General features: G+C 45.4%; 3 protein-coding genes and 3 pseudogenes across 16 annotated transcripts; 2 read left to right on the top strand and 4 right to left on the bottom strand.

Moving 5' to 3' along the window:
• Nucleotides 1-74,143: 74,143 nt before the first annotated feature.
• NPS (neuropeptide S) lies at nt 74,144-77,677 on the bottom strand (the record flags this gene model as incomplete). The annotated part of the gene is given in 4 exon segments (XM_079712254.1): nt 74,144-74,293; nt 74,296-74,325; nt 77,342-77,423; nt 77,541-77,677. Coding segments are annotated over 4 exon segments (399 nt in total).
• Nucleotides 77,678-159,613: 81,936 nt separating this feature from the next.
• DOCK1 (dedicator of cytokinesis 1) lies at nt 159,614-695,722 on the bottom strand (the record flags this gene model as incomplete). 11 transcript variants are annotated; one of them, XM_079700789.1, is made up of 52 exons in its annotated part: nt 159,614-159,709; nt 163,370-163,521; nt 166,676-166,829; nt 170,669-170,867; nt 174,810-174,955; nt 183,187-183,324; nt 189,004-189,087; nt 190,082-190,258; nt 193,387-193,473; nt 196,536-196,620; nt 198,405-198,483; nt 198,618-198,759; nt 208,292-208,396; nt 209,223-209,312; nt 225,705-225,824; nt 229,599-229,689; nt 231,402-231,442; nt 237,707-237,863; nt 238,050-238,135; nt 248,109-248,257; nt 259,565-259,623; nt 269,998-270,098; nt 278,266-278,344; nt 358,412-358,506; nt 365,987-366,088; nt 482,009-482,104; nt 483,882-484,009; nt 503,290-503,396; nt 506,008-506,078; nt 559,859-559,967; nt 567,141-567,275; nt 571,571-571,671; nt 572,002-572,091; nt 577,285-577,382; nt 581,634-581,817; nt 582,383-582,486; nt 587,904-587,976; nt 588,923-589,021; nt 590,561-590,685; nt 595,397-595,522; nt 601,830-601,972; nt 605,028-605,100; nt 609,112-609,247; nt 609,671-609,752; nt 611,364-611,521; nt 612,738-612,873; nt 617,057-617,205; nt 619,999-620,095; nt 623,857-623,912; nt 635,207-635,247; nt 643,145-643,228; nt 695,677-695,722. In XM_079700789.1, 52 exons carry the CDS (start codon nt 695,720-695,722, stop codon nt 159,614-159,616), a joined length of 5,661 nt encoding a protein of 1,886 aa, XP_079556915.1. The 11 variants fall into 11 exon arrangements, with proteins under 11 accessions (XP_079556915.1, XP_079556918.1, XP_079556919.1 ...); XM_079700792.1 differs by having other exon boundaries at nt 159,614-159,703; XM_079700793.1 differs by having other exon boundaries at nt 601,830-601,909.
• Nucleotides 382,011-394,523, top strand: LOC307070177 (putative acidic leucine-rich nuclear phosphoprotein 32 family member C; annotated as a pseudogene). The gene is made up of 2 exons: nt 382,011-382,703; nt 394,485-394,523. The product of its transcript is annotated as a putative acidic leucine-rich nuclear phosphoprotein 32 family member C (transcript).
• On the top strand, nt 435,849-472,727 carry INSYN2A (inhibitory synaptic factor 2A; the record flags this gene model as incomplete). Its single annotated transcript, XM_079700876.1, has 3 exons — nt 435,849-437,026; nt 457,231-457,302; nt 472,547-472,727. The coding sequence occupies exons 1-3, from the start codon at nt 435,852-435,854 to the stop codon at nt 472,725-472,727; spliced, it is 1,428 nt and encodes a 475-aa protein (XP_079557002.1). The 5' UTR covers nt 435,849-435,851.
• Nucleotides 616,371-616,526, bottom strand: LOC307050691 (large ribosomal subunit protein eL39-like; annotated as a pseudogene). The gene has a single exon. The product of its transcript is annotated as a large ribosomal subunit protein eL39-like (transcript).
• Nucleotides 695,723-872,161: 176,439 nt separating the features above from the next.
• Nucleotides 872,162-872,759, bottom strand: LOC307059613 (zinc finger matrin-type protein 2-like; annotated as a pseudogene). The gene has a single exon. The product of its transcript is annotated as a zinc finger matrin-type protein 2-like (transcript).
• Nucleotides 872,760-889,030: the final 16,271 nt, after the last annotated feature.

The following is an 889,030-nucleotide window of genomic DNA, read 5'->3' as shown; positions in this document are numbered from 1 at the left end:
AGGGATTATTTAAACCTCTATAAATGGTACTAAAATATAAAGCATTTAGCACAGCAAGCAATGAATGGAGAATCCTGAACAAGAAGTGGGACATTTTTTGACAGGGTGAGCATTCTGATGCCCCAAAGAGAGGCTAGAAAACAATAGCTTCTCTGATTTGACATTGCCCTATAAATTTCTAAAAAATTAGAAACAATGATGGGTTTGGGTTTGCTATAGGTCAGCTTTCTTTCCTCTCTGTCTTTCCTTCACTCCCTTTCTTTCCTCAGTATATTATATATATTTTTAGTAAAAGTATTCTAATCACTTTGAATGAAAAATTGAAAATACAGAAGACCATCCAAAGTGTATAAACCTAATAAAATAACTTAATACCACTTTGGAATATTTCTCTCACTTGGTCCCTTTGTTGCCTAGATTAACACACACACACACACACACACACACACAATTAACTATAAATTTTCAAGACTGCGTAAAATTTAATTCAACTCTTCCTACATTGTTCAACATTTCAATTATTTTTAGTTTTTCTAAATTATAAATATGCTTTATTATGCATCTTTATGAGGACATCCCCCCAACCTATGTTTAGAATTGCTACCTTGGAATTATTGGATCAAGGAGTATGAACTTTTTAAAAATGTAATCCCTATTGCCAAATTGCTTCCAAAGGAGTTGTACCGTTTTACACTGTCATCAACAATGGAGGTGTCTGTTCACGTCACCTCACCCTTAGCCAGCAAATTAAAATTAATATTTCTCCCTACTTTAGTGGAGTGGAATGGAGCCCATTCATTTAGCAAACTCTTATTACTCACCTGCTGGAGATAGTGACGAAAGACCCACGGTCTCTGTCCTTGAGGGTACCACGATCTAGTGGTGAGAAGGTTGCTGGGTAGTTCATGCTCCCATCTCCCTTCCAAGGGCATCCTTCCTGAGCCCAGGGGACCAGGCAGAAGGCTCTGGCTTGTTGTCTCCCTCAGGGCTGCCGTCTGCTGAAAGGTCGGCTAGTTTGTGGGATTTTTACACTGTTCCCGAATCTTTGGGGAAGGTAGGGGGAAGCATGGCCAAGCCCTGTTGTCAAAGGCGGACGTGGATTCCCCTGGTTGGGTTCCTTTACAGTGTTCTTACCAGCACAGCTGCTCAGGGACGCTGTGGCCTTATGTGAAGCCCACCTGTGACCACCTGCAGCCCTCTCCATACAAGTCACTCATTTTTGAGAATAACCCAGTGTGGATCCAAACTGAGGAGCAGCTGGCTTCTTTTCTGTGGTTGCATTGTTCTACAGAGGTGTGTGTGCTTCTTCCCTGCTTCTCCTGGATCCTACCTAATCAAAAGAAGTGAAAGGCAGGTGAAGGATGAAGATCCCAGGCTTCTCTGTGCCTTGGGTGTCTCATCTGTAAGATGGGCATAGGGATCATGGATCATGTCTACCTGACCCGTGTAGTGTGAGGAATAAATGAGGTAAGATATGGATAACTTGTAACCCAGCATTGTTTCAACTATACTTTCAAGCACTTCCTCGACAGATTATTTTGAAACAAATCCTAACCGTATCATTTTATCTACAACAACATCAGTATGTATCACTAAAAGCTAAAATATCTTTGTGAAAAGCATCACTGCAGTACCATCATCAGACTTTAAAAATTAACAATAATTCCTTTATATCAAATATCCAGAGTTCGAATTCTGCATTGTCCCCATGCTTGTTTTAAGGTGTTTTGTTTGAATGAAGATTCATATAAGGTCAATACACAGCAACTAATTGATAAGTCTCTTAAATCTTTTAAAATTCATGTCAGTCTCTGTCTCCGTCTCTCTTTCTCTCTTCATTGCAATTTATTTGTTGAAAAAATATATTTTGAATATAAGGTCTGTTGACATAAATATATATGTGTGTGTTATATAATACATAATATTTTCTTCCATTGTGTGACTTGCCTCATTGTTTTATCAGTGCTTTTTTTTTTAATTCGGGTTTTTCATTTTTTTTCTTTCTTTTTTTTCATGCTTATTTGTTTATTTATCTTTGGCCGCACTGAGCAGCAGGTGGGATCTTAGTTCCCCGACCAAGGATCAAACCCGTGCCTCCTGCAGTGGAAGTGCAGAGTCTTAACCACTGGACCACCAGGGAAGTCCCAGCAGTGCTCTTCAAATATTAAAAATTTTATATTTTGATAAAGACCAATTTACAATATTTTTCATTAGGGTTCAAATTTTTGTTTCCTATCTAGGAAATATTTTCCTAAACCAAGGCCATAATATTTCCCCTATGTTTTCTTCTAGAAGTTTCATAGTTTTAGATATTACATTTAAGTCCATCATTTATGTTGGGTTAAGTTTCATGTGTGGAATAAGTAAAGGGTCAATGCTTGTTATTTTATATATGAATATCCAGTTAGTGCAGCACCATTTGTTGAAAGGAATGTTTCTTCCTAGAAGTGCCTTGGTAGCTCTGTCAACAATCTACTGGCTATATATGTGAGGATTTGCTTCTGGACCCAGTTTTGCTTATGTCTATTTTTCTTTCAATATCGTATTGTTCTTATTACTGTAGCTTTATAGTAAGTCTTCCATCATGTAACATAAGTTTATTAGTTTAAAAATTACTTTTATTATTCTGGCTTATTTGCAGTTCCATATAAATTTTATAAACAGCTTTTCAATTTCTACCCAAAAATAACCTACTGGAATTTTGATTGAAATTAGACTGAATCTATATACCAGGTCCTAGAGAGGAGACATCTTAATAATATAAAATCTACCAATTCAGACTAGGTGTATCTTTCCTTTAAAATTTATTTCAGCAATGTTTTGTAGTTTCCAGTGAAGAGGTCGTGTGTGTCTTGTGTTAAATTTATTCCTAAGTATATTATGTTTTTGACTCTATCGCAATTGGGATGATGTTTTAGTTTTCTTTCTCTAGTTCTCTTTTGCATCCTTTTGATGTGCTGTCTCCCCAGGAGTGTTTGAGTCCTATCTTGCTTTCTAACACAGTGAGATGTACTTTTCTTGCCTGAGGCTTGGAATGAAAAAGTTTTTCAGGTAATTCTGGTTTCCCCTTTAGGGGAGAATGACATTTTGTCTTTAGATTTTATCCCACTAATGATGTACAATCAATGTGTCGAGACTAAACTCACTTGAAGTAATATCTTATGATCTTATGTTACTTATTTAATATACTCTTGGGTTTATTTGATCCCCTTTAATTTCAGTCTTAGGTTTGCTTTTTCATACTGATTTAATTTCAGTTTTTGAATATGTATAATATTAACTTGGCTCAAAAGCCCAAACTGTATGATTTCAAAGAAGTCTTACATCTTCACCTCCTCCATATTTCCCATACAATAATCATTTTTATTATCCTGTGCATTATCCTTCTGAAGGCTTTGCTTTTTGCTGCTATGGGTTCTTATTTCCCCTTCTTTCTTTTACAAATTTACCATGATACATATACTTACATTTTTTTTCATTATGGCTTATTACAGGATATTGAGTATAGTTCCCTGTGCTCTACAGTAGGACCTTGTTGTTTATTCATTCTATATATAATAGTTTGCATCTGCTAATCCCAAAATCCCAGTCCATCCCTCCCCCACCACTTGGCAACCACAAGTCTGTTCTCTATGTCTGTGAGTCTGTTTCTGTTTACCATGATACATATACTGCTCTGCATCTTGTTTTTATCATTTAATATAACCTGAAGATTACTTCATATAGAGCAAAGATGACTTTCTCATTCATTTATATGGCTCTATAATATCCCCTTGGGTGGATGTACTATGGTGTTGTCAACCAGCCTCCTGCTGAGGGAAATCTGGGTTGTTTCACATCTGTTGCTATTATAAATAATGCCATTTAAAAAAATAAATTTATTTAATTATTTGTTTTTATTTTTGGCTGTGTTGGGTCTTCGTTGCAGTGTGTGGGCTTCTCATTGTTGTGGCTTCTCTTGTTGCAGAGCATGGGCTCTACGTGCGCGAGCTTCAGGAGTTGTGACACGCAGGTTCAGTAGTTGTGGTGCACGGGCTTAGTTGCTCCGTGAGATGTGGGATCTTCCCGGGCCAGGGCTTGAACCCGTGTCCCTTGCATTGACAGGCGGATGCTTAACCACTGCGCCACCAGGGAAGCCCTAATGCCATCATTAATAAACTTACATATGTGTTGTTTCATATTTGTGGAGGTATATCTTAAGGTAGATTTCTAAAAGGATTGCTGCGTCAAAGGAAAATGCATAAGTAATTTTGTTACTTACTGCCTAAGTTAGAATTCCTACTATTTTGTACCCCATTAACAATAGATAAGAATGCCAGTTTCCCTACAGCCTCACCAAAAAAAACACTGATCCTTTTAGTTATAACTAGAATATTTTCTGAGACTACCACATTTTTTCAAAGATCATGTGATAAAACCCACAGATAAAACTTGTGATGTTAAGAATTTGTGATTATCCAATAAATTAGTTAAGACCGACTCTATTCAAATCATATAACCAGGTCTTTGTTATTTTTACATAATTTCTCACTGCAATTCAAAATATTTCATATTTTCAATCTCTTGGTAACAAAAAATATAATAAGTTAGCTCCTGGAGAGATAGGATTTTGGCAATATATCATTTTCTTTTAAATTAAATATGTAGGAAAATTTAGTTTTGAAGTATACTGAAATTAATGACATTATTGCTGACTTTATATCCATTTTATTTAATTTTTTTCAATAGCCAGATACCAGCGTTTGACACGTGAACATATAAACAGTTTTACTGAAGAATGCCACATCACTTTCATTCTTCACTTTAATTTGGTTACACATTAGTTAACTATTATGTATAATCACTCATAATTTAGCTCCACGTTAGTGTATTAATGCTAATTAAGTAATGAGATATAACACTTTGATTTATCTTGTTTTAAAAATTAGTACAAGTCCTTTGCCCATTTTTAAATTAAATTATTTGTTTTTTGCTACTGAATTGTATGAGTTCCTTTGTTTTGGATATTAACTCCTAATTGGATATATGGTTTGCAAATATTTTCTCCTATTCATGGGTTGCCTTTTCCTTTTGTTGATTGTTTTTCAGATTCATCATTCATAATGCTGACTTTCCTCCTTATTGTGGGCGCTCCATTTTGCCCATTGATATTGAGAATGACAGGCCGGGAGCTGATATGGGAATTGCAGGTTTCTTCTGCAGTCCTGGCTGAGGGCTGGGGCTGGGGAGCTTGAATGCCTAACAGGCAGTTCTGGAAGCTGGTTGTTTCTACTAAAAAACTCTGCATCATGCGAGCAGAAGCAGAGCAACCCTAAAAATTAGTGTTTTACATAATGACGAAATCAGAATGCTTGGAAGAGAATTATGATTAGATATAAGCATAATTAGAGAAACATTTCCTCAGTTAAAAAAAAAAACTGATCATATGCAGATTGAAAATGGCCACCACGTTCCAGACAAAATTAATTAGAAAATAATTACATTTCTGAACAAGGTAATTAAAGGACAGATCCTAGAAACACCTGAGGTAGAAGAGGCATGATGCTCATAAGGACGGAAAACTCAGGTGTCTTTGAAAAACCACAGTCCAGAAAACAGAGGACCGTTGTTTACATGTTCTTGGGGAAGAAGTCTTGTAAGGTCAAATTTTATACCTAGCCAAATTTTGATCATGTGCAGAAATAATGCAATGATATCTCCATCTGTGCAGGGTCTGAGATGTGGTCTTTAAAAACTTACCTTGATATATATGTCCCAGCTAACAGAGAAATATGGTCTCATTAAATACCAGGTTGGGTTACTTGTTAAAGGACAGCTTGTAAGAGGTAAGCTAATTAAATAGACAGCTAAATGTGAATACTTGTCACTAGAGTTCTAGAAAGACCATAAATATAAGTAAACATTTTTGAAACTTCAGAGCCATACCATAAGAAATGCATACCATGAGGGCTCACTTAAATCATTCCTTTGATGTGAACCTCAGCTACATGGGGCCAGTGTCCTGTGCTTCTCATCCTGAGTCTCCTCAGGGGGCACCTTTGGGGGTGGCTGCAGGTGCTGACCGCTAGATGGCTGGCACGCTGTTTCTATCCCAAGCTCTCCCAGGGCTCACTGTCAGGGCAGCTATAATGTGATGGCTTGATGGCTGCCACATCCTTTGCTTACTGATATGGCAGGGGGCATTTTTTCATTGACATGGGCAAGAGTGGCGTGGGAGGGTTCTGCCTTTGCAGCAACCTCAACTCACCCCTTCCATCCTCACGTAAACCTGACACATTCACCTCCCTCCCCACCCTCCTTTATGGTTAGCAGTTCCTCCCAAATGTGGTAAGCACCTGCACTGGGTGTAAGAAGTATTCTGGGGGTTTCCCTGGTGGCACAATGGTTGAGAGTCCACCTGCCGATGCAGGGGACATGGGTTCGTGCCCTGGTCCGGGGGGATCCCACATGCCACGGAGCGGCTGGGCCCGTGAGCCATGGCCACCGAGCTTGCGTGTCCGGAGCCTGTGCTCCGCAGCGGGAGAGGCCACAGCGGTGAGAGGCCTGCGTACCGCAAAAAAAAAAAAAAAAAAAAGTATTCTGGGACCTCAGAGAAGCAGTAAGTACAGCAGACAAAGCTCCTGATTTCATGGAGCTCCTATTTTAGGAGGGGTAACAAAAAGAGAAGCAAATAATTAAACAAGATGATTTCAGAGACAAGTGACAGAGGTCCAATTCAATTGGAAGAAAGCTAACAGAGAATTTTTTGGGTCATGTAATTGGAAAATCCAAGAGCTAAACCAGCTTTAGGCCTTAGGTCAACAATGTCATGGAGCCTTCGCCTTTTTCTATTTGCTGTGTCCTGTCCTGCTGGGCTCGTTTCCAATTGTCTCTCTGCCCATGGAGCAGATGGCTTCTGGCCGAGCCTACCTACCCGCTTCAGCCTTTCCCCCCCAGAGGGCTCTGAATGGCCTGGTTGAGTCACGTGGTCATCTCCCAACCAATCACTGTGGCTCAAAGGGCTTTAGTTTGCCAGCTGGGGTCATGTGCTCACTCCTGGGACCAAGCAGATGAGTTCAGACTCTTCCAAATCAAAGGGATTAAATGGGATTACAGTGAGACGGGGAGCTTGACTCCCCAGGGAGGGTATGCTGGTCAGATAAAACTGTGCACCACAAGGTTCTGACATCTTCTCTCATATGTGCCCCCCAGGACCTCCTAAAAGAGGAAGGCAGTCAAGAGAGGAGAGAGGACAATCAGCTTGGCTGCATCTTTCTCAATGAGTTTTTATCTTTGCTTTGGGGCAAGGGTGACATCACAGGCCACTAGGTCTTGTAAGTGTCCCTTACAAACGCTCCCAAGGCCTCTTCCCCAGGGCGGTTTTCACCCCATCAGAGGATGAACACTAAGGACACATTGCCCCTCAAAGGCGATCATTCTTTCAGGTTGCAGATGTTATCAGCTCCCTTCCTTACTAAGCGCTCTTCAAGAAGGAACAGATTGTTTTTATTTTTACAAAACAAAAACCACAGCTGCCCAGCTGTACTGAATGGGGTCATCTCGGAGGGTTTTGACAGGGGAAAGCAGCAGGCTGGCATTCACTTCTCCCGCGTTACCCACCAAAGAGGTTGTGTTTGCAGGCATGCTGACCCTAAATCCACACGAGGCAGCTGTTCCTCAAACAGCTGCCACATCACCGGCGGGCGTGGTGGTGAAGAACATCCTTGGTGCATTTACTAACAGCCTCGCCAGACCTTAGGAGAGCAGATTAGACCCTGCAAAAGGGGGCATAATCCAAAGCTGTGATTTGAGCCAGGATCTTGTCACAGTTACATGCAGCTGTTGCATTCAGAAATACATTATTTTTTTTCCCTTCTAAATAGGCTCTGTTCATTTCAACTGCTTCATTTACCGCCTTTTTCTACCACTTTGGCAGTTGGGTATAATAACGTAACTGTTGAACTATCTGCTGTTAACAACCTTTTTTTTGTGACATTTTTTGGATGTTACAGGCACTTTTGAAGAAAGAAATGTTTCCCCTTTCTGTAGTTTTGTCAATCATGATTTTCTTTTTAATAGCATTTCATGTTTCCTCGCATGGTTTAAAATCCCCAGTATAAACAGAATGGAACTACCTGCTGATACGAAAACCCCTAGATGACTTTATAACATGGCCAGCTCTTTTCGTTATGATGGTATTTAAAAGAAAAAGTACTTCTGTCTTGAAGTGCTACCATCTGAGATACTGAGACCACCCTAACACTGGTGGGGGCTTTTTGTGTTTGTAGCTATGAATTAATTCAATTTTTTTCTTGTAATAAAAATAGAGAAGATTTCCAGCGTCTGAACTCTGGAGTGATTGTGATGTTCCATTTATCTTCAGCAAGTTGATCCATACCATGCAGTGAGTGTCTATTAAGCACCTACTATGTCTAAGTCTTTGTGTCCCATTCAAGGGGGGATTCAAAGATGAATTGTTCACCTTCTGCCCTCTGGGAGCTTGCTACCGAATGAGAGAGTCAGACAGGGTAACAGCTATCTCTAAAGAAGAGCACAACATGGATATGTTATACAACACGGAGAGTATAGCCATTATTAATGGTAACTTTAAATAGAGTATAATCTATAAAAATATTGAATCACTGTGTTGTACACCTGAAACTAATATAATATTATAAATCAACTATATTTTAATTTAAAAAAATAAAGGAAAACAGAACACTTGGAGGGTGAATGAGTAGAGAGATGCCCGCTGCCCCACAGACCAGGACACTGTGGGAGGCCCCATGGAGGGGTAACATCGACTGGGCCCTAGAGAGTGAGCGGATTAGATGTCAGCACATGAAACGGGTGGTCAGAAGCTCAGCCACAGCATCAAGCTGTTGGTGTTTTCAGGTAATGATGAGTGGTCGGGAATATGCAGGCAATAGTGGTGGCGAGAAGGCTTGATTGCTGGGGCCAGACTTTGGGAGAACCTGATGCACCAGCCCAGGAGGATGGAAAGTTTTCCAAAGGCGGGGGATTGCCTGAGCTCATCTGAGCTTCGATTTTCTTTTTGGAAAAATCTGATCTAGAATATCCTTCACTTGATGTCCTCATTCTTAGGAGGCGCACGCCAAGGAATTTGGGAGTGAGTCTCATGATGTCTGCAATTTATTCTCAAATAGTCCAGCAGAAAAGGTCACACACATACACACGTACACAGAGAAAGAAGAAAAACATGAACAAATGTCAAGTCTAGAGGAAGAATATATGGGTGTTCACTGTACTGTTCTTTTAACTTTTCTGAAAATTTGTAAGTTCTCACAATACAGATTATGAATAAAAAAGAATGGCTCTGTTCTACCAGAGAGTGTAGACTGTTAGTAATATATGGGTTTTGGAATTTAGTTCTGGTAGCAAACATTCTGTTCTAATTAACAGTCCCAGCTTCACCATCTGCGAGCTACGGGGCCACAGACAAGACACTAAAGCCCCTTGAGCATCAGCTTTGGAATCTATGCAAAGGTTGCAAGGACAGGACCTGCTGGCCCCCAGGGCTGAGGGAAGATTAAGGGAGAGACTCCACATCTAAAGTATGTAGCGTGAGGCCTGACGCATGCTGCATGCAGCTCGGGAAATGGAACTGATTGCTGTTATTATTACAACTACTGTTATTAAACGTTACGCTGACATCTTCTAAGTCCTATTTCTGCCCAGCATACATGATTGGTGTTATAGTCTTGGAGCAGCACCCCAACGACTCTGCTGATACCACATCCTCCAGTAAGTGCTGAGTTATAACACTCACGACATCCTGCACTGGAAAATATGGTCTGTCTGTCCAACCTGATGTATGGAAAGGACCTCCCAAATTGCACTGGTGAGCAGATTGTGAACATTCAGATCAAATGTCAATGTCGTCAGTGGGGTAGTCATTTGGTTTAAATTTTAAAAATATTCAAATAAGTTGAGAAAATGGTACTATTCTTTCAACTGCATTGGCAGCCCCACTGTTCTTTTTACTATTTATTGTTTCTAAACAAATCAAACATTTCGGTGTGACAATAAATCGTCTTAAACGTGACATGATTGATTTGAAGATGGCCAGAAAAATCTCAAGGATCATCTTTGCCCTGGTGCATTCTGGTCTTTTCCTCGTCCCTCTTGTCCCTATAAAATGGCTTTACTCTGATCCAGGAGGCATTCTGCATTTAAAATAGAACATTTAAGGGCTTCCCTGGTGGCGCAGTGGTTGAAAGTCCGCCTGCTGATTCAGGGGACGCGGGTTCGTGCCCCGGTCCAGGAAGATCCCACATGCTGCGGAGCGGCTGGGCCCGTGAGCCATGGCCGCTGAGCCTGCGCGTCCGGAGCCTGTGCTCCACAACGGGAGAGGCCACAACAGTGAGAGGCCCGCGTACCACACACACACAAAAAAGAACATTTAAGAGCGCTCGCTCAGCTAATCAAAAGTAAGCTCAAGGGACTTTCCTGGTGGCACAGTGGTTAAGAATCTGCCTGCCAATGCAGGGGACATGGGTTTGATCCCTGGTCTGGGAAGATCCCACATGCTGTGGAGCAACTAAGCCTGTGCACCACAGCTACTGAGCCTGTGAGCCTCAACTACTGAAGCTGGCGTGCCTAGAGCCTGTGCTCCACAACAAGAGTAGCCCTCGCTTGCCGCAACTAGAGAAAGCCCGCATGCAGCAACAAAGATCCAACGCAGCCAAAAAAATAAAATAAAATAAAGTAAATAAAATAAAATTTTTAAAAAAGGTAAGCTCAAAAATTCTGCATTGGGCTTCCCTGGTGGCACAGTGGTTGAGAGTCCGCCTGCCGATGCAGGGGACGCGGGTTCGTGCCCCAGTCCGGGAAGATCCCACATGCCGCGGAGCGGCTAGGCCCGTGAGCCATGGCCGCTGAGCCTGCGCGTCTGGAGCCTGTGCTCCGCAAAGGGAGAGGCCACAGCAGTGAGAGGCCCGCGTAACAACCCCCCCCAAAAAAATCTGCATTGAAGCTGTGTGTGTCTTTGTTTTATGTTTGCAAGTGTTCATAAACATACATGTGTACAGATACCCAAAGTACTAAGCAAAATAAAATAAGAGTGACTTAGAGCATATGTTAATACCTGTATGACTGCAATGCTCCAATAAAATGCAATTTAAGCTATGAAGGTAACAAAATAATATAACTAGCGAAGTAAAACCACTTCAGCGCAGCTACACGTGAATTCTAGGCCACCACAAGTCCTTCTGCATTATCTCTACTTTTAAGTAGATTTTATTTTTTAGAGCAATTTCACATTTATAGAAAAATTGGGGGGATGGGATAGACAGTTACCTGGTACCTCGCACCAACTTCCTCTATTGTTACATCTTTACATTATTATGGTACATTTGCTACAGTTCACAAACCAATATTGATATGTTATTAACTAAAGCCCGTACTTTATTCAGATCTCCTTTGTTTTTACCTAATGTCCTTTTTCGGCTCCAGAATCCCAACCAGAGTCCTACTTACGTTTAGTTGTCATGTCCTCTTAGGTTCCTCCTGGCCGTGGCAGTTTTTCAGATGTCCCTTGTTTTTGGTGACCTCGAGCTTTGAGGTCTCCTCATCTTGTTATTGGCTTCATTTCTCAGCCTTCCTATTTCTAACCACTTTGCCTTGTAAAACTAGAAGCCTTCGGGCTTCCCTGGTGGTGCAGTGGTTGGGAGTCCGCCTGCCAATGCAGGGGACACGGGTTCGTGCCTCGGTCCTGGAGGATCCCACATGCCGCGGAGCGGCTGGGCCCGTGGGCCATGGCCGCTGGGCCTGCATGTCTGGAGCCTGTGCTCCGCAATGGAAGAGGCCACAACAGTGAGAGGGTCAGGTACCGCAAAAAAAACCCAAAAAAACTAGAAGCCTTCAACATTGCTCACATGCTTTGGATGGCCTTGTATTATCATGTCAGAGCAATTGTGATTGGCTAGTAGTTATACTTTAAAAATGTGCTCATGTTTAATAATAGGGCATTTGCATTCAAAATTGTTTTCTGGTAATTAGATAATTTTGAGATGCGTCAGAGACCCCCAATTTTCATTTTACTTGAAATTATAGTTTACTGCAATTATAAACATAATCCGTTCACATTGGCTCAGTCTGGTAGTGATTATGCATTATGGGCATAATTACAACTATCCTGTACTCATGCCCCACCTCACTCTGTAAAAACATAACAATTGCCGGAAAACTAGAGTTGGAGGGAAATTGTTAGCGGGAAGAGCGGATGGATGGCATCCCATCCTTCTGTCTCCTTGCTTCCAGATCATAAAATCCTAAATCACGAAGGCCTCTGTCAAGAGCCTTTTGCCCTAAACACAGCTGTCAGGTCTTTGAGAGTCCATGGACCTGCTTCTTCCCTGACTTAAAAAGATACCCAAGCTCTCTGTACCAAGCACTTGGCATGAACAGCGCAAACACTCATCCTTGCCTCATGGACCAGTCTGTCTAGGGACACAGAGTGGATAAACCACTCAAGGCTTGGTCTACCCTGTGTGTGTGTATAACTACATCACTGTGCTCTACACCTGAAACCAACCGAACATTGTAAATCAGCTATATTCCAATATAAAATAAACGTTAAAAAAAAGACATGGTGTCCCCCTAAGTTGGGAGAGTCCCAAGTCTTGCCGTGTTCCCACTCTTTTTTCACCTTCTCCAGTCTCTCTGATGCTAACCTGCCACCCATGTGGAGTCTGTCTGTGCTGCTGCATTACTCGGAACCCTGCTTGTGACTCACCCCAGCCTGCCTGGTCATGGGCCAGCCCCCTTCTGTCCATCTCGATGCCCAGTTTGGACTTGCCTGAGATTTCTTAGCTCTGACAGCTGCCCACTTTGTTAGCCAGGCCCAGCTGCCTGGCCTATGAGACACTGGACAGTATTCATGGCAGGTTAGACAATGTAGAAGAGAAGAGTGGTTGAACACATAGTAAACACAACTGCCCAAAATGAAACATAGAGAGAAAAAGACCTAAAATAATTAATAGAAAATTAGTGATCTGTAGGAAAAATTCAAGTGACCTACAGTATGTGTAATTGGAGTCTGCAAAAGAATAGAAAGAAGGGGAAGACAGAAAAAAATATCTGAAAAAAATAATAGAATTTTCTAAATTTTCATACGAAGTTGATTCCAGGGCCAAGAATATTACCAGAGATGAAGAAAGTCATTTCATAATGATGTAAGGGTCAGTTCATCAAGAATGCATAACAATCCTAAACAGGTATGCACCTAATAAGAGAGATTCAAAATATATGAAGCAAAAATCTGGTAGAACTGAAAAGAGAAATAGACAAGTTCAAAGTTGTCAGAGATTTCAACGCTCCTTTTCATTAACTGCCGGAATGAGTCCACAAAAAACTGGTAAGGAAATCTGAAATTTACTTTGATACTAATGTAGCCAATACAGATACAATTTTCTTTTGATCAGTGTAAATGTATCTTTTACCGTCTTATTAGTTTTAACCTATTTCTGTCTTTATGTTTAAAATGCATATGTTATATGCAGCATAGAGTTAAGTAGAGTCTTATATAGTCTAATCAACCACATTGACATAATCAACAATTTTGGGATACTCCACCAAACATAAGAGAATACACATTTTTTTAAGTACACACAGAATGTTTACCCAAATTAACCAAATTCTGAGCTTTAAAATATGTTTTAATACTTTTAAAGGGACTCGATTTGTTCAAAGTATGTTATTTGGCTACAGTGGAATTAAATCAGAAATCTAAAACAGAGAGAGTGCAGGTAATTCTCAATTATTTGGAAACTAAATAATATACTTTATAATAATCAGTGGATTAAAGAAGAAATCAAAAGGGAAACAGAAAGTATCTTTAAACAGTAGTTTAAAACAGAAACACAGTATTTTGAAAATGCATTAATATGTCTGAAAACATAATGTGCCAGAATTTGTGTGATGCAACTAATGTAATACTTGAGGGAAATTTATGGCACTAAATATCTATACAAGAAAAGAAGAAAGATTACAGTTTATGACCTCAGATTCCCCCTTAAGGGGGAATTTAAATTTAAAAAGTAGAGCTACTCACACCCAAAGTAAGCAGAAGGAAGCAGATAATAAAAATCAGAGTGGAAGACAATGAAATGTAAAACATGAAATCAGAAGGGAAAATCAATGAAACCTAAAACTGTTTATTTGAGAAAATCAAAAAAGTTGATAAGCTTCTAGCCAGGCTGAAAGAAAAAAAGAGAGCAGATACAAATTATCTATATCAGGATTGAAATAGATGACAACACGACAGATTTTACAGATTTTTAAAAATAAGGGAATATTGGGAATTCCCCGGCGGTCCAGTGGTTAAGACTCCACGTCTCCATGGCAGGGAACAGAGGTTCAGTCCTTGGTTAGGAAATTAAGATCCCACATGCTGCACGGTGAAGCCAAAAAGAAAACAAAAGAAAAATTTAGGGAATATTATGAACAACTTTATGCCAGTAAATTCAATAACTTGGCTAAAATGGACAAATATCTTGAAAGGCACAAAACTACCAAAGCTCACTCAAAAAAGAAGTCAAATTTGTAGTTAAAAATCCTCCCCGAGAGAAAACTCCAAATGACATCACTGATGATTACAGGAAGAAATAATACTAATTATACTAAAACTCTCCCAGAAAATTATATAGGAAAGAATATTCCTCAATTCATTCCATGAAGCTAGCTTTACCCTGATACCAAAACTATACTAAGATATTACAAGAATGAAAACTACATACAAATATCCCTCATAAAAATATATGCCAAAAATAATGTATTATGAGGAAATGGGGTTTTTATCCCAGGAATGCAATGTTGATTTAACATTGGAAAATCTGTCAATGTAATTCAATGCAGTATCAGACAATGAAAGAAAAAATAATACCATATGACCATCTCAACAGATGCAGAGAAAGCATATGAGAAAAATGTAACATCTGTTCCTTATTTTTTTTTTAATTCTCAGTAATCTAGGAAAAGAAGGAAGTTTATAATCTAGGAAGTTTATCTTCCTCAATCTGCTAAACACTACGTAATATTGAAAGACTGAATTCCTTCTGCCTACGAAGAAAGAACTCAGCACTTTTATTCAACATTTCTCTGGAATGTTGAATAAAACATGTGCCGTAAAGCAAAAATAAATAAAAGTTTTCCGGATTGAAAATGAAAGTGTGAAAACTACCTTGATTCATGGACAATATGAGCATCTATGCTATATTATCTACAAAAATCTACTGGAGCTAACAAGTGAGTATCAAGTTTCAGGATACAAGATTAATATACAAAAATCAATTGTAATTCTAATCAGTAGCTATGAAAACTTGAATACCATTTACAATAGCATCAAAAACATGTAACATACTTAGGGGTAAATCTGTCAAAGGGAGTTCAAGGCCGGTACACTGAAAACTGTAAAAGTGAGAGACATTAAAAAGACCCAAAGAGTGGAGAGATAGGCCATGTTCGTGGACTGGAGGACTCAGTGTTGTTATGTTGTAACTCACCCCTAATAGATCCATAGATTCAACACAATTCCAGTCAAAATTCAAGCAGGAATTTTTTTTGGTAGAAATTAACAAGTTTATTCTACAATTCATATGGAAATGCGAAGGTTCTAGAATAGCTATAACAACATTGATGTGAATGTACAAAATTTTCATAGCTGCTTTCTTTATAATACTCCAAAACTTGAAATAACCCAAATGCTCCTCAACAGGTGAATGGATAAGCAAATCAATGGAACTCAGCAATCAAAAGGAATGGAATGCTTACAGCAAAATGGATGAGTCCCAACTTAATTATGCTGAGTGAGCCACACAAAAAAGAAAAGTGCATGTTGTCTGATGTCATTCATACAAAATTCTAGAAAAATGCAAACATTCTATCATGACAGGAAGGAGATCAGAAGTGGCCTGAGGACAGGAGTAGGAGTCAAAGGAAGGGTGGACGGGCAGAATTACAAGAAGACACTAGAAAACTTCAGGGGTGATGGGAGTGTTCTATTTTGATTGTGTTAATGGCTTCATGGTTGTATACAAATGGCAAGACACATCAAGTTTTATACTTTAAATAGGTACAGTTTATGGTATATAAATTATACTTCAATAAAGCCATTAAAAATATACTACCTACACCTCTACCCAGGAATTCCACTCCTGGGAATCTATGCTTTCAAAACCATGTCACCTCTGGGTAAGGCTCATGCAAAGGGATGTTACTGCAATGCTTATCATTAATAAGTAAGAAATTGAATATGTCTGGCACGTATTTGCCTTGGAATACTATGAAGCTCTTTGAAAAGATTGAGCTGGATCTCTAGCAGCTGGTAGCTCATCTACCAGATGTGTTAAGTGAGAAAACTGATACAGAATAGTGCATGTAAGTTAATTCCCCTTTTGTAAAATGGTGAACACATTTCTGTCACATGATTGTGTGCGTGTATGGAGTATTGTTAATACTGGTTTAAAGTCAGAGAAAGAGGGAAAGGAAGGGAAGAGAAGAGGTAAGGAAAAATAAAATTTCAGTTTTAAAAAGGATGCTCAACTTAGCTTGGATTCTAATTCAAATACATTTTAAAATATGAGGTAATCAGAGAAAACTGAATGACAATGTTTGATGATATTACGGAATGACTAGTGGGTTTTTTTAAAACTGTGAAAATGGTACTGGAGATTTTTTCAATGTTCCTTATATTTTATTTTATTTTTTTAACATCCTTATATTTTAGAAACACTAACAGAAATGTATATTCACGAAATGATATAATTCTGGAATATAACTCTAGGATTTGGAAACAGTGGGAGGACATATAGACAAAACAAGCTTGGGTAAGATTTGATGATTACTGAAGCTGGGGTATGGGTTTGGGGGCTTCTCTAAGACTGTATATGTTAAATTTTTTTCACAATAACGTGATTGAAAACTGTAGTCTCTGGTCTGACATATAAAGATATTGGAAATTGCCACTGGGGTCCGCACAACAAGAAAAAAGCTGAACAAACACTTCTTAGATCTGTCAGAGGACTGAGCTCACGGGGGTAACAGCTGCCCCCAAACTGGAGAGAAAGACAGGTGAATAAAGAGCATCCCAGCTTCTAGAGCAGACGCCCAGGAGCCGAAGAGGCCACCGGAGCCAGGGCTGGGGTAAGAGACCCTGAGCTGTGGCTGCCGAATTGTTGCAGGCTGCATGTGGACCTGCTAGAAAGTGAAGAACTCCAGGGGGACCCAGTCTCAGTGCCCCCCCCATTTGCAAGAGTTTTACCTCCAGGAATCCCCCTAGATTCTCAGGGTGTGAAGCAGAGAGAAATGGCACTTCTGGTAAGGGCAAAGCACTCTTTTTTTTTTTTTAAACATCTTTATTGCAGTATAATTGCTTTACAGTGTTGTGTTAGTTGCTGCTGTATAACAAAGTGAATCAGCTATACATATACATACATCCCCATATCTCCTCCCTCTTATGTCTCCCTCCCACCCTCCCTATCCCACCCCTCTAGGTGGTCACAGAGCACCGAGCTGATCTCCCTGTGCTATGTGGCTAAAGCACTCATTTTGAAATACACCCAGAGTTTTCTATTCTCCTTCACAGAAGCCTGCCCTTCTGTGAAACTGTTTACTAACCACCTTGGGTTTTACCGCAGGATAACCTACCTACGGGGAGGGAAATGTCCAGATCCAGCCCCTTATAGCCTTCTTGTCCCACCTAAGGGGGAAAACAAAACAAAACTGAGCAGCACTTGTGAAGGTCACACGCTGCAGACACAGCATCCCTGAAAGATGGAGACCCAATCCTAGGACCATGGAGCCTTCCTCTCCCCACACCTCACCACCGCCTCTAGAGCTCCTGTGTGATGACAGGGGATGATTACAATGGAAAGGACCACACATCCCAGACCTTACTGAGGAAGAAATGTCTAGAGAATCCCAATGACAAAGAGGGGGGCGACAAACACAGACACCAAAGTAGCCTCTGACACCAGAGCTACAGCCCACTGCGAGTACAGCCTAGCAGCTAGCGAGATAAACACAAATCCCGCCCTGAAGACCTTTTCCCTCACCTCCTTTCACTCACTACATCATGCATGTCTTTCAGTAAAAAGATTGAACGCTAACTAAACAACAAACAAAAGCAAAAAAAGTACGTGGGAAAAAAAAGTACGCACACATCATCGGAACCTCACGTGTTACCATCTCCACGGCTCCTACTCTGGTCCCTGGTCCCTGGTCCCTGGTCCCAGCCGCCATCATCTCTCTCTTGTTTTGGTCATCTTCAAATTCTGGTCTCAGCTCTCCTTTACAATTTAGTGTCTCCTCTTTCCTCCCTTGGCCCTGAGGTTAGGACAGCCAAACTCGACTTTATCTCCTGAATACTCTCCCCTAAGCCTGGCTGGTGGGGTGAGCAACAAATGTTTGACTCACACGACTCTATCTTCTTGTGGCGGAGGGTGGGGAGGAATCTCTGCATCCACCCTTGAAGATTCAGCTTCCTCTCCGACCTGTACATCTTTTCCTATCTCCTCTGTTCTGAGCCGTCCCAAGGGGTGAGGCCAGCACAAGGGTGGCTTGAGTGAGGGTATCCCGGCTCCCGGCTGTGCCACACCCACACCTGATGTGACCTTGAGCAAAAGCCGTGTGTGCGTTTTAAGTCCCACTTAATTCAGAATGAAAGGAATATCTCCCCTGTATCATTACCTCAGGATTGCTGGGCGAGATCTTCTGTGAAGGATTTATGAACTCATATAGTATGGTTATTAAGAAATTGTGAGCTGTTACTTTATTTTCCATGCATTTGTCTTTTCTCCCAAGGAATTTGAAAGCTCTCGCGGGCCAGGGTTTCTGCACTCGCCTTCTTTGCATGCGCTGAGCAATTTGCCTTGTGCACGTAGCAAGTTCACAGTGAATGCTTTTCTGAACCAATCATGGCTTTGTTGGCTCAAAGGTGATCTTTCTGGCATGCTATCCCATCCCCATCTTCAGCAGCAATATTTGTCATTGCCAGTTACGGAAATCTCTGCAAACAAAATCCAACTCGGTAACTGAGTTAACATTTCTTTATTTTCTACAGTATTTTGTTTTACTTTACAAGCAAAGTAACATGAAGTGGCTTCTTATTTTTTTTAAGCAAAATATGAGTTGAGTAGTCTTTTCTGGTCAGTAATTGCATCACGTTTTCCTTATTTATCACTTTATAGCAGGCGTATTTCTGCCAAAATGGTAGGGATTGTGTGTGGTCGATTCTGAAGCATGATTTCACACAGACCCCTAGCTACCACCCAATCAGAAATTCAAACGTTACAGATATCCATGGGCACCTAATAGGATTTTCCTAAAATTACTATATTTGAGGAAAGTAAACTGTACATTTCATATTAACCTGTTACAAAATATATGAAACAGCTATGATTTTTCTTTTCCATCTTAACCTTTATAACCTATGTCTCAGTGGCCTTAACAGCTCAAATTTCATCTCCAACTCCTCAGCTTGCTGGCATCAAATCGCCCTTTAACACAAACTTTAAAAAGGATAAATTAACTGTAGTATATCTATATAATGAACTGCTATTCAGCAGTAAAAAGTGAGAGTTTTTGATACACGGAACAGTATGGGTGAATCTCAAAAATATTATGTTGCAGAATAAAAAAAATCAAGGAACAAAATAATACATAAGACTTTTATATATGAATTTCAAAAATAGGCAAAACTAATCTATGGTAGTAAAAGTCAGACTAGTGGTTACCTAAAAGGTTATGAATTGGAAATGTTCAGTATCTTGAAAGGGTGGAGGTCAACATGAGTGTATACAAGTATAAAACATTAACTAGCCGCTCACTGAAAATGTGGGGATTTTTCTGTATGTAAACTATATATCAGTAAGTCCTATTAAAAAAGAATTAAGGGGCTTCCCTGGTGGTTCAGTGGTTGAGAGTCCGCCTGCCCATGCAGGGGACACAGGTTCGTGCCCCGGTCCGGGAGGATCCCACATGCCGCGGAGCGGCTGGGCCCGTGAGCCATGGCTGCTGAGCCTGCGCGCCCAGAGCCTGTGCTCCACAACAGGAGAGGCCACGACAGTGAGAGGCCTGTGTACCACACACAAAAAAAAAGAATTAAGTGTAGACTTCCTTCCACTTCTGGAAAGATGAAGTAGACATACTTCCTCCTATTCCTCCAACTAAGTACAACTAAATACCCTCGATATTGTATATACAAAACAAACATAAGGAAACCCTAAAATGCGAGAAGAAGAGGGCAAACTAATTAGGGACCTCAGGACCCAAGGAACAACAGAGTGGAGGTTCTTTGGGTTTTCTTTTTGCGTCATATATCCCAAGCCTTGAATGAAAGCAGACACAACCTGGCTCATACATTCATCACTGGTAAGAATACGAAATGGTACTGTCACCATGGAAAACAGCTTGGCAGTTTCTTTTTCTTTTTTTAATAAATTCATTTATTTATTTATTTATTTATAGCTGCATTGGGTCCTCATTGCTGCATACGGGCTTTCTCTATTTGTGGCGAGCAGGGGCTTCTCATTGTGATGGCTTCTGTTGTTGCAGAGCACGGGCTCTAGGCGTGGCTTCAGTAGTTGTGGCACGTGGGCTCAGTAGCTGTGGCTCATGGGCTCTAGAGCTCAGGCTCAGTAGTTGTGGCGCACGGGCTTAGTTGCTCCACGGCACGTGGGATCTTCCCGGACCAGGGCTCAAACCTATGTCCCCTACACTGGCAGGCAGATTCTTAACCACTGCGCTACCAGGAAAGTCTGGCAGTTTCTTAAAAAAAATAATAAACCTCTAAATACCACTTGACCCAGCAATGCACAGAGAAATGAAACCTACTGTTCACCTGTACACAACCATTTATAGCAGCTCCATTTACAATAACCAGAACGGGAAGCCACCCAGATGTCCTTCAAGAACTGAGTGATTAAAGAGACTGATGCAACAAACAAACAAACAAACAAACAGACTGGTGTATCCATACTATGGAAGACTACTCAGCAATAAAAAGGAAACTACTGGTTTATGTGCAACCTGGATTAATCTCCAGAGAATTACACTGGGCCAGGCAAGGAGGAAAGCCAATCCAAAATGCCTACATATTGTATGATGTTATTTATAGAATATTCTTGAAATGACAAAATTATAGAAATGGAGAACCGATAAGTTGTTACCAAGGGTTATGGACGGTGTGGGGGGGAGAAGAATGGCTCTACAAGGGCAACGTGAGGGGTCCCTGTGGAGGTGGAGATTTCTGTGCCTTGACTCCATCAGTGTCAGTATCCTGGTTGTGAAACTGTGCTGTAGTTTTAAAAGATGCTTCCTTTGAGGAAAATGGTGGAAAAGTTACACAGAATCTCTCTGTGTTGTTTCTTGCAACTGCATGTGAATCTACAATTATCTCAAAATAAAAAGTTTAATGAAAAATTTTAAAACATCATAACAGAGCAGGGTTTGACTGGGGAAGGGCATGAGGGAACTTTCTGGAGGGATGGTAATGCTTTATACATTGACAGAGATTTGGGTTATACACATGTATGCACTTGTCAAAACTCAGCAAATGGTAAGATTTGTGCATTTATGTGTACATACGTTTTACATTTAAAAAAAAGAATTAAGTAAAAGCGTCTGGTCCCCACGTCCCTGCTCTAGGGATGCTGGGAAAGCCACTGTCCTTTCAACGCTCTGGGGAAGCTAGTGGAGGGGCTGGGGCTGTGCTTCTCCTGGTTCCCCTGGTTCTAAAATTGTACTTGCATTGATCCTCCGTCCTGACTCCGCTGCTCTCGTCTGCCCTCTGTGTGTTTCTTTTCCCACTGCATTGCTTAGCTGGGGCCCCTACCCTTCCACTCAGCTCTGTGACTGACTCAAAACCAGTCAACTTAAAATCAGGTATTAGGCATCCCTGTGCTTAGAAGTCCTTCAGCCATTTCCGACCCTGGGAGCCTCCACTGGTGGCTTCCACTCAGGCTCTGGCCACTTGTCAATTTCTGGCTCACACCTATTCCCCTCTTTTTATCCTCCCCCCTGACTCCCTGACCCTCCACCCCAACTCATTCTATGAAAAGCTTCCCCACAGCCCAGCCTGACCCCTAGAGAGTTGTACAGGAGATGGGAGCTCACCCAGAGGTTGTCTTCCTGGAGTGCCCAGATTTTCAGTCACCTGTCTTGCTCCGAGGAGTGTCGAGGCAGCACTGGAAGGGTCTCGGCTCTGCCCCTTTCCCCGGTGCATCAAGCCAGCCTTGAATTGGGATGCACAGATGCTCTAAGGGCCATCTAGGTGTTCTCTTTCCAGAATCTCAGACCTACGTGACCAGGGGGAATTAAGGTTGCAGATAGGATAGAGGTTCGTATTCAGCTGACCTCAAGATGGAGAGATTTCCCTGAATTATCCAGGTTGGTCCAACATCATCAGAAAGTTCCTTAAAAGTGGAAGAAGGAGGCATAAAAGGAGGATAGGAGGTGGGTATGTGATAGGGAAGCGGGAGCAGGGAGTGACAAAGCTGCTGGCTTTGAAGACAGAGGAACAGGTCAGAAGACAAGGAATATGGCAACCTCTAGAAGCCAGAAAGAGCCTAGGAATTGAACCTCTGGAAGGAACACAGCCTTGCCAACCCCTTGATTTTAGTCCAGTGAGACCTATGTCAAATGTCCATCCAATAGAACCATAAAATAAGAAATTTGTGTTGTTTAAGCAGCTAAGATGTGGTGATTAGTTACAGCCACCATGGAGAAGGATCCACGTAGGAATATAGGTCCTGTGATGGGTGAGTGGGAGCACGGAGGAAAAGAAACAGTGGCCAAAGTCTCTGCAATGGAGCGGTTTACTTTAACACCCTTGTAATAATGTTCAATAGTCATTGCCGGGCTATCTCTGTAAAGCAGATCAACCTCACCTGGGTTTTAATAATTTTTTTTAAAAAGAGTTACATCATTCTAGGGGAGTCACTTCTACCCTGACCAGGCATTTCTATTTGAAGGGCCCTATGAATGAACATACTCACACGGTCATAAAATTTACCAGAGTAAAGTATTTTAACTCCAATCAGCTTAGACTACTGCCCATTTCTGCTGCAATATCTCCCCTTTTTGGGTGGAGTGGAATGGCCACAAGCATTTTGGGGGTTGCCTCAGGAAAGCTGACCGAGGATGCATTTCTTTACATTTGGTGGGAGATGTGAGTTCAGTTACTTTCATGTGTATAGTTAGTACAGCCAGTTTCAAGCCAGCAAAACACAGAGTTGGATCCATACTCAGGTTTAGAGGTCTCAAATTCTAATGGTCTTAACTCTGCACTGTACGGCCTTTCATCTGCTCCCAGTGTGTCAGGAATTGCTAAGGGTCCAAGATTCTATCCCCCTTGCACATTGACAAGTGAGTCTGCCACAGTTTCACAGATGCTGGCAGAAGACACGAGAGCCCTGGGTCAGAGACAAAGGATGCTAGTACTCACATACATCAGACCTTTACCTCCACAGGGAGACTATCTTTATTATCCTGGTCAGGAAACAAATCGGCCCTTTGCTGGGAGGTACTCTCTCTGTCTTCCAAGGTCACATGCAAACATCCTTGGAAAGCTAGCCCTGGGAAAAAGCCATCGGTCACTCTACTGAGAAAATGTGCAGAAATACTAGAGACTTTGGGGGACTGTCTCCAAAACAGAGATTCACGTACAGTCCTTGGACCTTGACCCCAAGGCAGGGGGGCCACTGCCAACCTCTCGGCAGCAGTAGACAGCTTTTCGCCTCCCTCCTTGAGTCTCACCCACTTTCCCCATCTTATCCTCCTCTCCTCCCCTTTGCTACACACCATCCACCTATAGGAACCTGCCCAAGCACATTTATATAGGTTCTTTTTCAATTTCTTGCTGATTTGTCATGAAATTCTGACATAAAAGGTAAGAAAAAACAATAAGCCACTACAATGTGAGAACTGACAGCAAACTGGTTAGTGAGGGTCCTCATTTAAAAGAGTAGTAGTTAAGATTAATTCCTTCAGAAGAAAACTTGAAATGTCCTGAAGCTTTACAGCTCACATTTGAGAAACTTGATAGTTTTTCTAAACATGACAATAATTCTAAATAACTCATAATATTATCGATAATGACTTAGGGAAGCTTAAAATAAAACTTTCTAAGCCATCAGTAACAAAAAATAAATCTTGGTCCACCATGACAGAAGAAAGACTGGATTATCTTCTAGTTTGATAGAGCTGCCCAGTCCCATATGATAGCCACTAGCCATGTGGCTACAGAACTCTTCCTGTGTGGCTAGTATGATTGACAAAGTGATGTATGTGTAAAACACACACCAGATTTTGAAGACTAATTAAGGAAAAAATGTAAAGTATGTCATTAATATTTTTATTAATAATATGTTGATATCATAATATTTTGGCTATATTGGGATAATGAAACATAATTAAAATTACTCTCACCTCTTCCTTTTGAAATGTGACCACTACTAAATTGAAAACCACACGTGTGACACATTGAAGGGTTTGCATGATATTTCTATTGGATAGCATTGCTTTCTAGAAAATGATGACCAAATTGTTTTTGTATGAAGAGATCATCAGAGTATACAGCCAAATACATAGGAAAATATATTACTTTTTTCTGGATTTTTTTAGTGTTTGTGGATTTTTCAGGCCTTCTAAAATTTGTAATTTGTTGTAATTTATCATGTTAAATAAATATTTACTTTCACACCTATTTATGTCTTTATAATTCTGCATTCTTCTTCTTAAAGAAGTACCCCCAAATTGTATAAGCTTCATGCCCCCCACCAAACCTGGATCTGCCCTGGGTGTCAGGCTCCATGCTCTACAGAGGGGCTGGAGTACATTAGTCAGTCCAAGGCTGGGGTCCTGGAAGTTGATTAAGAGATCTTTTAATGTGTTGTTTCCAATTTGCTTCTCACATGGTTCAAAGTAGCTGTGGGATGAGAGGACAGGTGAGAGAAGATTGCGGCAGGGTGGACGGGTGGATGGATGGAGAGGAGGTGGGGGGAAGAAGAATGGAAAGGTAGACAAACTTCCCACTGAGGGAAATTCCTACTCTTTATTCTGAGGTCATCCCATGTGGTATAAAGTCCTTCCTTTTCATTAGCACTGATATTAAAGAACAGGAAAGGACTTCCCTGGTGGCGCAGTGGTTGAGAGTCTGCCTGCCGATGCAGGGGACACGGGTTCATGCCCCGGTCCGGGAAGATCTCACATGTCGCGGAGCGGCTGGGCCCGTGAGCCATGGCCGCTGAGCCTGCGCATCCGGAGCCTGTGCCCCACAACGGGAGAGGCCACAACAGTGAGGGGCCCGCGTACCAAAAAAAAAAGAACAGGAAAGAATGAGTTAATGGAATTCAGTTTATATAAACAGAGCAAGAACAGAAGACCTCTGGAAGGAAAGGAAAATGTTATCATAAAATAGACCAAGCGAATTTGCAGGCAGGTGTAGTGATGAGGGAAGTCAGGCAGCTCATTGATGAGTCTGCTTTTACACTGCAGAGGGACAGCATTGGAAGTTTGCTAGTCATTGAATTTAAGGACAATGCGGAAAGCAGGAATGAAAAGACAGTCAGGTAACCCTGGATCAGAGACTTCCTCAGAATTCACGTTTGAGCCCCCTGGAGTCGGAGCTGTGCTTTAGCCCACTGCAGTAGCAGAAAGTGAGAAAATAGCAAAAAGATATGCAAAAAGGGAGGTCAGGCATTCCTGGGATATTAGTTAATCCAGTGAGGTAGTATATAGTATACTATATATAGGACTTGGCGTCCAAGTCTTCCCCTTTCTCTCCATCAGTCCATCATGCATGTGCTCACCTCTTCAGGCAACAGTTGGGTTCATCCTCCTCCGATCAGTCATCACTAGTCCCTGCACCTGCACAGACCTCTGCCTTTGGACGTTCCTGTGGCTCCTGCTTTTGGAGTCATTCCTATTCTAGCCACCCGGTAGTCCTTGCTACTTCTGGTTCATATCTTACTTTCCCAGCTCTGTAGTGGTGACTCTGGCTTCCCCTTCCTTTTCCTCTCTGGCTGGGAGAGATGCACACTTGGCATACTTTAAAAACATTGATGGAGGGCTTCCCTGGTGGCGCAGTGGTTGAGAGTCCGCCTGCCGATGCAGGGGACACGGGTTCGTGCCCCGGTCTGGGAAGATCCCACATGCCGCGGAGCGGCTGGGCCCGTGAGCCTTGGCCACTGAGCCTGTGCGTCCAGAGCCTGTGCTCAGCAACGGGAGAGGCCAAAATAGTGAGAGGCCCGCGTACTGCAAAACAAAACAAAACAAAAACATTGATGGAGTAGGTCTTGATGTATGTTCTAAATCATCAAAGAGGAATTCAATTCAATATATTAAACTACTTAATATTTTTTATGTTTGTGTTTTCCAAAGTGGAAACCCATGTGAGCTATTTCACGCCATAACACAATCAGTTTCAGTGTCTGGAGTCAGTCCTGGAGGCGTGCTCTCTCCATCCATCATTCTGAAGTCTGCTCTCATAAGTCAATAGGGGTCTTGGTTAATAAATGTATTGAACCAATGGGTAGACCCGCACTCAGAAAGAGGCAGAAATAGGCTGAACCATGGCAAATATAACTACTAAAATTACAGTTCCTGATAATCCGAAGTTCCAATTCAGATCAAGTTAAGCAATAAATGGGGCAAATTTGCCAACATAATTGGGAAGGACAGGGCAGGGAGGAAGGGTTCAGACATCACTGAGTCGGTTCAGATAAGGCCTTTAGGATTCTCGACTTCTGTCCACCTGTCCTTGTGGCCTCTGTCTCTTTGTTGTCCTCATCTCTCAGGATCCTCCAGGTGATGGGGATGTAGATTCTGCAGCTATGGTCCCATTCACGCAGCTGGCCAGTTTCTCCCCCCAGTGCCCTTATGTAATTGGCCTGACTTGGCCATGTGCCCATCCCTGGACCAATCTCTTTGCCAGCACTTGGAAACCCGGATGGGTCAGGCTAGATCCCACGTCCACCAGTATGGCCAGACAGAGAGGAGGAAAGCAGGCTGTGTGGATGGGGGGCAGTTAGCACAGTTACCAGAGGGAGGGGCATGCACAGCACACATCACGCAAATACAAGCAAACGTGCCCCCTGCATTTAAACATTTAACCAGCTCAGTGTATTTGCTGGTCATAAACAAAGACATGCCAGGGGGAGCAACAGGAAGAACCCCTGGATGATAACGTGTCGGTTAAATTCTCTCGGATCTTCCTATTATCATTTCATTTGACTTTGGTTTCCTGAATTTTGTCCTACAGAAATGTCTTTGTTTTCTTCCTTGTTCATGTGGGATAACAAAAGTCTTGCTCTCATACCACCCGCCTACCTGCCACAGCTCTCGGAAGTGCTGCTGCTTCTCCTTTACGGTAAAAGTGCTTTGCCGCACATCATAATTGCTCAAATCCCTCAGATTCCCTTTTTTTTCAGCTCAAACTCAGAAGCTAATGAAGGAACAGAGTAGGTGAACCTGGCTGAAGGCCCTTGGAGGACCTCTGATCATTCCTTCCAAGTAGGATGAGATTCACACCAGAACCTTCTCCTTGTTCAGCATCACGATGCTGTCTTTGCTAAGCCTCTCTCCAGTTTTACCAGCTAAATTTCTTAAAGGAACGATGTTGGTATTTTAAAAATCTCCTTTCTTTGAGTGACTTGAACCTGACTTTGAACCTAAGAGTGGTTTCAAAGCAGTGTTTACGCAATGAATATCTTCAACCACACAACTTATCAACTGACAAGAGCCTATTTCCCGACTCCCATTGAAACAGGACATGGTGCTGTAGCCAGATTCTCTCTCCCTTATCTTTTGCATTTTTCTTTGTATAAAAAAAGTAGCTGAATCACAGAATTTTATCCCTTTGTAAAGAGGGAGCTTTCTCACCAGCAGGTTAGGGAAATACATGGATTGGTGTGGATCATTTAAATTCACACCTTAATTCATCTCAAGATTACCTGTGGAAAACACATAACAAGTTGGCATCCTCAGAGCCAATGTCTGGTCTTGGCTTACAAGTGAGGCCCAGGAAACCTCTTTATAACTTTCCTTTCTGTAACTTGCACACTCTCTGATTGCTTGAATATTTTTATCAGTAGAATTAACCACCATTTATTTAATGCTTGCTCTGGGACTGGCTCTGTGCTAAGCAATTTCATTTAAACATGACTGCAGCCCCTAAGTTAGGTGTGAGCTGCTCCCTCTGATAAATGAGGAAAGTGTGGCTTACAGAGGTGAAGTACCTGCCCCAGGTCAGCCAGCTGGCAGTGGGGCCCTAGGACCAGAACCCACGTGCCCCTAACAGCTACTCTGTCCAGTGAAAGATGGTCTGGGTACAGGCAGAGCCTTATTTAGGAAAGTTTTGTTTCTAATCCTCTTCCATTCATTTCAGAATGATCCTTCAGTCTCCAAACTTTCACTCAATCTTCACTTTACTGATAACATAGGCTCTTCAACTAGAGGCAAAAAGGTTCCTTAAAAAAATCCCTACATAAGCATTCTAATTCTGGAATCATTATTGGAACAAAAGCTTCTTTTCTGATACTGTGGTTCAGCGTGGTCTACAGGAATGTAAGTCAGCTTGCGTACCCTTCTAGGAGATGCAGATTCTTCTTGGAGTTTGGTGGAGAAAGTCCTGTGGTGCCTTGGACCAAAGGCCTCAGTGCTTTCCAGTCTTGTGGCTAAACATCACACACACACACACACACACACACACACACACACACAATAGTAATAACTCCTTTTAACTGTTTATATATATTTATAACCCGCTGTGTGATAAATTTACACTTCGAAAATTCACCTTCTACACAGCAGTGAAAGGAAAACCTTTGATATTTTAAAAATTGTTAATGATGAGTTATAAACAGAAGCACAAATGAAGTTATTTTGCAAGTCCTGTATAAACAGGACTTTATTGCCTATGAAACGACAAAAGAGTAATGAGTGGATATTGGACTCATTTGTCACCACTAAGGAGATCATACATTTGAAGCAGTTTATAAATTTTGGACTATTTCTCCTCACACAGCTGGAAGTGTCACAAAGCAGGGGTAGGTGGTTTTCATGAACAGCAGTCCCAAGGCAGCAGCTACCATGATTTATCTGGCATAATAAAAACAACATTTAGTACACAGGAGGGCTCATAAAATGCTACAGAAAGTGAAGTGAGTTCACTGTCCTTGAAGTAAGTAAAGAGGTTGACTAGCAATATGCATTTTTTTAACCTAGTTTAAATGATAAACATTTTATTTTTCCCAAAGTTATGTTTGTCAAGAGCATCTACATTGGAAATGTCCTTGGTTATAGAGTGTATGATATCTTTCATCAATAAATGGCACATCTGTGTCTTGAAGAGCAGACTGGGGTGGGGATGGTAGAGGGTGATGCAGAGAGAAGAGTGGAATGGAGGCTTGGATGGGGCTGGACTGGAGAAAACCCTCGACCGACATGCTGCCGCCCTGGAGAGTTGCATTCTCACCAGTTTTCACTCACTGATTTCATTCTCAAGAATACATAATCTCGGGCTTCCCTGGTGGCGCAGTGGTTGAGAGTCCGCCTGCCGATGCAGGGGAAACGGGTTCATGCCCCAGTCCGGGAAGATCCCACATGCCGTGGAGCGGCTGGGCCCGTGAGCCATGGCCACTGAGCCTGCGCGTACGGAGCCTGTGCTCCGCAACGGGAGGAGCCACAACAGTGAGAGGCCTGCGTACCGCAAAAAAAAAAAAAAAAAGAATACATAATCTCTACACCTGAAACTAACATAACGTTGTTCATCAACTATACTCCAATATAAAATACAAAGTTAAAAAAAGAAGTGTTTTGCTGAAACCCTTCGAGGAGTTTGGGGAGTTTTGGGCACAAGCCACCTGTCTCTGCGCATAGCCCTGCAATAAACCTTTCTCTGCTCCAAAAAAAAGAAAAAGAATATATAATCTCTTGAAACCGCTGTAATCCTGTAATGGGTTCTTGTAAGTATATTACTTTAAAAATATATTTCACGTGTAGAACTTCCATTTCTGATCAGTGGACTAATAATGATTTTATTCAAATTAATTTTTGTATAATCTTGAATGTTATTTATAAATATGTCTGGCTTTCTTTCCATTAAAAAAAGATGCATACTTTCAATTAATTTTAAAAGCAAAAGCATAATTTGACAAAGATAAAAATTTAAATGGCAGGGCTTCCCTGGTGGCGCAGTGGTTGAGCGTCCGCCTGCCGATGCAGGGGACATGGGTTCGTGCCCTGGTCCGGGAGGATCCCACATGCCGCAGAACGGCTGGGCCCGTGAGCCATGGCCGCTGAGCCTGCGCATCCGGAGCCTGTGCTCCGCAATGGGAGAGGCCACAGCAGTGAGAGGCCCACATACTGCAAAAAAAAAAAAAAATTTAAATGGCATATGGTGTCACCACTGGGTTGGGGACCAAAAATGTATCAGTACATTGAAACATGGGCTGATTGCTAAATACATGTGACAGCTGTACTCCTTGGAGATACCAGCTGTTCTGACCTTCCCACTTGTAGGGGAAGACTGGGAGCCCCTCCCTCCATCTTCTGCCACAGAAGCTCTCCTCCCAGACCCAGATTTCAACCCCACCTAAAACCCTGACACTAGACATTCCCAACCTCACCCTACTGACAATTTGGCCTGGGTGATCCTTCATTGTGCAGTGCTGTCCTGCGCTCTAGAGGATGTTTCAGGGCACCTCTGGTCTTTACCCACAAGATTCCAGGAGCACTTATGACAGCCAGGTTTTCACAACCATAAATGTCTGCAGGCTTTGCCAGTGTCCCATGGGGGGCAAGCTCTCCCCATGTTGACACTGTTTAATAATGTCACTTCATCGGCTCTCCAGTTGGCCTCCAAACTGTGGCCCACGTTCATCCCTAGTGTGGGAGAGGAAATTTCATTTTATATAAGCACAAACACGCTAAAATTTTGTTTTAAAAATCCTTTGCTTAAAAGGTTCCCTCCCAAAATATTTTCAAATCTAACAAGTGTTTACTAAACACTCACGTTTTGGAAAACATTGTGTTGGTCCATTTTTTCTCCTTTATTGGTTTTCCAAGCTCTTTTCATGCCTCTTTAGCAAACAATTTCCAAATCCAGAGACAGCCTATGAGAAAAGTACCTTCTTTTGCCTTTAACACGTCAAGTTTTCCTTTGCAAAAACCATTCTTTTTGTACGAGGAGGGAAGGAACTGAAGCTGCCGATTTATGTTAACTCATGTCTTTGTATTCGCACTGACATCATTACAAAGATTTGATTTTGCAAAGTTTGGAGAGATTTTGCTCCACAAATTTCCACTGAAGAGTCATAAATCTCAGAGAAGTGAGACGTATACAGGAACCTCTCACACATCCTTCATTTGTTCCCTGTGGTGTCACCGTAGACTGTGAATAAAGGACACGTGCCTTGTGATGTAGAAAACCTCTCCAACTCGCCCTTAGACCAAATTTGCCACATGCAGATAGAACACTGGATGTATCGTCTAACTAATAAGACCAAGGGGGAAATGTCATTTGCTTCAAAAGCACATACACATTCACCTTGCCTTCCTTTATAAAATCATAAGAATTAAAATAAAAGCCTTTGCTAACATTTTTCTGAAAATAAGTTAGGAATCTGGGAAGTCAAAACAAAATCTTTTTGTTTTATCCAGTTATTTAAAAATAAGGAAGCATACCTTCATAATTAAATCTGCAGAGTCAGGAAAGAACCAGTTCATAGAAATGCTGCCAATACCAGTGGGGGGAAAAAACAAAAGCTTGAGCTTGTCCAATAAACAAATGGCTCTGTGAATGTCTTCTTTTAACAGGTTATTTATCCAGGCTTTTCTCCTGAGCACACATCCTCTAAGACGTCTTTGGAGTCAGGTTTTTCCTTGGGCTATTTAGAACCAACTTTGCTGTGTAGTGAAAATTCAGTTTTGTTTTTTGTTGGTATGGTTTTTTGTCCATCCACCCACATACCTTGTCCATCCATCTATCCCTCTACTCACTTATTTATCAGACATTAGTTGAATGATTCTCCTGGCCTTTGTGTGGTTTCTCTATGCCAGGGACCGTAGTAGGCGTAGAGATTCAGAGATGAAATAGATCGTCTGGTTATCACAGACCTTACAGTCCTAGAGGGGAGCTGTGTCTGCATACTCTGGGCTTTTTAAGGCTACCAGAGCCACATCTCCATTAGAAGAATTAGGTATGTACCTAGTAAACGTGATTTATGTAGAACTGGGTAATTCAGAATCTTTTTTGATGTTGTATTTGGTGGGGGGCTGTCTATATTTAACAATCATTAGCCACCCATCATCCTCTTGACCTAAATTAGCAGCAGAGACAGCAACAGGAAGCAATTTCTTCCAGACTTAACCTCTAACCCTCATTTGCTTCTGCAGCCACTTGCCAAGCCCTTTTGACAAAATGTGTGAAGTTCAAGAATCTCTCGCTTCAGGATTGCAATAAACGATATCAACCCCAGCACTTTTCTTGCCATAGAATTTCTCTGACATCCCAATGGCTTATTCGGTGCAATCAAATTTGGCAAAGGGAAGAAAGTATTAGTATTTAGTTTCAAAATTGAATTTAACTTTCTAGTCTAGAAGTAGCCTACATCTAACAGAGCAACTAATTGAAAAAAATCTTTCTTCTCAAAAAGTTAGCTCACCAGAATTCAGTAAAACCTAACAACCCAAATCAATGTGTAGACAATTCATCCCATGAAATGTTGCAATATTAACCAGCTTCCAAAGCATTTCCTGGATCTCTACCAATTAAAATTTCCTTAAATAGTCCATGAAATTACCCAGTTAACCACATCTTCACTTGATATTTTCATTTAGGCCAATCTGCTTGGAAAAGAAATGCATGCCCATTCATGTTTTATAAATATTTTCCTGATTATGAGGGTATTTTTTTTTGGTGTATTGCCTATTTACATTTCATTTTCAATTAATTGCCTGTTGGAATTCTTTTCCTACTTTTATTTTGAGTTGTTTGGCTTTTCTTTGAATGTGGAGGGCTGTGGGGGTCGTTTTAGGTTTTCTAAATTTAAATCAACTGAATTTAAACTTAGAATTTAAATTCTAATCCCCCAACTGAATTCCTGGTCTTCCCCCTCCCTCCAAATGTGTTTACCCATAGTCCACCCCACCTGGGGGATGACAACTCCATCCTTCCCATTACTTATCGAAAAGCACCCATGTTCCGTCACCTGAAATGTTCCTAGTAGCTTTTGTAAATCTACCCTAATGACAACGTTTACTCATTATAAATAAAAAACAAAAGCAAAGTTGTATTCAAGTTACAGTGCCTCTCTGCCTTCCTCTACACTTTCAAATCAAATATGGGAGGGTCTTTGCACCTCGTTAGAACCCACAAGGTAGAAGTTAGAATGACAACCAAACATTGGTGGTTTGAAATCAGGAAGAAATGTGGTGTTCACCAAGATGCACCAGAACCAACTGCTGTGCTGTTGTTTAAATTCCACACCTGAACGCACTGTGGAGGACCATTCACTGGGTCTTTCTTCTTGTTACCACAGAGGAACCATCTGTATCCTCATCTGAAGCGGACCTTCCCGCCCCCGCTCAAGAGGGTGCTCCAGCGAGATCATCCTCTCTCTGCTCATCAGTGGCTCTCCCCAGTCCTGGGATCATCCCATAAATACACAGACACCAGACACACTGGACTTTCTCCATTAAGAAAATTAACAAACAAAACAACCCAAAGAACAAGAAAACCCTTTCTTTTTCTAGCACCATCAGACCCATTCCTTGGGCTCTAGAACGCTATTAGCCCTCAGGATGCTAAGAACCCTGGACTATCAAAAGAAGGACAAGCCACAGACCATCTTGAAACCAACCCCAGTGAGGGAGGTTAAGACACGGGGGAATCTCCTTGGGAATTGGGCCACGGGGGATACAGGCAACCAAGTTTTTGTATTTGTCATAGTTTTAGCAATGGGAATTTTATTGTCTCCTTCACATAAAAAAAACATCGCTAAGAAGGCATAGCTCTTTTTTCAGTCTGGATTTGTCCTGAGACACCCAAACTCATTTCAGAGGCCCTCTGAGACCAAGTGGACTGGGGGCTGAGACTCAGCGGCTGGGAAACACATGACTGCCCCAGTGAGCTCCGGGTGAGGACCATGGAACAGAACAGCAGGCTGCAGCATGAGGAATTCCAAATGTGAAAAATTAATTAACGTGGATTCTAATGGTGTGATTACCTGTAAGGTCCTGATCCATCATTATTCGTGTCATGGGATGGTTTAGGTTCCCCTAAAACAGATGGGGGAGCCCAGACTTCTTTTTCAAGAGTCCTTCAGTTTTCTAAAGTGAGCTCTTCACTGGCTGGCGTGACCCAGTAGTCCTTTTTGCCGCATGTAAATTTGGACAGAGAGCGTCTTGGCGCGTTGACAGTAGTTAAAAGTGTACCCAGCAGATGGCCCGATTGGTTCACGTTAGAAATAGACAGTGTTTGGAGAAGTTCTCACTGTGCATCAGAGGCTTACCCGTCTGAAGTCCTGGAGTGGGGGAGGGGGAGAGGTGGCACCAAGTTGCTAAATCTGCCCCACCTGCTCTGCAGGGAGCCCTGGAAAGAGCCACCTTCTCCTGTCTGCTGGGGCTTAGTATGTGGTTGACACAGAGTAGGTGCTCAGTAAATGTTTAAAACCAGGCTTCTCCTCTGCTGATGACCCAGTTTCATTAAGGTGGAGAGTCTTAGTCTTGCGCCTTGGCGGGTAAGCGCGGCTCATGGGGGAAGCGGGGTCAGCTCCATGCACGGAGTGTCCTCAACTAAGCCCCGCACATTTGTACCCCTACTCCTTCTCACTCCAGTAATTTCCACCAGTGACCTAGGTGCTGTCCAGTGGGAAATAGTGTAGCTGCTTGATTCCAGCTCTCTGGGTGCGTGTTCTAAGGTAGGAACCCTCTAGCTTGGGTCATCCAGACGGTCATCAGTCTTTGATCCACCGAATATTTCTGATGGACGTACCCCTGCCAGTAGTCCTTTCCCATGAGTTGAGTGCTTTCCACACCGGAGTGGAGGTAAATGTGTTTGGCTCAGGGCTCACCTTCAACCAAGCGCTGAGGTTGGGGAGCAATGGGATTGTCACCAGATGAACTGGTGTTGAATTCAAAGACTGCCCTTGGTTCCTGCCAATCAGGTGAAGAAGTTGTGCTCCATAAACACTTTGTTTACAACAACTATGACTAAGCTAAGGGTCAGGCACAGAGAGCTTCCTGATGGCATAGACACACTAAAAAGTGGAGGGTTTTATGAGTTCCTGTCTTCATTTGCCATTTTAAGGTGTAATGATTTTCTTTACAAATTGATTCCCTTTTGTGTTTTTTTTAAAAACTGTCATTGGAAGTTTATTTGAAGAAGTAAAAACTTGTCCTCAGAGCAAAATCTTGAACTGGCAGCCATTTTTCAAGGGAATGTGTCACTTCCTGAGCCAGTGTTTGATTACAGAAAATAAAATTGGCCCACACAAGCCAGTTTAACTTCCTGCCATTGTTGAGTTGGCTCAAACGTTTTGTTTATCAAAATGCAACTATTCCTGGTTCCAGCTGCAATGAATTTTCATGACAAAAAAGGACTACAAATTTAGCTCTTGCTAAGTTAGTGCCATTCTTCATTTCCCCTGTTAAAGCATTATAATTTAAGAATTATATTTTAGATTGGGAGCTTGAAACAGATTGTTTTTAAAAAGGGAAGTTTGAAGTCTTAGCTTGAAACAAATGAAAATATACCGGGTAATGAAGACATTCAGAGCCTTCTGGAGTCACTGAGGGTTGAAGCAGACTTGCCTTTGACTCTGAAGCTTCAGACATTGAACTTGATGTACCAGAAGGTGCTTCAAGCACAGCCAACACACCAGAAGCCAGCAGTGTCAGCCAATCGAGAAGGCATGGATGTTCTTAGAAAGTTATTTGAAAGATGAATTTTGTAATTGTGGCAAAGCAAATATGCTTAAATCTTATTGTCTCCTGTTTAACAAAAGTGAATAATAAATTATACCAAGCAAGATCATGATGGGATATTTGAAAACAAACCTGCAAGCTTTAAAGAAAATCTGAGAATATTTTTATAGCTAGAAAGGGTAGTCTTTTGACTAGAAACAATGAATGAAAAGTAAAAGCAATAAGACTTAAAATAAGAAGTTGCTTGTCTCTATCATCAAGCTTGGTTTCAGAAATCACTTGAACAGTGAAATTCACCTTACAGGAGAAAAGCTGGTGTAGCCCTACCCAGTCAGTATGATTGATTCTAGTTTGGAACCAAATACAGGCAGTCTTGCTAGAAACATACCCTTCTCAAATGGCATGATAAGAATGCATTTTATTCTGATTAAAAGTCACACTTTAGGGGCTTCCCTGGTGGCGCAGTGGTTGAGAGTCCGTCTGCCGATGCAGGGGACACGGGTTCATGCCCCGGTCCGGGAAGATCCCGCATGCTGCGGAGCAGCTGGGCCCGTGAGCCATGGCTGCTGAGCCTGCGCGTCCAGAACGTGTGCTCCGCAATGGGGGAGGCCACAACAGTGAGAGGCCCGCGTATCGCAAAAAAAAAAAAAAAAAAAAAAGTCACACTTTGCTCAAATACATGGATAAGAGACTGAGTTTAACTCAATTCTTTCCCTTGCAGTTGGTTGACCCCATTACATAGATCAGTGTTCACAATGCTTATGATGATGATACCTATAAACATTAATTATGCTGCAAAACACCTGATGGTTAGATGTGGCACAGAAATTTTCAACAATGGGTGAGCATTTTTTTTTAGTAATTGTAGAATTGAGTAGGGGGAAAATGATGTATATTTAGATGCACTGATTAAGCTACAGTGATGACAGTTGATGTTTTAGTTTGGGTTCCTGAGAAGCTGTCCTGTAGGTGAAGATGTCTGTGAAAGTAGTTTATTAAGAAGTGATCCCAGGAAAACTGATATAGGAATGAGGAGGCAGGACAAGGAAGGCAAGGATGGCAAGTGAGGAGAGCATCAGACGAGGCCCCAGAAGTGCAACTTGGCTCAATCCCTAGGGGAAACTGTGAAGATAAGTACAGTTGACACTTGAAGGTGCAGGGGTTAGGGGTGCCCACCCACGATGTAGTTGAAAATCTGAGTATAACTTATAGTCAGTCCTCCATACAAGCGGTTCCTCTGTATCCCCGGTTTTGCATCCTCACATTCAATCAACCCACAGGTCCTGTAGTCCTGTAGTACTTACTATTGAAAATATGTGCATATAAGTGGCCCCATGAAGCTCAAATCCCTGATGTTCAAGGGTCAACTGTAGTTCACATCTCAGAATCATTCCTATTCGTGTAAAGAGAGATGAAGCACTTATACTATTGTTTAAGGGCTGATCCTGGTGTGGGGGAGGTGTAAATTCTCAAGCACTTCCCTTCTTTTTCTGTATATAAGTAAAGTATGCTTCAGCAGCCTGAGGCAGCCCTCCAACGAAGAGACATAGATGCTGCCTATTAGGAGTGAAAGGAGGTGTGCATGAAAATGATAAAGAATCAGAGGATGTGAGCATTATTGATACATCTGCTAAGGTCCATTGCACAATCTAAGTATATCAAGCACATCTCCCTTCAAATAGCCTGTCTCTTGATTTCTGTGTTTTATGGCAGAGTTTCTCCTAGTTGCCTGGTCAATATCTAGTCCCCCCTTTTTCCTCATTAACAGGACCTTGATTGTGTTTCAGGCACCAGGTCCCCAGCTAAACTATGCACATTTCCAGACTCCCTTGCAGCTAGAAGTGGCTGAGGGGATGCTTCTTTGTCTCTCTTCCGTCCTTTTTATCTTCCTTGTTGAGGCCAGCCTGCAGGGATGTCTTGTGACAGCAGATGGGAAGCATGCTGATCAGGAGGACTGCCACAAAGGCAGTGCAGTGCAAAGATGGAAATGTGGAATGGCCTAGATCCTGGAGGTACCTGTATCAGCCTTATTTGGTCACCTCCTAAATTTTTATGTTGTGGGTGAAATAAATTCCAAGCTAAGCTATTGCTGGCGATTATTTTCAGAGTGTTATTTGCAACTGGAATTATTCTTAACCAAGGCAGCACTAAATGGAGTGGTAAAAACAATATATTGAATAAAATAGACAGTGCTTTTTTGTTTATTTTTGGTCAAATTTTAATAAAATGGGAGGTGGCCTTGAATTTTTGTCCTGATCCATGAATATTAGCTGACTTGGTTGGAAAAAGGCACTGGTCAATGTTTTCCTATTCATGGTGAAATTGTTTTTCTTCAAGGAGGAAAAATAACAGGCATCACTTGGACAAGGGGAATGAATTCATTATTCATCCAAATGCTAAAGAGTAGCTCACAGAGATGGTTTATTTTAGCAGATGTTTAACACACTTAATCAACAATTTCAAGGGAAAATGGAATACATTTATTGCCGATGACAAGATTGTTGAAATGAAGTTGAGCTTGGGAATTGGATGAAGACAATCGATCATGAAGATGATTAATCATTGGAGACTGTCGGGTCATTTACATGTGATGAGATTTATTGCATTTGCAGCAAAATAAAGTACATCATCAATTGTCTTTCCTTACTGAGAGGTTGTTGTGATGACCACGTGAAAGACTGAACAGGGTGCACTCCCTGGGCTCAGTCCCCAAGCCCCCCATTGTGTGACTTGCAGCGGGTGAAATTGCCAACCTTCCCTACCAGGCTCTGAGCTCCAGGAAGGTAGGATGTGTCCCTTGTTCCTTGTTTTATCTCTTTCCTTGGCCACATGATGCTCTTACAAATATGGAATGAATAATCACAGAGAGGGTCAGAGACCCTTTTAGTCTGCCATATGCACAAACAATTGGCCTCCAATCAGAATATGTGTTTTCTGAGATCCCCACCAGTGGGAGCCTAGACTCTGCACAGTACAATAACCTGGGCTGTGTTGGGGGCATCTCTCATCAGAATTACTCTGGCTCTAGTGGTAGAAAAGTGTTAGAAACACTGACGCCATTGATATTCATGCATTTATGCTAGCCTGGATTCTCGAGATACTGAGCTAACAAGTCAGAAGGAAAAAGGACCTGGATATAGAACCTGATATGCAGAGACAGCTTTTTTTGCAATTCAGTCCAGTTTGGGGAAGTTGGCAGAATCACTGCACCAGCATTTCTTCTGTTAAGCAACAAAGCAGAAAGAAAATCTTTTGTTCCTTTATGATATACTTAAACTATTATTTTTCATGGTAAAGCAGGCATAAATACTGAACCGGAGTACAGGATTTACTTGTGATTGAGTGGCAGCAAGAAATTCCCTATTGGAAAAAAACCAAAAGGAGTTAAAATTTTTTTCCATCTAATTATCCTTTAGAGGGAATGAACTGGTATGCCCAGGGGTGTATGGTGAAGGGCAAAGAGGCTCTACTGATATAAAATTTTCCTGAAATTCTAATAGTTCTGAAAAATTAACATTTTATATATTAAATTTCTTTTAATCTATATAAACCAGAAAGTAGCACAAATGCTTTGAAGGAATAAAAGTTATATAAAGGCTTTAAAATTTTTGTTATATAACATTACATTCTAGTACTGAAGGATTGGCCGTTACATGCCTTTTTTATCCTTTCATTTATAAAGGAGAGTAATCCAATGGAGAAAGAATACTTTTCAAAAACCATGCTGGAATAACTGGACATGTATATTCAAAACAATAAACATTGACTTACATTACGCTATATTCAAAAATTAACTCTGGGGCTTCCCTGGTGGCGCAGTGGTTGAGAGCCAGCCTGCCGATACAGGGGACATGGGTTCGTGCCCCCGTCCGGAAATATCCCACATGCCGCGGAGCGGCTGGGCCCATGAGCCATGGCCGCTGAGCCTACGCGTCCGGAGCCTGTGCTCCGCAACGGAAGAGGCCACAACAGTGAGAGGCCTGCATACCGCAAAAAAAAAAACAACTCTGGGTCAATGGTTGTAAATGTAAAACCTAAAATTATAAAACCACTAAAAGAAAACACTTGAGGAAAGCTTTATGGCCTTGAGTCTGGCAAAGATTTTGGATACAAGAAAAAAAAATTCATTATAGAAAACAAAAAGATATTTGGACTGCTCTTTGAAAGATATCATTAAAAAAAAATGAGAAGACAAGCCATGGACCAGAAAGACATATTTGCAAAACACATATCTGATAAAGTACTTGTACCCAGACTATGTGAAAAACTCTCAAAACTCAAAAGTACTGAGAAAAGAAACAACCCCCAAGGGCAAAGGTTTTGACCAGATACTCAGGCACTTTACCAAAAAAGATAGATGGATAGAAAATAAGAACATGAAAAGATGGCCAGCATCATCAGTCATTAGGAAAATGCCAATTAAAACTGCAATAAGATCCAGGGCATACATTTCATAGCAGCTTTAAAAAAAGAAAACAGAAAATATCAATGCTGGCTAAGATACAGAGCAAGTGAAACTCTCATATACTACTGAGGGGAATTCAAAGTGATACAACACTTTGAAAAGCAGCTTAGTAGTCTTTTATAAAATTAAACATATACTTAGTTTTCGTCCCAGCAATCCCAAGCCTATATATTTACCCAAAAGAAATTAAGTGCACAAAATCCTGCACACAAATGTTTGTAGCAGCTTTATTACTCATCCCTTAAAGCTGGAAAAAACTTAAATATCCATCAACTGGTAAGTGGATGAACAAATTGTGTTCCATCCATATGATGGAATGCTACTCAGTGATAAAAAGGAACAAACTATTGATATATATAAGGACATGGATGACTCCCAGAGGCATATGCTAATTTTAAGAAGTCAAACTCAACAGGCTACCTACTGTATTATTTGACTTATATGACATTCTGGAAAAGGCAAAATCTTACAAATTAGATCAGTAGTTTCCAGGGGTGAGAAGAGGCAAGGGACTGGTTATCCAAGGGCTACAGGGAATTTGTGGCATGATGGAAATACCCTGTATCTTGAAACTACCACCAAGGTAGTTTCTTTACTATATAAGTTGTCAAAATTTATAGTCATACACCTAAACAGAGTGACTTTTACTTCAGGTAAATTCTCCCACAGTAAATCTGTGGGGTGGGGGAGGAAAGAGACATGATAACCAAGTGCAATGTATGATTTCAGTTGCATCCTGAGCCAAAAAGAGAAGCACGTAAACAAAACAACATTTTAAAAAACGCAACAGCTATAATGACATTATTGGGACAGTTGGGGGGAAAAAATCAGTGAACTGTATATTGGTTAATATTATTGTACAAATGGTGAGTTTCTTGGACATGATAAAGGTAGCAGGATTGTATAGGAGAATGTCTTTTCTTTGGAGCTGCAGGCTGCAGTGTTGAGGGGTGGGAAAATATTATGATGTCTGCAAGTTACTTTCCAAAGTCTTAAATTGTTCAGGGAAAAGGCTGTGTGTGTGCTGAGGGGAGGGGGCGGTGGAGAAAAAAATGAGCAAAATGTTTACAGTTGGTCAAACTAAGTGAAATCTTCATTATACTATTCTTTCTATTTTTTTCTGTAGGTTTGAAATTTTTTCAAATAAAAACTTGGCAAAAAAAAAAAATCTGTTAATCCTTTTTCATCCAACAGGGACCTTTGAAAAAGTTTATCCTAATAAAAGAATTAAAGTTGTACACAAAGATGCATGAAAAAATATACTCAACACTACATGGTTCATAAAGCTAAAAATTAAAATGTCTGAGATGTCTAACACATGGCCCCTGACACAAAGTGGCACTCGATACCTTTTCACTGAAAAACAATGAGATTGCATTAAAAAATAATGGGTAAATAAATTACAGCATAATAACACAATGGAATATGATGCAAACATTAACCATGTCTTGCTAAATATTTAAGGAAGTGGGAAATGCTTATGCTATGTTAAATGAGAAAGAAACCAGGATGCAAAGCCTGTATATATGAAGCTATTTTTTCAAAACACACCTAAAAAAACCATGGAGTGAAAAACCCGGGAAGGTTGGCTCTGGTGATAGGGGTTTATTTTTTGTTTGTAGTTTGCTCTATTTCCAATTTCCTACACTGAGTCTATTACTTTATTTTATTTTATTTTATATTTTATTTTTGCAACCTCTGAAAAAGTGTTTGAATTTAGCAATGCAGTGCATTGGAAAGGAAACAAAATGTATCCAGAAGAATCTCTTAAAACAAGCATTGCAGATAATGTGATAACGGGGATGAGATGTTAGAAACTTTGTATATGTTCAACACATGCATGGTGGATTAATTGCTTCACAGTAATCTACCTCATTATAGCAAAGCTTCTGGACTTAAATTGTTACCTTCACTGAGAAAACATTTTCAAATATGCTTTAATAAAATGACAGCACTTTCTAATTGTGTATTACTCTTACCATGTAAAAACAGCATGAAATAAAACCTTCCATCGGATGAAGGAGGAAAAATCCAGTTCTATTTTCCAGAGTTTTCTTGGCAAAGATGCATGACCTTTCAGAAAAGGTCCATTTGTGCAGCTGAGGTTATTGCATCTCCTGGATGGGGAGGGCTGTGCGGGGGCCCCAGGCAGCATGCGGGGAGAAACCTGGCAGACCTGAAGCACAGTAAGATGTGCTCAAGCTTTGAGCCTGGAAGCCAAGGTCCTCGGGTGATGAAGCGGAGGTCAAGAGCATATAATGTGGGGAAACTGGCCTTCAGGGAATTGTTGGGGATGCGTTTGCTTTGGGGATTTGATCACTAGAGTGGAGGAGAAGCTCCAGCAGCCCAGCCTCAGGCCGAGCAGAACCAGGAAAGCCAAGCACATCCTTCTGCATCTGGGAGAATTCTCTGTGAGGACTAGAGGCCCATGGCAGTGAGGACCTGGGATGCGTGTAGAAGAACTGGAACCATTCAATAATCGATCACCATCTCTTGCTAAAACGAATACCATGAATTCCTTTAGGTCTTGATATTATTACAGTGTCAGGTTGATTGGGTGTTAAGAGAAAAGTTTGGCAGTACCCCAGCAAAGATTTTTCAAGCAAATTATCCTTTAAAAAAATTACAAGAGTCAATTTTTTGAGAGAAAATTTTTTGAATCAAAAATATTTTTAATGTTTTTTCTGGTGATCTCTATGAAGGCCTGAGGGAAACTCAAAATAGTTGCTTTGCACCTCATTTTAACATTAACTCTACCATGAAATTCAAGTGCTGTCCGTCATTTATAATATCCTGAAATGGACACTTGCCCTTAAGTAATGTAACAGTGTTGCAAAAATACTTTCATGCCTGTGAACTCAATTAAGTATTAAGTGTAAAGAGTTCTATAAATTCATGCAGTTAATAAATGATGTTACAGCTTAATGTGGGTGCTTTGGAATCTTTGAGAGTTTTTATCTTAGTATTTTAAATTCTTAATGATTCCTCTCCGTTTCTTATTAAAGCCTTTTGGAGAAATGAATTTTTTTATTCAGGAAATCCTTAATATTTTCCTCATTAGTTGGAAGGAAAGGGATCCCAGAGAATGCCGTCTCCCTCTCTCTCTCTCTCTCTCTCTCTCTCTCTGGCTTCTATCTGAGTTCAACTGAAACAACTGGAATTAAGTTTTAGTGTGAAAATTCAGTTGCTATGATTGTGGTGTACGGGTGGGGCATCTACATGCTTTCCCATACTAAACTCTCGCTGTAGTGAGACCCCTATGTGTGTGGATGAACACACACGCACACACGCACAATCATGGTTGTGGGAAACATTAGAATATGAGTACAGCTGAAGTACTCCAGCAATCATCTGAGTCCAACTCTTTCATTTTACACATCAGAAAACTGAGGTTCGGAGAGGGAAAGTAAAGTGCTCAAGTTCACCAATGTGTTTTAGGCTGCCCGAGGTCACTGCCCAGTCTACCTGTCCTTCTGTCTGGCTGTGTGGCGTGGAGGGGGCAGGAACTCACAAGTCTGAATATCAGCCCTCTGCCTTGCCCGCTCTGTGAGCTTCTGCACACCACTCATCTTCTCTGAGCTTGTTTCCCACCCCCAAAGTGGGGCGGGTGTCCCCTACCTCACAGGCTGGGAGGTGAGAAGGGGTCATGCATCTCAGAGCTTTTTAGGGTGCCTCACTGGAAGCAGATTCCTAGAAACGTTCACTGGTCACGTGGCCCTGCCTTCAGTCCCATTGTGCTGACGCTGTACTGCGTGGATGTGAAGGAGACGCAGCTGGCACAGCCAGCCTCCCCGTGGACATCCCTGGGGCACAAGTCTTGCCCCAGCTTGGTCAAAAGGGGCTTTGTAATGCGATAAATGGGGGGCCACCACGCGTTTTTCAGCTTTGGTTAATTCAGCAGTTCCTGAAATGACCTAAACTTCAAGTTGGATTTATTGACTTTGTACTTTTGTATATAAGGAGTTCTCACGGTTTCACAAAGAAATCATACCTATGCTGAATGGTCTTCAAAATAACAGAGTGGAATGGAAATCCCTAGCTGGTGAGTATGATGCAAAGATGAAGGTAACTGAAGAGAAGAAAAAGCAGGAAGAAGGAAATACGACTGAAAAAGCTGCAGAAGATTCAGGAGGTGGTGGTGATGACAAAAAGTCCAAAACATGTCTAATGCTGTAATACAGTCCAACTGGTCTAAATTTCAAATATTGTTTCTACATTTGAAGACAACAAGAAAACATTCAAAAGAACATCAGCAAATTTCATTCATCAAACCATCAAGTAACAGAGTAAGAGAATCTTCAGAAAAGCTACCCTGTGACTAGCATGAGAAAATATACTGCTAGCCTAAAAGTCCTGAGGGTAAAATAATGTTCAACAGAAGTGCAAAATAGACAAAAATAAGTGCATTTTTGGTGCCAATTTGTTTTAAATTAAAAATAATATAATCCTAAAAAAAAAAAAAAAAAAAACCATTCACCAACATCCTACTGAATTATGGTGGTCAGGAACACACCATGCTTTGTGACTCCAGCTCGAGGTAGGTAAAATCAAACCAAACCTCAAGAAAACAAAGCAAAAACCAGTTCCAGGGCTGAGATTCTCCAAAATGGCCAGCCCTCGGTCACCCCTCTCCCAGTCTATGGTTGCTGTGGCTGAAGGGCTGCTGCCTCCTGGTCACACACGTCATCTGGTCCCACGAGTGACCCCCTACCCACCTTCAGTGCTCACTTGAACTTGGCTTCGGTGGGGCCTCCAGTGTGCTGTTTCTTACTCCCTTCCCCGGAGCCCAGCATTTCCTGCCCTCTCTGAGGAAGAGCCTAGAACGTGCTTGGTGCATGGAACGTTTTCAGCACGAGCTCCACGAGACATGAGCTCCCTCGAAGGCTCCCTGCCCTACTTGGCAAAGGACGTTTCTGAACAAAGTGATAGACTTCTGCTCCTGGTGTCACGTTTGACCTGGATGAATGCATGTAAGTATTGAGATGGTGACTCCAATTTTATAAAATTTCATCAGGTCTTGAGTTCTGTTTCATGCTTGTCAGATGTAGCTTTTTGGGTTTTTTTTTTTTTTCTTCTTCTTTTTCTGTTGTTCTGTGTCTTCATACATAAAGAAATCTCAGGTCACTTAAACATGTTCGAAAGCCAAAATAACTTCTTTGGAGTATGTCATGTACCGATGCAGAGATAAAGCTGTATCCCATTTCAGTGGGTAAGGAAGGACCACCCTCCAAGTCCTAAGGTATTTAGATGCTGCCACAGGACATTTACTGTGACAGTCAGGCTGCTAGCCTGGGCTCTCCTTCCTTTGATGGAAGTGAGGAAAACTGTCCCATGAACTGGAGGATGGGCCCTGTGAGATTCACGAGACTGAAATCATGAAATTCAAAGATTCCCACTGTGAACCATCACTGCCCTTGAACATAGTTCACACTTTGGCCCAGGGATGGCCAACACAGGCCTTCTTCAGATCGTTTTACTCTTCAAAGGACTGAAGAGCAACTGGCATTACGAGACGCTGGTAATTTTTATGAAAAGAAGAAAAATTACTTTAAACTAGAAATTGTGCTCCTTTTTAAATGAAGGGGAAATGACTAGCTTATTTCACTCAAAAAAAGTAGTCAAAACCATTTATTAACCAGCTGGTGGCAGTGTTTTCACGAAGAAAAGATAAAGTGATATTATGCACAATTTACTTCGGATCCATTTTTCAAATGTTCGAGAAGAATGATTTTAGGTCTTTCTCGTTAAAATGCTTAAAACGTCAACTAAACGATGGGAATCAGAGTTTTTGATAGTTCTTGAGCAGTTTCTACCACCAGGCAACAATATAAATTGTATGAGGCAAAATTAAAATATTTGGCATCTTTTCTATTGCTAGCCCCTTTGTTAAGGTTTATACGGATGGACAGCAGTACTGATTGGCTAGGGTTATACTTCCACTGACTGGCTTACCAGTTGACTAGAGCTGTATGACTAAGATGCTTTTTTAAAAATTGAAGTATAGTTAATTTACAATGTTGTGTTAGTTTCAAGTGTACAGCAAAGAGATTCATTTATATATGTGTATATAAGTATAAATATACTTTTTTCTTTTTCAGATTCTTTTCCATTACAGGTTATTACAAGATACTGAGTACAGTTCCCTGTGCTACATAGTAGGTTAAGATGCATTTTTGATGGCTTGAATGTTCCTCTTCCTACCTTCTGTCAAAAAAGAGAATAGAGTTGTATTCAGCTTTCTTCTCTAAAATTATCCAACCAATCCTTTTCTCACACATTTCTTGCAGACATCACCACTGAGTCATACGTCACAGACAAGCAAATCACCCTAAGTTTTATTTCTGTAACACAGTCAGGTGACAAACAAGCTAGCATCCTTGCCAGAGTTTAAGTTCCATTATGCCAGAAAGGACTGCCAATCAGGTCTGGGAATAACGTTGTCCTCCTACTGAAAGGCACCAAAAATATCCACAGCCTTGACCTCTCCATCTGGAAATAGGATTTTACTCCTTCTCCAAGGGACTGAATCCTCCCACCTGTATGTGCTACTGGTACCATCTGCACTATCTCCATCTGGGAATTGGATCCTAAACCCACGCAGGTACTCAAAGCCAGTGCCTCTACCCAGCAGACAGCCTGACCCCTGGGCCCAGCAGGAAACCCTGAGCAGCACAGAGCAACGTGTCTGACTGTATCTCATCCCTCCTCAACTAGAATCTATGTCTTCCTATTCTCCCTGGGATCAGAATTGGGTTATTTTGTGTTCAGAGTTTTATTTCCAAGGGTATGTTGATCCAGTTGGCACTGCATTTAGGACCATCTTTATAAATTGTCACTGCAAATCTCCCTTGTTCTCCCCTGCTCTCTGTAAGATGCAAAGCCCTCCATATGGACGGAGGATTGGGGTCACCTGCCCAGGGTTGCACAGCAAATTACAGGAAGGTGAAACGGACAGAGTTGGATTTGCAGTTTTCAGTCCATGAAAACTATTGTGCCTGAGTGAAGGACACTCTGTTGATTTAAGTTTGCAGACGTATAAAACCTGCTCCAGGAACAGGAGTGGCATGACCAAGAGCAGATGGGCCTCAAACACTTTTCTACGGTTACTCCGATCTTCACACTATTCAATCTCACATAAGCTTGCAAAGATTACTAAGCATAATGCTTGCAACGAAAGCTGTCGTGAAGAGCTTACAGCAAGGCCATCTGAGGACCTGAGAATCCAGTATCCTGTGGGATTCACAAAATGGCCATCAGAGAGGGGAAAGCTTCCAAATGCCCTTGAAAGAGACCTTGGCCAATAGTCCAGGACACTTATGACCTCACGGGTGCTGGAGCCTGGAAGACACTCAGCATTTGACGCAGAAGTGGTCGTAATTTGGTCTTAGCTTCAAACCATTGAGTGGGAGCCCAAGAAGGCATGGGGGCAGAGTAGCTGTCTTCAAATGCTCCTAAGGATCATCAGATCAAAGAAAGGAGTTGACTTAAATAAGTGGCTGATTCCAGCTCAGTGTTTGGAAGGGGTTTCTAACAATTCAAACCACCCTCTAGATATTACACAAGTGAGAACATTCCTACATGAGGCATTAGAATGATGTGAGTGCCTGGGTTCAACTCTTTACCAGCTGGATGATCAGTTGAAGGTTATTTAACTCCTCTGATCCTCTGTGTTACCCGCTCATCCTACTTTTTAGGACTGCTATGCTAGCCCAATAAGAATGCGTGTCATGGGTCCAGATTTGAATTGTAAACGGTATGGCTTGAAGTGGTCATCTTTTCTAAAGGGTGGAGCCAGTGGCTACCAAGGTTATAGATGAGGCAATTCATTGGGTAATAATAGTTTCATTCACTGAACCACTAATATACCAGACATTGTGCTCTGCTTGTTTACATGCTCTCAGATAATCCTCTCAGGAATCTTTGACAGAATGTTGGAATCCTCATCTCATAGGTAAGGAAATTGGGGCTTAGAGATATGGCATCCATTGCCCAAATGAATAGTCATGCTGAAATCTGAACCCAAATCCAGGGAAGCATTTAGGTTACCTCCCACTCAGCTTCTCTCAGTCTCTTGACTTAACCCCTTTTTAATCAAGAAAGAGGGTTGATATTCAGTGATTCTGACAGGGTCGCTTGCAACACAAAATAGAAGGAGGATGGTACAAAGATGTGTGCACCTTATTACAAGGCTCCTCCTACTGAAGTCTAATAGCATGCAGGAGGAGACCAGCGTCCGTTTAAAGGTTGCTTGCCTGTTACTATTCCACAGACCTGCCCTGTTCCGCTCTCCCACATGGCAGCCAAACCTGCAAGTGTATAAGGCTTGAGAAGATCAAAAGGCTGTCTTCAAAACTCTGTTCTAAATCGCTGTAAAGTACTCCTTTAATCTGAATTGTAAATTCTGCAAACGTAGCCGTGATCTCCCAAGTGTACCACAAATGTGCGAACAGCTGGGCAAAAGCAACACTGGTGTTAATTGACTCACCTCAGACATGTCCGTCTTAGCCCAGCCTAAATTGGGAGAATTTTCCTGTGATGTTCATTTGGTTTGTTAATGAATGATTATAGTCAGTTCAAGAGTGAGCTAAAGCTTACAATTACTGTCATGAGGAAAGGAGAGAAAACATGTCAATGCACACATGGTGGACCAAATCGTGCATTCTGAAAACTCTGCAGCCTGAGTTCCAGAGCCTTGGATCCATCGACCAAAGGGTGGTCTGCCCAGAAAAAAAGCAATCTACATGGTCTTTCCCTTCATGCCTCGTCCTTTCCTTTCACTCCTCATCCTTCTCTTTCATTCTTTTCCTCCTCCCTCCTCCCTTCCTCCCTCCCTCCTTCTCTCTCTCTCTCCTCTCTGTCAATCTCTCTCTCTCTGTTAGTTTTTAGTTTTATCAAACTTACACATGTGCATAGATTAAAGAGTCAACCAAACAAACTTCCTTATAAAAACAGCTGAAAATCCTTTATAAAAATTCCCCACTTCACACCCACTTTTCCCCTTTCCAGAGGCAACAACTCCCATCACCGACAGCTGATTATTTTGGAGTTCACCTCCATATCTCCAAGGATAGGCTTGTATTTCTTCTCAATTTTTCAATTTTAGGTGTTATACAGTTAAATCATCATTTTGGTGAGATTGGTATGTATTGTTTATGTATTGTGACTTTGTAACACTTGGCACAGGTAAGCCATGTAGAAAGTTAAGGTTACTTTTCTTTTCCTGCACAACTTTTGTTTTCCCTTGAGGTCATATTTTATCTCTCGAATTTGCCTCATTTTCTATGCACTTAACATTAATCCAACCACGAAAACATCATTAGTCGCATAATCTCCTTTCAAGACATCAGATACATGAGCATTTTTATTAATCGAAACTTCCTGGTTCAGCATCTCCCACAGTCTTCTGACCAGTTCCAATCTGGAACAACTGCCCTTTATGCTTGGGCACTGCTGTTCTCTGGATCTCCCTTCACCGTCTCTCCCAGGGTTCCCTTCATTTATCTTCTGCCTGCATCACCTGCTCTTTTATCCCTGTGTTCCTATATTTCTTGGTCTATTCTCTATTTGGTGTGAAGCACATTCTTCTATAGTGTCCTGAGACTAAGTGCATCGGAAGAACATTTCCTAGACTGTACTTCTCTGAAAATATCTTTATTTCACTCTCACAATCTATTAATAACTTGGTTGGGTATACAGTTCTCTATTGGAAACCATTTTCTTTGGAATTACAAAGATCTTATTTCACTGGCTCTCAGCTGTTCATTAGTGTTATTGAGAAATCTTTCTGATTCTAGATCCTTTGCATGTGACCTTTTTTCCTTTCTTTCTAGAAGCTTGTAGTAGCTTCCTTTTTTGTCCTAGATATTCTGAAATTTCATGATGTGTGCCTTAGTGACGTCTAGTTTCAACTATTTTGCTATATGTTTAGTGTATCCTTAACTGGAAACTTACGTCCTTTAGGTATGAGAAATTTTCTTGAATTATTTCATTGATGGTTTCTTTCTCGGTGTGTTCTCTTTTGGGGACTACCACTGTTTAAATACTGAACTTATTGAAGTGGTCCTCTAATTATGTTCTTCTATGTTACATTTCCTCATCTTTTTGTTCTACTTTCAGGGATACTTTCTTGACTTGTATTCAAAATTTTCTGTTGACTGTGTTTTTTATTCCCAATAATGTTCTTTTTGTTCCTTGAATGTTCTTTTTCTATAACATCCAGTTCTTGTTTTGTGGTTTCATGATATTATCTTATCTCTGTAAGGATATTACTGATGTTTTGTTGTCATTGTTCCTTGGTTTTGCTTTGGTTTTTTGATGTTTTCCTTTTCTTGCTTAGCTCTATTTTCTCCAAGTTGCTTTTTTCTATTTGTAAGTGTAGGTATCTATCTTCCCTGCTAGAAGCTTTCTTCAGACTTCTCTCAATCCTTGTTTGTCTGCTTCTACTAAGTCAAGGGCATTTCAGAGTTGACTGAATCCTCTAAATGTATATGGAGGTTGTCATCTGTGAGGGCTGCTGCTATGTGAACTGGCTGATTGCTTAGTCGGGGAACTTTCAATGTTAGCATCATTAGGTCTTTCCTTTTAGCCAAGTAACCAAGGGAAGAGTCTCCCAGTGTCCCAACTGGAAGATGAAGTTCATCCTTGCAGAAGCTGATGAGAGCAGAGGGTTGAGGTGGATTCCCAGCATCCAGGACACCCACCTCCACCTGACCCCTAAGTTCTCAGTAGAGTACCCCTGTATTTAATCATGCCTAGTTCCTTTGATCCAGAGACCCCCTTTCTTATCCTTGTTAAAGAATAAAATTCCAGTTTTGGACCATGCAAAGGGGACAAGGTGAGAGGTGGTCACAGAGAATGGGAGATGGAATCTGAAGGTCTAATTGCTTCTTAAACAGACTTCTAAAATTCCTCCTTGTTTTAGTCACCCCACTTTAACCTGCTTCCAGAGGCATCCAGTGCCACTAATTACTGGGCCTTCTAAGGATTAGGTAGTATAAATCGACTCAATTCTAAAATTTTCCTGCTGCCAGTTTAGGATTAACTTTTCTGGGGTCCACTAGGTCATTTATCCTTTTCTATCTTCTTTCTAACTTCCCAAATTTGCTTGCTGTTATTTCCTCTCTCATTCTCCTTAGTCTTGTGGGTTTATGCCTGTTTTTAAAATTCCTTTGTTATGATTTTATTGTAGTTGCTGGTGGATATAAACAGACACGTGTTCCTTCTTCCATTTTGAACTGAAAGGCTAACCAGCGTTTTTCTGAAAAAGATATTAAAAATCAATGTCATCAGCACAAATCAACATATCTATGAAGCAAAAACAGACTCACAGATATAGAGAACAGACTTGTGGTTGCCAAGGTGGAGAGAAAGGGTAAGGAGAGAAGGATTGGGAGTTTGGGATTAGCAGAGGCAAGCTATTATATATAGGATGGATAAGCGACAAGGTCCTACTGTGTAGCACAGGGAACTATATTCAATATCCTGTGATAAACCATAGTGGAAAAGAATGTGCATCATTTTGCTGTACAGCAGAAATTAACACAACATTGTAAACCAATAGTACTTCAACAAAATTAAAAATTTTTAAATAAACTAAAATACAAAGGTTAATTAAATAATAAAAAATCAATGTCATCAGAAATCATTTTATGTCTACCTCAAATATCACATATTAATGTTTAACTCATTTTCTCTTGTCCCATTTTCCATGAAGATGAAAGACAGCTAATTAATGTCTTCCGTGTTCACATTGTCAAGTATACTATTAAACCACTATCAGACGTGAATGGAAGTGACTTCTCTCTTCCATTAATAATCATCTTAATTTGTGCTGAAGTGCAGTTTATTATCCATTGTGTTTCCTTAAGTCTTCTTTAGTTCTACTTATTCCTAGCTAGTTATTTCTTAAAAATAAAGCAAAGTATAAGTAAGTAAATAATTTAGTCATTTAGTCAGTAAGCATTTATTATTTTCCAGTCACCGTGTTAAGTACAGGGATTGCAAGAGTAAATAAGAAAAATATACTCTGTCCACAAGGACTTTACACCCTGTTCTAGTGGAGCACAGATTCTATGTTCATTTTCTAAACTGATCACTGAAATTTGGCATGACCTGTGTTCTCCTGACTGGCTATTTCTCAAGAGTTTGTAGTCATTTTGAATTCTCTTCAGAGGTTCTCTCCTGCAGTGTGATGATACCACTAATGTCTCAAACAAATTCACAAAAAAACTGAATAATCATTTTAGATGCCATTTTGGTGGGGGGAAGAACTCAGTTTCCATCAGTTTGCAACAGGAACATCCCTGTTCTTCTTGGAACATTAGTTATCTTTTATATGTAACATGGAAGTGCCGCTTCACAGATCTTCTTTCCCAAGTTCTAATGATGTATAATAAAAGAAAGTAACATCTTATATTTTTCTGTGATACTTAATGACAATTTTAAACATCTTACATAATACATTTAGATTTGCCTTCCATTAAAAACTATAAAAATCTTTAAGTGTTTATAAGAACCATGTTTGGAAAGCAATTATACCACAATAAAAAAATATATGTTTAAAAAAAACATGTTTGGGACATGGTTATTCTTTTTTTTTTTTTTTTTTTTTGCGTTACACGGGCCTCTCACTGTTGTGGCCTCTCCCATTGTGGAGCACAGGCTCCGGATGCACAGACTCAGTGGCCATGGCTCACGGGCCCAGCCTCTCCGCGGCATGTGGGATCTTCCAGGACCAGGGCACGAACCCATGTCCCCTGCATCGGCAGGCGGACTCTCAACCACTGCACCACCAGGGAAGCCCCGGGACATGGTTATTCTTAAGGACATAAAATAAAAATTGAGAGTATAGTGTATGAAGCAAATCAATTGCAACTGCTGTGTTTTTGCGTCAGGCTGGAAAACTGGCAAGAAATAAGAGAACCATATTGAAACTAGGAAATAAGGGTGTACCTATGCGGACTCTGTGGATATACCTAGTTGTGAAATCGCCTGAGGATTTTCTAATCACCCAATGGAAGTGCCTACTCAGGCCAAATGTGCCCACAGCTATGTTATACATGGCCAGGAATCCAGGACAAGTCATAGTCTCTGAGGCAAGCACCCCTGGGGGCTTCCTCTTCCGTGAGGCTTTGGCTCCCATGGTTGTGCAGGCTGGGAAGACTTATAACGTGCTGTCTACAAGCTGGGGACCCAGGAAAGCCAGTGGTATGAGTCAGCCTGAGTCAGAAAGCCTGAGAGCCAGGAGCTCTGATGTCTGAAGGCAGGAAAGATGGGTGTCCCAGCTCAAGAAGAGAGAGAAAGAATTTGCCCTTCCTTTACCCTGGGCCCTCAGTGGACTGTATTATGGCCGCCCACATTAGTGAGGACAGAGCTCTACTCAGTTTCCTGACTCAGATGCTAATCTCCTCCAGAACCCCCCTCATAGACACGCCCAGAAATATGGTTTTACCAGTTACCTGGGCAACCCTCAGCCCGGTTATGTTGACACATAAAATTAACCATCACACATCCTTTTTCCAATGAAGTGCCCAAGGAAGGGCTATGAAAGGAAGCTGGCCTGGAGGATTATGGAGGTGACACTATCATCTCTTATTTCTCAGGTCACCTGTCCTGTTCCAAAAAGCTGAGGGGAGGTGCTTAGATATCAAGAATGACCAACCCTGCTGAGCAAGTCCAGTCCACAGCACATCAAAGCAACTGGCTGCTTAATTGTTTTTCCTAACTGATTCGTCCTGGCATTCTGATGTTTTGTAGACTCTCTGGGAGATTCGGCGAAGGGCTGTTTTGGAATGAAAGACCAATGGACAACCCACCTCCTAGGGCATGTCCGTGAGATTGTCCTGAGTGGCTCCCTTCTGAGAATGACCCTCCACATCATGGTTCCATGGTTGTCACCCATAAATGAGATTTGTTCATACGTATGTGTGGTTAATACATGAGATTCAATGTGTTACACACCATGTTCATACAGAAGGGTCTTCACTCCTGGCCCCAGCCAATTGATCCAGAGGAGGGCACCTCCTTCTCAGTGGCTGAAACTGTTAGATGAGCTCAAGGTGGCTCCGTATCTAACTACATGAGGGAAGCTCTTGTATAGAATTAAAAAAGAGTGAAGCCAACACAGAGAGAGAATGGAGGAGAGCTATCCAGACAGAGAGAGCCTGGCAGAGACTGAGCCCTGGTCCAGAGGTTCAGCCAGTCTTTATTCCATATCTCTGTAACACACTTATTTATCCTAAAACCTGTTTGAGTTGGGTTCTTGTTACCTGCCAGCAACGGAGTCTTAACCAATGCTCTCCCTACCCCAGCGAGCACACTTTGGTTTTCCTCAGGAGCAGCTGTTCTGATTTCCTGTGGTTCTTCTGCCTCCAGCACATGAAGCCAAAGCCTCTCGAGAGGCTGGTGTGCCTCTTCCATTGGTGTTGCTCTTTTCCCAGAGCTCACCTGGAGCAGTGTTTCAAATTAAAGTGGAGAAGGGGAGAAAACAGGCAAGGAGAGTCTGCTGGGATCAAAGTTGCATTAAAATACACAGGACCTATCTCTCTAAGCCAGCAGTGATGGGGGAAACCAACCACCATGAGAGATCCCTCAGAGGGGAAGCTTATTCCTCTGCTTATGAGAAAGTTCCTCTATGGAGCATGGAGCCAACCAAGGGTGATTCATCGCATCTCTTTCTGCACTGATTTACCTGCTCATGCAATATTTCAACAAGCCTCCTACTCAATGGCAGCTGCTTGAGGACCAGGATGCAGCTTCTCTTTCCCCTTCTCCCTCTCCTTCTTCCTTGAATCCTATGATAGACAGTAGAAGAAGGTCACAACAGATCCTAGCATATTAATAGCTTATCAAGTGTCTACCTTTGACAAGGATCTGATTATCATGCAATAAGACAAATGTTTTTCCTGGTGCCCAATAATACAAAAACTTGCCATATGATTATGCTTATATCCCAAGAAACCAGAATTATTATGTTTCAATGTTTGTATTAGTGGCTTCTCCTGCTTCAAATCCCAAAACCAATTATATTATGACCAAAAACAAAAGACCACCACATCGCTCAGAGGGCTGTGTTTGCAGTTTCACAAGGGTTAGAATTTTGGATTTTATTCTCACAAATAATTGCTATAAGTTAACAGGACTTTGGATTAATAAACATGTAATACACACTCAGTTTTCTATGTGTACATATTTTCTGCAAACTTGAGTGCCATCCTAAAAGTAAATGTGGAAAAAGAAACTTGTGCCCATAACTTAAGCAAAGAAAATTTAGCCCAAATAAATAGACATCTCATACAACCACACTACTATAAGAATTCTAAAACCTATGATTTTTTTTTTTTTTTTTTTTTTTTTTTTTTTTTTGCGGCACGCTGGCCTCTCACCGCTGTGGCCTCTCCTGCTGTGGAGCACAGGCTCCAGACGCGCAGGCCCAGCGGCCATGGCTCATGGGCCCAGCCGCTCCGTGGCATGTGGGATCCTCCCGGACCGGGGCACGAACCCGTGTCCCCTGCATTGGCAGGCGGACCCTCAACCACTGCACCACCAGGGAAGCTCAAACCTTATGATTTTTAAAAGTACGTCATCTAAATTTTATAATTACTTTTCTTCTTTCTAACAATTTACTATGGAGAAGAGGAGGGAGAGAAGAAGAAAATAGACTTTTAAAATCTTTTTTTCTTAATCTTTAGCCTATTTTGCTCCAACATCTGTCTCAGATCATTTCACCAACAGGGGAAGGCTTTGTTTTCTTTCACTAAGTCAGATATTTTAGAGGTTGGAAAGCTTTCAGCAGCACTTTGCACCAGTATTTTCTTAGTGAAAATACCCAATTGGAGGAGGTCTCCTAATAGCAAGTGATTTTCCAAGCCATAGATGTTTTTTGTTTTTGTTTTTTTAATATATTTGATCATAACGAGGAGGCATGAATCAGTAGGACCGGGGCAAAATGAAGACTTCAGATTTAGCTCCAAGCAAAATGCAGAGTTCGGAATTTCCTCTTGGGCTGTGCAGCATTAGAGCCCTGTGAGGAACAGAGTGAAAGAAAAGCAGAGTCATCACTACAGACAGCCACAGAGGCTGATTTCAAGCCACTGAGGATTAAGGCTATAAAATGGAAATCACCCACATGACCCACTAATTTGCAAGTCCAGGGCTTGTAGAACAACTGAGTCATTTGGCTTGAACGATGAGACAAAAACATTAGTGTAAAAAAATTACATCCCTTGTCATATTTTATGCTGACTCCTGTGTGCTAGGCTTGAGGTATGGTATGCAAAGCACACTTCTCCATCGTGGGCAGACAAGCAAGAACATGGACCGCTTGAGTCAGGACACTAAGTTATGGTAGATCACGGGCAGACAGCCATAGCTAGATTTCCCAAAAGAGAGACCCAGCTTAGTCTGATGACCAGGACCGCGATGATGATGTTGATGATGTTGGTTGTGCTGTGCTAGGATGATGCCAAAAGTAACAGCGACACTTGCTGAGCCCTTTGGATATCAGGCCTCGCACTGAGCTTTTATATGTCTCGCCTCAGCGGGAGGTTGGGGTCAGCAGATGTAAACTTTTTGTATGGAGTGGATAAACAGCAAGGTCCTACTGTAGAGCATAGGGAACTATATTCACTATCCTGTGATAAACCCTAATGGAAAAGAATATGAAAAAAGAACTTATATACATATAACTGAGTCACTGTGTTGTACGGCAGAAATTAACACAACCTTGTAAATGAGCTAGACTCCAATAAATGGCCAAGAGGCACATGAAAGGATGCTCAACATCACTAACTATTAGAGAAATAAAAATCAAAACTACAATGAAGGGCTTCCCTGGTGGCGCAGTGGTTGAGAGTCCGCCTGCCGATGCAGGGGACACGGGTTTGTGCCCTGGTCCGGGAAGATCCCACATGCCGCGGAGCGGCTGGGCCTGTGAGCCATGGCCGCTGGGCCTGTGCATCCTGAGCCTGTGCTCCACAACGGGAGAGGCCACAACAGTGAGAGGCCCGCGTACCGCAAAAAAAAAAAAAAACAAACAAAAAACTACAATGAAGTATCACCTCATACTGGTCAGCATGGCCATCATCAAAAAAATTATACAGGGCTTCCCTGGTGGCGCAGTGGTTGAGAGTCCGCCTGCCGATGCAGGGGACATGGGTTCGTGCCCCGGTCCGGGAGGGTCCCGCATGCCGCGGAGCGGCTGGGCCCGTGAGCCATGGCCGCTGAGCCTGCGCCTCCGGAGCCTGTGCTCCGCAACGGGAGGGGCCACAACAGTGAGAGGCCCGCGTACCGCAAAAAAAAAAAAAAAAAAAAAAAAAATCTACAAAAAATAAATGCTGGAGAGGGTGTGGAGAAAAGGGAACCCTCCCACACTGTTGGTGGGAATGTACATGGATACAGCCACTATGGAGAACAGTATGGAGGTTCCTTAAAAACTAAAAATAGAGCTACCATGTGATCCAGCAATCTCATTCCTGGGCAAATATCTGGAGAAAACCATAATTCGAAAAGATACATGTACCCCAATGTTCATTGCAGCACTATTTACAATAGCCAGGTCATGGAAGCAACCTCAGTGTCCATCAACAGAGGAATGGATAAAGAAGATGTGACACATATGTACAATGGAATATTACTCAGCCATAAAAAAGAATGAAATAATGCCAACTGCAGTGACAGGGATGGACCTAGAGATACTAGTCATACTGAGTGAAGTAAGTCAGACAAAGACAAATATCATATGACATCACTTATATGTGGAATCTAAAAAAATAGTGCAAATAAAGCTATTTACAAAACAGAAAGAGAGTCACAGATGTAGAAAACAAACTTATGGTTACCAAGGCAGAAAGAGGGAGAGGAATAAATTGGAAGATTGGGATTGACATATGCACACTACTATATATAAAATAGATAACTGAGAAGAACATACTGTGTAGCACAGGGAACTCTACTCAATACTCTGTAATGACCTATATGGGAATAGAGTCTAAAAAAAGAGTGGATATACATATATGTATCCACTATACTCCAATAACAATTATTTAAAAAAACTATACTTCAATAAAATAAATATTGGGGAAAAAAAGCCCTGCAAAATAGTTATGACATGAGATTGCCCCTGGATCTATGACACAGAGCCCATGATCCTGAGAGAGATTGGATGAATCCAGGGCACCTCAATCCCAATCCCACATAATTTTGCTCATTGATCTGAGGCCAGGAGCCCAGGAAGATCTGCCTACTCACATTCTATTCGCAATGACATAGCTGTTTCTATCCCACAATTAAAGTAGAGTTGTACTTCAACTGTCATCTTGCAAATGTCTGTCCCTCCTACCTGATACAGTTTGCTGCCTCTGAAAGGATAGCCTTAAAGAGATATGAAATTGGATAATGATTTAAACCTTCCAAAAGTTCTTCTAAAATATTGAATGTAGCCTTTAAAATGAGTTAATTTTAGGAGTTACTAATGAAAGCATAATGACAACTATAATGCTGGCCCTTTGCAAAGTCCTTATATAAATTAGAAACTTCTGGAATCTTGAACAAGAGATTTCGCGTTCTCAGTGGCAAGTTCCTGCACCCTCCTCTTGTATTATAACATGTCAATATCATCTGAAAGTCTGAAAACAGAGACAGCGCTTATCATGAGAACCCACAGAGTTGGCTACTCAAAAATTATAGATTCGTAATTAGTTATATGTCCTCAGCTTGTTCCTATGGATCTCAGTTTCATCAACTGTAAAATGGAAATGATAATATCTTTTCTACCTATGTCAGTTTAGATACAGGATGTGAGCTCTCTTCAAGAAATAAAAAGATAAAAGCTTTATCCAAATGGTTATATCCACAAAATAAAACAAAAAAATGTAAAAGTCTCATCCACCTCTTCCTTCTGTTCCTCCATTCTGTCACCGCTTTTCATGCTCTCTGGCAGGAGTTTATAACGGAAGATGCCACCACCTTTATTATTCCTCTCTGCTCCCAATTTATACGAGGCAGACGTTGAGTGCACATTTGAGATGGAGGGTAATTCATAGCCTTCTCAGACCCACTCACGTCCTGGGAGTATATTAACGTTCACTTTGAAGCCAAGGGAAGGAAGTCTCCCACTTAAGAAGAGGATAACTTTATATTAATTTTGCTTGTTGAAATCTTTATGTAATACTTCTAGTGAAACAACACCCTAAGGCAGGTTCCTTCGGCAAGTGAAATGCTATGGCCAAGTTATTAGAGAACATCAAAGTTATTTAGTAGAAACCGAGACCTTGGAGGAAGGGCTGACATCTGACTTCAGCAGAAATAGAGAACAATGAAGCTCTTGCTCAGGTCCAAGCCACAGAGGTGCCCAGGGTGCGGTAGAAAGTTTGCAAGCTGCAAGAAACTCAGCTCAAAGCTGTTGAAGTAAAAGGAGATTTTACTGGCTCACATCAAGGGAAGGGTTAGGTGGATATAGCTTTAGACATCACAGACTCTGGGCCCCCTTTTCTTTGGGGTCTGGTAGGTCCCCATGTCCCTGTATCATTCACCACCATTTAAAGACTCCTCCCATCATGGAAAAATGGTTGCCAACAGCACCTCTCCTCATAGCTCCAAGGCCATGGAAGAAAAGGAATTTTCCTTCCAGGCAAGTTTAGCAAAAGTCTGGGCTTCAGGTGCTAATCCCTGCACCCCGTCCTGTGAAGAGGGGACTATGTATGCAGATCAGAGCAGAAGCAGGGCTCCAGGGGGACCATTGGTAGTGAGGGAGTGTGAGTGTCCAAAGCGAAATCTCTCTGTGCAATTACCAGAAGAAGCGGGTGGGGACAAACAGCCAAAGAGTTCTCTGGGTCACTATGCGAACCGGAGAAAATGTAAGGACATCGTGACCAAGTCACTTCATAAGACCCCTTTGATTTCTGGAAACGAAGTCCAAATCCTGGGCATTGTGGTTAAAAGTCAGGCATCTTTCTGTCGCTAGTGGAGAGCCCATTTCACCAGCCCTGTCCCCACCCATGTCCCCAGCATCCTCAAATGTCATCTCTGGAAAACTGGAGGAAACCGCCAATAAAAAGGATTTTAAAGTTTTTATTTTACTCTGCAGGGATGTACACCCCCGCCCCCCCTCCCAGCCCCTGAGACAGGAGAGCATCTTACGTTATCCAGAGAGCACTCCACACCCTGGTCCGAAGAGTTTGGATTGGGATCGGCGTTTAGCTGGGGTCTGGTGCTACACTGAGGACACAGAGTAAGTACTTGACCTACACGTGGTGGTCAAGAGGGGTCCCTGATGGGGCCCTTCCTAGAACAAAGAAACCGTCTGCACCAAAGATTTGTTCCATCCTTCGAGTTCTAAGAGGCAAAATTCTGTTTTTTTCCTGCTTCGAGTAATTGGTGGTTCATTGCACTCTGCTACCCAATCAAGAAAACGTTGTGGGGAAAATGCGGGGCATTTTTGTCTGGTTTTCAAAATTTCTTTTTAGCAGATGCAGAGCTAAGACTGCAGCCTCACTGTCTCAATCCTGGACGAGTAGCCACCCAAATTGAAAGTCCAGGTTAAGTCTCCGAAACCAGTGCAGTGCAGAGTATGGAGAAAAGTAGAGCCAAGATGCTCAGAGCTGGAGAGAACACAACTTAAACTGTGTCACAGGTGAGGAAACTGAGCATGCGTAGTGCAATTGCCTGGTCAAGTTTCTGCAGCTAATGTGATGAATAAAACAAGGTTAAAAAGGCAAAGAGAATGGACTTGAGGACACTGGGAGGTGGAAGTGTAAGCTGGGACGAAGTGAGAGAGTAGCATTGACATATATACACTACCAAATGTAAAATAGGGACTTCCCTGGTGGAGCAGTGGTTAAGAATCCGCCTGCCAATTCAGGGGACATGGGTTCGAGCCCTAGTCCAGGAAGATCCCACATGCCGCGGAGCAACTAAGCCTGTGCGCCACAACTGCTGAGCCTGTGTTCTAGAGCCTGTGAACCACAACTACTGAGCCTGTGAGCCACAACTACTGAAGCCTGCGCACCTAGAGCCTGTGCTCCACAACAAGAGAAAGCCCGTGTGCAGCAACGAAGACCCAACACAGCCAAAAATAAAAATAAATAAATTCAGTTTTTAAAAATGTAAAATAGATAGCTAGTGGGAAGCAGCTGCATAGCACAAGGAGATCAGCTCGGTGCTTTGTGACCACCTAGAGGGGTGGGATAGGGAGGGTAGGAGGGAGACGTAAGAGGGTGGAGATATGGGGATATAAGTATATGTATAACTGATTCACTTTGTTATACAGAAGAAACTAACACAACATTGTAAAGCAATTATACTCCAATAAAGATGTTAAAAAAAAAAAAAGGCAACACATGGTCTCTTTGAGAAGGCATAGCAAGCACTCACACGTAGAAAGCACTCAGTAAATGAAAACAGGGTTTGGAGTCAGGTACAGCTGATTTAAGCCTTGACTCCTCTATGTTTTAGCTCTGTAACCTTGGACAATTGAACTAATCTCCCTATGCCTCATTGAGATAATACTACGGATGTCACCCTTTGGTTGTAAGGGTTAAGCGGTAAATTACGCTAAGTGCTTGACAAAAGAGGTGCCATGGTAAGCACTCAAAATGCATGATTATTTTATTTTAAATGATTATTTAAAATATTGTTTAAATATTTTATATTTAAAATATTATTTACATTTTATTTTTAAAAAGAAAAAAGAAAGAGAGAGAGAGTTAATATCCCAAGGTCGTTTTTGGAAATCAAATAAATCAGGGAATTTTCTTCACCTTCTTAAGAGAGTAAAAAGGACAAAAGGGGCTTCCCTGGTGGCGCAGTGGTTGAGAGTCCGCCTGCCAATGCAGGACACACGAGTTCGAGCCCTGGTCTGGGAAGATCCCACATGCCACGGAGCAGCTGGCCCCGTGAGCCACAATTACTGAGCCTGCGCATCTGGAGCCTGTGCTCCTCAACAAGAGAGGCTGTGATAGTGAGAGGCCCGCGCACCGCGATGAGGAGTGGCCCTCACTTGCCACAACTAGAGAAAGCCCTCGCACAGAAACGAAGACCCAGCACAGTCATAAATAAATAAATAAAAATTAAAAAATAAAAAGACAAAAAATGAAAAGTAAAAGAAGGAGATTAACATAGATCTGTTGGCCTAAAGATAAAGACAGTATCATTGCAGAAATCAAAAATATTTTAGAAGCTGCAATTATCAGAATCGACACTACAGAAACCAAGTCAATAACATTCAGGACAGAAATGAAAAGTCCCAGGTAACACAGAGGCAAAGACAAAGAAACAAAAGAAGGACAGAGAAAATGGTTGTCCTGGACCCAACAGATGAGTCTCCCAGTTTCTGGGCTGCACACATCGGGGCCACTTGGGGAGCCCCAGCCAGGGATGCTGCCCTTGCCCTGAGCAGACTGCCCGGATCAGGGGCTGCAGTGGCACCACCGGCTCGGCTCTCAGCTATGCAGCCAACACACGCACCTGGTCCCAGACCCACGCTCAGCCATTTCTCCAAATGTCACCGGCTGTCTGCATCTTCATCTAACTCCACAGGCCCGGGGGCTCCTGCTCTCCCCACTTCCAAGCTTAAGTGAACCTTCACATGCTGGGACCGGGACCTGGTTTCCCTGGCAGCTGCCTGGGGCCGGGATGGGGGGTGGGACCTGGGCAACACAGCCCAGGAGTATGGAGAAGGGAGTACCCCAGGGGAAAAACTTTGATGGAAAGGAGCAAGCAGATCAATTTGACCAAAAACTCGGCAGATAAATGATTTACTCCTCCACACCCTTCTCCAGTGAACTGTCTTAAGACCAGTGGTTCATGTAGTCCCAGGATACCAACTATGTTTTTTGATGATGGTAAGACCAGCTCGTGATGCACAACCTTGTATTTGCTATTCCTCCCTTTTCGTTTCACTTCCATTCTTCTTTCATCCTTGCTGTCCTGGAATTGCACTCCAAACAGAGGGTGGCCATGAGGTGTTACCCACATTCTGTGTTCTGGGGAATTCAGACTAAGGTAGTGATCAAAATGTGATAGACATTGGCTATTGGATATGGATACTGGGTTCCATGAATTAGAAAATAAAAGAGTAGAATTACATGATAATAAAATGTAAGAGAAGAGAGCTTTCAAGGAAGTACCATGACCTGGACAATTAATTAATAATGATAAATATCCTGATAAGATTACTGAACTTTAAACTGAACTTTTAAAAAAACTAAAATAATCTTACAAATGTGCAATAAGAAGAAAGAGGTTACTCACAAGCAAGAAAAAAAATATTAAAGACAAGCTAGAACTTCTCAGCAACACAAGATTCCAAAAGACAATGAAGCAATCAGATATCTACAAAATTTTGACAGAAAAAAAAATCCCAACCTCAAAATGCTGTAAGCTGTTATTTACATTAGAAGTGTATAGCGATTATACTCCAATAAAGATGTTTTAAAAAAAAGAAAATCATTGTCTAAGATGGGGTAAAGGATGAGCAGATAAAATCAGGATGGACCTGGAGATTATCATACTAAGTAAAATAAGTCAGACAGAGAAAGACAAATATCATATGATATCACATATGCAGAATCTAAAAAAAAATGATACAAATGAACGTATCAGAAACAGACTCACAGACTTAGAGAATGAACTTATGGTCGCCAGTGGGGAAGGGTAGGAGGGAGGGACAGATTGGAAGTTTGGGATCGACATGTACACACTGCTATGTTTAAAATAGATAACCAACAAGGACGTACTGTAAAAAAATAAAAATTAAAAAAAAGTCAGCAAGCACATGCACGCGCACATACACACACAAAGCGGAGGTTGGGAGAGAGAAAGCTGAGCAATGTAGGACATGGAGATTGTTCAGTGTTCTCAGGGTTTGAGTTGAAGGCCATGAGCACAATGAACTCTCCCCCGCACCACCACCAAGTCCCTAGTCAGGTCTGAGGCCCTGAGATGTGGCTCAGCTGGGCTTTTAATGAGCACATTCTCTATCCAACACTTGTTTGAAAGCCTCCATGTAGTTAGAATGTGCTTTGTAAATTTTCTTTTGTTGCTGCTCTGTCTTATTGTATATACACTGAGTATTGACCTACATGTTTTGTTACCTAAATATTAAAGATACTGTTATCTCACACACAAAAAAAAGAAGTCAACCGAAGGGCATTCTAGATATGCAAAGAGGGCTGATGTATGCTTATGTAAATACACTTGAGGATATAATCTAACTCAGCAAGAGATGATGTCCTGGATCAAAGACTTAAATAAAATCTTAAAACCTTTTATTTTCTTGGAATGGGAGAATTTTCTTTGCCATGACCCAATAGCCAGAAAATGTGAGGGAGGAAAATAAAAGATATTTGCAAGTTAAATACAAATAAAACAAAAATATAATTACAAAATATGACAAAAATGCTCAATAGCCTATTACATAAGGAAGTTTTAAAATTGATAAGAAAAGATATCTAATTGAAAAATGGGCCAAGTACCTGAAAAGGCAATTCATAAAAGAATTCCAAATGTGTGTATGTGTGTTGGTGTGTGTGTAGGTATGTAGATAGATAGATAAACAGACAGCTAGATAGATAATAGATAAATGTTTAACCCTACCAGTAATGAAAAAATGAAAAAGTACACATTTAAATATGTGATACTGCTTTTTACCAACCAAATTGGCAAATTTGAAAAAGATAGGCAATGTCCAGTGTGACCGTTCCAGAGGACACTTTAGCAGCATATGTTGAAATTTTAAATGTGTGTAACCTATAGACCAGCCTTCCCAGTTCTAGCATTTTCTTATTACAAAGCAATTGACCAAATGTACAAAAGTATGAGTTGTAGCATTTTTCCTATTAACACAATATTGAACAATTGAAATGTCCATTAACAGAGGATGATTTAACTAGTTGTGATACATGCATACAGTTGAATCCTCTGCAGACCTTAAACACCATGGTATATTTCAACATCGACAGACATAGAAAGCTATCTATGCATATTGTGAATTCATAAAACAGATTTCAGAATTTGAATTGTGTAACCACATTTATATAAAAATGTGCGTGCGTGTGTGCATGCCTCTGCTCCCACATCACATAGATGGCTGAAGACACTGAGAGAGGTTACCGATGGGTAGTGAGATTAGGGTTACATTTTTTAATTTTGGGGTTTTTTTTGCCTTTTGGGGTTTTTTTGCCTAAGTTTTCTAAATGTCTGGTTTTTAAATTTACAGTAAGATAGGTGAATAAAATGTCTTTATTTAAAGAAAGAAAACACTGAAAAAAGTTGAAGTCAACAGATATTTACTTTCAACCAACATTGTAGATTTCCTGGGAAGTTTTTCTTAATGTCTGTCACCTTGGTTGTATCTATTCATGGAAACAAATGGACCACCCAAATTGGAACAAACAGGCTATTCGTCCACAGCTTGACATAGCAAGGGAGTCAGCCACCATCACTCGAGTTTGACAGAGACTCAAAGACAAAGGAGCACAGAAACTTCATAGTGGAAAGACAGGGAGGTTTCAGGTTTGCCCTGACTGGAGGCTGTTGGCCTGGAGAAGGTGGAGGTGGGCTGACTAGAAGTGGGGCATCTTATGTGATTGGTTTCAGAGCATATTTGACTTTCTCTGTTGGTTATGAGTTGGATTTGGGTAAAAAAAAATAGAGAAGTTGGCAGTCATTGACCAAGTCCTGACTGTTCTGTGCCCGTTGCTGCAGAAATTGGCTTCCTGGCTTGGTGGCTGCAGAGGCGTGGGTCTGCATCGTCCTATTGGTTCTGGTCCTTGCTGGTCTGTATATTCAATCTCTCAACGTACTTCATTAATCTACGTTATTGGCCACACTATTTCTAGAAGGCATAGAACATTTCCCTCACAATCAGCCATACCAGCATCTATAATAGCTTAGCAATATACTCAGGATAACATCCAATCCATACTTCCATCATCAACAAACCATATCTGCCTCCAAATCTTCACCAACTTAATCTGTAAGTATGAGTTATGTACCCCATTTTCCATGCAATGTTAAACTGGCATGTTGGGTGCATTCTGCTGCAGCTGGTCACCATCTACGGAGCACTCAGAGATGGAGCACAGTGTTAGGTGCATAACATGTATTACTTCACTTACTTCTCACTACGACTTTATTGTCATATCACCCTGGGTTCCATTTGACAGATGAGAAAACTGAGGCTTCAGTTTCCTGAGAAGCCCAGGATCATGTCCAGCCACCAAGCTTATCAAGTGGAATGCTGTTAAAGCTCCTATAGGTCTAAATCAAAGCCTATGCTTCTAAATCTCAAGCAACACGAGACCCCTTGGAACTGATTGGCCACGCACAGCCCAGGTCACCAAAGCCCAGAGGATCCCGGGCAGAGAATACAGTGCACCGATTCTGAGCTGCAGATTTTGTTTCTTAAAGGCTATAAAAGCACCTTAACCCGTAATTCTTCGATATACCTGGAGGGTTTCCACCATGGTGGCAGGAAGCAGGATTCTAGCTAATGTCATCCTTTGGCAATGACCATAATTCACTTTGATAATTACTAACCTGCTTGCCCAAGGATATGAGAAGGCCCATCATGGACAGGGGAACAAGAGTTACACATCTCCTGGAGGCTGTCTTCTCCAGCACAACTTTTAGCAATTTTACTGCTATAGAAGGAAATACTCTCTCTCTCTGTTATTTATAGAACAGTTACTTCACGATAGCACATTGCTATTTATCAAGTGCAGAGGCAGCTCCTTCATAATTTCCAAATTTTCTAATTGAACTGGATCCAGTCATTTTCTAATTGCTTCTTTGCTCTCTCCCACAAGAACACATTTCACCATGGGAAACATGTCTTGGAAATTTCAAATACACCATTTCCTTTCACTGTGTCCTTTCTGCCTTTTTGTCTTACACCCTAGCCTGTCTTTCCTATACTCCAGCTGCAGCCAGCTTTTCTTCACCAGCCTGTGCCATTCAAAAATGCCTGAACACTCCCAGGAGATGGCAGCTTTCTTCGTCTAAGGGTTTTAGACGCTGAGTAGGGGGAAACTCCTCCATCTCTGGAGTTAGACCACCTGGGTCCCCATCTTGCCTCTACTGCTCACAAGCTATGTGACCCTAGGCAGGTTACTTAACCTCTCTGCCCCTGATGCCTTATCTTTGAGATAGTAAGAGCACCTACCTTAGAGGTATTTGACTGTATTCTTGAAGAAGTTATGGGAATTGAATGAGCTCATACATGAAACTCTTTAACCAGTGCCTGACATGTAGTAGGACTCCAATAACTTAATTTTCACCCTGCATTTAAGCCTTAAAATCAATCTAAGTCTTACTAACAGACCGCCAGTCTTCCAGACCACCTGTGGTGTGTATCCTACTGCTTCTCAGAGCTCCCGTCTAGCGACAAATGGTTCTCTCCCACAGCCAAGGCCAGTCACCCATAACTCCTCTGTCGACTCTGAAGTGGAGCCCATGACCGTCACTTCCTGGTCTTCACACCCTTGTGTAAACCCTCCCCTTGAGTGTGGGCAGGACCTCTGACTTGCTTTCAGTCCGTAGACTATGGCAAAGGTGATAGATGTCACTTTCATGACCATGTTACAGAAAATTGCAATGTCCATTTACAGCAAGATTCTCTGTCTTGCTGGCTTTGATGAAGCTGGCAGCCATGGTGGGAGCCCACATGGCAACCACTGATGGCAGACTCTAGAGACTCAGGACAGTCTCCGGCCAACAGCCAGAATGAAACTGAGACTCTCAGGCCTTCAGCCCCAAAGGACTGAATTCTGCCAACAATTACGTGAGCTTGGAAGTGGATCCTTCCCCTGTTGAGCCTTAGGTGTGACTGCCGCGTTGATGACACCTGTACTGCAGTCTTGTGAGGCCCTGAGTTAGAGGACCCAGCTGTGTCTGGACTCCTGACCATCAGAAGATAACAAATGTGTGTTGTTTAAACCACTAAGTTTGTGGTAATTTTTTAATGTAGCAACAGAAAACTAATACACTGTGTTAGTGAGGGTTCTCCAGAGAAGCAGAGTGTATAGGACATATGAAGAGAGAGAGGAAGAGGAGGGCAGGGGGAAAAGAGAGGGAGATAATACGCAATCGACTCATGCAGTTATGAAGGTTGAGAAGTCCAGACCCCGGAAAGCCAATAGTATAGTTTCAGTCTGAGTCTGAGTCGAGAGCAGAGAAGACCAATGTCCCAGCTCAGACATGGCGAGGCAGAGACAGCGAGGTCTTTCCTACTCAGCCTTTCATTCCACTCAGGCCTTCAGGGGACTGGCTAAGTCCCACCCACACCTGGGAGGGCAACCTGCTTTACTGAGTCTGCAGCTTCAAATGCTAATCTCATCCAGAAACGCGGACACACTTAGAATAATGTTTAACCAAATATCAAGTCACCCCATGGGCCAGTCAAGTTGACACATAAAATTGACCGTCTTGTACATTTTCTTTGATTTCTTATTTCCTTCTCTTCTCTTCACTGCCTGACACCATACCTGTGGGCCACTGGACATCACAGGTCACAGGGCACCTTCTCTGCAGTCAGGCAGACCTGCCCTTTACCGGGTATTTGACCTTGATCCTCTAAGAGAAAACCACTGGATCGCCGAGCTTCAGTTTCCTTGTCTGTCCATGGAGAAAAGAGCATCCCAGGGCCCTCTCCCGGGGCTGGGGCTGTGGAGAGTATAAATGGGATGGAGTATGGAAAGCACTTCAAGCAAAGCCCCCAACCTGGTAAGTGGGAGTTTGGATATCACTGCAGAGGAGACAGTTTGCGACCACACCGAGTACTGCTTAGCAAAGATCTGTTTAGGTTTGATTTTTTTTTTTTTTGCAAGTTTTCTCCATCTAGGGCGTTAGCCTTGATGGGCAGGGGTCAGCCTAGAAGGTGTCAGCCAAAGGCCCAGGTTTAGCCTCAACACCACACCATGGAGGGTAGAGGTCAGGGCAGAAGGCCCAGCAGCTGGGCAATGACTGCAGGGCCTGGTCTGGGTCCCACAGAGAGGTGTGCTTGCACCTGCATGGCTGGACTCACCACGGTTTGTGCTCCAGGAGAGAGGGCCTGCCAGCCATCTCACTTTTTGTAGGTCAAGCAGGGGAATGGATTTGTTAGCTGGGAAGAAACAGTCTGAGCTGGATTGTCAGCTGCTCGGAAAGTTGCATATCCCAGCCTGGGGGGAGTTGAGGGGGGCTCAGCACTCATGAAGAGGAGGAGGACGGACGACTGTCATCCCAGGCAGCTCAGGGGCAGCTGTCCAGCACCCAGAAGACAATCTTTCCTCCATAGAAGAGAATTAAAGCAACAGTCTTCCATCAACAGAGAAACCTGCCTCTACACTTAGCATGTGAGTCTACATGAATATTAGCAGAAAGAAACACATATGGGGGGAAGGGGCGGAGAAGAGCCTCCTGATGTTTCCTTTTTGCTGTTATTGTCTGAGGGCCAAAAGGAGATGAGAATATTGAGTGTAGAAATGGGACTTTGATGTCAAACTGCTATATTCTGGGTCTTACTGTACGAGAGAAATGAAATTCAATTGTTTTTAGATTTTCCTTCCCTAAATTGTTGCTCCTTCTGTGACGGCTCAAAAATGAATGATGCTGAGTGTTTGGAGTGGAAATGTTGTAGCAGGCATCCTTGTTTGTTTTTTCATGTTTTTGCATTAGAAATAAATCACCACCAGAAGGAAAATGGGAAGAGCATCTCAAAATTTCAAGTGTGTGAGTTGAAAGCTTAATTCTTGTATTTGTTTGCTTGAGCTTTCTACCCACAGATTTACACACTCATGCATCCCCCTCTCAAAATCTGGGATGTTTCTATGGGAATCTCAGTAAATGTTTGAGAACAAAAGGTTCCACATTTGGACATGAAAGAGAATCCAGTGAAACAGAATTTCACCTTTAAGGTGATTTTTAGTTGATGGGACAGGAATCTGACTCAGTCATGTTCTCTCAGCACCTTGGAGAGGGACAGCTCTCCCTTCCCATGTACTTGTCCTATCAAGGGTTCCCGCTCAGTTTAATTATTTCCCAGGGCAGAACTATGAAACAGCCTAGGAAGAAAAGCAATACGAGTTCCTGGGTGTCAACCGTAGAATTAATTACTGCTACTATTATTGAGACCTACTATGTATGTACTTTATTTCTCATTCTTACAAACCAATGAAAGCTGGAAGATCTATTTGATAATGTCATTTCTCTGCTCAAAACTCTCCAGTGCCACCCCATGTCATTCAGAGGAAAAGCAAAAGTTCTGACAAGACCATACAGAAGCCCCCTACCTGTCTGGGACTGAAACGGAGCAGGACCCTATGGGCTTGGCCCCCATGTCCTCAGCCTGCCTTTTGTGTGTGGAAAAACTTTAGCTGAAGAATAAGTTTAATCAGAGAACTGAGAAAATGCAGAAGCAAAGGAAAACAGTCCAACAAGACTAAATAATAATACTTTAGTCATTAAGCAAAGTCAAGGACCTTTAGTTCCTCCTCAAGGGCTGTAGATCATATTCTGAGCCGTATCCTGCAAGCTGTCTTGTAGATACTGAAACCCTCACCAGGTGGAAGAAGTTAACTCCATGATGACCAGAGTGTAGCCATGACATAAGCTGCCACAGTTCCGAGAACTGGCCTCAAAGGAAACGGGAGCAAACTACCCCAGGAACTGAAGATTACCTGTATTTAAAACAATCTAGATGATGCTGATCAGATCACCACAAGACCAATTTCAAGATGACTGTCCGAGCTGAATGTGCTGTTTCTGCATGCAGCCCCCTTCCTCTGTCTGTAAAAGCTCTTGCCCCCTGATTGTTGGGGGCTGGCGGGGAGATGGCCTAATAAAGCAAACTTTCCTTTCCACCAATTGGCTTTTGAGCAGCGAGCAGCCGGACCCCACTTTCGGTTACAGCACCATGTCCTCCCACCCTCTCCCTGTTCACTCCATTCCTGGAATTTGGGGGGTTTTACTAATCATTCTCAACAACACCTTCCCTTATGACAGTATCTGAAATTATGCCTCCACTCCTAGACCCTCCGCCCTCCCTCTCCGGCTTCATTGCTGGTTCTCCTTATCACTTACCCCTTATCACCATCTAACTTGTATAATCTTCTTTTCTCCAACCCCCTCCCACTCCACTAAAAGGTCAATGAGAGCAGGAATTTGCTCTGTTTTCTTAACTACTGTACTGCATTCCCACTGCCTAGAACACTGTCCCTGGAATATAGTAGGTGTTCAATAAATATTTGTCAAGTGAATGAATTGGCAAATGAATGCACTATCCTGTAAGGTAAGTAAGTATTAGTCCCATTTCATAGGTGATGAAACTTGGGCTCAAAAAATTCTAGAAGCTTGAGCAAGGTCATGCAGCTGCATAGACACTGGCCCTGGGATCCAAGCACGGTGTGTGTGGCCAGGGGGTCTTTGGCATCCTGCCTCCCCATGTCCTGCTTTGTGGTCTCTTTCTCCACACAGCACTCTCTCCCCCAGGCGCTCATGGCCCTCAGGGCTTTTTTCCTTCCTCTCCAATTATACCTCTCCAGGTAAGAAATGAAACGTAAGTGAGTCAAGGTAGAGTTGATCAGAATGAACACACAAAGCTACTCCTCCCTTGGGATGCTTGCATTCTGAGGGCTTCTAACCCCAAGCCTGAGGCGACTGGCTCTAAAGGTGAAATTCAGGCCTCCACTAATATCCCCTGGTGACAAAGGGGAGTCACCAGAGTCACTAACCTCTGGTGACCCTCTCATCACCATGCCCTCTGACCCCAGGCCATTCTTCAGGCAGCCTTGGGAGTAGACAGCCTTGCTCAGGACCCTGCAGAAACTGGTGCCAATGACTGAATATGACCCACTGGCCACTCAGGTGCTACACTGTCTTAGGGTTCACTTTCTCCAAAGGTTTCCATGGTCACCCTTCGGTCACCTCTCTAACGACACTATCTAAACACGACTTGGAAGTCTTCTTTATCTTAAACACTTTATTCCTAAAACCTTATCAAAAGGTACAATTTTTCCTCAGAAAGCAAATTTCCCTGCCTGCTAGTTTTTCTCTGCTACAATTTTTAGAGTGCAAATATTTTCTCATAGGCCATTTTCCCCCCGGAGGTTAGAATGATATTTCAGATCCAGAAATGGGAAGAGAATTTTTCCAATTATGTTTTGGATGTTTTATTATTCCAACCAATCCATATAAATGCAAATAGAAAATTAAGACGATTCCTCTGCAATAAAAACCTTCTCTCTTCCCTGCACAAGATGCCTGATGGACACCATGCTTGCCATGAGCTTATTAATGCAGTAACTGTTTTTCAGCTTTGCAGGAGTAAATAATATCTATTGGGCTATCTAATTAGCTTTCCCACCAACAATGCTAGGCAGATAAAAAAATACCAATTTCCCTGACAATCATCTGAAAGATTCTCCACAGTTTCTTGGGGGCAATTTACATCTCACCCGGTAAACCTCCTGGTGTCCCAGAGCCTGTCCCGCAGGCTGGGCATAGATGGATTCCTTCCCGCCATTTCCAGATGCTCCGAGGGAAGTCCAGGCTTGCAGTGGAGGGTAAGGAGAATGGAGCTGCCAGTGGCCAGTTGGTTAGATTTCTCAAGCTACCCTAATAGGAACAAAGGCCAGGACTGCAGAGACAGAAAGCAGAAGGACACAAAAGGTCCCGAGTCCTAAAATGCATTAGGACTTTTTCACCTCATCTGTGTCTACACCAATAGAGTGAAATGGAAAACATAATGATTTTCTTGGCTAGAATGCCCTTAGTGTGTTGCAGAATTAAACACGCACATACACTTTTATGAAGATTATGCTTTTGAAATAATAACACATCAACCAATGTTGCATTATCCTTTAAAAAAAAAAAGTAACATCAGGGGATTTCCCTGGTGGCCTAGTGGTACGGATTCCGGGCTTTCACTGCTGTGGCCCGGGTTCAATCCCTGGTCGACCTGCAGCTAAAAAATAAATAAATAAATAAAATGTAATATCAGGAGCTTCAGGAAGGGGTTTGAGGTCTTTCCTGGAGGGGGAGGGAGTGGGGCTTTAATCAGCACAGTTTTGGGGAGCTGACTCACAAAGGACTCCCTCCACCCCCACACCACCCCTGGGCTACCAGCCATCTCTCTGCTGTCTTTATTGTTACTGGCGATATATCTGTGTTTTAAGATTTAAAAAGAAGACAAATTCCCGAGACAAAACAATAATCCATGTCTAAGTATGTCTGGTGGAAAAGGGTAGCAAGAGTTACATCCAGAGGGCCCTGGTCATGTTTGTTTCTGGTATCAATCGATTGAGGAAATTACACTTGTGTCATGAATCTTAGCTTTGGTTAATTTCACAAGACTCTCTTAGAAGCTGAAATAACACATCCCCAAAGCATTGGCCTTGCTAAAGTCATTCCAGAAAACCATATTTAAAAGAAAAAAATTCAGTATTATGATATGATAGGCAGGGGAAAAAATCATACCACTGTCGTCACAGTAAAAATGCTCATACTTTCTGGCCAGTTTAAGATCAAAGCAAATGTGTCCATGCCTATCCTGGAAAGTTACTAACTGATCACATAAGTATTTTATTCTCTCACAGCGGAAGTTTGACACGGGTTTACATTTTTTTAAACTTAATTTATTTCGTACCAGCTAGGAGAGGGAAGATACTTGAGAACTGAGAGCATAGCAATACTAAATGATAAAGATATAAGTGACCTTTAACACATTAGCCACACTATACAAAGTCTGAGATTAATTCCCAGAGTCCTTTGCACACTTAGTCATGATTTTGCTCTTTGAAAGGAAGTGTTTTTCATTCCTGTGCCAACTTCATTGCGAAAGGACCTTTTCATAAGTGTCTTCTCCAAAATTGGCTTTAGAAAATCCAGTCCCTCTCTCCTGCCCAGCCTCATGGGGCAGCTGTTCAGCACGAAATGACAAAGTAGTCAGATTTTCCAGACACCTGGTAGTTGAGATGGGCAAGAGGGAGAGAATACAGCTTTAGGGTTCAAAGCTTATCTCAATAGTAACAATCTTCAAAATCTTATGGCAATAAATCCAATATTTAAAGAGGGTTTTGCTGAGACACTTTTTTGTTTTTGTTTTTTTTTGCAGTACGTGGGCCTCTCACTGCTGTGGCCTCTCCCATTGTGGAGCACAGGCTCCGGACGCGCAGGCTCAGTGGCCATGGCTCACGGGCCCAGCCGCTCCGCGGCATGTGGGATCTTCCGGGACCGGGGCACGAACCCATGTCCCCTGCATCGGCAGGCGGACTCTCAACCACTGCACCACCAGGGAAGCCCTAAAACACCTTTTAAAATATATACTTTATCAAAATACAAAATACTATGTGGAGCTGTGTACCCTCTTTTCTAAATTTTACACTACTTATGGGATTGCAGCTCTTCAGTGTTTGCATCCTACACTGTACAGTTATCTTGTTGCTATTACTTTATAAAGAATCTTTCAAGTGGCTCTAATTAGTCTTGGGACTAGTTTTTAAAATTCACTAAGAAAAACAACCCATGATAACCAAACTCCAAGTTTCAGCTGGAACCTCTTTCCTTCTGGGGTCTATCCTGGGCCATTTGCCAGGGTTCTCCACGAGGATGTCTTTGAACTTGAGAGTTGACATCTTTGGCTTTTGACTTTGGTTTAGTTCCTCATCAGGGCCTCAAAGGCCTGGATGATGTAGGATAGTGTAGGGAGCGCTTCGTTGTGGAAGAAATAAGTCTGGAATCTTAGACCTCAGATTGGCCGTTGAGAACTTGCAGTTCATACTAACCCCATACTTTGTAGATGAAGAAACTAAGTACAGAAGCAAAGGGGCATGATCAGGGATCTCTGTGCTACATGTTTTATGCGTATCATCTCATTTTATCCCCTCAAAAAGCTTTATGAAATCAGTACTATTATTTCCTTGGTTATAATTTCCTTTAAATGAGGAAATTAATTAAATGGCTTGTAGGTGAAGCGGGATTTGAGCTGAGACATCTGACTCTAAGCCCATGTTTTTCAACTGTATGAGAACTATAAGAGGACAAGGGGACTGAATGTCCCCTTTACAAATAAAGAAACATACTTCAGTGTCAAAAGCACACATTTTCCTATCCTGATGCAGGAAAACAAGTTTGGTTTGGGGTTACTTTAGAAGTTGAAATGGGGCCAGTGCATAACATGCTTCCTGGGATTCTCCACCCATCACTGGGTGGCTCCCTGGAGAGTCCAGCAGTCAGAGCTCTGAGGAAAACCATTCCCACTGTTCTCTGGAAAAAAAGACGGGCATTTCTGGATTTTGGATCTGGGAATTGTCAGAGAATTTCAGAAGTATTGGTCATGGGAAAACCAATCAAAAATTCTTACACTATGTGTTTTACCCTGTGTTGGCAGAGGAGATCTAAGTGTGATACAATGCCATCTATTTTAAATTCCCAGCAAGGAGGGCCCTATGAGTCATTTCAGGAAGGGAAGCATTCCAGTTCTTTTCAGAAATTCTCATGATGCCACCTTTATATTGCAAAAACCAAACAAAACAAAATGCAACATTTCTAGTTACGAGATCCCCAAAACATCACTAAACATCCCTAAAAAGATACTGATAAACTTGGCTGATCCATGAAGGGAACCCTTATCAGGCAGACTCGTTAACTGAATAATATGGTAGATTTGCCTGGTTGATAAACTTTATGAAGTTCACAAGAAATATTATAAAAGCCTATATGTCCTTTGTATAAACACTCACCCTAAACAGTCGAATTGGCACCCTTATTATGTGATTCAGTTATAATGAGAACAAAATTATCACATGAAAACGTAGAAATACAGAAAATGCAGTGAAGGAAGAAACATTTCATTTATGGACAAGGATATCTCATAAGAACAGCAGAAGAAAGAACATTCTTAATTTAAAAAGAACCCTGCACACAAGTGCCTATTGCTCAACAGAAATGTCATGAACAAACCTTCATGGAAAAAATAGAACGTAATTAGCAATACACTTGAGAAAATATACCAATTTATGGAGTATGAGTCGTCTACTTGATCAATGTGGTGTCTTATAGAATCAATGACTAAATTAGTATAGAATGCTCATAGGAGTAAATCAGGAAAAAAGAAGCTAGATTAAGTAAACAAGAAATAGAAAAATGACAGATGCAAAGATTAGTGAGAAGACTCATAATATAAATAGCTAGATCATTATGTTTGGACATATATTTCTTATTGAGGATTCACATGGCATCTCATTATCCTAAAAGTGGTTTCATAATTACATCAATTTCAGTAATTACAGTATGCTTTTAGTGAAGCAAAGTTAAAGTACAAAACACTATCAATGATAAAAGACATTTAAAATTTTTAGACAAAGTATTGACATAAAAACCCTGAAATGTCACGTAGCAACAGCATTAAAAATTCCAAAGAAAGACATTCATTTTCTGAATGTGTGGAACAGTTCAATGAATATAGTTAGGAGTTCAATCAATAGTCTTGAATAAATATATGAAGTAATATATGATATTCATTAAGAACTGGCATATTATCCATATTCTATATCAGAAAAAGTTACCATTTTTGTAAAACTAAGAAAGTTGCTGTTTTTGAAAAATAATCCATTGTATTTTTAATACAGTTTCAATGGTTAAATGTTCACTTTGATTTTGAGTGGGTGCATGTGGAACAAATAGATTGTCATGGGCAAAGTAATTTACATTTTACAGTGAAATGAATGCAGGGGCCAAGTTCTAAATAATTCAAAGCAAATTTTAATATAGTCTGTATCATCTATTGTAAAAATGTTTCTTTTTACCTAATTTTATGACTCTACTTATATTTCTTTCACTTATATTTCTTTCACTGTAAACTCTAGTAATAAGGGAAATACCTTTTCTTTCAGATATTCCTAGAGATTATTTTGAGTTTACATACTCTGCAATTCTAGTCATTTACTCAAGCATCAAAAATAGAGGCAAATCTCTTACCTTAGAAGATGGAACTGGATGACACCAAAACACATGCATTGTAGAAATCAACAGAAATAGAATAAGATTGGATTTTAATGAGCTGCAGAGTAGAAAAAAAAAAAAAACAAACCTCAGGAAAGTCTTACTCAGGCAAGTATAAATTAAAAAGCATATACAAATTCAACATTTTTCTTTGTGGAAAAATACAATCTTTTACCTGATTATTTTGGACTTCCTGAAATCTCTGTAGATCAGTGATTTATTGCCAAATTCCTCACCCTTACTGTCAGATCCTCCGTTGGTGATCCTTTTATACCAGGAAAGTTCAGGAGTAAAAATAGCAACATGTCCCATCATATGTGACTAACTGACCTGGCCATGGCCTTTTGTGCCTGTTAAATTGGAAAAGGACAATAACATATAGGCATTGTCATTGACCTGCCAACCATTGAGTTCATTTAAAGTTTGCTATTAAAAATGTCCTTCAAAAGTGCTGTCTTCTAAACTGTGTCTCTGTGACATAGATGGCCAGAGGTCTCAAAAGGAACCAAAAGTTCGTTTAGTTCAGAGTTTAAACACTCAAGAAGTATGATATTATTTCCTTGAATATCCAGACGTCTCTTTTCAGAGAATAATACAAAAGGAATCCTTGCAGGAATGAAGAGCATCAACCCAAAAAACGTGCACACACTGAGTTTTCTATAACAGATTTCCTTCTTTTAGGACTTCTGAGGTTAAAGCAGGGAAACAAATGTCATCCCCCCCTTTGCCACTAATCATCCAAATAAAGGAAGGACACTATCTCTACCCCCCCTTTCCATGAGCATCCCCAAAGTTCTGGGGCCAGAGTTGTAGGCGAGCCTACCTGCAGTGGCCCCTTTTCCCTCCAGGACATGGAATTTCTCCAGGAAGCCTGTTCTGTCCTTGCTCGCCAATGGGCACCCACATTAATAATGGATTCAGAGGCGCTAAGTGTGAATAAACAGATGTTGCCAAGGCTTACGATGGAGGGAAGCACCAAGCGAGGTACTTTCTGCTTGTATAGATAGTATTTCTGAGATGGAGCCAATATTTTTGGGACACAAAGCAGTGGAGGAAAATCCTTGCCTTCTCAAGATCAACACATTTTGGAGGACAAAGCTGTCCTATGTCTGGGACCTCTGCTGCTCATTTGTCAGTGCTGCATCCCTTTCTTTTGTAAATTGCCCCTCGGTAGGATTCTCATGTAGTTGTCAATCAGTCAATCATAGAGTCACACTTAGCCTTCCACAAGGAAAAGCAAGTGACCTGACTTTCAAGAGAATCCAGATCACAGAAATTAGTGCCAAGCTGGGAGCTGGGACATGTGATCCAATACCTCTGATCATGGTCCTTTTGGAGACACCAGATGGAGTTTGGGAGAAGAGCCTTAAGGGCACCAAGGAACTGAACACACACATTTACTTTTTTTCTTTTTCACACTGCAAAAGGCTTTTATTTTATAGGCACCACTGCAAAATGAGGAATCACTTCAAAACATATCAAATAGAAAATAGTAATAATTTATTTACTTTTAGTCTCTCCTTAAACCCAGCAAAAAATACACACATAAGGACAAAAGGAAGGGAGAGAAGATGACAAGAACAGCATTTGCAGACTGAGGAGCAATTGATGAAGCAGACCTGAGGAAGGCGCCTTTCAAAATGGTGGTTTCTTAACAAACCCTCAACGGACTCAATTATTCATGGAACCAGTTACTTTCAGATGTGGTGAAGGTGGCACTAAAACACGGAGGATCAGCTGGAAGTTTAAGGATCTGTTCAATCCCATATCCCCGCCCCACTTCCCATGCCCAGACAGCTTCTGCTTTGTCAGAAGCCATAGATTTATTAAAAGAGGGTAAAGCAGGAGGCCTCCTGAGTGAGGCAAATCGGGCACTGTGGCATTAGGGAGTCCTCTCCTGAAAACAGAGGTTGAACAAGCATTTTGCTCAAAGTTGAGACCCATGGATCTCTTCCCTGACACAGGTCCCAGCACACTGGCAGCTCTTTACCCTCCAGACAAGTGAAAGGGAGACCCGTCTTTGGGGTTCACCCTAACCTGTAAATGTCCGACGCAAGGTTTTTCTTTCAACCAGGATTTGATTGTGGGGAGAAGATAGAAAGCCGATTACTGGATGCCTAAAAATGTGGGGTGGATTCCGGGCATATTGTGGAGGGGGGATGGGACTGGGGTCAGGAGCTCCAGAGAACTCTGCCTGACATTGGTTCACAGTCCTGGGATTGACCATTGCCTTTGGTGACTGTGCTTGTCATGTGATGTCTATGACAGGTGTTTATGGTGCAGTTGGAACCTGCAGAGACTCACCGTCAACACCTAAAGGGCAGGTTAGCACTCAACTTGGAATTTAATGGACTTTTCATCGAAAGTTTACCCTCTTATTTGTCACAGTGTAAGAAACCGTCTTAGAGTCACCCAAGCCCTTTTCACATATTTCCTCATGACATCAGTGTGAAAGCCAGAGGGAGAAGGAACAAATTCTTTTTGACTTCTGCTTCTCATTAGTCGACACTGAAGTTGACAGACATGTCCTGAATCATGCCTCAGAAGTTCAAGCACATCGGGCTTCCCTGGTGGCGCAGAGGTTGAGAGTCCGCCTGCCGATGCAGGGGACGCGGGTTCGTGCCCCGGTCTGGGAGGATCCCACGTGCCGCGGAGCGGCTGGGCCCGTGAGCTATGGCCGCTGAGCCTGCGTGTCCGGAGCCTGTGCTCCGCAATGGGAAAGGCCACAACAGTGAGAGGCCCACATACCACAAAAAAAAAAAAAAAAAAAAAAAAGAAGTTCAAGCACATCAAGTCAGATGTATTTTGTACTGAAAAGATCAATGAAAGCCTTTTCTTTTCTAATTTCCAGAGCTTCCTGTTACAACACCAAGAAACTTCCCCCAAACACCAACTCTATCGCTACTGTGTTTGGCTCCTTGCTAAAAACAGGACTTGGAAATGTGTTAAAATGATTTTAACACATGATTTTGCAGGGGCAAGCTGGAAAAGGTCATCAGCTCAGAATAATTTAGAATTTTGGTGTCTTAAAAATAATTCTACAATTGATTCCATTGTCCCTAATGATAACACACATTAAACCCTGCATCTTTCAGCATATATGGAAAAATCAAGTTAATTTTACTGCTTCTTAATTCATATAACTGTTATATCCTCTGAAAGTGTAAATAAAATGTAAAATGTGGCTAAGTGCGTTTTCTGGTTTTATACTAGAGTAGGGGAAATAGAGGCTTGAGCAGAGCTTAGGTTAATTTATTGAAATAAATCATCTCTCCAGTTCCTGGTTGCTCCTGAAATGCTCTCTGACAGTTTTCACATGGGCATTCAGAACAGGCTCAGTGTTGAATATCAAGGTTCTGTGGAATAAAAGGCAAAGAAAATCCAGAAGGCGAGGGTGGAATGTAAAAAGTGCAAGGAAGTCTCCCTGTTTTAGAGCATCGTGTCTCAGTGTTGGCACTGTTGACATTTGAGGCTGATGGCTCTTTGTGATTGGGAGTTCCCTGTGTGGTGCTGCTTCCCTGGCCTCTACTCAGTAGATTTCAGTAGCTCCACCATCCCAGCTGGGACAACTGAAAATGTCTCTTGACACTATCAAATGTCCCCCGGGTAGGGGAACGAAATCACCTCCACTGAGAACCACTGTTTGTAGATAAACAAGCTCTCTGCTCTCTCTCCCGTTGGACGTGCAGAGTTAGCACGGACATACATTTCACAAGCATGGCATCACTGTTCATAGGCAGCATGTTTTTGTTTCTTGACGATGCATAAAGTAGTGGTGTATCTGCTAATGGATAAAGTCTTAGGTTCAATGAAGTAATACATACTTTTATAAACCATCAAAGGCAGTATTTGAGATACATTACTTATATATTACATGTTAATTTAAATAATTAGTAATAAAACATGCTCTTAATTTTTTTTTCACTGACAGACATTCTCAGTTACAAACTTCTGCATATTGTTCTATTTTTCATACACTTTGGTTTTATTTTAACAATACTCTGAATTGTTTTTAAGAAAGCAGATGTTATATTGGACATAGTGTCATCATATCATGAATGGCATTTTGTTTAATAAATTCCATTAATCATTGATGTGATAGCTACAGTATACTACTTATATACCTGGTGAATAGCAGCCTGAAATGGCCTTCCTAAGGAATCAACATGAGAAGAGAAAAACCTGCTATAAAGCACCTTGTTCTGCCAGAGACTGGCCAGAAAGCATTTTTGGGAATGATCTTTGTAGCAGCCAACACTTCATTTATGAATTCATCAAAGAATCAGTGAAGGCCCACTCTATGCCAGGAGCTGTGTGACTTTCTGGGGATGCAGCCATAAAGAAACCCCACAAAGGGTAAACACAGGGGGAAATGACCACTCCAAGGTCAGGGTCAGGGTGGGAACAGCACCTAAAAGAACTTGGCCTTGACTATGAGAAAAGGCAGAGCGGCGTGTGCCCCACAGGGACGGGGAAGAAACCCACCGGTCCTCTGAGGACCCGAAGGGGGCTCAGGCTGGTGACTGCAAAGACTCACTTGGGAGGGCACGGGGGTCCCCATCGTGCAGGGAGTGCACATCCTGGACTTGATTCTGAGGCCCACAAACCTCATCACACGTCTTTAAGCTGGGGTGGGACCTAATCGGATCTGTGTTTTAGAAGAACGGTCTGGCCGCCAGGAGCAGGCGGAAAGGGAGGGCCGGGGACCAGGACAGAGAGAACCCCCTGTGGGCTGTGGCGTGAGTGTCCAGATGGGACGATGGGGCTGTGTGCCAGGGTGGTGGCCCTGGAGCTGGAGAAAAGGAGATGAAACTGAGATATTTGGGAGACAAATTAATTGACACAGTTGCTAATGGGAGTTGAGGTGATTCAGTGGTCTTTTTCACCAGCTCATCATAGCCACTCAAAAAAGCAGCTCCTGGGCTTCCCTGGTGGCGCAGTGGTTGAGAGTCCACCTGCCGATGCAGGGGACGCGGGTTCGTGCACCGGTCCGGGAGGATCCCACATGCCGCGGAGCAGCTGGGCCCGTGAGCCACGGCCGCTGAGCCTGCGCGTCCGGAGCCTGTGCTCCGCAACGGGAGAGGCCACAACAGTGAGAGGCCCGCGTACCGCAAAAAAAAAAAAAAAAGCAGCTCCTCCAAAGGTCAATGGTGACCAAGCCGACCACATTGTCCCATCCTCCCACCTGTTCCCCCATCCCACTCCTTCTTCTCCAGAGCCTCTGATGCACAAGTGTCCTGCCTCTGTTCCTGCCTCATCCTCACCATTCATCACACTCAGAGGGGTCCCTCCTCCCCCACCACCCAGCTCAGAGCCCGCAGTCCATCGTTATAATGATGCTCCCCGAAAGCACCCCCTCTCTCACAACTGGCCAAACTCCAACCTTGAGTGACCCTGTGTGACCCCATCTCTGAGCCTCACTCAAGCTATGACCATAAAAAGCCTTACAACAGTGTTTCCTAGTCTCGTGTAAAAATTCATGACCATGCATCTCCAATGAGCTCCAACCCTGCCCAACGAGTAGGATGTACCTGGTAAGGAGGTCCATCCTCTTAGTATGTAAAAGGGGGATTTCATCCCTTCTCTCCTCTAATGTTCGTATGGCCCACAGTCCTCCTCCACGCCACCACCACCCCCCCATCCACAAATCTGAGTTTATGGCTTTGCCTCTTTCTTTGTTGGGAAAGTAGAAGCAAGGAGTTAGGGACTCTTTCGTCTTCTCACCATAAAAACCATCAACCTACTCATGTCTGTACCCATGTCCTGATTCCTGCCTTGCAGCTATGGATAAAAATCCTTGCTCCTATTGGGGGCCAAATCCCCTGGTTTCCCAAGGACTGTGTGCCCACAGCTATCTCCCTTCACTCCCCTGCATTCTCTCTCTCTCATATTTTACTACCATCAGCTTCCAAACATGTTGGTATAGTTTGTATCAGACAAAACATCTAGATGTTTTTAAATAGAGCCTACATGGGCTTCCCCACCAATTCTGAGCTGGTGCCTCCACCAAGACCCTTCCTGTTAAGGTGACCAAAAGATCTTAGCAGACATGAGGTCACCTCTCTGTTCCTGTGTCACTTGATCCTTCAGCTGCTTTGGATCCAGATTGCCAACGTCTTTCCTTCTTGAAACACGTTCTCCTCCAGCCATCCATGATACTCCACCCTCATGATTTTCCTCCCTCTCTGACTTCTACTTGGCCACCTCTTGCTGGCTTCTCTTCCTCTCGTTCACCTCTCAATTTTCCAAGTGCTCAGACTCAATCCTGGACCTCCTTCTCATCTCTCTGCACAATCTCCCTATAGAGTCTTGAGGCCTGTCCCTGACTCCCTACATTTTATCTCCTTCTCTGATACTCCCTGGAGTGCCATATGCATTTAGCCAACATACCTGACACAAACTTGTTGTCCTAAAGTCACTTCCAGTTGTCTCCATCTCTATAAATAATGACATGACCCCTCCATTGCTCGAGCTAAAGATTCTTTGATTCTTTTCTTCCTTAGCCTTCCGCCAGCAAGTCCTACCAACTCTTCCCCTAGGATAAAGTCTACATCCATCCACCTCTTCCATCCTCCCACCATCATTGTTCCTGGAACGTCTGCAAGAGCTTATAAGCTGGTCTTTTTTTTTTTTTTTGTGGTACGCGGGCTTCTCACTGCTGTGGCCTCTCCCGTTGTGAAGCACAGGCTCCGGATGCGCAGGCTCAGCGGCCGTGGCACACGGACCCAGCCGCTCCGCGGCATGTGGGATCCCCCCAAACCGGGGCACGAACCCGCGTCCCCTGCACCGGCAGGCGGACTCTCAACCACTGCACCACCAGGGAAGCCCATAAGCTGGTCTTTGATACACAATAGCCAGAGTGATCCGTAACCATCTTTCACGATGTAAATTGAACACGGTCATTCCAATGTCTCCTCACTGCCCTGAGAATAAAGTCCAGGCTCTCGTTCCTGGACTACAAAGCCCTACTCAGACAGTGCTGACCCCTTAAAGGGGGTTGGAGATGCAGAGGTGTGCACTCTTTCCTGTCACAACTACTTGCAAGTACTATTTGCACTTAGTGCTCAAAGCCCAGAGGCAGTCCCGCCCACTGAGGAGCTGATTTGTTCACAGTGCCAACTACGCCCCCCATGGAGAAACAATGCATATAACCAGGACTCAGCCCACCTCCCAGCCTCATTTACCCTCTCCTCCCAAGCACACTGGCCTTCTCACTCTCTTAGAACCTGGAGTGCAGTTCTCTACCTGGGATGTAATTCCCTCGGACTTTGTATGCCTGGCTCCTCTTGCATTTGATCTTGGCCTAAACATCACTTCCTCAACAAGGCCTTCCCTGAACCCTCATTAACCCACCAGGGAACCCTGTACCACATCACCATGATCGTCTGATACTTTTGTTTCTTTTGTTTATTTTTGGTACCCTGTCTTAATTAACACACAAAGAACAGTAAGGCTTCAATCATTACTTGATTTTTTTTTTTGTTTTATGTATGTAGGTATGTATGTATGTTTGGCTGCATTGGGTCTTTGTTGTTGCATGCAGGCTTTCTCTAGTTGTATTGAGTGGGGGTTACTCTTCATTGCAGTGTGCAGGCTTCTCATTGTGGTGGCTTCTCTTGTTGTGGAGCATGAGCTCTAGGCACGCCGGCTTCAGTAGTTGCAGCACACGGGCTCAGTAGTTGTGGCTTGTGGGCTCTAGAGCACAGGCTCAGTAGTTGTGGTGTACAGGCTTAGTTGCTCCACAGTTCTTCTCGGACCAGGGATAAAACCCATGTCCCCTGCATTGGCAGGCAGATTCTTAACCACTGCACCACCAGGGAAGTCCAATCATTACTTGTTGAATGAACAAACAAACATAGGAAGTAAGAAATCAAGAGAATGAGTGCCTTCTAAGTAACAGATGGATTATAGCAAAGTTTTGTTGTATGAGAAGAATAAACTGTTCAGTTTCACTCTAGAGGAATAAAGTGTTTATATAACAAGTATTTTTTGAGCTCCTGTGGTCACATCCTGTTCTGTCAATCACAGGGTGGGCTGCAGAGGGAATACAAACTATGAAGTGCCCAGGGGTTGTCTTCTACCTGCCTTTCCTGCCTGAGGTGCCGCTAGCCACCCACCCCCACGCCCCCTTCCAGCCATGATGGGGGAGGGGCGAGGCATGTCCAGTGCTGATGGGGCTGCCGATCAGCTTGGGTGAGACGGGTATGAGATGGGTGTGCAACAATGCAGGACAGTCACGGCGCCCAGGTTACATACTTTCTCCAGCAAAGGGGGGGTGCTGGGAGAGCACCATAGATACCACAGGTGCCTGGGCTCCTGCCTCTGGGAATTGGCAATGGGTGTCTGAGGGTCTTGAGACATCATCTAGACATCTTGAGACATCATCTAGGCTACCCGTGAGGATGCCCCTGGGATGGTTGACCAGATGTTGCAGTGCAGGGCATCGTGCCAAGTGAAGCCAGGAGGGGTTGATTGATTAAGTGTGACAGTGGTTCTGAAGGAGAGGAGTCCACCATGATCTGAAAGAGCAGAGGTGAGGAGGAAGCAGGGAAGGAGGGAACGGAGACGAGGTCAGAGGAGGAAACTGGAGGCCCCTTGGCCCCCGTGGGTATGGAGACACTGAAGAAACCAAGCAGAGAGCAAGTCTGGAAGCTGAGAAGGAGGAGTCACGTTAACAGATGAATCTATCTTCTTTTTGAGCATCTCTCTCTTCCCCACCTTCTCCCATAGGAGACTAGACTGAGGCGGGCTGGGGAATCGAGGACAGTGTGTCCCAGGCATTGAGCTCAGCATTTCACGGGCACCGTCTCCTTTCATCCTCACCACGGCCTCGAAAGGCAGGGGCTGTTCCAGCTCCCATTAATGGGTGTGGACCCAGAGACACCACGTGGGCTCTGGTTTAGACATCCTGAGTCACTCTCCTGAGGCTCCAGCCAGGGCGTGACCCCACACAGCCATGACCAGGGAGAGTCTGCAAAGAGATGACCATCAGCTCCTGGGGCTCAGCCCTGACTCTCCTTCCTACTCCTCTCCTTCACCCTTCAGAGGCTCTTTCCCAGATGCTCTGAGTATCGTAAGAGGAAAGAAGATGCGAGGAAAAGGAACAGCCCTTGCCCGGCCACTGATACTCCAGCAGCCCCCATCGTGGGACTGCGGCAGAGGAACACATTCCTGACAGAACTCTGCCTGGGATCCCCAGCTTAAAGGCTCAGAGTGCAAAAATACCCCTCAGAGCCTTAGGGTTGCTGAGGGGAGAACCCAGCTGGTAGATTTGCTGAGTGAAGGCTCTTCCCTGCAGGCAGCCCTCCGGGACTCGGCAATTCTCGTAAACCCTGCCTCTCAGGATGACCCTGCTGAATACAATCTTGCTTTTAACCTCTCTCCTCATCCTTTTCCCCCAAGGTTTAGACATCACATCCATAGATTGTGCCATCTAGTTTTTACGAGCACCGTAGTTATTTTCCAATGATGTACCCATTTAAACTTTACAGTCTTTTGTTAGGGTTGTATTCATGGACAAATAAATACAAGGCACTTGAAACTTTATCTACTGGAAGCTTCCATCTCTGCCTACAAGACCATCCTGATATCCCAACTGATTTCATGTGATTATCTCCGAAAGAGAGAGCTTTCTGAACTTTAGGTGTCTAAACAGGGTGAAGATAAATTTCTATCTAACTGACATTCTTGTTATTTTGTGGATTTTTTTTAGTGTTTTGAAAATTATTGTATTAATATTTAGAATTCTGAAGCTATCAATGAATATTAAGTACATATAATTTCCTGCAAAACGGAACATTAAGTTGATTACAAGTATGAAATATACACTACATGCATTTGAGTCTGGGGTGGATGGTTTATGGCCGTGTGCCGCAGCTGTTGCACTGCCACATCGCATATTTAGGCTGGTTATTTATATACAGTTACCCGTGAACATTTCAAAGGCATCCAACTAATATTTTAGCCATACAATTAGCAACAGACACTATAATTCACTCTTGAACAAATGAAAGTTTTCGGAGCCCAGTGGAAGCCTCACATTTGCTTTAAATATGTGTGTCATTTCTCCTCATCTTGACTGATGTTTAGTTGAGAAAGGTTTGTAGTACAGGTCAGATGCTGGCCAGAAGGACAAATTAAAAACCTGAGAAGTGTGGGCGTTGGGGAGGAAGGAAGAGAGAACAGAAAGTTTCAGGCAAGGAGCTGCTTCATCGGGAAAATTAATCCAGCTGGGCAGCAAAGCCAGAGTGCATGCTCACTCCACCCAGGACAGAAGTGCCCCAGCCCCGTGCGCATGACAAGAAGATTAGGATGGTTGGAACTGGGGGCTACTTGTCTTCATTCCCTGCGCTTTCCTTCTGCTGGCTGAGGGCTTGTCACTATGATCGACAGATTCTACACAGCCTCTTTCTTCCCTGAAAGAAGGTGGGAATGATCTGAAGGTGGCATTTCAGGCTGCAAGACGAGCAAGGCGATACATGGCCACGTTGCCTTTGGGGCTCCAGCCTGAAAAGCACTAACAATAGCATGTGTTCCATCTCGCTTTTGGACACTACATTCATTTTTTTCAAATGTACTTTGAAGCATTTGACCCTTAAAACAACTTTGTAAATTTAGGAATGTTTATTTTTATTTTACAAACAGGGTGGCCGAGACACAGAGGTAAATGAAAAATAATCATTGCCTCTATTTTTGCTAGTTGGTGATTTCTTTCTCTGCAAGATCTATACCAGGATTCTTGGGGGAGGGGAGGGCAAGAAGGGTGTCTGGAAATACACTACACTTGCCACTTAAAGGTCTTGCGGTTGCCAATATATAAGGGTCTCCTTCTCTTGAACCAGCTGCCTTCACGTCCACCGGGAGTGTTGGGGTAAGGACTCCATCCCTGGCATTTCTCCTCCTGCTTCTGTCCCAGGGCATCCTGGGAAGCCCCTTGTGGCAGCTGGTAGGGATTCCTGTTTATGGACCGGTACTTCCTGGAGTGGGTGTATACTCTAAACATCCAAGACTGGTCTGACTCTCACCTAGCCTGCCCTGACCACCCCATCTGCCCTGGCCTGCTCACCCCACAGCCTTGCTAAGGGGCCCGTCCTTCCCATGCCCTGACCACTCCATGCTGGAATGATGGTTCTTCACCCTCAGTCATTCTGTACATCGTCCATTAGGAGAAGCAGGAACTTCTGGATCCCTCCCTCTCCATCTGATGGCTGATGGAGACCTAGGGAGCTATCTTTGCCTTCTTTCCGGCTCAGAAAACAGTCAGCAGCTTGGTACCTCTAGTCTTCATTTTCTGAGGAGCCTCCATATGATTTTCCATAGTAGCTGCACCAATTGACATTCCCACCGATAGTGCACAAGGGTCCCGTCTTCTCCACATCCTCACCGACACTTGTTATTTGTGGTCCTTTTGATGATAGCCATGATGACAGGTGTGAGGTGATGTCTCACTGTGGTTTTGATTTGCACTTGTCTGATGATTAGTGATGTTGAGCATCTTTTCACAGGACTGTTGGCCATCTCTATGTCTTCTTTGGAAAAATGTCTATTGAGGACTTCTGTCCATTTTTTAACCTTACCTCTTGCCTCCTTTTTTTTTCCTTAAGGAACACAAAAGGCTTCCTTTCACCTCCATTTTCTGAATTGCAAGGAATTCCCAGAACTATACCGTGGTTCTTCTTAAGACAGCCGTCTCGCTCCCATTCCCCAGTGGAAGGGCAAAAGAAAAACATGAGTGATCAGTTATACAGGTTACAGTTTTGTTTTCCCTTATTTAACATTCTCCAAATATATACCAGTCGTACGAGGTTGGAAGACCAAGGAATGCCCTATGAGTCGGGACCTCGCACTATTTCATGTGCACATGAAGAAACGATGACCACGGGAAAATGTACCAAAATGGGTTAAACTGATAAAGCTCTTTACAACTGGCTTCCATTGCTGGGACATCTAGTTTAGGTGGGGAAAAAATATTAGGAAGTATTAGGGTTCTTTGCTGTTGGCAGTAATGAATTCTGGAACTTCCTCTTGATCGAGTCGGCCTCAGAGATTTAATGATTGTAAGAAAACTCCTAGCGGTCAGAGACGATTTGGTTTAGGATTCCTGACCTTGGCCTGGGAAGTTTTCGGCCCGTGTTCTGTCCCAGAGCCCCACCCACCTCTTTCTGGAGACCTGTTTCTCCTTATTGCCCAGCAGGACCCAGAGGGGGCTTGTTGCAGATCAATCTCTGAGCTTCCATTAACTCTTAAACTTCCCTGGGAAAGAAACATGCACGCCACCCCCTTCCTCTGAAAGGACTCTTCAGGCCTCGTGCTGGACTCTGCTTCGCCAGGTCACTTTACCTCCCAGTAGCTGTCGCAGCAGCTCCTGGAGCACGCCGTGGGTGGGAGGGGGCAACTTCCCCTACTGGAGGTCACTGCCCTCCACAATAGCCTTGCTGATCACTCCTTTCTTTCAGTGGAGAGAGCTCTGCTGGCCCACCTCAGAGTCTGCTGGCTCAAGAAATCGCCAATAAAAACCACTGTGGAGACATTGCCAGTGAGAGGGGCGGGGTTCAAGCCTGGAGAAGGGAACACATTAGGGGCCCACTGCTCTGCAGATCCCTCTGGGCGCTGCAGCCACGAGGCAATGGAGGAGCCTCCTTGGTCCCACCACGTCCCCTCTGCGCCGTGCCCATCCTCGCAGGACTCCCCTCACGTTTTAGGAAGCTTTCCTGGCTTCTTGGCACTGCTTCCACCGTTTCTGATTGTATGTGCTGCCCAGGAGATTTATCAGCTCTGAAGTCCTATTAGTAGCTGCATACCTTTTCCTTCTTTTAAATACAGATTTCTGAGTGAATCCCCAAGAATGAGCAGGGTGGAGCAAGGGAGGACTATATTCTTGGGATTTCCAACTACGAGACTGAGGCAACTCCTCCAGGAAGGGGCCCAGAGAGGCAGACTCTCCTGAGTAGGTCCTGCTGCATTCCCAGGCTTCCCTGCTCCAGCAGTGGGACCAGCCCTCACTGGTCAGCGAGAGCTGGCAGAACCTTCGAGCAGACAACGTCAACCCCAGATGTGAATAGCACGAATAATCTGGTTTTGAAAGATTTGTGAGGACTTTGGAATGCTACTCCTTTTGGAATTATTTTACTTATTTTCCATGAATGCCCGTTAAGGCTTGCCCCATTCAGCCTAAAGCATCAACACACATCTACATGGCAGATCATTCATTTCCTTTACATCCATATATGTGCTCCCGGAGAAGGGCGGAGGGGATGCAGGCAGAAAATAGGACAACCTTACAAGGTTCGGAATGTGATGTCGGACGCCCAGGCTGCACCACCTCTTCTTGGCAGCAGTTAGAGAACCTGAGGGGCTGTGTCTGTCTGCCAACATGGATTATGATTGCACAGGCTGTTCAGAGAGATTCTAAAGGAAGTTGCTGCTCGAGAAAGATGTCAGCATTACGAAAAAAACCCACCTGTCAAAGATGAAACCTCATTTCACTTTGAATAAAGAGCTCCTTTGGATTCTCAGCTGAGCGTATGATAAACATGTAATTTCTCAGTGCAACCGCAAGAACGGATTTCCAGTCACGCTGTGAAAAAGCAAAGTTGCAGGAATGTGAAGATCATATTATTTAACTTTTAACTTGAATGGCGAACGTCCCCTTTTTCTGAATACCCTCTGCGTGTCAGGTCCGTGCCAGGCAGGATGCAAGCATCATTCTGTCACCGCACCCCAGTGTGACAGTCAATGTCACCATGGTACAGAGAAGCACCTGAGGCCCAGTACAGTTAGAGGTCTGCAATCATAAGAGACAGATGTGGGCCCTGGCTAATTCGAACCTGGAGAGATTGTGGGAGGCTCACAGAACTAGAGGAGGATTTGAACATTTGTGCCTGGGGCAGGGCCTGGGCTGACCCAGTATCTCAGTAGCAGGAACTCACAGACCAGCTAAAGTGGGATAACACTTATCAGTGCTGCCCAGGAAGACAATTCCCAGGAAGGAAAGTCAGATTAACCTGGATGGGTCATGAGACCTCATGGAGTGGGTTCAGAGAAAGCAAGAACCATCGCAACAGAATCATCCAGAAAAGGGGCGGGGCCTTCCCAGGAGGCCAAGCAGAGTGCTGCTACCACAGGAAGTCCAGGGGACACTGGGCTGCCAAAGGCACAGACGGACTCAGGGAGAGCAAGCTCCTGCCTGAGAAGCAGCGGAGTGTTGGGCTGTGAGAACAGACTCTGGACCACTGTCCTCCCATGTCCTAGCTCTGTGACCTTCGACATGTGGCTTAACCTCTCTGTGCCTCAGTGTCTTCATCTGTAAATGCAGCCAATATAAACCCCAACAACTACCTCGTAAGCTTGTGGGGAGATGCTTTCATACGAGCCCGATGCTTAGAACAGGGCCTGGCGCTGCATGACGGGGTTGCTGCTGTTCTCATGTTCTTGCCCAAGATCCAGGAACGGCTACACCATTTGTGGAGCCCAGTGTAAAATGAAAATGTGGGCATCCTTTGTTCAAAAATAGGGGGACTTTCTAGACAGCAACAGCAGATGGTTACACCAGCCCAGGCCCTAGGGAGAGCAGGGTCCTGAGGGACTACATGGACCACCCTCCCCACACACACACACGTGAAACCAGCCCTGCCTGGATCACACGGTGGGCAGAGCTGGAATTTCAATGTTAGACTGTCTCCTACAAAACCCAAGCATCTTCTGCTTCCCCGCATCACCTCCCTCTACAGTTTACCTTTTTCTCAAGAACCTCCTTGAGGAAATAGCTGGGCTCTCTTGGGGGCTCAGGAATTCGGGAACATGAGAGGCACAGTATGGTGCTGATGACAGGCCTCTGACCCTCTGGAAGGAGGAGGTCCTCTCTGGAAGGACCCTGAAAGCTGCGGACAGACCACGAGGCGGGCTTAGTGACCACCTTGAAATCTCTTAGGCTTGTGGTTCTGTGGGGAAAACTGTGCAGGCAGAGTTAGTTAGGTATGAAGTGAAGGAAGGAATGTCAGGTGGAAAGGAGAAAGGCCAGAAGGGGTTCAGCCCCGCACCATCTCAAGGCGACACGCTTTATTAAGAAGTGACTGGAAACAAAAAAGAGCCGCCGAGACTGTAAATGTCAGCTGGCGCCCAGAGTTGATGTGTATCATCGTCTGCAGAAAGGTCCCTCTTAGAGAAAGCAGCGGTGTCACAGCCGTGCACTCCCAGCCCGCGTGATGAGCCTTGTCTGGGTCTGAGCCCCTGGCCCGGCTTCCACTCATCCAAGGCTATCAGATGCCCTTGGGGAGAGAGCGTTCCAGTCTCGTCCCATTTGCACCAAGTCTGAGACTTCTGCCTTGCAGGCATCATTTTCTGGATGCTCGATGGCCAGGCCACAGTTTGTATGCGCTAGTGATCTGGGACTACCTGTTGCAAGGCTGGGAAGAACAAATGCATTTCTTTCTTCTCCTAAGTCCCTAAGTTCACCATGTTTTAAGACAGAAAAATGCAAGCGGCCCCTTCTGAGCCTCAGGGCTGGCGGTCACTGGCTAAGGTCCCTAGTGACCACATCGTCCCTTTTTCTTGCTGTCTTCTGTGCTCCCCACCTAACTTTTCAGGGCTTGTCTTTCTTTCAACCACAAACAAAGATTCAGTCCCCTGCTCAGCAGCTCTCCTGTCCCCGTTGGTGGATTCTGTGCCCTGGCCCTGGGATGGGCTTTTCCACAGCCAGCACCCAGGGCTCTAGGAGCAGAGGGCAGAGCGCGGGGAGCTGACATCCCCTGACAGTCCTTAGCCAGGAGCTGTTCCTGCCCTGGGGGAAAGCCTGGTTGTCGTGTCCCCATTCAGGGCTATGCTGAGACATCACTTAAGAGGCTCAGCCTGGAACAGGGCCACATGATGCTTTTCACGGGCCTCTTCCTCCAAAAAGAAATATAAAAATTCCTTTGAAAGAAATCATTAAAATTATATTTTATGATGGCATTAGTAGAAAGACAAATAAAATCCAGGCTGGCTTGTAGTCTTCTGATTTTAAAAGAAATTGAAACATTTGGGGAGGCCCTGAAAATAGCGTGGGTCCCTGCTGTGCCTTGTGGAGACGCCAGGTGGGCTGGAGGGACTCTGTGGGCGGGTTGCCAGAGCTCACATCCTTCCTTCTTCCCTGCTGCTGCTCCCCCAAGCCCGTCCTGGACTCCCCCTGGAGCTGCTCCAGCCCATCCCCTCTGCCACTGGCCTCCATGACCCACTGCACATTTCCCACCTTGCGTGTCCACGTGGGGGGGTTTCTGTCTCCCCAAGTCTCAGAACCACAGCTTCCCCAATAATACCCGGCCCGTTTTGGACCCATGATAAAGGGCACACAACAAACGCCAGCCAAATATTGTTGAATTCATCCATTCATTCCTGAACATCCTTCATGATAAATTGAAGTCGGCAGACACTTTTTTAACCCAAAAACCATTATGTGGGAAAAAAACGAAACTTAATTCCAAGTTTGAGAGAATAAGGAAGACTATTCCTTTGCATTTTCTCACTGTTGCCAACAATTTTAGCCTTGGATGGAGTTGACTTTCAAAAAGAGGAAAAAGTCGTTCAGAACCAGGGCTGAGAATTCATTGGGGATGAAACCAAGCATTATTAGGATAAAAAACAAGTCATGGCTGGGAAGCCACGAGAATGATTTTCTGGAGTTTCAAATAATGTGGCTCTGAAGAGCAGACCAAACAATTGTTTGAGCAATCACAGAAACACTGGAAAACGTAAGTTGACTCAAAAAGTGATGATTTTGAAAGGGAGTGGTACTCTCCCGTATGCGTTGGTTCAGGTTTATATTAAAAAGCACATTCTCATCCCATGGTAATCATAGCTCATTACATCTCTGAAATGTGGCATGTGTTGATGATCTGATAGTTCTTTTAAAATGTGATGTACTTTTCAGAGTTAAATAACCAACAGAATTGCAACTTATCCAAGCACATTGGTAATCACCAATAATGACCTGGGGCCTCTCTAACTCCTTATTTCTGTGATAAAGTGGAAATTGGATCACACACACACTTCATAATGCTTCATTATCACAACATTGATAATGCTGGAAAGCAGGGAGTTCTTCTGGTGATGTGGTATTAGGCCATTTTTGATCCAACAAAGACTAAATCTTTATTCCAATTTGTCAACAACCAAGAGTTTTCAGTCTTTCCTCTGCTGTAGGTCTCTGATAGTCTCAAGTCTGATTTTCACGTCGGAGCACTAGTTTGTCGTTTCAGATAACTGCCGTATTATTTTCTTCTTTTAGTAACACTTCACCGCTCAGAGTCAGGACCTCATTTTCAGAGCATCTTCATAGTTTAGGTGTGTTCGGCTTCCTTAAGTGGTGCTACCCTGGTGGCTCTGCCCACAAGGGGGTCCCCTCTCCAGACAGCCTGGCCACCTGGGGACACCTTGGCTCCTGCCTCATGGCCACACTAACTTCCTCTCATGAACACGAGGACAGCTTAAGACAGGAAGCGGCTTTCCAAAATACTCCAAAAAGACAAAAAGAAAGAAGATACCTTCTCATACGTTTTATTTGGCTTTCTCCTACTGACGTGGATTCTCTTACAGCCATTTCATCTGACACAGTTAAGCCAGGAGAAAATATTAAGGACGGTTTGTCCTGCCAGTGGGACCCATCGCCTGATACAGAAACTATCTGCCTAGCTGCTTCTGGGAGCTTCTTTCTCTTCTGCCCAAGGAAGAGGTGCTTTATTCCACCCCGAGGAAACTTGAGCATCAGAATTCTTTTGCTCATTTGATGGGACAGTGTTTCTCACTCCTGGATTCTGGCTTTGCGAATTCAGTTTCTTTCCTTTCCCTGAGGAATGTTCTGCATTGCCAGCCAGTGCTTTTAGGTTTTGGCGTCATGTTGCAGAGTTGGAAAGAGGTGGGGCGGGTCCACGGAGTGGGTGTGGAGAGGCATCTAAGGAGAGAGATGCCAGGTTCCCTGGAGCATGTGAGACAGGCAGATAGAAGAGGAGGGAAAGTCCCCAGGCACTGTGTAAGCCAGTCACATGAGTGAAAATACAAGTAAGGACTGTGGGTTGGTTTGAAATTACTTTCTGTTGGCTGAGTTGATACTTGATCTTCTGAGATAGGGCTCTGAGGGTTATGGCTTCAACAGTGATCCATTTCCAACGCAGTCATCCTTCCCTCCTTCAGTCTTAATTAACTCCAAGCCCTGTCTGAAGCCAAGTTCTGCTGAATCTCTGTACCCATCTTGGCCTCATCATCTTCTTTGACACCGTCCCATTGCTAATGGCCGTCATCTTCCATCTGGATGATGAGAGTGGCCTTCTAATTGCCTCTGCTGCCACCAGTGGGTACCACGGATCAAATAAAACAGATCTTGCTCAGGCATCATCCATAGGCCGTTCCTGGTCAGTGGGTGGCTCTCCTCCATGTGGTGATCAAGGACCAAAGCTCCTTCCATGTCAGGACTCCAACATCACCTAGGGCCTGTCACTGCTCTGAAGTCTTGGTCTTGAGATGGCACCCATTATGCATTCACTAGAACTCAATCAGATGGCGGCAAGGGAGGCTGGAAAGGAGACCAGGAGAGGAGGTGGGTGTGGATGAAGAATAGCCTTCTCTGCCACGGAGTAAACAGTGAAGTTCCCAAGTCTAGGAGAAGGGCCCACAAGGCAACCTCAGCTTGGCCACTACCCACCTGAAAGGCCCAGCTCACTTCACTTTGAGGATTTAGTTTATCAGTCATAGGGGAGGGTTTGGTGAGGCAATACCTAGGCTCTAAGAAACCACGGTCAATGTTCAGTCTGCTTCAGAACCATCCAGAAGTGTTCAGGCAGTTCCTCTTTAAAGTAGGCCTTTTGGATGTCACAAAGAAAGAAAACTACAGGCCAATATCACTGATGAACATAGATGCAAATATCCTCAACAAAATGCTAGCAAACAGAATCCAACAGCACATTAAAAGGATCATACACCATGATCAAGTGGGGTTTATTCCAGGAATGCAAGGATTCTTCAATATACGCAAATCAATCAACGTGATACACCATATTAACAAATTGAAGGAGAAAAACCATATGATCATCTCAATAGATGCAGAGAAACCTTCCGACAAAATTCAACACCCATTTATGATAAAAACCCTGCAGAAAGTAGGCATAGAGGGAACTTTCCTCAACATAATAAAAGCCATATATGACAAACCCACAGCCAACATCATCCTCAATGGTGAAAAACTGAAAACATTTCGTCTAAGGTCAGGAACAAGACAAGGCTGCCCACTCTCACCACTCTTATTCAACATAGTTTTGGAAGTTTTAGCCACAGCAATCAGAGAAGAAAAGGAAATAAAAGGAATCCAAATTGGAAAAGAAGAAGTAAAGCTGTCACTGTTTGCAGATGACATGATACTATACATAGAGAATCCTAAAGATGCTACCAGAAAACTACTAGAGCTAATCAATGAATTTGGTAAAGTAGCAGAATACAAAATTAATGCACAGAAATCTCTGGCATTCCTGTACACTAATGATGAAAAATCTGAAAGTGAAATCAAGAAAACACTCCCATTTACCATTGCAACAAAAAGAATAAAATATCTAGGAATAAACCTACCTAAGGAGACAAAAGACCTGTATGCAGAAAATTATAAGACACTGATGAAAGAAATTAAAGATGATACAAATTGATGGAGAGATATACCATGTTCCTGGATTGGAAGAATCAATATTGTGAAAATGACTCTACTACCCAAAGCAATCTACAGATTCAATGCAATCCCTATCAAACTACCACTGGCATTTTTCACAGAAGTAGAACAAAAAATTTCAAAATTTGTTTGGAAAAACAAAAGACCCCGAATAGCCAAAGCAATCTTGAGAACAAAAAACGGAGCTGGAGGAATCAGGCTCCCTGACTTCAGACTATACTACAAAGCTACAGTAATCAAGACAGTATGGTACTGGCACAAAAACAGAAAGATAGATCAATGGAACAGGATAGAAAGCCCAGAGATAAACCCACACACATATGGTCAACTTATCTTTGATAAAGGAGGCAGGAATGTACAGTGGAGAAAGGACAGCCTCTTCAATAAGTGGTGCTGGGAAAACGGGACAGGAACATGTAAAAGTATGAGATTAGATCACTCCCTAACACCATACACAAAAATAACCTCAAAATGGATTAAAGACCTAAATGTAAGGCCAGAAACTATCAAACTCTTAGAGGAAAACATAGGCAGAACACTCTATGACATAAGTCACAGCAAGATCCTTTTTGACCCACCTCCTAGAGAAATGGAAATAAAAACAAAAATAAACAAATGGGACCTAATGAAACTTCAAAGCTTTTGCACAGCAAAGGAAACCATAAACAAGACCAAAAGACAACCCTCAGAATGGGAGAAAATATTTGCAAATGAAGCAACTGACAAAGGATTAACCTCCAAAATTTATAAGCAGCTCATGCAGCTCAATAACAAAAAAACAAACAACCCAATCCAAAAATGGGCAGAAAACCTAAACAGACCTTTCTCCAAAGAAGATATACAGACTGCCAACAAACACATGAAAGAATGCTCAACATCATTAATCATTAGAGAAATGCAAATCAAAACTGCAATGAGATATCATCTCACACCAGTCAGAATGGCCATCATCAAAAAATCTAGAAACAATAAATGCTGGAGAGGGTGTGGAGAAAAGGGAACCCTCTTGCACTGCTGGTGGGAATGTGAATTGGTACAGCCACTATGGAGAACAGTATGGAGGTTCCTTAAAAAACTACAAATAGAACTACCATATGACCCAGCAATCCCACTACTAGGCATACACCCTGAGAAAACCATAATTCAAAAAGAGACATGTACCAAAATGTTCATTGCAGCTCTATTCACAATAGCCCGGAGATGGAAACAACCTAAGTGTCCATCATCGGATGAATGGATAAAGAAGATGTGGCACATATATACAATGGAATATTACTCAGCCATAAAAAGAAATGAAACTGAGCTATTTGTAACGAGGTGGATAGACCTAGAGTCTGTCATACAGAGTGAAGTAACTCAGAAAGAGAAAGACAAATACCATATGCTAACACATATATATGGAATTTAAGAAAAAAAATGACATGAAGAACCTAGGGGTAAAACAGGAATAAAGACACAGACCTACTTGAGAATGGACTTGAGGATATGGGGAGGGGGAAGGGTAAGCTGTGACAAAGCGAGAGAGAGGCATAGACATATATACACTACCAAACATAAGGTAGATAGATAGTGGGAAGCAGCCACATAGCACAGGGAAATCAGCTCGGTGCTTTGTGACCGCCTGGAGGGGTGGGATAGGGAGGGTGGGAGGGAGGGAGATGCAAGAGGGAAGGGATATGGGAACAGATGTATAAGTATAACTGATTCACTTTGTTATAAAGCAGAAACTAATAAAAAAAAAAAATATATATATATATATATATATATATATATATATATACACATATTAAATTTCAGGGGAAGAAACAGAAAAAAAAAAAGTAGGCTTTTTGACTCTTCTGTCATGAACTTCCTCTCTCAGTTGTCTCTTTTTTAAAAATCTGTGATTGAATTTGTTAACGAGTAGCATTAATTATAAAGTTCTTCTTTGCTGCTAAATACTTCTAGTGCTCACTTGATATTGCTTCCCTTTATTTTTATACCCATATAACCATTTCCGGTTAGAATTTTAAATATAGGTAATTGAAAGTGTTTCTTGTAGCTGGGTAATAAGTGGAGAGCCTGTCCATCTGTTGGCAAAGAAAGTAGGCACGGTTTACCTCTCCCTTGAATCTGCCTTCTGTAATTTGGGCTGCAGACAGCACCATCTGTTTCCAAAATCCACTTATCTGCAGTCGAGCAAGAGGGTAATAAGTTTCTTGGGCTGGATTCAATCCACCCCTCACTTCTGACCAGCCACCATCCTCCTGTCCCGTCTGTGAGAAAGACTGACAATGGACAGCTGGGATCCCAGGCCAGCTCAGCCAGGAGAGCCTGCTTTCCTCCAACAAAGGGGATGCATCCTGCTCCCCACAAAATGCTTAAGTCCAGGAGGAAAGAAGCTGGGAAAGCACCCTGAACTGGTGAATATGAACACATTTCTGTTTCCCGGGAAACGATTCCCTTTGTGTCCTGGGATCAGCACAGAAACATTCTATATATTTTCCTCTCAATGATATTCTCATCTTGCTGATGTGCAGCATATTGAGAAAACCCTGACATTTAATAAAACTTGGATGGCAATCCACTAAATCTGATTAACCCTTTTTAGCATTAGCTGTCACTTCCTGACACCCACAGCAATGCTAAAAGCTTTAAGCATGAGTACAACTCATTTCAAGTGATAATACAACATCTCGGTTACAGGAGAGACTCCCTCACTTTCCAACTTGTAAAGGGGGGAGGTGGCGGGACTAGGGTTTAAACCATCTGGTATATTCTTAGCAAATCAGAAAGAACTTTGTAAGACAAGACAGCTGGTTTGGTTACTAGTCATGCCAAAGGAAGGTTTGGGGAGAATTCAACTCAGATTCATTTAGCTGAGTCATCTGTGAACAACGGTTAAAAAAGGGAAGCTCATTAAGAAGAGAATTTCTTCATTGAAATTTGTATGATAGTCAATTCATTCTTAACCACAACATGATTAAAATCTGGAGTCACAATTGCCACTTTATCAGCATTCTATTCTACATGCTCATTTCACAAAAAAAATCTGTAATAAAGAAGTGCTATTAGTGTGTACATAAATTTTCAGTGGTTGTTTCCCCAAATTGCTGACTATGTCTCTACCCAATTTAGAGATATTATCCTAGAAAAGTAACCTGTGCAAAAACGACTTTAATGCCAGAATTAGATCACTGTTATTTGTACCTGTCTTCAACCCTAATAGGAGAGGCTTCAGACTTTTGGAGGGCAGAATAAAAGGAGCTCACATGGAACTGGGAAAAACTGGCAAAAGGACCTAAACGATGGTGATCAAGGCAGGTTCACTGATGGCCTTGGGGCTCCCTGCTGTGAAAAGAGGACAAAAACCAGGCAAGGCAGCTCCCCAAGGGGGTTGACAACATGGGTAAGAAATTCTGGTTCTACTTAAGCCAGTATTTCTATTGTAATACTCTGAGAGCAATAAAACAATACTCATCTATAAAAGCCCTACTAGGTGCCAAGCACTGTGCCAGGTTCCAGAGACTCAAAGAAGTCTACGTCCTGCTTCCTGTCCGTTGCAAAAGATGTATAATAGAGCTGGAGAGAGGTAGACACAAAGAAAGTGGGTGGTTCAAAGCTGCATGAAAATGCCAGCAGGAAGGCACAGGAATGGGAAACTCTTGATGTCCTTTCTACCTCTCATGCCCGTGCAGGCAGCACTAGTTGATCATGACACTCGTTTTGTCTGAACTGAGTTGTAGTTGCTGTATTTTTTTTTCATAGCATCTATCATTTATTTAAAAATACATGTCTCCGGGCTTCCCTGTTGGCACAGTGGTTGAGAGTCCGCCTGCCGATGCAGGGGACACGGGTTCGTGCCCCGGTCCAGGAGGATCCCACGTGCCGCGAAGTGGCTGGGCCCGTGAGCCATGGCCGCTGAGCCTGTGCGTCTGGAGCCTGTGCTCCGCAACGGGAGAGGCCACAACAGTCAGAGGCCCACGTACCGCAAAAAAAAAAAAAAAAGAAATAAAAATACGTGTCTCCTTGGAAGGAACACTGGTAAACCAATCAGTGTCATGCTTACATTGCATCTTTGCTATTCTTCCCTGGGAGGCTGGAAGGTTGAGCATCATTCCAACTACGTCACTTACTTAACATCAGAGAAGTCAACACTCCCTGCTCACTGCCTCCTCACCAGAGTCGTAAGTGGCCACCGCTTTACCCCTCTTTGCCTTCAAACCAGGGTCTTGCTCAGATAAAGCTTCTGCCCTTTCTTTACCCAAATTCTGGGCCCCAAACTTTACAGTTAGCCTCATCATGCTGATAGAAGAAAGTTTAACAGATTTCCTAAATTTTGCTGGTAGTGCTCAAAGCATGTTCAACACGTGTTGCTTGCACTGGTCATAACACAGTGGGCTAGGATTTTTCCCTACGTGGTCCTCCATCCAGGCAGCCATTGATCAGTTGCAGTTGTCACGTACAAGGACACCCACATGCCATCCCTGGCCTGTAAAGTCTGTGCTGGGAGGAGAACGAGATGCCTCCATGGGATCATATCCACTGATATTTCAAAGGCCAGTCTGCCTGCCTCTTCAGAGCTGAACCAGAGGTGACAGAGAAAGGTTAAAGCTCTTGGGGCAAAGTATCTGAGTGTGGAAGAGTCACCACGACTCCTCTGGGCAAGCTCAGATTCCTGATGTTTGGCTGTGGAGGTCTGGGGTGTGATTCCATCCTGGTGAGAGACGAGGCTACCTGTTCTAAGCCATTTGAGCGAGGGTAGGATGAGGGGGTGTGAAGTGAGTCCCCATACACAATTTCAAAGATGAGCAGAGGGTGTAGTCTTGCCTGGAAGGGGCATTGTCAATGTCTTGTCAAGCATCCCAGTCCTACCATTTGGCTGGGATAAAGCACGTTCCTTGGGACAGAAATGAGAGCTGCAGGGGAGGGCTGAGATGGGTATGTTTTGATCTTAAAAAACAAATAACATAGGAGGAAGTAAGATACTCACATTTTCCAGAGACCAGAGACCAGGAAGTGCCAGACTAACAAGATAATATGTCCTTGAGATTGGCATATGGTTGACTTAGGAACAGAAGCTGTCTTCAAGAAATGTCCTCAAAAAATTCATTCATTCAACAAATATCTCCTGATTGCCTACCACAGGCAGACCACAATGGCAAGCAAAATACACCTGGATTCCATACTCGTGGGGTTTAGAGTCCACTAGGAGAGATAGCATTCTTCACCCGAGCCCACAAGTGGTGATGTACCACTGGGTGATATTTTGATATATTCCTGTACTACTGATCTCAGAGAGGCAGCAGTGAGTGGTGGCGTGAAGCGAGATCTTAATTCCCTGCCCAGGAACTGAACCTGGGGAGCCTGCATGAAAACCAGGAATCCTAGCCACCACACCCCCTGGCTCTTGCCCCCAGTGAAAAATGCATTTCTCACGGAGGCAAAACTGTAAAAACAGGTACCAAGTTTATTATTAGAGACATAGCACAGCAACAAGTGGGAGAGCACACAGAGAAACACTTTGTTTAGTTAAGATGGAAGCAAGGCAGAGATGCACACTCGGAGAGCAAGGGTGTGGGCGTCCCCCCCTAATGAGGAGGAACACCGTGAAGAGGCGGGTAAGTCATTTATACAGGGCAGTTCTTCCGGGTCTCTGTTTACCTCTGGCCAATTATCTGGTTTCTTTTTCCACCTGACCTGCCCTGGGACCCTCCCCAGCATGCGTGTGCAACGTTTTTCCAAGATGGATTACAGTCCAGAGGCCTATGGGACGGCCTTAGCATCACCTATTATGGGGTGGCGCCCCCTCCTTTTTGATCCCCAAAGAGCCTTTCTGTGCATGTGCAATGTTTCCCTTGCCCCAAGGATGGGCAATGTATGACCTCTTGATCTTTTAACAGGGTTTAGCCCCTCTTTGTCCCTGCCATAAAAGTGTCCAGTGTTCAGTTATCTACCCCATTCCTGTTGTTGTTTATATTGAAGTGCAGATCTCGAAATATAGATAGGAGTCTGGTCATAAATATGTAGTCCAGAGCCCGTTTGTCTCTTGCCTCAGGAAATGTAAACAGGGAGCTGGTAATGAATGTCCGGCCTGGAGCCCATCTTCCTCTCACCCCAGGAAGTGTGAACAGGAGGCCAGTTGTAAATGTCTAGCCTGGAGCCCATCTATCTCCTGCTTCATTGCTTTCTTATTGCTGCTGTAACAAATTACCACAACTGTAGCATCTTAAAAGCAATTCAAATTAATTTTCTTAGTGATCAGAAGTCCAAAATGAGTCTTATGGGACTAAAATCAAGATGTCAGCAGAATGAGAAAGAAGGCACTCCTGCCTTTCACCACAACATGGATGGACCTTGAGGGCATTATGCTAGGTGAGCTAAGTCAGAGAACACAAATATTGTATATTACTTATATGTAAAATCTAAAAAGCTGAACTCATAAAAACAGAGTAGACTGGAAGCTACCAGGGTCTGGGGGAATGAGGGTATTGGGGAGATGTTATTTAAGGGTAAAAAACTTGCAACTGATAGATACATAAGTTTTGGAAATCTAATGCACACACGGTGATTACAGATAATACTGTAATATAAACTACAAAGTTGCTAAGAGACTGGGTCTTGATTGTTCTCGCCACAAAAGAAAAATGATAATTATGGGATGTGATACAGGTGTTAGGTAACTCTAGGGTGGCAATTATAGTGCAATATACAAAGTATCAAATCAATACCTTGTACATCTGAAACTAACACAATGTTGTATGTCAATTCTATCTCAATAAAAAAAATAGTTTTAAAACACATTTGATTAAAAAAAGATGTCAGCAGGGCTGTATTCCTTCTGGAGGGTCCTGGAGAGGATCTGTTTCCTTGCTTTTTCCAGCTTCTAGAGGCTGCCCCCAATTTCTTGGCTTGTGGCCCTTTATTCCATCTTCAAACCTCATCTCTCCAAGCACAGGTTCTGTTGTCGCATCTCCCTTTTCTTTTCTTCTTTTTTTTTTTTTTTTTTGCGGTACGCGTGTCTCTCACTATTGTGGCCTCTCCCATTGCAGAGCACAGGCTCCGGACGCGCAGGCTCAGCGGCCATGGCTTACAGGCCCAGCCGCTCCGCGGCATGTGGGATCTTCCCGGACCGGGGCATGAACCCGTGTCCCCTGCATTGGCAGGCGGACTCTCAACCACTGCGCCACCAGGGAAGCCCAACATCTCCCTTTTCTGATTCTGACTCTCCTGTCTTACTTTTATAAGGACCCTTGTGATTACGTTGGGCCCACCTGGATAATCCAGGAAACTCAACCATCTCAAGATACCACATCACCTACAAAGTCCCTTTTGCCATTTAGGTAACATCAGTGGTTGCAGAGATTAGGTTACAGAGATGGTCATCTTTGGGCAGCCATTTTTCAGCCTATAATAGTAACGATTTGTTTTTCCTTTCAATTCCTTTTACTTCTTCTCTCCTCTCCACCATTCAAGCAGGGAGAAGGGCTTTCTCTATGACACCCTGCCCCCACCACCCCGCCTCAAAAAGTAGCAATAAGAAGATAGGAGGAGACCAGAGCATATGATGATCTTGAAAGCTACCGTGTTCAATTCCAAGAGTCAGGCCCTTGAGAGAGAAAAGTTGATGTGAATTTCTAAAACCTTTGTTTGGAAAATCAAAAGCTCAGGTCTGAAGGATGAGAGCATAGCGTTACTCCATATATAACAGATGAGAAAGAGAACTCGCTTGTTTCTGTTTAAAAGGGAATAAAGCTTTGCCCAGCTGGCCACAGGAGAGAGACTAGAGGTGACTGGCATGAATTTAGGAACAGTGGGTCCCTAAGAAGTTCACAGCCCTGACCCCTGCTAAGGTCAAACCACAGAAGATGGGTGGGCAGTCGCCAGGTCCCTGGAGTTGCCCTTGGGCCTCTCCGATGCTCAGAGCAGCCAGGCGTGGACACCTCTCCAGGCTCTTATCCTGTGCACCCCACACTTCTGTGCACCCACAGTGGAGCACAAGGGCACCTGAGACATTGTTTCCCTCCAGACGGGAGTGGAAGGACCTAGAAAGGAAATAATGGGTCCCACAGTTTAGGAAGAAGTGGGGTTCAGTCTTCAGGAGCAGCTGTTGACACATAAGGATGGGACAGGATGGATGAGCCTCATCCCAGGAGAGGCCAGCAAGGACTGAGGCAGCCCAGATCCCAGGGCCACCCCCAGCTCCAGGTGACACAGGAGCTCTTCCTGCATCTGGACCGCCACCCGAGATTGAGCGCAGGGATGAAGAGAGGGGAACCTGAGTACTTAAGCCCAGGCCCCATTTTGACCACATTTAAAGCAGAAAGTGACTGGATTACCTTTAATGGGACTAAGGGGCTATAGAGAACCCCTAAAACTTAGACCTTAAAAACAGGAGACCCTGGTCTAGACAGGTCCAGAGAGGGCTGCTCGTGAGGAATGCATGAGGGGGGTTCGCTCACCGGGAATGATGTTTGAGAAGCTGAGATCAGCAGCTTTTGTGTCATTTTGTCATCACCAGCTCTCTGACCCCCCTTAATAATTTTTGAAGGCGTCAACCCAGTGTCTCATCGGTACCCAGGGAGGGAGCAATAGGAACCGTAACTCACTGATGGAGAATTGGCTGTGGGACAGTTACTCAGCCCGGCACTCTGTGTGCATCATCTCACGGGCTCATCACCTTAGGTTTAAGAAGTAGTCCTATTGTTGTGTCTATTCTGCCGATGAGGAAACTGAGGTTCAGAGAAGTTGTCACTTACCCAAGGTCCCACAAAGAAAAATTCTCTATCTGGCTAGAGTTTGTGCCTGGAGCCAGTAACAAAAGAGGTCTGTCTTCACAGGCTTCTGAAGGGGGCAGCTGGTCAGGACCATGTGGAGAGCCCACGAGGAGGAGGGTTTAATTCCTTCAGTCCTATCTGATCGCAGCATCTTGCCAACCATCCCCTGCTTCTGACATTGGTGGGCCAGCCTTGGTGTAGGAAGGCAGTTCTTAAAGTTTCTGAATAAACTTTGAACAATGCCCTACAGTGCTAATATTCCTTCAAGATTTAGGAGAGAGCAATGAGGTATTTAATCAGAAAACAATTTCAATGTTTTCTTAAGAATATAATCAAGCATATAAAAAGTTTGAGCATTGGGCTTTCCTGGTGGCACAGTGGTTGAGAGTCCCCCTGCCGATGCAGGGGACACGGGTTCGTGCCCCGGTCTGGGAAGATCCCACATGCCGTGGAGCGGCTGGGCCTGTGAGCCATGGCCGCTGAGTCTGCGTGTCCGGAGCCTGTGCTCCACAGCGGAAGAGGCCACAACAGTGAGAGGCCTGCGTACCGCAAAAAAACCCAAATAAACAAATAAACAACAAAAAAAAGTTTGAACATAATTAACATATAGACAAGTTGAAAGAAGAGTAGCCTGTAGTAGTCACCATATAAATCCACACTTGTCAGTAATCAATTGACAAAATGGTAAATGGTAAAAATAATCAATTTTCCTGTCCAGGTTGGTTGGTGTTGAACCATTAAAAAGTGAGTTGCACACATCCTGACACTTTACTACTAAATATTTCTCCTTGTATCTCTTAAAAATACGAACGTTGAAAATAGGGATTGTTATCACAGCTTAGAGTATGAATGATAATTTCCCAATATTGTCTAATGTCTAGTTCATGTTCATATTTAATCTGTGGCCCCAAATGTCTTTTATAGCTAGCCTGTTTTCTCACCAGGAGCCCATCAAATTTCATGTACTGCATTTACTTTAGTTGTGTCTCCAAATTCAGATAGTCTGCCACTTATTTTTAGCAGCATTGGCTCTTTGAAAAGACAAGCCCCGTTGTCTTGAAAAATGCCCCATATTCTAGGTTTGTTTGATTCTTTCCTTGAAGTGTGGCTTAATTTGTCCTTAATTCATAGACTGCCAAGCTTTTATAATTCATATTTTTAGTATTTAGGTATTTATAATTTCAATAATTTATAGCTAATTACAAGAGGATAAAACTTTGCTTTGAGCCAAGTAACTGTGTGTTACATGCATTGTCTCATGGAATCCTCACGGCAACTTACAAGGAAGACATCCTGACACTTTCATTATGTCCAAATTACAATGACCAGTCTTTGAAGTGTTCACTCACTTTCTCAAGGCTACAGAGTGAGTGGTTGCACTCGAATTTTTTTTTTTTTCGGTACGCGGGCCTCTCACTGCTGTGCTCTCTCCCGTTGCGGAGCACAGGCTCCAGATGCGCAGGCTCAGTGGCCATGGCTCATGGGCCCAGCCGCTCCGTGGCATGTGGGATCCTCCTGGACCGGGGCACGAACCCACGTCCCCTGCATCAGCAGGTGGCCTCTCAACCACTGCGCCACCAGGGAAGCCCTGCACTCGAATTTTAACACTTTTCTGTCTCCAAAGCCCAAGCACCCTCAGCCTCATGCCTGTGCCCCCCACTGGAACAGAGGCCCTTTGAGGACGAGGCCACGTTTGAACCTCCCTAGACTCCTGCCATGTGGCACAATGCCTCTGCCTTAATACAGACTCAGAACCAGGAACACTGAGTGACGTTAGCCCTCCGCCAAAGTCCATAGTGATGAGTGGAACATAAGACACGCAGTTCTTGAATGAATGAATGAATGAATGACCACCTTTTGGGTTTTTAACTCAGCCTTAGATATTTAAGGTTCATTAAAATCCTAGCCTGGGGAGAGAGTAATGAACGGGACTGGTTTGTACACCTGGCCAGTCCAGGTTGTCCTTAAAGGGGGCTTGTGGACTTCATGAAGGACAGCACTGACCTTCCTGTGACCGTGTAATCCTTTCGCAAATATCACAAGGTTTCAAACAGTGTATTACAAGGAACTAGTAGCTTTGATGCTTAACACCTTGTCCCAGGTTCCCATTTACTAAAACATTTTCTCTAAAGGCAGAGTTTCCTCCCATGGTCCTTTGCAATCTTGGCACCTAAAAAATCAACTTGGGAGAATGAGAAGTCAGCCTTTTACACCGCTGGAGCATCTGCAGAATGAGCGTTGATGAGACAAAATTCATCTGTAATTCTCAGGAGGCCAGACGTAGATGGCACCCACACAGGAATCATGAACTTCTTGCCTTCCTGATGGGATGACCGGGAGCAGGTGCTTTGGAATCCAGCAGGGTGGAGGCCCTGCTCATCCTGGCTTAGAGCACTAACTCCACACTGCTCAGAATTAGAGACGTGTATATGCATCAAACAGTGTGCATTTTCAGGATGTATTAAAATATTTTACGTGCTTATTTTCTCCTGAGAATACCAAGAAGGAAAGGATTGCAGAAATGCCCTCACTGTTCTTTGATCACCGTTTCCCCAACAGGATGCTAGGAGGAAAAGGCCATGTCTGATTCATTGACGTTTCCAGAAAGAACCTGCAAGGTGTCTGCCCAGCATAGGTCTCATGTGCTTGATAAAGCCATGTTGAATAAGTGAAGTTTCTTGGGAGAAATTGAGACATAAAAGGATGATTTCTCATGGACTCAAATGGCACACTCCATTTCCTCTGCCTTGCTTGGTTTTTCAAAGGAGAAAGCTAGACCCGTGTTCATTTTTTTTTCCTGATAGGCAATCCCTCCATGAGCAACTAAAGAAGACTGCTGGCATTCAGATAACCATTTAGGGCTGGGTAGCTTATAAAAGAGACTCTTATTTCTCATCTTTTCTCCTAAAGCTTCTGATTCAGTAGACCAGGGATTTTGCTCAGAAATCTCCACTTTTAAATACCTATTGGGATGAGTCTGAGCAGGCCCTTGTGGGAACCACAAATTTATTATTATTCAAAGCCAGCTGCAAGGTCAGCATACTTTGAAGGATTCATTCATTGAAAGATGAAAGTTAGATCATCTCAGATGGCAGCTGAGCAGCTAAAGCATCTCAGTCCTGGGTGCACATCTCAGTTACTGGGAAGAGTCTTTTTATTTTTTTTATTATTTATTTTTTATTTTTTTGCTGTACGTGTGCCTCTCACTGTTGTGGCCTCTTCCGTTGCGGAACACAGGCTCTGGACGCGCAGGCTCAGCGGCCATGGCTCACGGGCCCAGCCGCTCCGAGGCATGTGGGATCTTCCCAGACCAGGGCACGAACCCACATCCCCTGCATCGGCAGGCGGACTCTCAACCACTGTGCCACCAGGGAAGTCTGGCATCCTTTTTTTAAAAAGACTCTTCTGGCCTTCCCTGGTGGCGCAGTGGTTGAGAGTCCGCCTGCCGATCCAAGGGACGCAGTGTTCGTGCCCCGGTCTGGGAAGATCCCACATGCTGCGGAGGGGCTGGGCCCATGAGCCATGGCCGCTGAGCCTGCACGTCCGGAGCCTGTGCTCCGCAACGGGAGAGGCCACAACAGTGAGAGGCACACGTACAGCAAAAACACAAAACAGGATGCTTTGCTCTCTTTCCAAACCCTTGAGTCAGAATCCCTGTGGCAGGGTCTGGGCGTTGTTTATTTTTTTAGAGCTTCCCAAGAAGATTCTAGAACAGCCAAGATTGAGGACACGATTGAGTTAAACAAACCTGTTCAAATACACATCAATTCGGTTGCCTTGTGCTGACTTTCCAGGTCATTCAAAAAAAAAAAAAAAAAAAAGTCCTTCTTGCTTGCCGTTTACCTTAATAATGGTCAATACTTTACAAAGTACAGTCTGTAACACTCTGAATTAGGTAGGGCTGATTTTACCACCTCCATTTTTTACAGACAAAGAAAGTGATGCTAAGAAAGGTAAAAGTAGTGCACGAGTCAGCACAGCCCCAAGTGATGGAATGAGCATGAATGGTTACAGCTCCAACCTGCAAGTTACTAAAGGTTTACTGCTGAGTTTGATCTCCCTCAAGTTAGAGGTTATTTGATAATTGCTTTTTAAAGGCCCATGTGATTCTTTAAGGTTGCCTTTGAGTGGTGGGTACATGTCCAAGGCAGAGGGGAGAATCCACACGATCACATACCCTCACAGAAGACAGCCGGCCAAGGATGGACTGAATTTTCTGTGATGTCCATAACATACATCTTATTAAATATGATCCAAAAAGAAAATATCCTCAAAGACAAGCAGCTAAGTGGATCCAAAGTTTGCAAGGAAAGGAATAAATCACTCAGGGAAAGAGAGAGAAAAAACAAGATAACAGAATGTATATATTTAGGATCAAATTTCTAATTTACTGCAATCTGTAGTACTCTGAATCTGACTACATTGGATATAATTATTTCTGTCTAAATAATTTTGCAAACTTGCAGCATGATAACTCAGTCTCACAAATAAGAATCAACTCTGCTATGTTCACGACAGCAATAATTACGTTCTTGAGTTGGTACACCTCCTCACAGCTTGGTGCAAAGTAATTATGTTTTCTTCTTTTTGAAAAGCATATTAACCTGTGGAAATTACAAACCATAAAGTCTAAAAAAAAAAAAATTCTATTTCTAATGGGAAAATACCAAATTTGGCCTACAAAAATTCCCATCTAAGTGAATTAGGTGGCGCTGTGAGACCTCCCTGAAGAAAATTAGTGGTCAGTTTGTCAGCTTCCCACTTGGATAGAGTGCACTTTTCAGTGGAAGGCATATGAAAACAGCTACCTCCATGCCCAATAAAGATAAAAATGTGCATTTTATTGTGGAAAGGGCACTGGAGTGTTTCAGATCTATCCAGGCTGATACCTGTGGTTTTAGTCATTCATTTGCATGGCTGTATATTCTGTTCTATGAATATATTATAACTTGTTTATCAACTAGTGGTTGCCTCTGGGGAGTGATGAGGGTTGGTGTGGAGTTGAGTGAAATGTGATTAAAGAGAAGTACTCAGTGGGTTTCTGCTAGAGTTAGGATGCTTTACTTCTTAAGCTGGGTGGTGATTATGCAATCTTTGTTGTATTATTTTCCATATTTTTGGTTCATCTGAAATAATTTATAATTTCTGTGATGGTTAATTTTATGTGTCAATTCGACTGGGCTAAAGGATACCCAGATAGCTGGTGAAACATTATTTACAGATGTTTCTGGAAAAGATTAGCATTTAATTAATGAACTGAGTAAAGCAACCAGGCCTCCCCAATGGGGTGGGCATCATCCAATCTGCTGACTACTAAAATAGAACAAAAAGGAGGGGCAGGGGTTCTCTACTTGGGCTGAGACATCTATCTTCTCCTGTCCTCTGTGCTCCTGGTTCTTGGGCTTTCGGGCTCAGAGCACAACTTACATCATCCGCTCCCCAGTTCTCAGGCCTTTGGACTCAGATGGAATTATACTACCAGCTTTCCTGGTTCTTCAGCCTGCAGATGGCAGAGAGTGGGACTTATTGGCCTCCATAAACACATGAGCCAATTCCTATAATAAACTCCATTTCTCTGAAGAACCCTGACCAATACTATTTCTGCTTACAAAAGAAAAAATGCAATTCAGGGAAGATGGCAGGGGGTATATTTTGGGAATTTCCCAGAATATCTACATAAGAACAGATAGAGCAACTACATTGCAGGTCAAAACTCATGGACAAAATTTACAACAAAACTAGGCAGTGAGATATTCCTGCAGACTCATCTCCGAAAGCCACTAGACTTTTGGTGTCAGTATGGGAGAAAGTAGAAGAAAGACCTTAGAAAAGAAAGACCTCAAAATAGTTAACAAATATTTACTGGTGAGCATAGCCTGCCAATCTGAGAGCAGCAGCTGAAACAGGGAAAGGGTTTTGCCTATTCCAGTAATGAGAGAGGGCCAGGGATCTAAGTTAAGAAGGTTTGAAAGGTCTGAAGCTGTCTAGCCTGTGAACTCTTGAAACTGACCCTCAGGAATCTCATCTAGCACAGAGCTCCAAACTGAGAAGACACGGTTATAAGTGCCATCAAAATTGAGCAAGAAAGGGATAATAGAAATGAAAAGTAATATAACAGCATAGGGATAGAGGAAACAGAGCCAAGACAGAGAAAACAACAGCCCTATTTTGAACATCACATTTAAATAGCAGGTGAAGGAGCTCTATGAAGTTAGGAAAGCTATATTTGAAACAAGCCTCCTTCTAAAAGTTAAGAAAAACTAATTTCACTTAAAAAAAAAAACCTAGAAGACAATCAAGATCAAATCCCATACAAAGTTACATAAGAAAAAATGGATTATGGAACAGAATAACATCCCTACAAACAATGAAAGCACTCCAAAAATTCATACTAAGAAGGAAAGAAACCTATTTCAAAATGAGCTGAAAGACATGAAGAAAACAACATGAGACACAAAAGAACAACATATATCAGAATTAGAAAAACTCAGAATGGGGTAACAGAACTCAAGAAACACTTGGAAATAAAAATGTTTGAATATAATTGGAAATGAGGGTTAAACTAGAAGGAACGCAAGCACAAATAAGCAAACAAGTTCTAGTACAAATAGTAGTGAAAATGAAAAAGAAAGGGAAAAAAATGAAAGATTCAAGATAATCTTTAAAATTTGAAGATAGGCAAAGAAAATCCAACATACAGATAATAGTACCTAAAGAAAAAATGAAAGGAAGGATACAGAATAGATTATACAAACTCTAATGAAAGGAAACATTCTTGAAATAAAGAAAAAGGTATGAAACTACATATTGAAACAGCACACTATTTATCTGAGAACATTGACACAGAACCAATAAGAAGATATTTTCTAGTAAAATTATGAGACTTACTAAAAGAAAAACTGTAAGGAAAAAATCCTTTTGATATATAGACAAACATAAAATGTGAGTTATAAGGAAAATAAAATTATATTATTATCAGATGATTTTTCCAGTGTTGTTTTCATGCCAGAAGAAAATGAAGTAGCATATTTAAGGTATTTAAGGAAATAAAATGTTAGTCAGGATTTTATGTCTGGCAAAGCTGATCTTCAAGTAGAAAGAGCTCATACAAATGGTTACCAGGATAAAATAACTCAGGGATTATCGTTCACGGGAGATTTTCCCAAGGTCTCAACTAAAGAACAAGTTTCAGGCAATTCAAATGATCAGAGTCGGGCTTCCCTGGTGGCACAGTGGTTGAGAGTCCGCCTGCCAATGCAGGGGACACGGGTTCGTGCCCCAGTCCGGGAAGATCCCACATGCCGCAGAGTGGCTAGGCCCGTGAGCCATGGCTGCTGAGCCTGCACGTCCAGAACCTGTGCTCCACAACAGGAGAGGCCACAACTGTGAGAGGCCCGCGTACCGCAAAAAAACAAAAAAAAGATCAGAGTCATGAGATTAAGGACTGGCAGTGAGCACTAAACATAGAGTTACCCATAGAAGTAGAACTAAGAATAAATAAGAGCTAAAGGGGAAATATGTATGTAATGGCTATATGACCTGAAATATAGCTAGAGTACCAGCATAACAAAAAAATTAAAATGTTTTCAATAATCACAGTTGGTAGTAGTGTAAGAATTGTCATCAGGAAACTCTACTGTGTATGAGTGGAATGAAGCTAATGAGTCATTTTGGAGTATTCTACTTTTATCATCCCCTGTGTTCTTTAGAATCAAGACTCAGTGTAAAAGAAAAGAAACTCAGATGTAATATAGTCAAGGTCAAATTAAAACCTTGTAACCTTGAATATAATTTGGAAATATCAATATGAACTCACATGTTATAATATCTGTATTTGGAGGAGAAATACATATATCTCCTAATTCTGTACACTGTAGCTATGCACACCCAGTAGCAACGCTCATTCCAAGAACCCAAATTGTGGTCTAGAAATATCATTTCCCAGTAAAGGAAACTAGGGCTTAGAGAAATTATTGATTCCAGGTTTGGAGCAGGAGATGTATAAGATGAATTTGGAACATCTTGTAACACCCAGATAACAAGGAAACTAATACAACTACTTCCACTGATCAAATATGGGGTAATTAAAGTGAGCTTCAATAAGAAAAAAAAATTGCAGTGGATTGAACTCTAACAAATATATTTAATTCCAGGAACGCATGACAGGAATCAAGTCACCATCTTGGAAGCTGGAGAAATAGAGAAAAGAATCAAGCATTTACTTTGCCTTTCCTATGTGAACTATGCCAACGGATGACCAAATAGCAGGTGAAGGAAATATCTCCTTAGAAAATTATTCCAGTGAATCCATGCAAATGAAATGGTAGAATCAGAACATCACTATTCTACAACCACCAGTAAATTAATGGATCAAGGCATCGAGCACCATGGCTCTAACATTTAAAAGAGCATAAACCGGATCCTGTTTCCACCCAATGAAAGAACACAACTTGTGGCCTTGCCAAAGGGGTCCAGCTGAGTCTCATTCAGCCTCCAGATCCAACTGCCAAATTCCAGGAAATACCGAGGGCCAGGGCATATTGAACCACACCATGATCACGCACTCAGCAAAGTCCAATCTATGGGAAACCATAGGTCAAAAGGTTACACAGATTGTACGGAAAAGAAAAGGATGTTGATGACACAAAACTTAAGAAAATGTATTGTTTCAAAATATGGGCAAGATTAAACTATAATGTCTAAAGATGACTTGAGTGACAAAAACAGAAAGACTCCCAAGGATGTGGTTACTCTAAAAGTCAAGTAGTAGTGACTTTTGGGAAGAGGGAGGTCTATGATTGGAATGGGGCACATGGAGAAATTTATAAGGTGGCTGGCAAAATTCTATTTCTTGATTAATTGTTGCAAGATATCTTGCCTTATAATAATTTGCTAAGCTATTTAAGAAATAAACAAATGAATAGATGGTAAAAAGAAGGAAAGATTACTAAATTTGGGATTAGATGCCCTGGGATTAAAAGTATATCCCCTCTTTTATTAGCTATTTCACTTGGGCAAGTCACTTAGCTTTGCTGAGACTTAGTTTTTCTCCTCATCAAAACTGAGTTGAACTTGCAGAGTAATGGTAAAAAAAAATGCTCCTACCTCCAAATTTTTGTGAAGATGGAATAAAATATGATAATGTAAGTAAATTTCTCTGAGCCTCGCTAGCACTAAAAAGATCTTGGGAAATGATCTTGGGATATGAATATGGATCCTAGAGGCAGCTTTGATTTGGAAATAGGAGTTCTGGATTGGCCAGCCCTAGTGACCAGGGAAAATCACTCAGAAAATGGGAATGCAAATTATACCTGCAAGAGTGAAGTAAGTCAGAAAGAGAAAGACAAATACCGTATGCTAACACATATATATGGAATTTAAGAAAAAAAATGTCATGAAGAACCTAGGGGTAAGACAGAAATAAAGACACAGACCTACTTGAGCATGGACTAGAGGATATGGGGAGGGGAAAGGGTAAGCTGTGACAAAGCGAGAGAGTGGCATGGACGTATATACACTACCAAACGTAAAATAGATAGCTAGTGGGAAGCAGCCGCATAGCACAGGGAGATCAGCTCTGTGCTTTGTGACCACCTAGAGGGGTGGGATAGGGAGGGTGGGAGGGAGGGAGACGCAAGAGGGAAGAGATATGGGAACATATGTATATGTATAACTGATTTACTTTGTTATAAAGCAGAAACTAGCACAACATTGTAAAGCAATTATACTCCAATAAAGATGTAAAAAAAAAAATTATACCTGCATCCCTGGGTGACTGTGAGAATGGAGGGAAAGGATGGGCACGTATACCTGGTGAACTGTCCTTTCCTTACAGAGAGCGAGCTACCGTCATTACCCTGCAGCACCCGGAAGGGGTGCCCTGCCTAATAACTAGTGGGATGATCAGCTGTGTCCCAATGATCGCTCCAGTCCATGCAACATTTTCAAATTCATCTTTTTTTTTTTTTTTAACATAACAGGAAACCTTTTCTGAGTGATTGCTATGATTCAGGTATCAGGCGATTTGCATGGATTAAAACATAAGCAACAGTATTATCATTCCCACCTATCAATAGAGAGATGGACACAGAGTGGCCTGAAGTTCGAGACGCAGCTAGAGGAGCAGGGTTCTGCAGGTGGCAACACAGCCCACCTGACCATCACTCCACATACCCTGTGAAGGAGTGCAGATGAAAAAGAAAAAGCCTCAAAACCCTCCACAGTGCTTTCCCACCCCGTCCCTCAAGACACCCTTGCTCCTGGGTCTGAGCACACCTCTCAGAGGTGGAACTTGCTCAGGGAACCCCCAGACTCAGCTGGACCCCCTGGTCTCATGGCTCCCCATCATCCCAACCACAGGGTCACTTTGGAACCACAGACTTGTCTCAACTCTCAAGGGGCTTTGCTAACCTTTGAGCCATGTTTCTGGCTCCTCTGGGGTAAGGCCCCTTTGCATTCTATTTCATTATCACTCTCTGCCTTGATGCTTCAACAAGGCTGCTGCTGTGTTAGAACAGATCGACTGCAAATGTTCTTGTTGGAACATGGACATTCTAATGCACTATTTCCCTTTAAAAGTGGGAGGCAGATAGCCCAGACGGTAAGGGTTTAGACTTGGGGATTCAATTAACTTATACTGGTAAGTTATATGGTTCAAATTCTGTCTCCATCTCACACTAGCTAGATGGCCTCGGGCCTGTCCCCTAACTTCTCCATGTGCCTCAGTTTCCTCCTTGGCAAAAAGGGAATCCTATGGACTACTCCATAGAGTAGGTGCTTAGCACAGCCCTAGGCTCAGAGGAAGTGCTCAGTGACAAAAGGTAGCCTTCATCGTTATTATTTTGTTATTGCAGTGAGGCCCAAGTTGGGAGAGCATGACCTGCCCTGCCTTTCAAACACCCTCTGAAGTATTGCAAAGGAAGGTGTGTCCCTTAGCATTGACCCTAAGAGAGAAAGCTTTTATTTCGTTTTTAAATTAATTAATTTATTTATTTTTGGCTATGGTGGGTCTTCGTTGTGGTGCACGGGCTGCTCATTGTGGTGGCTTCTCCTGTTGCGGCACACGGGGCTTAGCTGCTCCGCGACACGTGGGATCTTCCCGAACCAGGGCTCGAACCCGTGTCCCCTGCATCGGCAGGCGGGTTCTTAACCACAGCACCACCAGGGAAGTCCTGAGAAATATTTTTAAGTTTCATATTTTGTGTTCAAAGGTCATATGATTTATGAAATTTTTGTTTTTTAGAAGACTTTATTTTTTAGTGCAGTTTTAGGTTGACAGCAAAACTGAGGGGGCATTGAGATTTCTCATGCACCCCTGGTCCCCCCCACAGGCACAGCCTCCCCGGCGATCAACACTCTCCACTGAAGCAGTAGCTTTGTTACAACTGATGAACCTGTGCCGAGTCCATGGTCTACATTAGAGTTCACTCTTGGTGTTGTTTATTCTGTGGGTTTGGACAAATTCATAATGACAGGTAGACGTCATTATGGTATTACACAGAGTAGTTTCACTGTTACTACTGGGCTCCACCCCTCCCTGCCAATTCATATGATTTTTACATTTTACTTCTTTGTTTTCTGGGAGACAATATTTACATATTAAAGCTAAGACAAATCTCTTAATATATAAAAAGTTAGTTAAAAGCAATAATAAAAGGACCATAAACGTGACTTCAAAAATAGGCACAAAACACAAAAAATTTAGAATAAAATAAAGATAAATGACCATTCACTATATGAAAACATGCTCGGTCTCAGTCATAAAAACAGAAAGGAAAATTAAAGCTAACTGAAATATTATTTATTACCTACTTTTTTGAAAAAATGCAGACATTGAAGAAACCTCTGGAGAAATGGGCTCTCTACATATTGCTGGTAGAAACACACAATTATATGAATTCTAGGGGAATGTGGCATTAGTTAGCAAAATTGCTATATTTGCCCATGACCAAACTATAACTTGGTAAATGAAGGGGAGAAATAACCATTAATTCTGTATTATCTGAGAAACTATAGTTTCATCTCCAATTTATACTGGCAAGCTCTTCTTTCATAAGATTAATGCTACCAAATGTATAAATAATGAGGAAATGAGAAAAATCACCATGCTTCAGTCCTCCAGGAAATAACTGATACAGGCAAGGAGAATCAAATGATGCTAAAACCATTCTGAAGCATTCAGAGCAAAATATATTTCCTGGTGCTGGAGTATCCCCTCCCAGATTTCTGACTTCTCACAAGGGGAAAACCTACCTTCACACGGAGAGATCTCATGGTCGACCCTTAACAAAGTGGTCAGTCTTAGCATCACTAATAGAGACACAGGCCAGCATCACAGTCCTCCTGATGTGATGCGTTAAGACCTGCACAGCATCATCTAGAAAACATCCTTTCCAAAAATGTTTAACCTGAATCTAAACAAGCCATAGAACGAACTGCCAGTTTACAGTAAATTTGGGGGATAAGGGAACATATCAAAGAGTTGTCACAGGAGAGACCCAAACAAAGCCAAACACTGTAGGACTTAGAAGGCATTATTCCCTCAGTATGCATGTTTCTGAGTCTGTTCTGAGGTTAAAACATGGGCTCATCCCCCAAGGGCCTGTGTTCTGGTGGAAGACACAAGCCCGCACCTTAGAGCTTTCATGGGCTTTGGAGACAAAGGGGCTAAAATCCTGGTGTGACCACTTCCTCTGCAGGCTTGAGAAAGTAACTGAACACTTCAAAGACCATGTCCTTATTGTAAAATGGATCTGAAGAAAGCATCAGGATGTCTTCCCCATAAAGCTTCTGTGAGGACCATGCACGAGGTGCACTTAGCACAATTATCTGGCTCAAGGCACATGTTCAGTACATTTAGCTTCCTGCTTCTGAGATCCATTCTTCTTTTTATAACAACTTGAAAGCCACGACGTGCTGGAGAATGGCCCGTATCCCCCGGTGATCACAGCTGGGGGACAAGTCTCACCACGCTTGCCAACTCCACTAATTGAAGGGCGAGTCCAGGAGTACTGTGTAGGGAAAATTTTTTTTTTTGAGAAAAACACTGGATCTCTCAGAAAAGAAATTACTTAAGCTGAGTCTGGTGGACCAGGAGGGTTGTTTCCCGAAGTTTCTTCAGAAACTTTCAGATTTTCAGAGTAAATTGTGACAGAAACATATGCCAACCTCTAGAAACTTCTTGCATCAAGGGAAAAATGCTACTTCTCTTTCCTCCCAATTGTAATTCTCCCCTCCTAGGGGCTTGATTTGATGGAGATCATGTTAGAGAAATAGAAACAATAACAAGTTATATGTATTGAGATCTCCTGTGTCTGAGGTGAAGGATGACCTCACATGCTGAGCTGGTGCAGGAACCCCACGGCACAAAAAATCCCGTCCCCACCCCATCCTGCAATGGAGCCTTCCTTGATACGGTGGTGGGTACAGGTGATGGGAGTGGCTAGGGAGGTGAGTTTAGCCTTCCAAGACCTGCCTGTGGTTCTCTCTCTGAATCACCCTGAACTGGAATCCATGAAGGGAAGACTCAGAGAAAGCACCTTGGAGTACCAAGTACCTCCTCCCAGTACCCCCACTGCCAAATTAAGCAAACACAGGCTGCTCTGTGACCAACGTTCATATATTTTTTTAGCTGGTTCGCTATGTCAGTGATGGCAAAGCATTCAAAGTCAGAGTCACATTTTAAGGGCATGTTCAAAAGATTCGACTGTGTTTGAGAGTTTTTAAATATCCAGGTGATAAGAAATGTTTAGCTATTAATGGATAGTTTTATTTCATTTTGATCAGAGTATATACTCAGTATAATTTCCACTTTGGGGGAATTTTAATTAGTTATATTGCTTTTTAAATTCTTTTAGGAGTTATATTTACCCTTAACATATTTAAACCTTTAGTTCAGTTATTGTCTTTACTTCACTTATCATCTTTGAAAACATCTATTAAAAAATGAAGAATCCATGCATTTACACTTTTCCCACTTCTTTGACACTCTCTACCTCCTGATATTTACACTTAGATTGTTCTACATTTCAAGGTTCGCAATATTTATTCTGTTCTGTACACACAATTATAATATTAAAGTAAATTCAATGCTCACCAGCAATCCTTTCACCCTGATTTTTTTTTCATTTTGCTGGATTTTGTTGTCATGTAATATGTTAAAGAAGGGCTCAAATACTCTCTATAGACTTATTTTACTAAATAAGTGATTTGGATTTTATTCTTTTTTGTCTGATACCCATACAACTTATTCTTTGTCTTTAAATTCCAGACCATCTCTCCAGTTTTTATTCTGTACCAGTTCTTCTTGTTGCTCTTTCCAAGTTCATATTCAGTCATTCCATTATCACAGGAGTTGTCTTCTGTTATATCTTTGAATATGCTTTCAGTTCCATTTCATCTTTTCTTTTTTCCAAGAACACCAGTTTTCTACACTGTATACGTCCTTTGGTTGCCTTCCATACATAACATTTTCCCTATAATCTTTTAAACTCCACTTTTTTTCCATTTTATTTCCCCAAATTTCTTCTTCATATCTCTGACTGCAATTTTAGCAGCACCAGTCTCCTTTTTTACTGACTCTAGTTTGGACTTTATTTCTGAAATTTTTCTGATTTTTCTCTTCCATTTATTTCTTAAACTCTTTCAGTTCACTTGTCACTACCTTCTGTTGTCTTATCATCTGCTTTGGGGTTTTTATAGCTCATTTATGTGTGCTTATTTCAGGGTGTCCATACTGTCTTTTATTTGTTTGCTAACATAGAGAAGTGCTTGTCCACAAATAGCTGCTATCTCATGGCATAATTCTTCTTCAGTTGTGTAATTTGGATCTACATTTGATTTAGTATATTCTTTTTATTTTGCAGTATCATTTTATTCTGCAGTTTTACTTCTGAGACCCATGTAGATTCTTTTTTGGTTGCTACTCATCTTTAAATGAGTTCTTTCAAAGCCAGCCATTTGCTCAAGAACAGCATGGAGGATGGACCAGGATAGTGAATTGGGAAAGGACTGAAGAACATTGTCCTATCCACCAGGCAATCTGCCCTCAAGACAGATCTCTGCCTTGGGCAAGCGGGAGCTTTGACTGGCTCACAGAGAAGTATTTACCGGGTTCTTCTGGTGGTAACTTAATGTTTACATCTTTTCTGTTGACTGAGATCAACAGCTGCAGAGCTGTTCACCACCAACTGTCTTTCTTACAACACAACACTCAGACAATCATCTTGCAAACACGCTGTGTCTGCATGAGTCCTGCTTCAGCACTGCCTTAACCAGAAATCTGCAATGTCACAACATGCTCAGGGATGCTCCACCAGAACCCACGATTCCACATGGTTTGGCCCCTTGGTCCTACAGAACTTGGTTTACTGCCCAGCATCTGCAGAGCCTGTTCCCTTTCTTGGCACACACACTACATCTTCCTGCTGCTAAATTAGCAGGCACACAGGTGTGCGTCCTCCATAAGCAACATTTGCACCCTGGCAAAAAGAGAGCCTTCTCACTGGAAGCCCACTCATTTTACAATAAGCCAAGACAACATTTCCAAAAATGTTTCTTTGACGCCCAGAATTAACAGGTGAGGCTCTATGTACTGAAACATAAAATGGCATCTGCATGTTTGCTGACATTTATCACTGATGATAAATTGAGTAGGAATATCAGCATTTTATGTTCTTCCTGAGATTTTCCATTTCTTTTATTTTCTGCTAGCCAGAAAAATTGGGCCATACTATGTAATAAAAAATCTGCCGTCTGCCTGTTTTCCCAGGTTGTCACATTGAAACAGGAGCACCCTGATGGGACAACTCAGCTGTGATGACAATATGTCTGATTTCAACCTTCCTAGTGTTAATTGGGGAACTTTCCTGACACACAGAATAATAAAGGTGGAAGTGATGGATGTAGTAAATGATTACATGTCAGAGGCATTATCAGGAATGCTTAATGTCTGGATCCATTTCCAACTAATGACTAAGATGGTATTAGGAAGTCAGTGAGAGCTAGACACTGGGGTCAGGCCACTGCACAGTGATGAAATTGGTGTAGTGTGGAAATAAAAAAAAAAAAGCTATTGGCAAAAATTAAAGTGTCACTCCAGTAGGCAGGAAGGGTGCTGGTGGAGCACATACAAGTCAGAAGAGCTCAGATCCTGTGAAGCACTTTCATTTACAGAAATAGAACAAACCCAGAAGCCATGGCTTCTCTGAGAGGCCGTGGTTTGTTTACTGAAATGGCAATGGAAACACAGTTGTATGAAAATGAAAGGCTGATTACAGAAAAGATTTTGCAAGAAATCAAGTAAATGTGGTGCCACGTTAAGAAATGGTCATCTTCACTCTGAAATAGAACTGGGCTTCTGGAGTAAACGGAAAACCACTTCCATTTGGGGATAAGATTGGAGTGGCCTGGGTTCCTGACCTCATGCCGTCACTCCTGTTGTGGGATTCTTTACAAACACAGCCGTCGCCACGTTACGTTGCACCCCCCTCCCACTGTCGGAAGAATAGTCTTCCCCTGTGCATTGTTTTGGTCTTGACCATATGGCTTGCTTTGGTTAGTGGAATGTAGTGGATGTGACATGAGCCAGGCCTTAACTGCTAGCACAGTTGGCTTTGGTCCCTGTGCTCCTACTGTTGGCTATGAGAAACTGATGCCCCAGAGAGTTGCTGGCTCAAGGGAAAACCCATGAAGAAGACCCAAACCGCCCCCCCGCCACCGCCCGCAGCTTGGAGTCCCAGGCAGCCCACCCGCCACCGACAGAGCTGTTCAACCTCGCCCACTGCTTATTTCAAAAATTTTTTAATGAAACTCAATAAAACTCAAGTCTCTGACCTCTAGTCTAATGTGGTTTGTCTTTTTCAATGACTTTATGTTGTTTGAAAACTCGAAATCCCAGTTACATGAAAAAGTTTAGAACTTTTAGTAAGTTCTATCCATATTCATAGCACTTTTTCAAAATTGTGGTTAAATATACACAACATAAAATTTACCATTTTAAGCATTTTTAACTTTGCAACTCAGTGGCATTAAGTATATTCACATTGTTGTGCAACTATCACCACCATCCATCTCCAGAGCTCTTTTCATTGTGCAGAACTGCTCTCTGCTCATTAGTCATCAGCATCGCATTCCCTGCTCCCCCAGTTCCTGACAACCACCCACCTGTTTTCTGTCTCTGTAAATTTGACTACTTTAGGTGCCTCGCATAAGTGGAATCACACAGTGATCTTGTAACTGGTTTATTTCACTTAGCATAATACCCTCAAGGTTCATTCATGTTTTGTAGCATGTGTCAGAATGTTCTTCCTTTTCAAGGGTGAATAATATTCCCAAGTATGGCTATAACCACATTTTGCTATCCATTCATCTACAGATGGACACTTGCATTGTTGCCATCTTTTGGCTGTTGTGAGTAATGCAGGTACGAGCATGAGTGCACAGATATCTCTTGGAGACCCTGCTGTTAATTCTTTGGGGTATAGAACCAGAAGTGCAATTGCTGAATATATGTTAATTCTACTTTTAATTTTTTGAAGAACCACCATGCTGTTTTCCACATTTTAAAGGTTTTTAAAACTATTGTCTTTTGGAGGCAGAAACACCCACATAGACCACAGACCAGGTCCTGCATATTTTAAATGAAGAAACTCAGTCTTCAGAGAGTGGGAATTCATACCTGCTCATGCAGCAAATATCTATGTTACTGATAGGTAGCTGTGTCAATTCCAGTTTTGCTAGAAAGTTTTAAAAGTTCAGCTCAAGAAACACTTCCCCTGGGATACCTCTCTTGATTCCCCCAGAGGGTACCATCTGCCGTGCACTCTGGTGCCTCTGCACCCTGTGTCCTCTGTCTTCCTTTCTAAGTGTGTCCCCCCTCCTAACTGTAAGTTCTTGGGAGGCAGGGCCAGCACCTTTTTATCTTCTTTCTTGAATCTGCAGTGATTTGCATAATTCCCAAGTGCTTCATTGGCACTCATTGGAGGCCTCATGCAATACTCACCTCTGAATCCCTGTCTCCCCCTGGGTCCGCAGGCCACCAGGATTTGGACCCCATCATGGCTACTGTGCTCTCACAGCCCCTTGTGAGCTGGTTTCCTGACCCACCGAAGCGCGGGGCATGGCTGGCCCCTCCCTCCAGGGCAGGCTCCCTGGTCTGGCCTCTCCCCCCCAGCTCTGTCCCGCTCTCTGGTCATTGTTCCCCTCCTCAGGGTCCTTCATGATGGTGCTCTTACCCATGGCCTTTGCTTGCTAGTCAACCGTCCCTGAGAGGGTCCCACGCCCACCCACAGTTTCCATGTGAACTCCACCCTCTCCCCCTTGCACCTGCGTATCGGCCCCTGACATCTGTTCTGAGCTCAGGACCACTTTCCCAAGTGGCCTGGGAGACGTTCCTACGTGGAGAGCCTTCAATCCTTCACACCCCTCCTCTCATCCTGAGCAGCTTATTTTTGCTAATGGCCTTGCCATCTTCCCCATTAAACCCAGAGGCCACTCCCACCCCTTGCCCTGACATCTGCTAGTTGACTAGAGCGCTCGGCCTGCCCCGCCCACCCCACCCCGTGGCTCTCAGGGCACTTGTTCCCTCTGCTGGTACCACCACTGTATCACTGAGGCATTTGCCCCTCTGTCTTACTGCCTCCAATTTACCCTGCTCACTGCTACCACGGTGGAATTTCTTGTACACCAAACCCCTCCTCCAATGTACCTGATGGCCTTTGACCCTTAGAGCGCCGGCAGACACCCGGGCAGCTGCTGGCCTGGCCCCATCACTCTCTTCTTTGCCTCTTCAGCCCTCGGCCAGGCACTGCAGGGAACATGAAATGTGTAAGCCCTGGTTCCAGCCCTCACTTAAAATGTCACTGGGGAGAGAGCATAGACACACCCAAGTCACTGCTCCATCTTTGAAATGTGTCACTATTTTCTGGCTTAAAGAGAGAGAGATCTCAGAACACTCCATCTCTGCCCAGACTTGTGTCCTCACCCCTCCTCCTGCAGAGTCCTGTGGAGGCTGCCTCTTGCCTCCTGCATCTCCCTGACAAGCTACTTCTGGCCTGGGTTTGGCACAAAATTTCATCCTAGGAGTGCTGAGATGGCAAACCTCCCGCTCTTGGACTCCCCTTTTCCCTGCCGCAAATGTGTCCACCTGCGCTTGGGGTGCAGACACGGGCCAGGTCAGGGTCTTCATCATGGACGCCTGTCCCCTGACTGTTGGACCTGCTGCTAAACACCATTCAGAGGCTGCTCCAGCCCCACGGACATGACGGAGGGATCACAGGAAGAAGATGCTGCTCGGGGCCACGTGGATTAGTGAAAGGACAGATGGTCTCCTCTCTGGAAACCTTGATATGCTCGGGCTCAGCTGGGGCTGATGCCCAGGACTCAGCTAAGTCCGCTCCCCACCTGGCAGCCTGGGTGCTACCAGCCAAGGCCTGCAAAGAGGTCAGGAGCATGCGTTAAGCAATTGTGATCCCTGCGTCTGCGCAGGGAAACCGAGCCGTGCTCTGAACCCACCAATCCGCAGGTGCTACAAGGTGGGTGGGGCTAACAATCTTCTTTAATCAGACGAGATTAATTTTCAAGAGGCAAAGACCACTAGGGAAAAGAGGACACATTCCAGGGATGGTGGATCTCAGAAGAGCTGATCCATTACAGACACAAATCCTTACAAGTGCCAGGACCACTTCCAGGGTTCCCAGTCTGGACCCAAAGGCCCAGAGCTGTAGCAGGATGGATTTAAGCTCCAACAACTGGGAATCAGCTGGCTAAGGGGAACTACAACCAGACATGGCCCGAGTTTATTCAAGAATAAATTCAGGCCCAGCCACTTCCTTGCCCGCATCATGAAAAAAAACAATTAACCCCCCTCTGCTCTAGAGGGTAGGAGATTGTGTACATCCTTCAACTGCCCGGAAGGGCATGCTTGGTTGGCTTGGGAAGCTGAACTAATGTCCTTGAATCTCTGAAGTGGCCTTAAAACACTGTCAGTGACAGTGCATACGAAATCAGCTATTTGGATTCTTCAGAGGAGACACTGATGGACTTCCTTGTGGCAGGCTCCTGAGAAGGAAGTGAGCCCGGGGGACACAGCCAGGGATGTGAAAGTAGAGAAAGTGCCGGTTCATTACATAAAGCAGATGTTACTTACCCAAGCAGGAGCCAAAGGGAGGCTTTGCCACGGCCGTGGACGGAAATCCTGGCAAGGCACAAGCGAGGAATCCAGTGACAGCTTGCAGGCTGTCAGGATGAGCCATCTAGAGCAAGCTACCCAGAGGAGACTGGTGGGGGGTACAGAGGTGCAAGCAGAGGACAAAAGTAATCAGGGTCCTACCAGAGAAGGAAGGTGTGTCTCTGGAGAATTTAGGGGCAGTATATACCATAGCGGGACACACAAGAGCCCAAAGAGGGACTGGAATGAAGGCAGAGCCATTAGGATCTTGAGAAAACAAAGAATCTGAGATGGGCAGTCCTTAGAAGACTAGATACCACACATATGGACTCCAGGATCCTAAAAAGGGTGGCCCACATGGGATTTTTAGGGCAGTGAAACTATCCTATGGTCAATTAATTTGCTAGAGTAGCTCACAGAACTCAAGTAAGCAGTTTACCTAATAGATTGTCTGTTTATTAGTAAAGGAGGTAACTCAACAACGGCCAGAGGGAAGAGATGCATAGGGCAAGGGAAGGGGTGTGGAGCTGCCATGCTCTCCCTAGGCTGCGGCTCTCTCAGGACCTCCACGTGTTCACCAGCCTGGAAACCTGTACTTTGGGATTTTCATAAAGGCTTCATCACGTAGCCATGATTGGTCGTTGACTCAATCTCCAGCCCCCTCCCCTTTGTGGAGATGGGAGGGAGAATGAAAGTTCCAAGCGTCTAACCACAGCTTGGTCTTTCTGGTGACCAGCCCTCATCCTGAAGCCATCCACCCAGAGTCACCACATTAGAACAAAGTCACTCCCATTGCCCAGGAAATGCCAAGGGACCTAAGAGCTCTGCATTAGGAACTGGGGTCAAAGCCCAAACATTAGAACAAAAGATGCTCCTAATGCCATGATTACGTAGGAAATTACGAAGGTTGTAGGAGCTCTGTGCCAGGAGCAGCGGCCAGAGACCGATATATGTATTTCCTACTATTTCACAGACACAGAGGAGGTGATCAGAGAAATTCTCTGTGACAAGAACTTGACCTGCTGTTGCTGGTTTTGAAGAAAGAGGAAGGGGCCACACATCAAGGAAAGCAGACACCTCTAGAAGCTGGAAAAGACCAAGAAATGGATCGTCCTCTAGAGCTTCCAGGAGGAACCAGACCGGCCCACACCTTAACTTTACTCCAGTGAAACCTGTATCATCCGTCTAACCTACCGGGCTATTAGCTAATACATTTGTGTTGATTTAAGCCAGTAAGTTTGCAGAAACTTGTTACTTCCACACGAGAAAACTAACTTATAAAAAATGACATTGACTCAACCAACGTTTATGGAGCACTGTCCGTGTGCCAAGTACTTAGCTGTTTTCTTGTTCTATCCTGATGACAATTCTAGAAGGAGAACGCCTTTATTTACCCCCATTTTAGAACTGAAGCAACTGAGTCATAAGAAGATTATTGTTTAAAGCATAAAAGGTGTCAGGACCAGAATTTGAATGTGGGAAATCCACCTGCTTCCCACGGAGGGTTTGCAGTTAGAAAGGGAAGGAGGCAGGAAGGCCCACAGGCCATCCCAGAGGCTCTGATGCCTCTTGGCAGAGTTCCTAATGGGTGGGAAAAGAAGCAGGATGAGAAGGAGCAGCCCTTGTAGATATAAATCACGCACTTTTAAAAATAGACACCACCTATTGTTGGATAATGAGGAAGACGAGACATAGTTCTGTGTTTGCAGGACAGTAAGTTAGCATTGCAGGGAAGGGAACACAGGAGGGGTCAGGGAGAAGACAGGAACGTTGTAGCAGCAGAGATGGATGCTCATGAGCTGGCTGGGAATACGCTTTGCTGAAGACTGGGAAAGGTCATGTCACCTCCAGTGCACCATCTGATTTACCTGAGAGAACATGGCCTTGAATTTAGATGAAAATCTATACAACCTATTGCAACAGATCTTAATTGTGAGTCTGCTGTGTGCCAGTACACACATACAGAGGGGTCCACACCCTCAGGGAGCTCAGACCTTGCTGGCGACATAAGATGAACTTTCTACAAACAGAAGCAGAACGTCAGCAATCCCATCACTGTAATTTCTTATATTAAGAGGTTAAGTGGGAAAACCATATGGCCATTTATATGGATGCCAAAAAGACATTTACCAAGACTGCACATCCGCTTCTGAGAAAACTTCTAAGTCTCTAGGGAGTAAAAATACATTTTCAAAAATTCAGAGCATCTATTAGAAACATCAGGCAGGCACCATACTTAACAATCAATCATCACATGTCCCCATTAGAGTTAGAGTGGCTAACTGCCAAAAATGGCCACGCATCCATCTGCCTGTGGGTGTGCCCTCCTTTGCAGTGCTGCGCTGCCACTCGTCCCGTAAGTGGTGGAGTCTCCAAGGTGGTGGAGTCCCCACCTCATGAATATCTGCTGGCCTCATGACATGCTTTAACAATGGGACATAGCGGGAGTGACATCGTGTGAGTCCAAGCCGAGGACCCCGGAGGCCTTGAGTTCCTGCTCGTGTGCCTGGGGAGTACTGCTCTGCGAGCACCCTGGGAGCAAGCCCAGTCTCACCCACAGGGGATGCAAGGCCACATGGAGCTGAGAAGGGCTGTCTCAGCTGATGGCCAGCACCAGCTGCTAGACTTGTGAGTGAGGCTGCTCTTGGCCACTCTGCCCTGGTCAAGCTGCAGATGACCGCAGCTGTATGAGGGATCCCAGGGGAGACCAGTGAAGGACAGTCCAGCTATGCCCAGACCAAACTGCTGACCTACCATGTGATGAACAAATGAAACAGTGACTGTTGTAAGCCACTAAGTGTGGGGTGATTTAAAATGCCAAAAGAAAATTTAGAAGGATATTTTTATAACCATATGGTAAAAAATAATTTAACAATCATGACAGTAAAGCAAAAGCCATAAATTAAAAGATTAAAAATTGATGTTATATAAAACATTTTACACAATTTGTATGTCAAAAGGCATCATCAAAAATGTTTAAAAATAAGCCACAAACTTGGAAAAATTGCAACGTAATAGGCAAACAATGGAGCCTCATGAAAAACCCTGGTCTAGGGTGTGAAGTGAGAAAAGAAAAAAACTATTGGAATTTAGGAGATCCAGGAACTGAGAAGATGGGGATTTTAGATCCAGGTGGACCTTCCAGGAAGGAAAACAGGAGAAGGGGCTGGCAGAGAGGTCCTGCATGAGGTGTCCACCACAGGGGGGGTGGGAGCAGCAGGGACACCCTCTCCTTATGTGTTCAGCTCGATGTATAGTGACCTGGCTTAGCAGTTAATGTGATACAATCAATAACCTATGAGATTACCACCTCCCCTCTTTGGATAAGAGTGAGGAATGATGAGACGCATGTTCTATGCCAGGAGTTCTCAAAACTTTTGGTCTCGGAAACTCTTTACATTCTAAAAAACTAATGAGGATCCCCCAAAGCATTGTTTATCTATCAATATTTACTGTATTAGAAATTAAAACTAAGAATGCTTCTAAATGTTTATTAATACATTGTAGAAGAAGAATAAAGTCATTTTGCGTTAACATAAATTATTTTATAAAAATTAGCCAAATTTTTCCAAACAAAAAAAATGATGAGAAGAGTAGCATTTCTGCATATCTCTTTAATGTCTGGCTTAAGAGAAGACAACTGGATTGCCACATCTGCTTCTACATGCAATGTGTTGTGATATGTTGCTTTGATTGAAGTATATGAAGATAATCAGACCTCACACAGATATGTAGCTGGAAAAGAGAGCAATGTTTTAATAGCCTCTCAGATCATTGTGAATATGCTTTTTGCATGCTACAAGTTACAGGTTCTAAATGTTTAGTTGCAACGTGGAACCCAAAACCCCATCAATGAACTTTCTCTACTCCAATGCATTAAACGCCATTGGTCCATCTTGTACTTTGAATGGATTGTTTTCTCACACAAAATTTTGTACCATCATGCATTGGTCATTTGAAAAATGTTGGTTCACTGAGTCTGCAGGTCTTCCAAATGTTGACACATTTCATTATACAATATTAAAAAAAAAATCGTACTTGTTAAAATCACCCCCCATCCCATAAGTAAAGTTCAGAAGTACTGGGAAGCTGTCAAACTCATGGTGGCTGATACAAGGTTTCCAAAATTCCAATTTTCACTTGAAATCTCAAATTTTATCACTGGCAAAAATACTGTCCGTTGCTTTCCTTGAAGTGACAGATTGACTTCATTCCTTTTTGAGAAAATGTCTAGCAAATATCCCGGTCTGAAGAGCCCCAGCATGTCTGTCAGTCATTCTTTGAAGGCAAAGTGGCGTTTCCAGGAAGAAGCAGCTTGTTCAGCTCAAAACAGAAACTACTGCATGAGTGCTTTTCCTTGAGACAATGCACATCCCAGGGTAGATAGCAGAAATGCTTTATGCACAAGTCCCAGGATAGGAAAGAGATGTGTACACAGGGTCAAAATTTTAAAAAAGTAACATTTTTTACTGCTTCATCAAGGGCATTTTGAAGTGAACCTAGCTATTTTTAATTGTAAGTACATGAAATGGCCGTGGGGGCAGTTTGCTGCCACTGCTTTTATTCCTGCATCAGCTGCTTTACCCACCACTACTTTTGCACCATAGTTGCAAATGTCAACACAGTTAAAGAGAGAAATGACATTTTAGTATTATTATGAAAAGAGTTTTGACTTCACAGTCTCCCTATAAGAGTCTCGGGGACCCTCAGGGTCTACATTTTCAGACACACTATGTTATGCTACTCCAAGGAAATAATCAGAAGTTTGTTCAAAGATGTATGGTCAAGCAATTCCACTCCTGGCTATTTATCTGAAAAAAAATGAAAACACTAATTCGAAAAGATACATGCACCCCAATATTCATAGCAATATTATTTATGAGGTATGGATGCAAACTAAGTGTCCATTAACAGGTGGATGGATAAAGAAGATGTGATATACATATATACAAGGGAATGCTACTCAGCCATAAAAAAGAATGAAATAATGCCATTTGCAGCAACATGGACGGAACTGGAGGGTATCATGCTTAGTGAAATAAGTCAGAGAAAGACAATACCACATGGTATCACGTATGTGTGGAATCTAAAAAACAAACTAGTGAATATAACAAAAAGAAACTAGTGAACAAACTAGTTTTAGAGAGAACAGATATAGAGAACAAACTAGTGGTTACCAATGGGGAGAGGGAAGTGGGGAGGGGCAAGTAGGGGTAAGAGATTAAGAGGTACAAACTATTATGTATAACATAAATAAGCTATAAGGATATATTAAACAGCATGGGGAATATAGCTGATATTTTATAGTAACTATAAATGAACTATAACCTTTAAAAATTGTGAATCACTATGTTGTACACATGAAGCTTGTATGATATTGTACGTCAACAATACATTTTTTTTTAAAGATGTATGGTTAGGGATGTCAGTTTCAACATTGCTTGAAACAGTGAAAAATTGAAAAGCATCTGAACGCTCCTAGGTGAACACTGTTTAACTAAACGTTGGTACATCCGTGCAATGAGGAAAGCAGGTTGGATGTCAAGGGAATCAGACAAAGGCAGATTTTTGCACAATGAAGGTTTGCTGGGACGTGCACCTGGGAACATCTCTAAGGACTGGCGGGGGGAAGGGTTGAGCTGATGCTGTTGAGAAAGAGGCCTCAGCTCATCACACTTTCCAGAGGTGCCCAAAGCGTAAGACACTCGGCTTCTGCACCCTCACATGGGCCAGTCGTCGGAGTGGCTGGGACAGGCACAGGCAGCTCTCCTTCTCCGTGTCAGTGCCCCTCGGATTCTGCTGTGAGCCATGAGCGAAGCGCTCTGTCTGTCGGGCTGCCAAGGGAACGAGCGCCCTCTTCCTGAAGGGGGCTCTGGGCAGTGTTGTACAGAATCCACTGCAAGCTATTGAAAGAGACAAGGCCCTCCTACAGCTTTTAATGTGAAAAGATGTTTTCAAGTAAAGTAGAAGTTTCTAGTGTAAGTCCATGCTCTGTGCTGAAAAATAAGATCTCAAGAGTTTGTAATAGTGATATGGGAAAGGAATCTGAAAAAGAATAGGTATATGACTATGTATAACTGAATCACTCTGCTGTACACCTGATACTAACACAACATTGTAAATCAACTAGAGTCCAATATAAGATAAAAATTAAAAAATAAATAGGGACCTCCCTGGCGGTCCAGTGGTTAAGACTCCACGTTTCCACTGCAGGGGGCACGGGTTCGATCCCCGGTGGGGGAACTAAGATCCCACATGCCATGCAGCACAGCCAAAAATAAATAAATAAATAAATAAAACCTAGAAAAACATTTAAAGAATAGTTTGTAATAGAAAGGCCTTGAAAAATAAACAACAAACTGTTCACATAATTATCTCTGGTGGAGGCATTTAAGGGAAATTTCTTCTTTAAAACCTGGATTCTTCTAAATTTTTAATTGCATCTATACTACTTTTATAACCATAAAGATATTTGCAGTTTAAATAAAAGCATGATGAAAGAAGCATTCCCTTAGCCACAGAATCAGGAGTACAGGTGAAACCTTGCACAGGGTCTGTCCAAACTAGTCCCTTCATATGTAAGCGAACCTCACCCAGAGAGGCAAAGGGACTCATCCACATCGTGCAGAAAGCGTCTGAGCCCTCTGTGTCTAGGACCCTGTCCTCCCGAGGCCCTGTTCAGTTCCCCAAAGTGACATAAAGAGCTGAGGAAGAAAGGGCAGAGGTGCCCCGTGGAGGATCTGAATGTCAAAACTGATGGAGACAGTGGAAAGGGGCTTCTAAGCAAGAGGATGAACCCACACAGAGACTCAGAGGCAGTGAACAGGGAGAAGGTCCTGGGGATGAGACATCCGTCAATTTGGCCGTGCTGAAGAGTGAGGAGAAAGGCCGGCTTGGTGGCTTGGACAAGACCGCGGAGAGTCCGGGACCCGTCTCAGGGGACCGACCAAGCAGCGAGGCAGAGGGGCCATCAGAAATGTCTGAGCGGGTGGTCCTTTGATTCTGGGATGGAAGCTGCTCTCCAGGAAAATGAATCTGGCAGCTCAGTGGTCCAGAGAGACATAAGAGAAGCAGAAATACCAGTATAGGAAACAAGTGGGAAAACTGGTTAATGGATTTTGAGAAGAAGAATAGAACCCTTAGAAATGAAGGCTCTTGGAACACTTTAAGTGACCTTGATGTGCCCTTCTGTGCCCCATCACGGCCACAGTGCCAAGGGCCATCGTCAGATAGCATCCATTCCATCATCAGCTGGTTGCCTTATTCACCCCAGCCCTATTTCGTGAGGCTTTCCTCCGTGCCAGCAGGCATTTGACTGTGTATGAAATGGGACGAAGTTTCACATTTCAAGTGCGTCTAACCTGCCCACAGCAGTGATCCGAGAAATTTCGAGCAGCATTTGAGGAGACTGAAAAGCACAGTCATGAACTTTGAGAAGCTGCCGTAATTGTGTTATTTAATCCTGGGAACACAGAGGCGTCACCTGTGCAAAATTATTTCGCCTAAAGATTCATGCCAGGAAGTTTAGGACTTAAGTTTATGATTCAGCGAGAAAAAGAGCAGCGGTGGTGATGGAGCCACGTGGAGGCCGTGGACTTGGGGGACATAAACAGCGCGGCTCATCACCGAGACCAGCCAGCAGGACCCCCGGGGGGGCCGAGCCGAGCCAAGCCAGGGACCCTGGACGCAGAGGCACAAGTGCTGGTAGAGAGACAGACCTGAGCTGCTCCCAGGAGGAGACACAGAGGCAGTTCCCAGGCAGCCTTCTGCTGGCGGTGTCAACTGCAGCACCGCGGAGGCTTCTCATCACTGGCTGCAGAGCTCTTTCAGGTCTATAACTATGCACGGCACCCCACCCTGGGCCGGGCAGGCGTCAGGACTGAGTGAGAACGATCTCCACCCTTGAAGAACGCAGATGGCTTGATCCAGAAGCCTCACACCTAACAAGCTCCAGCCCAGGTCAGGTGCTGACAGGTGTGTGACGGGAGAGGCCGAGAAGGACAGTGAAGTCTGAGGGCGTCAGTCGGTCCCTCGGGAAGCCTTGGCATTTCTGCTGATGAGGGTGATTTTAAGTGAAGGGAGGTGTTGCCACGAGGCTTTCTGAAATATGAGGTGATTTTCCCTATTGTTTGAACGCCACTCCCTAGGAATGTGTGACCTTGTATTTAGATAGTCCCTCTGCCTCCCTTTCTGCTGGAAATGATCTCTCCCAAATTCCAGAGCTGGCTGGAAGAATGTTCCTGTTTTGCCATGTCACTCCACACCCCACATCAAAATCCTGCCATAACCCTCTATTTAGAATTTTTAAAAAATCTATGGAGTTGAGAAACATACTGAGTAAAACTTGGGTGAGCCCTGCTTTAGAAGCAGCTCTCCTGAGAGAGGGCTGGGAATTGCAGAGACTGACTCCGTTAGAACCTGGGAGGTGGCCCATTAGAGGCCAGGCAAGGACGCTTAGAGCCCAGAGCCCGGGGGAGGCGGGACTCCATGAGTTGGGTGTTGCCCAGACCATGGGACCCCATGAGTCTGGAGGGTTTGGTTTCCCTCCAGAGAGAGAGAGAGAGAGCCATTTAAGGGGGACATTGGCAAATGGGGAGCCTGTAGAGGGGGCAGAGATGATGAAGGAGAGTCTGATCACCATGGAGATGGGAGATGATGGGAAGGGGAGAGGTCTAACCTGGAGAAGAGCCTGTGGGGAGCTGGAGCCCTAGAGGTTTCCCACCAGAAGGGAGTTACATCTTCTGTCTGCACCTCCTGAGAGCAGAGGGAGGACCAGTAGTTAAGAGTCTTATGGTGCCATGTGGACTTGGGCTCAGTGAGGGGGGATTTCTGGGTGGATCAGGCATACTGAGCCGAGAACTCGGCTTGCTCAGCGATCACAAATGCCTGGTTCTTTCTCATCATTTGTCCTCCCCCAAATCTCTCCCTGGAGACAGTGGTGAAGCATCACTGTGTGCGGGTCCCCAAGCTGGAGGCATGCTGGTGAACAGCAGAGACACAGCCCCTGTCTTCACGAGCCACATAGTCTAGTCTAGAGCAGGGCTCAGCAAATGACAGCCTTCGGGTCAAATTCAGCCTGCCACCAGCTTTGTGAAGTGTTTTATTGACACACAGCCAGGCTCATTGATTTTAAGCGTGATCTAGGGCTGCTTTCAGGCTACAATAGCAGAGTTGAGTAGTTGCAACAGAGATCGTATGGCCCACAAAGCCTACGATATTTATACTTAGGAAAAGTTTGCCAAGCCCTGCTCTAGATGAGTGAATAGGCTGTTACAGTTTATTGTGTGGGTACCATACCACCTCTCAGGGATTCTGTGTGTATTAAAGAAAATAATTCATGTCGAGTGTTCAACACAACTCTTGTTACATAGTAAGTGTCCGGTAAACCATAGCTATTGATGATGAGGAAGAGGATATCTAGGATGCTGTGGAGCACAGACATAGCAGCAGTAGGGGACATCACGGAAGGCATCCTGGAAGAAGCAATATCTGAGATGATATCTGAAGTATTCGTTGGAAATACCAGGTGAATTACTACAGTTCCCAGACCCTGGAAGCACATGTAAGAGCCAGAGGTGAAAATCATGGTACATTTTAAACAAATTCAGCTTGGCTGGAGCGGTGGATATGAAAGATGTTGCTGGGTGAGTCTGAGCTGGCAAAGCCAAGACACACGTGAGGTTTATCTTGAGGCCCATGGGAATCCAATAAAGGCTTAATGGGGGTTGATGTCACCAGGCTTGTATTTTAGAAAGAATTGTTCTGACTGCAACGTGGAGAATGCATTAAAGGGGCAAATGTGGTGGCTGGGAGACCACGTAGCATGTGTTTAGGGTGTCCAGGTGGGAGCTGGTGGTGGTCAACACAAGAGCTGTGGCAGTGGGGATCAAGAGCTGAAGGACTCGGAGTCTAGAGGAGCTTGAATGGAACGAATGTGGAGTTGAGGGACAAGAAGAAGCCAAGGAGGTGTCCCAGTGTCCCAGTTGGGCAACCTGAGTGGTGATGTGCCATTCACTGAACTAGGGGATGGGAATGCAGGTTGGTGGACAAGGGCAAGGCTGGCAAGGAAAGGTACAGAGCCAGTGGGGACATCGTATTGGTCAGCAGGGAACAGAAGACACACCCATCAGGCTAACCAAGGGGAGGATAGCAAAAGCACCAGTGATAAAGGTGCGGGCAGGATTTAAGGGGCAGAGAGATGTGAAGCTGCCAGAAAATGGGGTGGGGAGGCCAGCACCACCTCAATGCCAGAAGGTGAGGGGGAGCCTCAATCACCTGAGTCAAAAAGAGTAGTTATGTGGAAAGGGACACAGAATCAATCTCCAGCCCCATAGGGAGGGGGGGTCTGGGGAGAAAACCCCTGACCTCAGCCTCTCGAGCCCCGACAGCCTCCTGCAGAAGCAGAGGGTGAGGGAGCCAGCTGGTACCTCCTGGGCACCAAGCAGGGTGGAAGGTGGTGGAGAGGCAGATGGAGAAGAGCCGGCACAAGCACAGTGACTCTGTAGGGCCTACAGGGCGTTCAGGTGAAGCTGTACCCAGATGGCTGAGTACATACACCTGAAGCCCAGGTGATCTGAGCTGAAGACACAGAGTGGTAGGAGCCATCAGCCTGCGTCTGGGGCCAGCAGAGGAAGATCCCATGGAGGTTCTTGAGAGGGGCCATCAGGGAGGTGGGAAGAGAATCAGGAGATGTTCTTCAAAGGGTGCTGTGTGGAAGGCTGCTCACAGGGGAGCCGAGAAGGGTTAAGTGTTGCCCACCAGTGTAACAGAAGTGGTGTTGGTGGTGACCTTAGCCATAAGGATTTTACTGGACTAAGGAGGGAAAATCTTATTTGCACTCAGTTGCTGGGGGAGTTAAGGGAGTGGAGGTGTCAGGGGTGGTTTGGCTGTGAAGGGGGAAAGGGCAGAGCTGAAGGATGATGATGACGGTGATGATGATGGTGATGATGGTGATGGTGGTGATGATGATGGTGATGGTGGTGGTGATGATGGTGATGATGATGGTGATGATGATGATGGTGATGATGGTGATGGTGGTGATGGTGGTGATGGTGATGATGATGGTGATGATGGTGATGGTGGTGATGATGATGATGATGGCGGTGATGGTGATGGTGGTGGTGATGATGATGGTGATGGTGATGGTGGTGATGGTGATGATGATGATGATGATGGTGACGGCGGTGGTGGTGATGATGGTGATGATGGTGGTGGTGATGATGATGATGGTGATGATGGTGATGGTGATGATGATGATGATGGTGGTGATGATGATGATGGTAATGGTGATGATGATGATGGTGGTGGTGATGATGATGGTGATGGTGGTGGTGATGATGGTGATGATGATGGTGGTGATGATGATGATGGTGGTGGTGATGATGGTGATGATGATGGTGATGATGGTGATGATGATGATGGTGGTGGTGATGATGATGGTGATGATGATGGTGATGATGATGGTGATGATGATGATGGTGATGGTGGTGATGGTGATGATGATGATGGTGACGGTGGTGGTGGTGATGGTGATGATGATGGTGATGATGGTGATGATGATGATGGTGGTGGTGATGATGATGGTGATGATGATGGTGATGATGATAGTGATGATGATGATGGTGATGGTGGTGATGGTGATGATGATGATGGTGACGGTGGTGGTGGTGATGATGATGATGATGATGGTGATGGTGGTGGTGATGATGATGATGCGAGGTTCTCTCTGGTGCTGGAGGATCCAGGGGTGAGTGAGTGCAGAGCCAGGAATAAGGCTCCTTACAGACTCTATTTCCCTAGCCCAGGTAATGCCATGTTTTCTGTGGATTTGGATCCAGAAGGACCACTTGAACCTTAAATGAAGGATACTGGAACATCTCTTTGTCTGGCCAGTTCCTTTTTTCCATACTGAGGGGAAGTGGGGGTGACAAGAGAATTCCCTTCCTGGACCACAAAAGGAGTGAAAGTGAGGGGGGGATGTAGTGGGCACAGCCTTGTAGCAAACAGTAGAACACTGACTCTGTAAACACCCAAGATTTTCCAGGAGGTGTTGAAAGCCAACTGATGCTAGCCACCGGTAAGTAATATGATCTTGAGAAAATTCCTTGGCCGCTCTGTCCTACACTGACTTCATCCACTAACTGAAGGTCATAATGTCCCCTCCATAGTGTTATGGTGACAAATGAGAGGATGATTGTCAAGTGCCGGAGAGGGACTGGCACATAGTAGGTGCACAATCGGTTAACTCTCCAAACTCTCTATTTCTGGAAATGTTAATCTTGCCTCTTCCATCAACAAAGAAGACTTAAAACCTATAAAGTCAAAGGAAATAACTTGAGCACCACAATAGGAGGACCAAGGCAGGTGATAACTCAGCCTTCTTCTAAAATAATAACTCACCCTTCTTCTAAGATAATAACTCACCCTTCTTCTAAGACACTTGAGTGTCTCTTTTGGAGGAAGGTTTTAATCTGCAGACATTCTGACAATGGAAATCCTTACTATATTAATGACTTAGAGCAACCAAAGAAAAACGTTTTATCAGATAGCATTTCACCTGGTATTTCCAATACAAACAGAATAAACCTTTTTGTCAGGTTGTTCAATCTTATTTAATGTTGGTTTTAATTAGTTCAAGCTGTAGCTACCTAAATTATCAGAGGAAAAAATTAAACCTAGCCTGCTAAAAAAAAAAAAAAAGAGAGAGAGAAAATGTTCCACTACTAGCAAACAATTGAAGAGGGCAGGAAGAGGGCATTCTATTTTTTTCAGCATCTCTTAACTGTTCTTGTTTGACAAGAATTATTTTATTGTCAACAGATTTGTTACAAATTTATGAACCATTTTAACCTTTTTCTATTGCATGGGGAAGATTTTCTGGTGAAAGAATTTGAAGAAATTTTTCAAAGCAGACTCTTGGGTGGCAGTTTCTCCCACCCTCCCTGGAGGGTTCCTGGGAGGGTGATGTACTCTGCAGAACAATCACTCGAGTCTGTCGATGGGAGCGTAATATTTAGGACGTTTAGAAGTCATCTTTGTAATACAATAAAGAGAATGAAGTGCCAAGAGATTATTCATGCCCATTGACCTACGAAAGTGAAAGAAATGATGTGAGCACATTAAAAAAAAAAAAGAGAGAAGGAAATAAAGTTCCCTTTCTGGAAACATTTTATAAACACTTTACTTTTCATCATTGGTCAAAATACCCCCAAATTATTATTGGTCAATCTACTTTTCTTAACCCAAACTCACCTCTGACATTCAGGTAGAGGGCATAGCTACATCCATGATAAACTGCTAGAAGGAGAAATATGAATGTCCGATGAGCTGATTACATTGTACCCTTTAGACAGTAATCTTTGTCACAGAGCTCTAAAACAAGAGAAAGGGATTAAAAGTCTCACTATCGCTTTTATTGCACAACGAGGTCAATTTTGTGTAGAAATGTCATCATCTCACTAATGAGCTTTGAGGATGAGCATTAGGATATGATCATTTAGCCAAAGTGTAGCCCCTTTCCTTCTGCAGAATGAGAGCTCTCAAGTCAAGTTGTCAAGCAGTGATGAGACTCTTGCTGTGTGCAGTGCCCTCATTACGCCTTTCAATTAGTGACAGAATCCAACAAGCATTCAGGGAGTCAGTCAACAGAATGGCGGCAGCCTTTCAATGTTTTGACCCACGGACCCTTTTGCAAATTAAAACAATCTCCAAAGAAAACTCTGCATTTTAAAAATCCTTGAAAATGAGTATCATAAAGAAGAAAGGGAGGCTTCCCTGGTGGCTCAGTGGTTAAGAATCCACCTGCCAACGCAGGGGATACGGGTTCGAGCCCTGGTCCAGGAAGATCCCACATGCTGCAGAGCAACTAAGCCCCGCGTGCCACAACTACTGAAGCCCGCGCACTTGGAGCCCGTGCTCCGCAACAAGAGAAGCCACCACAATGAGAAGCCTGCGCACCGCAACAAAGAGTAGCCCCCACTCGCCGCAACTAAAGAAAGCCCACACGCAACAATGAAGACCAGCGCAGCCAAAAATAAATTAATAAAAAAAGAAAAAAATATTCCCTAAAAGAGGAAAGGGTTACAACCTAAGCTCCTGATAATAAAATAAAATAATATGAAAGGAATTGTGCTCATATAACATTCAAGGTAGTGGTAAATATTCTTTCTTAAAAATATCTTCATATACCATATGGTATCTTGCATGTGCCACATAGAACAGCAGTTAATGCAACTAAGTAAGCGTTGGATAAATAGTTAGAAACTGAACATTCCAAGAATCTTAAATCTACCGTGTACATTAGACCTTCACAGGCAGTAGCAATTCACCTAGTCGGCTACCTGTAGGAACCAGGTAATTTGAGCAAGGCAGGGGATGTATTTTTAACCTCCAACTGTCAGACTGGATTGAGAATAATGAAGCTTGACAAGACTCAAGTTGAAAAAGGGTTCATCACAACAGATCTGCTACAAGGTCTGAATCTTAACACAAAGGTAATATTGTGCTGTGATTGAAGAGTTAGCTAATCTGTGTGTTTTTCTATAAAACACAACACTTCACAGAGAAAATGTGCACCCAGCCGACATTAGAGTTATCGGCTACTTCACAGAGAAAATGTGCACCCAGCCGACACTAGAGTTATCGGCTTTGGAAATACATTATTCAGTAAACATTTACAGATGTATATATTTGAATAACATTATTTTAAAGAACATTTGCTATTCTGTACCAAGTATAGTGCTAACCCCTGGGCATGCAAAGAGGGAGCCCTAGCCTGTCCTCAGAGAGGAAGGAAGGAAGACATTGACTCAAACTGGCTGGGATCACTCCAGTCATAGTAATAGAACTAAGTGCTGTGAGGACCCAGAGGTGATTTGGGAAAATTATCTCTTGTGCCTGAGGGTCAGGGAAAGCTTTGTAGAGGAGATGATGTTTGCTTTTACCTCTTAAGGAAGACTGAGAGTATGACAGAGTGGGGAGGAAAAATATTTGAGGCAGAAGGGACAAAGTGATCATATATATTTTTAATTGTATTAATATTTTTTATATTTATGCACACATACATATGTCTGAATATATAATATAATATATAAACATATAAAACTTTATCCACCCTATATCTAGGGTATGCATTATTCCAAAATATACATACATGGGCCATGTATAAAAATGTAAAATATTCTTAAAAGAGAAGAATGTTTAGGTTACCTTCTCAGATCACAATGCAATAAAATTACAAATGTATGATTTAAAAAAAAAAAAATTCAACCATTTTGGAAGTAAAACATTTCAGTCCTGTAGTTAATACTTGAGACAAGAGGAAATCAGAATTGCAATTACAGAATGTTTATATAATAATGACAATGGGAACTTTAAAGGTAAAATCCTTAGTTATCCTCTCATATGCTCTTTATTATTAAATTAAAAAAATTAAATATGCTTATCATTCAACTAAAGAAGTGAAAGAGAAAAAAACCTGAGAAAAACATGATGAAGAAATTAATCAAGATAAAAAGATTAAATAATGAAACTGGAGTATATTTTTAAATATGCAAAACATTGGCAGGTCCAAGCAATGTTTCTATAAAAAACAATAAAACAGACAAGCCTCTCGAAAACCTAATCAAGAAAAATGGTTGACAACAAAAGCACACTGTTATGAGTGAAGAAACGATATAAGCACAATACAATCATTTCAAAGATAAAGAATAAGCAACTCTATGACAAGACATTTTAAAGTTTGAATGAAATGGATGATTTTTTTAGGAAAACATAACTAAACCAAAATCACTTTTAAAAGAAGTTGAGGACTTCCCTGGTGGTGCAGTGGTTAAGAATCCACCTGCCAATGCAGGGGACACAGGTTCGAGCCCTGGTCCAGGAAGTTCCCACATGCCACGGAGCAGCTGAGCCCGTGCACCACAACTACTGAGCCTGCGCTCTAGAGCCCGCGAGCCACAACTGCTGAGCCCATGCGCCACAACTACTGAGCCTGCGCTCTAGAGCCCGCGAGCCACAACTACTGAGCCTGCGAGCCACAACTACTGAGCCTGCGCTGTAGAGCCCGCGAGCCACAACTACTGAGCCCACGAGCCACAACTACTGAAGCCCGCGTGCCTAGAGCTCGTGCTCCACAACAAAGAGAAGCCACAGCAATGAGAAGCCACGCACTGCAATGAAGAGTAGCCCCCGCTCGCTGCAACTAGAGAAAGCCCGTGCGCAGCAACGAAGACCCAATGCAGCCAAAAATAAATAAAAAGTTTTTAAAAGTTGAAAACAAATAAGCCAAAAATAAATTTAAAATCTACCAAGAAGCTATCACAAAATCAAAAACCCAAGTTCTGATGCAACTGAGCAGGTCTGTCCATCACATTTAAATCCACTGCTGTCTACCATGAATACTGGTGTTCCCCACTTGCATAGCCGCCCCACCTCTCTCTCTGTCTGTCTCCCTCTCTCTCTGTCACTGCCTCTCTCTCTCCATCTTTTTCTCTCTTTCCTATGCCCATCTCCATCCCAGCATCCCCACTCTCCTTTGTCGTAATTCTTCTCTCCTACAGTCTTCTCACAGCCCTGTTGGTCCAGTCCCACATACTTAGACAAATGAGTGACATTGTACATGTGCATCTTTGTTTCTTATTTTATAGGAATTAGTCTGCGTCGTTCTTTTTTAGATTCTAACTCTTGGTTTATTTTGCAATAAATTAATCACGGTATGGAAAGGAGATAGGAAAATATATGCAGTCATGTACATGTGTGAGTATGAGGGATGCCCTCATAATGCTTCATTTACTATTATTTCTTATGACAAGATTTGCTTTGATTCATCCAGATTCGCTTTATATGCAGATTTCCATGAACACGTTTGCAGCTGAAAGCTGCTCCAATTTAAAGCCAGTTGTTCCATAAGGACTCACTATCCTCCAATCAAACTTGCTGTGCTTTGATGACCTCTTCTCCTTGGCATGTCAGGGGCAGGTGAGACCCGGGAGGGAGCACCTCTGGGGCATCCAGTGGTCCATGGACCCGGGGATGGAGTCCCTGTGGCAAGGAGTTGCCTGGGTTGTTTGCATGTGGAGACTGAGGGCAAGAGTTGTGAGTCCAGTTTGGATTAATTCCCAGGACAGAGACAGGCAGCAGGCAGCTCTGCCAAGTGGTCTTCCATGTGGTCCTGTAAATCAAGCCTGCATTTCTACCCTGCTTGTTATTTCTATTTTCCAGGGAAGAATTCCTCCTCTCCAGCATACTCCACTTTGGAGGATGCTGTTCAGGTCATTCATCCATTCACCTGCCCATCCATCATTCTGACCAAGCACCCATTAAGGGCAGAAGTCCAGGTGCTGAGGGGCTGGAAAGACAGACCAGCCTGTGGCCCGTCCTGATAGGCGGACCACACCCTGCAGGCTAAAAGCAGGCAACCTCGGGCACTCTCTCTCTTCTCCTAACAGGGCAATACACACTCTGGAGTAACCAAACCCCTTTTTCACTCACAAATACTATCCTTAGTATCATGTTCAGCTTTCCTGGAGATTAGGTCTATTAATACCATCTGAGGACACAGCTTGCAGACTTGCTAAGAGTGCTGCTTTCATGATGGGCGGACAGTGCACTTCACGATCAGGCAAGTCTCGGGGCTGTGAGGGACAGGGCCAGGCTGAGATCAGAGACCAGGGGATGCTGGGGAACCCCTCCACCTGTTGTGTGGTCCAGCTGGTGGATCCGTGTCAGCGTCCCCAGGTTATGGAGTGAGTTCTTCCTCTGTGCTGAGCCCACCTGGGGACAGCCTTCCCTGCAGGATTTCAAACCACCTCCAAGGAGCAGGGACCACACCTCACAAAAGCTCGCCATGCAATCAGAGAAAGGTGGGCCTGCCAGGGGCCCTGCAGAGGACCTTCAAAGGGGAAGCAGTGGTCAGTGCACACAAGCTCAACAGTGATGATGTGAATGGACCTGGCTGGCGTTGAACAGGATGGCTGTCATCAGAACAGCCAGGGATGCACTCCACCCATGGCTTTATTCAGCCTGCTCTGGGTATCCAGCTGTCATTTGGAAACAAGACCCCCTCCAGCAAGCAAGTTCTAGGATGAACAGAGAGAAGGAACTAGAGGCTGGACCTTGAGTTAATTCATAAGATGAAAGGCTCTAGACCATGAAGCCCAGAGTGTTTCCCTGGACTCACGGAGCAGACCATGGATCAATGAAAAATCTGAAACAGAAGACTCTCTGTCCAACGAATACTCCTTGGTAAGGCTCACGTTGACTCTCATGGCCAGGCAGGGCTCCATACAGACATATTTTAGATTCTGAAATTCATTACTGAGGAGCTTAACATTTTAATATAAAAAGAAGTTCAGCAAGATAGGCACTTGGGGGCTTCCCTGGTGGCGCAGTGGTTGAGAGTCCGCCTGCCGATGCAGGGGACACGGGTTCGTGCCCCGGTCTGGGAAGATCCCACATGCCGCGGAGCGGCTGGTCCCGTGAGCCATGGCCGCTGAGCCTGCGCGTCCGGAGCCTGTGCTCCGCAACGGGAGAGGCTGCAACAGTGAGAGGCCCGCGTACCGCAAAAAAAAAAAAAAAAAAAAAAAAAAAAAAAAAAAAAAAAGATAGGCACTTGGATGTTTCCAAAGTTGATATGCTCAGGAGAGAGCCATATATTAAAGATTATGTGTTTGAGGTTTTTTTTTTTCTTGTTATTATTGCTTCTGACATTGGTTTCTGCTGACTTCTTTTATCATTCCCATAAGTTTCTCGTCACTTAGTGTGATGGTTTAACTCATTCAGCAACTATCAGTTGTGTATTTAATGTAGAAAGAGCCAGGAATGAGCTAATGGGAGCCCAGGAAAGTTAAAGTAACTGAAAACCAAGCCAACTTTCTACGGGGTGAGCCATGCGGCCAGGGGCAGGTTGGACAGGGAGCCAGGCTCAGTTTGAACTGGGTTTAGAAGGAAGTGATGGGCATGGCCTGATGGACACAAGAGGGGAAGGTGTGCCGGCTGAGGGGGGAGAGTGTGAGTCAAGGTGTGAAGTAGGGCTGTGCAGACATGCAGACCACAGAGGGATGGGTGAGGCCCTCAGCCGGGATCCCGTCTTCCCATCCAGCCGTGACCGCCAGGGCCCTCTGCTGGCGGACTGTGCGCACTGCAGTTTGTCATGTGCAACACCTTGCAGGTTTCAGAGGCAGGCTGGCTCCGCCCCTTGGAAAATCCGACAGCCTTGCCGCGAGCCGGTCCAGCACAGGGCTGGAGGCGCTCCAGCCTCTTCCTTTAGGTCGCCAGTCAGTCGGCATGCTGTTCTGTTCTGGTCACCGAAGCCTCCGGCCCCGACACTGGCTTGGCAGGACTTGGTTTCCAGTACTTTGCTCCCTGCTGGTGGGGCAGGGGTTCATCCCCTGGGGCCTCCCCCCACATTTACTCCCCGATTCACTGGGCCCAGAGCCTCTGGCGTACGTAGCCCACGTTTCCCCAAAGTGTGGAACCTGAGACCGGTAGTTTATGTGGGGACGTGAAACGGGCACACATAGGGGATGATGGAGCCGAACTCACCTGCCCACCCAGTCACAGCACGCACACTGCGGAGCTTGACCACCTCTTCGCGCGGTTCCTGGGCGCTATCACACACCTTGAGGACGCTGGGTCTCTTCTGCACGGGGAGCTGCTGCTGAGAGACGGCCTCCTCCCGGGCCCCTGGGGCCGGGGTGGGTGCGATGGAGGGCAGGCCTTGGGAGATGGGGAGGGAGGTTGGAACCCGCACTGGGCCCCAGGGGGGTTTAGCACGTCTGCCTCACCTCCTGCAAACAGCCGGGGGTGGGTTGGAGTGGGGAGTCCGGCTTGAAGCCAGTTCAATCCGGCCTGAAGTGCTGGGTCTCTGGTCAGCTTCCTCTCTTGTCAAGTGGATACAATCCTGTCTAACAAGGCAGAGGAAATGTCTGGTGCAGCCAGAAATATAAAACAGATGACCTTTCTGTTTTAACAGCTATTTGTTAGCAGCAGTTTCTAGAGCATCTTGCGTGCGATCGTGTGCACACATGCGCATGAGCGCGCACACACGCGTACACACACACACACACACACACACACACACACACTCTCAAACACTTCAGGTCACAGGAGATGAGCCACCGCAGCGTTTCCCAGGAGCTAAGCAGGGGTCTACTGAGTCTTCAGCTATTGCCCAAAGAACCTGCCTCTCCCCATCATCTTCACCTACAAAGGGAGAGGAGTGGAAATGGCCGAACTTTCCAGAACCACTCTCCTTACTCTATGCAGGGGGCACAAGCCCCCACGGGCTGCTCCCCAGGGCAGAGGTGTGCTAGGAGGAGCTGGGCCAGTGGGTCTCTCTGGAGCTCAGAAACATAAGCTCATGCCACAGTCCTTGTGCTCTAATTTTAAAAAATTCATCTTATTGAAGTATAGTTGATTTACAATGTTGTGTTAAATTCTGCTATACAGCAAAGTGATTCGGTTACACGTATGTACACATTCTTTTCCATGATGGTTTATCACAGGATACTGAATAGAGTTCCCTGTGCTCTACAGTAGGACCGTGTTGTCTATCCATCCTGTATACACTAGTTTGCATCTGCTCACCCCAAACTCCCAGTCCGTCCCTCCCCCAGCCTCCGTCTTCCGTGTGCTCTTCTGAGGCAGCACGGGGAACGTGTGTGCTGAGCAAAACACTACCTGGCATGTTGGCGTGGAAATGGGGACCTTCCTTTGATGGGAAAGACCTGGCCACATCCTAAGGGATAATTAGGATCAACTGAGAGTCAGAAAAGCCCCCAGTGGTTCCCCACTATTTCATTAATGTGCAATACCAATGCGGTGGGGCTGGAGTTATCAAGACCATTTGGGAAATTCACTGATAGGAGACTCAGTGCTTTTAGGACACATGGGGCTGGGCTCCATCAGCCCCCAGAGAATGCCGTTACTTACCAGCCTGGGTCAAGCACAGGGTAACGGTGGTCCTGTAAGAGCCTCAGGCCATCCCAGACAACAGGAGACCTGCAGCCCACCCCCAGCATCCTCAAAGACAAGAGTGCTTCCTTGTATCCCAGTGTCTTCTTCCTCAAGAAAGAACACCACACACACACGGCTGCGTGATGACAAGGCACTTTCAGTTACGCTGCCCCATCGCTTAATGCTCTATGTCAGGCAGAAATGAGAGAGTGGGGGCAAGGCAGTTCTAAGAGGAAAATTGTTTCTTTAGTGCAACTGTGACCTGAAGAACAAGCGCCCGCTCCCAGGGAAGCGACATAATGATGGGTTAGCAGCACAGTAAGCTGCTCAGCAGCAGTGGGCACTGCTCTTCCATCAGCCTCCCGTCCACGCCCATCCACAGTGGAGGCTGCCATCAGCTCAGGGACACGCTTCCCCTGACAAAGGCCAGTGAGGCGGGGGAACAGAGTCTCTGCCCGGAGAGCCTAACTTAGGAATTCGATCCAGGTTGGAATCCCAGCTTTTCCCCAGTGAACTCTGAGACGTTGGCAAAGAATCCTCTCAGACACAGCTGCCTCCACCGTAAAATGGAGTTAACCGTGGTGTCTACTCCCCTAGGTGCTGATTTCCAAAGTGAGAGAGTCAAAGGACAGCTGCTATTCGCTGTGCCCAGCACTGACTGTGCCTCATGTCACTTCACCTTCTCAGCTGCACGGGAGGTAGGTGACCAGGGAGCATGCTTGCAGCTGGAAGTAACAAACGCCTAAGAGAGGAGCAGGCTAAATGCAAAGCAAGCAGAATGAGAGAAGTAATGAAGATGAGAGCAGAAATAAATGAAATATCGAGAGAAAACCAATAGAGACAGCCATCAGAACTAAAAGTTGGTTCTTTGAAAAGAGATCAACAAAACTGACAAAGCTTTAGTGAGATGGACCAAGACTAAAAGAGAGACGACTCAAAGGACAAAAATCAGAAAGGAAAGGGGAGACATTGCTGGACCAACCTTGCAGAAGCAAATATGCCGCTCAAAGAAGAAGCAAAAGCATTATTTCACATAATTGCAGGTCCAGAGGCAGGGCCAGGCATGGGGGGATGAGGGCTTAGCAATGCCATCAGGGACCCGGTTCTCTCTGCTTCTCCCCGCTGTTCACCAAACATTTCTATGTCCCCTGCCTTCCCAGGACATGGTAGGATTACACTACCCACGCCTCTCCTGCTCTTGACCTGCTTTGGTGAATGAAACGTAAACAGAACGGCCTGGATCACTTCTGGGAGAGGGTGTTGAGGCATGTTCTTTTCACCGCGCCCTTTCCCCTGCTGTGATGATGTGCAAGCCAGTGCTGAAATGGAGCCTCCGTCTGCCTGGACGACTGAGGGACTACAGTAAGCAGGGACCCCTTCTGCTGTGGGCAGGTCATGTAGCATGAGCGAGAATGACGTGTGTGCTGCTTTAAGCCACTTAGGTTTCAGGATTGTCAGTGCATGTGGCTGATACACCGTCTCCTGCACCAGCGCCACGCCGAGGTTGGTTTCCTTCATGATCACTGGAGGGCTATGCAATGGGGCCAATGCGTCGTCATCATGGACAGCGAAAGCTTTCCCTTTTACATCCATCAGGAGTGAGAGAACCTCCGCCCCAAGCATGAAAAATAAATCTCTTGCTATGGTCTGATTGGGTCAATGTAGGTTTCATGTCCAGCTCTGGATCAATAAAGGTTGCCAGGGGGATGTCCATGCTGATTGGCTGGCGCGATAGTCAGCTGAGGCATCCACCCCAGTCTCCGGTACGTGGATTCATATTATTATTCACATTACTAAGCATGATTGAGGACCATGACACGAGGCTTAGGTTATTAACTTGCTCAAGGTCAATAGCAAGCAAGCAGCAGAGCTAGAATCGTACTCTGCTGTCAGGTTCCAGAGACAGAGTCCTTACCAGGCTGTAAGACCCCGAGGGGAAGGAAGAACTTTTATCCACTCATTCATTGCTTTATCCCCAGCAACTAGAAAACCAGACATGTGCTGAATGAATGAATAAGCTACACTCCATCCACCCCATGGGGTGTTGAGAGGACTGAACAAGACGTTTGTGCTCTAGGGTCCATCGGATGCCTGGCTGGGCTTGGAACACGCCTGTGGGGAGTCACGGCCACATGTCACTCAACCATCTCACGTGTCAATTCCTCCTCCATAAAATGGGAAGAGAAATATGTTATTCCTCTTACCTACTTACAAGGCAATTTTGAGGATCTGATGAAATAATAAAATGAAAGTACATGAAAGTACTTTGGAGAACAAAGACGCTGATAACAAAAATAATAATTATTATTTTATCTTATATCCAATAACGATTCATCAACGTGATCATTGCTTGACCCACTACTAAGTGTCTCCAGGAAGCTGACAGCAGGGATTCAAGTCTGGTGAAGATTTTTCTACTTGTCATTTCTCCAAACTCAAGATGGCATTTCCCATCCCGCCAGAAAAGTCTGGAGCAAGTGATGGGAAAGGGTGGGTTTTAACCTTGCCAGAGAGAGGCAAGCCAGGGCATCTCGTGGGCATTGACTGAGACTCGCTGGGTTCTTTTTTCTTTCTTTGGCTGCTCATTCTATGAGTCTGTGAAATTAATGGCAGGTTCCCCAGTGAGTACAAATTAGGTAGCGGTGCGGGGCAGTTAACCCCGAGGCCACCCTAAACCAGTGGGAACCCAAGTCTAAATGCCCCCACGGACTCACTCTTAGGTCAGGTGTACCTAAGGGCTGGGGCATGAGGATAAGGCAAATCGTTGGCCACCAAGGGGGCAAGATGACTGTGAATGCTGGTCTTACACAGGGCAGAACGAAGACAAGGAGGGTTCACCGATGTGGCGAATTTCTACAGTTGACCTGAGCTCCGGCTCTAGAGCATGTGGAAGGCTCCTCCCTGCAGCCAATCTGCCCCTCCCCCTGCGGAAAAAGCAAATGGTTTTTGAAGAAATGGTACAAGGGACAAAGACACACAATGGAAACTGGGTAGCCAGCCGTTCTCCGTCTGCAGCAGGAGCTGAGGATTTGGAGTGGGTCCCGTGGGTGCCGCCCCGAGTGGAGAGGAGGGATGTCCGGGGGGAGAAGAGCGGTGGCTGGCAGGAAGGAAGCAATGATCCTCGAAGCAGGAAGGAAGCAGTGATCCTCGAAGCAGGAGGGAAGCAAGGATCCTCGAAGCAGGAGGGAAGCAATGATCCTCGAAGCAGGAAGGATGTCCGAGTCCTTCCTCAGAGGCATCGCCCCTTCTTTGCCTTCACATGTGCCTTAATCACACGGCGGGAACTAGTGGGGAGAGCACAGCCTTCCGAGCTCCTCCATCCCCACCGGGAAGAGTCTCCGATAGCCAGATGGCCTCTGTGGCCTTCAGGGAGGCTGACCGAACTCTGGGAACAAAGAGCTGAGACCTGGAAGGAGGAGAGACTTCAAAAAATGGGGAGAAAGACAGCTAGAAATGCACGGACACACAAACATTTGGGGATAGGAAGGAGTGAGCTCTCCCAGAGGGTTCTAGAGGGAACTGGGAATGGGAGAAGAGAGTGCAGGGGCACAAGTGCCTTTGTGTTGAGGACAAAGGGTGACAGAGATGGGGAGAGGGTATTTTGAAGCTGCTGTGCGGGGCTTTTCAAAAACATGCCTGCTGGGCTTCCCTGGTGGCGCAGTGGTTGAGAGTCCGCCTGCCAATGCAGGGGACACGGGTTCGTGCCCCGGTCCGGGAAGTTCCCACATGCCACAGAGCAACTGGGCCCATGAGCCATGGCCGCTGGGCCTGCGTGTCCGGAGCCTGTGCTCCACAACGGGAGAGGCCACAGCAGTGAGAGGCCCGCGCACCACGATAAAGAGTGGCCCCCGCTCACCACAACTAGAGAAAGCCCTTGCACAGAAATGAAGACGCAACACAGCAAAAATAAATAAATAAATAAATAAATAAATAAATAAATAAATAAAAACCCAAAACAACATGCTGGCTGCTCCTCCCCTTCCATGAAACTCAGTGGATTTCTACAAGACCACTGGCTTCAATTCTATTTTTCTATCCAAATGATGTTTCTTTGAATTGACTTTTCTCAACAACTGAGTCACCCAAGGTCCTGGCCACAGTGTGAAGACCAGCCCTGGATGGGGCCCCTTCTGTGAGCAAAGGTAAGCACTGTCCAGTCTGGTGAAGAATGGTCCACACCTGCACTTAGCCGTCTTCTCTTTCTTTCAACGTGGTTATCTGTGAGAGGTGATGTGAAATGATTGCTACCCAAATTATGGGCAGGGTAATAACTCTGAGTAATTAACACACACAATTTGGTAAGGTACTGTAGCATGAATTGTCATCTTTGGGAACTGCAGCTCTGGCTCGTAATAGCATCCTTGTTAGAAAACGAACTGCAGCCCGTGGGCTACTTTGTCATACTTGTAGAGAGAAAAATAAAGTGCCCAATAAAGCAGCCCGATCTGCTGCTGGTTTTTAGTACTGAGTTATGCTTAACACCAGTTTGGGGAGGCTTGGAGCCTTAAAGAAAATAAAAGACTCGCCAATGAAACTGCCCATTTCTAATCCAAAGTGAGTTCTAAAAATGTCACCATATAGAAAACCAGCTATGTGATGTGGGTAAATCGTATGACCATTCTGTGCCTTAGACCAGTGCCTTGTGCTTACTGGATTCACATTACACGTTCTGATGAGTAAGGAATCTTAAAATTGAGGATTTTGAGCCATCTAAGCTCTAAGGGTCTCTCCTAACAACATTCTGGGACTTGTTTTCTCCATTTCTAAAACGTAAGTCTGTGCCAGTCGAGGACGCCCCATTTCCTTTATTCTGATGACAAAGCAGCCAGAAGGATGACCGTGGTGAATTCGTTCTCCCTGGCACCACGGGTTCTGAAAATTCGAGGCTCCCTTGCAGAGAAGGCAGGCTCTGGATGTCCCGTTTCCTCTCTGCTGGCACATCGCTGACCCCGAACTGCCGGGAGCTGGGCCTGGAATGATTCCCATTATCACTGAAACTTCTCCCTAATTAATTTCATTAGGCTTGTTTCAGCAAGGGGGACCAAGGTACCCGGGACTGTACAGTTCCGTTCTTCAATCTCTGCATTTAATTCCCAGCATTCCTGCCTTGGGGAGGCATCATCCAAGGGATGATCAAAGGAAGAAAGGCTGCAGTCACAGGCCCCAACTTCTGCCCACTTTGCTTTCAAGCTGCCAACGGAGCCTCCTTTGGAGGCCATCAGACCAGAGGAAGCAGCCGGCTCCTACTCCAAGGCTAAGATATCAACAATATGGTCTTCCTTTCTATCGAAGAACCCTCATGTCACTAATGTTTCTGAAAAACTGAGAGATGAGTCTGATGTTGCTTTTCTGTTGTGATAGCTTTGCCCTCCAAAGTTCACTTTTCACGTGAAAACACTTTAGCAAGGCAGTGGAAGCCCACGACGCTGTGTTCCCTGCAGAGAAATCAAAAATAGGTAGCTTAAAAATAACGCTGCCTTTTCCAGGTAGCTTCTCACTCGATATTAAGTGCCCTTCTCCCCAACGCAAGTGTTCGTGATGCTAAATTAACTGTTACCAAGGGCTTTAAAATAGTATAATGTATGCTAATTCAGAAATATTCCCGTTCCCAAAGTGATTATTTTTACCTCCCAAATTGCTGCACTTTTGCATCAGCAGCTGAGGAGTCAGGGTGCTGTGATCAAGCATCTTTCCGAGTGGCTTCTGGATTCCTGGTCATTTCAAATGCGTGGTTTCCACGGAGGCACACAGCTTGTGTACAGTGTGCTCTGGATATGATCTGTCATGATTATGGGAGAAGGAAGAGGCCCCCAGCACTGACCGGTGCTGAGTGTCATCCCTCAAGGCAAGGGCAGCACAGGAAAAGCCATCTGCTCCTGCCCAGGCCAGCATCGTGGGAATGGAAGGGCTCAGGCTTGCTTGTTGGCCCCTCCTGGGGATGCCCATTTCTCCCTGCTCACCCCCCAAAAAGACCATCACCCCCCAAAAAGACTCTGATGGTGAGGACACAAGCGCAAAGCCCACTGCTACTTTGCGGGGGCGGGGGGGCTTTTTGCTTTCACTGAGATGTGGCCATGGTGAGGATTCGTCTGATGGAGTAAAGTTTAGGAGACCCCGTGGCCGTACCTTCCATTTCCCTCCAGTCCTTTGAGGGAGAGTCCCACCTGCCCCTACCCGGGGGGACACTGCTCATCTCTCCATCCTATGGCATTTGGCTGTGACAACCATGGTTCCCCCATCCTCTTCCCCAGCGTCGATGCCTACCTTGCTTTGTCCCAATAATGGCCAAAGACTGAATTGTTCAGGAAAGCAGGGAAGGGGAAAGAAAAGAAGCTTTATTTTTTGAAGCGTGAAATCTCTGAGAAAGTCCTAATGGCAGCAATCAGATGCCCCTGGAATCACCTGTGATGAGAAGCAAGTCCACTGGTGAGCTACGGAGGGAATGGGGGAGCCCCCAGGAAGCAAGATGGTGCTGCTGCCTCTTGCGTTTGTGACTCCACCAGAAGGCTTATCAAAGCCAAAGAGGACGGGGGAGGGATAAATTAGGAGGTGGGGATTAACAGATACACACTACTATATATAAAATAGATAACCAGCAAGGACCTACTATATAGCACAGTGAACTCTGTTCAATATCTTATAATCACCTATAATGGAAGAGAATGTAAAAAAAGAATATATATATTTATATGTCTGTATAACTGAATCACTTCGTTGTACACCTGAAACTAACACAACATTATAAATCGACTATCCTCCAATAGAAAACTTTTAAAGAAGTCAAAGGATAAATGGACTCCATGCTCCACATCCTCCATCATGTTCCACCATGGTCTATCATGTTCCATCATGGTACATCCTGTTCCATCATGCTCCACCATGTCCCATCATGTTCCACCATGCTCCATCATGTTCCATCTTGGTCTATCATGGTCCATCATGTTCCATCCTGGTCTATCATGTTCCATCATGATCCATCATGGTCCACCATGCTCCATCATGCTCCCATTACAGTTTCTGTGGCTCCATTTAGCGGAGAACATGACATGGAGCCTGTGTGGATCCTCCCACCCTCAACACGGGACCTGGGGTACACAGGACAAAGCCCAGGGTGCTCACAATAGCTTGGGAGCATAGGAAGCCCCCATCTGGATGCTGTCCAGTTCCTTGGCCTTCCTCAGCCTGCTCCTCCACACTGGACCCGCTCTGCTGGCTTTCTGGAAGTTCTTTCACAGTGTCTGGGAGGTAGCACACACTGCTTCCTCCCGTCCCTGACCCTCCTCCAAGTCTGCCCAATTCTGCTCATTCTCCAGACGTGCCCCAAAGTTTGTGTGAAAGGCCCCTCTGCTCTGCTCTGCCCAGCGCTCACCACGGGTCCTTCAACAAACCAAATCCTACTTGGCTGTTGGCTCATTCATTCCCTCACCAGATTCTGAGATCCATGAGGACAGGACTGGGTCCCTCTCCTTCCCCGTTGTGCAGTGGACCTGGCACGTAGCTGTAGACACACTCCAAAGATTTTATAAAACGGCACAACCAGTTAAGAGAAAGAATAAAGAACAGATGAAATTCAGCACTCCCCAATCATGAAAATAAACGTGAATTATTAGCAACAGCTGAACAGTTGGCAATAGGTGTACAAAACTAAAGGAGACCAGGGAGGCAAGGAAATGATGCTGTGAAGCTAGAAGAAGGAATGGGATTACTTCCCAGTGGTGGGAAAGGCACCACAATTGCTAGAGGATTATAGGACAAATTTTGGAATCTTCAAATCTTACAAAGGTCGACAAGAGAAGAAAAGAGCAAGAGAGCACTGGCTGCTGCGTGAGGCCATTTCCAGGACTGGCCAGCTCCAGAGCCAATATTAGAGCAGGAGGCACTGGTGTGACCGGCCGCCCAGGGAGAGGATGCAACTTGACTCGGAGGGGAGCCCAGGCCGAGGCTGGGTGAACTGAGATGAAGGACAGCCCACACCCCGGCTGGGTCACGTGGGAGGGTCGCGGCCACAGCCTCACCATAGCTTAGCAGAGAAAATAATCCTGTTCCGAGTTTAAGCAGGGAAATTCTTGGCCATGCAAAGTAGCCTCTTACACATGAAACAGTAACGGAGGATGGAAGACAGCCAAAGGGGGAGAGAGGGAGACAGACAGAGACAGGGAGACAGACAGACACAGAGAGAAACAAAGACAGAGAGAGGCAGACAGAGACATACACAGAGAGGTAGAAAGACAAAGACAGACACGAAAAACAGGGACAGAGAGAGAGGGAGACAGAGAGGGAGAGAAAGACAGAGAAGAGAGAGAAAGATACACAGAGATGGAGACAGAGTCAGAGAGGATGCTCAGCCAGCCCCAGCGCCAGCCCCATGGAGGAAACCATTTGGACAGTCCAGCTCCAGGAAAACAAACAACAGCATGGGCAGTTTGTATTGTCGGCATGTGACTGAGGAAGAAACCCGTGCGTGGCGGGGCTGAGTGGCTGTCTGGGGGCTCCAGATGCTGGACTTCTACCCGGTAGCTTTCCTCTGAAGCCTACCGCTTCACTGAAGGAGGCTTGCTGCCCCTTGTCTTTTGCATGAAGTATCTTGTTTTGAACCTCTCATGATGCTCTTGTATCGTGGTTCTCCACAGAAACAGAGCCAGTAGGAGATACATATACATAAAGAGAGAGATGTCTTTTAAGGAATTGGCTCATGTGCTTGTGGGCTCTGGCGCATCCAAAAATTTGTAGGGAAGGATGGCAATACAGGCGGGGTTGATGCTGCCCTCTTGAGGCAGAATTTCTTCTTCTCTGGGAATCCTCAGGTCTTGCTCTGAAGGACTTCGACTGATTAGACGAGGCCCACCCACGTTACAGAGGGTCACCTCCTCTACTTTAAGTCAGCTGATGGTCAATGTTCACCACACCTACCAGCAATACCTAGACTGAAGTTTGATTAACCGGGCGCTAGAGCCGAGCAGAGTGGACCCATAAGACGAACTAACCATTGTAGGTCTTTTGTCCAGGGCTGACACAGTATTATCAACTCAGTTATAACAAATGAGTTGTTATTATAACAACTCAGTATTATCAAAATGAGCTCTGCTGTGCCCCCTCATCGCACACAGTTCTTCTTCGCCTCCCCTCGCAAGCTTGGGCCACTCACTGCATGCAGACCTTCACAGGACCTGTGAAGGGTTATCGGCTCACTAGGTTTCCTGTTACCATCATCACCAACTAAACAGTAGAGTTTAAATAATTCAGAAAAGGCAGGTTGGAAAAAAAAAAAAGTCCCCAAATGGACTTTAAAAAGTAGTAAAATACTAAAAAGTAATTAGAACTAAAAAGCAAAAGCCATTACACCAACAAAGACTTTGGTGAACATAAAACATAAAGCCCAATGCCATAAAAAAAAAAAAAAATCCAGAGCTGAAGATAACAAAATCTGCAAAATCTGTAAGGAATTGCAAGAGATCAAATCTTTACATGAAAGAATAATCTTAACATTGATTAAAAAATAATTTTTTAAAATATAATACTAGGGGGGGCTTCCCTGGTGGCGCAGTGGTTGAGAGTCCACCTGCCGATGCAGGGGATACGGGTTCGTGCCCCAGTCCGGGAAGATCCCACATGCAGCGGAGCGGCTGGGCCCGTGAGCCATGGCCGCTGAGCCTGCGCGTCCGGAGCCTGTGCTCCGCAACGGGAGAGGCCACAACAGCGAGAGGCCCTCGTACTGAAAATAAATAAATAAATAAATAAAATATAATACTAGGAAGCAATCTTCAAGCACCAAGAGTTGTTTTTCAATAAGAAAAAATTTTTACACTTATAAGACATACCTTACTATACTATCTTCTTTTAATAAAGATTTGGGGAAAGCACATGTTAAACTGAATAGTTAAAGACGGATTTGTAATACACGAGGAAGTATTGTGAAAGACGAAAGAATAAAACCAAATTTAACTGAATGTGTGAGAGCTAAATTTGGCTTTGAGCTTCCTGGCCATCAAGGCAAAAATAAACAATAAGACCCTCACCATTCCTGTTTTAAAGCAAGTATTCTCAACGAGGCAATATCACCCGAAGGTGATGAAAGTTGGCTCTTGGGGAACAAAACAATAATTTTACTTTGTCAATGTAAAAAGCAGAGATAGTCATAAAGTCTGTAAATAGATGTATAGTATATCTGTACTGTTAAAACTTCTTGAGGGAATGATTAGAAAAAAAAATGTCTAAAAAGACTCCTGGGAGGCAATTATGAAAAAAGGTTGAGTAACACTGTTTCTGAGTAAAAGGAATGCATTAGTGCATCTAGAGAGGCAAGCTGTCCCCTCGAACCTCCTTCTAGAAGGAATATCTCCAGAAGACACTTGATGACACAGAGGTCAATTTCTCCTTGACTATAGTTTTGTAGCCCATGTTGATTTAAAAAGTAAAAAAAAAAAAAAAATTGTGTGTGCCTAGCTTGAGAAGTTCACTTTTTGTAAATATACTTTCATATTTATATTAGGAAATTTCTGTAACACCTGTAAAAAGTGTCCACTTTTCCTTTCTTAACTGTTGTGTTTGCTACGTACCTGGCAGCTCTGGAGGCCAGCGTGGAATTTCCGGCGGCTGGGGGGATGCGGACATGGTGGCGGGGGGGCAGGGGGCAGGGGGACCCAGACGGAGTGTGCAGTCCGGGGATCATCCAGGGAGACTTCCTGGGGGATGCAGTGGTGCAGGGCAAGAACTAGAACCCAGATGCTGTTCTAGAATAAAAACCACCATTGCCACAGGGCCAGGAACTATTTTTATAACTTTCGGCTAGAGCTTCCGCGCGAAGTGAAATACTGACTATCCAAATATCACCCGCGGCCTCTGTGGTGCCCCTGCAATTATTTTAGGATGGTGGATAATACCTGGTTTCTAACATACTCAGTGGAGCATGAATATTCATGTTGGTCAAAGAGTAAAACTTCAAGAAGAAAAAATTCCATATTCACGTGTGTCTAAAATTCCCTGGGTTGGGGGGGGACTGGATATTTACAAGTTCGAATAAACTGGGGACCAGCCATTGAGCCAGAGAAGGATCCTCCAAGCCTCCTGGGGGTTCCGCAGCAGCCTCCTTCGAGGCCTGGTTAGAAGGGGCAGGGTCACACCCTTGTGTTTAACCAGGGACACATTTGGATGGAAAGCAGGACCCCAGCGCCTTCTTTGTTTCTTGCCACCTAAGATTCAGAGAAAGCTGGGAAGTCTGATGCCTCTCAAGTGCAATGACACACCCCAGTAAACAAAGCCCTCTCTCAAATTAGCAGCTGAAAAGGCTAAAAGGAGATGTAAATAATGTGCAGCCAAAGGGCCCCGGGGTTGGGTGGAGGGGAGAAAGCTCCAGCCTTCGTTAGGCTCAGGTCTGCTGTCTGTAAGGACATGCAAAGACGCATGCAGAGGCATGTGGGTGCTGTCTATCTGGCCTCCAAGTCAGAGACGATTAAACACAGATGATTAAGACCGGTGTTTGAGAAGGATGTACATACAGATAAACATGCATCACGAAGCTCTTTACGAAAGCAAAATAGAAAACAGCGGCTTTTAGATTTTGCATCAAGGGATAAAAACATAGCATGTCAGACACTGCGAGTCTTTTTAAATGACATTTTATTTTTCGTTGTCATGGATTAATTTTCGAGCCTACTAGAAGAATATCATGATTATAGTGAATAAAAAAATATAGAGGATAGAATAAAAATATTAGGTTATACTAAGTTAGTTTTTTTTTTTTTTTTTTAAATCATTGTCCACAATGATTTTTAGGACTTGAGCTTCGGGGAAAAAAACCAAGAAAACTTAATTTGGTTTTTTTTTACACTTCCCTCAGTTAAACGTTAAGAACACATATTGGGAACCATTTGCGGACACGTATTACAATAAACAGAAGGACCACAAAAATTAAAACAAGTTCTAAAGACCCTCATATATACAAACTTCTGTACAGAATGAGCACAAGAAGAATTCACCCAATTAAAACCATCTCCTGTGGTCTACATATTGTTTTTCGAAAAAGAGAGAAAATTGATCTGCCTATACTCATTATTTTTTCCACTTGATCCCAGTATTTTTAATGGTGTCTCCACTCCATAAATTAGTAACTGTTCAGTAGCGGAGAAATAGCCTATTTTAAATTATACCAAAGGAAAGCAGGAACTTCCCTGAAAGGGCTGACCTTAGTTGCCTGATATAAGTTGAAGGGAGACTCAACCAACAAAAAGCCACACCACCAGGTGCAGCCAGGAGGGTCTGATAAAACATCCTGCAAGTCAGCCGGGGTTTGGCCTCAAGAGATGAGGGTTCGTAAGCTGTTACTACACAGTTCTGCAGTGAAGGCCTAAGCTCTCTTACTGCGTTCCACTCAGGTCAACAGGCCTCTTGGATAATGTGTCATTTGGCACAAAAAGAAAGGACTTCTGGGCAAGACTTCGGCTCTCTCAAGACGGACACACTCAGAAGCCTCCGACTTTGATAAACATAAAAGCACGTCCTGGGTCCGTATCCACCTCCCTCCCCAATGCTAAAGCCCTCTCACTCCGTGGCTGGAGACGAACTCCTGTTAAGGAAAAGCAATTGCACTAAACATCAGACATCACAGGCCCAATGAGGTAAACGCCAGACGTGGGAGAAGATGCGCAGGGAGAGGAGGGACGCCAGCTGGCTCTCCGGCGGGCGCCGCGCATTCACTGAACGATCCCGGAGTCCACCGAGGTCTGCTTGCGCGTCGTCTTGGGAGGCGGCGGCGGCGGGGTCTTGCTGGGCAGCGGAGGGGGGAGATGCTGGAAGACAGAAAACCGGGGACACTCCAGGGGGGTCTGAGCTGGCAGCGGGGGCACGGTGAGGGAAAGTCGACCTGCAGCCCTGAGCGGGAACTGCCCTCTCCTCGTGACTCGGGGCCGGCAGGGCGGCCACACTCAGGACCGCGTGGCTGTGGCCCCGGCCACTATTTCACACATAGTTCGTCACACGTCTGACCAGCCCCTGAGACGTGTAACTGCTGCTCTTTGGGTGGTAGTTTTAAATCCACGTGCTGGTGACCTAAGGGCCCCTGGAAATGGACCGGGTTCAGAAGTGGGCAGTTGAAATGGTTAAGGACACGTGAATGTGGGCAAAGCAGGACCCAGGGCCAGCCAGGCAGCCTGGCCATGTCACAGCTGAGCCTCCCGGGGTGAGGACCACCCAGAGGTCCCTCCTCATGCCCCCTGAAGATGCCCCGAAATGGTTCAGAGACAAACAAGTCATTGGAGATGCTCTCCATGGGTGGGTGGGTGAGAGGCCTGCTTTGCTCTCAGAAATGGAAAGGCCACGTGAGAGAGGGTCAGCAAGTGGGCCATGGTGGCGGCCACCATCCAGGTGACCCGCTGACAAGGTAGTTTCTCATCCACAGTCGCTTCCCAAACTCTAAACAGAGGAGGATGAACAAGGTTAGGGGGATGTTTAAATTCTTCATGAGTGGAGCACAGTTTATCAAGAAATGGGTGCAGTGGTGTTCTAATAAAACTTTATTTACAAAGACAGGCGGCTGGCTGGACGTGGCTTATGGGCCACAGTTGGCCTTAGGTTCTCAAGAATGGATTTACAACCGTAACGGCGGTAGGAGAAACGGGATGTACCTGTCAGGGTGTGAATGCTGGAGGGCAGCTGGTGGCCTTGCTCTTGGTGGGCACGTGACACGCACAAGAGGTCGTGTGTTGACCACATGCATAAAGACATGAGTGAACGAATGAATGGATGAGTGAATGAATGAGCAGATGAACAAATAAACAGACCAGGATAAGTGGGCACACGCCACAGGGAGAACCAACCAGAAGGAGATCACAAAGCACCGGCCTGGATCGTTAACAGCCTCTCAGGGGAGGTTCACGTGTAGCTCAACGTGAGAAAAGAAGTTTCATCACAGAACAGTGACGAAGCCGTGTCTTAACTCACTGCCCAAATATCCTCCTGATTCTGAGACACACAAATACTAAAGTGATCTAGGGCTTAAGAGAGAGAAGAGAATCAATGTGGAAACACAGAACCGATGTCATGATATTTAGACACTGTAACCAGGCAAGTAAAAGAACAGACTTGTCAATCTTTTTAAGTTGGTGAGAACGGTCATAAGAAACACCGATTTCCGGCTCTGATGAGGCGTTTGCTTGTTGACACATGGAAGTAAACAGTGCGGGCCGGTGTGAGCGGCGCGGGGCCAGGCCACAGTCGGAACTGCCCTCTGTGCCAAAGCCGTGCGTGGTGGGCTCGTCACCACTGAGCAGCTCGAGAGCTCGGACTACCGGTTGTAACAGGCGTTTTGAAAGAAATGACAGCTTAAAGTGGCAACAACTAGAGACAGAGTTGACTACAAGCCTGAGGCTGATCAGTGAGAGTGACAGGAGGACGTGGACCAGCCCCCACGGAGGGCGAACCGATCATTATCCCACAACAGCTCTTGGGGCCTGAAAGGGAGGCACCCCTGGAAACCCAGCTGCTTCCAGAGATGACACCCTAACCCACAGGCATGCCTCCTGGAGGGGTACTCACACTGCACGTACGTCAAACAAGACACCGACAGCAAGGCGACTTGGGTAATTAATCTCATGGAACTCACACCCCTTTATATATGGAGCCGGAGCTTGTGCACGTTTGTCCTTCCCCCAACAGCAGTGGCAGCAGTAACTCAGATGATGTGTCCCAGAAACTGAGACCATCAAATGTTGCCCCTGAATTGATTTGTAACAAAAATGGACTTGCTCACACTTCCAAGTTCAGAATTTTCAGTGTAAGGAGATGTGGGGGACACTCTTGCTTTTCTCATAAAATAAAGATATGAAAATCAAGATGGAATCGGTTAACTATGCTGTTAGGAAAACAACACCCCAACCAATCAACGATCTCTCTCAACTCCCTGCGTCTCTTTTTATTCTAACCTGTCGTGAAAATCTGCGGGAGGGGTCAGACTTACATTTCCTTAGTTGCTACAAAACTGTTCCAGATTCCTAAAAAGCCATCATGGGGCACCTGGTCCCTTCTCTGGACGGTCCCCCATCGTGGAATCTCGAGGGACAGAGGGCTGATCCGAAAGGCACTGCAGCCTCGGAAGGACGAACCATCCCTTCAGCACCAAAGAGGAAGCCCCACTGCTTGTCTGGTTTTCTTACGCAAAAGGAATAATCGAATAAATATACTCTCAATAAATCCCCTCTTTCTTCCGCTCCTCTCACAAGAAGATAATAAACTTGCAGAAAGCCCAGTGAAAAAGTCTCCATTAAAAAAAAAAAAGAAAGAAAAAAGAATGTAGGATTTATATTGTTTCAGAAGGGGAAAACACACACCTTGCTGTTATGAAAAGAATCGTGGCCACGTGACTACCTCATGTCTTCGATGTTCTACAGGAGTTCTGTTGCCGTATAATTACGTTTTAGAGGCTGACCAGCTGCACGTGTGATCGGGGATATTCTACTCCTCAGCCTGCACGGCTTTAATTTCACTAGGCTGTGAATAGCGTGGCTGGGGGAGGGATGAACCTGGATGCGGATCACCCAGCGCTGCTGGGTCATTTCATGTGGGTACGCGGACCTCTGCACGCAGCAGGGCCAGTGAGCAAAGGAGAGGCTTGTGTGACAGCAGCCTTAAGAAGCAGGAGAGAATGCGGGGGGTCTCAAAAGAATGTTTCTAGAGCCGTGAGCAGGTAACAGAGGCACGGGGTTTAGGTGTTTTTTTCAGGCTTTTAGCTGACATTTGCATAAGTAGGCGGGCCCAGAGGCCAGAGCAGTGAGCACATCAGACGCGATTAATGATGGTTTCCGAGAGGGGACTAGCCTGGGCACCAGTGTTGACGAGGGCTTGAGTTGGCTGACCATGCTTGCGGCAGCCAGCACCCCAAATTTAAACGGGGTGGGGTAGGTTTCAGGGCTAGAGGTGTGGCTAGGGATGCGCGGCCTCGGGGAACAGGGTTTGCCCAACCCTGCTTCTCCTTTGCAGATTCTCTGTGCAGCAAGTGCCTCTCCCCACCCGGGGGTGGCCGGTGCGAGGGCGGGCTGCCTGGAGGAACTGCCGGGACCAGGGCTTCTCAAGGGCAAGGCTGGTGTCCAGGAGCACAGGCCCCCCACCACGTGTGGCATCAGCCAGCTTCTTAAAAAGTCAGACAAACCTCTTCATACAAAAGCTACTTCTCAAAACCACACTTTCCTAAGAAGTGCAGTGACCTCCAGGGTCACGAGAGTGGCCCTTCGATCCGCTGGCTGGAGTTCCTCCCTCTTTGCCTTGTCCTGAGGGCCCCGTGGGAAAGTGCGTCCCTACAGCGAGGACACAGAACGACAGACCACACGTGCCGGCTGTGACCTCTGCTCGGAATCACATCTCGCTGGCCCAGAGTAAACACGCTAACGCCAGGAAGGAGGGGTTTGCGCCTGGTGCAGAGATGGATGTGAGCCACCCACTCCCGAGGCCTGACTTACCCTCTGGTGAGGAGGAGGCGGCAGGGGGCTCGGCAAGCCTGTCAGGTCCAGGTTCTCGGTCAAGGTCCCATAGTCTGCGCTGGTGCCTTTGAGAGGCAGAGGGGGCGGAACCTCAGCCACGTCCAGTCCAGTCATGCCATTCAGCTCCAAACCTGGGCAACAGGGTGGATCGGAGTCAAACCCACGTCCCCAGCAGGCGTGGACGCACACACGGCGGCTCTGTGCTCTCTCGGGAGTGGCAGGGAAGCGGGAGCCCCTTCTCCTCCCAGAAATGCTTGTCAACAGGGCACAGAAGAGAGCAGAGAGGGCAGAGGAGGCCAGGGGTGGCATTGCCTCCGAAGGGCATGCTCTAGAAAGAGAATACCAACTATCACGAGATGCCTAAAACCGGAGCTTCAAGGACAGATCCGACCCCTGGAAAAACAGCCATGTGGACCTGGGACCCTTATTTATTTATTTTATTTACTGTTTACTTATGTACTTACTATTTATCTATTTATTTATGTATGTATGCATGCTGCGCCTTGAGGCCTGCGGGAGCCTAGTTCCCCGATTAGGGACCGAACCCAGACCCTCGGCAGTGGAAGCACAGAGTCCCAACCACTGGACCGCCAGGGAATTCCCAACCTGGAACCATTCTGATCCCTCCTAGGCCCCTCTGCCTTGGTGGCATCTACACAGTTGGGGTCACAAGGACTGTCCACGCCTGTAGTTTTCAGAGCCTGGCCGGGACGCTGCACCAGGCATCCTGCAGTTATGAGCCGGGGAGCTTCACTGAAGCCAAGTCTAATAACACAGCTCACGACCAGCCACCTGCCTTTCAAAACTCTCACACCAGGAAAAGCCAATTGTACGAAACGCAGTTATTAGCGGTAGCAGCCGCTGCGGCTGGTGCTTTAAGTAATAAGCCAAGGGGAAGTACCATTTTTACAGCAAGCCAAAAGGAGCTGTTTTCAGACAGAGGAGTGATCATTAAGGCAATATACTTTCTCGGCCTTTGTTGAGACTCTTAGAAATAATTTGTTTGTCATTTATGTTAGAGAGAGAAAAACTGACATTTTTGCTGTTGGGTCTCTTTTAAAGTTTTCCCCGATGATGCATCTGACGAAAAACCCTTCACTAGGAAAGTGCCTCCTAGGAAGAGTTGTGTCAATTTATAAGGAAGTCTTGCAGTTGAATCCAGGAGCAAGAAGGTGGTCTCTGATTGAATGACTGCTCTCATGACTGGTTGGCTGGTTGTTTTTATTATGGTATTTATTTAAAATTTACCATTTTAACCATTTTTAAGTGTGGCATTGACCACATTCACACTGCTGCACAACCATCACCACTATCAATTGTATCTCCCCAAACACAAAGGCTCTACCCTGCAAGTGATAATTCCCCCTCTGCTCTCCCCCCAACCCCTGATGCCCTCGAATCAACTTTCTGTCTCCATGAATTTGATTATTTCAGCTATTTCATATAACTGGAATCATATAGTATTTGTTCTGGCTTATTTCACTTAGTGTTTTCCAGTTCATCCACGTTGTAGCATGTACCACAACTTTTTTTTGTAATGGCTGAATCATATTCTATTGCATGGGTGTTTCTCTGGATGCACATTTTAGTTTAACTCTTCATCAACTGATGGACCCTTGGGTTGTTTCCACCCGTTGGCTGTTGTGAATGATGCAGCTATGAATATTCACGTGCAAGAATTTGCTTGAGTCCTTGTGTCCAATTCTCCGAGGTAAATGTCTAGGAGTGGGCTTGCTGGGGGTTATGGTGATTCTATGTTTAATTTCAAGGAACCACTAAAGTGTTCTCCTCAGCAGCTGCCAAGGTGCCTGTTTTTAGCTATTTATAAAAAAAATTAAAATATTTTTGAAGAAGATCACTGGTTAGAGTGCAAGGATGTGAAACTAGGACACACCAGGAGACCATCTACCTTCCAGAGCCCAGAAGCTCATGGCTCTTTCAGGCTCATGACTGTGGCAGTCCTGACTCCTGACCAGATGGACCATCTCCAGACTCTGCCGCTCCCCTTTCAGCGAGAAGAAACCAGATGTTGAGGACAGCTGTTTGCTGCCCTGCACAAGCCACTCCTCAGGCTGGTGCTCCCTGTCCCCACTCCTTCTTCTTTTTTTTTTTTAAGATTTTTTTGATGTGGACCATTTTTAAAGTCTTTATTGAATTTGTTTCAATATTGCTTCTTTTTAAAATGTGTTTTGGTGTTTTGGTCACGAGGCATGTGGGATCTTAGCTCCCCGACCAGGGATCGAACCCACAGCCCCCTGAACCGGAAGGTGAGGTCTTAACCACTGGCCACCAGGGAAGTCCTCCCCATCCTCTTTCTCCGGCCGCCCTCGTCCTGCTACTGCCCCCACTCCCTGCCACTTTCTTCCTGCCAGCAGGTCGCCTCTCTGGCCGGCCCGACTTGAGTGGTGGAAAGCCGGGTACCACTTGCAGTGGGTTCCACAGCATCTGTCCACAATTCACACCCACCCAGAACCTCAGAACATGACCTTCTTTGGAAATGGTGTCTGTGCAGATGTATTAGTTAAGGATCTCGAGAGGAGATCAGCCTGGATTTACGATGGGCCCTAAACCCAGTCTCCAGTCTCCTGTAAGAGGACAGAGCACAGAAACACGGAGAACCAGGCCTGGGAAGAGACGGCGGGGATTGGAGTGATGCGTTGACAAGCCAAGGAACGCCAAGCACTGCCGGAATCCACCAGAAGCTGGAAGACGCACGGGCAGATTCTCCCTCTGAGACTCTACACGGTAGCAAGGCTGTTGATACCTCGATTTCAGACTTCTGGCCTCCAGGCTGTGAGAGAGTAACTTTCTGATGTTTTAGGCCACAAGTCTGTGGTGATATATCGAGCGGCCCTAGAAATCGGGCAAAACTGGAAAGTAGGTTCTACCCATAGCCCCTCAGCACAGCCTGGCAGGGCTTCCTTCCTTCCCATTCCTCCTGGACACAAAAAGGCTCACGGCCCCCCACGCCACCCCCATGGGCTGCATTATCTGGTGACACGAAATGGAGGACATTCCACATGCCTCTCGAGTTACCCCCAGCACACAGGAGGTCTGGAGATCTGAACGGACCCCATGCTTTCCTCCCAGGGAGCGCAGGAGCCCAGGACTGGGCTTTGGCCTGATTTGCTTTAGTCCCAGGGCACATTCCCAGGAAGTCAGGTGCTTGTCAAAACTCTCACCATCTGCTGGATGGAGAGGGTGGGTCTAACTTCAGAGACTTCGATCAAGGGGGAGGTCACAGAGGAACGTCAGGAGTTCAAATGTGGACAGAGTCCCACTTACTGGACTGCAGGCTGAAGCTGAGCTTGGCCCTCGGTGTGACCGGAGGAGGCGTGTGCTGGGAGGACGGTGAGGACGGTGACACCGAGAAGCGCCTTTCACTGCCCATGACGTTGATCACCTGGCTCTTCGGTCTCTGGGGCCGCAGGGGACTTATCTACATCAGAGGGATGGAAATAGCGTAGTTAGGATCCGTCATGGGCTGAGCTGTGTCACTGCAAAATTCCCTATGTTGAAGTCCTAATCCCTCAGTACCTGCAGATATGACCTTATCTGGAAAGAGGGTCTCTGCAGATGGTCAAGTTAAGATGAGGTCGTTACAGTGGCTCCTGATCCAATATGACTGGTGTTCTTATAGAAGGGGGAAATTTGGACCCTGACGCATGCACACAGGGACAGCGCCATGTGAAAATGAAGGCAGAGAGCAGGGTGATGCTTGTACAAGCCAAGTGAGGCCAGAGACTGCTGGTCGACCGCCAGATGCTGGGGAAGAGGCCAGGAACAGATGCCCCTCACAGCCTCAGAAGGAACCAGCCCGGCTGACACCTTGATCTTGGACGTCCAGCCTCCAGACCGTGAGACAATCAATCTCTGTCGTTTCAGCTGCCCAGCCTGTGGTACTTTGTTATGGCAGCCCTGGCAAACTGATACAGGCTTCACAATAATCTCCTTACCCACTCTGGGGTTGATGTCACATCACATGTTTCCTGGACATAAATGTAATGTGGGCCATTCAGTGGGGGAGAGAGCCCACAAGGAAAGCTCCAAAGGGTCACGAGTGGACTCAACGACCTGCTCAGTGACCAGAACGCCTCAGGCGCCTAATTTCTTGGTCTTGGCAGGTACGTGAAAATCTAGAAACTTGCCGAAGGATTTCCTTTATTCATCTCCTGTTTCTTCTCTCATGCTACGCTATTACTGAATAGGAATTCTTTCCACTTTTCATTGCATTTTTCCTCCCCATCTCTGACTTGCGGATGCACTTGACTTTTCCCACCTAAGCCTTTTCCTGCATCTGTAACATCGGGGTGTTTTATTTATCTATTTCTTACAACCTGGTCTCAGATCATTAGGCCTGGGGGAACACAAGCGGTTCAAAATACTCCCAAGGTAGGAGTAATTAGGAAAGTTATTAACCCAGCTGAGAAGGAGGAATCAAGATTTCTGCTCCAGGACGGGCAGGGCGGAAGGGCAGGGCTCTGGGCCTGGTTCCGGGGGCTTGATTCCTGGGCCTGCTGGTGAGGGTCAGCTGCAGAGCCGGTGGGCGGCAGCATATGCCTCTAAGTGGTCTGCAAAGGCAGGGCCTCCCTGGAGGCCACTGAGGCTGGAAGGAGGTGAGGAAGGCTTAAGCCCTTTGGTAAACGGGGGACTGAGGGGACACTGGCCAACAGGCCGACCTCCAGAACTATCCTATGCCAACGAAGGAGATACCGGAGACCAGGTGTCATCCCTCATCTGCAGAAACCGATGAGTTCCCTGCAGCTCAGCTGCTGCGGGAGGTCTGGGACAGCCGGCTGAGCTCGGGCTTCTCCTCGGCTGCGTGTGTATGGGGACTGGAGACGGGGATTCAGGGATTGCGTGGGTGCCCCTCCCATCCTTCCCACCCCATCCCATAGGCGCACATTCTGACAATTCGGGGAGCAGAGGACGGTTTACTGGTGAGATGCAAACTGCACGTGCAGGGGGCCCCCTCCTGCCCCAGGCAGACCCTGAGAGGCTCAGCTAGAGCTCATGAAATTGTTGATGATGCAAATTCAGGCAGGAAGCCGAATCCAGCCCCGTGGAGGGAACAGAGAAAACCTCTGCAGAAGCAGGAGGAGGCCAGGTGGACGCACAGAGCAGGGCGAGCCCAGCGCCGCCCCAGGGAATGGGGCTACTGCCCCCACTCGGTAACCCTGCCCCTCACGGAGCCCACCAGCCCACCTGCTCTGTCCTGCAGCACCTGGCCGGTCACAGGCTTACGGAGGCTTGAATAGGAAACTCCAGGTGCCTAACTGGACTCGCAGACCTTGCCAGCAGCTGTAACCCGGAGGACAGGCTGCTACCTGGGCTGGACAAGAACAGCCAGTCTGCCTCCAGCGAGCAGTCAGGAGGCCTAGCCCCTGGGGCTACAGCGGTGGTTATTCTGAGACTCCTCAGAGGCCGACAGCGGGGTCCAGGTTCTGTGCTCTGACCTTGGTGGGTTCTCGTGGATTGGCTGACGGTACCCCGGGCCAGCCATGGGGGGCGGGGTGCACTTTGCGCCGAACTCAGCCCATCTTTGCTAGCATCCTCGTGGGAAAGCAGGGCCACGGCGGGAGGGACAGACTTATACTGTGATGACGGCTGAGCCTGGCACGTCCTTTCCCTTCTCTGCACGCAACTTAATTCTGTTCAACTCTGCCACGTGGCTCAAATCCTCTGAGGCCCTCGGTTTTAACATCTTAAAGTGGAGCTTAAATTAGAATGTACAAAAGACTTGCACAGGCGCTGCACTTAGTAAATATTCAAAAAATGTTGCTGTTCCTTCCCCCACCCAGTGATGGTGTCTGGACTCCAGAGAGAGCGGGGTGCCAGCCCGTCCCAGCAGGGTCGCTGGCCTCCCAACTTTCCAGAGGAGTGAACAGAGCACAGGGGGCGGGGGCGGGCTCATCAGAAACCTCTGGATCCCACTGCGTGAGGCTGCATCTGGGCACTTAGTGCTAGCCTGTGGCCAGTCCCGCCCCGGGCCCTACACCCTGGGCCCCCTGCACTCTGCAGTGAAACTCCGAAGCCCAGCTTCAGTCCGAGCTGTGTCCAAAGGCCTCGCAAGGGCATCTGCCTTCATGAAGACCGCGTTGTGGCTCTGGGGTCTCCCTTCCACCTCTAAACACCCAGGCAGCGTGTGGCTGCTGGTCTCCATGGCATGCGGTCTGGATGAAACATACCCTCTGGTATTCAAGATATAAACAAGCAGTGAAGTATGTCTTATAAAACGGTGGTCCCACCTGAGCCCTTTGATAAGCAACCCTTCAGTAACAGCCGGGACAGGTCATGGACTCCCTGCCCAGGGCAGGCACATTCTTGGCCACCGTACAGGCAAACGTCCATCCATTTTGAGAGGGAGGCAGCTCTAAGCCTGACTTCACCTTTGAAGCTGACGGCCTCGGAGAGCCTCTTTATTTTGTCTCCAGTCTACAAATAGCACGTCCTGAATACAGTTCACCCCAGAAGCTGTCCGTGCCTAATTTTTGCCCCCAGACTCCAAACGCTGCTCTGCGCTGCTGGGAGCAGCGGCAGCTCCCATCCCCCCAGGCCCAGCCCTGGGAGGAGAGCATGCTGCTTGGGTTTCACTGCCATCACACAACCCCAGACTCTGGAATGAACGAGATTCCCTGGGATCCATCTTTAATGTCAACTCACCAGCATGTGTCACGTTAAGTCCCTGAAAATCCTTTTGAAAGATGGCCAAGGGATTTAGGCATGGAGCACATGAGACTGGGAGGATAACACGGACCCGTGTACAGCTGGCACAGCCCAGCGGGAAGGGGCTCTGGGACACTAGCTGAGCAGATTATAACATTCGGGCAGAAACGGTGGCTTAGTGATTTCTGGTCAGGAAGGGGCAAGGGAACAGCGTTAGCTGGGCGGGAGTACGGCTCTCTGACAACAAAAGCATCCTGTGCATCTCCAGAGATGTCCGGATGTCTAATGGAAGCAAGTCCAACTTTGCTGTGGAGCCTAGAACCACGTGGGGCCTGCTGATGGCTGGCCCTGCCCCCAGCCCCTGTGGGATGGAGGATGGAGCACGGGGGCAAAGACAAGCATCCTCCGGAGAGATGCAGCTTCCTCTGTGCCTCTGGATGCCCTACGGCATCCGTTATACAAGGGGAGGGCCGTGAGAGACCCCCGATTTTCAAATGACTATTTCATAGCCAATGCAATGAAATCCAATTGACAGCCCCCTTGGCTAAACGTGGAGCCTAGACAGGTCCCGGCAGCTACCGCGGAGCGAGAGAAAGCTCCCTGTGAAATTACCGTTTCTGAAAGGATCACAGCCTCAGACTGCTGCAGGGGAATGTCGGTGGGTTTAAATTCTTTATCAAATATCTCTTGATGTTTGCTGTTCCTTTTTTCCTTCTTCTTGTCCTTCTTCTCTTTATCTGGGTCGTCCTTGTCTAGCTTGTCCTGGGACCGGGAGTGCATTTTCTTTGGCAGGAGGGGTTCCAGAGCAAACCTAAAGGAAATGGTTCTTTAAATCAATGACGTCTTACCAGGACAGCCACCGCTTTTCGCCCTGCAGCTCCATGTAAAGTCACTCAAAATGAATCAGGTGCTCCCTGGGAAATGCCCAATTTTACAAGGAAAGAAAGGATTTTAAAGGGAAGGCCAAGGGAGACTTAAGACACATATTGCCGACTGCAATGGTTATAGCTTTGAATCTCGATAAAAACAAATTGGGAAAAAAATAGAACCCTTACAGGATGATGAGGGAAATGTAAAGTCTTACTGGATATGGGATGATTATATTCAGGGATTACTGTTGATTTACGATGGGAGGATGGTACTTGGGGTCTATTTCAAAAGGGAAGCCCTCACCTTTGAGACAGTCATACTGAAATATTCACGAATGCAATGAGGAGAAACAGGCAGATGCTAATGCAAAGAAGTGTCTGTATCGGTACACAGGTAGCTTCCATTTGACAGCCCTTTGACGGCTCAGTGAGAAACAAGCCAATTCCAGCTTGCAAGGATGTGGAGATGCTCTCAGTGTTTTAGCAGAGAACTGAGCTTGAGACGGAGATTCTGGGTCTCAGCTCTGCCACCTGCTGGTGAGTCTCCACAACCTCTGAGCACCATGGGCTGGATGTCCCACTTCACACGATGAAATGGAATGAAAATGGTATTTAAGAAGAGATATGATCTCTTAAAAGAAGCTAGAGTCATACCGTCATATAGGAGAAATAGCCTATACTGTGATTTCTGATAAATGTGTTTTTTAAACTGTGGTCTACCCATCATTCCCATATGGTTAAGAGAAGCAAAGTGGTCAGCCGAGAGGGTTCACGGAAGCTCCCTGACCTTGAGCTGCCCAATGTCAGGCAGCCCCTGAGCCCTGTGGGAGGGCAAATCCCACCCCCGTAACGCGGGCTGTCAAGATAAGGGGCCAGGTCTCGGGCCTGCCCCTGGGAGCCCCCAGTCCTGAAACCTTCCAAGCCTGACTTCCTGGGACACCTGGAGACTGAAGTATCTTCTTCAAGGGGACACTGATTGTAAGAGAAGGAAATCTAGAAAGCCTGTCACATTGCCATCCTAGCTGTGGTTTCTTTCAAACTTATTTGTGAACAGGACACTGAGAACAAAACCACTGCTCTGAATAAGACCATTCCAGCACCTTGGCTCCCCGACATGGGAGAGGTCACATGGAAGCCAACACTTAGTAGATGGACCATTCACAAAACCACATTTCAAATCCATAGAAGACGCTGACTGCTGAGAGCAAGAATCACATCTGCTACGTTTTGTAAAAAAAAAAAAAGAAAAAACTGGATGGTCAGCAGGATTTGAACAGTAATGGTACTGAATGTAGGCATTGATTATCAATAGCTGCTAACATCATTGCAAGGGAGAGAGACACGAATGTCCTTCTGAATGAAGAACACTGAAGTCATCCTGTCCCCAACTCATGCCTGAATGTGCACAAGCCTACAGATGTGACCACTAATCTGCAGGAAATATGAAAAACAGAGATACACAGTCAATAACACTGTAGGGGATGCAATAAGCAAAATCCAGATGACACCAGAAGCAACCTGGATTTCTCAACAAATAAATTACAAGGAAAAGAAATGAAAAGAAAAAAGTAGAAGGGGAAATCTATTGATTAAAAGAGAACTAAAGAGATACAGCAGCCAGCTGCAAAGTGGGGCTCTTATTTGGATCAGTTTCAAACTAAAAAGAAAAACAAAAAAAAAAGCCATTTATGCCCCAAGTGGAAATTAAAACCAATATTTGATGATAGTATGGAATTACTGTTCACTTTTTACATGTGCTAAAGGTAGTATGATTGTGTTTTTGGTAAATTCTTACCTTTTAGAAATTCACACTGAATTGTTTATGGATGAAATGATATGATGCCTGAGATTTGCTTCGGAATAATATGGAAGAGGGAGAGTGTGGGCTAGGAGTTGACCATTGTTGAGGCTGGCTCATGGCTGGTACAGGCCCTCATTATGCTATTTTGTCTCCTTTGTATATGTCTGAAATTTTTGCATAATAAAAACTTGAAAATGATTAATGAAATCCACCAGTGTTGACTTTGATTATTAAGTCATTTCTGGGCATCTGGACTTTTCCAGCTGGATACACAATAACTACTAAATCAACATCCATTAGGTGTTAAATATTATATCTCTTCTACTATAAACAAAAATTTAAAATTTTTCATGATTTTATTCTAGGTTTGGTAGAACTTGGGATAATTAATGCAGGGAAACAAAGGATTAGTGGACATCTTAAAGCTCCGGGGAAAACCTGCGCTGTGAAATCCAGACGAATATACAAGGAACCAAGAGAAAGGCTGAGCTTTAAATTTTTCACATTATGAGAACCAACTGCCGACAGGACGAACTTTATTCTGCACATAACTGGTGCCATCTGAGACCAAAGCCTCATTTTCTCCACATCTGTTAGGTAGTGAAGGGTGGTAACCCCGAGAATGAACAAAAATCTGGACTCTAATAAAGATGCCTTCTAGTTCAAGGTTAAACAAATATGGCTCCGGGGTGGAGACAACGATTCCCACTCATGTATTCACACGTGCAGGACAGTACTCTTCCATCTAAAACCTCTACATCACTTTCTGCCCTCACCCCTACGTTCCTGAAAATATAAAAACCTTTTCATAACTAGCCTGGGGATTTCCCTGGGGAGAAGGTGAATTAAGTTTCTTTAGCAATCTTGCTCCCAGTGACAAGCACACTTGATTTAAATACCTCTAAGTTGAGGTTTTCCATATGGACTTGGCCTTAGAAGTAGCAGACACTGATAAAAATTACTGTTAGCGGGCTTCCCTGGTGGCGCAGTGGTTGAGAGTCCACCTGCCGATGCAGGGGACACGGGTTCGTGCCCCGGTCCAGGAAGATCCCACATGCCACGGAGCGGCTGGGCCCGTGAGCCATGGCCGCTGAGCCTGCGCGTCCGGAGCCTGTGCTCCGCAACGGGAGAGGCCACAACAGTGAGAGGCCCACGTACCGCCAAAAAAAAAAAAACCAACAACAACAACAAAAATTACTGTTAGGAAAAAAACGTGGGAACAGTTTGCCATCCTTCATTGGGTACATTGCTCATCGGCAACAAAGGGCACTTGGGTTGGAGCTGTCCCTTGGGGCGCCCTGGAAGTTTGTGTCTGCGTGTCGCAGGGGTCAGGAGCCTGTGGGTTTGATAGGATGGGATGATGGATTGTAAACCAAATGGGCTCGGACAAACACACAACTGTGCAAACTCGACAGCAAAACAATTAGAAGTTCTTCTCTACTGTTTAAATTTCATGTGACATTTTTTCTTTCTGTATAATCAGGACAAACTTTTCATATATGCTATCGCAAAACACACAAAAATGTCAGTAACGAGGTTCTCTTGGCAGGAGACACAGTGGGAGCTCAATGAAATGTTCACCCGTCTGTTCCGTTCTTGATCCCTTCTTAGTTGCTCTGTGCCATCCGGTGCTCAAGAGCAGAACTGGGTCTCCAAAGGGATCTTGTAGAAAGAAGGTGGCCCTGCCAGCTCTCAAGGAAGCCTGCCTGTGTGTGACAGTCCTGCCCTAGTGTGACACCTTGGAAGTGAGCAAGAGATGAAAAGTACAAGCACGCAGCTGGCAAGGAATGCATCACACTGCTTCCGGGACTTGCTGAAAAGGACTGAACACTCACCTGGAGGTTTTACAATTTGATGGAAACCTCATCCAAAGTGGTACCCAAAGCGAGACATTTTTTCTCAAAAATTCACAAGACTCTACACGTCTTAGTGGCACCATGATTGTAAAAGTCTTGGATGGTCTCCATTTCAAAGAGAATTTTGATTTTTAAAAATCCTCTCAGGTGTGATGAAACAAACCCAGGGCCCTGGGTGGCTCCTTGAAGCCCCTCCCAACCCTCCCCAGCTGCTGAGCCAGACTCACCCATCGGAGCCCGGCCTGGAAGGGGTGCTGTCTGATGACAGGGACGAGACAGAGGCCACAGACAGAGGCCGGGATGAGGAAGGCATTGTGAAGGATCGGACCATGGACCGGGGACGGCTGCCTCTCCTGTCGTCCAGACTTGAGGGCTGGGTTAGGCAGAGGGGAGAGAAACAGAGAGAGACTTGTTTGATGCTGTGGCAAAAGGCGCCCAGCCTGGCACGGGCGGACACCTTGGACCAGGTGGTCTTAGCAGCCCGGAATCTAGATCAAAACTGTCCACACTTTCATGAACAGTGCATGTGCTTGTTCAAAGTTGAAGACAAAAACGATGATTATTTGGAGGCTTTTTGAAATCTGATTTGATACTGTGAAAAATACCAGGAAGAACTTTGTTTTCTTTTTAAATTTAAAAAGCAGTTTTCTCTACCAAGACCACAAGGCATCAACTTGTTCCAGAGTCATAGTACAATGTACTGATCAGAAAATTTAACTTGCAGAAAAATATCTAGAATGTGAAAGAATTTTACAAGATCTTTAGATAACTTTGTATCTCTGCATGGTGACAAACCAAGAAGATCACTAAACTATATGGATGCATAATGACTGAACTTCTCTAGACTAAAATAAGATGCACCTGCTGCTTAATTAAAGGTGGATTTCCTCCCCTGCCAGTGACTGGTACAATGGATTAGATGGATCCATGGCTGGCCTTGCTAAAACTCCTCCTTCTCACCAGAAAGTGGACCAGTGATGCATTCTAGAGAAGAACGGTCTCTGGATAGAGTTTTCCATCGTCTCTTTGTCATGTCATACTATGGTATATTAACAAAATAAGTGTCACTGAAATACAGCACATGTCAACACCTAATTAGCTACAAAATGCTAGTGTACCTGCACCCCGAGCCAGATGTTGGCACATCTGGGATGGCAGCTGCAGCAGAAGCTCCTTTCTTTAACCTGAGGATGTGGAAACCAAATTCCTGTAGGGCATTCCCTCTCTGTGTGGCTTCAACCTCCCTAAAGCCCATCCCCACTCCACCAAAGCTGGTGTTTCATTCAGCCCATCACCTATAGAAGACCTACCTGGGACCACGGTGATTACAGATTGTATAACACCATTGAAAAGACGGTCTGTTTCTTAAATATTTGTTTTGCCCATGAAATACTATTTGATCTGTACACTATCTCTTCAATAGTAAAAGGTTCAACAGACTTGTGGTTGCCAAGGGGAAAAGGAGGGATGGATTGTGAGTTTGCGATTAGCAGATGCAATCTATTACATACGGAATGGATAAACAACACGGTCCTACTGTATAGCACAGGGAACTATATTCAATATCCTGTGATGAACTATAATGGAAAAGAATATGAAAAAGAATGTATATATATATATATATATATATATATATATATATATATGTATGACTGAATCATCTCGCTGTACAGCAGAAATTAAGACAACGTTGCAAATCAACTATACTTCAATAAAATAAAAATTTTAAAATAGTAAAAGGTTCAAAATTGCTAAAGAACAGTGTAAAGCAGAAGCTGGAAACTGTTTTCTGCAAAGGGTCAGATAATAAGTATTTCAGGCTTGCGGGCCATAAGGTCTCTGTCCCAAGCATGAAAAGAGTCATAAACAGTACAGAAATAAGTGAGCACAGCTGTGTTCCAATAAAACTTTATTTACAAGAACAGGTGTCAGGCCATAGTTTACTGATCACTGGCTTAATATGCAGCTGAAATCTGCCAGCACAGAGGGTCTGGTCCGTCTTGGGTTTAGCACCAATGATGGTGCCATGGCCCATCTCCAGGGAGACAGCCATTGTCATTAATTGGCTTTTATAAGGAAAACTTAAAAGGAAGTGGTTACTTGCAGATTAATCCAAATTGTAAAAATGTTTCTAGAAACTCAGTCTACAATATCCTCTTCTCAGGCATTTCTGTGACAAACTGAGAGAGTGGCATGGACATATATGCACTACCAAACGTAAAACAGATGGCTAGTGGGAAGCAGCCGCATAGCACAGGGAGATCAGCTCGGTGCTTTGCGACCACCTAGAGGGGTGGGAGGGAGGGAGATGCAAGAGGGAAGAGATATGGGGATATATGTATATGTATAACTGATTCACTTTGTTATAAAGCAGAAACTAATACACCATTGTAAAGCAATTATACTCTGATAAAGATGTTAAAAAAAAGGTTATATTCCATTTACAGTTATTATAAAATACTGGCTCTATTCCCTGTGTTGTACAATATATCTTTGTAGCTTATTTTATACCTAACAGTTTGTACCTCTTAATCCCCTCCCCCTATAGTGTCCCTCCCCTTCCCTCTCCCCACTGGTAACCACTAGTTTGTTCTCTATATCTGTTAAGTCTGCTTCTTTTCTGTTATATTCATTAGTTTGTTGTATTTTTTAGATTTCACATATACGTGATATCATACAGTGTTTATCTTTCTCTGACCTATTTCACTGAGCATAATACCCTCCAAGTCCATCCATTTTGCTGCAAATTGGCAACACTTTATTCTTTTTTTATGTCTGAGTGGTATTCATATATATCTCATACCTTCTGAGGTTGCTTCCACATCTTGGCAATTGTAAATAATGTTGCTATGAACACTGGGGTATATGTATCTTTTTGAATTACTGTTTTTGGTTTTTCCAGATATATATCCATGAGTGGGATTGCTGGGTCATAGGGTAGTTCTACTTTTAGTTTTTTGAGAAACCTCCATACTGTTTTCCACACTGGCTGCACCAATTTACATTCCCATAAACAGTGCACAAGGCTTCCCTTTTCTCCACATCCTCACCAACATTTGTCATTTGTGTTTGTTGTCATGACAGCCGTTCTGACAGATGTGAGGTGGTATCTCATTGTGGTTTTGATTTGCATTTCCCTGATGATTCGTGATGTTGAGCATCTTTTTATGTGCCTATTGGCCATCTGCATGTCCTCTTTGGAAAAATGTCTACTGAGGTCCTCTGGCCATTTTTTAACCGCGTGGTTTGTTTTTATGATGTTGAGTCGCATAGACTGTTTATATATGTTGGATATTAACCCCTTAGCAGTCCTATGATTTGCAGATACTTTCTCCCATTCAGTAGTTTCCCTTTCTTCAACACGTTCAGACGGTAATCCAAGGCCAGAAGTGTTCCTCTCATCCAGCCTCTCGGCTGAGCCCTGGGAGCCTGTTCTGGGCCCCTCTGTTCCTGACCCTCCCAAGGAAGAGTCCTGCCTGCTGCTCTAGGTGCATCCTGACCGCCCCATCTGCTACCCCTGGTACCACCGTGCCCAGCTTGGCTACTGCTCCTCTCTCCGGCATCTCTGTGGGACTCTGACCCTCTTGATGCTTTGAGTGAGACCTGTTCACGGCCGCTGCCTTTCAAAACCCAGGCTCTCCCCTGACAGTTCTCCCACAGCAGCAGCTTCTGAGGACAGCTCAGAGGTGGGGATTAGCGTTCCGGAAGCTGGGGACTGTCTTTCTGAGCAGCCACCTGCTCATATCACCTCCTGACCCGCGAGGGGCTGCCTTCCCACTTCTCCCCGGCAACCGCCTCAGCTTGACTTCAACCCAGTCCTCTCTGGATCCAGGTGACGGGCAGAGGAGAAGACAGCTGTCAACCTCGTGCTCGGGTGATTTTTCTGGCTTGGCAGATGCTGCCTCCGTTGTCCATCATCTTCTGGGTACGTGGAGACGCAGCCTTCCAGGAAATGCAGCTCTGCTTACGGTGGAGAAGAAACACGACCCATCTGACATCTGGGTGCTGTGAGCCCCCATTCCTAAGAGCGCCCAGCATGATGGTTTCCATTTCTCTGATGAAATGATCTTCATGGCAGCCAGGGCCGAGGGAGGGGGTGCACAGGAGGGAGGCGGCCAGGGACCAGGCGGTGCCAATGGCCACAGGATGACCTCATCCAGCTCGTGGGAAGGCCCAGGAAGCAGCCGTGAGCGTCCTACCCGCAACCACAGAGGGCTGGCGATTTGCCCAGAGAGGCGACCTTGAGTCTCGGTCGGGACGCACAAGCACGGATTGGGAAGAACACAGGAAGGGGGGCGGCAGGAGCCGGCTCTGGCAGAGGACGGACAGAAGCCAGTCTTGGTCCCGTATCAGCAGGGCAGCCACTGGGTGTGGCCCTGGGTTCCCCCGGGCCAGTCACCTCCCAATTCCTTCTTGACCAAGCAGAGCCTCTAGAAATTGAGGATCCAGGGCTTTTGTTTTTTCATCTGAAGCAGTTGGTCTCTCCCAGCCCTGATGGGGTAGCTCCAACGCTAGGACACTTTGAGAGAGGGGACGTCTCTGTCCCTGTGGTGGGGCGGGCAGCAGGGGGGAGGTTAGAATTAGGCGGGAATGTTGGCTCTGGCACGGACGAGGTGACCTGGCATAAAACATGGAACTGCTCTGGGTCTCAGCTTCCTCCTGAGCGTGTAGGGAATAATCATGCCACCTTGAGAGGCCGGCGAGGATGAGCTGAAATGACGCAGGTGACGTGCGCAGGGCGGGCCACGCTCTGAACCGCAGCCTCCGTTGCCCTTGCTGTTGTTACCACGGCCTGAAGCACAGACTCACTCCAGCCCTCTCCCCAGGAGCTGGGGACCAGTGCTGAACGTGGCTGGTGCTCGTGGCCTCTTCTCTGGGGACCCCGCGTCTGCATTCCTCACTATCTAAGTATACGGAGGAGGCCAGGCTCCTGTGCTTTCATCTGGGGAGCGGTGGCACCTTAGAGTCCAGGGCTCTCTGAATGAAGGCCAAAGCCGAGCAGGCCGGCGGTGTCCCATGGAGCCGCCGGTGGATTAGGAGTCAGAGGGTGTCCAAGTCTTCCCTTTCTATGGCTTAGGCTGACCCAGAAAAATGGACAAGATGGTTTATGTCCTTTCTATGGGGTTTTTATTTTTATTTTATTTTTTTAAATTTTATTTATTTAATTTTTTGGCTGCGTTGGGTCTTCGTTGCCGTGTGCAGGCTTTCTCTAGTTGTGGCGAGCGGGGGCTGCTCTTTGTTGCGGTGCGCGGGCTTCTCATTGCGGTGGCTTCTTTCGTTGTGGAGCATGGGCTCTAGGCGCCCAGCCTTCAGTAGTTGTGGCACGCGGACTCAGCAGTTGTGGTTCACGGGCTCTGGAGCGCAGGCTCAGTAGCTGTGGTGCACGGGCTTAGCTGCTCCGCGGCATGTGGGATCTTCCCGGACCAGGCCTCGAACCCGTGTCCCCCGCATGGGCAGGCGGATTCCCAACCACTGTGCCACCAGGGAAGCCCTGGGGTTTTTACTTTTAAATCCGTCTTTTTAAAAACAGGATGATACTGTATTGCTTTTCAAAGTATTCTGAGGAGCTTGAAAGTTCTCAAAGTCAGTACGACGGGAAAGCCTCATTCCAGACGGCATTTTATCACCACATTTTCCAGAGAATGACAGGGTATCTGCCTGACCTTTTGTCTGCTCAAGGGAGGCTGGCCGCAGAGCCTGCCTTCGGGGTCCCAGAATGGAGGTGGACTCAGGGAGGCAGCTCCAGGGGACAAAGCATCCACGGGTAGAAACTGCATCCTTAATTCTGTTCCCAACTTCATTCCCAACAAGCCTGGTCAACCCCTGGCTGGTGGGGGTGGAGATGTCTTGGCTGACCCTGCCTCGGGGTGGGACGTTGGTGGAGAAGATGCCGTCTCAGGCTGCGGTGCAAATGGCCCATCACCGGCCGAGGACGTCCCACTGCCTACACGACCGCCCTGCCCTCCTCTCCTCCTCCCGCGTGTGCAAGCACAAGCCGCAGAGAAATCATGAATCACAGCAGAGAAAGGGATATGAAGGATGTCTGGTGAGCCAGACAGATTTCTGTCATCCTGAAATATACATGAAATGATTGATCAAAGAGGAAGCTTTTCACTTAGTAAGAAAACTTGGGAGATTTCACAAGTGTTTATTTCTCAGAAAGAATGAAAAGTGGCATCAGACTTTGAAAGAGGTACACCGTGATGTACTTTGAAACTCTTCTGGCCACTTGACGCTGATTGTAATGAGTCACAAGCTCCAGAGTGATCAGGCACAGCTCCAGGATTCTGACTTGCAATGAAGGCTCCTCCAGTGTGGTCCTGATTTCTAAGCCTGCTCACCTGCAGGAGTTCCTGCTGGGCTGACGGCCGCAGATTCCTGCCTGCTGAGTTTTCAGACCATAGCCCGGCAGTTGTGTTACTCTTGGCTTGGTCAGGCTCATGCTCTGCTGTGGTCAAGGCCAAAGACACCTCATTTGATGAGTGCTAGGTCCCAGGCTTGGAGGCTCTGGGGCCCAGGCACGGCCGGCAGGGCTGGGGAGGGTGGGAGAGGATAGAGCATGACCCCTCTCAGGGGTGGTCTGGCCCTCTTACGTGTCTCCAACCACAAGGGCAAGAGAAGAAGAAGAGCTCTGCCACCTCCTAAGTGTAAGCTCGGGCTGGTGAGCCTTCCCATGCTCCTGCTGCCCTATCTATAAAGTGGGGATGTCCACAGTGTCTCCTTCCTCGTGTTGCCGGAACCTAAGAAGTCCATAATTGTTAAAAACCTCGGAAAGGTCCCCGGCACATGGTAAGCACTAAATTAGTGTTTGCTAAGTGAGATAAAGGGGTGAACAAAAAGAAGGCAGCTCAACAGGGAACAGCAGAGAAGTTTAGAGAACGGCAGAAAGATGGAGCTGGGTCAGAAGAAAAACCAAAATGGCACACCTGGTTGGACACCTGATTCTTTAGGAGGTAGAGTGTCTTGCGTTAGGAGAGGTGGAGTAACTCCTGCAGCCTGCCTTCCCTTTGCGGGATAACAGAAGACCTGCTCGCATACGCCAGCGGGCATGGGATTCCAGGAGACCAGAAGAGGTCTCGCTGCCTCTTTTTGCGACCCTGATGCTCACCCCCGAACAATGGAGAAAGGGGGCCTCAAGCCATCTGCTAGGCCAGACGTTTCCCGAGTCCACAAGCAGTCAAGGCTAGGACTCACCAAGGCTCCCAGAGACCCTGAGTAAGGGTGGAAGTGATGCTTTCAACTGCACCACAGGGGTGCTGTGATGTGAGGTGTCTGGTCCTGCCCCCAGAGATGCTAAGGCATGGCTCATGAAGACTGCCTCAAGCCTACCACCATAAGGCTTAAGCTGTCAGGTATTTTGCATCCATAAAAATGCCTAGCCACTTTTTTATCATACTCCTGATCTCGGCCCTGGCTAGGAGACCTTGCACCAACTCTTAGCAAAAGCCCAGGTCTGGGGCTTCCCTGGTGGCGCAGTGGTTGAGAGTCTGCCTGCTGATGCAGGGGACACGGGTTCGTGCCCCGGTCCGGGAAGATCCCACATGCCACGGAGCGGCTGGGCCCGTGAGCCATGGCCACTGAGCCTGCCCGTCCGGAGCCTGTGCTCTGCAACGGGAGAGGCCACAACAGTGAGAGGCCTGCGTACCGCAAAAAAAAAAAAAAAAAAAAAAAAAAAAAGCCCAGGTCTGATGTCCCTGTGCTATGTGGCTGCTTCCCACTAGCTATCTGTTTTACATTTGGTAGTGTATATATGTCCATCCCACTCCCACTTCGTCCCAGCTTAAAGTAATTATGCCCCAATAAGGATGTTAAAAAAAAAAAAAAAAAAGCTCAGCTCTGTCCTTCATCCTGGAACATCCTGGCATTCCAGGCTCTGGGGGGCTGGTCACCTTCCCAGCTCCTCCTTACAATTTATCTTCTGCCCAAGGCATGGCTGTGTCTGCACCGGCCCCTGGCCTGCCATTCAAATCCCTGCCTTCAGCCTTTGCTAAGTGAGTCCTCCCTCCAGCCAGTGTCCAGCTCGTCTCCTGCAACTTACCCTTGGCCTAGATCAGTGACCCCTTCCTCCAATAGGTAACAGCTTCAGACCTCAGCAGTCCACTCCTCCCCTCAATGACTCTGACCTTGACCTGGGCACAGGCTCTACCTCGGCTTTGGGACATCATGAGTGCTGTTTCCCTGTGTGTTATTTAATGCCTTCGTGCGTGTTGTGTTACTGGGGTGTGGTCTCTGGGAACCAGCCTGAGTCGCACGGATCTATGAGATCTTTCTGCTTATGGGTCTATGAGATCTTTCTGCTCATGGGTCTATGAGATCTTTCTGTTGCTCCACAACACTACGGGTAGCTTGTGTTCACAGCCATAAGCGGGGTATTTGGTGATCAAGCAAATTCACGAACGTTTACACACCCTGACATTTCCAGTTATCGAAAGGTGGTGGCTAGTTTGCTGGCACATGAAAGGATGAAGGGCCGGAGGTTCCTTATCTCACTTCCTAAGCAGGCATCACGTACACAACTCAAGTACTCGGCCCTGTGAGCCTGTCACAGTCGGACAGTGTGACACAGAGACACGCTCCCTCCCCTCTGCCGCGCCAGCCACTTACCATGGTCCGGACTCCGTACTGCTTCTCCACTTTTTCCTTTAACTGTTTGAAACAGGCTTCCATTCTCTCATGAAATGGCCTTAGTGCTTCTGTGACTTTGTCTCCATGAATCCTGATCCCTTCGGCCAAAAATGGAATCTGAAAAACATACAGGTTGACGTTCCTTATTTCCTGCTTAGTGGTCTAGGGAGAGAAACGCACACCAGGCAGAAAGTGGCGACGTGCAAAATGCATCTGCTTTGGTTTCCCAGTCAAACCGGCTGATTAAATTCATCATCAGGCAGGTTACTCCCCCAGACCACAATGTGTAAATGACAAGCATTTGTGTTTTAAGTCGGACACGTCTAGTGCGGTATGCAGCACACGGCTGCTCCGTTACTTCGCCTGACTCACGTTTGACCATCGACCCCAGAATAGACATCTCCGTGCTTTCCACTTGGATTTGGGAAGGGCTGCGTGTTGGATTTGTTTAGCTATGACTTGATCTGTTAGCAAAGGGCCAAGTCACAGTACAAAGATTTTTTTCGCTAAGAATATTGCCTCGACAGGCCACTGAGAACCCTATTCCACAATGTAAAAACCTAATAATACGTGATCTATAGTCCTGAAGGATGTTCTTATTTGGAAAGAAAACCAGATTTATTCTTCCTTAAAACTAAAAAGAATCATGTCTCTGCCAACACTGCTGTCACAAATATCCATGCCAAGACTCCACATCGGAGCGTGGAGATATAGCTGACCTTTAAAAGCGTCGTAGAGACATTTTTATTCCCCAGCCCCAGAGACCCTCCAGAGTCACAGCTGTTGGGGGTGGGTGTGAGAAAGCCTCCTTTCTTCCCCTGGCTTCTGCTTCCCCTGAGGCTCAGACTGGGAGGTAGATGCTCTTCAATGCAATCAGGCTAAGAGGCTTCCTCTTAATAATTTACAATTAAATCAAAATACTGATTAAAAACAGATTTTCTTAATATGACAGAACACCAGTCTAAATGAGCACATTTATTAGTAAGAAGGATAATAAGTACACAATTGAATTTCATGTGAACAAATTCAAGAAATCTTATCAAGATGAATCAATGCATAAAACGTATGTGGTTGCCATTTATAGCACGCAGCTGGTGCCTCTTGTGGTGCTCCAGGAAAGGACGGAGTAAGTGAGCGCTCCCCTGTGTTTACACCACCCAGCCTGCTCTCGAGTTGCCCTGGCACAAAGTGTGTTTGGCTGACAGTTGGGCTTATACCCAAGGTACACGCCAGGCATCCCTTTCCAAAGAGCTATCACCCACAGGACAGCGTGCAGCTAAGGTTTCAAACTAGATGGGACGTTTTACTATTCCATACGAATTACTCTTGCAGATGGCAGCCTCCAGGGGCTAGCTGCAGTTTGTTCAGGTTCAACAGAAGAAAACGCTCCCAGAAATCCTTTTGCTTCCTGGGGGTCGGCAAAGGCAGGTTGCAGACAACTTTTGGTGGTATCGTAAATGTGTCGTGGCTATCTGGGCGTGAAGACAAACGTTGGGGTGCTGTCTCAAGGTTAAAGCACAGCCACTCTAGATCCTGAAAACATCTTGTAAAATGGCCCTCTCTCAAATGTATAAAAGTGTGGTCCAATCATTTCTGCATTTTTTTGTTGTTGGTTTGATAAAACTCTTAATTGGCCAGATTCTTGACATCAAAGAAGCTACTTGCTGGACTAAAGTTAAGACCCTTTGGTTCAGGTCTTGGGACTGAATGAGCAGTGATCTGGCAGGTGAAATTCATGGGGTATGAAATGTATCCCCTCAACAGGTCCCTGACATTGGTCAGATACAACCTTCTAAAAGAAGGGTGGGATCTAGCCCTTGTTCTGTGTCTGCTCGGGACTGAACTTAAGCTATGAATAAAAAGATGCTCTGTGCAAACACTCCAACATATGAGGTGCTTAGTACACAAGCAGAAGCCATGGACTGAGGCCTGGAATCGTCTTCGGATTCCAACCAAGCTGAGTATCAAAATCTCTCAGGCAGATTCCTGAATCCCACCCCCAGAGCCCTGGTTTGGTCTAGAGTGGATCCCAGGAGTCTGCACATCTAAAGAGTTTCCCAGAGCCCAGAGAGGGGGGAGGACTTCCCCAAAGTCACACCTCGAGTTGTTCAAAGACAGCATGCAGCCTACTCTCAAAAGACACCCTTCTAAATGGCGGTGCTGTATTTGAAGTCTGCTCCTGTGTGTCTCCTACATGGGTTCATGGCCTGCCAGCGGCAAAGAACATTTGGAAGCACTGCTAAGTGTTCCAGGAGCACCAGCACTGGCGACACCGGTACGACTGTCATCGGCTGGGGATGATGGATGGGTTGGTTTGGTCTTTCATCTCTGTACATTTCAAAAGAGAAATATGGGGCTTCCCTGGTGGCGCAGTGGTTAAGAATCCGCCTGCCGATGCAGGGGACACGGGTTCGAGCTCTGGTCCGGGAAGATCCCACATGCCGCGAAGCAACTGAGCCCGTGTGCCGCAACTACTGAGCCCGTGTGCCACAACTACTGGAGCCCATGTTCTGCAATTACTGAAGCCCGTATGCCTAGAGCCCGTGCTCCGCAACAAGAGAAGCCACCACAATGAGAAGCCCGTGCACCGCAACTAAGAGTAGCCCCCGCTCACCGCAACTAGAGAAAGCCCGCGTGCAGCAACAAAGACCCAACATAGCTAAAAATAATAAATAAAATAAATTTTAAAAAAGAGAAATATGCACGCACCACAGTGGTTTCATATGAGTCTATATGGATTCATCTTTGGACACACAGCAGGGATGCCCAACAAGACAGCTGCGTGTGGGGAAAGATGGAGCTGTGCCTTTGAGGAAGGGGCTGGCGCTCACTGCTGACCTGGTGTCAGCCGCAAACCTAGAAGAGGCCCCAGGCAGCCTGCACCCGACCCCAGCTCCTGCCTGTGAGGGGATCAGCACCCTCTGTTTCAGCAACGGCAACAGCAGAGCCAGGAGCTGCCTGGGCCTTAGTAACCAGCCTTCACAAATGATTTTAGGCATCAGTAGTGGAAACCCTGCCCAAGGAACCCTTCGGATTCCCAGGAGGAAAACCTCACTTTGCCCTGATGGAGTTTTCAGGAAAAAAACCAAACCAAACCAATTAACACAAAACCAGAAGAAAGCATTCCGATAACTCCAAACTTCTTATTTTTAATGACCGTATGACTCAATTACTGATATTAAAAGATGGGTCTTCAAAACATTTGCAAATGAAAGCAAGATCACAGGTAATGGTTTTTTTTTTTTTTTTTTTTTTTGCGGTACGCGGGCCTCTCACTGTTGTGGCCTCTCCCGCTGTGGAGCACAGGCTCCGGATGCGCAGGCTCAGCGGCCATGGCTCACGGGCCCAGCTGCTCCGCGGCATGTGGGATCTTCCCAGACCGAGGCACGAACCTGTGTCCCCTGCATCGGCAGGCGGACTCTCAACCACTGCGCCACCAGGAAAGCCCACAGGTAATGTTTTGAATATGTATTTTTCATCACTCTTTGATTTAATGAAGTGGCTAGAAAACAGATTTTTTTTTCCCGACTTTCCTGTGAGCTACTTTAAAATTCATCCTTTAATATACTTATTAGGGGTGATGACATAATGCTGACATCAAGTTCTCTCTGGGGAGCAAATTATTTTCTTCTGTAGGGCTTGAAACTCTTAAAATCCAATTTTCTGTAAAAGCTTACAGTAAAAAAAAAAATCAATAGAACTTTTGCAGACCAAACTAGTTTTTGTGTAGCAATGGTTTTATATAGCTTTCAGTGGAGTTTTGAATTTTGTACACTTTGGTTTTTACAACATCTAAAATGGAATCATTCAGACCTTTAAATTCTCTCCCTCTTTTTTAGTAACAGAGGGAGACTGCCTACCTGAGGCTTACATCTTGTGCAAAGAAACCATCATGGCCAAAAAGTTCCCTTAAATTCAGCTCCCAGGGTGTCTTATCCCAGAAGAATTCCAAGGCAAATTGATATCAAATGCCTACAGATTTGTGGCAAAGTCACACCCATTAGGATGGCAGCTATAAAACAAACAAACAAAAAGAAAACCAAAAACTAACAAATGTTGATGAGGATGAGGCGAAATTGGAACCATCCTGCATGATTATTGGTGGGAATGGAAAATACTGCAGCTGCTGTGGAAAACAATACAGTGCTTCCTCAAAAAACTAAAAATAGACTTATATGATCCAACCATCCACTTCTGGGTATATACCCAAAAGAAGTGAAAGCAGGAAGCAGAACAGATATTTGTACACCCAGGTTCATTATAACATCATTTACAATAGCAAAAGTGGACGCAACCCAAGTGTCCGTCAGCGAATGAACAGATAAGTAAAAAGTGGTCTATACAGACAGTGGAATACTCTTCAGCCTTAAAAAGGAATGAAATTCTGACACGTTACAACACAGATGAACCTGAAAAACATTACGTCAAGTGGAATAAGCCCGTCACAAAAGGACAATGTATTATTCCACTTACATGAGGTCCCCGGAATAATCAAATGCATAGAGACAGAAAGTAGGATGGTGGTTTCCAGGGGTGGGAGGGTGGAGAGGTATTGTTTACTGGGTACACGGTGGCTTTGCAGGATGAAAAAGTTCTGGAGATGGATGGTGGTGATGGCTGCACCACGACGGGGACATACTTGATGCCACTGGACTGTGCACGGAAAAATGACTAAGGTGGTAAATTTTATGTTACATAAATTTTATCACAGCAATATCCATATATATTTTATAGATATAAAATAAATACTTGTAATTAGGCTTGAAACCAAAACTCAGCCCCGCTCCACCCTAACAGGTCAGACAGCCCATGTGCTGATGACGAAGCCAGGACGGTGAGGCTCCAAGGGAGGCTGGTGAGGCTCCAGGGAGGCCGGGAGCAAAGCGGCCATGGAGCACTGGTCACAGCCTGGGACCCCTGGGCTAGGGCGGGATGCTGCCCAGGCACAGGGAGACCCTGGCCTCTGCCTTCCTCAGCCCTCTTCCCGCGGCCTGGCGTGTGGGGTGTAGGTAAGCAGCACCCTCTTTGCCTCCCACGTGAGAAAAGGAAGCTTAAAGAAGCAAGTTGTCCAAAGTCCAGAGCAAGTAGGCAGCGCTCCCACAGGAATTGGGTCTGGACGTCCCCTCCACCTCCAGTCTCATGAAAGCTCCAGAAGCCCAGACACAAGAAAAGGGAACTTCCAATGGAGCCCAGGACACCCTCCAGAGCTGCCCAGCCTTTCCAAACCATGTCCCGCTAAGGAAAGACTCAGAAGGCCTCAGGAGCACAAGCAGAAAAGCCAAAGGATATGCAGAATTACAGCTGGGGAAACAGAAATGAGGACCCCTTTCCCCAACCCTGACCACCGGCAGGGGGAACAGGAGGGTGGGTGCTCGGCGGTTCCCCATCCCCACCTCTCGTGCCGATGGCATCGGCTTGAGTGCCCTCCCAGGACAGGCTGGAGCCACGGTCTCTAGGGCATCACCGTTTCCTGACCTTGCCCGTGATGTTCCGTTCTGTTGATACCAGACAAAGATTTTCCAGCAGGCACTGCACTGACCGAGGGGAGGAAACAGACCAGGCTCATTTGCAAGACAGAACTTTCTAGGTGTTCAAATGCATGACTACAACCAGGGGTCGAGTTAATCACGGCAGTGGTGAATGGGTTTATCCGGGACAAACATGGTCACAGGTGCTCTGGCTGATGTCCAGGGTCCTCCGTGGCGGCTGGCAGGTGTGCCAAGGTGGCCCTGGTGGATCTGGTCCCAGACTCCACTTTCCCCGCCTCGGGCCCTGCAGCTGCCACTGGACATTTACCTGCCATGCAATCAGGTCTTTGAGCTTCTCGATCTTTTCGTGGGCCTCGGGGTGCTCCTGCAGGTACCGCTCTGTAAAGAAGGCCTGGTGGAGACAGGGAGAGCCACTTAGTACATCAGCACACGTTTTTGTACACCAGGCCTGGGGAGGGAGCTGTGTGTGAAACAGACGCACAGCCTGGCCATCACCCAGCTCATTCCCCCCAGGGCTGGACCCTACCCCAGCAAAACATCCAGTAAGCTCAGCACAACAAATGGCCTTTGTTCACTCACTGTGGCGGCCCCGTCCATGGAGCCCAGCAAAGCCACACTGACCCGGGTCACTCACTTCGCTGGGAGGTAGCTCCCCAGCTGCTCTCGTGCCCCTGACCCCCATCCTGGGTCTGCCCTACAGCTGAAGGCAGCTGGAACACAGTATCACCTCTCCGTCCAGGGCAGCTTCACCTCACAGCCCACTTTCAGGCAGAGCCCCTTCTGCTTCACTTTTCACTTTGTCTAGACCAGGGGGCAGCAAACCTTTTCTGTGAAGGGCCTCAACTCTGCCACTGTTGTATCAGGAAAACAGCCACAGGCACCAAGTAAGAGAACGGCCGTGGCCACGTCCCAAACTTGATTTACAAAATCAGGCAGCGGCTGTAGCGCAGACCCCTTGTCTAGAGCACATCCCATGATCTTCAGCTTCTGCCTGATCTCACTGAGGTATTTTCCAGGGAGACCAGCTGGCTGTCCCCACTGCACCAGCCTCCCATCCATTTTAAATATTCTAAGTCTTTTGTCTTTCACTGAAACTGTATCTTTTGGCCTTTAATGATCCCAGGCCTCTGGACAGTCACGAGGGTCACTCTCTAGAGCTCCGTTAGCACAGCCCGGTGCGGGGTGAAGATGAGGGGACAATGCCCAGGCCGGCCGGGCCTGGGGTGGTGCTTTGACCATCGGGAGGCTGCAGAGGCTGCCTCTGGGCGGCCCGGCCCGGGCTCGGTCACTGCGGAGCTCGCTCAGTGAGACCATGGTGGTTTCCAGGCTTGGAGACAGTCTGTCCCAGGACAGGGCTGGAAAGAGGAAGCTGGCGTGTCACTTGCCTTTTCGTAATTTGCAAAGCCTCCCATGACGGCGGGGTCCACGATGCCGTTCAGGAGCATGGAGAGGGGGTTGACGGGGAGGCTGGGGTCGTCCAGGTGCTGCTGCACCATGCTGTTTATCTTGTCGTTCGTCAGCTGCATGGTCTCGATGGCGTTCTCCAGGGGGCTGATCTCCACCTGCGGAAGGGGGAGGACGGGATGACATCGGGCCAGCCGCCGTGTCCCCGTCCTGCCAGGGCCTCTGCTGATGCCTCTGGCTCCTCGTCAGAGGACACACATTTCCGAGTGGGGAAGGCTTCCTACCCTCCATGCACTTCTCTTCCCAGTGGCTTCTTGGGGTGAGGCCCCTCATCGCTCAGCCAAGAGAAGCTGGGCATTTTAGGATCTTTATGTGTTTCCATAGACCTGTCCCCACATGCAAATTCCAAAGGCACAACGCGAGGTCACCTAGTCCTGGGGAATGTGTGTGCCCATGCATGTGTGTAGGCGTGTGTGTGTGCGCGCATGTGTGCATACGTACACGTATGGTCATGCCAGGAAAACACAGCCCTGAGTGGCGCTTGAGCACGGTCTACGTGCCTCACAAAGCAGGCCTTTTCACTATGGCCTTGTTCGTTGCTTGTCTTAAGGAATCTCGAGCAATCTCTCCCTGTCCCTGAGGCAGGAGATCTGGGCGCTTTGTCCCTGGACTTGCTTGGTTAGGGAGGCGGAGGAGGGCCAGAGGGGTCCTGCCGTGGCCTCCGCAGGAGGCCACACGCCCTCCTAGGAAGGAAGAGCTCCCCCTGCCCGGTGGTCACCACTTCAGCTGGACCTCACAGGCCTCCCTTGCAAACCCGCCACTGGTCGCAGGACCCTCAGAGCAGGAGGCAGGGCGAGCCAGCACGGGCCCACCTCGCCGCCGCTCCTGCACCTCTGCCCACACCGCTAGGGTCCTCCTTCCTCTGGGGGCCCCTGCAGGGCCCGGCGAGGCCCCGCCCCGCGCTCCTCTCTGGCTCAGCCCGCAGGTGGCAGGAGGATGCGTCCGCGTTTAAAACACCTTCCCACCAGGCCTGGCTCTAACAGACCCTAGGCTGGGCCCTGGAGCCACGTCCAAGGGTGACCACAACACACGATAATCTGATCCTTCCCTTCCCCAACGGAAGTGGGACGGGTCCCCACCTGTGCCGGGGACCCTAGGGTGTCTTGAGCAAATGGCAAAGCAGAGCAGCCTGTTTTCTCCTTCTACAGCCCCTGGGGATTGTCTGAGAGGTAGAGTGGGGGGGTTGGAGGTGCAGAGACGTTCAGAGAACGGTGAGATCCTAGAACGACACCCTCAGTCGTCACCGGCGAGCACCTGCCGGAGAGGTGACCTGATGGAGAGGAGGTAACACGCAAAGAGGTGGCCGACTGTGTGCTGGCCGCTGAGGGTGCCCCCTGGTTGCACGTGCACCCCAAACAACACGTACCCTAGGGCCTTTGTGTTCACCCCACACCTGGCTTTATCAGACCCTGGAATGCACCATCCCAGACATATAACTTCGCCAAATGGACTCTCCAGGGCAGAATTCCATTTTGACTGACGGCTAACTCCCTGTCGCTGATCCCGTTTGCCGCAAGAAAGAGCCGTGTCCTAGCTTTATCAAACCAAGCGGGTCAGCTGCTGCCCTCGCAGTATCCCGTGCTGGTCTGTTCCAGAGATGGCGGGGTCAGGGGTGTGGACCGCAGGATTATTACAGTCCTGCCATCCTGGGATTATTCAGCCTCCAGCTTTCTTCGTTCATTAAAAAGGGCAAGCATAGGGCTTCCCTGGTGGCGCAGCGGTTGGGAGTCCGCCTGCCGATGCAGGGGATGCGGGTTCGTGCCCCGGTCTGGGAGGATCCCACATGCCGTGGAGTGGCTGGGCCCGTGAGCCATGGCCGTTGGGTCTGTGCGTCTGAAGCCTGTGCTCCGCAGCGGGAGAGGCCGCAAAAGTGAGAGGCCCGCATACCGCAAAAAAAAAAAAAAAAAAAAAAAAAGGGCAAGCATAGCCCGTGGCAGAGCCACATCCTTACAGAAAATCAGGTCTCCGCCCTCGCCACCTCGAGCTGTTAAGCACCATCCTCACGCATCCTCGCGCATCCGGGCTGGCTCACGGAATCCCCGATTACAAAGGGCTTATGGGAAGAGGCGCATTAGGAGGATAGGAGTGGTGCCTGTTTACAGAAGGGTCTCCTGTCCTGTGGTCTCCCGCATGTACGTCACCAGCTCCAAATGGTGCCAGCGAAGGCTTGCATTTCTGCCACCTGCCACGCCTCCTGAGCCTTCCAGAGGTCAGGGCCTGCCTGGGTGCTAGGGGGGGACAGAGTGGGGTCTCTGGGGACACAGGAAGTAGAGGCGCCCTCCCGGGGTGGGGAGGGGGGCACAGAGCCCTAGGGCTTCAGAGCAGGAGGAGGGGGCGCTGGAGATGGGGATGGGATGCAGCTGACCACAGGCATGCTCAGGGAGAGGTCAACTGAGCTTAGAGGTCAGGGAGAGGTCAGCCAGAGCTCAACTGGCGTGGACGAAGGTCAGGAGTGGAAACAAGGCTGGGGAGACAGGCGCCAGCCACGTCCTAGGGCAGAAGCAGGAGTTTCCAAGGGGCCTCGTGGTAAACTGAACAGTGGGTACCACCCCTCTGGTTAGGATCCTGCCAGGTGAACACCAAAGGCATCGAGACACATGACAGAGCACACATACTCCAACCAGACCTTGTTATACCGGCAATTGTCACGCTGCTGCTGCTATACATTCAGTAAGAACCTTCTGCCCAGCTCTGGTTCCTGTGACGGGAACTGTCCGATCGCTCATCACCAAGGCAAAGTTTAGCTAATGAGATGCGGGTCATTATTTCTTTAAAAAGTGCGGGTGAGGGGTATATTCTCAAGCTATTTTTACTTGAAAACGAGCAAGTACTATTAATCAAGTTGTTTGTCATGTAAATGGCAATAAAACCATCAGGAAGAAAGATCTTCCAAAGCGTATGTAAATTGGAATTTGTCAAACTTTTCATTTCGGTAACAGAAAGAACTGTCAAAACAGCACAGTGAAGACGAGATTTAAATATTTTGTAAGAAGAAATGAAATCTTAGCTCTGGTTCCTTTCTACGCTAGAGGAGGTTGTGATTACACGGCATTTCCACCGCAGTATTCGTGGACGGGGACAGTGATTCTGGGTTAAGCCTGATGTGGGGAGACTGAAGCATGCCTGTCGGCCACAGTGACCAGATGACACGCCCGGGGAAGAGGCCGTGCCAGACGGTAGAAGAGGGGGTGACAGGCAGTTCGTTACTCCTGTGGGGTGTGCTTACCATGAAAACAGATTTGACCTCAAACCACCTTAAAATGCCAGGCAATTTATACGCAGTTGTGTATATGGTCCTTTCGATCCACATATTCTGCAAAGGGAACACACACAGGACACTTGTTAGGAGAAGGATGCTGCAGGTAGATGACAGCTTCTGTCCTCACGGGGATTGGCAAGGGTCTGGGAGGCAAGGTCACCAGCCGCCCAGGGAACACCTCACAGGCCATGCTCTGCTGAACTGCCAGACTGTTACACAGGACACCACGGCCCCCTGTTCCCCGGCCAACGGTGCCCGTCTCCCTGGCATTTGGCCAAGAAAATACAATAGAAGGCGAGAATTATATACATCCACACGAGGGAGGTTCCCTCTGAGCAAACAGATTCTTGGAAAGGCTCCAATGAGCTTTACGTTAGCCTTACTTAGTGTTCAAAAGAAACTTGGAAGATGCAAATCCATTGAGGAAGACTGGGCTTCATAAAAGTGACCTCTCAACATTCTAATAAAATCAGTCAGGATTTTAATGATGAATTTTTTTCTTTTTTTGGCGTAACATATATATTTACATCAGAAAATGAAGAGATGGAAATAGAAGGCAGAAAAATCACTCAGTACCTAAAGATGGCAACCTAACCTTTTACTATCTGGGGTTCAAGGCTTCTTACTAAGCATTAACAAGTGTGTATATGTGTATTTTCAATGAAAATGTATTCTTCCTAAATTGGTATAGTACATGTTGCGGGAAGTTGTTGAAAGCCAATAAATGTAACTCCACCCCTCTTTAATGGTTGCACAGAACTCCGCTGCAGGGGTGAACCGTAACCTTTCATCCCACCTCCTACTGCGGGATGTCTAGCTGGTAGCAGCCTTTGCCTGGTACACCTCCCAGTAACAGAGGATCACTGAGCAGTCTGAGTCTGTCCATAGTGATCCAGATATAAAAAGATGGCATAATGGATTGTCAACATTTCCAGAAAACCGGCTGGCATTTAGAAAGCATTTTCTCCAAACCTCAGATTCCAGGCTGCGAGAGGGGAAGGACCTGGCCGAGGCCCCAGGGACACAGCCAAGGCTCCTGCCGCCCCCAGGGGCTGCTGGCTCAGGCACCGGCCTGGAAACAGCAGGCTGCACTGCACCCCACTAACCCCAGCATCCCCGGTGGGGGGGGGCTTCGGGTTCCACGTTGACCCTGTCTCTGGATCCCTCCTCCTTGCTGGCTCTGGGTTTCAGGACTTCATGCGTGGCCAGGTTTGGAGGCACCAAGCTGCTCTGAGCTCCCGGGCTGGCCTGGCAGGGCAGCTTTGCCAGCACCCAGGCCCTGGGAGCCAGGCTCCCTGCAGCAGGCCCCAGCCCGGCCTCCCATTACCACCAAAACCCCTGCGCTGATCTGAAAGCCTGGGGCTTTGTCAAGCATGTGAAGGACTAAATCCCGTGGCTTCTGAAAGCCTCATCTGTGTGTGAGAACCTAACGGGACCATTAGGGGATTTCTGGGCCATTTAGAAACAGCCCCGCCTCTAAGGTTTAGCGCAGCTCCGGAGTTCAGGAGCCGAGGTTATTCTTCGCTCTGCCTCGAATGGCTGCGCAACCGTCGGCAATTTGCTCGACCTCCTTGTGTCTCTTCCTTCACAGGATAAGAACGTATGTCGCCGCGAGACGTGAGAGGCCTGAGGGAAATTCAAGAACCGCCCATACATCCTGCAGCCAGGATGCTACAGAAATGACAGAGCTATTGCTGTGATGACCAGAACAGAGACGGCTCAGAAAGCCCAGCCCCGGTGTGGGTGTCTAGGTGGGGTCTTGCCTCTCTCACCACTGCAGACGGTGCCACAGTGACACGAGTCACCCAACAGGTTCAGGATGCCACACTAACCGAGAAATAGCGTTTTGGTTTTGAAAGAGCCAGGGATGAAACTGGGGACAGCCTTAGAATTTCCCGACTCCAAGATCCTAGTTGACACACGGGAAACTGGGCTCGGGAAGGGAAGGGAGGGGCCTTTCAGGGGCTGTGCCTGGAGACCCACACGCGTCACCCTGGGGATCAAAAGATTATAGGAAACAGGGCTTCGAAGGGAGGGTGGGTGGAAGGCAACTTTGCTGAAAGTGCTCTGAGCTTCCCTTTGGGTCAGCAGCATGGGGCTAGTTCAACTTTGACCCCCTGCACCCCCAGATACCGGCAGACAAGGTCCCCGCCAGGGGTCCTTGGGGCTAATGCCACCTTGAAATAGGGGCCTATCTAGGGATTTCCAGAAGAGGTTTTTCAGGGCAGGAGGAGAGAGAAACGGTAACATTAAAAATAAATAAATAAATAAAACTATGCTTTCAACATACAGTTTTGAGGGCATTAGCCCCTTGTGGCCCCCTTTGCCTGGTAAAGCAATAAAGCTATTCTTTTCTACTTCAAAAATAAAAATTAATTCATTAATTAAAAAATTAAAAAGCTATGCCTTCTTTCATGCCTTTCCAAAATGGAATCCATTAAAGCAGCTGTATGTATATTTTTTAAAAGGTTGCAAGAATCCGTGTTAACATTTCTATGACTCTAATGCAGTGTCTTCAACAAGGCACAGATGTTTTTAGCAATGCGTGGAAACACTTGTGATTCACTGTCACAACCGGGGAGGCTCTAGCTAGCACCTAGTGGGTAGTGGTCCGGGATGCTGCTCAACATACAAGGAGGCCTGGTATTCAGCTGTGCCCGCGGGGACCCTATTCCGGCGTATTGTGCCACGGTGAAGTTCAGGTGCGGGCACTGGATAGTGAGCCCAACTCACCTCCTGACTGCTTGTCCCCTGCAGAGAGCCATGTAAGCAGTCGGCACCTCCGGGAGCTTATTTATAACTGAGACACCAGCACCTGCTCCAGGACCCAGGGCACAGAGGAAGACTCAGATACACGCAGGAGGCAAGCAAGTGTGCTCCGAGCACGGAAACACTCCAAAGCACTAGTTACCTTCTTACAGTATCACAAGCACCTTAGTGATACTATGTGTGAAATGGTCGTCATTTCACTAAATTTGAATGGGTAATATGCTAGGATCTCTGCACATAACACACAAAGGCATTCAATCCTGCACTGCGGGAGCCTTCGAGAACGCATTTTTCCATGCGCAGTTTTGTTAGTCGTAGCAAGAGTTTGGGGGTGGTTTTTTTTTTACCGCAAATTCGTTGTCTGGGTTTTTCTCTCCCTTGCGGATCGGACGAGAATATTCAAATCGCTGGACCTCGTTTACTCTGTAAAAACTGTACAGAGATAGAGAAATCATTAGACATTTAACCAGAAAAGCAGCCGATTTGCTTTTAGACATGGGATCCGGTCTCCCTATAGGTCACTGCATCCCTTAAAACATCTCCAGCCTTGACCTGGAGCGACAGCTGGGCTTTCTTTCCCCACCAGCCTCAGAAGAGAGACGTTGGCAGGTGGAAAAATTACCTTGAATTTTTGCCTCTTCTCTGTCCCTGACAATGCTCAAGGGAGAAGAGATGCTGAGTAAGGGTGAAACCGGCAAAAACAGAAAAGGTGAAGCAAAGGAGAGGGGGAAAAGGCCTTCATTCTCCATTTATGCGTTTATTATTTAAAATTTGAATTCATAATTCAACAATTAACTTATTAAATAATTTAATCTAATAAGTTATTAAAAATTTAAAAATATGTCTTATTTTTTTAAAAGGTCTTGTATACTTTAATTTCAGATCTACAAAAGGCAGATTTGGCAACCACCAACGGTGGCATACATAAGATGCAGACTGTACCTTCCTCCCCTGGGGAGGGGGTGGGTTTCACGCACAACCCAGAGGCAGGCTGGGAGGCTCACTCACCCCGCTGCGCTGAAACGCAGGTGGGCACCCCACATCAAAGGGAAATATCTGAGCGTACACTACAGTTCACTAGTGTTTCATGTCTCTCTGAGAAAAAAATGTTTCAAAACTTAAAGTCTAAGCCTTATGAAAGGCATCATCCATCAATAAACCAAGTCCTGGTTTATTTTCCATGTTTGCTGATGAAAGGTTAAAGAAATGGTAGTGAATTTTGTAGAAGAACCCAATCCACCAAACTTCAGGATATAAAATAAGCAGATCCTGAGCATTATTAGGCCATCAAAGAGGTTAATTGTTTTTCACCAGTACATGGATCAAACAGAAAAGAAAATTCTTCATATCAAAGAGACATATAGTGTAGGTGTTTCTACACCACTGCTAAGTCAGGGGCAATTCAATGTAGATGCAGAAAATCTCACTCAAATTTGGACAGTTGGCCTGTGAGTTTTAAAATCCACCTCCAGGGGCTTCCCTGGTGGTGCAGTGGTTGAGAGTCCACCTGCTGATGCAGGGGACACGGGTTCATGCCCCGGTCCAGGAGGATCCCACATGCCGCAGAGCAGCTGGGCCCGTGAGCCATGGCCGCTGAGCCTGTGCGTCCGGAGCCTGTGCTCCGCAACAGGAGAGGCCACAACAGTGAGAGGCCCGCGTACCGCAAAAAACCCCCCCAAAAAACCCCCCAAAAAACCCCCCAATTCCACCTCCAAATCCCATATTATGTAATCACCCTGTTGTAGGGGTGAAGGCTTCTTCTCACTCCCCACCTGGTTCTCCATCACGAGCACATGTCTGAATCCCTATTCCTGCCTTCTGGGATCCAAATGCTCAGGCCACACCACAGGCACACAGACTCAGATCTGTGGGGTGTGGGGCAGGGCCTGAGCCCTGGAGAAAAAGCCTACAGGGGGTCTCTCACCTGGTGGCTCAAAAGGAGCCCAGAGTATTCCTTTCTCCCCCTGACTTTCCCTGTCTCCCAATCTCAGGTATAAGGAACAGCCTTGCGCCCTCCCGGCCACATGTGTTCACATCTTCCTTCCCCCTTCTTTGATGCTGAACATGACTAACTTCCCTTGCTTTTCGAAGTAAAACAGAAAGAGCATCTGAAAAGTTAATCAAAGGCTGACATCCACCCTCTGAGATGTGAAATTATGAAGAAGCGATCCGTGTATGCCTCTCACCACCCTCATGTTGGGTAAGGAAGATGTTACCTTACAATCTGCTCCGACACAGGCCTGTGAAATTTAGGGGGCAAATCGAGTTTGGGCTTTACTGTAAAGCACTGAATATCTGAAGGTCAAGGGGGTTAAGGAGCGTAAGGCAGCGAGGTCATTAGCCAGGAGCAAGGTCCCACGTACACCCAACCATCCAAACAAACGACATCGCCATCATTTTATATCCGACATGGTTGTCTGAAAGGATACATTGGCCAGCAGAGTTTTTAATATCGTCGCCTGGTGGAGATGTTGTCTTCATTTTCTCAGCATTTGGAAACTGAGTTAATAGCCGAGCTTCAAAATCTTCCCGGCGTTCATACTCCTTCCCTCGGTAAATGAAAACTTTCCCCTGGAAACAGTGACATTCATTAAATAACACCCCAGGGGAAGGGCCAGGAAAAGTTCACACATAAAGGCACTGGTCTTCAAAATGGGCTTGACAGTTTTTTTTAAAATGTCACTGAATTGAAGAACAGCTTGTAATTGTGGTGATCTTACTAATCAAGAACACAGGAACAGAAGCCAGGTAAGTTAATACTGTTTAAGAAGCACTAAAGATGATGTTACTGAAGTCTGGTAGTACATTTCAGTCTTAACAGTAGCAATCAATTTACAAAACCATGAGAAACCAAGTGAATGACTGAACCCCACACACTAGTGGGCATGAAATGGTCAGACAGGGTAAAGGCACCAAGGCAAGTGGAGGAGAATGGTGTCCATATCATCTCCCCCCGCACCCCAGGTAGGCCCTAATTAAGTAGTTTCCATCCTGCCAGAAAGAATTCAAGGGAGAGATAGCCTCATCCACCAGAGGGCAGACAGCAGAAGCAAGAAGAACTACCATCCTGCAGTCTGTGGAACAAAAACCACATTCACAGAAAGACAGACAAGATGAAAAGGCAGAGGGCTATGTACCAGACGAAGGAACAAGATAAAACCCCAGAAAAACAACTAAATGACGTGGAGATAGGCAACCTTCCAGAAAAAGAATTCAGATTAATGATAGTGAAGATGATCCAGGACCTCGGAAAAAGAATGGAGGCAAAGATTGAGAAGATGCAAGAAATGTTTAATAAAGACCTAGAAGAATTACAAATGAGATGAACTATACAATAACTGAAATGAAAAATACACTAGAAGGAATCAACAGCAGAATAAATGAGGCAGAAGAACGGATAAGTGACCTGGAAGACAGAGTGGTGGAATTCACTGCTGCAGAAAAGAATAAAGAAAAAAGAATGAAAAGAAATGAAGACACCCTAAGAGACCTCTGGGACATTAAACGCAACAACATTTGCATTATAGGGGTCCCAGAAGGAGAAGAGAGAGAGAAAGGACCCGAGAAAATATCTGAAGAGATAATAGTTGAAAACTTCCCTAACATGGGAAAGGAAATAGCCATCCAAGTCCAGGAAGTGCAGAGAGTCCCATACAGGATAAATCCAAGGAGAAACATGCCGAGACACACAGTAATCAAACTGGCAAAAATTAAAGACAAAGAAAAATTATTGAAAGCAGCAAGGGAAAAACGACAAATAACATACAAGGAAACTCCCATAAGGTTAACAGCTGATTTCTCAGCAGAAACTCTACAAGCCAGAAGGGAGTGGCACGATATACTTAAAGTGATGAAAGGGAAGAACCTGCAACCAATATTACTCTACCTGGCAAGGATCTCCTTCAGATTCGATGGAGAAATCAAAAGCTTTACAGACAAGCAAAAGCTAAGAGAATTCAGCACCACTAAACCAGCTCTACAACAAATGCTTAAGGAAGTTCTCTAAGTGGGAAACACAAGAGAAGAAAAGGACCTACAAAAACAAATGCAAAACAATTAAGAAAATGGTAACAGGAACATACATATTGATAATTACCTTAAACATGAACGGATTAAATGCTCCAACCAAAAGACACAGGCTTGTTGAATGGATAAAAAAACAAGACCCATATATATGCTGTCTACAAGAGACCCACTTCAGACCTAGGGACACATACAGACTGAGAGTGAGGGGATGGAGAAAGATATTCCATGCAAATGGAAATCAAAAGAAAGCTGGAGTAGCAATACTCATATCAGATAAAATAGACTTTAAAATAAAGAATGTTACAAGAGACAAGGAAGGACACTACATAATGATCAAGGGATCAATCCAAGAAGAAGATATAACAATTATAAATATATATGTGCCGAACATAGGAGCACCTCAATATATAAGGCAAGTGCTAACAGCTATAAAAGAGGAAATCAACAGTAACACAACAATAGTGGCGGAATTTAACACCTCACTTACACCAGTGGACAGATCATCCAAACAGAAAATTAATAAAGAAACACAAGCTTTAAATGACACAATAGACCAGATAGATTTAATTGATATTTATAAGACATTCCATCCAAAAACAGCAGATTACACTTTCTTCTCTGGTGTGCATGGAACATTCTCCAGGATAGATCACATCCTGGGTCACAAATCAAGCCTTGGTAAATTTAAGAAAATTGAAATCATATCAAGCATCTTTTCTGACCACAGCGCTATGAGATTAGAAATCAATTAATTACAGGGAAAAAACGTAAAAAACACAAACACCTGGAGGCTAAACAAGATGTTACTAAATAACCAAGAGATCACTGAAGAAATCAAAGAGAAAATCAAAAACTACGTAGAGACAAATGACAATGAAAACACAACGATCCAAAACCTATGGGATGCAGCAAAAGCAGTGCTAAGAGGAAAGTTTATAGCTATACAAGCCTACCTCAAGAAACAAGAAAAATCTCAAATAAACAATCTAACCTTACACCTAAAGGAACCAGAGAAAGAAGAACAAACAAAACCCAAAGTTAGCAGAAGGAAAGAAATCATAAAGATCAGAGCACAAATAAATGAAATAGAAACAAAGAAAACAATAGCAAAGATCAATAAAACTAAAAGTTGGTTCTTTGAGAAGATAAACAAAATTGATAAAAATTAGCCAGACTCACCAAGAAAAAGAGGGAGAGGACTCAAATAAATAAAATTAGAAATGAAAAAGGAGAAGTTACAACAGACACTGCAGAAATACAAAGCATCCTAAGACACTACTACAAGCAACTCTATGCCAATAAAATGGACAACCTGGAAGAAATGGACACATTATTAGAAAGGTATAACCTTCCAAGACTGAACCAGGAAGAAACAGAAAATATGAACAGACCAATCACAAATAATGAAATTGAAACGGTGATTAAACATCTTCCAACAAACAAAAGTCCAGGACCAGATGGCTTCACAGGTGAATTCTATCAAACATTTAGAGAAGAGCTAACACGCATCCTTCTCAAACTCTTCCAAAAAATTGCAGAGGAAGGAACACCCCCAAACTCATTCTATGAGGCCACTATCATCCTGACACCAAAACCAGACAAAGATACTACAAAAAAAGAAAATTACAGACCAGTATTACTGATGAATATAGATGCAAGAATCCTCAACAAAATGCTAGCAAACAGAATCCAACAACACATTAAAAGGATCACACACCATGATCAAATGGGATTTATCCCAGGGATGCAAGGATTCTTCAATATATGCAAATCAATCATTGTGATACGCCATATTAACAAACTGAAGAATAAAAATCATATGATCATGTCAACAGATGCAGAAAAAGTTTTGACAAAATTCAACACCCATTTACAATAAAAACGCTACAGAAAGTGGGCATAGAGGGAACCTACCTCAACATAATAAAGGCCATATACGACAAACCCACAGCAAATATCATTCTCAATGGTGAAAAACTGAAAGCATTTCCTGTAAGATCAGGAACAAGACAAGGATGTCCACTCTCACCACTATTATTCAACATAGTTTTGGAAGTCCTAGCCACAGCAATCAGAGAAGAAAAAGAAATAAAAGGAATCCAAATAGGAAAAGAAGAAGTAAAACTGTCACTGTTTGCAGATGACATGATACTATACATAGAGAATCCTAAAGATGCCATCAGAAAACTACTAGAGCTAATCAATGAATTTGGTAAAGTTGCAGGATACAAAATTAATGCATAGAAATCTCTTGCATTCCTATAAACTAATGATGAAAAATCTGAAAGAGAAATTAAGGAAACACTCCCATTTACCAGTGCAACAAAAAGAATAACATACCTAGGAATAAACCTACCTAGGGAGACTAAAGACCCGTATGCAGAAAACTATAAGACACTGATGAAAGAAATTAAAGATGATACCAACAGATGGAGAAATATACCATGTTCTTGGATTGGAAGTATCAATATTGTGAAAATGACTATACTACCCAAAGCAACCTACAGATCCAATGCAACCCTTATCAAATGACCAATGGCATTTTTTACAGAACTAGAACAAAAAATCTTAAAATTTGTATGGAGACACAAAGGACCCAGAATAGTCAAGGCAGTCTTGAGGGAAAAAAGCGGAGCTGGAGGAATCAAACTCCCTGACTTCAGACTATACTACAAAGCTACAGTAATCAAGACAGTATGGTGCTGGCACAAAAACAGAAATATAGATCAATGGAACAAGATAGAAAGCCCAGAGATAAACCCACGCACCTATGGTCAACTAATCTATGACAAAGGAGGGAAGGATATACAGTGGAGAAAAGACAGTCTCTTCAATAAGTGGTGCTGGGAAAACTGGACAGCTACATGTAAAAGAATGAAATTAGAACACTCCCTAACAGCATACACAAAAATAAACTCAAAATGAATTAGAGACCTAAATGTAAGACCGGACACTATAAAACTCTTAGAGGAAAACATAGGAAGAACACTCTTTGACATAAATCACAGCAAGACCTTTTTTGATCAGGCTTCTCTGGTGGCGCAGTGGTTGAGAGTCCGCCTGCCGATGCAGGGGACACGGGTTCGTGCCCCGGTCCGGGAAGATCCCACATGCCACGGAGCGGCTGGGCCCATGAGCCATGGCTGCTGAGCCTGCGCATCTGGAGCCTGTGCTCCACAATGGGACACGCCACAACAGTGAGAGGCCCGCGTACCGCAAAAAAAAAAAAAAAAGACCTTTTTTGATCCACCTCCTAGAGTAATGGATATAAAAACAAAAATAAACAAATGGGACCTAAGGAAACTTCAATGCTTTTGCACAGCAAAGGAAACCATAAACAAGACGAAAAGACAACCCTCAGAATGGGAGAAAGTATTTGCAAATGAATCAATGGACAAAGGATTAATCTCCAAAATATATAAACAGCTCATGCAGCTCAATATTAAAGAAAACAAACAACCCAATCCAAAAATGGGCAGAAGAACTAAATAGACGTTTTTCCAAAGAAGACATAGAGATGGCCAAGAAGCACATGAAAAGCTGCTCAACATCACTAATTATTAGAGAAATGCAAATCCAAACTACAATGAGGTATCACCTCACACTAGTTAGAATGGGCATTATCAGAAAATCTACAAACAACAAATGCTGGAGAGGGTGTGGAGAAAAGGGAACCCTCTTTCACTGTTGGTGGGAATGTAAATTGATACAGCCACTATGGAGAACAGTATGGAGGTTCCTTAAAAAACTAAAAATAGAACTACCATTTGACCCAGCAATCCCACTACTGGGCATATACCCAGAGAAAACCATAATTCAAAAAGACACATGCACCCCAATGTTCGTGCAGCACTATTTACAATAGGCAGGTCATGGAAGCAACCTAAATGCCCATCGACAGATGAATGGATAAAGAAGATGTGGTACATATATACAATGGAATATTACTCAGCCATAAAAAGGAACGAAATTGGGTCATTTTTAGAGATGTGGATGGATCTAGAGACTGTCATACAGAGTGAAGTAAGTCAGAAAGAGAAAAACAAATATCGTATATTAATGCATGTATGTGGAACCTAGAAAAATGGTACAGATGAACCGGTTTGCAGGGCAGAAAGTGAGATACAGATGTAGAGAACAAACGTATGGACACCAAGGGGGAAAAGTGGCGGAGGTGGTGGTGGTGGGATGAGTAGGGAGATTGGGATTGACATATATACACTAATATGTATAAAATGGATAACTAATAAGAACCTGCTGTATAAAAAAAAAATAAAATAAAATTCAAAAAAAAAGAAAAAGAATTCAAGAGAGCCTGAGATGAAGGTGGGGCCTCAGAGCCTGAGCACGACTTTGCAAGCTGGCTCCTACAGGTCACAGCCAAGAGGTGAGCAGATCCAGAGGGAAGAGGGTCCAGACTGAAGCAGAGGGACCCAAGGCTCTGGGCCTCCCCTGGTGCTGAGAGGGTGGAGGTGGTGGCTGGACTCCCCTCCTGGAACGTTTGCAGTTGCCCTGTGAACAACGAGCCATCCACGGATGACAGGGTAGAGCGTACAGAGTGTTCCTCCTAAAGGCTGGAGTCTGTCCCTCTCAGGTGCCACTTCTGTCACCTCCACAAAGTGTGGAGAGTGCAGCTGGGGGGTGTTTTGGGTGGCTGGGCTGGGCGACCTCGAGGGAGGGTGATACGTAGGTAAGCATTCCTCTCTACTCAGGCTGTCTCGTTGAGACCTGTCTCGTGACACGGTCACTCCGTAAATATGTGTGTCAGGAACGTTCTGATGCCAAGATGGCACTGGTCTCCATACCTTCAGAGATTCAACAAGTGTGTTCTGAGTGGCAACTGGATCACAGAAAGGTGTCAGTGGGTAGTGTGATGCTGCAGCTGGTTCTCGAAGCCCTCCACCTCCCCCCACCCATCTTCTTGCCCCATCTTAGGGCTGTCTCAACATCAATGAAAACTCCCACAAGGTTTTCCTTGTTGCAATGAGCAGAACCCACAGAACCCGAGGAACAGGAGGCTGGGGGCTCGTGCTTCTCCTCCTTGGACTTGGTTGCTGTTTCATCAGGGACCAAGCCAGCCGGTCATGAGTTAGGGGCGGCCCTGTTATCTGCCCTGACCCTGGACGGATGCCAGAGTGCAAGAGGGGGAGGGGGGTGGGAGAAGGGGAAGTGGGAAGGGAGGGGGCAGGGGAAGGATGAGAGAGGGGAGGAGGAGGAGGAGGAGGAAGGGAAGAGAAGGTACACAAACATGCATCCTAGAGCCTCAGCTCAAAGCCAAATTAAAATCTGTCTAATTAATGAACTTTCACAAAAACAGAGCCCCTGTGGCATTCCATTTATCCCCTTCCCTAGACCAAAGTTATTCTGAGTTCTTGTAAATCACTGAAGAAGGAAGAATTTAAAATGTTTTTTTCACTTTGTGCTTAGGTATGTCTTAAAGTACCCATTACAGAGAAAAATGTGCTCTTTCTTTAAAAAATAATCTGAAGCAGAAACCAAAGTAATATGTCGTCTTAATCAGAAATATAAATACACAGTACAGGCACCTTTCAGGGCTATAAAAAGCCAAACATTTCAGAAATTCAGGGTGATTTAATGTATAACAGGCTACTACGAAGCTAGCATGCATTTATTATGCTTTACACTAGAAGGAAGACATAATAATAAAAATGTATATAAAGGCTTTAATAGAAAAACACTAGTGAGTTATAGATGAACACACTAATAACATTTTCTAGAAATGTCAATTACTTTGCATTTTGAAGTGGTCCATTTAAGCCTGAAAACAGGAGGGAAACGTACATATAGTCAAAGATATCTATTCCTTGTAAGAATCATAAATATTCATATAAATGCAAAAAACCCCAGTGCGATCAATTCTTAAAGCAAAACAAAGCAGAGGGGACAGCGAGTCAGTTCTCAGAGGCTGTGCTCTCAGCACTGAATGAAGTAGACAAACATCCCACCCACTTTTTTGTAACTGCTCATGTCATTGTCAGATGGAGCCCTGACAGGTAATCCGTGAAGCGTAATGAATGTATTGCTATAGCCCCACAGAATTATTCGGGGGTGGGGGGCAAGTCAGTTCCATATTAATCCAGCCCGTTAAAGTCGTAATTCGTACTCTGCATTTTGCCCTTGTGATGGGCAGGTGACCCAGCACGGTCCCTGGAGCACGGATCTCATGTGACCTCCCAGGACAACCCTGGCATCAGCTGGCTTGGGGGCTGCAAAAAGCTCAGCCCGCCCTGCTGCCAGCTCAGGACGCCAGGACAGAGCCGTAGTGGCCTTAAATTACGGCGCTGTCCAAGGAGGGCCACACACACACTCTACACCCAGCACAGCACAGGTCAGCTGTGATTTAGGGCCTGTCCCTCCCTCTCAGTCTTTCTTAGAGACACACACACATGGAGGCATATGTACAGATTCACATACATTAATTAAAGCCTTGAGCAACATTAGGTGACTTCAACTCCAGGCTCATTATCCCCTTTGGACTGGTTTTTTACTTAAAGTTAATTTCAAAATCCTCCCTAACCACTATCTTAGACGCCACAGTTGCACGATGAAGGTGACAGTGTTAAGAAGAGACTGACCAGCAGGGACAGGCCACGTGCCCCAGGCACCCAGCCAGGACCCTGCGTGAGCGTATCAACTAACAGGTCACCTTCTGGAGCTGGTCAGCCCTGCGAGGGCCACTTGCTGACGTTCTTATACAGAATGACAGGTCCTCACCAAGTAAGTCCTTCCTGCTGGTGCCAGTGTGAAGGGACATCTTATACTGTCAGGGCCTCCTGTGGGATCAGAAACACCAGGGCCAAAGGAACACACCTCTGGGGCTACAGAAATCTCCCAACTGGATCTAACTGCCCCAGACAGGTGTGCCCTAGGCAGAGAGTTCCTGCTTCTCTAAAACCAGAAGGATCATGCATGGTCTCCCAGGATAAGAGAAAACCAGGTGACATTAAAAAAAAAAAGGTCATAAGAAATGACAGGAAATCATGGTCAATGGTATCCAAGAATGAGTTTTTGAGAAACTTTAACAATTCTACTAGTAGGTTAGGCAGCATTTATTTACACAATTTCTGGCCTCATGATTATTGGGTGACTTGGCTGGTGATCACAGTGTTTCTTCCATCATGTGTCAAAGAGCACATGCCTGTCTCAGAAATGGAGTATGACTCTTGAGTTTCCAGCACTGGGAATCCATTTCCAGTTTCTCATATAATTAAAAATACTCATGTTCATAGCAGTGTTATTCAGAATAGGCAAAACAACCCGAAGTCTATCAAAGGACGGATGGATAAACAAAATGTGGTACATCAGTACAATGGAATATTACTCTTCCATAAAAAGGAATGAAGTTCTGATACACGCTACCACATGGATAAGCCTTGCAGACACGATGCTCAGGGAAGTGAGCCAGACACAAAAGGACAAGTTTTATATGATTCCACTTAAATGAGGTCCCTAGAAGAGGCAAATTCTGAGACAGAAAGTAAAAGCGTGGTTGCCAGGGTCTGGTGGGGAGGGGAGAAGGGGGTATTATTGTTTAATGGGGTAAGAGTTCTAGTTCGGGAAGAAGAAAAAGATCAGGAGATGGATGGTGGGCATAGCTGCACAACAAACTAAATAAACTTAATGCCATTGAACGATACACCTAAAGAGGGTAAATTTTATGTTATGCATATATATCTTACAGAATTTTTTTTTTTTTTGGCTGTGCCACGTGGCTTGAGGGATCTAGTTCCCTGACTAGGGACTGAACCTGGGCCCCTGGCAGTGAAAGTGCGGAGTCCTCACCACTGGACCACCAGGGAAGTCCCCAACCACAATTTTAAAAATACAGATAAATCTCTGAACAGGAGTTCTATTTGGGAAAAATGAGATAGAAAGTTTATATGCAATCAAAAAATATGATCAGCCCCTCTCTGGCACCCTATGTCAAGCACAGAGCTGTTAAAATAATACAAAGAGTCGGACTTCGGATGCAAAGTCCAAATTCTTCCTCGGAAAGGGAAGAGGCTCACTGCCCAGGGAGCAATCCTGACCCAATCAAAACAGAATCCAAAGTTACCCGAAGGAACGTGGGGAATCCTTGTCCGTAGTAACCGACAGCAAAATAGTCAGGCTTGGGTCTTATCACCTTGACGATGTTTTCATAAAATTGAGCCTGTTTTTTCTGAAAGGAAGAAAGGAAATGCATTTCAGGTTTGAATGGAGTAGTTGCACATCCATGCATCTGGGTTCTTCCAGCTTTGGCAGTTCTAGCGAGTGAGACGGGGAGAAAGTGGGGGAGAGGTGCTGATGCAGGCACTGAATTTAATCTCACCACGAAGCTTTGACGGTACTCCTCACTCATCCTCCAACATTCAGCAGGGGAATTTGACCAAAAAGCCAAATTCAGCAACCAGTTGTGATTTACAGGTGTTTTAATAACAAAGAGGTGCCAGAGAGATGGTTTTTCTTCTGATTAAATGTCTGATCTTTAGGATTTTTTTAAAAAAGGTATCAGTCAGATAATGGGATACATTACAAGAGAATTTAAAAGGGCAGAATTCTGTTCCACATTCATGATACACATCACAGCATCATAAGTCGATCTGCTGAATACAAAAATGATACAGCAGAGAAAGCAGTAGTTAGAAACCGATAGCTTCTGTGGCAGGAGAAAGGTCTGGGCTAGCCTCCATCCGTCCCCCTCTTGTGGACAGGCTCACAGTTTTAAACGAGTGGAGACTCCTGGAGACCTCTGGGCCATCAAGACCAACGTACACCTAGACTCAGCAGTTGTTCACATGTAAATCGTTCAGAGGCATCTTAGAGTTTGGTTACAAAAGCTCACTGGGGAATAAAAAGTGAATACTCGTGGGCCAGAATCAACCAGCAAATAAATCAAGGGTCCTCCTGGACAAAATGAAGGAGAATCCCAACGTTCAAAGGAAAAGAAAAATTTCAGAAGAACAAGCTGAGATTGACTGTTCATTTAAAGAGAAAGAAAGACCTACCAGCAATTCGCTAAGTTGTTCATAATCAAATATCTCGTTTTCATACTGTTCAGCCAGTTCCTTGCCCAGGGCGATGGCCTCTTCCCACATCTGTGAGGGAAAAGAAAGCAACAAGGGAAAGAGAAACTCAAACCTGAATCGTGCGGTCAAAGAGTAATATGCTGCAACACAACCGTTCATGATGAAACAAGCTGGAAATACACTCGCTTAATCTGAAAGCATTGGAAAAATACAGATATTTTCTAGAGGCTTATGGCCTTGGGCTCGGGCATCAGTTGACCAAACTGGTCAGCTACTGGCTCATCAATCATGCTGGCCACTGCCCCTGGTCGGAGCAGTCGGCCGGCCAGTTCTGCCTTGCCTGCTGCCGGCCACTGACGCCCATCTGTCGGAGCAGCCATGGAGCTCAGAAAGGAAACCACAGGGCGAGGTTGAGAGGAGCGTTTGCGTAGAAACCACAGGCTTGATTTTGCTACTTTCCCAAATCATCCCATTTAATAAGCTCTATGTGTCAGTGGTCAGAAAGACAAGGATCTATTTCAAATCTAAATTAAGGCTTGCAAGAAGTTTGTGTTATGTTTACAGATACCGTCAGGATGTAAAATCTGCCATCGTTTCGAAAGGGAGAATTTTTTATGGTAATGGTTTAAAACTGGGTTTCCCAATCAGGTAACATTTATTAAAATGCTGATAAACTTTTGACACATGTGGATTAATTTATTGATACCTGTGGTAGGCCTGAATTTCCCTTGTTTTCCTTGGGAAAAATAAAATACAGTGGTTTACTTGAGAAGAACATGGAAAATATGGAGGAACTATCTCCTCCAGAAAGCCTTCCTGGGTGCCACCCACCCTCTTCCTCTGTGCTCCTACAAGACCCAGGATTCCCCTACTAAAAAAACTTGGGGTAATGTACTGAAAGTGGAATGCTCCTTTGGCATTCCTCCTCAGGGACTGTAAGCCCCTTGAGGGCAGGGCCTGAGCATTATCAAAACCTCTGGACCGTATGGAGTCCAGGACCTGCTCAACAATGTTTCTCAAACAGAAATGAAGGTTGTCGACTTAGAATCAGGAAAGTGTCACACCACCCCACATACTGGGTCCCCAGACACGAATCGCTCACTTCTCCACTGGAACCATCCCCACAAGGTGGTAGCACTGTTAGGGCAGTGACTGCAAACTTATTCTACCTCCAGTGAGATGCCACCTGCATTGTCTTGTTAAGGTCCTTCGCCTTGTCAGGTGGGTATCTTTATTACACCTGTTTGGCAGATAAGGAAGTTGGGGATCAGACAGGTAAGTTACCTGCCCAAGGGCACACAGTGGGGTGTACTCGGCCCAGCTTGGCCTTTTTCTGAAGTTCTGCTCTTGATGACTTAGTTGGAGGTGCTATAACAAAATCCCATACAACAGGTATTTCCTTCTCACAGTTCTGGAGGCTGGGAAGTCCAAGAACAAGGTGTAGGCAGATTCAGTTCTTGGTAAGCGTTCTCCTCCTGACTCGTAGACAGGCACCTTCTAACTGTGTGCTCACATGACCTTAGGAGAGATCTTTCTCTTCTTCTTCTTATAAGGGCACTAATCCCACCATGGGGGCCCCCACCCTAATCATGACCCAATATAAACATAATTACCTTCCCAAAGCCTCACTTCCAAATATCATCACATGGTGGTTAGGGTTTTAACATATGAATTTTGGAGGGATGCAAACATTCAGCCCATAACAATGACCATGTGCCAGCACTTCCAGCTGCCCCACACACCCTCCTCCTGAAATGGGTTTTAAAGGATGCTAAGCTAGTTCCTAACTCCAGGCTCTCACTGAGAACACAGGGAGCTGGGTCCCATACCTGGTATACCCTTGGCACTGAACCCTCACCTTCCTGCCAGTCTTTGCCTTTTCTTAGTAGAACCACACTATCAAGGACCTTACTTATTACTGAATCACCCAATAGACTTAAAATACTCTTTACACAGCTGCTACTTAAAAAAACCATCTGCTATTTTTGATGAGAAAAAGCTATTCTGAAATTGCATTTTAATACTTTGAAAGACATCTTAAAAGTAAGCCCAGAGTAGAAAAAGATTTCAGAGTTAGGACCAGCAGCCAGGGAAGAGAGAAAGTGGCTGAGATGCTCTTCCTAGACCACACACTTCTCTTCCCAAGAACCCCTACCTGTCTCCTTCATCCTGCTGAAGCTTTGCATCTTTTGAATATCTTCATCTGTTGCTCCAGCTAGCTCAGGTCCTTTGCCAGAGCCTAAGCTCACATTTCTCGGAAGAGGGAGCTTCTCCACTTGGAATGTTTCTTTTAAGCTCCAGTGACCAATTCATCCCTTAGTACATTTCCATTTCAAAGAAATCATTACCTTTAGTTGTAGTTCTCATTCACTCGATTGATTTTTCTTTAGTTTTCCGCAAGCTAACACACCACTCTCTTAGCTGCCTAGAATCTTAGGGCTTCTAATTACTGCTTAATCTGTCTTTATCCTAAATGACAGATGAGATGCTTTAACCTATCAAAAGTAATTGTTTTTAAAAAGAAATATGTCTTGAATAAATATTTTGTCCAACTCACCCAGAGGTTACACAGTTGTGTTCTTTATCGGATTTTCTATAAACATACATTCCCCTCTCCACCCGCCTCACCCCGGAATGCTTTAAAGGATTCTGCATTAAGGAGATTTTCATCTACTTTTAATTGGCTAGGGCTCTACAGAGTGTGCGTTGCTCATATTTCCCGTGTGAATACCTTGGAAAATATTTCCGTGCCAGAGAGAAAACAGATTCAATATGATCGAGATTTAGATGATCTCGGTGGAAGAATCGCTTTAACCTGTGTGATTGAACGCCCTACTCTGGCTCCATTCTTAGACATGCAGTAGGCAGATGAGGTTTACCACAGTCCCAAATGAAAAAGCACCCTAGCAACGTTCCACTTTACTTTCTGATTTGAAATCCTTAGTCCATTTTACAGCATCCTTGGCTTTGTTCGTTTACTTCCAACACGGAGCACACTCTTCCCACCTCCTCCTTTTATCAGATGATCTCAGCTACATTCTCTTGAGATGATCATCTTTTCTTTCTGAACCTTTCGGTTCCAGGAAGTCCCATTTATGCAAGTGTCATGAACAGAAAACTTTTTTTTTTTTTTCTGATGAAATTCCTTCGTTAGTTCCAAGACTGAAGTGGCTGCAGAGCACATATCAGCGATTGCTTTCCTATGGAGAACTGTGAGGTTGACGAGTGACCAGTTGGGTAGAATGACAACACTGATCTAACAGGATCAGGGAGGCAGCGGAGGAAAACCAAGATGGCAGCCTGGACAAGCACCCTTTACAAAGAATTCAGGCCAGTGATGACTCACCAGGATATTGGTGTGCAACTGCGGTTTAACCCGCTAACTAGCTCTAAGTCCCTCATCAGTGAAGATGTTTTATGGGATGCTCTTATTGCAGTCATTCTAAAATTCATCTGGCTTTCCAGGCAGCTGCTGGGAAAAGAGTTATATTCAATCACCCTCTAAACTTCCAGTGCCCTGCACAGGAAATGGATGAAGAGCTAATGCTGTGGAAGGTTCCAGAGCACTGTTTGAGGGCCCTCAGCACTGGAGGGGACCCATGTGGCCCAGAACTAGCCTTATGCCCTGGCCAGTGAGTGCTTCACTGCAGGAATGACGTGAGTGAGAATCTCTTTCCAGTCCCTCGACGATGAGGGGCTGGATTCCCCAGGAAAGATGTGTGTCGTAAGTCTGGATGGCGACTCCAAGGGGTGTGGTCCAGCCGAGAGGGGACCCAGCCAGTCCCGGCATTGCTGCAACCTCTTCTTACAGAATGGAGACTCCTTATGGGCACCTCCACTCTCTCTAGGCTTCCCCATCTCTCCCTGAGCCAAGCTGCATCCTGGGTCCTCCTGTGGTTCTCAGCTGATCTCCACTAATCTGAGCAAAGGCTGGACACTTTCTGAAGACATTTCTGAGAGTGAGTCAGGCCCCGCTCTCCCAGCCCCTGCAATGGAGCCTTTGCTCTGTGCTCTGCATCAAAGCTGCCCAACCGTGCAGTAACGACGCCACCCTCTCTCTGAGTGCACACATGACAGAGCCAGAGCCTGAGAAAGGGGCTCAGATGGGCTGGCTGCCCTCTGGTAGGGCAGGAAACGCAGTGGGATCTGGGACTTGGGCTGGACTTAGGAAGCCTTGCTGGAAAGGTTCTTACACCGACTCGAAGACAAATCCTGCCTTGTGGTGCAGCCAGGTACTCAAGAATTACTGACCATTGAAATCATGTTCCTTTTTTCCCAACAGCAATTCTTTATTAGTCCAAATGGAAAATGGTTTGCTCAGTTTTAATGCCCCGGGGGAAAAATGGAGAAGGCATAACTTTTTTTTTTCCCCCTAAAAAAAAAAGGATTTTTTTCCTTTTTCTTTAAGCCAGGACATCTGTAGTTCTGCAAGCCCTTAGAAAGCCTAAACCAGACAGCGAAAGATACAGTTGCCTTTTCCTTGGTGGTTTGATTGGAAGGAGAAGGGACACATCCTGTCACTCACCCCTCATTCTGTAGATAATTATTGGGCACCTGTGATGGGGGTCGGGTCAGGGAGAACAGAGGAGGACCAGGAGGTGCACACACAGCTCTTGAAGGAGGATTGGAGAAAGAGGAGAAACAGGCAGTAGCTGGCGAGGGGAGTCAGAACGAGAGAGAGTTTTTTTAAAGATGGGAGAAATGATGGCATGGTTGTAGGCGAGTGTGTATTAGCCAGTGGAGAGGAAAACGGTGCTGCTTGTCAGGGAGAGGGCGGACGGGCCAGAGTGATGTCCTGGATGGGGTGGGGGATCCTGGGCTCAGAGCGGGAGGAGCGGCCTTGGACACGATCACGGAGGGCTGTCCCCGGGACAGGAGGGACAGATGCAGACCCGTGGATGAGGGTGTGACGGGGTCAAAGCTGCACCACACAGCCTGGGTATCACTAGCTGGAAAATCAATTACTTTGAAAAAGAATTCACACGTGAAGGAATGGAGCCTCATCACTCGGAGCTGCTCGAACTGCTTGGAAAGAAGTAAAACCTCCCTGGACTGATCAGAAGTCACTTCCCTGCCAGCTTTGCAGCCACGTGAGGCTTGTTCTGCTCCCGGCGGCTGAGCCAGCCTCGTACCCGGCTCCTCTGGGCGTTCACACATCTGATATTGACCCCATTTGAGAGTCACTGTGTGATCAGCTGATTCAAGTCTCTGGAGCTGTCACCTGCCTCTCTTCATCCCTGCTGCCACCACCTTTCCCTGGGCCACCACATGACAGGCCTGGACCACTGCTCCAGCCCTCCACCCCCAGGGCTCTGCCACCTTGGAGCCAAAATCACTCCCTGAAAAGAGGAAAATAAAGGCATCCTTGCCTATGTTCATAAAATCTCATGGGCTCTTGTGCCTTATGGGGTAAGTCAAATCTTCAGGAGACACACAAGGCCATGGACAGACTGGCTCCCAAGTTCTCTGCATCTGTGTCTCCCAGGACTCCTTCCTCGCCCCCCCGAGAGACAGACTTCTCGGCTTCTCCAGAAAAGTGAGATGTCTTCGGGAGCCCTGGCCTTGACCAGAGTGATTCCCACTCTTTGGAATCCCTGCCCTCCCAGCCATCATCTGGCAAGCTTTGTCTCATTCGTCAAGACCCAGTTTACATGTCACCTTCTCGGGGACAAGGAGGTCTCCCCTTTCTCCTCAGAAGAGGGAATCATTCCCATACCTGTTAGGTAGGTTGACTCAGCACCCACCAGTGCAACAGACCAGAGGAGGGTTTTGGTATTCACCTGCTCACGCCTCGAGGCGGGCCTTTGCCCTCCCGCCCCCCTGCACCCCGTAATTCATGGGTGCAGGTGGCACCTGGCACCCAGGAGGCTGGGTGGTGGAAACACGTGTGAGGGGTCCTGCAGGGCGGGGTGTGGGGCAGCAGGGTTGTTACCGACTCTAAACCTTGATTTTCTCATGCTCTGATCATAAATCGTTCTTTTCTGGGGGCGAATCATAATTAACACATAATCTCTGAGCACTCCAGCCAAATTCTTGCTAATTGAACAGATTCTGGCAAATATCAGGATTTTTGAAAATTCTGGAAATGCTGAGAACAAACCAAGAGGAGGGTGATATGATGCTCGCACCTGTAATTCCTCTCAATGACAACTGTGTTTTTAAAAGGAAACTCAGAGGATGAGAAAATGTCACCCCCACTACTTAGAAAAGAAATCCAACCATTTCATCAGAAGTGGAAACTTGCTTCCAAACCCCTATTTTTAGTTCACAAGATGATGCAAGATGCCTTCTCTTTTGACTTGGGCACAAGGCAAAGTGCAAACTTCTTCAAGGCGAGGTTATTTTAAGGGAAAAGAAGACAGAGCTCCAGCTGAAAAGAATCCCAGAGCTTCATACATCACATGGGCTGTCGGCTATGTGCCCCCTTTGCTGACACTGCCAGGCTGCTTCCTGGCTTTCGAGGAGGTTAATGCTGGTTAATAATGGCTCCCTCACTCTGACGACATTTTCTTGAGAGCAGGGCTTCTACTTTAGACACACCTTCCATAGAGAAGCCTGGTAATTTTCAGTGCACTGCTTGAACTAAGGGCTTTATTGAAAATTACTAGGCCTCAACCAAACACAGTAAGACAGACAATTCAGAGCATCTTCAGGACAGAACGCTTGACTGCCACGATAAAACCCGACAGTGGGCTTTCCGGAGATGCAAAAACAGGTGGTAAAAAGAGAAAGGAAAAGGAGCAAGGAGTAATTATTAGCCCAGGAAGGAAGAAGTGCAGAAGAATGAAAAGGGAAACAGATGGAAATGACGTTTTTTGGAGAGAAAGAAACAGATGAAAAGACCAAAAGCTGGGCTGAAAGACATTCAAAACTCTTTTAAGCGGTGGAAAAGCAAAAATAAAAGAATGATTTTTGTGAAGAAGCAATACAGAAAGATAACAGAACATAATTTAAAAACCGGGGCTTCCCTGGTGGCGCAGTGGTTGAGAGTCCGCCTGCCGATGCAGGGGACACGGGTTCGTGCTCCGGTCCGGGAAGATCCCACATGCCACGGAGCGGCTGGGCCCGTGAGCCGTGGCCGCTGAACCTGCGCGTCCGGAGCCTGTGCTCCGCAACGGGAGAGGCCACAGCAGTGAGAGGCCCGCATACCGCAAAAAACAAACAAACAAAAAAAACAAACCCCGGAGTGTCCAATATGAAGGAGCAGAAAATCCATTCAGCGTTGCTGCTTTCAGAGCACAAAGGTAGACAGACTTTTAATACAGTCTGACCCCAGTCTCTGGCGGGCGCCCTGGGGTGTCCCCGCAGGTGCTGGCGTCCAAGGGATGGGGTGGGAACCCGCTCCTTTAAGGGCCTGCGCTCACAGTTTCCAGGACACAAATCTGCCTTGGGTTCTGTAAGCCCCTACTTCCCCTGGGTAGCTGCATACATTTAAAACAGTGAAAATTAGCTCTAGGATGTGTAAAGTTTCTACCTATTAAGGACATAGTGAAGATGTCCTTAATCACATAAGGTGACAGTCTGTATCAGTGGAGCTATAACTGAGTCATACTTTTGCCAGGCTCAGGTACTGGGCAGAGTCCATTTTACAATTGTGTGGTCCTCAGCCATCACTGGTCTTCAAGTCCAACTGTAGTATTAAGGCCCATTACCCAAATATATGGTTTTAAACCCAAAATGCAATTTTTTCCCCCTAAAACGAAACACGTGTAAAATCAAACCCAAGAAACTCTTGTGATTTAAATACTCGTGTGCTGCAGGAGAACATTTAGAACATGGGCCTGGGATGGACCTTGAGTCAGCAGTGAAGTCAGAGCCTGTGGCCGATGCCAGACGGCCCTCCCCGCATGACCATCCCTGCCCGTTCACTTGATCCACCCCTGCGATCATTCTGACCGAGGACTTATTTCTAGCAGACGTACGGGAGTCCAGGCAGGAAAAGCCGGCCCGGGTCTTGGAAGAATCTGTCTTTATTCCACCCACAACTTCTGCAATGAAGGCAGCACGTAAGCCAAGTCAGCATCAGGCTTGGGAAACGAGCCTGCGGAAAAGGTACAGTCCCAAGACCGGCACCTCTGGAATGAGGACAGGGATCTGCCCCAGGGGGCTGCCGGGCAGGAGTGGGGGGCAGGGGGGCATGCCCTTCAGACGTTTCCGGGGCTCAGAGTCTGTGTCAGGAGGCCAGGCCACACACGTGAGACAAATAAGCCCCATGTTAGGAACTCTGTGGAATGTCTGAGTGATGGTGGCCTTCTCCTTGAGTGTTTGCTCAAGCATTGGCCAGAATGCGCTTAGTTCAATGAAAATGACACTGTTAACAGTGGGAGAGGCTGCACATGTCGGCGCGGGGGCAGGGGTGCATGGGAACTCTCCCCATCTGCTGCACAATTTTGCTCTGAACCTAAAAACTGCTATTAAAAAATAGTCTACTTAAAAAAAGTGACTGAATACCCAGTCTGGGTGCAGCACAGGGCTCCCGAAGAGGGACAAACAGAAGTGTCAGACACAGCCTGCCCTGTCCCCAAGGAGCTCCAGTCAAAGCAGGACCTGGTGACCCAGAAGTGGACCCTGGCTCAGCTGCATTGCCATTACTGGGAGCTGCTTAGAAATGCAGAGCCTCAGGCCTCTCCCAAGACCTAATGAATCAGAATCTGCATTTTTATTTTTTTTCTTTGGACGAACCATGCAGCACGTGGGATCTTAGCTCCCCGACCAGGGATCAAACCTGCGCCCCTGTAGTGGAAGTGCAGAATCTTAACCACTGGACTGCCAAGGAAGTTCCCAGAATCTGCATTTTAACAAGATCCCCAGGGGACTCAGGGGACCATTCAAGTGTGAGATACTCCAAGGAGGGGATACAGGATACATAGAAATAGCTCCTGGCCAGGGCAGGGAGAGCCCAGAGACAGGACCCTCTCTGCATGGGGGGCAGGAAAGGCTCTAAGGTGGAGACAGCATGAAAGCATGCGTAGGAGGTGGGAAGGAGTCACCACAAGAGACGGCAGGTGAGAAGGGGGCGCTCCCCATCCGGGACTGGGAATCAAAAAGCATGTTCAGAAAGAGGCCAGATGCTGTGGGCGACGAGAGGGTAGATACGTGGGCAGGGCCCTGGTGTAAGCGGCCTCACCTGCCAGGTAGAAGCCTGGATCTGCCTGTAGAGGAGGTTGGGGGACCCTGAGGTTTGGGCATCCTTGGAGCGATTCAAGCTATGATGCCATGGCCACTTTGTTAGAGCCCAGAATGGTGGCCCGGGGAGCAGAATGGCAGGGATGGATGTGGGTACTGCATCTTGGACTGGGAGTCCAGGCAGGCTGAGAGCTCATGGGGAAAACACGCTGGATGAGCTGACTTCTGCTCAGAGACCCGCATTGCTCAGCAGTGTCCCAGGTAGAACCGGGCCAAGAAAGTGCAGACCTCAGAGCTAGTCAGTCGGAACACTCATCCCCGAAGGCACTTGGACACACAAATCACAGTGAGAAAACGTGACGCATCCTTAAGAGCTTGGGAAACTAATAATAAGATTATAATAGACTTTGGTCAAAGCACAGAAGAAAACAACGGAGAGGCATAATTCTAAATTTTAAAAATAAAATACCTAAGTACCAGAAAACTCCATCTTGCTCCAACAAAGCTATGTTGCTTCTTCCTGATTTCTTATGGTTTATCTTCATAACTGCCTGTGTTTCTTCTCTTTCCTTCCCTGCCTACCAGTGCCTTGTCTGTATTTCATTCAGAGGATCTTCTGTTCATAAAAGAGCGCTTCACATGCCCATCTCTCCAAATCCCCTAATGCTGAGAACAACCATACTCTGGACACTTATTTCAAATTACAGAAATGACACTGGGTCACAAGCAAAAAAAAAATCCAATTTTGGTGCTTGTGATCATGCTTCCCCTTGTCATTCTGACATACATTCTATTATCTCCTGGCTTTGGTTCCCATTTCCTAATTCTCTTAGATTTATTTCAGTTTTTCAAAATATTCATTTAGTGTAAGGAATATATCCCAACAAGCACGTAAGCAATGCCGCTGCCTGTGATGACTCCAAAGGACATGCAGTAAAGCTTTGATTTACCAGCAGCCTGTGGATGGATGTGCTAGCAGACACCGTTCTCAACAAATGCAAAGTCTTTGGCTCAGAGCAGCACTGTCCAATGGAACCATAGGCCAAGATACATGTACAGTTTTTCTAGTAGCCACATTTTAAAAAGTGGAATTAGGGACCTGGTGGCGCGGTGGTTAAGAATCCACCTGCCAATGCAGGGGACTCGGGTTCGATCCCTGGTCTGGGAGGATCTCACATACCGCAGAGCAACTAATAAGCCCGCATGCCACAACTACTGAAGCCCACACACCTAGAGCCCGTGCTCTGCAACAAGAGAAGCCACCGCAATGAGAAGCCCGCACACCGCAATGAAGAGTAGCCCCCGCTCGCAGCAACTAGAGAAAGCCCGCGCGCAGCAACGAAGACCCAACGCAGCCAAAAATAAATAAATCTATTTTTTTAAAAAAGAAAAAAGCTTTAAAAATGAGCAAACTCTTAAAAAAAGTGGAATTAATTTTAGTAATATTTACTATACCTGAATATTCTTTCAAATGTAATCAATAATACAAAATTAATGAGATGTTTGACAGGCTGCCATAACAAAGTTCCAAAGATTGGACGCCTTAAACAAATGTATTTCCTTACAGTTCTGGAGGCGAGAAGCCAAGGCCGAGTTGTCAGAAGGATGCTTTCCTCTGAGGCCTCTCTCCTTGGCTTGTGAGACAAATCCCCACCCTGTGTCCTCACCTAGTCCTTGCTCAGTGTGTGTCTTTGTCCTAATCTCTTCTCTTTTTTTTTTTTGCGGTACGTGGGCCTCTCACTGTTGTGGCCTCTCCCATTGCGGAGCACAGGCTCTGGATGTGCAGGCTCAGCGGCCATGGCTCACGGGCCCAGCTGCTGCATGGCATGTGGGATCTTCCCAGACCGGGGCACGAACCCGTGTCCCCTGCATCGGCAGGCGGACTCTCAACCACTGCGCCACCAGGGAAGCCCCAAATCTCCTCTTCTTATATGGAGTTCAGTCATATTGGATCAGGCCCCATCTCCAAATAATCACCTTCCAAGGTAGTCGGATTAGGGCATCAACACATGAATTTCTGGTGGACACAATTCAGCTCATAACAACAGTTTCTTGTTCACGCTGAGCCTTAGAAATCCAGTGCTGTTGTACGCTGATGGTGCGTCTCAGTTTGGACTGGCCACGTTTCAGGTGCTCATGGCTGCATGGGTCCTGTGACTCTCGTAGCAGACAGCTCAGGTCGGAGCCCTGCATCATAGGAGGGCTGGCTCCCTGGGCACCTCTACCCAGAGGACCCCACACTGAGCAGCCTTTCTTCAAATTCCCATGGGCTGAATTACTTGTCAACTATCACCCATTTCAAGATATTTTTTCCCCCAAGAATCGACAGATGAGTATGGATAAAGGAGATGTGGTATATAAACACAACGGAATAGCACGCAGCCAAAAAAAAGAATGAAATAATGCCATTTGCAGCAACATGGATGGACCTAGAGATTATCATACTAAGTGAAGTCAGCCAGACAGAGAAAGACAGATATCATATGATATCACTTGTATGTGGAATCTATGAAAATGATACAAATAAACTTATTTACAAAACAGAAATAGACTCACAGACATAGAAAACAAATTTATGGTTACCAAAGGGGAAGGGGGGGGGAATAAATTAGGAGTTTGGGATTAACGTGGACACACTAGTATATATAAAATAGACAACCAACAAGGACCCACTGTATAGTACGGGGAAATCTCCTCAGTATCTTACAATAACCTATAATGGAAGAGAATCTGAAAAAGAATATACATACACACACACACACACACACACACACACACACATATATAACTGAATCACTTTGCTGTACACCTGTAACTAACACAACATTGTAAATCAACTATATTTCAATTAAAAAAAAAAAACCAGGGCTTTCCTGGTGGCGCAGTGGTTGAGAGTCCGCCTGCCGATGCAGGGGACATGGGTTCGTGCCCCGGTCCGGGAAGATCCCACATGCCACGGAGCGGCTGGGCCCGTGAGCCATGGCCGCTCAGCCTGCGCGTCCGGAGCCTGTGCTCCACAACGGGAGAGGCCACAACAGTGAGAGGCCCACGTACCACACACACAAAAAAAAACAAAACAAAAACCCAAAAAACAAAACTTCAGTCTGGGCACGGAGCACAGAAATGTGTGCATCTGGTCCTTCCCAAGGTCAAGTTCTGAATCTGCAGCAACGACCTCAGCCATGGTCTTATTCCAGAGCAGGCAGGAAGGATGTTCCTTCTCAAATCACCGCATACACCCAACACTTGGCAGGTATAATAAGACCATGTCTCGGTCTTGTTTCCTAAACGAATGTGATTTTAAATCTGGCATGAAGAAGCAAACTTACCTTCTGCTGTGACCTCCTGCCGCCCCGACTCCCCACCTGCTGAGACTTCGGGCGACCCGGCCACAGGACTGGTTCCAGCTGGAACCAGTTCTCAGGTGCTGCTGCCCCTGCATTGCCCAGCCTGGTCATGTCGTTCCCAACCCCTCCCTAACCTGAGGAAGAAATTCAACTACGGAGGAGCTGGCCCAGCACCAGGTTCTGGAGATGGTCTATTTTCACATGTCCAGTTGTGGGAAGCTGTGCAATTGGGGGATTAGAGGGAATATTACCTTTTTAGAACATACATATACTTAGGTAATTTCCACCTAGGTTAGAACCCCGCCTCACTTGTCCGATTCAATATCCTGGTAGTTTACCTGGTTTACCTGGTAGATGTAGGCGCTATGTACATTGCCTTCCCTTCTGGGCACTTCCCCACCCACTGAAGCTCGTTGTGGCCACATGATCTGCTTTAGTCAATGACACGAGCACAAACGCATGTGTCATTTCTGGGCCAAGCGTGTAGGGGCCGGGCAGTGACTCGCTGTCCCTCTGAGGCTGCATTCCTTTGTGTTGGGACCTCTGCTCACCTGGGTCCCCAGAAGTGAGGACGGACCGGCAGCATGAGTGAGAAATCCATCTGGGTTGTGTAGCACCACTGAGATGGTGAGAGGCCGAAACCCCAGCAGATTCCAGCCCGTCCCGGCTACTACAGAAGATGGATACTTACTTCCTTCTGTTAGTTTTTCCCCAGGAAATTTAATGCTTGTTGATGTTAAAACGATTTTTTTTGCTTTGCGGCTCATCATCCAGGTACTTGAAATTTCATTTGATGAAATTTTCTCCCTCACCCTCATGTTAGCCTCAGAAAGACGCGTGAACTTCTGTTTCTTTTTAACGTTCTCGTGGAGAAGTTATGGGCATTCAAAAATGGCTTTTCAGTCTCTTTTGCCAGTACGCCTCTAACAGCTGCCATGAAGACGATTCTCTCCAGTTTTTTTTTTTTTTTTTTTTTTTTTTGCGGTACGCGGGCCTCTCACTGTTGTGGCCTCTCCCGTTGCGGAGCACAGGCTCCGGACGCGCGGGCTCAGCGGCCATGGCTCATGGGCCCAGCCGCTCCGCAGCACGTGGGATCCTCCCGGACCGGGCATGAACCCGCATCCCCTGCATCGGCAGGCGGACTCTCAACCACTGCGCCACCAGGGAAGCCCTCTCCTCAGTTTTGATTAACAAGTTCAATCAAGTTGAACATTCTTGACTCCAGGTGAGCTAAGTGCTCACTTGACCAGAGCCATCCTCTGTCTCCTCCAAAACACAGAAACATGTGAGAACATGCCTTCAGCCCCTTTTTCTTTTTGCCTGTAATGCTTTATCACTTGAATTAGTTTTTCAAAACCAGGATTTCTCAACCTGGCCACGACTGACATTCTGGGCTGGACAGTTCTGAGTGGCAAGGGCTGTCTGCCTTGTAGGATGTTGAGCGGCATCCCTGACCTTGACCCACTTGATGCCAGTCCCATCCACAGCCCCAGGCATGATAACGTGAAAGGGTCCCGGTTGAGAAGCACTGTTCTAAACTGAACACATTCATTTTTTTCCCCTCCGTATGAGGCTACTTTGGCTAAAAACAAAACCAAACCCACTTGGTTCCTCAATTTATTATTTATTGAAGGCCAGCTGTCCTGCTGTCCATGAGCACCTCTCATCTGTCCGAAATCACCCTTAAATGCTGAGTATTCATTCATTTGTTCATGCATTCTTTCACTGATTTCTTTGTTCATCTAACAAACGCCCCTGTGTTACATGCCCGGCTCTGTCTGAGAGTTACATGTGTTGTGAGGGATTACACGTGTGTGGCCTCTATCTTCCCAGAGCTCATGGCCTATGGGAGACTCGCTAAAGAAATACCCGCGCAAATCTACTGTTGCAAGTTGTGGTTAAGCGCTATATAGGAAAAGAAGAGGGCACTGTGGGCATCGGAACAGAGGTGACATTAAGTTGGATGAGGACAGATGAGCCAAGGGCAGGAGCAGCAGAGGCCCGCCAGGCAGAGACAGGAAGGGCTGGGGTGGATGAGGACCCAGAAGGGGTGGTGTGGCCAGAATATAAGGAGCGAGGGAGGGAGGAGAGCTGAGATGTGGTTGGAGAGATCTCGGGGCCAGTGCTGTCAGAGGACGTGAGAACCCAGAATGACTCTCAGCAAAGGCACACACTCTTTCAGCCCCAGTGACCTCTGGCCCTCAGGCTTCCTGGGCCTCTCTGGGGTCCCACCTCCTGTTCTGCCCCCTCTGTAACACCTGATTACCCTTCTCAAAAACATAATAAGCCAGAAAGCCATCGAGGGAAGGAATGGATCCACTTTTTTAGCAGTTTGTCGAGAAACAGAATTCCCCTGGCTAAGCTAATAAAGTTTTAGCAGTTGGCCTTCATTGTGAAACCATCTCATTTCTATGAAGAAATATATTCTATTTTGCTATAGGACCAGGTATAATTCACAGACCATTTCCAAGTGGCCTCTGGCCAATCCTCATGCTATTCTGAATATTTTGATTTTTGTCCCATGTCACGGACCCCAGGGAATAAATAAAACACACATGATTTTTTCAAAAGGGCTCGGTTTATGTCGACAACCACAAAAAGGGTCAGTCATCATCCTTTCCCGATATGGGTGCTGCTGGGGGTAGAACTGGTTCCCCGCCAAAAGATATGTTGAAGTCCTAACCCTTGGTATCTGTGAATGTGACCTTATTGGAGACAGGGTCTTTGGGCGTAATCAAGTTAAGATGAGGTCACACTGGATGGCGTGGGCCCTAAATCCAATAATCGGTGCTCTTAGAAGATTTGGACACAGCGAGACACAGGGAAAAAGCCACACGAATACGTAGGCAGAAACTGGAGTGATGTATCTACAAGCCAAGGACTGCCGGCATCACCAGACACTAAGAGAGAGGCAGGAAGCAGATTCTCCCCTTGAATCATTCTCTCTCAGAGAGCACGGCCCTGCCGACATGCTGACTTTGGTTTTATAGCCTCCAGAACTGTGAGAGAACAGATTCCTGCCCAGTGGGTAGGCCTATGTTACTGCAGCCCTAAGAAACGAATACAGGTACCGTCATGGAATTCTCTGTTCACTTTTCTCAAGGTTAAAAAAAAAAAAAAAAAAAAAGGCTGGTAACTGAGATGAGTTAAGAATCCTGATGAAGGCACAGAATGAGCTTAGAAGTCACTTTGGTGGCAGATTTTAAAAACTTCTTAACTGAAGAAGCCCCCCCCCCCTTTTTGTTTGCGGTACGCGGGCCTCTCACTGTTGTGGCCTCTCCCGCCGCAGAGCACAGGCTCCGAATGCACAGGCTCAGTGGCCATGGCTCACGGGCCCAGCCACTCCATGGCATGTGGGATCTTCCCGGACCGGGGCACGAACCCGTGTCCCCCACATCGGCAGGCGGACTCTCAACCACTGCGCCACCAGGGAAGCCCCCCCGCCTTTATTTTAATAGTTATTATTTATCTGAATCACATGAACTACAGTGATGAGACCTATTACTGGCTGATTAAAATGATGGCAGGTTTCCTTTTAGTAGAAGTCAACAGATTAAATAATTTTGTTTGAGCCAGTTAATGGAGAGGACACCAACATGAGAGACACTGGTCTTGCCATGGGAATAATATTTTGGTGACAACAGAAAAACGCAAACTGTCAAGGGAAAGCATTAGCTCTAACGTAGCCAGAAATTCCCCCAAATCAGTGTCCCAGCCTGGGTTCTCTCTGGCAAGGATTATGAAAACACTTGTGCCTTTCAGTCCTAACTTTCAGCAGAGCATCTACAAAAGGGCGATTGATTTTTATTTTTGCTAGGATTTGTACTTAGAAGTGCCAGCAGAAGGGCCATGCATAAAACCTTCAGATATACAATCTGTAACAAATTTCTGGTACCACAAACACCATGTGTTAAAAAACGTGTTTACAACGCTGCAAGAAGGTGCACACAAAGAGGAAAACACCAGAAAAATTGCATTTTTTTTTTACCTTGCCTTTGTCGAAGTAGTGGATGATTTCCTGGTAGAGCCGCTCTTTCAGCTGCCCCTGTGTTGTCGCCTGGTACCCGTCCCGCTGGGTGAGGTGGGCCGCGCACACGTCCTCCGACCACTGAGGCAAAAGCAAAGCGTAAGTGGTGCCTGGTGAGGGCACGGCCAGGGCTACCGTTTCCCTACCGTCAGGTCAGAATGCACAGTAAGCCCTGAATTCAGTGTGGGCACTCGGGCCATGATTCTGGGGGTCATTGGAGCTGCTGCCATCAGGCTGTCGGGTCTGGAATTGAGGGCAGAACCTCTGTGCAGAGGCCTCAAGACGAGTGAAAGAAAGAAGAAGGCAAAGCTGGGTCTAGATTCACACAGAAGAGAAACCCAGCAGGTTCTCGACAGCACTGTCAGCTTGCCCATGATGCCTTGGAACCTTCCAGATGAATGAGGAACCGGGTGATCTGTGGCTGCCTCAAGTGGGGCATCCCTGGGTGGCGGCCTCAGTCCTGCGCTGCTCAACATTTTAATCAACAGCAGAAGGCACATGGACTCCACTTACAGGTCGTAAAGAAAGCTCCTTACAGACAGGGAGGTGTCTTGGGATCTTCAGCTCTAGGCACGTTGCCTGTCGCAAAGGCAGGGCTCGGCCAGCGTTTGTGGACGTGACAGTGGACTTATGGGATGAAGGAAGGATGCATCAAAGTGAAGGCAAGCTCATTTGACACCTAAACTCCTAAACTTATGCTCAAGCAATCAACGGCACTAAATATAGGGTTCAATAAGCCTCAATATTTGGTGGGGACCTACTATGTGCAAGGCACCAGGTCAAAGGTGAGTCAGAAGATGCCTGCCCCAGAGAGAGTGCTGTTACAAATTAGAGCACAGTGGTATATAATAACTCTGCAGAAAAGATTTCATGGGCAATTTAAGGGCGGGAGGCAGGACAAGGGGTTCTGAGGAGGCTCCCTGGAGGAAAGAATCAGGATGAGCTCACTCATCAGTTGGACTCAGGAGGTGGGTCTTGACCCTGTTTTAAGACAGGACAGTGAGGATGCTACCAAGAAAGCAGCGGACTTGCAGGCTGCCTGGACCACAGTGGGGTGGGAGGGTCCCCACTGGACTCAGGGCTAGCCAGGCCATATCTGGAGCAATGGGACCAGCTGTGGTGCCACATTTTAGGGGGCATGACAAATGGACAGGAACCACTGGGGCAGAGGGCAAAGGCCCCAAGGGACAGGCCTGCAAAAGTGCAAGGCTCCCCAAGAGGCGGGCTCTCACAGCACACACCCCCTCCCACCTTCCCGAAGCCAGAGGGGCTCTGGAGCACTCTGTGCTGGACCCCAGGGCTCCAAAGAACAGGGTGAAAGGGCCATGGGGCCAGATGGGCTCTCTAGCACCTGGAATGTCAAGTAAGAATGAGAAACCTTCACGCTGCTGCAAATTCTTGCACCTTCAAATGAGAAGTGCGTAGCCCAACCATAACTGGGAGTTACAAACTCAATTAATTGTGGCATTTTCACCACATGGCCAGATTTCTACTTTCATGAAGGGTAAAAGTAAAATTTTACATGATTCTGAAATGGAACTACAATAAGATAAATAAGAATAAGAAAGTCTGGATGCCAAATAACTTCCTTGGAGTTTAAAATCACCTAAAAAAATACTGAATGGAGAAGCAAAACTCCTTTATACCTTCCACTTAAACAATGAGATGAAATAACTTGATTGCTAGGCGAAAGGTTGATGTTTTTATTGCCCTTGTTTTTATTTTTGACAAAATAGCCTTAACCAAAAAAAGAAGACCCTATTTGAGGATTTTTACTCAATGAACAAGAATATATCAATCATGGTGAAGAATTTTCATAAAGATACAAGGAACGTTCTTTAGTCTGTTGATTAACCAGCATGAATTCACGTTTACTGCAATATCAAAACATATTTAGGACAAACTGCAATATGTAATGATGTAAAAGATACGGAGAGCGATTATTTGGCATCTAACTGGAAAATTCAAAACCCCAGTGGAAATGATAATGCAATTGGGCCCATTGATTTGGGTTGTGAAACATCCTTGTACCGTTTGTGACAAACCTGTCTGGGCTCAATAAGTGCAATGATTAAACAAATGATACTTCATACACATATATCTATTTTACATTCACACGCCCGTAGAAAAGTTTATGTACTATGAGAGAGAGTAAGGGTGACCAAGCAGCTTGCCAAGCCCATTTTAATTTCCCTGGTGTAAAAGATATATCTTCGTAGTTTAAAAATCACCTTGTTACTAAAATTTGGGTTTCTAACAAATGAAAGCCATTAGAATTCAAAGTGGGATGGCTGGTGTGAGATGCCCCAACTGATATCTCTATCTTCGTAAATGACAGTCCTTAGGAGAGCTTTATATGGTGCAAAGCCAAAGGGGTACCATGGATGACTATGGATGAGGCATTCAGATTGAAACGAGTCTCACTGTGTTTTCTTTATAAAGGACTCTTGTTTTCAGGCAAAGGTCAATCTCCACACTCCAGTGTCCCTAAAGCAGCTTATGAGTATGCATCTCACACAAGCTACTGGAGAGTTCAGGACTGGGCCAAGGGCTGGAAGATTCTTGCTGGGGATTCATTGCCTAACACGGCCCCCTCCTCAGTCCTCTCAGCACCCGGCAGACACTGCTTAATGCTCATTTTTAATGTAATCTCATCTGGTTACCTTTCATTCAGTTCTTGGTATGCGGGGGCCTGGCTTGAGTTTAGACACACGATCCCTTGAATGAGCAATCTTTATGTAGGGACACTCAACTCAGTTCTAACTCTCATAGTTGTTCCTCTTTACCTAGTTTATAATTTTTCAATTTTTTATGAGGGTATAATGGGAAAGATGATCCAGTGACTTGTTAAAGTTTTGAAGTATAAAACTAGAAGTTGTAAAGAAATTCCCTCATCTATCCACCTACCTACCCACACATCCATCCACCCACACATCCATCCATCCATCCATCCATCCACTCACACATCCGTCCATCCATCCAGCCACACATCCATCCATCTACCCACACATCCATCCACACATCCATCCATCCATGAATCCATCAATCCACCCAACCACACATCCATCCATCCATCCATCAACACATCCATCCATCCACCCACACATCCATCTTGCCATCCATCAATACAAACAACCACCCAGTTATTTACTGTGGGTCCACTCTGTATGACTAACTGGGCTGAAAATGGACATGGGGAGAGCATGAATATATTATGGCAAAACACACACACACACACACACACACACACACACACACACACACACCCCAATGTCCAAAGCTATCTGAATAACAAAAGGACACTGAGAGCTGAAAGCTGTCGTGCCAGACCTATGCTGAGGGGTAACATCCCCCAGGAGAATCAGGCAGGAAGTCAAACATGAACTGATGGACCAACAGGAGATCTCAATGGAACTGCTTAGAACATACCGAGAGAAAAGTCATGATCTGGTCCCTACACTCTGAAAAAATAATGAGAGGTGGGCTCATCCTCTCTCTTAGCTATTGTACCACAGAAGTTCCTTCTTATTGAGGTCGCCCTCCGGCATGACTGGGTCCTGTTGGCAGGAATAAGGAATCGCAGAATCTCTAACTCACTGCTGGCAGACCAATGATGGGTGTTTAAGATGCTCAGTGATAACTTGCTCTGACATCTTGTCCAATTTGCATTCAGGAGAGCCAAATCTATAATCAAAGTACTTCTTAACTCTCTTTGTTTATGTCATTGCATTGAGTCAACATCCATAAAATCTTAAGTTCTAGGTCTACTGAAATCTGTCATGGAAAAATCAAATGTTAAATGATCTTATAATTTATAACGACAGGATCATGAAAGTATATGGTAATTTTTACTACCTTCAGAAGCTTCGCATGGAGAAGCAAGGTATAGGCTGCTTCAGTGTAGTTATCACATTCCTTGTGCAGGTCACAGAGCTTGTACAAATACCTGAGACGATAAAACATAGGTACATTCTTAAAGCATCACCAAATAATTTGTGTTGAGAATTGCAAGAGCTAAATTCTACCTTCAACAGTAAATCATCTCTATACTGTCTTTTTACAATCTTCACAATGCATAATGCCTTGGAAGCTTCTGGTACACGAAGCACTAAGAAAAACCAACCAGGGTAATACACAGTAGATATATTTTTAAAATTTAAGTCCTGTCTTTTCAGGACAAAACTGAAGGTGGCACAAGGAGGTGGAATTATACTTCAAGGTTTCTCATTCTTTCTCATATTTTCCAGAGTTTTCTTTCTTGCAATTGAAATGAGAGTACACAATGTTTGATTGTGATTTCTTACATTTCTATTGAGTCCAAATATACACACACACAAAATCCATAAAAATACAAATCCATAAGAATAAAGAGCTCCAATGATCACAGCGAATGGATCAAAAGAATTCCTCTGACATAAAGAAATAAAAGTTAAATCTAATATAAAGCAACCTACATTTTTTTTGTATACACTTTTTTTTTAACATCTTTATTGGAGTATAATTGCTTTACAGTGGTGTGTTAGTTTCTGCTTTATGACGAACTGAATCAGCTATACATATACATATATCCCCATATCTCTTCCCTCTTGCATCTCCCTCCCTCCCACCACAGCCTACATTTTGGATAAAAGAAACTGATTGTTTTCCTCATGGTTTATTATATTCACATGGTACTGTTTTTAAAGGTAAAAGTTAAAAAGTCTTAGAAATCAAAAGTTAGAAAATCATGTTTTTGTTTACTCTTTATACAAATAAATACACTAGAGACTTAACAAAAAAAGAAAGAAAATAATGCTTAATGTAACTAATCCATCATTAAACTCTAATGCCACGTGGATTATATAATTATTCTGGTCTCATAAGTGGTAATCTTGCTAAAATTTGACACTGGCCCCTAAGAGTGACCAAGAAGAAGAGGGTACCAATCATAGCCCACCATCCTAGAGAAAAAGGCAAGTGAAGGAGAAAAATCCAGAAGAAAATACGAAACTTGAGAATTTGGTACCCAGGTAAGAATAGACTGAAAACGTATACTATTGCCTTATTTCTTTCTTTTCTTTCCTTTTTTTTTTTTTTTTTTTTTTGCGGTACGCGGGCCTCTCACTGTTGTGGCCTCTCCCGTTGTGGAGCACAGGCTCCAGACGCGCAGGCTCAGCGGCCATGGCTCACGGGGCCCAGCCGCTCCGCGGCAGGTGGGATCTTCCCCGACTGGGGCACGAACCCGCGTCCCCTGCATCGGCAGGCGGACTCCCAACCACTGCGCCACCAGGGAGGCCCTATTGCCTTATTTCTGATAAAGTTAAGACTGGACTTCTCATTTGATCATATGGCTTACTGTGAAACAATATAATTTGTGGCAGTGCCTTTTTTCTAAAGGGCCATATAAGGGTCGGTCAAGAGGAACAAAAACCCTGTGAAATAATAATTTTCTTCTGAGCTGGCTAAGGATGCCCCCCACCCCAAATCTCCATATCGGCACGGACAAACTGCACCAGGCCTGACGATACTTCTGGGAGCTCCACCAAATTCAAACTCTAGCCTTCACGATTTCCTACAAGATCAACCCCTGTGGCTATAAAACACTTTTTAGCATGGACTTGACAAACAGCAGTTATCATAAACAGGTCGAGGGTGCAGACAAGCCCGATGCTCACATACCTTATATACATTTCTTCTCTTTCAATCTCTTTGTAGAAATTCTGAAAAATCAAACCACAACACTGTTTTAAGAAACCAGTTCTATAAAAGGTGTCACATACACATAAAAAATCCACAGTTCTTCAACTTGTGTCAAACACAGCCAAATGGACCCAGATCTTTGGATATGAACCATAAGTTCACATAAAATGCAAAAACACCTTACACTGTTCTTCTTTTTTTTTTTTTTTTTTTGGCTGGTGGGGGTGTGATTCTAACGAATAAATTTCCTATACTTTACACAGTGTAGTGTGTATATGTTAATCCCAATTAATCTCCTATTTTATCCCTACCCCCCCTTCCCCTTTGGTAACCATAAGTTTGTTTTCTAAATCTGTGAGTCTATTTCTGTTTTGTAAAATAGTTCATCTGTATCAGTTTTTTAGATTTCACATATAAACGATATCATATATCTTTCTCCATCTGACTTACTTCACTTAGTATGATAATCTCCAGGTCCATGCATGTTGCTGCAAATGGCATTATTTCATTCTTTTTTATGGCTGAGTAATATTCCATTGTGTATATATATATATATATATATCACATCTAAATAGATAACCAACAAGAACCTACTGTATAGCATAGGGAACTACACTCAATATCTTGTCATAACCTATAATGGAAAAGAATCTTTATATTCAGATATATATAGACCTGAATCACTTTGCTGTATACCTGAAACTAACACAACATTGTAAATCAACTCTATTTCAGTAAAACAAAAAGGAAATAAAAAACATGCTTGGCAATAAATTTTTAAAAATTAAAAAATAAAATAAATGCTGTGATGGCTTAAATCTACTTCTGTCATTTGAAAGTCACCTGTTTTCAGTTAAAACAAAAGATTACCGAAAGATATGATATCTTCACCATTCTTAACCATTGTAATCTCATTAGAAGTGAAAAAAAAATTTTGGAATAAGCATCATCAACATGATTTAAAGCATGCTGGGTCTAGCCTCACTTACCAAGAGCCACAAGAAGGCAACGTGGCATTGTAGACCTGATGTCCAACACAGTAGCCACGAGCCACATGTATTCAAATAGGAAGTCAATTTAATTAAAATTGAATGAAGTTAAAAATTCACTTCCTCAGTTGCACTTGCCACACACTTTTGAGTGCTCAATAGCCGTATGGAGCCAGTGCTACTGTCTTGAATAGTGTAGATACAGAGCATCTCCATTATCAAGAAATTTCTGTCGGAAAGCGCTGCTCTAGACAGACCTTCCAAAACACAGTAAGAAAACTGGTTGCTGCTTAAAAAACACCTCGTGTACCGCATTGATTGATAGAGGAAGGTTAGTTAGCAGATTGTCAACAATAGGCTAATTCTACACATTGTAGACTAGTTTCAGGATGGGCATAAATATTTCTATTACAATTACATTTCTTAATGTGAAATCTCTATAAACACTCTAAAATCTTTTATCGTTCACGAGGCACCAGAAAGGTGAAGAACAGTCACGTAACAAGGCCTAAGGTATGGAAACACCACTGCCACTTTCAATGTGAAATTTAGCACCTGCACACGATGTTAGAACTCTAGAATGGGGGCCTGAGATAACTAGTGAATAGCACCATCATAAAGGCATGCAGTTACCCAAGAAGATGAAACAGCCTGTTTCATTTCATTAGCCAAAGAAAGACACTGCTTCCACAACTGATCTCTCCGAAAAGAAATCATAAACAAATGCAGAGAGTAAGCGGGGGCGCGTTTAGAAAGACGCACCGAGATTTTCACATTTTGCAGCACCTGAGATTTGCGTGTCCTCTGGTTCATGTGCTGTGTCTGGGTAATGAGGATATTTTCAGCTGACGGCTCGGAGCGATGTAACAAAGGGAACCTACATCAAAGGCAGAGGATGAGCCCTTCACTTCCAACTCACCAGTATTTACACGCTACGATTTCACACCACCCTCTTCTGCACTCCTATTTTTAATCCTTTCCTAAGCTTTTGATCATTCTCCTCTACAATTTCACAACGGGGATATCTTGCGACTTTTCCTCCCTCTCTCCGAGATACGGAAGTGTCTTCTATTTCCTGCCTGCTCTGCGTTCTGTTCCCTGCCTAGGACTTCAAAACCTCCCTAGAACTGAAGGACGTTCATCTCAAATCCCAATTTCTTTATAAAACTTCTTCTTTCTTTATGTAAAAGTTCACACTGCTCGGTGCCCCACTTCTGGGCTCTGCGGGCATCCTCCCACCCCACATGGTCCTCTCCGCACCAGGGCTGACATCTGTCTAAGCAACCCTGTTGGGACTAGGTCCCCAATTCCAGTCCAGCGCTATGCGTTGATCTTTCAGAGCACAAGCATTTTCAATTTTGTACTCCTTCATAACTAAGACACATCTTAAGATTTTTAGGGGGCTTCCCTGGTGGCGCAGTGGTTGAGAGTCCGCCTGCCGATGCAGGGGACACGGGTTCGTGCCCCGGTCTGGGAGGATCCCACATGCCGCGGAGCGGCTTGGCCCGTGGGCCATGGCCATTGAGCCTGCGTGTCCGGAGCCTGTGCTCCGCAGCGGGAGAGGCCACAACAGTGAGAGGCCCACATACCGCAAAAAAAAAAAAAAAAAAAAAAGATTTTTAGAATTCTAGTTGGAACCACCTTAATTAGCCTGTAAGGGGGCCATGAAGGACCTAACTTATGTCTGTAAAACAATGATTCTACCATTCTTGGGTATGAATATGTTGATAATTGCATAGAAGAGCCAGGTGACACACAACAAATCATGAACCAGTAATTAAAGACTGCACAATTATGAGGTGACGATGAAATTCCACTTAATTACAAGTATGCATTTTGCGTAGTGGGAACCATGATCCAGTACACATGCAGACTTGCTTGCAGAGGTACATCTAAAGGACTAGGCCGCTGGGCAGAATCACAGCCCCTGTCTCTCATTTTTTAATTTTAATTTGTTTTTTAAGTGATAGGAAGAGTACGACATTAACAAGCCCACACAAGTCAGAACATTCCAGTAACTCTATTTATAAAAAAATAATAATAATAGCGCTGGTTTTAAAGGAAATTTTGCAATGAGCTTACATTTATTTATTGATGAATACATCTTACATTCTTTATTTTTTAACCTTAGGATTTCAAGGGGATTTCTGCTTAGTGATCAGTTGAGTACGTTTTATATGTTTCTAGATGTATGTTTATACATCCATACTCATCTAGAGATGGATAGACATATTCACTTCTATGAAACTCTATTTGTTTCACAAGAAAAGTACCAGGAGAAAAGGTAAAAATGGACCCAGAGGTTAGAAATATATTTATATGATTAAATGTTCTTGGCAGTGACTATTAAGAGACAGAACATCTATCTGTAAAAATCCATTTTTGTTCTCTGTAATCCATAGATTTCTATTTTTTAAATGAAAGAATTGTGATAGTCTGGGATCCATCTTATCCTCCCCAGGAAACAGTTAAGAATAGAACACTCGACTCTTCATAGAATGATTCAGGATGTTTCAAGCTGAAGGAAGTGAATGATGTCTGATAATCTCAGGATGAGAGAGGAACACACCATAACGTCAGGAGCTGTGATCTCAGGTGGCCTCACAGGACCTTATTTTTCTGACCCTGATTCTGATTCTGATTCTGAGTCTGAGTCTGATAAAAGGCCCCGTTCAGAGCTTGTCACCATTTCTCCACTAGGTTTTGCATCCTGGTGAGCATGAAAGACCCTGCTTGAAACAAACAGTAGTCAATCATCAAAGCTGGAAACCTAATCAACATAATAATCATTCTTCCTTCTGGACACAAATGGGCCTTTTGGATCCCCTTAAAGCTCAGAGGGAGCACGAGAAAAGTATGTCCATGGTAGAGAATGTTTTTGAAAAGGTTTTTGTTTCTCTCCTGCAGAAAGACACTGATTTCTATTTCGTGTTAACCACACTGGCATCATCAAAATAAATTCCTACGGACAGAGGCAAGAAGGCAGGAAGACAACAGAGCAAGAGCCAGGCTCGTTCCTGAGCAAACGATCGAGGCCCTTACCTGGGGCAGAGCTCGCTGCCGCCCTAGCACAGTCAGGCCACAGGTGGATGGAGAGGCAAACATAGGCAGTGGGCCAGATCTCAGGGATGGATGCCAGTAACTCCTACAGTGGCCCCGACCCTTATGATACACATGAAAACATATCTAGATGTTTCAAGCTCACTGATTCTTTCCTCAGCCGTGTCCAGTCTATTGGTAAGTCCAAAGGCATTCTTCATTCTGCAAGTGTCTAGCATTTTCTCTTTGATACTTTCTTAGAATTCCCATCTTTCAGCTTATATTACCTGTTCTTCCATAATGTCTACTGTTCTTATTCGTGCCCTTAGCATATTTATCATGGTCATTTTAAGTGCCCAGTCTGGAAATTCTAAAACCTCTAAAGCCATGTCCAAGTCCAGCTCTGATGTCCTGTCTCTTCAAACTGCGTCTTTTTTTCCCTTTAAGACACCTTGTTATTTTATGTTGAAAGTGGCCATGATGTACTGGGTAAAAGGAGTCCAGTACCGGCTCCAGTGCTAGTTTCTGCTCCGGAAGGCTGTGATTCTCCGTATCACAATGTTGGGAGCAGGCGTTTTCTCTGTGGATCAAAGAAAAGCTGTTGATTTTCAGTTTGCCAGCTTTTGTCTTGTGGTGAGGATAGGAGTAACGACCTCCAAGCTCCTTTTACATACTGGACCAGAAACCAGAAGTGCCCCGTGTTTAGATTTTCAAGGAAAGAAAAAAAAAAAACCTTGTTCTGGAAATGTTTATCATTGGCCAAAACGGGTTGCCCGGCCCCTGAATGTAGGGCTGAGGCTGCGCGAGGTTTCAGCAGCCGGCTCGTCGTGGCAAAGCTCAGATTTGGTGTTGACAATAAAATAGATGGAAGGGGAAAAATATTCCTTTTTGTTTATCTTTTTAATCCAAACATCTCTGGTGATTTTCAAGAATGAATGATGTGTCTTGCTCCTCCTGGCACAAAAGTCCGCTCCCATAAGCTCAAAGCGCCTACAAGTCCGTACAAATGGGGGAAGTCAGGGCAGGGCAACCACCTGCTATCCAACAACCAGGTGGTGATGAGGACCACCCAGAGAAGCAGAGAGAAGAAGCCAGGCACTGTGTTTCCCTGCATTCCTACGTTGGGACAGGTGGGGGAAACTGAGGAAAACACTACCAGGGCCAGGAGTCTGCTGGTCTAGCTTCCAGGAAGCAGCAGAGGAGGAAGATGCAGAGAGATGCAGAGAGCTCTGGAGCCAGATGTGGTGGTCATGTGGTTCCTGAGAGCCACGAGGCCAACCAGCCACGCCCTGCAGCTGAGCTTGTCGTAAAGCTTCCTAGAAGTTCATTGCCCTGAAGCATTCCTGACGTACCACAACTACGTCAAAAACCGATGTCCACAGAACCTGACCATGTCACAGTGACAGCAGCTGTGCAAGACACCAGTGGATGGCGGTGGTCAAGTTCACCCAAGCCATCATGTGGCCACGCACGAGGTCCTTATGGCTGCCATAACAAGTTACCACAATCTTGGGGACTTAAAACAACAGCTCTGCATTCTCTTTCAGTTTTGGAGGCCTGAGTCTGAAATCCAGGCGTCAGCAGGGCCACATGCCCTCTGAAGGGACTAGGGGAGCTTCCTTCCTGCCCCTTCCAGCTTCCAGTGGCTCCAGGTGTTCCTTGGCTTGTGGCCACGTCACTCCCATCTCTGCCCCTCTCTTCACGTGGTCTTCTGCTCTGGGTCTCTGTCTTCTCCTTTTCTGTCTCTTATAAAAATACTTGTCATTGGATTTAGGGCCCACCTGGGTAATCCAGGACGGTCTCATCTCAAGATCTCTGACTTAATCGCATCTGCTAGGACCGTTTTTCTCCAAACAAGGTCACGTTCACAGGTTCTGAGGATTAGGATGTGGACCCATCTTGCGGAGGCCACCATTCGACCCACTACAGGACATGTTTACAGTCTCCTAGTAATGAAACGCTTAGGATCTGTAATCAGTGAGGGTGCTCCCCTGCTTACAAAATAAGATGGCTCGTTATTCTGAACCAGGGGAAGAACAGTGTGAAAGCACCCAGAAGGAAGACGATTTTGCTGACGTGCTTAAAGCAGATAGGCAAACAGTCCTTCCTTCCTCCTTCCCTCCCACAGCCAAGGAGACAGGCAAAGCATGCTGTGCCCTGCTCTGCAAAGCTCTGTGGCCAGCTTTCACAAGGCTTTGAACTTCTGGCTCAGTCTCCGGCTTCCTGGGAAGGCCGGATATTTAACTTTTCACTCACCAGCACGTTGACAGTGCAGCTCATGCGATTTTCTTTGTTCTCATCATGCATGATGGTTCTGTAATCCAAAAGCCTTTCCATCAGGTGCACGACGAGCTTTACAAAAGTTTCTCCCGTTTTGGCAAGGTATTTGTGCTTCCTGCAGTGCTCTAAGAGACTGAAAAATAATTACACACACCTTGTTAATCACACTCAGCAAAAGAAACTTGACTGAGGTGCAATTTAAAATATTTTCCATTGTTAACACTTTTTAATTATTTCTGGGCTACAAAGTTCATGGTCGTCTAATTACAGTCTCTCTGTCTCTATTCTGACATAAATCCCACTGTTAATCAACACTTACATTTTATCAAATAGCACTTTGTACTGCTCATCACCTCTACCTCCTTCCACTTCATGGTCCAGCTTGGTGATGATCTCATTTTCAAACTATAATTAAACAGAGAAAGCATAAATCATCAGCGCGGTGGAGATTTCATTTCATGACTTGAGCGTCAATAATACATAAATCGCCGACAGATCATCGTCGGAGAGTTGCCCTACACCTTTGAAGCCTGATTTCATTTAAGAGTTGTCCTTCCCGAACTCCTGGGGGTTTCTGATGAGCTCCTGTCACAGGGGGAATCTTTCATTTCCTTCCCTAGTTAATGAAGCCTTGATGCATATTCTGATCATAGGAGAAAGAGCCAGAGAAAGACAGACAAGGAAACCATAGGGCAGAAAAATCAAGGAGCAACATGAAAAAACATCCCGAACTTCATCTTTATGAACAAGTAACGGTTAAAATAGCTCCTTGGTTCTTGGAAAAGAACAGATGCTGTGTCACTTGCCCGCAGAGTTCTCTGCAATCTGAAAACAGGCAAAGGGCCACTTCCCTGCCATTCCTTGATGGATCCTAGTGAACTATCTCACTCTGGGTGAGAAACAGAATAAAAAACAAGAGGGGCAATGCCTTGAAGACAGACCGGCAGACACCTCAAAAAGGTCCATCCCAGACCTTCCCTTGAATTCCCCAAAGCTTCTGACGAGATTTCCAGAATATCATGGTGGGAAAGGATCCTCACAGCTGATGGTCTCTCTGTCTCATGCTTTCAGGAAAACTCTAAATTCTGGAGAACAGTGACTCTCTAAAATGTTTTCACAGAGGTCATGGACCCCATGGCCGATCAGGCTGGAAATAACTACCGCAATAGTGATGGACATGCATCCCCATCCTTGCTGCCCAGTCCCCCCCATCCCTGGCAGAACTCAGAGCCACCTCAGTACTGGGACTCTGGCCAGGTGAGTGCCCCTGTTGCAAGGGGGTCCTGTACTCATGGATGTGGGCCTGGTAGGAAGAGGGGGCTGCAAGAGCTTTAGTTCCCTAGAGACGGAGGCACCCACACTGAGCGGAAAGAAGATGGGCAAAGGGGGACTGAAGGAGACAACAGCTGAATTCAGGGTTCACAAAGCAAGCAGACCATGGCATGTATGCAAGGGTCTCTGGGATCCCTGTTTTAAAAACATTTTATCAATGCATAGTTGATTTACAATGTTGTGTTAATTTCTGCAGTACAGCGAAGTGACTCAGTCATACATATATATATATTCTTTTTCATATTCTTTTCCATGATGGTTTATCCCAGGATATTGAATATAGTTCCCCTATGCTCTACAGTAGGACCTTTTCGTTTATCCATTCTCTATAAAATAGTTTGCGACTGCTAATCCCACCCTCCCAATCCTTCCCTCCCCCACCCCTCTCAAGTCTGTTCTCTATGTCTGTGAGTCTGTTTCTGTTTCGCAGATAGGTTCATTTGTGTCATATTTTAGATTCCACATATAAGTGATATTAGATGGTCTCTGTCTTTCTCTTTCTGACTTATTTCGCTTTGTATGATCACCTCTAGTGGGATCCCTGTGAAATACACGCTCAGACGTTGCTTCCCCAGGCAACTATTACTCGGATCCCGTAAGAATTTAAGCTGCGTGAGAGAAAGAATTTTCTTGTCTCTTGGTCACTGCTGTATTCCCAACCCCTAGGACAGCACCTGACAGGGATGCTCTAATGGGATGAATGTGCTATGTGCACATAAAATTACTGGATAGAGTTGGTGTTAAACTGAAGCTGGGGAGGACTGAATAGGGCCCCAAAGGAGTGGGCCAGTAGGTTGCTAAGACACAACCTGCTCTTGGCCACACAAGCCAAGTGGTGAACACATTCATCAAAGTGCTTGTAACAGGTCCATCAGGCACCGTCTACTGCACTGGGGACCCACGGCAAGGCTGCTGCAGTGTCAGCTGGCTGTGGACCCTGGGAAGCAGAAGGCAAGGGGGCTGGCGAGACCCAAGGAGGGGCCTCAGACCTTGATTGGGGCACGCTGCCTGAAGCCAAAATTTCATCACGCTACAGATGAAGCAAAGGCTTAAGACAGGACTGGAGAGAAGTATTGATTCTTGCTTGACATCAAGGACTCAGCAACATCACAAAAACCAGGACTTCAGTGAATCCCTGCAATTCTCTGCTCCGTTGCCTCCTCCCCCAAATAAACACCCTCTTTGATTCTGTTGGGCTTAAGAAGTTCAGGGATTTTAGGAACGGAGAAAAAAGCATAGTTCTATTGAAGAAGAAAGCATGAGTTGCTTTCTTTTTGTTCACCTGAGGTCTCATGATAAGGAATTCTACTATATAATAACAACCTTTGGATACTAACCCGCTATTACTCTGTTCCTTACAGAAAAAAATTCTGCAGAAGGCGGTTCTTCTTGGAAACTGGCACAAGAGAGATGGCTTGCCACTAGACCAGAAGTTGGCAGCCCCATCTTCCATGATGGGAATGCCAAATATTAAGTGGTGAGTGCTGATTCTTCAGAAGAAATAATCGAAAGACAAAATAAGAGTAAATTTAATTAAGACACATGATTTAATTCCACACATGTTTAAGGAGCATACAACAAAGAAGGCTTAGAGAATGAAGAAAAACCTTATCCTAACATTGGCAAGCGCACACTGGCGTTTCAAATCGCTCATCTCTAGTTAATCAAAAGGTATTTGCATTTGGAAGCTACTTTCTGGAAATGGCATGTTTTCTCTGCTTCCACACAAACCTCACTGTCACAAACAAGGGCAGTAAAGGAAGCTCCAGCTCCTTAAGTATATGCTGCTTTATCAAATTTTTTTTTTTTTTTTTTTTTTTTTTTTTTGCGGTATGCGGGCCTCTCACTGCTGTGGCCTCTCCCGCTGCAGAGCACAGGCTCCGGACGCGCAGGCTCAGCGGCCATGGCTCACGGGCCCAGCCGCTCCGCGGCATGTGGGATCTTCCTGGACCGGGGCACGAACCCGTGTCCCCTGCATCGGCAGGCGGACTCTCAACCACTGCGCCACCAGGGAAGCCCTGTTTATCAAATTTTGACTGATGAATTTAATGTTTTCTAAAAAGAGTGGATGAATGATAAGTAAATCAGAAGAACACAGCTGATTCTAATTTTACTAACCTCTAGTCTAAACTCTGTAATTTGCACAAACACCTGGCAACTCTCCTCCGTTTATCAGCAAGGATTCAATTCCACAGATCTGCAGCCAGCCTCGAATTCTAGGGCCTTCGTTAATTTTTACAGAATATACTAGAATCAGTTTGCTCCTGCGCTGTGAACTGTTATCATAATCAGGATTAAATGATCCTGTCCAAATAAATTGGAGAAAGTAACTCTGCTGAGAGAGGAGAGCCGGTTTTATAAAAATTATGCTTATTATCTGACTTGTAAATGCATGCTGTCTGGTAATTTGCAAAAGGATTCTCTATGGTTAGGATAAAATTAGTAAGGGTTTACTGTGTTGCTCAAAAGGTAGCTGAGGCTCACTCATGCAATAAGCAAAATCATTATCTTTTCCTCTCTTTTCTGAAACACTAAGATTGCTTCGAAAAGATCCACAGGGTGTCCAACTTAAAATACTGAGCAGAGCATCTCTAAGCATCTGATACCAGCAACCCTCTGAGAATATGAAACATAAGAGGCCACGTAGATAGGGCTTTTCAGAAGGTTGCTATTAAGTTGAACACAGTGGAGGGTGTCTGGGTGTGTGTGGGGGGAGCCATGCTCTCAGGGGTAAGGTATTAACATCATCGTTAATTCAATTAACTTAGAAAGAACCATTGCTTTCACCACTCAGTGCCACTGTGAAGCATGGATTATAGGCTCCAATTTAGGAGATCATGGGGTAAAGGGTCTCAGCAGTGGATAATCCAAAATCCAGTTCTCCTTGGTTTGGAATGCATCATTTCTGTTGGGGCTTAGATTTACCATTGTTGCTATAATGCATTTATAACTGTATAAAAACCAGGCTTGTATTCTCCAGGCACCCAGGGACACATTTACAGAAGAGATCTTGGGTTATGTCAGAGCAAGGGAGGACCAGGATGGAAAGGTTTGCACAAATAACTCACCACATGGGTAAAGTGCTTAGAGGTTACCAAGAGCTGGGAGAAAGCTGAGCTCTAGGAACGCGGTCAGCTTAGTGCATTAGCGAAAGGGTTTCTTTAGAAACCCTTTATTAATAACCCTAAATAATAACCTAAATAACCCTAAATTATTCGCAAATCATCCTGGGTGCAGGCATGCTTCTTTTTATCGCGCTTTGCATTAGTGAGTCTTTTAGAAGTTGAAGGTTTGTGCATTGAACAAGTCTACTGGTGACCTTTTTCAAACAGCATTTGCTCACTTTGTGTCTCTATGTCACATTTTGGTAATTCTTGCAATATTTCAAACCCTCCAGCAGCCTTTACAGCTCGCTGAAGGCTCAGATGATGGTTAGCATTTTTCAGCAATAAAGTATTCTTTTACTTTTTAGCAATAAAGTATTTTTAATTAAGGTATTACTCTTTTAAACATAATACTATTCCACACTTAAGAGACTACAGTATAGCATAAACAACTTATATGCACTGGGAAACCAAAAACTTCATGTGATTCGCTTTATTGAGATTTCCCTTTATCACGGTGGTCTGGAACCAAACCTACAATATCTCCTGGGTCTGCCTGTATGGGTGCACTTTGCCCTACTTTCTGTTTTTTAAAAGCCTCTCACAAGGTTCTGGAGGTAGGACCATGGATTTAGACCACCCCCTAGTATTAGAGAGCTCGGGAGATCAGATTCTCTTTGGTTCTGCAACCCCCAGTGGAATTGTCCAATCCAACAGCACTGCAGAACCATGCCCTTCTCTTTAGCATCACTGGAGGGGCTGCGGGGGAGAAAGTCAATGAACTGTGCCTGTGTGGATCACATGGCCAAGAAGAGGGCACTGGCCTGGCAGGGAGCAGCCTGGTTCTCTGACACTTTGGGACTCCGGGCTCACATGCTGACACCCGAAAAGTAACTGATTCCCCCAAATCTATCACTCAGGCTTTAATCCTTGTGCTCAGACACACTAATATTTTGATGTATATTGCATTCCTCTTGCTTAACCACTCTGTAAACTTAATTACACACTTAATTAATCTCTGGCACTCCATATCCCACGTTCTAAAATCCCCACATCCTTCTACGTCTAACAAGCGGGCAGCTCAGTGACCTTGAAGCTTTTGTGAAATACTCATGAGCCTAGAGGTCCCAAGCCCCAGACCTGCAGCAGCCTGGTGGGGGAACTGGCTGCTACACCTGGCAACACCTCAGACAGGTGTAGCTGTGCAACCCAGACTGAGGATTGACTTTAGGGCTGTATTCATTGACAGTGGACTCCAGGAACAAGTCTGCACAGTAAGTCCTGTCGGTTAAAGGAGATTATGGGAGTGCAGGCATCTCTTTGCTGGAGAGCTTTTCTAATAGGATTCAATGTCATCAGAACTCTGAGTCCAGGGTATTATTTTCCATGATCTCTTGGACCACTTTTGGGTCTGGGGTTCAGTGAAATAAAAGCCTAATTCTTGGGCCATATTTCCCCTCTAATCATCCAGAACAACAGAATCAAGCATTATTTTTTCAATGAAATCAAAAACAAACCAATCAACAAAACCCTAATGAACTGAAGAATAAACGAGATAAGATATGGGGATATATGTATATGTATAGCTGATTCACTTTGTTATAAAGCAGAAACTAACACACCATTGTAAAGCAATTATACTCCAATAAAGATGTTAAAAAAAAAGAATAAACAAGATAAAATCACCACCAAACTTATTCACATTCATATTACCGTTCAAAATATATATTGGCTTTGCCACCAAGTGGCAGAAGCTGCCAGCATCCACTTGGGTTATTCAATTATTTGCTTAAGGTTACCAGCCTGGGTAGTAAGAAGAGATTATTCAAACAGGAACTCGGAAACATTGCAGACACAAAGATTACTCACATTCTAATATTTTTACAACTAAATAGGAATTCCTGGAAGTTGTGGAGCATTTTGCTGACCCTCACGAAGATGACAGAAAATAGCTCCATGACTGAAAATACTACTTTGCTGTGAAGCCTTTTCCATCCCATTTTCATGAACGGTCTAAGAGCCCAAATAGTCATTTGCTGCAATTCTCAGCTGTTAGTTCTATATTTTCCAAAGACATAACAAATGCATTTCTTAAAAAAGGTGCTAGGAGAGAATTTAAAGGTATGCTTTTCTTCTGAAGCAAAATCCAGAGAGGCTAAGACTCAGAATGGTACTCATTTGGGGGCAGGGATCTCAGTGAGATGGGGGGAGCATTAGTTAAGGCTCATCTTGTGGTTCCATGGCTCAGCTGGTCCACTGGATGATGTAAGAGGCCCTAAGACAAGGATGACCCCAAACCTCTCCGTGCTAGCTGGGCAGATCCTGAAATCTTCACACATAAGGTCTCTCCTTTGGAAAAAAACCAAAAAACCAAACAAAAAACCCCCCCAAGATTTCCCAAGGTCCTCAGTTTCAGGCTAATCACGCTCCTCTGGGATCTCTGGGATTGGGGTAGGGTAGGGTGGGGACGGGGGACAGTGGCTGACAGTGCACACACCTGCAGGGATGACTTGAAGATTGGACGCATGCCAAGGAAAGTGAGAAGAGAATGTATCCACTGAGACTAATGCACTGGAGGGAAGCAGGGGGAGAAACATCTGAACAGCTCCACTCTGAAAGATACAGCAAGCTCTAAAAAAGCAAGGCTACGCCACATGTTCAAAACACTAAAGTTCTGTAAAAATGAAAAACCTTAATCTTCCCCTAACTCCATTAGGTGTGCACATCTGCTATGAAGGTAGAGTCAGTTTAAGCCTTGTTCATGTGACTAATAAGGTTAGATAATTGAACTGGTGGCAGACTAAACAGCAGCCAGTCAGCTCCATCCTAGGAGCTCCCTGGATGGAGGTGGGGAAGGCTGTGCCCTGCTGTTCTGTGCATGTGCAGCTACACATATTCACCAACATCACCAACAAGGAATAGAGGGCATGCCTTGTGCTTCAGGAGAGCAGCCACTGGAGGATGAGAGTTGAACCGAGAACAGAAAGGAGTCAGAAAAGATACAGCAAATCGAGAGACAAATGCTGTGGTCCAGGAGAGCCCTGGGATAGGGGGTGAGGGAAGCAGATGGACACTGGGGATGAGACAGAGGAAGAACCCACAAGTCATTGCAACCCACCATGGAGGCCAAGAGAGCAAGCCAAGGCCAAGCCAGGCGGACTGGACCCGTGAACCAAATGACAAGGAGCCAGGCAGAAATGGGGATGACGGGGAAGCAGCAGAGCTGGGAAGGATGACGTCATGTGGCATCCACGTGGCCTCCCACGGGAGGCTGAGATAGGTCAACAGAAAAATTGAGATGTCCCAACGAAAAGGAAATTGATCATTTTGCAATTCACCAGAACACATTAATATGGCAGAGACATTTTTTTCACAAGTTTTCATTTTTCTGCCTTGACTTTTACCTTCGAGGTGGCCTACCACCTGTCTGTGAGGGTACAAGCAGATGACAACACAATGAACAAATGGCCAAGGAGTCTTCACCAAAAAACTCGAGCAGCTGTTTATACTTAGGCCGAATGTGTTTTCTTTTTCTGTGGACCTTTGTCTTCATTTTTGTGTTTTTATTTACACATGTCCAAGTGAGGCATGTTTTAGGCTAAGGAAGTTGTTGTGGTGGAATTAAATGGGTGTAATTACTTCATGGTACGACTTAAACCATTTGGTTTTCTGGAAAGATGTCTCACGATGTTGGGACAGATTCTGAAGCCACTACTGGGCACAGAGTGTTGAGAATGGAGGCAAAAATGCTGTGACTCTTGTCAACTTTGGGCCATTTACTGACAAACCTGAGAACTCTGTGAACTGGAGAAAATGAAGCACATGCGCATAAGACAGTTATAAGACATTTTAAAACTATGGTGAAACAGGAGTGAGACAATGAATGGGAGGATGAGAACAATTCAGAAACCAAACTCTCAATTCCAACGGCCCTTATTTTGACCCAAAGACTCCTTGAAAGAATGACAAATGACATAATGTTTTAAAGGTTTTCGATCTTATATTCCCAGGCTAGTAACATTTATTTATATAAATACATTTTTCTCCTTTACCCGATTCTTTAATTTAATAGCATCTTTCCATAAGGTCCTTCTTTGAGGCTTGATTCATACAAAATTCAAAACATCTGATGCATTTGCAGCCTAGGGAAGAGCATTTTAAATTACAGTTCCTAGTTCTGGTGAGTTGGCAGTGAGACGGGGCCATGATCTCGTGCCGGTGGGAGTAGGGATGGGTCACATCTTATGGCAATAAGATCAATTGGCAGTAATGCCAAAAGTCACAAAAAATATTTTGAATCAGCAATTGTATTTTTGAGACTGTACAACAGGAAAACTTTCAAAAGAAATTCAAGCTACATGCATGATTATGTTCACCGCATATTTATTCATAGTAGTGAATACAACCTCAATGCCCCACTAAAGGGGATGGATCAGAAAGGATGAGGTCACTCATTCTGTGAAATGTTACACCATCCTCGAAATCATGGTAACTACGCTGCAGTCGAGGAAAATGTCCTTGATATATTGACAAACAAAAAGAACAATGTTGACAAAGATGGGACAGTGTTTACAACGTGACACCTCACGTGTACAAAGGCTGACAGTGAACCAGACACACCAAACCAAGCCAGCTGCTCTTTCAAAACAGTTTAATTTTACAAATAAATAAATGTAAGGAAATCTCCCTCACCCAAAAGGAAGAAAGAAAAGAAGGAAGAAAGGAAGGGTGAGCTTTATGGGTTTGATTTTATATCTTAACAACAGGTCTTCTGAATAGATTCTATTTCATACCAATTTTACAGCTCTGAGCTGGAGACATAAAGATGGTCAGTGATTTGCTCAAGACCCAGGTGGTTCCTGACTGGGCAGGGCTTTAGGATCTACCCAGACTTCAGCATCTGAATGCCATGCTTACTCACAGACGGGGCTTCTTTGGGCTTTGTATCTGTCTCTTGTTCTGAGAAATAGTAAAATTGCTCTTCGTGGCTACTAGCTTCATGCAATAATGACAAAGACTGACCAATTAAAGCCTTCTGAAACGGGAAAGTACAAAAGTGAGGAAGGAAAACCTACTCTTTAAATATTGGATCTCACTCAAATCATGTTACCTTGATTGACAGTTTTGATTTCCATTCACTATAGGAATTTCTCTCTAAATTCCTCAAAAATTTATGTAAAATGCTTAGTACATTAACTCCCCTGAATCACTGTAATATTTTAACAGAGGTAGTTTTCAATTTAGAGGACCCCCTACCTCTGGGTTTTTCTCTTGCTTCCTGCAAAGCATCATAACCAAACCATTAGTACACAAAGGAGAAATCCATTGTATGTGCATGTGTGTGAGCTTGTGCGTACCCACCACCCAGGAATCCGTAAACACCATACTTATCCAGGGAAGGAGATTTTGTTCCTTTTCACATATCAATTATTCAGATTTTGTCCTTCATGTTGATACAGGATGTTTCTAGCACTTTACATACACTTTCCTTATGGAATTTTCATCAGTTCCATTGCACAGGTAAAAAGACCAAGGCACACACTTAAAATAAAGGCAAAGACTTTACACTTAAAAATAACGTAACTCAGTAAGAAGCAGCCAGTCTGACAGAACACAGTAACATCTGATCAAAAGCTCTAGTGCACATACAAAGGAGGGCCAAAGAGAGAGTTTTACCCAGGTTTAATGTGTCAGTAAATCCACTTAAAGGTAAGTGAAAGCTAAAAATGGAGAACAACGCTCTCTAAAGATGAGAGTGATCCTCCCTAAGAACAACAGGCTTCTTCCACAAGGAAAGTCTAGGACTTTTCTCTCTTAAGCTGTAGGGAATTATGTTTTCCACATTCAGCATGTGTAACTGGAGAACCATCTAGAAGTCTCAAGGTTCTCAGGCTTGTCCCCCTTTTCTCTCCAAGCCACTTACTGCACACCCACGTCCTTACCATCTGGAAGCTTCGGGTGGAATGGAATTCACACTGCATCATGTCAAAGAAGATGGGGATGGTGGCTTTGCGAAGCTCTGTCTCAGGAATCAGTGTCATTTCTAATATTGGGCCGACCATTTCTGGAATGAACTTTATCTTGTGTTGACCTTGAATAAAGAAGTGCATTATTCAGAAATGTTTTAAATAAAGGATTCTGAAATGAGCTTCAATGGACAGAAACAAAACTACACAGATCATTGTGATTTTGAATGCTAGGATCTTGGGAATATGTATCCATTTCTCACCTACAGGCAACAATTTTGAATGTGTCCAGCCTTTAGTATAAGAAGTGAACTGTATTCCAAATAGTGTAAGTGAAGCTGTTAAAAAAAAAATCTACCCAATATAAGGCCTGCAGTCATGATTTGTCTGTTACCGACGACAAATGCCATTTCACAAACAGACAATTACATCACACACATCGGGGCGTGAGCAGCTAACGGGTACCCAATTTTGGAAAGAGCAGGGCTGGGAGACGGGACCCTTGGCATCTCATTTTATGAACAATGAACAGGAGTTGATAAAGTGAAGAGGTTAGGGCAGGTGGTCTCTTGGGCCCTTTCTGTCTGCAACATCATATGAAAAAGAGTTTACTATTTGGAACCTCTGTAAATAATGTCGAGGGATCTCTATAACTTTCCAAGTGACTGATCAGAGAAATCAAAACCAGACCTCAGAATGTGAAGCTGTGAAAATAGAAAGGATTCTGCCTTTTTTGACTTACTATTTGATTGGATAATGCTTATTAAAATAGCTACTTTATTAATCTTATATCCCACCTATCTTGTCCAGATATGATTTTTAAAGCGTAAGATTATAATATTCATTATGATTCACAAGGACAATAGTATATGCTTAAAAACAACTTTTGAGAAAACTTTTCAAAAGTTGTTTTTAAGCACATACTTCTGCCCCTATGATTAATAATGAATATTATAAAATTAGCTAACACTTACTAAGTACGACTACATGACAAGCCTCATAGAAAGAGTCTCACTGAATTCTCAACATAATTTTGTGAAATGGCTACCATTCCTCTCCTCTTTTTAAAAAACAGACCGTATTTTATTTTTTAATAGACTTTATTTTTTAGAGCAAAAGCGAGCAGAAGGTACAGAGATTTCTCCTATACCCCTGCCCCCATTGTAACATCCTCCCCCAGAGGGGGTGCCATTCTGAACTCTGTTTTACAGATGAGGAAACTGTGAATTTCCCCAAACCAGCGTGCTGTTCAGTGGAAATGGTGGAGCAGGATTGGAACCCGGGTCTGTGATTCTGAAGCATCAGGTGTGTCCCCCGTGCCCTGCCTGCTGGTCACGAGATCTTTCCAGGACACTAGACCTCTCCATCTCTTGGTAATAGAAACGATGCTGGCTGTCCACACCAGTCCCTTATCTGTGTGCTGTCATAATAACCCAGATGCAGAGGACAGTGACCTGTCATTTTATCTAGCATGACTGGAGTATCACACTTCTAAACTGGGTGCCCCAGAAAGTAGAGACAGGATTCTTACAGGCTCCAAACCTTTTTATTTTTTTTTTCTTTTCTATTTCAATTATTTTGTTGGAAATCTTGGTATCCCACCTTGTGAGGCCTCTGCCTTCGACTCAGACACTGCTAACTCAAAATCTCCATTTTTTCGTTTTTTGCTGCCATTTTGCCTCACCCCAGCAGTGGCCTCCACACCCTGCTACATCTAAATTCCTGAGGCTGGGAGTGATGTGGGTGAACTTCCAGAGAACTTGGAAGGGATAAAAGGCCACCAGAGGGAAGGAGCTGCTGGAAAACTCATTTCTGAAAAAAGGGGGCGTTGACCTTATGTAAGGAGGCATGATTAAATTTAGAGGCAGGTCCCATCACGGAAGTGGTCTTTTATAATTCCTGCCTTCTTATCTTTAATTTCAGAAATCCTGATTTACTTTCATTTCACCCCATTACAATTTATATCTTTTTGTTTACAACATATAATAGAAGAATGCACAAGAATTAAATGCTTGAATGAATTATTTGTGACATTTTGTTATCAGCACTCATAATTTATCCAGAGTTAATCAATGTTACTAATATTTTTACAAAATTTGGAAATACAATGGATACACTAAATAATTTCATTTTCTTTATAACTCAGCTAATGTAGATTTCTGTAAAGAGAACCATTAAACAAATTTGGCTATTATAAATAAAGACCCTTAACAAAATACAAAATCCTCATAAGTGGTCTAAATTAAAGTATTCAGAAATTTGTATTGGGTGGACAGATACATAAAATGTAACGTTCAACAAGGAATCTGAATATAATTAAAATCTTATTAACCTTTACTAAATAATACTTTGACTAAGGCCCTAATACAACACGATTCTCATCGCTTCCCCAAAGGCTTAATGTTTCTGAAAAGCATGTAAGTGATGCAAAGCATTCTCTTAAAAATGCTATTATATCCAGTCTCTCAGGTGACACTTTTCTTGTATTATGCCTAAAAAATGTCAAAGCCAATGTTTCAGAAAACAGATGCTGGTGACAAAGAGTTCTTCATCAAGCACAACTGCAGCGTCACAGTCACAGAGGGCTCTGTCTGTCACTGACAGCCTTTATTGTTCCAGGCTGGGAGGATCGTATAAGGGAGAAACAAGTGGTTGCGAATGCAGGGATTGGAAAAATATGTTCCAAAAATGAAGGTGTCCTCAGCTTTGATTATTACCCCTCCCATTAACACAGGACACGTTGGCTGGGGGCCGGCACTGAGCTTCAGCCACAGTGATATCCCCAGGGTTTAACCTCGGAGAACCAATGGTCCTCAAGGTGAGTAAGCGTTGGATACAATTCTCCAGTATTCATCTTTTTTCTTTCTTTCTTTTTTTTTGGCATTTGCATTATGGATTTCCCCTGGAGCATCTCTTGTTCAAATTTAATGATGAACTCAGGTTTGGAATCAATGGGAATCAAGGTGACTCCTGAAATGCAGGCTTCAAGAAAAAGAAGATTTCCTTTTTTTTTTCCCTTTTGAGACAAAGGAAGAACAAACTAATTATTGGATCACAATGGGAATCGACGGATCACTCTGGTCACCTTGGCCAAACTCCTGGTTACCACGCCTCAATTCTTAAAAACCCACAGATAGTCTTTCTTCTAGAGACAAAACACGGAGCTTGTTCCCTGGGAACCGGACCGCACTGTCTCAGGGAAGCCGGCTTCTCCCCCATCGACAGCCTCCCCCTGGGTGCCTGGATGATCTCTTGACAATCTTGAGTGTTCAGAAATCCGGGACCTTAAACATCGTCTAATCCCAGGAAAATCTCCCTATACACAAGAGTAGACAGAGCAAATATTTCCATCACCCAGTCAAACGGATTAGGCCCCACTGTATGTGGGTTTTTTTTTTTTGCGGTACGCGGGCCTCTCACTGCTGTGGCCTCTCCCGTTGCGGAGCACAGGCTCCGGACGCGCAGGCTCAGCGGCCATGGCTCACGGGCCCAGCCGCTCCGCAGCATGTGGGATCTTCCCGGACGGGGGCACGAACCCGTGTCCCCTGCATCGGCAGGCGGACGCTCAACCACTGCGCCACCAGGGAAGCCCTGTATGTGGGTTTTAATGAAAAGCACACAATTTTTTCCAAGTCTCCAAAAATACCCATGAAGGGAATCCCTGAATGGCAAATGTCCCAGACCGAGCCTGGAAGATAAAGATCTTCCTGCGAGTACATTTGTTCTGGAGAGATTGGAGAGACTGCGGGCTCCGGGGTGCCGTATGTAACAAACAAAATGTAAATCGAGGTGAGGAAGGCAAAAGAGAGATCAGGTGCTGTGCAGGCTGCCGCACAGAGTGCGCTTTGATAAATAACTGAAGAGCTGAGTAAATAAGCACATCCACTCCTCCCGCCCCCTGCCTTTTTTGGGAGAGAGTCTGCCTTTGATTTCTCCTTTCACACTCAAAACATGACAGGTTTGGGAGGAAAAAAAACCCCATGCTGCTCTGTCCCATGGGGCAGCACTGTGTCTGCACTTGCATTAAATTAAGCAACACAGACCCCGGATCCTTGCTCCAGTGCTGTGCAAGGAGGTGGGTTCTGGGCTGCTCACACCACACGTATGACTGGAAAGACTCAAGAAGGAGACGGTCTCACGGCACATTAGGCTCAGGGCCTGATCCAGTGACACGTGACTAATTGTAAGAGGATAAACATATCTGACGTCTTTTTTTTTTTTTTTCGGTACGCGGGCCTTCCCCCCGGACCGGGGCACGAACCCGCATCTCCCGCATCGGCAGGCGGACCCCCAACCACTGCGCCACCAGGGAAGCCCTCTGACGTCTATTTTTATTTTCTTGGTGGAGCTGGCTAGATTAGACTGCCAATATGATCTCAAACCTGAGCCCATTTGAAAAAAAAATTTTTTTTTTTTTGTTTAAAAGCTGTGTAGAAAATAGGTTGTATACATCTTAGGAAACTGAGATGTGCTCTCGTTAATTTCTAGAGTGGCATCCTCAGCAATGACACTGGAGGGCAGGATCCAACACCTGAGATTCAGAGCAGCAAAGAAAGGGCCAGGTGGCTGGAGGTGACCCCACGGAGCTAGCCTTAGCCATTTTGAGGGGAAGTTGGGCCAGATCTTGGGAGCAGCTGACATGTTTATCATTTTTTTTTTAACTTTCAAACATAATTTAATTATTTTGTAAGCAAGGAACCCAATCACATGGGTTAATGATTATTTCTTGCTGTTCACTGACCACAGTCACAGTTTACATTTGACCTCCTGGCCGCTTCTCATGCCGGAGTCAAAGGTCCTGGTAGAAAGCTGCCAAACACAGACCTGATGCATTCATCACTGTATTCCAATCAGCAATGAACAGGGATGAGGTGGGACATTTGCTCTCTTAACTGTATCCTTTATGTTGCAAATCAAAAGTCTCTGTCACTTGACTCAGACTATTTAGAACGTAATGACATAATGTCAAGAGAACCAACCATTCGGACCACTGGAGGCTTCACGAGGGCCCAGAGGTGGCTTCACAGAGAAGCTCATGCTTCCCTGGGCCCATCTCACTGTCTTCCATTGAAATCATAGACACGGAGCAAATGAGGAGGAGTCAGTTTCAAACTGTGCTCCATCTCAGGGATTCCAGAGATGACCCTGAAAACACTTTGAAGAAAAAAGAAAAGGAAGAAAAGAAAACCCGAGTGTCTGGAGCGCCCATGTGTCAGGCCAGCCTGGGCTTGAGCTGGCTTTTGGAGGCTCCCTCTGAGCCAGGAAGTGGCCCTTCAGTGGAAGGTCAGAGAGGAGGGGAGGGTCCAGGTGAGCTGAGCTGAGACAGCAGCTACTAATCAAACAAGAAGGATGCCTTTTAGTGTGTTAAAAACCAGTGTGAATATCTACCAGGGTGGCTGTCTCTACTTATCCTAAATGATGAGAAAAATATTACCAAGGCGTTTTGGAATGAAGCATTTGAAAACACACCTAAAACGGTCCTTTTACGGGAAATAGACTAGCTCACAGTTTGTACTTTAGAGGTGACACTGAACAATTCAGAAGGTGTTGTCACTCTCTCTGGAAGGGCCGGGGTGAAAGATGACCTCAGAGGGCCCTCATGCAGAGGTACATCAGGTCCGCACTGAAAAGCCTGGCCACAGCGGGTGTAGCCCATCACGCACTGGACTCTGGCACCTAGAAGAGCCCTGGGCTCCCACTCGTCCAGCCGAGAACGACTCCCTCCATGCCACCTCTCTGAACGTTCCCGCCCGCCCTCAGCTGCCCCTCCCTCGGAATGGGGCTACAGACAGAACCTTCCTGGCAGGAGTCCCACAGTGTCTGACCTGCCAGGAAACAGGACAGATGAACCTGTCAGGGTAGGATCAATTAAAATGAATCATGAAAGGTTCGAGGAGCCTTAGCATTTCACTACCGAGATCACCATACATATATAAAAAGCACTATTGAGCACCATATATATATAAAAAGCATTATTGAGCTTCAGAGTTAGAAGGCTCTTGAAAACTTCCGTCCAGCCTCTGCATCTTACAGCCTAGAAAGCTGAGTACGGGAAGCCCAGACCGACTGAGTCACGCAGCCAGGCAGGGACAAGGCAGGATGGAAACTCAAGTGGAACTCATATCCGGTCTCTTCCCTTGGAGCCCAGGGTGCCTGCTCTCTCCCCAGGGACGGCAGGAAGACCAAGGACGGGACAGTGCCTGGAAGGTTCTGTGTTGGAGATGCAGCCAGGCACTTTGACACCGAGAGCCAGTACTTTGATGCTGGACGTTTAAGCTGCTGCAGCAAAGTCCCAGCAGAGAGTTTCCTTAAGGGGTCCCCAGTTGACTCCAGGACTGATGCCCACACAGCAGGTGGGGAGTAGATTCTCCTCCCCCTGAGAGCACAGGCAGAGAAGTCATCCCCTCCAGCTTCTTCTCTCCACCTGGGAGTTCTCGCACTGGATTTTTATCCTTGAGAACCCAGCAGGCGCCTCATGTTAAACCAAGCTTCTTAATTTCCATGTTCTTAGTATTATCCACAGAGTATCGATTCCCCCCACAAAGAGCTGTACATTTATTTTTCTGGATGAAGACCCATTTGAAAAAGACTCCATCCTTCATATAAACGGAGAGACAAACAATATTTGGAAATTCTCCTAACATTCCCTAGAGATGTGACAGAGCATTCCTTCACACACTTCTGTGACCTCCGGGCACTCAAGAAGGATTAGGAGTCAAAGGCCTCTGAGGAAACCTGGCTTCGGTTGAAAAGAAGCCGCTGTGAACGTGCTGACCGCGAAGCCAAGTAGCAGGGCTGGCCCTCAAAACTCTGGCCCTGTCTGCTCAAAGGGCCCTCAGGAGGGCAGTGGAGTCCAATGTCACGCCTTCATCGAAAACCGTGTTTAGTTTTGTCACCTCGTTTCGTTCTGCCCAAGGAATGTAGATACATCAGGGCATCTTTCCAGCCACGAAGAAAGCTATTCCAGAAGCACGCAGGTTGGGATACAGCTAAGGCGCCCCAGCCCTGGTGGAACAAACGAAACCCTGATGCAGTGGGGTGACTAGAGAGCAAAGTGGGCAGTGGCCTGCCTCCTTCTAGAGAAGAAAAGTCACTGGGGGATGGGGAGAGTGGAAGCCCTCCCCACAACAAGCCAAGGTAGGATTTGTCTGCCAATCTGAGAGAAGGAAGGAGAGCCTGGGCAACTCAGAGGCAGGAGCTTGCACAGGACCAGGAGTGGTGCTGAAGAAAGGTGCCCGGGGCACCTCAGCACAAAACCAGCTGAGGACAGGTGCCAGGAAGAGCTTCACCTCAACTAGGAGAGGCCAGGTTCACAGAGGACACATAAAGGTGGTGACGAGACATCAAAGTATCATCAGTTGTTTATTCCTTTATAAGGAACATAACCAACAGAATGACATGTCATAGTGGCTAACATTTTAATAGAGAATTCCTTGTTATATTAATTAATTCGCTTATTAATAAAATTGACTTAATTGTATTAATTTCTTATCATTTTTACTTTTTTCTTGCTTACTGTAAGAATACACTTAAGATCAGATCTACCTTCTTACATCTTTACATGTACAATACAGGATCATTACCTTGAGGCACCACGTGTATAGCAGATCTCTAAAATGTACGCATCTTGCAAAACTTCAACGTTTCATCCTTTGACCAACACCTCCCCACTGCTCCCTCGGCACACCCCTGCCCCTGGTAACCACCATTCTGCTCTCTGCTCTACTGAGTTTGACTCCTTCAGAGATCTCATATGTGAGGATTCATGCAGTAATTGTCCATCTGTGACTGGCTTATTTCACATCCAACAGTGGTCTTCAGGGTCTTCCATTTTTTTTTCATATGATGGGATTTCTTTTATTTTAAGGCTGAATAATATTTCATTGTACATATATATACACCACATTTTCTCTACCCAGTCATCTGTCGATGGGCATTTAGGTTGTTTCCATATCTCTGTTATTGTGAATAATGCTGCAACGAACATGGGAGTGCAGATATCCAGATTCTGATTTTAATTCGTTAGGATATATAACCTGGAGTGAGAATGCTGGATCATAGGGTAGTTCTATTTTTATTTTATTGAGGAACCTCCATACGCATCATTTTACATTCCCACCAGCTGTGTACATGAGTTCAAATTTCTCTACATCCTTGCAAACACATGATTATCTTTCATTTATTTTCTTCATAACAGCCATCCTAACAGGTGTGAGGCAACAGCTCACTGTGGTTTTTGATTTGCATTTCCCTGATAATTAGTGATGTTAAACAACTTTTCATGTACTTACTGGCCATTTGTCTGTCTTCTTTGAAGAAATGTCTATTCAAGTCCTTTGACCATTTTTTAATTGGTTTATTTGTTTTTTTGCTATAGAATTGTAGGAGTTCCTTATATATTCTGGATATTAATCACTCATCGGACATAGGGTTTGCAAATAAATTCTCCCATTACTTTTCATTTTATTGTTTCCTTCCTTTGTTGTGCAAAAGCTTTAGTCTACTTGTCTTTTTGGTGCCATTTCCAAGAAATCATTGCCCAGGCCAAGGTCAAAAAGCTTTTCTCCTATGGTTTCTTCTAGGAATTTTATGGTTTCAGGTCTTATGTTTAAGTCTTTAGTGTGTTACGAGTTGCTTTTTGTGTATGGCTTAAGAGTCCAATTTCATTCTTTTGCAGGTGGATATCCAGTATTAACAACACTATTGTTCACACACCACTTGTTAAAGTCACTTTCCTTTCTTCATTGTGTATTCTTGGTTTCCTGTCAAAGATCAGTTGACTGCTTATGTGTGGGCTTATTTCTGAGCTCTCTCTTCTGTTTCATTGGTCTATATGTCTGTCTTTATGCCAGTACCACACTGTTTTGATTTCTATAGCTTTGTAATTTATTTTGCAACCAGGAGGTATGATGCCTCCATCTTTGTTCTTCTTTCTCAGGATTGCTTTGGATATTCAGGGTCTTTTGTGGTTCCACATGATTTTTAGAACAGATTTTTCAATGTCTGTAAAAAATTCCATTGGAATTTTGATAGCGATAACAATATCAAGTCTTCCAATTCATGAACATGAGATGTCTTTACATTTATTTGTGTCTCTTTAAATTTCTTTCATCAATGTTTTGTAATTTTCAGTGTACAAGTGCTTCACCTCCTTGGTTAAGTTTATTCCTAAATATTTTATTCATTTTTATGCTATTGAAAATGGGATTGTTTTCTTAATTTCTTCTACAGGTAGTGTGTATAGAAATGCAACTTTTGTTTTCTATGTTCATTTTGTATCCTGCAACTTTTCTGAATTTGTTTGTTAGTTCTAACACTTTTTTGGAGGAGTCTTTAGGGTTTTCTACATATAAGATCATGTCATCTGCAAAGAGAGGTAATTTTACTTCTTCCTTTCTGATCTGGATGCCTTTTATTGCTTTTTCTTACTTAATTGGTCTGTCCAGGACTTCCAGTACTATGTTGAATAGGAGGGGTGAGAGTGAGCATCCTGTCTTGTTTCCAATCTTAGAGAAAAACTGTCAGTTTTTTACCACTGAGTATGATATTAGTTGACAATATATGCCCTTAATTATGTTAAGTTACATTCCTTCTATACCTAGTTTGTTGAGTTTTCATCATGAAAGGGTTTTGAATTTTGTCCAATGACTTTTCTGTATCTATTGAGATAATTATCCTTCATTCAATTAATGTAGTCTATCACTTTTATTAATTTGCATATGTTGAATCATCTTTGCATCCCCGAGATAAATCCCACTTGTTCCTGGCGTATGACCCTTTTAATGCGCTGTTGAATTCAGTTTGCCAGTATTTGGTTGAGGATTTTTGCATCTGTGTTCATCAGAGATGGTGGCCTATAGATTTTCTTTTTCTTTTTTTTTGTAGTGTGTTTGACTTTGGCATCATGGTAATGCTCATGTCATTAAATGAGTTTAGAAGTGTTGCCTGCTCTTCAGTGTTTTAGAAAAGTGTGAAAAGGATTGGCATTAATTCTTCTTTAAATGTTGGGTAGTATTCACCAGTGCAGGCATCTTGTCCTGGACTTTTGTTTGTTGTAAGATGATTCAATCTCTTTACTCATTATTAGTCTGTTCAGACTTTCTATTTATTCATAATTCAGTCTCAGTAGGTTGTATATTTCTAGGAATGCATCCATTTCTTCTAGGTTGCTGGCACGTAAGTGTTCATAGTAGTCTCTTATGATCCTTTTTATTTCTACGGCGTCAGTTGTAATGTTTCCTCTTTCATTTATGTTTTTTTTTTTGAGTCTCTTCTCCTTTTTTCTTAGTAATCGAGCTAAAGGTTTGTCAATTTTGTTTATCTTTTCAAAAACCCAACTCTTAATTTTATTGAAGTTTTCTATCCTCTATTTTGTTTATTTCTGCTCTAATCCTTATTATTTCCTTCCTTTTGCCGACTTTAGGCTTAGGCCTAGTTTTTTTTTGGTTGCTGTTGTTCCTTGAGGTGTAAACCTGGGTTGTTTATTTGAGATCTTTCTTCACCAGTAAGCCAACACTGTAGATCAATGGACCTAACAGACATATACAAAACATTTCCCTTAACGGCAGCAGAATACACATTTCTCTCAAGTGCACAAGGAACATTCTCCAGGATATGTCACACATTAGGTCACAAAACAATTGTTAACAAATTTAAGAATATTGAAATCATACCAAGTATCCTTTCCTACTGTGATAGAATAAAGCTAGAAATGAGTAACAGAAGGAAAATTGGAAAATTCACAAATACTTGAAAGTTTAAAACTGCACTCCTGAACAATCAATGGGTCAAAGCAGAAATCAAAGAGGAAATCAAAAATTATCTTGAGACAAATGAAAAATGAAAACACAACATACCAAACCTTTGCGATGCAGCAAAAGCCATACCAAGAGGGAAGTTTATAGTGATAAATGTCTATGTTAATTTCTTTTCTTAAACACACATATCCCTTATTGTTCTGATTGCACAAGTACTCAGCCTACCACCACCTGGTGGCAGTATACCTAAATACAGGGTCTAGTTTTGAGTTGGAGAATAAACCCTTTGGAAGGTAGATTATGTGAAACTGAATACAATAAGTGATGGACTATATAACAGTAGGATGAGCTACATGCTTTGATTCATGAGAAACAGAGAGAATGGTAGTGCTGGCCAGGAGCAAGAGTTCCAAGGCAGAGCTCTGCTCACCTGACACAAGAGGGAGCTCTACTGACTTTTCTGTTTTCTCCACCAATCAGATTTTCTCCCTTTTACTTTGGTCTCCCAACTCTTATTCACTGAAAGCGCTTATTGCAAAGGTAGCAATTGCTCTCGGAAGAACAGAAGCTGTTCAGATTTTTAAGATGCCCCAAAGCTGACAAACAGGACCAACGGCGTCACCCACCACCGAGTCATGATATTCACCGTGATGCCCTGAACTCCCAGTTACTCACCAAGATTGTACCACATGTCCCTGATTTCGAAGCCAATCTGTCTCCTCATATCTCCGTACCTGAAAACCAGGGACAGGAAAAACGCTGAGTCACTCTATGGAGCATTTGAAAATCAGACTTGGATTATTTTTAAGTGCAGTGAAACTCTCCCATCCCTGAGACGAATAAAGAGAGGGTCAAAGCATCAACTTCTTTTGCCACCAAAAGGAACTGAAGGAGGAGGAATCCAGCTAGGGATCTCATTTTCCCATCATCACAGATTCCATAAGATCCTCCCCTCTGTGGAAACATGGGGCAGGTGGTGGAGAGAAATGAAAGTATTTTCCTTTCTTCAGTCTCTAATGGCAGGAGAAAGAGAACCCGGCTCCTTGGCTTGAGGGGGAGTTTGTTTTCCACGCATGTTATAAGCATCCAGGCACCAGACACCAAATGACATCCTACAGCCCGGCACACAATAAGCAGTTCTCACATGTTAAATTAAGCCCTGGAGTCTTAGACAATCAGAGCAGGGAAGGCCTCTTCCATATAGCTCCCAGCTCCTGGCTCTTTATCATTTTCAATGTAAGGAAGGGCTTAACACCAAAATATGTCAACGAACATTCCCGTTTTTATGTACCAGCAAAAATAAATGCTAATTTTCTTCCCAGTGGGTCAGCAGAGGGGGTGTGTGTTTCATGAGTAAACAGAATTTGAGGTTTCAGAAGATAAACCTTTATTAGTTTGTGAGCAATTTAACATTTTCCTTTATTGCCTAAGGAAAAGGCTGATTATATTACAAATAATAATTTGCAAAATTATCCTACAGTGTTACAGTGTAGCAGCTGTGTCGTGGCGCCTGCTCTGTGCGTCCTTATGTCAGCTGTGGGAAGAAAAGCTCTGATTACAGATGACCGACTTGTGCCTCCACAGGTAGAGATCCGGCTGGTAAATCAACAGCCCCAGCTGGCTGCTACCCTTTATCAAAGTCTCGGGTACCCTTAGCACCCGTCTGTCACTTAAAGCAGGAAAGGACAGCAGACCCTGGGAGAATCTCAACCAGGAAAGATGAACGCGCCCAGCAGCTCCTGTTTGGAGAATTCAACCTTGGGGGCATCACAGCCGGACAGGTGTCAGGGCATTCACTGTACACGTGGAGAAACTGAAGTGAGAGGGCAGCGTTGTACCCCGTCCTCCGAGGACAAGCTGGTCCTCTGAGGTGAATGTATTACCTTCCAGTCCAACCCGGCACCAGGTGAGCGCTGGTGCAGGTAAATTTGTTGAGTGAGAGAGAGGGATCTCTGCCCAGGAATGCTCCCAGCACCAAGCCACAGCGAGCAGGGACCGGGTCACCCTTCTGCGCCTAGCTAGCACCCAGAAGTGCCCCAGGGGCACAAGATCTGAGCACCAGTGGGGCGTGCATCCTTTTGAGGCTTGCAGAGCCGTTTTCCAATCCCCATTTTGCTCCTGTAGGAATGACAGAGGGGTCCCAGCATCCAGGCCTGCAGAGGATGCGGGTGGCTGAATGATGACTGGGAAGACCATTCTCTGGGCATTTACCAGGAGAACAGGATCGGGGAGAGGAAAACCACGTTCCATCCAGTGAAGACGCTTCCTCCTCAGGCTGGAGGGGTCCTCGCTGTCCAGGAGGATGAGCTGCCTTTCAGGGGAGCAGGTGTTTGGGGAGGTGAGGAGTGTGGCATCGCACGGAGGACCCTGAGAACGTAAACACCCTGGCCCCTGCTACCAGGTGTTCAGATCTCAACACAGGGCAGATGCCAGAGGCCCAGAGGAGGTGAGAGCCTGTCCCAGGGGCAGGCCTGTCACTAACTCAAGCTTAAAGACTCTTAACTGCCAAGCAACTCCTTCTCAGCCCAGAACAGTATCTCTTGAAAAATACGAATGGTTAAAGCCAGGCTGATCTCCATCAGTGTCTACGCCTTGCTGGCCCCTGACTCAACTTCCTCTCCCAGGTCTTATAATAATTCAAATCAAACTCCAAAGTTCAGAAAGATAAAGTGCAGGACAGCCTGCGGGCTCACGGGTTGGGTTTGGATCACCAGGAGTGACCCAATGGATGCCTCAAGCCCTACAGTGACTGCTGTCTGTCCAGAGCTGGACTTGACCCGGGGACCCCAGGAGGCGTGTGAGGAGAGGGAAGCCGGCCCAGTCCTGTCTCTCCGCCCAGTACCTCTGCTCCTGGCGCCGGCGGAGCCTGAGCTGCTCAAGGATGCCTGGGTTACATTTTGCAGTGACGCTTCACTGTCTTCTACGTGGGGAATGATGTGTCTTCACAGTATTTCAGAACGGGGGGATTAGCAGAGATCTGAGTGCACATCACTCAGGAGCGTAAGGCCTCTGGTAGAAAGGTGCTAAAAATGCCATTATAATAGTCAAATAAGACACAGGTGCTCGAGGCTGGTACAAGATGAGTAAAGAGCTGGAAAGTGAAGGGTAGGACCGAATCTCTCTGGCAGTAAGATTGATCTTTTCTCCCATTTTAATAAGTAGGCAGCTTTGACAAATCTATACACTTCTCAGCGTAATCCCCAAATGGAGTCACAGCTGTCACCAGAACTGAAGAGGGATTCCTGAACCATTTGTAATTCTTGCCCCAAGGAGGAGAAAAAAGCAGTAATGGAGCGTATCTGGGATCATGCTCCTACCTGGAGAGAGAATTCCAGAGCTGGTGGCAGCCTTAGAGATCGTTACTAAGTCCATGACTAACGATTTATAGTTGAGGGAACTGAACTAGTCCTGGGGGGGAAGCAAAATGACTTGGCCATGGCTATGGTCACAGGGCAAGGGGAGAAGAGACTGCACAAGGCTCCAGACTCCCAAAGAACTCCTGTTCTTCACCGCCAGCATGCACCTCGAGGACCAGAGAGGGCAGGCTTCCACGATGTCACAGCACAGCACTGTGTCTCACCCCTCAAAGTGCATGTGTGGTGTGTTTCATTTGATTTGATTCTCACAGTAAGACCACAAGGTGAGGAAGAAGATGTTCCCGTAGCTATCTTCCCACTGAAGAAGCAGAGATTCCTGGGGGTGAAATGACGTGCCTGTTTCGGCAAAGCCAGAGTCACCTGGTGCTCCCCACCACACCCAGGTCGCCTGTGCGCACCCACAAAGTGAGTGGACAACTTCAAACGGCCAGCCCGAGGGAGCTCCCAGGAGGCATCCCTTAGACAGCCCAGGTAGATCCCAGATCCCACATCCAGGCCTGTAACTCTGACCCCAAATAGCATGACTCTGGTCTCTGAGACTTTTCCTTAGCACCTGCTTTCCTGAATCTTTGCCCCAAAAAGCAGAAATGCCATGTCCACCAGAGATAGCCCAAGCTTGGGGTTAAGACCAACCTGTGACCAAATCTAAGCACACTGGGAAAATTACCTGACCACTCTGACCCTTGGTCTCCCCATGTGTAGTACTGGGATAATGATGGCATGATGCTCATCTCCCAGGCCTTTGGGAGGATGAGGACACGGTGCCCTCGTCTGTCCTAACAAGCAATGAAGCCAGGCTGGTTCTTCCTTTAAAAGCTCAGAGTGGGCCTCATCACACCATCCCCCTCATGGTTGCAATGGTCTTTTAGATTAATTTGTTCTGTAAGCGTTATTCATTGTTTAATGAATTACTAAATGCTTACTGAAGGCCAGGCACAGAGCTAATATGGGAACACTAATATAATGTGGAAAAGAGACACAATCCACAGACCTGAGGGACTATCAGTATGTAGTAGAGATGGGCATTAAACAATCATACAAGACTCACACATACATGTATATATAGTAGTTTTCTTGTTATTATTTTTTTTTTTTGGAGGCCATGGTCACAGTTCTTTAGGAAAAACTGGGAGTGGGTCCAGGTTGGCTGTAGGAGAAGCTCTCTTAGAGAGTAATATTTACCCAAGATTTGAAGAAGGAAAGGTATAATCCAGACAGAGAGGGGAAGAGACCAGCAGGTGCAAAGGCCCTGTGGCGGGGGTGGGGGGTGGGGGTAGGTGAGTATATGGACCAAAGAAGGCAGTGAGACTGGAGGACAGGGAGCTTGCCTTACTCCTTCCCCTTAAGAGGAGTGGTGTGCTGTGAACCAAGGCTGCAGAGGCAGGTTTATAAGTATTTTTTTTAAGTTTCAAAAACTCTTTTGCAATAAGAAATATACTTTACTGAGCAGCATGCATAAAAATGTATGTATACAAAAGTTCTATGAAATAATACTTAACTTTACTACCTGCAATCAACTCTGATGCTTTCTTATATTCTATTTCACTGAAAAAAAAAAAAGGGAAAAAGATGTATGTTGGTCTTGGGTCGTGTGGGTTGACTTGTGTCCTCCATAAAGATCTGTTAAAGCCCTAACCCTTACTACCTGTGAATGTGACCCCCTAAAGAGGGTCTTTACAAGATGTAATCCTGTTAAGATGAGGTCACGCTGGATGGGGTGGGCCTTAAATCCAAGGACTGGCATCATTATAAGGAAAGGGATACATTTAGAGACACAGACAAACAAGGCTGAAGGCCATGTGAAGCGGGAGGCAGAGACGAGAGTTATACAGCCACGGCCACGGAGCACCAAGGATGGGCGCCACCCACCCCCAGAAGATAGGAGAGAGGCACAGACAAGGTCTTCCCTCTGAGCTTCCAGAAGGAACCAACTCTGCTGATCCCTTGACTTCAACTTCTGGCCTCTGTAACTGTGAGGCAATAAATCTCTGTTGTTTCACTTAGTTTGTGTTGTTACATTATGGCAGATGACTCTAACAAATTAATACAATGGCCCATTAAGTTGCTATCCCAGCCCAGTGAAGGGCTGAGATGCACAATTTAAAAACTGCTATCTTAAGGAAAGAGAACAGAATAAGAAGGCCCAACACCAAGACTCGAGGAGCTCTTGCACTTAATGGGTGGAGGGAGAAGTCTTAGCCTGACAAGGGAGCAGTGGGGAGGCCAAAACACTAGGACGGAAACCTACAGAGGGATTCTGGGAGCCCAGGACAGAGCTGGCCCACAGCCAGCATCGGGAGTGGGTGTGGGTGTGCAGTGAGAGAGGCACGGAGGGAGCTGGAGGGAGATGATGGGTGGGGTGAGACATGGTTATTTTTATGGGAAAGACTGACATTGTTATTTTTATGGGAAAGACTGGTAAGTTCTGGGGAGGTGGGAGGAGACGGGACCCCAAACGTGACGGATGGGAATCAGCCTTACTAGACACAGGGGTCTGATGTGTCCTCCACTGCATAAAGTTTTATCACGTTCAATAAAATTCAGCATCACTGGGCGGGGGGATGAGGGGGTGGTGGTGGTGGGATGAACTGGGAGATTGGGATTGACATATATGCACTAATATGTATAAAATAGATAACTAATAAGAACCTGCTGTATAAAAAATAAATTTAAAAAAATGTTTTTTTAAGAAAGAAAATAAATATGTGCACACAAAAAAATTCAGCATCACTAAAAGAAGATGTGGTATATATTTACAATGGAATATTACTCAGCCCTAAAAAAGAATGAAATAATGCCATTTGCAGCGACATGGATGGACCTAGAGATTGTCATACTGAGTGAAGTAAGTCAGACAGAGAAAGACAAATACCATATAGTATCACTTGTATGTGGAATCTAAAGTATAATACAAATGAATTTATTTATAATACAGAAAGAGACTCAGAAAACAAACTTATGGCTACCAAAGGGGAAAGGGATGGGAGGAGGAATAAATTAGGAGTATGGGATTAACAGATACACACTACTTTATATAAAAGAAGTAAGCAATAATGATTTACTGTATAGCACAGGGAACTATATTCAATATCTTATAACAACCTATAATGGAAAATAATCTGAAAAAAATATATAACTGAATCACTTTGCTGTACACCAGAAACTAACACAATGTTGTAAGTCAACTATACTTCAACTAAAAAAAAAAAGAAAAAAAAAAGAATATAGCATCGCTAATGCATGTGGGACACTTAATTAACTCTTCGAAAAGGACCTTAGCACAGGTTACAGCTTGTTGAGTCCATCTCCTTGGGTCCCCTTGTAATTCTTAGTATATAGTGAATTTATCTGGAATAATTTGAGTCTCTTGGGAAAAAAATTAGCACAAACACAAATAATTTCCTTTTATAATTTGGAACGTTCAACTCCAGCTTCAGATTAGGTCACACTGCAAAGCAAGGCTTGTCACTGTGCACTTCTTTCCTTTAGGTTTCCCTAAAAAGTCATGTGTACAGTAGGAATTGACACACTGATGTGTCAGAACCCAGTGTTTGGAAGCATTGTGATATTTTGTTTATGCGGTATTTTGGCCCAGTAGTGAAACCTGTCCTCTTAGAAGAGGCAGTGAGCTGAGGATAGACTTCTGTAGGAAAAACAAAACGAACCAGAAAAGGATGGGAAACATCCCGGGACCAATTGGGGAGAGGGTACCATGAGGGACCCACATTAATCACATAGGTTCAAATCCACTGACCTGGGCTTGGCCATCACGCTTTACCTCTCGGGCTGGAGTTTTTAAATGGGCATTTCATGCTTAGAGCTGCTGGAGGCCCATCCATGAACCCCTTTCCTCTTCCAGAAGGCAGTCCGGTCCTGAACACAGAAGGCCAGTTGCCGTCACATCACCCCATTGCCCCAGTGCTAGGACACATGATGTCTTACAAACTAAAATGGTCAAGCTGGCCACTAATCCAAAGCCAACTCTTTCACATTTGACTCATACTTCCGAAGCCCCCGTAATGTACAAGGCGTGGGGGATGGAGGATGGGACATTCATGAAGGTCGGGGTGAGCATTCTGTCGCCTTCTCTGTCTTTGTTAGGAGTCACTAGCGCCAAGGATGTCTGAAGGTGAGTCAGTTAAATGTTCTCATTATGGACTTGGATTCGTAGAGGTTATTTATTTTGTGGTTCATTGCCAAATCTTGTACTCAGTTTGGGTTTGACATAATCAGTGTTCTGCACGCTATGGCCCATTCTTTGATGTTACTCCCATGTCCTTTGGGGAATGCCTTTGGAATAAATATCCTAATTATCTCCCCAACCTAGGTCACCAGGAGGACGGGAAGCTTAACAAGAGGGAATGAACAGGCAGATCTTCTGATACCGGGATTTTCTATTGTTCTGAGCCACAGTGCTGTGGACCAGACAGGCGCGAGGAGGTGCAGGCCGCGGCAGAGAGGAAGGGCCGTGCTGGGGGCACGAGGGGGCTCATGCCGAAGCCCTGGGTTGGATTCACAAACCCTACGGCAGTAGACAAGCCGACGTGGACAGCCAGAGGCTACTAAACGGGGGCATCACTCCACTTTCAGACACCACGGCCTTTCCCTCTAGAAGAAAATAACCCCCTGAATTTATGGTCCACTGTGCTGGAAATCAGCAGCCAGCCATTTGCTCAGACGCCTGGGGTTAATCCCCGTGTCACCTGGTCGCTCGCACCTTGCCCCAAGTCCCGATCACTCCAGGCCTGGCTACTCACTCATGCTTCAGCAACGAAGAGCATTTCTGCTTATAGAGTGGGCCATGCCCCTTAGGACGCGATGACCCCTTTTGGGACTGGCTGTTTGCTGACAAGGGGGTCAATCAATCTGGTAAACATCTCGGCCACCTTCACCACCCAGGCTGAGTCCTACATGCCCACCTCTGGGCTGCCAAGGCATTTGGGGAGCATTTACGTTCTACTCCAATCATGTAATTTTGTACAGCTACCTGCCCCCTAGACTGTGAACTTTTTATCTCTGGGTCCCAAGCACCAGGACTCTAGTGCCATGAGTACATGGCACAATGTGAAACAAATTAAAACATTTCTAAGGCACTAAAAAACTTAAGCATTTGGGTAGGACCATCTCCTAATATTTCTCATGCAGGTTTTGCTATTTAGAAATTAAAATTGCACATGGATGATAAAGCGTTTAAGGTGTAGCAAGAGGCAGGGTGCATACAACAAAGAGGTGAACCAACGTTTTATCTTAGCCACGCGGCCTCATAGGCCAAGAGCGCTTAACACAGATGCTGGAAATTCCTTCTCCTCCGTGGCCTGTCATGGCCACACACTGAACCTGTGCCCCTGGGAAAGGGCCCCTTGGGCTGCACAGGAGCTGAGACACTCCTGCAAAGACAATTTCTGAAATGTTTGGGGCTTTTTCCCTCGGGGGATCCATGAGACAATTTCTAAGGGAAAATCTGGAGTCTCTCTTTGCCATGGCTGTGAGAGAGAGAAATCTAAAAGCCCGATTCAGAGGCCCTCTGGGAGGGGTGACACCAGCTGGCTGTGTTTAATTTTCCTTGGCTTTGAAGCTTCAGAAGTCACAGCACGATGCGGGAAGCAAACGTTTTCTTTGGTGGACAAGGCCCTGTGTGGTGAATGCATTTATTGGTGTCGCTCTAGCTTAGATGTTAACGCTCTCACACCAACAAGGAAAGGGCTCAGGGAGAGAGACGGGCCCCGCCCTGACCGGAGAATGCTCAGAATCAAATGGTTTTATTCTCCAAACTGTGAAGGAGACCTCAGCTCTTTTCAGGCAGATTTCCGGTTTAAACTCAATTCTCCTCTGCAGGCATCTCTAAGGGTAGGATGCGCTACAAGCTTGGCAAGGAATGGACACCAGTGCCAGCTGGAGCTGGGTCTGGACCCCAGCCTCACCCCACATGAGCACTGCACACAGGTGGGCAGGACAGGATAACCAGGGCTCTGGAGGGCTCTGGTGGGGAGCGGCTAGGGCCGAGTGCTGTGTGTGCTGGTTATTAGTGTTTCCATTACAAACAGCTTTCCCCACGACAGCCTTTCATCAAGGACAACAAGCTGGGAGCCATCCCTAACTTCCTGGGAGCACTGAGGGAATGTAAATTTCACAAAGTGGTAGCAGCCCTGTCGAGCCAGTACCCGGAAGGTGCTGCCTAGAAAAGTCTGTCTCCTGAGCCAAGATGAGGGATAAACTCTGCTGGCTCGGAGGTGGGGGCCATCTTCCCTGCCATCGCCGCTGGGCACCCACTGGGCCCACGCCACCCAGGGTGCGTTTCCCTTTCTGAAGAAGGAACACTTGTCTCTATCAACGGCCAACAGACCAGTCATTCAACTGCGGGAGCTCGAAGGAAAGACGGCCCGATGTTCTGTTTTGTTTTTGTTTTCTTTTTTGGCTGCTCCACATGGCATGAGGGATCTTAGTTCCCCGACCAGGGATCAAACCTGGGAAGCAGGGAGTCTTAACCACTGGGAAGGGAAGCCAGGGAAGTCCCAAGATGACCCGATGAAAGCTGACCTTTAGATGGCTCAGGGAAGGATTTAAGGTTCTAAAAGCAGCCCAGCTAAATGTATTGGGCTCTGAACTGCCCGAGTTAGAATGACTTAGTGTGAGACACGGGACCCTGGTTCACAACCTGCTTCACTTCCTCGTCTGGAAAATAAAGATGATAAGAGAACCTACGGAATAGTTTTGGTTTTTGTTCGAATGGTTCTACGTGAAAAATGCATACAACGTTCTTAGAAAGTCACTGGCAGGTCATACGTGCTCTGTAAATATCTGCCGAACTACTTCTTACTCCCCAGGGAGAGTGTGCTTTCCATTTGGTCTGCAAGGGAGACACACAGTCCTGGGATACTAGGACGGCAGATCAGCTGTCCCCTTCTGAGAGGCCCTGGAATCTCTAACCTCAGTGATGGTACCAGGCTGCCAATGCCTTGGAACCGTCAACATGGCTCAGAGGGATTATGAAGGGATGAACAGAGATGGATGACTCAGCAGCATGAGGTACTGATGGAAGGGGCCCCCAGAGAACTGAGACACTGGTGAAACTGAGGCAGAGAGAGAGGTTGCAAGGCCCTCAGAGTGCCCAAGGGTTGCAAAGAAACCCACGTAAGGGTTCTTTTCCTGACCCTGGACCAGGAGCTGTTCCGGATGCAGTGATGAAGGAGCCAGGCAGGGATCCTGGCTTCCCCGGGGCTTCTCAGACGTTTTCAGGATAATCCAAGGGCTAGTTAAGCCCTTTCAGATCTCCTGCCTGGAAGAGGACCGGGGTCATCTCTTGCAAAGAAGGAACCCCAGATGACTCATCACTCCACGATGCGTTGTTCCACAATCCCAAGATGCCAACAGCTTCTGTCAGAAGCTTCCTTGTTTGAAGCAGCATTGGAGAATTAAGCAATACAGCAAACCATACGTGGCGTGACATCAGCACGGTGCACAGCAAAAGCAATTATCTCCCGAAACTCCCATCCTGTTCGGTGCTAACAGTCTTGAATGACACTGACTTGCAACCCACCAGAATGAATCTGCAATTTTAGATCTGGATTCATGGGTTACAAAAGGCAATACTCAATTCATGGTTTGAAATCACCCCCATATTATACCATGATTACATCTCAGTTGGTACCCAGTTGGCTTAGAAGACGCAAGAAGACTGTGCTAATAGAACTGCAGGCTCCTGCCCGTGCATGTGGGGCTACGTGGACTTACTTGTTAAGGATTTTCCCTCTCTTTGCACTTGAAAAATTCTCCAGCTGCAAGGACTCTTGAGTGAGGAAAGCGACAGCCAGGTGAAAATAGTTGTTCCACAGCTGAAACCAAAAAGGGGAGATGCTAAGGTGCCGAACCGATTAATATAGGATCTCAGAAATGCTCCGAGACGTTTAAATAGCATTTGCCCAGCACACACTTCTGAAAGGTTTGAAAGCTGCACTCTCTACATACACATTGCTAATCAGCCACCCACGGTGTGGTTCAGGGCTGAGCATGGGCTCTGACAGTGCATGCAGTCGGATCCCAGCTCAGCCACTTACTTAGGCAGACACTCTAACCTCTCTGTGCCTCGGTGTCCTCAGGTAAAGTGGGAATTTCAACAGTACCTACCTGATAGGGCTGCTAAAGGACGGAGGGAGTAAAGACATGCAGTGCCCATCCAGTGGTGCCAGGAGCACGGGAAGCACGTAATAAATGTTAGCTGTTATTAATACTGTATTATGGAGCCCCTTACCTCACAGTATACAGCAAGTTCCCTACATATGAAGGAGTTCCGAGAGTGCGTTCGTAAGTCCAACTTGGTCGTAAGTCCAACAAAGTTAGCCTAGGTACCCAACTAACACAATCAGCTATATATACCACTGCTTTTACGCTTGCTTCCGGACGTCCTGGGCTTGAAATAAAGACACTGTACTCCTGTACTCTATACAGTACTGTAAAGTACACAAAAGCACAACCAATTGTAGAGGATGCACGCAAGGGACAATGGACACCAGACACGTGAACTAACGTACGTGACCGGACACGCGAATGCACATTTGCATTTTTGAAAGTTCACAACTAGAAGGTTCGTAGGTAGGGGACTTACTGTGTAGTTTTCTATAATTTATCATTTTTATGATACTAAAAATATATACACACTAGAAAATTGAGGAAAATGTAAAAAGATCCAACATTTCATATTTCAAGGACTTAGAGACTGTACATGGCTTAAATGACAATTTACTGTAAAATGATTTTGTCATCGTAAAGCTCTTCACTGGAAGCTCTGTGTATCTGGACAAAGTATCCCATAAAAGTGCTCTTCAATAAGAAGTGTTATGATGGGTAGATTCCTAAAGTCATGAAACTAAGACCCCCTGATTAGGTCAATGTTTAAGACCAGGTGAAGAAAATTAAAATGAAGGAGGAATTCTTGGATCATGAACAGGGGCTTTTCGCTTGAACTCCATAAATGACACGGGCATACCCCTCACTGCCCAGGGGAGAAACCTGGGATTTATTCTGGGCTTTGTCCTTCGCAGCATCCCACCGTTTCAATCAGCAAGTCCTTCTGCTTCACCTTATAACTCCCTCCCAAGCCCACCCACTTTGTCTCAGTGCTGGGGTATCACCCACCCCAGGTCAGCATCATCCCTCACGGACCAGAACAGCCTGCTTCCTGCTTCCTGTCCTCGCCTCGTCCCACAGGGCAGCCAGAGGGAACTGACACTAATCCGAGGGGGCCACCCCCCAGCTCAAACCTCTTCAGGAACTTCCCACACGTTTCCGGTCAGAACAGAGTTTGAAGGGGAGTCCCGCTGCCTGGTTCTCCCTGCTTCTGCCTTGCAGCAGCCTTTCCATCCATACTCTGCACCCTTGTCTTCCCATCAGATGCTTGAGCTGATGATCTCCCCACCCCTGGGCCTTTGCACATGCCGGGTCCACCCCCGTCTCCTCCCTCACTGGGTCTCAGCATACCAGGGCCGGGTGTGTTCGCCCTCTCCGCGCCCTCGAGCACCTTGGTCTGTCCCCACAGTCCTGCCCTAATGGTCCTCCCTTTACACTCCATGGTACACAGGGTGGGGGCAGGATTCCAGGTCTGGGGCAGAGCCTGGCTCAAAGTAAGTGATCCATCGGGAATAATCAATATTTGAGGGATGAACCCACGGGGACGTCTCAAATGCAAGTGAAAACTCTCTGGACATTTCCTCCAGATTGCTTCCATCTGCATCCTCTCTCAGAGGGCGGCACCCGAGGGTGGGGGAGCGCAGGGGAGAGATAAGCGGGGAGACCCTCCCCCACCCCAGGAACTGCAGCAAGGGGCTCAGAGACTGGCCATCACAGATACTCCTCAGCGGACCATTTTTGTACCACAGGATATTTCAGGGAACTTTCACCTGCTCCCAGTGGGAAAGAGCTGGACAGAGTTTCCATCACATGTCCAAGCTCCAAGGTGCCTTCAATGATCTTAGGAAGAAATTTGTGGGTATTGGTTTTCTTATTTACAAAACAGGGATAATATTCATTGCATCAAATGAGACGGTTACCCAGAGTTACGTAAAAACAAGGTGTTAACAATAATGACTCTATATTCAGTGACCAGAGAAATAAGAGGAAATTTTCAAGCATGGATGTAGCTAAGAGTGTAGTGGGCTTCATTTAGCCAGTGCTCCTCAGGAACTGGCATTTCTTCAGGAACAGAGCAGTTCATTCCCAGGTAAGTACTGGTCTTCCCATTTCACAGATGAGGTTCAGAGACTTGCTCCAAACCACACACACACACAAAAACACGTGACGCAGAACAAGGGTCTCCAGCGGGCTGTCCTGGACCTCACAGGCCACGCTCTTTCCTGCCCACAGAGGCACTTTCTCTTTCAGGCCTTTTTATAATAAAAGGGGTGACTCAAATCAATAAAGTACAAGTTGCTTCCTTTGTTTTTGGAACTAACACCTCCCTGCTATGGCCACCCATCTCCCAGCAGTGCCCTCCTCTCACAGCACTGGCAGGGGTCCCTGGCCATGTTTGGGTCAGGGGCACCACTAGAGCAGGACCCAGAACGTATTTTAATGTATACCTGCTGCCCATAAAAACAACATCAACAAAAATATGAATGTGTCGGGCTTCCCTGGTGGCTCAGTGGTTGAGAGTCCGCCTGCCGATGCAGGGGACGCAGGTTGGTGCCCCGGTCTGGGAGGATCCCATGTGCCACGGAGTGGCTGGGCCCGTGAGCCGTGGCCGCTGGGCCTGTGTGTCCGGAGCCTGTGCTCAGCAATGGGAGAGGCCACAGCAGTGAGAGGCCCGCGTATCGCAAAAAAAAAAAATGTATATATATATATATATATATATATATATATATATATATATATATGAATGTGTCTTTTTTAAATGCCAGTTTCACTAACTCTATATCCCTTCTCTTCACTCAGACAGCGGCCAGGACGACAGCTGAGCCAGAAGTTTCCTGAAAACCCTGCCCTGGGAGATAGTTAGGGGAACAGTGTGGTCCAATGCCCTGAAGAAGGAGGTTCCCTCGTGGCCCACGTGCCTGGCGACTCAGTGTTCCCACCTGTAAAGCAAGACTGGGACCCACAGGAGATTTTTATATCCTTAGGAATGAGGAGGCTGCCTACTGTGCACGTCAAAAATCCCCTGGCCATTGTCAGAGCCTGAACAGGATGAGGGGGCCCCCAGGAGTTGGGAGCATCTGGCATGGGGGGCAGGGGTCATGACTTCTGTGATGTTCCTCCCAAGGGTGCAGCCTGGGTCTAAGCACTGGGGAACATGAGGCGACCCAAGTGCAGGGCCGTCTGCAAACCCAGACCTGTGGTCAGCAAGAGTGCCGAGCACAGAACAGCCAGGAAAGAGCGAACAACTGTTCTAGCCTGAAGGAGACGAAAGACACACAGAAGCTGGATGCAGCGGGCGAGGGAGGGATGAATAGGAGGAGGACAAGGATTCTGAGGGCAGTGGAACTGGAGGCATGTCATTCTCCATTTGTCCAAACCCACAGAGTGGACAAAACGTCTACAGTGTACCGTAACGTAAAGTAAGGACTCCGTGATTATGATGTGTGAGTGTAGGTCCATCAGTTGTAACGATGTACCACCTGGTGGGGGATGTTGATAGTGGGGCAGCTTCGTGTGCAGGAGGCGGGGTCTACGGGAAACCTCTGCACCTCCCTCTTAATTTGCTGTGAACTTGAAACTGCCATTAATAAAGTCTTTAAAAAATCACATAAAAATACAAACATAAAAAAAAAAAACCCCTGTAAGCTACGCGTGATTTCAGATGTGACAACTAACGGCACTTGTGATGCTGACCTCTGAAGGATTGGATTGGGACGAATGAACTTGAATGTGGTCTGAGGACTGGTTAGGGGTGATGAGAATGTAAGTTTCCTACATTTGGTATTCTTACTCTACTTAAGTAGGGGAAAGTCTCTGTTTGTATGAAATATACACTACAGATCTGGGGAGGTGATAGGGTGTCAGGCTGGCAGCTCACTAGGATAAGGTTAAGAAAAAAAAGTCCTTGGTACCGTACTTGCTGGAAATGAGAAGCAGACTGATGAGGGACAGAGGGAAGCAGTAGCAGCCCACAGGGATGCTTAGTTAAAGGAGAAGGAAGTGTCAGGAGAGAGAACTGTGCAGGGAATGTGAGAACATAAAAATGCACCTCGTGGGAGCGGCCGCTGCCTGGACCACACGCTGAAGGCGGCCACGGCCACGGCCACATGGCACCCAAGCCTCCCCCTGGGGGTGGGAGCCCTCCAAAGTGGAACAATCAAATGCACTTCACACTTGCCAAGGGACAAAGGCCAAAAGGGCTCATTGCAGACAAGGTGTTTGGCCTGAAGGGAGCATCCAGAGGACCCTATGCATGAAACAATGCTCAAGCTCAGCAATAACCAGTAAGCCCACACCCATAGCAGTCACACCTGAAATACACAGCCATCTCACGTGATAGGCATGGCCTACATGGATAAAACAAGAGAACCTGATGAAGGACACATAAAAAGGCCTAAATATTCCTGTGTGGGATGGGAAAAAATAAATACTGCCACGTATTTCCCAAAATGCTGTTACATTTCCCTTACAATTATTTATGAATTCAACAGAATCCTAGTTAAAATGTAGACAGCATTTTTAAGAAGTTTAACAAGGTGATTTTGATTTTCACACAGAAGAGGAAATGCGCAAAAAGAGTCAAGATAATTTTGCAATAACACACCAATGGGGAAGTCCTGGTAATACTAGCTGGGTATAAAACCCATGGGTAATAACACAGAAAACAGAACTGTACACACATGCATTTGTAATTATGAGTTTCCTCAGTCGCAGTTCAAATCATTGGGAAAGAAGAAACTATTTATAATGTGAAATAAAATTCGTATGTTATTTAAACATAAAAATTCTTCTCTGCCCTTTGGACTCCTTTCTCCCCTCACTGTGCATTGTGTATCTGCATTAGGCATTGACCAAACCTCCCCCATCGGCAGAAAATAGCTGCTCAACCATAAAGAGAAACATTCTCCTCGCATCAACAAGACAACTCCTTAAAAGATAACATCCCTTCTTGACCTTGTAAGGGGTCACATGACCCAACTTGATGACTTAGATCTGGATTATGTAAACTGTCAATAATATGTCATTTGATGTACCACCCTCTGTCTTAAAAAAACTTATATAAGTGTGCCTTGATTTCTAACTGGCAGAACAGTTCTCAGAGCTTTCTGAGATGTTCTTCCTGGGTTATAATCCTCAAATTCAGCTTGAATTAAATTTTCCAATTCTTTCTTAGACTGACTAAATTTTGTCGACAATAAAATAATGTGGGAAAAAGTGAAGTTAAACTCTAACCCCTAACAGTAACTATAGAAAATGCAGATGCATATAAACAACAAGGACCAACTGTATAGCACAGAGAACAATATTCAATGTCTTGTAATAACCTATAATGGAAAAGAATCTGAAAAAGAATATAGATATATGTTTTTTATGTATATATATATGTATCTGAATCACTTTGCTGTACACTGAAAGCAAACACAACTGTAAATCAACTATACTTCAATTTTTCAAAAATCATTAAAAAAAGAAATCACAGATGGATTAATCATTGGAAAGTTAAAAAAAAAAGCAGACTATAAAGGTATCATCAGAGACTATCTACATAAAGAATAGTTAAATTTATAATCAAAGATGGATTTGCCAAGCAAAACATAAAACCCAAAAGCCATAAAAGAACAGACACATTTAACTACAGAAAAATCAAATATTTCTATACGATAAACCTAAACCCATGACTAGGCTATATCAAGAATTCCAGGGCTTCCCTGGTGGCGCAGTGGTTGAGAGTCCACCTGCCGATGCAGGGGACACGGGTTCGTGCCCTGGTCCGGGAAGATCCCACATGCCGCGGAGCAGCTAGGCCCACGAGCCATGGCCGCTGGGCCTGCGCGTCTGGAGCCTGTGCTCCGCAACGGGAGAGGCCACAACAGTGAGAGGCCCGTGTACCGCAAAAAAAAAAAAAAAAAAAAAAGAATTCCAACTTACAAGAAAGTATGACAAATAGCCTAAGAGAACAGTGAGCAGAGGAAGTGACCAGACAGTTCATACTAGAAATCCTCACAGCCAATTAGTACTCTCAACCCAACTAGCAATCAGAGAAATACCAATAAAAATAAGAGTCAACAATTTTAAAGAAATTGGTATGGGAGAAGGCTCTAGACAATGACTGCTCTCAGAGAAGGCTGGTGAGATTGCAAATTGCTAGAGCATTTTAAGTCGGTAATTTATTAGTGTCCATGAAGCTTAAAATACCTTACCAGTCAGCCTGGCAATTATGCTTCCAGGAACCTGTTCTATAGCAATGCAGCACTGAGATGCGTGTGTCACACTGTTCATGGAAGCACTGCTTGGAAACGGGAAAAACTGAAAATAGCCTGCAGGTTATCAGTGCAGGAATGCCTGCACCCATGTTGGTAACATTTATGTTGTGGAATACGATAGAAGTGAAAACCATGGCTGGCACGACCCAATTCACGTTCAAAACCAAAAGAAAGCAGGTCTAGGTCCAGATACAGCTGACTCTTGAACAACTCGAGTTTGAACTACTTGGGTCCACTTACAGGTGGATATTTTTCAGTAGTAACTACTACAGTACTCCATAGTCAGTGGTTGGTCGAATTATACTCAGATTAATCACCTTCCACCCCGCCCTCCCACATTGCTTAAGGGTCAACTGTAAATACTTAAAGAAGCCTCAAGGAGAACACACAACAATTATTTTAAAAGTTACCCGACAGAGGGAGAAAAGGGTGAAAGGGTGGTAAGGGGCCTTTCTTATTTTATTCGATGTGTGGATTTACACGGCATAAATATTTTACGTGCGTGTATCTGTGTATTAGGACGTGTGAAAACAAACATTAAGCAGAGAAAATAATAAAACATTTAAAATTGTGAAAAATAGTAAGTAACATTTCCAAATACACAGTATCTGATGTACTACTATGTACTTAAATGACAAGAAAACATTTTTAATTAAAAAAAATGATACAAGAAATAGGGTATAGGCACCTAAGAACTTAATCTAATAAACTGAGTAGCACACTAGCTCTAAATTTTCTGAAGACAATGCAAAAGGGAAGGTAGATGGTTGCCTCATTTTTGTTACCTGGTAACTCATTTTTGAGCCAGACCACCCTCTGGGTATACATAAATTCTTCAGGTTCCTTCTCAGTGAAAAATCCCACCCCGGAAACTAACCTGTTTGCATTTGGATGTTTTTATTTGCAAACTTTAGTAAATGGAACTACATAATGGCAAAATCATGATTAGCAGAAACATATCCAAAGTTCAGTGGAAATGAGAGTCACAAATAGTAGCTGCAGTAAGAAATCATGCCAGGGAAAAAGCAATCCTTTACACACACGCACACACACACACACACACACACACACCACACGCACGCACGCATGCACTGGAGAAGTAGGGTCAACATGGAAGGATCAGCTGACCACAGCCCAGGGGTGTTGCAGGGCTGGGACCTTTTGCCTGGTACAGGCCAACTGGGGCAGCACAAAGCCGGAAGAGAATATATCAGGGGAAAACCTATATCTACAAGCAAGCTGGGCTCAGTGATGCAGACCCACTTCGTCTCCTGGGCTGATCCTCATCACATTAGGATGGTCTGAGACAATCTTGGCAGCCTCACCAATTGAGATGTGGTGGCCTTCCTGCTCAGAGAGCCCCTACTTGTCACTCTGATTCAAGACTTTCACTCTGAAACAGCTCCATCTCCTTCCTCACTAAATTGAGCAAATAGCCCAAAGGCATCATTTTCAATCCTCGGGTTCCAGTATCACACACTGTAAATTCCATTTCCACACCTTAAATGAGAAAACTTAAGTTCAAGGATTAGAAATAGAAGATATGGGCTCAGACCAGCAATCTGTTTTAACATGATTTCCCAACAAAGGTCATGTCTACCTTTTCTCTTACCTGCAGCTCAAAGTTGGCTTGATCCAGAAATTTTTTGTTCAGCATATCTGCATACTGATTAATTGCTCGCAGAAAGACTCTGAAAGATTAAGAGAAAATTACATAATTACACACTTCTGCTCTGGCACCTTTGGAGGTTTGGCATTTCAACTAACTACAATCCAAGACTGTCTGGCACGGGAACTCTCTAAGTCCTGTGAAAAGCTGCGAGGTTTTGCCAGTGAAAAGCTGAGAGAATTAGATGCAGATGTTCTCCAAATTAATCAAGGAAACATGCAGAATAAAAGAAACAGACCAAAATAAGAGAGTGTGAAAGTAACATATGAAAAATATCACTAAAAACTCTAATTTTTTTTAAAAAGAAAAGGTGCAAATTAAATATTTTTCTCAAGTCACAATGTATTAGTGTTATCAAATTGGTCTTTGCTTAGCTGGCTTTTTAAAGTGAAGCATTTGAAAGCAGTATTACACACTGTCAGGCTTGGAATGGTTTGGCATGTCGACTGGAAAAAAATGTACAACCTAAAAGGTGAGAAGTATGTTTAATTCGGCGGACAAAACTGAGGACTTAAGCCTAGGACACAGCATCTCAGATCGCTCTGAGGGACGGCTCCAAAGAGGAAAGGGTGGGGCCAGGATCCACAGGAGTTTTGCAACAAAAACCAGGTAGTCAGAACTTCAAAAGATTACTAAGAAATGGACAAATTCTTGGAAAGGTACAACTGTCCAAAACGGAACCAGGAAGAATTAGAAAATATAAACAGTCCAATCACAAGTAATGAAATTGAAACTGTGATTAAAAATCTTCCAACAAATAAAAGTCAAGGATCGGTTGGCTTCACAGGTGAATTCTATCAAACATTTAGAGAAGAGCTAACACTTATCCTTCTCAAACTCTCCCAAAAAATTGCAGAGGGAGGAACACTCCCAAACTCTTTCTATGATATATGTATACATATAGCTGATTCACTTTGTTATACAGCAGAAACTAACACAACATTGTAAAGCAATTATACTCCAATAAAGATGTTAAATAAAAAAAGAAATCTACAAACAATAAATGCTGGAGAGGGTGTGGAGAAAAGAGAACCCTCTTACATTGTAGGTGGGAATGTAAATTGATACAGCCACTATGGAGAACAGTATGAAGTTTCCTTACAAAACTAAAAAGAGAACTACCATATGACCCAGCAATCCCACTACTGGGCATATACCCTGAGAAAACCATAATTCAAAAAGACACATGTACCCCAGTGTTCATTGCAGCACTATTTACAATAGTCAGGACATGGAAACAACCTAAATGTCCATCGACAGATGAATGGATAAAGAAGATGTGGTACATATACACAATGGAATATTACTCAGCCATAAAAAGGAATGAAATTGGGTCATTTGTAGAGATGTGGATGGACCTAGAGTCTGTGATACAGAGTGAAGTAAGTCAGAAAGAGAAAAAAAAATATCGTATACTAACGCATATATGTGGAATCTAGAAAAGTGGTACAGATGAACCTATTTGCAGGGCAGGAATAGAGATGCGGATCTAGAGAACGGACATGTGGACATGGAGGGGGGAAGGGGCGGGTGGGATGAATTGGGAGATTAGGATTGACATATATACACGACCACGTGTAAAACAGATAGCTAGTGGGAACCTGCTGTATAGCGCAGGGAGCTCAGCTCGGTGCTCTGTGATGACCTAGATGGGTGGGATGGAGGAGGCGGTGGGAGGGAGGTCCAAGAGGGAGGGGATATATGTATACATAGAGCTGATTCACTTCGCTGTACGACAGAAACTAACACTGTAAAGCAACTATAGTCCAGTTAAAAGAAAAAAAAGAAAGAAAGAAAGAAAAAGAAAATCAGATATCTCAAGTTAAGGAATTTAGTGTTTTTCATATACGGGAAGATATAAGAGTCTGGGCTCACTGAAATCATTCCTTTGATATGCACCTCAGCTATCTGGGGCCAGTATCCTGTGCTTTCTCATCCTGAGTTCACTCAGGGCTCACCACAGGGGTGGCTATAATGTGATGGTTTGATGGCTGCAATATCCTTTGTTTGGTTTGGCAGGCAACATTTTTTTTTATTTTTATCGATAGGTGAAATATCATCAAGCTTGGACGTACGGCTTACTTCAGTACCGTTTGTCCTATACGCCAAATGCTAATTTTAGTCACTGTTTACTTGTTTAAATAAAATGAAAAAGCTTTAGTAGATATGAGAGTAATTTGACAAGAGTTTTAGAAGGAATTTTAATTCACTGATTCATTGATAAGGTACCATGTTAAGAACACAGGACAAAATATCACACCCTTCCATACCTTGACCTTTCCTTTTCTGTGATGAAATATATTATACAACTCAGGGTTGTCACAAATGACTCCAGAGTACTAACTGTTTCACGAGGTTGTTTGTTCCGTAGATTTGTTTTATTACTCTGGAGAGTGTTTACAACAACAGAGCTTAGTCCTGATACTTCTTTTCAAATGACCCTTCTCCCTTTGCACAAAGGCAGGACGCAAGAGGAATTAGCATTAGGTCGCAGATAATAAACTTCATTACACTTCCTCTATTTAGACAGCAGGAAGCAGCCAGAGTGTAAGAGAAATCTAGGTTACTTACTAGAAACTGCTGCCCTCAGACAACAGGATCTCTTTAGCTATGCATGCCTGGAGAAGCTCCCCAGCCCTGACAGTCCCAGAGCCACTAAAGGCCAGTTAGCCTGGGAGGAGGGAGAGAGGGAAGGTCCACCTGGGGCTTTAAGGAGGTCTCCATCACCACCTCCCACCATCACCTCCTGTCCGACACCCGCTATCATGCAGCTTTCTCTGGCATAGCTCAAAGAAAGAGGATTTGCAGACATCATTTCATTAAGAGACCTATCAGGGATCCAGGACCAAAACGAGTATGACAAATGACCTGTGCCGGAGTTGGCTATCTTAGTGGCTGAAGAAAACCGTAGCCGGAGTTATCTGAATTCTTCCCTGAGGATGTTAAGACATAACCAGAAAGGAGGAATTGGTGCTGTTAAGTGACTATTAATGGAGGGGCATGGGTGTGCTGGCTTGTCCACTAACCAGGAGCATGGAGTGGGTAGCAGCATATCCATCAACCATAGGGTGGCCAGATTCTGCCACTATAAGATGCCTAGTTAAACTGGAAAAATGGCTCTTCTGGCTGAATTTTGTAATTTATTGAAAAAAAAGCTGAATACAGGGCATTGAGGGTATCTTGACAAATTAATCCAGGACCAGGACAAAATCACTAGATTCAGGATACACCTCATATATACAGGTCACCTGGCAACCCTAATCAGCCCTCCAGTCTTGGGCTGAGGTTGCCCATGTCATGTTCGGTCCTCAGAGGTACGGGATGCATGGCTCAAGAGAAGATGCTCTACCCGGCCCATGTGACCCTTGGCAATTGTGTTTCCTAGCATCTGGGGATGTGCCCTGCACTGACCCCAGCAACCGGAGGAAGGCCCCAAGTGTCAGTGGAGTAAAACAACTTCCTGTCACGGGGCGGAGAGGGGCTGTCATACAGCACAAAACCACTAGGCTTATGGCTGAGGACATTTTCTTTTTCCCCTTAACTTTTCCTTCAGCTCCAGAAATTGACCGTTCACTGGCGCAGCCCAGAGTCCTTATGAGCTTTAAGGAAGCCACTCTCTTCAGCCCTCTATGACAATAACGACAAGTTCACTTGGACATGCATTATTATTACGGGCTAATTATTGTGCCTCAAGATAGCACCCAAACAGCTGCAATATGCTACTTCTAATTCAGCTCTGGAACAATTTCAGCTAGTTAAATAAAGATATTGCTCAAAATGACTTAAACAAAAAGATGCCATGCTGAAATAATATGAAGGCTGAGCAAAAACTTTTTAATGAACTGACAACTGAGAAGGCGCAGTGCTGAGAGAGATTCTATAATTTAGAGTCGCTATAAATCTTTTAAAAAGCCAGGACAAAAAAAACAAATAACACAGAATACAAGTTGTAGGGGAAAAACTAAAGAGGTGATCAAATAAAATCCATCATCAATGCTGCAACAGAGGTGCGCCACTCAGGCTACAGGTATCAAGGGCCACCTCACTTCTGAAGAGCCATCCAGGATACACACATACATTCCATCCTACCTTTCACACTTGATGGGATTAAAATCTTAGCAATGTTCCAAGTCCACCTGAACACAAATCAATTAACTAGGCAAAAAGAAACATAAACAGAGGCTAACTTTTAGGTAAGAATATTTAATATCTGCTGTAATTCATGAGTTATTTCTAATAACCATCAAACTGAGGGAAATAAGTAAGAAAATCACATTAGAAGCTTGTGCATAACAATCTGCTTTCAGTCAAAGATTATGGAAAGCATCAGAGCTAAGCCAAGCGATTGGACAGCAGGATGCCTTACTAGTGTGAAATGAAGGGTTTCAGCCCAGCTCAGCAGAGGGGAAGAGCAAGTCTCTTCCGTCGGGGAGCAATGAGAGGGAGGACGGGGTGCAAGTGGGCTCTGCTCTGCGTCCCCGGTGACCCTGTCCACGCTGGGCACCGCTGGAGTTGCACTCAAGGGCAGAGAAGCCCTCCAGACTGTTCCCAAATGGTCCTGTTTATTCACCCACATGTCTGCAATGCCAAATTGGCATCTGGCACATCACATATGTTCACTATGTATTAGCCACAGGAAAGAGAGAATGGATGAATATGGATGGACGGATGGATGGATGGACGGATGGGTGGATGGATGAGCTGGCCCAGAAGATCAAGCCCCGGCCCACAGCAGAGGGCTCAGGGAGGCTAGAATATTTGGTAGCCCCCGGCTCTCCCTGGAGTCCTTGCATTCCAAGTAGATTTTCCACTGTGGGGTTCAGCTCTTTAGAGGTTCTTTTTTTTTTTTTTTTTTTTTTTTTTTTTTTTTTGCGGTATGTGGGCCTCTCACTGTTGTGGCCTCTCCCGTTGCGGAGCACAGGCTCCGGACGCGCAGGCTCAACGGCCATGGCTCACGGGCCCAGCCGCTCCGCGGCATGTGGGATCTTCCCAGACCGGGGAACGAACCCGTGTCCCCTGCATCGGCAGGCGGACTCTCAACCACTGCGCCACCAGGGAAGCCCCTCTTTAGAGGTTCTTGATAACCAAAGTGCTCATTAGGCATCTGGCATTTATGGCTGGGCATCGCTCCTCTCCACTTCTGGAGCTAGTTCCTTGATGGAGGGAACCTCGTCTTGTACACATCAGGATCCCAAAGCACATCTTACCACTGTGCATATTTAGAAACGTTCTGATCTAAGGGAGCATCAGTTTATAACTGCACTAACGGATGTCTCAGAGCCAGTGGTATGTCCAGGAACTCCTACCACGCAAACACACACCCATACACACACACACACACACACACACACACACACACACTCAGAGCCTGCGCTAGAGGGGAGGGGGAATCCACCCTCTGGCGATCTGCATTGGTCTGTATTCTCTCCATCCAACATTACTGTACATAAATGTCAGGACCCAGTGAATAGAGGTCATGCCTACTGTTCATAATGTCCTCAGCTCCCAAGAACACGAGAACGAGATGCTTGCAGGGAGGGGACAGAGAACACGGCGGGTAGAAGGCAGGGAGCGGTTCAGACACATGCTGCTTTGACTCTGCCAGAAAAGAGAGGGAGTGGAAGAGATGTGAACCAAGCAAGTCTTGTCTCATTCTGAGCCACGAGAATGAAGTAATTTCTAAAAAACGAAGCTAATGGTGTGAGAACTAAATGCTTTCGTGGATGCTGTCCCACAGGGTCAAAATGATTAAGAAAAAAGGGCAAGCCAATATTTCACAGAGCTCTTTTCAATCATTTTTAATCTATGAAAGGATTTATTTATAACCTAAACATTTTAAAGGTAGAACCAAACACACAAAATAAATAATGTAGAGAGAGCCACAGGCAAATCTCCCAAAGATTCAGAAACCCTAAGGTCTAGATGTACTGTCTGTAGACATTCAAATTATTTAAGACAAGTGGCTGCACCTTTTCCTGTTAATGGCTCCATGGAAAGAACTGCATCTCACTCTGCCTGGTAACCGCCTCCTTCCTGTGTCCAGAGAGTCAAAGTCACCACCTTTATCCCTCTCGTCACAACGTTACCCATTTTAAAAAATCTGGGGGCCTGGTGACACAGAGGTCATTCATTCCCAAAGCTCATACAATTACAAACAAACAAAGAAAAAAGCCCAGGAAATTTTCCTTGACTTCCTTCTCTTCTACATGGACATTTTTTTTTTTTTTTAGTGGTACGCGGGCCTCTCACTGTTGTGGCCTCTCCCGCTGTGGAGCACAGGCTCCGGACACGCAGACTCAGCGGCCATGGCTCACGGGCCCAGCCGCTCCGCGGCACGTGGGATTCTCTCGGACCGGGGCACGAGCCTGCGTCCCCTGTATCGGCAGGCGGACTCTCAACGACTGCGCCACCAGGGAAGCCCTATATGGACATTTAACTACAGTGAGCTGCCACTGGAAACAAAATGCTGTGCTGTAATTCCTGATGGTGGCAAATACGAGTTTAATTGGCTATACACACAGGCTTATCCAATTACAGTTTTAATCTAATTATTTCTATCCACTATTATCTACCTATCTACCTACTTACCTATCTATCCATCCATCCATGTACCTATTCATCCATGTACCTATCTATCCATCCATCCATTTATCTATCCATCTATCATCTACCTACCTACCTACTTACCTATCTATCCATCCATCCATGTACCTATTCATCCATGTACCTATCTATCCATCCATCCATCTATCTATCCATCTATCATCTATCTATCTACCTACCTGTCTATCCATCTATCCATCTACCTAACCATCTATCTATTATCTCTCTATCTACCCATCCATCTCTCTCTCTTTACATCCATGTAAACATTTGGCTAGAAGACCTTCAAAAGGTGCCCAAGTTTTTGAGATTCTCCTATTTTCAACCAACACATAAAGGTACTAAACTATGGGGCCTCTAAACTATCTTGAACTTTAAATCTCAGGTTTGTTTTTTTTTTTCTTTACCTTTGAGATGAAAGGTAAGGAAGATGTACTGCCACATAATTCAAAGTCATTTGAACACTATGACCTCGGCTGACACTTTACAAAATGCTAAGTAGCATTTGGTAAAAAGGGGACACAAGCCCCATGACTTGACCTTTGCATGTGTTTGAGAGAAGGCTGGGTGAGGTGGGGCGAGGCTCTGAGAAGGAGGCAGCTGCCGGTTTCCAAGTCTCCCAACCACAGACGTTTTCCAGAAGCCATCCCCCGGTCTTGCCTCTCACCCACGTCCCCACTGTATCCCTGCACAAAAGGGCCAAGGCTGCCTCGTGAGCCCCAGCAGGGGACCATCCCCCAAAGCTACCTATTGGAAAGCAATGTGTGCTGAGCAACCAAAGGAGCACAGTCCTAAATAATTATGTGTTAACTGAGAAGGGAACTTAGAAAGCGGAACATAATCAGAAACCAATTTAACTACTAGAAGCTCCTGGCACAATTACAGTCCCTAAAATGACTTTATTGTGACACGGCCACAGGCATTTCTGTATCTCTGTTATCCAGTGTTTGCTGCCAGTGAAATTGGAAGATGAGAGGCCTTATTACTACAGAGAGAAATACATCTATCGAGAGATGCCCTGAGCTTCCAGTGCAAGGCAAAGGCCCATTTCTCAAATGGTGAAGCTGTGGGGCTTCTCTTATTCCTTCTCTAAACTTACTTTAAGCTATATAATTAGATTGTACAGTTCAATATGAGGGCATTTCAATACCTCTGGCATTCACATAAGAGTCGCTCTGGGGGAAAAAAAATCTGCATCTTTTAACAAAATGTTTTGCCCAAAGTGGTTAGAAAGAAGGCAACAAATGTAAAGCGACACATCCTATCCCTGCAGAACAATAAGTCAAGGAATCATAGCTGGAAATTTGCCTGAAAATGATTTCCGCACCATTCAGGAATGCGGGGAAGGAGAGGCAACTTCAGGTGAAGCGATGAAAGAGGTGCAGAGGCTGTCACTTCAATTCCAAGGGACGGATGCTTTCCTCCAGCTGATCGGTCTCCTGGCATCTCCCACAAGCAGCATGGCGTCAAGTCAGAGTCTAAACAGCATCAGCCACTTCCCCTAGTGGGATCTTGGGTGAGGAACGAAGACCACATGAGCACAGAGAGGGGACTTCTAGGAAAGACCCTGGTGTGTCTCGAGGTGAAGTGATGCACAGAAGGTGGGGGGCTTTGGTGGGACCCGCTCCCAGTCTTTGCAACTTGGGAAACAGTGGGAAGACCAGTGTCATGAGAACTTTCTGGGAATGAGGCTAGAAGGGGTGGCTGGGGCCGTGAGAGGTTGGAGACACCAAGGTGCAGAATTTGCACCTCTGACGGGAGGCAATGGGGGCCTTGAGGACTTTAAAGCAGGGAAGAGGCCAGAAAGGCAAAAGGGTCAGCCGCCCTTGTGTCCTGAATGCATGAGATTTCCTCATTTCTTTTTCAAATCAATAGGCCTTCGACATCCATCAGACTCCCAACTAAAATGCAAAGTGCTCTGAACCTCTCTGCTGGCCAGCTCTGGGAGAAGTGGGCTCAGTCCATGAGGCCCAGGAATACAGAGAATTCCCAGGGAGGGTCTGCTCCAGACTAAGAAGGCCTCATCCCTGCTGGGGGTCTCCTGGAGCAGACATCTGTGGGCCCTGGTCTGCAGCTCCGACTCATGCTTGACACACCGGTGCTCTGGATGCATGGTCTGTCTCCTGTCTCAGGTTCTGGCCAAAACAGTGCATGTCGCGCATGAACCGCTGTGGGCTGAAGGCGAGACATCCCGAAAGTGGCGGGACCGACCACTGCTCTCCGCCTCTGTCACTTGACCACCCGCCTAACTTTCTGCTGCTTTGGAAAGAAAAAGCTGAATACAGGGCATTGAGGGCATCCTGACAAATTAGTCCAGGACCAGGAAAAGATCACTAGATTCAGGATACGCCTCATACATACAGGTCACCTGGCAACCCTCATCAGCCCTCCAGTCTTGGGCTGAGGTTGCCCATGTCATGTTCGGTCCTCAGAGGTACGGGATGCATGGCTCAAGGGAAGATGCTCTACCCGGCCCATGTGACCCTTGGCAATTGTGTTCCGTAGCATCTGGTGAGCATCTTCTGAGCACCTTGCATGTTCCAGGCAGTGTTATTACTTCACAGACATCACCGTGTGTGATGCTCACAAGTCTTGTGGGGTATGAATTACCTAATATTTTACAAATAAGGAAACGAAAGCTCAGAGGGGCAAAAGTCCATGTTCTTTACAGTAGGCTCAGATCAAGGTGACAACTGGTCACAATTATGCCACCTTCCTTAGGAGCGTCAGTCACTGAGGTCAGCATGATACAAGTATAACCCTGCAACCGTGTTCCTTTTACACTGTATCGAGGAAAATTTCCAACATACGCAAAAGTAGACAGCAAAAGAGACTCCCGTAGGCTTCCCTGGTGGCGCAGTGGTTGAGAGTCCGCCTGCCGATGCAGGGGATGCGGGTTCGTGCCCCGGTCCGGGAGGATCCCACGTGCCGCGGAGCGGCTGGGCCCGTGAGCCATGGCCGCGGAGCCTGCGCGTCCGGAGCCTGTGCTCCGCAACGGGAGAGGCCGCGGCAGTGGGAGGCCCGCGTACTGAAAACAAAAAAAAAAAGAGAGACCCCCGTACTCCTCACTCAGCTTCAACAATTACCAGCTTCTGCTCCTGGTTGCTCCCACTCTCCCCCATCCTGCCCCCCGCCACATTATTATTGTTGTTGTTATTTTTAAACAGACTGGATTCCTAAGGGCAGCTTTAGGTTCACAGCAAAATCGAATGCCATGTACAGAGTTCCCCATCCCCGCAGGCTCCTCCACGGCTGACATCCTACACCAGGGCGGTACATGCGTTCTAACTGATGGACTTACACTGACTCATCATCATCACCCAAGGTGCAGAGTGGCATTAGGGCTCACTCCTGGGGTTGTACATTCTATGGCTGTGGACAAATATACAAGAACACATTTCCACCGTTACAGTATCGTACAGAAGAGTTTCACGGTGCTAAAAACCCTCTGTGCTCTGCCTGTCCATCCTCCCCCTCCCACTGGGCCCCTGGGAGCCACTGATCTTTACTGTCTCCATAGATCTGGTTTTTCCAAGATGTCATTTTGTTGAATCCTACAGCGTGTAGCCTTTTCATAGTGGCCCCTATTGTTTTTAGAATGTTTTCTAATTTTTCCCAGGTTTAAGACCCTTAACATTTAAGGCACTTTACAGCAAAGACTTGAAACACATTCTCTTGTCAAACTCTTTTCTAACTCAGCTGGGCAGCAAGTAAGTGCCTGCCGTACACGGATTTCATGGGTCATCACGGCCTCCACGCATATCCTGCTCCACAGCCAGGGCTAATGCTCAGGAAGCACCTCTGCCCCTGATGGGCTGGATGGTTTAGGGTGGGTCGCTGTATGGAAAATGGGTTATTAGCACAGACCTCACCAGGCTTTTCTGACGTCTCCATGTCTGTGATGTGGGAGTCGTCTCATGAACGGCATCAATTACTGTTATGACTAATACACACCCACCCCGGGTTTCTTCCCACACTGCCTACAACTATTTCTCTCATCCTTCAAGGCAAGGTTCCCCACAGCCTAATTTTGTAAATAAAGATTTTTGATTTCTTTTGTTAATAAAGGCTTTAAAAAAATTGTGGTAAAGTACATGTAACACAAAATTGACTATCTTAACCATTTTTAAATGTACGCATGTTTCGGTGGCATTAAATACGTTCGCCTTGTTGTGCAACCATCACCACCGTCCATTTCCAGAGCTCTTTTCATAAAACAGAGACTCTGTCCTGATGAAACAGTAACTCTCTACTCTCTCCAGCCCCTGGCCCCTGGCCACTACCCTTCTCCTTTCTGTCTCTAGGATTTTGATGACTCTAGGGACCTCACAGAAGTGGAATCCTACAATGTCATTTCGTGTCTGGCTTACTTCACTCAGCATCATGTCCTCAAGGCTCATCCATGTCGTAGCAGGTGTCAGAATGTCCTCCCTAGTAAAGGCTGAATAATATTCTATTGTGTGGATAACACCACATTTTATTTATCTACTCATCCATGGATGGGCACTTGGGTTGCTTCCACCTTTTGGCTACAGTGAAGAATGCTACCGTAAACATGGGTGAACAAATATCTCTTCAAGTCCCTGCTTTCCTTTCTTTTGGGTCTATACCCAGCAGTGGAATTGCTAGGTCAGGTGGTAATTCTATGTTTAGTTTTCTGAGGAACCTCCATACTGTTTTCCGCAGCGGTCATACCATTTTACATTCTGGCCAACAGTTCAAGGTTCCAATTCCTCCACATCTTTGCTAATACTTGTGTTTTTCTGTTTCGGGTTTTTGTTTTTGTTTTTGGATAGTAGCCATTCGAATGGGTGTGAGGTGGTATAAATAAAGTTTTCTTAGAACACAACCACATCCTTTCATTGAGGGATTTTCTATGGCTGTCTTCGCACGACAAAGGCAGTGTTGAACAGTGATGCCTGCAAAGGTACCTGGCCCTTAACAGAAAGTTTTGCCAACCTCTGCAAAGCTGTGCTTCATTTCTGATCTGTCCTCTACACAGATTTTTGGAGAGTTCTTCATCTATCTCAGAAGGGAGCCAGGGCTCTCATCTGTTTCTTGGCATCAGAAAATAAAGCTTGATGATCAAACAGATGTTAAAAAGCCCCCTCCAAAGCTTAGAGAAGACAGCTTCCCTACTTGAGCCTGGGAATGGTGTTACCAAGAGTTGGAAGAGGGACCTCCCTGGCGGTCCAGTGGTTAAGGCTCTGCACTTCCACTGCAGGGGGTGAGGGTTCGACCCCTGGTTGGGGAAGATCCCACATGCGGCGAGGTGTGGGGAAAAAAAAAAAAAAAAAAAAGAGTTGGGAGAAAAATGATTTGGAAACTAAAGTCGGCACGTTCCCTCCATTTGCACCTCCAGGGCACCAAGCATGTCTTAACTAACAGTTTTATTTCAGGGTCAAGTTTTTTAAATGTATAAAGCCACCCTCTCCCTCTACTCTCTAATACCTCCTCTTCTACTTTCCTCTCCATCCCCAATCCTGCCTGCCTCACCTATTTCAACATCACACAACATCACAAAATAAGTGTTGGCTGATTTAGGGACATCCTGGGTAAAGGGGGAAAATCCCCAAGACAGACACATCAGGAAGGCCCAACAGCAAATGCCAAGAAGTGAGATGTCTCCATTGATGGAGGAGCCATGCAAGGGACAGGCATATCTCCATTCTAGGATCAGCCATGGTGAATAAGCGAGGGTCCTGGCTGACCCCAGAGACCCCCGCCACCAGCACCCCAGCATCCATCTGGCAAGCCTCCTCCCTCCTCTCCCAGGGTCCTCCTGTTGTCCCTGTGGTTATAACTAGAGGCGTCAGGACAGCTATGGTGGATCTGTGCCCAAGGACAGCCACGGGTGGGTAGGCTAGGGGGCAGAGGAAGCGGGAGGGAGGCGTGACCACTGACCCATCCCTTGGCCATACGCCCCGACTGCCCTGGAAGACATGCTTTCCAGGGTGTAAGAGCGTGTGTATCTGTCACCGAAGTATTTTCTGAGTTCCAGATATGTGGGAGTAGGGGGTGGCGGTAGAAATGAGGACTCAAGAGTTGCTTTTTAGTGACGGGACATTTTGGAAATAAATAGTGGTGATGGTTCCACAACAAGGTGGATGGAACGAATGCCACTGGACTGTACTCATATATACGGTTAAAATGGCAAATTTTATGTTATATATATTTTACCCCAATAAAAAAAAAAGAAAAAAGAAAAACATGAGAAGGGAAGAGAACAGGGTATTTCCAGAAACTGCAGCAGGGGTAGTCCTGATTTTTCTGTTCATAACCCCACCATCAGTATGATGCAGTGCCATGATTTAAAAACAAACAAACAAAAATAAACCAACAAATGAAGAAAAACCAACTTGGAATAAGAACGTCTGAATTTTCCTCCCCAAAGAAGCAGCTTGTTCAGATTTATTTTGGGAGGAGGTGGGCATTAAAAAAAAAGTGTGAATATAAATGAATAGAAACCTGGTAACGACAACAACCATCCACCCAGAGGCCTTTAAGATCCTAGTACATCATTTCTCACTTAACCTGACACATGACAGTGGTCACCGAACAGGGCATGTCTCAAATCTACCACAAGTCCATTGACACTTTACTCCCTATAGCACTCAGCCGTGTATCTTGTATAAAATACAGTACAATTGAATCCGCTTAGTAAGCCCAAGAAAACATGAAGTGGTCAGAGGCTCTGAGCCAACTGCAGGGCCCAGGGCAAAAAATCTTAAGAGAAACTAGCATAGTTACACAAAGGGGATGATTCTTTCCAGCTATTTCACACTCAGAATATACTAGCTATGCCCAGAATCTATCCTGGTTCATTTTCACGACTTGCTAATGGGCACTGTCATCATTTAGCAAACGAATGTAATTTGCTTTAGGTTCGCTTGCCAAAGGCTAAAAACTGGGACAAGGTTTTCTGCCCATTCAGGGGGCTGGGTGCTTGCACATGTGCGTGGAGCAGGCACCTGGCAGCTGGCGGTGTTTCCACATTTCCCCTCCTCACTGGTGTTTGGCTTCTTCTACTCACTACTCGTTTAGTTTCCCTCCCACTAGGCTGGTGGGCCTCTCCATGGAGGGGTACCCCTCCGAGAGCTCTGTGCCGAAATCACATCCCATCACTCAGGCTGTGCAACCTTGGGAAAGTGAATGAACACCTCTGAACTCCAGTTTTCCTTATCGAGGACTGTGAGTGGGGGAGACAGAGGGGGTCAGTGTTTGCAAAGGGCTTGGGTCATTCTAGCTGCTCAGTAATTGGCAGGTGCTATCAGGATGTGATAAAGATACAAAAAATGACGACCTCTGTCCTCTTCTTTGTTATTTGTTTCCAAAGAGGCCTCTGAAGGAGCTCTTCAGCTTGTAGTGAGCAAAGGAGGCTTTACAAGATCAGTGTTCAGGAAAGCTCAGCTGTTGTTGCAGCTCTTAGAAAAGAAGAATGTCTTGTAACTTCAGGTCTTTGATTTTATTGGGGCTTAGAATTCTTATCACTCAATGGCTGAGTGTATGGAACTTTCTTCCACTATCTTTGTCCATGCAGAGCAGCTCAGACAGCGCCAAAGACCTTCATGGAAGGGGTAACTTCTCAAGATGGAAAAGGGTGGCCTGGTGAGGTTCACGCTCGGGTTTTGAGACTAACAGTGCTGCAGAGACAGGTCCCAGCCCAGGGCCACAGCTCATCCCCAGCTCCCGGCTGGAAAGGCATCACGTGAAGGCCACCTGCCCTGGGCAGTGCCGCCATCTTGGTAGGTTGTCTGCTGGTGTGTAACAAATTACCACAAATGTAGTGGCTTCAACAGCCATTATGCCACAGTTTCACAGGTCAGAACTCCCTGCAGGCTAAGTCGGGTCTTTGCTTGAGGTCTCAGAAGGCCTTGGTCCAGGCATTGGCCAGGGTGGGTTCTAATATGGAGGCTCTGGACTTCCAGGCTCATCCAGGCAGAAGCCAATTCTTTGCAGTTGTAGGTCTGAGGCCCCCATTTCCTTGCTGCCAGCCGGGGTCCCCTCTCTCCTCTTACGAGCTACCTGCATTCCCTCTCATGTGGCCATCATCACATCAGCACTTGAGTCCTTCTGATGCTTCAAACTCTCACTTCCTTCTGCCATGAGCCAGAGAAAACACTCTCCTTTTATAGGACTTCTGGGATGACATGAGGCCCACCCAGATCATCTCCCTATCTTAAGATCAACTAATTATATCTGCAAAAATCCCTTTTTCCAGGCGATGCAACACAGTCACAGGAACGATAATGTATCCTATTCATACTCCCATCCACGCCCCAGCAGAGGAGATTCTCCAAGGACCCTCACTGACCACTTGGAACCACAAACCTCTAGGCCAAACTGCTTTTTCTGGGTCCCACTTTCATTCTTCTGCAAGCCAGAGAGAGAGAGGCGGGGTGGGGGGGAGGCTGCCATTATGGAATTCTCTCTTTTGTTGGCTCCCGTGCTGTTCTGAGTATCTGAGACAAGATAAAAGACTCAGCTTAGTGAAGGGGGGAGGTCGGTGGACGCTAAAGCTCGAAATCCCAACCTGAACCAGGTCCTGCAAGAATGAAGTGGCTCTTTCAGAAGCCGTTTGTTTGCAATCCACCGAGAGATACTTTCTATTAACAGGCATAACCTTATTCCAAGCCCAGGATGCTGTCTGATTCCAAGCTCAGGATGCTGTCTGATTCCAAGCTCATTTGCTTGCTGGATTCAGTGTAGCAACCCAGAACACAAGAGCTCAAGAACTGAATAATGATTTTCTTCCCCATACAGTCCATAAAAATCACCTAAATAGCCATTCTTATTTACAGAATTCCTTTGATTTATCCTAAAGAAATGAGGCTTTCTTTTTAGCGAGAGTAGCATGGCCTTGCACATGAAGTACAGAACTAGAATTTCCCATGCCCGTGTTATAACCCTAAGCAAGAAGTATAAAATTGGACAGTATCACATCTCAGAGGTCAGCAAACTACAGCCCATGGGCTAAGTCCACTCCTCTGCCTGTGTGTGTAAATAAAGTTTTACTGGCACAGAAGCATGCCCATTCATTTACATGTTGCAACAGTGAAGGTAGAGCCCACAAAGCTGAAAATATGGCCTATTTTTTATTTCTATAAATTTATTTATTTTATTTATTGTATTTTTGGCTGCGTCGGGTCTTCGTTGCTGCGTGCGGGCTTTTCTCTAGTTGTGGCGAGCCGGGGCTACTCTTCCTTGCAGTGAGTGGGCTTCTCATTGCGGTGGCTTCTTCTGTTGCGGAGCACGGGCTCCAGGCTCACGGGCTTCAGTAGTTGTGGCTCGTGGGCTCTAGAGCACAGGCTCAGTAGTTGTGGCGCACGGGCTTAGTTGCTCCGCGGCATGTGGGATCTTCCTGGACCAGGGCTCGAACCCGTGTCTCCTGCATTGGTAGGCGGATTCTTAACCACTGCGCCACCAGGGAAGTCCTGACCTATTATTTAAACAAATGATTTTCAAGCAGAAAAGATGTAATTACCTAGTAATTACCTATTCCAATCTCTAAAAACAGTTTCCACTACTTTCTCTCTGTAAACTAATTAATCTTCCCCTATTTGCTAGTTTAAATCTGTTTATTTTTTACTATTAAGACCGTTTGATCTTGTTTATTCTTTCCTGGATAGAACAGTGAGCATCTCCGCATCCTCAACCACAGCCATCAAGCAACCCTGAGCTTCCTCCTCATCAAAAGCCTCGCCATGAGACTGGAAGACTGGAATCAAGCCTTGGTTAGTGTTGAGAGGCAGGTTAGCACAATGGTTAGAGTAGGGACTCCAACGATAAACAGCCTGAGATGAAATCTGGCTTCTACCACTGACCCACTGTGCAAACTTGAGCTGGCTTCCTCCTCCATGAAATGGGTGTCAAGAGTAATCGACCTGCTAGGTGGTGAAGGTGAAATGAGCTAAAACGTGTACAGTGCCTGGAACAGTTGCTGGAACACAATAAGCTCAAGGTGAGTGTTAGGAGGTCTGAAAATTATGCTCAAGCACTTCATCAGAGAGTGCTGGTTTAAGGGATACATTCTAAGTTCTACTATAGACAGTTGGTCACCAACCTTTAATCAGAAAACCACATTCCAGAAGACTGCTTGGGCAAGTGCTCTGGCTAAGCTGCTTCTTCTTCTTTTTTTTTTTTTTTTTTGCGGTACGCGGCCCTCTCACTGTTGTGGCCTCTCCCGTTGCGGAGCACAGGCTCCAGACGCGCAGGCTCAGCGTCCATGGCTCACGGGCCCAGCCGCTCCGCGGCATGTGGGATCCTCCCGGACCGGGGCACGAACCTGTATCCCCTGCATCGGCAAGCGGACTCTCAACCACTGCGCCACCAGGGAAGCCCTGGCTAAGCTTCTTCTTGATCAAAAGCAGAAGCGTGAGAAGAATAACTGTCAGAAATTATTTTCTTTGGGGAAATGTGTGCCTTCTTAATGAATATAATGGTTAATAGAAGTGGGCTGTCCTAGTGGAAATCAATGCTATGCAAGGGAAGTGGATCAGCTAAAATATTTTAGGGACTCTGTTCGCTCCTGTGTGAATAGGGTGCTTGGTTCCAAGGAGCCTGGTGTTGACGGACGGGGCCCAGAGCTTGACCCTACGCTCTAGTGTCAAGTCACTGGTCTGGAGGACTCTGGTCGCCTGATGGTGACTACAGCCTTGTATGAACCTTGCCTCCAGAAGATTTTCTCAACACCTAAACTGACAGAGAAATGGGGCATCTCGAAGTCTCAGAACAAACTGTGCACATTGATTGTTGGTGAGAAAGCGTTTCTTAATAGACGTCTCTGTGTGGCAGACTTCGATCTGACACTTTCACTATAACTTGGAGCAAAGTGGTGAACAGCTACCTTGCACCCATTTTCACTAATGAACAGCTCACAGTATCTATGAAAAAGAACCTAGAACATGCCTTCGGTCAGCTTCCAATAGTACTGCTCTCCCCCAAACAGAGGCATGATGGGCCCTGGACTGGACTTCAGCTGTCACATCTGCAAAACGGGCTTAGAGACAATGCTGCCTGGGAGATGGCGTACATAGGGGTCCCCGATCGTGCCCTGGAAACTCAGTGGGGGTAGAGCTATCTTCTTCAGCTGCCCCCCCTCCGAAATCAACTTTCCAGTCGTTTCTAAATTCTAATATCGACACGTTACTTTAACGAATGCCCAATTAATGGCAAGTCTGAGATGACAGGGGATGACGGTGATGTCTGCTTCGTGTCTCCCAGGAGATGTGGCTGGTGCTAGGTTGTCAACTGAATTTGAGATGGTTTATTTCTGCTCAGCCCCTCTCTGTCATTTCGGGTCCAGGGGTTGAAGGCATCAGAAGCAGATTTCTCTTCCCATAAAGAGTGTCCTCTGAGTCAGCATCTACAACACACTTCTTGAGGGCCTGGAGAATGTCTCTGTGGACCTGCTGCTTCCTGATCCCGTGACAACACACAGCTAAGCTGGGAGAGCCGAAGGACCCTGCCCACCTCAAGATTCAAGAGCCAGCATCCCCCCTGAAATACTTCTTTCCACCTCTGCTGGGACCCCTCCCCCTGGACAGATGGCACAAGACTCAGATGCACGGTGGATTATTCCACAGTTGACCTTGACACCACCCATCAGTGAGAGAAACACTGGACACCGGCTGAGATGCTGAAATGCACAGTCGAAGAAGAGTCGCCTCTTGGTCATCCCATGCAAGGACAAGAGAGGTGACACTGATCAAGCAACCCTTACAAGCACCTATTGTGCCAGGACTCACCTGTACGCTCATGTGCTCTCTACACTACACAGGTGGCAACCATGAAATCAGCCCTAGCCCAGGTCACCCAGACAGTAGGTACAGAGCCAGGAAGCCAGGTGACTGCCCGTCCTTCTCCCTGCTCCACGGCTCACTGGCCACACAGTGTGCAGAAGCTGGAGGCTGACGCCCAGACGCAGGCACCCACATGCAGGAAGCACCCCACAGATGTAATGGAGCTGCCTGGCCTTACCATGGAGGTACCCTTTATAGATAACTTAGATTTGGCCTTTAGAAGATACCCGAGGGAAACTACAGTTCAAACAGCCTGCCTTCCTTTTCCACAACTGGCTAAAAGGAAATACACGCACTTGGCTCAAGCCCCAGAAGCATCCATGGCCGAGACGGTCCTGATGGAAGGGGACATCCCGAGAGGCTGGGGAAGGAGGGCATGGGGAAGAGGACACGTGGGGGCAGAGCCTTCCGAGTATCAAACTTGCTTGGTGGACCGGGTTGGGGGGAAGGTCACGTGTCCAGCTTTCCCAGGAAACGTTAGTTTACACACTGTGGGAAGCAGCAGTCACACAGCCCGGTCCTGGGGGCAGCTGCTCCCACTGGGGGGCACCACGGTCGGTGGGGGCTGGGGTAACCTCACGGGGGTCACAGAGCTCCAGGTTATGGGGAAAGCAGGGGCGGATGTGGTCATGCTCCACTTTACAAGGGAATGTGGAAAAGGCGTGGGAGGGAAGGACGGGTGGAAGAGGTGGGACTGTCCCCACGGGAAGTGGCTGAAGTCACCCCTATAAGTGCACGTGTTGGGCCAGATTAGTCCTCAGCTTCTTGGGGCTCTAACGTGGAGTGACTCGATAACATCTGAGCACCCAGAATTTGGGACACAGGCCGTGAAGGACACCGGGGAAGCCCTCATCCACGGCCAGACCAGGGGCTCTGCCTCGAGGGTCATCTCTGCCCAGCCTTCTGCTCCCCACGTCCCCACCCCAGGGAGCGGGCAGGACACTGTACAAGGGGAACCGAGGGTGGAGGGGAACTCGGGAAGGTCCCTGGAGAGGAGGGCAGAGCCTTCTGAGGAGCCGAGGGTGCGAGGGGGAATGAACACCTTTCTCTCTGCTCCAGACCGAGTCATCCCACTTGCCCAGAGTGTGAAGCGGCATCACGAATTTACAACTGTAATGCATCTCATTACTTTTTTACGTTGAGATAAAGAACATCTTTATGAAACTGCCATTTAGAAGGAAATCCACAAATGTCAAGTTAAAACAAGAGGAGGGGACAGCCGTGCTCGGTGCTGATTTATTCTCAGGGCCACAAGCAGACATCACTGGGAGTCCCGGACCCGAAAGAGGCAAAGCCAAGAGGACAGGGGAAGTCGAGCGATGTCCCTGAGTGTACTACTTCCCTAAGGCTGCTGTAACAAATTACCACAACTTAGTGGTTTAAAACAACACAAATGGGGCTTCCCTGGTGGCGCAGTGGTTGGGAGTCCGCCTGCCGATGCAGTGGACATGGGTTCGTGCCCCGGTCTGGGAAGATCCCACGTGCCGCGGAGCGGCTGGGCCCGTGAGCCACAGCCGCTGAGCCTGCGTGTCTGGAGCCTGTGCTCCGCAACGGGAGAGGCCGCAACGGGAGAGGCCACAACAGTGAGAGGCCCGTGTACCACACACACACACACACACAACAACAAACACAAATATATTATCTTACACTTCTGGAGGTCAGAGTCCAGAATGGATCTTACTGGGCTAAAATTGAAGTATCAGAAGAGCTGCATTCCTTCTGGAGGCTCTAGGGAAGGTTCCGTCTTCTTGCCTCTTCCAGCTTTCCACTTTCCGTCTGTAACCTTAAGATGCCCCAGCCATGTAGACTAAGGTATTCACAGGATCGGGGGGTTGGGGTATGGACATCTTAGGGGGCTCGTGCTCTGCCCACCACACTGACAGAATCAAATGATCTGGCAACCATAACACCTGTATTGGCCCGAAGTATCGATATGGTGCATCTCTCCCTGCTCCAGCCACCTGAGTTACTGCCCAAGGGTTGATATTCTTCACTATTCCTTTCATGAGAATTATCCTGTCTCCTGCAAGGCAGAGTCCACAGGTAGCCATTTTCTGTATCCTCCAGACCATAATTTACATAATAGGTTTCTAGTTAACATAAGAATGATTGATTATTGATTATTAATTATTGATGACAGCATGCAAATAACATGTCCATCATTAACATGGCATTTACCATGCTGGATAGTTAGCCCAGGGAGCAGCGAACTTCTTCCGTAAAAGGCCAGATAGGCTTTGCCGGCCATTTGGTCTCTGTTGTCACTACTCAACTCTGCTGCTGTAGCAAAAACCAAACGAGTGGGTGTGCCCATAAAACTTTTTTTTACGAACACTGGGATTTGAATTTCATATAATTTTTCTGTGTCATGAAATGTTATTCTTTTGACTTTTTGCTTTCGACCCTTTAGAAACGTAAAAACTGTTTTTAGCTCGTAGGCCATAACAACAAACAAACAAAAATGACCAAACCACATAAAACAAAACAGGTGGCAAGCCAGATGTGGCCCGTAGGTTGCAGTTTGCCAACCTCTGGTTTAAGAAGTTAGGTTTGTGTCCATTTCCCGCTGCCCCTCATCCTTGCCCTCTGGTTCCTGAATGAGACTGAGCACCCACTGTGCGCTGGGAACTGTGCTGATCAGGGGTGAGTGAGGGGCTGATGCTGGGGTGCGGGAGGACCACGAGGTTTCAAAGACGCCAGGCCTGTGCCCAGCGCACCAGGATGGAAGGTGCCATTTACGGCGATAGTCACTGTGATGGGGGCAGCGTGCTGAGAAATCTCCCCTGGGGAGTGAGATCTTGGCTTCAGGCTCGGGGTCCCGCTGCTGTCAGTGAGGTCTGGGATCAGGCGAGAGGTCAAGGGTGGGATGTATACATTTGAAACTAGATCTGAGCCCAGGTACAAAGAGATCCTTAGGAACGGATGAGAGAACACGGAAAAGAGAGTTTCGAGTCAGTGGGACCAAAGGAGGCCAAGAATAGAGCCTAGGGAAACTCCAGCTTTTCTGGGCAGAGGAAGTGGAACCTGGAGGCGAGCGGGGAGGGCGGGGGGAGGGGAAGGGTTCCCATAGTCTGGGCTGGGCTGACTCCTGTGCACACCAGCTGCACTGACTACTGCAGAAGTACTTCTAGAGCAAACCGATGCCCAGAGGAGCAACGTGGCACCGGATTTTAAACTCGGGACCTGCCGCCTGTCACCACTGCTGCTCTAGCCCCTTCCCTGCTCTTCCCACGTCCAGGCTTTGGGCTCATCACCCTCCCCGTACACCTGCTGCTCAGCCCGTCTGCCTTGGGCCCATTTCTCAGCTTGCTCTCCGGTTTACAGCCCCGTTGCCCGGCTCTGACCTTATTTTGGACCTTCATCAGGTCCATGGTGTTGGATTTCATGCTATCCAACCCGACGTGCTCCCAGCCACGCGGCTGCGCGGGAGGGAGCCCTGGGCTTCCCGTTCTACTTACACAGCTGCTTGCTGGCTGCACTGGCCCCTGTGCGTCAGCGGCCCCAGCCTTCCGAGCCAGCCCTCTGGAAAGGCTCGAAATAGATTAAAAAAACCCAAAACAAACAAACAAAAAAAACCGAACTCCACATCTGCCTCTGTTCTCCCTGCCAGATTCCTCCTTCTCCTTCTTATTTTTTTTTTTAAATGACCCCTTTATTTCTTTCATGCCCTCACCCTAATCAGCTATGTCTGTGCTAAAGAGGGGAGGGGGTGAGGCAAAGCTTGCGAGTCTGCAAAGCCAGGCCCCAGAATCTTCTGTCCAGTAGACGGCTACTGGAACGAAGAGAGGGAAAAGAATCGTGAGCACAGACGAGGTGCAGAAGGGCTCTGGGTCCTACCTTCTTACCCCCTGAGAAAAAGCCCAAGGGGCAGAGTCCACTGCCTGTAACATACGGAGGATGAGGGCTCCACCTCATGGGCTGATTTAAGATTAAGTGAGACGCGAGATGAGTGGATAAGGGCTGGCATCCCTTTTGTTTCACATAAAAAAGTTTTCTTTTAAATTGAAGTATAGTTGATTTACAGTTGTTGTGTTAGGGCTAGCAACCGACTTCCCCTTTACCTAGGAGTCCATGAGGTTCTCATGCAGGAAGCAAGCCGTGGAGCAAAGGCCAAAGTCTGTCTGCTTCACAGCCCATGCTCCTTAGCCACAGTTAATAAAACAAAGCCGTTCAGACACACGTGGCCATGCTGTGCTCTGCTTCTGGAAAGCCCGGCAGAGATGACCCAAAGGCCACCTTCTCACATGACTATGATTTTTGGGAACCAGACACGGCTTGGGCTGAAGGAGATGGAATCCAGGATCTCCTTGGCCTGTCTAGTCAATTGCATTCACCAAAAAAATAATTCCGTTTTCCGTGTTACTCCACTTTTCACCACCCGAATGTGGCCATGACCACGGTAGGCAGTGATTTTGCTATTAACGGGAGGCAGCTGGGTGATCACGGGCTAATGATCATCTACTTGCTAAGGCTAAGGGACTTATTACCCATAAATGCACACGTAAAGGGCTCCGGGAAGCCCCCGCCAGCCGAACACATGCAAGTTAAGCTTCTTAATTGAAAATATAATCTGTATTGCAGAGATTAAAATATATTGGATTCATTTGGGCTCTATTCTTCCCCATTGTCCCACATACATTTTCTTTATGCTACACAATCAAATTAGTTCCCCTGCTACGGAAATTATTTCCACACAATAAGTCAATTTTATGGTGAAGCTATGTCTGAATGTCCTATTTAAAGGAAAAGCAAACTGGGGATGGAAACAATTTTCTTACTGATGCGATCAGTGTTCGCACCACATGATTTGGGAATCTTTGTTGGTTTTATCTCTTTTGATTCCTTAGTTTCCTTGTCTTCCCCTTTATCGTCCTTGGGAAGGCTTTGGTTCTGTGCAGTGGGGAAAAGGCAGGTAGGAGCAAGCCTGAGAGGAAAAGCCTCGGTATTTCAGCCTCTCGTCCAGGGACGGCCCATTCCCACCCTCCACGGAAGCCACCCGGACCCCTGCCAGGGGCAGCACAGCCGTCCAGGGGCTCTCCAGCCCCTTGCCATATTTTTTTTTTCATAGCACTTATAGGTGCTGACGTTACATGATCTAGTTATATATTTGGTGATTACTGTCTGAGCCCGCACCAGCTAGAAGGCAAACCCCATGAAGGCAGGGGCTTGATCCGACCTATTCAGTGTTAGATACCTGGCATCTACAGCAGGGCCTGGCACAAATCTAGACCAATAGTCAAATACATTACAAAATGAGATGATGCCACCATATTGGGGCCGACGTGGGGTGAGCTTCGTCCCAGCTGAAAGGAGGTAAGGGAGGGAAAGTGTTCATCAAAGGTGTCCTCAGGGCCCTAACACGTTACGGGGGTGTGTTAACTTGTAGGATGAGGCTAGGCCTCACTGACCTTTCGGTGCTTCCCACGTGCAGGACCTTTGCAAGTGCTGTTCCCACTCCCCAGAGGGCTCCTGCTTCCTGCCTGGACACACCTGGCTAATTCCTTCCAATGTTTCAGCTCCCAGCCTTCCCAGGCCCACTCATCCGTCATAACATGCTCCTATGGAACCATGTATCTCTTCACCAGGGTGCCTGGGTCACATTTGTCATTAGACATTCACTTGTTTGGTGGTTTGAGCCAAGTCCAGCATCCTCCTGTGGACCCTCAGCTGCCCGACAGTAGGCTCCACATCTGTCTTTGATTACATTTATCCCCAGCATCTAGCACTTTATGTGGCCTTAGTAGGCACTCACTAAACACCTGACTAGAGAAAGAATGAACCAATGTTGCCATGAAAATGATCCCCAAGTTCATTTATCATTTCAAATTTGAATGAGGTTGAATTTAGCAAATCAGTGTCCATTTGTCTCACGTATGTCTCTACGTTAAGATGAGACAAGAGAAGGTTAATACCTGCTGAGTGCAGACTCTGGCCCAGATAGGCTGCAAGACACCCTGCCTGCCTTCAGAATAGGGGCTGATTATGACCCAAAGGCCACTGTCTTCCTGGTCCATCAGCATCACTAAGGCAGAGCCTATGGGCGCCAGAACGGCAGCAAGTTCCACTGGTGGGGACTACAGTGTACCTCACAGCACAGCGGCTGTGTGTGTTCAAACACCCTGGGGTGTCCAAGTAAGAACTCGGGTGTCCACCAGTAACACACGGAGCTGGAAAGGCACCAGCATATTGGTGGAACACCATGTTAGTGGCGCTCAGAACTTTGAAAGACTGAACGTTGTAAGTTGTTCAAAGCCTGCCGTGTTTATTATCTCAACTAACCAAACCCTATGTGATGGCTCCAGGACACGTCTGTCTTGAACTGCCATCCAGGACGCTGCAGCCCAGGCTGGGGTTTCAGGGAACTACCTTCTCAATGTTACCAATGAATAAATTGGAACCAGAATCCAGAGCGCCTAACTCTGGACATTGTACGCGTTCTCACCAGCCAACTGTCACTTCTATGATTATAAATTAATTCAGGTGATCAGAGGCGCAGTGGCCTGCGTGAGCAGCAAGACCCCTGGACTCCAGGTTAGACATTTGAGAATTACCTGTACGAACAGGGCACGCCAATGAAGAAAAATGTGTACCGTTTCAACAAAGCAAAGGATTTCAATGTTATGTATCAAGTTTGAGAAAAAAACACCATTTCAGTGCTGCTTTGTAAAAGGCTGTAGTGGACTAAGCCTTTCTCTCTGGGTCCAGCTACACTAAGATGCACAGAGGGCACTAAAAGAGCAGGATCCTGGAATCAGAACAGAGTGCGTGTCATTGCACCCGGACCCACAGGCTTATACAAAAATACACCCTTAATGAGGTCACAGAGCTAGGATTGAAATGGCTGAAATGCATAGTGTGGGCCCAGAAAAACTGTCAGCAAAGTCTCAAAATAGCTTTACTAAGGTCTGTCAAATTTGGGGAAATAATTCAGGAAAATGATACAAGTGCATACACGGACGCAGCAGCTCATATGAGCATAAGGCAGCTCAGGGGACAAGGTTTGGGGTGAGACATTTGATTATTTAAGGGGAATTTCTTTGTCCCATGCTGACATTTTTCATCGGCTCAGGGTGTGTGGGTCTTCATTCTTGGTGGCGGTGTCTATTTCCAAGTTCATGGGCACAGATGCCTGCAAATGCTCTGGGTGATGGGGATTGGGGAGTGGGGTGGCCCAGAGGTGCCAGTTGCCTGGGGAATGTGAGAGGGCCCGAGACAGGGATCCTGTGGTTTCCCTGTCCTTCTGCTTTAGTTTTTCTGCAGGATAATGCTGTTTCATAAACCCACACTCAGTTATCTTGTCAACACTATCCTATTGGGTTAAAGTCATACATCTTTGCTAAAATCACCCACGGTCTGAAAAAAATAAACCCAAGAAATACAAAAAAAACAACCCAAACACAGTACTTTCAAATACGAAGAAGAAAGAAGAAACAAAGCAAAACTTTTGTTTTTAATGCTCTGTTTAAAATGAATCCAAATAAAAGCTAAACAGCATACGGATGGCTTTTTATACTTTCTTCTAAACATGATTTCTGATTTCTAAAAAAAAAAAAAAAAAAAAAAAAAAAAAAAAAAATCAATATTCCCTCCTATCTTTTCACCAATGTTGTGGAGTTTTACTATTGGATAAATATAGTCCAACCGTCTCTCTTCCCCAGAAATTCTAAATAAAAGTACTCAAATGCTTGTTCCCCAGTTGGCTGAAAAGGATGCATGAAACCCTGAAATTCAGCTGATGTGACTCTGGGGGCAGCCCTCATAACAGGTAAAGAAAATAGGGTTCTGTATTCATTCGCTAGGTTTGCCGTAACAAAGTACCACAGACTGGCGGTGTACACAACAGAAATGTACTTCCTCGCAACTCTGGAGGCTGGGAGTCCGAGAACAAGGTGGCGGCAGGGCTGGTTTCTGGTGAGGTCTCTCTCCTTGGCTTGTAGATGGCCGTCTTCTCCCTGTGTCCTCACACGGTCCTCCCTCTGTGTGGGTCTGTGTCCTGATCTCCTCTTCTTACAAGGACACTAGTCAAATTGGATTAGGGTTCACCCAATGATCTCGTTTTAACTTTAATCACCTCTTTAAAGGCCCTGTCTCCAAATACAGTCACATTCTGAGGTCCTTGGGTTAGGACTTCAACACATGAATTCTGGTGAGGACATAGTTCAGCTCAGAATAGGCTCATTCCTGTGGAATCTTCATCATCTCTTTTTAACAGTCCACAGAACGTGGTTCCCATGATGTACCTATGGGTTGGGTGGTACTTTTTCCCTTTGCCAACTTTCCATGCCACCAAATACCAAACCTTTGTCATGGGGGAGGGGGCAGGTCTGCACTGTGCTGACTGGATAACCCCCTTGGCATATGGAAGAATGAGCTGGCCTAGTCCAACCCTAAGACCAGAAAGCACCAGCTGGGCTGGAATGGGGGACTTGCCTCTCCCGGGGCTCTCTGCCCTGGTGGTGCTGCTCATATGCTACCGTCATCACCTTATCACTGTCACTACTGTCTTTATGTGTCCATCTGCCCACCTCCTTGAAAGCAGAGCCCAACTCCATCTCTGAATCTCCAACGCACAGAATAAAGACACAACACACTCTCTGAACAGCAACCTCTACAGTGTGTGGACTCATAAAAGCCTGTGTTGAGCACCTGTGCCAGTCATAGGAGGGGTGAGCCAGGTCAGGGTTCACAGACCTGAACGTCCAGGCGAGACAGACAAGGTTTCTTCCCCTACAGCCATTTTCTAGAGGAATCTGGGGAGACTCAGAAACCAGCTTCCCTCAGATGCACTCCCTCGGATGTGACTGATTTGGTCACATCATGATTCCTAGTTTCAACAGAAACCTAATGTTGCAGCCTACATAAACACATACATTTGAAATCACTCAGAGAAGCAGCAGCTCTGGGGCCAGAAAGCAGGCAAAATAACTTACAACTTAAAGAAACCCACTTATAATGGAAGTTGCTGGAGTTGTTTTGGACTTTCCCCAACACCAGCATGGTGCTCAGCTCAGAAATCAGCAGGTGCAGCTTTCCATGGTTCATCCAGAACACAGCCCGGGAGAACCATCATTCATTTCCAAGTGGCCTTGGCTTTTGTTATTCCTTTTCCCTTCTCCCATCTTACAGTTGAGAAAAAATGACTCCCAAATCATACTTAAGCACACACAAGCACACAATCCCAACCAACTCTAAATATTCCCACTCCCAAGGAAAGCATTTCTATGGCCTGCCCTTTCTTGTTCTCAAGATGCACTAAAAATACACATCATTACGATAACCCAGGTCCCTGGAGGAATTTCATGTCATGAGCAGGCTCATCAGCCAAAGTGTAAAAACAGGTGCGTGTGACATGCTCTGAGTCAAGAGGAATATTTCCAGTCCCAATATTCCTGGGCATGAAAAGTCATTTTCTCTGAAGGGTGAAAAGCTCTAAGAAACAAGGCATAAAATCTGTTCCACACAAAACATCTTAACAGAACAAATCAATTGTGTACCTCAGAGAGCTGCTATACAAAAATAACACACACACACAGACCCAGCTCAATTGCAAACATGCCCAAACTCGGAGCCGAGCCACATAGGAGCCCCTGTGAGCCAGGAGTCCCTGAAATCACAGGCTGGGGGCTGTAGTTCTAGATTGGGTCTCTCTGCCTTTGGGCAAATCCATCCCAAGAAAAGGCACTTGACAATACATCTCCAAAGGGAGGTTCCAAACAAAGCCATGACGATATCAGAAAATGAGAAATGAACTCATTGATTTGAGGAGGAACTCTTTCCTTTGACAAAGTCTCTGGTAATGTGTGTGGATTTTGGAATACCATTGGCTATTTTGTTGACTTCAAAACACTCGAACTTGAGCAGTCAGTAGACTACTGCCTTTCTAGCCCCCTTTGATGTCTCCTTAAGTTCACGTCTTAGTGGACTTCGGGGAGCAGGACTGCCAGCAGGCTACAGTGAAAGGAGAAAAGGCAAGAGACCTGTGGTCACACTCCACTGCCTGCATCCTGACAAGTGCCTTAGCTCCTTGCAGAGAACTTCCATCTACAGAATGAGGATAGATTGAGGAGTTGTGTGAGGATAATAAGGGGAAGCCAGTGTATTGTAATAAAAATGAAGCAAAACACACCTCATATCCATTAGGATGGCTACTATCAGAAAGGAAGGAAGGAAGAAAGGAAGGGAGGGAGGAGGAAAGGAAGGAAGGAAAGAAGGAAGGAAGGAAAGAAGGAAGAAAGGAAGAAAGAAAGAAAGAAAAAGAGAGAGAAAATAAGTGTTACTAAGGATTTGGAGAAACTGGAGTCTTTGTTTACCACAGTGGGAATTTAAAATGGAGTAACTACGGCAGAAAACTATAATGGAGGTTCCTCAAAAAACGAAGAATAGAATTACTATCTGATCCAGCAATCCCACTCCTGGGTATATACTCAAAAGAATTAAAGGCAGCGTCTCAAACAGATGCTTATACACTCATATTCATAGCAGCATTATTCACAATAACCAAAAGTGAAAGCAACTCAAGTGACCATCAACAGATGAATGGGTAAACAAAATGTGGTCTACCCGTCCAACGGAATACTATTCAGCCTCCAAAAGGAAGGAAATTCTGGCACGTGCTATAACGTGGATGAGCCTTGAGGACATTATGCTCAGTGAAATAAGGACAAATACGGTATCATTCTACTTATATGAGGTATCGAGAAGAGTCAAACTCATAGAAATAGAAAGCAGGGTGGGGGGTGTACCAGGGGCTGGGGGAGAAGAAAATGTAATTAGTGTTTAATGGGTGCAGAGATTCCGTTTTGCAAGATGAAAAAAGTTCCAGCACAATCAGATGAATATACTTAATACTAATGAATTCTGTACTTTAAACAGTTTAAGATGGTAAATTTTATATTATAGATATTTTGCTACAATTAAATTTTTTATTAAAATTAAAAAAAAAAACACACACCCACAGTCAGCATGCTTATGACACAGGAAGGGCTCCATACATTGTTTTGTTAATATCAGCCCATGGATTTTGGTGCTGTACCAAAAAGTCCATTACCGCTGGTCATCACTGGCTATTCTTCTCTGTGAGTGACCCGCAGGTTAATTGGTCTCTTTTCATATTGTAAGATGGGGAAAGCCTTATCTGCCACGGGTGTCAGCAGCACTGGGCAAGAGTAAATAAGATTCACGGATCCTCACAGGCTGCAGAATTGGAGCCCATCCCAGGTTATCAGAGAGAACGTCATGGGCCAGTGTGAAGACCAAGGCTTACAACGGTTACAACAAGCCCCGGTATCCTGAGGAAAGCAGCAAGGCTGACTCAGGCCAGAGAAAAGCTGGAAAGGAAACAAGAACTTAAGTAGTTTAAGCAAAGCCTGGAACCACCACATGAAAGGCGGGGGGACCTGCCTTCTCTTCACTGGGGTTGAAGCGAGAAGGGAAGGAGCCTTGGGGAAGAAACAGGGAAGAAAGAACCCCTCCTCCGGGGAGGAGCGGGAGGACGGGGTGGGGTGGGAAGCACCTGGCTGGCCGGGCGCTCATTCCCCATCAGCTGTGGACTGAGAACCTTGCTCCTTACCGTGTGCCCCATGGAAGAGCTGCCTCGGAAGTACCTGGGAACTTGCTAGAAAATGCAGGGTTCCAGGCTCCTTGCCAGATCTTCTGGAGTTGAAGCTGCATTTTAATAAAATCTGCAGGAGATTTGTGTGCACAGTAAAATCTGGGAAGGACTGAGGTAGAGGGCCCCCTGGTCCATTCTTACGTCTCATCATATCCAAATATCTGTGCATGAAAAAGATAAAATAAAATCCACTGAAGGAGCGTTAGGTCCAAACTCGACTGGAACTTAAGAACAACACACGGCTGCCTGCATCACACTCATTTCAGATTAATTTTCTGCCATTGGCTTCAGTTGGCCTTTTTTCTTCTCTCCTTCTAATTATCATCTAATAAGACGTAAGAGGAGATGAATCAGCCTCCTAGTTTAGGGCAGTAAGAGACTGTAGTCATGTATTCCAGCAGCCCACGGGAGTTTACTTCCTTCTATTTCATGACAACCGAGGCATTAAAAAGTCTTAAATCATCAGGCTGTCCCTTGCCTACTCTGTGACCACTCCTGTGGTTTTGAAAATCCAATATGAGAAATCATTCTTTATGGCAACCTCCGGAGCTGCAAGTGAAGCAATTTAGAGAACACTTTTCCAAGACCAATTTCTACACACTCTGCTTCTGTTACAAATTACTTCCTCATTTTGACAACACTTATAAAATACACAGTTTAAGTAATACAAATGGCTTATCAAATTTCCATGATGTAAACAGTCAGAAGAGCTGTTTCCTATCAACAAATCCATAATAAGCAGCCACAAAGCTCAACTATTGACTTGCTGCTACCCAGTCTTTCCAGCTAATTGGGCACCAAGCTATCGGAAGAGACCTTGAGACCTATTTCCTTCATTTGCCAGAGTAAATGCCCAGGGGCGGTTGGGGTCTGGGGTACAACATGCGACAGGCTCCCGTCCATAGGAGGCCCCAAGTCCTAGCTCTCAGATTTGATTATCACCAGAACCTTAATGGAAAATGCAGAACACAGAATTCCCTTGACCTAGAATATAAGATGTGAAGGGATTTTTTTTAATGCTGTGAGTCATCTCATTGATTAAAAAACATTAACGTTGAAAATTAAGAGGGTCCTCCATAGGCTGGCCCCGATAAGTCTTGGACACGGTCAGAGAAACAGAGAAACGTGGTCACAGCTATGTAATTTCCTAATTACAAAATGTAGATAATCCCAAACTGAGATCAGAGAATGGGCCCTGCATCTCAAGTCCCCTCCACCAGGAATGAAGAGCAAGGACACAGGGTCCTGTACCAGAGGGGCAGCTGGCCAGATGTCTAGCACACAGACCATGTCCAAAGCAGGTACTAAAATACTCATCAGGATTAGCCAAAGAAAGGGTAAGCTCAGATGCAGCCATGCCATGAGAGACAGTCCCATGGCAAATCAAGTGGTTTCTGAATTTCCACAAACCATGAAACCAACAGGATGGGATTGAGACACAATCTGAGACTCATTCTATGGTGCTATGAGAAACAGAGTCACCTCGCCCACCACCAAGGAGACAGGACAACACCAGCCACAGATCTCCTCCTGGTTCAAAAGGCAGTCTTAAATGCAACCAGCCCACCAGGGGGGCCATTCCATTACCAAGCCAGCCAGATGGCCACCTGCCTACCAGCCCCACAGAGTCTCACCTTCTAGGCTGTGACAACTCTAGGGAAACATGAGATAAGGAGCTCCCACAAGAAGGCTGTAGGTGGCAAGAGACAGAAGAGGCCTGGACAGGAGGATGTCCCAGAGATGGTGGCCTTGTCTAGAGATGTGTTCATACACTGGGTGGGGGGTGGGGGCAGGCAAGCATTCAAATGTGAGACCCAGGAAGTGGGCCAGGAGCTCTGCAGTGAAAAGGATCCAAACAGCACCCAGACTCAGAGTAGGGCCTCCCCAGCAGAGAGGCCAGGGCCGCAGAGGTGTCTGGATGCCACTTTTGTCCAGGCCACAGCAGTGGAAGGGTCACCGCTACGCACGCCACCCCTCCCAGGATCTGAGAAGGATGCAGACAGCAGACTGGGCACCGTTCCCTAGGACAGACAGGGCATTGAACAGGAGAATTTCTTTTGAGGATTTGGTGTCCAGTTTTAGAGACCAGGTTGAGATCTAAATCATCTCAGAGGAGATGGGGATGGGTGGGAAAGAGTGGATGGTCCCACAGAGAAAGTGCAGATCCTGAAAAGGTAAAATGTCAAAACATGACAATGTTGCCTTATGTTACCACGCCACCCCATGCCAAGGACCTCGCTGCCCAAGCGTGCGCAGAAGGAGGGAGGATTCTCACTTGTCTTTCATAGTGACAAGCTGTCCGTCAAAGTGATGAAATGCCAGAAAAATAAGAGGTGCCCTCAGTCTGATTTGCACAGTTCCAGTGGGTTTTCTCCACCGCTTTCCACCACTTTATATTTAAGTTATCAAACTAACATTAAAAAACTAAAATGAAAACATTTTCTTACAAATGGATCTTACTTTTAATCCTAAAATGGTTCCCAAATTATTGTCAGTGTATTGCATCTTTTCAATTATGGCTAATTTAATGGTTATACTTTGCACATAATACATGTAAATATTTTTCTCAATTCTTATCCAGAGAGACATTATGGTAAAATTCTTTTTAAGAAATCGAGATGTTGATTCTCAAACTTCAATTTTAATGCCCCCATGGCTTTACTTGTGGTTTAATTTCATAAACAGCTAAAAATCTAACACATAGAGATAAATGTAAAAGCTCTCAAACAGTTATCCGAGCTTCCCGTAATGTAGGCAGTATAGACAAAACATATTTCCCTGATAAATTCCTAAGACCATAAAATGCCAAAGTCAGAGAACGTAGGCCTAATGGTGACCTTAGAACAAACTTCTACGTGAAAGAAAAAGAATTCTCATTCTCAACAACACAAATATGTTTTCAGCTAATCAGTCTCCTAAATGCCGCTAAGATCTCCTATGATACCTAAATTTTTGCTTCTACATGCAACTACAAACCAGGTTTTAAGATGAACACACACATTCCCTGCTCCTCAATTTGTGAGCCAGAGGCACTGCAATAGCACAAAATGCCAAGAATTATTTAGATCAAAAAGTAAATATGTCCCTAATAAGAACAATGTTTCTAACAACCCGCTTTTTAGGTTTTCAAATTGATATACCAACTGAAAATCAAATATATATCTAAAATATACTGGAGCTAACCACATAAAACATTCAATTTGTGATTACCTTATTTAGATACATAGATCCCACAGTCCTGGGTTCTAGCCATCTGGTCAACCTAGTACAATGAAGGCCAGGGGCCCGATCTATGAAATGAGCAGGTGAAAAGAACCCGACCCGGAAACAACTACCTCTGAAACCAACCAGAAGAAACACATCAATAAATTTCTACCTCAGTATAGATATGGTACAACCAATGGAGATCTCAATTCTGTAACAAAAAATACAGTCCCTCTGGATTCTTTTCTGATTGCGAATAGATTGCCAATCTATCATAAGACTTTGTTCTTGAGGATAAATTTTTGAGGTTGGAGAGCATGTTCCAGCTACTTTTGGCCTTATCTCCCCGAGGGTGCATCACTTTTTTTGCACTGTGTTACCAGACTGCCATCCTGTGTCCTAAACCATGTGCCCTTAGGGCAGGGCCGGGTCATGTGCATCATGGGTATTCCCCTCGAGACCTAGCACAGAGCTAGGCATGTGTTAGGCACTCAAGTACCTGAAAAAGCCTCTGAAATCATTTCTAGGGAAACACATTCCCGAGTTCACCAATGCTCTGCAGAGCCTCAGTGAATTATACTCACGGGTGTCCTGGGCACGATGACCATTGCAGCCACAGGCTTCTGACTTTCTAGACTTTCTGGGCTCTTCTGGTCACACTTTCTAGACTTCTAGACTTCTGGGCTCTTCCGGCCACACTCTTCAGGGCACATAATCCCAAGGTCAGTTGGGTAATTAAATAAGCTATGAAGCAATGAATTGTGAGTGCCCGAAAGGAAGAACCATATTTTGAAAACTAAATTGAATGCTTTAGAAAGATTATAAAGGTAAATAGTTTAAAAAATTCTGCAAAAGTAGGCATGGGTGAGACAACTGGAAAAACTAGAAAATGTGAAGATCTCCTAACTCCACTTTAAAGAAACCTTAGAATTGATTGACCCTGTATTACGAAAGTGAATCAGTGGAACCACATTCAAAAACAGGCACTGATTCTACATAAAAATATCAGGAAAAAAAAAAAAGTGAAAAAAGGCACACTTCTGTGTTTCATGTAAAAACAAAATAATTAAGGGTGTAATAATCAAAAGGACAGCTTCCACTTTTTCAACTAATCACCTAACTTCTGGTTTAACCACACTGCAAAAGATTCCTTCTGGTCTGGAAGGCCTTAAAATTTCACTGAAAGTCACAAGTGCATAGAAGAAACTTCAGGAAAAGGGCTGACATTTTCCTCTTGGGTATGACTCCTGAAAATGCAAAAATACCCCAGAATTTTGGTCATGATAAAAGAAAAAATTATTTTCTGAAGCACATGGAGGACCCCTAAGATAATCTCACATCACAGCGAGCTGAATAACAAGTTGCTAGGGTAATAGCTCATAGAATAGCATAGTTTTGATCATTTGATAAGTTTCAACTCCTGTCCCTCTGTGCCCATTGGGCCACATGGAACCCTGCATCCCTGAGAGGCAAGAAAGCTCTTGTGTTCCTTACACGGCTTTGCACATGCTGTTCCCTCGCCCCCAGGCCCTTTCCACTCTCAGATGCTCTCATCCTAGCAAATGGCTGAAACTCTTTTAAGAACAATCCCCAAAACAGCTTCTCCACTAAACTCCCCCAGTTTCAGGCTGGCCCGGCTAAACCTTTCCAGTTGAAGGGCCTGCACCGTGTCTTGTACGTGACCCCATCCTAGCACATCTCAACGCACTGTGATTACATAATACCCTCTCATCCTTCCTCCACTAAAAAAATATTTTTCAACCCCAGTACCGAACCCAGAAGAGGTCAGTAACTGTTGAGTAATAAGACCAAGTCAAGTGCTGACAAAGACTCTCTTTGATGAAACTTGAGTCAGGCTCCTCTGAGCCCCCTTCTTGATCAGGCTTTGACTTTAGCCCCCATTGTTGCTGGGCCTTAATAGCCTGGTTGTAGCAAGAATCCTGCTAAGTCAGTTTAGATACAACTCCCTCCTCCTCCATTTCTAATTAAATTCTTCATCCCCCACTTCGGATATACAATCAGCCCTCCATATCCACGAGATCCTCATCCATGGATTCAACCAACTATGGATCAAAACACCACTTTATATAAGGTACTTGAGCCTCCTCGGATTTTGGTACCCGCAGAGGATCCGGGAACCAATCTCCTGTGGCTATCAAGGGACAACTGCCTAAGTCCTTGGCCTGTCTTCAGGCTTTAGCAACAATCCCCCAACCCTTGATCCTCTTCGTAATTCTCCACCCACTGACCCTCCCATCTTGCTCCTTGGCTATAAATCTCCACTTGTCCCTATTGTGTCTGGAGTTGAGCTTGATCTTTCTCTGCTACTGCAAGTCTTGACACCCATCACAGCAGTCCTGAACAAAGTCTTCCTTTACCATTTTAACAAGTGTCATAATGATTTTCTTAACTCTGCGCAGTTTTTGTATTTTATTGCAAACTTAAGCATGAGATTTAATTGTGCAACCTCATGGTAAAAACATTTTAAGATCACACTAGTATTTTAAGAAGCTAGATATTTAAAGAAAAATGCAGCTTTTCTAGTGACCTCACACTTGTGTTTTCATTGCACACTGAGTTGGCAACCATGTTGGATGTTCTCATGACAAGACCCATTTAGAAATGTTTCTTTTCCATCTGTTTGAAGACCCACACACCTACCTCCTTCATGTAAGAGCTGAGAAAAAGCTGTACCTGGGTATAAAACAGTACACTTACAAACTATCAGCATCAACCACAAGACTTCAACGGAAGTAATAAAGTTAAAAAACTAAATTGTCTAGATTGTTGCCTTGAGCACTCCATTTCTTAAACCACAATTTCCATGCAATGGCCTAGACTTTAGGCACAGTGCTAGGTGAGACTGGATTCTGTGGGGAGATATCTTTGCCATCCTCAAAATGCCTCTAACTATGAAAACAGCCATGGCTTTGATTCAGAGACAGGCAGAGCTAGCAGAGAATTAAAAACAGCCTCAGAATTCCCACCGAGAGTAGCTCTGGCCCAGCAGGAATTGTCTCCTGGTGCCCTCCCTCCAAGCTCAGGGCCTGTCTTGTCTGTTCAGTGATGCCTGTGCACACAGGTCCCCTCAGCACCTCCCTCACCCACCTGCCTTCCTGCCTGCCTCACAGGTGCGTGTGGAAAGGGCAGGCATCTGGGGCTTCAGGTGCATGGTGGGCTCAGGTGGGCCAAGCAGAGAGGTAAAGGCTGGCTTGAATTCCTCCAGGGCAGATGAGGGTAGGTAACACAGGCTGTGGAAAAGAGCTGGGCCAGAAAGGGACCTAGATCAGCATCTGAGACTCTTACCTTTATGCAGAAGGGACCCTGGATTCTGAGACCTGCCATACTAACTAACCCATGGGGCCACTAGAAGGAAAAAGGCCCATGAGACCATCGCCAAATGAAAACACAGAGGTCTGGGGGCAACGGGCTCACTGTGTGCGCTCATGGATCCTTAAGTAGCTGACCTGATATAAACCCTTGCCTACAACACATTCAACTTTTTTTTCAAATACTGAAATCTGAATGTACATATTCACAGGTGACCACAAAGCCTTGAGAAATTCTTATTCCACACAACAAAACTGAAGCTATTTTGCAAACACCTATCATCCCTCCTACCCCACCCTCTGCAAAAAGAAGCCACTAGGTACAGTACTCATTAAAGTTAGTTTGACAGATCCCTATGCGTTACATCAACCAGATATTTGGGTCATTTTGCTAGAGTCAATACACATGCTAGATGTTTAAAAAAGGATGCAAAATCTACTTTTCAAAGGTTTTGTTGAATCACGTTGGTGTGTAAAACGGGCTCAAGGAAACGCAACCATTAACCCGTTAACCTAGACGAAACCTGTGCTTCAACCCTGCATCCAAGTGCTTTGGAAGCCATGGCCCAGCGCGCAGTCAGAAATGGACTTCAAGCCTCTCAACTGGAAAAAACTTCCAAAACACTCCTCTTTGTTGATCTTGGCTTCTTTCACAGAGATACAATCACACAGATGCGCGCTGACTCTGCTAAGACAGAAACCTCAGCTGCTCTTCCCAGGGGAGGTGTGATTCTAACATCTCAGCTCCAGTGTTTGAATGAGGCTGGAAGGTTGGGAATAGCTGGCATCTTTTCTGGAGACGGCAGCGGAGGGGTGCACCCAGCCTTCACACAGCCTGGCTGCAGGGGAGGCCGGAAGTGTCTGTCATCGCCTTCCAAATGGCCAGGAAGAAGTTCTGATAGAACAAGTTCCACCACAAATGCAACGAAGAAAGTCGGGTGGTGCCCCAGGGAGCACAGGAGGGCCAGCTGGAGAGGAAGGAGGGAAAAGGCCTGGTACAGCCATCCCGGGGGTGGCCAGGGTGCAGACCAAAGGCCCCCTCAAATGAACAATCAGAAAGAACCCAAAGGCAGATCTACAAGGAATCCCAGGGCCCGCAAAGGAAAAAGAAAACACACTGTAAAAGGGGAGGGGGCAGCCCTTTTCTGTTTCGTGACCTAACACAGTTTTCCTGGAGGGCAGTCCCCGATGGGCCGTGGTCTATGCATTTGCATAAGTCCCTGCTATTGTCTCTGGGGTCCTTCATTCTAGTACATACTGACCTTTGCTACTTCGGCTGTCTTTGTCCACGCTGAGTCTCTCAGTGGCTGTTTTCCTGTTAGGCTTTTTCTAAGCAGCTCAGGAAAGAACCAGAGTTATCAGGAAAGCACAAGGAAGATGGGACGGGTGACGCAGAAGAGGGCAGAGGGAAGCAGACGCAGGAGAGAGGCCTTCCGTTGTTCAATGGCCCCCTTCCCATTGTGGTCTCTATCTGGCGATTCCCAAGAGCCCAGGTGGGGACACGTGCTCCCAGGCTGCAGCCCACCAGCACCTGTCATCAGGGGAGGACGCCAGCTCAAGCCCAAGGCTGCCACCAGCCTGTGGGATGCCCCTGAGGGGAAAGGCCAGAACTTGCTGAGCCCACTGAGGACACTGGTCACCTTCCTGTCTGCGCTCCTCCCGGCCTTTCTCCCTGAATCACCTCCTCCAAGCACAGAATTAATGTTGGGTGGGTGGGTAGAGGGCGGGCTGGCTTTGGAGAAGCAGAGTCGGGTCCCAAAGGCAGGGCTGCTGCAAGAAAGGACACAGAGTCTGGGAGAAGTAACACTGCACAGATACTTTTCTCTCTTAAAACTACATCTGAGTCACTTTGTTATAAAGCAGAAACTAACACACCACTGTGAAGCAATTATACTCCAATAAAGTTGTAAAAACAAAAACCAAAAAAACTGCATCTCCAGAAAGAGGAGCAAAGGATAGGGGTGCGAGGTTTGGTTTCACTGGTTGAGGTGAGTATGCGGTACAAGAACTTAGTTGAACGGAGCAAGGCCTGTCTACCCTTGACCACAGCATGGTGACCTTCCAAAGTAGCCACAATGGGCCTGGGAGGTCCCATCAGGACTCAACCAGACTGGCCGAGGTGATGTCCTAGTGTCCTAGGACTTTGGTAACAAATGACCAAAAAGTGGTGGAGTAAAACAACAGAAATGTATTCTCTCACAGTCCTGAAGACCCGAAGTCCGAGGTCAAGGTGCCAGAGAGCCGTGCTCCCTATGAAGCCTGTCTGGGAGACCCTATTCCATGCCTCTGTCTTAGTTTGTGGTGTCCCTGGCATCCCTCGGAGATACACCACTCCAGTCACTGTCTTCACTGTCCCATGGCATTCTCCCTGCAAGCTGTGTCTGAGCCTCTGTTTTCTCCAGTCATAGGATTAGGGCCCACCCTGCTCCAGTCTGACTTCTGAACTTGATCACATCTGCAAAGACACTATCCCCAAATAATGTTTTATTCACAGGTACCAGGGGATAGGAACTCAATGTATCTTTGCAGGGACGTAATTCATCCCCCAACAGATGCCTTGGCTGGCTGCATCCCACCTCTACATCATCTGTTCCTTTATGAATGAAACGATCACCAGGCTCTCTGCCACCCTTGGGTAGATTTCCTCTTCTCTCTCACGAGCAGGGCCTTCATGTTCCTTCCCCAGGCCAACAAAATCTCAAGAAATTTCTGACAAATGCGCCCAGCTGATTTTCCAAAGTGATGTTCTGCGCACTGAGGTCTCTGGACCTTGTGATATGAACCCAGAGAAGTTTGCGAGGTAATCAACCAATAGCAGTTTTTATGCATCTTCAGAAGGTTTAACAAAGCCCAGCTCTGAGCAGATCATCAGCTCCCCTGTCTCAGGAGCAGGCGGTAATCCTGGTTGTGAGACAATTTATGTCCCAGTTGGGGAAGAGGGAGATACTGAAGGGAAACGCTTTCTGGCTGACAATGGTCAAAGCAATTGCTTGGTTCACTCAAGGAGAACTGAAGGATACGCCAGTAAATTAAAAAAGAAAGGAAAACTCCCGATTAACTCAACCATGAGAGATAATTTAATGAAAAGATTTCATTTCAGTTAACGAATGACTTATTGAAAATGCAAGCAAATTCACCCTCTGCTACAGTTATCACTAGAATTCCAAAAGAGGGAATTCACTCTCTAATCTGTCACAGGCTAAAACTAACCCTAAACAAAGGGATTCATCTGTGAAACATTTGAATGGCTGACCGGTGAGTGTCTTTTGTTTTGTTTTGTTTTTTAATTTATTTTTGGCTATGTTGGGTCTTCGTTACTGCACGCCGACTTTCTTTTTAGTTTCAGCGAGCCGGGGCTACTCTTCGTTGTGGTGCGTGGGCTTCTCATTGCGGTGGCTTCTCTTGTTGCGGAGCACGGGCTCTAGGCACGCGGGCTCAGTAGTTGTGGCGCACAGGCTTAGTGGCTCCGCGGCATGTGGGATCTTCCTGGACCAGGGCTCGAACCCATGTCCCCTGCATTGGCAGGCAGATTGTCCACCACTGTGGCACCAGGGAAGCCCTGACCTGTGATTTGTTGACACTAATTACCATACAGATATTATTTGTATATGGGTATTAGGTTTTAAGGTCACAGAACATGGTATCACAAAGTATGCATAAGCAAATACCAAAATCATGGTGCTCATAACTAGGAACCAATCTGATCTTAATAACAGTTTCTAAATGCACATTGATTCACACTTAATGGATTATTTTCCCTACAGATAGGTTATTATACGGAGTGGGAATAATTACTTTTCCAATATGATGTTTGGTGAGATTAATTAAGTAGTGTTTGTTCCCCTCAAGATAAAATAAACAAAACCTTGAAATGAATAAAATTCAGACCAGGAAGTGGAGAAGGCACCCTGATAGGTCACAGTGGTGGAACTGGACTCTTGTTCCAAAAGGATGCTCAGAGTTGCATCACTTTCTTCTAAAAATGCTTCCTGCGTTTCCCTTCTCATGGAACTGATTTTCACTGCAAGGGCTTCTCAAGCTAATGCTAGGAGTGTCTGGTTTATGTTTTCAATATTCCAAGATGCTAAAACCTAACTACAGAGAGTTACTAAAATTTATTACTGTAAAATTGGAAGAGGGATAGAGCATGATTGAGAGCTGCTTCGCTTTCTGAGGGATATCATTCTGTTGTGTAATTATAAGAACTTGATGAGAACACATCCCACCTGAGGCTTCCTTCCTTGGCATCGGTTACACAAGCTGGTTCTTCTCTTCTCTCTCCTTCACTGCTCAGCGCCCCTCTCTTTTCTCTACCTGCTTCCATGAGGATGGTCCCCAGGACAGTGTTCCCCATGTCTTAGCACTCCCCCCACTCCGGAATCAGGGCTCATGATTCTCATGCCCCATCGCCTCTCTACCTTCCACCAGGATAAGCTTCTCCTCCAGAGGCTACTTGCGTCTCAGCTCCAGGCCTATACTTGCAGGTTCCTACTGGTCAGCCCATCCTTCCTGTAGGCGTCGCAAACTATGCATGTCCCAAATCAAACTTACAACAGCCTTCTTCCCTTCCAAACCGACATCTGTGACGACAGCATCCGGCCTTGCCTTTTCTAGGCCCTTCCTTGCCTTCCGCAGTCAGCTCACGGGCACAACAACAGACTCTGGCTCCTAACCACCTCTTGTTTCCCTCTCTCCTTTGTACTTGCCCAGCTGCTGCTGTCCTATGAGCTGTGAATAGCTGCCCACTCTCTCTGCTGGCATCCCTGTCTCCACAGCTTCCTCACCTGAGTCCTCAGCAAGTGGTCCAGAACCCCTGACCCAGTCTTCTTCTGGTGGACACGTGAACGGCCCCGCCTCCAGCCGCTGACAGGACAGGGTGCACGTCTCAGGTGCGGGAGGACGCCCTCTAGGATGTATTGACAGATGGCACCTCTCCTTCACGTGCCGCCTGAGATCCAGGCGCACGGGGCCACCCGCGTCCACCCGTCAATCTCCTCCCTCTTTGGGAATGCCCCCTCCTTCCTCGTGCACACACCACGCGAAGGCCACCTCTGCCAGCCTCTCCCTCCTCGCCCTCGTCACCTTGTCCTGAAATTGGCTGTGCACAGGCCGGCCTCTCCTGGGGACCAGGGTTTTGCAGAAGGTCAGCACTGAGGGAGATGAGCGGAAAATATGCTGTGCAGCAGCTACGTTCCAGCCACGGTGAGCTCAGCGCCGAGATCAAGTGCACGCAGGGGTAAGGGAAGAGACTCCACCTTCCCTCGGCAGGGCCTGGGTGGCAGGTTTCTGGTTTGCTTGCTTGGCAGGCAGGCAAAGAGAGAGAAGCTAACTGAACTGCTGGATAATCCTCTGTTTTGCCAATTAAACCACAACTAGTCTGGGTCACCCGTTGGGCACTGAGGTGTGACAAACAGGTGGGCGCGCTGGGGCCCCAAGAGGAACACAGGACTTTCTGGGAGAGGCAGGGGCCGAGGGCACGGTGCAGGGAACGGGCTGGCTCCAGGCCCCGCCTCGCCCTCCTCTTCCGCCTCCCCTTGTGAGTACCTTGACATTTTGGTGTTTTATAAGGACCTATGTGAAAACGAATTGGCCCGTCTGCTTCGTAATGAAATCCGGTGCCACCCGGCAGGTAATCAGTCAGGTGGAAAGAGGCAATCCCGCATTGTTAAAAGTACAGAGGCAGACTTTTTGAGTGAGAAGGGACTTCAAAAATCATACATCAACTATAACACCCACTCATTTCATAGATGAGGAAGGGAAATCCCAGAGAGGTTAAGAAACTTGCCCCAAACTGCACAGCATGCTCTAAGAAAGCCAGAGCCTGGCCACCCAGAACTGACCGCTCCTGTACTTAACTCTACTTAAAATCATGATTACCAGTACCCGTTGGGGAAGAGTTAAATACCACAGATCTGATTTTAGGTTTTTCATGTTGTTGACGCTTTCGTTACACCTATTAATTGTTTTTAAAAACAAAGATAACATAATATATTCTAGCTATCCAAATGGGTAATCTAGGGGTGAGTCAGGAATCCTGACCTCCATCCGAAGCTATGGGCCATGTTTGTTAAAGGGGTTCCTTTCCCTGGCCCCAAATCCCTCCCATCATGGTCCTGTCATCTTTATTTAAGAACAGGAAAATTCACATACAATGCAATACTTGGTACAAATACACATCTCTTGGGAAAAGGTTCAACTTCAAATTTGTTCCATTCCAAGTCTATCTGAGTGACAGAGGCCTTAAATTAGGCAGGTGATGACCAGCCAAAGGAACGTGCGGATGGGGGGCAGGAGAAATGACATGAGTTGAGTTGGGGGGGGCAGGTGGACCGCAGGAGGCAGGCACCCACACCTGCCCTGGAGGCTGGGGGTAGGTGAGTGAGCACACGCTGCTGCCCTTGGCTGTGCATCCGCAGCATGGTCCCCGTGGCTCCCCAGAGAAGTGAAGAAGCTCCATGCACGTGAAGGCGGGGGGCAGACCAGATGGTCGGAAGGTTCTAAAACCAGGCCAGAGGCAGAGTCCGGGAGCTGGGAAGACGCCGGCAGAGGAGGGCTCCTGGCTGTTCTCACCAGCTTTTTAAAAAATGAAGAGCCCGGGCTTCCCTGGTGGCACAGTGGTTGAGAGTCCGCCTGCCGATGCAGGGGACGCGGGTTCGTGCCCCGGTCCGGGAGGATCCCACATGCCGCGGAGCGGCTGGGCCCGTGAGCCATGGCCGCTGAGCCTGCGCGTCCGGAGCCTGTGCTCCGCAGCGGGAGAGGCCACAGCAGTGAGAGGCCCGTGTACTGCAAAAACAAAAAAAAGAAGAGCCCTCCCATGTTTGCTGCTTTCTTTTTATCTTGTGTAGTCATTCCACAAATATCTATTGGGTGCCACCTCTATGCTAGGCTCTGGGTGATCTGGCCACAGACCCTGTTGCCCAGGTTCAGAAGGGCTGATCGTCTGGCTCACAGACCAAGTACCCGGTCCTCACAGACCCACGGTCCCACACTCACCCCCCGTAAAGCTGCCCAGCAGACTGAAGAGCGTGACCTGCACGCGAGCGGAGAGGGGAGGGAGGGCGTGTGCCTCGGTCACGGACACATGTCACGTCCAGCTCGGCGGCAAAGCCACCGCTCTGTCCCCGGAGAACGGACCATGAACCTAGTCTGGGCGGGATGCACCAAAGGAGGATGCAAGTGACACACGAAACTCGGTCCTGGCCCTTCAGGGTCCAGACAAGGGAGCAGTGTTCCTCCACAGCCCGAGCCACAGGGAAGGGAGAGTCACAGCCGCCTGCAGGCCGCCAGGGCTCTCTCCGCAGAGGCAGGCATTTGCTTCTTTTCCCACCTAGGCTATTGTCCCCTCAGAGATCACAGATTAGATGCCAGCCAGCAGTGCCCCATGTCCCCATAAAGGCCATGCCTCCAAGTCCGTGCTTCTTTGGAAGATCCGGAGCGGCAGTTCAGAGCACAGGGAGCCCCACGTCTCTGAAGCTTCCTGACCCCAATACTCTCGCCCCGCCCGGCAGTGCCACGTGGAGGGGGCCCTTGTGGGATGCTGCGACACCCCCACCACTAACAGCCCCCCTTCCTCTCTTCATCTTGCGGAGTTCCTGGCCGGCAGGTCTGGCAGGGCACTGCTGGGCTTCTGGATTCCTTCTTTCCCTCAGAGCCTTTCACGTTACAAATTGAACCTGTCAAGTTGGGACTTCCCGGCCCTGTTTCTAATGTCCCTAACAACTCCAAGGCAGCAAGCGGGTGGCCAGGAGACAGGGCAAGAAATTTGTCTGCCAATATCAACTCTCGGGGGGTTGAGTGTCACTTCACATCATCAGCAGGTTTCCTCGGCAAGAGGAGAGCATAAAGCCCATCACTGCGGGTGAGACGTGAGAACAGCTTTTATTTATCCTTAAATAAATGTGGTCAACAGCCTGACGAGTTGGCATGCTGCACCTTTCAGCAGTCAACAGGAAGGCGAAAGTATCCAATGAACTTATTTACAAAACAGAAACAGGGCCTCCCTGGTGGCAGAGTGGTTGAGAGTCCACCTGCTGATGCAGGGGACGCGGGTTCGTGCCCCGGTCCGGGAAGATCCCACATGCCACAGAGCGGCTGGGCCCGTGAGCCGTGGCCGCTGAGCCTGCGCGTCCGGAGCCTGTGCTCCGCAACGGGAGAGGCCACAACAGTGAGAGGCCTGCGTACCGCAAAAAAAAAAAAAAAAAAAAAAACAGAAACAGACTCGCAGACATAGAAAACAAACTTATGGTTACCAAAGGGGGAGGAGGAGGGGAAAAGGAGGAGTTTGGGGTTCACAGATACACGCGACTATATACAAAGTAAATAAATGACCAAGACCTACTGTATAGCACAGGAAGCTATATTCACTATCTTTTAATAACCTACAATGGAAAAGAATCTGAAAAAGAATATATATATGTAAAACTGAATCATTTTGTGGTACACCTTCAACTAACACAACACTGCAAACCAACTGTACTTCAATTAAAAAAAAATCGGGTATCCAAAGACGCATGCAATGACGCACGTGAAAATAAGCGTCTCACAGGTAGTAACACCACACCTGGGACTTGTCAGTTACCAATGTCCTTGACTTCACAGCATTATACCCATTGTTCCATGGCCTCAGTTCAGTGTTATTTGGGGCATGTGACCCTGAGGCCCTGTGACAAACGTTGGTGGCCCACCTCTCCTGTAAAGACACAGAAAGGCCCAGGAGCACTGTTTCACACTCCTGATCCATGAAACAGCAGAAGAGAACTCTGCAGCGAGGTGGCCAGTGGACATCGGCCACAGGGGATGTCCCAACCAGCAGAGAGCAGCTCAAGTCCCTCTGGTCCTGGGGCTCAGGGAGAACCCTCAGCTTCCTTCCCTGGGGCTGGCACACAGGGTCTGGAAAGATCCCATCTTGCACAGACATGGAGGCCCCAGCAAACATTTACAGAGGATTTAAAAGGCGGGAAAAAACAACAACTGGAGAGACCGGGAGTAGTCCTATTGGAAATGCACATAATGAAAACTGTCCAAAATCAGGGTGGTCTGTTGGAAGCGCTGTCAGAGGCCCACTGTGACTCAGCTCAGGCAAGTTGATGAAATAGACGCAGAGGTGCTTTGGACACCCAGAGTTTCCAGGGATCCGCTGCTGCTTTGTCCTTGTCAAGCCACAGATATTCACTCCAGAGCAGTGCAGGGCACACACAGAGCCTGACGCAGCCAAGGGTTGATGAGCCTGGCTACATCCTACACCATCCTACACCATGTAGGATGGAGACAGCCCGGGGGAGCCCAGTGAAACCCCTTTCCTCACACAGGTGGCCCCCTACTGCCAGACCTCTTGTTTAACAGATTATTTATGGCCTGCATTTCACTTGACTTGGCTTGTGCCCTCGAAATGCTGTCTGTTCCTCCGTGTTCTATCTATTGAGGCTTACAATAAACACTACACACCCACTGTAACAGTGGGGCAGGAGGCTGAGCTCTGCCTAACAAGGTGGAGAAAGAAGCAAAGCCACGGGGTAGGAGGCAACTTCCTGGCAGGGGTGGGTCAGCCCCTGAGCCACTGGATGGCTGGATCGAGCCCTGTCCCGTCAGGTTCTCCCAGCGAACTGACCAACAGGGGCGCCTCTGATCAACAGGTGACAATCCCACCTCTGCTGCTTGCTTGCTACACAGGGCTGTGTACTAGGTATCGAGCCACAGGAGCATTAGAATTCCCACTGGAGGGCTTCTAGAACTCCCACGAAGGGGCATGTACACCCCTCTGTCTGAGAATGGGAGCCGCGTGTGGCGAGTAACACTTATTCCCCACCTGCCACAAGGAGGGGTGGGTGGGGGGACGGGGGGGGATGGTAGCAGGAAGAAATGAAGCTGGCCCACACTGAAAGCATCGAGGAGAGACACTCAGCGAGGCACTCAGGCAGATTACCCCCAGATGCCCACCAAAGCTGTGCCTGACACGTGCTGGCACAGTCCCTGCCGTGCCTACGCCCCTCCTAGCCTGTGTCCTGACCCTTGTAACTAGGCGTCTTGACTAATTCAAAAGATGTGGATACGAGGGCATGTCACACCTTCCCAACCTCAACCCGTCCCAGCAGTGCTCAGGCTCCAGGTATGTGTCCATGGTTGAAGCAGGGGGAACTGCACATGCCCCCTGCACTTAACACCACCAAGGGGGTGGGCAGACCACCTAAGCCACACCTCCCATCTGACCCCTGGACCTGTCCCTACCCTCACCCCATGTAAGGAACCAGCTCGCCTTGCCTTGGGGGACTGAGCAAGGGAACCTGTTACGTGTTTTTGCTCCTTCCTGCTGCAGCAGGGGCCCAATAAAGCCTTGCCTGAATTTCTTATCTGGCCTCTTATCAATTTCTATTGATTAAGGGGGCCAAGAACCCTGGTTGGTAACATATTTACTTATACTAAAAGTTAAGTAATAATGTATAGATGAACAACAAAGTAATAAAAATGCTTTCCTATAGAGAAAGGGAGGTGCAAAAATTAAAGCACCGTGAGGACACCTATTTAGTATATTCAAAAGACATAACAATATAAGAAAATAAAAGAGTAAGCAATAAAGTTTTTTTAAAAAAAGAAACTATTCTAAATATCAAATTGATGACTTTAACCATACAGGAGGAATCTCCTCAAATGTATGCAAAACACAATAGTTTGACTGTGTATTTCTTGTAGAATACATCCTGCAGAAAAATAAACTATTTTCAGTAATCATACTGCTAGTAATAATATTAGCATTGCTATTCTGAAACTATTTTACATATGTGTGTGAGAAATATATAATATATGCTATATATTCTATATTATGTATTACAAATTATTGTATATTTTATCATCTATATACATATATACGGGCAAAGCAATACGTAATTACGCTAGTGTCATTAGAAACCAAGATTTTTAGTGTAAGAAAAAAAATTACAAATAAAAAAATCAAAGAAGATAAGTTAAAAACTCCATAACTCTAAACTGGAATTGGGACTATCAGTATGAATTCCTATTATTGCTTTCTCTATTAAAAATGTATTTCCCAGCACTGCCCACTAAGACCTAGACACAATGACTAATTCAGGTGCAATGAGCACCCTTACTGCCCAGCTATGGTCTCTAAATACCACTTCTCACTAAAAGCAACTAGGCTTCTTCAATGGCTAACTCCAGATTTGGGGCAGGAAATGTACCAGATCAGCCTGGGACAGCCTGTCACATCAGAAAGCCAAGCCATTATCCAAGATGACTTGGGCTGTGTGAAAAAGACCCAGGCATCCATGAAGAGAGTCCGGCTGGCCTAAGATGGCACAATTGAGCAGCAAAAACAGTAATGATGTCAATAGCCTGAGACACATGATGATTCATGATAATATTAAAGGAAAAAAAACAACAACTCATTGGTCGTTGTTGGAGGATACTAGTGATCCAATTCACTATTTGGAAGATAAGCAAATAAAAGAGGCAAGAATTTATCCTTTTGTTCCTTTGAAAACTGCTCTTTGGGCTAACCAAATATTTTGTGAAAAAACTTTCTATTTTGTGAAAGAATTCCAGCTAATGAATGCAGATAGAATAACAGAATATAAATAATAATTTTTTGTAAATGCCCCCCCTCCAAATAATGGACCTAGTCAATGATCATCATTGGTTGCTATAATCATTGGGTGAAAACTACTACATTTTTAATAAATCCTAAAAAAAAAAAAAAAAAGGATAAGTGCTGACAATACTGTAAGATCCTAATTAATCTCAGCATTATAAGACAGACAGACATGATGTGCTTCCCAGTATGAGGGAACAGAAAGGAAACCAGACCACCTGAGAGGTATTCTTGCCAAACAACAAGAAACAAACAGAAAATAAATCTCACTGAGTTTGTAGTTATATCAGTTTAGGGTAAACATAGTGGACTGGGAGATCCAATTTGCGAAATCCAGAATGTGGAAATTCCTACAGGATAAACATGGCAATATTTTCCCTAAATAATTTTTTTTAAGTGAGAGGTTAAACTTCAAGATTATAAGAAACTCATTAGTTATATAACAACCAAATGCAATGTTTGTACCTTGTTTAGTTACTGATTTGAGCAAACTATAGAAAATACATTAAGATGATGTTTTTAAGGTATAATAATATGTTGTGGTGGTATTTTTATAATTCTTATTTTAAGAGCTATAACTAAAGTATTTATGTATGACCTGATATAATGCCTGGAATTTGCTTAAAAATAATGGTGAGAGAGAAGAAGTTCAGGTGATATCCAGAATAAGCTTAGTCACAGTTTATAACAGTTAAAGTTGAATGATGGTTATAACAGAGAGACATTATACTATTCTATTTTTCCATATATGTATAAAAACTTCCATAATAAAAAGTTAAAAAAAAAGAAAAATACATTGGCATTAAAATTCCACTGGAGAAAAAGACACATTACCTTCAGACAAATAATAAGACTCTGTAGAATAAATAAAAGCCAAAAGATAGTGGAAAAATTACCTTCAAGAAAATAACTTTTTCAAAATGAAAAAATGTCACTGCCAGCCTAAAATTATTTTCCTGAAATATTCTTCAAAAATGAAATTAAAAAGACATTACACAGTAAAGAGAGAATTCAAAGTCAGCAGACCCAGGTGTTCCTTAATCAGAAAAAAACAAAAAAGATCCCAGATGGAAAGTAAGAGATACATGAAGGTCATCATTTAATTATCATGGAAAGGAAACAAGATGGAGGCCTACACAGGAAGTTACCTGGAGGGAAGGCAGGAAAAGAATTGCAGAAAAGCAGGCTGGCAGCTGAATCTAGGGAAGCATGCCAGATGGCACCTGGGGTCCTCAGCATGGAGTCCCTCTCCAACCTCCACACTGAAGGTGAAGCAGGGCTGGGAGCTGAGCTGTGAGGTTACCCCCCACCACTGCCAAAGCCAGGAAAGGAGAAATATGTGCATACACCCAAGGGTCTACATTAAATCCAGGTCAGCAAGGTCATTTGTGGGCAGTGAGCCACTTTATTTTTTATCTTCTAATACCTTCCATAATAAACATGGATTTCTTTCATGAAATAAACTAATACATTAAGCATAAAATTCAGCACCGTAAAATGTGCCTGTTTCACACTCAGATCTAATGCGAGTCCAATCAGAACTTGAAAAAAATTATTTTTGGTAGGAGATTTAACACAATAATTTGAAAGTTCATTTGGTAGAATAATAAATTTGAATATTGAAGAAGAATCAGAGAAACAGTAATAAAGAAACACTGGTGCTGTTTGATATTAAAACATACCACAAAGCAGTAGTAATTGAAACAATGTGGTTGTGACCCAAGAATAGAAGATTATATCATGGAAGCAACAGATTGCCCAGAAATGACCAATAACATTACCTAAAAAGTTAATTGAAAGAATCACTTTTAAACTATACAGGATTATTTAATAAATGATGTTGTAGTAAGTAGTTGAAATTTAAAAATCAATTCAGAAACGCTTAGTACAAAAAATCAAATTCAGATAAAACTAAAATCTTAAGTATAAAATAATAAAATAAAACCTAGAATTGAATATCACATTTGTGGATGGAGGATGCCATTATGGAGAAATCATAAAGAAAAAGATGGAGAGATTTGATAAGTTAAAAATTCGGATATAAAATAACAAAAGCAAATTCTCAAAAAAAAATAACCAAATGAAGTAGCAAACAACACAGGAAAAATAGTTGTAGAACTATCAAATGGGTTAATACGAGCACTGTATAAAAATGATAATAAAATTCTTAAAAAGAACATTAAAAGACAATAGATAAATAGGCAAAGGCTCTGAACAGTTTACAAAACAAAAAATGCAGTTAGAAAGAAAATGAACACAAACTATTTTCTCTTGCAAATAACTGAAAAAATGGAAATGTAAACAAAACACGACCACTTTTTGCCTGCTAAATTACCAAAAAAAAATTTTTTTTAAGATAATACTGACTTCTGGCAAGTGTGCAATAAAATTGGTAAAAATCCTTTTGGAAAGCAATTCAACAATATGTATCAAACTCCAGTAATCCCATTTCTGGGAATGTATCCTAGGAAATAATCCAAAACACAGAAGCTATATGCATGAAGATACTCATCACAATGTTATCTACAACAGATAAAACTTGAGAGCAATCTAAGTACAAGAAATGAGAGAACATCCTGGCAAGTCACTGGATTGATTCATGCAGCCAATAAGAACACTGGTGATGACAGTTCTGTGCTAACATGGAAAATTGTCTGTGATAGACTGGTAAGTAAAAAACGTAGCACACAGATGATATTTATATCAGGATTACAAGAAAGTAAAACATACATGTAAAAAGATCTGCCTAAAGCCAATTTGAGAAAAGGGTTATATGTATCTTTTTACTCCTTTCAGACTAGGTATAGGATGGTTTCATTCCTCCTATATTTACTGAATATAATGTATTGAAAGGAAACATCATGCAATTCTCCTGTGCCCTGTGAGGTTGGAAGCAGGCAGCATGCCTTCTGGAGGCTTCTGTAACCTCTAGGGTGATAAATCAGGTCAAGACCACAGAACAGGGCTCGGCCCCTGCTCTGCGCTTTGCTCTGACCTCATTGGCTTGTCTGGCTACAAGCACACTCTTTTTGTCCCCACCCTGACCTGTTCCTTCCAACAGCGACTACCCATGGCAGACAAGGAACACAGCTGCTCCGTCCAAGAGCAGGAGCGTGAAAGCACAGATGGGAAAAGAAAACCGATGATTCATTATTTAGTGCAGCCGAGCAAAACCCCAGTGTGATGCTCTGTGAGCAGAACTTCCAACTGGCATTCAGGGCCTTTTCGCAGAGCTAAGCCAAGGGCACCATAGCCCACCACAGGCCCAGCAAGGCTCCATGTCTCAGCCAAACAGGACCCACAGAAGCACGGCGCTTCTAGCACATCTTCAACTCACAGGACACTTGGCCCCTGGGTGGAGAACTTTCCACATTTATCTATTCTTACCTGGCGGGAAGAGAAAGGGTAGGAAAGTATTTGGTAAACCCATGAGTTACCTGGGTCACCTCTGGCAGGTCCCCAACACACTCCGAAGATACTGTCTTTTTTTTTTTTTAGTCTTCCACTAAACAATGACAACTGGCTGTCACCACAACAGAGCTTGCTCTCAGGACTCAGGGTGATGTCAGAAATAGCTGAGCGAGAAAGAATATGTAGCCGAGAGAATCTTATTGCTGCTGAAGAAGCAAAGAAATAAATGGGGGGGGTGGTGGAGAGGAGGGTGGGTAGGGCGTAGGGGAGGAGCGCTGGCTGGAGACATGGAGCACTACAAAAAGGTGGAGGTGCGCTGTCGTTTCCCTCAGGTGACCTCCTTAGGCTTCCACTGGCTTTTTAAAATTAATCTTTGCAACGGAATTCTGAACACTATTCATTCCCGGGCAGATCACCATCTGGTGGCTGAAGCCACAAGGTTTCTGAGCAAGAGTCAGCTGGAAGCCAGCTGAGCACGCTCACCTGCCCAGCCCCGTGAGGGGGAAATCGGCCTGCGTGTCTCAGGATCCAGAGAGACCACCAGCCACATCCAGGGACCATGGAGCTCCGTGCAAGTCACATTCGCCTGTGCCTTTGGTCTCTCTTCCAGAAAGAGGAAAAAATACAGCAGAAGGAAAAAGCCCTGAAGTCATCTGTACTAAACTCAAAGGCCAAGAAGCTCAGAGCCTTCCAGAGGACAGGACATCACTGAAAGAGGAAATGACAGCTGTCTTTTCAGGCATATGTGATTTTGCCAAGCAAAGGAATCAGAATCACAGTTAATAAAGATGCTTCTCAGGATTATAAACTCCAAACATTTCCACTCCTTCTCCCAATATGATATCAGAATCAAGTAGGTTTGGAAAACCATCTACACACTTAAAATGAGTGAATTTGATTGAGTAGACATTATACCCCAATAATGCTGATTAAATTAAAAAGTCAAAGAGGAACTAGCTCTAACTCCTTTGAAACATGATGCTGCTATAAAGCAATAATTGACTATTTCCCGCCTTGGAAGAAGGATAACTGCTTTCCCTTTTGGTTCCTCAAAGTAACTTGTAAACCTCTCCTCTCCCATAAAATAAAATAAAATAAAATAAAATAAAATAAAATAAATAAAATAAAATAAATAAAATAAAAAGAGCATTTAACAGCATCAAAACATGAATTATGCCTATTTATATACATAAAACTTCACGTTCTCTAACCACCTCTCAAGATAACATTGTCTTTGCTGAATAAAAGACTTGTAACAACCAAAGCAATTAAGTCTTTCTTGATATTTTTTTGGGGGTGGGATGAATGTCATGATTTGCTAAGATTTAATAGGTGTAGGGCTTCTCTGGTGGTGCAGTGGTTAAGAATCTGCCTGCCAATGCAGGGGACATGGGTTTGAGCCCTGGTCTGGGAGGATCCCCCATGCTGTGGAGCAACTAAGCCCGTGCACCACAACTACTGAGCCTAAGCTCAAGAGTCCGCAAGCCACAACTCCTGAAGCCCGGGCACCTAGAGCCCATGCTCTGCAACAAGAGAAGCCACCACAGTGAGAAGCCTGTGCACTGCAACAAAGAGTAGCCCCCACTCACTGCAACTAGAGAAAGCCCGCGTGCAGCAACAAAGACCCAACACAGCCATAAATAAATAAATAAATAAATAAATAAATAAGATTTAATACGTGTAGAAAAGCCTAAAGCTGATTAAGAATTTAGCTGATTAGAGACTAACTCAGCTGAGCCAAAGGAGACAGCTCACCTTCCCCTGAGCAGGAGACTCAGAGGAAGGGAGACCACCTCCACAGAAGATGCAACTGGCACGTAATTTGTATGAGAGGGCAATTTTTGGTCAGTGCCCCCATAAACCTGTACCAGAACCTCCTAGAATAAAACAGGTGTATAGATACATAGATATATCTCCCAGTGGCTGGAAGGAGACAAGAAAGAGGAAAGCAAACATTCGTGGTATACCTACTATGCATTCCAGGATAATTTGTGAGCACCTAGTAAGTGCCAGGCCCTATTCTAGACATTCACATATTGGGACCAACAAGACAAGTCATGCCTGCTTCGGTAGGCAGAATAATAGCCTTTCCATGCTGCCTTCAAAGATGTCTATGTCCTGCTCCACAGAAGCTGTGAATGTGTGTTAGGTGACATGGCAAGGGAGGAATAAGTTTGCAGAGGAAACTTAGGTTGCTAGTCAGCTGGCCTTAAGGCCTGAGTTTGCCATTCAGGACTCCTGCTATCTGGCCTGAGAGCACCTCTCCAGGGCCCTATCCTGCTCAATCCTGTGGGTCCCTCTGCTCAGCCATCCTGGGTCACTAACAGATTCCCTAACCCAGGCCCTGCACAGCACTGGGTCTTTGCACACTATGCTCCTTCAAGTCACAGGAACCTTCCCCCTGCTTCTGCTGACTGAGTTCTATTCTGCCTTTACAGCCCAGCTCCCAGATCCCCCTCTGCTTGGCACTTCTCCTGAACCCCTGTGAGAGGAAACCTGCACTGGTGCCCACAGTACATGCGTACCTCCCCTCTGAGACCACTTCCTCCCTCCTCATCCCAACGGTTTAGCCTTGGTGGTGGTTTGCACATCCTCCCTAGACACGACTTCTCTCAGAGAGAAGGAGATAAGAGGAAGGAAGGGTGGGGACCAACCAAGCCGGGAGCTGCAATGTTTTTTGCAGTCTTTTCCTAGAAGTGACATACCACCCCTGACCTGTAGGGCAGTCAGCGTCTTCATCCCGACAACCCCAGCATCAGGGGTGGGGTCAGGGCCCCCGTGGTGCCAAGTCAGCATCTGCTCATCTGAACCAACTTGGGCCATTTGGTTCTCAAAGCATTCTGTTCAAAGAGGCACCCAACTCTCAAGATGAGGCTGCATGAGCACGAGATCGGCCCCAGGTGTCTTCAGTAGGCCTTTGACTCTCCCCTCTGGGTCCTGTCCCCAGCAATGCCAGTGAAGCACGGAGTCAGGAGACAGGAGGAACCTAGTCCTGCCTGTGCACCTGCCGGGGATGTGACATGCCTGTGTAGCACCTGCGACCCACTCCCAGGAACAGCACTGATCCCTGAAATATAGTGAAAGACTTGCCTCCTAAGCCCTTCTGGAATGATCTGTCCTTTTATGTTGCTCCCGCAGGGTCGAGAGCTGTCCTATTGCAAATTCTCCCAGCAAAGGCGATCTTTATGTCACTGCCAGAGAGCTCATGAACTCTAAATTCTGTGTCATTCTCTCAACAAGCCACAAAACTACCTGAGACAATTACAGTTTGCTGTGCCACAGCTCAACAAGCTAATCCCTCTTTCTTGCGAACTTTCTACCAATTATGACTTTGGCAACGTCTTTCAGGAAAGCTCGCAGCTTTATGAATTTGCTTCTTGAAGGACATTAAACAAATCCACTTTTCAATTTAAAAATAAAACTGTATCCGTGTGGCAAAGCCCGGGGGCCTCCGTTTCCCGCCACATTGGAAACACAGAGACCAAGTCTCCAGCACAAACCAAACAAGGAAGCCAGGGAAGTTATTTAAAACAAACACTCACTAAATGGAAATATATTAAATAAGGCTTTACTGTAAATTCCAACGGAGTAACTTGCTAAACTAAATAGTGTCAGATATTCACCAACTCAGGGAATAAAATACGGACCATGGGGCTGACCTGATCTTCATTTCCCTTGGACATTTCATAAACGGAAAAGCTGAAAATATTCCTGATTCTTCCTGGCTTGGGGAGAAAAAAAATAAAAGGGAGGGAAAACAGACAGACACCTTCCGTTTCAAACCAACAAGGATTGTCAACGGCCTCATTAAGGCCTCTCAGTAGATGCTGAAGGACCAGTGCATTTTGCATTTCTCCTATAAGCCCCTAACTTACCTCTACATCAATTTGCCTCCGTAGTCACTGATCTATGCCCTGAATTCTCTGATGTCGAAGTGCCTGGCAAGAGGCTAAGTGCCTGTAAGAACAGTGAACAAACTGCCAACTTTGTCCCCAGGAATTGTCGAGGCTGAGTGAATCCTGCATTTTGGCCTTCAATTTTCCAAATGCCTGAAAGCTGTCGGAATGCAAGGTGATGGGAAAGGGTGAAGATGACGCTGTGTGAAATGTGTGGTATTTTTGTCTGAGTTAAGAAAAAAAAAAATCTTAAAAAGAAAAAAAAAAACAAAAACGGTTCACTACCAGGGCATTTTACTCAAAGAACAAAGGTTTCTCCCTTTTTAAAAAGTAAAACATTAAAATAAAGTTTTTAAACCACAAACATATTTCTTAAAAAAATGAATGTGCTCTCAAAGTATGACATTTGACTTGACTTTCAGGTCATGCTTCTACAATTTTACTGAGGTGGAGATATTATGGAAAAGCCACTGATGGGATGAATGAGAAATAATGGAGTGAAATAAGTATTTTCTTTGCGTGTGATAGTCCCTTTCGGGCAGCCGTGCTCACAAGTGTAAGAACATGAGCTGCAGTAGTCTCCTAATGCAGCTGCAGCCGGGGGAAAGTGCACCAGGCTGACTGGATCTTCCTTCTGTGCTGTTCTTCCAAAGCGCATTGCAAAAAGGCTCTGCAGTGAACGCTAGCACATTTCTTTACCTGCATTCCAGCCATATTCCTGCCCCTGACAAAGATCTTCTCCTTCATCAAACTCAGGCTCCCCTGAACTCTCTTCTCAACTAAGCCCTGACCTGTGGGCTTCCGTGGTTGTCTCTGCGTCATCCAGTTTTAGCAAGAATCCGCCACCCTCCATAGCTGATCACCCTGGATATCTGATCTGGTTCCCTCCCCCACCTTCACCCAGGTGATGTCTGATCACCCTTGTCTGCCTTCAGCAAGAAACCTGTTAGGTTGGTTTAGCCAGCATCTTCCCTTACCTCTGACGCTTCCTTTTCATGACTTAACATCCACTGATCCCACCCTGCTCCTCGGCTAAAAGTGCTCACCTTTTGCTTCTTATGTTCTCAGGGAGTTGAGCCCCATTTCTCTCCACCACTGCAAAACCCCACTGCTGTGGTCCCTACAGCCATCAGGATCGTCCTGAATAAGGTCTGCCTTACCAATCTCTAACAAGTGTCAAGAGTAATTTTTTTTTTAATACCCCAAACATTTATTTAACTGACAAAGGGGCTGGAAGTTCTATATCAAAACAATAGGGGAAAAATGTTTATCCAAGCAATTGCATTATTGGATAATCTCATGCCTTCTCTCCCATTCACAATCTAAAGGGTAAAGAAGGTACAAAGGAGGTGAAAAATATAACTGGAGATTAAAAAATTAGAAAGTGAACTATAGTGTCAGGCAAACTGGGGTTTGAATTTGGTCCTCTCTGACTTATCAGTCACATGACCTGGCATGAACTGCCAAAATCAGTATCAACTTCAGCTCCCTCACCTGCAAAATAAGGATCATATGATCAGCCTTCTGTGGCTACAGAGAGGATTGTGTCGAAGGATGCAAGGAAAGTGCAGCCCAGACTAAAGCTTGATAAATATCAAATGCTTTTATTATGATCTTTATTATCCTTGATGATAATTCCTGTAAAATACACCTACAAGCCTAAGAATATAGTTGGGGCTTTTGAAGCTGTTTCAAAGCATCATGAATGCTATTTTATTGTGAAAAAGCCAAGTGTATTGATTTATACTCCTACGTAGAAGACACTCCATTGGAAAAGCATTAATTAAATATAAAGCAGGATCAACAGGTTCATCTAATATTTCTTGGGAACCCAGCTGTTCAGGGCACTGAGCAGATGTCCTGGGGGCATAGAGCTACATTAAGTGGTGGGTCTCACGCTGGTGTCTGTTCATTCAGACCTTAAGAATCCGATTAGGTACTTATTTTTGCACCCATGTCGTATAAGCAGCAGATCAAACCACCTGATCTGATCTCCTGTTTGTCACACAGAAGGAAACTTGTTATTTGGTAAACAATGCTAGAGCATCTCATTAGTTTGCTAACATCAGCGATTACATTTTGATAAGAAGAAGCACATCTTTTGAAAGGGAAACAAAATAAGGTTTTCTCCTCTCCTCTCTTCACCTCCACCTGCCTCGCCCCCTCCCCTGACAGTCTCACAGCCTGGGGGATGCTTTATCCTGTGATCAGTGAGCACGTGATCAGGTTCCACCTGCTCTCATCTGTTACCACGCGATCAGGTGGTGCTTTACCACATCAGAAGGCTCAATACTCAGGGTTAGGAAAGAACATAAACCTTTTAAGTTTAATCAACCTTCTTTTATAGTTTTTTTAACTGACTTTCCTGGTACTCCCTAAACCTCATGTAATCTTCCCCCAGACTGGATGAGAGATATTTAGGAGAAAAGTGAGAACAAAACCCTCTGGTCCGTTGAATGCCAGTTCTGCTTCATTTACTATTTTTCTCTCAGATCTTAATACTTGGTCTCATTTTCTGAGGATCTGAGAGCTGACCCACCCGCCATCTCTGAGAGGTTGGCAAAGAGCTAATTAGAAACAGTAAAGGCCAGCGGTTGCATAACTGCCAGGAGGGCACTTAATGCTAATTTAAGTATGTTGATGTCTCTTTTCTTGGGATGGTCCAACACTATCGAGTTAGGTCTTTTTCTTCTAATGCACAGGGATTTAAGAGACATCTGTATGCAAAATCCCTTACACCCAACACCAATCGAGGAGGGCCCAATATTCACTTTAACAGAGATTTTTCTTTTTTAAAATCTATACAACAGTGACACTACGGGTAACATTAAACAGCTCTCCTTTGATGTGACCATGTAACCTCTATAGTTAAGAACAAAGCACATACACACGTATGGTTTGTACATACAGTTGTGTGTGTTCCCTACCTGGTTTATATCCAGGAAACCTGTTATCATAACTGCATAAATTACTTAAAAATTATACGAAATGATAAACTACGACTATGAAAAGAAAGTTGACTTGCATGTGAAAATGAAGTCAAAGCTTTGAAAAGACGAGACGGATGACTTGCTTTAAAAACTGCTGTCAGGGCTTCCCTGGTGGCGCAGTGGTTGAGAGCCCGCCTGCTGATGCAGGGGACACGGGTTCGTGCCCCGGTCCGGGAAGATCCCACATGCCACGGAGCGGCTGGGCCCGTGAGCCATGGCCGCTGAGCGTGCGCGTCCGGAGCCTGTGCTCCACAACGGGAGAGGCCACAACAGTGAGAGGCCCGCGTACAAAAAAAAAAAAAAAAAAAAAAAAAAAAAAAAAAAAAAAAAAAAAAACTGCTGTCAAATCAGATGGGCATGAGAACATCCGAGAAATCCAGGAGAGTCCAAACCGCTGTGTTACTGGTCTTGAGTTTTCCAGTGTTTAAAGGCATGAAAACTCACTTACTGCAGATGTTTTATGCCAGAAAGACAATGTGGAGTGCTAATCAGTAGACCCAACTTAAATTAGATAAATAAGGTTGAACAACGTGGCAAACAAACGGGCCGTGTGAAACAAATGTATGGTTACATCTCACAAGTTAAAGTGTGCAAGGTATATATGTGCTATCTTTTTTTTTAGTGATCTACCCTACACCAAATGCTTTGATTAACAACCAATACTGTTCATGACTGTACTGTATGAAATGCTTCTACAGTAAGGAAAATAGAGAATTTTTTTATTGAAGTATAGTTGATTTACAATATTGTGTTAGTTTCAGGTGTACAGCAAAGTGATTCCATTCAGATATATATATATATATATATATACATATATATATATGTTCTTTTTTTGTATTCTTTTCCACTATAGGTTATTACAAGATATTGAATATAGTTCCCTGTGCTATACAGTAGTTTCTTTTTTTTTTTTTTTTTTTAAATATGGAACGCTTCACGAATCTGCGTGTCATCCTTGTGCAGGGGCCATGCTAATCTTCTCTGTATCGTTCCAATTTTAGTATATGTGCTGCCGAAGCAAGCACTACAGTAGTTTCTTGTTTGTTGTTTATTTTATATACAATAGTGTTTATCTGTTAAACCCATACTCCTAATTTATCCCTCTCCCCAGGAAATTTTTTAAAGTCAAAAGGACATTAGAATCTGTGCTGCTCACAAGATATTTCCACATTAACCTTTTCTAAAAGGGAAACTGATTATGTTCCAACTGAGCTTGCTCTCCACTCTCAACATCAAGGCAGCTGAAATGGGAATCCCTTCATCACGGCTGCCCAGCTGGCACGAGCATTTCCAGCTAGACGAGAGAGAGGAGACACTTCTACGTGAATGTGATCAGTGAGATGCACGAAGGCCATTAGCTTTCAGGGCTCTGTGCACCCTGACCTGCTGCTCGCCGGCAGCAGGGACATGCATGTTATGTCACTGAGGAACTAGGAAAGTGAAGTTAGCAACAGAAAATGGCCCATAACGCTCAGCATGTGATTTCTAAAATCCCTTCATGCATTCTGCAACCGAGCAGTTCAAAAAGCAATGGAGACCAAAGAGCAACTAGGATCATGGAAGAAGAATGTGGTTCTCGGGGCTTCCCTGGTGGCGCAGTGGTTGAGAGTCCGCCTACCGATGCAGGGGTCACGGGTTCGTGCCCCAGTCCAGGAAGATCCCACATGCCGCGGAGCAGCTGGGCCCGTGAGCCACGGCCGCTGAGCCTGCGCGTCCGGAGCCTGTGCTCCGCAACGGGAGAGGCCACAACAGTGAGAGGCCCACGTACTGCAAAAAAAAAAAAAAAAAAAAAAAAAGAATGCGGTTCTCAAAATTCTTGCTGCGCCCGAGATTTCCTGGGACTGATCAAGAAGCACTGAGCAGAGCTGTATATTCTGTACCTCTAAACAAAACAGAGAAAGGATGGTAAGCCACCAGCCTGAAGTGTACCATTGCTGGGACTCTGGACCACGGTGCCAGAGTATGTCCTGGGCTCCTGCTTTTCCGTCCTTAAGGACTGGGGGGCGGGGTGGGGGGGACACAAGATCGTAATCACTGACTTTTCCGAAAACCCCTTCTTGCTAATGATCTTGCTTCATACTTTAGCGAGAAAAGAGAAAGAAACACGCTGAAATCTTCTCATCGTACAACAGTCACCTCTACACCTGTGATGACGTCTGTACCCACTCTGTCTTCTTTCCTGTTACAATGGATCCATTGTGTTCGTTCCTATCAAAGGCCAGCCCATGCCCTTCCATCCCATCTACTATGGACCCCACGGCTCACACTGAGCTCCTCCACCCAGCCCACCACCACCCCTCATCTGTTTCTCTCTCCACTGGATGATTCCTATATCAACAACAAATACACATCAAACCCATCTGGCATCACAGTTTCCCCCAGACAACAATGCATCACTACATCCTGACAGAGGTGCCCGGTCAGTGTGTCCACTCTCTCCATGACCCCTGCAGGCTGGTTTCCTCCTTGACAATTACAAGGATACCACTCTGGTCAACAGCAGCAGTGACCCCTGTGTGGCCAGTTCCTCTGTTCACTTCTCTGTGATCTTACACATCCTCTCATCAGAATTCAACCTCGTCTTCCCTCTCCTGGCTTTTCTCCTTTGATGACTTCTCTTCTGCTGTTAATCCCTTCCATGCAAGAGTGTCTTGAGGCTTCAGCCTGGTCTGCTTCACTTTTCCAGCCACACTCACTCACCAGGTGGCTTCAATTTCATCGTCTAAATGCTAGGGACATCCAACTGTATCTCCTAACCTCCCCTTTCGTCTGAACTCCAGTCTGAATTTCCACTGCTAGCTGAGCTTCTCTACCTGGTTGCCTTCTAGGCATCTCATTATTAACCAGGTTGTTCATTCTCCACAGGTTAATATCTCCCCTAAGGGGGTGGAAATTGGTTCTTGGGGAGGATGTGGAACATTTTAGGCATTACACTGGCCTGTGGCACTCCAAGCTCACCCTACCTACAAAATTTTACTTCCTGGCACTTAATGTCTCTTCTTAATTAAACTTAAATCTAATTTAATCCTTCTCCTTAGGAGGGTGATAATGAAAAAAAAAAAAAAAAGGTTGATAAACACTGAACTAGGCCAGAACAGAGCTCCCCAAAAACCTGATTCTCCATCTCATTAAAATTTCCACCCATCCCTTTTTTGTGTTTTTTGGTGTGTGGTGTTTTTTTTTTGGTATTACTGTTATACCTCTTTTATTATAGTTGATTTACAAAATTATATAAGTTTCAGTTGTACAACATAGTGATTCAGTATTTTTATGGCTCATACCCATTTGAAGTTATTTATAAACTGTTGGCTATATTCCCTATGCTGTACAATGTGTCCTTGCATCTTATTTTATCCTTAGGGGTAGGGATTTAAGAGGTAAAGACTATTATTTTGCCCCCCCATCCCTTGCCCCATCGGTAACTACTAGCTTGTTCTCTGTATTTGTGCGTCTGCTTCTGTTTTGGTCTCTTCTTTCATTTTACTTTTCAGATTCCACTTATAAGTGATAACATACAGTATTTGTCTTTCTCTGCCATGTCCATCCATGTTGTTGCAAATGGCAAGACTGTGGTCTTTTTCATGGCTGAGTAATATTCCACTGTATCTATATCCACTACATCTTTATTCTAAGAAATCTAAGGCTTCTCCTTGATTCTTCATTTTCCTTCCCTCCCTACACAGTCTGCAACAGGTCCATTTGCCCCGCCTCCAAAACATGCCCCAAAGCCCCCATTCCTCTTTCTCTCCCCAGAGACTATCTGAGCCCAGGCCACAGCCATCTCTCGCCTATATTCTTCCAGCGGCTCCTCAATGGCCCTCCAATGACACAGTTCTCTCTTCTTCTCTACTCTTGGCAAAGCAGCCCAAACCGTCTCAGAAAAACAAACGTCAGTGATGCCATTTCTCTGATTTAAAGCTTCCAGCAACTTTCCATCTCAAAATAAATCTCTGGTAGAACAGCAAGACCAGCCTTCTTTCTGCTCCTTGTATCTTGCATGCATACCCACCAGACAGCCTGTGTCCACCTGCTCTCTGAACAGGACACTCTTCCATCTATTGGGTTGGCCAAAAAGTTGTTCATTTGGGTTTTTCCATAACAACTTATGGAAAAACCTAAACAAACTTTTCGGCCAACCCAATACTTTAGTGAGGATTTTTTTTTTTTTTTTTGGCTGCTTCGCGCAGCTTGCAGGATCTTAGTTCCCTGATTCGGGATTGAACACAGGCCCCTGGCAGTGAGAGCTTGGAGTCCTAACTACTGGACCACTAGGGAATTCCCTCTTCCATCTACTTTAGGTCTCAACTTCACTGCCACTCCCCTGCAGAGCCCTTCACGGAACCCTTGGTCTAAAGTAAGCCACCTAGCCTTGCCTATCACAGCCTCCCATTCAAATTCTCTGAATGATCCTCATCACCATCTATATTTTCCAACATACCTCCTTCATTTTTTTTTAAATAAATACATTTACTTATTTATTTATTTTTGGCTGCGTTGGGTCTTCGTTGCTGCGCGCGGACTTTCTCAAGTTGCGGCGAGCGGAGGGCTACTCTTCGTTGTGGTGCGAGGAGGGCTTCTCACTGCAGTGGCTTCTCTTGTTGCAGAGCATGGGCTCTAGGCGCGGGCTTCAGTAGTTGTGACACATGGGCTCAGTAGTTGTGGTGCACGGGCTTAGTTGTTCCATGGCATGTGGGATCTTCCCAGACCAGGGATCAAACCCGTGTTCCCTGTATTGGCAGGCGGATTCTCAACCACTGTGCCACCAGGGAAACCCGCCTCCTTCATTTTTAAAAAAAATTAAGTAAATTTAAATCTGGGAATAGGCTTAGATTTACAAAAAAAGTTGCACAGAGAGTTCTGGTACATGATTGTCACTCCGTTTCCCTGGATGTTAACATCTTACATCACCATGGTACCTTTGTCTCCATCATGGAACCAGTGCTGCATCACTGCTCTTCACTAAACCACACATTATTCAGATTTCACTAGTTTCCTCCCCATATCCTTTTACTGCTCCAGGACCTCAGCTAGGTTACCACATCACTTGCAGTCCTCCTGTCCTTCGGGTCCCTCTAGCCTGTGACAGTTTCCCAGACTTTTCTTGATTTTTGATGACCTTGACTGGATCACCTGTCAGATATTTTGTAGAATGTCCCTCAATTGGAGATTGTCTGAAGCTTTCCTCATGGAGAGACTTAAGTGTATTCATGTGCTTGTCCGTTTGTTTCTTGGCCATCTTTTTCCAATGCACTGGACCCCAGATGCCATTGAACTCTGACGACTGAAACGCCTGCAGCTCCTGGAGGCTGAATCAACTCTGTTTTACTTGTTCTGTGTCCCCAGAGCCAGAACAATGCCCGTCCCACAATAAACTATCAGTACACATGCATTGACACAGGGGCAAGAATATAGATACACACCACAATCTAAGCCACATGAAAATTTCTCACATTTTATAGGATCATGCAAAATCATACATCTGTGTCCGAGGATTTCACACTGGGTTAAAGATGCTCACATGTAATTAAGATAAAACCCCATCTTAAGTCTATTTGCAGCATCTTTCCCTCTCCCTATCTTAGTGGGAACACTGTACTTTTTAGAAAAGTCTTCATTCTTTTTTTTTTTTTTTTTTTTTTTCGGTACGTGGGCCTCTCACTGTTGTGGCCTCTCCCGTTGCGGAGCACAGGCTCCGGATGTGCAGGCTCAGCGGCCATGGCTCACGGGCCCAGCCGCTCCGCGGCATATGGGATCCTCCCGGACCGGGGCACGAACCCGTATCCCCTGCATCGGCAGGCGGACTCTCAACCACTGCGCCACCAGGGAGGCCCAGTCTTCATTCTTAGAGGCACCAAATTCTTTTGCTATTTCCTGGCTTTGTTGTGTTTTTGTTTTTTCTTATATTACAAGATCCCGTGCATCTGCTGCAGGCCAGTTATTTGCTTTACAATATCTTCTGGAATGCTCATTGCAAGCCACTGTCGTCTCCACTTCAGGAATGAGGAAGCTGCAACTCCAGGAATTAATGGAGTCACCAAGGCTGTGTGGCTTCTACGGGAAGGAACTCAGGTCTGAACCGAGAGCCTGAGACTCGGGCTGGTCCCTCCACAGCTTTGTGGACCATCCACTGCCTCCTGGTTTTGCCTCCTGGAGCACCCGTGTGGCTGAAAGGAGATACGACGTTTACCGGAACGGGTGTCCATCAGTGCCTCAGATGCAGGAGAACACGCAAAACCGAAGGAAGACACCACGTGGAAAGCCAGGGAAGGGATGAAGGCAGTGAAAGCTGGAATCTCAGCAAGTGTAAGAACTTGAGGAATGTGAAGGAAAACAGGGAAGAAACGGGGTAAGACATGCAAGCAATGGCTAGAAAAAAGGCGACACAGGTAAGAGGCAGGGAGACCAAATGCCCATTATTCATAGAATGAAAAATAAAGACAGCCCACGTTGCTTATAGAAGGTGTCCTTTTTGCAAATACAGATTGCCAAACTATAAAGTCTGGGAAACGGCAAACTTGAAAGCTCTGTGCTATTTTCATCCCTTTGTCGAGGATTTCCAGAAGACCAGAGGCATCTTTAGCTATCCATCCCTTCATCTCCACGTCCATCCAATAACAATTCTTTAAATCCCAAATTTGTGTGCAGCTCTGTGTGAGAGGCTGGGCTGACCCTCTGCAAAGCAGGAGAAGAGCCGTCCTTGAATAGCTCACCTTTGAAGCTGAAGTGGGTATTTCAAGAAGATGAACTTAGAAATTCAAAGGGAATTACTTGAAAGAAATAAACATCTGAATAAAGTGAAATGTAGCAATGAGGCAGAACAGGACCCACTTGTCTAAAAGAGACACAGTCACGTGCATATCACCCAATAATAGGACCTAAAGATGGTCTCCTGCTACCTCCGGCGCTGCAGCAAGCCCCCACGCACTCCCCAAAGCACCTTCGCACAATCAAGAGTGTAAATAACTAAACTGATGAACGTGCCCTTTTGTGATCAGCAGAATCACCGAGGAACGGATAGACGGTGCGGAGCTTCCTCGTGGCCCCTCCATCACAGCGATGCCTCGGGACCGTGAGCGCAGAGTCTGCCCTTGCTTCCTAAACCTCACTCCAGCCTCGGGCATTTCCCAGCCCTGGGAGTCCATGATCTTGAATTGTCCCTCAGAGAACAAATCAGAAATCCCAGCAAATAAAAAGAGTTCCCCTTGAATCTAAACTCAAGAATTTTCACTGATCTCAAGACAACCACTACAAAATCTGCCTCTAACTTGGTCACCTGCGGTCTCGGCCAGGTGGTCTTTCACAGTCAGTCCTGCAGGTAGCTGACCAGAGGTTGATATGAGGCTACCAGATCCTTCTTCTTCTTCGTCAAGCCCAGAGCCTCCCTGCCCCAGCTCTGGAGGCCTCACTGGGCTTGACCCTGGGCACAGGGTCAAAGGGTGGGCAGTTAGTGGACCTCAGCACCTTGATGTGGAAGATTATAGCTCCTCCCATAAAGGAGTACTTCTGCGGCCCCAGGGGACCCAGTCACTTTCTTCCAGGAAAGGTTTTTGGCTCCAACACCCCACAGATCTATAAAGTGTAAACAGAAGCTAGCCCTGAGGGCGTTTTTCTTTTCAAAGCTGTACAGATAGAGCAGGAAGATGAAGGGGGCTGCCCAAGGGCAGCCCCCAGGCCTGCAACACAGAGAGCAAACTCTCTTGGGGCGGGGGGGTGGGGGGTGGCATGGGTTTAGCATCTTTGCAACTTCCGTCATCTGGAGTGGCAGAGGAGACGGGCTTCATCCCACAGGAAGCCCACACACCTCAAGGGAGGCAGAGAACAGCTTCCTGGAATCTAAGGGAGGCCGCAGAGCAGGGATGGACCCTGTCCCCATTGCCCTCACTGCCAGGACCAGAGTCAGGGCCAAAGGAAAGGCTGATCCCCTCTGAGGTCAGGGAAGTGGACGTGAACTGCACTTAAAGCGCAAGGTCATCCCAGCCACACAGGCAGGGTGGGGTCGGGACTCTCTCCAGGCAGGAACACACTGAATCACAAAACGTTGCCTCCTGCGGTCCCCGCTGTGGATTTATCTCCATCCACTAAGCGGTATCACGGGCACTGCAGAGAGCTCGATGCAGACAGCTCCTGTGCTGCCCCACCCCAGGCCAGCTCAACTGGCAAGGGAGAGAAAGGGGGCCGGAGCTGCGTTAGCTGCCGGCTTTCCAGGCTCCCGAAGCCTCACCCCTGCATCTCGCTAATTCAAGAACGATCATCCAATGACACCCATCATGAGGATGGTGAGGACACTCCCTCTGGCACTGGTGGAGGGTGGCTCTTTGCTGGCCACTGGCACAACCATCGTGAATCCTTCCAGACGGCTGTAAATTCACAGGTGGCTGGGGAAGGCAAACCACTGCCCCAAGGCTGTCCCACTAGCTGGGGTGTGTTTGAACCAAAGTCTGTCAAACTCTAAAGCAGGTGTGCTTCTCCATCTACAAAGGGAGCGCCTTACCTGATGCAGCCTTAGCAACCTTGATAATAACATTACAGAATTGGGATTCACTTTCCTGTCCTGACTTGCACCCAGGTGATCATGAGTCACATAGAAAGAAGGCTTGTGCCACCTCTTCGAATCTGACATTGAGGACATATTCTATGATATAAAACAAAACACAAGCAACTGCAGCCTCACCTCTAAGGACCAAGATAGGAAACCTTCATAGAAATTAACGTCAGAGAAACACGGGCTTCCCCTGAAGAAAGCAGTAGTTCCTTCACATCAGACCCCAAGGATGCTGGCACTCCCACTGTCCCTCATTTGTCTGGGCGGAGAGACATATTTATGCCCGGGTCCCACAGGGTTCCCTCTAGCCCCTTCTCATCCCAACAATCCCAGCTCAATACATGTTTTCTTTCAAGTGTTGTGTTATGTATATGGTTTATTTAAACTGAAAAACCACCAAAATCTACCTTTGGGGCAGACTATCAATGATTAGCAGCATGTTTGCCTTCTCGCCATTTTTCTCAGTATGAGAAACTCGCTTCATAATGCACTGGATACTGGGGGGCTGAGCTCCAGGAGAGAACACCTAACTATCTGACAAACACCGCTCAGAAATGCCAGACCCCACAAAATCACATGCAAACCATGTTTACCTCCAAGGATATCTCATAAAAGAGAAGCACTCCATTCCCTCAAAATCCAGCTTAATTCGTAAGTTTAATATCAAAAGTAAAGAAATCTATCCACTATGCAGCTTCTTCTCATATTCCATTTCCAAATCATCTGCAGGTTAATAGCTAATTAAAAACATCTTGGACACAATGCACTGCAGGATCAGATGGGAATGAGATAGCCATTTACTTTAGTGGAGCAATACCATTCAGCTTGAAGAATCAAATCAGATTCCTGACCCCTTAATCCCAGGGATGTTGAGGAAAGCAGAGAGGCAGATGGCTCCCACATGGCAGGGAAGGGGGGGCTTCCAAGGAAGGGCCAAAGCTGCCCCCGTCAATGCCTCCACCGCTGCCTAGCCCTCCCCAGCCAGGACAAAGGAGGAAGCATGACAAAGGTGTGCAGGATGAAGGTGTGGAAAGGTCCCTGAAGCAAAGCCACCCTGGGAGGTATTGATGGTTCAGCCTCCGTCAAAGGAGCTCAGCCCTACGAAACACCTCCCTCCGCTTTCAACACATACATCCCATCCCACCAAATCACAGGTGAGGAATTCAACCTCATAACTTCAGATTTTCTGGCTCTTGCATGAAACCTCACTAAGTTTTTCCTCTGAACATAATGAATCAAGAAAGAGAAAGGAGAGAGGGAGGGGGCTCCCCTAACCTCCTCCCCCAAACCTCTGCATCCCAAACAGCCCCATGTTAGGGATGCAATGGCAACAATTCAGAAAAAAATGGGGAAAAGATCATCTCTGCATATGAAAAATGGATTGAAAGCTGAAAAAAGTGGTAAGTGCTAAAAAGCTACCCACGGGTCAGACATCTGGAGTGCTCCAGGGATGATTAATATTTATATTCACAAATATTAACACTTAGCACTTTCTATCCCTTCCTAAGATCCTGTGTACCCAAGACATGGAGTCAGTGGACACTGGGTCTTGAGCAGAGAGAAAGGCTCATGGCATCTCTGACACAGCAATGCGGGAAAAGGCTTTGGCTATGGGGCTTTGGGCTGGAACCATTAGAAGCCAATGAAATGAAAAGAGCAAGCTGTCAGAGTTCATTTTCTTCCTAAATCAACCAACCTGTAGAATAACAAAATATTTCACTTTTCAATATAATTTGTATTTTCAATTTACTTGCAGCTATGGGAATCTGACAGGTATGGTATTAAGTAAAACCCTCCTCTGAAGTCTCATTGTAAAGGTTAAGAAGAAACAGCAAGCTCCAGCAGACGGCAGACAGCAGCTTACAGACCTGCAGTCAGAGGCTGGCTCGTACGTACAAACACGGGTCTCCCTCATACATTTCTGTGGTACATTTAGAACACCTACAATTAAGGAAATTCATTAGCTGCTAGCTAATCACTAGCTAATCATTTGTTTATTGTATACCTACATCTGGAATTATTTCTTTGTGGACCCAAAAATAACAAGGGTGACTGTGTTTCATTCCTGGAAAAGAACCACGACAAGAGCATGTCATGTGTTTTATCAGTTGACTTTGTAATAAGAGCATTCCCTATCGACATTCATTCTTTTCAGTCAGGCAGTTACTCAGCCACTGTTTGTTCAGCACCTACCATGCGCTGGACAGCGACACCGAACTCCGAGCATCACTGAGGTGATGAGTGATTTCCCACAATGCAGCGTCCAAGGGTCATGCCCAAAAGTACAGAATCCCATGAAAATGTACCACATGACACATAAAAGCATCTTATATGAGCAAAAATGTACAGAAACCGTCACAAACCTAACATTCTGAGTCCATGGAGAAATTATATTAACAGTATTATCATTTCTTTATACACCTGCAAATGTACTACATATGTGAATTTCTTTTTAAGTATTCCACTGTCAAGCTGAAGATGGAGATAAAATATTACTCAACTTTATTTCTCATCTTGTGTCTAGAGAAGAACAAGTGCTTGATAAATAATGGTGTAATTCCACGTTCAATCTTCAAGATGATTTCATGTCAAAAACTGCATTTCACGGAGTTTCCATATAGAAAATATGTTAAGCCCCGCTATTTGGATGGTCACCATGCTTGTTAGGACCAACTGACCAGCAGGAAGTCCACTCAGTTTCCTTCTGCAAGAGTCCTCAAAGATTTTTTTTAAATACATTTTTTCAAATAAAAATTTTTAATGTCAACCCACAAACACCACTCTTAAGAGGGGGTTAAAAAAAAAAAAGGACTCTGAGTAAGAAAAGATATCAGCAACACACATCTCTGAAACAAGGTTCAAGGATGCATGGATAAAAAAGATGTGGTGTATATATACAATAGAATGTTAGCCATGAGAAAGAAGGAAATCCTGTCATTTGTGAAAACACGGATGGACCTTGAAGGCATTATGCTAAGTGAAATAAGTCAGACAGAAAAAGACAAACACTGTATGATCTCACTTGTATGTGGAATCTAAAACAAAACAAAACCCAAAACCGTAACTCCCCCATAAGAGACACTTGCTAATATTTTCCACACATGTCCTACGTGCCAGGCACTAGAAGGGCACCCCTGGGATCTAAATTCTCATCAGTGTGACTTACTCTCATTGTCACGTGAACCTGAGCCACACCCACAGGGATCTTCTGTGAAGCTGTAGCACCTGGCAGGGCATCTTGGGGAAAACTGCCTCCAATCCTCACCCTCTACAGGAGAGCTCAGCCCTGGCATCGTCAGTGGACGGCTGCTATTATTTATGGTAAAGGCTCCTGTCTTTGCTGGGGTCATGCAACAGAGAAGGGTGGCTGAGAAAAGCGGAAATAAAGAAAAGAGGATCACTGAAATGGATGACATATATTTCTATTAATTACTTAACATTACTGAGACTCAGTTTTTTTCATCTGTAAAATGGGGATATAATTGACATGGTGGGGGATGATTCTTTGCAGTAGGTGACTCTCATGTACATGGAAGGATGCTTAGCAGCATCACTGGATTCTCCCCACAGATGCCGGCAGTCCACACTGTGATGACAAATTGTGTCTGGACATTGCCGACTGTCCTCTAGGGGGGAAAAGCGCCTCAGGTTGAGAACCACAGAACAGATACCTAAGACGATGCTGGCAACACAGCAAGCATTCAGTTATCACGGGCTTCCTCCTCCACCCATTCTAGACTTAAAAGCATGACACCAGAGGGTCTCACACTACACATGCTTTCTGCTAAGCCCCAGGAGCACTGGAGGTAAAATTTTAGGATGGAAAGATCTGGAATACGACCTTAATAAAATATATTTCCTCCATTTTGTTTTGCATTGAGAGCAGTCTGATGCAGCAAATAGAGAGGGCACTTGGCTTCATTCCTCCTAAAGTGAAGTACATCCTCTAGCATCAAGTGCCAGCAGGATGGCGTCGTCAACACCAGCCGGAGCTCGTAGCAAGGTGTGCACTGGCTGGGAGAATTCTTAAACAGATTTTGCCCTTTCAAAACTTTCCTCTAAAGCAAGCTTCCCTAAGTAAGAGTCCTGGCTAAGAGTGCTTCATCACTGCCATTCCTTGGAGAGTACTTTGATTTTTCATCTCGGAATTAAATAAAGAGGCCATTTGAATAAGACCCGACTGTATAAAATATCTGTGCCATGTGCAATAAATTAGTGGTTATCAACAACCAGGTAAAATCTGTTTTCGTTTTAGGCCAAGCTTAATTATTCAGCAAAGAGCAAAAGTATCCATGCCAGAGGATAACTGTAAGGAAAATGGTAAAATAATTTATGAAAATGCCATGAAGGATAAACAGAATTCCAACTAATAGCAAAGCGCCGTGCACGTGGGCTCCTCTCCCTGCTGTGGGGTCCAGAGCACCATTCCTAGATCCAAATCAAGAGCTGGCTTAGAATCTCGGTGCTTCCCGATGGCCACCTCTGCCTCGGAAGAAGATCGCCCGTGTTTCTCCCTGAGACTAGCCAGAAATGCGCTCAGCTGCAGCCCAAGTGGGCCCAATCCGGAAGCAGGTCTGGGCCTCAGTGCTTGCAAACTGGGGTCTGAGCTGCGAAACATGTCCGCTTAGCCCAATTTCCCTGCAGAGGATTAAGGTTCCAAGAGTGATGTTATGAAGTGCATGAGTCAAAGAAACTGAAGGCATGCTGAGCACTAGGGAAATTTTCATTCCAGAATGTTTTCCTTATCCCCACTTTGAATTCCTGTTTCTTCCCTCAGAAACAATATATATATTTTTCCTTTTGGTCCTTAGCTAGTGGGGTCGTGACAGTGTTTATGTCAGCTACTGTATACTGTTTCAAAGGAAAAAATGATACTTAGGTGTGCTTAAAACCGTCGAGTTATTGGATATGCAAAACCTCAAAAGGAACCCAGTTATTTTCAAAAATAAATTAAAAACAACATCAACTAAAACCCCACGCTTCAAAGAAAGGAGAAAAGATGTTGAGAAGAAATAATCCAAGAGTCTCTTGAGCCCACAATACTTGACACCCATGCTTTTAACTTGCACAACTATTTCAACTCCATGCCCTTTCACCAGAGCAGCGTTTCCTGGAAAGGAAGTAGAGTTGGAAACAAAACACGCTGTCCTCCCAGACTCGACCATTAGGTATCTGTTCTGGCTGTGGCTAGTGCCACAGTACTTAAGGCCGGTCCCCAGAAAGTGGGGACCCCTACCTTCCTCTCTCCCGAAAGCAAATGGTACATTTTCTCTGATCTAAGCCCAAGGCACAGAGCTGGCAAGGCCGAAAATTCCTCCACAGCAATGAAACCCCATGGCGCTATACCTGCAAATAGCCTACCCTGCAAATCTGCCTTCTGAACAGTTTCGCGGCATCTAAGAAACGTGGCATCTCAAAGATGGAATCCCTTTCTAAGTCTTAAGGACCCTTCCTATCATGACTATATGTCAAATTAATTTTGGCAGAAACAGCCGTGAGCTTGCCTTCCTGGATGCTGATACATCTGATGAATAATACTTATCAGTGGGGAAAATGTCATATTTTACAGGAGAAAAACAGCTAAGTTACAAAAATATGCATGGAAAATTGACCCAATGAAAGGAGCCATATGTGGTTATAAGTGTGTAAATATGTATTGTATGCATTAGGTTGGTGGAAACATAATGCGCTGTGTTGATGGATTGAGGAAAACACTCCCTGGTCCAAAAATGCCTGAATCACAGGTGAGAGAAGAGGAGGAGAAATCAGCCAACACTGCCACGCAAAGACGATTGAGAACGCAGACTGTGCTCCCATCACCCTGGGCTGCTCGGCCTTCAAACAGCCATGATCAAAAAACGAGTAACACCCAGACAAGTGACATCAATAGCAGTATGATCTCATAAATTCCAAGCTGGGAAGAAATGTCAGTGTTTGGAAGTACAAATTTAAGATGAAACCTTGACTTCAGGTAAAGTCAAACCAGACAATAGTTTAGATGGGTTGGTCTCCAATATTTGAATGGTCAACAACTAGACAAGACTCAATTGGGCAGCTCAGCAAAATCCACTGCACTCGAGAAGCTAGTCTTTAGGACAGGTCCAATGATGACCAACTGCTCATGGTCAACATGCTGACCAGTAACATCTTAAGCATCTCAAAATTGAAATAAAAATAATGTCTTCCATTTTCTGTGGGCACAATTTTGAGTTCTCAACTTATTCCTTCAATATGATATTCTTTTGCTGAATATGTCATATATAAGGATCTCTACCATAAATTGCCAGTCTCCCCGGACAAATTGCAAGAATCTTTTTTATCACCCAGTGAGAATTTTGCAATCCATTATATTTTCCTCCGTGCTCTCCCAGGCAGCTTCAAGTATTTTGGCTTCTAAAAAACTTCCAGTTTTCTCTATGGCTTTACATGGTCTATTTTATACTCACAGTCTATGAATCCTTACTGGTAAAATATACCAAGTTCTGTTATGAATGTGTGTAGGATATTATAAAACAAATTATAAATATAACCTCCTTTAGGCCCCAGCTTAACATGGACAAAACCAAGGAGAATGAGACACAAAATCTACACCAAAAGAGGACACTGGAAAATACTGATAATCAGAGTTGTAAACAAGAGAGCTCTGAGGAAGTAAAAATGATGATTTAATTTATTTTTCACCCTAAGAGAAGTGGACACAAGCAACAAGAGCTAGTGAGAAGCTGAATCAGGGTAACTGAATTTTTTAAATTCTTCTGCAAGTCTGAAGGGTGGACAAATGTAAGAAAGGCTTTATTCCATGTTCCGCAGTCCACATGAATAGGAAAGTCTAATTCTAAAAATCTGAAAATTATACTCAATCCTGCCCCTGTTTTTACCCCATGGCACACAGTAGAAATGCCTTTTGCAAGTAAATAAAAGCAGTTAATAACAAATGCTTCCTTCAAGGTGAAAAAGGAACTCAGTCAAACCAACAGACTCGTTTCCTACCAAGTCACTCCTAGGCCTTAAAATTCTAGTCAGGATTATTGGTGCACAAACACTCTACTGGGATGAATTCAAGCCCTACGACTGGAAGAAAGACACAGAAACGCAACTAAGTGGTCACGTTTGTGTTAACAACCAGAGAGAACTCTAAGACAGCCACAGCATAATTCTTCAACATTAGACTAGGCTACACACACCACAAACTGTAAACCTGAACATTTTAGCTGATAGAAGCTCAAGAATGGCGACCAGCACTTACCTGCCAACAGTGAAGGTCTATGCTTCCAATGCCACCTGAGATCTTAAATGGAAACTCAGCATTTGCTTCCCTCTGGGTAGATTAAATAGCACTTCTGGATGCTAACACACAAGCACGCATCTACTATACCTGAACTGTGCTTATCTTAAATGTCATCTTGCCGTCTGACACTAGTATATCCCAGAGCAGAGTTATAACATCAGACTATTGCCAATCACTTACTATCTTGAATATAGCAACCAAGTGACTACTGTCCTTTGGGATATTCATTATATCCTATAAATTTGATTCCTGATTTACAAGTTGTTGCCCCAAAACGAATGTAAAATGTAACTAAAGACAGCATCCAAGCCCCACGAATTGAAGAACAGTCCATCTGCAGAGGCAAAGCTGAACAAGCACACGAATATTTAAGGGGCCGTAGAGGCTGATTTTGTCAATTTCTGAGCTGTAGGTGGTAAAACAGCATGTCCAGCTGTGCCATTAAAACTTAGATACAGACTCCGGAAACTTCTGGGAATTACTGCTTATCCCAAGGAGGCAAGGAAACATCCTCTGATGCATGCCGGGAGGAGTGGAGGAGAAACAGACAACTCTGGCAGCATGTAAGATATCAAGCTCGTAAGTCATAGGAATAAAAAGGGGCAAACAGACAACGACAAAGAAACAGTACTATATGGTATCTATGTAATTTCTATGGGAAATTATTTTATTAAGATATTAGTGAGATTCTGTCCTAAAAGTTCACAGCAGGACTCCATAAAGCTCAGTAATGGATGCGATCCTCTGTAACAGCATATACTTCTAATGGCTCCAAAAAGCTAAGTAGGAACATCTTGACTTCTGTGCTTAAAATTCACTCAGGTAAGTAGTAAATCTTGCAGAAAAGTTGTGTTTTAAAGACATAAGGATTAAAAACAAAACAAAATACTCTCTTTGGGAAACAGGAGGCATACTCAAGGTAGCAGGGTGGTTTTAGGCTACGGGCTCTTTAAATACTGGCCCTATAACCTCCCAGCTGTGTGTTTTTTGGCAACTTAAGAAACCTTTGTGCCTCAACTTTCCCATCTGTAAAGTGGGCATAAAAACAGCAGCTGTCTCAGAGTGCTGCTGAGGGTATTAAGGACATGATGACTTGTAGTCTCCCCCCAGAAGTGCTTGGCACGTGGAAAGCATATGTTTCAGCTCACCCTTAGCCTGAAGATGAAAACGCACAACACATCACAAAGAATGCGTGTGTTAAATGAAAAAGGAGATAAACTCTTCACTCTGAAACTGGCATTTAAACAAGGATGTTAAAGAAAACTAAAGGCTCACCAACCAGATGTCTTAAGATAGCTTTAAGTGTTACCTAGTTGGCTGCATGGAGGCAGTATCTTCCTCAGCCACCCAACCGATTCAGCTTCTAAAACCCAATATTGTTTATTCAACAGAGGGGGCAGTGCTTTAAGGCAGTAAGATGTAAGAAAGAAAATTACAATGATCACAGCCCCAAGTTTTTTTTTTTTTTTTTTTTTTTTAATTTATTGACTTATTTATTTATTTTTGGTTGCGTTGGGTCTTCGTTGCTGTGCATGGGTTCTCTCTAGTTGCGGCAAGCGGGGGCTACTCTTCGTTGCGGTGCACAGGCTTCTCATTGCGGTGGCTTCTCTTGTTGCGGAGCACGGGCTCTAGGCACGGGGGCTCAGTAGCTGTGGCACGCGGGCTCTAGAGCGCAGGCTCAGTAGTCATGGCTCGCGGGCTCTAGAACGCAGGCTCAGTAGTTGTGGCTCGCGGGCTCTAGAGTGCAGGCTCAGTAGTTGTGGCGCACGGGCTTAGCTGCTCTGTGGCATGTGGGATCTTCCCAGACCAGGGATCGAACCCGTGTCCCCTGAATTGGCAGGCAGGTTCTTAACTACTGCGCCACCAGGGAAGTCTCTCACAGCCCCAACTTTGATCAGAGTCTAAATTGCCTCCTTCATGGCCTGCTCTTCTGCTATTCCCTGTGGCTGGGGACCTTGTGCCTGCAAAGTGTGTCAGCTGTGAGAGGAGGGCGGATTGGCTGCAGCTTCTCAGAGTCAAAATCTCTGCAAATAAAAGTGTCTTTGGGGAACTCCCTGGTGGTCCAGTGGTTAGGACTCGTCGTTCTCACTGCAAGGGCCTGGGTTCAATCCCTGGCTGGGGAACTAAAATCCCCCAAGCTGCGGTGTGGCAGAAAAAAAAAAAAGGTCTTTACTTGGTATCAACAAACCCACGCACACGTACACAGACACATACACACGTGTGCGTGCACACACAACCACACACATGCACAAACGTCCATCTACATGCGCATGCACACATACCACACACACACACACACACACACACACACAGAGGCATACACAGACACAGCTCCTCTTTGGGACATTCTGATGGAGGAAACGCTGTCAGCTGGAAGACTTGGCCTCAGAGTACTAGAATTCTTGATGAGACAGCTCCATACATTTTATGTACAACATAAAAGAAACCACAGGGATTTTACATTCTGAGTGTTTCCTCCTTTATGGAGATGTCTTTTAGGGCTGCAGCCTACAAGCATACTGCCCAAGATAATAGGATGCACTTCCGGCTCCAGACCCTAATTCCATCATCATTGACACAAGACTTTATCCTCAGAAGTCTCCAGCATCTGCCTTTAAGAGGACACAACAAACTGGGGCTTCTGCCTTGCAGAGCTGCCTTTCCCTACGAACAAAGAACTCTCCTCCCTGTGGCTGAGATGCAAAGGCTTGGGTTGTTGGAGATGCCACGGCACACCTGCATCTCTGTCATGTGGCTGCACCCCGCAGAGTGGCACGTGAGGAGGAATGCAGGGATAAGGCCGGCTCTGGAGTGCAGGGAACTCACAATTCCAGCAAGCATGGGTCAAGCGACATCCTCACCCCGGGAACTACAGAACATCCTGGGAGAAGCTGGGCAGGGTCTCCGGAGAAGGAAACTCTGAGGGCTGAGCTCCATGCTCTGAGTCACAGAGCATGTGGCTTTCGCCCACGTGCAGGTCTGGGGTGATGATCAGATACCTCAGTGCTGGCAGGAGAAGGCAGAGGACGCAGTCGCAGGAAGAGGCTATGATGCAACCGTAAGGGTATAACTGAAAACAGACTCTCCATCACCATCAAAATAGCATCAGGAGCTTCCCTGGTGGCGCAGTGGTTGAGAGTCCGCCTGCCAATGCAGGGGACATGGGTTCGTGCCCCGGTCCGGGAAGATCCCACATGCCGCGGAGCGGCTGGGCCCGTGAGCCATGACCACTGAGCCTGCGCATCCGGAGCCTGTGCTCCGCAACGGGAGAGGCCACAACAGTGAGAGGCCCGCGTACCGCAAAAAAAAAAAAAAAAAAGGCATCAAAGTAAAGTGTGGATGCATCATTCTCAATGCGGTGACGGTTTACCTCGGTAGGACCCCTGGGACTGGGGTCACCAAGTCACACAACTTCTGAGGACAGATGGCATCTGACATTGCAGGAGCAGCCCTCTCCCGCCCTCGTCCCCAGGGTGTGGAATGCACAGCCTGGGTGCCAGGACACGGCCACTCTGCAGGGGAGATGCAGCACAGGTCAAGTCCACATGCGGGTTCACGCGTCCACACGCACACCTTCCGACCACACCCAGGGCCGCCCGGTGGCCTGACTGAGCGGCCGCCTTTAGCTCTACTCAGTGGAGTAACGGAGTCGTGGTTTCACTACCGACGTGGCAAGTCTATCTGCCGGGTCTAGTTAAATGCAGAGGGCCCGAGTTATTTCATTGCTAGATGTCAAGGACGGGTCTGTCGTTTTCAGCTACAGCATCCAGCAGAGCAAGGAGAGCCCGAGTCTTCCTGCAGATCCAGGACAGCGGGTTTTGTTTGTTGTTTGTTGAAGACGGGCCACTAAAAACATGAACACGGCAGCTTTCCAGACTCATTCTAAATCGTCACTCACAGAAGTTCATCCCGACAGAGAAAAAGGGAGAAACTCCTCGTGCTTTAAGTTCCTCACTTTCCGGGTGAGGATTCAGATCCCAAGAGAGAGCAGGTGGAAACGCAAGAGGCCAAGGCCAGGACCCCTGCTGTGAGCGCTAGCCACGCTTATGTCTCCAGCTGCGAGATGCTCCTCCCTCCCGAGCCTCTCCACTTAATTCTCAGATGTTGTCTGATGTGAGGAAAGAGGCTTCAGCCACAGCGACGTACAACTTAAGATGGACGACACTGACTTCTGCTCAGCCCTAGCGGAGGCCTGCTCAGAACCCGCAGCTTATGGTACACAGGGCCGATTTCATCCCTGCTGTCTTGCAAAGGAGCATCACCCACAAAAGGCAAAGGGAAAGGCCCTTGCTGCTATGAATTTATCCACAGGGTGGACAAATCATTAAAAAGAGGCAAAGACATCAGGGAAAACGTAAATGAAAACCAGAACGAGACATCGTACACATGCATCAGAAGGGCTAAAATGGAAAATGGTGACAACAGCAAATGCTGACGAGGATGCAGAGAAACTGGATCTCTCTTACACGGCTCGTGGGAATGGAGAACGGCAGAGTTTGGCAGTTTCTTACAAAACTAAACATATGATTACCATGCAATCCAGCATTTGCATCCCAGGACAGTTGTGCCAGAGAAATGAAGACTGAAGTTCACACAAAAACCTGTACAGGAATGTTCACAGCAGATATATTTGTAACAGCCCCAAACTGGAAATAGTCTAGACGTCCTTCAACAGTAAAAATGGTTAAACCACCTGTGGTACATCCATACTAGGGAACACGAACTCAGCAATGAAAAGGAACAAACCACTGATACGAGAACCTAAATGAGTCTCCAGGGAATTAGGCAGAGTGAAAGAAAACAAGTCAATCATCCCAAAAGGTTACAGCCTGTATGATTCCATTTATATAACATTTTTGAAATGACAAAATTTTAGAAATGGAGAACAAATGAGTGGTTGCCAGGGCTTAGGGAAGGGGGTGGGTCACAAATGGGGAACCAGAGGGACCCCTGTGGTGAAGGCAATGTTCAGTGTTTTCACCGCGAGGGTGGATTTGAGAACACACGCGTGTGAAAAAAACTGCAAGAAACTAAACACAAACACTAATGAGTACAAGTCAAGCTGGGAGAATCTGAAGATGGGTAAATTGTATCAATGTCAGTTCCCTGGTTGTAGTTTGGTGCTACGGTTTTACAAAATGTTATCGTCAAGGAAAACTGGGTGAATTGTACACAAGATCTCCTGTCTTACTTCTTACCGCGGCACTATGAACCTACAATTATCTCCATAAAAATTGCAAAAAGAAAGAAGCAGAAAAAAGAAGTCAACAGAAATTCCTTCTAGAAACCACATGTGATTGAGAACCCCACGATCTTTGTTGGCGCTTACAGAAATTATAAAACCCAAGTGCTAGAAAATTAACCAACAGCCCTCACAAGAAGATGAACAAGGTACGTGTTTAATATTTAATAAGTATGATGAAAATGTTCATGATTTTTCTAAGCTGAAATATGTGAAATGCAAACACTTTTCAAAAAACTCCCACAGAGCTGAGAATCGCTTTGGGTAACAAACACATACGGTTAAGATTACATGGCAAACTGATGCCCTTGACAAAGGTGAAGGGAAAGGCGGATCACGCTCATGTTTGTTTTCTCCAGGGGGCAGAGCCCAAGTTCTCAGCCCCAGAGCCTGTGCTGGCATCAGCAAAGCACCCAATTTCCAGGCCCATTTCTCCAAAGAACCATTTGCATCACAGAAGGGGGAGCACCCTGTACATTGTGGGAGCCCCCATGGTATCCAGGCAACACCTCCATTCCCACCAGACATGAATCAGGCACCTCGTCAAGGAGAGCCTTCCCCTGTACTCACTTATTCTGCATCATGTTCATGATGACCCAGTCGAAAGGGTAGACATTCTTCCCAATGAGGTTCTTAAACATGATGAATGTTTCCATCAGAAAATCCTGAAATAAAAAAGAGAACACTGAAACCCACCCAGAAAAAGGTGAAAACCAATGCCCCCTGGAATAATTACATTATAAAGGACTCTTTTTTTTTTTTTCTTTTAACTGAATGAGAACATACGAAAAAGTAATGAAGATGTATTTCACAGGAGGTATGTCTTACACTTCTGCCTTTCTGTTTGCCTGAGCACCTCCTGTCCTGGAGAACTTTTTCAAGGACATATTAAAAGATACTCCTTGGGCATATTTAAGAGTCACAAAGAGTAAATCCCTGAAGGTTACAAATACATAGTCACACTCTTTCTGCTTAAAGAAACCTTTTAAAACAAACATAACAGGCAGGTCGTAACTATGTCTTATATTTACTCTACAAAGATTTTTCATTATGAACAGGGCCCATTGGGTTGAATATGTGGTATTATTATCCTTTCCTTTTTCTTATGTAATTTAACAGCTGAAAGGCTCAAACAGGAACTCCTGACCATCTGCACCTATTCAGCTCCCAGTAAACCATGTGAGCATGTGGTCGCACTCCAGACTCTTTTATGTGGCATCCTCAAATCCACGAGCTCCTCAGTTATGCCTCTGTTGTCTCCTGGATAGATGGTCCCTGAATCTCACGCGTGGTGCCCTGCCGCCCCACCTTGCTTCCTGGCCAATCAGACCGCTCCCGGCATCGGGAGAGGGTTCCCCTTTCCTAGTGGGTCCACTCTGTGCCTGTCAGAATGAGGAGAATTTCTTGACTCTGACAGTGTAGTGCTTATTCTGAGCTAACCTGAACATAACAAGCGGTTATCCTGAAGAGCACACATCCCGGTAGCCCGGGATGCACGCTCCCTCAAGATCTGGGTGGGAAGGGGACAGGCAACTGAGAATTCATGTGGGAAATGGGGTCATAGTCAGAGATGGCCAGATAGAGTGGATGTTTCTCATTTATTTAATCTACTGATTCATAATTAGGTACAATGGCTGTGAAGACCAAGGTGGTGAGCAGAATTTATGCAGCCAAGAAAGCAATTCCCAGCACAAAGTTCTACCCAAGAATTTCTTGCAAAGAGACACCAGTTCCATCTGACAGCAGCGATAAGCCGATGTTCAAAGATGCTTCCTCTGCAACCGTTAACAGCAATGCCAGGTTACAGCGAGTCATCTCTGCCTTGGGAGGGGTTTGTCGAGCCTCCTCCCATGAATAAAAACTCAAGGAGCAACCGTGATCACCCTTTATACAACAGAGGCCTCCAGTGCAGGAGAGGTTAGGATCCCGGGCAGAGTCGAGAGGGAAACGTCAGTTCCGTGTCCTCCAAACTCTGCCCACAGGAGCCCTGACCAGCAGGGCTTGGGAGCAGGGGTGTTCTAGGTGCCCCCTGACACAAGGAACAGCTTCTCTCCCCAGTTTAATTACTGAAATTCATACTTCACTCCTTAAGTTTCCCCACTTTGTCAAGAGTTTCACATTTTAATGACCAGGTTGCCTACTCTGCTGGCTGAGTGCCGTAATTTAGTCACATCTCTATTTGCATGAAATTGCTGGCTTTCTTGCTGATCACTCCTCAAAGCCTAATAATTGAGATACAGGGTCTGGTTTTTATTATTCTAGAAGAGAAGCATATTTTCCCAATTCCTTTTTTTTTTTTCCCCTCTAGGAAACACAGTCCCGTACTTCATTAGTATGGCTCAGCTGTTAAATGTTGGTACTTTGCTGATCAAACAAAACGCTGCAGATTGTCGGAGATGAGGTTTTGCAAGGCTTCCCTGTCAGTCTGCATAATTTACTAGCCATGGTGGTGGTCCCCACCACTGCATTTGCCTAGAACGGCTGATGAGGCTGAACAGACTATTACAACTGCTATCTCCAAGTCAAAGAGGGGAGGTGGAAGATTAACATGAGATATTTTGTGAAAATTTCATCTTTTTATAATCAATCCATCCCTGCTGCATTTTTAGTTTGATTATTCACAAGATGCTCCATATAATAAGTGGACAGCTCTAACAAGAGCCATCAGTGTATTCCACAGGCAAAATCTTCTTGTAAAACCATCTGCTTCTGTCCATCTCTATCCCCACCCACTTGGATAACTGATCATCCTTTTTCACCTGGACCACCAGCGGGGAATCCTAGCCCATCTACCTATGGTCATTCTTGTCTCTCTTGGTCCCCACACTTCACCCAGAGTGACCTTTTCAAATTACAAATCTGATCAGGGCACCAACACTTCCCCCAATCTCCCACTGAACCCATGTCCTCAGGGGCTTCCCAGTGTTCCTAGATTAAAGCCAAAGAGTCTTGATTCTCAGAAGTAGGAAGTCACCGTTCTCTTAAGTCAAAGAAATAACTGTTTCAGACAAGGACCATCAACATATGCTAAACTTATCAGATGAAAGATTGCTAGAGGATAGGGCCTTTGCAATTTTCTGCAGATGCCAAAGTATTACCCAAAGATTACATGATAATCTTTAAGGGGCATGTATCTTCACAACAGAGAGATCTGGCAGTTACTCCCTTTTTTTTTTTTTTTTTTTTTTTTTTGCAGTACGCGGGCCTCTCACTGTTGTGGCCTCTCCCGTTGCGGAGCACAGGCTCCGGACGCGCAGGCTCAGCGGCCATGGCTCACGGGCCCAGCTGCTCCACAGCATGTGGGATCTTCCTGGACCGGGGCACGAACCCGTCCCCTGCATCGGCAGGCGGACTCTCAACCACTGCACCACCAGGGAAGCCGCAGTTACTCCCTTTTAACCAAGTGATCAAACCCAGCATCATCAGTAGTGGTCAACCTGGCATCCCCAGACTCCCAACAGACACACCAGGGAATGCTTAACACCAGCTTGTATTCCGCTTGCCAAAAGGATGAACTTGAATTTTAGATCAAGCTTCCAGTTTGAAATAGGAATTTGCAGAAACAAATCTGCACACAAGGCAGCAATCAAAAATTCCAGAATGGGTAAAAGTCTGCAAAGCTAATGACTTTATCCCTTCAAAAAACTAAAATAAATAAGAATGAAACAGAATTTTAAAAAGCAATGCCATGAATGGGAAGGAAAAACAAGGTGATGAACTTATTCTAGAAAAAAGAAGAGATTAATGAGAGATAACCAAATACAATGTGTGAATCCGGACTAGATGCAGATTTGAGAAAGCCTATAATGAAATACAACAAAGACTGGGGAGAACTGAGGAGAAATTTGAATACAGACGGTATGAAGAGATGATTGTTATGTTCTGGAAGGTCATGAAGGCCACTGACTATTGTCTTCAACCTTGAGAGGTATTTGCTGAACCACTTACATGTTTCTCACATACTTATGGGATTTGGCTACATAGAAAGAGGTACGTAGAGATACAGGGGAGGTAAGTATGGCAAAGTGCTGCAACTGATGAATTCACATGACAGGAATAATGCTTTTCATTGTACTATTCTTTCAGCTTTTCTGTATGTTTGAAATTTTTCAAGATAAATAGAGCAAAGAGTACAAGCAAAATGGAGAGAATCAACACGAGATCAGTGCACTGTATCACCGTCAACATTCTGATTTTGACATTGTTCTATAGTTTTGCAAGATGCCACCATTGGGAGAAACTGGGTAAAGAATACAGGGATGCTCTGTATTATTTTTTCCAGCTGCATGTGACTCTACAATTTTCTCAAAATAAAAAGTTTACTCAAGAAATAAATGCTTTAAAAATAATTTTAAAATAATTAAGGGATACACAGTAAATAAATGATACAGAAATGGAAACCAAACAAGCAGAAAAGCACAAAGCCTCTTAGCATGACCAGTGGGGTCCCGTGCACTCTGACGCCCCAGCACCTCTCCGGCTGCACCTCAATCCCGGGACTCTTGCTGCTCTACCACCCACAGTGCCCTTTCTTCTATTCCTCGATATTCCACAGTCCTCTCCTTTGCAAAGAAGGCTTCCTGACCACCCGACTCAGTCCAGCCTGGCTGCTTTACAGGGCTCATTCTTTTGAAGCATGGATAACCTGGGTTATCTGAAGGACTCCCTGATTACCTGTGATATCCTCCACTAGACTGGGGGCCACAAGAGCAAGACCCATCTGCATTGCCTGCTGTCACTTCCTCCAACTGTCAACACAAAGTCAGTCTCCAATCAATAGCTACTGAGTGAATTCACTATAAAAGGATTCTGCACCCCCAAACTCATCATCCAGTGGAGACAGTCTTCAATAAAGCTTCATCTACGAGGAACGGTCACAAGAAATAAAGAAACGGATGCTCAGAGCAAGGCTCGTCCTGCTACTCATGACATTCTCTACACAAGCTTGTGAATCACCCTTCGGTGGCCATTTCACATGGAAATCAAGGCTCTTTAAGACCAGGCCTGCCCAATAGCAGAATGTTTCCTAGGCAAGGACAGTCACCTGGCAGATATTCTTGCTTTCATAATCCCCGTGAGCACCCTCACCACTTTCCATTTGTGAGAAGTCACTCTGGGCCACCCCAGCACAGGCTGATGGTTATCTGGGATGGACAAGGTACAAGGGAAGGGGCAGTGGGCGATAGCCACCAGGTGAGGTCAAGGCAGGTGCCGGGTAGGGGTTCCCAGAACGGGTTGGGATGGAAGCTGAATGGAGGCAGGAGGGGAATCCAGGAAGAGGACGCTGAGAGCTCAGAGCTCTGCCTGACCGGGCTTCCCTACATAACCTACAGTTGGACAGGACTGGGAGAGGCCACAGAAAGAGGCAGGGATGCACGGGAGCCTGTGGCTGCCCCTGGGTCCTCCTTGGAGATGAGAGGGACCCCACAGCCTGGTTCTCTCAACCTTCGCTGTCCTGTCTCCTGCATTCACTCAACCTGTAACCAACAAGCGTTACTTCCACCAGCACTGTTCTTGGATACGTCATTATTCACTCAGTTGCTCCACAAACATTCCTTTATGGCCACGTAGTGGGAATTCGGGACAAGTGTCAAGAGCACAGGCTCCCCTGGAAGGTCCAGAGTACTCCTCATCACCTCTGATCTTACTATGGACCCTGGGTACGTTCTCCACCTGTGGTCCTGCTTCAGTAACTGGACACAAGACAGCTAGCAGCCCCGTCTTCAGGCCAGCATCTCCACTGCAGAAGAACTTAAAGACCCCACATGGCTCACCATCCTAAAGGGATTGTCTCCGTTATGAGAGAGTTTTGAGCCAAACGTGTCCACCCTTTTCCTTTCCCGGATTAGTCTTTCCGTTCCACGCTGTGCTCCATCCTTTCACTGTCTTGGGGTCCAAAGGGTCATTTGAGAGACTGTAAAAGTACCAGTTCTGAGGCCTGTGACTTTGGTGTTGATCATAACTGAGATTTTGTCTGGGAATGACTCATCCAACCAAAAAAGAGCTAAATTTGAAAACCTGAAGCAGCACTTCTTACAAGGAAGTAGTCTTGAGAAAATGGTCTAGGCTATTCGTACACTGCATTACTAATTAACTTCCAATTATTTAACACAAAATGACCTTTCATTTTTGTGAGCATTTGTCCAAGTAGAAAAATAGTCAAATACTCTCTATGTATAGTTAATAGATAGGAACACATTTTACAAAGTTCTGACAGATTAACAACAATAAAAAAGGTTTACAATCCTTGCAGTATGAATTCATGATATCCAAACCACAAGTGCCATTTTATAATGGAAATCAAATTGCCTGCAAATAATTACTGTTCTGAACTACTGTGTCTAAGGAACCAAAATCCCTTGGGATATCAGGACCACAACTTGCAACAAGTATCTGATGATCTACTCTGTGCAAGGAGAGAGGGTACACACTTGGAATTCAGCAAATTACAGTCATTTTTAAACACTATTTTGTATAATTGCTTTTCACAATACATTGAAGCTTCCCTATCCACAGCAACACTGAATAATTCAGATTAATTTTTTTTTTTTTTTTTTTTTTTTGTGGTGCACGGGCCTCTCACTGCTGTGGCCTCTCCCGTTGTGGAGCACAGGCTCCGGACGCGCAGGCTCAGCGGCCATGGCTCACGGACCCAGCCGCTCCGTGGCATGTGGGATCTTCCCGGACCGGGGCACGAACCCGTGTCCCCTGCAACGGCAGGCGGACTCTCAACCACTGCGCCACCAGGGAAGCCCCAGATTAAATATTTTTAACAGTTTGCATGAATCGTATGATTTTGATCATGTGACTATTCTGATAAAGGGCAGATAATTAAATGGAGTCCTAAGTTTTCAGCACAGGTAATGCTTCTCATTCTGAAAAGTTTATTATTCAGCCTGAAGTGTTGTCTAGGAAATTGTTCATAAAGGTTCAGCTACAAGTATCCTTCCCCTGATCAAACATGAGGCATGAAATGTTTCACACGGCAAATCTGATTTCACTATGCCATGACTGCTGAAGAATCACAGGACATAATCACATGTGCTATATGTTACACGCATGAGTACAGTTCTACATTAAACTGCTCGTTAAGATTTTTAAAGAAAACTAAACACAGAGACACACAAACACATACACATTCTTGCTCCTTGACTTTTATTTAAGGAAAATTGCTATGATTTTAAGGTATAAATCCATTTTTGTATCTTTAGAAATTTAAATACATATATTTATTATTATTTATTATATTAAATATTATATATATATAAAATTTAAATAGACATATGCACACACATATAGCAGCAACAGCTAATAAGGTAGTTTTTTTTATTAGAATTAATCCTTTGGAAAAAAGCCTTAAATGCATTGTCTCTATCCCTTAATAAGATTGATGTAAAGTGCAACCAACCTTGTTCTGGAAACGCTAGTAGAACTTGCTGCAGTCTATAGGAATCTAGGGGCCTCAGAAATGGAGTCTGCATTCTCAGACAGGAGAGCCGAGGTGGACATCTACTCAGAAACTCTGCAGACACATTGGCTGCGGCTTTGCAGAGGACATCTGCTGTATGGCCCTGCGATGTCCGCTTGTTACGGACAGAGCTCCTAAGTTCCCCTCTGTATGTCTCCTAATTAAGTTGTACCATAGTCTCACTGAGGATGACTAGAGAATTATTTCGAGAAATGCTAATGAGCTTCCGTGACTAGAGCTAATTAATAACGGAGCACAATTTAAGGCTGACAGTGCTCCCTGGCTTCTGCTATTGAAAGCCAATCAGTAAATGAACAGCAGTTAATGACAGACTCTCCATGGGTAACATCTCCAAATTTTCCGTGACCACAAAGCATGGGAGAGAAAAGAAAAAAGGGATTTTTCTTGGCTGACACCCTGAATCACTCCCCAGGTCAGCACAAGGAGAGAGTCTGGATCTTGACCCTTATCTTCTTACAAACACGCCTTTAGTTAGACCATCCCTGGTGGCTTCTGAAATCAAGTGGAGGCAAGTCCAAAATCATATTGAAAATGGAAATACTTACATCAGCGTTTTGCCTAAAATGCTGGCCTCAAAACACAGTTATAGAAAGTCAAAGTTACTGCTAAAATGCTGGCCTCAAAACACAGTTATAGAAAGTCAAAGTTACACTCACCACCACGTCGGTCCTCATTTTCCCAAAAGTCTTGATCAAATGGGCATAATGATAATCTTCCATTTGTCGTAAAATAGCTGTCATACAGGCCACGAAGTTTCCCTGTAAACAAATCAAAAGATACAATGAGATGAGGAGACCACAACACTCATGGGAGAAATTGATGTAAACTCAGAGTCTGGGATCAAAGCCCATCAGGGAGAAGCCATGTGCCAGGCTGCCCAGCTAAGTGAGCGGTCACTCCAGCCTCACCATCTTTTCTTTTGCTACATTTCCTTCTAACTACATTAAATGTTTCCTGATACATAACTGTCCAGTCTGGAAAAAACAAGCTTGAAATATTCTCGCATTAAATATGTGCAATGAAAGTCAGGCTCGAAACCGCCACCACTGTGCGCTGTGTTCCCTGGAAAGTTGCTGCCCCTGTTATCAGGCAAAGTGTGTGCAGCCCCTGCTCCCGGGCTGTGGCAGAGAGAAGACTTTTATTTCTCAAAATCTGCCTCTATCCCCCCCTTGGCCAATTTGGAGGCCATAACCACCGACTCCACAATGAGTTATGGCTCACTTCTCCTCCACCAGAAGCATGTGAGGAGGAATGCAGCCTCATCAGAATGTAAAGTGGGAGAGACGGGGAATTTCTCATACCAGACAGAGCTGGCAGGAAAGGAAAAGAAGGGAAAAAAAGAAACCACCAAACAAAATCAAGACATGGAGCCACTGAGGGACCCGAGCACTGAGCAACAGAAGTGCCCAGCATGCGAGTGGCTGTGCATGTGGACGTGTTTGCACGTGCAGGGCTGTGCACGTGTGTGTGTGTGTGTGTGTGTGTGTGCACAGACACACTAAGGGGATTTGCTCTAGCGGGGAAGCAGGGGGTTAAGCAGTCCCATTGCCATTAACTGCAATGTATCACTTCTGGGTTCATGGCTAACAATTTCCTAAAAGACTTCTTTGCTTTTAAATGTTTTCCCCTAAAGTAATGATATTTCAAGAAACAGAGGACATATATTTTCTCCCATTAAACCAGCACAAGTCTGGTAAAATTATAGGATGAGATATACTTTGAGACATGTCCTTAATTTTGCCTTATTAAATGAGTTCACAAATTGCATTCTTTTACTAACTGTTTTACAAGCACTGTATTTGAATGCCTAAATATCTCTCGTATTCATTTCAAATGCATGCTCTACAGTGAAATGTTAAAGTCCAAAACTTTTTCGGATCCATTTTATATCTATAATAAACATATATGCTTCCAAATGGGTCCTCAGAGGATGCATTATGTAAGTTGAACAAATAAAATAATGATAATAAGGTATCTTCCATTTGCCAGGAAATGTAAGCTATTTATGAATGATGATAATTGCTGAAATTTAGATTTCAAGTTGGTGTTCAGGGAAAGAGCTAACTAATGTTTGTTTTCCTTTGGAGGAATGATTCGTAAAATGGTAAAATGTCTATTTATGAGTATACACTTTTTTTTGTTTGTTTGTTTTGGTTTTTTTGGGTTTTTTTGCAGTACACGGGCCTCTCACTGTTGTGGCCTCTCCCGTTGTGGAGCACAGGCTCCGGATGTGCAGGCTCAGCGGCCATGGCTCATGGGCCTAGCCACTCTGCGGCATGTGGGATCTTCCCAGACTGGGGCACGAACCCGTGTCCCCTGCATCGGCAGGCGGACTCTCAACCACTGCGCCACCAGGGAAGCCCATATGAGTATACACTTTTGAAATATGTAAATATTTGGCATTCCGTTGAGCTCAAGAGAAGCCGCCTTTGTATCTTCTTTACTCCTGATGAGATGCCACCTTTGGGATAACAGTCTTCATAATTTTACACGTTGACCAATTGCAATATGTCAGGCACTGTGCTGAGGCCATTAGAACCATAGCCTCATTCAATCACACAACAGATTCTCATCTCGTCCCATTTTATAGGCAGTAAAACTGAGGCTGAGTGGTGTTCTCCTCTTGATAAGAATATGGAAAACCGGCTGTGAACCCAGCACACCAGTTACAAAGTGGGTGCTTAGTAGCTGAGCTAATTTTCCTCTTATCCAGATAGGCATTTTAATTCTTTTTCTGAGAAATCTGAGGTCAATGACAATGGCCAACCTGAAGTAGAGACTTCATGCACTTCTGTGGTCATCAGAGAAAGCTGGGAAGAGGATGAGGAAACGAAAAGGCGGCCATAGACAGTGTCTCAATTTCTACCCTGACCGAGGTGGCTGTGACCTGGTCTCCACCCTACTAGACAGGGAGATTTTCTAGGGCAAGAAAAGGCCTGTATCAGTCAAGGTTCACCTAACAGGGGCTCAGATTAATTCTCTGCAGGTCAAAAGAGTTAAAGAATAGGGACTTACAAATTAGAATCATTGAAATCACAAAGCTGGCTATGTATAATTCAGAGCAACAGACATATGTACTGTGCTTAAGATATCAAGTTGAAAGTGGAAAGAAGACCCCAGAGCAGCCTTGAAAACGCAAAGGACATGCACACTGAGTAACATTAATGGAAAAAACACTAGAGCATCAGGAGTCTGGCCAGATACTCGAACAGGTGACGTGGACATACTCAATTTAGGGAGCAGGGTGCCATGTAATGCTGAAAATTCATGCACGGCAAAGGCTAGGGGAGCTGACATGATGCATAACGTGAAAAACTGAAGAGAACGGAGCCATTGCCATAAAGCAAGTCCTGGGAATAATTAAATGGCCGGTCGGGAAGCCTTCTCTCTGGATGAGAACATCACAGAGAGGGCAACCAAATGGCCTCCTATTTAACTGTAATGGGGACTAACTGGAGTAGCCCAGAGAAAGGGACAGAGGCAGGTCATCGCCATGAGTTAGAGGTCAAAAGGCCCAGGGGGCTTCCCTGGTGGCGCAGTGGTTGAGAGTCTGCCTGCCGATGCAGGGGACACGGGTTCGTGCCCCGGTCCGGGAAGATCCCACGTGCCGCGGAGTGGCTGGGCCCGTGAGCCATGGCTGCTGAGCCTGTGCGTCCAGAGCCTGTGCTCCGCAACGGGAGAGGCCACAGCAGTGAGAGGCCCATGCGCTGCAAAAAAAAAAAAAAAAAAAAGGCCAGCAGGTGCAAATGTGCTCTTAACTTAAGGAAATGTTCCAGAAGCAATTTGTACTGTTCAATCTTTCTTAGAGGAAGCAAATCTTGCTATTTCAGCCCTTTTCTAAGCTGAAGCTTTAGACCCCACTAGGAAAGAGGTAATATGCCTGTCAAATTTCACAGAAAGGCTCCCCCTTTCCTTTGGAATGGAGTCCCATCCATGGGGGCCAGTGTCTTTAGAGAAGAAGCATAGCGGATGCTATGGAGCATGACTGCCCACGTGAACTCAGCGGAACCCTCTAGAGCAGAGTGGTGGGTTTTTACCGGTAGATTAAAAGCAGGTATTTATGGAAGCTGTATTTGAAACCAATCGTACACTAGAAACAGAAATGGGGGAGAGCTGTGAAAAGAAACTTATTCTGCAGGCTCAGAATAAAATTACTCTTCTATGCTTTGTCATTGATTCATTGGAAATGCATTTAGAAGTCCTAGGAAGCTTTCATGTCAGACAGTGGGTGGGCTGGCAGGTAGGCTGGTGGTGATTGTGCAGAATTCCTCCTGGAACCTGAGCCTGGGGACGGGGTTCCAGCCTCAGTGGCTGAGTAAAAATAAGTAAATAAATAAAAATAAGACATATTCCTTATGACTTCAAAGCAATGCAAAATAGGGACAGAGAAATCAGGAGGCAGTAGCAGAAATTTTAAAAATCAGGTCATGAAAAGAAAGCCTCATAAACAAAAAATGTGAACTTCATTAGTAATCAAAGATGAAAACGGTATATCATGATTTGCCTGACAAAACAGCAGAGGAGTATTTAAGTGATGATAATGTAGCAAGGGCGCAGGGGACAAGCACTCTTAGACGCCACTGGTGGGAGTGTAAATTGCTATAACCTTTTTAAAAAGTGATTTGGCAATAGGTTTGAAAAGTCTTGGGAAAAAAATACTCATCTCCTCAGGGTAATTCTACTTCTAACAAGCCGCCTAAGGAAGTAATTCAGAATTAGAAATTTTATGCCCAAAGATGTCCATTGCATCACTGAAAACATCTCAGTGTTCAATAGCTAGGAACTGTATAAGTAATGTGAGATTTTATAAGATTGCAAGATAAAATACAGGATGCCCAGTTCAATTTGAATCTCAAATAAGTATGTCCCAAATTCTGCATTGGAAATTTCACATCAGACATTCATATACTAAGAAAATGATCTGTTGTTTACCTGAAGTTGATTTTTATTTGCTAAATCATATAACCACACCATAGTTTTCTGATGAAATATTATGCAACCATCAAATACTAATCATGAAAATATGAACTATTTTAATAACATAAGAAAATGTTCAACGATGAAAATCAGACATAATTATGGTACATATACTTCTCAGCAAAACAAAGACTATAAATATAGCATAGGAAAAAAATAAAAAAGAAGAAACAATTAGAAGAAAAGACAACAGACAGTCGTGGGATGGGAGGAGGAGCCCAGATTACTTTTATAATGGAAAATATACTAGTATTTTCTTTTTTATATAAATTTTTATTGATTGATTGATTTTGGGCTGCATAGGGTCTTTGTTGCTGCATGCGGGCTTCCTCTAGTTGTGGCGAGTGGGGGCTTCTCTTGTTGCAGCGAATGGGCTCTAGGCGCACGCTTCAGTAGTTGTGACATGTGGGCTCAGTAGTTGTGGCTCGTGGGCTCTAGAGCACAGGCTCAGTAGTTGTGGCGCATGGGTTTAGTTGCTCCGTGACATGTGGGATCTTCCCGGACCAGGGTTCGAACCTGTGTCCCCTGCATTGGCAGGTGGATTCTTAACCACTGCGCCACCAGGGAAGTCCCTATATTAGTATTTTAAAAGGTAGTTGTGAGAGAAACAGATGAGATCTCCTCTTTCTCCCACTGCCTGTGAGTCCCTATTTCCTACTCCCTTATCCTCAAAAATCTCTTTCATGGGGCTCCCCCGTCCACGAGGACTAGGTCACTGCTGCTCAAGCCCTGGACTGAACTTGCCTCTGAGCCCTCCCTCCTAGAACTACCCTCAATGCCCCAGTTTTAAATCTGGCACCCCAGTGCTCTAGGCAGGTGGACAGGTAGAATGGAGGACAGACAGGATGGAGGACAGGTAGGCAGGAGGACAGGTAAGACAGAGGACAGGTAGGAAGGAGGATAGGTAGAATGGAGCACTGGTGGTGGAGCAGGGGACAGTGAGTGGCAGGCCAGTGAATGCACCAAGTCCCTACAGGATATAGAGACAAAAGGTTTTTAAGAAAGAACAGATTTTGGAGAATGGGAACTTAGGATGAGTTCTTTTCAATGGTATCTTTGTCATCTTTGGCTAGTCTAAGGTCCAAGACTGAGTACATGAATTAGAAGGGAAACTCCCAAGGATTTGAACTCACAGGGCTGAGTTGTGAAGGGGTGCTTCCTAACATCAGGACTGAGTTATGTGGCTTGAACAATAAAGTATGAAATTGCTCTTGGTAATTCCATCAACCAGTCCAGAATGTTTCATATGACCACGGAGCTCACATTGTGCATGGGGCACTTGGCACAGGCAGAAAATTTAACTCTCTTCCAAGTGTTCTGAACGCCAAGGGATTTGGGGGCAGCTCCAAACCACAGAAGCTACTGGAGATACGGAGAGAGCCCCAGGAGCATGGAGTATGGAGGGTGGGCACCAGGCTTGAATCAGAGGAGAATCTATTATTTGAATCGGGGATTACACTTCTTGGTGGCCAGTGATGAGATGTTAAAAATTTTAAACGTGTTTCACGAAGGCAAGTGCTTTGAAGAGGAATTCTCATTTATATGTTTCACTTCAAATATATCAATGAAAACAAACCTACTTCATCACCATGAAAAATTAAAGAAAAAGTAATCCTCCAATGATACTGCTAAATGACACTGGGCAAGAATTGTAGTAAACACAGGAAGATGGAGGACTTGGTGGATTCTGGATGACTTTCATATCGGGGAGCATTCCAGCCGAAGAATCAATACTGTACAGCAACATTATGAGGACGAGGATTTGGAAAAGGGAATGTAACTGAGAGCCGAGCGCTCTGTTTCAAAGGCAGGCGTGACATGAAATAAATCCCCGTACGGATAAGTTCTTGGATAGATGAGGAGAAAGCCCTCGAGAACACAAAGGCTTTCTGTTTTCAAGAGGGAAAGCCAATGGTGAAACATTTACAGCTTCTGTTTGTTACAAGGAAATTTAAGAGAGAAAAATAGGGGGTCCAAAAAGATAACACAAAGAATATCCCAAAATGTCACTAACTGCCCCAAAGCATCCTCCAAAGTCTCTGTAGAGATGATGTTTGTGAAAATATACGTTGGGGGCTTCCACATAACAAATTTAAAACAATGAAAACACAAACTCATCTGTCTCCTCACATTAAAGTGACAATAAAAAAAGTTTTTATAACTCACAAACCAGATAGCTAGTGGGAAGCAGCCGCATAGCACAGGAAGATCGGCTCGGTGCTTTGTGACCACCTAGAGGGGTAAGATAGGGAGGGTGGGAGGGAGACACAAGATGGAGGGGATATGGGGATATATGTATATATATAGCTGATTCACTTTGTTATACAGCAGAAACTAACACACCGTTGTAAAGCAATTATACTCCAATAAAGATGTTTAAAAAAAAAAACTCACAAAGACCAAGAGAATAAGAAGAGACACAACTACAGACAAGAGAATTCTGGAAGCTGACAAGTTGATGCAGGAATGGTTACCGGCTGCCCTGGAGGCAGGAAGGGAGTGAATATCTATTAGGAATCCTGTTGATTCTGGGCAGAGAACCCTAGGAAGGCTCGGAAACTGGAGGTGCCAGGTACTCAGAAAGCGAGGCTGCATGTCAGGTGGAAACCCAAAGCACTGATGTCTTTAAAACATGGCCAATATGCCCACCCCAGCACATCCACCAAGGGAACCCTGCTCACTCCCGGCAGGCAACCACGTGTTTATCCTCTGGACAAAGCAAAAGAGACAGCGTGGCAGGAGCCACCTGGCTGAGACTATCCAATGATAAGAAGCCAAAAACTGGGGGCTTCCCTGGTGGCGCAGTGGTTGGAAATCTGCCAGCCAATGCAGGGGACATGGGTTTGAGCCCTCGTCTGGGAGGATCCCACATGCGACAGAGCAACTAGGCCCATGCACCACAATGACTGTCTCTGTGCTCTAGAGCCTGTGAACCACACCTACTGAGCCCGTGAGCCACAACTACTGAAGCCCACGTGCCTAGAGCCCATGCTCCACAACAAGAGAAGCTACAGCAATGAGAAGCCCGCGCACCACAACGAAGAGTAGCCCCCGCTCGCCGCAACTAGAGAAAGCCCGCACGCAGCAACAAAGACCCAACGCAGCCAAAAATAAATAAATTAAATAAAAGAAAAAACAGGCGAATCACTGTAAACTCCCCACTCTGCTTGGCTCAGCTCCCAGCAAAGCAGCAAGGCTCAGCCCCTCTACCAGGCTTAGCCCCATAGCAAACTGGAACAGGAGACTGGAAGAACCCTCTTTGGAGAAACTGACCAGCACAAGAGCATACCCACTAACTTCCCATGGAGATCCTGACAGCGTGAGAGCCCAGCCCACAGTGGTTTGCCATGCACTGAAGCCCACCAGCCTCCAAGCTCTGTGAGAAAAGTCAACCAAGCATTAATAAAGGAGACCTGAACAAACAAAAACAGAAGCCAGAGGAATGAAAGAAAATTTAGAAAATATAAGAAAATTCAAAGAACTATCATTATTTTCCTCAGGTAGATAGGTGATTATATCCATAAAACAAGAACATAATGTTATAAAAAGGAACAAAGACAAAGTAATGATTCTGGAATATTTCAGCTGTATTAGCAAAAATAAACATTTTAATAGAAGCATTAGGATAAAAAACCAATGAAATCCTCCAAAAGTAGAACAAGAACACACACAGAGAGAGAGAAAAAATTCCATTTACAAAAGCACCGAAAAAATACTTAAGAATAAATTTAACTTGGTCCTCGAAAACTAGAAGGTAGTGTTAAAAGAAATAAAAGAGCACCTAAATTAATAGAAAGATATCCCATGTTCATGGATTAGAAGACTTAATATTGTTAACATGGCTATACTCTCTAAATTGAGGTACAGATTCAACCCAATCCCTATCAAAATTCCAACTGGCTGCTTTGCAGAAATTGACAAGCCAGTCACAGATGATCATATTTTGCATAATTCTATTTCTAGAAAACGTCCAGGATAGGCAAACCTACAAAAGCAGAAAGTTAGACTTGTGATTGCCAAGGGCTGGAGGTTTGGGGGGAAATGGGGAGTGACTGCTATTGCGTACAGGTTTCCTTTGAGGATGATGACAGTATTCTAAAATTGATCATGGTAATGGTTAAACAACTCTATGTGTATAGTTAAAACCCTTAAATTGTTCACATTAAATAGATGAATTTTATGGCATACAACTTAGATCTCAATGAAGCTGTCAAAAATTTTAAATAAAAATTAATTAATTAAAAGATGTAAGATAATTTTTCTAAAGTGTCACGCATATACAAAATGAAAGGGTCCACTGTGGGTCAAGCACGACCCAGACTCATACTTGTGAGATTTTGGAACACTACGGATAGAACAATGAATCTCAAACATTCAAGAACAAACGAAAAGCAAAAAGAGTTGCAGGTATGGATTGGGAATTGATCAAGGAGGGGACGGTGAAGGGGCAGCTAATTCTCAGGGCAAGTCAAACGATCTTTCCTTGTAAACCAAGTAATGTACTATTCTGATTTAAAACAATAACAACCTCCTTGGAAAACTCCTTCCAAATTCTATGATCCTTGTGAAATCGTTCTTTCTCTTTAGATTTGTGAAATAGACACAAGACAGTTTTTTTCACCCTTGCTTTGATTTCTTCACTTATGTGGTTTCCCATCATATGAAATTACTGAACCCTTTTAGGATGGGGATTACAAGCAAGACATGATAATGAAGATAGAGCAATGGTGTAAAATGAAGGTAAGAAGACAGTGCCCCACGTGAAAAACATCAGAAGGCAAAAGTCACTGCTGTACTTTGCAGAGTATTTCACGTCTTGTTAATTAAATATGTGCTTAAGCATAAGATACAACAAAACGGCTGAATCGGGTACTATTGTTAACACTGAGGTTCTTGGAAAAATAAATATTCACTCACATCATTTGAACTTGGTACATCTTGCCCAGAAATACAATCCATGGCGAAATTGAGGGCTGTCTTTTGTTCCCTTTCTCATTTAAAGATAAATTCAGTCCCATGAATCCTTTATCCAAAGTACGGTTAATTTTCACTTACTTAGTTTCCAAAATATTGCGATCCCTTATTTTATCAATATAAAGGACCACAGAGCGAGGGATGTTTGTAAAAAGAAGCTATACAAAATTAAAAATAGTATAGTTGAGAAACTAATGTCATCTATTAGCTCTTTACAACTACTAGCAACAAAATTAAACCTGAATCTTAAATTTAAATTGAATGCTAGTATTTCATATCATTGCAGACACTATAAGGAAAGAAATCTAATTTTAAAAACAAAATCATTTTCCATTTTACAGTGGCAGTAATTGTAAGAAGATGTTTATAGGATGAATATACCAAAAGGGACTATCTGGATCTTGCATTAATCATAACAACTATTTGCTGCTTACTCAATATAATAAATTAAACACATATTCACATTTGTTATAAGGGATGAAAATAAATTACAATCAAATTTTATGTATACAATTATACTTTATGTAATAATGAGGAATATGTACTTTGTATACAACTTCTTGATAGAATTCATTTGTTGCTAACATAAGTCAGAGTACAGCAGAAAATTTTATATTTATTTTCATAAACTCAGAAAATCAGATAATTTAAAATAATCAGATTTTTCAAATGTTCTCCCATGATATATAGTAACTGTAAATGCACTGTAATAGAAACAAGAGTAACTGAGTCTTAATAAAATTTTGCCTTTGAAGGAGGATCAATGCGCTACACATTTTTTAATTGACTTCTGTCCATAAAGGACACTCTTAACCATCACAGTTATAAAGTTGAAACTCTTTACTGGATGAAATGAAATTCCTCTATATGAATCATAAATGGATGCTGTCCCTCAGTATTATTTATATTGGTTACACGAGTCAGTGAGGAGAAAACTATGTCACATACCAAGGGTTAAAAAAATTAATGAATCTTTAAGGAGAATAAAATATATTTGGGAATATGAGGTTATTGTATAAAAGAAACAGGGATGATCTCATTTATAAGATATTATTTCTTAGGAAATAGTTACCTATACATAAGTAAATACATCTATCGTGTGCAGATACAGGCTCAAAGGCTACACATCACAATACATCACCCATAGCTCGTCTGCTTACGACTGCGTAAGCACCCAAAGTGATTTAGGCTCTAAGTGCCTTGAGGTTTATTTTCAAAATCTCCTACTATGGGGAAGTGGGACTCAATCTGGGGGGTACCCAAGAGAAATTTTGCAGAGCAATGTACCTGTCGAGCAGGTGTGTAAGAAAACACTGCAAGTATGAAGCACACCCCACTGGGGCTCCACGTCCATCTCATCTCCCTTCACCACAGTCCTGAGGAAATCGAAGGTCCCCAAGATTCGGAGGAGATGGAGTCACTTGGAATATACATAAGAAAGTGCAGGGATATGGCCAAAGATTGATGAAAAGATTCAAAATGTTGCAGAGAATTAACAAGTGCAACACTCAACTCACAAAGAGTGGGGGCTGTGTTGAAAGCATGGAGTTCTGGAGCTTGGTCAGGTGAGCAGACACAGCGCCGCCCAGGAGGAGCACACACAGGGAGCCTGGGACCAATGGGACCAAGTCAGGACGAGGAGGATGCTGGAAGAGGCTATCCTGGCCACAGTGGGACACCTGCGACACCCGAGTGTCTCAATGAACAAGGAGAGCGATGGATTACAATATGTGGAAAGTCCTTGAGTCCATGTTGATACATGAACAAGGGGACTGGTGAGGCGGGTGGCATTGGAAGGAGAGGCGAAGGTAAGGCTCTTTTCTTACAGACCAAACAATGCAGACGGGACGAAAAAATTAGGAAATCACCAGTTTCAGCTCCTAAAGCAATGGTTGATTCCAGCAAGGATCCTCAATGGGGGTTGAAACTATTAGGTCAAAGGTCCTTGGGGATGAAGATACTCAATCTGAAAGTATCCCCCCCACGCATTCTTCCTCATTACAGCTGTGCCCCCCGGTTCGATGGAATGTGAAGGACACATTATCGCTGAGGTGGTATTTTATGCCCAAAGTGTTACATCATGAGGAATAATTTTTTGAGGAAAACATCCTTACCCTAGTTTTTTTCAGGGGGTGTATAGAAGATACTAACTCCTTTTTACAGATCAGAGTATAGAGAGAGTTTAAGCCACCTGGCCAATATACAATTAGATGAGAAGAGCAAGAAACAGCCCTCAGACCAAAGTTTAGGACAAAAAAGGAAGAATCAGGAGGAGGCGGAAGAAGAAGAAGGGGGAGGGGACGGAGAGGGAGCAGCAGACAGACCCAGACTATGGGGCACTGGACAAGACCACTGGCCTGGGCCCAGTGTCTGGCTACGTACGCAAATGATGGCTATAACGGTGGGGGTGGTGATGAGGACAGACAACACACACAAAAAACACACAAGAATACTTTAAAGTCACGAACTTTGTATGCTGAAGTCACGAAACGTTCAAAACAGAGTCAAAGAATACCTAAAAAAACTGGAGATACATATTATGTTCATGCTTTGGAAGAATCAGTATAGTTAGGATGCCAAGTGATCTACAGTCAGCAGGAGGTTATTGTAGAAATTAACAATCTGATTCTAAACTTTAAGTGGAAAAGCAAATAATGTGAAACAGCCAAAGAAATCTTGAATAATGTTAAAGGACACATACTATCTGCTTTTACGATTTACTATAAAACTACAGATATGAAGACTGTGTGGTAGTGGTGAAAAAGGTCTATAGATGAAAAAACCTGACCGCACACATATGGTTAACAGATTTTCAACAAAGGTGTCAAGAAAATTCAATGAAAAAGTATAATCTTCAACAAGTGGTATTTTCATATGGTACAATTAGACACATATGAAAAGTCTCAAAGAAAAAGGTGGGGAGATAGAATTGATCCTCACCCTGCACCATATACAAAAATCAACACAAAATGTATCATAGACATAAATGCAAAACCCCCAAAACAGCAAAACTTCTAGAAGAAAACACAAGGAAAACCTTTCTGACCTTGGATTTGGCATATATTTCTTGGGATACAAAAAGCATGAAACATAAAAGAAAAAAATGACCAACAGAACTTCAAAATCAAAAACATTTGCTCTTTGAAAGACATTGAAAAGAAGGTGAAAAGGCAGACTGCAGAACTGGAAAAAATATTTGCAAAACACACCTCAGAAAAAGGGCTTGTATCCAGAATATATAAAGAATTCTGAAAACTCAATTAACAACCAACCAAATCGAAAAATTGGCAAAAAAATTTAAAGAGACATTTCACTTAAAAGGAGATACAAATGGCCGAGACAGACATGAAACCATGTCCAGTGTCACTAATTATTAGGAAAATGCAAATTAAAACCACAATGAGATACCACTACACACCTATTAGAATGGCTAAAGTTAAAAAAAAAAAAGCAGGAAGTTGCAGAGCAGACATTCTCCTATGTTGCTGGTCTGAAGGCAAAAGGATACAGATATTTTGGAAAAGGTTTGGCAGGATCCAACCTTCCTGCTTCTAGGTATTTACCCAAGAGACATGAAAACATATATCCACACAAAGACTTCTATACAAATATTTATAGACAGTCTTAGTCTTAACTGCCAAACATGGAGACACCTTACATGTCTATTACCCAGTAAGTGGATCAACAGACTGTGGTAAATCCATATGACGGAATAGTGCTGAGCAATGCAATGGACCTACTACTGAATACATAAATGTGCATCATTCTCAAACACCAAGGGTTTCTTTTGTTTTAAAGAAAAAAAAAAACTGTGCTAACTGAAAGACGTCAACACAAAAGGCGACACAGTGTATAAATTCATTTATGTGACATTCTAGAAACCCAAAACTACAGTGACAAAGGGGAGAAGGCTGACTCCAGAGGGGAATGATGAGGGACTTTTTTAGGCATAACACAATACTCTAAATTTGTATTTGGTGGTGATTACACAACTGTATATATCCATCAAAATTCAGAACTAAAAAGGGTGAATTTTACTGTATGATCATATATATATATATATGATCATACAGTAAAAAGAAGAAGATATATATAAAGAAGAACATTTGAAAATCATAAAATCCCCATAAGATGATATGCAACTAATATTGATATTTTAGTGGATTCATTCTTGCTCTCACATATATAGAGACTACTTTTAATGAACATCGGATCATACTTCAGTTACTGTAGTTTTAGCTTTCAAATGGTTTGTTATGTGTAGTACAAGTCCTACATCATTACCCTTGGTTTTCACATTTCCCTGAGTGTCCATGCCAATCTATTCTTTCACATGAACTTTAGAACCACATTACTGAGCTTGAAACAAGTCCCACTGGAATTGAAATTGAGGTGGCATTGCATTTTTAAATTCATTGAGAAGGCTTATGATAGCAGCCGTCTCAATTACATGCACCCAGCTGTCTCTCCATTTGTTCAAGTCTCTTTTGATGCCATTCAGGAATACTGTGTGATTTTCATCACATGGATCTTAAACTGCTCTTGTATTATTGTTCCTAGTGGGAGGAGAGCTTTTTTTCCAAAAAGCTTTACACTTTTCTCTATATTTTTATTTGTATACTTGGGAAAACCGTTGACTGTGATGTGTAGACTTCATCATTGAACTTGCAGACTTCTGTCACCACTCCCTGTAGTCTTTGTTATGGGGTGTGTGTGGAGGGGGGCCTGGGGAGAGATGTTGAAACAGACCAAGCCAGCATCTGTCACCAATTTTGTGTTGTCCTTTCCAATCGCTATAAGCTGTATTTCTGTTTCTGGACTTACTACACAGGCCCTCACCACCAAGACAATGGAAAGTTGTAATAAGAGCCAGCATCTTTGGTTTTTCTTTTAGAGATTTTAATGGGCATGCATGCCTTTAGGGTCTAATGTTTTATTTTTTTTAATTGAGATTTAATTGACACAGTTTAAGGCATACAATGTGTTGATTTCATACATTTATATACATTTATATATTGCAATACAATCACAACTTAAGGTTAACACATCTATCATGTCCCATAATTGCCATTTTTATGGGTGGTGAGAATATTTAATATCTAGTCGCCTGGATGTTGGCTTAAGATAGACCTTAAGATGTTAAGGAAAATTCCTAACCTAGAGGTCATCTCTGACAAAATATGTGAGGCTAAACAAAAAGGATTATGGATATTACTAAAATATAAGAGTTTTATATTGAAGGGCAAAAAGATCCAGCAATAAAATTACACATCAAAAGAGCATATAGGGGGGCTTCTCTGGTGGCGCAGTGGTTGGGAGTCCGCCTGCCGATGCGGGGGGCATGGGTTCGTGCCCCGGTCCGGGAGGATCCCGCATGCCGCGGAGCGGCTGGGCCCATGGGCCATGGCCGCTGTGCCTGCGTGTCCGGAGCCTGTGCTCCGCAATGGGAGAGGCCACAACAGTGAGAGGCCCGCGTACCGCAAAAAAAAAAAAAAAAAAAAAAGAGCATATAGGGATGCTGTTAAATTTTACTAAGGGGGCAAGAAAGGTACCACCCCCAAAAATAAATATGTGAGGCCAAGCTATAATAAAACAAAACATAGAAGAGGGACATTTCTTTACAAATCCCATTTCCTAGGAAGGGAATCATCTAACAAACATTTACAGAGGCACACTGTGTTAGGCACTATTCTTTTATTTATTTTTTATTTTTTTGTGGTATGCAGGCCTCTCACTGTTGTGGCCTCTCCCGTTGCGGAGCACAGGCTCCGGACGCACAGGCTCAGCGGCCATGGCTCACGGGCCCAGCCGCTCCGCGGCATGTGGGATATTCCCGGACCGGGGCACGAACCCGCGTCCCCTGCATCGGCAGGCGGACTCTCAAGCACTGCGCCACCAGGGAAGCCCTTAGGCACTATTCTTGAAGCCCTCATGAAACTCACATTCTATTGGCCAGAGTGTGTTGATAGGGTGCTTACTGTCAGCTAAATTTAAACAAGAGCTTCACTCAACCCTGACAAGTGAAGCTCTTGTTTAAAGCTCCTTAGTATCTTAAGGAGACCCTCTGGTACCTGCTCTGAGGTATCATCCTGCACCTGGCAAGTATACACTGTAGATATTGTCACATCACATTTTGCAAAAACAAGACAAAACCAAAACCCCTTCCAAGATGTTGAGAAAAATATTCAAGGGGATATCAATCAAAATATACAGCGAGTACCCAGAGTTATGTACACATTATTCACATCTACCTATTCCTACGCAGACTTTATGAAAATACTAGAAGAAGCCATTCCCCTACTCTTATCAAAATTTAGAGCTGTGTCTTGTAATTACCAATCATAATGGTGACCACCACAGTTTTAATTCGGGAATATAAAACATTGGTTTTTTAAGATTAATCTCTTTGAACCAAATTCATATATTTTGAAGATTAATGTTTTAACATGACAATCATAGACATTTCAGGTACTTGACGCACGCATAAAAATAAAAAGGAAGCATCAGCTCCGGCTCCGGGGGCTCCGACTCCGGGGGCTCCAGCTCCGGGGGCTCCGGCTCCGGGGGCTCCGCTCACCTGCCCGCACGCCGCCCGCCGCCTGCCGCCCAGGACCACCGCTCAGACCCCTTCCGACAGCCCTCTCTGCTCAGGCTGGGACACCTCTCCCCCATCCGCCCCCGCCGTGTAAAGTTAAGTTTGAAGACCCGGGGGGGTGGGGGGAGAGAAACATGGACATGAAGAGGATGATCCACCTGGAGCTGAGGAACTGGACCCCGGCAGCTGTTCGAGAACTTGCCCTGGACAACTGCACATCAAATGATGGGAAAATTGAGGGCTTAACGGCTTAATGTGTGAACTTAGAGCTCCTCAGTTTAATAAATGTAGGCTTGATCTCAGTGTCAAATCTCCCCAAACTACCTAAATTGAAAAAGCTTGAGCTCAGTGACAATTGAATCCTGGGAGATCTGGATATGTTAGCAGAAAAACTTCCAAATCTTACACATCTAAACTTAAGTGGAAATAAACTGAAAGATATCAGCACCCTGGAACCTTTGAGGAAGTTGGAATGTCTGAAGAGCCTGGATCTGTTTAACTGTGAGGTTACTAACCTGGCTGGCTACGGACAGGGTGTCTTCAAGCTCCTGCCCCAGCTCACCTGCCTGGACGGCTACGACCGAGAGGACAGTGAAGCCCCTGACTCAGATGCCGAGGGGGATGGTGTGGATGAAGAAGAGGACGATGAAGGAGGAGAAGGTGAGGACCAGGAGGAGGAGGGGGATGGTGAGGAAGAAGAGTGTGATGATGAAGAGGATGAAGATGAAGGTGAAGATGTACAAGGGGAGGATGAAGACGAAGTCAGTGGGGAGGAAGAATTCGGACATGATGGAGAAGCTGATGAAGATGAAGAGGGGGCTTCCCTGGTGGCGCAGTGGTTGAGAGTCCGCCTGCTGATGCAGGGGACACGGGTTCGAGCCCTGGTCTGGGAGGATCCCACATGCCGCGGAGCAACTAGGCCCATGTGCCACAACTACTGAGCCTGCGCATCTGGAGCCTGTGCTCCGCAACAAGAGAGGCCACAACAGTGAGAGGCCCACATATCGCAAAAAAAAAAAAAAAAAAAAAAAAAAGTATTTCTAATGAAGTTATCAATTTCCTTCTAGTCTTTTTAAAGATCCCTAAACCTACTGCTAAATAACACTTTTCTAAAGAAATTCAGGTACCAAAGTATTTTTTACAATCAACTTGAAATGTATGTTCTGAGACGCTGACAATACTACCAGAATTTTTTGGTATCTAATAGTACTGAATTCACGTTACTTAGCAAAATGTCTCTGTGGTGGGGTTTGCTGTGAGGGCATCTGAATGTAAGAAACTACCTTGGGGATTCACCATCTACCTTTTCTCTAAAGAGAGCTCTCTCTCTGGGTTATCATAGTCAAAGCAAATTTAAACGCTGTCCTGGAAAAAAAGAATTGCCAGATGAGTCTTAAAGCAAAGCTGCCTGGTCATTTAATGGACATTGCATTGATTACGACAACCTGATATGCTAGAAAATTTGTGCACTTTTGTACATGGAGTAAAAGCCCAGGGCCCTGTTGTAAGACATGGTCTGGGAGTCTATTTACTGGGCAGTAATAGGTGTGTACATGTGCAGCCCGTGGCTTCCATCCCATGCAAAGCTTCACCTGAGTCACATCACATCATTGTAAGCCTCCATCAAAACATAGGGCAAAAGCAAAAACCAAACAAGAGTGCGATGGCAGCCACCCAGCGATCACAATGCAGCCACGTAATCCAGCAAAACTGAGGAAGCAGAAAACCTCATTTTGCTTACAGGCTTTGTATAGCGTTTCAGAGAACATTCCGCCAAGCACACCGTGCTGCTCCCCGCCCCACAGGTGAGAGAGAAAGAGTCTTCCCACCACCTGGGGACCCGTGCACATTCCTGAGACTCAGGCACACCTTTCTGGAGGGTCTCCTCATCTACACTGCATCAGGAAGGAGAGAAGCCCTGCAGCCAGATGATTCAACTCCCCTCCCTCTACAACCTGTGAGCAAAATCCATTCATACGAAAAATAGGCGAGGGCAAATGGGGCTCGTTTTGAAATATTAAAATTATCGTCATAGAACACAGAATGCAGAGAAGAGTGTGTTGAAGCCCAAAGGACATTAACCCAGCATGCGTATATCACCATTTAAAAAAAAGTTTGCTTTGAAAGAACAGAGAAATTCAATAGCATACAAAGAAATATGTGTGATCAAGGAGATCTTTATAATCCGACAGAGAACAGAACATATTTATTTATTATTTTGAGATGCTAATGGCTTCAATAAAATTCTGAGAAAATTTTGATATAATTAGAGTCTTGTTAGGATGATGAGGTATTTATATGGGTCACATTTCTTGTGTATTTGATAGGTCCTTACGTTGGCATAATTGCTATGAACTAAATTTCTATAAAGTCAAAAAAATAAAAATAATAAAATCACCTTCAAATTTCTAATAGTTTCATGATTTTACCAGATGGAAAATCTACTCGGTTACTAACAAGTATCAGTTATAGGGTAGGCAGTTAAATTTAAGCTAAGGGTTATAAAGGTAATGGGGAAGAGATCAGTCAAGAGCTCAGGAACATCCAATGGAGCAGGTTTATGCGAGGCTCAAAAAGTCCTACCTCGTCGCATGTTACTCGAGGGAGCTGAGGGGGATTGCTAGGAATCCGTGCTCAGCCCAGCCTGAAAGCCACTCCGAGATTTGGCTTCCAGATCTGACTGTGTCTGAGCCGCAGTGAAACCTCACCATCAGCGCCCCAGTGGGAGAATCACAAATCAAAGAAGGCTCATCCTGCCAGCATGGAAGGAAGTGTGAGATTCTCACTGCCTGGGACCCTGAGAACAGGAGGAAGGCTTGGGCATTGCTATGGCCCCGCCCCTTTCTACACACGACCTGCCCTTTATAACTGGCCATGAAGTAAGCCTTTTTCAACCAGAGGGCAGCATTTCCAGTCCAGGAAGAGCAGGGTAATTTCCGGGGGAACCAGAATCGGGGTAAAGGGTCCAGACCATCCGCTGCAGCCAGGCATTTCAGATAAAGGGCTGCTGGCAGACGGCTCAGAATGAGGCCAGTAGAGGACGAGAGAAGCCCACCTCACATCCATTTTCTGTCTGCTTCCTGCCCATCAGGTGGGTGCTCAGGGCATGTCTGAGGATACAGAACGGAGGCCTTAGGAGCTCCGCTTGTAAAATGCGTTGGTTACAAATGGTCGCCAACCATGCTGCAAGCTGAGGGAGGCCCACGCTGGCAGAGAGTCACAGGTCTCAATCACCTTCCCCCTGCCCTGGGAAGCTCTTATGATGGCCAGGTGTCTTCACCTAGCAAGTATATTCGTGCTACCCTGACCCCAAAGAGAGGGTGTCCAGGACAGCAGCTCGGGAGCCACAAGGACAAAGGCTAAGCCAAGTGCAACAGATAAAGGAGAGGACAGGCAGGGCAATCCATTACAGGTGTGTTCTTCAGCGAGCAATCCAGAGCTACCTGGTGAGTGGGAGGGGTCAAGAATGGCCACACGGGGGAGCTGACTGTACACTAGGACCTCGGGATCATCCGCTCACTCATCAACACACACATGCATCATTACTTGCTACAGGCCAGGTCCTGTGCTGGGGCTCGGAATATGAATGGAAATAAGCCACAGGCGCCTGCCCCGGGGTCTGGTGAGAAAAGACCCATTAAAGAGCAGTTGTATTAGCGTGGCAGGGTCAGGATGGGGTGACACGGGTGCTGGGGGGGAATGGAACAGGGGCACCCAGCCCGGTGGAACTGGGGAGAGAAGTGGGAGAAATTCAGTCCAGGCAGAGATGCTCCCCAATCACAATGGTGAAGGTCCCAGGAGCCTGGGAGCTGGGAGCCCAACAGGCCCCTTTGTGGGAACTGGTCAGAGAGGCAGAAAGTAAGATAGAAGCAAAGACAGGGCAGGGACCTCAATGCTCAACTTTATTTGCCGGCAAGTTTCCTGTGTCTTATACATAGTTTTTCTCTTTGCCAATTAGATCCTACTCCAGTCCACAAGTACGACCAATATGATGGGGACAGAAAGTTGCTTATCAGGAAAATTTCAAAACATCAACAACTTGGGTGCTCACGTAGAAAGGAGCATATTGTATTAACTGCTTCTTACGTGTGACAGGTTTTATCTGGCCTTCTCTTTGCATCCTCTTGTACAGGAATGCAAATCCTTCCCTGGCAATTACAGAGTGAAATAGTGGAAAAGATACTTTTGCAACAACTTGTCATTTTCTAAGCTATGTATCCAACAGCTAGAACTCGGAAGGCTAACTTCTCTGCATTCTCACTCCTTGGAGAGAAATCCTTCAATCTAATTGTAGCTAATTAGACAAAACTGATTAAGCCCTAGCATTTGGTTGCTGGCAGTCTGGATCAACATGAGATGGTGAACAGAATAAACAAAGAAAAGGATGGGCTTGGCTGCATCCTATGTTGTGCCCTTTCTCTGGGATCTAAAAGGCAAGAATGGTGATCAGAGAAAATGTCAAGCTTCACAAAGCAGAGGGCACACCATGGGCTCACCTGTCCTCTTCAGGGAAGTCTCTGACACACCCCTCTCTTGCCTGTAGCACTGATGCAGCAAGTGGGGCAACTGCTTTGCTTGACTGACTAAAACTTGTTCCTTTCCTGTCATTACCAATAAAGCACTCAATCATAAAAATTGTTTAAAGTCAGTTTAGTACTTAGAAAATTCAGTTACGAGGGGCCGGCAAAACCAATTACAATTCTTGTTCCCATCTATTACTTTGTGTACTTTTGACACATAACAACATATGAATTCCAAACCTCTCTAATTCAGATTTACTGGCAGAGAGAGAATAGAGTTAATCAGTGGAAAATGTGAGTTTCAGGATATATTTTGTGAACACTGATTTTATGTACATAAAGGAACTTACTCAAAAATAGATTACAAAAGTATATATGGTAATTTTTCTGATACTTCTAACTTAATGGTTACATGTAACTTTTTCTTATTCCAACAGCACAGTTAACATATTCAAGTTCATTAAAATGTATTTTAACTTTCTACTAGTTTGAGTTTAAGCCAACTTTTTATCATATACACTCCTTTATGCCCTTCCACAAAACTCCTGCTGTAAATTCTCGTTTATTTTTATTTGAAATTCTTTAGTACAAATAAGTTAAGCCATGGTAAAAGAAAAATGTATACACATTTTAAAACAGTATTTCTTAACAGTCTTTCTCCATCCTAAAAAAAATAGTCCAAAGTTATCTTTGGATATAATGAAAACAGGATATTTTTTCTTATTAAATAGTTAATGGGACTTCCCTGGTGGCACAGTGGTTAAGAATCCATCTGCCAATGCAGGGGACACAGGTTTCAGCCCTGGTCCGGGAAGATCCCACATGCCGTGGAGCAACTAAGCCCATGCACCACAACTACTGAGGCCTGCGCTGTAGAGCCTGAGGGCCACAACTACTGAAGCCTGCGCGACACAACTACTGAAGCCCACGCGCCTAGAGCCCGTGCTCTGCAACAAAAGAAGCCACCGCAATGAGAAGCCCGCACACCGCAGCAAAGAGTAGCCCCCTTTCACTGCAACCAGAGAAAGCCCGCGTGCAGCAGCAAAGACCCAACACAGCCAAAAATAAATAAATAAACAAATTGGAAATATATTTTTTAAAAAAGATTGCTTTGAAAAAAGAATAGTTAATGGGTTATCAAGAAAACCTGATTTTCCAGGGACAGAAAGTAAATACATAAATTTTTAAGAAGGTGCATGTGAGCCCAAAGCATAGCTGTAAACATATGCCCAAGAACACATAAGTATCTTATTTTTCTTGTGAGTCTACAAGTCATTCTGATAAGCTAAGTAGCAGAAAGCAAACCTCAGCTGGTCTGTAGTCCCTACTGATAAAAGCTTATGGTGAAAAACGGCAAACTGCTGATCCGGGGAGTGTGTGTATGGAGACACAGAGAGACCAATGACAGAAAGGTGATTTATTAAGCTAATTACACAAGTACTTTCAACAGGCCATTTGTAAGCGCAAATCCTGATGAAAAGTAAATGCTGGAAACATCAGCATGTATAAAATTCGACACCTGTACCCCTCTGTGCTGCTCCTGGAAGCTCAGGTACAGCGACTCCCCTCCCTACACCCATGGCCAAAGACGACAAGGACAAAAATACTGACTGATGCTATTAGAGCAGCACCTCCCTGATACAATGTCATTGAATTAAAGAGGGTCTGTCAAACACGCTCACCATAACAGTCCTTTGTTGTCCAGCAGGCCAGGCTACACATGGTTCAGCTTTCCGCTCTCCTCCGAATGAGGCCTCAAAACAGAAAAGCTGAGCCTCACAAGACGTAGACCGTCCTCCCAAAGGTTTAGTTCAAGAGTCTTTAATTGAAAAAGCACTGAGCTCTACATCAACTTAAGGAAATACCCGAAGGAAACTCAGTAAAGTAAAGATAAGCCACGAGGTGCAAGTTCCACACAAGAAATCATCTTTTTAAGACATTGTGACTCCGAGAGCTGTACATTAAACCACCTGCTGGGTATAGCTTCTTGTCACTCCCTCTGGACGAACCTTAAACTATTGTACCTTTAAATCAACTGAGAAAGGCAACTGCTCGCTCACCCAGGAAGATACAATGAAGATCAATCCAGGACACAGGAGCGGAAGGAACTTTATCCAGATGACATCTTTGAACATTTTTGGTTCTGTAATTTATCCCTAATGCCCCTAGCATTCACTCTGAACTCCCTACTCTGGGCCAGAGACTGTGGGAGAGGCTGAGGATACAGAAATATGAAGACACAGTCTCAAGGCTTGAGAAGCTCCAACAGTAAAGGAGGAGACAGTGTGAACCATGAACAGGGCTGCATCAGTGAAAGTCAAAACGGTAAGAGCTGGTCTACACCTGCCACTGGTGTAGGCTGGGGACACGGTCAGTATCACAGAGCAGGCTGGGCTGGGACAGAGATGGAACAGAAGGTAAGGAAGACAGGGTCTCACTCAGCACTGGAATCAAGTGGGCTGAGAAGATGACCAGGGGATTCCACACCAAGGAATGCTTTCAAAGCCAGCCCTGATTGTCTAGAGTAGTAACATCCACAGAGACAGAGAGTAGAAGCGTGCTAGGGTACCAGGGGCTGGAGGAGGGGAGAAGGGAGGTTAGTGATTAATGGGTATAAGCGTTTCAGTTTGCAAGGATGAAAAGAGTTCTTGAGACGCGTGGTGATGACGGTTGCACAACAGTGTGAATGTACTTAATGCCATTGAACTGTACACTTAGAAAAGGTTAGGTGGTGCCTTCTGAGTTATGTATATTTCATCACAATTAAATTAAAAAATTAATTAGCTCCGACAAGACCTAGTACTCCCTCCCCTTTATAGACGAAATGGCCAAGATGTGAGTGAGTTGAATGACGGGGGATAAGGAAGTTAGCCAAAAGCTAAGTACATAACCCCAAAATAGCAGTAAGCTTCACCAAAACCTTTACTTCTTTACGGCTGCTTTGAACAGATCATGAATCCACATGTTCACACTTGTTAGGACTTGTAGAGTATATTTCAGCAAGTCCAGTCCAACCACAGTGCACTGACAGTTTCTTCTTTACCCCCAATCTTCTTGAACCTAAAAGGAAAACCTCAGGGCAAATCCAGAGACCCAACTCTGAATCTGGAGAATTAAATAAACAATATCTAGAAGTTTGACCTTAATAACTGATTATCCTTTGATTGGGAAATAAAAGCACAAAATAGGAGGAAAAAATAAGGAAAGGACCGTGAATTTCACTGTGACAGAGACAACGGGCATCAACAGTGCAGAGAGTATAGAGACATGTGAACTTTCAAAAAGCCCTGCTTTGTCTCAGTGCAAACGGTAGGGGATCATTGCCAAGAGCATCCTTGGCCGGTGGAGTGAGAAAAGTTTGATAAGCACAGGAGTGGGCAGGAGATTAGACGGGATAGAGGTCAGAAGCTACCTGTCCTAGTCACTGGCAGCAAGCTAAGTAAGTTACCAGTTTTTCTCATTTAAAGAAGATTCCTCCCCCACCCCCAGCCGAAAAGTAAAAACTGAGAAGTTTCCTCCAGTTCAAAATGTTACGACTTGATGATTCCATTTTGAACCAAAGTTATTTATCTGGCTCTACTATTAGTGATACAAAAAAAAAAAAAAGTAGCAGATTCTACTTTGACACAACAATATTTTCAATTGTGCGTCTCACATATACTACTGCCCATTAAGTCAAATTATGTTCCTATTTCTATAAAGGAAATCCCTATTCAAATATTTTGATGTTCTTTTAGATTAATGAAAGTAATTATATTCTAAAATTTTTAATATCTCATAAAAATATTTTCCATGTGGCATTTTCCCCTCGGATACATGGCACCAACATACAAGAAAACTTTGTTCTTCAACATGCAAAAGCATACATGAGCAGACTCACATTGCCAGTATGTAGGCATTCCATGTCTGAAGCATGACTTGGCCATTCTTTCCATGAGGATCTCCAAACAGATAAGACACTGGTAAGTGAACTTAACATTTATTAATTGGAAGTCTTTTCAAGATATACCTTTGCTTTTTTTTTTTTTTATAGTAGAATGAGAAATCCCTAGGAGCGCAGAACCTCCTGGCAAAGCACACTATGCTCAATAGACACACAGTAGGATTCTCATCCTTTTGGCTTCTGGAAAATTATCATACTATCAGTTTATGAGAATTATGATCCAAACACAGTGTCACTAATGAAATAACACCCAGCGTGAAACTGCTTAAACAGCTTACACTATCCAGTTCCAAGGAAGTAATGTAATGTGCAGAATCCAATTAAAAGACCAGTTTTCATCTCCTTAAAGCTGGAAATCAGGGACAAAGGCAAGTTACATTGAAAGGAGAGGGTCTTAGCAGATGTCCCATGAGCGGGTTCTTGGTACAGTGGCACGAGATGCCTGACTTTGGAACGTTTCTTACTTTTCCCCACCCTCACCTTTTCTCTCCTCCTCCCCCCTCCCTCTGTGTTATCATAAAGTCCCTCTGAGGCCAGGGAACAAGGCTGATGGGTGCAGCACTGAACGCCTAGCACTTAGAACATGGGAATGTGGTAATCACCTAATAAAAATGGCGACAAGTGAATGAGTATCTCCTCCAACTGTCCCCTTTACTACCCTCTGGCCAGACGACAGCTGGAGGGAAGAGGAGAAATGATGGTCAATGATCACTGCTCTTTGGCCTTGACTGGATCAGAGCTATAGGATGAACTATGCAAGAACACCAAACCCTGCCCCTGATACAGACTCAACGATGGAAAGGTGATGGCTGCAACCAGCAACTGGGAGGCCACTTCCCCAACCAACGATTCCTCCCCTTAAAATTCTGCTCAAATCTTCACCTGACTCCAGCCATTATTCCTAGCAGAGCTTGCCCATCTGACAACCGAAGGCTTCTATAAATTCCTCTGTCTGGCTACAGTTGTGAACACGTTGTTCTGAAGGCCAAAAATTTTCCAGCAGCAGGCAAGAGCATTTAGAAAATTAATGAACCAGAATTCTATTACCAGTAAAATCTTGCTTTGGTATAAGAACCAGTCTGGGTGCTCACTGTGGGACTGGGTATCTCAATAGTTGGCAAAATGGAATATGGAATACTGCCAAGAGGCAAAGTGATGAAATTCAAACATACTTGTAGAAATGTAAGCTCCTGACCATTTACTGAGATCCATGATTGGCTTAGAATCAAGGCAACATGTTGCTTACAAACATAATGAACAGTAATACATAAATAGGCACTTAAATTTTTTCTGATTCGTAGATAGCATTTCATTTTTAGCTTTTAAGCTTGCGCTTTAAATTTGATTTTCTGTTTTGTTCATCCAATCTCCCAAATTGACACGTTTAAGTCCTCCTTTAAAATACTTTTGACTCAGCAACATTGCTTGTGGGAGTTGATCCCAAGGAAATAAACCTAAATAGAGAGATGTTTTGGCAGAAAGATGGTCCATGAAGCATTACTTATCCCTAAAAATAACTTAAATATTTCATAGTTATAAAATAGTAAAGAAAAATAAAGAACACTCATTTGGCTGATAAAATTTATACCTAAAAGTGGATGTTAGGAAGACAAAGCAACGACACGGGAGAAGTGCCTGTCGTAGGAGATTAACAACCTCTAGCAAATGATGGGACATACAGACGCAGAACATAGAAGTTTGCAGAGAGGTCAAGGTTTGTGCAGGGACTATTCACAATAGCCAAAACATGGAAACTATCTAACTGTCCATCAACAGATGAATTGATAAAGAAGATGTGGTGTGTGTATGTGTGTGTGTGTATGTGTGTGTGTATATATATATATATATATATATATATATATAATGTAATACTACTCAGCCATTAAAAAAATGAAATAATGCCACTTACAGCAACATGGATGCAACTAGAGGTTATCATACTAAGTGAAGTAAGTCAGAAAGAGAAAGACAAATACCGTATGATATCACTTATATGTGGCAACTAAAATATGATGCAAATGAACCTATCTACGAAACAGAAACAGACTTGTGGACATAGAGAACAGACCTGTGGTTGCCAAGGGGGAGGGGGGTGGTGGAGGGATGGAGTGGGACGTTGGAGTTAGCAGATGTAAGCTATTATTATATGGATAAACAGCAAGGTCCTACTGCAGAGCACAGAGAACTACATTCAGTATCCTATGATAAACCATAATGGAAAAGAATATTTAAAAAAAGAATGTATGTATACGTATAACTGAACCACTTTGCTGTACAGAAGAAATTAACACAACACTGTAAATCAACTATACCTCAATAAGAAAGAAAGAAAGAAAGAAAAAGAAAACAAGGTTTGTGCAGGGAGATAATAAGAAGAAACAAAACAAGTTGAAAGAAAAATATTAGGGTGACAACAGTATGAGGACAGCTACGCTAAAAGATGTCATAAAAAAACAATGATTAGGACTTCCCTGGTGACGCAGTGGTTAAGAATCCACGTGCTCATGCAGGAGACAAGGGTTCGAGCCCTGGTCCAGGAAGATGCCACATGCCGCAGAGCAACTAAGCCCGTGTGCCACAACTACTGAGCCTGCAATCTAGAGCCCATCAGCCACAGCTACTGAGCCCGTGTGCCACAACTACTGAGCCTGCGCTCCGCAACAAGAGAAGCTACCGCAATGAGAAGCCCACGCACCACAAGGAAGACCCAACGCAGCCAAATATAACTAAATAAATTTATTAAAGAAAAAAAAACAATAATTAAAAGTGCTGAAGGAGGTAAAATAAATTAAAATTAGGGTCATAAATGAGGGATTACAGTGTATTTAAATTAAAAAAACAACCACCACATTGTGAAAGAATTCCAATTTTTTCATAAATAATGTAAACCAGGGAGATGACTTAATCTTTCTGAGTATCAATTTATTCGTGTATAAATTTAGGGTGTTTAATTCTACCCTCGAGTGTTGTTCTGAAACTAATAATGGTTAGGCAATGTGTCCTTTTGGTCTATCCATCAGCCGAAAGAAAGAGGTACTCAAATGCCCAGGAAAGACTCAGGAGGATGAGGGCTGTGTGATCGGCATGGGGTGTGGCTATCAGAGGATGTCAGGGACTCCAGGACAGAACAGTTCCAGGAGGGAGGGGAGAGAAGGCGGGGGCACGGGTAGTTAGAAGTAGTGGCCACGGCTAGATATTCTCTAGGAGTTGCCAAGTGGTGAAAAGAACAAGACAGAACAGACTCTAGCGACCTGGCAGGAAGCAGGGATGGTCGGCAGCATTTCTGGGGCTAGGAAAGTTCTACGCACAGAACGAGAAGAGAGAGGAGATGCAGAGACGGGAGATGCAAGAGGACACGGGAGCGTGAATGCAGCAAGTGCTAAAAAGCTGAGGGGAAGAAACCGGGCACACGCAGAACCGGCTCTGAAAAGGAGACGGCACGTTTACCTCCGATCCAGGAGAGAACTTTATAGGCGGGACATACAAAAACAGGCATTTTGAAATGAGTGAAGGAAAAGGAAACCGAGACCACTCACATCTGATGGCTCAGATTCAACGTATTTACCAAGCACGAGCTCCGCGCAAGGAGCTCAACTTGGATGGTCATGTCACCTGCAAGGCAGCAGTAGGGGACACGGGCGGATGCTAAGAACGGTAATAGGAAAAAAAAAGTGCTATCCTGCCAACATCCACATCCTGCACGGCCACCTAGCAAAGCAGAGCTAACCGATTCACAGACACGCAAACTTCTAAAAGGCAAGGGTCCTGGCCTGGTCTCAAGGCAGGATCTCAACCAGATGGAAACGGTGACCGTCCCCACAGGACATCTGCACTGCAGAGGACAGGTATCCACCCGGAAGGGAGCGCAGCGGGTAACAGGTGTGGTGCAACTGCTTTCTACTCAGGTCTGAATCTTTTGTTAAATTAGCAAATTGGCAAACTTCATCCGCACTGAAAAGTAAGGAGAAAAGGCAACACTTCTGAAACATAGGATGGGGACGTGCATGTGTTTCCTGGACAGCAAAACCCTCGAGCATTTGAGGGTGAGGCACATTATTATTATTGCATTGGAGAAATTATGGACTTATCAACAGCAGCCTTTCACCCAAGTATGAGAGTCGGCTTGAGCCTCTTTCTTTTTCCAGCAAATGGAACAGCCAGGTTGTCTGGCCCAGAGGCTGTAACGCATGGTTATCAAGAACATATATATGTATAACCGAATCACTGTGCTGTACAGCGGAAATTAACACAACATTGTAAATCAACTATACTCCAATTACAAAAAAAAAAGAAAAACTATTTGAAGGCAATCTGTCAACTTCCAAATAATGGGGATATTTTAGTGAATATAGAAGGAAATAACTTTTTTTGGTCACAAATATATGAAGGCATTTGATACTTTTCAAAATCATACACTTGTTGAAATTTAAGAAAGCATAAAAGTAAAATGTTTTCTCTTATTAAATATTAACTTTAATCCCCATGGAAATAGTCATTTGTCCCAGGAGGGTACTCTTCTTTAAAGAAGAAATGATTAAAGAAGAAATGCCAGCATTATGCACTGAAATAATTTGAAAATAGAAACATTTGGGGATAACCTCTGACTAATTACCAGTACCACCTAAATACATCAGTACAATATATCATATTTTAGGTCAAAGAACCTAAAAAACAAAAAGTTTTGTTTAAAGGAAAATGTAATCCAAATGAGTGGGCAACCTTTTGACTTCATAATAAACACTCAAAGAATCAAAATATACATTTTAAGAATCTAGCCAACTTAAGCTTTGGTTTGGATTTCCATTGTCTTGTCCTCCATACTTTCAACAATTAATAAATATTTTCATAAAAAAAATACTCCCAGGTGGCACCTCCTGGGTACCACACTCTCTCTGAAAGAACACCACTGCTGTGACAAGTTTCCACTAAGTAGCAAAAGGTCTTCCCTTAAAAGCTGGCAATGCTTCTAAAGACAGGCACCCATCTCTCTTCTGCTTGTCCCTGCCATTGTGTCTGTATCATTCACTTTCAAATTGGTTCCAAGGACTTTTTAAATTTTTTGACCAAATATTTACATCTGTGTGGAGTTTGGTAGAAAAACTCACAGAAGCTACTTCCAAACTTGGTACTTAGTCTACGGCCATACCACCCTGAACGCGCCCGATCTCGTCAAACTTGGTACTTAAAGAGTCAATACAACAAATACTACCTTGACCAACAGGTTCCAACAGCCCACAGATGACTCCAAAGCGGGGTTCTTGTGCTTTGTTTTCCCCAATGCAGCCCAAGGATCTGGTAGACTACACACCTTCTAGAGAACAGTTTCATTCATGAATTCCGCAACTGACCTCCAGGTATCAGGGATTCTATTATGCCCAACCCTGTGAATCAATCCTCCTGTCACAGCTCAGATACAACTACTGGGGAGCTCTATCTCCATGAGTTTACATTTCAGATGCAAAGGTGCAGTCAGATAACTCAGCAGCAGAAACACAAATGAATATTCAGAGCCACATTTGAAGAGAAGAGGTGCGGTTCCTATAGGCTGAAGGTACAGGGTAATAAAAGGGAAATCTTGCTCTACTGCTCATGTTATTTCGATGTTTTTGCTATTGTCTTCTGGGTATTTTTGTTTGTTTGTTTGTGTTTGCTAGCAAAAAAAACCCCAAAACACCCTGGATTTTGACTATTTTGAAAATGTCCATAAATCATCCCATGTGTAGGTAGGGTTTTTCTGCCTTTATTTTCTTTAGCTCTGTATAATTTATCTTAAAATCAACCTTGTGGAAGCATATTTTAAGCTTCTGAATGAGATCTGGATACAAAAAGTGCCTATCAGTCAAAGGGGATTATCAAAGTCATCTTGTCTATTTCAGGGTCTAAAAACACAAGGCAGAGCTATTTGTTCACAATCCATCATTATTCGTACCTGCTAGCAGGAACTCAAGATAAACAGGGTAGAGAATTGAGCTGAGGCTTCTGTTTTAAATTATCTTGGTTCAATGCCCTGGGCTCCCAGGGGAGCTGGAAGCTCAAGAGAGATGAAGGGGAGAATACCCAGCTTCAGGCCACCAATATGTTCCCATCACATAGAAGGGGTACGTGTACATTTAAAAATACGACCCCATAAATATAAGTCTGGATTAGGAAAAGAGAATAAAGATTAGCCTGAGAAGGAATCGCAGTGTCTATGTCTATGTTTCACGATTACTGCACAGACTTCTAGAGCTTAAGAAGGATGGGGGATTCTCTTTGCCTAAGGGTGTTATATGCCTCAAAGAGATGCTCTACCCACAGGTACATAACTTAGAGAAGATTTCACACAGGTGTGCCTGGAGATAGTGAGATGAATGATCTTAATGGCACCGTTCTCAGCACAAACCCTGATACCACCCATATATCCAAGCATGAAGAAGGGATAACTCAGTCGTGAACTATTCCTACAACTGGAACAGTACACAGTAAAGAAAATGAACGAAGCACAGCTGCAACCACTGACGTGGACAGATTACCAAGCCATAATGCTGCAAGTAAAAAGCATGTCACAGAAAAATATGTATTGGATGATTCAAGGACTAAAGCAAGCAAAACATAAGAAAATACTTTTAAGGGATACATACATTCCATAGAATGGAAAATACCAAGAGTAAACCCCAAGGTGAATGAGGTACATTGGATGAGTATGAAGAGCCATATGGGCTCATTAAATGTAACAGAGGTACCATTCCGGTGGGGGTGTTGATAGTGGAGGTGCTGTGCATGTGTGGGACCAGCGGGTATATTGGAAACCTCTGTGCCTTCCCCTCAGTGTGAATGTGAAACTAAAACTGCTCTTAAAAAACAGTCTCAATTAAAAATTTTTTTTAAAAAGCAATGAAGGGTAATAGGAACATATTAATTCTACTCTGTAAAAACACACAAAACACCCCTCTCCCCCTCCCAATAATAATCTGAGCTTATATGTATAAATAAAATATGTACGTATATTTTAAAATTGCATAAGTACTTATGAATAAGAGGAAAGCTGTGTAAAGAAACAAGCCAAGCTGTCAACATTGTGAGTGACAGGAGAGGGTGGGAAGGGGGACTGGGGAGAGATGAGATTAGATTTGACTTTGTACATCCTTCACTGTATTTTTGCTCATTACAAAAAAACCTATATGACTGCTAAAAATGAAAAAATAAGGAATTGGGGGTTTTCTTTTTCCCACGTGAAAACACTTGTCCAAATTTAAACTTAAGAAGCAGGAAATCCTCATGGAAGTGAGATGCAGGCAATCAACCTCAAAGTAAGTGCGATGCATATTCTCCATCCTTTTGAGGGGACAGGGTGGGGAGTGGGGAATTAAAAAGTGCTGACAACCATAGGACCCAGCAGTCCCACTCCTGGGCAGATATCCGGAAAAAACCATAATTCAAAAAGATACATGCATCCCAATGTTCACTGCAGCACTATTTACAGTAGCCAGGACATGGAAGCAACCTAAATGCCCATCGACAGAAGAATGGATAAAGAAGATGTGGTACATATATACCATGGAATATTACTCAGCCATAAAAAGGAACAAAACTGTGCCATTTGCAGAGATGTGGATGGACCTAGAGATTATTATATTAAGTCAGACAGAGAAAGACAAAATCGTATAATATCGCTTATGTGTGGAATCTAGAAAAATGGTAGAGATGAACTTATTTGCAAAGCAGAAATAGAGACACGGATGTAGAGAACAAACGTGTGGATACTAAGGGGGGAAGAGGGAGGGTGGAATGAATTGGGAGACTGCATTGACATATATACACGACTATGTATAAAATAGGTAACTAATTGTTTAAAAAGTAAAAAAGTTTAAAAATTAGAAGTATGAAAGGTCAAAAAAAAAAAAGGGCTCACAAAACAAGTCACCTAACTAACAAGGGCTCTCAAGGTCCTTCAGAAAGAGCATTCTTCTCAGAAGGGCACATAACAGATTCGGTAAAGTCATCCTGAGAAAAAAGTCCACACAAATACCCCAAATACTCATAAATGGAACGAGAGCTTCTGAATGACTGGGCATCCAGGAAAGCCCACGGGGAAAGGCTTAACGCACATGGGGGGACCTGAAAGCACAAAAAGAAAAGGAAGTAAGGACTCTGGAAGCATGAAGCCCAGTCCTCAACAGCCAGCAAGTGCCTGGCTTATAATATTAAAGCCTTTTTACCTTTTCCTGGAAACCCATTTTCCAATTCTGTATGGATGATATCACATGCTTACATATTCCCTTCAAGCACACCTATGTACAAAATAACTTAGAAAATGAAGTCTCGCTTTTCTTGAAATGCAGCCAGTGTTGTCACATAGCGGCCACGTGCACATCTGCTTCAAAAAACATTTCTTACGAGTGCAAAGACCAAAAGGATTCTTGAAATAATCTCATACTCGATCTAAAGCAGACACATAATAGGAGGCCAGCAGGTAGACAACTCAGAAATCAGCGAGCCGGGGTTAAATAAGCCTTCTTCTTTCAGGATATTATCCTCTGAGTCCTTGAAAAAAAAAATGCACATAACCAAAATGATACACTCACTGGTGATGGGTATTTTTTTTTTTTTCTTTTTTTGCGGTACGCGGGCCTCTCACTGTTGTGGCCCCTCCCGTTGTGGAGCACAGGCTCCGGACGCGCAGGCTCAGCGGCCATGGCTCACGGGCCCAGCCTCTCCGCGGCATGTGGGATCCTCCCGGACCAGGGCACGAACCCGTGTCCCCTGCATCGGCAGGCGGACTCTCAACCACTGCGCCACCAGGGAAGCCCAATGGGTATTTTTTTTAAATACCAAAGAAATAAAATTGATTTTTACAAATTGCCACGATAAACCCAGTTTTGAATAATTTTGCAATACATGCTTATTCTCCAAAGGAGAATTTTTCCTCTTCAAGGAGGAAAACACTGTATTCTCAAAAGTAAATTGAATTCGGTTTGCAGGTTTAAGTCTCTGTAAACGGTGCTGTTTTCAAACTTTGGAATCATGGCACACTCAGCAGTGGTTTGGAACATGCGGCAGACTTGTTGACAAGGACGGGAAATGATTTGCAAACTTCACCTCCATGTGGACACAGCGAAGGGCCGGAGTCAGGGAAGGGTGAGTGTTCACAGGAACAGCCTGCACCTGGGGGCACGTCCCTGGGAAGACTCAGCCCCACCCAGGGGTGGCTGCAGAGCACAGGTGGACCACCTGCAATGTCATCTTCCTTCTTCACCAACTGCATGTATTACTTCTGAATATGCTTTTATAAAAATGATGGTACCTGAATTTTTCTTATTTGACCAGTCATCTAACCTATCATTTCGACTAGGGAAAACACCAAAATATCAGTGTATAAAAACTCAATAAGAAAAGCTGTTAAACTGTTAGAGGCAAATATCACAATCATAAAAAGCACAGAGGATTTTTAGGGCAGTAAAATTATTCCGCATGACCCTATAATGATGGGTATGTGTCATCCCACCTGTGTCCAAACCCACAGAACGCACAACGCCAAGCCTGAACTAAAGTCATCTACGGCCTCTGGGTGATCATGATGTGTCAGTGTAGGTTCATTGAGTGTAACAAATGGCCCCGTCCAGGGGGAGATGTTGACGGTGGGTGGCGGAGGTGGGCTGTGCATGCCGGGGAGCAGCGGGCGAGGGAGAAACCTCTGTATCTCCCCTCGATTTTAATGTGAACCTAAAACTGCTCTAAAAAAATAATCTGGAAAGAAAAAAAGAATCAGTACGGAAAGCTGTTACACGTCAGAGGCAAACATGCCAATAATGAAAAGCACACAGACAGCTATGCTTCTAAGGGGCACCTGATGCTGGTCAGATCATATCTCAAGACCCCAACTTCACAAATGGGGTCAATCCACACTCCCCTATAAAGGCAGAAAACAGGAAACACAGAGGCTGGCTTGGCAAAGGTCAATACGTGAGTTTTGGGGGGTAACCTGAGGAGGAGCCTTTCTCCCCTTAAGGTGTCTGATAGCTTAACCCACTGAGTAAATTAAGAGAAATGTCCTTCCCAAAAAGGAGACAGGCAGACCCCATCTGTCCAGCTACCTGCACTTGGCCTTCCCCAGCGGCCCTTCCTGCGATGGGTGTGCAGAGCTGGGCAGCCCAGCTGGAGCTCTAAAAAGGATGCCAAGAGCTGCTGGCTGTAATGCCTTAAGTCATTAAGCCTTTGTCACATTTAGAAACCAGCCCCAAGTATATTCTGAGCTTTTATTTCACTCTTCTAAAGAAATGTAGTCATGCCTAAGACAATGCAGCAGACGGAGAGAATCTGCATTACGCGTTCAATTGCATGTGCTGAGGAATCTTTGGGGAAGGAAAACAAAAAGAGAGAGACCAGTAGAGGGCGTCCTGCTCCCAACGTCGACCAGCAGCCCAGCTCCTGCAGGGAGGGGCAGAGTGGAGAGCTAGGCCTGGCACCCACATAGTCATGGCCTATGCCAATCGCATCTAGAGGTGCAATGCCGGATGGACAGGAGAATCAAAGGCCAAGAGAGCAGAGGCGGAGGGACAAAGGAACAGCCTGACGTAGCTCCCGCTCGACTTGCACTTCTGGATTCCTGGGCTCAACTTGAGAGAGTTCCTTCCCAGGAATCCCAGAAAGTCCCCTTCTGACTGCATGAGTGACCAATGGGACCGGGTCCCCCCTCCCTCAGAATAAATTTCCCAGCATGGGCTCCTTTATGGCGGCTCTAATGCCTCACACCACCTCCTTGGCCCTCCAAGGCTTCTGTGGGAGTCCTTTGCAGAGACAAGGAGGGGCCCTTCTTCCCGGGATGAGCACTGGGGCCACGTTACGAGCACTGATGGTGCCCAGGGCACGTGTCGATGGGAGTGGAATGGAGTCTTTACGGTAGTTTCTACAGGTAATGGGACGATAACCACCAAATGTAAGATTCCATAAAAAATTTTCATTCTCACTGTGAGGGAACCAAGGAACTGAGATATAAATCTTCTCTTTTTTTTCCTGATTTGAAAAAAAAGAAAAAAATCCTGGCACAGCATCATAATGTGTCGAAGTGACTAATAAAGCGGGAATGATGACTTACACCAGCTGCACAGAAGCCAAGCTTAGGATTTCCTTAAGCCAAGCGCCTCCATGTCCTTGGAAAATAGCATAGAGGACACCGAAACCCTTGCGGCCCTGCTAGGGTGAATGAACATTAAAATGAAAAGTCTTAGGAAATGGGCCCCAGCTGAATTCATGTGTTCCGGGGTCCTGCATATTTGGGTGCACTGCTAACAGGAGGGGGGCACATCCATGTATAATTGGAGTCGCTATCCCTAGGTCTCTCTGAACAGAGTTCCTTCAATAAATTCTACGTGTAACACTTAACTGCCCCGGTTGTGGGATGTATTTATTTTTACAACTTATTGGATGAAGCACTTACTGGTGTGAATCATCTTCTTGCACTTTTACTACTTTTCTATTTTCCAAATCCACCATTTTAAAATGAAAGGCAGCTCCAACCAAGGGAAAAAAGAAGAATGGCTCGGAGGACTCCCTGTAAGCCTCCCCCCTCCAGCATGACATGAGGTATCAGATTCTCAGTTCTGACAAAAAGGATGAGAACCACCCTCCCCTCAAGTCCAGGCAAGTCATGAAAAACACCAGGTCACCAAAGACTCCACGGGCTTGACCCCATCCCGAGCCCCTGCTCTCCCTGTAGTTCCAACTTGCCCTTGCTCCTTTCTTCAACCTTCAGAAAATCTTGAATGCGATGTTCCCACAAAGGTTGACCTCAGATTTTGCTTTCTTTTACAAAAACCCAAATCAAGCCCTAGAACACACGCAACACACATGTGCTTATGCTTTTCTTCTTCAACTTCAAAGGCAGGGTCAACCTTCTCTTAACTTCTATGTGTTAAACATTCTGATTCATCAAGTGAAACCTTAGTATAAGAATGAAAACTGGTTCTCAGAACTGCCACTTGTTGTCAGCTGAAGGAGAGCATAAAACCAAAGAACTGCCTCTGGGTATTCCAAGGAATCTCAGTACTTCCAAGAGTTATACAGTGAGAAGATAAATTCAAAGACACTTCCTTCAGTTAAACACACTTGAGAGAAATGCAATGTATGTAGGTTAAGATCCTCACTGCTGGGTAAACACACGGCCATTGCCAAAGAGACATTATGTTAACTGCAACTTGCTAAATTACAGCACAACGCACAACAAACTAATTTTAGTTAATAAAGGTGCACCATAGTCCTAATGACAGGCTACAGAAAAAATGTTGTTATATAAAATTAAATTAAAATGCAGGAGAGAGGAAATATGGGGATATATGTATACGTAAAAAGCTAATTTACTTTGTTATACAGCAAAACTAACATACCATTGTAAAGCAACTATCCTCCAATAAAGATGTAAAAAATAAATAAATACATAAATAAAATCATGGTAAAACGCAAAAAGAAAAAAGTTTATCTAATGTCTTTAGAGATTATCACAAAGTACTAACAGATGATACGATACTGACAAATCTTTTTTTTTTTTTAACATCTTTATTGGAGTATAATTGCTTTACAATGGTGTGTTCCGTCAAATCTTAAAGTTGGGTGACAATACACAATGAAGTTTATTGAATTCAATGATCACTAGGTCACATCTTCGGCATGTTTAAAAAAATGATACCGGGACATGAAATCTCTGCTCCCTGATAATATTCAAACCTGAAGGATGAAGTATAACATTAGTAAGGATATTTGAGTATTTATCCTTATTTTAGTGAGAAATTCATATGAAGCTAATACTTAATCATTTTTCATATGGTTACAAAGACCAGTTATAGAAACTTAACTATTTATCTCAACTGTTCGGAAACTACCAAAACAAAATGTATTTCATATCAGTCACCATAATAGCTCCAGTATTAAAAGCCTACAGCAAAGATATTCCATTTGGTTTCTTGAAGCACCTAAATAAATCAGGCATAGATGAAAATCCAATAACAGCTGTCTAGCATTGTCTCGTCTTGACTTACACAGTGTTCTCTCCAGGGCTGTGGAAGTTCAAAGGCCCCAAATACACTCACTTTCCCTTTTACTGCCTTTTAGTTCCAATAACTAGAATATTCCCATAACCAGCAAAGCAAAATCCTTCTGGTACACAATGACAAAGATGTTGCCATTCCCAGTTTTGTCTTTTTGGTTTTTGTTTTTTCCAAGAATGTGAATCCTGATGCATGGAATTATTATCTGTTACTCAAATACTAACAGATGAACTGCTCCGTCACCGTATCCCTCACCAGAAGGAATCCTTGACAGGATACACTGGTCTAATTCTGCACAAACCTCAGATGAAGCAGTATTACCTAGAATCCAGTGTATGTGAGAAGCAAAAGGAAAAAACACTGTTTCTTGTGATGAGTCAAATGCTTTATTAACTCATCCTTAAAATGTGGGCTTATATAAGGCAAAATTCTTCAGAACAACTTATGCTATGTATCAGGGGTCAGCAAATCTGGCCCACTTCCTGTTTTTATAAATAAAGTTTTACTGGAACTCAGCCATACATATTTGTTTACCTATTGTCTGTGGCTGCTTTCCTGCTTCACCAGCACAGATGAGTTTTTACAACACAGACTGTATGACCCCCGAAGTCGAAAATATATTTATTATGTAACTCTAAGAAAAAGTCTGCCTCCCACTGCTGTAAATTCTTCTTTCCATTAACAGTTAGGTAATAAAGCCAGTTGCCTATTAAGGCAATCCCAAAATTGCCTTATGATAATCATCCATGTTCTCAACATGTACAAGAACAAATGATGTTCTGTTTTCCTGGGGAAAAAAGGGACAGCACTTCCAGGTCTCCCAAAAGTTTATTGGTTCATTCATGTACAAGCTGCAAATTAATACTAACATCTATATTTTGCCTCAGTGAAAGTTGATTTGTTCTCCAATATTTCTGGAGAAGATTCCTGATCACCCACAACTTCTTGGTAGTGGTTTTTATGTAAGATTCCAGATCTACTCAGTCACATGTGTAGACCTCTCTGTGCTTCTTTTCTTCACCTGACATGGTGCTGATAACCATGACTTCGGTTCATGGAGCTTTTAGGAAGGTTAAGGTCCTAATTCATGAAAGGTCTAGAACCATGACCAGCACAGAAGAACCAATGGGCGTAAAGTGAGTCAGCTCAATGAAGACTAGAGAATGAGGGTGGTGGTGTTTTCTATTTCCCCATGAAGGTCAAGAATGTAATAACAGTTAATGGAGGAAAGGTGGTACCCGAAACTGACTGCACTTTATGGAGAACAGAATCTGGGATGCCAAGGCTTGTCATTTACCCAGAAGAAATTAGCATATATTTAAATGAAATATTTAACAAGCCAATACATCTATTTATATTAGCGAGAAGAGAGGGTTGGCTACCGTAAAAACAGGAATAAACTCAACTAGACAAGGCCTGTAAAGTACTTAGAAGAACACCTTAGTAAATTCCAATTTACTGTAACTCTGAAAAGTGGTGTAGGCAAAAAAAAAAATCTTCCAAGATGCTACACAACCAGCCCTTCGATGTGCATTTCACACGTTACTACTTCATAACGTTGTGGAGGCGATGAAGTAAGAGAAAACATGTAAAGCATCTAGCACAGTGCCTGATCCTGTGGGAGGTAAGTCTACCTCTTTATTTGTTTAGCTCTGGTTTGTACGCAGTAAATGTCATAGAGAGGGTAAAGGGGAACTTTAGCAAACCGAGAACACTGATAGTCTGCTTTGACGACCCAAATCATGTCTAGACTATCTTACTCGGGCAATGTATACAGAAACCCACCACAGGCAATTTCAGGAGTTTCCAGTGTATACGTGTATTCATATGTGTGTATAAACAAGATTGTATAGTAGACGATACTTGATGCAAAAGATGTAGTCCTGCAAAGTCACGTATTAAGTAACTTTTGACAACCTGAATCCCTCTAAGTGCATGAGAGACAGTGGTTATTTGAAGGTAGCCTTCGTGGAAATGAGCATTTGGTAAAGTTATCAGTTTGCCTGTTGCCAGGCCATCCTTTCATATAAGGAGTTTGCTTAAAGTGGGTTGCACCCACGGATGAATAACTCTTTTAAAATACTGATTCTGTTCTGTATTCAAATGAAGAGATTATGCATGCTTGTCAAGAAGTAGAGAAGAAAGAAGTCTATGGGAGATCTTTGCATTTTACATGGTATACAGACATTATTTCTGCTTTACTGGAGCTTATTTAAATTTCGTGGCAAACTCAGCCACGTTTCAACACTTGACACATGCATGCATCACACCTTAAGCTGATTTCACTACAGCGATGTTTTAAAAATGTCCTTTAAGGACTAACAAAGTATGCTTGTCTATAGGAAAAGCAAGAATTCAACAAAGAACTCTACATACACCCAATGTACAACAGGAACGCATTTCTCTAGAAAGCCACACGCTTCGTGCTGTGGGCATCTGCCTCGGTTCACTTACGCGACCAGGAGGGGAGTGTTTACCAAACTACGACGTGGCTTTAATCCGCTTATTTGCTTATGAGATTGTCTAAAATATCAGATCGAATTCATGCAATTCACCCACAACCACAGAGCCCGAATATGGAATTCCCGGGGCTGAGACCCAGAGCTTGACATCCAGAACCCTCATTCCTAATTTCGGATGGAGTAGGGAGCAGAGAAAGCTCCAGAGTGAAAATGTTCATTAACACCCAGGGACCAAAAAGGAAAGAGCCAACAGCTGACGAACCTGCAGGTGAAGATGTTGGCTCTTTACTATTTCCATGGTGTGAATGAATCACAACTCTTATTTTAAGGGACTCGGAAGTATCATCAGCAATTTCCTGTGACAGTATTTACTCTGCTGGAGACAGGGGGGAGAAAGTACCATTAAAATAAATTTCTTCATGCTCATATGTGGATTCAGCGAAATAAAGAAATCATCAATAAATTTCATCTTCTACTAGAATTGTAGGGCACAATGCTCATAGCCCAAGACATCCTCATAAAAGGATAATGTTACATGTGCTCATGCTGATCAAATGTAGCAAGGTGATCCACATTCAAATGGGTAAAGAGATTTGAAGCATGAGATGGGCCAGGAGGGGACAAATCACAATTAATGAGGACACGGTGAACTGAGGCCAAGAGAGGCCATTTAGGGACTCAGTGGTCAGTCTCGAGAACCCTCACTGATCGCTGAAATGCCAAGCCTCGGTGCACGTTTTCAATATTCAACAAATTCTGAAACATGACATGTTGGGGGTCCATACTGAGGACAGAATAAAAATGAATTAAGATTTCCTTGAAACCTGACACTGAGTAACAGATTTCTCTACTAATGCTATTTCATCTTTTTGGTGACTCAATTTCCAAATTCACACCTCAATTTTATGTTTTTTAAAAACAAACTGATTTTCAAGTTGCTTCCTTTAATCTCCTGAAATAGCCAACCAATGAACACCAATGAGAAAAAGCTTTGTATGATTTGCCTCTGTCCCTGGAATGAAATGCATGTTCTGGGATATAAAGACCCCTCCCTTCCTCTGAGCTCAGAAGCCCGGGGGCAGGGAGAGAACCCACCGGGGAACCGTGGTCAACTGTACAGGGACTGTGGTCAACCTTGGTCATCTGCACCACATTCTAACCATACGCATTTTAACCTACCACACTGGGTTCTGTATTTTTTAAAAAAGGAAAAAGAAAAAAAGAACACTAAGCAACATTTAAAAACAAAATGTCTTGCTTTTCTTTGAATGCTGTAAGAAGTTAAATTTGTATAAGAAATGTGTTAAAATATGTTTTCGTTTATTGCTTTAACTTTAGTTAAAGGTGCACTAGTATTAACACATGGGAACCCAGAAGTGAGCTTCTAAGGCCAGGTGCACGTCTAGAGTGTAACACTGCTCCAGGATGTGCCAAAACACAAATTAGGCAAATTGGAAACAGGGAGCGCTGCAGCGCGACAGCGCAGTGGAATTAAAGTAATGGCCTACTTAATTCTCCAAGGATTCGGTAATACGAGGAAAAAAAAAGAAATATTTATGAAAAACACAGAACTGAAAATCTGTGTGTAACCTTAGAGATCACCAAACAGAACTGAGACTTATTAAAATTCTGTACTCTTCCCAATTGGAACTTGGCATTTAAGAACAAAATGCTTGCTTTCCGATGGATGGCAGCTGGCCACCTCATCACACAGGGTCCACCTTACTAAGCAAAGACATCTAGAAGACCATTGTAACGCAGCGTCATGATACCTGGTCCCAGAAGAAACTGAGATGGTCTTCTGTGGTATATACGGAACATGTATATTATGATGGATCCTTTTAATAGCAGGTATTCAATAGAGAAAATGTGTGCTAAGATCACTGAAATTACATTGGAGAAGCAAAAGGTGCTATCCAAGTTCGAGATGATTATGGCATACTGCTGTTTCAAAGTATAATTGATACAGTGATCAGATGACGTTTAGGGGATAAAGGAGAAACAATGCCTGGCCAAAACCGTGCCTCAGTCAGACTAGACATGTGATCTGCTTTATGAGGGCTTGGCATTAGCAGTTAACATCACTGGTCAGAATCTGTTCCATGACAGAGCCAAGAGGACACCACGAGAGCCTGGAGGGGTGAAGTCCACTCTGGACACGGGTAGCTGGTGTGGCCAGGAATGGATCTCGCTGGTTAAGGCCACTCCTCAAGTAGGACCATGATGTCTGACCAGTGCGTGGTACAAACAGGGCAACACTCAATCTGTCCCTGAGCGAAGCTCAGATTGATACAAAAAGCATACACCTGACTGGGGCAGTGTAACATTGTGGCAGCTAGCAGTACTGGATTTGAATCTAGACACCATCACTTCCTAGCTGTGTGACCTTGGAGAAATTCCTTTTTTATTCTTCCTCTGTGAAAAGAGTATATAGGAGCATCTATTTCATGGTTGTCTTGTGAGGACAACAGGAGATACTGCACAGTTTACCAGGTACATGGCATTCTGCAGAAATAGGACCAGGGAGGACCATCATTATCGTCAAATGGGGTTTGTGGAAGGAAAAGAGTGAAAGAATGAGGGTTCCTTGTTTTTCTCCTTGTCCCTGTCCCCATCCCTCCTCCATGTCTGTGGATCCCCAGGTGGGAATAGAAGGCAAACAAATGAATACCTCTATCGGATACCCCACAGCAAGTGCTGCGGGGAGACCGCAGGCCTCCCTGAGGCCCTGCCCACACTGACCACAGGCCTTGTGTGCCCCAGGGCAGATGGCTCAAGGAAGGGTCATCAATAGTCTGGACACCAGCAAAGTGGGTTAGCAGAGCAGACACTGAAATTTGAAAGCGATTTTTATCCCTTCTTGACCTAATTTTGGTCAAAGGTATCATTCTTCAGCCGGGGTCAATTGCCTGCTTGACGAGAGGTTGACTTCGCCACCTCAGAGAGGCAGCCAGCATCACCAGCAGGGATTAAGCAAAGCCCCTTACCTTCCACCTCATCCGGAAGAGATCTGCTCCGCAGCAGATTAGACTTGGATGATGAGAAATCCCCCATGAGCCCCATCACCCAGACTCACAAAATGAAGGTCAGGTGAATAAGGTCCAGGTGTTTCTTTCTCAGCACACCTACCTAAAGGAAAGGGGGCAGTAACGGGCTTGGGGGAGGGGAAAGCCTCTGGGTTTGCAGAACCCTGCACATAAGGGGTCCTGAGCAGGGAGGCGAGAGTCAAAAGCAAATGCCCACTCTTCACCGTTTCTCACATACCATCGCCTCGGCTGCGTGGTGTGTTTAAGAAAACCTACCACCACTTTTGTTCTCTTTACAAATAAAAGCATTCCATTTCCTACAGATAAGTGAGATTCATGATGATGCATTATAGAAAACCAGGAATTTCAACTCAACTGCGTGATGTTCAGTTTTTCGGAACCAAATTGTGTTCCAAGTCAGTAACATCATCCCTGGTTGCTCATTGTGGAAGGGAAAGAAACTAGGGATGGGGAGAATCCCCAGTACTGCAGAAACACAGTTCTGATTCTCACCAGAAGGAAACACGGCTTTGTTGCCAGGACAATGGAAGAGCCACGGGCAAGGGACTTTACACAGAAGGAGACTCTTATGCACAGAAAGTCAGTCCTGAAAGCGGGCAGTAAAGGCTTGAGCAGAATACGACAAAAGGAGTGATTCAGAAGGCTTCTCACTGGTCTCTGAGGCAAAAGATGAGGTCTGGCTGGAGCCCCTTTGACTGCTATATCTTGTTCTTGAAAGAGAAAAGAAAAATGCCCTGATGTATCTGATCTCTCCCCTACAGGCTTAGGTCAACCCGAGTTCCCTCCCCTCCGTAGGGGCTGAGCATGGCTGATCTGTACCCACAGCTTCTGAACTGAAGAGTGGAACCTGCCTTCACAGACACAGGCTCACCTCAGTAGCTGCAGAACATGAAAGGACGAGGTAGGAAAATCATCTCCAACATGAACTCTACTGTGGTTGTATCCTGAGAGCCTCCCAAGGAAGGATGCTCCAACATGCAGGTAATCAGAGCCTCACCCACAGCACCAGTGAGTCTGACAACCCTCTTTCTCTGGGCTTGGGTTTTGGAGAGAAAGACACTTCGGAAGATACAAACTAATTTCACTAATGGATAGATAAGCTGGTTCATTTAAAGGGTCAGATTATTGGGGGAACTTGTGTGCAGACACTGCAAAGATGCAGGGATAAGGCCCAGACAGAATGGAGGCATCCTGGAAAAAGAGAACATCTCGATGAACTTTTCCATAAGTACACAACTGTGCAACCACCTGGTTCAAGATACACAGAAGGCAGTGTGACCCTGTATGACGAGTGTGCTCAAAGATAACCATCCTTGGGGCTTCCCTGGTGGCGCAATAGTTGAGAGTCCGCCTGCCGATGCAGGGAACACGGGTTCGTGCCCCGGTCCGGGAAGATCCCACATGCTGTGGGGCAGCTAGGCCCGTGAACCATGGCCGCTGAGCCTGCGCGTCTGGAGCCTGTGCTCCGCAGCGGGAGAGGTCACAGCAGTGAGAGGCCCACGTACCGCTAAATAAACAAACAAACAAATAAATAAATAAAAAGATAACCATCCTTCTGACATTTACCACCATCGGTAAATTTTTCACCCTCTTGGACTTTATTTAAATGGAATCATATGATATTGACTGTGTGTCTGGCTTCTGCCGCCCAAGGTTTGTGAAGGTCACTCATGTTATCATATGCATCAGCAATAACTTCCTTGCTGTGTAGTATTCCACTGTATGAATAAACCCCCCAATTTTTATCCACTCTACTGTTGATAGAAATTTGGGTTATTTCCAGTTCGGAACTCAGATGTACAAAACTAATGAACATTCTTGTACATCTTTGACTGTATTCTTGTCTTCTTTAACGTGGAAATTGAGACCTCAAAATTTACTAAGCTGTAGGACTGAAAAGCCAGGAGTTCTCTGCACAACACCTGCCCACATCCAAGAAGGAGGCAAACAAAAAGACACTCGGATATTTTCTTAATCATCTGTCTTGTACTTTCTTGTATTTTTATTCTTAGGTGCTTCTGCTTTCGGGAAATTCCACTTTAAAAGTAGCTATTTTTTTTGCCTTTGCCAGTCCATCTTTTCCAGCAAAAATCTGAAGCAAAATGTAAGAACCCAATTTTTACCGAATTGATTCCTAAAATGAATCTACTTTCTATACCAACTTTTAACTCCTTTTCCGAAACAACTAAACATGGTCTATTCTACACCCTAAAAATACGCACACTTCCATCCATAAAAAATAATGCCATGGGGATCTGGGAGCAGGAAGATGGCTGAATTCCCTGTGTCCCTGGCCAGCCGCCAACACAGCGTTTGCTTTAAAGATTAGAGCATGATGTCGCATCAACTTCACCCATGTGGAATACCTCTCCACAGCCTAAGGTAAGGTGCAACAATGTTTCACCATTATTTACCTTCGTGAAGTTGAAGACTTGCCATGAAGTAATACGACAGACAAATAGTTTTTTACTTCAAAAAAGAGGGGGGATACCAATAATTTTAATAGACTCATATCTACTAGATCCATGAACAACCAGTCTTGATGATATGAAAAAGGACAATTAAATCCTCCTCTTCATATTAAGTGGGTTTTCTAACCTGCCAATGACAGCTTTCCACCTTCTTCCCAAAATTATACATCATGTGGATCACAAACACCATTGTCCCTGGAGCTTGCCAGCTTCACGCTGCCACCTGTGGCTCAGCTCTGTCCTCGGCATGCATGTATGCATTTATGTTTATCTGTTTTCCCTCATGGTCCCTAAAAAGTTAGTTTTCCATTACCACCAGCACAATTTCAGGATGCCCTGGCAGCTTTATTTACAGTGACATGTTTAAGAGATGGAAGACAGATTTCAATGTTATGCATTAGCAATAAAGCAAGATTTACAGAAAGTTGCCCAGACCACTGGGAGAGATTATTGAGCCCACAGTGGCAACAGCCCATCCCTGGAGGATTATGTTGCAGGCATCCATGGCAACGATCCCTCTCACCTGGCACTGAATGTCCCCAAGTCCTACACATCCCCAACATCAGTTCCCTTCCAGGCAGAACAGGGGTTACAGGTTTCCCGGCTGCTCACACATCACCTGGCAAATCTCTCCAGCCAGCCCCATCAGCGCCACTACCAGCCAGAGAAGTAAACAGGCTGAAAATGAGCCTTGAAGAATCTAGGTTAAGAAAGGATAATAAAGAGTACGGTGACAGAGTTTGGATCCACATGTTCTGGATTCCCTTCCCGGGCATATCTGGATGCCGAGGATTGTAGAGTTGTATCCCAAAGGATGAGGGAAAGGGAGATTTCAAGATGCTTTTCTTGTGTAATGTCCAGACACATCACCCCAAGCATCCACGTATAGACAAATAAAGAATTTCACATAAAGTGAGTTATAAAGAACTGACACTATATAAAGCATGGAGCTAGGCTCAATTCAACTCAGTGAACAAGGACCCCGCAATGGCTGAGTCCCAGGCACAGGGCTGGTGCGTCAGGGATGAGCAGGAGGGGCGTGTGCACCAGCAACTGTGTCTGAAGAGGTGCTTGAGTGAAAGGACGTCACCAACTGTCCTCCCAATTCATTCCCCAGAGCCTGGCACTGCCCTCCGGGCTACCATTTCTCTGACCTTTCTTGGGAAATATTAAGTCTAATGAACGTGGCTACTTTCAGGCATGTTCAAAGAGAATGAACTTCAAGTCCCAAGCCTGAGAAAATTGAGGGAGCCAGGTGACCGGCAGCTGGCTGGCTGTCTCATCGCGGGCACCAGGTCCTGCCAGGAATAAGCAAAGCCCCTGGGGCCAGGTGCTTTGAGCTCAGAGGACCTACTCATAGGTGGATTTGGGGGGCAGTGGGTGTAGCTCCTTGTGCCTCCCCATGCGAGCTCCACTCTGGCCTGAAACTAACGCAGCAAGCGCTCTGGCCTGGCAGGTGGGTGGTGAGCGTCAGTGGAGGGGGAGGGTCTCGGTTAGGAGCAGCGGTGGCGCCGGCTCTGGAGCGTTCCTAAAGGTCAGCGGGCAACGGACGCCGCGGGCAGCCCCACTTCGGTCCCCAGGCCAGTCGCAACGAGCCTGCCGGTCAGTCTCCACTTAAGGGGGGCTGACCCCGGGTTGGGCACAAGGCAACGCGCCCCTGACCCTGGCTTTCACCGGGCAGCAATCCGCAGGTGAGGGGGCAGGCGCCTACCCCCTGAGCTCCTGGATTTCAAAGCCCAGCTGGGCTGGGTCGGCCGGCACAGCAGGCGGCCATCGCGCGGGGTCCCCACCGACCCCACCCGTCAAAAACCTGGGGGGCCCCGCCCTCCAGCTGCTCCGGAGGCGGCTCCAGCTCCAGGGTAGGCTCAACAAGTTCCCGGGCCGCGCAGCGCCGCCTGCAGCCCAGAAACCCCGAGGACGCGCCGCGGTAGAGCCCGGCGCGCAGGCGGCAGCCGCCGGCGGCTCCTTCCACCTCCTCCCCGGGCTCGGGCGTCGGCGGGCGGGGGCTCCTGCACTCCCGCCCGCTCCGCTCCCTCCGGTCCCCCCACCCCACGCACGCGGCCCGGCCCGGCCCCGCGCCGCCCCGGCTCCCGCCCCGCGGGTCCCCGGGCTCCGCCCGCCTCAGTGCCAACCGGGCGCACAGGCGGCGGGCGCGCAGCTCCGGCGCCCTGTCCTCCGGCCGCCCGGCTCGGCGGAGTAGCTGGGACCCGGGGGCGGCGGCAAGGACTTCCCTCCCGCTGCCTCCCCGTCTCCGCCCCCGCCTCCCGGCCTCTGCTCCGAGATCTCGCCGGAGACAATCGCAGTAGATGAGGACATCGGAGGAGCTCGGAGCCTGGTGGCTGTGGCTGCCTCCGCCGCGCCGCGAGCCAGCGAGCGCGCGGGCATCGCCGGAGCCGGCCAAGCCGCTGCCTCCCCGCGCGCGTCGCTGAGCCGGGCCGGAGGGACGCGAGCTGCGGCGCGGGGGCCGGCCGGGCCGGGCGGGCCGGGCCGGCGGCCGTGGAGGGGGCGGGCTGCGGGCGCGCAGCCGGCCAAGTCTCCGGAGCCGAGCCTTCCTCCGCGCGAGCCCGGCGAGCCTCGCCGCGGATGCCCTGCCCTGAGTGCTGCGTGCCGCGCCAGGCTTGCCCGGGTCCGCGGTGAGACATGCCCGAGCCCGGCGCTGCACCGACCTCGACTTATCTGTAAGCAGCCGAAGGTAAGCGGAGCTCCGCGCGCCCTCTTCCCGCGCCCTGGCGCCCGCTGCACTTGGCCGCGAGCAGAGCACCGCCGGGACGGGCGCCGACCCCGGCTCGGGAGCTCGCACTCGCCCCCGAACGGGCTTCACCGGGGACTCGGCGGCTCCCGGGGCTGGGACGCGCCGGTGCAGCCGGGAGCGAACCCGGCGGCGGGCGGCGGGCGGCGGGCGGGGGCGGGGGGGGAGGTTACGCAACTGCATCTGGCATGGCCGGGTCGCCGAGGGGCGTCAGGCAACTTTGGCGACGGCCGGGGAGGAGCGGGGCTGCGTGTCTGCGATGTCGGTTCTAGACAAACGCCACAGCCTCGTGAGCGCCCGACAGCCCGAGCCAGGCAGAACTGGGGGGATCCGGGGGCGGCCGTGGCCCCGGCAGATTTCGAGGTTTTTAAGTCTTTTCTAAACTAAAGCGAACTGGCAAGTAAGGCTGATTAACTTCGGGGGCATAAGTCAGAGTGGAGGGGCCCTGGCGCCGGCCGCGATGGAGAGGCGTGGGCAGGGCGAAGGCAGCTGCCCACGTGAAATGCCCGTCTCCTCCCGTGGCGCCAGGGCTCGCTCGGGTTGGCACCTTCCTGGGGCTGCGGGCCGGGGTCGGCGCCCGCGGGTCTTCCGGGGGCTCGGCATCCCGAGTCAGACCGGGACAGGCGTGGGAAACCAACCAAGGCTGCAGACCGAGCTAAGCAGGCTTGCTGGCGAACCAGGGCAGGAGGGAGGAGGGAGCCCGCGGGCCGGCCCGGGGCCGGGGCAGCGCCTGGAGCCCAAAGTCAAGAGCGAGAGTCTGCGTCTTGCTGGTTCATGCTCAGGGTTCCCGGCCGGCATCTCCATCGTCAGGATAAAGAGCCTGTCCCCGTGACCTCAGCATTCTCCTAGCCCAAAATATGCCACAGGGAGATGGAGCTAGCGATAAGGGGATGCCAGGAGTGGGGGAGGAGAGGCGCATCTGGTGTAAATCGAGGAGGACCGGGCGCGTTTGGCTCATCTACAGAGCGGGGCGGGGCCCTGACCCCTGTCCTGCTGCAGGTCTGTGCCAGAGGGCTGGACGCCCGGTCGGGCCGCTGAACCATGAGCAGCAGTGAAGCCGTTGAATTTGACCTTGTCTGCTTGGGCGCTTAAATTCTGCGGAAGCATCCCGAGGTGAAGTGGCCAAGAGAGGGAAGGAACTTTGGGCCAGCCCTACCTTGGCTGGGAACCCACGCGATCATTTCACAGGACTACAGCTCAGACTAGGAGGGTCCAGGCCGGCGCGTTTGGAGGTTTTCCCTTGGACGAGCACTAACCAGGAGGTTCCCCTTCCATTTGCCGGGGGGGGGGGGGGGGGAGCGGGGGGGATGTCAAGGTTACCGGACTGGGGATTTGATTGAAAACTACCACCCAAATCACCTGACCTGGGCCATTCCTGACGAGTGGTACACGTATGAAAACGCTTTAACCTCATTAAGCTGATGCTACGGACCCAGCAGAAAGTATAACCATCATTTCACTCTGCAGAGGCGGAAAGCGCCGGGTTTTACGATTCACATTGGGTGCCATTTATTACATTCATATCCTGTTGAATGTTAACTTTTCAAAGAAAAGTTCATATTCATCTTTGCCATTTTTTTTGCCAGAATGATTAGCAAACGTGCTGTCAGCTCAAAGGAAAAATGGAAGTCCTGCCATCTGCACGCCTCACCAGATATTAATAATTCACTATCTATGTTTACTACTTACATTAGATGGCACTGCTACTCATGATGGTTTTATTACAGGAGCATTTGGAGAAAAAAAATGTCTAGCACAGCTATCACTAATTGCATGATTTTGCATAAATTATGTTAGCTACAGAGAGTTTGAGCTTTTCTTCACTTCAGGAAATTCATCATTTCCTTAAAGATAGGACGATTCAGTTTAATTTCTTAGCTAAAGGAGAGGCCTCTCCTTAAAGATGGGTTCCCTTGAAAAGCAGAGGTTACCTTTAAGTTTACTATAGTTTATTATTGTGATTAAGGCATTAGCTTTTACTTAACTCAGGCCCATTATCCTATTGAGACACACAACCACTGGTGATGACATAGGTTAATCAGGCCAAAGCTGGAAAGCTTTTCAAAGCCTAGGGAAAGCTGGGTACTCTCTTAGTCTCTTGACTTTGGGGGCTTCTCTGTTCTGCCACATTTGTTTCCCCACATGTAGGGTATTTCTTTTAGTTCTCCCTCTGTAGAGAAAAAAAAATTTAAGTAAATAAGTAAATTAATGAAAAGACTTGGGCGTGAAAGGCACTGGTCTACGGGGAAGATTGCTGCACGAGGAAATAAGAAGTCAGAAAATAAAAATGATTCTCAGAATGAAGAGTTGAACGCAGCAGAGCAGTTGGACAGATGTGTTCACTTAGCTCCACATTTGTATTCTCTTGTCTGCTCTCACCCATGGCTGTCTCATTTAGAGCTACAACAACTGAACTCTTGTATGAGAAGCAGATTACTTAGGTGGGGGACAGGCTGCTTCTCCATGATAAAGAAATCACAGCTACACTGCAAAGCGGCAGTCCTACGGACCAGCATCAATTTAGGGGGGCAGTGACCGGGTCGTCAGGACCAGCCCACCGGACACCTGAGTAGGTGCACAGCAAGGCTGCTGCTTTAACCAATCAGAAGCTCGGGGAACCACACCAATTATGCCTACCTATTTAAGGCAAACCATGGTCATTTAGGGACTATGAGGTCATGATGATGCCCCAGACAAAACTGGCATTGTTATTTTAAACAGTTCCTTCATCACCAATTCCCTTAGCAACCTCTTCCCCTGAGCCCTGCATTTCCCAGCCAACGGAATGAGCTGACATAATTTATGAAGCAGTTTCTTTTTAGTCTCCTCACATATTTGATTTTAATATTTCATTATGGAGTGACTTCAGTACTTTAAAGCAAAATTTAGTATGATTGATATGACATGACAACACTTTTATTACCAGGGTATTTGCATACAAACGTTTGGATAAGTCTTTAATATTTGGGCTAACCTATAACATAAATGTAGAAAAACCTTTTAACTTTTAATCAGTTTATATTTAAAGTCTATTTTTCTTATATATTAAGGACAGAACATAAGAGATTTAGTGCCACATTGTGGGGACCCTGCTGGGATTCATATGAAGAGGCTGTTTAGTATTAAACAGTAAGCTGTACAAATGACAGGTTTGAACCTTTGGACCGTGTATGATAATGTATCTGTTTCAGGTCCAGAGGCCCTGAAGTGTCTCCAAGCACCCAAGAATCTTACCTCTCAGACTGACAAAAAACATAACTTGGAGACATTTCCGAGTTCCAAATTCAATTCCTGATATAAACTCTTTCAGTCACCCCCTCTACCATAGGGGTAGATGCACAGCAATATCACCATAAGCCACCATGACATTCAGTATGGGTCTGAGTCATACGTACTTGAGACATCGTTCACACCACAGTGAATGAGTTGAGGGGCTCTAAGGTAGACAAAGATATTAATTATCAAGGGACAAATCGCTGATGGAAATAAAAACAAAACACTTTAACCTGATGGCTCTGTGTCTTTCTGCTGAGTGCATATTCCCAGCTCTAGTTGGGAGAGAAAGAAAATTAACTCAACTACAGAAAAGCAGATATTAAGGACAAGAAAAACTTAGGTTTCTAAATTATAAACCTTTTGGCTAACACCATATTTCCAAGAAATTTGGAAAGAACAGTCTTCAAATGTATCATTGCAAATATTGCTTCTGTAGAGTACTGAACTGATTATTCAAAGTATTGTACATCCACAGACAAGCTCTCTTTACCATGTCATCTTGCTATTAGGAATCGGAGCAAAAAAGGAGGAAACAGACTCACGTTTACACACTGAACCTTCACCCGAGTTACTCTATTATGGCCACGACACGGGTGAAGAAACTTTTTGAAAAATCACAACAGCATAGCAAAAGGCTGGTCAAAGTTTATATCGCAGTTACTATGGAAAATTCCAATTCAATCCTTAATAATCTAGCGTCGGGCATAAAATGAATGCAGTAAACTACAGCATATGAAAGACATGAGAAGGAGGATTTGGGGTGCCAGAAATATTACAAGCAGCCCTGCAAATAAAAGTTACTCTCTCGCCTCACCAAGAATCCAGAGAGAAAGGGCAGGAAAAGGAGGCTGATGGTCTGGGGACCTCGTTTCAGCTGCTCAGTTAAGAAATCACCCTGGAGGTTCAGCATCTCCACTGTCAACGATAATGAAACTGACCAATCTTTGTTTGTGTTTCTAGGTCATTCCACCAGTGATGTGGGTTGTTCCCTAGGAAGTATCCAGTGTTTGTCCATTGCCTATCTCTTTAGTTTTTCTGTGTACTTAGTAGTTAGACCCAGAACACCTCATATGATCTGCGTTTTGCTCCCTGGAAGCTGCTTGCTTTTGTAGTAAGTGATTTTAGCATCCTTGGAAATGTAATGGAACTATTAAACCTGGACTTGATAACGGGCAAGCACTGGAAAGTAGACTGATACACAGACGGCTTTTGGTCCAGAAAGGAAGGCTGGTTTGTGGACATGTACCCGACAGTAGCAACAGTGGCCATGGCCATGTGTGAGGTGTTGCAAGATGAGTGAGAGGTCCTCAAGAAGTTCAAGGCCAGGAGGGCGAGAGGAGGTGGGAGGTAGGATCAGGAGAGGACCAGCGGTGTGCTGTGAAGGTTCCCAGGCAGGAAAGGGTAATGTCCTGGCTGAGACAAGGGTTGAGACTGGCCCCGTACACACAAATTCTGCAGCTTAAGCACAGCTGCCGCGTACTCAGAGCAAGAGACTTGTGTGGGAAGGTTTAGAAGTGACACTGGGGGGCTTCCCTGGTGGCACAGTGGTTGAGGGTCCGCCTGCCAATGCAGGGGACATGGGTTCGTGCCCCAGTCTGGGGGGATCCCGCATGCCGCAGAGCGGCTGGGCCCGTGGGCCATGGCCGCTGGGCCTGTGCGTCCGGAGCCTGTGCTCCGCGGCGGGAGAGGCCACGGCGGTCAGAGGCCCTCGTACCGCAAAAAAAAAAAAAAAAAAAGAAGTGACACTGGGCAAAGGTCTCGGAGTGAAGATCAGAGAGTGAAGAAGCAATTTGAAGTCAGTTAACAGAGGAACAGGCAGGAAAGAAAGGTCCTATGTTCACTGGCGATGGGTAAACAGTGAATGTTTTGAACAATCACATACACTTCCAGAAGATTAAGTCTTGACAGCTAGAGATCGGCTGAGAGGGTGTGACAGGTGAGAATTAACTGGTAGCAAAGGTGACTGGTGACAATGGGAATGGTATATAAGGGGGTGGCTGGGAGAGAGACATCTCCGGCAGCAAATCTTTATGACATGGCAACGCGAAGAAGGCATTAAAGATGCTACTAACCCAGGCAGACAAGGTGGTTGGGGAATCAATGGAAACAGAGAAGCCAGGGAGCCAGCAGATTTGGGGGGAAAGATATGATTACTATTAGAAATTTGAACTTGAGTTTCCAACTGGAAATATTATTTTAAAAGATAAGTTCTTCATCATTTCTGACTTCTTAGGATGTCCATTAGATATACTCTCAAAGAGAATAAAACTGAATCAAAGGATCCTCAACACAGAGAAATTCTTAAAGGACTAAGAAGAGCCCTATCAAATAACAGGTGCTTCATGAATATTTAATGAGGCTATTAACAATAAACCTAGTCAGTGATCTTGCTAGAAATTCACAGACTCCAGATTAGACAAAAATTTTTTTTCTTCCATTTCAAGTTGTTTTGAAGTAGGAATTAAAAGGAAGTCTTGTGAGAAGTTGCTAACAATGAAGACAGATTCTGGAGATGGACAATCCTTACATCTGGGCCACACAGTGATCAGGAAAGAAAAGAGGATCAAAGGTCTGGGGTTTTCCACCCTAAACTCAACCTTATCGAGTTTCCTTTGGTAAAAGTTCACATGAGTAGAAGCTGACTTTTTAAAGAAAGAATGTGGGCTCTCCCTGGTGGCACAGTGGTTAAGGAGCCACCTGCCAAGGCAGGGGACACGGGTTCGAGCCCTGGTCCAGGAGGATCCCACATGCCACAGAGCAACTAAGCCTGTGTGCCACAACTACTGAGCCCGTGTGCCACAACTACTGAAACTGCACTCTGGAGCCCGCAAGCTACAACTACTGAACCTGCACTCTGGAGCCTGCAAGCTACAACTACTGAGCCCATGTGCCACAACTGCTGAGCCTGCGCTCTAGAGCCACAACTACTGAGCCCGTGAGCCACAACTACTGAGCCTGCCCTCTAGAGCCACAAGCCACAACTCCTGAGCCCGCGTGCCACAGCTACTGAGCCTGCACTCTAGAGCTGCGAGCCACTACTGAGCCTGCAAGCCACAACTACTGAGCCTGCACTCTAGAGCCACGAGCCACAACTACTGAGCCCGCGTGCCACAACTACTGAGCCTGCACTCTAGAGCCGCGAGCCACAACTACTGAGTGAATGAGCCACAACTACTGTGCCTGTGAGCCACAACTACTGAGCCTGCGCTCTAGAGCCACGAGCCACAACTACTGAGCCCACGCTCTAGAGCCACGAGCCACAACTACTGAGTCTGTGCACCACAACTACTGAGCCTGTGCTCTAGAGCCGCAAGCCACAACTACCGAGCCCGTGTGCCACAACGACTGAAGCCTGCACGCCTGGAGTCCATGCTCCGCAACAAGAAGGCACCGCAATGAAGAGTAGCCCCCGCTCGCCGCAACTAGAGAAAGCCCGCATGCAGCAACGAAGACCCAATGCAGCCAAAAATATATAGATAAATAAATAAATAAATTTTAAAGAATAAAGAAAGAAAGAATGTGTTTAAGTTTAGTGACCTAGTGTTAGAGTGAAAGAAACAAGGGAGAAGAAGAGGACAGATGATGACTCTATCTCGCCTCAATCCAAGAGATTAAATGCTCTTTTACCCCAAATGCTGACATTTTGGGGTTGAAAGGAATTTTCCCTTTACCAAAATACCAGAGAGTTCACTGGGTCAACCCAAGACCACCAGAAGACGTCTGGTCTCTTAGCCTTGACCCCACCTCTCAATATGACGTCATGACATGTCCACTCCATTGGTTTTTGTGCCAGACCCATCAACGTAGCACTTCTGTTCTAATCAATACCAGAGTGGCTCATGAAGACTTGGGGGTTTTTTGTTTGTTTGTTTCTGTCTTTTTTCCTTGTTGAAATTGCATGGCACAAACAACTAGACAACTAGTTCCCCCGTTAAGTCATGCACTTAAGACTCGCCTAGCTTGGAGAAGTGTGCCGAGGAATCACTCCCAAGAAAAGTTCATACCACGTGCAAGCGTGGAGAGTTTGAAATTTTAAAAATGTTAAAAAAGATAAGTTGCTCACTTTTAAACCATATTTTTCATTTGACTTCTCAGGCCATTGAAAAACCCCATGATAGCTGCTCTTCTCAAGTATTTACTGTCTGTCTGTTTTCAAAGTAGTTGTTAGTTCAGTGACTTCATAGAAGTATTTTCCATTCTTGTTTGTCTTTGCTATTTCTATTTGTCTCCACATATACTATTTACTTTCCTCTAAGTATGTCTCTGCTTTATTTATTGTTTCTATCAGATTTGCTAGTGTGGCAAAAATCCCCAAGGGTTAGGCTAAACGATGGAATTTATCACATGGTTGCAACACTGGGTCTATGAAAATATCACCTGCTCTTGCTGGGAGGGGAAGCTCAGGGGAGGCATCGCTTCTCGATGGGGCATGATCAACTGCTGTGTGAGTGGTAGAGAATGCACTGGAATCCAGGGCCCCTGGCTCTCAATTCATTCCTAGTGACCATTTAAATTCTAATTACATCAAAGCATCACATCAATTCTAACTCTACATCTAAAGATTATATGAAAATGACCACTGGCATGCCCTGTTTTCAAGTAAAAACCTGTATAATTTTTTTTTTTTTTTTTTTTAACTTATTTATTTTTGGCTGCATTGGGTCTTCATTGCTGCGCACGGGCTCTCTCTAGTTGTGGTGAGTGGGGGCTACTCGTCATTGTAGTGAGCGGGCTTCTCATTGCAGTAGCTTCTCTTGTTGTGGAGCATGGGCTATAAGCATTCGGGCTTCAGTAGTTGTGGCACATGGGGTCAGTAGTTGTGGCTCGCGGGCTCTAGAGCACAGGCTCAGTAGTTGCGGCGCACGGGCTTAGCTGCTCCGTGGCATGTGGGATCTTCCCGGACCAGGGCTCGAACCCATGTCCCCTGCATTGGCAGGCGGATTCTTAACCACTGCGCCACCAGGGAAGTCCAACTGTATACTTTTTAATGAGCTGAAGTGGAAACCTTACAAGTGGTTCTCAAACCTGTTTTTCTCAAATAACATATCCAGTGTCATCTACACCCATAACGTATTCGTAAGTGCGTTGTCCTTGTCAACAGCACTTCATCACCAGCAGCAGCATCGCCAGGACCGCATACTGAGGGCTTCACAGGCACCAGCCTCCTGAGCCCTCATCACAGGGCCAGAGCCCTGAGAGCCACATCCAGGGGACACTGTCCGCACCTGCACCCCCAGTTCTGCTAGTTACTATCTGGGTGATGTGGACACAGACTCATTTCTCAGTGCTTCAGTTTCTCCACCTTTTAAAATATGGTAACTCCTCCTTTAGAGAGTATTTGGAGAATGCAATGTAAGAACATGGACAAAGTACAAAATGGTACCTAACCCATGCCAAGCAGGATAGAAACATTAGCTTCTAATTACCTTTACTTGCCCAGGTCATGTAACTTGCTCAGGATTCTGGGCTAATATGTGGAAGGGCCAGAACTCGAAGCCAGGCAGTCAGTCTCTAAACCGCAGTTCTTAAGCACCGTGTGATACGACATAGCCAGGAATGACCATGACAAGAAAAGACTGGAATGAGTCTAGTCCAAAGGGATGACCTTGCATACCCCCTTGCTAACTTATAAAATCCTACATCTAAATCATTCCCTGAAAAGCACTGGCACTAAAAACTGATCTCAAAGCCCAGATCCCTGGTGAGAAGAGCTGCCCCCCACCCACGGAATTCCTAGGGAGGGGCAGAACCCTAGATGTGCTGCATCCCCAACCGGAATCATCCAAAGAAGAAAAGATGTGAATGTGTCATATTCCTGCTATGGACCTGCCAGGCGACAATGTACCTGGAATTCGCCACCTGATAATTAATCCACATTGCAAAAGACCTGTATTTTAAATGATGACAATGACAGGGCACTAACTGTCCCTCTCTGTGGAAGGGGAATCCATGCCCACTGCTGCTCCAACAACAGAGCCATGAAAGCCCACCCTGCTGGCCTCAACCTGGGCTCTGTTTGGTGATCAGCAACCCTTGGCTGAGTCCCTGGTTCATTCTAGAAAAACTAGAAGGGGACGGCTCTGCTGGCTCCCCTGAGACATAACTCATTCATCCCTTCATTCGGTAAATATTTATGTGTCACATGTAGCTCCAAGCTTCAGGGATACAGCAGGAAATACAGGAAAATGAGGGGAACAAAACAAAACATGGGGAGACCGGTGGTTCTTCATCTTGCATGCATTATCAAAATGATCTCGGCCACCCTGTCACCAGTTTCCCCAGAAACTCTGACTACCTGGACTGGGCTGGGGACCAATATATGTATTCTAGAGAGTCAGGCCCAAGGATGGAGGCCTTGAGGAAGATGCGTCTTCCTACTTCCTCTGGGATGAGCACAGCCTCCCTTCGGATTCTTTTCCCCTACATGGCCAGAAAGGCTGTCTTTAAAAACAACAACAAAACTTGTAAAAGGTACCACTTCTTCAATGCTGTGCTCTCCTCCAAAGTTTCAAGAAAGCCAAGTATAGAGGGGTCGTTTGAGGTTTTAGGAAGACTTATGTTTTCCTTTACAACAGTATTTTTAGGATTCTGATGGGCGCAGAGAATCATTTCAAGATCAGCAGTACTGCTTACGCACGACGACGCTAACTTCTTGAACCTCCACAGTCTTTTTTTTTTTTTTTTGCGGTATGCGGGCCTCTCACTGTTGTGGCCTCTCCTGTTGCGGAGCGCAGGCTCCGGACGCGCAGGCCCAGCGGCCATGGCTTACAGGCCCAGCCGCTCCGCGGCATGTGGGATCTTCCCGGACTGGGGCACGAACCCGTGTCCCCTGCATCGGCAGGAGGACTCTCAACCGCTGCGCCACCAGGGAAGCCCGAACCTCCACAGTCTTGCCCCTCTGTTCTCTCTCCCTTTACCACAATCCCTGTGAAGGAAGAGAGCATCAGTTCCAGCAAGGTGCCAGAGAGATTAAAAGACAGAAGCAGAACGCAGAAACGACAACCTAAAATGTGATTATTCATTCAGTTTAACACTTGTGTTCATTGTGTGTTGGGTGCTTCATAAAATGTGAAACTGTACGATGGTCCCGCCTCAGGTACCTGTCCTTGGCTTGATTTTTGTTTTGCCCTGGGAGGAACTGTCCAGCTCTGTTCTGGACGGGAGGAGAAGGGTTGCTGCAGCTGCCTGATACAGAGCAGTAGAAAGCTGACGGTAGTGGCTCTGGTCCATCAGAACGATCTGTGCCTCCATCCCCAGTTAATAGCACTCAGGATGTAATGCCCTCTGCCTGGACGGGCTTCCCTGAGCACCTCCCCTTCCTCTCCTGTGTCTGTCTGTGCGGTTCTAGCATTCACTGTTCCCCTCACATTCTCCCTCTCATTTTATTTCTCCATTTCCCTTTTCTTTCCTCCCCATGTTCATCACAAACAGTAGCATAGAATTATATTTCTAACTACTGATTTTATTTATTGAGTGCAATTTTATACTTTATATGTTCTCATTTCAAAGTAAGGAAAAATGAAAAGCTATTTATTTCATTCAACACCTTTGGGCCAAAACACACATGCTCTGAAGTAACTCAATGCAAAGGTGTGATTTCCAACCCTCTATTGATTCCCACCCCCCCACCCCCGCCCTGAAAGGTCAGGGGTTCCTCCTCTATAGCAAAATCTAGAGTCCAATTAGAAGGCTGAGATTACACCGATTCCACGCTCTCTAACATGTTTATGTTATCCCAAGCTATTGAGATTTTTGAATTAAATTCTTAAATTTATTCTGCCATGACCACATCCCACTCCCAAGGAGATAGCCGGGCAGTGTAAGAACAAGCCTGCTGGTCACATTTACTATAGCAAATATGTTGTAAGGGCCCCAATGCACTTTATGATTAAATATAAAACATACAGCACTTCTGAACCATCTACTCATTTTTGTGAGTGTGTGTGTCATCTCGTTTCCCTCCACCTGCACAGAAAAAAATTAAAAGTAATACTGTATAACAACCAAGCTCAAGATAGTTATGCCAAGGTTCAGAAGATAAAAATCTGTGGACATGGTTTTACTCAAACTAATGAAACTCTGTCCCATTCCCTTTCCACTCATCCGATCCCTACCCAGGTTGCAGAACACAGCCGTGTTCACCAGATCTGAGGGTCCAGGTTATGCAGAAAGACTCCATGAAAGCCGGTAATACTGAGCACCCACTCTCCACCTTCTTAAAATGTCATGGGTAAGGCCCCTGCTGTGAGGATCCTGGGATGTACATCATTATATTCTTAAACTAATTAGCAAGAATCAAAGGCTGATTGAGTTCGAGAGAGAGGAGATGCTTAGCGCAACCTAATCTACCAACACTTATATACGTGTAAGAAGAGAGAACTGGCACATCAAAGAAAAGTGACTCAGGCTTTAGGCCAACTTTTCCATGTCTCCCAGGGGAGGCCTGCCTTGACTCCCAGGGAGCCCTCCCTCAGTACTTTCTTCTTCCTGACGCCAGGATGGTCCTGAGCACAGTGGGCTGGTGCTATCCACAGAGGAATGTCTTTCCCATGCTGAGCTGCACATTGCCGAGGACTGTTCCTCGATTCCCTGGGTGCCCAGCACACGCCACCCTCCACGTGCAGGTGCCATTCACTGAGTCAATGGAAGCAGCCATGAAGACTGGAGTGGCCAGAGAAGGCAAGGCTAGACCCGGACCATTAAAAAGGAGGGTGGGGCACAGCCCCAGAACATGAACCACCGGAAGCAAAGACACAAAGTAGGAAGTGACCAGGGTGTATTCTAGAGACAGTACAGGAACTGACTTAACTTGAATAGACAGAGATTTTGAGTACCCATGAGAAGTCTAGGGAGATCAGCAGGATGGGAAAGATGATAGAGGACCCTTAAAAAATTGCCTTTTGGAAGCACTACCAAACTGGGACTCAGGTAGGTACCCACAGAGAGGAGAGATGTTTGCACTTGAAGCCTGGGCTAAGAGGACATGCAGGATGGAGGGATAGAGAGCTGAGGGCAGGGGATGTAAAAACACCAAGGTCAAGGTGGGAACAAAACGGAAGAAATCAATAGGTGAAGCAAGAGGAAGGAAAAACAAAAATCAGTGGGACCTGGTGATGGCTGGGTTGGGGGCATTAAACTAGGGAGTCAGTCAGGCAAAGCACTGTCAGCAGCTGTTAAGGCACCCTCAGAATAAAAGGACTCAGAGACTCACACTAGCCTACGATGGATGGGCTGGGATCTCTTGACCCCCCGGTAAGACAAGTTCAGTCCTGCATTTAACACCGGGCACCTTTGCTCCATGCTCGGCTAAGGTGAGCACAGTAGCTTTGTTACTGGGTTGCGTACAGACCACCAAGGTCTCAGGCCATTGCCCTGTGCCAGTCCTCCTCCCAGGAGGGCACAGAGTCCTCCAGGCTGCCAGGGATGCTACTGAGCTTTTCATGTGGGGGAGGGGTGTAGCTTCATATTTTTTAAAAGTAGCTACATATTGTTAGGCACGGAGAAGACAGAAGTTCACAACAGCTGTTAGTCAAGGAAAGAATTAACCAACCACCGGGCCTGGCAGAGTAGAAAATCCCACCAGGATCAATGAGAAGTCGAGTTTATGTTAAGGAATAAAATGTGACAGCTATTTGGATGCTAAAGTATGTGACACACGGACACTTTTTGTTTTCTCTTTTTCATCTCCCACCCCTAACAATGATGTTTTGGGTCCCGAACACTGAAAGTTCACCCTCAGTGCACCTGCAGGTGGGAACCATCACTTGCTACTAGTAACGTTCCCTCAGTTTCCTTGTCCTCAGTGTACACCCTCTCCCTGCCGAGCCTAAGTTTGGTCTACACTGACGACATCGCTCTTGAGGGTAATGAACTATTTCTGAGGTTCTCCTCACTGTTCATCAGCTGCAGCTGAAGGAAAGGAAAGGGGTCTTAATTCATGTCCTTTTGGTCCTCTCAGATTAAATAATCCCTGCATCATTTTTAGCCCAAGAATCAAAGGAAAGACTCAAGTGTTCATACCAAGCAACCTTTCCACCCTGGACCCCAGCTGATAAAACATGAGCCATACGTGGGAAGACCACACACCCTGACTCTGACTGTGGCTTTTTGTTAGGATTCTGATCTGGGCGGTTGTCTCTGCATTTTGCCATCCACTTATAAACAGAAGCCAATGACAAGAAATGCTCATTTCTCCCTTTCTTTCTTGGCTTGCTACCGCTGCAGTACACCCAAGACCTTGCAAAGTCTACCGTTTGGCCAGACCATGGAAACACGGGAGACACACTACAAATGAAAAACACACGGGGGATCCGTTTTGATGATAAGAGATGGACACTCCCATGGCCTTGCCAGAGAGATGGATTACATCTTCAACTCTAATTGATTTCAATTGTAGTGAATGGTAACCTCCAAGCGGAAACCCTGCCGGGGTGTTCCAATATGGTATCCTGAGATTCAGCTGGTAGAAGCAGCAGGGAAAACATACCCTTTTGACAGTTATTTCTTGGGGAAATGACTGTTCTAATTTTAGCTTCAGATATATCATGAGTCAAAACATGCCATTTAGTAAAAAAAAAAACTATGGATTCACCATAGTTCATCAATAAGGCAAAACAAGCCCAGAGCCCATCCCAGTATGCACACATTCTCAAAGGACTGAGATTCCCATAAATAGTCTAAGAAAGGGAAGCCACCTCATTTGCATCCTACTAATTCCAGCCTCTTGGGGTTGGGCCCCAAACTACCAGCTGATTGTTGCTTAATTACTTGGAACCATCAGGGAACAGAGTAGGCGAGGTATTTGCTACAGTAATCGAAACACACTCATAAGCTATGCTCCAAACGAAAGCCCTTATAGTTAACATTTTCTGTAATCGTCATACCGATGGGGGAGAGAGCAGGAGCTGGGAAATCAGTTCTTCTGACTGGTCTTACACGTGATTTTGGTGTGGACGTTGTTAGTTAGCAAAGCTAACTGCGTCACATAAAATTTCTTACAGTGATGTAACATCTCATTTGGAGGAGGTATTTTTTCCAGTTGGTTTTTGCCACCATCATAAACTTCTGCTAATTCATTTCTAGTAATTTAGATTCTGTTTGGACAGAGGATGAACAAAGGTTAATGTCAGTATAAGCTGAACGTCGAAGAACTAAGTAAACAGTGAAATACGAACGAAGAGGAAAGTCTGGTCCAATGGGCATCTTCTGGTTCTTCTAAAACCTCAACACCAAACCCAAGCATCCATGTAGAAAATGGGTGGTTCATCCCTCTGTTCCCACTCATGAGAAACAGGCCAGTGAGAATCTATTTATGTTACATGGATGAAGTAACCGAGTAAAGGTTTTCAGTAGGTTAAAATGGGTTTTCTGAAATCAAAGACATACATGAGCCGGGGCCCCACCTGCCATGCTGTTTCTTCTCCCCAAGACCTGCAGGGAAGCTCCCTGAGTGCCCTTTGCCCTGCTTCGGACTGGATGGTCCTCACTTCTTAATGATGGAGGCCTCACCGCAACAGTCCACAAATCCAGGGAGTGGGGTGTGACTTGGGTCACCGCATTGGAGGCTGAGACAGGAGCAGCCTCCCCACAGGGCTCAATCTCAGGGGGGGTGTCGGCATTCACTTTTTTACCCCATTTCAGCCCTCTTCATCAATGACCTCTGAAGAAGTCAAGAAACGTCTGGGAAAATATCATTTCAGTGTATTAAAGGAAATTAAACTGGATAATGAATCGAACTAAGACACAGTCCAAAATCTATAGCAGTTAGCTTTGCCCTGAGGAGAGGAGGGCTCCCATTTTGGAAGAATCAATCAGTGCCTGTAAAACAGGTCTTAATGTTAACTATTTCAGAAGGCAGATGCATTCATTAATGGGTGAGGCTCTGTTTCACTTCCCTTTCCCTCCAGGAGGCAGCGTGTTAGGCATGGGATATTCTTTTTCACCACTCCCCCACTCTGAGTAGCCTAATGTCCAGGCATTCCCCCCGCATATAGAATAAAATGCTGACCCAATTAATCTTGAATCCCAGCCAGCATCTTCGACACCAAGGTGTCTCAACAGTGGGAAAGCAACAAGAACAACCAATAATGTCACGCAGTCCCTTTCCAAACTCATCGGGTTGCTTGCCTTGCTTTTTTGCCGTATCCACTGACGGATGGGACCCTGGGAGGTGTCTTAGCAAGGCCGTCCCGTTCCCCAGTCCCCACTGTCAGTCGACTGCATTATGCCATTTATATCACAGCTCAGGGCCAGACTGGAAACCTCTCAGGTCCCTGCAGACACTAAGAACAGAACTAACCCAGTGGAGGTTCTCTCTCGTGCTGAAACCCCACAAAGTTTCCTTCAGGGCCTCCCTGGTGGCGCAGTGGTTGAGAGTCCGCCTGCAGATGCAGGGGATACGGGTTCGTGCCCCGGTCTGGGAGGATCCCATATGCCGCGGAGCGGCTGGGCCCGTGAGCCATGGCTGCTGAGCCTGCGCATCCGGAGCCTGTGCTCCGCAACGGGAGAGGCCACAACAGTGAGAGGCCCGCGTACCACAAAAAAAAAAAAAAAAGTTTCCTTCAGATGGTAACTGCAGATTATAGGTCAAAACTGTTTGATTCATAATTCAAAACAGATGGCAAATTCCAGCCGACAGTGAGTTTTCGCACATACGGATATATCTTCTACTAAACGCTCCCTGGATCTCCCAGCCAGTCCACACACACCTATATACAGAGGCATGTATGTAGATGTCTACACCCTGCAGATAACACATACACACACACGAACATTGTTAGGATTTTGAAATTCATTTTCTTTCTTTATCCAAGGTTTCCTCAAAACAATACAAGATGACCTTTGGGAGACTGCTTGTACCCAAATCTAATCATTTCTAGGTTTTTCTTCTTTTGATCCAAGTGTTTCTACTTTCCAGAGGCCTGATCCTGTCATGCTGCCCTAAGGTGTGGACTAACTTTGCCCTGTGTTCTTTTCATTGGCAAACAACATAACGACACTGCAACTCCCCCTACCCAAACTGGAAGACAGAAGGGAAAATAAACCTCCCCAAAAGCACTATCTCAACACCACAATGATGACCAGTTTTGTTCATGTTCTTCCAGTACAATTTGGTAGATTGCTTTCTTTCACTTAACATTATTTCGTAAGCGTTTTTTTCCAATACTAAATATTCTTTTTTATTAATTAATTTATTTATTTATTTATTTATTTTTGGCTGTGCTGGGTCTTTGTTGCTGTGCGCAGGCTTTCTCTAGTTGCGGCGAATGGGGGCTACTCTTTCGTTGAGGTGCGCAGGCTTCTCATTGCGGTGGCTTCTCTTGTTGCGGAATATGGGCTCTAGGCACGCGGGCTTCAGTAGTTGTGGCACACAGGCTCCACAGTTGTGGCTCGCGGGCTCTAGAGCGCAGGCTCCGTAGTTGTGGCTCACAGGCTCTAGAGCACAGGCTCAGTAGTTGTGGAGCACGGGCTTAGTTGCTCCGCGACATGTGGGATCTTCCCGGACCAGGGCTCGAACCCTTGTCCCCTGCATTGGCAGGCGGATTCTTAACCACTGCGCCACCAGGGAAGTCCTAAATAATCTTTATAATTATCATTTCAATGGCCTCACTGAGTGAATATACACCATAATTTACTTAACCGTTTACCTATTGTTAGGCGTTTAGCTGCTTCCATTTTTCACTCCTTTAAGCTGGAATGAACATCTTTATATAAGCTATTAATTTAAAGCAGCATGCAGAGATGACTCTCCATCACTAATCTAAAAATACAGGGTTTATATATTTACAACTCACATTTGATTATGAAATTTAATTTGAGGGTAATTAAGACATTTATATTCCAAACAGCTCCTGGACATCAAGCTCTCCCTGAGCTAGCCAGGCACAACCATGACTTGCCATTTTCACCTCAAGACAGCACAGTCCAGTGAATTCTAAAACACAATTTTCTTATGAAAAATGAACTTTCTGAACTGTTGCTGCTTTAGAGCCAAGAGATTAACTCCAAGAGTCCATGATTCTCTGTGGTGACATAGCCAAGGCAAGCCACTGTTGAAAATGCCAGTCTGGTGTCATGCTCAATCCAAAATTCAAGGCAACCCTTGTTGAGTCTGTGCTCTAGGACCAGGTACGTTCCTGGGACCTACCTGGAGGTTCTCTGCATAACCTGCACCCAGATACGTTGTGGCAACAGGCCAAGGAAATTGCTTACGTGAGTTCCAGCTGTTTGATGCTTTATGAGGTTTATCATGGGTCACTTCCAGTTACAGATTTCCCCAGGCAGGAGTAGTTGCTTAATGCATGGGACTTAAAGGGATGCAATGGCTGTGTGATTCTGAGCAGGTTTCGAAAAAATCTTGTGCCTCAGTTTCTCCATCTGCAGCTTGAGGATAGCAGTAGTACCGCCCCTGTGAGGCTGTCATGAGAGTCAAGGAGAAGATGCAAGTGAAGTGCCTAGGACAGTGCTGGCATTTGGTTAGGACACAGAAACAGGGAACGTATGGACTGAATGTTGAGGTTACACTGTAACGTGTCCATGAACGAATGCATGAAGGAACGATGAAAAACGACTGTGCCGGGCAGTTCCTCTTGTCTCAGACTCTCATCTAGAGAATGTCCAATGTTCTTTTATGACACAATCATTTTTTATTTGTTTTTTAAATTTTATTGAAGTATAGTTGATTTACAATGTTGTGTTAATTTCTTCTGTCCAGCAAAGTGACTCAGTTATACATATGTATAATTCTTTTCCATTATGGTTTGTCACAGGATATTGAATATAGTTCCCTGTGCTATGCAGTATGACCTTGTTGTTTATCCAACCTATGTATAATAGTTTGCCTCCGCTACTCCCAAACTTCCAGACAAAATCATTTTCTTAATGGTAATCACTTCAATCCCCCCAATAAACAGTAAGTGAGCACCCTGGAAAGATGTGCCCAACTTAATATAAAAGTGATTCTTAATGTCCAGGAAAATTCCATTGTGAAGCTTTAGAAAATATCATCCAGTCATCAGTAGAGCTCATAAACTCATCTGAAGGCAAAATAAGTCATCTACAGAACTCCTTGGTGTCTTTACTATCAGTGAAGTTAAGACCACTTCATTACTATACTCAAAAAAAATTCGGCAACAGCAAACTAAACTGATTAAAAAACCTTATTTAGCACCATCATTTCTACTAATAAGCAAATGATTTTTATATACTTTGCAACTCCCTGTGAAACAGAGAGGTGCCTAGGAATTTTTTATTATTATTATTTTGCCACTGGCAATTAATTCTTCTGATTTGTTCTATTAGTTTGACGATTGGGTCCAAGACTCAGAATATCTTTCCAAACCAGCAGACTGATGTAAAAAAATTACTTCAGTTCAGTTCTTGGCAAATCGTGATGATGAATAGCATGGTAGGACAAACTTACTCAGACACACATTTTTCTGTAGTGGCAGGGAAAAGGCTGAAAAATTACTATAAATTGCTTTTTGTAAAAATGCTCTCTCTTTCAAATTTTCCCTAGTATGAAGGTCTTCTGCAGAATGGTGGCACAATACATTCTGACACACCTGGACAACAAAGGCATTAAAGAATGAATATGAGATCAGAGTGAGGGTTAAGATTCATTTCCTTATTATCCCACCCCCCCACACTCTCCCCAACACAAGGTCCCTTGTGTGCATCTTTTTAACCTCATGGAATAAGTAAGTGTCTCTTAACCATATATATTATCTACGCTTCGCAGGCATGCTCTGTCCCCAGCACCCATAATCTAGTTCAGTCTGTACCTCTCCCTTTTCTTCTCTCCAAAACTGCCTAGTTTTTCGAGTTTCAAATGACAAAGGTCTCCAAATATCCTCGGTACCCAGCAGAGCACCAAAGACCAAAGAAGCCTTGTTCTCTGTCTTCTCCAAACTACCCTCGGATTGTGATTGTTTCAGATTAATTCTTTTGTCGGAGCACACACAGGCTGCAACGGAGTGAGGACTTGCCTCGATGCTGGCTCAGCACAGAGCTGGATCTTTTCCAGATTGGAGCGTCAGAGCTGGCACTTTGCAGACACCCTGCCCCCTGGGAGGTGGGACACTGCCATCCCTTCTTGGTCTTTTGCGTGGCTTTCCACCCCAGCCTTACCTTCAGGACACACTCTAGCCACCCAAGGTTACAGGTCTAATGCAGTGGTTCTCAACTGGGGATGGTTATGCCTCCCCCCACCAGGGCCATTTGTCTGGAGCCACTTCTAGCTGTCACTTCGGGGTGGAGGTGCTACTGATATCTAGTGGAGAGAAGCCAAGATGCTAATAAACATTCTATACTGTGTAGGAGAGCCCGCCCAACAAAGAATTACCCAGCCTGTAATGCCAGGAGTGCCAAGGCTGGGACACCCCGGTGTGACCGATAGCAAACTCTGCAAGGATTATTTTTGATGTCCTCTAACATGATTCCCAGCTCACTGTTCAAGGCAGAATTGATGAAGTACCTGCATTTTCTCTAAGCCTTTCATTCAGTAACACTAGTGAAGTGCTGGACCGCGCCAGTGCCATGCTGGCATGAGAGATCAACTTAACGGAGTCCCCAGACTCCAAGGGGGGGGGGCAGTTTCATTAACTCACTCTCAGACAGGGGCTCCGGCTTCTCCTCTCTTCCCCTTCTCTGAACCACCACCCCCGTTAGCCTGCAATCCTAAGTCAGTAAGGACCAGGGACATGGGGAAATGTCCTGCCTCTCTGTTCACTGGACACCTGAGGGACCAGAGACAGCATGGACTCAGGGGTCAGGTAGATCAGGATCCTGCCAGCATGTCTTACTTGCTGTGTGATGATGACTAAGTATCATAACCTCTCTGAACCCCAGTTTCCTCCTTGAAAAGGGACGTGTGGCACTGAAGGTACTAGGTGTGGCCCTCCTCTATCATCAGAGCTCCTGGGGGCCCACACACCCACTGGGTCCCAGAGCGGCAGCCACGTGATCGCAGTGCCTCTAGCATTTCACAGAAGTGCTCTGGGAGGGACAGGGTGGCCTGACCCTGTTCTTGTTCCCCTCCCACGGGCTCCTGTCAGTGACCTTGCCTCTCCGGGCACCTTGCTTGGACGCCAGTGCCCTGTACAGCCTAGTTTCCTCCCATCTGACTGTTTTCTTCTCGAACACAGGGGGAAAAAAATGAATGCTAACTCACAAACAGCATACTTAACTATATTCTCTCGCTTTCTGTTCAACCCTCAAGAAAGTTCTTCCATGTGCAATACACAGCTGTGAATCTGCCTAATAAAGTGAAGGCATTTTACCCACTGGTATTCCCCCAGAGCAATCACTGGCCACCTGCATCTTTTTAGTTGCATTTAATAATTCAGCCCAAGATGAATTTGCATGATTAACATAAAGCCTTGTGATTTTATTTTCTTTCAGGATTTAAATCCTGAAACAACCACCATTGTGTTCATTTTCAGAGGTTGTGATCAAAACACAAAACTTGATTTTAGAATGAATAATTTCTTTAAAAAAAAGAAACAACGGTATTTTCAAATACTGCTCTCCACAGAATCAAAGAAAAGAGTTGCTAACACAAACTTTGTAGATGTAGGGAAACCCATGTCCTTTCTATGGCTACTGTTAACCCATTAGAAGCAAGCCATACTGCAGAGGTTTTTTTCCTTTATGCTTTTCCCATAAGGCAGCACGGCCCACTATCCCATGGCATCCAGAATGGCTACCATAAATAGATTCAGCTCAGTTCCTCATCGGAGGGCTCTCCACATTTATCTGATCAGGAGCTAGAATCCCCGAGAAGTCCTTAAGAAAAAATAGCAATTCTCTCGGATTCCAATAATAGATTAATCACGTCATCTTCAAAAAAGTAATAAAAACCCAAACCAAGTAAGTTGCATTTGGGAAACCATCTGCCTATGAAGTGGAGATGTGCGTGTGAAATGGCAATTTGCAAAGCAGAAGAGGCAACGCCGTCGGGTTTCTTCATGAATATAGTAAAACAGGTTTGTCTAATAGGGAAACATGCCTTACTATCAAAAGAAAAACGAGTGTATCCCACATGGAGAAGGAAGCAAGCTTTAATATCTGAGAAGCATTTCAAGCTGTGCCTGCCAGCGATTCTCCGTCTGTCTGATTTTCCTTAACATAAAAGCCGACCTCACCTGTTTAAAAATAATTAGGGGGCTTCCCTGGTGGCACAGTGGTTGAGAGTCCGCCTGCCGATGCAGGGGACACGGGTTCGTGCCCCGGTCCGGGAGGATCCCACGTGCCACAGAGTGGCTGGGCCCGTGAGCCATGGCCGCTGAGCCTGCGCGTCTGGAGCCTGTGCTCCGCAGCGGGAGAGGCCACAACAGTGAGAGGCCCGCGTACCGCAAAAAAATAAAATAAAATAAAAATAATTAGGGAGCAGGCAGTAGTCATTCCGGCCCAAAGTTTGTGCTGCCTGTGTTTGCGTGTGTGTTTCTGTTCCACTGACACGTCTGTTGCTGTCTCCGACTGCAGGAACCATGGTCAGTAAGGAACCCAGCAAATGCGCACTCACGACCTCGGCAAGTGAAGTGGAGCCTGCCGCCTGCCTGGCCCTGGAGATGAAATATGCCCTGGATCCCAACCGGCAGATTAAGAAGCGTAATAAAGCCCTGCAGGTGCGGTTTAAGGATATCTGCGAGGCGCAGAACGAGCAGAGGGACACGCAGCTCTCCTCGGGACAGCTGGGCGACAAGCCGGCGTCCTACAGGGCCACCTACCGCAAATACATGACCGTGCCCGCTCGGAGGTCCATCCCCAACGTCACCAAGAGCACAGGTGTGCAGACCTCGCCAGACCTTAAGAAGTGTTACCAGACTTTCCCTCTGGACCGCAAGAAAGGGAATCTCAAAGGCATCCCGGCCGCCGATGCCTTTAAAAGTCAAAACAATGGGTTTGTAATTGATGCGAAAGAGAAGCGTGAGGAAGGGCCCGGGGCGGAGGCCCGGCAGTGGGGCGCGCACCGGGCTCAGAAGGCGGCGGCGTTGGTTTTCCACTCCGATGAGCACGTGAACGCGCTGGACCAGCCCGCCGGGGTCAACTGCGCAGAACCATGCAAAACCCCCGACCTGCACCGCTGCCGAGATGCTCCTCTCCAGATCTCCACGCGTCCTCCCTCCCAGGAGCCCGATGACCAGCTGCACGGGAAAGCAGAGCGCGACCGGGCGACTCCAGACGCCGAGGAACCCGCCACATCGGCCCACGGGACGGTGTTTAAGACGGAGGTGGCCACCGTTTACGCACCTGCCCCCGGCGCTAGCGCCCCCGAGCTGGCCTTGTCGAACTCCGCCCCCTCGAGCGAGTGGTCCCTCTGCCCCGTGGCCGACCAGGAGCGGAGGAAGGCCTCACAGGCCAATGGGCTCCAGGCCCCGCCCGGCGCTGCCCTGGCCTGCTCGCCCCCGATGCAGTGCCTGTCCCCGGAATGTAGTGAAGCGTCCCTGCAGACTCAGGCCCCCCCGGGGCAGGAGCACCAGCCTTGTCCGACAGCGCTCGCTGTGGGTGAAGAATGCCAACAAATCGTGCCTCATACGGAAGTGGTGGATCTGAAAGCACAGCTTCAGATGATGGAGAACTTAATCAGTTCAAGCCAAGAAACCATCAAAGTGCTCTTGGGGGTCATTCAGGAGCTGGAAAAAGGAGAGGCCCATCGGGAAGGGTATGTATGTTCACGCCTTTCTTATGACGCTCTCTGCAGGCGTATCACCCTCAGGGGCCATCAGGAGCCCCCAAGGCCCAAAGCCTTAATGAGACTAAAGGCTGCATTTCTGAGAACAGGCTGTAGTCTGAGGACACAGCAAGGTCACAGCGGTCCCAGATTATTTTATGATGCTAGACCTCATTCAGCCTCACCTGCAAGGCTGACTTGCTGGTTAGCGTTCCTGTGCCTGGCCTGGAATTTAATACCTATTTTTTGAATGAACTGATGGAGCTTTCCTTTTTATCTCCCAGGGCCAAAGGTTTATGATACTGATGAAGTATAATAGGCATGCCAGTCCAGAATATCTAATCTAAATAAGAAGCTAGCTGCCTCTTAGGAACCATATTATGGAAGAGAAATTCGGATGGCATTTTGAAAAGTAAATGCTGACTCACTTATGCTAAATAATTGGAATAACATTGATATTCAGGACTGTATATGAGGTTTTATATTTTATACAACAGACAATATTTCTTTTTTCTTACTTGGAACGCATAGAAGCAATGCCCATCCTTAGACAAATCCTATCTGTATATCATTAGGAGCAAGATGCCTTTCTCCACGAGCTGCCCTGTGTGCACCGACGGGCAGTAGAGAGAATGAAAGTAGGACTGTCTGCCACTGATAACAGATCGCTGAACTTTGTTTCCCATCTTTTGTACTTGAAACTGTGCTAGGACGGCCAGGCAGTGTGCTAGGCTGATACGAAACAGCCAGCACTGATCTGCTTCCGTGCTTCTTGAAACCGTGTCATGGCTCACTGGTTTTGTCTAGACGGCCAGACCTTCTCTTTCCCATTCCCCCATGAAGCTGTGTGGATTCCACCAGACCATGTTTTGGAGGTGGCATCTGAGGCAGTGCCCTGTTGCCTCACGTGATTAGCATGGTTCACCCCGTGGGCTCCTACCCCTGGTTAAGTGAGCTGGCAGCCAGCATGAAGATAAGCCAAGAAATGCACTGTCAGGGCAGCAAACCACCCTTGCACAGGATTGTTGTGGTTGAGTTACATTGTGTTTGCATGTTGCAAACAAAGGGGAGGAAACAACCTCTGTGATCTTAAGGCCTGGCCCCAGAGGCAAGGTGCCTGGTGCAGATGTTGCCCTTGGTGTCTGGCTCCTCCAGCTTCGTGCAGGTGGTCCATCTACAAAAGGAGTTAACTCTCAATAACCCCCACCTCCTACGACCTAGCATTGTTTGCAGCCTACAGTATTAAGCAAAACAAGTTGCTAGCCAATCGTAAACTAATCTAATAGTAGATTAATAGTAACCTACCATTATAGAATGGTTTTCAAAAGGCTTTCTTGAATTTTGGGTTTACATCTCCATTTCCATCCCACTTCAATCATTTAGACTTGAATAAATACATAACCAAAAGCAACACACTAAGGTGGGTCTGTAAGGGATTTGTCATCAGTAGAACACTCCCATGGAAACATGAAAAGCCCAAACAGGGACCGATCACTGACTTCGATGTAGCTGGTAGTGACTTAAACCAGACAGCAAACTAGAAAGATACCAACATCACCAAATGGGAAATAAACTTCAACAAATGGTATAAAACCAAATGCATATACTAAGTCGCGTGCATCTCACAGGGGTGCGTGCCAAAATAAACACCTGCATGGTTTGAACAGCCACAAACACCCCACGCAAGAAGACCTGTGTTCTACACGGAGGTCCCTTCTATTAGAACAGGGCGGAAAGTTGTTTTGAATGGGATCCTCTGAGTTCTCTGAGACTACATCAGTCTTCAAAGTGGTTTTGAGTTTGTTAAGACATGTCTAGGTGGAAATTCTGGCTCTGAGGACTCGGGCGAGGGCTGCACCCCTCTGTGCCTCAATGCTTCGCCTGTAAGTTGGAGCTCATCACCTGTCCTGCAGACCGAGGGTGAGGAAGACAGGGAGTGACCTTCTAGTGCATGGAGCCCAGCACCAGGTGCATCTGAATGGGTTGGTGTCTGCTGGTGGCGTGAGGGTTGCCTTGCTGGTCAGCAGTGTTGGGGTCTGGGGAACACTTAGTGGCCCCATTTTTGAGTCCAGAGTGACGGATGCACCCCACACACTCTCAGTACACAGGCGGCCACCAAGTGCCGTTCCTGCATGCCCTGACCTGCTTTGTCCAACAGAGTGGCCACACGTGGCTACTGAAATTCAAACTCGAATTAATTACAATTGATAATTCCGTTCTTTAATCACAGGATTAAAGAAACATCACAGGGCCCAAGAGCCACCTGTGGAGACTGACTCCTACACAAGACAGAGGACATTTCCATCATCACAAAAAGGCCTTCGCCCCAGTACACCCAAAACAAGGGACAGTGCCTGGCTTCTAACCATTTGAGGAGTAGGCACCTTAGATCAAGGCAAAGGATGACCTAGCTTAGAAATCAATCTCTAGGTCAGTTGTTGTCTGCACAGGCCAAGTTCACGGTAGAAAAGCAGGACCATGTCCAGGTGAACTCCCACACCTGTTCCTAATAATCTTCATTTCCACCTCCCTCTCTGAGCTCTCTGGATAACAGTGAGTCAAGTGGTTTCAAATTCCAAAGCCACCTTGAAGGTGACCCCTCTTGCTCAATTGCCCAGGGTCATTAATTTGCCCAAAATTCAAATTCCCACCACTCTTTTCCATGTCAGAATATGGAAAAGGGGACAGTGGCCTCAGAGGCAGGCAGATAAGAAGCAAGCTCCTTCTCCATCCCTTTTCAGGGGTCTGGGGCTAGCAAGGGTGGAGAGTGGGGGAGAGGTCTGCTGGTATATTTTTAACAACTGGCTCTCAAAGAAGGGGGAGTAGCATTTGCTGATTCCCATGGTATAAATACTGCCACTGTGGCCAATATCAGCCAGCTCATTAAATCCCGAAAATTTAACCTTCGGCTGCTCTGAGCACTGGACCAATCCCCTGAAGGACATGCACTAGGACAGTCACTTTAAGGGAGGAATTCACAGGACTTATTTTATGTACTCAGCCTAAGCCAAGAAATGTTATCTTATCGTTGCATCTCATGGTAGAAAATAGGAAAACTCACTCTACTTTATGTAGATCATTATTATAGTTATTGTGTAACATGACAAGGAATTTCGTGACCACATTAAAATATTGGAAAACACTCCACGTCATCACCTGTGAAGAATGCTCAGAACCTGGGTACAATCCACTTCTCTCCTCACCCTTCACACCCAAATTAGCTTGCAAGGGCCTCTGTATAGAAATTTACCTTCAGTAAGAGGAGTCTCAGTGAGGGAAGGAATTCTGTGTGCACTTGACTTAGAAATCAATCTAAGAGCTCACGACTTTGAAACCAAGTGACACATTTTGCCCCCAGATCCCCACTGCACTGCAGGCTTGAGCCAGGGCTGGCGAGGCATCGGGGGTGCTCTTGTGGGTGATGTTAGCCCAGACCAAAGGAAGACAATGCTCGTTGAACTTGGCTAGCATGGCCACGGGCAAATTACATTCAATGTGTAACTTGAATAGAACTTCTTTTCATCGTTGAGTTTGTTTATGCATTACCAAGTCTGCCAGGCAAGTTCTTGTAATAGTTCTTACTCTGTGCATAGGAATTTCTGTATCACCAACCAGGACCATTTTCAGTAGCTTCCAAATTATTTTTCAGAAGAGACTCTTTCTTTACTCTCGTGTGCTTATACAGATTTCCGAAAGGCCTCAGCAGAGAAAGGTTTCAGTTTAGGCAAGTTACTTAATCTCAGCGAGCTTCAGTTTCATCTTCTATTCAACAGGGACGCTAGAAGCTTAACAACGCTGTCCACAAAGGTCTCAGCAATAACCGACACACAGCGGGTGCTGAAAAAGGACCCATCCTAATATGAGCATTTCAGCGGGATGCGTTCTGTAAGCGAGTGGATGTGCACAAAGTGTTCAGGAACATGCCTTCTTATTCTCAGTCCCTTGTAAAATGTCTGGGCAGTTCACTAAAACCGCTCACTTTAAACAATTCAGGTGGCCTTTGATCCCTCTGTTTGCGTGAAGGCCAAGAATGATCCTGCTTATTTCAAAGCTCTCAGCGTTATTCTTGTCTCTTCCCAGGAAGTTCAGGGTCACACAGGATATCTAAATGAGCCACAAATGTAATCGCTGAAGGCTGAGACCGGGCAAACGGGGCACTGAGTTTAGAAACCCAACCAATTCTTGTTAACAGTCGTAATTCCCCAGAGCAGCTGTGGGTTGCTGGGCAGGTGACCCTCCGACCCAAGGCTGTGGGGCTGCAGCACTTAGCTCAGGTGCTGCACCCTTACCGGCCACCTCAGCAGGGAGACGGCTGCTTACTTCTAAGATGCTGGCAGCCCCACACGTGTGGTGTCTTGAGGGGTTCACTAGCTGATGACAACCCAGCGATCCTCAGTTCTTCAGAGAAGACCTACAGATGACATGAGAAGCTTTACTCCACCCATTAAGCAAGAGGGCAGGACCTGCCATTGCCCAGAGTGAGACAGGTTCTTTCACTGGTCGGGTCTCTCCCAGCATCAGCCAAGTGTCACATGCAGGCTTGGGTGTGTGGGAAGGAGGAAGGAGCAGCCGAACCCAGGCCACTCCTGGCCCTTAAATGTGACCAGCAGGTAGAGAGGAAATCATGAAGCTCCGGGGGCTTTGTACTGAGTCAGAGCAAGTGTGAGGCCATCACATAAGATGCGAAAATCCTAAGTAACCAACCAGCCCAAGGTGCCTGGTAGCTTGCAGTGAGCGTTATAAATCCAGTGATTCAATCTCCCGGTCATGGGGTCCTATTCAACCTCACTGAGAAATGGGTTTCTCCACTGGGGGATGTCCCGTTCTCCCGAGTCCAAGTCACATAGCAACAGGAAAGGGAAAAACTAGCCAAGGGAATTGCCCTGAGATCAGGGGCCCTTTGAGGGCATGCTCTCAGTGGCTCTGCAGGCAAAGGCGATAGGAATAAAGGTCTGGGGACGGCCCCGAGTTAAGACAAACCCAGTGTGGAATCCTGTAGTCACGTTTGCTCAATTTTGTTTTTCCTTTTAATCACTGACAACAGAGGCAGCCACAGAATGGGTGAGGGTGTGTGTGTGGTACGTACATGTAGAAATAAGGACCTAGGCCTGCAGGATCAGCTTCCAGTGTAGCAGATGTCAGCAAACTTTTTCTGCAAAGGGCCAGACAGCCACAATTTTAGGCTTTGAGGGCCGTGCAGTCTCTGTTCAAGTGGTTCAGGTGTGCCACTACATCATCAACACAGTCATACACGACACACGTACCAATGAGTACTGCCATGGTCCTAGGAAACTTCACAAAAACAGGCGCTAGCCAGACCTGGGCCAGTTTGCCATCTCCTGCGACATGGTCTTGTAAGTGTAGTAACCACAGTTCCTCGACCTGAAACCAGGTCACAATATGGGCGCAGGGCAATCCCAGGTGTGACTGCCCCAAAGACAAGTGTATCGTTCATTCACAGGTTCAAAAGGCTTCTACCAGGAGTCTCCTAGTGTTGCACAGTGTGTCAGGCAAGTTGGGGGGGGAGGGGACAAGTCACAGAACTCAGGCCCTCCTCTGCAGAGCTCACAGGTCACTGACACTGTCTGTACAAGCCTACGCTTATCTGTTCATCAGCCCATCAAACCTTCAGGATTCTGCTGGGGAAGTGTGCATGTGCGTGCACGTGTGTATTATACACAAACCTGTAATTTACACTGCATATACATACATGATGTGGAAGAGGTCTCACTCTCCCACCAGCAGCAATAAGAGGTCATCACAACACCTATTTATACGATGTGACTTGCTTTCGCCTAGATATTCACGCTGGATGGACAGAAATTACACACTTGCTTTACCTTCTGTCCTTATATTGACAGATCACACAGCAGCAGGCAGTCTTCAGAGGGACCTGTCAGGGGTGAGAAATCTCTCCAAATTTTCTCTAATTATCCATATGCCCAAACAGAATAAACACTGCATCGCAATTACAGAGGAAGCATAGAGGGACAATTTAATTTGTTTAAGTCACAGAGCAGAAAGAACCCACAGGAAAATCAAGCATCACTGCAGCAGCCAGGGAGCAGCGCGGAGTCACGGAGGTCCCAGCAGGAGGCGTGCAGCCTCCCACCCACCCGGAGCCCAGGGGGAAGCCAGGCACAGTTACGCAAGCCCACCTCAGGTCGGCTGTGCGCCCTCTAGGAGGAGACTGGGTTACTCTTGCCCAAACCCACCCAATTAATTGAGATCAAAGTTTTCCACCTGGTTAGCTGGAATGGCCAAATGTCAAAGAGGGGAGGTGGGTGTTTCTGAGGTCTTGACAAGCATCCTGGTGGATGTCTCTGGAATGTGAGCACTGCCTTCCCAGGTGTCTGGCCCGACAGCACATCACAGGAAAGAGGGTGTGTGAGCCGAGAGCAGCACACAGCGTCAAGCTCAGAAACAAAAAGGTTCTCCTCCTGCCAGCCGCACCCCTGTCCTCTCAGGCTCCCTATGTGAACGGGATGGAAATGTCAGCACTTCATTTTCTAATGTTCTTGAGAAATCAGTTTTGGTGTCTCTGCCCATTTGTTGCAACCCAAAACATTTTAAAGCACGCCAGCCAGCGGACTGAGCTTCCCTCCTGTTCACGTGGTTTTTCCATTTTCCGAGAATGACCGGGGCTCTGCAGCCAACTGGTCCTGAGCTGGCCACGTTGCCCCGTCCCTCCCTGTCCTACATGTGCTTGGGGATGGTTATTAACCTCTCCAGTGCCTTTCTCCAGAGGCTTCTGACTCTGTGAAAGAGACCTAAGAACACCCGCCCCTCCTGGGCTTCCCTGGGAGATTAAATAAAATACCGAGGACCAGGCTCTCTTTGCACACTGTGTGTGCAAAGTTAACTCCTTTCAAGTTACTTTGTTACTGAGAAGCAGCCTTCCAGGTGCTAAAATGCAGGGAGGTGATGCAAGGGTGTAGGTGTGAACACCTTCAGAGAGATTTTCTTGCTTTACTCCAAAGGCAGGTTTATTTCCAAGGATTAGGAGGAGCTGAGGACTACAGAATGGAGATCTCCAGCTTTGTGCTTGTTTTCAGAGAAGTGTACGGGGCAAGGTTATTTGGTGTTACGGCCAAGGCAGCTGATGTGGAGTCAGGAAACGTGGTTTTGTTCCCAGCTCATCCTAGCCTCGCCCCTCTGAGCCCCACGCTCCCACATGAAAGGAGGACAGTCCACACGAGACAAGGGACCTCATGGGTCCTTTCTGATCTAAGAACCAATCCTCCAGAGATGTCCAAGAACTTCATCATTTCAGCCACTGCTGTAAATACATAGAGAAGTTGAGAGAGAGACAGAGGAAGCAACACGGCCCTTCCTACAGATGTCGGTTAATAAACGCACAGAGTGGTCCCACTATTAGGTTTTCTTTCTCCCTGATGCCTCAGCCATCCCTTATCTCTTCCACAGCTACACATGCTGCAACTGGCCTCTGTCCTTCTAGCTTGCAATCCTTTGAAGAGCCTTCAGGGAAACCCCCCCTTTTTTCTTTTTCTTTTGTAACTAATGGCTTTTATCTATTTGTGATAAAACATTCAAGTTCTAAAGTCCAAGTATAAGTTACCGTGTTTTATGATTTTGAAATAGAAGCATGTATGATATTCTCTTCTAGCATTTTCTTCATTTAATACATAGGGCTGCACTGGGTCTTTCCTATAGCTTAAATGTATGTAACGTTGTAAATACCATTTTTAAGTTTTTAAGCAATAATAAGCCTTTCCGTCCTTAATATGAAAAATGAAGCACATATATTTATGAGAATATAAAACAGGTTCCAAATTCTTGCTTTGGGCTTCATGTAGGTATCACACATACTTGCAAATGTAATTTAAATAATCTTCCTGTGCAGAATGCCAAAAGAGATTTCAAATACCTCCCTAGCCTTTTAAGTTGGTAGGTGAATAAAAGCCTCACTAGTGAGCCACTAGGCAATTCAGACACCCCATTCGTAGATAAAATGAGCAATTCAAGGCATGGCCTGAACGTTTACGGAATTTATGGATTTGTGTCCCAGAACTCGGGTTTAAAAAAGAGAGAGAAATGAAATGCAAGTTCTACTTTTCAAATACTGTTTTTTTTCTTTTTTAAACCCCATACAATTTCTGCTAAGCTACGCAAAAATGGTTTGAGCTCTATGTCCCATTGGCTCTGGGGGAGAGTTCCAGTGAAATGTGTGTCTCTGGCCAGAGCACCAACAAAGCTCATCCATTTTGAGCACCTACAATATGGTGGCCATTCTGCATCGTCTCATTTAATCCCCAAAAGAACACTGTAAGGTAGGAATTGCTTCCACCAGGAAACTAAAGCTTGGATATATTAAGTAACAGCCCCAAGGTCAAGACTGGTGAGAAATAGTAAAGACAGAACTCACATCTAGACCCACCAGGCCCCAGCAGTATCCTCTCCCTCCTCTGAAAATGGGAAGCCTAGATGTCTGCACAGATGTGAAAAGCAGACATTTTTGTTGCTCCTGCCAATTCTGGGTTCTTCCTTTTACTGGATGGGATCAAGAGGCTCCTGCACCCAGACCTGGTAAGGTCCACGTGGATTTACGTTCTGGAGAAAGCACACTTTTAATGCTGGAGGGAGCAGAAAGCACCTTGGAAGGGATCCCGGTAATAAATTATGTTTTTTTAAGGATTCCTAATCAGTAAGAGGAAGCCCCTCTGTGAGGTAGTTTCAGCAAAATCAAAGCCGTTGATATGGAAGTCCAGGGACCAGCAGCCACATCCACGAGCAACCTTCGCGGGGAAACCACTTCAAAGCTTTCACGTACCGCCTGTCACCTAAGTGGCTAGTCCCGTGACCACCAAGTGCCACCCGAGCTCTACCTTAATTTATGTCCACATTCATGTGAGCAAACGCTGAAGCAAAGTTTTTAATGTACCATAAAAACAAGCAAACTTGTGTTTAAAAAGACAGATCTGAACGGACAATTATGAAAAATGAGTTCCTCTAGGTAAAGAAGGTGTAAAACTGGGCCTATTTTGACCAAAATGGAGTAGATTTTTTGGTCAGTATCTCATTGGTTACAGCACTAGACTGGCTCCCCAGATGAAAGTCTCATAATTGGACATCAAGAATTTTATACTTGCTGACACCAAAATTCGAAGATTTTAATCTTCAGTTACAAGAGCTCTGAAGCATCTGTTTAAAAGACAAGTGCAATGTCAAGCTTCTGAAACAAAGCACAGAAGCGTCACGGAGAGGAAGTCTGATTTAAAATTGTGAACCAATGTGCTCTAAAAAAAAATACATCAAAAGAAATTATACATCAAAGATAAAACCTCTGTGGTTATTTACCATCAGAACCACTGCCCAACACACATAATTAATTATTTCAAATTAAAACCTCTGTAAGATGGTAAGTGACAATACTACAGCTGAAGAAAATGGCAGCGCAGAAGGAAAATTCATTTTCATACGGTATACTCACATTCATATTTTCCTTCTAATTTGGTAGCAATGCCACCAAAATTCATTTTCATTAATTTTCAATAAACTATAGCTTTAGTTTTATCTCTCCCTCAGGAAACAAGTTAATCAAGTCAGCTTCAGCTCAGCCCTAAAAAGTTGTTTCCTTTATTAATAGCTAATCCTGGTGCCCTCTGGGGCCAGTGACTTTTTTGTCATTATTGTCATCATTTTGCAACTTAGCATCTCCTTGATTTCAGGAATATGTGAAGGAAACTGGAAGCTCTGCCCTATTTGTAATATAACTGGGCAGTTCTACATGCCAAAGAATAATTAATATCCGCCCCGATTTTTACATATTATGATTTTATATTATGGAACTAGGATTAGAAAACACTAAAGAAAAAGTCCTGCCCTGACAATAGTGTTCATCTCCGTGCCTGTCTCTGTTCGAATCTCCACGTATTTCTGATAGGAGTAATAATGACTATGCAATAATAAGAAGACAGTCCCTCTTCTTCATCAGGCATGGCTCTGTGTAAAGGCAAGGAAGGAGAGAGCTGGGGCGGGGCCCAGGGAGAGGCACAGACCGTGAGACCCCACGCTGGAGGAGAGGCAGGCAGCTGCTGCCTACCCCCGGGGACGAGAGGCTGCATGGCCTTGACTCCCCATGCTGGCGGCCATGCTGCACCACTCACCACCATTATAGCTTCCCTTTAATTCTTTGTAATGAAAACAAGCATTAAAAGCTTCCCTAACAGCCAGAGCCTCCCCAGAATAACAGTCACCGCGTTTGTTGGGGGGCTGGGCTAATAAAAGTTAATTTGTCAACAGCGTCTAAAGAAAGCCACCGAGTTCATTATATATGGTGTTTGCCACTGAAAGGTGTTCACCAGGATTCCTTCTGGGATAAAGAAATGACATTTCCTGGGGCGAGGAGAGGAGCTGGTTTAGGTGCAGACGAAGCCACTTATTTTAATAACTGGGTGTGGGAAGCAGAGGATGACTGACCTTTCCCACTTGTGTGGGGAAATTTAAGATGGCATCAGGGTAATACTTTTAGACAGACGTTTTCACCGGATCCAGCTGGGAACATCACAGGACTGACCACCCTGTGGGTGGGTATCAGTTAATCCAGCAGATACTCAGGCAGATTCTTCATTCATTCATTCACTCGTTCATTATTCAAAAATATTTCTTGAGTACTCGCTACACTTCAGACCCCGATGTGAGCACTAAAGGTCCACCAGGGAATAAACAGACAAAATCTCTGCCCTCGGGGTGCTGACATTCTAGTAGGAGAGGCAGACTGAAAAGCAAAATCATAACTCAAATTTATGGCACGTTCCACGCTGCTAAGTTTAAAGCAGAGAAGAGAGGTAGGGTACTGACTTTCTATCAGTCACGACAGAAGCCGGCGTTTACGAAGCACAGCTCCAGCCCTGCTCTCCGGAAGGTACCAAACTACGTGCTGGGATTGGGAAGACGGCTGAAGCTGTGTCCACGGCCACCAATGTGCTCTCAGCCACACAGGAGAAAGACACCTCTACTGGACATCATCAGCATTCACTGTGGAATGATCTGGAAAAGAGCCACAACAGGGTGCTGGGAATTTGCCAGAAGCCATGCTGAGCAGCCTATGAGGGAAGAGAGGAGCTGGTCCAGACCAAGGATGCTGGTGTGAACGAGCACAGCAACTGCCCCACGGAAGGGGTGCTACTTTTTGAAGTGACACGACTTACTCCGTTAACTTAGGAGCAATTCCTTCATCTTGGAAACAAATGTCCTCTAGAGTTTAAGTGTCGTGAGGGCAAGGTCTGTGTTTTTTTGTTGTTGTTTTTTTTTTTTTTTTGCGGTACGCGGGCCTCTCACTGCTGTGGCCTCTCCCGTTGCGGAGCACAGGCTCCGGACGCGCAGGCTCAGCGGCCATGGCTCACAGGCCCAGCCGCTCTGCGGCATGTGGGATCTTCCCGGACCGGGGCACGAACCCGCGTCCCCTGCATCGGCAGGCGGACTCTCAACCACTGCGCCACCAGGGAAGCCCTAAGGTCTGTGTTTTATTCATCCAAGCAACTGCTCCCCAGCAAAGGGCCACGCACAAAGCTGGCGAACAAGAACCATCCCATGGACTGAACACACAAACATAGTGAAAGCCAGTTGGTTACTTTGGCTAATTTATAGCAAAGTGCTTGAAAGTCTATAATCAGAACACTACACGGAAATAACTAGGATTACTGAAAATCATCCTGATGTGTTTAATAAGCTCACACGGGGTTACATAGAGAGCTCGTTCTTCAAGGGTCCACATCTCAATTCTTGGCTCTGGGAGAATGGTGCGTGTACAATTTTGAGAACTTCACCCTCTAGTGGACAAAATTAAGTAAGGGTAACACGAATGGGAAGAAGAAAGATCCAGCTCAAGCTATGACTGGGCTGTGCTCTAAAACATCACTTCTAAGTAATCTGTTTGGACCTCTGCACAACTTCCAACAAGCCAAAATCATAGATGGTGTTAGAGTTCCCAGGCTAGCCCTCAAGTTTTTTCAGCTGTGTTGAGACTCAACAGAGAATGCTGTGAAATCTAACAGTCAAGTTTGTAGAGAGATTATTTCTTCTAACACAGGACTCCAAAAATGGATCTCCCTTAAAGGTGCCAACCAGAACAACTCTTATTTTAGGCAAGCGACATCTGGAACATACACATTCAAATTCAGGAGGATCGCATGAGTGTGTGTGGAAAGAAGTATTTGATGTCCTTCGATCTCCATGAGAGCCCTTTCCTCCAAAAAGAAGTCCAGAAGACGAAACTAGAAACAGAGGAAACCAGTGGTTAATGAGAATGGCCTTACTGCCTGACCTCACATCTACAGGCCAAAGAGCAGGAGAAGAGAGAAACCAGGGTCCTAGAATAAATGATTGCTGGCTAAAGTTCTCTAAATACAAACAATGCAGCGACTATAACCAAGAAACTGGTGCAGGCGCTGCTCTACCATATTCAGGGTAATAAACAGAAAACATGGAAGTGCGTCTTTTAAAGCTTTCTTGAAATGTCAAGAGCTGCCAAATTCCACTGAAACAGAGATCAAACCAACCCTCATAGATCGACGGAGACAAAGTTACCTTCCCAAATAACTTTATTTTTCATTTGCTCTTTCATTCATCATTCCATGCATCCAAAGCCTTTCCACCTCTCCTGTGACCAGCAAGCCAGATGTTGGCTGGGCAAACAAAGAAAAAGGCAAAGCACGCCATGACGATACCAAATGCTGGGAGTTCTGGTGGAGGAAAGTCATTGAGAGCTGGCCAAAGGGCACCTGAAGAGCAAGTGACAGTGCAGAATTCTAAAAAGGCTTCACAACAACCAGCGCACTTAGACATCCCTAAGGCAGGGGAAAGCAGGGGTGGTGAAAAGATCTGGGGTCAGTGTTAAATCTGTGTTCTTCAAACTGCAACCTCAGTTTTTGAAACAAACACACTGCTTTGTCAGCTTGGGGATTCCAGGCCACTAATGAACAAAGAATCGCTCAGCCTAACAGAGCAAGTCGGCCACTGGCTACAAAACGGCTCCCCTCAGCAACTGGGAAAAAGGGACCTGGTCAGACCATCACCAGTGAAAGCCAGTACTGCCTTTTATTGACCAATGGCTGTTCTTGGCATTTGTTAAGAAAACTGGTGTCATATTTTTTTAACAAACTTAAATTGGATGTCCCCCACATCCTGGCATTTAATAGCTCACGTTAATAAAACAGATATCGTTGAGTTTCCACGGTTATATGGGGCAAGTCTACGTTCACTTTAGCCACTAAACAGCTGATATAGGAACTAAACTACAGTTGCAGGGCATAATCTGGCAAATTCCTAGTGAGAAATTAGACTTAGGAACAAGCCAAAACTACTGCCAGAGGTGGGCTTAAAACATAGGAGATGGTCACTGAAAACAGCTGAGTGTGACTATTTTTGAAATTTAATTTCCCCCAACAAAAGCAGTGGTATCAGTTTATGCCTCTAATTAATGTCACTTTGAGACTATTAAGTGGAAAAGCCCTTTAAGATGCTGACGTAAATGATGGCTCGGTTATCAAGAAGGCACAGCTGCAGCACAGACCTGGCCTAGAATGAGGATGGAAAGAAAATAGTGAGAAGATGAAGTGAGAAGGCTGAAAGAACAAGAAAGATCAGAACGAGGAGAATAAATTAGGCAAGGGCATAAAATGATCACTGAGAGCAGAGACCGTGCCGTTTTCTTTGTTGCAGCAAACAGTGAGCAGAGGGCCTAACACATACCTTTGAGTTAATTCAAAGTGACTCAATACCCTACGGAAGGAGTGTTTTGAAGACCCCAACTAAGGGACCACGCCCTGATTTTAACGTTACCCAAACGCGTCTTTTGCTTGCATGCGAAGAGCTCTAAACTTGCTGAAAATCACCATGTCATTTAAAAGACCCACAAATTAGCAACGGGGTCACTCGCGCTGTGTGTCCTGTGCCATGCGCCCTGCTCTATGTCCCAAAGTGGAAGTGGAGGAGGGGGCCCTCCAGGGGCATGCGTACACACTGGTGAGGCTGGCTGAGAGGAGAATGCTTTTCTGAAATCTAAAACCAAACACTCCATCCACTGTTCCCCAGGGAATGTGAGAAGAGATTTTTTTCCTTGGGCAACTTAAGATCTTCTGGCGAAAACAGTGTTGTGAGATGTGGCAGGAAAAACAGCACATTAAAGCCAATTCAGTAATCCAGTACCAGTGATTACAATTCAATACCATAGAATTATTTCCACTTGCCAACCACGCTTCTCTGAGCTGCTTATAACTTTGTCAGACTTTGCTTTTGAGAGCAGGCACAGTAAGAGACATTTTTTTTCCCTTTCCGGACCTTTCCACCAAACAATTTTTCTCTGCTGGGGCTGGAGTGGAGACACAGGGTTGTCAGTCTCCACTCTCAGGCCCCATCTTCAAGGTCTCAGAGACACTGAGCCACTTGGACATGGAGCCAGGAAGAAAGCTTCCGGTGACCTTTCTGTGATATTTTGCAGCGCCCTCTCCTACCACCCAGGGCCCAGCTATCTTAGATCTCCCTGTGATGCGTTCATGAAAAAGCAGATGCCGCCGCCTGTCCTCCCTGTCCCCGGCTCTCCATCCCTGCCTCCCAGGACACACCTGTGGTCCAGCTCAGGCTGAAGCTGGCAGACATCCTCCTTCGTTGATCATTCCTAAGGCTTTGTGACAAAAACCGCCACACCAGCTCCACCCTTTGCCTTCCCTTCTTTGTTTCTGTTGTTTAAATCCCATTCCTCATTGCCTCTTTTGTTGCTGATCTGCAACAGGACTAACTGAAGACTCGCAGACCCCAAACTGTCACCGACGCTGTCTATTTTATGCAAGTGGACAAAAGTATATTTTTACCTTCAGGAATTTTGGATAATGACAACTAAAGAATTGGAGCAGATGTCCTCAGAAGCCAAAGGCAGCTAGAGAAACTGGTGAACCACATTCTGAGTTAAACCTGAAAATTCTAGGCCATTAAGAAAGGAGGATCTGACGTTTTCTTTGAATGGGGGTGCCCCAACTAGAGTTCCATGCTGTCTGCTATAAAGGACACTCCTTTTGCTTTCTTGAAAGTACAGCAAGGTCTTCTGAAGAAATCTGTTTCACTACAAAGCGGAAGTGGAAATGACTCTCACACTGGACTCCACCAAAACTACCTTGTAAAATCAGCTCGAGCAAAACCTTCTGCTTTAACAAATCAAGAACAACAGTCCCTCCCTGTGCTTTCCACAGAGTCCATTCTCTTTACAGCCCTATTAATTTCATAACTGAAGTCGAGTCTCCTTTACCTTTCAATAAAGCCCACCCTGACCAATGAGTGTCCAAAGGGCATCAAGGAAGGAGAGGGTCGGGATCCCAGAAATGGTCCCTGGGTTAGACCCGAGATCTGGGGGGATGGGAGTCAAGAGGGTCAGTGGAACAGGAGAAACGGCACCTCGGACTCTCGGCGCTGTCCTTGGTGCTGAATGTTATGATTTCCACCCCCCACCTCCCCCCACCACAGTAATATATGCTGTTGAGTCCAGAACATTGACAAATGGCAACTAACTGTAGTGAGATGATAAACAGCAAGTGCTGCAAAGATCAGTGCATTAAAAAATCCATGTCTGCAGTGAGCATGCCTATCACTGGGATCCAAAGAGGTTTACACTAGAAAGTGAGAACCAGAACTTTTCATAATTTATACTTTTCATATGCTTTTTTTTTTTGCGGTACGCGGGCCTCTCACTGCTGTGGCCTCTCCCGTCGTGGAGCACAGGCTCCGGACGCGCAGGCTCAGCGGCCACGGCTCACGGGCCCAGCCGCTCCACGGCACGCGGGATCCTCCCGGACCGGGGCACGAACCCACGCCTCCCGCATCGGCAGGTGGACCCCCAACCACTGCGCCACCAGGGAAGCCCCCTCATATGCTTTTTGCACTCAGAATTTTTTTCATTAGATTTGTCCATTACTGGACTTCAATATGAGAACACAGAGACTGACTGTATTATTGGGTTAATAAATTAGTATTAACCAAACACCCAGCGTGTACCAGGCATTGTGACAGGCGTGGGGTTATAAACCTATATAAGGTATAGGTTCCTCAAAACAGAAGAGAGTTTTATAAAGGTAGCAATTAATGTGCAAGACAGGAAATTTTTAATTTTTGATCAAGATGTTCTCCCTCTGTGGCTTTGACATCAATATTCTAAGCTCCCTCTTCTCCAAACTTCTAATCACAAAAGACCTCTAGCCCTCCTGTCACTGGAGAAGCATCTGCTCCAGCAGTTCAGAGTTTCTGGATCGCTTCTCTTTTTGGCAGTGGCAATCCAGAAAGATAATCATTCCAAGTATTGGTTTTATGACTTGTTTCCAAGTGAGAAGGAAAAAATAGGGACATTCCATAATGGCACTCTGTGTTCCCTGTCCTGTAGAAAGGACTCATCTGTTTTGTCTGTATTTGGAGAACACATTCATTCAGATTCTGCAGCGCAATTATTAATGGGACCATAAAATCATCAGCGAAGCCAAACCCTACATCTTGTAAGCCCCAAGGACAATGAGATGGATTATCAAAGCAACAAGCACAGTGGGTTACACAGTTCCAGCCCTCTACTAAGAACACCCTCAATGCTTAATAAAACTGTAGTGGACATACCTTGATTAACAATAGCTATTGGAGGCAGCCTGTGACTTAACCATATGACACAAGGACAACACTTTAACTTTTATCCACCAATTAATCTCTCACTGACATCCGTTTTTATGAACTACCTTTCTGGACTCCAAACATCTGAATCCTTTCAAAAAGAGAGGTCCTTAACAAAACCATGGAAACATCCTGAAGGGTCTTCCCGAGAATAGTTCGTGGCAATGAGATCTTGAAAACACTTCTCACGCACGGTGGCAATATGGCGGACCACCAAATTTTCATTTAAATTAGCTAAAAAAGGGGGGACCACACACAGATATGTCTCTCTATAAAGCAGATATTATGACTCACTTGATTCTAATCAACAGACATCAGCCAAACCACACTGTATCTCAGGATTGCGTGAGTTAGGTTGGGCTACAAATAAAAGAAGGGAGAAAAAAGAAATTGAATGCAGTTTGATGTGATAGAAAGGGAGGAGTGAGAGTAAAGGTTAGGAGGAAGTAGGTTCCATTCTGTCATCCACGTATAAATAAACTTCTACAGTGGCTTCCCATTAAATTTACAACAATGTCCAAAGAGCTTCCTATTTTACATGATCTGTTCTCACCTCCCACCTCTCTCATGTGCTCCAGCTATTCTAGCCACACTGGCCCTTTTATCTGTCCTGCAAACATGCCAACATCATTCCCATTATGATGTTCACAAGTGATGGCCCTTTTGTTTGCAAAACTCATCTCTAGATCTGGAGATGACTAACTGCCCTTTCATTATCATCCAGGTCTCATTCCAAATGCAGGGTCCTCGGGGGGTGAGCCAGAGCCACCTGTACAACATTTCCTTAACAACGAGCCGTCTCCAAAGCCATTCATTCATTCACTCATGTGTGCATGTGTTGCCCGTCTGGCTCTCCCACTCTGCTGTAAGCTTCGAGGACAAGGACAAGATCTTATTCCAGAATGTCTCCTCAGTAGCCAGAATAATGCCTGACACCTAATGGCACTTAATCATTATTTGCTTACTGATTGTAACAGGGAAAAAAATGCACGCTTTTTACCAAGTGATAAGAACAGTCTGTTCAGAAAGGGCTTTAAAAAGAGCAGTTTATAACTGAAGAACCCCAAGGTCCTGGAAGAGAGTTCTCTTGTGCGTTTTAGGTGCCTGAAGCCTTTGTCCTGTCAGTGCTGGACTCATTGACTATCCCAAGGTGGCAATTATACAAAGTGCAGAACACAGGTCCCAAGGTTCGAGCAGGGCATCACGGAGCATCAGAAGCCTGGGGTCTAAGAATAATGAGATCCCAGACCTGAAGTGTTGCTATATTCTCCTCTGTAAAATGAGGTAGCGTAATTAATTCGAGGACTCCAGGCTCTGATGTAAGTGAGACACTTGGGAACTCCATGCTCCTGGGCAAGGAAGGGGTGTTGGTGTCGATGAGAACTGATGCAGATTCTTCCTGAGGTCTCGAGCAGGAAAGTTCTGCAAGCACGGAAGTCGGATTTTCCTTAGAGTCCAGTAAGCACGCCCCTCAAATAAAGGTTAGGAAATGCCCTTGATTTCGTCTGTTTTCTTTTAAAAGCCTAAACTTTAGAAGGTGACCAGCACATACAGAAAACTAATACATATCCTCTTCGCTGGCTGGTGCTTAATACACACCAATGCAACACACAGAGGAGCTGTCCCTTGTCTGCAGCCCAGCCTAACAGCGGGACAGCACGTCCTGCAGCAAACACGTCATTGCCAGCACTTGTGCTCAAGTACCGTGCTTATTTTACCATACAAAATGACCACGGTCAGACATGAGCTTAGGACAGAGCTCCAGTAAAATCAGTGGGATGGAGAAAGGCCTTTTATATATAATAAGGCATGGGAGAATGGAGGTCAGTGTCTAACACAGAGGACTCTTGGTATGGGTTGAACAAATCTGGAGCCAGGGAGGAAGGTTCAGGAGGAATGTACCCTTGGGGCTTGTCATCAGGAGGAAAGGGCTAAGGAAAGAGGAAGGTGTGATGCACAAGCTCTTCCCTGCTCTCCTCCTGACAAAGCTCAGGGGAGAGGAAAAGTCCCCAAGTGGGCATCCAAAGGCGTCCAATATGGGGGACAGAGGTCAACACAAACGCAGCCACAGGGTGATTCCAATTCTGGCTCGAATATCATGGGCCGCAGGCACTGACTGGCGACACTTTAGGACAGAATATTGTCACTCGATTAACAAATGAAATGCACAGAACTCAAAGGTCAAGTCCGAGTTCACCAAAGCTCACTGCGACAACATGGCACGGAGAGGAAAATCCTTTTGTCAAATGTTTATGCAACACCAAATATAATGAGGAAAACAAAAGTTAATTTCAATTCAAAATCCATGACGCGTGCAAGAGAAGTTTACATAGGGAAGGTGATAAAATATCGACTATCCATGTTGACAGAAAACCTTCTGAGCACTATTATTATGTTGAGTCACTCTCCAAACGTAAATGTGCCCCCAAAGTATGTATAAGCCAATTCAGATGGAAGCTTTTTTTCTGCCACTAATTTAACAGATTCTGGTTATCATGTTTGTCCCTTAGCACAAAGTAATATTCAGAATAAAATATGCCTGCACGTTAAAAATATCAGAGAGGGAAGGCCAGCCAGAGTGGTAGGAGAAACATAATGAAAGCTCCCCAAAACTAGCTTCTTGGGGTGACTGGGCTGAGGAAGATTCAAGAAAATCCTCTCATCAAACCTTTAAGTCTATACAACCTTCCAGAATATACTCCAAAAAATACTCTAAGGTTATTTCTGTTAATGGGAAGAGAATCAGCACCCCTACCTCTCCTCCTAAAAATGTCTAGTCTCACAGGGCTGACAGAACTCACCAGAGAATGTAGCCAGGGACGGTGTCAGAAGGCATTGACAATGCAGCACGATACTCTTACCACACAGGTCAGCAAATTTTTTTCTCTAAAGAGCTAGAGAGTGAGTATCCTGGGATTTGCAGACCAAGAGTAGTGTAGCTACTAACGTAAAAATGTTCACTATTCTTTATTATCAAAACTTAAAACTTTATTTACGGACACTGAAAACTTAATTTCATTAGTTTTCACGTGTTCCAAATATTCTTATTCTTTCAATCTCTTTCAACCATTTATGAAAGTAAAATTCAATCTTAGCTTGCTGGCTCAGAGTGGGATTCGCCTGAGGGCCCCAGTGTGCAGACCCCTCCTCTCGCAGGCCAAGGGGTGGTGGGGGCAGAAACAAGTCAGAAGGTCTGGGGTTGGTTTCCCATCAAAGTTTCGTTTAAACACCATAAATATCAAGCTGTACTGAAACATCCCAAATTCCCTTTGCTTATAACAAAATCAGATTATTTACTTCATCCCGTAGTTTATGTTCGCATCCCAGATTTAATTTACGTATCAGCTATAGAGGTTGCATTGGTTGTATACAATAAATGCAGAGACAGGAGCAAACTGGGAAACACACGGATCGATCTCTATTACCCTAACGAGCAATGGCATTGGGAAAGAATCTGATGGGAGCCGTGTGCTCCAGAAAAGCCAGCGGCCAGCAGCCACCACGTGTAATGCTCTCCTGTTCTTATCTTGTAGGCTTTCATATCGGACTGGGCAAGACACAGCTAATTGTGACACATGCAGGAACAGTGCATGTATTATCTATAGGTATGTCAATGTTCTCCTCTTCCCACTTTGTTATTATGAGTGACAAATGATGTTTACCCACGAATGCAAGAATCATCTGGGATCATGCTGGGGTGATTATATCAGACAAAAAGTAAAGAACCTTTCCTGACCATAATTCTAGGCTGCTTCTAAATACTCAGCCTCACATACAGAATCATGGGATGAGGGAGAGCTGGAACCCACGTATCTGCCAAATGTATCTTAGCAGTGTTTCCAAAATCGGTGTAAGTTTGATGGCTTGCTCCCTCAGAATCGACAGCCATGGGCACTGTACTGTGTGTTCCGTAACGGCTGTGAAATATAAGCCCTTCAGATGGTATAGATCAAAGGCTGCAAACCACACTGTATGTGCTAGGAATACCACAGAAAAACCCAATGTGCAGTTTATTTCCTGGGGAATCACCAGGGTTGTGGCACTTATGTCCCTTGGGGCATAAGTCCCTGTCTAGAGCCCTATGGCTGGTCTTCCTGTTTTTCAATTTGAAGTGCGTTTAGATTACTCACGTTGACAAGAATACAGCAGAAATGTTCAACAAGCAAAAAGCATGTAAGGCTTTTGGCAATAATTTAGGATTTTAAGACATGGTCATGACCTTCAGAGAGGTTACTGTCTTTTTTTTTTCTTTTTGGAAATATAATTTTCGTAAGCAAAAGATGAGAGCAGTAAGAGATGTTATGATTTAGTTCATTTTTTTAAATTAAGCCTGAAGAACAATTTTACTTGATTTGCCAAATTATCAACAACAAAAAAAAGCTGCACAGTTTTATATCTAAAACTGTACAAAGGAACGCCAATCTCAAGCAAAAAACACCTTCTAAAGAGATCTTCAAAGTTACCACCCTCCTATCAAGAAGGCAGAGACAGGGAGAGGGTATAAATGTCTTAACGATGGCAAAAAGCTTGAGTCCACACAGTCTTGAGTCCATCACATCTCCAATCCAGACGGAGCATCCCAGACTGGGCCCCAGGTTCTTTACAAGTAGAGTTGGGTCACCTGGTGACTGGTGTGGTTGCAGCAGAAGAAACCACAGGGCAGACACGAGCTCCGGTACCACCGTAGCAAAGTCCATCCTGCAGAGGTTCTCAACCCAGGGAGATTTTGCCTCCCGGGGCACATTTGGCAAGAATGGAGGGAGATGCTTTCAGCTGTCACAACTGGAGAAGTGCTAGTGCATCTACCAGGTAGAGGCCAGGGATGCTGCTAACATCCTATGATGCCTAGGACAGCCCTCCACGACAAAGAGTCAGCCCATACAAACTGTCAACTGTGCCAAGACTGAGAAAGCCTGCCTTGCAGGAACCATGGCCTGGTTACGATCTAGTAAAAGGCACACAAACTGCTAAGGCCTCCTGGCTACCCAGAGGGACCCGGGTCCCCTACAGCAGCCCTGGCCCAGCAGGCCAAGACGCCTGATTGCTCAATATTAACAAGGAGGTGAAAATCAAGCACCCAGGCAAGAAACGTCAAGCACTCCAAATACAGACTTATCAGAGAAGTTTAGTCGGTGGGAATCTTTTTACTACACCCATATTATGGGAAACAATTTTGAATCAACAGTGAAGGGATGTAAGTGACGTAAAATAAAACGCTTTCAAAGAAAAAAAATTGCTTGCACTAAACCAGTCAATTAGGAAAAGAAATGAAGAACTGAGAGCTCCTGGCATAAATATCCTCACCCTTTAGCTTTTGCTACTCTGGAAGCTAAAACTCCTCCAGTCTCCAATGCTATAGAGTCGAAGGGAACCCAGATTTCCAAAGAAGTTGCGAAGAGTGAGCCTGATGATGTAAACCCACTTAACACTTTGTGGGTGACTGAAAGAAGAACTTATTAGCACACTCTCCAATGTAAAGTGAAGTAATTTACATAAATGTAGCTCTAAATCCAGAAGTAACTTACGTTTAAAAAAAAAAGTGATTGAACTTAAATCACTTTTTAAAAAGTTAAAAGTGTTAAAGAGTGATTGAAGTTTAAAGAGTTAAAAGTGACTGAACAGTCTGTGAAGGACAGGAATTAGCCTTGAGTGTTACTGTTTAGACGTGGCTCACCCAGCGATCTGTGTGAATCCCAGTACACAGGCCACTGGCTCATTTATCATAAGAACTGGGAGTTCCAGCACCACAAGAATTTGACAAAATTTAGTAAGACTCACTCACCAGTAGAGGGACTGAGTCACTGCGACCACTCTGCTCATCTCCTGCAAACTGGGGAAACGATGCGTGTCTCTTCATAGAGACCTTGTCATCAAAGATGTGACGGCAGGGACTGTGCCTCTTCAGGAACTGTGTACAGTGGGGGCCTCTACAGCCATGGCACCCTACAGTAAGTAAGCCCCCTCTCTAAGTGAACAGGGCATCCCGGGAGAGGCGGCACTAGAGAAGAAGTGGAGTTTTAGATCGCTCTTTCGGGAAAGTGTTTTAAAATCCCCCCGTCAGAGTGGTAACAGCAACAAAAACTTCCCAACACCCCAACTTCGGCTGCAAAGAGAAGTTACTCGGAAGGCTTAATGGTAACATTTCAGCTGGACTCCCACCGCCCCCAAAAGCAGTCTTCCTGCTGTGAATTCAAACAGAGGTCTCTATATTACTACCGAGTTGAACCTATATATTCGTCAAATTCTGTTTCCCAGTTTTCCTATCACTTTATATAGGATATAGTTTAAAATTAGAACTGTTAAAATTTAACAGTTACTCTTGACGTTGGTTATTGACATTATCAAGAGTTTTCTGAGCACACAAATAAGAGGAAAGAAAGCTCGCTTCTGGTTCACTAATTGAAACACGAGTCAAAAGAGAAATCATAAACGTAAACATGTTATTTGACTCTGAATCCTATAACCGTCTTACAATGTACATGGTTTTAAGTTATGCCAGTCTTTTGAGGTGAGGCCCAGATGTCTTCTGTGCCCGTGGTCACCCCCACTGGACTTCCAAGGTATCTGCCACGAACCACACCCATTCTCCTGAGGTAGAACACCGTCTTGTGACAGAACCTGATTTCAGGGTCCTTCTGGACGCCGATTTGCCCCTCCCTTTGCCACACTCAGTACTTCGTAGCGAGCTCCTCTGTCCAAAACATCTAACCCACAGAAATAATTCTCTCTTGCCTCCAGTGTATCTCATGGGCTTATGTAACACTCAAATAAATCACATCGTTTCAATGCTGAGTACAAACGGCATAAACAGATCCAAACCCAGCATCCCCTGGTGAGCACACAGCTGGAGAAGTGAGGACAGAGGGTCAGGGATCCACAACAGAGCAGCCCGTGTGCCAGGAGCACCCAGCCCCGCATGGGCGGCAGTTCCATCATGGGGGGCACGACGGTGGTGGCTACTCCAGCACCTCGGTGAAGGGGGCTTTTATAATCCCATCAGAAAACCAAAGACTGGTACAAGAGAGTGGTGGCTGGCAGTTGTTGATACCTCCAGATAGGTAATTTCCCTTGGGGTTCCCTTCTGCCAAAAAAGAATGGGGAGTGTAGAGCAGATATCATCCACCCAGATGATTTCTCAGTGCACAGTCAGCCCTGTGATTCAATCCTCAAATGTCAAATGCTTCATGAAGGATAGAGGTTTCTTTGATAGAAAAGCATCCAGAACACAACAGGCCTTGGGTAGAAGAAATCACCTGTCCAGGTGACCCTGTAGCAGTGCAAATGGGCAGCCAGAACATCTCAGAGGTGAGCCAGAGGGAGTGTCCAAATTGCAAAGGCTTTTTTTTTTTTTTTTTTTTTTTTGCGGTACGCGGGCCTCTCACGGTTGTGGCCTCTCCCGTTGCGGAGCACAGGCTCCAGACGCGCAGGCTCAGCAGCCATGGCTCACGGGCCCAGCCGCTCCGTGGCATGTGGGATCTTCCCGGACCGGGGCAGGAACCCGTGTCCCCTGCATCGGCAGGCGGACTCTCAACCACTGCGCCACCAGGGAAGCCCAAAAGGCTTTATGATTTAAGTGCATCTCTTTTCATGGATGACGTCGCAACAAATCCTCCATCAATTCCTGCAAACACCTCTGCAGAGACGATCCCATCAGAAGGGGATGAGTTCAAGCTCGGAGTCCCTGCAGTTGGTTCTATGCCTGGCTCGGCACCCAGGCTCTCAGGTACCAGGGCCTGCACCCTAGACTTCAGGAATGTTCTAAGAGTCCCTGTACCACCATCTCGGCCACTCTTCTGGGTCTTTCCCAGAGGATGCCCGCAGCACCTCAGAACTGAATAGGTTGAAGGAGTTTCAAAATAGACATTTTAAAATGCCAAAGGCCTGTGGCTGTCCCAGAGCCTGGGCGAACATGAGGGGCCATCAGAGCTGCCAGTTTCCACATGTTGTCATTTGTCATACCTGTTTGCTGGCAGGCAGAGAGCCCTGGAGGTCAATGAATTTGATCCCTCCCACCTTGCATTTAAACACTGCTTTTCACCCAAAACCCAAGGACCCTCTCCGAGCGGTGTAAGAATCCACCACGTTGCCAGTAACACTTGGCCTAGGGACATGCAAAGGGGGCCGTGTCCAAGACACGGCTCCCTGTCGTTCTAGCAACGCAAGCCCTTGAATAAATGTGTGCCTTTGCCATGGGTGGCAGTACATATTTCTCTGTAAAACAATAAGTCTGTCATAGAAAAAAAAAAATCAAAGGGACAAAAGATCTTGAAGCAATTTCATGGAAAAAGGGCCCCCAGGACCACAAACAAAAGGTTGTGAAAATCAGCCTGCCTGGGACTGATGTTCAGATAGGGGGTTCCCCAGAGGTTAGGGCTGAGCTGCCATCCTCTGTCTTTGGAGGGGTGTCCATTAGACCTCCAAGTCCTGCATGATTGAAGGAAGGGACCAGGTAGGTCCTTTCTAGCTCTGAAATCCCATGAGTCAGTGATCTACAATTACGAAAGGAATGGATCTGAGAACTTCAGAAGAAAGTCTACATGGAGATAAAAGTTTGGGCATCCACAAGGCATTTCTCAACCAAATAACATCCATTCCCGTATTGGCAAATCGATTTACAAAGAGCCAAAACAACCATCCTTGGGCAATGGATTGCCCTGCTTCCTAGACACTGAAACCCAAGCACCAAAAGTGATATCTTCCATCAGTGGGAATTTGGAGGTGGTTGACATGACTACAGTTTTTGTTTCCTAACCTGGACCAATTGTGAAATTCTAATTTAAGACCATCTCAGCATGAAACAAGATAACAAGAGATACAAGTTTTAGTTTTCTGTAGTAAAACTTTTCTGGCTTATCATCCATAGTTCCTGTCAAAATAGGCTGTAATTATTTCAGAAAATGTTTGAAGGATAAAGTACTAATATAATATAAGCAGTTGAAATCCTTTGTATCCACCCTATCTCAGTAGGTCTCTTGTCAGACTAATCTGATGAGTCACGCTAACTGATGATTCATCCTTTGTTCAGATTTTGTTTCAAAAAGGAACAATGCAACATACCATTTCCCTGCTTTACTGAAGTGGTTAATTCGTAAAATAATACCACAACAAAATGGCTTGAATTCAAATTTGTGCATTTTTATGAGGATAGCCTGTGCTAACCTCAGTTCAAAGGCTTTGGGGAATGAAAGCGAGCTTTGAAAGATAATGATAATGATGATTCAGACTAATTAAGTAGAATCTTTACCAGAATTTAAATCTTCCTGTAAAGTATTAGAATTCCTACCATTAGTTCCAAGTCCTAAAACACCTGTCCCCTTCAGGAGGACACTGCCCGCAGCTGCATCCTTTCTGTATCATCAGGGCCACCCACAGCCAGCCTCAAGTGACACTAATAATTATGCAGTGAATCCGTGAGTGGACTTGGCCCCCAAGGGAAGGGAACACTGCCCGTCTGCCTATCACTTTGTTTTCAACACCCCAAAGGGAGGGAGTTTGCAGGATGCCCTGTTGTCTATGTTGTATTTTCATCTTTTGATATGATCCATGGATGGTCAAGGATAGATAAAATTTCAAACAACTGTTTTGATAAAGTACCCGAGTCCCTTCCATTTGGTGCTTCTGTGCATTTCCTCAGCAAGCATTTTTCATGAAACTCCTAGGAGATGAGGGGCATGGTCCCACACCCCGGGAGGTGGGAGGAATCGGTGATCTGGCTGAAGACAACCCCGTAGAACCCCTGCCGTAAGACCTTTTAACAACAGAGTGATAACAACAGGGAACCTTCTGTACTGAAGGTGTGGGCCACAGACACGGTGAAGAAAGGCAGAGGACGGGGAGATAAAGGCAACCAGGGTGTTCCACCTGGGGACAGCTGACGCAGAGGAGAGAGGACCATCTTGGAGGGGTAGCATCTTGGGGAGGGTTTAGATGTGTTCTGTAGAACACCTCCCCAACCCCCCAGGCTAGAGGGTTGGAAACAACCGGAAGGATTAGGGGGAGAAACAGTCAGAGGATTTCCAAGGATGAAAGGGGATGCCTTGCTGCTGGCACATAAGCATGTAGCTTTACAGCAGCTGGGGAACTTTCCAGTGCATCGAAATCTTTTAACTGTTTATCAAGGAAGCTCCCAAATTCTGCAAGGTCCTTTCCAAAATGGTTGGAGGGTTTCAGGAAAGATGAGAAAAACACCCTAATGGTATGAGATGGAACAAGGAATTCACAGAATTAATGGTTTGCATTTTCTCAAATCATCAATAGAAATTCACTGCATCACCAATATGAACACAAAATAGAAGGCCGCAAAGATTCCAGACAAAAATGTGCATGGAAATGTCACTGATTCCAGAGTATTGCAAAAAAGGAGCTGCAATCAGGACAGCCACCAGAACTGGACGCCTCGAAACTAATGAAGTCTTATTGTTAAGAGAGGTAATTGCATTTGTATGCAGAACCCGGGCCAGGTCTAGCCTGTCCAGAGCCCACTTGGAGCGGAATCTTTGCTGCCTTTGTCATTTAGTGATTCTCTCTTAGTGGAAGTGGCCAGGCCAGGTCTAGCCTGTCCGGAGCCCACTTGGAGCGGAATCTTTGCTGCCTTTGTCATTTAGTGATTCTCTCTTAGTGGAAGTGGCCAGGCCAGGTCTAGCCTGTCCGGAGCCCACTTGGAGCGGAATCTTTGCTGCCTTTGTCATTTAGTGATTCTCTCTTAGTGGAAGTGGCCAGGCCAGGTCTAGCCTGTCCGGAGCCCACTTGGAGTGGAATCTTTGCTGCCTTTGTCACTTAGTGATTCTCTCTTAGTGGAAGTGGCCTTTGCAGGCCTGTTTCCCATCACCACCGCTTGTGCATATTAAATTCTTTACCAACGTGAGCGGATGTGGAGGAAATTAGCTTTTGTCTAATACTTACTGCTCTGTTCCTAGTATTTACAGTGACTGATGGGGCGGGAGGAAGATGCCAGAAAGGATTTCCTAGGATAATACGTTAGGCGATGTTGTTCTGATGTAAGGAAATATGTTTTAATAAAGTAAATTAAACGTTAGAAAAAAAAATGACTTAACGGACCTGAAAATTCTCCTTGAAAATTCCCCAAACCAATAATCCAAGTTTTGTCTATTCCATTAGAATTATAAAAATATATTCTTTCTTTTTGCCCAATATGTAAGCATCAGGTTTTAGTCATCTTTAGTGACCTTTTACTAACCTTTAGTATCAGAAAGTCTACGTGTAACTGATGACAGCTGTAAAAGTGAAAACTGATTACTCACCTCAACATATTCTTTGTAAAGCAATTAGTTAAAAATTATTCAGCAGAGAAAGGTTAATTATACTGAGAGCCCTCCTCTTAAGACCCTCAGAAGTCAAAATTAACGAGGTAGTCACCTATGTCCAAAACAGGGTGAAGGAGTTACATTGTCAGTGTCATGAGCAAGTCAGTGTCATTCACGTTTAGACAACCATGTACATTTTGTAGCCACCTATGTCCAAAACACTGTGAAGGAGTTACATGGTCAGTGTCATGAGCCAATCGGTGTCATTCACTTTTAGACAACCATGTAGATTTTTCTACAAGCTGGATACAGCATCCAGTCCTTACCTGGGTGCCCTCAGCATGTAAAATTCCTTGGGGACTCAATGACAAAAGAAACCACCTAGGGTTTGCTGCAGTCACTCAGCTGACTCTCCTGCCCCATCAGCCACCTTGAAGGAACTGATCCCACAGACAACACATCCCTGGAGGTGTGGTAGGGAACCCGGGGGTTTAGACAGGTCACCAGTGACACCATAAGACATGCACAAGAAGCTCATGGCTTTCTGGCCTATGCACTGAGAATTGTCACTGCTCCATAACCTCTCTCTCTCTGCTCATGTCAGAATAGGGGAAGCTCCTGAGAGCGTCAGCAACTCAGCCTTCTGGGCTGGTGGCTCAGAGGGGCCGGGCTGCTCTGCACTTTAGCTCAAGCACTGTGACCTCAAGTCATTCCTCTCTGGGCAACAGGTTGTCCACCCTCAAGATGAGAACAGAAGACAAGGTCACGGCCAAGATCTCAGCCGACCGGACTCAGGTCACCTGGCTGGGTGTTCCAGCCCTGGCACCTGAAGGACCCACGACAAACAATTTTGGAGAGTCCTGTGTTTTCTCCTTTTAACTGCAGTTACAATGCACGTCCCTGCTCAAAGATTAAAAAAAATAATTGTGTGCTCTTTGTTGAGGCCAGGGACAGCAGTGAACTGGCAGTCCACATTTAATAAGTATCCATCCCTTCTAAATATAATGTCTGATCTTGATGGCTTGCTAGAAGTATGACATCAGATATGCTTAATACACATGTGACACTGTTAGTGATCTGGTCCCTTTCTTACTCGAGAAATGATCATGGTTGGAGGTCATAAACAGCGCTTGAGTCTTTCTGCCTCAACCTCTCTGTGGCGCAAAATTACAGGAGGCTCAAACGCAGTTCCCTGATCCCTGTGCATCTGGCCAGCCCTCAAATTTGGGCACTTAGATGAAGCCCGGGTGCCAGACCACTCTTTGTATTCCAGAGGAGTCACAGATAATAAAGATACCGAGGATGGAGCTTCAGTCAAGCATAAAAGGAAGGACTGTCCTCCCGCGTGGTCAGGCTACGTACCACGATGTATTCAGAAAGGTCACTGTCTATAACTTTGGATGCTTTGGAATATACTTTATAGCTAGGATAACTGGCTAATGTTTTGCTTTTTATAACCATAACCATAACTTCCTTGCCATAGGCCATCACGAAAAGGGGATAGATCTTATAGTTCAGGTATTAGTATTATTGAACACCCATCTATTTTTGGTATTTTAAATCTTACAGTGACTCTGTAAACTTTGATTAGGCACCTACTGTGTGAAAGAGTGGCGGAAGAAGCATTCAGAGTTATGAAGAATCATTTCTATGTTCAAATTATTAATACTGGAAACTACTGGAACAAGCTCCATATATATACACAACAGGTATATAACATATGGACATATTTTGTGTACATATGTTCGTTTTGATGAATAAGTTATAACTAGACAACAGAGGCAGCATTCTGCTGAGACTGGACGTGAGGGGATTCGGGTTCATCAGTTTGTTTCAGTTCAGTAAACAAAGAGGTCACGTGCTGAGTCTCTCACTGTATTAACGGCATCACAGATGCCGCTGAATTCAACATGGTCTATCCCTCGATGCATTTCACAGAACTGAGAAAAAGTAGCTATGATCCAACATGAGCCAGAAGTGCTCTGATAAAAATGTGCAGAGACCCTAAGCAGTGTGGACCAGAGGAGTATGGACAGGACGGAGGGGCGGGCACATGTGGTTAGTCTAGAAAATCCACAGAAGGAAGAGGCAACAAGTGCCCTCGGTTTAAAGGATGAGTGGAAGTTCTGTCAAGGAGTTTCAGGTTTTCCTAAGGTAACTCTGGTACTTGGAAAACGCGTTAGGGCAGGAGAGAGATGGAGAGACGAAGCACTGGACGGCTGTTTCAGTGGCCAAAGTGAAAACTGCCTAAGTTCTTTGGGGGCAGAGGAAGGCGCTGGAGATTGCTGAGGGCGGCTGCATGGTACCCAGCTGATGGAAGCAGGCGGGAAGGGTGAGTCCAGCTAGATGCCAAGGTGCCCGGCTTGGCAGCTGAGTTTGGGAAGACAGAGCAGCAGGCTGGGGAAACGATCTGATTCTGGACATGCCGGATGGATGGGGCCCCTCAGTAGTCACACGGAGATGCGTCCAGGGAAGTCTGATGGCTATTTTGGGTCCTGGTTCTCCCACTGCCTAAAGGCACAGCCGGGACCACATATGTAAACTGAGGCTGAGAAGTAAATAAAAAGAGATGTGCCTGGTTCACCAGGCTTGCAAGGGAGACAACCCAGCCTGTAACTTGGAGCCTGACTTTCAGCTTCTTCTGAACAACAGTGTCATCCAAGGCGCTGACGTGAAGCCAGCCGGACATAAAGCACTGCATTTTGAGGACACTGTGAGAGCCATCGCACGCCCCAGCGAGCTGGCTGCCCTGAGTTTGCCTGAGTTTCCGTGCAGGCGTGGTGGCTCCATGGAGCCCCCTGGCGGTGGGCGTGCATCTCCACTGTCATTTCACAGCCCGGGAAGCTCAGGTCCCTGAAGGTGGGATGATGTATCCCCGGTGGCAGAGCGTGGGTCAGTCAGAGCCACAGCGAGCACCGGGGACTCTGCGATCTGATTCAAAGAAAATTAAAAACGGAGGCCTCCGCTCTGCAGTCCACTGAGCCCCGCCAACACTGTCAAGGTTGGAGAAATCAGAGATTTCGGGTTTTCTTCCAGTCCAGAAAACACACAAGTGCCTGGGAGCCGAACTCACCTGCTTTTAACTCTTCACTGCTACACCCAGGGGACTGGAGAAAGGAACGTTCTAAATCCATTTCCCCTTCAATTAACTCAAGGAGCTGGCGACAGCTTGCTAAGGAAACTGTGGCAGGGCCCGGGTATTTATAGGAGCAGCAGACAAGCAGAGCATCCGCTGGAGATGCTGGGACCACGCTCCTCTGCAAAATCGCATGAAGTCGTGGGGAGAAGTGTTACTACAAAGCCCAGCAGAGACGCCGGGAAGCAAATAAAGCTGGTGCCAGCTGACAGAGCAGCCTGAGGTTCAGAGCAGATTTTTATTCCTTTGGAAATGTAGAATAATAGTTCTGTAAGCAAGGTCCCGACACATAAAACTTCTATTTTCAAGAGAAAAAGAGTAACCAAAAAATGCAGCCTGCAGCCCGTGGCTTTAATCCTTCATCACCGTGAGCCACGTAGATGTGGCCAGTGGCTCTCGGTGGCACGCCTGGCAGCACGGCTTCAGTTACCACGGAGCTCTCAACACAAGCATTTTGTTTGGATGGACGCAGGCAGGGGAAGGAGAGATAAAACGTAAATAATGATAGCTCCCGGGGATTTATATCTTGTCAACAGCCCCAGCAGTCCTGGGGCCGTTCTGGATCACCCAGCACAGTCTGCAGTCTGCGTTGTACCTCAGGCACTAAAGCAGAGAACAGCCAGCGTAGCGGAGGCTGGCCCGGCTCCAGTCCCTTCACACTCAGGCTCGGAGTCTCTAGAGTCAGGACATTTTCCAGGCTGCTTATCCTCGGAGGTGCAAGTGTTCCACGCGATGCGTGTGTCCCCTCGACGGTGCGCTACAAACGCCAGATCTGGCCTGCAGGAGGCGGGCAGTACCAGCAACAGCCTCCAGCCTCGTGTGCGGCCGGACTCTGAGACCCTGGACCTTGCAGGAAGCTGTGCCAAGCCCCAGCCGAGTCCTAAGAGGTGAGGACAAGGTCTAGAGGCCAGACTTGGAACACACACACTCCTGTCTGCCTGTGCAGTGAGGGCAAGTCTCTAAGCTGGAGCTGCTCTGGGAAGGCAGGTCCAAACCGCACAGGGCAGGTACGCTGCCCTCGACGGAGCTTAGAAGCAGCATCATGCAGAAAACCACAGCAGGGCCTCCAGCCCACAGGAAAGGTGTAAAGGGAATCAAAAGACTCCCGGGTTCCAAGTGCACAACTGGCCACACCCTGCTGACCCCACCCATCTTAAGATTTTACCACAGACTCTTCCAGAAAAGGGGAAGCCAGGAGTAGAAGCGGGGGAGGCAGGCTCCAAACAGATCCTGGTGTGTTTTACGACAGAAGTTTCAGCATCTTCTTCGATTAAGTTCTGAGGGAAGGGAGCCGGGCCACAGATTCCACCGGGAGTGGGTCCAACAGCGCTGCCTGGGGGAGAAGCCCTGTTTACCGGCAGTGAGGAGGGGGCTCGATGTGGGAGGAAGAGCAAGGGGGCACAGCCAACATCACCGACCAAGACAGAGCAGCTCAGCGCAATGGGGACGAAAGCCGAGACGGGACTTGTCTTTTACAGCTCAGGCGTTAATTCTGTAAGTATTACGTAGGCAACTGCCGCAATTCAGGCCGTGCTGTAGGTGCTGGGAGCAGAGACGGGACAATACTCACTCCGTCACAGCAGCTGCATTTGGGGGACGGAGGCAAAATGATACGGAGATAACTGCAATCATCTGTCATGAGTGCCAAGAAGGAAGAAAGGAGCGGAGTGGGGGAGCTTCCAGAAGGTGCTAGAGAGTAAGCAGGTCACGTGGGCCTGGGGACAGAGGGGCATGGAGTGGCCAGGACACGTCCTTCAGACAGGGGAGAAAGCGACAGCCCTGAAGATGGTGACGGTGCCCACATGCACCGTCTGCCGGGCAGCTGCAGCCAACCCCCGCCAACATGCCCCCCGTGTCCCTCCGATCAGGGTGCAAGCCCAAATCGAGGGCCATCGCTTCTCCACGAGGCAGCACCCCCCATCCCCCACTCCCAGGCCCTATCTGGACAGCTCGCTGTGTTAAACAGGGAGGGGCTCTGGGCACAGAGTCCAAGTGCCCTCGACTGTCCACCGCTGGCTTCTGTCCAAGTCCTCTGTGCGGACCAGGGCAGCAGGTGCTGCTTTATTCTGGCCATTTGGCTGCTAAGACTGAAGGGACCTTTGCTCTGTGTCAGCTAGAGTCGGCCAGACGATTAACCTTCGGACACTGCTCTCTCCAGCCGGCTGTCTGCTTCCGATCGACCCCGGTGACTTGGTGTGCTCCTCCCTAAAGGAGAAAAGCCCCCCAGTGGAAAGCACTGGACAGAGCCATGTTATTCCTACCTGACAGCAGGGCACAGCAGTGCCTGGTACCCGGACATCACCCTCTGATCTAGTAACACAAAACCTATCTGGGCCTATTGAGATGGTTATGACCTGGAGAACATGCTTTCAATACTAACCAAGCACCTTGACAAAATTACTCTTTTGTACCTAAAATACCATATTGGATGCTATACTATCTTACAGACTCAATGGCAAGGTTCTTGTTTTCCTTGTTAAATGTCCAAGCTGAAGAATTCTTGAATAGGTATTTCTTAATCATTGTTAGCTCTTGTCCCAATTATACAATTAGAGACCAACAAATAAATGATAAGGAGAAAATAATATCTGAATTGTATCTTATAGTTTAGGAAACTCTTCTTTCAGGAGAGAGAGAGTGGGGAGGATCCTTACCATTTTTCAGTAAGATACCAGGGCAGTAATTATTATACCCCTTGAAGTGAAGGAAACCGAACCTTAAAGAGGTTAAGGGATTTATCTGAGCTCCCACTCACCCCACCCCCCCGCTCCACAGCATAAGATGAAAAAGCCAGGATGCAAATCCCTGTTCTTCCTACTGAAACAATAACTGAGGCTCGTGTTTCACAAAGGCAGCATGTCCTGAGATTTGCACTTTTCACAACTGTCCCCAAGAGGAACCATGACTACATTATCCCCTGTTCTAGATTAGCAAGTCATGAGTTCACGGGGTTTTATTCTATTTCCTATAAACTGCAGCGTAACTCAAAGAGGCCCTTTGAAATGAGGGGGGAAAAATAATTTTTGTTTTGGGAACAGGGGGAGAACTAGCCATAAACTTCTCTGACGATATTTTTAATTTTTTCACTAATACGGTCTTTGATGATAAGAAAAATGGAACAGTGGATTTAAAGCATAAAACGGTCCATTAGATGGGTCTTGAACTTGTTTTTAAAACTCCAGATAATACAGCTTTGCTGTTTTTGTCTTTTCAAAATGTCAAAATGTAGCTGGGATTAATGGTTCTCTAAATCAATAGGATATCATGTTTGTAAGTGGTTTACGGCTCCACTGGATATAAAATGTTGAGCTCATGTATTATCATCACTGCTGAGCCTTCAGTGAAATCTACTGACATTTCGACTGGCATCCAGAGCAGAAATGGAAGAAGCACAGAGTGGGCATGTCCGGAGGTCTGGCGTGATGCAGCACCCAGGTTCAAATTCTAGGGGTACAGGCAAGGCAACCAAAAGGGAGGCGAGGCCCATTGCTCCTGGGCTGATCACAGAAGAGTGACACTGGAGCAGGGGGGTCCTACCCAAAGTTAGGGGGTCAGCAATGGTCCTTTCCAAAGCCATGAACGGATGGGAGGACTCTAGGCCAACTGCAGCATTCTCAGGAGAAATTTCATAAGACACAAGATATACTTAAGAAAACCAGCTTTAACCCTGTCGTTCTAACACAAACCCTATCACTACTGGCAAATGTCCTTCCCCATGGCTACATGTTTGCACATTATGGCTTCAGCCACGTTATTACAGTTTTGTTATTTTCACCAAACACTATCTATCTTTTTGCCTGGAAAACTATCTCTGCGAACAACTGAGTGATATTCAATGGTGTTGGCTTGATAAAACGCACTCTTTTCTCCAATGTTGGATATTTGGGCTCTTACCAGTTTTTTAGGCAGATGAGATTTTGCAAAGGAGACCAGAAGCCAAGGTCACTTCACTTTACAACTGTTTCAGGTGAGATAAATGGTTTTCTCTGACCTTGTGAAAAGTTGCACAGAGCTTCCAAATACCCGGTGTACATGCACTAAGATGACCCCTGAACACTCATATCTTCGGTTACCTCTCTGTCCCATGAAGCACAAGTGTGCAGTCTATGGACAAGCAAAAGGGTTACTCACGTGTCACATTTCTCATTTCAACAAACACAGTCTATGCTTTCACCCCAACTGTGTACATTAATAAAACTTCAAAAGTTGGCAATGAATGCAAATAAGTTATTTTTCAAAGAAAATGAAACTTTTTGAGATAGTTCACAGTGACGGAGCACTAAAACATATTATAGCCAATTGCTTAATACTGAACCGTCAAATGGCATTATAAACATCATCCGAATGATCATTACCCTGCTGGGATGGCACCAAATTCTGCTGTCTCTAAGGGAGCTCTTTATATAGGAAAGACCAAGCACTAACTTCTTCCCTCTCTTTTCTTTCTAGTGTGGAGCTAGATTTTAAGCAGCAAGAAGACAAACTCCAGCCAGTTCTGAGGAAACTCCACCCTTTCGAGGAAACTCAGGTCGCACACTCGCCTTACTCTCAGGAGACTTACTCAACTCCCAAGCAAAAACCCAAAACTGAATCTAAAAAGCACGGACGATGGAAACTCTGGTTCCTTTAAAACTCATGGTGTTTGGAGTCTAAAGGCCGTCTTTAAAACCCACTGGAGTTCAAAGTAAATCCTTTTCCAAAACGAATAGGACGGAGTGAACTGTGGCTGACTCGGACGCCACCAGTTCTCACCCTGCTTACCAAAAAGGCCTTTGTAACAGATCAACTCACAGAAGCGAAGTAGTACATGTCACACCTTGCCAGCTGTTCTTTGCAGTTCGTGGATGTGGGATGTAAAACCGGAAACGAAACTTAACATAGTCAAAGATGATAAGTAAAATTTCTATGCCCGCACCCCAGATCAGCAAGGATTACGTTATCGACCTGCAGAACGGCAGGCTGTCACTCTGTAACACAGCTAAAACTCATAATTATTTTCAAGCCTTTATTTTTTTTTTAATACTGAGAAGAAAAAGTAGCCCTTACATTTGCAAAGGACTTCATTTTTACGTTTGATTTTGCAAATAAGCGGGGGGCGAGTGCAATTTTCAGCACATCAAATTCCGGAGAAAGCACAATTTTTTTCAAGTGGTCGGAGACCATGAATAATCTCTAAAATGTGACTATATGTATATTTGCCTCATGTGCTGTAGCGCTAAGCCAAGTGACATCTCAGCGTCACACTGACACCTCAAATTCAGTGTTTGCTTCAACTCCAGACCGGCGACATGCTTACTGCTCATCCTCCAAATGCCCAGCAGCCAGGAGTCCCCCAAAGTCAGGACATGCCTTTAATCACTGCAAGTTGACAGGGTCAGAGCTATCGGACACTAAGCTTTCATAGATCTCATTTTTAATCTTTTGGTACCCAAAGGCCAAATGATAAATCCTGGCAAGAATTTGAAAACACACGTAGAGATACACAATGGATAATACAGTCACCAATAAATCACAGGCGTTCTCTGCCACCAGAAAGTGTTTCTGTGGATCAATCTCTGAGACACTGTTCATCACGAAAGCTCAGCCAGACGTTTTATACAATTCGTTATGCTTTGTAACAACTGTAGAAGATCTGACCATCTCAAAGAGAAACCGCGTGCTTAGTTTAGCTGCTACCAACAAACCAACAAACGTCACCTACATTTAACCTATTAGTGAGTTGTACTAAATGACATACCTAGGGGAAAGCTGTGAATCAAATGTTTTTAGGTCTTTTTTAAATAAACCGTGACACTTCGAGTTCTCTTTTGATTACACATTGCAATATAAATCTTAGTTCCTTTATTTTTTCACTCATTCCTTTGCACCTTTGCAAGTATCTTTTTATAGAAATCAAAAGCCCCTAGTCTATTAAGGACTCTTGTCTATCAAGTTTTGGCTTTTCACAGTAGGAAGTAGGGATCTTCTTTTGACTTCTTTTGGTTCAACTTGAATTTTGAGTCATTTGTGAATGTACAAGGAAACCGAGTCTTCTGGTCTCTGTCCAACCGTTTCTTATCTAATCTCGTGCTCACACGCACACCTCACTGACCAGATGCCAATACGGTGGTCGGCCTTAGTGAAAGGATCTACCTGCGTTTCTCAGACTGGAGCTATTTCTTGCCACGCATTTTCCTCCTGACTCAATAGCGAATCTATTTTAGTTCTAAGTGTTTTGATTCTAGAAAGACCTTAGTGGACTTGAAAAAAAAGTGACAGGAGCATCTCATGTAAGCATTCTTTGGGGGTTACTCAAGCTATATCACAGATGTGTGCTTTAATTAAAAGAAAAACACGCATCTTTTGTGGACACGATACATGAGGATACAAATCCTTGAATATCAGTTAACAGAACTGAAAAATATTTTTGTGCAAGAGGAAGGCTACGGTGATCCTATACCATGAAGGAAGTGCAATTGTTTCATGTAGTGATAAAATTTAAAAAAATGTGTTTCATGTATTTTCTACTCTTTTTAACTAAAGTTATAAAAAATGTTTGCAACAAGCTATCTCTCCTTGTGTTTTCAAAATCCCGGCTAACTCAGTGAATTGAAATAAGGGTGTTTGCAGCTCTCTGATTAGTACCATAATTCCATCTAAACAAGAGGACATCTAGTAAACAAAGTAACATCACTGTTTGAAAGCAGTCTAGACAAAAAAAAAAGTTAATATTTTCAAAATCAAAAAGGAAACTGAAGATAAACAAATTCCTATTTAAAAATGAAACTGTCTTCAGAATAGAAAAAGAAATATTTTCAAACTCATTTCATAGTTTAACTGCAATGTGTCCTAACAGATGATGACTCTTCTCTTAGAAAGATTTAAGTAGAATCTTTGATACAAAACCAAGGTAAAAAGTACCGTGTTCCCTCATATGTAGATGTACACATGGCATTACATATAGAGATTAAATTATTATACTTGTCACTAAGTTCTTTATTAATTTTTAAATAAAAAAAAATCAAAGGTCATGTTTTGTGTGGCTATTAATCTTATTTCGTGGTTTCAATAATTTGGTAAAAAAGAAGTAATCTGAGGAGATAATAATAAAGGAAAGATGTTCGGGCTGAAGAGAACTCCATCGGGTCTTTGGGAGACGGGAAGGGGCGTGGGCACTGCCTACTGGCCTGGTCTGGCTGGGGAGGGGGCAGGGCTGAGATCCAGCTCAGACTCAGTTGACCAGACCATGCACCCTGGCATGGGCTTCAGCTGCCAGGAGAACAGGATGGCTTTTAAGGGCAAAGGGCACCATACACAGCAGGATCTGGCTGAGGTCTAATTTTTAAAGAACCTCCAGGGGACAACTGAACTCACTGGTGTTTCCAGGGCAAATCCTGCCATGCCCCCCTCGAGACAGATTCTCTCTAGATCACCCATCAAGCAGGTCCGCAGCCCCAGGGGGTCGGCCACCTCCTTTCTTTCTTCTTCCCTCCCCGGGGTGGGAGACCAGCGCCCCAGTGGGACTGAGCACCCTGCCTCTCCCACGGAGACCAGCCCAAACCAACCTCCTCTCCCAAGGGAGAGGGCCCCCTGGAAACTTAGGAGAGGAGAGGTCACCAACCCCTTTCCTGGGCTCTGCAACAGCAGAGTCCACTTGCAAGGTGCGGGAGCAAGGATGGGGCTGAGATGGAAGGCTCCCACTGCCTCACAAGTTCCTCTGGGGAAGGAAGTGGGTGAGTGCAGCTCAAGTACAGGATAGAGAGGTAGACCCAATGCCCGGAGCACTGGGGGAAAAAACTCCAAGTCACAGTCTACAGTTATCTGTGAGCCGAATACTGGTGTGGCCTCAGGGGTCCTCTCTTATCGATAACTAGATCCAACAAAGGGCATTCTGCCACATAGGTGCCCACCAGTCATTCTGAAAGTGTGCGACTAGCCTCCAAGGAGAGGTCCCAGGCCTCTGTATCTGGTCCTTCGATCTCAGACTCTCCCCCAAAGCAGAATTAAATGGGGGAGAAAATCAAGGTGTGGGGAAACCTTGCTATCTTGGAAAGGGCATATGAAGTTGGCAGAAGTTTCCCGCATCCTATGAGGTTGCCAAGGTGTCCGCTGCCATGGAGACCTGAGGTGTGGCAGAAATGCCATCGTCATTCATGGACCCACACCAGGCCGACTCCACTCTCCAACAGCAACAACGAGCACGCCTTGCAAAGCCGTTCTCCTTGGGGTACCGTCATAGGCAGGGCAGATACACAATCCTCAATTCCAACTCAGAAGACACACCATTAAATTCAAGTGCTTGCTTTGTGCTTCTTACTGAAGAGAGCAAGGACAACATACAAGAAACAGGCCACGAACTCCTCCATTCCACCCTGTCTGTGAGGGCACAACACGTTTACAAGGCCCACCACAGCTGGAATGAGTCTTTGGGGGCATTTTTTTTTTTTTTTTTTTTTGCGGTAGGCGGGCCTCTCACTGTTGTGGCCTCTCCCCTTGCGGAGCACAGGCTCCGGAGCACAGGCTCAGTGGCCATGGCTCACGGGCCCAGCCGCTCCGCGGCATGTGGGATCTTCCCAGACCGGGGCACGAACCCGTGTCCCCTGCATCGGCAGGCGGACTCTCAACCACTGCGCCACCAGGGAAGCCCTGGGGGCATTTTTATCAGCGAATAAAATGTGACGTGACTAGTAAGGAAGACAGAGTCACTGGTGCAGTGTCACCTAAAGATAATGGCAGCTGACTCGACACTGGTATGTCTCCTTTTATCTAGAAAAGCTCTACCACTGGCACATTTGGCATGGGATAAGTGTGCAACCAACTTATTTACAGGAAGAGAAGAACTATATGATTCAGAAATAATGTTCTGTTCTGTGAACTAGGGATAACTCATCGTGCTATAATGCGCAGCATACGTTTTGGCAGATGAGAAGGTCATATGCAAGCAGCGTAATGCCTTTTAAGGAGCTCAATAATTAATTTAAGATACGGTTTGGGATGAATATGCAAGAACTGCACAGCATATTTTACCCAGGTAATGATATGGCTTTCATTTCCTCTGCAGTAAATCCACAGTCAGTGACCAACCTTGAAAAAAGGCCACAGAAACATGTGAAAGGCAGGAAAAATTGCTATACTGATACCATATGGAAATGAATTTATAAAGTCATCACAACTCACACGGGTACCTGTGATAGGATGATTTTCTGGAAGTCAGATGTTTCCTAAGTAGGTTTATTAACAAACATACAAGTTAGAGACACTTTTTGCAACACTCATAGAGAAAAACCAGACACTGTCCACTTGAAACTTTTATAATGCATTGCTTTCTCTTGCAAGGCAAGATTAAGGATAGCATTTTGTTAAAAGCACATTCATACATAACGTCCATTAGAATAAACATCGCAAAACAAATGTGCGTGCATGGGGAAATAACATCTTTGTGTAAATATTTGGTGATGAGTCTTGGTAAAAGGGGGTCTTTTACAGCATCTTTTAAATGAAGAAGTATGTCAGGTCATTATAAATCATGCAGGCTCAAAGAAATCAATGGACTTTCACGGGCAGCATCTCTTCCCCACCAATGGTGCCGCTGTCACGATGAAACACACCGCACCCATCTACGTCCCCTACAGCTGGTGTTCGGAGTAGAAACAAAAGAATTTCCATCACTTGAGTCTAGGGAATCAAGAGGTCTGGTGGTCACAAGAACAAGCGGAGAATGCAGGAAGAATGTTTCCCTTTCCTAAGCCTACTTCAGTGGATTTTCCAAGGGAACCTTTCTTTTGAAGACGGCCACATTTTCCTTTTCGTGAATTAGTAATCTTCAGTCTTCTGGTGTGTATCCAGGCCATAGAAAAACCTTCAGAAGTCCTTCTCACTCAGTTACATTTTTAAAGGACCCACTAACAGAATGTAAATCTAATTATTTGAAAGAGGCAGCAGAGGCTAATATCACAAGAGAAGGAAGGGTCACGTGTACTACTCATCCTGTCTGCTCTCTACCCAGCTTTGTTTACAGCACTTACTCCAGCAAAGACACAGGCATGTGTGTGTTGGGGGGGGGCGGTGTCAAGGGAGCGGGTAACCATGTCACCTGCCCACCAGACAAGAGCACCTAAGCCACCATGGCCCCCTGCTCAGAACCATACACAATGACCAAGAAGGTGTCCAATGCTGATGGCCTAGAAATCTTTTCAAAGAGGAAGAGAAAAATAAAATCTGAAATCAGACAATGTAAAGCTCAGCACCTCACTCAATTATTCTATAGCATTAGACGATCCTGGAATAAAGATAAAATGGCATCTTAATTCTGTGGCAAGGTTACTGCAAGGCTTCTGTGTTAGGGTCTGCTGTAGGCATCCACACAATCTACAATCTGACACTTGCCAAACGGGGTTTTATTTGTTAAAAAAACTATAATACTTAGGATCATGGCATATTTTTATCCTCTGCCTGAGATGCATTCCAACAGCCCATTTCAAATATAAAGTTGAAAGGTATAAAATGAACTAAAACAAATGATATATAACCAACTGCATGGTGTTTATAAGGTACCATAGATACAGTTAAAAGAAGACGCTTATACGGTACATCACAGCTTAGCCAATGGCGTGTGAAGCTCCCCACTTCTCAATTCCATATATAAACAGACGGGGAAACTGTCAGGCCACAACTGATGACCAACGAATAACTTGTTTTGATGGAAAGAGAGGTCACGCTTCTATTACTGTTGTCAATATCATGAAATAAATCATTAAGTGAAGCACAGCTATTCAAAACCTTTTTAATCACTTAAATTGTTAAAGTCCATTTTCAGCGATTATTTAGAATGTGTGAGCTGACTCATAGTTATACCATTTCCATTCCACTGATGCAAAAAAGAGGAGCAAACACATAAGGTCTGGAATCTCTGTGGTATAACGGAATGTTATAGCTAAGCCCAAACGGGCCGAGAAACCATTTTCTGCTCTTTTTCCACCCTAAAAGGGCCACTGATTAAGTTTTTTGGCCACCTTGTCAGGGATATTTTTTTCCCCAGATCTTCCTCTCATCTAAATTCACGGAGCTACAACAGTGACGTTAAGAAGCTAATGCATAAATCTGCACGGGAGCCCATGTGGAGAGCAAGGCTGAGCTCACCAAGCAGGGCAGCATTGCAGTCTCACTGCTCTGGGGACGCCACAAAGGGGACCCATGGTTCCTTGACGACTGAAAGAGTCTCTGGACACGTCCAATCTGAAATGGAGAATGTCCTTCCTGAAAACATCTTAAAGCTGTCATCACTCATAAATAATTATAGTTACATTCAGTTGTTTTTTTTGTTGTTGTTTTTGAGATTCCTTCCCTGACGGCCTAGTTCGTTTTAGGAAGGAATTTCTGGCCTCCTTGTACACACATGAGAGATGCTGGCATAGGGAGGGGTTAGCTTAGGACCTCAGTCCTGTTCCTGCTTCTAGAGACTTCTGCTGGAGAAGGACAGGGCGGTGGGGGGATGCGCCTGGATGTGGGCAGCTTGCTCTAGTGCCCCATGGCCCCTGACGGTGCCCTGGACCCCGCCACCTATGCAGCTGGGTAAGACTGAGCCTGGGTCCTCACTTCATGCCCCCTTGGTAAAGGTGCAAAAGGGCTCTTCCCAGGCACCCCTAAGGGTTCCTTAGGACACATGGCTTCCTCCAAGCCCTTCAGGAAAGGGGCAACTGATCCGTGGTCTGGCCCGTCTTCCTCAAGGACATCCTGACATTTGGTCCACGAAAACGACTGAACGTGGCAAAGGGCAAAAGGTGCTTATTTCCCTGGGCGGCTGCCGCACTAACTACGATGCCGAACCAGGAGGAATTCTGAGCCCTCCTCTGGGCCTCCTGGACCACCACTGAGATCAGCACCATGCATCTCAGTCTCACAGAAGACACCAAGGAAAGCCAGCTTGGGCGCCAAACCCGGGCTCCCCACAAGCGCCGCCATGCTAGCTGTGGGTCTGGGACCGTTTCCCGTCTCTCTGCGAGGCACTTCTGCAGGGGCCTCTGCACAAGGAACGGGAGGGTTAAGTGAGGACCCTCCATTCATTACACAGTGCCCAGCACGTCCACAAGTGTTCACTGAGGAACGGCTATTACTTTCGCCGCTATTATCACTATGTCTGAGATACGAGAAATTTCCCGAAGGCATCCGGGACCACATAGTCTGAGAGAAGTCACCACGCTCCATTCTAGATCCTCTGATTGAGCTGCGAGCACATTTTACAATCTTGCCCCAGGCTAAGGTCCCATCCAAACTGTTACGGGCTTCCTCCCTGCCCTCCTCTCCCAGCTCAACTGCTGGCCAGTGTGGGCTTATAACCCAAGTGAACACACCCCTAACCAGAGACAGAAACATCTCATCAGTTCACTGGCCTCCACATCAGCCACATGTCCTCCATCTGCCCATCGTGAGTGCCCAGCACATTCACTGTGACTCCGTGACGGCCAGAACGTCACCTCAGGCCCCCTGCTCCAGCCTGTTCCAACAGGGGTCTTAGCAGAATGACACCAAACTTGGTTCAACTTGAAGCCACATTCATTCTTTCTACTTAAAGCCCTCTTGAGTTTCACAACGAGAGAGTGTTCCAGGGGCACCCAGGGCACAACCCCAAGGAGACAGGAACACCGGACCCTGGGGGTGCCCCTGGAGTCACCCCAATTCTTCCTCCACAGGGCTCAGTCTCCACCCACGTATACAAAAGCATTTCCAGATCACAGAAAAGAACCGTTATGATGAAGAGCGTGAAGAGGCAAATGAGGTTTACCGCATAACGGAAAAGTCCACCGCAAGTAACACCAACTTACAAGGAAATACTTTATTCCCTAGTTTATACATGTTATAATCCAAACCTAAAAGAGATACACCTTAAAAAGGAAAATCTGCACATAACATGTGCTAAAACTCTGAGACATAAACTAGACAATTTTACTGGATGGAAACATACAAAGGCAGCAATTATTCTCCTGTGATTCACCCAAAACCACAGGCCGCATCCTTTACTGTGATGCAGCCACAGAAACCAACACAAGCCCAGTGCTCTGGTCTTGCTTTGCTGCCTGATGGAGACAGACGGGTCACTGTACTTGATCCATTCCCAGGCTATGCAGACAGAACTAAAATCACCCAAGGAAGACCAATGTGCCTAGTCTGATTGCCAGCGAAGACTCCAACTGGATTTTCTGTTCTGTGATTAGGAAAGCTATTTTTTTGAAATGCAATCCACCAAACTTAGTTATACGGTAACATGTACTAGAAATGAAAGAAATTAAATGGGACCTACAAATGCATCTTTTGCCCACGAAACCATATTTAAGAATAATGATGGTGAGGAGGAGAGTGGCAAACTCTGGAAAAAATCACCATAATATGAAAATGCTCCGGTCTTGCTTTAGCAATAAGCTTGCTAAATTATTGTTAAAACTCTGAGAAAAAGAACAGATACCATTCCTTGTCTCGACAATCTGAACAGGACAGACATCTACAATACTTCAGAGTAGGCATAAAATAGCAAAGTCGGAGTGCCTCAATTCCTTTTTAAGGCCCTTCATAAAATTTTATTAATGGCATCTTAAATGTAAATACGTAGAAAGAAACTGCCAGAAGAATGAGGACTTAGAAGAACATCTACATCCTTTGCTAGAAGTAAGCAATGAGGAAACTAGAACCAAATGTTGGTTTGTTTCTCTTCAACTTTGACACTTACTTATAGAATCGTGGAAACGAGTACCTTTAACCTACTAGACTATAAATAAATGCATCCCAACTGCTTGCTGTATCGTTGTACAACATGGTTAGTTTCAAAAGGCAGGTGGAAAAGAACCACATGGATTTTCCGGCTTGAGAGCGAATGACTTTCCCGGGAAAGACGCTCTCAGCCACAATGAAACCCACAAGTGTGTGTCACCAAGCACTTACGATGAGTTCGGAATCCCGCCCCATGGAAATGACGGTTCGGTTCACTGTCCGGAGAAGCTTCTCCATGATAATCTGGACGTGCCTCTGAGTTGGTCCCTGCAGGAGGACACACCAGTGTAAATATACCACCACCTAAGACAGTGATTAACATGCCCGTCCCGCGGCTGTCACTGCATCCATTTATCCTGTAAGGAGTAAATCAATTACAACGCTTAACGAGATGAAAGATGGCCCTTGTCAGAGGCAAAAGCCTTCACAAAGAAAACTCAAGGCATTTTATTAATTATAGTCCATTAATGATAATGTGTTATATAATCATAGTAATTTAATTGAAGCGAACCTTAGAAATAAAAGCAACTCTGTTTAAACAATATCATGTTTATGATCCCTGATTAGCTCACCAATGAGTTTTCTAAAGACACTTGGCCATTTGTACATGGAAGGCTGACAGATAACAACCATAGATGGCTCTGCATGTCAGATCCCAATAATATGGGAACAATCACATGGAATCGAATGTTTAAATATCATTTTAGCACACTACTTAAAATTCAGAGTGCCAGAGAACCTTCTATCAGTAAGAATCTGCTCCTTTATTTTCTGTGTGATGGGACTGCCGATTCTTCTTCGTGAACTTTGGACGTATTTAAATGGGCTTTCTAGATGCTTCCGCACAGGCCAGGCAGGCACTACCTCCTCTGTGAGGCTTGGCCACACAACCTCTTTACTCCCAACCTTTCATCTGATAAGAAAAGGAAAAGGCCTGGCATGGGACCCCTGGAGGCTGGCCTTTGGGTTAAGGCTTCCAACACCTTTCAAAGGCAAAGCCCAGGAAGAGCGGATGCAGCCACCATCCCAACGAATTACTTTACCTTGTCTCTTTCTTCAAGGGCAACACCCAGGCTCTGAGAGAAGGAGCAGGTGCAGCAAGGAAGTGCGCAGGACAGGCGCGTGCGTGCACGCACGTGTGTGTGTGTGTGTGTGTGTGTGTGTGTGTGTGTGTGTGTGGACTGGGGAGGTGGCAGGAGGTCACGTGGGGGAGAGCTAAGAGCAAGTCCTGCCGACTTAAAATCCTGGCCCATCTGGACACTGCTAGAGGCAGAGACAGACATGGCCCTGTACAGCTGTCCAGACACACCTGGAGAACCAATGACGTTACATGTGTGTGCACACATGTGCCCAAATGAATGTGGTGGATACAATGGGGTCGGGGAGGCATAGGGTCATATGTTTCCATATGTGCTTGCGCCAGCTTTTGTTTAAGACAGAAGGTCAGTGGAATAAGCATACAATTGAGAAATGCAAAAGGAAATACCATTAAAAAAAAAAAACAGCCAAGAAAGCACAGAAAAAAACTGCCTATGGGGGGAGGAACCCAGGAAAAGGGGCAGAGAACTGCTCTTCTCAAAACTCTCGGACGCACTTAAAACAACCAACAACAACTATGTGCATGTATAAAATAATAATATTAAATATTATCTATTTATTAAATATAAAATAATAATTGAAAGAAAGTAGGCAATTAGCCTCCTGTTGTTTACTTCCAATTTTTAACATCAAAGCCTTTGACCTTAAATATCAAATCTAAGTCTTGGGAGTCACTTAGCTGAGAAGTCACAGGAAACAAACCTAAAACAGTATCTTCAGTGCTGAAAAGCACACGTGGTAATATAATCATCATGCTTTACACATAAATAAAAAATAATTTGAGGATGCAACTCGAGAGGGAGCAAAAGAAAGGGTAACCCTTAAAATTCAGGCCATACTTTTTTAACTGAACCAAACGTGACTGGGTCCTGGGAGGCCGGGCCCCTGGGGGTCGCAGGCCCACACCTGCCGCAGGGTCCACAGAGGCGGCCCCGCCGTTACTCACCACGTCCTTCCTGTACAGAACCTCCAGGATGTTGCTGAGCAGCTGGCAGCAGGCCTCCAGATCTTCCTGTCTCTCCAGATGGTACTTGAGCTGATCCGTCATCATGGGAAGCAGGATCTCTCTGCAGTCTGCAGGGGACACCGGGTTGCCAGTCAGCAGGAGACCCACCAAGATGCAACTCTGTTTGCTAGAAGCTTGTTTTCCTAGCTTGTGACACTGTATGTTACATTTACATACTCTGCAATGTGAAACTGACATCTGGAGGGGGTCAGACTACTTGACTGGGAGGAAATCACTTGTTTTCTTATAAAATAATTCACTCACGTGTGCACGCATATGTGTGTGTGTCACCATGTAAATATACAACGATAATTCACAAACAAACATATAAATACATATTCACATATATCCAATAGTATGTACATAGATACAAATGCAAACAAGCATGCTGGGGTTTTAACTAATTTTCTGTGCTGAACTGTAAATTCACTGATTTGCAACTTTAGAAGAAACACTTGTTACAACAAAAATGATTTGAATTACAGCTCTTCTTATTATTTCCTAGGAAGACCAGAGCATGGTTCCTTCCTGCTCCCATATACCTCCCAAAGTTTCCTGAGCTTGGCCGGTTCATAGCTTACTAAATTCCCCACTTAATGTTTACCCACTCAGGGACAACTTTCTGCTGGGCTCATATCTGCAGAGGAACAGTCTGCAGGGGGCTGAGAGCTCAGGCTCTGGAGTGAGGTTGTCTGGGTTTAAATTCTGTTGGCTTCCTTGCAAGGTTATCTCGGGCAGAGTTAGTTACCTCTCTGAGCCTCAGTTTCCTCATCTCTAACATGGGCACAGTGGTACTAGCTACTCACAGGTTTGAGGCACAATGTACTCCTGCAAGGTAAGGCATGAAGGCCTGGGCCTGGCACAGGTGAGATGCTCAGGACAGGGTACTTGCTCTTATGATGTGATACAGATACTGGTGAAGAGCCCCAGCCCCTCTCTGGTCTCCCAGACCCCTGGGCTAATGAGGGAGGGGGCGGCGGGGAGCAGGTATTGACCTTGGAGGTGAAAGTTAGGGAGGTAATACATTCACCTGCTGGGAAGCGGAATCAGAATTTCCCACAAAGGGTGGGCCATCCAGGAAAAGGAACCCTATTCACACAGTCAAGTAGACAGGGGCAGATGACATATTCACAGAGCCACATGCACAGTTCAGGAGGGTGGGGAGAGGAGAAGCAGAATAAAAGACCAGACGGGCAGTTGGATTTGATCCTGAACATGATGGATGAGACAGAAAGAGGTAGAGAACTGGAAGATGCTGACAGGGAAGGGATATGATCAGATCAAAAGGCCAGAGACAGCCGCCGTGATGGCGCCAGGTAGGGCAGTGGAGATGGGAGGCTCATTACTGGATGGTTAGCTACGGCAACAGTCCAGGCAAGAAACAGTAAAGGCCTGACCTCCTGCTACAGTGGCAAGTTTGAAAGAAGAGGCCTTGAACAGAAGCAAACTGGAGGCAGAGGCTGAACACAGTGGCCGGTGATGAAGTGGAGAGGAGGGTGGGGGCTCAAGGAGAGTCAAACACAGCTCCCAGCATCTTCGTGACCAGTGCATCCAAGGCACCATGTGATGCCATCCACGGAGAGGAAACTGGGGACAGAAGGGTGTTTAAGGGCAGAGAAAAGGACCCGGTTCTGGACAAGTTGAATTAGAGTTGCTGCTGGACATCCAAGTGGCCTCATCTAGCAGGCACATGGAGAGAGGGTTCTAGACCTTAGAGATTTCCAGCCTTACAGACTGAAGAAGCAACAGCCCTAGGCCGTAATAAAGGCCGAGTACGTGGATAAGACCATCAAAGAGGAATGTGTAGAATGAGAAGGGAGACCTGTGAACAGCAGTCAGGATGTTGGTATTAGAACAGAAGACGGTGCAAGGAAAGACGTGGGCTGACGCAGAGGTGAATGACATCACCCAATCCAAGGGAGGGCAGGTGGCCAGCGTGGCCAAATACGGTGGCAAGAACAGGGAGAAAAGCACAGCCCTGGGATATGACAATGAAAACCACACGGAGGGGAATTCCCTGGCGGTCCAGTGGTTAAGACTCCGCGCTGCCAATGCAAGGGCGCGGATTCAATTAGTTCTCTGGTCAGGGAACTAACTATTCCACATGCCGCGCGGTGCGGCCCAAAGATCGAAAAAAATAAAATAAAAGAAGAAATAAATAAAAGCAGATGGAGTCCTTCTCAAGGCAGCTCCCTGGAGTGGGATGAGAAGACAAAAATAGGGGCACAGACACGGCTCCGGAAAGCACGGCTGTGAAATAAAGGCACACTGGGGTCTAAGGATCAAAGATCACTTGGGTTTTCATTCGTTTTTTAGATAGGACGATAGAAAGAACGTTCAGAAAAATCAAAGAAAAATAATGAACCAGACACAAATAAGATTCGAGATGAAATGCAATTACTAATTGTCTCTTCCTGTTGGGAAATCCTGTTTTAACACCAGCACCATCCATCCCCCAATGTGAACTGTCTGCTGACCACACCAGTTCTGTATGGTGAAACCAGCCCAGCCACTGTAGGTCCCTTTAAAATGCAGTGCACGAGAGAAAAGACAGCAGAGCTCGGGAACATTAAATATCCTGTGTTTGTGCGTAGAATTTTACATGTTAGGACTTCCAATGTTAATGATACCTAAAAGCAAGTTTTGCATTAATGTTTCCTGAGTTTTCTGAATATAAGGAATAAATAAGCATGCAACATTGGAATGGTTCCTGAAAGTATGCAGAGACTTGCTTAGAAGACTTTCCCAAGAGGTACACGGTAAAGAAGGCATGGGGACGGAGGCACGAGGCAGCTCAGGGGGAGGTGCAGAAACCACACACGCCCTTCCGCTCTTCTGCCTTCCAGGGGACCGCATGTAGGAAGCTCACGCTAAGGCTTTTTCAAGCTCCATTTTGATTTAATCCCTAGAAAAGGAACTGATAGCAACTCCATTTTTCCAGATTGAGTTTTGTCCAATGAATATATGAGTATATGCATTTACTTGTTGACGTCACCATTACAGTAACCAATACATAGGCAGGGGTAACGCAGAGATGCTGAAGTGCTGCATACTGCATATCTTCCGGGCAGAGGCCAGCCCGGCTTGGATGACTATGATGTCAGGGGTCGCCGAAGGTGAGGGAGTGAGAGCACAGCACAAGGAGGCAGCGCTGCCCCATGGGGACCAGGCAGTCTCTCCACGCTGGTGCTCCTGGATGTCAGGGGCCACCACACAATTCCCTTATCTTCCCACCCAACCCTTCCTGTGACGCCAAGGGTGAACACAGGACCCCATGGAGAGCATCTCTCTGAATGCCACAGCCCCTTGAACTTGTGATAGAAGTGCTCCCAAGCCAAGACGGGCTGCCAGCGTGGAGGGGAGGGGGGAGCCCAGGCATCAGAGAGCCACCCAAGGACAAAGCCAGTCCAAGGGACGTGCCACAGGAAAATGACCACGTGCAGTGAATCCAGCCTGAAAATGCAGTTGCCCAAAATGCTGACCCACTGCATACACGAACTCCACAAGCATCTGAAATCCAATGTCTTTCCTACACAGTCCTGACGTTCACAAGTTACATCCACCCCAGTAGCTCTGTTGACCTTCCACACCACAACACAACATCCACAGTAGGGGCTGCACTCCCGGCTCCCAGCACCCAAGGGGCAGGAGAGGTCCCTTGGCAAAGCTGTGTGAGTGCAGCCCCGCCTGCGTTCAGCCTCGAGGTCCCAGGCAGAACATCTCCAGGATGAGTCCTCTTTCCCTGCCACCTGAAACACATCACCCAGTGTGACCTCAACAGGGGGTGAGCCCTCTGCCACCCCTGCCCGCGTGGTCATCCCCATCACTGCCACCACCGTTCTGGGGATAAGTCTAGTTTCCAAGACATGTCAGTGGGAGAAGTAAGAGCCACGAAGAGCTGAGCAGGTAAAAACAGACCCTGACCACATGACCAAGGAAAACATGACAACGGAGGCTTAGCAGAGCCATGTCTGAAACAAGCCTGGGAGGGACCCCACAGCGGTAGGAGGCCAAGTGGGCTTGCTGGGCCAGCGCGGGAGCAGGCGTGTGTCCACGAACAGCCCTAGAAGGTCAGGGAACACAGCTCTGGACTCAGAGATGGCAGAAATGGCTCTTTAGGCTCTGGCAACCCAGATGCTCTGGCCGAAGTCCATCTCACACAGTGTCATTTATCTGTCACGCCGGACAGGCAGGTGTGGACTTCACCGTTCTCAGAAGTAATCGAGTGTGTTGGTGTCATCAGTCAGAATTACTCCAGGGTGAGGGAAGTGATGGCCGCCCTGTCCATCTTCCCCGGGGAGAGATGCTATCAGCCATCCTTGGCTACCTGGTGGGAACGCCCACCCTCCACCCAGCCCAGGGGTCTGTGATAGCTCTGTGCATTTGTTATCCAGCCTCTTCTGAGGCTTTGGACACCAAACTTTTGGACACTTCGCCACCATTTTGGCATGTTTAGAGACATTTCATTCTCCTAGACCCTGAGAACATAAAAAACCCATTTGTTATAATCCTTCAGATGAAACCATAGTATTTACACGTGGGATGCTTTCAACATCCATAGGACAACTGTAGCTCTAACTCCATAACCCACCCCATCTCTGGCTGGTCAAGATAAAGGCGGGTCATGGGGATAAGCCTACTTCATCGAGAGGATGAAACAAGACAACACGAGCAGGACTTTGTGAGGGTCCAACATTCCTGTGTGGAGGACCACACCTCCAGCCCCAGGACAGGGCCCCAGCCCCTGACCACATGCCCGTCAAAGGACCAGATCACCAGGCATGAGCAGCCTCTTGCCTGAGTTTTTCTTACAGGCACAATGACCACCCCAGGCATCTCAGGCAGGCCTCCAAAGACAGAGGGTCACAGGGCAGCAGCACCTTCAGAAACACATCCCAGGTCCCCACAGGAAGAATGGCAATGCCCCAGAGTCCCGCAGCGGCCGCAGGGACCAAAGCTGGAAGCAGCCCAAGCTGACACACCCACCTTCTTGGTGAGCCGTGATCAGCAGGCCCCAGCGCAGCCCCCTGACGGACCTGGGGAGAGGCCGGCCTCAGGTGCCAGCTCTGGGACTGCTGGAAATTACGACTAGCTCTGTGACCTGTTTCTACTTCCTGGGACGCAGTCTCCGTGACAGCAGAGGTCTTGTTCTCATCCACGGGAGCAGCCCTCACACATACACTAAGACCTGACAGCGGAAGTGTGTGTGTCCATGCGTGCACACATGGGTGTGCAGTGACTGCAAGCACGTGTGCAAGCGTGTGTGTGTGCACGCATGCATGTGCTCATGTGGAGAAGTGCGCTCTTCCCAGCAGGACAGCTGCTGCATAGGACATTTGTCCATAGGACTGTTTGTCCTTTTTCATGCGTAAACCTAGCACTTTGCTCCTATCAGTCAAGGAAGGACCTGCAGCCGAGGGCCACTCCGTCCCATCCTAGGAACACACCAGAGGGACAAAGGCATCATAGCAAGATCACTCCTGCCTTTCTGGTGACTCAGTTTCACTGGATAGTGTCCAAGCCGATCCGGACAGCAGTGTTCAGGCGCACAGGCACACGTGTGTGTGTGAGTGTGTGTGTGCTTGCACCTGCACACGAGCGGTGTCTGGGGTCACTGTGATTACAGGTGCAGGGTTATTACCGGAGAGTTTGCGGTGAGAAGCAGGTCCACCTCCTGGTGCCGGCCCAGCCACCCAGCAGCCCCCAAGCAAAGCAAAACAAACCTCACCTTACAAAGGACGTCCCCTACTCTGCATTTCAGCTCCTTCCAGGTTTTTTTCAAGAAGTGGTGGGACACAAGTTTGGAAAAACACTAAAGATCCTGAAATTTTATTGTTAAGTCAAGACAAAAAATTAAGAGCACAGAGGAAGCCACTACCCCCCACACACTCACACACACACACACACTCACACCACACACACTCTCATACTACACACTCACACCACACACACTCTCATACTACACTCACACTCACTCACACCCACACCACATACTCACACTTGCACACTCACACCACACACTCACTCACACCACTCACATACACACCACACACACCAGACCCTCACACCCTCACACACACCACACACCACACACACTCACTCACACCACACACTCACACACACTCACTCACACCACACACACACACACACTCACACCACTCACACCACACACACACACACCAGACCCTCACACCCTCACACACACACCACACACACCATACATACACACTCACACCACACACTCATACCACTCACACCACACACACACACCACACACACTCACACAACACTCACACCACACACACCACACACTGACACCACACACTGACACCACACACTCACGCCTGCAATGAGCTGTTTTAAAGCATCCAAGGAAGAGGAAGCTCCTGTCATATGCTGAGTGTCCCAACTCAGAGTCCTGAACACCCTTCTCCATGAACAGAATGCCATTTCTCTAGCATGATTTGGGCCGATTGTCCCATTTGGTTCAAAACAGATGGTCCAGGAAGCTGACAATTCCCCCACTCAAGAAAAAAAAGAAAAAAGAAAGAAAAACAATCAACCAAACAAACCCTTATATTTTAAAAAGAAAACACATTTCAAATAAACTACCCATAGATAACCACATGGAAAACAGCTGCAACGAATACCTGACTGGAAGTCCAGGAACCTGGGTCAGTCTATTCGATTTTGTTTGTTGGCTTTTTAACTGGAGTCGAGTTGATTTACAATGATGTGTTAGTTTCAGGTGTACAGCACAGTGATTCAGTTATACATTTATCTAACCTTTTTCAGATTGCTTTCCATTATAGGTTATTACAAGATATTGCTTGTCACAAGGTCCTTGTTGTTTACCTATTTTATATATAATAGCGTGCTTTTGTTAATCCCAAGACTCACAGACATAGAAGACAAACTTACGGTTGCCCAAGGGGAGGGAGAGGAGAGGGACAAATTGGGAGTTTGGGACTAACAGTCTACTTGATTCTGGAAAAGCCTTTTGGCCTCACGAAAGTTCAGTTTACCCACGCACATAGGAAATAATAAAACCCACCTTGCTCACTCTTTGCCTTGAATCTTAGGCGAGTTACTTAAGTTCTCTAATCCTTAATTGTCCTTCTTTGCAAAATAGGCCTGATATTGTTAACCCCTCGGGTTTACTGTAAGAATTAGATGATATAATGTGTGTATCTGGCAAGTAGTAAGCATTCAATAAATAGTAGCTGTCTACCAAACGTAAGGTAGATAGATAGTGGGAAGCAGCCGCAGAGCACAGGGAGATCAGCTCGGTGCTTTGTGACCGCCTGGAGGGGTGGGATAGGGAGGGTGGGAGGGAGGGAGATGCAAGAGGGAAGGGATGTGGGAACAGATGTATATGTATGACTGATTCACTTTGTTACAAAGCAGAAACTAAAAAAAAAAAAAAAAAACAGTAGCTGTCAATAACAGTAACAGAAATAATATTATTATGCAAAGTCAGCCTTTTCAACAAAGTACACACAGAAAACTAATGCCTTAGAGTTTGCTATCCAGTAGGGTAGCCAGTGAACCCCTGAAATGTAGCTAGTAGCTGAGGAGTAGAATTTTCCATTTCAGTTAATTTTATGCAATATTTTTACTTAAATGGAAACAAAAGACATCTGATTCAGTTATTGTTAACAACTGGAACAACGGGAAGAACGTGGGTATGTAAGTCTACTACCAATGGTAAATTATATTAAATGTTAAGAATCCAGATCAAGCATCTGTGATGAAAATTTAGCATCCAAATTGAGATGTGCTATAAATGTAAAAACCACACTGGATTTTAGAGACTTCATGTGAAAAAAGAATGAAAACATGCCATTTGTCACATTTAGATCAAAGTCATGTTGACATGATATTTCAGATAAAATATATTATTAAAATTAATTTCGCCAACTGTTTTGTACTTTTTTTTTTTTTTTACTGTGGACTGTATAAAATTATACATTACATACGTAGCTGGCATTCTAATGCGCTTGGACAGCGCAGTCTAGGCGTATGCTAGGAAGCAGATGTTAAAGACCTCTTGTGCGATTTCTCATTTTAATAAACCAGTGTTCAGCTCTGGAAGGAGAATCAAGGCCACAGCTTCCTCCTGTCGGATCCTCTTCACACGTACAGGACTGCAGGCTTCATCAGTGCCTGGCAGTCTGAGTCAAGGCACAGGCCTGACCCCACAAGGAAGCGAAAACCAGCCAGCACAGTTGTCCTGGTTTTCGCTGCCGTGCACAGAAGGGAACGCTGACAGCCCAGCCCAGCCAGGCAGGAAGGAGCAGGCAGCCCGTGGGCCCAGACTCCGTGCACATCAGCCGTGGGGATCAGAGGTCCTGCAACACACCAGCCAGCCTTCCACACCCCCTTTCCCGGTGTGACCCACTCTGATTACAGACGGCAAGGACTTCACATCTGTTCATCCTCAGCCGTGCAGGCTGAAGCCATGATGATTAATGCTCTGGTAATGGGCACAGAGTAAAAAATATTAATCTTTATAAAAGGTATTCAACAGGCATCATCAGCTTATAAATGTCCAAGCAGAATATCCGTCTATAACTCCATTACAGCTCTACATCAAAGCAAGGTGCAAATACAAGAATGAATCTGTCCATTTAAAACTGTCATTTTATGAACACTAAATAATGTGCTTCTTAATTTGTAGTTTGGTCACATTAAACAAATGATCCATAAAGTGCATTTAATAACCTTGAGCCTGTTACATAGAACTAAGATCCAGATGAACACTTTTAATGAGAACTAAACAGTAAGAGCCATATAAATGGGGGATGCTTGCTATTCATCTTATACAGTCATCTTATTTTTCAACAGTCTAAGAACTCTGTACCCACATGATTCGATTTGTTCAAATAATTCTCTCCTTCCATACAAATCTTTAAACACCAGAAATAAAGAAAACAGAGCCAGCAATGGAAGGGGTCACAGGAGCAATCTACTCATGTCCAAATTTTACAGATGTGGGAACCAGGAGCCAGAATGTAGGGACCAGGCAGCAGCTGAGCCAGAATTAGATGCCTGATCCTGAAGCCAGAGCTCGTTATGACCCATGCATGTGCACGTGTGTGTCAACACGTATGATTCAGGTATCTTTACATGTCTAATGCAGATTAAATTTTTCCAAGAATTACTTTAATTCACTCTAAGTAAGCTGTGATTATTAGCAGTACCAGCAGGATAAATTCACATCAAGTAACCCTGAGTATGTTCGTTTTCCTTTCTGAACTTCCGTTTCTTTGTCTGTAAAATGGAGTAAACACAACTGCGCTGAACTGTGTTTCGATTCCTATCTACAGGTAGTACCTCTGTAAGTATTCTGGTAAGAAGATTCTCAGCACCACTTGGCTGAGCACTGAAATGATCAGAAATAAGGTAATCTGCCTGTCATCTTTGAGGTACCCAATGTCACAAAATTTTAATTGAGAGAGTGACAAAGCAATTAAAAGTATCTTGAAAATTAGAAGTGAACATGGCAAGATACAGATTGCAGAACAATAGGAAAAAGAAGCTGGTCAAAGACACATCTTCTGGATGAAGCCACCGGGCCTCGTAAAAAGTGTGTCATCTTTTGAAAGAAGGGAGTGGGGCAGCAGCTATTTTGTATCCTGTAGTTTAGAGAAGTATAATCATAGCAGTTAACCAGCCACTAGTATCATAATAATAAATACTGTGTCAGAAGAAAGAAATGGAAGAAGAACCAATGGAGAAAAATCTAAAGTGAGTCCCATTTAAAAGCAGATGAAAATATTAGAGAGACTCAAACAAAATGTCAGGGAAGATAGTGTGGAAAGTACTGGCCAGACCAGGAATCTATCCTCTGGATGGAAATGCATTTAAGGAGGTAGCTTGGTACATTTGAGAGGAGTTCGATAGGTCTGCCTATCTTTGGGCAGAATCTTACCTCGTGGAGGATGAGAAAACAAAGAGAGAAATACAGAGCTGGGGAGCCGTGTGCATGCTTTTACCCAAGAGCATGAAGCTCACCAAGAACACAGGTTTTGGCCAGTGTGGCCCAGCACACTCTCCTCTACTGCTTGCCCCCATATTGAGCTCTACAGTGAAAAAAGCAACGTCAAAACCAAATGGTCTGTCCACTCCATCTCGAGGGAAGGACTGTGCCCTCAGGGAGGGGTTTACGCAACAGAAAAAAGTAGGGTCTAGAAGGAGAACGTAGGAGACCGCAGGCTGACCTGGGGCTCCTCCAACTGTCCCAGGCAAGTTCCTGTAGGCAACACAGTGCACGTACAGAGCTAAGCTTGGGGCCGGGAAGGAACCGTGAACTGGGGAGACTCAGAGACCTGCCGTCCCAGTGCCAATGTGAGCATGACTGGATGGGACAACCAAGGCAGCCTCTTCTAAGACTGCTCGTATGTCCCAAATATCAAGCAACAGGGACAGGAGTCCACTCAGAGGTGGGTGCAGAACAGAGAGCCAACAGACTATGATAAAGGTTAGACCAATACACCCTGAGGAATGTAGCACTGCCAATTTGATCACACAGAAAGAGAAGAGAAAAGGCTATGAAAACTCCAAAAGCACATGAACACAACACTACATGGTTTATTTATGTTTAATCTATTTATGTGTTTATTTATTCACATACTTGTAATTTATCTTGTTCCATATGGCACTTGAAGTGAATTCAGTTTTCAGAATGCATAATTCTTATGGTGGATGTGAAATAGCTTATGAAAAGAGTAGGGGATGGATTTGTAACAAGACAACTCCCTAATCAGCACCACGGTGATGGACAGCTCCCTGCCTGGGATTTTGCTTGCAGACTAGGACTTGCTACTTAACTCCTGGGTCATTATCTGTAAATTAAGAAAATTACTCTGGCTCTGAAGCCATTCTCAGAGGAATCAAACTTGCTAACCAACAGTCCCGAGCACATGGTAGGTACTCAACAAATTACAATGGAATTGGAATGGATATAATTAGGAAACTGAAATTGAGTTCACCCTCCTAGATTCATTAAGCCATTTCTAAAAAGGCTGTACTGTTTTAACAAATGATCTTTTCAAAACCACATATAATGAAAGCTATAGAGTGATATATAGAATGAGGGATGAAAAAAGGTACAGTACTTTACAGATAAAGATTAAAATTTTCTCAGGGCATGAAAAAAAATAAAAGAGGAGAAAATTGTACTCATATTCCACCATTACTTAAAGAATTAGTCTTTGGGGTTCACAGCTGGTAACATTCATTAGACGTCTTCAGCACAACTATCTAATTAAAGTATTCCAGAATGCTATACCAGTGGTACATTAAGTAATTATGGCATATCATGGTCCCACCCCAATTTTTCTTTCTGTGAAAAACATCCATCAAGTTAACAAAAACTACTACAGAATAGTTCTGGGTTTAAGAACCCTTTCAATAAGAGAAATATCTCTCCATTCTCCACAGTGGAGAAGCTCAGGAGATTTTATTTGGATTTATTCATGGATCCAAAGCATTAAGAAGGTATATTTTACTATAGGTCTGTATTAAACACACAGCTTTTCTTTCTACGATTTAAAGCACAACAAATTGATTAACAGGGTAATTTTTTTAGAGATGTAAAATCTTGGATTGAATCACAGTGAAAACGGTCTAGAAATCTGACTTTGCTAATTCCTACTAGCTAGCCCCAATAGGCATCTGGGCCTTTGCCCTCAGATTTTAAAGAGCTGCTGTAACTAATGTTTCCACCATTAAAAAGGAGAATTTTACTCTGCTTGACAACTGGAAGAATCATTCACCTTGAAAATAAGAATGGGGAAAATTATTTGAGTTCTCCAGGCCTACATTTTTAAGGAGCTCTGTATTGTTCAAAAATGGAACACAAATGGTTCTCATGAACCATGGGGCAGGACAGGAATAAAGACACAGACGTAGAGAATGGACTTGAGGACACAGGGAGGGGGAAGGGTAAGCTGGGACAAAGTGAGAGAATGGCACTGACATATATACACTACCAAACGTAAAACAGATAGCTAGTGGGAAGTAGCTGCATAGCACAGGGAGATCAGCTAGGTGCTTTGGGGACCACCTAGAGGGATGGGATAAGGAAGGTGGGAGGGAGCCACAAGAGGGAGGGGATATGGGGATATATGTATATGTATAGCTGATTCACTTTGTTATACAGCAGAAACTAACACACCATTGTAGAGCAGTTTTATTCCAATAAAGATGTGAAAGGAAAAAAGAAAAAAAATGGAACACAAATGAAGTTTTATGAGGTTGACGAACACTGTCTAAAAGGAGCCTATTTGTTATATTGAAGGAAAGAGATACATGGCCCGAGAATGAAGGAATGGCACATTTTCCATTCCTACTCACTGCTAGATTCCAACATCAGAGAAAAAATAAAAAACAAACAAAGTGGCCCCAATGAACAGTAAGCTTAAACCAAAGTAATCCACCAAGAGTATTAAACTAAACTACTATCAAGACTATAAAGGGATTGCCTTACCACTAAATCTTCAAATCTTTATTCTCCAAATCTTACACTATTCTGCGAAAACAAACTTATGACACAAGGTAAGTAGACAGTAAGCTCTAAAGGAAATCTGTCAATTGCCTTGGTCACTTTGAATATAAGAATATGGAAAGACTAGATCTGGAAAGGCAAGGAAATTCAGCGTTAACTGGAATGAGCTTTCCCAAGGTCTCAGGTTAAGGACTGCAGCAGAAAGCAGCCCATGTGGGTAAGAGCACAACTCCCATCTCAACTAAAAGGCTTCTTGCAAGGATGTCCAATGCTCTTGACTAATTTAAAAGTTAATGGTATCTAAGGTTGATTTCTTTTATTCCAATTCCTATAACATTCATGTAAAATATTTGTGTGGGCATCAATCCCAAACCTTGGTGTCCTAGTGTCTATTTTAATTTAATTATATTGAAACTTTTCATTTCTATAATAGGATTTAAGCTTTAATTTTCACAGCTTTTGCTAGATATGTGGGCAACAATATAATCACATGGGAACAAAGCTACAAATGTACAAATTATGAAGCTCTGACCTTTCCGTCACTCCGTAACTTGCTTTGAAAATCTGCTCACTCCATGCCGCAGATTACATGCAAGAGTCATCTTTTTGTGAAGCACATAATCTATTTAACCAGCTTTCAAATAGTCAAGTCACATCTCGAAACAGTGCTTGGAGCCATTACTGCCCATTCATTGGCTGTCCGCACACAGCATGGTAATGAGTAGAAGTCCTTCACCTCAGCTGGAGAGCAGGAGCCAGAACAGCCAAGGTGGGCTCCCGGCACCAACGTGGGGATCCACCCCTCTGCACATCCTCCGTTTTCTGAAACAATGCCATTTACTCTGACTACAGACTTAAATTTGAAAAGACACCCTCATGAAATGCTGTGAAGGCTGGGATTTGCCTCCAAATATCTGGGGCAGGGGGAGGCATGGACTGGGAGTGTGGGATTAGCAGATGCAAACTATGACATATAGGATGGATAACCAACAAGGTCCCACTGTGTAGGACAGGGAACTATATTCAATATCCTGTGATAAACCATAATAGAAAAGAATATGAAAAAGAATGTATATATATATATATATATATATGTTTAAGTGAATCACTTTGCTGTACAGCAGAAACTAACACAACCGTGTAAATCAACTATACTTCAATAAAATAAATTAAAAAAAAATATATATATATGGGGCAGGGGGAGGGATGGACTGAGAGTTTGGGATTAGCAGATGCAAACTATGACATATAGGATGGATAAACAATAAGGTCCTACTGTAGAGCACATGGAACTATATTCAGTATCCTGTGATAAACCATAATGGAAAAGAATATGAAAAAGAATATATATATATATACACACACACACACACACACACACACATACACATGTATGTATAAGTGAATCACTTTGCTGTACAGCAGAAACTAACACAACCGTGTAAATCAACTATACTTCAATAAAATAAAGTTAAAGAAAAATATCTGGGGGAGGAGCACCGAGATAAAAACAAGACCACGACTTGATAGGTTTTGAAGCCCAGCGAGGGATACACAGGCGTTCATTACACTCTTCTCCTCATTTTCTTATATGTTTAAAATTTTCCGTAATTTTAACAAAGAGCTGTCTTGAGTCCAGAGGTAGAGCTGAGCTGTCCCCTCTGCCACTACATCTTTCCGCAAAACAGGGGAATAATAAAATCAGAGGCAAGAAGAAGACAATCTTAAAAAGAAAAAAAGCCCCATGACATTGTAAAGCAACTATACCCCAATAAAAATCAAACACACACACACACACATTAATATATATATTAATATATCTATATCTATCTATCTATAGATAGATAGATCGATCAATCAGGGCTTGCCACAGCCCCTGGCACAGAGTAAGAGCTCAACACTATTTAACTGTCATAATTATCATCTGAATCCAGACCTCAGCACAGTGGATGGGACACCAGAGACCCCAAAGCAGTTGCCTGGGAGGCCAGAGATGGTTTCCTGGGTAGATGCAATCACATAAAGAAATAAAGAGAGAAGAGGACGATCTTAATTTTATACAACCGCTCCCGATGACCTTCCGTATCTCGACTCTCTCACTTTTCTCTTTCTGCTACTCCTCCTCAAAGACACCTCCTTCCTGCTCCATGATCAACCCATTCAGAGCCCAGACGGGGAGACGCAGCCAGCTTCCCCGTGCGAACACAAGACCTCTCCTCCCTCAGATCCAGTGAACCACATATGCATGTCATGCTTCCTTCTCTGCACTGCTCCCTGGGGAGAGAAGTGCTGGATTTGAACATGCGATAAATATGCACTGTAACCAGGCACTGTTCTAGGCACCAGCGATAGAGGAACAATACGATGAACAAGAAGCCGCGCTCCAAGACATCTCATTTTAAGGAAGGACCAGAGAAAATGAGCAAGCCAAGAAGTAAAACCAGGCAATGACTGCACGCTGTGGGGAATCGTAGAGGGAGCCCAGGGGCAGTGCGTCTGGGGACATTTTACTTGTGCAGGGTGATCAGAGCCCCTCTCAGAGGAAGCTCACTATATAATCCCTTCCGGTATTTGGTCCAGGTTTATTTTCTTTTGCCCCATATTTGACATGATAGCTCCGCACCCCCCCATGAGGGCAGGGTCTCACCGGCCATTCTTCTAATGAATCCTCAACAAAAATGAAAAGACATGGCTAACTTTTCTTGAATGTTCATGAAACGCTGAGTGTAAATCTCAGTACCACACATGCATTAAGCTTCAAGATACATAACGGAGGCAAGAAGCAAAGGGCAGCTGGAGAAATTGAAGCCTGGAGGGTAACTTACCCGAGGTCACTGAGTTAGCAGGTAATAGAGGCAGGATTTGAACCCGGGCAATGTGATCACAAAGTCCACACACACTCGCAATCCTCTCGTGAGCTGTCTGCCCTCATCCCAGCAAGGGCTTCAGACACGCATAGTTCTTTATTAATGAGGAAGTAAAATCATTTACAGGAGAAATGATGCAAACCAGTCATTCATTTTATTTTTTAAGCAAAGCAAAGGGAGAGAGACGTGTCCTCAGAGAAAAGGCTAATGTGACTGGCAACCAACCGTGCACTCTGAGTCGCTGGAAACCTGCGGAGGGGCTGGGGCACTGGCGTGGTCAGTCATCTGCTGTGGCAGACATGCAGGACGGCCAGGTCCGCACACATCTTCCAAACAGGCTTCTTAAATGCGGGCGAGATTTCTACATTATGAGCTCTCTTTCCCCGGTACAGAAGCCAGAACTCAAATCCACAGCCACCCTTGCAACTACAACTATGTTCCAGGTTCTGCCAAGGAGGCACGACTTCTTAGGATGGCAACTGGAAGTGAGCAGCGGGAAGGACAGCTCTGTAAAGAACTCTCATTTCCTTCGGACCAGGGTGGAGGTTGCAGAGGCAGTGGGAGTTGCAAGGTCCCGATTCAGAAGGAGCCTTACAGCTGGTACGACCGGGAACAGATGGCAGTGACAGCAGCTGTGGTGTCCACACGAGCTGGGGCCAAACACAACCCCATTTGCCAAAAGGCACATCTCCTGTTGTAGCCTAACAAACCCAGCAGGATGCACCCGCAGTCTTCTGGTCCTTAAAGAGGACAGAAGAGGAGCCAGGCTGAGCCAACCAGGGCACCGGAAGCCTTGGCCTGCTGGGACCCAAACCTGGCAAGGGAAGGCTTTCCTGCAGAGGAGCAATGCCAGCTTCAGAATTCACTGCCAGCCTCACTGCACCCAGACCAGCCTCCCACTTCCATCAAAGTAAGACTCTCAAAACGATGCAGTACCTTTGATATTGGAGGGAGATGAAAAGAAACGTTTTAGAGCAAAGCAGCAAAGTGAGTCTCTTCCATGAGTGAAGCAACACACATGCTGATGAGCAAAGACGTGCCTTGGAGCCCAACAGAGGAACCAGAGGAGCCAGACAGGGATGCACTCTGACCACATCCCCCAGAGAACACTGACGAAGGCCTAGCACATCCAGGAGCTTGTGCAGCTAAACCTAGTTATAACACATTCCAAAAATCTAGACATGAAGGGAGTTAGTTTGACTGATTCCACTTGGATCGGGAAAGAGGACACGGACAACTGCACTGTTTTACAAATTAACAAGAAATGGAACAAGGCCAGAAAATCACAGCCATCATATCTCACCAGAAAACGGTTTGGCTTTAAATATTTATATCAAATGTGGCACAGACTATTTTGCACAAGTAGTGACATCTTCGTAAGAACAGACCAACCGGATGATTTCCAGTGATAAACCGTTCCTGACAAGGAGGTAAGACAGCTCTTGGTAACTTTGAAGAAGCAGGGAGCCTAAAGATGAGAAAAATCAGGGCTGTCCTTGCTGTCTTTACCCAGAAAGAGTCTTAAAACTCAAGCCTGTAAGCGGGGCCATTTTCACATTGGACAATGCATTCTGAAATGCTTCCAGGCAGCCAGTGAGTGTCGGGAAGTACATTTGCACTGAAGATTATGGCTTAGACAATGTCGACTGATTGGACAATTCTCAAACTGCTTGTAAGACATGAAGCTTCAGGCTAATTCTGGCTCATTTTGCCCGTGATAATTCTGGATTCATATATTGCCTACAATCTCATTTACTACGTTGGGTGCAACTGACTATTAAGATTAAATTCCTACCTTTGCAATATCTAGAAAGATACTAAGTTAATAATTCCAAAATGTTACACATCCTGACAACTCCCTGTCAAATAAAGCTAAATATTTATTTGCATGCTGCATTATTTCCAAAACAAGACTTAAGGCAGTCTATGATAAAAGACTTACAGGAGTGCAAATAGAAATGGAGCACAGTAAAGAGAACCACAACTGCCAAATACAATGGCTGATATAATTTGCAAAAATAAATACTAAGTTTGCCTTCAAGCTACCTACTAGCTAAAGAAATAAAGTGTCCAAAGAAGAAAACATTTCCTTGAAATATACTCTTAAAAGAAGATCTATTTTAAAGATTTTTAGTTGAACCATTTATGCCTTAGGTCCTTATTCAAAGGACGTGGAACAAAGTTTTGCAATAGAAATTTTGAAATGTATGTAATATGTCCTCAAGAAGGTCATGCCTGTATCAACACTCAATAAAAGCCAAGCACAGTCAATCCGTGATAACTGTTATTTTTTTTGATATATGTTGCTCAGTGAAGGCACTGGTGGTGGCAGCGATGGTGATGGTGATGGTGGTGATCGTGGTGGTGTGTGGTTTTGCGTGTCTTGGGGTTGGATGGTTGGAAGGAGAGATATCAGTAAGCTACCTAATAAGACCCAGATATAAAACTTTCAGGGGATTTCACCTGCTGTGGTATAAAGTTTAGTCAATATGGAAAGAAACAATGAAGCAGCATCTCCATGTATCGCCTCCATGCCTCCCTGGAGTCTCACAAAGTCCCAAGCTTTAGAAGACACCTAAAGAATAAGCAATTCAATATCCAGCCTTCCAAGAAGAGCCTGAAATACTGACGGTTGGGATTACTGGCTTAAGGAGATTCATGGGTTTTGAGTCCCAAATAACAGCGACACAGCTGACTTTCTTTTATGCAAGTAAGAAAGAGATGTCTGTTTGGAAGGGCTACAAAAAGCTACTCACTTCTTGGTTTGATGTGTTTTCTCCAGAAGAACACTCCCACCCAAATGAAGTCTTAACATTTCCTCTTGACATAAGCCTTAGCTATAAGTGCAGACTCCAGTGAATTGTATAAAGTTAAATCAAGAAATAAGATGGAAACCATAGGGTCCAGTAGTCTAGATGGTACAAAGGACTAATCCAGACACACACTGAGTTCTCAACAGGGACATCTCAGGCCTGAGCTGCTCCATCCCTGAAACAACACCACACGTGAGGACAAAAGAAAATGAACGGAACAGCCAAACGTCTAGACACAAATGGAATAGAATAAATGTATGCCTCTTCATCAGAATGTCACTCAACAGTCTTCACATTTGTCTCCAGTAAATGAGGAAGGTTGTGGAATTATGCAAAGGTCTTAAGCTTTCAATAAAACTTCTTGACAAGTGTAAAATATTAATTCAATGTGTCCAAACAGAAAGAAAGTGATTAATTAAAAGAGTAGGGAGATAATGTGTGGAAATGTGAGGTGTTCCTTAGGATAAATGAGTTGAGGAATCATTAAAATTCTTTTTCCTTTGAGCAGGGTTTGAAGAAACCCTGTCACAGAATGCAAAGTTCAGGCTAAGACATAACCATGACTTCTACATTTAAAGAAGATTTGAAATTTTTTGTTGCAATCATCTCAATGGAGGCCAGTGATTGCCTCCCCAGGATAGATAATCACACATCTTAAAGGCTACAATGTATGCTGATTATCCTAGGGCTCTGGTGTACATCTAAATTCCAGACTACAAGGTTTGTGCCTTCATTTTTCAATGATCTATTACCTACAGTATATGCCAATTACCATTCTCTGGTAAGGGCTAAATCTTCCTGTCTTGTAATGGAGCTGTTTAAATTGGCTGCAACCTCCCCACTCCTTTTTTTTTTTTTTTTGTTTGTGGTACACGGGCCTCCCACTGCCGCGGCCTCTCCCGTCACGGAGCACAGGCTCTGGACGCGCAGGCTCAGCGGCCATGGCTCACGGGCCCAACCGCTCCGCGGCATGTGGGATCTTCCCGGACCGGGGCACGAACCCGTGTCCCCTGCATCGGCAGGTGGACTCTCAACCACTGCGCCACCAGGGAAGCCCCTCCCCACTCCTTTCGACAAAGAAGAGAGAATCCAGACAGGGCGAGGTCTACAGACAATGACGAATGTGACACTTTAACGATTCTCAGGGTTTTACTCACCATGCTGTGTGAAGAGGTCACTGTGAATTATTTCAATCAAGCAATATAGCTTCTGAATGGTCAGCAAACCCACAGGAACATTTAGGATGAAATCAGTAAACATTTTGCTATAAAAGGAAAGACACAAGTGAAAAGAGATGCTGGAAATACTGCAAAATGACCCAGTGGGATACAAGACAGTACTGAGACGTACGTTCAGTGAATGGTCATTAGATGCCACCAGAATGTTGGAATAGGCCCATTATATAATATGGGCCGAAATCTCGTCCAAAAGAATGATGCTTTAAAATGTTATTTTTCACTTCACACCCACTAAAATGGCTATAATCCAAAAGAGAGCTGGTAACAAGTGTTGACTAGGATGTGAAGAAACTGGTACCCTCGTACCATGCTGGTGGGAATGCATGATGGGGCAGCCACTTTGGAATACTGCTTGGCAGTTCCTGAAAACGTTAAACACAGTTACCATACGATCCAGCATTTCAACTTCTAGGTATATACCCAAAGGAAATGAAAATATTTATCCACACAAGACCCTGTATGTGAATCATAGCAATGTTATTCATAACACTTGAAAAGTGGAAAAAACCCAGATGTCCATCAACTGATGAATGGATAAACATAATGCAGTAGTCCACACAATTCACCCATAAAAGGGAATGAAATCCTGACATTAATAGACCTTGAAAACATTATGCTAAGTGAAAAGAAGCTACTCACAAAAGGTCACGTATATTATACGATTCCATTTATAGGAGATGCCCAGGAAAGGTAAATCTATGCACACAGTAAGTAGGTGAGTAGTTGCCCAGAGCTGGGGTAGGAGTGGGCAATGACTCTTACTGGGCACAAGGAATCTTATTGGGGTGACAAAACTGTTCTAACAGTAGATGATGGTGATGGGCTAGAAGTCTCCTCGCTGATGTGGGAAAACAAGATGTCTTCAGCACGGGAGTCGACTGTAAAATAAAAAATGTAATGCTGAATTCTTTTAGGCGTGTATGTACGTGTGTGTTAGTGTGTGTGCACACACGCTTGCACACAAAAGATAACTAGAAAGATCCAGATCCTCGTGGAATTAACTTTGAGTTATTCTCCTCTGTGATCTCTTCTGTTTCATCAAAACATGACTCAGTTTTCTAAACAGGGAAAAATACATCCATGATTTTCAATGTCAGTTTTTAAAAAATCAGTAGGTAAGGTGTTGAAGAGGAACCCACGCCCGCAGAAAGAGTCAAGGGCCCAAGAGCAGATGGGACTGGTCCTGGGGAAAGGAGTCTTCCGTGGATCTCCAAGCACAAGGCACAAGCACCCGCTGTGAACATGGACGTCACCCCTCTAGTGAGCAAAGGCCTGGTCCCCATGCCCCAGGAGGACAGGCCCACAGTATGGCCATGGCCCACCCAACTGCAGCTCCCCCCTCGTCCTCTGTTTCTCCAGACCTGAGGCTCTCAAACAGCAGCATTCACTGAAAGTGTCTGGAGGCATCATTAAAACCAAATAGTTGGGCCCCACCCCAATTTCTAATTCAGAAGATCTGGGAAGGAACCCAAGATTCAGCAAATTCCCAGGGGCTGCTGATATTGCCGTTGTCTGGACCACTGCCTGAGAGCCAGGCTGCAGGCACAGAGCACACGGAGACCCAGGAGGGCAGACCTGTTGCCCATGGGCCCATCTGTGCCTCCTTTTCTCATTTAGAACCTGCTAAACTATAACCAGTATTGTCAGTGCCTGGGAGCAAAAATAAATGTGTCCATGTGGGACATTAAATCCTCAGGCACATCAGACACGTGATGGTTCGTGGGAAGAGCAGCTTCCCAAAGGCCCCTCAACCTTCACTTCCAGGGCATGAGTGACCCATGGTGGACATAAAGTACAGAAGGGTGACCGTTTTTCATTCCGTTTAACCAGCCGAGGGACAGATGGCCCTTTACTAATATTCAGGTGGACTTTTCTGGCTGGTCAAGTGGTGCCACCACCTGCAGGTAAGTTTATTGTGTCAAATGTTAAAACCCAAACAAGGGGCAGACAAGGGCTGTGCTGTGATGTCTGGGGTCACAGAGGCCGTGCACCCACTTGCTCAAGATACCTCTTTTCCAAATGCAGTGACATCTGCACAGTAGACAACTGAGACTGAGCTTGGATGGTGACGGTGGCAAAATCGGAAGGTGAAAGGAAGGATTCGGTCCCCAGCCTGACTCCTCCATCTGAAAGCCAGTGTCCAGCTTGCCCAGTTTGGTTTGGTTTGGTTTTCGTTTTAGTATCACCTGAGCTGACAACTTGCGGCTCCTGTCTGAGGCTCACAGCCCTTGGGCAGGAGCCCCCAGAGAGAATCTGTATGGTAATGAGGTGGAGGAGGTGAGACACCAATATTAAAGCTCCCGAGTCAAAACGTTTAGGTGCTGAAACCCAAACCGAAGAACCACTTATGGAATCTTAAACTCTAAAAGATGCAAAATGCCCAATTTGTATTATGTATGCATGAGGCTATAAATAACCTTCTAAAGAAAATATTGTGACTGTTGATAGATGACACCTTTTCCACATAAAGACATAATGAGCAAAGTGTCACAGACACCATCACTAGAACATGTTCCAGAAAGATCCAGGGCACTGAACTATGTGGACATGAGACAACCCAAGCATCCCGTGAACTAACGCCCTCAAAAGGAGGCCAAGCGTGGCACACGGAAGCCTTCGCCTTGGGTGCTTCCTTACCTGAGCTCTTTGGGATCAAATACCAGTTTCACATCGTTGACAATGGCTGGCAAGTATTTCAGCGCTGCACCCTGCAAACCAAGAACAAAGAAGAATGCTGAGCCTAAGGCAGTTGGCAAATGTTCATATGAAGTTGTAATTACTTTGAAAAACCACACACATACCAAGAAGACAAAGATCACTTTCTGGATGAGAAGCTGATGGTTAAACACAGAGGGGAGAAAATAGAGCCTCTGATCCACAAACAGTGGAGATGTGTTAACATGGATATCCTGACACATAATAAAAGGGATATTAGCAGAAGCCAACATTCAATGCTTGCTCACGAATGCCTATACTGTGCTAAGCTTTTCTGTGATTTTCCCCTTTACCCTAAGGAAATCCTAGCAAATGAAGACCTGTGCCCCCAGAAGAATCCTCCACCAACAAATTCACTGCAGCGCTACCACATTCAACAATTAGAATGACTGCCTTTGTTCCACTCCAGAAATGACTGCCTGTACATCTAGGTCCCTGAACTTGGAATCACTTTCTTCTTTAGTAACTTTAACTCCTATATTCACATTATGTATCTTCTAGAAAACCCACACTTTCAGAAAATTAGAGTGATGGTAATAATGATAGATCCTAATACATGCTCTGCCGCTGTGCTAGACCCGTGTATATTTTATCTTTAATTCCAACAGACCTCCTACAGGGAGTTAGCTGTGCAGGAAGGGAAGGAAACTGACACTGGAGATGTTAATTACTTTGCCCCTGATCACACAGCTAGGACTGAACTGAGCTACAATTAAAATTCAGTTTGCTGGGAAGCCAGAGCCTCAGCCCACCCTCATCTATATGCGATTGGGAAAAGGTCCTGGATTTTAAATGTTCTGACCCTGGCTGGGACGCCCCCCGCTGCCTCTGCCTCTAAGTGACTCCTTCTACAGGGGGGGGGGGGTGTCCCCCTTCCTGAATGAAATGGAGGAAATAATACTCATGTCAAATACCTCCAGGGGCTGCAATAAACCTCAAAATCTAATTGAAAAGAGAACTGGATAACACTTTGAACACTGGAAAATGCCACACCTATTACCTAAACTGCTGTTAGCATTGTTTTCCAAAAGCAAGTAGGCAGAAACCCACCTTAAATGGATTATCCTGAATATATATGGTCAACTGATTTGCAACAAGGGACAAAGGTGCCCCCTCGTCCAAATAAAATTCCTTCCATACCTCACACCCTATATAAAAATTCACTTTAAATGGATCATAGATCTTATATTCTTAAAACTATAAAACGTCTAGAAGAAGATACTTGTGACTTTGGGCTAAGCAAAGATTTCTTTCATATGATACCAAAAGCAAAATCTGTAAAAGAAAACAATTTGATCAATTGTACATCGTCAAAATGAAGAATTTCTGCTCTTCAAAAGAACTTCTGCTGAGACAACAAAAGACGAGCCACACACGGGGAGAAAATAATTGCAAATCAAGTAAAGGCACAAGTGAAGTGAAGCTGTTTGCCAGGATTTGGAGCCAGTCCACCTCCAAGCCCCTCAAGCCTTAACGCGCCACAGTCAAGATGATCAAGGACAGGTAAGCCAAGTTTACCTCTAAATCTGCACTACAGAATTAGTGGTGTTCTTCCCCAGGTGTTAACCCTGTCCCTCAATGCCGGCCAGATCAAGGAATTCCAACTCTCTGCTTTGAGATGCAACTTTTGAAAAGAACCTTAAATAGAAACAATTTCATTCTGGCTTCCAAAGTTCTGCTTCAAATACCTTAGAGTTGCTTTGAATAAATAAAAAATATTTACTGCGACGTTTATAATAAGCGTTTGTGGGTTTCCCTGGTGGTGCAGTGGTTGAGAGTCTGCCTGCCGATGCAGGGGACACGGGTTCATGCCCCGGTCCGGGAAGATCCCACATGCCGCGGAGGGGCTGGGCCCACGAGCCATGGCCGCTGAGCCTGCGTGTCCGCAGCCTGTGCTCCGCAACGGGAGAGGCCACAACGGTGAGAGGCCTACGTACCGCAAAAAAAATAATAATAATAATAAGCGTTTGCACAGCTGACGGCTCCGGCCAGAAAGTGTCTTGTCTAGTTTGTGAGGGCCCCGCGGGCGAGGATGCATCAGCATAACGCGTTTTATCCTGTACCCCACGAAGCACCATCTGCCTGGAGCAGCGTGATAAATACCATCTTACAAGGACAAACAGCGGCAAACAAGACAGGCCCTCGTGGCCCACCCTCTGCTCGCTGCCCGGGGGCCGCCGGGCGCTGCGTTAACCAGGCTCCTGAGGGCTCCCCGACCCGAGGTCAGGCGACACCCACAGAGGGAGGGCTGTACCCGCGGAGGATCCCCAAATGCTGGTTAACAGGGAACACTGCCTCACCGACCCAGATCCTGGGGACGTCACGTTTTACAGTTCATGAGGGTCACAGAGAACAGACAGCAACCTGCCCAGGTCAGTCCTGGACAGCATAACAAGGACAGACAGACGGAATGAAGTGAAGACGAGGGGGTGCCCCCGCACCCCACTTCCAGCTCTGTTCTCTCCGTTCTCCGGAGGTCGTGGGCTCCTTTCCACCCTCCGCCTTCCCCCAGTGACCGTCTCAGCCTCTCTTCCTTCTCCTCCATCCCAGGATCCCACCCCCTTTCTGCTCAGCTCACCTCCTGCATCAGGGAAAAACCAAAACCATCAGAACAGGCTGGGCAGTTCTGCCCACCACTCAAGCCTCCCGGATGCCCGGCCTCTGCCTGTCCCTCCAGGCAGAGGGAGGGAGCACCTGCCTCCACCAGGTGTGGGGGGGATCCTGGCCCCTGGGCACGGCCCCTGCCCCACCGTCTGATCGAGCACCTCCTGCATTTTCCTCCACACTCCAGCCCACGCCAGCCTCTCCCCTTGAAAGCACCCAGAGCCCCAGGCTCCCCGCCGCCCACCCCAGCACAGACAGCTCCCAAGCTGTGCACTCACCCCGGTGTCCACTGACCAGCACACTCCCCCGACCTCCTCCCCGCCCTCTGCAGCCTGACTCAGCCGCCATCAAGTCTCCGTTCCTGCCAAGGCCACAGCGACTCCAGGCCTTTGCTTAGGTGACCTTCCCATGACGCTGCTGTGACCCCTCATCTCCCGGGGCATCCACAGCCGTCACTGCCAGGGCGACCACCTTCCTCTGTCCCCTGCCCCTCCCTTAAAGGTGGGTGTCCTTGCAGTCCTGTTCTAGACTTTTCTCCCCCCTCTCCATACCCCTCAGGAAGCCCCCTTCGGCCAGCTTCAGACGCCTAATGCCTGTCTCCCAGGTCACCTCTCTCCTGAGCTTCACACTCACACACCCGGCGGCCACTGGGCTCGTGGCTGCCCCACAGATGCTGCAAACTCCCCCTGCCTTAGAGGAGGCCCTACCTTACACCCCGGTGCTCCAGGCTCAGGGCGCTGCACCCGGGAGCCCCCAGGTCACATGCTCAGGATGCTCCGTCTTCGGCACAGCCCACTTCTGACCAATCACAGAGCCCGGTGGATCCTCACTATTGCACACCCCCTGCCTCTACCGCCTTCTCCATTTCTATAGTGTCCACCAGCTGGCCCACGCCTCTTGTGTCTCCCTCTGGCAGGAAGGCACCACCTCCTAAGGGACCTCTCGCCTCTGCTCTGACCTCCTCAAGGTCACATCCCATGAGCAGCCAGAGTAGCTTTCCTAAGATGCAAATCTAACTGAGATACTTGGGTGGCAACACCCTGCTCCTGGGATACAGGCCTGACCACCCAGCATCCTCAGAGGCCCGGGCCCCACCTCCCCCGTGTCCCAGTCAGGGGCCTCCACCTCCACCTGCAGGACCCCTTCCAACAATGTGGAGCCTCTTCCAGTCTCCCCCGTGCTCCGGACCCCTCTGTCAGCTCCGAGGCTGTGCCCATGCTGTTCCCTCCTCCTGGGTCACTGTTCCCCCCACTCCTGCCCCTGGTCCTAAACACGCAGAGGTAACCTCGTGACTCCTCAGGCCTTAGCTTACCCATCGTTTTCCTCAAGACACACGGATTCCAGGTCAGCCATCTAGAAATATTACCGCGCTGGGCCGTGTGTCTGTAGCCCCCCGACGAGGGTCTCACGGCTGTGGCCCAGCCAAGGACCCTAGACACAGTGCAGCCTCCATGACTCCCTGACCCACAGAGCTTTGCCCAAAAGCACCTCTTTAACCTCAAGAGACTCTGCACCTCTTTGCTTTGCACCCACAGAAATCGGCCTCGTCAGCTGAGAAACCCAACTGTATCCCCTCCAGGATGACGAGCAGCCAGAAGAGGCCGAGGGCACCCTGAGGTCCCCCCGGTGCAGCCCAGGCCTCCTGAAAAAGCACAGGCCAACCCCCACTCTCGTTAAGGGCGCAGCCAGCTTTGCCCATTTCTAACATTGGCTATTGGATGAGACACTTGAGTGTTTTGGTTTCCGCTCGCGCTTGCAGAAAAAGGCCCCCGTTTCCTCCGTGGACTCAGGAGGCTTCACTGAATTCAGGTCTCTTTCAAGGGCAGGGGCTACTGCTTCGAGAGCTTCTCAAAATGTGCAGCGCGGGCCAGACAAGGCGGGGCTCCTGCTCAGTGATGGACAGCGCTGGGTCGAATCTCACCTGCAGAAGACGCCTCCAGAAACAGAAGGCCCGAACGCAGACGAGGGACGATAGACGGCATGACACCCAGGAGTGGGTGCCCCCCCGCGACCGGACAAGGACCCAGGCTCCGGGCCAGGCTGCCGCCTCCGCCACCTACTATGTGAACTCAGGAAGGGAGCCTTTCCTCTGGGTGCCTCTCAGTGGGAAAGGATGGAGGTTAGTAGCGGTGAATGGGGCGGCCTCCGGCGGCAGTCGGGAGAATGGAAGGGTGCTGTGGAGGTGATGTGACACCCCCAACTCATCAGTGGTGCTCACGGACGGTGCTCACCCCTCGTTGTGGCGGCAGGAGAGTGTGTGGATGTGTGCAGATGTGAACACACACACCTTCTTCAACGTGCAAAACTCTCCATTCAGTGAAAACTTCCATTTATAAAGTCCTGATTAAAGTGGTAAGTAGTGAGTAGAATCATTTGCCAAACCTCAGAGATAGTCGGGTAACGGGAATGGAGGGCATTGGAGACGTCTCTTTTTCTCTTGTTGTTTTCTATTACTTTTTGTAAACCAGTTATTTATTTACACAAAACCTTGCTCAGAACATGCCAGCCTCTTCTGAATGGTAGAGGAGAGGCCAGGATGCCCGCATGGCATGTCAGCAGCCACCAGGGTGCCTCCCAGGCCTTGGCTAGGTTCCCGGTAGGCAGTGGGCGGGGCACGCATCGGTTCACTGGGCGAGTGAGGTGGGGAGGAGGTGAGGCCTGTGGGATGTGCCCCAGAGACAGGGCTCAGCTTGGAGTGGGAGCTCCTTGCCACCCGTCCCGGGGCTGTGAGCTGGGGCCACATAACCTGTGTGAACACACCCACCGGACAGGGCCTAGCCAGGAACAGAGACCAGCACAACAGACGAATGTAAACGAATTCAATGTTTGAGCTTTGTTTATCTGTCTCCCGTGTTTTAAGTCATAATTGAACTTATCAAATCAGTGTTTGCTTTTTAAGAAAGTTATTCTTTCACAGTTGACTTTAAATTTACCTAAATTAACAAAACGGCAACTTAAGTCCAGGCTGGCACTTCTCTTTGAACGTGGAAAAGCTTTCATCTGTCCACATGAGGATGGACGGGTCCAACTCTAAAGGCCTTTGGGCCTCAAATATGTGTGCAATGACCCACTGACATGCTGAGAACACGCACTTCAGTCCCCCACACACTCAGGCACGTGAAGGATTCAGGTACAACTGAAACTACCACCGAAAACAATAGGGCTCCCTGCCATTGAGCACTGATTGAAAGGCAGCAATCCACAGAAAGATACAAGAAACAAAATCAGGGGCCAGTGGTAAAGCTATTTCTACTAATATTAAAAGACAGGCAAGTTGCTGAGTGGTCCTCTTAATACTGGGTTCATCACTTAACATCCAGGCAATCAGGAGCTCATGGTATCCATAGAGTTACCATATGATCCTGCAATCCCACTCCTGGGCATATATCCAGATAAAAATATAACTTGAAAAGATACATGCACCCAATGTTCATAGCAGCACTATTTACAATAGCCAAGACACGGAAGCAACCTAAATGTCCATCGTCAGATGAATGCGTAAGGAAGATGCGTGATATATATATACAATGGGATATTACTCAGCCATAAGAAAGAATGAAATAATGCCATTTGCAGCAACATGGATGGACCTAGAGATTATCATACTAAGTGAAGTAAGTCAGACAAACAAAGGCAAATATCATATGATACCACTTACATGCGGAATCTTAAAAAAATGATACAAAAGAATGTATTCACAAAACAGAAATAGACTCACAGAGAAAACAAACTTATAGTTGCCAAAGGGGATGGGGTGGGGGGGAATAAGTTACGAGTCTTCGCTTAACAGGTACACACTACTATATATAAAATAGGTAAACAATAAGGACCGGGCTTCCCTGGTGGTGCAGTGGTTAAGAATCTGCCTGCCAATATAGGGGACACGGGTTCGAGCCCTGGTCCAGGAAGATCTCACATACCGCAGACCAACTAAGCCCGTGCGCCACAACTACTGAGCCTGCGCTCTACAGCCCATGAGCCACAACTACTGAAGCCCGCACACCTACAGCCCGAGCTCCGCAACAAGAGAAGCCACCGCAATGAGAAGCCCGTGCACCACAACGAAGAGTAACCCCCGCTCGCTGCAACTAGAGAAAGCCGTGCGCAAAAACAAAGACCCAATGTAGCCAAAAATAAACAATTAATTAATTAATTAATTTTAAAAAACAATAAGGACCTACTGTATAGCACAGAGAACTATACTCAATACCTTGTAATAACCTATAATGGAAAAGAATCTGAAAAAAATATATATATGTGTGTGTGTATGTGTATAACTGAATCACTTTGCTGTACACTTGAATCTAACACAACATTGTAAATTAATTATACTTCATTTTAGAAAAAGAGAGAAACATCTCTGAAGAGGGCAATAATAAAGTAGGATTTAAAGGTTAAAACAAAAAGAACTCATGGTATCACAACTCTGAGGAAGGGAAGTGGGGTCAGAACTGAATCAAATGGACAAAAAACACATTGAAACCAAAGTTCTAGAGGGAAAGAAATGAAACGCATAAAAGAATTATGAAATGGCAGAAAATTCCAAAAGTTTTCTAATTGCTGAAATAGTTCAGGTTAAAGAAATTAAATAAATTGTATACTCTTCTCTAAGCAAATTTAATTGTCATGCATCTCATGAGAATGCCAACTTAACCCAAACTGTAAAACAAAACAAAACATGCACTTTCCATCTAGTCTTGGTTTAATGTTGTAAGTATCTCTCTGGATAAAAATATTACTACTGATGATGATTAATAGACACTATTTTAGGGTAAAGTTCAGGCTACATTTTTCAGCATAATTAGTTTAATTAAATCCATTAGCATATCTTTATATAAGATTACAAGAGCTATCTGTGATACAAAATAAGTGCTTCTTGAATAATGTATGAAGCAATTATTAATTTACATATTTCTACAGAAAACACATATTAAAATGATTCCATTTGGAGGTTTTGAGCTAAAATATATATGGTCCACAAATTCTCCTTTCAGACTTGGCTCAGGAGAACCAGAGCATCCTGATACAGGAACATGTAGCAAGAACAGTTCAGCCAATAGGTGCCCCTGGACCAGAGCTTGTGTCTTTCATGGGGCACGAAAGAAATGGAGCAGATGGATGGACATGAAGGTTTCATGCAGTTAAAATGGAAACACACGGCACTTTGGATAGATTCACGGATGAGCCACACTGTTCTCTGACACAGAAGGATCCAGAACAAAAGAAAGATAATGACAGTGACTGCTTCTGCTCCTTACACCCTATTCAATCAAGACTACCTACATCTTCTGTATCTTAAATCTAAAATTACCTCTTCTCTTTATACCAAGCTCCCTTGAAGCAGATTCTGGTCTTCAACATAACATTCCCCATCTCTACCACCAACGTTCTGGTTCATTCAATCCCGAGTGTCAAGTGAGCAGCTGGAGGAAATCACTCCTCTGAGTAGTTTTATGTATAAATATCACAAAATCCAAATGAAAAAAGGTAGTGAGAAAAGTACAAACTTACTAAGATTAAGATTCTTCAGTGAGGACTTCTCTGGTGGCACAGTGGTTAAGAATCCACCTGCCAATGCAGGGGACACAGGTTCGAGCCCTGGTCTGGGGAGATCCCACATGCCATGGAGCAACTAAGCCCATGCACCACAACTACTGAGCCTGTGCTCTAGAGCCCACAAACAACAACTACTGAAGCCTGCGGGCCTAGAGCCTGTGCTCCACAAGTGAAGCCACTACAATGAGAAGCCCGCACACTGCAACAAAGAGTAGCCCCTGCTCGCCACAACTAGAGAAAGCCTGCACGCAGCAATGAAGATCCAGCGCAGCCATAAATAAATAAATAAATAAATAAATAAATAAGATTCTTCAGTGAATCCACTGCAAGCTCCTACCCTTAAAAATCAATTTGTGGGCTTCCCTGGTGGCACAGTGGTTGAGAGTCCGCCTGCCGATGCAGGGGACATGGGTTCATGCCCCGGTCCGGGAAGATCCCACATGCCGCGGAGCTGCTGGGCCCATGAGCCATGGCCGCTGAGCCTGCGCGTCCGGAGCCTGTGCTCCGCAACAGGAGAGGCCGCAACAGGAAGAGGCCCGCGTACCGCAAAAAAAAAATATATATATATCAATTTGTAGTGGCCAACAATCATGAAATGATGGTGAACATCACTAACCATTAATGCAAATTAGCCTCAATGAGCTGTCACCTCACACCCATCAAGAAAGCTACCATCAAAAACAGAACAACAGGGACTTCCCTGGTGGTGCAGCGGTTAAGAAGCTGCCTGCCAATGTGGGAGACATGGGTTCGAGCCCTAGTCTGGGAAGATCCCAAATGCTGTGGAGCAACTAAGCACGTGTGCCACAACTACTGAGCCTGCGCTCTAGAGCCCGCAAGCCACAACTACTGAGCCCACGTAGTGCAACTACTGAAGCCCACAAGCCTAGAGCCCATGCTCCGCAACAAGAGAAGCCACCGCAATGAGAAGCCCACGCACAGGAGTGAAGACCCAACGCAGCCATAAAATTAATAAATTAATAAATAAATTTATTTTTTAAAAAAACATACAGAACAACAGAAAATAGCGGGTGTGGGCAAAGAAACTGAAACCTCTGTGCACCGTTGATGGGAATGTTAATGGTACAGCCACTGAGGAAAACAGTATGGAGGCTCCTCAAAAAATTAAAAATAGAACTACCATATGACCCAGCCATCCCACTTCTGGGTATTTATTCAAAAGAAATGGAAGCAGGATATAGAAGATACATTTACACACTCCTATTCACTGCAGCATTGTAAGCTACTTCCAAGAGGTGCAAGCAATGCAAATGTCCATCAACAGATGAATGAATAAAGAAAATGTGGTCAATAGGAGCTTCAAGATGGCGGAGCTGTAAGACACGGAGATCACCTTCGTCCCCCCAAATACATCAAAAATACATCTACATGTGGAACAACTCCTACAGAACACCTACTGAACACTGGCAGAAGACCTCAGACCCCCCAAAAGGCAAGAAACTCCCCACGTACCTGGGTAGGGCAAAAGAAAAAGGAAAAAACAGAGACAAAAGAATAGGGATGGGACCTGCACCAGTGGGAGGGAGCCGTGAAGGAGGAAATGTTTCCGCACACTAGGAGCCCCTTCGCAGGCGGAGACTGCGGGTGGCGGAGGGGGAGAGCTTCGGAGCCGCAGAGGAGACCACAGCCACAGGGGTACGGAGGGCAAAGCAGAGAGATTCCCACACAGAGGATCGGTGCCGACCAGCACTCACCAGCCCGAGAGGCTTGTCTGCTCGGCCGCCGGGGCGGGTGGGGCTGGGAGCTGAGGCTCGGGTTTCGGTCGGAGCGCAGGGACAGAACTGGCGGGAAGAGAGCCTGAAGGGGTTAGTGCGCCACGGCTGGCCGAGAGGGAGTCCGGGGAAAAGTCTGGAGCTGCCGAAGAGATGAGAGACTTTTTCTTGCCTCTTTGTTTCCTGGTGCGCGAGGAGAGGGGATTCAGAGCGCCGCTTAAAGCTCCAGAGACGGGCGCGGGCCGCGGCTGAAAGCGTGGACCCCAGAGACGGGCGTGGGACGCTAAGGCCGCTGCTGCCGCCGCCAAGAAGCCTGTGTGCGAGCACAGGTCACTGTCCACACCGCCCCTCCCGGGAGCCTGTGCAGCCCGCCACTGCCAGGGTCCCGGGATCCAGGGACAACTTCCCGCGGGAGAGCGCACAGCACGCCTCGGGCAAGTGCAACAGCACACCGGCCTCTGACGCCGCAGGCTCGCCCCGCACTCCATGCTCCTCCCTCCCCCAGGCCTGAGTGAGCCACAGCCTCCGAATCAGCGGCTCCTTTAACCTCGTCCTGTCTGAGCAAAGAACAGATGCCCTCCAGCGACCTACACGCAGAGGCGGGGCCAAATCCAAAGCTGAACCCCGGAGCTGTGCGAACATAGAAGAGAAAGGGAAATCTCTCCGTGCAGCCTCAAGAGCAGCGGATTAAATCTCCACAATCATCCTGATGTACCCTGCATCTGTGGAACACCTGAACAGACTGTGAATCATCCCAAATTGAGGAGGTGGACTTTTGGAGCAAGGATATATATTTTTTTTCCCTTTTGCTCTTTTTGTGAGTGTGTATGTGTATGATTTTTGTCTGTACAGCTTTGCTTTTTACCAGTTGACCTAGGGTTCTGTCTGTCCTTTTTCTTTTTATTTAAAAAAAATATTTTTGTTAATTATTTTTTATTTTAATAACGTTACTTTATTTTATTCTATTTTATCTTCTTCTTTCTTTTTTCTCTCCCTTTTATTCTGAGCCGTGTGGAGGACAGGCTCTAGGTGCTCCAGCCAGGTGCCAGGGCTGTGCCACTGAGGTGGGAGAGCCAAGTTCAGGACACTGGTCCACAAGAGACCTCCCAGCTCCATGTAATATCAAATGGCGAAAATTTCCCAGAGATCTTCATCTCAACGCCAAAACCCAGCTCCACTCAATGACCAGCAAGCTACAGTGCAGGATACCCCATGCCAAACAACTAGCAACACAGGAATACAACCCCATCCATTAGCATAGAGGCTGCCTAAAATCATAATAAGGCCACAGACACCCCAAAACGCACCACCAGACATGGACCTACCCACCAGAAAGACAAGATACAGCCTCATCCACCAGAACACAGGCACCAGTCCCCTCCACCAGGAACCCTACACAACCCACTGAACCAACCTTAGCCATTGGGGACAGACACCAAAAACAACGGAAACTACGAACATGCAGCCTGCAAAAAGGAGACACCAAACACAGTAAGTTAAGCAAAATGAGAAGACAGAGAAACACACAGCAGATGAAGGAGCAAGCCAAAAACCCATGAGACCTAACAAATGAAGAGGAAATAGGCAGTCTACCTGAAAAAGAATTCAGAATAATGATAGTAAACATGATTCAAAATCTTGGAAATAGAATGGAGAAAATACAAAAAATGTTTAACAAGGAACTAGAAGAACTAAAGAGCAAACAAACAGTGATGAACAACATAATAAATGAAATTTAAAATTCTCTAGAAGGGATCAACAGCAGAATAACTGACGCAGAAGAACGGATAAGTGACCTGGAAGATAAAATAGTGGAGATAACTACTGAAGAGCAGAATAAGAAAAAAGAATGAAAAGAATTGAGGACAGTCTCAGAGACCTCTGGGACAACATTAAACGCACCAACATTCGAACTATAGGGGTCCAAGGAGAAGAAGAGAAAAAGAAAGGGGCTGAAAAAATATTTGAAGTGATTATAGTTGAAAACTTCACTAATATGGGAAAGGAAATAGTTAATCAAGTCCAGGAAGAACAGAGATCCCCATACAGGATAAAGCCAAGGAGAAACATGCCAAGCCACATATTAATCAAACTATCAAAAATTAAATACAAAGAACAAATATTAAAATCAGCAAGGGAAAAACAACAAATAACACATAAGGGAATCCCCAAAAGGTTAACAGCTGATCTTTCAGCAGAAACTCTGCAAGCCAGAAGGGAATGGAAGGACATATTTAAAGTGATGAAGGAGAAAAGCCTACAACCAAGATTACACTACCCAGCAAGGATCTCATTCAGATTTGATGGAGAAATTAAAACCTTTACAGACGAGCAAAAGCTAAGAGAATTCAGCACCACCAAACCAGCTTTACAACAAATGCTAAAGGAACTTCTCTAGGCAGGAAACACAAGAGAAGGAAAAGACCTACAATAATAAACCCAAAACAATTAAGAAAATGGTAATAGGAACATACATATCGATAATTACCTTAAATGTAACTGGATTAAATGCTCCAACCAAAAGACATAGACTGGCTGAATGGATACAAAAACAAGACCCATATATATGCTGTCTACAAGAGACCCACTTCAGACCTAGGGACACATACAGACTGAAAGTGAGGGGATGAAAAAACATATTCCATGCAAATGGAAATCGAAAGCTGGAGTAGCAATTCTCATATCAGACAAAATAGACTTTAAAACAAAGACTATTACAAGAGACAAAGAAGGACACTACATAACAATCAAGGAATCAATACAAGAAGCAGATATAACAATTGTAAATATTTATGCACCCAACATAGGAGCACCTCAATACATAAGGCAAACACTAACAGCCATAAAATGGGAAATTGACAGTAACAGAATCATAGTAGAGGACTTTAACACCCCACTTTCACCAATGGACAGATCATCCAAAATGAAAATAAATAAGGAAATACAAGCTTTAAATGATACATTGAACAAGATGGACTTAATTGATATCTATAGGACATTCCATCCAAAACAACAGAATACACATTCTTCTCAAGTGCTCATGGAACATTCTCCAGGACAGATCATATCTTGGGTCACAAATCAAACCTTGGTAAATTTAAGAAAATTGAAATCCTATCAAGTAACTTTTCCGACCACAATGCTATGAGATTAGATATCCATTACAGGAAAAAATCTGTAAGAAACACAAACACATGGAGGCTAAACAACACACTACTTAATAACCAAGAGATGACTGAGGAAATCAAAGTGGAAATCAAAAAATACCTAGAAAAACATGACAATGAAAACAGAATGACCCAAAACCTATGGGATGCAGCAAAAGCAGTTCTAAGAGGGAAGTTTATAGCTATACAAGCCTACCTTAAGAAACAAGAAACATCTCAAATAAACAACCTAACCTTACACCTAAAGCAATTAGAAAAAGAAGAACAAAAAAGCCCCAAAGTTAGCAGAAGGAAAGAAATCATAAAGATCAGATCAGAAATAAATGAAAAAGAAATGAAGGAAACGATAGCAAAGATCAATAAAACTAAAAGCTGGTTCTTTGAGAACATAAGCAAAATTGATAAACCATTAGCCAGACTTATCAAGAAAAAAGGGGAGAAGACTCAAATTAATAGAATTATAAATAAAAAAGGACGAGTAACAACTGACACTGCAGAAATACAAAGGATCATGAGAGATTACTACAAGCAACTCTATGCCAATAAAATGGACAACCTGGGAGAAATGGACAAATTCTTAGAAATGCACAACCTTCCGAGACTGAAACAGGAAGAAATAGAAAATATGAACAGACCAATCACAAGCACTGAAATTGAAACTGTGATTAAAAATCTTCCAACAAACAAAAGCCCCGGACCAGATGGCTTCACAGGTGAATTCTATCAAACATTTAGTGAAGAGCTAATACCTATCCTTCTCAAACTCTTCCAAAATATAGCAGAGGGAGGAGCACTCCCAAACTCATTCTACGAGGCCACCCTCACTCTGATACAAAAGCAGACAAAGATGTCACAAAAATAGAAAACTACAGGCCAATATCACTGATGAACATAGATGTAAAAATCCTCAACAAAATGCTAGCAAACAGAATCCAACAGCACATTAAAAGCATCATGCACTATGATCAAGTGGGATTTATCCCAGGAATGAAAGGATACTTCAATATATGCAAATCAATCAACGTGATACACCATGTTAACAAACTGAAGGAGAAAAACCATATGATCATCTCAACCAATGCAGAGAAAGCTTTTGACAAAATTCAACACCCATTTATGATAAAAACCCTCCAGAAAGTAGGCATAGAGGGAACCTTCCTCAACACAATAAAGGTGTTGTATGACAAACCCACAGCCAACATCGTCTTCAATGGTGAAAAACTGAAACCATTTCCACTAAGATCAGGAACAAGACAAGGTTGCCCACTCTCACCACTATTATTCAACATAGTTTTGGAAGTTTTAGCCACAGCAATCAGAGAAGAAAAAGAAATAAAAGGAATACAAATTGGAAAAGAAGAAGTAAAGCTGTCACTGTTTGCAGATGCCATGATACTATACATAGAGGATCCTAAAGGTGCTACCAGAAAACTACTAGAGCTAATCAAGGAATTTGGTAAAGCAGCAGGATACAGAATTAAAGCACAGAAATCTCTTGCATTCCTATACACTAATGATGAAAAATCATTAAGATTTTTCTTAATGATTAGAAATTAAGAAAACACTCACTTTTACCATTGCAACAAAAAGAATAAAATATCTAGGAATAAACCTACCTAAGGAGACAAAAGACCTGTATGCAGAAAATTATAAGACACTGATGAAAGAAATTAAGATGATACAAATAGATGGAGACATATACCATGTTCTTGGATTGGAAGAATCAACATTGTAAAAATGACTCTACTACCCAAAGCAATCTACAGATTCAATGCAATCCCTATCAAACTACCACTGGCATTTTTCACAGAACTAGAACAAAAACTTTCACAATTTGTATGGAAACACAAAAGACCCCGAACAGCCAAAGCAATCTTGAGAAAGAAAAACGGAGCTGGAGTAATCAGGTTCCCTGACTTCAGACTATACTACAAAGCTACAGTAATCAAGACAGTATGTTACTGGCACAAAAACAGAAATATAGATCAATGGAACAGGATAGAAAGCCCAGAGATAAACCCACGCACATATAGTCATCTTATCTTTGATAAAGGAGGCAGGAATGTACAGTGGAGAAAAGACAGCCTCTTTAATAAGTGGTGCTGGGAAAACTGGACAGCTGCATGTAAAAGAATGAAATTAGAACACACCCTAACACCATACACAAAAATAAACTCAAAATGGATTAAAGACCTAAATGTAAGGCCAGACACTATCAAACTCTTAGAGGAAAACATAGGCAGAACACTCTATGACATAAATCACAGCACAATCTTTGTTTGACCCACCTCCTAGAATAATGGAAATAAAAACAAAAATAAACAAATGGGACCTAATGAAACTTAAAAGCTTTTGCACAGCAAAGGAAACCGTAAACAAGATGAAAAGACAACCCTCAGAATGGGAGAAAATATTTGCAAATGAAGCAACTGACAAAGGATTAATCTCCAAAACATACAAGCAACTCATGCAGCTCAATATCAAAAAAACAAACAACCCAATCCAAAAATGGGCAGAAGACCTAAATAGACATTTCTCCAAAGAAGATATACAGATTGCCAACAAACACAGGCAGGAATGCTCAACATCATTAATCATTAGAGAAATGCAAATCAAAACTACAATGAGATATCATCTCACACCGGTCAGAATGGCCATCATAAAAAAATCTACAAACAATAAATGCTGGAAAGGGTGTAGAGAAAAGGGAACCCTCTTGCACTGTTGGTGGGAATGTAAATTGATACAGCCACTATGGAGAACAGTATGGAGGTTCCTTAAAACACTAAAAATAGGGGGACTTCCCTGGTGGTGCAGGGGTTGGGAATCCGCCTGCCAATGCAGGGGACACGGGTTCAAGCCCTCGTTTGGGAAGATCCCACATGCCGTGGAGCAACTAAGCCCGCGTGCCACAACTACTGAGCCTGTTCTCTAGAGCCCGTGAGCCACAACTACTGAGCCCATGTGCCTAGAGCCCGTGCTCTGCAGCAAGAGAAGCCACGGCAATGAGAAGCCCACGCACTGCAACAAAAGAGTAGACCCCACTCGCCGCAACTAGAGAAAGCCCACGCACAGCAAAGAAGACCCAATGCAGCCAAAAATAAATATATAAAATAAATAAACTTATAGAAAAGAAATAAAAACTAAATATAGAACTACCATATGACCCAGCAATCCCACTACCAGGCATATACCCTGAGAAAACCATAATTCAAAAACAGTCATGTACCACAATGTTCATTGCAGCTCTATTTCCAGTAGCCAGGACATGGAAGCAACCTAAGTGTCCACAGACAGATGAATGGATAAAGAAGATGTGGCACATATACACAATGGAATATTACTCAGCCATAAAAAGAAATGAAATTGAGTTATTTGTAGTGAGGTGGATGGACCTAGAGTCTGTCACACAGAGTGAAGTAAGTCAGAAAGAGAAAAACAAACACCATATGCTAACACATACATATGGAATCTAGAAAAAAAATCGTTCTGATAAACCTAGGGGCAGGACAGGAATAAAGATGCAGATGTAGAGAATGGACTTGAGGACACGTGGAGGGAGAAGGGTAAGCTGGGACAAAGTGAGAGAGTGGCATGGACATATATACACTACCAAATGTAAAACAGATAGCTAGTGGGAAGTAGCCACATAGCACAGGGAGATCAACTAGGTGCTCTGTGACCACCTAGAAGGGTGGGATAGGGAGGGTGGGGGGGAGATGCAAGAAGGAGGAGATATGGGGATGTATGTATACGTATAACTGATTCACTTTGGTATAAAGCAGAAACTAACACACCATTGTAAAGCAATTATACTCCAATAAAGATGCTAAAAAGGGCTTCCCTGGTGGCGCAGTGGTTGAGAGTCCGCCTGCCGATGCAGGGGACACGGGTTCGTGCCCCGGTCCGGGAAGATCCCACATGCCGCGGAGAGGATGGGCCCGTGAGCCATGGCCGCTGAGCCTGCGCGTCCGGAGCCTGTGCTCCGCAACGGGAGAGGCCACAGTAGTGAGAGGCCCGCGTAACGCAAAAAAAAAAAAAAAAAAAAAAAAAAAAAAAAAAAAAGATGCTAAAAAAAAAGTAGATAAACAGTTGTTATGCCTCCCTTGGAGAATATCAACAATGGGGGAAAGGTCTCGCTGTTTCTCACGGGAGGGCCGTCATTTTCTTTGGGCAGGACAGCTTTTACCACCTCTCTGACCCCTGCCCATTAAATGCGCGTAACCCCCTGCACATAACACACACACACAGAGTCACTGTCACAATCAAATGATGTCCCTGACATTCCCAAACAGCCCCTGGCTAAGAACCACCAGGTTAGACCAGAGCTTCCCCTTCTGTGTCACGAATGGGTCCCCAGCGGGCAGAAGCCCCCAGCCCTTGGGTCAGCGTGGCCAGACCCAGGCCTCTGGATCGATGGGCGAGTCCCCTCTGGCCACGAGCAGCTGTGCCGCACAAGGATGTGCCCGTGTACGGGAACGGTGGGGACGCGCGGGCTCAGGTGTGGCTCTGCTCTCCCTCGTTTAGCTCCTCTCAGTGGTTAAGACTCACTCTTGGAACAAGCTCCTGCACCTGTTTCATCCTGGTTCTCCGATGCTGGGCACATGGGACACCAGAAGGGAGTTCGCTCAAGGACGGAATGAACTATAGGACAAGGGGCCAGGGGAGCCGCCATGACTCAGGAAATGAGGCCAGGCTGAGATGCTCCGCAGAGCACAGGGGCCCTGCAGAGTTGGCTCTACGTAGCAGGACCACAGTGCAAAACGCACAAGGCGGGCTTCCGTGGTGGCGCAGTGGTTGAGAGTCCGCCTGCCGATGCAGGGGACGCGGGTTCGTGCCCCAGTCCGGGAAGATCCCACATGCCGCGGAGCGGCTGGGCCCGTGAGCCACAACTACTGAGCCTGCGTGTCCGGAGCCTGTGCTCCGCAACGGGAGAGGCCACGGCAGTGAGAGGCCCGCGTACAGCAAAAAGAAAAATAAAACGTACAAGGCAAGAGACAGAGAAGGGGACGAATTAGCACATTCAAGAACAAAACGTTCTTCTCTGGAGCCACTGTGCTCTCCCTAGCCTTCTAAAATCCATTTGCTAAGAACTAAGTCATGCAAAATAGAAGTATTACCGTAATGTCGGCAGGAACAAATTTGAATTAAATTATGAACTTTTTTTTTTTTACTTTTTATTGGCACAGCCGTGTAGCCAGGAGGCCCAGTGAGAAGGGGACGATCCTTTAGAACAGGCCTCCACAGCCTCCAAATTGGCGAAAATTAGTTACCTGTCTAGACAGCTTCCGGGAGGCAAAGCGTGCCTTCCAAATGATGGCGATTTTCTAAAACACACTTGAAATCCCAAAGTCGACAGATGAGAAAATGGTCCGTTCAAAGCATGTTAAGGGGCTGCATTTCAGTGAAGCAGTTTTGAAAACAGCGACGGAAGGAAACAACACGGCACACTTGTGTTTTACTCATGGGCTGAATAATCTCCCAAACCGCAGCCTTTGAGGAACAGAAATGGGTGGACGAAGGAGCTCCAGCAGACAAGGGAGGACGGAAGATGCAGGAGGGAGGCTGGTCCCCTCCACCCTCCCAGCACCTGCCGCTGCCCGCCCGCCCCAGCCCGCCCGACCCCCCCTCAGGAAAACCATTAGAGATGACGCTCAAGGGTGTGGAGACACTCAACAGGCAGCTGTAGCCAAACCGGGTGAAGAAAAGGCCCCGCAAGAGAGTAAACAGTGAAAACAAACAGGGCCCAACACTCGGACCCAGGCTCTCCCTCCCACTCCTACCCCAACCCCAAGCCCTGTGCACACTGGCTGCCCTGCACCCAATGCAAAAAACAGCCCATTGTGGGTGGAACTGTGCCCCCCCACCGCAAACTATGTTCCACTTCTAACCCCTGGGACCCATGAAAGTAAACTGATTTGGACATAGGGACTTTGCAGATGAAATCATATTAAGATGTGGGCACACTAGAAAGGGTGGGCCTTAAATCCAATGCCTGTGCCTCTGCTTTGTTTATTTACTCATTTATTGTGATTTACTTATATGTATTTATTTTCACTGAAGTATAGTTGACTAACAATATCATTAGTTTCAGGTGTATAATATGGTGATTCGATAATTTTATATATTATGAAATGATCACCCTGGTAAGTCTGGTTACCGTCTGTCACTATACAAAGTTATTGCAATATTATGGATTATATTCTCTAGGCTGTACATTACATCCCTGTGACTGACTTAATTTGTAACTGGAAGTTTGGACCTCTTCATCACCTTCACCTATTGCCATCTCCCTACAGGTCCCTCCACTCTCGTGATCACCAATGTGTTCTCTGTATCTATGAGTTTGTTTCTGTTTTGTTATATCTGTTTATTTGTTTTGTTTTTTAGATTCCACATGTAAGTGAAATCACACTGTATTTGTCTTTCTCTGACTCATTTCACTTAATACCCTCTAGGCTATCCATATTGTCACAAATAGCAAGATTTCATGTTTTATGGCTAACATTCCTGTGCGCGTGTGTGTGTGTGTGTGTGTGTGTATACACACAACATCTTCTTTATCCACTCATCTATCAATGGGCGTTTAGGTTGCATCCAAGAGAGGGGGCTGTGCACAGGGGCACAGGCAGGGGAAAAGGCAGAGGCTGGGTGGAAAATGAACACGCAAGCCAAGGAAAGCCAAGGACTGCCAGCAGCCACCACAAGCTGGAGGAGACAAAGAAAGAGAGAAAGATGCTCCCCCAGCACCTTCAGAGAGAACATGGCCCTGCAGACACCTCCAGAACCACGAGAGAACAAACTTCTGTTGCTTTAAGCCATCCAGATTGTGTTCCTTTCTCAAAGCAGCCCCGGGAAACTAACGCACTTCCCAACCCAAGACCAAAAGGAAAGGCTTCTCCCACTACCTGTAGTGAAAGACGAAAGTTTACTTTTATTTTCAGTCCGTTTCCAACCAATAGCTTTGTAAAATAAAATTAAAATGATTTTCTAGTAACTGGAAATGCCACTTGGGTCACATAGCTGTGTCAAATTACTGTATAAGTTCCTAAGCGTTTACTGTCAATGCTTGTGCTGATCTCACTAGGGAGAAGTAATAAACACCCGTGCACAGGCAAGGGTCTGAGACCACCCACTTTCAGTGACACTAAGAGCAGCATGTCCAAGTCCCCTGGGGGTGGGGATATGCCTTGGTCAGGGATGACGGAGCCGGGGTTAGAGTTCCACCTTTCCAGGTTCAAATCCCGACACCTTCTTCCACACCCTCCTCTCCAGCACATCAACATTACTGCTGTAGTCACTCCAGGGTTGTCGCGCCAGCCCTGCCCAGGAGAACTTCCCGCAGTGATGGAAGATATCCTACAGTTGCTCTGTCCAATGTAATAGCCACTAGGTACATGTGTCTATGGAGCACTTGAAATATGCCTAGGGTGACTGAGGAGGAGAAATCCCAGCTTTATTTAATTTGAAAGGATTTCAATTTAAATAGGGCAACGCAGATCCAGGAGACACCCCACCGCAGCATTCCTCAGTCTGCTCCTTTTATCCCAAAGTTGGTCCCTGAACCCTGGGGTAGGTTGGTATTGATTTCTCTTGGTTTCTCCCAGAGGACGAATCTTGTGAGAATTAAATGGGAACCTGCAGGGAAGACGTCTGATGCACGGTCAGTGCTCAATCATTTCCTTGAGGACAGGATTCGAGTCTTCTCGGCCCTGAGGCTCTTCCATGTCATAGGTTCTAAGATTTAGGAGGTCGTAAATAATACTGATGTTGCTGTCTTTGATTAGGAATGGTGGGTTTTGACAGGATGTACTCCTGGAAAAATATATCCGCTGTGATTTCTAAATTCTCGAGATTGATTTGCTGTCCCATGACTCTGACCTTACGTCTCCTCCCTCTCTTCTTTCTGGATGCCCTGCCTCCTACTCAGGGAAAAACACTGCATGAACTTGAATTCTTTGGGTCTTGAATCTCAGTGAAGATCCTAGATATCTGAAAACATAAAATACAGCCCTGCATTTGCCCTACAGAGAAAGGTTTAATACAATAAAGAAGGGGGGACTTTTCCATATCGACTTTCATGTGTAATCCAGGAGTTCATACGATACAATACATTAAAGAGAATCGCCACACGACCCAGAAGTTCCAGGTCTATTAGGTCTATTCCCAAAGAACAAAAACAGGTGTTTAAAGAAAACCCTGTACAAGAATGTTCACAGTAGCATGATACACAATAGTCAAAAAAGTGAAAACAACTCAAATGTCCATCAACTGATGAATGGATACACAAAATGTGGTCTATCCATACAATGGAATTTGATTCTGCCATAAAACGGAGAGAAGTACTGACACAGGCTCCAACATGGATGAACCTTGAAAATATGCTAAGTAAAAGAAGCCAGACACAAGAGGCCACATATTTCATTGTTATTTACATGATATATCCAAAATAGGCACATTCATAGAGACAGAAAACAGATTAGTGGTTGCCAGGGGCTGAGGGAGGGAGTAACAGGGAGTCACCATGGGAACAGGGTTTCCTTCTGGGGTGGTGAAAATGTTTTCGAACTAGGTAGTGGTGATGGTTTCACAACATTGGGATTGTACTAAGTGGTTGCTTTAAAATGGCTAACATGGTAAATTTTACGTACGTACATTTCACCACCAAAAAATTAATTTAAAAAAAGGAATGTGCTGTGTCCCCCCAACTTAAATGACACCCACAAGGCTGCTCTTTATTTAGTCATTCAGAGTCACTCTCTGTCACTCGGACACACAGGACTGACCCTCAGGATGGTTTCCAGCAGAGACAGACCAGCACCTTGGAAACAGCATGGTGCCTCAAACTCCCTTTAAAATGAGACATGAAATTCGTCATCATCATAATGATTCCAATGTCACTGCCTGGTTCACTGGGAAAGCTACGTCTTGCCTGAAGCAAGCCACAATTAACGCTTTAATTAAGCAAAATGTAAGGCAATCCACCAAAGTGGAAATCCAAGGAAACCAGAAAGGAGAGCCACCCGAATGCCCCCAACACCGATCACTGTCCCGAAATGCCACCCCTAAGACCTTCCCTTTCCCACTTGTCTATAGCTGTGTCTCAGCTAACATTTACCATGTAGGTCAGAGGATTCAAACCATGAATATCCAAATTGATAACTTTGTAAAAAGGCACTCAGAGACATAGAACGGGGAATTTTTATAAATGTTGCCAAAATAAAGAAAAGCTTGGGGTTAGGTAATTAAAACTATTTCCGCAGGTCAGTCTCTGCTCCTCCGTAGGAAAAGCTGGTTGGGAAGACTAATTATCGCCGCACCAGACACCAGCTCGGGGCAGCGTCTCTCCTGGAGACCCGAGTGTCAGGCCCTCTGCCGCCCCGCATGGCCCTCATCCCCTCGGCAGCCCTGGCCTGGTGCCAGGACTCGGGAAGCCTGCTCCCCTGGCTGGGGTTTTCTCTCCTAGAATCTTAGATGCGGGGACCTGAATCCTCAGTTACCCTGAGGTCCCCCAGAGGAGGAAGCAGGATGTCACAGGGGGACTGAGATGAGAACAAAGGAGTGGAAGGAAAGCAAGTGGGTGCACAGAGGGTGTGAAAGCAGAAAACGAGGAGGGCAGGCTGTGACCCGCCAGCAAGGCGGGGGAGGGCTGCGGTCACCGTCTGTCGTCTGTCCGTCTGTCCTTCTCTCTGAATGGAGCAGGATGGGCCTGCTCCAGGAATGCAGACGCTAAGAAGGCAAGGGGCCCCGGGTCAGGGCTCCATGGACACAGAGGGGACAGACAGGGGAGGAGAAGGTCACAGGGAGACCAAAATAGGCGGGCCGGGGAGGACAAAGGACACCCCAGCAGGGCTGAATCCCCGGGGAGGCCGAGCGCATGGGCCTGGATCCCCCTCTAGCTGCCTTGGCAAGATCCCCTGCCCTGGGCGGCAGGGTGATGACGAGGAGGGGCTAGGAAGTCAAACCCAAGTTTAGGCAACTCACTGGGATTCGCTGTTACGGGCTGTGTGAGTGTCCTAACAAGGGGTGTCCTAACACCTGCGGATGAGGTGACTCCTAGAAGCCCCACATCGAGGTGTCACCGGGCTGGGCTCCTGCTTGGCTTGCAGAGGATGTCCTTCTCCCCGGGTCCACCCCGGGTCCTCCCTGTGTCTCTCCTCTTTCCTCTGTGTCCGTATCGTAACTTCCTCTTCTCATAAGGACAGACTGGAACAGGGCCCACCCTAAGGGGCCTCGCTGTCCCTTAATTACCTCCTAAAAGCTTTGTCTCCAAAGTACAGTCACACTCGGAGGTACTCAGAATAGAGCTAAATGTGCTGGGGACACAACGCGGGCCATAACGTATTGTTCCCCTCTTCTCCCTCCTTTGTGAAAATGTATTTGTTTATTAATAAAAAAGACTTTTTTCTTCTACCTAATGGCATTCTCATTGTTTTACGTTCTTCAACACAGAGCACTGACAGAGGCTCTTTGGAAGGAAAGGCAACCCCAAGCGGGGAAAGTTCAAAGTCGGCCAACAAGTATGTTCTCTCACAAGTACCCTTCTGCAAACCCCCCGCCTCCAGCCATGCAGGCACGAGCTCCCATCAGGACCACAGGCCGACGACTCTTGCCGCCCTGGCCACAGACAGCTGCTCCTCTGCAGGTCCCTGGGGCACTAGCGCCAGGGATTAGAGCCCACGGGTTAGGAAACGCCAGACGGTCAGCGTCCTGAGGCCAGAGACCAGCACCTGGCACACAGGAAAGGGCAAGGCACATTTTTGGAAACAACTATAAGAGATGATTATGTGGGGTGTCTTGTCTAGCTCCCAGTGGCTGCTGGAGAAGAGAGAGAACGAAGCCCAGAACATGCTGCCGGCAAGCTAAGGCTCAAGGGAGCAACGCCATCCCCGCGCATGAGCAGCAGGTCAAGTCAGCTGGATGCGAGGAGTTAAAGAAATGGCTCTGGCTCTGTAACAGCACACACAGCAGGCACACAGGGGTGCTCTGTGCAGAACGAAAGGGTGACCAGGAAAGACAGCGTCTGTGCACACAGGGCCTCTCCCACGCGCCGCTCAGCCCACTGGGTCTGCTCACCGGTCCTCCTCTGCCCTCCATGACTGCTCATGAGTCCCCACGAGCTGGGACTGGCTGTGTCCAAAGCCCACGTCCTCTTGTGCCCAGGCCACCTCCCAACACGTGGGCACGATTTCCAGCTGGAGGGTCCTCCCCCCTCTGCCATCTCCACCCGCTTTCCAGCTGGAGGGTCCTCCCCCCTCTGCCATCTCCACCCGCTTTCCAGCTGGAGGGTCCTCCCCCCTCTGCCATCTCCACCCGCTTTCCAGCTGGAGGGTCCTCCCCCCTCTGCCATCTCCACCCGCTTTCCAGCTGGAGGGTCCTCCCCCCTCTGCCATCTCCACCCGCTTTCCAGCTGGAGAGTCCTCCCCCCTCTGTCATCTCCACCCGCTTTCCAGCTGGAGGGTCCTCCCCCGTCCTCCATCTCCACCCGCTTTCCAGCTGGAGGGTCCTCCCCCCTCTGCCATCTCCACCCACTTTCCAGCTGGAGGGTCCTCCCCCCTCTGCCATCTCCACCCACTTTCCAGCTGGAGGGTCCTCCCCCCTCTGCCATCTCCACCCACTTTCCAGCTGGAGGGTCCTCCCCCCTCTGTCATCTCCACCCGCTTTCCAGCTGGAGGGTCCTCCCCCGTCCTCCATCTCCACCCGCTTTCCAGCTGGAGGGTCCTCCCCCCTCTGCCATCTCCACCCACTTTCCAGCTGGAGGGTCCTCCCCCCTCTGCCATCTCCACCCACTTTCCAGCTGGAGGGTCCTCCCCCCTCTGTCATCTCCACCCGCTTTCCAGCTGGAGGGTCCTCCCCCGTCCTCCATCTCCACCCACTTTCCAGCTGGAGGGTCCTCCCCCCTCTGCCATCTCCACCCACTTTCCAGCTGGAGGGTCCTCCCCCCTCTGCCATCTCCACCCACTTTCCAGCTGGAGAGTCCTCCCCCCTCTGCCATCTCCACCCGTTTTCCAGCTGGAGGGTCCTCCCCGCTCTGCCATCTCCACCCGCTTTGCTCAGTGCTTCCTCCACTGGGACGGGTCACCACGGCCCCGCACCGCTCCTCAGGGATGCCGAGGTGGGTGCTTTTCGCGGGAGAGCAGGAAGCTGGCGCTCCACTTCCTCCAGAGCCCCGCAGAGCCTGCAGCGCTCCCTGTGGATATGGCTTCAACCACCGCAGAGACATCCAGTGTGCCGGGCTGGCTCAGCATCTTCCTTGCTGAGCACCTCCAGGGATCGGGAGCCCCAAGAGGCCCAAGTCCCAGCTTCTTTCCCTAACACACAAGACAGCCATAGCCTGGCCACTCCCCACTGACTTTTCCATCCCCCAAAGCTAGGCTCCAGCCACCTTTACTTCTTTCCAGATTCCTGAGAAAGCCAGGTGGTCCTGCATCCTCCCCTTGGCCTCTGCCACCCTCTGCTCTCTAACCCATTCACTGAGCCCTTGACCAGGTAGCCGAGATGCCCCGGCACTGGCCATCCATTCATCCCTTCCTCAGATACACATACAGACACAACCCAAGACTAAGACCAGGGTGAACTTGACCATAACCTGCTGTGAATGCCACCATTTTGTATCAACCCGGCCAGGCTATAGCAGCCAGCTGTTCAATCAAACATTAGCCCAGCTGTCCCGTGAAGGAAATTTGCAGATGTGATTAGTAACTCCAATCAGGTGACTTTAGGTAAAGGAGACCATCCTGGACAAGCTGGGTGAGCCTGATCCAATCAATTGAAAGATGTTAAGAACAGAACTGGGGTTTCCCAGAGTTTCCAGCCCGCCCTATAGACTTCATTCAGACGTGCCTAGGCAACCCCACGATCATGTAAGCCAATTCCTTGCAATTAATAAACATGTACCCTACTAATTCTGTTTTCTAGTGGTTGCCAGACTGACACACCTCCCACGCACATCTCCATCAGAGCCCTGCGTGAGCTCGCCTAGACCCGCTGGACCAAGCACACCGGAGGGGAAGGGCCTTGCCTAGTTCTGCTGGATCTCCCAACCTCTGCCCCGCCCTGACAAGACACTCAAGAAAAAACTGTGGAACAGGAGAGAATGGTGCTCAGTAACCACACACTAAATTAATAAAAGGGAAAAAACCACAAATGCTCAGCCAAGCTACAAAGGCAAGACACCCTGCTCCACGTGATGTAGCCATTTACTCATCACTCGTTAAACCAAAATGCACTGATCAGCAAAGGTGTGTTAAAATTCCAAAGAGGATGCTCAGCAAAGCTGTTGAACCTCTAGAAGGAAACCTTCCAAGGACAGGGTTTTCCTTTTTTAATAGCTTTGACCCCTGAGGAAGGTGCCGTCTTTGACCGTTCAGCAGACATGCGATCCTCAGTCCCTTTCAGGCCTGCAGGCCTCCGAAGTGGATGCAATTAAACATGAGAGTCATGGAAAAGGCAACATAAATTCATTTAAAGTGACTTCCTCAGAACCTGGCTTCAAATCCATTTTTCCAGGTAATGCTAAGAGAAATAAGATGGACCTCTCGTGTTTTCTTTCCTCGATACAGTTCACATAAATTGCAAGCACCATAAGCATTGTTACTTCCAGATGCAATAACTGGAATGATAGATTAATGTGAACTAAAACAAGAGTTCACAGAAAGACATAAAACCAGGGCAAAATCAAAAAACAGTGTCGAGGCTTCTACTGCAAAAATAAACAGTAGTCAAGTTAATAGCTTTTAATGATTTCTGAAGGGTATTTTTAACACAGACATGGGAGGAACGTCCCTGTTTGCAATCTGGAAAAAAATGGTATTTTGCTCCAGAAGAAGACGGCGCCGGCTTCCAAAACTGACTGAAGGATAGAAAAAATGTCAGAGAAAATGACAGTAAACAGGGCAATAGTAAGGGAAAAGGACAAAAGCCCCAACTTCCAACTTATAAAAGGTTTGTTATTTGAAGACTCCACAGTGTGTCTGAACATATAATTTAAAAAAAAAAAAAAATCTGAGGCACTTGATGGCAGCCAACTGGTTATGAAGTTATACAAAATTTGTTATGAATTTTACAATTACACTCATAATTGCCACCATCAAAACAGAAAACCTGCTAGCTTTCACTTGGCATTTGTAAATGATGATTTAGAGTGAACTACAGAAAACTTTGAAATTAAATACAAAAGCAACTGCAGGAAAGCAATTACATTTATTGGAAAATGAAATGACATGATTATCAGAGAAAATGAAATAATTCAGCTCTCGATCTTGGAAGGTCTAGAATTTGACAAACACAAGAGTATATAAAAATAAAGCTGTGAAGAAGGAAGTTCAGGATGAGACGTCCCGTTATGTCTAAGATTTGTATTTATAAACAAAAGTCATTTATCTCTTTTAATGACCAATGACTACCAAAATTATTCTGGTTCTACGTAACATAGATGGCCCTAAACGATGCGAACTTTTAGCTCCCCAGTGCCACTTACATTTCCTCGGAGTAATCTCACAAAGGCTTGGCTGCAATCCCAACCCCCACAGAACCCTTGAGGAAGAGGAGGGGAGGGGCAATGTTTCTTGGGAATGAAGTCTGCAAACTAATGTTCCTTCACTGCCCTCACATTCAGTAAGCCTCCCAAGCCCACCCCGGTTAACCCTTCATTGCCTTCTGGAAGAGTGAGCACTCATGATTTCTCAGGGGCCCCACCCCCTGAACCGTGATCCATCCTTAACAGCTCCTGGGACCAACCCCACTCAATATTCTCCCCAAGATGGGTCCACAGAGCGGCCCTCTCCCTTCCCCCACCCCCATGAGCATCACGAACTGAATCCCAGCATGAACTTCTGGGACTTGGTCAACGCTAGGATGAATGTTATAAAGCAGTGATCCATCTTATTTGATGCTCTAAACATCGCAGAGGTTCTCAGCATCCACTCGAGGTGTTTTGTGTGCTGCTTGGAAAATGACAAGCCCAGCCTCTGAAAACTCTTACCACTTTGGCAAGCATCATGTGAATCTAATACACACATTACATGAACAAAGGCTCTGTTTAATGGCTAGTGCTCTAAGGACAAGCTGCAGAGTGGACTGCCTTCCATCCAAACCTGACCATGTTCCTTCACATTCTGGAGCCTTCTGGAGCCCACCGTGAACATCTCTTGCTATATACACTCCCACCTACCCAGCTGTATGGAACTTCCTATGAATCAGCTGACCCTGGATGTAAGACAGTCCCTCATTTTTCCAATGAGAGATTTTGGCCACCTCAAATATATATACTTTTATGGATATAGGGAAAAGCCAAGTGTCTAGTTGTAATATTTATACTTCATGAATTTAACTATGTAACATCTTAGTATATGGATATTAATTTAGAAATATTTTTGTCCACTCTCAGATTTCACAAAACTATTCTATATTGACTTTTTACTTGCACCTTTGATATCTAAGTACATATTCACGATCTTTCATGATCTCCACAATGTAACCAATTATTCTATTTTATAAATGACCTTTAAAAGGCTTATTAAAATGACAACGCTTGAGTTCATGCCAGCAGGAAATCGCAAAGTGTGTTAACTTTCTTTGCTCCCCTTTTATCCATTCTACAAGGTAACCTGCAAAATCATGGCAAACTAGCATCAAGATTTCAGGCTAATGTGTTTTAGTATTTTTTTAACAAAATAATGAGAAAGATGTTCTAAGACCAGAGAGAATGTTACTTCGAGAGCTAGGAGGCAATTGTGGGGTGCACAGACCAAGGCCATGACACTGAGAAGGGCAAGCCGGGTTCCTCCTCCTGCATGTGGGCGCTTCTCCAGATCTGATTTGTAGGATTTCACAGCGATTTCCTACAACTCCCACACGCCCCAGGACGGAGGTGGGGGCGTTGGTCCCTCTCACTGGGGTCCTCTCGCACCCCAACACTCACTCAGGACGTCCCCAAGAGCTGAGACTCTCTTATCTTTCTGCATCTCCAGCACCTTCCATAGTATCTGGCCTTGAGTTAGTGCTGGCAAACATTTGTTACATGAATACACGTATGAATAACATCACCAAAATGCTTTAAAGAAAGAAAAAGGAGGGGCACGGGATCCAGAGGTGAGATCTGGGGAACCGAAAGAAGGCCTTTGGTTCAAAGAGTTCTGAAGTCAGAAGTCTTAAGTAGCTGTGGGCAACCTAGGGTGACCCACCACTGTCCCCCTACTGGACTGTGATAAAATAAGAAAAACGGACACAAAGAAATCGTTTTATTACGGCCGAAATCTTTTAAAATTTAGACCTGTTTCCTGTTATGAGATTGGGGCCCTTCTTCTTTAGGAAGGTTAGGAGGGCCTGTCTTCAATAAAATGACAGTGATAATAAACAGCAGTTGATTTTCATTGTTGTTTATCACCAAGTGACAGATGACTCCGTTCTCTGCCATCTCTTTCCCCTGATTAGAATGTAATGCCAGCTTTGTATACACCCCCCTCTCCAAGTCCTAGACCACTGACAGATCTCCATGCCTAGAATATCGCCTGGCAAATATACAGGGGCTCAAAAATAGCTGGCGAATATGACTTTTTCGTCGGTGCAATTTCTTGTTAGCAGCCCATCAAAATCCCGCTAACTGTGCAAAACCACCCAGGAAGCCCACGCCATAAAGAAGGTCAAGGGTAAGAAGGATTCTTAACCTCCCTCTCGTCTACCAAGTCTTCCCCAAATTCCAGGCCCAAGGCTGCTCCACGCCACAGAGGCCAGAGGTTGATGGGATGGGTCAAGAATCAGGCTTGGGGTAGACAATGGGCTAAAATGCAGAGATGGGATCAGAGGGTGATGAACAAGCCAGGAATCAAAAGGCAGAGAACTCCTAGTTTCCATCCCACTTGGAGTAAGACAGTCTCAGTGCCCTGGTAGCTGTCCCAGGCTTCAACCTCACCATGTCTTCATGAGGTCAAAGGCCTCCTCCAGTCAACCATCTTTTGCAGAAGCCACCCCCTACCCTCTTCCTCACTTTTGCAAAATTCTGCATCCCCCTGGTGGGTACGACAGCGGGCACCAGGGAACAGCCTGGGGGTGGATGTACTTTGCAGAGAATCTACTGTAATGTTTGAGTTCTATCCCTTGAACAAGGAAATCCTCATGGAAACTCACTGAAAGACAGGGCAAACTAATATTCTGTTGAGACAGTAATTTGTGTTTTGTGCTCACTGACATATGACACAGGAAACAAGTGGTCTCTCTGCATCCCCATCCCAGGAAGACTGTCCTGCTGTGTTGAACAGAATACTGCAACCACAGGCTCAGGAGCAGCATCTGTATGTTTCCACTTAGGTTCCCAGAGAGAAGCTGCTGCACACTGTGAGGAAAGCCCCGACCCCGTTATGCTCGCCGGCCCCTCTAGGGAGAGGGTTTTTGACACTATGATTAGATTTAACGTTTCCACATGCTGGTGAGAGAGGGGCTTTGAACCAGAAGTCTGCTTAACCAAAATAAACGAGGGGATCAGTGATTATAAGGAGGTCACCAGATGCCTCCCAAACCCAAGTGCTGTAGCAGAGAACATACAAAGTTAGCTCAAAACAGCTTTATACATGATCTTCCTAACTGCACTGTACAACAATCACTCACCAATGAAGAATTAATTCGTTATCAGTGATGAAACACCCACAATATGGGAGATTACTAGGTGAAGAATTTAGGGTAAAGAGGATAAAAGGAGGTTAAAACAATAGCATTATTTAGTCATCAAACAACAGGACAGTACTGAGTAAAGTCAGCCCTCTATATCCGCACGTTCCTCAGATTCAACCAACCTCAGATTGAAAATACGCCCCCCCCCAAAAAAATCCCAACAGTTCCAAAAAGCAACACTTGAATTTGCAGCACTCTGGCAAATGTTTACACAGCGTTTACATTGTATTTAGAACTATGTACATAGCATTTACTTTGTACTTATTACTATTTACATAGCATTTACATTGTATTAGGTATTATAAGTAATCTAAAGATGATTTAAAGTACACAGGAGGATGTGCCTAGGTTATATGTAAATACTACCCCATTTTACTTAAGGAAATTCAGCATCCATGGATTTTGATATCCAAGGGGGGATCCTGGAACCAATCTCCTGCAGCTATGGAGGGATGGACTATAAAGGGATTTGAAAAGATTAGATTCATTAAGAATACTAATATTTTGGTGGCAATACAGCAAAAGAGGGAAAATATTTTTTATGTCTAAAAACTCATGATTCTGCTTATGACAAGCATCAGAAACCTGATACTGTGACCAGTAAAACATCTGGGAACTTTGTCCCCAGGTTAACAAAGCACAGCGGAATGGACGTCTATAATTTATTTTCTCTCCTGTGTCACAACATAATAAAGGAACAGATAAATAACTCAGTTCTCAAGATTTAAACAGCTTCTTAAAGATTTTAAGCAACTATTAATAGGCTTATTCTTTTTCTTCTGTGTATCAGAGGAATTTGTTTGGAAGATGAAGAAATCACCTTAGGAAAAACAGAAAAGAGGACTCACTAATCATCTTCCATTTAACCTTTTATATGAGTAAATAGGGAAATCATTTATCATCACATCCGTTATAAAGAATTCAAATTACTCTACTCTGTTTTATTACCTATCAACAGGAAGCATACTTCCTCACTATGAAGTTCAGTTAGCGTGTTAATCGTATGATCAGCTCCTACGGTAATAGCCAAAGGGTTTCCCGTATCAAAGCAGTCAGGTCAGGAATCGACACCAAAGGAGACAGCAAGAGGTGAGACGCAGGCACAGGGCACACTCTCCAGCCAAGCGACAAGGAGGTACCGCCGCAGAACCAGGGATGCTGAGCCCGCCTGGAGGTGTCCTGGAAAGCAACGGCACCAGGTGTTTTTCAGCTCCTTGGATGCCAGCAGCAGGTGTGTTTTCAGAGTAATTTTCTAATCTCCAGTTCATGTGTTTGTAAGGTGCCAGGCCAGGTGCTCAACGGACGAGTCTTGATCCGTGGGAGAAGCAGAATGTGCAAGCGAAAATCGCCAACACATCTGCTTGCCGTCATTTAATAAAAATGTGGAGTCCTGCAGAGGACGCTGGGAGGCACCTGCTCGAAGCACAGGAGGCCAGGACAAACTGGTACCAGCAGCTTCAGCACTGGGTTTCAGAAGCTGACTGGCAGGTCCCGGGGGAGAGATGAGGGGAGCCTGCATTCCAGGGAGAGAGATCTCCGCATGCAAAGACTCAGAGACAGGCAAAAGCACAAGCATGGCCAGGAAGTAAGCAGTCCTGTTTGGGGCCACTAGACGAGAGGGAGCAGGGAGGAGTAAGACTGACAAGGGCTTGGAGCCCGTCAGAAGCGGACTGCAGGGGCTTGGGGGGACAGATGCCCGGGGCACGTTCCGGCTCCTTCCACACAGCCGCTGTCACCTTTTCTTCTCCCACTTAAGCTTCTATCTGCCCCATCCACTGCACACCAGACCTGCTCAGACACCAACTCCCTGGGCCTAGAGGGACTAGGCATGACTTAACATTTCCACATACTGAAGAAGCAAAAAGTGACTGGGAGAAAGAAGACTCTTGTGTCCAGGGTGAGGAAATGACACCTGGTGGGGAAACTTCTCCTCACTACTACAATTATCCTTCACTGGCCTGAGGTGTCAGCAGCCTCTCACAGTGACAAAGGGAAAAGAGGAATTAAAATATAAAAAAAAACTGTAGCTTAGAGAAAAATCACAGTAGAAGCCAAAGGAAAAGAGATCAGGACTCTTCTTCTCAGTCTTTGGGTGCAACTGCTCTCCTGTGAAGAACCAGCATACATATAAGCGTCGAGGGGCTGGCAAAAGAAGCTCACAGAGGTGATGAAATATTCTATCTCTGGATGGTAACAGGACGAGATGGTGGGTACATTTTCAGAACTCTTTGAGCCATACACTCAAAAGGATTACATTTGTAAGATGTAAATTATACCTCAATAAAAGTGATTTTAAAAAGAACTCTCAGGACTTCCCTGGTGGTGCAGTGGTTAAGAATCCGCCTGCCAATGCAGGGGACATGGGTTAGAGCCCTGGTCCAGGAAGATCCCACATGCCGTGGAGCAACTAAGCCTGTGCGCCACAACTTCTAAGCCTGTGCTCTAGAGCCCACAAGCCACAACTACTGAAGCCCATGCACCTAGAGCCTGTGTCTCGCAACAAAGAGAAGACACCACAATGAGAAGCCTGCGCACCGCATCGAAGAGTAGCTCCCAGTCGCTGCAACTAGAGAAAGCCCGCACGCGGCTACGAAGACCCAGTGCAGCCATAAATAAATAAATAAACTTATAAGAAAACTTTTACATAAAATAAAATAAAAAGAACTCGCAAGGGGCCACGATTCTACTTGTCCAGGGCAAGGCAGGAGAACCGCAGAGATGGCCTGAAATTCTGAGCCAGGACACAGGGATCTCCTTCCAGCCTTAGACTCAGGCCACATGGCTATTGGAGTTGCTCTCCCTGGAGAGGCAGCGACCGTGGAACAGCCCAGAGAGCACCGGAAAAGAGACGGAAGCAGACGAAAGAAGAGTGGAGACAGGAAAGACAAGAACCATGCTGACCCTTGGGTTTGGTCTGTTGTAGGGAGAGCGTCCAGGGGACACATCCTTTCTCAGACCTGGGGCCACAGAAGCAGTGTGAAAGGTCATGAACTGCCCACCAAGGCAGGAAGTCTCAAATGAACAACAATGCCCACGCTTAGGGTATGCACAAGTGCAAATCAGTGAGCAGGAACTGTCACATATACAGACTGCAGAAATGCCAGCAGCCACTTCTTCCAAGAAGGTGAACATCAGTTGATAGTTACATGCTTCATAAGATCATTATATCTCCTAATAAATGGAAATATAAATGGATGGGTTTTAAATTCTCTGCAAGTAGAATTTATTTTGCCAAAATATAGCATCATGGGTTCAGGAATGTTTCAAATAGAGATGACATGTATAATTCATAGAGAGAGCAAAATCCCACTTTACTACCTTGGGGTGGGGGGTGGGGTCACAAAGGGCTGAGAGTGAGATCACACCAGACTCCGAGAAGGTTATGAAAACAATTATGAGCTAATGAGTAGACGCTGGGAGGGCGAGAGAGGAGAGCGGCAAATTGCAGGCTGGCTAACTCTATCCTCACTCATGACAAACAAGAGACCAAAGATGTCATTTTTAAAATATTAAATTATTGGGTAGGAAAGTCCAAATTCAAACACAGAATAAATAAAACCAATTTGTAATAGCCTAGCATTGAAGACAGGTTGGTAGACACAGACTCAGTGTGAACTGCGATACAGAATCTACTCAGGGCTCCTTCCAGCAAGGATACGCATGTTCAACTCTGTAAGATGCATGAGCCAGCGGGCCTAGAAAACCCAGAGGACCGTGACCACCCAACCCCCAGCACGCCAGATAATGCGATTTTCCACATCCAGTGGAATGGACCTGCAGGGAAGAAAACCTCAGGATGGTTAGACGTTAACTAGCACTTATAATACAAAAGTAAATATCAATCAAACCCTGGACTGGAGGGTAGTGGGGGTAAGGGTGGGAAGCAGGGGGCACAGAGATGAGTAAAAAGTCTGAGGTAAGAAGGATAACTTTTCAAAAAACGAAATACTGTCACTTTCAAGTTTTCAAAGGAAATTAACAAACCAGGTCAGCGTGATATTGGCCAGAACTCAGAATTTCAGAGCTGGAGGGGGACCTGGAATTCATCACTTCTAAGCTCCTGGGTAGAAATCTGGTGGATAGAAGGGCTGAGGAGGACGGATGCGTAATGCGGCACCTAAAAAGGTTCTACTCTCTGAGGAGGTATAAACACGCCATCAATGGCTCCGTCCTGTTCACAGGATGGATTCATCCGGCAAAGCTTCACTTTCCTAGCTGGAAGACGTGAATGGCAGCCCAGCCACTACATTACTTATCCCAAATTATGCATAAGTGGGGTGTGAATGAGACTGTGCTCCACTGAATTTAACATAGGGTCAAAAAAAAAAAAGTGAGTTAGAGAAAGATTTTAAATATCACACAACTGGCATACTAATTTGGGGAGTTACGATTTGTTTAAAATATAAAGATGAAGCACTTCTGAAGGACTGACTACTGCATTACACACTCAACCGGCTTCTTTTAAACATTCCATCTCAAAGACATTATTTCCCAATGCTAGCCAATGATGGCATTTTGACCTTTTCAGCCTGTGCAAAGTTTTCTTTGATGTTCACTGTTTATTTTAAAGAGGTGTTTATTTTAAAGAGGTGACCGTTTCTAGAGAGAGGATCACAGTGTGTAAATGCAGGGGCAACCTCAGAACACAGTCTAAACCATTTCCTTTATTTTACTGATGGGAACAAGAAAACTCAGTGGATTAAAAGGTTCATTTTGAAGGAACCAGAGCTGCTGAGGCAACTGGGATTGAGAGGCTCAGATTCCAGAGAGGAAAATAGAAGAAATGCACCCAATACCACCAGTCAATACACGCAATGTACAAAACTGGTGATGGGAATGTTCTTTATTTTGATGGAGGTGTGAGTTACATGATGCAATCGTTTCTCAAAAGAGAGTAAGCTGGACACATCACATTTGTGCATTTCAATATATATGAATTATATACCTCAATTTAAAATTCAGTTTTTTGATATAGGTATTGTAAACAAACAAACAAAAAAATCAGTAGAGTAAATACTCCAAATAAAAGACAAAGGTTTCAGACTGAGGAAAAACAATACCAGTAGCTGTCCTTAAATATAAGAACAAAGAAAGGTTGAAAATAAAAGGGTAAAGGAGCTATTTTATGTAAACGCTCACACACAGAAAGTGGATGCAGTTGTAATACATGAGAAAGAATCTAAATCTTCCTGCCCCAATAACACAGCTTCTGCCCGTTTTCTGGGTGAGATAGTGCCTCCCAGCCCCTAATGCAGTGTTCTTTCAGCCCCACAGAGGAAAAGGCTTGCTGGCGTGGAAGTTGCTGGCACACTACGTGACCGAAAAGCCCACAGGGCAGCCTGAAAAGCTGCAAGGGTTCCAGACGTGAAGGAGAGCCATGAAGCATAGAAGGCGGGGCCCGGAGCCATCTTCACGTCAGATGACGACTCAGGACACGTCACAGCCTCTAGCAAATATGACTGACACACTTGGAAAATGGTCATGATTTTCTACAAATACATTCCACATACACAAGACATCACCACTCCAGCTGAGCAAAGCTCAAGGAGCAAGGGACAGGGGCCACTCCCCCATTCCCCCAGCGGCTTCCCTGGATGGAAGGTCACCATCCCTGGGAGAGCTCCCGATGACAGCCACAAAACTCTGAGAGGGGACTTGCAAGATTCCAGGAAAACTGGAAAACATGTTCTACTTAAAAATACAAATGAAAAAAGGTATCCCGTGACACAAATAAAAGAACTAACAAAGAATTCTCTAAGATAAAATTTCTAGGAACTCATGTCATTTTCATACTGAGAGACCCCTGGGGGGAAAGTCCATTTTTTACTTCCTTGGAAGATCCTGTCCTTTTCAAAAAATGTAATTTTAGATCAAAAACCAAACCTATATGCCGATTTTCAGGGGGTCCGTTCAGAATGTCAGAGATTACTACTACCTGATTAACAGAACAGGACTGCATTCCTCTTCTCAGCTCTGAGGCCCTGGGGTCGGACCAAGGCTGCCCGCCCCCCGGCTCCTGATGCATCCGGCCACTCCAGCCCCTGGGATGCAGTCTTCTCACAAAACCAACCCGTTCCCGCCACCTGCACTCTCTCCTTCTTTTCCTTCTCCGTCCCATCCCCAACCTTCCGCCTCCTCCCTGGAGTGTTTGCTTATCTCTACTCCCACCAACCCTTAAAGTTCAGAGCCAGCCCTATCTGCTCCCACCATGCTTATCTGGTGATCTCAGGCCACCTCCACCTTCCCTGGGTCCTTGTGTGGCCTGCAGTCTCCCATCCGGATGCCCAATGATGCAGTAATGCACCACCTCATCTGTTACCTATTTTGCGAACCAAATACCCGCTTTCCTCTCCTGCAGACAGAAGGCTACACCTTCCTCTGTGTATTCCTCACGCCCTTGGCCCAGGACGAGTCCACAGCTGGCACCAAATGAGCATTTAACAAGCTATAAAGCCAAGTAATCCAATCCACACCACCTCTACATACGTGTCAAAAGTGCATATATAGGGCTTCCCTGGTGGTGCAGTGGTTGAGAGTCCGCCTGCCAATGCAGGGGACACGGGTTCGTGCCCCGGTCCGGGAAGATCCCACATGCCGCGGAGCGGCTGGGCCCGTGAGCCATGGCCGCTGAGCCTGCGCGTCCGGAGCCTGTGCTCCGCAACGGGAGAGGCCACAGCAGTGAGAGGCCCGCGTACCGCACAAGAAAAAAAAACAAAAACAAAAGTGCATATATATTAAACTACTAAATCTCACAGTAACATCATGAAGATCGCAACATCTAAAGCAGACCTGAAGACGTGCTTAAGGTTGTTTTCTCGGTAAGAATTTAATAAACATCAGGCAAACACCACACAGATGTTTAAGTTACCACAACATTTTTTCCCCCAAGAATAATCCACCTGGCCACTCCCACAGAGGCACCAGGTCCCTCCTCACTGTGGACACGCAGGCTACTGGCACCCACCCTCCTCCATCCGTGGAAGCCTGCAAAACGCGACGAAAACTCCAGGCAAGAAGGTGGGGAGGAAGCTGTCGGAGTCACTGAAGAAGTCCTGCGCCCACAGAGAAACAAGCAGGCGCAACCCCAACGCGGACACGGCCCCAGGAAGAACGAAGGAAGGGGCGGGCCCTGGAGGACGAGGAGGAAGGCTGCTCGGGGGCGGTGGGCGGCGCTGCGTGGCTGTGGGCAGGGCTGAGGCGCACCTGGATAGGCCGGCGCAAGGGAAACAAGCACAAGAGGCAGGCCCATCCCTCTTAGCAAGGAGAGAACCCCCTCTTAGCAAGGAGAGAACCAGGAGGAACGGAACGGACGTCAGAGGCCTCAGGCGCATTACGGCGAACCAGGGCTGCCCCAGAGCCACAGAAGCACACCTGCAGACGCTCCCCAGACCATCAGCACTGCCTTAGGCCTTGAACTCCCAGGTTCCCACTGAGATTTACACTGAGACCCCCGCTTTCTGGTTCTTTGCTTTTCCTTAATTATGACTGGTCATCTTTTTTTTTTTTTTTTTTTTTTTTGCGGTACGCGGGCTTCTCACTGCTGTGGCCTCTCCCATTGCGGAGCACAGGCTCCGGACGCGCAGGCTCAGCGGCCATGGCTCACGGGCCCAGCCGCTCCGCGGCATGTGGGATCTTCCCGGACCGGGGCACGAACCCGCGTCCCCTGCATCGGCAGGCGGACTCTCAACCACTGCGCCACCAGGGAAGCCCCATTTTTTTTTTCTTTGCGGTACGTGGGCCTCTCGCTGTTGCGGCCTCTCCCGTTGCGGAGCACAGGCTCCGGACGCGCAGGCTCAGCGGCCATGGCTCACGGGCCCAGCTGCTCCGCGGCATGTGGGATCTTCCTGGACTGGGGCACGAACCCATGTCCCCTGCATTGGCAGGCGGACTCTCAACCACTGCGCCACCAGGGAAGCCCTCTGACTGCTGATCATTTTGACTGAGCTTTTTTGTGTCATGTACTGTCAAGTAGTTCTGAATTTATCAGCATTTCATTGGATCCTGATTTGGTCCAAGCAGCAAGTCTCTCTGTGTCAAAAGGAAGGTATCTATTCTGTAGAAAGACGTTCATACATGCTTTGCGGGGATACAAAGCAGGGGACAGCGCTGGCCAAGTATTTATCACCAGCTTATTGGAAATCACATGTATAATCCATACAGAAACAGAAAGAATTCAGACACAATCATGACCAAAGGGCTAACAGTGAGTAGTCTCTCAGTGGTCGATTTATGTGTGTTATCTTATGGTACTTTACTCTTTTTTGTTACCTTTGAGAAGCAATCAAAATAAAGAAATGAAATTTTCATTTAAAAATAGTCCTATAGCTTCTGTTAGCTCAAGATTCTGTGCTAGGCAAAGTTTTAATAATGAAGCACAAAGAACACTCAGCTCCCACCCCAGCTTGCTGCTACACAGAGCTGCCCGCTGCCCCAGGGGTACCTCTGGCTGCAGAGGAAACTGTAGGAAGCTGGGAAACTAGAAGGGGTAAGTGCCTGACACTCACATCCGAAACACACCCAAAGGGCAAATTTCAGTAAATAAATCATATAACCTGGAGTCCTCTGACGTACTGCTGAACCAGTGGTTTATCTTCAGGTCCAGAAAAAATAAGGCAGGAGAAAGGAGAAGGGGCCAACTGGTAGACCATGCAAATCAGCAAGGTGATTGCCAAGGGTAATGGATCCACGAAGCTGCTCCCCTTAAGGATGCATTGATGGGAACCCATCAGCAGAGTCATGACCTACCAGGAACTAACAAGACGATCAGTCTGACAAATGGCAGCAGGAATAGTATTTTTTTTTCCATCTTAAAATGAATCGTTTAAAAGAAAAACAAAGGACAGACTTGGCGGTCACCTAATTTCTCAGTCATATCACCTTTGTACTTAACCTTGAGTGGCGACCATATAAAATGTGTAATGTCACAACGTGTATTTCCTGAGATTTTCTATGAACATCGTGTTTTCAAAAATTAGTTACACTTTAGTTATGTTTTATTTAATCAGACAACGAGGGCTATTGTTATTCCCTAATCATTAAACTAGAGAGAAGACAATTTACGTTTCAAAAAAAATATTAGTAACTCTAAGAATCAATCACTGTATCTAAAGATTACACAGACAAGAATAAAACCTGCTTTATTTTAACAAGATATGCCTTTGGTAGCCTTTTCTTTACCTTTTCCCTAATTCAAGGTACCATATTGAATGCACAGGATTTCCCAAGGGAAAAATAATTCCACCTGAATTATAAAAGTGTCACATTCACAGTTCATGGAGAATACTACTGCTCAGATTCTCATCAAAATTCTTCTGCCTGGCACAGGATTCTCAGGTTTACAGTGTCAGGTATAAGCTTAAAGTCTGATTCGGGATATCACGGGGAAAGCAAGGGCTGACCCTCCCCTCACAGAACCATTCTGTCCCCTCATAAAGTCCTGGAAAAACTCAGGTATGACTTTTTCACTCCCCAGTTCCCTGATTTCCCAATGTTAACTAGGTGAGCACTTTTTTTTTTTTTTTTAATTTTTATTTATTTATTTATGGCTGTGTTGGGTCTTCGTTTCTGTGCCAGGGCTTTCTCTAGTTGCGGCAAGTGGGGGCCACTCCTCATCGCGGTGCGCGGGCCTCTATCGCGGCCTCTCTTGTTGCGGAGCACGGGCTCCACACGCGCAGGCTCACTAATTGTGGCTCACGGGGCTAGCTGCTCCGCGGCATGTGGGATCTTCCCAGACCAGGGCTCGAACCCATGTCCCCTGCACCGGCAGGCAGATTCGCAACCACTGCACCACCAGGGAAGCCCTAGGTGAGCACTTTTGAAATTCAACATAAAGTCCAAGATTTCGTCCATACATACACAAAAATAATTCATTCCATCATAAAGTTCTGAAAAAGAGCTTTCATGAAATTTTGTAATTATTTGATATAAGTATAATGGAGCTGATGATTTTTTAAGCTCAAGTAGGAAATTTTTTTTTCACACGTGCTAATGCTCTAGCACTAGCCGACTCGTTTCTCAATAAAATTCTTCCCGGGCATATTTAAGGGTATATTCTCCTCTCGGGCCTCAGCTTGGGCTACTTGGCATGCCGGCTGGAACACCAAGCCTAAATGAAGGCTTTAACTACCCTTTCCATCAGCCCAGCAGACAGTCCGGAAAATAGCTACAGAAGCCATTTCACAAGGTCACTCATTTGCATTGGCTTCAGCTACACTCACAAATGTCACGTCAGCCCCCCAATGGCTGCCTTTACCCCTCTCTCTCTATCCTCTGCAGCAGGAAGCCCCCGTTGCTCTTTTCAACTTCCTTGTCTTTTCCTTTCAGGGATGGTCCCTTCCTTTACAGGAGGAAGGTTAATGAGGGCTCTTTCTGTGGATGGTTTTGGCCTTGAAAAGCTAGACAGTCATTCTGGGTCCTCTAGGATTACAAATAGTAAGAAAACTACAAGCCTCTGACTAGTGGTGGCCATTCTTCCCTCAAGCAGAGAGAAGAAAGTACTGAGCCGAGAGCAAGGATGTCTTTCAACGCCTGGACACAGTCATGACTAACGCCTTGGCCTCCCCAGTGATGTGAACCAGTTATTTTCCTTCTTTCTGAAGTGAATGTGAGTTGGGTTTATGCATTTAGATTACTGTAGCTTTCCAGAGAGACCAGAAGTCAAGGAGTGTTGGTCCTCTGATGTTGTTCTCCTTCAGTATGGAGTGGAATGCTCTGGGTCTTCTGCCCTCTTCTTGTCACTTTTGTCAATAGTGACCCAGTAACTTGCTGGGACTTTGACTGGGGACGGCATTGCACCTATAGATCGAGTTGGGAAGATTTGACACCTTAGCAATAGTGAGTCTTCTTCCCCATACACTGGAATATCTTGCCATCGATTTAGCTCTTGTTCGAGGTTTACGCCATTTGCAATCAAAAGAAGCCTCAATCCACGGAAACTCACAATACAAGAAGAACCTACAAGCACATGCACTTATAAGGAGCATTTCACAAGCAAGGTGCACGTGACCTTTGCAGACCCTGTGCCTTCGGTTCACCTGGGAGACCCTGCTTTAGATGGGTCAGACTGCTTTAGACCCTGTTTTAAACTCCCTCATCTTTCCTAGAACAAAATCTTGGAAGGCGCTCCACGGGGCAGCTGCAATTTGAAGATTGCAGAGAAGAGCCAGTGGATGTGGGTTCTAAATGTCTCCATCGATGACTCTGCTATTCAACTCACCGACTTTACATGATCGTGTTTCCTGCCTCTCCCTCCTGCATGCTTTTTCATTAGTACTTTGAATGGGGTGCCGTGGCAGCGCTGGGAGGATCACAGGAAGGTGCACTGAAAGCTTCTGATGAGTGAGAGAGGTGCACAGATAGAAGGCATTAGGATTATCTCAGGCTCCCTAATCCGCCTGGACAAAAGCAGCAGGTAAGATCTCTCCAAACCATATAGGAGTCTGGGTTTGGTACTTTCCTCCACTGTATTATGGAACGTAACCAAGCATCCAACAGCAACAAGCACTATATCTGTGTAGACACCTCCAGCCACCCCACCAGCAGCACCATTGAGTAGACACCAGACAAGGGGTGGAAACTGGACGCTGTCTAAAGGGAACTGGAAAAAGAGAGCCCAGTCCTAAACGATGGTCATGTAGTTAGAAATGTCAGGTAGATGCCCAAAATGCGTGTAAATAAGGGCGTTTTCAGCACACTACGGCTGCACAGGAACATGTTTCCCGTGATGGAGTGAAGCAGAGTTACTAGCACAGCAGTTCTCAGAAAGAGATAACTTTTAAGCAGGGTCTCAGGAGAAGCCCACCCTCAAGGTCCAAATATTCTAGAATCTTCACCCGCTTCTTTATTTTTTTTAATAATTTAATTTATTTATTTATTATTTATTTTTGGCTGTGTTGGGTCTTCGCTGCTGCGTGCAGGCTTTCTCTAGTTGTGGCGAGCAGGGGCTACTCTTTGCTGCGGTGCGCAGGCTTCTCATTGCGGTGGCTTCTCTTGTTGCCGAGCACAGGCTCTAGGCATGCGGGCTCAGTAGTTGGGGCTCGCGGGCTCAGTAGTTGTGGCTCGCGGGCTCTAGAGCGCAGGCTCAGTAGTTGTGGCACACAGGCTTAGTTGCTCCACCGCATGTGGGATCTTCCCAGACCAGGGATTGAACCCATGTCCTCTGCACTGGCAGGCGGATTCTTAATCACTGCGCCACCAGGGAAGTCCCTTCACCCACTTCTTAAGATGTCTCTCCATCGCGCAGTGGCTTAAGCCAACGATCTGGGAGGTGATGACACCGCCCTGCCTCTTCCTCATCTCCCACATTGGAGCCACCACCGCAGTCTGTAAATGATACCAGCAAGTCTCTTCCTCCTTCTCAAAACTCATCACCAATACTGGAGCCCAATGTCTCAACCAGGGGCAATTCTGCCCCCACCTCAACCCCAGGAGACACTGAGCAATATCTGGACACATTATTGGTTGTCACGCTAGGGAATGCATCTAGCATGTAGAGGCCAGGGATTCTGCTCAACATCTGTAGTGCACAAGACAGCTCACAACCAAGAAGGATGGGCCCCAAATGTCAGTAGTGCTAAAGGAAAGAAGCCTGCTCTAGCCCCAGCCCCATGGTCTCTTACCTGGACTTCATGACAGCCTCTCACCCTCCTCTCTTAACTGCTCCAGCCCACTCTGCAGATGGCAGCCAGATGATCCCTTGAGAAGCCAAGTCTGACCTGACCACGCCCGTTCCAGTGGCGCCCACGGATCCTGAGCAGAACCACCGGGCTCTGCCCCAAGTGCCTCCCCCGCCTCTCCATCCTCTCCCCCCAGCCCTCGCTGGCTCACTGCCCACCCTGTGCAGCCACAACCACTGATCTTATGGCCAGTCCTGGAAAGCAGCAAATACCCTCCTGTCTACTGGCCTCTACCTGGAATTCCCCCACCTCATGCTTCCTTCACCCAACTCCTCCTTGAAACTTTCCTTGAACCCCCCACCTCTTCCCCATCCCCTGATATCCCTGGTCACCCCCTCCCTTACTTTCCTCAAAAGGACCTTTTACAACTGAAAATTAGAGATTTATGTCTACGGTTTGCTTAAAATCGTACAACTATGTATGTGTGGGTATGGTGATTTGATTAATATCTGTCTCGCTGACTTAAATGTAATCACCACGAGAACAGAGCCCACATCTATATTATATGTGTGTGCCCAGTGCCTGGCACACAGAATGAACATATTAGTAAATGAATTTTTAAAACAAATGAGCCAATAAATGAACAATGAGGGGCTAAGCATAAAGCCATCCATGAGACCTGCTCAGTTTCACAGAGCGCTGGCTGAATAAATCCTGATTGTGATGGAGGAAGGAGAAAAGGGCTGGGGGGCACCTTGCCTGGTGGAAGAGGTGGGCAGAAGGCTTGGATAAGGAAGAGGAGCTGGGGGAGAGACCCCTGAAGGCCAAGGTCAGGGGCCAGGAGAAGGCAATCCCTCCAGGTGCCTGAGCTCTGAAGCCACGAATTGAAAGGAGTGCTTTTCCACTAGAGAGCATCACTGCAGGGGGCAGGGCAGGCAAGGTGGCTAGGAAAGGCCTGAAACCCTGCAGTCCCAAATTAAAGCCTTGTCCTCCAACACAAGCAGGCACATGAGGGTAAAGAACATGGAGGAAACCCACCACAAAATTAAAGGAAAGATCAGTGCCACCAGCTACTTCTCATTCACTGCAGGCTTAAAATGCTAAAAGCAAAAATCCTAGTACTCAACAATGGAAAAATTAGCAATGAAAAATCATTTGATTAAGCAAACGGACGCACATCGATGCAGGCACGTGCTCTGAACTGGCACAGAGCCGTTACAACTACAACTACTCATTCATGTGGAAAGGCACTCATGACATAATGATGAAAAGGGAGTAAAGTGAACCTTATCTAGGTTTTAACTATAAAAATTCTCACGCACGTGCACCATAACGTGGGTAGAAAACCAACACAGACGGTTGGTTTGCTGAAGGAGAGTGGAGAACAGAAATGATTTTGCTTTCCGCTAAGGCTGCATTTCTGCTGTTGCAAAGTCCTGTCCACTACAAATGGGGGCAGGGAGGTGGTCAGGAAATAAGTGTCTCCATCCAGACAGCTCCAGACAAAGTCTGCCCACATGGGTGGTATCTCAAGTGTCCTGGGGCTACAGCCGAGAAGACTGTGCAACTCCCCTGCAAGGAACTCTGGCCAGAAGAGAGATTCCAGAAATCCAACACTGGGTGAATGATCTCCACATTATACACTGGGGGAAGCTGGAAGCCCCAGTGTTGGATGAGTTCAAATTGGAAGCATTTTGAGCCAAAGGTTTACCAAGCAAACGACCTAGAATGCTTTCTTCAACTTTTTTTTTTTTGGCTGCTTCTTTTTTGATGCGAGTCATGATTTCACTTGCAAGTGTCTTATCATCTACGCCTAAGGAAAACTTGTGAAATCAGAATAGTCCAGAACATCAGGCAGAGGAGGGCTGGTGCCGCAGGTGAAGCCAGCCCCGAGGGGAACACCTGCATCTGCCTGGACTCCTACGTCCCCCACCCTCCAGGGCAGCCAGGACACTCACTGCGTAGGTGATATCCAACCACACCCACCTCAAAGTGCGGCCAGGGACCAACATCAGCTGCACTCACTGGGTGATGACTGGAAATGAAAACCCTTGGCCCCCTCCCTGGAATTACCGAGGGGGAATCTGAATTTTCACAAGACCCCCAGGTGATGTGTGTGCACACACTGAGGGCTGAGAAGCGCGGGTCTCCAGCTCCTCTGGGGTTCAGACAGCTATGGGAACCTGGGCCAGGGTCAGCTTCCTCTCCAGCTGTTCATCAACCACTGGCCGGGGTGCCGTTGGTATCCATGTTGATTCTGCATTGACCTCTATTGTAGGTTCAATTTTATCCCAGAAAAAGCTATATTCAGATCCTAACCCCTGGTACCTGTGAATGTGACCTTACTTGGGACTAGGATCTTAGCAGATGCCATCGAGTTAACGTAAGGTCACCCTGGAGCAGAGTGGGCCCGAAATTCAATGTGATTGGTGCCCCTACGTGAAGAGGAGACAAAGACACAGGCACACGGGGGGAACACCGCGCGAAGGTGCAGACAGAGATGGGCGTGACCCATCAACAAGCCGGGGCTGCCAAGGACCACGGCACCCAGCAGACACTGGGAGAAGGGCACAGAACAGGTTCTCTTACAGAATGTCTGAATGTTGGTGCCCTGAGCCCTCAGTTCATAGCCTGAAACCCAGCCCCACTATGTGATGGATTAGGAGGTGGGGTCTTAGGAAGTGATTCGGATTAGGTGAGGTCAGAAGGGTCGGGTGCTCATAACGTGATTAGTGCCCTTATAAGGGTCACAAGAGAGCTTGCTTCGTGTCTCTGCTATCCACCACGTGAGGATGAAAAAGTCAGCTGTGGGCAACGCAGAGGAAGGCTCTCACCAGAACACTGACCTGACGGCACCCTGATCTTGGACTTCCAGGCTCCAGAAACGTGAGGAATAAATTTCTGTTGTTTATAAGCCACCCAGTCTATGATATTCTGTGACAGCAGCCTAAACTAAGACAAGCACCCAGAAGGAAGAAATTTCTGTTTCAAGCTGCCATGTTTGTGGTATTTAGTTGCAGCAGTCCGAGGACACTGGTGTCACTTCCAAGCATGGCTTGGTCCCCTCGGCCCCTGGAGTCTGGGACCACCCTCTCCTCCCTGTTGGCAGGAGAACTCTCCAGAAGGCCTGGCCCGTTGCTGATTCTCAATCAAATGTGGCCGTTCCCTTCATGGCTGTCTTCTCCTGAGCTGCCAGCCTTCAGCTGCTGAGTATCCTGGTTCAAAAAGTCTTCCCCCCAAATGGACACGTGACCTGGAAAGTCACCATTGAAGCCATCTCAGACAAATGATGACAGACTTGCAAGCAAAGCCCTGACTCGCATCTGCGGCATCCTGGATCAACCAACACAATCAACCACCACCAGCCCCCACCCTCAAAAAAAAGTGAGGAAATTATTTTATTGTTTGTTCTGAGTGCACCTTCCTGGCTCTGATGCTACCCATGTCTTTAAACTACATACAAGTCTATGATGGTTCCCACATCTCGCTGGCCTGCTTCCTCAGGGCCCAGAATCATCTGAGCTGAAGGAACTGGACTCAGCAGAGCTCGTCTCCTTACCTGATTCACCCACTGATCCTGTACCAAGAGACGCCAAGGTTACGTAAGCAGGTGACTTCTGAGGATCAAACAGCTCCCTAGGCGTCCAACGCTGTGGTCAAGTCGCTCAGTCCCACAAAGTATAGGATGAAGTGGAATCACAGACAGGACCAGGGTTCTAGTGAAAACCAAGGCCAGGCCATCACGTGGAACACAACAGCCCAAATGGGAGGAGCACAGATTCATCAGGCAGGGAGCACGTCCTGATAGCTGTGCTCACAACTCCCACAGACCTTCAGAGCATTTGGAAATCTGGATGCACCCAGCTAACCAGACAGAACCAGGTCTTTGCCATAGAGAAAGCGTTGGCCAAGAAGGTTACTGAAGCACTGTTTACAGAAAGGAAAACTAGAAACAATCTTGGTGCCCAAACAGAAAACTGGTTAGATAAGCTACGACACAACCATGAAGTAATATAACCTTAAAAACGATGTTCTTGGGCTTCCCTGGTGGCACAGTGGTTGAGAGTCCGCCTGCCGATGCAGGGGACACGGGTTCATGACCCGGTCTGGGAGGATCCCACGTGCCGCGGAGCGGCTGGGCCCGTGAGCCATGGCCGCTGGGCCTGTGCGTCCGGAGTCTGTGCTCCGCAACGGGAGAGGCCACAACAGTGAGAGGCCCACGTACCGCAAAAAAAAAAAAAAAAAAAAAAAAAGATTTTCTTCAAGAGTACTGAAGGATGTAGGGAAATGTATGTGGAAAAAAGGAAAGTTGTATAAGTAGGTATATATAAACACACATACGTATGTAAATACCTGTACGTATATATCATATATATACTCTCATGCATCATCACAGACTAAGGAGGAAAAGCCTACGGTTATAAAGACAAAAATGCTAACACTGTAATTTATGGGGGGTGAGGTGACAAGTGAGACTTATCTTTCTGAAGTGACTTTTGGGCATTTTCCACTTTTCTAAAAAGATCACATATTACATTTAAACTGAGGGCAAGGACACAGTCAATCCCTGCTTTGTTTAAGGGAGCTGATAAGACTTCACATCCTCATGGGAATCTTGAACGCAGCACACGAAGTGGAGAACACTGGGGCCCAGGACGAAGGGGTCAAGTGGGAGCTGCTATGACTAGAGCCAAGGCCCTGGGCAGGTCAGCAGTGACCTGTGCAACCTGATTTTCTCATCTGCAAGGAAATCACAGTATTTCCCATCCTTGTTTTGTCATCATCCCTAAAACGTTCAGAGAGTTTTTCCAGAGGACAAAAATATGCAAAACTTACAAATTTGTGAGAAGCAGTGAGGACCCTGGATGCTAGCTGAGAAATGGAAGAAAAGCAGCCAAAGCTTCTGATAACGAAGAATTTTAGATAAAACAGAAGAGAAGTAAGTACAGTTCACGTCCAGGTATTATTTGTTGTTGTTGTTGTTTTTTAACATCTTTATTGGAGTATAATTGCTTTACAATGGTGTATTAGTTTCTGCTTTATAACAAAGTGAATCAGCTATACGTATACCTACATCCCCATATCTCCTCCCTCTTGCATCTCCCTCCCACCCTCCCTATCCTACCCCTCTAGGTGATCACAAATCACTGAGCTGATCTCCCTGTGCTATGCGGCTGCTTCCCACTAGCTATCTATTTTACATTTAAGGAAATGAAAACCATGCTTCTTGGAGGGCAAAACTCACCCAACAACTACATTTACTGTGATTACCATATAGCTTATTTCCAACACAGTTCTTCCTGGGGAAGGCCAGACAGAAGTGGCACCACCAGGGGTCAGAAAGGCAAGCAACAGGGAAGCTGGCACCCAAGGGGCAGCCCCCTGGAAGGAAGGCAAAGCCTCACGCATCTGTGTGCCCATCTCAGCTCAGGAGCCTCAAATTCAATTAATCTTCACCCCAGTCCAATCCACATGCTGGTAGGGGAATTCACTGAGCACCAGGGACCTGTGTCTTTACAATGGAAGACACACACAACACTAATAATATTTCATACTAAACCGAACAAGAGGGTGGAATAAATAGAAAGAACGGTAAAGAGCAGTGTTTTTCAAATGTGGGTTGAGATACGTTCGCTGTTCAGGAAATAAATTTAGTGCCTGTCAACCAGCAATTTTTTTTTTAGTGAAATACATGAGTTCAGAATAGACAAAAGATACCAGAATAGAATAGAAAATGCCAGAGTACATCCCATGGAATAAAGGGTTAGAACTTTTTCATGAAAGAATTTTCAGCTTCTCACACACACACACACATGCACGCACACACAGACACGCCCAACAATGCATTTTTTATTGTGGGTCAGGGTCAATGTTTCCCTCAACAGAAAGTTCTAGAAACTTCTAGGGAGGCTATGCCTAGTTCACAGGGTAGTCTTTTCCAGGATCATCCCACAGAGTTGTAAGATTTGTGGAACAGAGTGAAAATGTCAATGCCTGTGTTAATTCTGACGGCAAAACCCCAAGTGCCCCAAATCTAGCACTGCAATCCACGAGTGGTGAAGAAACAGAAGCCTCTGTGGCCAATGCAGGGGGCCCATCACCGAGACCCATCCTCCAAGAAGCCTCAGGACCAGCCCCATGGAACCGCCTTTACCTCCCTCTAGACACAGCCAAGTTCTGCTGGCATAGCATCAAAGTTTTTTAATTGCTTTATGCCAAAAAACACAGGACATATCCACTGCGATGAAAAGCTCCACAGGGAATGAAGCTGATGTCTTTACAGCCCCAAAGCATCTGATTCAGAGCTGTTGTCCGTCGACGTGGACAAGCACTTTAGGCCCTGTTTCTGAGCCATCGGATCGCTGGTGCCCAGTGACCCTCTCTGGGGGAACTGAATGGAAGGATGTGGCTCTGGATCCAGGCAACGTGGGCTTAAATTATCCCTCTGCCTGGTCCCATGGCCTTGGGCAAGTTCATTAACAGCTCTAGGTGTCTTCACCTAAAATCAATGATCGTACCTATGGAACAGGAGTACTGTAAGGGTCACAGAAGATGATAAATATAGAGCGCTCAGAACAGCAAGTGATCGATGAATATCAGCCCCTGGAGCTCATGCTTCTTCCTATCAATCTTTGGAATTAATCTTCCGGGTGGCTTCCAAGCATCCAGAAGGGCACTCTACTCGCGTCTCTAAGAATCCAAGGCTAGGAGAGTTGGCTGGATTGACTGTGAAGATTCTGAACGGCAGAACCTGGAATCTGACCCATTTCTCCAAGGCAGCTGGAGAACATCACAGCTTCTGGAGAAAAACAAGTCTACTGCCAGATGTGAGTTTTAAGGAAATGCTGAAATACAGTCAGGGAACAAGGAGGGCAGGTACAGCACTGAGGGTGTAGCAAGTAAAGAGAGGTTCTGCCATCATTTCATCAAGAGTAACTGAGCACCAGACACACAGTGGCTCGTGACAGGCATGGCCAAGATGAGCAAAGGAAGAGGAGGCAATGGAAGAGGATGATCACGTCTGGCTTGGAGATGCTGCAGGTGAAGTGCCTTTGGGTCACGCGTGGGGGAGAGGCAGACAGTGACCACACAGGGTAGAGCAGAGAACAGGACCAGACGGCGCTGGTCACAGGTACAAGGACCTGCTCATGGCGGGGGAGGAGACGGAGAAGTGTGATGGTCAAGGAGGTTCCCCGAAGCACCTGCTGAATGCTGAGGATGTCTGGGGTGGCTGCAGGCACGTGAAAGGGGCAATCTGCTGTGCAGACAGAAGATTCCAGACTGAGGGGAAAGGGTGAGGGATCCATCAGGACCCCAAAGGAAGGGGCAGGTAGGGGAGAACTCAACACAGGTGGAGGGTTAGTTTCAGGGGGTGAAATGGACTCGTCTTCTTCGGAAGGAAGTGAGAAAGGAAAGGCGATGTTGGACACGTATTAGAGGATCTTTTCAGTACAGCAGACAGACCAGCATCATTTGCTAAAGGTGGAGGGGGGCGGGTAATGAGTCTCAAGCTGGAGAAGCTGCCAGAAATACTGTTAAGATAAATGGAACAAGAAATCTTTTTTTTTTTAATTTTTATAAAAAATAAAATGGTATGGGTGCTGTGGAAAATGACAAGGTAATTCCTCAAAAAATTAAACATACAACCCAGCAATTCCACATCTGGTATAGACCCAAAAGAAGTGAAAGCAGGGCTTGAACAGCTAGTTACTTGTAAACTTACTTTCACAGCAGCATCATTCACAAAGGCCAAAAGGTGTAAAGAACCCAAGTGTCCATCAAAAGGTGCATGAATAACAAAATCTGTTAGATACATGCAATGGAATACAATTCTGTCTCAGCAACGAAGGAAATTCTGACACCTGCTGCAACATGGGTGAACCGTGAGGACATTATGCTAAGTAAAAGAAGCCAGTCACAGGCTTCCCTGGTGGCGCAGTGGTTGAGAGTCCACCTGCTGATGCAGGGGACACGGGTTCGTGCCCCGGTCTGGGAAGATCCCACATGCCACGGAGCGGCTGGGCCCGTGAGCCATGGCCGCTGAGCCTGCACGTCCGGAGCCTGTGCTCCGCAACGGGAGAGGCCACAACAGTGAGAGGCCCGCGTACCGCAAAAAAAAAAAAAAAAAAGTGGTTAAAGTGGTAATTTTTCATGTTATTTACCATATAAAGAATTTTTGTAAGGATTTGTCAGCAGCTCTGAGGTTGGGGGTCATTAACTGAGGGACCGTAAAGCAGCACAATGGTGAGTGTGTCTCTAGAACCACATGGGGGCCCCAGAGCAGGATCTAGAAGTGGAGGAGACCTGAGGCCACCTGGCAGAGCATCGCCCGCATATTCACCGTGGTTCCCTCTCCCGTGTAACAAAAACATACCCAAGTATGCTCCTGCTGAAGTTAAATGACCCTGCTAAAAACTCCAAGTCCGATGGAAGGCAGCGCTGTTGAAAATTCTACTTGGATGCCGTGTTGATCCTGCAGTTAATTATTATCAGAAACTCCTCTCGCCTCTCCCTTCATTGAGGCATAAAATGCTGACTTGAATCCGCAAGGTGGGTGTAAGTGGTTCTTACAAGTCTGAGAAGGGTGACGGCAGGGTGCTCAGAACGGCCACTTGACCCCACAAGTCCATCAGGTCACGCTGAACAACACCAAGAAGGCATGGAGCGTGCTGACCCCCTACTCACAAATGAGATCATCTCCAAGATCAAAACAGCCAATAGGGGCCACCCTTAGGAAACAACGTTTAACCCCTAAGAAATGCCAGTCTTCTTCATATTTCCTCTACGTAAGATGACTCACAATTGTATTTCCATTTCCACAGAGCAAAACATAAAAAGTTAAAACAACACAAAAACAGGATCCCATGATGGGAATTCTTAAATTTCAGAAGTCAAGGAAGCACATATTGTGCAAGAACAAAATACAAAATTAGCAGCAAGGAGGCAACATTTCAAATAAAACTCAGTCATCTGGCTTGCAGATGTAAGGTTTGCATCAATGCACAAACGTCACTGAATTCACCCATGTCTTATAATAAAACACCCACTGAAGGAAGGACTTTCAAGTCTGCAGTTACTAAATGCCTTGACATCCAGGGAGGTGGGCAGACACAAGTCAAGCCCAATCAAATTTAATAATCTAACAGTATATTTAGAAACCGAAAAGGACTTCTGGGCTCAAAACTTCCTGTCATTTGTATCTATTCTTAGACTCCCTGTGTCTGTTTTTCAGAAATGCCAGAGGATTTTGTAGTAAGTGTACCAAACACATTGTTAATTTTAACCTCAAAACAATAAGGCAGCTTTAGGCAGTAAGTTGCCAAAATAATTAAGCCAAAACTTGAAAATACACGCCACATAGCTTTCTCTGTGGATCACCAGCTCTACATGAAGACTGAGAAATGATACTGAGGATGGCACGGCTCTGCCAGACAGCAGCTTCACCTCCGAGATGAAAGGGTCATCGTGACTGTTCATGTTTAGTGACACTGCTCCCCTGGTCACAAGAACCGTGACACACATCTGAGCACACGTACATCTCTGTCCCAGACTTAAAAGCTGGGAAATCACTTTCCCACAATAGTTTTAATAGCCATAAAGGTATTTCCTGGGAAATGATAGAGTAAAAGAACATTCAAAGAGGAAAGTAAGAACAGAGGCTGCTACAAGGAGCAGCGGAGTGAAACCTGCAAGTTAATCATCTGGAAGATTCTTGACCTTGGAAGGAATTAGCACGGGCAGCACACACAAATCGCACGGCTTCTTCTGCAGTAAGTCAGCCACACTGAAACTGCCAGACAGGGATGCTGGCAAGTGTGCGGGTCCTGGGCTGCTCCCTGGGCCCTCCCCACGCCTCACCTCCTGGCACCTCCACGCTGGCGTGTCCTGAAGACCACACAGACCCCACCTGAGACGCAGGCATCTTTTCTCCCAAAGGACCACAGGGCAAGAACAGATAATAAGGTGGTGAGAACAGCAGGACCACGGGAAGGTTGGATCCCTCGCTCGCTCTTCCAGGCTCGCTGGAGGGACCAAGATGTATCACTAGCAGCACAGCTCAGCCTGAGGTCTGACGGATGCCTGGGGCACCTACAGCCTCAGCCTCCCACACCTGCTCAGATACTGAGATGCCCTGACAAGTGACGTGAAAACATCATTCTCATCCACTTCCCCATCCTTCCATAAAGGAAACTGAGGACTTCTCCTTGCAGAGAAGCAAAGAGCAAGAGCAGCATTTAAGAGCACCTACAGAGGAAGCAGAAAGAATCCCATTACAGGGACCACGATCACAGTCATTGCAAAGCCACTCCTGAACCTTCCGCTCAAGTCCAGGCTTCGAAGGACATGCCGACCCTGCTTTTCTCGGCCTGCAGGGAGTCCTGCATCTAAGAGCGGGGCCCTGAGTGTGGTCGACGCTGCCCCGAGGACCTACCTTCACCCGGACGGTCTGGTCTGACACGCCGCTCATCATGTCGCTGATGGATCGGAACAGCTGCACCAGGGACTCCACGAAATCAGCCTCTCCTTTGTTTTCATACAGCCTGCAAAGGAACACACAGATCTGTGGGCCCGGCACACGGCACATCACCACTTTCTGCTCCTGCATCTACAGACATTAAAGTTGCTGTGTGGGAACATCCTCAATATCCATGGAACATGGGAGCTGACTTGGATTATAATCTGGACCACTCGGCTAGGGAGATATGCCTTCATGCTGGAGAAGCTGATTTTTAATCATTCTATTTATTGCCTTTTGGCTTGTAACATAACACATTCTACAAATCTGAAAAACGCAGAAATGTATAAAAAGGGAGGGAAGGAGGGAGAGGGTAAGGAAGGGAGAGAGGAAGGATGGAGAAATCCAGCTTTAATTCTACCCCACAGAGATCACATCATTAATATTTCAGTGTATATCCTGCCAGTGTTTCTTAAACCCATAATGTCACATAATTGACAACCACAAAGACAACTAAGTTTAACATGATCTTAGAACCTTTGAAAATGACACTATAATAATAAACTCAAAATTACCTGATTTCAGAGTAATGACACTATACAAATTCTTCCATCATAGAATTGGTGGTTCCAGGAAAACATTCAAAAAGTGGATCATATTCGGTAAATGGATAATAAGGAAGTGGTACATTGGTTACATGTATGCAAATACGTGCGTGCTGCTAATTGTAAATAAGTTTCATCTATAAATTATTTATTAGCAGTTACTTCAAGCTGCTGTGTTACTAACAAGCAATACATTTGCATTTTAAAATGCTGCAGCGCAGATGTTTTATTAATACAGACTAGTTTTCTGCCTAATTAAAAGTATACCATACCTGATAACTTGTGTACAATGGAAAATTTTGTAAACTAAGTGATAATTAATTACCCTAGAAGTAATCTTAAATGAGTTCCATTGTAAAGCAACAAATTCTGTCTAAAATGGGAAATTGCAACCTAGTGTATCTGTTGTGTAAAGGGTTTTCAAATAGGGGTTTGTATAAACAGTGTACCAAACAAAGACAATTATGAAGTCATGAACTTCTGCTTGCAGGTGAAAAGGAGCAAGGTTTGCCAGACTGGTGCAAATACTCGGGGAGGCTTCTAGCATGTACTCATCCATTGTCCCCCATTCCCCCCGACCCCGCTCCCAGTATATCTGCCAATTCCTAAGGCTCCATGGCACAGGGGACAGAAAACCAAAATGAAAACATCTATAAAGCAGAGTGGAGTATTTATCTATCCAGGGATAAAGAATACAGTTTGGAAAATGCCAGGGAGAGGGGCTCCAGATAACACAGCAGACTCTCAGTTGAAAACCCTGGGGAACCAGAGGAAAACCATATAAGCCTGAGGCTCACAAAGGCTACATACAGTCTCTGTAATGTAAAGGTTCAGTCTCACTTTCTCTGACTAGAAAAGAAAAGGATGAGTCATCTCTTGAAGAAGATCACATCATCCGGAGCTTTGACAGTTTTATATATTCACAGTCCTGTATTCAAACAAAGTTACTAAACACAGCAAAATACCAGACCACATGGCCAAATCAAAAAAGAGACAACAGAAACAAATCCACAAGGGATCAAGATATTGTATTTAGCAAGCAGTTACATCCTGTATCAAGACTGCCAAAATAAATGTATTATATTGTAAAACAAAAAGAAAAAGATGGAAAAAATAGAAAACTGGAAATATGAAAATAGAGAGATGAAGAAAACAGAAGGTAAGATAAAAAATTCTAGTAGAGAAATGAATGTATAAAAAAAGATGAAAATTCTAAAACAAAAATATAATATCTGAAATTAAGAATTCAGGAACTTCCCTGGTGGCACAGTGGTTAAGAATCCACCTGCCAATGCAGGGGACACAGGTTTGATCCCTGGTCCAGGAAGACCCCACATGCCGCGGAGCAACTAAGCCCATGTGCCACAACTAATAAAGCCCACACACCTAGAGCCCATGCTCTGCAACAAGAGAAGCCACCACAGTGAGAACCCTGCACACTGCAACGAAGAGTAGCTCCCACTCGCTGCAATTAGAGAAAAGCCCGCACACAGCAATGAAGACCCAACGCAGCCAAAAAAAAAAATTTTTTTTAATGATAAAATAAAATTAAGAATTCACTATATGGGTTAACTTGAGATTAGACAGAGTTAAAGACAGAATCAATGAAATGGAAGACAATCAACAGGAAAATAAACAGAAGAGACAGAAAATATAGAAAAGTGTGCTAGAGATATGTAGGACACAATGAAGAGATCTAACATACATGTAATTGAAGTTACAGAAGAAAATGAGAGCTACAATGTGACAAATGCAACATTAGAATAGATAATGGCCATGAATTTGCCAAAATTAATAAATAATCAATCCAAAATTCAAGAAGCAGGCTTCCCTGGTGGCACAGTGGTTAAGAATCTGCCTGCCAATGCAGGGGACACGGGTTCAGTCCCTGGTCTGGGAAGATCCCACATGCCGCGGAGCAACTAAGCCTGTGCGCCACAACTACTGAGCCTGCGCTCTAGAGCCCGAGAGCCACAACTACTGAGCCCACGTGCCACAATTACTGAAGCCCGCACACCTGGAGCCCATGCTCCACAACAAGAGAAGCCACCACAATGAGAAGCCCGTGCACCACAACGAAGAGCAGCCCCCGCTCGCCACAACTAGAGAAAGCCTATGCGCAACAACAAAGACCCAAAGCAGCCAAAAATAATTAATTAATTTTTAAAAATTCAAGAAGCTCTCAAAATCCAATGTAGGATAAATAAAAGGCTAACCATTCCTATGTAATCCATAGTAAAACTGCTAATAACCACAGAAAAAGAGAAAAATTTTAAACATAGGTAGAGAAAAAATTTTAAAGACACCTTTACCTTCAAAGATGTAACAATAAGTCTGAAAGCTGACTTCTCACCAGAAATGATGGAAATCAAAAGAGAAAAGAATAACATCTGGAAGAAGAAAATAACTGCCAATCTAGAATTCTATATTAAAAGAAAACATCCTTCAAAAACAAAGATGAAGTCAACGATTCTCATACAAACAAAACCTGCAGCAGACTTATACCCAAAGAAATTCTACATGAGGTTCTTTGCACCAAAGGAAAATTATCCTATAGGGAAACATAAAATTAAAAGAAAGATGGAAAAACAATAAATATAAAACATGCTGAATGAATACCAACTATACAAAATAATAGTAATGCCTTAAAATATATGTAGACTTGAAATGCATGACAATAATAACACAAAAAAAGAGAGAGGGCTTCCCTGGTGGCGCAGTGGTTGAGAGTCCGCCTGCCGATGCAGGGGACATGGGTTCGTGCCCCAGTCCAGGAAGATCCCACATGCTGCGGAGCGGCTAGGCCCGGGAGCCATGGCTGCTGAGCCTGCACGTCTGGAGCCTGTGCTCCGCAACGGGAGAGGCCACGACAGTGAGAGGCCCGCGTACCACAAAAAAAAAAAAAAAAAAGTACTGTATCTGTACAGTGTGGCTACAACTGTGTTCTAGGTTTCGAGAGGAAGGTATGTCCTTCTCTGCCCTCGAGAATCGTAAAGGCAGCCAAGATACATTTAGAGAAAAAAACTAAGGTCAATATACTATAAAGTATATTATAAAAGTATACTATAAGAGTCTGGGACAGTCAGGTCTCCAAAGCTCATTAAGCGCTTGGGAAGCAAGGATCCTGGTTGCTACAGTATCTGGTGAGATGAGGTCAGGAATGTCCAGACAAGGGTCTTGGAAGGTTCAGGAAGCCTCACTGCCTTTTGGCAATTGCTGCCACTCACCTCTGACCTCTCTGCACTTTTGGTCCTGGACAGTCTCAGCTCCTGACAAACATGTTAACCTGGCAAAGCACCTCAGCTGGGGGTCAGCCCTGGCTCCTCGCACTCCAGGACAAAGGCCGACACCGGGACCCCGGCCTGTGCCAACACCCTGCGGCCAAGGGCCAAAGCAAAGGCATTCCTAAGGATGTCTAAACTCAGAACACTTCCTGGGTCACAGGGAAGGGTCTGCTGCGTATTTCACTCCATTTCTATGTAACACAGTAGGACTGAATCACGTCTTGGATCACTTAGGGCTCAATGACTTCAAGTCAAAGAGATACGAGAGACACTAGTCTCAGAGACTGACCCCCAAGCTAATGGGGAAGAAAGGCTCTTGGGGGCCTAATTACATAGGATTTATTAATCCAGAACAAGTTAGGGATGCTCTAAAAACTGTCAGGGAACAGAAATTCTTGGTCAAAGGTGTGAGAAAGAGAATGTTCATTGCCCATCCAATAAATACTTCTCCTTTGCCACTAAAAGAAATTTCATTTCGTTGAATGCATCAATAAATCCTTTCCCACCTCCCTTGCATCTAGGGTGGTCATGTGACACAGTTCTGGCCAATGAGATGGAAGCACCTGACCCTTTGTAGGCACTGGGGACAATGCTCTTTAAAAGGAGAGTAACTGGAAGAGCTGTTTACCCCTCACCTTCCCTTCTCTGCTGCCTGGAATGTGATCCTGATGCCAGGAGGGGCAGGAGCCACTTTGGGGCCATGAGATAGACACAGACCCCTAAGGATGGTGGGGCAGAGAAATAAGCAGCCAAGGACCCAGAATAAATAACCAGAGACCAAGTGCATGAGCTCCGGACTCTGGGCTCCATGTCATGTGGGGAAGAAAAAGTGAACCTCATCTGGTTGAACCACGTTAAGCTGGGTTTTTCTATAACATGTAGCCAATCATATTCCTAACCTCTGTTAAGATCAATCAAACTCAGTAATATTTATGGACCATGGTTCTAAAATCTCATGCCATTTGTATTTTGAGGTTGAAAGAGATTAAGGAGAGACAAAGAGAAATAATTTTGCTACTGGTTCACTTGGGTGCCCCAATCTTTTCTAAGTAGCAGTATTTTGTAGAAGATTAGAACATTTACAACAATAGCAGGAACACACCGACCACCAACGCACACTTCTTTGCATTACTAATCTCTGGATGAGAAGGAAAATCAGCAGTGTGTTTGGAAAGGAGATGGGCATCAATGAACCCCTAACCCAGTGTCATACTGATCACAAATTGTACAAGATGAAAAATTTTTTTCAAATAAAACATGACATAATCCATGCCAACTGACTGTTCCGTTCTTTCAAGTTCATCCTTGCACCTTAGCATCAATTTTGTTTTTGAGTACCCAAAAATTTAAAATTAGTGGGGAAACATATAAAAGCAAGATAGAGGGTGCCAAGAAGTTCATTTTTACAAAAGTAATTTGATTAAAAAATAAGATAGGGGCTTCCCTGGTGGCGCAGTGGTTGAGAGTCCGCCTGCCGATGCAGGGGACACGGGTTCGTGCCCGGGTCCGGGAAGATCCCACATGCCACGGAGCGGCTGGGTCCGTGAGCCATGGCCACTGAGCCTGCGCGTCCGGAGCCTGTGCTCCGCAACGGGAGAGGCCACAACAGTGAGAGGCCCACGTACCACAAAAAAAAAAAAAAAAGATAAAACACAGGAAAACAAAACCTCATTTACTTGGTCATCTTTCATACCGTGACAGTGAGAAAATCATCAACAGCTTTGACCTTGAAGAAAAGAAAAAGCTTTGACCCACATCAAGAGTCACACTTATCCACAATAAGCAAAATAGAAGAGTGTGCCTTTGATATCTCAGTCAAGGGTAAGAGCACAATGGCCTCAAACCGTGGGTCTTAGATCACGGAACATCAGAATGAACAAAGCACAAATAATCCTTGACCAGTAACACAGGGGCTGTGACCACTGATCAATGGTGGGTACTACCCCGTCTGTGACTCTTTTTTCTTTTTTTAAAGATTTTTTTTGATGTGGACCATTTTTAAAGGCTTTATTGAATTTGTTACAATATTGCTTCTCTTTTATGTTTTTTGGTTTTTTGGCCTCGAGGCATGTGGGATCTTAGCTCCCCAACCAGGGATCGAACCCGCACCCCCTGCATTGGAAGGCAAAGTCTTAACCACTGGACCACCAGGGAAATCCCTCCCATCTGCGGCTCTTACAGTTGTGCACACAGTCAGTAACTGGCTCCTTTGGCTTACATGCACCATGGTGTGCAAAGGCTGGATTCTGAATACCTTCCCTTTCTCTCCAGCCCTTCTGGAGAAGCTGACTTCAGGCCAACAAAGATAAAGAGTCAATAAGGAGGTACCAATCTGGGTCCACACTCGCTCAATCCCGAAGTATTCACTGATACGTTTCGAGAGGGCTGTGCTTTTAAAAGTCACATGTATTCTCTAACTCAGAGGGACACTGATTTTTAAACTCCATCTCTGTGTTTAGAACTCACCACAAGAACATCAATCTCCAATAACCAACAGTAACCAATATCATCCACTGTAGGTCACCCAAAGCAGCTAGCTCCAAAAGCAGTAGCAGAGTGAGTCAATGTCAACACCCCAACACCCAATCTACCCATTTCACATCTCTTCATTCAGAGAGTTAAATATTGTGGACCAACTGAAAGCTCATTTATTTTAGCACATCTCTTTCATCTAAAGATATATAGGAAAAAATATTAATGTTCTCTATAAAATAACGAAGTCATTATTTTAAAGTGGATTGGGAATATCCCAATCCACTTTAAAGTTCAACACAACTCATAAATTCACCTAGACAGTGTATGAAACACATCACTAGGTTAAAACGCTGAGTGTCCATTTGCACGGCAATCTTGTATGTGGGAATCTCTCTCTAGGAACAAAACATGATTCTAGTTGAAGGAAAGGGAGTAAGCCCCCCAGTCTTCCCAAGTGAGGTAGTTTAACTTGGTTTTGGCTTTTTGCTGTTGTTGCTTGTTTGTTTTAATTTTGTTTTTCAAGGGCTTTTTTCTCTATAAGATATACTGAAAAGAACTTCAGAACCCTTGGTGTTCAGTCTGCACTACCCCTGGAGAATTATCCATGCTTTCAGGAGACGATGTTTGACTCACAGGCACACATTTCAGACTCAGGGCTCAAGACTCAAATGCATGCTTGTCTTTCGCTACATGCGGGAGCAGTTACAGTAAGTGTGGGCAAACCCAGCCCAGGACTGTTATCTGTTACTGCTGTGTCATGCTAGGCAGCAGGGAAAGGAAGGAGAAAGACAGGAGGAAGAAGAAGAAGCAAGAGGAAGGGGAATGGAGAAGGAAAAGCAAGGAAGGAAAGGATTTTCTGTAAGTCCACTGGAGAGCCAGCACGGTGATACGCACTGATTGAACAGGATCCGGGAGCGCACGATGAACTTGAAGATGTACTCTAAAGCTTTCATGGCTTTATACAGCTGGTCGCTGATTCCGGGCTTCTCGGCATTGTCCACATAGTTCCTTAAAACTTTCGTCAGCTTCCTGTTCATAATGGAAACACAAGTTAACAAGTTCAGAAGATTACAATATCTCAGTTCTTAACTGGGACAAAAATACACAAGTGGGTTCTTTTTATTTGGGTACACACTTATCAGTATATGCATATTTGTGAAATGTATTTCAAGCAGATTAAAAGCGACCCATATAATAACTCTCAGAGGAGCGAGATCTGAGCATTTAACAAGAACTTTCTAAGTTTTAGATGTTTCTGTGAGCATTTAAATGTATTATATAATTTATTCTTCACAGCAACACTAAAAGGCAAGTGATGAGTTTTATCCCCAATTTACAGATGGAGAAGCCCAGGATTTGGTAGGTAAACTAGCTTTCCCAATGCTAAATAACAAAAATCAAAGGGATTTTTACAGACATATCTATTTTCATAATGCTCATTTTTTTTTATTGAGCATATGGTATTTTCAAATGATAGAGGCAGTAATGGTAATATTCAGTTTTTGATTCTGTCCAAACGTCTATATTTTCTACCACTACTGGCCCATAAACTAATAATCACTGTTCACAAGGATGACCCTCAAGCTATGCTTTCTAAATCATAAAAGAAGAATTAAATTAACTGCAATATACTATCAGCTTTCAGTGTACTGGGCTACACTGTAACTCTCCAAAAACTAGCAGCATATGTAAAACCTGTATGACAACAACCAACAAGACTACTCCCTAAACCAAACTTCTCCACTCCCCAACTTTCTATGTAATCAACAGAACTTCCCTGTGGCGTTTAAATATTCATCACAGTCATAAAAACAACCTGTCAGGGCACTCACGGCATTTCCCGTTAAGCTGTGAGCCAGCATGCACTAGCTTGTTATTCGAGATTATTACAAGACACTCATAAGAGCAACTGTAACTTGGACTCTGGATGACCTCGGAACAGTTCTAAGAGTAACAACTCTACTGATAAATCACAATAAAGAGGCTTTTGGCTGACTGAGTGGATACAAAGTTATTTCTAACACTGATCAGGCTGCAGAACTCAAGAAATGAGAGACTACCACAGAAGCCTTCCTGCCAGCATGTCCTGAAGAAGCGAAGCCAGAGACATCCCCTTCCCACAGGCTCCCCTGGCCCCGACGTCGGGAAAGGTATTGCCCCATACATGTCTCCTGATGGTTCCTGAGGCATGGCAGAACATCTCAAGTCCTGGCATAAAACCTGTTTCACTCGGTTTCACTTATATTCCCAAACTGACTGGACCACACACACCTTTCACTCTCAGACCTTACTAATATCCCAAGAAATATACATTCCATAGAAATACATTTTGGAAATCCTTCCAACAGATTAATCAAAGAAAAGAATAAAAAGAAGGAATGATTTGCAAAGAGAATGACCCCCAGAACCAGAAAATGAATCTGGAAGTCAAAAGACCCAAATCCACGCCAGCCACGCCACTTGTAACTGCAGAAAGACCAAATTCCTCAGCACCAGCTCAGAGGGGCAGACCAAACGGCACATCAATTCAGTGGGAGGAAGGTCTGACCCAGCTTTGGGCAAGGCAGCTCTGTGGACAGAAGGAGCCTGTCCTGCTGGTCTTCTGGAAGAACCGTCCCCGAAGCTGACACCTCCCTCCCTCCTCGCTTGGACCAGAGCCGGTCACTCTGATCCGCGAACTGCCCACGCAGGGGAGCTCCTGCTTTGCGAGAGTCGGAGGGCTAAGAAGTAATGCCCATCGCCTCCAGTCATCTTTAATTTCTTCTCTTGGAGTTCCCTGCAAAGAAAGGCTACAGATCTCAACATTTATCAAAGGAAAGACATAAAGAAACTACTTGGACCAGACTCTAACCTAACCAAGGCTCCTAGAAGAGGCGGAGGAGAGACTGGCTGTGATGTGATGACACTTAGGACCCGAATGTCCCCTGGGCCAGAGAAGGCTGAAAGTACTTCATTAGTGCAGACACAACCTTCCATGATTGGGTTAGAACTGCATGAACCACAATTATCTCCTCTGGTATTTCGAGGCAAAAATACTCAGATTCTAATGGCTGAAGAACCACTTGGGGTTGCTGGTTTACCAAAACATGACAAGAATATTTATTTTCCGAAATTAAAATTTCCTTTTTGGCAGAGGACAGACTGAATGAGAAGATACCGATTCTCACCTCCGTCCCATCGTAACTTAACAATAAAATGGTACTTTTTGTGTCTCCCACTGAGGAACTTGCCCAAAGCTCCCCAATGTTCGTTTTCCACCTTTGAGAATAAGGACACCGTTCTCCCCAAAGTCACAGGCAGGGGGATGCCAGCTAGAGGACCTGGAATGCAGCACGGTGACCTTACCACTGTTCCGATTTTCTGAAATGAAAGTGCAAAATCTAATCTGGGCAAAGGTGTTTGGCCCCCTTTGGATGAAGGAGAATGGTGAAAGTGACACATATGGAGGTCACATGGCACCCAGAGCAGCATGCAGGCCACGCCCATAAACCCTGGGCTCCCTCTGGTTGCTATAGCGAGATGGTGTCACATGATCAGCCCTCCCAGGGTCTGCAGGGAACTGTCCAAAGTGTGACAAACTGGGCTCCTCCACTGAGAGAACAGAATGTTTTAAACAAACGCTTCTTAGTCAGCAAGCACAAAGCTCGTCACAGCTTGCCCTGTGTGGTGAGGACATCGCTGCTCCCCGCCCACTGGGGGCTCCACCCACTGCCCTGCAATAAACATGCACTCAAGCAGACACGGAAGAATCCAAGAATCAGGGACAGGACTGTTGACCTTGAGTTCCCACAGCCAAGGACAACAGGTTCTGACCTAAGTATGATCAAGACACAGATGGGAGCTTTGCCTCAACTTCCTGGCCCTAAAAGAGAATCATTTCTAATGATTCTAATGATTCTAAGTTGAATGTTCTTAAAGAAATTAAACCTTTCTTTTTCACTGCAACTCACACAATAAAAAGTCTGAATAAATGCCAATAAATCCCATTGTGAGAGAATGAGGAACTCGCCCTAATAATTCTAATAATAACAAAACTCAGCTACTGCTTGGTGCTTTTTGAGTGCCAGGGATTATTCCAAATACTTGACATGTAAGAACTCATTAAAATTCTCAAGAAAACCTACAACCGTGCTGTTGCACAGATGAGAAGGCTGAAGCTCACAGAGTTTAAGCAACTTAAGCTTGAAAGCAACAGAGTGGTAAACATAAGCCCAGGTGGCCAGGTCCCAGGGCTATGGCATCAACACCAGGCTTCACACTTTCCCCTTGGTGTCTAGTAGACCCAACAGGGGCCCATGTGGGGATGTAGGGCAGGTGGAGAGCAGCTGGGTGAGTAGTAAGAATCCTAGTTAGTCAGAGCCGAAGCTTCTGGAACAAAAGGAAAGGCACTCTTTAAAAGGCAAAAAGAATCTGAAAACAATATATATGTGTATATATATATTACACACACACATATTTATATATGTATAAGTGAATCACTTTGCTGTACACCTGAAACTAACACAACGTTGTAAATCAACTATATTTCAATAAAAAAATTAAATTTAAAGAAAAAATAAAAAAAGAAAGAAATGCAAGAGTATTAAAAGCCAATATCCATATGAAGTCTAAAAACAATCGTCAAACCTGCAGATGTTTTATCTGGACAACATTAACATTCTGGCTCTCTGAACATCACTAACCAACCAATTTAAAAGAAAAAATAATTTTTTTTAGAACTTTTTTTTTTTGGCCGTGCTGTGCAGCTTGCGGGATCTTAGTTCCCCAACCAGGGATCGAACTCGGGCCATGGCAGTGAAAACACCGAGTCCTAACCACTGGACTGCCAGTGAATTCCTGAAAAAAACAATTTTATCCAGCTTTGACCAGCAGAACAAAAATAAACAAATCACCTGCAACCTTAAAAATGATAATAAATAAATAAAGAGTAAAAAGATAGATTGAAAAGTACAAAACTGAATTTTATTCACACTAAATAAGCAATAACCTCAATACAGGACCACAACCATTTATTCATTCATCAAACAGTCATCAGGAAGCTGCAGTGCGGCAGGCACTCTGCATTCATGTATCCGTTTCATCAAACACAAACTGAACATTTCAAAGACAAACAAAGGGTGTGGAGAAGAACAAGAACTTATTCCGGAATCTTATAATATACCACCTATCTCTTTCAACAGGATTTTTAGGTCCTAAAAATGATCCCAGTAAATTCACAGTTGGGGAAGGGAAACGTAGAATCACAGGCAGAAGTATATGGAAAAGACTCTTACAAAAATATACAAAAAGAAGTACTGGTTTTAAAACAACAAAAAAGAACTTACGTGTAGGCTAATGTTGCACTAAAGTGTTTCTTAATGTAGGTTTCCAAAACAGGATTAAAATGCTGAAATTTTCTATCAGCAATTAGTCCAATGATAAACACCTGTTAAATCAATATTTTCATTAGCAAAAGAAATGCAAACCATTTTGGAATCTTCAGCTGAATCACTTGCACTTCTGTGTGAGTCAACGAGCTATAACACTTTCGGACACAGGTTGGTCAGCTACTTACTTCTTGCCCTACAATTTACATTTGCCTAACTACAGTGTTACAGTGGAAGAAACTTTCTACCTCTCAATTCGTCTGCTTTGATTGGGTTTACAACTGAAAGTGCTTTCAGGGTTACTGCGAGGGATCCCGCCCCAGCTTCAAAGGCTGCAACCTGAAAGCGTCCCGTAATATCTGAGCAGATGCAAAGTCGAGGCCTCTTACCAGAGCATCAAACACTAATGTATCAAAGGTCTCGCTCTCCGAGTTCTCCATCATGATGTTGAAGAGGGCATCCAAGGTGTCCTGGAGGAACTAGAGAGACACAAAAGGTCAGCAGACGAGGTAAATTCACCCCACTCTCCCCAGCCTAGAACAACTATCATCCTTGGCAACACTGCAAACACCCACCTTTCCCAAATGGCACCTACCAAGCTACAGACTTTGGGGGTTTTTGTCAGTCATTAGATTCACAAGACAAAAATCTGAGATGAGTGAATTCAGAACAAAGACATGCCACCCTGAGTCAAGCAGAGGATGGGCAGCAGGGAGATGCCCTATAGCCCACCGCCCACCCACCCGTGAGCCCGCTCCAACCCTCCTCCTGATTTTCATCAGGACAAAAAGCTCAACAGCAACCCTGGGAAGTCCAAATCCGACTCGTTCCGTATACTCTTGAGTGTGGGACCTGAGCTAGCAACTGGGCAGAAGCCATACAGGGACAAATTTCTAGTATAATAAAGGATCTTCTACAGACAGATGCCCAAGGACAGAAGAGGTGTGTGATTCTGAAACTGGGGTACAGAGCAGAGAGCCATGAGCTTAATGTATTCAACGGTAATTTAGAAATTCCTTTTATGCCTACTATAATTCACCAAATAAATATTACAGCATAGAATGACAAAACATTATGAATTTAATTTAGAAAAAATTAGGAGACTTCAAAGTTATGTCACACTAGAACCTGGCTTTGAACCCTGACCCCATTCTCCCCTGAAAGAAGTATAAGATGAACTAAAAAAGCCTACACTGGAAGTAAGGAGTTCCCCGTTTATGGGGTAGTTCAAGACTAGGCAGAATGACACACAATGGACTACTGACCATAAAAGGGAATGAAGTTTGGCTATATCTTCATTAGTCACTGGGATTAGTACATCGAAATCACAATGAGGTATCACTTCACCCAGACTGAGGGGACTGTCATCAAAACGATGTACAATAGCTAAGTGTGGGTAAGGACGGAGAGAAATTAGAGCCCGTATACAGTGCTGGCAGAAATGTAAAATGACTCAATGGCTTGGAAAACAGACGGACAATCCCTCAGTGGGTTAAACGTAGATTTACCATGTAACGCAAACATTTCATTCCTGGGTATGAAACCAAAAGAATGGACAACATACATCCACACAAAAACCTGTACACAAATATGCATAGCAGCTTTATTCATCGTTGTCAAAATGTGTCCATCAGCTGATGAATGGATAAACAAACTGTGGCATATCCATACAATGGAATATTTATTATTCAGCCATAGAAAGGAATGAAGTTCTGATACATGCCACCACATGCCTTGAAAGCATTACACTAAGCAAAAGAAAGCCAATCAAAAAAGGTCATATATGGTCTGATTCAGTTTACATAAAATTTCCGGGATAGTCAAATCCATAGCGAAAGCCGGTTGCAGGGAGAGTGGAAGTGATGGCCAGCAGGTGTGGGGTTTCTTTTTCTGGTGATGGAACTGTTCTGAAATGAGACAGTGTGGACAGCTGCACAATTCTGTGAATATACTGAAAACCACTGAATTGTACAAACGAAAAGGTGCTTTCAGGTATGTGAATCACATCTCAATCAAGTGGTTATTAAAAACAAAAGGAGTGAGTGAGACAGGCCCACAGCCGGGACAAAGGTGTAACTGAGTGAGATCCCTAGACCAGATCTTCCTGGGCGGCTCAGCCCATGCACAGAACCTCAGGGGCCTTCATGTCCCCAGCAGAGGACCTCAAACGGTTCGACCTGCAGACAGAGAAACTAAACACAGAGACCTGCTCCCCAACCAGTGCTCGCTCCCCACCCCCCGTGAGCCGTGCAACCTTGCAAATCCAGCACCCCACAGCCCTTCTTCCTGAGGGACGACGTGTTCCCAGACCTAGGAAGTGATCTGAGACGCGTCAGGCCTAAAATCCTCATTCTATTCCACGGTGCCACCTACCACCTAGTCTGTGCCAAGAACTGTCACATATAAATGGCAGGGGAATGAAACCAGCCGGACCAGGAGGCATTCCGGTCTGGACATCCATCCACTCCGTAACTGTTCAAGCCTGCACCACCTCTTGGTACTTTTGTATCGTTTCCCATCATTTCAGACTGTAAACGCTTTGCAAAGGTCAAAACTCGACGCCGCCATCTGCTAACAGCCCAGTGTTACTGCCAACAGACACACCAGTGTCCAGTGCCAAGCCCCGGCTTGTCACAGTTCATGGAAAGAGGTCTACCAGCCCCACCCAGACAAATGGCACAGAAACAGGACAGCAGACAGCGGGGGCCTTGTGTATCTGGCCGTAGAGCCGCAGCAGTGCAGGGACACGAGTGTCCTGAAGGCGGTCCCTCACACAAGGCCATGAAAGACTTCTTTGGACATCCACTCTCTCTCCAAGACCATCCACTGGAAGAGCACAATCACCATTTTCATTTCCCACTAAAATGGGAAACTATACTTTTTACTAAATGAGCAAATACTTTTCTCAAGCAATGTCACTTTTACTAAACAAGCAAATACTCTGCTCAGTCTATCAAGCAATGTCATCTTTCCACTAAAAGTTATAAAGACACAGAAGGGAGGTCTTGAATAAATGGAATAAACTCCACAATCTGTCAGTGTCCTTCAACAGGATTCCCTCTGTTCCTGGCTCTGTTAACAGCCCGGTGGCCTTAGATGAGTCTATTCCCTGCTCCAGGCCTACAGGGTATTAGGGTACGCTGTCAATGGGAAGGAATAAACAGGCAAAACAAGTAAGGGCCGGACAGGTCATCCAACCCTGGGCGGTACCAGTGAACACAGGAAGGAGAGGGAGAGAGGTGAATGCCATCTCCAGGGACGAACAACAGGATGTGATAATAGATTAGATAAGAGGAACTGAGGGGGGGCAATAAAACCAGATGGTTCTAGAACTTCCCTGGTCAGTGTGTCAATTGTTCAACATAAATACACTTCCTGATGTGATACAGGGACCGAAAAATGAAAGAGGACACAATTTCATTAACTGTGGGTCTTTTAAAGTGCTGTTAACTTATTCACCCAGTTTTCATCTGAATTAGGGAATTCATAGAACCCAGGGAAGTTTAAAATGCAGTTAACATTGTCCAAGCCAGTAGAAGAAGACAAGGGCCAGGAAAAGGTGATTAAAATTCGAAGATTAGTGAGGATATGTTTGAACGGTTATACAATGAATTTAGGAGAGCGGTGCCACCAAATTAATTTCTACTGAAGTTAACCACATTGCTGTTTAATTAAGGCCATTTTAAGTAATTAATTTTCACAGAGATAAGGTCGTCTCCCTCCGCAAGCACCTCTCACGAAGGATAAAGAACTGAGGCAGCGACACGGACCTGGCCGTGGGGACCTTGCTCTTGGGCAGCCACGAGTGGTGGCCCGGCTTGTTGCACGCCAGCCAAGGTGGAGCCCAGTGGCCACGGAAATGCATTTCCTTACATACAAGGAGAAGTCACTGGGCACAGGAGTGGCAAAGAGAGCCTTTTACTGAAGAAAATATTGGAACCACAAACGACCACCAAATCTGAGCGCTCAAAGGGACCTGTGATCACTCTAGTCTGACTGTCCTATCGTAGATGAAGATTCAAGAGGACACCTAGCACTGCTCCAGGGCCTGCTCTGTGTGAGGCTAAGAAATCAATCCAAGACCACATGGGAGGAAAATAGCCAAGACAAGACTGAGTGCCGTGATCTTTCTGACACACCACGAAGCTCTGCACATCAATGACAGGTGAGTCGAGAGCCAGGGTTAACGATCACGGGGATGGTCATGACAGTGGTGATGATAAATCCCGATACTACCAGGCCACCTCCCCGGGGCCAGTGCCTCATTTAACCTCCACAGGGACCCTCTGAACAAGGCACTCTGGTTATGTCCATTTTACAGCAGGGGAAAGCAAGGTTTAAAGATGTTATCTAACCTGTGTCAGCCCCACAGTGAGGACCCGCTGGAACAGGAAGCAGAACCCTAGACTTGGTTGATTCCAAAGCCTGTTTCCATCACAGCGAAGCCAGGCCGCGCTCCCCGGACCAGAGTCCAAGAAGGATTCTGTCATCTTAGAGGCGTAGGTCAACCTCCCGAAGACACTAGTTGTTAAAAGGCTTATGACCAGGCAGACCTCGTTTTATTGCACTTGGCAGATGTTATGGTTTTTACCAATCAAAGATTTGTGGCAACCCTGGGTCCAGCACATCTCTTGGAGCCATTTTTCCAACAGCATTTGCTTACTTTGTGTCTTTGTGTCACATTTTGATAATTCTTGCAATATTTCCAACTTCATTATTATTATGTTTGTGATGGTGAGCTGCGATCAGAGATCTTTGATGTGACTGTTGATTATCACTCACTGAAGGCTCAGGTGATGGTTTAGCATTTTTTTGCAATAAAGTCTTTTTTAATTGGTTTTTTAATGGACATGGTTTTTTAATTTTGAGGGTTTTTTGTTTCTTTTGTTTAAACTTTTTTCTTTTTTTGTTTTTTTCCACTCACTGCGAGGCATGTAGGGACCTTGGTTCCCCAACCAGAACCCGTGCCCCCTGCAATGGAAGCGCACAGGCCTAATCACGGGCCGCCAGGGAATTCCCTTGTTTGTTTGTTTGTAATTGAAGTATAGCTGATTTACAATGTTGTGTTAGTTTCAGGTGTATGGCAAAGTGATTCAGTTGTACATATATATATATCTATTCCTTTTCGGATTCTTTTCTTTTTTTTTAAATTGTGAATAATATTTTATTTAGTCACTTTTGTTTACAACTAAAACTCTTGCAAGGAATTTGAGGACACCCTCCTCTGTCATTTGCAGGACATGAAGGGCTCTGGACATTGTGAACGTTTCCCTTTAAGTTACGATGGGAACCCAGGACAACGCCGTAGGGACCCCTCTCTGGGGTCTAGCTCGGAAAGCCAGATCCTTTTCCATTAAAGGTTATGGCAAGATATTGAGTATGGTCCCCTGTGCTATGCAGTAGGTCCTTGTTGACTATCTATTTAATGTTGTACCTATTTTTTTTCACATGATGCTACTGCACACTCAGCAGACTACAGTAGAGTGTAAATGTAACTTTGATACTCACTGGGGAACCAAATAATTCGTGTGACTTGCTTTCCTGTGGTGGTCTGGAACCGAACCCGCAGTGTCTCGGAGGCGTGCCTGTACCATCTTGGGAGGCGGAGCCTACACCTCTTCATATCCGTAAGGACAACAAAACAACCAGAACCAGCGTGGGAGCCACGTTACCTTCACCACTTCGCCACCATCCACCTTCATCAGCTGCCTCAGGTTCTGCTGCAGCAGGTTGGTGTTGGATCGCCACTTCAGCAGCCCCAGCAGGTCCACTGGAAACAGTAAACGAACATCAGTTCCTCACAGCAAGGACTCTGTCTCCCTCGTTCACCCGTCATGTGAGGTCCTCTACATAATTTTTTGAACAGACGAACCAAGCCTGTTTGGAAACGTTCGCCACGTAAATATTTCATTACTTTCTAGCAACATCCATGACACCCAGTGTGACTGGATTCATTATTTCCAACTATGTTTACCATGAAATGATTTCCACGTGGAAGCTTTCAAAAGGCATCTGGGGAGCCTACGGAAGAGGGACCGGCCTTTCCAACCCACAAGAAGGCAGATGAGAGCATGGAAGAGGGACCGGCCTTTCGAACCCACAAGAAGGCAGATGAGAGGAGCAGCAGGCCGGCGAGGCTGCTGGCCATTCAGTGCTGTCCTGGCAGCTCCTGCCAAGGGGTTTTCTCCTGTTCAAGAATAAGATTCTTAGTTTTTTAAGATAAAATAATATAAAATAATAACCAACACAAATTCAAGTCCTGAGAATGCAAGGGGACAGTCCCCAAAGGAGACAGGAACCCTGGCCCCGGAGACCACTGCTGCACTGAGCTTGCCACCTTTACCAAGTCCTGGCCCTTCCAAAAGTTTTTGTATGTTTCTTTTCTAATAGAAAAATCACAAGTTGAACGTATTGGTTTTTGCAGACTAAATGTGGAAGACAATGTTGAGAAATGATTTTGTTTAAGGCATGAAAACAGAATCCAAAACATCTCTGGGAAAGGACGAAGTCATATTAATATCCCATTACGTGAAAAAACACAGTTAGCAAAGCACATCTAATTTACTATTTATGCTCATCGGGAATGAACTTCTGCTACAGAAACTGTCTCCATAAAAAAAAACCCTAGTTAATACTGAAAAGAAAAATATAATTTTGGCAGTAGGTAGAATTTCAGTGAACACAAGACACCAGTTATAATTCAAGGATCAAACCACACAGAAGGCATACAGGTGATGAGCACCACGCACACATTCTCATTTATATCACCTCACCCCCAAGGACAGCTGATGAAGGGGAGAGTTACAAACAGGAAAATGTGAAGAGGACAGCATCCTAGTGTCTTTAGAATGCGTAGAGAGTAGACTCAAACACCAGCCGGGCCACGCCACCAAGATGTGACCTTGGACCAGTACCTTCACCTCAGTTTTCCTATCTGAACAATGGGTACAGTGTTGCCCGGGTCACAGGGTTGGTGCAAGACTTAAATGGCAAGACGTGGAGAAAGCACTTAGTGTGATGCCTGGCAGGAAGACCAACAGCTGCCACCCATCAAAGAGATGAACATTTTAGCCATTCTTCATGAAGGTTAACATGTTTTAATTTCTAATTGAAAGTGAAGTCATGAGAAGGGCTACATCCTGCCCAGACTCACTCTCAGTCCCAGGGTTAATGGAGATTTCCACCTCATAAGAGTTACCAGTGTTTTTTTTGTGGGGTTTTTTTTGTTTTATTTTTAAACAGCTTTTGCAAATGCTAGAAGGTACTGCTTATCTTTGGGTTTTTGTTTGTTTGTTTATTTTTGGCTGCACTGGGTCTTCATTGCTGCGCAAGGGCTTTCTCTAGTTGCAGCAAGCAGGGGCTACTCATCGTTGCAGTGCGCAGGCCTCTCATTGTGGTGGCTGCTCTTGTTGTGGAGCACGGGCTCTAGGCACGCAGCTTCAGTAGTTGTGGCATGCGGGCTCAGTAGTTGTGGCTCTCGGGCTCTGGAGCGCAGGCTCAGTAGTTGTGGCACACGGGCTTAGTTGCTCCGCGGCATGTGGGATCTTCCCAGACCAGGGACTGAACCCGTGTCCCCTGCATTGGCAGATGGATTCTTAACCACTGCGCCACAAGGGAAGTCCACCAGCGTTTTTTTAATGGAGGTGAGCTAATACTCTGGATCCCATTCATGCAAAGTTAGTGGCACTTTGGATTAGAGGGAGGCTGAGGTTTACCTCTGTGTGGTACTTTTGAGAAAAGATACAGCTGGGCAAATTAGCAGTGGACAAACACCTTTGAGGACAGGGAGCTTGCTCAGCACCCCCACCCTCTCTGTCCCCTCTCATTCCCAGGGAGCCGCCGCAGTTTGGCTCGTAATAATTCTCTGCCTTGTGACTTCTCTCTCTCTAATTACATAGTAAGCTGATGGAGGAGAGGAACCACGTCTCCTACTTCTTTTTATATCCCCCAAAGCATCCAGCATAATGCTGAGAACAGAGATGTTTAATACAAACGTCGATGAATAATTCAGCCACCACTTTTCCCTAAGTAATGGAACTTCGCAGTAACAAATCACGGTTTCAGAAAAATGACTCCCTCAAATGAGAATCTGGGACTCAATGCCAGATGCCAACTGGGGCAGCCCCATCTTGCACACACCTGACATGCCACCACCCAGAAGAGAGGCATTGTTGGCTGGTGTGAAATGAACAACAAAAGATGTGTCCCCCTCAGTTTAGTGAGGTGCATCACACCGGAATTTCCTGGTGGCCTGGCAACAGCCACTGGCGAGACCAGGGTGCTGTGCCCCTCAGTCCCAAAGAGGGGATTACCCTGTGTCTGGTGAGATTCGAAGAGCTTAAAGGTGAGAGGAGGTGGGACACGTCTCCCTGGGAAATTACTGTGACTTAATACCTTGAGAATGTCCTGGTTCACAGTCGTCTTCCCCAGGGATACGTGGGTTAAGAAGGATTCTGTGCGTGGGCCTCACAACCTAACCGCTATTGAACACACTGTTTTAATGGGGAAAACATATTCAAGTTCCAAATAACAACTTCCAAACGTGCTTTTGGAATATGACCCATTTCTAAGAAGGTGGCTTCCCACACAGTGAAGATGGCAAGACAAAGCAGAAGCTTAAGTGCCCCACTGGACAGGCTGCCCTGAGTTAAATGAAGATCTAGAAGGAGCAGCCAGCCGCCAGGCTAGCGGACTATCAGGGCCATATCCAGAGGGTAACATCTGACCCACGGGGTCACCGTTTCTATAATCCAGTCTCAAACCAGCACCCACCGTGCCAACAGCATGTTCCCTGGGCACTGAACCTGCGAACTCCCTGTGCATCATCCACCCCTCCCCATGCGTGCCCGGATCCCAGTGCCCCAGGGAAGGGTTTCCACCTGCTCATGGAGGTTGCTACAGCAGGCGGTGAAAGTCTGATCAGGACCCGCACTCCCCACTACCACGCAGAGCCTTCCAGATGACAGGTTACTTCTGTCCTGTGATCAGCCTGTTAAAGCCCAAACGACGACCGTCCCTTGAGCCCATCCGAGACTACTGCCAAGCTTTACCGACAACCCCCGGGAACACGATTCACGACAGCAACGGACATTAATAATCAAAATCCGTATCAGTGGCTGAGAGGAAAAAAAATTGGATTTTCAAGCTTTCAAGAGAACGTAAAGCTACTCTGCACGGCTGTGAGCCCATCACATTTGGGGAACTCGATTTTTCAATGTAAGATCTGTGCAGAGGACCCTCTGCCTCAACCAGACGGTGTGCTCTGAATCAGGAGTGCCCCGGCTGCACGGCCATGCCTTGGGGAGGCTGCAAGCCCGTGGGAACAATGCCGAGCATCCCGGGCCCGCAGCGTGGGGACACTGGGCACCATCTGATGCTGCGTTAAGGTCGCACTTTGGTGTGAGTGCATCAGTAAGGGGTGCCTTACCTCGCTGTCAGGGGGACTAGAAATGTCGTCAACACCAACTTATAAAACTAAAGGTAACTGGTAATTATCTCAATGAGCAGATGAGAGAGGGCAAGACCCAAGGAGGGCAGGGGCCTCACTGCCTAGAGCTCCCGTAGCCCTCAGACAGCCCTGTGAGGCAGGCATTATAGCCAGGGTATAGATGAGGAAAATGAGCTCCGAGACCCTAGTTCAAGATCATTCCCAGGGTTATTAGCACAGGGCCAAGGCTCAAGTTCAGGGCTTTGGTCTGACTCCAAATTGTGTGGATTTCTCCCTTCCCTTGGCCAGAAAGCTTGTTTTTTTTTTAAAGTAAATCCATTGCTTTAACTCTCTTTGAGGTTCATCCTTAGCATAAAATCAGAATGTGAGTTTCAAAGCAGAACAATGTCAGCCTCTCCCTCTCTCCCTGTCCAACAGCATCCACACGGGCCATTACGGAGGGAAGGTATGAATGACTCGCCGGCAGGGTTCAGGGACCTAAGGAAGCCTCCTCCATTCAGCAGGGAGCACGAGAAACATGGGGTTGAAGGGGAAAAACTCCAGGGGTGAACCCGTTTCTGGGCCCAAACTCACCATTCTGGGTCAGCTTGGTGGAGCACACGAGAGTTGAGATCTGGAAGGAATCTTTGCTGATGGTGCAGCTCCCAAGACTCTGCATGCTCTTGCCCGTCGCCGAGTGGCCCTTCTCTTCTAACTCGGCTTTGGTGGACGGCAGGCTCAAGTACGTGCCGGCGTCTTCCAGCTTCTTCGCTTCAGCCTGTGGGTTTAATGATGCAACAGGTCAAATGCAACTGGCAATCCCGTGCAATATTTTCTACCCCTTAGGATCCTTAATCCTTTTAACCATCATGATATTTGCTCTTTATCATTTGCTAAACCGCTTCTTTTATTTTTTTAACCTTTTATTTTATATTGGAGTATCGTTGATTAACGATGCTGTCTTAGTTTCAGGTGTACAGCAGAGTGACTCAGTTATACATACACATGTGTCTATTCTTTTTCAAATTCTTTTCCCAACTAGGTTGTTACATAATATTGAGCAGAGTTCCCTGTGCTAAACTGCTTATTTTAATGATTTCCCTTATTCCTGCAGATGAATTCACATTCACACAGAGGACTTTTTTAAACAGCACTTAGTGTGTTATTGTGTATCAGCTTCTCTCCTTAGGGACAGCTGGTCATCTGAAATGTTCATTTACATAATTAAATGTTGCTAGATAGCAGTGTTCTCACAAAGATGGGAAATGTCAGCTCAGGCCAGGAAGCCCAAAAAGACTTGAAACAGTCAAAATTAGCTACACTGCACCAACAGAAGAGCGTACCTTATAGACAATAAGATCATGTTCCCCATCTCTTAGGGTGGTCCCATCATAGCGCATCAGCTTTACAAAAGCGAGTGCGAATATTTTCTCGGATTTATCCTTAGCTGCAATAGAAATTAATAATCATTTTCTACTGCCATCGCGACAAAAAGAACATCATAAAATGCTACAAGGGCTGCCTTTCTGAAAAAAGTTACAAAACTGTTCTGACAGATGTTAAAGTAAACATAAACAGAGATATAGACAATGTTCACTTATCATAAAGGGATCAGCTGTGCTCAAACTAATCTGTAAATTCAAAGCAATTACAATCAAAATCTCATGGGAGAGCTTCCTTGTGGAACTTGAAAACTCATTCTACAGTAAAGGACCCACAGTAGGAGGATGGTCTTGAAAAGGAACGTGCCGGAAAGCCTGCAATACTAAAACCCAACAGGAACTGGAAAGGGGTAACAATGAAGACGGTGGGTTTTTAACACAGGGATTCACAGACCAGTGGGAACAAGGCATGAAAACACAGGCCACTGCAAGTGACCACTGGAAGGGGCAGACCCTTCAGAGTGTCAGCAGGGACAAACAAAACAGATGGACGCTCACCTCACACCCTTCACAAATATAAGTCCCAGGCGGACTAAACACCCTACTGTGAAATGTTGTTCTCTTTGGCAAGAAAGTCCTTCCCCCAGAATTAGCATGTGAGACTCATTCTCTCACTTCATTCAAGTTTCTGCCAAAGTATCACCTGCTCTGAAGTGACCAGCCTGCCTAGAAGAGCAAACGCCTACCCTGGTCACACTCCTCCCACTCGACTGATTGTTCTTCATAGTCGCTATGGGCTGAACTGTTATGTTTTGTTTTGTTCAACAAAATTCTTATGCTGAAGCCTAACCCCCCCATGTGGCTGTACTGGAGAAAAGGCCTATAAGGAGGTTCTTAAGGGTAAAAGGTCATAAGGGTGAGGCTCTGACCCTATAGAACGGGTGCCCTTATAAGAAGGGGAACAGACACCAGAGTGGTCCCTCTCCGTGTGAGCTCACAGCGAGAAGGCGGCCGTCTGCAACCTGGCAGAGGGTCCTCACCAGAACCTGACCATGCTGGTACCCTGATCTCGGACTTGCAGCCTCCAGAAGTGTGAGAAAGTAAATCTCTGTTGTTTAAGGCACGAAGTCTATGGTATTTTCTTATGGCTGCCCAAGCAGATTAAGACAACAGATTACCAAGAGATTACTACCAGATTACCAAGAGATTACCAAGCCTGTAGGGTGTCTGTGCATGAGAAAGGGCCAGGGGAGGGGTGAGACAAAGCGGTGTTTATTGTTAGTTTCATCCACTGGGCTTTCCCATGCAAAAGGCTTTGTGTATTTTTTCACTGTTATTTCCCCAGTGCATGAAATAGTGCCTGGGGAGACGCCAACAAACAAGTCCTTTCAGGGACTTCCGTGGTGGTCCAGTGGGTAAGACTCCGTGCTCCTAATGGGGGGCCCAGGTTCAATCCCTGGTCGGGGAACTAGATCCCGCATGCATACCGCAACTAAGAGTTTGCATGCCACATCTAAGGAGCTGGTGAGCCGCAACTAAGACCTGGTGCAGCCAAAATAAATAAACAAATTAAAAAAAAATTTTTTAAGTCCTTTCAGATAACAAATAAAACCATAATTGGTGGCTTGTTAAAGCCTGATGATGGGAACAGGGACCACCCAGCTGGATGGTTGGAAAAGGTCTCTCTGAGAAGGTGGATGACGTATGAGCCAAGATGTAAACCCTCCAGGAAAAGAGATGTCCAAATACGGAAGCCCTAAAGTGGGGCCGGCCTGCCTTGCTTGGGGACTGGAAGCCAGTGTGGCTGGTGAGTGGTAGGCAGTGAGAGCTCCAAGGTGGGCAGGTGCCAGATCAGGTAGAGATAGGTGAGGAGTCTGCACTGAAGAAATGGATTTGTGATGAATTTTTCAAGATGCAAGCTGAACACAGCACGGAAACACTGAGTCTCAGGGCTAGAAAAGACCTTTAAAATTATAGATCCCAGATTCTCTTTTTTGAGATGAAAGGACAGAGGTTGAAGAGCATACATCTGCCCACCTTGAGTCAGGGGCTCAAAATATTTGCTATAGGACATCACTGCCTGAGATACCACACCTCATTAGTCTTTGCCTTCCTGGTGTCCATCGGGTCTGGCACACATTAGGTGCTCAATAAATGCTAGCTAATTAGCTGGGTGAATGATTGACCAACCAAAGCCAAAGGGAGGGATAAAAGCAAAAAATATGTACTTCTCGAAATTGAAAGAACTTTGTGAAAGGGTTCTTAAAAACATAAAACTCAGTGTTCAGGTGAGAAGGAAGAGATCCTTTTAAGTATGGGCTGACATGAAAAAAAGTAAAACACATCTGTCTGAAAGCAGCTGCAGTTCAGGACACGTGACCCTATCTGCCAGCAGAAGGCTTCCCCTGACCCTACTCTTACGTAGCACACAAGTTAGAAGTGCACCTTTTATCAATACTCTGCTTCTTCACACAGGGGATGGACTGCATTTGTTACATCCTCACTAGCAGCCATCATGAGGCAGACAATAAATTTACAAAACGTCAGAGCCCACAGAAGAAGGCCACATGCCCCAGAGGGCGGGCAGCGCTGGCGGACCCAACCAGCCCCCTACAAACAAGGGAACCTCAGCTCCTGGCAGGCCGGCCCCAGAAGCCACTCATCTGCCCGCATCCACGTAAGACATCAGCTGATGCGTTTGGAACAGCTAACAAGTTGCAGAAGAGTGTTAGACGGTCACACCAGCGCCAAACTTCCCAACCCCAAGGACAGCTCCCAGTACGAGAAATCTCACTTTCTTCCACTAGGGGTAAAGAGCGCGCATTTCGCCTGGGGCGGCGGGGAGGGCATGCAGTGTGGCCCTTCTCCCATTTCTGACCCAGAGCATCTGCAGACGAGGCCGCAGCAGGGGCCCCGGTGGCCCCCACCCCTCCAGCAGCGGACAGCTCGGGACTTCGTCAGCATCACACTTGCAATGCTCGACACGTTCCCCAAACCCCACCAGCTGTGGCTGGGGAGACTTTATTAATTATGCAAATGTGTCGTGGGAGGCCGGGTGATAGCATCTTGTCTATAATGAGTACTTAAAACTGACAAGAAAAACAAGGATTTTGAAAATTAAAATGCTACCAAAGAGATCCCTCTGCCCTGGTGTAATCTATTAATTAGAGAGAATGAGCTTGTTCTAAAGAGGGAGTGTGCTTCTGAGACAAGTCCCCTGTGCGTTCTAGAACTTTGTCCTTGCCCCGCAACAGGGCTCCCCACCCTCCCCTCCCCTGCAGCCCATTCCCACCCCCGGCGACTTCCGGTGTGCAGGATGCTGGGCCCACTGCACCTTCTGGGACTTGGCTGAGGACATACCTGCCCCCAATTCCCCCAATCACCCGCCTGACCCTGCTCACCCCGCACCGCTGCCTGACGCACGCGACGCTCCCAGGCCGCTGCTCGGCACGTGGCTCTTGTGGGCCGATCTCACGCCTCAACCCAACCAAGTTTGGCAAGAGAAGAACTCTGTGTGAGCTGCGTACACAGCAGGTGCTCAACACAGACCAAACGACAGCAGTGGCCTCAGTGCTCCCCAAAGGCAGGGGGGACACAAGGACTGGGGTGGGAACCAGAGCTCTTCCGCTGACCATGAGGTGACTTTGGGCCACTGAGGTGGGGTCTCTGAGGCTCAGTTTCCTCATCTGTAATGTAGGAAGCGCCAATGATCCACCACAGGGCATCGTGGTGAGGACTCATCTAAATAACGTGGTAAAAATACTTGCGCCAAGGGCTTCCCTGGTGGCGCAATGGTTGAGAGTCCACCTGCCGATGCAGGGAACGCGGGTTCGTGCCCCGGTCCGGGAGGATCCCACATGCCGTGAAGCAACTGGGCCCGTGAGCCATGGCTGCTGAGCCTGCGCGTCCGGAGCCTGTGCTCCGCAACGGGAGAGGCTAGAGCAGTGAGAGGCCCGCGTACCGCAAAAAAAAAAAAAATCCTTGCACCAGGAGAGAGTAAGAGCACAATGAACACATACGAAGAGGTGTTCGCATCCAGCCGAACATCTTATCCATCCACGTTCCAGCCGTCCAGGAGTGCCCACAGTTAGCAGACCACAGCCCACTGCCTGGTGGCCTGGATTTGGCCCCAATGGGGCGGGCCCTGCTTTCCAGGCTGCCCAGACTTCACACCCTGCGCCTCCCACACTGCTTGGGCCCTGACCCCTTCTCCGCTGGCCCCTTAAGCACTGGGACAAGAGGAGGGGTGGAATGATGTTCCATAGCGCTCCCACCCCTCCCCTGGCATCCTCCACACGCCCACTCACCACGAGGGACCCTGCGCTGCTCTAGACCCCTGGGTTCAGCCACCTCCGGCCTCACCCCACACAAGCACATCTTCGGGCTGATATTCACACTTTCCACACGCCAGCCCTGTAGTCCTCGCGCCTCTTCAACCTCACAGAGCTTCTCACTGGTCCCACACGGGGGTCTACACACCCCCAACTTCACGCCTCTGCTCACGTGTTCACCCTCCCGGCTGTTCTCCTGCACGCTTGCCTCTGCGGGCTCCACGCCCCGGGGAGGGCACAAGTCAGGCAGGCCCCCAGAGACAGTAAGGAGGGTGGACACACCATCACGGCAGCGGTGGGCCTGTGGAGCCCTATCCCACGGCTGGCATCCTGCTGAGGGATCGGTAGCCCCCCATGCATTCCCCTCCTCAGGCTGAAACACCTGTGAAGACACACAGAGCCAGGGCTGAGGTCCCCCAACCGCAGGGCTCTGGCCCCCACAGGCTGGTGGGTGACCAACGCGCCCGCCCAGACCACCGTACCCTCGATGCCGCTGCACACGTGACCCAGCATCACTTATTTTCTCAAACCTCAGCCCTCGACCAGATGGTTAGAGACCATGAAGAGCAGGGGGCGGATCGTCCCCTTGTGATACCTTCCTTAGTGTCTAGCACAGGGTGACGTCCTTAGCAGACAATGAATTCAACACAGCTAATGAGACAAACTTCGGTCATCGATCATAAATCCTCCCGGAAGGTGAGTGATTCAAACTTCTTTCCTCCCAAAGTCCTGGCATCACGGCCAAGGCTACACCAACGTGGACGAGAAAAGGTATGCCAGAGCTCCAGGCACCAGCAGCTGCCAGCAAAGCCAGAGGTTTCCAATGCCGATGCAAGAGCATTAAGAGCAATTTTTGAAATCTAGGTATTGTATCTCAGTGACTTTTCTGATGGACGGGGCAGTATTACAAGCCAAAGAGGAAACCCAAGGGGTGAACAGGAAGGAGCGGCACCTCATCAGACAGATTCGAGAAGAAACTGAAGATCTCCTGGGACCAACTCAATCAGAGCGGACAGCACTTCACAGGAGCAGGTTCACGTGGGCACCGAGCTCAAGTGTCAAGACCTCACTGTGTTACAGTAGCCACGTTCTAGAACGATCCAGAGTACGTGCATGATAAACACAGGATAACGAAGCGTGCGGTTACTCACAGTCCTGGGACGATCTATGTCGGAAGGTAAAGCGTAGGTGACTGCGGTTCACGTCCTCAATGGGGATGGCCACCTGCAGAATAAAGAGGGAAGCTGAGCACCTTGAGGAACAACTTCTCCCTCGATCAGCTTTATTCCCCTGGAGACATCCTGGACCACTCTACACTCTTCTGCACTGCAGGGAGATGATGCCGTACACCTCACCCCCTGTAGGATTGTCCCAGAAGCAAATGCCTTTTGGAAATTTACACCAGATAATATTGTCCAGGATGCCAAGCAGACTGGACAAGGCAGTTGAATTTTTTTTTAAATGTGCTGATCCTCACCGGGAAGAGTCTATTTTTTAAAGGTGCCATTTTCGTTTTTAGCCCCGATTCGGAGGTGTCTATATTCCCTTTACAGTTGCAGGGACCTGCCCTCGGCTGCAGCGAGAAGGCGGTCCTTTTGTGACTTACAGTAAAAGGAAAAAGACTTAATACCTGCTGCCTTTAAGCCAAGACTGTCCCTAATCTCAGAGCTAACATCTGTATTCCAAAGCCAACCGCTGGCCTGGTGTCCCAGTACCCAAGCCCGTGGTGTGTGGGCTGCGAGGGGGTATCAGCAGGCTGCATTAGGAGCCTCAGAGCACCGAGGCCAAGGGAACAGGATCCATCTCTCCAGCGATGCCCTCCATGCATTATCATCTCTACTTTTCTCCATTTGGTGTAAAGACAGCATGCCACACAAAAAACAGACCCGAGAAGAGAAAGACAATTGCTATCTTTAAAGGACTCTGTATTTGTCTCCAGGTAAAGTCCTGATTTTAGGTCCAAAAGGAGATGAGAGTAAATGTAAATTCCAAGAAACACCAGCGTGGTTCCTTAGCAACCCTAAAGGACTTTGTTGAAAGTGCCTTGGGGCTGGCGGAGGGTGCCCACTGGTGGGCAGCCCTGGGCCGGGCAGGAGGCGGGGACTTCCTCAGGGTACAAATGAGCATCTCATAATCAACCCCATGGGAAAAAGGACCATGCAAATGATACCTTAACCGTCTCAAACCAGCGTGGCTGTTTCACTTGGTAATAAATCACGGACTTGTATTCTGAAATAGCTTCATCACCAGCACCCGGGAAAATCACATGCTTTAAAAGAAGGCATAAAGAGATCGCATCAGCCCTCATAGAGCTTGAGGCTGCATCCATGTCCCCCAACCCCCCGCCCGGTTTGATGACCCAAAAGGACCGAGGGCCCTCGGGGAACACCAATAACCCCATTGCCCATGGAACACCTCCCAGCGATGGAAGAACAGATCCGGCTGGAGCCAGCGGCCAGCAGAAAACCTTGCTCACAGACATCTAAGATCTTGATGGCTATGCGGCATGGGGACGCTACTGTCCTCCATGCTTTGTACCCTTACCCCTAATAGCTTTCACCCTGGACCTGCAGGAAGTTGCCTGACTCGGCAGCTGGAGTAAATGGCTATGGACCAAAAAGGAGGTGGCAGCACTTTGTCCCTTCTCTAGCCACAGACACTGACCACTCGCCTCTAGGGAGAGCGATACCGGTAAAGCCCAGGGGAAGAGCAGGGACACTGGACACAGGCCACCCAGAGAGAAAGGAGGCCACCCACCTCCTGGCACAGCTGGGCCTCAGGAGCACCCACAGGGTACTGCTCTCGGCCACGTGGGCCCAGGAGAGCCCAGGCTGCAGCCACGGGCCAGAGAAGCAGCTGGCAGGGAACCCCAGCTTGGGCTCCGCCTCCAGTCCTCAGAGAAGGCCACAGCCTCTGAGCACTTCTCAGGACGCCCGCAGGCTGCTGTGACCACGCAGGAGGAGGTCTTGGTAGCCACCACCGAGAAAAGCACAAGGCTCAGAGGCCCAGATTCACAACCCAGTTCCACCTCTCGTTAGCTCTCTGACCTTGAGCAAGGTGACTGATTTCTCTGGGGCTCAGTTTCCATCTGTCTCAAAAGATGCTAATAACATTATCTGAACTTCTAATGTGATCATTCGCCCTCTGAGCCCCGGGTTTACACCAGCAAGTGGGACCCCAGGATAGAGTTTGGAAAAGAAGGTGGTCAGTGGGACTTCCCTGGTGGTGCAATGGTTAAGAATCCACCTGCCAATGCAGGGGACACAGGTTCAAGCCCTGGTCCGGGAAGATCCCACATGCTGCGGAGCAACTAAGCCCGTGTGCCACAACTACTGAGCCTGCGCTCTAGAGCCCACGAGCCACAACTACTGAGCCCACGTGCCACAACTACTGAGCCTGTGCTCTAGAGCCCACGAGCCACAGCTACTGAAGCCCGTGCACCTAGAGCCTGTGCTCCGCTACAAGAGAAGCCACCGCAATGAGAAGCCTGAGCACCACAGTGAAGAGTAGCCCCCGCTTGCTGCAACTAGAGAAAGCCTGCACGCAGCAACGAACACCCAACGCAGCCAAAAATAAACAAATAAATAAAAAGAAGGTGGTCAGGACCCCAGGGTCGTCCTGAGACAGGCCGGCTGCTGGGACCCGGTAGAAACCAGCCCTCTTGGACAAAGGGAAGAAAAGGAAGAAAAAGCAAACGCTCTTCCCCAGAAATGAGATTGTGGCTTCTGGCATCCTGCAGCAGAGCCAAGGCGCACACTTGGGAAGTAAAACTTAAACACCACAGGTTCAACTTTGCAACAGTCAATACCTCCAGTCGTTTTCCATCTTCATCGTAAACAGACACTGTAACCTCAACATTCTTTGCCGTCGTTTTGCTTCCTTTATCAAAATCTCCTTGAACTAATGTCACGTAGATATCGTTTCGGACATCACCTGGGGGGAAAAAATTACACCTTTAAAACCAATCCATAGGGCTTCCCTGGTGGCGCAGTGGTTGAGAGTCCACCTGCCGATGCAGAGGACACGGGTTCGTGCCCTGGTCTGGGAAGATCCCACATCCCACGGAGCGGCTGGGCCCGTGAGCCATGGTCGCTGAGCCTGCGCGTCCGGAGCCTGTGCTCCGCAACGGAAGAGGCCACAACAGTGAGAGGCCCGCGTACCTCAAAAAAAAAAAACAAAAAAAAAACCCAATCCATTATTCACAGTGTAACTGTGAATTTTGCCATTCCTAGCAGAGTATCATAAATACTGTATTAGATGATTATGAAATATTTTCTACAAAATAGTGCCCACATTTAACAGCATGACAAAGGCAATTTTCATCACTGTAAGACTTGCAAGAAAGAGGAAATGTCAGGGCCCCTAATTATCTGCTTGGTGCTTCACGTGGGCAGAGGAGCTCTTTCACTCCGTGGGCAGCCCATGCCCGGGGCAGCTCGAATGCTGTCAGTGGGTTTGCGCAGACGCTAGACCCCCCCAATCCCCAGCATCCATGGCCCACTGCAACCCACATCGCCACCCCTTGTTAGGGCATGGCTGCGGTCATCTGATTCTCAGTAGCCAAGGACTATCCCAACACCCCCTGGCACGCCGAGGATAACGAGCAACACTGGCCTCCTTTTCGCTCCACTAAGGAGTTGAACAAAAACAGCATTTGAACCACAAGCCAACGTCCTGAGTTGACACTTAGGATCAGGGACTAGGGAAGGGTCAAGAGAGAAACTTTCTGCGAAGAATCCTCCCTCCTCCTGGCAGGCAGCTGTCAAGATCCTGAACGGGGACACAGGGAGCAAAGACTCATACATTTTTAAAGTGAGATGGGCCTTAAACTGTGCCCCCCAAAAATACAACCACACACACACACGCAACAAATGAGCTCAAGACGCTTCCTCCTCCTGAGAATACACAAAGCCCCTGGTAATGGTTCGACTGGGAAAACTTTGCAAGCTTCGTTAGCAACGTGATTTAGAGGAAGCATCGCTACGCTCTGACGGCTGCTCTGCTGTCTGTCTGGCTGCCTCAACAGTGTGGCCAGGAGCAGCCAATGACCTGCTCTGGGCAAAGAACAAGGATCCCTGAAGAGAAAAAAATCCCCTTGGTTTCTTGTTTTTCTTTTGCTTTCTAGACTGCTCTATTCTGGCTTTTAATGTACCCAACTATTAGATTAAGCTTTCATTTAAAAGTCATTACTGTAATAATCCCAGCAGGTTGCTACCACTGCCATAGTAGCTGCTGGAAAAGAAGTGGGGCTGTGATCGCCGATAGCGACCACGGAGAAGGCAAGCAGGATGGCGCACAGCGCTGGGGGCAGGAGGCAAGGCTGCCGGTCCAGGACCTGCCGCTAATTAGCTGTGTGACCTCAGACCAGTCACTTAACCTCCCAGGCCACTCACCACTAAATGGCCTTATCGATAAGGCAGCGTAGTCTGTACAAGCGCTCCGCCTGAAAATCCTATCAAAGCACCAACGCCATAATCAAAAAGGGCCACAGCAGCTTCATACGGGCCTCATCAGCCAGAGAAGCAGCATGCGCTGGGCAGGGAGGTGGCTGAACCTCAGGGTCCCCTTCTCCTATGGGCCTAGGGATCCTGACTCCAGCCCAGAAGAGCAAGCCCATTTACAGGAGGTCAGTACCCCCAAGGGGCACTCACTCACAAGAGGGTCTCAGCAAATGCCTCCCGGGCTACAAGGTGCTCATTCTGGGGAGGAAGGAGGCTGGAAGCAGACACAGGTGCCCATCCAAGCCTCCAGCCGCCTTCCCAGCTCAGGCGACAACTCTGCTTCCCCACCAGGATCCTTCAGAAGGACCTAGGGATTCCCAGTGGGTCATGAGAAGGTAGGAGAACCAGCAACAACAGTGACACGGCCGGCTCTCCCACTGTGCAAAGGAGATGCACGTCTCCATAAACGTGCGTGTACAAGAAGGCACAGGTTCTGCGAGGCTGAAGGCAGGGGTCTGAGAGAGCCCCCCCCAAAAGGGTAAGATGTGGTGCTCACAGCCTCTCAGTGGTCACTCAGCCACAGAGGACGTGGGGGACTCACTCAAGCCCCGCTTGCTCACTATGGGAAGCCCAACCCCAGACTTAGGACATAGAACAAGCCAGAACAATGGTCAGCTGCACAGTTTTCCCATGCATCGATCATGAGATTATCTTAGGGGTTTAGACTTACTTTTTAAGTCTATCAGTTGTAAGGGAGGCACAAGCAGCGTGAACCAGGAGTTTCCCAGGTTTCCCTTTGCATACGAGGGCCTCCTAAGGTCACCCAAGATAAATGCATGATGTCAATGACGTTAAACTCATCTATAAATCTGCACCTCAAATCCAAATGCAAACAGTATGTCCACTCGGAAGTCCAAGTTAATTAGCTGCATGTCGAACAGCCTTGACTCCTACGAGCAACAGGTGCTCCATCGTTTCTTAACTTGCTGGGTGTCATGCTTACCTCCGCTATAGGTGAGACTGGCCAACATTCAATCTAGCTGATGTTAGATGTCTTTCCTATCGTTTTAACAGACAGAGTAGACAATGACCCGCAAGAGCCCTGAGAGGCAGAGGGAGGAGAAAGAACATGTCCCTCAAATAAACAAAGCAATAACTCTGAGGCACACTGAGTGCCCAGCTCTCCCTGTGAACCTACAGCAAAGCCCTGTACCAGGAGGCTGCAGGGAAGCACCGACCATGGGGTGCTTTGGCCCCGTTTCCACTGCTCGTTACCCGGGTGACTTCAGGCGGTGGCTTAATCTTGATGGGAATTAGTTCAACACCGATTTGTAGGCTTCCAAGATCCTTATATGGAATCAAGCTAGATTATTAACGGGAGCAGTATTTGCAAACCAAAAAGTATCCCACGGACATCAAGGATAAAGATTCATGCTTCCCAAGATCTCGTGAGAATCAAATCAGATGGTTAATATGAATGTCATCTGGAAACTGAAGGCATATGTAAATATCAGAGGTTAACCTTAATGTGGGCTCTCATTATCAGTTTAATGAGCGTAAAACCCATGGTTGGGTTGGGGCGATACTAGTGTGATAACTAATACACACTGAGCGGGTACCGGGTGTCAACATTCACAGGCTTCATCCACACAACCTGTGCATTCGCCCTGCAGCAGCCTTTGTGCTGGGCTGTCACCTTCTGCTCGCCCTTCCTTCTTTTGATCAGATGTCTATCCAGGCATGTGTAGTGTGTCCCTGTCTCCCTCATACAACCCTCGCAGCTGGGAGGAGCTGACCCCTTCCAGAGGTCCCTGTGGCCGATGTGCATATGTCACCACCATTGCTGTCCAGGGTCCCCAGGGGACCTGAGCAGTCCAGGCCACATGACGCTCGGCCTGCTTGTTTGGAAACACTGGGTGGATGTCGTCTTCTTCAGGACACTGGGATTTGGTAAGAAGATGGGCGCCAGCCCGACCTGTCCCCAGAGGATAAAGTCAATACGCAAAGGAGACAGCTCAGCAGAGGCGGCTGCAGAGAGCCGGAGCCAGTGGTCCAGGCTGAGCTGGCAGCAGGCTCGGTCCCTTTTCCTCATTCACGTGACCGACAAATATCCTCAGGGTGTGGCCATTTGAGCTGGCCTTGTGTTTTCTGTTACTTACACCCTAAAGTATCCTAACTCCAACCAGATCTATAGGTAGGAATTATTATTATTCTTGTTCTTCAGAGGAGGAAACCACAGCTAAGAGAGATCGGGTAACTTGCCCAGGGCCAGGGAGGGGCAGAAATGAAATTCATACCAGAGGGTGAGATGCCTGCACTCTCACTTCTGGGGCCAATGGATGGGGTTCAAGGCTGTGGACCAATGTGGTGAAGAGACATTTAACCCATAACCTACTAAAGAGGGTTATTTTCAAAGCTTGGAACATAAGAGGGTATATTTACCCAAATTGTGCTCCCTTCATTTTGAACACATTCTGGATCATTCAAATGCTGTTATAGGATCATAAGACGGGCCCAGGACCATCATCGTGGACGTACATTATTATCGTAAAGGAGTCACCTTAGTCCTACGCAACCATCATAATCAATCCATTCCTCAGAGCCTAAAAGTGAATTCTGCACAGCTCTCCAAACGGTCCCCTGTCTGATCACCCTCTATCGCATTATTAAGTATCACCCGACCAAACGCACTCAGTCCTTCAGCCAGGGTGAGTGAGATGTCAAACGCCCACGCTTCCGTTCCAGACACTGTGGGCAGAAGACAAATCGCAGGCATCCTGATTAAGGGCAACAGCAGAACACGGAACAGCAGCGCGTCTGATTACGATCGTGATGGCGTTTTCCCCAGCTGGAGACAGAAACCATCTCAAGGTCTCAGGGCTGGGTCTCTGGCCAATGCTGTTTCATTTGCTTATCCCTGTTACTGTATCACCAGGAGTCGCTCCACACCAGCCCTCCAGGGTTATTATAACTAAGAGAAACCTCCTCCCCTCGGCCTGACCCCGGGTGGTCGGCTGTCACGCTGGCCGCAGCCCCTGCCTGCAGGAATGACCCATCGCCACGCGGGGCTTTACACCCTCGACCCTCTGCTTCCCTGAGCTCCTACCTAAATGTCGCTCTTTGCAGCCAGCTACATAAACCCTCCCAATGCCGGCCGCATCCACCCCACGCTCAGAGGGGCTAAAGGATTCATCCATTCTTACCAGGCATGATTATCTCCGGAAACCCCGTTTTCCGAGCCACTGCTGTGGTCCTGTCCACCAAATGAGGAAATTCTTTTCTAATCTGATGGATATCTCCAGGAAGTAATTTCAATGTTACCCACAAACCTAGAAAAGCAATGGATGCATGAGTCACATTTTATCATGTACATCTTTATATCTTGTACATTTTTAGAAGTTTTCATGAAATCAGTATCAATGAATGAGCAGCTTTTAATTCAAAATGCAGTGCCTTAAGAGGAAGTGTGGGTGGATGAGAAAGACAGGAGCGGGACCAGGGAAAAGGTGCCTGGCACAGATGCCTGCATCTGATTAGCTGGGATGCAAATCGCACATTGGAGGAGCCTAGGGACGTAACAGCAGTTACGTGCTACCTCTGCCTGGCACTGATGACTCTTTTGAGTTGACATACATTGAAGATAAATCAGAAGGTAGCATTTTTCTGGAAGGGAATTGAGAAGGCTATCATTTTCCATTCTCCCAAGAAGGATGACAGCGGGAGAGGAATCAGGAGGTAAATTCGCAGCTTCACAAACCCACGAAAGTATCCAGTTGCTCAGTGGCACCCGTGCTCCCGGGAATGGGAGCCGCAGAGCACAGGGCTGGGGACCACCAGCGGGCCACCCACACGACTGGGGGACAGCGGCAGTCAGGGCAGCCCCGTCCCTCTGTTTCACAACGTCACAGCAAAGTAGCAACTAATGCTCTGGCCACCACTCAGCTCCTTTCTCCAAGGGGGAAAATGAAGGCTTTCAAACCCTCTAAAAGAGATGCAAGGACGCCCGAGAGAGAGCACGGTGTACCTGGGAGGCCTGTGTGCCCTGCCCACAAAAGCTGACGCATTTTGTATAAAATGCTCCAGGAGCAGCAATCAAACGATAAGAGGGAAGAAAGCCGACACTTAACAAAGTCCAAGGCAGGACACAAAGCAGTCGCTTGGCTCTGTCAGTGTTTTCAAGGACCTGCTTTCCTAGGGAGGGAGGGGTGTCACTATCAGTTGGCAGGTCGGGGTCTCTCTATCCTTGAGACTTCGGGGCAGGTCGGGGTCTCCATCCTTGAGACTTCGGAGGCCTGGCCTGCTTGCTCTCCTCTGACTCAGCTCTGCGGCACCCCACCTGCCCATCAGAACATAACAGTACCTGTCCTCACTTACATGACTATTGTGTGTGTGCCCACGTGTGTATGTGTCTGTCTGTCCAGCTGTCCCTCCTCTAGATGCATGCTTCCGGGGACCACTCACCACTGTTTAGCTCAGCACCCTGCACTCAGTAGAAGAAAATGGGAAAACCACAGACCTTGTTCACAGACAACTTTCATTCTAACTGGACCTGGAAGACAGCTGATGGGGGACACACAAGGAACACAACTGAGGCTGCTTCTGCTGCGAGCGGCTCTGCTGAATTAAACCTCACTCCTCACTCCCTCCCCCTCCCCCCTCCAGCCCCCTGGTCTCCCAGCAGCTGGCCTGTCCTCTGCGAAGATTTACAGAACTTGTCGTTGAGAAAGTCCACGGTCACTGATGACATTTTACTCTTTACCAGCCGGTGAAAGCCCTCTCCTCTTGCCAACTAGACCGTCCCTCTGATTTATTCAAAAGTACCTCATGTGCACCCACTGTGCGCCAGACACACACAGGGCACTGCAGACACAGGGCGAAGACTCACTACACCACTGCCAGGGGCTCCCTTCTATCCCATGAGCCAAACACCAAGGTCTCTCTGCGAAATACGTGCCTACAAAGTGCTTTCTAAAGCACATGTGGAGACTGCGCTCCGGGGCGTCACAGAGGCTCCCCTGAGGAAGGAACATTGTGCTGAGATCTGAGGGGTGAGGAGACGCTAAATAAGGAGGCTCCAGGCTGCAGCCCCAAGATGCAGGTGGAAGAGGAGTGGGGAAAGCAGCACAGACCTGACCCCAGGGCCTGTCGGCCGTGGCAGGAGCTATGGTCCCCACCAAAGGGCCCGGAGGAGGAGTCCGACCAGAGTCCGACCAGAGTCTGACCTGACAGGACTCAGGTGGCTGCGTGGGACTGGGTAGCTGGGAATTTAGAGCAAGGTGAGGACCCCAGTGAAGGGACCACTGCAGGAGCCCAGGTGGACAGTGGCAGGACTTCAGCACCGGGGGCAGGGGTGTTGTGAGCAGCATGGGGGTCATATCAGAAGTGGAGGAAGGAGGAATGGAGAGGGAGTGGCTCTCAGAGATGGCGCCGGTCCTGGGCATGACCCATAGCAGGTGCTGGCACACCCTGCATCCCAGTGGAGACGTCCTGAAGGGTCAGAGCACAGAGGGAGGAGAGCAAGAAGACGCCCGTCCTGTGCCCGGGAGAGCTGCTGACACTGGGAGTCCACACAGGGAAAGAGAAGTCGGCGAGAGACAGGGGAAAGCAGAGGGCAGAGAAAAAGGAAAACCAGGCGCGGGTGGCATCAATGTGGCCGATGGCACAAAATGCAGCCCGAGGAAAGGGGAGTGTCTGCAGCACGGGGCAACCAGGGTGGGCCTCGGCAGGAGCCCTCCTGGGGGAGGAGAGGGGCGAACGCTGCCGGGAGAAGGACAGAGAAGTTACAGGAGATGAGGGGCGGACAGCAGGCGCAAGAGTCCACTGAGGAATCACAGTGCAGTCAAGAGCTAGTCAATACAGAGACAGGGAGAATTTTTTGTTTGTTTCCTTTTCTTTTCTTTCCTTCTATATTGTTCCCCTTTCTTTCTTTTTCAGATATAAAATTCCCGATCATGAGAGGGAGAGCTGAAGAAGTAGGAGAGAAGCGTAGCCAATAAAAACAGGTCTCTAAGGAGTCGTCAGGGGAGCACCCCAGCAGGGACACGTGCATCATTGCTCAGGACGTGCACTGCACAAGGCAACTAGCAAAGGAAGGCAAGTGGGAGCTAAATCCAGCCTGCACTCTGCTCACCAAGCTGCAAATCCTGGCAGCGGTGCATCTCCCCACTCACCCAGAGGACAGACCATCTCTTTCTAATTCACACAAAAGCACCACAAGCGGGACTTCCCAGGTGGTGCAGTGGTTAAGAATCTGCCTGCCAATGCAGGGGACATGGGTTCGATCCCTGATCTGGGAAGATCCCACATGCCGCGGAGCAACTCAGCCCGTGCACCACAACTACCGAGCCTGCACTCCAAAGCCTGAGAGTCAGAACTACCGAAGCCCATGCACCTAGAGCCCATGCTCCACAACAGGAGAAGCCACAGCAATGAGAAGCCCACAACGAAGAGTAGCCCCCGCTCGCCACAACTAGAGAAAGGCTGCACGCAGCAACGAAGGCCCAACACAGCCATAAATAAATAAATAAATAAATTTACATTTTAAAAAAAGACCACAAGCTGGCACCGCTCCAGACCTGTAGGAGGAGTAAACAGACGGACCCTTGGAGTGCCGGGCACCTGACCCTCGGCGCTGTCCTCCAGTAGAGCAGACCAGGGAAAAGGGATGCTCACAGAACTGCAAGGGGAATTATCACTGCACATGACACTTGACATGAACCTGTTCCCTGCTGGGGACACCAGGACGCAGCTAAATCTTAGGAGTCTGAGTCCCGAAACCTCCCAAAGGAAGGAATATCTCCAGAATAAATCTAACTCTAAGACACTTTTCAAGGACTTGCAGGATGTGCTGAGATAATTATTTAAGAGGGTAAAAGTGAAGATGGCTTTCCAACACCTTTTCTTTCTCACAAGTACCAGCTTGCTCAACTAGCTGATGAACCAGTAACTGGGTGACACAACTTGTTATAACACAATTTAAACACAGAGATAAAATTTGCCCAGTTACGTTGGGTTTCAAACACTTTCCTCAGAGGAGGAAATGAGGCCAATTTTCAAGGGAAAAGTGTATTTTAGGTTGACTTTTGCTAAACCAGAGTAACTAAACACAAAAGGGATTATTAGCACATGCTATATTTCAAACAACAGGAGCAGATGTCTGGGGGTGTATGAGGACTCACCGTCCACTAAAATACCCAGTGCCTCTGGGTTCAGGGTTCAGAATAATGTGGGCTAAATATAAAAGATGTCCATTGCAACAAGTAAACATGCAGATGTTAACCTAAACTAGGCCAAAGCCTGGAGACCAGTTCAGAAGGGACAGGCCATGTCCCTCCAAGTCCCTTCCACAGCTCTGTGCACTTGACTGTGTGACCTGATGGGTCACCATGGATGGAAACATGGGGCTCCACTGGGCAAAACCCTGCAAACCTAGCAGCTCGCTCCGTGCTGCATTCACTGGGCCCCGGGCCTCTCAGCTCTCCCTGGAATGCACTGAAATAGGCCTGAGAGTGAGCCCTGGCGAAAGGTCACTCCATCACTTCCAGTTCAAGGTCAACCTGAGCCAGTGATGTGGCCCAAGGGCATATTGGTTCAGGAAGGCACCAAGGGTCCCTCTGAAAACAATCAATGTTCTCGTCACTTAGCTCTCACTGTGACCTGAAAGCACCCCTCCTCCCCCCAGAGTTCAAGGAATCGGGGTCCCCTGGCAACAGTCCATCTCTGTGACACAGATTTTGGCCACAATACCAGTGAGACTGACAGAGGCGGGCCATGGGTCCTCTTTGTGAGCACGTTCCTGCTGGCCGGCCACCAGTCTCCACTTTTCCTGTGTGACTCTGTAATAAAAGTGTTATCAAAACTCTGATGACTTTGCAAGAGGAGCTGGGGCCCTGGGGCCTGGGGCCACTGCCTCAGAGCGCTCTAATCAAACAGCTTTAATTGGATCTCCCTGTGGTTTTCAGTTAAAGTGCAAATTGAGAGGGCTGGTAATTTATGAGAAGACGGGTCCTGGGTCAGCTGAAAACTGCTCTGTCTAGAGAGGCCACGATTCATTCACGTTTTGGGTTGGGGTTTTTGTTTTGTTGTTTTCCAGGGAAGGGGTGTGGTTCATACCAAAAGAAAGCCAAAAGTCCCTGCAGAGGGAGAGGGGCTGTTAATTCCTCCAGAACATTCTTTGGGTTTGATTCACGCTCTCCCTTAGAACAATGGGAAATGAATCAAGATAATTGTTTCTTAAAAGTCTGGTGACATAAGGTAACTAGACAATGAAGCAGGTCTAGTCACCTCAGCTCTACTGAGTTTATGGTTAAGTCTGCATCTAATCAAGGACTGAGGAATGGATATTCCCACTGGTGCTAAAAGCAGCCTCAGGTCGGAGCAACTCAGAAGGTGACTCCTCCAACTTCCCTTCCAGCTGGAAGCGGGGCCTCAGTAAACACTTGTTTTCCGGCAGCCCTCCTGGCCAGCCGAGTGCCAGCTGTCACCAGCCCGTGGTGATTGATTCATTGCCTCTGCCAACAGAGGGTCAGCCGCTGGGAAACTTGTCAGCGTGGGATTAAAAATGATGACTGCAGGCTGGGGAGCAGGGAGGAGAAACACCCTCGATTACAAAACTAAAGGGGCACCAGTCTGCGAAATGGAGCCCCTTTCTCAGGGGTACGGGGTGCGGGAGGCCCGGAAAACAAGGTGGCAGTGATTAGCTCACAACACGAGTGAGAAAAAACCAGTGAGAAGAAGAGCACGTGGGGAGGTGGGTGATGTTGAATGTCTCTCTGTGTCTCTAAACAGCAAGGTGAAATCACAGGCAGTGGACAGTTATTTTATTCTCTTGTGAAGTCATTCAAGTGTTCTGAACAGAGGAGGTGGCTGGAGAAGTCTGAGGAAAGGCAACAGAGGAGTTGCTTCCAGTCCTATCAACTCTGGGCTCTTTCCAAACATTTCATTGTATCCTAGTCAGTTTTCTCGTCTCATCCAGGAGCTTGGCTCTCAGCAATGCTTACAAAGATGATCGGCAAGAAAACCCTCACAGGCTGTACATCAGGGACAATGAGTACACCATTACCCAGCGCTGCCACCATCATCATTAGCAGCATCAGCAGCATCACCACCATCAGTATCACTGTTACCACCATCATCATCATCATCATCATCAAGATCATCATCACCATTGTTGTCATTATCATCATATCAATATCACCATCATCAATATTATCATCACCATTATCATCACCATGTCATTATCACCATCACCATCATCGTCACAGTTGTCATTTTTATCATCATCATCAATATCATCACCATTATCATCACCATGTCATCATCACCATCATCATCACTGTTGTCATTTTCATCATCATCATCAATATCATCATCATCACCATCGTCACCATCATCATCATCACCGTCATCATCACCGTTATCATCACTGTTGTCATTTTCATCATCATCAATATCATCATCACCATTATCATCACGTCATCATCACCATCATCATCATCACCATCATCATCACTGTTGTCATTTTCATCATCATCATCAATATCATCATCATCATCATCAAACTAAAATTCAAACCACAGCACGTTCCCAAGTTCATGCAAATGGACTCTTATAGAAACGAAACCATAGAATACATACCCTGGCCCTTGTGGTTGACTTCTTTGGCAGCAATGACTTTGTTTATAACAGTCTGAAGGAAGTCATTCTCCCCCGCCACCCTGGGTGAAAAACGGGATGACATGTTCAGCGGCTTGTGTCGAATGGCGTCGTCCAACGCGAGCCTGGAGGGCACGGGACAACCAAGACCACAGGAGACAAAGGGGCACAGGGACCCAGAGGTCACGGTAACAAGGGAACACAAGAGATCATCATCACCGAGTGCGAGAGAGAGTCATCACAAGTCAATGCACGACAAAGGACAGGATAGGTGACAAGAGAGACAGGGAAGAGCATGGATCAGGAAAATGCTGCACCGCACGAGAGAAGTAAAGCAAACGACGTCGGCCCTATCCCCAGGAAATAGCGGTGAACCAGAGCACCACTCCATGTCTATGAGACAACTTACAAAAAGGGAACTTATCTGAAAATAACACGGCCGAACGGCATTTAATCCCAAGGAATGTTTATGACCATTTCTTCTTTTTCATCAATTCTTGACCATATAGCATAGGTCAAGGGGTGGGTGCTTTGAAGGGAAAAGCAAAATCAAGACCAAAAAAATGAAAAGATCCCTCGGACCTAACTGCTTGGGAAGCTCGGGTAGCAACCACGCTGCTCCACCAGACTGTGTACTCAACGTAGCCTAGAATAATTAAATGTGAAAAGAGGGGCATAATCTTCAGAGAACACAACTACCCTATGCCTGAAGAGTAAAACTGTGACACAATTATGAATGTAAATCATCAATGTTTTGGGGACTCATGGATCAGGAGCTTTTAATAGAAGCTGAACTAGGACTGAGAAAATAAAAACAAACAGGCGACCTGGGCAAAGGGAAATACCATGTAGCACAGCAAAGCACACTATGCAATAGGCAAGAATATATACGTCGTGTATAATGTTTAAAATTATTTCTAGAAACTAGGACGAGTGCTATTTATCACTTGAGCCCACATTACTCGAGAAAGTTGAGGGCCGTTTTCATTTACTTCACCAAGTTAAAAAAGACAGAGAGAGAGAAAGGTACTCTATGCTTCCTTCCCTGAAATGTATCCTGTGGTATAATAAATCAGTTTTAATGGAGCAAAAAATGGGTTTCATTAGCATGGCATTTCCCAAAGAACTACTTCCATTGCTTATTTTCCTATTAAAATCATGCTTCTCTTTTGTTTCCAGCACTGAACATATGAATCTGTATATCAGTCTTCCTTTAATGGAGCAAGAAGTCACAAATTACAGTAAGAATTGAACATGTAATAATATTTTTTAAAGTGGACATTTCACTACAAGAGAGAAAAAGATGGCGGCAAGACGCCACCTCAAGTAAGTCATAACAAGTCCCGGTGAAATCGAGATGAGTGAGTCTAAAACGAACCCCCCTCACTTTTCAAACCATAACCCAAGTTTTTTTTTTTCCCTTGACTTTTCCCAGCAGACATTGGTAGGCAACAGGTAATTTCAATGCAGTGGTGCATTTGGGCATCAAGAAACTCTGAGGTCTAATGAATAAAACGGCATTCAAAGCATCACTGGGCTGCATTGTTTTTCTCATGGGCAACTTAATAGCATCGTTTTATAATGGTGTGTTTTAGTTATTACCTCAATATCTGCCCATGTTCCAAGATTATGTTCTCCTTGTTTACTAAAGAAACTTCCAGGTTCTACAGAATGGAGTTCCCTTTGTAACTCTCTTCACCAGGTATGATTCCGAAGTAGCACGTTCCAACAGAACGTTCTATGATGACGGGAATGTTCTCTACCTGCACTGACCAATCTGGTAGCCACTAGCCACCTGTGGTACTGAAGACTTCAAATGGAACTAGTGTGATGGATGCACTAAATATTTAAGTTTAGTTAATTTTCATGAATTGAAATGGCCACATGTGGCTAGTGGTTACAGTGCTGGACAGAAGAATAAATCTAAAGCAATGAAGCCACAAAAAAAACCTTTGCCTCCAGTTGTGTGGTGAGATACGTAAAAGTGAACCTCAATTTCAAGCACGTTAATGCAATCTTTTCTGTTATTCTAAATGCCTGCTGAGCCATGCTTCAAGATGCTGTCTGACCAGATCACCTGCCTGCAGAGGAAACCACTCTGTTCCACCTTGAACAAGTGGTTCTCAAGCCCGGGGCTGAAGGCGCAGTCCGTCGTGCAAAGACAGGGGTGCAAAGGGAGACCACCTCCCCGCTCCTGCTACCCCATCCCCCCAGGACAGGACTGCCCCCACCACCTGCCAACCTCCAAACCCCCTCAGCCAACACCTGAAAACAACCAGAACTGGCTAAAATAAAATTTCTTTCAAGCCTGGAATCACTTAAGTAGAAACAGAAATGAGGAGAAAAGACAGAATGCAGGGCACTGTGACAGGTCATTCTAACTCAATTTATCCTTTACTCTCTGTCTTCTAAGATTTCACACCGCCAGGAGGAAGGTCCCTCCTGTAGTTAACCTAAACCCCTCTAATTCCTCCTCCTTTCTCTCTGTCTAAGGTGGAGAAGTGCCCGTGAAGGGACTTCAGACCATTATCCAGGTGCCCTCTGGCTTTAATCTCCAGGGAAATAACACCAATTCTTTCAACCTTTTCCACGGGAACCACCTTCAAATCAGAGAATCAATTTAATGAATCTCCTCCAAGTGCTTTCCCAGCACGCCTCTCTATAGACTTCAGGTCAGAACTAGACAAACCCTAAAAATGGCAAGCGCAGACGACGTCCACTCGAGGCAGCCCCAGAGACAGAAAAATCACAAGTATTATTTCTCACTTTACAAAAGAATTCGTTCTTATTGTGTGTGTTTTTTTTATTTTGAAGACAGCAACTTCCCATGAGGAATCTGAAACTACTGTATTTTGAAAATGTGAATAGCTACTAGAATAAATCAATTATGTAAAGAAACATGCAGGTTCAGGTTGGAATTGTAATTCTGAGCGTCCTACATGATAAGCACGTTAGGGATCACACGTAAAATCTTCTACTCGCAAGACCATAAACTTTAACCCAGGTTTCTTGCGACTACAAAAAGGCCCTTCACTAGAGCAGCGACTAAACAGATGTTTCATTATTATTAAATAATCAATTCTTGTTTGTGCTGAATGTATAAGCTGAATTACAAAGATAATTATTACAAATATACATTTTCCATATTCTATCTGGTTAAGTACTTTGCCCCATACTTACGGCTGAAAGGGAATGAAATGCTGTTTGTCTTCATCATCTACTTTTCCATTTATTATATCTGTTACATCCATCACTGGGGACAAGAAAAGAACAGAGGTGGTTTTGCTTAAATGCTATCATCATAGAAGACAAACAAACAAAAGAACATCAGAATGTCCTCTGACCAACAACAAGCATAAACTGGTGGAATTTTTTTATATTCAAGTTTAAAGTATTTCCACGTTTGAAAGACCAATCAAGTTATCTGAAAACACCAGCCCCAATGGGGTTGGGGCTTAAATAGCAGCGTTCCACTTAATAAATTCCTCTGTCTATTATCCAACTGGCACTGACTGAGTTGCATTTTCCAATAGAACCTTGTGTGTTGATGAAATGTTCTATCCCAAGGAGCATCTAATGTGGCCAGTGGAACGGAGGAACTGAATTTTTACTCTGATTTCATTTTTATGCCAAAATAGCCACATGTGGCAGGGTGACCATACTGGAAGGCACTGTTCTGGAGCCTCACATCAGCCACTGCACGGCCCCAAGAAGGAAACAGTACATAAAGTGGCTATGGTTTACCCACCCCGTGCTGGCATCTGGGGACACCATTTCAAGAAACACTGGACAGCTAATCCCCACACTCACCTACTGTATGACTGAGGAAACTAGGCTCAAAGGCTTGAATGAATCTGCCCCAAATCTGGCAGCTGGAACATCACCGATGCCCAGCTCAGACCAACACAGCGAGAAACCCCAAGAACAGCCCTAGGGGCACTGGACATGTGCTCTGTCTCTGCTCAGCTACCACAACTGACTGCAGGTAAGTGAGCAACATGCCTCATTGATTTCCTTCTGCACAGTCCCCTCTTTAACAACATACAATCATATATTAAAAATGGGGACAATTTCCATGTCTACCACCTCCCTCCACCCTAAAAAGGCGGAAGGGATTTGCAGGACCAGAACAGAAGCATCCCACCTGTTGCTAAGATGCTCATATGGCCAAGACTACATCGTTACCACCAGTTCTGAACCAACAAACAGGGCTCATTTTTCAGCCCAAGTCCAATCAGCCTTTGGTATCTGCAGCAGCAGCTCAGACAACTGGCTCCATATGGGTCAGAACAAGTGAGTCTGAACCCAGGAGACTACCTCCTGCAGCCCAGGCCACAGTGAGCAGCTCTCCTGTGTCCGCAGACCTCTCTCCTCTGGGACTCATCCCACCAGCTGACTATGAGTCTCTGATAATCCAGCTCCCTTGTCAAAGCCCCGTCTCTAGCCCTGGACACATCCAGGAGCCCAGCAACTACTGGCAGGAAGGCAGCATGTGAGCAAGGAACACAACCTAGGTCTGAGCACCAGTAAGTTGAAAGCAGCCTTAGCTCTGCTACTTCCTGGGAGCGACAGCCCCTTTGGGCCCCCAGCCCAGTCTCAGAGGGAAAAGGCGCTGAAATTGCCCATCACCATGTCTTTCCCTCGCTGGTCTTCAGCGCACAGGCCCTGGTGAAGAAAGTTCTCGCTGTGATTGGACTTAGGGCTTCAAAGGTCCCCGTTGCCCAGGGAAGAAATGAAGGACTTGGGGGTGTCACCCCCAAACTAAGAGCCCAAGCGTTTCTATGTTCAGGTATGAGGGTCCGTCTTAAGAAAACCAAGAGTCCACTACTGCGCAGATACCCTGAGAAAACCATAATTCAAAAAAGGGACATGTACCCTAATGTTCACTGCAGCACTGTTTACAATAGCCAGGACATGGAAGCAACCACAGTGTCCATCGACAGAGGAATGGCTAAAGAAGATGTGGCACATATATACAATGGAATATTACTCAGCCATAAAAAGGAACGAAACTGAGTTATTTGCAGTGAGCTGGATGGACCTAGAGTCTGTCATACAGAGTGAAGTCAGTCAGAAAGACAAAAACAAATACCGTATGCTGACACATATATATGGAATCTAAAAAAAAAAAAAAAAACAGGTTCCGAAGAACCTAGGGGCAGGTCAGGAATAACGACACAGACGTAGAGAATGGACTTGAGGACACGGGGGTGGGGTGCGGGGAGCTGCAGCAAAGTGAGAGTAGCATGGACATATATACACGACCAAATGTAAAACAGATAGCTAGGGAAGCAACAGGGGAAGCAACAGCACAGCACAGGGAGATCAGCTCGGTGCTTTGTGACCACCTAGAGGGGTGGGATAGGGAGGGTGGGAGGGAGATGCAAGAGGGAGGGGATATGGGGATGTATGCATATGTATAGCTGATTCACTTTGTTGTACAACAGAAACTAACACAGTGTTGTGAAGCAATTATACTCCAATGAAAATCTATTAAAAAAGAAAAAGAAAGCCAAGAGTCCAGCTGTATGTAGTCACCAAGGGTGTGTGACAGAGGAGGACCTAAATGGCCCAGAAACATGACATCGCACGATGCGGGGGGTAGACGGAAGGTGGCGTCAGGATGCTGGTGATGGAGGAGGGACAGCACAGGTAGAAAGCCAAGAAGGCAGGGGTGAGAAGCAGGCTCGAGTGACGCCTCCCCGCAGCCTGCTCACAGCCACCGGGCACCACGCACCCAGGTGGCCAAGATGCACAGCATCCGCTTCTAGGGGTCCGTCCTCTCCCAGCAGTCAGAAGAGACACAAAGAGCCAAGTTCAGGGATGTGCACCGCATACCCGGGCAAGAAGATGTTTTAATAGCTCCCCAGACTGTGTATATGATTGTATAAGTGCAAATGAGAAATACACTTCAGGCTGAGAATCGTTGCCTTAAAAGATTTACCTTTTGTGCCCAAAGTGTGCACGGCCACATCAGATGACGAAATATCCTCCCTCCGTCTCAGAGCAGACAGGAGTAGGAAGTTGGGAAACACATAAGCAGGGGCTCAGGTCCCTACGTAGCATCTATAGAAACACACCAGCTCAACAGCTCAGGAAAGCCAGCCCTCTGCGATGAACGTGGACGGTAAGAGATCACTTGCCCCCTCCCTACCTCACCCCACTGCTCCCTTTTGCTCTGAACCTAAAACTGCTCTAAAAATAAAATCTAGGGCTTCCCTGGTGGCGCAGTGGTTGAGAGCCCACCTGCCGATGCAGGGGACGCGGGTTCGTGCCCCGGTCCGGGAAGATCTCACATGCCGCGGAGTGGCTGGGCCCGTGAGCCATGGCCGCTGAGCGTGCACGTCTGGAGCCTGTGCTCCGCAACGGGAGAGGCCACAACAGTGAGAGGCCCACATACCGCAAAAACAAAAACAAAAACAAACAAACAAAAAACAAAACAAAACAAAAATCTATTTAAAAGGGGCCAAAACAAAACGAAACGAAACGAAGCCCTGAGTTTCCTGGTAGCCCAGGTAAAGAGTCCTTCCATCTCCACTCATACAAGAAATCCAGTGATGTATCAGAAAGGAAGCATTTTCTCACATACCTATTGATATAAATCCCAAGAATCACAAAAAGGACAGGAAGAAATAGAGGGCTGCGTAATGAAACTCCACTGCAGCCATCAAATCGTGAGAGAAAATCACTTCCTAAATTGTGAAAAATGAGAGTGACACTGAAAGAGGTCAACTAATTAGGACGTCCTGGGGACCCTTTCCTCTCCCCTCCACAGAGATAATTCATCACTCCCGTTACTTGTGCTGTCACCAAAAACAAAACAAAAACAGAGTGCCCGTCCGCAGGATAAAAGGCCCCTATCTGAAGAGAAGGCTGTCCTCTCCGGGCTTCCAGCTCCTTCTACCGTTTCATCCCTTTGACCATTCTGCGTAAATTCATTCCTAAATCAATCAATCGCCAAGTCCAGAAACCCTACAACCCTCCAGTGACTGGTTTCCCTCCAGGATGAGCATGTGGGTCAGGGTCTCCTCCAGGACATAGGATCCACTTTCAAACCAAATATATAATTTGCACCTGAAGCTTGTGGAGCAAAGACCCTGAGCTGCGTGTGGACCTGAACCCATGCAGAGAAGAACGAATACATTTTTTTTTCTCTCCAACAGAAAAGCTTATAAATCAAGCAGCCCACTGTCCAATATGCAACGGCAGCTCGTATTCACAGCAAAGGTGATGATCTTGAAACTCTTAAGAAAAAGTGGATTACCAGCCACCCCGAAAGGCCGCCGCAAGCCGGAGGTCAGCTTCCTTGTGTTATTGTCTCTCAGTTCCATGCGACCCACTCGAACAATCTGACACACAAAACTGATTTTCTCCCTTTTCAGGTCTTTGCTTCCGAGATCCTAGAAATATTAATTTCCATAAGTTATTTTGGAGAACCATTACTCAATGCAGGTTCAACTGAAACAGACAGTAGAAAGATGGATTGCAACTCTTTTCTCCAACCAGTTTTTAGCATTTTAATAAGTCACTCACAAGACAAAAAGGAGCTGAATCGCAAAAGTCAATTAGCATTAAATGAACTTAGGATCCAAGTTTAAGAGACATACTCAAGGTAATGGAGTACACATCTTTGTCGCGGGGACTCTAAGGGTAGCTAGAGACCCAGAAGATTCCTGGGCAGTTATGTTATTATAGTAAATTAACAAGTATTAAAGGCAACCCAAGGACCCATGCTCTAGTGTGGTGAGAAGTCAGACGGCGGTCATTAAAAATAGTCATTAGAACGGTGAGCAATTCAAATGAACATCTTTGGATGCACTTACAGTGAAAACAGCTCGCAGATTATGTAATCTGTCTATATCCTTGGGCAATCCTGAACTTGACCAGCGAACCAGGTAGTTTTCACTTGAAAAAAAGAAATAAAAGCAAATTAATTTCCCAAATAGAACAGGGTACCAAATGTACATCCAGGGTTTCCCTGGTGGCGCAGTGGTTGAGAGTCCGCCTGCCGATGCAGGGGACACGGGTTCGTGCCCCGGTCCGGGAAGATCCCACATGCCGTGGAGTGGCTGGGCCCGTGAGCCATGGCCGCTGAGCCTGCGCGTCCGGAGCCTGTGCTCCACAACGGGAGAGGCCACAACAGTGAGAGGCCCGTGTACCGCAAAAAAAAAAAAAAAAAAAAAAAAACAAATGTACATCCACACTGACTTTTAATTAATACCACAGAGGTCCACTATGCAGACAACTAAATGGGTTCAGAAATATCAACCACATCAGATACAGCTGCTCTGCCATTAACAGATAAGCAATTTCCATACAGGATAGTATGCAGGGATGGCCTATACAAACTCCTTGAGGTTTTAATTTTGGATGCCCAGGGTTATAATTCCAAAGGAACTATATGCAAACGGCATTTCAAAGTTTTTATTACTTTTTTAACCACTTTTTAAAATTAGTTAATTTACAATGTTGTGTTAGTTTCAGGTGCACAGCACAGTGATTCAGTTATATACATATGTATTCTTCTTCAGATTCTCTTCCATTATAGGTTATTACAAGACACTGAATATAGTTCCCTGTGCTATACAGTAGGTCGTTGTTGTTTATTTTACACAGTTGTGTGTATATGTTAAAAGTTTATTATGAAAAGCATATTTGTTCATTTGGAACAATTATAGTCTCACATTCACCATTCATTCATTTATAGTATAAAGTAAAACTGCCTGATTATTTCAGAGCCTGACACAAACCAAATATGACCTAAAAATACATATTGAATCCTACAACAAGAAGAAATAAGGTCCTTCTCAGAAGTGGCAATGAAATTTGTTCTGTTTTCTGTCGTATACTAAGTTTTTTATATTTTCAAAAATACGAGTGAAGATTCTAGACTTTTAAAACACACACACACACACGCACGCACACACACACAGTTTAAACCATACTTCTTCCCTCTGGACAAACAGAAAGTTATACTGAGGAACAAAAACAAGAAGTGAGAAAGAGAGCACACGAGAAAGGACAGACGTGGCAGAGATGGGATTTACAATATTTTATTGAACAAACATTCTTTGAGAGCCTTTACATAGCAGGCACCGTTCTAGACACTGTATTCCAGCCAACCAACTCGGAGAAATAACAGTAGGTCAAAGGTCCAGAAATGACATTCACAGAGAACCAAAGCTCGAAAAAGCAAGATTAAGACAAGAGCAATGTATTGGGTGGGGCTGGGGGTGGTCAACAAACAAAACATCCTCTCAAGACAACACAGGGAGCATGACTTCAACCTGTAGCTGCCAGGTCCTTATAACATTACAAGACTACAGCTTTACCATCAAATATCCACGTACACGCAGGAAAGCTGACCCGGACGCAGAGTTCAGCTACCTGGGGGATGTCTGGCCAGCTGATCACCCCTAGGGCTGCCTGCAAGAGCAAGACTTTGTCGGGGGTCCTGAGGCCATCTTCCCAACAGTAACCAAAGAGGAAAGACAGCAGCCAGGGGACGTCACTGACCTGATGAACTTGGACTCCACAGGGTCATACAGGGACATGAGCACTTCGGCATCTTCTCCGATTTTACACACCACGTTTTTGAGGTTGACGAACAAGGCCAGAGAAGGGGTGGCAGCGAACTTGGCCTGTCTGTTAATGTCTATGTTCTGCTTTTGGGACTGTCGGTGGAAATAAAACAATACAACAGAAAGTCGACAAGAGCGACACTCTTGGCTACCCCCTGCTGTGTTCATTCCCTACAGAACAGAAAACCATGTGAAACTAGCTGCAACAACACAGCACAGCCCTTCATGCAGTGTCTTCCTTGTCCTCACCTGACACTCTCATCACAGGCACGCACCCAACTCAAAATAACAGTGCCCTGTGCAATGGTCCCAGTCCCATAACAGCTCATACTGAGTATTTTCTTCAGATACAAAACATTTAGGGGCCCAGTCAATGAATCAGAAGGGAGACTACGTGTGGAGTTGCTTGTTTACTGTTTGGTTCTCCCATTAGATCAAACCCTCCGAGGACATCTCTGTTATTCATCATTATGGCCTCAGGACCTGGCACAGAGTAGGTGCTCAACAGTTGCTGAGTGAATGGATGGCTCGATCAGGCAATCAAGTTCTCAGTATCAACTACATACAAGATACCATTAAAGGCCATGGAAGATGAAAAAGATCAATAAGATACGTGTTCCCTGCCCTCACTGCGCTTGTTTTTTTAATTAATTCTTATTGGAGTCTAGTTGCTTCACAATGTTGTGTTAGCTTCTACTGTACAGCAAAGTGAATCAGCCTTACATATACATCTAACCCCACTTTTTTGGATTTCCTTCCCATTTAGGTCACCACAATGCATTAAGCAGAGTTCCCTGTGCTCTACAGTAGGTTCTCATTAGTTGTCTATTTTATACGTAGCATCAATAGTGTCTATGTGTCAATCCCAATCTCCCAGTCCTTCCCATCCGCCGTTCCCCCTCGGTATCCATACATTTGTTCTCCACGTCTGTGTCTCTATTTCTGCTTTGCAAATAAGATCATTGAGCCTAGGTATGTCATTCTCCTACTCCTATCAGAGGAAACACAGAATCAAGTATTGTTTCCCATGAGCTAAGACCACAAAGGCAATGTCATTAAAATCCTGCCCCCTGAGGTGAAGCACACCGCCCTCAAGAGTTGAAATGCTTTCAGGTCATCAACAGCATGTTTTGATGCCGGGCTCCATTCCACCCCTCATTGTATGAAATATACTGTGTAGCTGTGCCTTTTCAGGTCCTTTTCAGTGCACATAATGGGCATCACCGGTGATGTGTTACTAATGTAGTAAACTGCTGCTGAGAAAATGTGTTCCATATGTAAATGGCCTACTACAGAGAGGTGAACTTACCTTTTCTTCTTGTAATCTTTCCTCCACTTGTTTAGAAGCTACTTCATGAGCTCTGAAAAGACTAATCGTGCTAGTTAGTTCTGGATCCAGAATGTTCCCGTCTTCATCTCTCACCACCAAGTCCAAATCAAGGATCCTAGAACAACAAGAATTCAGAACTTCACAACCCCAGGGCTTTGAATTCTCTAACAAACTTCAGTCCCAGCAACTGAGCAGAAAACATCACAGAAAGTCGGGGTCATCCACACAATATTAGGAAACACAATTCTGCAAGGTCACTGCCTTTAACTTAAAATGTATATATACCCTTGGAATTAAAAAAAAAAAACAAAACTTATTCAGTTTTTACTTCCATTGCTGTAGTGGCTTTGTCTTACAGATCTACAAAGTCCAAATGAAATGTACGTTGCTAATTATCATGTGAACTGTATGGACAGTTTAAAGCACACACATGCCATGTACATGCTGTGGCATACGTGTGTATATAAATTTGTGAGTGTATGCGTACGTATATACAGTCACATGCCCACCGATATGCCCAAATATATACAGCTGGTGGTTGGGGAGAGGTGAGAGGAAGGAAAAGCTGGAGCAGGGGCACACTCACCACTCCATTTCCTCACCACTGTCTCTGGCAGCTTCCACCGCACTACGTTCCTTCTACCTAGAGTCAGTTCTAATCCCTTAATTAGCCCAACAGAAGATTTTTGATAAAGACGTTCTAGTGTTTCAACATAGAACATATGGAAGTCATACACAGTAATACTAAGCAACTTTCTGGCCAGATGGCTAAATGTAGTAGCCAACTTAAAACACAGGCAGCATCTGACTAATAAACCTGTCCATCTATATCTGGAAATGTTTTTTGGCAACATTCTCTCCATTTCCCCAAATCCAACGAAATAGTTAGGTGATTTTTACCACAATTTTTATTTAAAGAATAAACAAAGGCAATTATATAAAGAAAGAAACCAAAAGCTGTGCTACGGTGGTGTGTTCTGGTTTTCTTTTAATAAGACATGAGGATCTTAACCACAGATGCCTTACACTTTGCCTTTGGGCTTTTTCTTCCTGCTATTAACAAGTCTATAGAAGCAGGACATTTTTATTTTTTTTAACCATACAACAAAGGAAAACATCTTTTGAAATGAAGATGAATTTCAATTAGAGAATATCTTTAACAGTTACAAGTTGAAGAGGAAAGTTGACTTGGCAGTAAAACTTCCATTTAGATGAACTAATGTCTGACTTCTCCGAAGGTCACACACCTTAAAGCTACACGTGAATGAGTCTATAACGTGTCAAGCAGGTTTAGTTTTGTCAGTTGTGCTGGACCACTGCACTGTTAGTGGGAGGCAATCACAAAAACCTCATTTTGTCCTGTTAATATATCTACTGAGCAAATTCACGGATGGTGAAACAAGTCCAACTGGGCCTGTCGGCAGGCAGCGCGAGGGTAAACGGGCTTTTAAACAAATAGAGGCTTTTCCCTTTGCATGAAAAGAACCTTAGTGGTGGTAAGGATTGTGAGGGATTTCAAGAGGTACAGAAAATAAACCTTTTATGCTCTTATTAGCTGTCTTTGTAACAAGAGTCACCAATTTGGGAAAGCCCCTCCCTCTTAAATATGACTGCTCGTCCCCTGGGAGGAGCCAGTGTTGGTGTGGGCAGAGTGGGATCCGTTCTGATGTGGGCAGAGTCCATGCTAATGAAGTGGGATCCGTTCTGATGTGGGCAGGGCCAGGAGGACTCAGCAGAAGGTCCTGCAGGCCACACAGAATCGGGCTCCCTGAGAAGCAGAGGCTCTGGCCACGCTCCAGCCTGCTGCGGACACCCTGCCATGTACCTCAGGCCTGCCAGTACAGATGGTCAGACCCATTTCACAGAGGAGGACACCTAAGTTCAGAGAAACATCTAAAAGACCCCAGGGCCTGGATTCTGAGCCAGAACCCTCTCATGGCAGAGCCCATGCTCTTTCCGACATGCCATGTGGAAACCGCCACAGGAAGTGGTCTCTCAGGGGTCTCCACACCAACCATTCCATGCGCTGTTCTCAGCAGCTGGTGCTCGGGGGGTTCTGAATCCAGACCGAGCCTCCACTGTGAAGGCACACTGCAGCAGAGCAAGGGACTCTAACACCATTAGAAACTATATCCGTGGAAGCCCAAGGCACCTCTGGGGGGGGAGGAACCCCCGAAATTACGTGCAAAATTGTGTGTGTATGTGTATGTGTTATGTATGTGCATTTTCCTAGAGAGATGGTCCATGACCTTAATCACATTCTCAAATGTCTCCCAGAAACCATTTTAAAATCCAACTTTTAACACAGTGATTTTATTTTTTACTATTTTGTTTTCTGAAGAAGGAACTAGAAAGATATGCACAGAGTATTGGGCTTTAGAGAAGTTATGGAGTAGATCTGAGTTCCTTGGGCAAAAACCTATCTTGTTAAGGACTGCATTTCCTATCAAAGTAGTAAATTACGTTTGGAAATACTTCCTTTCTTAACTAGATTGTTCCACGACATAATGTATTTTGGCTTCCCGTGGCCAAATTAAGCAGGTGCTTTCTGGACATAAGTTCAAAATATGATACTCCAAGAGAAAATAAAAGCGAAGCTCCAAAAGTTTGGTTTTTTAGGCAGGTGGTCTTGAAGTGGGTTTCACTGCAACAATATCTAATATCCTATACCCAGAAATCTCTGGCTCCTGGGGGAAAAAAAATTAAAAAGCCTTCTCCTGTAGGCTTTTCTAATCCAAACATGACATTTTACTAATAATGCAGCTTTTAAAACCTTTTCACACTTGAAAGTCTGAATTACCAGAAAACAAAACTGTTATAATTCTGATTTTACAAAACACTTTTTTAGTTTTTCCAGGGCTCCCTTCAGCTGAATGGAGCTATTTTCTGAGCTTTACATCCTAATGTGTAAAATGAGGAGGCTGGACTAAAGCAGTAGTTTCCCAATCTGCTGTCCATCACAGTCCAAGTCTATTTTTAAAGACTGGGATTTCTAGCCAGCATTCCAGACATCAGCAATCAGGATCTTGAGGAGTGGTTCCCAGGATTCTATATTTTGAAAACTTTCCAAGCAATTCTGATACAGACCAGCATTTGGGGGTCCTGTGACCAGATACTTTTTAAGGCTTCTTGCAGCTCTGACATTATATGAACAGTCAAATAGTTATAAAAGGTAGAAAAGGGCGTGGCCTCATTCTGGTTCCAGAACCTGGGAGAACTGGGATGACTGTGCATCAGAAATGCATGCCCACACTAGAACACGCATCTCTGTGGGAGAGTGAGTGCACCATTGTTAAAGGCATTCAAGCAGAGCTGGGCAGCACCCTGCTGTAAATGGGAATGGGAACTTTTGCATGAGACATACTCCTGTAAAACAATTATGTGTTGTTTATATCGAAAATGCAAATTTAGCTGGCTGTATTTTTTTTCCAACAAAAGGTCTCATATTTATTATTAAGCCAACAATAATAGTTTCTGCGCTAGTGCAGAAAAACTGACACAAAAATAAAACACATCTGGCTGTTCAGATACTAGTGATGGTCTCAGAGAGATATGGCAAGATGCAAGTGATCTTGACCCAGCATAAATGTGTGCCACCTCATGCGAGGTTCCTTATAGACCCAGCTTGGCTCTTCTCCAATGTCTTCTCTTGGAATTGTACCTGATTTTATTACCAGTTTTCATTCAAATCCGTTGGGAAATAGGACAACTCTCCTTTTGTTCCTTGGCCAGGAATCGCTTGATCCTGAAAGTCTTGTGAGAAAACATGGCAAGGAGCAAATTCAACCACACATAGGATGACAGAGAAGAGAAGAGACCAGCTGGCTGTATTTTTGTTCGCCAAATCTGGCGTCCCTACACTGGTGACAAGTTTTAAGGTGCCCTTAGATGTCCCTTCCAACTTTCAGAACACAGGATTGCACAGAAAGAAACCTGGTGCTTCTGTTACTACACAAAGTACCCCCATGTCTGGACTCAAGGCCAAATACTGTCAGCAGAAAGGAAAAGTTCCCCGTCAGGGGAATCACTGTTCGGTCCCCTCTGAAAGAGTGACCGTGACAGGTTATCCCAGGCCCATCTTCTTGAGAAGAATACTTTTCAACAGTGACTCAGAAAACTCCTGATCTTCAGGATCCAAGAGAAAACAGCTCATCCTTTTAAAAATGAAACCCGTGCCATTATCTTGATGTTAGAATTTTTGTTTTATCGTAAGATAGGATTATATTCCCCTCAAGGTTTATGGGGATGCTATTATATTGGATAATTTAAGCATGAAATCATCTTTCAAATGAACAAACCTGTTTCCGTAATCAATTTTGGCAGTGACTTTCTTCTTCAGTTCTTTGAGCTCATCCTGCGGCAGAGTTCCAGAAAGAATCTGTGATCGCCACTCAATAAGGTCGTAGATCATGTGCCGAACATTTCGAAACATCTCCCTGTTATCTTGCTAGACGAGGGGGGAAAAGCCAGTTGTTAAGTTCTTGATTTAAAAGAGCATTGTGGGGTTCTTTTTTTCTCAAATCGACATGTCTGTGCTTTATATGATGGTGTTCAAATAATGTCAAATTAAAGATGTTTTTAGCATGGAACTGAACACATTAGATAGAATTTGGTTCCCATCACACACGAAAAGATTAAAAGAATAAAAGACAATGCACGATCTTACATATTCCAGCCAACCAGAGTAGACCAGGGCAGGATCTGGACTTGGAGCCTCAAAGCCAGCACGGGAGCTTCTAGAATCTGGCCTATGAATGGGCAACCCTTGTAGCTCCCTGAGGAAGTGCCCAGCCTACAGATCTTGCCTAATGAGACTTCAGAATACCTTCTCCCCCAGTAATTCTCAGCACACAGAGAAACTCAACCCTGAGGCCTGTCAGCTGAGCTACAAGAGAATGTGCCTCTGGGCTCTTCTGGTGACGGTGGTGCATTTGGCATGTGCAGAGAGGCTTCTGCAAAAGGCAAAATCTGAGTCTACAAGCTCTCAGTGCGTTTACGCCAAAAGGGAAGCACAAACAAGATACAAAATTCATACCTCATCACTTTCTACATATTCCAAGGGGTTTGATGGTACAAAGAAAAGCAACAGTTTTGCAACAGCAAGAGTACAATTCAACAAGAGGGACTTTGCTGGTGGCGCAGTGGTTAAGAATCCGCCTGCCAAGGCAGGGGACACGGGTTCGAGCCCTATTCCAGGAAGATCCCACATGCCACAGGGCAACTAAGCCCGTGCGCCACAACTACTGAGCCTGCGCTCTGGAGCCAATGAGTCACAACTACTGGGCCCGCACTCTAGAGCCGGCGAGCCACAACTACTGAAGCCCGTGCGCCTGGAGCCCGTGCTCTGCAACAAGAGAAGCCACCGCAATGAGAAGCCCGCGCACCGCCAAGAGTACAATTCATCAAGAAAATGAGGAATTACCCGAACGAAAAAGAATGCTGTGGTTCTTTCCATGAAAAAAAATCTAGGTGAAACCTAACTTGATAAAATTCTACATGGCATGGTGCCTATAAAAAATGAAAATGTCATCATTGCTACATTTTAGAATAACTTCTCCTCTACACAGCTGAATCTTTCACCCCCACTATTTCTATATTTGACATCCTTTCTAGGAATTTCTAAGATCCCCACCACTTACCCATCCTCATCCTATCATGCCCTAACAGATTATCTTCCATCCCATGAGCTTTTTTCCTTAGTATCATCCTAATCTTAATTTCTATTTTTTTTTTTGACCACGCCACAAGGCTTGCAGAATCTTAGCTCCCCAACCAGGGATCGAACCCGGGCCCACAGCAGTGAAAGCACTGAGTCCTAACCAGCCACTGGACCACCAAGGAATTCCCATAATCTGAATTTCTTAAATGAAAACTAATCAAAATCAATGGTTTATTCTAAAATTAAGTTTTTTTCCATCATATTAATTCTCCTTGTCCAGTTTTATAAAGCATTACAAAATATCTAAAATCCTTAATATTTTCCTAACTTGTCTACAGCCACAGAGCAGAGGGGAAAAAAATATTTATGAGATATATATATATATATATATATATATATATAAAATAAGCACTGTTGTTTAGCTTTGCACAAATCTAGCAATGTAAATCCCTAAGAGGCAAATGTAACTTTTTTAAAAGGAAACCAAGGTGATAGTTAGGAATGCCTGTTCTGGGATCGTATGGCTAAAACCGTGTCCACTAACATATTTGTCAGCATCAACTCCTGTTTGTTTTGCTGCTGTATTTTTGTTTAAAAATTGTTAACATGAAACACCGACTCCAAAATTGCTCAGATTTACACAAAACATTCACCGCTAACTTTACGCTTTTAGGTTTTTGAGAATATTTGATGAACAATTACTGCAACTGCTTATTACTGTGCATTTATAGGAAACCACTGTATAATCAAAAGCAACAAGGCTGCCTGGAAAGCAGCTGTGGGACGCTGGGAAGTTTTCTATGTTCCCGAGAAACTGAAGCACGGCCTTCCCTCCAGAGCCCTAGGTTTGTGCTGACAACATTAGCAGATGAGAAATCAAGACTCTGAAGAGAAATACAGGTGTAACAAAAGGTATTCTTCTGTAAATATGAATTTATGTGCAAAGAAATGCCCCAGGGAATACGAAATGGAAGATGTCAGGGCTCCAAACTCGCTGCATTAATAAGGCTTCTTCCGAAATGAGAACTGGACATCGCACACAAAGCCAGAAAGTAAACTATTTCCGTTCCTCTGCAACAGACACACTTAGGTCTAGAAGACTATGTCATTTTTCTCAAATGATAAGAGGCATTATCTACATGCAAACAATGGCAAAGGTAGTCAACCCTCTCTACTGTATCCATAAAGAAGCACCTACGACAGGTTAAAAGCAGATTTTCGCTTTCACACTCACATACAAACTTTGAGGGAACCCCAGCACAGGTTGCCTCAGCCTGTCTTCCAAAGCCTGAAAGCAGCCCGTTTCCCTTTCCAACACAAGGCAAGGTGAAGCCCATGGCCCCTTCCTTGACAGCCACTTCACTGCAGTCAGCACGGCGACACCCCAACACAAAGCAGGTGGAAGGGCACATGGTCCCTGAGCGTGGCCAGAATACTGGGCCAGGCTGCTAAGTATGACCCGCTCCCACAAGCTCTGCTTTTGAGGTTCCTGGAAACAGGAAAACTATCCTGTGGGTTCAGCAGCGTCCAAAAAGACCAGTCTCTATGGCTAAGCTCCGATTCAGAATCCCATTTTCTCACCACGTAGAGCTGCCTCCAGATGGTGGACCATTCTCTCAGTGTCGTGGTGACTTCCTGTATGAGCGGGAGGTCGCCTGGGATGACCGTTTCATGTTGCCTGGGAGGGACGAAGCAAAGGACAGAGACGGTCATGGCTTCATTAAACCAGGGGTACCTTGTAAACTCCAAATCTAGGCCATAGAGTGCAATATTGAAGCAAATGGAGAGACAGTATACAAATAAGACTGTGCCCACAAAGGAATACACACATCTCTAAGAATGACAAGTAATTTCTGTACAGAGTCTGAGGATGTGTGTACGTCACCCTCCGTGTGAGCCATCGACCTCACACGTCAAGGTAAGATGGAGGTGGCAAGTAATATCCCATCAGAACATCAAGGTCTGAGAAGCAGAAAGTATATTCATAATATGTGGACCCATCTATTTTAGAGATGCCATAAATTACCACCAGTCTGTGTGGCGTTCAAATGCAGGTTTGGGATAAGATGATTTTTTACATTTCCATCAGGCCTAGAACTCATTATATGATAATATACATGAAGCAGTTATCCTTGTGAAATATGAGCGAGGTTACAGCTTTCAAGTGTCCACAGGTGCCCTGACCCCCAAATTCTGATGATCCTCTTTCCCTTTTCTCTCCACCCCAGAAGGTTAACCCTTGACTTATTCTTGACTCATGATCTACCAATATTTACGTGCTGGTTTTTATTAAATCAACCATTGTCTTCTGGTCATGTGCTCTGCGTCGGGCACTGCGCTAAGTAGGACTCATAATATTGATATTTGGGTCAGAGACTGAATTTGGTGGCTCGTGAAGTTGGACCACCTGGACCTACAGGTCCTGAACAGACAAGACTCCCATCAACATGAAGTGTCCAGGGGGCATTGAAATAGGTCCCACCTACCTATCTTCAACTGCCTGGAGCCCAGACCTGTGGGCAGGACCCTGACGGCAGCTCACAATCGGGGTTCAGGGCTGCAATGACTCATTGATGGCGGGGTGCTCCCCAAGGAGGAAACACTGGAGTCCCTGAGAGAGGGCCAGGCCCTCCAGGGAGGTCTGGCCACGTGCACCAGCAGGAGTAACAGGGACCAGACGTCTGGGGAGGGCTGCCCGCGGGACCACCCCACACAAAAGTGCTGTTAGGAATTACCCTTTGATGGGACATCATCAGTGTCCATTACAGGATGTGATGGTTACAACAGCCCTACCAACTCTGTCACCGAGTTTCCCAGTAGGGATGTTGATGAAAATGTGGTTGACATCCTATGACTCTGTGATGTCATCCTTGCAAAGCCTCCAGGGAGAGCTTCTCTACTCACAGTGCGAGAACACTCGTCAGTAACTGGGCTGCATTCATGTCACAGAGCCTGAGTTTCATGCTGGGTCCACTGGGCTCTTCCCACTGGCTAGGAGACACCTGGAACTCAATGAGACCCCGCTTTCCCCATGGGGAGAGGGCCTCACAGCACACGGAAGACCCTGGTCTCGACTCTGGATCCTTCTCACCTTCTTTCCTGAACCGGCCTGATCTGTCCCTTGGACTAAGTGCCAGCTGGCCCTAAGGTATCTGATGCGGCTGTGCTGTTACCTCTGTAACGACCCTGTTACCTGCTGGGGGCCAGCAGTAAACAAACCCAACAGTGCCTGTCACAGGTGGCAATTCATATGAGCTCCTGGGCTCTGCATGACTGAAGCACATGTCATGGGACAAGTCAGGGCCGGAGGTCCCCATCCAAGTGTTCCCCACAGAGAGGGAACAGCTGAGATGCCAGAACAGAGGCCATCTCAAGGTGGGAGGGGCAACAAAGAACCAGGAGAAGGTGAGGAGGCGCCCTGAGAGGGGCCGGCGGGGGTGAAGCAGGGTAGGGAAGCATCAGAAGCCACAGGAGCCAAGTGCAGCGGACGCCCGCCAGCGTCACCTGCGGCAGACAAGCTCCAGAGAGGAGGGCTAAGGAGACACAGGCGATGAGGAGGTGTGGTAACCATGTTGGTGTCACGGGAGGGGACCAACGGGAATCGCCTTGGTCACGAGGCTAAAGGTACAGGATCGCTGGCAGCTGCAACACTGCCACAACCTGGGGTGTCTGAGCGTGAAGGAAGGCCGGTGTACAGAGAGGAGAGACAGCCTGCAGGAGAGACGGGATAATGAACCTAGACAGCAAGGAGACAGGCAGGGCCAGGATGAAGAGAGGCCGGCGCTGGGACGGAGGAAGGACCAGGAGAAGAACGGGAAGGTGATGCCCACGGTACCCGGAGGAAAGTACGGAGTGAGACCACCAGTCAAGTCTGAAAGCAGGAGGTTCTCTGCCAGGAGGGAGGCAGGAAGCAGCCAGGTGTGGGTGGGGGCAGCTGAGGGAGGGTCAGGGCCGGTATCAGCAAGAGCAATCACAGGAGCCCTGGAGCATCGGCAGAGAACTTTCTAGACTGCTGGTTTCTCTGGTGCCCCATTCATTGGCTCACACTGGGGCATGCGACACTAACCCAGTGACAGGACCAAAAGTGTCTGTCTGCCTGTCCATCTGGCTGCCAGGGGGTGACTCTACTTACCGAGAATCCACACAGTCCCTTGTGCTCTTCACTGTTATGCTTCATAATTACATTTGACATATACTCATTTGTATACATCACAGTGCTTTTCAAAAAAATAATTCCTATACAGTCTGATGTCCAGACTGATCCTGAGACAGACTGATGTAAAATACATGAAAAGCACACTTTATTCAACGATTTCCACAGGAGGATGAAAGTCTCAAAACGTTCCTCTTTTTACTTCCCTTTGAAACTGTACCTACACAACATTTGATCTGTACAAAAAAGGACCCTATTACAGGTCATCACATTTATGCCTCTAAATTATTTTCTTCGTTTTAATTATGCATCATGGAACTACAGAGCCTGACCTAGACCTTTTCGTATGTTAACAGTACACTGCTTGGAAAGGCCATTTTTTTGTAATCAGCCGCAGAGATGTCATGATGCAGTAATCATATGATTAGTCATTTTATCATTTACATATTTCGCTGAGTGTGAAGATGTAGCAGAGACAAAAAAGGAAAACATTTTAATGCTCCTTCCTCCAAGTTCACACCTGGCTGTTCATTTGCCATTCCTGCCTCATGGGTTTCTGTTCTACAAATGTCCTTTTAAAGATCTTATACATCACTTTTACGACCTCTAGGAAACATACATCAGCGTTAGGCAACATGTAAATTCACACACGCCCCAATTTAACAACTGTTGCTTCACCCTCAACCCCATTTGTGTCACAGCCTGCGAAGTCTTCCGGAAAAATGGATTCAGAGCTGGGGGGCCGTGAAGCCTTTGCCTAATAGGGTGGCTCACAGAGGAAGAACTGTAGGAAGCTTTCCAAATCCACATCAGGTTCAAGGAGGTGGACTGCAGTTCCCACGCTGACTTAAGACTGTGTAAAGGCTCCAAGCCATGCTATGGACAGCCCTAGATCAGAAGTTTCCCTTCTCTCCCCAAACTCCTGTCAATGGCACCCATTGTCCAACCCCCAACATCACCCTGCAAAGAGCCTCAGGCCAAACACAATCACTGCGTGACTTCATTTAAATATCAAGACGAGGGCTTCCCTGGTGGCGCAGTGGTTGAGAGTCTGCCTGCCGACGCAGGGGACATGGGTTCGTGCCCCGCTCCGGGAAGATCCCACATGCCGCGGAGCGGCTGAGCCCGTGAGCCATGGCCGCTGAGCCTGCGCGTCCGGAGCCTGTGCTCCGCAACGGGAGAGGCCACAACAGGGAGAGGCCCGCGTACCGCAAAATAAATAAATAGACAGATAGATAGATAGATAGATAAATAAATAAATAAATAAATATCAAGACGAGACTCACCCTTTTCCTTCAACTATGGCTTCTTTAAGATGAATATATGAAGCAGGAAATATACCCTTTGGGAGGAAAAAAGACAGTAGGTTTTATTATTAATAGGAGTATTGATTGCAAATCAAACGACTGCCCCCCCTCAAAACGGAGGTGGGGATGGCTGGATCACTATTAAATGTGCAAGCCTAATGCTAAGTCTCATTCACAACATAGCACAGACAACAAAAGAAGTGTAAAAGATGGCAACTCAATCCGCTTGTGTTTCAAAGAGGCTGCAGATGTCTTAGAAGAAAACAGACGCAATCTGTTCGCAAAGAAAAACTCCCACAGGGACTTCGCTGTGTCTTCTTCATGGGTCACACCTCGTTTTTACTGCTGACCTCAACACAGGAAGATCCACAAGCCAAATGATGCCTGAAAACCATTTCTGACAATGGCTTCTGACAGTTCTTCCTTTCGAAATACTAAAATTGTCATCAAAAGTTAGTTTACACCATTGATCATCACATATGCACTGACTGCTTACCTGACCCAAGGAGACTTTCTCAACAATCTCCAGAGGGGCCGTCAGATAACATAGAGAAACTGGGTGCATTTCGCCCAACCTGCCAGACTCCTAGGGGGAGCACACCAGGTTACACGAAGACAGAGGTCGGCACCCCCAGGTGTACGGCACACAGGGGCCCAACAGACAGTTCCGAGGGAGACAGTTCCTCAAGAGGACGGTCAGTGTCAGGCACTGAGCATGAAGTGCCAGGAGCTTTACCAAGAGTTTTGGTCCTGCTTCCTGAGCAAGGACACTACCTCCCTTCCTGGAGGGCAAGCAATGGGGCACCGGGCCCTGGGATCTTGTAACGATGCAACGCAAACAGGCTGCAGCTTCCCATGTGAGATGTCATGCACGCAGCAAAAAGCCAATCAGTAGCCCTGGTGGCTTCGGGCACCTGCTGTGGGAACAGGAGCTTCCGACTAGGTTTCCCTGGCATCTGGCCCCAAAGGATTTCCACAGGAAATCCAGAAACCACCCTACTAATCCTGCTTGGGAAGGGGGCATGGGCACCACTGGTTCAGGTTCCTCCTGCCTGCCAGGGAAATGGCCACACTTCAGGTAAAGAAGAATTATCACAGAGAGGGAAGGAGTCAGACAGAAAGACAGAGGCTGAACACCAAAGAGGACTGTGGGGGCCCGATGCTAGGACACCTCCAGATCCCAGGACGGTCTCCAGGTGCACATTTGATGTCAACAGGTGAGCACGGGGCGGGGAGGGACGACGGGACGGACACACATACAAATAAGCTAGTCTCGCTCCCTGCCCACGTCCATGGACAGAGATGTCCCTCGGTCTCCGTAAACCTGCTCTCAAGAATCATGGGAGCCGGAGGAAGATGGCGGAAGAGTAAGACGCGGAGATCACCTTCCTCCCCACAGATACATCAGAAATTCATCTACACGTGGAACAACTCCAACAGAACACCTACTGAACGCTGACAGAAGACCTCAGATCCCCCAAAAGGCAAGAAACTCCCCACATACCTGGGTAGGTCAAAAGAAAAAAAGAATAAACAGAGACAATAGGATATGGACGGGACCTGCACCAGTGGGAGGGAGCCGTGAAGGAGGGAAGGTTTCTACACACTACAAGCCCCTTCGAGGGCGGAGACTGCAGGTGGCGGAGGGGGAAAGCTTCGGAGTAGTGGAGGAGAGCACAGCAACAGGGGTGTGGAGGGCAAAGCAGAGAGATTTTGGCACAGAGGATCGGTGCCCTCAGGCACACACCAGCCCGAGAGACTTGTCTGCTCGGCCGCCAGGGCGGGCGGGGCTGGGAGCTGAGGCTCGGGTATCGGCTTTCAGTCGGAGCGCAGGGAGAGGTCTGGGGCTGGCGGCAGGAAGAGACCCTGAAGGGGTTAGTGCTAGCCCGGAGGGAGTCCGGGGAAAGGGTCTGGAGCTACCGGAGAGGCAAGAGACTTTTTTCCCTTTTGTTGCCTGGTGCGCGAGGAGAGGGCATTCCCCTCCCTCCCCTCTGCCTGAGTGAGCCAGAGCCCCCGAATCAGCGGCTCCTTTAAACCCGTCCTGTCTGAGCGAAGAACGGACGCCCTCCGGCGACCTACGCGCAGAGGCGGGGCCAGGTCCAAGGCTGAGACCCGGGAGCTGTGAGAGCAGAGACAGGGAAATCTCTCTGTGCAGCCTCCGAGGCAGCGGATTAAAGCTCCACGGTCCATTTGATGTGCCCTGCGTCTGTGGAGTGTATGAATGGACAGCGAATCATCCCAAATTGAGGAAGTGGACCTTGAGGACAAGATTTAAGACTTTCCCCCCCTTTTTTTCCCTCTTTTTACAACGAATTATCTCAAATTAAGGAGGTGGACTTAGCAAGATTTCAGACTTTTCGCCCTTTTCCTCTTTTTACAACGAATTATCCCAAATCGAGGAGGTGGACTTGGAGAGCAAGATTTTTGATTTTTCCCCCTGCTCTCTTTTTGTGAATGTGTATGTGTAATCTTCTGTGTAAGATTCTCTCTGTATAGCTTTGCTTCCACCATATGTCCCAGGGTTCTTTCGGTCCGTGTTTTTTTTCAATAATTACTTTTTAATTTTAATAACGCTACTATATTTCATACTTTATTCTATTTTACTTTACCTGCTCTTTCTTTTTTTCCTCCCTTCCCTTCCTCCCTCCCTCCCTCCGCTCCTCCTTTCCTTCTTTCTTTTTCTTTCCTCCATCCCTCCCTCCCTCCCACCCTTCTTCTTTCCACTTTCTTTTTCTTTCCTTCCTCCCTCCCTCCCTCCCTCCTGTCTTTCTTTCTTTCTTTCCTCCCTCCCTCCCTCTCTTCTTCCATTCACTCTTCCTTTTGCTTTCATTCCTCCCTCCCTCCCTCCTTTCTTTCCTTTCTTTCCATCCTTCCTCCCTCCCTCCTTTCTTTCTTTCTTCCTTCCTTCCTTCCTTACTTCCCTTCTTCCTTTCTTTCAATCTCTCTTTCTTTCTTCTACTAATTATTTCTTTCTACTTTTTCTCACTGTTATTCTGAGCCGGGTGGATGAAAGGCTCTTGGTGCTGCAGCCAGGAGTTAGTGCTGTGCCTCTGAAGTGGGAGAGCCAACTTCAGGACACGGGTCCACAAGAGACCTCCCAGCTCCACATAATATCAAGCAGCGAAAATCTCCCAGGGATCTCCATCTCAACACCAGCACCCAGCTTCACTCAACGACCAGCAAGCTACAGTGCTGGTCACCCTATGCCAAGCAACTAGCAAGGCAGGAACACAACCCCACCCATTAGCAGAGAGGATACCTAAAAACATAATAAGGCCACAGGCACCCCAAAACACACCACCAGACGTGGACCTGTCCACCAGAAAGACAAGATCGAGCCTCAACCACCAGAACACAGGCATTAGTCCCCCCCACCAGGAAGCCTACACAACCTACTGAAACAACCTTAGCCACGGGGGACAGACACCAAAAACAACGGGAACTACGAATCTGCAGCCTGCAAAAAGGAGACCCCAAACACAGTAACATAAGCAAAATGAGAAAGCAGAAAAACACACAGCAGGTGAAGGAGCAAGATAAAAACCTACCAGACCTAACAAATGAAGAGGTAATAGGCAGTCTACCTGAAAAAGAATTCAGAATAATGATAGTAAAGCTGATCCAAGATTCTATTTCCCAGATCCAAAATCTTGGAAATAGAATAGACAATATGCAAGAAACAGTTAACAAGGACCTAGAAGAACTAAAGATGAATCAAGCATCGATTAAAAACACAATAAATGAAATGAAAAATACTCTAGATGGGATCAATAGCAGAATAACTGAGGCAGAAGAATGGATAAGTGAGGTGGAAGATAAAATAGTGGAAATAACTGATGCAGAGAAAAATAAAGAAAAAAGAATGAAAAGAACAGAGGACAGTCTCAGAGACCTCTGGGACAACATTAAACGCACCAACATTCGAATTATAGGGGTTCCAGAAGAAGAAGAGAAAAAGAAAGGGACTGAGAAAATATTTGAAGAGATTATAGTTGAAAACTTCCCTAATATGGGAAAGGAAATAGTTAATCAAGTCCAGGAGGCACAGAGAGTCCCATACAGAATAAATCCAAGAAGAAATACGCCAAGACACATATTAATCAAACTGTCAAAAATTAAACACAAAGAAATCATATTAAAAGCAGCAAGGGAAAAACAACAAATAACACACAAGGGAATCCCCATCAGGTTAACAGCTGATCTCTCAGCAGAAACTCTACAAGCCAGAAGGGAGTGGCAGGACATAATTAAAGTGATGAAGGAGAGAAACCTGCAACCAAGATTACTCTACCCAGCAAGGATCTCATTCAGATTTGATGGAGAAATTAAAACCTTTACAGACAAGCAAAAGCTGAGAGAGTTCAGCACCACCAAACCAGCTTTACAACAAATGCTAAAGGAACTTCTCTAGGCAAGAAACACAACAGAAGGACTATACCTACAATAACGAACCCAAAGCCATTAAGGAAATGGGAATAGGAACATACATATCAATAATTACCTTAAATGTAAATGGACTAAATGCTCCCACCAAAAGACACAGAGTGGCTGAATGGATACAAAAACAAGACCCATATATATGCTGTCTACAAGAGACCCACTTCACACCTAGAGACACATACAGATTGAAAGTAAGGGGATGGAAAAAGATATTCCATGCAAATGGAAATCAAAAGAAAGCTGGAGTAGCAATTCTTATATCAGACAAAATAGACTTTAAAATAAAGACTATTAGAAGAGACAAAGAAGGACACTACATAACGATAAAGGGATCGATCCAAGAAGAAGATATAACAATTGTAAATATTTATGCACCCAACATAGGAGCACCTCAATACATAAGGCAAATACTAACAGCCATAAAAGGGGAAATCGACAGTAACACAATCATAGTAGGGGACTTTAACACCCCACTTTCACCAATGGACAGATCATCCAAAATGAAAATAAATAAGGAAACACAAGCTTTAAATGATACATTAAACAAGATGGACTTAATTGATATTTATAGGACATTCCACCCAAAAACAACAGACTACACATTTTTCTCAAGTGCTCATGGAACATTCTCCAGGATAGATCATATCTTGGGTCACAAATCAAGCCTTGGTAAATTTAAGAAAATTGAAATTGTATCAAGTATCTTTTCCGACCACAATGCTATGAGACTAGACATCAATTACAGGAAAAGATCTGTAAAAAATACAAACACATGGAGGCTAAACAATACACTACTCAATAATGAAGTGATCACTGAAGAAATCAAAGAGGAAATTAAGAAATACTTAGAAACAAATGACAATGGAGACACGACGACCCAAAACCTATGGGACGCAGCAAAAGCAGTTCTAAGGGGGAAGTTTATAGCAATACAATCCCACCTTAAGAAACAGGAAACATTTCGAGTAAACAACCTGACCCTGCACCTAAAGCAATTAGAGAAAGAAGAACAAAAAACCCCCAAAGTTAGCAGAAGGAAAGAAATCATAAAGATCAGATCAGAAATAAATGAAAAAGAAATGAAGGAAACGATAGCAAAGATCAACCAAACTAAAAGCTGGTTCTTTGAGAAGATAAACAAAATTGACAAACCATTAGCCAGACTCATCAAGAAAAGAAGGGAGAAGACTCAAATCAGTAGAATTAGAAATGAAAAAGGAGAAGTAACAACTGACACTGCAGAAATACAAAAGATCATGAGAGATTACTATAAGCAACTCTATGCCAATAAAATGGACAACCTGGAAGAAATGGACAAATTCTTAGAAATGCACAACCTACCAAGACTGACTCAGGAAGAAATAGAAAATATGAATAGACCAATCACAAGCACTGAAATTGAAACTGTGATTAAAAATCTTCCATCAAACAAAAGCCCAGGACCAGATGGCTTCACAGGCGAATTCTATCAAACATTTAGAGAAGAGCTAACACCCATCCTTCTCAAGCTCTTCCAAACAATATCAGAGGAAGGAACACTCCCAAACTCATTCTACGAGGCCACCATCACCTTGATACCAAAACCAGGCAAGGATGTCACAAAGAAAGAAAACTACAGGCCAATATCACTGATGAACATAGATGCAAAAATCCTCAACAAAATACTAGCAAACAGAATCCAACAGCACATTAAAAGGATCATACACCATGATCAAGTGGGGTTTATTCCAGGAATGCAAGGATTCTTCAATATACGCAAATCAATCAATGTGATACACCATATTAACAAGTTGAAGGAGAAAAACCATATGATCATCTCAATAGATGCAGAGAAAGCTTTCGACAAAATTCAACACCCATTTATGATAAAAACCCTGCAGAAAGTAGGCATAGAGGGAACTTTCCTCAACATAATAAAGGCCATATATGACAAACCCACAGCCAACATTGTCCTCAATGGTGAAAAACTGAAACCATTTCCACTAAGATCAGGAACAAGACAAGGCTGCCCACTCTCACCACTCTTATTCAACATAGTTTTGGAAGTTTTAGCCACAGCAATCAGAGAAGAAAAGGAAATAAAAGGAATCCAAATTGGAAAAGAAGAAGTAAAGCTGTCACTGTTTGCAGATGACATGATACTATACATAGAGAATCCTAAAGATGCTACCGAAAAACTACTAGAGCTAATCAATGAATTTGGTAAAGTAGCAGGATACAAAATTAATGCACAGAAATCTCTGGCATTCCTGTACACTAATGATGAAAAATCTGAAAATGAAATCAAGAAAACACTCCCATTTACCATTGCAACAAAAAGAATAAAATATCTAGGAATAAATCTACCCAAGGAGACAAAAGACCTGTATGCAGAAAATTATAAGACACTGATGAAAGAAATTAAAGATGATATAAATAGATGGAGAGATATACCATGCTCCTGGATTGGAAGAATCAATATTGTGAAAATGACTCTACTACCCAAAGCAATCTACAGATTCAATGCAATCCCTATCAAACTACCACTGGCATTTTTCACAGAAGTAGAACAAAAAATTTCAAAATTTGTTTGGAAAAACAAAAGATCCCGAATAGCCAAAGCAATCTTGAGAACGAAAAACGGAGCTGGAGGAATCAGGCTGCCTGACTTCAGACTATACTACAAAGCTACAGTAATTAAGACAGTGTGGTACTGGCATAAAAACAGAAAGATAGATCAGTGGATCAGGATAGAAAGCCCAGAGATAAACCCACGCACATATGGCCAACTTATCTTTGATAAAGGAGGCAGGAATGTACAGTGGAGAAAGGACAGCCTCTTCAATAAGTGGTGCTGGGAAAACTGGACAGGGACATGTAAAAGTATGAGATTAGATCATTCCCTAACACCATACACAAAAATAAGCTCAAAATGGATTAAAGACCTAAATGTAAGGCCAGAAACTATCAAACTCTTAGAGGAAAACATAGGTAGAACACTCTATGACATAAATCACAGCAAGATCCTTTTGGACCCACCTCCTAGAGAAATGGAAATAAAAACAAAGATGAACAAATGGGACCTAATGAAACTTCAAAGCTTTTGCACAGCAAAGGAAACCATAAACAAGACCAAAAGACAACCCTCAGAATGGGAGAAAATATTTGCAAATGAAGCAACTGACAAAGGATTAATCTCCAAAATTTATAAACAGCTCATGCAGCTCAATAGCAAAAAAACAAACAACCCAATCCAAAAATGGGCAGAAGACTTAAATAGGCATTTCTCCAAAGAAGATATACAGACTGCCAACAAACACATGAAAGAATGCTCAACATCATTAATCATTAGAGAAATGCAAATCAAAACTACAATGAGATATCATCTCACACCAGTCAGAATGGCCATCATCAAGAAATCTAGAAACAATAAATGCTGGAGAGGGTGTGGAGAAAAGGGAACACTCTTGCACTGCTGGTGGGAATGTGAATTGGTACAGCCACTCTGGAGAACAGTATGGAGGTTCCTTAAAAAACTAAAAATAGAACTACCATATGACCCAGCAATCCCACTACTAGGCATATACCCTGAGAAAACCATAATTCAAAAAGAGACATGTACCAAAATGTTCATTGCAGCTCTATTCACAATAGCCCGGAGCTGGAAACAACCTAAGTGTCCATCATCGGATGAATGGATAAAGAAGATGTGGCACATATATACAATGGAATATTACTCAGCCATAAAAAGAAACGAAACTGAGCTATTTGTAATGAGGTGGATAGACCTAGAGTCTGTCATACAGAGTGAAGTAAGTCAGAAAGAGAAAGACAAATACCGTATGCTAACACATATATATGGAATTTAAAAAAAAAAAAATGTCATGAAGAATCTAGGGGTAAAACGGGAATAAAGACACAGACCTACTTGAGAATGGACTTGAGGATATGGGGAAGGGGAAGGGTAAGCTGTGACAAAGGGAAAGAGAGGCATGGACATATATACACTACCAAACGTAAGGTAGATAGATAGTGGGAAGCAGCCGCAGAGCACAGGGAGATCAGCTCGGTGCTTTGTGACCGCCTGGAGGGGTGGGATGGGGAGGGTGGGAGGGAGGGAGATGCATGAGGGAGGGGATGTGGGAACAGATGTATATGTATGACTGATTCACTTTGTTATAAAGCAGAAACTAATAAAAAAAAAAAAAAAAAAAAAAAAAAAAGAATCATGGAGCCACAGAAGGGACAGTGAAAGAAATGAGGCTGGACACATCTGGAGGCTTGAAATAAGCGACTTTTTTTTTTTTTTTTTAATTCATTTTGGTTTTGGCTGCATTGGGTCTTCATTGCTGCGCGCGGGCTTTCTCTAGTTGCGGCGAGTGGGGGCTACTCTTCGTAGCGGTGCGCGGGCTTCTCATTGCGGTGGCTTCTCTTCTTGCGGAGCACGGGCTCTAGGCACGTGGGCTTCAGTAGTTATGGCACACGGGCTCAGTAGCTGTGACTCACGGGCTCTAGAGCGCAGGCTCAGTAGTTGTGGTGCACGGGCTTAGGTGCTCCGCAGCATGTGGGATCTTCCCAGACCAGGGATCGAACCCGTATTCCCTTCATTGGCAGGTGGATTCTTAACCACTGTGCCACCAGGGAAGCCTGAAATGAGCAACTTCTCCAGCTGGGGCGGTCGGGACCAGCCCAGATCTATTGCTCATCTGTGAATACCGATAAAAGGATGCTTCCAGAACACAGAGTCAGGTTACTAGCAGCCAAGTCCCTTCTATGCTACTGCCTGGGGCAGGGGTGCTGATGCAAAATCACGACCGAGCTTTTTAAGGCTTCAATTTCCTCATCTGCTAATGAAGATTTTAGGTGGAAAAATAAATATGCCCCTACCCAGCTCTATGAGCTGTAAAGTCAGGGCCCTGTGGTGCAGGGTAGGAAGGGTTAGGGTTCATGGAGGCATGGGGAGTTGGGAGAGATCCCCGACTGGGAAGGTGGTACCAGACACCAAATATCAAAGAAGAGTGAACAGCTTCCCTGGGATGCACCTAGCACATGAAGTTGCAGCTTTGTCACTGGGGAGGGGGGATGGGCCATGACCCTAATCTCTTTATTAATAAAGTCCTCCACTGTGGCTTTCTCACATGAGCCTCAGGTTTTCATCTGCAGGAATACATTCTTTTTTTTTTAATTGAAGTATAGTTGATTTACAATGTTGTGTTAATTTCTGCTGTACAGCAAAGTGACTCAGTTAAATAATATATATATACACACACACACACACACACACACACACACACACATACATTCTTTTTCATATTCTTTTCCATGATGGTTTATCACAGGATATTGAATATAGTTCCCTGTGTTATACAATAGGACCTTGTAGTTTATCCATCTTATATGTAATAGTTTGCATCTGCTAATCTCAAATTATGGAAGAGATAATCAATGTGAAAATAGAACTTTCCCTGGAGAAATCTATTCCGCCAGCCGCCTGGTTGGAATCTACCTTGTTCAAAGCTCAAGGCTCCAGGTCATTGGATGTGTAGAGACTCATAGCCCAGTCTGAGCTCAGCAGGGCAGAGGTGGGAGGTCCTGGCTCCCATTTGCAGATCTGGCTCGCCAGGTATCCCTAACAGCATCTCTCACATTAGGACAGACTATGCCAGAGAAAGGCTGCCAGGAAGCTCAGCCTGGATGCCTCCGAGGTGACTGAGACCAGAGGATGAACAGCTCCCATCTGTCTGGCACAGCCTGGTAGCAGGGCATCTGGGGAAAGCAGATCAAAAAGGTCCTGTGCTTGAACAGCTGGACTTCAGCAGCCTTAGCTACAGGCTCAGGACCACAAGAGGAGCCCAGCCCAATAAGGAGATAATGAGAGGCCAAGCTAAGAAACAGAAATAAGATGAACCATCTGTCAAGTATAATTAGACTTTATAAGGTAACGTGGACAGCCAAACCACAGCTTAGAATGGACAGTACTTCAGAATCATAGAATGAAATGGAAGAGCCATCATTAGATTTTGTGAAGCTGAGAATAGAAAAGCCACAACAGAACTGTGTACGGGACTGTCCACCGCAATGTAACTGCACATCTTAGCTTCAGAAATTCAAACAACCACGCATGCAAACTGCCCTGGAAGGCAGAACCTCTTTCTTTTGCCAGCGACGTAAGCAGTATAAAAATAGTTATAAGCAAGAGGGGAAAAAGCAAGTGTGAGCGCTGCAAATCTGCTAATTTATCATCAAAGATAATGCCAGATTGAAAATCATGAGCAGTACTTTTTTTCTTAAGTCATTATACCCGGATCATTCCCTTACACCTCCTGTGCTTAAACAGAATGCAGAATTCTACCAGGAAAAGAAGAGTCCATCTCTCATGACAACAGGTCAATATCACCCACAGCCCAGCCATTCACTCACAGAAATGAAATTGCAATTTCTACGTACATATGTTGTTCAGAAGAAAACAATTCGGGAACGGAAGTGATAAATTAGAAGTTTGGGGTTAACATATAGACACACTACTATATATAAAATAGATAACTAACAAGGACCTACTGTATAGCACAGGGAACTCTACTCAATATTTTGTAACAACCTGTATGGGAGAAGAATCTGAAAAAAAATGGATATATGTATATGTATAACTGAACCACTTTGCTGCACACCTGAAACTAACACAACATTGATAATCAATTATACTTCAATTAACAAAATAAAAATTTTTTTAATTAAAAAAAATGTTTAAAGAAAACAATTCAGGGTAGCCCATATTTCAACCCATGTGTTTTTTTAATTCAGAGAAAGAGATATATAAGGACAACTCTTAGGCACCATGAGACAGAATTTATTGCCTCGCCTATTGTGATTTATGAAGGGACATGCACTGTATTTAGTAACAAGGACTTACCTTCTTAGACTTTTTCCTTAAGGTGTAGCCTCTGTACCACCCTAAACAAACACAAAAGTGAAACAGTTAGTACAAGGAGACGTCACAGCGTCCTAACAGCACCTTCCCACTGTCGAGAACTCATTGTTTGCAGAACCAAGGAAGTCGGCCCGTAACAGAACTCAGTAATCCTAAGGCTTTGGAGAGATGCCCTGGGGTTTCCTAAACAGCATCTCAAAGCCATGCTTGAAGCCCGGGCAGGGGCCTCTTCACACACAGACCTCCAGCTCCTTCACCTGCACCTGCCGCACGCAGCCTTGAAGGTGCCAATGAGAACTGAAGAAGCACAGTTCCAGGAGGAGCAGTGGTCCTTTTGACCATTTGGCCCTAGGCAGGCTCCCGGAGTGTGCATTTTCGTATCTGTTCCTCCGCCGGATGGAGCGGGGTCACTGCCAAGTGCACATACCAGCATCCTCAGATCATCAAGAGCTGCCGCAAAACAGAACTCCTATTGAGAGCCGACTTCCTCCCTCTAAGGGATGGAGGGGGGCTTTGCCCTGGAGCAGCCACGATCGCACAAAGTGCTTCTGTGGCAGAGACTGGACCCCCAACAGGAAGCACAGGGCCCAGGAATACGGGTCCGCCTACCCCCTTGGGGTCTGGCCTAGATTCAAGCTCCCATTCCCTCACGTGGGGAGGACAAGCAAACAGAGCAGAAGACAGACGTGCTAGCACTGCTGGCAGGAATTAAATGCCAAATGGAAGAGACATTCAGTGCCGGACTGGACCTGACCACTCCCTTGTCCCCTCCGCGTCAACTGAGGGCAGAAATCGTCCCTGCCAGCGCCCAGGGGTCCACGGCCGGTCACCCACCTCCCAACAACTACGCCACGGCAGGACGTCGGTGGATGTTTCCTTATCCCAAACACTCTGAAGCTGCTTTAGGTCACCTCACTCCAGAAAAGGAAATCAGAAGCTCAGACAAATTCCAACTCAGCCCCCCCCAGGAGCAAAAGGATGGAGATACTTGGAAAGTGCCAGTCGAGTCAACTCCCAGAGAACCACCAAGTATTGGGTTTTTATACAGTATGAAATAGTCAAACCTTGGAAACCTGGGATACATGAATGAAGGTGCCCAGAAACTGAAAACGGGCCTGTATTGCACCAATGACCACACTCCTCTAACAGAGCAATAATTTAACAACCAGAGGTGGAGAGGAACCCGAAAGTGATGGGGTTAAGATCCTCCAGGGACTATGAACAGATGCTTTCTGAGCATTCAGAAAAGAAGCTGGAAATTGCTAGGAGCCTCGCAAATGATTTGCTAAGACCTAGATACAACCAATGAACCCATTTCATTTCCTGACAAGGGAACTACACAGACTGATTAGGGGGCACCGCAGACACAAAATGTCTAGATTTTGCTGCACCTTTGGAGGATTACCTCCTGAGAGCCATGCACTGTCTCCTTCAGTGGTTTCTACCTGCCAAGGCCAGAATCGGCGTCCACCTAGGACAGTGCTCACAGACAGTGAAATGGAAAAAGATGGAAGGTCAATGGAGTAAGTTGTTCAAAAGGCTGTATTCAATGTAAAGGACTGTCCGCTATCCTGTTATTTTATCCTTCCCGTATTTTCAGTATTAACTTTGCCCTTTCTTTTCTGAAACTGACATGGGATGAATGTCCTAGAACATCTAAGGAAATACTTCAAAGCGGCAAGAAGAAGACAGAAACCAAGTCAAAAATAAGCAATGTTTATAAACATCGTATAGAAGAAGGAACCTAAAAGACTTAACACACGAATGAAGAGATGCTCACACTAATTATCAGATAAATGAAACTTCAAAACATAGTGTTACTGCACGGTTATTACAGGGAGAGAAATCTCAACGCTGCAGGATTCCGGCAGCCCCTGGCACTGAGGATGGGAGTGGAGACCACACAACCGGTGCGAGCGCGACCCTACTTATCCAGAGTATATAACCCCACACCCCGCAAGCAGCCACGCTCCCCAAAGACATCCCACATACCCATCCACACGCAGCGGGGCAGACACAGGAGGCCCATGGCAGCGTGACCTAGGGGGGCAAAATGAGTGCCCAGACCTGGAGGGTGGTTAGTAACACGTGCAGGTGCACACAGAGCAGTGAGGGCCGCGGACTAAACATATACACACAACAGGACTGCGTCTTAGAGCACAGTGCTGAGTAAAAAGGTAAGAAACAGAATGAGGGTCTTCCCTGGTGGCGCAGCGGTTAAGAATCCGTCTGCCAGTGCAGGGGACACGGGTTCGAGCCCTGGTCCGGGAGGATCTCACATGCCGCAGAGCAACTAAGCCCGTGCGCCACGACTACTGAGCCTGCGCTCTACAGCCCGCAAGCCGCAAATACTGAGCCCATGTGCCGCAACTACTGAGCCTGTGCTCTAGAGCCCACGAGCCACCAGTACTGAGCCCACGTGCCACAACTACTGAAGCCCATGCACCTAGAGCCTGTGCTCCACAACAAGAGAAGCCACCGCAATGAGAAGCCCGCGCACCGCAACAAAGAGTAGCCCCCGCTCGCCACAACTAGAGAAAGCCCGCGCGCAGCAACGAAGACCCAACACAGCCAAAAATAAATAAATAAATTTTTTTAAAAAAGGAAATAGCATGAGAGCTACAACCACATTTATATACATGACCTAGAGGGGTGGGATAGGGAGGGTGGGAGGGAGGCTCAAGAGGGAGGGGATATGGGGACGTGTGTAAGCATATGGCTGATTTGCTTTGTCGTGCAACAGAAACTAACACGGTATTGTGAAGCAATTATACTCCAATAAAGATCTATTAAAAATATTTTTATATATATATATGCATACCAACCAGTACAGGCCAAGAGAAAAACTCACTTCAAACACAGCAGAAGGGTTTTCCAGGAGAAGGGAGAGGAGAAAGAGTTGAGCTACCGGGATAAGAAAGATAAGGAGTCCTTTTATTTTACTTTATGATAATAGACGGTGGTTTCTTTTTTAATGGCCTTCCTAATATGCAAAAGGAACACCCAGGGTTTCCCTTCCCAAGAATTTCTGCGTCTGTTATTCCCTCCACCATCTGAGAACCCAGACTATGTGCCAGAGGCCACACCAGACAGAGGAAATGTAGAAATATCAATAGATTAGAGCCAATTTCTGCCCTCCAAGGGCCCACACACCAGAAGATTCCCCTACGACAAGCAGGGCTCAAACCACCACCAAGGGCAGAGATGTGAGCATGAAGGAGAGAGGACATCCCTGCAGAGGCTTCATGCAGGGAAGTGGGGGGACACAGAAGGATGATGAGTGACTGCTGCTTTGGACGGGCAGGCCAGGGGGAATGCAGCTATAGGAGCAGGAGTGTGCATGGCTCACTGCATTAACAGGCTGATTCACTCCTCCCAGGCAGGGCTCAACCAACCTGCTCCAAACAAGAGACACCCACCCCCCAACGGCAAGTATAGGTCAGACGTAGTCCTGAAACTCAGGGAGGGCCCCGTCCAGCCCAGGAAAATGGCAGCCAAGCCAGTGGGTACACTGGAGCATTCCCAACAGGACAGGAGCACACCCGCTCAAGTCCAGGGCTGGAACCAACTGAGGACAGAACCAGGCAGAACAAAGCAGGCGCAAGGGAGTCGGAAAGGAGCTTCTGCCCAGGGAGGTGTGCTTAGGCGGAGTCTTCAAGGAGGGCTAGTCAGATGCAGGAAGGAGGAGGGAGGCCCGGCAGAGCACAGGTGCCGAGGGGCGCTCACCAAGCATCTGAGAAGCCGCCAGCAGCAAAGCTAGGACACGCGTGAGAAGGCGGCTGGGGGGACTTCCCTGGTGGCGCAGTGGATAAGACTCCGCGCTCCCAGTGCAGGGGGACCAGGTTCGATCCCTGGTCAGGGAAGTAGATCCCACACGCATGCCGCAGCTAAGGAGCCAGCGCAACCAAATAAGTAAATAATTTGTAAATATTGAAAAATAAAAGGCTGGGGCTCAGGTGGGACAGGAGGAGACCAGACCACTAAGGTCCTGGGTCCTGCCCAACTCACAAGTACCTGCCTGAAGATGGACAGCACAGTCACCTGTGTCAGGTGTACTGTGTCCTGCTCTGAGTACTGAACAACAAGACAGCCAAAGGCCGGATCTGACCAAACCATGTCCTAATGCACAGTATCTGCGTGCACGCTGGGCATTCTGGAGCTGTCCTGGGTACAATATTTTGCAGGCAACCGGGGCGGGGGCGGGGCGCAGACCCAGCCCAGAGGATGGAGGTTCTGGAAGCAACACAGGATGAGAAGCACAGCTGCGGTGCTCTTCCACTGGGCTGGGGCCAGGTGGCCAGTCACCTGGGACAAGGTGCAAAGGATGCCTGCTGGGTGGAGGCTGCACTGGAGGGCCTGGTGGTCTTCTGTGAAATGAGAGCCTTATTAACATGACTACTTTTTCCACCCCAAACAGATGTTGAAGTCCTAACTCCCTCTACCTGTGGGTGTGCCCTTATCTAGAAACAGGGTCTTGGCAGATAATCAAGTTAAGATGAGGTCATTACAGTGGACCTAATCCAATACGGTGTCCTTATAAAAAGGAGGAATAGACAGTCAAAGCCAAGCACAGGGAGGATGCCATGAGATCATAAAGGCAGAAACTAGGGCGTTGCATCCACAAGGCAAGGAACGCCAGCGATGTCAGCAAACCACCAGAAGCTTGGGAGACCCGTGGAACAGCTTGCCCCTCTCAGCCCTGAGAAGCAACCAACCCTGCCGACACCTTGATCTTGGATTTACAGCCCCCAGAACCGTGAGGGAACACACTTCTGTTGTTTAAACTCCCCACTGTGGGGTACTTTGTTACAGTCGCCCCAGGAAACCCAGAGGCAGTCCTCTCAAGACCTTCAGTTGACAGATGCTGGTGGCAGGAAAAGGAATTAAGGTGCATTTTGGAAGAAAATAGATCATTATCACTTTGAAAAATTTGAATAAATTAAGTTCCAGTGTTGTGGTTTCATCAAAAGAATGCCTTCCTAATCTGGGTGCCATGCTGTCCTCTCACACAGGCATAGCATCCAGCCCGTGGAGATCCTTCTGGAAATGAGCAGGTGACAGGATTGGCAGCTCCTTGGCTGCAGAGTCACTTAATCAACATCGGTGACCTGGGCTCACCTCTCCTGTCTGGTTGACCCTGGACACTGCTTAAAGGCAGAGGCATACCCCGAATGACCCCTCAAAGCTCAGTCCACCTCCCTGGTGACCGGAAAAGTTCTTTTCTTTGTTCTGTGCTCCAAGCCTCCATGAGCCTGAGACAGAAAAATTAACCATAACTTGCAGGTAAATGTGTTCTTTGAACCTTAATATAAGGAATGATCATCTAGAAATCATATTCTCCAGAGCAATCCCAGTAATACCCTACCCTGAACAGGATCACATAGAAAGGGAAAGTTAAATCTGACAACCATAAATAAATCTTCTTAGGGGAAAAGTGGAAGGGGTGAGGAGAAAAGAAGAAGGGAATGCCAAACGCTAATATAATCCATAAACTTTAAACAGAACAAGAGGAAAGAGCAGAAAAACAATTATTCCATTGTTATTTGATGATAATAAAGTCACCAAGTTTCCCAAAATCAAAACTACTTCCCCAAATGCATTTCTCTGATCGGATTCTGACTAAAACCAAAAAAAGACAGCAGTTAAAGAAGGGGAAGTCGGGCCTCCCTGGTGGCGCAGTGGTTGAGAGTCCGCCTGCCGATGCAGGGGATACGGGTTCGTGCCCCGGTCTGGGAGGATCCCATATGCCGCGGAGCGGCTGGGCCCGTGAGCCATGGCTGCTGAGCCTGCGCATCCGGAGCCTGTGCTCCGCAACGGGAGAGGCCACAACAGTGAGAGGCCCGCATACCACAAAAAAAAAAAAAAAAAAAAGAAGGGGAAGTCGTTTTATGTTACAGGGTCTTTACAAAGACTGGAATATTTTTATCAGGACTGAGAAGATTGATGAGCCTGGAAACTAAGCGCTCACTGAAGAATCCTTTATCACCATACTGGCCAAAAAGTCAAATGCCTGCCACCAATCTTTTTTTTTTTTTTAGTTAAATGTACGGGGATCATCGACTCACCTAAGGATTCCCCTGTTTAAAGAGAGCATTCTTCTTACAAAGCAAAAAACAAGAAGTCGCAGCCCCTGCTACCCCGGGCTGCACAGGAAATTGTTATCTATTCAGGAATGACATCATTGCCCAGTGTTTACTAACCAGGATTTCAAATGCAGCTGACCGGGGGCAGAAATAAAACACGATGTAAGAGCACTCTTCCTTCAGATCAGAAAAGTGTCTGAGATGAGAGGTTTGATCCTTAACCTCTAGTTAATTTCTCTGTTTCCTCTCAGCCACTGGCCATATATATACTGGGAGCAGATAAGGCAATCCAACTGTCACAGCTGTAAAAACTGAAACCAGGCAGAAGGTACCCATTGCACCTACTCATTCACATAAAGACGGGTTCTGTTTTTGCAGTACTACATCTGCTTCCAGGCATGTGCCATGAAAGCTGATTTTTTTTTCCTCCAATAGGACATTTCTTAGGGTAAAAGGTGCAAATGGAATGGAATTCCAAGCCAGCATGAGTCAGATGGGGAAGTGAGGGACATGGACGTGGACATGGGTACTTTAATGGGTTTGCGTTTCTCCGGGAACACGGGAGCAAGCTGCAGCTTGCCTGGTGCCCAGAAGCTGGACGCTGCGTCACTCGCGTGCAGAGGGGATTCCAAAGACCGGGTCTGAAGATCAATGTGTGATTACTACGGGATGTCTGCAATTTCCTCTCCCCGTCGTCCAACCTCCTCCTTGGAAGGGTCTGGCTAAACCCAATCTGAAAGCAATTTTGCTGTTGGAAGTATCAATTTTAATCAGTTCTCTTTTTCCCTATGTTATATGGAAGTCACCCCTCTGAACAAGAAACAAAGCCACCAACGCTCCTCTCACACATGGGAGGAGTCTAAAACTCAAGCCCGTCACTGCTCCTTTTCTGTGCAACGAGAAACCACAGCATAAAACGAAAGGTGTCCCGTTTTAATGATTTGCAGAACCCTAAACATGAAAACCAATTGTCTGAAAAACCAAGGACATCAGGAAACCACCGTCACCGACAGTATATTTCTTGGATAATTACAACAATTGCTTTACGGGACCACATCCCACAAAGCTGTGACAATCTCTGTTCACCACTCAGAAAATGGGGTCATAGATTTTTTAAAAAGGAAAAATAAGAAATGACAGTTTTAGTTCCCCTCAGGAAGTTGTTAACCAGTCTACGTGAGAACATAAAGTCTCACCATTCACATAAAACACCTCAAAGCGATGAGCCCAACACTAAAATATCTTAAATGTATTTAAAAACTTTTTTCAAGTGGTCAGTTATGAACAGTCAAGATAGACATACGTGGGCTTCCCTGGTGGCACAGTGGTTCAGAGTCTGCCTGCCGATGCAGGGGACGTGGGTTCGTGCCCCGGTCCGGGAAGATCCCACATGCCGCGGAGCGGCTGGGCCCGTGAGCCATGGCCGCTGAGCCTGCGCGTCCGGAGCCTGTGCTCCGCAACGGGAGAGGCCACAACAGTGAGAGGCCCGCGTATTGTGGAAATAAAATAATAATAATAATAAAAAGATGGACATACATTTGCAAAAAAGGAAACAGTGGGTTTTTTTTCTTAACAATAAAACAACTATCTCAACAGAAAACTTGAGAGGTTAAAAGTTTAGGAATTTAGTTTTAAGTTCACCTTAAATTAAAAAAAAAAAAAAAAGATTTAAATAACAGATAACCTCACCACTGCCCTTTCCCGACACAGCATCTACCGTGCAAGAAGACCAATCATACACGCTTTCCTAACAGGGTAATGCTTTGCCCATTATGCACTGAAAAATGTACTAACTGCATAAAATTACAAACAGAAAGATACCAAAATAAACACGCACCTTCATACGTTTCCAGGATGTGCACGGTGTCTCCTATTTGTAAAGAAAGTTCATCCGCTCCCCTGGCATCATAGTTATAAAAAGCTGTTCAGAGGAAAAAGAGGTAAGAAGATATTAGTAAAGGTAACTATGCTGGATTGTTTCTACCATTTTTAAGATGGAAATATTCAGTCTTTGCCTGGATCATCCTCTCTGATACCCAAAAAAGGAGGCTTTTTTTCCAAGGGTCCTCAGTTTAAGAAGAAGAAATTCATAACTACTCATAATGCCAGAAAACCACAAGTGGTTTATTGTGGTAAAATACATATGATGTGGGCTTCCCTGGTGGCACAGTGGTGGAGAGTCCGCCTGCCGTTGCAGGGGACACGGGTTCGTGCCCCGGTCCGGGAAGATCCCACATGCCGCGGAGCGGCTGGGCCCGTGAGCCATGGCCGCTGAGCCTGCGCGTCCGGAGCCTGTGCTCCGCAACGGGAGAGGCCACAACAGTGAGAGGCCCGCGTACCGCAAAAAAAAAAAAAAGAAAGAAAGAAAGAAAAATACGTATGATGTGAAATTTGCCTTTTTAACTATTTTTAAGTGTACAATTCAGTGATGTTAGTTACATTCACAGTGTTGCTCTCCCATCACCACCATCAATTTCCAGAACGTTTTCATCACTCCAAACAGAAACCCCATAACCATGAAGCAATCACTCCCTATCACTCCCTCCGCCAGCCCCTGATAACCTGTAACTCACTTTCTGTGTCTATGAACTACTCCAGCCACCCCATTAATCAAACAGTATTATCCTTTTGTGTCTGCTTCTTCCACTTAGCATAATGTTTTCAAGGTGTATGCACATCATACCATGTATCAGAATCATTTCTTTTTATGGTGGAATAATGTTTAAAATAGAAAGAGAACTAAAGCTCTTGTCAACAACATTTCAATTATCACTTCATATACTATCTTATATTTCTATTAACAGACTTTTCTCATTAGATGACTTTTTCCTATCTGTAAATCAATGACACATGGACTGAATATTTTTTGAAAACCGAACTGATTCTTTAAATTACCACATAGCCAATGCTGCTATTAAGCAATCAAATAGGCAAAAAATATGTCTAATATTAGGAAGCAATCCTTCAAACTGACAATATGCAACAAATGTCTGAAATCCCTGGGGCTTCGCTGGTGGTCCAGTGGGTAAGACTCCGCGCTTCCACTGCAGGGGGCCGAGGTTCGATCCCTGGTCAGGGAACTAGATCCTACATGCCACAACTAAGAGTTGGCATGCCACAACTAAGAAGTCTGCATGCCGCAACAAAGATTCCGCATGCTGCAACTAAGACCCGGCGCAGCCAAAAATAAATAAATAATAAACTAATAAATAATTTTTTTAAAAAAACAAGCAGTTCTGTTCCTCCTAGCTAAGTATGTAAAAGTCATTCCATTAAATTCAGGCCAAACTTTTGCTCAAGCATGGAGATAAAGGCAACTATCACACTGCTTATGACTCCCAAATATTCAATTAGCCTACTTTCAATAAGAATAAATAAATACAGTGATGTTTTTCCTTCCTAGTGGATTCTCCCTAAAAAGATGTCAGACTTGAGGCAAAATTCTTCGTAAACCTTTCATCAATCAGGATCAAACTCTCATCCACCCATCCTGAACACCCTGTTGGACTAGGCTGTCCTTTACAGGCACCATTACTGTGTCCATTTCTGGAGTTCTCCCTGGTCACATCATGTGCAAACTTCTCCAACAAGCATGGGGGGCCTCCATCATCTGACTGACCGCCTGGCCCTCCTTCCAACCACACACTCCTGGTCCCTGTCACTGCTTCTCCTTGAAAGAAAGAAGTCACACCTGTGTGCCACTCCTAATTCCTACCCTGCCAAAGGGGTCTTCCCACCAGTGTCACCTCTTCCAGAGAGCCAAGTCCAAGCGTGTGTTGGCTCTTTCAAACCCCTTCTACAAAAAAACCCAGCAACACAGCATACTTCCTGTCGCCAGCTCCATAACCAAGCTACATTTGTGGTCTCTGGAAGCAGACAGAATGGGCAGGGTACCACCTCTCCCCAGGTAGACCTGGGTGACCTCCAGCAAATGCCCTATCCTCCGCATCTTCAGCTCCCCCATCTGTATAATAAGGAGACTGATATCTACCTCATAGGATGGGGTGTGTACTTTGTGTCTTAAGGAAAACAATGCTGGGACTTTGCTGGTGGTCCAGTGGGTAAGACTCCGCGCTCCCACTGCAGGGGGCCGAGGTTCGATCCCTGGTCAGGGAACTAGATCCCGTGTGCCGCAACTAAGATCCCGCATGCCGCAACCAAGACCCGGTGCGGCCAAGTTAAAAAAAAAAAGAGAAATGGATCTGTTAATTTGATGCAATGTGTTGCCTGCAGTGAACACTTAGTAAATTGTAAAGGCTCTTGTGTTTGAGGGTACTTTGTTTTTAACTGCCACAAAGTCTTAGCAGACTATCACATGTTCACAGAGGTGCTTTGTGTCCACCTAGAGGGGTGGGATAGGGAGGGTGGGACGGAGACACAAGAGGGAGGACATATGGGGATATATGTATATGTATAGTTGATTCACTTTGTTATACAGCAGAAACTAACACACCATTGTAAAGCAACTATACTCCAATAAAGATGTTAAAAAAATAATAAAACATCAATAACCATATATACATAGAAAATTCTATTTGCACGGGTATTTTCCTATATTTTCACCCAAACTCATAAAATTTAAATGTCCTCAACTGACATAAATGGTTATTAGTAGTTATTAAGTTTATTTAGCATTTTATGGTGAATCTTTAACAAGAAATAACAGCATTAGATAAAGAAAGCTCAAAACATATGCCAGCCTCTCCCAGCCCAGCACAACCACTTTCAAAGACTTTAGGAACCATAAATGCATTTATCATCATTCTTAACGGCATCCTGCCAGGATGCCTATTCTATTACAGATGCGGAAAAAATAAACACATCAAAAACAATACAAATAAAATAAAATGGACAAGTCCACTGTAAATACATTCAGGTCCATGTGAACTTTGTAAGGCATACACGCAAAAACCTTTAAGTAGTGGCCCCTCCATCTCTGAAGCAGGCAGAGAAAAGCAGTTGTGAAAATCTCATACAAGAATAGAGACATTTCAAATTTAACTATGAAATGAGGCTTTAAAGACCCATGATTTCACAGATGAAGAGAAAGGGAGCCTCCGCGGGTGTATGCACGTGGCCCCAAATGACACAGCAGAGCTTGGACCACAACAATGGCTGCCCAGCCCCCAGCCTTTAAGGATCCCACATTTAAATGCAAGTTAAAAGACTCAACTATACACATTATTGGACAAGGAAGTGGGAGGGAGGAGGAAGTGTGGTAGATAGAAAAATGGCCCACAGAGACGTTCACATCTAAATCCCAGAACCTGTGAGGATGCTCCCTTACACAGCAAAGGGGGCCAGTGTGCAGATGTGATTAGGTTAAAGATCTTGACATGGGGGTGCTAATCCTGGGTTATCCAGGTGGGTCCCATGTAATCACAAGGTTGCACAAGCGACAACAGGAGTGTCAGAGTCAGCCAGAGATGTGACCATGGAAGCAAGGAAGGGGCCACAAGCCAAGGAGTATTGGCAGCCTCTAGAAACTGGAAAAGGCAAGGAAAGGACTCTCCCCCAGAGCTTCCAGAAGGAATAGAGCCCTGCCAAAACGTTGACTTTAGGACTTCTGACGTCCAGAACTGTAAGATTATAAATTTGTGCTGTTTTGAACCCCTAAGTTTGTAATTTGTTACGGCAGCCATAGGAAACATATGCAGAGAGGAATGTGGAAAACAATTTAAAAGTGGTATTTTGTGGTTGATTTATTCACTGCTGAGCAGGGTTGCAAGCATCTGAACAAGTCTGAGGCTGAGGTTCCCCGATTCTTGGGTGACAGAAAAATGAGAACAATGCAGTGACTTTTTCTTAAATAAGCCCAAGAGTATTCAATGTAAAAGGCTATGCCTTATTCTGATTACGTGACCTTTCGAAGCTGCCCCTTTTTGGGGGTGGGGGGTGAAAGCAGAGACGAGAAAGACCAGAGGCATCTTCTTCTTTACGAAGGATGATGATGACAGATGGCATCTGGCTTTAAACATGTCTTTACTTGACAGAAGCACAGAGATGGCGGCCTTTCTGCAGTTTGTCTTCTTTATCTCTCTGGTCTGTTAAGATGTGGGAACACCTCTGCAAGAGAACATGGGCATCGCGCCTCCATTCACATCTTTGGAGAGAGCAGCCTTCACCTCCCTCTGGCTGGTGGGTGTTCCCTTAATCGATTCCTCCTCCTCAAAGCCATTTACCTTTCTTTTTTTTTTGGCGGTACACGGGCCTCTCACTGCTGTGGCCTCTCCCGTTGCGGAGCACAGGTTCCGGACGCGCAGGCCCAGCGGCCATGGCTCACGGGCCCAGCCGCTCCGTGGCATGTGGGATCTTCCCGGACCGGGGCACAAACCCGTGTCCCCTGCATCGGCAGGTGGACTCTCAACCACTGCGCCACCAGGGAAGCCTGTCATTTACCTTTCTTAATAGCCTGGCTTGAGACGGCGTCACTGGGTATAAATGCACCTTCACATGAATTTCTCAATCCTGGACCGCAGAGTCCAGCATACAAGCTTGACGTGTTATTCATGTGAAAAGTGAAATGGGAAAGGATGTGGAGATGAACTCAACTCGAAGCTTCTTTCCCAGGATGGCGTGTTTGGGGGTGGGGGGTAGCTTTTTTCTGGCAGAGCCGGCAGCAGCACAGAGTAAGGAAGCACATGGATCGTTTTTTCCCAAAATAAAAAATAAACACCCTGGTCTGTGCTTCACACAGCTTAGATGCACCAGAGATGTTGAAAAGCCAAAGTCATCTCCTCTACTCAGTCTCCTGATCACCCTAAAAACGGCTGCCCAGGAACGTAAGGCAAGAACTGGGGGGGCTTCCCTGGTGGCACAGTGGTTGAGAGTCCGCCTGCCGATGCAGGGGACACAGGTTCGTGCCCCGGTCCGGGAAGATCCCACATGCCGCGGAGCGGCTGGGCCCGTGAGCCATGGCCGCTGAGCCTGCGTGTCTGGAGCCTGTGCTCCGCAACGGGAGAGGCCACAACAGTGAGAGGCCCGCGTACCACAAAAAAAATAAATAAATAACTGGAGCTCATAAATCATACAGGAGAGCTTCCATTTACACCAAGATTATTAATAACACTGACGGTGACGATAATACAGATGAAGATGATGATGATGGTGGTGGTGAGGGTGATGGTGATAGTGATGATGAATGGGGGTGATGATGCTGGTAGTGACAGTGGCTGACATTTACTGAGTATATTTCCTGGGCGAGCCAGTGGGCTAAGAGCTTCACATGTTCAGCTAATTCAACCCTCATGACGGTCCTAGGAGGTGAAGATAAAATTTTTCCCACTTCCCTCATCAGGGTTTATAGCAGCTCAGAGTCAGCCCATACATGAGCAGCCAGTGGAGGGGCTATACAGGGCCAGAGGCCAGCCTGGATGAGAGGCCAGAATGCCAAAGCCCTGCAGGGTCTCTTCCTCAAACTTCGCCCTCTCTGGGCCTCACGTTGCCCTCCTGATGGCTTCCCACAAATCACAACATCCAGCCTGGATCCCTGACAGGCAAATATGCCTGTGCATTCCTGAAGTCCACCGGTGTCTACAACATCATGGTAATGGGTTTCTCATTCCTTACACAGAAGAACCCAAATTGAGGTAATTCCAGAAACGCAAGGTTGGTTTAACATCCAGAAAACCGATTCATGTAATTCACCACTTTAACAGAGTAAATGATGAAAAAGCGTACGATCATCCCAATCAGTGCAGGAAAAGAATTCAACGAAATGTAACTCCTATTCAGGGAAAAACAAAAAAACCTACTTGACTACTGACATTGGGGGGGGCGGAGGGGGAACACTACAGTCCATCAGCCCATTTAACAGATGAAAACACAGAGACCTCCAGAGGAGTCATGACTTGCTCAAGGAGACAGAGCAAATGACAGCAGCCCTGGGTCCCTGGGGTGTCCCTTCCAGACTGTCTCCACCACACCGCTCTTCCTGACCCAAGCCTTCACCATCTCTCATTGAGATGAAAAATAATACTTCAGCTGGTTTCCTATATAAAATCTTCTCTCCATCACCAAAGTTACCTTCCTTAACTCTTAACTCCAAAACACCGCGTGGTTTCTCTTGGCTTCCTGAATAATGGCTAATTCTCAGACAGCCCAGCGTTCAAAGCCCTGTGGGATCTGACTTCGGTCCGCCTGTCCGACCTCGTCTCCCCCCACTCCCCCTCCCCCCACCCCAGGCCTATCACAAGCTGCTCCTGCCACTAAGAATGCCCCTCCCTCCACTCCCTCTGAAGACCCCACTTGTCTACAAGGGCTGCCTTTAACTTCGCATCCTTTTCCAGATCCTTACTGAATTCTGACATTTTCCCCCCGACCAAAAAAAGGTGCATGCACACCTGAATTAATTGCTTGCTTCCCAACTTTCCTATGAACTCTGTGACACCCCACGGCCTTGAAGGGTTACTTATCTATATCTGTCTCTTCCTCCAGACCCAACTCCTTGGGGAAAGTAAACATTTGTTAATCACTGGATTTTCCACAGTCGCTAACACCATGCCTTGCAGGCACTCAACAAAAATTCACTGTATTTAACCAGACCACAAAGTATTCTCCTTCTTGTGAGGTTTGCAACAGAGTGAAAGCAAACACTGTATGTGTTCCTTTTTAAAATGATCTTGACCTCTACAGACAGTTCCAGGAGCCCGAGACTTATTCAATCAATAAGAAAGAGAGACACAGCTTTCCCAGCTCTGCTTTGGGTTTCTTCCACCTAATGAGATAATCCACCATCAGCGCGGGTTCAAAGCCTCCTTAATGCACCAAAGGCATGGGCTTGACCACACATCACTTCTCAAAATCTGCTCGGCTCCCAGCTTCTCTCCCTATTCCACACACTGTCCCCCTGAAACATGACTTCAGGATTTCAAGTAGCAATTTAAAAGTTAACTAATTCTTGGGCTTCCCTGGTGTCGCAGTGGTTGAGAGTCCGCCTGCCGATGCAGGGGACACGGGTTCATGCCCCGGTCCAGGAAGATCCCACGTGCCGCGGAGCGGCTGGGCCCGTGGGCCATGGCCGCTGAGCCTGCGCGTCCGGAGCCTGTGCTCCGCAACGGGAGAGGCCACAACAGTGAGAGGCCCGCGTACCGCAAAAAAAAAAAAGTTAACTAATTCTTTTAGAAAGTCAATTGGTGAAAATTAGTGGCTCTGTGATCTCATTCCCTTTGTCTAGCCATCAGTGGGGAAAAAATGTTCAACAGCAGGCATCTTCGCAGGGCTGGGGAAAATGCAGACCATGTCCTTAAGGGGACGGGGCATGGACCCTGGCTGTGCCCCCCACAGGGCCTCCTTCTAAGGGGCTGTCTTGCTCTCCTTGAGTTTCACAAGCCCAGCACATGCTTATCTAGTCCATGCCAACCACAGACATACAGTGTTTCCCAAGCCTCTATCTGGCGTCTGCTCTGGTCCAGCAGTGGGCTGGTGCTGGTGTTGCAGAGATGAGCTGAGCACAGTGCAGCCCCAGGGAGTAAAGTCACCCCGCAGCCTGGTCTCTAAGGAACAACCTTTTCACATACTGGACCCATTCAAGAAAAACAGTGTAGAAAGAATCAGAAAACACCTATGTACAACCTTTGACCTTGACTCTGGGCAAGGAGCAGCTCCCACCCTACATCAGAGCTAGGGGCTGGGCTTCCTAAATTTTATTGTAAAAAAGAGACTGGCACCCACTCAATTACCAGCTTCTATGGTCCACAGCCCAGTCCTTCCACCTCTCTGATTTTGGGGCAGGCAACTCTGGCAGGGTTAGAGCCTCCCAGAGGCCTGAGCCATGATGACTCTCAGCACTGCTTTCACCATCAGCCTTACTTTTGCCCAGCACCTAACAGTACCTGGCACACAGCAGGAACTCCAACCTGGATGGAAGGAAGGAAAAGGAACAGGATAGGGAAGGGAAGGAAGATTCTTAGAGCCTGGTCCTAAGGACGCCGCTACATAAGTGTTGTCTCTAATATTTTTTAAAGATAAAACAAATAAAAAGTAAAATACTTAGGAACAAACTTAACTAAGGAGGCAAAAGACTTGCACACGGAAAACAACAGATCAGTGTGCTGAAAGAAATTAAAAGATGCAAATACATGGAACGTCATCTCATGTTCATGGACTGGAAGACTTAATATTGTTAAGATGTCAGTGCTACCCAAAGAGATCTACAGATTCAATGCAATTCCTATTAAAATCCCAATGACAGGGACTTCCCTGGTGGTCCAGTGGTTAAGACTCCAAGCTTCCACTAAAGGGAGCATGGGTTCGATCCCTGGTCAGGGAGCTAAGATCCCACATGCCACGTGGTGTGGCCAAAAAGTAAATAAATAAAAGAAACCCTTCTCTAGAGCGGGCACTCACCCATTTAAAAAAAAAAATCCCAATGACATTTTTGCAGAAACAGAAAAATCCATCCCACAGGAGCCCAAATAGTCAAAACAATATTGAAAAAGAACAAAGTTGGAGGCCTCACACTTCCTGATTTCAACACTTACTACAAAGCTCTGGTAATCAAAACTGTGTGGTATAAACAGACATACAGACTAATGGGATAGAATAAAGAGCCCAGAAATAAACTCTCACATATACGGTTAAATTATTTTGACAGGGGCGCCAAGACCTGGAGAAAAGACAATCTTTTCAACAAATGGGGTGTTGGAAAAACTGGTATCTGTATGCAAAAGAATGAAGAATCATTCACAAAAAGTAACTCAAAATGGATAGAAGACGTAAACATAAAAGCTAATAAAACTGCAAAGCTCTTAGAAGAAAACACACAGGAAAAACTTCATGGCACTGGATTAGGCAGAAATTTCTTGGCTATGACACCAAAAGCACTGGCAGCAACAACAATGACAAAAATAGATGTGGACTTCATCAAAATTAAAACCTTTTGTGCATCCAAAGGAAACTATCAAAAGAATGAAAAAGCAACCCACAGAGTGGGAGAAAATATTTACAAATCCTGTAACTGATGAAGAATTGATAACCAAAATATACAAGGAATTCCTACAAATCGATAATAAAAAACAACGTAATTCAAAAATGGACAAAGGTCTTGAAAAAACATTTCTCCAAAGAAGATACACAAATGGCCAATAAGCATATGAAAAAATGCTCAACATCACTAGTCAAATCAAAAACTACGAGACAGGGCTTCCCTGGTGGCGCAGTGGTTGAGAGTCCGCCTGCCGATGCAGGGGACGTGGGTTCGTGCCCAGGTCCGGGAAAATCTCACATGCCGCGGAGCGGCGGGGCCCATAAGCCATGGCCACTGAGCCTGCACGTCGGGAGCCTGTGCTCCGCAACGGGAGAGGCCGCAACGGGAGAGGCCACAGCAGTGAGAGGCCCGCGTACCGCAAAAAAAAAAAAAAAGAAAAAAATACGAGATAGCAACGAAGAGCCAACGCAGCCAAAAATAAATTAATTAAATAAATAATTTTTTAAAAACTACTAGGTATCGCTGCACATTCACTAGGATGGCATTTTTTTTAATAGAAAAGAAAAAGTATTGGCCAAGATGTGGAAAAATTGGAAACTTTATAATATTGCTGGTGGGAATGTAAAATGGTACAGCCGCTGTGGAAAACAGTTTAATGTTTCCTCAAAACATTAAACTTAGAATTACCGTATGATCCAGCAGTTACACTTCTGGGTATACAGCCAAAAGAACTGAAAGCAGGGACCTGAACAGATATGTGTACGGCCATGTTCATAGCAGCACTATTCACAATAGCCAAAATGTGGAAGCAACCCAAGAGTCCGCCAACAGATCAAATGTGGTCTATACATACAATGGAATATTCTTCAGTCTTAAAAAGGAGGGAAATGCTGATACCTTGGATACCTTGAAGTATCCAAGGATACCTTGAAGACACTATGCTAAGTGAAGTAAGCCACACACAAAAGACCAGATATTCTATAATTCTTCTTATATGATGTGCCTAGAATTCTTAAAATTCTTAGAGACAGAAAGTAGGATGGTGGTTGCCAAGGGCTGAGGAGGAGGGGACTGGGGAGTTAGTGTGTAATGGGTGGAGAGTCTCAGTTGGGGAAGATGACAAAGCTCTGAAGATGGAGGGGGTGATGGTTGCACAACAACGTGAGTGCGCTTAATGCCACAGAACGGTACACCTAAAAATGGTAAAAATGGTAAATTTATGCTATGTCTACTTTACCATAATAATAAAAAAAGATGCAATGAATAAAAAGAAAGATTGCTAAAGTAAATGAGGAAAATTCCCAGTGGACCCAGCACCCCCCATTTCTGTGAGCTGTGAAACATACAAACTCCCAGTGGGTGTAGCAGCTTCCCTTACCTGGTTCAAAACATCAGGTTCAAACCAGAAGGAGAAATATAGGAAAACTAGAGGTGATGGGCTCAAGGTCAAAAAATACCTCCAGCTGCATGCACGAGTGTGGGTCTGACAGAATACCCACATTTCTGAAAAGGGTACCACTTTCAAAGTCACAAAGTTACTTATCTGGGGTTCATCTCTTTCTTTCCTAGGAATGGAGAGATTGTTTTCTCTGCCAATAAAATTCCCTGCAGCAAGATTTCATGCAATGTTGGATATTAGAATCGCTGAACTCATGCAAATAATTAAAGAAATGGTGTAGGGGCATAGCAAGATGAGAGAACTGTCTTTGGTTATTCATTATTTCTTTTTGCCTTTTGTATGGAAACAGGTGTGAGGGATGGCAAAGATAAGATAGTGAAAAGAAATACATAAAAGAGTCTTCTGTCAAATTCTCACTGAACTGACAGACACAATTCAAAGACATTTTAATATCTTTCTTTAGAAGAAAGTATCATTGTAGCCTTATCCACAACGAGGCAGAAACGATCTCCTTTCTACCTGGCCCAAAGGGTCGCAGTGCTCCAAATATGCAGGTTTCTTAGGAAATATACTGGTTGTGGATGAGTTTGGGCTTTATTGCTTTTCCGTGACACGAAAAATGAGTCCACCTTTCAACACTTTTGTCTTTCATAAAGTCAGTGCCAGGGGAGAAGACCACTGACTTCATTACTGATGGTCTTTGCAAATCCACCCACAAATCAGAAAAGATTTAGCTGACCTGAATATTATCTCTTTTTGCATTTCATTTTGCTCAGCGACAAAGAGATGCAGAGGAGAGACGGGGGAGAGATCTAAACTCTTTAATCATCCTTCTTCAGGCAGAAAGGTTACTGCAATTTGGGAAAATATATGCCAGTGAAACAACTCGGCTCTTACCCACCCCATGTCCCCTCCACCACCCACTCCCACCCCAGCCGTGGAGACCTTACAGTGACCTCACCCCACAGGGCTCGGCAAACACCATGAAGCTCCCCGCAGACGGCACTGCAGACCCACCAGGCACGTGGGCTGTGAGCCCAGGGCACTGGACAACCAGGGGCTGGTCTAGCGAGATTCCCGATGGGGAAGACAGGAGCCTGGCCCCCTCCGATGTTTGTCTGGTTTGACGCACGTCTTATTTCTCCGCTACAGACCTGGCCAGGACTTGCAACTTCCTCCCACTGGTCAAACTGGTTCTACCTAAAGGGCACAGTGAAAACACACATAGGCCTGGGAGCCTGGGGAGACAGAAATGAGCCAGGTCCCCTCCACCGGGGATATGCCATAAACAAGGAGAGGAATAACAGAACTGAGCTTAGTCCTGTTTACCTGTGATTCTCAACGATAAGGTCTCTTTGACACAAGCCCCCATTCCTCTTACTGGGCTGAAGCTTTGATTGGTTTTGCGGAATGAGGCCATGCCTTCTCCTCTTCGTTTTTTCAAATCTAATATTAGCAGTGACGAATGAAGGGGAAAGACAAAAGGAACCTTCCAGAAGGCTAATGTGTTCTTCTTCGTGGCCAAAAATAATAATATCACAAAGCTAGCAGTCAACCTGGGGGAAGCCTTTGCCATCGTGCAAATGTAAGCAGAGGGGTTCCCAGGTCACCGTACCGCAGGGTCACCACAGCCCTCACCCCACCCCAGGACTCTGTCCCAAAGCCTACTCCTGTCCGGAAGGCCCTTTCTTCCCCCCCTCTGCACCTGGCTTGGCCCTCCACTTCATCCATCACACGTAAGGAAAGCTTCCCCGCCACTTCTCACCCAGTGAGGGAGTTACTGGGTGAGAAGCATCCTCACAGGAGCTCAACAGTGCCCTCTGCCCACCCTGACGAAGCGCCATCAGAAAACCGCCCATTTGCGACTCACTGCAGGAAAAGCAAGTATCCCTTAACAGGTATCCAATAAATGCTTGTCACAGGGACCCTGAAGACGGGCTCCCTCCTGTGGCTTCCCACTCCATGAGGAGTTCTTCTAAAGCACCACAGGACGGTTTAGCCCTTTACCTCTCTGCTCTCCGACTCCTGCCACACCTGCCCTGCATCAGTTCCATCTTTGCATCCTCACTTCACACTGCCTGGCGCCCAGAGGGACACCAATGTTCATTGAGTGAATCATTTAACAAATCAACACAGGTTTTCAAGGCGGCAAAACTACTCCTTGAATCCCAAACCCGTTGGAAAACACTGCAGTTTTGTTTGCATTTATTTCACATTAGAAACTAAGGACCAGACTGGGGTCTTAGCCGGCAGAGACAGCTTCTGACACCTCCGTTCTAACAGCCTCACCGGGGAGGCGTGTCCTGGAGGTCTGACCACACACTCAGAATAAGCATAGTTTCACTTGGGCAAATGGTGCCAATGATCCTGCCCAGGGCACCTGCACACTCAGGCCCATTAGCAAACCACACGCCCTGGACGGACGGGCTGTGAGGAGCGGCAAGACGGAGCAGGTCTCTCTTGGCTCTGGGTGTGGAAAAGATGCTGCCTGGCAACCCAGCCCCTCACTGGTCACCCTTGGGTTGATCCTCGTCGAGAAGCAGAGGCCTGAGTGGACAGTGTCCCGGCACTGCCTTGAAGGAGGGAGCCGAGGGGCCTGACTTGGCCGGACCCGGGCCACCTGCCTCTCGTGTCTGTCTTCTCAGGTGTGTAGATGAATCTGATCCAAAGGCCTTGCTCCAGCCGAAGCCATCAAGTGTGAGGTTCAAGCCCCCTAAGGACACAAGACCAGTCTTCCCTTAATCACTTGACCAATTTGCCCTCCGTGCACAGTGCATAGATGGGGCGAAGGCAGCATGTTCACTGAGGGGGTGTGTACAGGTGGGCTGCCTTTCACAAAGCAGACCCCAGCATGTGCTCACAGACCTTACGTGACGTGGGCCCGCAGGCAGGACTGCAGATAAAGACGAGGCAGTAAACAAACCAGTGCACGTGGGGAGGGTCTCCCCTGCCCGCCCATTCACTGCTCAGAGCTCTCCTCTGCCCCAGACCCGCCTGCCAGGAGCTGCTTTAGGCCTCTGTCCTCCCCATCAGGTTGCTAAGCCCACACCTGGCCAGACCGTCATGCTCTTGAACTTGGCTGTAAGTCCACAGAACACCCAGCAAGGCCGAGGCAGGGTGCCGTCCCAGCAGAACTGACTACATAATTTTCAGAGCCCAATGCAAAGAAAAGTGTGAAGTCCCTTATTCAAAAATGATTAAAAATTTTAAGACAATTAGGATGGCTATTATCTTTAAAAAAAAAAAAAAAAAGGCAAGTGTTGGTAAGGAGAGACTGGGCCCCCTGTGCACTGCTGGTGGGAATATAAAATGGTGCAGCTGCCGTGGAAAAGTTTTGTGGTCCCTTGAAAAATTAAATATATGATTAACACCTGACCCAGCAATTCCACTTCTGGGAATATATCCAGAAGAACTGAAAGCAGGGACTTGAACAGGTATTTGTATAGCCATGTTCATAGCAGCAGTATTCACAATAGCCAAGAGGTGCAAGAAGCCCAAGTGTCCATCAGTGGACGAGCAGATAAGCAAACTGTGGTCCACGCACACAATGGAATATGATTCAGCCTCAAAAAGGAAGGGAATTCTGACACGTGAGACAACATGGATGACCCTTGAGGACATTATGCTAAGTGAAATAAACCAGTCACAAAAGGACAAACATTGTATGATCCCACTTATATGCGTGTTCCCGGAGTAGTCAAACTCAGAGACAGTAGAATGGTGGTTTCCAGGGGCTGGGGAGAAGGGTACAGTGCTTAGTGGGTACAGAGTTTCAATTTGGGAAGATGGAAAAGTCCTGGAGATAGAGGGGGATGATGGCTGCACAGCAGTGTGGATGTACTTAATGCCACTAAACTAGACACCTAAAAATGGCTAAATTCATCAATTTTACGGTATGTACCTTTTTACCATAATTTTTTTTAAAAAGAAAGAAAAAGAAGTAAGAGCAAGGTCTTGTGTCACTGCACAGGTTTCAGGCCTATGAGTCTGGCTCTGGCTCTCAAGGAGGGTTCTTTTTCCAGGACGAAGCTGCCCCATTTCACAAAGGCAGTGCTTCTCCAGCAGAGCTCCTGCGAGCCTGACTGCGATGTTATATTTTAATAGTCATTTCAATTGACTACAAAAATACAGCCTCACATAATAAAATTGCTTTTGCACCATGGTAGAAATACTTAGCAAGAGATGAGCAATACTTAGCAAGAGGCTATAAAAACCTATTTGCTTGTAGAGTTGCTGGACAAAAGCAGAAGATAAAGGGAAGGCAGGAGAGAATCCATCCCAGGATATGCACGCAACAGTGTGTCCGCCACTACACTTAACAGACAGGATCCACTCAGTATTTTTGTATAATGCACTGAACAAAACACTGAACATCTCCCCACCATTTCTACTTGTTTCATTTTTAACTTTTACAGCTCCATCACATCTGACATCAGAAAACACACATTTCCCTGCAATTCCCTGTTGTTCCCTGTCACTCACCACAGCAGGCTCTAGATAATACCACGCCTGACCCCCGAGAAATGACAACACCCACCAACCCCAAAATATTTCCTCCACCAAAGCAGTTTCCCAGGAAAAATCCCAACTGCAAATGAGGTATATCCTAGCACACTGTTCCCGTGAGGGCTTTGCTGCAAAGGCTTCCAGTGAGACAGATGGGGGGCTCACCAGCACCACGATCATCACCAACAACACACCAATACCACCAGCACCACGATCATCATCACTAACAATACCGACACCAACACACCAGCACCACCACCAATACCACCAGCACCATCTCCACCACCATCATGGTAACCATCACAGCTAAGTTTCACTCTGCGCTTACTAACACCAGACACTCCATTTAAGACTCCACGTACTGGACCTCCCTGGTGGCTCAGTGGTTAAGAATCCGCCTGCCAATGCAAGGGACACGGGTTCGAGCCCTGGTCCGGGAAGATCCCACATGCCGCGGAGCAACTAAGCCCGTGCACCACAACTACTGAGCCTGCGCTCTAGAGCCCGCAAGCCACAACAACTGAGCCTGCACTCTAGAGCCCGCGAGCCACAACTACTGAGCCCACGTGCCACAACTACTGAAGCCTGTGCACCTAGAGCCCCTGCTCCGCAACAAGAGAAGCCACTGCAATGAGAAGCCCGCGCGCCACAAGGAAGAGTAGCCCCTGCTCGCCGCAACTAGAGAAAAGCCCGTGCGCAGCAACCAAGACCCAACACAGCCAAAAATTAACTAATTAATTAATTAATTGTAAAAAGACTCCATGTACTTCCTCACTTCACCCCACACTAAGATGTGGGTACTAACTGCATCCCCATTTCTTCATATAAAGCTATGAGCAAAGAACAGGGAAGGAGGGTGTGCTGCGTAACTGACCACCACGGGTATCACGTGACCTCTGGCTGGGAGAACACCCTCCCTGGCTGTTCAAACAAAGAGCAACTATGCTGCCGCTTCACAAACAAGGGCTGTGGAGCGCCTGCTCTATAGCCAGCCGCACTGTGCTTCAAAGGGACAGGGACAATCGGGGACAGCATCAAAGGCCCCACATCCCTTACTCCAGAATGCTGTTGAGACATCATGAAATAACAATTTCATTAATCCCATGAACAGAACCCTAGTCTAGAGGAGAAGCTTCCTCCCCATGTCACACCTGGCTAGGCTTCCCCTGCAAGCAAGCACTCACCAGAACCCCGAAGACTAACAGCCCATCCAGCAAACGAGGAATGTTTACCACCCAAGGTGCCAGGTGAGCACCATGGGGCAGGTGGAGACTCACAAGGCGAACAAGACAAGATTCCTCCACCCTGAAGAGCTCCCCATCTCAAACAATCTCCCTCCAACCAAAAATGGAGCCGTGACTGATACACACCCTGCCATAGACCTGTGATGGGAAACCAGGTCCCCAAATGACACAACCAGCAAAAACTGTAATGAGAGCTACTCAGCCATGACCATGGAACAGTCTCTCAAGGATGACCTAATACAATTACTTCAAGACTTGACAAGGGAGGTATTACTACTACCATTCCCATTTCACAGGTAAAGAAACAGAGGCACAGAGGTGTTAAGCTGCCTGCTCAAAGTCACAGAGCTAGAAGGAGGGGAACATTGCGTTTTGGAGCCAGGAGTCAGAAGCTGGCATGTGTGTTGCTACAAAACATCCGGGTGACATTCTAAAGGAGCACCACCCACACGGGCAACTGGACACGGCTCTTCCTCCCTGGCTACTCTCCCTCTGGTGCTCCCTGAATAGCTCTCATAAAACCAGGTGGAAAGATGTCAAAACAAAAGTCACACAAAATATCATCTAATATCACACAAAGACTGTCAGAAGCAAACCTTGTCACCAAGTCCTTTTTAGGTGAAATATTCTCTAGTAATACTTTTCCCTCCAGATCCTTCTCGCATCCGTCAAACTTCTACATTTTCCTAACATGAATTTATGGTTATTGCACAAAAAAGACATTCAATACCCCACGCTCTCATCACACAAAGAGATTCATCCGTGTCCCAGGTCTGCCCCGCTCTTCTGAAGTAAAACAGGGGAGTACCGATGGTCTGGGGAGAGGAGGGGTTTGCGAGGATGGATCCCATCATAGGAACATTCCTCACCCACCTACCTATTCAGGACCGCCTTGTGCAGTTGCTAGGTTGTTGACTGCACAAGGGTCAGGGCCGAAGGGCATGTGTGGGAGGGAGGCCTGGGTGAGGGTCAGGGGTTCTGGCGAGCACACCGGCTGGGTGTGCTTCCCGCCGGCGCCAGCAATGCCTCAGCCGCCCGCTCTGACGACCAGGTGCGGAGACACAAGCCACACAGGCACACAGCCTCCACCTCAGGACGGCGGACAGGGGCAAGCGTCCCTTGGGAGGGAGAGGATGGAATATCAAAGGACCAGAAGAGCTGATACACTTGCAGGGGCAGCAAGTTTGGGGTTAATCGTAGCTGAATAGCTGGACGCAGGGATCACGGGTTGCTTAAGAGGCTAAGACTCCGGGGAAACGGGGCCTCTGGCCCAGTGTGCTGGCCCTCAGACCCAGGCACTGGAACCTTCTTGCTCCACCTCTGGTACGGGAGGGCCCTCCCCCAGTCTCCAGGGCATCATCCCTGATCCTGCGGCAGGTAGGAAAGGTTTAACATGTATATATAGTTTATACACACTTTTCAGTCTTTAATACAAGATATAATAAATCTATACTAAATACAAAATTTATATATTTTTTTTTAGTTGTTAAGCTAGGGAAAGGTTGGAGACCGTTTCATCTTTAATAAGCAGCAGTGCTACCCTAGATAAATAGACTTACAAGCCTCCTCTTTTTTTAAGAGTTTTAATTATTCCAAGGAAGGGAGCTTATCTGTGGGAAACTATTTTCCACTCAAATCCTGAGTTACGCTAGATGCTTTTACTTCTTCCTCCCTTCCAGTATTATAAGAATCTTAGAGTCAACGCTTGCAATCTTTCTTTGGATAGTTACACTTTTCGATAGGCGGCACCCCCTTTTTATTTGAAGTGCTCTTATTTATTTATTTATCTTTTTTGGGGGGGGCGGGGGCTGTGTCGGGTCTTTGTCGTGGCGGGCGGGATCTTTGGTCGTGGCTCATGGGTTTCTCTCTAGTTGTGGTGCGAGAGCTCCAGAGCGTGTGGGCTCTGTAGTTGCAGCACGCAGGCTCTCTAGTTGAGGCGCTAGGGCTCAGTAGTTGTGGCCACGCAGGCTTAGTTGCCCCGTGGCATGTGGGATCTTAGTTCCCCAACCAGGGATCAAACCCGCGTCCCCTGCATTGCAGGGAATAGGATTCTTTACCACTGGACCGCCAGGGAAGTCCCGATGGCACCACCTTTAGGCAGCAGCGTGGGATGGGCCTGTAAATGAATGTCTTGTCTAACGTCCACTGTCACCTTGTGTGCATTTGTCACTCTTCTAAATCTAACCCATGCAAAAAGTGTATGCTTTTTCAAATTTGTAAATAAAATAACCTGAGCAAATACACACGTGTGTAGGGACCTGGGCTCCTGCCTCCCCTTCTCGTGAAGCACAGTGGGCTCGCCCCTGCACGATGGGCAAGAGTACAGGGCCGTCCCGTGGCCAGGCGGTGCCCACCCTGGAGCCTGGCGGGATGTACACCGGGCAGAGGCACAGGGTCGGGGAGGGGGCAGGGGAGGGGTGGTCACAGAGACCCAGGTACCTCAGGTACCACATCCCCGGCAGCTCAGGTGGGGACTGCCAGTGCTCAGGATGCAGGGCGCCCCTCCCAAAGGCTGCCTGCTGCTCTGCGGGGCACCTTGCCAGAAAACACCTAGGACGTTCCACCCAGGCTGAGCCCAACCAGTGACAGGCTGACACTAGAACACAGAAGGCCAGGCCCCGTGCCTCAGGAGGATCAGATCCCGGTACTGTTCACACTGGGAGTTTCTTCACCTGTCCTGTCTGCTTCCCTGTTGACCTTCAGGCCTCTCCTGAGAGCACCCTCACTCAACCACTTGACCGGAATCCTGTCCTCAGGCTCTGCTTCTAAGGCACCAGCTTAGAAACGGGAGTACTCCTGACAAAGAGTCACCAAGGAAATTTCCTTTTTCACCAAGGAAATTCTAACTTCTACAGATCCCCAAGGCAAGAGAAAGTCCAAGCATGGGCCAAGAGGGAGTGAGAGAGAAGGAGAGAGGAGAGGAGAGAGAGAGAACGGAGCTCAATTTTTAAAACAAACCCAGAGAGGTTAAGTAACTTGTCTGCAGTCCCACAGCTGAGAAACGGCAGTGTCAGGAAAGCAAAGCCCTAAGCACCGCTCCCCAGAGCCTCTCAAAAGTGTCCCTGTGATCTCCACCAATCCCGAGTGCAAATTTTAACAAGGATAATAACACACAACATAAAACTTGAAATGAGTATTGACAACCATCAGTGAAAAGCACTTGAGGCATTTTATTTCCTCATTCCATAGATCAGGAGAGTCAGCAACCCTAACCCACAGGCCAGTCTGGCCTGGTGCCTGTTTTTTTTTTTTTTTTTTTTTTGCGGTATGCGGGCCTCTCACTGTTGTGGCCTCTCCCGTTGCGGAGCACAGGCTCCGGACGCGCAGGCTCAGCGGCCATGGCTCACGGGCCCAGCCGCTCCGCGGCATGTGGGATCTTCCCGCACCGGGGCACGAACCCGTGTCCCCTGCATCGGCAGGCGGACTCTCAACCACTGCGCCACCAGGGAAGCCCCTGGTGCCTGTTTTTGCAAGTCAAGTTTCACTTATTGGCAGTATAATGATAGAGTTGAGTAGAGTTGCCCCCAAAGCACCCAAACCAGGGTCTGGAGAATATGCTCAAGGACTCCGGGCCCAGGGCACATCTCACCCCCTCATCCTCAGGTGACAAAGGCTCAGGAAGCACCTCCTCCCTCCCAGCGCACTCTGCAGGTTCCTTCCCACAGGACAGGACGGCGGACCTGCTCCGATAAGACACACCCAACAGCAAGGACGGCCTTCCCCTGTGCATCACGAAGACGAGGAGTACCCCTCCCCCGCCCCCAATATAACCGCACTCAGCATATGAGATCTTATAAAACAATTTTTTTCTACGATGTAGTGTTTTCTGTTTCCAAGGGGGCACCTCCCTTCAACCTTCAGGTCCTCCCTACAAGGACCCCAACAGAGAGCTAACGCTTCCCGCACAGCCCTCACGGCGTGTGCAGGGCATGTGCTGGGCACCACGACAGCCTGAGCGGGGCAGGTCGCCAGGACCCACAAAGGGGAGGACACAAACCTCAGAGACTGGGATGAACAGACTTCCGAGATGGCCACCACAATCCCACCTCCTGCGGGGCCCACCTACGTGGTCCCCTCCGTCAGTGTCAGCTGGACCTAGTGACTGACTTCCCCCCCACCCGGCTGAACCCTGAGAGGCCCTGGACCTGACCTGCAGCCTCATGAGACAGCCTGAGCTGGAGGACCCTGCAAAGCCACATTCCTGACCCACAGAAACTGAGATAACAAACAGTATCTAAAGCCACCAAGTTTTGGTATAGTTTGTTATGCAGTGGTTGATACCTAGCACACAGGAGCACTGGCAGAGCTGGCTCGGTCCTCTGCTTTCCAACAGCCTCCAGCCCCGAAGCTCTCCAGACACGCATACCTCTCTCCAGCCACGTCCTTGGCTCTCCCGCCCACTCAGGCTCCAGCCACCGTGACCCTGGACCTTGCCCGTCAGGGTCACACAGACATCCCAGCCACTGACACTCTCCACCTGTGTCTTCCCGACCACCTCCTCCTGGGCCTGTACTCTCCAGGTCTCCCCCTCTTCAGTCCTTACACCCGATGCTCCTGGGGTCCTGTGGCCTGAGCCACTGCTTCTCCTCTTCCTGTGCCTAAGTCACCTCCGGCTTCCGTCACCATCTCACTGTCCATGTGACGACTCCCAACGCCATCAACAATGCCCGGTGACTCCAGCAGAGTTTGGGTGTCCCAGAGACACTCGGCGCTCAGCCCTTCCAAACTGAGCCGATGCTCACCATCAGGAGTCAGCAGAGACCTCCTGAATGTCCGTCAGCGAGTCAGTCCTTCCCCAGGACCACCCACCCGGTCACCAGCAGAGCCACCCATCCTGCCCCCGCCCCCAACCAATCAGGCACAACCTCGCATAACTTATCCTCCTCACATGCCTCCAATGCATCCGCTTCTCCCAACTTCCGCTGCATCATCGTCCTTGCCCAGGCCACCGTCATCTCTCACCCGGATGGCTGCCACAGGCTCCTCATCCCCTACCTCCTCTCCTCCCTCTTTCCTGCTCTTCAAACCACTGCTTACGGGATCTTTCTAGAACAAAATCTGATGACATTACCCTCTGGCTTTAAACCCCTTAATAACTACTCACTGATCTGGGGATAAAGTCAGATTCCTCAGTGAGGCTTGCAAAGGCCCAGCTTAGTTATCCAACCTCAACCTGGACAGCAATCCATCCTCCCCCCACCCTCCAAAGGTTTCAGACTGAACGTCAGCGTCCCATGCACTCTTGTGCCGCTGGGCCTTCAGATATATTTATGCTACTTCTGCCTGCCTTTCTTCATCTCATTAATTCATACCTATTCTTCAAATCACCCACGAAGATGTCACCTCTTTCAGGAAGCCTTCCTTGATAGCCCCTTCTCCCTCCCACCGTTCACCACTCTGTCTTGTAGTTGCCGACTTACTTGCCACCCACCGTGTCTATCTTGGTCCACACTGTATCCCAGGGCCCAGCCCAGTGACTGACATTTTGTAAGCACTTGGTAATTATTTACTGAATATATGAATTTAGCTAACTCATCTGCAGAGAAAAAAACTGAGGCATGCAGAGGTTGACTGGCCTCAGGTCACCCAGCTAGCAGTGGCAGAGCTGGGGTTTGACCCCGGGGGAGTCTGGCTCCAGAGTCTGTGCTTCCAACCACAGAAGAACTAGCCCTTTAAAGAAAGTAAGAAGGTCAGGTTCAAAGAAGGTCTTAAACCCTTTGTTTGTTCATTTTTAATGATCATTTCTAGTTGAAAAAGGAAAGACGTGAGTATTTTTTAGGATAGTAATTAAAATCACAAGTGCTCATGAAAACTGAAAAAATCCATATTGAGGTTGTAAAACACATAATCTATTTAAGTATTTTCTGGAAAGAAACACCTTGTAAATAAACACCCAGGACTTCCCTGGTGGCGCAGTGGTTAAGAATCCACCTGCCGGGCTTCCCTGGTGGCGCAGTGGTTGAGAGTCCGCCTGCCGATGCAGGGGACACAGGTTCGTGCCCCGGTCCGGGAAGATCCCACGTGCCGCGGAGCGGCTGGGCCCGTGAGCCAGGGCCGCTGAGCCTGCGCATCCGGAGCCTGTGCTCTGCAACGGGAGAGGCCACAACAGTGAGAGGCCCGCGTACCGCAAAAAAAAAAAAAAAAAAAAAAAAAGAATCCACCTGCCAAAGCACGGGACACAGGTTCAGTCCCTGGTCCGGGAAAATCCCACATGCTGTGAAGCAACTAAGCCTGCGAGCCACAACTACTGAGCCCGCGCACCTAGAGCCTATGCTCCACAAGAAGAGAAGTCACCGCAATGAGCAGCCTGCGCACCACAACGAAGAGTAACCCCCGCTCGCCGCAACTAGAGAAAGCCCGCGTGCAATAACAAAGACCCAACACAGCCATAAATAAATACATACATACATACATACATACATACATACATACATACATACATACATACCCAGCCAGAGGAATCATCAGCTATCCCTTGCTTTCTATTACAAGCTTCCCCAAAGGACAGATCGTGGTTATCTTTTAATGAATTTTTGTAATGCTGAGTGTATTTACAGGAAAAATAAGCAGGATGTTATGTCTCTGCTTCATCATAGGTCCCAGGTTCCCAGAGATGGCTGATCCCCGGAGGCCAGCTCATTCCATTAAGGCAACTTCCTGCAAATCAGAAATAAGGAGCAGATTCATCCATTGCTCTCAGATTCCAATGCTTGTAGGTCTTCCAAGATTTATTTCCACTGTAACAGCAAGCAACCTGCGTACCACTTCAACCAGAAATGAAAAGTGAGCTTCACTCCACTGGACACAAACTAAGGAGAGAGACTGGGCCCACCAATCCTTGTGCCCATTCCTGGGACTCAGGAGGTCCCGGACGATGCATGAGCTTAGCACTCACATCTAAACACTCAAACAAAGCAGCTTAAAAGACATGCAGAGAACCACCAGAAGCATCTTCACGTGAGATTTTGAACTCTTAGCACCCCACCTGCAAAGGCACTGAGAAAGGAGAGAGTTTTCCAAGAAAGGCAATTATACTCAGGTAAAATCCACACATTCTGTTTGACTCTGATTTTGCCAGATTTTGTTGTTGTTGTTGGTTTGACTGATTTTGTTTTCTGTTGGTGTTTTAAAGGATAACTAGAGTCCAAACCAGCACCATAAAGTGAAATATGTCATCAGGATTTAGGTATGTGCAATCTATCCACAAAAGGTAATCTCTTTCGTATCCTGTTCAGGACTTCTTTATACAGTGCATGCAGCATCCTTTCATAACCACAGAACACACACCATCAAACTTTCTCTTCCTCTCTGGAAAACATGAAGTTCCAAACAGTTTCTAGGCGGTTAAGCTGCTGAAACACCCTCTGGTCAGATCTCAGGGCAGATAAACCATCAAACCACATTATGAAGAATATCCTTCCAGACAAAGACCTAAGAGATTACTCTGGACCAGCAGGTCCTTGAAATATTGTGATGGAAAAATGTCAATGTACAGCTGATCATTATTTTGGTTGTTTATCCATCGGTTTGCTTTCTCATATATATGGTTTCATGATTACATTTAGTCACCCCCAAAAGAATTATCTTGGTGAGTTCACAGAGCAACATAATAGAGTCACTATAATTCAATAGACACTTTTGATTTCCCTGATAAGATAAAGAGTCAGCAATTACTGTTTGTTATCATAACTCCAGTTCTTGTCAATACGATTCAAATTTTACTTGATAAACTAATTACATAAACCCTGGCCAACTACAAAAGTCCGAACCCTGAGTTACTTGCAGTGAAGCTTGTACAGGTACTTTGAAAAATTACATTGAGTGTAAAATGCCCCAGATTCCCTGTGTTATCTAACTTGGAAAATCACCCTGCTTTGAAAGAATAAGCAGAATGGTGGCACGGATCTCCCCCTTCCTAGGGCTAGTTTATTCCACATCATTCTCAATAACTCCCAACAAATTAATCTACATTATGAAGCAAAGCAAGTCCCTGAGTCCTCAAATGCCCCATGGTCAGCCACCATTCCTATGGACCATACTAATTCACTGGGTCAATTTCTTTTTTTTTTTTTTTTTTTTTTTTTTTGCGGTACGCAGGCCTCTCACTGTTGTGGCCTCTCCCTTTGCGGAGCACAGGCTCCGGACGCGCAGGCTCAGCGGCCATGGCTCACGGGCCACGCTCCGCGGCATGTGGGATCTTCCCAGACCGGGGCACGAACCCGTGTCCCCTGCATCGGCAAGCAGACTCTCAACCACTGCGCCACCGGGGAAGCCCTGGGTCAATTTCTTGTCAGTTAAGGAAACAACAAGGAAATGTCCCAATCAGAGGCAACAATGTCACACATGTAGGACTTTCAAAGGTTAGAAAGGCATTTGGAGGAAGCAAAAACTGTGCCCACTTTCTTCTCCTTCTTGCCTCTCCTCCCATCTGTCTTCTCCTTGACCTACTGCCACACAAGCCCTGACCAAAGACGAGGGCCAGCCTCCAGCTCACCCAGGCTGCTGTGAGGGCCAGCCCCTGGGCATGACCCCCAGAGGACAAAGGGCCCAAATAAGGCAGCCTTCTTCACTCAGGAGCATGTGCTACACTTACAGCCACCAAGAGAGGGACCCAAGTACAGAAGGACCTAATATTATGACTTGTAGTATTATCAAATACCAAACCAAAGCATCCAGGAAGCATGAAGGCAGCTACACCAAATCCAGATCTCTGAACTCGTCTATCAGAGAACACTCATCTGGTAGGTTAAGGGTAGATTATTACTGAATCAAGCCATTGCCAGTCAGGGGAAAATTAAAAGACAAATACATTTAAATTAAAATAAATAAAAACTTTGACATCCTTTAAACTATCAGCCAAGAAATACACTGAAAGTAAACAGGTACATATAAGGAATCCCAAAACAAGCTTGAAAACGAACAAAAGCTGCAAGACTCACACTTTCTGATTTCAAAACTTATTACTACAAAGCTACAGTCACCAAAACAGTGTGGTACCAGCATAAAGAGGCACATATAGGCCAATGGGATAGAACAGAAAGCCCAGCAATGAACTCTCACATATATGAACAAGTGATTTTTAGCAAGGGAGTCAAAACCAGTCAACAGAGAAAGGACAGTCTTTTCAACAATGCTGCGGGAACACTGATATCCACACACCAAGGAATAAAGCTGGACCTTTACCTAACACCGCATACAAAAATCAACTCAAAATGGAGCAAAAATCCATTTATTGGGGTAAAATAAAATACACATAACATGTAAACAAAAAAAGGTAAACAGGTAGTACACCAGGGGAAATTTTGGGAATCTACTTCTCCTGACAGGTTCGATCATTTGTCTTTGATTTTACACTAATGTTTTTTATTCTTTTTAAGTGAGAATTCTGCCCTTTTTGGTCAAGATTTTGAACACAATCCTAATCAACAGTAACTACTTAGACCAGAAGTCTGCAAACTGTAGCCACCACCCAAATCTGGTCGGCCGCCAGTTTTTGTATGGCCGTGAGCTCAAGAATGGTTTTTACATATTTAAACAGCTGGGGGAAAAGATCAAAATAAGAATATGTCAAGGGCTCCCCTGGTGGCGCAGTGGTTGAGAATCTGCCTGCCAATGCAGGGGACACGGGTTCCAGCCCTGGTCCGGGAAGATCCCACATGCCACGGAGCAATGAAGCCCGTGCGCCACAACTACTGAGCCTGCACTCTAGAGCCTGAGAGCCACAACTAGGGAGCCCAAAATGCCGCAACGACTGAAGGCCGCACACCTAGAGTCCGTGCTCCGCAACAAGGGAAGCCACCGTGATGAGAAGCCCGCGCACCACAACGAAGAGTAGCCCCGGCTCGCCACAACTAGAGAAAGCCCACGCCCAGCAACAAAGACCCAACGCAGCCAAAAATAAATAAATAAAATAAATAATTTTTTTTTAAAAATGCTGGAGAAGGTGTGGAGAAAAGGGAACCCCCTCTTACACTGTTGATGGGAGTGTAAATGGGTGCAGCCACTATGGAAAACAGTACGGAGGTTCCTCAAAAAACTAAAAATAGAGTTACCATATGATCCAGCAATCCCACTCCTGGGCGTGTACCCAGACAAAACTCTAATTCAAAACGATACCTGCACCCCTATGTTCACAGCAGCACTATTCACAATAGCCAAGGCATGGAAACAACCTAAATGTCCATGACAGATGAATGGACAAAGAAGATGTGGTACATATATACAATGGAGTACCACTCGGCCATAAAAAAGAATGAAATAATGCCATTTGCAGCAACATGGATGGACCTAGAGATGATCATACTAAGTGAAGTCAGACAGAGAAAGAAAAGTATCATATGATATCACTTATATGTGGAATCTTTAAAAATGATACAAATGAACTTATTGACAAAACAGAAACAGACTCACAGACATAGAGAACAGACTAGTGGTTACCAAAGGGGAAAGGTGGTGGGGGGAGAGATAAATTAGGGGTTTGGGATGAACATATACACACTGCTATATATAAAACAGGTAAACAACAAGGGCTGACTGTATAGCCCAGGGAACTATATTCAATATCTTGTAACAAACCATAATGGAAAAGAATCTGAAAAAGAATATATACATATATAACTGAATCACTTTGCTGTACACCAGAACTAACACAACATTGTAAATCAACTATATTTCAGTTAAAAATTGTTTTAAAAAAGAATATGTCATGACATGCGAAAATTATCCAGAATTCAAGTTCCAGTGTCCATAAATAAAGTTGTATCGGAACACAGCACACTTGTGCCTTGACGCCTCATCTGTGGGTGCTTTGGGGCTACAACAGCAAAAACGAGTAGACGCCAACAGAGGCGTTATAGTGCATAAAGCTTAAAATATTTACTTTCTGGCTTTCAGCAGAAAAAGTTTACCAACTCTTTTCTAGGACGGCCCCAGTTTCAAATGTTCTGCAATGCCCCTCCCACAGATCATCAAAAGATTTCCGGAACTTTAAGATTTCAGCCTCATTTGTTCAAAGATTGATGAAACACCAGCTGGGCCAAGGTCAGCACCAGACACCAGGGGTACGAAGACAGGCCGGGCAGACGCCACCCCTGCCCTCACGGAGCTTCCAGTTTGAGGACCAAGACGGCCAGTAACCAGGCGGTCACAACACAGCCCGTGACCTTGGCCTCTACTACGCTGGACATTGTAGGCAGCATGTAGTAGGGGCACCTTAACCAGGCGGAAGGCAAGTGTCCAAGGGGGCTTCCAAACCTGGAAGGAGATCAGAGAGAAGCAAGGCAAAGAGCAGAGGGGAGAGGGCGGGGAGAGTAGCAGGGCAGGGCAAGGAACGTGCACTCAGGCAAGAGAAAGGACACCTTCACGGACCAACAGCCGTAAGGACATGGCTCAGCCTGGCTGTCCCTTGAGAGCAGTGGTGAGATGAGCTGGTGCAGCAGCAGGGGCCAGGCCAGGCCCGGACGAGCCCTGCTGGCCCTTTAAAGAACCGGCCTCCCGTCCACATGTCCTGGGCAGAGCCTCTCATCTGCGAGGCAGCCAGGATCCCTCTGGGGGCCACCAGTCAAGTTTGTGATAGAGCCCTAACGGGCTGCACAAACCCACCACATACGAGGATTTTCTAGATAAAAACCACAAGCTCAGGACTTTCCTGGTGGTCCAGTGGTTAAGACTCCCCGCTTCCAATGCAGGGGGCACGGGTTCAATCCCTGGTTGGGGAACTAAGATCCTGCACGCTGCAAGGCGCAGCCAAGAAAAAAAGCACACACTCAGTCATCAGAAACCAATGAACTGTGTTAATATCACGACTACTCTTCAAACATCATGACCTTCTCAACAGAAAATTCTAGATGAAAATCGGTAACGTCCCAATGAAATTCTAGATGAACATCGGTAACGTCCCCATGAAGGGTTTTCACATAACCACGATGTAAGAGTCCACATTTCAAAAGAAAAGTTCCATACCTTTCCTGATCCTAATCATCATCCCATGGCTGTGAGGGCTCCACCAAGTAGACGGGACAAAAATAAAAACTAAGACCCCATAAATTCCAAACAGGCTCTGGCTAGCCATGACATTGAGCCCCATCCAAAGTCAACCCATAGCAGGTGGGAAAACAGATAAAGTCGACACCCATCTGTTAAGCGGGAATAAAACCCTCAAGAGCTTCGACGTGGGTTTAAAGCACCTGCCCCGTCTTGCTACGATGTACCTGCTCCACGTCAGGTAACTGTGATTTTTTTTCAGATAAAGTTAAAACTCAGGGCTTCCCTGGTGGCGCGGTGGTTAGGAATCCGCCTGCCAATGCAGGGGACACGGTTTCGAGCCCTGGTCCAGGAGGATCCCACGTGCCGCGGAGCAGCTGGGCCCGTGCGCCACAACGACTGAGCCTGTGCTCTGGAGCCCGCGAGCCACAGCCACTGAGTCCACGTGCTGCAACTACTGAAGCCACGTGCCTAGACCCTGTGCTCCGCAACAAGAGAAGCCACCACAATGAGAAGCCCGCGCAACACAACGAAGACCAAACACAGCCAAAAATAAATACATAAATAAATTTAAAAAAACTCATCTTCCGGTATTTGCAGAATTTACCAGGCTTGGATCCTAAACACCAAGTGCTACGATTAGGAAAAACCAAATCACGGATGCACAGCATCTCACAGAAGGTGGGGTCTGCCACAGAGCCACCATGACAGTGTGCGTGTCACACTCAAGGTCACGACCAAGATCTGCATTGTCACACAAAGGTATCCCTCTGACTTCGAACCTGGACGATGGAAGGGCAAACGTAAGGCAAGTACCACACTGTTTGGTTTTGAGTTTGGGGGCAATGAAAAACTAAATTTTGGGAGTTCCCTGGTGGCCAAGTGGTTAGGATTCCGGGCTTTCACTACTACGGCCCAGGTTCAATCCCTGGTCAGAGAACTGAGATCCCACAAGCCATGCGGTGCGGCCAATAAAAAAACACTACATTTTATTTTGACTAAAAGATCATGGATCATGCTGTATATACAATCTGGGCTTATATGTAATTAATGCCACCGTGTTAAGAGTAAATAAAATGACTTCAGATTCACGCATCTGAAGACTGCCGGAGAACCCACATCCTGGGTGGGAGTTCAAGTTGCTTCACAGAAAACGTCCGCCCTCTTTGACAGAACACTGAAGACCTCCAAGGGAAACACGATGATAAGCACGTCATCATTTATAGCTGGATTAAAATCTCCACATTTCCCTGCACGCCTGTCCTGGTCTCCCAGGATGCAAAGCATCCCATTAGTGAGGGCTGCCTCTCCCATCCCTTTGATCCCCAGCCCTAGGCCGGCGCCAGGATGTGCAGCCCTCAGCTAATGCAATGTGCAATCCCAGTAGTTCAAAGATCTTCACAGAATCATCACATATCCTTCAATCACTGAAATATTTAACTTAAAAGAGGCAGGAAGCAACACTGCTCCACAGGGCCCCGAGATCCCAGGCGGGTGGTGGCCTGGGCCCCCCGTCTTCCTTGCCCGTCCGACAAGGCAAAAGATAAATGTTTAAAGGAGGACACCATCGCCCCTGAGGCTGGGCACTCCTTACGGGAACGGCTTCACCCAGCATCACCACACCAGCCGCGAGATGCTGCAGTGCTGGCGCCTCTCACGTCACAGCACCACATGGACCACTTGTATCACCTACCTATGTTTCCCTCCAAATAAAGTCACATTTCCATCTCAACATACCTGCAAGTGCCACAGGTCCCAACACCTGCCCCCTCCCCGACCCAGAATCTGTCCCAACTGTGGGAACTGGACACCAGCAGACCAGTGCCTCGCACACGGGCAGCCCCGCGGAGGTCGGCCCATGCATCAGTGCCCCTGGCACCTGGGCAGGCCACTCCTCCAGCAGTCCAAAGCCAATGTCCTCACTGTCCTCCACCAGCCACCCCATGCCTGCAGGCTCCCTCAATACCTACCCAAGTCAACCCATGGGAAATGGTCCGAAGGACAGATGTTAGATACACCAGGGGAGAAAGGGGGCGTCCTCCATGAATCAGCAATGACACTGTGAGTCGACTTCTGTGTGACCTCGCTCTGGGTCACCTGCTGTTAAAAACGCTCCCCCAGGACCAGCAGTAACTGAAGCGAATCTCAGAAGGAAGGGACTCAGAGCTCTTCTAGTTCAATCCCGCTGGGCCTTCCTGAGTCACCAAGGTGTGCACACTCCCATGGGTGGTTCGTGGTCCTCCAGGGGACATTCTGCCCCTTATCCCCGCTCTGGACCCTTCAACCTGCATCGCCGGGCCTTGCATTTCCCCGGTGCCACCAGACCAGGTCCCACCCACTGCTCCAGCACGGGCTTGCATCCACCACACATCCCCACATCTTGCCTCCTACAAACCTCCAGCTGTGCTTGTCCAGGACAGCCTGGAACGCTGTGCATTTTGCTTTTCTAGCAATCCTGACAGGCTGCTGGTTGAGATGCTTGAACAATAATCTCTAGGTCTCCGCAGGAGGCCAGTTTTCAAGGCCTCACTCTGTTATCTTGCAGCTTGTCCGTCAATTTGTGTCCCTGACCGTAAGACTCCACAGTTAGCCTGGCAGAGGTTCACTTGATGTCCTTAGGCCTGGGATCCGAAACAATCAAGACCTCTCTGAATATGGATTCTGTCGTTCAGCTCTGACTATCTGCAACCTTCTAGAATCCAACGGGCAGGAGCTCCAGAGGATTACCTTCTACCCATCACTACTCTAAAATGATCATTCTAGCCCTAAGAATATGCCCACACTTCCACTCCATCCTGTTAACAAAAGATTTAATGCTGGGACTTCTCTGGTGGCGCAGCGGTTAAGAATCCGCCTGCCAATGCAGGGGACACGGGTTTGAACCCTGGTCCGGGAAGATCCCACATGCCGCGGAGCAACTAAGCCCGTGCGCCACAACTACTGAGCTTGTGCTCTAGAGCCCATGAGCCACAACTACTGAAGCCCGCACACCTAGACCCCGTGCTCCACACAAGAGAAGCCACCACAATGAGAAGGCCACACACCACAACGAAGAGTATCCCCCGCTCGCCGCAACTAGAAAAAGCCTGCGTGCAGCAACGAAGACCCAACACAGCCAAAAATAAATAAAATAAATAACTTGGTTTTAAAAATAAATACCGTTTTAAAAAAAGAAAAGACTTATAATGTCTTTTTAACATCTGACTATATCTTGCTGCCTTTCTAATACCTTTCCAGAAAGGGGCCTGGAGTCCACACCAGGCACCACTTAAAGCACTTTCCATCCTTCTTTCCCTGAATCCCACACCAGGAAAAAGGCAGGGTCCAGGTGCACCAACTGATGAAACATTTCTAGATGAAAACACTGCAGCCCCTGCAGATGCGAGCTGTGTCCTACGCCAGCCTGGATGCCCCGCCCCCTCCAGGCTGGCTTCCATAAAGAACCAGAGAAAACCCGGAACGCTGACCGCCCCATCCAACACACGAGGTCCTCCGGAGATGGAAGACCCCCGCACCCCCAGGTCAGGGGCTTGTCCTTCCAGCTCCATCCATGTCTCTCCAAGTCGGAGCCCACGAGAGGCTTCCCGTGAAAACACACTGCTGTCCTTTCCGTCCAGGGTCATCTGGGAATAGACTGTCCAGACCGTAGTCCTGAGGAGCTCCAATCCTCAGAAAGGGACTGGACATTTCAGAGACTTTATCAGTTCATGCCTGGCTCCCCTTGGAAGCTGTAGAAATCCCTTTCCTAGAAGCCCTGGCTGGCTTTTCGAGGGGGTCTGATCTCTGAGGTAGAGGGCAATGATCTGCCCACCTCCCCGGGCTGTTTGAAGCTCCCCAGTCTCACCTAAGTGAGATCCAAACAGTGTTCCCCTCCACGGGTTCCCCGAACTTCTAGGAGCTGTAACTGTCAGCCCAGCAAGTCAAGAGTTAAGAGAAGCTCAGCTTTAGCAGATGGAAGCTTCCAGCAGGTATGCAGATGGAGGAACTCTGTCCACGCTCGGTCGCCCAGGCCCGTCCCGAGACAGCATTAAGAGAGGACACGGCATGGGCGTGTCCTCCCAGGGCATCAGCATTCACCCAGGTTTGTGGTCTTCTGTATATTACCTCCCTAGTAACCTTCTGGAAATGGGATTTCTGCTAAGCTGGAAACAGATCTAATCAAGGTTATTAGATCTGTTTGATCGGTTTATTTTGAAACATTCATAATTAGTAGCTGTGGTAGGTTAAATTTTGTCCCCCTAAAAGTTATATTCAAATATCTAATCCCCAGCCCCTGGGAAAATGACCTTCTTTGGAAATAGGATCTTTGCAGATGTAATTAAATTGAGATGAGGTCATACTGAATTAGGGTTTTCTACTGTTCTTACAAGAAAAGGGAATTGTGGACACAGAGACTCAGAGAAACACAGACAGAGCACCATGTGAAGACAGAGGCAGAGACTGGAGTGATGCTGCCACAAGCCAAGGACACCAAGGACTGCCAGACGTCAGCAGAGAAGCAATAAGCAGATTCTCCCTCTGAGCCTCCAGAAGGAACCCACCCTGCCGACACCTTGGTTTGAGACTTCCGGTCTCCAGAACTGTGAGAAAATACATTCAGTTATTTTAAGCTACCCAGCCTGTTACAGCAGCTTATGATGGCAGCCCTCGGCAACCAACACGATAGCTGTCATCCATGGATCGTGCTCACCGCCCGGCAGGCAGTGTCCGTGTACTTCACACCCCTTAGCTCACAACATCCTCACCATGGCCCTAGGATGCAGCTTCCTAACCACACCGTGTGGAGAGGTGAAGAAACTGAGGCATGTAACTCACCCATGGTTACTCAGCTGGAACACGGTAAAGATGGACGAGGACCCCAGTCCAACTTCCCTGCACGGGCGCTATCCCCTGTCCCTCTTCCAGTTCTCCTCCTAACACCCGGCCCTGCTGTACCTGAGAGACACCTGCTCCTTATCAGAAGTGCACACACGTCGGGGACACACCCAAGCAGTCTAAGCGTGGGTCTGCAGGCTGAGATCCTGTACTGCCCTCACCCTTCTTCCAAGTGATCTTCCCCCATGAAATGTTGGGAGCCACCTCCAACCCCACCTTGCCCTGGATGTCAGAGCTGCTGCCTCCTGAAGTACCAGACAGAGCAGGGGGTCCCGGACGACCCTACACATTAGGGCTCCAGCAAAACACAGGGACCTCGCTCAGCGGCGGGGGGTGGGGGGGTGGTTAACAAGCCCAAGAGAACCTCTCACTCCAAAGCTGAGCCCTGACCCTGTCCAGGACTCTGTGCTGCTGGCATCTTTACTGCTCAGCCAGCGTTTGCCGTTATGTCCGAGAATCTTGCAACTAATTGAAACACAGAATTACCATATGGTCTGGCAATTCCACTCCTAGGTCGGTACCGAAAAGAACTGAAAACAGGCGTTCCAACAAATACTCATCCCTGAGCGTTCCTGGCATCGTTATTCACAATACTCAAAGGGTGGAAATGACCCAGATGTCCCTCAACAGATGAGTGGAGAAACAAATCACGGTATAGATACGTATAATGAGATACTCTTCAGCCATAGAACGCAATGAAGCATTGACACACGCTGCAATGTGGATGAACCTCCAAAGCACTATGTCAAGCCAAAAAAGCCAGACAGACGAGGTCACATATTGTATGATCCGGAAGAGGTAAATCCATAGAGACAGAACACAGATTTAGTGGCTGCCAGGGCCTCAGAGGAGGAGGGAAGGAGGAGAAACAGCTTAACGGGTGAGGGGGCTTTTACTCTGGAAAGATGTACATGTTTTGAAACTAGACGCAGGACGCTGCCCAAGGCTGTCAGTGCAGCAATGCCACTGAACTGTTCACCGTATCACGCCTAACGGTCCCTTATGTGGGTCTCACCCCAATACATCACTTTTCTTGTAAATCCTGCCACAGATTCATAAACTGACAACTGTGCCATACGTGCTGCCCCGCCTGCCTCCCCCTCCGCCCGCCCCCCGCGGCTTTCAGGACCAAGTTCCCACCCCCTAACCTGGCTTGCAAGCCCTTGGCCCGGCCCCTGTCCTCTCTCCCCCGCAGCCCATGCTGCAGCCCAGGCAGAACCTCCCACGGGCTCCCCGCCATCGGGTGCTCCCTCTCTGCTTCCCTCCCCAACCTCGGCATCCTCGAGGCCCACCAGGAGTCCTTGGTGAAGCTTCGCAGAGAGCCTACCGCCCACAACCAAGCACCAGACCCCTTCAAGGCCAAGGGCAAACACTTTGCATCCCCATCGCTGTAACTGTCACCCTAGACTCTTGAAAGCAACTCCAATAAATAACAGCCTGACCTGGGTGTCGACCTGTAATCCAGGCCAACACTAGGGTAGCAACTGCTATTACCCCCAGTCTACAGGGGAGCAAATTCACCCTCCACGGCACGGAAGGTAAAGTAAATTCTAAAAATTACCCAATCAGCAAGGCGGACAGCCAGAATTCACCCCCAGCTCAGTCCAACTGCAAAGGGTCCCTTACCCCTCTGGGATTCAGCCCAACCACCATCCAGCCCATAATAGGACCTGACAACGAGCGGCAGAATCAATTCTGACGCAAATAAACTTGCATGGATTTTCATCTGTGCCTGACAGACCTATACGTGGCTGCAAACCCTGGTTCCTTCTGCCTTCCCCAGACAACGTCGGCTTTCACGTTTAGCACATTTTCTTCCCTGCGGTCCTTCCCGACAGAGACGCCACCCTCAAACAAGACATATGAAGATGCTTCCAGAGATTAAATGCTTACAGCCAAGCTTCTGAAGGTGACCTGATTAAATACTTAACCATAATACCAGTCTAGACTCAATAGATCAAACCCTTCTGGCTCAGGGCAATCGTGGCTCTGCGGCAACCGTGCAAAATAATGCTTATAAATGGAAGAAAGGAAGCCCATTTCTCCTGAGTTTCTAGTAAATTGGGGGTTGCAGACTTAATAACGCCAGACAAATTTACAAGTCAGGCAGCAGGTTCCGCGGAGGCCCCTGGGGGCAGAGCCCGGCCATCCGCCCAGGACACAGCTCTGGCAATGAATCACGGCTGAAGGCCAGGGAAAGGGGTCCAATGCTCCCCCCTCCTTCCTTAGGCTCCTTCCTTCCACCTGGGGCTTGGAGACCATCACCTCACTCTGTTTTATATTCTGAATCCAGGGAACGTCCTCACTCTGTTCATGTTTTATTCTTTCAGCCTCTCCAACAAGCCACTCATCCCAACTCCAAAGCTCGGACATGTAGTTCCCTCTGCTGAGACCACGTGTCCCGTCTCTTCCCCTGGGTACCTGCTGGAGGCCCTGGGTCTCTATAAATGATACTCGCTCCTGCCAGCGTTCCCAGGCTGTCCGGCCCCTGGATAGGGGTCCCCCACCTGCAGAGTAGGCGCCCTCACCCTTAGACTCACTCCAAGCATCATAACCACCTGGTCCCAAGTCCACCTCTCCCACTAGACGGTGGGCAACCCGAGGGCACACACTACGTTTGCCTTGTGCTTCAGTGAGTCCCCAGCACCTAGAAGGGTGTCTGCCGTGGAAGCTCTGACTCAATGTCTACTTATAATGATGAAGCAATGAATGAAGGAACTCAGATGGCCTCTCTGGAGGGAAAGAAAGAGATCACCTCTCAGATGCCAACTAAAGAGCCAGTTGCAAACCAGAAGAATCTTCCATGCACATTTCAGCGCCTTCACCCTTGGGAGGGATGGCAGTTTATTAAGCATGTTCTATTCGCCTCAAGTTCTGGCCAAGAAACTCCACGTCACATCCAAATTGACAGCAAAAAGCAAATGAAAGAGAGAGCAGAAACCTACAAACAGTATCACACATTCATTTGCACATTAGTCACCACCTTAGTCTCCAGACAATCTTCTAAAAAGATGATGCAAAATATACTGGGACACAAGGTCTCTGACCATCAGCTTCCTCACTGAATGGAGACCAGAAATTCCCTTTCACCTGTTTCTCAAATGCATCTCTGCCCTAATCCTCTGTATTAGGGCCACCATAACAAAGTACTGCAAACCTGGTGGGTTATGACAATAGAAATTCATTCTTTCACTGTTTTGGAGTGCAAGAGTCCAAAATCAAGGAATGGGGAGGGCTGTGCTCCCCTCCGAAGCCTTGATGGGAGGGTGCTCCCTTGCAGCCTCTAGCTCCTGGTGGCCCCAGGCGTTCCGTGGTGTCCCTTGGCTACTGGCAGCTTAACTCCAATTTCTGCCTCTGTCCTCACGTCGTCTCTCCCGGGTCTCCCTCTTCTTACAAGGACCAGTCATCTTGAATAAAAGGCCAACTCTAATCCAGGATGACCTCATCTTATCTAATAAGATAATTGTATCTCCAACGGCCCTATTTCCAAATAGGATCACGGTCTGAGGCAATAGGGGTTGCGGGGGGACACAATTGAACCCACAACATCCTCCACCTTCCATCCTAGAATGTGGATTAAACGATCCAGGCACGATATTGCAAGTATCAGAAACTGCGTTTTCCTCAAGTTAATATGTAAATATATGCAAATACTTTTGTGAAAATGTTGTTTTTCAAAGTTTAATTTTTTTCTTTTGTCTACTTTTCCTGGATATCTAAATGCAGACTGAAGCTTGCAAGTAGTTTAGAACCGAGAACAAACATCGAGTAACATATGTGGAAATCCGATGCTTCTACTTAATAGCTCTGTAATCTTTAATCTTTTCTTTTTTTTTTTTTTTAAAACAGAAGACTAAAATACACGAAACAGAGGTGGCTTTGTCCCCAGGGGTCCATTTTCAGGCTTATGTGGTGCTGAGGATGGTGTTCCCAAGTACTAAGTGATTAGCGGCTGCTAAGCATTTGACACTTAGCCTGTCACTCCTCTCCACAATCATCGGAAGTGGGTACTATTATTATTCCCACTTTACAGATGTGCAAACTGAGGCTCAGAGAGGTTAAGTAACCGGCCCAAACTCAAACAGGAATCTGGGGGTCTGAATACATGCCAAGTGCCTCCCCCATGGGCTCGACTTAGGGATTTCGGGGATGGAAGAATCTCATTGTTACCTAGTTCAACTGCCCAGCGTGCGCACGCACGCACGCGCACACGCACGCGGACACACACACACACACACACACACACACACACACCCTCACATCACATCCTTGCCGAGAGAGAGCCCCTCTAGGAGGTATTCCATTTTCCTAGTCCTGCCTGGTAGGATTCTAACAGCTACAGGCACACGGCCTCCCTGACGGCTCCCCCAGAGGGTGCCCAGCCTGGTCGGACACAGGGCAGTCACATCAGCACTGGCCAGGCCCCCAATCCTCGGCAGGCCTTCATGCTCCCAGGGCTGCCCCTGGTCACCGATGACTTTTTAACCTTTGATTTAAAATTGCCGCAGAGGTGGAGGGGCGCAGGAGGGGGACTGGAGGAAGGCGGTCCAAAGGTACAGACTTCAGCTGTAAGATAAGTAAGTACCAGGGATGGAATGTACAACGCGATGAATATAATTAGCACTGTTGTATGTGATACATGAAAGGGGCCGAGAGTAAATCCTAAGAGTTCTCATCACCAGGAAATTTTTTTTTCTATTTTCTTTAATGTTGTATCTATACGACATGTCGGGTGTTCACTACACCTACTGTGATAATCATTTCATGATGTCTGTAAGTCGGATCATTATGCTGTACACCTGAAACGTACACAGTGTGGCATGTCACCTATATCTTAATAAAGCTTGAAAAATAAATAAATGAATAAATAGATAGACTGATTACTTAAATAATTAATTAAACTGCCACAGTATTTGATTCCAGTCACGGAGCTCCCCGCTGAGGTCACCGGACAGCTCCTCTGATAAGGCCGGTACTCCAGAGCAAGGTCAGCCATCCTCTCCCTGCTCCTGGGCTCTCCGCGACTTCTGTGATAAAGATGGCGCTCAGTTCGCTCACCAGGAGTGGCAGTTTAAGAAAATCTCATTCCATTGTTAAGAGTGGTCTGTACTAAGGGGTAATAGGGGCGGGGGCAGGGGATAAATTAGGAATTTGGAATTAACAGATACACGATACTACATATAAAATAAACGATAAGGACCTACTGTATAGCACAGGGAACTATACTCAGTATCTTGTAATAACCTATAATGGGAAAGAATCTGAAAAAGAATAAATATATTCTTTTATATATTCTTTTTTTTTTTAAGAATCAATTTTATTGGGCTTCCCTGGTGGCGCAGTGGTTAAGAATCCGCCCGCCAATGCAGGAGACATGGGTTCGAGCCCTGGTCTGGGAAGATCCCACATGTCACGAAGCAACTAAGCCCATGCGCAACAACTACTGAGCCTGTGCTCTAGAGCCCGCGAGCCACAACTACTGAGCCTGTGTGCCACAACTACTGAAGCCCGTGTGGCTAGAGCCTGTGCTCTGCAACGAGAAGCCAGCACAATGAGAAGCCTGTGCACCACAATGAAGAGTAGCCCCTGCTTGCTGCATCCAGAGAAAAGCCCGTGTGCAGCAACGAAGACACAACACAGCCAAAAATAAAATAAATAAAATTAAAAAAAAGAAAAGCCAAGTGATTCAAAAAAAGAATCAATTTTATTTACTTATTTATTTTTCGTTGCCTTGGGTCTTTGTTGCTGCATGTGGGTTTTCTCTAGTTGCAGCAAGCAGGGGCTACTCTTCGTTGTGGCGCACGGGCTTCTCATCGCAGTGGCTTCTCTTGTTGCGGAGCACGGGCTCCAGGTGCGCAGGCTCAGTAGTTGTGACTCGCGGGCTCTAGAGCACAGGCTCAGTAGTTGTGGTGCACGGGCTTAGTTGCTCCGCGGCATGTGGGATCTTCCCGGACCAGGGCTCGAACCCGTGTCCCCTGCATTGGCAGGAGGATTCTTAACCACTGCGCCACCAGGGAAGTCCCATATATATTCTATACATATATTTATATAAATACTTTATATATTATATATATATAAACTAAATCATTGTGCTGTACACCTGAAACTAACACAACATTGTAAATCAACTATACTTCAATTTTAATAAAAAGTCATCTCTACTTGAACTTTTGGGTTTCCCTCCACTTGTCATCTCAGACAAGGAAGAAATTGGAAGCATCCCCGCTCCAGAAGGGTCCCATGAAAGGTTTTCTAATAACATCACTTCGTTTGGTCTCACCTGCCCTTCGAGGTTTTCGGTTGTCCATATGGGTGCAGCTATGACACATATACTCTGCCACGTGTTTATGTTTAGAAATGTACCCATGAATCCCCTGAGTGGTAGGAAAAGGTAAGAAGAAGAGTAAAGTGGAGAAGCTGGACCAGGTAATGCCAGGATTTCAGCCAGCTTTGTGTGTGTGTGTATAATTTTAAAAAATTAGAGCATAAGCAGAGGGCAAATGGCCCACTGCCCAGCAAGGTGGGCTGTATGAAACAAGAAGTGTTCATAAGAAAATGAAAACAAGATTCAACACCACCATTCCATTTCTTCCAGCTGTGATGCAATGCCAGCCGCGAGAGGAATCATTATTAAGTCAGAGACAAAAGCGGGAAGCCCAATGAAAATTTTATAAGCTGGTCCAAAACTTGTTGTAGGCTGACACATTTTTAAAGCACGTTCGCAAAGCCGCTGCATGTATTTGCAGGTAAGCGGCAGACTTTGTTAGGTGAATAAAATACCGACTTCAAAAATGGAAGTAACTACTGCTATACTATTTATGCCATGATTATTAAAACTCTGTCCTTAAGAAGCACTTTTATCCACTACTTCATTCCCAGGCACTTAGATTTTTCGCTCTGAAGGCCCATTCCACGTTATTCCCACCTTTAAGTGCCTGCCTGTAAATCACAGCGGTCGAAGAGGGAAACTGTGCAAATGTTTTCGAGCCCTTGACCACACGTGGTCCCCACTGGTAACTACTGGTCAGGTGAAAACTGTAAAATGGAGGTTTTATTTTCTGTTCAACTGGGGGCAACACACGGTTGAAGAGGCAGGAGTCCTACAGAATTGGATTTCTGTTGCATCACTGGTTTTAACCTTTCCCCCAAGGTTCCCTGCCCCTCCCCCACTCCCAGCACTTCCGAGGCCCCTTGTGTTCATTAAAGCTCTAAAGGGGCCTGCCAGAGAGGGTCCCAGCCCAGCTCTACCCTCACAGCCTTGGTCCTTCAATTAGAAAACCAAGACAATGTTGCCCTTTTGGCTTTAAGAGTCTAGCAATTACTATATATAACATAGATATAATCAGGACTTCCCTGGCGGTCCAGTGGTTAAGACTCCACGCTCCCACTGCAGGGGGGCGCAGGTTCGATCCCGGGTTGGGGAACTAAGATCCCGCATGCCGAGCAGGGCGGCCAAAATAAATTAATAAATGAATGAATTAATTAAATAAAAATAAAACAGAGAGCCAACGAGGGCCTACTGCACGGCACAGGGAACTATACTCAGTATTTTGTAATAACCTAGATACACACACTCACAGCTTCAAATCAGCTCCTGATACTTTGCCGAGATGAACTCTCGCTGTCCCTTTACCTTCACTCAACAAGATGTGCCAGGGACCACACAGGTGCAGGGAACAGAGGAAGGAACACAGCTCAGCCCTTGTCCCCAGGGGCCCTCTGTCCAGCAGGGGACATGAATGAGGAGTCCACCAACGGCGCCCACAGACAGAAGCATGTTATGGAACTGCAGAGAGCAGCCTGCAGAAGGGCCCCTCGTGCAGCCCGGGTGAATCAAGGAAGACTGGCCAGTTGACTTCCTACACTGCTGGTGGGGATGTAACTGGAAAAGAGTATGGCGATTCCTCAAAATACTGAAAATAGAGTTGCCATATAATCCAGCAATCCCACTTCTGGGCACATATCCGAAGAAAGTTCTAATTCGAAAAGATACGTGCACCCCAATGTTCACAGCAGCATGATTTACAATAGCCAAGATATGGAAACAACCTAAATGTCCACTGACAGATGAATGAATAAAGAAGATGTAGTCTATATATACGATGGAATACTACTCAGCCATAAAAAGGAATGAAATAGTGCCATTTGCAGCAACACGGATGGAGATTATCATATTAAGGGAAGTAAGTCAGATAGAGAAAGACAATATCGTATGATATCACCTACATGTGGAATCCAAAATATGACGCAAATGAACTTATTGACAAAACAGAAACAGACTCACAGGCATAGAGAACAGGCTTGTGGTTGCCAAGGGGAAGGGGAGGTGGGGAAGGGATGGACTGGGTGTTTGGGATTAGCAGACGCAAACTATCTTATATAGAATGGATAAACAACAAGGTCCTACTGTATAGCAGTATATGGTATATTGAACTATATTCAATATCCTATGATAAAGTATAATGGAAAAGAATAGGAAGAAGAATGTATATATGTATAACTGAATCACTTTGATGTACAGCAGAAATTAACACAACACTGTAAATCAACTACGCTTTGGGACCTGCCTGGCGGTCCACTGCAGGGGGCACGGGTTCGATCCCTGGTCAGGGAACTAAAATCCCACATGCCTCGTGGGGTGGCCAAACCAAACCAAACCAAAACAACTACACTTCGATAAAATAAATTTAAAAAATAAAATAAAGGTTTACAAGTTGAGCTGAGCCTGGAAAAGCTTGACAGATGGAAGATAAACAAAGGGCATTTCCAGGCAGCCAGAAGAGCATGTACAAAGGCACTGTGGCGCTACCAGAACACACAGGGTAGAATGTGCCAGAACTTCAGTATGGAAATACCACCAGACAGCAGTGAGGTCAGCCAAACTAAGCTCTCTTCCCTGTTATATGTGGGAGTCCCCAGTATGGGTTCCCGTCCCCATCTCTCCCTCCCCCTGGCCTCTCCAGGCTGATCCTCAAAGCAATACCCCCCCAGGAACCATCTGAAGAAACTTGGCAGCCTGGTCACAGCGCCTGGAAGACCAAAACGCATTCCTGCCTTTGAAAAATGGGCAGTAGAACACACATGATGTTAGAAGGACTTGAAAATTAATCTTGTGAAGTTAATAGAAGCACAGCAAGTTGGAAGAAAAATAATCACATTTCCCTCCTGCTAAATCATTATTTGCCCCCGGTAAAGCCAATTATGTTCAAGAAAATAAGTTATTATTTTGGGGGGGAAAATGGAGTCTTGATAAGTGCCTTTATTCCAGCAAATAAAACTCCAAGAGCGAATGCCTGACCTCCTGTATTTATGAAGGTCTGTGGGCAGCCTGAATGATATTTCTTAGAATGTTGGGGATGGACCATAATTCCCCTGGTAATCTGTGCATTTTTCCCAGGACCTGACCTCAAAACTGCTGTTTGTCTCTCGGAAAGAAGAAACACAGCTGTCTCCTGAACATCCTTAGACAGCCCCGGTGCCCCGCTAACCCCTCCCTCAACTCCCTTAGGCTTCCTCCTCCTAGCCCTCTTGCCCAAAGCACACCCTTCGGGAAACAAGTCCTGCAGGTTTCTAACTTTTCCTCCCAAATATGCGGCAAAGACTTTGCTTCTAACAACACAGTCACAATACTATAGTAAACAACTACAGAGCGCTGACTAGGAGTTGGGGGTGACTCCCAGCACTTTATTGACACAGTGGGAGCCATCTGGCCCCCAGGGGGACAGGTGGCAACGTCTGGACCTATTTTGGGTTGTCACCCCTGAAGGGAGGGTGGGATCTAGTGGATAGAGGTCAGGGATGCTGCCAAGTACCCCGCAGTACACAGGGCTGCCCCCCATGACCAAAATACATCTCCAACCCAGAATGCCACTAGTACACAGGTCGAGAAAACCTGCTTTACATGAATTCGCCCATTTAACCCTTGAGCAACTCTGTGAGGCAGAAACTACTGTCATCCATGGTTGACAAGTGAGTAAACTGGGGCAGACGGGCTTCAGAGCCCCAGGGGCATCCCGACCCAGCACGACGGTCCTAGACCGGGCAGCCTCCACTCCAAGTACCTTCTTTGCAGGGATGTCACTGAATATTGGAGGGACAAGGCACTGAGCCTTAGACGGGTTCCCTCCCCTGTATTCAGGCCAGCTGCTCCGGACCCCCTGGGCACCACTGCTCTACTAGCCAAATCTGTACGGGACTCTGGCTGATGAAATTAGGAAGGGAAACCAGAGTGCTGTGAGCTCTGGGGGAGGCTGGCCTCTGGTCTCCTCAATCCTGACTCCCTGACCCCAGGGCCCGCTTGCCTCCTCTCCATGCTCTCTCCCCCACTCCCCTCCCTTGCCCCTCAAGACTCCCAGGCCCCGGGGACTGAGGACCATTCTCCCTGGGGCCTCGGCCCTCACACAACCCTGTCCCGCAGCCCGAGGTTGGGAACACAGGGGACAGTCAATTCCGGAAGGGCTCAGCAAGCCAGCAATGCCGGGAGGGGGGAATGAGCCGAATCTGGCACAGACCCTATCGAGCTGAGGCAGGAAACTGCAGACCGTGACCTGGGACCAGCCAGGCAGCCGGTGGGACAGGAGTGCGGCAGCAAAGGAGGCCAAGAAGGCCGGGAAGCGCGTTTTAAAGGATGCCCTTTCCGAGGAGGCGGCAGCCACCACCGTCTCGGGAGTCTGATCAGAGACCTCGAGAGCTGGGGTGGAGGACACACTCTCAGAAGACAACTGAACGTGTTAGTTTAGGCACGAAAAAAGAATCAAACAGATCCACGTGCCTGCAAACCCCAAAGTTCCAAACGCCGCAGAGTTTTGAGTGATTCACTTAATGGCAAAAATCCAGCGGAGATGAGACATGGGGTGGCTCTGGATCCTCGAGGTATAGGAACAAAGCTGTCAAGTAAACAGGAAGGTGCGGGGGGGACGGACGGAGGGAGGAAGGAAGGGGTTGTTTGAAGGCACCCTTTTCTTCTACGGCCAATTCCCTGTGGTTGAGGACCACTGTGCTCATCCCTGAAGCTGGGACACACTTACTCCACCACTGCAACACTCCTCCTCTCTACCTACATGCAGGTTCAACTGCCCAGGTGAGCAGCTCGTTCAGAATGCTCATCTGCCCACGATGCTAGTCCATCATCAGACAACTTGTCTGTAACAAATAAAATAAAAATTAGCAAACTTTAGGAAAAGGAAAGCTCACGAGGCCACACTGCCCTCTTCCAATTAAAAGTAATGAAAACCATCACCAGAAATTGCATATTTTCTCTACAGTAAGTTAACACCCACACAGTAAGCGAATCCGAGCGGTTACTTTTTCTTGCTGCAAGCTCTCCCGCACACGTGATCTCTGTAGCTCCTCCCGGGCAGCTGAGAAGTGAGCACAGGCTCTGGGATTCTCCCAGGGCCCCGTGCAGGGGTTGGGGAGGTCAATAAGGTGGCACTGGGCTTCCCTGGTGGCGCAGTGGTTGAGAGTCCACCTGCCGATGCAGGGGACACGGGTTCGTGCCCCTGTCCGGGAAGATCCCACATGCCGCGGAACGGCTGGGCCCCTGAGCGTCCGGAGCCTGTGCTCCGCAACGGGAGAGGCCACAACAGTGAGAGGCCCGCGTACCGCAAAAAAATAATAATAATAATAAGGTGGCACTAAGTGTTGCACCCAGGCCTGGATTCCAGGCATTCTGACTCCTGGTCCAGCGCTCTTTAAAATCCCACACCATCAAGTCCCCTCACATCACTTTAAGTTACTGCAGTTCTGACTGATTTACCCTCACAGCCTTTTTCAGTGCCTGCTTGGTCATAAAGACAAGTGCTATTTCAGAAAATGAAGGTTCGTTCACTGCAGCACTATTCACAATAGCCAAGACATGGAAGCAACCTAAAGGTCCATCGACAGATGAATGGATAAAGAAAAGGTGGTACATGTATACAATGGAATATTACTCAGCCATAAAAAAGAATGAAATAATGCCATTTGCAGCAACATGGATGGACCTAGAGATTATCATACTAAGTGAAATAAGTCAGACAGAGAAAGACAAATATCATGTTACCACTTATATATGGGATCTAAAAAATGATACAAATGAACTTATTTACAAAACAGAAACAGATTCACAGACATAGAGAACAGACTTAGGGTCGCCAAAGGGGAAAAGGAGGCAGGGAGTAGATAAACTAGGAGTTTGGGATTAGCCGATACAAACTATTAATATATATAAAACAGATAAGTAGCAAGTACCTACTGTATAGCACAGGGAACTATATTCAACATCTTGTAATAAACTATAATGGAAAAGAATCTGAAAAATAATGTATCTTTATTTCTATAGATATATTATATATATATTAACTGAATCACTCTGCTGTACACCTGAAACTAACACAACATTGTAAATCAACTGTACTTCAATTATAAAAAAAAAAATGAAAATGAAGACTCCATTCTAACAAAGAAACAAAGGCTAACACTTAGAAGCAGACACAGTTCTCACTAGCAGGCTTTAGTAACCATCTTCTGAGGTCAAAAGAATTCAAGAGACCCAGGAATGGGGTCTGGGGTGCTGCATACATTTTAGGGTGGTGAGAATAGGAACTGCCGACAAATATGAAGATGACCAATTTAGAGAGCTTTCCTTATGCTCAAAGGTCCACTCCCCTGACCCCAGCAGCCTTCCGGATTAAGTACACAGCAAAGAACATCCTGAAATCTACAGGACGTAAGTAGTAGAACATACCTCAAAGAAAAAGGCGGCATCTGTCCCCATTCACATCTCTTCACATCTTTGTAGGGGTCTGGCCATCTGTTCCGCCAAAGGATTCTCAGGGACTAAAAGGTATGAGATCTTACAACCCCTTTTGCTCAATGCCCATGTCGCTAACCGGTCCATCACAGCTCTTGCTGATCCATGGGAAACACACGGAGGAGATCCACATCATCCTCCCGCTGCAGGGCACACAGCAAGACTACATTTCTGAGTCCCACGCGCTGGCCAGGGATGGAGCTCTGAACAAAAGAATGTGACCAGAAGGATGGCGCCACCTCCAGCCCTGGCAGGGAAGAAAATCTCCTGTGAGCTATCCTTCAGCTCTTTCTTTCCCCACCCCCAAATTAAAAGGCAAGGAGCCCAAGATCCTGGCAGAGGGCAAAGCCACAGACGATACCCTGGTCCCTGAATGACCTGATGGAACAGAGCTCCCGTGCCCGCTCCCCACCACCCACGTGGACTGGGACGTGAAGGAAAAACGAACATTCATTATATGAAGCCAGCGAAACGGTGGGGCTGTTTGTTTACAGCAGCTAGGCAACCCAATTTCAGAACGGAAATCACAATAGTTACATTTATACCTAAAAGTATACCTAACGTATCCATGTAAGTTAAACAGAATCAGCAAGATGGCATATAAATCGTGTATCACACTCTTGAGGAAAGGCAGCAGCAACTGTAAACAGCAAATAGGCCAGGATAAAGGGTGAATAAAGTTTTTGATGAGGGCTTCCCTGGTGGCGCAGTGGTTGGGAGTTCGCCTGCCAATGCAGGGGACAAGAGCAAATGTGGGCGAGGATTCGGAGAAACTGGATCTCTCTCTCTCTCTCTCTCTCTCTCTCTCTCTCTCTCTCTCTCTCTCTCACACACACACACACACACACACACACACACACACACACACACACACACACACACACACACACACACACAGCTTGTGGGAACACAAAATGGCACAGCCGCTCAGGAAAAGTTTGGTAGTTTCTTAAAAAGCCAAACTACCTTTCCATTCAACAACTGCATTCCTAGGCATTTATCCCGGAAGATGAAGACTTCCATTCACACAAAAACCTGTGCGTGAATGTTCGCAGCAGCTTTACTCGTAACAGCCAAAACCCAGACATCCTTCAAACCATGGATACACACAGCAACCTGCTGACTCTCCTGAGACATGCTCAGCAAGAAAAGGCCATCCAAAAAGGTTACATAGTGCAAGATCCCATTCATGTAACATTCTTGACATTACAACATTATAGAAATGGAGAACAGATTAATGGTTGCCAGGGAGTCTGCGGGAAGGGCAAAGGGAGGTGGGTTTGGCAACAAAAGGACAGGACGGGTCCTTGGGATGATGGAGACGTTCATATCTTCTTCAATGTCAGTATCCGGGTTCTGATACCGTGTTGCAGTTTTGCAAGATATAACCTCGGGGGGAAAATTGCAGTGGGTACAAAGGATCTCTCTGTACTATTTCTTACAACTGTTGGGTCTGTAATTATCTGAAAATCCAAAGTTAATGCAGACAAAAAGGGAGAGGAAGGAGGGAAGGAAGAAAAGAAAAAGGGGGAAGGGAAGAAGGAAGGAGGCAAGGAAGAGAAAAAGGAGAGACAGAGAGACGGCAGGTGCCCTTGGGCACTGTGGCTTCTCGGCTGTACCCAGCACAGGACTCACAACTGCCTGTTTCTTTCTCGGTGTCTGCACTACCTGCATCCTCAGAGGTCACAAGAGAACAAGAGAAAGAACTATTGACACACGCTAAGACAATCCTGATAAGACGTCTGATATTCTGGGCCAACACTGGCACTACAATAAATTTAAAATTTTTCTACTGTTTCCAAAGTAAAATCAGGTTTGTAGAAATTGAATATGCCTTAATTTCATTTTTCTGCAACTCCAGTGAATGAAAATGTCTGCATTTCTACTTCCTTACAATCAAATCAAATTTTTCTTCCCCCAAAGTAGTAGCTTGCTTGCTACTCTAAGCAACAAACAGGATCTCTCAGCAACTCTCACACTCCCAAACTTACTGGGATATTACACTATTCCTAGCAATTATCATCGCGCAGGGCTAATCTGAATACACACGTCACAATCCCTAACACCAAGTAAAATGTCACATCCCCCTAATATGGGGGCAAAACGCACCATTAAGACAACAAGTTTGGAAGAGAAGCATTCCTCCAGCCACCGTGACTGTCAAATCCAAACAGGAAATCACTTGTCGCTACATTTCTAAACCGCGCTTTATTAAATAAAAAATTACTGGGCTTCCCTGGTGGCGCAGTGGTTGAGAGTCCGCCTGCCGATGCAGGGGACACGGGTTCGTGCCCCGGCCCGGGAGGGTCCCACATGCCGCGGAGCGGCTGGGCCCGTGAGCCATGGCCGCTGGGTCTGCGCGTCCAGAGCCTGTGCTCCGCAACGGGAGACACCACAACAGTGAGAGGCCCGCGTATCACAAAAAAAAAAAAAAAAAAAAATTACTAAAAGCACCGCTCCATGGCATACCTGGCTTATCGCAAACGCTGATCTCGGGGCTTTGTGCTCTGAGGACATGATCTCAGTGAATCCCCACCGGTCTTTGCGGTAGGCAGGCTTGGGTCCACTTTCCAGATGAGGAAACTGAGGCTAAGAAAGCAGGAATAACTTGCTCAAGGGCCACATGACAACTAAGCGGCAGAAGTTAAAGATGTCTCGGTGCCAGTGCCCACATCCCCTGTTTGAGGTTTGCCTGGAGTGGGGCGTGAAGGGCACGCTGAGGTCACTGGTGTTCGTTCAATCTGCCTGTAGCAAAGCTAAAGGCTGGAAGGAGAACCGCAGTCTCGCCCAGGCTGCTCTCCACACCACGTCCACTCCTGTTCTACTGCTGCCATAACGCATCACCACACCCTTGGCAGTGGAAAACCACCTGCATTCATTATCTCACTGTGCTCCAGGTCAGATACCCAGTGGCTCTGGGTCTCAAAGTCGAGGTGTTGGTTGGCTGGGTTCCACGGGAGGCTCTAGGATGAATGTTTCCAGGCTTATTCAGGGGTGCTGGCAGAATCCAGCTGTAATTGCAGGACCGAGGTCCCCATTTCCCTGCTGGCTGTCAGCTGGGGCCAACCTCAGCTCCCTGAGGCCCCTGCCTGGTAGCAAGTGGACCTCGACATCTCCGGGCCAGCATCCAGGCATGGAACCCTCCCAGGCTCGGAATCGCTCTGACTCCGCTTCTGCTGAATCGCTCTTGTGCGAGCAGACAGAGAAAGTTCTCTGCTTTGGGGGCCCACGTGGGTAACCCAGGACCACCTCCGCACCTCAGGGTTTACAGCCGTAATCTCATCTGCCAAGTCCCTTTTGCCGTGTCACGCACCACATTCACGCGTCCTGGACACTTGGAGGGCCGTTATTCTGCCTTCTATGCCATCACTGAGATGTGAGCATGCCAGCCTCAGATGTGACGGCTGCATCTTTTCACCTCATCTGAAGAACAGGATCCACATGAACACCAACAATTTTACTGGTGTTGGGACGTTACGACTCTGCCTAGTTGGGGGATGACAGGATAGTTCATCTGGTCCAACCCCTCAGTGTGACAGTTAGGTCCAAGTTCATGTCCTTGTTAATAAACCAGGTCTGTAAACACCCACGAAACTCAAGCCCAAGGGGAGAAACTAACAGGCTGGTCAATTTCACAGGTGACCCCCACCCCCACCCCCACCCCCACCATGAATGCGGGGGGAGGGGGAACCAGCGTTTCCTGCCTTTGCTGAGCAAAGCAACAGATGAGCTGTTTACTCCTTTCCTGATTCCGCAAAGCAAATAAATAACTGAAGTGTCTCATTTACGAACGGTGCTTCTAACAGATTCTAAGTACTTGCAAACAATGAGCTGTGATGCATGTTTCCAAATGAGCTGGAGTTTTACCATTTTCTCTCCCCTCGTGTTTCATTTACTGGCCAAGTCACTGGCCGGGTGGAAGCCTGGCCGCCCACAGACCCACCAGGGCCCATCCAGGGAAACACAGTCCTGTTGTGAGGCTCCCCCAGAAAACGCTGTCGTTGCTAAAGGGGTTCTCCGGTAATTTTCCCTTAGGCGGAAAGAGGACCTGAACTCGTGGAAATGAAGCCCTACATCCAACACTTACAGCTTCGTAGCCAGCCCACTCCCTGAGAACCAGCGGAATCCTCCCCCAGGCAAACTCCCAGACGAGAGGGCAGCCTGACTCAAGCGTCCTCCGCTTGCCCTGCCCCACATCGGGAACTCTAGGAGCTCCAGTCCTGCGCGCCCTCCCCGACAGGGGTCCAGTTCTTTAAAGTTCCTCCTGCTGCTGAAAGCGCTGTGCTGTCTCGTCCCCTCCCCCTGGTGACACTAGGCAGGACAACCCCCTCCCATCTCCCCTGCCGGACAGCCACGCACATCCTTCCCGGAACTGGCTCCAAACCCTCCAGGATACTCTTCTTCTCTGGAAACTTTTCAGCGTGGAGTTTTCCTAAGACCGAAGTATTAGCCAAAGGTGTGATGACAGAAGGCTCTGCTGTGAGTGCCAGCAAAGCTTCTGGACGGCATGTGACTTACCGTGGGAAGGACACAACCACGTCTGTGCCCACAGCTGCCTCCCCGGTGGGGAGACCCTGCTTGTGGGTCTCTACTTGTGAATGTCCCCTTTGGTCATGAGACACAAGTCACTCCACAGGTATGGACACCTCCAGGGTTCTCACTGACACCATCCAGGTCACCCTGGGAGCCAAGGGTATCAAAGTGACCTGAAAGACAGGTCCCTCGCCCATCTCCTGGTGAGCACAGTGGGGTGACCATGAACTCTAGAGCCACCACCGGGGTTCACTTTCAGGATGGAGCACTTACTAGTGGCGCTAGACTGTCCTTTGCCTCTGAGAAGTGGGAGGGACAGCAGTCCCCACCACACAGGGCTGAGAGGGCAAGCCCTGAGCAGGAGCGGTGGGCTCTGCTGCCCCCTGCCTGGCCCCCGCCTCTCCCCAGGGCTCCAGCTTCTCTTCCATCTCTAAGCACTGCGTTCCCTGAGGGTCTGCCCTCAGCCCTCCCCTCACACACAGCATCCCAGCAGGCTCACTGCAGCCCAGACACCCCCCCCATGCCGCCCCACACCCGAAGTTGATCCAGCAGGAATCTCCACACCCAAACCTCCCTCATCCAATGTGGATCGATGAGGACCTTTCTATCGGGGCTGAAACCAGCTGAATGGGCACAGGATGCTGCTTACAAACTCAGCTGCACTCGGAAGCCCAGCTCTGCTGCTGGCCTTTGTAGATGTGCCTGAGCCTCAGAGGCCCCATCTCTAAAACAGGGGTGGGAAGGGAATTCAGCCACAGTGGTCCTGAAGCAGCGCCACCTGTGCAACAAGCCCCTGCAGGCCCAGAGGGGACCTAGAACCGTGCCAATGTCTAGGCCAGCTCCGCTCCACGTCCCTGGCATCTAGCAGAAGCATCACAGAAAGAAAAGAGAGAACCCTGGGGGCCAGAACCACCCAGGCTTCCCAAAAGCGGGAGGGCCGAACCACACCAGCAGCGGGAGTGGGCTGCTCCCCGCAAAGGCTCAGGGTCGGGAGGGCAGGGCGGGGCGGGCCGAAGGGTCTGGAACCCCAGGAGGGCACCACCTGGCTTCGGAGGGGAGGCCAAGGCTACAGAAGGCCTTGCAAGTCAGGCAGAGTGCAGCCTGGCTGAAGAGGTACTCAAGGACGCCTCTGGATCGTGGAGCAGGAGCAAAGAGGGACTGAAGCCAACTGGGAAGCCGTGCGGAGGGGGAGACCAGCCGCGGGCCCAGAGAGAGCCTCCGGTGCGCAAGTTAAGAGAAGGCAAAGCACCCACAGGCCTCCGCAGGCCAGGCTACCAACCCCCGCCAGGAGGGCGGCAAGCGCACGGGGTCTGGGGGGCTGCTTGCTTTGCCATGAAGGAGAGCCTCCGACTCTGGAATGTGTACTTGGTCCGAAACGTAAACTTGCAGCCGACCCTCCCTACTCCCCCCAGGAAGCGACAGAAAACAGCGGAGCCAAAACAGGTCCCCGCCCTTCGCAACCCGCTCCCGGCCCCGGGGACCCCGGAGCGCTCGGCCGCTGGTTTCCGAGGGTCCCGCGCCGTCCAGGCCAGGACCACCGAGCGGCAGGCGGCGCGATCGGCCAGCCCCGGTCGCACACGCCACCTCCCGCCGGGGGAGAGCACAGTTCTTCGCTCTGGTCGCCGCAACTTGAAACTGCCCGCCCGGAGCCGCAGACACTGGGCACAACTTCATCCGAAAAGCAAAAAAGGCGCGGCCGAACAATGCCGCCGGGGCCTCCCGGCCCGGCCCGGCCCGGCCCAGCTGGGGTCGAGGCGTCGGGGGCAGCCCAGGGGGCTGGAAGGCTCCGCCGCCGGGGTGCCCGCCCGAGAGCTGGACGTCGGAGGGGACACCCTCGGGAAGTGACACAAGCCTCCCCCCACCCCCGCGTGTCCCCGGCCCGGCTCGCGCGGGCTCCGGAGCGGGCGCGGGGACAGCGTGCGCCCGGGGTCCGAGTGGGCAGTGCCCGCCGACGGACCCTCAGGCGGGCAGGGCGGGGACGCGGGTTCCCGGCCTCCGCGGCCCCGCCGCGTCCCGCCCGCGCCGCCCGGGCCGCCGGCAACAGGATCCCGGGCGCCCCCGCCCCGCCCCGCCCCGCCGGCCCGGAGCGCGGCGCGCGGGAGGTGCTCACCCACGCCGTATTTCTCCTCCCGCTTGGTGGGCACCCAGCGCGTCATGCCGCCGCCCGCGTCCCGGCGCCCAGGCCGCCGCCGCCGCTCCGCCAGGAAACTCCGCGCCTAGGCCGCCATTTTCCATTCCTTTCGAGCCGCGACAGGATGGGGTGGAAAAAGTTTGCGGCGGAGGCGGTGTCATGTGGGGCGGGGCGGGCGGAGCGTCGCGGGCCGGATGGGAAAGGCCGGGAGCGCCGGCGGGAGGCGGGACGGCGGCGGGCGGCGGGCGGCGGGCGGGCGGGCGGCCGTGGCCCACGACCCCACCCCCCGAAGAGCAGCCCCGCAGGGGCGTCGTCTCCCCCTTATCCACGGAGCCCTCCCGGGGGCTGGATCTCATACACTGAGAGGGGTGCGCCCTGGCCGGCAGGTGGGCAGGGGGATTCTTGGCAATTTGTGAACCTTGTGGCTTGCACAGCCCCGGGTTAGACTGGCGCGCGGTGATGGGACGTCCCCAACTCAGTTTCCGCCTTGGTGGGGGGGAGGCCTAGAGCTGAGCAAACCCGCAGGTTCCCTGGGAGGAGCCTTCCCGGAGCACGTGGTTCATTCATTCATTTGACAAACATTAACTGAGCACCTACCCAGTTCCCCGGGTGCGCTAGGAGCACCACACTCGCCAAGCTAGGGGTGGGGAGGTGATGAACAGAATTACAAGAGGTGGGTCGGCTCCTCGTGCTTGAGCGGGGACACCCAGGGCTGGCGGGAGGAGATGGTGCAGTGCTGGTCAGGGAGCGCTTACCGGGGAGGTGACCTCTTGCTGGAGTGTGGAATGAGTGCATTTACCCGGAGAGGCCAAGAGGGAAAGGCAGGCAAGGCCCCGCTGGGGCCCAGAGACCTCAGCCTCCTTGGGCCCCCAGAAACTTCTGCCAGCTGAGTAGGACTCAAGGTCTGTGAGGTGGGGAAAGAGGGGAAGAGATGCTGTCCTGGAGAGGAAACCCCGGGCCTGGTCTGGAGCAGACACACTGGCCTCTTAGGAACGTGGTCTTCACCCTGTCAGAGTTCTCAGACTGTTGTGTTTTCCACAGCAGTAGAAGATGAGGCTTCAGATTTCTCCAAGGAAAAACTTATAACAACACACACACACACACACACACACACACACACACACAGTTATTTTTACCATAATTTCAGAAAAGAATAGAAAAGGTCAAAACCAAGAAAAGGAGGAATGAGACAGCTTCAGAATGAAGACAGCCCATAAAATGGAGTAAATTGGGTGTCATGGAATATTAACTGGCTGGCCGCCTCCTCATGACCCCAAGAGCCAGTGACAAGGCAGTAGGCCTGAAAGCCTTCAAGGATTGGACGAAGGAAGGTAAAAAAAGATTGGAAAGCCCCGTGGGGTAGGGACAGCGCTGGACGGCAGAGCTGGGGAAGGGGCTGGTAGGGCCTAGGAAAGGCCAGGAAGGCCACCATTCTGCTGTAGGGAATGCCCGTCACCTCTCCTTGGGACCACTTTGAGAAAGGGAAATCTCAACATTCCACCCAGAACATACATTAATTAAACACTTGAGAATGCCCTAAGGGCTTGTCAGTTTGGATGGCTGAGAGGCAACCTCCTACGTACAGAGGATAGTATATGACTTGAGAGTTCACGGACATCAACCACTGATTTATAGAAAATTGCAGGCCCTGCTTTACTGATAAGGAACTTAAGTCCCACAGAAGAAAGGAGACTGAGCTCCAATCACACACAACCTCATGTACACACTTAAACCCTCCTGTAGAAAGAAACCTCAGGAGCTCAGGCCCTGACCCTGTGGCCTGGTGACTCGGACCCTTGAAGGAGAAGCACGGTGAAAGTGCTGTACAGGAGAAGTAGGCACTCTGAGACAAATGACATGTCGGCCTGACCGACTCCAAGTCAGGACGGGCTTCCCTGAGAAAACAGAGAAAGCCAAGACTTTAAGGAAAAGCAGAGACTAGCAGAGGGAACAGCATGTGCAAAGGCCCTGGGGTGGGAAGGAGCACAAATCCTTCAAGGAACTTACAGGCCACTGTGGCTGAAGCACAGGGAACCAGGGGAAAAGGGCCAAGAAGTGGGCCTGCAGTAGAAGGGCCTTCTAGGTCTTGTTAGGAACTTGGAATTCTGCAAGGAAAACCTGGAAAACATTTTAGTGATACTGATCTGTCTTGTGCCCAATTTTAGTTTTGCTTGTGTGGCTACATGTTGGGGAAGATGGCGTATTGTAGTGAAAGACCAGGGGCTTGAGAGCCACGCACATCTCAGAGTCCTGGCCTTGCCATTACCAGCTGTGTGACCGTTCTTCCATTTCTAGCCTTTTCTGCTTGTAAGCCTTAGGGTTCTGAGAGCCCTACATATAAACTAGGGGTAATGGTACCAACCTCACGCAGCTCTTCTGAGGATCAAAGGTGAAGATATTGCTGGACAGGTAAAACATCCTCTAGCTCTGCTTGGTTTCCTCATCTGATGCTGCCCCCAGGATTTTGCTTCATAACATGATGGTTAACATTTTCTAGAGCAGTTTCCACTTTCACCCTGATAAAGGTGACCCATTGAATAGATAAATAAATGTGGAGTGGGATTTGTATACTTTTGTAAGACACTCATAAAAATAAATTTCTAAATCAGAATTTTAAAACTCCAGATGGACCACAGACCATGTGTTGGAGACAATGAAGTTTTGGTCCCATTATTGCGATGTTTGGCCACTGTCCCTGAAGCACTGAGAGGTTTGTCGGCGTTCCCTGGCTGACTCTGACAGTGGTATCATCTTGCGGCTCTAAATCGAGTCTGGGCCCTGGCTCCTTGCCCTGTGGTGGCTTGAGCTCCAGACTGGCATCATCTCCAATTCCACGAGCCCTGGGTGGTTATAGTGAGTTGGCATTTTTAACTCCTGAGTTGACGTGGCTGGGCCACAGAGCTCAGCCATACCTCCCAGGCATCACGCAGGACTTGGATCTCTGCCGTGCTTGCAGGTGTGACCCACCCAAGAGCACTGTGGCTCTGAGTCGCCCAGTCCTAAGCATCACTGGGAGTTCAGACTAGTGACCCCCTCCCAAGATAAGGCAGAATCTTGCGATGGAGCCATGAAAAAGCTTAACTGATATTACAGTTTTAACTTTTGAAAATTAAAATTGGGACGTCCCAGGTGGTCCAGTGGCTAAGACCCTCGCTCCCAATGCAGGGGGCCCGGGTTCGATCCCTGGTCAGGGAACTAGATCCCACATGCCTCAACTAAGAGTTCACATGCTTCAGCTAAAGATCCCATGCAGGGACTTCCCTGGTGGTGCAGTGCTTGGGAATCTGCCTGCCAATACAGGGGACACAGGTTCAGTCCCTGGTCCGGGAAGATCCCACATGCGGTGGAGCAACTAAGCCCGTGCACCACAGCTACTGAGCCTGCGCTCTAGAGCCCGCGAGCTGCAACTACTGAAGCCCGCCCGCCTAGAGCCCGTGCTCCGCAGCAAGAGAAGCCACCGCGGTGAGAAACCTGAGAAGCCACCGCAATGAGAAGCCCGCGCACCAGAATGAAGAGTAGCCCCCGCTCGCTGCAACTAGAGAAAGCCCGCGTTCAGCAACGAAGACCCAACGCAGCCATAAATAAATAGATAGATAAATAGATAAATATCCCATGCAACTAAGACCTGGTGCAGCCAGATAAATAATAAAATTTTTTTAATTTAAATTAATTTTTTTAATTTGAAAAAATTTTCCATATTCACAATGCAAACTCAAGAGATAAATTCAGCAAAATCTTGACTGGTGGAGGTGCCAGAAGGCACAGTGAATGGGGGCGGGGGACATGTTTATCTCATGAGGAAGGGTGGTGAGCAGATGAGAGTAGGACAGGGATGCAGGGGTTTTACACACTTCATCAAGGGGCTTAACCACAGACTGCTGGCCACCTGAAAGAGGAGGTACGGGGTCTGCAGTGAGGCATCTAGTTGCTGCCCCTTTGATCCAGTAGCAGATGTTAGCATCATATTACATGACCAGACATGTGGCCACAGAACATAATGTCGCACAGAACTAAAAAGTATAATCCAAAAATAAAAAGTATATTCAAGACTTTAGACCTAAATTCCAGTTTACAGAAAATAGAGGAGATTGAGCAAAAGGTTAAATGACATCACAAGAACCCCCAACAGTCCTCGACTTAGGATGGCTCGACTTAAGATTTTTCAACTTTAGGATGGTACAAAAGTGATGTGCATTCAGTATAAAACTTACCTCGAATTCTGAATTTTGATCTTTTCCTGGGCTAATGATACACAGTCCAATTCTATCTCATAATGCAGGACAGCAGCTGGGAGCTACAGCTCCCAGTCAGCCCTGCAATCAGGAGGAGAAATGACCAATACACATACAGTCATTGGTATCCAGACAACCAGCCATTCTGCTTTTCACTTTCAGTACAGTATCCAATCAATGACATGAAATATTCAATACTTTCTTATAAAACAGGCTTTGTGTTAGATGATTTCGCCCCACTGTAGGCTAACTTAAGTGTTCTAAGCACGTTTAAGGTAGGCTTGGCTAAGCGATGAGTTTTGTTAAGTTAGGTGTGTTAAATACATCTTCAACTTACAATATTTTCAACTTACAATGGATTTATTGGGACCTAACCCCACTGTAAGTTGAGGAATATCTGTACAGTCAGATGAAGATAGAAGGTAGTCTCTTCTGTAGGACATTGGTCTGGTGTCATCAACAAGTCAGTATTATTGGAAAAAAATGGATGGATGGGAAAGAACTGTTCTAGATTTTAAAAGACAATAAATATAAGAGGACTTCCCTGGTGGCTCAGTGGTTAAGAATCCGCCTGCCAATGCAGGGGACACAGGTTTGAGCCCTGGTCCAGGAAGATTCCACATGCCGTGGGACAACTAAGCCCGTGCACCACAACTACCGTGCCGGTGCTCTAAAGCCTGCGAGCCACAACTACTGAGCCCACGTGCCGCAGCTACTGAAGTCTGCATGCCTAGAGCCCGTGCTCCACAATGAGAGAAGCTACTGCAGTGAGAAGCCCTCACACCGCAACGAAGAGTAGCCCCTGTTCTCCACAACTAGAGAAAGCCCGCACACAGCAACGAAGACCCAATGCAGCCAAAAATAAATAAATAAACAATAAATAAATATAAAAAAAGAAAGAAATATAAGAAATTCAGTCCTTGACTGGGTACTGCTTTTAACAAACCAACTCTAAAAGTCGTTAAGGACAAGAGAGGATTTTAACTATGAACCAATAGTAGAGAATATTTTTAAATTATTTATTTTGCTAAGTGTAATAATAGAATTATTGTGGTTATATCAAAAAAGTCCTATATTTTAGAGATACATGCTGCAGTGTTTAGAAGTTTGTCATTCACTTTAAAATACTGCAACAAAAACAAAGAAAGGTGAAACAAACTTCTTCAGTCTAGGTGACAGGTTTATGAGTGGTTCATCCCTCTACTCTTTTTATATGTTTGAATTTTTTTTTTTTTGGCCATGCCACACAGCATGTGGGATCTTAGTTCCCCAACCAGGGATCGAACCCATGCACCCTGCAGTGGAAGCGTGGCGTCTTAACCACTGGACCACCAGGGAAGTCCCTGAAATTTTTTAATAAATAAAGTGAGGGAAGGGAAGTGCTTGAGACTTGAAAACCGCTTGTGAAACAGTAGCCTGGGCTGGCCTCACTGCCATCACTCGGGCCCTGCTTCATTTCCCAGGTGCACCGCTCTGCATTCTCCGTGCAGATCATTAAGGCAGACCCTTGATGTTAAACTTCAACCAGCTCCATAGACCAACTATGTTGTTCAGTAGAGGATGCTGCCTGCTGACCCAATGTGCCTTGTGGGCAGATGTGACTGTGAATATAAATGCAGACCAAGCAGTCCTTCCCACACTGAGTACATACAGAAATGAGCTCCGGGGCTGGGGGCCAGGATACCTGCAGGAGGGGGCGTGTCCTGAAATAGGAGGAGCCTGGATCCAGGTGGCAAGGCCTGAGACGGTCAAGGCCTTGCCTCTGGAAGCTGGATTCCCTCAGGGTCCACACAGTGCATGGTAGCATTCTCAGAGCCAGGCAGACACGTGACCAACACCTTGGCAGCTGTCTGACTCAGGGGAAGTTACCCGGGTGCTCTAAGTTTCCTCGTTTTTATTATTTATTTATTTTTTTTAAATAAATTTATTTATTTTATGTATTTATTTTTGGCTGTGTTGGGTCTTCGTTGCTGTGTGTGGGCTTTCTCTAGTTGCAGCGAGCAGGGGCTACTCTTCGTTGCAGTGCACGGGATTCTCATTGCAGTGACTTCTCTTGTTGCAGAGCATGGGCTCTAGGCGTGCAGGCTTCAATAGTTGCAGCGCTTGGGCTCGGTAGCTGTGGCTCACAGGCACTAGAGCACAGGCTCAGTAGTTGCGGCACAGGGGCTTAGTTGCTCCGCGGCATGTGGGATCTTCCCGGACCAGGGCTTGAACCTGTGTCCCCTGCATTGGCAGGCAGATTCTTAACCACTGTGCCACCAGGGAAGCCCCCCCTTGTTTTCAAAATAGTCTGACTTCTAGAGTGTCTTGAAGACTTAATGAGATGATGGTAGCAGAGCTTTCACTCGTAGGGCCTCCAGATGAAACAGTGGTTTTCAGGTATCAGACTCCAGGCGACGCAGGGCTGTGAGCCCTGAAGAAGGGAAATGAATGAGGTGAGTTCTGTGGCTGCCCAGGTGGCTTGCTGGAGGCAGTTTCTGGGCCACAGCACAGGAAGGGGAACTAAAGCCAGCCCGGGGGCTCAGTCACAGAAGACAGACCTGAGTTCAGGAGACCCTAGGCTGCTAGGAGTCACAGGTCAGAGGACCCAAGAGGAGGGAACTGTCCACCCGGAGAGAGAATTCCAGAGATCTGCAGAAGCGCTGCACTGAGTCTCTGAGTACTCTGCATGGGTGGATTGAAATGCTGGGAAGCCGGCTGTGGAAAGAACACCAGGAAGTAACAGGCCCTGAGTAATTTCCAGAGCTCACACAGGAGTTAGTATTCCCTCCAACCAGGGTGGAAAGACCTCATGATATAGAGTGGAGTGGAGTCCTCCAAAGGATCACACCTTCATAGTGGGACGACCTTAGCCCTAAACTAAAGGCTGCTCTAGTAAATCATAACGCCTAGAAGCAAGATCAAAAGAAGGAGACTGAGCCCAAGTAACATAACAGCATGCCAGAACAAAATCCAGTGCTATTTAAAAGAATACAGTAAAATCCAGCACTCAACAACACCAAGTGCACAATGTCTGGAATCCAACCAAAAATGACCAGACATGCAAAGATGCAGGAAAATATGACCCGTAACCAGGGAAAAAAACACATCAGTAGAAACAAACAAAGAAATGACAGGGATGATGTAATTAGCAGACAAAGACCTTAAAACAGAGTTACCAACATGCTCCAAGTCCCAAAAAACGTAGAGGAAAACATTAAAATGGTGCGAAAGCAATGGCAACCACAGAGTCAGAGTCAGTGCTCATAAATGGGAGCTGTTATTGTCATGGTGGCATTGGTGGTAGATACCTCTAAGAATAAGAATAAGGTACCTTATTCTTTTTTTTTTTTTTTTTTTTTTTTTGGCTGCACCACATGGCATGCAGGATCTTAGTTCCCTGACCAAGGATCGAACCGATGTCCCCTGCAGTGGAAGCTCAGAGTCTTAACCACTGGACCTCCAGGGAAGTCCCTGGGGTACCTCATTCTATCTGGGAAATTCTGGGATTCTCCCAGCCTCTTCCTTTTAAACTTATCTAGATGAGACCCTTCCTGTCTCTGGTTCTGAAAGGGCTCACTGCTTTCGGCATGGGGCCTGAGTGAAGAGGGAGTCAGGAATTATGGTGAGTCTCTGTCCCCCCTACTCCTCCATCTTTGGACAATGCCATTCTGGCTGTCCTTTGGGGACCCACTGTTATGCACTGAATTTTGTCATATGTTGAAGTCCTAATCCCAGTACCTCAGAATGTGACTGTGTTTGGAAATAGGGCCTTTAAAGAGATGATTAAGTTAAAACGAGTCCATTAGGGTGGGTCCTGATCCAATCTGACTGGTGTCCTTATAAAAGGAAGAAATGTGGACACATAAAGAGACATCAGGGGTGCATGCACAGAGAAGAAAGGCCATGTGAGGACACTGCCTGAAAGTGACCACGGAGAGAGGCTTCAAGGAGAAACCAACCTGCTGACACCTTGATCTCAGATTGCAACCTCCAGATCTATAAGAAATACATTTCTCCTCTCTGACTTCTTGCAGTCTCCTGCACAGGAGCTGCCCAGGTTTCCCGCTGTCATGCATCCTCACTCAGGCCACCATGAAAGCCAGGGACAGGATGTGGGCCGCAGCGCGGGAGGCTGGCACGGCTCCAGGACCTGGCCGTTGCCTTCTGATGGTTCAGATGGCAGAGGCAGCGCTTCCTCTCCTGAGCCTCGCAGCCTGACCCTTGGCCAGAGGCTCCTTCTCAGCCACCACAGAGGAGTCCAGGTGAGCGCGAACTTACGTAAGGCCAACGGTGGGCAGGCCCCGGGTCTGTCAGTCACGGGGCCCAGATACACATGCAAACCCACACCCCTGCCTCTGGAGGCTTAGGGGTGTTTGGAGGAAAGAGAAGTTCATAGCACCTGGAGGAATCAGGGAAAGCAGACAGTGTGGTGGCCATAATGGGGAGAAGGTGAGACATGAGGTGCCATTCCAGGCAGAAGGAGAAGCGTGAGGAATGGCCGAGGTCCAAAAAGCGCTCAGTGCCTGAGGTGGAGCGCGGGCGTGGGATGAAGAGTCGTGGTGGGTGGGGTGCGTATGCAGCCAGAGGAGAAGGGCTGTGACCACCAAGCCCAAGGGACAGCACAAGGCAAAGCTGTGCTTTAGGAAGCTCACCCTGGTGGCAGAAGGGAAGAAGGACTGAGAAAAGAGAAACTGGATCTAGAAAGTGAGTTAAGGGGACAGGGGGCATGAATTTGGGAAGTCCTTTGTTTAGAGACATTCACAAATTAAACAGGTGCACACCACCAGCTAATTTACTGAGAGAACACACCCACCAATGCACTAGGAGCATGTCCTCCTCACAATAACCTGGGAGTTAGGAGCTATGGTTAGCCCCATCTTACAGATGAGGAAACTGAGGCTCCTAAAGGTTCTCTGTAACTTGCTCAGAGTTCACAGCTAAAAAGCAGTAGAATCCAGATGGAACCCAATCACTGTAATGTCCGACCCCAGACTCTGAACCACCTCCATGAATTTGGTCTTGACGGCAAATCTATGGGGTGGATAGGATGGGGGCTGTTCTTATGTCCACTTTGCACATGAGGAGGCTGACAGGGTTGCTGGGGCAGAAGCCCAGGCCTCCAGACTTCTCATCTTCAGCGACCAATGCTCCTTGGATCTCCCTGTCTCTGGGACTTGGCAGTCCAAAGGCACGTGTCAAAGCTGAATAATTCTCATCATCCAGACCACACAATGGCCACCTTAACCACTAGTGTCCCAATACCATGACTGGATGGAGATCCGGGCCCAGCAGGGCAGCCAAGTGGCTCCTCTCTAGGTGTGGCCTGAGCCCAGGGCAGCCCTGCCGGGAGCGGCCTCCACACCAAGGCTACTCCTCCCAGCCAGCTCCCCTCGAGCTCCACAGGCACACACCCAGCCCGCCAGCTTAAACTGTTGTGCTTAAGCCCTACTAGCCAGGTGCCCCAGGGGCCTGCGCCTCTCCCTGCCGGCCTCCATCCACACAAATTCCTGCCAGGCCTGGACATACACCACTTGCTCAGGCCCTAGAGGGCACCTAAACCAAAGCCTTCCTAGACCAGTACAGTACCTGCCCCTCTTCTCTCCCTCTGGCCAAGGCTAATGCTATCCCAGCCTGGGTCAGCCAGGTGAGGTTTTTTCACCCTGCAGACAGTTAGTCCCTCCCTCTGTAGCACTCACAGAAGCGCTTCCCCCTCAGAGGGCATCTACCTGGACTGACTTATCTGGTTCTGTAATTATCTGTGACTGCTCCACAGGCTGGGAGGGAGGCTTTATGCATCTTATCTGCAGAGCCTGGCACTTGGGGCTAATAATAGCGAGATGAAAGCGGTAATAATACAAAGAGGCAGGCTTTATTGAGCTCATGTATTATCTCATTTAATTACAGCCTATCATTTGCAGACAACCACGTGGGAGCATTTCATGCACTGCCTGGAGCACAGCGAGTGTGTAATACATGTCAGCTACTGCTGTCAGTAGGGTAGGAGCTCAGCAGATGTTTGTTGAGTGAAGGAGTGAGTGCCTGGGGTGACTTGGCCTCCCTTCTGGGTGCTGCAGGGACCACACACAGCATGGGCTATCAGTGGTACAACCTCACGTCCTTGGCCTGCGGACCAACTGATCCACCTGTGCAAGGGTGCAGGTGAGTGACAGTGGGGACAGAGCTCACCCAATTAACCTTTTCTTGAACCTGCACAAAACTCCTGTGGCTCAGCGTCATGGAAGGCCCACTCCCAGGCCTTTTCCCCAAAAGAGGACAAGCCTGGCCTCGCCAACATGTTCACCAACAAGCCCTCTCCACTCCTGGGCCCCGAGGCAGGGCCACAGCCAGATGCAGGCAGACACACACCCCCCTGTGCCTGCTTGGCTGTTACCCAAGGACCAGGACCACAGACAATGAGGAAGTGGCTTCTGGCCTGAGCCAGACACACACCCAGGCCCAGCGGAGGAGCTCAAGCATGTGGGGCTCAGCTCAGGGCAGGAAGTGTGCACAACACACCCACTGTACGAGGGCACCATGGGGGTCCTGGAGACACAGTGATGACCACCCCCCAGGAGCTCCCAGTCTGGAGGACTGGGAACAAACTAAGGAACAGCTGAGAAGGTTGTAAGTGCAGGTGAGGACAGAAACAGCAAGGGCCGCAGGTTCTAAAAACCCATCCCTCTCTTTCCACCCTGAGGACTTTTGCTTGCCCAGCACCACTTGTGCTACGATTTGCTTAATATTTTTCTTAAGAATCAAAAAAAGTAAGTTGATTTTAAAAAGGAGAACCAGCCGTAAATAGAAAAGAACTAAAAATAAAGGCCTGACTGCCTGAAGAAGGAAGTGGTCATTCACCTGCCTACTCCAGACCCTCTCCTGGCCCACCCCTGGGGACGCTCTGCTCTCTGCAGGGCCCCTCACCCCCGAGGGGAGGTAGGGCTGAGGGGCGGGGCGGCCTGGGCAGGGTTTCCAGGAGAGGGTGGTTCTGCAGGAGGGGCCCTGCAGCAGTCACGGGGCTGCAGGGAGGTGGAGGGGAGTAAATGAGGGCAAGAGTGGGTGAGAAAGAAGGGCTCCACCAGCAAGGGCGCAGCGCAGAGCCGCTTGGGGCCGGGGGTGTGTGTGTGTGCGTCCCTAGAGGGGAAACTGTCTCGGTCTCTCCAGGTGGCTGTAACAGAATATGATAGACTAGGGGGCTCACAAACAACAGACGTCTGTTTCTCACAGTTCTGGAGGCTGAAAGCCCAAGATCCAGGCCCCAGCAGACCTGTCGGGTGAGGCCCCACTTCCTGGTTCACAGCACCATCTTGCTGTGTCCTCACAGGGCAGGAGGGGCTCAGGAGCTCTGCGGGGGTCCCGTTTATAAGGGCACTAATCCCATTTATGAGGCCTCCACCCTCATGACCTAATCACCTCTTCAAAGTCATACCCCCTAATCCCATCACATTCGGGGTTAGGATTTAACATATGAATTCTGGGGGGACATAAACAATCAGACATGGGGATTCTGTCTTACCAGCATGGAGAGTTTTCTGCAGGGAGCAGCCTAGATGATAAGACATAAGTTAGAAACCCATTCTGCTGGGTTGGAGGGGACAGGACCCTGTAGCTGGAGAAGCAGAGGCTGTGGGGCTGCCAGCTGCTGGGTTGTCTGGGTCCAGCCCTTCAGTGCGATTTCAGAACTCTGGATAGAATAAAACCCTGAAGAAATAGGGTGTCTGGGCCCTCCTGGCCCCTCTCTTCCCCTCTGACCCGACTGCTGGTGAGAGACCAGGTAAAGGCATGCTCGGGAGGCATTTGGGAAGAATTCTTTCTGTATCTACCACACTCCACTTTAACTCTGAGACACAAAAGACCCCACCCCCATCCAATCCCAGGTAGACACATGAATGACTTGCAGGGTTGACCTGCATGTTTTTTATCATGTTATAAAACAAATAAAACTGCAAACATTTTGAGTGTGTCATAATTGCAATATGCATTGAATCACTATTTTAGATGAATGCAGATTTCAAGGAGATCTTTGTTCTCTGAAGTTCAATTTTTTTTTTTTTTTTTTTTTTTTTTTTTGGCCACACTGCGTGGCTTGCAGGATCTTAGTTCCCCAACTAGGGATTGAACCCAGGCCACAGCAGTGAAAGCGCTGAGTCCTAACCACTGGACCTCCAGGGAACTCCCACAATTTTTTTTTTTAATCAGTGGACTAAAACAATTTTAAGAAACAGGTTCTCCAAATGTATGGACACCAAGGGGGGAAAGTGGCGGGGGGTGGTGGTGGTGGTGTGATGAATTGGGAGATTGGGATTGACATGTGTACACTAATATGTATAAAATAGATAACTAATAAGAACCTGCTGTATAAAAAAATAAATAAAATTAAATTTAAAGAAAGAAAGAAACAGGTTCTCTTGCTGTATTCTAGGCATCCTTGATTTTCTTCTTTTCTTTCTGCCAGTAAAAATAGTAGTAGAGGAATTCTGCAAGAACAGCATCACTTCAATGGGATTTCCTAAGGCTATAAAATCTATAGCTTGAGGCTCTCCCGCTGCTTGTAAAGGAAATGAGTGACAGAGAGGACTTGGGTCAGGGGAACTGCAGGGAAAGGGGACCCCCGCCATTCCGCTTTCCCTGCTGCCAGTGGACAAGCCTTTGGAGTCTGCGTGGCTGGCCACCTCGGGGGCTGCAGGGCTCCTCGGGAGGGCAGGAGGGTGGCCAGGCCTCCTTTATTCCCCGCTGCCCCCGGAACACCTGTAGCTGAGAGCTAACATTACTGAGCGCTTGCTTGGATGGCAGGACACTTGAGATATGGATTTGGGTTCCTCCCTGCCTGTTCCTCTTCCTCTCCTTTTGGGGCAGAGGCCCTGCAGGCTGTGGTCTCTCCCTCCTGCAGGCAGGGCTCTTGCAGGCAGGAAGCTGAGGCTGCCTGAAGTCAAGAGCCCCGCCCAGGTAACTTGACCTGTGGTCCTGGTGAGTGTTGCCTGTCCCCTTGGGAGCATCGCCCCACTGGGCTGGATGAGAGCTCAGGAGCCCCACAGTCACCCAGACTGAGGCCAGTGACTGATTGGCCAGAGGCACAAAACAGGACTTCATTCCTCCAAGTGGGACAACTCCTGCCCTGCCGCTCACCTCCTGCCTCAGGGCCAGGCTGAAGCTAGTCTTCGGCTGACTTCCTCCCTGTTCTGCTCCCTCTCTTTCCTTTCCCTGAGAGCACTGCCTTAGCAGAGCATCACGGAACAAGACTTCCCATCTTGGGTCTAATTCTAGAGAAACTGCCCTAAAAAGGTTTGTTAAAGAAAGAGGCTGGGACTTCCCTGGTGGCACAGTGGTTAAGCATCCGCCTGCCAATGTAAGGGACACGGGTTCGAGCCCTGGTCCGGGAAGATGCCACATGCTGCGGAGCAACTAAGCCCACACGCCACAACTACTGAGCCTGCACTCAAGCCCGTGAGCCACAGCTACTGAGCCCGCGTGCCACAACTACTGAAGCCCATGTACCTAGAGCCCGAGCTCCGCAGCAAGAGGAGCTACCGCAATGAGAAGCCCACACACCACAACAAAGAGTAGCCCCCACTCGCCACAACTAGAGAAAGCCCGTGCGCAGCAGCGAAGACCCAACGCAGCCAAAAATAAATAAATAAATTTATTTTTTTAAAAAAGAAAGAGGCTGGTGTCCTGGATAGGAGGGAGAAAGGAGGACATTTGTAGAGTCATGGAGAGAAGGGGGGTCCCCCAGATTGAGAAGGGGACCTAGGGACTCGGCACTCCCAGCGCCTAGGCTGCCTGCTTCAGCACACAGCCCAGGCCCAGGTGAGATGTGTTGAACTCAACACCTGGTGGGCAGGGATCCTCTTGGTGACAGTGAAGGCCAGGGGCCAGCCCTCGACTTCCAGTCTCCCAGACACGCGTGGAGTCTGGGGGTGTCCTAGAGGGTCAGGATATGGAAATGACAAGGATTCCTTCTCTGACGGGGCTTATAGTCCAGCAAGGGTCAGGAAATAAACAGGCAAACAAGTAAATCAGGTAGATAATGGAAGAGGATCACATCTGAGCTGACCTGAAGGAAGGGAAGGAGGAGGTTTGCAAAAATCTGGGGGCAGAGTGTTTAGAATTGAGGGAACAGCAAGTGCAGTGGTCCTGAGGCAGGAATGCACCTGCTGGATGCTGGGGTCAGAAAGGAGACCTCGGAATTTGAGATGGCGGGGAGCGGGAAGGAGGTGCAGGGGTAAATGGCGGAGGAAAAGCCATGCCTTGGAATTACTCGGCATTAGGTATGACCATTTATTTATATGGGTATATTAGTGAACACTTCTAATACATATATAATATAGTATATGTACTTATTATTATGTATTATCGTTCACAAGACCTCTGCTATGCCAGGCTTGTGCTGCAGGCCGGGAGCTCTGAGACTGCAGGAAGCCTGGGCTCCTCCCACTGTCAGGGAGCTCCTAGGACCTGGAAGCACAGCCTTTTTTTTGAGGTTCCTCATAATGGTATAGTTCCACTGTTTTTTTGGCCATGCCATGAGGCCTGCAGGATCCTAGCTCCCCAGTGGGAATATCCCCAACATCTCTGTAGGGCCCCGGTGGCTGGGTTTGCTAAATCACTGGTTTTAAGAGCTCAGAAGCGAGGTGCCAATGCAAGGATGCAGCTGTGGGGCATAGGATGAAGGTAAGACCGAGTCAAGGCAAGTCTGCGGTGCGGGCTGCTCCCATCTATTATACTTGGATCCATTCATTAGTCTGAGGCGGGGAGCCCTTGGCTAGCTCACATCCAAACAAGCGTGGTGACCTTAAGTGACCACACTGGGCTCTACTTTTCTAAGGAAATCACGAAATCTCAGATTGTCTCTCTGTTCGTCTCAAGCAGATAATAGAGAAGTACATTTTTGTTCTATTGAAGAAACATGACTTAATCCTGTCCTGAAAGCAGGAGTTGTGTGGGTGAATTTCTCCATTTTTCTGCAGACCAGAAAAGCCATACAGAGCCTCGTGAAACAAAGCAAGAGGACAACTTTTGTATGCATCCTGATTTCTAGAGAGGTTTTAAACGCGTCTTTGCTTATAGATGTAGTTATTTCATAATATATAGAAAAGAACAGGAGACAAATGAGGTTCTAGCTTTCAAAAGGAAAATTGTCTTCATGGGACAGACCTTTGTTTTCACTTAAAAAAAACTTTTTATTACAAAATAAATCAGAAATTCAGAAAACTTCCCAAATCAAATATATGGCTTAGCGAATTCTTTTTTCCCCCTTTTTTTTGGGGGGGTGGCTGTGCCCTGTGGCATGTGGGACCTTAGTTCCCAGACCAGGGATCGAACCCGAGCCCCCTGCAGTAGAAGTGTGGAACCCTAACCCCTGGACCGCCAGGGAATTCCCAGTGAATTCTTTCCAGGCAAACACTGTCAGGTTGAGAAATACAATTTTGCCAGCCACCCTGATAGCTCCTTCCGATGCCTGTCCCAATCACAACCCCTTCTTTTGCCCCAGATGCAACGTTATCCTGACTTTTAATTTCTTGTGCTTTTTTTTTTTTTGCGGTACGCGGGCCTCTCACTGTTGTGGCCTCTCCCATTGTGGAGCACAGGCTCCGGACATGCAGGCTCAGCGGCCATGGCTCACGGGCCCAGCCGCTCAGCGGCATGTGGGATCTTCCCGGAGGCACGGGAAGAACCCGTGTCCCCTGCATCAGCAGGTGGACTCTCAACCACTGTGCCACCAGGGAAGCCCTCTTGTGCTTTTTGAAACTGATTTTTTTTTTTTTTTGGCCACTCATAACACTTCTGGAAGCAACTGTATGGATTTTCCACAACAAGCAGTTCTCCAATTCTCCCACACCACCTGGGCGTGCTAAAGTTTAATTCAATTCTGACACTAACCACAATAGTTAACGCCAGACCTCACAGGTTAGGGGCTCAGTCCCCCAAGACTGCCTCCTAACTTCAGATGCCAATTGCAAGTAGTGGGTGCCCAGGTTACCCACACTTCTGTACGACTTGGCTACAATTCAGGGGTTCTTACAACCCCCTTCTCACGTTTAATAATTTGCTATAATGACTCACAGAACTCAGGGACACACTTTATTTTCTATTACTTGTTTATTATAAAGGATACAAATGAACAGCCAGATGATGAGATACAGAAGCTGAGGTCCAGAGGCATCCCAAGCACAGGAGCTTCTGTCTCCATGGAGTTTGGGGTGCACTATCCCCCCGGCACATGGATGTGTTCACCAACCGGGACTCTCTCCAAACCCCTTCATTTGGGGTTTTTATGGACGGTCCATTATGTAGGCACAATTGATTAAATCTTTGGCCACTGGTAATCATCAAGGTTTTGGGGTGGTGCTGAAAGTTCCAACCCTCTAATCACAGGGCAGGTTCTTCTGGCCTGGAACCAGCCCAAATTGCCCAGCCCTCGATGCCAGAGGGACCAGCCCAGATCCTGACAACTTACAACCTACCTAGAGACCCCTCAACTAAGAGTCATCTCATTAGCACTGTGGAGAACAGTATGGAGGTTCCTTAAAAAACGAAAAGTGGAGTTACCATATGACCCAACAATCCCACTCCTGGGCATATATCCAGAGAAAATCATGATTCAAAAAGATACACGCACACCAATGTTCATAGCAGCACTATTTACAGTAGCCAAGACATGGAAGCAACCTAAGTGTCCACTGACGGATGACTGGATAAAGAAGATGTGATATATATACACAATGGAGTATTACTCAGCCATAAAAAAGAATGAAATAATGCCATTTGCAACAACATGGATGGTCCTAGAGATTATCATACTAAGTAAAGTAAGTCAGACAAAGACAAATATCATATGATATCAGTTGTATGTGGAATCTAAAAAAAATATGATACAAACGAACTTATTTAAAAACAGAAATAGACTCACAGACATAGAAAACAAACTTATGGTTATCAAAGGGGAAAGGCAGGGGAGGCATAAATTAGGAGTTTGGGGTTAAAATAAACACACTACTATATATAAAATAGATAACCAACAAGGACCTACTGTATAGCACAAGGAACTATACTCAATATGTTGTAATAACCTACAATGGAAAAGAATCTAAAAAAGAATATATATATATATATATATATATATATGTATGTATAACTGAATCACTTTGCTGTACACCTGAAAATAACACAACATTGTAAATCAACTATATTTCAATAAAAATTTTAAAAAAAGAATCATTTCATTAGCATGCCAAAGACACTCAGAGCACTTAAGAGATTTCTAGGCTCTGAGAAGCTCTGTGCCAGGAATTGGTAGGGTAGGGGTGTGGGTAGAGACTTAATATATATTTCTTATTATATGAAAACTATAGTCTTACATTAAAAACATTTTTGGTTTACCTTTCAAGTCTCTTTTAACCTCTAGGTTTCTCTTTCCTCCCTTTTGTTTCCATACAGTATCTGTTGGAGGACCATTGATCTGTAAAATTTCTTACAGTCTGGGTTTTGCGGATTGCACATTTATGGTGTAGGTTTTTGTTTTTTTAAAAAAATATGTATTTATTTATTTATTTGGTTGTGCCGGGTCTTAGTTGCAGCATGCATGTGGAATCTAGTTCCCTGACCAGGGATCGAACCCCGGACCCCTGCATTAGGAGATTGGAGTCTTCACCACTGTGCCACCAGGGAAGTCCCTATGGTACAGTTTAACATGTTCCTCTGTCCCTGTATTTCCTGAAAATTTACAGCTGGATCCAGAAACTGAATTAGATTCAGGTCAGGTCCCTTTGGCCAGACTATAGGATGCACTTAATAACTAGTTGTCTCTCCCTTTGTAATGTTAGAGGGCTTTGGTGCTCAATGCCTTTATCTGTTAAGTTATTAGAGGTTGCTAAGTGGTGGTATTCTAATTCCACCATTTCTCTTTTCATTTACTAATTGAAATACATTTTTAAAGAGACACTCCTCCTCATCTACTTCTTGGTTCCACAAGGGGCTCGTAAGATAATGTTTAATTCTTCTCTAGTTACCGGTTTTCAGGATGATGAACTCTTTTTCTGTAATCTTCCAAATGCAGTCCCCCTTTTTTTTGGCCTTAACTTTATGAAGTTATGGATTTAAACATATTGGGTGGGTTTCAATCCATTGCAGTTATTATCATTATTGAAAGTATAGTCCCACCTTTGGTCTGAAGGTGGCATTTCACATTGGCTCCTGGGTCCTTTTGACATGACCCTAGGAGTTGTTGATAGCTTTTGTGCTATATGGTATTAAAAGATATTTCAGGCCATTTATATATTTTCTGCCCCAGGGCTATAATCAGTCATTTCTCCAAAAAGTGCTGGTTTCTTTCAGTGAGAAAGAATGCTCTAGGAATGCTCATTGTTACTGGATTAATTATTGTTTCTCAGCCTTTTCAGCAACTTTATATACACATATGAAAAAATATATATATATAAATCATATGTATATGAAAAAACTTTTCCTGAGTTCATATTGATTTCCAATTCAACCTTAAGATTCTAGAGCTTTGACATAAACTCTTCTCCAGTTTTCTCCTACTATATCTGTAACTCCTAGTTTTTTTGTTTGTTTGTTTTTATTTAATAAATTTGTTTATTTATTTATTTATTTTTGGCAGCATTGGTTCCATTGTTGCACACGGGCTTTCTCTAGTTGCAGTGAGCGGGGGTTACTCTTCGTTGTGGTGCATGGGCTTCTCACTGCAGTGGCTTCTCTTGTTGCGGAGCACGGGTTCCAGGCGTGCGGGCTTCAGTAGTTGTGGCTTGCAGGCTCTAGGGCGCAGGCTCAGTAGTTATGGCACGTGGGCTTAGATGCTCTGTGGCGTGTGAGATCTTCCTGGACCAGGGCTCAAACCTGTGTACCCTGCATTGGCAAGCAGATTCTTAACCACTGCGCCACCAGGGAAGCCCATAACTCCTAGTTTTTAAGGACACAAGGGATGACAGAATTAATATGGCCCCAAATTTTGCATTTCTTTTATCCCCTATCAAGCACACAGCAGCCACAGAATAATAGTGCTAATACTACCACAAACATATTTAAATATTTTGAGCATATGTTCTCCACAATCTCTAATCCCCCATTAAAAAAAAAACAGTGTCTCTACCTACGTTGTCAGAGCACATCCTCATGACTTACTATGACCTCTACATTTCAACCCTCACTTACTTTTAGTTCTACAAATAATGATATATTTAGTGTTCACCATCTGTCCTTATGCCCATGATTGTCTGATCATTTGGGGATCTGAAAGTCATTCTCTATTAAATTCCTCAGGAATAGCTGATTGGAACACTATTCCTTGCTTTCTTGAAAGTTCATAGTAATTTGTGTTTATGTTGGAAAGTCAGTTTTGCTGGATATAAAATCCTTGGCTTACCATCCCTTTCCTTGAGTTTCTTAAATAGGTGCTCCACTTTCTTCTGGCAGGAAATATTGCAGTTAAAAAGTCTAAAGATGGTCTAATTATCTTTCCCTTACAATTCCCATGTTCTTTTTTTCTAGATGCCCAAAGTTTTTTGGGCTTTTTTTATTTTTTAAACTTAGTAATTTTACTAGACCATGTCTTGGTGTTGGTTTTCTGGGTCAGTAGTCTCAGGTGTGTACTATGCTCTTTCAATATGTAGTTTCATATCCTTTTTTTATTTCAGGGAATCTTTCTTGACTTATGCTTTTAATATTTGTTTTCTTCCCTTGCCTTGATTACATTCTTAAGGGACTCCTATTATCTGCATGTTTAATCTTCTTTGCCTACTTCAGTATTGGCTACTTTTTCTCAAATCTTTTTTTAAATTTCTTTTTGATTTAAAATGCTTTTTAAAAATTCTGCTATTACTCTTTAAGCATTATTTCTGTCTATTCACCACTGTGCTCCTTCTAAATTAGTCTTCCTTTTTTTTTTTTTTTTTTTTGGCTGTGCCACATGGCATGTGGGATCTTAGTTCCCTGACCAGGGATCGAACCCCCGCCCTTGAATTGGAAGCATGGAGTCTTAATCACTGGACCACCAGGGAAGTCCCAAGTCTTCAATTTCTATACAAACTTTTTTTTGACTTCTTTTGTAAGTTCTGTTATCTCATTCCTGAATTTTCCTAAATGTTGTTTACTCATATATTTTAGCTTATCTTGAAATAATAGGTTACTTTTGATCTGTCTGTTGTCTCATCTCTCTGGCATGCTTTGATCATCTATTGGGATGTTTATTTTGTCCCTTCTATTCTTTTTCTTATAGTCACTTTGTATGGAATTTAACTTCATTCCTTGTCCATTGCTCATTTTTAAGTGGAATTAGTTCTCCTTCACTTTCCAATTAAGGCAGTGTTCAGGAAGGTTTGTCTAACTCCCCAGAGTTCTTCTAACTCCTCCTCTGTTGCTTTTGTGTCTTGTTAAAAGATATGGCAACTTGCTTTCCGAGCAAGGTTTCTGGGATCCATTCCCCTTAACCACTGCGACCTGGATCTTACCTTCATCTCTATTGTCCCTGTCCTGATCAAATTTATTCCATTCCCTGAAGTTTCTCCTCTGTGTGTGCCCTGGTCTAGAAGAAATCCCTGGCAGGCCCTGAGCTGCCCCAGTCCCTTTGTCCTCCTTCCCATGGGCCCGTGGCAGTCACTTGCTATTGGAAGGGGCAAAACCCCTCCTGGTTTCAACTGCTGTTCTCAGAATCCACCTATATCTTTGCTTCTGGATGGCTTTTAATTATGGTCCCCTCTTTCTATAATTGCACTCCAGCTAGAGGTAGCAGATGTGAGAAATTTTGTCACTGTCATTTGCTATTATAGTGGGAGGAAGAACAAAGAATATACTCTAGAAGCTTGAGCTTGGCAACTGAACTTTTCCTAAAAATTCATGGTTTATAATGTGGTTGAATGGATACTTTAAATAAATAGTTGGTTGACTGACTTCCTAATTATATCATAGCTGAAAGGGGTGATAAGTGTTTGTTTTAGTCTCACATCTTAATTTGGAAAAATTTGACTTGATTGTAATTTAGGCCCAATTAATAATTTTTGAAGTTTTCATTAATATCAATAATAAACACTTAATTCTAAGATATTAATTGAATAAAAAGATAACATCTTAAATATTGGGTAGGTCTGTTAATCTCTGTATTAAAATAGAAATGAACTGCAAGGTTATTTTAAATATCACTCTACTTTTTAAGGGGCTAGTTTAAGTTTAAAATTTAATCTTAAAAATGAAATGAAAATTCGTATTTTGTGACAAGTGGGGAAAATCAAGTTATGAATCATTTATAGTCTATAGTGAATAAAAATATTATGAAGAGAAGAATAATCTTTTCATGGAATATGACTTTTATTCTTGGGGTTGAATGCCTTGGCTGAGTGGGGTGGGACCATGAAACCAGGGTGGTGGCTTGAACAGAGCTTTTTGGAAGATTACACTTCAAGGGGAAGAAAAAAGAATTGAGTATCAGCCAATTATCCATTTATGGAGCAGTTTAGCTGACTGTAAATGTATGACTCCTGGGACTGTAGAATAACAAGCTGTAGCATCATCTATGGGCCCATGTGAATTTTCCTGCACCTGCAGACAACTCCCAGCACCCTGACAATGCCCCACCTTGAACTCTGGTTTCTCTCTCTTCCCGTCTGCTTGAAGGGATTTCTTTGGCACTTGAGGCATGCCTAGACGCACACAGGTGCAGCTTGGAAGTGAGTGGAGAGTGATTGCCTCCAGGGATAAACTTCAGCCAGTGGGAAAGGGCTCGGTGGGTAAATGCTCCACTGGGCGTTTTCCACCTGGTATCTCAGATGACCCCCCAGTGGTGACCAAGGAGCCTCCTGATCATCCGTGGACCTCATCGACTTTTCTCCCTTCTTGGTTCACTTTCCTCACTTCTTTCCTTGTGTTTCCTGGGATCACCTTCCAAAAAGCTATCTTCATGCAAATCTTTGTCACAGTATCTCCTTTTGGGAGCAACCAAACTATGACACTAATTTGGGTATTATTTCCAAAAAGTCTTCAGCCTAGTCCCCTATATCCAGTCTGAGGAAGGGAGAAGGGCTAGAAAAGGTTCAGACAGAAAGCAAGAATTTGTCAGTTCAGATCCAAGTTTCTGATGGTAGCTTAGAGCTCACTTTACAATAAAGATGGGGCATTGGCTGGCAGAGTCCCTTGGCCTTAGCCTTCAGGTCCTCCAAGCAGCAGCCTTTGCTGGACTCTGTGCTTCCACTGACCTTCATTTGATGGTGTGACTTCCCTTGAGGTCTCCCTCCAAGAGAGCAAGAGAGATCCACAGACATGAGTCTTGCAGGCAACTCAGCATTTTATTTTTGGATATCAGTGAACATGTGGCCTGTATCATTTTATACATTCACCTCTTGGAAATTTTGTTAACCTGAATTTGTTCCTATGTCTGGTCAACCCTAGATTCAGTTTCGGCTGCTGCAATGTTGATGTCCTGCACCTGGCACATGGGGACATCAACTAGGACACATCTAGCTGGTGCCCCCTGCGAGGCCCAGCGGGCACCCCCTGCGAGGCCCAGCGGGCACACTGAGTGGCCTCCTAGGGGACAGTCATTGCCTGCTTTTCCTATTGTAGCAGGACCTCTGAGATGTCAGTTGTTTGTTGATCCCAGGACAGGCACTGAAGCAAACTCGATGGGTGGAGATTCCTGCTGTGGCTCCTCCAGAGGGAAGCCCCATCTCCCAGCTCTCAGGTGGTTGCCTGTGGGTGTCCTCCCATCAGTCCTGTGTTGAATGAGTGGGTTGTTCGTATACCTCACGGCCTCTCCTTTAATTCAGTTATTATTTTTAAATACCATCTTTCTTTACCTCTTCGCTTTCAGATTCCTTTCCCAATCTCTTTCTTCTTTTGTTTCTGTTCACGGCCCCTCCGAGCAAACGTACATAGGTCAGGACAGTTGTCTTCTTCACTGAAAGGCTAGTTAGAGCCCCCATGTTTGGAACCACAGAGACAGCTTCTCCCTTCAATTCCTGTGCCGCCTCCATGGTGGCCCGACAAGTGAACTTACTTTCCCTCGAAGCCTCTGCCCCAGTATGGACACTGGCTGCTTGTCTGGGTCCTCTTGGTCCAGATGACAGGAGCTAGCGTTTTTTTACAAAAGCTTTTAGCATCACTGTAGTAACAGACCCATCCATTCAACCTTCATTTGGTTAACCTTTGTGGAGTGTCTGCTCTGTGCCAGAAAGCACCCTGACCCTGCCCTCAAGGACATCACTGTCCAGTGGGGTAAGTGGACCAGAAGAGTTTATTGGGAACGCATTGTGTGCACTGGGGATGATGGGCGCTCAGGAGAGCGGCCTGGAGCCAGGTCTGAGGACCCGGAAGACTCTCCAGCAGAGGTGATACTATGCTTCAGGAGATGAGTAGATGTGAGCTGGGCAGGGAGGCGGGCAGGGGAGAAAAACCCTTCAAGAAGACACAGCAGGGGTGTGAGTAAAGCTGAGAAGGCGTGAAGTCACCTGTGGTCTAGTAGAGTCCAGACAGAAGGGTGAGGAGCGATGAAGAGCAACTGGAAAGGTGGGAAGGGGGAAGGTCACGGCTGCTCGGGTTCAAAGGCTTCTCCTGTAGGCACCCCTCCATGTCGACGGAGTCTCAACCTGGTGATTGCATTTGTCCTGCACACCAGATGCAAGGGCTTCGTGCCGAAGGCTGGGCTCCAGATGTCTGTCCGGAGGGTGAACCGTCTGGGCGGTGAAACAGTGTTGCCAGGGAGAAGTGATGCGGGCCTGGCCCCGGGTAGGGGGTTAGGATAGGAGTTGATAGAAAAGATGGGAGATAAGATAAGAGACCACAAAGAGCTAAGATCTTCTCAATAGGACTCTGGTGGTTGACGCAATGAATGAATGACCTCATCCTCAGTCATTCAGGAGTGGCATGTCCTCAAGTAAGATGTCACAGGGCAGTAATGGGTTGGTGGTTCCATTCAACCCACATCCTTAAGTCACAGAATCCACATCTGGAATACGATGATATTGGGAAGTTGATTCTTAGTATTTAGTACAACACGAATAAGGCTATCTTCATCAGGCTTTAAGACAACACATATTATAAACTGAATTAAGGTTTTAAAATATGAATTTGAAGGAGAAAGTCTCCGGCTCTAGGTCAAATGGGGTCTGAGAGTTCCAACTGTTATCAAGGAGGAAATCCTACCTCTAGGGAGAAGTCCTGCTTATTTTTCATTTAACAAGCGCAGCCCATCTGGCTTATTATTCTGTGCTCTTTACACATAGGAAGAGTTTCCCTCTTTGAACAATAACAACACTAAGTTTTGACTTTGCACAGCTGTGGGCCACTCTGACCTCTGGATTTTTTTTTTTTGCGGTACACGGGCCTCTCACTGTTGCGGCCTCTCCCGTTGCGGAACACAGGCTCCGGACGCACAAGCTCAGCAGCCACGGCTCACGGGCCCAGCCGCTCCACAGCATGTGGGATCTTCCCGGACCGGGGCACGAACCCGTGTCCCCTGCATCGGCAGGCGGACTCTCAACCACTGCGCCACCAGGGAAGCCCTGACCTCTGGATTATTATATGATAGAGTTCCACAAAACTTCGCTTGTTCAGTGCATTTTTTTTTAATGTCTGAAGTTAAGACCTATACTTCTGATTTCAGATAGGTTTTCTTACTGAAATATCATCCTGACGTAGAATTACAGAAAAATGATAGAGCAAAATCCAGATCTCAATGGAAGAAAACCTAGGCAGTTGATCAATGGCACAATTGTGAAGTTATCACTCATTGCACGTCACTGAGTGGCCAGCACAAGAGTTAAGGGTTAGAGAGGAAACACACATACATTTCTTTGATGTTTGAGCCTGAGGATTGTAAGATGGGCCCACTTATTCTCCCTCATTCCTGGTGTCATTGATTTACCATCGAGCTCAGGTTGACTCTGTAATGTGAAAGGAGCTAATTGCAAGGATGAGATTGACTTAGAAGAGGAATCAGAAGGCAATGTCCTGGACGGGACTTCTGGGCATGCTTTTCCTTTTATCATTGGTCTTTGGGGACAGAAGAATGGTAATGTCACTGTTCCTGTAGGCGGCTTAGTTCTCAGAAGACTCTTGGGCATACCCGTTTTTGAAAGAGACTTCACAGCTTGATTGCTCTTGGTTTGGGTCAACTTAAACATTTGTCCATTCTGAGTTCATTCAAGTGCTTCTCGGTGGCAACAATGGTCAGCCACTCCTCCAAGCGCTGGTGTGACCACGGTGAGTGAGTCTGGGGACACAGACAGTAAACAAACAGATCTCTAAACAGGAGAACGAAGGAGGTGGGCTCTGCAGAGAATGAAAGTGGGAGGGGGTCACAGAGGGCGGAGACGGGTACAGGACCTTTAAGATGGGACTCCGTGATGCCCAGGTGAAGGGTGTACATTTTGAGGAGAGGAACTAAGGGTGGCCAAAGCCCGACGTGAAGGATGAGCTTGGCGTGTTTAAGCAACAGACACAGCCGCGTGGCTGGCAAAGCATGAACCGTGTGAGAGAGGCACAGGTCAGGGTTAAGAAGTAGACAGCCTAGAGACCTGGCAGGCCATGATAAGGGCTGGGTTTTATTCTAGATGTGGTGGTAACCTTTGGATTTTAGGCTGAGAGAAGGAACACGTCTAATGTTTTTAAAGTTCTGCCTCTAAGAGTCTGGGCAGGACACCCATTACGAGGCGCCGAAGATCTCTGGAGATCAAGGTGTAGAGGTCCACCCTCACGTGGGGGCTATGACAGGACCCAGGAAGGGGCTGCGAGTGGGGAGGGAGGAAAAGAGGGGGTGCCAGAAAGACTCCAAGATTTTTGGCTTGGAAATCTGGGTGAGTGATGGGGTGGTGATTACAGAGACGGAGGGGATGCAGGAAGGTTGCAGGCTGCAGGCAAGGGAGGGAAATAAAGAATTCTGTTCAGCCTCTTGAGTCTGAGATCATTCTTAGACATGTGAGGAGCCACGTCAATAAGCAGTTGGATCTAGAAATCTGGAATTCCAGGAGGAGATGAGAGCAGGAGATATGGATTCAGAGGTCAAATACAAGGCGTTTAGAGCCTGGAGACAGGATGAGATACCTGGGAAGAATGTGAAGAGAGAAAGAGGAGGGGACCCAGAGCAGACCCTGGATACACCCTCAGTGAGGGTCAGAAGCAGAGGAGAGGCTGGGAAGGAGCATCAGAGACCAGGAGGGAAGCCCAGAAAGTGTGGGGTCCAGCAGGCAGGAGAGGCCCACTGTGAAGGTCGCTGAGACGCTGGGATGAGGACAGAGGAGGGATCACTTGACTGGCCAAGTGGAGCGCATGCATGACCTTGACACGTGCGCCTAGAGCCCGTGCTCTGCAATAAGAGAAGCCACCACAATGAGAAGCCCACGCGCCGCAACAAAGAGTAGCCCCTGCTCGCCACAACTAAAGAAAGCCCACGTGCAGCAATGAAGACCCAACGCAGCCAAAAATAAATAAATAAATTTATTTTAAAAAGTTCTGGGTTCTTTGGAAATGCTGTGCGGTTCCTTAGCCTAAGTCTCCCTCATTTCTCCTGCTGCCCATTTGCCTCTTAAACCCACTTCATTGTCGTCTTCCAAAGACCTCTGCTTTTTCTGCTCACTTCCCCCTCTCTGATTCTTGTTTCTGTTTCTTGCCTGTTGCCTATCATGACTCATGCCACTCCCTGGCCTGGGCTGATGACTTGCGCAAATCCTTTAAGCCATGAAGGTGCATGACTCAGCAGCAGCCCGAGGGACTGAAAGAGTTAAGATGGGTTTTGTTTATGAAGTGCCTTCCAGGGCTGTGGAGGGAAAGAAGCAGGGTCTAGGAGTCGGGGCTTTGGAGCCGACAGGTGCCCACACTGCCACTTCCTAGCAGAGGGATGCTTGGCAAGGTATCACCCTTTCTCACCTAGGTCCCCGGGACACAGTTGCCCAGGCTTCGCACTGAACAAAACTAGGAGGCTCCATTCATGTAGAAGTCTGCACGACCGCATGGGTGTACTATGAGCGACACCCATGGCCCACACGCCCCAGCCCTGACCCTCTGAGTCTGTTTCCTTCTCTATGAAACACGCTTGATGATTTCATAGCACAGAGTCCTTGGGGAGCATGGTGCATGGAACCCTCCCAGTCTGACACTGGGCACAGGGTATTGGTCAAATATGTGGCAATACATGTGACCGGATGCCGGGAGGTGTAGGAGGGGCCTTTGTCCTTGGACGGGTTAATATTCCAGCGTGTGAGGCAAGACAAACCCCTTAAAAATAACCACTTGAAGGTGTGTGACCCCTGAGGGGACATTAGGAGCGTCTTGGCCATGTCCCCTCACCTTTACCATTCTGGTGCAGATAGGCCAGAGTCCCAACACCAGCATAGCCTCCCACCCGCCCCCCGAGGGATTCTGCTTGCCCATGGAGCCGGCTGTCACCTGAGTGGCAGGTCAGAATTAGAGGCTTTTGGAGTAGGCTTAGCCCATGACTGGTGGGAGTTGGTGCATAAATGCCCCAGCTTCCTCGTCCTCCGGTGGGGTAGCTCAGAGGCAGGTGTCCTACACTGGCTCCCAGCTTCCCCAGCAGGATGAAGCTCCTTCACCCCACAGGGATGCTGGCTTGATAACGCATCCTTATTGGCTGCTTTCCTCCCTGGTCTTATTCTCCGCCCCCTACTAGCATCGCTGGCACCTGCTGAGTAGCTCTCTGCATTCCAATTCCCGCCTCAAGGTCTGGGTGTCCCCAAACCCAGACAGTGACCTGCCAGTGTGTTCCTGCAGATTCCACGTCATTCCTGACCCATCACCCCCATATGTGAGCATCTTGAGAGCTGAACCCAGGTCTTCTTTGACCTTATAGGCCCAGGACCCAGCACAGCCCATGGCACACGGAGGGCCCCACTAAATGTGTGCTGAGTGTGAGATGTGGTGTGAGCTTCTCTCATGCAGCACAGCTCCAGGGCTAAGATAATCTGAGTTAGTGTATTTCCTCCAGTATCTGCTGGGGAATGCACTTGGTCATTTTCATTGCATGTTCTACTGAGTGATCCTTAAAAATTAAGCCTGTAATTTTAGGCTTGAAGACTCTTGAAATGTAGTGCAGAGTCCCCAGAAGATTTTTGCCAAGGGACTGCCCTCTCCTTTCCCCTGAGGACGTGGCTGTCTGTGAACGGCCAGACCCGGACGCACCCTGCCTGTGGCCGAGGTCTTGCTGGAGTATGTAGGAGGAGACACTGGGGTGGCAGCCTGCCTTCCCTTGAGAGCAGCAGCTGCTCTGTGTCACTCGGCCTCCAGTGTGCAGCCCGCATGGGCTCCCTGCCCATAGCTCGCCCTCCCCAGGTAGGAGCAGGCCGTACATCTCACCCCCACTTCCTCTACTGCCCCCTTTATTGAGGTACCAGTCCACCCTCTGATTAACGTGAATGCTTAATACCTAGGTGGTATTTTACCCCCAGCTCCTGACCCTCTGCCTGTTGGTGATGACTACAGCTGCTGTCACATCTCCAGCGTGTGTTTCCTCAGCTGCCCCGAGGTTGCAGCTCTTTATCTTGACTTATGATGGTTCGCTTCCTGCTTCTCCACATTTGTTCTGATATCACACAGATCCTTGAGCAGGTCACTTGACTTCTCAGGGCCTCAATTTTCTTTATAGAAAAGTGGGGATAATGGCACATCCCCTATAGAGTTCTTGAAGGATGAAATGAGATAGTCCACTTAAAAATGCTGGGCACAGGGCTTCCCTGGTGGCGCAGTGGTTGCGAGTCCGCCTGCTGATGGAGGGGACACGGGTTCGTGCCCCGGTCTGGGAAGATCCCACATGCCACAGAGTGGCTGGGCCCGTGAGCCATGGCCGCTGAGCCTGCGTGTCCGGAGCCTGTGCTCTGCAACGGGAGAGGCCACAGCGGTGAGAGGCCCACGTACCGCAAAAAAAAAAAAAAAATGCTGGGCACAGTGCGTGGCATTGAGCAAGTGTCCAAACAGTGTAAGTTACCATTGTGGTTGTTATTAGCCAAGCCATGTAGTTGGGTCCATGCATTGCTGTTTGCTTCCGGATCGTTTGCCCTGAAGGTCTCATATGCGTCGTGCTAGCCCCCCAGGTGACCTTGGCTCTGAGATGATCATTTACGTCAACTGCGACCCCTTCACCCAGCTCCCACTGATGAACCCCCTCCTCTCACACCTCTGGGTTGACTCCTCACCCTCTTTGGGGCACTTGCCCCATCTATAGCTGTTTCTTCTTCACATCCGAAGCCCAGGTCGGAGGCTGACCATAGGAGGATGGGGAGGGGGACTTTGAAAGCATGCGGGGACTTGTGTTATGACCCGATTAACATCTCGTCACTGGGCCCAAAGCACAAGCACTGAGAGCAGGAAACAGCTCAGGAGGAAGAGAGGCCCAGGAGCGGCTCCTGGCCGCCAGAGCTCTTCTGCCCTGTCTTCCCTCCACTCCCCAAGGCTGCCTTTGCGCCTGGATGGCAAACCCCAGCCTTGTAATTAACACTTGCATTTCCCATCTCCAGTCCATCCTTCACTGGGATGCACCCTCAAGCTTCTTTGACAGACACTTTTACCACCTTGGTTGACATCCCTGACACTCCCGGTCATATGTTACTGTGATGTTTATAGGCTTGTAGATTGCAGACCCCCATAAGGGGAGGCAGGCTGTGGAGGTGAATGAGATGCCAACAATGCAGAGTTGAGCTGGGCAGGGCTGGGCTCTCATTAATGTCTCTGTAAATCTTCCCATGCGTTCAGGATGCTCAATATTTTCTTATTCATCTCCATTTTTCAAGGGGAAAGTGTTCGATCTGTCAAGCCTGTTCCTTACAAATGGCTTGTCAGTTGTAGAGGCATCATGGACCTATGATTCTGCCAAAGAGCTAGGGAAGGCTTGACGCCTCATGATAGCATCCTACTTAGGGTCCTAACTGAGCAGCAACTATTGTGCAGCATGTGCCAGCAACTGTGTAGGGGCTGTGGCTACGGAGACCAACAGGAATCATGCCATTCTCCACTCGAGAGGCCCCTCATTCATTGAAAGAAGCACCTCAGTTTGTAGTTCCATCGTGGCCATGGCCAATGTGTCAATACAAGTGTGTCCAGAAGACCTGAAGCAGACCTGGGGGTGGGGAGTGGATCACCCCACATGGGGATGCAAGAAAGCCTTTGCAGAGGATGGACTTTTTAAAATAACAAAATTTACCATTTTAACCATTTCTAAGTGGACAGTTCAGCAGTGTTAAGTGTATTCACCCCGTTGTGCAATCAGTTTCCAGAACTTTTTCATCTTCCCGAACTGAAACTTTGTACCCATTACGCAATAACTCCCCCCAGCTTCTCTCCTCCCGCCACCCTCTGGCAGCCACCATTCTCCCTTCCGTCTCTGTGAATCTGGCTGCTCTAGGGACGTCATATAAGTGGAATCATACAGTATTTGTTATTGGGGTCTGGCTTATTTCACTTTGCGTAATGTCTTCAAGGTTCATCCATGGTGCAGCCTGCATCAGAATGTCCTTTCTTTTCAAGGCTGAATAATATTCCATTGTGTGTATATACCAAATGCTGTTTATCCATTCATCCTTTGATGGGCATTTGGGTTGTTTCCACCTCTTGGCTATTGTGAATACTGCTGCTATAAATATAGGTGTAGATTTTTTTTTTTAAGTTGAGTCTTGAACACATAGGATTTCCCTGACAGAGCAGAGGAAAGCAGGGGCCAGGAAACACACACAGTGCAAAGGCATTGGATCATGACAGACTGGTGGCCTGGGGATGGCTCGGGGTTCTATGTTGCTGGGGCCCACACAGGTGGTACAGAACAGGGGGAGATGAGCCTGGACAGCTGAGTGATCTGGGATCGTGACCGGCTTACGTGCTATAGAGAGGGCTCCAAGTCACAAGACATCATGATGTGAAGGTTGTAATTTGATGCAATCTATCACTCAAGAGTGGACCACATTAAACATTTTCTGGATCTCAGTGGAGCCCACTAAAGAAAACAATTTCTACATTTCCCACTCACCAGTCATGGGGGACCGAGCCAGGGCATGGTCTGTTGGGCTGCTTATAAAACTGGTCTAAACCCAGAGGAGGATTCAGTACCAGATCCCACTATGTTGCTGATAGAACTTTCCATAGCTGCTTGGTCCTGAGAATTGGAACCCCGTCTAATGCTAAAGCTCTGTGATCTTGGGTGAGCTACTTAACCCTTCTGAATCTCAGACTTTTGCTTGTTACATGAAGGACTTGGATAACTTTTAAAAATTCGTAAAAAATCCTCTTACGTACTTATGAATTCTATCAATGTTACTGTTAAGTATGCTGCTATGTGCCCCACTTGCCCTGCAAGAATATAAATCTACAAATGGTTGACCTTAGACACATTGCTTAACCTCACTCCATGTCTTTGTCCGAATCATCATCTATGAAAAGGGATGTTAGATATATGCCTTCCCATTTTTTCCTGCAGGTCCCTGCATGTACCCATATGGAACTTATAAAAGAAAGCATTTAGGGTAAGATGTTGCTGTGTCTTTAACAGTTTAACAATTTATCATCAGGTAATTTTCTCCACCTCTCAGACCCCCACGCTGAATACACATAATCTTTCCCAGCTCTTTTCTCCCAAGTTCCTGGTTTTCCTCAGGGCCTAACATCCTACTTGACTTACTCGCGGGATAACGTCTTTAGCAGCCTCCCCACTGTCTTTGGGACACCCCAGGCCCTGCCCCTGGCTTCTCGTCTGTGTCAGGCCTGACCCTTCTGGTACAATGCCCTCCCGCCTGTGGCCACTAGAAGTCTTTTCTGTTCTTCATGTTTCAGATAAAATCTGCCCCCAGAAAACAAGGCCACCTAGGAAGACAGTTTCTCCCTCCTCCTGGTGGGGCTCACTCAGGGTTGTCTTATCACTGTTTATGAACTCGTGTTGTTGTCCCTTTGTCTTAGGTCAAGTTACCCAAGAATCAGATGCTGAGAAGGAGATTTGTGTGCAGGAAGGTACTGGGAAGAATCCTTCAGATCAGCCCCATGGGGGAGCAGGGGATGTGGGGTGGGAAAGCAAGATCGGGTTAAGGGAGAAGGTGGATGTGATGCAGTTTAACTCAGGCCTCGGCTCATCCCCTGGGGGCCCTGGAGCTGGAGTGCCTTCCTGGGGATGACCTCCTTGGCCAGGACTTTATACCCCATCATGGACTGGTCACTGTGGGCTGCCCCAGGTGGGATGCATGACCTTAGGGTTGGCGACGGCCTTTGTGAGGCTTGGAGGGAGACTCAGCTGAGCAGTATCCTCTGCCAGCGCTCCCAGCAGTTGGGAGAAAGAGCGGCTCCGTTCTGAAGGGGTCCCCGGTGGCACAACCCCACGTCCAGCCTCTGGACTCAAAGCCCAGGGATGAGAGGAAACAGGTCTTGTGCATGTGCTCTGCCCATCGTATCTCACACTCTCCTGACACATGGTAGGTCCTTAGTAAACAGTCGTTAAATGAATGAAGAAATCAACAAATGAGTAGCCCATAGCATGGACAGCCTCAGTCCGATCATATTTCGTTTTTGTTTCCAAAAAGTTATTTTTAGTCCCATTGATTTTGTTCTCTCTCTTTTTTTTACATTGCATTTTCATGTTGACTGTTATTCTAGGCCTTTCCTAGACTCTGCACCTGCGGTTCCCTGGGACAGTCCCTGGGGAGAAGTAATAATTTTTTTTTTTGATGGTGGTAAAATATCCACGACATAAAACCCACCTTTAACTATTTTTTTTTTCCTTTAACTATTTTTTTTTCTTTTTTTATAACAGTTTTATTAATATAATTCATATGCCATGCAATTCACCCATTACAATTCAGTATACAATTCAGTGGGTTTTAGCGTATTTACAGAGTTGTGCAACCTTCACCATGATCAGTTACAGAACATTTTTCAACACTCCAAGCAGAAACCCCCTTTAACTATTTTAAGTGTACCACTCAGTGCTGCTTTAAGCACATTTACATTGTTGTGCAACCATCACGGCTATACACATCCAGAATTTTTTCATCATCCCAAATTAAAACTGTATCCATTAAATGCTAACTCTCCATTCCATCTTTCCCCCAGGCCCTGAGAACCTCTATTCTATTCTCTGTCTCTATAAATTTGCCTATATTAGGCACCTCATATAAGGGGGATCATACAATATTTGTTCTTCTGTGTCTGGCTTATTTTAAGGTAATGCTTTTAATGTTAATTTTTTTGTTTGTTTGTTTGTTTTGCGGTACATGGGCCTCTCACTGCTGCGGCCTCTCCCGTTGCGGAGCACAGGCTCCGGACGCGCAGGCTCAGCGACCATGGCTCACGGGCCCAGCTGCTCCACGACATGTGGGATCTTCCCGGACCGGGGCACGAACCCGTGTGCCCTGCATCGGCAGGCTGACTCTCAACCACTGCGACACCAGGGAAGCCCAATGTTAATGTTTTTAAGGTTCATCTATGTTGCAACACGTGTCAGAAGTTCATTCCTTTTAAAGGCTGAATGATACTGTATGGATAGACCACCTTTTGTTTGTCCACTCATCCATCAGTGGACATTTCAGATATTCCCACATTTTGGCGCTCATGAATGATGCGGCTATGAACATTGCTGTACGTATATCTGAGTCCCTGCTTTCAGTTGTTTTGGGTATATACCTAGGTTCATTTTTTAAAAAATATTTATATATTTTTTTATTTATTCATTTGGCTGCATCAGGTCTTAGTTGTGGCACGAGGGATCTTCGTTGCGGCACATGGGCTTCTCTCTAGTTGTGGCGCACGGGCTCCAGAGGATGCGGGTTCAGCAGCTGTGGCACATGGGCTCAGTGACTGTGGCTCACGGTCTCTAGAGTGCAGGCTCAGTAGTTGTGGCGCACCGGCTTAGTTGCTCCGCGGCATGTGGGATCCTCCCGGACCAGGGCTCGAACCCGTGTCCCCTGCATTGGCAGGTGGATTCTTAACCGCTGCGCCACCAGGGAAGCCCCTAGGTTTACTTTTAAAAGAAAATTTTTTACCTTCTTTTTCTAGGGTGAAAACTTTGGCCTAAGGGAATAAAAGCCTTTTGTTTGATATTTGAAACTTTTGTTTATGCGACATGTTAGTGGGACAAGAAAGACTTTTTGAAATAAGCCCTTAACCAACAGTGGTTAAGACTTCGTGCCTTCACTGCTGAGGTTGTGGATTCGATCCCTGGTCAGGGGATTAAGATCCCGCACACCATGTTGTGCCGCCAAAAAAAAAAAAAAAAGTAAAGTAAGTCCTTCTGTGTCACCTGTAATAAGAGGCTTTAGCAACAAATCCAGTTCCTCTTGTCTTACGGCCTCCCTGCCCCTGTGCCCAGAGTTCTGCCAACCAGCTCAAGGGCCACTGATCTGGGAGAGGCCACATCTCTGCCTCAGGGCCTGCCTTTCAGTTAATGAAGGGAAGTTTTTCCTGAATGGCAAGGGCCCAGTAGAGGAGGGCACTGGCCAGGCACCACTCCCTTTGCCACGGACAGGACACTCATGTCATGGTAAAAATGCTGAAATGGAAAACACACACACACAGGTGCATACACACAAATGAAATTAAAGATAAGTCCATACTTGGTCTGGAATGCTCTATACTGGGAAAGGGGTTCTGTCCCAACAATGACTGTAGTCTTTTATGGGTTGAATTGTGTCCCCTGAAAAGATACATTCAAGTCCTGGTACCTGTGAATATGACCTTTTTGGGAAATAGGATCTGTGCCGATGTGGTTACATTAAGATGAGGTCATACTGAGTTAGGGTGGGCCAAATCCAATTTCTAGTGTCCGTATGAGAAGAGGGAAATTTGTGCACAGAGACTCAGAGAGACACAGATGGGAGAATGCTCTATGAAGGTGGAAGGTGGAGATGGAGATGGGAGTGATGCTGCCACAAGCCAAGGCATGCAAGGATGCCCAGAAGGCCCCAGAAGCTAGAAGGGAGACATAGACTAGATTCTCCCTCTGAGCAGTCAAGAAGACACCAGTCTTGCCAACACCTGGATTTCAGACTTCTGGTCGGCCGGAGAGAATCAATTTCTACTGTTCTAAGCTACCAGTTTGCTGTACTTTGTTAGGGCAGCCTTAGGAAACTGATAAACGGTCACAAGGGAAAAAATTGGAGTTGTGTTTAAAAGGGTTTCCATGAGCACGTGAGTTTGAGATTGCTTCTGAGTAAGATGTCTACTGTCAGTGGAACTTACCAAGGCTAAGGCTGTACATTCAGGTCACCGTGGCTGTTCTGTTAGTTAGGAAAGTTCAGTTACATCATTGGTGATGCCTACACATGTAGGCCTTTTAAAGTGATGGTTTAGAGCTGCACAACCAATATGGTAGCCACGAGCCACATGTAGGCAATTACATCTTTTAAAATTTTATTTTCAATCTGCATATAATAAATCACTATATATGTATATGCTGTACCACACGGCTTGTGGGATCTTAGTTCCCCAAACAGGGATCAAACCTATGCCCCTTGCAGTGGAAGCATGAAGTCCTAACCACCAGGGGATTCCCAATAAATCATTATTTTTGATGTAGTGTTCCATGAGCTTTGACAAATGCATAAAGTCAAGTATTGCCACCCCAATCAAAATGCAGAAGAGTTCCATCATTCCAAATTATTCCATCAGGCTGCTCTTTTGTGGTCAAACTTCTCCCAACCCCTAGCCCCTGGTAACCACTGATCTGTTTTTTAATCCCTACAATTTTACTTTTTCAAATTTAAATTAATTAAAATTAAATAAAGTTTAAAATTCAGTTTGTCAGTTGCACTAGCCACATTTCATGCACTCAGGAGCCATGAGGGGCTAATGGCTAACATTTTGGATAATGCAGATATAAAATAGTTCCATTATTCCAGAAAGTTCTATTGGGGCGCACTGGTAAAAGTACATGTATTCAGTGATTCTTAAAAGTTTGGGGGTCGTGTCCGCTCTATGGATCCTCTTCCTAGAAAAAAGGCACATAATACAGACATGCAAAAAATCTGGTGCACATTTTCGGGGCATCTGTTGATCCTTCCAAGCCCCACCCTAAGGGTTAAGATTCCCAAATTTCATGTAAACTTGAAAAGTCTAAAAGCTTTTTCCTCAAGTCTGGTTTTCCACTTTGTGTCTTCAAGTTAGACAGCAGACCAAAGCATTATCTTGTAACCTTGATGTTTCCCTTTAGTATGCCATGCTGACAGGCAATTATTCATGGAGATTACTCCATGCATGGCATCTGCCTGCTGGGCTGCCCATTCTGGGTTGCAGGAATGAGCGTTTGCAAATCATCATTATTAGTAAATATGAATCGGGGGTGTTTGAAACGACTTAATGGAAGTTTAGCTTCTCGCCCATTAAATCTTCTTGTTAAAATCTAATGATAAAGTCATTTCAGAATAAGCTTAGATGGTAAAAAAAAAAAAAGAAAAAAAAAGGTAGCTTGTTCCTTAAAACAGTGTTCTCAGCAATTTTTGCCCAGATCAATTTCATTCCGAAAGCTGCTTTTATCCATTCTGCAATTTAGGTGCAATAATTGTGTTGGCTTACGGATGCTGTCCTGTCCACAATTTCTGTCTGATTCTGGATCCTGCTCGGCTCCCCTGAAGACGTGGGGAAACCTTCCTCTGTTGCTGAGTGTCCTCTGTTTACAAAACGCCCCATGCAAAATGGGAAAGGGCCTGGCTTAACTGTTGTGAATGGATGCTCACGTGTGGGTCCTGGATCACCCGTGCAACGTGATTCCATCAGAGGAGAACATTTTAGTGACTTGCGTACACACACACTTCCTTAGAGCAGAATAAACCATAGCACTTAAAGAGGTTACCTGGGCCACATTTTAATGTCTCCTCTGATAACAAGGCCTGTTCCTTTGTGACCAGGTGTCTTCTGGGATCTCCAGGTCCTATGCCATCTAGGATAACAGTGACTCAACTCCCCATTCTGGGCCTCTGGAAATCAAAAAGACATCTGTCAGGGACTGCAAACAGCCCATGGCTTAGCTTCCCATGAGAGGATCAGACCAGGATTCTTGATTTCCTGCTGGAAAGAGTCTCCTTCTGTGCTCTGCCTCTTGTGATTAGTCCTTATGGCTACAGTATGGTGAGCCCAGCTCTGACCCTACACCTCCCTTCCAGCTGCCACGAATATAGGCTGCTTCCACGTGGAAGAACTTTTCCTGAAATTTACAGTCCTAGGAGTAGTCCCTTTGGGCAGCAAGCGTTCAAAAACCCCACGTTATGTACTGCTGTTCTTAAGGGCATGTTAGCGCCTCTGCAGATTCAGCCAGGCTGTGCCCTGCCTTCTGCCAGTTTCCTGGCTCCAGTCTTCTGCCCGCTTTCTCTTCCCCTTTCTCTCTTCTCTCCCCTGAGGTGTGAATAGATATTGCTAAAGATATTCCGAATGCAGAACAGCTTGGGCCCTGTCTTCTGTGCCCTTGGCTCCTCCTAGATGAGCTCCCCCATCCTTGGGACCTCAGTTCTATTCCATATTCACCAGAACGTTTGGGTTGCAAATGACAGAAACTGAACTCAAATTAGCTTAAGGTGGGGGAAATGTATTCCATCGACTCACAAAACCCAAGGGGAGATAGCGGGGTGAGGGCCATCTTCTGGGCTGACTTGAGGGCCTGAAGTGTTTTCTCGCTGTCCTTTCAGCCTCTCACAGTTTGGGGGATTTTTATACAAACAGCTTTCTCCAGGTAGTGGAGACATGGCTTCAGGCAGTCATGGACTTCCATTTGGCCAGCTTGCCTCCAGCAAGGAAACCAAGACCTCTCCCCAGTACCTTCAGGTAAAACACAGAAACACTGAAGGTAAAACCTACAGGTAAAACACGGATTGGCCCATCTTGGGTTACACGCACACACCCCTGGACCAATCACAGTGGACAGAGGACAGGGGATTGCCACCTTGGTTGAGTTCCCTCCCCTGCAATTAGGGAAGTAGATTCCAGATCCAGATCCAGGGGACGGGAAGCCAGCAGGATAAAAACAAGAGCAGGTGCACATAGCAAGCTGTTCATCGACATGTTTATCTCCATGAGAGCGGCTCCAGACGAGGAAACTAGGGCTGGATATCCCAACACGTTGCAGATCCCATGACTCACCCACAGGAGAGGCGAGGCCAGAACCAGGTACCTCACCTTTTCTGCCTCTAGGAAGGGTCTATGTAAGCGAGACAGTAAGAGTATTTTGAAAGCCTAGGAATTATGTATGCTTCTCTAAGAGGTGCTTTTAGTACAACAAATAGGGTAGCAAGGCTTTTCAAAGAGGTCATTTCACTCATCCTACGTCCTCCACTCAGACTGCTCCCAAAACAGCCCGGATGGACAGAATTTGTCGTACCCTGAATCATTTCCAAAAAGTGATGCTGTGGCCTCTCAGAGGTCAGTATTTAATAAACTTAAGCATCTGGAAACTCTTCCTTATTTTCCAGCCTAAATCCTTCCTGATGCAATTGAAAATCATTTCCCTTTCTGTGCTCAGGAAGGGGAAACCAGATGGTCAGTATCCTATGTAAAAGTATTTAGTCAACTTGTCGGAATTAGTGACCCATCAGACAGTCGTTTTTCCCTCTGGGTTAAACAGTCCTAATTCCAACAATTTTTTTTTCTCTCTTAGGTTTTGTTTTCTACCTCCTAAATTATCTGATTTTCTTTTCTCTAGAAGAGACTCAAGTTCTTGTAATTATTCAATGTGTGTTGATGTGTGTGATGGTGTTAAATACTAGTTAGGCAGGGAAGAATCAGCAAAGAAAATTCCAGCTCCAGAGTGGGGATCCCTTGAGGATGCTTTAAATACGACAAAGGTTGGTAGCCCCGCAATCTATCTATACAGATCTGGACATTTTCAAAAGTCATAACAGATGTCACCTCACTGCTTTTTTGTGTCTATTTTATTTGTGAGATATTTTTTGTCAGTTCTACATCATTTGTTGGCATGGAATTGTTTTTGCTGGACCTAAAATGAGAGCACGTTTCAGGGAGTAGTTGTAGGTCGTTAGCATGAGCAGCTTTTGAGAAACGATTTAACGTTATGCCAGGTAGCATTAGGAACCCATCATGTAAGACAGAGGAGGACGTGGCTGAGCCTTTTCTCAGATGCAAATTCAAAAATGGCAAAAGCAACCATCCCAGTTGTTAGTCATAAGGCAGCACGGGTTCCAACCCACATACACTGGGGTCAAAGAAAGATGCACCCAGGAGCAGGAATATGGGAGGAAAAGCATCGGGCTTGCTGGTGAGATCGTGGATCCCAGGTGAGAGCACACCCAGCAGTTGAGTTCTCTCCCTGATGTAGGAATCCACTGGCAGCCCCTGTGATGGTTCTAAGGGGGAATTCACAACTTCAAGAGCTGAATGAATGAATGAGTGAATGAATGAATTGAAGGTAGTTATGATTGCTAGGAAAGCTTTTTTCTTTTTAATACCTGGAAGTTTGTACCTTTTGATTCCCTTTACCCATTCCACCCCTCCCGCCCACCCTCTACTTCTGGCAACCACGAATCTTTTCTCTGTATCTATAAGTGTTTTTTTTTAAAGATTCCACATATAAATGAGATCATATGGTATTTATCTTTGTCTGACTTATTTCACTTAACATAATGCCTTCAAGCCCCATCTATTTTTTCACAAATGGCAAGATTTTATTCTTTTTTATGGTGGAATAATATTTCGTTGTGTATATACACCACATTTTCTTTATCCATTCACCTGTTGATGGACACGTCGGCTGTTTCTATGTCTTGGCTATTGAAACTAATGCTGCAATGGCAGGTATTTCTTCAAGATAGTAATTTATTTTCCTTTGGATATGGACCCAGAAGAGATATTGCTAGATCATGGGGTAGTTCTATTTTTAATTTTTTGAGGAACCTCCATACTGTTTTACATAGTGGCTGCACCAATCTGCATTCCCATCAACAGTGCACAAAGCTTTAGGTTTTCCTTCTCAGCTGTATTATTTGGGGGATTACAGGTGGATTCTGCTTCCCCATCAAGGTGATGGCTCAAGAAGAACTGCTTACTGCTGTGTGGGTCTTGTATTGTGAACTCCAGCAGGGGCCTTTCACATCATTCTCTATGGCAAAGGGGTGCCCTGCAGTTGTTCAGTGCACAACCTGCATGGCTGTACATGGCCACCCCATCAGTCTCAAACCCCATAAACCTTCTCATCAAATCACTATACCCATCTGCAAATGGGCTGAGCACTACTCACTACAGGAACAGTGGATACACGCAGGGGAGCGTCTGAGTGTAACAGACAAAACACAAAATTTTACATAGTTCTGTTAAATTTCTGTTGATGTTTGTAGACATCTACTGCCTCATAAACTTTGTTTTCAATTATATATGCTCACAAGCTGTTCCTTTTTTGATATATTTAGGAAAAGTTCAGTCACATTTTCAGAATTGTAATGATTTCCCATAAAATATCTGATTCTGAACTTTTGTATCTATACAGCACAAATAACATAATGGCAAGCTAATCATGCTACATATTACTTTCCTTTATGCTGTAGTTAAAGTTATTACAGCTTTCCAAACAGCTTCTTTTCAATATCATAAATAAAGATCCTGGGGTACAGGCTATTGTAAAATATATATATAACCTGGAGGCCCAGTATTTACTTATCTTTCTAAAACACATCATATTTCTTCTCAGCCCAGTTTCTTCAATTATATTAGTACAGAGGTGGAATCTTTAAAAATGCTCTCTTGCCCAGGGGTCCAGTACAATTGGAAAAGGTACAGTAGGTAGAACAAAACTCCCCAGGTACTGGATCTGGGGTAGGTCATGATATGGAGGTTTGGCTGGAAAAGAACCGTGCATCTCGGCAGACCACAGTTTAATCACCTTAAACGAGGAGGGTTTCTAGTTTTCTAAAGGAGAGGCCGAGGATGTGTGGTTTGGCATGACCAGGGCGTAACCCTTCTGCTCTAATGATCTTCGCAAAGCTAGCAATGAAGAAAGCCTCTATCCTTTAGGAATGTGGGGAGAAGCATGAAGAGGGCGTCCAGGGATCAGCGGGGGTACCCGGAACCTGGATATGTGAGGCAGGGCCGCTTGGTGCCAGGTGACAAGTGAACAGGAGTCTGGGAGTCTCCCCCTCGTTCAGGCTTTCATGCCCAGAGGTTTCCAGAGCCACTGCCAGCTCTGGGCAGAGTGGGCTGTAGGAAAGGCAGGGGCCTCTGGGACTATGAAAGCTGGCATTCCCTCAAGCACTCACCTGTTCCTTCATTCATCCATCCACACATCCATCTGATTTCTTAATCACCCACAATTTTCCCTAAATCTCTTTCGAAATAAGGCAGCTTTGAAATCAGGCAGCAAGACAGGCAGCGTGGGGGGCACAGATTACTGCCATACACGCTGGTCAGGGCGGGTATCTCAGACACAAACCTGCCTGCAAGACGCTTCCAGACCAGCGGGACACTGAGACGCGTGAGGACAGAGAAGCCACATCAAAGGGGAGAAAGAAGTCTTCGTGAATAAAAGGAGAATGGAAGGAAAGAGGAGGGGTCTCGAACGGGGCGGTTTGACTTCCAGCTGGACGGTGGGTTGCTTCTATCCAGCTGTAATTTTCTTTCAGGACCTTCCAAGACCACATCTCTGATCACCTCACTCCTGTGCTTGGAAACCATCAGTGGCTCCCTTTTACCTGCAGGATGAATGACAACTGTGCTGGCGTTGCACTTAAGGGTGTTCCAAAGTGACCCCCTTCTACGTTTCTGGAACGATCTCACATTCTCTCCCTCCTGCCTTTCATGCCCCGACCTGAGGATCTCACAGTCTATTTCCGTCGTCCTTCCCTTCCTCTCCTCTTCCCTGAAACTGGCGTGGGGATGCCCCCTTTCCCCCACCCCATAGCGCCGGGAGAGGGGTGATGATGTGGTGGGTTTGCCTGGAAGCCTGGGGAGAGCCAGAGAGTTGGGGAAGAGAGAGACTGAGACATGCAGAGGGCATGGCACCTGGCGCCATCTGGGGCACCGTTGGAGTCTCGTGGGCAGGATTGGTGGGAATGAAGGAGACCCTAAATGGGGACCCAGGCTGAGAACACCATTTGCCTGGCTACCTTTCTAAGCAAGTTTAATTGCTGGATTTCAGAAATGCTAATAAATCAAAGGAAACGTGCACTGGAAAGTTCTGGCGGAGATGGATTCCGGTGCTTTTATAACTAAATGGTACTGTGATAAAATTTTTTACCCTATCTTTGTGAACTCAAATGACTAACGCTTCAATAAGTGATTTAAAAAGCGACTTTGGTCCCCGTGACAGCAATGTTTTAGACATTGTTAAATAAAACCTTCAAGATTTTTCTTTAGAAATGAAACATTATAGGAAATATATGAATATAGGTCGGCTTCCTTGGGCAGGCCATCCAGAAGGTATGTCCATGTGGGGGGCACATTAGCAGTAACAACCACAACCATTGGGGCTTTCTGGCTCTCACAGGACTTCCAAGGACCCTTGGAAAATCCTTCCTACACACACCAGTTACTAGAATCCCTAGAGTGAATTCACACCATGTACACTGAGAAATTTCCTTGGGGGAACACAGAATGGTCCCTCCCTTCCAACCACAGTAGCTTTGCTCTGGGGGCAGCATTTAGGAGTTCCCGTCCCACTGCCTTCCTCTCCCCCCTGCACCAGGAGCATCTATAAATCCTCCTCACCCTCCCGCCCTGACCTTTTCATCCCAGTAGCCCCAACCAGAGCTGAATCCCCATGTCAGTCATGGGTGAAGCTCAAGCTGCATTTTAATGAGATGGAAAATAACACCTAACTATTTCTTAGAGGATCGTAAATAAATTAGTTATTGATTGTAAAACGCCTTGGAAATGTAACCGGGGAGGCAGTGCAGTGTACGGGCCTGAATCATTAACAAGAAAAGCAGAGGGAGGGGCTCTGGTCCCATTCTTCCACTGGCCCTCGGTATCTGGACACTAACTCGGTCCTCGATCACTAGAAAGGGGCAGCTGCCATGGGGCTTGGGGCCTGCACCCCTCTGCAGCACGCACCCCAAAGCCCTCCGGGTGGGGGAAAACCTCCTGGACACGCAGGTATCACCAGAACCCCCTCTTCAGGAAAACCAGAAACAGCAATTTCAGCTGGCTGTGGGCAGAGAGGTGACTACAGATCACCTCCTCTTAGAAAACAAAAAAGCTTTATGATTTTCTTATATAGAACCAGTAGTAGATGCTAGCTATAGAAATTCTGGCAAGCACCGAGAAGCAGAAAGGAGAATCAAGTAACATAAACCCATCACCCAAAGACAGTTAACATTCTTGCTGTTTTCTTCTGGTCTTGTATTTGAATTCTTTGATTTTTTAAAAACGCCTTTACCATAATGATCTTCATATGCCTTTATATGGCATAGACGATTTTGTTTCCCATTAATATTAGATCATAAGCATTTCTAACGTTATTATTGCTGGATAAACATCATTTTAAATAGCAACTTAGTGCAATGCAATTCTATTATTTCCTCAACCATTTCTTGATTGTCAGACATTTAAGCTCCAGATCATTTGTTTTCGGCAATGATAAGCAAGTGAATAAATGGAACCTCCAGATGATGGGCTTAGAAATTAACGTATAACCCCACAGCAGGAGGGGCCCTTCCCTTCCCAGCCTCCAGGGGGAGCAGTTACGGGAGCCACAGTGGTTTCCATGGGGCCTGTTAATGCTTGGCTTTGGAGATCAATGTTAGTCCATGTGCCATGTGATGTCACAGAGGAGGGATCACGAGCACTTGTTAAATTGTCATTCATTCATTCATTCATTCAACAATTATTGTGCACATCCGTGCGCCAAGCATGGTACGGCTCTGAGGATACGCTGGCTGAGCACACTGATGGAGGCTGGTCACTTAGGGCCATGTGGGTTTCAAGCCGGTGATGGGGAAGAGGCGTCTGGAGCTTCCTGGGGGGCCCGACGTCCTTGCAGCAACAGGCAGTGTCGGGGGGCAGGTGGTCAGGACACCCCCTCCCATCCTGTGTGTGTGGCTGGTCCATGAGGCTGTAGCAGCAGGTGTAATTAAAGAGATGTATGCTAATTTTCAGCTCCGTTAGGGGATATTAACTTAGACAGATGAACCTCTCCTATCCCAATAATTAGGTATCCAAACAAACACACGCTCTTCTCCCCAGTTAAATGAACGGAAACTTTAAACTCTGGAGCTCGATTTCAACATGCCCTATTTGTTACTGGTTTCCACTTCACTGCTTCCTTTAACTTCACGAAAGCAAACGACACTATAAAGAAGCATAATAAAATCATAACAGTAAAAATATCCTTCTGATTTTTAGAGGACAGAAAATGCTCATTTACAATGGGGAGAAAAGACCCTATGTTCACCTTCCATGTCACATTCTTTCCAAGAGAACATAGTTTAAAGGGCTCAGGGGATGATGGTATCCAGGTGGCACGTTTCAAAATTATATTTAACCTAAAGCAGTAATGCCCATGCCTTCGGAATATAACAGATGGACCATATCAAGCAAAGTTGTTTTTTATTAAATTACAAAAGTAGTGGAAGAAGGAAGTATACTTGATGAATTTATTTATACACTCTTCGGTATAGGCCAGTGATTCCCAAAGCATGGCCCCTATACTGCATGGACTAAAAGCATGATGCTTTCAGTGCCATGAAGGCAAAGGCCTTTTATTTTCATGTCTGTGGCTGCAGCCTGTGTGTGCACGCAGCTGGCTGGCCCTGGTGTGGCAGACCGGGAGCGGGTGAGGATGAGGGCCACAAAACAAGGCTCATTTGCCTCTTGCATCCACTGGCTTGGACTTGAGGGACATTTCCAAAACGAGGGTCACTGGGCTTGGCACCGACCACCTCTCTGCTGTCCAGGACATGGCATGGTATGGATGGGACTGCGGTGTGCCATGCAGTGTAGACCAGTGAGCCTACTTAAGTGAACACAAAGTGAGAAGTCAAAAAAAATATATACCATATATATGTGTATATATGTGTATATGTGACATTGTAATGGTGTCTACGTATGCAGGTGGGACTCCTGCTCAAAGCCAGAATGAGAAACCATGGTCGTGGGCAGAACCCCATCTGTAAGCAGCCCCCCAGCAAAGAACAAGCCTGGTGACCCTCATGCCTCGGTCTAAAATTCCACTGAAAGCTACTGTTTGAATTAAGACTCCAAGGCCCCCTCGTCCCCCAAATCATGAGCGTGCCCCCGGGAGGCTGTCGCAATAAACGCAGGGCTTCACATAATCATACTTGGGCTCCAACAGGCCGTGAAGCATTGGCACACAGACAGGAAGGATGAGATGGGGAGGGTACGGGTCATTTGGCCCGGAGAGGGTGGAGGCCGGCCTGGAGGAGAGCTGGACCAAGACGCAGAGTTCCACAGAAGCAGAAACCCTGAGTGGCCCGGGTGGTCGGTGCCAGGACCCCTGATGGGCTCCAGCTCTCTCGACCCCAAGGGCCCCGCCCCACAGTGGGATCACCAAAGCCCAGGCAACTCAGGTGGGTCTGATGATGAGTCCCCAGGGGGAGGGGACATCCCCCGGTGTGATGTCGGGTCACACCGTAGACTCAAGAGTCCGGCCCCGTGAACTGGTTACGACTGTGGTCGGGAGTCAGGACTTCCTTCGCCGGTGACAATGCAGGTGGGAAACTGCACGGGTTACCGCCCCAATGATGACAACAAAACCCAGCCCAACAGATGCACGGAACGTCTTTGATGGAGGCCTTCCATACTGTCAATCACACAGCTTTTCATGAGGATACTTTCAAGACAGGAACTGTTATCATTATTCCCATTTCACAGATGAGGAAACTGAGAGGTTAAAAGACAGAAGACACAGAAGATGAAGGTGCGAAACTGGGCTTCAGCCTCATGGTCAGACTCCAGGTCCACCATCCACTGTGTCCCCAGCATCCCTTCAGCAAACAGCGTGATGAGGAAGGATGGAGGACGTGTGGGACGTGCCCTTTCACACAGCAGCAGTTGTGCTGTCTTTTTCCACTTTTAGGTACGCTTGGGGGACAAGGCACAGTGCCTCTCTTCTCCAGACAGGGTTGGGCTGTGGCAACACATCAACACAACAAAATCACACTTTGTGGGGTCATCAGACAGACCTGGGTAGGATTTGGACGTACTCTTTTCTGTGTGATTTTGGACATATTATCTCATTGTCTGCTCCTTGCTTTCTTTGTGGGTAAATGAGAGTAATCTGTCCCCCGCTCCCAGTGCTGTAAGGTTGTCCGTTTCCCCAGGACCCCTGAGGGCCCAGGCTTTGCCCTCCTCTGTTTAACCTGCCATAGGCTGGGGGACCCTGGCCTTTCAGACTTCAATGGACCCCAGCCTCCTCTTTCACTCCCTGTTTTTGTGATCCTGAAGGGGCTTTACTTCTCGCGGTAGGTCCTGCAGCTCCTGGGGTCCTGCCCTTGCTGGCCACCACCCTCCCACTGCCGCCCTGCTCCAGAGGTGGTATTCAGCCCCTCGTGTGTCCCCTCATCTCTCTTGCACCACTCACTCAAGGCAGATAGACCCGAGTCTGGCCGGGGATGAGGGAGTTGGTGTCACAACAATGCAATGTTGACATGAGACATCTTTGTCCTTCAGAGCCCCCTGGGCACAGTGCCCCAGACACGCCCCATTAGCCTCCCACCCCCACGTCCCCCACGGTCTGTTCTGCTTTCTGCTCCTCTCCTACAGGGTGAGTTAGCGATTCCTTTGTTTTGCTGCCTCTTTTTCTAAGTCAGAGATCACAAACCGGTGGCCTACGGGCCAATACTTTCAGCTCATGGGTGTGTTTTGTTTGTTCCATAGCCTTTGGGAGTTTTTGAACTAGAGACCAATATTTAACATTGGGTGCACTGCCGAAGTTTGAGTTTCTTTGGAAAATGTGGACAATCTGGCAAAACCAGCACCCCTTCCCGTGTCAGTCTGTCCCTTGAAGGGGGTCCGTGTTGTCCTGCGACTCCTGCCACCTGACAGCAGGCAGCTGGGGATCCCCCTGAGGGCTGACTGTGGCCTTTGGTCTCGCTGTGCACAACGCAAAAGGCTGATCAAATTATGCTCCTAAGCCAAGGCAGGTGCTGATGGCAGCTGTTAACATTTGTCTGTCTATTTATCCATTCACCCATCTATCATCTATCTACTCATCTATCATTTATCTATTGATCCATCATTTGTCTTATTTATTTATTTTTGGACACATTGGGTCTTTGTTGCTGTGCGCAGGCTTTCTCTAGTTGCGGCGAGCGGGGACTACTCTTCTTTGCAGTGCGGGGGCTTCTCATTGTGGTGGCTTCTCTTGTTGTGGAGCACGGGCTCTAGAGCGCAGGCTCAGTAGTTGTGGTGCACGGGCTCAGTAGTTGTGGCTCGCGGGCTCTAGAGTGCAGGCCCAGTAGTTGTGGCGCACCGGCTTAGTTGCTCCGCGGCATGTGGGATCTTCCCGGACCAGGGCTCCAACCCGTGTCCCCTGCATTGGCAGGTGGATTCCCAACCACTGCGCCACCAGGGAAGTCCATCATTTGTCTTTTTTGACTCTATTACCCATGCATCTGCAGCACTTAGCACAGTGCCTGGCACACAGTAGGTATCCAGTAAATATCTGCCAAACAAATTGACAAGTATGTTATAGATGATGAAACCAAGGCTCAAACAGGTTGAATTAGCAGCTTGCCCTGGGGGCCCACAAACGGGGGAGCCAGACCCTGACTCCAACGTCCTTAGGGGACCCTTGGCTCCCCCTCACCTCTGGGTCACGTTGGCTGGGGCTTGTTCCGGCCACCATAGGTCCTCTCTCTGCAGCTACCTCACCCCTGCCTGTCCCGGTGCTGCCTTTGCTCACATAACTGTCAAATGCTTAATTGCGTCTTCCTGGTGACCACTGGGTAGGCAGCTCAGTGTCCACAGAGCCCTTCCAGTTTGGGGCTCCATGGAGAGATGCCCCCTTTCCTCTAAAGGGTCCATATTTCCACGGATGTTTATCAAACAAGACCTAGCCCTGACCGAAGCGTCTTGGCCTTTCCCACCTGCCTCCACTGGCTTTTTCTAGAGCTCAACCATGACAACGGTAACAATGGCCACTACTTACTGCTCACTCCCTGCAGGCCACAGACTGTGTGTCATCTCATGTCACTGGGACAGCAGCCCTCGGTTGGTTAAGGCCACACATCTAGTCAGACACACTGCCAGGACTTGACTTTAACCTTGCACTTGACCTCTAGATGAGGTCCGACTATGGCCCATGGGCCAAATCCAGCCGCTGCCCATTTCCTGTTTTTTGTGTGGTTCTTGAGATAAGAAATTTTACATTTTTAAGTGGTTTAAAATAAAAAAGCAAAAGAGGAATCATATTTTGTAATATATATAAATTACATGAAATTCAGATGTCAGTGTCCGTAAAGTTTTGTCTGAACGTAGCCTATGGCTTAGGTATTGTCTCTGGCTGATTTCAAGCAGCATCAGCTGAGCTGAGTGGCTGCCCACCTGAGCTTGTGTGGCTCACAGAGTCTAAGGTGTTAACCATCCGGCCCTTTGCAGGAAAAGCTTGCCCGTTCCTGCTCTAGGCTGAGACCCAGCATTCAGGTTCTGGGGGCTGATGCTCAGAACCCAGGCATTTCCGGAGAGGAGCTGTGAGCGTGGAGAATGCGGGTGAGCGGTGCTGTGAACAGCACGGACCCTGGGGCTTTGGGGATGTCGAGGTGGGGAGGAGGCTGGGGAGGGCCTCAGGGGTGTTACAGCACAATCAGGTGCTGTGTGTCTCCCCACGTGTCCTCACCCGGCAGCCCTCGGTCAGCCCGCAAACATCTATTGGCCCAGACCATGCTGTGGCGAGAATGGGGGCTCTCAGGACAGTGTCACCTTGCCCTCAGGGTGACCCTCAAGGATGCGCAGCTGTCATTATAGTGTTATGATGGGCATAGCCAGTTCAGGGCTAATTTATGTGCTTTGTGCTCGTACCGACTGGTTATCCAGGAGGGTAGATGCAAAACCTTACTTTACTCAGTATGTTTTTGAGGGGAGAGGGAGTGGGGGAGGGTAAGTTAGTCAAGGGTTAAAAGCGAGCCACACCCTCTTTTCCCACCCCAAACACGCGCGTGCTCATGCACCCCTATGCCCCCAACACGCATCCATATTGGAACCATGTGGACACAGAACTCGTTGAATCCCAGGGGCCGAAAGGGCCTTAAATAGCACGTACTATGGTGCTTTCCAAATTTTAACGTGTGCACGAACCACGTGGAGAATCTCGTTAAGCTGTGGTTCTGAATCAATAGGTCCGGGGTGGGTCTGAGATTCTGTGTTTCTAACAGGTGCCAGGTGCTGCTCTGGGTCTAGGTAAAGACCGCCCTGGAGCACGAGGCTCTTGTGCTGTGGTTTTCCCCGTGCGGTTTCTGGACCAGTAAGTAATAAAAGCTGGAGACCGCAGTTACTCAGACCCCATCCCAAGCCCTCGGATAAGAATGTCTGGGCCTAGCCTGGCCCTCTGTGATTAATGTGTCCTGCAATGATTGGGACACTTACTCAGGTCTGAGAGCTGCCTCTCTAGTCCCTTATTCCAGGTCCCCCTCCTCTGCCCTGAATGTCCTCCCACCTGTTCTGAAGCCAGCTGGGCTTTCTGCCAGGACTTGAGAGAATCATTAACCATCCTCTGATACCTAAATCCCGGAGGCCTCTCACCTGGAGCAGGTGATGAAGCGTTGCCCTTGGGAGAAGCAGCACAATTTTAAGCCAATGCCGGCAATTGTTAGCCTCGGCCTGGGTAATTTTCCATTTGGGGGCTTGTTTTTGAACCTACTGCTTGCTTCCTCTGTCCACAGTGTCTTAGTATGCAGGCACTGTCGCTCTCTTGGAAGGGAGTCATGTGGGGTGGGCAGGGGTGCCAGTCTCAGCTGTTCTGGGACATGTGCCAGGCTCTGTGAAATGCATCCACCAGGGCCAGCCCCCCAAGGCATTTCCTAAGCTGACACCTTATATTTTAAATCACGACATCCCAAACCTACCCTTCCAATGTTGTGTTAATCTGTTCAAGCATTTTTGTGTGATGCAGCAATAAGAGAGAGAACCATAATTTTATCTTTAATAAAAGCATAAATTACATGTTTCAGAGAGTAGAAAATTATTGCAGAGATGAAGAGTTAGTTTCCTAGGAACCTAGCTAAAGCCTCTTTCTAGAGAGTGAGAAAGTTAACCTAAAACCTATTGGAGAGTTTATGTTTGTACTGCTGTTAATTCCTATTATGAAAATATTAAATTTTTATTTTCATGATAGGTTTTAATCTGTAAAATTGCCCTTGTGTTAGCAGGTGGAGCTCTGGGATTCTGGAGCTCTTATTTTGACTTTTGGCTCTTAAATAAATGAAGCTTTAAAAAAATGTCGGGCGTAATACTAAAATAGAAGGTAGTTAGATTTCACAGTGACTATAATTGTGATTACAATTAGATGACTGTAACGATACAAAAGACACATTATCTTTATAATTTATGATCCTCCTGGACCAAACTCAACATCTTAAAAATGCAACATTTCAGTACCATCTGGGAGATTTGCCCAACAAAATTATGTATAAACAAAGTTCTTTATTGACTCGCTGAGATCCAAGTGGAATCAATTATATATTATTGTTGTCTTTGTTGGCACTGCAAAGTGTACGGCAGCTAAAGACCCACATTCCGTAAATCATCCAAGTGTAATTTCCCCAGGGGCTAAGTTTGGTGGAAACAAAGCAGTGTTGGTATTTTCTGCTTAGATGTTTTGATCCCATTCAGAGAGTGAGTCTATCCATTTTCCTTGAGATCCCCAGTGAAACTTGCCAGGTTCACCAAATTAGGCATCAAGTCTTGCCCTGGAGGCTTCAGATCTCTGGAGTGTGTGGTGGGCGTGTGTGAGGGGGAGGTGGATTCCGGTGATTGCATGTCAAGCTACGGCCTTTCAGTTCTATGATTTTCACTTGTGCACCCACATCGTCAAAATTTGAGGTATTTTGCAGCGTAAGTGAAAGACTGTACTGAGCTACATGTCACTATGGAAAAATCCGTTGATTTCAGAAATGTGGCCACAAAACCCCCTCAAACCCTGTGGACCTAGAATTTATATTCTGTTATTCTGTGATGGTTATCTCAGAGCTCACGAGGGAAGATACTGTGAAATAGTCCACCGACAATTAAAATACGGTGACAGTACTCATCTCGAAGAAAGCAATGGTACCACAGAGGAGACTGATGTTCGTTTCGTGTTGACTCGATCAGAGAGGAACTTCACGGTGAGTGGCCCCAAGAGAACTGGCCAGGGCTTTCCCATCTTGCACTTTCACTGAAGCCGTATCTGTAGTTGGCTGGCCCCCAGGCAGAGGTGACAAACTGGTGGACCTGGGATGGCTCTCCACCTGCTCTGGTGTTAGTCCAGACTGGGTCAGGAGCTGCTTCTTAGGTGGCCCTCTACCTTCCGTCTTTTTTTTTTTTTTTTTTTTGCGGTACGCGGGCCTCTCACTGCTGTGGCCTCTCCCGTTGTGGAGCACAGGCTCCGGACGCGCAGGCTCAGCGGCCATGGCTCACGGGCCCAGCTGCTCCGCGGCATGCAGGATCCTCCCAGACCGGGGCACAAACCCGTGTCCCCCACATCGGCAGGCGGACTCTCAACCACTGCGCCACCAGGGAAGCCCTACCTTTTGTCTTTAATATATTCATTCTGCCAACATTCCCGAGCATCCTTTAGGAGCCCACCATGGGGCTGTTATTGTCGACATCAGCCGGGCAGGGCATGAGACAGCAGTTGAGCAATGATAGTTAGTGTGGCCAGTTCCTGGTGGGGGAACCCCATAGGGATGGAGCTGCTCCGTGAATGTGACCCAGAGGCTAAAGGGATGAGAGGTGAGATGGGTGAAACGGGAGGAGGGGACTGGATGAGGCTCATGCTGGGCCAGGAGGTGAGGGTCCAGAGGGAACCTCTGAGGACTGAGTGGGTCTGAGGGTGATGAAGGAAGCAGAACCCAGGGAGGTTGGTGGGAACAGACTTGTGAAGAGTCCACCTCTATCCTGAGGGCAGTGGGGACACACCACGGGTTTATTTCAAGTGGGGGCAGTGACGAGTCAGACCTGCAATCCAGGACGCTCTCTGGCTGCTTGCAGAGCCCAAGGGGAGGGGCATTTAGGAAGCAGATGATGATTTGGACCCAGTAGGGGCAGGTCAGATAGAAGATTCCAGACGTGCAGGTGCATGTTTGCAACAGTTGACTTGAACGAGAAACACTCAGCTGTGGACTTGCTCTTTGCAAGCACGTGGGGTCGGTACTGGAAGCTCCACTTTCCCAGGACAAGTCATCCTCACCTTTCGTTCTCGAATGTCTTCCCCTCTCCTGTGGTGGTTTTTGATCTTGCAGACGGGGCCATACTACCCTTTGATAAGAGATGCACTTTCATATCTTCCTAGCCTTCAGTGCTCTCCTGGCTCTCTCCCCAGGGGGGACACCAGGACCCCTGCTCCCTAAATTCTGGTAGGGGGAAGAGGAGAGGCTTCGCTTCTCCAGGGTGGTGGCCAAGACTGTATTGTTTTGACCATGAATATCCAGAATTTTCCCTTGGCTCATAGAAAGCACTCAGTAAATGCCTGCTATTATTTTTATTATATGCTTTTATCAATAATAATATCCTTAGGCCTATAATAGATGCCCAATAAATATTTGCTGAATATTGAGCATCAGATAAATGAGGGTTGTGCTAACTGATAAAAAATTGTGGCTTAATAATTAACTTTAGAACAAGGAAGTATTGGGTTAGCCAGAAAGTTCGTTCGGGTTTTTCCATAACATCTTACAAGAGCCCGAACGAACTTTTTGGCCAACCCAATATTTTTAGTTCAGCATTTTTCTCTTGGTGAGCTACTGTACTCTAGTAAAGATTTTCATCTCTTTCTAGCTTGTAAGATGAGACAGTTTTGGGAAATCGAGGATCCGGGATTCTTTGATCTTTGAGTAGGTGAAGCTGATATCTTAAATGTCCTTTCTCTTTCTCTCTTCCTCTCTTGCTTTTTCCCTCTCTCTCTCTCTCTTTCCTGCCTTGTGGAGGGTCTCTAGATAATGAAGCCATTTTATCATTTTGAGACATTCTCAAGCCCCCAAAAAAGGCTTTTCAAGGAACAGTAAATCTGGCTGCCTGGGAACCCCTCCCCTGAGTGACCATCCAGCCTGATGTCCTCAGCTGTCATCAGACCTTCCTGGGATAAATATTCCCAGGAAGAAGGTCTCTGTTCCTTCCAAAACAGCCCCAAACACATCATTCATTAGGAAATTGCTGGTCTCCTGTGTGTGTCAAGATGCCAAATTCCCCTCAGCAGAGGCTTAGAGTTTCTTTTTGAAAGAACTGTTAAGCTTCCTCTTACTAAACACCGAGAAACCAGGTAAACTATGGTCATCCCTTGAGACTCGATAGCCAGGAAGCTCAGAGCTATGTTTGGTGAACAGCCCCAGTAGCGCATTGTCAGTAATTCTTAGTAACATTGCATTTCTTACCTGTTAGCAAACACGTTTGCATATGGTTTTTAATTGGATTCTTACAACATTGCTTGCGGGCAGTGCCCAAATCATCCCCATTTTACAGATGGGAAATAAATGCTTAGATGGATTGATGGACCCGTCCATGGCTGGTGAGTGGGAATGTTGACCAAGGATCCTGGAATCATGCTCTTCTTCTTTCTTTACTTGCTTCTATTTGCTGGTGGCTCCAGAGATACCCGGTCAGGGTGATATATCCTTAATAACTAAGAACAGAATATGAATGATTAAATTCGGTCTATCCTGAGCGATAATAAGAACTGTGCCTGGCAGTGTTGTTTACAATATACACTGAAAGCCTTAAACTCAATAAATATTTATGTAAACATAGCTCTTACTAAAGATTTAGAAGTTCGTTGCAAAGACTGTTTCTGAATGTTGACAACTCTGAATAATTCTTATTGTATTAAAAATGTATGTTATGAGGTCCAGACTGAATAAACGAGGGTGCTGCGACTGTTTTTCCATGTTCTGGGGGAGATGTGCATTTCATCCAGTTTGACAGGTAGTTATAGAGGCCCTAATATGTATTGGGCTGAGCAGGAAAGGCATGATGAGTAACCTATGGTCTGTCCATGTGTGTCATACAACTTAACCAGGTAGCAAGAGAAATACCGACTCACCACCAGACGAGTCAGATGTAGGAGGGAGGTCCCTGGGGAGGCAGAAGGAAGCAGGGCTCACGGAGCCTCTAGGCTGCTTGGTTCATCCCACTAAACCCTCATGGGAACCCTTCTGAGTGGGAGTGGCTGCATCTATTTTTCAGATGGGATTCTGAGGTGTTTACTCAGCATCACATAGTGAACGAGAAGCAGAACTGGCTTCCAGCTCTGGTGGGAAAGCCCAAGCATTTTCCAGGACCCCATGAAACCGCATATACCCTTCTGGTTTCCTTAAGAGAGGTGGCAGGTGTATCAGGTGTAGAAAAACAGATGTGGGCACAGTCAGGGAGAACGGGTGGGGGGAGGTGGGATGGGAGTGCAGAAATCTGTGTCTGGAGGGGATAAGTAGCCTGTGAGGGTTAGTTTGAAGGAAGAATGGCTTTCAACAGACTTGGTGGGGTAGCATTGATTTTCTTCCAGTTTATTGAGCTACAGCTGACATACAGCACTGTATAGGCATAATGATTTGACTTATATACATCATGAAGTGATCATTACAGTAAGTTGAGTAAACATCCATCATCCCCCTGGAGGGGGGGCATTTTTGCAGAGAGAACAACAGAAGCAAAACAGTAGAGGGAGGAAGGCACAGATGCTGCTGGGGGCTGATCTGTTGTAATAACCGAAGTGAGACTAAGGGGCAGGTGTAACTCTGGGGTGCGGGTAAGGACACCCGTGTTGGAATCAGACCAGCGTGAGTCTGAATCCTGGCCCCAACATTAGTTATCACTGCGACTGTGTGATAAGAAACTTGTCAGAGAAGAACTTAGCGCAGTGCCTGCCTAGCACAGAGGAGATGCTTCGTGAGTAGGGGACGTGTGGGGCCACACGCTTGTCAAGAAATGGGAAGCATTTCAGGGTTTTGGGGACACAAAAAGATGTGGTCTGTGCCATTGGGTTCCTAGGTCTTAGGATCTTTTGGTTCTGACCCTTAAGAGAGCTAAACTTTTTTTTTTTAATTATTAATCCATTTTTTTTTTTCTTACAAAGCTTCATTCTTGTTTACTGTTGATGAGAGCTGGCCATAGCAACTCAGGGAAAAAATGGGAAACGATGTTTAATTCTTTATTATTGTTGCCTGTCTCTAAACTGGCACATTTCTCAAACTTTCAAAAAAAAATTGGGCAGAGATTGTTGTTGTTTTAAATGCTTTGTATGTTAACTTATCCAGAGAGGGGTCACCTATTAGAATCGTGATGATTGTGGACTTGAACCAAATACCTGTATTTCCCCTTAGCTTTCTTTTGGGCATCACCGTGCTTGCTTTTTTAAAAATTTTATTTTATTGAAGTATAGTTGATTTACAATGTTGTGTTAATTTCTGCTGTACAGCAAAGTGACTCTGTTATACATATATATATATATATTCTTTTTCATATTCTTTTCCATTATGGTTTATCACAGGATATTGAATATAGTTCCCTGTGCTCTACAGTAGGACCTTGTTGTTTATCCATTCTCTATATAAGAGTCTGCACCTGCTAATCCCACACTCCTAATCCATCCCTCCCTCCCCCCACCCCGGGCAACCACAAATCTGTTCTCTATGTCTGTGAGTCTGTTTCTGTTTCGTAGATAAATTCATTTGTGTCATATTTTAGATGCCACATATAAGTGATATCCTATGGTATTTGTCTTTCTCTTTCTGACTTACTTCACTTCATATGATAATCTCTGGGTCCATCCATGTTGCTGCAAATGGCAGTATTTCATTCCTTGGTGTATATGTACCCCATCTTCTTTATCTGCTCCTCTATCAATGGACATGTAGGCTGCTATGAACATAGGGGTGCAGGTATCATTTTGAATTTTAGTTTTGTCCCGATATGTCTCTGGGGATGCTCCTGCCTCCTCCCAGAATCCCTGTATCTCATTCCACTTACACTGTTTATAACCTGTAACTACAAATGGTTTTTTTTTCCTCCAAAGTGTTCATTTACTTAGTAGCATAAAATTAAGGGAAAAGAGAAGGAAAGAGCCATAATTCATTATTCTAAAACTTTTTGTTTTCATTTTGCAGTCTTTGTGCATCTGTATATTTGTTTAGGTACAGTTGTAAACCTCTGCTACTGTAGAACCTGGTTCAGAACCACAGTTACTATGATTTATTGTGTTTCCCGAGTGCTAGGTGTAGGGCAGAGGGCTTTACGTCTACAGAAAGTGTAACAAGTTTCTGAGCACTGGTCGTAGGTTCAAATCCCTGCTCTCTCCTGCACTAACCCTGTGAATAGAGATAAACCTGAAACGACAGCTAGCTTTTACTGATTCCTTTGAGCCAGCCATGGGCTAAATACTCCCATACATTCTTTATTTGTCAAACACCTCTGTCAAGTATGTGACATTATTATTCCCATTTTATAGAAGAAATAGAAAACTTACAGCAGGTAAGTATATCGCTTGTCCAGGGTCACAGAGCTAAGTTCATAATTAGCATTTGTCTTGTAGCGTTTTGAATCAATCTCCTGTGAACAGAGCACAGACATTTGAATTAATGAATGAGTGAAGTTTGTCCCAGAAGAATGTATTTTTCTGATTCTTAAGAGTGAAGCCATGTAGACACATTTAAAAGTCATCAGAGATGCTGGATTTCAGAAAGCTCTAAAACGCCTTTCTCCAGTTTGTACTCATCACAGAAAAAGGTCTTTAAGATAGAGTGTTACAATTCATGGAAAGATCCCCAGTTGATTGGTATGTAATGGGAAGGATGTGTGTGTGGAAGAAAAAAACAATCTTGGCAAACCTCCAGCGGAGGAGTGGACCCATCCATTATGCAACGCATTTGTCATGACTGGGGTTCACACTTGTCACCAGGAAATGATGTCCCTTGCACCTTAAATGCATGTAAAGTCATCTCTGGCTCTGCCCTTGCCAAGGATTCAGGCTGCATCTAAGGATTTGGCACTGAGGCGCCAAAGGGGGATGGTGTCTTGTCAGAAGGGAAGATCCAAATGAAAGCTTGGAGCTGAAAAGAACCAGCTGGAAGAAACCCAGCAGCCAACACAGGGCCCGGCACAGGGGCTACTCAGTAAATCCTGGAAAGAGGATAAGCCAAGTGGCTGAGTTTCAGAGAATGGAGAGCAAGACAGCATCAGAGAGAAGCAAAGCCCAGGAGAAACATCAGGGGAAAGAAGGTTCTGGAATGAGAGGGGGCTCCCCAGTACACCTGGACCCTCCTGTGACACAAGCCTCAGCAGGTGGACACTCACAGGGACCCCGGCTGTATGTCCATCTTCTGGCCTGGTCTCGGCTTTGTCCTTTGACCCTGGCAGCTGGAATACGATGACCTAGACCATGAGCCCCTCTGGTCCAGCTTCCCAGTGCCATTGGTTGGGATGTGGACTTGACTCTGGGTTGGCCTTTCTGGGGCTTCACTAGAAACCTGGGTGATTACCCAGTGCCTTTAACTTGGTCACTGAAATTCCAAATTGTTTCCTGGTGGGAACTGAAATCCCTGCTCAGCACTCAGCTTTCCTGCTGTCTCCCCTCTACTTGGAGTCCCATTGGTCACATATACAGTTCAGGACCAGCCAATGATTTGGAGGTGAGATTATTCAGTCATGGAGCTCCCCTTTCTGTGCCTCCCTCCTTTATTGGATTTCCTCCTTAATTTCTTACGTCCTGGCAGCCCCGAATTTCTCCCTATTTCTCTCGCCAACAGGTTGTGACTTTCCTTGAGAGCTAAGGGACCCCCACCATGCAGGGCAGAGTGTTCTGGAAGGAAAAGCAATTAAACGTGGATCACACCCCCTGTGACTCCTTTCTTTCAAGGGTTGAACTACCTCCAGTTTCTGCCTAATTTTGGTTGCTCTCCAGTGCCTCCAAAAATTATATTTTAAAGATTTTTGTCCAGAGTTTATAATTATTATAACCAACATGAGGCTTAGTCTATGACCAGAAGGCAGAACTCTGGTAAGTTTATAGCTTTATTTTTCGCGTTTTGTTTTGCCCCAGCTATATTTCTGAACACTAATTATGGTTGTTTCCAATATGATTTAAATTCTTCTTTTTCCCCATGTGGGGGGCTGAATAACTTCTGGCCCTATAACACTGGGCTCCCAAACTACTTAAAAACTTTTTTTTAATTAAAAACTTTTTTACATTGGAAACTTTTTAGCTGTTTTATTTATGTTATGAGGTTTTGTGAGCATTTTATAAATTGTGAAAGCAGTAGTGCCTTCTTTTTTAATTTAGTTTTTATTTTATATTGGGGTAGAATTGATTTACGATGCTGTGTTAGTTTCAGGTGTACAGCAAAGTGAATCAGTTAGACGTATACATATAGCCATTCTTTTTCAGAGTCTTTTCCCATATAGGTTATTACAGAGGATTGAGTAGAGTTCCCTATGCGATATAGTAGGTCCTTGTTGATTGTCTATTTTATATACAGTCGTGTGTATATGTTAATCCCAAACTCTTAATTTATCCCTCCCCCCCCAACTACTTATTTTTAAGATTTTAAGAAATTGAAGTATAGTTGATGTACTGATTTGAATTTGTAAATGTTTTTATTTTTCTTAAATCTTCCAACCTGCTTATCTTCTTCTGGTGTCCTATAATATATGTTTGAATCTTTCTCTCTTCTTTGATCTCTTATCAGAGAATCAGGTTGCCTTTGTCTTAGTCCACTTTGGCTGCTGTAATAAAAATACCATAAACAGGGTGGCTTATAAACAACAAACATTTATCTCTCACAATTCTGGAGGCTGGGAATCCCAGGTCACAGTGCCTGCAGATGCAACGTCTGGCTAAAGCCCACCTTCCGGCTCAGAGATGGTGCTTCTCCTTGTGTCCTCACAGGGTGGAAGAGGAGTGGGATCTTTCATAAGGACGCTAATCCCGTTCATGAGGGCTTCACCCTCATGACCTAAGCAGTTCCCAAAGTCTCCATCACCTAATACCATCACCTTGGGGATGAGATTTCAGCGCATGAATTTGGGGGGGACATAAACGTTCAGTCCAATCCACCTGTGATCTTTCAGATGAAAGAGAAATGCTCTCAATTTGCAGCAACCATAAAGTCAGTGGACTTTTATAAAGTCCTTAGCCATAGCCTCACTGTTTCCTAATCTGGTCAGACTGCCTCCCCTTCCTCTTTTTCTCAGGCAGTCTCTCCCTCAGGTCAGAAGCCATGTCCTTCATAAATGAAAGTGGTGTCTCTTCGTGGTTTCTCCTTTACATTGACCTCTTCTGACCATCAGTTAACTGGTTTGCTTCTAGCATGATCTACCCTATTCACAGATCTAATCAAAGGCTGATGAAGAGCGTAGCCTTTCAGGACTGTGACGAACTTTTATGGGCATTGGTGAGTAGCTTAAACTCTGAAGATGTGCCTTATCTCTTGGTGTCTTCCCCAATTTTGAGTGTGTTTTACAGTACCCTGTAGGCATGCATCCTTTTGTGCTTTGGAGTTGTGGCTCTTTCCTTGTCCATTTTAAGATGAGGCTTTCCCTTCATTTTCAGGTTGTTTGGGGCGACCTTGAAAGGGGTGCGAGAAGTAGGTTTACTCACCTGCCTTTCATCAAAAAGTTCCCTTTGCTACCAATTTTAAGGGATCATAAATTACTAAGTAAGGGTACAGGCAGTCCTTGATTTTGCATGGTCCCAATGTGCACCACCATGCAAGGTGAGGACCATCTACACTCATACTGTTCCAGGAAGTTTTAAAAAATGAAATGGTCATGTCTTTCATATTTTTCCTTCATATTTTCATAAATGTCTATATACATATTTTTTGAGGTTTGAAGGGGTGCATGATACAAATGTTTTTTTTTTTTTTTTTTTTTTTACAAATGTTTCTTTCTTTCTCTTGGTATGATTTTTGTTGTTTCCTAAAGCTAAGCATAGGCTGAAGATGACCCGTGAGGTCAGGGTGTTCTCCAAGCTTGTTTGGAAAGGGTTGATGTGGGAGTCTGTTTCAGAAGTGAGCGTGATCCATATTTTATGGTCCAATGTGGAAGATTTCATATTATCAAAATAGAAATGGAGACTTTAAACTGCTTTCACCAAAGCTTAGCTGCCACAGAGAAGAAAAAGGGAGAAACTCGGAGGTGGGAAGGCAAGAAGGAGCAGCGTGCAGAGGTGTGTCTTGCTTGCCTCTTGCCATGGGGGTCCCTTTTCCTGCTCTTCTCTCCCCCAGACCTGTGCCCTGAGGGTGGACACAGACCTGGCTCCTCCACTCTCTAGTTGGGGTGGGAGTCTTTTACTACAGTGTTAAGGCTAACCTAGGGGTAGACAGGAGATTTCTGTTCCTACTTAACTTCCTATATCGTGACCTACTCTCTCCGGCCTAGGTTTAGGGAGCCATCTTTGTCTAAGGGAAGAGTTCGCCAATGTGTTTGCCAAAACAAAATGGCTGCTTTCTACCCAGAATGTGGAGATTCTGACAATCTTTATAGTTTGTGTCCATTTTTGGAACTATGAGGTTTAATGAAGGAAAGTTAGCCATACTGGACGATAAGTGTTGAATGCCAGGTGAGCGTCATGGAAAGTTCTGGGCAACATCTTCACATGGTGAAGTAGGATGAGTGGGTAGAGAAGTCCTCAGCGGAAGTGGGGTTGAGCGTGACGAGGAGGACTTTAGCCCTGTGGAGAGGAGGAGGAGGAGTTTGGGGGAATGGTATGAATAATCTTATGGATGCTGAGGTCATGGGGTGTGCCTGGAGGGTGGGGAGACCTAAGGAGATAAAGGGAACAGGCAAGGGAGCAGGCTTGCGCCACTGTTCACGCCACGTTTGGTTCCTGAGGTTCTACCATCAGAGTCAGCATGCCTTTGTGTGTGTACGAAGTTTAAAAGTCTTCTGCTAAGATGCAAACTATTATATACAGAATGGATAAAAACAAGGCTCTAGGGTATAGCACAGGGAACTATATTCAATATCCTATGATAAACCATAATGGAAAAGAAAAAAATCATCTGCTAAAGGCCATGTATTCTGACCTAAACTTAATTTTTAGCTTTTACAACACAAAATTTCAATCATATACAGAGTAAACAGAATCATACATATGTACCAAAGTTACCAATCATACATACACACCATAGATACATATACGCAAATGTACCCATCACCTAGTTTCAACAATTATGAACAGTCATCCCTAATTTTGTTCATTAGTAATTATACCCATTCTCCACACTTACTTTTTTTTTTTTTTTGGTAAAATGTTCAAACTTTGTAGCACACACTTCTTAAATATGTGTTCTGTAAATGTCTATTAGGTCAGAGGTTTTAGAGTGCCATTCAGATCTTCTGTATCATTGCTGATTTTTCTAATTGTTCTATCAATTACTTAGAGGTATTAAAATCTCCATCTCTGATTATGGCTTTGCCTATTTCTCCTTTTTAAAAAAAATTTATGTTAACATTTTTTTTATTAAAGTATAGTTGACTTACAATATTATATTAGTTTCAGGTACACAGCATGGTGATTCAGTACTTTTACAGATTATACTCCATTAAAAGTTGTTATAAGATTATGGCTATAATCCCCTGTGCTATACAGTATATCCTTGTTGCTTATGTAATTTATACACAGTTTGTATCTCTTAATCCCATGCCCCTAACGTGACCTTTCCCCCTTCCCTTTCTCCTTTGGTAACCACTAGTTTGTTTTCTACACCTGTGAATCTGTTTCTATTTTGCTATATACATTTGTTTATATTATTTCTTTAGATTCCACATGTAAGTGATATCATGCATTATTTGTCTTTCTCTGTCTGACTTACTTATTTCACTAAGCATAATATTCTTTAGGTCTATCCATGTTGCTGCAAATGGCAGAATTTCATTATTTTTTATGGCTGAGTAATATTCCAACATATATATATATATATCTCCCATATCTTCTTTATCTATGCATCTGTAGAAGGACATCTCCTTTTTTTATTATCAGCTTTCACTTCATGTATTTTGAAGCTCCATTATTAGGGATACAGTTATGCCTCCCTGCTATGTTGACATTTTTTATCATTATAAAATGCTCTGCTTTATCTCTGGTAATGCTTCTTGTCATGAAATCTGTTTTGTTGGATACTAATGTAGCCACTCTAGTTTTGTTAGGATTAGTGTTTGCATGGTATATGCTTTCTTCATGTTTTTACTTTCAACTTATTTGTGTCTTTTAAAAAACTATTAAATAACTCCTTTGTAGACAGCATATACTTGGGTCTTAGTTTTTTATCCAGCTGGAGAATCTCTATTTTATGATTAGAGTTTTTAGTTCATTTACACTTAATATACTTATTGATACAGTTGGATTTAGGTGAGTTATTTTGCGATTTGTTCTCTATTTGTCTCTTTTGCTTTGTGTTTCTCTGTTTCTCCTTTCTTGACATCTTGTGAATTAATACAATATTTTTTTTGTTTCTTCTTTAGGCATTTTTGCTGTTTTAATTTTTTTTTTAGTAGTTCCTGTAGGGATTACATTAATTTATCACAATCAACTTAGATTTAACAATTCACTACTTTATATATAATATAGGAACATTGTAACAGTGTCTTAGTTTTACCGAATTACTCCACTAGTACTGGAAGCTGGAACTCACCTTTCTTTAAAAAAAATTATTAAAAAATAATTTTAAAATATACACTAAATTAAAAATTGTTTTCTGGGGCTTCCCTGGTGGTGCAGTGGTTGAGAGTCCGCCTGCCGATGCAGGAGACACGGGTTCGTGCCCTGGTCCAGGAAGATCCCACATGCCGCGGAGTGGCTGGGCCCGTGGGCCGTGGCCACTGAGCCTGCACATCCGGAGCCTGTGCTCTGCAACAGGAGAGGCCACAACAGTGAGAGGCCCACATACCGCAAAAAAAAAAAAAAAAAAAAAAAAAAAAAAAAAATTGTTTTCTTTTGGTACAGTTCTATGAGTTTTGACACATGTATATCTTCATGTAACCACTACCATAATCAGGATATAGAACAGTTCCATTACCCTCCCAAAATGTCCTCATGTTTCCTTCTATAGTGATACCTTCCCCTTACCTGTCATTCTGGCAACCACTGATCTGTTTTCCATAACTATAGTTTTGTCTTTTTGAGAATGTCGAATAAATGGGCTTGTACAGTATGTAGACCTTTGAGACTGTTTCCCTCATGCAGTATGTCTTTGCAATTCATCCAAGTTGTCCCATGTATCAATAGTTTGTCTCTTTTTTCTTTTTTACTTCTGAGTGATAGTCCATTGTACAGACGTGCCACACTTTATCAATTCACCTAGTGAACAATATTTGGGATATTTCTAGCTTCTGGCTTTCATGAATAAAGCAACTATGAATACAGGTTTTTGTGTGAGCATAAGTTTTCATTTTTTTGTAGGGCAAATACTCAGGAATGGGATTGTTGGGTCAAATGATAAAATTTAACTTCATTTGAATATTTAACTTCATTTGTCTGCCAAACTATTTTCCAGAGTGACTGTACCATTCTGTATTCCTATCATCGATGTATAAGAGTTGTCATTGCTCCACATCCTTGCCAGCATTTCTTATTGTCATCATTTTTAAACATTTTAGTCCTTCTAGTAGGTGTATAGGTATTTCACTATGGTTTTAATTTGCATTTCTCTAATGGCTAATGATGGTAAACATCTTTTATGTGCTTATTTACCATCTGCAAATAGTCTCTGGTAAAGTGTCTGTTCAAGTCCTTTTCCCATTTTAAAAATTGGGTCGTTTGCTTTCTAATTGTTGAATTTTGAGAGTTCTTTTATATTCTGGATATAAGTACTTTATTGAGCATGTGAGTTGTATGTTTTTTTTTCCAGTCTATAGCTTGTCTCTTTATTCTCTTGACAGTAGCTTTGAATAAGGACAAATCTTAGATCTTAATAAAATTCAATTTATCAATTTTTTAAATGTTTTGTCTGTGGATATCTGTCAAACTATTATTGCTGAGTGGGAATAAGAGCCAAATACCTCCTCTTCCAACACCTGCTGAAGTTCTATCTATTTTTAACGTAATGATTTTGGTGTCATTTCTGTGAACTCTTCATCTTACCCAGGTTTTGATGGTTTCCCTCTAAAAAATTTATTTTTTTTTAATCTTCTGGCCATGCCACATGGCATGTGGGATCTTATTCCCTGACCAGGGGTCAAACCTGTGCCCCCTGCATTGGAAGCGTGGAGTCTTAACCACTAGACCACTGGGGAAGTCCCCTCCTCTAAAAAGTTTTATCATTTGTATTTTATATTTAGATCTCTGATTCACTTTGAATTAGTCTTTATATAGGTCAAGTTTTATTTTTTGTGTATGGCTGACAACTGTTCTAACATCATTTGTAGAAATAACCTTTTTAAAAATTGTATCTCTTTCTTGCCATTTGCAGCAGATGGACCTAGAGATTATCACACTAAGTGAAATAAGCCAGACAGAGAAAGACAAATGTCATATAATATCACTTATATGTGGAATCTAAAAAAAATGATACCAAAAAATGTCTCTCTCTCTCTCTCTCTTTCTCTCAATTGAATACTAGAGCTCAGTAAAAATAAATGAAATATACAGTAAAAAAGTATATCTCTCTTTCTCCACAGTGCCCTAGTTCTCTGTTTACCTCCCAAGAGATAGAAACTGTTATAAATTTCTAGTGGATTTTTGCAGTGAAGTTGTGTGTATAGGTAAATATAAGGATCTATCTCTCCTTTGAAAATACCCCCACTAATTGTAGCCTACTCTTTCCACTGTTTGTGGCCTTGCTTTTTTCATAATATGTTGTATTGGAGAATATCCCATATTCATACAAGAACTGCCTCATTCTTTGAAATTGCTTTATAATACTCCATTGTGTGAGTGCCATGATTCACTTAACCAGCTCACGCTGATGCACACTTAGGATGTTTCAATTCACTTGCCATTCAGTTATATCCTTCTAATTATCTTATTCACAGGAATATCAGGTTCCTATGAAAGTCCAAGCAATAGGTAACATCCTTCCTATTTAAAAAAAATAGCATAATACAACAGGGCTGATTTCCCTTCAACGAAGATAAAAGAAACTTTCTACAAGTGCAAAAGAATTATCTTCAAATAAAATTTAGACAGAAATACATCAAGAAGGTCTCTCACAATGAAACTTCCCTCTTCAAGAACAGGAAGGCAGGGATTCTTTTTTTTTTTTTTTTTTTTTTTTGCGGTACGTGGGCCTCTCACTGTTGTGGCCTCTCCTGTTGCGGAGCACAGGCTCCAGAGGCACAGGCTCAGCGGCCATGGCTCACGGGCCCAGCCGCTCCACGGCATGTGGGATCTTCCCGGACCGGGGCATGATCCTGTGTCCCCTGCATCGGCAGGCGGACTCTCAACCACTGCGCCACCAGGGAAGCCCGGCAGGTATTCTTATAGGCACTTATAGTGCTGTTTAACAATGGAGTCAAATGGTCTCATTTCTTTTTTTTTTTCCTAAATAAATTTATTTATTTATTTGTTTTTATTTTTGGCTGTATTGGGTCTTGGTTGTGGTGCGTGGGCTTCTTATTGCAGTGGCTTCTCTTGTTGGGGAGCACGGGCTCTAGGCACATGAGCTCAGTAGTTGTGGCACATGGGCTCAGTAGTTGTGGCTCGTGGGCTCTAGAGCGCAGGCTCAGTAGTTTTGGCGCACGGGCTTAGTTGCTCCACGGCACGTGGGATCTTCCCGGACCAGGGCTCGAACCCGTGTTCCCTGCATTGGCAGGTGGATTCTTAACCACTGCACCACTAGGGAAGCCCCAAATGGTCTCATTTCTTTTCACAAAATGCCCTGCTAAAGAAGCTATGTCTGAGAAGGACTTCTGTTTCTGTCTTCTGACTGTTAAGTGCTGCTCACGTGTCAAGCAGACCTATAAACCTGGACGCAAAGACCTTCTTACAGCCATGGATTTACCTGTTCTGTCAAGGCTGATGCAAAGAGCAGGAAAGGGCAGGATGGTGGTGGTCTATGAGGTCCCCCTGAGCTGCTGAGACCCCTGTTGCTGTTGATGAGCCTGGGTAGTTAGACTATTTGCCCAAATGTAGGAAATACAATAAAGATGAGAAAATGTGATAAAATGTGGGCACCTTGTCATTATCCCACAGGCCACAGGAATCTGAGACTAGGACTTCCCTGGTGGCGCAGTGGTTAAGAATCCATCTGCCAATGCAGGCGACACAGGTTCGAGCCCTGCTCCGGGAAGATCCCACATGCCGCGGAGTAACTAAGTCCATGCGCCACTACTACTGAGCCCGAGAGCCACAACTACTGAAGCCCGCACACCTAGAGCCGGTGCTCCGCAATAAGAGAAGCCACCGTAATGAGAAGCCTGTGCACCACAACGAAGAGTAGCTCCCTTTCACCGCATAGAGAAATCCCGTGCACAGCAATGAAGACCAGCACAGCCAAAAATAAAATAAATAAAATTAATTAATTAATTTTTTAAAAGACAGCAGCTCTACTATTAAAAAAAAAAGAACCTGAGACTAATACTTAAAATCAGAGGAAAGAAAGCTTGTGTGGAGGGTGGAACGCAAAATCCTCTTTCATCATCTCTGAAATGTGGTTCTAGGGCAGGAAAGGTTAATAATGCCTCATAGCTCTTAACACTCCCATTACTTAACTTGAGGAAACAGTTTTTCCCTGAATTCAAAGTACTTGGTTCACTATATTTTAAATCTTCAGAGCTAAGAGCTTCATAAAGGTGAATGAATACTGCCTTGTGTTTCAGCTGTGCCGTAATTTTAAGTTTAGATCATACAGTGTAAGTGACAGAAGCTTCTGGAAAGAAGATTCCTTGCTTTGATTAAACTGGCTGGGTCATTAGGTCTCCATTACCCTCATAGCAGTCGGCTATGGTAGAACACAAACCACTGTGTTTATGACCTGAGAACTCTTTCAGCTAAATGGAAATGATGATATTATTTCAGTGACATAATTACACTATTTGGTCCTGGGAGCACATCTGGAATCAGTCCCTAATGTGTTTTAATTGCTCATGCAACTTTATGGAATTTTTAAGAGTCTGTAGTAGTTATGTTATGTACATTTCTTCCTGCACAGATAGGCTTTCCTACCACTTCCCCTCGAGGGGTGCAGTTTCCTTAGTCTATTCTGCATTCTTTGTTCTTCTGATCATTTGAAATGTTCTGTTCTGAAGTGTAGTTGCAGACAGTGACAAAGATTCTAGATGCCAAAGGAACTAATAGCAGTTACCATTTATTAGACACTTACTGTACGTCAGGCTTTATTCAAGGCACAATAATAAGAAACTAATAATTCTAGTTTTGGTAACATCTATTGAACACTCGCTATGTGCTAAATACTGTTCTAAGTGCTTTACATAACATCATCCAGTTTATCCTCATAGAGGGCGTTTGGGCAGATATAGTTTATTTTCATCCTCATTTGACAGACAAGGAGGGCAGATAAGTAAACGCCTAAATAACTCAGCCAGTGAGTGATGGAGAAAGGATGTGAACCCAGGCTCTGAGGCTTATGGTCCTAACCGCTATGATCACTGACTTCCTAGAGGACAGGTATAAGTTCACGCACACTGTTCGCTGGGCCCCAGTCCCCAGTGAGCTGGCACATTGCATCATGGAACGTGAAGCCAGATGTGTCCTGCTGTGCCAGACAACACGGAGCTTGGATTTATTCATTCAGCAATTGCTTGCTGACCTCTCTGCCCATCTGGGGAAATTAAACACACACTCAGTTGCTGAAGAAAGCTAAGCATTAAAGAGTGCTAAAAACGGGATGTTATGGGAGTTATAAGGAGATAAATGGCTTCCAGTGGCTTCGAGGGTGCAAGAAAGACCACATGGGGGTGGGTGGGTTGAGAAGAGCCTTGTAGGATGCATTGCACCAGGACGTTCTGAAGAGGGGAACAAGGGGCTTTCGACATAGAGGGAGAGATAATCATAAGCCAGCCACCGGAACACTCTGGGTCTTGGTTTCTTTTTATGAAAACACGGCAAAATGAGAAAGTTAAATTTGATGACCTCTAAGGTCACTTCCACCTTTGAAATGAAATTCTGTGATTCTCTCAATCTAAGCCTTATGGGCATTGAGTAATGAACCTGACAGCATACTCAAGACTTCAACAAGAAATTTATTTAATTGTGTCTTAGCTATATTCACCCCAGAAAGTCATCTGCCAACTCTTATTTTCTAGGAGAGGGCTCTCAAACTTATGCTTTCCATGGATCCTTCCCTGAATCCCTAACTCATTTGTTTCCCTTGCAGCCACAAAACATTCCCTAGATTATAGCGTGTGTTTGACTGGGCAGATAATTTAATGTCTTAAAATGTCCATTAAATGTTTCATGTATTAAACCCTTAGTGTGATTAATTAATTAATAGACATTAAAAATATTTAGTCCTGTTAATTAATTAATCAATTAACAATAAACCTTTGTTGAGTATCTATTTGGTATCAGGAACTGTGCTAATAACAGGGAATATAAAAGTGAGCAAATTAATCTCAGTTCTTGGTGTCTGGGTGTTTATACTCTAGTGAATCACATTATTACCATAGAATCAGAATGCAGATGCCCATCCTGGTTCTACCACTTATGAGCTGTGTGACCCTGGGCAAGTTACCTAACCTCTCTGTGTGTCAGTTTCCTCCTATGTAAATGGAGGTTAATATTAGTACTAACCTCATAGGATTGTTAAAAGGATGAAATAAGTTATTTAAAAAGTTATTTGTAAAGGGTTTGGAACAATATATGACACACAGTGGGTTCTAAGAAGAGATTAAGTAAGTAAATTATTTAAATCAATTGATAGTTACATGTTTTCTCTGCATATTGATACACCACAGTTAACTGTCCTTCTAAATATCACTGAAGTTTTATCTTTAACTCAATGTGTAATTTTTGCAGCAGTAGGACTACTTGTCGAGTTAACTCCTGAACTGCTTTTCCAGAAAGAGACTAATACGTAACAGGCATAGATACGAAAGGCTGCCACATTTGGTATTTCACTCTGTAATCTCTCCTACACTTCCATTTTCTGGTTAAGAACCGTCATTTCTTAGATGCTTTACTTCCATCACTAGCACGGATTTTCTTTCTGGCATTATTTTGCCCAAAGAAACAATGTTTCAAAGAGAATTCCTTTATGAGAGTTGCGGCCTGAGACATGGCCTCCAAGGAAGAAGAAGGCTTTGTGGGTGTAAGAATCTGAGGCTTCGGAAGCAGAAACTCAGTGTGTCCGAGCGTGAGGTGCCGTTAGCCAGATATTCAGGGCAGGGGAAATAGACCACGCAAGGGCCTGGAGGCGAGAGAGAGCAGTGCTTGCAACAGACCAGGACGGCAGGAGAGTATGTGTGGTTGGGAGGGCTGCACATGCGCAGAGAGATACGCAGTGAATGGATCTTAAAGGGTCTGCAAAGATCTGACTTTACCATGGAGGCGCTGGAGGACCACTGAGCTAAAATTTTACAGGGGATGAGCACCAGAGAATTTATCCCTGCCCAGAACGAGATCTGGCCTTTGCCCTCAGCTTCTGAGAGGTGATCTCTAAGCCCTTGGGATGTTCTGCCTGATAGGAGCATCTTTGTTTTCCTGGGGACTTGGGCCAAGCAGGATAGCAACAATGTGATGTAGGGTGGGGACTTTGGGTCAGGGGTCCAGAGGGGCTGGAGACAGACCATCTCCACGGGCAATCAGTGATGCCTATGTGATGGAGCCCCAGTACAAATCTGGACACCAAGACTTGGGTGAGCATCCCTGGTTGGCAATACTCTGTGCGTATTGTCACACGTTGATGTTGGGAAAGAAGTGCTGTTCCTGACTCCACAGGGAGACAAAAATGGAAGCTCTGCACTAGGGACTTTTCCTGGACTCTGTCCATGAGCCCCTCCCCTTGGCTGATTTTAATTGAAGTATCATTGATTTACAATGTTGTGTTAGTTTCAGGTATAACAGCAAAATGATTCAGTTATACATACATACATACAGATATATCTCATCTCCATCTCTGTATCTGTCTATCTATCTACCTATTTATCTATATTCTTTTTCAGGTTCTTTTCTCTTATAGGTTATTACAAGATATTGAGTATAGTTCCCTGTGCTATACAGTAAGTCTTTGTTGGTTATCTATTTTATATATAGTATTGTGTGTGTGTTAATCCCCCAACTCCTAATTTATCCCTCCGCCCACGCTTGGCTGATTTTAATTTTATCCTTTCCCTGTAATAAACCGTAACCACAAGCATAACAGTTTTCAGTGAGTTCTGTGAATCCTTCTAGCCAGTTATCAAACCTACAGGGGGTTTCAGGAATCCTCCAGACTAGCAATTAGTGTCAGCAGTGAGGGTGATCTTGTGGACTGTGCTTCCTCTAATTTTGCAGTTTTCTAACCTTTACAGGGACGGTTAAAATATTCAGTGGTTGGCACTCTCAAAAAAATAAACTTTAAAGATTATAAATGTAATAATAATCATAATTAAAATGATACAAAAATTTACAATTTAAAAGTGAAAATCACCTGAAACCACAATTCTCTCTCTCTCATGTACAGGCTCATATGCATGTGTGTGAACACACACACACACACGCACACACAGAGAGTATCTTTTAGATATTTTTTGTTTTGGCCCAGGTACCTAGCTTATTTGCTAAGGCTTTCCTGGGAGGTGCAATCCCACGGCAGCAACAGTGAGGGAAAAGGGGAAGGAGGCAGAAGAGGTAAAAAAAGCAAAATATAATGTGGTACATTATTGGGCTACCGAGAGCCTCACAAGAAGACACAGTGGGCTGTCTTCCAACAGCCTGTGTGGGACCTCCATGTCTCAAAACACTCTTAGGGGCTGGAAGGGAGAGGCTCTTACCTAAGGGATCCTTCTAATTTCTTCCCTCTCATTGGTCAAATTTTGCCCCATGGACATCAAATACCTGGCATTTCTGTGCTTTGTTGCCAGCCTCTCCAGGCAGCCATTGGAGAAAGCAGGTCCTACCCAGCAGCTCAAGTGCTTCATTTGGATCTGGAAGTGGTGGGAGCTTCCATACATGGGGTTTTTGATTTAGACCTGCCTGTTGGAGCCATGGGCTTGAACCTGAGCCCAGCCCTTGTCTGGGGAGACTGAGACACCAGGCAGGGTCAGGAGACTAAATAGGTCTTGGTGGCAGCAGTGGGATTCTCACTGAGCAAACAGCCAAAGCTCTAGGGGTGGCCGGATGAGGGGACCAAGCAAACTGGGTTCACGACAAGAGAAGGTATAATTTTCCCACTTAACTCTCTGCCATTAATACGTTATTAAACAAATATCTGATTATAGCATGTATATCTTAAATGGCTGTATAATCTCTCAGTGGGTATAAATTGTGGATTAGTGCTACATTGCTAGTCATTTAAATGATTGCCAATTTTTTAGTATTCAATCAGTGCTCTGATAAATATCATTACACATATATTTTTTGGATCCTACTTCCTGGGGATATGTTTCTAGAAGTAGAAAAGCTAGGTCAGAAAGAAAAATTGTGCTTTCTAAGTTAAATCAATGAGATTTTTTTTTTTTTTTTTTTTTTTTTTTGCGGTACGCGGGCCTCTCACTGTTGTGGCCTCTCCCGTTGCGGAGCACAGGCTCTGGATGCGCAGGCTCAGCGGCCATGGCTCACGGGCCCAGCCGCTCCGCGGCATATGGGATCCTCCCAGACCGGGGCACGAACCCGTATCCCCTGCATCAGCAGGCGGACTCTCAACCACTGCGCCACCAGGGAGGCCCCAATGAGATTTTTGAGTCTTAGACTTTTGCATGTGTCCCTTGAGAACCTAAAGGACTCTCTTGGCCTTTGAGGCTGACTTGGGGTTAAGACTCCTTGAGAAGTGGCTGAAGTTCACAGCTGGCCACAGGACAGTGTAGAAAAGTCAGTGGTCAAGGAGGCAGGAGACCTGACTGAAGCCACAGAACCAAATGTCCATAGGATCCCAGCAGAGGTGACAACTGTGGGATCTGGTGGGAATGGGCCACTGAGTGATGAGGGTGACAGTGGGAAAATGGAAAGCGCGCATTTGAATGGTCAGCACTATGGAATTGAAAATATTCAAATGTATAAGAAAACAAACAAAAGAAAACCAAGATTCGTATGCTGGCCAAGTAAAACTTACTTTAGAAGTAAACCTGCCTATTGTAACCTAAACTTGGCACTCCCAGCTTCTCAGGGCTTTAGCTGTAGGATGAGGGGGTCACCTTTTATGTCATGGGATATTTTACAGAACTTTTCCTCTCTATGGAGCTCACTTTGGGAAAGACCTTGCATACAAAGTGTATTTCTTATTTTTTTAAAAAAATTTGTATTGAAGTATAGTTGATTTACAATGTTTTAATTTCTGGTGTACAGCAAAGTGATCCAATTATATATATATATATATATGTGTGTGTGTGTGTGTGTGTGTGTGTGTGTGTGTGTGTGTGTGTGTGTGTTCTTTTTCATATTCGTTTTGATTATGGTTTATTACAGGATATTGAATATAGTTCCCTGTGCTATACAGTAGGACCTTGTTCTTTATCTATTCTATATATAAGAGTTAGCATCTGCTAATCCCAAACTTCTAATTTATTCCTCTCCCACCCCTTCCCCCATTGGTAACCATAATTTTGTTTTCTACATCCATGAGTCTGTTTCTGTTTTGTAAATAAGTTCATTTGTATCATATTTTAGATTCCACATACAAGCAATATCATATGGTATTTGCCCTCCTCTGTCTGACTTACTTCACTTAGTATGATAATCACTAGGTCCATCCATGTTGTTGCAAATGGCATTATTTCATTCCTTTTTATGGCTTAGTAATATTCCATTGTGTGTATATATATATATATATATATATATATATATGTATATACATACATACTACTCAGCTTTATTTTTTTTTTGTGGTATGCGGGCCTCTCACCGCTGTGGCCTCTCCCGGACCGGGGCATGAACCTGCTTCCCCTGCATCAGCAGGCAGACTCTCACTGTGCCACCAGGGAAGCCCCTCAGCTTTTATATATATATATAAAATCTGAGTAATATTTCATTTATATATTATATAAATATATATATATTTAATTATATATATATATATATATATATATTTATATATATTGGGTGGGCCAAAAAGTTCGTTCAGTTTTTTCCACAAGATGGCTTTAGTAGCTTTTAGTTTTCTTTAACTTCATTCTAATCAATTTTGTTAGATTGCATGTGACAGCTGTTATATCAGTGTGCATTTAGAAAAGGTATAAAAATTGGTGAATTTTTGTGTAGCCATTTAATATTGAAGATGGAAGGTAAAAAAGCATCATTTTCGGCATACTATGCTTTATTATTTCAAGAAAGGTAAAAACACAACTGAAAAGCAAAATAGATTTGTGCAGTGTGTGGAGAAAGTGCTGTGACTGATCGAACGTGTCAAAAGTGGTTTGTGAAGTTTCGTGCTGGAGATTTCTCACTGGACCATGCTCCACGGTTGGGTAGACCAGTTGAAGTTGATAGCGATCAAATCGAAATGGTAATTGAGAGCAATCAATATTACACAACGCGGGAGATAGCTAACATACTCAAAATATCCAAATCAAGTGCTGAAAATCATTTGCACCAGCTTTGTTTACGTGAATCGCTTTGACGTTTGGGTTCCACATAAGTTAAGTAAGAAAAACCTTCTTGACCATATTTCCACACGCGATTCTCTACTGAAATGTAATGAAAACGTTCCATTTTTTTTTTAATTAGTTTCTGCTTTATAACAAAGTGAATCAGTCACACGTATACATCTGTTCCCACATCTCCTCCCTCATGCATCTCCCTCCCTCCCACCCTCCCCATCCCACCCCTCCAGGCGGTCACAAAGCACCGAGCTGATCTCCCTGTGCTCTGCGGCTGCTTCCCACTATCTATCTACCTTACGTTTGGTAGTGTATATATGTCCATGCCTCTCTTTCCCTTTGTCACAGCTTACCCTTCCCCTTCCCCATATCCTCAAGTCCATTCTCAAGTAGGTCTGTGTCTTTATTCCCGTTTTACCCCTAGGTTCTTCATGACATTTTTTTTTTTTTAATTCCATATATATGTGTTAGCATACGGTATTTGTCTTTCTCTTTCTGACTTACTTCACTCTGTATGACAGACTCTAGGTCTATCCACCTCATTACAAATAGCTCAGTTTCGTTTCTTTTTATGGCTGAGTAATATTCCATTGCATATATGTGCCACATCTTCTTTATCCATTCATCCGATGATGGACACTTAGGTTGTTTCCAGCTCCGGGCTATTGTGAATAGAGCTGCAATGAACATTTTGGTACATGTCTCTTTTTGAATTATGGTTTTCTCAGGGTATATGCCTAGTAGTGGGATTGCTGGGTCATATGGTAGTTCTATTTTTAGTTTTATAAGGAACCTCCATACTGTTCTCCATAGTGGCTGTACCAATTCACATTCCCACCAGCAGTGCAAGAGTGTTCCCTTTTCTCCACACCCTCTCCAGCATTTATTGTTTCTAGATTTCTTGATGATGGCCATTCTGACTGGTGTGAGATGATATCTCATTGTAGTTTTGATTTGCATTTCTCTAATGATTAATGATGCTGAGCATTCTTTCATGTGTTTGTTGGCAGTCTGTATATCTTCTTTGGAGAAATGCCTATTTAAGTCTTCTGCCCATTTTTGGATTGGGTTGTTTGTTTTTTTGCTATTGAGCTGCATGAGCTGTTTATAAATTTTGGAGATTAATCCTTTGTCAGTTGCTTCATTTGCAAATATTTTCTCCCATTCTGAGGGTTGTCTTTTGGTCTTGTTTATGGTTTCCTTTGCTGTGCAAAAGCTTTGAAGTTTCATTAGGTCCCATTTGTTTATCTTTGTTTTTATTTCCATTTCTCTAGGAGGTGGGTCCAAAAGGATCTTGCTGTGATTTATGTCATAGAGTGTTCTACCTATGTTTTCCTCTAAGAGTTTGATAGTTTCTGGCCTTACATTTAGGTCTTTAATCCATTTTGAGCTTATTTTTGTGTATGGTGTTAGGGAATGATCTAATCTCATACTTTTACATGTCCCTGTCCAGTTTTCCCAGCACCACTTATTGAAGAGGCTGTCCTTTCTCCACTGTACATTCCTGCCTCCTTTATCAAAGATAAGTTGGCCATATGTGCGTGGGTTTATCTCTGGGCTTTCTATCCTGATCCACTGATCTATCTTTCTGTTTTTATGCCAGTACCACACTGTCTTAATTACTGTAGCTTTGTAGTATAGTCTGAAGTCAGGCAGCCTGATTCCTCCAGCTCCGTTTTTCGTTCTCAAGATTGCTTTGGCTATTCGGGGTCTTTTGTTTTTCCAAACAAATTTTGAAATTTTTTGTTCTACTTCTGTGAAAAATGCCAGTGGTAGTTTGATAGGGATTGCATTGAATCTGTAGATTGCTTTGGGTAGTAGAGTCATTTTCACTATATTGATTCTTCCAATCCAGGAGCATGGTATATCTCTCCATCTATTTATATCATCTTTAATTTCTTTCATCAGTGTCTTATAATTTTCTGCATACAGGTCTTTTGTCTCCTTAGGTAGGTTTATTCCTAGATATTTTATTCTTTTTGTTGCAATGGTAAATGGGAGTGTTTTCTTGATTTCATTTTCAGATTTTTCATCATTAGTGTACAGGAATGCCAGAGATTTCTGTGCATTAATTTTGTATCCTGCTACTTTACCAAATTCATTGATTAGCTCTAGTAGTTTTTCGGTAGCATCTTTAGGATTCTCTATGTATAGTATCATGTCATCTGCAAACAGTGACAGCTTTACTTCTTCTTTTCCAATTTGGATTCCTTTTATTTCCTTTTCTTCTCTGATTGCTGTGGCTAAAACTTCCAAAACTATGTTGAATAAGAGTGGTGAGAGTGGGCAGCCTTGTCTTGTTCCTGATCTTAGTGGAAATGGTTTCAGTTTTTCACCATTGAGGACAATGTTGGCTGTGGGTTTGTCATATATGGCCTTTATTATGTTGAGGAAAGTTCCCTCTATGCCTACTTTCTGCAGGGTTTTTATCATAAATGGGTGTTGAATTTTGTCGAAAGCTTTCTCTGCATCTATTGAGATGATCATATGGTTTTTCTCCTTCAACTTGTTAATATGGTGTATCACATTGATTGATTTGCGTATATTGAAGAATCCTTGCATTCCTGGAATAAACCCCACTTGATCATGGTGTATGATCCTTTTAATGTGCTGTTGGATTCTGTTTGCTAGTATTTTGTTGAGGATTTTTGCATCTATGTTCATCAGTGATATTGGCCTGTAGTTTTCTTTCTTTGTGACATCCTTGCCTGGTTTTGGTATCAAGGTGATGGTGGCCTCGTAGAATGAGTTTGGGAGTGTTCCTTCCTCTGATATTGTTTGGAAGAGTTTGAGAAGGATGGGTGTTAGCTCTTCTCTAAATGTTTGATAGAATTCGCCTGTGAAGCCATCTGGTCCTGGGCTTTTGTTTGATGGAAGATTTTTAATCACAGTTTCAATTTCAGTGCTTGTGATTGGTCTATTCATATTTTCTATTTCTTCCTGAGTCAGTCTTGGTAGGTTGTGCATTTCTAAGAATTTGTCCATTTCTTCCAGGTTGTCCATTTTATTGGCATAGAGTTGCTTATAGTAATCTCTCATGATCTTTTGTATTTCTGCAGTGTCAGTTGTTACTTCTCCTTTTTCATTTCTAATTCTACTGATTTGAGTCTTCTCCCTTCTTTTCTTGATGAGTCTGGCTAATGGTTTGTCAATTTTGTTTATCTTCTCAAAGAACCAGCTTTTAGTTTGGTTGATCTTTGCTATCGTTTCCTTCATTTCTTTTTCATTTATTTCTGATCTGATCTTTATGATTTCTTTCCTTCTGCTAACTTTGAGGGTTTTTTGTTCTTCTTTCTCTAATTGCTTTAGGTGCAGGGTCAGGTTGTTTACTCGAAATGTTTCCTGTTTCTTAAGGTGGGATTGTATTGCTATAAACTTCCCCCTTAGAACTGCTTTTGCTGCATCCCATAGGTTTTGGTTCGTCGTGTCTCCATTGTCATTTGTTTCTAAGTATTTCTTAATTTCCTCTTTGATTTCTTCAGTGATCACTTCATTATTGAGCAGTGTATTGTTTAGCCTCCATGTGTTTGTATTTTTTACAGATCTTTTCCTGTAATTGATGTCTAGTCTCATAGCATTGTGGTCGGAAAAGATACTTGATACAATTTCAATTTTCTTAAATTTACCAAGGCTTGATTTGTGACCCAAGATATGATCTATCCTGGAGAATGTTCCATGAGCACTTGAGAAAAATGTGTATTCTGTTGTTTTTGGGTGGAATGTCCTATAAATATCAATTAAGTCCATCTTGTTTAATGTATCATTTAAAGCTTGTGTTTCCTTATTTATTTTCATTTTGGATGATCTGTCCATTGGTGAAAGTGGGGTGTTAAAGTCCCCTACTATGATTGTGTTACTGTCGATTTCCCCTTTTATGGCTGTTAGTATTTGCCTTATGTATTGAGGTGCTCCTATGTTGGGTGCATAAATATTTACAATTGTTATATCTTCTTCTTGGATCGATCCCTTTATCGTTATGTAGTGTCCTTCTTTGTCTCTTCTAATAGTCTTTATTTTAAAGTCTATTTTGTCTGATATAAGAATTGCTACTCCAGCTTTCTTTTGATTTCCATTTGCATGGAATATCTTTTTCCATCCCCTTACTTTCAATCTGTATGTGTCTCTAGGTGTGAAGTGGGTCTCTTGTAGACAGCATATATATGGGTCTTGTTTTTGTATCCATTCAGCCACTCTGTGTCTTTTGGTGGGAGCATTTAGTCCATTTACATTTAAGGTAATTATTGATATGTATGTTCCTATTCCCATTTCCTTAATGGCTTTGGGTTCGTTATTGTAGGTATAGTCCTTCTGTTGTGTTTCTTGCCTAGAGAAGTTCCTTTAGCATTTGTTGTAAAGCTGGTTTGGTGGTGCTGAACTCTCAGCTTTTGCTTGTCTGTAAAGGTTTTAATTTCTCCATCACATCTGAATGAGATCCTTGCTGGGTAGAGTAATCTTGGTTGCAGGTTTCTCTCCTTCATCACTTTAATTATGTCCTGCCACTCCCTTCTGGCTTGTAGAGTTTCTGCTGAGAGATCAGCTGTTAACCTGATGGGGATTCCCTTGTGTGTTATTTTTTGTTTTTCCCTTGCTGCTTTTAATATGATTTCTTTGTGTTTAATTTTTGACAGTTTGATTAATATGTGTCTTGGTGTATTTCTTCTTGGATTTATTCTGTATGGGACTCTCTGTGCCTCCTGGACTTGATTAACTATTTCCTTTCCCATATTAGGGAAGTTTTCAACTATAATCTCTTCAAATATTTTCTCAGTCCCTTTCTTTTTCTCTTCTTCTTCTGGAACCCCTATAATTCGAATGTTGGTGCGTTTAATGTTGTCCCAGAGGTCTCTGAGACTGTCCTCTGTTCTTTTCATTCTTTTTTCTTTATTTTTCTCTGCATCAGTTATTTCCACTATTTTATCTTCCACCTCACTTATCCGTTCTTCTGCCTCAGTTATTCTGCTATTGATCCCATCTAGAGTATTTTTCATTTCATTTATTGTGTTTTTAATCGATGCTTGATTCATCTTTAGTTCTTCTAGGTCCTTGTTAACTGTTTCTTGCATATTGTCTATTCTATTTCCAAGATTTTGGATCTGGGAAATAGAATCTTGGATCAGCTTTACTATCATTATTCTGAATTCTTTTTCAGGTAGACTGCCTATTACCTCTTCATTTGTTAGGTCTGGTAGGTTTTTATCTTGCTCCTTCACCTGCTGTGTGTTTTTCTGCTTTCTCATTTTGCTTATGTTACTGTGTTTGGGGTCTCCTTTTTGCAGGCTGCAGATTCGTAGTTCCCGTTGTTTTTGGTGTCTGTCCCCCGTGGCTAAGGTTGTTTCAGTAGGTTGTGTAGGCTTCCTGGTGGGGGGGACTAATGCCTGTGTTCTGGTGGTTGAAGCTCGATCTTGTCTTTCTGGTGGACAGGTCCACGTCTGGTGGTGTGTTTTGGGGTGCCTGTGGCCTTATTATGTTTTTAGGTATCCTCTCTGCTAATGGGTGGGGTTGTGTTCCTGCCTTGCTAGTTGCTTGGCATAGGGTGACCAGCACTGTAGCTTGCTGGTCGTTGAGTGAAGCTGGGTGCTGGTGTTGAGATGGAGATCCCTGGGAGATTTTCGCTGCTTGATATTATGTGGAGCTGGGAGGTCTCTTGTGGACCCGTGTCCTGAAGTTGGCTCTCCCACTTCAGAGGCACAGCACTAACTCCTGGCTGCAGCACCAAGAGCCTTTCATCCACCCGGCTCAGAATAACAGTGAGAAAAAGTAGAAAGAAATAATTAGTAGAAGAAAGAAAGAGAGATTGAAAGAAAGGAAGAAGGGAAGTAAGGAAGGAAGGAAGAAAGAAAGAAAGGAGGGAGGGAGGAAGGATGGAAAGAAAGGAAAGAAAGGAGGGAGGGAGGGAGGAATGAAAGCAAAAGGAAGAGTGAATGGAAGAAGAGAAGGAGGGAGGGAGGAAGGAAAGAAAGAAAGAAAGACAGGAGGGAGGGAGGGAGGAAGGAAAGAAAGAGAAAGTGGAAAGAAGAAGGGAGGGAGGGAGGGATGGAGGAAAGAAAAAGAAAGAAGGAAAGGAGGAGCGGAGGGAGGGAGGGAGGAAGGGAAGGGAGGAAAAAAAGAAAGAGCAGGTAAAGTAAAATAGAATAAAGTATGAAATATAGTAGCGTTATTAAAATTAAAAAGTAATTATTGAAAAAAACACGGACCGAAAGAACCCTGGGACATATGGTGGAAGCAAAGCTATACAGAGAGAATCTTACACAGAAGATTACACATACACATTCACAAAAAGAGAGCAGGGGGAAAAATCAAAAATCTTGCTCTCCAAGTCCACCTCCTCGATTTGGGATAATTCGTTGTAAAAAGAGGAAAAGAGCAAAAAGTCTGAAATCTTGCTAAGTCCACCTCCTTAATTTGAGATAATTCGTTGTAAAAAGAGGGAAAAAAAAGGGGGGGGAAAGTCTTAAATCTTGTCCTCAAGGTCCACTTCCTCAATTTGGGATGATTCGCTCTCCATTCATGCACTCCACAGACGCAGGGCACATCAAATGGACCGTGGAGCTTTAATCCGCTGCCACGGAGGCTGCACAGAGAGATTTCCCTGTCTCTGCTCTCACAGCTCCCGGGTCTCAGCCTTGGACCTGGCCCCGCCTCTGCGCGTAGGTCGCCGGAGGGCGTCCGTTCTTCGCTCAGACAGGACGGGTTTAAAGGAGCCGCTTGATTCGGGGGCTCTGGCTCACTCAGGCAGAGGGGAGGGAGGGGAATGCCCTCTCCTCGCGCACCAGGCAACAAAAGGGAAAAAAGTCTCTTGCCTCTCCGGTAGCTCCAGACCCTTTCCCCGGACTCCCTCCGGGCTAGCACTAACCCCTTCAGGGTCTCTTCCTGCCGCCAGCCCCAGACCTCTCCCTGCGCTCCGACTGAAAGCCGATACCCGAGCCTCAGCTCCCAGCCCCGCCCGCCCTGGCGGCCGAGCAGACAAGTCTCTCGGGCTGGTGTGTGCCTGAGGGCACCGATCCTCTGTGCCAAAATCTCTCTGCTTTGCCCTCCACACCCCTGTTGCTGTGCTCTCCTCCGCTACTCCGAAGCTTTCCCCCTCCGCCACCTGCAGTCTCCGCCCTCGAAGGGGCTTGTAGTGTGTAGAAACCTTCCCTCCTTCACGGCTCCCTCCCACTGGTGCAGGTCCCGTCCATATCCTATTGTCTCTGTTTATTCTTTTTTTCTTTTGACCTACCCAGGTATGTGGGGAGTTTCTTGCCTTTTGGGGGGTCTGAGGTCTTCTGTCAGCGTTCAGTAGGTGTTCTGTTGGAGTTGTTCCACGTGTAGATGAATTTCTGATGTATCTGTGGGGAGGAAGGTGATCTCCGCGTCTTACTCTTCCGCCATCTTCCTCCGGCTCTACCGAAAACGTTCCATTTTTAAAACAAATTGTGACGGGCAATGAAAAGTGGATACTGTACAATAATGTGGAATGGAAGAGATTGTGGGGCAAGCGAAATGAACCACCACCAACCACTCCAAAGACTGGTCTTCATCCAAAGAAGGTGATGTTATGTATATGGTGGGTTTAGAAGGGAGTCTATTATGAGCTCCTTCCGGAAAACCAAATGATTAACTCCAACAAGTACTGCTCTCAATTAGACAAACTGAAAGTGGCACTCGACGAAAAGCATGCAGAATTTGTCAACAGAAAATGCATAATCTTCCACCAGTATAATGCAAGACCACATGTTTCTTTGATGACCAGGCAAAAACTGTTACAGGTTGGCTGGGAAGTGCTGATTCATCTGCCATATTTGCCAGGTATTGCACCTTCGGATTTTCATTTATTTCGGTCTTTACAAAATTCTCTTAATGGAAAAAATTTCAATTCCCTGGAAGACTGTAAAAAGCACCTGGAACAGTTCTTTGCTCAAAGAGATAAAAAGTTTTGGGAAGATGGAATTATGAAGTTCCCTGAAAAATGGCAGAAGGTAGTGGAACAAAAGGGTGAATATGTAGTTCAATAAAGTTCTTGGTGAAAATGAAAAATGTGTTTTTTATTTTTACTTAAAAAAACAGAAGGCACTTTTTGGCCCACCCAATATATACATAAGACATTTTCTTTTTCCATTCAGCTGTTGATATTTAGGTTGTTTCCACATCTTGGCTATTGTAAATAGTGCTGCAATGAACATTAGGGTGCATTGATCTTTTTGAATTATGGTTTTCTCTGGATATATGTTCAGGAGTGGGATTGCTGGATCATATATCAACTCTATTTTTAGTTTTCTGAGGGACCTCCATACTGTTTTTCCATAGTGGCTATACCAATTTACATTCCCACCAACAGTGTAGGAGGGTTCCCTTTTCTCCATACCCTCTCCAGCATTTATTATTTGTAGACTTTTTAACGATGGTTATTCTGACCACTGTGAGGTGATACCTCATTGTAGTTTTGATTTGCATTTCTCTAATAATTAGCGACATTGAGCATGTTTTCAGATACCTCTTGGCCATCTGCATGCCTTCCTTGGAGAAATGTCTATTTAGGGCTTCTGCCCATTTTTTGATTGGGTTGTTTGTTTTTTTGTTATTGAGTTGTATGAGCTGTTTGTATATTTTGGAAATTAAGCCCTTGTCAGTTGCATCATTTCAAAGGCGTTTCTTATATAGCCGTTCATAGCCAGTGCTACCACAATGAACTGTCATGATGCCAACCAAGAGCAATTTTTTTTTTTTTTTGCGCTACGCGGGCCTCTCACTGCTGTGGCCTCTCCCGTTGCGGAGCACAGGCTCCGGACGCGCAGGCTCACGGGCCCAGCCGCTCCGTGGCATGTGGGATCCTCCCGGACCGGGGCACAAACCCGTGTCCCCTGCATCGGCAGGCGGACTCTCAACCACTGCGCCACCAGGGAAGCCCCAAGAGCAATTTTGAAAATGGATATTTTAATGAGCTTCTGCAGCCTCAACTCAGACAAGCGCATAGGAAACAGAGACAATAAAGCCCCATTATTACCTTTTTTGAACTCCAGCTGTGTGGGAACCACTAGGTGGGAAGGAAGCATTGCGATACCTGAAGGGGTCTGCGCTGTGTTCCGATGTTAGAAACTCAGCTTCCCGGAGCTGCCCTGGCCGGTTTCCTTTCTGTATCGGTTCCTGGGCTCTCCCAGGTGGTTCTGCATCTGTCCTCTTCTTGGCAGGGCAAGAGGGCTGTGCCCAGCTGGTGATGTTTGTTTTGGGGGCTGGAGCGGTCTTGGCACGTGTGCTCTGTGTTTGCTGCTGTGGCTTCTGGAGACCTGAGTGCTTTACGGGTGCCCCCCACCCCCTATCTCCCACACCCCGATTTATTCCTCCTGCGAGGAAAGCGTCTTTGACGGCATTGTGTGGAGGAGCAGACTTGTCTCTAAGAGATGAAGGAACTTGTTGAGGTCATGTGCCCATCATAACAATGCAACGATCTGGAGCCAAGCTGGTCAGACACCATCTGCTTTCCAGTGGGCTGAGCCTACCGTCAGGGGAGACTTTGTGGAGGAGGCAAATCACAAAAGGTACCTGGGCTTCCAGGTAATCAAGGAGAAAGGGGTGGAGACTGAGAGGGCTTATGGAGGACTGGAGGTGCTGGTGTCAGATAAAATGAATCTGGACTGAAGTACAGAGAAACTTCGTTTAAAAGGATTATTGCAGTGGGGGGAGGGGACTATTATTTTAATAAGGAGGACGCTTGACCATGAAACTGCAAGCTCTCCAAGGTCAGGCAGAAAAGGCATTTTCTTTCTTTTCTTTTCTTTTTTTTTTTTTTTTAATTGAAGTATAGCTGATTTACACTGTTTTAGGTATACAGTAAAGTGATTCAGTTATATATGTATATATACATATACATGTGTGTATATATATATATATTCTTTTCCATTATAGGTTTTACAGGATATTGAATATAGTTCCCTGTGCTCTACAGTAGGTCCTTGTTTATTTTACATATAGTAGTGTGTACCTGTTAATCCCAAGTACCTGATTTACCCCTCCTCAGCTTTCCCCTTTGGTGACCATAAATTTGTTTTCTAGGTCTGTGCGTCTGTTTCTATCTTGTAAATAAGTTCATTTGTATCACATTTTTAGATTCCACATATAAGTGATATCATAGGAGATTTGTCTTTCTCCGTCTTACTCCACTTAGTATGATAATTTCTAGGTCAATCCATGTTGCAAGGGATTTTCCTTTATAGGATGGAGTCAACGGGCTAGAAAGCACCAGGGATGGGCCAGCGGGAGGAGAGGGTGATCAGACAGTGGACCGGGGCGTGTTTGGCTCTGAGGTCAGCTGATTCTGTTAGGAAAATTTTGCTCGTTGTTCCAGTGCCCGAGGACAAGTTCAGGGGCTCTGGGGAAGGGGCTCCGAGCCCGATGAGACTTCGACCAAGTTAGCAGGCATTTTGTCCAGATTGGTCAGTGGGGACAGCCAGTTCAGCCAATCATTTATGAGACAAAAAATGGGAATTGGGGGTCTGTGTCCAGCTTTCTTATGGGTAAACAAGGGCGGGGCGGGGCCATCCGTGATTCTGACCTAAGCCCTACAGTTGGCTGTTCGCTGGAACAAAAAAGGCAGGGACAGGGTTTCACCATCGCTGTTTTCCAGAGCAGGGGGCTTGGGAAAGTTCGACATCACCAGCAGAACATCACAGGAGCAGGCAGCAGAGGGCAGTCGGCCGAGGGGAAGGTCGCTCATGAGCCAGGCCCCAGGCCGGGGGCAGGGCGGCGGTGGGTGCAGTGGCCAGGCAGCCGTCCTTGCATGCACACGTGGTGTGGTTGCACACACGTGGTGTCACCCTTGCACGCACACGTGGCGTCGTTGGCCGGGCCCCTGACTTTCAGGAGCTCTTCCCTCCAGGACAGTCGGTCCCAGCAGAAAGAAGGACCTTACCAGACAGACTCCTCGCGGGGCCTTTGGGTTGGCTGCTAGTCCAGGCAAGAAGCTTTGGGCTTTGAAGCTGGATCGCTTTGAGGCACCGACACTTGAAAGTGAGGGCCCAGAAGAAAGCCAGAAAGGTGTGGTGGGTGAGATCACATTGTGGGTCTGCTCAGGGTCCTTCATCTCTCTTGTTACCGCACCTGAGGGTGGAGATCAACGTTTTGCACAAACAAGGCAGAAGGTGCTCGTCTGTTTGCTAAGTTGCATGTTTCAGTTAGAAGCATGTGCTGAACTATAATTTTCTATCACACCAGTTGGTCTTTGCCTTGCAAGATCCATTTAATTATCTTTGCTTAAAACCTACAGGGTGTAAATGGAAGCATCTGTAGAGGAAGACTCCTAAAAAAAATCACAGGTTTTGGGCAAAAAACCAATTTCCATTCTTTTGGTCAACAAAGAAAGATTTCCGGGGCTCCTTTTGAGTGCAAGCTGTCTGGGGATGTGAGTGTGGCGCTCCTGGGACGCCTTGGTGGTGGTGGGGCCTCCCGCACTGTGGAGCTACTGGCTTTAGGCGCTCCAGCAAGGAGGCAAAGCCGGGGATCTTCCTGCTTCCAGCCTCATGGGCGTCTGGTCTGGGCAGCGGGGACATCCTGGGATATGGCAGGGAGGGTCCAACCTCCAGCTTCCCTATTTGTCGAGTCCCAGCTCCATGGATTCTGTGCTGGCCTTGGAATTTGTTTCTTTCACCATTAAACAGTCATTGCGTTGAAGACAGAACTTTATTTTAACTTTGGGATAATTCCGTAGGGAGGCACTAGTATGATCTGCAGTGTATAGATGCCCCCAAAATGCAGACTCTGTGAGGGCAGGGATTTTTGTCTGTTTTCGTCACTTTTCTATCCCCAGCACCCCCTAAAATACCTGGCACTGGGTAGGTGACGTGTCTAAGCGCAGATTTTAGACCCGGCACTTCTTTCTCTTTCCGTCTGTGACATTGGATGACTCTGTCATGATCACTCCCACTTCCTGTAAGAGTAGTTGAGTGGCTCTCTGGATCAGATGTGTTTTATGTGCCACTCCAGGTGGATTCTATGGCTCTGAAGAATCACATCTAAAGTGGGGAGCCCACCGGGAATTATTTTGCTCTGATCTTTGGATAGAACATTTTGCACAGTTGGCCTCGGAGGCTGGGCAGGGAACTTCCTAGCTTTCCTCGGAGTGACCAGACAGTTCTGGCCCATCCTGGCTGCCCACGCACTCCTCAAAGGCTGCCCAGGGGCCGAGGTTCTCTGTCAGTGGGGGGCAGATGGGTGTTCGTGGCGGTCCTGGCCCTGGCCCTTCCCAACTTGCCTGTTGTTCCTTGGGCTTGGGCAGTGCCCTCTATGCCCGCTCATGCCCTGGGCTGAGACCTGGGCCTCCTCTGATTTCTGCTCCCCACATTCATTCCCCACATGAAACCCCATTTGTGCATTGAGTCATGCCTACCTGGAGCCCAGATGCCCTTCAAAACCCAAGTCAAGTCTTGCTGCTTCTTGAAGCCTTCTCATTGATCTTCTACTGACTCTTATTTCTTCTTTTTTTCTCTTTACTTATTGCCTGGACCCAATCATTTTCACCTCCTTCCATTGCATCTTATTTTCTCTTATTCCCTATTGTTCTTTAGCTGTGTATTCTATCATCATGTGTATGTGGACATAAAATCCTCTTGGCTTGGTGAGGTCACTGCCCACTCCCTGGGAGACGTCAAGGCTTCTGCTATGCAGAGCCCCAACTCTTTCTTCTTGACTTGTGGACATGATGGTGGCCTCCACCAGACTGGTTTTCTTAAAGTAGGCACAGTGTATAATTTTTCTTGATTGCACCAGTGTCAGACAGGTGTCTGGCACATAACAGATGCTTAAATCAACATTTCTGGTGTGAAATGAGAAGTTCCCACCTAAGGTGGGCACTCTTTAAGCAAGGGGGCTGTTCCCAAGACCCCTTTGAGCTTGGACTGATGCCCAAGAGAGATGATTTGAACTGGCCTCTGGCTGGTAGGCGGGGGCTTGGCGGGGGGAGTGTAAGGCTCAAGGAAAGTGTGGGCCACGTGTTTGGGGCAGAGCCCTGCGGTGTGTTGGGAGTGTCCCCCCGACTGGTGGGGCCCTGAGGCCTTGGCACTGCCCATCTCTATGGAGCAGAAAGAGTTCACAGGGAGGGGACTGCGTTATTCACTTGTCAGTGTTGAGCTTGACGGGCTAATAGGTGCCAGTCCCGTTACCTGCCTGAGTTCAGAAGAGAGAGGGAGAGACAGGGAGGACAGGGAGAGACAGAGACAGGGAGAGAGAGAGGAAGGGAGAGAGACCCTTCATGGGAGGAATCAAGCAAACGGCAATGAACACATCCCATTTCCGGATGAAGAGTCAGTAAGAGGACAGACCCAGGTGTGTGGCCACACGGGGCTCCCCACATCCACAGTATGGACATACTCTGGCCCTCACCCCACCCCAGGGCTATAGCTGCCCTGTGAAACTCACTTTCTCAGAAAGCAAAGCACACAAGACAGGAGGTGGCCCAGTGCTTCCTCTGTCTGCAGTGGCTGGGGACTCAGACCTTTCAGCCACTCCAGCAGGACTACCTGATCAGCGGGGCTGACTTTGGCTGCTTGCCCAGCAGGGTGCCACCTCTTTGAGGGACTAGGTGCATACACTTGGGCACTGTGCAGCTCTGGTGATCATCCTGGCCTTGCCATCAACTGCCTGGAGGCCTCAGGAAAGTGCCTCAACTTTTCTGGGCCTCACCTTCCTCATCTGTAAAATGGGGATGCAGGAATCCCCCACTTTTGGAAAGTTCACTTAATGCTTTGCTTTTACGAAAGAGCTTTACTAGTATTTGTTTTTGCCAACTGAAAGAAACCGGAAGAAGATTTTTACTTTTACAAAAAAAGGTGAAAAGCAAAAATTGTGAAAGTTGTGTTCAGAGTTTGTTTTGCAGCAGTCACTTTAGGGGCAGTGGACCCCACCCCCACCCCCAGCAGTGGGAGTGGCCCTGCCAAGCTCCTTCCCCAGGACTACACTCAGCATCTCAGCTTCAAGTCACCAGAGCTTTGAACTGTGTCTGTGAGCACGTGTGCTTTATCTCAATTTATTTTGTACACCTGTTAGCAAGATGTGCCCTAAGGTAATTGCTTCTTCCCTTTATGCTGTTTCAGTTACAGAAGCTTTCATAGGAATGCTCTGCTTTTGGACAGTGGGGGAAACCTGTAGTTCCATTTCCTCCTTTAGAGGCTATTGTGAGGATTAGGTGAGACAATGCACATAAGATGCTTAGCCCAGGGCTGGCACGAGGTAAGCGCTCAGCAAACACTATTGACTATTTTTATTTTTTGAAAAGAATGGTGTTAAGCTGTGTCACCTCTCAGTGATGCTCAAGGCTCCCATTATCGTGATTTTTAGACATTGGATTTCAAAAGTCCTTTCCAATTCTCATATTCTGTGGCTTGCTTTGACTCTGTTCAGTTATGGACACTTAGCAGAAATGAAGAACAACCTTCTCATTTGGCATGAATTTGAAGAGCATGGAATCTCTTAGCTCTCTGTTTTCTGGGACAAGCCAGCTCCACACTCAGCCCTCCCCCAGCTTCCCGGAGGACCAGAGGTCCTTACCCAGGAGAGGTTCACTGGCTTGTTTGTACCATCTCTGAAGCCCACGTCCTGTTCCCACCTTGGTTCACTGCCCACGCCTTATTGCGTACAAGCTAACATCTAATCTGCTTTCATTGCTTGATTTCCTTGGCATTTTTAAGCATCTCATTCCCTGTGACTTTATCTGTTTGGGATTATTTTTCCTATAGCATTAATTGGCATTTATCCAGCAGGAATCTCATTTTCTTATTTTCTAGCTCTGTTTATAATCTCCTTAGGTCCATTTTTATTATTTGTCTTTCTTCTGCGATGTTCCTCAAACTGCCCAATTGAGTTATAAGGATGCCACAAATTAGCAGCACAATGTTTGAGATTCTATTTGCCCACCTCTGTGTGGGTTTAGCCAGCATGCATGCTTGGATCTTCATGTTCTGATTTAGCATTTTAAAAAACAAACCACTCATTCTATTAAGATATTTTCTCCAGCCCATCTGATTCTTGAATAGTTTGGTATGTGTCTGCATCTTGCCTATAATTGGATATAATGAAATCAGTTTATTTCAGAATCAGTTTAGATTAACCAATTATGTTATTATGATGGACATGTTGGTAGATTAAAACAAGCTTTTTAATTTTTATTTTTGCAGATGTGTTGCCTGAATTTCAGAGTTCTGTGAGTTTTTTCAATTTTGACCTCTGCTTTCTATCCCTTTGATTTACAAAAAATGAACTTTTAAAAAACAGTTTTAAATTTACAGAATTATTGCCAAAATAGTACAGGGAGTTTTCATGTACCCCACATCAGTTCCCCTGTTATTGACATCTTATGTTAATATAATATATTTGTCACAATTCCTGCATCTAAGTTGATACATTATTACTGATTAAAGACCATAGCTTTTTTTTTTTATTCTTTTTTTTTTGGCCATGCCTTGCTGCTTGTGGGATCTGAGTTCTCCTACCAGGGATTGAACCCATGCCCTCGGCAGTGAAAGCATGAAGTCCTAACCACTGGACCACCAGGGAATTCCCAAGATCATAGTTTATTTAGATTTCCTTACTTTTTACCTAATGCCCTTTTTTGGTTCCTTAGTTCCACCCAGGATCCCACATTACACTTGGTCATTTTGTCTCCTAAAAGCCGCCTTGGCTGTGGCAGTTTCTCAGACTTTCCCTGTTTTTGATGACTTCAACAGTTTTGAAGATTACCAGTCAGATATTTTCTAGAATGTCCTTCAATTAGGATTTGTCTGATGTTTTTCTCATGAGTAAAGTGGATTCATGGGGTCCTGGGGAGGAGGACCACAGAGGTCAAGTGCTATTCTCATCACATCACACCAAGTGTACCTCCTGTTAATATGATCCATCACTTCTGATGTTGACCTTGATCACCTGGCTGAGGTTGTGTTTGTCAGATACCTCTACTATAAAGTGGTACTTCTATTTCTCCCTTTCCCTACGGGTACTCTTTGGAAGAAAGTCACCAAAGAAAGCCCACACTTAAGGAGCAAGGAGTATAGCCCCCTTCCTTCAAGGTAGAGTGTATACATAAATCATGTGGAATTCTTCTGCATAGAAGATTTGCCTAATCTTTCTTATTTATTTACTTATTTAATCATTTATTTACATCAGCACGGACCCTACATATTCATAATATACTTTGGGTTATAATCCAATACTACTTTATTTATTTTATTTCACTACTCAAAATTTTCCAGTTGGGCCATGGGGAGCTCTTTCAGTTGCTCCTGTACTCCTTTAAAATACCCTCAGCTTTCTTATTCTTTTTACACTTCCTTGCATTACAGGATGCTCCAGGCTCATCTTGTGTATTTCTTGTCCCAGTCTATAATCCCACCATTTGTCTAACTAGCCTGGATTTCTTTCACTGGAGAACGTTATTAGAAACTAGAGATCTAGTGCTTGTTGTGCTTGTTGCTACTAGGGTGTCATTTCTTTTTTAAATTTAAATTTATTTATTTATTTATTTTTGGCTGCATTGGGTTTTCGTTGCTGCACACGGGCTTTCTCTAGTTGCGGCGAGCAGGGGCTACTCTTTGTTGCGGTGCTTGAGCCTCTCATTGTGGTGGCTTCTCTTTTTGCAGAGCACGGGCTCTAGGCACACGGGCTTCAGTAGTTGCAGCACATGAGCTCAGTAGTTGTGGCTCACAGGCTCTAGAGTGCAGCAGGCTCAGTAGTCGTGGCGCATGGGCTTAATTGCTCCGTGGCATGTGGGATCTTCCCCGACCAGAGCTTGAGCCCGTGTCCCCTGCATTGGCAGGCAGATTCTTAACCACTGCACCACCAGGGAAGTCCTAGGGTGTAATTTCTTTTAGGTCCTCTCAGCTAACAGAGCAGTCATATATTCATGTACTAGTCCATGTGTATGTACATATCTATCAATATTCCTGTGTGTACCCATCTGTATCTATAGCAAGCTGAACATGAGTTTAGCATACTCCTACCTCTAACTCTAATCCATTCGCATTCTAACAGTGAGAAACCTGACTCCTGGCATTTATTAACTGCTTACTTTCATTATATATGTATAACGGTTTCAGAATTGTTAATGCATATCCCCACGGGAACAAGCTTATCAGCTAAGGTGCTTATGTATAGGTTATGTGTATAGCCTCTACTCATTTCCAAAGTTTCTTAGGTCAGCACCTTATTCCCCATCCTAGTCAGATTGTTGCATATATTTTTACTACATTTAGAGTCTTCTGTCACATTCTGACTTCCATCCTGGGACTCCTAACATCCTAAGTAATTTTTTATAAATTTGCCTTATTTGCATACTTTAAGGTTTCCTCTTTGTGCTGTCAAATTCTACGGGTTTTGGCAAATGCTTCTTGTTTTGTATTCATCATTATAGTATCATACAGAATAGGTTTGTTGTCCTAAAAATCCTGTGTGCTTCACCTACTCAACCACCATACCCTGACTTGGATCTCCTGGCAACCATAGATCTGTTTATTGTCTCTATTGTTGGCTTTTTCCCCAACATCATATAATTGCATGGGTGTACCATAGTTTGTTTATCCATTCACCTACTGATGGACTTTTTGGTTGCTTCCCATTTTTGGCAAATATGAATGAAACTGCTATAAACGTGTATGTGCAGTTTTTTGTGTGAACATGAGTTTTCAAATCATTTGGGTAAATACCTATGAGGGTAATTGCTAGATCTTATGGTAAAACTGTGTTTAGTTGTGTAAGAAACTACCAAACTGTTTTCCAAAGCAGCTATACCGTTTGCATTTCCTACAGCAATGAATGAGAATTCCTGTTTTTCTGCATTATTTCCAGCAGTTGGTACTGTCAGTCTTTTGGATTCTAACCATTCAAATAGGTGTGCAGTGGTGTCTCATTGTTGCTTTAGCTTGCAATTCCCTAAGGACAAATGTTGAGCACCTTTTCATATACTTATTTGCCATATGTTTATCTTCTTTGTAGAGATGTCATTTCAGATCTTTTGCCCATCTTTAAATTGGGTTGTCTGTTTCCTTATTGTTGAGTTTTAAGAGTTCTTTGCCTATTTTGGATACAAATCCTTTATCAGATATGTATTTTGAAAATATTTCCTCTCAATCTGTGGCTTATCTTTTCATTCTCTTATCAGTGTCTTGTGCAGAGCATGTTTTAACTATAATAAAGTCAAACTTACCAATTTTTTTCTTTCATGAATCATTCCATTGATGTGGTATTTAAAAACTCATCCCCAAACGCAAGGTCATATAGATTTTCTTCAAGAAGGTTTATAGTTTGGCATTTTACATTTAGGTCTATGATCCATCTGGAGTTAATTTTTGTGTAAGGTGTAAGGTCTGTGTCTAGGTTATTATTTTTGCATACAGTACTGTTTTTTTTAAAACCATTTTTAAAATACAGTACTCTTTTTGAAAAAGCTACCTTTTTCCGTTTAATTGTCTTTGCTTCTTTGTCAAAGATCAGTTAACTAGATTTTTGTGGGTGTATTTTTGGACTTTTAATTTTGTCCCATTGATCTATGTGCCTGTTCTTTTACCAATATTGTGCTGTCTTGATTACTGTAGCCTTACAGTAACTCTTGAAATTAGGAGGTGTGAGTCTTCCAATTTAGTACTCCTTCAGAATTGTGTATGCTATTCTAGGCCTTTTGCCTTTTCCCATGAACTTTAAAATTATTTTGTAAATATCTACAAAATAGCATGCTCATATTTTGACTGGGATTAAGTTGAATCTTTAGATCGCATTGGGAAGAAGTTACATCCTAACAATATTGAGTCTTCCATTCCATAAACATGGAATATCTCTCTATATAGATTCTCTTGATTTTCATCAGTGTTTTACAGTTTTCTGCATATAGATCCTACACATTTTTGGTTAGATTTGTACCTAAGCATTTTATTTTTTGGATGCTACTGTAAATTATTTTCTTTTTTATTTCAAATGGCAATTGTTCATTGCTGGCAAAAGAGAGCAATTGACTTTTGTATATTAACTGTGTATCTTATAATCTTGCTATCCTCTTTTATTAGTTCCAGGAGGTTTTTTTTCTTTGTTTTTTTTTTTTTTTTGGTTGTAGTTTCTTTTGTGGTTGATTGGAATTTTTATACATAACCATGTCATCTTAAAACAAAGAAGTTTTATTTCTTCCTTTCCACTCTGTATACCGTTTACTTTCTTTTCTTACCTCATTTTACCAACTTGCACTTCCTGTGTGATGTTGAATAGGAGCGGTGAGAGAGAACATCCTTGTCTTATTCCTGGTTTTAGGGAGACAGTGTTCAGTTTCTCACCATTAATTATAATATTAGCTATCACACTTAATAGTTACCTATAAAAACTAAATAGATTTTTAAATTTTTATTTTATTTTTATTTTTTTGAAGTGTGGTTGATTTGCAATGTTGTGTTAGTTTGAGGTGTATAGTACAGTGATTCAGTTATACATACACACACACACATATATATATATACATATATATATCTTAAATAGGTTTTTATAGATGTTCTTTATCAGATTGAGGAAGATACCCTTCATTCTTAGTTTGCAGGGAATTAAAAAAAAATCATGATTATGTGTAGATTTTGTCAAATGCTTTTTCCATGCCAATTGATATGACAGTATGATTTTTCTTCTTTAGTCTGTTGATATGGTGGATTACATTGGTTGATTTTCAAATGTTCAACCAGCCTTGCATTCCTGGGATAATAATCCCACTTGGTTGTGGAATAGAATACATTATACATTGTTGGATCAGATTTTCTAATATTTTTTGAGGATTTTTGAGTATGTGTTCATGTGAGCTATTGGTCTGTAATTTTCCTTTCTTTTAATTTCTTTTTTTAAATTTCGTTTTAGGGTAATGCTGGCTTCATAGAATGAGTTAGGAAATGTTCCCTCTGCTTTTATTCTCTGGGAGACATTGTGGAGAATTGGCATTATGTCTTACTTAAATGTTTGGTAAAATTCACCCATGAAATTATCTGGATCTGGTGCTTCTTTTTTGGAAGGATATTAATGATTAATTCAATTTCTTTAAAAGTCATAAGGCTATTCAGGTTATCTGCATCTCCTTGTGTGAGTTTTATTAGTTTGCCTCTTTCAAGGAATTGGTCCATTTCATCTAAAATATTAAATTTGTGGGCATAGAGATTTTTGTAGACTTTCTTTGTTATCTATTTAATGTCCACTGTATCTGTAGTGATGAACCTTCCAGATTTATGATATTGATAATTTGTGCCTCTTCTCTTTTTGTCTTGGTTAGCTTGCCTAGAGTTTTATCAATATTATTAATCTTGCCAAAGAACCAGCTTTGGGTTTTATAGATTTTTCTCACTTATTTTCCTGTTTTCAATTTTATTGATTTTTGCTCTAATTTTCATTTTTTCTTTTCCTTTCTTGCTTTAGGATTCTCTTGATTTTCCTTCTCTAGTTTTCTAAGATGAAAGTTTAGATTATTGATATTCTAGTTTTCTTCTTTTCCAATAAGTATTTTTTTTTTTTTTGCGGTACGCGGGCCTCCCACCGCCGTGGCCTCTCCCGTTGCGGAGCACAGGCTCGGGACACGTAGGCTCAGCGGCCATGGCTCACGGGCCTAGCCACTCCGCGGCATGTGGGATCCTCCCGGACCAGGGCACGAACCCGTGTCCCCTGCATCGGCAGGCAGACTCTCAACCACCGCGCCACCAGGGAAGCCCCCAATAAGTACATTTTAATGCTGTGTATTTTTCTCTAAGCACTGATTTTACTATATCCCACAAATTTTGATAGGTTGTGATCTCATTTTAATTTAGTTCATAATATTTTTACATTTCTCTTGATACTTCCTCTTGGAGCCATGTATTATTTAGAAATGTGTTGCTTATTGGCCAAATATTTGGGGGCTTCCAGCTATTTTTCTGTTACCAATTACTAGCTTAATCCCTTTGTGGCCCAAGAACATGCTTTGTGTGATTTCTATTCCCTTTAAGTTATTAAGATGTATTTCCTGGCCCAGAACATGGTCCATTTTGCTGAATATTCCATGAGAGCTTTGAAGAAGGTATATTCTACTGTTGTTGGATAGAGTATTCTATAAATGGCAATTAGATCAAGGAGATTAATAGTATTATTCAGGTCTATTGTATCCTTATTTATTTTCTATCTGCTTAGGCTATCAATTACTGACAAGAAGGTATTGAATTCCAACTTTAACAGTGGATTTGACTATTTCTTCATTCAGTTGTATCAAATTTTGCTTCATGTATTTCAATGCCTTCTTCGTAAGTGCATACATCTTTAGAACTCTTATATGTCTTCTTTGAGAAATAGCCCCTTTATCATCATGTAGTGCCCCTGATAATTTTCCTTGTTTTAAAATCTGCATTGAAATTAATATAGCTACTCCAGCTTTCTTTAGAATAGTATTAGCATGGTCTATCTTTTCCATTCTTTTACATTAAACATTATGTTTATAGTCACTTTCATGTGGATAACATATATTGCGGTCTTTTTTTCTCTGACAGTCTATTTTAATCATATTTAATGTGATTACTGATATATTTGGATTAATATATCAACCATGGTTGTAACCATTTTCTATTTATTGTCAGAGACTTCTTTTCTGTCTTCTCTGATTTTATTTGAGCATTTCATATGATTAAATTTTATCTGCTCTCTTAGCACAGCAAGTATGCTTCTTTAAAAATTGTTGCTCTAAGAGTTTACAAAACTCACTTTTAAACTAATTTAAGTCTACCTACAAATAACATTATTCTACTTTATATGTAGTGAGGTTATCTTATAAAAGATAATTCCCAATGCCTCCCTTCCATCCTTATGACCTTGCTGCCATTCATTTCATTTACCTGTTTGCTGTAATCACCTAATACATTGTTATTATTACCAATTCAAACAAATAGTTATCTCTTAGATCAATTAAGAAAAAAGCGTATTTTCTTTACCTTCATTTATTCCTTCTCTGATGCTTTTCCTTTTTTTTTTTTTTTTTTTAAATGTAGATACAAGTCTTGGACCTACATCATTTTCCTTCTGTGTGAGAAAATCTTTTAATGTTTCTTGCAGAACAGGTGATGGATTTCCTCAGTTTATGTTTATATGAGTAGATCTTTCTTTTTCTTTCACTTTTGAAGAGTAATTTCTCTGAACATAGAATTCTAGATTCGCATTTTTGTATTTCAACAGAAAATCTTTGACTCCATTCTCTCTTGCGTGGTTTATGGTGGAATGGCTGCTAAAATTCTGTTTCATCTGATAAAGTGTCTTTTTTCCCTTCCTCTGCCTTCTTTCAGTAATTTGTCTTTGTCATTGGTTTTCTGCAGTTTGAATATGTTATGCCTGCATGTAGATTTTTTTTGGCATTTATCCTGCTTAATGTTCTCTGTTATTCTGGATCTGGGATTTGGAGCAATTATTATTAATTTTGGAAAGTTCTTTGCCATTATTATTTAACTATTTCTTCTGTTCCATTCTCTTTCTTCCTTCAGGTATTCCAATTATGCATTTATTATATACCTTTTGAAATTGTCCCATCACTCTATTTTTTTTTTCTTTTTGGCCACACAGCATGTTTTGTGGGATCTCAGTTCCCCGACCAGGGATTGAACCCAGGCAGTGGCAGTGAAAGCCCAGAATCCTAACCAGGAAACTCCCTTTTCCCATCACTCTAGAATGTTCTGGGGATTTTGTTTTTCATTCTTTGCATTTTAGTTTTAAAGCTTCGATTGACCTATTTTCTTCTTAAAGTATAATTGATTTACAATGTTATATTAATTACAGTTGTACATCTATTGACATTTTTTTAAACATCTTTATTGGAGTATAATTGCTTTACAATGTTGTGTTAGTTGCAGCTGTATAACAAAGTGAATCAGCTATATGTATACATATATCCCCATATACCCTCCCTCTTGTGTCTCCCTCCCACCCTCCCTATCCCACCCCTCTAGGTGGTCACAAAGCACTGAGCTGATCTTCCTGTGCTATATGGCTGCTTCTCACTAGCTATCTATTTTACATTTGGTAGTGTATGTATGTCAATACTGCTCTCTCACTTCATCCCAGCTTACCCTTCCCCCTTCGCATGTCCTCAAGTCTATTCTCTACATCTGTGTCTTTATTCCTGTCCTGCCCCTAGGTTCATCAGAACAATTTTTTTTTTTAGATTCCATATATATGTGTTAGCATATGGTATTTTTCTCTTTCTGACTTACTTCACTCTGTATGACAGACTCTAGGTCCATCCACCTCACTACAAATAGCTCAGTTTTGTTTCTTTTTATGTCTGAGTAATATTCCATTGTATATATGTGCCACATCTCCTTTATCCATTCATCTGTCGATGGACACTTAGGTTGCTTCCATGTCCTGGCTATTGTAAACACTGCTGCAATGAACATTGTGATACATGACTCTTTTTGAATTATGGTTTTCTCAGGGTATATGTCCAGTAGTGGGATTGCTAGGTCATACAGTAGTTCTATGTTTAGTTTTTTAAGGAACCTCCATACTGTTCCCCATAGTGGCTGTATCAATTTACATTCCCAACAAGAGTACAAGAGGGTTCCCTTTTCTCCACACCCTCTCCAACATTTACTGTTTGTAGATTTATTTGGTGATGGCCATTCTGACCAGTGTGAGGTGATACCTCATTGTAGTTTTTTTTTTGCGGTACACGGGCCTCTCACTGTTGTGGCCTCTCCCGTTGCGGAGCACAGGCTCTGGATGCACAGGCTCAGCGGCCATGGCTCATGGGCCCAGCCGCTCCGTGGCATGTGGGATCTTCCTGGACTGGGGCACGACCCGTGTCCCCTGCATTGACAGGTGGACTCTCAACCACTGTGCCGCCAGGGAAGCCCCCTCACTGTAGTTTTGATTTGCACTTCTCTAATGATCAGTGATGTTGAGAATCCTTTCATGTGTTTGTTGGCAATCTGTATATCTTCTTTGGAGAAATGTCTATTCAGTCTTCTGCCCATTGTAGATTGGGTTGTTTGTTTTTTGATATTGAGTGGCATGAGCTGCTTATAAATTTTGGAGATTAATCCTTTGTCAGTTGCTTCATTTGCAAGTATTTTCTCCCATTCTGAGGGTTGTCTTTTCGTCTTGTTTATGGTTTCCTTTGCTGTGCAAAAGCTTTGAAGTTTCATTAGGTCCCATTTGTTTATTTTTGTTTTTATTTCCATTTTTCTAGGAGGTGGGTCAAAAAGGATCTTGATGTGATTTATGTCATAGTGTTCTGCCTATGTTTTCCTCTAAGAGTTTGACCGTTTCTGGCCTTACATTTAGGTCTTTAATCCATTTTGAGTTTATTTTTGTGTATGGTGTTAGGGAGTGTTCTAATATCATGCTTTTAATGTAGCTGTCCAGTTTTCCTAGCACCACTTATTGAAGACGCTGTCTTTTCTCCATTGTATATTCTTGCCTCCTTTATCAAAGATAAGGTGACTATATGTGCATGGGTTTATCTCTGGGCTTTCTATCCTGTTCCATTGATCTATATTTCTGTTTTTGTGCCAGTGCTATACTGTCTTGATTACTGTAGCTTTGTAGCATAGTCTGAAGTCAGGGAGTCTGATTCCGCCTGCTCTGTTTTTTTCCCTCAAGACTTCTTTGGCTATTCGGGGTCGTTTGTGTTTCCATACAAATTTTAAGATTTTTTTGTTCTAGTTCTGTAAAAAATGCCATTGGTAATTTGATAGGGATTGCATTGAATCTGTAGATTGCTTTGGGTAGTGTAGTCATTTTCACAGTATTGATTCTTCCAATCCAGTAACATGGTATATCTCTCCATCTGTTGGTATCATCTTTAATTTCTTTCATCAGTGTCTTATAGTTTTCTGCATACAGGTCTTTTGTCTCCCTAGGTAGGTTTATTCCTAGGTACTTTATTCTTTTTGTTGCAGTGGTAAATGGGAGTGTTTCCTTAATTTCTCTTTCAGATTTTTCATCATTAGTGTACAGGAATGCAAGAGATTTCTGTGCATTAATTTTGTATCCTGCAACTTTACTAAATTCATTGATTAGCTCTATTAATTTTCTGGTGGCATTTTTAGGATTCTCTATGTATAATATCATGTCATCTGCAAACAGTGACAGTTTTACTTCTTCTTTTCCAATTTGTATTCCTTTTATTTCTTTTTCTTCTCTGACTGCTGTGGCTAGGACTTCCAAAACTATATTGAATAATAGTGGTGAGAGTGGACATCCTTGTCTTTTTCCTGATCTTAGAGGAAATGTTTTCAGTCTTTTACCATTGAGAATGATGTTTGCTTTGGGTTTGTTGTATATGGCCTTTATTATATTGAGATAGGTTCCCTCTGTGCCCACTTTCTGGAGAGTTTTTATCATAAATGGGTGTTGAATTTTGTCAAAAGCTTTTCTGCATCTCTTGAGATGATCATATAGTTTTTATTCTTCAATTTGTTAATATGGTGTATCACATTGATTGATTTGCATATATTGAAGAACCCTCGTGTCCCTGGCATAAATTCCACTTTATCATGGTGTATGATCTTTTTAATGTGTTGTTGGATTCTGTTTGCTAGCATTTTGTTGAGGATATTTGCATCTATATTCATTAGTGATATTGGTCTGTAATTTTCTTTTTTTATAGTATCTTTGTCTGGTTTTGGTATCAGGGTGATGGTGGCCTCATAGAATGAGTTTGGGAGTGTTCCTTCCTCTGCAATTATTTGGAAGAGTTTGAGAAAGATGGGTGTTAGCTCTTCTGTAAATGTTTGATAGAATTCACTTGTGAACTCATCTGGTCCTGGACTTTTGTTTGTTGGAAGAGTTTTAATCACAATTTCAATTTCATTACTTGTGCTTGGTCTGTTCATATTTTCTATTTCTTCCTGGTTCTGTCTTAGAAGTTTATACCTTTCAAAGAATTTGTCCATTTCTTCCAGGTTGTCCATTTTATTGGCATAGAGTTGCTTGTAGTAGTCTCTTAGGATGCTTTGTATTTCTGCAGTGTCTGTTGTAACTTCTCCTTTTTCATTTCTACTTTTACTGATTTTAGTCCTCTCCCTCTTTTTCTTGATGAGTCTGGCTAATGGTTTATCAATTTTGTTTATCTTCTCAAATAACCAGCTTTTTGTTTTATTGGTCTTTGCTATTGTTTTCTTTGTTTCTATTTCATTTATTTCTGTTCTGATCTTTATGATTTTTTCCTTCTGCTAACTTTGGGTTTTTTTGTTCTTCTTTCTCTAGTTCCTTTAGGTGTAAGGTTAGATTGTTTATTTGAGATTTTTCTTGTTTCTTGAGGTAGGCTTGTATAGCTATAAACTTCCCTCTTAGAACTGCTTTTGCTGCATCCCATAGGTTTTGGATCATTGTGTTTTCATTGTCATTTATCTCTAGGTATTTTTTGATTTCCTCTTTGATTTCTTCAGTGATCTCTTGGTTATTTAGCAAGGTATTGTTTAGCCTCCATGTGTTTGTGTTTTTTATGGTTTTTTCCCTGTAATTCATTTCTGATCTCATAGCGTTGTGGTCAGAAAAGATGCTTGATATGATTTCAATTTTCTTAAATTTACTGAGGCTTGATTTGTGACCCAAGATGTGATCTATTCTGGAGAATTTTCTGTGCACACTTGAGAAGAAAGTGTAGTCTGCTGGATGGAATATCCTATAAATATCAATTAAATCTATCTGGTCTACTGTGTCATTTAAAACTTGTGTTTCCTTATTTATTTTCTGTTTGGATGATCTGTCCATTGGTGTAAGTGAGGTCTAAAGTCCCCCACTATTATTGTGTTACTGTCGATTTCCTCTTTTATAGCTGTTAGCATTTGCCTTATGTATTGAGGTGCTTCTATGTTGGGTGCATATATATTTATAATTGTTGTACCTTCTTCTAGGATTGATCCCCTGATCATCATGTAGTGTCCTTCCTTGTCTCTTATAACATTCTTTATTTTAAAGTCTATTTTATCTGCTATGAGTATTGCTACTCCAGCTTTCTTTTGATTTCCATTGGCATGGAATATCTTTTTCCATCCCCTTACTTTCAGTCTGTATGTGTCCCTAGGTCTGAAGTGGGTCTCTTGTAGACAGCATATATATGGGTCTTATTTTTGTATCCATTCAGCAAGTCTGTGTCTTTTGGTTGGAGCATTTAATCCATTCATGTTTAAGGTAATTATTGATACGTATGTTCCTATGACCATTTTCTTAATTGCTTTGGGTTTGTTTTTGTAGGTCCTTTTCTTTTCTTGTGTTTCCCACTTAGAGAAGTTCCTTTAGCATTTGTTGTAGAGCTGGTTTGGTGGTGCTGAATTCTGTTAGCTTTTGCTTGTCTGTGAAGCTTTTGCTTGTCTGTGAAGCTTTTGTTTTCTCCATTGAATCTGAATGAGATCCTTGCTGGGTAGAGTAATCTTGGTTGTAGTTTCTTCCCTTTCATCACTTTAAGTATATCATGCCACTCCCTTCTGGTTTGTAGAGTTTCTGCTGAGAAATCAGCTCTTAATCTTATGGGAGTTCCCTTGTATGTTATTTGTTGTTTTTCCCTTGGTGCTTTCAATAATTTTTCTTTGTCTTTAATTTTTGCCAATTTGATTGCTATATGTCTCGGTGTGTTTCTCCTTGGGTTTATCCTGTATGGGACTCGCTACACTTCCTGGAGTTGGGTGGCTATTTCCTTTCCCATGTTAGGGAAGTTTTTGACTATAATCTCTTCAAATATTTTCTCTGGTCCTTTCTCTCTCTCTTCTCCTTCTGGGACCCCTATGATGTGAATGTTGTTGCATTTAATGTTGTCCCAGAGATCTCTTAGGGTGTCTTCATTTCTTTTCATTCTTTTTTCTTTATTCTGTTCTGCAGCAGTGAATTCCACCATTCTGTCTTCCAGGTCACTTATCTGTTCTTCTGCCTCAGTTATTCTGCTATTGCTTCCTTCTAATGTAGTTTTCATTTCAGTTATTGTATTGTTCATCTCTGTTTGTTAGTTCTTTAATTCTTCTACATCTTTGTTAAACATTTCTTGCATCTTCTTGATCTTTGCCTCCATTCTTTTTCCGAGGTCCTGGATCATCTTCATTATCATTATTCTAAATTCTTTTTCTGGAAGGTTTCCTATCTCCACTTCATTTAGTTGTTTTTCTGTGGTTTTATCTTGTTCCTTCATCTGGTACATAGCCCTCTGCCTTTTCATCTTGTCTATCTTTCTGTGAATGTGGTTTTTGTTCCACAGGCTGCAGGATTGTAGTTCTTCTTGCTTCTGCTGTCTGCCCTCCAAGAATATACACTCTTTAAAAATGATGTCAAATCATCCTGGGGCTTTTTCACACTTCTGATTGCCCACTGCTTAGGAAATCTTCCATGACATAGAAATTTACTTGAGACCCTTTTCAATACCGAGGCTATGATGCTTTTTGAAGTGTCATACCATTTCACATGAGACCTCTGAGAATTTTGTGATGCACAAGAAATATAACTGGTTGTCAACTTTAACTTGATTGTCTTGAAGTCCAAGAAGAACTTTGACAGTCAGTGGCCCAGTTATGACTTTGACTGTTTGAGCCACACTCTGTTTATTGTAGGCAACAGATGATGTCTTTGCTTTATGAAAATAAAATGCTCAGTTCGATACATTGGTTGGAATGACATTTTTGAAATGTATATTTAGTACCTGGATAAAACTGGCCAAGTTTTAAAAATGCAGAAAACCTAACATTAGAAAAGACAATAAAATTAAGATCAGAGAGATATTAATGTGGGAATAAGAAAGTGTTAAGGGAACCATGACTGTAATTTATAAAATCGATGAGTAAAATGTGTGATGTAATAACACCAGCAAACCTCTCTAATGGCCTCATTGTAGGACACTAGCTCCCTTTAAGTAGTTTCCTTCCAGATGCCTCGGAACTATTTCTGTGAGTTTCTCCAGGGTTTCTGGACTTAGGAAATGAAAATACAGGACACCCAGTTAAATGTGAATGTCAGATAAACACTGAATAATTTTTAGTACAAGTATGTCCTGTGTAATATTTGGGTTTTATTTACACTAAAACTGATTTGTTGTTAATATGAAACAAAGAGTGTTGAGGACCCACCCCCTCCCCTGCCCTGGTTTCCCACCTTGGCCTCATGCACCTTGGGGCTCCCCTCTGTGGCCTCTGCCACTAGTGCCTCTTGGGTGGGCTCCTTTGCTGGGTGCAGCTGCCAGTGCTCACTTGGGCTGGGGCTGGAAGGCTGTGGAAGGCTAATAATGGCTTCTCAAGGTGTCCAGGTCCCAATCTCTGGAGCTTGTGAACATGTTACTTTACATGGCAAAAGGGATTTTGCAGGATGTGACTAAATTGCAAATGTTGCCATGGGGAGATCCCCTGATTCACCAAGTGGGCCTGATATCTTCACAAGGGTCCTTTTAAGAGGGAGGCAAGATGGTCAGGGTCAAAGAAGCAGGTGCAAGGATGGAAGTGAAGGTTGAAGTAATGCAGCCATGAGCTGAGGAATCCAGGAGCTCTCTAGATGATAGAAAAGACAAGGGACTGATGCTCCCCCAAAGCCTCCAGAAGAAACACCAGCCTTGATTTTAGTTCCTTAAGACCCATTGTAGACTTCTGACCTCCAGAACTGTAGGAATGACTGTGTTATTTTAAGCCACTGAGTTTGCAGTAATTTAGTGCAGCAGCAACAGGAAACTAACACAAAGGCTGAGCTTGGCCTTCCCCTTGGCTCCTCTGGGTCCTGCACCACAGCAAAGAGCAGGTTCCAACTTCCAGAAAAATATTAAAGATGGATCCATGATCATAGGAGGCGAGCAGAATCACATACAACCACTGCAGGGCATCTTCTCCCAGCCCCCTCTTTACCTCAGTTCACAGCCCACTTCTGTCTCCCCACTGGTGCACTCCCAGGATCGGCCCCAGACCCCAAGGCTCAGAGGACATTTTCCCCTTAACTCTATTAAGAAATCCATCCAGCTTTGATCTCTTTAGAATCATTGGTTTGCCCCACTACTAGCCACAGAACATGACTACATTTCTCCAAGTTGGATTACCTGATCTTAAATCCCACCTGCAGTCTAGGCTGGGCTTGGCCAAGGGGGAGCTGGTGTCCTTTTGAGTCTCTCCTCTTGGCCTAAGGGGCTAGGTGGGCCTGCATGTCCTTCCTGTAGCTCTCAACACCCCATCCACACCACCCAAAACTGCTGAGAACACGCCCACAGCTCTGTAAGGAAGCACAAGAAAATAGGCTAAGGGCAGGCTCAGTCCTCACTTAGGAAAGAAGCACTTTTCCATCACTAATACCCTGCAGAGTAGGCAGCTCTGTCCACAAAAATAGCAGCATCTCGGAGGATGACACAGAGGAGCATGGTGCCTGGTACCATGTTTTCTCAAGGCCTTCCTTTCCAGTAAAGTCCCTTTGCTTTGCAGATACTGAAGGACTTTGGCTGGTTTCCCCAGAACTGAGGAGCAGACAACGTCAAAATGCAAATCCAAGCATCTCCTGCTCAGGAAAAAACTGCTCACAAATATACCTGAATTTTCCCAGTTTCTCTTCATCTGGATTCAAAAAAAAACCCATGACCCATCTCACCTTGGGCTAGCACATTTTACACTTCCTGTGCGAAATGGACTTGGTCACCATCTCCTAAACCTTAGAGTGAAGAATCATCCAGAAACTTAGAGGAAACAGTTTTAGAATCTACAAGTCGAGGGGTAAATCATGAGTTTACAGAGCAGGGGATCTTAGCCTGAGTTGCCAGTTACAACTGTGTATTACTGGTGGTTAGTTACACAGTATCTCTACTCTAGTGGGCGAATTTTCCTAATATTTTCTTCTTTCAACCATTTCTAATTTCTTGCTCAGTATAAAAATATTCCTTTCTAGCAAGGCTGCCTATATGTTGTATGTTACGCAGAGTTGGAGCTCAGAAAATATATTTTATTTTATTTTTTATTTATTATTATTTTTATTGATGAAATAGTCCGTAATTTTTCTCCTTGCTGCAGTAAATTTGATTTTAATTACTGTAAACAACCTAAGAGAATATCTAATTAAATTTTTGTGTATGTTTTTCTCCATATAAAGTATAAAACTGAAAATTAAGTGAAACTGAGGTATTCCCATTGTTTAATTGTGTCACATTTGTATCTTTTTTTTTTAAGTAAGTCAGAAAGAGAAAAACAAATACCGTATGCTAACACATATATATGGATTCTAAAAAAAATGGTTCTGATGAACATAGGGGAAGGACAGGAATAAAGACGCAGGTGTAGAGAATGGACTTGAGGGCACAGGGAGGGGGAAGGGGAAGTTTGGATGAAGTGAGAGAGAGGCATGGACACATATACACTACCAAATGTAAAATAGATAGCTAGTGGGAAGCAGCCGCATAGCACAGGGAGGTCGGCTTGGTGCTTTGTGACCACCTAGAGGGTGGGATAGGGAGGGTGGGAAGGAGACGCAAGAGGGAGGAGATATGGAGATATATGTATATGTACAGCTGATTCACTTTGTTATACAGCAAAAACTAACACACCATTGTAAAGCAATTATACTCCAATAAAGATGTTAAAAAAAAAGGAAAGAATATTTTAAATGGATGACAGTTGAGAATGAAAAGGAGGAAGAGGACTTGGTACATATATATATATTTTTTCCTAATTTAAATACATACATTTTTATTTGTCAATTATATATAAATAAAACTGAATGGATTAATTAATGAATTAATTAGTACAAGCCAGATCACAGGTCTAATAAAACAAACAAACAGAAACACACGTATTACCTTCTTTAAAACTTGCAAAAACTAAGCTAAATAGTAATATTATTATGTCAGTTTTATAGAAGGGTACATTGAAACAGATACATTGAAAGCATTGTACATGTTCCCACCATTGTTGAGGCAGACCTGGGAGCTGAAGGTGTCTGACTACAAAACCCACATTACTAGAGTAACCCATCCTAGAACCTGAAACTTCTACAATACTGATTCCTTTGAGTTATGTTGAGGAAGGCCAATATTGATAAACTTATTTTTGCCTTAGAGTAGAAGTTTTAGTTCTTCTACCATGCCATGGATTCTGTACAGTTTCAGTTCAGAGTGCCTAGTCTGAGCCATTCTGTTAGTGGGCAACTTTAGAGTGTAAAAGTGTGACAACAGTAATGTCTTCACTATCAAGGAGTGTACAATCATCACAGCAAATTTGTTAGTGATGCTTGAGAGAATGGGACACAGATTGGGAGATTTAAATTGTCAGCAAGAGAAATACTATCATTTTATAAAAGATCTGCAAAAATGACAGCTAACTAGCTGCAGTGTTGGTGTAGAATCCTAGGCTTCCAATCTATCAACTCTTAATACAGTTTTTTTTCTCTAAAATTTTCATTTGCTAGAAAATTTAGTTGTTATATATTTTGGGTTACCTGCTTCTTTGGAATTTCATTATAAAACAAAACAAATTTACTTCCCTCAAAAGTAGACAAATATGCAAAGTTCTACGTATAATATAAGTATGTTTCCTGACCCCAAGTTAAGAGCAAATATTTTAGAAACAGGTATGGCAAGAAGAGCCATTAGTAATAAGGATACATGTGATAATTAAGAAACATTTCTAATGTCCTATAAACTGGAATAATGATACTTACTGCCTATTACATATTATCAGTCAGCTTTTTTTTTAACATCTTTATTGGAGTATAATTGCTTTACAATGGTGTGTTAGTTTCTGCTTTATAACAAAGTGAATCAGTTATACATATACATATGTTCCCATATCTCTTCCCTTTTGCGTCTCCCTCCCTCCCACCCTCTCTATCCCACCCTCTAGGTGGTCACAAAGCACCGAGCTGATCTCCCTGTGCTATGCGGCTGCTTCCCACTAGCTATCTATTTTACGTTTGGTAGTGTATATATGTCCATGCCACTCTCTCACTTTGTCACAGCTTACCCTTCCCCCTCCTCATATCCTCAAGTCCATCCTCTAGTAGGTCTGTGTCTTTATTCCCATCTTACCCCTAGGTTCTTCATGACCTTTTTTTTTTCTTAGACTCCATATATATGTGTTAGCATACGGTATTTGTTTTTCTCTTTCTGAGGTATATACATATATTTAATTTATTTAATTTAGGCTGTGTTGGGTCTTCATTGTTGCACGTGGGCTTTCTCTAGTTGTGGTGAGCGGGGGCTACTCTTCATTGCAGTTCATGCCTTCTCATTGTGGTGGCTTCTCTTGTTGTGGAGCACGGGCTCTAGGCGCACGGGATTCAGTAGTTGTGGCGCGTGGGCTTAGTTGCTCCGCAGCATGTGGGATCTTCCCGGACCAGGGCTCGAACCCGTGTCCCCTGCATTGGCAGGCGGATTCTTAAACATTGCACCACCAGGGAAGTCCTGACTTGGTACATTTTAAGACTCCAACTTGTGGTTGAGGACGAAGGGAGAAGGAGACACAGAGCCTTGAGGATTTTCAACCCCGAGCAGAGATGCCAGAAGTTGCTAACACCCCAGTTTCCTGCAGAGTTTTTCCATCAGTTTCTCTGAGTCCATACTGAGAAAGTCAGAGGAGGAAACACCCAACTGAAGAGTCAGGGACTACTTCATCCTTAATCCTTTATGTGCTTTGCTGAAAGCATATCTTTTCCTGGTGTGGGGAGGGGAAAGCTCTGTTGCGAGTCACAGATCTCTTGAGTCAGAAAAAAATATGGAAAAAGATTTCCAGGGGCAAATGTTTTCTTTTCAAAAATTAGCGGTAATATCAAAAAAAGAGACTTGAAAGCAGAGCATCCCCAAGTGCCATGCAGAGGTCCACCCATGTTCCCTCATCCAGGCCCCCCAGATTCAGGTAAATCCCTGGGCGCATTCAGTTTTTGTTTCTGCGGGACCCACAGTCTCTCTGGTCCATGCCACCCTGAGTGCATACCTCTGTCTATCCACTTGATTCCACACACAAGGCAGTTGTACGGGCGGTGGACTTGGAGGAATGTTGGCGATGATGGAGCTGCTTTGTAACTCACACTTAATAAGCTATTCTGTCCTTCGAAGCCCCTGAGGACCCTCCGCTTCAGCCCTCCCTTCCTCTCCCCCCTCCTCTCTTCTCTCCTTGACCTCTACATGCAGAGCACCTGAGCCCATCTTTTATTGACTTGCTTCAAGCCAACTTGACTGGGGTAGCCACTCAAGTTGGGGAGCCACTTTAAACCCCGTGAACGGATGACTGAGGTATTTTCCAACATAATGCTTGCACCCTCCCTAAAAGAATGTTGGTCTTTCCATTAAGATGATATTTTTAAACCTTACTCCACAAAGATAGTGTATATGCCCTTTAAAATTATGTATCATAATGTACATTTTTGCAACATATCTGAAAATTCAGCCTTGTGTTAGCTTAATAGCAAATTCACATTTTTTCTATCATTAAAATAATGAATGAAAAAGATTCCCTGAGAAAGTGCAGTCATGCACAGGATTATCTCATTATCTTCATTAAATAATTCCTGAGAAAGTGATAATTATGGTAGTCAAACTGTCAAAGCCAAAATGAGTCACAAGACAAATATTGTAGGTAAACCCTCTAGTCCTCCAGTGTAGGAATTTGCCAACAAAATAGAGTTCTTAGTTCTTCTAATTTCTTAGTTCTTCTAATTAACAGAGGAGAGCTTTCTCAGAGGTGATAGAAATATGATCCCTTACCAAGGTATTCCATTTAAGAAAATTTGCAAATTGTGAATATAAACTATTTATGGTCATGTGATGTCATTTTCAAAAAGAGAGTTAGAGACCTAGTTCAGGTGGGTCTAGCAGCATGTAATTTGCAGTCAAGACATGCCACCTCGAGAATTTGTAAACATATTTATGAACATATATGCCAGAGCCATTGGCATATTGTAATTTTTAATTGGTTTGGTGATTCCACCTGGAAATCTTTAGTTGAAGATTTTCATGGGAGATTCTACTCAACCTTTTTCTAAATAGGAAAAAGTTTCTAAAGATACCTTCAGAGGCTGCCTTAACAAAAGAGAAAATAACTTGTATCATCTTTCCTAGCAAATATGCGACTTTTTTCCAATAGAGCAAGCATTCCCCTCACTGCCGAATCCACTTTACTATCAGTCATCTTCTATTTTGACTTCGGAAATGCAATTGTCTCCTCTCCTGACCACGGAAAGGGTACACTCCCAAGCTTTCAGGGAATTGAGAAATCAGAAGGCGTGGCTTTACTTGTACTTTCTTCAGTTTCTTTAGATCACTGTTGGTTAAATATTCAAGCAGCATTTCTTTCTTCTTGGGCATTTTGTAGTTTACAAACATAAACCCTTATTTAGCATTGTTCTATTATTCCATAGGAATTGGATTATTATTCTTTCATGAAATTTCAAGATTAGTATTGTAGTTGCCAGCTAAGTGCATCTATCTAGGTGATTCAAAATGGAAACCTCAAGTTTAAGGAAAATTTCTGAAAATTTCAAGAGGATGCAAACATCAGAAGGCAACAAGGTTCATTTCAAAGGAGGTATTGAATCCACCCCAGGGGAATTTATTTTAACAAATGGATTTCTTACAGCAAATAAGCATTGCATGCTACAATGAGATATTGCTGTGTGGCATCCATCAATGAACAAGACCCAGACTGCTTTCTCATGGCATTTATAACCTAGTGAAGAGAACAGGCATGTATGCTCATAGTTCTAATAAAGGCAGCAGAAAAGCAGGAATCCAGGATGTTTTCCTGGCAGGTGGACCAGAGCTGGGCCTCAGATGATTCTGCTAAGTAGGGCTGGGAGGTAAGGAAGGGTGCTCCAGGAAGAGGAACCCATATGAACAAAGGCCCTGGGCACGCACTTGTGTAGTGTCCATACTCTGGTTACGAGGAAGTAAGCAGTGCATGTGAAGGAGGGGTTGGCTGGGGCGAGACCCAAAAGAAACTTGAATGCCAAGCTGAGGGGATTGAACTATACAGAAAGCAATGTGAGAGGTGGACATGGGGGCTGAGGGCTTTTAGATTCTGGAACTGTGTGCTGTAACTTAGGAAGATCTTCTGGGCAGTTGTATAGAAAGAAGAGATACTTGGGACCAGGCAGTTGGAAGGCTAGTGTCCAGGAGAAATGCAGTGACTTGAGCAAAGGGTGGCAGCAAAAAGAATGGAGAGAATTGACAGGGCAAGTAGGGAAAAAGAGGGAGCATTCAAAGATGACTTTGAGTTTGTTTTCTTAGGTTGGATGGTTTGAATCACGTTGGCCCAACTGGGTGAAATAAAAGAGTTTAACATAGAAGGCAGTCTGAGAAAGGAGATGAAAATTTAGTTGAGCATGAGATGAGGGTCTGCTGCGACATTCGGGGAAGGATATCCCATAGACAGGTGGCAGTGGGGTCCAGGAGTCCAGGGAGAGTTTGGCTCAAGGGTCCTCAGCGGATCATTGGCTGCAGCCCAGGTGGGTTGAGAAGGTCCAGGAAAGAGGATGTGGAGAGAGTGGGAGAGAATTGGGCCAAGAGATGGATCCTCACTTAGGAGGCCTGTGGGAGAAGAGGGAGAGAAGAGAATCCTTTATCCTGGAAGGGAGCATAGTAGTAGGAAGTATTTCCTGTTTGGGAAGGTCTACATGTGTTTGCTTGGAGCTAGTAGAAAAGAAAAAAGGGAGAGCGGGAGAGTCCTAAAGGGGCAGAGGGGAAGAGCAGGTGAGCACAGATGATGGAGAGGAGGCCCGCTGCTTTCTAGATGGGGAGAGAAATGGGGAAGCCACGGGACTATTTTGGGAGACACTCTTCTCTTTGTCACGTCAAATACCACCAAATAGCACAGACGTGATCTCTTCAAGACGTGAGTTACATTAATGTACGCTGAAGTCCTAAGACTGTACATTGTATAGGCTTCCAACAATCAGACCTTCCTGGTGATGCTGTCAGCCCAGGGTACGGTGGAAGGCCAGCATCACCGAAGGGGAAGTCAGGCACTGCATTCCATTTGGAGATTGGACCAAATTCCCTTAGTCCACTCTACCTTCTTTTTGCTTGGATGCCTCATGTCTCTGTAACTACTGCCTTAGCATCTAAATATTGATCATAATTTGTGTGTATTGGGAACTGCTTTATTTTCATAGTGCTTTCCTGTACATTCGATCCTCACTATGACTGGGTGAAGAAGTTAAGGCAATTTTTACTATATCTACTTGTCTGACCAGTAGCCTGAGACCCTGGGACGAAGGGTGATTTATCAAAGTCATACAGGGACAGTGTTGGGGAGTGAGCTCTTTTAAATGGATGGAATTCTCTTTCCATAACGCAAGACATGGGGTTAGGTTTCCCAACTGGACACGATATCTTTCTGGTGGCCCTTTTGGAGAGAGGAGTTAGCATCCATGCCTTCTATGTGAAGTGAGATTTTGGGGTCAGGCCTGCAGCAACCAGGCTGAGTATGGTCTCTTACTAATTACTCCAAGGAGTGGGATTTTTGTTTTCTGAGCCATTGTGCTCATGATGGTGCTAGGCAGGCTTCCTGACTATATGCAGGATTGCACTCATTTGTAGCGCCATGCAAATTGACAGTCTGATGCAAGAAGTACCAGCAAGTGAGGGGGAGACAAAGCAGAGGAAGGTCAGGAGGGAGGTCAGGAGGAAGGAGGTAAGTCTCACCAAATGTGTTCTCGGCATTATAATAGGGTTGATGCCACGAGCCGAGTAAATCCATTTAAATTTCTGATAAATAACTGCTGCTGTTGTCATCATGCAGTGATGTCAGGTTCCCTTCATGCATCCATCCTTTCCACAAAGAATCCATTAGTGTTGCATCACTCTTCACTTATCTCATTACACGGTCTACAGAAAGCAAAGTTATTTCAGTTGGAAAATCTCCTTTTTATTCTCCTATTTAAACAGGAATCAGACCCTAGAACATTAATAATCTTTCCTTACATCACATAAAATATCAAAGGAAAAGTTCCATGGATTTTCTGCTTTGATGCCTGTGTGTAGGATCCACTCCTGTTCATTCACTCACTCAAAAACTTCTGTAGAGTACCTACTATGTGCCAGGAACTGGGATAAATCCTGGAGACTTTTGCTCATTTGACAAGGGACACATCTACCTTGTTCAAGGGATGTGACACATTACAACTATTGCAAATCAACCCCGACAGGAAGAATATTAATAATACTGTTGTGGGCTTCCCTGGTGGCGCAGTGGTTGAAAGTCCGCCTGCCGATGCAGGGGACATGGGTTTGTGCCCCGGTCCGGGAAGATCCCACATGCCGCAGAGCGGCTGGGCCCGTGAGCCATGGCCGCTGGGCCTGCGTGTCCAGAGCCTGTGCTCTGCAATGGGAGAGGCCACAGCAGTGAGAGGCCCGCGTACTGCAAAAAAAAAATAAATAAAATAATAATAATAATATTGTTGTGAAGTTGCCTCTACTGATGACGAACCCATCAAAGAGGTTAGACATTTTTATGTTTAATTTTTTTAATTTTAAAAGAATCACAAAGTTATAGGAAAGTTGCAATTGGAATATAAAGAATGGTTTTCTGGACCATTTGAGAATAAGTTGCTGAGTTGATGCTTCATCTTCCCTGAACACTTCAGGGAATTCTCTATAAAGAAGGTAGCATTTTACCTAAATCCTAAAAAATTAGAAGAATTTGGATCTATGAGGATAGGCAAAGGGCATCCCAGATAGAAAGAATAGTTTAAACAAAGCCAAGTAGGTGGAAAATTATGGAGTACACATGGATGACAGTAAAATCAGGAAAAGCAAGATCAGATCATGTGTCACTTAAGTCTCTGGGTTGGAAATGACAAAATCCAATACCAGTCAGCTAAAGAGAAAAGGAATCTATTGTTTCACTTAAGAGAAAAGTCAGGGATAGCCTTAGGAATGACTCAAAAATGTCCCTACCCTGTTTCTCCCCATCTTGTCACCTGGCTTTAGTGATGGGCTTTATCCCAGAGAGACTTTCTTTTCATGACCACAAAAGAGGTGCCATAGCTCCAATCCTCATATTTCTTAGCAGAAAATAATATGTATTTCCCAGGATACCTGGAAAAAGTCTTATTGCATCTCATTGCCTCTGATTCGTCATGTGCATAACATTGAACCCACCAGTGTGTCAAGGGAAATGTGATTTATCACTGATTGGCTTAGATCTTGTTGGTGTGCTTCACTTTTGGAGCGTGTCCTCTGGATGAGGCCAGGTTTCCTCCAAGAACCAGGGGTGAGAGTTTGGTAGAGGTGGTTTCTCAGAGGGAAATAAGGATGTGGTTAGAAAGGAAAGTGGAATAGATGCCAGGAGGTCATGGAAAAAAAGCCTGAATGTTCATAACAGGTAGAGGGTTTGGGGTCAGATCCCAAAAGGCCTTGAATGCCAGGATATGCTTACTCAGGATATTCAATGTCCAGGGGTCAGCTTTGATGTCTTTTCAGAGTGATGATGATGATGGTGATGATGATGATGTTGATGATGGTGATGGTGATATTGATGATGATGATGATGGTGATATTGATAATGATGGTGCTGATGATTACTTACTCTGTGCTAGACATTGTCCCCTGGGCTTCACTCACCTGAATTAACATTTTATATGTACCTAGAACAGTACTGGGTATACATTTGTCACTCAGTAAATATCCACTAACTATTTGAAAATGCCCAAATACATAGCACTGAGGGCAGTGTGGTCATTAGGGTTATAGAGTATCAGACATTCCTGGAGTGTATTGTGCTTGTTTAAAATGTTTAAACTACAGAAATTGGAATTATTAACTTTGATGACCTTAGAATAGATAATTCCAAGGATAAGTTTACTGATTACCTTATTTGTGTGAACTGGGAGTAAAATAATATTATTTCAGATTAGATACTGAGGAGGAACATGGGGATGCAAAGAAGAGGCAACTAGTTAATTTTTTTTTTTTTTTTGCGGTATGCGCGCCTCTCGCTGTTGTGGCCTCTCCCGTTGCGGAGCACAGGCTCCGGACGCACAGGCTCAGCGGCCATGGCTCACGGACCCAGCCGCTCCACGGCATGTGGGATCCTCCCAGACCGGGGCACGAACCCGTGTCCCCTGCATCCACAGGTGGACTCTCAACCACTGCGTCACCAGGGAAGCCCAACTAGTTAATTTTGATATTTTTTATAGCAGAGGGTCAATAGATTAAAAGTTAAGTGAGGAGGAAGTAAAGTATTATAAAGAGGTATTTGTGTAGAGGTAATTACTTGCACAAAAATACAAACCTCATTAAGACAGAAAGATAAAAAACTGAAATGACTACATACTGAAAGACCATTATATGTATTTTCATATACATATATATGTATGTATATACATATGTATATGTACATAAAATATATAATATGATGACACTGAGACAAAATATATTGATTGTGATAAATGTAAATCGGCTTAGACTGTTAAAGGAAGGATTTACATTTTTGGTTACTTAAGAAAAATCCAACACTATGCCCTATATAAGAAACATTTCTAAAATAAAGAGATCTAGAAAGATTAACAGTTAAAGAATGGACAAATATATGCTATGTGAGATAATGAATAAGTAAAATAAAAAGAAGGATAAAAATGCAAGAAAGAAAACTTGATATCTGGCAAGGTAGATGTCAGATCAGAAAGCATTATAAAAGACCGGGAAGGCAGTTTATAATGTCAAGGCTACGATCACAGAAGATACCGCAGTTGCTAGCATGTAGGCACCCAGTGACGTGGCAACAATTGCAGTGCAGAATCTATAAAAGATTCAAGGAGAATTAGTCAAGCACATAACATTAGACTTAACCCACTCCTCTCAACTGAAGCAATACCACGTGGACAGAAAATTAGTAAGAATATAGAAGACATAATAGCATACTCAATGAGTAAATTTTATAGATATGTATAGAAATCTAAACAATATATGAGAAGACACCTTCTCTTAAAGTACAAATGAAACATTAAGACAATTGACCAAATCTTACCTCACAAAGAAGATCTCAATGAATTTAAAGGAATAGAAATAATACAAGCAGGATTCTCTAACCACAATGAACCAGAAATTGACAACATTAAAAGAACAAAAACATCCTTCCACTCTTAAATATAAAACAATGACAGCAAACACAGGCAACAAAAGCTAAAATCAACAAGTGGGAATGCATCAAACTAAAGAACTTCTGCAGAGCAAATTGAAAAATAATCAATAAATTTGAAAACAATGCATTGAAAAGGCAACATACAGAATGAGAGAAAATATTTGCAAACCATATATTGGATAAGGGATTAATAAACAAAATATATAAAGAACTAAAACCAAAACCCACTACCACCAGCAAAACAACAACAACAAAACACCCTCTATTAAACAGCTCTTGGTTAAAGGGAAAATGCAAAATGAAATTGTGGAAGTTCTGAAAAGTAAGTATAGGTTAAAAAATATGATCTATCGGAATCTGAGGGATACAGCTAAAAGAGTTATTAGCAGAAAACTTGTAGCACTAAATACCTATAGCAACAATAATGAAAAAGAAGGAAAGAGTTAATAAACATAAAGAAGTTAATATATTAGGCAGGAGAAAAACAGTAGAGATCTTAAAAAAATGCAAAGGTGGATTTCTTTAAGTGAAAAAACAACAAAATAGAAAAACCAATAGCTAATCAAATTAAAAATGGAGAAAGCAGAAATTCACAGCATTAGAAGTGACAAAGGGTGAAACAAAAAATAAAAGAAACTTAAAAAATCAAGAGAGTACTTTTCACAACTTTAGGCAAATAAATATGAAAACCTAGATGAAATGGATAGTTTTCTAGAAAAATACAACTTACCAAAATGGAATCTAGTAAAGACATTAAGTCTAAACAGACTTATTACCACAGAAGAAGTAAGAAACTATTAAAGAACTATCCTCCCCAAGAAGCACCAGACCTAAAATGCATCTTTCAAGTTCTTGTAATCTCAATACCTCCCAAACTATTCTAGAGTGTAAAAAAATCAAGGAAAACTTTGCTATAAAGTGAGTATATTATTAATCTTCAAATTTGAAAAGATTTCATTGGAAAATAAAACTTCTGATTGATCTTGCTGATAAATATTTGTGGTAATTATTATTTTTTTTGACTGCATTGAGTCTTTGTTGCTGCACGAGGGCTTTCTCTAGTTGTGGTGAGCGGGGGCTTCTCTTGTTGCGGAGCACGGACTCTAGGCGCACAGGCTCCAATAGTTGCAGCGCACGGGCTCAGTAGTTGTGGCACGCAGGCATAGCTGCTCCTCGGCATGTGAGATCTTCACAGGCCAGGGATCGAACCTGTGTCCTCTGCACTGGCAGGTGGATTCTTGATCACTGCGCCACCAGGGAAGTCCCTATGTTAAATTTTTAAATAAAAAGTTATCCAAAAGAATGCAATAGCACATGAAAAGAAAGATACATTAAGAGCAAGTGAGATTGAGGAATTCCTTGGTGGTCCAGTGGTTAAGACTGGGTGCCTTCTTAGCTGTGTCCTGGGTTCAATCTCAGGCCAGGAGCTAAGATCCCACAAGCTGTGCAGTGCAGCCAAAAATAAAACAAAACAAACAAACAAACAAGAAACAGTGAGATTAATTCCAGAATGCAAGGATGGTTCAATATTAGGAAATATATTGATATGCCATACTATTAATAGAGCTAAGGGGATGAATCATATGATTATCTCCATAGATACAGAAGAGGTACTTGACATAATTCTATCTATATTAGACTGCTAAAGGTGTTATAACAAAGTACCACAGACTGGGTGGCATGAGCAACAGAAATGTATCTTCTCATAGCTCTGGAGGCTGGAAGTCCAAGATCAATGTATAGGCACGGGTGGTTTCTTCTGAGGCTTCTCTCCTTGGGTTGCACGTGGTCTCCTTCTTACTGCCTCACCTGGTCTTTCCTATGTGTGCATGTGCTCCTGGTGCCTCCTGGTGTGTCCAAATTCCCTCTTACAAGGACACCAGTCAGAATGGATTAAGGTCCACCCTAACGGCTTCATTTGAACTTAATCACCCCTTTAACAGCCTTTCCTCCAAATACAGTCACATTCTGAGGTGCTGGAGTTAGGGCTTCTGCATATGAATTCTTTCTTTTTTTGGGGGGGGGCACAATTCAGCCCATAACAGTACCCATTCATTTTATAAACACTTAGTCATATATGAATTGATGGATACTTTCGTAACATGATAGATATATATGCTTCAGACCAAAGTTAGCTTTTGACCTAATAGGAAAGCACTTGGGGCTTTGCTACGAAGGTCTGGAACAAGAACTAATGCCTGCTGTCTCTACTACTGCTAAACATTGTGTTACTAGCCAATGTAATCAGACAAAATAAAACATTTACAGAGTATATATTAGAAAGGAATATAAATGTATTTCTATTTACAGGTAATATGATTATGGAGCAACCCAAAGAATCAATGGGAAACTACTATAAAATAGTAAGAAAATTTAGTAAATTAAGTTATAAAATCAACACACAAATCAACAGTTGTCATATATATAAATAAAAACCAGTCAGAAAACTTAGTGGAAGAGAAGACTGCACTTATAACAGCAAGAAAGAAAATGAAATATTTAGGCATAAACTTACATAGAAATGTCCAAAACCTTATGGAAAACTTAAACACCCTGGAAGACACAAGAAGGGCCATGAAGAAGTGGAAAAACGTGCTATGTTTTGGATGGAAAAACTCATTTTCACAAATATATCAATTCTTCACAGGCCGATTTGTAAATTGAAGTTTACTTTGAAGAACAAATAAGGAAGATTCACAAACAAATAGAGGAAGCTGAGGCACAGGCGTGGGGAGCACAGGTTAAACATACTATAGAACGTCTAGAATTAGAATCTTAAAACATGCCAGAAAGGCTCTGTAACTACAGTACTATAGAATTGGTGCTTGCACAGACAGACCAATGGAACAGAAGTGGGAAAATCTGGAAATAGACCCAACTGCAGGTGGAAATTTAGTACTTCATAAAGACGGGTCTCAGACCAGTGAGGAAACAGCAAGGGCATGCTCATCCTTTGCTCAAAGGAGGTGACAGTTACAGGGTGTCCTGGGCTGGAGACTGTCCCCCCCAAACTGATGTCCTTCTCAGAACCTCCGAATGTGATGTGATTTGGAAATAGGATCATTGCAGATGCCACTGGTTCCAATGGGGCCATGCCGGTGTACGGTGGGCCCTTAATCCAACACGACTGATGTCCTTATAAGAAGAGACACAGGGCTTCCCTGGTGGCGCAGTGGTTGAGAGTCCACCTGCCGATGCAGGGGACGCGGGTTTGTGCCCTGGTCTGGGAGGATCCCACATGCCGCGGAGCAGCTGGGCCCGTGAGCCATGGCCGCTGAGCCTGCGCGTCCGGAGCCTGTGCTCCGCAATGGGAGAGGCCACAACAGTGAGAGGCCCGTGTACCGCAAAAAAAAAAAAAAATGAAGAGACACAGGGGAAGACGAGTGACAATGGAGCCAGAGAGACTGGAGTGCTGTACCTACAAGCCAAAGACAGCCTGGAATAGTGGCACCACCAGAAGTTAAGAGCAAAGCATGGGACAGGTTCTCCCCTAGAAGCTTCAGAGGGAACACAGCTCTGCCAACTCTTCGATCTCACATTTACAGTCTCTTGTGAGAGAAAAGCGTCTGTTGTTTTAAGCCACCTAGTTTGCGGTACTTTGTTGCAGCAGCCTTGGGACACTAATACTTTGGGTGTCGAGACAGCGAGGATGCTTGACAGGAGGTGGGACCCTCCAGCCTGTGAGGACCCCGTGGTGGGGGGAGTTAGGGACATAAATATTCCGCTCTTACTCCCTTCCCGCCCTCTGATCTCCCGGGCTGAGCTCTCCAGGGTGGTGGGCGGTCATCAGATGCAGCAATGGTGCCCTTGAAATGTGGCTAATCTGAATTGGGATGTGCTGTAAGTATAACATACACAGTGGATTGTGAAGGCTTGGTGAGAAAAAAGATTGTAAAATATTTCACAAATAAGTATTTTTTTTCATATTGATCATGTGTTGACATGGTAATGTTTCAGATACACTGAGTCAAATAAAATACATTATTAAAACAAACTTCACCTATTTCTTTTTACTTTTTAAAATGTGGCTACTGGAAATTTTTGAATGATACCCGTGGCTCATGCCAGGGGTTTGTATTTTATTTTTGTTGAACAGCACTGCTGAAAAAGCCAGAGGGCCAGACATCCTGCTGAGATGGTCCATCAGGTCAGCTTCCTGGGCCCATAACAGGGGGAGAAGGGAGGAGAGTGGATCCAAAGAGGCAAACAAAAGATATCACACAAGCACCTACTATGTGCTAGGAATGATTCTGCACAAGAACCTACCATGTACTATGAATGATTCTGTGCAAGCACCTACTATGTGCTACAAATGATTCTAGAGGCTGGGAATAAAGCAGTCAACTATCCAGGTGAGAGATGGCAATGCCTTGGGGTGAAAGCAGAAGGAATGGGGAGAAAAGGAGAGATTCAAGAAGTATCTAGGAGGCAGAGTTAACAGAACTTAGGGACTGGACTGGGAAAGAGAGAGGAACCTCGTTTGTAGATGGAGTGAACATGTGAACAGTGATTTCATTTCCTGAGATAGGAACAGCTATAAGCTGCAAGTCTGGTGTGGGAGAGGAGAGATGCTTTCCATTTCGGAAATAATGAGTTTATTTGTGAAACCTGGTTGCATATATGGAACCAGAGATGAGGAAAAATCATAGACTAGAGATTCTGATTTGGGAATTATCAGCATATGCTACAAATCATTGTCTCTTAAATATTTTCAACATTAATTATTTGAGACGCAGACACTCTGGCCCCAAACTGCCCTGTTCGCCTTCCCAGTTGAAGAAACACTTTCAATAATCACAAAATTTCACTGTCCAAAGACATTCTGAGGGAATGATTTCTATAACAACAAACTAATATATATAATATATTTATCATTATATAATTATCTAAAATAACACCTCACAAATCTTAGCAATAGGAGTCTGAAGGGTTCGTATTTGTACCATCACACATTGTCCTAAATCTGGGCACTGGAAAATTATGGGCCAAAAATGCAATGGATGCTAATAGGCATCTCATTATATAGCTGATCAAATAGCTCACAAGAAATTAAAGTGATAATGATGAAGTTAAACTAATAAAGATTTCTAATTGAAATGGAATAATAGTTGCAAGACCAAACCACAACAACTGAAGGCAACGTTGACGACGCATTAATGACCAAGCGTTATCCCTGAAAATTCCAAATGCTTATTTGCACAGGAAGCAGGAGAGAAGTAGTACTGTTTGGCAGAATTCTCAGTAAATTCTTATATGGGGCTGATTTAAGTTTAAGAACTCCAAATTTAGAAACATATTTCATGGGTAATGCTTAGTCCCATAAAAATAGAAGACCTTGGCACTGCATGCCATTTGTCTGTTAGAAAAGAAAGCAATTTGTACAAAAGTATTTGCACATAAGTATTTTCAACCTGTCTTATTCCTCTTCCAGGGGGATCAGGTTTTTTTTGGTGGGGTGGTTTGTGTTGATCTGTGTAGAGCCTGGAGAAGAGAAGGGAAGAAAGCTAGATAATCATATGAGAAAACGGGAGAAGTAGTTGTAGAGAAAAGATGGATCCCGAAAGCCAAGATAGGCTGGAGGATTTTTTTAGGAGGGGAGAAGTGGGAGGAAGGATGCTCAGGAAGAACTTGACGAGGAGATTTTTGGAGAAGGCGGCTGCCCGGAGTGGGACTTTGACACAATTTGCACCATCTCATGGAGTACCAGGCAATGTCATTCCCTCTTTGGCACTCACAATCTAAACGGCTTTTCAAGTTGTGGGTGTTGTTCTTATTTTTCTATTGCATTTTTACTGGGGAAGCAGGAGGAGATTTCACAGCCTCTCAGGGACAGGTTGAGAAATCCGGCTGCAGATGGTAGTTGGAAGTCTGTGAGTTGATGAGATTGCTCAGAGTGGGGACATAGCACAGGAATCCTCTGGCCAGCAAATCCTCCATCCATTGACCTTTGAGGACTGCTGTCCAAGAGGGCTACTCTTGAGATCTTTCATCTTCACAGAGATCATCGCTCTCTCCATGGAGTGATCAAAGTCCTTCCATATGTAACGAGTGTCCTGCACTGACTCAGAAAAGCGAAACCCACTTGTCATGAGATCTGCAGGGCTGGGAATTTGTCTGCAGGGACTTCCGTTCTCCAGGCACCCAGCTTCTTCCTGCTCTCCTTTGCTGGTGGGGAGTGACGTCTAGAGCCGTGGTCTTGTGACCTATGTAAGAGTCAGGTGTGTGCAGGTAGGGTGCTGACAGTGCTGATTAAGTAGCATGTGGCGTGGGCAACTCTTCTCATACACTTTTTTTTTTTTTTTTTGCGGTATGCGGGCCTCTCACTGTTGTGGCCTCTCCCGTTGCGGAGCACAGGCTCCAGACGTGCAGGCTCAGCGGCCATGGCTCACGGGCCCAGCCACTCCGCGGCATGTGGGATCTTCCCGGACCGGGGCACGAACCCGTGTCCCCTGCATCGGCAGGCGGACTCTCAACCACTGCGCCACCAGGGAAGCCCCCTTCTCATACACTCTTGAAATGATTGAGAGCCCCGGAGAACTCTTGTTCATGTGGGTTTTTATCTAATGAGATTTCCCACATTGGAACTTAACTGAGGCATTAAAAATTATTTATTAACTAATTTTAAAAGAACAATAACAGACCTATTACATGTTAACATAAATAACGTATTAATTTTTAAATTGAAGTATAGTTGATATAAAATGTGTTAATTTCTGCTGTACAGCAAAGTTATTCATACACACACACACACACACACACATATATACATTCTTTTCTGTATTCTTTTCCATTGTGGTTTATCACAGGATATTGAATACAATTCCCTGTGCTCTACAGTAGGACCTTGTTGTTTATCCATCCTGTATACACTAGTTTGCATCTACCAACCCCAAACTCCCACTCCATCCCTACCCCATTCCTCCTCCCCCTTGGCGACCACAAGTCAGTTCTCTATGTCTGTGAGTATGTTTCTGTTTCATAGATAAGTTCATTTGTGTCGTATTTTATTTTATTTATTTATTTGTTTATTTATTTATTTATTTGGCCATGCCGAGTGTCTTGAGGGATCTTAGTTCCCCAACCAGGGATCAAACCCAGGCCCCGGCAGTAAAAGCACTGAGTCCTAACCACTGGACCACCAGGGAATTCCCTGTGTCATATTTTAGATTTCACATATAAGTGATATCCTGCAGTATTTGTCTTTCTCTGTCTGACTTACTTCACTTAGTATGATAATCTCTAGGTCCATCCATGTTGCTGCAAATGGCATTATTTCACTCTTTTTTATGGCTGAGTAGTATTCCATTGTATATATGTACCACATCTTCTTTATCCATTCATCTGTTGATGGACAGGTTATTCCATGTCTTGGCTTAAATAACACATTAATTAAAAGAAAACTATATTTTCCAAGGAAAAGACAGTGAGAAGAGTGGTATTGTTTTACATTTTTATATATCTCTTTAATGTCTGGCTTACTAGAAGACAGCTACATTTTCTTATCTACTTCTTTATGGAATGTGATGTGTTTGGTTGAGGTATATAAGAAACACCTGGCCTCTCACCGGTATGTAGTTGGAGAAAGGAGGGCGATTCTAATAGTCTTTTCAGATAATGGTGGCTATTCTGCTTTTATACCATATCAAAACTTGAATGTAGTAGTGTCCCCAAAGTTAATTGCAACATGGAATATGGAATGATATCATGAACTTTTCATTCTCTGTTATGTTAAAATCCATTTTTCCATCACTTTGGATGGATCTTCTACCCATGCATGATTTTGTAACATCATGCACTGGCCACTTGGAAAATACTGGTTCAACTAAGTGAGGCAGCCCTTCCAAATGTTGATACATTTCATTAGATACTATCAAAAATTACTTTGGTTAATATCAATCACATCAGAAAAGGGTTTACATATTGGAAGGCTTTCCAGCTCATGGGGGCATATGTAAGTTTTCCAACATCTAATTTTCACCTGAAAGCTTGAAATTTTATCACTGGAAACAAATATCAGTTGTTTTCCTTGAAGTGACAGGCTTACTTCATTCACTCCTGAGAAAATGTCTGTTAGTTACCCAAGTCTGAATAACCATAGTTTGTCAGAGGTTCATTCGAGTAGAAACAGAATTCCATGAAAAAATATCTAGTTCAGTGCACAACTCAGATAACTGCACAAGAACTTTTATTCAAGACAACTATCGTCCTGTGGAGTGCAGCAGAAGTATTTTATGTGTATTTCCCAACTTTGTCACAGGGATATTTAGAGACATGTTCTCATAGGTGAAGACAAAAGAAAATGAATAATTTTTACTACTTCATCAAGAACATTCTTGAGTGAAACTAGCTTTTTTTTTTCTTCCAATGAGCACAGGGCAGTAAAGAACATGATGGTGACTGGTGCAATTTAGTGGCACACCTTCATTGGTTATTAAGGCACCTGCAGTTTGATCCATCATTGTTTGCACCATCTGTGCAAATGTCCATACAGAGAAAAGGGCGCATATCATCTTGGTGGTGTTGTGTAAACTGTTTTACTGTCACAGACTCTCCGAAAGGGTGTTAGCAAACTCAGGGGTCCACAGGCCCTAGTTGGTGAACTGCTGGTATAGTTGATCCTCATTATTCACAGATTCAGTATTTGTGAATTCACCTACTCACTAAGATCTTTTTGTCACCTCCAGTCAATACTCACTGCACACTTGTGGCCATTGGTGGACAAGCATGTGCCCAGAGTGGCTTAAATTTTGTGGCTCAGTGTGCACGTTCCCAGCTGAGGTCAAACAAGGGGACCCTCTGCCCTCCTTGTCCGGCTCTCAGACCATAAACCAGGGTCCTTGATGCAGTTTATTTAGTGCCACACTTTTAGCTTTAATTCTGTGCTTTTGTTTGGTGATTTTACTGTTTAAAATGACCCCACATATCATACAGAAGTGCTATCCAGTGTTTCTGAGCACAAGAATGCTGGGATGTGCCTCGTGGAGAAAATACACGTGTTAGATAAGTTTTATTTTAGCATGAGTTATGGTGCTGTTGGCCCTGAGTTCAATGTTAAAGAGTTAACAGTACATATTACATAAGGTGTCTTTAAACAGAGACACACATAAACCAAGTTTCTATATTGATCAGTAGATGAAAATGTGACCAGAGGCTCATAGGAACCCAACCTTGTATTTCCTTTAGGGGCAATGACTCAGTATTCCCTAGTTCAGTGTTCACGACAACTTTATAGAACATAACTACTGCAAACAATGAAAACTGACTGTATAAGACAGCGTGGCCCACACTGACCATCACACCATTAGCTAGGATCAGCTAAGTTATGCTGTCGTAACAACATCTCCTACATCTTTGTGGCTTAGGATGATAAAGATTTAGTTTTTACCTCATGCTTCATGTTTATTGTCGGTACCTGGGCTCTTCTGCATACTTGCTTCCTGCTGGGACACAGTCTGACAAAGACCCCATCAACTAGAACATCCATGGTCATAGCGGCAGCAAAAGGACATATGGCTCACAGGCACTTAAAGACTTTCTTCTGGAAGGGGCATCATTTCTGCTCATATTTTATTGGCCAAAGTCAATCCCACAGCCCCACCAACTTTTCAGAGGGCAGATAAGCGCAATCCTACCATGTGTCCTGGAGGAGAGCAGGTGATATTCGGTAAATAGCACAAATGACTGTCTTATTCATTACATTTCATCGACTTTCGGGTGCCAAGGGTTGAAAGTGCACCATTATTTTGTCTAACAATAAGAAAGAAAAAATGTTGCTAATTAAGCTATGACATGCTATCCATTATAAGACTCATCCTGATTTCAAGGAGGTTAAAATATAAAAACACAGAAACTTAAAATTGAGGAAATTTGGTAGATGCTGGAGGAAAACTAAATATTATACTTGAATATGAAAAAGTAGTGTAAATGATCATAATTTTTTTTCATGGCTTACTCTTAATGTCTTATTGACTCGAAGTATAATGCTTACTATGCCTACCAGTAATTGTGGGTTAGAGCAAACTCATTGGTATGTTATTATTTTGACTTTTTATTCTTAAATAATTATAGGTTCAAAGTTAATTGCAAAAAAGGTACAAGGAAGCCTCACATACTCTTCACCCAGTCTCCCCCAATGGTAACATCTCGTACAACTAGAAAATATCACAACCAGGAAATTGATATTAGTGCAACCCACAGAATTATTCAGACTTCACTCATTTGTGTGTGTGTGTAGTTCTATGCAATTTATTATGTGTAGATTCGTATAACTACCACCCAATCAAGATACAGACCATTGGCATGTTTCCTGTGATATTAGCAATACATTTTATACACATAAGCTCAGTGGTCAGGGGACAACTCAGAACAGTTGCCTGTTTGCAGCTTAAAATTAGTGGGCACATTGTTGATGATCCTGATTCCTTGAAATACTTTCGATCAACTTGAGCAAGAAGGGTTGTCTAACATAGGAATTCTTTGACTTGAGAGTAATTTGTGAGAGGTTTTTAAAAAGAGCTATTGAGGCCTGTTAATTTTAGAATGAGATCCAACAAGCAGTGGAGGAATTGAGAAGGGAAAAGTAAAGAACATGCAAGATTGTTTGTATCAGATTCTTCATATTTTCAGACCTCATCTTTAGAGGAAAGGAGGCGTGACTTTATTACACACATGTGTGATTTTAAAATGTCTATTGTCATGTTGGAGAGGAGGTGGAGAAAAGGGAACGCTTGTGCACTGTTGGTGGGAGTGTAAATTGGTGCAGCCAGTGTGGAAAGCAGTATGGATGTTCCTCAAAAAACTAAATATAGAACTACCATATGACCCAGCAATTCTACTCCTGGGTATATATCTGAAAAAAAATGAAAACACTAATTGGAAAAGATACATGCATCCCAATGTTCATAGCAGCACTATTTACAGTTGCCAAGATATGGAAGCAACCTAAGTGTCCATCAACAGAGGAATAGATAAAGAAGATGTGGCACATATATATATATACTGGAATACTACTCAGCCATAAAAGAATGAAATTTTGTCACTTGTAACAACATGGATGACCTGGAGGGTATTATGCTAAGTGAAACAGGTCAGACAGAGAAAGACAAATACTGTATGATATCACTTACATGTGGAATCTGAAAAATATAACAAACTAGTGAATATAACAAAAAAGAAACAGACTCACAGATCTAGAGAACAAACTAGTGGTTACCAGTGGGGAGAGGGAAGTGGGGAGGGGCAAGATAGGGGTAGAGGATTAAGAGGTACAAACTATTAGGTATAAAATAAGCTGCAAAGATACATTGTACAACACAGGGAATAGAGCCAGTATTTTATAATAATTATAAATGGAGTATAACCTTTAAAACTTGTGAATCACTATTTTGTACACCAAGAATTTACATAATATTACACATCAACTATATGTCAATAAAATAAAATAAAAATGTCCATTATCTCCCCTAGTTTCATTAAGTTACGTAAAGAACCTAAAACAAGGTGTGGGGTGGCAGCACTTTTGTGACAGTTGCCACCGAGGGACTGCCTACCCTCTGCTAAGCCGTCATGCATACTGTCTGGTTTGTTTGGACAGTGACTCAGGGGGTAGGGCTTCTTCCTCCCATTTCACAGATGAACAAACTATGGAAGACAAATGACTTGCCCTGTGTCCCTTAACCAGCAAGTGGCTGAACTGGCCCCGCAGTTTCTTTGACAACCAGGTCTGTGTTCTTCCACTGGGCAGTGCTGCTTTTCTCCGCCGCTGGGCATTTCACCCTATTTTTCAGCAGATCTGGAGAGGACCCACCAGAGCTTCAAAGCACCTATTGCCTCTTCTGTCAGGTGCCAACTCTCAGCATGACACCGGGGAGCCAGACCTGCACCCAGCAGTCATTCTTCTCATAGTTCTAAGTGTCGATTGCTTTCCTTTCAATTTCAGATACTCTCTTCCTCTGCGCCTCTCATTCCCCCAAGCCATCCCTTGGTCTTCCGTGGGGCAAATCAGAAACGTGCAATGGCGCAATGCAGGAAAAAACAACTACCACCAGAGGGCACTGCAACTCTTATGTGGTTGGTACCTCCAGGACAAATGGCCCGTCCACTTTCCCAGCAGAGAAACGTGATTTCTCTGAGATTTACTTTCTCTTTTGGATCAGGCATTGCCTTCACTGCCTTATGCAGATAAATCACAGTGGTTGCGGCACGTTACAGAATCCTTATGTGCTTCGCTGGCATATTGCCGTTGAAAAAAAAACGACCCACTTTAAGGCATTTCCCCTTCCATCTAGCCTTGATGGATGAGGATGGCTGAGGCTGCTTTTTCCCAAAGCACAAATGGATTCAGTTGCACTCTTTAGAGCGCATCATTCAATTGATTCTGACACTAAAATATAATAAGTGGTGTTGGAGAAAGGTCAGCAGATTGCTTGGGATCTCAAGCAAAATCCTAGGCCCCCCAGCCCTTGTTGATTTCAGTAAAAGGCAGTGTTTTGCTGTCAGTCAGCTCCTAAATCATCTAGAAGGGTAGCTATAGCTCAGGATGGGAATGCCAAAGATTTCTTTATGTAATGGGAACTACTGTTATCTCTGTATCAAACTGCCCAAATGTGATGGTTTATTTATTTATTTCTAATTGAGTTATTTTTTAAAACTTTTTATTTTATATTGGAGGATAGTTGATTAACAATGTTGTGTTCGTTTCGGGTGTACGGCAGAGGGATCCAGTTATACATGTACATGTGTCTATTCCAAATGGGACCGGTTTTAAATTCTTCTGACCAAGTAGAGATGTTGCTATTTAAAGATATAAAGTGATCTGGAACATTAGGGAAGGGAGAACATGAGATGGATAACAAGCCAGTCCATTTATAATTTAGTCCATTGGTCTTCATGTGCACGGGCAGCATCTTTGCCAAAGGAAATCCTGTGGTAGAGACAGTTTGCAGGAGGACTGGAGCTGCCAGTGGGGCATCCTTATCCATCCAGGAAAGGGCAGGGCTCCACAAATCCCTCTTTTGACACATATCTTTGGCCTGTAGATGGGGCATTGCCATGGACAGGGCATCTCCACCATGTGCATTCTGTCTGGGCTCTGACAGCCCCTTTCCTGTGAAAATCCTTGGGCTAGTTCTCAGCAGACTGTAAAATAAATGCTCCCTCCCATAACCCACCCAGGTTCCAACCAAGCTACTGGACCTCAGCACGGAATAACCCTTCCAGTAGAGAGCTCTATTTTAATAAGGGACTGAGGATTTAAAAAAAATTACAAAATCAGCCCATTCTAAATTAAAAAAAAATAAAATAAAAGAGAATCACCTTCTTTATCACCCCCTCGCTACCAGTTACATTCTCCGGTGTAACTATTGTTCTTACTTTAGTGTGTATCCTTCCAGAACTTATTCTGTGCACATAGAAACATATACCCATGTATTATATATTGGTAGACATCTTAATTTTTTAACAAAGTTGTGTATATATTTTGTCTGTAGTGGTCTTCCCCTAATAATCCAGCATGGGTGCCCTTCCAAGTAAGTAGAGACAGGTACCTCATTCATTTTAACTGCTGTGCAGAGTTCCATAGCTTGGGGGTATCATAGTTTATTGGCCAATTTTTATTGGGGGACTTTTAGGAGGTCTGCAATTTTTTGCTGTTATGAACAAGACTGTAATGAACACCTTCTCACAAATATCCTTGACTGCATGGAGTCGCTGTGCATTTTAACTTTTAACTTAGTAGGCATTGTCTCAGTAGCCCCAGTTTATTTTCAGTAGAGGGATTTTGAAGAGGAACAATTTTAATGCTGAGAAGGATGGCTATGAAAGAGTGGGTCTGGGGTTGTGGAGCTCCTGGCGAGGGAGGGCTGGTCCTACTCACAACAGAGGCAGCCAGTAGCCTTCCAGCCTGTGTGGTCCTAGAGTTAGAGCATCTGGGCAACCATGGTGATGGACACTGAAGTGCACTCCCCGCTTCATGATAAAAACGTGACACATCCAGAGACTCATCATCCACCCTCTCGATTGAAAAAGACTCGATCGTAACCAAAGCAGCTTCTAAGATCCCCCTTCCCATGTTTATAGCGCTCAAATTCTAGACAAGGAGTGACAGCAAACGTGGAGAGCCTCGTTCACCCCACTGATATTAAAGGAGTCAATTCATCTAGAGAAGGATATGTTTTCTGTCCTTCTTCCTTGATGCAATCTCTTTCTCTTGTACACACACATACACACACACACGACACATACACACACTCTTGTTCTATTATTTCAGGTCAACCTCGACACTTTCCAAATCACACTTTGCTCTTGTGAATTTCTGCAGAACATACATTCCACTTCTTTCAAAAGCAACCTATGTTTTTCTTCTTCTTCCCATAAACAGTCAGCCTCAAATATCATCTCACACCTATTAAAAGACCTAATTAACCTCACATTTCTGCATTTTTGTGATTGCAAGACCTGTTGATGGCATATTTCCTATGATCTGAAATGGCCTCCCAAGATGGCACCTCGGATGGCATCAGGTCAAGGGGAAAAGCTGAATGGAGAGCAGTTAGTTTCAATCATATCTGGTGAAGAGTCATTAATTAATGTGTCAGTAAAGCCATTTACAGAGCACCTATGGAGGGCCACACAGTGGCAAGTGCTGGATGCAAGAGATGATGAGGGGCTTCCCTGGTGGTGCAGTGGTTGAGAGTCCGCCTGCCGATGCAGGGGACACGGGTTCGTGCCCCGGTCCGGGAGGATCCTACATGCCGCGGAGCGGCTGGGCCCGTGAGCCATGGCCGCTGAGCCTGCGCATCCGGAAGGGCTTCCCTGGTGGCGCAGTGGTTGAGAGTCCGCCTGCCGATGCAGGGGACACGGGTTCGTGCCCTGGTCCGGGAAGATCCCGCATGCCGCGGAGCAGCTGGGCCCGTGAGCCATGGCCGCTGAGCCTGCGCGTCCGGAGCCTGTGCTTCGCAACGGGAGAGGCCACAACAGTGAGAGGCCCGCATACCGCAAAAAACAAAAAAAAAAGATGATGAAGACAGTCTGTGTCCTCAGAGCTGACAAACACACTGTAGGGAGAAAAGACAGTTGCCCTTGGAAGGATAGCTGAGTGTAGACCTGTAAAGGCGCACAGACACTTCAGTAGATGGTGAGACACCGTTTAATAGACGAGGAGACTGAATCACAGAGGAGGGAAGGCATTGGTTCTTCTGTCTAGAGCCAAACCTACTGGTTTGTGCTTATTCCTTCAGGCCATGCTGGGGTCCTATAGGAATGTTAGCTGACGATAGAGCAGGACTTCTCGGGACAACCTTAGAAGCCTCTCTGGTCCTCAGGTCTGCATGTCCAAAGGGGTGTTTCAGGCACCCGCCAACCCAAGGAGATGGGGCAGCAGCCAGAGTCCCCTGCCACGTGATGCGGGGTCTTCCCATTGGCAGTCCTTCTCTGCTGCTCCTCCTTTTAATCCCCCTCCGCAGGTCCCAGCCTCTTGGAGGTCCTAAGCCAACTCTGAGCTTCTTCTGTGGCCTGAAGCATTTGCCTTACATCAGAGAGCGCATCTCCCATCTTGTGCTTTTCACTGCAGCCCTCTTCTCTTGGAAGTGACAACTCAATGTCATGTTCCCGAGAGAGTGCCCTGTCGAGTGGCACAGCCCACCCATTCCTCTAGCTGTGTGGTGTTCAACAGGGCCCCCTTCAAATATGCACTGGTCCACGCATTCACCTGCACAAAGGGAGCCACTGCAAATGGAGTTTACCTTTGCTCCTACCAAAAAGTGCTCCCGGGGCAGCGTCAAGCAGAACATCGACTAGACCCTGCTGCCTGCCCCAGTGAGATCAGTGCATCTCTGGGCTCTGCCTTACAGATCGCAATGCATGAGAAACACCCAGTGAGGCCAGTGTCAAGTGGACATGCAGTACATACTTACTGAGTGGCCAGAGACTAGCAGTGACTCACCAGGAGGCCGAGCTGTGCATCCAGGGAAGCAGACCTGGCTCCCAGTTGGTTTTTCTCCAAGTGGTGTCCATCCGTGTGTGACAAACACCAGGCCACGTGCATCCAAACCTCGCAGGAGCAGCTTGTTAAGCATGCAGATTCCTGGGCCTCACCCACAGGGCTTCTGGTTTGGTGGGTCTGAGGTTGGATAGGAATCTGGGTTTTTAACAGCATCGCAGGTCATTCTTCTTTTTGTTGTTGTTGGGGGTAGGAGTTTATTAATTAATTTATTTTATTTTTGCTGTGTTGGGTCTTCGTTTCTGTGCGAGGGCTTTCTCTAGTTGTGGCAAGCGGGGGACACTCTTCATTGTGGATTGCAGGCCTCTCACTATCGCAGCCTCTCTTGTCGCAGAGCACAGGCTCCAGACGCGCAGGCTCAGTAGTTGTGGCTCACGGGCCTAGTTGCTCCGAGGCATGTGGGATCCTCCCAGACCAGGGCTCAAACCTGTGTCCCCTGCATTGGCAGGCAGATTCTCAACGACTGCGCCACCAGGGAAGCCCAGGTCATTCTTATTATACGTGGGCTGAAGTAGGGGTATCCTAGGTTAACGACTGGCCAAAGGGCTGCTTATAACTCCTGCATGCATCTTTTGCCTCCTAACCTGTCCTAATGAATAGAGCAAAATTAGAATTAGTTACTTTAAAAATCAGAATTTTTTTCCCTGGAGTCAGAAGGAGTGGAAACTGACTCCTTCTCGATGCTGGGGAGAAGCAGCCAAAGTGCCTGGCAGGGCCAGGAGACCCCAGGCTGTGAGGACGGCAGGGTGGATAGTGAGACTGATAGAAAGTCTGTACCAGAGCAGCTGGCCTCATATACATCTAGGAAATTCATTCTCTAAAGAAACTGAGATGGGGAGCATCTGGGCTGCAGAAGGCGGGGGTGAAGTGCAGGGCTAAATATAGAGGATTTCATGGAAAAAATGGATGGCACGTGGTGAGCTGTGGTGAGCAGGATTTCCTGAGCCTGGACACCCGGCTCTTGCCCCCACCCTGTCTGGAATGTTGCAGCCAGACTCTGTCCCCAGGTAGGACTGGAGGATTCCACTCTAGAGACGTGGGCAGAGCTATGGAGAACAGACTCTGGATCCCATGGGGTGAAGCCACCAGTCAACACGCACGACCCATAGGCACAGCCTTTTTAGGTCTCCCTCTGGGGTATGAATGAACAGCCAAGGAAGGCCAGAACTTTGAGGAGGAAATCCTGCACCTGAAAGTGAGAGAACAAAGCAAACACGTGCAAGGGGAAAAAATGCTGAGGAAACGCCATCATGGGACTCAGAAAACAATTTCAAAGTGTACTTATTATTCCCAGAGAGATAAGAAGACACATTGCATCCAGAAACCAAGATCAGAATGCCAATGGGGAAGGAACCATCAGGGACATAGAATGAGCTCTTGCAAACTGACATATGGTAGCCATCAGCAAACTCAGCAGAATTGGGCAACAAAGGTCCAGGAAGTATCTCAGAAAATAGAATAATAATTAAAAAGAAAGAGAAATGGGAAGTAGGAAAGCATGGGAGCAGGAGAGGATGAGTCTAGGAATCCAGTGTCTGACTGATGGGACTTCCAAGACAGAAGAAGAGAGGGGATGGAGGGAGGAAATTACCAAGATGCAGTCCAAGTAACAGGACGGAAGGACACAAACCACTGCAAGAAAAAGCCAAACTAGAACAGAGAAATGTAGTATCAGCAGTCAAAACCCCCAATATTCAGTGGTTGCTCACTACATGCCAAGCACTGTGGGTTATTTATTTATTTATCTATTTATCTATTTATTTATTGCGGTACGCGGGCCTCTCACTGCTGTGGCCTCTCCCGTTGCGGAGCACAGGCTCCGGACGCGCAGGCTCAGCGGCCATGGCTCACGGGCCTAGCCGCTCCACGGCATGTGGGATCTTCCCGGACTGGGGCACGAACCCGTGTCCCCTGCATCAGCAGGCAGACTCTCAACCACCGCGCCACCAGGGAAGCCCTTTTTTAAAAAATTTTATTTATTTTTGGCTCTGTTGGGTCTTTGTTGCTGCACGTGGACTTTCTCTAGCTATGGTGAGCAGGGGCTAATCTTTGTTGTGGTGCACGGGCTTCTCATTGTGGTGGCTTCTCTTGCTGTGGAGCATGGGCTCTAGGTGCACGGGCTTCAGTAGTTGCAGCATGCAGGCTCCGTAGTTGTGGCACGCGGGCCCTAGAGTGCAATGGCTTCAGTAGTTGTGGTGCATGGGCTCAGTAGTTGTGGCTCGTGGGCTTAGTCGCTCCACGGCATGTGGAGTCTTCCCAGACCAGGGATCAAACCCATGTCCCCTGCATTGGCAGGCCAATTCTTAACCACTGCACCACCAGGGAAGTCCCTGTTTGAAGGGTTTTGATGTATTATCTCATTACTCTGCACATGCACTCTACATGAAGGGCACTCATACCGGTTTTACAGAGGCACAGTGAGGTCAAGTCACATGTCCAAGATCACCCAGTTCATGAGCGTCATTGCAGGGTTTGAGGCCCAGAAGGTCTACCTGACACCTCCATTTGTTGCCATGAAATGTCCGAACACCATGCATGAAAAGGAGAGCCTAACATCTTAGAGAGAGAAACAGGACACAGCCGAAGGAACATGAATCAGAGTGTCAGATTTATCCAACGCAACTCTGGAAATGGGAAGGCATGAAGAAGAGATGCCTTCAAAATCTGAAGGAAAACAGTTTTCCAGGCAGAAATCTATACCAGCCAAATCCAATCAGATGTGAGTAGAATAAAAACCTTTCAAATGCGTGAAGTCTCCAAAAATTTACTTCCCAAGCAGCCTTTTTAGGAAACTACCAGAAATATATCTCAACAAAATGACAACTCAGAAAACCATGGAATCCAGAAAACAGGGGTCCCAACTCAAGAGAGGGGCACAGGGATGCCCCAGGGCGAGAGCAGGACTAGGGAGCTGGTGAGACCGAGGTCACTGAACAGGGACTGTGACTGTGTTGGGAGGGTCGGTGCAGTGAGAGCTAACAGATATCAGCCTCAGTGAATGCAGGAAATAAATAGGCAATGCTTAGAATAAGCTAATGAAGAGAAGAATAACCATACTTTTTAGTAACAGTGAAGAAATAAAAAGAGCCTTTGAAAGTGGTGATTGAGGATGGTGATTGGAGAGAGGTGGGGGCAGGGGCCACTGTTACTATAAGCCTTTGATTTTTTTCCCCCCGTTTTTCTTTGCTCTTTAGCTTGGATCTTAAGGTTCACAGCAAAATTGTGGACACGGGGAAGGTACAGAGATTTCCCATATAGCTCCTGCCCCACAGGTGCACAGCCTCCCTCACTATTAACGCCCCCACCAGATGGTACATTTGTTACAACGGATGAGCCTACACTGACACGTTGCTATCACCCAGAGTCCATGATTTACATTAGGGTTCACTCTTGGTGCTGTACCTTTGGACAAATGTATCATAATGACATATGTCCACCATTATAATATCATCCAGAGTATTTTCACTCCCTAAAAATCCTCTGAGCCCTGCTTATTCATCCCCTCCCCCTCCCTCGAACCCCTGGCAAAGAGTCTTTTTACCATCTCCATAGTTTCTAAGCCTTTGATTCTTAAATTATATGCGTTCATTAAGTTAATTAAGAAAAATATTCAGTGGCTTTCACCTAAAAAAACAAATATCTGGCTTCTTTTGAAAAACCAGAAAATCTGGCAGCTCAGGGCTGCCACTGTGCCCGTAGCACTGGATGCGGCTCTCTAGTTGCAGATCCTTCTGGACGAGCTGCCCTTTGAAGTTTGCTACCATCCCAAACAGGCCAGCTTTCTGCATTTCCTTACCCCTTTTCCTTATAACCTTGGAGTGTGTGCCCCGAAACCAAGCGAATCACCTGTGTATGCTGCGCACCTGTCAACCTGGCTGAGCACAGGTGTGTGGAAGATCCATTAGCTGCAGGAGGAGGCTCTTGGGTGCCAAAGCTGAGGTTGACATCAATGGTACTGGGGTCACATTCAATACCCAGAGCAGTTTCTTGCTAAATCACACTGTCTCTAGAAAGCCTCAAGCAATAGATTATGTAAGTGGGATTAACAGTGGTGTAGTGAAATCCCACTTGGAGAGGTTCAGCTTGCAGGCAAATGCATTCAAGCCCTATGCCTTTCATGGGGGTTGTTTCTGTTGAGCAGATGGCATACGGCCCCTCTGTTATGCTTCCAGGAGCTTCTCATCTAGCAGATCTACCAGGATCGCAGGATAAAATCATTTAGTCAGAGTGTTGTCAGTAGGAATTATGAAAAGTGTACTTCATGCCCCCAGGAGTCGACACTCTGATTTTAGTGAAGTACTACACAGATCTTTGATCTCTTGGCATATTGTTTAAAGAATGATTGTCATCCTCATAAGAGGAACAAGAACTCATGGAACCCCAGATCAAGGTGGTCCTGGCATTCAAAAAGAGCAGTAGGGATTCCTTCTTGTTAAAAGAGAAAGAGTGTGTGCATAAAGGAGCAGCTGTAGCAGAAGCCAATTTAGTGTCTGTGTATCTTCATTTCGAGATATAGCTGGTTAAGAGCCAAGATGTTAATTTCTCCTCCTTTTAGATCCTTTGTCAAGAATACCAGGGAAGTTTCAGACAAGAGACAACTTTGATGGGCTTTTCAAAACTGCACACCCTTCCTGTATTGCAACCAACCACCCCATGTGGACACTCACTTCCTTTTAGGAAGTGTCAAGAGCAGGAGCCACTTTGGGAAACAAACGTAATGACTCCTGATTGGAATCACAGCCTCGGGCATCCCAACAGTGAGTCAGGGACAAAGCAAAGATTTGAGGGCAAGTCCCTCTGGGTCCCTAACAGGAATGTATTCCATTAATATCATGCTCAAGAAACACTAACAAAGATAAAGCACAGCCAAAGTTTTGTTAAATTCAATATATTTCAAGCGACCTTTTCTGCAATTATCAATTGTGTCACTGGTTTAATGTTTGAGTTAGTGGCGATCATATCCACTTGGGAAACTTTCCAGCCCCTAAGCAAGAAGTTTCTCCATTTTTGAGCCATGAACCCACAGGATTGTAGGTGTGGTTGTTCCCAAAATTCAGCTTCACCTAGACTGTGCTGTGGAGCTGCTGATTATCGCCCTTCCCCAGACTTTCTGAAACAGCCCAAGTCCCCTAAATTCACCACGAAAAATGTACTAAAATTAGTTCACTTCTGTTCTGAAGTGCTAGCAGGGAATTTGTGTGTGGATGAAATAAATAGAAGTGTGTGATATTAATCTAATATGTCAAGTCCTATGTAATGAAATATGAGGCAAGGAAGATCATAGTCATGTGTAAGACCTGGAAGGGGACGATACTACTGAGTTCCCTTTCTGTTGGGTTTGTTTTCTTTACAAATCTATCACAAGTGTGGAGTGTTTCTAAGGCATTGATCACGTCAAAGCCTGCAGGGTGGGTGAAGAGCCCCCTAAGTGGAAAATGTCACCCTATTATTCAGTATTTTTAAAGTGTTTTCCATGAGCTACTTGTATCAGCATCACATGCGGAACCTGTTAAATATTTAAATTCAGATGCCTGCCTCCTGTCCCCAGACCTAATGAAGGAGGCTTTCTCAGGGAGCAGCCTGGGAAGATTCATGTGTAGCAGATAACCCAGGTGATTCTCGAGCTGTGAAAGTTTGGGAATTTGTGGATATTTCCAAAGGGCCCACATCCTGGGATTCTGTATATTCTGGGGATGATGGAAGAAGTAACAGCAAGTCTGAGACATTCAGCTTCCAGTCTGCGGGACAGAGTCACAGGGGCAACGTGTCACCCAATGCTAAGTGATTTGAACGCTTAAGACATTTAAATGGTGAAACACGCATACTTGCTTCTAGTGATGCCTCATATTTCAGCTTCACCTCGAGTGACATCAAATGAGTTTTTAAATCTACTTCAGACCCAATTTTGTTTTTCTCATTGAAGAAAGCGCTGACAGAAAGAGTTGAATTTTAATCCTGACCTTCATTTAGTATGAAGGTCAGGGACATAGGGTCACTTTTTTTTTTTTTTTGCAGTACACGGGCCTCTCACTCTTGTGGCCTCTCCCGTTGCGGAGCACAGGCTCCGGACGTGCAGGCTCAGCGGCCATGGCTCACGGGCCCAGCTGCTCCATGGCATGTGGGATCTTCCCGGACCGGGGCACGAACCTGTGTCCCCTGCATCGGCAGGCGGACTCTCAACCACTGCGCCACCAGGGAAGCCCAAGAGGGTCACTTTTAAAGACAAATGTTTTGCCAAAGTGTAGGTAATTTAAACACCTTAAAACACAAATGCTCTGCAACCTCTTCAGAAGAGAAACTCAGGTGCAAACTGAGATCTCAATGGGAAGATGGATAAAATCTGAAAATAACCACAACAATGAAATGGAGATGTCAGAATGATGGGAACAACTCAAGATTCATCAGCATCTTCCCCTCCTCCCCATGGCTTCCTCCATACCAGCCTCCACTTCTGCTCTGAACCACTGGGATGCTGGAGGATAAACATTCTGGAGGGAGGAGAGCAGGAAATGGAAGGAGGGAAAGTGTGGGAGAAATTAATAAGGACGAAAAAGAAAGCAGTGTTTGTGTGGAGCTCAACGCTCATTCTTCCAAAAAATTGAATGGGAATTCAGTTACCAGAAGGACCAAAGCCTCACCATGCTTCCGCCATCACCCCCACGCCCCCAGTACTGATGACATGATATGGCCCAAAGCCTCTTCACTCTACTTTACTGCCTGCTTTATCAGCGCTGGGCCCCTCTGCTTTAAGACAAAACTGGATGAGTGGAACTCTTTGGCACAGGGTGAGAAGAAAACCTGTTTCTGTGGAATCCAAGTTCTTAAACCAGCTTCAGTGACTCACCAAATAACCCATGGAAACGTGGTTCATGAGGAGACGTCTGTGCTTTTGCTTGATAAGTTTTGGGCTTTCTCTTTTATTTATGCAGTCTTTTCCCTAAAGAACACCAAATATCTGAAAATTGACCATACTTGTGGGAAATATGAGGGTCGTGTAAGGGATGCTCCCGCAATGGAAGGAGGGACTTATAAAATTGGGGGAGCAGAAGTGATCATGAGGACTAAGGCCATTTGGGAAAATAAACATGATTTGCATGTTGGATTTTTTTTTAAAGCTGGTTATTTAGCAGGAGTTGCAGGAAAATGTACATAATTAGTAGTTACACAAGCTTAAGACACAATTATTTTAAATAATATGTCGAAACAACTAAAACTCTTTTACTTAACAAATGAATACAAGTAATAATTGCTCTTGCTGGAATATGTCATAATGATTTTGTAAAGTACATTATTAACCTTCATGACAGCATTGTGAAGTGATTGTCATTCTAACCATTTTTACAGATGAGAAAATAAGCAATAGAGGTCAAATGACCTGCTGAGTTGCAAAAGCAAGCTTGTTATGCCAATCTTAAGAATTTTTCTATCGTGCCCATCACATTTCTAGAAAGAAAATCATTCAAAACAGTAGAGGGAAGTTATTCATTTTTATCAAGTAACTATGGCTGAAACGGTTGGCTTGGGAAAACTTTAAAATGCAGTAATGCATGGGTTTGTTTACCATATATCGTTGACTTTACCTTGGTATTCACTGCCTGATATTGAGAAACCCCAGTGAAAATCCAGGTCAGAGGAAAGACCTATATCTTTTTGAATACTAATCCACTGAGATCTCTGCCTAATTGAGGGAAAACATGTAATGAAGTGTGCCTGATCTTTTTTTTCTTTCCATAATGAGTTATCACAATTCCTTAAAATAGAAGAGAAATGTCTCTTAGATTGATCGTGTAGATAATGGTGTGTATAATAGGGTATCATCACAGATACAGGTCAAGTTTGATTTCCAAAGAAGAAAGGCATCATCTTCTAGGTCTGATTCTGTCCGTTTCTCATGGCACATTACTAGGCTGGTAAGAGAGGCATTTCCAAGTTAATGGTCCTGCACCCTAAAGTGGGATTCAGTATGGTGGTTGGTTTGTCAATGTTAAGTCTAAGCAGTAAGTCCTGGTGAGTAAGGGCCCAAGAGTGGGGAGGTCACCTGAGGCCAAACACATAGAGTCCACCTCTCAGTGCTGGCTGCCTTCCCGGGTTTGTAGCTTGGGACTTCTTTGCAGGTGCAACACTTCTTCAGGGGGCTGCTTGCTTTCCTTCCCAAGCCCGGTTCTGCTCCCAGGTTCTATGCTTCAGCTCGTGATGCTGAAACACTTAGGGTCCGGTAGACCATGCATTGTTCATCACTTTGTCCCCAGATACAGCATGGTGCCTGGCACGAAGTTGGCACTCAGGCAGTATGTGCGAATAAGTGACCACATCTCTGCCTCTCCCTGTTCCCCGGCTCCCAGAGCTCTATGTGTTCGTTCATGTACTCCTGATGCTGCCGGTTTAGACATCACACTGCCCCCCACCCCATGCTTCTGAGTTCAGGCTTGTGTTAGCTCTCTCTTGAACTCAACCATTCCTTAGCGTTTTGAGCACCCACTGTTTGCCAAGAAGTTTCTAGACACTAAAGATGTCCAATGAATATGCCTCCGATCTCTCCTCATGAAGCTCACAACCCAGAGAATTTTCATTTTTTGCTTTTCTAGATTTGAAATGTATCAAAAGGGATGCTTGCTCACTGTTTTATTTTTATATTTAAAACGTTATTGAAGTATAGTTGATTTACAAATGCTAATTGTTTAGAAAATCACATTCTCAAAGTATATAAATTAAAGTGTGGAAGACTTCTATATTCTTTGAGATATTTTTGTAAATATATATGTATATACATATGTTCATACCCATACATATATTATTTTATAACTTGTTTAACAGCTTGCTCTTTAAATTTAAATCTTAGATGTCTTTTTATGTCAGTATAATAGATGCATCTATTTTATTCTTTTACTGTGTAATATTTCAATGTATTGAATAATTGCTGAGAAGTTCATAAGTGCATGGAATAATTCATAAAATGAGTTTATTCATTCATTCAATAAATATTTTTTGAGTGCCTTCCACATGCCAGGCACTGTTCTTGGTGCTGGAGATAAAGGACAAACAAAACAAAGTCCTTGTCGTTATAGAGCTGATATTCTAGAAGAATAAACAAATTGTTAAATACATAGCATGTCAGATGGAGAAGGTAACATAGGGTGTGGGGGAGAGGAGTGAGTGTCTGGGGTTACTATCTCCTATAGTGTGATCAGGGAGGACCCCCTGGAAAGGATGCGTTTGAGCACAGACCCGAAGGAAGCAAAGGGGTGAGGAGACAAATCAGGACAGGTTGTTCTAGGCACAGCAGTGCTGTGCTGTAAGTAACTAACAATCAGCTCTCTGAAATGAGATTTTACTTGCAACAGTGGCTGATTTCCACTGTATAAACATACCCACCATAGCTGATTTTAAGCCACCAACATGATGTCACTGAATGTGGAGTCAGCAAGGGACACTCATAATTGTCCCCTGTGAGCCAGATCCAGGGGGCATGAGCTGGCCCCAGTGCACCACAGAGGCAGAAGGTGTCCCTGGTGTGGTCGGAGTGGACTAAGCAAGGGGGAGAGAAGTAGATAAAGAGGTGGGCTGGGGCAGGTCACATAGGGCCAATGTAAGGACTCTGGTTTTTCCCCGTGTAAATAGAAAGACTTTGGAAGGTTTTGACTGGAAGGGTGACTTGATCTGACTTACAGTTTTGAAGGGTTGCTAAGAGGTTATAGGAAGGTCAAGGACAGAAGCAAGGGGGGAGGAGGAAGCTATTACAATAATCCAGGAGGACGATGCTGGTGACTTGGACCCAGATGTGAGCGAGTGGTGATTGGATCATGGGTGACTTTTGAAGGAAGATCTGATGGGATCTGCTGACTCATTGGACAAGGGTTGGTAGAGAAAGAGAAGAGACAGGAATGACTCCAAAGCTTTGGTTCCAGTAGCAGGAGGCACAGTGTTGCCATTTCCTAGGGCTGGGAACATTTCAGGAAGACAAGGTTTAGGGGAGGAAATCAGGAGTTCCGTTTTGGCTATTTTGAGTTCAAGAGGCACATGACACAAGCACGTGGAGAGGATGAACAGCCCGTTGGAAATGCAAATCTGGAGTCCCAGGCGGAAGCCTGGACTAGAGTTATCAATGTGGGAGCTAATAGCCTATGATGGATGCTCTCATCCAGGGAGTGAATGCCTATGGAGAAGAGGTGCCTGAGGATGGAGTGCTCCAGGGTTTAGAGATCAAGAGGATGCAGAAGGGCCAGCAGTGCTCCTGGGAAGGAGCAGCAGTGAGAAAGGAGGAGGAGAGAGAGGATGCAGCAGGTAGGCGGGGAAAGCACGCCTGGAGGAGGAATAATCAATCAAGTAAAAAGCTGCTGATGGTCAAACAGGATAAGGACTGAGACAGAGCATGGGATTGAGGGACCTGGAGGTCACTGGTGACCTTGAGGAGAGCCTGGCAGTGAAAGCTCCATTGGAATGAACAGCACAGAAAATGGGAGGTGGAGAGCTGGACTGTGCTGTTCAGATATCTCTGGCTGTGAGTTTCCTGTAAAGTACAACAGTGGGATGGAGTGGAGGGAGAGCTGCAGAGGTTGTAGGATCAAGGCGGAGCTTGATGACTTACACGGCTTTATTATCATCTTCGCACCACATATATACCAACGTAGAAAGAGGTATAAAGTTCTATGCTCTTCTACAACTCTAAAACCAAATCAAGTGATTCATTAAATAAAAACAAACAGCAATAACATTCAAATCATAACAGCATTAGGGCAATTGACACTGTTTTCTTGAAACTGAATCATTGATGTTAGGTTTCCCAGTAGAAAGGTGCATCTTCACGTTTTTAAAAAATTCGTTTGTTGCCTAATTGATCTTTTAAAGTGTCTTCTTTTGAGCCCACTGGGCCTCCCCCTACTGCCGCCTGCCAAGGTTGGAAATTCTAGTATGTTTGAAAGCTGCTGGGAATGATCTGGTAGACAGAGGAGCAACAGATCAGGATTTATTTAACCAGCCCCCCTCTAATCATGCATCATTGAGCACCCCTGTGAGGCCACACCTGGTCTCCCTGCTTCCAGACTTTTCCATTCTCCCCTGTCCTTCATACTGCTGCTAGATTACCCTTCCTGGAGCCCAGCGCTGGTTACATCACTGCCCTCCTCTGCTGAAATGTGATCAGCAGCCCCGTTTCCAACCAAATCAAGTCCTCAGGTCTTGGTGGGCGTTCATGGTGCTACCCTCCCTGGTCTCAATCTATCTTTCCATGGAAAGGGGCAGCATCTGTGGACGTGGCCAAAACAGTGCCTGGTCATGTGTCAAAACCATGAATTCCCTTCCACAAATCCCTGTCCCACACCAGAAGTTCTTTCTGTTCCCCGGAAGCCTCCAGTGGGTCTTCTAGGATCTCAGTTCTTGGTGTTTCTTCTCTCCACATTGTGCATCCCTGGATGCTGAGATTTCCAAACGCCAGTCTACATTCTGAAACTCCTTCACTGCAGACTCTCATGGTTTTATCTCATTTTACATGCATCTGGGCTCCAGGGTGTGGGTGCAGGTTTGTCTTCCTTCATCTTGGCACCTCCACTGGGCTTTGCCCAGACCCTGCACACAGCTCAGAGCAGTCATAGCAGTGCACGGCGTTCGCTGACACTTCTTTGTGCCTGGCGGTGTGTTCAGTGCTTCTGTGCCTTATGTAATTCATCTTTTTTTTTCTTGTACTTTGAATATCTGACTTCCTCTTCTTGTTTTTAAATTGAAGTATAGTTGATTGACAATATTGTGTTAGTGATTAATCTTTAAACAGCATCAGAAGAAGGTGCTTTTAAAAAAATCCCTATTTTGCTGTAAGTGGAGGAGAGCCTTGTCCAAGGTCAAATATTTGGTGGGCAGCAGTGCTGTGGTTGAACCTGGGTGGAGAGCTCTTCACCCTCCATGCCCTACTATCAACTGTCAGCTAATAGCCCTCGTGAATGGATGAATGGATGGATGGATGCATGGATGGATGGATGCATGGTTGCATGGATAAATGAATTGTACAAAGCATACCTGAGTGTTTCATGAACATCATCGTTCTTCCTAGGAAACAAGAAATGATGTGTCTTCTAACTGAAGGAGCAGCCAGCTCCCTGGCACATTGTGTTGGCATGATGGAAATGCTGTAGTGGGGTGAAGGGAGTGCTGCAATGGGACGGCAAGGTCACAAGGCTGGGTTCTAAGATGCTAACATCTCACCTTACAAATGTACATCCTTGCCCTCTTGCCTAGATCACCCAGCGTTCACTCTAACCCAACTATTCTGTGGAATAAGAAGCTATTCAGAAGTTATTTCTTTACCTCTCAGATAGAGCATCTTCACTGAAAGAATCAATAGCTGAAAAATGAATTTTTAAAGAAATTTCTTTTTTTAAAATATTTATTTATTTATTTATTTTTGGCTGCGCTGGGTCTCCGTTGCTGCACGCGGGCTTTCTCTAGTTGCAGTGAGTGGGTGCTACTCTTCGTCGCGGTTGCGTTGGGTGGCTTCTCTTGCTGCGGAGCACGGGTTCTATGCGTGCGGGCTTCAGTTGTTGTGGTGCACAGGCTTAGTTGCTCCGCGGCATGTGGGACCTTCCCGGACCAGGGCTCGAATCGATGTCGCCTGCATTGGCAAGTGGATTCTTAACCACTGTTCCACCGGAGAAGTCCTAAAGAGAATTCTTTAAAAATCAGTGTTATTGCAAGAGGAGAAGGTGTCCCGTATCTCACCTGAAGATAAATAAATACAGTCTACAGCTCTCTCAGTGTTTCATCCTTCCAGACTACAAGTTATCAAACACTTAAATATTTAAAGCCTCAAATTAACTTCAAGATAACACTAAAATGCACCAGTGTCTTCTACCCTGATAAGAAGAGCAATGGATGATTTAAAATTAATGCCGAGTGTACATGCTCTGAATATATTAAGGAAGCCATGCAATTTGTATGCCTGGCAGAGCCGTGCTTGTTCTCTCTGCAACTGAGGAGGTTTGGTGCTCATTAAACAATGCCAGTGACAAACAGTGTGGTGATTTCCAAGAGACAGCAGTGGACCAGCGGGCTGCAGCTCCTGCCTGCCTGGTTCAGCAGGAGGCCACCAGCTGCCTTTGAAGCACTTGTTGTGTTGTCAATAACATTTGCACATTTCATAGTGTGGACACACACTGGGTCTGATGTGGTCCTCACAAGCGTCCTGGGAGGTAGGCAGGGGACAGATTACTAATTGCCTTTTTACAAGTCAGGAAACTGAGGCATAGGACGTTTGGCTTATCAGAGCTGGGTGCTACTTTGTTCCTTCAGTGCTTTGGGATTTTTGGAGGTCACGTTGACATTGTCTTTTAGAATTAAGACGTGCACAGCTTTTGACCATGCGGTTGCACTTAGAGCATAGCGTAGAAAAACTGACATGGGAAGGCCTCCTAGTCATGTTGTCAAGAGGAAAAAAAAAAGGCAAGTTGCAGACAAATAATATAGTATTTATGTAAAGAAGAATCCTGTGCATTTCTTTGCGTAGAGATATATGTTTGTAAATGCTTGGTAGAAAGATACACAGTAATTGTTACCAGTGATCACACCTAGGGTATCACTGCATCATTAGTGTTTCTACTATTAGTAGATGTAGTGGCAGCGGTTTTAATGGTAGTAACAACATTGCGGGAATTCTTGTTTTTTTGATAGATATGTTGCAGCATAGGATACAAAGAATTTAGAATCCGTACTTTTTGCTACTCACCCATGATTCAGAAGTGGCTTTAAAGGAAGTACATCAGTGGGGTTGGAGATCCCCAAAGCAGCCTGAGGGCCACTTGATGCCTGTTATTTAACATGAATGTCGGCAAATATCTGAGGTGTCCTCTGTTCACAGCTCTGTGGCATCTTGTACTTTTTTTTTCTAGTGCTCATTACAGTTGAAATTAACTGGACTTTCTAGCATGTAATTATTTCCTAAATGCTTGTTTTATCCTCAGGGCAGTAAGCTTCTTGGAAGTAAGGATTGTGACTAAATGAATGAATGAATGAACGAATGAATGAAGCAGACCTTGTGTCTGTGTGGCTCTCTTCTAATGGCCTCACACAGCACTGTGGGCAAACCAGTATTTTTAAATGCATTTTAATGAAAATATGATTTGCTTAAAGACCCCATGAATTATAAACAACCTGGAAAAAGTCCAAATTTTGTTTCTTTCTCTGTCTTCTTCTATGCTTGACATGGGTGGTAGCAAGAGACAGTGCTCCTTGAGTAGCGATGGACAGAAATCCATCTCAAAGTAACTTAAGCAGGGCTTCCCTGGTGGCGCAGTGGTTGAGAGTCCGCCTGCCGATGCAGGGGACACAGGTTCGTGCCCCGGTCCGGGAAGATCCCACATGCCGCGGAGCGGCTGGGCCCATGAGCCATGGCTGCCGAGCCTGCACGTTCGGAGCCTGTGCTCCGCAACGGGAGAGGCCACAACAGTGAGGGGCCCATGTACCGCAAAAAAAAAAAAAAAGTAACTTAAGCAAGAACAAGGAGTTTATTGGGTCGTGTGAAACTGGCCTGGGGACTGGGACCTCAGTGACATTGGCTGGTCTCTCCTGGTCTTTCCCTGTGGCTTCTCCCTGTGCTGTTTCATGATTCATGCCACTCATGAGCTTCCTTGATGGGATCATGGTGCCGTCAGGGTGTGGGGACAACAGGGATGACCAGAGACCTATGGCTTCCCTGGTTAGAGACCCCAGGGGACAGGGGGAAAGGACAGCTCCTCTGTCACAGCCTCTGTGTATAAAATCCCAGGGAAGGAATGGACTGACCCGTGTGTCCATCCCTAGGCCCAGCCCTGCGGCCATGGCATAAGCTTAGGTGACTGGCCAGCCTGGGAGTGATGCTCTGATAGGAGGGGGAGTGGGAGTGACACAGGAGGGGAGTGATGGGTCCCCAAAGAAAGGTAGTAACATTCTCAGAATAAAGAGACGAAACCCACTGGGGCTGGCACCCCGATGTCTGTGCAGTGAGTTGAAGAGAATTTCCATTACTCGTTTTTATCTCTGGGGTGGCTGTGCAATTACAGCTCAAGCAGGGAGCCCTTTTCCATCACCATCTGACCCAGTGTTGCTGCCCCATCCCAAGGCCCGAGGTCCTCTCTCCTCTCAAGTCCGTATCCATAGACCAGACACCAGCCTGCAACAACAAATATGTGTATGAAATACACGCTCCCTGCTCCCCCATGAATACAAATCCCAGCCCAAAATCTACCAAAGGAACTGTGTTTGTCTGTTGGGGCTGCCTAACCCATTGCCACAATCTGGGGGGCTTAAAATAACAGAAATTTATTCTCTCACAGTTCCAGAAGTCAAAAGTGCAAAATCAGGGGCTTTCAGAAATCTCTATGTAAGAATCCTTCCTTGCCTCTTCCAGCTTCTGGTGGTTGCTGGCAACCCTTGGGGTTCCTTGTCTTGTAGACTCATCCCTCCAATTTCTGCCTCCCTCTTCACAGGCCTTCTTACCTGTGTGTTTGTCTCTGTGACTCTTCTCTTCTTATAAGGATGCCAATCACATTGGATCAAGGGCCCACCCTCCTCCATTGTGACCTCATCCTAACTAATTACATCCGCAATGACCCTATTTCCAAATAAGGTCACATTCTGAGGTTCCAGGAAAAACATGAATTTTGGGGAGAACACTATTCAACCCAGTACAGTAGCTATAAAGAAAAAGAGAAAACAAAATTAGATAACTCAGAGGATATTGAGGCCAAATATTTCATCTTTGGAAAAGTAGAGAAAATAGAAAGAAGGGCTATAGAGAAAAGTGGGAAGGAAAGGACACAGGCCCGGAGGGGCAGATGACATTGCTCTAATGAGAAGCATCCTGTAAAGCAGTTAAAGTCTATGTGGTGCTGAGGGAGCCCTGATTTCTGGCTCAAGCACCTGGGGCCTCACCTTTCTCTCAGTTCTGTTGCCACATGACACCTTCCTGCCGCTGAGACTAAGGGCTAAAGTGTGGCCGATGACATCACCCTCTCTGCCCTGATTGCTGTGAGAAGCATATAAAAGACTCTTTATAGAGTAAGTTATTGTGCCAAGAAATTGACTTTCCTTACCCCTTTCTTTCACTCTGGAGAGGGCTTCAACTGCATCCCCAGTGAGAGGAGGTCCTCCACTTCACAGGTGAGAAATGAGTGTGAAAATGTTTCCCAGGTGTTCGCTGGCTCTGCGGGTACAGAAGCCGCGAAGCCTTTAAAAGCTCACCACGAGTTCACTGCACCATATTATCCAGGTTACTTCTTGATATAGGTCCCTCGGAAAAATAACAGGACCCCAGCTGAGGTGGCAGGACCACCGTGGAAATTGTAATCACTTGGCAAAAGGTCAAATGCACGGTGGGTGTGGAATCCTTTCCTTCAGTCAATGAGCCTGGCATGTGCTTGGTGCTGGTGATACAGGATGTGAAGGACATAGCTCCTCTTTCTAAAAAGCACAGTCTTTTTCAAGGGTTTGTAAGCTGGGACCCATAGGTCTGGTGATCTGGGCTTCAAGGTCTATGAAACTTCTGAAACTTCTCACAGAAATTTTTGTGTATCTACGAGGGCATGTGGCCGTAGTCACTAATACTCAGTGCCCATCACATGCTTAGGATTCCAGTCTGCACGGCACTGTTGATAATAAAATCTGGTGTCTTTCAACTTTTATGCTCCGTTTAGCATCTTTATAGTTTAGCTGAATCTACTGAAATATTTACATAAAAATTTGACTGTTTGACTTTTATCTCGTCACTCAAACTGCCAATCTCTGAGTTGAATGAGCATCTTTATTTCAATTTCCTCCTGAAACATTCTGTTTGACTGGAGTGATTCTGCCTGCTTTTCAGGGTGTGTTTAGAACTCAGCAACTCAAAGGCCGAGTTACAATAATGTCCAAGTGAGTCTCAGCTCTAACTGTTCATTAGAACCACCCAGGAAAGCATTTAAACTATACCATGGATGGCCGGGTCCCAGTCCCCAGTGGCTGAGATTTAAGTTCATCCCAGAAATGACCAAGGCATCAGCGTGTTCTAGAAGTTCTCTAGGCGATTCTAACGTAGAGCTGGGAGGGAGAACTCTGAGCTGAGACGCTGTAGGTGAGACCTCACGCAGGCACACCTGGGTTGCTGGGACATTCTGAGGTGGAAGCAGAGGCAGGACCACCTACACTGGGGACCAGGAACAGGGAGGGTCTCCAGCGGACCCTGCAGAGGCCTGGAAGACTGGGGGCAAGAGGAAGAGGCTGAAGCTTTGAATTACGAGGCAAAGAAGTCTGCCCAAATATGAAGAGGGACTGGCAAAGGTTGCAGGTACCAATGGGCGATGCCCTCCAGGGGTGGCCAAAGAGCCTGTCTTCCTGCTCCCTAGGGACCCAAGTGAGAAAGCAACCTTGCCTCAATGGGCAAATGGGTTTGCCAAGCCTCTGGGAGTGGGGTCAGTGGCATGGATGGACCAGGGCTGAGAATGGTGGGCACTGGAAAGGGACTGGAGATTTCCAGAAGCTCTGCCAGCCCAACAACCTATAGTAAGTTCCCAGCTTGGCTGTAATAAAAAGAAATCATAATTATTATGAACAACAATAATAGCACATTAAGTGCTCATACAGCAGCCACTCTGCTAAGGGCCTTTTGTGCATTATTTTATTTAAATATCAGAAAATGCTGTGGTTCTTCTTCCATTTTCTTAAGTCAAATACGTAACTAAGGCATTCTTTTTTTTTTAAATTCAGATATAATCGACATACAACATTGTGTAAGTTTAAGGTATACAATGTATTGATTTGATACATTTATATGTTGCAATATGATTCCCACGGTAGGGTTAGCTAACGCCTCTATCACCTCACATAATTATCATTTCTTTTTTGTGGTGAGAATATTTCAGATCCAGTCTCTTAGCACCTTTGAAGTTTATAATACAGTATTGTCTGTAATCACCAAGCTGTGCTTTAGATCCTCAGAACTTATTGATCTGCTAGTTGTAAGTCTGTACCCTTAAATATCATTCCCCCATGTCCTCACAGCCAGACCCCTGGTAACCACCATTCTACTCTCTGTTTCTCTGAGTTTGGCTCTTTAAGATTCCCCATATAAATGATCTCATACAATATTTGCCTTTCTGTCTGGCTTATCTCAGCACAGTGTCCTCAAGGTCCAACCATGTTGTCACAAATGGCAGGATTTCCTTCTTTTTCACAGCTGAATAATATTCCATTATATAGATATTTAAATCATTATATATGATAAATATATATCACATCTTCTTTATCCATTCATCCATTGATGAACACTCAGGTTGTACTGCAATAAATATTGGGGTACAGATAGCTCTTTGATATTTTCATTTCTTTTGGATATATACCCAGAAGTGGGATTGATGGATTATATAGTAGTTCTATTTTTAATTTTTAAAAGACCCTCCATACTGTTTTCCACAGTGGTAGAACCCATTTACATTCCCACTAACAGTGCCTAAGGGTTCCCTTTTTTCCAAATCCTCTCCAACATTTGTTATTTCTTGTCTTCTTGATGATAATCATTCTCACCCAGGGGGAGGTGATGTCTTAGTGCGCTTTGAATTTGCACTTCTCTGATGATTAGTGATGTTGAGCACCGTTTCATGTACCTCTTGGCCATTTGGATTCATTCTTGGTTTTCTTTTCACTTCAGAATACTCACCTGATCCTTTAGCACAACCCATCAGCTTTACCTTCAGAATACATTTCCCCTCAGATTTTTTTTTTTTTTTTTTGGCTGCACCATGTGGCTTGTGGGATTTTAGTTCCCTGACCATGGATTGAACCTGGACCCTCAGCAGTGCAACCCCGGACCAGGGTAATATTTTTATGACCTTAGAGTAGGAAAATATGTTTAAAAGGATACAAAAAACACTAAAAATCAAGGAGGAAATTGGTAAATTGGGTTATATCAAAATGTACAGTCCATCTGGAAATGTTTTCTGTTTATGGCGTGAGGCAAGGGTTACCTTTTTTTTTAATATACATATCCAATTGATCCTGCACCATTTATTGAAAAGACTATTTTTTCCTACTGCCCACTAAATTAATAAATTAGATATCCCCCTTTGTGAACCTGTTTCTAGGCCCTTTTCTTTCCCATGGGCCTATTTGTCTCTCTTTGTGACTATACCACACTGTCTTAATTACTATGACTTTAATATGAGTTGGTATCTGGCAATGTAAATTCCCCCACCATTGTTCGCCTTCCAGATTTGCTTTGGTTATTCTTGACCCTTTGCATTTTAATTTCCATTTTAGATTCAGCATGTCAGTGTTCTCAAAAAGCTTGCTGGAATTTTGATTGAAACTGCATTAAGCGCATAAATAAATTTGAGAGAACTGATATCTTTATAATATTGAGTCTTCCAAATTATGAAATTGACATATCCCTCCATGTATTTAGTTCTCATTTCATGTATTGAAGTATGTGTAAAAAATTTTCAGTGTACAGATTTTCTACATTTCTCTTATATTTATTCATAGCATTTGAAAATTTGTGATGATATTATAAATGGTAATTTAAAAGTTTTCATTTTCTATTACTTTGTTTCTCATATATGGAAATATAATTGGTATGTGTATATTTACCTCATATCTAAAAAACTTGCTAAATCTATTAATTAATTGTAGGTTCATTTATACATTCTCCATATACATATTTCTTCATTTCCAATCCTCAAGCAGTTGACTTTTTTCTTGCCTTATTTTACTGGCTAAAAACTGGTTCAAGGTAAATGGAAATAGTGATAGTAGGTATCTTCTCACTTCCAATCTCAAGGGGAAAGTTTTAATAATTCAATTCGACAATTCAATTTGATGTTTGTTGTTGTGGGGGTTTTTTGGTAGGAAACATAAGACTAGGAAGGTATCCTCATATTCCTGGTTTGCAATGAATGCTGGAGTGCACGTATCTTTTTGAATTCGTGTTTTGGTTTTCTTTGGATAAATATCCAGAAGTGGAATTGTTGGATCATATGTAGTTCTATTTTTAATTTTTTAAAGAACCTCCATACTCTTTTCCATAGTGGCTGCACCAATGTACAATGCCACAAACAATGCACAAGGGTTCCTTTTTCTCCACATCCTCACCAACACTTGTTATTTGTTGTCCTTTTGTTGAAAATCATTCTGACAGGTGTGAGGTGGTATTTCATTATGGTTCTGTTTTGCATTTTCCTGATTTTTAGTGATGTTGAGCACCTTTTCATGTGTCTGTTGGCCATCTGTATGTCTTCTTTGGAAAAATGTCTCTTCAGGTCCTCTGCCCATTTTTAAATTGAGTTGTTTGTTTTTTTTGATGTTGAGTTGTATGAATTCTTTGTATATTTTGAAAATTATCCCCTAATCAGATATATCATTTGCTAATATCTACTTCCATTCAGTAGGCTGCCTTTTAGTTTTGTTGATAGTTTCCTTCACTGTGCAAAAGCTTTTTAGTTTGATGCAGTCCCATTTGTTAATTTTTGCTTTTTTCCCCCTTGCATGAGGAGACAGATATAAAAAAGTACTGCTAAAACTAATGTTAAGAGTGTACTGCCTATGTTTTTGTCTAGGAGTTTTATGGTTTCAGGTTTTACATTTAAGTCTTTAATCCATTTTAATTTTATTTTTGTATATGGTGTCAGAAAGTATTCCAGTTTAATTCTTTTGCATGTAGCTGTCTAGTGTTTCCAACACCATTTATTGAAGAGGCAGTCTTTCTTCATTGTATTATTCTTGCCTCTTCTGTCATGACTGTATAAGTGTGAGTTTATTTCTAGGTACTCTATTGTGTTCCATTGATCTATGTGTCTGTTTTGTGCCAGTACCATACTGCTTTGATTACTATAGCTTTGCAGTATAGCTTGAAATCAAGGAGTGTGATATCTTCAGCTTTGTTCTTCTTTCTCTAGATTGTTTTGGCTATTCAGGGTCTGTTGTGTTTCCATACAAATTAAAAATTTTTTTGTTCTAGTTCTGTGAAAGACTTTAATAGGGATTGCATTGAATTTGTACATTGCCTTGGGTAGTATGGTCATTTTTTTTGAATTTTATTTTATTTATTTTTTTATACAGCAAGTTCTTATTAGTTACCTATTTTATACATATGTCAATCCCAATCTCCCAATTCATCACACCACACCCCCTCCGCCACTTCCCCCCTTGGTGTCCATATGTTTATTCTATACATCTGTGTTAGTATGGTCATTTTAACAATATTAATTATTCCAATCCATGAGCATGGTATATCTTTCCATTTGTTTGTGTCAACTTCAATTTCTTTTATCAGCATCTTATGGTTTTCCAAGTACAGTTCTTTTACTTCCATGGTTAGATTTATTCCTAGGTATTTTACTCTTTTTGATGCAATTGTAAATGGGATTGTTTTCTTAACTTCTCTGAAAGTTCATTTTTAGTGTATAGAAATGCAACCGATTTCTGTGTATTAATTTTGTATCCTGCAACTTTACTGAATTCATTTATGTCTAATAGTTTCTTGGTGGCATCTTTAGTATGTTCTATATGTAGTTTGTCATCTGGAACCAGTGACAATTTTACTTCTTTTCCAATTTGGATTCCTTTTATTTCCTTTTCTTGTCTGACTGCTGTGGCTAGGACTTCCAAGAAATCTCTTTAATGTTGCTTTAAATGAAGTTTGGCAACAAATTTTCTTGGTTTTTATTTGTCTAAAATGTCTTTATGTCACCTTTATCTTTGAAGGATTTTTTTTTTTTTTTTTTGGCTGAGATTTAAATTCCAGGTTGGCAGTATTTTCTTGAAGAACATTAAAGGTTTTTTTCCCCCCTTGGCACTAGAATCCATAGTTTCTGTTGACAACTCAGCTGTTAGCTTTTCTGTTAGTCTTTTGAAGGCAATTTCTTTCCTCTCAACTGCTTGAATGATTTTCTCTACATTTTTAATTCTTTTTAGTGTTAACATGATAGACCTTATTATGGCTTCCTTTATACTTATGTAGAACATCTTGAATATGTGAGTTGATCTTTCACCAGCTTTAGAAAATAATCTGCCATCATGAGTTCAAATGTTGCTTCTGGTCCATTCTTTTTCTCTTGTCCTTCCAGACCACCAATTATACACATCTTAGATATTTTGACTGTGACCCACATAAATGTTAATTGTTCCTTCCTGCTTTTATTCCATACTTTTTTCCTTTCCATGATTCTGTTGGATATTTTCTGTTAATCTGTCTTCCAGTAGAGGTCAACAATCTTGTATTTTACTATGTTAAATCCAATTAATGAGTTCCTAATTTCAAGCATTATCTACTTCAGTTGGAGACTGTCTATTTAATTTTTTATAGATAATAGTTCTATGTTAAAATGATCTACCTTATATCTATTATCTATTTTACAAATGATCAGAAACATGTTAATTATGGTTATTTTATAGTTTGTCAGCTAATTTCAATATTTGGGTCCTTGTGGGTATGTTTGTGTTGTTTAGGTTTTTTCCCCTCTTGTTATTTGGTCATGTGATTTTGTCTCTCTTGGTGTACCTAGTAATTTTTTAATTTAGAGGCCCCAAATGGTTTTGTTTTCCTCTAGATAGGACTAAACCCTTTTCTCTGCTGGGATCAGGGAGCAATGGCTGATTACCCCAATGCAATCAGGGTTTGAGCTGCTGATTATCTGCAGCCTTAGGAAGGCTCAGGTTACTCTGATCATCTCTGACCCTAGAGGGTTTTTCTGCTGTGATCCAAGTTAAGTCTACAAGACTTCTCTTCTTGAAAGGTCCTGAATGCAAACCTTTGTCTCTCGAGAGTGTGCTTTTCAGAGGTTTACACCTAAATTTTTAGCTTACATTGTGTGTAGCCTCAGAATTCAGCTAATATTGAGAGGAAACAGGTCATCATTCTTGAGGACTCCCAAAAGTGTATCAGAATTCTGCTGGGGTTTTTTGTCCCCCTGCAGTGGCCTTCCGCCTAGTTTCTCACTGAGCTTTACGACGTTTTCAGTCTTTTTCCACACTTAGAATTGGAAAATGTCCTGAGACTAATAGCAGCCAGTGACAGTCAGCTTTCCTCTCTAATATTCTTCCTTCTCTGGAATCTTAGTCCCTCATTTCTCATTGCTTCAGCAGCTTTCTACTGCTTCTGAACAGTAGATCCTCACAAATCTCCAGTTATGGGAAGCACAAGTGACCAAGATCCCCAGCTGCTGTGCTCTGAAATCCATTCCTGCCTTTGTACTGAGCCCCCACTTTTCCTGAGTTGCTCTCAGCTGGTGATTGAAGGTGCCACGGATACTAAGGCAGACCCACTCCTGGGAGACACAGGACTCCTCTACCAGATGACTTTGGCTTGAGGGCCTCCTGGGGGCTTTTCCCAGCCTCCTCAGACTGCACCGCAGCCTGGACCATCTCCTTCCCTCCTTTTCTCCTTCACTTGCCATCAGACTTGCATCATGGTCTGATGACTTTTCCCAGCTCCCTCTCAGTTTTTTCTCACAAGGCATTTTTTTTTTTTTCCCCTAAGAAAGTCACTACACAGTCAATCTCATCTTGATGTCTTCTTCTTGGAGGACCTGGATTAACACAGGCTATTTCTGTATTTTGTAAGCTGTTGCTGCCATCTCAGGTGGGAGCACTGGTCAGCCATCAGTGACCCCAGCCCATTTGCAAGTGAATGTCTCAATCATATTTTGAGCTGTTAATCTAGGTTTTCCCCTGGAATTTTTCTATTCCCCCTAAACACCTTGCCTCTAGGGCAGGGTTGGTAAGGTTAGTTTAGTCAAATTAAAAAAAAAAAATGAAGAGAGGCAATTTTCAGCTTTTATTTCAGAAGTTGAGGTGTAGGTGTAAGAAAATAAGACTTAGAAGAAGACTTAAGGAACCGAGTTTCTTGCTCTTGAGAGGAAAAGCTTTCTTGGGTTCTTTCTGGGGAGGGTCAGAGGGAGAGCCCAGGAGTTCGATGCCAGCATGGGATTCTGAAAAGGGACTTGTTCCGTGCCCCGCTCCCTACCCCATGGAGTTTGGTAAATATCCCCAAGGAAGAGAGAGAATAAAACCTCTAAAGCAAAGGAGGGCTGAGCCTCACTGCCTGGTTGGGCCCAGGGAAGCAGCAAATGCTCATCCCCCACCACGTGTAGTACAGCAGCTTGTGGGGGGGGGGTAGATATGGTGGGGCAGGGGGTCTAGTCAGAGCGGATCTTAGAGACTCGGGGGCTCATGCAGCCCCAGAGCGTTGGGCAAGGGCATCGGGAATATCCTGCATCTCAAAGAAATAATTGCCTGTATTTTTCTTTGCTAAACCTGGCAAAGTGGCAGCGGAAGCGCAGAAGGAGGCAGAGATGGCTGTTAAACTGAGGGGTCCTGGAGGCTGGGGTGAGAGGGCTTCGTATTGGCCTTGTTGACTTTGCTGGTAGACCAGCTGGCGCTGAGGCTGTCTCATGGATGCTAGCAGACACTGACGCCGACGACTGGTGACCAGAGGGAATGAGGGCTCCCTAGCAGCTGTCACTTGGACAGATGACACCAAGGCCCCTCTCCCTCTTTCCCTTCTCTGCTTGACACAATATAAACCCCCCTCCCTGAATTTAGAGGCCAATCCAGTAAAAAGGCGGGGAAGAGGAGCCTGAATTGACTGGGCTTCACCTGAACGATCTAAAGTTACGTTCCTGCCACGGGTGGATGAAATTTAAGATAGAAATTAAATTCAAGTAAGAAAAAATAAAATTACCTTTGCATATGCCTGAGCTTGTGGCTGGAAAATGTGGGATCTGGGGATTACGTGATTCTTTGTAAAATTGGTTTAGATGATAATTTCTGTCATGGGAAGGATGTTATCACTCTTCTATCTCCAGTTCTCAGTACAGCACTTGACACACAGTCAGTGCTTTTCTCTCTTCCAGAAGTTCTTATATATTTATTTTACTGCCTGACTACCTGCTCCCCGCTAAATGCAAACTCCCTGAAGGCAGGATACCTGCTTTACATCCTATTTAGTTGGACCCACATGGCTTCATGAGTTTTCCTTCATCCATCAAGTCTGGCCATTCTTCATGGGGTATTCAAGCCAAACTTTGAAATAGAATCACACATTTATCTTCAGTGTTTGGCTCCCTCGCTGCCTCCTTAGGAGCTAGAAGGTCTGTGCCCTCTTCTTCAGAAACCCTGGCTTTTTGACTCCAGTGATCTTGGTGGGGGGCCCTTTCTGCATGCCAGACTGTGCCTTGGCCTGGAAGAAATGCAGATGAGCTAGCTTGTTTCTATTTCAAAAGGGTTTACTTTCACGGGAAGCCGGAAAGGTAAATGTCAACAAGACAGTTCCATAAGCACCATAATGGGATGTCTTCACCCTTCTGAGGGAGCTCAGGGGAGGAAGCCACGCTTTCAACCAGGGGAAACCCAGGTAGACTTCCTAGAGGAGGGGCCACTTGAGCTGGGCCTTGATGATTGAGTAGAATTTCCCTAGCTGGATATGGGGCAGTGAAGATGGAGGGCTGGAGGAGAGAACAGCATGAGGAAGGATACAGAGGCGTACTTTGTTTCAGGAACAGCAATCAGGGTGGCTGAAGCCTCTGAAACAAGGGTGGGGAATCTGCGTTGCCTAATATTGGAGATGCATTTCTGACTTGTGTTTTGAAGTGTTAGATAAAGGTTCTTACCTTTTGTTTTTCTTAATTAAATAATTATTTTATTGCTGCCTTCGTTATTTGAAATCTGTGCAGATTCACAATACCCTCGTATTTTATAATGTGTCTACCCTTAGCAGAGAACATCTCTCTCTGGGAAAGCACAGGAAGTCAGGAAAGACAGAAGTTCTCTGTGCCCTTAGGAAGCTCTATAAACACTTCAAGGTCATCCGGATATGAAGGCCCGGGAACAGCTGTTCCTAATGCCCTGTTTTGAGGCTCTCAAGAGCAGTGGATGCTTCCAAGGCTGAGTAGTTTGGCTGCTTTTACGTAACCAGATCGTGCCCAGGGCAGCGGGAAATCAGGTGGGTGCTGGGAAATTCCTGATCTTAGAAGCAGGGTCCCTTCACTGCAGTACCCCAGAGGCCCAGTGGGAGAATGAACTCCCTTGACGGGAGTGTAAGGGGGACAGATCCACCAGCAGGTACAGGGGCTGGTGAGCCTGGAGAGGAGCTTGGAGGAAAGTAGCTTTTTTTTTTTGCTGTACGTAGGCCTCTCACTGCTGTGGCCTCTCCCGTTGTGGAGCACAGGCTCCAGACACGCAGGCTCAGTGGCCATGGCTCACGGGCCCAGCCGCTCTGCGGAATGTGGGATCTTCCCAGACCGGGGCACGAACCCGTGTCCCCTGCATCGGCAGGCAGACTCTCAACCACTGCGCCACCAGGGAAGCCCGAGAATAACTTTTTAGGGGAAAAAACATCCCTAGGCCCGGCTCCTGTAGGAAGCTGAATGTTGGCTGGGCTGGTTGAGGCAGACGGCAGTTGGCAGAGGGGAGGCTGAGACTTGACCTGGTTGGTACAGGAGGGAGGTTCAAGCAACACCGGCCCGAGGGATGTTTTCTGGAGGGGTAGGATCAGTGCGGGGTATCTACTCCCCTCGCTCCGTGAGCCAGGGGAGGTGGCAGCAGGGACAGACAACGCACAGAGTGGAACGGAAGAACGCCCAGGAGGCCGGGGCTGCTCTCTGCCCTGGGCCCCGTCCTCATTCTGAAGGCTGAGTCTTCTTGTCTTGCCCCTTCCCCTTCCTCTCTTCCCCCATGGCCTTGGAGTTAGGCACACAGGACCGAGCCCAGGATGTCTGGGTTTGTCCCTGCTCCATCACTCATTACCACTGCAACCCTGAGAAAACATCGTAACATCCCCGAGCCTCAGTTTCCCCATCTGTAAAGTGGAGATATGGTGTCTGATACTAGAGTCAGCACTCAGTCAAAGTTTGAGTCCTTTATCACTTGTTCCTTTGAGAGTCCTCCACTACTCCTGTTTCTACTGTCTGTTCCCTCAGACAAGGTCCAAACAGGGAGGAGGAGGAGGAATGGGAAGCAAAGAAGTGCTGGGAGGTTGAGAACCTTCTCCTGGTTTCCGCACACCTTTCTCAGACGGTTCTACTTGGGACGTTGCTGAAGATGGAACCAGCAGGCTTCCCCGTTTGTTCTCCTCCGCTCCGAGCTCAGCTAGGACTGGAAGGCCAGTGTGAATGGGGAGACCTGCCATCCAGAGGGTATTTGCAGCCAGAGAGCCATGCCCTGCCTGGGTCCTGCACACCAGACTCATTCCTCACCTTAACCCACCTCATGTTCTGCTTCTCCAAATTCCCTCAGAGATGCCAAGACTCTTGTGGCCCTGGGCCTCTGCACTGCCAGCTCTCCACATCCTCTCCTCATCCAGCCCCTCTCCATGCCCCCGACCCTCATTCCCAGGTGCCAGTCTGGAAACTCTAAGATTTCCTTTCCCAGTTTGGATAGCACTGCCTCCAGGAAGTCTTCCTTTCTGACACTCTCCCCTCATCCAAGTTATAAACCCCTTTCCTGTGCCCTTAGTATCCGGCCTTTCCCTGTTGATGCCTTTGTCACACAGATAGTCATTGCCAGCTTCTTTTTTTTTTTTTGCAGTACGGCAGACCTCTCACTGTTGTGGCCTCTCCCGTTGCGGAGCACAGGCTCCGGACGCGCAGGCTCAGCGGCCATGGCTCACGGGCCCAGCCGCTCCGCAGCATGTGGGATCTTCCCGGACCGGGGCAGGAACCCGTGTCCCCTGCATCGGCAGGCGGACTCTCAACCACGGCACCACCAGGGAAGCCTGCCAGCTTCTTTTTCGTTTCTCTCTTTAAGCTGTAAGCTGTGGCTGGTAGGGCTCTTCTTTTTTTTTTTTAATTGTGATAAAATACACATAACATTTACTACTTTAACCATTTTAAGGCATGCACTTAATTGGCATTTAGTACCTTCCTAATGTTGTACAACCATCTCTTCTATCTAGTTGCAGAACAGTTTCATCGCTCCCAAAGGAAACTCTGTACATATTAAGCTGTCATCCCTCACTTCTCCCATCCCCCCCAGTCCTTGGCAACCACTGATCTACTTTCTATCTTATGGATTTGCCTATTCTGGACATTTCATTTAAATGGAATTATACACTATGTGGCCTTTTGTGTCTGGCTTCTTTATTTAGCATGTTATCAAGGTTCATCCATGTTGTAGCATGTGTCAGTACTTTCTTCCTTTTTATGACCAAATACTATTCCATTGTATGAATAGACCACATTTCATTTATCTATTCATCAGTTAATGGGCATCTGGGTTGTTTCCACATTTTGGCTATTGTGACTAGTGCTGCTATGAACATTCGTGTATAAGTTTTTGTTTACGCACCCATTTCAGAATGGACCTAGAAATTATCATGCTAAGTGAAGTCAGACAGAGAAAGACAAATATCATATATTATATGTGGAATCTAAAAAATGACACAAGTGAACTTATTTACAAAACAGAAACAGACTCAGAGACATAGAAAACAAACTTATGGTTACCAATGGGGAAAGGGACAGGGATAAATTAGGAGTTTGGGATTAGCAGATACAAACTACTATATATAATATAGATAATCAAGGACCTACTGTATAGCACAGGGAACTATATTCAACACCTTGTAATAACCTATAGTGGTAAAGAATCTGAAAAAGAATATATATATGCATGAGGATTCCTGCTTCTCCACATCCTCATAAGAAATATATATAAGAAAAGAGTCTGGGGGAATCCCTCAGAAAGTTAAACACAGAATTACCCTATGATCCAGCAGTTTTACTCCTAGGTTTACACCCAAAAGTACTGAAATAGATGTTTTACTTTTTTTTTTTGAAGTATAGCTGATTTACAATGTTGTGTTAGTTTCTGGTGTATAGCAGAGTGATTCATATATATATATATATATATATATATATATATACATTCTTTTTTATATTATATTATATTCTTTTCCATTATGGTTTATCACAGGATATTGAATATAGTTCCCTGTGCTACACAGTGGGACCTTGTTGGTTATCCACTCTATATATAATATTTTGCATCTGCTCATCCCAAACTCCCAATCCATCCCTTCCTCAACCCCCTCCCCCTTGGCAACCACAAGTCTGTTCTCTATGTCTGTGAGTCTGTTTCTGTTTCATAGATAAGTTCATTTGTGTCATATTTTAGATGCCACATATACATGGTATCATATGGTATTTGTCTTTCTTTTTCTCTTTCTGACTTCACTTAGTATGATAATCTCTAGGTCCATCCATGTTGCTGCAAATGGCATTATTTCATTCTTTTTATGGCTGAATAGTATTCCATTTTATATATGTACCACATCTTCTTTATCCATTTGTCTGTTGATGGACATTTAGGTTGTTTCCATGTCTTGGCTATTGTGAGTAGTGCTGCTATGAGCATAAGGGTGCATGTATCTTTTTGAATTATAGTTTTTCCCAGATATATGCCCTGGAGTAGGATTGTGGGGTTATATGGCAACTCTATTTTTATCCCACAGAGTCCTTATTGTCCCCCCCAAGCTGCCCAGTTCCCATGGTCAGAGATAACTGCTACTGGGGTCTCCAGCCCTGGATGTCACCTCCATCTGGGTCCTGTAGTCACCAAGCAGGTATTGCCTGCTGGACACGAAATCTAAAGCCTGAAGAGGTTGCTGGGTCTCCAATATGCCTGCTGCCTATGGAGGCCCTGGCCCAGGGCAGCACAGAAAACCACTTCCTGCTTTTTATCTTCCCTGCGTTTCTCCCATCGCCACTCGAGCTGCACGGCTCAGAGCCTTCGACATCACTCAGGCTCCCTGGGTGCTTTTCATCCTCTTAAAACGCTGCTCACAGGAGGCAGGGCTTCACCTTCGAGGGCTGCTCTTTCACGTTAAATCACCTGGAAGCAGCTGGAATATTGATAGCTGTTATTGCAGAAACCTAGAGGATGACACAGATGTTTTTTTCACTCCCATTTTGGAGGCAGCCCTTACTAGGAAACCCTCTCGGCAAACACCTGTCACAACCCTGCCCGTGGGGCCTCAGCGTGGAAGCAGGTTACAGACGGAGCAGGGGTTCAGGTGCTTGTTTGCAAGCAACAGAGACGAACATCAGCTGGCATGCCGCCCAGAGAGGCATTTGCTGGAAGGGTGTGAGGAAGAGCACAGACAGATGGCAAAACTGAAGGCCCCGGCCTCAGAGGGGCTGCTGTGCAGAGCTGGGGAGCAGCAGTGGATGGGTGGCCTCTGCCAGGAGCAGCGCCAGCTGGGAGGCGGGGCTGGGGGCCTCGACGGGCCGTCCCAGCATCACCACGTACTCTGTTGGAGTGGGACATCCCGAAGGCCAAGTGTGGCTGCTACTGCAGAAGCGGGGGAATGGGTGCAGGCAGGCAAATGCGCATGTGTCCTCTGCATGTTCCGGGGTGGGCGGCAGTCAGGAATTCTCCAGCATTTAGTCAGGGATTCATGCAGCGCTCCTGTAGGAGTTCTAGCGAGACATTCAGCAAGCAAGGACTTACAGATTATGATCCAGGGTTTCTCCAAAGGTGTCCCGTGGACGCACACATCAGAATTGCTTGGGGGAGCTGGCTGATCCCACAGAATCAGCGTCTCAGGGGATGGGTGGGTTCAGAGTGCGTATCGGCGTGTTTCCTCAGTGGTTTTCCTATAAATTGCATCTTGGACCCAGTGTGCTGTTTAAGCTTTTTGATTTCTAGAGCGATGTGCTGACTGCTTTTTGACTCTGTGAGAATCACATTCCTCGAGTCTCCACTCTGAAGCTAACCCGTCCAAAGACCAGGGGACTGAAGGCTGGGGGGTGTGATGGGAGAGAAGAGGACCTAAAAAGGGTGGATGCACTTGAGCCGGCAGTCAGCGGCCCTTTACGGTGGCCAAAGCGTTCTTCTCCATTAGTAGCAAAAGCTGAACTCCTGTGTCATTTTTGAACTTGTGTAAAGATAGAGACTTCTTTTTTTTTTTTTTTTGCGGTACACGGGCCTCTCACTGTTGTGGCCTCTCCTGTTGCGGAGCACAGGCTCCGGACGCGCAGGCTCAGCGGCCATGGCTCATGGGCCCAGCCGCTCCGCGGCATGTGGGATCTTCCCGGACCGGGGCACGAACCTGCGTTCCCTGCATCGGCAGGCGGACTCTCAACCACTGCGCCACCAGGGAAGCCCTGGAGACTTCTCTTAAAGGGTGATAAATAAATAATGACACAGTGTTTACTGAGGGCTTCATCCTTGCAGTTTATCCTGGCAGCTTTGAATTGTGGAGGCCTTCTACTCTGCTTCTAGTTTTATAGGTCAGGAAAGGGATGCACAGAGACATCCAGAAACTTGCCCACGGCCATGTGGCGGGTGGCAGCGAAGCTGGGGGGAGCCCAGGTGACCTGCTGGCAGGGCCAGCCTCTCGACCCCGTGCTGCCTCCCATTTGTTGACACAGGGTTTTTACAGATGGTGAAAGATCTGCCCGTGAAGGCAATGTGGTTGCGTCCTTGTGTTTTTGTCCGATTCTATTCTATTAGGATGGCATTTACTAAGAGAAGAGCCAGGCACCGAGGAAGCAAAGGTGACTGAAGCATTGTCTTTGTCTTCAAAGTGTCGGTTCTGGGCAGGGTTACAGAAAAACAAACCCACAATGCTGATGTAACAGCCGAATGCACGAGTGTTCTCAGCCAGGGGCCCTATCTGTATGGTGTGGAGCAGTGGGTGGGACACAGGCAGGATCAAGGAGGGCTCCAGGGAGAATGTGACCATTGAGCTGGGCCTTGATGGGTGAATAGGAGTCCAGCAGGTGGACAGGTTGGAAGAAGTGGGAATGGGACAGGGCATGGCCGTGGAGGCGGGCATGTGTGCCAGTGCCTGAAGCATGAGGACTCCAGGCCAAATGGTCCAGGGGGGATTGAATGGGGAGAGGTAGGAGGAAAACGGGGTAGTGAAGGGGTTAGAGATGGAAGAATGGCTGGAATGAGATGGGAAAGTGAGCCCAGGTTATAGAGTCCTGGACACATTCCTAGGCATTGTCCATTATCCCGTGTGTTAGCTTTCTATGGCTGCTGTAACAAATCACCGCACCTTAGCAACTTAGACAATGCAGTTTTATAGCTTACGGTTCTGGATGTCCGAAGCCAGAAATGGGTTTCACCCATTGGGTGAAATTGGGTTTCACCCAATGTGATTCTGAAATCCAAGGTGTAGGCAGGGCCACATTCCTTCTGGGGGCTCTAGGGGAGAATCTGCTTTTTTTGCCTTTTCCAGCTTCTACAGGTGCCCACATTCCTCCTGGCCCCTTCCTCCATCTTCAAAGTCAGCGACAGAGGGTAGCAACCTCAAGCTGCCTCTCTCTGGTTCTCTTTTCTACTTTTAAGGTCTTTTGTGATTATATGGGGCTCATGCAAGCAATCCAGAATGGTTTCCCTATTTTAACATCAGATAATTAGCAACATTAGTTCCATCTGCCACCTTAATTCCCTCTGCAACGGAACCTAACATATTCAAAGGTGCTGAGGACTTGGAGGTGACCATCCTTGGGGGCCATCATCCTGTCCCCTACACCTTGTATCACTGAAGGTTCTTAACTTGTGGAGTAACGTATCAGAGTTTGAGAATGATGATCTTAGCAGCAAGTTTACAAACAGGATCACAGAATCCCTTTTTCTGCCCCTCACGGTGGGCAAGACATAATTCATTTTCTGTATCCTTAGGTTAATGTCACTTTGTGACATTTACAGGAAAAAGGGGAACGGCAAATTTGGAAGTTTACATTGTGATGTTTATTTACCTGTGTTTTCTCCATATTTTATGTATATTTTGCCTCAGACAGCAAAGAGTTTGATGTAACTTCCCAAAATGTAAGTAATACACGATGTTGGAATAAGTAGTTGTAAACAGGAAAAAGAAAATTTTCGGTAGGAAAAAGTGAAGCCAGAGGGTTAGTTCATTGCTGACTGAGGTGGTTCACAAACTCCGCTCGAGCTTCCTGGCTCATAAAGCAAAGAGAGAAACTGGGTCAGTGACAAAATTCACACTAGCAGTAAGATAGATACAGGTGAGCTGTTTAGCAGATGCTCAGACACCTATGGCTGACACTTGAGAATTTCTGCTCTGGGTCCTCACAGCAATAGTGTTGGTTGATGCAAACTTTGTCCTCAGAAGAGCTCTAGTGGAGACAGTAATGACCTTTGTATGAACGCCAGTTTCATACCGAGTCCCTTAATGCAAGCAGATGAGCCAAAAACAAAGTGCATTTCAGTGAAAGATACCACAAAAGGTGTGCGGGTGTGGGAAGTATTTCAGGTATTTATTGCTGCATTAAAACACCCCAAACTTAGTGACTTGACACAACGGCCACAATTTCTCTCTCCGGAGTCTGCCGGTTGATTGGGTTTAGCTGGGCAGTGGTGACGTAGCGTCTGCGGGGGCTGCATCCTCCGTGAGCTTGGCTGGCGTGAGCATCCAACACGGCTCCCTCGCACGGCTGCTGGTGGTGCTGGCTGTCAGCTGGGAGCTCAGCTGGGCTGTCAGCTGGGATGCCTCAGTTCTCATAACAAGGCTGCTGGGTGCCAGGAGAACCATTCTAACAGTGAAGGGGAAGCTGTGAACATCTTTAGATATGTAGACATTGCAAGGTCCAGCCTTGGAAGTTTCACAGTGCTACTTTCTCCGCGTTCTATTGGTCAAACCAGATCACCAGGCTAGCCCAGATTCAAGGGGATGGGAAATTGACTCCACTGCTTGATGGGAGAAATAGCAAGGAATGGGTAGCCATTTTTAACCCATCACAGTGGCCAAAACAATGACCATGTGTGCAAGTCCCTGATAAGCTGACTTGATGCAGGGGTGAAGCTTGGAAGAGCTCAAGGAATGGATGGGCTGCCTGAACATCTCTTTCTAGCAATTCCCTTAAACATCAGCTACTTAAAATGTTGTTCTTGATAAAGATCAAAGTTTACAAAGATTTTTCACCCCTGATATCTCAGTATGTCACAGGCTAAGTGCCCAGAGTATGGACCAGTGATGTGGGTGACCAGGAAGTAGAACTTTCCTGCTCAGAGGTTCAATGTGCAGGATTTGGGGAGAGAATGTTAGCATTCACTCGCTCTTGATTACTCACCTGGGCTCGTTCACTGGGTATATCATGTCCAGCGAGTGTTTAATTCCATACCGGATCATCCCAAGCAACTGGCCATCTGTGGGCACCATGTCCCACTGGTGGAAGTGAGACATGGCTTAGAGGGCGAGGCTGGTGGGCTGAAATCATGCTTATGAGGGAAGCTCCTGTTCCCTACAGTGACAAGTTCTTTTGTTACTTTGTGTTTTGTGTGGTTTCAAACTTAGAGAAAAGTTGCAGAAATTTTTATAAAAAATCCCAATATCTACCAAGATTCACCCACTGTTTACATTTTTTTTTTTTTTTTTTGCGGTACGCGGGCCTCTCACTGCTGTGGCCTCTCCCGCTGCGGAGCACAGGCTCCGGACGCGCAGGCTCAGCGGCCATGGCTCATGGGCCCAGCCGCTCTGCGGCATGTGGGATCCTCCCGGACCGGGTCACGAACCTGTGTCCCCTGCATCGGCAGGCGGACTCTCAACCACTGCGCCACCAGGGAAGCTCTAATGATATATTTTTAATTGAAGTATGGTTGCTTTACAATGCTGTGTTAGTTTCAGATGTAGAGCACAGTGATTCAGTTATACATACATACATATATATATATATATATATATATATATATATATATATATATATACATCTATTCTTTTTCAGATTTTTTTTCCCTTACAGGTCATTACAAATATTGAGTCGAATTCCCTGTGCTATACAGTAGGTGCTTTTTGGTTCTCTGTGTTATGTACACTGTATAGTGGTGTACACTAATCTCATCGTGGAGGCTCCATTCTCACGACTTCCTCTAAACCTACTTACCTCCCAAAGGCCCCACCTCCAAACACCATCACTTTGGGGTGGCTTCAACATACGAATTTTGGGAGGACACAACCTTTCAGCCCATAACAGCTCTTTCGGCAAGAGGAGAAATCTGAAACCAGTTCCTCTGTCATGACTAGACATGGACGTCTCCATTTAGTTTTCTCTCTTTTTTTTTTTTTTTTTTGCGGTACACGGGCCTCTCACTGTTGTGGCCTCTCCCGTTGCGGAGCACAGGCTCCGGACGCGCAGGCTCAGCGGTCATGGCTCACGGGCCCAGGTGCTCCGCGGCATGTGGGATCTTCCCGGACCGGGGCACGAACCAGTGTCCCCTGCATCGGCAGGCGGTCTCAACCACTGCGCCACCAGGGAAGCCCTCCATTTAGTTTTGATTTAATACTCCAAAACACTGGATTCAAATCGTGCATTTTAACTCTTGATCGCATGCACAGCCTGCCAACATGTTGGTAGAATAGATTCAAAACAGCGTAATTTGAGACTTTGAGGCAAAAGAAAAATCAGTCCTGTACTGTGGCAAACAAACTCATTTCTTTTAGCATCTTGTTGAGCTTTGAGGCATTTATATTTACACATCTTGTCAATTTGTGATATCTTTCAGAGAAGAGTTATCATCAGCAATTCCAGGCCATCAGTGGTCTTCTCCTATGTGATTTGCTTTCTATGGGTCTTGAAAACACTGATATTCCTGTATTTGTTTGTGTGTTTGTTTTAGTTCATTTCCCCCTAATTTCTAAAAGCACCACATATCACTTTTTGCAAAACTGAGAAAATAACATGAAATTATAAAGAAGAAACTGAAATCACTATTAAAGTTATTTAAAGACAATTATGGATGTTCCTTCAAATTTCCCAGTGTGTTTGACATAGGCATGCCTTGCTTTCAAAAAAAAGATGATTATTCAAAAATCCCTATATACATGTGAATTGTTGAACAGGACAGTGGGATGGACATTCAAGCATACCTTGTCTCAGTCCCTCATTTCGTAGCTGGGTAAACTGAGGCTGCTCAGAAATGCATGACTCTTTGCATCTTGTCTGCGTTTCACAAATTGTGCCATTTCTGTATTTCTCCCCCGATTTATCTTAGTCATGTATTGGAGTAATCATTTTTCCTAATAACCAGTACTCCAGGACTAAAATTAAAACATTTGCCCATGCCCTGCCTCAGATTCTACCAGGCACCCTACCTTGTCCTTGTCAACAGCAGCCAATGGGAATTGAGTTAGGGAATGGTGGTGTCTCTATAATTATCTGCATCCCTTCCGTGGATCTTCTCATAAATTCCAAATTATGAAAGGAGTTGAGAAAAATCTTACAGTCCCAGGATTCTCACTTTTTAGATTTTCTTATTTTAAATAATTCTAAATGCACAGAAGCGTTGTGAAGATGGCAGGGGGCTCCCTTCACCCTGCTTCACCTAGTGTTAGTCTCTTATGTAACCACGCTGCATTCATCAAAACTGAGGAATCAGCGTTGGTGCAATGCTGTGAATGAAACTACAGACTTCTCTGGATTTCTCCAGGGTTTCTGCCGATGTCCTCTTTCTGTCCCTGGAGCTAATCCAGGATCCCACGAGGCACTTAGTCCTCAGGGCTTCTTAGCCTCCTCCTATGTGTGACACTCCTCAGTCTTTCCTTGACCCCCATACTCCTGACACTTTTGAAGAGGAATGATCAGTCATGTTGTAGAATGTCCCTCAGCTTCAGGTTCTCTGATGTTTTCTCATTATTAGGCTGAAGTTACGGATTTGGGGGACGAACACTGTAGGGGTCACGTGCCCTCCTTGTCACGTCGTATTAGGGGGCATGTGATACAATGTGACTCAGTACCAGTGATGTTAACCTTGATCTTTGGTTGAGGCCGTGTCTCTCTACGGTTACCATTTTCCCCTTCCCATTCTGTCTTCATTAAGGAAGTCTCGTTTTCAGCCCTGCGCTGACGGGGTAAAGCAGAGAGGCACAAAAGACCCACGTAAGTGTTTCTCCTCCCTGCTTCTCTCCGTGAAGTCGGTCCCTGAGCAGTGATTCTCAACGCTGGCAGCACACCTGGGGATACCTGGGTCCCTTCCTAAGAGCAGTGGTTCTCCAAGTGTGGTTCGCAGGCCAGCAGCGTATGTGCCCCCGGGGAACTTGTTACAAATGCAAATTCCTAGCCTCCACCTCTGACCTACAGATTGAAAGCTCTGGGGGTGGGGCAAGCAAACTGAATTGTTTTTTTTTTAACATCTTTATTGGCGTATAATTGCTTTACAATGGTGCGGTTAGTTTCTACTGTATAACATAGTGAATCAGCTATACATATATATACATCCCCATATCCCCTCCCTCATGCGTCTCCCTCCCACCCTCCCTATCCCTCCCGGGGAAGGGGGAGGGTAAGCTGGGAAGAAGTGAGAGAGTGGCATGGACATATAAGCAAACTGAATTTTAATGAGCCCTCTAGGTGATTCTGAGGCACAGGTTTGAGAACCATCGCCAAGCTTCTGTTGGCCTGATCACTGGGAGTTCCAAAGCTTCTCAGGTGATTCTAATGCGCAGCTGAGGTTGAGAATATGACCCCTGGAGCCATATGCCAATTTCAGGGCTTGCTTCTCCAGCAAACTGGCCTCCTGCAGGCTGCTCTTCATCTGAATAATGGCTTTTTCTATTGTTTATGGCAGATTTTTCTTCATCTCTCTAATCTGTATTATAAAAGAGTAGAAATGTAATTTCCTGGTTAGCTTATGTTTTACATGAAAAATGGCTAGTTTGAATCAGACAAAAGGGAAGACATCCTTCAAAGGGTAATGACCCCTGTTTAGTCAAATGGCAGCTTCCCGGTTTCACTGCCAGAGAAGGGAACAATTCATTTCTCCTAAATTGCTTTTCTTCAGGGCATCTTCCCCCCTACAAAGGAACGCTTCTTAGAAAACCAAGAGTGGGTAAAACTGGAGGCAGCCTTCCAGCCTCAGGACCTCTGACTTTCAGGTCACTTCGTGCATGGTGTGAGTGAGAATATCAGGTTGTTTCCAGAGCTTTGGGAGTGGGGCTGAGATCTGAAGTAGAAATTCTCGGAAGATGGGGGCCTCCCACGGGTGGCACCACTTTGCATTTGAAACTTCGAGTGTCTTCCATGCTGGTCTGATGGAGGCTTTCTCGGCCTCAGCACTGTTGAGGTTTGGGGCAGGATAACCTCATTCATGGGGGATGGCCTGTGCACTGTAGGGTGATTGGCTGTATCCCTGGCCTCTGCCCACCAGATGCCATAGCACGTCCTCCCCATCTGCGATAAGCACAGATGTCTCTAGATACTGCCAAATGTTCCCCAGGGCGGGGGCAGGGAGGGCAAAATGGTCCCCAGTCATGAGCCACTGGTCTTAGGAGGTAGAAGTCACAGGGGTCTTAACCAAATGCCAGCCCAGCGGGTTCAGCAGCCGTGCAGTAAGCTCTTTTGCTTCCCCGGCCTCCTCCCTGCCCGGCCCTGCTGCCTCTGCCCTGGGAGAGGCCCCCAGCCCCCAGTTTCCAAGCCCACCTGGCTCAAACTCTGCACCCCTGCTCGTTTGACTTCATCTGTGGTCTCCGAGGTAGCTCCTGGTGCTTTGCCTGGCGATGCACTCCAACCAGGTCACCTCTGGCCGTGAGGGACAGCCAGGTGGCCTCAACAATCTGTGAGCAGACTTCAATCCGCAGGCTTCCAGAACTTAGAGGACACGGGAGATCCAGGCATGGGGGCCTGGAGGAGCCCACCTGCCGTCTGTGTGTCATTCTTGGTTTTGTAGTATGGCTGGCTGAGTGTGGTGCAGTGTCTTTTATGTCTACTTATTGCATTTTCACATGTGTTTAGTGCCGGGTTCCAGAGGGATATATTTTCCCCCCTTCTTATAAATATGTGTTGCTTCTTTTTGAAGAGTTTTTCCTTTCATTAGACTTAGCAGGTTAATAGAATCAAATCTTCAGTGCCCAAAACTATTCCAAAAAGCATATCCCTCTTTTGTCCCAGTCTTTTCCTTTCTAGGTGACTCTGATTCTATTGGACCAATGGCCTCTGGCCTCTGCCGGTTTATTCGGTATAGACAGCCTGCATCTGTCAGTGGATTGTGAATAGTATTGCACTGATGCCCATCATGGGAGAAGCACATTTTCTCTTTCAGATGTTTCACATCCAGAAGGAAGAAGACTTTTCCCAGTGGGGAATTCCCATCCACTATATAGTCCAGGGCTTCCCCAGATGAAGGAATCCTTACAGGTGTAGGTGGGAAGAACATCAGGTACTGCTGAGACTTTGCTTTGAAAGTCTCTGGTTTTACCCTCTAGAATAAGTAAGAGCTCCCCGCCCCTATTCCCACCCACATCTGAAGTTTCCCAGGGACCATAACTCTGTAGGATCAGATGTCTGCAAAGGGTAGGATTCTGGCAGGAGCCTCCCCAAAGCTGACCACATTGACCAGTTGATTGGAGTGGCTGGTGGGGCATCCATGCCCCCTTACAAGAGCAGTTCCTCATGTCATGCAGGGAGGAAGTGAGAAAGAAGTGAGGGGTGTGTGGGCCCCTTAAGATCCGTCCACATTCTCTCTTCTTAGAAATGTTAGGACTCACAAAGTAGGGCCTTGCCGAGCTCCGTTTGCTTTTGGTGAGAGGGTCTGACTTGTTTTATGTGAATGATTTGAGAACCTAAAGCAAATTAAGCACTGAAACTATTCAATCCAGCTCCAGAGGGAGAAACTAGGGGCAATAAGAGGCTGTCCCACCCTCCCTGTCTAGACTCAAAATGGCAACAAATTGACTTACTTCTGATGCCAGTTCTAGCCCCCCAGCAGTGTCTGCCTGGGAGAGTGACTGAGGATTGTGAGGCCGCGTCCAGGGTGAGTAGAAGCTTTGCCTTGATTGACTCAAGACGTCTCAATAGGTCCTCAGAGGAAGTGGTGGAATATGGTGGGTGAGACAGAAATAACCGCAGGACAAAACAGTAAAATGTGCTTGGAAGAAAACTCACAGAATATCAGAGGGTTGAGAGACAGAGAATTTGCACTGAGTTTGGGAATCGTGGAAGACTTCGTTTGAAATAAGACCTTACTTCCTCCTTCTTGTTTTTGTAAGGGTAGCTGGTGACGGGTGTTGGTGCATCCAAAGTCAATGACAATTTTGAATTCCCCAATGACACCCCAACAGGCAGTTCTGTATCTATAGGTGTTCACTTTGAGAAGGTAGAGGGTAGAAGCCCCGAAGTAAAGAAAACATGTGGCTTATTGGGCAGAGGAAAATGGTCCGGGTCTCAGGCGTTCACATCTGCATGGTCTATACCGTGTTGTATTGGACTGTTGAGCCCAATGGTCTTCCCTTCGTCAGATTTAATTTGCTTCCCTGAATCCTCGGTTCTGGGTCTTCTAAGTTCATCTGCTGATATACTTCTGGGCACACATTAGAACTCTCTAGAGGCATAAAAGTGCATGTAAATGCAGCATGGCAGGAGAAGCCACCCATCTGGCCAGGTGATCCTTTTCCTGGCAATGTTTTCAAATCTGTGAAGCAAATTTAAGCCCCCTCCTAAAATCCTGGCAGATATTAAATAGCAGTCTTGAAAATCATTAGAAAGACTTGATATATGATGAGAAAGTTCCGCTCTGAGTTGTTTCTGTTGATACTTTTGTTTTACCCCAGGCTGGAAGTACAGGATTGATTAGCACAGCCCTCTGTGCCACATCCCAACTGTGCAGTGGGAACCAGCCCAAGAGTCTTACAGGCAGCTGGCTGGGCCCATCACTCAGATGCCTGATAGGTCCAGCCCCCAGAGGTCCATGGACTGCTTGGCCATTAGCTATGATGGTAGTGAAAAAAGATTAGCCAGATGGTCATAACATCATTGGCTCCTGAACTCTTTGTTTCTCAGAGTTTCCAGAGCCTGAAGATTGTGTATTTGGTTGGATTAGACTTGAAATGCCAACTGTGTGTGTGTGTGTGTTTTTTTTTTACCAGCTAGTAAACACAAATTATTTCTAAATAATTTTCATGGCCAATGTCTATGAGGGATAGAAACAAAAAAAAAGTTATGTAAATCGTTTGTTACAGTTTTCAAACATGCAGGTTACAGAGTATCTTTTTTGATTCTGTGGCTTGACAGACACTTTGTCCTGGACCTAACTTTATCCTCCTCTGAGACATCTTTTCCTCTAGGTCTTGACTTTGGCCCTTGTCCTATCTGTGGTCTGCCCAGCCCATCACAGCAATAACCCCTTACTTTTGATATCTGATCAAACTTCTCATCTCCCTTTTTTTTTTTTTTTTTCGGTACGCGGGCTTCTCACTGTTGTGGCCTCTCCCGTTGCGGAGCACAGGCTCCGGACGCGCAGGCTCAGCGTCCATGGCTCACGGGCCCAGCCACTCCACGTCATGTGAGATCCTCCCGGACCGGGGCACGAACCCGTGTCCCCTGCATCGGCAGGTGGACTCTCAACCACTGCACCACCAGGGAAGCCCCTCACCTCCCATTTTTGATATCTGATCACCTCCGCTTGCCTTTAGCAAGAATCCCTCTGACTCTTTTTTGTTTGCTTTTTTTTGGGGGGGTGCCACGCGGCATGCAGGATCTTAGTTCCCCGACCAGGGATCAAACCCATGCCACCTACAGTGGAAGCATGGAATCTTAACCACTGGACCACCAAGGAAGTCCCAAGAATCCCCCTGACTCTTGATGTCTTCTATTAGGAATTTTCCGTCCGTTGAGCCTCTCACTCTGTTCCTTGGCTATAAATCCTCAACTTGCCCTTGAGCTTGGTCTCTCTCCTATTGCAATAGTCTTGAATAAATCTTCCCTACCATTGTAACAAGTGTCAGAATCATTATTATTTTTTTATTAATTAATTAATTAATTTTATTTTTGGCTGCACGTGGGCTTTCTCTAGTTGCAGTGAGTGGGGGCTACTCTTCGTCATGGTGCGCGGGTTTCTCATTGCGGTGGCTTCTTTGTTGCAGAGCATGGGCTCTAGGCATGCAGGCTTCAGTAGTTGTGGCACATGGGCTTAGTTGTTCCACAGCATGTGGGATCCTCCCAGACCAGGGATCGAACCTGTGTCCCCTGCGTTGGCAGATGGATTCTTAACCACTGTGCCACCAGGGAAGTCTCATTATTATTTTTTTTGTCCCATTATTTTTTAATAATTATTTTTAATGAGCTACTATCTAAGGTGAGCAAGGCAAACATTGCCTCTGTTTTACTAAAAAAGACACTGAAGTTCCAATTGTTCAGTCCACAGAACAAATGGCAGTGTTGGGACTAGAGCTGCAGGACCCTGACCTCTTGTTGGTGGGTCTGGCTTTGCAGATCACACACTCTACTCTCAGCCCATCAAGCCAGACATCTGAGTTTCCTTATCTGGTTTTACTCCGTGTGGACAGAAAACTCCATTCAAGATGTTCAGGGGGAAGGGACCCACCCCACAAAGGGTACAGAGGGGAGAGAAGCGGGGAGGAGGGTACCACTTTGACCTCTGGGTCCCCCAGAGACCAGGCTTCCTAAAGCTGCTGGTTTAACCAGTTTTCACCAGTTTCTGCTTCTGCTCCTGGAAATAATCTTCAGGGTAGAGTCTTTAGCTCCTATTTAAGATTATCCCCAAACAGCTTCCATTTAGAATAAATGGGAAGGACACCTCGAGCTGGCTGTGTGATGTCAAGAGAGTTCTTAACTCCTTTATGCTTTGTTTTTTCTTGTGTTCAACCTAGAAGGCAGCCAGCACCAAAGCCAATTACAGTTACAAAACTCGGCGAGTCTGGTGTGCAAGAGCATTGATTGTGGAAAAGAGGGTGAAAGATACAGGGAGGGGAGAGAATCCAACTAGTGACAGAATTTGGAATCAGGGGTTCAGCTCCCTTTCTCACTGTTCTTTTCTCTCTACTGTCTGAGTCGGCTCACTGTGGGCTGTCACTAAATCTGACCCAGTAGATGGAGTGATGGCTGCAGTTGGCCCTTCTGGGATACAGGCTCCGGACCAGGAGTTTGAATGTCCCCAGGAAGTTTGGTTCCTGAGCTGGTGTCTCCACTTAGCACCATACATGATATGTAGCCTGTAGTGCATTTGCTGATGAAAGACGTTCAAATCAACAGGGTGCTAACCCCATTTCAGGGGAGGATGGGAGGTGAATCAAGGTAGGAGGCACCTCTGGATTCTGTGTTAAGCTGAATCTCTCAGGAGTGCCCAGTCTGATTCACGGGCCACAGGCCTCAAATTCAACAGGAGAATCGATGACCATATGCAGACCTGCCACAGACACGAACTGGCTTCTTTCCTTATTTCCTGGGCCACTAGGGCACCCTCCTGGGTCTTCCATGGAAGATTTTTAATCTCATACCTATGACCGTAACAGTCCTGTCGCATGCTGTGATTGTGGGCATGCCCACATCCCAGGGGATCTGTGTTCCTTCAGGCGGGGGTGTTGTCTTTGGGGCCCTGGTGATTAGCCCCTGGGAAGTACCTGATAATCCCCTGCTGAATGTGCTACTGCATTTCCTGGGAAAACCCCTGGACCGAGGTGGGCCGAGCAGAGTTGGAATCTCAGCCGTGGGATGGGAATCGGGGAGAAGGACCGCATCTGTGCTCGGCCTCTTTCCAGCTGTGCACCTGTGGTCTGCTTGCTTGACTTCTTTGAGACTTGGTTTCTGCACCTGCCCAGGACCCTTATGAGAACTAAATGAGCAACTTTTGTGTTAGTTTTAATGGAGCGTCTTACTGAGCGGAATGAGCTTTGATGGGGTGACTTGCTCCCCTAGAGGTCTAGAGGGTGGGCTCGGAGTCAGACCCCAGCCCACCTCCACGTTGTGTCTTTGCCCCAGGGAGTCACACTTTTCATGCTTCACCTCATCCTTCACACCCACCCCTTGTGGGGGGTGGGGGTTGTGAGGATTAGATAAGCACCTTCTCTCCACGAAGCCCTCTGCTCGGCACCTGGAATACCAATACCCAGTAAGTGTCAGTTCTGCACCTAATTTATGCTCCAGGTACTTCTCATCAAATATCTGCTTGATCTCCCAGGTGCCACTCTTCAGCAGTAACAGAAATCATTTTTAAACATTTCCCTAAAATTGTGTTTAATGAAGAGTACTGCAGATTCATTGCTGAAAAGAAATGCAGCAAGAACAAATTGCCTATATAGTAGCACCACACAAGCAGACCACTGGTAATATTTGATCACATTCCCTTTGTGTCGCTTTCTGTGTGTGTACGATTTTATGTTATATAATTGGTATTGGAATAATGTGCTTTCTTACCTGGAACTTTCAGTTGTTTCTTTTTTATATTATAATCAGCACATTTGCCATTTAAAAAATATCTTTTTCCTCACTTCTGATTATTTCCTTTAGACCTCTCCTCATCAGGGTACTGGTGAAACCTCAGCTAGGGATGGTGAGAGCAGTTTTGTCCTGGGTCTTTTAGTCTCCTTGAGTTTGTCTACGTCTAATCTACTAACCAGTATCAGCCCATGGCAATTGCTCTAAGAATGCTCACTTATTTTTATTTAATTTTATTTTTTAATAAATTTATTTGTTTATTTTTGGCTTCATTGGGTCTTTCTTGCTATGCCCGGGCTTTCTTTAGTTGCGGCGAGCGGGGGCTACTTTTCGTTGTGATGCACGGGCTTCTCATTGTGGTGGCTTCTCTTGTTGTGGAGCAAGGGCTCCAGGAGCACGGGCTTTAGTAGTTGTGACGCGTGGGCTCAGTAGTTGTGGCGCATGGGCTTAGTTGCTCTGTGGCACGTGGGATCCTCCCAGACCAGGGCTCGAGCCCGTGTCCCCTGCATTGGCAGGTGGATTCTTAACCACTGAGCCACCAGGGAAGTCCTCACTTATTTTTTTTTGAAATAGGCCCAGTCAATGCCATTTATTATACACGTCGAACAGCCTCTGAGACCCAAGAGCTCCCATATGAGGTTTTCTCCTTCTTCATTTTTGCATCAAACAGGTTCTTCCAAGAGCCTGCTTACAAGGAAGAGAAAAACAGAGTAATTCTCAATAAAATGAAACAAATAGGAAAAGCTGAACAATTTACATATGAAGAACAAAGGTTAAAAAACTCACCAGACAAAAACTACACCAAACACTCCTCCCATTTAACTTCCTGTTACATGCTCTGAGGAAACTGAGAACACCAGGCCCCAAGGCAGCAATGCTCTTGAGGCTCTAGTTCAGGCTCCCTCTATGTGACAGTTTCATGCACACACACTCGCACATATCAATGACCCAGGCAGAAGTACACACGTGTGCACAGGTGGCCAGAGAACCACGGGGCGGGGTTGGGGGAGAATGGGGAAAGGCGGGGCCAGTCAAGGATATGCTATCAGCTGGAAACTGGGGACCCAGAGAACCCTTCTGTTGTAGGCTAAGCAAGAGTAAAAATTAAAACAAAGGCAGAACACAGGATAAATGTATGATGCTCAGATGAGATGGACAGATGAAAAGGAAAAGATGCAGGGGGAGTGTCGGGAAAGCAGCCTCAGAAGCAGAGGTTTTTCTTCATTGGGAACTCAGATGATCAGAGGTCCTGTGTCTCCAGCGAAATACTGAGGCTGAAGGAACATGCCACAGCACGTTCCTTTGCATCCTGTGCTCTCTCACAAGGCAGAGGGAAACCACAAGCACCCACCCTCTAGCCCTCTCCATTGCCACTCTTAAGGACTTTCCCCAGTACCTCCCCTAAAAATGACACCCACATACACGAAGTTAGGCCTGGCAAAAAGCCAAGCATAGAAAGCCTCAGTAACTCTTCTTGGTGGAACCAAAGCCAGAGAAGCCCATCACAGCTGCCATCTCATCCTCCTCCTCAAATGTCAAGTCCTCCTCCGCCCTCCTTTTCTTCTCCTTCTGTTTCTCTTTCTCGTCGGCTTTGGCCTTTTCCTCCTCTTCTCTGAGTTCCTACATCCTTTCCTCAAAATCATAATCCTTCTTCTTCTTTTCCATTTTCTTCTTGTTGACTTCAAAACATTTCTTCACCTGATCCAAAGTGGAATGTTCCACACGCATAGACATGCCCAGGTTTCACTGATGTTTCTTTCCATTAATGTGATGCAGGAAGTTGATGGAGTCTTTCACCACACCATCACAGACATTGCAGTAGTATCCTCCCATCTCAGACTGTGGGGTGGTCTTGGTAATGACAGTTGTCTTCTCGAGTTTGGATTCCAGGTCCACCTTGTAGTCCCTATGCTGGAGAAGCTCTCGCTTGACTGTGCACTGGTTTTCCATCCTTCTTTTCTCTCTCTTCCGTGAGCCTCTTCTTGGCGAGCTTCTCATATTCATCTTTGTCCCACTTTCAGCAAAAGTCCAAGTTTTTTGTCCCACTGCCTGACGCCATCTTCACTGCCCCTTACTTATTTTTAAATCAATACGTATATCCTAATTTCAGGGTGTTTTCAGTCCCTCTGAGTCCAAATTCATTCTTGAATCTACAGCGATTTTCTGACTCAGTTCCATAAATGCTGTAAATATATTTCTATTTTTCTAGCTCTAGGTGTTCCATTGTAATATTTTACTTATCTGTGCATTATTTAGGAGGTGTGGTTTATTTTGTGATAAGGCTTTCTTCGAGACAATTTCTGCAACTATCCTGGCAGGCAGAGAGGTTGAATACGCCTCTCTGGTTTTTGTGAGGAGAGAATATCTCTGTTGGACTCAGAAATGCCTGGAAGATTCTCTCCAGTGACTCAAAAGTTCCTTTATCTCTTCTTTTCCTCCCTTTCCTCCCATTGTCCATTTTCCACTACACCCCACACAAAGCATGTCAGGTAACAAATTGTATGTTCTTGGGCTTCATTACTGTGAGACACCTGTAAGGGGAAATAGGGAAATTTATCGAGCTCCTACTAGGAGCATCATCCTAGGCACTTCTCTGGGGTATTTAAAATTTAATATTTATTCTAACCCTGTATGGGAGGCAATCTCCTCCCACCCATTACTAAGTAAACTAAGCCTCCATGGTTTAGGCAGAGGGAGAGTCCAGATGGAGAATCCAGTTGTTCCTGATTCCCAGTAAGTCCTTGCCTTTCTGGCACTGTGATTCTTTGATCCATCCATGGATTCCTTGAGCCAGTGGGTTCCTCTCTTTGTCTAGCCTGGTGCAGGTGGGTTTCTGTCATTGGCAACCCCCAGAATCCTAACACACTGTATATATTTGACCTTCCACAAGACTTCCACTGTATATGTTTGACCTTTTCAAGAGCTCCTTGAGATTAGCTACTGGGTCCATTCTTACCCTCTGATCCCCAGCAGAAGAAGGAAGAACATCTTCTGAAACCAAAATGATCGCTTGATTGAACATTGAACAGAATCTTTGAAATCAGGATTATTTTGCAAATTTGGGCAAAATTTGGGCCACTTGGTCTTTTAATATAAAGTTCCTTTCAACTTGAAAATTCCGTTAGTTATAACCAAGACATGAGTGTGTAAAAACTTGGAAATTCCCATCATGAGGACTTGGGCGTCTTCGAAGATCCTTGACAGTGTTTCCCTGAAGCCCTTTCCAGAAGCCATTCATGAGTGAGCAGCTGGTGAATTAGAAAGGAAGAAGAAAGGAAGACAGGGCAAGGGAAGGTGATGGCCTGGGAGAAGCCTCTGGTGTTGAGAACGGGGTGTGGATGAGAGCCTCCCTGTGCTCATCCTGCAGAGCTAAATGAATCCTAGTCGGTGTGACTGCTCGACTGCAAGGTACAAACGTCTGCTCGTGTAGGCGCAAGTAATGTGGGATTTGTGGTCAGAATAAAAGTGTATTCCTCGGATCCTAAATACAGTGAGGACCAGCCAGCCAGACCAGGGTGCCCTGGCAAGCTCTCTCTCCCCTTTCATCTTTACTGCCAGTCTGCTTTTTTCTGCTCTCTGCAGCCCAGCTTCTCTGGTCATCCCCTTGCACATGGTCCTGGCATGGTCAGCCTTAAACGGCAGTCCTCAGCTAGTTGGCTCATTCTCTTTGCTCCCGATGACAAAGCTTCTCTGAGGAAATTTGATTGGCTAAGCTTGAATCGAGCTTCCACCTTTTAGCCAATCATCTGCAGTCAATGGGGTCATGTGATTTAAGGAGCTCTCTGATGGAGAGAGAAGCTCTCAGTCAGTACAACCTGCTTAAGAAACCATTGCAACGACTTAAACTTGGAGCAACGTTGGCAAATAATTAATAGTTTAATAAGCATGGTTAACTGTAGAAAATGACTCACCACCAGTTCACTAAAAAAAAAAAAAAATCTGGATCCTTTTGTGTATTTCAAGAATGACCCAATTACAGTATTCTTGACATACACTGGGTTTTCCTGGAGGACATCTGCTGTGTATGGCGAAGTAGCTTTGAACTTCACATTTAAGCCCTGTCATGTCTACAGTGGCTTACAAGGCTGTCAGGTGGCAGTATTTTATGCAAATGATAGCTCCCTCTTACAAGGTTGTATATTTCTCTAACTTAACACACGTGCATGTTCACGTAATCCTCGAAAGAAATAAGGTGAAAGATCAACAGCAAGATAAATGCGACTGGGATACATGAATCGGGGAAGAATAAGCTAATGTTATGTTACTTTGATTACTTTCTACATTGTGACATGATTGATAGAACAGAAGCAGGACAATACAAGATAAAATAAAAATGGGACTTAAGCCTATTAATCAGATTAAAAATCACAGTGCAGGAAGCACCCTGTGAACACAATTAGCTGAGATATAAGAAAACATAAACACGTCCCTCTTTCCCCTAATAGACAGGTAAGATATGAAGAAAATGAGGCAACTATGGGGAATTGAGTGAGAGTAACAGAGATGCTTGAAATCATGGTGCTTGGCCCTCCCCTTTGCTCCAAGTCAATACACAGGGTATAGTCTCTCCCTCCTGTGATTTGTCTTTTGGTGGGCTTGGGTCCATGTGTGGAGAGAAGTGGTGTTGAAGTCAAAAGGATGAACAGAGACCTCAGGATGAAGGGTGGAACTCATTGGCTCCTGAGAGTGAATGGAGCACAGAAGCGATCATCTGTGTCCCACCAGAAATAGCTCCAGGTTGAGTGAAGTCCAAGGAGAATCTCTTGGTCTATCAAAGTCAGCAATAAAAATGAGGTAGGACCACATCAACAGATGAATGGATAAAGATGATGTGATATATGTATATATATGCACATTCACACACACATACATACATACACACACACAATGGAATATTACTCAGCCATAAAAAAGAATGAAATAATGCCAATTTACAGCAACATGGATGGACCTAGAGATTATCATACTAAGTAAGTCAGACAGAGAAAGATAAATATCATATGATATTGCTTATATGTGTAAACTAAAAAAAGATACAAACAAACTTATTTACAAAACAGTAATAGGCCCACAGACATAAAAAACAAAATTATGGTTACCAGTTTTCTAATTTAACACAGTGAATGTATGTGGGGGAGAGATAAATTAGGAATTTGGGATGAACAGATGCACACTACTATATATAAAACAGGTAAACAACAAGGACCTACCATAGAGCACAGGGAACTCTACTCAATATCTTGTAATAACCTATAATGGAAAGGAATCTGAAAAAGAATGTATGTATATGTATAGCTGAATCACTTTGCTCTTCACCTGAAACTAACACAACATTGTGAATTAACTATACTTCATTAAAAAAATGATTAAATAAAATGAAATAGGACCAAATCAGAGAGCCATTGTATAATTAGGATGCATTGGGTCATGGACTCAAACCGAGTTTAAACAGTCTTTGGGATTAATTTGCATGTGCATCTGGTCAGTCTAGAGCAGGGTGGACTTCAGGGATGCTTTGATTTGGCTACTCCATGTCATCGGGGGCCTGATTGCTTTCTGTGCATCCACTCTGGCCTCCCTGCTGTCAGGCTTTGTCCTCAGGGGAGAGATGGCTGTAGAAGTTCCAGACTTCACAGCCCCCTCCTCCTCCAATGCACAAGGAGCCAGTGTCTCCCGGCCTGCCCAGACCAGGGATGAGCATCTTCCTTGGAAACCTCAGCAAATTCTCCTCCCTCCAGAGTAGAACTGGAATTTACCAAAGACAGACGGTGGTCAGTGGCGGGGCTGCCGTAGGACACTTCTGAGGACTAGCGGGAAGAAGTCAACCCTGGACAGTGCCATCCACCCAGTCCTGGAACAGTCTGTCACAAGTTCCTTGAGAGTGGGGCTGTCAGAAGACCAACCACAGTGGGACATCTCATGGCAGGCTCTTATTCTGCTAGGGAGAGCCCCCCAACCCTCTCATTTTGGGGCAAGTGGGTGAGCTTGACCCCAATATCAGAGGTGGAGGTGACGCAGCAATGGTTTTGCAAGGCTCAGCCATTCACAGTTTTGAACGGTGACAAGCAGTCCCCAGAGCAGCAGAAAAAGGTCCCCAAAGAGAGTAACACCTGAACTCTCCTTGACCCCACTGGAGAAAGGGGAGGGGAACAGGGTCATTGTTTCTGGACCCTCAATTGCCCTTCCTAATACACGTTTGGTGGCCTGGTGGACAAGGGCCACATCCCCACTGCCACTTGTCATCGCCAACGCAACTTGATTTATGATGCTTCCCAACCCACTGCCACCTCTACCCCACACCGAGGAGGAAACAATTCCAGTTCTGTGAAGTTTCCTCCAGGATGGGGGCTCCAGAAGACTTTGCATCATTCATCCCCACCAGTGAAGAATTTTTAGGGCACTCCTAATATAGGACCAATTTTTGCCTCTAAAGTATGACCACGAGCTATTGGATTAACATATTCTATACAGATATTGAAAAAAGATGAGATAAAAGTATGTATAAATAAAAGCTGTAATCTTTTCCCACCCCTGTGGACACCAGCATGTCTGTGCAAGTGCCCAGACCAGGTTTGGAGGCCATTGTCCCAGGGCCACCAGACTTCAGGAGCCTTGAGAGCAGGCACCATGCTTGGTTTCTTTCTTAAATTATTTTTAACTGTGGTGAAATATACACAACATAAAAGTTACCATCTTAACCATTTTATGTGTACACTTCAGTGACATTAAGTACACTAACATTGTTGTGCAACCATCACCACCATCCACCTCCAGAACTCTTTCGTCTTGCACAACTGAAACTCCACAACCATTCAATAGCTCCTCATTGCCCTCTCACCCAGCCCCTGACAACCATTACTCTACTTTCCATCTCTATGAATTGGACTACTCCAGGTACTGCATCTAAGTGGAGTCATAGAGTTGTCCTTTTGTATTTGGCTTATTTCACTTAGCATAATGTCATCAAGATTCATCCATGTTGTAGCACGCATCAGAACATTTTTTTGTGTGGCTGAGTTGTATTCCATCATATAGATAGACCACATTTTGTTCATCTGTTCATCCATTAATGGACACTTGAGTTGCTTCCACTTGGCTGTTGTGAATAAGGCTGCGATGAACATAGGCGTACAAATATCTCTTGGAGACCTTGCTTTCTGTTCTTTTGGGTATACACCCAGGAGTGGAATTGCTGGGTCCCATGATAATCCCACGTTTAATTATTTAAGGATGCGCCATATTGTTTTCCACAGTGTCTGCACCGTTCTACCTTCCCACCAAGGGTGCACAATTCAGGGACCGTATTTCACTTAATCTTGTGTTCCTCCTGCTTAGAACTGTGCCTGTTCATCAGAAAGTGTCCATGGAGTGAACGCCTGAGCACGAGGCAGCCTAGTTTCACTGAAATTCTGGGAGAGTTGGCGGGGGGAGGTAAGGGCATCCTCTTCAGCAGGGACAAGGTGGGCTGGCAGCAGGGAAGTCTGGACACCGGGCAACCGGAGGCTCCACCCAGTGGGACCTGCACTTGACTCTGAATTATTCATTTTCTAGCTAAGACGCCAAAAGGGCTGCCACTCCTTTCTTCAGAGGACTCAGGTTGTACCTTTGAAAACTATTTTAGCCTTTGCCATTGGCTGGCAGGGTGGATGCTTCCTGTAAACCTCCCCCTTCCCCAAACCAAACCCTCAGACTTTCTGTTTTCTTGTTTTTGAAAAGGGCACTGGATGGTCTGGCCCTATATTCCTGGTTCATTTCATTTCTCCAAAACAAGGCTGTTTTCTTGTTTATGAAACAACGAATCCGGTGTTACGGTCAGTAAGCACTTTAGAACTCATTGCCACGTTAACTTAGGCTAATATCGCATAGTATTATAATTTGTGTCTAAATTCAGATTGGGATAGAAATTACTTAAATTGTGGGAGTTGCTTCTTATTCCACATTGTAATAGGAAATGTTTCTATGAATTCAGCTACCTAAGATAAAATGAATAGTTTTCTTGTTTTTTTTCTTTCCCTTTCTTGGTCATTGTTAGTGTACTCAAAATTCTGATCAATGAGTTTGTGTGTGATGCTGAACGACAAACTCTTTGAACGATCCAGTTGAAAACCAGTCCCTCTTCTTTCTCCAGCCCATTTTTGGAGAGGGTTATTTTCCCTTAGTGTCCTGTGTTACACTAACCTAAGGGAAGAATAGGTAACAGGGAGAAATAAATATCTGTCTAGTGAAAAAAAATAGGGCTGTCAACCAATTTGAATGTTAACTGTAGGATGAGAAGCACAGAGAAACCTTAGCAAAGGCAGAAGGCAGGAGCAAGGAAACCGAAGATGGGGAGGAGAAAGCATGCAGGAAACCCGAGGAGGCGCCCTTTGTGATCAGCTCCAGGGAGGAGGGATGGAATCCGAGGTCCATCCCCTCGGATGATGGGCTGGCCAGGAACACAGGCCAGGCAATGCAGCCAAGGGTGAAGAGCCCCAAGACTGAGAACCTGGGGACATGAGAAAGGGGAGAGAGCGAATTTGCACCTTGAGGTAGCCTTGCCCCACACTTGGTGCCCAGGCGCAGGAAGTTGGCACAGTGGACAGTGTGTGCTGGACATAGACACTGGCCAGACTGGTCCAGCAGGCTTCATCTCCTGTCAGCGAGGATGCTACAGTTTGTTTGTCACCCTTGGCCTGTGGAGGCCTCTCAGACAGGTGCTGAGGAGGGGAGGGGGAGGGGGAGTCCACCAGGTGATCAAGATGGAACACACCTGGATAAACAACGGGGTATAGCACAGGGAACTATATTCAATATATCTTGTAAACTAGAATGGAAAAGAAGAAATAAAAATAAAAAGGGTATTAGGGCTTCCCTGGTGGCGCAGTGGTTGAGAGTCCGCCTGCCGATGCAGGGGACACGGGTTTGTGCCCCGGTCCAGGAAGATCCCACATGCCGCGGAGCGGCTGGGCCCGTGAGCCATGGCCGCTGAGCCTGCGCGTCCGGAGCCTGTGCTCCGCAATGGGAGAGGCCACGACAGTGAGAGGCCCGCGTACCGCAAAAAAAAAAAAAAAAAGGCTATTAAAGCTGCGTGTTAGAAAAAAAGAAAAAAAGGGAACACACCTGAGGAGATTTGGCAGGTGTGGGCTTCCTAACGGGCGTGGGATCACTTCAAATGCAGCTTAGAAATGAAATCCTGTTGTAAAGAGGTGTGCACTTTCTGAATTATATTCAGACCTCTTAATAGAAAGCTGTTGCCCCAAGAGGGAGACGCCTGTAACAGGGTGAGGGAGTTACCCATTCACAGGCACAGGTGGAGTTCGGACAAAGGCTGGAGATACCCATGCTGGCAAACTTCGGAGAAGTGGCGGGAAGATCAGCTTGCTGTTACGGAGTCTGTTCCTTTTGCTGGTGCCCTAACAGGGATGCCCCCGTAGGGATGCCCACTGGGGCAAAATCTGCTAGGCCTGCACTTCCCTTTACTGGTTCTGAATCAATAAGAGATAGCCTTATACTCTCTCGGCATGGGTTTCAAAATAACACCTCGGTGATACTTCCTCAGGCTTACCCCCTTGAAGGCAGGTTGGAATCAGAGAAAAACCTATAGGGAGGCATTCAGCCTCTCTGTGACCTGCCTGAGTGTTGGACAATCCTTCACCCTGATTCCTCCAGGAGAAGGATGCTGACCCTCAAGCAGGACCATGGAAAGAGTTCCTGGGCCTCTGAGTCATACCAGGTACTCTGAATGGTGATTAACTCAGCATTCTGTGAGGAAGGCTGATTCGTGGCCTCTGGCAGTCTCCTTACGCACAGGCTTCATTCCCTACTCCTCTGTGTGGATGCATTTGTGACCGCACTATCACATGTAACCAGTGGTTACTGGGATTCTGTTCTGAGCAGGGCACTGAGCTAGCTGGACATTAGGAGGACCCAGCGGAGATTCTGATACTCATCCCACTGAGAGCAGAATGGGCACCACCAAAGTGCCTGGGGGACAGATTTCAAGGTCAAAGATGGGACAGGAGAGGTCCCTGAGGGACCAAGAGGTGACGTGTCAAGGGGACACCATAGGCGATTTGGAAATGGGTCCAGCCCGGGTCTTCCTGAGAGCAGAGTATGCAGCAGCTGACCTGGGATGTGTACCCAGGAGCGGGCATGAGTGAGGAACCAAGGAGGGAGACTGAGAAGGTGGGTGGCAAGGCCAGGGAGAGGGTCTGTGGGGCAGGCACCCTGGGCAGATGGTGCTCCGTCACCAGCCCCGTGGATGAGCCTTAGGAAGCACATCTCAGGCCTGTCCCTGGGCATCCGCCAGCCCCTGATCCCACTGACCCAGGTGGCCCTGCTGGTGGCCCTGCACAAAGCTGGCCAGAGCTGCACAGAAAGAGGGAGACGGGGTGGAGGGGACTGGATGGCGCCACAAGAGATGTGCGATTCAGCGTCCGAGGGCTCCAAGCGTGGCCTTAGGTGCAAGGTCTGCATGTAACACCAAGCCACGCCTTTCCAGATATTGCTGAGAATGTCTAGTCCCTGTAAGTCCTTCTTTTAGGGCAAACCCCCCAACATCCACATTCATAACAGCCTGGCAAAACCCTATCGTTCATCCGAGCTTTAGGCAGTGGAAAGGGGGCAGGGAGGAAGGAAGCCAACTGGAGAGCCAGCACCACCACGAGTGGCACCGCGCCGTTTTCTCCTGGAGTTCACATTCTTGGGGGTAAGGGAGAGACTATAGAAAACAGTCCTAAATATATACGTTGGGATAAGAAGTAACATGAAGAAGAACCGAGTGCGGCAAGGGAGGTGTTTGGCCTGGGAGGGTCCATTCCGAAGACGGCATCTGAGCTGGGGGCAGCGTGAAGTGAGAAGCTGAGCAGATGTACAGGGACGGGGGACCAGGGGGAGTGTGATTAGCAAGTGTCAGTGACAAGTAAATCTTCAGAGCATTATCTGGGTCGGGCTCCCCGCCCCTCCCCTCTAACTCTTCAGCACATCCCATGGGGGCAGGGGCTGTGCTGCCTTGTTCTCAGCCATAGTCTTAGCCACAGTCAAAGCCAGAGTCTTAGGCTGGTCCGAGCCCGGTGCCCAGCACTCGGGACCGTTCACTGCAAGGTGCACACACCTGGCGGGCATACCGCTTTCCCGGGGCACACCAGGCATGTACAGCAGCTGGGTTACAGGCTAGAGAAGCGGGTTTGGTCTTTGGGGCTGACTTTCCTGTTTCACTGGGGACTTCATAGGATTGCGGATCTTAGAGGTCACGGAGAGTGGTCAGGGATGACGGAAGAGGTTCTGCACTTCGTCGGAGCCCTGGCTCTACCGCTTACCAGCAGGGGCCTCACCTGCTCATCTGTAAAATGGGAATCCAGATCACCCTCTCACACAGCGCCGTGAGAACTAAACAGGGCAATGAGTGGGACGACGCTTGGGAACGAGCAGAGGGTGATGGAAAATATCGTCATTCGGGGGCCGGAGAGCTGAGCCCTGTTTCCTGGACCTCCGGCTCCACCCCCTCATCCGGGGATTCTGATCCAGGGCCCGGGCGGGGCCTGAGGGTACGCGGTTTCAGAAGCACCCAGTGCTTCTGTAGCACAGGGAGTTTCGGTAACCCTGGGCTGGTCTACCCGCCACGGTCAAAGCAGGGGTCTCCCCTCTGGCTCACGGTTACAGAGTGAGCTCACTGCCTCCCCAGAAGGTCTCATTTCAGGGGGCTGCAAACTGTTTCTGTCAAGGGCCAAATAGCAAATATTTTTGGCTTTGGAGGCCACACAGTCTGTGCTGCAGTCACTCAACTCGGCCACCCTGTGAAGAGCAAAGACACTGCTGATAACACGTACACAAATGGGGGTGGCTATGTGCCAATAAAACTTCATTTACAAAACAGGCTGTGGGCCACATTTGGCCCACAGGCCATAGTTTACAGGCCTCCGGTCTTATTCACTGATGGACAGCTGAGGTGGCTAGAAAATTGTTATATTTATATGAAATGACCTAAAAGGTAACTTGTACCAGGCCTATTTTATTTTCAGAAAACGCACATGGACTATTACACATCTTCTGTGGATGTGTTTGTGTGTGTGTGCGCACGCAAAAACAATCATTACGTGGAACTGGTTTTTATGATGTTTGGGAAACCAGGAAACTGCCCACACTGGTTGCTGGTCTTACTGTGTGAGGATGACCCAATTGGCCACCTGTGTTTCCTCCATAAAGTGGGAGAGAACCTTGGAGTTACCACTTTGGTACCCAGTAAGGGGATCCTCTGGGGGCTCAAGGAAAGCCCATCCTCTGACCAGAACAGGACAGGGGCCTGACTGCCAGTGGGTGCATGTGGAAGGCCATTCTCTGTCAGTAAGTGTCAGCTGTGGCCTGGGATGAGGCCTCACCCACACAGGTGCCTGCCACTCTGCACTGAGGGCAGGGTCTGGTTGCCCCCCAAGCAGCTGCCCACCTGCTGTCCCCATGGGAGGGAGGGTCAGGGTTGGGAGTCCCAGAGGTTGGCAGTGGCCACACTGTCGGCTGGTGCTGGGCCTGTGGTTTCCCCTGGGGCTTGGGTGTTTTCCTGATAAATATTGGATTTCAGGAATTTGCTCAACACACTCATTAATTCATACAAGCAAGGAAACATGGCAAAGAGTGGCAGTCAGTGTATCTGTGAGAAGGAAATCTGGGCAGAGTGGAGTCCTCTCTCGGGGCAAGGCCATAACCCCCCCTCCTCCCCCCGCCACGTTGTTCGTTGCCCACAGCCGGGCCTGGCATCCGTTTCTCGTGGCAGGACAGCGACAAGTGGCTGACACTAAAGGTTTTCCTTTTGGGTAAGTAAAATGGACTGTGGATGTAAATATCAAATTGATTTTTTTATTTCCTTAAAGTTTCAACCACAGTCTTCACCACCCCCTCATGCTTGCCAAAATATATAGTTAAAAATCAAACATAGTTTCTAACAAAGTCATAGGTTTTCTTTATTCAAAATCTATTCAGACATTGGAGAGAAAATATGAAGATACCATTTGTTGTCTTCAAATAACTCATTCGTCCCAATGAGTTAGAAGGAGGGCTGTGTGATCTCTCCCTTGTTGTGGGTTGCTGTGGTTTTTACCAGTATTAGAAGTGGCTTTGAACGGGGAATTGGAGTAGTTGGCCCAGAGCTGAACACCCAGCGGGTGCAAAGTAAATGATTTTTGAAGGCTTGCAAAGGGGGAGAAAATGAATCTCGTGGATGAATATGGCAATGTGGTTGGTGCCACTGCTCCAGTTTTCTCCTTGGTTTTGCCACTTCCTCTTGGAAAGTTAGAAGAAACATCAAATTATTGTAGTTTCCAAACATTGTATAGTGAAGTGGAAAAAAAGTTTTTTCCATTTACAGAAGAGAAAAAAGTATACAGTTTTAGTTAGTAACCCCAGGGACCAATTTGGGGAAATTAAACAGGATCTGATGCTTTACGACAAAATGTGTGCATGGGGGCTTCCCTGGTGGCGCAGTGGTTGAGAGTCCGCCTGCCGAAGCAGGGGACATGGGTTCGTGCCCTGGTCCGGGAGGATCCCACGTGCCGCGGAGCGGCTGGGCCTGTGAGCCATGGCCGCTGAGCCTGCGCATCCGGAGCCTGTGCTCCGCAACGGGAGAGGCCACAATAGTGAGAGGCCCACGTACTGCAAAAAAAAAAAAAAAAAAAAAATGTGTGCATGGAAAGTGAAAAGTGAAGGCCTTCCGTTGACTTTTGTGCATGTAAGGCCAGCCATGGGAGAAAAAGTATACCATACGAGAAAAGATAGTTGATACCTTTTCATTTTATTTATCCATTGAACAAATAACTATTGAGAACCTGTAACTGATCACTGAAATGATCACCCCTTTTCCATGCATTGATGCTAAAACCCAGCACAGCTGAATGATTTGCAAGGGAATGGGGTTCATCAAGCAAACTTGCATTCTCTTCTTACCGTTAAAAGGTGCAGGATCCCATAATCAGCCACATTATTCTCAATTCTTTTGTTTTGTTTTAGAACCCCAGTGGGTAGGGATTAAGAGGAGAAATACATTGCATCATTTGTACTACAGCCCTTATGAATTTCACACATCTGTTTTGTTTTTTTTTTTTTTGCGGTACGCGGGCCTCTCACTGTTGTGGCCTCTCCCATTGCGGAGCACAGGCTCTGGACACACAGGCTCAGCGGCCACGTCTCACGGGCTCAGCAGCTCCGCGGCATGTGGGATCCTCCCGGACCGGGGCACAAACCCGTGTCCCCTACATCGGCAGGCGGATTCTCAACCACTGTGCCACCAGGGAAGCCCCACACATCTGATTTAAAAGGGTGATTCTTTAGATGCTCTCACAGCAAGCACCGTGCCTCTGAGAGAAGACTTCAGCTCCCACCTGAGGAGTGAAGCACCCATAAATAAAAATGTCATTTCCCCCAAAAGGGAAATCAAATCATGAATTCAGAAATTCATAGTCATCTGTTTTTATTGTTGCCTAATGCTTTTAGTTCTGCGCAGGCCCTGCAGAAAATCAGCTCTGAAACTGCATAATTAGGATGTCTTCCATAGTTGTAAATGCTAATCTTATTGGAGAAGAGATTAAGAATTCATAGGCATAAATTCCTGGCATCAGGTACCTGTAGTTCCTTTTCTTTTTGAATAATCCATTATTTAAATATTTCATTGGATAGCCTATACAGCCCTACATGTTGTACCAGGGGCAAGGGAGAAAGAAGAGATTAATTTCACATATATTTCAACACTAAATACAGTCAAGGCTTATTTATGTTGATTTGGTGTCACTGAATTGCAATTGCTAACAATGGTACAGCTTTAGTTAGTTACCTCAGGGACCAGTTTGGGGAAATTAAGTAGGATCTTCTGCACGACATGAATAATTAGATTCTGCAGGGATCTAACTTTTATAGATGACTGAGTATTTGGTTTAAGAAAAAAACAGCAAAAGTTTCAGGTAGTTGTTTTCCAGAAAGAGTGATGATTATTTGCGGTAAATATGGCTTCAGTTAAGGCCTCCCCTTCTTGGCTGTGACACTTTATGGCAAAATGTATGCACAGAGAGTCAAAAGTGAAGGCCTACGGTTCACTTTTGTCCATGCAAGCTCAGCCACGGGGGTTTGGCAGCCCATCAGGCATCCTTCAAGACTGCAATGTCCTTTCTTCCTTGAGGTTTTCTCAGGGTCTCCATCAGCCGATGCAAACCTCCCTCATTGGAAGCAGTCCCTGTGCTCTGGGGACCTGCATGTCAGGCGTCTGTCCCACTGCTGGGCGATGAACTCTTTGTGGCAGCAAAGTGTCCCTTTCATCTGTGTGTCTCTGCTGCCTGTTCAGCACCCGGCACCGAGAAGCACATCACGTGTGTTTGTTTAATAAAATAATGGATTTTCAAGGACTAGCCCAAACTCTGTTGGTTGCAAGTGACAGAAACTCAAATAGTTTAAGCCAAAGGAGAAAGTAGTAGAAAGATACTAAGAGAAAGTATAATTTTCTAAATATATAGTTTATTTATTCAGGTGCACAGTAAATTGATTCAGGTATACATATACATGTATCCATTCTTTTCCAAATTCTTTTCCCATATAGGTCATTACAGAATACTGAACAGAGTTCCCTGTGCTACAGAGTAGGTCCTTGTTGGTTATCTATTTTAAATATAGTGGTGTGTATATGTCAGTCCCAAAGTTTCCCATACACTGACTACCTGACACAATGTTCACACCAAACTGCTCAGCAGGGAGGCTATCTCTGTTTTGCATTTGGGGGAGTCAAGGCTGTCCTGACCTGGTTCTGGTCACCACTGCATGGTGGAGGGAGTCCTAGAACTGGCTCTTGTGACGTCCCATTAAGTCCATCCGTTTCTCCTTAACAATCTTCCTTACTTATTATTCAGATAATATGTCTGGCAATTGACCACTTTGAAAATCTTTGCCTTTTGAGGGTGACTACAGCTGGGGTCTGTGGAGCACACGCCCAGTGCCAGGCTGCCCCAAGCCCTTTGCACGTGCCAGCCCTCCATCTCCGCAGAAGCCCAAGGAGGAAGGCACTATGGTGACCCTATGAAACGGATGGGGAGACCGAGGCAACGGTAGTTTGCAATTCACCCGAGGTTTCAGGGCCAGTGCTGGGAGCCCCAGAGAGAGCTGAGTCTTCTGACTCGGAGACTGTGCTTCCCGATGGGGCAGTGATGGGGCTGTGGAGATGGTGGCCCCGCTGGGAGTGACAGTACTGGTTCCAGGGCTGTTGGAAGGACCTGAGCCCCTTCCTCAGCGGCCCAGACAGGAGGAGGCTCTCTCTGCAGGGGGCCTGCTGCCTCCCCTGGGGTGGGGGACGGCCCTGGGTGGGAAGCCGCTCTCTGCTATGTCCACGCATGGCCTGGATTGACCCACTCTTACATTCAGGGGTGTCAGAGCCACCAGGGGCTTGTTGATAACTGAACTGAAGCGCAGGGGAGGGGCGTGTCTGTAAGTCATCACATGCTACCGTGTTTGGGGCCCCATCCCCTGACTGTGCCCTTTCCATCCCGCTGACTCTCCACCAAGCGTCGGCCTCTCCGGGCCTCTGTCCTCTTCCTCTGATGAGGGATCAAGTCCGACGGTCCCGAAGGTGGCGGCCTTCTCCCCGGGGCCCTCCATGCCCTCCGGCCTCGGGCTGGCGGGTGAGCTGGGGGCCTGGGGACAGGCAGGGGGCCGGGCCCAGCCCTTGAGGCAGCCGCGAAACTCTCCCCATCCCCGCCTCCGAGACCTCATGGGGGCGGCCGTGGTCTCCACGGGTCGTGGTTCTTGGGGCCTGGCCCCCTGTTTGGGCGGCCTGAGGGCCGGCGGGGTCCTGGACGCCTGGCTCCCTCGGTGATGATGGCTGAGCAGGGTCTGGGGACCTGGCCCTGAGGGCGCCGCCAGCTGGGAGCGGCCTCTTCAGCCGGGCCTGGGCATTGGTGGGAGGACCCGGACTGGGTGCTGGACGAGAGCTCCCGGGAGGGAGCGGGTGTAACCGGCCCCCGCAGGCACCTCTTCCTCTTGGCCAGGCCTGGACCTCAGAATGTGAAAGTCGACCTTGGGACCTTCCCTCTCTTGTCAGAACAGAGAATCACATTTGTTTTGGTGGAGATTTACAGGAGCATCCTGACCGGACCGTGACCTGACCTCAAGAGCAAAGGATCTGACACCAAGAAGTTTGCAACTAACCACGCCCCTCCCTCACCTCTCCTCTAAAAGGACTTTGCTGAAAGCTTTCCAGGAGCTTCGGGGTTTAAAGGCATGAGCCGCCCGTCTCCTTCTGGGGCCCTGCAACAAAACTTTCTCTGCTCCAAACTCCGACGCTTTGGTATCCTTTGGCCTCACTGTGCATCGGGCCCACGGACTTGCATTTGGTAACAATGTGACTGCTTTCTCTGGTGGCTGCAAAGGCTGGTTAAAGCCCAGCCCTGTCTGTGGTCAAGGGAAGAGAAAGTCAGACTTGACGATCTGAGGAGCCTCCGTAGCCACTGCTGGTTGACATGGCCTGTGACGGGCGGCTCTCAGCAGCGGCCAGCACCCCTCAGCAAACCTCTCATTGATAGAGCAGTTGGATGGGCAGTGCACTGGCCTCTGTGTTGCCCAGTGTCCTTTGGTGTGCTGTGGTGACAGGAAAGACTTGGCCTTTTTTTTTTTTTTTTTTTTTTTTTTTTAACCAGGTTTGCAGGAGCTCCTGGTTGGGAACAGATGGGTACCAGCAAAAGCTGGTTCAGATGGTCACTGTGGGGTCTCAGGAATGGCCTTCACAGCCCCCAAAGAGCCAAGTGGTGTCCTCTTCCTTTGCTGTCCTTGTTTAATTTTAATTTATTGCTTGAATTTCTTCCCTGTCTTTTTCTGGGAGCTTCCAAATCTAAGGTGGCGCCCCCATGCAGCTCCCTGGGGCATGTCCAGCATGCCTCCTGGCCATCAATCTCGGTTGTGCTGTGTTTTCATGGGAATCATGACTGCCATCAGTTGATCTTGACCTTCACATTGACCTCCTTGGGAGAACCACAGGCAGAACGCGCCAGTATTCTGTGTAAGGAATAGGGAACTCCACTGTGTGGTCTTGGGTTGGCATTTAATCTCTCGGGGTCTGTTGTCTTAACACTCAAATGAGAACATTGGCCTAAATTACCTCTGAAGTCTTTTCTATCTCCTACTCTGTTTTTGTTCTCGGCTTCAACATTCCCATTGCCTCCAAAGGGGCAAGTTTAACATTCCACCCTCCAAGTCCTAGCACCGCTGAGTGTGATTTGCTGAGCTCCCGCCTGCTGCAGGAAGGGTTCGGTTCTGGGCCAGGGACTGATGCTCTGTTTTCAGGAAAGTCATTTGGAAACATGTCTTCATTCACTCTACCCCACGGCTTTCCGT

This window comes from Hyperoodon ampullatus (genome assembly GCF_949752795.1).
Source record: "Hyperoodon ampullatus genome assembly, chromosome: 1".
Lineage (NCBI taxonomy): Eukaryota > Metazoa > Chordata > Mammalia > Artiodactyla > Ziphiidae > Hyperoodon > Hyperoodon ampullatus.
Note: the sequence above shows the minus strand (reverse complement) of the source record. Positions and strands in the feature narration are given on the sequence as shown.